The following is a 1,153,433-nucleotide window of genomic DNA, read 5'->3' as shown; positions in this document are numbered from 1 at the left end:
CGACTGAGCATACACACAAGCATTTCTTTAAGCTGAGAACATTTCTTTTTCTTTTATTCTGGAAAACACTTGCTATGTAGACTGAATTCATAATATTGAAATCTAGTCCCTAATCTAAGGGTAGGTAAAGGTGGGACCTTTGAAAGGTGGTTAATTAGGACATTAGATGGAAGCCTTCTGATGGAATCAGTCTTTATAAAAGAGACCTCAGAGAGCTCTCTGGCCCCTTCAGCCGGGTACACACACAGCAAGAATTCTGCAGTCCCCAAAATTACCCTCACCTAGCCATGCTGGCACCCCTTTCTTGGATTTCCAGTCTTCAGAATTGTGAGAAACAAGTTTCTGGTGTTTATCAGCCACCTGATCTGTGGTATTTTGTTACAGCATCCTGAAAAAACTAAGACAGCTTCTTAGTTAAGTGTACATTTCCATGAGCTTATATATGCCATCTTATATATGTCATAGGAGAAGGCAATGGCAACCCACTCCAGTACTCTTGCCTGGAAAATCCCATGGACGGAGGAGCCTGGTAGGCTGCAGTCCATGGGGTCGCTAGAGTCAGACACAACTGAGCGACTTCACGTTCACTTTTCACTTTCCTGCATTGGAGAAGGAAATGGCAACCCACTGCAGTGTTCTTGCCTGGAGAATCCCAGGGACGGGGGAGCCTGGCGGGCTGCTGTCTCTGGGGTCGCACAGAGTCGGACACGACTGAAGTGACTTAGCAGCAGCAGCAGCAGCATATATGTCATAACTTCCACTGCAATCAAGATATAGAACATTTCATCATTCTAGAAAGTTCTTCTATACTTACCTCATTCAATCCTCCCAACCCTTGACCACAGGCAACACTTGTTTGCCTACCAGCACTTTTATCCATGGTGTTTTTTTCTGGAGTTTCATTTAACTTCCTGTCAGTTTTAGAATTTGAAGACTATTTGAGGTAATGAGCATGATCTAAAACAAAATCGCAGTAATAGTTGTAAAAATTATTGCACTGGGTCCTTACAATGGATGAATTTCCTAATATGTAAATTATACCTAGTAAATCTATTAACATTGTTATAAAAATTTAATGACTATATCTATTTCCTTTTTAGAAATTTTATTTGGTTCTATTTAAATGTTTCAAACTTATCTGCCCTTCCCTTTTTTCCTTAACTTTTTTTCCTTTCTTTTAACCTCTTTAAGCATTTTTAATAAGTTTTCTTGATAATCTGTTTCCAATTATTTTATTTGTCCTGTTTCTTAGAGTGATAATTCAGTTGATGACTGACCTATATATAAAATGTGCAGTTTTTCATTGTCAGCTTCTCTTTAAAAGTTGTTTTAACTGTTGGGGTTGTAAGTGTCTGACTGGGAGATCCTAATATTTCTGGATCACTTTTTTTTTTTTTTTTTTTTTTAATTCTTATCCATGCAGGAAGTATATGTCCAGATGTTCTCAGGACTGACAATTTATCTTTCCTTCATTGCTCTAAGGAACAAACTTCCTTAATTGCGTTCCCATCCCATACAGCCTTTCTGTTTGTTGTTTAGTCGCTAGATCATTTCGGACTCTTTGCAACTCCATGGACTGTAGCCCTCCAGGCTTCTTTGTCCATGGGATTTCCCAGGCAAGAATACTGGAATGGGTTGCCATTTCCTTCTCCAGGGGATCTTCCCAACCCAGGAATCAAATCAGTGTCTCCTGCATTGGCAGGCAGATTTTATACCCCTGTGCCTCCAGGAAAGCTCATACAGCTTTTAGGGCAGCACTCTGAGGCCCTTCCTGCCTAAAACTCTGTCTCCGGGACTGCATGGATATTAAAAACCAAGGTTTCAACCCCAGAGCCAATATGGGTCTGAACACTCAAATTCCCAGTGCAATATTAATTTCTACATCCCATAAAGAATTGAAGTCAATCTTCTTTTTGGTATTTTGGATTTCTTTTCCCTTTTTTTCTTTTGAGCTCAGTTTTGTATTAAAAATATTTTTGATTTTCCATCTTCTCTACTTATTTCTAATGTATGAGGGGCTTGACTACATTAGCTGAGTTCACCATGTTGCTGGAATTCCTTACTCTTCAAATAAGAGTAAGTACTTACTCTTTCAATTCTTATTTCACTGATTCCTTGAAACATTGAATGTGACAATTTCTCATTTCAGCAACTTTTTTGTTGTTACCCTAGCATTTTTTTGCCCAGTTTTTTAAAAAAAACTTTTTATTTTGTATTGGAGTACAGCCAATTAACGATGTGATAGTTTCAGGTGAACAGCTAAGGAACTCAGCCATACAAATACATGTATCCATTCTCCCTGAAATTCCCCTCCCATCCAGGCTGCCACATAGTATTAGCAGAGTTCCCTATGCTATACCTAGGAAACTTGTAGTTCCTTGCTGCTTATCCATTTTAAATATAGCAGTGTGTACATGTCCATCCCAGATTCCCTAACTGTCCCTTTCACCTGGCAGCCATAAGTTTATTCTGGAAGTCTGTGAGTCTCTTTCTTATTTCAGAGACTTCTTATACCTTGGCTTTGGTAACACCATAAAGAATCTGCCTGCAATGCAGGAGACCCAGGTTCGATCCTTGGGTCAGGAAGATCCCCTGGAGAAGGGAATGGCCACCCACTCCAGTATTCTTGCCTGGAGAATGCCATGGACAGAGGAGCCTGGTGGGTTACAGTCCATGGGGATGCAAAGAGTTGCACATGACTAAGCGATTAAGCATGTGGAAAACTGTTGGGAAAGCGTGAGCTTTGCCATCGATTAGGCCAAAATTCAAACACCGAGTCTTTCACTTACATATTGTGTGATCTTTGAAGTTAATATTTTAACTTTTTTTTCTTCCACTTTATTCTTCTATTATTTGAACCACAGTTCAGTTCTGAGAATATATAACTGAGAGTGATGTTTATTAGCACTACAATAGAATTCTTAGTAGCAGTGAGCAGTAGTGCTGGGTCATCTTTTCTTGCTTTTTTTTTTAAGTCTTCACCTTGCAATGAGTTATTACTTTTCTAAAGTATAATTAACTTGCAACATTATATGAGTTTCAGATGTATAGCATAATTAATTGACACTGTATACATTGTGAAATGATCAACACAGTAAGCCTGAAAGGGAAACCTCTACACAGGACCAGCTACATGATTTTCAAGTGTCCAGTGTGAAATGAAAATGTGTGGTCATTGTTCAAAAGACAGGAAAATAATGTCATTAAATGTACAAAATACAGAGCTTTTTCCTCTCTTTCTGGGTTTGTCTCAACAGATCATGGCTATATATTTTATTTGCTCTGTGTATATGCATGTGTGCCACTGAAGCAGTACTGCCCATGGTGGGGACCAGCCACTTTCAAGTCTACCCTGAGATGCTGCAGCGCACCTGTCCCATCAGGATCCTCCCCACACCCAGTTCAGGCCCCCAGAGAAGGCAGAGGCCAGCAGCAATTCCTGGGCAGAAAAAGGGAATAAAAGAAATAGGGAGATGGGTGCTGTGGGGCAGGAATCCAGGGAAAGCAGGAGGCGTGGGAATCAGGGCTGCCTGTGATCAGGACCAACTATGAGCTGAGGCTCCCAGCCCCCAATACGTGCTTCATTGTTCTATTGACTTCAGCTATGGCATACAAAGATAAAATGATTAAGAATTTTCAGATGGTGACCAGAGAGCTTTAAACCCCAAACACAAGGCCCTGCTGATCCTGAGGCCCTGTGTCACCACACAGGTCTAACCTGCAGGAAGCCCACCTTGTCTATAAATGAATGCATTGTCTGTTCATCTGGCCAGTGGGAACTCAGTCTAACTGTCCTGTTGAGCATGTTTCTCAAGCATTTTCACCCCTAGAATGATGGATATCTAACTCAGAATCCCCATGTATAAACCACATAAGCCCTAGCTGCTTAATCAGACAATGGCAGGAGATCAAGCTGCGGATCCTCTTCAGCTCCCTCCAATACTACCCATAGTCCTGGGAGCACTGAGGGTTCCATGAAACACAGTTTAAAGTTTTAAGAAGAAAAATTATTTTTTCATACTCAACAGTCTAGGAAAACTTTGGCATTTCAAGTTTAATTTGCTTTCATTTTCTCTAAAGATTCAGAAGGCAGCTAGCCTACTTTTCATTAGACAAATAATTATTTTAAATATTTCAAACAGGAAAGAACCCATTTGGCCCTATTTTTAACTATGAGAGTTGAGTAAAGCAATACACTTTGCGTCATTGTTTTAAAATCAGGAGTTTAATGTGCATTCATTTCCCTTATTACACACCCATCTCCTATTTCTATTTTCTATTCTTTTGTTACTTATGTCCAAGATTGTACACCTTGATTATGAATTTTCAACAACATCAAGTTTTAACTACAGGGATATTTTTGAGTTTTCACTTTAAATTTGGGAATTTTCTGAAGACACTTTAAAATGTTCTTTCCATATTTGTAACTGGTTTCATTGCTCAGTACTAACTCATTTACAAGTACTTCACCATTTTAGAGACTTTGACCATGATTAAAATCGTGTACATCACTGAGGTTTGGTTTTGTTTCTTTCATTCACGAGAAAAGCATGCATGGTATATTTTTTTGCGTTTTGGCACATACAAAAATGTTTCCTGTTACTGTGACTCATGGATGATATCATGGCTTGGTTTGGAATTCTGTGTTCCCAATCTTTTCATCTCAGATCTCAATAGATACCATTCTATTCTCTACTGGGATTTAATATTTGAAAGCATCCTACACTTTATAGTCCCAGGTGGGGCCAGTGATAAAGAACCTGCCTGCCAATGCAGGAAACACAGGAGACCTGGGTTCAATCCCTGGGTGAGGAAGATCCCCTGGAGGAGGAAATGGCAACCCACTCCAGTATTCTTGCCTGGAGAATCCCATGGACAGAGGAGCCTGGCAGGTTACAGCCCATGGGGTCACAAAAGAGTCGGACACAGCTGAGTGACTGAATGATAAACACACAAAATATTTTATTCATTTTTCCTGGGATACAGAGATTCTAGTCTTTCCTGCATAGAAAAGTTTCTTCTTTGATTATAGTGTCTCATATATTTGCTTTGTTTCTTTTTATAGAACATCTTTTTATCAACATAGGGGGTCTTTTATCTCTCTTCTTTGTATATTATTACACTTATCATTTTAATTAGTTCTCTTCCTTCTCCGAGAGAAATTTTGAGATTTTTTGCTTACTTCGCTGATAGAATTTGTTTGGTTCAATTCTGTTCTCATGACTTCAGTGAGAATTTTAACCCTGTTATTCCGTTTTAAAACTTTTTCAGTGTTGTTCTGTTCATGTGTTTGTTTTTATCTCATCCTGTTCTTATCTCACTCTTTTCAGTGTTTTCATTCTAATGTGAAGTGAGCTCTAGCTCGGCCTAGGGTTTGCAGACAGATTGCCAGCATAGATTGTCCATGGCCAACCTTGCTGTCGCTTGTGTGCTGGGAAAAACCATCCCCTCCACAGAGCACAACCCCAGCTCAATTTCCGATACCTCAGAAACATTCATCTGACACTGAAATGGGACATTCTGCTCTTACTTCTCAGTGTCTTTACTATAAGAGGTAACATACTTCCTAAGGCAGCCCTCCATGAAAAATTGTATTTTCCCTGCAAGCACCACTCCTCCAACCCTCCCTGCTTCAATTTATATAACTCTACCTGAAAGGTCAGGACTTCCCGGTGGGGCTCAGACTTTAAGGAATCCCCTGGTTCGATCCTTGGTGGGGGAAGATGCACTGGAGGAGGGAACAGCAACCCACTCTAGTATTCTTACCTGGAGAATCCCATGGGCAGACGAGCCGGGCAGACTACAGTCCATGGGGTCAGAAAGAGTTGGACATGACCGAAGTGACTGAACTTGCACTCATGTACCTGAAATGTCATCTCCGTAGGATACAGATATCGCTCTGCATTGCTTCCTACCTCTGGCCTGGTCACATAGGAGGCACTGTGCTGGATGAGAGCAATCTCTGCTGTCTCAAAAGACAGTAGAGGATGGTTGTTCAGCTTTCTAATTGATGCAATATCTGTTGCTTTTAAAAATAAGCTGTTAAAAAATGAATCAAAACCTCTTTCTCCCCGTTTCATTTCTAGCTGTCATTCTAGTTCAGAGAATTGATTGCATGCAGGCCACTGAGAAAGCTTCTTCCTCCAATTGCTGCAAGATTTTAAAGTTGTTGAAAATACCTATCCACGTCTGTCATACGCATTTGAGTCCTGTCCTTGTTTTTTAAGCTATGGTTAATTCTTGCCTTTCATTATAATTCTGCCTGTAATTTATTTTCAAGTTAGGAGATAACCTGTCATGATCTCAGTCCAGAAGTCAGGGTGTTCTGAATGCAGGTGTGATTAACAGGCTAATGAATGTCACGGCCATTTTCTTACTTACAGGGACACAATTAACAAAACTGAGGTGAAGCAGTGTTCATGGATGGTAAGAACATCAGTGTCAGAAACTTGAGAGTCGTGTTTTTACCACCACTTATTAATTGTGTGACCTTAAATAAGTCACTTAACCTTTTTGAATCTGTTTACTTTTTTCATAAAGGAGCAATATAAATAATGCTTGTCCTAAGGATCTCACAGGGTATTGCGAGGACCACATGGGTTACCACTTGTAAAAGCTCTTTGTAGCCATCATCTCTCTAGACCTGATTATTGTTATCACTTCCATAACCTTGGCCCCATCAGTGGCACCTTGAAGCAGCTGAGCTAATTGAGCTAACAGGTCATAGAAGCGATTCATTAATATTAATTTATGAGTCTTAGCCATTACTGAATATAGGTTTAAGACATGAAAAAAAATAAATGCTAATTGTGAATACTCTAGCCTTTGCCATTAAAGAAACAAACAGAAAAAATGGATTGCTTTTTGCCAAGTTGTTAAATTTACATGAATTTTGCCTACCACTTCCTAGGGTCCCATAAATAGATTTCTTCATATTTTCTTCCTTATTATCCATAAGTGAAAGTGAAAGTCACTCAGTTGTGTCCAACTCTTTGTGACCCCATGGAATTCTCCAGGCCAGAATACTGGAGTGGGTAGATTTTTCCTTCTCCAGGGGATCTTCCCAATCCAAGGATCGAACCCAGGTCTCTCACATTGCAGGTGGATTCTTTATCAGCTGAGCCACAAGGGAAGCCCAAGAATACTGGAGTGGGTAGCCTATTCCTTCTCCAGAGGATCTACCTGCCCCAGGAATTGAACCACAGTCTCCTGCATTGCAGGCGGATTCTTTACCAACTGAGCTATGAGGGAAGCCTATACATAAGATTATGTGAATTTTCAGACTGTAAATATACTACCTCTTATCTGCATAAGGGTAGACCAAATGAGACCAGCATCACAGATGAACTTTTACTGTTATTAAATTAGAACAAAAATGTAGACAATTAACATCAGAAAGTATTGTTTAGGAAAGGAAGCAATGAGCGATGGGTCTTTAATTGTCTTTAAGGCTAATTGAAGGCAAGGCTTTCTAAACAGAGTTGTAATTTACAGGTTCATAAATGCCATGGAAGTCTTGTTATTAACATGAAAATTAGCAAACATATAAGAGGAAACTAGTTTGGAATATGGCAGTTCTAGGCACATAGAAATAAAGCACACATCAATTACATATTTTCTTTTTAAATCAGTATGTAATGCACTCCCCTAAGAGGAGAGCATAATAAAAAACTAAGCTTTTAGTCTTAGTTGCAAGTGTATGAAATGGCCAGCCTTCATGGCAGAACAAAAGACCTAGACATTTTGAAAAAAGCAAGGTCCTGTGTTGGAATATGACAAAACCTCTTTAAGTCTGTAAACCTGTCTTCATTCTCTATGTAATACCACTTTCCCTTTTACTTTGCAAATAGGAAAACTAAGCTAAAGAGAAACTGAATATCAATGTCCTTATATTTTGACACTTTGTGTTCATCTTTCATGTCTTTTCTTCTTCAGTTCAGTTCAGTTGCTCAGTCATGTCTGACTCTTTGCAACCCCATGAACCACAGCACACCAGGCCTCCCTGTCCATCAACTCCTGGAGTTCACCCAAACCCATGTCCATTGAGTTGGTGATGCCATCCAGCCATCTCATCCTCTGTAATCCCCTTTTCCTCCTGCCCTCAATCTTTCCCAGCATCAGGGTGTTTTCAAATGAGTCAGCTCTTCGCATCAGGTGGCCAAAGTAATGGAGTTTCAGCTTCAATATCAGTCCTTCCAAAGGACACCCAGAACTGATCTCCTTTAGGATGGACTGGTTGGATCTCTTTGCAGTCCAAGGGACTCTCAAGAGTCTTCTCCAACACCACAGTTCAAAAGCATCAATTCTTCGCCACTCAGCTTTCTTTATAGTCCAACTCTCACATCCATACATGACCACTGGAAAAACCATAGCCTTGACTAGACAGACCTTTGTTGGCAAGGTAATGTCTCTGCTTTTTAATATGCTGTCTAGGTTGGTCATAACTTTCCTTCCAAGGAGTAAGCGTCTTTTAATTTCATGGTTGCAATCACCATGCAGTGATTTTGGAGCCCAGAAAAATAAAGTCAGCCACTGTGTCCACTGTTTCCCCATCTATTTGCCGTACAGTGATGGGACCAGATGCCATGATCTTAGTTTCCTGAATGTTGAGCTTTAAGCCAACTTTTTCATTCCCTCTTTCACTTTCATCAAGAGGCTCTTTAGTTCCTCTTCCCTTTCTGCCATAAGGGTGGTGTCATCTGCATATCTGAGGTTATTGATATTTCTCCCAGCAATCTTGATTCCAGCTTGTGCTTCCTCCAGCCCAGAGTTTAAATTAATTATGCCTAGAGTTCTATGTCTTATCCAGCATAGACCAACACAGCCTTGGGTATAGGTACTCAGTGTGCACTGTCTCAGCGCTACACTCCTCTGATAATTGCTGCTAACACGTGAAAGGAAGGAAATGGCTAACAGCCCATCTGTGATCTTTCCTCTAACCTCTGGAATTCCTAGAAACATTAACTTAAGAGATTCACAAGAGTATATTGTGAATTCTGGAGTTTCCTTAAGGAAACTCCACGCAAGGATCTGCTAGAAGGACTCACAGAACTCAGAATGGCTGTTATACTCAAGGCTACAGTTTATTTTAGTAGAATCAGCCAAAGCAAGGGGCACAGAGAGCAGGTTCCAGGATGAACAGTTCCAAGCATGAGCTTCCAGGTCTCCTCCCCTGGTGGAGTCTGTGGACAGTGGCTGCTTCTCCCAGCAATGATGTGTGACAGTACATACAGAAGGCTGCCAGGCAGGGGAGCTTCCCAAGTCTTGGGTTTGTTTGCTGCTTTTTCAGCTTTACTGAGATACAGTTGACAAAACTATAAGGAATTTAAAGCATACGTTGTGATTATTGAAAGAATTCTTCCCATCTAGTTAATTAACACATCCAATGCCTCAAATTTTTAATATAATTTTATTTGTTTTTTATGGCTGTGCTGGGTCTTTGTTGCTGTGCTGGCTTTTCTCTGCTTGGGACGAGCGGGGCTACTCTGTACTTGTGGTGAGTGGGCTTCTCCTTGCAGTGGCTTCTCTTACTGTGGATTTCAGCAGTTGTGGCACGTGGGTTCAGTAGTTGCAGCTCCTAGGCTCCTCAGCACAGGCTCAATAATTGTGGCACATGGGTGCCACAGTGAACACTGAGCACTGTGTGCTGAGTAGCTGCTCAGCAAGTGGGATCTTCCTGGATCAGGGATCTAACCCATGACTCCTGCATTGGCAGGTGGATTCTTTACCACTGAGCCACCGGGGAAGCCCTTCCATTTTTGTTTCATGTTTGTTTATTTTGGTGAGAACATTTAAGTTCTACTCTCAAAAAATTTCAATTATACACACTGTTATAGGCAGAGGTTGATAAGAGGATACGAACTTATAAGATAAATAATGTCTGAGGATCTAATGTATAATGTAGTGACTGTCACTGATAACATTGTATTGTATAATTGATATTTGGTAAGGCGTTCAGAAGGTTTTATACTCATATAAAATTGACCACATAGACATGACTCTGCCCCCTCATAGTTCATGCTGATACCATGTGGCTCAAGACCCCTGCAATAAACCATATTGTTGGCATAGATCACCAGCGATGGCCTAAGACCTCCAGTTAAACAGGCAGGACATTCCAAGTTTCCAGGGGCTCAGAGGTTACCTCCTAGGAGCTGGGGAAAAAGGCAAGGTTAATCTATCTATCTATATATATATCTTTATTATATTGAGACTATCTGCACTATATCCAACAAAAATCAGAATTGGTTGAAGTTGTTAATGCTGAGATTGTGTGTCCAGTAATTATAGCTGCTACTAATGGAATCAATTGCTTTGGAGCTCAATATAAAAACTCAAGAGATCCCAGAGCTGATGGCTTTTCCAGGCTGAAGTGGTCCATGTTCAATCAGTCTGTGGTCTTGTAACCACATTCCCAGCTCTCCCAAATGAGGAGAGTTTGGGGATATTTGGAAACTGTATCTAGTTGGAACAGTGAGACGCCCCCCAACCCCGCCCCCCACCACCACTTGCTGTGGCCAATCAGACTCTAGTTTTTCTATCCCATATCCTTTCTTCTGGTTAAGTGTACTTGGTACTATGGAAAATTTATTGTTTTTCATGATATTTATTATTCAAACCTGAGACACCTGCTGGTGGTTGAACAGAGTGGGTTTTGAATTATAAAACTGGTATTATTTGAGGCCAACAGAATAACTGAACTCTTTCAATTTTTCCAATTAATTGCTTTAATATCCACCAAACTTTATTAGCAATAAATATACAATCTCTCTTTTGAGATCTTCCTTACCAGTATTTCCATCTCTGACCTGGTGAATGGTTCAAGAAATTTGGAGGCAAACTCAAACAGTGTGACTTGATCCATACTAATCCACCATAAGTTTGAGGAGAAGATTTAGATTTAGGACTTCTCCTTATGAGAATCTTGGGATTTTTTTTTATATAAACCAGCCTATAATAAGGAGAGAAGAGAGAGACTGGCTAAGGTACAAGGTGTTGGAAAGAAAATAAAAGCTAATTGGATAATGAAGCCCATGTTGAGTAGAAGAGACACATGCAGTGTGTGTGTCTACCATTGTGCCTTGTGCCCCTATTCACAAATAGTGTTTGTGATGCCCAGTGAGCACAGAATTCTCGTGGAACCACTATGCTTTGGAGTTCAGTGAGATTTAGTGAGTACAAGGCAAGCATATTCCATTTATGGCTGGGTGAGCAGTACTCTGACAGCCTTAAGAAACCACACTTTGGCGTGCGCGCGCGGGCACGCGCTCGGAAGTCGGGGGTCGGCGGCCAGTTGCGGGCTGTGTCCCGGGTGCGAGAGAGGCGCGCGCGGAGCAGCTCTCAGCAGTTTAAAAAAAAAAAAAAAAAAGAAACCACACTTTCTCTTAGAGCCAAAACTTGCTTGAAAGACAGTGGTAGCATTCTAAGAAACATAAACAGCAAAGGAACCCTGTCATTTCCCCTCTTAATGTTACTCCCCTGTATTAGCCAACCTCTCATGCTGAAAAGGATGACATAGAAAGGAAAGGCAAGATAGAGCAATTCATATTTCTTTGCTCTTTAGTTCTGTCTTACTCATCAGTAAGTTGAAGATAGTACTAATAGAGTGGGTATATGTCAAGAAGTAAAATAAAAACATATGTGTTACTTTTGTGCAGTATTTCCATTGCTCTGTTAATAATGAAATACATATACAATAATTTGCTACAAAATACAAATTGGCCAATTTTAATGATTTTGCGTATAAGTTATATACTTTTATATTTTTATTTAAAACTAGCATTGTACCATATAGAGGCTAGTTATTTAAATGATTTTTATATTCCTAAAAAGGCAGTTAAAAACAAATTAAAAATTCTTTATGGAGGATTCTGGGAAGATGGCAGAGTGGAAACCACCAGAAATCTGTTTTCCTATCTAGATAACAATTGCACCACCATAATCTGTCTGATTTAAATATTTTGGATCTCTGGAGTCCATTGAACATTTGTAAATTTCAGGGGAACCATGGACAGTGAATTGTGATTAATTTAAGTCAATTTCAACTCTTCCAACAATTTCAACTCTTAGCTACCCATCCCTCACCCCTCAGCCACATGGCGAGCATCTGTGTACATGTTCCTGGAGCATCTGTGTACATGTTCCATAGAGCCTGCCAGTGCCAGGGTGGGCAAAAAGGACCTTGTTCTCCAAATACTGAGGATCTGATCACTGACTTCTGCTTCTGACTCCAGAGGTACAAAGAAGCTGGGGGTCATTGTTGGTTACATCTCCTCCCATTGTTGCAAGTCTTCTCCCTCTGGTTGAAATCAATTCCAGGAGATTTAAAGGGTCAGTGCCTTTTTCCTGTTTTCCATTTTCCTATTTTTTTTTTCTTTTTTGAGAGCCATATGTTAAAGACTAGAACATTCAAAAAAACCGGATGAATGGGGAAAATTAGTAAGTGACTGGGTATGCATAGAGAAAGGCTGAGAAAATACCTAAGAAGGCTTAAGTTTATACCTCAGGCTTGTCCTCTACATGGGCGCAGTCTGTAACAGAAAATAAATAAATAAATAAACAAAATTATAAAGTATAACAAACACTGGGGAAGGGGGAGAATTTGACTTCTGAAGTCATCACATTATTATATTCAAATGTCTTGCTTTCAAGAAAATAAAACCACAAATCATACAAAGAACAATAAAGTATGATTCAAAGGGAGAACTGCATTAACAGAAACTGTCTTTGAAAAAGACTTAATGGCAAACCTACTAGACAAAGACTTTAAAACATATGTCTTAAAGATGCTCAGAGAACATGTTAAGAAAGATGTCAAGAAAATGATGGATGAACAAAATAGATATATCAACAAAGGGATACAACATTTAAAAGAAGTTGAAAAGAATTTCTGGATCTGAAAAATACAATAACTGAAATGAAAAAATTATTAGAAGGATACAAAGGCAGGTTTGAGCAGGCAAAAAGAAGGAATCAGTGGACTTGAGGACAGGAAAATAGAGATTATTGAATCTGATGAAGACAAAGAAAAAAGATTGAAGTAGGTAACACAGACCTGTGGGACACCATCAAGACAACCAACATATGGATCATGAGAGTGGCAGAAGAAGAGAGAGCAACAGAAAAACCTTAAATTCACATGGACTTTCAAGGGACCCTAAATAACCAAATTGATCAGAAAAGGGATAACAAAGCTGAAACACTCATGCTACCTGATTTCAAAGCTTACTATGAAGCTACAGTAATCAGAACAGTGTAGTACTGGCATAAAAATATATATAGACCAATGTGATAGAATAGAAATTCCAGAAATAAACACTCACATTTATTGAAAATGACTTTTGACAAGGATGTCAAGACAATTCAATGGAGAGAGGACAGTCTTTTCAACAAATGATGCTAGGAAAATTGAATATCCACATGCACAAGAATGAAGTTGGACCCTTACTGAACATCATATACATCAAAAAGTTAATTCTAAATGGGTCAAAGCTCAAATATAAAATATAAGACTCTTAGAAGAAAACATCATGACATCGGATTTGGCAATAATTTCTTAGATTTGACTAAGGCAAGAAAAGAAAAAATAGATCAATTGGACTTCATGAAACTATTTTAAAAATTGTTTATCAAAAAAATATAAATAGAATAAAAGGCAAACCACAGAATGGGAAAAAATATCCAGGTCATATATCTGATAGATTAATATCCAGAATGTATAGAGAACTCTTAAAACTCAGCAACAACAGAAAGAAACAACCTGATTCAAAAATGAACAAAGGTCTTGAATAGATATTTCTTCAAAGAAAATATTTAAATGGCCAGTAAGCACATGATAAAATGCTTAGTATCACTAATCACTAGAGAAATGCAAGTCAAAACCACAATGAGATACCACTTCACATCCCTGTTAGGATAGCTACTCAAAAGAAAAACCAAAACAAAACAGAAAATAACAGGTGTTGGCAAAGATGTGAAGAAATTGGAAGCCTTGTGTACTGTTAGTGAGAATGTTAAGTGGTATAACCACAATGGAAAATGCTATAGCAGTTCCTCAAAAAATTAAAAATAGAGCATTGCCATACAATCTAGCAATTCCACTTCTGGGTACATACCCCAAATAATTGAAAGCAGGGTTTTGAAAAAATGTGACTGTGTACACCCACATTCATGAAAGAATTAGTCACAATGACTAAAACCTGGAATTAACCCAAGTGTCCATCCACAGATGAATGGATAAGCAGAATGTGGTATATACATACAGTAAAATATTATTCAGCCTTAAAGAGGAAGGAGATTCTGACAGATACTATAAAATGGGTGGACCTTGAGGATATTATTCCAAGTGAAATCAACAAGTTAAAAAAGACAAATACTACATGACCCTATTAGTATGACGTACTCGTTGTTCAGTCGCTCATTCATGTCCAACTCTTTGCGCCCCCATGGACTGTGGCATGCCAGGCTTCCCTGTCCTTTCTCCCAGAGCTTGCTCAAACTCACGTCTATTCAGTCAGTGATGCCATCCAACCATCTCATCCTCTGTTGTCCCCTTATCCTCCTACCTTCGATCTTTCCCAGCATCAGGGTCTTTTCCAGTGAGTTGGTTCTTCGCACCATTTGGCCAAAGTATTGGAGCTTCAACTTCAGCATCAGTCCTTCCAATGGATATTCGGGGTTGATTTCCTTTAGGACTGACTGGTTTGATCTTGCAGTTCAAGGGAATCTCAAGAGTCTTCTCCAGCATTACAGTTTGAAGCATCAATTCTTCAGCCCTCAGCCTTCTGGAGGGTCCAATTCTCTCATCCATACATGACTACTGGAAAAACCATAGCTTTGACTATATGGACCTTTGCCAGTAAAGTGATATCTCTGCTTGTTAATATGCTGCCTAGGTTTCTCATAGTTTTTCTTCCAAGGAGCAAGTGTCTTTTAATTTCATGGCTGCAGTCACCATCTACAGTGATTTTGGAGCCCAAGAAAAGAAAGTCTCTCGCTGTTTCCATTGTATCCCCATTTATTTGGCATGAAGTGATGGTATTGGATGCCATGATGTTCATGTTTTGAATGTTGAGGTTTAGGCCAGCTTTTTCACTCTCCTCCTTCACTTTCATCAAGAAGCTCTTTAGTTCCTCTTCATTTTCTGCATGACACCAAACCTAATGGCAGATGCAGGTTTTGTATATTTTACCACAAGACCAGGAGCTGACTGTGGCTCAGATCATGAACTCCTTACTGCAAAATTCAGACTTAAATTGAAGAAAGTTGGGGAAACCACTAGACCATTCAGGCATGACCTAAATCAAATCTCTTACAATTATACAGTGGAAGTGAAACATAGATTCTAGGGGTTAGATCTGATAGAGTGCCTGAAGAACTATGAACAGAGGTTTGTAACGTTGTACAGGAGGTGGTGATCCAAACCATCCCCAAGTAAAATAAATGCAAAATAGTTGTCTGAGGAGGCCTTACAAATAGCTGAGAAAAGAAGAAAAGAGAAAGGCAAAGGAGAAAAGGAAAGATATATCCATTTGAATGCAGAGTTCCAAAGAATAGCAAAGAGAGATAAGAAAGACTTCCTATGTCATCAATGCAAAGAAATAGAGGAAAACAATAGAATGGGAAAGACTAGAGTTCTCAAGAAAATTAGAGATACCAAGGGAACATTTCATGCACAAATGGGCACAATAAAAGACACAAATGGTATGGACCTAAAAGAATATTGATTCTTAATATCAATATTAGAAGAGGTGGCAAGAATACACAGAAGAACTATACAAAAAAGATCTTAATGACCCAAATAACCACAATGCTGTGATAACTCACCTAGAACCAGACATCCTGTATTGCGAAGTCAAGTGGGCCTTAGGAAGCGTCACTATGAACAAAGCTAGTGGAGGTGATGGAATTCCAGTTGAGCTCTTTTCAATCCTAAAAGATGATTCTGCTCAAGTGCTGCACTCAATATGTTAGCAAATTTGGAAAACTCAGCAGTGGCTGCAGGACTGGAAAAGGTCAGTTTTCATTCCAATCTCAAAGAAAGGCAATGCAAAGAATGTTCAAACTACCGCACAATTGCACTCATCTCACATGCTAGCAAAGTAATGCTCAATATTCTTGAAACTAGGCTTCAACAGTATGTGAACCAAGAACTTCCAGATGACCAAGCTGGATTTAGAAAAGGTAAAGGAACCAGAGATGAAATTGCCAACATCTGTTGGAACATAGAAAAAGCAAGAGAATTCCAGAAAAACATCTACTTCTGCTTCATTGACTATGCTAAAGCCATTGACTGTGTGCATCACAGCAAACTGTGGAAAATTCTGAAAGAGATGGGAATACCAGACCACCTGACCTGCCTCCTGAGAAATTGGTCAGGAAGCAACAGTTAGAACTGGACATGGAACAACAGACTGGTTCCAAATTGGGAAAGGAGTAGGTCAAGGCTGTATAGTGTCACCCTGCTTCTTTAACTTTTATGCAGAGTACATCTTGCGAAATGCCAGGCTGGATGAAGCACAAGCTGGAATCAAGATTGTAGGGAGAAATATCAATAGCTTCAGATATACAGATGACTCCACCTTTACGGCAGAAAGCAAAGAGGAACTAAAGAGCTTCTTGATGAAAGTGAAAGAGGAGAGTGAAAAAGCTGGCTTAAAACTCAACATTCAAAAAATGAAGATAATGGCATCCGGTCCCATCACTTCATGGCAAATAGGTGGAGAAACAATGGAAACAGTGAGAGACTTTCTTTTTGGGGGCTCCAAAATCACTGTAGATGGTGACTGCAGCCATGAAATTAAGATGGTTGCTCCTTGGAAGAAAAGCTTTGACCAACATCATCAGTTCAGTTCAGTTCAGTTCAGTCACTCAGTTCAATTCAGTCGCTCAGTCGTGTCCAACTCTTTGCGACCCCATGAATCACAGCACGCCAGGCCTCCCTGTCCATCACCAACTCCCGGAGTTCACTCAAACTCATGTCCATCGAGTCAGCTGAAGTCACCATCTATAGTGATTTTGGAGCCCAAGAAAAGAAAGTCTCTCACTGTTTCCATTGTTTCCCCACCTATTTGCCATGAAGTGATGGGACCGGACGCCATTATCAGTCGCTCATGTCCAATTCTTGACCAACATAGACAGCATATTAAAACGCAAAGGCATCACTTTGCCGACAAAGGTTCATCTAGTCAAAGCTGTGCTTTTTTCAGTTTTCAGGTATGGATGTGAGAGGTGGACCATAAAGAAAGCTGAGCACTGATGCTTTAGATCTGTGGTGAAGCTTTAGATCTTCTCCAATAGAGAAGACTCTTGAGAGTCCCTTGGAATGCAAGGAGATCAAACCAGTCAATCCTAAAGGAAAGCGACCCTGAATATTCATTGGAAGGACTAATGCTGAAGCTGAAACTCTAATACTCTGGCCACCTGATGCAAAGAACTAACTCATTGGAGAAGACCCTGATGCTGGGAAAGATTGAAGGCAGGAGGATAAGGGGTTGAAAGAAGATGAGATTGTTGAATAGCATCACTGACTCAATGAACATGAGTTTGAGCAAGCTCCAGGAGTTGGTGATGGACAGGGAAGCCTGGTGCACTGTAGTCCATGGGGTCACAAAGAATTGGACATGACTGAGTGACTGAACTGAACCACAATTTTTTAAAATTGGCCAAAAGCCCAATTATAACATCAAGAGTAAGACCTCAGAAGAAAAGAAAAAAAAAACCTTTCTATTTTTAGTATCTACAATGGCATTTTATTTCTATTTTTTATCAGGTAGCCCTGCATTTTAATTTTGTATTGGATTTTGCATATTATGTTAAGAAGTTCTGCAATGAAAGTTTTAGTTAAGCATTAAAAAATATTGTATGACTGGATCAACTAAAAGACAGGTCAAATTAGGTGACAGAATCCTTCAAAAAGTGCAAGAAAACAGAAGCAGTGTTACAAAGATACAATGTCATTGGGCTTGCTAAAATCTTACAATGAAATCAGACGTGTATGGTGGAGCCTGGACAGGCTCTCCAGCCACTTACGTGTCTTAAACACTACTCATTATGCTGATAAAAATTATTTTAGGTTAAATCACATCACATATTTTAGGCTAATTTTAAAACCCTCTGCTGTAGATTTTGAGAACAATATATTGAAAGCAACAGCATCTGGAGTGTGGATTTATGATTAGGACACTTTGAAAGCTACTCAACCAGCCCAAGAGTATAGGTTAAAATTCACTTGTATAAACATGCATTCAACACATTGTTCTGACAGGGTAACACCCAGGCCAGTCCCTCCCAGGAGAAATGGTACCCTTCCCTTCCAGCCAAACAGGAGTTGATTCTCTAGTTTTTCATGTATTTAAATCTATCCCTTCTTTAAAATAGAGCTTCCCTGGTGGCTTAGATGGTAAAGAATCTGCCTGCGATGCAGGAGACCTGGGTTCAATCCCTGGGTTGGGAAGATCTCCTGGAGAAGGGAATAGAAACCCACTTCAGTATTCTTGCCTGGATAATTCCATAGACAGAGGAGGCTGGCAGGCTACAGTCCATAAGTCAGACACGACTGAGCAACTAACACTTTCTTTAAAATAAAAGATAACCCCGACCCCAATTGTTACCTCTCTCTGCTACATGTACACATACACACACACACGCACAGACAGACACACACATACAAACAGCTGCTTTGATTCCAAGGTATCACTCTTACTACCTCCTAACCATCTAACCTTTTGGTGCCTTCACTACTTTGCCTCTAAAAAGAGGACACTAATATTTATACTTAGAGAATTTTATAGTCGTCTTCCCCCTTGCAGTTTAAACATTACTTCCACTAGGAAGCCTTCCCTGGTTTAGTTGTCCTTCCTATTTCCCTTATAATTCCCTTTCTCCCCTTTCTAATCACTCATCCTGCTCCATTATTCCCTTTCTTGTTTATGTACCTAGCACACTGTAAGCTTTGATACCAGAAAATTGACATATATTAATAACAGCTGTCTCTCCGGTGCCTGACAAAATGGTAGCCTAATAAGTATTGATTTAATACACCTTGTATTCATTTCGGAGAAGGCAATGGCAACCCACTCCAGTACTCTTGCCTGGCAAATCCCATGGATGGAGGAGCCTGGTGGGCTGCAGTCCATGGGGTCGCTAGGAGTCGGACACGACTGAGCGACTTCACTTTTACTTAGAAGTATCTACATGGTTTACAGCTGAATCTGTTGCTATATAAAGAAAAAGTTTCCACTGGCTGCCAATAATCTTTTATTTTTTTAAAGATGTAGTACTTAAAGCGATTCGCTTCTCTGAATGCGGAAGTGCTTATAAGGCTTAGAGATGCCTTCTGGCTAACTTTGAAAAGGACTTCTGCAATATTATATCTATATATCACCTTCCCATCCATATTCCACCCACCACAACCCCCTCCCAAAGAAATACATCACTTTTTTTCCCTCTTGACATCTGTGATTGATAGCTACAGCAAGAGATTCTCTGAAGGCTTGGTGGTAGCAGCCAGAATGTCATTCAACCAGGACTGATGAAAGCAAGACTGAATATCCCTGTTTATTGAGTTTAACTGTCCCTGAAAAACCTTCAGATGTTCCCTATGGAAAGATACCACTACAGGAGTTTCCTCCAGAAACACTTTATTATTTTTAAAATAAGAATTCCCTCATGTAACCAAAATTGCCACAAGCATACATCTATACACCCTACTTAGTGATACAGTCTTTTAAGATACTTTTTGCCCCTATGTGTTCATCTTACAGAAGAGGAAACTGTGGCTTATCAAGAGGAGTTAACCAAGGTCTAGAAGTTAGTGAGGTGAAGGACCAGCTTTCAGATGTCAAGCCCTGGGCCCTTCCACCCTCAGCAAGATGCTTCCAGACTAAAATACCTTACTCTCTGTCACTTCACATAGATTTCACTAAACATGAAATTTGAGACTGAAGAATGGAAATCACCTCAGGATTAAGAGTTTCCTTGGGGCTTTCCAACTATTAGAAATTTTGCCCCTTGAGCTCTTGAATTATCTATAAAAGTGCAGGGGAGTTGAAATACAAACCCCACGCAGCTTCATTCTGAGACGCAGAGTTGATGATTCACTCTTATAGAAGTAACTGAAATACACATTGAACGTTAGTTTCAGAGTGCTAAAAACAATTTGCATTTTGGAGAACTGAGTGAGTATTCTTTGTGGTCAAAAGCCAGGGTTGATTTTCCTTGCTATCCTTTGTGCCTAAAAAGTGCCTGGCAGATAAAAGAGGGCCTGCTAGCCTGCTTTGACTTTCATAAGCTCTCTCTGGCAAATCCACCTTCTAAGTAGATGCAGTGTAGATCGCTGTTCAGAGCATGGACTCTGAAGCCAGGTTATCTCACTTGAAAGTCCAGGCCTGACACTTATACAAGTTCCCTTGGGCAAGTTACTTACTTTCCTATGAGTCTATAAAATGATCTTAATATCAACGTCTGCATCATCGTGTTATATCATTGTGAAGAGTGCTTATAGGTGCTTACAATTAAGTGGCTAACACTTAAAAAGCACTGTATGTATTTGCAGTTATTATAACATGACATCTAGGGTCATGACTATGGATGTGAAGACCACAGTTTAATTGAAATTACATGTATAGATTACGTGGGTTTGTAGATACAATGTATACATTTATACAAAGGTATGTATTTGAAGTTTATCAGTATAAAGAACTTTAATGAAATTACTTGATGATTACCTGTACTTTTTAGAATCACTTTCCTCCTGCCTCTATCAAAAAAAAATAGTAGAAGTTTATAGTTAAATTCTTATAATCTATTGTAATGTTTAATTGATCAAGCCAAAGTAAGTATTGGTAAAGCAATATTCTGAAAAAGGAGATGAAGTTTCTTAATTCCTACAGACTGTACATGTATGTTATACAATGACTACAATTGTTAGGGAGAGATGACTCGACCCATATATCTCTCCAAAGAACCCTAGGAGAGGATCTTTACTCAAACAGGAAACACTGATTGCCACTGACAGGGCCCTCATTATGGAATATATGGTGACAAGCTTTCTGCTTTTCTTATGCTGGTCCTCCATCTGCCGTGTCCTGTAGTGGCATGTTCTGAAACACTAATTCCTCATATCAAGGTTCTTATTTCCAGTTGTGGAAAATTCTTAGGTTATTTGTGTATATTTGTCCAAAAAGCTCTTTATGTATGAAGCTGTTGTCAACTAAGCATCTGGATGTAGTTTGTGTAATAAATTGAGTTCCCAGGGCTGCTCCAGGCTACGGCGCTTCTCACCAACCTGAAGGCAGTGGGCTTGATGTATGCTGGGCTGATCAGGAAGACAATGGCCCAGTCCTTTGCTGGAAAGGGGCTTCCCAACTGAGAGTTAAGCTGAAGCAAACTGCAGGCCCCGTTTGGATACAAGTGTGGGTGCCAAGATGCACTTAATGTGACTATATTATACACATGCTCCAGCCTGCAACACTCAGAGTATTAAGTGTTTCACTATTTTATGGTCACTAATAGTGTGCTTCTCTAGAGTTAAATTGCCATTTGCAGGAGGAGCATCTCCTTCTCCAAAGAGAGATATCAAAGGATGCCCTGTATTCTTAAAGTTTTGAGCTTTTCTCCCTTTGGGGAAATTGAAATATAGTTTATAACCTATCATAAATTTTAAAATTCTGAATGATTCCATAACATGCTGAGATTGTCACTGTTTTTATCAACAAGCATGAAGAACACATCAGAGGACAATTAAGAACAAGTAAAATTATTCCCACAGACAAAAATGAGGTCATAGAAAGTCATACAAAGTCAAGGTATTCAGGGACGAGGAAACACATAGACTCTCAAACAATCCACTAAAAGTGATACATTTTTTTTCACAGTGGGAAAAAATAGTGTGTGGGTGGAATAATGTCATCCTTTGATATTGAGTTAAACTGAATAAGAAGCATGTTTACCGAGTTAATTCATCTAATCACAAATTCTCCATGAGAAGAATTTTTAAAATATTTTATTCTTTATGTGAAAGATGTGTCCCTTCAAATCTTTAATCAAGCACGATAAATCATTTCATCAACATACTGTAACATATGCCATCAAGATATAATGTCATAGATCATTCTACTGACAGGGCCCCATAAACCAAAGAGGTGGTAAACATAAATCACATATTTTGCCTTGAAAGTAAACATAAATACTCATAGAAAAGAATACAAAAAAGAAACCACAATTTGTGGATAAAATGTAAAATGTCATTAAAGACTTTAATTAACGCTAAGTGCTTCATGTGAAATAGAGCCCATCAACGTTATTTTTATTCCCCTTTAAAGATTTGCAGCATTAATTGATGATGGTACATTTCAGTTCTGCAGAAATATTCTGCCTTGATTCTAGAGTGAGGATGGTTAAAGGAAGATAATGTGGTGTAAATGCATGCCAGGCAGTCCTACACAGTGCTGCAAAATTATCCTTTCTCCAAAAGCTGGCTTGGATCACACCATTCCTTTGCTAAGAAATCTTAATGATTTTCCATTTGCCTAAAGAAGTTTTGATGTATAGTTGTTCTGTCACCTTATGCTCCAAACTGACTTCATTATTCCCTTAACATCCCCTTCTGTGCCTTTGTCTACAATGTTCTCTCTGCTAACAATTTCTTTCCCCTCTTTACATGTTCACATTCTGGATAACTTTTTCCCACCAAGTCTTTTGCATGTTAAAACCCTAGATAAATTTTAGGGCTCAATCAAATGCTAAGTTTGTTATGAATCTTCTTTCCATACAAAATGCTGCTTCCAAACCTCTGCCCATGTAAATACTTTCTATCCTAAATTATAATTATATTCATATCTGCCTTCACTTCTTTACAAAATCAGAAGCTCCATGACAGCAGGATCCAGAAGACATTAATTTTAAAATGCCTTAGAATGTATTTGATGGAGTAGCTGCTGACTGATATTATGCTATGTATCTTTGGGATTAAAAGAAGTTGATTCTCATTTATGAGATTCTTTCCTCTTATGCTTAATTGCATCTGAGGCTCTTAAGAGATAAGTGAGGGACAAAGAAGGAAATTCTCAAAGGCAGTCAGTTCCCTCTGGTTTCATTTTTAGAAAAAAATAATGGCCCAGCTTTCTGCCTTTGACCTAACAAGTATCTGACTAGTTGATTACTTACCCGCATTTCAAATTTTGTGTTAGTCACTTAAACTCCAGAAACAAATGAGTCAAAGCAAAGCAATATGTCAAATGATTCTCAGAAACAATAGAAAAATATTCCTTTAAGTGAAAGGGAAATATAAAATGGAAATGAAGCATATTCATTTATATTCCCAATATGTGAACATATAGTTAAAACATAAAGCCTGAAAAGTTGAACAAATTCTCACAGTTCCCATTAAAAAACCTTTTCTCCCTCAATGGTGAAAAAATACAGACACATTTGTATTACAAATGTATAAAATTAAAGAGGACCTGATATTTAGATCAGACAGTTAGTAAAAATTCATGCCAAAATAAAACTGGCAACAGTAATTCTATAGGTCCACATTTTGAAGGGAGGTCACATTTTAGAGTTCAGAATGAAAGAAAATCCCAGACTCCCTAAGTAGACATTCTTTTTCTAACTTCCAAAACCATTTGTCAACCTGCTTCATACAGCAGCTTCAACGAATTACAACAGAAAAATTCCATTTCGATTGAAAGCAAAGTGAAAGTAACCAGATAGACCGTATCTTGTTTTCAAGTACTCACCTCTCCAGCAGCAGATATTGGGGGTGGGGGGGAGGCTTTAAGTACCTTGACATTGATAAAAGCAGAATTTGTTCTAGTGAGTTTTCCTTCCCTTTCAATCTTTTAGGAGAACATTATCAATTTTTTTAAACCAGCAGAATAATAAAATCCCCAAAGTTTTACTATCCACCTCTCCCCAGAGTACTATTAAATTAATGTGTGAAAGCCTAGAAAATTTAAGGCATCTGTCTTAGAATTGAATGACTATGAAATGTGGATCCTCTCTGGCACATTAAATGCCCAAGTATATCTGTCTGATTCTCATTTTAATAGTAACTCTCACTTGACCTAAACTCCTAAACCCATGCCCTGTATAATATATAATATCTCGGGGAGGACTTCCTAGTAAACTACATTCATTAAATTGGTAATAGTGTATGTTCTGAATTTGGGGTATTCATATTTTTTCTTTGTTTTATGCTTAAGGCTGCAGGACGTGATTAGTATCAATTCAACCAAGTGTCACCTTTGACTATGTGTTGCCGTCTTACCACACATAGCTTGTGTTCTTCTGTTAATAATATTTCCATTTATCTATCCATTTTCTATGTAATCTCTGCCTCTGATCCCACTTTAACTTGGTTCAAACAAAATTCTCCCCTCAAGGGTCACAGATGAGGTCCTAAGTCCCAAACAGTCTTCTTAGCCATTCTCCTTGACCTTTCTGCATCACCTGGAACTGTTAGCCACTTTCTAGTTCTTGAAACTCTCTCTTCTTTTATGAAACTGATTACTCCTATGTTTCTTCCATGGTTCTCCTCCTATATTTGATCATTCTTTATAATTTCACATTACTACAATTTTCAATCTTTAAATTTTTTTTTCCTTTTTAAGGGAAGGAGTGAAGTCTCTCAGTCGTGTCTGACTCTTTGAGACCCCATGGGCTGTAGCCTACCAGGCTTCTCTGTCCATGGGATTTTCCAGATAAGAATACTGGAGTGGGTTGCCATTCCTTCTCCAGGGGATCTTCCCAACCCAGGGATTGAACTCGGGTCTCCCGTGTTGCAGGCAAACGCTTTACCCTCTGAGCCACCAGGAAAGCCCTTTTCTTTTTAATTGGGCAACCCACTCCAGTACTCTTGCCTGAAAAGTCCCATGGACGGAGGAGCCTGGTGGGCTGCATTCCATGGGATCGCGAAGCGTCAGACACGACTGAGCGACTTCACTTTCACTTTTCACTTTCGTGCCTTGGAGAAGGAAATGGCAACCCACTCCAGTGTTCTTGCCTGGAGAATCCCAGGGACGGGGGAGCCTGGTGGGCTGCCGTCTGTGGGGTCGCACAGAGTCGGACACAACTGAAGCGACTTAGCAGCAGCAGCAGCAGCAGCATAAATATAATTCCTTTAGAACTTTGTGTTGGTTTCAGCTATACAGTAAAATGAACCAGCTATTGTTATTGTTCAGTCACCAAGTAGTATCTGACTCCTTGCGACCTCATGGACTGCAGTGTTCCAGGCCTCCCTGTTTTTCAGTATCTTTCAGAGTTTGCTCAAATTCATGTCCATTGAGTTGGTATCTAACCCTCTCATCTTCTGCTGCCCCTTTTCCTTCTACCTTCAACCTTTCCCAGCATCAGGGTCTTTTCCATTGAGTCAGCTCTTAGCATCAGGTGGCCAAAGTATTGGAGTTTCAGGTTCAGCATCAGTACTTCTAATGAATATTCAGGGTCGATTACCTTTAGGATTGACTGGTTTGATCTCCTTGCAGTTCAAGTGACTGAAGATTCTTCACCAGCACCACAGTTTGAAAGCATCAATTATTCAGCACTCAGCTTTCTTTATGGTCTAACTCTCACATCAATATATGACTACTGGAAAAACCATAGCTTTGAATATCTGGACCTTTGTCAGCTAAGTGACATCTCTGCTTTTTAATATGCTGTCTAGATTTGTCATAGCTTACCTTCCAAGGAGCAAGTGTCTTTTAATTTCATGGATGCAGTCACTGTCCGCAGTGATTTTTGAGCCCAAGAAAATAAAATCTGTAATTGTTTCCACTTTTTCTACCTCTATTTGCTATGAAGTGAAGGGATCAGATGCTGTCATCTTAGCTTTTTGAATGCTGAGTTTTAAGCCAGCATTTTCATTCTCCTCTTTCACCCTCATCAAAAGGCTCTAGTTCCTCTTAACTTTCTGCCATTAGAGTGGTATCATCTGCATATCTGAGGTTGTTGATATTTCTCCCAGCAATCTTGATTCCAGCCTGTGATTCATCCAGCTAGGCATTTCTCATGATGTTTGCTGCATATAAGTTAAATAAGCAGGGTGACAATATACTTGTCATACCCCTTTCCCAAATTTGAACAAGTCTGTTGTTTCATGTCCAGTCTAACTATTGCTTCTTGACCTGCATACAGGTTTCTCAGAAGACAGGAAGGGTAGTCTGGTATTCCCATCTCTTTAAGAATTTTCCACAGTTTGTTGTGAACAGCACAAAGGATTTAGTGTAGTCAACGAAGCAGAAGTAGATGTTTTTCTGGAATTCCCTTACTTTTTCTATGATCCAATAAATTTTGGCAATTTGATCTCTGGCTCCTCTGCCTTTTCTAAACCCAGCTTGTACATTTGGAAATTCTTGGTTCATGTACTGCTGAAGCCTAGCTTGAAGGATTTTGAGCATTACCATGCTAGCACATGAAATAAGCATGATTGTATGGTAGTTTGAACATTCTTTGGCATTGCCTTTCTTTGGGATTGATATGAAAACTGACCTTTTCCAGTCCTGTGAACACTGCTGAGTTTTCCAAATTTGCTGACATGTTGCGTGCAACACTTAAGCAGAATCATCTTTTAGGATTTTAAATAGCTCAGCTAGAATTATATTACCTCCACTAGCTTTTGTTCTTTGTAATGTTTCCTAAGGCCCACTTGACTTCACATTCTAGCATTTCTGGCTCTAGGTGAGTGACCACACTATTGTGGTTTTCTGGGTCATTAAGACTTTTTTTGTACAGTTCTTCTGTATATTCTTGCCACCTCTTCTTAATCTCTTTTGCTTCTGTTAAGTCCTTACCATTTCTATTCTTTATCGTGCCCATCCTTGCATGAAATGTTCCCCTGATATCTCCAATTTTCTTGAAGAAGTGTCTAGTCTTTCCCATTCTGTTGATTTCCCTCTATTTCTTTGCATTGTTCAATGAAAAATGTTTTGTTATCTCTCTTTGCTGTTCTCTGGAGCTCTGCATTCAGTTGGTTATATATTTCCCTTTACCTTGCTTTTTGCTTCTCTTCTTTCCTCAGCTATTTGTAAAGCCTCCTCAGACAACCACTTTGCCTTCTTGCATTTCTTTTGTTTGGGGTGTTTTTGGTCACTGCCTCCTGTACAATGTTATGAACCTCTGTCCATAGTTCTTCAGGCACTCTGTCTACCAGATCTAATCTCTTGAATCTATTCATCACCTCAGTGATATAATCATAAGGGATTTGATTTAGGTCATACCTGAATGACTTACTGGTTTTCCCTACTTTCTTCAACTTAAGTCTGAATTTTGCAATAAGAAACTCATGATCTGAGCCACAGTCAGCTCCAGCTCTTGTTTTTGCTGACTGTTTAGAGCTTCTCCATCTTCACCTGCAGAAGGATCATCTTTATCAGTGATAGCCCTCAGAGATGAAGGCAATATCTCAGGGTTGTACCAAAATACAGATTCTTGTTTCTAAAGAATCCTGAAAGTGTCCACTTAAATGTTCTGTAGATCTCTCAAGATTAACATGCTCCAAAGTATAGCCTCTTCTCTTACAATCTTGTTTTTCCTCATTAGATATTACCAGTTTTATTCATGGCCTCCACCAATTATTTTTACACATTTTAAAAATTGAAGTACAGTTGTTGAACAATATTATAAGTTGTACAATATAGTGATTCACAATTTTTAAAGGTTATACTCCATTTATAGTTATTATAAAATATTGGCTATATTTTCCATGTTGTACAATATATCATGTAGCTTGGTTTACACGTAATAGTTGGTACTACTAAATCCCTTACCCCTATATTGTCCCTCCCCCTTTCTTCTCCACTGGTAACCACTAATTTGTTTTCTGTATCTGTGAGCCTGCCTCTCTTTTGTTATTTTCATTAGTTTTTTTGTATTTTTCAATTCCACAAAAGAGTGTTATCATACAGTATTTGTCTTTCTCTGCCTGACTTACTTCATTTAGCATGATGCCCTCCAAATCCATCCTTGTTGCAGCAAATGGTGAAATATCATTCCTGAGTAGTATTCCATTGGACATATATACCACATATTCCCTATCCATTCATCTGTTGATGGACTCTGAAGTTGTTTCCATATCTTGGCAATTGTAAATAATGCTGCTATGAACATTGGGGTGAATGTATCTTTTCAGTTTAGTTATCTTTTCAGTTTTTTGTTTTTATTGAATATATACCCAGGAGTGAAATTGCTGAGTCATATGGTATTTCTCTTTTTAGTTTTTGAGGAACCTCCATTCTGTTTTCCCCAGTGGCTGCACCAACCACCAACATTTACATTCCCACCAACAGTGTGTGAGGGTTCCCTTTTCTTCACATTCTTGTCAACATTTGTTATTTGTGTTCCTTTTGCTGATAGTTATTACAACAAGTGTGAGGTGATATCTCATTGTTATTTTCATTTGTACTTCCCTAATTTTCCTGTGCCCCTCAGCACATCTGCATTTCCCTTTCAGAAAAAAGTCTATGCAGTTCTTCTGTCCATTTTTTAATCAGGTTGTTTTTTTGGATATTGAGTTATATGATCTGTTTATATATGTTGGATATTGTTAAAATGACCATACTTTCCAAGACAATCTATAGGCTCAATGCAGTCTCTATCAAAATAGCAATGGACTTTTTTCACTTAACTAGAACAGAGAATTTTAAAATTTGTGTGGAAACACAAAAGACTCTGAATAATCAAAGCAATCATGAGGAAGAACATAGCTGGAGAAATCATACCTACTAACTTCAGACTGTAGTGCAAAGTTACAGTCATCAAAACAGTATGGTACTGGCACAAATACAGATACATAGTTCAATGGAACAGAATAGAGTCCAGAAATAAACCCACACGTTAATGGTTAACTAGTCTATGACAGAAGAGATAAGAATATAGAATGGAGAAAACACAGTCTCTTCAACAAGCTGTGCCAGGAAACTACAGCTCCATGTAAAAGAATGAAAGGACAACTTTCTCTAACACCATGGACAAAAATAAGCTAAAATTGGATTTAAGACCTAAATATAGGACCAGAAACCATACAATTCCTAGAGAAAAGAGAGGCAGAACACTCTTTGACATACATCATAGCAATATTACTTTGGACCTGTCTCTTAAAGCAAAGGAAATAAAAGCAAAAATAAACAAATGGGACCTAATTAAAAACTTTCGCACAACAAAGTAGACTACTGACAAAACATGAAGACAGTCTATGGATTGGCAGAAAATATTTGCAAATGATATGACCAGTAAGAGCCTCCATCTACTCTTCAACTGAAAGACCTCAGGTTGAGTTTTATTCCTACTTTTTCTGCCTTCCCCCACCCAGCCAGTCTAATCTGTTACAGAGTCTCAAGGATTTATTTTTACAATATTCCTTAGATGTTTACATCTATGGTGCTTCCACTCTTCCAGTCCTGGATCAGGTCATCATCTTTTATCTAGTACCCAAATTACTTCATATTTCCCCACATACAAATCCTCTGCACTCCATCTTTTAAACTGTTGCCAAAATCCTCATTCAAAAATACATGGTTTATATATATAATTCACTTCAGTCGTGTCTGACTCTGTGTGACCCCATAGACGGCAGACCACCAGGCTCCTGCATCCCTGGGATTCTCCAGGCAAGAACACTGGAGTGGATTGCCATTTCCTTATGACTCATTCATAGTGTTGTATGTTAGAAACCAGAACATTATAAAGCAATTATCTTCTAATTTAAAAATTAATTAAAAAATAAAGTAAATCAATGGGGCAAAATACATGGTTAATAATAATCATTCCTTCTATAAGTTCTTTGATCATCTCCTCAGTCTGTAAAGTAGAACTAGGAAATAGACACAGGGCCAGTGGTGAGCTGGAGCCACCTACCAGCTGGTCCCAAGAACCAATGGTGTATGTTGCTTCCCAACTTGAAATTCAGTGACTTTCCTGATATACATCATCCATGATGGCAGTGACAGTCATAAAATCAGCATATGCTGCAAATCAAGGATATTTTTTAAGATGTCTTTGTCAAACATGTACCAGCCACCAAGGCAGACGGAACTTGCATTTATTAAGTGTATGTCCTGAAGGGACAGTGTTATTTGCTGAACAGTCTTCAAATATTTTGCTCTCATAGAAGCTGAAATAATTTTGGAAATGCATGTATCCATGTGTTTTTAGGCTAACATCTGTATTAGATTGCTCAAAAATAGTCACTTCTCCTCCTAGGGGACTATTGTAGTTCCCCCACAGCATTGAAGTCAGCCCCCAAATTATGGAGATAATTAAAAGATCAGTAGTTGTTGGGGGTTAGGGTTTACTATGGATAAATAGGTAGAGCACAGAGGATTTGGGGGATAGTGATATTATTCTATAAGTTACTATAATGGTGAATATATCATTATACATTTATCCAAAACTCATAGAATGCATGACACTGAGAGTGAATCCTAATATACACTGGAACTTTGGGTAATCATGATCTGTCAAGGTAGTTTACAGATGGCAATGAATGTACCTCTGGGGGGAGCTGTTGATAGTGAGCAAGAGTGTGCACTTGTCAGGACTGGAAGTGTTTTTGAACTCTCTACACTTTCCACTCAGTTTTGCTGTGAACCCAAAGCTCTGAGAAAATGAAGTTTATTAAAAAAATATTTTTTAAACCAAAAAAGCTCTTGGATACAACTTTTACCTATCTTCATCTGTTATCCTGGATTTACCTATAACCTGACTATACTCTGAAGGTTTACCTTGATGGCCTTTCAGAAGGAAGCACGGTTTTTTCCCATGCCTTGTGAACATGGGTTTGGAGGCAAGATATTATGCTCTATTTCTACTTCTAGAGCTTTACTGTCTTCACCCTTACCAAACCCCTTCTCTCTTAACGAGCACACTTCCAGATGTGTCTCCCTATTCTTTTAATTTCTGTCATTCCTGGAACTCTACTTGCTGAAATTAGTATTTTCTAACTCCCAGTCTTTTCTTTAGCCCAATTCCTGCCATCACTACTGGTAACTGAACCAACCAGGTAGATATTCAATCCAATACCTTGTCCATCTTCTTTCCTACTTCTGATACATCTGAGAACTTGTTTTGCCTCCTTTTGAAGACTCAGTCCTCCATAGATGCTCAAGATCTTGGTAACCTTCTCTGTCACCAACTCAAGGACTTTGTCCCATTAGTCACCACCTCTATCTTCTGGACCTTCAATGTATTCCTCACTATTGCATTTTTAACATCATCATAAAAGTACCTTACTTAATCCTTCATTTCCCTCCAGGTTCCATTCTATTTCTGTTTTATCCCTCACAATCAAACTTTTTGACTTTTTTTTTAAAAAACAAACTTTATTTTAGTTATTCCCTTCTGTGAAAGCTTTGTATGACTCATTTTGCTACTTGGCATAAAATCCAATCTCCTAACAATGGCTTAAAACATTACAACTGATCTGTTTACAAACCACCTCCCTATATGGCCCTCTCCCCTACCTTCTGCATTCAAACTACATTAGCCATCGTTTCTCAAGCATGCCAGGCTTATTCCCATCTCAGATACTTAGCACATGCTCTTACCTTCTGCATAGAAAGAGTTCCTGGCATTCCATAAGTTCTTTTTTAAAAAATTATCTACAGTTTCCATATTCCAGTAAATTGAGACCTCCACCAAGGACCATTTCCATATCACTTAACACTTAGCAGTGACTGGCAAATAGTAATTGTTTGACAAATGGACAAATGTTTGATCGGTGAGTGAATTGTTGGGATGATTATAGTTGTATCCACTTTACTTAGTTACAAAAATTCAGTAGACTTCAGTTCAGTTCAGTTCAGTTCAGTCGCTCAGTCGTGTCTGACTCTTTGTGACCCCATGAATCGCAGCATGCCAGGCCTCCCTGTCCATCACCAGCTCCTGGAGTTCACTCAAACTCATGTCCATCGAGTCGGTGATGCCGTCCAGCCATCCCATCCTCTGTTGTCCCCTTCTCATCCTGCCCCTAATCCCTCCCAGCATCAGAGTCTTTTCCAATGAGTCAACTCTTCCAGATTTAGATGCACTAATTCTTTTATAGTTTATATGGTGCTACGGAATTATGCGACTAAAAAATGAGTTAGGCATAGACTGTACCCTCTAAGAATAGAACAGCCAGACTAAATAATAATTCTGTAAGTTCTTAATAAATATTTTTAAATGAAGAAAGGAATGAATGAAGATTTGGAGGTAAGCACCTGAAAAAATGCTCTACATCTTTAGCTATTACAAAAATGATGAGGAAAAAAGTACAGTGAGAAACCACTTATGTATTAGGAGTCCGAATAAAAAAATGTCAGGTTGTGGAGAAATGAAATTTTCATTTATGCCTGATGGGAATGTAAAAATGATGAACATTTGTATTATTTTACATAAAAACCTGTATATGACTGTTAATAGTGGTATTATTCAACCAAGAAATGGAAACAACGCAAATGTCCATCAAATGATAAACAGATAAACAAAATGTGGTGTATCCATAAAAGTAGAAAATTGGCCAACCCCAAAAAGGAATGAAGTACTGATACACACTACATAAGGAATAAACTTAGAAAACGTTATGATAGATGAAAGAAGCCAGACACAGAGCCTTGTACATGAAATGATCAGAATAGTCAAATGCATAGAGACAGAAAATAGACTCACATTTGCCAGGGGTTGGGGTTAGGGAAGAATGGGGAATAACTGCTGAGTGAGGGGCTTCTTTTAGGGGTGATGAAAATACTTGAAATTAGATAGTGATGGTTGCACAGCGCTGTGACTATACAAAAAACTACTGAACTGTACATTGTAAAGGATGAATCATATTGCAGTAAAAGCAGTTAATTGGAAGTTCTCTGAGTATGTGCTAAACTTTGACTAGTGGTAACTATTGGGCTTCACTGTAGGATGATGAAATGAAGAAAACAGTCAATTTTATTAATAGTTTGGCTTCCAACAAATGCTGTGGTTCTTTATTTGGGGCTTAGTTTATTTCCCCAGAAATGGATTTATAATCTACCAGTATTCATTCTCAGGACTAGTAGGGAAAGGAAAGGAGTCTGGGGTTTTCAGTATTCAACACTTAGACTTGTATTTCATCCACGAGCCTCAGTGTGATATTTCATTGTCCAGTTGTGCTCAGAGTCCCTGAGTTGTACGTCTTTCTGATTCATCCTCTCAAGAGATGAATTTAGTTTCTGAAGGCATTCTGAAGAGACAATTTCAAGGAAACTAAAAGTTGAGGAGAGGAGCTGGAGCTTTAGCAAGTCTTATGTCATATATACATACCCCCTGCCCCCCACTTACTCTCCTACATGTTATAGTTACAGGATGGGAATTAGCCTGTTTCTGTACTTTCCCACTTGTTGATGAAGATGGTAGCATTCTCTGGTCTGCTGAGTCAGTAACCACAATTCTCAGGTTACTTCTTTGTGCTGCTATCATCTCTCCACCCTTTCACTTGGTGTGTTAGTTACTCAGTCGTGGCTGACTTTTTGCGACACCATAAACTGTAGCCTGCCAGGCTTCTCTGTCCATGGAATTCTCCAGGCAAGAATACTGGAGTGGACTGCATTCCCTTCTCCAGAGGATCTTCCCAACCCAGGGATTGAACCCTGGTCTCCTGCATTGCAGGCAGATTCTTTACCACTTGACTACAGGGAAGTCCTCTTTCACTTTGGATTTGTTAATTGATTCACACCCTCTCCCTTCTTTCATCCTTTGATTGTCTGGGGCAGATAGAATAATGGTCTACCATTAAGAATTCTACAATCTAATCCTTGGAGTATGTGAATACGCTATATTATATGGCAAAAAGAATCAAGGTTGTAAACCAGCTGAATTTAAGGTAGGGAGGTATTCTGGATTATGTGATGGGACAAATGTTATCAAAGGACCCTTAAAGTGGAAGAGGGAATCAGCAGAAAAGAGTCAGAGGCAACTATGCAAGAATGATCAGAGAGATGCAATGATGCTGGCTTGCAAGGCACAAGCAGGGGGCCATGAGTCAAGGAAGGTGAGTAACCTCTAGATCAGCAACCCCCATCCTTTTTGGCACCAGGTACCGGTTTTGTGAAAGACAAATTTTCCATGGACCAAGGTGAGTTGGGGGATGGTTTTGGGATAATTCTCATGAGGAGCCTGCAACCTAGATCCTTCTCATGCACAGTTCTCAGTAGAGTTCCTACTCCTATAAGAATATACTGCTGCCACTGATCTGACAGGAGGTGGAACTCCGGTGCTAATGAGAGAGATGGGAGAGCCTGTAAATACAGGGGAAGCTTCGCTTGCCCACTTGCCACTCACCTCCTGCTGTGCGGCCCAGTTCCTCACAGGCCATGGACTGGTACTGGTCTGTAGCCCTGGAAGTTGGGGACCCCTGCTCTAGATCCTCTAGAAGCTGAAAGAGATAAGGAAATAGATTATCCCCTAAAGCCTTCAGAAAGGAAGAAATTTGTGCTTCTTAAGCCACTAAATTTATGGTCATTTATTCCAACAGCAATGGAAACTAATGCATTATTTTCATGGGAGTGTGTAATTCCCTCAGTTCTGTCTCGCTGCAGCAAAGATCTGAAATAGTGGACCAGTGTTACAGATTAGTTACAACTCAGTTTTATTTTGGCAAGCAAAGGATAATACACCCTTGAGGCGTGAGGTGAGCTGACCCAAAAAGGAGAGGCCTCAATCTGTCTTGGCTTCCTCTTTTTATATGTTTTTGTCTGCTCCCCACTGAGCCTGGGCTAGCAAAGAAGGGGGCATGTTTATTTCACCTGAAGTTCTCACTCCAGTCCGTGGATTTTCTTTTGTTGGATTTTCTTTTGTTCCATTTTTGCAGGCTTTTCCCTTTCTTTGTCCTTAGCCACCATTTTGGACTGCTTTTCCTATTCTAACTACCTAATGTTATCATTACAGTAGGTTTAGGAAGGTATTGCATTTAGCCTTCCATGTTTAATCAGAAATATCTCCCTTTATATTTCACATGCTGAAATTTATTAACTATACTCTAAAATCTTCTTTGCCTTGCAATGCCTTTCAGCCTATATTTTCTATCATTTTGGTTTTTTAGCCAGTTAATATGAAATTATAAGTTTTACCTCCTGTGTACCAGTACAGTCTAACTTCTGGTTTCAGTTCTAATTGGTTTTTGTGTTAGAGTGGTTGCTATTTTCATTATTATACCTGGCTATAGTACTCTTGCCTGGAAAATCCCATGGACAGAGGAGCCTGGTAGGCTGCAGTCCATGGGGTCCCAAAGAGTAGGACACGACTGAGTGACTTCACTTTCACTTTCATGCATTGGAGAAGGAAATGGCAACCCACTCCAGTGTTCTTGCCTGGAGAATCCCAAAGATGGGGGAGCCTGGTGAGCTGCCATCTATGGGGTCACACAGATTCGGACATGACTGAAGCAACTTAGCAGCAGCAGCAGCAACATAAACCATAACAACCTACCTTTTTTTTCTGCTATAGAATTTAACTTAGAATACTCTTTAGAGGGACATGGCAACCCACTCCAGTGTTCTTGCCTGAGAAATCTCATGGACAGTGGAAGTTGGCAGGCTACCGTCCATAGGGTCACAAAGAGACAGACACACTGAGCATCTAAGCAGTCTAGTCAATTCTTGTTTTTAAAGCCATTCAGGTGTGCAGTGTGAATTCCTGGGGTAGCCCTTTTCAAAGGTTAGGGAATCCAACTAATGCCTTTCTCACTGACTGTAAGCTTCCTCAAAGCTCATTACAGAAACTTTGTCAGATTGGCATCTCTATACTTGGAACCTTAGTGCTCTTTCATTAATATTACAGCGGGATTTTCCCTTTAAAAATGAATTTAATTTGCCTCTATCTAAATCTACACTGAAATTTTTAAAAATAATCCATTTATTTATTTTTTGCTGTGCTGGGTCTTTGTTGCTACACAGGCTTTTCTTAGTTGAGGTGAGCAGAGCTACTCTCTAGTTGCGGTGTATGGGCTTCACTGTGGTGGCTTCTCTTGTTAAAGAGCATGGACCCTAGGTGCTTGGGCTTCAGTAGTTGCAGCAGGGGGGCTCTAGAGCACAGGCTTAATAGTTGCCGCCCATGAGCTTAGTTGCTTTGAGGCATGTGGGATCTTCCCAGTCCAGGGATCAGACCTGTGTCTCCTGCATTGGTAGGTGGATTCTTTACCACTGAGCCACCAGGGAGGCTCTACACTGAAATTTTGATAGCCTAGAATCACTATCAGAGAAGGCAGTGGCACCCCACTCCAGTACTCTTGCCTGGAGTATCCCATGGATGGGGGAACCTGGTGGGCTGTAGTCCATGGGGTCGCACAGAGTCGGACACAACTGAAGTGACTTAGCAGCAGCAGAATCACTATGATTTTTTTAGCATGCTATATCCTTGGTATTATGAACTTGTTTCAAAAATAGTCAATTTAAGACGGTAGAAATAGAATAATAGATGGAAATCAGAAGCAGTCAGGTTCCTAGATTCTAAGTGTTTCTGAATTCTAAAGCTGAACCAGTACAGGGTCATCTCTTCAGGGTACCTCCTGACCAGGAAAAACAAATATTTCAAAGACCAGATCATATATCTCTAGCTGAGCTATAGCTAAATATGAGCTTTTAATAAATCATTCTTGAGTTAGTCATGATACAGTACTCAAATTTGCTCTTTTGCTTTATAAATCATAGTTTTAAAATTCTTGAATTTTATTTAATTCTGCAATATTTTTGCTTTTCTCTAAATGTCACATAATTTAATCATACTACAAGTTAGTCTGGAACTTAAGAAACACAATTATTTTGATGATAGAGCAGCTTTTGGGAAATAAACCATTCTTAGCATAAAATCTATTAACCCAAATCCTGCTAACCCAAATCCATAGTGTTGAATAAAATCCTAGTAATAAAGTCACACTTAAAATTTGCTTACATACAGAGAAAAGATGACATCTCAAAATTATAGCTGGGATATTTAAATTTTATGGGAAAATTCAAGAATGCCCAGAGATTCCTGATAAGCATATTAAAATGTCTGAGTATTTTCAAGGGCTGATTTCTTAAGAAAAATCTGAGATGAGTGGGTTGGCTTTCAACAGTATCTGTTTTCTTTAACTCCTTTGCTCCTTGAAACCAGAACTGATCAGGCAGGTGGAGCACAAAGTTTCTTTCCACCCTGGCTATGACACGGGTACTGGTGATGACCCTGTATCTTAATTCCAGAAACTCATCTGGAGCTTTTAAAAATACACCTTTCTAAATATATTGAGTCCAGATTTCATGGAGAGGAGTTCAAATTTCATAGAGTTCAAAAGCTCCTGGTGATTCTGATGCATAGGAGAGAACCACTCCCTTTACAGTGGAGGCACCAAAGCTGGAGGAGAAGAAGGATAAGGAATCCTAAACAAATTTGTTGACAGCTTGCTATGAGCTGGGTACTTAACTATACTGGGCATTTCTATTTCTAAAATAGAAGTTGGCTATGATAGAATAGGCATTAAGACTTATGTTTTAATTCTTAAATCACCTACATTTCAAGTTCAAGTAGCTTGTTTTGTCCAGTCTTTTTATGTTTGAGCAGTAAGAATTTAAGGTCTTTTAGTTTTATTGATATTTAGTTGACACACATCATTGTATAAGTTTAAAGTATACAGCATAATGATTGACTTACATCAAAAAATGATTATCACAATAAGTTTTGTGAACCTTAATTATCTCATAGGTACATAAGGAAAGAAAAAGAAAAGAAAATTTTTCTTGTGATAAGCACTCTTAAGATTTACTTTCTAAACAACTTTCTGTATGGGAACTATGGCTTTTGTTATTGTTATTTAGTCAAGTGGTATTGAACTGTTTTGTGACCACCATGGATCCCTGCCAGGCTCCTCTGTCTATGATATTTCCCAGGCTGCCATTTCCTTCTCAGAGGATCTTCCTGACCATGCAACAGTGTTAATTATATTTATCACGTTGTACATTGCATCCCTAGTACTGATATTTCTTATAGCTGTAAGTCTGTCCTTTCGACTGCCTTCACCCAATTCCCCCTACCCCCACCCCAACACGCTTGGTCTTTTTAAACTTTACTTTTGAAATAAATTTGGATCTTGGATTATTTTGACTATATTTTGTTTTTCTAAAGATGTTTCTCAGCTTTACTCAAAACTGAGGTGCTTGAGTGGACAGAATTTAATAAAACTCTAATAATTAAAAAGTGAGTGCTTAGGAGTGCATTGTTGAAGGTGAAGTTGAAAACTTTTTACTTTACCAAATGCACATTCTATATCTAATGAGTAAGTGCTGGAACTTGAAGACAATCTCCCGGGCCTACATTCTGGGAAACTGTGTGAATGTAGAAAGTAACTGTTATAAACCTCCGTTTCCCCTTCTGTAAGATGGAAATGTCTTACCTTGAGTTTTCCTAGAAGCTGACTTTGAAACTTATTTGAAACGTAGAGAAAGGAAAAAAATGTAGAGGGAGGAATGAGTAAAAGTGAGACAGGGAGGAGAAGGTAACCAACAAAATGTGTGTTTGCGGGCGGTTAACTTGTGGGACTTGGAGCTGAAGCTCACAAGGGGAAATTTTGGGAATCAGTGCACTTCCCCTACAAGGTTGGGGGTTGTGGTTGTGAGAGGCAAGATACCAACACTTGTCAGTTTGGAAGAAGGCTGCTCCACTGGGAGTTAATTCCCTGCCAGCCTACTAGCCTGTCTCACAAGCTAGCACTGTGGGTTTCTGAAGTCAGAGAAAGCCCTTGGGTACTGGTTGAAGAAATACAGTTGCTGGAGATCAGAAGCTGGGAAGTGTACACTGAAGCAGTAAGTAGAAGGGAATATGAGAGGGACAGCAACAGACTTTATTTCATAGAGTTACTGGCAAAATTGAATGAAGCGATTCATATCAAACATTTACAATATACTCCATGTTCAATGTGTCTGTCCCTCAACCTCAGACTCCTTATGAAGCTTTACATACTAATTCTTTTTTTATAATCAAGACATTATTTTTATCTTTCATCATTCGTTCAAACTTTATTAAGTAGCAGCAAACTTCCCCTAACTGTGGGTAAATCTCCAGCAGGCGCATGGCTGTTCTGATCTTTCTTGAGTAATGGATTGTCCTAGAATCATTTTCGGAGTCATAATTCAGTAATCAGAAAATTAGTAAGATTGCTACATTATACTAATTTTCTTCAATCTCTAGTGGCTGCTTTCTTATAATCATCACTCTCAACTTAAAAATTTTGTAACAGTGCAGTAAATGAATGATTATTTAAAATATAATCTTTACAAGTCCAATAATAGAACTGTTTCCATAATTATACTCTCTTCCTCGTGGCATATTAAAGTGTCAGTATAGTCATGAAAATTACATTTTCCCTCTCTTTGTACTTTCCAAGACCTGGCTGTTTAAGAAAAAAAAAAAATTGTGTTCTTGCTACTGTCATACAGCAAACTCAATATAACAGCGAAAGAATAAGCTGTGTTCCATTCTGTCTCATATATCTACAAAACTGCCCCCTGAATTCAGACATGCTGTTATTTGAGATAGTTGATGATTTACAGAATACAGCTGGATTCCCGGGTTACAGTTCAGTTTATGGCAAATCATAGTCATATTTGTAAGGAGAGGTAAAATGATATGAAAGATATTGATAGGGAATACATGAGAGTAAGACACTTTTAACTGTCCATCTTGGGCTATCAAGAGTTTCGAAAGACGTTGCTGGATCCATTATTACTTGACAAAGCTTTAAAAACAAAGAATAACAGTCTTTCTTTCAGTCCATTGACAAGAAATATAACTACCTAAAGGTCAAGCTGTTAGATAATGTGGATTTTATGGCATGACTATTTCCATTATTGGCAGGAGTCTTACTTTGCATGCCCCAAATATGGAAGAAGTTTATCTGGTCTGTGTGCAAATTAAATGAGGATTTCAAAAGAGCTTTAAGTTAGGAAAGCTTCTACTATCATCATCTATTTCTTGGATTTAAGCAGTGACAATGCCTTTGAAAACTTAGATCTCTGCTTCACCTCACACTAGGAGCAGCATTTCCTAATGCTCATTGGTAAAGATAGAAAAAAAAAATCTCTAGTCCTGGTGAGTTCTACTCTTTCTATTTCAGTCTTCTTTCCCTCCTTACTAAACCTTTTCAAAAGAAAATCGGTGATGGTGTTCGATATCTCTTTGGCATCAATGGCTATTGGCGCATGTTTCCATGAACAATGAAGAATAAAATATATGGAATTAGGTCCTTTTGTCCCTGTGCTTCTTTCTAGGAAGTCAAATAAATGTACCGACATGGAGTAGGCAGGTGTCTGTCCCCAGCCATAGCCAAATCCATGTCATATTCTGGAAACAATTTCAACATGAAGGCAGATAGCTATTGGTATAAAGTTTGGTTTAAAATGCTTGGAAGATCTTTGTAAAAGCTAATGGATGTTACATTTAGTCACATGGACCCTGAATGGGATTGAGGTGTTTAAAAAAGCCTAGGAAAGTGTTTGGAAAATTATCTTCTGTGTTCCTGAGATGAGCACAGGGAAAGAAAACGTGTTTTATAAACAAAGGTTACATGTACAAATTTGATGATACTATGAGGAAAATATCTCTTGATTATCATTACACAGATGTTTTACAGAAGATGTTGTTTCATCGTTTAAAGAGAGAAAATGTGAAAAATAAATATTCAGTTTGATTTTTTTGAAAATAGATCAGATTCGAACATCCAAAGGCAAACCTGCTGAATAACTTAGCCTCTGGCTAATTCACTATATATACGGGTCTTCATCCATCTCTAATCTAGAGCCTCAGCTCCTTTCCCCTCATCTTACTTGCTTCTCTGATGTCCTATGGATAAAGAGCATTGACAATTTCAGTTGTGCTCCTTAATCTGTAGATTTTTAAATGAGAAAGTACTATAATTTGCTTCACAACTATATCTTACATGACCACATAGACTAAGGATATTGGCGAGGATTGAAAGGGTATGAGAAGGGGCTCCTGAAGCCCAGGGATGAGATTATCAGCTCAAAATTTGTATTAATATAGGTGAAAATAGAGAAGCGTGAACAGATTCGAATATTGGTTTTGTGCTATAATCAGTAGAACTTGGTGAGTGATGGTACATGTTTAATGAGAAAGAGAAGTCACTATTGCTTCCACTTTTCTGGGATGAACAAGAAATGATACATGAAAGAGAAGATAAAATTTTCTCTTGTAGAAATTTCAGAGGAAAAAATAACTGGACACCATATTCATATCTTAGGGCTTCTTCAGTCATGCTGGGGATCAAGTAACATGTTATTTATGAGATCAATATATAAGTTGCAGAGCACCATATAAATATATAACTATCCATGTGAGTTGTTTTGCCAATTGTGATTAACATTTTGAATAATTTAGGGATTTATAGCTTCCAAAGTGCTTTAGTGTATACTATCTCATCAGACATCTCCTTGGTAGCCACATAAATATGTCAACTTCTTTTCCACATTGTGTTGTTATTTAAACTGTTCTTTCTGCTGGGAATGCCCCAGCTATACTCTTTTCCTGCCTACTCTACTTATCCTTAATGTCTTGACTTAACTGTTTTTCTCCTGGTTCTCCAGTCTCCATGGTATCCTCCTTAGCACTACTTGTAATCATGTATTAATATGTGTGATAAGACTCATGTAGGGAATTTTTTTTCCCCACTGTATCACCTGTTCAGCCACAATGTAAAAGGTAAATAAATATTTTTTAAACAATAATTTAAAAAATTTCTCTTTACATTTGGAAAACATACTTCACTTCTTTCACTGTTTTTGACATTAGAGTTCCTCTCAGGCTTTTGTCAGCATTATTATTATTGATACCATACTATAATTGTAATTTTTCTAGGTCTGTTAAAGCATGAATTCCTTGAGAAAATGTATTCATGTCCAGTTCATCTTGGCATTCCATCCCTTAGTTCAGGGCATAAAATGGAGTCAGCATACAGTTTGCTGACTGAATGGGTCATTGAGACCTATAAGGAAATTTTTTGCTCAGTCTTAAAGTGAAGAAGGCTTACCTGCTTATATTAAGACATTGGCCTGATGGGGCTTCCCTGATAGCTCAATTGGTAAAGAATCTGCCTGCAATGCAGGAGACTCCAGTTCGATTCCTGGGTCGGGAAGATCCCTGGCAGAAGGGATAGGCTACCCACTCCAGTATACTTGGTCTTGCCTTGTGGCTCAGCTGGTAAAGAATCCACCTGCCATATGGGAGATGTGGGTTCGATCCCTGGGTTGGGAAGACCCCCTGGAGAAAGAAAAGGCTGCTCATTCCAGTATTCTGGCCTGGAGAATTCCATGAACTATAGTCCATGGGGTCGCAAAGAGTTGCACACGACTGAGCGACTTTCACTTTCACTTTCTGATGGGCAGTCAATTTAACTTAACACACACATCTAGGAACCTGCTGGAACACTCTGTCAGAATAAAGACTGGTGGGCACCACCGTCGGGCCTTTCCCTTTTCCCTGCACCACGGCACCAGTATCTCCCAGAAGGCAGATGAACTCGGTCCTTTCCAGGCATCTTTGTGATTGCAGCCTAGGGAGATTTGTTGACAGCCTAACTCCAGAGGCTAGGGGTGACTGCCGTCTGGGTCCCATGGGACTGTTATAATCAGTGTTTTGCCCTGAACGCAATCAGAGTAGCAAGAGGAAAAAAGAATGAAAAAAATGAAGAGTATAAAGGAGCTTATGTCAGTCAGTCACTTCAGTTGCTCAGTCGTGTCTGACTCTTTGCGACCCCGTGAATCACAGCACGCCAGCTTATGGAACAACATCAAATAGACTAACATCTATCTATTACAGAGGTCCTAGAGGAGAAGAGAGAGAGAAAGGGGCAGAAATCTTGTTTGAAAATATAATAGCTGGAAAGCTTCACTAACCTAGGGAAAGAAATAATGATATTTATAATATCTGAATCTTATATAATAAGTCCTCTATAAATTAGAAAAATCATTTAGTACTATTAATTAAAGAGAGAAGAGTGAAAGTTGCTCAGTTGTATCCGACTCTTTGTAACCCCATCGACTATACATTCCATGGAATTCTCCAGGCCAGAATACTGGAGTGGGTGGCCTATCCCTTCTCCAGTGAATCTTCCTGAACCAGGATTCAAACTGGGGTCTCCTGCATTGCAGGCGGATTCTTTACCAACTGACCTATTAGGCAAGCCTAGAGAGGAGAAAGGCGAGTCTTAAAAATATGCTTTATTTTTATTTATTTTTAAAAATATGCTTTGATTTCACTCATAAAATTTTTTAAGGGAATAATAAGAAATTCACACAAGGATTTGCATGCATGTTTTAGTGAATTGTTATTTATAATAGTGGAAATTTGGAAACAAATGTGCAAAAGGAAAGTAAAGTAAAGTGTGACCATTCAGTTGGTGGACAACTATGAAGTTTTAAGAATTCACATTTTTGAAAAAAACTGATATGAAAAATGTTCATTGTATAAAGTTAAATGAAAAGCAGATGACAGACCTTTAGGAAATGATCCTAATTTTTAAAAGCATACATAAAGGAAAAGATAAGCAGGAAATATGCCAAAATTAGCTATGAATGGCTCTCTCTGTGCTGTTGTATTATGAGACATTTTATTTTTTTTTTCTTTACAGTCTCAGTACTTTCTAAGTTATTTATTTATTTTACTGTACAATATTGTATTGGTTTTGCCATACATCAACATGAGTCCGCCATGGGTGTACACATGCTCCCCATCCTGAACCCCCCTCCCACCTCCCTCTCCATACCATCCCTCTGGGTCATCCCAGTGCACCAGCCCCAAGCGTCTTATATCCTGCATCGAACCTGGACTGGCGATTTGTTTTTTATATGATATTATACATGTTTCAATGCCATTCTCCCAAATCATCCCACCCTCTCCCTCTCCCACAGAGTCCAAAAGACTGTTCTATACATCAGCGTCTCTTTTGCTGTCTTGCATACAGGGTTATCATTACCATCTTTCTAAATTCCATATATAAGCATTAGTATATTTACTGCTGTTTTTCTTTCTGGCTTACTTCACTCTGTCTAAGTTATTTAAAATGAACATGTATTATTTTTTTTCCTTTTTTTTAAAATTTTATTTTATTTTTAAACTTTACAATATTGTATTAGTTTTGCCAAATACCGAAATCAATCTGCCACAGGTATACCCGCGTTCCCCATCCTGAACCCTCCTCCCTCCTCCCTCCCCTACCCTCCCTCTGGGTCGTCCCAGTGCACCAGCCCCAAGCATCCAGTACCGTGCATCGAACCTGGACTGGCGACTCGTTTCATACATGATATTATACATGTTTCAATGCTATTCTCCCAAATCTCCCCACCCTCTCCCTCTCCCACAGAGTCCATAAGACTGATCTATACATCAGTGTCTCTTTTGCTGTCTCATACACAGGGTTATTGTTACCATCTTTCTAAATTCCATATATATGTGTTAGTATACTGTATTGGTGTTTTTCTTTCTGGCTTACTTCACTCTGTATAATAGGTTCCAGTTTCATCCATCTCATTAGAACTGATTCAAATGTATTCTTTTTAATGGCTGAGTAATACTCCATTGTGTATATGTACCACAGCTTTCTTATCCATTCATCTGCTGATGGACAGCTAGGTTGCTTCCATGTCCTGGCTATTATAAACAGTGCTGCGATGAACATTGGGGTACACATGTCTCTTTCCCTTTTGGTTTCCTCAGTGTGTATGCCCAGCAGTGGGATTGCTGGATCATAAGGCAGTTCTATTTCCAGTTTTTTAAGGAATCTCCACACTGTTCTCCATAGTGGCTGTACTAGTTTGCATTCCCACCAACAGTGTAAGAGGGGTCCCTTTTCTCCACACCCTCTCCAGCATTTATTGCTTGTAGACTTTTGGATCGCAGCCATTCTGACTGGTGTGAAATGATACTTCATAGTGGTTTTGATTTGCATTTCTCTGATAATGAGTGATGTTGAGCATCTTTTCATGTGTTTGTTAGCCATCTGTATGTCTTCTTTGGAGAAATGTCTATTTAGTTCTTTGGCCCATTTTTTGATTGGGTCATTTATTTTTCTGGAGTTGAGCTGTAGGAGTTGCTTGTATATTTTTGAGATTAGTTGTTTGTCAGTTGCTTCATTTGCTATTATTTTCTCCCATTCTGAAGGCTGCCTTTTCACCTTGCTAATAGTTTCCTTTGTTGTGCAGAAGCTTTTGAGTTTAATTAGGTCCCATTTGTTTATTTTTATAATTAGAAAAAAAGACATGCTATATTGGTTTACTACATGCAATGCCCTATATTAGTATAGAAGAAAAGGAGACATGATTTTTCTATCCTTGAATAGCTTAAGTTAGAGAAATGAGCTTAAGTTAGAGAAATAAGTTACATTTATAGGTAGTTGGGCTTCCCAGGTGGCTCAGTGGTAACTAATCCGCCTGCCATTGCGGAAGAAGTGGGTTGGATCTCTGGGTTAGGAAGATCCCCTGGAGGAAAAAATGGTAACCCACTCCTGTATTCTAGCCTGGGAAATCCCACGGAGAGAGGTGGGCTCTCGTCCATAGGTTGTGGAGTCAGACACTACTGCGCGACTGAGCACGCATGCATATGGGAAGTTTATAAACAATAATAATGAATACAAAGATTAGAAAAAATGGGAAACAAACTCATTTTGAATACCTGCTAGTCTGGCACTGTGCTGTGTGCATTCCCTAACTTTGTCACATTTCTGGGTACCAACAGTCCTGTGAGGCTGGTAGTATTATCTCCATTTTAGCCAAGAGGAGATCGAAAGTCACTGAAATTAAGTATATTTTCCCAGGTCATCCACAGATATGAAGTGGTAGTTCAAAGATTCAGCTCCAGGCTTGAGTCATTTTTGTAAAAATAGATCGTTTCTGCCTTGTGTGCTCTTGCTTTAGGAAGACACAAGAACAGATGACCATTATCATTAACCTCCGCATTTCAGTGGAATCCATGAATGCTCACTCATTTTTCTCTTGAGAGACCTAGGGACTGTCCTCAACCAGAAAGGCTGCAGAGTATTTTTTAATTCCTTCAAGGACTAGTTCAGTGACTGTCTTATATGCTCAGTGTGTTATGAGTACAGAATTTTTATGTTTCTGATACTTGATTGCTTTAAGAGATGTACCATGAATCTACATAGCCGTCAGTCTCTTCCACTAAAGGGGAGTTCTTAAACACCAAGGGGGAGGCAGCAATGCGTGATTAATGGCTGCAGCTGGATTACTCTTCTGGCCAGTTCTCTTTATCTATAAGTGATATAACTTGGCAGAAAGTCAGAAAATGGATGTTTTAATCAATCTTCCATTCACCTGTGACAGATCTCTGTCCAAAAAGGAGTGGACAGTCCCATGTCCTTCCTCTCCTTTGTCTGTATTACAGGGGATTGGGCTCCATTTTCTCTGACATGGGAGAAGAATTTATTCAAAATAATGGTCCTCATTTAGATAACCCTGGGAGTTAGATCTATCACTATGTCCAGACAGCACAACCAGACCTAATCTCCCCCTCTATTAAACAAATAAACCTCTCCCTTGTGTCTGCTACTAAAAAAATGCCAGTAACTAGAGATTTATGACTTTGTTCAAGCCTACATTGCAGGAAGCCTAGAATTTCTTTTGTTGTTTAACTCAGAACTTTAACCAAGCAAAAGTTCTTGGGAGTAGTGAAGGGGAGAAAAAAATGTAGGATGTGTTTTATTTAAGAAAAATGACATTAAATATTTTATTTCACTTTAGCTTTTATACATTAAAATTCAACTTTATAATCATTAGTCTTATTATTTTAAGTACTATCTTCTTTTTATTTCTACCTTAATGTGATGGTAAATGACTTGGGAAATAGATTTTCTTCACTATCAGAAAAATCAAAATTTCACATGGAATTTTTCAGTCTGTCTAGCATCCTGATATGAAACATTAAATTTATTTTCTTATATAATCCTAACCATAATGACATTATTTGAGTGCATGCCTTAAGATCTGAAAAATAAGTATGATTTCCCTCATGTTCTAAGTGAAGACACTCTGGCTCAAAGAGTTTAAATACATTATTCCAAGTTGTATACTGGTAATTGCTCTGTGCTTGTGTTCAGTCACTAAGTTGTGTCTGACTCTTTATGACTCTATGGACTGTAGCCCACCAAGCTACTCTGTCCATGGGATTTTCCAGGCAAAAATACTGGAGTGGGTTGCCATTTCCTTCTGCAGGGGATCTTCCCAATCCAGGGATCCAACCTATGTCTCCTGCATCTCCTGCATTGGCAGAATTCTCTACCACTGAGCCACCCCAGGAAGGCCCCATAGTGGTATTTATAACCTGAGTCTTTTGACATACAGATTCCATACATTGTTATCTTTCCCTGTCATCATACTCACTTTTATGTCAAATATAATTGTTGAAGCACATGAAAATATGTTCATCACTAGTCATTATGGGAATGCAAATTAAAACCACAGTGATACACCACTTCACACGCATTAGAATGGCTATTATAAAAACAAACAAACACAAAACAGAAAATAACAAGTGTTGACAAAAATGTGAAAAGTTAGAACTCTTATGCGTTGCTCGTGGAAATGTAAAATGATACAGCCATTGTGGAAAAACAGAATAGCAGTTACTCAAAAAGTCAAATCCCAGAATTATTGTAAGATCCAATAATTCCACTTCTGGATATACCCTATGAAGAGATGAAAGCAAGGACTCAGTTGAAAGCAGGGACTTTATACTAATGTCCATAGAAGCACTATAGGCAAAGGTAAAAACAATCTCACATCCATCAATAAATAAAAGCTTAAACAAAATGTGCTATATGCATACAATGGAAAATTATTCAACCTTAAAAATTATAGAAGTTATGATACCTGCTACAATATGGGTGAATATTGGAGACATTAAACTAAGTGAAATAAAGCAGACAGAAAATTATAAATATCATATGATTCCACATAAATAAATATTTAGGATAGGAATAGACAGTAGAATAGAGTTACTGTATGCTGGGGATGGTGGTGAAGAAAACAATGATTACTTGTTTAAGGAGTAGAGAGTTTCTCTTTGGGAAAATGAAAATATTCTGGAAATAAATAGTGGTGACTGGTTGCACAGTATTGTGAACATAGTCAATGCAACAGAATTGTATATTTTAAAATGGTTAAAATATTATATCAGTTCAGTTCAGTTGCTCAGACATGTCTGATTCTTTGCGACCCCATGGACTGCAGCACGCCAGGCCTCACTATCACCAACTCCCGGAGTTTACTCAAACTCATGTCCATTGAGTCAGTGATACCATCCAACCATCTCATCCTCTGTCATCCCCTTCTCCTCTCGCCTTCAATCTTTCCCAGCATCAGGGTCTTTTCAAATGAGTCAGCTCTTCGTGTCAAGTGGTCGAAATATTGGAGTTTCAGCTTCAACATCAGTCCTTCCAAAGAACACCCAGGGCTGATTTCCTTTAGAATGGACTGGTTAGATCTCCTTGCAGTCCAAGGGATTCTCAAAAGTCTTCTCCAACACCATAGTTCAAATGCATCAATTCTTCGGTGCTCAGCTTTCTTTATAGTCCAGCTCTCACATCCAAAATATTATATATTTTACCACAATTAAAACATAATTGTTAAAACTTTTGCAAATTAGGGTTTATGAAGCCATCTCTCTGGTGGATATTGAGCTCATGAAAATAACATATTCAAAATGTTAGATTATGTTGTGGGAAGTTCTGAGAGCTCTATGGAATAAAAAGAAACTGTCTGGACAGAGAGAGATGAGATAAACACAGCAATACAACTTCATATCTCAAGCCTCATGCATCCCCCACATTTGAAAATGAAATTTGATCTAGCAGTAATGAGATGGAGGTTATGTATACAGATTTTAGACCATGCAAATCCGGTGAAAGAATTAGATGGGAGTGTGGATTTAAAGCCCCTGATTATGTAGTGACTCTGAAAAGGAACTAAACATGTGGATTTGAGGTGCACATGGTCACCCTGTGTGATGTCCTTGCCTTTTATTCCCACTTTCTAACCCTTGACTAATCATATTATTATCATGAATTGTCACCCTCACTCCTCTGAAATGGTAAATATGCTTCTTCTGATAATTATGAAGTTTATCAACCACAGGAAGTTTTACATTAAATAAAGAGATAAGGAAATATATTAACCCAACATCATCCATATCTTGAGTTCAAGGTCTGGAATAATTTTTTTTTTGTTATGGTGTTAGCTTTAAAGCTCAGATTTGATGTCTAAATGATTTTTAATGTTTAATTGAATCTGGTTAGTGAAAGGATTTTAGTAGAAATTAAAATGTACAATTTTGAAATTGTGCTTTTAAGCTAAAACTGTATCTGATAAGTTGACTAATTTTGTAAAAAATTCAAAACTGGAGATGCACTTTATTTTCAATCCTATCTTATTATATTCACAAGACTGTCTTAAATGTATAGGAAAATTTTCTTTGTGACAGTTTTGATACTGAGCTATTAGGAAGTATATAAAATACTTAAAAATAAATATATTAAATTTCTAAACACAGTCTAAAATATTCTAGAAAATCTAATTTATTAAAATTTTCAATGGTATTAATTATTTAAAGTAATTTAGTCTATTCAATTTGAATTAATTGAACATTCATCAAAGAAAAAGAAAATAATTGCTCTTTACTTATTAGTTTTATAACTAGTAGAATAAGATTTGGTAGTTAAAAGCCTAAAAGAAGCTAGTTTCTTTTTTAATTACAATTTTAATAAAAGTTCAATTAATTAGAAAGCTAAGTAATTGAACATAGTTTTCACTATGCACAAATGACCCTTCAAGACATTTAAAAACTCAGACCAGTAAATCAACTATACTTCACTAAAATAAATTTACAAAAAATGAATTCACACTGATGATCTTGACATGAAAATGATACTAAAGCAATGATTCTCAGCTCCAGTGGATACATTTTTGATTTGGGGTCAACTAAATTGTCAATAACAAAGTTACTCAAATCACTTGCATTACAGAGGAGAGCAGATTATTGGTTATCCCTGTAATAACACCTACCTGCTTCCTTATTTTACTGCATACTCTCTTCAGTGGGAATATTTGTGAATTACAGTGCATTGCGCTTTGCTGGAACAGCTGTGAAGAGATACCCCACCTCCAAAGCAAGAGAAAACCCACTAAGATGGTAGGCGCTAAGAGAGGGCATCAGAGGGCAGACAGACTGAAACCACAATCACAGAAAACTAGTCAATCTAATCACACGGACCACAGCCTTGTCTAACTCAATGAAACTAAAGCCATGCTGTGTAGGGCCACCCAAGATGGGAGGGTCATGGGGTAGAGTTCTGACAAAATGTGGTCCAATGGAGAAGGGAATGGCAAACCACTCCAGTATTCTTGCCTTGAGAACCCCATGAACAGTATGAAAAAGCAAAAAGATAGGACACTGAAAGATGAACTCCCCAGGTCAGTAGGTGCCCAATATGCTACTGGAGCTCAGTGGAAAAATAACTCCAGAAAGAATGAAGGGGCAGAGTCTAAGCAAAAACAACACCCAGTTGTGGATGTGACTGGTGATGGAAGTAAAGTCTGATGCTGTAAAGAGCAATATTTCACAGGAACCTGGAATATTAGGTCCATGAATCAAGCAAATTGGAAGTGGTCAAACAGGAGATGGCAAGAGTGAATGTCAACATTCTAGGAATCAGCAAACTAAAATGGACTGGAATGGGTGGATTTAACTCAGATGACCATTATATCTACTATTATGGGCAGGAATCTCTTAGAAGAAATGAGGTAGCCATCATAGTCAACAAAAGAGTCCGAAATGCAGTGCTTGGATGCAATCTCAAAAACGACAGAATAATCTCTGTTCGTTTCCAAAGCAAACCATTCAATATCATGGTAACCCAAGTCTATGCCCCGACCAGTAACGCTGAAGAAGCTGAAGTTGAATGGTACTATGAAGACTTCCAAGATCTTTTAGAACTAACACCCAAAAAAGATGTCCTTTTCATTATAGGGGACTGGAATACAAAAGTAGGATGTCAAGAAACACCTGGAGTAAAAGGGAAATTTGGCCTTGGAGTACAGAATGAATCAGGGCAAAGGCTAACAGAGTTTTGCCAAGAGAACACACTGGTCATAGCAAACACCCTCTTTCCAACAACACAGGAGAAGACTCTTTGTCTTGGACAAAGACATCACCAGATGGCCAACTCCAAAATCAGATTGATTATATTCTTTACAGCCAAAGATGGAGATGTTCTATTCAGTCAGCAAAAACAAGACCAGGAGCTGACTGTGGCTCAGATCATGAACTCCTTATTGCCAAATTCAGACTTAAATTGAAGAAAGTAGGGAAAACCACTAGACCATTCAGGTATGACCTAAATCAAATCCCTTATGATTATACAGTGGAAGTGAGAAATAGATTTAGGGGCCTAGATCTGATAGATAGAGTGCCTGATGAGCTATGGAATGAGGTTCGTGACATTGTACAGGAGACAGGGATCAAGACCATTCCCATAGAAAAGAAATGCAAAAAAGCAAAACGGCTGTCTGGGGAGGCCTTACAAATAGCTATGAAAAGAAGGGAAGTGAAAAGCAAAGGAGAAAAGGAAAGATATACCCATTTGAATGCAGAGTGCCAAAGAATAGCAAGGAGAGATAAGAAAGCCTTCCTCAGTGATCAGTGCAAAGAAATAGAGGAAAACAATAGAATGGGAAAGACTAGAGATCTCTTCAAGAAAATTAGAGATACCAAGGGAACATTTCATGCAAAGATGAGCTCGATAAAGGACAGAAGTGGTATGGACCTAACAGAAGCAGAAGATATTAAGAAGAGGTGGCAAGAATACATAGAAGAACTGTACAAAAAAGATCTTCATGACCCAGATAATCATGATGGTGTGATCACTCACCTAGAGCCTGTTGAGCCAGGACTTCACATCCTGGAATGTGAAGTCAAGTGGGCCTTAGTAAGCATCACTATGAACAAAGCTAGTGGAGGTGATGGAATGCCAGTTGAGCTATTTCAAATCCTGAAAGATGGTGCTGTGAAAATGCTGCACTCAATATGTCAGCAAATTTGGAAAACTCAGCAGTGGCCACAGGACTGGAAAAGGTCAGTTTTCATTCCAATCCCAAAGAAAGGCAATGCCAAAGAATGCTCAAACTACCGCACAATTGCAGTCATCTCACATGCTAGTAAAGTAATGCTCAAAATTCTCCAAGCCAGGCTTCAGCAATACGTGAACCGTGAACTTCCAGATGTTAAGCTGGTTTTAGAAAAGGCAGAGGAACCAGAGATCAAATTGCCAACATCTGCTGGATCATTGAAAAAGCAAGAGAGTTCCAGAAAAACAACTATTTCTGCTTTATTGACCATGCCAAATCCTTTGACTGTGGACCACAACAAACTCTGGAAAATTCTGAAAGAGATGGGAATACCAGACCACCTGACCTGCCTCTTGAGAAATCTGTATGCAGGTCAGGAAGCAACAGTTAGAACTGGACATGGAACATCAGACTTGTTCCAAATAGGAAAAGGAGTACGTCAAGGCTGTATATTGTCACCCTGCTTACTTAACTTATATGTAGAGTACATCATGAGAAACTCTGGGCTGGATGAAGCATAAACTGGAATCAGGATTGCCGGGAGAAATATCAGTCACCTCAGATATGCAGATGACACCACCCTTATGGCAGAAAGTGAAGAGGAACTCCAAAGCCTCTTGATGAAAGTGAAAGTGGAGAGTGAAAAAGTTGGCTTAAAGCTCAACATTCAGAAAACGAAGATCATGGCATCTAGTCCTATCACTTCATGGCAAATAGATGGGAAAACAGTGGAAACAATGTCAGACTTTATTTTTGGGGGGTCCAAAATCACAGCAGATGATGATTGCAGCCATGAAATTAAAAGATACTTGCTCCTTGGAAGGAAAGTTATGACCAACCTAGACAGCATATTGAAAAGCAGAGACATTACTTTGCCAACAAAGGTCCGTCTAGTCAAGGCTATGGTTTTGCCAGTGGTCATGTATGGATGTTAGAGGTGGACTATAAAGAAAGCTGAGCACCGAAGAATCAATGCTTTTGAACTGTGGTGTTGGTGAAGACTCTTGAGAGTCCCTTGAACTGCAAGGAGATACAACCAGTCCATTCTAAAGGAAATCAGTCCTGAATATTCATTGGATGGACTAATGCTAAAGCTGAAACTCCAATACTTTGATCACCTGATCTGAAGAACTGACTCATTTGAAAAGACCCTGATTTTGGGATAGATTGAGGACAGGAGGAGAAGGGGATGACAGAGGATGAGATGGTTGGAAGGCATTGCTGACGCAATGGACATGAGTTTGGGTAAAGTCCGGGTTGGTGATGGACAGTGAGGCCTGGCGTGCTGCAGTCCATTGGGTCACAAAGTGTGGGACACGACTGAGCGGCTGAACTGAACTGAACTGGGGTATCTAACTATCATCAACAAAGATTCCCTGCCACCCCAAGGACTGTAGAATGGCTAGGAGACTGAGAAGATTAAGAAAAAGTAACATAAGACAATGGCTCAGTGGCAAAGAATCTGTCTGCCAGTGCAGGAGACATAAGAGATGTGGGTTCAATCCCTGGTTTGGGAAGATCTCCTGGAGAAGGAAATGCAACCCACTCCAGTATTCTTGCCTTGGGAAATCCCATAGACAGAGGTGCCTGGCAGGCTACAGTCCAGGGGGTTACAAGAGAGCTGGACACGACTTAGCAACTAAACAGCAACAACAATTAAGACAAAGGGTTCCTTAGAATGTCCCCTTCTTTTTGATTTCTAGTATAGAACACCATTTCTTGCTAGACACACTTGCAGGAATATTCCTGTGGTTCTGTCTCTGCCACAAATTATTGAAAGAGTAAGACCTAATATATGGAATTTTAGGGCATTGACATTTTTAACAAAATTTTCTTGATTCTGGTTGTGTATCACTAAATAGGAGTTTACTAAGTACAAACTGTCTTTACCTCTGGGTATTAATTCTTAAGAAAAGTTATCTTAAGGGTAAACAAAAATAAAGCACAGAATGGGTCTTATATATAACCTCTAAGCAAATAGAGGTTATAAATATTTAATAGCCAGGTATCCAAGGAAAAACAAAAGCAAAGCAAAATAAAACAAAAAACACTGATATGGAACATTTGCCAATGTCTCTGTTGTAAATAATCTCACCATGGTCAATTTCAAGCTTTCAACATTAGCTCAAGCATAAGTCAGTTCCAGCACATTAGTACCTTTAGCTCTTCTATTCCTGCTTTTTCATTCTGATCACTGATCATGCTGGAAAATGTATATATATATATACATATATATATATATATATAATTTTTAATTTATGTTACTTCATGACCATGAATCACAAATGGGTCCCTAACTTGCCAGGCAGACATACTGTACATTCCTACTCAGTTCACACTCCCGTTGCTCTCAAAAACTATTCTGTACCTTTTCCTTTCTCCCAAACCCCAAACTATACATTTCCCATTTTCACTCTCAGCTGATGGCCTTCCTCTGTTCATTAAAAAATGAAAAGTAAAGCAATCAGATAAGAAGCGCTACAGACTTCCTCCATCCCGAGACCCACCTCCAAGCATCTGAATTCTCTTCCTCCACCTTCCTGTCTGCTCCTGTCTAAAACCAATGCCTGCCTTTGTGGGTCAGAGTCCATCCTCTGTTTTACTCATCATCACTCCTGTAAATCTCCCCACTCTCTTCTACAGCATCAGTTTCTTGCTTTCTATTAGATCAATACTGTCTGTTGAAGTGTTAAAATTGGTATTATTTTGTTAAAGCTTCTCTCAGCCCCACCATTTTTTTGCTGCCTTTTCAGCAGAATTACTCTTGAAAGAGTTGCCTATACTCATGTCATCAGTTTCTCCTCTTGCCGCTGTCTCTCAAACCACTCCTGTCAGGCTTTTACGATCATCACCACGCTACCAAGAGTGCTCTTATCACAGCCACTGTAGTGCCCCACTTACACCCTTCAGATCTTTATCATTTCTCTGTGCTGAAGGTCAGCCCCAAAACTCCCAGGATCAGCATCTCTGCCTGAGAGTCTTTCCAGATACTCAGAAAGTCACATGTATGTGAGAAGGAGGTGAGAAACATCAGGAAATTAACATCCTCCGTACTCCCCCTCCTCATCCTCCACAGTATTAACTAATTCTTGGTGATGGTTTGGTGGTTTAGTCGCCAAATCCAGTCAGACTCTTTGGAACACCATGGACTGTAGCCCACCAGGCTCATTTGTCCATGGGATTTCCCAGGCAAGAGTGCTGGAGTGGATTGCCATTTCCTCCTCCAGGGAATCTTCCCGACCCAAGGATCGAACCCACATCTCCAGCACTGCAGGCAAGTTCTTCACTGCTGAGCCACCAGGGAAGCCCATGGTGGGTGTAAAATACCATAACCTCCTGCCTCTTGGATGGAATAATTCTGAGCTGTGTTTTATACTCCTCCCCCGAGTTTTCTTGTGGAATGGAGCTCCAGTTGTCACATATTGCTCAATAATGCACACTGATTGGCTGCTTTCTCTTCTCTTCTTCACGCCATGTCCCTGCTCCACTGTTGGCATTCCTGCACTTCTCAAATGAACTCTGTCCTCTCCAGTTCTTGTTTAAAATCTGCTGCCAAGGAAACCAAAACCAAGGCCACCACCAGTGACCTCAACATCACTGAACTGAATGATCAATTCTCAGGTTTCTTCTTTTGGGGCCTTTCAGTAGGAACTAACACAGTGGATCCCTCCCTGCTGCTCACTAGCTCAACACACCTTTAGATTTTTTGCTAAATCACACATCCCTTCTTCTCAGCCTCTTTTCTTAGTTTTGTCTCTTTCTCACCTCTATGTTTGGAGGGCTACAGGTAAGCAGTCCTTGGTCCTGTTTTTTCCTCTGTCAGTGATTCTCCAGGTTTTATAGGCCATCCCTATGATTTTTGTCAATCTGCTCCATTCCCTTTCTGATCCTAATTTATATATTAGTTCCATAATGATGTCTTTTTGTCTTCGTTTCCTTCAGTATTCAATTTCTCTTATCATTTTATTCTGTTGTATTATAATTTTGTGTTTGAATTCTTATTTTATTGAATTCATGGTTTTGTTACATATTTCTATAGTGTAAAGCAACTTTGTGAAATTTTCTTCTATTTTTGGTTTTCTTCTCAGCCCAGGGATTGAACCTGGGTCTTCTGCATCGCAGGCAGTTCTTTACCATCTAAGCCACCAGGGAAGCCCCATAATGTAAAGCAATTTTGTGAAATGTTCTTCTACCTGTGGTTTTCTTCTAGGTTGAATTATCAGTCTGAATCTTGCAAACTGTTCTCGTCTTTCATCTTTGTCACATTATGCATACATAGGTGCCAAAAATTTTCTATTTATCCAGCTCATAGTTAGATGGCTTTTCTGCACTAAGTCATCATATTAACTCCAATATAATGTAACTTCCCTTTTGACTCCAGAGTTACCAGATATCTTTGTACAGCTTGGTTATTACACAGGGCATCCGGTCCAAGAGGCAACTGAGGTTGATTTTCATTATTATTATTAATAATATTATGTGTTCATGATTGGTTGGGATCAGGTTTATGATTGGATGATCACCGCAATTGATGGTGCTGCATCTCTTCATGGGAGCCCTGCTACCTAACTGGTGTTAAGTATGCCTTAGACTGGCCCTGCCTAGGTTCTCTTCCCTCCGTAACTGAGACCAGGCTTTTTGGGGCCCTTCCAAATTGTTGTTTAAAATCTACTTATTTCATCTTCTAGCTACTTTCCTAAAGCTTGAGAGAATAAGGGTGAAAAAAGCTCAGCTCAAAGGATAATGGACATGTCATACCCTGACACCCTAGCTCTGCTTGCCTGAGATTTTTCAAATTTCCTGTGCCCAGATTTAGGCCATATACTTGAGGATGGTATATGGAGTGATTTCTGTTCTCATAGGGATAATCCACGTGCTGTGAATTTTTTTCCCACTTCAGAAAGGGGCTCTGCAGCCCTATTAAGTGCAGACTCACCCACATGTTTAAATTAATCCTCCTCAGCGAGCCATTTAGTCAACTTTTTACCAGTAGAATAGAAAGACCAGGATTCTCCTCAGTTGCTGTTCTCAAAATGTGGAGGGTCTCACTGAAGATATTCAGAAAGTTTCTTGACTCAGTGATCTAGTTTTTTTGGGAGGTTGCAGTGATTTGTGGCTAAACAGTATTTCCTTACTCCGTGCAGAAACATTTTTTTTTTCCTTGAGTAATCGCCTTTAGTCATTTGATCATTACTAAAAGCTTTTAACTTGGAGAAGGAAATGGCACCCCACTCCAGTGTTCTTGCCTGGAGAATCCCAGGGGCAGTGGAGCCTGGTGGGCTGCCATTTATGGGGTCGCACAGAGTCAGACACGACTGAAGTGACTTAGCAGCAGCAAAAGTTTTTAATTAAAACAAATAGTTTTGTTCACCTCACTAAGAAAGGCAAATTCTCTAGCACACTTTTAAAAAAACATTATTTTAAAAGCCAGAACACAGAAGTCAAACTTTAAAAAAGAAAAGTGATTCCAAAAATAAAACTATGATTTCATCTTAAGATGATTATTGGTCAGAGCTATGGCTATTTCAAAATATTAAAAAGTAATGTAAACTTTATCATAGTAAATGATTTGTTTGCATAATAAAGCCAAGAAAAGAATTTTCCCCAAAGGTGTAGTTACCCTCTACTATCAAGTGAAGTGAAGTGAAAGTTGCTTAGTCATGTCTGACTCTTTGCAACCCCGTGAATTATACACTCCATGGAATTCTCCAGGCCAGAATACTGGAGTGGGTAGCCTTTCCTTTCTCCAGGGGATCTCCCAGCCCAGGGATCAAATCCAGATCTCCCGCATTGCAGGTGGATTCTTTACCAGCTGAGCCTTCAGGGAAACCCATGAATACTGGAGTGGGTGCCCTTTCCCTTCTCCAGTGGATCTTCCCGACCAGGAATTGAACCCGGGTCTCCTGCATTGCAGGCGGATTCTTTACCAACTGAGCTCTCAGGGAAGCTCTTTTACTATCAAAACTTCCGACAACTATCTATTCCTCATCTCTCCTTCATAGAAAGGGCCATTATTAAGGAAGGGAGTTAGACACATTTGCTGTAGGAGCTCCATCCAGAATAAATCAACGTTTTCGCTTCCCTAGTGGCTCAAGATGGTAAAGAACCTGCCTGCAATGCAGGAGTTCGATCCCTGAATCAGGAAGGTGTCCTGGAGGAGGGCATGGGAACTCACTCTAGTATTTTTGCCTGGAAAATCCCATGGATGGAACAACCTGGTGGGTTGCAGTCCATGAGGTCTCTACAGTTGGGATACAACTGAGGACTAATACTACTACAGGCCAGAAAAATACAGGGTCTTCTCTGCCTTCTCTTCCTTCTACTTTTCCCCCACAAAAATCATTTCCTTACTATAAAAGATTTACAGCACTCATGAAATGTTTTCTCATCCAACTTTGCATATGGCAACTCCAGAAAGCAGAGCTTGCAGATTTCATTGTTTAAGTATAAGAAAGGACTATTCTGGTATCAGAATTCTAAAGTATCAATTTAATTATTTTGCTTGTTAGCTTGATTTCTCCTTTAAAAGTCAGAAGCAATTTAAAAGGTGGAAATAATGCCAAGAAGGCTTAAAGAATAAAAAAAATGTGTCATTAAAACAATTCTAAACAATTATTTAAACTTTAGCATTTAGATCAAATTGCCAACAATTGTTGGATCATGGAAAAAGCAAGAGAGTTTCAGGAAAACATCTACTTCTGCTTTATTGACTATGCCAATATGTTTGGATCACAACAAACTCTGGAAAATTCTGAAAGAGATGGGAATACCAGACCACCTGACCTGCCTCTTGAGAAATCTGTATGTAGGTCAGGAAGCAACAGTTAGAACTGGACATGGAACAGCCTGGTTCCAAATAGGGAAAGGAGTATGTCAAGGCTGTATATTGTCAACCTGCTTATTTAACTTATGTGCAGAGTACATCATGAGAAATGCTGGGCTAGATGAAGCACAAGCTGGAATCAAGATTGCCAGTAGAAATATCAATAACCTCAGATATGCAGATGACACCACCCTTATGGCGGAAAGTGAAGAAGAACTAAAGAGCCTCTTGATGAAGGTGAAAGAGGAGAGTGAAAAAGTTCACTTAAAACACAACATTCATAAAACTAAGAGCATGGCATCTGGTCCCATCACTTCATGGGAAATAGATGGGGAAACAGTGGAAACAGTGATAGACTTTCTTTTCTTGGGCTCCAGAATCACTGCAGACAGTGTCTGCAGCCATGACATTAAAACACAGTTGCTCTTTGGAAGAAAAGTTATGACCAACCTAGACAGCATATTAAAAAGCAGAGACATTACTTTCCCAACAAAGCTCCATCTAGTCAAAGCTGTGGTTTTTCTAGTAGTCGTGTATGGATGTGAGAGTTGGACTATAAAGAAAGCTGAGCACCAAATAATTGATGCTTTTGATCTGTGGTGTTGAAGAAGACTCTTGAGAGTTCCTTGGACTGCAAGTCCATCCTAAAGGAAGTAAGTCCTGGATATTCACTGGAAGGACTGATGCTGAAGCTGAAACTCTAATACTTCGGCCACTTGATGCGAAGAACTGACTCACTGGAAAAGACCCTAATGCTGGGAAAGATTGAAAGCAGGAGGAGAAGGGGACGACAGAGGATGAGATGGTTGAATGGCATCACTGACTCAATGGACATGAGTTTGAGTAAACTCTGGGAGTTGGCGATGGACAGGGAGGCCTGGCAAGCTGCAGTCCATGGGGTTGCAAAGAGTCGGACACAGCTGAGAGACTGGACTGAACTGAACTGAAATTTTAGCACCTTTTGTAATCCTGTTTTCATTAATCATGGACCAAAAGAGAATTATAGTTAATACTCTGATCTTATCTTGAGTGAAAGAGAATCCATTATTTCAAACAACTCTGCTTCTTCCATAGAGATGGACATAGTATACATTTATTAGTAAAGTATATAGCGAATAGGCCAGACTCTTAGGACAATGTAGATCCATCAAGGCAAAGTTCCTAAGACAGGCGTATGGACTTTTAATGAGTGTTTTTATTTTATGAAAAGACAATTTTATGTTGAAATAAGCCATTTAAAATTAAATAAATTTAAAAAAATAGCAAAGCATCTGATAGTCTTTAAGATGTAAATTTCAAGAGACACACTGCACACCTTATCTTATCATGGTGGAGTTCCATATTGTTTGGCTGTAAGGATTTTGGTTTACTTTTTACTTGTTTTATATTCATGATGCAGTCTCCTTCTAGAACATAATTTAGAAAAGATCATCTTAGGGTGGGCTTCCCAGGTGGTACAGGTAAAGAACCTACTTGCCAATGCAGGAGACCCAAGAGACATGAGTTTGATCCCTTCCCCAGGGCTCAGGAAGATCCCCTGAAGAAGGAAATAGCAGCTCACTCCAGTATTCTTGTCTGAAAAATCCCATGGACAGAGGAGCCTGGTGGGCTATAGTCTATAGCGTCGCAAAGAGCTGGACGTGACTGAGATATCTTAGCAAAACACAATCTAAGGGTAAGAGACAAATTTTTGAGTAAGTTAAAATTTTGTTTGCTGTACCTCCATTTCCTTTTTCTGGCTATGTGATATCACACCTTTGTGTAACCCCAGTTTCAGAAGTTTTTTTGTCTTCTGATTTCAAATTATAGAATGCAAGTCTTCTCTAGTGATGAATCTTAAAGTGAAAGTGAAGTCGCTCAGTCATGTCCGACTCTTAGCGACCCCATGGACTGTAGCCTACCAGGCTTCTCTGTCGGGATTTTCCAGGCAAGAATACTGGAGTGGGTTGCCATTTCCTTCTCCAGGAGATCTTCCTGACCCAGGGATTGAACCCAGGTCTCCGGCATTGTAGGCAGATGCTTTACCGTCTGAGCCACAAGGGAAGTCCCGATGGATCTTAAAGGAAGGGATAATTGAAATGGGGAGTGTAGAGATGCCCTCAGTAGTACCATCATTATCCCATGGGGGGACCTGGAAAGAGTTCAGACAGCATATTGGGTTAAGACTGCTTTTGCCAACTGAAATTTTAGATGAGATAGTAAACAGCTCTTTTCATTAACAATCTGATAATCACTTTATGCTGCTTTGAGGTAAAGATCCTGGAAAGTTCAAACTAGTTTGAAAAACTCCCCATGGATCTCCAAAGTCCTCCCTAGACTGGTGCCATGATGCTACATGCACCTGGATGAGTCTGACTTGCTAAACAATATGTTGGTTTCCCCGTGTTGCCCCTGAAGATTCCTCTTATCCATTGGCCCTCTCGTCACTTCTGCTTCCCCTCACCATGTCATTTGGGCACACCCCAGTCTTTGCATGTCACATACAAGCAATAAGGAACCACGAGATCTGAATCAGACTTGTCTACATCCCTTGTCCAGCTGCTCCCATTGCCTCAAACCGTATTGGATAACTTCTCTAGGTTAACGACCTCCATCTATTACTCCTGAGAAAGCATACTGCTTCTATTGTACCTATTTTCATGTTTTAAAACCATATACCAGTTAGCTTTTACTAAAATAAAGCTCTGTAACAAATAATCAAAGAGGCTTAGAGGCACATGGGCTCCCCTGGTGACTCAGACAGTAAAGAATCTGCCTGAGATGCAGGAGACCCAGGTTGAATCCCTGGATTGAGAAGATGCCCTGGAGAAGAGAATGGCAACTCATTCCAGTATTCTTGCCTGGAGATCCTATGGGCAGAGGAACCTGGTGGGCTGCAGTCCTTGGATATGACTGAGAGACTAACACTTTCACTTTTACAGGCACATGAGTTAGATATGTACTGTTTACTTGTCTAGAGTCAGCTGGAGATCGGCAAGGCAGCTCTACTGACCTTGGCTGACCTCACTTGCCTGGGTGGCGGATACCTGGTGGTCACCGCTCTAAGCTGTTTTGACTGGTGCAAGGCAACTCAGCTTTGTTCCACGTGTTTCTCATCGTCAGTAGCCTGGCCTGAGCATGTGCTCATGGCAATCAGAAAGGCACAAGAGAACAAGCAGGGGCAGGAAGTCTCCTTAAAGTTTAGGCTCTGAACTGGCTTGCTGCTGTGTTTGCCTCAGTTTACTGGCCAAAGCAAGTCATTGGTTGAGCTCAGATTGGGATTGATGCATATACACTATTTATACAATATATAAAATAGATTACTGATGAGAACATATTGTATAACAAGGAACTCTGCTTAGTGCACTGTACTGACCTGAATGGGAAGGAAATCCAAAAAGGTAGGGGCGGTTATGTTTATATGTATGACTGATTCATTTTGTTATACAGAAATGTTAAATGTTATACATAAATGTTTCTATGTTAGTAGAAACTAACATAACATTATAAAGCAACTATACTCCAATAAAAATTAATTTTTTAAAAAAGAAGCATACTGTCCACAGGGGCAGGCACTGCAGTGTTACACAGCGAAAGGTACAGATTCAGGAAGAGATGAGTCAAATGATGCAATTTCCCCCTTCTTGGTACCAGACATATTTGGAGTTAAGTGAGGGCAAACCAGGGCCTTGGTGCTTGACTTTCCTGCTTTGCTTCCAATTCCTCAATTTTACACTTTTCACCAGGACACTAAGGATCCAGCTTCCTCCACTTTCTCTTTTGATCTGGATATGTTCTCCCTTACAGTAGTGTATAATCAAGTCCATCAAACAAGCCTCTTTAGTTATGAAAGAGTGAAATAAAATAACTTAGAAAATTCTTTTCTTTTCTGACATCTGGCTTGCACGACTAAGGTATTGTTGGAGAGACTGAGAAGTTCAGGTTTGAATCGCAAAGGCGACTACTGGACTTTTTGCTTTGGCCCGTATCCTTGCTCTTCTTCCCTTGAGAAATAAGCTTTGAGCCTCGCTTTGGAAATTTAAGGCTGCCAGTAAACATGATTTAATGGAGAAATAAAAATGCATCAGTTTAATATTTACAAAATACACTCCCATTAGGTTTTACTTCCAACTTCAGGTACAGATTTTACGTCAGGCTGTGGATTTTATTGCTTGATTCATAGTTTGTTCTGAGTATATTTACATTTTGATACAAGACCTGAGCGATTTCACCTCTCCTCATTTCCATTTCCTGATCTATAAAAGTAATGGTATAGGAATTGATATGTATAAGCTTGGGAAAGTTACCTAACTTTTTGGGTTTTTGTTTCCTCATCTGTTTAATAGTCTGTTGGAAAGCCTGCACAACCCAATATTACTGTTAAAATTCTAAATACCCTTAAGACCTAAACTCAAGATTCCAATTGTAACAGTGGAATAGTTTTAATATTATACAAATGGGAAGAGAGCTATTTGGAGACAAAGAACTCTATCTAGTTCAGTTCAAATCAAACAGTGGGACCGTAATACAACTTCTAAGGTCAGTTCTGCTGGAGGCTGGAGTATTGCCTGTATAAAAGGAAAGATACTGGAAGAATATTGACTTTCTGAGGAAGCAAGTCAAGGATACCTAAGCTATTTGCATCTAATGCACTAAGTGATTAAAAGAAAACTGAGGGTCCATTTAGGTAGAGGAGAAGGTCAACTGAGAGCATATAAAATAGCAATGAAGGCAGCAAATACAAAATTTAGTTATCAAGAATTGCTGTCATTTATTCTATTGGGTTGACCAAAAAATTCATTCTGGATTTTCCGTACCATTTTCTGGAAAAACCCAAATGAGTGTTTTGGCCAACCCAATACTTCAGTGGTTTAGTACTGTGGCTTCATTTCTCCATGGATCTTCACAAATACTCTGCAAGATAATTATCCCAGCTTCCAAAACTATGACAAGCATCTATCCAAGAGCACACATGTACTGGGGGCATGGTAGTTGAAGGTTTTATGAATCCTGCAGGCTTCTATACATAGCCAACACAGCTAGGTGGGACACCAAGTGGCTGTTTGGGGCAGCAACGTGGTATGCACACTCTTTCCCCAACCTCTCACATTGGCAGCCGTGTTGAGAAAGAGTTAGCTATTTTGGCCTCGTCTGAGAACACTAGTGCTATCTGCTGCTGCTGCTGCTGCTAAGTCGCTTCAGTCGTGTCCGACTCTGTGCGACCCCATAGACATGCTCCTACCAGGCTCCTCCGTCCCTGGGATTCTCCAGGCAAGACTACTGGAGTGGGGTGAGTGCTACCTGGGTGCACCCTATATTCTGTCCTTAAAAAGGTGTCAGTGACAGTGTGTAAAAAAGTTGGAAAAAGACTGAGTGACTAACACACACACGCACACGAAGTACCCCAAACAATACACATGCACTTTTCTACTTTACAATATATTTTGATATTTTTCATTCTTTTTCATTAAAAAAAATAACAACTACCTATCAAATTAATATCTTGTCCTGGTGAGTATGGGGTAATGATCAGCAATTTGAAAAATTCAGGTAACAAAAGAGAAAGTAATCTCTCTGTACTCAAAGAAAATGGGAAGATAAGAGATAGGAGTAAAGGAGGAAAGCATTCTCATTTCCCCCATCCAATCTAGGGGATAATCTCTTGTGGGCATGGCCAACTCCCACATGTACTCATAGGACTGAAAGTGAAAGTGACTCAGTCGTGTCTGACTCTTTGTGACCCCAGGGACTATACAGTTCATGGAATTCTCCAGACTAGCATACTGGAGTGGGTAGCCTTTCCCTTCTCCAGGGGATCTTCCCAACCCAGGGATCCAACCCAGGTCTCCCACATTGCAGGCGGATTGTTTACCAGCTGAGCCACAAGGGAAGCCCAGTCAAAGGCCTGGGGGTGGCGTAACAAGTGAGCCATAACTCAACTTGACTATTTATATGTTGCCACTGGATAAAATCTATGAGGTGGCACTGAATTTTGTATCTGTACCCACACAGCAACTTTCCACCCATTTTCATGGAGCCTAGTGAAAAACAACAGATCAGTTGAAAGAAAAATAAATCCCAATTCCTCTTCACATACAAGTGTGAAGGAATTCCCAATCTTACCATAAGAGTCGCTGTGATTTTTTTTTTTTCATTGTTACATAGGCTCATTGACAAGTAAAAGAATTCTTAAGATCATTTCATATATAAATGTCAGAAATTGTTAATATAACAATGTTGTAAATGTCATTAAGTCTTTTTCCCCCCATTAAGTCATAGGATGTATTCTTCAAAACTGATGAACGAAGGAACTGTAGGTCTACAGGTAGGAGACACATCACTGCATCTCTGTTGCCAGTGTATGCTGGGTATAGCATTTTCTCATTAAACTGTCATGATATTAATTGATGAAATTTTGGAACAGCAAAACATGTGAAGTTGAATGGTGCATTGAAACAATTTTTGATAATTCCAGTAAAGTGTTCATTTCTACGAGTCATACCAACTAAGCATATTTTCTCCGGGTTATCTTTGCTTTTTATGTAAAACTATCACTTAAACGTTTCCTAAGGGGAAAAATGCAAAACTGTTCTTTTTAAAAATGAATATGTTTATGTTTCATACAAATGTCAATTTCTTTAAATAAAGACTTTGAGAGTGTGTTTGCCATGACACCTTATCTTTTTGAAGAATTATAGTTACAAGTCTAAAGTAGTATTGAAGTAGTAAAGTATGTTACAAACAATAGTCTTTTTTCATCTTCCTGAAGAAACACCTGAGACTATCTGGTTGAATGCAACCATAAATACAATACTATAAGCTTTTCTTATCTAATAATCTTTTTCTAAAATGAGACAATGTATTTGAAATAAAGAGGGCTTTTTTTGGGGTGGAGGGAGCTTCTAGAAAAGATAAGGTATTGTTGTAAAGTTTTAATTTTACTCTTTTTACTAGAAAAAAATGATTGCGGTTTAATAGTTATTTTAATTTTGCTAAGCTTACTGTGTGCTCATAATGAAGTGAGCAACAAAAATTAGAGAGGAAAGGCACAATTTTAAAATACATTACTTACAGGAATTTCAGTAGAAGAAAAACAAGTGATTAAAAAATATCTATATCAGTTTTCAGAACTTGGAGAACACTGAGCAGCCAACTCACCACCAGGAACATGGAAATGAAAAACATGATCCTCTCCTTGTGATTCGACTGTAGGATAAACTCAAAGGTCTGGACATTACCTAAAATCACAGAACTTTCCAGATGGGAGGACTTGAGTGTTTCCCAATGAGATGCCTCCAAATGGTGTCTGGAGACCTGAAAGCCTGGAATTGGGGGCTAGAGGAACATTGTTAGTGCCTGCTGAAGCACTATCCACAAAAAACCCCTCAGCAGCCTGTAAGTTCCTTGGTCCCAGCCATTTGATTTGTAGGTTTGATCCCCTTTCTCGATTCTGTACTCCAAAAGCCCCCTTCTGATTCAGATTTGTTTTTCCACTTTAGGACTACCTCTAGAAAAAAGAGTACACTGGTTCTATAAGTACAACTGTTTCAGTGCATGTGAAAATTAAATTTCACTTAATAATTGAATAAGTAGCTCTCCTGTTGCTATGTCAGTCTTGAGTGTTCATTCATAGGAGCCTGACACTGAGAGAAAGAGAGTTCTAAATCTCTACAAAATTTCACCAAAGCCCAGTGGGTCTTTTGAGATCTTTCCAGACTGATTTCTTGCTCAGAGGCTGCATGAAATTTTGTTTTTTAATGGTTATACTATTCAGTATAACACATAGTAACTCTAAATTTCCCACCTCTAAAAAGAAGATAATAATTCCTCAATGCCTGTATTGTCTTGCTAGTAGTTTGCTTAGCAAACACTATTAGACCACTCAGATCCTCTGCCCTCAAATGCTTGGCTAGAAGAGCCTGGAATATAACAGTGAATATTCTAGATAATTGCTTTCCTAACTTCCTTTGAAATTATACAAATAGAAAGGAAGTGATCCAAATAAATGTAAAGACGAATTAGCCTTAGCAGTTGTGGTAAGCAAAATTCTCTATGCCCCCCCTAGAATCCCTGCCCTGTGTATACACACCCACATAATCCCCTGGACTATAAATATGATGAATTTTACTCCTGTGATGAAGCTACATTAGATGACAGAGTTGACATGGAGAAAGAACTTGTCTTTGTGGGCCTTTTCTAAACGCAGGAGCACTTTAAGTCTAGAGCTAGCAGTCAGAGACCAGGAGAGTCAGAGATTTGAAATAGCAGAGGTACTCTCCCACTGCTCTTGAAGAAGTAACTGCCAAGTTTGGGAGAGAATGACATGGCAGGAATTGGTAGGCTGCCTCTAGAAGCTGAGAATGGCCCTTTGGTCAACATCAGCAAGAACTAGATTCTTGATTCTAGATTCTAGAACTAGCCAACAACCTGAATGAACTTGAAGTGGATTTTTCCCCAGAGAACTCCAGACAAGAACTCAGCCCAGCCAATATCTTGCTTTCAGCCAGATGGACCCAGATGCTGTTGCAAATATCTAACCCATTGAAATGATGAGATAACGAATTGGGGTTGTTTTTAGCTTCTAACTTTATAGTACCTTGTTATACAGCAATAAAAACTAATTCAGGGGACTTGCCTGGTGGTCCAGTGGTTAAGACTTCATGCTTCCATTACAGGGGGCACAAGTTCAATCCTTGGTCCTACATGCCCTGAGGTGTGGCCAAAAAACAAAAACAAAAAAACTAACAAGGGAGTCATGCCATATAATTACTAGATTCAAAACAACTAGAGTTTTCAAATAAGAAAAATCCAGGAAATACTTCAAGATTAGGACAAATTAAAACATTAAAGTATAGTTTTATTTCACTAACAAACATAGGTAAAAAGCTCTTAAATAAAATACATAGCTGGTTCATCTTGCCTATATATATATTTTTTCAAGTCATGATCAACTACAGTTATTTTTTAAGGCATAATAAATCACCTCCAAAATAACTAGTTAAAAAAAAAACAAACTCATATTTTTCTTTGGACTTTGAGGATAAGAAATTTGGGGAGGACTAAGTAAAGCAACTCATGCCCTCGGCTTCCTTTGATTGCAATTTGATGTTGGCTAAGACTGCAGTCTTTTCTTTTGCCTAATAGTTCAAGGGGGTGAACTTTAACTTTGTCATGAGGAATTAAAAGAATTTAATTTTTTTTTTAAATCTGACCAGTCTTTAAAGGCTGGTCAGAAATCCTATTTGATGTCAAAGTTGAGAAATGACTTTATTGTTCTGGTTTCTACTGCCTCTCCCTTGGAAAAAATGCCCACTGTTGTTTCAGTAGGTTGGAATCCACAGAGCATTGCAATCTATAATTTAACCTGATATGAAAATTTCACATCTACTTTTTATTACTACCATTACATGAAATATATGCCATGTACTTGTTACAATCTTAGCTATGAAGATTAATGAGATAATATTTCTGCCCTAGAGGAGTTCCTAGCCTCAAGGCAGAGAGAGCTGTATAAAGACCTAACCAGGATTTTACATAATTAGTTCTATAATAATGGTATGAGCAAGCATTATGGCATTATGAAGAAAGCTCAACTGTAAATACTGAGTGATAGTTATATCTTAGGCAACATGATTGTACTCCTGCTAAAATAGGGCTGTTTCATTGGTGAAAGATAATGTGATTGAGAGAAAGTACTGTGATTCATGTATATTGTAACCCAGGGACAGAAACTGTCAACATTCTTTATAAGAAAGGAAAATCATTTCTTGCCGATTCAAGACATTTGACTTAGGGCCACGGGAGGAAAACCAAACCATTTTTGGCCTTTCTTGTTTCTTGTTTGCTTGTTTGTTTGTTCCTTTTCTTGGTTATGTTTTGGTTTTGATAATGAAAGGTTGCTTCCTAAAGCTCCCTTTTCCATCTTTTCAAGATTAAAAATGCATGCAATTTTGTCTTCAAAAGTTAAATGCTTCTCCTTTTAAATTTTAAAGTTTTCTTCGACCTTTTATTTGTGATTACCTACTTGTTGTGAGACATTGATAACATGCTATGGGATCTATTAAGATGGAAAAAATTCATTTCTGGTCTCTTGAGGCTTATATTCTGGTAGAAGAGACTATGGTACAAAAATAATACAATACCTGGTAAAATAAATGCCACCAAAATGTTATGGAAAATGAGGGGAGTGTGCCTTGAGTCTTGATCTTCCTATTGACTGGTTTTGGGTGTGCTTTTAACCTCCAAAACAGGACAGTGAAATCAGGTTGAGGTGTTTCGTATTGTTGTAACTTCATTGTTAGGGTTTTACAGCTGGAAGTAACTCTCTCAAAGTCTAGTTCTTTGTCTCTGGTCACATGGTTCAGCCACAAGATTCTGACACAATGTTTCATAATGTTTACTGCTAAACCTCAAAACCAGGGACTGCAAATCCACAGCCTGTTGCTAAATTTGGCTCACAGTATGTCTTCATGTTATTATTTTTAGCAATATCAGTATTTCAAAATAATTTCTTGGAATTACTTTTGGCAAGGGTATGCCTTCCTTAAACATATATGGATATGTATTATATAATATTTATATATATATATGTATAAAACACACATTGTATATGCGCCATATACTACATGAAATGCAGTACTTGAAGTTTTTAGATCCCATTAAGTTGTGTTTAGCTCCTGGGTCTTTGAACTTACAGCTCCCATTTCTTGGGACAAACATTCCCATCTTTTCTTTTTCTAAACCAAGTATTATTTATACCAAGATTTAGCTAAGGAACCACCCACCTAGAAAGTTCAACCAGTTTGATTTTGTCATAGCTTCTACTTGTAAGTTCTGCATCCTGAATTTATCTCTAACAAAAACACTTTATATTGTAATCATTCATTTACTTTCAAACAATTTGAGGGCAGGAATTGTCTGTTCATCTTGGGCTCTCTAGTACTATGCAATATCTCTGGCATACAGAAAGATTTCAATAGATCTTTATTGACAAAATGTTTTGTTAAGTGGTATAGAGATGTCAGAAATGGCATGAGAATTCAATATTTATTTGTACTTTCTTAGAAACATACTCTAGCATAAGCACATTCTTTGGATATAATTTAACATTTTATGCTTTTTTTGTCTTTAATTCTATTTTATGATCTTCTAGGGAAAATAATTATAAATCTTAAATTACAGAGTCAAAATGATATTGAAAAAGGGGGATTATATAAAGAAATTTTACTATGTTAAAAAAATAGTTTTGAAAGTAGGGCTTAAGTAAAGTTGGATCTAGGCCAAAGGGCAGTAAAGTATATAAGAAAGCAGAATAAAGAAGTCAGTGAAATTTATAGTTAAACCTAAATAATAGCTGACAGCATAGTTACAAAGTTTCAGGAAATTGTTAAGTAGTGATGCCCAGAAGAACAAAGGAGAGACGCAGAGTTTTCCAATTTTCAGCAAACCTTGGGACTTGGCAATGATGAAGAGGGAGGGAAGAAGTTAAATATTCTCAAAATCTTGTGTGTATTATGGTGGACCATTGATAGTGACTGATAGAAAATGTGATGATTAAAATGCATGAATTAAATTTTAAGTGTAGTTTTTCTGTTTTTATATAGGATGTAGAAAGCTATAAGGGACCATCATTCCCACCACGAAGATGAGAAGAAGCTGGATAACCAACAAAAGTCGTAGCTTTGCTGTTTGAGCCCATCTGAGAGCTAAGATCACAAGGCAATCTAATGATGTGAAAGAAACTCACCTTCCTCCTAGGAAAGAAGAGGTATATGGTTAACTCACAACTTGGTGACTAAACAACAGCAACAACAATGATTAACTCCCTCTTTTGCAGGGGAGAGAGAGGAGGAAGGAGCTCCCATAAACATAGGTAAGAAGAAAAGAAACTTTTAATGAATATTTAAAAGTCTCAATGTGGGCTGCGTGGCAATCTCAATGACTGGAACCCAGTCACAAAGGGAGTCTGTGTCAGCTCTTTTCCATGGGCCTTCGCTGAATGTTTGTGAAAAGATTAAAGCAAGCGTCCCCAACATCCAGGCCATGAACCAGTACAGGTTTGTGGCCTGTTAACAACCAGGTCACATAGGAAGAGGTGAGTGGTGAGCTAATGAGCAAAGCTTCATCTATATTTACAGCTGTTCTCCATTGCTTTCCCATCACCCCGAGATGTAATCATCTAGTTGCAGGAAAACAAGCTCAGGGAGCTCACTGATTCTGCATTATGGTGAGTTGTATAATTATTTCATTATATATCACAATGTAATAATAATAGAAATAAAGTGTACAATAAATATAAGATGCTTGAATCATCCTGAAACCACCCTCCAGCTGTACCAGTCTGTGGAAGAGTTGTCTTCCACAAGATCAGTCCCTGGTGCTAAAAAGAAGGGGACCAGTGGATTAAAGACAGCAAGAGGGCTGAGGTAGGTCCTTTACAGGTATCCTGATCATTAGACATAGTAGGAGACAGAAGTTGTCTTCCCAGAGAGCTGGGAGGGTGTTAGGGAACGTAAAATAGAGGAAGTCTTGTTCAGACTTCAGAAACAGGAGAGCAGGCCTCTGACCTGCCTGGATACTGCCTGAATTCCATGCCTGCTGGCAAGCACAGCAAGTCAGAAAGGGAGTAAGTCTTGGAATTTTTGAGCCCCCGGAGATCTGGCCAACCCTCCCACCCCACCCCACCCCCCCCACCCCTAGGTTTAACAAAATCCTATGACTCAGGCGAAGCAAACAGCATTGTAGAAAGGTTAAAGGAAAACCAGAGCTGCATTTTTGCATATGAACTACTGATGATGATTTCAGTTTGTGGCCTGGGATGATAAACAGGAGCCCCCAAACCACAATTTGAAGTCGCACCTGTTGGGAAGACTCACCATCAGTGACCCTATCCCAGGTGGGACTCCAGATTGCTATTAATGAGGGAGTTCCTCGTGCTGTGTAAGTCTGGATGTTGATCAGCCCAATTTGGTGATGTATGTGCCGTTACTGTACTCTATTGTTTCTATTCCTTTTCTTTTAATGACTGTGTACTGAAATTGTCAAATAATATTCTATAAAAGTTGAAATTGTTTAAGTGTGTATAACTAGTGATTTCTTTTGTTGTTGAATCGTTTAAACTTAAAACAAAAATAAACTTACAGCAAAACAAAGGGACATCCCTTACCTCTTCTTGAGGACCAAATATGTGGAGCCTGCTGAAGTCAGGTGCAAGACATGGGTACAGAAAGAAACCCTATAGTCACTCTATTGCTCAGTCTTGTCTGACTCTTTGCAACCGCATGGATAATAGCCTTCCAGGCTCCTCTGTCCATGGAATTTTTCAGGCAAGAATACTGAAGTGGGTTGCCATTCCCTTCTCCAGGGGATCTTCCCATCCCAGGGTTCAAACCCAGGTCTCTTGCACTGCATGCAGATCCTTTACTGTCTAAGACACCAGGGAAGTCCCATGCTAAATTCAAGGTAGTGGCTTCTATGAGTCTAAGGAGCTCTGGAAAGCTGATGGAGACCCATGTCTCTATCAGCTGGATAGAGACATGGGTTGTCTTATGTAGTTTTATGTAGTTTCAAAGGTAGAGAATGGGCACGAGAGAACTGAGATAAACCTTCCAGGGACTCAGATCCCCCATCTCTGCTAAAAAGAGGGCTTTGATCCAGCACAAATAATTTGAAACCTGTTGCAAATAGAGTCTAATGAAAACAACAGCAAAGCTTAGCAGCCTAAAAGAGATGAGGTCCCCTTTTCTAGGAATAAATATTGTTTACTCAGTCTCTACTGTTTATTTACTCACGATGTCCAGTGTTCTACTGAAGAAAAAGAATTGAGACATGCAAAAAAGCAAGAATTAATGACCAATTATCAAAAAGTATTTTTTTGGGGCTCCAAAATCACTGCAATGGTGACTGCAGCCATGAAATTAAAAGACGCTTACTCCTTGGAAGGAAAGTTATGACCAACCTAGACAGCATATTCAAAAGCAGAGACATTACTTTGCCAACAAAGGTCCATCTAGTCAAGGCAATGGTTTTTCCAGTGGTCATGTATGAATGTGAGAGTTGGACTGTGAAGAAAGCTGAGCACCGAAGAATTGATGCTTTTGAACTGTGGTGTTGGAGAAGACTCTTGAGAGTCCCTTGGACTGCAAGGAGATCCAACCAGTCCATTCTGAAGGAGATCAGCCCTGGAATGTCTTTGGAAGGAATGATGCTAAAGCTGAAACTCCAGTACTTTGGCCACCTCATGCGAAGAGTTGACTCATTGGAAAAGACTCTGATGCTGGGAGGGATTGGGGGCAGGAGGAGAAGGGGATGACAGAGGATGAGATGGCTGGATGGCATCACTGACTCAATGGATGTGAGTCTGAGTGAACTCCGGGAGTTGGTGATGGACAGGGAGGCTTGGTGTGCTGCGATTCATGGGGTCGCAAAGAGTTGGACATGACTGAGTGACTGAATTGAACTGAACTGAATAGTCACTGGAACCAGGACCAGAGATGATCCAAATATTGAGGTTATCAGACAGGGATGTTAAAATGTAAGTGAAAAATAGTAGTAGAGAGAGATGGCTAACCTGTGGTGGACTGATGGTGTATTCATTTCCTATTTTTGCTGTAACAAATTACCACAAATTTAATGGCTTAAAAAACAGAAATTCATTATCTTCAAGTTCTGAAGGTCAGAACATTGAAATGGGGTTTATGGGTTAAAATTGGGTATCAGCAGGGCTGCCTTTGATCTAGGGGAGAATAGGTTTCCTTACTTTTTCCAGCTGCTAAAGGCTGCCTGCATCCCTTGGCTTATGGCCCCTTCCCACATCATCAAACCAGAATGACAACATTTTAAAAGGCTCTCTTTAATTCCAACACGAATTCCCCTGCCTCCCTCTTTCACTTCTTAGAACTTTGTGATTACAGTGAGACTACCTGGATAACCCAGGATAATCTCATCATCTCAAAGTCAGATGTTTGGCAGTCTTAATCCTAAATGAAATGTTAATTCCCCTTTGTCATATCACATAGCATTCACAGGTATTAGGAATTAGGACTCAGACATCTTTGGGGAGACATTATTCTCCCGACTATAGATAGAGAATTTTATCAGAGAGAGAGATTACAAAAGTCAAGTGGAAATGCTGAAAAACTAGAATAAAAAGATGAAGATATCTTTGGATGAGCTTATTGGCAGACAAACAACAGATTATATGCTGAATCATAAAGCATATATCAATAAATTTTAAAGTATTAAAATGATACACAATATGTTCACTGATATAATATTAAATTAGGAATTAAAAGCAATAACATTTCTACAAGAAAAAGTGGCAGCTATCTCATTGGGAGACACATTCTACCTACCCCTACTATATTGTCTGAAGCAAAGCCACTGAAGTGTCTTGATTCAAGGAGATTCACTTAAATGCCTGGGCCTTGTTCACTTATGACTTGTCCAAGCTGAAATATGATCGTCTACTGGATTGTAGCCACAGTCCAGCCTCATCCCAGCTATACATGACAAAAATAGTTTGCTCAGCTGAGGACTCAAGGCATTTCACATATCTTTGTCCAGTATGCCGCTCAATAAACCTTATTGTATTTTATTGACTCTTTGACTTTTGTTAGTGATTAGCTGTTTGATCTGCCATTTAGAAAACCTCAGGCAGCCGATTAAAGACAGATCTCTTCAGAGCCATGAACTATAGGAATAAAATCATGGTTAATAATGATACTGAGTCACACATGTAGATGCCCATAGTAAGGGCCTGTTTCCTGATGAGACTACATGAAATTAAGGTACCAGTTGGGACTTTACTTAGATGCCACCATTGCTGCTGAATTCACCATTGTACCAGACAGAACAACGTCTGTGCCATCAGAGACTTGGCACAAAGCAAAGGACTCCTGGGTTTTGATTCAGAGGGCACCACTACCAGACCTGTATCTCCTACCATAAGTTGATCTGTTTGTCTTGCAGTGGAGAAGACTGCATCACACAGGGCATTGCCTCTGCTTTTCCCAGAAGATGATATGAGATCTTTGAACCCTTTTAGGGCTATTGGTAGTGCCTCACTGCTCTTGACACTTTTCAGATGCTAGTTTTGTTCTTCCAGTTGGATCAGTCAATTCTAGCCACATTATTTTGTCCTTTCAATCTAATCTATGTCATGTTTTTTTATTTCTGGATCATTTGCAGTTGGGAGATAACATATCTTTTATCACAAGGGCCACTCAATAAGGGTAATGACCAAGATAGTCAATGGACTTTCCATACTTCCCACCGTCCAGAGACATCTAGTACATTCGAGTATTGGAATGGCGCCTCAAAAATAGTCTCCAACATATTTCTAACTCTACCTTTATCATCTCTTCCTTGTTCACAAACCTTAGTGTGGCTAGTTTGGTCCCCAGAAAGAGGTAGTTCTCTCTCAGTCACCTTTTGAGGTGAAGTGGGAACCCTAAGCCCTACCCAGCCAACTAGAAGACCACCCAGGAGGCACTGTCAACCTTCTTGACTTGTATAGGTCCCACAAAAGAGGTGGGAGTTCATGGAAACTGATTTTGAATATTTGGGATTCTGTTCTGAACATCCCCAAATATAATACTTCTTTTTCTTCCTTATAGTAAATCAAGTCACACACACACACACACACACACACACACACACACACACAGAGTATATCATTGTGATGTTAAACCAATGAAAAGGGAATCTAAGAGATTCAACTTGATTCTGCTTTAGACACCTGGATTCACTTACTGAATTGACAGTGTTTTCTATCCTAAAGATAATGACCACTTGGTTGAGAGTACCGCTCGTTAAGCCCCCTACCATGGCCCATGCAGAACTCATGGGGCACATAATGGGTTTCTTTAAGGTTTATTAAAATACCCTTGTTCCTCTAGCACCCAACCTTCTCTATGGAAAATACGGGTGAGAGTAAGAGATGATTGGGGAGGGGGAAAAAAAGTGAAATTATAGCTACCAGAATGGGACATACCAATTTTGTAATGACTGGGGGAGAGTAACAGTCTCAGCACCTGGAGAAGGAATATTAGATAGATGCAGGGTGGTATGGAGGAAGGCAGGATATTAATAATGCTTCTGTTTTAGAACTACTCTTGGAACTTTCTTTATGAAGGAAAATGCCCTGCTCCAGCTCTACCAAACTACTGCAAATGCCTTGAATTGAACCAACTGCAGAGTCTACCAACCGTTACCAGATAGTTCTGGCCATAATTTGATTGCTATTTCCCTTAACTGTATTATAAAGTATATTAGAAATAGCAGGGAATGATCCCAAGCCCTCTAGTTTCCAAGAAAAACACTTGTCATCACATCTAGATCTCTTTCCACTAACTTTCTCAGTCACTTCTGTGGAGCAGACAGATGTTTCCCAGAAGGTGGTGTGGACAAACGGCACAGATTGAGCTGTCTTGAGTCCTTTCAAAAAAAAAAAAAAATTAGGAAGTGAGTCAACTATTTAAGCTGAAGTGGGAACCCTGGGACCCACCAGTCAACCAGAAGACCACATTGGCGGCACTGTCAACCTTCTTGACTTGTATGGGTCCCATTTGGATGGCCCTCAAACTTGAAAACAACCTTGTCTTTCTAGGTAATATATGTGCCCCTGAGATGGTATTTTGTGTGTGGAAGCCAGACGTTAACTTGCCTCCCTCTTAAAAACTTGAAAATTTGTACCTCAGGATGCATGTAATTAAGGAAACACTACAAGTAGATCACATGTCTCAGATGGCTGTAGAGACCTCTCCAAAATGAGCCTATCTTTGGTTATTTGGGAGAGTTTCTCTAAGGGAAAGCTGTCTAGTTATTTATCCCTATGCTGAGAGTCATTCAATTCCAACTTATGTGATATTTGTCCTTGATTTTAACTGAAGTAATCAATGGCACCACTTTGGATCTGGAAGGGATTCAAGTTTGCCTCAACTCACTGGCGAGGGTTATGATGGATGGGTAGAATTACTTTACACCTCTTCCTTGCAGGCTAAGACAGAAGCTATGTAGTTGCTTATACATCAAGCCATATATGTGCCAAGTAGAAATGTCAATACGGAAATGTAAAAAAACACTGGATTTTCAAGGTATGCTCTGATGGTTTATGGTATTTGTTCAGTTGGCTCAAACCATGGGAGGGAGAGCATGGTGGAGGTCAGTACTGTAGGCTGACCTTATCCTGGGGTTTGGAATTCTATTGACAGTAACCTTATTAAATGTTGTACAAGACAAATAAATATATTTTGTTCTAACCTTCTTCTAGTCAGATTAATCAGAGTAACAAACAGGGTGTCATGCTCATAGGAAAATTTACCAGAAATCAATATGGCATAAAAATCAGGGGGTCATATGGTTGTGGATAATTCCCTATAGGTTGAGTGTTCCTGTGCACTGTGTGACCAGAGACACTAACAATCTTAGTTCCAAATCATCTTTTCAAGGGATGTGTTTATTTGTTCTCTTCTATTTTTTTAAAATTTATTTTATTGAAGAATAATTGATTTACAATGTTGCTTGTTTCTACTATACAGCAAAGTGATTCTCACACACACACACACACACACACACACACACACATATATGCATATATATGTGTGGGTATATATATATATATATATATATATATACACACACAGACATTCTTTTTCATATTCTTTTCCATTTAATTTTAATTTTTTGCAGAACCTCCATGCTGTGGCTTCTCCATAGTGGCTGCACCAATTTCCATTCCCACCAACAGTGTAGGCAGGTTCCCTTTTCTCCACATCCTCTTCAGCATCTGTTACTTGTAGACATTTTAATGCCGGCCATCCTGATGGCTGTCAGGTGGTACCTCATTGTAGCTTTAATTTGCATTTCTCTCATAACTAGTCATGATGAGTATCTTTTTCATGTGCCTGTTGGCTATCTGTATGTCTTCTTGGAGAAATGTCTATTAGGGTCTTCTGCCCATTTTTTGTTTGGGTTGTCTGGGTTTTTGTTATTGAGTTATATGAGCTCTTGATATATTTTGGAAATTAAGCTCTTGTCAGTCACATCATTCGCAAATATTTTCTCCCAGTTTGTAGGCTGTCTTTTGTTCATGGTTTCCTTTGCTTTGCAAAAGTTCTAAGCTTGATTAGGTCCCACTTGTTTATTTTTGCTTTTATTTCCCTTGTCTGGGGAGACTGATCTAGGAAAATATTGGTACAATTTGTGCCAGAGAAATGTTTTGTCTATGTCCTCTTCTAGGAGTTTTATGGAGTCACGTCTTATATTTAGGTCTTTAAGCCATTTTGAGTTTAATTTTGTGTGTGCTTTGAGGGTGTGTTCCAACATCATTGATTTACATGTGGCTACCCACCCTTCCTAGCACACTTGCTGAAGAGATTGTCTTTTCTCCATTTTATATTCTTGCCTCCTTTGGCATAGTAGGTGTGTGTATTTTGTTTTAAGTACACTTTATATTTTGAAGAGGTTTAGGGGTATGGAAAAATTACACAGCAAGTACAGAAAGTTCCATATATTGCCTACCATCCCCCATTACTAGCCTACCATACATAGCTTCCCCTTTATCAACATTTACATTAGTGTGGTTACATTTGTTACAAGTGATGAACCAATATTGATGAGTTACTATTAACTAATTAAAGCCCTTAGTCTACATTACAGTCCACTTTTTTTTTTTAAGATTCTTTTATTGGGACTTTTTTTTTTAAAGTGTTTATTGAATTTGTTACGGTATTGCTTCTGTTTTATGTGTTTTTGGTTTTTTTGGCCCTGGGGCATGTGGGATCTTAGCTCGCTGGCCAGGGATTGAACCTGCACGCTCAGCATTGTAAAGCACAGTCTTAACCACTGGACTGCCAGGGAAGTCCCTGAGTTTGCTATATTATACAATTCTGTGGGTTTAGACAAATGTCTAACGCCACATATCCATCATTTCAGTATCACAGAGAATGACTTCACTGCCTTAAAAATGTCCTGTGCTCCACCTTTTTGTTCCTCTCCCCTGTCCACTAAACCTCTGGCAACCTCTCTTCCTTTTGCTTTCTGTGTCCTTTTGCCTTTTCCAGAAGGTCATATATCTGGATTCATACAGCATATAACCTTTTCAGATTGATTTCTTTAGCAGTACACATTTGATGTTCCACTATGTCTTACAAATCTCAGTAGCACACTTCTTTTCATCATTAAATAATATTCCATTGTATGAATGTCCTGTGACTTATTTAATCATTCACCTATTGCAGGACATCTTCAGTTCAGTTCAGTTCAGATCAGTCGCTCAGTCATGTCCGACTCTTTGTGACCCCATGAATCGCAGCACCCCAGGCCTCCCTGTCCATCACCAACTCCTGGAGTTCACTCAGACTCATGTCCATCGAGTCAGTGATGCCATCCAGCCATCTCATCCTCTGGCGTCCCCTTCTCCTCCTGCCCCCAATCCCTCCCAGCATCAGAGTCTTTTCCAATGAGTCAACTCTTCGCATGAGGTGGCCAAAGTACTGGAGTTTCAGCTTTAGCATCATTCCTTCCAAAGAAATCCCAGGGCTGATCTCCTTCAGAATGGACTGGTTGGATCTCCTTGCAGTCCAAGGGACTCTCAAGAGTCTTCTCCAACACCACAGTTCAAAAGCATCAATTCTTCGGTGCTCAGCCTTCTTCACAGTCCAACTCTCACATCCATACATGACCACAGGAAAAACCATAGCCTTGACTAGACGGACCTTTGTTGGCAAAGTAATGTCTCTGCTTTTGAATATGCTATCTAGGTTGGTCATAACTTTCCTTCCAAGGAGTAAGTGTCTTTTAATTTCATGGCTGCAGTCACCATCTGCAGTGATTTTGGAGCCCCCAAAAATAAAGTCTGACACTGTTTCCCCTGTTTCCCCATCTATTTTCCATGAAGTGATGGGGCCGGATGTCACGATCTTCATTTTCTGAATGTTGAGCTTTAAGCCAACTTTTTCACTCCCCACTTTCACTTTCATCAGGAGGCTTTTTACTTCCTTTTCACTTGGTTGCTTCCAAATATTGGCAATTTTGAATACAACTGACATAAATGTTCATGTGTTGGTTTTTGTGTGGACATAAAGCTTTGGCCACCTGATGCAAAGAGCCAACTCATTGGAAAAGACTGATGCTGGGAAAAACTGAAGGCAAAAGGAGAAGAGGGCGGCAGAGGGTGGGATGGTTAGAGAGCATCGCTGACTCAATGGACATGAGTTTGAGCAAACTCCGGGACATAGGGAAGGACAAAGAAGACTTGTGATGCAGTCCATGGGGTTGTAGAGTCGAACATGACTCAGCTACTGAAAAAGAACAACAACAAATTTTCAGTTCATTTGGATAAATACCTAGGAGTGCAATTTCTGGATCATATGTTTAGTTTTGTAAGAAACAGTCAAGTTGTCTTGCAAAGTGGTTGGACCATTCAGCAGCCCCACCAGTAATGAGTCAGAGCTCATGTTACTCCATGTCTTTACCAGCATTTGGTGTTGTCAGCATTTGGTCCTGTCACAAACCTACTGCATGCATAATACCCACTTCAGTCCCACCATATCTTCTCACAAGACTTGGAGGCAAGGGGAACTGATGCAAATATACAGATACTCAAGCTGCTTATTGTGCCCCAAGATACAGGGTCATTTATCTTTGACTCAGTAGTCTCTTGATGTATGCCAGAGTTCATGCCAAGCAAAATTTTTAGGTTTCAAAAGGGTAAAATCCCAGACTCTTTATAGTTCTTTTGTTACATCCACAAAGAAAAACTTATACGAGAATGTTTATTGTCGTTTAGTTCATAACAGACATTTGGAAATGAACAAAACATCCAACAATAGATCAATGAATAAACAATTTCTGGTATTCCATATTGGAGTGGGTAGCCTATCCCTTCTCCAGCAGTTCTTCCTGACCCAGGTATTGAACCGAGGTCACCTGCATTGCAGGCAGATTCTTTACCAACTGAGCTATCAGGGGAGCACCATACAATGGAATACTACTTAGCAAGATAAAGAAATGAATTGCTGATGCTCACAATAACATGGACAAAAATTTTTGGCATATGCTGACGAAAATAAGGCAGACATGAAACAGCACAGTCTGTATGCTTCCATTTACATGACGTTCTGGATTAGCATAACTAACTAATGGTTAAAGAAATGAGAACCATGCCTGTTTCTGAAAGACTGAGATTGATTGGGATAATACAAGAGGGAGATTTCTTAGGGGATGGCCATCTTGACAGGAATGTATCTTCAACAGTCAAGGTTTATGTCATTCATACATTTCCTTGTCCTGAATTTGCCTTTTCTAATGTAATATTTTAAAAGGGACAAATTGTCATTTGCAAAAAAGTGCATTTTCAAAACTGGTCAACCTGTACATGCAAGGTCTTTGTACCTCATTTATATGTAAATTATACTTTAATATATAACAAAAATATAGACACTCGATGAATAAAAATGTGATATGGAATTCCAAAACCAAAGAAAACTAATTTATCAAGTCAACAACATAACAAAAAGGAGCAAATAAAAGTAGAAAGCAAAAAATAGATAAATCAAAATATATCAATAATTGCATCTAATTCCTTTCAAAAGATAGAAGTTTCCAGATAAGTGACATAAAATAAATTTTAAAAACAAGAATTCAAATTCTGGTTGTTAGGACTTTGCAAAAAGGCACCCATAAAACAATATGAAACCAATAGTCTCAAGGCTAAAGAATGGATACACCCAACTAACTGAAATAAATTTTTTATGATACTATCAGGAAGCAAATATTCCCAGTCAGACGAAAGAAATTTAACGTGACAGCCTTATATATTGTTATAAAGGTACAACCTACCAGTACATCTCATGAATCTTTTATGCACCTAACCTCATAACTTTAAAATAAAGAAAAAACTATTAGAAATTTAAGTACCTGACAAAGGTATAATCCTAGTTGGATCCTTTAACACATCACTCTGAAAAATTGGCTGTTGACTGAGGAAAAAAATGTATTAATATGTGTAATCTGGCTAATTCTGTTAATAATATTGGACATTAAATCTAAAAAATTGTTTTCTATTATTGATTGAACAGTCACAATGTTTGGACCACAAATAAAATTGTAAACATTTCTCCATAAATCTTTACAGGGAAAGTAGCATTCTGCTGTACCATTGATAATATTAAAACAAGTGGTTATAGCCACTTTGTAAGGCAATTTGGCTGTATCGATCAAGATTTAAAACATGCATATATTTTGTCTCAAAGAACTTTGCTTTTAGGAATATATTCAACAAAATCACTCACATATGTGCACAAAGATATATAAATGAAGATACTCTACAAGACATCATTGTAATATCAATAAAAATCACAGTTAGGAAATTGGCTAAATTATGGTAAATCCAACCACAGAAAACTGAATTCATTAAAAAGATGTGTGTGTGTGTATATACATACATATATATATATATATATGTATTTATAGCTGTGAGGTGATGAATGTTAATTTATTACAGTGATCATTTAACAATACATGTCATAATATATCAAATAATTATATTGTGCATCTTCAATTACTACAATGTTTATGTCAATATAACTCAATAAAACTTGGGAAAATAAATAAGTTATATATATGTATGTATACATTCAGAAGTAATGAGCAGAAATAAGCAAATGACCATGTAGAGTAGAATTATATATATGTATATATGCACATGTGTGTGCTCAGTCGCTTCTCGTGTCGGACTGTTTGCGAACTTAGGGACAGTAGCCTGCCAGGCTCCTCTGTCTATGGAATTTTCCAGGCAAGAATACTGGAGTGGGTTGCCATGCCCTCCTGCAGAGGATCTTCCAACCTAGGAATCAAACCCTCATCTCCTACATTGCAGGCAGATTCTTTACTGCTGAGCCACCAGAGAAGCCCTATATATATGTATATATATGTATTATAATATGATCCCACTCTGTGTGTCTTTAAATGCCTAGAATAATGGAAAGATACACCCCACAGTGTAGGCAAGGGTGACTTCTGAGGCAGAAAATGGGATTTGGATGTTAAAAGGTGAGGAAGTTTACTAAATGGGACTTACACATTTTCTTCTATATTTACCACCATCCCTGGTGGCTCAGATGGTAAAGCCTCTGCCTACAATGCGGGAGACCAGGGTTCAATCCCTGGGTTGGGAAGATCTCCTGGAGAAGGAAATTGCAACCCACTCCAGTATTCTTGCCTGGAAAATCCCTTGGACAGAAGAACCTGGTAGGCTATAGTCCATGGGGTCTCAAAGAGTTGAACACAACTGAGCGACTTCACTTTCACCTCGAGTATTTTTACAGCCAAATATTCATTTATTAAATATTCAACAAAATATAATTCTTTTTTTAAATTTTATTTTATTTTTAAACTTTACAATATTGTATTAGTTTTGCCAAATATCGAAATGAATCCGCCACAGGTATACCTGTGTTCCCCATCCTGAACCCTCCTCCCTCCTCCCTCCCCATACCCTCCCTCTGGGTCGTCCCAGTGCACCAGCCCCAAGCATCCAGTATCGTGCATTGAACCTGAACTGGTGACTCGTTTCATACATGATATTATACATGTTTCAATGCCATTCTCCCAAATCTCCCCACCCTCTCCCTCTCCCACAGAGTACATAAGACTGATCTATACATCAGTGTCTCTTTTGCTGTCTCGTACACAGGGTTATTGTTACCATCTTTCTAAATTCCAGTCATTTCATTTTGATATATGGCAAAACCAATACAATATTGTAAAGTTAAATAAAATTAAATAAAATAAAAAAAAAAATAAAGACAGCTTGACCCATGAGTTAAATGAAGAAAAATAAAATTTTATTTTTTAATTCACTTAAAATATGCTTTTTTTAAAGAACAAGATTCAATATGATTAACATCTACGCTAAATAAAATGTCTGTCATTATGGAACATTTGACAATAGCTTAATATAATGATTATCTGGTGTGCACTCAAGAAAAACTTGTTGAATGAACGAATAAGCCCTTAGAGACTGCATGCACAATGAGAATGACAATAATGTATGCTGTTATTAACTTGCACATAAAAGGAAATCTATAAGAGTTTTTATATGTGTTTCTCATCTCCATGGACTTCCCAAAACTTGTTTGTTATGGACTTTGGAACAAAATAGGAGATCAAAACAAATGGGAGATATTTCTTGATGTGAGCAGAAAAGTAAAATGGCCTAGTTCTGAATTGAGCAGATATCGGCAGGGTAAATTTAAGACGCCACGAAGTCTTTGATACATGCTGTGCTTGGTAGTTTTTAAACTAAAGCATATTTGGGAGTAGTTTAGTCACTACATCATTTTCTTTTTTATATGGTATAGTTTATTTCTGTCTTTGTTATAGGTATATCTCATCTGTAAGTCTGTTTATTTCTGTCTTTGTTATAGGTATATCTCATCTGTAAGTCTGTGAATATGCTGAGAATCTGCCGCATGTATTAGATGGAATATTGGGCTAGATCAGAGGTTCCCCAATTTTTTTCAGTCATGGTGGTCTTAGTGTTTCAGTAATTTTTCTGTGTCACCCCTGGACTGAAAGAAGTAACTTACAGATCCTTTTGTAAGTCACTAGGTCCAAAAAAATAAATAAATAGCTATAATCTCACAACTTAATATCCATTAAAAAAAAAATAAAAATCATTAGAAAAACTGACTGTGTCCCACTTGCTTTGCAGCAATCCTAGACTCTTGTATGCCCACCGAGGTGTAGAAATGTCTTATGTAGCGATGAAGGTATGAAAAGAAATCTCTCCTCCTGACTGAGGTGGAACTAACTAAGCAGAACCAACTTGGCACTTCTCTTTCAGCCTGAGCAATGGAGAACACACTGACCATGTTAAGATCTTCTTATGAAGTCAGTGGTTTCCAGCAACTCTACAAGATCAAGGAAATTCTGAAAAAGTCTTGAAAACCGCATTTTATAACAAAATTTTCTGCTTTCAGAAAAGCAGAGCAGAATGTGGAGAGGGAGGGCATGAGAGAGAGAGAGAATCAACCTACATCAACACTACAGATACACATTCAGGAGTCAGAGAGAAAACTGGTTATACTGGCTTTTCGCATTTTTATCAGTTTGCAAATCATTTGTGATAGTTGTGCTCTGGCTGAACAGTTGAGAGTTTAAGAGTTTCAGCCAAATCATAATTACTAGGTAAGTTTCAGATCTGACTGCAAGAGAAGGTTATTAATCATGTTTGACAGTCTTGGCAGCTGTGAGACATACATTTACCAAAAGAACTGTTCCTATAAACTCTGACTTCACAGACTCTAGAAGGTGACCACAAAGTGCTGGCCCAGAGCCGGTCAGCAGCTCAGTAGCAGCTTCTGTTGATCCTGGAGGGCAGGAACTGTGAAATTATAGTGACGGGATCACCCCAAACAGAAGACAGGAGACACTTGTAGGACCGTGTGAAAGCACGTAAGCACAGAAACCTGGAAAACAATAGCAATGGACCAGGATAAACACGTGTTCTTGGCGTGAAGTCACTGGCATGAGAGCCCGGAAAAAGAGAGCAACTAGGCACCCAAAGGAAAAACAACAGTATCCCGAGAGAAATCTAAGACACTCTAAGATCTTAAAGAATTTATCTATGTATTTTATGTGCATTTTCCTCTACCTCTGCTTTCTCATTGGTCTTCTAAAGGGAGATTTTTCCCTCCCCCTCTCCCCACATCTACCATGGGACAACACAGAAGCAAAAATAACGGTACAACTCTGCATCTATCAAAACCAGCAAGCATCGCTGAGAAAAAGCAAAATTGAACTTTTGGAAATGAAAAAATACAGTCAGTGAAATGAAAGCTAAGTTTACAGAATAATACCTTAAGAGAGAATTAATGAAGCCAGAAGATATTAATTAAGAAATCATATAATTGGTACCCACAAAATGATGGAAAAGTACAAAAGAGAAATTAAGAGACATGGAAGAGAGAATGAATGAGTCGAACAATGTATCTAATCAAAGCTCTGAAAAAATACTACATGAAACAGAAGGGATATTTAAATAGGTAATGAATAATGAGAATTTCATGAGTCCTAAGGAATTCATTTGAGGAATACCAACAAATCCCAAATAGAATATATTATCACTTGTAGGTACGAAAGCAGGAAAAGTGCAGAGCAACAAATCATATAGCGATTTTTTAGAAAAACAGAGAGAAGAGATGGATTATGAACAAAGGAATGGTGACTAGATTAATATTTGACTTCTCAACAGGAGCCAGAAGGCATTGGAATAAAATTTTCAAGATGCTGGAAGTTTCTTTCAACCTGGGATTATATGCAACAAAAGACACCTTTCAAAGAAAGCCAAATTAGACAATTTAATGTACTAACCACTCAACCACAACAAATTCTCACTGAAAGAACATCTGAAGGATATACTTCAAGAAGGAAAAAGATGCTAGGTAAAAGGTCTGAGATGTATTAAAAACTGGGGCCCAAAGGGAGGTAACTGGAGAGGGTTTCCAGGACACTTCACCAGTCCTGGCAATATTACTGTTTTGTTATATTGTTACTTTATTATTGTGTTATGTTGCTAACTCTATTATTATGCTGCACATGTTATTTTATGTACCAAGTGTTCGATAGTGTTAAAAATTGATGAAAAGCATCATATGGTCCCTCTAGGGGAAAAAAAAAAAAACAGTAGCATAAAAGAAGAGGAATATATTATCCTGAAAATTCAGGAAAATTAAACTTCTGGGAAAAGTGATTTATGAGAGGAAGCAAAAGAAACTTTTAGACAACTGTTCAGCTTGTCTAAACAGGATTCAAGAAGTTGTCATTCCTAAGAAATATGAATACCTGCCATATATAAAGAACACGCTGAGGAGACAAGTGGATGCTGTGCAAAAATAAGCTGGGAATAAAAGGGAGGTGGATGGAAAGATGACTGATAATACAAAGGCAATAGAGAATGGCCCTGTTAAAACACTGATGCAGAAAATTTTCATCAGTGCACTGAAGGCAAATTTCAAAGTTGTCTTAGAATAAGGAATAAAAAAGGCGAAGGAGATGATGAATAGAAGTAGACAACTAAAGAAAGTATAGTGATGAGGAGGAGGAAAGCAGATGGTAGGAACATTGACACCAGGCTTGCTGGGCACCTCCTATACTAGGCCGTGGGATCACAGGCATGTCAGAACCTTTCCTGAATGCTAACATCTGAGCTTAGCGTGATCTCCCTCTTCACACAAGAGGAGTTTGTGCTTAGTCGCTCAGTCATGTCTGACTTTTTGCAACCCAATGGACTAGCCCTCCAGGCTCCTCTGACCATGGGGATTCTCTAGGCAAGAATACTAGAGTGGGTTGCCATGCCCTCCTCCAGGGGAATCTTCCCAACCCAGGTCTCCCACAATGCAGGCGGATTCTTGACTATCTGAGCCACCAGAGAAGCCCACAGAAGAGGAGATTGGGCTTCAAAGAAGCTCTGTGCTAAAAATCACAGACTTGGAATTTGAACCTGGGTTTTTCTCATTCACATGTTTGAACCTTAATTTTTTTTTCAATATTATCAAAACACTTAAAATTTAAGTTAACTTGCTTTGAGAAGAGTTATTTTTTTACTCATGACAGATAAAACATCAGTGAGGCTAAGACACAGAAAACAGACTTGTGGTTGCCAAGGGAGAGAGGGGATGTGGGTGGGATGGAGCAGCAGTTTGGGATTAGTAGATACAAACTATTTAAAATAGAATGGATAAACAACAAAGTCCTACTGTATAGCACAGGGAACTATACTAAATATCTTCTAATAACCTCTAATGGAAAAGCATATAAAAATGAATATATATATATATATGTATAAGTCAATCACTTTGCTATACAGCAAAAATTAATATACTTCAATGAAAAAATTTTTTAAATCAATGAGGCTAAAACAATATTAAAAATTAATATTCCAAATAATATAGTACAGAAAAATTAAATATACACATACATAAATATATCCTATAGATTAAAAGAGAAAATGAGCAAGAACACCAGTATAATCTATGAGTGTGAATGCATATCTCTAAAACCAATTGAATAACTATTGAACTCAGCAGAATTGCAAAGAAATAAAAGTTGCAAGTATAGTTTAATCTTGATACATTTTACATATCATTTAAATATGTCAAAGGAGTAAATGTAACTTATCATTCACATAAACCAAAGTTCAATTACGAGGTAATATCTGCTGCTGCTGCTAAGTCACTTCAGTCGTGTCCGACTCTGTGCGACCCCATAGACGGCAGCCCACCATGGTTCCCCGTCCCTGGGAATCTCCAGGCAAGAACCCTGGAGTGGGTTGCCATTTCCTTCTCCAATGCAGGAAAGTGAAAAGTGAAAGTGAAGTAGCTCAGTTGTGTCGGACCCTCAGCGACCCCATGGACTGCAGCCTTCCAGGCTCCTCCATCCATGGGATTTTCCAGGCAAGAGTACTGGAGTAGGGTGCCATTGCCTTCTCCACCACAAGATAATATCAGTTGTACCCTAAAAATATTTAATAACTTTAAAATGCCTCTATCTATAGTAAAAGTTTTCCCTGGTGGCTCAGATGGTAAAGAATCCACCAGCAATGTGGGAGACCTGGGTTCGAGCCCTGGGTTGTGAAGATCCTATGGAGGAGGGCATGGCAACCCACTCCACGATTCTGGCCTGGAGAATTCCATAGACTGTAAAGTCCATGGGGTCACAAAGAGTCAGACACAACAGCGACTTTCACTTCACTTTCATCTATAATAAAATTACTTATTAAATAAGAATATACTTACTTCATTTGTATAACAAAGACTTTTTAAAAATATCAGGAAAATTATACATAATGTTAAGATACTAAAATTATTCCCATAAAATAATGAAGCAAGTCACCTGTATTTATTTAAAATGATTCTGGAATTGTCACCAATTCAATAAGTATTGATATAAGTGTTAAGAAATATAGTTTTGGAAAGGGTACAGATTTATGATTATATGAAGATTATTAATTGTAAAAAAACTTTCTGATTCAACTAATTAGAATGTTTTGTATTTCTGCATATACAAAAATATTTTGTAGTTTTGCATATCTGAATATCTGTGCAGAGAAACGGGTACCTCTGTGCTCATGATAGATAAATTTCTGAAAAAAAAAATCAGTGTTTTAAAGTTAAAGGCTTTAACTTTAGAGTTAGAGCTAGGATTCTGTGCTAAACATAACCAGAAGCATGCAAAATATGTGTGTTTAAAGCTGATTACTAAAATGTTAGGGCTTCCCAGGTGGCACTAGTGGTAAAAAACCTGCCTGCCAATGCAGGAGACATAAAAGATGTAGGTTAAGTCCCTGGGTTGGGAAGATCCCCTGGAGGACTGCATGACAACCCATTCCAGTGTTCTTAACTGGAGAATCCCTAGGACAGAGGAGCCTGACAGGCTACAGTCTCGAGGGTTCCAAAGAGTCGGACACGACTGAAGCGATTTAGCACACACAAGTGCATTATAAGACTGAAGCGATTTAGCACACACAAGTGCATTATAATGTTAATTATTAACATTGCAAAATTGCGATGTTTCTATGTCCAACTAAAGAATGATTAAAGCATTGTACTACTTCATTAAACTTGGGTTTTGAAAGATGTCAAATGACATGGAATGTAAACACGTTAGGTGCAAAAGGTATACATTATTTTTATACTCTGAAGAATATAATTCGAAAATAAAATTTTAAAAGACCCTCTATATCCAGTATGATCATGTTAAAGGGAAAGAGTGGTGCTTTGCTTAACATTTCTTAGCTTTTAATGGTAAGATTACAGGTGATTTTATGTCCTTCTTTAGGTATTATGTATGTATTATGTGTTTCTATATTCAAGTCAAATACGAGGTAGGCTGTGGGTGGAGAGAGGAGAAGGGAGGAAAGAGTGGGGATGGGAGGAGAAGGGAGAAGAGGAGAGAAAAATGAATCACTTCCAGACCTGGCTATATTTGATTCCATCATACCATCAGAAAGGAATAAAGTGTTAATGAGGGAAGGTCTCTGGGTGGTAGAAGCAGAGAAAAGGGAGGACCTGTTGGTGCTGTCGGTTCAGGCCCTCTCTAGGGAGAAGTGTCTTGATAAGATAGCATGGTTATTTCACTGGGCTATTGAGAATCGGGGTGCGTGATATTATAAAATCCTAAGATCCGAAGGCTATTAAGCATCAAATTATGGAACGGAAGTCTGTGCCTAGTCACTTGGTGGTGTCTGACTCTTTGTGACCCCATGGACTGACTATAGCCCAGCAGGCTCCTCTGCCCATGGGGATTCTCCAGGCAAGAACACTGGAGTGAGTTGCTATGCCCTCCTCCTGAGGATCTTCCCAACCCAAGGATTGAACCCAGGTCTCCCTCATTGCAGGCGAATTCTTACCAACCAAGCCACAACAAGGAGAAGGCAATGGCACCCCACTCCAGTACTTTTGCCTGGAAAATCCCATGGACAGAGGAGCCTGGTAGGCTGCAGTCCATGGGGTCGCTAGAGTCGGACACGACTGAGCGACTTCACTTTCACTTTTCAGTTTCATGCATTGGAGAAGGAAATGGCAACCCACTCCAGTGTTCTTGCCTGGAGAATCCCAGGGACGGGGAACCCTGGTGGGCTGCCGTCTATGGGGTCGCACAGAGTCGGACACGATTGAAGTGACTTAGCAGCAGCAGCAGCAGCAGCAGCAGCAAGCCACAACAAAAGTCTGGACCATATTAAATTTGCTGAATTTATTATGATGGGGCTCCTGACAACCCAACAGCTGGCCTCTCCTTGGGACAGCCTGACCTCAACTTGTTGATGCAAATGAAAACTTTATCATGTAAATTATCTGGAGTTAATTTTCATACAGCTTGGAAAGTATGATATGCTTGTTTTGTAAATGAAACTGTAGATAAAAATGGACTTGTCCAGGATCATACAGAAATGACATGGTGAATCTGGTATTTGAACCCAGGTAGGTCTCTCTCTCTCCCCCTCCCTCTGCCCATGCTCCCTAGTGTAAACTTACACTCTGGCATGTGGAAGACACTCATCTCTAATCCACAAACTAGCAGCACAAGGCAGGGATTATTAAACAAACAACACCTGTGTTCTCTTCAATCTGTCCCAACTCTAAGACATTTATTTATCTGATTTTTGAGAGGCTAATCATTATGAAGCTGACCACCAGTCATTATGAGAGCAAACGTGAAATCCACAAACAAGTTTGCTCAAGTGCAAAGGAATATTTAATGTGAATTGAAGTTAATATGGAAAGCTCCTTGATGGGGAGCGCTCTTGAGGCAGCCTGTGAGAAAAGGTTTGGCTTACTGTGTCAAGTATTAACCAGAAAAAGAGCTATAGAAGCACACACTTGAAGGGATAGGAGTAGGAGGCAAGAAAACCGGTGTGTTCTTTAGTTTTGTAATTGTACAAAACTATAAAGAGAGATGGAACTCAGTAGATCAGTTAATGGGAGACTTTTAAAAATACTCGCCTGAGAAGTTAGTATCTGCTTTTTACAGGCAATTACCTTAAGGTTCAGCTCTGATCGCTGTCCTGTATTATAAAAATGGTGTTTGACCTTTTTTTTTTTTAACTTTGCACATCAAAATAACACTTTATCATCTACTTCTCTCTCTGTTAACTCAAAAAGATACCCAATAAAAATGAATATCTTATTGCTTATTTTGAGACATTTTGTTGCAACTCTGTTGTAGATGTGATTTTTTTCTTCCACATATAGAAGACTATTGAATTCAGACTATACAACAAGATCAGATGGCTCAGTGACAAAGCTGAAAGCTCCATAGGTTCCCGGAAAATAATGCTGTTTTCACAATTAATTTGAAGTAATATCACAAGATCATTTTATTTATTTATTTATTTTAATTGGCTAGTTTTCTTTTGCCTATTGTGGTTTTGGATTCAATCTTCAAGTGTATGTAAATCTGTGTGTGTTTTATTGAAACATAGTTGGAATTAAGGAAATGGAACTTTATATATTTCTCCAGCTATATGACCTTTGGCACATTAATCTCTTTGAAACCCAGTTTTACCATATGTAAACTGGAGCTAATAATCTCTACCTTGTTGACTTTAGTTTTAGGATTACAGTACCTAAGACCCTGAGCTCCCACAGCAGGAGGCTGGGATTCAACCCCTGGTCAGAGGACTAGAGCCTACATGCCACAACTAAAGATTCTGAGTGCTTCAACTAAGATGTAGCATAGCCAAATGCATAAACAAGTATTTTTTTTAATGATGCATACTAAGCTGCAAGGGTGTAGCTAACATAGGGTAGGTAGTGAGTAACACAGCAATTGTTAATCATTTATGGGCCAATACTCAACTAGCTTGCAGTATGTTAGAGGTGGAAGTGGAAGTTGCTCAGTCATTTCCAACTCTTTGAGACCCCACGGACTATGCAGTTGCTGGACTTCTCCGGGCCAGAATACTGGAGTGGGTAGCCTTTCCCTTCTCCAGGGGATCTTCCCAACCCAGGGATCAAACCCAGGTCTCCCACATTGCAGGCAGATTCTTTACCACCTAAGCCACAAAGGAAGCCCACGAATACTGGAGTGGGTAGCCTATCCCTTCTCCAGAGAATCTTCCTGACTCAGGAATCAAACTCAGGTCTCCTGCATTGCAGGTGGATTCTTTACCAACTAAGCTATCAGGGAAGTCCCAGAAGGTGCTTCTTCTATCAGAGAAGGTGAAGCTTTGCTAATAGAGATTGGTTCAAATATTGGATTTACCACTTAAATTCTGTGAGATCCTAGACAACTTTATCTTAGATTTTCAGTTTCTAAATGAATAGTGTCTACTTTGGCCAGACAGATTTAAAACTAGATTAAACAGATTTAAAACTCACATTATAGAGCTTAAAATTCAATATTCTCTATATGATATCATGCTGACATCACAACATCTAATCTCAGTGAATGGACATCTGGGAGATAAATTTGTGTGACTAATGACAGTTGCTTAAATAGATCAGACTTTAAGCCTTCAATTACAGGTTTGCTTTTCTCTCCTCTTTTGAGTGCATGAGAATTAGCATACACCTGACGTCAAAATTCTCAGTAAACTATCATGGGGGGATAAAAGCTAGTCAGTTGAAATGACATTGTGATATTACTTCAATTGTGGTTATGCCAACATACAAAAATCAACCACAACATATTGTAAAATTCTCAGTGGTAGCAATTAGGTCATGTATTTTCCTTTTGGAAAGGAAGAACTATACCTTATATAACTTCTATATAATCTGTGGCATGTAGTAGATTCTGAGTGCAGAGTTAGCAATAAATAAATGCTCATGAAAGACTGGTTTGATAACATTAGTGTTAGGTCTATCAAAGCTGATTTTGAATATTCAGATCTTAGATTTCGCACAGTAAACTTAGGTATGTTAGTCTCTCAGCTATGTCCGACTTTCTGCGACCCCATGGACTGTAGCCTGCTAGGCTCTTTTGTCTATGGGATTCTCCAGGCAAGAATACTGGAGTGGGTTCCCATTTCCTTCTCCAGAGGATCTTCCCCACCCAGGGATAGAACCCAGGTTTCCTACATTGTAGGCAGATTCTTTACCACTGAGCCACCAGGGAAGCACTTAGGTATAAATGCAAACCAATGTGGATTTTAAAGGGAAGATTTGTATCTGAGGGGTAAGACCAGCAAATGTAGCAGCAAGACTTCTAACACAATTTACATACCATCATTATTTATTCATGTAGAGATGAAAGTACCTTCAAATACTATGCCTAATTATTCCCAACACTTCTGTGTTCACTATGTTTGAGCATAAAAGTTGATTTTACAAACATAAGATTTTACTTTGCCTGCACTAGAACCTCATTTCTTATTCATGTTTCAAAAAGAACAAAAAATACCAAACCTTCCTTTTTGAAAGCCATTTTTCAAAGAAATGCTCATTCAATGTTTTTGTAAGTTTCTGCAATCAAATAGTAAGCTATGACATGGTTTCTTGGAATACATCTTATTTTCTGTGTGCTGTATCAGACAAGAATTCAAATAGGTATTATATTGCTGCTGCTGCTTAGACGCTAAGTCATGTCTGACTCTGCGATCCCGTGGACAGTAACCCTCCAGGCTCCTCTGTCCATGGGATTTTCCAGGTAAGGATACTGGAGTGGGTTTCCATTTCATTCTCCAGAGGATCTTCCAGACCCAGTGATCAAACCTGTGTCTCTTTGTGTCTCCTGCATTGGTAGGCAGATTCTTTACCACTGAGACACCTGGGAAGGCCAGGTATTATATTACACCTACCTAAATTTTACTTTGCTGTTTCAACTACATAAGAGGGGTTACTTCCATGATTTAATTAACACAGTGTTTATCGACAACACTTTCTTACACTGAACCAGGGCTGGTTTTTGATGAGTTCTTCTTAGGGACATTATGGAATGTAATCATCATGATTGTCTCTTTTAATTGAAGATCTATAGGTGAGGAATTTTAGTGATAGCCTTGTTGCTTCTTAAGGCATGTAGGGGAGGAAAGATAATTTTCCCTCAACCCTCCAGGTTCTTGGCTGAGACCCATAAGCAGCAGTTTAATAAAATGTACACCTCCTGTATACATGGGAGATACCCAAGAAAACCAGTAACTCTCTGAAATTGCCCAGCCATCACCTTAAATATCATCTCCAGTTAAAGACAAAAGAATGATGGTGTGGTGTGGTATGGGGGGGGGGTGCAGTTATGGGAGGTTACCAGGAAAAGCACAGTAAACAAGGGTATGATGCTTATACAGATTTAAGTCCCTGCCTTCTCCAGTCATAAGTGTTTCCAGAGAATTCTTTCTCATCCGCTTCTTGGTACAGAGATGAAGACATCCTTAAAAATCAAGCTTTCTCTTATAAATGTACAGTTCTCTTAGAAAAGGATAACTACTTGGTTTTCAGAGCTTTCCCTATGTATGCTGTTTCTTATAAATAACCAGCTCAAGATAATCCCTATGCCTGAGGCATATTTGGGGGTGACAAATTCTCATGACCTTCAGGGATCTGTTCTGAACTCTGCCATTACTTGCATATTTCACAAAGTGTGAATCATCTTTCTGGTTTCTTTCTGCTTTTTTCTTTTTGGGGGCAGTGGCAGCATCTGGGATCTTAGTTCCTGGTTTGGAGGTCAAATCCAGGCCCCCTTAGCTAAAACGCTGAGTCCTAACCACTGGACTTCCAGGGAATTCCCTTTTTAAGATTTTGTACAACTAAAGCCATTCCTGGCAATAACTTTTCTTAGACTTCTTTAACCAGAGTGAGTTAGACTTCAGTTTAAATTTTAGATTCTCCAGTCAAATTGTATATGAGGACTTTTAAATTTTAACAAAAATAAATCAAGTTGTAAATGGCTATTAGCAGGTGAATAGTCAATTAAGTTATACAATTATTACAAATACTGGATGTTTATTGCCATAGAGGCATGTATATAGCTCCTAAACATTTAGAGCATCACACTAAAGTGTAAGTGAATCAAATGCAGAGCATATCTGGTGGTGAAAATAGTTATTTGGCTGTTATGGCTCCTCTCCCTCAATTAGCATTGATAATGGAGTTTATTCTAGGAGAAAGTGATCTCTCTTCAATAGCACTTTTCAAATGCGTTTTCTGGAAAGCAAGTTCTGCTCATTAACTGGGGTTCTACTGCAAAATGGTGTTTTTAACCAATAAATTTGAGAAATAAGCTATTTCAGACTATTGCAGGAGTCCCCAGAAGCTTTAGTATACTGGTAGTCATTGTGGACCTTAAAAGGAGAAAAACAGTTTATAATTTGATGACATCCAATTATTTCACTTTGTTTCATTCATAGTACTTTTTGTCTGCTAAGAAATCTTTACCTACATCTAGATTGTAAAGCATTTTCTTTTATGCTTTCTTCTGGAAAGTTTATATATTTTTATCTTTTCCATTTTGGGCTATGAACCATTTGTGTTAATTTTCACAAATGATGTTGTTATTGCTGTTGTTCAGTCACCCAGTTGTGTCTGATATTTGCAACTTCATGGACTGCAGCACGCCAGACTTCCCTGCCTTTCACTGTCTCCTGGAGTTTGTTCAAACTCATGTCCATTAAGTCGATGATGCCATTCAAGCATCTCATCCTCTTTCACCCCCTTTTCCTGCCCTCAATCTTTCTTAGCATCAGGGTCTTTTCCAGTGAGTTGGCTCTTTGAATCGGGTGGCCAAAGTATTGGAGCTTCAGCTTTAGCAACAGTCCTTCCAATGAATATTCAGGGTTCATTTCCTGTAGGAATGACTGGATTGATCTCCTTGCTGTCCAAGGGACTCTCAAGAGTTTTCTCCAGCACCATAGTTCGAAAGCATCAATTCTTCGGCACTCAGCTTTCTTTATAGTCTAACTCTCATATCTGTACGTGACAACTGGAAAAACCCTGGCTTTGACTAGATGGACCTTTGTCAGCAAAGTGATGTCTCTGCTTTTTAATATGCTGTCTAGGTTTACCATAACTTTTCTTCCAAGGAGCAAACATCTTTTAATTTCATGACTCCAGTACTGTCTGCAGTGATTTTGGAGCCAAGAAAATAAAGTCTGTCACTGTTTCCATTTTTTCCCCTTCTATTTGCTATGAAGTGATGTGACTGGATGCCATGATCTTAGTTTTTTGAATGTTGAGTTTTAAGTCAACTTTTTCACTCTCCTTTTTCACCTTCGAGAGGCTGTTTAGTTCCTCTTCACTTTCTGCTATTTCTGAGGTTGTTGATACTTCACCCAGTAATCTTGACTTCAGCTTGTGATTCATCCAGCCTGGCATTTCCTATGATATTCTCTGCATATAAGTTAAATAACCAAGGTGACAATATACAGCCTTGACGTAATCCTTTCCCAATTTGAAACCAGTCCATTGTTCCATTTCTGGATCTAACCGTTGCATCTTGACCTGCATATAAGTTTCTCAGGAGGCATGTAAGCTGGTCTGGTATTCCCATCTCATTAAGAATTTTCCACAGTTTGTTGTGATCCACACAGTAAAAGTCTTTAGTGTAGTCAATGAAGCAGATGTTTTTTCTGGAATTCTCTTGCTTTCTCTATCATCCAATGAATGTTGGCAATTTGATCTCTGGTTCCTCTGCCTTTTCTAAATCCAGGTTGTACATCTGGAAGTTTTTGGTGCATGTACTGCTGAAGCCTAGCTTGAAGGATTTTGAGCATTACTTTGCTAGCATGTGAAGTGAGTGTAATCATACAGTAGTTTGAACATTCTTTGGCATTGTACTTCTTTGGTATTGGGATGAAAACTGACCTTTTCTATTTCTGTGGCCACTGCTGAGTTTCCCACATTTGTTGGCATATTGAGTGCAGCATTTTAACAGCATCATATTTTAGGATTTGAAATAGCTCAGCTGGAATTCCATCAGCTTCACTAGCTTTGTTCATAGTGATGCTCCCTAAGGTCCACTTGACTTCAAACTCCAGGATATTGGGCTCTCAGTGCGTGACCACACCATCATAGTTTTCTAGGTCATTAAGACCCCCCCGCCTTTTGTTTTTAATAGTTCTTCTGGGTATTCTTGCCACCTCTTATTAATCTCTTCTGCTTCTGTTAGGTCTTTACTGTTTATGACCTTTATTGTGCCCATCCTTGCATGAAATGTTCCCTTGATCTCCAATTTTCTTGGAGAGATCTCTAGTTTTTCCCATTCTATTGTTTTCCTCTATTTCTTTACATTGTTCATTTAAGAAGATCTTCTTATCTGTCCTTGCTATTCTCTGGAACTCTGCATTCAGTTGGGTATATTTGTTTTTTCCCTCTTGCTTTTAACTTCTCTTCTTTGTGTATGTATTAAATGCATACATACACATGTATATGTACAATACATATGTATATGTGTACATATGTATTTATATATGGAGAAGGCAATGGGAATCCACTCCAGTACTCTTGCCTGGAAAATCCTATGGACAGAGGAGCCTGGTAGGCTGCAGTCCATGGGGTTGCTCAGAGTCGGACACGACTGAGCAACTTCACTTTCACTTTTCACTTTCATGCGTTGGAGAAAGAAATGGCAACTCCTCCAGTGTTCTTGCTTGGAGAATCCCAGGATGGCGAAGCATGGTGGGCTGCCATCTACGGGTTGCACAGAGTCAGACACGACTGAAGTGACTTAGCAGCAGCAGTATTTATACACATACGTACACACATATCTATATGTTCTCAAAGTTTTGATTTTAGCAAGAATTTAAAACCAATAAATGACAGATGAAACTATTTTTTAACAAAAATAAACTCAAATATTTATGTAGGGCCTATTTGCTAGCCATATGATCAAAATCAAAATCAATGTCAGTTTAACTTGCTGATGTAGATATTACTGGTGTTGACTTTGGTTCACATCCTTTCATTAAAATTGTGACATATTGTAAAAAGTGCTTATTTAAATTAGAGGACTAACTCAAGTAATGTGTCTTTTCCATCCTCAGCAAGTATATGTGATGAAAATGAAATCCCTTTTTATAATTAGTCATTGAAATAAATGCCAAAAAACCCAGTTATATTGTGTACATTTATAGTACACTCTCATAAATCTAAGTAAGGTAATTAATGTATTTTGAACTAGATTGTGATTGATAAGATCAATCTTCAAAGACTGTTCAGAGTAGTATTATTAGCACATTAAATTTCTCTTGGTTCTATTTAAACCCCTTCTTACTAAATAACAAACATTTAAGATACTATATACTTTTAATCATATTAAGTATTATGTCATTATTTAATTATTTTAAATTCATTTACAGCTTGACACTAGGGGCCCTTTCTCCTTCTATGCCACAGGCATGCTTTGACTCGGCAGTCCAAACAAAATCACTATCTTTAATGGGCATCTGCCAGAAGGTATCAGCCACTGGTTCTTCTGTTTATGACCTGCAGCAGAGCTCTGCCAGCCTGTTGTCAGTGATTTTATTCAAATAATCTTTTTCATAAAGTAGTTGCAAATTTCACAGCAGTTTCATTACAGAAACACAAGGAGATCAGGAAGCAGAAGGGAACTGATGAGTTTCCTCCCTGGTGGCAGCTAAAATTACTCTAGAGCAAATAAAATATAACCGTCAGATACTGCCTGAGAGCAAAGGCTTCTTTTCTCAGAAGCTGTGGAGGGTGCGTCAGTTTAGAGGTGGCAGGGGTTAGGGGTAGACCCAAGCTAGACCACCCAAGATCAGATCCTTGTGGGGGGCTACCCAACAGCATGTGAATTGCAGGCAAATTGTGAAATTTCTTGTGGCCTTGGTTTCTCCATTAGTAAAATGGAGATAATAGTTGTTCATATTTCATAGCATTATCATGAGGATTTAATGAGCTAATATTTGTCTTAGTAGGCACACTTCTAGGAACTACAGAAATAGAAGCTAGTATTGCTCTACCTCTGACAAAGCAGTAATTTAAGAAACTCTTAAAAACTTTCTTTAAGAGGAAGAATGTTGCTCTTTGTTGTCAGGACCACCAAAAAGACTGGAAGCAATCTCGAGGTAAGGTTTTAATCAAAATGGCACCTTGAGGGGTCCCAGTCTATGTTTTACATAGACCAGAAGGTCAGCTTTTTCTTGTTCTGTGATCTGCTCCTTAGGAGAACCATAAATAAGGTCACAGTCGTGGACTTTGAACACGAAGTCAGATGAGCTAACTTTCAACTGCTTCGATGTAGTCACCAAAGCTACAGAAAACATTCGTTAGCCATTTCTTTTAAAAAAGACTAGCCAATTAGGTAATATTGTATTTTGAATGAAAAATCAGATGTTAAAATTTATTCCATTATTATTTTATTATTTTTTTAATTCAAAGGAAGATTATTATCGTCACTTCTGTGAGATTTAGTTAATTTTTACTTCTTTCTACATGGTACTTTTATTAGTTACCTTTAGGCAATTTCATCAATCTTGGCCTTTGCTTTTAATTTATACAGTGGGATTTACTTGTTCATTGGTGTGAGCAATTTTTAATACCCTGCCAAACAGCCTGTGGCAACTGAAAATACAAGTTGCATACTTTAGATTTCTCTTTTTGAGGCACTGCAACAAAAACATGCTGAAAACCCAACCTCATTGAATTGCATGCATTTATATAACCAGTTCAAATATACATTTTTGTGTGTAATTGAGAAAACAAATTTGACCTACATGCTCAGGAGGCAAGTATGTAGTTGAGCAAAGTCTCTCCCATGGCCATCACCAGTTTCAATTTCAATTTGTCAATTTAAAAAATATTCACAACCTAACAGCTGAGAGTTATGTTTTTTTTCAATGGGAATTTTTAAACCTTTGAGCCTGGGAGACAGCATCTCAAGTGACCCTGAGAGAACTGTGCTGAGGAGGCAAGGGGAGAAGCCAGATTATATACAAGTTTTGCAACAAAGGGCAGGTAGTCTGAACATCATATGATTGCTGTTAATTAAAGAAAACCAGATATCCCAAGTTAAGGAACTTAGAGCTTTCTATGTATGGGAAGATGCAAGAGTCTAAGCTCACGGAAATCATTCCTTTCTTTTGCATCTCAGCTATGTGGGGCCAGTTTCCAGTGTTTTTCACATCCTGAGCTTCCTTTCCTCAGGGCTCACCATAGGGAGTGGCTGTAGTCCCATGGCTGCTAGCTCGAAGGTATTCTTCTCCTTCCTGAGTACCCTTAGGGTTCACCAGCTCGCACTGGAGGGTTGCAATCGCTGATGATTGTGACATCTTTGTTCACTGATGACGTCACATGTGTGTGTGCTCAGTTGTGTCCGACTCTTTACAACCCCATTGACTGTAGATGCCAGGTTTCTCGGTCTCTGGAATTTTCCAGGCAAGAATACTGGAGTAGGTTGCCATTTCCTACTCCAGGGGTCCTTCCTGACCCAGGGATCAACCTGCTTACCATGTGTCTCCTGCATTGGCAGGCAGATTCTTTACCACTGAGCCATAGGGCAGGAAATATTCCGTTCCTCAACTTTCTTGTCATTTGTGTATTTTATCTCCTGACTAAATGCTTCATATTTCATTCAGTCCATCTTGTTCTAGAGTTTATACATGTATTAGAAGCTCAATCAACATCCAGAGACCATTTATACTGATTGTATTTTACAGTTTGGCTACATGAAGAAAATTCCCATCAGTTTCACAGCACCATGAAAACTTCTCCAGTAGCTCAGAAAATTCATGACGGCCACGTATTAAAAGTGTGTTGTCAGACACTGATGTTTCTCAGCCCTGGGGTCAGCCAGAGCCACCAGGCTAGTGAGCTCCAGCTAAGAGTAACTTTTTTAAAGTGCTCTTAGGCAGCCAAGTGCAGCATGTAATGACCTGACCTCTGGTGGCGGTGATATTTACTTCTGCTAGTTGTTGCTGAGTGAAGCCAAAGAGGGGCCTTACTATCTGGACAACTGCTTCAGCCATCAGCTGCAGATCACACAACATCTGTAGGGGGGCTGAAGGAGGTATGGGAGTTCATCTTGCAGGAGCCAAGAAAGACTGAAGCAGTTCAAGTCGATGAGCAGGCACAGATCCACTTCTCTGTCATTAATTTCCATATTCACATATACACATGCTTTGCCTTTAGGGCTGCTATGTCTATTGTAACAGAAACCAATCCTGTACACACCTGATCTCAGGATGCATGTTTGTTCTGCAAATCAGAGTTTCAGTGTATCGTTAGTCCCCTGCATACAAAAATCTCGGAGTTGAATTCCGAGAGCTCATTCCTTAAGTCCAACAAAGTTAGCCTAGGTGCCCAACTAACACAGTCAGTTATATAGTACTGTACCATAATAGGTTTATAACACTTTTCACTCAAATAGTACATAACACATGCAAAAAATAAACATTTTAAATCTTATAGTACAGAACCTTGAAAAGTACAGTACCATGTATCAGTACCAACTACATCACTGTTACTTTTACCTTGCTTCCGGAGATTCTGAGCTTGAAATATACTGAGCTACTATACTCTATACAGTGCTGTACAGTAAAGTGCACAAAAGCACAGTCACTTGTAGACAATGCACATACATGACAATGTATGCCAGACAAATGAACTAACTCTTATGATTGGATGTGTGAATGCACATTTGCATCTTTGAAAGTTTACAACTTGAAAGTTTGTATGTAGGGGACTTAGCTTTGCCATGGACAAGTCTGATTGGATTTTAAATCACTGGCATTATCATAGGAAAAATCAGTATTACATTGTCTTAAAACAGAAAAGAATAATTGCTTTATTTCTTTAAATATAATTTCCAACTATGGTAAAATTTTGAATGGTTGTAAAAGAGTATTTACATTTTCATCTCATTTTGTTGACAGTGACTACCTAGAGCTCAAACTTTTCATAAAAAGTGAAGTGATTTTATATGGAACTTTAGGTACATTTAATATTTAAATCACTTCTAATATGTTTCTATTTTATTTTTAACATGTTTATGTGATGCAAAAGAAAGTTAGTTAAATGCTTTACCAAGCTCTGGGGAGCCTTATTTTTCCTATGACATAACTCTGAAAAATTTGGGGAAGCACCCTTCCCTTAGGGATTTTCAGTGATTCACAACGTGTGCAAGATTCTCCAAAGTGCCTCCAAAAAACTGAAACCTCTTCTGCAGGTTTTAAGGCATTAGAATACCTTAGCCTCAAGGAACTTGGTTCTTTCAGCAGTAACACCCTACAATAACAACATTTCACAAGGTCCTATTGTAATATGTCACACTGGACTATGCACTAGACTGGGAAAGTGGCCGGCAGACAGGCTCCCTTCAAGTTCATTCACCCTCCGTGCCAACTGCCTTGGACAAAGTAGTCGCCCAGATGTCTTCCTTCCATGGTTTCTTTAGTAGAACTTCAGCTTCCAGTCTACCTACGGGGAGGGTCAAGGTCTGAGGCGGCCGCCCATCCCGACCCAACACGTTTTCCCTCTCCTGCAGACGCCTTGGACCTGCGCCGCACCCAGGTCTCAGTCGCAGCTCAGACAGCCTCGCGTCCCATGGGCCCGTGGATGCGGCAGATGGACTTCGGGTCACCTTCTCGCTCCTTCCCTGCATGTGTCCCAAGAGGGAGGGATAGGCCAAGGCCACGGCCAGCGTCCCAGGAGGCGGGGCAGGAGCGCCTAGCCTGCCTTCCTCCCCTCTGCCCTCCAGGTTCTGCGCCCCCGGGCTTGGCACTGGAGGACACCTCCCAGGGGGCGTGGAGCCAAGACACCTGGGGCACCCGGCAAAGAGCTGCTGCCACCCACCCCTCCCCCAGCCTGCGCTGGGGGTGTTTATCTTGGCCGTTCCTCCTCGCTCTCTTCTCTTTCACTTTTCTTTTCGTTGGGGGTTGGGACTCCTTGGGTTCCAGGCGCCCAGGGAAACCCCAGCTGATTTGTTTGTGGCCGCAGAGGCCCGACGCCCGGGAGGGGAGCCGGGTGACCGCGCCCGCCCCGCTGCACTGCCTGCCGCCCCTGACCCTGCAGCCCGGAGTCGATGGAGGTACAGAGCTTGGCTTCTCCGCTTCGGGAGGGGAGGTGCTGGTGGCTGGAAAGGGCAAGGGAATTTTCCCCGAAAGCCTTCGTCTCGGTCCCCTCCCAGCACTGGCCGGACCCACCCGTCTCCCCGCCGACTAGCTGCCAGCCGGGCCGCCCCGCCCTCTTACGGGGGAAACACTTGACCGCGACTTCGGTTTTCGGTGGCGCTAGGCGCAGAGGTTTTTCCCCTTCTGACCCTTTATTCCTGTCGCGGGCTCTCCACGCCATCCTCCGCTTCCAGCCGAGCACAGACTGCTAGTCCACTTGCGGCTCCCGCGCGGGTCCCCCGCGGCCCCGCGGTGCGCTCCGCTCTTTCTGCGTCGCGGGGTGCTGTGCGCTCCACCTACTCCGCGCCGGGAGGCGGAGAGCAAGGGAAGCGCGCCTGGCCGAGCTGCGGGGTTCGGAGAAAGGGAAGTCCTACCGCACAGAGCACTGAGTTCTGCACCTCATCCAGCTCAGAAAGTTCAAGTAAGGTACTGCAGTTCCCCGCTTCTTCCCTCCCTCCTCCCAAACCTCCCGCCGACCGTTGCCAACTCGCCAACCGGTGCCAACTCCTGTGTGAGCTTGCACGTCTGACTCTGTGTTTGTCAGTCAAATTGCCCTCCTCTTTTTTGATCAGGACACTTATCTGCCTTGGAAGAGGAATTTATAGAATGGCTACCTTTTGACAGTCAGGCCTGGCTTTATATTATTTCCGGAAAATCCGTGCTAGAAACTTCAAAGAAATGCAGGAGACTTGTACTGCTGTGAACTGCTTATTCAAAGGGGCTTTAAATGAAAATGCAGTTAATTTTTCCAAGTGTTGTTGAGATGTTGCAAGCATATACAATGTATTTGAACGTAGCTTATAATGTATTGAATTTAACTTGATTTTCTATGCGTTTAAAAGTTTCTTAACGTCGAAGTATACGTAAAGCAGGGTTAATTTTTAAATGATGCTTAAAATAGGTTCTTAAATAGGGTGAATCAGAAGTTTCAAAACTGGAAGTAAAGTGGTTGTCACTAGCGATTCCCATTATGTTTTTAAAAACTACCGTCTGATGTTATGACACTGGTGATGGCATCTCCTTGTAACTGATAGGCATTCTCATTTTGTCAGTGTGTTTAAAGCGGCTTAGTTGACTTGACTGAATAAACAGATGAGATCTAGGTGGTTACAGCATCCTACTCTGCAGAGGTGGATGTTCTATGATAATGCATCAAGGTACAAGATACATTAAACTCCTGTCATTTTATTGGAAAGCAGTGCAGAGGGCATGATAGCTAAAGAGGGAGCAGGTACAAAGAGACAAACATAAAGATATAGAAAGGAAAGGACTGATGACAAAGCAATAGCCATTTTAGAGTTAAAAAAGTGTGAAAAAAATTAAAATTTTGCTTAATAAAGTTAAGAAGTCTAGAAGACTGTGAAGGTTTGTTCTGGTAGGCAGAAAAGGCACATCCTTGTATTTCTTCCTCGGTTTTCTCCTCTCAGAATTTTGATCATACCCAGAATGGCCTTTCCAGCAGGATTGTCTGCTCTAGGACAGGGTGACAGAGGGGTTAGGTTGGGTGCTGGCCTGGACTTCTGGTAGGCAGAATGTTCACCGTTCTCTGCTGATTTGGAATGGAAACTCCAGAACCTGATTTAAAGCTACAGTTTCTGGAATTAGGAATTTTCCTACAGCTTACTAGGTGGGTTTAAGAAAAACAATTTGATGCTTTTTGTTTTAATCCATGAAATTAATATGTAAATGTCAACAGCTGTATCTCAGTACATAATGTTTGTCAGTGAAATACATGTTTATAAATTTCTTTGGAGGAAGGGGGAAAGCAGTGGTCTAAAGTTTGATAATTGAAAAATTTAAATCCTAGAAGGGTCTCCATCTCAGGTTTTATCAAACCTGGACTTTGGGAAGGCTGTGAATAAAGGGACTTTTTCTGAGGAAAATAGCCATAACTCTAATGATCTTTTTAAATGGATCTTGAACACAAAACAGTTTGAAAAACATTAAAAACTTACAAAACTGCCCTTTCTTCCTGTCTCCCATTGAGTATACTAAGTTCTATTCATTATGTAACAGTTCTTTTGCAGGTTAGTTAGTGATAGTGAAGAGAGTGATAATGCAGAGAGTCCTATTTCAGGTCCACAACTTGAACTATCGGAAATAATATGAATCATAGCTAACACTTGATGACTTCTTATTATGTCCCAGACATTGTTCTAAATATGTGTGTAGTTTTTTTTTTAAATATCATAATAAACTTTTGTGGTAGTAGGGACTGGATTTTATAACTGGGGAAATTGAACCATAGAGTAATTAAATAACTTTCCCCAAGTCACAGAGTGAGAAAGTGGTCGAGATTTAAGAACACCAGTATTTATGAAGGCTATTATTTCCATAGAAATATTTCTCACAATTTGATAGTGACAGCCATAATTTCATTGCAAGGTAGTGTGAGATAATGATGGAACACTGGTTTTATAGTAACACTTATATGGTACTTTCATTCTAACATTATTAATTATATATTTAAAGATTACATTTAGGAGCAAATAGTAGTCACATCACATGGATGTCTATATGAGTTTGGTCCTTGAAGAAAATCTTTTTATGGTTCCTGAATGAAAACATTTGTCCATTTCACCTAGTTTTTGCTGATAGAGCTTGACAAATGGTAGGCAAATGTGGATTGATGTATGTCTGTATCTTGCATTCATCCAAGTGAAAGGCTGGGATTGAGGGAGTCTTCAGAAGACACATAACACAGGGGAGGTGGGTGTGGTCAACTGTATGGGAAGTCTCCTTTTCAGAAGATATTTATGGTCTGAGGGTTGGCAAGAAGCCAGCTTCTTTCTTTAGCTCAATATTAGCTCTTATATTTCTTGATCCAGTGATTACAGATTATTGTGTGAGACTATTGAGTTGAACACTGTTTATATGCTGGCTGGTATCCTATTTTATGGATTGGGTAGAAACATCCCATAGGAAAGTTGAGAGAACATTTGTGAGTTTTGCTAGTAGTATTTACTCCTAATTAATGGTGAATTTTATTAAAATAACTGCAGTCAACTTTGTATGTGTTACTATTTACTAACTTGCTGCATGTTGGGGAATGTTACCCTTTTTTTAAGTTATTCAGTATTAGAATCAGAAATAGGAAATAAAATGCTCTGACCTCAGCTCAATCCAATGGTAGTATTTGTACATATTCTGTATCTGGAGGTAGAGTATGTATACACATATATTTTCCAGTGTTTTATCCCACTGAAAATCTAATGGTGCACGGCAGGTCATTTTTTGGAAGAGCAGAGGACTGTATATGGACCACATGAAAATGAATTTAAAAAAGTCAGAATGCCGATTAGGTGGCCATGTTCTAAGTCGTGTCTTTTCCAAATGCTGAAGGAGAGTGACAGAAAGTGTTTGGTTAAGTAAAGGAACTGAAACTGAAAATGATCCCAGAAGAGGAAAATATGATGACTGTAAGGTTGGGGGTGGGGATTCTAATGATCTTTGTGACATACCAGCCCAGTGACATAGGCAATGAAACCTGCACCACTGAAGTCTCCTTACCGGCTCTTCTGCTCATATGCCTTCTGACACAACTTTGGGAGAGGAAGTACATTGGCCCTTGAATGACAGCAGTTTAAACTGTGAGATCTACTTATATGAGACTTTTTTGGACAGTAAATACCACAGTGCTAGGGTATCCATGGCTGGTTGACTCTGTGATGCAGAACTATGGACACTAAGGAACCGCGGTACCCAGGGCTTGCTGTAGGTTACAGCAGACTCTCCATAGAGCGGAGTGTTGGAGCCCCAACCCTGCATTATTCAAGCGTCATCTGTATCATTTGCACACTTTTAGCACTGACTGCTAACATTTTCAAATTATTTTCTAATTGAACATTTTAGTTAGATATTTAGCCATATATTTTTCCAACTTGTTTGCTCTCCTTACCCCTCCGCGAGCTTCCCAGATGGCACAGTGGTAAAGAATTCGCCTGCCAATGCAGGAGACATAGTTTCCATGGAAAACTGCATGGACAGAGGAGCCTTGCACCCTGCAATTCATGGAGCTGCAGAGTCAGATGCAATTAAGCACACACAGAAATACACCTCAGCACCAAAAAGAAGCATATACTTCGAGATTTCATTTTAAAATAAATATTAATATTTATATTGTGAAAATTATTATTTATGTTATTTTAAGCATAGTTATTAGTACACAACTAACCAAAATAACCCATTCACTTTTGATAAGTAATTATTGCTGCTGCTGCTGCCACTAAGTCGCTTCAGTCGTGTCCTACCCCCTGCAACCCATAGACGGCAGCCCACCAGGCTCCGCCGTCCCTGGGATTCTCCAGTCAAGAACACTGGAGTGGGTTGCCATGTCCTTCTCCAACGCATGAAAGTGAAAAATGAAAGTGAAGGCGCTTAGTCGTGTCCAACTCTTAGCGACCCCATGGACTGCAGCCCTCCAGGCTCCACTGCTTTGACTTAAAAAAGTGTCTCTAATAGTGTCTCCCCCTTTCCCCTATGTTTGACACCCTGGACAGGCAAGGCACGAAGTAGGATTCTGAGTGGGAGCGAGGTCCACCTTTCTTTTGTAAAATGGGAAAAGCATCGTTATGAAAGAGGAAGAGGGAAAAGAGAACTTGCTAGAAATCTGCTTGCTTCAGGGTCATTTCAGGCATACCATTCATAAAAAGGGGCTCCTATGGAAGTAGTGGATCTAGAAATTCATTTCTTTAGAACTCTCTGTGGTCGTTCAGACCTTGGAAAGTCATGGAGGTTCCCTGATGAGCTCTGATCTAGTTCAGCCTTTTCCCCAACAGCCCCTTCCCATGGTTTCCGGACTGCCAGGGCTCACTGTGCTTCAAAGCAAGTGTGTGTGTGTGTCCACACACATGCGTGAGTGCGCCTTGTGGGGCAGACAATAAAAGAGGGAATCTGGCTGCAATAGAGTCTTCCCAATGATAGGACTGAAGAGTAGGTTCTAGTCAGGCTTAGACAGCCTTTGTAGCTTCATTTCCAGTCACCTCTTCTGTGCTCCAGACACATTTGCCATACATATGCCTCATCACTCCTTGTCAGCCAAGTGTCCTGCTCACAAAGCCCACCCTCTCTAACTTTGGCTGCCCCTTTCTACTGCCCAGGAAAAATTATTCTTTTCCTCCTATGAATGTATTTGGTGCTGTCTACATTCCTCTATGGGCTTCCCAGGTGGCACTGGTATAAAGAACCTGCCTGCCAGTGCAACAGACATAAGAGATGCAGATTTACTCCATGGGTCAGGAAGATCCCCTAAAGGAGGGCATGGCAACCTACTCCAGTGTTCTTGCCTGGAGAATTCCATGGAAAGCAGAGCCTGGCAGGCTACAGGCTATAGGGTCGCAAAGAGTTTAACATAATTGAAGCAACTTAGCAGGCACACGAACATTCCCCTGTAATAGCGTTTCTGTCTGTGAATTCATCTTATTATGTGTCTCTACACTTATATTCTGAGTAAAGACAGGACAGTGTGCCCCATGTCCCCAGCCAGGGGTTGGACACGTAGGTGACTTCTATTGACCTCAGTGATCATTGAACAGTTTAACAGCTAGGCAGAGGCAATGCAAAACAGGTAGGAAACAAGCAACTCAGCAAAACACTTTGCTGGAACATTATCATATAGGCAGTATCTTAGGAAAATTAGTGTAGGATAGGCTTTACTGAAGAAAAGAAAGAATTGGAGCTAAGGAAACCAGCCAGAAGTCCATTCAGGGATATGCTCTTGTTCCTATCATCTTCTCAAGGACCTGTCTGTGTCATTCTGCCTGCTAAGTCGCTTCAGTCACGTCCGACTCTTTGGGATCCTTTAGACTGTAGCTCGCCAGGTTCCTCTGTCTGTGGGATTCTCCAGACAAGAATGCTGGAGTGAGTTGCCATGTTCTTCTCCATGGGGTCTTCCCAACCCAGGTCTCCTGCATCTCCTGCATTGGCAGGCAGGTTCATTGTTACTAGTACCACCTGGGAAGCTGAGCTAATGCTAGCAATTCTTCTTTTTTTAAAATTTGTCATCAGTTTTTCTTCTGTCTCTAGTGAGTCTTTCCTTCACCATGCAGCTTTGCTATAATTTTTCCCATTAAAAAGGGAAACCAGAAAGACTCTCTTGATCTCATGTTTCTCTCCAGCTACCACCTGGTTTTTCTGTCCCCGTTTTATAGGACAACCTTGATAGAACAACTCTGGTCCATATCCAGTGTATCTTTCTCATCCTCTCTTGACCCAGCGAGATGGTCATCCCCACCATCCTGTGAAAAATGCACTTGTCAAAGGTACCAGGAACCCACGAGAAATCCAGTAACCAGAGCTTGGTCTGCTTCCTAGGTGCCACATTAGCAGAACCAGAAGGTTCTTTGTATGGCTTCCAGGGAATTCCCCCTCCTCATTGTCCTTTTTCCTCACCAGCATCAAATTTAGTCTCCTTTGCCACCTCACTTTCTTAACCTCTGAATATAGGCATCTGAGGGCTCAGTTCATGGCCTTTTCTCTGTCTATGCTCACTCCGTTGGTGATCTTGGTCTCTTGGCTTTCAATACCTTCCTAAATGATGACTCATCAGTGTATGTGTTAGTCATGACCCCTCTCTGAATTCCAGTTATACACAAAAGTCCCTTCACCACCCCCAATCAGATATCTAGTGCTCATCGGATTCTTGTGAAGTGAAAGTCACCCAGTTGTGTCCAACTATTTGGGACCCCATGGACTGTAGCCTGCCAGGCTCCTCTGTCCATGGGATTTCCCAGGCAAGAATACTGGAATAGGCTGCCGTGCCCTTCTCCAGGGGATCTTCCCCACCCAGGGATTGAACCCGAATCTCCTGCATTGCAGGCGGGTTCTTTGCTGTTTGAGCCACCAGATGGTAAAGACCTGGATTCCTGACTTTACCCCCAAAATTGCTACACCCATGACAAGTCCATTCTTGTAATTGCACAGATCACCAATCAACCTATTAACCATGGAGTATTCCTTTCTTCCCCTTCACACCCTGCCATTTATTGTGCTGAATCACTTAGCTGTGCCTTCAAAACAGATCCCACGTCTGCCGAGTCCAGGTCCCTATTATCCTGTCTCGAGATACAGTGGCAAGAATGGGTCCCTCTTTTGCAACGCTTGTCCCTCCCTTCGGCCCCGCCAAAGTTTCAGTTATCTGTTTTTACTTACGTTTTTCTTATCTACAAACAGATAAAAACCACTGCAGTATGTTGTGGCTTAAAAAAGCAATATCATGTTATTTGTCATGATTCCGAGATTTGGGCTACATGCAGCTCCTCTAAGGCTGCCGGGAGTGACGCACCCAGGAAGATTTCCTCATCTTCCTGCCACACACCCAGGTGGATCTAGCACCTGGTGTCTACAGTCTAGCACTGGACTGGCTATGAAATTAAAGGCACCTCCTTTCTTTCTTCCTTTTCCATAAGAAATAGTTCTTATTAGCGGTTGAGCATACCATTTCTTTAGAGATTTTAGGGATCTAGAGACTTTCTCTGTCCTTCTTTTTGTTTAGCCGGTGGTGCTTTTATGGAGGGTACATTTTTCTTATAAACCTTGGAGGCTTCCCATTTGTCTATTAAGGATCGGTCCATTGGAAAAGACATACCCAGAAAACTCTTGAGACAGGCTGCAGCTGACCTTGACTGTGAGTCAGAATGCTGTAGGGAAAACCTTCAAGGTCTTAGGAAACTGCTTTTCCTCCTGGACAGGGTCTATGAGGTGCCACCTTAAATCTCTTCTAGGTCTTAATGAGACATCTTCCAGCCACATGCTTGATTTAATATTTAACCTCAGGGGACACTGTACTAATAGACCCTGGATTTGATCTTTGTCCTAAGACTGCTTCTTTGAGAATCTTGTGTTGCCTCGAGAGGCAAGAAGGACAGTAATTTTTGTTTTCCAACCTAACAAGTCCTAGTTTGAATGATTTCCTCTAAATACAACTTGAACATTTAAGTTCCTCTTTCTCTTCCTGTAATTAATCCTAGGTCACAGAGTAAAGCCGATTATCACATTCAGAAATTTTCTTAGCCATGTCCACAAGTTTTTATTAGACACATTTTCTTTTGTTCATACTATTGCAGGTGGTTATGCAGCATGGAATCACCTTCTCTCCAGCCTCTAATAATGATTTCATCATACCCTTTTAGGCTCACTAACAGTGAGTATCCTGGCTACATACTCCTCAGGTGTCTACTCCTCACCTGAGCTCATATCAATTTCAGTCAGTTATTAATTACTATGTATTTAACTATCCCCAAATTTAGTAGGGTAAGATAAGAATTATTTTATATGTTTGAAGCTCCAAGTGTAGAAATTTGGACAGGACCCCACGGCAATGGCTTGTCTCTATGTCAGAATGTCTGTGATCTCAGTTGTTATGACTCCAAAGGTCCAGGATTGTCTGAGATTGTACAAGAAATTGGGTCATGTGTGGGGCCTCGGTTCTGCCTGTTGCCTGGTTTCCTTTGTTCTTCTCCACTTCACTTTTTCTACGTGACTAGATTGGACTCATTCGCAACATAGTGGTCTCAGGGTTGTCAGACTCCTCACGCAGTACCCAGCTTCTATAAAAGAGGAAGTGGAAACTGCCAAGGCTCGGAAAGCCTAGGTCTGAAATTCCCAGACTGTCCAGTTTGTCTCATTTTATCAGGAAAAGCAAGTCTGGAGGCCATCTCGATTCAAGAAGAGAGGACATAGACTCAGCCTCCTGCTGGGCTGTATGTTACGCTTGTTCCTAGAAGGAAGATGTTGCTTAGTGGCCACTGTCTTGGAGATCATCTGCCACACGTTGTGATCCTGTTAAAGCCTTGATCCGGTCATGCCACTCCTCTATTCAGAACTCTCCGTTGCCTTCTCATTTGACTTCAGTAAAAGCCAAATTCTATTATAGTAGTCAGTAAGGCCCTCAGTGATTTGTCCCTCTGTTACCTCATCTCCTCCTCCTCTTTTAGCTCAAGGCTTTGGTAACTCTGACAACCTTTCTTTTTAAAAATCATGTATTTTCAATGGAAGGATAATTGCTTTACAACATTGTCTTGGTTTCTGCCATCTATCAACATGAATCAGCCATAAGTATGCATATGTCCCCTCCCTCTTGAACCTCATTCCCATCTCTCACCCCATCCCACCCCTCTAGTTTGTCACAGAGCCCCAGTTTGAGCTTCCTGAGTCTTACAGCAAGTATGGTAATGTGTATGTTTCCACGCTACGCTCTCCATTCGTCCCACCCTCTCCTTCCCCTCCCGTGTCCACAAGTCCGTTTTCTATTGTGTCTCCATTGCTGCCTTGCAAATAGGTTCATCGGTCCCATCTTTCTAGATTCCATATATATGCATTGATATATGGTATTTGTTTCCATTCATTGTGTGTACTGCGCTGTTCTTGTCTCCGGGTCTTTGAACTTGCTATTCTTCTGCCTAGAATGCTTCCTTTCAGGTGTGGCCCACTCCCTTACCTCATGCGGGGCTTGGCTCAAATACCCGCCTTGCTGGGAGGCTTTCCCTGACTGGTGTACTTCCTGTTGCATTTCCACATACACTCTCTCTCAGCTCAAACATTTCTCCAGACACCCATAACTACCCGACATACCACCAGGTTTCTGCTACCTTATCCAAAACACTTAGGGTCAGATGTCTTTGGAATTCAGATTTTTTTCAGCTTTTGGAAAGGTAATTGTGATAGACTGAGTTGTGTCTCTCCCTCTCCCCACCAAATCCACATATAGAAGTTCAGCCTCCAGTGTGACGACATTTGGAGACAGTGCTTTCAGGAGTAATTCAGGGTAAGTGAGGTCAAAAGGGCGGGGCCCTAATGGACTAGAACTGCTGTCTTTATAAGATGAGGAAGAGACCCTAGGAGTCCACATGTATAGAGGAAAGGGTGTGTTCAGACCTAGTGAGAAGGGGGCTGCCTACAAGCCAGGAAGCAAGACCTCACCAGAAACCAACCATTCCGGCACCTTGATCTTGTACTTCCAGCCTCCAGAACTATGAGAAAATAAATTTCTGTTGTGTGACCCACCCCATCTATGGTATTCTGCAATGGCAATCCTAGAAGAACAGACTAATATAGTGACATAATGCCTTTGCTATATATCATGTGACAACTATGGTACATAGTAAGCTTATTCAGGAAAGCTACTCAAAAGTGAAACAGATATAGATCTAAGTAGTTTTATGCCAGCCCATGTTTTGTTAACCAACAAATTAAGCAAAACCTTCAGTTCTTAGAGTCTTTTCAATGTAAGATTTTCAGATAAGGGATGATGTTTTATTCAGTCATGTTTGTTAATTCCCACCTTTCCCCATTTGTACATGAGCTACAGGAGAGCATTTTTATTATTTTGTTCATTGGCATATCCCCATCATCTGTTAGTGCCTGGCAAATGGTTGTGCCTCATAAATATTTGCTGAATGAATGCCAAAGAATACGATATGTTCAAAGTAATGGGGAATAAAACAAGAGCTATGTCAAGGAAGGTCTAATTTATTCATATGTTTTATTTGTTCATAGAATTTATTTGTAATAATTTTGAGTGCCTACTATGGGCCAGACACTCTTCGAAGCCCTTGACTGGCTTTGATTCAGTTGGAGGTTCAAAGTGCAGGGAGGATCCTGACGACTTTCAGATTTTAATCTTGGGAGTCAGGAAAAGTAAACCCTGTAGGAACCGATATGGATTGTGGCTAAAATGTGAGGGGAAGTCAGGGAAATGGATGAGTTTCATTTTGGAAACCTCAAGATTGAGGAAAAAATGGAAAAGAAAGCCAAAAATGTCCGGTGACTCATTAGAAGTACTGCACTAAAGACTGGGTGGGCTATTAGTCCAAGAGATGTTGATTTATGAGTTCACTGTCAGGAATTACTGACTGAAGCCAATTGTGTGAGTATTTCTCCAGGAGGCAAATGTAAGTAGAGAAGACCAGAGGCCCATTACTGAGCTGGCCACTCCAGAAAAGGAAATGCTCAGAAAGGATTTTCAAGAAAGGGTTGGCCAATTTCCAGGTCTTCAAAAAAGAATGTTAGGCTTTTCACATCTTCTAACCCTTGCTTGCATATCATATCCACACTGTCTGCTTCTGTTGTGATGGATTCCATACCCCCATAGGCCTATTCTTACACACAAATATTTTCTTTTTCTAATTGAAGTATAATTGACATGTAAATTCTATGAGTTTCAGGTGTCTGACATAATGATTTGACTTTTGTTTATATGGCAAAATGATCACCACCATAAGTTCAGTTAATGTCTGTCACCACAGAGAGTTATCATTTTTTCTTATCATGAGAACTTTTAAGATTTATTCTCTTATCAACTTTCAGTTATGCACTATAATATTGTTACCCAGGGATTTCCCCAGTGGCTCAGTGATAAAGAATCTGCCTGCGGTGCAGGAGACACAGGAGACATGAGTTCTATCCCTGGGTAAGGAAGATCTCTTGGAGACGGACATGGCAAACCCACTCCAGTATTCCTGCCTGGAGAATGCCATGGACAGAGGAGCCTGGCGGGCTACAGTCTCAAAGAGTTGCAAAAAGTTGGACACGATTGAAACAGACGAGCAGGGCACAATTGTCTTATAGTCACCATTCTGCACATTACAACCCCGTGACTTATATTCTAACTAAAAATTTATGCCTTTTGACACCCTGCACACATTTTGTCTCTACCTCTGGAAACCACCCATGTGTTCTATGAGTTACTTCTTCTAATGTAGTTCTCTTGACAAAACCTCAAGTTTACCTGCTGTCTGTACATGGATTCTAAGTCGCCTCAGTCATGTCCAACTCTATGTGACTCTGTGAACTGCAGCTCGTCAGGCTCCTCTGTCTGTAAAATTCTCCAGGCAAGAATGGGTTGCTTCAGGGGATCTTCCGGACGCAGGGATTAAGCCTGAGTCTTTTATGTCTCCTACATTGGCTTACCTCCTCTCTAGCCAACTGGAAACATTGATCACATCCTGTTTTGTGCTCTCTCCACTGATGGATGCTTCTCTAAGTATCTGCAGTATTTTCTATATTGACTCATGTTCTTATTACCCATCTCCTCAGATAAATGATACCGGTGGTGCAAAGGATGACAAGAATCATGATGGAGTTGGAAGGGCTAAAGTTTGGAAAACACTGTGTCCTCATGTGCCAGGCACTTGCCTGGTACATGGTAAAACTCGAATAATGTTATTATTGTTGTCAGTAATCTTTCACATATTGCTGAGGGGTCAGGTAATAATACTAGGTTCTGAGAAAAGGAGTTTGACTGGAAATAAATCATGAGTGATCACATAGCTCTTAGAATGTCCCAGCACATACTTTTATTGTCAGGATCAAGAAGGGAGATAGAATTTTCTGAGAGTCTAATTTGGGCCAAACTACAGATAGAATCTTTACGTTCATTTTTAGATAATACAGGTGAGCTTCTTAGATTAGTGTGATGGTTTTTAGAATTGACTGAAAAAAATAGGGTTGTTTAATATTTCTTTTTCCAGTTTTATTATCTGAGAGGATAATTTTAATCAATTACAAAGTAAATGCTTCACTAAGTGAAAGGAAGTAGAAGCAAGCCACACCCTATTTTCTAAATTCCTTCAAATAGAAATTCTTTGGTTTTCTTAATTCAACAATATTTGCTAAGTATTTTGGAAAAAAAATATTCAATAGTACAAAAAAGATGAGAAAGCTTTTGTAAAAATAGTAGTAGCATTAATACTTAATTTATTTGATGCTTCTTTCCCTGGGAGGCCAAGAGAACAAATGTGCAGTCATAGCAATACTATTTGTCACTTTAAAATTTGCAGTAATTCTAAATGTGACTTTTTTAAAATCTATATTTCATATTTTAAACTTTACTTCTAGAAATAAAGATTCTCGTTTTGTTTTGTGAAGGACCTCTAAAACTTCAGACATGTGGTTTTATGTTGGCATATTACATTTAATATTGATATAGTTCTCTTCTATACTTTGACCTCTCAATTTAAGACACATTCCTCAGCCTCTGTAGTTCATAAAGCATTGGCTTGTAGGGATGGTTTTGAATCAGGTAGGATAACAACAGACCAGAAACTCTCCCAAACAATAGCAGATATTTATGATTTATTGAATACCTTCTCTGTGCTTGGGTGTCTATCAAGTGCTGTGAGAGATAAACACATGAACCAAACATGATGACTTTTAGGAACTTGTTATCTAGTGGAGCAATGAATATTTGTATATGAAGAGCCAAGTTACCCAGGACACACTGTCCATTCTCTGAACAATCCATATTTTCTTTCATTGCTAAATGCACAGACATGCACATCCCTCATTGAGAATACTTCAACCAACATCTCTTCCTCACCTCTTTGTCCTGACTCACTTACCTGGTCCAGGTGTCTCATTTTGATATTGTTTTCTCTGGGACTATTTCCCCTAAGACTCCAAGATTGGGTTAGGTATCTCCCATTCTTAATTTCATGTAATAAATATTTCAGAACAGTTGGCCTGCTCTATTTGTTGGGTGCCATAACCTCAGGATCAACCAACTGCAGATCGAAAATACTAAAAAAAAAAATCTAGAAGGTTCCATAAAGCAACTTGAATTTTTGGCTCATTGGCAACTATTTACATAACATTCATATTTAGTTAGGTATTACAAGTAATTTATAGATGGTTCAAAGGAGAAGGAAATGGCAACCCACTCTGGTGTCCTGGCCTGGAGAATCCCATGGACAGAGGAGCCTGGTGGTCTGCAGTCCATGGGCTTGCCAAGAGTCAGGCACACCTGAGCAACTAACACACTTCAAAGTATACAAGAAGATGTGTATAGGTTATAGGCCAATATGCCATCACTTTATATAAGACTAGTATCCATGGGGTTCCTTGGACTAGTCCCTGGTGTATACAGAAACAGGGCTGTGGTTAGCGTTTATTGTCAGCCACATGCGAAGCACTTCACTTGTGTAACCCTCCCAAGCTCCTTAAGGTGTTTACATCTTCACCACTTTTCCAGTGATGCAACTGAAGCCGCAAGAATTTAGGTGACTGGGCCAGGCTCCACAGTGAGATGGAATTAGACTTTTAACCCAGATCTCTCTCCAGAGCATGCACTGTTCACCTAGTTGGTGCTGCCTCAGTGTAAAAACTAATATGAGATATAAAGATTAAATGGGAGGAGATAAAATTATCATTGTTTATAAATGAAAGTTCTGAATATTAAGAAACTACTACAAGTAGTTGGCAAGTTCAGTAAGATTGCCAGGCAGAAGAACAATGGAAAATCAATAGCATTTTTCAACACTAAATAGAATGTTAGCTAACATAACAAACAATAATCACAGAGCAGACTGACTGAAAACCACAGGCACAGGAAACTAATCAATCTGATCACATGGACCACAGCCTGTCTAACTCAGTGAAACCATGAGCCATGATGTGTAGGGCCACCCAAGATGGACTGGTCATTGTGGAGAGTTCTGACAAAACGTGGTCCACTGGAAAAGGGAATGGCAAACCACCTCAGTATTCTTGCCTTGAGAACCCCATGAACCATATGAAAAGGCAAAAAAGATAGGACATTGAAAGATGAACTCGCCAGGTCTGTAGGTGCCCAATATGCTACTGCAGATCAGTGGAGAAATAACTCCAGAAAGAATAAAGAGATGGATCCAAAGCAAAAACAACACTCAGTTGTGGATGTGACTGGTGATGGAAGTAAAGTCCAATGCTGTAAAGAACAACATTGCATAGGAACCTGGAATGTTAGGTTCATGAAGCAAGGCACATTGGAAGTGGTCAAACAGGAGATGGCAAGAGTGAACATCAACATTTTAGGAAATCAGCGAACTAAAATGGACTGGAATGGGTGAATTTAACTCAGATGACCATTATATCTACTACTGTGGGCAAGAATCCCTTAGAAGAAATGGAGTAGCCATCATAGTCAACAAAAGTCTGAAATGCAGTACTTGATGCAATCTCAAAAATGACAGATTGATCTCTGTTCATTTTCAAGGCAAACCATTCAATATCACAGTAATCCAAGTCTATGCCCCAACCAGTAATGCTGAAGAAGCTGAAGTTGAATGGCTCTATGAAGACCTACAAGATATTCTAGAACTAACACCAAAAAAAGGTGTCCTTTTCATTTTAGGGGACTGGAATGCAAAAGGAGGAAATCAAGAAATACCTGGCATAACAGGCAAATTTGGCCTTGGAGTACAGAATGAAGCAGGACAAAGGCTAATAGAGTTTTGCCAAGAGAATGCACTAGTCATAGCAAACACACTCTTCCAACAAAACAAGAGAAGACTCAACACATGGGCATCACCAGATGGTCAATACCAAAATTGGATTGATTATATTCTTTGCAGCCAAAGATGGAGAAGCTCTATACAGTCAGCAAAAACAAGACTGGGAGCTGACTGTGGCTCAGATCATGAACTCCTTATTGCTAAATTCAGACTTAAATTGAAGAAAGTAGGTAAAACCACTTGACCATACAGATATGACCTAAATAAGTCCCTTACGATTATAAGTGGAAGTGAGAAATAGATTCAAGGGATTAGATATGAGAGACGGAGTGCCTGAACAACTATGGGGGGAGGTTCATGACATTGTACAGGAGGCAGGGATCAAGACCATCCCCAAGAAAAAGAAATGCAAAAAGGCGAAATGGTTGTCTGAGGAGGCTTTACAAATAGCTATGAAAAGAAGAGAAGCAAAAGGCAAAGGAGAAAAGGAAAGATATACCCATTTGAATGCAGAGTTCAGTTCCAAAGAATAGCAAGGAGAAATAAGAAAGCCTTCCTCAGTGATCAATTCAATGCAAAGAAATAGAGGAAAACAATGGAATGGGAAAGTCTAGAGATCTCTTCAAGAAAATTAGAGATACCAAGGGAACATTTCATGCAAAGGTGGCCACCATAAAGGATAGAAATGGTAGGGACCTAACAGAAGCAGAAGATACTAAGATGAGGTGGCAAGAATACACAGAACTGTACAAAAAAGATCTTCATGACCCAGATAATCACGACGGTGTGATCACGAACCTAGAACCAGACATCCTGGAATGTGAAGTCAAGTGGGCCTTAGAAAGCATCTCTACGAACAAAGCTAGTGGAGGTGATGGAATTCCAGTTGAGCTATTCCAAATCCTGAAAGATGATGCTGTGAAAGTGCTGCACTTAATATGCCAGCAAATTTGGAAAACTCAGCAGTGGCCACAGGACTGGAAAAGGTCAGTTTTCATTCCAATCCCAAAGAAAGGCAATGCCAAAGAATGCTCAAACTACCACACAATTGCACTCGTCTCACACCCTAGCAAAGTAATGCTCAAAATTCTCCAAGCCAGACTTCAACAGTATGTAAACTGTGAACTTCCAGATGTTCAAGCTGTATTTAGAAAAAGCAGAGGAACCAGAGATGAAATTGCCAACATCTGTTGGATCATGGAAAAAGCAAGAGAGTTCTAGAAAAACATCTACTTCTGCTTTATTGACTATCCAAAAGCCTTTGACTGTGTGGATCACAACAAACTGTGAAAAATTCTGAAGGAGATAGAAATACCTGCCCACCTTACCTGCCTCCTGAGAAATCTGTATGCAGGTCAGGAAGCACCAGTTAGAATTGGACATGGAACAACAGATTGGTTCCAAATCTTGAAAGAGTATGTTAAGGCTATATATTGTCACCCTGCTTATTTAACTTATCTCCAGAGTACATCATGAGAAATGCTGGGCTGGATGAAGCACAAGCTGGAATCAAGATTGCCGGGAGAAATATCAATAACCTCAGATATGCAGATGACACCACTCTTATGGCAGAAAGTGAAGAATTAAAAGAGTCTCAAAAGTGAAAGAGGAGAGTGAAAAAGCTGGCTTAAGGCTCAACATTCAGAAAACTAAGGTCATGTCATCTGGTCCCATCCCTTCCTGGCAGCTAGATGGGGAAACAGTGGAAACAATGACAGACTTATTTTGGGCTCCAGAATCACCACAGAAGGTGACTGCAGCCATGAAATTAAAAGACTCTTGCTCCTCGGAAGAAAAACTGACCAAGCTAGCCAGCATATTAAAAAGCAGAGACATTACTTTGCCCACAAAGGTCCATCTAGTCAAAGCTATTGTTTTTCCAGTGGTCATATATGTATATGAGAGTTGGACTATAAAGAAAGCTGAGTGCTGAAGCATTGACGCTTTTGAACTGTGATGTTGAACTCTTGCAAGGAGATCCAACCAGTCCATCCTAAAGGTAATCGGTCCTGAATATTCATTGGAAGGACTGATGCTGAAGCTGAAACTCTAATACTTTGGCCACCTGATGCAAAGAACTGACTCATTGGTAAAGACCCTGATACGGGGAAACATTGAAGGCGGGAGGAGAAGGGGGACAGGATGAGATGGTTGGATGGCATCACTGACTCAATGGACTAGAGTTTGAGTAAACTCCGGGAGTTGGTGACAGACAGGGAGGCCTGGTGTGCTACCGTCCACGGGGTCACAAAGAGTTGGACATGATTGAGTGACTGAACTGAACTGAACTGAAATAAGCTATACAGTAGGTTCTCATTAGTTATCTATTTTATCTTAAATAGAGCTTGATAATATTCGATGGGGTCATCCAAATAAATACATGAATGGATTAATGATATCCACTAAAAAATCTCTAGTAAACATCACACATATAGAACTTTAAAAAGCATTTTCTTTACTTTTTAGAGATTTCAACGCAACTATTTTAATCAGCAACTGAAGACCAAAATAATAGTAACAACGCATTTTCATGGAGTACTCACTATGTGCTAAGTAGTATTTTAAGTGCTTTCTATGTTTTGCTTATTTAAATATTAATAGACTCTTAAGGGGCTTCCCAGGTGGTGCTTGTGGTAAAGAACCCACCTGCCAATGCAGGAGACATAAAAGATACAGGCTTGATCCCTGGGTCGGGATGATCCCCTGGAGAAGGACATGGCAACCAACTTGAGTCTTCTCTCCTGGGGAGTCCCAAGGACAGAGGAGCCTGGAGGGCTATACCGTCTGAGTCGGACACAGCTGAGACACTTTGGATGCACACACACACAGACTCTTCTTTACTTATCTTTGTTTCCTCTATCTTCTTGCTTCCTCCCAAAATTATTTCACAAACGATAAATGAAGGGTGAATTTTTCAGAGGTCTCATATGCCTGTGGATATAGTCATTTTGTCTGCACATTTAAATAATGGTTTCCCTGGATATTTGATTTTAGGTGCAAGGCTATTTTTCTTCAACAATGTGGGGACTCTATTATCTTCTTGCATCTGGTGTTTCTTTCAAGAAGCCTGATGTCTGTCTGACTTTTGTCTGCTTTCGCTGTAATGAATATTTCCAAGGTTTCTCCTTGGCCTGAATATTCTTGAATGCACTAAAATATTCCTGACTCCGAGTTTTTAATTTAACTTCTTTGCTACTCTATTATCGTCTTTATTTTGAGGTCTTATATTTGCAATTTTAGCAACATCTTGATTATTGTATTCTCATTTCTGTCCTTTTTTTTGGTTTGCAGACCACAAGTGGACAGAAGTTGAAATTTCTGCTTTCATCTTCCATGTCATTTGACTCTTCCTTCCTTTTCCTTATGTAATTGTTAGCCCCAAATGCCTCTGAGGACAATGCCTGATGTAACTGTGTAGCTCATTCTTCCACTCTACCGTGGTTTTCATCCTGCATTCAAGCTATTTGGCTAATTCCTTACTTTATCACTTATTTTAAAAATATTTATTATACCCATTTATTTCTTCACAATTTCTTCCTCTTGACTCATGTTTCCAAAATCCTTCTTACTGCTCCAGTATTTATTATTTTAAAAAATTGTTGCAGTATAGTTGATTTATAATGTTGTGTTAGTTTCAGCTGTACAGCCAAATGAATCAGTTATACATATATACATATATTCAGTCTTTTTATATTATTTTCCCATTTGGGTCATTATAGAGTATTACCTAGAGTTCCTTGTACAAAACAGTAGGTTCTAATAGTTATTTATTTTATATATAGTAGTGTGTACAAAGCAACTATACCCCAATTAAAAAAAAAAGATGCATTCTGGGGGCAGGTGAGGGATAAATTGGGAGACTGAGATTGACAGGTACACGCTGCATGGTGCTTATTATTTTTTAAAATTCTTGTTTAAATTCTTAGTTCTTCCATTAGGCTTTCCCCATCTGGCATACATTTTTCTTTTCTTTTTTTTTTTTTGGCATACATTTTTCCAGTTTTTGTCACTCTTTTATGGAATTCCTACTAATATTGTTCCATGCAAGATTATATTTCTTAAATTGGTATCTTTGTTAGCTTAGTATTATCAGCTGAAAGACAAAGCCCTTGGCTCTTGATATGGTTCTCCAAATGCGTTGGGTGGGGCACCCTTCAGGTTGAAGATACTCTGTTGCCGTTGTTGCTCAGTTGCTAAGTTATGTCCAACTCTTTGCGACACCCTGGACTGCAGCATGCCAGGCTTCCCTGTCCTTCACTGTCTCCTGGAGTTTACTCAGTTTCATGCCCATTGAATCAGTGATGCTATCTAACCATCTCATCCTCTGCTGCCCCTTTCTCCTTTTGCCTTCAATCTTTCCTAGCATCAGGGTCTTTTCCAATGAGTCGTCTCTTTGCATCAGGTGGCAAAGGTATTGGAGCTTCAGCTTCAGTATCAGTCCTTCCAATGAATATTCAGGGTTGATTTCCTTTTGGATGAACTGGTTGGATCTCCTTGCTGCCCAAGGAACTCTCAAGAGTTATCTCCAGCACCACAGTTCAGAAGCATCAATTCTTCTGAAGACTTTTTACTGGATTTAACAATTCCATGGCTCTGTGCTCTTCCGATGCCTTGTTTCCCAAGTATCTTTCGCAGTCTTTTGCTGTTGGTGCCCTGCTCTCTGGCAGTTATGATGGAAAGATCCGTGTTCTAATGATAAGAGCAACGTTCATAATGTTCTAATGATGAAAAGAATAGAAGGATGCTAATCTGCATGGAGTCCAGTAAGAGAAAAGATAGTGACCATCACCATTGTTTACATAAGTCCAAAGAGACAGGTTTTATTTCTGCAAAGATGGATGTTTGTGATCCAAGCACATGGTTGTGATACTTTTAATGCTGTTTGCTTAGAAGGCTATGTCCTATAGCTGAATGAAGATAATTTTCCATCCCGTAGCTATATTCTATAAAACTATATTCTATAAAACTTTTTAGTTTCCTTTGCTCACTGAAGTTAATAGTGCAGCCTCTGTTATTTAGGGATAGCTGTGGTGCAAGAAGCAGCCTCCTACATTTACCTTTTTATAATCCTCTGTGATAACAAACAAAAAAGCTCTAAAAAAAAAAATCTAACATTTTAAACTACAAAAATGCAGCCATCTTGGGCATCTTGTACAAGTACACCCAGTAGAAAGGGTCAAACTCTTAAAGACTCTAACAAATATGTAACCCCATAGAAGGACTTGAGTATTTCAGTCCCATGGAGGCACACTGAATATTTGATGATGTCTATAGCTCCAGGAGTTGATGATGGACAGGGAAGCCTGGCATGCTGCAGTCCATGGGGTCACAAAGAGTTGGACACAACTGAACTGATAGCCTATTTTCTTGGAAGAAAAGCTGAGGAGCTTGGAAGAAGTAAAAAGCAGAGAAAAATGGAAAGCAAAGTTTAGAAAGAATAAAGGAATAGCAGTCTATTCATAGTAGTAGTTTTAGTAGCTATTAAATAAGAATATTTAATGATCTCATGTCTGTGTCTCTAATAAAATCATCTGTAACATTTTCTAGAGTTCATATATAAGTATTAATAATACTTATTAATAAATAATAGTTATTTATTGTACTTAATAAATACAATATTTATTTTTCTCTTTCTGACTTACTTCACTCTGTATGATAGTCTCTAGGTCCGTCCACATCCCTGCAAATGATCCAGTTTTGTTCTTTTTCATGGCCGAGTAATATTCCATTGTATATATGTATCAAGGGGAAAAGGGGAGGGTAGGATGAATTGGGAGGTTGAGAATGTATATACACTACTTATACCATGTATAAGATAGATAACTAATAAGAACCTACTGTATAGCTCAGGAGACTCTACTCAATCCTTTGTGGTGACCTACATGGGCAGGAAATCCAAAAAAGAGAATATACATGTATATGTATGGCTGATTCGCTCTGTTTACAGTAGAAACTAATACAGCATTGTAAAGGAACTGTACTCCAATAAAAATTCATTCAAAAAAAGAACATTTAATGAGGCCAATGAAAGAAGAGGTAGAGAGTTAAAACTGCTTTAAGTCTCCTAACTGAGGGGCAGCCATTCTGTTGGCTGTTCCCAGATAAGGACACACAGCTCTAGTGGAGAAGAAGGAACCCACCAGTGCTGAAAAGGTCGGGAAGTTCCACCATCGAGTCCAGGGAAGAGAAGGCCAGCAGCCCCACGGACCACATGGAACTTAGGAATGTAAGCATGCTGCCAGTTAAATAAACTTAACTGATAGAAACATCCAGCCACCTAGTTTTGTAAGCACTACTGACTTGAGAAGTTGAATCTACTTGTCAGGAAGGAACCTACAAGCAATACCTTAGAAATAAGACCTTTGGGATCACTACACCAAATCTGTGGCCATGATGTTGATTCAGAGATTCAATGCTTAGGATAAATCATTTGACCCATTTCATAAAAAGCCCAGTATTTGGAATGGGAAATATAAGAGGCCTAATCAGCAAGACATATAAAACCATAGGAGAATGGTAACCAGCTCTTGTGAACTGGAAACGGTTGCCGAGGAATTATTGGGCTAAAGTACATATGTGGTTAATAAAAGATCAAGTTTGACTTAGATTTTTATTTTCTTAATTTTAAGTGTTGTTTATGAGGATTGCGGTGATTCTCCTTTCTGCTTCTGTTAGGGATTGGTGAGAAGCAAGAGAAATGTTTGAATCCAGTTATTTGCCAGCGGGAGACGTGCTGTATAATTAAGCTGTCGTTTTCACTGATAGGTTATTATCAGCAGGTAATAAGAAATGCGCATCAGTATAAATTGTCACACGGCATTTCATGCCACAACAGATGAGGTATGTCTTCCACGGCAGCACCAAGCAATCATGTAGAGATTGGTGCCATTATGGCAGTTATAAATCACAACATACACTTTAATAGTTAAACAATTATCTGTAGTGGCAGTACTGGAAAATTGTTTAGTAATGATTGGCTGACTTTTATGATGAAGAATAATTTTGATATGGATCTTTTTCTATAAATACCTGAAGAAGGAAAAAGAACACTCATTTGAAACACGTACTTGAGAGCTTTTTGGTTTGGAGCTCATTTATCTTTAACTGCAAATATTTGAAGGATCAGAAAGTCGCCAAAATAGCTTTCCATATATAACTTTAGAGAGTTTAAAATTATTATGTATTTCATATTTTTATTCTAGGTAGATAGATACTGCATAATAGGACTAAGGATGCCCAAAATCAAGTCTATCTGATTTTCTCTTTGGAAAGCCATGAGTTAACAAGGGAATGTCTGGGCTTAAGGGATAAGAGGAAAATACTGCTTTGTTCTTGAAGGGCTAACGCTAAAGTCTTCTCTCCCATCTTTCTGTTTCCTTTTTCTTGATATTATTCCTTTGTTATTTTTCTTACTTATCTCTCTTCCCTCATCACAACTCTTATGTTCTTCAAAACTGAGCTCAGGGCTACCCACTATAAAAACTTCATTTGGCCTGACCCAGCTTTCTTTTGTCCTTTAATTCTATTGTCTTAGACTTTGCTCTCCTCATGGAAAAGTTTAATAGACTTCTTTGTGAGAATTTTTTTTTTCAAGAAGTATTATTATTTTTTAAATAAATTTATTCATTTTGATTGGAGGCTAATTACAATATTGTAGTGGCTTTGCCATACATTGACATGAATCAGCCACAGATCTACATGTGTTCCCCATCCTGAACCCCCCTCCTAGCTCCCTCCCTATCCCATCGCTCTGGGTCATCCCAGTGCACCAGCCCCGAGCACCCTGTCTCATGCATCGAACTTGGACTGGCGATCCGTTTCTTTGTGAGAAATTTAAAATCATATCAAGGGGTTTATGTGTTTCTAACTAGACCATTGCAGGCCAAAGTATCAAAATGTTTGTTCCCAGAATTTGGCCCCATGAAGAGCTTGCACCAGAATGTAAATGCACCACACCACTAACACGTATTTAGTTCAACTGAATTTTTTTTTTTTTAGCAAGACTTTTTTGAAGAAAGATTTAGTGCATGCTTCAGTTCAGTTCAGTTCAGTAGCTCAGTCGTGTCTGACTCTTTGTGACCCTATGAATCACAGCACTCCAGGCCTCCCTGTCCATCACCGACTCCCGGAGTTCACATAGACTCAGGTCCATCGAGTCGGTGATGCCATCCAGCCATCTCATCCTCTGTCGTCCCCTTCTTCTCCTGCCCCCAATCCCTCCCAGCATCAGAGTCTTTTCCAATGAGTCAACTCTTCGCATGAGGTGGCCAAAGTATTGGAGTTTCAGCTTTAGCATCAGTCCTTCCAATGAACACTCAGGACTGATCTCCTTTAGGATGGACTGGTTGGATCTCCTTGCAGTCCAAGGGACTCTCAAGCGTCTTCTCCAACACCACAATTCAAAAGCATCAAGTCTTCGGTGCTCAGCTTTCTTCACAGTCCAACTCTCACATCCATACATGACCACTGGAAAACCATAGCCTTGATTAGATGGACTTTTGTTGGCAAAGTAATATCTCTGTTTTTCAATATACTATCTAGGTTGGTCATAACTTTTCTTCCAAGGAGTAAGCATCTTTTAATTTTATGACTGCAATCACCATCTGCAGTGAATTTGGAGCCTCTCAAAAATAAAGTCTGACACTGTTTCCACTGTTTGCCCATCTATTTCCCATGAAGTGATGGGACCAGATGCCATGATCTTTGTTTTCTGAATGTTGAGCTTTAAGCCAACTTTTTCACTCTCTTCTTTCACTTTCATCAAGAGGCTTTTTAGTTCCTCTTCACTTTCTCCCATAGGGTGGTATCATCTGCATATCTGAGGTTATTGATATTTCTCCCGGCAATCTTGATTCCATCTTGTGCTTCTTCCAGCCCAGCGTTTCTCATGATGTACTCTGCATAGAAGTTAAATAAGCAGGGTGACAATATACAGCCTTGACGTACTCCTTTTCCTATTTGGAACCAGTCTGTTGTTCCATGTCCAGTTCTAACTGTTGCTTCCTCACCTGCATATAGGTTTCTCAAGAGGCAGGTCAGGTGGTCTGGTAAAACTGGTATTTGAATAGCACTGAGCTAGACTGTGAGAATGTTAAAGGCTACTCTGTGGGAGGGGTGGAAGAGCCTGTTTGGGAGGGACAAGATGACTGGCTCATGGTGAGGTGTAATATTCACAGTAGTGCTAGTCACTGAGAGGTAACACTTTACGTGTTCACTGTGTCCTGTGAAATCTGCATGAAAGAGCTCGTTTGAGCCTCACAATGACCCAATGACATAAGTTTTCTCATTTTCCCTATTCTCCAGATGAGGAAACTGAGGCTTTGAGAGATCAACTTTCCCTAAACTGTACTTCTAGTAAGTGCCTAAGTTGGAATTCAATCCATTAATGTCCAAAATCAATTTCTGTACTATACCTCAAACAGTGCTATCCAGAAGTTTCTGCAGTGATGAAAATGTTCTCTGTCTGCTGTGTCCAGTATGGTACCCACTAACCATGTGTGACTTTTTGAGCACTTGAAATGTGGCTGGCTCAACTATGGACGTGAATTTCTAGTTGCATTTCATTTTAATTAATTTACATTTATATGTAAATAGCCACATGTGGCTAGTGGTCATTGTATTGGACAGCGCTGCTTCAGATACTTTTAAGTGTTGCTGACTGTAGGCTTATAAGGGGAAAACCAAACCAGGAAAATACATTAAGAGAATGTGCTGGTCTTTCTCCATTTTTAGAATTTCCCTAGATCTCAAATTAAAAAAAAAATTTTTTTCAGGAAGGAAGGACTGCTTTAAATCTATTGCTATATAGATGCAGTAGGATTCAATTAAAAAACAAACAAATGATCTACCATCTCCTCTGGTCCAGGCACTCCATTGGGCTTTGGAAATTATGAATAAATAAATTAAATATGATTCATGTCTTCAAGGAGCTCCCAGTATAAGTAACTTTGTAGAGGATGTTATACATTTTCCAGAGTTTCTTCATATATGATTAGACAAAGTATTTAAATATCTGCTATCTAATATTTTGCAGTGTTTTGCTTTTAATTTGTAATAGTTTAATTGTTTGAAGAGGTCATCTATTTCCATGGTTTAAAATGAAAAGGTCAAAGTGCTTTTAATTTTCTTCTACAGAAACAGCTAGTGCTGTCATTTTCCAGAGTTTCTTCATATATGATTAGACAAAGTATTTAAATATCTGCTATCTAATATTTTGCAGTGTTTTGCTTTTAATTTGTAATAGTTTAATTGTTTGAAGAGGTCATCTATTTCCATGGTTTAAAATGAAAAGGTCAAAGTGCTTTTAATTTTCTTCTACAGAAACAACTAGTGCTATCATTTTCTAATGTATGCCTTTCCAAATATTTAATGCATGCAGAAGAAAATGTACACATATATTTAATCCTTCCCTTTTTTAAGAACAAGTACACACAGTCAGCTAACCTTGCTGTTTGGACTAAAAATATGTACTTCAGATACTTTTTCATTCTAGAACTTAAAGAATTTCTTATTTCTTTCTATAGATTCGTAATATTTCATCAAATATCATAATTTATATAAACATTCCTCTATTGTTTTCTTTATTGTTCCCCCATTGTTATTTCCCTTCTTTTGCCATTACAGGAGGGATTGACATGAGGAACTTTACCAATTATATTCTCATGTGAGCTAGAGTGAACTGCGTTCATGTTTCCCAGAGCATATTCCATAGAGTATGGATCTCAGAAGATGTTCGATGTAAGAAGAGCGTTCTGTGGTTAAATAACTTCTGGATATTCATTGAAGATTCACAGTGCACATTGTCAAATTAAAGGAGATTCTCCTCAATCTAAGCAGGGTTGATCCAAGTGTTTCTCAACCATACATTTTCTCAGCTAAGAGAGTATAATGTTTTTGTAGATTGGCTTCCCTGGGAAGCAGACTCTGAGACAGGAATGTACATGCAGGAGTCTCATGGGGTGTGTCTTCAGGAACACCCGATGGAAATGAGGGGGATGGAAGTAAGTGGGTAGAAGGACAAGTTGAACTGGGGTGCAGTTGGAGCAAAGACAGCCAGTCAATCCCATAAGGAGTTCTCTGAAGCTTGACGACCCTTTAGGAGTGCTCCAACTCCAGGGAAGGAGGCCAGGTCCCCAGAGAGGGGTCCATGGAGGGCATCTCTGCAGAGACTCAGTTCTGAGTTCTCAGCTAGTGTGACGACTGTCTCCATGTTCACGACAGTTCTGCCGAGCTTCTTTACATCTTTTATGGAAGGGCATAACAATCCTTAGATGGCTTTGCTGGTCAGAGGAAGACATTTCCTTTGGGAACCATTTATCCTCTTTGAAACACGGATGCCTGGATGGAAGTTGTTTGGAGTATCAAACACTCTTTGATTCTATTCCATTTCAGTGTGTACAAATTGAAGTCCAAAGTAAGAGACAAAAATGTTTCCCAAACATGCATTTGGCCACAGAGAGGCCAGTGATCTGGATCAGTCAGCCTTAACTGCAGTGTGGAGATGGAGGACATGCACTGTTAGGGCATTTTCAAGAGTGTGTTGCATTAGTTGAGGCAGGTTATTGGGGCAAATGGCAGCAGAACTGAGTTGAATTTGGTTTTTAAATATTTTGATTACCTCTTCTTAGGTATTTCCTGAAGAAGCTTGCCTCCTATTTTCTAGAAACATTATCCCTTGTTGCTAATAATTGGAACATTAGCCAACAGAGGACATGAAAGGCAGGGATCTATCTAGCTTTAAATCAGAGATGTAGGTGCTTTTATTCATCCTCTATTTTGAAGCTTAAAAGGGTGAACGTGCATGCGTGTGAAGTTGCTTCAGTTGTATCCAACTCTTTGCAACCCTGTGAACTGTAGCCTGCCAGGCTCCTCTGTCCATGGGATTCTCCAGGCAACAATACTAGAGTGGATTGCCATTTACTTCTTTAGGGGAGTCTTCCCAACCCAGGGACCGAACCCACATCTCTTATGTCTCCTGCATTAGTAGGTGGGTCCTTTATCACTAGAGTTACCTGGGAAGCCCAGGAGGTAGCCAAAAGTCATAGCAGCTCTCAGGGTCCTTCCTTTTGAGGATCAGATGGGTCTGCGTGCTCATCCTGTGCCTTTCAGCATATTTGCTGATTTCATTCTCACACATTCTGTGGAATTCTCAGTTGTGGTGCCTATCCAGGAAGCTTATTTCTTGGTTGCAGAGGGAAAATGCCCAAGGAAGTGATCTCTCTTAGGTGTTCCTGATCAAGTTGATGCATGTTTATAGAGTGGATGGGAAAATATCCAAGAAAAATCTCAAAGAATAAATTCTGAGATAATAGAGTTCAGTTCAGTTCAGTTTAGTCACTCAGTCGTTTCCGACTCTCTGCGACCCCATGGACTGCAGCACACCAGGCCTCCCTGCCCATCGCCAACTCCTGGAGTCTACCCAAACTCATGTCCACTGAATTGGTGATGCCATCCCCTCTCATCCTCTGTCATCCCCTTCTCTGCCTGCCGTCAATCTTTCCCAGCATCAGGGTCTTTTCAAATGAGTCAGTTCTTTGCATCAGGTGGACAAAGTATTGGAGTTTCAGCTTCAGCATCAGTCCTTCTAATAAATACCCAGGACTGATCTCCTTTAGGATGGACTGGTTGGATCTCCTTGCAGTCCAAGGGACTCTCAAGAGTCTTCTCCAGCACCACAGTTCAAAAGCATCAACTCAGCCTTTTTTATAGTCCAACTCTCACATCCATACATGACCACTGGCAAAACCATAGCCTTGACTAGATGGACCTCTGTTGGCAAAGTAATGTCTCTGCTTTTGAATATGCTATCTAGGTTGGTCATAACTTTCCTTCCAAGTAGTAAGTGTCCTTTAATTTCATGGCTGCAATCACCATCTGCAGTGATTTTGGAGCCCCCCAAAATAAAGTCAGCCACTGTTTCCACTGTTTCCCCATCTATTTGCCATCAAGTGATGGGACCAGATGCCATGACCTTAGTTTTCTGAATGTTGAGCTTTAAGCCACCTTTTTCACTCTCCTCTTTTACTTTCATCAAGAGGCTCTTTAGTTCTTCTTCATTTTCTGCCATAAGGGTGGTGTCATCTGCATATCTGAGGTTATTGATATTTCTCCTGGCAATTTTGATTCCAGCTTGTGCTTCATCCATCTCATGATGTAGTCTGCATAGAAGTTAAATAAGCAGGGTGACAATATACAGCCTTGACGTACTCCTTTTCCTATTTGGAACCAGTCTGTTGTTCCATGTCCAGTTCTAACTGTTGCTTCCTGACCTGCATACAGATAATACAAGTAGGAAGAAAAACCAGAACTAAGGAGTTGGCTGTTGTATGAACATGATGTAGAGGAGAAAGCAAAAAAAAAAAAAAAGAGAGAGAGAGAGACAGAGAAAGAGAGAGAAAGGTTTGTTAATGGCTGTGTCTTAAGATCAACTTTCGAGTTGAATAAACATTTTTCTCAAAAATCTTTTTTTCTTTCAACAAAAAGCTTCATAAGAATTCTTGTTATTCTTATTGTTATATAATAGTAATGGATTAGGTGAAAGATTGTTAAAAAGGGAATTTGAAAGGGAATAAACTTGAAAAGTGAATTCTAGAAAGTGGGAGAAATGATAGAATAGGAATTTGCCTTAAAGTGATCCAAAATGAGTTACTCTTTGTTGAACAGTCATTGCCTCTTCCTTTTTCCTTCATAACACGTGGTATCAAAGACCTAGGTATGCTGACTCTTCCGTGTTTCAGGTACAGCTTCTCTCATAATCCATTTGTAAGTATCCATTCACAAAATTGTCAGATCAGGTGGCATCTTGATCACTTCCAATTATTGAATTGTCTAATCCATTTAAAATTCCAGTCTCATCTCCAGATGATGTTCACTCAGCTCAAGTTAGGCCTCTGGAACCAGTTGAGGGAAGAGGGTGTGGTCAACATTTTCATGCCTTCTAACCTCCTTCTGGTTTTAACCACTGGAAGTTGAGGGCCAAAAGGGTGGTGAAGGACAGACATACCAGATGGCTCCTGACTTAACTAGGCTATACCCTGTTAGCTGTCGCTTCCCTTCCGAGCTAACAGGGACAGGTTATTGTTACGTTCTCTATGGAAGGTTCCAGAATTGGGCTTTTCCTGCCCTTTCAGATCCCTCCCCTGGGGGTACAGCACAAGATGAAGATGCCAGCTGATTGAGTTCCCTGGGGGAGGCCTCCCTTCCTGGCTTGCAGATGGCTGCCTTCTTGCTGTGTCCTCATGAGGTGTAGAGACAGAAGGAAACAAGTGCTCTAATACCACTTCTCATAACTCCATATTAATCCCATCATGAGGGTCCCACCCTTATAACCTCATTTAACCCTAGTCACCTTCCAAACCCCATCTTCAAATGCCGTTACAATGGGGGCTAGGGCCTCAACACAAGAATTTTGGTGAGACACAGCTCAGTTTATAACGCAGTGTCTCTTGTTGTGTATAGTCCCATAGAACTTCCTGTCATGTTGCTGACTGGTGATTCCAATCATTGCCTCTCACTTCCCATGCTAGTATTTTAGTCTTCTGTATATGGACCAGTCGTGGGATCTTGGAGCTGATGGTGTTGAAGTAGAAGTAGAGTAAGGGTTTGCCTGCCTCTGAATTCTCCCTGAAGTAGGTGTCTAGACATAGCTACAAAACTCTCTTTAGAATGTAGGGCAGCTTAATGCTTCTTTATCCCCAATATTTGGTTCTCATCACCAGTTCCAGGGCAAGAGTAAAAAAATCTTCCTTTTAAATAATGTCTGATTATTTCTTTTCCCAAATGAAGCAGCTATATTCAACATGGATGTGAGTTAAATTATGAGGAAGACTGAAGATTTCAGGGACAATTAATTTTAAAAACTTCCTATTGACTTCTGAAGCTTTCTCCATATGAGTCTTCCTGTCTTTTCCAGCATCATGAGATGCAGAAGTAATTATAAATTCAAGGAAGGGAAGATTATTCAGTACATAATTTTTAATCTCTTTATCCTGCCTTTGACTCCTACAGAATCCATTCCTACATATGGTCACATGGCTCTTCAAAATAATGTCTCATCATGTGCCATGTTGGTGATGTCACAGGAAGTCAAGAAGTCAATGTTAGCAGATAGCCAGCATATAGGAGGTCATGTAAGTAAGGTTTCAAGAATTACATCATGCAGTATAGACCCATTTATGTAATAATGTAATTAACAATAATGAAGATGTGGCAAACTAGCGGATATTATATATGTACCTGAGATTTTTAAGAAGTGAGCATCTTAGTAAAAACTAAAATGCCATTTGTCATAGAAGGTTGAAAGCATTTTCTGAGGACAGAGAACATTGCACATAACAGGTGGGCAAATTTTCTTCCGAAAAAAGCCAGACAGTAAATATTTTAGGCTTTTCAAGCCAAATTATGTCTCTTGCAACTACTCAACTCTTCCTCTATATACTGAAAGTATTGGGAAAGTATAGACATAGATGGGCATGGCTTTATCCTAACAAAACTTAACAAATGGCAAGTGAGATTTGGCCTGTGGGTCAGTTTGCCAACCCTTGGCATATTAGTTGAAGAAATTCTGCCTCTCACGTTTTGCTATTATTAAGTCAATTTTAAAGAAACTAGTGTTCTTAGAATTAGATAATAAAGGTAATACAGCGATCCAATCTCTGAATGATTTTACAAAGGTAAGGAGATCAGAGAATAATATAGATTAGAGTTCTAGAATGACTATTTGAAACTTTTGAAAAGTGAGAGCGATGTAAAATCAAGTAGTCTCAAGAACTAAACAAAATAAAGTCACAGAAATGGAAATCCAAGGAACTAGCTTCTTTTTGATAAAGTGAACACATGATTTAATTTTACTTTCAGTTATAACTCTGTTAGAAAAATTTCTGTATCATGTGTTTAGATCAGAATATGCAGTAGAGTAAATACAGGGGTTTATGAAAAGTGAAACCCTTTACAAGAATCCTAAGAGGGAAAAAAGTAATTCCTTTCTTATGCAATCATTTCTGGCATAATAAAATAATAAAGTAAATATAAATTGAAAGAAAAAGAATGAAGAAAATGTCATTTGTAATTACCTAAAAAGTAAGACATATCTTCTAACTTCATGTGTTTCTTTGAAACTGCTCTGTTTCCTAGAATCTTTATTAAGAATTCCCTAAACTTGAGAAACAACTTACTGATAATCTTAGAGATAAACACATTTTATGTGTTTATTTTATGTGTTGCTATCACTGAAGGCTCAAAGAAGACGTTGGAGAGTCCTTTGGATGTTGAGGAATAGAACTTGGGACATTGTTGTCACAGCAACATAGCTCTAAATTGTCACTGATTATGAAAATGAATAAACATGTTATTTTAAAAATTCTATTATGATCAATTCTGGGGCAAAAACCAGGGGAATTTCATTAAGTGAAATCATACTTGAAATATGCAAGAAATTAAGCAGGATATTCCCCTCAGTTGTTTTGAAGTCATAACAGAAGTACTTTCTGTTTATTGGAATTTTTTATTCCTAGTTTTTGAGCAGGTGGTTTCTTGAGTTTAGGGATTCTTAATAAAAATGCAGAGCAGCGTCCTTTGGGGTCCTTAAAAACAACCCTTTTGATGGTTTGTGGAGGCCTGCAATAGCTGTTCTTATCTGTGGAAGAGTGTCTCAAGATTTTTGTTTTGTTATCTTTCTGATTATCAAAGTAACATGTGCTCACTATCATAAGAGTGAAGAGTACAGAAAAGTATAAAGTGAGAGAAACATTGCCAGTAATGCAGTAACTAAGAGGCAGATTATTACATGATTCTTTCCAGGGCTATTTTTTTCTACATGGTTGATATAAAAAATATTGAAAATTTACCTTGTTTGTTTAACAGCAAACTGTGACATTTCCTTGTGATATTACATAAGTTGATATTATTTTTCATGTGTATATAATACTTCAATTTAAATATACCGTAACCTATTATAATGTCATTAACTTGTGGTTATTAAAAGAAAACTTCAGTAAGTATATTTTTTAATAAATCTGTGACCAGATTTTTGAAATTTTTATTAGGAAAATTCAAATGTTTAAAGTTATAAATGGTACTTCAGACATATTCCAAAAAATATGTACAGATTTATGTCTTCATCATCCCATTGTGAGTTTTGGTGACACTACATTCTCTTCAGTGCTGACATTTAACAATTTTAAAGCAATCTTTCCCGCTTCCATGATGAGCAGTGGATTGGACCAAATGTAATTCTCATCTTGGAAATCATGTATTAATAGAATGGGACTGGGGAAAGACTCACAAACTAAGTGTAAACAAAACACAGATAGTGAAAAAGCTGTAAAATCTAAAATGAAAAGCTGTAAAATCCAAACCTGTGGGCTGTAGACTAAAGCACCTGAGGCTGGTAGCATTTGCCAGGAAGTTTCCTTGAGGGACTGAGAGAAATGGAAGTACGGAGGGGGTCCTGTGATGACATTTGTCAGCAATCACCAATGGGAAAGAAAGAGCCCAGTTCTGTGTGGGTACTGAGCCTGAGCAAGGAGTCGTTGCCAGGGGAAACGGGGAAAGGTTCTTTGTCTCCGTGAGCGGACAGATCTCAGAAAGCACATTTTTCAAAAAGGAAGGAAATGCATTTGTACGAAGTGGCTGTGTCCTTCAGTGACAGGTGGGGTGGGTTACCAGCTCACATCCTGGATTTCCTGCATGGGGTTTCCTCCTGATGGAAATGTCGGCAAGTTAACAGGCTGTCTGGCTAATCTTTGCCCGTGGGTTGTAGGAGTTAGTAACACATTCTTGCAAATCTTGCCCCTTCCTCTGCCTGGGGGTGACTGCAAAGGTGCCCTTTGTGTAGCTCCGTGCACTTAAGAATGGCCAGCCTGCCTGGGCACTTCCTTCTAGGGGCTCGCCCCTGCCCTGCGGCTGCCCATTTTTACCTTCTCTTGCTTTCTTGGAAGTGCACCATTTACTAGAATCCTTTTTCTGTGCCTAATGATGACGTCATATCTTTTTTATTTGCTTGAATTCGTGAGTTCTTTAAGAAGTCTATTGTTTATTTTTCACACAGTTGAGAATTGAGGAAATAAACTAAGAGTTTATTATTGATTTCACAGCCAGAATTATATCCCATAATAAACACTGAATAATTTTAGTTCTTTAAATATAATGACTTGCTTTGTGGTCCAGCACATGGTCACCTTTGGCAAATATTCCAGAAGTAGAAGAGTGAATTTTTCCATTTTGAGGTATAATGCATCATACATGTCAGGTAGATCAAGCTTTTTTTTTTTTCAAGCCTACTCTATCCTTGAATTTTGTTTCTCTGTTGTTCTGTTAGCTTTTGAGAGAGATATTTTAAAGTCACCCAGATGATGGTGAATTTGCCTTTTTCTCTTTTCTCTAGTTCTACTTAGCTTTGCTTTATAAACTTTAAAGCTATAATTTTTAGGAGGCTGCATTTTTTATCATGATATCCCCCTGGTGGATGGACCTTTTACAGGGTATGAAATGCCCGCCTATCTTTCTAGTAAGTGACTAGCCTTCAAGTCTGCTTTATCCAACATTAGTAGAGCTGCCCCAGCTTGTTTTTTTCAGTCTTTGCATGATACATATTTTCCCCTCCATTTCACCCTGACATTGTCCTTATATTACAGGTGTGTGTCCTGTAACAAGAGGTAGCTGTTTTACATTTTTGTTTTTAACTTAATCTGGCAATCCTAGTCTTTTACATATTTAGTCCATTTTCATTTAATATAATTACTGATATAGTTGGATTCATATCTACCAGCCTACTATTTGTTTCCACTTGACTCATCTCTTTATGTAGTTTTATCCTTCCTTTCTTGACTTTATATAGATTAATGAATTTTTTGCTATCCTTATTTCCTCTACTAATTTATTAATTAATATTATTTCACTCTTTATTTTTCCCTTAAATATTAAATGTATCTTTAAAAATTGTACCTCAACATATTAATTGTTACCTAGATATTACAGTATGCATCATTTGTATATTACACCCTATCTAATGATTTTTTAAAAGAAGAGAGTACTTCAGTGTGATTTAAACCCTTCCAGAGGAATATAAACTCAGCTTGTTTTAGTGAAGGGAGATTATCATTGACACCTAAATATGCTCAAAATTTCACAAGAAGAAAACTATTTTCAATTTTATTTATGAATATCAATGAAAAACTTTTCAGAAAATTATTTGCAGCTCATTAAAGGAATTATGTATTCATGATGAAGTAAAGTTCATTCCAGGATGAAAGATTATGAAGTCGATTAAAATATTTCATCGTAATAGTTGATCTAAGGGAAAAATTATATGTTAATTTCAACTCATTTGATAAAATTTAGCAACCATTCTGGATGTTTTAAAAAAGAGAGCTATCTCAATAAAGAAAGAGTCAAACATTTTATTACCATGACAAAACAACAAACTGTATGTTCACACATATGTATACACAAACATAACGGCTAAATGCTAGAGGTACTTCTGTTATTTACGCTCAAAGAACAAACAAGATAATTGTGTTTACCTCTCTCCCTTGCTAGTGATGTTGTACCAGAGATATTAGTTAACAGAACCAAAAAAGGCAAAGGAATTTGAGGTATGAAATTTTAAAAAGTGTAAGTAAAGCTGTTATTTGTAAATGACTTAATACTTAAAAAGAAAAATGGAATCTAGCTGAACATTTTCTATTGCTCAATTCCAGCATCTAAAAGAGAGAGAGCAAAAAGGTAAATACTTAAAAAGAAAAATGGAATCTAGCTGAACATTTTCTATTGCTCAATTCCAGCATCTAAAAGAGAGAGAGAAAAAAGGTAACTCTGACTCATTAAAAGAAATCCTTTGGTTCGCCAAAATACAAGCCAAAACAAAAGAAAAACTCTGGAGAAATTCTAAAGGAGAATGGTAAGCAGGGAAAAAATACTTGCCTCTCAAATGACCAGGAGTTTTCTCTCTTAAATTAAATACAAAGCACAGAACAGCATGTTAGTCCCTAACTTGTGTCCAACTCTTTGTGATCCCATGGACTGTAGCCCGCAAGGCTCCTCTGTCCATGGGATTCTCCAGGCAAGAATACTGGAGTGGGTTGCCATGCCCTCCTCCAGGGGATCTTCCTGACCTAGGGATCAAACCCAGGTCTCCCACACTGCAGGCAGATTCTTTACCAACTGAGCCAAGTAAGCAAAGATAAATGAACATTAAAAAATACAAATAGTGGGCTTCCCTGGTGGCTCCATGGTAAAGAATCTGCCTGCCAGTACAAGAGACACAGGTTCGATTCCTGGTTCAAGAAGATCCCACATACCACAGGACAGCTAAGCCCATGTGCCACAAATACTGAGCCTGTGCTCTAAAACCTACGTGCCGCAGCTACTGAAGCCCGAACACTGTAGAGACTGTGCTCTGCAACAAGAGAAGCTGCTGCAATGAGAGCCCCATTAACCAACTAGAGTAGACCCCACTCTCTGCAACTAGAGAAAAGCCCGTTCAACAACAAAGACCCATTACAGTCAAATAAATAATACAAATAGTGTTTTGATTCATAAAAAATATGTTCAACCTCATGTGAAGTGCTGCTTGTTATTTAAGTTTATTTGAGGAATGTGGAAATATAAGTATATATTACTAAATTTGCTTGCATTTCATAAGGAAACTTTTAAGTATTTGCAAGAACTAAAAATGTTTGCCTAAATCAAGGCAGGAAGGTGGAGGGAAAACAGGTGACCAGGGACAGGAATCAAGGTACAGTTTCTAAAATGAATATCTTTTCTTTTTGTTTTGTTTTTCAACTATGTACATTACTTTTATAAAAAATATAACAAACTGTAATTTTTTAATTACATAAGTTTCAGCTGTACAACGTTATAATTTGACATATGCATACATAGTGATCATTTCCTAATGTCAATAAAATGTAACTTTTTTCCCAGATTTGAAAAGTAAGAAATGCATTTGAGTCTAATTTGCTTTCTTGATTACTGTAGATACTGGATTCCATAAAGTGTTCATTTGTTGTTTGTATTTTTACTGCAATGATCTTTGTTATTTATATTTAGAGATATTTTTGTTTTTCTTACCAAATTTTATAATCCTTTAAAAATATAAGGAACAAGTACATTTTAGTATTTTTTTTTCACTTTTCTTAACTGTTTACCCTTTCATTTGGTTTATTGCACATTAACTTATAGAAATATTATTTTTATTTTGTCAACTCTATCAATTTTATTTTGTTGAATTTTTTAAAAATTGCTTTAAATCCTATCCCCAAATTAGGCTTTTATATATTTGTTTCACACCTATTAGGTCTGGTTCCTCTTTATTACTTTTCTACTTCAAAATTATTCTCACTGCTTTCACTAGTAGGTTTTTCTGAGATGAGTGTAAAGATTGTAATGTCAATTTCATTTCCTACGAAATAATTTGGAAAAATATCTCTGTAACACATAGTGTTTCTATCCAGGAATAAAGTATACTTCTCAAATTATTTGTCTTTTTTGCTTTTTGGTTTAGCTTTATTGATTTTTATGTAGTTCTAATATAGTTTTTATCATATTTATCCTAATTGTACACTTCTGTCAATAATGTGAGTTATATAATTTCCTCTACATATTGCTAACATATAGAATGATGAATATGAAAATTATGGTTATTCAGTTTTTATTTATCATTTGTTTTGCTCCAAACCATCTTAAAGAACTTGCCGTTTCAGTCTGTGATACCTCAAGTACTGTATTTAGCTTTGTTGTATTAAATGCTTGTTGAATTTATAAAAGTGATGGTCTTATTTTTTTGAGTAGTTGTAACTAGAATTTCTTATTTTTTATACTTTATTAATCAGAAATTCCAAAAAAAGTTCCAAAGAATAGCCACCAGGGTATCTTATTCTTAGTCCTGAATACAGTGGGGACACAGTGATTTGTTAGTAGGTTAGAAGTTGGTATTAGTTTAAAGAAGACTTGATTAGGTTAAGAAGTAACTATTCTATTCCTTTTATTAAGAATTACTTTTTTTTAGGAGAATGGATGCTGAATTTTGTGAACTGCATTGTGGGACACTATTAGAATTTGAAGCCCAGCTCTAGCACTTAGGAGCACTGTATCAAACGCAGGCTAGCTAATGCTACTCACAGCTTTATCGTTTGTAAAATGGACACAGCCGTTGTTGTATGGTTTAATTCATACCCTATTTTCTCAGAACACCACTCTTACTAAGTCACTCACCTTCAAAAAAAAATGTATTTGCTTCTTCTAGTCAGCAAGATTAAGAAATAAGTTTGTCTTCTGCTTTTCAAGGCTCTGTTTATTCAGGAAGGAAGGGTGGAGTTGAGTTAGATACTAATTCTTGAGATGTTTAAGTTCTCATAAGGTGGAGCATGTTTATTTTTGTCTTGGTGTCCTAATGTGCATAATATTCAAGAAGTTGTCAAAATACTCTGACTAGTTAGTCATCTGCCCATATGTATGGAGGGCTAGTCACAATATATATAAGCATGAACCTCACTGCCAGTCTATTGCTATCTATTTTACTATTAGTAAGCTTACTTATTCATCTTCTGCATGTGTGCTTCAGTCCTGCCTGACTCTTTACTACCCTATGGACTGTAGCCCGCCAGGCTCTTCTATCCATGGGTTTCTTCAGACAAGAATACTGGAGTGGGTTGCAATCCCCTCCTCAGGGGATCTTCCTGACCCAGGGATGGAACTTGCGTCTCTTATGTCTCCTGCATTGGCAGTTGGGTTCTTTACCACTAACTATTGCCACCTGGGAAGCCCCATTTTATCTTTACCTTATCTTAATTCTAATTTTCTTATACAGGTGATTATTTTAATATTCTGTGGAAACCTCACCTGAAATCTTAACATTTTTTATGAGGCAGTGGAGATTTGTCTACTGTGAGTAGTAGTAAACTTATGTTACAGAACTATAATTTGTGCATTAAAATGTGCAGAAAGGAGGTATACCTTTTATTAATACATATTGTATAATTGTGGTTAAAACACTTTGTGGTTTTATTAAAACTTGTTAAATTATTGATTTTGTGATAGAGGTAATACTTAGTACTACATATGCCAGGAAATGTAGGCACATCCTTGTTAAGAAATATTTTCTTTGGAATGAAGGATCCTTTTTTTAAATTTAAACCATTTAAAAAATTTTGTTTGTTTGTTCATTTACTTTTGGCTACCCTGGGTCTCGGTTACTGCCCACAGGCTGTCTCTAGTTGCAGCGAGCAGGGGCTGCTCTCTAGTCGTGATGGCCTCTCTTGCTGCGGGGCACCAGCTCTAGAGTGCTGGCTCAGTACTTGTGGCTCAGGGGCTTAGTTGCTCCATAGCATGTGGGTTCCCGGTCCAGCAGTTGAACCCATGTCCCCTGCATTGACCAGTGGATTCTTTACCACTCGACACCAGGGAAGTCCAATGGAGGACCTTTTGCAAGATAGCTCCTGCAGATCCTCTGAGCCTCGGTCTACCTATTCAGGCAATGCTTTTAAACTGTCTCTGCTTTAATTGGCTTATCTTCCTTTATGTCACCTCACCACTGCCTCTCCCATACAAGTATGGCTGTCTCCTTAGCTATCCTCACCATTCTTTTGTGGGTTTTGGCAGAAACTTCTGGATCTCTTCCAGTGAGGAGGCTTGGGTGTGTTAAATTCAGTCCTCTCTGCCTAGTTAACCCCCACCTTTATTTTTCTATCACATTTGGCTGCCTGTTTAGTGGGGGTACCCTTTTTGTTGATATCCATCAGGAATTCCAAAGCATGAGCCAGGACTAAGCCTTGTCACCAAATGTACTGTCAACCCACTCCACCAAGGGTACTGATCCCTCAGTGGAGAGTTTATCTCGCATCTGTCGTCTCCTACCTGTTTTCGCTTTCTCTCCGTCCTGGCTGAAGCATTCACTTGGATCACATCTTTCTGATCTTGAGAATTTTCTACCCGTCTCTTTCTACTTCTACTGTAAAAGAAACTCTATTTATACCCACTTTCATTTTCAAGGAGCCTCAGGAGAGCCAAGTGGTAGGAATTTTCCAAACAGGAGGTGACATTAGTTTAATTCTGAGAGGAGCAGGTGTAAGGAAGCAAGCCAGCCTTCCTGCTTTCCTGCCCTGGTGCTGACACTTACTAGCTGTGTAACTTTGGACCAGGAATCCCTGTTCCTCAGATTTCTTAACTTTAGAATGATGATTGTAACAATCCTTTCCTTACAAAGTTGTTGTAACAAAAAAATTGGTTCATATTATGTAATTGTAATAGCTTAGAACAGTAACTAAGTAGTCAGTACTTGATATTTGTTAGTAATTATTCTTTTATTATGATTTTAAATAATAGTTTAAAAATTCTTCTTTTATATATTCGAAGATGGAGAGCATAAGTAGAATACAATAAAGTGAAGAGTCTAACTGAAGGTAGGTAAGTGACTTCTTATTTGTGTGTGCTAAGTTGCTCAGTCTTGTCCGTCTCTTTGTGACCCATTGTACTGGAGCCCACCAGGCTCCTCTGTCCATGAGATTTTTCAGACAAGAATACTGGAGTGGGTTGCCATTTCCTCCTCCAGGGGATCTTCCCAACCAGTGATTGAACCTCATCTCCTGTGTCTCCTGCATTACAGGCATATTCTTTACCACTGAACCATCAGAGAAGCCCAAAGTACACAGATGGAGGAGGTGGGGGTTAAACCTGGGGCCTCGTACATGCAAAGCATGCAATATACCACTGAGCTACACCCCTTGCAACTTTTTATTGGCCACCATTTAATTGGAAAATAAAGTTAAAAATGCAGGTGTCTGGTTATGTAGGACTTTGAAAGTGCTATATAATTTATTTATTATCTTTAAAGAAACTTTTCCTTTTATTAAAGAAACTCTTTAAGTCATTCAGACTTCTTCGTAAACTCCTTTGTAAACTTTTCTTTGTAAACTCCTCTTATGGCTGTACCTCTGTCCTATAAGATCTCAACTCCTGAATAGGTACTTTTACCTGGGGTTTATTTTCCTTTTTCTTTTTTCAGCTTTTTGTTTTTTATCGGTGGATAGCCAGTTAACAATGTTGATAGTTCAAGTGAACAGTAAAGGGACTCGGCCATACATATACATGTATCCACTCTCCCCACAAACCCCTCTCCCATCCAGGCTGCCACGGAACATTCAGCAGAGATCCATGTGCTATATAACAGGTCCTTTGTTGGTTATCTATTTTAAATATAGCAGTGTGTACATGACCATCCCAAGCTCCCTACCTATCTCTGCCCCTCAGCAACCATAAACTCGAATAATGCCGTATAATTTATACAGACAATAGTAAGCAATGGAAAACCTGATACAGTTTAAGTGATCTATGATGATAATAAAGTTGTTGTTTTAAATTAACCCATTAGAGGCACAGACAGCAGAATTAAAGAGTGAAACAGAGATTATAGTTGTGGGAATTCAGCCTTAAGGTGATGCAAGTTTCGACTAAGTTGTTGAAAATAGCAGTGGTGAAGCTCAAAAGCATAGAAATGGTTATTGGGGCTCAGAGGGAGGCTCTGGCAATAGGTGCTTCTGAGCCAGGGGTCATGGTTGAAGCAAGTTGAATGAAAAGTTAGCAGAAGGTGTTGTCTCAGCAGAAGTTTGAGAAAGTGATACCCTATTTGGGTGGAAATACCATTGATGGCGATCAAACTTTTTGTGTAAAGGGTCAAATATTTTAATTGTTGTGGGACAACTATTGTCTCTGTTATATAGTCTTCTTTTTTAAATTTTTTTTTTTTTTTTTTTTACTAATTTTAAAATGTAGAACAGAAGCTTCAACCTGATTTTCCCCATCAAGCCATATTTCCCAAAACCCCTGCTATAATTTATTGTCAGAGAACAGAATGATGGCAGACATGTCTGGGCTAGAAATCTAGATTTCCTAATCTTTAGCATATATATGTTTTGAAAAGTCATTACTGAAGTGGGTTGCCATGCCCTCCTCCAGGAGATCTTCCCAACCCAGAGATCAAACCCACATCTCTTACATCTCCTGCATTGGCAGGCTGGTTCTTTACCCTTAGTGCCACCCGGGAAGCCCAAAATTAATATAGACTTTTAAAAAAATTTTTAGAATTAACATAATAGTTTCTGAAAATTCTTAAGTTCATAATTCTAAAGAAATTAATGTAAAGTTTGGCTTACATTTGGTTTATGAGACCATGATGGTAAATGATAGAACAAAACAGCACATAATTGTAGCTAGCTGCACTTGGCATCAAGGATTGGGGATTATTTATGTTTTAACCATGGGATTAAAGAGTGTTATAATCTTTTAAAACTGACCAAAATAAATGCATTATAAAAAGCATTTAATAAAACAACTTGAGTTCTTTAATTCTATCTAAATTAACCAAAATCAATGGCACAGCTTAAAGAAGCCTCTTAAACTAGCTAAAATAAATGAGTCCATTTATTCCCTCAATTCAAGTAGATCACAAGAGAATAATTATATTTTCCTGACTGAGTTTTATTGATCTTAAGTTTAACTAAGGAATTTTGCTTCTTACAACAGATTTCTAGAGAGATTCAATCTCATCCCATTAGAACCAAGACATTATTTTATTTGTTTTCTTTAGCGTGATACCTTATTTCGGATAAACTTTTGAAATTTACAAAGCATTGCTTTCTTATAGATGCAGAATTCGGATTATAGAAAGGAGTTTTAGATAAATTCAATATTGTGTTTAGTTTTAGGTACTAAGTTTTGAGAAAAACATTGATATATTAGGTTTTACTTACAAGGAGACAATCAGGAATAGAAGCTATCTATTACTAACTCAAGTGAAAAATAGCCAAAACACCTAACAAAGAAAGACTTTGGATGGGCTGTGCATTTAAAAATATTTATAAGAGCAGAGGAAGTAACGGGTTGATTTATTCATCCATTTATCCATCCATCCACCCCACCATCCATCCATCCAACCTTTTAAAAATTTCCTTCTTTATGTTTGTCATCTTGCATGTGCTTGAGATTCAAAGATGAGTAAGACATCCCCTACCTAAAGAAGATCACAGATTAGTGAGGATATTTAGTTTTGTGGGCACAGTTTTAGCTAAGTAAACTAGTCAGCCTTTGTTTTCTCTTCTTTACGTCTGGATATTAATAATAACTAGCTCATACGGTTATGGTTAGGGGAAAAATTAGGTTGTGAAAAGTACTGCAAAGTGCTGTAGAAAGTTAGATGGTTTAACATTATAGGCTGAGATTTATTGACTAGAGATTACTAACTCATATTTTCTAAATCTTACAATTTATAAATATGTATATGGTGAATCAGTTATCTATTGCTAGGTAACAAATTATCCAAAATTAGTGGACTTAAAGCCACAGTACTTTATTATTTCTTACAATTCTGCTTGTTGACTGGTCAGTTTCTCTGTTGGTCTTGTCTGGACTTCCTCAAGATTCCTCACTCACATGTCTGGGTCCATGGGCTGGCTGTGATCTGAGTTTTTCTGTATATATGTTCATTTCATTTAGCAGTCTAGCTGGATTTTCTTTCATGACAGTGGAAGCATTCAAAGATAGAGAAAACAGAGAGGCATGGTTTCCTACAACCTAGCCCTGGAAATTCCTTTTTATTTTTGCCAATCTTCTCAAGCTCAGCAAGTTATAGAGATAGGTCCAGCCCAGGTTAATGGGACAGAAAAGAGATTCCATCCCTCCATGGAAGGAGAAGTGACATTACATTGCACAAAGGCACAGGGATGAAGGGATTGTTGTGGCCATCTTTGCAATATGATGAGTTTTCATTTCACCTTTGATAAAATCTTTCTATATACAGAGACTGACAGTTGTATTTTTTTATTTTGGTAATCATTACTAGTAAATAATTATATGAAATAAGATAAAGGAAATATTGCAGCTTCTTCTGACTTATGCATTCATTATGAGTAAAGGTTATATCTGTATATGAGTAAAATCTACTAATTTGAATTTTACATCCCATTAGTTGATCTTCAGTGGTTTAACAATAGAAATAAGTCCTACCTTTTACTAGCTGTCATTTTTATTCCTTCATAACAAAAAGAGAAATATATTTTAATTCAATTTTCCTTTTATTTCAGTGTATAGTTAAGGCTTAGAGATAATAGAGTGGAGATGGGGAGCAATTTTGTTTTATTTTTTAATCTAATAGTTTTAATGGCTTCCCCAATGACTCAGTGGGTAAAAGAATCTTCCTGCAATGGATGAGACTGGGTTTGATCCCTGGGTTGGGAAGGTCACCTGGAGATGGGAATGGTAACCCACCCCTGTATTCTTGCCTGAAAAATCCCGCTGGATAGAGGAATCTAGTGGGCTATAGCCTGAAGGGTCACAAAGAGTCAGACATGACTGAGCAACTGAGCAGAGCTGAGTAGTTTTCATGTCATTTCTGTTTTAATGTCATTTCCAGCTGTTTAGTCTCCTTGCTTTTTAAAATTTTTAATTGAGGGATAATTGCTTTGCAATGCTGTGTTGGTTTCTGCCATATATCAACATGCATCAGCTGTAGGTATGCATATTTCCCTCTCTGTTGAACCTCCCTCCCACCTCCCATCCCATCCTACCCCTCTTATGATCCTGTGTATTTTTGCATTGTCTTTTGTAATCTTTCCTTTTTCATTCCTAATTTTGTTGATTAGAGTCTTCTCCCTTTGTTGTTGTTGTTGTTTTTTTTTTTTTTGAGTTTGTCAATTTTGTTTATCTTCTTAAGGAACCAACTTTTAGTTTTATTGATCTTTGCTATTGTTTCTTTCATTTCTTTTTCAGTTATTTCTGCTCTTAACTTTATGATTTATTTCCTTCTGGAGTTCTTTTGTTCTTCTTTTTTCCAGTTGCTTTAGGTGTAAGGTCAGGTTATCTATCTGATGTTTTTCTTGTTTCTTGAGGTTGGATTGTATTTTTATAAACTTCCTTCATAGAACTGATTTTGCTGCATCCCATAGGTTTTGAATCATTGTGTTTTCATTATCATTTGTTTCTAGAAATTTGTTTTATTTCCCATTTTATTTTTTCAGTAACCTGTTGGCTATTTAGAAATGCATTGGTTAATCTCAATATGTTTGTATTTTACATATATACATATATATATATATATATATATATATATATATATATTTCCCTATAATTGATATCTAGTCTCATAGTGTTGTGGTCAGAAAAGATGCTTGATTTGACTTCAGTTTTTCTTAAATTTACCAAGGCTTGATTTGTGACCCAAGATGTGATCTCTCCTAGAGAATGTTCTGTGTGCACCTGAAAAGAAAATGTGTTCTTCTGCGTTTGGATGGAATGTCCTGAAGATATCAGTTAGATCTAATTAGGTGTAATATGTCATTTAAGGCTTGTGTTTCTTTATTTTCTGTTTTGATGATCTGTCCATTGGTGTAAGTGGGTGTTAAAGTTCCCTACTATTATTGTGTTACTGTCTATTCCCCCTCTTGTGTCTGTTAGAGTTTGCCTTGTGTACTGAGGTGCTTGTATGTTTGGTTCATAAATGTTTACAATTGTTATGTCTTCTTCTTGTACTGATCCCTTGATCATTATGTAATATCCTTCCTTATCTCTTATAATATTCTTTATTTTAAGGTATATTTTGTCTAATATGAGAATTGCTACTTTGGCTTTCTTTTGATTTTCATTTGCATGGAATGTCTCTTTTCATCATCTCACTTTCAGTTTGTATGTGTCTCTAGGTCTGAAGTGGGTCTCTTGCAGACAGCATATATATAAGTCTTATTTTTGTATCCATTCGGGTAGTGTGTGTCTTTTGGTTAGAGCATTTAATCCATTTACACTTAAAGTAATTATTGATATATATGTTCATATTGGCAGGGAAAACAAATTATATTTATTGATTATAGTCTCTCATGATAGGGAATGTCTTTTATTTATCTTAAAGATGAACACAATTTCTTATCTTTTGACTTTTATATATTCTGCTACTTTTGGATAGAATGTTTTGTATATGTCTGTTAGGTCGGATGACTGACCTAACATGTAGTTTAAATCAAGGGTTTCCTTATTGATTTTTTGTCTGGATGATCTACCCATTGATATCGTTGGGATGTTAAGTCCTTTGCTATTATTGTATTTTTTTTTTTCCTTTTCTCCCCTTGGGTACATTAATATTTGCTTTATACATTTAGGTGCTCCTATGTTGGTGGATAAATATTTACAAATGTTTTATCGTCTTGTCGAATTGCCCCTTGGTCACCGTGTAATGTCTTTTCCTTAACTCATGGCCATTTGTGTCATATATATGTAATATTTTGCTGTCATCCTGACAGTAGTCTCATAGATTCACTTTATTTTTAATCTTACTATATGGTTTATCGTCTTTCAAAGTATTCTAGTTTCTTTCTAACTTTATTACATGGTTTATCTTCCTTCAGAGTACTCTCATTTCTTATCCTATTCCTAATATTCCAACATAATTAATTTTCTGCTCTTTTCTCTCAAGCCACATTTCCACTTTCATAACTATGCGTTATTTTGACTAGTCAAACCATGTAAGCAAATTGAGCATTCACAAGGCGCTTAATCTTTCTTGTTTGGGTCCTAAAATTGAGAGAGTTTTGCTAAAGTTGACATTAGCCTTGCACAGGTTTCAGGTAATTCTTCAGTTGTTCTTTATTGTAATAGTGAACCAGAACCTAGAGCACTTGTGACTTTATTTATCAGGATTCTAATCTTGTTTAAAGATATCTTTAAAAAAAAAATTATTGTTATTTTCTATGCTCTAATGAATTGGAGCATGTATAGGATGAAAATACAAATGAGCCAAAATGATTTTCAAATGTACTTTGTGAATCATCTGATTAATTTAATGTGTTATCTCACATGACATTTCATTTTAATTACACCTGTTAAGTCTGTTTAAGGTATTGATGGTCTTGGCAGAAATAATAGCCAAAGAATTTTGCAGGGGATTTCAGAATGGTTGACTTCAAAAATGTGACAGTTATCTTTGAAATGTCATAAAATAAAATATTTAAAAGTACATTAATTGCTTCTTAATTTCTTATTGCATGCTAATTACTTTGCTAGGTTTATTGTGTGCATCATCTCTTTACTCCTCATTACAACTTCTTATGATTTATATTGTCATCTTTGGTAGTTTTCTATGCTGTGTAACAAATCATTACAAACTTATGGGCTTAAAATAACATCCATTAATTATATCACAGTTATGTCGAACAGAAGTCCATACAAGCTTGACTGGGTATTTTACTCAGGGTCTCACAAGATAGAAATCAAGGTGTTTTCCAGGCTGGGCTTTTATGTGGAGGCTTTGAAACTCCAAAAACATCCATTGCCAAGCATGTAAGTTAAATTTAATTATTCAGCATAATTCGTTGTGAGCATAATTCAATTCCCGTGGTTGTACGAGTGAGGTCCTTGTCTCCTTGATGGCTGTCAGCAGGGTCTACATACTAGTCCTAAAAACCACCCGTATTCCTTCTTACATGACTCCCTTCATCATGAGACCAGCAAAGGCACTGTGTAGTCCTTCTCATGACTTGAATCTCTCTGGCATCCCTCTGTGCCACCATCCAGAAAAAGTTCTGAGCTCATGTGATTAAATTAGTTGTCCTCCTTGCCCACTTCCCCTCATATAATCTCCCTATTAAGGTCAACTGTGCTATATAACATCTCCATATAACAGGGGTAATACCTCATCATATGCACATTTTAAGGTAGGATTTGGTAGGGGGCCGGGGTGAGGTATATAATTTTGCTTGTCATGCCCTGTTCCTCAAAATAGTAATTGACTGAGTTGGGCAAGCCTGGATTTGGTTGAACTACAGAACTTGGTCCCCATAGCACGTTCATCAGAGGGCCTGGTTTTATACACGGGGACTTTGGGAACCAACATTATTGCTACATAGCCAGACTGTGTTGGTTCCACATACTGCTGTGAAAAGTACTGCATTAGAGGGTGCCAGCACAAGCATTGCATGAGCACTGGTCCTATAGAGTAGGATATCCAGATGGTCAGGAGTAACATAAATTGGGTTTTGTTATGCTCTGGATATTTCTGTGATTTGCACTGAGCATCGGTTTAATCCACCCTATTGTATTTCAAGCTGTGGTTTCTGCTTGCACCCTGTCTCCTCTCTGCTTATCTTATAAATGCACTTTAAAGACTTGATTAACTGAGTCAAACTCATTTCAGTTTCTTTTGGAAATCAGAGTGCAATTGTAGTTTTTCTTTTTTATTCATATTCTTTTCAGAGGTAATTGAATTGAATGACTATAATTCCTTTAAGAGTGTGCTAAGGGAACTGCAAAAAATATAAAGTCAATGAAGAAAATTCCCACTCTTGAGGATACCAAGCTACCATTAACTAGAGACCACATGGAGTAGAATGTTTGATCTGGTGCACACACACACACATATACAGCACATAGTGTTATATTGAATATGTGATATATACTACTTAGGCTATTGAGTATAACTTTTTCTGAGAGTACTACTGATTTCTTTGTTGACTGCTTTTGAATCTTGTTTTTTCTCCCCATTAAGACAATGAGAGAATCTATTTTTCCCCCCATGATTTAGAGGTTGGATCCAGCTTCACAGTTGTGGGAACCAGCTCAGTTGTATTAGGAGCAGTATAGTTTATATGTGAAACAGTGTGCATTCTGGATTTCCATAATAATAATTATTTTAATAATTATTATTTACTCAGTAATTAAGTAATTTGGGACAAGTCAGTAGACATGTCTGGACCTCATTGTCCCAACTATAAAATGAATAACCTACTTTGGCTAGTTTCCAAATTGCTAGAGATTTTCAATTTATTTTGGTTTGACTACCTAGACTTTGTTGGATCTCAGCAAAACATATGAAGAAAATTTACAGATGAATGTTTGTGACTATTTTGTAAAATTTAATTAGGTCCCATTTGTTTATTTTTATTTCCATTTCTGTAGGAGTTGGGTGTGTGACTACTATAATAGTAAAATTGATTGGAAAGTGCATGGCGCCCGACATACTTAATCAAGTTATAGGATTGTTTTTCTTTCTTCACACAATGAAACTCTTTCTTAGCTTCCAGTTGTGCATGCTCTGCTCTTCTCAAGTGTTTCATTTTCTCTTTCTTTTATTTATTTTTTTTTTGCCTTTTCTGCATTTCACAAGACATATCTTTTATACTGATTATTTGATTATTTGGTTACAAGCTATGCATAATTATTCTCACTTTAAAGAGACATTCATATTCCTGCTATCTAGGATAAATTACCAAAATATTGAGACACAGGCATCATAATAGCAGACCAGAGCCAGAATAGTTATCACATATTGTCTTAGCAAAATTGTTTTTGCCTTTCTTTGTGAAATATGTTGTATGAAATACTAATGTCATTCTGACAGGCTCTCTCCCAAATTGATGGCCCAAGTCATAGCATCCACAGGACATTTTAAACTGTTAAAGAAAATTAAGTGAACGGTTAAATTAGAAATGGGGTCTGAGCTATAACTTCCCTCCCTAGAGGGGAGAATATTATGAGCAACATGCATCTAGGGAATGATTTTTCTGGTAATAAAGTTTGGAAAATAGCAACCCAAACAGAGCAAAACCATTCATGCTGCCGTTCAGTATGTAGGGAACAAAAAGACTTCTCACAATGCAAGAACCTTTACTATGATATGTTTGCAGTGATGCCTTCGTGCAAGGGGAAACAGCTGTTTATCTGTTTTTCTTTTGGTTTTATTTTCTTTTTACTCTGCCATTCTGTCAGCGCGTGTCTTCATAAAGCTGTAGGATTCTGATAGGAAAACTAGTGAGTCCATGTGCTTTGGAAGCCAATGTGTTGATTTTCTAGCTGGATAACAACATTTTATTATAGCTAGAGGGAGCGTGTGACTACAATCGCTAGAGGCAGGAAGCCTAACGCCACCCATATCATGTCCAGAGTGAGCTGTCTCCCGTGTTTTATGTGCTTCTCTCTACTGAATGAATATTGTAGCACTGCTTTTGTTTTTTTTGTTCTTTGAGTATCAGAGACTTGTCAGATGGTTCTGTTTCTGTCAAATACTTGATGGAAAGTAAAGCTTCCTGCATGGAGATGGCTTTACAACTTGGCTATAAAGGAAATCTCATAAAAGTTGATTGGCAATTGTCTTTATGAATTCTTCCCTCTGTGTTATTAAAAAGTTCATAGCACAGCATTGTGTTTGCCCAGTGTATTTGGACACATCTTTCGTCTGACCACCTTCTTCTGACAGAACATCTGTCCCACCAGCCTTTCTTTGAGGGCTCAATCAGTTCAGTTCAGTTCATTTCAGTTCAGTTGCTCAGTTGTGTCCGACTCTTTGCAACCCCATGAATCGCAGCACGCCAGGCCTCCCTGTCCATCACCAACTCCCAGAGTTTACTCAAACTCACGTCCATCGAGTTGGTGATGCCATCCAGCCATCTCATCCCCTGCCGTCCCCTTCTCCTCCTGTCCCCAATCCCTCCTAGCATCAGAGTCTTTTCCAATGAGTCAATTTTTCGCATCAGGTGGCCAAAGTATTGGAGTTTCAGCTTTAGCATCATTCCTTCCAATGAACACTCAGCACTGATCTCCTTTAGAATGGACTGGTTTATCTCCTTGCAGTCCAAGGGACTGTCAAGAGTCTTCTCCAACACCACAGTTGAAAAGCATCAATTCTTCGGCGCTCAGCCTTCTTCACAGTCCAACTCTCACATCCATACATAACCACAGGAAAAGCCATAGCCTTGACTAGACGGACCTTTGTTGGCAAAGTAATGTCTCTGCTTTTCAATATACTATCTAGGTTCGTCATAACTTTCCTTCCAAGGAGTAAGTGTCTTTTAATTTCATGGCTGCAGTCACCATCTGCAGGGATTTGAGAGCCCAAAATTATAAAGTCTGGCACTGTTTCTACTGTTTCCCATGAAGTGATGGGACCAGATGCCATGATCTTTGTTTTCTGAATGTTGAGCTTTAAGCCAACTTATTTACTCTCTTCTTTCACTTTCATCAAGAGGCTTTTTAGTTCCTCTTCACTTTCTGCCATAAGGGTGGTGTCATCTGCATATCTGAGGTTATTGATATTTCTCCCGGCAATCTTGATTCCAGCTTGTGCTTCTTCCAGCCCAGTGTTTCTCATGATGTACTCTGCATAGAAGTTAAATAAGTAGGGTGACAATATACAGCCTTGACATATTCCTTTTCCTATTTGGAACCAGTCTGTTTTTCCATGTCTACTTCTAACTGTTGCTTCCTGACCTGCATACAGATTTCTCAAGAGACAGATCAGGTGGTCTGGTATTCCCATCTCTTGAAGAATTTTCCACAGTTGATTGTGATCCACACAGTCAAAGGCTTTGGCATAGTCAATAAAGCAGAAATAGATGTTTTTTTGGAACTCTCTTGCTTTTTCTATGATCCAGCGGATGTTGGCAGTTTGATCTCTGGTTCCTCTGCCTTTTCTAAAACCAGCTTTAACATCTGGAAGTTCACGGTTCAATATTGCTGAAGCCTGGCTTGGAGAATTTTGAGTGTTGCTTTACTAGTGTGTGAGATGAGTGCAATTGTATGGTAGTTTGAACAGTCTTTGGCATTTCCTTTCTTTGGGATTGGAATGAAAACTGACCTTTTCCAGTCCTGTGGCCACTGCTGAGTTTTCGAAGTTTGCTGGCGTATTGAGTGTAGCACTTTCACAGCGTCATCTTCCAGGATTTGCAATAGCTCAACTGGAATTCCATCACCTCCACTAGCTTTGTTCATAGGGATGCTTTCTAAGGCCTACTTCACATTCCAGGATGTCTGGCTCTAGGTGAGTGATTACACCATCGTGATTATCTGGGTCGTGAAGATCTTTTTTGTACAGTTCTTCTGTGGATTCTTGCCACCTCTTCTTAATATCTTCTGCTTCTGTTAGGTCCATACCATTTCTGTCCTTTATCGAGCCCATCTTTGCATGAAATGTTCCCTTGGTATCTCTAATTTTCTTGAAGAGATCTCTAGTCTTTCCCATCCCGTTGTTTTCCTCTATTTCTTTGCATTGATTGCTGAGGAAATCTTTCTTATCTCTCCTTGCTATTCTTTGTAACTCTGCATTCAGATGCTTATATCTTTCCTTTTCTCCTTTGCTTTTTGCTTTTCTTCTTTTCACAGCTATTTGTAAGGCCTCCCCAGACAGCCATTTTACTTTTTTGCATTTCTTTTCCATGGAGATGGTCCTGATCCCTGTCTCCTATTCAATGTCACGAATCTATGTCCATAGTTCATCAGACACTCTATCTATCAGATCTAGTCCCTTAAATCTATTTCTCACTTCCACTGTATAATCATAAGGGATTTGATTTAGGTCATACCTGAAATAGTCTAGTGGTTTTCCCTACTTTCTTCAATTTAAGTCTGAATTTGGCAATAAGGAGTTCATGATCTGAGCCACAGTCAGCTCCCAGTCTTGTTTTTGCTGACTGAATAGAGGTTCTCCATCTTTGGCTGCAAAAAATGTAATCACTCTGATTTCAGTGTTGACCATCTAGTGATATCCATGTGTAGAGTCTTCTCCTGTGTTGTTGGAAGAGGGTATTTGCTATGACCAGTGCGTTCTCTTGGCAAAACTCTATTAGCCTTTGCCCTGCTTCATTCCCTATTCCAAGGCCAAAATGCCTGTTACCACGGGTGTTTCTTGACTTCCTACTTTTGCATTCCAGTCCCCTATAATGAGAAGGACATATGTTTTGGGTATTAGTTCTAAAAGGTCTTGTAGGTCTTTATAGAACCATTCAACTTCAGCTGCTTCAGCAGTACTGGTTGGGGCATAGACTTGGATTACTGTGGTATTGAATGGTTTGCCTTGGAAATGAACAGAGATCATCCTGTCATTTTTGAGATTGCATCCAAGTACTGCATTTTGGACTCTTTTGTTGACCATGATGGCTACTCCATTTCTTCTAAGGGATTCCTGCCCACAGTAATACATATAATGGTCATCTGAGTTAAATTCACCCATTCCAGTCCATTTTAGTTCGTTGATTCCTAGAATGTCGACATTCACTCTTGCCATCTCCTGTTCGACCAGTTCCAATTTGCCTTGATTCATGGACCAGGTTCCTATGCAATATTACTCTTTATAGCATCGGACCTTGCTTCTATCACCAGCCACATCCACAACTGGGTATTGTTTTTGCTTTGGCTCCATCCCTTCATTCTTTCTGGAGTTATTTCTCCACTGATCTCCAGTACCATATTGGGCACCTACTGACCTGGGGAGTTCCTCTTTCAGTATCCTATTATTTTGCCTTTTCATACTGTTCATGGGGTTCTCAAGGCAAGAATACTGAAGTGGTTTGCCATTCCCTTCTCCAGTGGATCACATTCTGTCAGACCTCTCCACCATGACCCGCCTGTCTTGGGTGGCCCTACAGGGCATGGCTTAGTTTCATGGAGTTATATAAGGCTGTGGTCCGTGTGATCAGATTGGCTAGTTTTCTGTGATTATGGTTTCAGTGTGTCTGCCCTCTGATGCCCTCTCGCAATACCTACCGTCTTAACTTGGGTTTCTCTTACCTTGAACGTGGGGTATCTCGTCACGGCTGCTCCAGCAAAGCACAGCCACTGCTCCTTACCTTGGTTGAGGAGTATCTCCTCACAGCTGCCCCTCCTGACCTTGATGGTGGAGTAGCTCCTCTTGGCCCTCCTGCGCCCGCGCAGCCGCCGCTCCTTGGACGTGGGGTTGCCCCTCTGAGCCGTCGCCCCTGACCTTCGGGCATGGGGTGGCTCCTCTTGGCCGCTGCCCCGACCTTGTGTGAGGGGTGGCTCCTCTCGGCCGCCGCCCCCGACCTTGTGTGAGGGGTGGCTCCTCTCGGCCGCCGCCCCCGACCTTGTGTGAGGGGTGGCTCCTCTCGGCCATGCTTCTGCGTGGTCCGTCATTGCCAGCTCGCTTCTAGTCTTGTTCAACTCACCCTTGCTGTGCATTAGAATCAAGCTTTTGGAGTGCTTTCCTTGGCTATTTGCACTGTCAAGGATCTAACATCATTTATGTTCAGTAATTCACCTCTTTTATTACTCTAGGCATAACTCCTAAGAAGTGCCTCAGACCAGGGAATCCTCGCTGAGCATTAATTAAACATCTTGGAGAGGTTTTTTTTTTTTTTTCCCCATTGAAATGAGCATACTTTAATGCCAGTTTTTCCTTATGAAAATTTCTGATTCTCCGCTTACCCTTTGTGGTTACATCACCTGGCTACGTATCCTTACTGGCTGACATTTCTGGTACTCAGCTCAGCCTTAACACCCTCCCAATAATTCTGTGACTCTAAGTGGTCCACTTAGAGTTTTACCTTAATTAAGCCAAGCCTGAGAGAATGCCTGTTTCTCTCACTGTACATTTTCCTTCTTTCCCCAGAACACTGCTTGATTCTTGCTCAGAACTCTTACATGAGATGCACTGTGAAACACGGTGCCTTTCCTTCTTCTGTTTTCTTAAGAGTTGCCATGTCTAATTAACCCGAGTTAAAAGAAGACATTTTTTTAAAGGGTTACTAGAAGTCATAGTAATCTTTTCTTTGCCTGGAAACAGGTTGTCCAGCATCCCAATGGAATCTAACAATACAGATATTTCTTCAAATTCTCCTTTAAAAAAAAATCAAAGGGTAGGTGGCAGTCTAGAGGGTCTATTTCCTTGTACCTTAATGACCCATGGTAGCCCAGATGTTGAAATGCTGTAAGTGGGGAAAGAATTTTCTTTCCTCATCTTTTCTGCTAATGGTGTTTATTTGATGCAAATATTCAGTTCAAGCATGATAATGGGTGCCCGAAGGAATCGAAGTGAAAAAACAAGATCTTTAACATATTTTTCATTCCAGTATAATTTATGTTTTATGTGTTTCTGTTGGAAACTGAGAAAGCTTTTTTTTTTTTTTTTTCTGAAGGCAATTACTCTGCATGGCCTTTTACTCTATTATGGGGCTTTCTTTCCTTTCAGATAATAATCCACAGACTCTTCAGGAGCTCAAGTTAAGTCATTAGTTGCTTGATAAGCGATCATTAGTTCAGAGCTTAATCTCCATTGGTTGTACAAAACTCCCTGACATCAAGTGATCCATTTTGTTGCTTCTGAGGCCAAGAATTACTATTTTCTCTTGGCATCATGCAGATTGTGTATTTCAATAGAATTCACAAATTTACAGCTCATATTGAAGTAATTTATGCTGAAGACTAATTTCTCTATACAGTTGTTCAGTTTTTTTAAAACAATTTTTTCCACTGCTGCTTTCTGAATTTTTGTTCTTAACTCTTCTTAATTTTTTTTGGACATGCATCCAGAATGCAGAATCTTTGTTCCCCCAATGGGGATAGAACCCATGCACCCTGCCGTTGAAACACAGAATCTGAACCACCAGACCACCAGGAAAGTCCCCAATTTTTTTTTATTAAGAAAGAAAGAATGAAAGAGAAGTCACTCAGTCATGTCCGACTCTTTGCGACCCTGTGGACTGTACCCACCAGGCTCCTCCATCCATGGGCTTCTCCAGGCAAGAATACTGGAGTGGGTTGCCATTTCCTTCTCCAGGGGATCTTCCTGACCCAGGGATCAAACCTGGGTCTCCCACACTGCGGGCAAATGCTTTAATCTCTGAGCCACCAGGGAAGCCAACATTAGATATGTTAGATATATTTGAATGGTATGTTCTGCTACAGAGATGATTAATGTTAATATTTTGTTCTTTTAATGTATTTTTTCCTTCAGGGATAGTTTGTGACATACTGTGAGTGTTTTCTTTTTTCTGTATTTATTTCTTTAGTTTTATTTTTGGGCTGTACGGGGTCTTCGTTGCTCTCTGTGGGCTCTCTCTAGTGGTGGTGATCAGAGGCTACTCTCGTTTGTGTGTGTGGGCTTTTCGTCACCGTGGCTTCTCTTGCTGTGGAACCCAGTCTCTGGGCACTTGGGCTCGGTAGTTGCGGCATGCACGTTCTAGGACACAGGGTCAGTGGTTGTGGCACAGGGGCTTATTTGCTCCGTGGCATATAGAATCCTCCGGAACCAGGGATTGAACCCATGTACCCTGCATTGGCAGGGGGGTTCTTATCCACTGGGCTACCAGCGAAGTCCATTGTGAGTTTTTTTCTGAACACTTATTAATGTTAACAATAAAGACAGGTTCAACTATTATCTTTCTATGTAGGTGACTACAACCATAATATCCAGCTTTGTTCTCCTTCTCTATACTTTCTTCTTAAATTCAGATCCATAAGAAATGTTAACAACTAGGTGAACTTGACTTAGTGAAATATGAGTTTTCTGTCAAGTCTAACCTTGGAAAATATTGATAATTGAATTCCACAAAAATTTTGATTTTATCTAATTACAAGCTTTTCCCCATCAAACTTTTGATCCAAACCATTTAAGGTATAAGGTACTCGCTAGGATTTTCCATCAGAAGGTCAGTGTTATATAGCTCCCCATAGCTACAGCACCCTTACAGAATAAATAGTCACATCCAAAAATATATAAGGTTTATAGAAGCGGAGACTTTTATCAGATTCTATGAAATGGGAAATTTGTGTGTATGTGCACATGCTGTGCACACACACACACACATGCACATGGATAGACATACAATGGCAAGCCCACACTGGGAAGTTTCCCGGACAGTACATGGATAGACATACGATGGCAAGCCAACACTGGGACGTTCCCCGGACAGTTAAGGAATAGTGAGAGACACCGTGATGTCATAGATAAAAGGTAGGAACCTGGTATAAATTACTTAACAACTTATGGCTCACTTTTATCCTATCTATATATTAGGACAGCATTCTCAAGTTTGGGGCTTCCCTGGTCGCTCAGAGGTTAAAGCGTCTGCCTGCAATGTGGGAGACCTGGGTTCGATCCCTAGGTCGGGAAGATCCCCTGGAGAAGGAAATGGCAACCCACTCCAGTATTCTTGCCTGGAGAATCCCATGGACGGAGGAGCCTGGTGGGCTACAGCCCACAAGGTCGCAAAGAGTCGGACACGACTAAGCGACTTCACTTTCTCAAATTTACTTCCACTTTCAGTCATTGAAATAATATTTGTTTGCCAGTGGAAAAGATGGTGCTTAAGGGGAAGAATAAAGTTTTTGGCTGGAGAGCAGGTGGTACAAATTTTCTGGGAAAGAAAAAACATTGTTTACTTTTTACTTTTGTCAATAGTTAGAGTTCTAAAGAGGGCTATAACCAAATGTACTCTGAAGGGATTTATAAAGAGAGTGAATGAAGGCTGGCTTTAGTAGGCCAGTCAAAATGCAGAAACACCATGAATACTTGATAAATTGAATGATGTATATGTAATACATTATGTATATTACAAGAGACAACAGTCACAACCCAGATGGAAGTTCCTATTGGGCATATGTGCTGGAGAGGCTGGAGAATTTTATGTTGGGAGGATTTTATGCTAGTTATGACCCAGTCCTCTATTTACCCATCTAATAATTAACATGTGGGTTCAGCATGCCATCAACTACAAATTTCACTCTTAAATAATCAACAGTCTCTATTTTCCTGGAACAAAAGGATGATTGTTGATGACCAGGAAACAAAAGCTAATTTTTTAAAGTAGAAGAGCTATCACTCAGATTAAGGTTATAGTTTGTTTAATAAGTAAACACTTGGTTGAGTATCATACTAGTTGATGTTAAAAAATGATGAATGATTTTTTTCTCTTCAGTTATGGGTTTAATTACTGACTAAGTCTTGTAAAGTATAATTGTTAGGTAACTTCACTGTCTAAGAATCTGAAGTTGTATTCTGTTGTCCAGAACAAATATCTGATTCTTCACCTTGACTTGGAAGGTCATATGGAGTCTCACTCCAATTCACCTATTCAAATGTATTTCCTTTGACTTCCTTCATTACTTTCCAGTTGGTGACTCCTCTTAGGCTTTCTCATCCTTGGATGGTATAATTTATGCTGGGTCTATATTAGCTGGAATAGCCTCCTTCTTCCTATTCAAATCATATTCACTCTTCAATAATAACCTCAATTGCCGCCCCCCGCCCCGCGATCCAAAAATCTCCATTTGCGGCAGCCTTTATCCTGTCTTATTTATTATTCATTTATTCATGTATTCACAATCCACAAATACTTGAGTACTGCCTATGTTACAGGTACTCTCCTCACCTAAACGTGAATTTTTATTGCATGTGTAGTTATATCCAAGTAGTTATACTGAGTTTGTAGTTTAATGTTTATTTTACTTCTGCTCTAAACCTGAACCCACAGTAACAATAATTATGTCTTTTTTTAAAAAAGGAAATCATGAAATAGTGTAAGATACAACCAGGCAAAGAATTACAAGGATGGTTCTGTGTCTTCTGTTGGCTACTTAGTTCTTGGGTAATTGAAATCAGTGGACATTTATTAAACTTCCATCATGTTAACTGCAATGTTAGGCACTGTAGGAGATAAACGAATGTATTTTATGTATGTGTTATGTATATGCATTAAAAAAAATCACTTTGCAGGGCCAACAATCTAGAAAAAAGGTATTCTGAAACCTCTAGAGGATTTAATGTTTTAGCCTCACATGATTTCATCCAAATTTTTGGATATGTGTTTATATGCATTTTTCTGAGGAGAGAGTGCATAGCTTTTAGATGTTAAAGGTGTCATTGATCATTTAAAAAAAAAAAGATTAAAGAGCTCATGTTTTCAATTTGTATAAAACAAGCACCCAACTAAAGAAGAGAAGCCTTGGAAAAACAACAATACTCTAAGCTGGGTTTTGTCTGCATACACTCAGATTTCCTCTTTCGTGTGATAATGATTCTTAATATTTTCTATAGGGAGAATAGAAGGAAAAGTTATTATTTCCTGTGGCAGAGTAGATTGAAAAAAAAAATTTTTTTTTGGTCGATGGTTTAGGAAGTATTCTTTACCATCAGAATGCATTACCAGAAGCAGTGCATTTTTAACCTTCTCCGGGGCTTCTTACTCAGGCAGTCCCTCTTGTTTGGAGCTAAGGCTCAGTGAAGTTCAGTTTTTGGGTTTCACTTGGCCTGATCTCAGACAGCCAGTGCCTCTCCAGTGGGTCCAGCCTGGCTATGTCCTCACTGCTCCTCTTGACTCATCATCCCCACCCTTGTGGGCAGGTTCAACTGTGAGAAGAGGGGGAAAACTCATTAGTTCAGTTCAGTCGCTCAGTCTTGTCTGACTCTTTGCTACCCCATGGACTACAGCACGCCAGGCCCCCCTGTCCATCACCAACTCCCAGAGTTTGTCCATTGAGTCGGTGATGCCATCCAACCATCTCATCCTCTGTCGTCTCCTTCTCCTCCTGCCTTCAATCTTTCCCAGCATCAGGGTCTTTTCCAATGAGTCGGTTCTTCCCATCAGGTGGCCAAAGTATTGGAGTTTCAGTTTCAGCATCAGTCCTTCCAATGAATATTCAGGACCGATTTCTTTAGGATGGACTGGTTGGATCTCCTTGCTGTCCAAGGGATTCTCAAGAGTCATCTCCAACACCACAGTTCAAAAGCATCAATTCTTCAGCGCTCAGCTTTCTTTATAGTCCAACTCTCACATCCACACATGACTCTGGAAAAACCATCGCTTTGACTAGATGGACTTTTGTTGGTAAAGTAATGTCTCTGCTTTTTAATATGCTGTCTAGGTTGTTCACAACTTTTCTTCCAAGGAGTAAGTTTCTTTGAATTTCATGGCTTCAGTCACCATCTGCAGTGATTTTGGAGCCCCCCAAAATAATAGAGTCTGTCACTACTTCCACTGTTTCCCCATCTATTTGCCATGAAGTGATGGGACCAGATGCCATAATCTTAGTTTTCTGAATGTTGAGTTTTAAGCCAGCCTTTTCACTTTCCTATTTCACTTTCATCAAGAGACTCTTTAGTTCCTCTTCACTTTCTGCCATAAGGGTGGTGTCATCTGCATATCTGAGGTTATAGATATTTCTCCCAGCAATCTTGATTCCAGCTTATGCTTCATCCAGCCCAGTGTTTCTCATGACGTACTCTGTATATGATTAAATAAGCAGGGTGACAATACAGCCTTGATGTACTCCTTTCCTGGTTTGGAACCAGTCTGTTGTTCCATGTCCAGTTCTGACTGTTGCTTCATTAGCACATATCTAAATAGAGCATCTGGGTTTCCTAGGTGGTACTAGTGGTAAAGAACTCATCTACCAGTGCAGAAGACATAAGAGACATGGGTTTGATCCCTGGGTCTGGAAGATCCCCTGGAGGAGGACATAGCAATGCACTTCAATATTCTTACCTGGAGAATCCCAAGAACAGAGGAGCCTGGCGGACTATGGTCTTTAGGGAGGCAAAGAGTCAGACATGACTGAAGGAACTTAGCACGCAATATACAAAAATAGAATATCTATATAAAGTAGCTGAAAGCCCTGAGGAATCAAGGCACCAGGCTTGGTATTCAGGTCCTTGAGAGTCATGGATAAGGTTTGGATTCCCCATGAGGTCTGCTGGGGTTAGGTTGTCATTGGAGTAAATGTAGATTGAGGGGCATGCTGGCAGCCTGCCTGCTGATAGGACCTGCTGTTAACCTGAGATGCCAACTAGGAGGTAGAATGTGACACAAGACTGGGGTCACCCTCCATGCCTCCACTACAGGCCTGGGGCTGTTCCTTCCTTGCCGTGTAAGATAGGAGCATTGGAACTTCAGAGCTACTAATTACATGATAAACCTACCTCATTCTAAGTGCTCAGAGAGTTAGAACTTAACCATTATTATTTAGTCTTTTGTCCCAAATAATGTTTCTGTCAGTCTCTGGGAATTTTGCAATGAGTGTCTTTTAAAAATCTTGTATATTACTTTAAATGTTCCAGAGTAATTCTCTTTCTCCACTTTGTGCCAAACAGGGTGGGATTCCAGATGATCTAACCTTTTACTAAAACAGATTTTTAAATGGCTTGTTCCAAGAAATATTTATGTTTGAAACTTCATGATCATATTAAGATCAAATCACATGGAGATAGAAGTGCTGGATTTCCTTCAGTCTTGAGAATCATCTGCAGTGGATGCCATGCTATGGCTGTATTTTCCTTAAGGAATGATGATTTTGCTCTCCCGATGGTTGGGAGTGCCACTTGCTGGAAATTCCTCTCTGGGAGAACCTCTCGTTGCCCAGGTCACGGCCACTCCTGGGGCATCATACATGCAGTGTTCTTTGCAGAGAGGGGAGTGTTACAAAAGCCCTGTTTTCTCCAAGATCGACAATGTCAAGGGCCATCCCAGCTTCAGTGCTCCACAGAGCCGAGAGAGACTGGGCCTTACTGGGCTTTCTCCTTCCCTATCCCATAGAGAGTGATCCCAAAGACCCTTCTCAATATACATCCTGCACAGAAATCTGTTTCAGAGTCTCCTTCCCAGAGAACTTGCCTTGAGATGCCGTCATTGTCTTTAAGAAGCACCTATCTTTTTACTATCAGCTTTTCTAGAGATGAGATTAGAGATCATTTATTAGATGGGACCCTACTTCAGAAATGTTTGAATTGAAAAAATGTGCTTTGTACATTCAAACAAATTGTGCTGAGTCCACAGGAGAGCTATAATTGCTGGCTGCGTGATCTTGTTTTTGATGCTCATTTGCTAAGTTGCGTCCAACTCTATTGTGACCCCATGGACTAGCCTGCAAGCCTCCTCTGTCCATGGAATTTCTCAGGTAAGAACACTGGAGTGGGTTGCCATTTCCTCCTCCAGGGAATCTTCTCTACCCAGAGACTGGACCTGCATCTCCTGCATTAGCAGGTGAGTTCTTTACCACTGAGCCACCAGGGAAGCCCAGGATCACGTTGTGGTTGTTCTTCAGTCGCTCAGTCGTGTCCAATTTGTGACATGGGGTCTTTGTGACCCCATGGACTGCAGCACGCCAGGCTTCCCTGTCCATCACCGTCTCCCGGAGCTCGCTCAAACTCATGTCCATTGAGCTGGTGATGCTATCCAACCATTTTATCCTCTGTCATCCCCTTCTCCTCCTGCCTTAAGTCTTTCCCAGCATCAGGGTCTTTTCTAATGAGTCAGCTCTACACATCAGGTGGCCAAAGTATTAGAGCTTCAGCTTCAGCATTAGTCCTTCCAATGAATATTCAAGATTGATTTCCTGTAAGATTGAATTGTTGAATGTCTTTCCAGTCCAAGGGACTCTCAAGAGTCATCAGTTCTTTGGCACTCAACCTTATTTATGGTCCAACTCTCACATTCATACATGACTACTGGAAAAACCATAGCTTTGACTATATGGATCTTTGTTTGCAAAGTAATGTCTCTGCTTTTTTTTTTTTTTTTTTAATATTCTGTCTAGGTTGGTCATAGCTTTTCTTCCAAGGAGAAAGTGTCTTTTAATTTCACAGCTGCAGTCACCATCTGCAGTGATTTTGGAACCCAAATAAATAAAGTCTGTCACTGTTTCCATTGTCCCATGATCATGTTAGCTGTGACTAACCCCAAGCAATTAGAAGCCTTTCACCAAAGCTATCATCTGAAGAAAGTTTAAAGATTATTCCTCCCATTTTTCACTGCAGTTTTCTCTTTATATGCTCTCCTAGCTTGCTCTGAACTCATGGTCTTAAGCCCATGCCTTGTATCGTCAGCCCTGCCATGTCTTAAGATTCTAATTTGCATATTCATCTGTCTGCCAAACCATTATCTTTGCTATCCCACCGCCCTCCCAAACTTCAACACTGAGTGAATCATCTTCCCTTCCAGCCAACCCTGTCTTATGTCCAGTCTCAATTAGTAGCTCCACTACTCTGACATTCCAAACCCAAAACCTGTGAGTCATTCAAGCCTCTTCCTGCTTTTTTCCTCTACATATCAGACAGTCAATGCGACCTGCCAATTTTTTCTGGGAAATGTTACTCCAATAAGTAACACTGTTACTACTTTGGGATTTCTATTACTACTTCTTCAAACGTGAACTATGTACTGTAACACATGAACTATCTATTATAATAATGTTTGATTTGTTTTGCTACCTTCAGTCTTGCTTCCTTTAAATATATTCTCTTCAGGGTGGTCAAGATATCTAAATCAAATGCAAGTTTTGATCATGCCTTGCACTTCTGAGCCAGTGAGCAGTAAGTTCTATCAAGCAAGGTTTTCCGTGACAACTCATTGATGATTGATCATACCATTTTCATAACACCATTGGGCTTCCCTGGTGGCTCAGCTGGTTAAGAATCCGCCTGCAATAGGGAGACCTGGGTTTGATCCCTGGGTTGGGAAGATCCCCTGGAGAAGGGAAAGGCTGCCCACTCCAGTATTCTGACCTGGAGAATTCCATGGGCTGTATAGCCCATGGGGTCTCAAAGAGTCGCCTGAGCGACTTTCAATTATACCACTTTTACCCCCTTTCTCCAACTTGATGTGCTGGTAAAATTGAAGTGCTTGGAGTTTACCTGAATGCTTCATAGTATTTCTTGCCTCCATGCCTTCCCCCACTATTTCCCTCTGCTTGAAAGGCCCTTTTCCCCTTTCTAAGATTGGCTAACTTTAATCACCCTTTAAGGTAATCAATTTTTGTCATCTCCTCTAGAATGCTTTCTCTACCTACAGACCTGGATATCCAAACTGGTTTAGCATTTACAGTATTGGGCTTCCCTAGTGGCTCAGTGTTAAAGAATCTGCTTGCCAATGCAAAAGACATGATTTTGACCCCTGGGTGGGGAAGATCCCCTGGAGAAGAAAATGGCAACCCACTTCAGTATTCTTGGTCTGGAGAATCCCATGGACAGAGGAGCCTGGCGGGCTACAGTTCATGGAGTTGCCAAAGAGTCGGACATGACTTAGTGACTAAACAACAGCAAGGAAAGTATGTTTGCTTTCTGTAATTTCTTCACAGACAGGGACTCTGGTTATTCACCTTTGTAATCCTAATGCCAAGCACACAGGGAATGCTCAGTAAATGTCTGGTGAACAGAACTGGAGAGTGAAGACAGCAGCTCTCTGGTTCCCTTTATATTTACTTATTTAAAGAGTCTGCTTGCAATACAGGAGGCCTGGGTTCTATCCCTGGGTCGGGAAGATCCCCTGAAGAGGGGAATGGCAACCCACTCCAGTATTCTTGCCTGGGAGATCCCATGGGCAGAGAACCCAGGCAGGCTACAGTCCTTGGAGTCACAAAGAGTCAGACACGACTGAGTGACTAACACACATTTTATTGCTTATTTAGTATATTATCAACATTCCCAGTATTCTTTTTGTGGTCTTTGTCTGGAATCCAGTTCTCGCTCTCTTCCTAACATCTTGAGAAAATCGGATACTTAACAGTTGTGGAATTTAATCTTTTCAAAACTGAACTCCTGACTTTTCTCTTACATCATCTCTCCCTGTCTCCCTCAGTTGAATAAACAGTAAACTGGCTCTTGCGATTTCAGGCCCAAATCTTTGACGTCATCCTTGACACTTCTCTTTCTTTTATAACTAACATCCAATTCAGCAGAAAATCCTGTATCTTCAAAATATGCATCCCCTCTCTCTCCATAACTGTCATCTTGGATTACTGTAGCAATATTCAAATCGTTTCCCCAAGCCCGTGCTTACCCAACCAAAGTCTTTCTCAGTATGGTAGCCAGAGTGTAGCTTTAACAATCTAAACCAGAACAGAATGGACAGTACTGCAAACTCAGCAGTTAGGAACAAAAAGAAATGAGGTGGATATTAAAGAAGACTTAAAAGACAAAGAAATATGAGAGTGAAAAAGGAAAGAACTTATTCCCATTAAAAATGGAATAGTGTTTACATTTAGCAGAAGGGAGGAGATTGTGTTTGAGTAGAGAAATGTAAAAGATTCCTTTCTCTGTTTGGAAAAACTGGCTTAAATGTACACAAGAATCTTTTGTTATTATTACAACCATTCTGTGACTCTAAAATTATTTCAAAATAAAAAACATTTTAATTGTAAAAAAAATAAATAAAATAAAAATCTAAACCAGTTTACCTGCTTCTTGTGCTCGATATGTTTCAAATAGATTTTCCGATGAAAGCTCAAGTACTTGCTCAGTCCGTACCTCTTGCCACTGTCCCCTACTCTCATGTCCCCTCACTTCCTGAATTTCTGGCTGAATTAGAGTCTCTTTGGGTCCAATGGTTAAGACTCTGTGCTCCCACTGCAGAGGGGTAGGGGGACAGGTTCGATCCCTGGTCTGGGAATTAAAATCCCACATGCCATGCAGCAAGGTCAAAAGGATTAAAAATAGAGCCTCCTTGCCTTTCCCAGCAAGCTTTCCCCATACAAGGGTCTTTGTATTCCTTGTTGCCTCTGCCTGGAAAACTGTTTCCTCAAACACTGTCTCTCTCACTCTCTTCCTTTAGGACTTTGCTTCAATTTCAGTTCAGTTCAGTTCAGTCGTTCAGTCATGTCTGACACTTTGTGACCCATGAATCGCAGCATGCCAGGCCTCCCTGTCCATCACCAACTCCCGGAGTTCACTCAGACTCATGTCCATCGAGTCAGTGATGCCATCCAGCCATCTCATCGTCTGTCGTCCCCTTTTCCTCCTGCCCCCAATCCCTCCCAGCATCAGAGTCTTTTCCAATGAGTCAGCTCTTTGCATGAGGTGGCCAAAGTACTGGTGTTTCAGCTTTAGCATCATTCCTTCCAAAGAAATCCCAGGGCTGATCTCCTTCAGAATGGACTGGTTGGATCTCCTTGCAGTCCAAGGGACTCTCAAGAGTCTTCTCCAACACCACAGTTCAAAAGCATCAATTCTTCGGCACTCAGCCTTCTTCACAGTCCAACTCTCACATCCATACATGACCACTGGAAAAACCATAGCCTTGACTAGACTGACAAATGTCACCTTATTAGTGAGGTCTTTCTTGCCCATCTCTTGTAAAATAGAGGTTAACTTCGCAAGTACTGTCTTCATTGTTTTCCATGGTAGTTTGTTTTGTCAGTCATACATTTTTTTTCTCGCTCCTTTAGTTATGTCCCAACTTCTTGGGTTGTTTCTTTTTTTCCTTTTTTCCATGCTGCGTCCTTAGAATAATGACTGACACTTAGTAGGGGCTTAATATATTTTTGATGAATGTGTGAGTGAATGAAGGAACCAGGAATAAACTCCAGTTATGTTTCTGCTTACCATGTGTAATGTTGGGCAGATGATTTCACTTCTCTGAGTTTTACTCTCTTTCTTTGTGAACAGAGGCTGATAATAATGGTGCCTGCCATATTTTTCTCAAAGGTTGTTGATGAGATGCCAGTGTAATATTCATAGATGATGTTGTGAGTCCTTACTATGCCTTGTGCACAATATAAATTGTAATCTTCACAGTAATCTTCACAATGATCGTAAGAGGTATGTTCTATGATCATTTCCATTTTGATGATTTGGAGGGGAAAAAAAAAAAGAAGAACTAAGGCATATGCATGTCTTGAAGTCACCTAGAGAGTAAATGAGAGGATTCAAACCTGTATAGCTGTGACACGTCAGTGTTGACCGGCAGCCCTGAGTATGTGTCTCCTCATTCAGGGCCTGTACTTTGTGAAAATGACCCTAGATAGGAATCTTACAGGTTTGTATTAGACATTGTTTTTCAGTTGGATCTTATTTTGATATTTTAAAAATCTTGTGCTGAATTTTCTCAAATTATTTTTTCCATCTACAAAGGCTACCGTATGACTTTTCTCTTTTTATCTGTTAATGTAGTGAATATACAACTAAGGGCTTCCCAGGTGGCGCCCTGGGAAAGAACCCGTGGTCAAGAACCAGTCTGCCAATGCAGGAGACATAAGAGACGCAGGTACACTGGAGAAGGGCATGGCAATCCATTCAAGTATTCTTTCCTGGAGAATCCCACAGAGAGGAGCCAGGCTGGCAACAGTCCACAGGGTTGCAAAAAGTCAGACATGACTGAAGCAACTTAGCACGCATGCATGCACACAAGTAAACTTCCTGATGCTGACCATCTTTTCAAGGACAAATTTAATTTTATTCTGTTAACACTCTACTTAGTAAAATTTAATATTTTGGAAATTAGTATTCATGTTCCTATAAGAGATTGCTACATGATTTTCTTTCCTAGGTTATCATTACATAGTTTTGATGTTAGATTTTGGTGCCCATGAATTAGAATAATACTGTAATTACCATAAGGATTGTAAATTTCCTGAATTTTTGGTAAAAACCTTCATAAAGAATTCAGTCTTTTAATGCATGTCTGTGTTAGTCGCTCAGTAGTGTCCAACTCTGCAATCCCATTGACTGTGGCCCGCCAGGCTCCTCTGTCAATTGGATTCTGCAGGCAAGAACACCAGAGTGGGTTGCCATTTCCTTCTCAAGGGGATCTTCCCAACCCGGAGATTGAACCCGGGTTTCCTGCATTGCAGGTAGATTCCTTAGTAATCTGAGCCATCAGGAAGCCCCTTTTATTACATATATTTTGATTAATCTTTAATTAAGTTTTCCTTATTTTCATGAGTCCATTTTGATAACTTTCTTAGAAAATCAGTGTTCAAATAGATTTGCATGAACACGTAATTTACAGAAATTATACTCTAATGACCTTTTTGTATTTTAATACATATATATGTAATATGACATTTTGCTTTTTAGTTTTGATCAGGTTTATTTTTCAAAGCTATATCTCTTAGTTATACTAATTACCTTTTTCTACTTTATTACTCTTTTTATCTTTAGTAATACTTAATTCTCCTTTTAAAATGATTTTATAGATTCTTGAGATTAATAAATAGTAAAGTATTTCAATCTAGTTATTTTCTGTGAGAGTCTATAGAATTCTATATGTTATGCTTTTGCTATAATGTTTTTTTAATGACATGTAATTTTCAAATTGATTTTCTTTTATACCAGCTCTATTTAAAAGGGTAATTTACATTTTCAAGTGCATAATTCTTTTTATTTTCTATTTTTTATTGCTTTTTAATTCAACAGAATTGATCATATTTTAATTCAATATTATTCAATTCAGTCTTCCAATATTATTGATACTATTGATTTGTAGTTATAGCATGTGGCATATAGAATCTGATTTCAGATTTTTGTGTAATTTTTTTTGAGACATTAGGTTTAGCACATTGATGCTTTAGGCGTATGTCATAAGCAACCTCTTAGGAATGTCCTATGTATTTATTTTCTATGTGCTATGTCTATGGGGTAGAATGTTTCATCTATCTATAGTTAATCTAATATACATACACACTACCTAAAACATTGTTCATTGTGTTTTAAAATTTACCACAGGCAGTGGTGTGCTAGAGCCAGCTCTAATTGGCTTGTGAGAGCCAATGGTTAAATATGCAGAAATTTTGTGAGCCAGATGTTAAGACACTGTGACTTGAAATCAGTATGGTGAGGAACTTACAACACAGAAATTGGCAGATGCTACAGGATGGTGGTGGTGGTGGTGGTGGTGTTTTGAGAACTAGTTAACTCACATACCCAAACCACAGCCCTACTCATTTTTATGGTTAAATTTCTGAGCACAGTTCAAGATTTTTAAATGACTCCTTGTTTTTCTATTAGATTTTCCTTTATATAATTTGAAGCTATATTGTTATATATTTGAAACTATATTCTTAGAAGCATAAAGCTTCATATCCTCTTATAGATTGTAACTTTCATCCATATCCATTATCTTTGTATTGCTTAGAATTCTAATTGTATTTTTGTCTTAAATTCTAATTTTATGGTATTATTATTACTATACTCATATTTGCTTAGCATATCTTTTCTTGTACTTTCATTTTCAAGCTTTTGGTAACATTTTATTTTTGTTTCACTTTTTACAAATACCATATTAAAAAAACATTATCTGTTATCTTTCTGCCTCTCTATTTTTAAAACTCAATCCAAGTGTCTTTTAGTAATCAAATGTAGTTTTTAATCACATCTTTTCATGTATGGGTAATTGTGCTTGTATATTTAGATTTACTACTGCTAAGTTACTTTTTATGTGTGAACTTATTGTGATTTCTTTGTTTAATTTTCTCCTTTTATGCTTACCATTATCTTCTGTTAGTTTGCTTAAGTTTTCTTTGCTTCATTTTACTTTATTTTATTTTTAAGCTTGAAAATTACGATATATCCAGGATTTTTTTTTTCTGTGTTGAACTTTTGATTTCTGCAATTAATCATCATGAATGTGCTGCCTGTTCACCAAATAAAGTAATAATCTTAGCATGAGTTTTCCTCTTCTTTTCTCACAATATTTACCACATGGAATTTATCTGTGATTTTCCTTCCACACTGCTATCTGGAAAAGTACATATTAGGTCAGGAGTTGCCTGGTGTTAAGGTTGGGACTGGTATGACTGTAAAGGGGCATGGGAGAAATTTTGATGATTATAGCTGTTTTCTGTTGTTGTTGGAGCAATTTCATGGGTGTATACAGTTATCAAGACTCTGCATATCATATACCTAAAATGGGTATGTTTTATCACTTTGAAATTATATCAATAAAATTGATTTTAAAAGTATAGTGGGGGAATGTCAGAAAGAACCAGAAATCATTAGCAAGATGTAGAGAAGGCCCAATTAAAAATTGCATCTCAAAAAATTATAAGGGAACATTTTTTCCAACAATACTATGTAGCTTGGAATTGGACACTGGTAAAATAAAAGTATCAGAAAGGTGAACTGTGGAGAAAACTCAGTGGAGGAAGATTTCGATTCTCTTTAGGATAGTATTACGGTGGCCGACTGGGACACCTGCTGGATAGGGAAGCAAGTGCGGCTAAGAGTCTGATAGTTCTGAGTGTGTGTATGTGTGTTATGGGGGCAGTGTAATTGTAAAGAAGTGAAAAATAAAATCCAACAAACATGTGGTATGTGCTCGTTATGACCTAGTATGCTTTTTTGTTTTGGATTTCGGTAATGAACAAGATAAATAAGCTTTCTACCACAAGAATCTCACATTTTTGCAAAATTAAATGAATGAATGAGATTTATTAAAAAAAACTTAAAAAAAAAACGTGGTGGTTATTTATACCCAAGTGTGAATATGACATGTGTTGGGCTCCATGATTTCTTATATCCCATATTTTTCTTTTTCTTGGATAACTTTTTTTTTTTTTTTCCTAGAATGTATTTTCACATTATTATTTCACAGACATTCAGTGGATTTTAAATTTTCTGAGGTCTGGTAGGAAGAATGTTCTTTATCCTCTTTCTCAAATACTAATGTCCTTCTGTACTATGGTTTCATCCTCACCACTTTTTGGAACAAAGTGCTTTTGGAAACTAAGCTAGAGGAATAGATCTTATTGACCATTTCTGGACAGTAGGTTAAGTATTAAAGTTGTGCTGCTCTGCAGAAGCTGTCTACTTATACCTGCCCTAGAGTTAGCCTTTCTCAAAAACATTTACCCAAAACATTTTTCAACAGCTCTTACACCAAATGATAAAAAACGCGCATGAACATACTGCTGTGTAGAACTGTTATCAAAGAGTGGTAAGAGCATCGTTTGTATATGCCCTTTAGCTACATATATGCGTCATTGTCTGGAGAAGGAGATGGCTATCCACTCCAGTATTCTTGCCTGGAGACTTCCATGGGCAGTGGAGCCTGGCGGGCTACAGCCCATGGGGTCGCAGAGAGTCAGACACGACTGAACAACTACCATGTATACACACACACATGCATCATTGTTGTCTTTGATGATAAACTACCTTAGGTGTTTCTATATTCATTTTCTGTAATAGCGTCTGTCTAGTTAAGGCCTTTTGAGTTGTCATGGCAACTAAGGGGTCCAAAATTTATAACTACCATTGTCCTTGACAGTGTGATATTTAAATGGCTATGATGTGTTTGGAAGCATTTCAGGACAGTTAAGCAATTTAAGTACTCCAAGAACTTCATGTTGTTTTATTTAAAATATATATGTATATTATTTTACAGGTCTTATATGAAATAGCATTTTTTAAATACTAAAAACATCTTACTTAATCATTTATTTTTGTTGTTTTGATAAACTGTTGTGATTCATAGGCCTTAAAAACATATTGTGTGGAGTCATGAAAATTAAATGCCAACTTCAAATCTTGTTTTAATTTTTATTTATTTATTTTATTTTAATTGGAGGCTAATTACTTTACAATATTGTGGTGGGTTTTGCCATATATTCACATGAATCAGCCGTGGGTGTACATGTGTTCCCCATCCTGACCCTCCCACCCACCTCGCTCCCCATCCCACCCCTCAGGGTCATCCCAGGGCACCAAATCTTGTTTTTAAATGGAAGTAATTTTTAAAAGTCACCGTAGTAACTCATGGTAAGATAGTTCACATTGGATTATTTTAGCCTTAATATTGAACACAGATTGTGTGTTTAAGAAATTTATTTGAAAGTTTCATAATATTGGTGTCAGTTGAAATCAGCTTGAAAGAAGTTACTGAAAAAATGCCAGTACACTTAATGACAGGACAATTTAAGATGTTACAGATATCACTTCCTCAACTCTACTGAAATTGGGACTGCTTATGGAATCCATACGTGTCAGAGGCTGGCCTGTGGGTCAAATCCATCAACAGTCTATTTTGATAAGTAAAGTTGTACTGGATACACGCATTCATTCATGCATTGTATATGGCTGTTTTCACATTGTGTCAGCCTTATTAGATAGTTGAACAGAGACTACAAGATTTATAAAGCATGACGTTTACTATCTGACCCCTTACAGAGAATGTTTACTGACTCCTGCTATATACAATAGGGACAGTTTTGTTTACAATTTCCTCCCATTACTTTCACACTGTTATCAAATGACTCACTTTTCTCTGAGTACACAAGTCCTTGTCAGGCTCTTTTCTCCACCTAAAGTGTTGTTTTTCCTTTTGCTCATATCTAAAATCTATCTTCTCTTCAAGATATGATTCAATTGAAGTATTTAGTTCCAAAGTCTTGTCCAACTCTTTGTGACCCTATGGACTGTAACCCACTAGGCTCCTCTGTCCGTGGGACTTCCCAGGCAAGAATATTGGAGTGGGTTGCCATTTTCTTCTCCAGGGGATATTCCCCACCCAGGGATCAAACCCACATCTCCTGCTTGGCAAGCAGATTCTTTACCACTGAGCCATCAGGAAAGCCCCATGATTCCATTAACCCTTCCTTTATGAAGCTCCACAATTACAAAAAAAAAAAAAAAGCAATATTACCTAGATACATGTCTCTTATACTCCCGTACTGCTGCTGCTGCTGCTAAGTCACTTCAGTCGTGTCCGACTCTGTGCGACCCCATAAACGGCAGCCCACCAGGCTCCCCCGTCCCTGGGATTCTCCAGGCAAGAACACTGGAGTGGGTTGCCATTTCCTTCTCCAATGCATGAAAGTGAAAAGTGAAAGTGAAGTTGCTCAGTCATGTCCGACTCTTAGCGACACCATGGACTGCGGCCCACCAGGCTCCTCCGTCCATGGGATTTGCCAGGCAAGAGTGCTGGAGTGGGGGTGCCATGGCCTTCTCTGATCACATAGTTGGTTCTCCCTGAAACCAGCCCACATTCTTGGGTGGAGTCCAAAAGTCACCTCATTATCATAATAAAAGATCTCATCACTCTCAAAGACTCCTTATCGCCCTCATCACTAGAAATTCCTAAGGTTTTAGGAGCTGTGGGCCAGAAATGAGAATGAAGACCAAATATATATTACAAATCACAATATCCCAGATATCATCCTCACTTGCCTATTCAAGAATATCACTCTGACAATCATTTCCCTCTCTTGTGTGTGTTAATTGCTCAGCTGTATCCAAGTCTTTGGGACTCTATGTACTATAGCCTGCCAGGCTCCTCTGTTCATGGACTTCTCCAGGCAAGAATACTGGAGTGGATAGCCATTCCCTCCTCAGGGGATCTTCCTGACCCAGGGATTGAACGCGGGTCTCCTCCCTTGCAGGGAAATTCTTTACCATCTGAGCCACCAGGGAAGCCCTATTTAAGAGTGTCCCTCTGACAATTGTCCCCCTCTCTTCCATAATCAGTTTCTACGGCAGCATACAAATGTGCTGTTATTTCCCTCACTTTCTACCATCTATTATCACCTTTTGGAGCAATATTCTTCAAAACATTGTCTGCACCAGCAATTTAGAATCCTTTCCCTTTCCCTGATGCCCATTTCATGTAGGCTTCTGCCTCTATTACTCCCTTTAAGTGCTCTTTTCAGTGTCACCCATGACCTTCATGTTGCTAAGCACACTGGTAAGCACTCAGTCTGTGTTTTCCTTGACCTGTCAGCACATCTGACAGGCTCTTCATTTCCTTTTCCTGAATGTACTTTTCTCACTTGACTTCTGGAACATCACCCTTCTTAAAGTTGCAACCTTGTCCTTCTTACCTGTTTTCTTTTTCCTGTATCATTTAGCCACTCTTTAATGAAATATATAATCCATTTACTTATATGTACTATATATAGTCCATCTTTCTTCCTGAAACCAAGGTGCTTCTGTGTTCACTGATTTGCTTTGTGAACAGGAATGCCTTGGTCATACCGAAACGTCCAGCAAGTAGTAAGTACTCAATAAATGCATACTAAATGGTTAAGGACAGCCATGTAATCTTACATTTTTTATATTCCACGTAAGCATTCAACCTTGGTCTGCCCTCGGTTTTAGTTTTTTTTGAGTGATTAGCTGAATATGTGTACCAAATAAACCAATACTTATAGCCCTTCTTTTCTTGCAGAGTCTATTTAAGTTTATTTTAAATGTGTGACTAGGCAGGTAAATAATTAAACAGAATAAAGCAAAAGAAAACAGCAGTACGCTAGATTGTTTTTCCTCACTGGGAAAAACTACTACTGGTATAGAATAGGGGCTTCCAAGGTGGTGGTGGTGCTGCTGCTGCTGCTAAGTCGCTCAGTCGTGTCCGACTCTGTGGGACCCCATAGACCGCAGCCCACTAGGCTCCCCCGTCCCTGGGATTCTCCAGGCAAGAACACTGGAGTGGGTTGCTATTTCCTTCTCCAATCCAGCTGGTGCTAGTGGTAGAGAAACCACTTGCCAATGCAGGAGACTTAAGAAACATGGATTCAGTCCCTGGGTTGGGAAGACCCCCTGGAGGGATGGCAACCCACTCTAGTATTCTTGCCTAGAGAATCCCACGGACAGAGGAGCCTGGCAGGCTATAGCCCGTAGGGTCACTAAGAGTCAGACACAACTGAAGCAACTTAGCACGCAGAATATTTACAATTGTTTTCACAAGTCACTCCAGAATTAAAGCTACTGGAGCCACCCCGTTGTGTGGATTGTCCACTTTTCATGATGTCTAACTCTTAGGCAGTGACATAGATAGTATTGCTGCCGTAAGTTCAGGGAGTGCCCTGCAGTAAGACCCTGTCTCAGGAGTCCAAAAAAAATCAGCTTAAACTCTGATAGCCCTTTGAGAGTAGGGCTTGGATTTAGTCTTTTTTATTCTTGGATCTAAGTATACAGGTGAATGGACACTTCAAAGATGCTGATTGTTAGGGCCTTTCATGACCATATGCAAAGTGTGTGCCAGGATTAAACACTGCTTCCATAGTTCTCCACAAATATAACTTTATAAGGAAGTGGACAGTTTATTTCATCACTACGCTTCTAGTCTCAGAAAGTAATTAACTGATTTCAGCCTCTTTTATCTAACAGGTACTTTGTAGGGGTCAATGAGATGATGTTTGTGAAAGGACTTGAGTTCTGTTTCACATCACAACAGTTTCGAACATGTTTGTTTTTTTATTGAAGTACAGTTAATTTACAACATCTTGTTAATTCTGCTTACAGCAAAGTGATTCACACACACACACACACACACACGTATATAAATAAACATATGTGTTCTTTTTTATATTCTTTTGCATTATGGTTTACCTGAAGATATTGAATATAGTTCCCTGTGCTCTACAGTAGGACCTTGATGTTTACCCATTCTGTGTATACTATTTTGCATCTATTAATTCCAAACTCCCAGTCCATCCCTCGCTCACCTCCCTTTCCCTTGGCAACCACAAATGAAAGACTTGTTTGTACACTATCAGAGAGCAGTGACTTTTTATGATTCACATGTGATGGATCAGCTGCTTTCTATAGTAAGGACCTCCACTTCTCAACCAGAGTTTATTATTTCTTGCATCTCTCTTCTACCTGTGCAACCTGGATTGTGAGGTAGAATTTTGATAGCCACATGTATGACATTTATCTGAAGCAAGTCACTTAACCTCTCAGAACCTCAACTTCTTCACTGCAAAAGAAGAGTTATATCTCTCATATAAATATATTGCCAGGATTGAATATGATAATGTATATGAAATAATTTTGTAGACTTAAAAGCACTTGGTAAACAATTCCTACTCTAATTAGTATTGCCATCATGAGTGATAATTATATTAAATGTTAACACTGAGTCTTACTCAAAGAGAAAGTTACAGAGTATTTTACCTTTTTGGATCTTTACTCTCCTGGATTACACACACTCACATTCTTAGTAAAGTTATTGATCCGCAGAAGTATGGAATGTTGAAACTTCCAAAGCTGTTATGAAAATCTGTCTGTCAGCCAGAAAACCAGGTCAGTTCTTTTACCAAATTAACAAAGCTGTAAAAATATCCTCAGTTAACACTGGTTTTTATTATCATTATTTGTTAGAAGTCTTTGAGGTCATTTCCTACTTATTCTACCATACTTGGCATGGAGCATTCTGACTAAAGCTGTTAGTTGTCCTTGACTTACACCAGCTGCTGGTAGGTGGGCAGGACAGTGAAAGTCTGACTGGTAAGATTTTAACATCCTGCATGTGTGGAGACTCACTGATGCAAAAGCCCAGGATTGAAATACTCAGTGCTTACTCAAGCAGCTTCATGAGGCCTCATTAACAATTGTATCACCCTTTGTACTGCTTGGTCCCAGCTCAGGAAATCCTGTTTCTTGAACAATGTGGAGTGGGGGGATCCTACAACTAAAAAGGAAGTAGGGAATTTAAAAGAGTTTGAATGAAATGGTGAAGATAATTTTAAAGTTTTGCAAATAATTTGGAGCAGTGAGATAACATAGACAAAGAGAATGATTAAGATGAGAGTAACAGGTTGCTTTAATTAAACTGATTAATGGGTGGCTTAGATTACGTGTAATAGGAAGATTAGACTTAATATTTTGTTGTGGAATAGATGGCATTTTTATTGGAAATATACTTACACTCTCTTTTTTAATACTTAGTTAAATTCTGGTTTTTCTTTTAAAGAGTTATACATCATATATTATAAGGTAATCATTTTTACATTTCAAAAACATATGAAAATAAAATAATTATTTCAGTCTACAAAACTTAATTGCAGTGAATACTTACGTTGAGAGACATGGCAGATTTTGGTTTTTGAAGGGGAAGTCAACAAATACACACTATTTTAGAATGATGGCCAAAATAGTTGTTTAAATTTTATATATTTTGGTTTTAATTTTTTTTAATAAAGTGGAATTGGATATGGGAATGTGTAATCTTCATATACTTAATCACTTTGAATTAAAGAAAACAGGGTTTTGTTACTTATGAAATTCTCAAATGATGTTTCAGTTAACAGTGATATAAAGACTGAAGACATCTATTCAATGTCTATAGAAGTAGCTACTTCTGTTGTAAATTATATTAATAGTCAGTAGTTTATATGCATTAAGGTATTTGGCTGTCAGCTTTTCATTAATATGTCTTTGGAATTCAGTCAATTCAAGAACCTAATATAGTGGAAAGGACTTGGGCTTTGTAATCAGACAAACCTGGTCTCAAATCATCGCTGTCTTGTACTTCCTGTGGGGCCTGGGCGGCTCACCCAAAAGTTGCTAATCCTCCGTCATAGGATTGTTCTGATGATTAAATGAGATACACATTTCTAAGTAACAGAGTGACTGAAAAAGTTGGTGCTCAATAACTGTTAATTCTCTCCCCTTTCTTTCCCCCTACTAGTCCACTTGTGTTTTTATTTTTTTATTTTTTTATTTTTTTTTCTTCTCCCACCCCATGTTACTCCTGCCCCGGTGTCTCCACTTGTGTTTTTAATGGATCCTCTTTACTCTGGGTTGTATTGTAGGAAGTATTCTGGATGGATGGCTGCTGGAAACCCATTGCCATAGCCAGCTCTTCTTCGATACTGAAAGATTTACTCTGGCATTGAGTAATGAGAATTTTGGTAAGAAAAACTAGATGAAGATAGTATATGGACTTTTCTTAAAAGGTCATTTGTGTCTCAGATACTTCATAATAATTTATATGGTTCTTCTCTGGAGATTTTGGGATGTCACAGATGTCTGTTGACATATGGGTTATTCTTATTTTGAAAATAAATAAACTAGGTTTTTAAAGTCTATTAACACCGTGATGTGCTCTTCATGTTGTTTTTCACTTATCTCACTCTATTTTGTTCCTTAAATGTCTAATCAATAAGCTGTGTAGTCTTTGAAAACAAGGTCTAGCTGTTATTCATTCTTTCAGTGTGAATAACATGGAGCACAGATTCTTAGAAGTTAAGTCAACAGTGCTCTTTGGGGACTTCCCTGGTGGTTCAGTGGTTAAGACTCTGCCTTTCAATGCAGGGGGCTGTGGGTTTGATCCTTGGTTAGGGGGCTGAGATCCCATGGCCAAAAAATAGAAAAAGCATTGCTCTCTGAAACTATAAAGATTTTGATCACATGAAAGAGGCGGGCAGAAATATCAAAACTCCAGGAAGTTCTGAGATAAGTAATCTTCCTAAATCACCCAGAAAATGTATTATATATCAAGTCTTAAGATAGCATAGAGTATCTTTGGTTGGTTCCATTTCTATTCAGTTTGTCTCCAAATGATATTAATATGTAATTAATTTTCATATTGTTATGTGAAATTATGATATAACTAGCGTACCTATATTAGTAATTCATATAACTAACATGAAGTATGTTGGACAATTAAAAAGGAAGAAAGAAAAAAAGAAGAAAAAAGGAAATAAGGATGAGAAGGAAGTTAAGGATTATAGAAACAAATTATATTACCATATAGGTAAATTAGTAAATAACCATATTTTCTATGCATCATTATTATTGAAATGCATCTGGAGAAATATGTATTAAAAGAACTTTGCATGTAGGAGACAAAGTTGAAAGTAGGGGAGAAAGCAAAAAAGATACATTCTAATTTCATTAATTCCAATAAGGAATTCTGAAAGTTTGATATATTTATATTTTGGAACCTAAAAATATGATAAGGTATCATTTTGAATCTCATTTTTTCACTGAGAAGTTTAACCACTTTGTCTATGATTTTATTTTTCAGAAACCATATTTGAGAAGTACTTCCATCCAGTGCTACTTGTGTTTACTTCTGAACAGTCATTTTTTAACAGAGGCTGGCATTCATGTCTTCATTTTGGGGTAATTTTATTTTTCAGCATAGAATCATCATGTTAATAACCAGGATCATTGTTCTTCAATATCTTCTCTATTAAATTGGTTCATGTTCATTGCTTAAATCTTTAGGTTCTCAGTATGTGGGGTGTGATAGCAGATTATGGAGATTCAGAGGAGGTTTGGTAAACATCCTACAGAGAATTTCTATATTCTTATAAAATTCCAAATGAGTATTACATCCTGCAAATAAATTGGACTTCTTGGTATCTGACTAAACTTGGAAGGAAACTCTTTATTAACATCCTGTGTGATTTTGACACCAGTAAGAAAATAGATATTGAGGGCTTACCCATGTTACTTTTTTGTTTTATCTGCTGCTGCTGCTAAGTCACTTCAGTCGTGTCCAACTCTGTGCGACCCCATACATGGCAGCCCACCAGGCTCCCCTGTCCCTGGGATTCTCCAGGCAAGAACACTAGAGTGGGTTGCCATTTCCTTCTCCAATGCATGAAAGTGAAAAGTGAAAGTGAAGTTGCTCAGGCCTGTCTGACTCTCAGCGACCCCATGGACTGAAGCCTACCAGGCTCCTCCATCCATGGGATTTTCCAGGCAAGAGTACTGGAGTGGGGTGCCATCACCTTCTCTGTTTTATCTACCCCTGGCATTGACTCTTCCTATCCTTTGAGCCCTATCTTAGTTCAGTTTGAAACACTTGTTTCTTCATTTAGGCCTTTTGATTTTCCTCCTAATAAACATTTATATTTTGCCATGCCTATTAATTTTTTCCTTCTCTGTTAGAAGCAACTGCACTCACCCAACTTGTAGTTTTGCGATCTGACTTGCAGTTCAGTTTTATTCTGCCAATGCCTTCATGTTATGGGGAACCATAGGTTTGTGCAGGTAACTCCTCCTCTCAAAAACAGAATAGTTTTGGCTTGCATGCTTCTGTCCTGGATCCGTCAGGGAGCAACTATTTTTCCAGAAGCTCTAAGAATTATTCTTCAGTTACTTGGTCAGTGTGTGTATCTTTTGTCCTGATATTAAATTTCCATTTTACAAAACTAAGTAAGTTGTATGATCTAGTTTTGTGACTAGGCCCGAGTCCATAATGTTTATGGAGAAAGCTGCTATAAGGTGCATGTAAGGGGCATATATTTACTGTCAAAATCCTTACATGAAAAAAGTGATTGCTTATTTAATGATTTTACCCTCTTAGACTTAAAAATCTGGTGGGACTTCTACTTAAAGGAAAGTAAAATTTATTCAAAAACATATTCTGGGCACTGCCACATATCAAGCGATGTTTTTCTTTCAATGTGATAAATTGCACCAGCTTATCTATAAATTTGGAGAAGGCGATGGCAACCCACTCCAGCACTCTTGCCTGGAAAATCCCATGGACGGAGGAGTCTGGTAGGCTGCAGTCCATGGGGTCTCGAAGAGTCGGACACGACTGAGCGGCTTCACTTTCACTTTTCACTTTCATGCATTGGAGAAGGAAATGGCAACCCACTCCAGTGTTCTTGCCTGGAGAATCCCAGGGACAGGGGAGCCTGGTGGGCTGCCGTCTATGGGGTCGCACAGAGTCGGACACGACTGAAGTGACTTAGTAGTAGTAGTAGTATATATAAGTTATCCCTCTGAATTAGATTTTTCTGTAATCCAGGTTGGTCATCAAGCTAGCGTAAAGCACCAAAATTGTACTATATGTTCAGTGTTTATATTCATCTACGAGGCACAAAGGCAAAGATAGCAGTCATTTTTTCACTTGTTGGAATAAAAAGGTCTTGATTGCTCTTTTGCCAGTAGTATTCATCAAGACAGTATTATGTTCATTCAAAATGCTTTGCTCTTTGGTTTTGCTTTCAGCTGTATCAGTGCAAGTCTTCCCAAAACAGAAGCAAACTGGCAGTATGTAATAAATGATTTGAAAACAATTGAGCATCTTATTCAAGTAAGTACTCATTTTTCCATAAACTATTTTGTATAATTGCTATGGAGTCTGTTACACCCGTGTTTTGCTGTCAGTCCTAATGAAATATCACATAAAACAATAATGTTTCAGTAGAATTGTATGCCTCATAGAACCTCCAATGAAATCTTTTATTTAGAATTTTCAGATAGAATTACCTTTAAACCTCAATTTATGAGTGGCCTAGCATGAAGAGTTCTTTGTGACCACAGGCCAGAGAGACTCCCTTTTCCTGTCAGATATGTACCTGATATATCCTCCAGATAGAAAACAGACTGGAGAGGCTTGTTAGCAGAAAAGCCAGGTGGCTTGGTGACCCTTGTAGGGGAAATAGGCTGACCCAGGGAAGGACTCTCTGTGCCATGGGCTAGAAAACCCCCTCTGAGACAACAGTTGTTCTGGCAGAACTTGTAGAGGAGAGAAATAGGGGCTGTATTGTTGTGCAGGCAACACAAGAGGACCAGTGAGCGTCTCAGGGGCAGCAGGTGTACCAAACCTTCCAAATTTGCCCCACAAAGCTTCTGAAAACTAAACCATCATTGGAATCACAGCATACAAACTTAGGGCAGCACCTCTGTGCTGAGCCTACACAGAGTGGCTGCACGCTAAACTCTAAGACTTACGTAGGACCAGGGTCTCCTTACATAATATCCTAAATACCAGGATATATGGAAAACTCAGTTTTCAAACCAAAAAGCAGGAAAATCACAACTTGAATGAGAAGAGCGTCTGAAACAGACTCTGAAACTGAGATGGATTAGGTGTTGGAATTATTTGACAAGAATTTCAAAGCAGCCATCGGGAAGATATACCAGCAAGCAACTGTGGATATCCTTGGAACAACTGAAAATAAAACAGAAAACAACTCAGAAAGTCTTAGCGAAGAAATACAATATGTAAAAACACAGCAAATGGAAATTACAGAACTAAAAAATACAATAGCTGAGATATAAAACAGACTGAAGAGGCTCATTAGCAGAATGAATATGACAGAGGAAAGACAGTCAACTCGAGGGTGGAATAGAGAGAAAACAGATTAGAAAAAAGTAAATAAAGCCTCAGGGATTTTGGGGACAATAAAAGAGCCAGTCTTCCTGGCATTATCATCCTAGACGGAAAGGAGAAAAAGAATACTAACAAAAAGACATAGATCAGCCAAATCGTTGACAAAATACAAACTTATTTTGTGCTGTCTACAAGGAAATGGGTAGGTTGAAATTAAGAAAGGGAAAAGAATATGTCATGCTGTAGTAGACTGAATAGTGTCCACCCCTAAATTCACATTCACCTAGACCTCACAAGTCTTTGCAAGTATACTCAGTTAGGGTGAGATTACAGTGAGGCGGGGTGGGCCCTAAATCCTTGACTATTGTCCTTATAAGAAGAGAACAGGATACATAGACACAGGGAAGAAGGCCCTGTGAGAACAGGCAGCCACAAGCCAAAGAAGATTGGAATGACTGGCACGATGTGGCAAGGGCTGGGGAGCCAGGAGTGACAGTTCTCTAGTACCTGCACAGGGAACAGGCTCAGTGGAATCCCTGGCTTTGAACTGTAGGAGTATGAATTGTTAGTTGAAGGCCCTCACTTTGTGGTACCTTGCTACAGCAGCTCTAGGAAACTGAGGCACACACACACAGTCATACACACAATAATTTTAAAAATCAGAAATGGCTATATTCATATCAGAGAATGCAAACAACAGCAGATAAAATTACTAGAGTCAGGAGAGACAGTATACCTTGGTAAAAAAGATTAATCACCAGAAAAACATAATGATCTTAAATGTGTACCCACCAAACAGCAGAGCCTCAAAATGGAAGAAGCAAAAACAAATAACAGATCCAAAAGGAGAAGCAGACGAGTCCGTAAATATAGTTGATTTTAGCACTTCCTCAGTGACAAACAGAACTACTAGACAGAAAATCAGAAAGGATATAGAAGAACTGGATAGCACAGTCTACCAAGAGTATCCAATGTCATGGATAGAACACTTCACAGAACAGCAGCTAATAAACATTCTTCTCAGGCACCACTCACCAAGACTGGACGTATCCTGAGCCATAAAATAAACCTGAACACATTTATCAGGACTGAAATCATGCAGTATATGTTGTCCAACCACAGTGAACTCAAGTAGAAGTTGATTACATAAATACAACAGGAAAATCTCTTGGAAATTAAATTATACACTTAGAAATATTGCATGGGTCAAAGAGCAAGTCTCAAAGGATATAAAGTATAGAACTGAATGAAGACAAAAATGCACCATAGGAAGATCTGTGGGATTTAGCTAAAGCATTACTGAATGGAAAACTGATAAAATTAAATGATTACGTTAGAAAAGAGGAAAGATCTCAGATCACCAATCTAAATTAGTGCCTCAAGAAACTGGGGAAAGAAGAGCAAAATCAATCTAATCCATGCAGAAGGAAGGAAGTAATAAAGACAAAAACAAAAAGTAATGAAATTCAAGTTAGGAAAGCAATAGAGAAAAATCAACTAAATATAAAGCTCATTACTTGTGGAAAAAATCAATAAAATTGATAAACCTTTAGAAATCCTGACAAAGATAAGAGATTATAGATACCATTAGTATCAGGACTGAAACTGGGGTCTTACTACAGAACCTACAAACATTAAAAGGATACCAAAGAAAAACCATGAGCAACTTGATTCTCATAAATTTGATAATTTAGAGGAAATGGACAATTTTCTCACAAACCACAACCTATCGAAATGTAGCCAAGATGAAATAGATAATGTGAACTCTCCTATAACTACTAAATACTTTGAATTCACCATATACAAGCTCCCCAAATAGAATCTCCAGATCAGCTGGTTTCAGTGGAGATCCACACACAACTGTGTAAAAATAGTGAATGGGGTAAACAAACTGTAGTTCATCCATACATGCAACGTTACTCAGTAGATAAAAAGAAATGAGCCACTTAGCCATGAAAAGGTAAAGAGGATCCCTAAAACCCATTTGCTAAGTGTAAGAAGCCAATCAAAATAGGCCATATACTGTGTATGATTCCACCTATGTGACATTCTGGAAAAGGTTGGATACGATAAAATCATCAATGATTACCAGTGGTTAGGAAAAAGGGACAGATGAGAGACTGGAGAACAGGTGATTTTTAGGGCAGTGGAACTAGTTTGTATGTAACAATAATGATCAATGCATGTCATTACACATTTTCAATAACTATAGGTGTACAATACCAACAGTGAACCCTATGTAATCTCTGGACTTTAGCTGAAAATGTATCAATATTGAATCACCAGGTGTAATAGATGTACCATCCTAATATAAGGTATTAATAATAGGGGGAACTTGGGAAGGGGCCTGGGGCCATATGGGAACTTTTCTGGTCATGTCCTGCAAACCTACAACTGCTTAAAAAATAAAGTCTATTAACTTTTTCAATAAGCCAGTTTCAAAAGGTTACCTACTGTATGATTCCATTTATATAATATTCTTGAAATGATATCATAGGAATGAAGAGCAGAGAAATGGTTGACGGTATATAGAAGGATGGTGGGCGGAATATGAATGTTTTGGGAGAAAGGTGATTTTAGCTATAAAAGAGTAACGGAATCTTTCCTATGGTAATGGATTGTTCTGTATCTTAAATATGGTAGTGGTTACATGAATTTACACATCTGATAAAATTGTAAAGAACTATACACATACACACAAAAACTGGTGAAATCTGAACAAAGTGGGTAGACTGTATCCATGCCAATCTCCTCATTACGATATTGTGCCATGTTATGCAGGGCAAAATGTGGTCTACAGGAAAAGGAAATGGCAAACCACTTCACTATTCTTGCTTTGAGAACCCCATGAATGGTACAAAAAGGCAAAAAGATAGTACACTGAAAGATGAATTCCCCAGGTCAGTAGGTTCCCAATTAGCTACTGGAAATCAGTGGAGAAATAACTCCAGAAAGAATGAAGAGATGGATCCAAAGAGAAAACAGCACCCAGTTGTGAATGTGACTGGTGATGGAAGTAAAGTCTGATGCTTTAGTAAAGAACAGTATTGCACAGGAACCTGAAATGTTAGGTCCATGAATCAAGGCAAATTGGAAGTGGTCAAACAAGGAGATGGCAAGAGAGAACATCTATATTTTAGGAACCAATGGACTAAAATGGATGGGAATGGGTGAATTTAACTCAGATGACCATTATACCTACTACTATGGGCAAGAATCCCTTAGAAGAAATGGAGTAGCCATCATAGTCAACAAAAGAGTCTGAAATGCAGTGCTTGGATGCAATCTCAAAAACGACAGAATGATCTCTGTTCATTTCCAAGGCAAACCATTCAGTATCATAGTAATCCAAGTCTATACCCCCACCAGTAATGCTGAAGAAGCTGAAGTTGAACAGTTCTATGAAGACCTACAAGACCTTCTAGAGCTAACACTCAAAAAAGATGTCCTTTTCTTTATAGGGGACTGAAATGCAAAAGTAGGAAGTCAACAGATTCCTGGGGTAACAGGCAATTTGGCCTTAGAATACAAAATGAAGCAGGTCAGAGGCTAACAGAGTTTTGCCAAGAGAATGCACTGGTCATAGCAAACACCCTCTTCCAAGAACACAAGACTACACATGGACATCTACATATGGTCAATATCAAAATCAGATTGATTATATTCTTTACAGCCAAAGATGGAGAAGCTCTATACAGTCAGCAAAAGCAAGACCAGGAGGTGACTGTGGCTAAGATCATGAACTCCTTATTGCCAAATTCAGACTCAAATTGAAGAAAGTAGGGGAAACCACTAGACCATTCAGGTATGACCTAAATCAAATCCCTTACAATTTTACAGTGGAAGTGAGAAATAGATTTAAGGGCCTAGATCTGATAGATAGAGTGCCTGATGAACTATGGAATGAGGTTCATGACATTGTACAGGAGACAGGGATCAAGACCATCCCCAAGAAAAAGAAATGCAAAAAGCAAAATGGTTGTCTGAAGAGGTCTTACAAATAGCTGAGAAAGGAAGAGAAGGTAAAGGCAAAGGAGAAAAGGAAAGATAGAAGCATCTGAATGCAGAGTTCCAAAGAATAACAAGGAGAGATAAGAAAGCCTTCCTCAGTGGTCATTGAAAAGAAATAGAGGAAAACAATAGAATGGGAAAGACTAGAGATCTCTTCAAGAAAATTAGGATACCAAGGGAACATTTTATGCAGAGATGAGCACAATAAAGGACAGAAATGATCTGGACCTAGCAGAAGCAGAAGATATTAAGAAGAGGGGGCAAGAATATACAGAAGAACTATACAAAAAAGATCTTCATGACCCAGATAATCACAATGGTGTGATCACTCACCTAGAGCCAGACATCCGGGAATGTGAAATCAAGTGGGCCTTAGGAAGCATCACTAGAAACAAAGCTAGTGGAGGTGATGGAATTCCAGTTGAGCTATTCCAAATCCTAAAAGATGATGCTGTGAAAATGCTACACTCAATATGCCAGCAAATTTGGAAAACTCAGCAGTGGTCACAGGACTGAAAAAGGTCAGTTTTCATTCTAATCCCAAAGAAAGGCAATGCCAAAGAATGCTCAAACTACTTCACAATTGTACTCATCTCACATGCTAGCAAAGCAATGCTCAAAATTCTCCAAGCCAGGCTTCAGCAGTATGTGTACTGTGAACTTCCAGAAGTTCAAGCTGGATTTAGAAAAGGCAGAGGAACTAGCGATCAAATTGCCAACATCTATTGGATGATTGAAGAAGCACTAGAGTTCCAGAAAAACATCTACTTCTGCTTTATTGACTACGCCAAAGCCTTTGACTGTGTGGATCACAACAAACTATGGGAAATTCTGAAAGAGATGGGAATACCAGACCACCTGACCTGCCTCCTGAGAAATCTGTATGCAGGCTTAAAGCACCAGTTAGAACTGGGCAAGAAACAACAGACTGGTTCCAAATTGGGAAAGGAGTATGTCAAGGCTGTATATTGTCACCCTGCTTATTTAATTTATATCTAGAGTACATCGTGTGAAATTCTGGGCTGGATGAAGCACAGGCTGGAGTCAAGATTGCCGGGAGAAATATCAATAACCTCAGATATGCAGATGACACCACCCTTATGGCAGAAAGCGAAGAACTGAAGAGCCTCTTGATGAAAGTAAAAGAGGAGAGTGAAAAAGTTGGCTTAAAAATCGAAGTTCAGAAAACTAAGATCATGGCATCTGGTCCCATCACTTCATGGCAAATAGGTGGGAAAATTAGGGAAACAGTGACAGACACTATTTTGGGGGGCTCCAAAATCACTGCAGATGGTGACTGCAGTCATGGAATCAAAAGACGGTTGCTCCTTGGAATAAAAACTATGACCAACCTAGACAGCATATTAAAAAGCAGAGACATTACTTTGCCAACAAAATCCATCTAGTCAAAGTATGGTTTTTCCAATAGTCACGTATGGATGTGAGAATTGGACTATAAAGAAAACTGAGCACTAAAGAATTGATGCTTTTGAACTGTGGTGTTGGACAAGTCTCTTGAGAGTCCCTTGGACTGCAAGGAGATCCAACCAGTCCATCCTAAAGGAAATTAGACCTGAATTTTCATTGTAAGGACTGATGTTGAAGCTGGAACTCCAATACTTTGGCCACCTGATGTGAAGAACTGACTCATTTAAAAAGACCTGATGCTGGGAAAGATTGAAGGTGGGAGGAGAAGGGGACGACAGAGGATGAGATGGTTAGATGGCATCACTGACTTGATGGACATGAGTTTGAGTAAGCTCTGGGAGTTGGTGATGGACAGGGAGGCCTGGCGTGCTGCAGTCCATGGGGTCGCAAAGAGTCGGACGTGACTGAGCGACTGCAGTGAACTGCTGATGCACGACATTGTCACTGGGGGAAGTAGTGAAGGGGCACACAGGATCTTGCTGTATTTTTCTTATAACTTCACATGAATAAAATTATCTCAAAATAAAGACTTTAATTTAGAAAGTTTAATTTAATGTTTTCAGTAGGTTGTTCCCATTATATCTAAAGCAGGGAATAGTTTCTCATATTGCTTCTGTTTCTTTTCAGTCTATACATATGGATGCCACTTTATATACTGAAAGTGATGCTCATGTGAGTATATTTTGTTTTCAACATTGCTGTCTTTTCCAATGTTCAAAGGCTTGGAAATATATTTTTATAAATTTACTGAAACATGTATAGTTTTAAAATCTAATGTTCGGATGTTCATATGATCAGTGAATTTTATATGCAATTGTTGAAATTATAGCACGGTAGGGAGAAAGAGCTACATAGATACTATTTACATTGTAGCATCCTTGTCAAATCAAGACATAAAAAAGCCTTTTTCTATCAATGTCAAACAAAACATAGTACATATTTCTATGATGCAAGTAAAACACAATGCAATTGATTCAAGAATCAAGTTAGTCAATTTAACAATATCCAACATATCAATTTTATCCAGTGCTATCACTTTTAATCATATTTTTTACAAATTGTTTAAGTATATTCCTGTTCTACATTTTGCCTGAATCACTACAGTTGTCAGAAAAGGATTCTGATTGGTTATTCTTTATGTGAGAAAAGAAACTAACACAACCCATAAAATCTATCAGAATTCAAAAATGATCTTAAATCGCTTCATTAATATGCTGACATTGCTTAAGGCATATAGAATTTCTGTTGAGTTGCTGGTCCATTCTCTCTTAATTGGTTACTAAAACCAAGACACAAATCCCTGACATCTTCTCTTCATGGAAAACAAACTCTGTGTTGTGTGTATTCACAACAGTGAGTCTTCTATTATTCCTTAATTAGAACTTCTCCGAAATAGAAGGTTTACCCTACCGAGACTTCTTAAGCATTAGAAAGAAGCCACAGCCAGAAATTAGGTGGGGAGGGGAAACAGGTATCTATCAATCACTTGGATATAGTACTGCTGCACTAGAATAGTCTCCTTTTTTGGCTTCAACATGTTTTCCATTTTTCTTTGCATTTTCTTCAAAGTAGAAAGCAGTCAATTAACCGCCAACACTCAGAATCCTGAGATTGCTGTTTTTGTAAGAAGATAACCTTGCTGCTCCTGGGGTTGTAGCTCGCAAGAAGCTGAGACCGAAATTTAGATTTAAACCCTGACTCAGCCACTTTCTAGCTTTGTTGCCTTGGAAGACACTAAATACTTCTGAACCTCAGTTTTATTATTTATATTTTAGTTGTTATTTATTTTATTGACATGCTGACAGTATTTACCCTTTCAATCCAGAGCAGCGGCTGTGGGAGGATAAGGAGTATTTCCAGGGCCAGCTAGGTGGCTGTGTCCTTTCCTTCCTTCCTTCCTTCCTTCCCTCCTTCATTCATTCAGTAAGCACTTGCCAAGTGCCTGCAGAGCTCCAGGCACTACGCATGGCATTGAGAACAAGAAATCAGACAGTCTCTATCAAATCCCCCACACGCTGGTTAAATACTTCGGTTTGAAGTTTAGGTTTTTGTTAAAGTAATCATCTTGGGAAATGTATTTTTATGGGACCTGAAAAGTACCTTTCTGATTTGGCCAGCCTGTACATAGGCCATACTCCTGCTTTGATTTTTCTAAGAAATTTCTTGGAATCATGTGTGCCACTGGAACTTGCAAGAATAGGATGATTAGCAGCTACCAATATTTAAAATGTTAACAATGCAGTCTGATTCTAAAAAATTCTTCCATATGCACCATCTATATTCATGTTTTGAGAGTTCCAGGTCAATATTATCACCCCTTTAGACAGAGGAAATGTGCTTAGTGGGGAAAAGTGGTGTATTATTTCTACATTTTCTAGTTTTATGTTCTTTCTTCAGCACAGCATCCCCATCTTTCCTGACTGTTTTTTGTTCTCAGTTTGTTTTGGTTTTGATTGCAAAGCCAAAAGAGAAAAATAAGTGAAGCTGTTTCCTATGTAAAACGTCTTAGGAGTATTGTGTTTTTTTATAAAATAGTTGGATTGACTTTTTACAAAATCAGAATTGCATCTGTGTGAAACTGAAATAATGGGAAAATAATTGTTTTCAAAAATGATTCTTTGTAATTCTGTTTTAGCCCAATTGCAAAGTAACAGCGATGCAGTGCTTTCTCCTGGAGTTACGAGTTATTTTACACGAGTCCAAAAATGCCACCATTTATGAAATAATAGAAAATCTTACCATGCTAGCAAACAGCAATTTATCTTCTATTGAGGTGAGTTATCCAGTAGTTGTCCAGAGTTGCATCAGATGCTCTTGGATTGACTGGGGGAAATCATTAGCTGGATGGGAATGGACAAGGAGACCCTTGGAGGGAGCACTTGGGAAAAGGAGTTAATTCCAGCAGAATGGCTGCCAGAAGCTGCACCATCACTCCTGTGCATACAATCCTAAGCGTTTTATTGATTTATTCATTCAACACACATTTCCTACAGCTCCACAGTGTGCCTCAGTGCACACAGGGCTGTGTGTGTGTGTGTGTGTCCACGTGTGTGTCCACGTGTGTGTGTTAGTCACTCTGTCCTGTACAACTGTTTGCAACCCTGTGGACTACAACCCACCAGGCTCCTCTGTCCATGGAGTTCTGCAGGCAAGAATACTGGAGTGGATTGCCATTTCCTTCTCCAGGGGATCTTCCCAACCCAGGGATCAAACCTGGATGTCCTGCATGCAGGCAGATTCTTTATGTCTGAGCCAACAGGGAAGATTCTTCATGTCTGATGCCCAATTGTTGAGCACCCATAGAGTAATATTTGGGTTATTACTCTGTGCCAGATACTGTTCTTCCAGGGTCAGATGGTAACTCGTTGAATTCCTGCAGTCAATCTGTGAGATATGGTTATCATTGTTTCTATTTGAGGTTTAAGAAATTGGGGCTCTGGGAGCTTGCATCTCTTTCTCCAATTCATGCAGTTAATAAAACGAGGAGCCAGGAATCCCCGAGCAATTTCTCTCCAGAGTCTACCTTCTTATCTACTCAAAGGATAAATGTTGCAGAAAGATAATAATAAAAATCTGAATACTTGGAGTATAAGGTATACTCCTAGGTAGCAAGAGCAGTATAGGGCTCCTGGAGAGCAAATGCCAGGGACCCCTATGCTAGGCTGGAGCATCAGCTCTGCAAGGCCCTGAAGTACAGACGATCATGGATTGTATGGCAAAACACTAGTGGCCAAAGGAAAGTGGACTGAAGAAGTTTCATAAACAAACAAAGCCATCATCATAATTTGTTCACTTAACAAATACGCTTTGGGACCCATTGTAGGCCCTCAAGATAGCAGAAGTTAAAACAAACATACTCTTCCTGCTCTTACAGAAGGAGGAAACACGTAGTAATCAATAAGCAAATAAATAGTAGGTCAAGTGTTTATTAATAACTGTAGTGGCCACAAAAGAGGCGGGTCAGGGGAAAGTTATGATCAACCTAGGTAGCATATTCAAAAGCAAAGACATTACTTTGCCAACAAAGTTTCATCTAGTCAAGGCTGTGGCTTTTCCTGTGGTCATGTATGGATGTGAGAGTTGGACTGTGAAGAAGGCTGAGCACCGAAGAATTGATGCTTTTCAACTGTAGTGTTGGAGAAGACTCTTGAGAGTCCCTTGGACTGCAAGGAGATCCAACCAGTCCATTCTGAAGGAGATCAGCCCTGGGATTCCTTTGGAAGGAATGATGCTAAAGCTGAAACTCCAGTACTTTGGCCACCTCATGCGAAGAGTTGACTCATTGGAAAAGACTCTGATGCTGGGAGGGATTGGGGGCAGGAGGAGAAGGGGATGACAGAGGATGAGATGGCTGGATGGCATCACCGACTCGATGGATGTGGGTTTGGGTGAACTCCGGGAGTTGGTGATGGACAGGGAGGCCTGGCATGCTGCGATTCATGGGGTCGCAAAGAGTCAGACATGACTGAGCGACTGAACTGAACTGAAGGGGACTGAGGCTCTAGAGAAGATTTGCTTACATAACTGACAATTGGCAAAAACATGAGAGAGAATGAGCTTCAAGGATGCCATGGGGAAGTATGTTCAGTCAGAGGCAACTGAAAGAGCAGAGACCCTGAGCTAGTGTGGCTGGACACCGTTGATTTTCCCTAAAGTATCAAGCTACTTTAGGTCTTTATTTCAATGTCACCATCTCATAGCAATGTCACTTCTTCACAACTGCAATCCCGTCCCTACCTCAACATGCCTTACCCACTTCTCTATATGTCCCACCATCTTAAATACTATATATTTTGCTTGCTGGATATTGTCTGATTTTTCCGTAGAATTTCAGCTTCAGAGGGGCAGGTGTTTGTTTCCATTTTTTTGCTGTTTGTTTTTAGTGCTGTATCCCAACTCCTAGAACAATGCTTGACATGTACTAGGATTCTCATCTATTTCTGAAATGAATATATTAATGTTTAAAATACTCTTGTGATATGTTATCTCTCTGTTATTGGTGGAAATGCTGGGCCATGCAACAGATAATTCATAGCAAATGTCAATGGGGAACTCTTTAATGTGCATTTTTATAGTCCCCCTCATCATGACAGAGTGTGGCCTGAATGCACAGTCAGAAGACCTGGACGTGGAGAATTTCACTGATTATATCAACTAAATGAGTCATTTACTATCTCTGCCTTCCTATCTGACATGATTACTTTCAGAATCAAATAGGACAGCATTATATGGAATATGACAGCACCTGGCAGAGGGTATGTGCTTGATAAACGTTGGTGAATTTGAATTTTAAATGCCTAATGGATGGAAAAATCTCATTTTGATTTTTCCTGAAACAGCTTTCACAGTTCAGATGATCCCTGGAAAGTTCATTTTGTAGATTGCTACACTTGTAGAAACTGTGTTTACAGTACAATAATTTATGGTATTCATCAAAATAGTTCAAATTAGCCAATAATAATTGGGCGAATATCATGTGCCAGACCATTTGCGAAGCAACAATACATAGCCTTGACTTCCTGGAAGAGCCTAGAGCAAACAGTGGTCTGAGAAGCATAAAGCTCCTTAATATCAGCCTAACACATGATGTGATATGAGAGCGAGCCTAAATACGGAGTTCTTAGAATGAAGAGATGGGATGTTTAGTCCAGCCTCGGGAGTTCCCGAGTTCAGAAAAGCCTTCCCAGTGGAGACAGCACCTGAGTGATCTTAAGTGTGAGTGGTTGTAGCTAAAATAGAAGTGTGGAAGGAAGAGAGAAAAGCAGACAGCGAAACACCTAATAGGTTCATGTATGTATGGGACCAAAAGGCATGAGGCCAGTGTTCCTAGGGCTGAATCTTTGAGCCGTGGAAAAAGTGAAAGAAATAGGTAAGGAACAGCTCAAGGAGAGGCGGCATGCCATGCAGGGGGCCAGGGACTTCATGCTGCGGTAGATGACCAGAAACTACTGAAGGCCTCTAAGCAAGACGTTTGTGGTTCAGTAGATCTTTTTTCTTTTTCAATTATATTTTTCACTGTCCTTAATTCACTCTAGGAAAAAATCAGTCCTTATCAAATCTCTCCAGTTCTCTTTTGCCTTAATTCTTCCTAATATGGTAATTAATCTGCCAAGTATTTTATGTCTGGACACCTCACCATGTGGTTCAAAGGATATGATATTCACAGGAAAGGCATATTTTAGATTTTCCAATCTAATCCTTTCTTTTTATTTGCAGAATAAAACAGAATTGGGATGCAAAGAATGTGAGGAACTGGAGGAAAAAAGTATCAAAGAATTTTTGAAGAGTTTTGTACATATTGTGCAAATGTTCATCAACACTTCTTGATTGCAGCTGATCCTTTTCCGCATTTCTATTATTAACAAACATCTTTCCGCGGCTTAGAGGCAACAAAGCACTCAGCATTTCAAATGTGCTGCCAAAAGAAATTCTCCTGGCAAGACGATGCTCAGGATCTTGGTTGGGATGGATTCATAAAGATAAAAGTCAAAACATGTCACCGAGACCACGTTGTCTGCCAAGGAAGGACTTATTTTGTTCATTTATTTTTAATTTATTATTGAAATTGTACATATCTGTAGCATAATGTAAAATGTTGAATAAAATTATGTACATATTTTATCCTTTGAAATTGCACTGATATTTTACATCTTATAAGAAAACAGAGGGTGTTTGGTTCAAGGGTGAGAGTCAAATTATTAAACAATCTGTACCACTTGATACTATGGCTATAGACATAGAGGATGCCCCAACCAATTGGAAATTGACTACCAACCTTCATTTACTTCTTCTTCAGCTGTGGCACTTGGAAGGAGAATTGACTACCAACAAGAAAGGAGGAACTAGGTAGAAACCAATCATTTCATTATTGATATATAAAGCCCTTCTTCTTGCTATTGTTGTTGTTTAGTCACAAAGTCATGTCCAGCATTTTGTGACCCCATAGTCTTTAGCCCTAGAACATGGCATCCAGTCCCATCACTTCATGGTAAATAGAAGGGGAAAAAGTATAAGTAGTGACAGATTTTATATTCTTGGACTCCAAAATCACTCCAGACAGTGACTGCAGCCATGAAATTAGAAGACGCTTGCTCCTTGGAAGAAAAACTATGACAAACCTAGACAGTGTATTAAAAAGCAGAGACATTACTTTGCCAACAAAGGTCCATAGAGTCAAAGCTATGGTTTTTCCAGTAGTCATGTATGGATGTGAGAGTTGGACCATAAAGAAGTCTAATTGGCAAAGAATTGATGCTTTCAAACTGTTGTGATAGAGAAAACTCTTGAGAGTGCTTGTAACAGCAAGGATATCAAACCAGTTAATCCTACAGGAAATGAACCCTGAATATTCATTGGAAGGACTGATGCTGAAGCTGAAGCTCCAATACTTTGGCCACCTGATGCAAAGAGCTAACTCATTGGAAAAGACCTTGATGCTGGGAAGGATTGAAGGCAAGAGAAGAAGAGGGCAGCAGAGGACGAGATGGTCAGATAGCATCACCAACTAAATGGACATGAATTTGAGCAAACTTCAGGAGATGGTGATGGACAAGGAAGCCTAGCATGCTGCAATTCATGGGGTTGCAAAGAGTCAGAGACATGACTTAGCGACTGAACAACAACAGACTGTAGCCTGCCAGTTTCCTCTGTCCAGGGGATTTTCCTGGCAAGAATACTGGAGTGGGCTGCCAATTCCTTCTCTAGGGGATCTTCCTGACCCAGGGGTTGAACCTGCATCTGCTGCACTGCAGGTGGATTCTTTACCACTGCTGCTGCTGCTAAGTTGCTTCAGTCGTGTCTGACTCTGTGGGACCCCATAGACGGCAGCCCACCAGACTCCCCCGTCCCTGGGATTCTCCAGGCAAGAACACTGGAGTGGGTTGCCATTTCCTTCTCCAATGCATGAAAGTGAAAAGTGAAAGTGAATTCACTCAGTCATGTCCGACTCTTAGCGACCCCATAGACTGCAGCCTACCAGGCTCCTCTGTCCATGGGATTTTCCAGGCAGGAGTACTGGAGTGGGGTGCCATTGCCTTCTCCGCTTTACCACTGAGCCACCAGTAAAGCTCTTATTATGAGAGAGAGTTTGCAAGTGCCTGGCATGGAATATGCACCAGTCCATCTATAATAAACCTTTCCTGTGTCTACAATAAACCTTTACTGATAGGTGAAATTGTGTATCAAAGCTAATGGTTGCAACAATGTTTATATTTCATTCTTCCCTCATGTACAAGTATTTTACTTTCCTACATTGTTTTTGTCATGTTTGTATAATAAAAAGCTGCTGATGAGAGCTAACATGATGTGGCATGAAATAATTGTTTCTATTATTTTTAGTATACTGTCTAAAATTTTCAAACTCTCTTGAAGCTGAACTGACTGAAATGAAATATGCTCATCGCATCACGGATGTCTTGCCCCTAGTTCACTTCTGGCAGACTTTACTGAGAGATCAAAGAGTAGGAATTTATCTCAAGAATTTGATTTATTTTCATGTCATAGTGCAAACCATTTCTCTATTGAATCATTCTTTAGTAGTCCAGTGCCCCATCCCTGCTCATGTATCTCATTCTTTCAGTCAATGTATGCTTAATATTTTCTTTCAAGATAGTTTTGGAGAAATCTGTATTCCATTTGACCTTCAAAGAGTCATGTATTGGCTCTTAGTCTGTCCCTTGACCTCAATCCAGACAAATAATATTTGGCAGCCATTGAGCTTGTGGCTCTTTTTTTTTTTTTTTTTTTAGTTTCATCTGAAAAGGAATTTTTTTTGGACAGGAAAATTGTTTTATTTATTGTATCAAAGGTATTAAGCAGACATTTTAAAAGTTTAAATACAGATGTTTGGATATTCATTAAAGATCAAATTATTTAATATGTTAAAATTTTACCATGTTCATTAAACCCAATTGAAAGAAAGAAAGTTGAAAGTGAAGTCGCTCAGTCGTGTCCCACTCTTTTCGACCCCGTGGACTATAGCCCACCAGACACCTCCGTCCATGGGATTCTCCAGGCAAGAGTACTGAAGTGGGTTGCCATTTCCTTCTCCAGAGGATCTTCCTCACCCAGGCATTGAATCAGGTCTCCTGCATTAGAGGCAGATGCTTTAACCTCTGAGCTACCAGGGAAGCTGGGTATTAAACCCAATACATTATAGGAATTCTGTTTTTAGTTGAGTCTCCGTAGAAGTGTCTAAAACATGATCGTATATTTCTCTGAGATGAAACTATTCTAGATGGAATGATGGCATTTGTAAAACAGAGCCATGATCACGCCTCCACCTTTTTATTTTGGGTCTTTTGTGTCTCCATACAGGTTTTAAGATTTTTATTTTGGGTCTTGTGGTACATTTTGGTCTGTGACTTGGATAAAGATAGAAGGTATGTGTTTATCAAATCTGTGGAATATGCAATGAAGATTTACAGTTCCCTCAGGCTAGAAGGGAGTGCCAGTGTAACAAGATGAAAATGAATAAGGATATACAAAGAGTTCTGTACTTGGGCCACAATAATGAACGGCAGGAGTAAAGAATAAGGAGGATGCAGCTGGAGTCAGCAAAAAAGATTTTAGGGTTTTTATGCACTAATAACTCGGTGTAAGTTGACAGTTTGATATGACTATCAAAAAGGTAATTGCAATTGTTAGCTACTTTAATATAAATATATTACCTAGGGAAGTATTTTTGAAGTGTACCCGGTGACATCAAAATCACCTGGAAGGTTTTTGTTTGTGTGTTTTTTTTTTTAACAGTTTTATTGAGAAATAAATTGGCATACATCACTATAGAAGTTCAATCATGAATTTTGATTTACATATATTGTAAAATGATTAACATGATAGGTTTAGCTGACATAACCTTCTCCTATAGATACAATAAAGAGAAAAGAAAGGAAAAAACAGGGAAAAACTTTTCTCCTTGAGATGAAAACTTACAGGATTTACTCTCAACAACTCTCCTGTATAACATACAGCAATGTCAGCTATTATAATTATATTGTCCATTACATCCCTAGTAATTATTCATCTTGTGACCGGACGTTTGTATCTTTTGACCACTTTCCTCCTATTTCCCGTCCTTGCACTCTGCCTCTGGTAACCATGAGTCTGATCTCTCTCTCGCTCTTTTTGTTTGTTTGTTTTGCTTTAAGGTTTCACAAATAAGTGAGATTATACAGTATTTGTCTTTCCCTGTGTGACTTATTTCACTAAGCATAATGTCTTCAGGTTCTACTCATGTTGTCACAAATGGTGGAATTTCCTCATTTTTATGGCTAAATAATATTCCTCGCTCTCTCTCTTTCTCTCTCTTCATCCACATCTTAGGTCGTTTCCGTATCTCGGTTATTGTAAATAATGCTAGTATGAACATAGGGGCACATATATATTTTCAAGTTAGTCTTTTTGTTTCCTTTGGATGTGTTTCTAGAAGTAGAATTGCTGGATCATATGGCAGTTCTTCTATTTCTAACGTTTTGAGAAACCTCCATACTTTTCTCCATAGGGGTTGCACCAGCTTAGAATCCCACTAACAATGCATAGGTTTCCCTTTTCTCTACATCCTTGCCAGCACTTGATATTTGTTGTCTTTTTATAGAAATCATTCCTATAGATGTGGATATAATTTCTTATGGTTTTAATTGGTGTCCCTGATGGTTAGTGATTTGAGCATCTCTGTTGGTTTTGTACAATATCTCTGTTGGTTTTGTACATTTTCTTTGGAGAAATGTTTATTCAGGTCCTTTTCCCATCTATAATTGTGTTTGTTTTTTATTGAGTTGGATGAGTTCTTTATGTATTTTGGATATGAAGCCTCTATCAAATATATAGTTTGCAAATATTTTCCCCAATTCTATAGGTCACTTTTTCAGTTTGTTGATAGTTTCTTTTGGTGTGCAGATGCTTTTTACTTTGACATAGTCCCAACTTTTTTTTATTTTTTAGTTGCTCACCCATTAGGTGTCATATCCAAAGAATCATTACCAGAACCCGTGTAAAGTAGCTTATGTTCATATGTTTCCTTCTGAAAGTTTTATTATTTCATATCTTACATAGAAGTTTTAAATTCATTCTATTTCATTTTTGTGAGTGGTGTTAAGATAGGGGTCCAGTTTTGTTCTTTTACATGTGAATATCCAGCTATCCCAACACCATTTACTGAAAAGACCTTCTTTTCTCCATTGAGTATTCTTGGCTCCCTTATCAAATATTAGTTGACTATATATGCCTGGTTTTATTTCTGGGTTCTCAATTCTGTTTCTTTGGCCTATTGTTTTTATCCCAGTATTCTTTTATTTTTTATTTTTTTCTCTCTTTTAAAAAAATTTTTTTTTAATTTTATTTTTTAACTTTACAATATGGTATTGTTTTTTGCCATATATCAACATGAATCCACCACAGGTATACACGTGTTCCCCATCCTGAACACTCCTCCCTCCTCCCTCCCCGTACCATCCCTCTGGGTCGTCCCAGTGCACCAGCCCCAAGCATCCAGTATCGTGCATCGAACCTGGACTGGCAACTCGTTTCATATATGGTATTATACATATTTCAATGCCATTCTCCCAAATCATCCCACCCTCTCCCTCTCCCTCTCCCACAGGGTCCAAAAGACTGTTCTATACATCAGTGTCTCTTTTGCTGTCTCATATAAAGGGTTATTGTTACCATCTTTCTAAATTCCATATATATGCATTAGTATATTGTATTGGTGTTTTCTTCCTGGCTTACTTCACTCTGTAAAATAGGCTCCAGTTTCATCCACCTCATTAGAACTGATTCAAATGTATTCTTTTTAATGGCTGACTAATACTCCATTGTGTATATGTACCACAGCTTTCTTATCCATCCATCTGCTGATGGACATCTAGGTTGCTTCCATGTCCTGGCTATTATAAACAGTGCTGCGATGAACATTGGGGTACATGTGTCTCTTTTAATTCTGGTTTCCTCGGTGTGTATGCCCAGCAGTGGGATTGCTGGGTCATAAGGCAGTTCTATTTCCAGTTTTTTAAGGAATCTCCACACTGTTCTCCATAGTGGCCGTACTAGTTTGCATTCCCACCAACAGTGTAAGAGGGTTCCCTTTTCTCCACACCCTCTCCAGCATTTATTGCTTGTAGACTTTTGGATCGCAGCCATTCTGACTGGCGTGAAAAGGTACCTCATAGTGGTTTTGATTTGCATTCCTCTGATAATAAGTGATGTTGAGCATCTTTTCATGTGTTTGTTAGCCATCTGTATGTCTTCTTTGGAGAAATGTCTATTTAGTTCTTTGGCCCATTTTTTGATTGGGTCATTTATTTTTCTGGAGTTGAGATGTAGGAGTTTCTTGTATATTTTTGAGATTAGTTGTTTGTCAGTTGCTTCGTTTGCTATCATTTTCTCCCATTCTGAAGGCTGTCTTTTCACCTTGCAATCTCTTTAACAAGTGGTGCTGGGAAAACTGGTCAACCACTTGTAAAAGAATGAAACTATAACACTTTCTAACACCATACACAAAAATAAACTCAAAATGGATTAAAGATCTAAGCATAAGACCAGAAACTATACAACTCCTAGAGGAGAACATAGGCAAAACACTCTCCGACATACATCACAGCAGGATCCTCTATGACCCACCTCCCAGAATATTGGAAATAAAAGCAAAAATAAACAAATGGGACCTAATTAAACTTACAAGCTTCTGCACAACAAAGGAAACCAGTATTCTTTTATTTTGATGGCTATTGTTTTATAGGACAACTTGAAATCAGGAAGTGTGATGCCTTCTGCTTTGTTTTTCTTTCTCTGAATTTCTTTGACTATTTGGGAAATTCTGTGATTCCATATAAATTTTTGGAGTGCTTTTTCTATTTGTATTAACAACAAAGGCCATTGGAATCTTGAGAGGGATTGTATTGAGTCTATAGATAGCTTTTGGTAGTATTGCTATTTTAAAAATATTCTTCTAGTTCCTGAATATAGGATACCTTTCCATGAATTTGTTTCTTCTTCAGTTTCTTTCAGCAGTGTCATATAGTTTACAGAGTACTTTCACCTCTTCAGTTGAACATTACTAAGTATTTTGCATCTATTGTGAATGAGATTGATTTCTTTATTTTTCAGAAAATCTGTTGTTAGTGTGCAGAATACTACTGATTTTTTTTCACAGTCTATCATTCTGTCATTTTTGAGACTGCACCCAAGAACTGCATTTCAGAATCTTTTATTGACTAGAAGGGCTACTCCATTTCTTCTAAGTCATTCTTCCCCATAGTAGTAGATATATAGATATACAGTCATCTGAATTAAATTTGCCCATTCCCGTCCATTTGAGTTCACTGATACCTAAAATGTCGATGTTCACTCTTGCCACTTCCTGCTTGACCATGTCCAATTTACCTTGATTCATGGACCTAACATTCCAGGTTCCTATGCAATATTGTTCTTTACAACATAGTGAAGGTGATGGAATTCCAGTTGAACTATTAAAAATTCTAAAATGCCAGCAAATTTGGAAATCTTAGCAACGGCCTGAGGACTGAAAAAGGTGTTTTCATTCCAATCTCAAAGAAGAGCACTGCCAAAGAATGTTCAAACTACCTTACAATTACACTCATTTCACATCCTTGCAAGGTAATACTCAAAATCCCTCAAGCTAGGCTTCAGCAGTACATGGACTGAGAACTTCTAGATGTACAACTTGGATTTAGAAAAGGCAGAGGAAATTGCCAACATCAGTTTGATCATAGAAAAAACAAGGGAATTCCAGAAAAAAAAAAAAATCTGCTTTATTGACCATGGTAAAACCTTTCACTGTGTGGATCACAACCAACTGTGGAAGATTCCTAAAGAGATGGGAATACAAGACCACCGTACCTGCATTCTGAGAAATCTGTATGCTGGTCAAGAAGCAACTGTTAGAACTAGACATGGAATGACAAACTGGTTCAAAATTGGGAAGGGACTATGTCAAGGCTATGTATTGTCACTCTGCTTATGTAACTTATTTGCAGTGTACATAATGCAAAATTCTGGGTTGGATGAATCACAAGCTGGAATAAAGATTGCTAGGAGACTGATATGGTTGATTCATGGTGATATTTGGCAAACAAAACAATTCTGTAAAGCAATTATCCTTCAATTAAAAAATTAATTTAAAATTTAAAAAAAGATTGTAAGAAATATCAACAACCTCAGATATGCAGATAATAACAATCTAATTGTAGAAAGTGAAGAGGGACTAAAGACCCTCTTGGTGAGGGTGAAAGAGGAGAGTGAAAAAGCTGGCTTAAAATTCAGCATTCAAAAAACTAAGATCATGGCGTCTAGTCCAATCACTTCATGGCAAATAGATGGGGAAAAAGTGGAAACACTTTTTTATTTTTATTTCCTTGGGCTCCAAAATCACTGTAGACAGTGACTGCAGCCATGAAATTAAAGGACACTTGCTCCTTGGAAGAAAAGCTATGACAAACCTAGACAGTGTATTAAAAAACAGAGACATCACTTTGTCAACAAAGATCCATATAGTCAAAGCTATGATTTTTCCAGTGGTTGTGTACAAATGTGAGAGCTGGGCCATAAAGAAAGCTGAGTGCCAAAGAATTGGTGCTTTCAAACTCTGGCTCTGTAAAAGACTCTTGAGAGTCCCTTGGATAGCAAGATCAAACCAGTCAATTCTATAGGAAATGAACCTGGAATGTTCACTGAAAGGAATGATGCTGAAGCTGAAGCTCCAATACTTTGGCCACCTCATGCAAAGAGCCAACTCATTGCAAAGACCCTAATGCCAGGAAAGATTGAGGGCAGGAGGAAAAGGGGGCAACAGAGGATGAGACAGTTGGATGGCATCACCAACTCAGTGGACATGAGTTTGAGCAAACTCCAGGAGACAGTGAAGGACAGGGAAGCCTGGCATGCTGCAGTTCATGGGGTCACAAAGAGTTGGACACGATTTAGTCACTGAACTATAAAAACAAATCCTTTATTGACATATTAAAATTTCAGTGGATGTAGTATAGCTTATTTAACTGGAGTTGTTCTAGTCCCCTAAACAGTTTAATGAAAATTTTCTACATGCATAAAAGGAAAATTTTACAATGCAGATGTAAACTGCTATGCTAAAATTAAAATTAAGTTGAATTTAGATGTGAATATTATGAGAAGTGGGCTTCCTAGGGGGCTCAGTGGTAAATAATCTGCTTACCAAGCAGGAGACACATATTTGATCCCTGGGTTGGAAAGATCCCCTGGAGAAGGAAATGGTTACCCACTCCAATAGTCTTGTCTGGAAAATCCCATAGACAGAGGAGCCTGGCAAGGCTACAGTTCACAGGGTCTCAAAAGAGTTGAACATGACTTAGTAAATCAACAACAACACAGGATCATGAGAAGTGTTACCAATGGTATAGGAATACATTTTTGTGACATTAAACTAATGTTTTCTCTTCAAAAAATTTCCATTAAAAATAAGGATGAGTGAGCTTGTGTCCTTTGTAGAAATTTATTATATGATTTACTAAGTTTATATTAAGGTCCTACCAAAAAAATGAAACATATGGGATGATTTTTTATTTGAATTTTTGTTTCTTATATCAGACTTCATCAAGATGAAGTCGTATTTATTTCTCTGATTAATGATAAGTCAGACTTCTAATTTGAGTATCAATTTATGCTCAAGCTGGCAACTGAAGAATGAAACAGCTATCCAGACAACAGGCAAAATTGATTTTTATCCATCCTCTTTGTATTCCAGTAAATGTTTTCCAAATGTGCTTTTCTGTTTCCAGCAAACTAAAGATTATAATTTTATTTCTCTCAGCCATTAATTAATTACTTCTGAGAGTGAAGAACTTCTTAAAGCACAAGAGTCCTTTTTTTTGTATTTTAATTTTGTATCCTGGAACTTTACTGAATTCATTGATTAGATCTAACAGCTTTTTTGGTTGAGTTTTTGGGATTTTTCTGTATATAAAATCATGTCATCTGCAAACATAGACAGTTTTACTTCTTCCTTTACAATTCCGAGGGGTTTCCCCATGGCTCAGATGGTAAAGTCTTCCAGCAATGTGGGAGACCCGAATTCAATCCCTTGGTCAAGAAGATCCCCTGGAGAACAAAATGACAACCCACTCCAGTATTCTTGCCTGGAAAAACCTGTGGACAGAAGAGCCTGGCAGGCTACAGTCCATAGGTCACAAAGATTGGACACAACTGAGCAACTTCACTTTTACAATGCTGATAACTTTTTCTTTCTTGTCTGATTGCTCTAGTTAGGGCTTCTAGTACTTTGTTGAATAGGAGAGGCAATGTGGGCACCCTGTCTTATTCCTGATTTTAGAGGAAAAGCTTTCAACCTTTTACCATTGAGTATGATGTTAACTGGAGAAGGCAATGGCACCCCACTCCAGTACTGTTGCCCAGAAAATCCCATGGATGGAGGAGCCTGGTAGGCTGCAGTCCATGGGGTCGCTAAGAGTCGGACACGACTGAGCGACTTCACTTTCACTTTCCACTTTCATGCATTGGAGAAGGAAATGGCAACCCACCCCAGTGTTCTTGCCTGGAGAATCCCATGGATGGAGAAGCCTGGTAGGCTGCAGTCCATGGGGTCGCATAGAGTCGGACACGACTGAAGCGACTTAGTAGTAGTAGTATGATGTTAACTGGAGACTTGTCACATATAGCCTTTATTATGTTGAGATATGTTCCTTCCATGCCTAATTTGTTAAGAGTTTTTTTTTTTTTTTTTTTTAATCATGAATGAATGGATGTTACATTTCTAAATCAATTTCCTACATTTATTAAAAGTGCCATATGGGGAGAGGAGGAGCTAAGATGGCGGAGGAATAGGACGGGGAGACCACTTTGTCCCCCACAAATTCATCAAAAGAACATTTAAACGCTGAGTAAATTCCACAAAACAACTTCTGAATGCCGACAGAGGACATATGGCACCCAGAAAAGCAGCCCATTGTCTTGGAAAGGAGGTAGGAAAAAATATAAAAGGCCAAAAAAAGAGACAAAAGAGGGAGGGATGGAGCTCCATCCCGGACAGGGAGTCTTAAAAGGAGAGAAGTTTCCAAACACCAGGAAACACTCTCACTGCCGAGTCTGTGGAGAGCCTTGGAAGCACAGAGGGCAACATAACAGGGAGGAAAAATAAATAAATAATTAACACCCACAGATTACGAGCCCAATGGTAACTCCCCCAGCAGAGAAGCAGCACAGACGTCTGCACCCACCACTAGCAAGCGGGGGCTGGGCAGGGAGGCGTGGGCTGCATCGCTTAGAGTAAGGATCTGGCCTGAATACCCTGAGTGCTATCTGAGTGAACTAACTTGGGCTAGCAAACCAGATTGTGGGATAACTACCACGCGAAAAGCCAGCCCTAACCTGACACCGCCAGGCCTGCGCACAGAACAAAGGACTGAACAGAGATAGCCGGCTGCAGACCATCCCCCTCCAGTGACAGGCAGCCAGAGCCAGAAGGGGGCAATCGCAGCCCCAGAGAGACATTATCTACCAAACTGCAAGCAGGCTTCTTTACTAACCAAGACCCTTTGGGGTTCTGGACGGTCAACATCCGCCTGAGAAGGTGCATCGGTTGTACACCCAGAAAAATGAGCAGCAGGGACCAGGGAGGCGATAAGTTGCAGCGACCGTGCTCGCCAAACACATCATCACCTGAGCTGCTCGGACCTGGGAAGGGCCCAAAACGCAGGCCCAACCAAGTCGAGTCTGCACCTCTGAGGACTACCCGAGTGCCTGAACCTGAGCGGCTTGGACCTGGGAGGTGCATGCAGCCCAGGGCCGGCCTCGGATGGTTCCCAGCAGAGCAACCTAGAGCCTGAGCAGTGTGGGCAGGGAGGGTACATGTGCCGTGAGCGGGGGCAGGCCCAGTGTGGCTGAAGCATTGTGAGCACACGCCAGTGTTATTTGTTTGCAGCATCCCTCCCTCCCCACAGCGCGACTGAACAAGTGAGCCTAAAAAAAAAGTGTCCACCACTGACCCCTTTGTGTCAGGGAGGAAATCAGACGCTGAAGAGACCAGCAAACAGAAGAAGCTAAAACAGAGGGAACGGCCTTGGAAGCAACAGGTGCAATAGATTAAAACCCTGTGTTAGTACCGACTACATAGGAAGGGGCCGATAGATCTTGAGAAATATAAGCCGGACCAAGGAACTAGCTGAAAATGAACTGACCCCACAATACCCACAACAGCAGAGAAAGTCCTAGATATATTTTTACTATTTTTACGATCATTCTTTTTTTTTTTAATTTTTAAAAAAATTTAAGTCCTCTATTACTCCTTTAATTTTCACTTTTATAACCTACTATTACTTTGCAAAAAAAAAAAAAAAAGACCTTTTTTAAAAATCAAACTTCATATATATATTTTTTATAATTTTTGTGACTTTTTTTTTTCTTCTTTTCTTTAACATTGTATTTTTGAAATTCCAAACTCTACTCCAGACTTTTAATTTTTGCTTTTTGGTATTTGTTATCAATTTTGTACCTTTAAGAACCCAATCTTCAGTACCCATTTTTACTTGGGAGTAAGACTACTGGCTTGACTGCTCTCTCCCTCTTTGGACTCTCCTTTTTCTCCACCCAGTCGCCTGTGTCTCCTCCCTAACCCCTCTATGCTCTACCCAACTCTGAATTTCTGTGTGTTCCAGACGGTGGAGAACACTTAGGGAACTGATTACTGGCTGGATCTGTCTCTCTCCTTTTCATTCCCCCCTTTTATCCTCCTGTCCACCTCTGTCTCCTTCCTCCCTCTTCTCTTCTCTGTATAATTCCATGAACATCTCTGAGCGGCCCAGTTGTGGAGTGCACATAAAGAAGTGATTACTGGCTAGCCTGCTCTCTCCTCTATTGATTCCACCTCATCTCATTCGGGTCACCTCTAACTCCCTCCTTCCTCTTCTCTTCTCCATGTAACTCTGTGAACCTCTCTGGGTGTCCCTCACTGTTGAGAAACTTTTCATCTTTAACTTAGATGTTTTATCAATGGTGGTGTACAGAAGGAGAAGTTTTGAGACTACTGTAAAAATAAGACTGAAAACTGGAACAGGAAGCTTAAGTCCAAACCCTGACTCCAGGGAACATTAATTGACAGGAGCTCATCAAACGTCTCCATACCTACACTGAAACCAAACACCACACAAGGGCCAAGAAGTTCCAAAGAAAGACACACCACACAAATTCTCCAGCAACACAGGAACACAGCCCTGAGCTCCAATATACAGGCTGCCCAAAGTTACTGCAAAACCATAGACATCTCATAACTTATTATGGGGCACTTCATTGCACTCCAGAGAGAAGAAATCCAGCTCCACCCACCAGAACACCGACATAAGCTTCCCTAACCAAGAAACCTTGACAAACCACCTGTACAAACCCACCCACAGCAAGGAAACTCCACAATAAAGAGAACTCCACAAACTGCCAGAATACAGAAAGGACACACCAAACTCAGCAATATAAACAAGATGAAGAGACAGGAATACCCAACAGGTAAAGGAACAGAATAAATGCCCACAAAACCAAACAAAAGAGGAAGAGATAGGGAATCTACCTGATAAAGAATTCTGAATAATGATAGTGAAAATGATCCAAAATCTTGAAATCAATACGGAATAACAGATAAATGGCCTGGAGACAAGGACTGAGAAGATGCAAGAAAGGTTTAACAAGGACCTAGAAGAAATAAAAAAGAGTCAATATATAATTAATAATGCAATAAATGAGATCAAAAACACTCTGGAGGCAACAAACAGTAGAATAACAGAGGCAGAAGATAGGATTAGTGAATTAAAAGATAGAATGGTAGAAATAAATGAACCAGAGAGAAAAAAATAAAAACGAATTAAAAGAAATGAGGACAATCTCAGAGACCTCCAGGACAATATTAAACACTACAACATTCAAATCATAGGAGTCCCAGAAGAAGAAGACAAGAAAGACCATGAAAAATACTTGAGGAGATAATAGTTGAAAACTTCCCTAAAATGGGGAAGGAAATAATCACCCAAGTCCAAGAAACCCAGAGAGTCCCAAACAGGATAAATCCAAGGCGAAACACCCCAAGACACATATTAACCAAACTAACAAAGATCAAACACAAAGACCAATTATTAAAAGCAGCAAGGGAAAAACAACAAATATCACACAAGGGAATTCCCATAAGGATAACAGCTGATCTTTCAGTAGAAACTCTTCAAGCCAGGAGGGAATGGCAAGACATACTTAAAGTGATGAAAGAAAATAACCTACAGCCCAGATTACTTTACCCAGCAAGGATCTCATTCAAATATGAAGGAGAAATCAAAAGCTTTACAGACAAGCAAAAGCTGAGAGAATTCAGCACCACCAAACCAGCTCTCCAACAAATACGAAAAGATATTCTCTAGACAGGAAACACAAAAAGGGTGTATAAACTCGAACCCAAAACAATAAAGTAAATGGCAATGGGATCATACTTATCAGTAATTACCTTAAACGTAAATGGGTTGAATGCTCCAACCAAAAGACAAAGACTGGCTGAATAGATACAAAAGCAAGACCCCTATATATGTTGTCTACAAGACACCCACCTCAAAACAGGGGACACATACAGACTGAAAGTGAAGGGCTGGAAAAAGATTTTCCCTGCAAATAGAGACCAAAAGAAAGCAGGAGTAGCAATACTCATATCAGATAAAATAGACTTTAAAACAAAGGCTGTGAAAAGAGACAAAGAAAGTCACTACATAATGATCAAAGGATCAATCCAAGAAGAAGATATAACAATTATAAATATATATGCACCCAACATAGGAGCACCACAATATGTAAGACAAATGCTAACAAGTATGAAAGGGGAAATTAACAATAGCACAATAATAATGGGAGACTTTAGTACCCCACTCACACCTATGGATAGATCAACTAAACAGAAAATTAACGAGGAAACACAAACTTTAAATGATACGATAGACAAGTTATACCTAATTGATATCTATAGGACATTTCACCCCAAAACAATGAATTTCACCTTTTTCTCAAGCACACACGGAACTTTCTCTAGGATAGATCACATCCTGGGCCATAAATCTAGCCTTGGTAAATTCAAAATAATTGAAATCATTCCAAGCATCTTTTCTGACCACAATGCAGTAAGATTAGATCTCAATTACCAGAGAAAAACTATTAAAAAATCCAACATATAGAGGCTGAACAACACACTGCTGAATAACCAACAAATCACAGAAGAAATCAAAAAAGAAATCAAAATTTGCATAGAAATGAATGAAAATGAAAACACAACAACCCAAAACCTGTGGGACACTGTATAAGCAGTCCTAAGGGGACAGTTCATAGCAATACAGGCATACCTCAAGAAACAAGAAAAAAGTCAAATAAATAACCTAACTCTACACCTAAAGCAACTAGAAAAGGAAGAAATGAAGAACCCCAGGGTCAGTAGAAGGAAAGAAACCTTAAAAATTAGGGCAGAAATAAACGCAAAAGAAACAAAAGAGCCCATAGCAAAAATTAACAAAGCCAAAAGCTGGTTCTTTGAAAGGATAAAAAAAATTGACAAACCATTAGCCAGACTCATCAAGAAACAAAGGGAGAAAAATCAAATCAATAAAATTAGAAATGAAAATGGAGAGACCACAACAGACAACACAGAAATACAAAGGATCATAAGAGACTATCAGCAATTATATGCCAATAAAATGGACAACGTGGAAGAAATGGACAAATTCTTAGAAAAGTACAACTTTCCAAAACTGAACCAGGAAGAAATAGAAAATCTTAACAGACCCCATCCCAAGCACGGAAATTGAAACTGTAATCAGAAATCTTCCAGCAAACAAAAGCCCAGATCCAGACGGCTTCAGAGCTGAATTCTACCAAAAATTTAGAGAAGAGCTAACCCCTATCCTACTCAAACTCTTCCAGAAAATTGCAGAGGAAGGTACACTTCCAAACTCATTCTATGAGGCCACCATCACCCTAATACCAAAACCTGACAAAGATCCCACAAAAATAGAAAACTACAGGCCAATATCACTAATGAACATAGATGCAAAAATCCTTAACAAAATTCTAGCAATCAGAATCCAACAACACATTAAAAAGATCGTACACCATGACCAAGTGGGCTTTATCCCAGGGATGCAAGGATTCTTCAATATCTGCAAATCAATCAGTGTAATACATGACATTAACAAACGAAAAATTAAAACCATATGATTATCTCAATAGATGCAGAGAAAGCCTTTGACAAAATTCAACATCCATTTATGATAAAAACTCTCCAGAAAGCAGGAATAGAAGGAACATACCTCAACATAATAAAAGCTATATGTTACAAACCCACAGCAAACATTATCCTCAATGGTGAAAAATTGAAAGCATGTCCCCTAAAGTCAGGAACAAGACAAGGGTGCCCACTTTCACCACTACTATTCAACATAGTTTTGGAAGTTTTGGCCACAGCAATCAGAGCAGAAAAAGAAATAAAAGGAATCTGAACTGGAAAAGAAGAAGTAAAACTCTCACTGTTTGCAGATGACATGATCTTCTACATAGAAAACCCTAAAGACTCCACCAGAAAATTACTAGAACTAATCAATGAATATAGTAAAGTTGCAGGATATAAAATCAACACACAGAAATCCCTTGCATTCCTATACACTAATAATGAGAAAATAGAAAGAGAAATTAAGGAAACAATTCCATTCACCATTGCAACGAAAAGAATAAAATACTTAGGAATATATCTACCTAAAGAAACTAAAGACCTATATATGGAAAACTATAAAACACTGGTGAAAGAAATCAAAGAGGACACTAATAGATGGAGAAATATACCATGTTCATGGATTGGAAGAATCAATATAGTGAAAATGAGTATACTACCCAAAGCAATTTATAGATTCAACGCAATCCCTATCAAGCTACCAATGGTATTCTTCACAGAGCTAGAACAAATAATTTCACAATTTGTATGGGAATACAAAAAAACCTCGAATAGCCAAAGCAATCTTGAGAAAGAAGAATGGAACTGGAGAAATCAACCTGCCTGACTTCAGGCTCTACTACAAAGCCACAGTCATCAAGACAGTATGGTACTGGCACAAAGACAGAAATATAGATCAATGGAACAAAATAGAAAGCCCAGAGATAAATCCATGCACCTATGGACACCTTATCTTTGACGAAGGAGGCAAGAATATACAATGGATTAAAGATAATCTCTTTAACAAGTGGTGCTGGGAAAACTGGTCAACCATTTGTAAAAGAATGAAACTAGAACACTTTCTAACACCATACACAAAAATAAACTCAAAATGGATTAAAGATCTAAGCATAAGACCAGAAACTATACAACTCCTAGAGGAGAACATAGGCAAAACACTCTCCGACATACATCACAGCAGGATCCTCTATGACCCACCTCCCAGAATATTGGAAATAAAAGCAAAAATAAACAAATGGGACCTAATTAAACTTACAAGTTTCTGCACAACAAAGGAAACTATAAGCAAGGTGAAAAGACAGCCTTCAGAATGGGAGAAAATAATAGCAAATGAAGCAACTGACAAACAACTAATCTCAAAAATATACAAGCAACTCCTACAGCTCAATTCCAGAAAAATAAATGACCCAATCAAAAATGGGCCAAAGAACTAAATAGACATTTCTCCAAAGAAGACATACAGATGGCTAACAAACACATGAAAAGATGCTCAACATCACTCATTATCAGAGGAATGCAAATCAAAACCACTATGAGGTACCATTTCACACCAGTCAGAATGGCTGTGATCCAAAAGTCTACAAGCAATAAATGCTGGAGAGGGTGTGGAGAAAAGGGAACCCTCTTATACTGTTGGTGGGAATGCAAACTAGTACGGCCACTATGGAGAACAGTGTGGAGATTCCTTAAAAAACTGGAAATAGAACTGCCTTATGATCCAGCAATCCCACTGCTGGGCATACACACTGAGGAAACCAGAATTAAAAGAGACACATGTACCCCAATGTTCATCGCAGCACTGTTTATAATAGCCAGGACATGGAAGCAACCTAGATGTCCATCAGCAGATGAATGGATAAGAAAGCAGTGGTACATATACACAATGGAGTATTAGTCAGCCATTAAAAAGAATACATTTGAATCAGTTCTAATGAGGTGGATGAAACTGGAGCCTATTATACAGAGTGAAGTAAGCCACAAAGAAAAACACCAATACAGTATACTAACGCATATATATGGAATTTAGAAAGATGGCAACAATAACCCTGTATACGAGACAGCAAAAGAGACACTGATGTATATAACAGTCTTTTGGACTCTGTGGGATACAGAGAGGGTGGGATGATTTGGGAGAATGGCATTGAAACATGTATAATATCATATATGAAATAAGTAGCCAGTCCAGGTTCTATGCACGATACTGGATGCTTGGGACTGGTGCACTGGGATGATGGAGAGGGATGGTACGGGGAGGGAGGAGGGAGGAGGGTTCAGGATGGGGAACACGTGTATACCTGTGGGGGATTCATGTTGATATATGGCAAAAACCAATACAATAGTGTAAAGTTAAAAAATAAAATAAATTAAAAAAAATAAAATTGCCATATGGTTATTTTATTTCATTGTATTAATGTGCTATATCACATTGATTGATATGTGTATGTGTATGTTAAATCACAGATATTTGTAAGGCCTCCCCAGGCAGCCATTTTGCTATTTTGCATTTCTTTTCCATGGGGATGGTCTTGATCCCTGACTCGTGTACAATGTCATGAAATTCTGTCCATAGTTCATCAGGCACTTTGTCTATCAGATCTAGTCCTTTAAATCTATTTCTCACTTCCACTGTATAATCATAAGGGATTTGATTTAGGAAACTCCAGTACTTTGGCCACCTCATGTGAAGAGCTGACTCATTGGAAAAGACTCTGATGCTGGGAGGGATTGGGGGCAGGAGGAGAAGGGGACGACAGAGGATGAGATGGCTGGATGGCATCATTGACTCGATGGACGTGAGTCTCAGTGAACTCCGGGAGTTGGTGATGGACAGGGAGGCCTGGCGTGCTGCGATTCATGGGGTTGCAAAGAGTCGGAGACGACTGAGCAACTGATCTGATCTGCTCTGATACCTGAATGGTCTAGTGGTTTTCCCTACATTCTTCAATTTAAGTCTGAATTTGGCAATAAGGAGCTCATGATCTGAGCCACAGTCAGCTCCCGGTCTTGTTTTTGCTGACTGTATAGAGCTTCTCCATCTTTGGCTGCAAAGAATATAATCAATCTGATTTCGGTGTTGACCATCTGGTGATTTCCATGTGTCTTCTCTTGTGTTTTTGAAAGAGGGTGTTTGCTATGACCAGTGCATTCTTTTGGCAAAATTCTATTAGCCTTTGCCCTGCTTCATTCTGTATTCCAAGGCAGATGACACCACGCTCATGGCAGAAAGGGAAGAGGAACTAAAAAGCCTCTTGATGAAGTGAAAGAGGAGAGTGAAAAAGTTGGCTTAAAGCTTAACATTCAGAAAACTAAGATCATGGCATCAGGTCCCATCACTTAATGTCAAATAGATGGGGCAACAGTGGAAATAGTGGCTGGCTTTATTTTTCTGGGCTCCAAAATCACTGCAGATGGTGATGGCAGCCATGAAATTAAAAGACGCTTGCTCCTTGGAAGGAAAGTTATGACCAACCTAGATAGCATGTTGAAAAGCATAGACATTACTTTGCCAACAAAGGTCCGTCTAGTCAAAGCTATGGTTTTTCCAGTGGTCATGTATGGATGTGAGAATTGGACTGTGAAGAAAGCTGAGGCCCGAAGAATTGATGCTTTTGAACTGTAGTGTCGGAGAAGACTCTTGAGAGTCCCTTGGACTGTAAGGAGCTCCAACCAGTCCATTCTAAAAGAAATCAGTCCTGGGTGTTCATTGGAAGGACTGATGTTAAAGCTCAAACTCCAATACTTTGGCCACCTCATGCGAAGAGTTGACTCATTGGAAAAGACTCTGATGCTGGGAGGGATTGGGGGCAGGAGGAGAAGGGGACGACAGAGGATGAGATGGCTGAATGGCATCACCGACTCGATGGACATGAGTTTGAGTGAACTCCGGGAGTTGGTGATGGACAGGGAGGCCTGGCATGCTGTGATTCACCAGGTCACAAAGAATCGGACATGACTGAGCAGTTGAACTGAACTGAACTGAAACTTCCTTAAGAGGATTATTCTAAATTGTTTGATAATCACAGATCTTCATTTCTTTAGGGTTTATTGAAGCTTTAATATTTTCCTTTGGAAGTGTCATATTTACCTGATTTTTCATGGTCTTTGATTCTTTAATTTAGTGTCTGTGCATTCAATAATCCGGCTCCTTTTCCAGATTGCACAGGTTGCTTTGGCAGAGATAGTTCTTCAACAATCAGCTTGGATTGGGTTTCTGGATGTGTCTGCTGCTAGTGTCCTTAAGCAGGTAGGAGCTGCTTTTATGGTCTATGCTTTTTGGAGCAGGGCAACTTTGAGTATGGGGCTTGATGGGATGTGCCACTGGCTGAGAATGGTTGGACAGGACTACTCACTTGGTTTCCTACCAAGTTGAGGCTGTAGAATGGGCTCTGCAGTTGCCTACATTCTCTGGTCAGACTTACTAGATGGTCTGGAATGGGTACCACTGTCAGGAGTACATGAGGTTACAAATTAGTTTCCCTACCCTGGCAGCAGAATGGGACCCAGGGCCTGCACAGCTCATTGTTTGAGGACCAAAATCAAGCCAAAGTGTGCACTGAATTCCCTAATCAGGTGAGGCCACTCGTTTTGCTCTGCAGGCTGGGGAAGCCAAGGGCTGTGCTCTCTGCTCAAGTGCCACTGTACACAGGCTGTTGAATGGGCTCTGCACTTCCCTGTGTGCTCTGGTTAGGGCTTCTCAGTAGGACAGGCTGCAGGCTGTATTCAGCAATGAGTAGAGCCGTGAATTAGAATCCTTGCCAGGATGCAGTGGGAGGAGCAGCACTAAAGTCAGTAAAGCTCTTTTCTGTTTGTCTTAACTCAAGCTAACCCACACCCCCAAGTTTCTCTACACAGTAGGGACACTGGCTTTATTCAGCAAAGTCAGCTCTGCCTGCCTGATTCTTGGCTCAAGTGCCACTGGTCTGCACAACCAGTTGTGTTCAGCCCTTCTGATCGGTTGGGATCAGAGGACAGTCTCCATGGTGGGTGGAGAGCTGAGATATAGCTATATCTCAGCTCCCTGGCCTGAATGAAAGGGGAGGGCCTGCTCCAGTCTACTCTCAATAAGATGAAAAATTTTTAGGTTTTATTTTATTTCCTAGCCTTTTTATTGATGGAAAATAGAAAAATGTGCCATTTTTAACTGCAAGTTTCTAGTCCAGTCCTTACACAAAGATTGGCCTCTCTTCACTGCTTGTTGGGATGGAGGAAGGAAAACCATAATGGTGGTCACATTACCAATACAGTCTACAGTGACCAGTCATCTATTCTGGTTATATAAGCACAGAGTTGGTTTAAATTTTGGCATTTTCCAGCGCTCAAAATTAGAATTCCTCCCACATTAGTTACTTAATATGGATCAGTTTAGTTAATCTTAAGAAACTCAAAGCATATATATGCAACTTCTTGAAACATTCTTAGCTAACTTAAGAAAGAAAGCAATCACATAAAACAATCTAATTTTTATTTCTCATGCTTATATTCTTACCAAATTAGTCTTTCATTTGTGTTTCAAAAATTTCCTTTCTTGAGCCGTTCTCCTTAATTAACCAGCCCGATGCTATTTGCCTAGACTGGAATGCAATGTTTATGTCTCATCTGCCTTAAATGCTGAAGGTATTTGTCTTATGTTACATATAATAAAGAAAGCACAAATTCATAGACCTAGGATCTCAAATAGTAAAGGTAAGTCTAATAAAAATCAGGTTTGCAGCCCAAAGTCGTATTGATAAATGACATTCTTGCCTTTTCTTAATTTCAGATAAAGAAAAAGATACATGAGAGAATATTATTTGTATACTCTTCCTGGCAATAGGCAAAGGACAAGGAATACAAACAGAACCAATAATAATTTGTGAACCCAGAGATTTTAAAGCCCAATCACAAGTTTAGTTTTATAGGCTCTCATTCTTTATCTTAGAACAGAGGATCTGTGAGATTGTTTTATTTTGCTGCTGTTGTTATTGTTATGTTGTGAGAAAGACTTATAAGTTTTGATGTGTTACTGTTTCTGTCCATCAAAGTCAATGGCTCCTAAGTTCAAACTGACATATGATATAAAAATCAAGGAATGTGATTGATCCCTCTCCTCTTCCCACATACACAAATATACTGAAAATGCATTTTCCCCTTCATGTGCATTATATCAGGCTTAGTATAAGCTCTCTGTATTCATATGTGAGTCACGATTAACATATGCATTTCATGTATAAATATTTTGCCCAGAAGAAATCCCATTTCCATAGAGATGTGGTTCAATGCTTCTGAATATCTGACGACTAAATTTCATCTTCACTGAGGAATTTATTATGCAAGGTAAACTTTAGCTTTATTGAATATTCCCCTAATTGTATAATCTCTCTGATGCAACAAAGAAGAAAAACTAATGAATCATTAATAAGGAGTCACAATTTTGTCCTATATTTTACTTTAATCCTGGATTTCAAAGTAAGTTAACTGTTGGAGAAATTAAAAAGAAAATTGTTACACAGAAGCAGATTTGAAAATTGTACCTTTAATTTTTACAAATTGTATCAACACTCCCAAAAAGTGATCATCAGAGAACCCAGTGTCAGTCTCTCGGCACTTTGTCTTCATCATTGTTATCATTAAGGAGTTCATTCCACCAATCACGTTGTAACTCCATTTATGGAAAACCTACTGTGTGTGGACTTTATGCTGGGTTCTGCAGTTACATCTGTGACTAAGACAGCCATTATCTCTGTTTTCATGGAGTCTACATTCCAACGGGAAAGCCATATTATCAAATTAATCACTCAAGTGTTTATTCCGGTATTTTGAGTTCTAGGAAGGGTACCAGTTGGGCATATGAAAAGAAAAGCAGTTGTATTCAAGATGTCAGAGAGCTTCTTTTGAGACAGTGATATCTGAGCTCTGCTATGAATTGTAAAGAATCAATCAGAGAAACAGTCTGACCGACCTTCATTCAGGAAGGATGATGGCATGTTCAAAGAGCAGAAGGAAGGCCAGATGGCTTAGGGTCAGAGAAAGCACTGAAAGAAGCTGGTAAGATAAGTATCAACTGGTCTCATAGGCTCTGATAAAGTTTTTCATTATACTCCAAAAAAGGGGATTCTTATTCTGACACATGTGAAAAATATATGACACATTGTTTCTGCCTTTGAAAGAAGAGTCAGAGTCAAAATTGCCTTACCACTAAATTCCAGCATAATAAAATTATTTCTAATACCATCATCTTACATGGGCCTCAGGATTGCAGTCATTTAACGAATTCTTTGCAACACCTAATAGAAATCAACTTTAGCAAGTAATTGTTCACTGCCCAAAATAACAAAACTGTTTGCAGTACCTCTGACCTGAGAGGCCAGTGTCATGAGAATTAGCACCTAAGTCTATCTAACACTGGGATCCCAGGACAGTCAGTATTGATGTGTGGTCCAAATATGAACTCTGGGAAGGCTTCTCGAAAGAAGGACTTTCTACATAATTTTTTAATGAAAACTATTTGAGGGAATGGAGGCCATTCATTCTCATTAAGAAAAATAGGGTAGAGGAAGGCACCAGGATATAAAGAGAGTGCTCATTAGGGCACAGTTAAAATGAGAAGTGGAAAGAAGCAAGAGCAGCAGGGCCAGGTGGAGACAGAGGAATCTTTGAACACACAATTTCAGCAACGCAATAAGGGACTCGTGGGATCAGGCTGTACAGGGTCTTGGAAGAGACAAAAGCTGATTTTTTTTTTTAAAGGAGATGATATGAAAGAACCAACATTTCTGAATCTTAGTGACAGCTAAGAGCCTAAAGGTAAGCCAAGAATGTCAGTACAATGATCGTTCCACATGACAAGTATCATCTTTTCAAGGGTTTTAAAGATCATGGTCGTCAGCCAGGTTCAGTTTTCTGAGTTGATTTAATAAAGTCAAAGACCTCTCACCCCAGTGGTCTATGGATTCTGTTCTCTTAAGGACACACAGATGCTGCTGGAAATAATATGATCTTCTTACACTTCCGTGGTGCTTTCAGTTCAGTTCAGTTCAGTTCAGTTGCTCACTCGTGTCCAACTCTTTGTGACCTCATGGACCGTAGCACGCCAGGCCTCCCTGTCCATCACCAACTCCCGGAGTTCACTCAGATTCACATCCATCGAGTCAGTGATGCCATCCAACCATCTCACCCTCTGTCATCCCCTTTTCCTCCTGCCCTCAATCTTTCCCAGCATCAGGGTCTTTTTAAATGAGTCAGCTCTTTGCATCAGGTGGCCAAAGTACTGGAGTTTCAGCTTCAGCATCAGTCCTCCCAATGAACACCCAGGACTGATCTCCTTTAGGATGGACTGGTTGGATCTCCTTACAGTCCAAGGGACTCTCAAGAGTCTTCTCCAACACGACAGTTTGAAAGCATCAGTTCTTCGGCACTCAGTTTTCTTTATAGTCCAACTCTCACATCCATACATGATGCTTAAACATTCACAAAGCACTTTTATCTTACTATCTTATTTGATAAGAGTTTTTGACCCTCATAGGCATAGGTGAAGAGAGGCAGAACCTATGAAAGTTTTGCTTATGTTTGTAATATATTAAAAACCAAAAAGAAGGAAAGAAATCAACCTGAAACTCTTGTCCACATTCAGCTGTGTATTTTTCTATGCCTTATTGTCTTTTATATTTCTTTTCAAAGAGGCATGAGCATAATACTTGGGGTGGAAAATTATTTGTTGTTAAGGAAATCAAAACAGAGTTTAAGCATGTATTTTTATTCCATATTTTGATTATTTTTTCTTCACACAATTCTATTCTGGTGTTTTGTTTGCTTTACCCAGATGGCAAATGCACCATTAAGTTTATTCAGCCTGAATTAATTATCTTTTTATAGTAAAAGAAAATCCTCTCCTTTTGACAAGTAAGATGTTTATGCTCTATTTATGAATAAATAGAGGCAGCTGTTATACACAGCATTATTAATAGCATTGCTTTAAACATCTTATCTGAAAAGAAATCCAGTCTTCAATATAATGTAAGCTCTTGGTGTCCCAGAGTTTATTAAAGAGTGAAAAACCACAGACCTCTTATCCACATTACAGCATAATGAGAAAAATAGCATGCTTTCTATAGAAGAGGCACTGAATTCAAATTGCAGGCATAAAGCAGTGCTCTTAAATGGTCATTGTCTTTGCTGGTCACTGGGCCCTGATTTTTCAGGGTTTCTCAGGTTAAGAGTATTGCTGAAGCTGCTCTCCCTGGAAACAGAAAGCTAACAGAAGTCACACACTTCGTCTAAATGACCACAGTGATGCTATTTCTTAATTTCTCAGTTGAATGGCATTTGATATAACCATAGTAGAAGGGATTTTTCCTTTGGTTAAGAGTGTGTAGTTTTGCAAAGCAGAGAAAATTTTACTCCCTCAGAAAGGTCTTCTGAACTCTCAGCCAGAAAAAAAAAGATGAAGTATTTAACACTTTGTCACCACAATGAGATCATAATTCTCCAAGGCATCTGATTGGAAATTTCCTGTTTGAAGGAGTTTGCCTTTCCAGGAGGCCATAAAGCCAGTTTTTTTTTTTTTTTTCCCTCAATAAAGCCAACTTGTCTAAGGATTCCTTTCATTTCATAGTCATCTTTATTTTATCTTCAACAACAAACATAAATGGTTCAAGGGAATGAATATTTGCTAGCAGTGTTATACCAAGAATTCAAGTGGGTACATTGTCTTTAGAGAACTAAAAACAATAGTAAAACTGACTGAAAGTCTGTCTGCCTTTAGGATCATGATGTGCTGGTGATTCTAAGGAATGCCAGTGGAAGAATTGTTGTTCAGTCGAGTCTGACTACATGTGACTGCATGGACTGCGGCACTCCAGGCTTCCCTGTCCTTCACTATCTCTCAGAGTTTGCTCAAATCATGTCCATGGAGTCAGTGATGCCCTTCCCTGAAAAATAATTGGAGAAATCTAAGACTTAAAGGATTACATCAAAGCTGTATATAGTCACCCTGCTTATTTAACTTATCTGCAGAGTACATCATGAGAAGTGCTGGGCTGGAGGAAGCACAAGCTGGCCAGGAGAAATATCAATACCTCAGATATGCAGATGACACCACCCTTATGGCAGAAAGTGAGGAAGAACTAAACAGCCTCTTGATGAAAGTGAAAGTGGAGAGTGAAAAAGTTGGCTTAAAGCTCAACATTCAGAAAACTAAGGTCATGGCATCTAGTCCCATCACTTCATGGGAAACAGATGGGGAAATAGGGGACACAGTTGCTGACTTTATTTTGGGGACCTCCAAAATCACTGCAGATGGTGATTGCAGCCATGAAATTAAAAGATGCTTGCTCCTTGGAAGGAAAGTTATGACCAACCTATACAGCATATTCAAAAGCAGAGACATTACTTTGCCAACAAAGGTCCGTGTAGTCAAGGCTATGGTTTTTCAAGTGGTCATGTATGGATGTGAGAGTTGGACTGTGAAGAAGGCTGAGCACCGAAGAATTGATGCTTTTGAACTGTGGTGTTGGGTAAGCCTCTTGAGAGTCGCTTGGACTGCAAGGAGATCCAACCAGTCCGTCCTAAGGAAGATCAGTCCTGGGTGTTCATTGGAGGGACTGATGTTGAAGCTGAAACTCCAATACTTTGGCCACCTGATGCAAAGAGCTGACTCATTTGAAAAGACCCTGATGCTGGGAAAGATTGAGGGCAGGAGGAAAAGCGGATGACAGAGGATGAGATGGTTGGATGGCATCACCGAATCAATGGACATGAGTTTGTGTGGACTCTGGGAGTTGGTCATGGACACGGAAGCCTGGTGTGCTGTGGTTCATGGGGTTGCAAGGAGTCAGACACGACTGAGCGACTGAACTGAATTAAAGTCTTAAAGAATTGTTTGTGCTGTGCTGTGCTTAGTTGCTCAGTCTTGTCCAACTTTTTGTGATTCCATGGATTGTAGCCTGCCAGACTCCTCAGTCCATGGGGATTCTCCAGGCAAGAATATCCAGGGGATCTTCCCAACCCAGGAATCAAACCACGTCTCCCACATTGCAGGTTGATTTTTTGTCTGAGGCACCAGGGAAGCCCAAGAATACTGAAAAGGGTAGCCTCCGTTCTCCAGGGGATCTTCCCTACCCAGGAATCAAACCGGGGTCTCCTGAATTGCAGGTGGATTCTTTACCAGCTGAGCCATCAGATCAGATCAGTCGCTCAGTCGTGTCCGACTATTTGCGACCCCATGAATCGTAGCATGCCAGGCCTCCCTGTCCATCACCAACTCCCGGAGTTCACTCAGATTCACATCCATCGAGTCAGTGATGCCATCCAGCCATCTCATCCTCTATCGTCCCCTTCTCCTCTTGCCCCAATCCCTCCCAACATCAGAGTCTTTTCCAATGAGTCAACTCTTCGCATGAGATAGCCAAAGTACTGGAGTTTCAGCTTTAGCATCATTCCTTCCAAAGAAATCCCAGGGCTGATCTCCTTCAGAATGGACTGGTTGGATCTTCTTGCAGTCCAAGGGACTCTCAAGAGTCTTCTTCAACACCACAGTTCAAAAGCATCAATTCTTCGGCGCTCAGCCTTCTTCACAGTCCAACTCTCACATCCATACATGACCACAGGAAAAACCATAGCCTTGACTAGATGGACCTTTGTTGTCAAAGTAATGTCTCTGCTTTTGAATATGCCATCTAGGTTGGTCATAACTTTCCTTCCAAGGAGTAAGCGTCTTTTAATTTCATGGCTGCAGTCACCATCTGTAGTGATTTTGGAGCCCAGAAACATAAAGTCTGACACTGTTTCCACTGTTTCCTCATCTATTTCCCATGAAGTGGTGGGACCGGATGCCATGATCTTCATTTTCTGAATGTTGAACTTTAAGCCAACTTTTTCACTCTCCACTTTCACTTTCGTCAAGAGGCTTTTGAGTTCCTCTTCACTTTCTGCCATAAGGGTGGTGTTATTTGCATATCTGAGGTTATTGATATTTTTCCCAGCAATCTTGATTCCAGCTTGTGTTTCTTCCAGTCCAGCGTTTCTCATGATGTACTCTGCATATAAGTTAAATAAGCAGGGTGACAATATACAGCCTTGATGAACTCCTTTTCCTGTTTGGAACCAGTCTGTTGTTCCATGTCCAGTTCTAACTGTTGCTTCATGACCTGCATACAAATTTCTCAAGAGGCAGATCAGGTGGTCTGGTATTCCCATCTCTTGAAGAATTTTCCACAGTTGATTGTGATCCACACAGTCAAAGGCTTTGGCATAGTCAATAAAGCAGAAATAGATGTTTTTCTGGAACTCTCTTGCTTTTTCCATGATCCAGCAGATGTTGGCAATTTGATCTCTCGTTCTTCTGCCTTTTCTAAAACCAGCTTGACAATCTGGAAGTTCACAGTTCATGTATTGCTGAAGCTTGGCTTGGAGAATTTTGAGTATTACTTTCCTAGCGTGTGAGATGAGTGCAATTGTGCGGTAGTTTGAGCATTCTTTGGCATTGCCTTTCTTTGGGATTGGAATGAAAACTGATGTTTTCCAGTCCTGTGGCCACTGCTGAGTTTTCCAAATGTGCTGGTATATTGAGTGCAGCACTTTCACAGCATCATCTTTCAGGATTTGGAATAGCTCAACTGGAATTCCATCACCTCAACTAGCTTTGTTCATAGTGATTTCCTTCTAAGGCTCACTTGACTTCACATTCCAGGATGTTTGGCTCTGGGTCAGTGATCACACCATCGTGATTATCTGGGTCGTGAAGATCTTTTTTGTACAGTTCTTCTGTGTATTCTTGCCACCTCTTCTTAATATCTTCTGCTTCTCTTAGGTCCATACCATTTCTGTCCTTTATCGAGCTCATCTTTGCATGAAATGTTCCTTTGATATCTCTGATTTTCTTGAAGAGATCCCTAGTCTTTCCCATTCTGTTGTTTTCCTCTATTTCTCTGCATTGATTGCTGAAGAAGGCTTTCTTATCTCTTCTTGCTATTCTTTGGAACTCTGCATTCAGATGTTTATATCTTTCCTTTTCTCCTTTGCTTTTCGCTTCTCTTCTTTTCACAGCTATTTGTAAGGCCTCCCCAGACAGCCATTTCACTTTTTTGCATTTCTTTTCTATGGGAATGGTCTTGATCCCTGTCTCCTGTACAATGTCACAAACCTCATTCCATAGTTCATCAGGAACTCTATCTATCAGATCTAGGCCCTTAAATCTATTTCTCATTTCCACTGTATAATCATAAGGGATTTGATTTAGGTCATACCTGAATGGTCTAGTGGTTTTCCCTACTTTCTTCAATTTCAGTCTGAATTTGGCAATAAGGAGTTCATGGTCTGAGCCACAGTCAGCTCCTGGTCTTGTTTTTGCTGACTGTATAGAGCTTCTCCATCTTTGGCTGCAAAGAATATAATCAATCTGATTTCGGTGTTGACCATCTGGTGATGTCCATGTGTAGAGTCTTCTCTTGTGTTGTTGGAAGAGGGTGTTTATTATGACCAGGCATTTTCTTGGCAAAACTCTAACAGTCTTTGCCCTGCTTCATTCCATATTCCAAGGCCAAATTTGCCTGTTACTCTAGGTGTTTCTTGACTTCCTACTTTTGCATTCCAGTTCGCTATAATGAAAAGGACATCTTTTTGGGGTATTAGTTGGCTGAGCCATCAGGGAAGCCCAAAGAATTGCTTAGGTTATAATTGTAATAATACACATGAAACCTGCAAATTGGGCTTTCCTGGTGGCTCAGATGGCAAAGAATTTACCTGCAATGCAGGAGACCTGGGTTTGATCCCTGGGTTAGGAAGATCCCCTAGAGAAGGGAATGGCTACCAACTCCAATAATCTTGCCAGGAGAATTCCATGGATAGAGGAGCCTGATGGGCTATAGTCCATGAGTTTTCAAAGAGTTGGATATGACTGTTCAACTAAACAACAACAACAAAACCTGAAAATTAGCTTAAATTTACCTCTTAGCTTTTAATAAGCCTTGTATTTTACATGGAAGTCAGTTTGGAGACCTTATTTATGTGGCTGGCCATCAACCCCAGTGGATTCAGTTGACCATGACTTCCAGAGTTCAGGCTTGTTCATACAGTTGATGTTTTCACCACTCTGGTCTTGCATATTCTTTAAATAGTTTGAAATAGACAATGATAACACAGTGATTGCAAAGATTAAGAAGAAAAATTTTACCTCAATTTTGATTTGTATTTAACACTTAAAACTGAAAAAGAGAACAAGCCATGCAGCATAATAGTTCACCAAATTCATTCATGAAGTAGTTTATAAATGTGACCAATATCTTTAACTTTGAAATATCCTATTTTTGAGTTGTTAATTATTCCATTTAACATTTTTTTAAAAAACAAAGAAAAGAAAATGTCCCATCTGTGGTTTGATTCATTAGTTGTATCTTTGGAAACATTTGTTTTATTAAAATTTAATTATTAGTATTAGTTAATTATGTGAAAATAAATAGAGGAAATATCATTTTAATGGAGTCAGGGAGAGACTTCCCTGGCAGTCCAGTGGTTAATGCTGCACTTCCACATCCGGGGATATGGGTTCAATCCCTTGTTGGGGAACAAAGATCACACGTGCCTCACTACACAGCCAAAAAATTGAAAAATTAAAAAATAAATGGAGTCAGGGATTCCTGATGAGGGGGCTCTCATTCAGATCCCAAACAGGAGGAAGCTTACCTTATGAGTCTGCAGGATAAAGAAAGAATTTCTCCTTGCGCATCAACAGGCCTGCTAATGAGAAACCGCCGTACACAGCCAATGAGAAATGATAATCACTGAACTGTTTGAAACAGCCTCTCCCAACTTCCTCCTTTGCCACTATAAAAGCAACTACTTTCCCTCTGCTCCCTAGTCTTACCTATGGTTCACAATACTTGGCTGGGCCCAAATCACAATTACTCTATTCCCAAATAAGGGCTTCTCTGGCAGTTCAGTTGGTAAAAAATCTACCTGCAATGCAGGAGACCCTGGTTCAATTTCTGGGTTGGGAAGATCACCTGCAGATGGAAATGGCAACCCACTCCAGTATTCTTGCCTGGAGAATGCCATGGACAAAGGAGTCTATTAGGCTACAGTCCATGAGGTCTCAAGAGTCAGAAATGACTTAGTGACTAAACCACTACCACCACCATTCCCAAATAAACCCATATTTTGCTGGAAAAATAACTGGCTCTTTTGTATTTTAAGGTAAATATTTGCATAAAATGTGATTTTATGAAATTGTTAATAAAGAATCAAATTCTAAACAGTTATGTAGATTTAAATCAACTTAATAGCTTTAGATTTTTTTCTCCAGACGTTTTGAGGTACTTATAACTATTTATAGTAATTTTTTTGTGAAAGTAGCAACTGATTCATAGTTATTCTGAATTTTGTAAAGAAATTTATGTGAGGGATCCATAACCAACATGAAATTACATTGACAGTGAATCCTTTTCTAGGGGCACTGATGGTAAGGAAGAGAAAAGAAACATTAGCAAAATTCAAAACCAACAAGAATATTTTTTTATAGGGAAGAGAAAGGTACCGGTAAAGGACAAATAAGACTAGACAAAGGCACTAGGAAAGACCTGGGCAAGATCAAAACTTTTTTAAAGAAGAGAGGATGGATAAAATCTACTTTTATATCTTTATCTATCCAGAACTGGCTTCAAATGCCTTAAGAGTTATTCTGGTTAGGAGGGAAGTGAATCTCTTCAGAATAAAAGCAAACATTTATTTGAAGTCCAGGGAAAAGTCAAAAGGGCAAAGGAGGGAGCCAACATCTGATGACTTTATGGCTTTAGAAATATTTTTAAAATGGTGAAAGGGGTTGAGCACTTGGACAGCATATTCAAAGTAAGAAAAGTATTTATTTTTGCTGCAGACTTCCGTTGTTTAGACAATAGCCAAAATATCCAGCTTTATAACTAGCTAGATAGTTATAAGTTAACTGAAATTTATTTTTTAAAACATAATTGAAATTATATCCAAAAGTCTAAGAATGTGGTATCTGAACATCATCATAGAAAAAAAAATGTTTATCAATATGAAAGATCTTGACCCTGGGACTGAAACTCCAAATAACTATGGATAAGATTCATTGAGAAGAAGTGAGTAACGAGAGAAATAAGTGGAGACAAAATATCTAGGAAAATCCATTGTGTCCACATTAAAATGAGTTAAAGCAAATGTTCTGCCAGTGTCTAGGAAGATGTAAGTTGTTCAGTTTGTATACAGTGTCGATGATTGAAAGGGTAGACTTTTTCTTTGGTCTTGGTTTTTTGCTTTTTGCATTCTTTATTATTGCTTTAATTTCTCCATTATCTTAATTGCCTCTCAAAGGTGTCTTGAACTTGGAGTCTACAGACAACTGGGTTGCCCATGAGTGTGTTTTCAGAGGTCTCTAACACTCAGGAAATAAATCTAAGTGTGGTAATGTGGTTTAGTTGCTAAGTCGTGTCCAACTGTTTTTGACCACAAGGACTGTAGCCCGCCAGGCTCTTCTGTCCATGGTATTTCCCAGGCAAGAATACTGGAGTGGGTTGCCATTTCTTTCTCCAGGGGATTTTCCCAACTCAGGGATTGAACCCAAGTCTCCTGCATTGCAGACAGATTCTTTACCACTTAACTGCCAAGAAAGCCCACATCTAAGTGTGTATCCATATGCATATATTATTTTCAAGAGCAGGTCCTTAGTGCTCATCAGGTTCATAGAGTGTTCCACGAATCAAAGTTTTCAAGATGCCCCTCTAAGAATCCCTTTTTCTCCCTATCAAGTCAAAGGGTCAGGCAGTTTTATATCTTGTAAAACTTGCCTTCATACTTTAATGTACATATCAGGATCTTCTTAAAATGCAAATTCTGGCTCATTAGCTCCCAGGAGATCCAATTCTGTTGGTTCATGGGTTGTCCTTTGAGAAACAAGTGTTTGACATCAGTGGGCTTTTGCCTCTAAGCTTTTCCAGAATGCCATCACCATTACTGAACAGACACCACCTGGAGAGACATGGAACCAATTGTGGCCTCAGTCATTGGAGCCCTGGCAAGCTGCCTAGCTGCTTTGGGATTCTTTCCTTGTTTCTGCAAAGCAATAACAATATTATTCGACTACCAGGATGGTTGTTAATTAAATTAGATGCTGACTCCAGTTCTTGGTACAGAGTAGTGAGGAAATAACTTTCTTCCGTCCCTCTTCCCTTGAGTACTTTGTCATTTCCTTTTACTCTAGTGAGGCGATTACTTAGGAGTTATACAATCAACGAATCTGAGAATAACCTCGGGTTGAAAATTAAGTACAGTATTACATATGACCAGAATTTCCTTGAAAGCATTCTATTTCAATACCCCCTGGTCTCAAGCAAAATTAGAATTCTAGTTTTTTTCTGCCTATCAAATTTCAACAGTAAAATGCCAAAGCAAATTGTTTATTTGGCGTGGTTTTGGCTTAGCAACTGGTTGCCTGGGGAATGTTGCCTTTAAATCAGTGTGACCACTTCTTTTACCGCTATTTCTACTTCGACGCTATTTGCACCAGTTATATTAGTTAATTGTCACCTATTACAACAAATACTGCAACATTCTCAAATTCTTATCTTTTCTCCCGACTCATTTTCAGGCTATTCTATTTGTTAGATTTCACTTGTCTCACTGCTACTGAATGTAATTGCTTATACTATTTATATTAATTATTTATTTAATGTACAACCTTGGTTACTCATCTGATTTTTTTGTCCATCTCAGATTGTCAGTAATCAAATACATCTAAGCTGCATTGCATCACAGCTCCCATGAGTCAGGTGAAGCTGGGGCCTTAGATGCTTTTGGTCAAGGTTATTCTTTTTTGTAGTTTAGTTTACTGCCCTTGCTAATAAATGATTTTGTGCTCTCATCTTTAAGCTACAAAAGCAGGATAATTTGGTCACTACTTTTTTATTAGCAAAGTAACAAAGTCATGATTAACATGAAATTTGCTATCAAATTCTCACCATTGATAAAGTCTCTGAGAGGGTCGTAGTAAACAAATGGGGCAGAAAACAGATATCCTGATTCATAATTTTTCAACTCTTTAAGTTGCCACTTGTGAAGAAAAAAAAAAAAAAACAGCTTAAAAAAATGGAGAGAAAGAAAGACTGTTCTGTTATTCTTGAAGACTATTAGGCTCAAGGTTACCAGCCAAGCATAATTCTTGTTTAATTCTTCCATTAACACCTAATCCTGTTTATGTCAAGAACACCTTTAATAGAATGTCACTTCAAATCACTGAAATACAAAGACAAGCACTGTAATTTACATTAGCTACAAAATGAATGCCCTTTCCACAGGGACCCCTCAGCTAGCAAGTACATGAATGACAATGCAGGTTGCCTCTGAGATCTCCCTAGAAGCCAGAGCCATTAACTTAATGGATCCCACCCCACACATAAAGGTCATGTCTTTTTCTGTGACATGAGTCAGCGCGTTCTCTTCCTCCTTTCTGAAGGAGGTTCTGAGTATTCATCTGGGGAAAAACTGTGGTTTCTAGCATTATTGTTTAATTTGAGTCTCTGTCTAAAAAGAGAGGATATGACTTATTATGCAGGTCCTGGGTGTTAGTTCTGTGGTGGGGTGTTTTGATGTTCCCAAGGGACTTTGGCTATCTTCAGTGAGTAGTGTGACCCCATGAGAGGAACTTTCAGAATAATTGACTGCGCAGATATAATTAAAGAAATCTGTACTAGCTTCTTTAATACTGCATTGGTTATATATATATATATATATATATATATATATAGCCATGTATGGCTTTCTCAGGTGGTGTAAGTGGTAAAGAACCTGCCTGCCAATGCAGGAGACCTAAGAGATGTGGGTTGGATCCCTGGGTTGGGAAGATCCCCTGGAGGAGGGCGTGGCCACCCACTCCAGTATTCTTGCCTGGGAAATCTCATGGATAGAGGACCCTGGCGGACTGCAGTTCACGGGGTTGCAGAGTCAGACACAACTGAAGTGACTTAGAACATACATGGCCATGCATATAGTTGGCTATTGGTAATTAGAGAACAGAAAATATAACAGAGTAGAGTTTGTTGATAGGACCTCAAAGAAACAATTTGAGGAACAAATCTCTAAAAATAAAAATGCTTACACAAGTATCATATTATTTTTTTCACTAATTCAATTGTCACATTGATATAAATTGCCTACTATGCCCTTTGAGAACAGGAAGAACCTAGAGATTGGTCTCAGCCATAAATTGGGCAGCAGTATATTCTTTGAGGAGAAGGCAATTGCACCCCACTCCAGTACTCTTGCCTGGAAAATCCCATGGACGGAGGAGCCTGGTAGGCTGCAGTCCATGGGGTCGCTAAGAGTCAGACATGACTGAGCGACTTCACTTTCACTTTTCACTTTCATGCACTGGAGAAGGAAATGGCAACCCACTCCAGTGTTCTTGCCTGGAGAATCCCAGGGACGGGGGAGCCTGGTGGGCTGCCGTCTATGGGGTCGCACAGAGTTGGACACGACTGAAGCAACTTAGCAGCAGCAGTAGCAGTAGCAGCATATTCTTTGATTCTAGAAATAATTGAAGTTTATGGAAATCATTGCTAGAATGGCTAATAGAATTTATTTCATGGCCAAAAAATTCCGACAGCAAATTTACCATCTGATAGGTACCCTACTATTAGACATTCTTTGCAAATACAAAATCACAACAGCAGTTTCCCTTAGTCTCTATCATGTGTACTACAGAACTTTGAGTGTCATAACTCTGAGTTTTTCACTTTTCAAAACTCCCCAGACTTCAAAGAGGACAGGATGGGGAAAAAGGATGCAGAGACATACTTCCGCCTATCTCTAATTCAATAGAGTCCTAAGTGGAAGTGTACTGTAAGATTTATTCTTGGGAATGTTAGAGGAACTCAAAAGATTTTTTTTTTCATTTTTAAAGAATTTTGGGCACATCCTGTGGAATGTGGAATCTTAGTTCCCTGGTAAGGGATCAAACCCACACCTCTTGCACTGGAAGCATAGAGTCTTAAACCTTGGACCACCAGGGAAGTCCCAGGAACTCAAGCATCCTGAAAAGACCCTGATGGAGGATAAAGCATCTCTTGAAGAAGGGAACATCAAAAATGTAAAGGATGAGTAGACACTGACCAAAAAGCTTGGTGAAGGACATTCAAATGTCCTTTACCCTGACTTCAGGATTTTTTTTTATCTGTCATCTCTGCCCTCATCATTTTCTCTTGAGTACTTTTCCTCTGTTCCTATTATTGTTTCAGGCTCCCTGACTCTTACAGAAGAGTGGAAAAAGGCAAGCATCCTTTTTGGTGTATACATCTGTCATTCTAAGCTCATACTGGAGTAAAATTTTTCTGATCTTTTGACCTTAAAAGAGCTGCACAGATTGTTCTCTGTTAGAACAAATACAGAATTATTTTTCATTTTTTCCTCGCCATTGTCTTCCCCAAGGACTAATAATTTGCCCTTTTCTGTACAGCTGTTCCCCAAATAACTTTAGGACAAAATTGTTACTCCAGATGATTTGGTTTTAAGGACCATCAATCACATACAAGAAAATTAATCAAACCGAAATGATGATTGGTGTTTGAAAAGCAAGGCAGGGTCCAGAGAGAGGCTGATCCTAAACAATCTGCCTGGGAATTTAGATGGTTTCTCCGGCACCCAGCTGCTGTATTCCGGGAAAAGTGATCAAGAGTGCAAGCCCCATGGCTTTTCTGGTAGTCTTTGAGAGTAGCTTAAATTCTTTTGTGTCCTTGACATTTCAGACATTTCTGAAAAATGCTGTTGACTTTTTGAGGCCACTTGTGGTTCTATAAAGCACTCAACTTAGTCCAACATCAATAGGATAGGCTCTCTGCGGTCATAGACCCCATCACATTCCTGGTTTTCACATCTATATAACTCCCTACTCTATGCAGCCATTTGATTGTACAACCGCTGAAAGGTCATGACACTTTTATTTTACTGATTTTTTTTATTAAATGGAAAATTCTTTTGATTCTATAAGGTTTTACAATTTTCAGAAGTTTCACGCTCATGATTTCATATAATCTTGTAATAACCCCTTTCCCCCCATTGCCCCTCCCCCTCCTTCTCCCCAGTAGTAACCAGTAGTTTATTCTCTGTATCTGTGTCTGATTCTTTTTTTTTTTTTTTGCTGTAATTCACTAGTTCATTGTACTTTTTTAGATTCCACATGTAAGTGAGCTCATGTAGCACTTGTCTTTCTCTGACTTATTTCACTTAACATATTACCTGCCAAGTCCATGTATGTGGCTGCAAATGGCAACGTTTCATTCTTTTTTATGGCTAAGTAGTATTCCATTGTATATATGTACCACATCTTCCCACTCATTCATCTCTTGATGGACACCTAGGTGGCTTCCACACCCTAACTACTGTAAATTGTGCTGCTGTGAACATTGGGGTGCATATATCTTTTCAATTTAGTGTTTTTGTGTTTTTTTTTTTAGGATATATGTCAAGGAGTGGAATTGCTGGGTCATACGGTAATTCTATTTTTAGTTTTTTGAAAAACCTCAATACTGTTTTCCATGCTGGCTACACCAGTTTACATTTCTGCCAACAGTTGTATGAGGGTTCCTTTTTCTCCACATCCTTGCCAACATTTGTTATTTGCATTCTTTTTGATGACAGCCATTCTGACAGATGTGAAGTGATATCTCATTGTGGTTTTGATTTGCATTTCTCTGGATAATTAGAAATATTGAGCATTTTTTCATGTGCCCATTGCATGTCTGCATTTCCTCTTTGGAAAAATAGCTATTACATTTTTCTGCCCATTTTTTGATTGAGTTGTTTGGTTTTTTGATGTTGAGTTGTGTGAGCTGTTTATTGGACACATATTTTATACTGAAGGGTCATCATAGAAACCCTGAACTCAGAGCACAAATCCTGATTGCTAGTGCCAACCCTTTCAGAGAAGTGTCTGAAAAATAAAGTACAAAAAAAGAAGACAGACAGTAACTTATATTAGCAGCTATCACTGGATTAGGGTTTGCCACCTTCAAGCCCCACTATGGAAGTTTTGTGGGCTATGCTGGATGATGGAACTATGATCTCACTTACATAGTAAGCCCTACACTGTAAGCCCATCCCCTCAATCTCAATGCTCACTACCAAGGCTGAGAGAGTGAAATAAACTATCAGAAAAATCAAATAAAGGATGGACCATTTCCTTAATCCTTAGTTAGAGGAGAGTTAGCTTGGCTATCCAGGCCAAGAAGTGTTAAGGAGGCTTACATTACCAGCTTCATGAGGAGAGGAGAGTCTCTAGAGAAAAGGAGAGTCAAAAAGACATCCTCCCACGCCCCAGCCATACACACGCAATGCATACTTGATGACTCAGAACTTTAAATCCTCCTTAACACAGAGGTCTAGAACAAGCATCTTTGAGTCTAGCCCTGCTATGTCTTGGGTTTATAGGGTGTTTCTGTATGGTTAGAGATTGTTTAGGGTTCATATTGTATAGTGGTCTCATTGGTTGACATTGATATTACCTAGAAGTGGTAAAATAGAAAAGCAGCAGCCTTGAGCCCCCTTAGAGTCTCCAAAAATGGGTTCCATAGAACAGTTGTGGGACAACTATGGAAACTTGAATGATGGGGCCAGTTCAAAATTTTTTCTTAATTTTTCAGTAAAATAGAAATTCCTCAATTTGAATTCTGCAACTTTTGATCCAGTGGACCCACTTTAATTTTCCAAAAACTTTCCCCTCTATTTCCCTAAACTTTTCCCTTCCCCTAACTTCATCAGTTGCACCATCATGGAATAACTGTCTTTCCTTTCCGCAAATCCAAATTCTATGTACTCTGCATGCTCAGGGTAAGCCATTTCTCCTCCAAGAATATTTTACTATAATACTCTAGGACATCCAAATCTATCCCACTCTTCAAGGTGCTCAGGAAAAACCTATGCTTCGTGCCACATTATCATATTATCTTGGGAGTGTAATCAAGTTATTCTAAGCAAGTGTGATTTGTTTCCCAAAATAAGCATCAAGTTTGCAGCAAGTTTCTCTCAGGAGAAGTCTTTCTCTTTTTTGCATCCCCAGGGCACTAGTAAATTATGCATTCATTCCACTTGCAAATGTGTGTGACTAGTTGGATAGATGAATGAATGTGCAGATCTCCAATAGGGTTCATTTGAAAGGAAAAGGTAAAACCAGACAATATTTACCTGAAAAAAGACACACAAAAGTGAGATGTCCATAGCAATTCCTAATAGATAGTCCAAATCAAGCTTTTTGAATCGATTATTGAATTGATTGGAAGTGGCTCCTGCATAAGGCTCCTGCATAAGTCAAATGTTTACCTTGTTCCCCAGTTGAGGAACACAATTGCACCTTCCCTTGTAATTGACCCAATCACCTGTTTTTTCATTAATTTTTTCTTATATTGTGTAAGTTCTATATGTTTGTTATGGGAAGATTAGATAATTTAGATTTTAATGAAGAAAAATTAAAATCACATGTAGTACTACCACTTAGAGATGATCACTATGAACAACTATTTTTAGAAGATTCCATTCTTGTGTATGTATACTTCTTAGATATAAAAATAAAATTATACTATCTATAATATTTTATGAATTATTGCTACCTAATTTGTTGTAAATTTATTTTAATGGCCATAAAGCAATCTATTGTATTAATGTAACATATTTTCTTGCTTAAAGCCCTTTTAAAAATATTCTACTGTTTTTAAAAAGTTTTACTGTTGGATATTGGTAACGTTATATTCTTTCATTGCTACAAGTTCTCTTCAATGAGTATCCTTGAGACATATCTTAGTGTATACATTTAATCATTCTTTTAAGATTTTTTAAAATAAAAATACATGAGTTTAAAGAGGCAGTGAAATTAAAAGATGCTTACTCCTTGAAAAGAAAGTTATGACCAACCTAGACAGCATATTCAAAAGCAAAGACATCACTTTGCCAACAAAGGTCTGTCTAGTCAAGGCTATGGTTTTTCCTGTGGTCATGTATGGATGTGAGAGTTGGACTATGAAAAAGCTGAGCACCAAAGAATTGATGCTTTTGAACTGTGGTGTTGGAGAAGACTCTTGAGAGTCCCTTGGACTGCAAGGAGATCCAACCAGGAGATCAGTCCTGGGTATCCTAAGGAGATCAGTCCTGGGTATTCATTGGAAGGACTGATGTTGAAGCTGAAACTCCAGTACTTTGGCCACCTCATGAGAAGAGCTGACTCATTTGAAAAGACCCTGATGCTGTGAAAGATTGAGGGCAGGAGGAGAAGGGGACAACAGAGGATGAGATGGTTGGATGGCATCACTGACTCGATGGACATGGGTTTGGATGGACTCCGGGAGTTGCTGATGGACAGGGAGGCCTGGCATGCTGCAGTTCATGGGGTTGCAGAGTCCGACACGACTGAGCGACTGAACTGAACTGAACTGAAAGAGGCAGTATTGTTGAATGGGACCGTCCTCTTTTCCCAGTTCTGCCCATTCCCATAAGAAAGACTGAGTATGCCCCAGCTTCTTCATTTAGGGGAATGTGTTGGAGGAAATACAACTGACCTTTCTCCACTTCATTCTCCACCATCTCTTAAGAGGAAGAATGGCTAATTGATCAGAAGGCTCTTTCCACTAGTAGCTTGGATCTATAAATTAAAAATTCTGGCTTGTCTCATTCTTCCAGCACCTTGCATTTAAGTCTGGGCCTGACTGTATGTCTAGATGTTTTTTGAATCAGCCATGCTCTCACTCTCCTTGTTCTGATTGAGTAGGGTGGTTAGCTGAAACCACAATTCTTTGTCTTGGTTTCAGGTTTCCGGTTCAAAGATTAGAGGTTAAGAAATAAAAAGTCGTCCCTAATACTCCTGTCTAAGCCATGATGTCAGCTTGTTCCAGTGCGTCAGTGTTTATGTGATGGGGATGAAGGCATGTTGGTATATATCACTGGAAAATATTAATTAGACCAACAACTTTTTTTTTTATCATTTCTTTTGTGCATCCTCTCTCATTAGTGAAACCTAGGGTAGAGAGTGGGTGAGTACTGAAATTTAAAAATCTATGCCTACTTCCTTCAAAAGGGCTGTGAGCATGAAAAGAACTCAGAGCATATTGAGCATATTATCAAGCACATTTGTCATGTTTTTGATAGGACATTTTTTCTATGTCAATATAGTTGTGGTCAAACAGACCAAATATTTTATACATGGTTCAAGTCATTGTGTCTTGCTTGGAAAGGATTTCCTCAGCCCTAATTCAAGTAAGGTAACTTTACTACAGGTAGGTTTCTGTTTATAGTCTAGTTTTTGAGACAATTTTAAAATAATTCAAAGTGAGATGGATGGAGTATCTGCTAATTATCCCTTCTCGAATTTACCATTTTCTTTTTATTAAATGATTATTCTTCCACATATATACTTACAACCGTCTCTTGACTCTCTCTTTTCTTTATTCTTCATCTATCTGTTATTCTTGTTACTTGAGCAGACCAAGAACATTCTGCTAGTATTAGTGAAATGAACAAATTGGTATGTGGAAAAAGGACTTTAAATTTTAGATTTGGAAGAAAATATAAGGGAAAAGTATTACACTGCAGAGAATGATGAATTCAGAATTTTTCAAAGGCTTAAACAAAACAAAACAAAAAAGCAATGAATAGAATATAACTGAATGGATAGAGCTACCATAACTGAGAAAGGAGTGTGCTCATGATAAGAAAGAAAGTGAAAGTGAAGTCTCTCAGTCGAGCCGACTCTTTGCCACCCCATGAATAGTAGCCTGCACCAAGCTCCTCCATCCATGGGATTTTCAAGGCAAGAGTACTGGAGTGGGTTGCCATTTCCTTCTCCAAGGAATCTTCCCAACCCAGGGATCGAACCCAGGTCTCTCACATTGTAGACAGATGCTTTACTGTCTTTGGTCATAAATGGAGAAAAGATAAAGAAGAATCCAGAAGCAAATAGATGTTGGAGAGGCTCATGTGTTTGCTCCCTACATAAAGTCTTCCTTGATTGAGGTTTGAATTATTCACTGCCAGAGATGGGTATATTCCTTTTTCTGTAACACATGTACCAGCTTCTCAGATCCCAAACTTCACTAAATTTTATTTGCTCCCTTTGCTCTGACTTGCTGCTCCAGGAGCAAATCTTTGAATAAAAGCTGGCTTCCTACTATCTTGCCTAAAGAAAGAGAAGATGCTGGCCTGAGGATGCATGTGTCTGGTCCCATGGCAGATACAAGTCTCCTTGTAAAACTTTAAACTGTCATCCTCTTGTGAGCTCGTTGATGTTGGTGTCACTGAGATTTGGGTCTGCACCAACAGAAGCAACACAATAACTCTAAAAGAGTTTTCCTCTAAGAAGAGCCAGCAGAACTTATGTAATAATCAGATAGTCAACATTCATCTCAACTGAACCAAACCATTTAGGTACCTAAGAGTACACTTTCTCTATTTCCATAAATTAGAGTTCATTTTCATTTTTTTGGTGTATTTTAAATGGGAAGAGAATAAAGTTTATGGGACTCCCTCCTTTAATAATGCCAAATTATTTTAAAGAAAATGTAAGATAAGAGCTCACAGATGTCACTTCTTTACCCTAGTGAAGAATATTCAAGTTAAAAAAGTACTCACTCCTTTTAGAAAAAGACTTCAAGAAAATTATCCTCAGTCAAGGCCACGTGCATTGCATCAACTCCAAGAGGTGCTTAAGACTAAAAAAAAAATTGTAGACTACTCAAAGAAAGAAATGTTGGCATCAATAAGTAGGAGAATTCTATTTAATTTGCTTTTGAAATCCTGAAAAACAAACAAAAGGATCTAATTGCTCAGCAATTCTTGACACATCAGGTGGTTCAGTTCAGTTCAGTTCAGGTCAGTCGCTTAGTCATGTCTGACTCTTTGCAACCCCATGAGCAGCAGCACGACAGGCCTCCCTATCCATCACCAACTCCTGGAGTTCACTCGGACTCACATCCATCAAGTCAGTGATGCCATCCAGCCATTTCATCCTCTGTCGTCCCCTTCTCCTCTTGCCCCCAATCCCTCCCAGCATCAGGGTCTTTTCAAATGAGTCAACTCTTTGCATCAGGTGGCTAAAGTATTGGAGTTTCAGCTTCAACATCAGTCCCTCCAATGAACATCCAGAACTAATCTCCTTTAGGATGGACTGGTTGGATTTCCTTGCAGTGCAAGGGACTCTCAAGAGTCTTCTCCAACACCACAGTTCAAAAGCATCAATTCTTCGGCACTCAGCTTTCTTCACAGTCCAACTCTCACATCCATACATGACCACAGGAAAAACCATAGCCTTGACTAGACGGACCTTTGTTGGCAAAGTAATGTCTCTGCTTTTCAATATGTTGTGTAGGTTGGTCACAACTTTCCTTCCAAGGAGTAAGCATCTTTTAATTTCATGGCTGCAATCACCATCTGCAGTGATTTTGGAGCCCAGAAAAATAAAGTCAACCACTGTTTCCCCATCTATTTGCCATGAAGTGATGGGACCAGATGCCATGATCTTAGTGTTCTAAATGTTGAGCTTTAAGCCAACATTTTCACTCTCCTCTTTCACTTTCATCAAGAGGCTTTTTAGTTCCTCTTCACTTTCTGCCATAAGGGTGGTGTCATCTGCATATCTGAGGTTATTTATATTTCTCCAAGCAGTCTTGATTCCAGCTTGTGCTTCCTCCAGCCCAGCGTTCTCATGATGTACTCTGCAGATAAGTTAAATAAGCAGGGTGACAGTATACAGCCTTGACGTACTCCTTTTCCTATTTGGAACCAGTCTGTTGTTCCATGTCCAGTTCTAACTCTTGCTTCCTGACTTGCATACAGGGTTCTCAAGAGGCAGGTCAGGTGGTCTGGCATTCCCATCTCTTTCAGAATTTCCTACAGTTTGTTGTGATCCACACAGTCAAAGGCTTTGGCATAGTCAATAAAGTAGAAATAGATTTTTTCTGGAACTCTCTTGCTTTTTTGATGATCCAGCAGATGTTGGCAATTTGATCTCTGGTTCCTCTGCCTTTTCTAAAACCAGCTTGAACATCAGGAAGTTCACAGTTCACGTATTGCTGAAGCCCGGCTTAGAGAATTTTGAGCACTACTTTACTAGCGTGTGAGATAAGTGCAATTGTGTGGTAGTTTGAGCATTCTTTGGCATGGCCTTTCCTTGGGACTGGAATGAAAACTGATATTTTCCAGTCCTGTGGCCACTGCTGAGTTTTCCAAATCTGTTGACATATTGAGTGCAGCACTTTCACAGCATCATCTTTCAGGATTTGAAATAGCTCAACTGGAATTCCATCACTTCCACTAGTTTTGTCCGTAGTGATGCTTCTAAGGCCCACTTGACTTCACATTCCAGGATGTCTGGCTCTAAGTGAGTGATCACACCATCAAGTGGAAGGAGGTGAGAGAAAAGGGGAAATTTCATTGCATATCTGTCTTTTCTTCTTGAGACTGTCTAGTTCAAAGAGATGGCTCATAAAGCTCTTGTCTCTCAAATACTTTTCTCTGTGATCAAATAAAAGTGGAAATATTTTTAAAGATTTGTTATGCCAACAAAGGTCCGTCTAGTCAAGGCTATGGTTTTTCCAGTGGTCATGTATGGATGTGAGAGTTGGACTGTGAAGAAGGCTGAGCGCCAAAGAATTGATGCTTTTGAACTGTGGTGTTGGAGAAGACTCTTGAGAGTCCCTTGGACTTCAAGGAGATCCAACCAGTCTATTCTAAAGGAGATCAGCCCTGGGATTCCTTTGGAAGGAATGATGCTAAAGCTGAAACTCCAGTACTTTGGCCACCTCATGCGAAGAGTTGACTCATTACAAAAGACCTTGATGCTGGGAGGAATTAAGGGCAGGAGGTAAAGGGGATGACAGAGGATGAGATGGCTGGATGGCATCATTGACTCAATGGACATGAGTTTGAGTGAACTCCGGGAGATGGTGATGGACAGGGAGGCCTGGTGTGCTGCGATTCATGAGGTCGCAAAGAGTTGGACACGACTGAGCGACTGAACTGAACTGAACTAGGAGGATAAGGGCTTCCTTAGTGGCTGAGTGGTAAAGAATCTGCCTGCATTGCAGGAGACTTGGGGTCAATCCCTGGGTTGGGAAGGTCCCCTGGGGAAGGAAATGGCAACCCACTCCAGTATTCTTGCCTGAGAAAATCATGGACAAAAGGGCCTGGCAGGCTACAGTCCATGGGGTTGCAAAGAGTTGGACACGACTTAGTGACTACACAACAAAAGGTAACAAAATATGGTGTTTCTTTGGTCTTAAACTCTGAGGTGAGGGATGGTGCTTTGTAGCAGGCAGTGGCACCCCACTCCAGTACTCTTGCCTGGAAAATCCCATGGATGGAGGAGCCCGTTAGGCTGTAGTCCTTGGGGTCGCTAAGAGTCAGACACGACTGAGCAATCTCACTTTCACTTTTCACTTTCCTGCATTGGAAAAGGAAATGGCAATCCACTCCGGTGTTCTTGCCTGGAGAATCCCAGGGATGGGGGAGCCTGGTGGGCTGCTGTCTATGGGGTCGCACAGAGTCGGACACGACTGAAGCAACTTAGTACCAGAAGATACTGAAAAGTTTCTAACTAGATCATATACTAACCTTCTCTTTTCTTTTCTCATTATTTCCAACCCATTTAAATTTCTTTCCTCATGAAGTCTTGTAAAAAGGATTGAAGTTCCTGCTTATAAGTATGCCTGTTCAGCTATCATTGTGACCTCTTTTCCTTTCTAGTTGTTGCCATAATGGTGTTGTTACCTGTACAAGATATTAGAAAGAGGGGGCCATTTATTTAGAATGTTGTCATGATGATCTAACCTTAAGAGTTGGTATTACAAAATAAAGCACAGTTCAACCTATTCATGTGATTTTTTTCCCTACAAATGGTTTTCCTCTCCTTACTTAAAAATAAAAGGATTATCGTGCATCAGACCTGGACTGGCGACTCGTTTCATATACGATATTATACATGTTTCAATGCCATTCTCCCAAATCATCCCACCCTCTCCCGACCCAGAGGGATGGTATGGGGAGGGAGGAGGGAGGAGGGTTCAGGATGGGGAACACATGTATACCTGTGGTGGATTCATTTTGATATATGGCAAAACCAATACAATATTGTAAAGTTAAAAAATAAAATAAAATTAAAATAAAATAAAAGGATTAAAATCTCACTAATATTCAAATTGAGAAATTATGTTTCACCATAAAAATTATCAAGAAGAAAAGTTACATTACAGATCTTTCTATGAGACCCACACAAAAGAGGATTCTATGCTGTTAAGTTTGTCTCTTTTTTAATGAAAATAATCTGTGTACATAATTTTTCACAAGCTAAATAATATACAAAGATTCACGACTGAAACAAAAGCAGCCACATATGCTTGTGTGTGAATCCTATTCCAAGGTGATATTTCCTATCAGTTAATTTTAACACTTTCTTGTTTCTCTTTATATTTCTAAATGCCACATTATGTTTTACTTCTAAATAGAACAGAATTTTTCATCCTAGATTGTTTTTTGACTCTTTACTCTGGTAAATGAAAATTTTGTACTTTCACTTATCCCTGTTCAACCACACACTTCTGCTCACGCCAATATAGTGGTAGCAGAATTTGGGGTTAATACTCAGAAAGCATTAACCTTCCAAGAAAAATATTGACAAACCACACATCATCAAAACTAAATATTGGGACTTCATTGGCATTCCAGTGGTTAAGACTTTGCCTTCTACTGCAGGGAGTGTGGGTTCAGGTTCGAGATCCCTGGTCAGGGAGTTAAGATCCCACCTGCCTCACTGCCAAAAAACCAAAACATAAAAAGCAGAAATGATATTGTAACAAATTCAATAAAGACTTAAAAAAAACTAAATTAAATCTTCTGGTCATAAAAGTTCCCCATTAAGAAAATAAACACACAAGATTCTGGCTACAGAAAGTATTCTCAACAAAAATACACTAGAAAGAGTAACCCAGCAAGTGGGCACCTTGTCTTTGCATAACAGAAAGAATAAATACAGAGGCAAGAGTCTTCTGCAGGAAGAGAAATGGCTATTCTGCCATTTCTCCAGCCAAGCAAGGAGAGGAGTCAGACAGCAATGCTCAGATAGCTCCCCATCATCTTTCTGAGTGCAGTATTAATTGTGGAAGCAGAGAGTAGAAGGGAGAGGAGGCTTGGGAGTGATTGGTGAAAAGTAATTCTAAATTTCAGTTCTTTGTGCAGGTGAGACTGTCCATCGTACTTTTTATTGATCACATGTACAGATTCAGAAGTATTTTTTGTGTTGTGTTGCATGCTGTGAGCTTTCAGCCTATAACATCTAAAGTTCACTATGGTCATTCTAAGTCCCTCAGAACACCTGCGCAAGCTCAGTGGGCTGTCAGCAAATTGTTTCTGTGGGGTTCCCTATTGTTCTACAAAAGCTTGGGGCTCTCAGTTAATCATTTTGTTTCATTTTTGCTTCTACTTCAGGGGCCTTGAGTGTGCAAGATGCAGGATGTGGTTATAAAAAGATTTTTTTCCTACCAGAAAAAACAAACTGTCAATGAAAAATTAATCAGTTGATCTAAGAAAGGAATGAAAAATTGTATTCAAGCCAAATTGAGAATCATAACAGGTAACAGATTCTCAGGAAACTGTGAGAACAGTTCTGTCCATTAGAATTCAAAGCACAGTTATATGGGTTTTTTCAGACAGAGGGCTGTACGTTAAATGACATGTTAGTGACAATTTGCATACTCCAAATCTGTAAGTACAAAGTAGTGGGTTATTGCGGTCCCATACAATATCAAGAAGAAATGTTATCTTAAAAGGACTTTTTCTTTAAATTTTTAATGAAATATAGTTGATTTACACTTTGTGTTAGTTTCAGATATATAGTAGAATAATTCAGTTATATATATATATATATTTCAGTTTCTTTTACATTATAGTTTATTGCAAGATATTGAATATAGTTCCCTGTGCTATACAGTAGGTCCTTGCTTTTATTTTATACATAGTAGTGTGTATCTATTAATCCCAAATTCCTAATTTATCCCTCTTCCCTTTTCCCCTTTGATAACCATAAGTTGTTTTCCATGCCTGTGAGTCTATATCTGTTTTGTCAATAAATTCATTTGTATCATTTTTAAAGATTCCACGTGTAGGTGATATCATACATTTGTCTTTTTCTGTCTGACTTACTTCACTTAGCATATCATCTCTAGACCCATTCATCTTGCTGCAAATGGCATTATTTCATTCTTTTTTATGGCTGAATCCATTGTGTTAAATAATATAGTGTTGGGTGTTTTAAATAGTATAAAATTTCTGGAAAACAGTTTGGCAATTTTTTATGAAGTTAAGCATATACTTATCATACTTCTCAACTCAGCAACTGCACTCCTAGGTACCATAACTTTTATTTGCAATAACCCCAAACCGGATATAGAGCAGTACACCAACCAAAAAGCAGAGTAACAAAATGTGGTATAGTCATACAGTTAAATACTGCTGCTGCTGCTGCTAAGTCGCTTCGGTCGTGTCCAACTCTGTGTGACCCCATAGACGGCAGCCCACCAGGCTTCCCGATCCCTGGGATTCTCCAGGCAGGAACACTGGAGTGGGTTGCCATTTCCTTCTCCAGTGCACGAAAGTGAAAAGTGAAAGTGAAGTCGCTCAGTCATGTCCAACTCTTTGTGACTGCAGCTTTCCAGGCTCCTCCGTCCATGGATTTCCAGGCAAGAGTACTGGAGTGGGGTGCCATTGCCTTCTCCAGTTAAATACTACTCGATAATAACAAGGAACAAATGGCCGAAACATCCAACAACATCGGTGAACCTTGAGATTTGCTGCTGTAAAATTCACCAAAACTCTGCTGAATGAGAGAAGAGAGACCCAACAAAGTCCTTATTGTAAGATTCTATTTATATAATGCTCTAGAGCAGGCAAAACAGATTATGCTATTTCTTCAGGCAGGGTTTTAACTGGGAAGGGACAGAGGAAAATTTCCGTGGTGATGAAAGCATTCCGTGCCTCGCAGGCATTAGTATGCATTTGTTAAAACCTTGACAGACACAATTAACATTTTGGTATTTCCCTGTATGCAAATTATATTCAACAAAAATATATTAAAAAATTTTTTTCAGTCATATTTTTGATCCAAGAGGCATGAACTGATATGTTTCCCCCTCTGTGGAGTTAATGTGTCTGGATTTAAGTTATTATTTTAAAAAGTTTTAAAATGTCTTTTTCCCCCAAAGACTTCAGGGATTTAAATAATTCATGTTCACAGATATGCGCCCAAGTTTAAATTGAACTAAGCATACTTAGTGTGTGAAGATCATTCCTTAGCAGGTGTAAAGCAGCCGTACAGTGGGCAAGTGTCTGAGCATTACAAGGAACCTGACTAATGGATTCATTGTCACACAGAGCATGATTTTATAGTGTTTCAAAGGTGTTGAAAGTTTTTAAACCAGGGGACTTATTTGCTATTTTTCTGGGATGCCTTAAACAATGGGTTCTTCTAAAATATTTAGTTGACATATATTTACTAAGACACAGAGGACATAGCCCCACCCAGAGCCGCTTTGCAAATACTAATATAGTGCTGAGACTAATTTGCTAACAAACGTATCAATCTCATTTATCTAATTTAGTGTTGTCCTTGTAAGTCCTTGGATCTAGATCCTCATTTAAATGATATGCTTTTTGATTAAAACCTTGGAGGCTAATGGTAAATATCACATTAAAAATACTTACTACAGATTTTAAAACTTGGCTTAGTCATATTTTTATTCAAATATAGTTCCAGATTATACTTGATTATTATTTTTAAAAATTCTATTATCAAAAGACTATGAATAATTTTGTAATAATCTATGAGAAAAGAACCTGAAAGATAATTTATTTATATGTATATATCATTTTACTGTATATCTGAAACTACCACAACTTTGTAAATCAACTATACTTCAATTAAAAAAAATTATCCTAAAAAGATGGTAATTTGATACCATTGAAAACATTTAGGAGCTCCATTTTTAGGTCCATAAAGCAGGCAGAGCTACCAAGACTTCATTAATATATTAGCCAAAGAAGAGACCAAAGTAAGAAATATTTAGAGGACAGAGTCCATAGGACTTGGTGACCATGGGTCCTTAAAGATACGAAATGGAGAATTATTCTCAAATTTTTGACAAGAATCAAACTATTTGACCTAGCAAACTGTGTTAAAACTTACTAATGAAGCACATTTTTAAAAATTCATGTATGAAAATGGAGGTGGGTAACTGCATTTGTCCATTTCAACTCCCTGGGTTGATATCAGGAGGCCTATGCAAACTATATATCTCAAAGGACCCCTACACATATTGGAGGCACAAACCATACGGAAACGAATATGGTGGTGGTAACTTTGGCAGACCTCATCTCAAGAAACTGGAAGTTTTTTACACAGTTCTTCCTTTCTGTTCCAACCACGAGTTCTTGTATGTTTATGGTTGTTGAAGCATATTGGGATAAGCATCTTGCATTTGACCTCTACACTGGTCAGTTCAGTCACTCAGTTGTGTCCAACTCTGCGACCTCATGGACTGCAGCACGTCAGCCTTCCCTGTCCATCGCCAACTCCCGGAGTTTACTCATCATCAAGTCGGTGATGCCATCCAACCATCTCATCCTCTGTCATCCCTTCTCCTCCTGCCTTAAATCTTTCCTAGCATCAGGGTCTTTTCCAATGTGTCAGTTCTTCACATCAGGTGGCAAAGTATTGGAGTTTCAGCTTCAGCATCAGTCCTTCCATTGAATATTCAGGACTGATTTCTTTTAGGATTGACTGGTTGGATCTCCTTGCAGTTCAAGGGACTCTCAGGAGTCTTGTTCAACAGGACGATTCAAAAGCATCAATTCTTCAGCACTCCGCTTTCTTTATAGTCCAACTCTCACTTCCATACATGATACTGGAAAAACCACAGCTTTGACTAGACAGACCTTTGTTGGCAAAGTAATACCTCTGTTGGCAAATCAATCTCATCACTGCTACTCTTTGGTTAGATTTAATGCCAGAACCAAAAGTCCATTTGAGAGACATTGGCAAACACTAGCATTGAATAGATTCAGATTTTCTGCATATTTTCAACTAGAACATAAAACTGTGTCTCCTGGGCCATTCTGTACATTTCATCAACAGACGGTGTCACAGTCAATTGCTGTGCTCTTGTACCAGCATATAAAATCTAAAGCAGCCATCCAAGGGTGCATTAAATATAGAATGCCTGAGTCATTCTGTCTTACATGGAAACATATGGGAATCTTTGCTTCCTAATAAAGAAAACAATGGGGGGTGGAGGCTGTTACCATGGGATTAATCTGAATCACAAGGTTTTCAGACTCAGCAAGCAGCTTGAAATGTGCAACAGTTTTTGGTTGTTAACTTTCAAGCAAAATGGAATTTTGGAGCAGGAGTATTCATTGCCCCTCAAATTTCTAAAATTCTCAATTCCTCATTGACCACTGAAGCCCAGATGATCTCCTCAGCTTAACATTAAGCTCCTTTAGACAATATTTTATTAATCGTGTTCACTACACACTTTATTTCTCTGAAGACTAAGCCCAGTTTACTACCAAATTTTAGCCATCTTCCCACACACACACACACACACAGTCCAGAATGAATGTACTTGGTTTCACCTTCCCATTTGAATCTTCTAGTGTCAGTCTGATGTGGATGAGGCCATTTGATTCTATCTCTGAACTAAATTGTACTTGGATTCGGGGACAGAAATGCAAGAACAGAGAGTAAGTGCTTTGTAACTGGGATGATTCTTAAATTCCAGAGGTTCTGTGTGTGCCTTAAGGACAACTGAACGGGTGGCATCATGTTCATGGAACTGAATTTGAGGAGTTGCATGATGAACTACACTGTTTCTACTTAGCAAAGTGCAGAGAAGTGACAGAAGATGTTTTCCTTCATAGATGTAAACTTACAGAAGTTTATCCTCTGTAATCTATGCATACTCAATATTAAACCCTTAGGTTAGAGAATAGAGCTGCTTTGTACATGTTGACCTCTCTCCCTCCCTCCTTTTCTCCTTCCCTCCTTCTCTTCCTTCCTTCCTTTCCCCTTTCCCTGCTTCCTCTCTTTCTTCTCCCTCCCTCCCTCCTTCTTTCCCTTTCTCCTTTTGTCTGTTCTTCCCTCCATCCTTCCTTCCTTAGTGATTAAGGACAACTAGATAGTATATCGAAAAGCAGAGACATTACTTTGCCAACAAAAGTCCATCTAGTCAAGGCTATGGTTTTTCCAGTGGTCATGGATGGATGTGAGATTTGGACTGTGAAGAAAGCTGAGCGCTGAAGAATTGATGCTTTTGAACTGTGGTGTTGGAGAAGACTCTTGAGAGTCCCTTGGACTGCAAGAAGATCCAACCAGTCCATCCTAAAGGAGATCAGTCCTGGGTGTTCATTGGAAGGACTGATGCTAAAGCTGAAACTCCAATACTTTGGCCATCTCATGCAAAGAGTTGACTCATTGGAAAAGACCTTGATGCTGGGAGGGATTGGGGGCAGGAGGAGAAGGGGACAACAGAGGATGAGATGGCTGGATGGCATCACCAACTTGATGGACGTGAGTTTGAGTGAACTCCGGGAGTTGGTGATGGACAGGGAGGCCTGGTGTGCTGCAATTCATGGGGTCATAAAGAGTTGGACACGACTGAGCGACTGAGCTGAACTGAGCTGAAGGTGTTCATCTGCTGCTTGATACTATTGGCACATCATTGAGACCTTTAAATCAGTTCCAACCCAATGGTCCAAAACCTTCATTTGTCACTAAAACCAAAAAAAAAAAAAAAAAAGCTTCAGGGCTTCTCTAGTCCATATTGCCTATCTTTGAAATTCTAACATGAGTCTCATTGATGGCCTGGTTTACTGTCCTCTAGCTCTAAGTATTGAGAAGCAGTTTATTTTCATGTCAGTAGTCACATAATCAGTGTCCTCTAATGAAACAGAAAAATGTATTCCTTCCTTAAGTATTCATAATTTAAAATAATGAACTCCAAACAATTGGACCTCAGGAACATATTTAGTCAGAAGATGCAATTCTAAGTTAGAGTATGGAAAATGTTGGCTAAAGTTGAAATGATCACAAAATATTATTTAACTCTCACAAATCCTTAGGAACTGACTTATAGCAGGTAGTTTTATTTTCCTGAAAGTATATACTCCCTATTCTACCCACTCATCAACCACCTGCAATTTCTTGGTCATCCATGCCAATCTTGATGGCAATACCAACATGGTTCAGTTCTGTTTATGAGAATTCAATGGATGGCAGCACAAGATGTTCAAGCTATAAACAATGGAAAGGAGAACAGAACTCTGCAGATAATGAGCTTTCATGACATGTGTCTGATGCAGATTGTGGCCTAACAAATAGTTTTTTTTTTTTTTTTCATGCATCTGAAGTTTAAATTCCAATTACCAAAAGTCTGCTTTTCTCTTCACTACAGGTGGGTAAATGCCAAGGCGCCCCCTTGGAACAGGATATATAAACCATCAGTTTCTTGTGAATGACTTTAAGGGAGTGAAATGAATATTTTACAGCCTTCTTGGGCAGGTTAACCATCAAGAGGGAATTGATTGACTGAATAGTTGTTGGACTTTGGCTAAATGCTAGGTCCATCTGCTTGATAGTCAGACATGTGTGCTCTAGAGTGGAGAGTAAAATGATTTATGTCTAATGTTATATAAGGTACTTTTATTATTTACAGTGAAAATTAATCACAAATCAATCCTTAATGCTGATGTGTGCATCTCTGTTAATATAAGAAACTTAAAAATTGTCAAAGCATCATCTCTCAGGGATTTTTAGAGGTACAGAAAATTTCAATAAATTATAAATCCTAAAGAAATAAATAATACTCATAATTCTCGATTTTCATTCACATTTGGGCCCACGTGTGTAAGTCATATTTTTCTAGAAAGGAGGTTGAACTAAAGACGGACAATATGCTAATCAGTAGCTCCAAGATAGCTTTTGTATTTGAACTCCTACAAAGCCAGGAATGCTTCATTTATATAAAAAATATGCTATGCTAAAAAAAAACTGGGGCGGGAGGGGAGGGCCTCACTATACAGCATGTGGGATCTCAGCTCCTTGACCAGAGTGGAACCAGTGCCCCCTGCAATGGAAACACGGAGTCTTAACCACTGGACCACCAGGGAAGTCCCTAACAATATATATATATTAGCTTCTAAATATAGATAGCCAAATCATTGTTGAAAGCTTCAGTCCCTAACAATATACATATATATTAGCTTCTAAATATAGATAGCCAAATCATTGTTGAAAGCTTCAGTCCCTAACAATATATATATATTAGCTTCTAAATATAGATAGCCCAATCATTGTTGAAAGCTTCAAGGGAGTTTTTTGATACTCTTAACAATGTAAAGTCTGTGAGTATTACTATAAGAAAGGTTTCTCTTTAAAATGACATATCTCTTCAAATGTCCATTTTAAGGTCAAGCTCTATATTTTTATCCTGATATTTTTAAATTCCAAAGGATTTTAGGAAGCATTCTAGGTCAAAAGGAAGATTATGAAAGTTTCAAAATACTAGCAATGTTCTTATGGGAAGAATTAAAGTGTCAAGCTAAGCATAGTATAAAAACCAGGGTAAAAACACCAAGTAGAAAATAGGAAAGAGACTTCAGAAACAGCCCAAGAGATGGCTAGTCTGTGGGAAGGATAAAATAGGAAATTGTGATAATGTTCCTGGAAAATTAATCTAATTTTTCACAGTGTAGAGATGTTTTATGGTAAAGATATTTTCCTGTTTCTGTAGATAAGAAAAACAAGGGAAAGAATGAACAAAGACACATATAGAAAGATATAATATAATATAATATTATATAAATATATATTTTATTAATATAAAATAATATAATATAATAATTCTGTATTATATACAAGGATTAAAACAGACATAATAGAAAGTTCCCAGTTTCCCCTTTCTCTCTTTTTTCTTTCTTTTCGTTACCTCCATACATTCCCTCTCATATTTTGCTCAATCAACAAAACTGAAAAAAAAAAAAAGTTCTGGGAAAGTACCGTTAGGTACGGGGATGGAATTCCACGAACAGTCCTGAGCAGAAGCACAAAACCTAGAAAGCCTCCAAGTTTTGCAAGTTAAGACAAACTGACACCAGAGCCAAACCACAGGGACACGTCGTGTCCCGACCTTGTCGTCGCCTTCTAAAACTCCCAACTGTTTTCACTCAGGGAGTTACCCATCTTCATGTCTTCCTTGATCCTTATCATCTGAATGAAGCCTTTCATCTTGGCCTGAGTCACATTTTCTTTTTCTAAAGAATAGTCTGTGAAAAAAATGTAAAAAGACTACTTGAAAGGAATTCAGTATTAAGATGGCTGTAAAGAATCAAGGAAATGTGTAAGATACCTATGCCTGAAAAGGATTTTGATTATAAATTAAAAGATTTATTAATTTATGTGGTTTTTCTCAAGCCTAGGGACATAAGTTGAATACTTCAGCTCCCGAATTATGGATAAGCAGACTCTAACAATCATGTCTGGCCTAATTGAAAAGAGTATTAAACAAAAGTTTTATTTGTGAGTGGAAGTCACGGAGTTCTTCTTCATTCAGGTGAACATCCTATGGGAGCATACACATCTAAGAGAGCACCTCTCAACACCTGCCAGATAACGCTATGTAGAGGCAATAAACCTAACGAGAGAGAGAAACTATCATCAAACTATATCGTTTCCTTCACTGTTGCTTGGTAAGACCATTCTTTAGATCTCTTCAGTGTAAAACCATTTAAAGCTTTTTAAAACTATGTATAATTCTTTAGATTCATGGCCCCATAATATTGTCATATTTAAACCCTAGCGGTCCTCATTCCAGGGTTTCATGAAGCTCACAAGAGTTTCTAAAGAGCTTGGAAACCTCTAGGGTAAATACTGTATTAGAAATTAATTCTCCCTCCGCATTAAAAAGTGTGTCTGTATACTTGGGGCACTTAGATCTGTTTCTAACCAGCTTAGTTGATACTATCTAGAGAAAGAAAAGGGAAGATTCCATGATACCCTGCGATATACATACTTAGGAATTCATTTGGAATGTAGTTGTGAGAATCAGATTCGTCAATGCATTCTGTTGCAAGTCAGCACTGATTAAGCAATTCCAAATGGCTACCTAAAATTAAAGATTCCAATTTGGCTGTATTCTAAGAGGCCTGGAGAGTAGGAAATGAAAGAATATTCTAATGAAACGTATTTTATTTGGGTATGGATATTTTTTCCAATTGTAGGTTTACACTTCATTTGTTTTAGAAAATTAAAGTTTTAATCTAATTTAGGTGAGATGATGAACTGCAATGAACAAACAGATTTTTGATTCACCTCTAATTTTGGATAAGTATTGATTTCATATTAAACTACACCAGGACATCATCAATGAAGAAATGTTTCTCCCCTTATTTTCCGGTAATATTTTTGGTCTTGGGTGACATTATAGCAGCATGCAAAGCTGTAAAAGAGAGAGGACACCTATTGAGGGACTATTTTGTGCCAGGTAAAGTTTAAGAGGGACTTCCCTGGTGGTCCAGTGGCTAAGACATTGCGGGGGGCACAGGTTCAATCTCTGGTTGGGGAACTAAGATCCCACATGTCACATAGCCAAAAAATAGAAAACAAAACAAAAATAAACTTTTGGGCATCCCTTGTAGCTCAGTTGGTAAAGAATATGCCTGCAATGCAGGAGAATCTGGTTCTATCCCTGGGTCAGGCAGATCCTCTGGAGGATAGTTCGGCTACTCACTCCAGTATTCTTGGGCTTCTTTTGTGGCTCAGCTGCAAAGCAGGAGACCTGGGTTCAATCCCTTGCTTGGGAAGATCCCTAGGAGAGGGGAAAGGCTACCCACTCCAGTATTCTCTATAGCCTGGAGAATTTCATGGACTCAACATTCAGAAAACTAAGATCATGGCATCTGGTCCCATCACTTCATGGCAAATAGATGGGGAAACAATGGAAACAGTGAGAGACTTTATTTTGGGGGGCTCCAAAATCACTGCAGATGGTGACAGCAGCCATGAAATTAAAAGATGCTTTCTCCTTGGAAGAAAAGCTATGACCAATCTAGACAGCATACTAAAAATCAGAGACATTACTTTGCCAACAAAGATCTCTCTAGTCAAATCTATGGTTTTTCCAGTAGTCATATATGGATGTGAGAGTTGGATTATAAAGAAAGCTGAGCACTGAAGAATTGATGCTTTTGAACTGTGGTGTTGGAGAAAGCTCTTGAGAGTCTCTTGGACTGCAAGGAGATCCAACCATCCATCCTAAAGGAAATCAGTCTTGAATATTCATTGGAAGGACTGATGCTGAAGGTGAAGCTCCAATACTTTGGCCACCTGATGCAAAGAACTGACTCATTTGAAAAGACACTGATGATGGGAAAGATAGAAGGCAGGAGGAGAAGGGTACGACAGAGGATGAGATGGTTGGATGGCATCATTGACTTGTTGGAAATGAGTTTGAGTAAACTTCTGTGTTGGTGATGGACAGGGAAGCCTGGCAGGCTGCAGTCCATGGGATCACAGAGTTGGACACAACTGAGCAACTGAACTGAACTGAAAATTTGAGAGGCATTTTTCTACAGTCTTTAAACAGCATTAAGAAGTAGACATTATAATCATAAAAGCATGATGCTCAGAAAGGCTTAATAACTCATCCCAGGAAACAAAGATGTAAAAATCAACATTGCAAACAAAACCTTTCTGTTTAGGCACTAATTTGATGAGGACAAGATTGCTCATGTGTTCAGTCATTTCAGTTGTGTCTAACTGTTTGTGATCCATGGACTGTAGCCCACCAGGCTCTTCGTTCATGGAATTCTCCAGGCAAGAATACGGGAGTGTGTTGTCATGCCCTCTTCGAGGGGGCCTTCCTGACCCAGGTGAACCTGGTCTCCTACATCTGCATTGCAGGAGAATTCTTTACCACTGAGTCACTGGGGAAGACTTGTCTTGACAAGGACAAGACTGAGTCTCTTGAAATGTGCACTGTGGATTTCCATTTGTTTTGTGTGTGTATGTGTGTGTGTGTTAGTTGCTCAGTCGTGTCCAACTCTATGCGACCCCATGGAGTACAGCCCACCAGGCTTCTCTGTCCATGGGATTTTCCAGGCAAGAATACTGGAGTGGGTTGCCATGCCCTCCTCCAGGGGATCTTCCCAACCCAGGGATTGAACTCAGGTCCTCCTGCATTGTAGGCAAGCTCTTTACCATCTGAGCCACAAGGGAAGCCTTAGCTCTCATTTATTTGTATGCATGTACATACATTATACACATATATACATATTTATATACATACATACACACACATATATAATTGAAATTATAGTATATGCAGTTATAATTATACCATATAGTTATAATAGTACACATATTAAAATTATAATTTCCCCTAAATGATAGAAAATTATTTCTCCTGTCAAATCCATAACAAATAATCCTGATTGTCAGGTAGCTCACCTCCTAGTGATAACCCAATCAGGCATCTTCCCTTTTACTGCTGTACCATTCTCAGCACTTGGCTTCTGAGATTTTCCTGCTAGCTGCTTCTAGATGGCAGGAGGACACAGAGCAGGCAAGGTGTCTTCTCTTTTATAAAGTTATTCCACATTTAACTAACCATTTAAGCATGCACTGCATTGGCATTGATTATATTCACAGTGTTGTGAAATCATTAGCACTATATCCAAAAATTTTTAATATGTTTAAAGGGTTGAAGGCAATGGCACCCCACTCCAGTACTCTTGCCTGGAAAATCCCATGGACGGAGGAGCCTGGTAGGCTGCAGTCCATGGGGTCGCTAAGAGTCAGACACGACTGAGCGACTTCACTTTCACTTTTCACTTTCATGCATTGGAGGAGGAAGTGGCAACCCACTCCAGGGTTCTTGCCTGGAGAATCCCAGGGACGGTGGGGCCTGGTGGGCTGCTGTCTATGGGGTCGCACAGAGTTGGACACGACTGAAGCAACTTAGCAGTAGCAGTAGCAAAAAAGGACAACAAAAAGAATATGCCACAGATTGTACATTGCTCTCTAAGTCTAAAATATTTACTACCTGGGCCTTTACATAAAAAGTTTGCAGATACTTGCTTTAGACTCAAATAACTAGCTAAAACAAATGCCCTTGGAGCAAAAAGACTGCAAATGTCTGATCCACCTCTCAGTTCTGTGGACCCTGGATAGTATTTGTTTGTTCGCTTTACAAAAGGTTGTTTTTTAAGAGAGGTTATATGTTCACAGCAAAAAATGAGAGGAAACTATGGAGATTTCCCATATACCTTCTCTCTCCAGAAATGCCCAACCTTCCCTATTATTAATATATCCCACCAGAGTAGTACATTTGTTACAACTGATGAACCTACATTGATACTTCATAACCACAAAAGAATTCATCATTTACCCTAGGATTCATCTTATTATTGCACATTCTGTGGGTTTGGACAAATGTATAATGACATGTATACATCATTATATATCATACAAAGTATTTAAAATTAACCACATATCAAAACTGGTAAGTGCATGCTAAATTGCTTCGGTCATGTCCCATTCTTTGAGACCCTATGGACTATAGCCCACCAGGCTCCTCTATGGGATTTTTCAGACAAGAATACTGGAGTGGGTTGCCGTGCTCTCCTCTGGGGGATCTTCCTGACCCAGGGATCAAACCCACGTTTCTTACATGTATGCAGCCAAAGCAGCACTCAGAGAAAGAATCATACACCTAAATGCATTCACTAGAGAACAAAACAAAACCTTGAGATAAGTACAATTATTTTTATTCTTAAATCACTAGAAAAGGAGCAGAAAAATCATCATCTGCTTCCAAGTTGAATGGCAGAATCGATAATGATGAAAGCAGAGGACTTTCAGTTAAGGTACTGGAAAATCATTACTTAGAAAACAACATACTGCTTATAGCTAAAAATGTTGACTAAATTACTTTATGGATTTTCTTGAAAAGTATAAAATAACTGACACCTAGTGAGAAATTATCAGAACAAGTAAAAGGGAAAACAAAGCAAAGATTCCAGAAATAAAGGCAGAGGCCAGAAGTTATTTTGATTTATGAATGTTTACCATTTTAAAGATTTAAAATTTGTGTTTAGGTCCATAAAATTTAAAGAGGCAAAATAGACATCAAAATCCATGGTATGCACAAGATGGGGAGTATAATATATATTTTAGTGTAGACTTCCGCCACAATAATTAACAAGATGGACTTCTTAAGTAAGCCAATGGTCATAGTCTGATGACAATGGGAAACGCAAGCCTTGAAACTGGTGTCAAAGTGTCCTGACTAGTAAAACCTTTAGGAAACCTTGTAAAACATTTGTACATCCTCTCTAGACACAGCTTTCTCTTCCTAGACCTCAAATCACTTCTCCAAATAAATTTTTAAGAATAATGAGCAGCAGAAAGTTAGAGATATCTCAGAATCTCAGAACACAAGATTTTATAAGCAAGAGTCAACTGACAAAAATTGAATGGAAAACCATCTCCCGGAGCTTGCTCAAACTTATGTCTATTGAGTCAGTGATGCCATCCAGCCATCTCGTCCTCTGTCATCCCCCTCTCCTCCTGCTTTCTATCTTTCCCAGCATCAGGAGTCTTTTCAAATGAGTCGGTTCTTTGCATCAGGTGGCCAAAGTATTGGAGCTTCAGCTTCAGTATCAGTCCTTCCAATGAATATTCAGGACTGATTTCCTTTAGAATGGATAGTTTGATCTCCTTGCTGTCCAAGGGATTCTCAAGAGTCTTCTCCAACACCGCAGTTCAAAAGTATGGTCTACCTCTCACATCCAAACATGACTACTGGAAAAACCACAGTTTTAACTACACGGACATTTGTTGGCAAAGTAATGTCTCTGCTGTCTAGGTTGGTCATGGCTTATTTTCCAAGGAGCAAGCGTCTTTTAATTTCATGGCTGCAGTCACTATCTGCAGTAATTTTGGAACCCAAGAAAACAAAGTCTGTCACTGTTTCCATTGTTTCCCCATCTATTTCCCATTAAGTGATAGGACCAGATGCCATGATCTTAGTTTTCTGAATGTTGAGTTTTAAGCCAACTTTTTCACTCTCCTCTTTCACTTTCATCAAGAGGCTCTTTAGTTCCTCTTCGCTTTCTGCTGTAAGGGTGGTGTCATCTGTGTATCTGAGGTTATTGATATTTCTCCCTACAATCTTGATTCCAGCTTGTACTTCATCAGTAGTAATTATGAAAATAATGCAAATCAATTTTCTTCTTTCCTTCATTCTTCTTTTCTTCATTAGCTTTGGGAAAGTTTTAAAATATTGATAATAGGTTGGAATAGTGTTGGAAAAATTAGCATTCTCAGATACTATTGGTGGCGCTGAATATTGTTATTCTACAAATGTGTTTGCCAAGATCTCTCAGAATTTAAAACTCACATATGACACAGTAATTTCATTTCTAAATTTTTTTCTATATATTCATACCAAAGTATGCCAAAGTGATTACAGCAACATTCTTTGCATTATTATATATAAAAGACAAAACTAGAACTGCCCAGATATTCATCATAAGAGAACAGTCAAATCTATCATCATACTCCTGTTCATTAGCTTTCTAAAGTAGCCATAAGAAGGAATGAGATAGATTTGAATGTCTTGATATGCAAGGAAATGAAAGCACTTTTAACATGAAAAAAGCAGGGAGCAAAATAGAGGTAAATTATACAGTGGTACAAAAAATTGTATACATTTTTAAGTGAATCTATTTTTTAGAGTAATACATGAAAAATATTAACTGTGATCACCTCTGAGGAGAAGAACCAGGAGTCTGAGGGAGAAGGAAAACTTTTACTTATTGTTTATACTGGTTTGCTTTAAAAAAAAAAAATATTTGTGTGTGTATTGGTGTGCTGCGGTTCATGGGGTCGCAAAGAGTCGGACACGACTGAGCGACTGAACTGAACTGATTAATATATATATCTCATTTTAAGAAATTAAAACATTTATTTTAAACAATAATTTTAAAATTTAATTCTTGATAATTTCAAACATAGTTTTAACTAATTTATTTATGTGAAACAATTTATTTAAAACAATGAAAACCCTAATCTCCCTCTTAAATAGTCCTGTGGAGACAAACCCAAGCAAGTGTCACTCTATCCTCAGGGTCTATGTGCTCCTTGGAGACGGAAATATAAGAGCTCAGAGTCTGTAATGTTTCTTGAACTTCTTTCACTGCAAACTTGCAATCATTACATTTACAGAAATCTCAGGTTAGATAACACTTAGTGTTTTTCTTCAGGAAACAAGAGTAGAGTTTTTTAATTGTTCAACCCATGGAAAGTACACAATCTGCTTATTCAACATTTTTATATTCTCCAACAGTGAATTGGAGAATTCCCTGTGAATTCACAGTGAATTCCCCCATGACTAGGCTTTCAATCTGTTCTTTATTAACTTTTATTGGCTCCTAATTTGAAATGTATCTCTTTTTTAAGGTTATACTTCCTTTAATCAAGAAAACTATACCAATGTTCCTATGCTGAACTAGAAATTAATTTGTAGTTTATGAAAAATTACATAGATACTGTCTCCATTTAGGCTTTCTTTGTGTTTAATATGAGTATTTTTCCCTCTAAAAATCTACTTTTGCAAAGCCAGTCTTTATCATTTTTCTGAGTGAGATCATATGGTGACTCTAATTTGAGCTGATTCCTGTAAACAAGAAAAAGATTACCATACACCACAATCAGCAGTCTGGTCCTGTCCTGCAGCTCTGCCCCGCAACACCCACCAAATAACTCCCTTTTCAGCCTTATGCCTCTGGGTGTGGTCTTCTGATTCTCGCTGTTACCACTTACAGCGTTGGGCTTCAGTGGCGCAAAAACAGTTTCCCAAATGATTTCCAAACTCAATCCACCCTTCAGTAATTGCATTTGTAGATAATGGAAAAGAAACCATTAACTCAGAGTGCTTTTAAGTCATAATTAATTGCACATGCAAATGCACTGCTAAATTTGGATGCTCAATTAGATAGCTAATTGCATCGAAAATGAAAGTGTGCCCTTAAATTGAAGACCATGGGCCCTGGCCCACCTGTGTGCATCTTCTTGCTTAAACAAGCAGGTCTCCTTTCTCGATACAGTTGTAGGTATGGAAAGGGGTGAGGGGAGGAAAGTATCACCTGCAGAAAGTGGAAGATGTAGCCAATCATAACTGTCACACAGTCTATTTCAAACCAGAGCCTCTGAAGATGAAGCGGCCTGGGGATCACAGGAGTTTTAGGTGTTCTTTGGAAGGACTGATGCTAAAGCTGAAACTCCAGTACTTTGGCCACCTCATGTGAAGAGTTGACTCATTGGAAAAGACTCTGATGCTGGGAGGGATTGGGGGCAGGAGGAGAAGGGGACGACAGAGTATGAGATGGCTGGATGGCATCCCCGACTCGATGGACGTGAGTTTGAGTGAACTCCGGGCATTGGTGATGGACAGGGAGGCCTGGCGTGCTGCGATTCATGGGGTCACAAAGAGTCGGACACGACTGAGCAACCGAACTGAACTGAAGTGAAATACATTCAACTCATAAAGGAAATGCTGTGCTTATACAATAGTTCTTTCTTTGAAGGCACAGGAGGTGTTTTCTCATGAGCCTATAACTCCCTATAGTACCTTGAAGCTTCTGTGATAAGAAGCTAGTGGTTCAATTAGAAAATTTAAATGATTACAACCAGCATTATTACTAATATATAGGCTGCCTTATATTTGTATAACAATGACAATATAATATTTTACATATATTTGCTCATCCCATCACAATTCCACGAGATAAATAGGAAATGTACATCTATGCACATGTTAAGCACAGGAAGCTATGATTCAGAAAAGTGAAGTGATTTATTTCCTCAGAAAGTCAATAACAGGAAAGAAACTGCCCTATTTTAAGACAGCCTGGTAGTCTTTCATGAAAATGGTAGTGAGTGCTAAAAATATACGTTGCAAAATAAATGAGCCTAAAATCTCTAGCATGCTAAGATAAATTTGAAAATTTTGAGATGATTTTGTCAGTTGAAGCATAGGCAATCTTAAGAACAAAAGTAGTATGTTATGCAGAATAATGGCCCCTCAGAGATACCTGTGGGGAACCCCTAACCTGTGAACATGTTATGCGTGCTCAATCAAATCCAACTCTTTGTGACCTCATGGACTGTAGCCCACTAGGCTTCTATGTCCATAGGATTTTCCCCTCAAGAATATTGGAGTGAGTTGCCATTTCCTCCTCCAGGGGATCTTCCTGACCCAGGGATCAAACCCGAGAATCCTGCATCTCCTGTGTGGCAGGCATCTTTTTACTTCTAAATCACTGGGGAAGCCCTGTGAGCATGTCAGGTTACCCTGAAAAGGGAAATTAAGGTTGCTGATCAGCTTATCTTTAAATAGGACCTTAAAATAAGCCCTGGATTATATGATGGGCCCAGTGTAATCACAAGAGTCCTTAATAGTGGAAAAGGGAGATGAATGGAGTCAGAGGGAGACATGACTCTGAGTCATGTCTCATAGTCAGATGCAACACTGCTGGTTTCGAAAATGGAGAAAAGAAGCTGTGAGCAGAGAATATGGGAGACTTCAAGGAACTGGAAGAAGTAAGGAGATCCATTTGCTCCTCAGACCCCCCGAAAGGCACACAGCCCTGCTGACATCCTGATGTGAGCCTAGTGACATTCGTGTCAGAATTCTGACCTCTAGAATTGTAAGATGGAAATTTGTACTATTTTAAGCCAGTTACCTCGCGGTAATTAGTTATGACAGCAAATAAAAAATGAACACAACTTGCGTCTAAAATGTACACAGCCGAAATGCAAACAAACGCTTGTAGAATAAATGAAAGCTGTCTCCTAGGTGCTGTGACTGTCAGGGTGACATAGCTGCATGTGGCATTGGCCTCTCGATCCATCTCACTCCATCAGTTCTCAGAAACCATTCCTGACCTCTTCCTGAGCGTTTCTCTCATTTATTGAAATCGCTGGTTAGAAGAGATTCACAAGCTCTTGTTTTGCAAAGACAATTGTTTCTGTTTTTCATTTTATCCCAATAATACGTGTCAGGCTGTCAGTGGAGGTCCACCGCATGCTGAAATAAACTACTTTGATGGCCGACTCTCCAATTCTCTTTTAAACACCAGATGTGGTATGTTGAGTTGATTTCTCACTTACTTTTGAGAGATGTGAAACATAAAGCTGTGCTTGAGGATATGATAAGTGGAGTAAAAGAAGCCTGATTTGCTTTCAGTTAGATTGAATTGCAACTTGAAATTAATGGCTGTGTTCCAGTTATCATTGTTAGAGTAAAACTTGGAGAAAAATAGAATTTCGTTGATTCTAAGACAGCTTTTGTATGTCAACATATTAGAAATCAACAGTCATCATAGGGTCAAGGGTATCTTAGCATTATTTCCACCCGGTGGATGTAGACAACTTGGTGAGGACTGTTCCTTTTTGTCATCACTTCCATTAATTTACTGATATGCGCATAGTCTCCTACTGCAGATGAAGTTTAATTGGTATTGAATGTAAGTTAGAATGGAAGCAAAAAGACACAGACACAGCAGGGCATAAACTTGCTCTTAGTGACACAAATATTCATTACTGGTGGAATAACTAAAATTTTACTTTTTTTTAAAGTAGAGCAAAAATCAAGGACTTAAGAGATAAAATATTGACAAGTAATGAAGCTATATTATGTTTTTCTAATGCGATATGTACAAAAGGATTGAAAGATGAGGGAGGGAATAAATTGGGAGTTTGGGACTGATATACACACCACTATATTTAAAATAGATAACCAACAAGGCCCTGCTATATGGCACGGAGGACTCTGCTCAACACTCTGTAATAACCTATATGGGAAAAAAGTTTGAGAAAGAATAGATATATGCACATGTATAACTGAATCACTTTACTGTACACCAGAAATTACACAACCTTGTAAGTCAATTATAGTCTAGTATAAAACTTAAAAATTAAGAAAAAATAAAGGATTGTTTCATTTGATTCTAAACAATGTAATTGAAAGTAGAAGAAATTGACAAGTGTCTCAGAAGAGATGGAAGAAATTTCAGGGCAATGAGAGGCTAGTGTGACTAATCCATGGATTGTGTAGTACATGTATTAAATCATTGCTTCATAATTTTATCAGCAGCATTCTTCTTTTCCAGTAATACCATCCTTGATATTTCAGACTAGGTAAAAAATAACAAGTAGAAAAATGAAGGAACAAAATGGGTGTTTCATTTTATATTTTGCTCCTGTAGCATGATACAGAGCAATTTTGAATAATAGAATATGGAAAAGGAAAGGTAAGTTTTCTGAACCTTTATTCTGATCTATGCGCTTCCCAAGTGGCTCAGAAGTAAAGAATCTGCCTACCAAGCAGGAAACATGGGTTCAATCCTTGGGTGGGGAAGATGCCCTGGAGGAGGAAATTGCAACCCACTCCGTATTCTTTCCTGAAGAATCCCTTGGACAGAGGAGCCTGGAGGGCTAAAGTCCATGGAGTCAGAAAGAGCCTGATATGTCTTAGCCATTAAAACAGCATTCTGATCTATAAAATGCTGGTAGCTCAGTTGGTGAAGAATCTCTCTGCAATGCAGGAGACCCCAGTTCGATTCCTGAGTCGGGAAGATCCCCTGGAGAAGGGATAGGCTACCCACTCCAGTATTCTTGGGCTTCCCTGGTGGTTCAGCTGGTAAAGGATCCACCTGTGATGTGGGAGACTTGAGTTCGATCCCTGAGTTGGGAAGATACCCCGGAGAAGGGAACAGCTGCCCATTCCAGAATTCTAGCCTGGAGAAGTCCATAGACTGTATAGTCCCACAGCATCGCAAAGAGTCAGACACAACTGAGTGACTTTCACTTTCTGTAAGGATTAAAGTAGTTTGTCATCTACTTCTCTTATAACCAAAGAGAATGTTTATAGGTCAATTGTGGGGTAACTTCTAAGGATTTAGAGTCGAGAGACAGTTCAGTTTCTTCCTTTGCCTGTCACAGTGTGATCTTTACGCTTACATGCTAACTTCTCAGTTCCTGTGGTAGTCAGCCTCCAAGATGACCCTCAGTGAGCCCTGTGTGATCCCCTCCCTCACTGGACCAGGTTTCACCTGTGTGACCAATGATGTTTGGCAGTAATGATGTTAGATCACTTTGGAGATTAGATTATAAAGATGGTGGCTGCTGCCATAGGCAGCATGTGTCTTTGGAGAAACCTGCTTCCTTGTCTTGAGGATGCTCAGGCAATTCTATGGAGAAGCCTATAGGTAAGACACTTCAGGCTTCCAGTTAATAGCCAGCAAGGATCTGAGGGTTCCAGCCAATAGCCATTAGGGTGAGTCTTCTCAGAAGTAGAGCTTGGGATTCCAGTCAAGGCTTTATAATATAGTGCAAACCCTCGAATATCCTGAGTCAGAAATATCCAACTAAGCCACTGTGGGATTCCAGAGTCTCAGAAATTGTGAGATAATAATTGTTTGTTGCTTTAATCCAGTAAGTTTTTAGATAATTATCTGTACAGTAACTACTAACTGTGTGTGCTTTGTCACTTGTGTCCGACTCTTTGAGACCCCATGGACTGTAGCCCACCAGACTCCTCTGTCCGTGGGATTATCCAGGCAAGAATACTGGAGTGGATTGCCATGCTCTCCTCCAGGGGATCTTCCCAACCCAGGACTGAAGCCAGGTCTCATGCATTGCAGGTGGGTTCTTTACCTTCTGAGCCCAGTCTTTTATTGGTCTTCCTAGGTGGTACTAGTGGGAAAGAACCAGCCTGCCAGTTCAGGAGACATAAGAGACGTGGGTATGACTCCTGGGTCAGGAAGATCCCCTGGAGAAGAGCATGGCAACCCACTCCAATATTCTTGCCTAGAAAATTCCATGGACAGAGAAGCCTGGTGGGCTACAGTCTATTGGGTCGAAAAGAGTTGGACATGACTTAGCGACTCAATAACAACAACAAACAGTCTTTTATCTTAAAAAAAAAAAAAAATGAGCATAATACACACTTCACAGAGTTTTGGGAGGATTAAAAGAGAACTTGCTGTAAAGTATAAAGTGTCAATACAATGCTAATTACTGTATTATTTTGCTTGTCCCTTTACCACACTTTGTGTAACCCAGGTGCTCTTAGGTTTCTCCCTAATTCTAAATAAGCCACTAAGAAATACTGTGCTAGGGGTCCCAGACCACCCTCAGGTTCAGTGATTTGCTAGATAGACTCACAGAACTCAGATGTTGTTATACTCATGGTTATGGTTTATTTCAGTGAAAGGATACAGATTAAAATGAGCAAAGGTAGAAGGTATATAAGGCAGTTCAGCAAAGCCTGGATGACTAAGCACAGGCAACAGAGCATGAGGGTTAGAGCTAAAGGAATATATGAAATATGGGGTCAGGTTTGGGCTTCCCTCGTGGCTCAGCTGGTAAAGAATCTGCCTGCAATGCAGGAGACCTGGGTTTGATCCTTGGGTTGGGAAGATCCCTGGAAAAGGGAAAGGCTACCCATTCCAGTATTCTGGCCTGGAGAATTCCATGGATTGTAGAGTCCATGAGGTCGCAAAGAGTTGGACATGACTTAGTGACTTTCACTTTCACTTGTTATTCTCTGTTACAATTTCCAGACCCCTTTTTCTTGATCTGCTGACAAATCCATATGCCTGATGTTGGGGATAGTCTCATTACATATAAGTAAATGAGAATTTTTATTTACACCAAACGATAGAAGGACATGGCCTTATATCTTGAGATAATCCACTTTGCATTTGAAGGTTTATTTCCTCTGTCTCCATTTATTTCCTCTGATTTCTCCTGCCCTTAGGTAGGTATCTATGAAGGATTTTATTAGGGTGAGGAAACTGGCTTGTAGCCAGAGGCCCTACATTGTCCCCACATAAAATTTATTTATAAAAGAGAGTCTCTACCCACCTTGTGGATTCCTGGTCCATAAACATAGCCTTTGTATCACATCTTTCTTGCCGTTAGCCACAAAAATCCCTTTTATGAGCTACACAAAGAATACAAGTTTATCCCCATAAGCCAGGCTTATCTATGGATGTAGAAAGAGATGAGGCAGAGACTGAGGCAGCTCCAGTCCAGCCTGCATGAAACCTCCCAAGCAGCTGCATGGCTCACGGGCATGGGGGATGAATGGGCTGCCCCCAGCAGGAGGAGGAGTTCATGCCAATGATGCTGCATGCCCATCAGAGGTTCACCTTCTGCCACCTGTTCCAGCAGTGTCTCTTTGGGCAGAGAGGGAATCCCTTCCAGAGTGTTGGGTCAAGCAAATTTAAAGCAACTGCAGCAGTTTTCACAAATGAGCAATCACAATATCAGAAAATTCCAATGGCTTAAAATGAAATATATCATTTGTTGGAAAGATGTGGCCACGTTGAGCTTCTAGAGGGCCTTTGAGCATCCACCTTTAAGAGCTCAGCTCATCTTCCCTGCCCACATGCTTCATCGAAAGTTGTTCACTTAGCTACTGGGTCCCTGTTTCAGATATGGACATGCTCTACATTCTCTGATAATATACTTTCTCTGAGACCCCAAAGTTTCTAGTAGAACAATTCTTAAAACCCCAGGTGATTCAATGCTTGATTGGAGGTACAGAAGGGAAGCAGGATACTGTGATAAATTAAGCTACTTCTCACCTCATCTTAGAGGAATGCACTTCCCAGAAATACCTGGCAAAGCTCAGTCACCAACGCTTTAAAGTAAAGCTCTGGATACTTGAGAAGCAAGAAAACAGTTGACAGAACGATGGTTAAGAGGCTTGAGTGTGTGCCTGCATGCTAAAGTACCTTCAGTTGTGTCTGACTTCTTGCCACCCCATGGACTGTAGCCTGCCAGGCTTCTCTGTCCTTGAGATTCTCCAGGCAAGAATACTGGAGTGGTAGCCATGCCCTCCTCCAGGGGATCTTCATCGAACCCACATCTCTTAGGTCTCCTGCCTTGGCAGGTGGGTTCTTTACCACTAGCGCCACCTGGGAAGCTCTAAGAGGCTTGAGTAGAGTCATCATATGTCTCAGTTATAAACAGATTCTTCTGTTTTTAATTGTTGCCCTGGAATGATTATTAAAAGCACCTCTTTTAGTCTAAAAAGTATACTGGATTGGATGGTAAATTATGTGATGGTCCTTAACTTAACTGGCAGCTGACCCTACATGGTCACCCTCAAAGAACTGAAAGCAGGTAGGGGACTCTGAGGAGCATCAGAAGTGTGTGGTTCAGAAATCTCCTGAATGTCCCAGGAGGGGTTATGGACAAGTGCATTTGAAAATGCAGAAAGAATTCTGACTGAGAAGATGCAATTAAATGGAGCAATTAGGAGGTCACTGGTGACTTCCAGGCAGAGGCTTTAGAGCAAATCAGAGGCGGAGGTTGCAATTTCAGTGGAAAGGGGAGTGAGTCAGAGATCTGTGCTGGCCACTTACATTTTAGAAAAATGTGATAGTTAAATGAAGAAAAGGAATAAAAAATGGGGCAATTATATGAATGAATTGATCCTAAAAAAAAGAGAAACAGAAATGCAAAAGGCTCTGAAACATATGAAAAAATGCTTAACATAAAAAGGTAATTGAAGTTAGAATTATACTGCAATGTCATTTTTTAACTGTCACATTGGCAATGGAAAGAGGAAAAGCGCACATACCGGGAGTAGAGAATAAATTAGTCTGAGTGGAGGATGGCTTGGCAATAGGCAGGAATATATAAAATGAAGATTCCATTTGACCTGGAGATTTCTACTTTCAGAAATTTTCCTACAGATATTCTTGTGTAAGTGCAGAATGAGTTTATATGAGGATATTTATTATAGAGTTCTTTGTGATATAAAAATATTGGAAATAATCTAATGTCTTTTTATAGGGAACTGGATAATTTAAAAAAATGTTGACTGCTTACCAAGTATCAGATACTATTTTAAGTGTTTTATTTGTGTTGATTCTTTTATTTCCTCTCAGTAAAACTGAGAGCTCAGATGACTATTATCCTCCTTTTATAGATGAGGGAACTGGGACACAGAGAAGTAAGTAACTTGCCCAGGGACATGCAGCTAGTAAATGGTACAGCTGGGATCTGAACTCAGAGTTTAGTCTCATAACCACTGTTGTAGACATACCTTGGTCTATTAAAAAAAAATTAGGTCTTTTATTGTTGCTTTTTCAAAAATTGAGGTAGACCTACATATGGGCTTCCCTGGTGGCTCAGACAGTAAATAATTTACCTGCCAGTGCAAAATATGCGGGTTCTAACCCAGGGTCAGGAAGATCCTCTGGAGAAAGGAATGGCTAACCACTCCAGTATTTTTGCCTGGAGAATTCCATGGACAGAGGAGCCCGGCTACAAGTCCATGGGGTTGCAAAGAGTCAAACACGACTGAGCAACTAACACTTTCAGTTTCAGACCTAATACTTATATAAAATAATCTCTGAAGCAAAGTTTTAAGTGAAAAAAGGATGGTGCAAAACACTGTATTTTCAGATGTAGAGAACAAGTGTATGGACACCAAGGAGGATGGGGGGGGTGAACTGGGAGATTAAGATTAACATATATTCACTACTGATACTATGTATAAAATAGAGAACTAATGAGAACCTGGTGCAAAGCACAGGGACTTCTGCTCAATGCTTTGTGGTGACCTAAATGCACAATTTGACTTAGGTCATACCTGAATGGTCCAGTGGTTTTCCCTACTTTCTTCAATTTAAGTCTGAATTTGGCATAAGGAGTTCATGATCTGAGCCACAGTCAGCTCCCGGTCTTGTTTTTGCTGATTGTATAGAGCTTCTTCATCTTTGGCTGCAAATAATATGATCAATTTGATTTCAGTGTTGACCATCAGGTGATGTCCACGTGTAGACTCTTCTCTTGTGTTGTTGGAAGAAGGTGATTGCTATGACCAGTGCGTTCTTTTGGCAAAACTCTATTAGCCTTTGCCCTGCTTCATTCCGTATTACAAGGCCAAATTTGCCTGTCATCCCAGGTGTTTCTTGACTTCCTACTTTTGCATTCCAGTCCCCTATAATGAAAAGGACATTTTTTGGGGTGTTAGTTCTAAAAGATCTTGTAGGTCTTCATAGAACCGTTCAACTTCAGCTTCTTCAGCAGTATTGGTTGGGGCATAGACTTGGATTACTGTGATATTGAATGGTTTGCCTTGGAAACGAACAGAGATCGTTCTGTCATTTTTGAGATTGCATAGATAGAGTGCTTGATGAACTATGGACGGAGGTTCGTGACATTGTACAGGCGACAGGGATCAAGACCATCCCCATGGAAAAGAAATGAAAAAAAGCAAAATGGCTGTCTGGGGAAGCCTTACAAATAGCTGTGAAAAGAAGAGAAGCGAAAAGCAAAGGAGAAAAGGAAAGATACAAGCATCTAAATGCAGAGTTCCAAAGAATAGCAAGGAGAGATAAGAAAGCCTTCCTCGGTGATCAGTGCAAAGAAATAGAAGAAAACAACAGAATGGGAAAGACTAGAGATCTCTTCAAGAAAATTAGAGATACCAAGGAAGCATTTCATGCAAAGATGGGCTCAATAAAGGACAGAAATGGTATGGACCTAACAGAAGCAGAAGATACTAAGAAGAGGTAGCAACAATACACAGAAGACCTGAACAAAAAAGATAATCACAATGGTGTGATCACTCACCTACAGCCAGACATCCTGGAATGTGAAGTCAAGTGGGCCTTAGAAAGCATCACTACGAACAAAGCTAGTGGAGGTGATGGAATTCCAATTGAGCTATTTCAAATCCTGAAAGATGATGCGGTGAAAGTGCTGCACTCAATATGCCAGCAAATTTGGAAAACTCAGCAGTGGCCACAGGACTGGAAAAGGTCAGTCTTCATTCCAATCCCAAAGAAAGGAAATGCCAAAGAATGCTCAAACTACTGCACAGTTGCACTCATCTCACACGCTAGTAAAGTAATGCTCTAAATTCTCCAAGCCAGGCTTCAGCATACGTGAACCGTGAACTTCCAGATGTTCAAGCTGGTTTTAGAAAAGGCAGAGGAACCAGAGAACAAATAGCCAACATGCGCTGGATCATGGAAAAAGCAAGAGAGTTCCAGAAAAACATCTATTTCTGCTTTATTGACTATCACAAAGCCTTTGACTATGTGGATCACAATAAACTGTGGAAAATTCTGAAAGAGATGGGAATACCAGACCACCTGACCTGCCTCTTGAGAAACTTCTATGCAGGTCAGTAAGCAATAGTCAGAACTGGACATGGAACAACAGACTGGTTCCAAATAGGAAAAGGAGCACATCAAGGCTGTATATTGTCACCCTGCTTATTTAACTTCTATGCAGAGTACATCATGAGAAACGCTGGGCTGGAAGAAGCACAAGCTGGAGTTAAAATTGTGGGGGAAAATATCAATAACCTCAGATATGTAGATGACACTATCTTTATGGCAGAAAGTGAAGAGGAACTAAAAAGCGTCTTGATGAAAGTGAAAGAGGAGAGTGAAAAAGTTGGCTTAAAGCTCAACATTCAGAAAACTAAGAACATGGCATCTGGTCCCATCATTTCATGGGAAATAGATGGGGAAACAGTGGAAACAGTGGCTGACTTTATTTTTCTGGGCTCCAAATCACTGCAGATGGTGACTGCAGCCATGAAATTAAAAGACGCTTACTCCTTGGAAGCAAAGTTATGACCAACCTAGATAGCATATTCAAAAGCAGAGATAACTTTGCCAACAAAGGTCCATCTAGTCAAGGCTATGGTTTTTCCAGTGGTCATGGATGGATTTGAGAGTTGGACTGTGAAGAAAGCTGAGCACCAAAGAATTGATGCTTTTGAACTGTGGTGTTGAAGAAGACTCTTGAGAGTTCCCTGGACTGCAAGGAGATCCACTCAGTCCATTCTAAAGGAGATCTGTCCTGGGTGTTCTTTGGAAGGACTGTTGCTAAAGCTGAAACTCCAATACTTTGGCCACTTCATGTGAAGAGTTGACTCATTGGAAAAGACTGATGCTGGGAGGGATTGGGGGCAGGAGGAGAAGGGGATGACAGAGGCTGAGATGGCTGGATGGCATCACTGACTTGATGGACATGAGTTTGGGTGAACTCTGGGAGTTGGTGATGGACAGGGAGGCCTGGCGTGCTGCCATTCATGGGGTCGCAAAGAGTCAGACATGACTGAGAGACTGAACTGAACTGAAATGCACAATTGCACTCATCTCACACGCTAGTAAAGTAATGCTCAAAATTCTCCAAGCCAGGCTTCAACAGTATGTGAACCATGAACTTCCAGATGTCCAAGATGGATTTAGAAAAGGCAGAGGAACCAGAGATCAAATTGCCAGCATCTGCTAGATCATAGAAAAAACAAGAGAATTCCAGAAAAACATCTATGTCTACTTTATTACCTAAGTTAAAGCCTTTGACTGTGTGGATCACAAAAAACTGTGGAAAATTCTTCAAGAGATGGGAATACCAGACCACCTGACCTGCCTCCTGAGAAATAAGTATGCAGGTCAAGAAGTAAGTTAGAACCGGCATGGAACAACAGACTGGTTCAAAACTGGTAAGGAGTGCATCAAGACTGTATATTGTCACCCTGCTTATTTAACTTATATGCAGAGTACATCATGCGAAATGCTGGGCTGGATGAAGCACAACCTGGAATCAAGATTGCCAGGAGAAATATTAATAACATGATATGCAGATGACACCACTCATGGCAGAAAGTGAAGAGGAAGTAAAGAGCCTCATGATGAATGTGACAGAGTAGATTAAACAAAGCTGGCTTAAAACTCAAGATTCAAAAAACAAAGATCATGGCATCTGAATCATCACTTCATGGCAAATAGATGGGGAAACAATGGAAATAGTGACAGACTTTATTTTCTTGGGCTCCAAATTCACTGCAGATGGTGATTGCAGCCATGAAATTAAAAGACACTTGTTCCTTGGAAGAAAAGCTATGACCAATCTAGACAGTGTATTAAAAAGCAGATACATTACTTTGACAACAAAGGTCCATCAGGTCAAAGCTATGATTTTTCCAGTAGTCATATATGGATATAAGAGTTGGGCTATAAAGAAAGCTGAGCACTGAAAAATTGATGCTTTTGAACTATGGTGTTGAGGAATACTCTTGAGAGTCCCTTGTGCCACAAGGAGATCCAACTAGTCAATCCTAAAATAAGTCAGTCCTGAATATTCATTGGAAGGACTGATGCTGAAACTGAAGCTCCAATACTTTGATCACCTGCTGCAAAGAACTGACTCATTAGAAAAGACCCTGATGCTGGGAAAGATTAAAGGCAGGAGGAGAAGGGGACAACAGAGGATGAGATAGTTTGATGGCATCACAGACTCGATGGACATGAGCTTGAGAAAGCTCCAGGAATTGGTGAGTGACAGGGAGACCTGGCATGCTGTAGTCCTTGGGGATGCAAAGAGTCAGACATGACTGAGCAACCAAACTGGAATGAACTGGACTGAACTGATTTGAGTGCAAGAGCTTCCCAGTTGGTGCTAGTGGTAAGGAACCAGCCTGCCAATGCAAGAGACATAAGATGCAGGTTAGATCCCTGGGTCAAGAAGATCCTCTGGAGAGGGCATGGTAACCCATTCCAATATTCTTGCCTGGAGAATCCCATGGACCTAGGAGCCTTTCGGACTATGATCCATAGAATCGCACAGAGCGAGGCATGAGAGAAGCTATGTAGCACGCACACACATTAGAGTGAAAATGGTGTCTTGGCAGTTAACTACAAATTTATGAGGCCTTAAAGGAGTCACATCCATCCCAGGCTGTAGCTGCTGAAAGAAAAACACCCAACTGTATGCATTTCTATCCATTTGTGGTGAACTTCTCTGACTTAACTGAGCAGAATTACAAATTGGAAAGGAGGACTTTGGAACTTTATTTTTTTAAGTCAAGGGGATTTGATTTTGAGCCTTATTTCCTCTGGATTTAACATGCAAGAGTATTTAATCTTTGAGTTTTAATTTCTTCATAGAAATTTAATATTCACAGAGGGCTTAGAGGTAAAATTAAGGCATCTTTATTGTTGAAATTTTATGAATAGGAGGTCTTTATGTATTTTGTGATTAGAGTATCATAGTGTTGCCATACAATCTCATTGCAAAACTTCTGATAACTTGTGCAGGCCAATATAGGTAAACATAATTTGGCTTGAGGATTAGATTAATAATGGTTAATTACTTGAGAATGTGTTTTGTACTAGATTGAGTCACTGCACCACATACATTTGTAATTACATTTATAATACAGAATACATATATAGTCATTTATATTCCATAGTAAGTACATACATCTGTACATTTGTAAAGACTAAATTTAGCTCATCCTTTTCTCCTTTTTGGGAAGAAGCCTACTTACAAGAAATTTAAATTTTACTCTGCTCCCCCAGGGCCAAGGCAACTACCAATGGAATTTGGTCTCCCCAGGTCCAGAACTGCGTGTGGTCGAGTGGGTAAGTATATAATTTTGGACTTCAATTAGCCAGCCCTTTGGTTTCTCGCACAACTATGTTCTCCAAATCAACAAAAGAGTCCGAGATACAGTTCTTCGGTGCTAACTCAAAAATGACCAAAGGAACCCTGTTCATTTTCAAGTCAAGCCATTCATATCACAGTAATCCAAGTCTATGTCCCAACCAGTAATGCAAAAGATGCTGAAGTTGAATGGTTCTATGAACACCTACGAGACCTTCTAGAACTAACACCCATAAAATATGTCCTTTTCATCATAGGGGACTGGAATGCAAAAGTAGGAAGTCAAGAGACACCTGGAAAACAGGCGAATTTGGCCTTGGAGTACAAAATGAAGCAGGTCAAAGGCTAAGAGAGTTTTGCCAAGAGAACACACTGGTCATAGCAAACATCCTTTTCTAAGAACACAAGAGAAGACTCTACAAATGGACACCACCAGATGGTCAACAAAAATCAGAGTGATTATATTCTTTGCAGCCAAAGATGGAGAAGCTCTATACAGTCAGCAAAAGCAAGACCAGGAGCTGACTGTGGCTCAGATCAGGCTGAAATTGAAGAAAGTAGGGAAAACCACTTGACCATTCAGGTATGACCTAAATCAAATTCCTTATGATTAGTGGAAGTGACAAATAGATTCAAGGGATTAGATCTGATAGGCAAAATGCTTGAAGAATTATGGACAGGGATTTGTGACATTGTACAGGAGGCAGTGATCAAGACCATCCCCAAGAAATAGAAATGCAAAATGGTTGTCTGAGGAGGCCTTACAAATAACTGAGAAAAGAAGAGAAGTTAAGGTAAAGGAGAAAAAGAGAGATATACCCATTTGAAGGAAGAGTTCCAAAGAATAGTAAGGAGAGATAAGAAAGCCTTCCTCAGTGATCAATGCAAAGATATAGAGGAAAACAATGGAATGGTAAAAACCAGAAATTTCTTCAAGAAAATTAGAGATACCAATGGAATATTTCATGCAAAGATGGGCACAATAAAGGACAGAAAAGGTATGGACCTCACAGAAGCGGAAGATATTAAGAAGAGATGGCAAGAATACACAGAATAACTATACAAAAAAGATTTTAATGACACAGATAACCACGAGGGTGTGATCACTCACCTAGAGCCAGACATCCTGAATGCGAAGTCAAGTGGGCCTTAGGAGGCATCACTACAAACAAAGCTAGTGGAGGTGATGGAATTCCAGTTGAGCTATTTCAAATCCTAAAAGATGATGCTGTGAAAGTGCTGCACTCAATGTGCCAGCAAATTTGGAAAACTCAGCAGTGGCCACAGGACTGGAAAACGTCAGTTTTCATTCCAGTCCAAAGAAAGGCAATGCCAAAGAATATTCAAGTTCAGTTCGGTTCAGTCACTCGTGTGCGACTCTTTGCGACCCCATGAACCACAGCACGCCCGGCCTCCCTGTCCATCACCAACTCCTGGAGTCCACCCAAACTCATGTCCATGGAATCGGTGATATCATCCAACCATCTCATCCTCTGTCATCCCCTTCTTCTCCTGCCCTCAGTCTTTCCCAGCATCAGGGTCTTTTCAAATGAGTCAGCTCTTCACATGAGGTGCCAAAGATTTGGGGTTTCAGCTTCAACATCAGTCCTTCCAAAGAATACCCAGGAATGATCTCCTTTAGGATGGACTGGTTGGATCTTCTTGCAGTTCAAGGGACTCTCAAGAGGCTTCTCCAACACCACAGTTCAAAAGCATCAATTGTTCAGCACTCAGCTTTCTTTATAGTCCAACTCTCACATCCATACATGACTACTGGAAAAACCATCGCCTTGACTAGATGGACCTTTGTTGACAAAGTAATGTCTCTGCTTTTCAATATGCTGTCTAGGTTGGTCATAAATTTCCTTCCAAGGAGTAAGGGTCTTTTAATTTCATGGCTGCAATCACCATCTGCATGATTTTGGAGCCCCCCAAACATAAAGTCTGACACTGTTTCCCCATCTATTTCCTATGAAGTGAAGGGACCAGATGCCATGATCTTAGTTTTCTGAGTGTTGAGCTTTAAGTCAACTTTTTCACTCTCCTCTTTTACTTTCATCAAAAGGCTTTTTAGTTCCTCTTCCCTTTCTGCCATAAGGGTGGTGTCATCTGCATATCTGAGGTTATTGATATTTCTCCCAGCAATCTTGATTCCAGCTTGTGCTTCTTCCAGCTCAATGTCTCTCCTGATGTACTCTGCATATAAGTTAAATAAGCAGGGTGACAACATACAGGTTGACATACTCCTTTTCCTATTTGGAACCAGTCTTGTGTTCCATGTCCAGTTCTAACTGTTGCTTCCTGACCTGCATACAGGTTTCTCAAGAGGCAGGTCTGGTGGTCTGGTATTCCCATCTCTTTCAGAATTTTCCACAGTTTATTGTGATCCACATAGTCAAAAGCTTTGGGATAGTCAATAAAGCAGAAATAGATGTTTTTCTGAAACTCTTTTGCTTTTTCCATGATCCAGTGGATGTTGGCAATTTGATCTCTGGTTCCTCTGCCTTTTCTAAAACCAGCTTGAACATCTGGAATGTTCAAACTACCGTACAATTGCGCTCATCTCACATGCTAGCAAAGTAATGATCAAAATTCTCTAAGCCAGGCTTCAACAGTGCATGAACTGTGAACTTCCAGATGTTTAACCTGTATTTAGAAAAGGCAGAGGAACCAGAGATCAAATTGCCATCATCAGCTGGATCATAGAGAAAACAAGAGAATACCAGAAAAACATCTACCTTATGGCAGAAAGTGAAGAAGAACTAAAGAAGAACCTCTTGAGTAAAGTGAAAGCAGAAAGTGAAAAAGCTGGCTTAAAACTCAACATTCAAAAAACAAATCTTGGCATCCGGTCCCACCAGTTCATGAAGACAAATGGGGAACAATGGAAACAGTGACAGACTTTATTTTGGGGGGCTCTAAAACTACTGCAGATGATGACTGCAGCCATGAAATTAAAATATGCTTGATCCTTGGAAGAAAATCTATGACCAACCTAGACAGAATACTGAAAAGCAGAGACATTGCTTTGTCAACAAATGTCCAGCTAGTCAAAGCTATGATTTTTTCAGTAGTCATGTATGGATGTGAGACTTGGACTATAAAGAAAGCTGAGCGCTGAAGAATTGATGCTTTTGAACAGTGGTATTGGAGAAGACTCTTGAGAGTCCCTTGGACTGCAAGAAGATCCAACAAGTCCATCCTAAAGGAAATCATTCCTGAATATTCATTGGAGGGACTGATGCTGAGGTTGAAAGTCCAACATTTTGGCCACCTGATGCAAAGAATTGACTCCTTGGAAAAGACCTTGATGAGGGGAAAGATTGAAGGCAGGAAGAGAAGGAGACGACAGAGGATGAGATGGTTGGATGGGATCACCGACTCATTGGACATGAGTTTGAGCAAGCTCTGACAGGTGATGATGGACAAGGAAGCCTGGCATACTGCAGTCCATGGGGTCGCAAAGAGTTAGACACGACTGAGCGGCCGAACTGAACTGATGTTCTCCAACTTAATTTTTACCAGCACTAGAATTATTACAGACTTCCCCTTCTATTCTTTATTTCTCAACTGAACAAGAACCTGGTCAGGAAAGAGGGCTGCTATTATTCTGTTCCTCTCAGATACCTCAGAAGTGTGTGTGAATATACAATCCATCAATATTTAGTACAAATATAAATGAAAGAGTATGTGTGTGTATATATATATATACACACACACATAATACACAAAGGATGTGTTCAAATATATATGCACATATAAACATATACCATATACTCATGAATAATGTATATATACCTGAATATATGACTTGTAAACATGCATATAAAAATGCACAGTCACTCACATATATGTACACATATTCATACCTAAAAATAAAATAATCCTGCTTTATCTGGGTTGTGGGGTTACTATTAATATTTTCTTTCTCTTCTTTACAGCTTCTATGCCTCTAGTTTTTTTCAGTGTATATTCATCAATCAGAAAGAGTTACCGTGTTGGGATGACTAAGTTCTGTTGCCACATGACTTGTGTTGTGTCTTCCTCCTTTCCTCAGAAGTTACCCTGTTCTTTCACAATGTCTTTATAAAAAGAATAAGAACTTATTTCAATGTATTTTATTTGACTTACGCATTTTGCTCTTTGGCCATCTTGATTGCAGTGGGATTTCCTTAAGAAGACCAGTCATAGAGTCTTCATTCAACGCAGGTAATAGTACGCATTTTCTCCTGTGCATATAACAGTCCGCCTGCATACAATGAGTACTCATTAAATACTTACTGAAATCTGATTCTACCACAATCTCCAGGCAATTGGATTGTACTCCAATGAAACAGTTGCTGAAGACTGGAGAAAAACAATGCTCCCAGACATATATAGAGAAAAAATTCCACACAGTGGGCATGCAATAGTTAAGTGAGGTTGTTAGGGAAGGTTTAAAAATAAAACCATAGTCCACTTAGCAGCAGATTTAGATCAGGCTCTGAAGAGCCGTATCTGATAAAGGTAAAAGGGAGCATATCTGTTAAAGCTAAAACGGAGCATATCTGAAATTAAGCCCAGGCAGAGCGATTGTAGTGAGATGTGCTTAATGTTGCCTGGGAGGCCATAACAACCTCTCTTGCCAAATCAACAAATCCTGTTACCTTGTCTCTTGAGACACTGGGTGATTGAGTAACAGGCTGCAGATGTGAAATCTTTAAGTTGGCTTCTCTTTGAGGAGCCTGTCCGGCACCAAGTAATGTGATGAGCTGAGGCGATCTCCCTAGGACCCTCAGAGCCACCAACGCCAGCCCTGGGAGCGCCCTGATATCACTCAGAACCTGACAATGTCTGACGCCTGGCTCTTTCTCCCCTCTCCACCCCCATCTCGAAAAAGCAGGAGATATCCAGAAAAACACCTATTTCTGCTTTATTGACTATGCCAAAGCCTTTGACTATGTACATCACAATATACTGTGGAAAATTCTGAAAGTGATGGGAATACCAGACCACCTGACCTGCCTCTTGAGAAACCTGTATGCAAGTTAGGAAGCAACAGTTAGAACTGGACATGGAACAACAGACTGGTTCCAAATAGGAAAAGGAGTACGTCAAAGCTGTATATTGTCACCCTGCTTATTTAACTTCTATGCAGAGTACATCAGGAGAAACTCTGGGCTGGAAGAAGCACAAGCTGGAATCAAGATTGCCGGGAGAAATATCAACGACCTCAGATATGCAGATGACACCACCCTTATGGCAGAAAATGAAGAAGAACTAAAGAGCCTCTTGATGAAAGTGAAAGAGGAGAGTGAAAAAGTTGGCTTAAAGCTCAACACTCAGAAAACTAAGATCATGGCATCTGGTCCCATCACTTCATGGCAAATAGATGGGGAAACAGTGAAACAGTGGCTGACTTTATTTTTTGAGGCTCCAAAAATCACTGCAGAAGGTGACTGCAGCCATGAAATTAAAAGACACTCCTTGGAAGGAAAGTTATGACCAACCTAGAGAGCATATTAAAAACCAGAGACATTACTTTGTCAACAAATGTTCGTCTAGTCAAGGCTATGGTTTTCCCAGTAGTCATGTATAGATGTGAGTGTTGGACTATAAAGAAAGCTAAGTGCTGGAAGAATTGATGCTTTTGAACTGTGGTGTTGGAGAAGCCTCTTGAGAGTCCCTTGAACTGCAAGGAGATTCAACCAGTTCATCCTAAAGGAGATCAGTCCTGGGTGTTCTTTGGAAGGACTGATGTTGAAGCTGAAACTCCAATACTTTGGCCACCTGAAGTGAAGATCTGACTCAATGGAAAGACCCTGATGCTGGGAAAAATTTAGACCAGGAAGAGAAAGAAATGACAGAGGACAGGATGGTTGAGTGGCATCACTGACTCAGTAGACATGAGTTGGGTATACTCCGGGAGTTGGTGATGGACAGGGAGGCCTGGCATGCTGCGGTTCATGGGTCTCAAAGAGTTGGACATGACTGAGCGACTGAACTGAACTGTTCTGAAGAGTGATCCAGCAAATGGGCCGTTAGCAGTGAATGCTTTCATAAAGATTAGAAATGGTGTGGTACTGTGGTGGTTTTTCTTTGTAATACATATATTTTCTTCTAAATTTGTTTTGGATTTCATACTAACTTTTAAGTTTGCTGCCAAAAATTCTAGAAGAAGAATGAAATAAACACAAAATATTGAGAAGGACTGACTGTCCTAGTTCTAGCTTTTGCATAAGGAGAATCCTTAAGTGATATGGTTATTTTGAAGTTGAAGAGAGAAACTGTGAGTCGAAAGAAGCAGAACAAGCAACTGGAAATAGCCGGTGGGAGAAACAGTCATCTCACTTAATATTTTTTAAACATCAGATGTGAGCATGGGGAAAATGTTCATTTCAAAAATTATTAAAAGTTAAAGAGAAAAGCATTTCCTAAATCTTTTCCAAATAAATGATTTCTAGTAGTATAGGGGTTCCAGAGAGTAGAGGGCAAGTAGCCATGAAGCATACTTAAAAGATCAAGAGATAAATTGACATGGAAAGAAGGAATGCTAATAGTTAGGAATGAGTTCCTCAACAGTAAAAGCATATACACAATGAAATATTACTCAGCCATTAAGAGGAATACATTTGAATCAGTTCTAATGAGATGGATGAAACTGGAGCCTATTATACAGAGTGAAGTAAGCCAGAAAGAAAAACACCAATACAGTATACTAACACATATATATGGAATTTAGAAAGATGGTAACGATAACCCTGTATGTGAGACAGCAAAAGACACACAGATGTATAAAACAGTCTTTTGGACTCTGTGGGAAAGGGCGAGGTTGGGATGGTTTGGGAGAATGGCACTGAAACATGTGTAACATCATATGTGAAACGAATCGCCAGTCCAGGTTCGATGCAGGATACAGGGTTCTTGGGGCTGGTGCACTGGGATGACCCAGAGGGATGGGATGGGTAGTGAAGTGGGAGGGGAGTTCAGGATGGGGAACACATGTACACCCATGGCTGATTCATGTCAGTGTATGGCAAAACCAATACAATATTGTAAAGTAATTAGCCTCCAATTAAAATAAATTTTTTTAAGTAAAAGCAAAGGGGAAAAACTAGCTGCTTGGGGCTAATAATTGTAGATTATGAGGTGGAAGAGATAATAAGGTGGAAGAGACTAGGTGGAGCTGAAGGGGTAGAATTGCTGAGTAGTTGAAGATTTTTTAAGATATATGTGTAAACTAATTCTAGGGTACCAATTTGAAATACTGCTACTCAAAGATTTATAATCCACCGAGAAGAAAATGGCAACCTACTCCAGTACTCTTGTCTGGAAAATCCCATGGAAGGAGGAGCCTGGTATGCTACAGTCTATGGGGTTGCAAAGTGTCGGATTTGAACACGGCTGAGCAACTTCACTTTCACTTTCTGGTGGCTCAGCTGGTAAAGAATCCGCCTGCAATGTGGGAGACCTGGGTTCAATCCCTGAGTTGGAAAGACCCCTTGGAGAAGGGAACAGCTGCCCACTCCAGTATTCTGGCCTAGAGAAATCCATGGACTAAACAGTCCATGGAGTCGCAGAGTCAGACACGACTGAGCGACTTTCACTTCACTGACTTCTTAGTACTCAAGATTTCTTGTGCTTTTGTAATGGTTAATGGTGATGCAGCCAGCTGATAGAAACTTGATTTTTTTGTTTTTGTTTTGTGTTTTATCAAAAGGAGAAACAATATAGAACTCTTTTGACATGGTCTGCCTGTTTAAGGATTAAAACTGGACCTCACCCTCAGCCTTCTCAATTAAGGCCACGTGACAGTAAATTCCAGTGCTGTAAAACCAGTTCAGGGAAATTTCTCTTTTCTTTTTTTTAACATTTAATTTTAATTGGAGGATAATGCTTTACCATGTGCTAGTTTCTGCTGTTCAGTTCAGTTCAGTTCAGTCGCTCAGTCGTGTCCGACTCTTTGCAACCTCATGAATCGCAGCACATCAGGCCTCCCTGTCCATCACCAACTCCCGGAGTTAACTCAAACTCATGTCCATAGAGTTGGTGATGCCATCCAGCCATTGCATCCTCTGTCATCCCCTTCTCCTCCTGCCCCTAATCCCTCCCAGCATCAGAGTCTTTTCCAATGAGTCAACTCTTCACATGAGGTGGCCAAAGTACTGGAGTTTCAGCTTTAGCATCAGTCCTTCCAAAGAAATCCCAGGGCTGATCTTCTTTAGAATGGACTGGTTGGATCTCCTTGCAGTCCAGGGGACTCTCAAGAGTCTTCTCCAACACCACAGTTTAAAAGCATCAATTCTTCGGCGCTCAGCCTTCTTCACAGTCCAACTCTCACATCCATACATGACCGCAGGAAAAACCACAGCCTTGACTAGACGAACCTCTGTTGGCAAAGTAATGTCTCTGCTTTTGAATATGCTATCTAGGTTGGTCATAACTTTGCTTCCAAGGAGTAAGCGTCTTTTAATTTCATGGCTGCAGTCACCATCTGCAGTGATTTTGGAGCCCAAAACATAAAGTCTGACACTGTTTCCACTGTTTCCCCATCTATTTCCCATGAAGTGATGGGACTAGATGTACAGCAAAGTAAATCAGCTATAAGTTTATGTATATCCCTTCCCTCTTGGACCTCCCTTCTACCTTCTCCCCCCATCCCACATCTCCAGGCCACCACCGAGCATTGAGCTGAGCTCCCTTGCTGTACAGAAGCTTCCCACCAGCTATCTATTTTACACATGGCAGTGAATACATGTCAATGCTAGTCTCTCGATTCTGAGAACTTTCTCTTTTCACCACCTCAGGCTTCCAGGTCTCAAATGACAATGTGAGGCATGGGGTAAAATTTTTATATATAAAAACAATATAACCACATTGTAGATATTCTGAAAAAGAAAACAATATGTCTGATTCAGCCATCTCATCTACCACCTTAAGAGAATCAGTGATGTAATTTTGGTATTATTTTTTCTGGGTATTCATACTCAAATATTTTGACCACACAATAAATTTAATTTTGTACTTGGGTCTTTATGTATTAACTTATGGCTATCATTTTCCATGATTGTATAAAATTACCTGTATTTACTAATCTGTACCAGTTCTCTAGCATTGCACATTGCTATGGGTTTTTTCACTTTTGTTAGGGCTTCCCAAGTGGCTCAGGGGTAAAGAATCCACCTGCCAATGCAGGAGAAGCAGGAGACACAGGTTCCATCCCTGGGTCAGCAAGATCCCCTGGAGGAGGAAATGACAACTTATTTCAGTATTCTTGTCTGAAAAATCCCCTGGACAGAGGAGCCTGGTGGGCTACAGTCCGTGGGGTCGCAAAGAGTCAGACACAACTGAGTGTCCATCAACAACACTATCACTACTGAATAGTTTTGTATAAAACTTTTCTATATGTTAGGTTGTTTCTCTAGGGCAACACCTCAAATATGGATTACTGTAAACAAAATATCATTAAAAAATTCTTATTATTGACTCTACCAAACACTCTAGGTAGGTTTTTTTTAATTTTAATAATCACTATTGCTATATTTGAGGCCATCATTTTAATGTCATCTGTGGATTGGGAATCTTAACCTAGAGAGGGAAATTAGCTTACTCAAGATCACACAGCTGGCAGATGGATGAAACTGGCTATGAACCCAAAGCAGAGAGACAAGAATGAGAAGCTAAAACCTTGTACAAGTTGCAACCCAGTAAAGAAGGTGGATGTGGAGTTTGCTCCTGAGAACTGCAATTTCAATGCTCTGTAGGGAAAAAGCAGCTTTTTAGGGCAAAAGCAGCTTTCAATGTTAGAGTCATTCTGCTTTATGCAGGGAACCTAATAGATCTATATGACTTCAACAAAAAAAGAATCATATCAAAGCATTAATTTTATCATTTCATCCCTTTAGACTAAGAAGAGATTGGGCATAATGTTGACAGCTGAAATAGACACTTTATGTTTGTGTATGTGTGTGTGTGTGTGTGAAGTCACTCAGTCGTATCCGGCTCTTTGCGACCCCGTGGACTGTAGCCTGCCAGGCTCCTCTGTCCATGGGATTTTCCAGGCAAGAATACTAGAGTGGGTTTCCATTTCCTTCTCCAGAGGATCTTCCCAACCCAGGGATCAAACCCAGTGTTTTTAGGTAGCTTTAATTATTGGTTTTCCAGGCAAGAGTAATGGAGTGGGGTGCCGTTGCCTTTAGTTTAATAGATGACCATATATTTCCATATAGTTCAAACCCAAAGCTTTAAGGACTGCATCTCAGACTTATTTAATTTGCTCATATCCTTTGTAATTATATGGGCTTCCCTGATAGCTCAGTTGGTAAAGAATCCGCCTGCAATGCAGGAAACCTAGGTTCAATTTCTGGGTTGGGAAGATCCGCTGGAGAAGGGATAGGCAACCCACTTCAATATTCTTGGGCTTCCCTGTGGCTCAGGTGGTAAAGAATCCGCCTGCCATGTGGAAGACCTGGGTTCAATCCCTGGTTGGAAAGATCCGCTGGAGAAGGGAAAGGTTACCCACTCCAGTATTCTGGCCTGGAGAATTTCATGGACTGTATAGTCTATTAGGTCACGAAGAGTTGGACACAACTGAGTGACTTTCCCTTTCACTTTTGTAATTATAGATATCCTGGAGATGTATGTAGTTCCCTGTAAAATTAAACTTCTGCTAATAAATTGAACTAAATAATAACTACAGATTTTCACAATTGAACCCAACCAACTTAAAAATTAAATTGCCACAGTCAAATTAAGTAAAACTGTTCAAAAACTATGTGGCCTGAAAAATGATGTATCTACCCCTATATGGAGACCTCATTAAATGAATATAGAAAAATAAATCAAAATTCCAGAAGTGCATTGTACATAAAGAACAGAACTACCCAAGTTTTTTTTTTTTTTTTCCCCTATAGAAACTGTTGTCTGTACTTTAATTACAAAACAAAATCAGCTTTTACCCAGGAATCTGTTTGGATCCTTTTAATCGCTAACCAGTATATTTTTAACCAGTATTTTTACATTAGTGATGAGTCCAAAAATATGATCTGAAACCAAGCTTATAGTGTTAATTTTTTTTTTTCTGATTTCTGAGATGGATTCACCAGAAGCAGATTGAAATTCAATCCTATGCAAAGCATTTCAGAAGCATCTGCAGTGAACTGAAATTATAGGGAAGGAATGAAAAAAAAAATCATTCACTAGAAAAAGAAAGAACAGGCTTTAAAATCATAACAGGAAAATATCCTGCTGTTACCTAAGAAATGGATCATTAAGCTGTGTCCCACTAGATGGTGAAGTTATTCCTTTGTCTACAACACATATGCCTAAGTTAGACGTATTTTTTTCTTTAGCAGATCTGATGTAATCTGTTCAAGTTTAGAAGAGACTAAGCGTTTTCTCCTGATACTGTTTGCTACCTTTTTTTCTCAGAACGCCTCTCCTTCGGTTTCCTTGCTCGAGGTTTTTATAAGACTGTAAACACTGAGGGACAGAGTGTAAAGAAAAGGAATCCATAATATTCATGAATATTTAAATTACAATATATAGCCTATATCAGATACAGTGAAAAGTCTTTGCTATTTAAAGCGGATACATGGCAAATGTCCCTTTGTAAAATCAATGTGTTCTGCAAAAGAGCTTTTCCAGTACCCTGAACACATAGTTATCTGAACTGACTGAGCATAATGGGGTTGACTTTGTCATTTCACAGCTACATTTATACATACAGAAATAGAGCTGGTGGTGTCATCAGAACAGATCACGTAAGGTTATACTGTTGCAGTGACTGGCAAAGCCTGCAGGTTCCTGAAGGAAGGGTGCGGACGAACTGACTACAGGCCAACCACAAGATGGCATATCACAGTGGGGAAAATGTTAATAATTTAAGTGCGAAGTTCTCTTCCATTTTTAGCCAGCCTGATATATTGGGTTGGCCAAAAAGTTTGTTTGCATTTTACTATATCATCTTATGGAAAAACCCGAGCCCAACCCAAAAAGGCCGTGACTGGTGAATGTGAGCTTGGAAAATAAAGCACAGCCTCTGTGCTGTCCACTGAGTTGTTTATTGCTAAATTGTCTATTTGGAGTTGATTAGTCTTGTCAGCCCTATGTCTCAATATTTAGTCATTACAAGAATTAGATTTATATAATATATATTTAGGCTTCATCAGTAGCTGAGCTGGTAAGGAACACACCTATCAGTGCGTTACCTTGCTCTCCTCCAAAGGATCTTCCTTACCCAGGGATCAAACTCAGGTCTCTTGAATTGCAAGTGGATTCTTTACTGTATGAAACACCAGGAAAGCCCAAGAATACTGTAATGGGTAGCCTATCCCTTCTCCAGGGGAACTTCCCAATCCAGGAATTGAACTGGGGTCTCCTGCATTGCAGGTGGATTCTTTATCAGCTGAACTACCCGGGAAATCCATATTCAGATATAAATCCTGCTAAAAAAGTAAGATGCTTAGTCAGATTTAAAACTAAGGCCCTTTAAGCCAACAATAAGAGATATGAAAATAATTTCTGTCATAATAAATGCAGGTAAAATTCAAAGTTTAATGTCAGGGACCAACTGGTTGTGAAGGATATATCCCATTTCCTTTTTCTGGACTCAGTCTAAGTATTGGAGAAGCTTCACCACCCACAGTCAGGTTGGGTAAAGCATCAAGAAATCCATGGTCCTCAAGCCCAAAGTCATTCCACATCATTGGATTATTAGTGGTGAACAATGATGATTCACTATTCCTTGAACATGTATCTTTGTTTGTTTCCATGAAAGTTTGATATAGAGGATCTTCTATGTTAAACTATACATCAATTGATATCAATATTACTTAAGTTCTATTGAAATGGGGAAGGGAGGAAGGGAATAAATTGTACTTTATTGAGCAATTTGGCCAAGTGTAGGGTTAATTTTTATCCTGATTGTGTCATTTCTTGTTTTCTGAGAATAGACTACCATAGACAGTATTAGAAGTACAAGATGTTGACTAGCAAAATGCCTGTGAAAGAGGTAGGGAGAAAAAGGGGGAGAGAACAGAAGGCAGAGAGAGGCCTTGATGATGTTCAGATGTGATGCTGTCAAAAAAGCAAGGAAATGAAGAAGGATTGGGTAAGAAGTCTGCAGTGCATCTTGCAGAAAGTCTAGACCAGGGTGATGAGGAACCCCAGGGCAGAGGTTGCTTAGAAGAGCCCTGTGTCAAGCAGAAACTATTTGCATTTAGCACCTCAGCTGTGCTCATTCATTAGCTGGGAGAAGCCAGGTAGCTCATGGCTTAAGTGTGTGTGAGCACTTCAGTGGATCCCAAAGGTGTGTGACCACTGAAGGGAAATCATGTACCTCCAGAACAACCACACCACTTCCATCACCCCTGATCACCATTAAACTATAAATCCACCCCTTTCTGTCTATTTCCCCAAACTTGGTTAAGTCCAGAAGAAAGATGAAAAATTTATCGTAAAGCCTTCCCTGTATGCCACGATAGACATCACTAATCAGTCAGTGTGATCACTCCTACTGATCTCATGACACAGACACGAGATTGGATGCGCCGTGAGATGAAACCTAACTGCTATTTCTGGTTAGGTCTCTGACCTTTCTCTGTGGATGGAAGCAAGGGTATAAGGATAGAAATGCCTCAAAATGGTACAAAAGTCAAATTTGGGTTTCATATATGAATGCTCTGCTGGACATGGACACATTTTCAGTAACTCTTTTTAAAAAAAAAAATATTTTTACTAAATTATAGTTGAATTGCAATATTGTATTTGTTTCAGTTGTACAGTAAAGTGATTCAATGATATTTATACATGTATGTATAAAGATATACATACAGTATATAGTCTTTTCCAGATTCTTTTCCATTATAGGTTATTACAAGATATCGAATATAGTTCTCTGTGCTATATCACAGGTCCTTATTAGTTACTTATCTTATAGACAACACTGTGCATATAGTAATCCTGAACTACTTTACCCCACACCCTCCCCTTTAGTAACCTTGTTTTCTATGTCTGAGTCTATTTACTTTTTCAGTAACTCTCTATATGACATCTCTCTCTCTTTTTCTATATATATATATATATACACACACACACTCTCTCTCTGTATATACTATGCTTAAAAATATATACATGTATATATATATACATGTACACATGAAATATACATTATTTTTCAATCAAGGAGGCTAAATTAATGATCATTTCATACTTTCCTTATACCCACACCCTTTTGGTAGACAAGGTCTTCAACTTCTAAACCACATTTTTTCTCACATACATAAGTGGTTTCTCTATTTTTGAGGTGGGACACAGCTGCCTACTTTTCCAAACTGCCAGCCCCAAAGCTCTGCTGACACTGCACTTCTCAGCATATCTGTGTGTGTCGTTCCAAGCACAATTGGAAGCAAGTCTGCGGTGACTGCCTCAAGGTTTGCAGGCTTTTGTAGAGTACTTGGCATAATCTTCACATTATGGATATTATTCTTTAATGCAAAATGGAATAATACCATTACAGTGGAGATCAAATTGGGTTTCGCCCATCCACTTCTAACATTTCTTTGAAATTTTTCATTTCCTCAAATTCCCCCTGGTTGGGGAAAAAAAAAATTTCCCTGGAGCAGCAACTCTCTAAAGAGTTATGCTTATGTATTAAATTCTTGCCCCTGGGCAAATCTCCTGACCCAGAAAGATTTATTCTAAAACTTTTATAAATAATCCCCATCCCTTTTCATATACTTCTCTCTGCATTCTAATTACATTTTTAAGAAAGGCGAGAACAAATTTGATTGCCACTATTCTTATGAGATGAAGCTGGTTTAACCTGAGCTGAGGAAAGCTCCCACTGCCCTTCTCAATACTTTTTCCCAAAAATCTTTATCAATGTGTCAAGTTGAATTTATGTGGCCTGATTTGATTGGATTTTTGAAAGGAAGAGGAGTTGGCAGTACTGAATTACTCATTTATGACTCAGTGTGGGGTTATTCTGAAACATGCTGAGGTTCAAGCTGATCCAGGAATGTGGGCTGAACACCAAATTCAATTGGGTTGTCTGAATTTGGCTCCTGGTCACCATAGTTAGAGGCACTTAACATTTACATGTGAATATATGAATAATTCTTAACAAATTAAGGCTTGACTGAATAATTAAGCAAAAAAGAGGGAGTAGGATAAGATTTATATCCTTGACAGGAGGGAGTGGAAAGGCTAGGTGGAAGCACAGGTCTTTGTCCTGAAGATACCTAAAAGACAGAATCAGTGCAACATTTGCCTTAATCATTGCATCCAGACTGATTGGCTTGTTGTGTCTCACAGTAAGTTTGCTGTAAAGATGCCAAATGTGTGTCAAGGCTTCTTGTGTGGCAGGTCTAGGAGTACAGGGGAGTGTGGGGGCTGGGACTGCCTACTGGAGAAGTGAGTGTCTGAGATCTTCAATTATCCTGCTCTGTCCTCTGCCCCTTTCCCTTTTTGTCCACTCACGTCTGTGAATTACATAGAAAGTGGAGAGGCTCCTACAATGGGAAAAGGATGACAATCTGGATTTTGTTTTCGAATAGGCTTGAAACATACAAACTCACTTTCAGTGTGACAGCTAAAAAGATGCCCAGTGTGAGAGTTGCGAGTTGAATTTTATTTGGGGCAAAAAGAGGACTGCATCCTGGGAGACAGCATCTCAGATAGCTCTGAGAGACTGTTCCAAAGAACCAGTGGGGGAAGGTCAATATATAAGATTTTTGAGGAAGGGGAGTTCAATGCAATCAAGTGCTTACTTTACAAAAGGTTTTCTGCTAGTCACAAGGAGCTGATGTCACCATGAAGGGATTTAGTGATTTTCTAGATATGAAGAGATGAAAGGATTGGAATCATGAAATCAGTTCCTGAAAATATCCAACTATCTAAAGACGTGTTCCACCAATTTCCCTGGAGCACACTCTGAACCCCCCTCAGGGGGGTGTTGAAAGTCAGCAGGTGCAGGAGCACAGGGCTCAATCTCCTCAGAAGCAGATGGGAAATGTCCTTGTTCAGTCACTAGCAAATGCTTTTAGCAAGTGCCAATTTGTAGCTGACAAATGTTTGGTTAAGTGACTTTTTTATTTAACATCAACCAGTTTACAGAAGGAGTCTTAGAAGACCCTGAGAAAGAGATCTCCATAAGAGGAAAAGGGAATTTTACACACAGAGCCAGACCCTATGGCAGACCCAAAACTGTGGGAAGATTGGTTTCAGATATGTGTCCAGATGCCGTACAAACAGGGCCACCTTCAGGGATGTGTAGTCAATACAGACGCACAAAGATCCACCCTCAGGAGACACCCACACTTGGTTTAGGGCTCTGCTATCACTGACTTAAAATTCTTAGCAATTTTGAGCAAGATGCTCTCCGTTTTCATTTTGCACTGAGTCCCATAAATTATATAGTAGTTCTGAGGGCAACCCTTACCGTAGGTCCTTCCCCAGTTTCCATCTATTCAAAATAGGCCTTCACTTAATGAGTTCCTTCTGTGGAAATGGGAGAAGGCAATGGACGGGGGAGGGAGCCTGGTGGGTTGCCTTCTACGGGGTCGCACAGAGTCGGACACAACTGAAGCGACTTAGCAGCAGCAGCAGCAGCCTGTAGAAATACTGTATGGTGGGTTAGGATTAAAGACTGACTCTCATTGGCTTATTTCTTTCTAAAACCCAGACATAAAAGGGATAATTGCTGAGGGGTTGGAGGAAGAGGTGATTGGATTACTATCGGATTACATTCTTGATCTTTCATAAGTAAAATGACATAATTAAAACTAATAACAATTTTCAGGCTAGATTGCATTGATCAGGACAAGAGGAAGCACTTTTCATTTTAAATTAAGGAACACAATTCAATTTTCTCAAGAACCCTTGCTGACCCAGGAACTTTTTCTACCTTATACGGCGCCTAAACCTGTCACTGTCTTCTGGATTTTCATTTCTAAGAGGAGAAAAATGTAATAATCTGCTAATACAGAGGAAGAAAGTAGGTTTGAGAATCCTAGATCGGGCATACATTTGGACAAAGTATGAAATGAAATCTAATCTTCAGATCCCCAGTAGGATGCATGGCTGGTCAAAGAATATTTAGAGATCTGGCACCTCAGAAATATTTTGAACCTGAAGATTTGGATGCTATAGCTATAATCTTGTTAGGGAAAACACTGACTAAAAGCGCCCACCCTGGCCAGGCACCATAGTAACCATTTGCATGGGTAATTTTATGACTGAAGAGCCTAGTGAAGAACAGAGTACTAACAAGCCCAACTGGAAGAATTCAGGAAAAGTCAAAAGAAGATGCCAGTCCATATGTGCTACCAACCTCCCAGAATCCTCCTCGCTGAAATCCATCTTGGCTGAGTGCCACCAGGAAGGATCCTGAGTCAGAATAATTGGCCAGAGACAACCTGGAAACTAACCCCATCACCATAAACCTGCACTCCTAGCCACGTGGCAGAGCCATTCTCCTGGGTTCCTCTGTCCTGCCGCTGTCCCAGCAGCCCCTTCCCAGTAAAGTCTCTTGCTTTGTCAGCATTTGTGTCTCCTCGGACAACTCATTTCCAAATATTAGACAAGAGCCCACTCTTGGGCCCTGGAAGGGTCTCCCTTCCTGTAACAGTCTGAACCAGGCTTAGTTTGTGCCTGGTCCAAGTCTGTACATAATACTTCAGTTTGCACTGTCACCCAGCTGTCTCTGTTGGTTTTTCAATATTCTTTGTTTAGCTGTTCTAAAACAAGTGCTGTCTAAATTGCTTAGTTTCACAAATTAACCTAAAATAACCTGCATCCATGCTCCTCCTCACTTCAGGCTTTGCTTTTGCCATTGACAGGAACAGTTATACAAGGAATAAATATAAATCTTGATTCTAATTGAAAATAGTGTTTTATCATGTCTTTGTAAAAACTAAGAGTGGTGAAAATATCTTTCTTAGAGTTTTCAGTGGAAGGATGGTATACATCAAGGGTACCTAGTGCCATCACCAGCTATGAAATATTTCTTTTGAAGGAGAGATGTTATTGACACCGTAAAAGTAAGTCTAAGGGAAGCATCGACAATGGCATCAGGATCAGAAGGAAAATAGCTACATCTGGGAAACGAGAAGCACCTACATAGTTATATGGATAACAATCCTTTGCAGGAATTCCATCTTTAAAAAAATAATGTCAACATACACTTCCTCTAACATAGTTTAATGAACAAACACTCCTTTAATGTTTTACATTGGATGAACAGATGAGCATACAGAATTTTTAAATTATGTTAGATCTTTATAAAATATTGTGTTTATTTATTTTTTATTGCTTGAGATGAAAGGCAAAGAAAGCAAGGGGCATTGCTTGTAAATCCGAATCTTCTTTAAAAGAGCAAGGTTAAAGTCTCCATAAAGTACTCGACAAACTATCTGCCCATGCATGTTTTCATGTTCCCACAAATTATCCTCTGCTTTTTTGTCAAAGCCTATAAGCTAGGCATGGAGATTATAAGAACAGTTTGCAGAAACTCACACTTAAATCCTTTCTCCTTTATTCCTAGGCTCCCCAGGGAGAAGCTCCTGTGCTGGAGAGAGGATTTCCGAGAATTTAATTGTGTTCTTTAGCATTAAGTCAGACCCGTCTGAAACACTTCAGAACAATTAGCAAATTGTCATCCATTTTCCTCTTCTTCTGCACTGGCCCCCAGGGAAAAACGGAGAACTGTCACAGAGGTAATTGCGGGCATTCTTCAGCCTTTACCTGTTCCTGCTGACTTCTCATCCCAGCCTCATGCAAATGCAGTGTTAGGGTTTATAGAAAAAGAGCAAAATTTAGCCTCAAAGAGCCAAACTTATTTTCCGGTTCCGTGGTTTTCTCCCTCTGTATTTCACACGGGAACTGATTTCCATTTCATACCCCAGAGAAGGAGTATTATCATATCATCACGAAGAACTAAATTAGTTCCTATTATCTCTGAGCCGAGAGTCTGAGGTTGGCCAATTGGAATTTATCCTTGCTGATCTTAGAGCTTGAGCTGCCCAGGAACAGTGAAGCCAGGCAGTGAACTAAGAGGTAACTCGTGTTTCTCCTGAGAACTGAAAAAATGACTATCATTCAGGTTCTGATCAAGAGAAGGGTAATTTCATGCCAAATGACATTAGCATGCTGATCTGAATCTTTTATCATTAATTATAAATATATTTATAAAATAGAAATAATTTTATAATTAATTATAATCTTTTATAATTAATCTTTTATAATTATTTTCAAGCTCAGATGCACTTGAGATGGGTCAGCACCCCTCACTTTTCAGGGCTTATCATTTCCTCCGCTGTAGGTGTAAAGGCCTCGTGAGGAGGCAGTAGCTGACTGGAGGCTCAAGCCTCTCCATGTGGAAGCATCTCAGGAATGATCACCTCCAGTGTTCCTTTGAGGAGCCTGCTTATCTCCTCCCTTCTTTCCCTACCAATTTCAGTTTCTCTGTCTAGATTCTGCTTGGGCCAGTGGATGAGTCACAGGGGCCAGAAGAGGTATTACTTTCAAGCAAGCAAGGTGTGCAGGAACAGTGAACACAGCAGGTTCAGGACTGTCACTGTCCTTAGACAGGATGGCAAGTTGGACAGACTTGAAAGGTTAACCCTTGGCTGACATGAGACTTTGGATTTTGGAAGGATTTCCTGCCCTTCCCCAAACTGTGCCAGAAGTGTTTGTATGAATAATGTGGATTATGCTGGGCACCTTCTGTGCTTCTGGGAGTCTGAAATTTTGGCATGTGCTAGGCAGAGGGTGCCATGTGATCCACCCCCAGTGAAAGCCTTGGGCACTGAATCTCTAATGAGTTGCATTGGTAGACATCATTTCACACATGCTGCTGCAGGAATTAAGTGAATCATATGTGAGTCTCCCAGGAGAGATCCTCTGGAAGCTTACACCTGCTTTCCTCCAGATGTTGTCCCATGTGCCTTATCCTTTGCTGATTTTGCTTTGTGTCCTTTCATTGTAATCACAGGGGCTTCTCAAGTAGCCCTAGTGGTAAAGAACCTGCCTATCAATGCAGGAGACATAAGAGATGCAGGTTTGACCAGTGGGATCCAGATCTCCTGGAGGAGGGCATGGCAACCCATTCCAGGATTCTTGCCCAGAGAGCAGCATGGACAGAGGAGCCTGGTGGGCTACAGGCCATAGGGTCACAAAGAGTCAGACAAGACTGAAGCGACTTAGTACTCACGCATGTAAATCACACCATGAACACAACTATTTGCTGAGTCCTGCTGCGATTCTTGGGGTCGCAAAGAGTCGGACGCGACTGAGTGACTGAACTGAACTGAACTGAGACCTGTGAGTCCTCCTGATGAATCAGCAAAACTAAGGGTGATCTTGGGCATTCCTCACCACACACGGTGTCACCAAAAGGATGCTCGCGCACAGAGAGAAGTCAGAAAGAGAAGAACAAATATTGCATACTAATGCATATATGCCACAGATGAAACTATTTGCAAAGCAGAAATTGAGGCAGAGATAAAGAGAACTAACTTATGGACACCAAAGTGTAGGTGGAGGGGGAGATGAACTGGGAGATAGGGACTGACATATACACTACTCTGTATGTAGTAGCGTATATGTAGAAAATAGATGACTCATGAGAACCTACTCAGGGAACTCTACTCACTGCTCTGTGGTGAACGAGGTGGGAGGGAAATCAAAAAAAGAGGGGGTATATGTACAAGTATGACTGATTTATTTTTGCTGTACAGAAGAAATTAACACAACATTGTAAAGCAACTATACTCTTGATAAAATCTTTTAAAAAAGGATGATTACTACCCTTTTCACCTAGACTTTAAAGTCTTAAGATATACCTTGTTATCATTTGTTATCACTTAAGATAACCTCTAAAGCAACTCAAATACAGTATTATGATTTTTTACCTCTTCCAGTGTAAACTTGGATATAAGGCATCACTATTGATCCTATATTTAGTTATTCCATAATAGTGTACTGTACTCTACTCAGATATGGTGGCAGCTTTTATTTGTAAAGTTATCATATGAAAAAATTATTTTCTCAGTAACCCATTAGTTTCTGGAGTGCTACACAGAATGACTTGGGGTTTTGACTTAATTATTTTTCTGGAGAAGAGCGAGTTGAATTTCTGAAAAATATAAATAAAAATATTTTATCTGAGAAAATATTAGATACCAGAAGCTATAATACTCCCAGGACATTTGTGTGTCCTGATTTGTATATATCAGACAACAGTCTGATATAAAGAATTATAAGCTTTAGATGGTTGTATCATATGGTGTCAAAATCATTCATAAATTCTTTAAATGGCCACCAATATTACTTAAAATTTTGGTGAAATTTAAGTTCCTAGGATGAGTGAGGGGATCTTAGATTAAGTTAGTTATACAGCAAATGAGGGGCAAAATTGAGAAAATGGTATTTCTCCTAAGAATAGTCTAAATTTTTTTTTTTTTTTTTTTGCACTCATGAGAATCTTGATTTCATAGGCCCAAGAATATCAATGGAACGAAGCAAAGGCTCTTGTGTGTATAAATGCAAATCCTGGATGTCTTGCTAACTCAGTGCCAGAATCAGAGTTTTGTTTCCAGAAAGCTGACTCCTCCAGATTCAGAGTGGATTATCTCTGCTACATGTAAGCAACATTATGCTTTAACTCTCTTTTGAACAGAATTATCTAGCTCACTAACTAGAATCAATGTGGTCACAGACTTGGAATTTGGAGCCAGATACCAAATCTGCTTGGGCTTCCCAGGTGGCGCTAGTGGTGAAAGAGCCACCTGCCAATGCAGGAGTTATAAGAGATGTGGGTTTGATCCCTGAGTCGGAAAGATCCCCTGGAGGAGAGCATGACAGCCCATTCCATATGAAGTGACTTGGGTCATATTGCTTATGACACTACCTAATGCACAAGATTCAAATGAGAAACCAATATGTAAGTACGGAGCCTACATTCTATGCCTAAAGACTTGTGATTAGTCTTTAAATAAATGGTAGAAATTCTGACCTATCCCTCATTGTTTGGGAGAGATATAGCTTTTGATAGACAGATGGCCAAGAAAACATAAACGAATAACTAAATACATTTCTACTCAACTCAGTCTAGAGCAGTTAATTAGAGTTTCTTATGTGAGAAATAGTTTGGTTGAAAAATCATGGTTTGGGATTCAAAGTATCTCCTCTCATCACTTGTGATTTGAAGACTGTTTCTTTCCCCTGCATATTTTATTTTAACAGCATGTTATTTTTCTCTTAATTAATAACTACATCAACCCTCACTCTATTTTCATGAGAAAAGGAAAGTCTACTTCTTTATTATTCTTCCACTCTATGAGTGATGTCAGGACAACTTGTGTTCTGTATTTCAGATCAGGCCAAATTGGTCAAAACGCATCTAGCCACTTTTTGGGAAGGTAGTAACAAATTAGTAGGTAGATACAAACTTCATGTCATTTACATGGGAGATAACAGTGATCAACACTGGTGCTTGCTCTTCTTCCTGTCTCTAACATACTGACAATACTTTGTGTGCTTGGGGTCATTGGTACCCAAGAACAATGCGGTCCAGAGTATGGATTTTAAAATTTCTTCTGAAATTTCATGCATCTCATAAAGATGTTTGAGGATAGAAACTTTTCAAAAGAGGACAAGCTGTAGATAATTTAACCAGAGCACGTAAGAGTTAAATAGTAAAGGGAAAAGTGCTGTGGATAAGCTGGTAAGCATATTGAAGGTCAGAGTTCCCTCATAGCTCAGTCAGTAAAGAATCTGTCTGCAATGCAAGAGACCTGAGTTCAGTTCCTGGGTCTGAAAGAGCCCCTAGAGAAGGGAATGGCAACACACTCCAGTATTCTTGCTTGGAGAATCCCATTGACAGAGGAGCTTGGCAGACTATAGTCCATAGGTTGCAAGAGTTGGACATGACTTAGCAACTAAACCACCAGAGTATACCTTGCCAAGCACCATCATGGGAATATGAAAGAGAAGAGCTGAAGGTACCTGAAACCAAGGAGAAAATGCCAGTTTGCTCTTAAGAGAGATCAGGCATTGAGTAACGCAGACTTATCCTTGCTACAGTCTTCTTGACTGTATGTAATGATGTATGGTGCCCTGAAGGACCATGCTGAGATTGCCAGGCTACTGTTGACATTGCTTCCTCAACCCTATCTGTCTACTTAGGAAGCATGTGCTCAGCACTGAAGACTCAACTCGTGTGTTACAGTCTCTCTAAAGGCTTTTTCATCTTAATCCAGGTCAAACTGTTCAATAATTCCTTTGGATTGCCTTTGTACTCAAATGTTTACTTGGATCAAAGAACCCATAATACACTACTGCATTTATTTCTTCAAGTGTCTCTTTCCTTCTTGTAGACTGTAATCTCCTTATGGGCTGAGAACCTAATTCATCTTTGTATGTGCCTGACACAAAAATATATTTTTTGATTAATGGCCAGTGGAGTAAATATATGCAATGAGAAAGGGTAGAAACAAGGAATGAACTAAAAAAAAAGGAATGCAAGAGATCTTAGAAATTTAATAAAATGATAGAAAAACTGTGTTTTTTTTCCCTTTTTTTAAGTTTATTTAATGGGGCCAAGGAATTTTCTCCTTTCACACTAGTGTTCAAAGATGAATGATTACAAAAAGATTCAAAAAACAAGATATGAATTTTTTTTATATCGGTAATGTGTTTAGAAAGAAACTGCAATCCAGGGGCCTGAACATCACTGTGGATGTAATATTACTAAACAAAAGTAAAACCAAAATCCTAGCATTTAATTTACAATTTTTTTTTTACAAATATTTAACAAATATTTACATTTTCAAATATATTTTTAATATGGACCACTTTTAAAGTCTTTTATTTAATTTGCTACAATATTGTTTCTATTTTTTATTTTGGGTTTTTTTTGGCTGCATGGCATGTAGGATCTTAGCTCCCAAGTCAGGGATTGAACCCACAGTCAGTGCATTAGAAGATGAAGTATTAACTACTGGACTGCCAAGGAAGTCCCATTCACATTTTTTAATAACAAAAACTTTCAAACTGAAGATAGTTCTTAGACCTTTCAGTTGAAAAGTCCAAATATCTGATGGAGACATACAGTAAATTTTGGCAGGAGGTTAGAAGACACTTTGCTTTCCTCAAGGCCGCAATTAGCCCCTGAAGTGTTACCTTGGAATACACTGCTTTTTCACTTGTTTGTTTTTTTCACTCTGAAGTTACATTTCAGGCATCAGTGATTTTCCAAGATATTAAAGTGTAGGCTTGGCAATAACGGTTCCCAAGGCCATCAGAGCCCTGCATTCCAGCATCAATCACATGAGAAGTTTATTGGCACCAAGACCCTTTCTCATAATGAAACACCCAAGAGAAAATGCTTCTTAATGAATTTGGGCCAAAGCTGTCATTTAATTCTGAAGCAAACAAACAATTTCAGCAGCCTCGTTATATGCAATTATCCATTTTGAAGCTACACTATTAAGACTTACCATTGGGCATACCCCAACATATGGATTTGCTAGCCTCTGAGATCTTGGAAATTTTAATATCCAGCCATTACCTGCTCTTATTAGACAGTCCTCAAGATCAGACTTGTTGTTTAACTCATTAAAAAGCTGTCAAACTCTTTTTCTGAATTAAAACTAGAACAAATATTTAAAGTTTAGAGACTGTCTTTCTTTTTTTAGATATAGAGGGATCATAATTTAATTAAAACATTTTAAAATGTGCATAAAAACATATGAATTGTGTTGCTTGTCTATAAATTTTCATTTTTGTCTTTAACTTTTTAAAATTGAAACATAGTTGATTTAAAATGTGTTAGTTGATTCAGATATATATATTTCAGATTCCCTTCCTGTATAGGTTATTACAAAATATTGATTACAATTTTCTGTGCTATACAGTAAGTCCTTGTGGGTTTATTTTATATATAGTAGTGTGTATATGGTAATCCCAAACTCCTACTTTATCCCTCTTCCTCTTTGCTTTTTGACAACCATCAGTTCAGTCAGTTCAGTCACTCAGTCATATCTGACTCTTTGCGATCCCATGGACTGCAGCACGCCAGGCTTTCCTGCCCATCACCAGCTCCCAGAGTTTGCTCAAACTCATGTCCCTTGAGTCAGTGATGCCATCCAACCATCTTATCCTCTGTCATCCCCTTCTCTTCCCGCCTTCAATCTTTCCCAGCATCAGGGTCTTTTCAAATGAGTCAGTTGTTTGCATCAGGTGGCCACAGTATTGGAGTTTCAGGTTCAGCACCAATCCTTCCAATGATTATTCAGGACTGATTTCCTTTAGGATGGACTGGTTGGATCTCCTTGCAGTCCAAGGGACTCTCAAGAGTCTTGTCCAACACTGCAGTTCAAAAGCATCAATTCTTCAGCGCTCAGCTTTCTTTATAGTCCAACTCTCACATCCATAAATGACTACTAGAGAAACCATACCTTTGACTAGACGGACTTTTGTTGGCAAAATAATGTCTCTGCTTTTTAATATGCTGTCTAGTTGGTCATAGTTTTTCTTTGAAAGAGCAAGCATCTTTTAGTTTCATGGCTGCAGTCACCATCTGCAGTGATTTTGGAGCCCAAGAAAAGAAAGTGTCACTGTTTCCGTTGTTTCCCTATCTATTTGCCATGGAGTGATGGGACCAAATGCCATGATCTTAGTTTTCTGAGTGTTGAGTTTTAAGCCAGCCTTTTCACTCTCCTCTTTCACTTTCATAGGCTCTTTCACAGGCTCTTCAGTCCCTCTTCACTTTCTGCCATAGGGTAGGGTCATCTACATATCTGAGGTTGTTGATATTTCTCCCCACAATCTTGATTCCAGCTTGTGCTTCATCCAGCTTTATCTGTAAGTTTTCCATAGGCTTAATAACCATAAGTTTGCCTTCTATGTCTGTGGCTCGATTTCAGTTTTGTAAATAAGTTCATTTGTATCTTTTTTTTAAGATTCTACATATAAGTGATATCATATGATATTTAAAACTCTCTCTCTATTTGCCATTCCAAATGAACATTCTATGTAACTTAATTAGAAAAGAGAGATGAAATGTGCATATATTCAACTCAAATACACCCACGTAAATAAATATTCAGTGTCAGAAAGTGTGCTGAGAGCTTAAAATGATATAATAATGAATATTATTACCCAGCTTCTGGTCTCAAGTACCTGCAAATAGTGGCCGAGGAATGCAAAAATGAAACATATATCTAAAGCAAGAGAAAATTATAGCTTTAGAGTTGTAACTAATTTTATAGGAGTTCAAAGAAACAGAAATTCTCATCAACTTGGAGACGAAGAAAAGGGGATGGATAGTCCATGGAAAATGTGAGATGAAGTTGAGGGAAAAGAAAGATTTGTAAAGTCAAAAGAGACTTTCAGAAATAGACTAGAATGAGCACGGAGGCTGGGAACTATGAGGTGGAACTCACAGCAGCTCATTTGGGATGAACCACGTAAATTCAAGAACTGAATGAAAAAAAAGATGGGAAAGAGGGGCTTCCACACACTGAAAACACCAAGCTCAAGGCAGAGGAAGGTGCATTTACTTTAGTATCCAAAAGGGATTTGGGGATGGTTTTTGAGAAAATTAATTACTGGTAATAAAATGATCAGAGTTGCATTTAGAAAGATTACTTTGAAATTGGAATCACTGGAGAGTGAGAAGTCAACTGTAAAAGTCAAGGTAAAACCTAATGAAAGTCTGAACTTGGTATCTGAAGTAAAGTTGGGAAGGAGATAATTCCACTACATGACAGGAAACACAACTAGTAGAGGAACCTAATATTTGTTAAATTGGATGTAGACATTGAGGATAAGGAAGGAATCAAAGATAATTTCAAGATTTTATTTCATACATAATCAACTATAAGGGAAGAAAGCAAAAAATACATAGAAGCTAAACAACGTGATGCTGAACAACAAATGGGTCACTAAATAGTCAAAGAGGAAACCCCAAAATACGTGGGAACAATGAAGACAGAAACAATGATCCAGAAGCTATGGGACACAGCAAAAGCAGCTCTAAGAAAGAATTCTATAGTGATACAAGCCTGAGCTAGGAAGCAAGAAAAAACATACAGCTAATGGAACCAGAAATTGAAAAACAAAGCCTAGAGTTTGTAGAGGAAAGAAATATTAAAAATCAGAGTAGAAATAAATAAAATAGAGACCAAAAAAAAAAACACAAACAAACACAATAGAAGTGATCCATGAAACTAAGGAACGGTTCTCTGAAACAATAAAATTGATAAACCTTTAACCAGATTCAGAGAGAGAGAGCTCAAATAAATCAAATGAGAAATGAAAGAAGAGCAGTTACATGTAATACCAGAGAAATACAAAGGATCATAAGAAATTAATATGAGTAATGGTATTATCAATAAAATGAACAAACGAGAAGAAATGGGTAAATTACTAGAGATATACACTTTTTCAAGACGGAATCAGGAAGAAGCAGAAACTATGAACAGATGGTTTTCCAGTAATCAACTTAAATAAGTAATAAAAAATTCCCAAAAATGAAAATATAGTACCAGAAAGTTTCACAGATGAATTCTACCAAACATTTCAACAAGAGTTAACACCTATCCTTCTCAAGTTATTCCAAAAATATTTGAAGTTATTCCATAAAGCCAGCATCCATAAAGTCTCATCCTGACACCAAATCAGACAAATCATATCACACAAAAAAGAAAGTTTTAGACTAATAACATCAAGGAGATTAGATGTAATAATCCTTAACAAAGTGCTAGTGAACTGGATTCAACAATAAATTAAAAAGACTATACACTATGATCAAGTGGGGTTGACCCCAGGGCTGCAAGGATTGTTCAGTATCTGCAAATATACCAATGTAATACACCATATACATGAATATAAAGAATAGAAAGGAATAAAAATTTTATGATTATCTCAATAGATGAAGAAAGAAACATTTGATAAAATTAAACATTCATTTATGATAAAAACTCTCAACAAAGTGGGTAGAGAGAGAACATATCTTAGCATAATAAAAAGCATATATGACCAAGTCACAGCCAGCACCATACTCTATGGTGAAAAGCTGAAAGCATTCCCTCTAATATTAGGAATAAAACAAAAATGTCTACTTTCACCACTTTTATTCAACATAGTACTGAAAGTCCTAGCCAAAGACAAAAATAAATAAATAAGTAAAAGTAATTCAAATTGAAAAGGAAGAAGTAAAATTGTCACCGATTCCAGAAGACTTGATCCTCTATATAGAAAACCCTTGGACTCCACCAAAATAGCATTAGCACTCACCCAGGAACTCAGTAAAGTCACAGAATACAGAAATCTGCTGTGTTTCAAACATTAATAATGATCTATTAGAAATATAAATTACAAAAAAAAAATCCTCTTTACGTGTGTGTTAAAAAGAAAAACATATACCTAGGAATAAATCTAAGCAAGGAAGTGAAAGACTCGTACTCTGAAAACTGTAAGGCACTAATGAAAGAAACTGAAGATGACACAAACAAATGGGAAGACTTACAGTGGTTATGCCCTGAAGAATTAATACTGTTAAAACGAACTACCCAACGCAGTGTACAGATTCAGTGCAAACCCTATCAAAATACTAATGGTATTTTTCACAGAACTAGAACAAGTAATTCTAAAATTTTTGTAGAAACACAAAAGACCCTAAATAGCCAAAGCGATCTTGAGAAAGAAGAACAAAGTTTGAAGTATGACACTCTGTGATTTCAAAGTAATCGAAATAGTATGTTATTGGCAGACAAAAATAGATCAGTGGAACAGAATTCTTTAGAAGAAAGTTTATTGTAAAAAGAAAATTAGCTTTGGGGCAATATCTATCTGCTTAGAAACAGACGAGACTCCAGTCACAACCTCTAGTGCATAGAACAACCCCACTATTTACGAAACGTATGTTTAAAGAATTAAGAGAGAGAAATAAGTAGCCAGTGAATTAAATGAATAATAATATTTCCGTGTTATAAGTTCTAAGAGGAATTTTGTTTGCTCACAGAGTGTTGGAAAAAGTTATGTAAATGTTCATCTGAACCTTCTGGTCTTATCAAATTTCAAATCTCCCCCGGCTTAAGTTTCCTCTTCTGAAAAACGAGAATTAACAATAACACTGCTCTCTTATGAGTGTTGGGAGGACTAATGGATTAATATTGAAGAGTACTTAGAACTTTGTCTGGCAGAGATAATTCATCACCATCATTAAACTTGTTATGAAACACGAAAGTGAACATATGAATGTTAAAGGTGTAACATTCCCTGGTGTCTAAAAGTGAGGTGGTGTCCCTAAACTCCTTGGGCTTTTGTTAGGCATCTTTGATTGCCAAGAGCTGTGTATAAGCCTGTAAGGCTGAGCAAACACGGGGGTATTTGGAGCATTGGATCTCCTTTGTTCCTCTATGCAATTGCAACTACGGCTTTTTGGTTTTGGTTTGTTGGGTTTTTTTCCCCCTGATTTTGCTTTGGGATCTGCTGTATCCAGGAGCAAGTAGAAAACTGAGTACAATTCAAATAAGCTTCGAGTTGGGTTAAAGCATGAAGGGACAAAAGCACCCTTCTGACAGTAATACAAGGCGATGTGAATTTTTGCTTGAATTTTCTCTCTCTGCTCTCAGACAGGGACAAAGCTTAAAAGGACATCTTTCATCCAGGGCATGATAGCTGTTCTCCAAAGACGAGCTATTTGTGTGACATCTCTTTCCAGTTGTCACTTTCCTTTGTATCAGCTTGGCACAAACTGACAGAATCACTTAAACCGTCCAATACAAACATTCACACATTGAATTAGGTAACTTTAAGGTGTCTTCCAATTCTATTATTCTATGATTTCAGCCAACAAAGGGAATGTTGAGAAAAAGTCTATTAAGTTTTATGTTCCTGCGATTCTAACTGGGGTCATTTTACAGACAATTGTAATTACTGTCACGACTAGGAAAACAGCCAGCTGGTAAAGAATCCACCTGCAATGTGCTAGACACTGGTTCGATTCCTGGGCTGGGAAGATCCACTGGAGAAGGGATAGGCTACCCACAGACTGTATAGTCCATGGGGTCACAAAGAGTCGGACAACTGAGTGACTTCCACTTCACTTCACTTCTTATCAGTAACACTGATGCTGGAGAGTAATGGAGCAAAGCTTTCAAAGATCTGAAAGGAAAACAAATCTTTATATCCATTAATGATGGGGTCTAATGTTCTGAGGAATCACTGAGCATTTTCTTTTTGTTTTAATGCCTTTTCTAAATGTTAGAGCAATATTTGATGCTTGGAGGAGAAATATTTTTGCAGAGCAGTTGATTATTTTGAGGATTTAAGTACAAAATATAAGTACAACTGGATATATATGTATTAATGTATATGCATGTGTAAGTGGAAGTGTTAGTTGCTCAGTCATGTCTGATTCTTTGTGACCCCATGGACTGTAGCCCGCCAGGTTCCTCTATCCATGGAATTCTCCAGGCAGGAGTACTGGAATGTGTAGCCATTCTATGTGTGTGTATATATATATATATATATATACACAATACATATATATTAGCTTTAAGAGGACCAACAGCAAATATACATCTATTGATAGTCATTAACTCTCTTAAAATGAGAATGAAGATCAGTTGTTTTTCATCAATGAGTCCAGGGCAAGAGGAAATGAATATTAACAAACTATTGGAGATTTCAATTTAGTATCCGAAAAAGAAATTTCTGAAAACATAATGACATTGAAGTGAGTGCCATTGTAGAGATAATTTACCACAGAGATCATTTGAAATTGAAATAGGTGTCCTGCTGATTGTATGCTTCCTGCATGACCAGATGACAATTTAGAGGATGAACTCATAGTTCTTTCCACAATTTAAGATTTATTCAAATACCTGTCAACTACCAAATTGAAACCACTATTACAAATCTTTTGCAAATTGAGGCATATATAATAGAAATATGATAAACACAGTTTAGGTTAAACATAATGTCACATACAAATATGCCATAATTTTTGATGATTTCTCACTATTTCCAAATGTCATCATATCAGTATCAAAAACACAGATATATTTATATCAAAGCTTGCTGTCATTTGGTCCTATGTGATTTTTTATTTTTTTTTTTACTAATTAGCTAGGTGATCCATAAACAGGGCTTCCCAGGTGGCACAGTAGTAAAGAATCCACTTGCCAATGCAGGAGATCCAAGCAGCACAGGTTAAATCCCTGGGTCAGGAAGATTCCCTCAAGTAAGAAATAGCAACCCGCTCCAGATTTCTTGCCTGGAAAAATTCCATGGACAGAGGAGCCTGGTGGGCTATAGTCCACAGGGTTGCAAAGAATCAGGCATGACTGACTGATTGAGCACACAATCCTATAAACACATCTCAATCCACTCTATATGCTGGGTATTTGATATTGGAAATAGAGCACTGAAAAAAAAATTCAATAGCCTTACCTTTAGGGAGCTTACGGTTTAGTGAAGGGATGATGCTAACAAATTCTATGTATGCAATGTTTTTTTCCTAGATGTACATACCTACGAGAAAGTTTAATTTACAGATTAGCACAATAAAGAGATGAATAACAATAAATAACAAAGCAGAACAATATATGGTAATAAAAGCTGTGTGAATATGGTTCTTTCTCTCTCTCAAGATGTCATTGTATAAACGTAATGCCTTTTTCATCTTAACTAAGCACTTATTAAGCACTGTGACTGTTACATTGGCAGTTTGAGGTGCAACAGCAAGGCTAGCACAAATTTCTTTGTCCTTCTTCACAATTCCATGGATAGAAGGCTTCTTATTGTAGATCTCAGAAGTCTCAGCACACAGTTTTTTTTCTTTCCTTGTTCAATTGAGAACTTTCTCTTTTTTTCACTTAAGGAAGCACATAGCTTCTCTTGGGATTATCTAAATTGCCAGCATCACTACTCATGTGCTGTGGGGCCATTATTAAGTAAAATGAGGGTCAACTGAACAGAAGCACTGTGACACTAACACTTTGACCGTCGATCTGATAATCAAGATGGCAACCGAAAGTATTAGTGGCTCAGTCGTGTCTGCCTCTATGTGACCCCATGGACTGTAGCCCACCAGGCTCCTCTGTCCATGGAATTATCCAGAAAATACTGGAGTGGGTTTCTATTCCATTTGCTAGGGGGTCTTCCTGACCCGGGGATTGAACCCAAGTCTCCCGCATTGCAGGCAGATTCTTTACTGTCTGAGCCACCAGGGCAGCTGAGATGATGACTCAGTGATTAATACCCTGAATATGGGATGACTCATGTTCTAGGTGGGGCAGAGTAGGAGGGCAGGAGGTTTAATCATGCTACTCAGAATGGTGCACAGTTTAAAATTTATGAATTGTTTATGGAATTTTTCATTTACTTTTGGACTGTGGTTGACCATGGTAACAAATCACATAAAATAAAACCACAGAAAAGAGAAACTATTGCAACTGGAAGTGTAACATTACTGATAATGGAGATGGGAAAGATTGAAAGGGGAATGCACTTAGAAGGAAAATCTCAAGGGTAGTTTTGGACATTTTAAACTGAAGATACCTACTCATGGATGAAAGCGGTTCAGGGAGAGGAGCAGAATTTTTGGTCCATGGATGACATTTAAAACTATGACATTAAATGAGATGAAATTACCTAAATGGTAAGTAGAAAATAGCCAGTTCCCTGGGGGCATTAATACATTAAGAGATCAGAGAGAGGATGAAGAAGTGTGAGCCAGGGAGGTAGGACAGAAAGCTCAAGTATGCCAAAAGTGAAGAGGAGAAGTGATGGCCTACAGCAAATGCTGCTCCTTGGTCAAGCTTGACAAGGATGACACATTAATCATTGGATTTAGCACGTGGTAGGAAATTGGTGACTTTGCTAAAACAGCTTTGGTAGAATAGTAAGGATGAAAGACCGATTAGAAACTATTTTAAAGAGATTTTAAATATGAAACTCCATGACTAGTTACAATATATTAACTCAAAATCATTTAAAAAGTGTCAGAAGGTAGGCTACAAAATATTGTATGTGGGAAAATAAACCACCACTGTAAGTGATAAATATTAATTAATAGTCATCCACCAGCTAGGAACATGCTGAGAAAAGAGATGAAGTATAAATGAAACTGCTGACTAGGAAAACAAGACAAAACTGCAACTACTAGAATTCACACCATTGACATACGTTGGTCAAAGAGTTCTCTTTATATTCTTTGCGATGAAGCAGGGTCTAATATTAGCATGGGGTGTGGAGGAAAATTAATCTACTGAGATTGTCTTGAAGCAGCATTTAAAATTTTTCCCAGATTGAGTTGTGTTTGAAAGTTGAGATTGTAGCCAGCAAAGAGTTATACTGACATCTTTGCATACTTTTAGAAAACACTGAGAACCCTATTATATATAAAACAGATAACTAATAAGAATCTACTGTATAGCACAGAGAATGCTACTCAATACTCTGTGATAACCTATATGGGAAAAGAATATTAAAAAGAGTGGATATATGTGTTTGTATAACTGATTCACTTTTCTGTACAGTAGAAATGTACATAACATTGTAAGTCAACTATACTCCAATAAAAATTAATTTTAAAAAGCGATAAATTAAACAGTCACAGAGAAAAACACTGGGAGGGGAGTTTGGGGGAGAATGGATACATGTATATGTATGGCTGAGTCCCTTCATTGTTCGTCTGAAACTATCACAATATTGTTAATTGGTTATAACCCGATACAAAATGAAAAGTTTTAAAGTTAGAAAACATAAATATAAAACACTGAGAAAACCATCTTAATATTCAGGACAATGTACATGTCCCATAAAAATATTTATGAGGAATTTATAAAATTATGTTCTACTTAAATTTGGCAAAAATCAAAATTAGCAGTGTTCAAAAGACAAAATCTAACTAACATTTACTGAGTATCTGCTATTATGAAAAGCAATGTGATCATGTCTTGGAGTACAAAAATCAAACGGAAGTCCCATATTTTGCCTTTAGTGAACTTAAAGTTTATTTGAAAAGAACAAGGGGGGAAGCTAAATGACTCTATGTGATTAAAAAATTAGGGAAAGAGAAAAATCTAATAGCTATCATAAGGTGGGATATGGTTAATAATATAATTGAGGAGGCTTTCATTATTATAGAATACTTTGAAAAGGCAGTGATTGACTCCATTTAGTAGGTTTTGTGAAATGGTCAAATTTTGCTCTGTTATTAAACACAGTTACCCTCTTGATACTCAACATTAACTAGGGCAAACACATGAAGAAAAAATTTCAGTAGAACTGCTGACCGATCATATAGAGGTATATGATTAGAGCTATATAGCGAGTAACTTTATTAAAAAAGATTCAAGATTGGTTTCATAGAGCCAGAGCTTTGAACTGAGTTTTGAAAAACAGATAACATCTAGAAAGGTAAACCAGAGAATGTAAAAAAGAACAGAGACAAAAATAGCCCCAAAAGAAAGAATTTGTAGAGAATAATTCTTCATTGGAAGAAAATGATAAATAAATGTTGTAGAGATTTTTCTGATGGTGCTGTTAGTAATAAACCAGAGAGAAGATATTTAGAGCATTAAATTAGCAGTAAGTATTTGTCTTTAATCAAATATAGCACAGATTCCAAATATATTGGTGAGTTATATGTTTGGCAACTTCAATAAAGATATCTATATAGACACAAAAAATTTAAAAAAATCAAGGGCTGTTTCCCATATACTAGATGACATCTTACTTAAATTACAAATATATTTAGGAACTAATAGCTATGTCTGCATTGTTACATTTGCAAACTAATATGTTACTCAAAGTATAGTTTTTAAAAAGTTCAAATCATGAATCACCTAAATATATAGTAAGAACACATCATATATACTTGTCATTAACGAAGGAACCCCTAGAACAATTAAGCTACATCAAAAAGGATAAAATAGCTAGTGAAAAGTTGATATAAAGCACAGGAAGTTCAGGGTATGTTTGATAGTTGATCTGGTAATCGGTGGCCAAGAGTCAGACACGACTGAGTGACTTCACTTTCACTTTTCCCTTTCACGAATTGGAGAAGGAAATGGCAACCCACTCCAGTGTTCTTGCCTGGAAAATCCCAGGGACCGCAGAGCCTGGTGGGCGGCCGTCTATGGGGTCGCACAGAGTCGGACACGACTGAAGCGACTTAGCAGCAGCAGCTGATAATGGAAATGGTGCACAGTTTAAAATTTATGAATTGTTTATCTCTGGAATTTTCCATGTACTTTTGGACTATGGTTGGCCCATGGCACTCTGTGATGACTTAAAGGGATAGAGTGGGGTTGTGAGAGACAGGTCCAAGAGGGAGGGACGCATGTAAACACACAGCTGATACACTTCATTGTATAGCAGAAACTAAAACAACATTGCAAAACAGTTATACCCCAATTAAAAGGCAAAAGCATTGAAAATATTTATATGATCATCTAAGACTGGTATGTTGAAATGGAAGTTAGACGCAAAACTGGTTAATGTCTTACAGGACAATAAAATAGTAAACTTTTCTAACAGTTAGCAGTCATTTGCATCCCTAACAGAAGCTCTATGGCAACAAACGACACAATTGCTGACTAAAATCTCGTTAAACATATAATTGTGTAAGACTGATCTTGAGTTAAGTAGTGAATCAACTGAAGTATACCATGGTGGTGGTGGCTTAGTTGCTCAGTGGTGTCTGACTCTTGCAACCCCGTGGACTGTATCCTGCCAGGCTCCTCTGTTCATGGGATTTTCCAGGCAAGAATACTGGAGTGGGTTGCCATTTTCTTCTCCATAAGCATATCATATAGAGAAGTAATTTGGGGGTAAGTCTATTAGACAATTTCCAGTATGATATTGAGAAGGCATGCTCTTCTGTTATCTAAAAATATAAGGGTAGTTTTTTTTTTTTTTAACAAACTTTCCTTATGATCCTAAATAACCAACAGAAGTTATATTGTTTATCATGAAAGTTTGGTCTCATGTTTCATCTATATAGATTTAGAAAGAGACTTTAAGTAACGTGTGTATATGTCCTTTCTAGACGGTCTTCTAATCTAGAGTTATACAAAGTTATACAAAAACTACTAACCTCACAGAATTCAAATGTGTGGAGATTTCATGAAGAATATAATAATGAACTTTTAAAAGCTTCCATTATTTACCCTTCTTTTTCAGTATATGACTCAAAAAAAAAAAAGGGTTAATCTCCACCAAATCTTGCTTGCAGTACATGTAATGTTCGTTAATTCCTTTCTCCTTGTGGTTTTCAAAATCTGCTGAGGGCTCAGTGTTCTATGATTACCTAGAAGGGTGGGATGTGAGGTTGGAGGGAGGCTCAGGAAGAAGGAGATGTGTGTATATATATGTGTGTACATATAGCTGATTTACATTGTTATACAGCAGAAACTAACACAACACTGTAATGCAATTACACTGCAATTTTAAAAATCTATTGAGGGTCCTGAACTATCAGAAAATGACTTTCTTTAATTAATATCCGTAAGGCAAAGACCCTAGTTTTTAGTCCCTGAAAGAGCTGTATAGACATTGGTCACATATAAGCTATGACACTTTTTACTTAATTGTGGGTCATACTTACTTTTAATATGTCATTACTTACTTTTAGTGGTCATTCATACTTCTAACATGTGAACAAATAAGATTTAGTCTGAAACATGACATTCTAGTTGTGTCTTTGATTGTACACTGATTTGCTTAATTATATTTTGGTTAAAAAAAAGAGAACAGAACTTCAGTAGATCTATGTAAATAATCATATTGCCATGAACAATAGAGATTAGTCTGCTCCTGTCCACTGAAAGGTCAGTGAGAAAAAGAGAACATTAAAAAAATATATCATTTCAATTTTCAAAAACATTAAATAGAAATGGTTGCTCATATCGCCATCAGAAAACAGTACATTGAACAATATTATATGTAAAATATTACATAGACAAAATATTATATATATAATACTATATACATAACCTATTTTTTAAAATGAATAACCACAATTAAATTTTCCTCATCAGTTCTTTCAGTCCTAATCAGCTTTCTCCTTTGGATCTTGATCAGCAGCCTGCTTCCATAAAGTATGCTTCTTGATGAAAAAGAACTCTTGAAATCTTGAATGAATCTGTCCCCTGTCTAAATGATGTTGGCTTAGAAGCCTTTGCTCAAAAGCCTTTCCCTTGAAGCGTCACTAGTATAGTCTTTCTCTGAGGCACTGAGAACATGCTTCTTTTTTGAAGACCACATTTCTAGACCGTAGCTTATGAGACTTTGGACAAACATGAGAGAAAAGTGTAAACCATCTGTTGATGACAAGACTAAATAACATTGATTAATTTATTAGCTCTGTGTGTGTGTGTGTGTGTGTGTGTGTGTGTGTACACATGTGCTCAGCTGTGTCTGACTCTGTGATCACATGGACTGTAGCCCATCGAGCTTTTTTGTCCATAGGACTGTCCAGGAAAGAATATTGGAGTGGTTTGCCATTTTCTACTGCAGGGGATCTTATCCACCCAGGGATCAAACTGCCTCATGTCTCTTGCATTGGCCGGCAGATTCTTTACCTCCAGTGCCACCAGGGAAGCCCCAGTTCATTAAAGTAGAACCCTATGAGATTCAATAGGAATAACAGGCTCTGTTGGGTCTTAATACATAAGTGATATATTAAGGATGGATTTAATCCAATTTTCCCCTGTGGATCAGACATACTATGAACAAGAAAGGCCTTGCCTCAATCCTGGAACCTTCCAGTTCTCTTTGGAATGTGGATAACCCTTGACACATATTTGTATTAATAATAGTTTCCTGTACAAAACTAACTTAGGGAAGGTATGGTTTCTCCAGATTTGACATCTCTTCTCAAGCAGCTCTTATAATAATGTTTAGCTAATTAAGAAATGCTGAGAACATCAAACAACCTAATTATTACTGGTATTCCTTCTTTAATAAGATGAAATTTGAATCTGTAGGTACCCAGGACCTCTGAAAAACTCCACACATTTTTTACATGTTAAAGATATCTGAAAACAATTTTTCTGAATCTAGGAGCTTATTTTAGAAGAGCAAAATCAAAAGAATCATCAGAGGAGATTAGACACTGAATTGAGAGGAACAGAAGTGCCTAAAAAATGATTATAACCCGACTACCTAGCAAATACAATGTCAAAAAATAGTTTAAAACATATAGCAACAGGTAACCTAATTGTAAGATCCCTTCCCTCTTTCAGAAGTAACTCTTGTTCTTTAGGTTTTTTTTTTTTTTTTTTTTCAACAATCAAGGGCATTATAAAGACAGCAGAACAAACCAAAAAATTATTCTGATGACATACAGAGTCTCTGCTGTCTAAAAAATTACACAGAACATAAAGAGTAACCTTTTTATTATTTCTTATTAAGAGGAACTAAATACTTTGAGATCAATTTTAGCAAAGAGAAAGTCCAGATTCTGACATTGCATTAATATAATCTTTGACAGTAAAGAACTCACAAGCCTTCTTTTCCACTTGTGAACAACCCATTGAAACTGTGTCAACACACTGCATTGTTTTTTTTAGATGCGTACTTTGGGTATTATGATCCAAGTCAAAGAAAATTCACTTTCCTTAACTTGATACAGTCATTCGAATTTTGTCATCCACTATTTTCTTTTATATTCTAAAATGACCTGACACTTTAAGATAAAACTGTTCTCTAGTTCCTTCTAAAAATATAAAAACACATTCCGTTGCCTTGTATACACAAGTTGTATTTATTTTCTGTTATTTTTTTGCATAGAGTCTCGTCCATACATATTAATTACCACTTTTAACCAAAGTACCAAGTTCTGCTTCACATCAAAAAATGAGAGGTAGATAATTAGGAACTGTCTTATATAAGCATTTTGGCAGACCAGAGAAGTTTGTGAACACACATATACAACTTCTAAAATCACTTTCTTTTCACTTTTATAGTGGTAAGAATAAAGATGTTAACTAAAACATCTCAAAGGTATAGACATTACAATATTTAAAAATAAAACTTACCCTTGATGATCAAATTTTTAGTGTTCTGTTACTTATAATCTATGCATACAAATAAAAGTTTTATTAATTAATTCTGATATTAGTCAAAGTCTTAAATTTAACTAAGCTCTTGGAAATTCTGTTTACGTTGACCAAAAAAACAAAGAAACAAAAAAAACTGACAATAATTTGGTTTTTCGTGTGTTTATTTATTTATTTTTCCCTTTTAAAAAAACTAAGTTATAGTTGATAGGTTTCTGGTGTACAACATAGTGATTCACAATGTTTAGAGGTTATTTTCCACTTATAGTTATTAGAAATGTTGGCTATATTCTTTGTGTTGTACAATATATCTTTGTGTTGGGTAAAAAATCATTATTTATATTTAAATGTTGGCTAAAATTATAATTCAATTAATTGAACACATAATTTTATATTTTTAAAATTGATATGGAAGAATATTAGTTAATCAGGGAAATAAACCAGTATAAATTTTAGGACATTCATAATAGCAGTCTCTTCGTGAGAAAACAAACCAAAACCTAAAAAAAAATATTTTCTTATACTTTACTCTGACAAAATACAAGAAAAATACATACAACTGTTTCTAAACCCCCAAATATCCAACCAATTTCATTTTCCCAAGGGTTCATTTTGATCATATGAACTTAAAGTTTTATATAAAATATTTGAGTAAAGTTTTTTTCTGAGATAAGTTTTATTTTTCCCTTTAGAAGCCTGTGAGTCCTCATTTGAACCATAGACCACAGAAGATTATTTGAGTATTTTCTCAGTTCTCTCAAGGACAGTGTTTAGCTAGTACCTCTGTAGAATGCATCAGAAAGAAGTTAATAAATTACATGCAAAGGATGCCTACGAGAATCAGGATTTAGTCTTTGGTGGAGAGGAAGGACCCAGTAAGAGCATATGCTCTTTTCCTGGGAACTCTTGTACTTTAAAATATTCATATAAACTTTATGTTTTCTTTTGAAAGCACAACCCAATGACACTTAGATGAAAAATAGACGACTTTGTCACTTATAATTCCAAACAAAAGAGAACTTCCAGGCAGGGCCACACAGAAGGTTGTGCCTGTGGACATGTGACAGCGGCTATATGGGGAAGAAGATGGCAAGCCTGGTGGGGTTGCATAGGTTTCACAGACTCCTTGTGGGTTGGCTAATGTGAATAATTTTGGCAACCTTTAGTACATAGAAGTTTTCCCTAGTTTTCTGGTACTTGGCCCCAGAGTGATCAGGAGAGATGTATAGTGACCTGGAGTTTGAAAGTCCCATAAGGGAAGTGGTCGCTGTACAGACAATCAGCTGCTCAAAGAGGGCGAACTGACTGGCTTCTAGCCAGGGCCTCAAAACTGAAATAAGGTAGCATTTAAAAAATAAAAACAAATGATATTATACTTTATTTGTTTCTGTAATCCAATCAGAACCAGATATTTTTAATATCATTTATAACCCTGCTTGGGCTTTCCAGGTGGTGCTAGTGGTAAAGATCCTGCCTGACGATGTAGGAGATATAAGAGACACAGGTTTGATCACTGGGTTGGGAAGATCCCCTGGAGGAGGAAATAGCAACCCTCTCCAGTATTCTTGTCTGAAGAATCCCCAGGGACAGAAAGGAGCCTGGTGGGCCATAGTTCGTAGGGTTGCAGAGTCGCATATGGTTGAAGCAACTTACCACAGCACAGCATGTATCCTGCTTATTAATACACTTTGAAAATGAGACAATATTTCAAACACACAATAAAAGGGAAAGGATTTTCTTGATTATTGTCAGGATGATGTCTTAGCTCAAGCTATTATAACAAAAACCATAGGCTGGGTGGTTTAAACAGAAGACATTTATCTCTCACAGTTCTGGAGAGTGGAAGTCCAAGTTCAGGGCTTCAGCAGGGTTGAGTTCTGATGGGAGCTCTCTTCCTAGCTTGCCAATGACCACCTTCTTCCTGTGTCTCCACCTGGCAGAGGAGAGCAAGCCCTCTAGTGTCTCTTCCTGTAAGGGCACTAATTCCACCATAAGGATCCCACCCTTATGACCTAATCTAATTACCCTCCAAAGTTTTATTTCCAAACACAATTACAGTGGGAGTTAGAGCTTCAACTGGAGAAGGAAATGGCAACCCACTCCAGTGTTCTTGCCTGGAGAATCCCAGGGACGGGGGAGCCTGGTGGGCTGTCGTCTATGGGGTTGTACAGAGTCGGACACGACTGAAGCGACTTAGCAGCAGCAGCAGCAGAGCTTCAACATATGAATTTTTTTCCCCAAAAGAAAACTCTCCTAATTGGGCTTCCTCAATGGCTCAGCGAGTAAAGAATTCCCTTGTAATTCAGGAGACAGAGAATATGCAGTTTTGATCCCTGGGTCGAGAAGATCCCCTGGAGGAAATGGCAACCCACTCCAGTATTCTTGCCTGAAAAATCCCATGGACAGAGGAGGACAGGTTCATGAGGAGTTAGACAAAACTGAGCGACTGAGCACAAGGTTGTTTTGCATGCTTGGGGCCTGAACTCTGCTGTATGAGTCTGCCTAGGTTGTTTGTAAAAATCCTTCTGGGTGTCTGAGGTTTTGTTAATTGTGGCTGGTACTGCAGGATAGGTATGACCAGCTCTCAATGAGAACTCTGAGCTCTGTGTATTGTGCAGACTTCTCTAACCAGAAAGACTTCAGGCTCGCTGCCTCAGGTCACAGCTGAAGTTAGAAGCTTGTTCTGTGGCCAGGAAAAGCTTTGAAAGTTGTGCCAGGATCCCTCTAGACCTCGTGGAGTGCATTTTTTAACTCGCTGGTTCTGTTCTGTGTCACTTCATTGTAATAAAACAGAGCCATGAATACAATTGTGACTCTCCAGGTCCCTGGAGTCCTAGTGAATCACTGAACATGTGGGTGATTGGAAGACCCTGGAAACATTGACACAGAGGACTACAAACCAGACTTTCTGTAGTTTCTCATTCTCAAAGAGTAGATGTTCAATACTTTAATTAACATCACGAGACTGGATTCTTGAGTATTGTCATCACTTACAGGGAATGCATTACTGACTTTTTGCCAAGCAGAACCATAACTAAAGATACCCATGAACCAGAAACAACAAAAGAGCACAGAGGAAAACAGGAGAAAATAAGAACAAAAGTAAGTCTCTGTTGCCCCTTTTGGTTCACTCTGGAGGAGCAAACTAAGACACGGATAGATCTGCTCGGTGGCCACTTAAAGAATAGTTCATATAATTCATAGAAAAAGCCAGGCTGAGATATTTGTTCTAAGAACGAAGCAAACTTGGTTAATGCCCTGCAGGGTAAAGGGCTTCCCCTTGTGGCTCAGCTGGTAAAGAATCTGCCTGCAGTGTGTGAGATCTGGGTTCGGTCCCTGGGTTGGGAAGATCCCCTGGAGAAGGGAAAAGCTACCCACTCCAGTATTCTGGCCTGGAGAATTCCATGGACTGTATAGTCCATGGGGTCGCAAAGAGTCAGACGACTGAGTGACTTTCACTTTCACTTTCTACGGGGTAATAGCACCATAACTTTTATAGTTAATTTTTCTAATTGATAAAAATCATTTATGTCTCTTCCAGACAGAGATTAAGGTATAATTTTACAAAATCTGGGCCTTAATCGGTGACTCAAAGATGCATCCTTATAAAATGATACAATTCTTAGATATATGTTAGGCACCACTCTGACATGACATTGCAAAGGAACACAGCCATCTTTTTGCTCTATTTTGAAATTTTAGTTAGTTTTACTTATCAAAGTGATAAAAACTCTATAGTAAACAATTGTATATAGTATCCAGCAGGGTATACATGGTTATAACTGGGAAACATATTTGAATCAGAAATAAACTTTATTTATGTAATCTTAATTCTAACACTGAGAATTTACAACAGAAGATGTTTTGACTCATCCTACTGAATTAACTATAATTATGAAAAGATTGTGCTATACAGATGCTGTAGTAACACCAGAATAACAGGTAATATATCTTTTGGGCTTCCCAGGGAGCTCAGTGGTAAAGAATCAGCCTATCAACTCAGGAGACACAGGAGATGCAGGTTTAATCCTGAAGGAGGAAACCCGCTCCAGTTTTCTTGCTAGGAAAATCCCATGAACAGAGAAACCCAACAGGCTACAGTCCATGGGGATGCAAAGAGTTGGACATGACTGGACATGCCTACAAGATATTTTTCAGAGGGAATATATTATATTGTATTCATCTTAATTAAACCAGTGGAAGACACTAGTGCTTCTTTGAGGTAAGAAGTATCATGAAAGAAGGTTCTTTCATAAGCTAAGAATTGTAGCTTTATAAAACTTTCTTTCTGCGAATTAATGGAGATAGTTATTATGTACTATTCACAATGGATACTGTAATCTGCAATGCATATGTCATGCTGCCATCTGATTCCTAAAAAAGGAAATTAACGTTCAATGAGTACATGCTAGGTAAGATCAAATTGGATGGCCCAGAAGGAAGGAAGGATTAATGAATAGGTTTGACAAAAAGCAAGGCCACGTACTAATGCATTGTGGAAGAAAACTTGATAAAATTTAATAGGCTTATCTAATATTTGGGCTTCCATGGTGGCTCAGTGGTAAATAATCTGCCTGTAATGCAGGAGATGAGGGAAAATCGGGTTCTATGCCTGGGTCAAGAAGATCCCCTGGAGGAGGTCATGGCAATCTCTTCCAGTATTCTTGCCTGGAGAATCCCATGGACAGAAGAGCCTGGCAGACCACAGTCCGTAGGTGGCAAAGTGTCGGGCACGACTGAACGACTTAGCATGCATGAACGCACATCTAGTATTTAGGACCCTGACTATTTCATAACATCTCAACAAGCTGAAGTCTAATAAAATAAAAAAAGAACTCTTTGTCATTCATTGTACCAGATAATAGAGAATCGTGCTTATGAAACGAAGAGTTCACTATGTTACATTGAGCTACTACAGGAGATTGATATTACTCTTGTTAATTTCTATACCTATTTAAGGACTAGCCTCACCTTACATATTTCACAGAAGTGCGCTGAATATTTCTTAGGAAACCCTTATGTTTATAATGATTAGAGGCTATTTTTCTCATAATTCTTATATATATCATCAAGCCAGCATATTTTCAAGAGTAGCACAAACAATCACAATTCCAGGTACTGATTAATGGAAAGATAGCAAGAAGGAAACATTTGGCAGAAATCCCAAAGTCAAGAGTAGAGCAGAAAACTAAAATCGGGGACAAACAATGTATTTTTTTAAAAAAATCAAAAGTTGAAAAGTTTTAATCTTTAAGAAGAACTCGTAATTTGCAATTAGAATTCTTTTTTCACTCTTAAATATTCAATAAGGAAAAGAAAGTTATGTCAATGCTGTGACCTTTGAAAAAGGCTTGTAGTTTTCTGGGAGCTTCTATGACTGGTTAATAGAAGTGAGATATGGTCCAAGTGGCTAAAACGCTAAGATCAGCTTATAAAGAAAAGGAGGTATAACTTGAAAATCCTTCTTGTTCTTTTAGGAGACTTTCCCTCCCTCCATTCCAGGGGCAGAATGACAACCTGTGTGCCAAGATGGATAACATACACTCTTCTTTACATTGTTCTCTGGTTCTGGCTCTTTCTGTAAGCTTCTCTGGTGATCACTCTGAGGAAGCCAGACCTAAACTCGGCAGTCGTTTTCTTTCTGCAAAGTTTTACTTCACTGGGGGAGTCACTCTCACATTAATTTCCCCCAAACATCACTCATGTCAGCTGGACTATTTAATGAAACTGTGTTAAAGGCTTAATAGCTCAGTGGTAAAGAATCTGCATGACAATGCAGGGGATGCAAGCGACTACAGTGTGATCTCTGGGTCAGGAATATCCCCTGGAGCTGGAAACGGTGATCCACTCCCGTATTCTTGCCTGGAGAATCCCATGGACAGAGGAGCCTGGTGGGCTACAGTCCACGGGATTGCAAAGACTCAGACATGCCTGAGCAACTGAGCATAATAATAGTAATGGACTGATTACATGGAAAATTTAAAACTGAGTATGAGGTACTAATATATCTGTAATCTTATACCGATAATTGTTCCTAGGGTATTTCTTTCTATGAGTCTTTTTTCTAAGTGCGTAACTTGTAAGTTTCTATGTCTCGGTCATTTTTTTTGCTGTGCTGGATCTTGGTTGCTGTGCACAGGCTTTCTCCAGGAGCAGCGAGTGAGGGCTATTCTCTTTGCAATGCACAGGCTTCTATTCTTGTTGCCAAACACACACGGGCCTTAGTTGAGACACATGTGCTCAGCAGTTACAGGCCGGGGTTTAGCTGCCCTATGGCATGTGGACTCCTACCAGACCAGGGATTAAACCTGTGTCCTCTGCATTGGCAGACGGACAACTCACACAACTGAAAACTAGGAAAATAACAGCAACAACAGTGAAGCTCTTTTTGAAAAGCTTTTAGTCCAAAGCCCTAAACAGCTTTATCTGGCCCTAGGCCAAGATATAAAAATATTGAAATTAACCTCAATAATCAGCTCTGACATGTCCCAGGCCTGTAATATTCGACAACTCAGTTTGAAGCATAATGTTTGTGTTGTTTTGTTTGGCTCACAGCTTTTAAATATCTTTAATGCTCAGTCTTTTTTGTTATTTTGCCAGCACAGAGTTTTCCCAAGAAAATATTTTGTCAGTGTGGTCCCTTCCAATGTAAACAAAAGGCCTCCCAAGAGTAAATTTTTATTTCATTACTGAAGTGTGTAAATCATCTATGACCCCTAATATGCAACCTCTGCAGCTTCACCAATTTTAATCTTGAAGACTCATCTCTAAAAATCAGTGGAATATTTTGTACAAATAGGTGCTCAGGTCTTTATGATGAAAAGGGAAAAAGAGAGCTGTTCTTGAGTTTCAGTGGCCATTTTAGTAAATGACTATTATGCAAAGATTTTTTTTTTTAATAAAAAGACAAGTCACAGATCAGTAGAAAATATTTGGAAATTACATATCCAACAAAAGGCTAGTATCTAGAATATGATATTAATATCTAGAATATAACAACAACACAACAGTAAAAAATCAAATAATTTGGTTAAAAACAGAACAAAAGTCATGAAGATTCATTTCATCACAAACTTGCAATTTGAGGGATATTTGTGGGGATGCAAATGTCTCTGCTGTAATGATCTTAATTGTATTAATGTCAGTTTTCTGGTTGTGATATTGTTCTGTAGTTTGCAAGATGTTTGCATAAGGGGAAACTGGACAAAGGGTGCTTGGAGTCTCTCTGTATTATTTATTAACAACTGCAGGTGAATACACAATCATATCAAAATTAAAAGCTTAGTTTAAAAACTATGGTGCAACATTCCATTTTTTAGATCTCTTCCAAAGTCCATGTTCCTATTAAAATGTTGAACCAGCAAGACTGCTTGTTTTCTCCCTCAAGGTCAATCCCTGAACAAATATGTGGGGCAGGGTTGGGGTAGGGGGCAAAGAAAAAAAATGTAGAAAATAATTTAAAACCTCCTGGTGTGACAGGGATTGTTTTGAAGCCTTGTGGAAGGATTTTTTTTTTTTTTTTAATTGGAGACTAATTACTTTACAATATTGTGGTGGTTTTTGCCATACTTTGACATGAATCAGCCATAGGTGTACATGTGTTCCCCATCCTGACCCTCCCTCCCACCTCCCTCCCCAACCCATCCCTCAGGGTCATCCCAGTGCACCAGCCCTGAGCACCCTGTCTTATGCATTGAACCCAGACTGGCAATCTATTTCACATATGTCATGTTTCAATGCTATTCTCTCAAATCATCCCATCCTCACCTTCTCCCACAGAGTCCAAAAGTCTGTTCTTTACATCTGTGTCTCTCTTGCTGTCTCACGTATAGGGTCATCGTTGCCATCTTTCTAAATTCCATATATATGCGTTAGTATACTGTGTTGGTGTTTTTCTTTCTGGCTTACTTCACTCTGTATAATAGGCTCCAGTTGCATCCACCTCATTAGAACTGATTCAAATGTATTCTTTGTAATGGCTGAGTAATACTCCATTGTGTATATGTACCACTGCTTTCGTATCCATTCATCTGCTGATGGACATCTAGGTTGCTTCCATGTCCTGGCTATTATAAACAGTGCTGCAATGAACATTGGGGTACACGTGTCTCTTTCAATTCTTGTTTCCTCAGTGTGTATGCCCAGCAGTGGGATTGCTGGGTCATAAGGCAGTTCTATTTCCAGTTTTTTAAGGGATCTCCATACTGTTCTCCATAGTGGCTGTACTAGTTGGCATTCCCACCAACGGTGTAAGAGGGTTCCCTTTTCTCCACACCCTTTCCAGTATTTATTGTTTGTAGACTTTTTGGTAGCAGCCATTCTGACCTGCGTGAAATGGTACCTCATTATGGTTTTGATTTGCATTTCTCTAATAATGAGTGACGTTGAGCATCTTTTCGTGTGTTTGTTAGCCATCTGTATGTCTTCTTTGGAGAAATGTCTGTTTAGTTCTTTGGTCAATTTTTTGATTGGGTCACTTATTTTTCTGGAATTGAGCTGCAGGAGTTGCTTGTATATTTTTGAGATTAATTCTTTGTCAGTTGCTTAATTTGCTATTATTTTCTCCCATTCTGGAGGCTGCTTTTCACCTTGCTTATAGTTTCCTTCATTGTGCAAAAGCTTTTAAGTTTAATTAGGTCCCATTTGTTTATTTTTTCTTTTATTTCCATTACTCTGGGAGGCAGGTCATAGAGGATCCTGCTATGCTTTATGTCAGAGAGTGTTTTGCCTATGTTTTCCTCTAGGAATTTTATAGTTTCTGGTCTTACATTTAGATCTTTAATCCATTTTGAGTTTATTTTTGTGTATGGTGTTAGAAAGTGTTCTAGTTTCATTCTTTTACAAATGGTTGACCAGTTTTCCCAGATTTTACCTGGGGAAAGAAAGAGGCAGGTGAGACGGTAGGAGGATACAATTTAAAGGAACTGTTGGAGTTCTGCTTTTGTTTGTCCCCTGACATTGCCTAATTGCCTAGGGACAAACAGTGCCTGTCCCAGCACCGGCTGCTTCTCAAAGCTCCAGCTGAGCTGTCATCAAATGTAAATTTATGCCAGATGAGAAGCCTGTGCCATGAGCTTCAGATTTAAAAAAAGAAATACTTTTACATAGTCACTTTCAAACATATTCCTTTCCAAATTTTCCAAGGGCTGGTAAATTGAAGCTTATACAGCAGAACCTATGATTGTGGTCAAGGTGGTCCTTTGAGAGGGATGTATGGCCTTAACTATTTATTAGAAAAGAAGAAACATTTTGAATCAATTGGGCTGAGACGTATTTTAGAATTTAGAAAATGAATACTAGAGTCAACCAAAGAAAATGGAAAAGGAAAAAGATGATAAAAAGAAGAGTTGTGATTAATGCAAACAGAGGTGCATTACCTAGAATGTGATTATAAAGAAAACACATCATATAGAAGGAGACAATTACCAAAAAGAAAAGAGCTTTTCTCTCATTCTGTTATTCAGGAAAATTGATTCCATTTCTCCCTTTTCCTCAAGGTTAGCTCTGTCCTCTGCTTCCAGGGTCTGCTGCCATTTCAGCCTGTGACAAAGACTGAAGTTGTGGGAGGTCAGAGGCACCTGCCCACACGGTATCCATGGAACTCCTGTGGAAATCACTCCTCTAGGGGTTTAATTTGCCCATGCACCACCTCATTTTTGTAGAGAAAAATGAAATTTGGAGAAATCATAAGCCATTACACACAGGCCCTCCAAAGGCTAGACACCACTACTGCTGAGCCATCTAGGAAAGGTGGTCGTGAGGTGCACTGTCTTACCTCAGGCTTTGCCAGCATACACTCTCATCCCATCAGTGAGCAAGAGTCTTAAACTCCCAAAAGAGCAGACCTTGTTTTGGGGGGATGGAAGAAAGATATTTAGCTTAGATTTCCGTATCTTTAATTTGTGTTAAATCTAAACCCTGGCAGACATCCTTATTTTCCACTCCATTAATGCACTGCATGGTTCAGCAACTCTGACTTCACCCTGACACCCTGATTATGGTAATGTGAATTCCTATTGCTTTTCTTAAGTGTCCTGCTCTGTGCTGGGTCCAAAACAGTCTCATGTTGCGGGGAGGGTGTTTATGTGTGTATATGTATTCATATGTACGTATACATCTGTATATATGTATATATTTAGGTATGTGTTATGTATATGTGGGCTTCCCTCGTGGCTCAGCAGTGAAGAATCCTCTTGTCAATGCATGAGATGAGGGTTCAATTCCTGGGTCAGAAAGCTCCCCTGAAGAAGGAAATGCAACCCACTCCAGGATTCTTGGCTGAAAAATTCCATGTACAGAGGCTCCTGGAAGGCTATAGTCGATGGGATCACAAGAGTCAGACATGACTTAGTAACGAAATCACCACCACTACCATATGTATATACGCATAAATAAAATGATGTACTCTCACTCAGGAAAAGTGGTGACTAAAGCACCAGGGGTTAAGTATTCTTTGCGTATTAGAGAGGAAATATTCTTTTCTTCTCCTGACAGTTTGGGGTTATTTATCTAAGAAAATGTTCTGGCTCCATGGTTCCCAAACCTGCTAACCACTATGAGTCACCCAAGTTCTAGTTAAAAGTGGAGACTCCTGGAGTTTCCCTAGAACTTCTCAATCAGGACATCTGGGATACAGCCGAGGTTCTGTATCTTGAACATGTGCCCCCAGGGTGCTTTTATGCTTGAACAAGTTTGGGAGACATTGTTCTACCTAATTCTGAGGTCTGCAAATGTTTAAAACGTATGCACATACTGTCTTTGGGGAATCACCCCAACAGAAGATGTTACTCATTTGTGCATGCACGCTAAGTCTCTTCAGTCGTGTCTGACTCTTCGCAACTCCATGGACTGTCACCTAGAAGGCTCCTCTGCTGTGGGATTCTCCAGGCAAGAATACTGGAATGGGTTGCCATTCCCTTCCCCAGGGGATCTTCCCAACCCAGGGTTTGAACCCGTGTCTCTTATGTATCCTACATTGGCAGGCAGGTTTTCAGTATACCTTTATCTCTTCACTTCTCTAAACCTTGTTTTCTTCACCTGAAGTGTGAAGATACTATTAACAATAACATCTACCTCCAAAAGACTTTTAGAGAATGCAATAAACCGATGCCTATAGAACATGTAGCATAAGACTCAGAGGAGAGCAATCTTGCACTGTTAGCTAAGACTGTTATTATTTCCAGTGACAATCTTTTGCTTGCCTAATGTGATAGATTATTTAGAAAAATGTTGCAATTGTTTTCCTCCCGTGTACTAAACTGGTTTTGCAGCAACTCCTGCCAGGAGATGGAACCCGTTTCCCCTACCCTTGAATCCAGGATACTCTTGTCAATCTTTCTACCAGTAAAACACAGCAGCAGTTTGGTTAGTCTGAGCCTGGGCTTCAAGAGGTCTTGTGAACATGCATTCTATGCAAGAGCCCATTCTAGCCTGCTGAGTGATGAGAGACCACATGGACCAGTCAGCCAGCCAGGTGTCTAAGCCCTAGCCCCAGAGATGAATGGAGCCCAGTCAAGATCAGTATGGTGCTACCCATCCTATAGCTACTTGGAGGCAAGTAAGTGGGCCTAATTCAGAGAAACAGAAATACCCAGAAGATCCAAGAACTCATGAGGAGTAATAAGTGGGGATTGCTTTAAGGTACTAAGTTTGGGGATAACTTGTTACACAAGTATAGATAACTGATACATCTACTATATGTCAATTGTTAGGAAACATATTAGAGATGGGGCTAGTGGTAAAGAACCCATATGCCAATGCAGGAGACTTAAGACATACAGGCTCAATCCCTGAATGGCATGGCAACCCACTCCAGTATTCTTGCCTGGAGAACTCTGTGAACAGAAGAAACTGGCAGGTTACAGTCCATAGCCTCCTGGGGTCACAAGGTCCATGGGGTCACAAAGAGTTGGACATGATTGAAGCAACTTAGCATGCACAGGCTCGTTAGGGAGGCAGGTAAAAAAAAAAAAAAGGCACAATACTTGCTCTCGACAACAGAAACCATGGTTTCGCAAGAATAAAAGGCAGCTAAATATAATTACAAAACAAGAATGTGCAAGACTAACATTGGATTAACATTGAATCATTGAAAAAGCAAGAGAGTTCCAGAAAACATCTACTTCTGCTTTACTGACTACTCCAAAGCCTTTGACTATGTGGATCACAACAAACTGTGGAAAATTCTTCAAGAGATAGGAATACCAGACCACCTTACCTGCCCCCTGAGAAATCTGTATGCAGGTCAAGAAGCAACAGTTAGAACTGAACATGGAACAACAGACTGGTTCAAAACTGGGAAAGGAGTACGTCAAGGCTGCATACTGTCACCCTGCTTATTTAACTTATCTGCAGGGTACATCATAAGAAATGCTGGGCTAGATGAAGTACAAGCTGGAATCAAGATTGCTGGAGAAATATCAATAACGTCAGATATGCAGATGACACCACCCTTATGGCAGAAAGTGAAGAACTAAAGAGCCTCTTGCTGAAAGTGAAAGAGGAGAGTGAAAAAGTTGGCTTAAAGCTCAAGATTCAGAAAACTAAGATCATGGCATCCAGTCCCATCACTTTATGGCAAATAGATGGGGAAACAATGGAAACAGTGAGAGGCTTTATTTTTTGGGGTTTCAAAATCACTGCAGCCATAAAATTAAAAGACACTTGCTCCTCAGAAGAAAAGCTATGACCAACCTAGACAGCATATTAAAAAGCGGAGACATTACTTTGCTAACAAAGGTCCATCTAGTAAAAAATATGGTTTCTCTGGTAAAAATGTATGGATGTGGAGAAGGCAATGGCACCCCACTCCAGTACTCTTGCCTGGGGAATCCATGGATGGAGGAGGCTGGTAGGCTACAGTCCATGGGGTCGAAAAAAGTTGGACACAACTGAGCGACTTCACTTTCACTTTTCACTTTCAGGCACTGGAGAAGGAAATGGCAACCCACTCCAGTGTTCTTGCCTGGAGAATCCTAGGGATAGGAGCCTAGTGGGCTGCCATCTATGGGGTCACACAGAGTCGGACATGATTGACGCGACTTAGCAGCAGCAGCATGTATGGATGTGAGAATTGGACTATAAAGAAAGCTGAGCGCTGAAGAATTGATGCTTTTGAACTGTGGTGTTGGAGAAGACTCTTGAGAGTGCCTTGGACTGAAAGGAGATCCAAACAGTCCATCCTAAAGGAAATCAGTCCTGAATATTCACTGGAAGGACTGGTGCTGAAGCTGAAACTCCAATACTTTGGTCACCTGATGTGAAGAACTGACTCATTTGAAAAGACCCTGATGCTGGGAAAGATTGAAGGCAGGAGGAGAAGGGGATGACAGAGGATGAGATGGTTGGATGGCATCACTGACTCAATGGACATGAGTTTGAGCAAGCTCCAGAAGTTGGTGAAGGACAGGGAGGCCTGGTGTGCTGCAGTCCATGGGGTCGAAAAGAGTCATACCCGACCGAGAGATGGAACTCACTGAACTTTGGACTTCCCAAATGGTGCTGTGGTAAAGAATAGGATGTTAGAAAGCAATAATGTTTTGATTTACATTTTCCTGATGGGTAATAATGCTGAGCATTTTTTCATGGACATCATTGACTCTGTTTTTTGGGGGAGAAATATCTATTCAGATCCGTTGAACAACTTCTTAAACTCCGGATCTTTTTAATACTTCATTTGTTATGCCAGGATTCCTGCTAGTATTCCAACTAATACGTATCTCAAGACTATCAGATTTATGGAACCTACTTTAAGGTACATAAATTTAGTGAAAGATTTAGGGCAAGCCATCCATGCTGTCTGTACAAACAAAAAGAAGAAAATTATTTTCATATGATTACACTGACCTCAGCAATTTCTTTTGAATTAAGGCTGTATCTCAACTTGGTCTCTTGACTGCTTTTTACTTGAATCATTTATTGTAGAAGAATCCCAAAATAAAACACAGTCCAAGTCCCAGGAAGTGAAATCTTAGGGCTCCAACACAAACTTTCCCAGCAAGCTGTAAAAAACCCTGACAGTGGAAACATCTGAATATAGTTACAGATGAAACCAAAAGACGGCCTCTTCTTGTCAAAATAATTCAAACTTTGATAAAACCAGCAGTTCCAGTAAAGTGGCTTGATGCCACACAGAACTGAGTTTGAATATTTACTCTGTTATATTGGCTACATGACTTTGGATAAGTTACTTGACCGATTTCAGCCTGTTTTCTGATCTGTAAAATTAGGACAATAGTATTACTGTATATAAAATGGTTGTGATAGATAAGTAAAATTATGCAAATAAGACACCTGGAAAGAATAATGTTAAGCAATTGTTTTCTTCTCCACAGTTTTTGCAGTGCTGTTTCATGTTAGGCTGGTTCTGAAAAGTACTGGATTGGCCAAAATGTTTGGTTGGGTTTTCCCATATGCTGTTAAGGAAAAATCTGAATGAACTTTTTGGTCAGCCCAGTATTTTTCTCTTTCAAAATGCCAAGTCCATGCCACCAGAATTTCTGCAGATATGTTACATAAAGGGGCTTCTCAGGTGACAGTAGGGGCAAAGAATCCTCTTTCCAATGCAGGGGATGGAAGAGGCATGGGTTCGATCTCTGGGTTGGAAAGATCCCCTGGAGTAGGAAGTGGCAATCTGCTCCAGTATTCTTTCCTGGAAAATTCAATAGACAGAGGAGCCTAATGGGTTCACAGGGTTGCAAAGACAGACAGGATTGAATCAACTTAGCATTTATGCATTTCTGCTTTTACTATCTTAGTAATTTCAGGTTTTATTATTTTCATTTCCTCCTTCCTTTTTTGCATTACTGTGTTGCTTATTACCTAATGAAAATATTTCAGGTTGATATCTAGATAGGTATTTATCACCTATGATTCTGCCTAGCATGATTGCCGTATTTGAGAAGTCTCTGAATTAGAAGACAAATTAGAGTTAAAAGTGTAACATATCCAGTCTCTCTTGCTGCAAGAGAGCAGTCAGATGAGCTAGACGTTACCTGCTAGAATTACCTAAATGAGAATTCAATCAGCAGATCCCAATGCTAAAAGCAGCCATGTCATGGACCCCTTCCAGGTGAGGATGACCTGAACAGTTGTTTTATAAGATTTAAAGGTCATTTTGATGGTAGGATAAAAGACAATGACCCTGGGAGAGATGAAAAGCAGAACACTTTGCTATTCACAGTTCTAAATGGGAAAAGGCTGCCACAGAAGGGCACAGAGTGACTGCTTCCTGGAACTGTAGGAGCAGACTTATTACAGAATGGGAAGAGAATAGCCTGCTTTCCTGGACTTCCTGGGGATCAACTAATTCAAATAATACACAGGCTCTGGGGCATAGAAGTGATGCTACCTGGTCCAGAGGCAATTGGTAAATTGTGCCTAGTGGTCCCAAAGGATGGGAGCCCAAGAAGGGAAGTGGTGGAGTTGGGGGCTTAATAAACTGCCCACAAAGGGGAACTGAGAATTTTTAACCACAACTTCAATACTGGGTCAAGACAGCACCTATGCAATATTACAGTAGGGTCATCAGCCTTCCAACAGAGCAGTGACATAGGCAGATGTGGAAGAGTTTGGGTTTAAACTTGGGAGTTTCTAGTCCCTGGTGGCTCAGTTGGTAGGGAATCCATCTGCAATGCAGGAGCCACAGGAGACTCCAGTTCAATCCCTGGGTTGGGAAGATCCCCTGGATAAGGAAATGGCAACCCATTCCAGTATTCTTGCCTGAGAAATCCCGTGGACTGAGGACAGAGAAGGTTGGGAGACTATAGTCCATGGGTTTGCAAGAGTCAGACATGACTTAGTGACTTGGCCATCACCACTCCCAATGAAGGGCATAGGGTTTTGCTGGAAGAGCCCAGTACTGTAATTTGAGGATGAGATTTTGTGTCTTCCAAACCTGATTCTCTGGACCTCCTCAAGATTCTCAAAGCTATCCTAGGAATAGTATTAGTCTGGGTAATGATATTAGTCTGGGTTCTCCACATACAAAGAGTTTCATGATAAAGAATCAGTTCATGTGATTATAGAAGATGGCAAGTTTCAATATCTGTACGATGAGTCAGAAAGCTGGAGACCCAGGAGAGCCAGTGGTTTTGTTCTGATCTGAGTCCAAAGGTCCAAGAACCAGAAGAGCCAATGATGTAATTCCAGCCTCAATGATGTAATTCAAGCTGGCTCAAGACCCAGAAAGAGCCAGTGTATCAGTTTGAGTCTGAAAGCAGCAAATAAACCAGTGTTCCAGCTCAAAGGCAATCAGGTAGAAGGGGTTCTCACTCTTGGGAAAGTCAGCCTGTTAGTCTATTCTGGCCTTCAGCTGATTGGATCAGGCTCACTCACATTGGAAAGGGCAATCTGCTTGAGTCAGTCTACTGATTTAAATGTTAATCTCATCTAAGAACACCTTTAGCAAAATATCCAGAACAATGTTTGACCCAATATCTGGGTACCCCATGGCCCAGTGAAGCTGACACATAAAACTAACCATCATAGGGCTTCCCTGGTGGCTCAGGGGTAAAGAATCTGCTTGCCAATGCAGGAGACACACGTTTGGTCCCTGATCTGGGAAGATCCCACATGCCGAGGAGCAACTAAGCCCTTGGGCCACAACTGTTGAGCCTGTGCTCTACAGCCCAGGAACCACAACTACTGAAGCCCCGGGCCCTGCAGCTTGTGCTCTGCAACGAGAAGCCACTGCAATGAGAAGCCTGCACCCTGAAACTCGACAGTAGCCCTGGCTCGCTGCAATTAGAGAAAAGCCCAAGCAGCAATGAAGACCCAGTACAGCTAATAAATAAACAAAAATTTTATTAAAAAAATTAACAATCATAATGCTTTTATAGATTTATTTTCTCTTTTCTAGAGTAGATTCTGTGAATTTTTATGATTCCCATTTAAAATGTTGACTGATACAAGTACCAGTTTTATTTTAATATTTAATCTTTCATGTTTAATATTGCAAGTTACATGTAATGTTATGTATTTTTCCCTGAGAAGAGATTTTGATATGTCTACTAGATTTTTGTAATAACAATTCTTCCCTTATATTTTTTTGATAATTTGTCCTTTTAGGTTTAAATACTTCTTTGATTCAACCACTATCTCAAGGTGAATTTTCTAATTTTTGTGTAATAGCAGTTCCCCCCCTAAACTTTATATCTTCAGGATTAGAAAATTGATTTGTAAGATTTACACTTTTTAAAATTTAAAGTTTATTGTTTTTAAGTTAGTAAATAAGATTTTTAGACATTCAGTGAACATACAGAAAATACTAACTCAAGCTCAAGTTCCATAAATTGCTAGTAAATTTGAGAGTTGAGTGTTATTTCTTATTTATAAAATCTGCTCTATTTTAAAACAGATGTATTAACATTTCCTATAGTAAGTCCCCTTAGTTTTTTATTTATTTATTTTCTCCAAAGTCTCATTTTAATTTTCTTTTCTTTTTCTTTTTAAATTTTATTTTATTTTTAAACTTTAAATAGCTTTAATTTTACATTTCTGTAGGATTAATTCAGATTTATGTTTTTTTAAATAAACATTGCTTTTAATTTATATAATTTCCAGCATTTTTGCAGTTTACATTCTAGTAAGTGAATGCAACCTTGAACTCTTTCCTATATAATATTAATACAGCCACTCCTGCCTTTTTTTGGTGGTTGCAGCTACATTTGAATAATATCTCTTTTAACATGTCTAATTTCAACTCAGATATACTACTTTGTCTTCTATAAACAGTGTAATTAAAAAAAAAGTGTAAAGATTACAGTCTGTCCCATTAAAGGGAACTTTAATTTACTTGATTTTATTTATTTCATTTTACTTGTATATATTTATTTTGTTTTAATTATTTTCTTTTTCTCTTATTTCTAATGATTCCATCAATTTATTTATCTCTTTTGTCCTTCTTGTTCATTCTTTCCATACCATCAAATATTGTGTCTTGTCTGATATTCACACAAATTTATCTAGTGTGACATAAAAAGACAAACTAGTAATTCCACACAGGATACTTTAACTTTCCCATTCTCCTTCCTGCTCTATCTCCTTGCTTCTCTTCTTCTTCTGCCCTATGCACCCCAATTTCACTGTTTTACTAAGCCAGCTTTGTACTTTGAGGTTCCTACTAATTATAAACATTCTCTTTCACTTTCTCACATCTACCTTAAGAATTCCTTTTTAAACCATTTATATGTTTAATTTTGTTTTGGTGGTATTTAAGCAAGAATATTTTATTGAATTTTTGCAAAGGCAAAAGCCAGAGTTCGATCAAATGCCTGTGATTCCTGAAGAATTCACAGAATCCATGAAGACCAAAGCAGGAAGCTAGCACAGGTGCAAAGGCACAGTAGGGTGGTGCAGCAGCTGTCTGAAGGCACTACCCTTCTTGCACATTTCAACCCTTCCTCTCCAGGGGAAATGGATGCAGTTTCTGATAGATCCTGTCCACGGGCTATCAAAGCAGGAGCATGGATCTATAGTCACTTAGATTTACCCTCAAATTACTCCTCTGCCACATTTAACAGGGTGCTCTCTGGCAGTAACCAGCTTCCAGAGCTTCAGTTTCCTATTTGTGCAAAGGAAATATGATAACCATCTCACAGGGTGGCTCTGAAAGCATAGAAGACCACACGTCTCTGAAGTGAGTATTATTAGGCACTCCAATGACATTTGGATGTCCATCTTTCCCTTCCTCAGAACTGTGCCTTAAGACAGTCAAACAGTTCATTTTGATATTTGGGAAAACTAATACAATTATGTAAAGTTTAAAAATAAAATAAAATTAAAAATAAATAAATAAATAAAACCTCACATCCCACCTGCTGGGAAGAGGAACAATTGAAAAATAACACCTCTCCCCTCCAGCCAAGCATGTCTTTTTCCATTTTTGTATGCAGTTTCTGTTTTTATCCTGCCACACATAGAGTTGAAGTGCCTTGAACTGGCAGGTTTGTGTCTTGCAGAAATATTCTTTTGACTTTGATATGCAGATACTTTTTGGCTCACCTCTTCCTAGTAAGAAATATTTACAAGTCACCAGAGTTTTAGATTTGAACCCAAGATCTAGTCAACTCCAAAGTAAAATAAAACTCAAGATAGCCAAAGGAAAAAAATTAAAATTAAATTTTAATGAATCTCATATCTCTAGGCAATGCTAACCTCTGCTTTACGAAATAATTTATTGCCTAACATGTCAGCTTGGGAAATCTATAAGTTTCCAGCTCAAAAGGACTCTTATAGGGCAACAGGCCCCAAACTGCCTCTAGGCACAAATTTTGAACATTATCACTACCTAAGTTTCTCTATTTTTTTCCCCTTTTCTCAGACCTCAGGTTTGGATTTTTTTTTTTTTTTTCCTGGACATATATATAAAAGCTCATTTCTCAAAGGGACTCCCCAGGTGGCACTAGTGGTAAAGAACCCGCCTGCCAGTGCAGCAGACATAAAAGACATGGGTTGGATCACTGGGTTGGGAAGCTCTCCTGGAGAAGGGAATGGCAACCCATTCCAGTATTCTTGCTTGGAAAATTCCATGGACAGAGGAGCCTGGTGGGCTATTGTACTTGGTGTCCTAAAGAGTCAGACAGGACTGAAGCGACTTAGCACCCATGCATTTCTCAAATGTAATTCATCAAAGAGTCTTTGGTTAGCTGTACCTAACATGCTATTGATGGAAATAGTCTCTTCTCTCCCACACAGAGGAAAGAGACTTTGAATTTTAGTTAACCTTAAGGTCTTTATGAACCCAACTGCCAAAGAAGTATTCGAGTTCAATATCTGGGTGGGGAAGATTCCTCTGGAGAAGGGCATAGCAACCCACTCCAGTATTCTTGCCTGGAGAATCCCATGGACAGAGAAGCCTGGTGGGCTACAGTCCACAGGGTTGCAAAGAGTCAGACATGACTGAAGCAACTTAGTATACACACACGAGGTCCTTTCAGTTTAGATGAATACAAAGGTTTAAAAAAATTTTTTTAAAGCTCTTCAGTGCACAACCTTGTATTAGAATCATCTCCTCCCATTGCTGGCTGTGTGAGCTTGTACTGGGCATGTAATTTGGATAACCCCATGTAAGTGCAGTCATCCTCAAAGAGTGGTCCCCAGACAAGCATCCTCAGCATCACCTAGAATTTTTTAGCAATGCATATTTTCAGACTCCACTGGAGACCTACTGAATTAGAAATTCCCAAGTTTGTGTTTTCAAAACCCCTCCAGGTGGTCAGGATGTAACTGAAAGTTTGATTAGATTAGAGACAAACCATCACATTTCTACAGTTTATTTTCCAATCAGTGAAAAGTGCATGCAAAGCAACAAACATATGGCCTGGTGCATGGCAAGTGCTCCAAAATGTTAGATAGGAGCCTTGTTACTGAAAATCATTTAGAGATCCTCCACGTCTCCTTCCACACATCCCAGGTTGGTAATTACCAACTCAAGCCAACAAGACAGAAAATGTTACCCATTTCACAAATTAGTTTATTTATTAAATGCCAGTCCTATAGACTGCAAGAATCCAGGGATCCCTGTGAGGACGAGAATAGAGTCTGAGACAAGAATTCTAGCCACTAGTAGAACTGGGTTCCCAGATTCTGGAATTAAAGTGAATTGGCCTCTCCACCTAGGAAGTCATCCATTTGGGAAATCAGTTCGAATTCTCTTCGTCAAAGGAATAGTTCCTTACTAGTTGGGAAATTGTAGTTTATTCTGAAAAGGTTGAAAGTAATTAGCAGGCAATTTTAGGTTTATTTCTTGGAAAAAATAAATGCAGTATTCTGTTAGGTGGTGCAGCCGTTTACTGAAGGGACTAGAAGAGTATCAGCCTATGAGCAGGAGATGGCTTTCTGTCACTGTGTCACTGGTGACTTGCCCTCTAACAGCCGCTTAGGGGTTTGGCTTCTTAACCTATCTTCAAGTCTCCGGAGCCAGATGTTGTTGTTTGGTTGCTAAATCGTGTCCAACACTTTGTGAGCCCAAGGACTGCAGCATGCCAGGCTTCTCTGTCCTCCATTATCTCCCGGAGTTTGCTCAGAGTCATGTCCGTTGACTCAGTGGTGTTATCTAACCATCTCATCACGTGCTGCCCATCTCCTTTTGCCTTCAATCTTTCCCAGCATCAGTGTCTTTTCCAGTGAGTCGGCTCTTGGCGTCAGGTGGCCAAAGTACTGGAGCTTCAGCTTCATCCGTCCTTCCAATGAATATTCAGGGTTGATGGTACAGAAATTAGTCCTTTGAATGCTGCCCTTCCTGACTTACTGGATACTGATTGTAGGGTGTCATTTAGCTCCACCTGAGAAGTTTTGAGGATGTATATCCCTCTAGCCTCCAACACTGGATTTAGCCAACAGAAAATACAAACTAAGAGACTTCACTTATTTTCCATCTCTGCTTTTAATTTTTGTAATCTTCAAACTGGATATTTTTCCTTAAAAAAGTATAGAGAAAAACAAATGGATGGACAAATGGTTGTTCTAGTCCTAAAGTTTTTTCAAGTCTTCATAAGACAGTAGTACTTTTGTTATACAAATTTTTCCTCCAATTCATAAGAAAATAGAACTTTTGTTTTACCAATTCTTCTTCCAACACCCTCTCAATCCCCTCTCTATTTTCCTTCTCTGAGTCCCTGACACAGTTCGTTTGTTTTTGTTTTTTTTTTTTTGAAGAAAGAAAAGAGATTTTTATTTGAGTCAACTGAGAATTGCAATCTGGGAAACAGTCTCAGAAGCTCTGAGAACAATTCCATTACTCAGGAGGTAAGATGCGGTTTTATACATCTTTGTGACCGAGAATTTGTGTTTCCTATTGACGTGATACTATTGTACATGATATTCTTCAAAGATATTTTTGGTCAGTTATGTATGTACAGAGAAAGCCTTTAATCTATGAGAACCCCTTTATAAGTGAAAAAGCTTAAAATTTTGGCATCTGAAGAAAGAAATCGTGGTTTTCAAAGGGGATTCCTTCTTCATCAGACAGTTTTTTCAATGAGATTTTAAAAAATATTTATTTATTTTTTAATTGTTAGCTGCACTGGGTCTTAGTTGTGGCACGTGGGATCTAGTTCCCTGACCAGGGATTGAACCCAGGCCCCCTGCTTTGGGAGCAGAGAGTCTTAGCCACTGGACCACCAGGGAAGTCCTCCCAACACAGCTTTAAGGACTTTTACAGCAAAGAATGGCACTCCAGTATTGTTGCCTGGAAAATCCCATGGATGGAGGAGCCTGGTAGGCTGCAGTCCATGGGGTCGCTAAGAGTCGGACACGACTGAGCGACTTCACTTTCACTTTTCACTTTCATGCACTGGAGAAGGAAATGGCAACCCACTCCAGTGTTCTTGCCTGGAGAATCCCAGGGACGGGGGAGCCTGGTGGGCTGCCATCTATGGGGTCCCACAGAGTCGGACACGACTGAAGCGACTTAGCAGCAGTAGCAGCAACAGCACAGTAAAGAAAAATGTGTATCCTTTGTGCCATTCAAACATTCGTTCAATCTACAGAAGTGCAAGAATGAGGCTTATTTCATCACAAAGGTGGTGAGTAGGCAGCATATATATAAGAGGGGAAAAGGGAAGGAGTGTCAGAAGCTTGCTTTGTCTATAATTCCGACTTGGCCATCTCTTGCTGTGAAAGAACATCTAGGGAAGAAGGAAAATGTCATGACTAATAACGCCTGTTACTTAGGAAGAAAATCCTGCAGGGACCTCTCTGAAGGCCAGGCAGGAGTAAGGATGATTTCTTAACTTTCTCACTGGTTTTGAAGAGCAATCACTTGAGTCATTCCTACAAAAGAATCTTTTAGGATTAAAATGGGCAGGATCTTTCAGAAACCTGTCTGTATTTCCCCCATCTGTTACTAGCCTTTGTCTCACCAAAAATCTAAGACTGTTAAACACAGTCAGCTCACCCACTGCCTTAGGCATCCTCTATAGCTTCAAGGCAAAAACTTGGTTGAGTTCTACTCTGATAACAGTGAGTTGTTTCTGGTAGAAACTAAAACCTTCTGGGCTTCACTGCTCGTCTGGAGAGTTTAGTTTCTCTCATTTTAGCAGTTTTCCTTAGCCCACTGCTTCTGACAGATTTCAGATAAGAAAGGACCAAACCCAGCAGTGAGTAGATTCTATGGAAACAAAAGGCAAAGAGTAACTCTTGGGTTGAATTATTTTCTTTCTGATAGCACGTTTGTTGGAGAAGGCAATGGCACCCCACTCCAATACTCTTGCCTGGAAAATGCCATGGATGGAGGAACCTGGTCGGCTGCAGTCCATGGGATCGCTAGGAATCGGACACGACTGAGCGACTTCACTTTCACTTTTCACTTTCATGCATTGGAGAAGGAAATGGCAACTGGCTCCAGAATTCTTGCCCGGAGAATCTCAGGGACGGGAGAGCCTGGTGGGCTGCCATCTCTGGGGTCGCACAGAGTCGGACACGACTGAAGCGACTTAGTAGCAGCAGTAGCAGCATGTTTGTTATTTAGATGTACCATTTCAATTGCCAAAGTATTTCAAGCTGCCCTGCAGGAGCCTGGGGGGCTACAGTCTATGGGATCTCAGAGAGTTGAACACAACTGAGTGACTGAGCTCTGTAGACCTGAATATTTACCTCTTGTGGTGCTGGAGAAGATTCTTGAGAATCCCTTGGACAACAAGGCAATCTAACCCATCAATCCTAAAGGAAATCAACCCTGAATATTCATTAGAAGGACTGATACTGAAGCTGAAGCTCCAATATTTTGGCCACCTGATAGAAGGAGATGACTCATTGGAAAAGACCCTGATGCTGGGAAAGATTGAAGGCAAGAAATCCCATGGACAGAGGAGCCTGGAAGGCTGCAGTCTATGGGGTTGCTAAGAGTCGGACAGGACTGAGCAACTTCACTTTCACTTTTCACTTTCATGCACCGAGAAGAAAATGGCAACCCACTCCGGTATTGTTGCCTGGAGAATCCCAGGGAAGGGAGCCTGGTGGGCTGCCATCTATGGGGTCGCACAGAGTCGGACACAACTGATGTGACTTAGCAGCAGCAGCAGATACAACTTAGTGACTGAATAACAACAAGGGACTTGGCTAGGGATTTGGGGAAACAATTAGTTTAGAACTCAACATCTCTCAAAAATGATGTTTTTCCAAATTCACAGTTACTTTCTTTATTCAGATTCCTATCATCTGTTATTTGCATGGCATCGTGAAATGATCTCTTGATGAATCTATAAGGCTCTTCCAGTGGTTCTCAAACTGAAATGGGGAGAAATGTCACTACAAGAGCAGAGTCCTATATTTTATCCCCCAAAAGTGCAAACACCAAGGAAATGCTGATGTAAGATCTCAAACTTTATATTTTATAAAATTACTAACTCCACCTCTCTCTGCCCATTCTTCCTTTGTGCCAGAGCACTCGTTCTATAGTGCCAACTTAAGAACGTCAATGTCCACCAAAAATATAGTTGATACTGCCCCAGTGCCTTGAAGAATAAGTTCAGACCCTTAATCAGCAATAGTACATATATTTATATATATATTTGTCTTATATTTATCCAGAAAGTATTTAAAGGCAATTATAAAGTAAATAAGGCTTCCCAGGTGGCTCAGTCGGAGAAGGAAATGGCACCCCACTCCAGTACTCTTGCCTGGAAAGTCCCATGGACGGAGGAGCCTGGAAGACTGCAGTCCATGGGGTCACTGAGGGTCGGACACGACTGAGTGACTTCACTTTCACTTTTCACTTTCACTTTTCACTTTCATGCATTGGAGAAGGAAATGGCAACCCACTCCAGTGTTCTTGCCTGGAGAATCCCAGGGACGGGGGAGCCTGGTGGGCTGCCGTGTATGGGGCTGCACAGAGTCAGACACGACTGAAGTGATTTACCAGCAGCAGCAGGTGGCTAAGTGGTAAAAGAATCCACCTGCCAATGCATGAGACACAGGAGACATGCAGGTTAGATCTCTGGGTTGGGAAGATACCCTGGAGGAGAAAATGGCAACTCACTTCAGTATTCTTGCCTGGGAAATCCAGTGGACAGAGGACCCTGGTGGGCTACAGTCCATGGGGTCATAAAGAGTCAGAGTTGACTTAATGGCTGAGCATGCATGGATAAAGTACCTATACTACTACCAAAGAGATGACAGATGTGGAATCATTATGGAGAAAAATGTAAGTAGGAAAAATAAGCTAAAGCCAAGAGTGAAAGTAATACCCATTTAATATAAACCCAGTGAAACTCTCTACAATTGCCATGAGTGGCCCCCAAATTTGGTTCTAAATGGTCTAGCAGCAAGTGCAAAGAGATGTACATTACTGGCTAAGTAACTCACGGTTTTCTGGAAGGGAAAAATATATCTAGTTAATAAGGAGAACTATGATTCGTCTTGATATTGAGACTAGAGGGAATTTGTTCTTACAGGGCCTGAGCAAGTAGTTCCCTTGCAAAACAATGAAAAATATCCTTAAGATAAATATAGCAATAGGTTTCCTGGGGCTGTTTGTTATGTTCCTATGTGTTGATCAGTGGTATTACAGCTGACAGAAAGCACAGTTCTATAAACACCTTGAAGGGATCTAGTGTTTGCCCCGTTGGCTTAATCAAAGGATATATTTTAAAGTTCCTAGAGGAAAGCACTACAAAGTTTACTAGGAGCGGGTCAAGTTAAACAAATGTATTAAATTCTAATCTAGCAGCTGTAACTATTATCGCCCTTCACTGACCCTTAGGTAAGTATTAAACAGCTAAAAATTCCAAGTTGTACTCAGAAAAATACCTGGAGTACAACCCTTGTGGGATGTTGCTGAGTGTTGTTTTTTAGTTACTTAGTCATGTCTGACTCCTTGAGGCTCCATGGACTATAGTCCTCCAGGTTCTCTGACCATGTGATTTCCCAGCAAGAATGCTGTAGTGGGTTGCCAACTTTCTCCAGGGGATCTTCCCAACCCAGGGATTGAGCCCCAGTCTCCTGCATTGGCAGGCGGGTTCTTTACCACTGAGCCACCAGGGAAGCCCTGAGTGTTGTTTGCTGCTGCTGCTGCTGCTAAGTCAATTCAGTCGTGTCCAACTCTGTGTGACCCCATAGACGGCAGCCCACTAGGCTCCTCTGTCCCTGGGATTCTCCAGGCAAGAACACTGGAGTGGGTTGCCATTTCCTTCTCCAATGCATGAAAATGAAAAGTGAAAGTGAAGTCACTCAGTTGTGCCTGACTCTTAGCGACCCCATGGACTGCAGCCTACCAGGCTTCTCCATCCATGGGATTTTCCAGGTAAGAGTACTGAGTGGGGTGCCATTGCCTTCTCTGGAGTGTTGTTTAGTAAGCCTCAAATTTCAGGATAGGCTTGACATTCTGTTGTGAAAATTAGTAGTCTAACAACAAATAAATTTAAACAAAATTTTTTGTTGTTGTTGAAGCATAGTTGCTTTACAATGTCATGCTAGTTTCTACTGTACAGCAAAGTGAATCAGCTATATGTATACATATATCCACTTCTTCGGATTTCCTTCCCATTTCCTTCCCACGAGACAGCATTGAGCAGAGTTCCCTGTGCTCATTACTTATATATTTTATACATAGCATTAATAGTGTGTATAAAGTGAAAGTGAATGTGCTAGTCGCTCAGTTGTGTCTGACTCTTTGTGACTCCATGGACTGTAGCCCACCAGACTCCTCTGTCCATGGAATTCTCCAGGCAAGAATACTGGAATGGGTAGTCATTACCTTCTCCAAGGGATCTTCCTGACCCAGGGATCAAAGCCGAATCTCGTGCATTGCAGGCAGCTTCACTACCATCTGAGACACCAGGGAAGCTCAGTGTATATTAGGTCATTCTCAATCTCCCAACCCATTGTACTTTTCTCCTTCCCCTATTGGTGTCCATACATTTGTTCTCTATGTTTGTGTTTCTATTTCTACTTTGTAAATAAGTTTATCTATAACATTTTTCTATATTCCACATATATGTGTTAATATATGATATTTGTTTTTCTCTTTCTGACTTCACTCTGTAAGACAGTCTCTATGTCCGTCCATGTCTCTACAAAATGGCACAGCTTTTTTCCAAGATGTAGTACATAGATGTGTGTGCTATTCTGTGCTAAGTCTCTTCAGTTTTGTCTGACTCTTTGCAACCCAATGACTGTAGCTCACCAGGTTCCTCTGTCCATGGGACTCTCCAGGCAAGAATACTGGAGTGGGTTGCCATGCCCTTCTCTAGGGGATCTTCCCCACCCATGGATAGAACCTGTATCTCTTCTGTCTCCTGCATTGGCAGGCAGGTTTTTTACCATTAGTGCCACCTGGGAAGCCCAAGGATACTCACACATATTCAAAGCAACACATGCTGGATGCATGCAACCTGATGGTCTCAAGGTCTCCTCCTGCAACTGTGCAACCAGCTCAGACCTCCACCACTTTTTACTCAACAAGCATCTTCACATCTTGCCAGCTCCAAGTATAATTCTTGATAATTAACTCATGTAACTAACTTTGTAGTTTTGGTCTTCTTCCCTTTTTAGTGTGGTGGAACACAATTCAAGTGTTTCTTGAATCTATGTTTCCCTGAGCTGCAGTCTCAACAAACCCCAGATAAACATTTTTTTTTAGTTTGATTAGGTCTTGATTTCTAAAATTTTGGTTAACAGATGTATATGTTTGTCTTTAATCTATACCATAAGGGCAGTTAGTTAGCATCTTAAAGTGTCCTAATAAATAATGGACACAACAGAGGGAGACATTTAGCACTTCGTATATTGTTGTTTGAATCTATACCAGAGAGCTTGTAAATCAGCATGAAAGGTCATTGCTGATTAGTCGCTCATCATGTCTGACTCTTTAGCGATCCCATGGACTACAGCTGCCAGGTGCCTCTATCCATGGGATTCTCGAGGCAAGAATCCTGGAGTGGATTGCCACGCTCTTCTCCAGGGGATCTTCCTGACCCAGGGATCCAACCTGCAGCTCCTGCATAGGCAGGCAGATTTTTTACTGCTGAGCCACCAGAGAGGCCACATAAAGGATAGTACGATTCTTTTCCATGAAATCAATGCATCTCATGATAGGTGGTGAATTAAGGCAATTTCTAAAGGCCACACTGTACTTGGATGAAAGTAGGATAAAATAAAAAGTTTGGCCCATTGGTGCAGCGTTTAAGTTCTAGAGCCCAGTTGGTCTTATGACTGTCTACCTTTCAGGGGCTGACTAGTCCTGCTAACAGAAGAGATATGCTTCTTCCTTCAGAGTGGAACTTTCATCCAATGCTGAAGTCCTAGGAATAAGCTGTTTCACTCTTGTGCCTTGTTGTTGTTGTTCAGATGCTCAGTCATGTCCAACTCTTTGTAACTCCATGAACTGCAGCACGCCAGGCTTCCCTGTCCTTTATCTCTTGGAGTTTGCTCAAACTCATGTCCATTGAATTGGTGATGCCATCCAACCATCTCATCCTCGGTTGTCCCCTTACTTGTCAATAAATGCCATAGTCAACAGTAGTCTAAGATTTGTTTTCATCCTAACATACCACCTGGTAGTATAATAGAGGGTGGGGAAAGTTATAGGCTCTGCTTAACCCCCAAGAGCTGCTGCTGCTGCTACTGCTAAGTTGCTTCAGCATGTCCGACTCTGTGCGACCCCATAGACAGCAGCCCACTAGGCTCCTCCGTCCCTGGGATTCTCCAGGCAAGAACACTGGAGTGGGTTGCCATTTCCTTCTCCAATGTATGAAAGTGAAAAGTGAAAGTGAAGTCGCTCAGTCGTGTCCGACTCTTAGCGACCCCATGGACTGTAGCCCACCAGGCTCCTCGGTCCATGGGATTTTCCAGCCAAGAGTACTGGAGTGGGGTGCCATCGCCTTCTCCACAACCAAGAGCTACTCGATATTTACTCAAAGAATCAGACTTCACTGATGGGCAAAATTGATGAGGTGAGTTTGTAACATTGCCTCGGCTTGACCCTTCTGTGTGTAACCCAAATGATGCATTCTATTTCTACTCTGATTTCTATCTTGTGTTTAACCCCATTAGATGAATAATTATGACTTATCCTACAACAATTTTTCTTGGCCTTTTAATACTTATAATCTATCAATACAATAAAGATTTTATTTAACTTATTAAAAATTTACAAATACAGTGGGATATAATATTACACATGCTTTTTGAAACCTCTTCAAACTATACTACTCCCAACATACTTATTATGTTAGATCTTTGATTTAACTTTAGAATGCCTGCTAGACTTACACACATGCACACATATTTCCTAACAAATTTTGAGCATCTGGGAAATATCTGATTCATGCATGCACAGCAAGTAGCTAGAAACAGGTCTTATATATAAAGACAAGCAATAAATATCTGTTTAATGGGTACATTTTAGAAATAACATGTAAGCATATAGTCTGTGTCATTGGACTCTTCGTCATTATCAAGGCACAAGGCAATGATTCATACTGAAGACATTTTGAGAAGACTTAATGAACCAACTTGTAGGCTGGTTCATGAACCAGCTTATCAGTGAGTCATCACTCTTTCCTTCCTTTGGCTTCCTTTTTAGCCATTAGGATCTTTGCAAAATAATTTACATGCTTTCTTCTTAACCAAAGTTTTGACTGTATTTATCTAAGATCTGTAGTATTATATGTTTTGTAAACCAAAACTCTAGCTAAAGCTGAGATTGACATCTTACTACAATTTAATTTTACCAAACCATTTGTAAATAGTAAATGCTATACAATCAATAAATCAGCTAAATGTATGCTACTCGGGTGACTAGGTCTAGTGCAGGCAATCAGCAGGTATATTAAAGCAACTGTTGCCACAGACATAACTTAGACAGTATAGTGAGTGCAAAGAAGGGGGAGGATAATAGTGGGTTGAAATTAGACTGTGGTGTGTTAGTGGAATGATTAATATCTTGAAATATCTCAAATGAGCAACATGAATGAAGTCAGGGAGTTGCTATACATGCAGTGGTTTTCAAGCTACTCTGAAAAGATCTGCTATTCCCACTGCATCCTAGAAAATTATAGCAGAATTTCAGCAATGTAGGCACTGGTATTATTATTTCTTCACTGTCCAGATGATTCCAAGGTACAGCAAAAGGTTCCAGTCACTACTGTTATTCAAGCTGACCTAAAAATGGCAAAACCCTAGATTTGGAGAACAGCATATGGTGGGGGCGAGCAGACACATTGAGAAACATATAGAATGGCTTTTGATAATCTTTCCTCAAAAGGTAGGAATCTCTCACGTGTGGGAGAGCTACATTTCAAACTTTATTAATGGTAAACTGTTTCTGTTAGAGATTTTATATGGTCTATGGTGAAAAAAGAAAATGATCTGATTCAGGAAGCAGCGGGAAAGCATAGAAGTTGAGTTAGATATCTCAAAGGGCAAGCGAGTCCCCTCCCCCTTTATGGAAGGACAGCAACCTGTTTTCCAGGTAGAAGGGAAAACACAGCAGATGTAATTTGTGTTGAATAAAGATCACACAATGTCCTTAATCACCACCTTTCCTTTTTATGGAGTAAGTGTAAATTATTGTCAGTTTCATGATTTGTATTGGAGCCTGAAACAGATGCTAAAGGTTTCGTTTAAGATGATATGTGTATCATATAACAACCTCCAATATGCTCTCCAAGGACTATTTACTTTCCACATTCCATAAACTCAGTACAAAGGAATTTATTCTTAAAAGCATTGAGGTAAATTAAACACAATGAACGCAACTTCCTTCAGAGATAACATTTAGTGGAGTTATTACAGGGCTCACTGTGTTTGCTTGGAGTGGGCATTTGCCTTAATGACTTTTGTTTAACAGCTTCCATTTTCTTGCTTATATGATTCAAAGAGCTCTTACAACTGTTTTGTCCTTTGGAGTTTTGCAACCAATACGCGGTAATTACAATTTGGCTTTCTTGTTTGCTCTCTCTCTCTTTTTCTACTTATTTTTTAAACAGAATCGTATCGAAGAGAAAAATATTTAGTTTCAATACCAAGGGTAATGGTAAAATTCTTAAGATGGTTGTTTACACTAAACATTCTTTTCTGTCTGAAGCTAGGAGTTAGGGATTAGAATCTGGAATCTATAAAATAAACCCCCTCCCATCTACAAACAAGTATCTCACTTTACTGTGTGAGGTGTCCAGGTATAGGAGCCAATGCTCAGAAAATGGAGGTTGAATAAGTAAATAAGTAAGTATAGGCAATAAACAGAGGGAGAAACATAACCACTGCTCCTTCAGATGAATCAGTGAACAACACAGATTCAGAAAATACAACACTGTGGGTTTCTTTGGGGAAAGGAAGCCAGAACCAAACTCTGTAAAGGGATTCAATGAGAATTTTAGTCTGATCTATAAGTATTTGGCTTTTTATAAGAAAATTAGATGCATGTATTTATGTAACTAAAACTGGGTTTTACAACAAGGAGAAGACTAGAAGGAAATAACATTTTAAAAAAAGAAAGAAAGAGACTTTCTTTCTACCATTGTATAATCTTGCCTCCTATGTCTTAGATTAATTGACCATGAGTGTGTGGGTTTATCTCTGGGCTCTCTACCCTGTTCCATTGATCAATATCTCTGTTTTTGTTCCAGTATCGTACTGTTTTGATGACTTTGGCTTTGTAGTTTGGGGCGAGGGGGTACACATGTATGTAAGGCTGAGTCATTTTGCTGTACACTTGAAACTATCGCAACAGTGTTAATCAGCTGTATTCCAAGAAGAAGTAAAAAGTTTAAAAAAAAGGAAATAAAAAGGAAAAGGCAACAGAGAATTTAGAATCTATCTGCAAATGACTAAATTACAGTCTTCAATAACAAGTACATGAGAACCAAGGCAATCTCAAAAATTACTCAACAAGAGACAGAATTCACCAAAATAAACTAAAAGGAATTTTTGAAAGGACAATCTAATCTTATTACAAAAATAAAATACTAGATAACAGCAATTTTGATTCAAACATCATTTTTTAAACATTTTACTTCATTATTTTTATTTATTTATTGATGTATACATAGTGTATATAAACTTCTGCTCTCTTTGCCTTAAAAAAAAAAAAAAATTGACCAGGTCATTCCCCCCAGAGTGGATACCTTTAGTATTTTACATTAAAATTATTCTTTAACTGACATTTTATCCCTATTTTCCACTATTAAGGGAAACAGTTGCTATTTAGTAAAGCAGCGTTTACTGGAGACAGATCACAATTGATTTATAGGAAGTATGGGGCATTATGAACTCAATTTTGTCTCCCCAGAACATATATTGACACCCTAACCCTCACTGTCACTGTATTTGGAGAAGGGCATATTAAGAGGTCATTAAGGTCAAATTAGACCATAAGGGTGGGGTCCCAAACCTCTTGAGTCTACTTCTTGGAGTGCATGCATGCATGCTAAGTCTTTTCAGTCATGTTCAACTCTTTGTGACCCTTTAGACTGTAGCCCACCAGGCTCCTCTGTTCATGGAGTTATTTAGGCAAGAATACGGGAGTGGGTTGCCACTCGCTTCTCCAGAGGATCTTTCTGACCCAGAGATCAAACCCAGGTCTCCCTCATTGCAGGCAGATTCTTACCATCTAAGCCAGAGAGTAAATTTTAAAACATTCAAAAAGTTAAGGAGTAGACTCCACGGAGAGAGGCTTGCCTATACCAGTAGGGGGGTTGTAACTGCAATAGGCCAGGAGAAGAGTGTCACTTGGCTGCTTCCATCATGATAGTGAAATAATGGCTCAGAACCCCCATGTAACAGTGAGAAAGAGCCTCAGGAAGTATTTCTGATTTCTGCCAGCCTGAGCGTGTCAAGCAAGGGACTGGGGGTGCCCATGTGCCTGCTGAGAGGACAAAGAATTACTTGGATCTGGTTGAAGAGGCCACAGTGGGCAGATTTGGAAATTGGAGGCACATGGCCAAAATCAAGGACTCCTGTGAAGGATGCCAGTGCATGAAGCTCAAACTGCTAATGGGACCAGTTACACTCAACAGGCACTGATCCCAGAAAGAAACAGCCCCACCATTGTCCAGTGGAGACTGAAGGGTGCTGGGAAGTCAGGGCCGTTCTGAGGACTCCATCACTTCCAATGCTGTGAGACCATAGCAGGTGGAGTTGGGAAAGAACACAGAGGAGAAAGTTACTTGTGAAGATTGGAGTCCTTGTAGGTAGGTATAAGGGGCTTATGATCTCTTTCTGAATCTATCGTATGAACACATATCTGGCCTGACTACATGTGCTGACTATCTGAGTATTTCTAAAGACAAAATCATTTCTCTCCTGGAAAGTGAATCACTGAGGGTTTGGAGTGAGGGATAGCTTCTTTACTGTTTCCCCCTTCTCTTCCTCATATTTCTCTCCAGGAGGGAAGATTCTTTCATTCTGTTTGTCATAGTCTCCTGTCCTATGTCAACAAGCATCCTGGATTAGCTCTCATACAAAGGATAAAGGTAGGAATTCTCTCCAAAGTCCATGGAATAAACACTTGGTTCTACATCTTCCAGATATATTTAACTGGGAGCTGTGGGGTATGATTTTTTTTAAAAAATGGATCTCTGAAAATGAAAATAATTTGACTTTTAAATATTATCTCCATTAAAAATAGAAATAAAGAACTCCTGCCAACTGATAACAATCCCTTCCAAAATCAGAAAAGTTTGAGCTAGAAATTCTCAAAGGAAGAAGCAAACCTATCAAATAACATTTAAGCTCAAAAGTAATCAAAGATGTGCACATTTAAAAGCATAAAACTGTATTAAATTTGCAATTAAAAGGAGTTCCCAATGCTGGAGAAAAGTCTGTGAAAGTGTTTTTATTGTAATATGGTTGGCAATGATAATTTGTTCATAATTTTCACAAAACAATTCAGCCCTAAGTTTTTGTATTCTCCAGATTATCTCCTTAGATCATGTGTTTTTTCATCATTAGAAAAGATAATAAATATGCTCTTAAACAAAGCTAAGTAACTCTCCCTAGCATCAATTGCTATTTACCATAGCTACCTATGTGGGGCTGGTGAACCTTCCACCTGGCATTTCATATCATCCTTATCTGCGTCCACCAGACATTTATATCAGTAAATGATGACAGGCTGCCAAAGTGACAGGAGTGTTGTGCTAGGACCCTTGCCGCTGCTGCTGCTAAGTCGTTTCAGTCGTGTCCGACTCTGCATGACCCCATAGACGGCAGCCCACCAGGGTCCCCCATCCCTGGGATTCCAGGCAAGAACACTGGAGTGGGTTGCCATTTCCTTCTCCAATGCATGAAAGTGAAAAGTGAAAAGTGAAAGTGAAGTCGCTCAGTCACATCCGATTCTTCGGGACCCCATGGACTGCAGCCCACCAGACTCCTCGGTCCATGGGATTTTCCAGGCAAGAGCACTGGAGTGGGGTGCCATTTCCTTCTCCACTCTAGCTCTAATTTTTATGCTTCAACTAAAATGTGATGTAAATTTATTTCAAATATATGTGTAACAGTCAAATACAAAACAAATCAAACCAATGAGTTAAAAATAAGAATAGAAAAATTATTTCTCAAAGAAAATTTAAAGTCAGCAAGTAAATGAATGGTCGCAAAAGGACCTTTTCCTTAAAGGTACAGCAATGTGTGGCACATATAAATGTCCATGAAGCAACTTTGTAAAAGAACCCGACAATGGCAGTGATGTGAGGAATTATCAAAATGAAGACAAAATCCCAGATTAAAGTGACAAATGTTCAAGTGAATCACTGTCTCCTCTGACAGGTGACTTCCTAGGGACTGCATTAACATCTTAGACAAGCAAACAGACCTCCCTTCTTTCTTCAATTCCAAGATGCCTTTTCACCAGGGAATTGGTACAAAGTTATCCTCACACAAATAAAGAAGAAAGAATTCAGAAGGACTGAACAGAGTCAGAAAAGTACTATCTTCATACCTTTAACATTTTTCCATAAAACTTGAGCATGCTCTCTCTCTCTCCACATATATATCATATATGTATATAATAACTAAAATTAATTAAAATTCAAAAATATGCGTTCCCTGGGCTCTTATGTGACACTAATGAAAAGGGCCCTATAAAAAGAAGTGTACATTTAACTACTGTGTAAAATAGGACCAAGAAAACTCTTGTTCCAAAGCTAGCTTCCTTTTACTTTAAATAAAGAAGTATTTTTTTTTATTTTCAGTTCTATCTTTTTCTACAAAGCATTAAAATCTTTGCTTCTCTAGTGTAGAATTTTACTGAAGAAGAGAGTGAGACTGATAAAATATTTTATTGTCAAACCTGAGAAATATTTCTTTACTATTTATGCATATAAATAGTATGTACTGTACATGAATAGTATGTACACAGGATGCAGGAAATCACGTGAGCACCTTTATTTCACCCGTGAGAGCTCAGAGGCTCTCTGAGGCACACGCCACTATAGGGAGGTTATGCGGCTGGCCAATGTGCAGGCGAGATCTGACCAGAAATTGTAAACGAAACTCATTCTGTTGCGTCACTAAACTAGGGATATTTATTCTGCAGCAAGCACATTGTCTTCCTTTTCATTTTTCACATCATCAGGCAATGATGTGCAAGTTACCCGTAACTTTAGGATGGGTCTAAGGAAGGGGAGGTTAAAGGGCACGGATAGTGTTTCAGGCCATACGCTTCTCTCTGGTGTTTTCATTCTCTTTCCTAAGATCACTGATGTCATGACACCTGTTACTTGAAAAATCTAATACTGATTGCAACTTTATCTCTTATAGAAGCTTGTTATGTAATTCCACAAATGAAAAAAAGAAAAATGCATATCAAATAAACTCAAATCTTTCTGTGACTTTTTCTCAACATACATCACTCAACACCTATTATAATACACATGGGTTTCCCAGGTGGCACCTTCCAATGCAGGAGGTTGGTTCAATCCCTGGGTCAGGACGATTCCCTGGAGGAGGGCATGGCAACCCACGCTAGTATTTTTGCCTGGAGATTCCCATGGACAGAGGAATCTGGCAGGCTACAGTCCATGGACTGCAAAGAGTCAGACACAACCAAAGTGACCTGGTATATATACACATAATACATATCAGTTCAGTTCAGTCGCTCAGTCGTGTCCGACTCTTTGCGACCCCATGAACTGCAGCACACCAGGCCTCCCTGTCCATCACCAACTCCCGGAGTTCACCCAGACTCACGTCCATTGAGTCAGTGATGCCATCCAGCCATCTCATCCTCTGTCGTCCCCTTCTCCTCCTGCCTCCAATCCCTCCTAGCATCAGAGTCTTTTCCAATGAGTCAACTCTTCGCATGAGGTGGCCAAAGTACTGGAGTTTCAGCTTTAGCATCATTCCTTCCAAAGAAATCCCAGGGCTGATCTCCTTCAGAATGGACTGGTTGGATCTCCTTGCAGTCCAAGGGACTCTCAAAGGTCTTCTCCAACACACAGTTCAAAAGCATCAATTCTTCAGTGCTCAGCCTTCTTCACAGTCCAGCTCTCACATCCATACATGACCACTGGAAAAACCATAGCCTTGACTAGACAAACCTTTGTTGGCAAAGTAATGTCTCTGCTTTTGATATGCTATCTAGGTTGGTCATAACTTTCCTTCCAAGGAGTAAGCGTCTTTTAATTTCATGGCTGCAGTCACCTTCTGCAGTGATTTTGGAGCCCCCCAAAATAAAGTCTGACACTGTTTCCACTGTTTCCCCATCTATTTCCCATGAAGTGGTGGGACCAGATGCCATGATCTTCGTTTTCTGAATGTTGAACTTTAAGCCAACTTTTTCACTCTCCACTTTCACTTTCATCAAGAGGCTTTTTAGCTCCTCTTCACTTTCTGTCATAAGGGTGGTGTCATCTGCATATCTGAGGTTATTGATATTTCTCCCGGCAATCTTGATTCCAGCTTGTGTTTCTTCCAGTCCAGCATTTCTCATGATGTACTCTGCATATAAGTTAGATAAGCAGGGTGACAATATACAGCCTCGACGTACTCCTTTTCCTATTTGGAACCAGTCTGTTGTTCCATGTCCAGTTCTAACTGTTGCTTCCTGACTTGCATATAGATTTCTCAAAAGGCAGATCAGGTGGTCTGGTATTCCCATCTGTCTCAGAATTTTCCACAGTTTATTGTGATCCACACAGTCAAAGGCTTTGGCATAGTCAATAAAGCAGAAATAGATGTTTTTCTGGAACTCTCTTGCTTTTTCCATAATCCAGCGGATGTTGGCAATTTGACCTCTGGTTCCTTTGCCTTTTCTAAAACTAGCTTGAACATCAGGAAGTTCACGGTTCACATATTGCTGAAGCCTGGCTTGGAGAATTTTGAGCATTACTTTATTAGCATGTGAGATGAGTGCAATTGTGTGGTAGTTTGAGCATTCTTTGGCATTGCCTTTCTTTGGGATTGGAATGAAAAATGACCTTTTCCAGTCCTGTGGCCACTGCTGAGTTTTCCAAATTGGCTGGCATATTGAGTGCAGCACTTTCACAGCATCATCTTTCAGGATTTGGAATAGCTCAACTGGAATTCCATCACCTCCACTAGCTTTGCTCATAGTGATGCTTTCTAAGGCCCACTTGACTTCACATTCCAGGGTGTCTGGCTCTAGGTCAGTGATCACACCATCGTGATTATCTGGGTCATGAAGCTCTTTTTTGTACAGTTCTTCTGTGTATTCTTGCCATCTCTTCTTAATATCTTCTGCTTCTGTTAGGTCCATACCATTTCTGTCCTTTATCGAGCCCATCTTTGCATGAAATGTTCCCTTGGTATCTCTAATTTTCTTGAAGAGATCTCTAGTCTTTCCTATTCTGTTGTTTTCCTCTATTTCTTTGCACTGATTGCTGAAGAAGGCTTTCTTACCTCTTCTTGCTATTCTTTGGAACTCTGCATTCAGATGCTTATATCTTTCCTTTGCTCCTTTGCTTTTCGCTTCTCTTCTTTTCACAGCTATTTGTAAGGCCTCCCCAGACAGCCATTTTGCTTTTTTGCATTTCTTTTCCATGGAAGGGCTTAATTTGGCTTATTGGACAGATACAAATCGAGCTGATTGAAAAGAATTTGCATATATTTTATAAATCTGATTCCTCTTCCAATGGTCGTGAGACTTTGGAATCTTTCATGGCATTTACAATCTATATCAGGAAGTTTTTACAATATAACTCTTAAAATTTCAGGAGGATAGGAAGATTATTTTATCTTGCTGACACATGTCAAGCTCCTACAACAGTCCCAGGGACAGTGTGGACTCTCAAAATATAATTCCAAATGAATTCTAGACACCTGTCAGCAAAGGAGCTATGCATATTTAAACCAGGGCTACAGCTCTGACGTTTGAAGTCCAAGTTCACAGATCAGGCAGCAGCTCAGGGTGGCAAGGATGGAACCTACTGTTCAGGGCCAAGAAGTCTGATTAAGAAACACAGCTTGTGAGGAGTGTCTCTTACAGTGTCAGGGGAATGTGGGAACATAAGAGATCTCAGGGACGATTTCTATGACATTGCTTCAATTAGGAAAATTTTTCAGATAATTCCTACTCCAGTCAAGATAACTCATCTTATATTTGGGGCTGAAATTTTTAATGGATACTATTTTAAGAAGAATAACACTGGGCTCAGAATCAACAATACATTTGCTACAGATTCATTGACTTGAAGTTTGGACAATTTTCTTATCCACTAGACCAGTTTTTTCTTTTATTTTTCTTTAAATGAAATCCTTGAGGAACAGAGATATCTTATTTTTTAATGGCATTTAATTTACCAGTGTGAATCAGATTATTTAGAGGTTAACTTTAATGAGTAATAGTTCTAGATCCTTAAGATAATTTAAAAAGTAATGACTAGATTTACTAAACTAATTTGAATTCCTTGAGTTAATTAGAAACCTTATTAATAGATATTATTAGGGAGAAATTTCTAATTTCAATAAAGGTTTCTAAGCACTCATTTTGGTTTTGGCCAAAACTTTTGAGATTGTAATGATGAAAACCTGTATGTGGATCTTTATAAAAGGTAATGTGTTGTATAAGGCAATGCTGCCCATGGAAATATTAGAATGTGGGCTATAGAAACCATTACACAATTTAAAATTTTCTGGTAAATACATTAACAAGAGATTAAATCAATTTTAATAACATTTTTTTATTCAACTCAAATACCTAACATATTATTATTTCAACAGGTAATCAATAGAAAATCCATTCCTCTTTGTCTGTCCAGGCAGTTATAACAAAATACCGCAGACTGGTGGCTTATAAACAATAAAAATGTACTTCTCACCATTCTGGAGGCTGAAGTCCGTATCAGGTGGCCAGCATGGTTAATGAGGGCTTCTCCTAAGTTTCTGTATCCTCACATGGTGGAAGGTGGAAGGAAGCTCCATAGAGTCTTTAATAAGGGCACTAATCCATGAGGATTCCACCCTCTAAATAACATCACATTGGGCCTTAAGACTGCAACATATGAATGTTGGGGGTACATTCTGACTATAGCACTATTAATGAAATATTTTACGTGTTTTTTTAGTTTTAAGTCTTCAAAATCACCCTTCAGATATGTCACATTTCAAGTACTCAAAAGCCACAAACAGCTGGTGGTGACCGTCCTGGGCAGCACAGGTCAAGAGGCTGAAAGATTTTGGAGTTTGACAGCTCTGGATATAAAACCTGGTTGAATCATTTACTATTAGTCATTGAAGAAATTTAAACATTCCAAGTGCCAGTTCCAGCAACTATAAAAGGAGAGTAATTTATAGCTTGAATATTTTTGTGAAGATTAGAAATAATATATATAAAACATCAACTACAGTGCTGGGAACTCAGGAACTATTACTTCCTGAAGAAGCTGAAGTTTCAGTGCTTGAAATATAATTTCTATTAAATGCAGCTGCTATTACCATCATCACTTCTTCACCTTTGAAATTGCAGAAAAAAATACTCTTAGTTTAACTTTCTCCACCAAGAAGCCAATTTTGCATTGATACATGGAATAGACCATCTGACTGTGGATCATCTGCAAGGTGACCTCATTAGCACACAATACAAGAGATAATACTGTTGGCACTTACTGTTAAATATGCATTTATCATGAAGGGGCTCACCTTCTTCATTATAGATCACAAGAAAAGTGACAGGAGATATATTCATTTTGTGGGTTATTATCTTTATCAAAAGGCACACAGTGCCTTGGTAAAATAATACATTTCATTCTGGGATATATTAAAACTTTTCTACACGCTCTGAAAATTCATTTCCTCTTGTTTCAATTCACATCTCCCATACCTCAGTTACTTCAGTCTAGTTAGATAAGCCTGATTCTTCTGGCCATTACTCTCAAAGAGACCAATTGTGATTTTCTTTGGGGAAAAGACTGGATTTACATTTCTAGAAATGGTAGAAAAGATTGGCGAGAAAGAGGCTGAAGATTTTGCTTGAAAATGATGGTGAAAGAAAGCGCACTTTCCAATCATACTTGAATACCAGTTGACTAGGTCTACATTATGGAATGCTGACAGTCAATGAAAGTGAATATTTTATGCTACTTTTTAAAGCTCTCAAAGTGTTCTTTTGCCAATAATTTCACTTAATCATGAAAAGATGTATAGGAATCAACACTAGCTGAATTATGGTGAAACTTGATTGATCTGTATGCAATTTGTTTTGTTTGCTTTACCCAGAGTCTTTGCTACCCCATGGACTGTAGCCTGCCAGGCTCCTTTGTCCATGGGACTTCCCAGGCAAGAATACTGGAGGGGGTTGCCGTTTCCTTCTCCAGGAGATCTTCCTGACCCAGGGATGAAACCCGAGTCTCCAGTATCTCCTGCAATGGCAGGTGAATTCTTTACCATCTGAGCCACCAGGGAAGTCCTTACCCAGAAAGTTAGCTCTATACAGAGGGAAGTATTTGTTTTTTCTATGAGAATGCCAAAGCAGGTAACACATTTTAGAAAGTCCTACCATTCCCATGTAATGATAATTCAAAGGAAAACAGATTTTAAGTGTATCTTGGTCAGACTCAGTCTATGTGAATTTAACATCAAAAACCTGGGTTTTAAAATGGAGAATTACATCCTGGATGCTGCACTGAAGCTTACACGTAGGAGTTTTCTCTTAGGAGGGGATAGAATTGTGATAGAGTCATAGCTATAGTTGAAAGTCTGAACTATCCCATCTTATTCAATTTATAGGTGAGATTCAGAGAAATGGAGTGACTGGGCCATAAGCAAAGTGATAGCTAAGGATAGAGAGAGTGAACCTGAGCAATTTGACTCAATGTAGGACTTCTGTTAGAGCTCAGGATAGGTTGATTGCAAATGCACCAAAGTCATATATTGACTGCGTGCATGCTCGGTTGCTTTAGTCGTGTCCGACGCTTAGCGACCCTATGGACTGTAGCCTGCCAGGCTCCTCTGTCCATGGGGATTTTCCAGGCAAGAATACTGGAGTGGGTTGCCATGCCCTCCTCTAGGGATCTTCCTGATCTAGGGATTGACCCATGTCTCCTGTGGCTCCTGCACTGAAGGCAGATTCTTTACTGCTGAACCACCGGGGAAGCCCAATATATTGATTTTGAACTAAAGCTACTTAAGAAACAGTCAGTGCAAGAAGAGCACCCTGACTCTACTTTGTCCCCAGAAAGCAGGACATAAATTTCCCACATGAAAAATACCCTCCCATCACAGGACATATAGAGACATCCTTATTGCTAGAGACACAAATACAGGGCCAAGAAGTTTGAGCAAACAAACTCTGCTTAGATTATTCACTAATTAAGTACCCAAGCTGAAGTTTCCTTGTCTTGTCAATTCCTTGCAAATCTATTGTTTCTTCATCTAAAAAGTATAAAAGCTGCCTGCCTTGGTCACTGCTTAGGTCCTATATTTATGAGACCTCCATTACATAAAAAATTAAATTTTATTTTCTCCTGTTAACCTTTCTTATGTCAAGTGTAAGTGAAATTTACTCAGTTGAGTCCAACTCTTTGTGACCCCATGGAATTCTTCAGGCCAGAATATGAAGTGGGTAGCCTTTCCCTTCTCCCGGGGATCTTTCCAACCCAGGAATCGAACAGGGGTCTCCTGCATTGCAGGTAGATTCTTTACCAACTGAGCTATAAGGGATGCCCTTCTTATGTCAGTATAACTATTAGATCAACCAAAAAAAAAAGAAAAGCATAGGGAGAAATTTTCCCTTCCCCAACACCTCTGAGGAAAATGATACATAAGCTGAGGTGGAAGATAGTTGAGTAGAGTAAGAAGAATGTTTCTTGACATTTTATCCCTTTGGCTAAATATGCTCACAAATAATGAAGTAAAAAAAATAATTAAATTAAGCTTTATTCTCAAGTACTAGAAAGCTTCAAACTGAGCTATGGAAATTATGGGTATTTGGAGTGAGAGAGGTGTGATTTATTCAAATAATTATTTCAATGCTGTGCTTTATTTTGACTAGAGATGCCATTGTCATATTTCCAGCCTGACTTTCATTTTCAATTGTTTTGTTATTCATGGATCATGGGTAGAGAAAGACAAGTTATTACTACTGAAGCATCTCTAGGAAATTCTTCTGGGCAATTAAACAACCATTTCCTCCCTCATGGGTAGCTGCAAAGCCACAATGCTTAGCAAATGGATTAGATGAATACTGGTTAAGAAAATAACCAGCCGCATTCTGGATGTCTCACAAGGAACATGTCCTCCTCTATATTGTTACTTTGTTCTGAGATCCACAGATTTATGCAGGCCTTGCAAAGGCATTACAGAACCAGTTCACACCTTGCTCTGAAAGGAAGATACTGTTCCCTCTGGCTGTAGGAACCTTGATGTCCCTGTTGTCCCTTTGTCTGGGGTCCCATTGTGCTTTTTGTATACAGGGGTCACTCCAAGTTATGAGAAGTTCATTTTTCCGAAGCAAATGGTGAGTGACTGTAGAAATATTTCAATGTCTTAAAGCCAAGAAATGAAGTAAATTTAAGACAAAAATTTAAATGCATATATGCTTTATTTTGTAGTAACCTATAAGGGGAAAGAACCTGAAAAAGATTATACATATGTAACTGAATCACTGTGCTGTATATCCAAAACTAACATGATACTGAAAATCAACTATACTTCAATTAAAACATTTTTTTTAATGTTTTTGAAAAATATTTTAAAAATATAAATAAAATGTGTATATGCTAAAAAGTACAAAATGGGAAAAGTTATATAGAGAAATGCTTGTGTGTTAGTCACATTCAGTCATGTCTGACTCTTTATGACCCCATGGACTGTAGCTTGTCAGGCTCCTCTGTCCACAGAATTCTCTAGGCAATAATACTGGAGTGGGTAGCCATTTCCTTCTCCAGGGGATCTCAGAGGATCTTCTTGACCCAGAGATTGAACCCAGGTCTCCTGCATTGCAGGAGATGCAGCAGATGCAAGTTCAATCCCTGGATGGGGAAGATTCCCGGAGGAGGGCATGACAACTCACTCCAGTATTCTTGCCAGGAAAATCCCATAGACAGAGTTTCCTTGAGCACTTACCAAATTTCAATTTTCATATGTGATGGCATTGTCTCTGATCTCTGATCACCCCTTCCCCTAGCAATTTCTTTCATTATTGTTGACAATATCTTTCAGCCATGTTCTCTGTTATATACTTCAGCAATGCTCATTTGACCCCTCTCTGAGCTCTCTGGGTCATCTGCCAATCATATCCCCTTGACTAGTAGAATTAGAGTTGGTCAAAATAATTTTGTTAAAAACAACATCTCTCTATGTCATTCTTTTGTCTTGTTAAGCTACAAGAGTGGGCATGCTCTGTTGTGTCTCTTTGTGACCCCCATGGACTGCAGACTGCTAGGCTCCTCTGTCCCTGGGATTTTCCAGGCAAGAATACTCAAGTGGGTTGCCATTTCCAGTTCCGGGGATCTTCTTGACCCAGGGACGGAACCAGCGTCTCTTACTTCTCCTACATTGGCATACAGGTTCCTTACCACTGCACCATCTGGGAAGCTGACTGGATCACTAAGCCTCTGTGTTAATTTAGTCCTTCCCAAGATTCTGAGACTCTTGTTGACTGCAGAGAAAGAGGAAACATATGAATATCAATGTTAAAAGCTCTTTAGGGTCTGCACCACGCCTCTCTTATTGTTTCTCTAATTCCTGAGTGTGGCAAAGACTGACCAAGTCCTCAGCAGAGCTCCTTTTTCTTCCTTCTGGACCCACACAGGTAGGTCTAATTCTCCATTATCTCTGGCTGGTGTTCCCTTCCCCAGTTGGCTTTCATGCCACCGAGTTAAGTGTGATTGGAGTTATGTGAGTCCTTTCCATCCCTGGGGCTTCCATCCCACCAGGGCTTCCCTGGTGGCTCACTTGGTAAAGAACCTGACTACTGATGCAGGAGATCTAAGAGACCCTCATTCAACCCCTGGGTGGGGAAGATCCCCTAGAGAAGGAAATGGAAATCCATTCCAGTATTCTTGCCTGGGAAATCCCATGGAAAGAGAAGGTGATGGGCTACAGTCTATGGGATCACAAAGAGTTGGACATGACTGAGTGTGCATGGCATGGATGCCTCCCCACCCCTTCCCCTGAAAAAAAAAAAAAAAAAAAAACCTTTCATCCCTGGCCCAAGAAGTTCTCTTACTCATGATCCCTACATTCAGTTCTTCCTCCCTTGACTGCTGTGTGCAGACAGGCATGACAACCTTGAAATCTTCATGATAAAACCGACAGAGTCTTATGATGGAAAGAGTATCTATTTCTGAATCATTGCTTGAGGGAGAGACACCCATCAATCAGAAATATGCATTTAAAACTTAAGTGGAAAATAAAATCCCATAATGAAAAACCACTAATATTTAGTGCTTTACAGATTACAGTGGCTATAACTGCCTTATAGAACCTGACTACATATTCCTGCAATAAACTCCAGTCTTAGTAGCATGATTCCTGCCTTGCCCCTGTTTACAGGTCCTAAACCTCAGTTTCTCTTTGGGGCTCCATCTCATGTCTCAGTCCTTCCAGAGAAACTGATTTGTTCTCTGTGCTGCACAGCAAGTGAAGCCACAGGAACAAGAAGCCCACTCTCCACAACTAGAGAGAAGCCCCCACTCACCCCAACTAGAGAAAAGTCCGCACCGCAACAAAGGTCTGGCATACCCAAAAATAAATTTTAAAAAATTATAAAATTGAGCTGGCAGAATAATTTATTATACCTAAAAAATAACATGCATATCTTTCATATAGTTTTCAAAGCAGAAAAAAAAAACTAAAATCTTTTAAATGTATGGAGTAAATTATGATACCTTGACTAATATTAATAATACATTAATTGCGATGATGTCTTAGTCACTCAGTCATGTCTGACTCTACCCCATGGACTGTAGCCCGCCAGGCTCCTCTGCCCATGGGATTCTCCAGGCAGGAATACTGGAGTGGGTTGCCGTGCCCTTCACCAGGGGATCTTCCCAAACCAGGGATCAAACCCGCATCACCTGTGTCTCCTGCATTGCAGGCAGAGTCTTTACCGTCTGAGCCACCTGATACGTTAAGTAATCAGCATTAATCACCATAATATTAGTGAGATTTCCAGTTTCCTAAAACAAGCAATTACAAAATTAAAGTGAACAAACACAATTCTCTCTAATAAACACCTTAATAAATAGTTTCTTATAACAAATGCTTATGTTTCCAATATTACAGTTCATAGCTAACCCCCCTGTCCATGTACCAAGGCCCCTGGAACTATTGTCCTTGCTAGTCCATATGCACTGAATGTAGACTGACCCCATAAACTATAGAATGCTGCAGAAATGATGCTTCCAATTCTAAGTCATAAGAGTCCTTACAGCATCTGCCTTGAAATATGTGCTGGGGGAGACCGATCACAAAGTAAGAAATCTACCTACCAGGAGACCCTCTTTTCTTAGGTGAAGAAGTCCTATCTGGCCAGGTATGAGAGCCGCATGGAGAAAGACAGATGACCTTTCATCTCAGCTAAGGTACCAGACCTATGAGTCATTGTGGACATCCAGCCCGAGACACTTTAACTGAATCCAGTCCCTGCCACCTTCCTGCCACCGTATGAGAAGGCAAGGTTAGACCTGCCTAACTGAGCCCAGTCAACGCAAGGAATCATGACGAACAATACAAACTGTTTTAATTCACTGAGTTTTGAGGTGGTTTGTTCAGTTCAGTTCAGTTACACAGAAGTAAATAACTGGAATACAGAACAATGGTTTTTTAAATGCAAATGCAAACTTGCAAATATAATGCAGTTCTTTACCTTTTTCAGTATATGCTAGTGTACTTTTATTCCTTCTCTCTACATGAGTTCAGAATGAACTGGAAGAAAAATAAAGCAGTAAATGGAAGTCAGGATATCACCTTCATTATTTATAAAGGCTATGCCATAGAATGCTCAAACTACCGCAAACTGCACTCATCTCACACACTAGTAAAGTGATGCTCAAAATTCTCCAAGCCAAGCTTCAGCAATACGTGAACTGTGAACTTCCAGATTGTCAAGCTGGTTTTAGAAAAGGCAGAGGAACCAGAGATCAAATTGCCAGTATCCACTGGATCATGGAAAAAGCAAGAGAGTTCCAGAAAAATATCTATTTCTGCTTTATTGACTATCACAAAGCCTTTGACTGTGTGTATCACAATAAACTGTGGAAAGTTCTTCAAGAGATGGGAATACCAGACCACCTGACCTGCCTCTTGAGAAACCTCTATGCAGGTCAGGAAGCAACAGTTAGAACTGGACATGGAACAACAGACTGGTTCCAAATAGGAAAAGGAGTATGTCAAGGCTGTATATTGTCACCCTGCTTGTTTAACTTATATGCAGACTGCATCATGAGAAATGCTAGGCTGGAAGAAGCACAAGCTGGAATCAAGAGTGCTGGGAGAAATATCAATAACCTCAGATATGCAGATGACACCACCCTTATGACAGAAAGTGAAGAGGAACTAAAAAGCCTCTTGATGAAAGTGAAAGAGGAGAGTGAAAAAGTTGGCTTAAAGCTCAACATTCAGAAAATGAAGATCATGGCATCTGGTCCCATCACTTCATGGGAAATAGATGGGGAAACAGTGGAAATAGTGTCAGACTTTATTTTATTGGGGCTCCAAAATCACTGCAGATGGTGACTGCAGCCATGGAATTAAAAGATGCTTACTCCTTGGAAGGAAGGTTATGACCAACCTAGATAGCATATTGAAAAGCAGAGACATTAGTTTGCCAACAAAGGTCCGTCTAGTCAAGGCTATGGTTTTTCCTGTGGTCATGTATGGATGTGAGAGTTGGACTGTGAAGAAGGCTGAGCGCTGAAGAATTGATGCTTTTGAACTGTGGTGTTGGAGAAGATTCTTGAGAGTCCCTTGGACTGCAAGGAGATCCAACCAGCCCATTCTGAAGGAGATCAGCCCTGGGTGTTCTTTGGAAGGAATGATGCTAAAGCTGAGACTCCAGTACTTTGGCCACCTCATGTGAAGAGTTGACTCATTGGAAAAGACTCTGATGCTGGGAGGGATTGGGGGCAGGAGGAAAAAGGGACGACAGAGGATGAGATGGCTGGATGGCATCACTGACTTGATGGACGTGAGTCTGAGTGAACTCTGGGAGTTGGTGATGGACAGGGAGGCCTGGCGTGCTGCAATTCATGGGGTCGCAAAGAGTTGGACACGACTGAGCGACTGAACTGAACTGAACATGGAGGTTGTGCAGGAGCCAAATAAATTTCATGACACTTAAGAGCTAAATAGGGCTTCCCTGGTGGCTCAGATGGTGAAGAATCTGCCTGCAGTGCGGGAGACCTGATTTCGATCCCTGTGTTAGGAAGATCCCCTGGAGATGGAAATGGTAACCCACTCCAGTATTCTTGACTAGAAAATTCCATGGACAGAGGAGCCTGGTGGGCTGTTAGTCCATGGGGTCACAAAGAGACATGACTGAGCTAGTAACACAAGTCTAAATAGAATTATCTACCCTTTTACAGGTAACTGGACCAGGCAACTACACCTACCTGGAGGGGAATTCCTGGGTAAGAGTCACAGCACAGAAAAAGAAACTAACTTGTAGGTAGGTTTGTTTCCAAGAACAAGCAGTATTCGTTTTCCCTAAATTACCAGTCAGATAAGTCACTTATGTCATCTGGGGTGAGGTCAGTAAAAGAGAGACCAAGAGTTGCACCAATTTCTTCCCTCCACATGGAAAGATAAACTAGGAGGGAGGGAAAAAGAGTCCTTCTATCATTTTTTACCAAAACTGAGTTAAATGAGTACATCTATAAGTGAAATGACATGAAGTATGTAAATACTTTCTCATCATCTCCATTTTCCTTTAAAGCAGAATAATGGCTATGTCAGCACTTTACACTCTCAAAATAGCTTGTGACAATTTCTTTGTGGAAATTTTCCGATTAAATACCTTTGAAACTTGTGCCTCTGATTTTATTTATAATTTTATCCAATGAAACACCCAAGATCTGATGCTTATAATTTTTCTTTTTTCATTGCCCATCATCAAGTGCAAACAAGGTATAATAAATGAAAATAAGTTACAGCTGCTTCTGAATAATACAAAGTTCTTACCATGTTAGATTAGTTTTATAACTCCAGGGCACTTAATCTCCATATCAGAAACACAATGTCAAAAAGTCTGAGTGATGGGGAAAATAAAAAGAATCCAAGGTTCCATTTTGGCTAGACAGAGAATATACCTTAATGGGGTCATAAGTGAGTTGAAGATAAGATAGTAAGTACAATTTTGCTTGGAAAATTAGATTTTCCTTGGGCTAATGAAAATGTAAAATTTAACTAGGCGGTTGCTAGAACTGTATGAGTAGAGATGATTTACTAGAATCATTTAAGAAATTAAGAAATCAGTGTATATTTATTTCCTTGATTGTAGGCTTCAAAAATTATGTGAAAATTAAAATTTTGACCACTGATACAAATACAAATTAAACATTACCCAACAGTAGGGAGGGGATACATGTATGCTGCTGTTGCTGCTGCTAAGTCACTTCAGTCGTGTCCGACTCTGTGCGACCCCAGAGACAGCAGCCCACCAGGCTCCCCGTCCCTGGGATTCTCCAGGCAAGAGCACTGGAGTGGGTTGCCATTTCCTTCTCCAATGCATGAAAGTGAAAAGTGAAAGTGAAGTCGGGATATATGAATACATATAACTAATTCATGTCATTGTACAACAGAAACTAACACAGCACTGTAAAGCAACTATACTTCAGATTAAAAAAAAAAAGTAACATCATCCTCATGGAGGAAGAAAGATAAGAATGATAAGAGATTTGCAAGGACATCCATAGCCTTAAAGATTGAATGGGGACCGTTTCCATTTTACATATGCCCACGATTCATATACATTTAAAGGAAAGGTGTTGTCTCTGCTTTCAAACCTTTCATGTGGCAATTTTGCCCTTAATTTTCATGCATCTCATAGATTTGATAGGCTCTTTACATTAACAAGCACACTTCTTTCAAGCCGTAGGTTTATTTAACTTCCCATAGCTGTATTTTACTCAACAATATAGCTATATTTCATCACATAAATGACTGCTGTGATATTTCTCGAATTCCCTTATGGCGAACAGGAAATGTAACATTACAGACACTGTTTGAAGTTAGAACGAATAGTTAAGGACCAACTACTTACAGCTTGAGTGTAACTTTAACTGCTCCCAGGCTGAGCATAAAAACTGATCAGTGAAAGCTTCTTCAGCGGTATTAAAAAAGACGGAGTCCTGATGCTTGAATAGCTCTGTGATCTGGGAACAGGGATGTGAATGACCTTCTAGACCTTGGTACCACCACAGGCCAGATTACGTGGTGACAAATGTCTTAGACGTGGTGAAATGGCCAAATCTGCCATGTGAAGACACGATTGAACAGTAACCCTAGTCTGGGCAACAAACCCTGGAGTAGACACAGAGTTTTTGTAAAAAGTCCATGAATTCTCACATGAATACTAAACATTTTCTGCATACTGAATAATTAGAATCAGACATGCATGCACAAAGTAGCTCCCTACTTGGTTAAAACATACATTTATACCTGTTTATAGTTTTAAAATGTATAATACCTTTTGGGGGCTTCCTAGGTGGTGCAGTGCTAAAGAATCCACCTGCTGATGCAGAAGACACAAGAGACACGGGTTCGATCCTTGGGTCAGAAAGATCCCATGGAATAGGAAATGGCAACCTGCTCTAGTATGCTTGCCTGGGAAATCCCGTGGACAGAGGAGCCTGGTGGGCTGCCATCCATGGGGTCACAAAGAGTCGCTTCAACTGAGGGACTGAGCATGCACACACACATACACATACGCACACACATGCACACACATACAGAATACCTTTTATATGCTTTTTCTCAATCAAGGGGTTCTAAAATCCAGCTGCAACAGATAAGAACCTGGGAAACCATCTCATGTGGGACAGGAAAAACATACTTAAAAGCATTAACATTTTTTTTTCTTCCTAACTTTTGACATTGTTTATCCCTAACTCTTCTACATTCATAAAACAGGTTAAGACTGCAACAAAAGCACATTTTTCTTGAGAGAAGGAATCTTGACAGCACCATTAAGCTGGAAATGAAGCCATTCAGGTGAAAAAGTTATCTTTGCGATTCCAAGCCAACCAGGAACCAACCCATGTGATTTCACTGGAGTCTGCAGGAAGGAGATGTGTCTATTTGGGACAATTTGTAGGTAGAGAGAAAAAACGCAGTGTGATTTCCAAGAGGCCCTCCAGTATTGATTCTCACTCTTGGCTGCATCTTGGAATCACCTGGGGAGTTTTTAAAATTCTGGACGCTCGGGCTGCACATGACGTCAATAACATAAGAAGCCAGAGGTGGGGGGTGGAGAGGGAACGGAGAGCCAGAAGTCAGACATTGTCAGGTCCTGAGTGATTTCAGTGTGCTCCCAGGGCTGAGGGTCCTAGGGAGATCGCCCCAGCTCACATTACTTGGTGCCTGACAGCTCCTCAAACAGAAGCCAACTTAAAGACTTCACACCTGCAGCCTGTTACTCAATCATCCATTCTCTCAAGAGACAAGATAACAGGATTTGTTGATTTGGCAAGAGAGGTTGTTATGGCCTCCAAGGCAACATTAAGCACATCTCACTTCGTTTCCACAATTGCTCTGCCTGGGCTTAATTTCAGATATGTTCCCTTTTACCTTTATCAGATATGGCACTTCAGAGCCTGATCTAAATCTGCTGCTAAGTGGACTACAGTTTTATTTTTAAGTCTTCCCTAACAACCTCACTGAACTATTGCATGCCCACTGTGTGGAATTTTTTCTCTGTATATGTCTGGGAGCGTTGTTTTTCTCCAGTCTTCAGCAACTGTTTCATTGGAGTACAATCCAGTTGCCTGGAGATTGTGGTAGAATCAGATTTCAGTAAGTATTTAATGAGTACTCATTGTATGCAGGCGGACTGTTATATGCACAGGAGAAAATGCGTACTGTTACCTGCGTTGAATGAAGACAGTATGACTGGTTTCTTAAGGAAGTCCCACTGCAATCAAGATGGCCAAAGAGCAAAATGCGTAAGTCAAATAAAATACATTGAAATAAGTTCTTATTCTTTTTATAAAGACATTGTGAAAGAACAGGGTAACTTCTGAGGAAAGGAGGAAGACACAACACAAGTCATGGTGGCAACAGAACTTAGTCATCCCAACACAGTAACTCTTTCTGATTGATGAATATACACTGAAAAAAACGAGAGGCATAGAAGCTATAAAGAAGAGAAAGAAAATATTAATAGTAACCCCACAACCCAGATAAAGCAGGATTATTTTATTTTTAGGTATGAATATGTGTACATATATGTGAGTGACTGTGCATTTTTATATGCATGTTTACAAGTCATATATTCAGGTATATATACATTATTCATGAGTATACGGTTTATATATGTGTGTATATATAGTATATTTGAACTATATATATATAGTATATTTGAACATCCTCTTTGTGTATTATGTATACATATGTACTCTTTCATTTATATTTGTACTAAATATTGATGCATTGTATATTCACACACACTTCTGAGGTATCTGAGAGGAACAGAATAGTAGCAGCCCTCTTTCCTGACCAGGTTCTTAATCAGTTGAGAAATAAAGAATAGAAGGGGAAGTCTATAATAATTCTAGTGCTGGTAAAAATTAAGTTGGAGAACATCAGTTCAGTTCAGTTGCTCAGTCGTGTCTAACCCTTTGCGACCCCATGGACCGCAGCATGCCAGGCTTCCCTGTCCATAGTCCAACTCTCACATCCATACACGACTACTGAAAAAACCATAGCTTTGACCAAATGGACCTTTGTTGACAAAGTAATGTCTCTGGTTTTTAATATGCTGTCTGCTACTGCTGCTGCTGCTAAGTCGCTTCAGTCGTGCCTGACTCTGTGCGACCCCAAGATGGCCTCCCACCAGGCTCCCCTGTCCCTGGGATTCTCCAGGCAAGAACACTGGAGTGGGTTGCTATTTCCTATGCTGTCTAGGTTGGTCATAGATTTTCTTCCAAGGAGCAAGCATCTTTTAATTTCATGGCTGCAGTCACCATCTGCAGTGATTTTGGAGCCCCAAAAAATAGAATCTATCAGTGCTTCCATTGTTTCCCCATCTGTTTTTCATGAATTGGTGGGATCGGATGCCATGATCTTTGTTTTGAATGTTGAGTTTTAAGCCAGCTTTTTCACTCTCCACTTTCACTTTTCTCAAGAGACTCTTAAGTTCTTCTTCGCTTTCTGCTATAAGGGTGGTGTCATCTGCATATCAGAAGTTATTGATATTTCTCCCAGCAATCTTGATTTCAGCTTGTGCTTCATTCAGCCATGCAACTCACATGATGTACTCTGCATAATAGTTAAATAAGCAGGGTGACAATATACAGCCTTGATGTACTCCTTTCCCAGTTTTGAACCAGTTTGTTGTTCCATGTCCAGTTCTAACTGTTGCTTCTTGACTGCATACAGATTTCTCAGGAGGCAGGTCACATGGTCTGGTATTCCCATCTCTTGAAGAATTTTCCAGGTTGTTGTGATCCACACAGTCAAAGGCTTTGGTGTAATCAATAAAGCAAGGGTAGGTGTTTTTCTGGTATTCTCTTATTTTTTTCTAATATCCAACAGATGATAACAATTTGATCTCTGGTTCCTCTGTCTTTTCTAAATCCAGGTTAAACATCTTGAAGTTCAGGGTTCACACACTGTTGAAGCCTGGCTTAGAGAATTTTGAACATTACTTTGCTAGCATGTGAGATGAGCGCAATTGTGCGCTAGTTTGAACATTCAAGAGTTCAGGCTAGTTTTAGAAAAGGCAGAGAAACCATAGATTAAATTGCCAACATCCGCTGAATCATCGAAAAAGCAAGAGAGTTCCAGTAAAACATCTATTTCTGCTTTATTGACTATCACAAAGCCTTTGACTGTGTGGATCACAATAAACTGTGGAAAATTCTGAAAGAAATGGGAATACCAGATCACCTAACCTGGCTCTTGAGAAACTGCTATGCAGGTCAGGAAGCAACAGTTAGAACTGGACATGGAACAACAGACTGGTTCCAAATAGGAAAAAGAGTGTGTCAAGGCTGTATGCTGTCACCCTGCTTATTTAACTTCTATGCAGAGTACATCATGAGAAATGCTGGTCTGGAAGAAACACAAGCTGGAATCAAGATTGCTGGGAAAAATATCAATAACCTCAGATATGCAGATGACACCACCCTTATGGCAGAAAGTGAAGATGAACTAAATAGCCTCTTGCTGAAAGTGAAAGAGGAGAGTGAAAAAGTTGGCTTAAAGCTCAACATTCAGAAAACGAAGATCATGACATCTGGTCCCTTCACTTTATGGAAAATAGATGGGGAAACAGTGGAAACAGCGTCAGACTTTATTTTTGGGGGGCTCCAAAATCACTGCAGATGGTGATTGCAGCCATGAAATTAAAATACTTACTTACTCCTTGGAAGGAAAGTTATGACCCATCTAGACAGTATATTCAAAAGCAGAGACATTACTTTGTCAACAAAGGTCCATCTAGTCAAGGCTATGGTTTTTCCAGTAGTCATGTACAGATGTGAGAGTTGGACTATAAAGACAGATGAGCATAGAAGAATTGATGCTTTTAACTGTGGTGTTGGAGAAGACTCTTGAGAGTCCCTTGGACTGCAAGGAGATCCAACCAGTCCATCCTAGAGATCAGTCCTGGTTGTTCTTTGGAAGAACTGATGTTGAAGCTGAAACTCCAGTACTTGGGCTACCTGATGCAAAGAGCTGACTCGTTTGAAAAGACCCTGATGCTGGGAAAGATTTGGGGCAGGAGGCGAAGGGGTTGACAGAGGATGAGATGGTTGAATGGCATCACCGACTCAATGGATGTGAGTTTGGGTAAACTCTGGGAGTTGGTGATGGACAGGGAGGCCTGGTGGGCTGTGGTTCATGGGGTTGCAAAGATTCTGACATGACTGAGCGACTGAACTGTACTGAACTTAAACATTCTTTGGCATTGCCTTTCTTTGGTACTGGAATGAAAACTGCCCTTTTCCAGTCCTGTGGCCACTGCTGAGTTTTCCAAATTTGCTGGCATATTGAGTGCAGCACTTTCACAGCATCATCTTTTAGGATTTGAAAGAGCTCAACTGGAATTCCATCACCTCCACTAGCTTTGTTCGTAGTTGTGCTTCCTAAGGCCCCCTTGACTGCATTCTAGGATGTCTGCCTCTAGGTGAGTGATCACACCATCGTGGTTATCTGGGTCATTAAAATCTTTTTTTCTAGTTGTTCTATGTATTCTTGTCACCTCTTTTTAATATCTTCTGCTTCTGTGAGGTCCCTACCATTTCGGTTTTTTATTATGCCCATTGTTGCATGAAATGTTCCCTTTGTATCTCTAATTTTCTTGAAGAAATTTATAGTTTTCCCCATTCCATTGTTTTCCTCTATTTCTTTGCATTGATCACTGAGGAAGGCTTTCTTATCTCTCCTTGCTATTCTTTGGAACTCTGCATTCAAATAGGTGTATCTCTCTTTTTCTCCTTTGCCTTAACTTCTCTTCTTTTCTCAACTATTTGTAAGGCGTCCTCAGACAACCATTTTGCATTTCTTTTTTTGATGATGGTCTTGATCACTGCCTCCTGTACAATGTCACTAATCTCCGTCCATAATTCTTCAAGCATTCTGCCTATCAGATCTAATCCCTTGAATCTATTTGTCATTTCCACTAATCATAATGGGTTTGATTTAGGTCAATAGTGAATGGTCTAGTGGTTTTCCCTACTTTCTTCAATTTAAGTCTGAATTCCCATAAGGAGTTCATGATCTGAGCCACAGTCAGCCTCTGGTCTTGTTTTTGCTGACTATATAGAGCTTCTCCATCTTTGGCTGCAAAGAATATAATCAATCTGATTTTTATTGACCATCTGGTGGTGTCCATGTGTAAAGTCTTCTCTTGTGTTCTTAGAAAAGGATGTTTGCTATGACCAGTGTGTTCTCTTGGTAAAACTCAAGAGAGCCTTTGACCTGCTTCATTTTGTACTCCAAGGACAAATTTGCCTGTTACTCCAGGTGTCTCTTGACTTCCTACTTTTGCATTCCAATCCCCTATGATGAAAAGGACATCTTTTATGGGTGTTAGTTCTAGAAGGTCTCGTAGGTGTTCATAGAACCATTCAACTTCAGCATCTTTTGCATTACTGGTTGGGACATAGACTTGGATTACTGTGATATGAATGGCTTGACTTGGAAATGAACAGGGTTCATTTGGTCATTTTTGAGTTAGCACCGAAGAACTGTATCTCGGACTCTTTTGTTGATTTGGAGAACATAGTTGTGCGAGAAACCAAAGGGCTGGCTAATTGAAGTTCAAAATTATATACTTACCCACTCGACCACACGCAGTTCTGGACCTGGGGAGACCAAATTCCATTGGTAGTTGCCTTGGCCCTGGGAGAGCAGAGTAAAATTTAAATTTCTTATAAATAGGCTTGCTCCCCAAAAGGAGAAAAGGATGAGCCAAATTTAGTCTTTACAAATGTACAGATGTATATAATTACTATGGAATATAAAGTGATGACTACATATATATTCTGTAACATAAATGTAATTACAAATATATGTGATGCAGTGACTCAATCTAGTACAAAACACATTATCAAATAATTAGCCATTATTTATCTAATTCCCTCATATCTCAGTTGGCAAAGAATCCGCCTGCAATGCAGGAGAACCCAGTTCAATTCCTGGGTTGAGAAGATGCCCTGGAGAAGGGATAGGCTACCACTACAGTATTCTTGGCCTTCTCTTGTGACTCAACTGGTAAAGAATCTGCCTTTAATGCGGGAGACCTGGGTTTGATCCCTGGGTTGGGAAGATCTCCTGCAGAAGGGAAAGGCTACCCACTCCAGTATTCTGGCCTAGAGAATTCCATGGACTACACAGTCTATGGGGTCAAAATGAGTCAGACATGACTGAGCCACTTTCACTTTCACTAATCTAATCCTCAAGCCAAATTATGTTTACCTATATTGGCCTACACAGGTTATCAGAAGTTTTGCAATGAGATTATATGGCAACACTGTGATACTCTAATCACAAAATACATAAAGACCTCCTATTCATAAGATTTCAGCAATAAAGATGCCTGAATTTCACCTCTAAGCCCTCTGTGAATATTAAATTTCTCTGAAGAAATTAAAATTCAAAGATTAAATACTCTTGCAAAGATTAAATGCTCCTCTTAAATCCAGAGGAAATAAGGCTCAAAGTCAAATCCCCTTGACTTAAAAAAATAAAGTCCCAAAGTCCTCCTTTCCAATTTGTAATTCTGCTCAGTTAAGTCAGAGAAGTTCACCACAAATGGAAGAAATGCATACAGTTGGGTGTTTTTCTTTCAGCAGCTACAGACTGGGATGGATGTGACTCCTTTAAGGACTCAGAAATGTTTAGTTCACTGCCAAGACACCATTTTCACTCTAATGTGTGTGCGTGCTACGTAGCTTCTCTCATGCCTCGCTCTGTGCGACTCTATGGACTGTAGTCCGAAAGGCTCCTAGGTCCATGGGATTCTCCCGGCAAGAATACTGGAATGGGTTACCATGCCCTCCTCCTGGGGCTCTTCTTGACCCAGGCATCTAACCTGCATCTCTTATGTCTCTTGCATTGGCAGGCAGGTTCCTTACCACTAGCACCAACTGGGAAGCTCTTGCACTCTAATCAGTTCAGTCCTGCTGCTGCTGCTGCTAAGTCGCTTCAGTCATGTCCAACTCTGTGCGACCTTATAGACGGCAGCCCACCAGGCTCCCCCATCCATGGGATTCTCCAGGCAAGAATGCTGGAGTGGGTTGCCATTTCCAAAGTGAAGTCACTCAGTCGTGTCCGACTCTTAGCGACCCCATGGACTGTGGCCCACCAGGGTCCTCCGTCCATGGGATTTTCCAGGCAAGAGTACTGGAGTGGGGTGCCATTGCAGTTCAGTCCAGTTCAGTCCAATTCAGTCCAGTTCGGCCGCTCAGTTGTGCCTGACTCTTTGCATCCCCAAGGACTACAGCACGCCAGGTTTTCCTGTCACTCACCAATTCCTAGAGCTTGCTCAAGTTCATGTCCATCGAGTCTGTGATGCCATCAAACCATCTCATCCTCTGTTGTCTCCTTCTCCTCCTGCCTTTAATCTTTCCCAGTGTCAGGGTCTTTTCCAATGAGTCAGTTCTTTGTATCAGGTAGTCAAAGTATTGGAGTTTCACTTTCAGCATCAGTCCTTCCAATGAATATTCAGGACTGACTCCTTTTAGGATTGACTGGTTGAATCTCCTTGTAGCACAAGGGACTGTCAATAGTCTTCTCCAACACCACAATTCAAAAGCATCAGTTCTTCAGTGCTCAGCTTTCTTTATAGTCCAACTCTTACATCCATATATGACTACTGGAAAAACCATAGCCTTGACTAGACTGACCTTTGTTGGCAAAGTAATGTCTCTGCTTTTTAATATGCTGTCTAGTTTGTTCATAACTTTCCTTCCAAGGAGTAAGCGTCTTTTAATTTCAAGGCTACAATCACCAACTGCAGTGATTTTGGAGCCCCCCCAAAAATAAACTCTATCAGTGTTTCCATTGTTTCTCCATCTGTTTTTCATGAAGTGGTGGGACTGGATGCCATGATCTTTGTTTTTTGAATGTTGAGCATTAAGCCAGCTTTTTTCTGTCTCCTCTGTCACATTCATCATGAGGCCCTTTACTTCTTCTTTACTTTCTGCCATAAGAGTGGTGTCATCTGCATATCAGAAGTTATCAATATTTCTCCCGGCAATCTTGATTCTAGGTTGTGTTTCATCTAGCCCAGCATTTCGCATGATGTACTCTGCATATAAGTTAAATAAGCAGGGTGACAATATACAGTCTTGATGCACTCCTTTACCAGTTTTGAACCAGTTTGTTCCATGCTGATTCTAACTTGCTTCTTGACCTGCATACTAATTTCTCAGGAGGCAGGTCAGGTGGTCTGGTATTCCCATCTCTTGAAGAACTTTCCACAGTTTGTTGTGATCCACACAGTCAAAGGCTTTGGCATAGTTAATGAAGTAGATATAGATGTTTTTCTGGAATTCTCTTGTTTTTTCTATGATCCAACCTATGTTGGCAATTTGATCTCTGATGGCTCAGAGGGTAAAGTGTCTGTCTGCAATGCAGGAGACCCTGGTTCGATCCCTGGGTTGGGAAGATCTCCTGGAGAAGGCAATTGCAACCCACTCCAGTACTCTTGCCTGGAGAATCCCATGGGCAGAGGAGCTACAGTCCACGGGGTCACAAAGAGTCGGACACGACTGAGTGACTTCACTTTCACTTTCACTTTTCCTCTGCCTTTTCTAAATCCAGCTTGAACATCTGAAAGTTCTTGGTTAATGTATTGTTGAAGCCTGGCTTGGAAAATTTTGAACATTACTTCGCTAGTGTGTGAGATGAGTGCAATTGTGCGGTAGTTTGCACTCTAATAGGACTCTTTAAAATACTCAAAAATTAACTCTAATCTCACATCTACCAAATTTAGAATATAAGCAGAACCTTCAGTCCTAGAGCAGTGATCCATGGTAATAATTCTGTTTCCTAAACCCAGTACGTATGTTGTCAAAGACCATCCCATTAGTATCTGAGGAAGAAAGACAGATGGTAGATGGTGACCACCATGGTTTGAGCTTGGCTGCTTTGCCAGTCTTCTTTTATAGACTCACAGCCTGTGAATGTAATTGGTAGGAACCTTCCAGCAAATGATTCATTCTGTCACTCTGAATTTACTGTATGTGGGATGGGGGACATTCCAGAAGCCTAATGTCTCCTCAGGAGGGTGGTCTTAAGATGTTGCTACCATCTTTGTTTGCAATGGCAGCAGCTCTCCCCACAAGGTATTATTTGAGAATCCCTTCTGTTTTCCTCACACAACCTATTTGAACCCTCTTAACTTCCTTTTCCCTTTAAATACGTCAGTCCTGAGGATGAGCTTTATCGTTAGTACTGAATCCTAGCTATTCTGTGAAGTATTTCGTGCCTGTGTATAGCAGCACATTTCCTTTGCCTCTTTTTTAATAAGAAATGTGAATCATTTGTTCACTCAGCAAACATTTATTGAGTAACCTTTGCCTTTTGGAATAGAATTAATTTAGCCTAAAAAATACCCTGACTTAGAAAAGGATTTCATCTTAGAGCCACATTTGTTTCAGCTGACAAAACACCCTAGAATTTCTCGAAGCTGATGTCAAGCTGCTTGAGGCAGGTGCCCTGAGGTCCCAGTGGGGGCAGATGCCCAGGCCATGTGTTCCTCTAATGTCCAGACAATCTCCTTCTTTTCCATCCCATAAATCCCCTGGCTACCATGATACCTACATGCTCAGCAACAATCATTGTTTTGAAACTCACCCAAACATCATTGGAGAAGGCAATGGCAACCCACTCCAGTACTCTTGCCTGGAAAATCCAGTGGACAGAGGAGCCTGGTAGGCTGCAGTCCGTGGGGTCGCTGAGGGTCGGACACAACTGAGCAACTTCACTTTCACTTTTCATTATCATGCATTGGAGAAGGAAATGGCAACCCACTCCAGTGTTCTTGCCTGGAGAATCCCAGGGACGGGGGAGCCTGGTGAGCTGCTGTCAATGGGGTGACACTACTGAAGTGACTTAGCAGCAGCATACATCGTTTTCTATTTTCATTTTCTATACTGAGGTTTTGGACCAGGCACACAATTGAAGGTCAAGTACTCCAGAGTCTCAGCCTGTACTGCGAAGGCAGAAAGGCACACCACCTCCTGCCATTTAAGCCTCAGTCACATGATATTTCAATCCTTTCAAGCCAGAAGCTCCCTAGTGTTCTGCGGCCCATGTGTAACTTTGCTGCCTGGCCTTGTACATGCAGGTAACAATCTATGTTAGCCTGGCCAGCGATGGCAGGCCAGGCTGTGTCTGCATTGTGATCAACTATTGCCTCATGCCGCCCGAGGCCTTGGTACCTGCCAAAGGCACAGCTTTGCTGAGGTCCTCGCATTGCACTACAAGTTTAAGGTCAAGCTGCAGCAGTCTGCACTCTGAGGCCATCTGTGCTGGCTCCAGGCCTATGCCTTTGGCCCTATCTCCACAGAAAGTCTTTTAGGGTCAGAGCCACAACAAGTTGCAGCCACCTGGCAAAGCCCAAAATACCCTAATGACCAATGCTTCAGGACTCTCAGCTTCTGTCAGCAAAGCAGACTTTGCAAGGAAAAAGCTGACCTGGCCTGGTATAAAATCTCCCAACCAGAAATGGCAAAATTCCCTGCCTAGGCATTAAACACTAAGGTCCCATCAGAAGTTCATTTCATAGGAAATTTGCTTTACAAATTCTTCTTATCTCCTTTCTCAATGTTCTCAGTCACTAAATATTGGGTTTAAACTTATATGTATTAAATATGTCACAGAATACATATTTCTCATCAGATTAGATCAGATCAGTCGCTCAGTCTTGTCCGACTCTTTGCAACCCCATGAATCGCAGCACACCAGGCCTCCCTGTCCATCACCAACTCCCAGAGTTCACTGAGACTCACATCCATCAAGTCAGTGATGCTATCCAGCCATCTCATCCTCTGTTGTCCCCTTCTCCTCCTGACCCCAATCCCTCCCAGCATCAGAGTCTTTTCCAATGAGTCAACTCTTCACATGAGGTGGCCAAAGTACTGGAGTTTCAGCTTCAGCATCATTCCTTCCAAAGAAATCCCAGGGCTGATCTCCTTCAGAATGGACTGGTTGGATCTCCTTGCAGTCCAAGGGACTCTCAAGAGTCTTCTCCAACACCACAGTCCAAAAGCATCAATTCTTCGGTGCTCAGCCTTCTTCACAGTCCAACTCTCACATCCATACATGACCACAGGAAAAACCATAGCCTTGATTATGATCTAAATTTAGTAAAATAGAATGAACACCTGATATATGTCAGGGGCGGTGGCCGAGAGTGCCAGGCTGCGATGGTGCAGTAGCTACCCCATGCCCGAGGTCAGGGGCGGCGGCGGAGAGGAGCTACCCCTGAGGCCAGGGGCGATGGCTGAGAGGAGCAACCCCATGCCCGAGGCCAGGGGCAGCGGCTGAGAGGAGCAACCCCACATCCAAGCAGCGGTGGCTGCGAGGGTGCAGGAGGGCCAAGAGGAGCTACTCCACGTTCAAGGTAAGGAGGGGCAGCTGTGAGGAGACACCCCTCGTCCAAGGTAAGGAGCAGTGGCTGCGCTTTGCTGAAGCAGCCATGAAGAGATACCCCACGTCCAAAATAAGAGAAACCCAAGTAAGATGGTAGGTGTTGAGGAGAGGCATCAGAGGGCAGACACATTGAAACCATAATCACAGAAAACTAGTCAATCTAATCACATGGACCACAGCCTTGTCTAACTCAACGAAACTAAGCCATGCCGTGTGGGGCCACCCAAGATGGGAGGGCCATGGTGGAGAGGTCTGACAGAATGTGGTCCACTGGAGAAGGGAATGGCAAACCACTTCAGTAGTCTTGCCTTGAGAACCCCATGAACAGTATGAAAAGGCAAAATGATAGGATACTGAAAGAGGAATTCTCCAGGTTGGTAGGTGCCCAATATGCTACTGGAGATCAGTGGAGAAATAATTCCAGAAAGAATGAAGGGATGGAGCCAAAGCAAAAACAATACCCAGTTGTGGATATGACAGGTGATAGAAGCAAGGTCCGATGCTATAAAGAGCAATATTGCATAGGAACCTGGAATGTTAGGCTCATGGATCAAGGCAAATTGGAAGTGGTCAAACAGGAGATGGCAAGAGTGAACGTTGACATTCTAGGAATCAGCAAACTAAAATGGACTGGAAAGGGTGAATTTAACTCAGATGACCATTATATCTTCTACTGTTGGCAGGAATCCCTCAGAAGAAATGGAGTAGCCATCATGGTCAACAAAAGAGTCCGAAATGCCATTCTTGGATGCAATCTCAAAAATGACAGGATGATCTGTTTGTCTCCAAGGCAAACTATTCAATATCATAGTAATCCAAGTCTATGCCCCAACCAGTAATGCTGAAGAAGCTGAAGTTGAATGGTTCTATGAAGACCTCCAAGACCTTTTAGAACTAACACCCCAAAAAGATGTCCTTTTCATTCTAGGGGACTGGAATGCAAAAGTAGGAACACCTGGGGTAACAGGCAAATTTGACCTTGGAATATGGAATGAAGCAGGGCAAAGGCTAATAGAGTTTTGCCAAGAGAATGCACTGGTCATTGCAAACACCCTCTTCCAACAACACAAGAGAAGACTCTACACATGGACATCACCAGATGGTCAACTCCGAAATCAGGTTGATTATATTCTTTGCAGCCAAAGATGGATAAGCTCTATACAGTCAACAAAAACAATACCAGGAGTTGACTGTGGCTCAGATCATGAGCTCCTTATTGCCAAATTCAGACTTAAATGGAAGAAAGTAGGGAAAACCACTAGACCATTCAGGTATGACCTAAATCAAATCCCTTATGATTATACAGTGGAAGTGAGAAATAGATTTAAGGCACGAGATCTGATAGAGTACCTAATGAACTATGGATGGAGGTTCATGACATTGTACAGGAGACAGGGATCAAGACCATCCCCATGGAAAAGAAATGCAAAAAAGCAAAATTGCTGTCTGGGGAGGCCTTACAAATAGCTGTGAAGAGAAGAGGAGTGAAAAACAAAAGAAAAAAGGAAAGATATAAGCATCTGAATGCAGAGTTCCAAAGAATAGCAAGAAGAGATAAGAAAGCCTTCCTCAGCGATCAATGCAAAGAAATAGAGGAAAACAATGGAATGGGAAGGACTAGAGATCTCTTCAAGAAAATTAGAGATACCAAGGGAACATTTCATGCAAAGATGGGCTCAGTAAAGGACAGAAATGATATGGACCTAACAGAAGCAGAAGATATTAAGAAGAGATGGCAAGAATACACAGAAGAACTGTACAAAAAAGATCTTCAGGACCCAGATAATCAGGATGGTGTGATGACTCATCTAGAGCCAGACATCCTGGAATGTGAAGTCAAGTGGGCCTTAGGAAGCATCACTAAGAACAAAGCTAGTGGAGGTGATGGAATTCCAGTTGAGCTATTCCAAATCCTGAAAGATTATGCTGTGAAAGTGCTGCACTCAATATGCCAGCAAATTTGGAAAACTCAGCAGTGGCCACAGGACTGGAAAAGGTCAGTTTAAATTCCAATCCCAAAGAAAGGCAATGCCAAAGAATGCTCAAACTACTGCACAATTGCAGTCATCTCACACACTAGTAAAGTATGTTCAAAATTCTCCAAGCCAGGCTTCAGCAATACGTGAACCATAAACTTCCAGATGTTCAAGCTGGTTTTAGAAAAGGCAGAGGAACCAGAGATCAAATTGCCAACATCCACTGGATCATGGAAAAAGCAAGAGAGTTCCAGAAAAACAACTATTTTCTGCTTTATTGACTATGCCAAAGCCTTTGACTGTGTGGATCACAATAAACTGTGGAAAATTCTGAAAGAGATGGGAATACCAGACCTGCCTCTTGAGAAACCTCTATGCAGGTCAGGAAGCAACAGTTAGAACTGGACATGGAACAGACTTGTTCCAAATAGGAAAAGGAGTACGTCAAGGCTGTATACTGTCACCCTGCTTATTTAACTTCTATGCAGAGTACATCATGAGAAACGCTGGACTGGAAGAAGCACAAGCTGGAATCAAGATTGCCAGGAGAAATGTCAATAACCTCAGATATGCAGATGACACCTCCCTTATGGCAGAAAGTGAAGAGGAATTAAAAAGCCTCTTGATGAAAGTGAAAGAGGAGAGTGAAAAAGTTGGCTTAAAGCTCAACATTCAGAAAACGAAGATCATGGCATCTGGTCCCATCACTTCATGGGAAATAGATGGGGAAACAGTGGAAACAGTGTCAGACTTTATTTTGGGGGGGCTCCAAAATCACTGCAGATGGTGACTGCAGCCATGAAATTAAAAGACGCTTACTCCTTGGAAGGAAAGTTATGACCAACCTAGAGAGCATATCAAAAGCAGAATTACTTTGCCAACAAAGGTCCATCTAGTCAAAGCTGTTTCTTCCAGTGGTCATGTATGGATGTGAAAGTTGGACTGTAAAGAAAGCTGAACACCGAAGAATTGATGCTTTTGAACTGTAGTGTTGGAGAAGACTCTTGAGAGTCCTTTGGACTGCAAGGAGATCTAACCAGTCCATTCTGAAGGAGATCAGCCCTGGGATTTCTTTGGAAGGACTGATGCTAAAGCTGAAACTCCAGTACTTTGGCCACCTCATGTGAAGAGTTGACTCATTGGAAAAGACTCTGATGCTTGGAGGGATTGGGGGCAGGAGGAGAAGGGGACAACAGAGGATGAGATGGCTGGATAACATCACTGACTCGATGGACATGAGATTGGGTGAACTCCGGGAGTTGTTGATGGACAGGGAGGCCTGACGTGCTGCAATTTATGGGGTCACAAAGAGTCGGACATGACTGAGAAACTCAACTGAACTGATATATGTTTTTCTATGTCCATATTTGTTTTACTTAGTGAAATTTATTAAGTTGACTGTAGCCCACCAGGCTCCTCTGTCCTTGGGATTCTCTAGGTAAGAATACTGGAACAGGTTGCGATTTTCTCCTCCAGGGGATCTTCCCGATCCAGGGATTGAACATGGGAATATTGTGTTGCAGGCAGTCTCCTGCATTGTAGGAGGATTCTTTACTGACTGAGTCACCAGAGAAGCCCATGTAATATTCAATTTAGTTAAAATACATTTCATTCAGTTCAGTTGTTCAGTCATGTCCGACTCTTTTTGACCCATGGACTGCAGCATGCCAGGCTTCCCTGTCGGTCACCAACTCTTGAAGCTTGCTCAAACTTATGTCCATGGAGTCAGTGATGCCATCCAACCCTCTTATCCTCTGTCATCCCCTGCTCATCTTGCCTTTATCTTTCCCAGCATCAGGGTCTTTTCTAATGAGTCACCTCTTTGCATCAGATGGCCGAAGTATATACAGTCAGCAAAAAGAAGACCGGGAGCTGACTGTGGCTCAGACCATGAACTCCTTATTGCCAAATTCAGACTTAAATTAAAGAAAGTAGGGAAAACTACTAAACCATTCAGGTATGGACCTAACTCAAATCCCTTATGATTATACAGTGTATGTGACAAATTCAAGGGATTATACCTGATAGAGTGCCTGAAGAACTATGGATGGAGGTTCATGGCATTGTACAGGAGACAATGATCAAGACTATCCCCAAGATAAAAAGAAAAATACTTTTAATACACACATATTTAACTTAATATTTTAATAAATAAAATGAATATCTGATATATTAGAAAAGACACATACATATATGCCAGGTATTTATTTTATAAAATTGATATCATACTATAGAGAGAATATGTATTCTGCATTCATCCATTAAGAGTTCTTTTAAAAAATTTCCTAATATCATAAATTATAAAGTGAAAAATCAAGATATTTTAAATCACAGTACCCCGTGAACCTGGTGAAAACACTAAATAATATAGTAAAGCTTTATGCAGGCTCCTCCCCATTCTCCACTTTGGCTATCGACAGGGAACCATGTTTAATTCTTTTGTTTAATCCTTTTATTTATTTTTTATTGAGATATAATTGGTATATAATATTATATTTGTTTTAGTTGTATGATGTAATGATTGGATGTTAATACATATTGTGAAATGATTACCATAGTAAGTCTAGTTAACATCTGTTGCCTCACATAGTTACAATTTTTTGCTTTTTTATGATAAAAAGCTTTAAAGATCTATTCTCCTAGCAGCTTTAAAATATATAATACAGTATTATTAACTATAGTCACCATGTTATACATTATATGCAGGACTTATTTATTTTACAACTTGAAGTTTGTAATTTTTGATTCTAGCTGATTCTTTTTTTAATCCCCATACCCTGAATACTGTCTTGGACAACTATTTTTCAACTATTCAATTTTGAAAATTATTTATTTACTCTTCTGTCTCAATCCTCCAAACTTCTAGTATAGTTAAATCATTATATTTAATTAAGTCAATAGGCTATTAAATGTAGTTTACTTGAAAACCAAACAGTTTATTCTCGTACAACTTTTTCATTTATCAAGAGTTTCTAATTTCCTTTTTCACCCACTATTTCTCTTTATGCAAATATTGTATTGAAATTGTTTAGCTTATCACATTCTATGGAGTGTTTGTTTTTTACTGACCGTCCCGTGGGACACTCTGTCCCTCACCTGTCATCTGGACAAGTCACTTTGTAAGATAGCTTCCAGGTGGTCATCCTGGGATTTCTTTTTGGGAAAGAGATCTTTCCTGGAACTTATCTTTACCTTTCTTGGATTACCAAGTTGTTTTGCTAGAGCAAAGAGTGTGTGGGAAGTGATATTTCTGAAAACTTGTGTGTCTAAAATGTGCTTATTCCAAACATTTGAATGACAGTTTGTCTAGATATAGGCAACCCACTCCAGTGTTCTTGCCTGGAGAATCCCTGGGACGGGGGAGCCTGGTGGGCTGCCGTCTATGGCATTGCACAGAGTTGGACACAACTGAAGCAACTTAGCAGCAGCAGCAGCAGAATTTTCCTTGTACGTCTCTTTCAGATCTCTGAAAGCTTCTAGCATCAGTGTTATTGATAAGAAAGCTGGTGCCAATTTGATCACTCCCTTGTAGATGACATATCTTTTTCTCTCTGGAAATTATTAGGACCTTGTCTTTATTACTTTGGTACCAAAATCACACAAGTACTTGTCTAGAAGAGGGACTTCTTAATGCATTTGTTTGGCATACAGAAGGTGGTTTAAATCTGGAGACTTAAGTTCTTCAACTCTGGCAAATTCACTTGAATTGATTCTTTGATATTCTATTAGATTGGTGTAAACATAAATACGGTTTCAGACCGTGGGTTTTAAATCATTATAGCTGTTATTCAGTCACTCAGTCATGTTCAACTCTTTGTGACCCCATGGACTGCAGCATGCCAGGCTTCCCTGTCCTTCACCACCTCCTGGAGCTTGCTCAAACTCACGTCCTTTGAGTCAATGATGTCATTCAACCATCTCCTCCCCTGTCATCCCCTTCTCCTCCTTCCTTCAATCTTTCCCAACATCAGAGTCTTTATAACTAGGCTTAAACATGTCTTTACCAATCAAAATAGTAATTGTTATAATGCAACACATTTTTGCCAATGAGAAATGTTTGTTTATTCCTGTAACATAAAAATCTATGCTTTGGGATTCGATGAACACTTGGAAAGCATTTTCTGCATCCTACTGGTTGTGGGAGCATTTGCTCTGTGAAAAGTTGTCGAGATCCTTGAAGAAGTGGTGTTGGTTGGCGAGAGGTCAGGTAAATATGGTGGATGAGGCAAAACTTCGTAGCCCAATTTATTCAACTTTCGAAGCACTGTTTGTGCAACATGCAGTCACGCTTTGTGGTGGAGAATTGGACCCTTTCTGTTTACCAATTCTGGCTGCAGGCACTGCAGTTTTCGGTGTATCTCACTGATTTGCTGAGCATACTTCTCAGATGTAATGGTTTCACTGGGATTCAGAAAGCTGTAGTGGATCAGACCAACAGCAGACCACCAAACAGTGGCCATGACCGTTTATTATTGCAAATTTGACTTTTGGAAGTGCTTCAGAGCTTCTTCTTGGTCTAACCACCAAGCTGGTTGCTGCTGGTTGTTATATATAATCCACTTTTTGTTGCACACCACAATCTGATTGAGAAATGGTTTAGTGTTGTTGCATAGAATAAGAGAAGATGACACTTCAAAATGAAGATTTTTTTTTGATTTGTTATCAGCCCATGAGGCACCTGGGCTTCCCTGGTGGCTCAGAGAGTAAAGAATCTGCCCACAATGCAGGAGATCTCGGTTCAATCCCTGGATTGGGAAGATCATCTGGAGAAGGGAATGACAACCCACTTCAGTATTCTTGCCTAGAAAATCCCATGGGGAGAGAAGGCTGATGGGCTACAGTCTGTGGTGTTGCAAAGAGTCAGACTCTACTGAGTGACTAACAATTTCACTTTCACTCATGAGGCACGCATTTGTCTAACTTTTTCACCTTTCCAATTTGCTTCAAATGCCAAATGACGTGTAGTAATAAGAGGATCAGCTTTGATGATGGCTCTCCATTGGTGGTTATCAACTTCCAATGGCTGGTCATTAGGCTCCCCATCTTCAAGGCTCTCGTCTCCTTTGCAAAACTTCTTGAACCACCACTGCACTGTACATTCATTAGCAGTTCCTGGGTCAATGTGTTATTGATGTTGCAAGTTGTCTCCTCTGCTTTACAACCCATTTTGAACTCAAGAAAATTGCTTGAGTTTGATTTTTGTCTAACATTTCCATAGTCTAAAATAAATTTAAAATGAACAGCAAGTAATAAGTCATTAGCAAAAAAGCATAAAGAAATGCACATTAGAATGATGTATTACATAACCACATTTATTTAGAATGAATTCCAATATTAAATGGTAAATTACAACAATGTAAAAACCACAATTACTTTTGTACCAACCTCATGTAAACTTCTCTTTTCTAGGTCCTATCAGTTTAAATTTCTAGCAATCAAATAAATATTGATTATTTGTTATTCAATAAAAAAATTAAAAATGAGGTACAAGTTCCATTTGGATTCTCAATCATTTTGAGTTTTAGAGAAATAAACTCTCAATAGTTCCTTGAAGGTTGAATTTTCAGACCTTCTCATAGGCAAGGTCATAGAAGCAGTAACTGGATTTCTCCCAGAGGTCAGGTGGGAACCAGCTGTTTATTTTATGGGCATAGACACCTAGATAATTAGGTCAGTTTCCCAAGATCGTACAGTCAGTTAGTGGCAGAGCCTGGATTAGACTGAATCATTCTCATTTTCTAGCTGGGTTCTTTTTCTGTCACATATTTTTCTCATCTGTCACAACTCAGTGGCTTGAAGCAGAAATTCACACATCTTAAGTTCAACCATAATGTGTATGGTTTCTGAAGGAAATTCTAGGGACTGTAATAAAAACAAATAAAAAGTGGAGAAGGGCTACTCAGATGGCAAAAATTAAAGACATCTTTCAAAGGGGTGGATTTTTACCTCCCCTCCTGCCATTCGTCACTGCTGGCAGCACCTTCTGCAGCTGCTGATGAAAGCATTTGCTAAGGTATGCCGTGGTCAGAGTATACATGTGGTATTTAAATATAACTTTGCTTTCTTGGAAATGGTAATCAAACAAGTATTCAAATTATGGAAAGCGTTAAATGTATGTTTCCAAAAATTTTTGTAGTAGAACTTGGTCTTAGCATGAAGACTGAATTGTGAAACCCAAAATGAAGACATAGTTTGAGCAGCCAACCCCTACAGCCATGTAACCCAAATGTAAATTACCCTGATTTCCCTGAAATGCTGACTCTGTTCCCTAACAAAACTCAAACTTTTTCCAAGTGGCTTTCAAGCCAATCAGCTACAGGCAATCGTATACAGCACCACCACACTAAAAGGAATGTAAATTTCTAGCAACCAATCACAATGGAAAACAATGCACTTCCTCATTCATGCTTTATAAGCCGAGTTATAATTGCTGAGAATATGGCACTTTTGGTTTTGATGTTTCCCTGTTTGCAAACAGTTTGTTTCTTGTTCAATAAAATATCCATATCAACTAATACTCTCCAAGTTTTCTTTTGAAAATTTCTATCACTAGTTATGCCACTATGGACAAGTTAGTTAAATTCTGCAAGTTTTCTCATTAGTAAAATGTGGAAATGATGATAATATTTATTAAAATATTCTTTAGAACATTGGACAAAATTTTAAGATTTATTAGAATATTCTAAACTGGACAAAATTATGCATAAAACTGAACTAGCCTAGTGGTTGGTACATGGAATACACTTATAAATACTTGTTAAATCAATGAATATTAGGCTATGCTGTTTGTCATACAGATATTCTTTTTTCATATATGCAATTACTTGATACATGTGTCCACAAATGTGAGAGGGTGTGGGGAATTTTGCTTTCATCCAAAGTTGCTGAAAAATAGTATTATTTCAGTTGACTTGCTTATAAACCAGTAAGAAAAAACTTGTAAATGACAAATTAAATCTGAGAGAATAATTTAGGATATATGTCATTTTTGATATTGTAATGTTAGGACATTTTTCACTAGGCTAGAGTGGTGTCTGGGAGAAGGCAATGGCACTCCACTCCAATACTCTTGCCTGGAAAATCCCATGGACGGAGGAGCCTGGTGGGCTGCAGTCCATGCGGTTGCTAGGAGTCAGACACGACTGAGCAAATTCACTTTCACTTTTCACTTTCATACACTGGAGAAGGAAATGGCAGCCCACTCCAGTGTTCTTGCCTGGACAATCCCAGGGACGGGGGAGCCTGGTGGGCTGCTGTCTATGGGGTCGCGCAGAGTCGGACACGACTGAAGTGATGTAGCAGCAGCAGCAGCAGCAGAGTGGTGTCTTCACTGAATAAAATTATTTTTTCCTCTAATTTTATATTCACAAGATTGTGGAATGTATATATCCTCAAAACATACTAGAAGAATTGATCATCAATTCTTTTCAAAAAAACAATTGTTTACATATATGATGTACATGCTGCTCAATAGTTATACAAAAAAATTCATTCAACTGGTCATCCATTCAACTCATTTGTTCATTTATTGATTGTGTTTTACTGAGTTTCAAATCAGTAATGCTGAGATTCTGAAGAGAAAGTCATTGTCCCGATGCTAGCTGTCTTACCTCCATTACCTAATTCATTTGGAAAAATTAGGAACAGTACAGGAAATTGGAGTAGAAGTAGGTGAATGTTCCTTGCTGTTGCTATGTACTTAGTCCCTCCTCTTCTAAGAACTATACCAAGCATATAAACCAGCACTGTCCAATAGAAATAAAATATAAACTACATGTGTAATTTTAAATGCTCTAGTAGCCACATTAAAACAAGGAAAGAGAAATAGGTGAAATGTATTTTGATAATATATCTTAACCTCATCCTTTCAAAATATTACCATTTCAACACGTAACTAATACTAAGGTTATTAATAAGATTTCTTACATTCTTTTTTTATACCAAATCTTTCATATCTCATTGTATTTCACACTAGTGATGTACTTCAATTTGCACTAGCCATATTCAAATGCTCAATAGGTTCACGTGACTGGTGGCTAGTCACCGCCATACTAGTGCAGATAATAGATGGGCTTCGGGATGTGGACATCTCTTTTCGGAGGTCATCATTCAACTTACTACATTGCCTTAGGGCCTCTAGAAGGAATGCAGTTCCACGAACACCTTGATTTTTACATAATGATATTTATTTTGAAGTATCTGACCTCCAGTTCTGATACTGTAAGATAACAAATGTGTCTTATTTTAAGCAAGTTTGTGGCAATGTGTTGGAGAAGGAAATGGCAACCCACTCCAGTATTCTTGCCTAGAGAATTCCGTGGACAGAGGAGCCTGGTGGGCTGCCGTCTATGGGGTCACACAGAGTTGGACACGACTGAAGTGACTTAGCAGCAGCAGCAGCAGTGGCAATGTGTTACAGCAGCTGTGGGAAACTACTAGAATTTATCTCAAATCTTGTTTCCTCCAGCCTGGGTTCTTTTATTGAAACCATTAAGAATCATGTTAATAATGTACTAGTAGTAGAGACATGATTATTATCTTCCCTGCTGAATGAAAAAATTCTGGTTTGGAGCTTGATAGCAAAGTAAGAGTTATAAAACCATGTAATTGATTCAGGAATGATAATAATCCAAACATTTGCAGTAAAAGTTGCAGTATAGTCTGTACTAAAGGTCAGTTGGTCAGTATATTGTGTCTTCTGATACATTTCTGTATCTAGCCATTTTTGTTCTAAGGCAGAAAATAGCCCTAGTCTGGGGCTTTCTGAAGAAGGCATGGATAAACTTACTCAATCTGAGGACCTACATGGAAAATCAAGGAAGGGGAAAGGGAGGAAGGAGGGAAGGAAAGAAGGGAAGAAAGAAGGAAGGAAGAGAAGCTGGATCTGTGAAAATTCAGAATTCATCAAAATAATAACCCAAAGATCAAGTAGCTATGTCACATGACCTGGTGCCTGCTAAATAATGAGAAGCAATGTGGACCTGAGCTCATAAGATGGCAAACTTTTAAGCCTATAAAACAGTATTAAAATAAAGAACATTTTGCGGGTACTTTCTAGAGACATAACATAGGCCTCATTAATAGAGTTTATAATATTGGTATCAAATGAGTTGCTTAATTCATCTTTGTTGAAAGCAGTGTAACAAAACTCCCAGGGATACACTTTTGCTTGGTTCAGTTCAGTTCAGTCACTCAGTCATGTCCGACTCTTTGCAACCCCATGAATCGCAGCACGCCAGGCCTCCCTGTCCATCACCAACTCCCGGAGTTCACTCAAACTCATGTCCATAGAGTCGGTGATGCCATCCAGCCATCTCATCCTCTGTCGTCCCCTTCTCCTACTGTCCTCAATCCCTCCCAGCATCAGAGTCTTTTCCAATGAGTCAGCTCTTCACATGAGGTGGCCAAAGCATTGGAGTTTCAGCTTTAGGATCATTCCTTCCAAGAACACCCAGGACCGATCTCCTTTAGAATGGACTGGTTGGATCTCCTTGCAGTCCAAGGGACTCTCAAGAAATCTTCTCCAACACCACAGTTCAAAAGCATCAATTCTTCGGCGCTCAGCTTTCTTCACAGTGCAACTCTCATATCCGTACATGACCACTGGAAAAACCATAGCCTTGACTAGACGGACCTTTGTTGGCAAAGTAATGTCTCTGCTTTTGAATATGCTATCTAGGTTGGTCATAACTTTCCTTCCAAGGAGTAAACATCTTTTAATTTCATGGCTGCAATCACCTAGTGTCAATTACTGTGGAAAATACATTAAAATAATAGTATGTAAGGTATAATAAAGAATTAACAATAGGAACCAGTGAAGTTGCTCAGTTGTGTCCGACTCTTTGTGACCCCATGGACTGTAGCCTACCAGGCTCCTCCATCCATGGAATTTTCCAGGCAAGAGTACTGGAGTTGGTAGCATTTCCTTCTCCAGGGAATTTTACTGACCCAGGGATTGAACCCAGGTCTTCCCCATTACAGGCAGATGCTTTATCAGCTGAGCCACCAGGGAAGCCCAGCAATAGGAATCTAGACCAATTAATAAGACCATAGAACTCATTATAAAACAAAATACTTACTGTTTCACAGATTGTGGGGAACATTAATTAAGGATAATAAATAAGAAAGAATTTGGTGTTTCTATTGTCACTTGGTAATTGTTGAGATTTGCCAAGCAAGACAGCAGAAAGGACTTTATCAGATGGAGTAAGCCAATAGGCCACCCTCAGTTCAGTTCAGTTCAGTTCAGTCGCTCTGTCGTGTCTGACTCTTTGCGACCCCATGAATCATAGCATGCCAGGACTCCCTGTCCATCACCAACTCCCGGAGTTCACTCAAACTCATGTCCATTGAGTCAGTGATGCCATCCAGCCATCTCATCCTCTGTTGTCCCCTTTTCCTCCTGCCCCCAATCCCTCCCAGCATCCGAGTCTTTTCCAATGAGTCAACTCTTTTCCAATGAGTCAACTCTTCGCATGAGGTCTTTTCCAATGAGTCTTCTCCAATGAGTCTTTTCCAATGAGTCAACTCTTTGCATGAGGTGGCCAAAGTACTGGAGTTTCAGTTTTAGCATCATTCCTTCCAAAGAACACCAAGGAGCGGCAGCTGTGTGGGCGCAGGAGGGCCGAGAGGAGCTACTCCATGTTCAAGGTCAGGGGAGGTGGTGGTGAGGAGATACCCCTCGTTCAAGGTAAGGAGCAGCGTCTGCGCTTTGCTGGAGCTGCTATGAAGAGATATCCACATCCAAGGTAAGAGAAACCCAAGTAAGACGGTAGGTGTTGAAAGAGGGCATCAGAGGGCAGACACACTGAAACCATACTCACAGAAAACTAGCCAATCTAATCACACTAGGACCACAGCCTTGTCTAACTCAATGAAACTAAGCCATGCCCATGGGGCCACCCAAGACGGGCGGGTCATGGTGAAGAGGTCTGACAGAATGTGGTCCACTGGAGAAGGGAATGGCAAACCACTTCAGTATTCTTGCCTTGAGAACCCCATGAACAGTATGAAAAGGCAAAATAGGCCACTTTAGGGGGAGGCCAAATAAATGCAGAGAAATAGATTTAAAGGAACTTATTGTCAATACATCTAATTAATCCGTAATATGATAAAGAAACAAAATTGTGGATGTATAAAGTAATGGTCCTAAGGGAATCAAATATCTTAAGGTAGAATAAAATTAATTTGTGAATCATGAGAATACTATCTTTACCATATAAAACATAAAGAAATGAACATAAATTTTCTCTAATAAGATTCCTTTCTGAAGTAGGAAAATTAGATTAGGATTTTTACATTATGAAATGTTTAAAGACAAAGTTTTTATATATTGAATGCATTGGTTACTTGCCAAAATACTTTTTAAAATCTTCATAAGATAAAGATTAGAAAGTCCAACTCTTTCTTTCCTGACTTTGACCCCAAAGGTATTCATATATAAGCTTGTCACATATAGCATTGACAATTTTTACAAAGTATATTTCAGTCATAATCAGAGTATAAAATGAAGAAAACTTTAGTCTCATTTATTATGATGCAAAAAAAAAACACAAAACATTGGATGCAAGCAAGTTTTATAAGAAAATGTAATAGTAGATATTTTTTGGTTTATTTTGTTGTACAAACATCAGTATTCTTCAGATGTAATGTTGGGAGATGTTTGAAAATTTGGCAGAGTACAGATATCTTTTGGTAAGATTGATCCAAGAAGAGTCTATGCCTGCCGCATCTCAGCCCTTTCTTGCAAAGACAAATTGATTCAATTTATTTATTCAGGTGTTAGGAGGGGATTTCCTGGTGTCTCAGATGGTAAAGAATCTGCCTTGCAATGAAGGAGACCCAGGTTCTATCCCTGGGTCAGAAAGATCCTCTGGAGAAGGGAATGGCTACCCACTCCAATATTCTTGCCTGGAGAATTACGTGGACAGAGGAGCCTGATGTGCTACAATCCATGTGGTTGTAGGGTCAGACACAACTGAGCGACTAACACTTTCATACTTTAACATGGGCACAAAGAAGGCAGAAATGGAAAATTCCATCTCTCATTCATTGCAGCAAAAAAAAGCTGCAAACTAGTCACCTTTTGTTTTATATCAAGGTAACTACATATTTTTTTCTGCTTTTTTTTTCTTCCAGCATTCTTAGAATTTTACCACATTTTCTAATTCTAAAGCCAGAACTTTATTTAAGTCTTGGTATTTCCTTAATTGAACTATTTATGCCAACATATACATAGTTATTTCCTTCATTTCTTCTATAAATATCAGTTCAGTTAGTTTTCAGATGATTGAGATGGGTAGAATAATGGCTATTGGTGCAAGCTGAGGCAAAGATAAGTAACTTGCCTGAAACAGTCGGCATGTATTTTAGGATTTCAATCCACATCTGGCCAACTCCAAAGCCATCTACTTTCTATTAAATGCCAATGAGTTTACCTTCATTACAATTGCCCTTAGTTATTTGCAATCATTGAAATTTAGATGAAAACAGTTGTTTATTGAAGAAATTTATTTTCACCTCAAATATTTCAAAATTCCTGAGTATAATCTACCCTATTGTTATATTTTATAGTTCTTATAGTCTTGCATAGTGCTTACTATGAAACCCAACACATTATCTGTTTATTCTAGCCAGTGGGAACTGAGAATGACCATAACATTGAGAGGGGAAAAAAAAAAGACTATTTAAATTGTGGTAAGAATGAACTATATTTTCATCATTTTGTTACTTTCATTAAATTAGAAATATGGAAATGCTTGCATATGATATAATTTCTAATGAAGTCAATTCTGTTGGTCTTTAAAATAAGTTATAACGATGTCAATGCTGAAAGCATTTTCAAAATTATATTTGTTTATTCATCTCCTTCCTTCTCTCTCTCTTTTTCTTTTGATTGTCCATAAATTGTGACAGGCTGCCTTCTCAGCTCTTTTGATTTAAATGCTTGTTAACTTAGGTGGGAAATTTAAATTGTTTCTAATAAGGAAGTCAGTTTATTAGGTAAAGTGTGCCATCTTGTTTTAGAAATTCTACAAAAATGGGAACACTAATTACAATTTAAATCCATGGTGGCCTTCAGGGAAGAGAGCATTTTCTATCAAAGAGAAATAAATAGTTTCTTAGTCTGTATAGGAATTCAGTCTTCAACCCTAAATTTGTCTCTATGGTTTATTATTTTGCCCTCTAAGCAATATGTTAGAGGAAATTAGTAGAAGAGGTGGTTTTTGTTAAAATATTTTCATGATAATGATTAAGCATAATTTGAAAAGAAAAGAAGTGAATCTATATTATTGAAAAGGTCAAGGTTGCTTTTGTATGATTATATAATTTGAGCAGTTTAAATTGAGAGACAATTTGTCAAAAAGTCAACATTTGGCATGCTTAAACATTTCCTATTAACTCTGGTTAACCCTATTAACTACTTCAATGGAAATAAAAACCACCTATGTTCACAGGAAGCCAAGAAAAGTGAGAGTCACTACACAGAAGGTCCTTTGAATGCCTTGGTGCTTTAAACCTTTTACATAATTGAAAATAATTAGACCTGCCTAAGAAAGCCATTGTCACGATACAAATTTGGCTGGAAATTAATAAAATCAGCTATGCATTGTAAAACTATTTAACTTATTTTTTATTTGATTAGTTGACAAATCAAATGAATTACAGAGATGATAAATTGACTTTAAAATTCTACATTAACATATGCCCTGAAGTCTGCCTTCAAAGTCCATTACTGTATAAAATATTTCTATTGAAAGAAAAACTCGAAGTAGGAAACTTACATTTTCAAATGGGTGCTGCCTGGTTAAAAAAACAAACAAACAAACAAACAAAAAACAAAAACAGAAATCTGTGGCTCAAAAAAGAATGTCCAACCCACAAATCCTGAGAGATTATCAGGGGAGAAGCATTTCTGACTTTAAAGATGCTGTTATTATAAATAAGTCACATGCATATACTTTAGCAAATAAATTATCTCACATACTAAATAGCAACCCCTCTTAAGGTGCTGAGGACAAGGGTGAAGTCCTCTATAGCATGAGCCCAATAATTGCTCCTTAATAAAAACTATCACTGAGTTGGAATTCACATCGGTTGTAACATGCACATTGATTAAACTAGGCTGCAGGTTAATCAATGCAACTCAAAACAACCTGGTGTGATTATCCAAGGATATGTACAACAAAGAAATCTGGGAGTCACTATAGTTCAAAAGTCAATACCTATAGGCTGTATGGAGCTATTTTAAAAGCAAACAAAGCGATAGGCTGGATGTCAAGGGATACAGCTGTATTTGACATGGGAAAGAAAGAACACAAAAGAAGCCCAGCTAATAAGGTAGAAGAAATTAATAGGATTACATACTTGTCATTCTGCAACCCCAAATGACATTACTGATCCAGCTAAGGATGATCACCTAAAACAATGAGGTGGATGGTCGATGGGGAATATGAAAAAATTCCAAATAAGGAATGGCAATCCACTCCAGTATTCTTGCCTGGAGAATCCCATGGACAGAAGAGCCTGGCAGCCTTCAGTCCATGGGATTGCAACGAGTTGGACATGACTGAGTGACTAACATACATAACCTCTTTGTGAATATCTCTGGGTTGCAAAAAGGGAAAATTACTTTATTTAAAAAAAAAAAAAAGAGCACACACCAATTTGTCAGTCCTTTAGCCTAATGTTTAATCTTAGCAATGCTCATGGCTGGTCAACCAGAAATAAGTTTTCTGCTGCAATGCAGTGTGGTATTCAGCATTACTTATTATGTATCGGATCAGATCAGATCAGATCAGTCGCTCAGTCGTGTCTGACTCTTTGCGACCCCATGAATCGCAGCACACCAGGCCTCCCTGTCCATCAACAACTCCCGGAGTTCACTCAGTCTCATGTCCATCGAGTCAGTGATGCCATCCAGCCATCTCATCCTCTGTCATCCCCTTCTCCTCCTGTCCCCAATCCCTCCCAGCATCAGAGTCTTTTCCAATGAGTCAACTCTTTGCATGAGGTGGCCAAAGTACTGGCGTTTCAGCTTTAGCATCAGTCCTTCCAAAGAAATCCCAGGGCTGATCTCCTTCAGAATGGACTGGTTGGATCTCCTTGCAGTCCAAGAGACTCTCAAGAGTCTTCTCCAACACCACAGTTCAAAAGCATCAATTCTTCGGCGCTCAGCCTTCTTCACAGTCCAACTCTCACATCCATACATGACCACAGGAAAAGCCATAGCCTTGACTAGCCGGACCTTTGTTGGCAAAGTAATGTCTCTGCTTTTGAATATGCTATCTAGGTTGGTCATAACTTTCCTTCCAAGGAGTAAGCTTCTTTTAATTCCATGGCTGCAGTCACCATCTGCAATGATTTTGGAGCCCAGAAAAATAAAGTCTGACACTGTTTCCACTGTTTCCCCATCTATTTCCCATGAAGTGATGGGACCGGATGCCATGATCTTCGTTTTCTGAATGTTGAGCTTTAAGCCAACTTTTTCACTCTCCACTTTCACCTTCATCAAGAGGCTTTTTAGTTCCTCTTCACTTTCTGCCATAGGGTGGTGTCATCTGCATATCTGAGGTTATTGATATTTCTCCCGGCAATCTTCATTCCAGCTTGTGTTTCTTCCAGTCCAGCGTTTCTCATGATGTACTCTGCATAGAAGTTAAATAAACAGGGTGACAATATACAGCCTTGACGAACTCCTTTCCCTATTTGGAACCAGTCTGTTGTTCAATGTCCAGTTCTAACTGTTGCTTCCTGACCTGCATACAAATTTCTCAAGAGGCAGATCAGGTAGTCTGGTATTCCCATCTCTTTCAGAATTTTCCACAGTTTATTGTGATCCACACAGTCAAAGGCTTTGGCATAGTCAATAAAGCAGAAATAGATGTTTTTCTGGAACTCTCTTGCTTTTTCCATGATCCAGCGGATGTTGGCAATTTGATCTCTGGTTCCTCTGCCTTTTCTAAAACCAGCTTGAACATCAGGAAGTTCACGGTTCACATATTGCTGAAGCCTGTATACTTACCTCCAAATAATTCTAATTTTTGGTTTGTGGGAATTACAGAGGATGGAGACGGGAGCTAGACAATGAGAGAGTTTGGAAAACTCTGTCAAAGTCTGGGCAGGATATGGCAGTGCTTTCATTTTTGCTTTTGGAAACCTTAGACCAGTGAGGTTTTGAATATATTGACATTGCAGAACCATTTAAGATGAAGTAAAGAGTTTCTTCAGTACCTATCTTAACTTAGCTCCTCAATTTTACAGATAAGAAAAGCTAAGTTCAAAGGTCACCAAAGCTAGTAAGAACCAGCCAACATTAGTAATGCCCCAGATCCTAGGCCTAGTGCCCTTTGCAAAGACCTCATGTAATTCTTTACGGGTGTGTTGGTACCTCATCAAGTACCATGGTCCCAGTGACTACAGATATTGCAGAGAAGGCTGGAGGAAAGTTTGCAAATGATGCTACAGAGAAAATTAAGCATCAAACTTACGTCTGTATTAGAACATCTTTAAGGTCTTCTCTCTGAGAGTGCATATCTTTATGAGCAATTCACAGCTGGATCTATCAGAGTTTAGAGGATTAATTTAGGAATCTTACCCCCATGTGTTCTTTTATCCTTAGGAGTAATTTTTGCACAAGGCATAATTTTTAAAAAATACCTGACTACCTTGGACCATCTCATAAAATGATGAACTTCTTTTAGCCCCCTGGGAATGGATATAGAAAGCATTACTGTTGTTTATTTTTCATTATTTTCTAATAATATTCACACAGTAAAATGCTATTCTGCTGTCAAATTCAATTATGTAATCACTTCAGCTGTACTTTTCTATAAAGAAAAAGAAATATCACATTCAAAATATTTTCAATCAATCAGTCTATAACCCAACAGCTACTCATCTTGCTCAGGTGAAAGAGTGTTTTGGAAACTTGCAAAGTGGGTATTAGAAATCATTGTATTCGGTTCTGCAATGACCTTCATAACTGCTTTGTACTAAAGCATTCTGGGTAGCTCTCACTCCCAAATGGAGTTAAAAATAAGGCCCCCAAGTCAACATATTCCTCCTCAGGCTAATGAGAATCAGTAGCAAAGATGTGCTATGTGTAGTTTTAAAATGTTAAAAATGATGTTAACAGATTAGGTCCCGAGTTTCCTCATGAGATTATTATTGCCTTTTAAAGCAAACTGTTGTTAGACATGGCCTTTTAAACTATGCTGGAAAATCAATGGCCTAACAGTTTTATTCTCTTTCACTCCAAGTGTATTGAAGATCTGTCTTCAAGAAAGCATTCTCAGAGAGGTGGTTCTTGTGCTCATGGAGCAGATGAATGTGATATCGATCTGTTTATTAAGAGAAGGAATGGAGCCTAAGAACTTTGGGTATAGACCTACATTTCATTTTCTGCACCCAGCAAAATGGAACAGAATAGGCTAAATAAAACCACAGACCACAACCAAGACAAAAATTTATTTTCAATATTAACTATAATCTCTCATTTTATGCTGTACTATAACTATGAATACAGTTCCTGTAGGTGAAACGCTATTGAACAATCACATTTTTCTAACAAGGGCAACTGTGGCAGGAAAAAAGAAAGCCAAAAACATGGCTAGTCTACAGTAAGAGATTAAATAGCTTTTCTACACTGCTGCCCTTTACAAACCCAGGACACTAATGCCCCACACTTGAAGAATGGTGTTGGGAGTTAAGCCTTTTGAATTGTAAATTTACCACTTATTTAAAGTGAAATTACTGGCAACTCATTTTGTTTTTATTTTCAAAGTCATCCTGATCATACATATAATAATTCCTATTTAATATCTATCCCTTATGTTCGAGAACATGTTGTTTCTTGGTCCATTTAATCCTCACTACTACTCCATGACATAGAAATAATCACTGTTTAACAGATGAAGAATCTGAGACCTTGCTTTGGCAAGATTCACATAGTGGGAAAGTAGAAAATGGGGATTTGATCCATCTGTCTGATCCAACATTATGTTATCTTCTCTATACTAGTCTTATTTCCTTAAGCAATTAGATGAACTTACAGTGAACAAACAGGCTAGATTCTATTCTATTTTAACCCTTAAAAAATGTCAATATTGTTTACTTCAAGTTTTACATTATTGTGCATGCTAAGTCGCTTCAATCATGTCTGACTCTTTGCAACTCTATGGACCACAGCCTGCCAGGCTCCTCTGTCTATGGAATTCTCCAGGCAAGAATATTGAAGTGGGTTGCCATGCCCATCTCCAGGGGATCTTCCTGACCCAGGGATTGAACCTGCATCTCTTGTGTCTTCAGCATTGGCAGGCAGGTTCTTTACCACTAGTACCACCTGGGAAGCCAGGTGGTAATTAATAATTAATAAATTATGTAATTAATAATTACATAAATTAATAATTAATAAATTATGTGATTAATAATCACATAAATTAATACCTAAGACTATATTTGAAATATAATGAGAAAGTGAAAATGAAGTCGCTCAGTCGTGTCCAACTCTTTGCGAACCCATGGACTTTGGCCTACCAGGCTCCTCTGTCCATGGGATTTTCCAGGCAATAGTACTGGAGTGGATTGCCATTTCCTTCTCCAGGGGATCTTCACGACCCAGGGATCGAACCTGGGTCTCCCACATTGGTGACAGACACTTTACCGTCTAAGCCACCAGGGAAGACCTAATATAATGAGAAAGAGCTTACAAATAGGTTATATGGAATTTTAAACAAAAAACATCCCAGATCTTTGACACTGAATTACACTCTAAAATATATTTTCACATCATAGTAATGTTAGCTTAAATCTATACCCTAGGTATAGTCAAGTGCTCTAACCAGTACTCACTGTAGGAAAAATTAGCTAGTATTTCATCAAAAGGATGTTTTCCAGATGTGGTCAACACAAATGTTCAGCTCTATTTATGAATGTTTGATATCACAATCTTCTTAATTTGTGGAACAGATGTTAGAAATTATGTTTCTTTGGTGAGATGAATGGTTTTGAAGATTTGTGGATATGCTGAACCACTGCAGAGAAAGGTGTGTGGCTAAGATAAAAGAATCTAGTCCTTCATCCCTGACCCACAGCATTGACTATCTTGATCTTACTCCTTAATGGTCCTGTGTTTAGCTAACAAATTTTTGGCCTTTTGCCACAGATTAACATGGTTAGCTGGAATGGGGTCAGATTTGCCTTGAGATAAACTTTCCATGGTAGCTCAGTGGTAAAGAATCCACATGCCAGTGCAGGAGATATGATTCAATCCCTGGGTTGGGAAGATCCCCTGGAGAAGGAAATGGCAACCCACTCCAGTATTCTTGCCTGGGAAATCCCATGGAAAGAGGAGCCTGGTGGGTTACAGTCTATGGGATCACAAAGGGTTGGACATGACTTAGAGACCAACAACAAAATTTTTATGACAAGTTTTGTCAGGATACACAAGGGACTCTAAGCATACAGAAGGGCTCATGCCCTTATTTCGTACCTGCCAGCAACTCTATGTGCGACAAAAGTCAGTCTGAGACTTGCTTTTATCTTATAGATGCAGGGGAAAGAAAGATGTATTTTCTCACCTACCTCTAACTATTAGAAATTACTAATAGTTATCAAGGGCTTCAAGACAAATATTACTCATCTCTGTAGTATCTGAGCATCACCTCTCCCACTGCCTGGATCAATTTTTTTTCCTTCACCATTATCACCTTTCTACTAGCAAAATGTAAAGCCAGAGGTCAGGCAGGGTGCTCTTGTATCATTTCTAAACTTGTTTTTGGATGCACTTGGTCTCTGGAAAGACTGAAACTTTAATAGGCTTCTTGAAGACACTTCCATCTATATAACTTACAGAACCAGGCCTCCACATGGTCCAACAAGCTCTTATTCCCTTAAAGCAAGGACTCAATCCAGAACCAAAGACCAAAATGCATATAAATGTGAATAAATATCCTAGATTTAGGAGCTACTCTTTCAAAGTGTTCAAGGTTGGTGGCAATATCTCATAAAAATTGGCAGGTATGTTCTCTCTCAACGATCCTTGAACATGGCTTTCTAAGACAGTATGTGGTCATTAAATTTAGAAAAATTACCCTCTTCATTTCTTCCCTCATGGTAGTAGAGAAATGAAGAAAAGCAAGGTAGACTCTTGTGATAGGAAACTTAGATTGATAGATAGACCTGGTATTGAGATGTGTATTCTGAGCTCCGTGGAAAGAAGCAATGTGAGCAGTTTTACTATCACAAGGCCTAAAGCAGATGAAATCTCACTTTATAGAAAATAATATTTAGTTAGTGTGTACTTAAACCACTGTCTTACAAGTGGGATTCCTACCTAAAATTTATGATCTGGGTAACATTTGACCAAAGAACTAACTTAGGACCCATTCGTTATTTGGAATAATATACATTTTGCTTATTTTCAAAGCTCTAAATTCAAATGACTTCCCTCCTAAAGGCAGATATTTTCTTGGTTGTACAGTGGCCAGCAAAATGTATCAGATCATAGTGAGTTAAGCAGCTTTTAGTGATGAATCTCAATTGATGGGCAGAGAGAAGTTAAATGGAAATATCTGTAGCTTGTTAGTTTTTCACTCACGTACATCATCTGTAAAGGGCAACCTCACTCACAACATTGTTTATGACTTTGTGACTACCAGTATGTAAAAAGTTTGGGAGGAGGCTGCAATAGTTGGGAACAAAATAAGTTCTGAACTCAGACTTGGGGGCGACTTTCATATTTTTCTCTCACCAGTATAGTAACACTCGTATGAGGTAGATATAGTAACAATATCTAGCTCATATGATTGTTTTGAGGATTGAATGAGTTCGTCACCATAAAGCAAGTAAGTAGCCCAATCCCTGGCATGTAGTAGGTGACCTATATGTGTTTACAATAAACAAATATCCAGATTCCCTATTCAAATTCTTTTAAAAACAAATATCTCCTAGTTTTTCTACCATAAATTTGGATTTTCACAAATTTTTCTTCATGTGGTTACTGCTAAGTCACATCATGGTCACTAACCCTCCATAGTGTGTGATTTTGCTGAAAGCCACAGAGAGGCAGATAGAATGCAATGTGTATTGGCTTATAGTCAGAAATCTTGGTTTGCATTCTAACCCTGTGACTGGCAACAGACTTCTTCACTTTTCTAAGCTTCATGTGTTCACCTTACTGTGTTGGTTCTGAAAATTAAATGAGGTCAAGTATACCAAACTGCCTATCACTGAGCCAACATGTAACAGATGCTCAACAAATAAGAATTGATTCTCACCATCTAAGGTTTACATTTTGGGGGAGTAAGAAATAGGATATGGATTTCTCCTTATCCCTCTGTAGCCCATGGATTGGCACATTCCTGATATCTACTTAATAATTAAATATTCCCAGACTTCATGAGTAAAATGTATTCCCAACTTTATTTCACAGTGTGACAAAAGACCCGAGTATGTGAATTTGATTGTTTTCTCACTGAAATGTCTGAAATGCGCTTCTGTACCTTATGGCTCTGAGGATGCTATTTTCTTCGTTAATGATGTCCAAACAAACACATTGTTAAAAATAAATTGCAGGGAAGCACAGTGGGAAATGAAATTTACCAGGTGGAAGATCAAGAGGAATTAAATACAAAAGTTCCAGCCTATATGTCTGTAAAATTGATCTGATTTAATAAGTTTAATGCAAATGGAGTTGTATTGTTTGTGAAAACACATGCACACACACACATACACATTTTTAACTGTATGAGTCCATCTTGCTGCTGTCCATTTAGAATTCTCATGAATAAATAAACATAAATAAGTTGTTTTCATTTTTAAAAATCAGCTTTTTATCTGAAATTCAAAATTAAGCATAAATGAGCATATGAAGAGACAGACTTTAAAGAACATGGTAGATTGGGGCATGCCCAAAGACAGGTCCTGGTTGCCATATTCTTCTTGGTAAAAGAAGTACAGTATCTCTTATCTTCTAGATTAAACTTGTTTGTTGGTTACTGTCCCTGTAAATCATTTTGTTGTAGCCACTGCTAGATTTATAACATGGAGTTTCTAGTAATCAAACCAGTTTTTCACTCCAAAGCTTTGCTGTGTGATTTGGTATAAAATGTTTTAGTCTGCTCTCCTAGCTAACCCTGCATGTATTTCAGGATTCAGGTTGCATATCCTCCAGCAAGTTTTCCTTTACTCTTTCTTCCTATTCAGGACCAGCAAAATGCCCTTTCTTTGTACTCTTAAATCACTTCTTGTAATTTACAAATTGTAGCTTTCTTGTCCGTCTTTTCCGTGCAACCTTGCTTATTCTTCAGTCCAATCCCCTGCCACAAGGCCTAGCACAGAGGAAATGCTTAATACTTACTGAACTCAACTGAATCAATTCACGGGCTATTTTGTGTAACTAAGCTTATTCCAAGGTGACTGCCAAGTTTCCACCAGTCCGAGAAGAATGTGTCATGTACAACGTCCTGAAGGAAGCATTGATATTAAGAAAGTGGTGTGTTTCCATCTTCTCACTCTGATATCTATGACAGTGAAACATCTACTCAACTCATGAAAGTTGTAACATGCAACTCCCAGTGGGCTGAGTTCAGGGATGTGAGTTCTTCAGGTATGTGAAAAGTTCCACTCAGAGTTTTTGGTTTTCTGCTTTGCAAAATAAAAATAATGATTATACCTCCTTTCCTCACAGAAGGGACAAGTGTCTTGCCCAGTCAGACAAATAAAAGATGATTTCTAAATTGATTAGAGTTCATCTTCTCTGAGAGGGTCTTTTACTTACCTGATGGTCCCACTTATCAAAATGGTAAATCTGTAAAACAAAAGTAGAAATAACAGATGACTTTAGAACTATGATTTGGTAATGCACAAAAGGTGGTTAAGAGGGAAGACGGATGCTAGCAGATATAAAAATACAATTCCTAGTTAGTACAAGTTCAATATACAATAGATTTCTTTCATTTGGGAAACAGACATCTTATGGACATTTGTAGTTATCTTACAGAACTAAAATCAGAGGATATATTTTTTATTCTTTACTAGAAGACTAAAAAAATACAAAAAGCAATTTTAGTTGTTCAAATTGACATAGATCACATCTATCAAAAATACCATGCAGGGACTGCCCTGAGGGTCCAGTGGTTAAGGTTTGACCTTCCAATGCAGGGAGAGCAGGTTTGATCCCTGGGTGGGGAGATAAGATTTCACATGCCTCAAGGCCAAAAAACCAAAACATAAAGCAGGAGCAGTATTGCAACAAATTCTATAAAGACTTTAAAGAAGAGAAAGTATGTTTAAAATAGTATGCAAAAAGAATTTACAAAGCAACTAAAAATATCCTATTCATATATGATACCCAATATTCAAGGACTCCCGATCTTTTAAAATGCTACATTATTTCAAGAAAATGAGTCATTCCTTTCTGTGTGTTTTGGATCAACTTGGACCTGGTCTTTACAAGGATGTATCTTGCCTGAGGACAGTGTTATCTTAAAATGTAAATTATGGGAGTAGGTCTGATGAGGTCTTTACAACCTCCAGACATTCTTTGGATTACATAACCTCATTGTTAACACTAGCAAGCAGGTACTCTTTCTGCCCCCTTCTGATGCCTATGTCAGAAGCTTTCTCTATCTCCTTTATACTTTAATAAAACTTTATTACACACACACAAAATAAATAAATAAATAAAAATGGAGGAAACTAAGCAAAAGAGACAGAACCATTTCTGACACAGCAACACTAGTAAACCAATAGGAGAATTAACCTGTTTCATAGTTTTACTACTTTCATATATGGGAGTCACTTTGCTAATTTGTTTATTTCAATTTTACACTCAGAATGAACAGGAGTTAGAGCAAGAGTGAATTTCATTTTTGATACAATTCGTTTCAGATAAAACAATACACACATCATTTTAGGCCAGATGACTCTCTGTCCAAGACAAAACAAACAGACCAAAAACTCCTGAAAACTAGGAAAAAATATTTTATCAATCCCTATACTGAAAATAATTTTACAGAGAGATTCAGTCCAATAAGCAGTGCTCAGCAGGAAAAGGGGTAGCAGTGTTAGAAAAAAAACAATACAATTGTTCCCAATGAAGTCACTTATGCTAAGCTCCACATCACTAAGACTGAGATTTAACTTAATTATGGTTTTGGTTCCCCCAGAAATGAAATCTTACATCAATCAATCAGGAATTTTATGATCAGCTCTAGAGAGGTCATTTGCCTGATAGACTCCTGCCACCTTTTAAGAGAAAGTAACCTCACAATGACCAACCTACTTTTTGCCTAGAATAACCTCCTTGATCTCATTCCTGTCTTTCATTTTGTATAGCTCCTCAAATCTTCTGTCTATTGGGTTACATGCTGCCCTATTCATGTATCATGGGACAAAGCTAAGATCATTAAAATTGACTCAATTGAATTTTGTTTTTAAATATATTTTTGTTGCCTTTAACTTGTTTAAGAAGAAATATATTTCACTTGATACCTTAGCACCAATGCAGCCTTCTCTGATCAAAGGTCAATTCAACTCATTAAGAAGTTATTGAATGTCTAAAATGTATTAAAATTTGCATTGAAGTCTATGTTGAGCTTTCTAGGTAGTTAAAATTGTATTATATAAGTGAGTAACTTCTCTTTGCTAATCTTAATAACTGAATTTAATGCAAGAGCAGCAGGTGCTTTTTAGCTTTCTTGATTTACACCATTGTCTTCGAATCTATTTTCTAGTGCAGCATCTGTGAGCAAAATCAATTGCATATTCCAGGCAGGTTTCTTCTTTTCTCTTTTTGAGAATTCATTATACATCTTAATATATTTAAAAAGTTTTTTGGTAGTCTCTTATTGGTTTTAGGTTCCAAGGTATTAAGAGTCAGATAATGTGTTCACTTGCTTTGTCTAAGTGCTTTCTCCCCTTGTCCAGAACATTTTTAGCATTTGGTCTAAGCCGATCTAAAGATTTTCAACTATTATATATGCAACATGGGTGAAATTTGAATTAATTTATACAGAAAAGCTTTTTACAGTTCTCTCATTTGTAAACGTTGAGTGCTCATATTCTTTAAATGGAAAAAAAAATCCGTGCTAAAAATGATATTGGTGTAGAATCAATGTAAAGACAAAAAACCAAATGTATATTTTTCTTAAACACACAAAGTTAAAATCTAATTTCTACTGTCATCCCTCAGGTAGAGCACAAAACATTTAATATCCTTGCAGCTTTCTCCCTCAGAAGAATATTCTAGGAAAAATAATTTTTAGAAATGCCTCAAAATTATTTTATTATTTTTATGAGAAAGGTAAGTTTTTCTCCTAAGGCATATTTTCCATTCAGAATTTTAAAAACATATTTAAACTATTAATTTTCTCTCAGGTATTTATATCAGATCATTTGAATCAGCCTATTCCTAAAATATTTAGAAAATATATTTACTAAAAAGATTTACAGAGAAATAATTCGAATAAAATTCTCATACAAATCTTCTTAGATGGTCTGACAGTTTTAAAAAAGATGAGTGGTAAAGTTTGTGCTAGAAAACAAATCACTTTGTCTATTATCTGTTATGACATTTAAACTAAGAATTTGAACAAGTTATTTTTAAGGGAGATTTTAGGGAATTAATATGTATCTCCATTTCCTGTCCATGTTCTGAACAAATGAGGCGGTAGACAATGAGTCAGGTGTCAGAGATAGAAGTACTGAATTTTTTCTAAATTCTGAGGTAATTTTAGACTTACAGAAGAGTTGTTAAGGTGGTACAGAGCTCCCATACAACCTCCACCTGACCTTTCCAAGTGCTAACATCTTACACTAACATTGGTACAACGCTATTCACTAAAGCAGAGACTTACATTTCCCAGGTTCTGCTCCAGGAGCCAGCCCAGGATCCCACACTGCATTCAGTGTCGTGTCTAGTCACCTCTTCTATCACAGCTCTCTGTGTTTCTTTGTAACTCATGAACTTGGCAATCTGAAAAGTACTGGTTAGGTATTTTGTGATTGATAGTTTTTCTATATTGGACTGAGTATATAGCTTTGAGGAGTACCAGAGGGGTGACATACCCATACAACAGTTTGTAAATGATATTGATATATTTTATTGCTCGTGACCATGAGAGTAATTGGGCTTCCCTGGTAGCTCAGTGGGTAAAGAATCCACCTGCAATGCAGGAGACTTGGGTTTGATCCCTGAGTTGGGAAGATCCCCTGAAGGAAATACTTCAGTATTCTTGTCTGGGAAATCCCATAGACAGAGGAGCCTGAAGGGCTACAGTCCAAGGGGTCGCAAGAGTCAGAGACGACTTAGCAACTAAACCACCCCCACCACGAGAGGAATTGCTAATGGTGACTTTCTGCAGTCTTGTCTCCCATATCCATCAACTGGCATTTTTTGTTAGGCGAAGTTGCTTCTTTTCCTTCATTTATTTATTGATGCAATCATTTATTTTTATCTCATGCTTATTTTATTCTGAGGCCCATAATTTAATACTATCATTATTTACTTTATACTTCTAATTTTTCCAACTGTGGGCAGACTTGTTCAGGTTGACTTTTGTGTTCTCCTGATATCTTCCCGCTGTGTTTTGTTTTGATTTTTGTTCTTTGTTTTAATTTGTGTTTCTCTTTACTTTCTGGCACCTCAAGATGGTACAGATTCATCTGCACTTTCTCTGCCCCCACCCTGGAATAAACCATTTATTCAAGTAATCTGGCCTCCTTTTATTAGAAAATGAAATTCAGAAACCAATATCTAGGTGTGTTCATTGCTATTGGTGTATGACTTCTCGGTGGTCTTAGTGCATAGCATAAAGAAATGTATATATGCATATTTTCCAGGCACATACACAAATCTGTATTTCTATATCCACCTGCCTGTGTGTGTGTATATATGTACATGCATGTATGCTTATGTGTACACGTATCTGCGGTGCTGGTGGTGGTAGTTTAGTCACTAAGTCATGTCTGACTCTTGTGACCCCACAGACTGTAGTCTGCCAGCCTCCTCTATCCATGGGATTTCCCAGGCAAGAATACTGGAGTGGGTTGCCATTTCCTTCTCCAGGGAATCTTCTTGACCTAGGGATTGAACCCACATCTCCTGCATTTCAGGCATTTTCTTCTTATCACTGAGCCACCAGGGGTTATGTGTATGTATATATGCTTATAGAGATATGTATATATGTATTTAACATAACTTTATACTTATGGTTCTGATTCCAGGCTACTACCACAGGGGTTATTTTATCCTTCCTCTTTCCTTATTTGTAACTATATTCTCGGGAAGAAACACAGCTTTCATCATCTACAATTTATTTATTTGTTCAACCACAGTTTTGTGAATACTTCTGGGATAACTTTATTGCCCCCAGAGGGTTTTTAAATGAGCCAGCATGGAATATTAAATAACTCCAAGCCCTCTATATTTCACTCTTAATTTTGCTTCTCAAGTTATATCCATCCATATTGCACAAAATTCCGTAAGATTATTTAATAAGACTCAATAACAATGTAAAAGTGAGCCAATATAAAATGACAACAAAGATGCCCACATTTATTTCCATTACTAAATTCCTGGGGAAATTTAAAATCTACAAATGAAATCCTCTTGTAACTTACAATACTAAGATGTCAAAATCTAAAGAATTTTAAATGGAAAATTCAAATCATCTTGAGTTACAAATCCAGGAGAATTTAGGGCTTCACCAATTCATTATATGCTCAGTTTTAGCCTAAGGGGTTTTTGCATCTGGGCAAAGTTGCAGTTTCTTCAGCTGCTATAATCTAAGCAGTTTTGGCAGGGAATATTTCTTTCATAGCCTGAGTTGTTTTAGTTTAATGCCACATCTCTCAGAGTCTCAATTTTAAAGCATCCAGAGTTAACAGTGGATACATATACAGTTGTCAGTGACTTGCACTTGATTGAAATCCAAGTTTCTCCCTGCCCCAAAGTCAGCATTTAGTACTCACTGTTGTCCATACAGAAACTCAAATGGCATTTAAAGACAAAAAGATAGATGGTGAAAATCTAGATTTTAGTCTAATCAGCGTACCCATCTGGAGTTCATGATCTATGAAGTTAAACTCAATTAGAAGCTTTCTTCTTTTAAAGAGTACTTAACCAGATCTGAATATAAAATTACTACATCTGTGTAAAAATTTACCACTGTATCCTTTCTCCTCTCTCAGAGAATGATGTTTGAGACATTGCTGTAAATTGTTTTTACTTTTCAATAGACTTTATATTTCAGAGCAGTTTTCGGTTCACAGCAATGTTGAGGGCGGGTATAGAGATTTCTCAGATACCTCCTGGCCCCACACATGCACACCCTCTCCGGTTACAGACATCCTTCTTCACAGTGATCCACCCGATGACCCTGCACTGACACATCGTTATCAAAGATCATGCTTTACGTTAGAGTTCCCCCTTGGTGCTGCGCAGTGTTTTGGGTTGTGACAAGTGCACAGTGGCGTGTGCCCACCATTACTGTATTATTCACAACAGTTCCATTTCCCCCAACCTTCTGTGCTCTCATCTTCCTGCCTGACTCCTGGCAGCCACTTACCTCCTTACAACTATAATTTTGCCTTTTCCAGAATTAGCATATAGCTGGAATCATACAGTATATACCTTTTTCAGATAGGCTTCTTTCACTTCGTAAGACACATTATTCCAAGTATTTTCTTGATAGTTCATTTCTCTTTAGTGTTATAAATTATTAAAAAATTATGTTTTCTTCTTTTTATATAGATTATGGATTTTGACAAATGCATAGAGTACTCTATATATTACCACAACCAAGTTATAGTATAGTTCAATCACCTCCAAAAATTTCCTCATGTTATCTTTTTGCAGTCAGACCCTCTTCTCACACACAGTTCTTGGCAATCACTAACCTCTTCTCGCCAAAATGCCTTGAAGCATACAGTATGTGGTCTTTTGGATCTGAATATTTTTTAATTAGCACAATGAATTTAAGATTTATCAGTATTACTGTACAGGGAAGTAGTATGTTCTTCTATGCTGTTGAGGAGCATTATAATGTGTGAATGTATCAGTTTTTTTCTATCCATTGGTGATTGAAGGGTATTTGATTTGTTTTCAGGTTTTGGCCGTAATAAATTTCCCATAAACGTGTATAAGTTTCTGTGAACATGCACTTTTATTTCTCTTGAGTAAATGCCTAAGAATGAGATGGTTGAATTATGTAGGAAACTTATGTTAACCTTCTCTGGTGGTTCAAATAGTAAAGAATCTGCCTGCAAGGCAGGAGACCTGAGTTTGATCCCTGGGCTGGGAAGATCCCTTGGAGGAGGGAATGGCCACCCGCTCCAGTGTTCTTGCCTGGAGAGTTCCATGGAAAGAGGAGCCTGGTGGGCTACAGTCCATGGGGTTGCAAAGAGTCAGACACAGCTGAGCAACTTTCACTTTCATAATATGTTAACCGTATAGGAAACTGTCAAACTGTTATCCAAAGAGGCTAAATCATTGTGCGTTCTCAGCAGCAGTCACGTGAGAGAATTCCAGTTGTTCCACATATTTGGGCATCTTATGGTGGTTTCAATTTGCATTTCCCTAGTGATTACTAATGTTAAGCATCTTTCTGTGTCATTTTAGCCATCATGTATCTCCTTTGGTGAGGTGTTTATTCAAACATTTTGCTCATAATTTTTTTAATTGAGTAGTTTTTCCCACCTATTGTTGAGTATTAAGTTACTAAATAACTTTTTAAGTACGCATTCTTTGTTTGATATATAATGTATGTATATTTTCCCCAAGTCTGTGATTAGACTTTTCCTTAACAATGTAAAATGCACAGTAGAAGTTTCTAATCAATAAAATTCAATTTTTAATTCTTTTTTACAATTTGTTCTTATGATATAATATATAAGAATTCTTTGCCTAACCCAAAGTCAAAAATATTTCCTCCTATGTTTTATCTAGAAGTTTTATAATATTATGTTTTGCATTTACATTTTGAGTGAATTGTTGTTTAAAGTTTAAGGTATTCATGAAAGTCTTTTTGTATGAACATCCAATTGTTCCAACACCATTTATTGAAAAAAATCTTATTGACTTTATATCTTTGTAAATGGTACTTTTATTGCATTTACATTGGTTGTTAGGAATACAGTTAATTTTTGTACATTGACTTGGTGTTCTGTAACCATGTTAAATTCACTTTTACTTCTAGTTTTCAGTGTAGATTCCACTGGATTTTCTGATTGATCACGTTGTTTGCAAATAAAGATGGTTTAACCCCTTCTTTCATAACTGGGTGCCTTTTGTTTATTCTCCTTGCCTGTTGATCTGCTCAAAGCTTTAGAAAAAATTTCAGAAGTAGTGAGAGGAAACATGCTTATCTTATTCTTGATCTCAGAGGGAAAGGATGCAGCCTTTTACCATCAAGTATTCACTGTAGATTTTGTATAGATGCTGTCTGTCAGTTGAAGAGTTTTCCCTTGTACTGCTAGTTTTACGATAGTTTTGTTTTTTAGGAATGAATTTTGCATTCTGTCAAATAATATATGAGATGATCATATAACTTTTCTTCTCTAACTTTGTTAATATGATTAACAATATGATTAATAATTATACTGATTCATTTTCAAATATCAAACTAGGTTATTTCTGTGACAAATCCCACTTGTCTTGATTTCTAAAATTTTCTTTGGAAACTTTCCATCACTTTATGAAAGATGCTGGTCTGCAGTTAATTTTGTCATGTTGTTGTCTGGTTTTGATATCAAGATAATGCTGGCCTCATGAAATGAATTAGGGAATACCCCTCCCTATTCCAGTTTCTGAAGAAAAATGTCACACCGGAGGTATGTGAATATCAGAAGAGAGAGGCCAACCTATGGATATCCCCACACTGATCGAAACAGTGTATGAACTGTATGTGTGTATGTATCATCAGTGTATGAATAACAATTTGTACAATGTGCAATGAGAGACCACAGATATTTTCCTAGAGGATATTGCTCACTGAAAAACACGAAACAAAAGTCAAAGGATGTTTAGCCCTCCATTTTCTTTCTCTTTAAGGGCAAATCAACTCAAGTCAGAGTACTTTTCTTTAGACATAAGTCAGGGACCCCTGAAATAAAAAAATATTCCAGAGGCGATGCATTCACCTTCCTTTCAGGTGAATTCTCTCCTTGTTCATGAAGCTAACAAGCGAAAGGCATAGAATTATGCTATCTTCAGTTAACATGGGGGGAAATGGAAAATAACAACGAACTGATTCACTCAGGGTTAATGGCAAATCCAGACCTCATTAGACCTCTTGCCTCTCACTGTGGTGTTATGGTTGTTTCTTCACTTATATTTATTTCAGTGAAATTGCTTTTCATTTTTATCTTACTAGTGACTTTAGAATCGATCTCCAAGATAAAACGCAATTTTACAGTAAAGTAATTCTTATCAAAAGCAGGCTGCTTTTACTATAACCCAAACTTTTAATGTTAAAGTTCCTGAAGGCTTTGTCTTAGGCTTTTTTCTTATTATACTTACTCCCCAGTTGAAATGGAGCTTTTCCTCTTGGGAATTGATCTTTCCCAGTGCCATATAAGGGCTGCTCAGGTGACGCAGATGGTAAAGAATCCACCTGCAATGCAGGAACATCATGTTCAATCCCTAGGTTGGGAAGATCTCTTGCAGAAGGAAATGGCACTACACTGCAGTATTCTCACTTGGGAAATCCCACGGACAGAGGAGCATGGCAGGTTACAGTTCATGGGGTCTCAAAGAGCCAGACACGACTTACAGACTAAACGATAACAACAAATGCCATAGAAAGGGATGGAGATGTGTCCATTTCACCTGCCACAGAGGTGGAGAGGGGCACAAAGGGTCCCTCAGAGCCTCCATCCAGGACACACTGATGGGAGAGAGTCCTTTCAGGGACTGATAGAATCGTTGAGAGAGAAAGGGTTTCTTTCTTCTTGTGAGACGTATGCTGAAAATACTGTACTGGCAGAGACTTTCTGGAAAGTCTAAGGCATAGGAAAGAATAGCAAAAAAAGAAAAAGAAAAAAAAAAACCATGATGGGAGGGGGTAGAGAGAGTGAGAGAGAGCTTGAGATAATGCAAATCATCACTTAAAGATTTAAACATCCTACAGCAGATGTGCCTATAACTCAACCCCTGTTCTTTTTCAGTTTGAGTCAAGAAATTGCTTTTTCGTTTAAGCTGGTGAAATTTTTTTGTCACTTTCAGCGACCAAGTGCTGACTACTATTCTGAGTGTTTCTATTCATTTACTCACAATGACAGCTCACACTGTTCTTCTAGTCCCACTGTAGACTCTCCCTGGATCCACTTCCATGAATTCCATACTTGAGTCTCGGCTTGGACTGGAGGAGTTAGGCAGCTGAACTTACCATGTACAAAGCTAAACAACTGGCTTCCCCTCAAACCTACTCTTGTTCTCCTTTTTTTTTTTCCACCACTTCTCAGTGACTCAAGTCAGAAATTAAACTCCCCTTAATTACTTGGCCCCTATACTCCCCCCCACCGCCAGGCTATCAACAAGACCAGCCATTCTTACTTCCTAAATATTACAGGAGTTACTCTCTCTACTTTCAGTTTTTACTGTCTCATCCCAGTCCAACAACCATCACTCACTGTGTTGCAATATCCTGCCAGTGACCTCACACTTTCAGTTTTGATTTCCTATAATCCAGCCTCCATGAGCACCTGGAGTCAGACTTTAAACACATAAACTTAAGGCACTTTGATCTCCTGCTTGGAACCTTGTGATTTCTTCTAACTGCACATAAAACAGAACTTAAATCCTTTTCCCATAACTTTAATCTTGCATTCTCCGTGCCCCATACTCCGTGGTTCTGGCACTGGTTTTACCACACTTTTTGTCTCTATCTTCCTTTGGTTGGATAATTCTCCTCCTTTACAGCTTGACCACCTTTTATAAATCACCTACACCATTATTCTCTGTCAAAATTCCTAGATCATTTACTTCATATCCTACAGATCACTCATAATCACTTATTGTCACTGTTTGGCTTTATTTTTGTCCACCTTCATCACTAGCCTGGACTGTCAACTTCATGAATTTTAGACCCATGTCTCTTATCTACTCCTAAACACCTGGTATCCACCTTGTCTGCCAGCTACACAGACATTCAAAGTATCTTTTGGTTGGTTGGTTGAAGATTCTTTGATGTGGGCCTTTTTAAAAAAGTCTTGTATTGAATTTGTTATAATATTGCTTCTGTTTTACGTTTTGGGTTTTTGGCTATGAGGCATGTGGGATCTTCGATCCCTCACCAGAGATCAAATCTGCACTCGCTACATTGGAATGTGAAGTTCTAACCACTGGACTACTGGGGAAGTCCCTGCAAAGGATCTTTTGAATGAATGAAAGATGGAAAAAATTAATATACAAATGAATGAATGGATGGCACAGGGTATGTTACAGAAGAATTTGAATGGTGGAGACTAATTCCATTTAGAGTTATATGAGAAAATTGCTTTAGAATAAGAGACATAGGAAATTCCACTTTGAGCAATAGCTTTGGAAATGGTGAGAAGAAAGGAAATAGCCTCAGAGAAAACTTGGGAGAAAATCTGGGTGTCTGAGTGTGTGTGTGTGTGTGTGTATGTGTGTGTGAAAGACACACAAACTCCTAGTGTATATATGTATGGAGGATAAACTGCAGGAGATAGATAGAAAATAAGCCTTGGAAGAGAAGATAAAGATATTCCAAATTGTGGATTTCACTGAATAGCAAACTTCATTTAGTTTGAACAGAACTATGGTCATGAAGGTGCATGAAGAATGCACGTCAAGAAAATAGCTGTGGCCATGAAAGGGGGAAGTAGAAGATTTGAGAGATATGGCGGTAACATGGACAGACCTTAGTGACAAATGGAATATTATATGTCAACAGAGATAGGAGACTTAAAGCTGATTCAAGCTTGTCAACCTTTGTGACAAGGATACAGATTCTGTTAGCAGAGACAGGAATCCAGGGAGTGCTCTGTGTAAACTGGGAAGATGGCAATGATATTAAATATATCATAAACCATATACATACAGAGATAGGCAGCAGCTACCTGGAAAAGGTGGTGCTGAATTCCACCTGAAAAATCAAAGACAAATAAGTTAATGAGCAACAACTGCTACAAAGAAAAATGTATTGAATAAGTTCCATAGGCTGAGGGCATCAACCAGAGTTCAGTGCTTGAAATGGAATCCTGTCATCTTTAACAGAAAATAATACACTATATGCAATATGGGGAATTTGACATTTATATTATCATTGGAAAGGTTAGAGGAACTTCTTGTCAGAAGAGGATTCTCATCAGGTTCCTGACATCAAGCCCCTTTGACCCAGCCTTCAGGAACCACACCAGCCCATAGGTTAGGAAAATGCTATTGCTATGGCGGTCACCATGCTGAAGTTACAGTCATTGCCATTGGCAAGCTGCAGAATTGACAACAGATGTGGGAGTCCAGCTGCACTAACTCTCCACTTGGATGTGTCTGGGAGCCCACTTAGGTTCACAAGAGGTCAACACTTGCCATCTCTTGCCGTCTTCCTTCTACTTTCCTGATGTGGCATTGGTAGGTGTCATTGGCAGAACCTGTAGGATGCCCTGAAGTCTCATGGGATGCGAGCTGAGGAAATGTAGTTTTTAGTCTTCTGGACCTTATGTTCCAGCCAGTGGGATTTCAGGGGCCTAAACCACAGTGGAAATGGAGGCTGAGGGCCAGCAGAGAAGACCCAGCACAGCGAGCATGGGGCATAGGGCTAAACATACGTGTTCTCACTCACTTTTCATTGAGAAATACTGTGTTAAGTCATACTGTTGAGACAGGTCTGGGATCTGGGACCCTTTGCTGCAATGGTGCAATGCTTGGAGCTGGACACAACTCTCCACAAACAACAAACTACAAAGAAATTGTATGGGACTAAAAATAACTGTGCATGCACAGTTAGGACAAATTTTGAACAAAGATACAAAGATTCCAAAATACCCTACTACCATTTTCAAGAGTCTGGAGCAAAAGCAGGGTACCGCGCATGCCCACTGCACTCAACACCACCAGAGGGGTGGGCAAAACACCTAAGCCACCCCTCCAGCCAGCCCCCTGGACACACCCCTATCCTCACACGATATGAGAAACAAGCTCAACCCCTCTGAGGAACAAGCAAGCAGAACATGTTGTTTGCTCCAGCTCCCCCTTGTTGCAGTGAGGGCCCCAATAAAGCCTTGCCTGAATTTGTCTGGCCTTTGATCAATATATTGATTAAGGAGGCCAAGAACCCTGGTCAGTTAACATTATAACCCTCATTTTACAGATAAGGATCTGAAGGCAGGGAAACATTAAGTAACTTGACGTATGTCTGCATTTAACAAAGTAGGGGAATCAGATTTGCATCCAGGCATTCGGACTCAAAAGCCCACATTCCTTAGTCCTGTCCTAGAATTTTCTCCTTAGATTGAAGACCTCAAAGGAGCACATTTTGAATGAGAAAAGAACAATACTGAGTGCAGACCTTTGGGCAATCCTTCAATGTAGGAACCAAGCAGAGGAAACAGATCACTTAAATTCAAAGGTGCATTATCACCAAGAATGTGGTGGCTTATGATCGGTTTGAAAACTGAGAAGTTATTACTCTAGGCAAGAAGCAGATCACCAGCCTCACTGCTATTGTTTAATTCTGAAATGAAGGGCTATAGCAATAAACTTATGGCTTAGGAGAGAAAGGAGCCTTTGGTAGCTCAGTGTCATATTCTTGGTATTCTATCCCAGTGTGCTTTCCTCTCTCATTTTAACTTCTCAGTTAAAATTTATTTAATAATCTGTTCTTGGGTCACCCTTACTCATCAGGACCGTTGAGAGAACAGAGAACTCAGTTTTTGTTGTTATAGGGAGCCACAGAAGCATGACCATGTGGCTACTTTGGATTTTATGGTTGCTGGCTGAACACGCTCCAACTATATCCATCTACCCTCCCAACTTCCCTCTCGATAGCTCTGGAACATATTTTCTGAGTCCCTTGTACTCTGACTTCATGTGTGTATGTCATTTACAACACTCAAGGAACTTTTGCATGGGTGTTAGAGACAGAAGAGTATTCTTACTTCACTCATGTTACCCTACCGGTTTTATGGCAGGTAGCATTTTGCTATAATTTGCTATGAATTGTTTCACCGTGGAGCTACGTCTAGTATTGTTCCTGATCAGATGTAGAAAGACACATTAGTATGAACATGTACTGATGATAATGACATTAGAGTTTCTTGCTACAGGATCAGATATGCTCTTGAATTCTCCAGATGGTAAAACTCCTTTCTTTCTTTACGTGTAGTCAACACGTAAAGTTGTTTAACTTTTTTTTTTTTTGCTATAACATGGAATTAAAATTCTTTGGGATTTACCTTCTACTATCAACTGCTATAATGAATTATAATTGATAAGATCCAAAGAGCCAATAAGGAAAAGTTATCTTATGTGCTCAAAAGACTAATATAATCAGGATTGCAAAGATCAGTGATTTGCCCAAAGATGAAGCATCTGGTTCTTGCATCTTTTAAAATTATAGTTGATTTTAGTCCCATAGAACAGCAACCCTGAAAGATGCATTCTGCTATTAATAGTTACTAACCTAGGATCAATGTAAAATTTGCACTGCAATTACACTTCATCAGAAAATTAGTCTATTTTCTTTGAAATACTATTTAGGCTATGCTTCTGCTATTTCAATAAAGTTTTAGAGATTTCTACATTGACAAAAATGAAAAAAAATGTATAATTTGATATTTGAAATGAAAAAGACAGAAACATAAAAAATAAAAATCACATTTATTAAAAAAATATACACACAATGTACAATGAATATGGTTTACATAGAATAATAAAACAAAATGATATTTCTTCAAATGACAATATAAAGTGATCTAACCTATTTGTGCCTCATTTCCTAGGACTACACATTATTGGTTGACCTGGAATATATATTTAACATTAAAAGAAAACAAATGCAGATGTTTCAGCTAAGTACCACAAGAATCTGAAAATCACATATTAGGTTAAATAAAATAATAAAATATCCACAAGAGGGTATGTGTACAAAGGATTGCACATGTGAAGTGAAATGGGAGTGTCTATACAGTTACAGAAATGTGGCATCTGCCTTTTAAAATTTGAAAGCTCTCTGACATGAATAGTGATATAAAAGCATCATAAGAGCTACTAATATGTAGATAACATAGCAATCTTGCTAATATTTGAGTCAATACTGCCTGCCAGTCAATAAAACTGCACCAAGTCATCAGTAAAGATGTACTGTTGAGTTGTGCCCTTGTATGACCTTAGAGTATTCTGATAATTTAGGAAGACTGTGAATGTTTCATACCATGAGTATGAAAGTGCAACATCTTAAAGACTAAAAGATAAGTGGCTTCGTGGTAAGGAATCCACTGCAATGCTGGAGTTGCATGAGACATCCCTAGGTCAGGAATATCCCCTGGAGGAGGAAATGGCAACCCACTCAAGTATTCTTACCTGAGAAATCCCATGGACAGAGAAACCTGGTGGGCTACAGCCACGGGATTGCAGAGAGTTGGGCATGACCGAGCCACTGAGCACAGCATGAAAGGTAAGCAACATATGGTTTATCAGGCAACAACACTTGTAGTAGGTCTTCTCTCCTTTAATGTTCAGTCTCTCTGGGTACTATACTGAACTGTGAGTCATGTTTTCCTTTTTAAATTTAAAATTCTGACTATTCATGCAATCTATAAAAGTTCATGCTCAGGAGAGCCGATGGCACGTATGTATTTTAAGTTAATACTACCTTGCAATGTTTTCCTACCTCCTTGATACTAATACTCAGATATGATTTGTTTCTTTGACATCAGAAATGCTTTAGATTTCCTCTTACATGCTTAGAAATAAAACTAAGAGTGTTTAATCTGCACTATAACTCAGAAAGAAAAAACCCAAATTTCCATACCTTAACTTTATACCTAATTGGCCTGCCATATTTTATCTAAAACATTAACTGCATTTTTCTATTCTTGAAGTTTTTGCTAGAGATAACATCTATTTGGAAAGTTGTAACTTAAATTTCTTCCAAAGAAACAAAAGATCTAATACATTGGTAGTTTCTTTATAAAGTAACGAAACATAAATATGGAGGGGAAAAAAGCAAAACTCTTGCAGATTGCAGCTGGGCTAAATGCATGTGGATTCTGTGAATTTACCTAAAATTGTCAATCTACTATACAACTCTCAGCAAATTATTCTCTTCAGTAGCACATAATCTGTAAAGCCTCTAGCTATTAGAGATGCCTTGTGTTCAATATATTTGCTTTACTCTGCAACTGCTGATCACAGTTTTTCTCAGACCAGTTTCTTAAACCTGTGATGAAAGTTGATTTATTTCTCAAAAGATTATAAAAGGTGGCCTGTATGTTGAACTAAACCACTGATAGACCATCCTGTTTGGAAATCAAACACCTAAACATCTGTGTGATTTTGCATGCTGCCAGAGTTTAATTTATTTAATCTAACAGTTTGGTTTCCAGTTGAACTATATTTATTAGAATCTGGGCCTGATAGTATGTTACTGCTTTTCCAGCTTTTAGCAAATGCTAAAACTATAAACTTAAAAACTGATATTGAAGTGCATTTTTAGTGATTTTCTAATTAGGCTAACATTTCCCTGAATTTTGCCTGAAGTTGTTATTGCTTACACAAAAGCTGCCTTGCTGAGATTTCCCTTGCAGAACATCATAGAGAGATAATTTTTATCTATTTATTTTTAAAAATTTCACTTTTTGGCCACATAGCGGGGCATTAGTTCCTTGACCAGGGATCCAATCTGTGCTCTGCGAATTGGAAGCATTGAGTCCAGTGGAGTGGAGCAACTGGGCCACCAGGGGAGTCCCCAAGAAATACATTTTTAAATGAATTGTTAGGACTGTTTTAAATATGAATAAACATAAACAGCAAATATTACTTATAGTCTAACAGGAGTCTTTAAAGAGGGCATAAATCAAGACAAAACTGTAGCCATCTGAAGGTGACTGCACTTGGTATCATTTTAATAATTTAATACTGCTTCCAATTATTGATTATTTTCTGGAGAAAAAGTGATGGTGGCATCCAGTTTTGTGCTGGTCAATGCTTAACAAGTGGTTTTCCAGGAATTCAAAGTATGGGTTGGTAGCATTTGGCAGTTTCTGGGGTGTAACACCCACCATGGTCAATTTCAAGCTACCTATGTGATGTTACTGCATGCAGAGTCAGGAAGTGAGGCCCAGTTAGTACATTATAAATATCATGTTTCCACTGGACAGATACAATTGGCATAAATAACCTCAGCAGCAGGTATAAATAGTATAATACAGTAAAATATTTAGGCTTCATTAAGCTTTGATGATCATTTTTAGTAAGATTTATTCAATTGTGTTCTGTAATTTAATATTTAATGATGGTTGTGTTTTGAAAAGTGGCTTACAGAATTTAATGGTCAAGTATTGTGAGTCAGGACCAGCCAATTTCTAGCACACCATTATTATTCTCCTCTCAGCACCTAGCAGACTTTCCATAAGAGGGGCTTGGGTTTGCTTGGGAAGAAAAGCATGAATCTTCTCTCCCACTGTCTTATTCTAGGCAAAATACCATACTTAGTTGAGAGAAAAAAGGGAAGTATCTCCCACCCAGATGCTTACTTTTAAGACCTCACATCCTAGAACAAGAGGTCATAGTCTTGTAAAGACTGGAGCTTAATTACCTGGCGTCCTGCTCTCACTGGGCAGCTGGTCATTTCAGTACAAGCTGTCAGCAGGATCAGATAGCTGCTCTGACTCATGGGAGTACTGGATTGACCAAACTATTTACATCAAAGGATTGTTTGGGCAGGGTGTTGATAAAACCCAAGGTAATAATGACAAGAAAGAAACAACCGCACAAGCAATAAATGCAAGGGTACATCTAAAATACACGTCTGCTTCAATAAAATATTTCTAACTTTTACGTTCAGCGGTTCTGCAGAACATTTTTCAGGCTCTGGATCTTTGGTCACTGGGTCAAACATACATAGGATTGCACTTTCCCTTGCTTTTAAGTACGTTTTCTGTAGGACTCTGTAAATAGCTAATCCTGAAGTGTTATCTACTTTTGATGACATCAGAGGGCAAACGTGTTTTTGAGCAAAAAAATTTATCTTGTTTGGAAATGTTTTCTTGGTTCAGTGTCTGGCTCAACGTGATCTCTTAAAACAGAATGACTGGTGCATCTTTTAGATGAAAATGGAAGCAGAAGAGCATGACTGAGCCCGTGTTTGTGCAAAAGAGCTTTTAAAACTTTTAGTATAACATTTTCTCTTTGATTTAGAAAGGTTTAGTAATTTAAGAAATAATGAAGTAGTTTTCCAAGGATACTTGAAATATCTCTCAGGAAAGGGGTGACATTATTGTCGCTACAAAAAAACATTTGCTTGATGAAATCTACTTTTAGAATATGAACAAATATAGGTTTCCAATAGGGGAATGCAGAAAACTGTTAATAATAAATGAGAAAATACATTACCTCCATTTGTATTACAGTAAGTTCTACTCTTTGAGAACTTCTATAATAGTACTTCATAAAAAAGAAAAAAAAAAAAACTTTGAAATGTCTTCCACAAATAGAAAACCCTACTGTTGGTTTTCTGGTTAATAAATATTCTTTCCATATTTGAATCAAGAGGTTTCATTTTAAAAAATATAAAAAAAAAACTATTGTTCATAAGAATATTTAGAAGATGATAAATCACTTAAGGTAACTTGGAACTCAAGACTGCCATCTGATATACTGAATGTGGCTTCACAGTTACTCAAGGGAATCACTGTCATACCAACTGCTTTACCTTAAACCAATGGGATAATGAAAATAACCACAAATCCTACCATTTTTAAATGAAACTGAACAATTCAAAGATTATATTTACTCATTGAAATTGAGAATGAGGTATAAAGAAGAACAATATAACCTGTCCATGAATATATCCACAGCACACAGCATCTTTTCATGAAAAAGGCTGTAAATATTTTGACAACTGCCTCAAGTATAATGCCCACAAGTCCTTAACTAAAATAACAGATTGACAATTCTAGCATTAAAAGCCTCAGAGGGTTATTTAAAATTGCAGCAATTTGAAAAGCCCAACATGAGCCTAGAGATCTGTTTGGAATCTTCATTTCAATAGGTATCTAGATTGAGGAGCTATCATATCAGCTAGGAAAGCTACAGATGATTTGTTGAATGTGGTCATTGCTAAGAGGTGTCTAAGTAACAGGTCTTTGGCATTTCCAAGGGAGACTGATGCTCTGGATCGCATGCTCCTCTGATGAGAAAGGAAAGCATATAAATTCTTAAATTAGGGAGAAAATAAATGTCATTTGTTTAGAACTTTGTACTTTAAGTTTCAATTACAGCAATACATGCCAAGGCCTATTTAACTAGTATCCTTCCCAAATTTTCATGTATATATTTAGGGTGGCAATTTACAGATCAGATAAGCTACAAGGTAAGAAGGGATTGTAACCAGGGTTCTAAAATCATCCAGCTGAGTAAGTGGGGGCATATCTTCCTTGTACTTTAGCCATTTATAATATTTATAATGTTATACATGAGGATCTCTAAGGCAATGTCTGATTTGTAGTTTTAGGAAACTTATGGTGTTATTTTACCAAGTAAGGGCAAATTTGAAATTCAGTTTAGGAGAAATAATTGTTTTGGTTTATCATTAATTATGGTAGCATAAGTTTTAAAAGGTTCATTCACATATACTAATCTATGCCCGGCAATGCATAGTTACATCGATTGATTGATACATATTAAGATAAATGCTAGAAAACACCTCAAAGATATTTTACAGTCTTTCATGAACTTGACTACATGAAGTTTAGGCTGATGGGGCAAATCAATCCAAGTCAGAGTTTTGAAAAGATACCATGTTTTCAAAAAGTATTTTTATTGCTTTATTAACACTGTCCATCAACATTTTTAGGAGGACCAGTCACACCTTCTCAGGATGACAAAGTCTTTACAAACACATAGGAACTGCTTCTGTAGTCAGGTTCACAAGTTAACACTCCCTAATTTTCATTCACTAGAAAAATATTTTTAAAGCCCACAAATGGGCTCTCAGCTTGTATATGAGAAAAGATGGGAAATATCTCAAAGCCTCTCTCCTTGACACTCTCCTATCATCGCTTTGGAGTGGAGAATGCCACTCTCTGAATCACCTCCAGAGCCCCTGAGGCAACTTAGGTTTTCTCAGAATGTCTTTCATTAAAAATCCCGTGAATGAAATGTACACTTTTTGAACTGATCTCAACCAGCAAGAATCAATACATAGAAGCTTGGAACTAGAAACACAATATGATTTAAGATTTGTTTAATGGATTTCTTTCAGAGTCATATGCTGATAACTAACTCAAGAAATCCTTAGATTTGGGTGAACATTCCTGATCACCCCCCTCCACAAATTCATGACAATGAAAACAGAAAAACGGTGGAGATTTTCCAACGGAAGCGTATTTGTGTTCCTGTTTATTTACATGTTGGTAAACTTAGGTGTCAGCTTTTCCATAAGTCCCCTCTGGAGGTCTGTAGTACTTGGGGAAAGCCATCAGCTGTAGCATGTTGAAAGCATACTTCCTGCATTTGATATTCTTCAGTACATTTTCTATGCGGCATCCTTCTCTGGTGAAAGGGAAAAAGCACAACTTCATGAAACACAGAATAAATAAATATGCTTTATTTGTTCAATGCAGAGTTGCAGCAACAGTCCAAGAAAAATAACAAAGATTCAACTCTACATTTTTTTTTTTCACAAATGATGATACATCTTACAAAATTAAATCCTAGGCCAGGCCCAATACCATTATTGCCCTCGGAAAAAAGATGAGTAGAGTCCCTTTGCTCTTAACATATATTTAAGGTTTAATAAACTCTTTAAATATAATTTGATCCACAATACAGCTTCATTTTCATTTCATAAATATATCTGCCTTTTTATAACTTTTCCACAAATGAATTTCTCAGTCTCTTTAAAACACATGAACATCTACATGTAGCCCTAAGGATGTAGGTTCTAGGAATAAGGCATTTAATTAAGTCTGGCCCTATAGATTTTTAAAGGAAAGTTTCATCTCTATTTGACTGCATTATTTTAGCTGTGCAACGAGGAGGAAAATGGCTTTCCAAACAGCCTGGTCCAAGTCTCAGCTTTATCAAGAGGAGTGCTTGTGTACAGATAGTACAAAAGTCACAGGTGCTGAAAATGGGGCATCGAGACACAAACAAGACTTGGTTAAAAAGAATAGAAAAGTACACTGAAAGCCAAATCAACCCAAACCATAGTTACAAATGGATTCATTTAATTACAAAACAGAAATAGCCATTCTCTCCAGAAAGTTACTTGACAGAAAAAAGGTTAACTGCAGCAAAGAAATCACAGAACTAACAGGTTAGAGAAATCCAACAGAGGGTTCTATCAGCTGACGGCAACAGTGGGATCAGCACAGTGGAAATCGAGTCTGGATGGAAGGAACCTCCCACATCTGTAGGACTTGTCTCATGGGTCCGGGGTGTTGTGCAAATTCAGTCTTAATTTCTTTAAATAAATGGAAATGGGAAGAGGAATAGGAGGTGCAGAACTTCAAGCTTTCAGGATTCTGTTCTTTGTCTTATTCCAAAGACAGGAATTTAAAAATTCTTCTTGAGCTAGTTAACAGTTGGGAAATGCTTTTCCATGAACAAAAAGAGCAAAATAATTCACTTAATGCATAGTACTTCTTTTCTTTTAGCTTTTAGGAAAAACAAATAAAACACAATTCAAACATTTGTTTGTTCTTTTTTTTTTTTAAATTCTGTGAATCTGAAAATGTAGAAATTACAGCATTGTCCCCATAATTTAAAGTCCATTGTCAGTTGTAGAAAAGAAAGGAATGCAACATAAAACTTATTGGTATTTGGCTAAAAGTAATGCAAGACTTAAAATAAGCCACACAACTAGCAGGTGTGAGCTGACAAGCAGCAAGGCGACAGGATAGAAGTGTCGAGAAGTTGGCTTGTTATCAGTTAGACAGCCTGTTTCAGGATCGTCAGATTCATTCAGTGCTCCCTGGGTTTGTCTGCTGTTAAACAGGGAGGGGGGCAAGGAGTTAGGGGAGAAAAGAAAATAGTATAGCATTCACACAGTAAAGAAACTCAACCTTAGATATCCTGAAATACAACACATTATCTTATATCATACAGACGTTTCAGATGAAGTTTTTACGCTAAATAGACCCAAATGCATCCTGTGTATTTTTCTACCTGGACTACAGTGACAAATATATTAAAAAATGAAGATTATTTTTTCTTTTTGTGCAGAAAGGAAGAGAGAGATGCTACGATATATTCACGTGGGGCAAATATATATTTTGCCCCAAGGAAAAATTCAAGAAGCATAACAGCACCGATAGAGAACATGACATGGATTAAACTAAAGTATGGATCAGCCCATAAAAAATAATCTGATAAATCAATACATCTTTGGAAAATGAAATGAGAAACACAGTATGTAGTGAAGGAAACAGATGTGTTTGGCACATTCAAACACACCACCTATTGTTTCTGTACCTATATAATGTATTTAAAGTTATAAAAATGATTTATGGAAATGGCTTGGTATTTTAAATGAATTAAACACCTGACATGTCATCCTTGCCAGCCATAAGATTAGTTTAACAAAACCTGACTCAGCACCCTTCCATTGGTTCAGCTCATAAATTATGTTGTCTCCCGCTTATCTTCCTAAAATGAGGCCAAATATATTTCCTATAGACTCCTGAGCTTAAAGGAGATTCATATTTGCAGAGTGACATGTCAAAAAAGAAAAGATTCTAAATTTCCAGGTTGTGTGTTTTCTGTGTAAGTGAAAAATGAGCATTTGTAATTGGGCTGAAATGCAGCTCCAATTATGCCATATTTGAAACATGCCATACTGATGTGAGCTGAAAACACAAATTCTTTTCTATGGTATAGTTCATCAGTATTCAGAGTATTCAGACTTTCAGTCACTCAGTTGTCAAGGCATTTTTGATCTCTATCAGCTCCTCCAGGTTTTAAAGCAGAAAAACAGGGGTTTCTCAGTCTATGAACAGTGCTCTGTATGCAAAGGTACCTTCTAAACGAGCCCCTTGCCATCCATGACCCCTTTCAACCAGTGGCAGCCTGAAAACCCCCTACAGTGAGATTTTTGACCTGGTGTCCACTAGAACCAGTGGCCACATGTGGACAAACAGCAGTCTTGATGATTTTCAACAGTGATCTGCCTCCATTTAAATCAGTCATGCTGGGCTGGGTTCTAGTGTTCCCTTGTTGGGTGAAGACCTATGGGTTTTGTAGGCAGTGACAAAGTGAACTACTCTTATCTGGAAAACGAGTAGTTTATTGTGTCAAATGGAGTACTATTTAATTCCTATTGTCAGTGGCACTTGGTTACTTGTTCAACTTTGTACTGCTTACTAGGTAGGAAATATGTAGTAGATTTTAAAGTATGGATACTCCCCCACCTTTATCCCTTGGTATCCACATGTGGGGACGGGAGATTGGGATTGACATATATGCACTCTTGATACTATGTATAAACAGATAACAAATGAGAAAATACTGTATATTCCAGGGAAGTCCACTCAGTGCTCTGTGGTGAACTAAATGGGAAGGAAATCCAAAAAAGAGAGGATATATATATATATATATATATATGTACAGCTGATTCACTTTGCTGGACAACAGAAGCTAACATGACATTGTAAAGCAACTATTATTCAATATACATTTGTGGGAGGTGGGAGGGAGGTTCAAGAGGGAGGGGACATATTGCATACTTATGGCTAATTCATGTTGATGTATGACAGAAATCAACCAATATTGTTAAGCAATTATTTTTGAATTAAATTTAAATAAATTTAAAAAATAAGATATGAATACCTTTGAATGTGACTAACAAAAGCTTTCTTGTCCAATATTATTTCTCTAATATCATCTTTACTAACACTCACTCCTGTCCACTATTAAGATGAAGGTTATCTGTGGCAAATTAACTTTGCTAAAACCTTGGTTCCTTTCCAATGATTCTTGTTAAGAGAAAAGTACAGAGTCTCATGTATCATTTACCTATTATCTACTATTATCTATCATAATATAAATATTACATTCTGATTACAAATTAAGGTTAAATATTAACCTCAGTCTATCAATCATATTATATAAATGCTTTCCTTTCCCAGTGGGTTACCTATTGACAGGCTCCAGCTGAGACACAGACAACTGGTCAACAAGGAAGTTGAAACAACCTTGTAACAGTCTTTACTTCAAATACAAGGGACTCATTCATACCAGATGGTTTTTTTTTTTCCCTACAATTGCCAGGGCACATTTATTATCTTCCAAGTCTTCTTGTTAAATATGCCTTCCAAGTCAAAGTACCACCTTAAAAGACTGGGTTCTTTTGAGGGGTAGTTTTATAATTGAATTAATTTGTTGCTTACTAATTTTAGTCTCAGGAGATTAGAATAATATATTAAAAATGCCTTTGACATAGTCTTTCTATTCTTCAGCTGAAAGCAACATAGCCTATAAGGCTGCCACAGCATGTAGAGCTTGAGGCCCTGACGATGTCACCCAGTGGGTACAGATGCTCTTGGGGCTGCTTTCCTGCTTCCTGCTAAGAACAGCACAAATGTTTATTTCTTCAGGGCCACAAATGAATTTTTCAGCACTCTGCAAGTGTAAATGCAAAGGATGTGCTAAGTAATAATATTAGTAATTTCCTCCCTGGGAGATTATGACAAATAATTAATTAGTGGCTGCCTGGCATGGCATCCTGACAACCCAGTGTCATTAGCTTTAGCCATCAGTGACGGGTAGATCACCATGGAAGCAAATCACGATGGCATCTCCACTGAAAATGTGACATGATGAGACATTTAAGGGCAGTTACTGAATCTGCAGGATAGAAAATGATTTTTTTTTTCTTCAAAGACCTGTCAAAGCAATCACTTAAAATAGAAACAAGTAAAAATGCATCTCATTCTTAAACACATCACTGCCTACATGAGGAGACATTTCCTTAAATAAAACCCAATGTGCGTGACTTGATGATATTTGGTTATTCCCCCTCTTTTCTATCACTGATTACTGCTGTATCCTAGATCACAAGGCTGACAAGTCCCCCACTACAGGTATCCTCTCAAATCATTCAGACCTCTGAAAATACAAGGTAGAGTCTTCTTATCTCCCCCTGCTGGGTAATTATTCATGAATAATGTTGCTATTTGATATTTTATTCCTTTAACCACTGTAGCTCTTCAAGCTCCCCCAAAGGAAAATTAGCAATTAAAACTGAATTGAAAAATCTTTCCTTCTGACCAGAGAGCTGATTTCCTCCCATGCTAAAATGAGACCATTTCATGTTTAATTACATTCAAGTCCGGAGTTATAGGCATAGCATCTTGAAATGATGAGCCAAGATTTTAGAGCCAATATCTCACTGGGCTTTATTTGAGTCCACATTCATCTGATAAATTGATCTAAATAGAGCACCATGTTTCAGCCTCTAAAATGTTGGATTGTGTCAGATTTTAAACTGGCAGACCTGTGTAGAGATGAATATAATGTAGGTCTTTATCAATAAGAGATTTGAGAGTGGTATCTACATCATAGAACAGGAGATTCTCAGACGCTAAGTGACTTTAAGAAGTCTTCAAGTTGAATTATACATAGATGAGAAAATAAATTTAAAGCCTTTGCCTAGGCTTCGACAACAGTAAGTTGTAAGAAAAAGGATCCTGAGAATGTAGTTTGCCTAGTTTACACTGCTTATATGATAGTCTGGTAAAATAAGGGGAGAAGGATTTTTTGCTTGCAGTTTAGATTTAGATCCAGTTTTAAATATAATGACTCAAAATACACTTAGATGTCAAATTACCAAAACTTTCCAAAAATTTAGCTTATAATTAGAATATGGAAAGTATATTTCCAGGACTTCTTTTTTTAAAAAATACTGTGCTATTGTTTAAATATGGGGGGGGGGTGTTTTAATAAAAGAATATCAAGGTTGCGATAATTTCCACTGGATTAGAAGCAAGACTGGGCTTCTCACAGGGCACTAGTGTTAAAGAACCTGCCTGCAAATGCAGGAGAAGTAAGAGACATGGGTTGGGAAGATCCCCTGCAGGAGGGCATGGCAACCCACTCCAGTATTCTTGCCTGAAGAATCCCATGGACAGAGGAACCTGGTGGGTTATGGTCTATGAGGCTGCAAAGAGTCAGACACAACTGATGTGACTTAGCATGCACTCAGAAGCAGGATTAGCTTTTGTAGCCACTGAATCCTCAGAAACATTTAAAATGCTTTCTTCATTTTAACTGGATTTCAGAATCTAATACAAAATACATGTCATCCACAGGAAAAAGCCCTAAATTAGGAAATTTCTCAGAAGACATAAGACTATCTCACTGTTTGGAGTGTCCAGATCATAGAATGTTTTCAATAATCATAGACAAGTTTGCTATAAAAGAGAGAGCAGTGTTAAGTGAAATCACAGTCAGAGGAAGCAAGAGTCCTTGGTATAGGACACTGCATGCATTTCTGGATGTGACATGCCAAGGGGAGGGCTATTGTGAACTAGACGATGCCAGAGCAAGGTCACCAGGGAAATGATAGTGGGCCTGGAAACCTGGCAAAACAGAAAAGACTAGGGGCAATCGGAAAGGATTTCATTGGCTTAGAGAAGAGGGACATTTATGGTTAAGTGGTTGTTGATTTCAGATAGTCAAAGATTCAATCGTTTAAAGTCTGGGCAAACTGCAAAGCAATGGAAGTGTCTGAAGTAAGGAAAGAGATCTCCATGTATCATAGCCAATCACGTGACAGCTACTGTATAGATATTACAGTAAGTCTCCAACATAACCAATGAGCTCCATTCTGAGAGCATGTTCGCAAGTTCAGTATGTTGGTACGTCCAACCAGGTTAGCCTAGGTACCCAACTAACACAATCGACTATATAGTATTACTACTGTACTGTAATAGGTTTATAATATATTTCATACAAGTATACATAAAAAGCAAACAGACACAAAAAATAAAGAAAACAATTTTAATCCTATGGTACAGCACCTTTATGGAGAAGGCAATGGCACCCCACGCCAGTACTCTTGCCTGGAAAAGCCCATGGATGGAGGAGCCTGGTAGGCCGCAGTCCATGGGGTCGCTTAGAGTTGGACACGACTGAGCAACTTCACTTTCACTTTTCACTTTCATGCATTGGAAAAGGAGATGGCAACCCACTCCAGTGTTCTTGCCTGGAGAATCCCAGGGACGGGGGAGCCTGGTGGGCTGCCTTCTATGGGGTTGTACAGAGTTGGACACGACTGAAGTGACTTAGCAGCAGAAGCAGCATAGCACCTTTAAAAGTCCAGTAGTCCAGTACCACAGCTGGCATGCAGGAGCTGGCATTGAGTGAACAGGCAAGAAATTACTGACTACAGGAGGGAGAGGAGGTGGGAGATGGTAGAGCCGAAGGACTGTTAGCAATTGGAGACAGAGGGCAAGTTGCAATCTCACTTATGCCTGACACTGATGGCACAGGTTCTGATTGCTTGCTGGAACCAGATGGGTGTTCGCTTTTTCGCAAGTTTGCAACTTAAAGGCTCATATGTAGGGGACTTACTGTATCTTATTCATTTCTTACAAACAGTCCAATGGGTTGGTATTATTATCCCCCACAGGTTAAAAAGGATTATAAAACTTGCTTAAGCAGCAGATAGGGAATTTATATCTTCATCTTACTAATAGAAAAACCATATTGCTTTCACCTTATGATTGGGTTCCTTTCAGCACAGATTTCCTTCTACCTCTCAGAAACTGGCAGGTGCGATTTCTTGCTAGTTGCTAGATTAGATTAAGCAACCTCTAAAATTACTTTCATCTCTACCTTCCTATGATTCTTTGATTCTATTAAGACATAGAGGCACACTCTAGAGATGCTTATTTTTCTACTAATAAAATAGTTGACAGTTCAATAAGAAATAGTTGGGGTATGGGACAAAACACAAGCTGGAATCAAGATTGCCGGGAGAAATATCAATAACCTCAGATATGCGGATGACACCACCCTTATGGCAGAAAGTGAAGAGGAACTCAAAAGCCTCTTGATGAAAGTGAAAGTGGAGAGTGAAAAAGTTGGCTTAAAGCTCAACATTCAGAAAACAAACATCATGGCGTCCGGTCCCACCACTTCATGGGAAATAGATGGGGAAACAGTGGAAACAGTGTCAGACTTTATTTTTCTGGGCTCCAAAATCACTACAGATGGTGACTGAAGCCATGAAATTAAAAGACACTTACTCCTTGGAAGGAAAGTTATGACCAACCTAGAAGGCATATTCAAAAGCAGAGACATTACTTTGCCAACAAAGGTCTGTCTAGTCAAGGCTATGGTTTTTCCTGTGGTCATGTATGGATGTGAGAGTTGGACTGTGAAGAAGGCTGAGCACCGAAGAATTGATGCTTTTGAACTGTGGTGTTGGAGAAGACTCTTGAGAATCCTTTGGACTGCAAGGAGATCCAACCAGTCCATTCTGAAGGAGATCAGCCCTGGGATTTCTTTGGAAGGAATGATGCTAAAGCTGAAACTCCAGTACTTTGGCCACCTCATGCGAAGAGTTGACTCATTGGAAAAGACCCTGATGCTGGGAGGGATTGGGGGCAGGAGGAGTAGGGGATGACAGAGGATGAGATGGCTGGATGGCATCACTGACTCGATGGACGTGAGTCTGAGTGAACTCTGCGAGTTGGTGAGGGACAGGGAGGCCTGGCGTGCTGCGATTCATGGGGTCGCAAAGAGTCGGACATGACTGAGCAACTGATCTGATCTGGTCTGATCTGATGGGGCAAAAATCAAAGAATGCAAAGAATGATAACATTGTATTTCATTTCTAAAGTCTCTTGCTCATTCTTACCTGCTTTCAGAATTTAAAAAAAATCTGACATATTTAATGTTTAGTTTCTCCCCCACATCTCTTCTTGCATTCTTCTTCCAATTTCACTCTTTTAGTTTCACAAAGTACCTAGACAATAAGAATATCTTCTTGTCCGAATAAGGAAGGCTCTTGGGACTTCCCTGGTGGTCCAGTGGCTGAAACTCTGCACTCCCAATGCAAAGGACTCTGGTTCAATCCCTGGTCAGGCAAGTAGAGCCCGCATGCCACAACTATGAGTTTGCATGCTGCAACAAAGACCCTGCACAGCCGAATCAGTAATACACATAAATACTTATTTAAAAAGAAGCAAGGCTTCAAGTGGTGACACGTTCAGACAGCGTTTAACACTGCTTTGAATTTTGCAGACGCTCAGAAAAACAACTCAAGATAGCTAAAAATGTCTTATAAAAAAGTTTAAAAAGGAAAAGAGACAGAATGAATGAGTTCAAAGTATAATTGCTTCCATCAGACCATTTTCAGAGAATTGATACCAGATTTGATCTTCGAATTTTAGCAAGGGGAATATTTGGATGGGGTCCAGAAAGAAATACCATAAATGATTAAAGGGCTGAAGAAAAAAAGCTTCTGAGGAAGTGTTTAAGGTTAATTTTGTTTGGATAAAAAAGAAGGTTAATATGTGATGTGACTGCTACATTTGACTGTATGTAAGACAGTGGTAAAATCATTTTTGAGGTATTAAATTGTTTTGCTCTCTTACATTTTACCCTGTAGCATAAAGCACATCTCCGGGGATTTTAGCAGTGCTGAAAGCAAGAGCGGCCTGGACTAAATAGATTTGGTGTTCTTTAATCTTACAACAGAGAGTGTGTGAGGTGTCCATTGAGGAGGCAAAAGGATCTTTGAGGGTTAAAAGAGAAAAGAGAGGGAGAAGGAGAAGGAAGGGGAGGGAGGGAGGGAGGGAAGGCGGGGAGAGTGAGAGTGAGAGAGAGAGAGGGAGAGAGAGAGAGAGCAAGCACAGTGGGGAGAAGACAAAGGGACAAATGTTGGTGCTCCCAGAGGATGACACCCTGTGTGGGGAGGCAGGACCATGGAGGGCAGGGAGAAGGGGGCAGCCAGCACATGCATCAAAGGGGCTGGCCCTCCATCACTGGTCTGCTTTGCCAAAGGCTCCCTTGTTTTGAGCTTGGCTTGGATGCAAGGAATTTGAAGCAGCTTAAAGGTACCATAATGAATAGGAAGTGGGCATACCAGCAGTTGATGTACAAAATAAGACTGTGACAAGTGGAGAGCTCAAAACAATAGGAACCGATTTTCCACCAGCCTGGCTGGACAGGAGCTGAAATGTGGAATGAAGTTTATTTAAAGAAATTATTTAAAAAGAAAACCAAGCCCTATTACCTTATATATACCTTGGTTAGTAAGCAGGTTATAGGGAAATTCTACAAAGAAGTATATAGATGCAGATATATGCCTATAACTCATTTTCTATTTCCCATGTGATGTTATTAGCTTTACTTTGTATAAGAGCTCCTACAAGTTGACTTAGTTTTAATGGCTTCAAAGTATCAGTCAGAGAGAAGAAATCAGATTAGCCAATAAAACACTCTGTGAGTGAATTTGTGGCAAAAGTACTTAAAAATATAAACAACCCTTGTCTCACCACTTTAGTTTGTCACTTTCTTGGACTGGAAAGAATTTTTACATCCCAGTAAAGAGAAAGTTAACAAGAAAAAATATAAGACTTCTGATTCCTTTCTTGATAGGCACCAGGAAAAGTATAATGAGGTAAATCTATGGACACCCAGCTTTCCTGGTGGGGCAGGGAACCCAGCAGAGCAGGCAGCCTGACTCCATGGGCTGTTCTTGCTCTCAAATAAAAATAAAAGCCCATGTATGCCTATGTATTCTGAAGGTACCCTGGGAAAGTAGTGGGTATCTAACAAGAGATACACATTTGAACACACCAAACAGGAAAGAAGGGCTTCCCTGGTAGTCCAGTGGCTGAGACTTTGTGCTCCTGATGCAGGGGGCCTGGGTTCAATTCCTGGTCAGGGGAATAGATCCCATATGCTGCAACTAAGAGTTTGTATGCCTCAAGGAAGGTGGAAGGTCCTATGTGCTGCAACGAAGACTAAGCATATTAAAAAGCAGAAACATTACTTTGCTGGCAAAGGTCTGTATATCAAAGGTATGGTTTTTTCCAGTAGCCATGCATGGATATGAGAATTTGGCCATAAAGAAGACTGAGCACCAAAGAATTGATGCTTTCATACTGTGATGCTGCAGAAGACTCTTGAACGTCCCTTGGATAGCCAGGAAATCCAACCAGTCAATCCTAAAGGAAATCAATCTTGAATATTCACTGGAAGGGCTGATGCTGAAGCAGAAGCTCTGATACTTTGGCCACCTGATGTGAAGAGCTGACTCATTGGAAAAGACCCTGATGCTGGGAAAGACTGAGGTAGGAGGAGAAGGGGATGACAGAGGATGAGATGGCTGAATGTCATCATCAATTCAATGGCCATGAGTTTGAGCAAATTCCAGGAGATAGTGAAGGACAAGCAAGCTTGGCATGCTTCAGTCCATGGGGTCACTAAAGGTCAGACATGTGGCTTAGCAACTGAACAATAATAACAACAGAAAAGAACATCAGCTCAGCCTCCCAGCACCCATTTGGTTAAGTGTCAATCTTCCCCTTTAAAGGGGGAAGGTTAAGATTACCCAATAGCACTACTGAGAGATTACATAAAGGCACCTACCATATTCTCAGCAATAAAAATAAGTAAATAGGAAAATAAAAAATTCTCTCCCTATCCCTCCTTTTGGGATTCCCAGGTAGCTCAGTGGTAAAGAATCCATCTGCCAATGCAGGAGTCTCAAGAGATGTGGGTTTGGTCCCTGGGTCAGGAAGATCACTTAGAGAAAGAAATGGCAACCCACTCCAGTATTCTTGCCTGGGAAATTCCATGGACAGAGGAGCCAGGGGGCTACAGTCCATGGGGTCACGAAGAGTCGGATATGACTGAACAACTAAACAACAACAACAAATTCCTCCTTTTGCAAAATGTCAGTTTTCAGACAAGGAGCACCTTGGCCAGATGTACAGCCACTTAGCTCGGGCTCTTTCTCCTCTCATTCTCTCTAATGGTGAGATGCCCCAGGATTCAGGACAGCACCCTTCTGGTTCCTGTACTACAGATACTACTTCCAGGTGATTTCAGCCAGTCCCCTGACATAACTATGATGATATGATGATGAGCCTCTCTCCTTACTGTATGAGTTCTCTCTCCTTACTGTACACTTCTTCTCTAAATTACAGACACATATAATGCATCTTCACTTGGCTGCTTACCTTACAGACATTTTAAAGTAATGAAGCATGGAAGAATATGCCACCCCCAAATATGCCACACTGGCATAAGGATTATTTTGAGCTAAAGGCACTTGAAAAACAGCAGGTGCAGGAAGAGTACTCTGACCTCCCCTTTTCTTCCTGAAAGAAAGAGATAAAACCACCGCATGACAGATGCCCTGCCACTACGAGGAGGAAAGAAACATTCTTATCACCAGAGACAGGGAGTCAACTCCGAGAGAATTCTATACAGCAGGGTTAGATGAGAGAACTCTTATCTCCTTCTAGCTCCTCCCCCACTGCCCCATATATTTCAGTTATTTTTCCACAATTGCTTTTCTTCGTTCAACCTGGTATAAACGCATTTCAGTTTTGACATTTCTTTGGATCTTCATTTTCTTTTGAGAATTTCCATGTATATGTAGTGTGTTTACTTTTCTCCTGTTAATGTGTCTTATAGCAGTTTCATGCTCAGGCCCAGCCAGAGACCCTAGGAGGGCAGAGGAAAAGTTTTACCTCCCATCTAGTTCCAAGGTCACGTCTTAACTTGAGTCCATGTTCTCTGCCACCACTACACACCAGTTCCTCCTTTCCTTCCTATCACAGGAAATGACACTCAGCCACTCTCAGACATTCATGTTGAGCGCCTCAACTCTCCCTGATTCTTCTGCACTATTTACCCTGCATCCCTCCATCCATCAACCAGTGGGACCACTTGGCACCATCTCCTCTGCTGCGACCTGCCTATGACCCTCCATAATTGTGGGCTTATACTAAAGGAAGCTGGTTTCCTGTCTTCTCCACTCTTGCTCCTCTATTAAGTTTTAGTAAATGGCAAAGCAACCGACACACTCCTCTGGTCACATCCTAAAACCATGTCCCCAAGAGCTTTTATGGAATGAAAATCCATCTGCATACCAGGCTCCCATAGGGAGCCAGGCTTGTCAAAATACCAGCGGTGCTTATCCATATGCAAGGATATGCAAATATTTTCAACTGCTCAGCACTGAGACCAAGGCTCCTGAATCTCAAGGAAGAAGTTCAGTTATATCTTCTTTCGCTACAATCTCGGGCTTTTCAGGTTTTTTCAATCCCTTCCCACTCTTGCCATTTCTATGAGATTCTAGCCAGTGAGATAAATCTTGCCAGGCTTTCAAAGTGATGGACTTTGGGTTTTCTTTGCCACATCTGGAACGGATGAAGCCGAGTATGGACCAGTTCAACATCAGACATCACCACCACAGTGCTGGTATCAGACATCACCACCTCAGTGCTGGTATTATTAAACATTCATTTCTACTCCACCTTGGAATTAGATGCTCCAGAAGGATCACCTTAGAGTTCTTGCCCCTGGAATCATCCTTTTCTTCTCTAGGAGAGGGTTTCTTTCTCCTGCTTTCAACTTTTCGCCATTTCTCTTTCCCAGATCTCTCCTATTCCCACCATCCCAAGCAAAGAGCACAAAGCTACAATTTATATTATCAACTTCTGAAACTGAAGTCTTACGAAAATCCTCGTGAAAGAGAATAAATGCATTCAATAACCATGGAGTGGGTTTTTAGAGACAAATGTGTGGTTAAGAACGACAGCTACACAACTACAATGACCGAAGATAAAATACCAAGCCCACCGAGGACGAAGAACTCCAAGCTATGACGCAGACGCTTTACACGTATCATCACTAATCCAGGCTGTGGAGATTTAAAGATCAGGGAAGGAAGGCATCTTAGAGAAATTAACTTTTGTGATGGACAGTGAAGGCTGAACAGAATTTCAGTGGTGAGATATTGGGTGCAGTTTGGGGGGATGTAAATAGCACAGAAAGTCATGGAGAAAGGAAAGTGTCAGATGTACTTAGGAATGACCCACAGTTCACTTTGGTTGTAATAATGGGGCAGCAAGGAAATAAATGAAGACAGAAAAATTAAAATGAGTATTTTCTTTCTTGTCGGTTATCTATTGTAGACTTTTTCTAAAATAAACACCTTTTTTTGTGACAAGAAGTTCAACTACATTGTTTTAAAATGGGATGGGGCTACGTTGCAAATGTTTGTATTGATGATAAAAACTTAGACTTTACTTTCGGAATGATGGGTGGACAAACACTGAGGACCAGTGAGCAGTGGGATGGTGTGATGAGCTACGCACAGCACAAGTAGGAGCACAGCTGCAGCAGCCAAGATGGTTCAAGCCAGGCCTGCAGAAGGGATGGAATAAACCAGAGACATGGAGACCAATCAGGGCATGCCTGGTGGCCCAGACAGTAAAGAATCTGCCTCCAATGCAGGAGACCTGGGTTTGATCCCTGGGTTGAGAAGATCCCCTGGAGAAGGGAATGTCAACCCACTCCAGTATTCTTGCTTGGGGAATTCCATGGATAGAATTTTCAAATGTTTTTTGAAATTCAACTGGACTGCTGGGCTATATAGTCCATGAGGTTGCAAAGAGTTGTACACAACTCAGTGACTAAAACACACACACACAAGGAGACCAGTTGAAAGTGTTAATTGCTCAGTAATGTCCAGTTCTTTGTGACCCCATGGACTGCAGCCCACCAGGCTCCTCTATCCATGGGATTTCCTAGGCAAGAATATTTGAGTGGGTAGTCATTCCCTTCTCCAGGGAATCTTCCCAACCCAGATACTGAATCTGTGTCTCCTGCATTTCGGGCAGAATCTTTACCCTCTGAGCCACCAGGGAAGCCCTGGAGACCAGTTAGGGGGCTATTCTAATATTCAAAGCCAGAGATGACAGAGTTTGAACTTGGAGTGTGGGGGAAGGGTAAAGAAGTTACAGATTCTAAAACAGAAGTGATTTGAAAAGTAGACAAAGAGTTTAGGTAGGCGGGACTTCCCTGGTGGTACAGTAGATAGGAATCTGCCTGCCAGTGCAGGGAACAGGGTTCCATCCCTGGTTTGGGAAGATTCCACATGCTGTGGAGCAACTGTGTCCCAGCACAACAACTACTGAGCCTGTGTGCCTCAACTACTGAAGGCCCTATGCCCTAACGTCTGTGCTGCACAAGTGAGAAGCCCGCACACTGCAATGAAGAATAGCCCTAACTTACTGCAACTAGGGTGGACATGACTGAAGCAACTCAGCATGAACACATCCATGCTGCAACTAGAGAGAGCCCACACAAAGGCAATGAAGATCCAGCTCAGTCAAAAAAAAAAAAAAGAATTTAGGTAGGGGGTAGGGGAAGATTAGGGAGAGAAAGTTATAAAAATATGTTCAGGTTTTAGGAGGAAATGCATTCTATTCAAATATGCTGCTGTGCTAGCCGCTCAGTTGTGTCCAACTCTTTGCAACCCTATGGACTATAGCCTGCCAGGCTCCTCTGTCCATGGGATTCTCTAGGCAAGAATATCAGAGGGCTTGCCATGCCTTTCTCCAGTGAATCTTCCCAACCTAGGGATCGAACCCAGGTCTCCTGGGTTCACATTGCTTGCAGATCTTTTAAATTTTATTTTTATTTTTTATGATTTCATGGCTTCCCTCGTAGCTCAGTAAGTCAAGAGTCTGCCTGCAATGCAGGAGATCCAGGTTCAGTTCCTGGGTTGGGAAGATCCTCTGGAGAAGGAAATGGCAACTCACTCCAGTATTCTTGCCTGGAGGATCCCATGGACAAAGGAGCCTGGAAGGCTACAGTCTATGTGGTCGCAAGAGTCAGACATGACTTAGCAACAAAACCACCACTGGATGAAAGATTCTTTAAGTTCTATAGTGCTTTATAATTCTCAAAAGCTTCACACACATGATTCCATATAATCTCATAACAACACTTTATTCCTCTATCAATATATTACCCCTCCCTCCTTCCCTGTCCTGACTGGTAACCAGGAAATTGTTCTTTACCCTGGTGAATCTGTTTCTTTTTTGTTTTATGCATTAGTTGGTCATATTTTTTAGATTCTACATTTAAACAATGCCACGTGGTGTTTGTCTTTTTCTGTCTGACATTTCATAAAGCATAACACCCTCCAAGTCCATCCACGTTATTGCAAATGGCAGAATTTCATTTTTCTTACTTGACTGAGTAGTATTCCATTGTACAAACACACACACACACACACACACACACCATGCACCACATCTTCCTTATCCATTGGTCTGTTGATGGACATTTAGGTTGCTTCCATACCTTGGCAACTATCAATAATGCTGTTTAAATATGTTGTGCTTGATATAAGACTTTAGATATTCTTAACAAAGGTAGGTCTAGACAGGATCTATACCAAACATTTGGAAGTTACCTTCAAGAAGTGAGTTAATTAGAGGAAGTCACCCATGTAGAGAGTATAAGATAAGCAGAGATGAGGGCTGAGGGTAAAGCTCTGGGAATGCTTGCATTTGTAAGGCCAGTGAGGAAGGAGGCAGAAGGCATGAGAAAACAGTCACAGATTCAAAGAAAGAGAATTAACCTCTGCGTCAATTGGAGCGACGAGGTTGCAAAGTAAATACATGGTTACTGGACTCCATAACTTTGTGACTTGTAGCCTTTGACTTTCAGTAGAATTTTAGAAACAGAAATTAGTATATAAACGACTGATAAATGAACAGCAAAGAATGGGAGGCAGCACATTATTTTAACTACTGTATTCAGAGCCTTGATGGTGAAAGGAAGGAAGAAGAATGACAGCACAAAGCCTCCAAGAGGCAACAGAATCAACCAAGTGTTTTGGGATCTGTGAGATAAGTATGCCTGGAAGCACAGTGGAAAGAGAAAATGGGGAAGAGTCAAGAAAATGTGAAAGTTGGTCATCTTTTTGTTTTCAGAAAAAAAAAAAAGTAGATATTTATGGGTTGAGGACTAGCTACAAAATAGGGAGCTTTCATTGCTTATCAAAAAGTCCTTACTAAGTGTGTGTTAGTTGTTCAGTCGTGTCTGACTTTTTGTGACCCCATGGACTGTAGCCTGCCAGTCTCCTCTGTCCATGGAATTCTCCAGGCAAGAATACAGATTGTGTTGCCATTCCCTTCTTCAGGGGTTGTTCCTGACCCAGAGATCAAACCCGGGTCTCCTGCATTGGAGGCAGATTCTTTACTGACTGAGCCACTCAAGAAATCCACTAACCAAAACACTCCCTGGCTCATCTGGATGTGGAACCAAAGGTAACCGTAACCTAATTAGAAGCTTCATCTCTTTCCTCTTTGTGACACAATCAGAACTTTTCACAATATATTATCAGTGGTTTCAGTTCAGTTCAGTTCAGTTCAGTCACTCAGTCGTGTCTGACTCTTTGCGACCCCATGAATTGCAGCACGCTAGGCCTCCCTGTCCATTACCAACTCCCGGAGTTCACTCAGACTCACGTCCATCGAGTCAGTGATGCCATCCAGCCATCTCATCCTCTGTCGTCCCCTTCTCCTCCTGCCCCCAATCCCTCCCAGCATCAGTGTCTTTTCCAGTGAGTCAACTCTTCGCATGAGGTGGCCAAAGTACTGGAGTTTCAGCTTTAGCATCATTCCTTCCAAAGAAATCCCAGGGCTGATCTCCTTCAGAATGGACTGCTTGGATCTCCTTGCAGTCCAAGGGACTCTGAAGAGTCTTCTCCAACACCACAGTTCAAAAGCATCAAGTCTTCAGCGCTCAGCCTTCTTCACAGTCCAACTCTCACATCCATATGTGACCACTGGAAAAACCATAGCCTTGACCAGACAGACCTTTGTTGGCAAAGTAATGTCTCTGCTTTTCAATATGCTATCTAGGTTGGTCATAACTTAGTGGTTTAGTAAACAAATAAAGCCAAGGTTGAATTTTTGATCACCTAAGCATTCATGCCACAATTATTCAGAACATCTATGCTGCTGGTCCTGCGGTTGGAGTAGCATCTTTGTACGGTTTTGGAGCTCAGTGTCTGTAAGTCCCAAGTATTTATATTTTACATTCACATGCAAGTTTCAGTTTATGCTGCCTTTTCATATGGTTCTTTGGACTGAAGCCTTCCCATGATCATATACACACAAAAACAACTAATTAGAGCATTTTATCAACACAAATGACTATCAAATTGACTACACCAGAATGTATTGTTCTGCTTCCCTTTTAATTTCTAATACTGCTAGTGACCTGTAATTATCTGGTGCCTGATATTGTATCCAACATGCTATTTCTGATTATAGCCACTGGGAAAACTTTACAATTGGCTTCCCAGAACTTCTGTACCTAGAGCTAACAAATGATCTTAAAAGATATCCACCTATCTTCTACTGACACAGATGCTTCCTCTTGCTTTCCTGTTCAATGCTGAGTATTTCTTTTCCTTTTTAAAATTGGTTTTGTATCAGTATAAGTTATAGGCAGTTGGCCATGAATCTTGATTAATTTGGGCTTCCCAGGTAGCACCAGTGATAAAGAACCTGCTTGCCAATGCAGGAGACTTAAGAGACTTGAATTCAATCCCTAGGTTGGGAAAACTACCTGGAGAAAGAAATGGTAACCCACTCCTGTATTCTTTTTATTTTTTTTAACTTAATTTATGTTTTAATTGAAGGATAACTGCTTTACAGAATTTTGTTGTTTTCTGTCAAACCTCAACATCAATCAGCCATAGGTATACATGTATCCCTCTGGAGAATCCCATGCACAAGGAGCCTGGTGGTGACAGTCCATAGGGTCAGAGTCAGACATGACTGAAGCGACTTAGCCCACACGCATGCTAGATTAATTTTCCTTTTTGACCTATACCTCTCAAGCCCTCTAAGAAGTACAGAATACAATGCCATGAAAACGCTATTCCCTAAGATATCTCTGACGAAATAAGTTGGGAAAATAACTGCGTTAAAAACTCAAGCAGGACTTTTTATTTACATAGTTATCCAAGGAATATTTTTTGAGTACCAACTTTGTGTCTTCAATAGTTTGAACTGACTACAATCTAAGAATAAAAAGAAAGAGGAAGGGGTTGTCATATAGAATAAGTTGACTGATCTTGAAGTAAGAGAAGCCTCTGAATTCCAGGCTAAAGAATTTTAATATTACTCTCTGTAGTGGGAGTCGTATGACTAGAGTTGAACTGCAGGAAAATCTCTCTGGGAGGAATGCGTAAAACAGATTAGAAGGGGAAGGACTAGAAGAAAGAGTAATTACGAGAGTATTTCAGTGGTCCAGGTCAAAAGTTATAAAGGTCTGGAGTAAAGCGAAGTAAATAGAAATGAATGAGAGACTATATATGTGATAGTTGAGTGGGGTTCATGTTAGACAGAGGTAGCAATTACAAATGGCAAGACCCAGGAGAGAGTATTCTGTCTCAGATACATTTGTCTCAGATACATTTTTTTTTCCTTCTGTCTGTTTTTGTAACACTGATGCAGATAATCAAACTGAGTCTAACAGAGCCATTCTTTCTGACCCTTGCAACCATTTCCTGCAATAATTCTTGAAATGGCTGTGCCGTTTGCCAAACAGATGGCTATCCGTGAGAGTACGAAATGATCACTTGGAGCCAATCGCAATAATTGCTTCCAGTTAACACTTTTTTTTTTTTTTTTTGGACTCATCAATATGATATTTCTTTTTTGGTGCTTTTATTATTATTTATTTTTAATTGGAGGCTAATTGCTTTACAATATTGTGTTGGCTTTGGCCATACAACAACATGAATCAGCCGTAGGTATACGTATGTCCCCTCCCTCTTGAACCTCCCCACGCCTCACCATATGCCGCCTCTTTACGCTGTCACAGAGCGCCGGCTTGAGCTCCTGCGTTGTACAGCAACTTGCTATTAGCTCTCTGCTTTAAATATGGCAGAGTGTATGTGTCAGGGCCACTCTCTTCATTTGTCCCACCCTCTCCTTTCCTGTTGTGTCCAAGGTCTGTTCTCTACGTCTGTGTCTCTATTCCTGCCTGGCAAATAGATTCATCAGTACTATTTTTTTTTTATTATTAAAATAAAAAATGTGTCAGTAGTTTCATTCCAGTAGAACCAAGAGGATTCTACGGGCCCCTTAATTTCTTTTTATACCCACTTGGCTTGGGTTTTGTTCCACATCTGAGTAAGACACAGAGACACAGAGCTTAGAAAAAGGGTCTTTTCCCCTTCTTTTCTCACTTGTGTATGCTAGTTGCTCAGTCGTGTCTGACTCTTTGTGACCCAATGGACTATAACCCGCCAGGCCCCTCTGTCCATGGGATTCTCCAGGCAAGAATGCCATTCCCTTCTCCAGGGGATCTCTCCAACCCAGGGATCAAACCTGCGTCTCCTGCATTGCAGGCAGATTCTTTCCTGTCTGAGCTACCCGAGGAATCCTTCTCTTGTTTAGGCTCCCTCTAAGTTGCTTAAAATTTTTCTACAACTCAGATTGTTACTGCTAGAAGGCAACTTTAGAGATTACATCATCAAACCCCTTCATTTTTCAGAAGAGGAAGCAGAGGCTCCAGAGGAAGACCAGGAGCTCATTAGCAAGGTACAGAGCAGAAATTGTGTGCAGAACAATTAGATTAACTATATATTCTTCAGTTTACACACAATGAAACAGAACCCCCCTCTCATGCTCCATCCCTACCAAGGAGCCCTTTTCTTACTCCTCAGGTTTTATGCATTGTGAGGACAAGTTGTCTGGCACATTGTTGTACAGAAATGCACTCAGGCTTGGGAGGAACCAGAGCTGGAGAACCTCCATATGACTCACTGTGATCTCACTGTTCCTCAGTAATCCCTATGGTGCTCTGGCTCATTTTTCTACATAATTGTGGTGTAAAACTGTCCTTTCTGAACCTGCCACTGTGGCTGCTGCTGTTTCAACTTATAAAACACTGAAAAATTCAAGAAGGAAGAAAACTAATGGATGGTTCCTATAACACTTATGCATAAAGCATCAACTAAGCTCATAGAAAGTTAATAATAAAGGTTACCACTTATTGAGCAGCGACTGTGTCACAAATACCAATCACTTATATCACTACTGTGAGGTGGGTACAGAGACTTATTGTGCAAATGGGAAAACGCAGATACTAGGTAGAATATCCAGGTTGACACTGGTAATAGAGGTCGAGCTAGAATTAGAATCTGGTTCCTCTGACTCCTGTCTGTGCTCTTAATTGTTGTCATACACTTTTCTTTTCTACATTATGCATTGTGCCAGAAACTATACAGATTACAGTACATGCACACATGGCCTTACAGTCTAACCAGAGCAGCCCAACATACCAAGAATTAGTGAAAAATACAGTCTTGCCGTATAAGAAATAAAGGTTTTTTATGTTTGTGTGCTAAGTTGCTTCAGTTGTGTCCATTGCTTTGCAACCTTATGGACTGTAGCCTGCCAGGCTCCCCATCCATGGGATTTTCCAGGGAAGAATACTGGAGTGGGTTGCCATGCTCTCCTCCAGGGGATTTCCTGACTTAGGGATTGAATCTCCTTTTCTTGTGTCTCTTGCATTGGTAGGCAGCTTCAAGGGTAATAAAATAACTTAATATAGTATATTTACTATATAGTATATGTAGAAATATAGAATATTTCACGTGCTAAAATGTGAATAAAATGTATGATAATCAAGATGATAATCAGATGAAGAAGTACATAGGGTGAGGTCCCCAGCACAGATTTTGTCCCTCATGGAACTGGGGTCTGTAACCCTCCCAGCATTCAGATGTCCTCACCAACCCGGACGTTCATCAAATGTCTTTGCTCAAGAGCTTAATTTCCAGCCCATACCCCCTGCAATCCTCTTGTCTCTTCGTCATTCTGTTGACCGACATCATCTTGATGCTACTTAGGGGGTCCAGACTCAGTCATCTCATTAGCATAAATGCCTGTGCTCTCAAAGGATTTTTCTTTTCTTAATTTTTACTTTATTGTATGTAGAATTTGAAGAAGGATAGATATATGTATATGTACAACTGAATCACTTTGCTGCACACCTGAAACCAATACCAACATTGTTAAGCAACTATATTGCAATATAAAATGAGATAAAGGTTTTGAATCGAAAGAGTTATCAGTGTGGGCTTAGGCTTAGGGTGACCACACATTCCAGTGTGCCTGGTATAGCCCCAGTCTACACTGACTGGCCCAGTAGAAGTTAGACGAAAGGAGAGACAACATGTAGGTATTAAACAAAAAATAAAAAGAAAAAAAAAGATAGAGGCAAAGACTTGTGGGTTTTGCTACGCTTGTCACATGTTTGCTGAATGAGTGTGTAGTGGCACATATTTCTGTCAAAACATGGTGAAAAGATGAGTGAGAGAAACAGAGAGGCCGTGATCTGACAGAGATCAGGAGAAGATAAAATGACACCACAGGACTGTACGGTTCAAAACACTATATTTGGATTTTAGAAAAATTAGTCTGAAAATAATATACAGGGTAGATTGAAGCAAAGAGACTGGAAGCAGAAAAAGCAGGAAAAAGAATATTGAAATAATCAAGGTGTGTGGCAAATAAGAAAGGACCAGGGTGGTGGAGAGAACCTGTCAAAGTCAGAGAAATGTTCAGGGGAAGAATTGGCAGAATTTCAGTTGACGGACAAGTAATTAAGACTTGCATTGCTGTTTACGATGACACTGGTCCCAACTTTTAGACACTGTCTTCATGAGCAGTGAGAGAACAATGCAGCATTGCCTGGTGTACTCATGACACTTTGGGACTAAGAGGAAGCAAATTGAGAGAATGGTATCTGCTACCCATAGGTTTTATACTCATTTTCAAAAATGCGTGATGGGAGAAGTGTGTCATATAGCACGCAAAGTATATGCAAACTCACCTGCTGTCACATGCAATTTAAATCCAGCAAAACAGTATCAAGTCACACGAAAGGACGTGCTAACTCAGATTTTGTTGGTTTTGTTTTGTGTAATTTGTGTATTGACTTTGGCTTTGTAGTTGTATCAGTGCTAAAGGCATGGGGAGTTCATACCCAGTTTTATGTCTGGGTATATGTAAGTAACACTATACTAAAAATAACTTAAATCAGAAAGGAATTATGTAATAATTCTTTCTTCTAAAGAGGTCAGCACATGACTCAATTTTGAGACACAATATGTAATATAAATAAGGCTGTTATTTATATCACTGTCTTTGACATGAGAGTAGTTATCAGCGATGTTCAACTGAACAGTCTAAGTGGACTGATGAATGGGAGTCAAATGACAATGGGCTAGGAAGAAAATATGGGATTAAAAAGTAACAGCAGCAGTTGGGATCACAATCAGAAGTGTATATTGTATATGACAAATTCTGAAGGAAAACCATAAACTAAAGGAATATAAGCAGTAAAACCAACCATATAAGCTATGATTGATACTCAAGACTTAGTACAATGCTGTACTTGGCTAAAATATGAGTTTTGTGGTTATGTGGTGAACATTAAATATATTTCTTTCCAGAAAGGTGAATATATCAATAGGCAGGAATTTTATGGCCAAATTAATAAATGACAATTTGTAAGATTCATTAAAAGGCAAAGGCTTAAGAAATATGGAAGACAATCCAGGTGCCATATGTAATTACCTCAAACCACAAATCAGTTAACAAGAGGTCCATGGATTATACCCATGTGCCATTGATTTAGGAGCTGACTTTAAGACTTACAGTCAAGTTGTTGAGCTCTAGAACCACACAGCTAAAATACTGACATTCATTCTTTTAATTTCTTCCACTATATAAATGCAAATAATTCATTGAAAGCCAGTTTCCAAGAAATTGATTAGGGGATTATGAAGACCTGAATTTGCATAAATAAAATTCCAAAATTAATCTAGGTATGTTCTAAGATTTTCATACAGAAACATGAAACTAACATTTATTAGGAGGTTTATCCTTTGGTTTTACAGAATTATATCCTAATGTGTTCCATTTTAGTAAAACAGGAATTAGCTGTCACTCTTATTACCTTAAAATACTTCCCCCTAGAGGAAGATTAATAAAAAGTAAACAGCTGATTGAAAACCAGAGTACAGATGATTAGCCTATCAATTCTTATTTCTACAAATTATTAGGTTTTCTAAGAAGTTCCCAGTAGATACCACAGTACATATTATATAATGATACCTAATAATTTGTAGAAATAAGAATCGCTACACTCAATATGCCAGCAAATTTGGAAAACTCAGCAGTGGCCACAGGACTGGAAAAGGTCCGTTTTCATTCCAATCCCAAAGAAAGGCAATGCCAAAGAATGCTCAAACTACTGCACAATTGCACTCATCTCACACGCTAGTAAAGTAATGCTCAAAATTCTCCAAGCCAGGCTTCAGCAATATGTGAACTGTGAACTTCCTGATGTTCAAGCTGGTTTTAGAAAAGGCAGAGAAACCAGAGATCAAATTGCCAACATCCGCTGGATCATGGAAAAAGCAAGAGAGTTCCAGAAAAAACATCTATTTCTGCTTTATTGACTATGCCAAAGCCTTTGACTGTGTGGATCACAATAAACTGTGGAAAATTCTGAAAGAGATGGGAATACCAGAACAACTGACATGCTTCTTGAGAAACCTATATGCAGGTCAGGAAGCAACAGTTAGAACTGGATATGGAACAACAGACTGGTTCCAAATAGGAAAAGGAGTACGTGAAGGCTGTATATTGTCACCCTGCTTATTTAATTTATATGCAGAGTACATCTTGAGAAACGCTGGGCTGGAAGAAGCACAAGCTGGAATCAAGACTGCCGGGAGAAATATCAATAACCTCAGATATGCAGATGACACCACCCTTATGGCAGAAAGTGAAGAGGAACTCAAAAGCCTCTTGATGAAAGTGAAAGAGGAGAGTGAAAAAGTTGGCTTAAAGCTCAACATTCAGAAAACGAAGATCATGGCATCTGGTCCCATCACATCATGGGAAATAGATGGGGAAACAGTGTCAGACTTTATTTTATTGGGGCTCCAAAATCACTTCAGATGGTGATTGCAACCATGAAATTAAAAGATGCTTACTCCTTGGAAGGAAAGTTATGACCAACCTAGATGGCATATTCAAAAGCAGAGACATTACTTTGCCAACAAAGGTCTGTCTAGTCAAGGCTATGGTTTTTCCAGTGGTCATGTATGGATGTGAGAGTTGGATTGTGAAGAAAGCTGAGTGCCAAAGGTTTGATGCTTTTGAACTGTGGTGTTGGAGAAGACTCTTGAGAGTCCCTTGGACTGCAAGGAGATCCAACCAGTACATCCTAAAGGAGACCAGTCCTGGGGTTCATTGGAAGGACTGATGCTGAGGCTGAAACTCCAATACTTTGGCCACCTCATGCGAAGAGTTGACTCGTTGGAAAAGACCCTGATGGTGGGAGGGATTGGGGGCAGGAGGAGAGGGGACGACAGAGGATGAGATGGCTGGATGGCATCACCGACTCAATGCACATGAGTTTGAGTGAACTCCAGGAGTTGGTGATGGACAGGGAGGCCTGACGTGCTGTGATTCATGGGGTGGCAATGAGTCGGACACGACTGAGTGACTGGACTGAACTGAGCATATACTATGGGCTTCCCAGGTGGTGCAGTGGTAAAGAACCTGCCCGCCAGTGTAGAAGCTGCGGGAGATGCAGGTTCAATCCCTCGGTCAGGAAGATCCCCTGGAGGAGGAAATGGTAGTCCATTCCAGTATTCTTGCCTGGAGAATTTCATGGACAGAGGAGCCTGGCAGGCTACAGTCCATGGGGTCTCAAAGAGTCGGACATGACTGACACATGTGCTCTTTTATCTTTTATTCACTTTACTGTTAATATTATACTTTCTCATTTTGTCCTATAATACATATACATTGTGATATTCTGAGATATAGACAAGCTTTTTTTTTTTTTCTTTGAACACTTATTTAACATCACAAATGTAACTGGTGTTCAGAGGAACACAAATTAGCAAATGGTTCCTTAACGAAAGTTCAGAATAAAGTTTAAAGCCATAGACTAATCAGAAAACTAAACCATTTACTCAAGTAAATATCTGCATACCAAGGTCATGATGGCTCACACGTTAAGTAGAAAATCAATTCAATTATTAAATTATTCTGACAAAATGCCTTATTCATCTACACATGTATTTAGAGTAGGTGCCGTTTTATTTTCATTTTTAACTAAGATAAATGTCTCAATTTTCTTTTTATTTAATAAAAGATGAAATCCAGGGCTGTCTTATAAACATTTGTAGATTCAGAACTCATCACTGCAAGAAAGCTATGTGAATATTTTATTATTGTAAGTCAAGATAAGACCACTTCTCTCATCTCTTCATTTTCCTTGGTAGCTTTATTTTGAACAAAGTATGAAATAATACACTATACTGAAATAATATGTTGTTCTGATTTCCTTGGAATCAACACTGTGTCTTTCTTAATCAAGAATAAACTATTTTATCACATTCCCATCATATTTAAAGTCTTTTCTAGTATTTTACAAAATACCCTCATAACAATTTTTTTATTCTTTAGATATATTTCTTAAAAACATGCTTGTTTTTACTAGACTGAATAAAGCATTGTGCACATCAATTATATAATATTGGGTTGGCCAAAAACTTGTTCATTTCTGTAATGTAGAAAAACGCAAATGAACTTCTTAGTCAACCCAATAAATACAAAACATTTTCAAGAGTCAAGACATGCACAAATAACTTATTTTCCCTTGGTTTTCTAAAAACTCTAATGATTATTTTAGAACTTCTTAGTAATAATAGGAACTCTCCTGGTGTTATTTAGACACAGATATTTGGAGGAAAGTTTCTTTTCAAGGAAGAGGATTAAAAACAAGGCCAGGGTACTATGACAGATATGAACCGCGTGGTACATAGGAAAGAGATGTAGACGAAGCACTGGGGAAACAGGTCCTGGGCTTAGGGCTCTGACTAGTGGCATTTACTTGAACCTAAATGGACTTAATTATTGTGTGTGTGTGTGTTTGTGTGTGTGTGTGCGCACACTCAGTCACTCAGTCATGCCCGACTTCTGTGACCCCATGGGCTATGGCCCGCCAGGTTCCTCTGCTCGTGGAATTTTCCAGGCAAGAATACTGGAGCAGGTTGCCATTTCCAACTCCAGGGGATCTTCCTGAGCTAGGGATTGAACTCTCATCTTTTGCATCTCCTGCACTAACAAGAGGATTCTTTCCCACTGCACCATACTTGAGAGAATTGGCCTTGATATTGTCTAAGCCTAAAGTCTACGTTCCCTCAGGATTTCCATCTATAGAATCCTGACTCTGCATTTCCAGCTCTTCACCCTCTATCATGTACCAGACACTGTATAAGATGAATAAATATGTACCTGCTTTCAGGGCTCAGAGAGGGAGGAAAGATCCAAATTATACAAATACCTACATCTCATGATGAATGTCTGTACAGTCAAGCATTGAAAAAGGAACCAGGAAGCATCACAGTGGGGGTATGATTCAGGGCAGAGGTTATAAATACATGACCGTTTCCTAGGCAAATTAAAGGGAAGAATACAGCTGACACAGACAGTGGCCAAAGGACAGTGGCTTCAAGGACCCAGGGTTTAGGAGGAAAAGAGTTGTAGACAAGGAAAAGGCCAGGAAATAAACGATGATGTGACAGGCTACTTACATGTTCTTAAGCATGCAGGGAACTGATCAGATGCGTGTTTCAACATAAATATGAGCCAGTACACCAAGGATGGGCTTCCAGAAGACACTCTGGGGAGGGAATCTGGGGAGAAATGGTACTGCCTGATCTGACGCAGATACTAATTAGATGCCAACCTTCTGTGTTGCTAACAGAAAGGAAATGTGCATGTTTCTAGTCACTGGTGATAGTGGGGCCACTGGTATCTTATTAAGAAACATGAGAGACTCTGAGTCATATTCTTTGCCCCAGCATTGGGTCACCACATTCTCACATAAAGAAAAGTTAAAATTGTACCTGCATTCATGTGCCTGCTTCTCAAAAACTACTTTAGATATGTTTGAATGCTTAATTCAGAATTTACCTGCATCTTCCAATCTCCAAGAAACTATGGAGAGAAGATAACTGACATGTAGAAAATTGTGGGAGAATAGTGACTTACATGCATTGGAGAAGGAAATGGCAACCCACTCCAGTATTCTTGCCTGGAGAATCCCAGGGACGGGGGAGCCTGGTGGGCTGCCGTCTATGGGGTCGAACAGAGTTGGACATGACTGAGGCGACTCAGCAGCAGCAGTGACTTACTAATTACCGAGCTCTCTACCAGACAGTAAAAATGATGCAATAAGAACCCCGATTCAGATCTTTCTTGTGTCGATTTTTACATGTTGACATAAACTCCAGCAACCTCATCCACTGGAGGCTTAACTTATTCGTACTTGAATTCTGTCCTATTAAATATCTAAATCGGCACAGTCATTCATCCATGTCCACAAAATGCAATTTAGTACTTTAGTAATAAAATATTGAATGATGCTTATGACAGTCAAAGGAATGAATGTGTCTTCCTAAAAGCCTAAATGGTTTTAGGGAACTATTTGGACACTGGGGTGATCCGTTCTTTTTTTTAAAGAAATATTTTATGATTCTAATCAACCTATCACTAAATGTACTTAGTGATATATTATACATGACCAACCTTTGCCATCATGTATTTTCTTTGGATAACACTGCTGACAGTGATGCATTAATTGAGAAACTTCTGATGGGGATGCAGTTCTATAGGTCATTTTAAAAAATCCTCAGATCACACTATAATGCTGTTCTGTCATCCTGTTATATAGTAATTAAAATACAACAAAATCTGACTGGCTGCCCTGTTCTCAGAAATAATTTGGGAGCCATAACAACCCTGTTTTTCATCTGTGTCTGCAGAACTGAATGCTTTCTGAATAGTATATGGAAACACTGCTACTGTATCTGAACATTTTGATATGCACATATGAGATAATCACTGCTGCAAGTTCAAGTTCATTACAGCCTCATTTCAAGTTCCAGCTGGGAATTAAACTAAAATTGAGACTGAAATGGGTTTTGTTATCCCTATTGAGCTACTTAGAGGAAGATGGCTCATAATGATAGAGCGAGTGATTGCCTCTTGGGTCTGAAAACACATAGAATTTGAGATGGTTCACTACATACACACACACAATAATCTAAAAATCAGATCATTCCACCAATAGTCCATAGAGTCCTTTTTTTTTTCTTTCTTTTATTGAGAACTAACTTAATTTTGAGTGTCTGCTTGCCCAGATTAAGGATTTGCAACATTGATTTTAATATTTTTCCAATCTATTACTAAGACTAGTGCTGTGATTATAGGAGGCTGCCTAGTCACAAAAGATTCCTAAATCATGTTTAAATATATTCACAGGCATATAATGACATTGTTGAGCATTAAATATTTAGGAAATGGAGATAACAATATATATGTGATAATCTTTATTACACACTATTTATAAAAGAGGAATGGATGAAGGTCTTTATATCAGTTATCTTATTCAGAATGATCTGTTCTACTGAATTTGTATGGCTGCTTCACAATCATCTAATTTTAACTATAATCATTAGCTGAAGATTGCTTAGTAAGCATTTTGTGGTATGCACCACCAAGTACATACGTGTGTGTGTGTAAGATCCTATTGACTAGTTTGAACCTTTTAGATTCTTTATTAGCCTCATAATTTCAATGAATATTTCTTGTGGACTCACTCGTGTGGCATCTGTAATTCCAAAGTCACAGGAACCATGGAGCTGACTATTATCTATCCATTTTCAATAGCACAGTGCAGTAAAGTTGGATTGATGGTTAAATAAACCACTATCAATACTGATAATCACTGATTTCTAAGAGGCGTCTATAAAAAGATTGAAACACTACATGCTTTTTTGCCACTTTTAATGATACACACGACTCTGAGGTACCGATGGACTCTGGAGTTTTCATACGGAAGAGGCCAGGGTAAACACAACCATCAATCCCAGATTCATAAACTAAAATGGGTCTTTGTCAAATAGCAAAGTCATTTTCTCTCTTTTCTCTGATGCTCATGTATACTTTAAGGTTGATAATATAATGCCTATTAAATTCTTGATACAAGTCAACAGCAGAAAGGAGACATTTAATCTAACTACTTGTGTCCCATTCACAAATAGTATTAAAATAAACATTATTTTATCATGAGGCTATTATTTTTCAGATGGTTTAATTTTTTTTTCTTAGAGCATTTTTGAGGAAGCTATTTTAGCTCTAATTTGCTCTCTATTTCAACAGCATATGATAGCATAAGAGGTTAGCTCTCCAGTTCAATATTATGTTTAAAGCACTGAAGAATTCATATACTACTCTCCCTTGACAATTATGAATCAGATACTCAAGAACAAGAAGGGTTTGAGATTTAAAGAAACTGAACTGTGGTGTTGGAGAAGACTCTTGAGAGTCTCCTGGACTGCAAGGAGATCCAATCAGTCCATTCTGAAGGAGATCAGCCCTGGGATTTCTTCGGAAGGAATGATGCTAAAGCTGAAATTCCAGTACTTTGGCCACCTCATGCGAAGTGTTGACTTATTGGAAAAGACTCTGATGCTGGGAGGGATTGGCAGCAGGAGGAGAAGGGGACAACAGAGGATGAGATGGCTGGATGGCATCATTGACTCAATGGATGTGAGTCTGGGTGAACTCCGGGAGTTGGTGATGGACAGGGAGGCCTGGTGTGCTGCGATTCATGGGGTCACAAAGAGTCGGACACGACTGAGCGACTGAACTGAACTGAACTGAATAAGAAAATTAAAGTAAAATTCTATGTTGCAGCAGTAATATTAAAAAAAAATTAATCTGGTTTTACAGCAAATGGGGAGGGTTCTTACACAAAAATTCATTCATGATTATCTGTTGCAAGGTGTCTGGCCCCTAAGAAACTTCTCTTCATTCGTGGAATAAAGGATGGAGGTGAATTTGGGTTTAGTAGTTATGATGTTTACAACAATTGAGAGGAGGTCAACTCAAACTGAAACTAATGGGAGAAACTAATAGGTTTGGTTTGCATCGCAGAGTTCTCTCCCGGATGTACTCACTGTCTTGGTTGTGTCATCAGGCTAATGATGCCAGTTATAAAGGTATAAACAGGTTAAAAATCATGGAGAAAACCAATGTATTTGGAGAGGGATAAGGGCTCCTGGACCTGGATGCCTATAAAAGTCATATTTCTAGCCTTTTGTAAGGTCATTACCTTTTCAGAAATCATAACTTGAAAAAGTAATCTACTTTTAATATTTACTGTCAATATGTGGCAATCTTAGGCCTTTAGCAAAACATACTGAAAATTAGAGAATAATCAATAGCTTTTAAAAAGAAAACCAGAACATTGATGTCTCTTATGGGTAGAATATGTTCATTCTTAATTTACCCATCTCATAATAATACCAGGGTCACCTTCTCTCTGAAGCGCCAACAGAGTTCCATGCACCCCGCTACCACATCTCTGGGAATCAGCTGGTCTCTTATCTTTGCTTCCAAAGAAGTTTACACATAATATCATAAAAACTTAATCTGCCATTATTTATTTGTTGCATTTCTCTCTCAGAAGGCTATGAGGCTTTTTGAGGACAAAGGACACCTCATATTCACAGATACTGGGTTGGCCAAAATGTTCAACCTGGTGTTTTGGCTGACTTATGGAAAAATACAAATGAACTTTTTGGCCAATCCAATATCTATCTATCTATCTATATTTAATGTGAAGCATGATGTTCAGCAAATAATATGCACTCAAAAACTTCTTTCTTCTGTAAGAGAGAACTCCGAACCACCCATTTCTTATGGTTAATGGCTTCCGCCATAGTGGCATAACAACCCGGAATAAAATGAAATACTTTTGTAGGAAGAATTAATTGGGTTCTGGTCAACCAAGAATAGCCTATAGAGCCCCTGTGTTGCAGAAAGAAACAGGAGGAAGAAGTAGGTCATCACCAGGCTGGAAGTTTGCCCTTTGTGATGGTAAGTAGACCTTGAGGGAGACTTGGCTCCAGCCCAACAATGGTACAAAACTGAACTACCTGCCTGGTACTTTGTGGCTTTTATGAGAAAAAGTAACTATACAAGTCCCATGTAACTTTAGCTCCTCACCGACACCCTGCTCTTTTTGACATCATTACCATGCTTGTTCAGTGGGGAACCGAAGTGAACTTGAACCAAATCCAACTTGCATATGTCACCACCTTGCAAACTTGGTTAAGACTTTGTGGTCTGGTTAGGCCAACAGTCAACCACAAATTGGTTTCCGAGTCATTACATGCTATTACACATGAGTAAGTTTTGGTTTTACACCTCGTGTGATTTTTCAATGTAGGTATTTCACTGTATCCAAAAGATTGCTTTTGTGAATATCGCTTTTAAATATTCATTTTCTTATTTATATAAAATTTTAAAGTCCTTAAATTACCTATTAATTAGATATCATTGTTCAGAAATATATTCTATTATAAATCTCAGCCCTGTTTCTTAAAGCATAGAAAATATACAATATGGCCACCATACTTATTTGGGCCTTTATACTTATCTCAGAGGTAAGGTTGACAAGAATAAACATATATATATATTTAAGTTTTACTGCAAAATATCAATTATCCCAGTACAGCTCAAGAGAAAGCTTGCTAGAGAGTAGTATATATGAAAAAGGACTACATGTTTCAATTTATTACACAGTGAGAAAAAGTTGTTTTATAAAGGTCATGAAATTTATGGATCCAAGAACAAAGAAAGAAATACAGATCGGGAGAGACATCCTAGGCTCTTAGAAGCATGCACTTGGCCTCACACTGCTTCCTTAGGTGGGAGCCACTGAGCAAGTCATTAAGCCCCTCGGGGGAGGTTTTCTCTCTCTTTTTTTTTTTTTTAGGTTTTCTCATTTTAAGACTTAATCCTTAGGCTATAAAATAAAGTTTTGGGAAGTTCATATTTGTGAAGTGCTTAGAAAAGTGCCTGGTAGATTGTCAGCATTATATAAAGAAAGGAAGAAAGGGAGAGATGAAGGGAAGAAAATGCAGACCTTTGTTCTATTTTATTCCGTGTTTCCCATATTACATTTAGAACATGGTTTTGAATTCTGCTTGTAATCATTTACACAGGGCATTATGTGGAATCTCGGGAAATGGTACAGATGCACCTACTTGCAGGGCACGAACAGAGATGCCAATGTAGAGAACTGCAGAGAATGGACATGTGGGCACGGCGGGGGTCGGTGGGGAGAGAGGGGGCGACGGGATGACTTGTGTTTTATACACACTACTGTGTATAAAACAGACAGACAGTGGCGAGCTGCTATATTATAGAGCACAGAGAGTTCAGCTCAGTGCTCTGTAGAGACCTAGAGGGGTGGGATGGGGGAGAGGGTGGAAGGGAGGCTCAAGAGGGAAGAGATGTATGTATACATATAGCTGATTCATTTAACTGTACAGCAGAAAGTAACACAACATTACAAAGCAATTATATGCCAATAAAAAAAAAAAGAATGCATTGAGAGATAGTGGCAATATAGTTGAGAAAGGGCAGGAGTAACATCTAGTTTCACATCTTAAGAGGATTCAAACAATTAAGCAGAACACAGCAACAATCTTCAAATACTTGCAGGCTGACAAAAGCCAGGAAATACTGACTCTATGTTGATCTAGGCAGATGAGTGGATTAATGACCGGGAATTCTAGGGTGACAGATTTCAGCTAAATATGAAGGCAAATTTTATAAAATGTATAGCTGTCCAATTATGGCATGGGTTGATACACAAAGTAAGCACCTCCCCACTATTGGACATGTACAAGTAAAGGTTAGCTGACAATCTGTCAGAGATATTGTATAAAGAATCCCTGCCTTGGTTGGCAGGGTCACTAGGTAATCTCTAAGGTCCTTTCCAAATACTAAGCCTTAAAATACCATTAGTATGAAAAGTTACAAGTGCACAGAAATGGAAGTGGTTTGAAAACTGACTTTTAGGAGAATAATAATCAAGGTTTGAAAAACATTTTATTCTATACCAAAAGCTTGCAGTCCTTCACCAATTCATGTAAATATTTAGGGGAAGTTGATGTGTCAAGATATGATTATCTTTTGTTTCTCAGTTTGTCTTATTTTGAGACATAACATGATGGATTTTTTTTTTTTTTACTTACTATTAAACTTAGCAATTGAAACACTAGTGTAAGAATGGGTATATCTCTCACAAGTCATAGTGACTGGGTCATCTGAAGTGAAAGTCGCTCAGTTGTGTCCAACTCTTTGTAACTCCATGGACTGTCCATGGAATTCTCCAGGCCAGAATACTGGAGTGGATAGCCTTTCCCTTCTCCAGGGGATCTTCCCAAACCAGGAATAGAATCCAGGTCTCCCACACTTCAGGAGGATTCTTTACCAGCTGAGCCACAAGGGAAGCCTGGATCATCTCAATCAAGATGTAATTTACAAACAAGATCAAATTAGGTCCAAGCAAAGCAAATATTAAATAATTTATATATGTATTTATGTATATAAACATATATATATTGCTTAATATCTATATCTTTGGCCTTTAAAGTAAGTCAAAGAGTAATATTAAAAAAGTTCATTGTCATTTACTTTTTCACTTATTTTATTTTATTTGGATCATAAGTTTTGTAAGGATGACAAACTCATTTTGACCAAAAAAAAAAAGTGACTTTAGTCTATTCTCTGAAGTGGATTTAGACTGCTCCCTCAAACACAGAGATTTAACCTTGCTCCAGTATATGCTCTCACTGTTGCTCAGAGAAGTATATCTTCTCACAGTCGAATCAGTTCAGAATCAAGAAGGAATGTCCTGTTTCTCCAGCATGTCCTTACCTACCATCACATTAGATACAAGTACAGAACCTTTCCTAGTGGCTCAGATGGTGAAGAATCTGCCTGCAATGCAGGACACCTGGCTTCAATCTCTGAGTTGGGATGATCCCCTAGAGAAGGGAATGGCTACCCGCTTCAGTGTTCTTGCCTGGAGTATTCCATGGACAGAGGCGCCTGGTGGGCTACAGTCCATAGGGTCACATAGATTAGGATATAAGTGAGCTGGTATCTTTCTTTCTTTCTTATCTACATAAATCAGAAAGCTTATTTTCCCCCTGCATCTTGAACAAATATATGTCCAGATTTGTTCGAGATATTTTTGTTTCATTTTTTCTTGATTGTGATCAAATTAATTCAATCAAAGTTTGTTTCTTTACTAATTGAACTTCAGGAGGAACTTAGCAGAGTTCAGCAACATATTGGCAAAATGTGCTAATACTATTTTAACATTTAGGTGAAGAGATGGATATTCAAAGGGAATTACTTTGAAATTTAACTTAAAACTAAAAAAATATACACATAAATTCATTTTTCATTAGCATTACTAAATCAACATACCCATATCCTCATCCCTTTTTAAAGTATGGTATATTTCTCATTTTTCTTTCACTCCAGTGTCTGTACTAAGATTGTTAGTGTTTCCTTCTTTTCTTATTCAAGCAATGTGAGCAAAGGTAGCAAAATAAACATACACACATTTATCATAAAACTATGTAAAGCAGATTGCAAAAAAAAATGCCTTTCTTTTATCTTGCCATAAACAGAAACAAAATAGTTTCCATCTTCCATTATGATCGGAAACTATAACCTTAGTAGCATAAGACTGTAATTTATAAAAGAACTTCAAAGACTGTATTTTGAATTTATAACTGACTACATGAATATCAAACTGTATCACTTTCTAAAAATAGATTTATTTAACCTCCAAATAAAGTTTCATGATTTAGAATTAATTTCCCATTATCTAGGGTATCTATTAGCTGCTTAGGAACCACACAATCTATTAGCAACTTTAAAGTTATTAACATAAACAGTTAAATCAATCATATTTATGTAATCCAACCACAGAGGAAAAAGATTAAACTCAGCAAATGCTTGTTGTAGTCTGGGCTTTCCACACATTTCTCATGATCAGGCTGAACCCATGGCAAGTCTATATAGCTGCGTAAGTTGCCCTTCTACTTTATGACCATGTAATATTTGATCACATGGACCCCGTATATATGCTTCCTTGGTGGCTCAGATAGTAAAGAATCTGCCTGCAAAGATCGAACCTGTGTTCAATCTCTGGATCAGGAAAATCCCCTGGAGAAAGAACTGGCAACCCACTCCTGTATTCTTGCCTGGAGAATTTCATGGACAGAGAAGCCTGGTGGGCTACAGTCCATGGGATTGTAAAGAGTCGGACACGACTGAGTCATTAACACACACACACATACACACCCTACATATATTCATGGGAGTTTTTCTTTTTTATAGGAAAAGTGGTTTTCCTTTTTTTTTTTTTTTTTAATAGGGACTGGAGAGCAGAAGGAAGGAATTTTCAATAAATGTATCTTTTTCAAGAGCAGCTGCTATAAAATCAATTCATTCTTGTAAAGGGAAGACATTTCCCCTGTCTTTTTCTAGCAAAAATAATATCTCTTGACAGTGCTAAGATGCCTTTTCCTCACTTTTGTTCTAGTCTTTCCAAGAGAAAAAAAATCTTTATCACAAAATCAAATAAAACTGTTATAAAAATTCCATCTCTGAGTTTGTTATAAAATTAAACTGGGGAACAGAAACTGAACAACCGATGAATCTATTGTATTTCTATTTTCTAGAGCAACAGAGCAGTCAAGGTGATTTGCAAACTCTGTGGCATACAAAAATATTATTTTCTCAAATAGTTGAGAGAAGAGACATCATTTTGAAAATACATAAATTCAGATACTTCCATGTAAGAAACTAGTTTTTCCTTTTTTTTGCAGTTAAAAAAAAAAAAAAAAAACCTCTAGATCAATATTATTCAACTTGATTTGATGAGTGCTAAGAGCAGATCTAGGAAAAGTCTTGAGCCTAGTAGATAAGGAATGCTTTATGTGATTTTATTCTTAAGTATTTACATCCCATCTTGCTTTAAGAAGAATTTAAGGCAATCTAAATGGATACATAAAATGTAGTAAGTTATCAAGAATGGGTTGTGAGAAAGAGCTATACAGGGCAAGGGTTATGTCATAAAACTGAACCAAAAATGAAGCCACTATATTAAAAATAGAAAGCTTATAAAAGAATGATATACATTTGAAGTGCCCAGAACACTTACATTACTCATTTTAAGTTGAAAATATCATAAGTCAAAACTGCATTTAATGCATCTCACCTACAGATTGTTATAGCTTAGCCTAGACTACCTTCAGCATACTCAGAACACCTATATTAACCTACAGTGGCATAAAAATCATCTAACACAAAGCTTATTTTATGATATGGTCTTAAATATCTCATGTAAGTTATTAAATATTGTACTGAAAGTGAAACAAAGAACGGTTTTACTTAACATGACATCCTGCTGTCTACTATGCTGGCTTGAAAAGTATCACATGCGACTTGTTACTACTAATCAGCTACCAATTTTGTAAACGATATGTTTTATAAATTACACCCTTGATCCCTATAAAGATGTCATTCACAATCCCATAAATTCTGATGGGCTCAATGAATGGAAGAGAATGTGGTGTAATTGTGCATATTATATTTTTGCCCACAGGACTTGAGATCATTATCCTCAGATACAAATGTATTACACAGGGCATTTGAACTCGGTCATCTGTGATCTTCTGATCAGGAGAAAAGTTTGCAATATTTTGACTGTTTTTTTCATAAACTCTATTGCCTCCCGGTCCAGTTTTCATTAGATAGCCTGTGAAGACATTCAGTTTGTTACCCTGGGCTAGTGACTGAGCTCTACAGTCAAAATTCAGGTTAGAAGGAGAGTTGAAACTCTTTTAATGAAAGTGTTTTCTTGAGTATAGTAAGCACTTTGACAAAGTCAGGAATTTTTATGCAGTACACTGACAATACATTGATTTTAATAGTTTTGAATTTATTCTCATGTGCTTTAGGGCAAACATAACAAACATAACAAGTGCATGAATTCATGGACATCCTTGCCCTGGTCAAGACTACAATAAATGTCTATTCAGGTGACAGCTGTAGAAAAATCATTAGGTAGTTAAATGAATAACTGAGATTTGGGTAGCATTACTGTATGGGAATGGAATGCCATAACAAACCTGGAAAAGACTCATTAGAAGATCCTGATGCTTGAGGGATGAAAGACTGAGGGCAGGAGAAGAAAGAGATGACAGAGGATGAGATGGTTGGATGGCATCACCAATTCAATGGACATGACTTTGAGCAAACTCCAGGGAGACTGTGGACAGGGAAGCCTGGCATGCTGCAGTTCATGGGGTCACAGAGTTGGATATGGCTTAGTGACTCAACAACAGCAGCCATAACGTTGTAAGCTTTAAAGCAAATAGGATTTGAGATAGAACTACGATATGTGTTTCATGTCCATACATATTTTTGATTTTCTCTTTGAACACAGCATTCAAGTTCAACAATATGAGGCTATACCACTAGCTTCGTTGAGTCTTGTATTTCAACTTCCTGGGAGCATAGATGAACTTGCCGGATTTCAGCATAGCCATGGTCCTCACATCATTCAGGCCTGGGCTGCCTGTATCTCTAGCTTCTCTAATGAGAACAAGCCATTCCTAGGACTAGTTTCTGCTATACCTCATTTTCCAAGAACAAAAGCATTAATCATCTCCCTAATCGCCAAGAGGTTTTTGTTGTGTCTCAGTTGGAAGTTTCCTTCCCTTGTCTAAAAGGGAGCTCTAAAAAGTCTCAGATTACCTTATAGGCTCCTGTCAAAACACTGCATTTCACTTTCCAAACCCAAGAGATTTTTCTGTCCTATTTCACTGTGCTTTCATTTTTAAAGAAAATAAACAAAACAAATAAAAATGTTCTTTAAAAAAAACTACCACTTCTGAAACCCTCTTTTCTAGAACTTGATTTAAATGCAATAAACCAGTGCTTTATAAATGCTGGGACCTTTTTGGAAAGTCCCAGTTATATGCAAACCCCCACTATATGAAACAATAAAGATCAGCTATCAAGAGTGAAAACCAGGATGGCCAGGAAATATTTAGAAAGATGTTCAATATATTATATTATTGGGAAAATACTAATTAAGCCAAGATATCATTTTTTTACTCATTGGATTGGTAAATAAAAAAAAATCAAAAACAAAACTCATAGTACAAATATGGGGTCATGTAAAAAAAATGGAAGCATGTGCATGCCTAATAGAATATAAATTAGTGTAGGGCCATAGGGTAGCATCTAGTAATATTGAAAATATGAATACCGTCCATTCCACTTACAGGTTTACCCACCGTTATGCTCGTATTCATAACTATACATGTGAATATGTCTCTTTCACTATTGCTTATAGTACCAAAATATCAGAAACAACCCAAAATTCGATAGAGGAATAGATGAATTGTGGTCTATGCACACAAAGGAATACTATACAGCTATTAAAAGGAAAGAACAGACCTTATGTGAACATAGATCTCAAAAAACATAACATCAGCTGAGGAAAATGAATTGCTGAATGTGACACACACCATGAGAACACTTTTATAAACAAAAACCTCTAATAAATGTGAGGAATTAATAAATAATGCTCTTAGCCTGGGCCACTTAGATATTCCTAGTCAAGAACTCTTAACTTTTCTTTGCTACTTACCTAAATTGTACTAATCCTCAAGACACAATACAAATTCTACCTTCCTCTGGACCACTCCAACCCATAATGATTCCTTTTCCCCTGTGATCCACTCTAATAATAATAGTTTTAAGTATGTGACTTCATCTATGTCATATTCTCATTGTGGTGACTAATAAAGGTTCCTCCTAGAGAATGTTTCATGTAATTCTTAGTGTGCAGCAAGAACTCACTGACCCTTAGCTGTTATTATAAGTTTCGGTACCCCTGTGTTTAGCCCAGTACTCTGCCATGCTGCTGCTGCTGCTAAGTCACTTTGTCGTGTCCGACTCTGTGCGACCCCATAGATGGCAGCCCACCAGGCTCCTCTGTCCCTGGGATTCTCCAGGCAAGAACACTGGAGTGGGCTGCCATTTCCTTCTCCAGTGCATGAAAGTGAAAAATGAAAGTGAAGTCCCTCAGTCGTGTCCGACTCTTCGCTACCCCATGGACTGCAGCCCACCAGGCTCCTCCATCCATGGGATTTTCCAGGCAAGAGTACTGGAGTGGGGTGCCATTGCCTTCTTCGGTACTCTGCCATAGTACTCAATAAATGTTTACATTTGACTGCAACCATGATGGAGACATATTTCTGCTAATGATAACATTTGCCCAGGTCATCTCCTGAGGTCGGGTCCTGGCTCAGTAGTTACTAGACACTCAGTCAAATCTGTGGGCATTTGGGAGTTGGACGTTCCCAAGTTTCACTGGTTGATGCTGAGGCACTGCTCTGTGGGAATCAATCATGAACACTAAACTATTTAGTTTAAATAGGAGTTAAACTCAGATGCTCCTAGATTGTCCTCATGTTATTAGTTGAACTGTGTTAGTCAAAGTCACTGAGGGAGTTTAAGCCTTTTAAAACAAGTATTAATCCTGGGAGTTTTCTTCTAAGATCTTGAACACCTGGGGAATTCCTCAATTTCAGGAACCTCAGAGGCGGCACTTTTAGAGAAACATGGGACAAGAAAGGTTACACAGGGTAGCTTAAAAAAATGCGGAAAGCATGAACACTTACTAAGTGGAGCACCTCTGCCAGGCATAGAGAATTCAAATAGTTGATCTCATTTAACATGATGCCTCCAGGAGAGAGAGATAAGTTATCCCTGGTTTTCAGGTAAGGAAACTGAGGTCTGGAGATTAATTAACTTAAAAGCTGCACAGCAAATAATTTCCAGAATAAGCATTTAATCACAGGCCTTCTTGATTTTAAAAATCCATGTTTGAGGCAGAAGTTAAACTTATTTAAATTAGATTCATTTATATTTCATTGCATTAAATTAAATAAAAAACACATTCCATACACTTATTTATCTAGGTCCTTAGTTAATAATTTGAGGAACTGAGAGAAATGACTTATTTGGAAAGGTGTGTCTAAAACTGGTAATGGCTCTGAATGTTAAACTCCATACTCACAGGGTCTCAGGTTAATAGTACTTGAAAACAAAATTAAATATCAATACAAAACACATTAGGGAAAAGAAAGAAATCTGAAAATTACTACTTCTAGTAGCAGAACAACCTGACACATATAAATATATGAATAAGATAGCCTAAAATTAGCACATGCATTTTGTTTAGGAAATTGAATGGTTTTTGGTAGGTCATTCTTTGATTTCTCCAGAAAGAGCAGTTCTGTATTGGTGGGTCATCTGTGGATATCTTTTTAAGAGATAGTTGCTCCAACGTGATTTTTACAGACGTGTACTCTGCTGCATCTTTCACCTTAGCAGCGGCTGAAGCAACAACATCCTAAGTGGTGTAAGTTTTCACACTATTATTAGCAAGCCTAAGAAGATGGTGACCTCATCTGGGCTTATTACTGTGATTTGTCACAGAGGCAGGCTGAAATAATGCAGCAGACACACCACTGAAACTCTCAAGGGAAGAGAGAACTCTAAGTGATAATGAAGAAACTGTTCCCACTTGTGCCGTTCTACACAAACATGTCCCTTTCCAATAGTCAAGAGATAACTGAAAGCTTCAATTACCCATGTCTGCGATGCTTCGTATTCACTTCAATATTTGAATTAGGGGATAATATGAAATAATGGAAGCTCTTCTCCGACTAGTACAATCAAACAAAAGCTAAAAAAAAGAAGGCCAAAGTGGAAAGAAGACTAAGGAAGGAAGACATGTTTCTATCTAAACACAAATGATCTCCATGACTTGAAAGTGAACCCCACAAGAGAGGAAGTCATGAGAAATAAAACCTGTACTGACATCAGTAGATTGAGGTCATTTATTTATAAAGCAGAACATTTCATAAGTTACACTCCCTGACACATAAATTTCGTGTTGAGAATATGACATTCAACAGGATGATAAAACTCAATAAGGCTGATGGGCCTTTTAATCTCTCTCTTGTGAATTAAATATTTACTAAAATAGAATGATTAAAGCCCTGTATCTTAAGAGGGATAAATAGGTTGGATGCTGAAATATACCCTGATTAATCTTACTAAAGGCATCTCAGCTATCTTTAGAGTCATTACAGAATGACAGATTGCAGAGTAATACAGCATAAGGAAAATAAAAGTTACAGACTGACAGCTAAACAACATGGTGTCACACTGTTACACGCACACACACACCATCCTAGAGTTCCCCTCAAAGGAAAACAACAGAGAACAGGCATTTTCATTTTAATTTACTTTTAAGTGACAATTAAATTCCCCAACACAACTATTTTTGGATAAAATGTGACAGTTAATAATCTAGTCAAATTTTGTATTTTTAAATGCAATCCTAACTGTCTTTTAATCAAATATAAGTTTGAAAGTTCCTACTAAATGTGCTTTTTGCAAAAGCATTGGGACAAGAAAGCTCTTAGCACTCAACGGTGACTTCAGTATCAAACAACTGAGTGCTGATACTGCATTCATTCTTTATTTTATTTAAAAATAAAAATGCTGCTGATTATTCAGCCATCATTTTATGAACTTCTGCTATAGATATCAAGGAAGAATTTGGCAATACACATACACTTCAAAGAAAGGATAGATATACCAGGTTTATAGTCGTATCATAAAGTCTTTAGAGTCAGTTACTGAAGGGTAGTTGATTTACGTGAGGCAGACTTTAGTCAAATGGCTTTCAACCCCGGCTCTATCCCAGAGTCTGTGGTGGGACTCTGGAGAATCTCTACTTTAGTTTTACAATATAGGCAATTGCTAAGAGTTCCTTACAGAGGCATATCTACCCCAACTCCTCATCAGCTTCCTAATATGAAGAGGATTTTGTGCCACTTCAGTCAAACAGACCGTAGATAGTGGCACATGTTGGGAGCATGAAGCTGTTAAGTAATAATGGATATACAGGAAAAGAGAGAGTCTGAAATTTTTGAAAACAGGACAAAGGCTACAATGACAAGTTGAAATTATCATGGAGTAATCATGGTACAGGCAAACAAAAACTGAATCACATGACCACTGAGAATCCAGTGTCAGACAAGTCTCTGCACCACTGGGAACTTGAACTTTCTTTGAGCTATACCAGACCCAAGAACACCACCAGTCGTGCTCAGAACAATACCTGCCAGCTGCAACCTTACGGTCTCAGGGTCTCTCCTTGTAACTGTGCAACCGTTTGGGACGCCAACCAATCCTCGCTTAACAAGTACACTCATTCTTGCCACACACAGTAGTGTTCAGTCATGTCCGACTCTTTGCAACCCCATCGACTGCAGCTTGTCAGGCTCCTCTGTCCATGAGAATTTTCAGATAACAATACTAAAGTGGGTTGCCATTTCCTTCTCCAGGGGATCTTCCTGACACAAACCTCAGTCTCTTTTGTTTTTCCAGTTCCAATTGTAATTCTTGATAAACAACTCATGGGACTAACTGTAACCTTATGGGTTTTTGCCTTTAAAAGCCTCCCCTATTTTGTAATCTGGTAGGACGAATTCAGGGCTTCCCAGGTGGCTCAGAGGTAAAGAATCAGCCTGCCAAGCAGGAGATGCAGGTTCGATTCCCTGGTTGGGAAGATCTCATGGAGAAGGAAACAGCAACCCACTCTAGTATTCTTGCCTGGGAAATCCCATGGACAGAGGAGCCTGGTGTCCATGGGTTCACAAAACAGTCAGACACGACTCAGCAAATAAACACAACAATAAAACACAATACAATTGTTTGTTGAATTTGCGTCTCCTGGGTTGTAGCCCTAAATGAACACCTTTTTATTTCAATCATGTCTGTTTCTGAAACTTTGGTTGACAGATTCAGCCTGTGATGGTAGATTGTGGCCTGTTTGTTTTTGAATTTGTATCCAAACCTCTTTAAAACTTTCACTTTCATCTTGTGGAACTTTTGCTTATAAATGTCACAACTGAGTGATAATTTCCCTTACTTCCAACTGCCTATGTATGTGCAAAACTTCCTAACAGATAGGACCTGAACATTTTAGAAACCTATGTTATTCATTCACTCATTCACTGAATATTTATTGAGAACCTACCATAACTAGACTTTATTCTAGTACTGGAAATATAGAGGTGAACAAGAAAAAAAAATCCATACTCTCATAGAGTTTATTCTGGTGAAAGGGCTTCTGAACAAGCAGAGAGATGAAGCTTTGTTTATCAATAACACTTTTCTCATCCATAAGTAATTTGAAACTTATAGCAATAAGCAGTATAAAAAAGTAAAATTTAATATAGATGGGGGAAAAATAAAACTAGCAAAACAGAAGTGGTATTATAACCCTGGTGAACTTTAAAAAATATCCAGAGTAAATAGCCTGAAAGGTGTTTAGAATAATTCAACCATAAAATAAACCATAATTGATATTAAATAAAATAAACAATTTAATACCTTTAAAATATAATCAAACTCCATTAAAATGCTAGTTTTTTTTAAAATCCAGGATTGTGTCCTAGAATATTTATAAAGTTCTTAAAAATTCTGTCTCTGTCTCAATGATGAACTGTGCACAGTCCAAATTTAAGTTTTTAAATGCCTCTGAAGCAGTTCCAGTGTACATCTAAAAGTCAGCATCTGAAGGGTAGGACTTCTGATCAGGTGGCAGAGCAAAGAGCTCTGCAAATCTTCGTCCTCCTCCCAGAGCTATGACACTGAAAAATATTGTCCAAACCAATCATTTAAGCACCCTAATAATCAGCCAAAGTCAAGCAATGAGTGGAAAAGAGTTTCTACTTGGAAAATTGCTGACTGGTAGGGAAGGAGAGAGCCAGTCTACGATCTTCCTATCCAGGGCTACTCCCACCCCCATCCCTCTCCCAGAGTGGGGTCGCCATGGAAACCAACAACTTTGTTGCCAAAGGCCCTGAATGCATTTGAAGAAGAGTGGAAAATCACACACTCCAGCACTGTCAGAAGCATTAGCAACCTTGTGCTTGTGCTCAGGTTGCTTCAGCCATGTCTGACTCTTTGTGACCCCATGAAGCCCGCCAGGCTCCTCTGTCCATGGGATTCTCCAGGCAAGAATACTGGAGTGGGTTGTCACACAAACAAATGCTCCCAGCAATCCTCACAGCTGGCCTCAGGCTGCACTTCCATTTGGGCCACTCCCCAGAGCAAGTGGACTACTCATGAATGCAACGGGAAAGGAAACCCTGGGCATCAAGAGAGCCACAGAGGGCTTTGACCAATTTCCACACATCTTGGGTTGACTAGTAGGACCTAAAAAGGCCTGATGGGAAGAAAATGTAGGATGGATACAAAAATTCTTGAACTGGAATATATTTCCAAATTAACACACAGATACATCAACAAAGCCTCTAACTGGCTAGAACTGTTTGAACACAACTTCTGTCTAATCAATGACAGACACTAAATTACCGAGAGCCAAATGCAACCCCAGGAAATAAGGCTTAGACACAAAAAAAACCTGAACTACAGTTTCAAAAAGTAATTGAAAACACAATTTTAAAAAGAGATGGAAAAGTTGCTAAACAGTTCTGAAAAACAGAAGGCAACAGAAGGTATTCATATTAATATTGTTCTTCATTTATTCAGCCACTGTTTATATTTATTTCAGTCTGGACCAGACTTCTCAGGTGGCACCAGTGGTAAAGAATCCACCTGCCAATACAGGAGACTCAAGAGATGTCCGTTCAATTCCTGGGTTGGGAAGACCCCCTGGAGAAGGAAATAGCAACTCACTCCAGCATTCTTGCCTGAAGAATTCCATGGACAGCAGAGCCTGGCAGACTACAATCCACAGGTTGCAAAGTGTCAGACACAACTAAGTGCACACACACACACACACACACACACACACACACACACACACACACATAGGACCAGACACTGTGCTCAATGCCCAGATATTAATACAATAGTGAACAGGATAGGTAAGGTTGAAAGCAAAAAGTCTGCATTCTAGAACTAGAGTTTTCTCTTCAAATCTCAGAATTTAGTCAGAATACTCTAGTCTGATACACAGTCTCAAATTTCTAAAAGTATGTAGTTTTTATGACATATGTGTTAAGTAATATTTTGACTAACAGATGTGAAGTAGTCAAATACATAACCAAATAATTTGAAGTGACAGCATTTTGTTTTGCTTGGTATAAAGAAAATAACAATAAATATAACTAAGGCAAACAAGGTCTTACTGTACAGCACAGGAAAAAAATATAACTAAGGCATCTGTGTTTTAGTGCCAGCGGTCCCATCACTTCATGGGAAATAGATGGGGAAACAGTGGAAACAGTGTCAGACTTTATTTTCTTGGGCTCCAAAATCACTGCAGATGGTGACTGCAGCCATGGAATTAAAAGACACTTACTCTTCGGAAGGAAAGTTATGACCAACCTAGATAGCATATTCAAAAGCAGAGACATTACTTTGCCAACAAAGGTTCGTCTAGTCAAGGCTATGGTTTTTCCTGTGGTCATGTATGGATGTGAGAGTTGGACTGTGAAGGAGGCTGAGCGCCGAAGAATTGATGCTTTTGAACTGTGGTGTTGGAGAAGACTCTTGAGAGTCCCTTGGACTGCAAAGAGATCCAACCAGTCCATTCTGAAGGAGATCAGCCCTGGGATTTCTTTGGAAGGAATGATGCTAAAGCTGAAACTCCAGTACTTTGGCCACCTCATGTGAAGTGTTGACTCATTGGAAAAGACCCTGATGCTGGGAGGGATTGGGGGCAGGAGGAGAAGGGGACGACAGAGGATGAGATGGCTGGATGGCATCACTGACTTGATGGATGTGAGTCTGGGTGAACTCCAGGAGTTGGTGATGGACAGGGAGGCCTGGCGTGCTGCGATTCATGGGGTCACAAAGAGTCGGACACGACTGAGTGACTGAACTGAACTAGTACTTTCTGAGTAGTCTTTATTCTTACAGTTAAGTAGATTTGACTAAATTTCAAAGGTGATGCCTTAATCTCAAATTCTATGATTATTTGTAAGGGCATACAACAATATACATTAACATAAAATATTTATAAGAAACCTATCTAGATTAATGAATGCAATCCACTCATAATTAGCTTAGCATTTGTAAGCACATGTACATTTTCAAGGTGGTATTGAAATAGCTTATTTTCTTAAATAGACAAAACATTGCATGCAAAACCTTATTTACAAGATTTTAATATTAATATATGGTATTGGAGTCAGACCATATGTCATAATATATTTGCAAAAATACACAAGGCTCATAATTGCCTAGACTTGATTGTCTCAGGAAGATCAAGACCCTTGATATTTATTTTTCTAACAAGTACCATACAGTGATTGTTCTCAAGTGTTGTTCTAATCATGTAACACATATCAGTTCATTTAATCCTTGAGACCTTCCTAAGAAGGGCTATTATTATTAGCTTATTTGTTTTACATAAGGAGAGGACTGAGGTACCAACTTGCCTCAGGTAGTAAGGCAGGATGAGATTAAGTTCCTCTTGGCTGGTAAGTGGCACGTGACCTGGGTTCAAACTCAGGACAGCTGGCTCCCAAGTCCCTTCCTCCCATCTACTCTTCCCTGTGGCCAGAGCTTATAAAGCTATGGGCTTGTAAGATGGTACCCAAAGAGGGAGGGTATGGAAGTTATTTAAGACAATAATATATCTTATTTCCCTTAAACATACACACACACACACACACACACACAGACAAGTCCTCACACTGTCACACAGTACTCACATGTACAAAAAACCAAAGGCTAAGTTTGTCAGATTGGAAATTTACATGTGTGTGTGTGTGTGTGTGTGTGTGTGTGTGTGTGTGTATCACCAAAGTAGTGGGGATATGGAAGTCATGGTCTTCAATATTTTTGGATTAAATTTCTAGTGCCTTACTTTAGGTCACAATCCAAAACTTAACCCCCATAAATATGTCATTAGCAAACATACTGACATATAATATTAGTTCCTCCAGCCTTTATACGTTACCAAAATATTTAGTTATATATTTCAACATGTATATGACAGATACACCCTTTATTTACCAGTTGGAAAAAATACCTTTCTAATTTAAGGGTCCTCTCTTACCTCTATCTTAAATAAACAAGTAACAAATTCAACTTGCAAATTATGTTGGTTGACTCATTCCAGTCCTCTGAGGTCTCTGACCTGGAATAGCATGTGGCCTGCCCTCCACAGCTGGCATCTTTGTTCCATCCATAGTGATATTTATACTTCTTAAATGCACAACAGAAGGTTTCATACTCAGATCCTGAATCTCCCCTGTGAGTGCTGAGATAATTTTTGAAAAAAGTCTTTTCTAACAACCAAACGTGTTTGTATGGCTGAGATGCTCATGTCAGGCCTCAAAGACATCCTCATACACTTATCCAAAAGTTATGGTAGAACGCCACTGAACAAAGAAAATGCCAAGAGACATGAAATGGGGTAAAAGCGAGGGCTTCAGAAACCTCTCATTAGCGGGGAAAACACACAGCACAGAAAGAGCACAGGCGAGCGTCGCCTCACCATGGAGAGCCCAGAGCAGTTAAAAGAAAAGTGAAGCTAATGACGTGCCAGATGAGCAGCAGCCTTCTCAGTGCATCATATGACGTTCCTTCTTGCAATCTGGGAGCCTGTCCCATTTTCCTGTGGTGCTTTTGAGTCAGTCTTTGTAGGAAAGAGATAAGTTCCCTAAAGTTTCTAATTAACGTATGTCCTTGCTGATAGAGCCTGGGAAAGAGGCACTTCTTCCTTTCCATTACGGCTTATATTTTAGATTTAATTACTGTAGAAATGAATCAGGAAACATGACTTCAGGCAGAACATTTTAAATGTCGGCGGAGTGATCATATTAATTCTCCATTTTAAAGGATCCATTATCCCATCTTTACGATGACTGATGTGAAAATAATTTTAGGAAAGAGGTTAAAGATGGGAAGACCCTACAAGCCATGGTAGGATGACCCATGTGATGCCATTTTTTGGATAGCTGATTTGTTTGGATAAAGATTTAGTTTTATTTTATGTGTACACTTAAGGACTTGTACATAAAGGAACTGTACTCTTCTTCAAGTGTTTTACATGAAGGAACCTGAGCCCTTCAACTTGAGTTTAAATGTGTTAATGAAATATATCCTCCATTCACATGATCAAAATCTGGTCACATTTTTTTACTGCCTAAAATGAATAGAGGGAATACTTAAAATTATTTTATCTTTCATGTCATGAGCTCAAAGTCAAGGAAATGCAGTGAAGTTACTAAATGTTTGGTCCTCCAGTACAATATGTATTAGGAAAAATAAAAACCTTAAAATAAAAGAAAAAATAAGGTCTTACTGTACAGCACTGGGAACTATATTCAATATGCTGTGATAAACCATAATGGAAAAGAATATGAAAATGAATATATATACATATGTATAACTAAATAATTTTGCTGTACAGCAGAAATTAACACAATATTGTAAATCAACTACACTTCAATAAATTTTTTTTAAAAAGAAAGAAGTTGAAAACATGTGGGCTACCTTCTCATACAATCCAGTGCTCGGATAAAGAAGTCCTTGTGTAACTGATGCTCATCTCTCAGGATTGAGCACTGTTCAAGCGTCACGGACATCGACGTCCTGTCTTTGGCACTTTTACAACAGGTGAAACGAATGCCATTTAGTTTGCGACAAATCTGTAACAGACATAGAAATGGTTTCTTGTTTATTTGTAGATTACTCTCAAGCATCAGAGTCCTCTAAACACTCCTAGTCTAAACTTACCAAATTTATGCTAATTTTATGAAAGTCAACTATTTCAATATGCCCTGTGGAATGGAAAAATAATACCTTTTCATTTCAAAAGCTGATGGAATAGATTTAATTTATTTAGCTCTTTGTACATGAGGTGTGGGGCTGTTGAAGGCACGTAAGATGGTAAATATTCCTCAGAGGCAGCGATGCTCTGAGAGGGTATCTAAGCTGCAGGGGCTAATGATAATAATCACAGCTCAGAAGTAACATCTTATTAGTGATGGGGGAAAAAAATCTGTATTTCCTGGATAAGCCCTTTGAATATTAAAGAGCTAATACCTTCTCACATATGTTTGAAATAACTTTTGCTAATCTCTGTGGGATAGTATGAGACTTTAAACATCCACGTGGTGCCAAGTGCAGCAGATAAGGAAACCACTCATCAATGTAACTAACAAGAACTAGGACGCCACAAATGGCCATTGTTAATTGCATATCTACTGTGCACCCGGCACAATGCTAATAAATTTCACATAGATCTGCTCTTCCAATTTAATTGCACATGAACCCTGGAGGAAAGCATATTCCTCTTATCTTACAGATGAGAACACTGAAGTTTAGATAGGTAAGATGACTTATGTACAACAGAGCAGAGCCAGGGTACTAATATAACTCTATCTAACAAGGACCAAGTCTTTAACTTCTGTTCTATTCTGCTTCTCTCTGTAATTCTTTTTTTTTTTTTTCTTGTTATTCTGATGTAAGCCAGAAGAAGAATCTCTGAGTAGCAATAATTTATGGGCTTATTGCCTGCTAGGTAACAGGCGAATCACTCCATTCTTTTTCCTTCCCTGGCCCTGGTAATGCTCTGATATGAGACACCAATCATCAACGTAGCATCAACAATGTTAATCAACATGCACTTAAGATACATTTAATGTGATGAAATACAGGTCTGCTTTATTATCTGCCATCAAGGAAGCCTTAACAGTTGCCTACTTTGAAAAGAGGGTATAATAATACAGTTCATCAAAGGTTTTTACCATGATTTAAATATGACTCCAACACTTAGCTTAGGATTTACAACTCTTTAATAGACCTTAGGTAAATACTTTCTCACCATCTTTAACGTGACTAGAGAAATGTGAGAGCATGATTTCAACACATAATCTTTTTTTTATCTAGAAAACTCTAATGTTTTTAAATAAACAGTATTTCAAAATTTTTCATATAAAATAACAAAAGCTTTACTAAATTTATAATAACAGTATATAGACCTCAATGGTCACTTATGAGAGATGATCTTTAAAAAGAGTGAATATTCTTTAAAATGCTCTGTCACAATTATATGCAGCTATCCTATTAAGGATATTTCATGTGTCAAATTTAAAACAAATAGGAAGCTTGGGCAATTCCTTCAAAGCAGACTGTTTGGGTCTTCATTTCTGTATTTCACAACTCTTTAGAGCCAAATGAGTTGTTTAATTTGGCTCTAAATTTAAATTTAACATTTAATTTAACATTAGCTTAATTTAGTGTTTGGTATTTTTAAGTTCTCATTTTCAGTTTTAAAAATTCATTGAGATAAAATCAAATAGCTTTATATTTTTAATTAGAACATAAAACAGTAAAAAAAAAAAAAGAAGCAATATTTCTTTGTTTTAAAGAAGAAATAGAGACAAAAATTAAAATTTTGTGGAAGATGTTGAAGGGAATTTCTATATTTCTTGAAGAGTAATACCAAGGTCCCTGGTTTACAAAGAGGATACTGAAACTCATGTATCACTCTACAGATATGCTATTTATAGTTAAGCCAATATTCCTACAGAATGTCAAATTTGTACACTATGGGTGTTGTACATTTATCAAGGCAGGCAAACATCCATTCATTCATTCAGTGGGAAGTTGTGAGTAAGCCATATTTGACTGGTATATACATTTCAGCTAAAGTTGAAACTCCAATACTTTGGCCACCTCATGTGAAGAGTTGACTCATTGGAAAAGACCCTGATGCTGGGAGGGATTGGGGACAGGAGGAGAAGGGGACGACAGAGGATGAGATGGCTGGATGGCATCACTGACTCGATGGACAAAAGTTTGGGTGAACTCCAGGAGTTGATGATGGATAGGGAGGCCTGGAGTGCTGCGATTCATGGGGTCGCAAAGAGTCGGACACGACTGAGCGACTGAACTGAACTGATACGTTTCAAAAACATTTTCAGAAAAGTGTAGGATTTATGGGAAATTTCTTTATATATTCAAATAAGAAAACTACATGTACTAGAAAAAACATACATTTGTGGTTCTGTGCATCCTTAACTTAAAAATTTACATGACTGACAATATGTATATAATGACATGTGTATATGTTCCTAAGTTGTCAGATAGCCCTGGGAAATGATCAAACTCCTTTTGTGCTCTCATGTCATTAGTAATGTTGCAAAAATAACTTATGACCTGTCTTTGTGAAATTTTTCTGAGAATTAGCAACCATAGCAGTCTTTGAAGATGTAAAGAGCAGACATGGGAGAAAGAACTATTAAAAACAACCTTCATGTAATGCAGGATGATGCTAAATGGGACCAGTGTAAATGAGCTGCTCAAAAGCAATCTTTCATACTGCTGCCTTTCATGTTCTTCCCTGGGGCTCCAAGAGGGCATGAAGGGAAACCAAAGCAGCTTTCCCCCTGCCCTGTTCTTGGTAAATTATTTTATATATACGCATGGTAAATTATCCATTCCTTTTTCCCAGAAGACAGTAAGTAATACTGGACTATAATTGAACCGTTTGCAGTAGGGGAAAGCCTTTGTTTTAAATACTATTGATAGAAAATGAATAGCACACACAAGAAGATCTGTTACACTGAACTCCAAATTACATAAGCAGCCCTGTATGTGCAGTAAGTACAAATATGACATGCATCAAAAAGATCTCCAAAGTGTGTCTTTCCTGATGAAAAGATCCTTTCCTCGTGAAAGGATCTCTGGGCCTGAACGTTTAACAAAATTCATATTTTCATGTGAGCTATGCCTGAATGGTTGCCAGATAAGAGTTTAAAAATATAGGCACAGTTTTCTCCCTCGATTTTGTAGAAACCTGGAGTGGGAAAGCAAGTATATCTTTTACCTTGAGGGTGCCATTAAATGAGAAAAGACCATACAAAATATAGCTCATTACCCCAAGAGCCATCCATCAGTAATAAATTCTATGCCAATATCGAGATGAACAAGTACATTTACAAGCTCATTAACAAAGCACTATGTCCAGAAGCCCTACCGAGGCTGTGAGTCAGAGATCAGATAATCACATTCTGTTGAAACCATACTTCTCTAGGGCATCACTTCAAAACCTTATTGAGATGGGCAATTGACATTGCAACACACAATATCAAGAAAATCACAGACACTTGATTTTAACCTCAAAGTATCAAACACATCCTGAATTTATAAGAAAAGCTAATGAATAGGATTTTTTCTTGCTGAATACATCTTCTATCTTGTGTTCTAGACTATTGATAAGCTAGATGCCTAATCTCTTGAATAATGGAGAGTGACATCTGGTAAGCCAAAGTGCAGAAGTTGGACCCTACAGAGCAGATACCCAATATGCCAATATGCTTGCTGATTGATCATCATGGTGACAAGGAATAATATTTGACAGAAGAGTGCCTACCGTTGCAGCCAGCCACATGATTTCTACATTCTTTCTCTTTTTGGCTTGGATATTTTGATGGAGATTTTCGAGTAATCCTTTTAAATCATTCTGTTCTTGAAAATGTGAAATGTCTGAAAAACAAGAAAGGCGGGGTAAAAAGGAAATTTGTGTTAGAGTTAAGCTGCCCACAGGGTTTTTTTAAACATATTTGTAAATGCAGTTTCCAAAACAACAAATGCCACTTTGGAGCAGAGAGTATTTGAGGATAATCATACTTCCTTACTTACTCATACTTTACTTAGAAATATGCCTCAGTTTCCCTCATTCCTTATGGTGTATAACTGGTCATATAATACTTACCAAGAAGGGAAAAGTTTTAATGATGAGGGCTGCCTCACTTCAATGAAAGCATACAATGTGGATGAGGTGTGAGACACAACTTTTCATTTTTGGTGACCAAGCAGCTAGTTTGAATCACGAGATTATATCAAACTGAACATCTCAGAGGTGAAATTTGGAGTTCAACCAAAACACATGAAATCAGTTTCTACGCAGCAAGATTCTTCAACTTAGGCGATACTGACATTTTGGACTGGCTAACACGTTGTTGAGAATGGGCCTATAGTCTGTGTTGTGGGATGTTAAACTGCATTCTGACCTCTATCATTTAGAAGTCATTATTACCCTTGCATTGTGATAATCAAAAGTATCTTCAGACATTGCAAATGTGCCTTGTAAAGTCTATTCTGGTTGAGAACAAGTGCCATTAAGGAGCAGAGGTATGGATGGAAAGAGGAACAACGCAAGAGGCAATAGTTAATTAAATGCGATAACTGAGGAAGGGAGCAGGAAGTGACCAATTGCTCAGATCTCTACATACTCATAACTAGAGCACGGGTACCCAATGGCATATGGTTCATATTTAAACCTAAGGAAATGTACATTATGACACAGTGTCCCTGAGTCTCAGGGAGATGGAATTCAAGTTTAGAATACAGAGATGGACACAAAAAGCCTAAGAGAATGGTTGGGTTAGTACCATCACTCTACCATGGAATCCACAAATTAAGGGATGAAGAACTCCTGAGAGCTATAACTGAGGCTAAAAGCAGAAGAAAATACATAAGAACAATATGGACTATATCCAAGCTATCTTGTTACATTAAAGAGATAGATATGTTCCTGAATCTGATCACATTAAAAATGACACAAATAAGCTTTAATTATAATGAAGCTTTACACTTTCCAAAATTGTACTAGATATTTCCTTTTATTAAAATAATATATCTGAGTAGTTCTTGACTTCAGCCCCAGAGAGTAGAGGAAATATTTCCTAATAAAATGTATTTGCAATTTATATCTACCAAGAGTGGAAGTGGTTGGTGAAATGGAACTAAGCATTGAAAACAATTATATATCATCTTGAATTTCATGTCCACAAAATAGAAGAAGGTCAGGACAATCCAGATTCATATCCTGTTTTAAGGAGGTGAGATGCAACTTTTTTTTTTTGCTTCAAACTTTCCCTGAAGTCCAACTCCAGGATTTTTTTTTTTTAAACTTTACATAATTGTATTAGTTTTGCCAAATATCAAAATGAATCCGCCACAGGTATGCATGTGTTCCCCATCCTGAACCCTCCTCCCTCCTCCCTCCCCATACCATCCCTCTGGGTCGTCCCAGTGCACTAGCCCCAAGCATCCAGTATCGTGCATCGAACCTGGACTGGCAACTCGTTTCTTACATGATATTTTACACGTTTCAATGCCATTCTCCCAAATCTTCCCACCCTCTCCCTCTCCCACAGAGTCCATAAGACTATTCTATACATCAGTGTCTCTTTTGCTGTCTCGTACACAGGGTTATTGTTACCATCTTTCTAAATTCCATATATATGCGTTAGTATACTGTATTGGTGTTTTTCCTTCTGGCTTACTTCACTCTGTATAATAGGTTCCAGTTTCATCCACCTCATTAGAACTGATTCAAATGTATTCTTTTTAATGGCTGAGTAATACTCCATTGTGTATATGTACCACAGCTTTCTTATCCATTCATCTGCTGATGGACATCTAGGTTGCTTCCATGTCCTGGCTATTATAAACATATGCATGATTCCTCTTTATTAGTTCCTAAATGCGAAAACTGTCAAAAGTCAATTTTTTTCTGTGTAACTATAGACAATTCTTTTTTCCTTTTCTAATTTTTTTGGCCACAATGTATATGCAGGATCTTAGTTCCCCAACCAGGGATAGAACCCACACCCCCTGCATGGGAAGCATGGAGCCTTAATCACTGGCTGACCAGGGAAGTCCCAATGATTCTGTTAAGACAGAGAAACTTTCCCTAAAAACCTCGCATTGTTAGGCAGGAGACTCTGATACACAGAGACTTGAACAGGACACAGGTTAAGGATAAAGGGGAGGAGGCGTAAATACAGAAGGCCTTGAAGAGAATTGCTGAGTCAGTGCAGGACTCAAGAGCTAATGGAAGACACCGAGGACAGTCATGGTGCCTTCTAACTGATGCTTACAGAGCAGGAGGAGTAAGTCAGGTCTGCCATCATGCCTCTTAATGCTGATAAATGGCAAACAAAATAAAACCCCAATAGTCCATGGCTTAGAATAATGATCAGCAATTTTAAATGATGAAAAGGGGGTATCATTGACATAGAAAGTGACCTTGACATTGCTGAAAGGAAAAATCAGTCATATTAATAAATGAATTTATTTATATAACACTGTGTATGCGTGTGAATTTATTTGTGTGCCACTATGTGTGCACACGCTTGCCTCTCTATGAAACCGCAGGCAGAACAAGACATCGGTTTAGATACTAACAGCATTCATCTTTGGGTTGTGAGACTTAGGGTGATTTTTCAGCTGCTTTTTAAAACACATATATATTTTATATTGAAATATAATTGATTAACAGTGTGTTAGTTTCAGGTGTAAAGCAAAGTGATTCAGTTATACCTATACATGTACCTATTCTTTCTCAAATTCTTTTCCAGTTTAGGCTATCACAGAATATTGAGCAGAGTTCCCTGTGCTAAACACTAGATTCTTGTTGGTTATCTATTTTAAATATAGCCATGTGCACATGTCAATCCCAAACTCCCAATCTATCCCTCACTCAACTGCTTTTTTATGTCATTTGAGACACTTACAATAAATATGCATTGCTTTAAAATAGTAGTTATTTTAAAAGCAAGGGAGAACAGAGTACACATATATAAGAAAAGGGGAAAAAACCCTGAATTCTCATAATACAAAGACCTGACCGCCAAGTCTCCAAGGTCGCAGGGTGGGATAGATTTTTAAACCATTATTAACTGCAGTCAAGTGTATGCGGTCATGGGCTATGACACAACAGTAAAAATAATATTAGGGGTCTAAGAAAAGGAGTGGGCAATTCAATGAAGAATAGTTGGATTTGGAAGGGTTTCTAACAAAGGTAATGCTTTGTGTCTAATGAGAGCATTTTATGGTGAGAGAAAAGTGTCAGCAAAGGCACGGACCTATGAGGAAAAGTGGGAGTTCACCACATCCTTGGAGAGCATGATCTCAGAGGCAAGAATTATGAAGAGTTTTGCTACTATTCTGAGATATCTGAACTTCTTCCTTAAAAAATGGGAGCACCTGGTGAATTTTAAATATGGACATAACCATATCTGACAGGTCCCTGAGACACTTTCTGAAATCACCTGGTATAAATGACTTTCAAACATTTTTGAAAGGAATACAAAAGAATTTTACTTCATATAATTGTCCAGTTAGGCACACGTTTATCCCTTTGTAACACACATTTTATGAAATCTATTTACCCCTGGGCTTCACTGGTGACTTAGATGGTAAAGAATCTGCTTGCAATGCAGGAGACCCAAGCTTGATCCCTGGGTTGGGAAGATCCCCTGGAGAAGGGAATGACTACTCACTCCAATATTCTTGCCTGGGAAATCCCATGGACAGAGAAGCCTGGCGAGCTACAGTCCATGAGTAGCAAAGAGTCAGACAGGACTGAGCGACTCACACTGTCATATTCACATTCCATGTTGCTTTCTTTTGAATGTTGGTCCCAACCCACCAAATTGATTTAACATCTAAATCATGTCAACATGAAAAAAAAAAAATCTTGCAAAGCATGGATTTAAGGTAAGTCTATATTCAAGATGTTTAGGTGATTGTTTCATAAGGTTCATAGTCAGAGGAGACAAGTCAAAAACCCAGTGTCTCCAGTACTGTGCCAGTAATTTTCCTCCAAACTGTGTTAGTGTCTTCACAGTTGGCTGGTGGCATTAAAAAAGCAATTCCAGTATTAAAACAATAGACCAGGCTTCTTCAGAACTCTGAGAATCCAGAACAAAGCATAATAACTTTTCAAAATGATTTAGTTTCATAGTTGATGTGAAGATTTTTAAATCAGCCATTTTAAACAGACTACAAGGTTCCTAAAATAAGTCAAACAAATGGCCATCCTTTGCTCATTTCTACCACATAAAGACAGTGCTTTCAGATACATAGAAATGATGATCCGTAGAAATTTCACTCCTTCTCCTTATGGCATGCTTTTTAGAAGGAAGACATTTGATGATCTTAAATTTTTCAAGCCACTGTTTCTATTTCTGTAATGATAAAACTTGCTTTATTCAGAGCACACCCCTATCAGTCCATCACTTTGATTGAGGCCGATTTTTTTTTTAACCTGACACAAATCCTGCAGGCCCAGGAATTCCAGTCTGGTTCTAGAAACATGCAGAGTTAGTAATGACCAAATAGGTGAGATTTCAAGATGTAATGATAGATCCTGAAATAGCAACTGAAAATCCCGCTATCCATGGAACGTGGATGGGTTTTGTTACTGAACCAACTGGGGTCTGCGCACCCACTCGGAGGGAAGCTAATCTACTGACTCTGAGTTGAGGTGAAGATACGTGCTGTGTTTCCTGTGGAGCACCAAGCAAGGAGTCCTGGACGGCTAGTGCTCAAAAGGCCTGAACCCCTGAACTGACCTCAGCAAAGCATTTTTAAAGGCAAAATGAGGGAGTGGCTTCCCAGGGTATGTGATCACCTTGTGCACAATTCTCTGATTGGTTGATGGTGACGTAACAGGGCAGTGTCACAGGGGTTAACATCATACCTCAGGCGCCAATAGGTCTGGGGGTTACATGCTCATGGTAGTCAGTAATTGACTTCTTCCATTTGTAATACAACTCAGAAATGTGCATCAGATACTGTTATCTGGGTACTTTGGAGAGGAACTACAGCAGAGTGTCTAGGGGAGGGGTGTGTCCCATGAAGGCCTCATATAGAGTGTCCTGCTCAGGTACAGTTTCCTCCAATGTAAATATAGCCGATAAATGTTGCTTTTGATACTCACTCCTGCATTACTCTAGGACTGGATTTAGACAGAGCAACTGAATCTCTATACTTATCTCAGTAAGAGTATTCTTGTTGTCAAGCAGGGTTTAAGAAAGTAATCAGAAGGTGAAAGGTACAAGAATTTGCATTGTATTATTGGTTATATTAAATAGCAGCAAAAATCTAAATGATGATTAAAGAGAAGTAATCTGTCATATATTTATATATCTATATAATGACATGGAATCTAATTCCTTGTACCTCAGATGGTAAAGAATCTGTCTGCAGTGCAGGAGACCTGGGTTCAATCCCTAGGTTGGGAAGGTACCCTGGAGGAGGGAATGGCAAACCACTCCAGTTTTTTTTTTTTTTTTTAACTCCAGTATTCTTTCCTGGAGAATTCCATGGACAGGGGATCCTGGCAGGCCACAGTCCACAGGATTGCAGAAGTCAAGACACGACTAAGTGACAAATATACATACAAAATGAATAAACATGCTGTACGTATTAACATGAATGTATACTAAGAACTATATTGAGCAAAAAGCAAAAAGATTCAGATAAGATAAGAGCAATAATATAAAGCCAAATGTGCAAAAATGTACCATATTTTTATGGATACATACATATAGAGAAAAATCTGAGAATATAAAATACCACATTCAGGATATTGATTTTCTTAGGGAAGGAAAAGTTCGGGATGAGAACCAAACAGGGCACAAAGGAGATTTCCAGTCTGTTTAGAAATACATGTTTACTACAAAATTTCTGAGACTGACTGATGGGTTTCAACATGTTTGTATTTGATGATTTGTGCTTTTTTGTTGTTACTTGGAACTTTCATCATTCTTTTTAAAGAAAGCACTGAGCCAAGATTCTAGGAAATGATTTCTAATGCCAACTCCATCCCTGCTTTGACATGTTGTCACAGACAAGTAGGTTAACCCTCTGTCCCTGCTTCCTGAACCGCAGAGTGAGGACAATAGCTCCATCATGCTTCATCAACTTGAGGTGGGAAACAATGAATAAAAGTCTTGGCAGAAGAGGTGACATTTTTAAACTCTGCGTCAACTCTGAAAAACAGAGGAAGATATTTGTGGTTCTTAAGAAAGAGCTCATCGCCTCAGATAGAAAGCTACTTTCTCAGGCAAAAGTCAGCATTTATCCAAAGTAAGAAATATACCCTGACACAGACACAGGTGCACACACGGTCATGATTCCAAACATTTCCCCAAAGCCAGTGACTGTGCTCCCACCACTCCCTGATGGGACAGAGCAGCTAAGTTCAGAGTCACTTTGCCGTAGCTATTTTTGCCCTGTTTTGTCAAATGGGATTTCTTGAACAACAACAGTTCTGAATATGACATTGACCTGATTCAAAGGCAGGGTGCTGACAAGTGAGAGGAATGAGACCATGAACTCTCAGCTCATTGAACTGTGATGCTAATGAGGCCAAGGCAATAGCTGCATCACCTCACGGTCAAATGACTTTGTGTTTTCAGAGAAGGTTCCAAGATGAAATGGAATTCACAGCTGCCTTCCCATCACCTTCCACCCATTTCTCAGTGGGGAGCAGGCACAACATTAACAAGGATCTCTCACACCCTCATTCTGGAGTCAAGTGGTATAAACTCATCTCCGCTGAAATCAGGACTACTTCAGGAATGAGCATCTAAATGTCAGCCAATCGGAACTTGACTTTGACCTTGGAAACTGTTTCAGGGTTATGTAAGTGACCTAAATTGTTCCAGATAAGTGAGGGTCAGGCCTCTGTGAAGCAGAAGAGGAGGAAAGCTCTTTTAATCTCATTACTTTAACATACAATTGACATGGGCTTCCCCGGTAGCTCAGGGGTAAAGAATCCATCTGCAATGCAGAAGACCCAGGTTTGATCCCTGGGTTGGAAAGATCCCCTGGAGGAGGGCATGGCAATTCACTCCAGTATTCTTGCCTGGAGTCTGGCAGGCTACACTACATAGGGTCATAAAGGGTCAGACATGATTGAAGTGATTGAGCCCGCATGCACAGTTGAGCATGGAGATTAGAAGAAGGATAAAGTCAACACTAAGAGTGATGAAATAGGGGAGAAAAGTATCTTTTCAGTGCTTCTAAGGGACTGAACCAACCCTCTCTTAAAGGGTTGCCTACCTTACCAATGACATTTTCAGTTCTCTTTTTAAGTGATGCCAGGTTGAGTTAGGGTTTCTGTCACTTTCAACCGAAAGCATTCTAAGGTACATATCTGGTTAGACAGGGATTTTTAACACTGACTAGCCATATTGCAAATGTGTAATCCTGCATTAGAGGTGAGGAATCACAAATAAGTAGGAGTACTAATGGAAAGCATCCCATCCATCACTTCTACAGTGATGGTTTTAAAACATCTTTGTTTTACATTCTTTGACACTGCTTCTATTAAGAAGATGGCATCTTTGTACCTTCATCGGGAAGCTGGGTGGGCTTGTGACTGTGTTGACAAATAGAGCATGGCAGATGTGATGCTCTGTGACGTCGAGGTCATAAATAACCATGAAGCTGCTGTCGTACTCTCCTGGAGTGTTGCTGTCTATATTCCATCTTTGAGGGTATCGCCTCTGGTAACCCCTGCACTAGGTTTGCAGAGGCCCAAGTCACATGGAGGGTCTTATTTAGGTATGCTAGTTAATAGCTTCAGCTGAGCCCAGCTTTCGAGCCATCCTAGCCCAGGTGTCAGAATGAGTACAGCAGCCTGTTGCTGCTGCTAAGTCGCTTCAGTCGTGTCCGACTCTGTGCGACCCTATAGACAGCAGCCCACCAGGCTCCCCAGTCCCTGGGATTCTCCAGGCAACAACACTGGAGTGGGTTGCCATTGCCTTCTCTAGCAGAAGCCGGTAGACAATGTCATTTCCCAGTCATTTTAAGGGACACCAGCCATTCTTCTTTCCAAACAACATTCTTGGTGTAGGGAGAAACACCCTGCCTGAACACCTAACCTACAGAACCTGTGAGCACAAATAAAATGATTCTCATTTTAATCAGTAAACATGGAATGATTTATTACCTTGTAATAAATTACCAAAACAACTACAGAAGGAAAAAAAAAATCTTAGAAGGGACTGTATTTCTAAGTATGAAAAAAATGAACATATGATAAATAATGCTTTTACAGTCCACTCTGGTTAGTGATAAGAAAGCCTTCCTCAGTGATCAATGCAAAGAAATAGAGGAAAACAACAGAATGGGAAAGACTAGAGATCTCTTCAAGAAAATGAGAGATACCAAGGGAACATTTCGTGCAAAGATGGGCTTGATAAAGGACAGAAATGATATGGACCTAACAGAAGCAGAAGATATTAAGAAGAGATGGCAAGAATACACAGAAGAACTGTACCAAAAAAAACCTTCATGACCCAGATAATCACGGTGGTGTGATCACTCACCTAGAGCCAGACATCCTGGAATGTGAGGTCAAGTGGGCCTTAGAAAGCATCACTACGAACAAAGCTAGTGGAGGTGATGGAATTCCAGTTGAGCTCTTTCAAATCCTGAAAGATGATGCTGTGAAAGTGCTGCACTCAATATGCCAGCCAATTTGGAAAACTCAGCAGTGGCCACAGGACTGGAAAAGGTCAGTTTACATTCCAATCCCAAAGAAAGGCAATGCCAAAGAATGCTCAAACTACCACACAATTGCACTCATCTCACACGCTAGTAAAGTAATGCTCAAAATTCTCCAAGCCGGGCTTCAGCAATACGTGAACCGTGAACTTCCAGTTGTTCAAGCTGGTTTTAGAAAAGGCAGAGGAACCAGAGACCAAATTGCCAACATCCGCTGGATCATTGAAAAAGCAACAGAGTTCCAGAAAAACATCTATTTCTGCTTTATTGACTATGCCAAAGCCTTTGACTATGTGGATCACAACAAACTGTGGAAAATTCTGAAAGAGATGGGAATACCAGACCACCTGACCTGCCTCTTGAGAGATTTGTATGCAGGTCAGGAAGCAACAGTTAGAACTGGATATGGAACAACAGACTGGTTCCAAATAGGAAATGGAGTACATCAAAGCTGTATATTGTCACCCTGCTTATTTAACTTCTATGCAGAGTACATCATGAGAAACGCTGGGCTGGAAGAAGCACAAGCTGGAATCAAGATTGCCGGGAGAAATATCAATAACCTCAGATATGCAGATGACAACACCCTTATGGCAGAAAGTGAAGAGGAACTAAAAAGCCTCTTGATGAAGGTGAAAGAGGAGAGTGAAAAAGTTGGCTTAAAACTCAACATTCAGAAAATGAAGATCATGGGATCTGGTCCCATCACTTCATGGGGAATAGATGGGGAAACAGTGGAAACAGTGTCAGACTTTATTTTTTTGGGCTCCAAAATCACTGCAGATGGTGACTGCAGCCATGAAATTAAAAGACGCTTACTTCTTGGAAGGAAAGTTATGATCAACCTAGACAGCATATTCAAAAGCAGAGACATTACTTTGCCAACAAAGGTCCGTCTAGTCAAGTCTATGGTTTTTCCAGTGGTCATGTACGGATGTGAGAGTTGGACTGTGAAGAAAGCTGAGCGCCAGAGAATTGATGCTTTTGAACTGTGGTGTTGGAGAAGACTCTTGAGAGTCCCTTGGACTGCAAGGAGATCCAACCAGTCCATTCTGAAGGAGATCAGCCCTGGGATTTCTTTGGAAGGAATGATGCTAAATAAAGCTGAAACTCCAATACTTTGGCCACCTCACGCGAAGAGTTGACTCATTGGAAAAGACCCTGATGCTGGGAGGGATTGGGGGCAGGAGGAGAAGGGGACAACAGAGGATAAGATGGCTGGATGGCATCACTGACTCGATGGACGTGAGTCTGTGTGAACTCCAGGAGTTGGTAATGGACAGGGAGGCCTGGCGTGCTGTGATTCATGGGGTCGCAAAGAGTTGGACACGACTGAGGGACTGAACTGAACTGGTTAGAGCTACATTCTGTAACTTTGTATCTTTTCTATAATTGATTCTGAAATAATTACAGTCAGGTGTACTAGCAAGCAAACAAATGCAATTAGTCAAAAGCCAATGAGATGTCTTAAAATTGTTAATTATGGTTTTGGGGGCTATAAAATCCTGAAAATTATGAAGAAAAAGCCCCACTGAAGCCATCTGTCTTTGAATTGTATTTTCAATTTACAATTTATGAAAAAAGCAATATTAGAAATCAAATATCAAACTCCCAACATGATCAGAACTGAATAATATTTTGGCCTATATTCTTGCATTGTTTCATCTTAAATAAATTTCAAGGTTGCATCACCCATAGTAAAGAAAAAGACACACTTCAAAACTAGTGTTAAAATATATTAAAAGTAATATGTTAACAATTCTTTTAGAATTTCCACACTCACTATTGCACATTGAAGGCCATGGGACTTGGTGTATAGGGAGAATATTATAACACATTCATATTTTTCTATTTTCTTTTTTTCCAAAGAAATCATTCATGATTTAATTTCAGAATCTCTGAGCAATCTAGAATCATGTTGAGGGCTGGGAGATGGACTGTAGGCAGGTGATACTCAAAAATTGAAGTTCTGCTTTCCTCTAGACATAGAGATATTTTTATTAATGGAAATCAGAAAATGTGAGTATGAAAAGGGTCTTTATGCAAATAAATCCCCAGGTCAGTCTTCCTGAGAAGACTAGTTGCACTACTTGGATTATTTTTTGCCTACTTTCAAGGGGCCTGGGTCCTTAGCACTGAGGAGCATTGGATGGTCACCTTTTTTCCTTCCAACTCAATTTCCAAGTTCCCCACATTTCAGAGCAACAGTAAGAAAATAGCTGTTGAGAGCACACACTACACACAAAAATCTGAAGACCAAAGCAAGAATAGATTTCTCAAAGCTTAGGACTGAGAGGGAAGCAGCTTTGGGGGTAACTTCAGCATCCCAGCTCTATGCCCATGTAGGGGTCAGGCCTCCCCCTCTTAAATATACCAAGGTCAAATGGGAGCCCAGAGAGGTAGACACATAACATGGCTTCCTCTGCAAAGGAAGGGCTCACCTCTGCTACGGCCATCCTTTTTCTGATAATGAAGAAGGAACTGACTCCAAAACCATCAGAAAAGAGCAAAAAGAAAAAAGAAGGCAGTTGACAAGAATGGGCTTTTCTCCAATGGTCTCTGACATCTCTTTAGGTTCCTGGAGGCAAGTAAGAATGAGATATTGACAGACTCACTGACTTAGAGAAAGAACTTATGGTTACCAGAGCAGGAAGTGGGGAGCAGAGGGACAGACCGGGAGTTTGGTATTGACATATCACACTGCTGCTGCTCCTGCTAAGTCCTTTCAGTTGTGTCTGACTCTGCGACCCCATAGATGGCAGCCCACCAGGCTCCCCCGTCCCTGGGATCCTCCAGGTGAGAACACTGGAGTGGGTTGCCATTTCCTTCTCCAATGCATGAAAGTGAAAAGTGAAAGTGAAGTCGCTCAGTCGTGTCCGACTCTGTGTGACCCCATGGACGGCAGCCCACCAGGCTCCTCTGTCCATGGGATTTTCCATGGGATTTACTCCGTCAATGGGCAAGAGTACTGGAGTGGGGTGCCATTCACTAGTATGCTTAAAATAGATAACCAACTACTGTATAGCGCAGGGAACACTGCTCAATATTCTGTAGTAACCTAAATAATTTGAAATAATTTGTAAAAGAATAGGTGTATAACTGAATCACTTTGCTGATGCCTGAAACTAACACAACGTTGTTAATCAACTATGCTTCAATATAAAATAAAAATAAAAAAAGCATGAATCTTGACTGTTTCATACTATATAAATAAAATAAATAACTCCTGAGGTACTTAAAAAGTCATAAATGAGGTAAAACAGAGGAAGACGATTTTGGAAATGAGGCTGCTTTGCAAGGCTCTACAATGAAAAGAGGTAATAAGAATATAAGGCCTTCCTTTTTTCCCTTTCATGTAGCTCCTTTTTGGCTTGAAGTGACCTGTAGTTTGATAATCTAGGATTCTCATGTATTTATAATTTATTGACAGTAACAAAATGTATTAATCTATGCATATTGCCATAGTTCCCTTTTCTGATGTGCCTGATAATTTTATCTTTGAGTCTTTGATTCATGACCCCTACCTGACTTCAAAGAAGAATTGTGCTGTATCTGGAGTTGTATTCTGAAAAACTGGAAGCATGAAGAAATATGGGTAGTCGGGAAGGTGAACTGGATTGAACAAAGGCCCCTGCACTCGTGGTTCTTGGAGAGGTGAAATGGTAGGTAGAGAGTGAATGTTTGGGAGAGTGATTTCTCAATAGATGACTGAATTACAGATTTGGAAAAAAAGGCATTTCAAAAGTAAAATAAGTTGCTGTCTCCTTTTTGATGTTTAATTCACAGTTGGAACTAATTTGTACTTATCTTTATGCGCTGGGCACTTTACAGGGTGTGGGCTTCCCTTGGAGCTCAGTTGGTAAAGAATCTGCCTGCAGTGCAGGAGACCCGGGTTAGAGCCCTGGATTGGGAAGATCCCCTGGAGAAGGAAATGGCAACCCACTCCAGTCTCCTTGCCTGGAAAATCTCATGCACAGAGCAGCCTGGTGGGCTGCAGTCCATGGGGTTGCAAAGAGTCGGGCACGACTGAGCAACTAACACTTACTTACAGGATGTGATACTATCTTGAAACTGAATTCACAGGAAACTGGAATTAAATCAGGTCAAATTCAGATATTTATTTCCAAAAGGCAAGATGAGTCCTAAGATTTCTAATACACCCCTCACACCTCACTGTGGGACCAATGAATTATCCTAACAGTGGTGATTTCAGGAGCTCATCCTTATGAGGGTGCTCCAAAAATAATGCACTTTTTTAAAAAAGATTACCAGAGAAGCAATGATCCATATAGATAGCTATATGGAGAGATCCATATAGAGAGCTGGGCTTCCCTTGTGGCTCAGCAGATAAAGAATTCGCCTGCAATGCAAGAGACCAATCCCTAGGTTGGAAAGATCCCCTGCAAAAGGGAAAGACTGCCCACTCAGTATTCTGGCCTGGAGAATTCCATGGAATGTATAGTCCATGGGGTCACAAACAGTTGGACACGACACAGTGACTTCCACTTTCATATAGATAGCTACTGGTGATGGACAGGGAGGCCTGGCATGCTGCGATTCATGGGGTTGCAAAGAGTCGGACACGACTGAGCAACTGAACTGAACTGAAAGAGCTTTGCAATCAAATTCAACTAGATCAATGCATGTACACAGGAAAAACAGAACTCTCTTGAGAAGCTCAAAGCACATACAACCATTATCTTATCTGTCTTGCTAATGTTTATAAGTGCAGTGTGACAACTTCTCATCCTGGAAACTGACACTGAAAATATTAACTTCCTTTCTCCAGTGAGATAATGGTAGATGATGAACAGGTACATAAGGATTAATTATTCTCATTTAGCTCATAATGAAATGGAGACACTCAAAGCATCAAATGATTCACCTAAATGAACTTTTAATTGAATTCATATCTTTGGATTTCATGCCATTTGGTGCATACTAGATAGACAGGTTTACTGGGAGTCCAGCCAATCTTCAGTGAGTGGTGAAGTCTAAAGAAAGAAGACCCCACTGGGAAAAAAAGGAATGTAGAAAAATGGAAGGATGACTAAAAGGCTAGAAATGTGAGTCTTGATCCACACAAACTGGAGAACAGGGTTGATGCATCTGATTTGTGAGGGGCATGAAGTGACAAAGAAGATGCAGAGATCAACGGTGACTTGAACAGGGAGGTGGCCATTTGCATGTGTGTATGCAAAGATGTGTGTCTATCTTTGTTACTTGTAGCGTTGTTTGTATTCACTGCTGTGATTCACCCTACAAGTTAAGAGACACTAGAAGTCTATGTCTGGTTTTAGATGATATAGAAAATTAAAACTGAATATTCTTTTGTTATCACTTTTCAAAAAGATACAGGACTGCTTTAAGAGACATATCAAATTAAAAAATGAACTTAATCTAAAAATTTTAACAGGTCAGTACATCAGAGTCTGTTCTGCAATGAGCTGAAAATAAAATTTCAATTCAGAAGATCAGGGTCCTTTGACAGCAGTCGAATAGTAGCAGCGCCAAAGCCTTTGACTGTGTGAATCACAATCAACTGTGGAAAATTCTGAAAGAGATGGGAATACCAGACCACCTGACCTGCCTCGTGAGAAATCTGTATGCAGGTCAGGAAGCAACAGTTAGAACTGGACATGGAACAACAGACTGGTTCCAAATAGGAAAAGGAGTACGTCAAGGCTGTATATTGTCACCCTGCTTATTTAACTTATATGCAGAGTACATCATGAGAAACGCTGGGCTGGAAGAAGCACAAGCTGGAATCAAGATTGCCAGGAGAAATATCAATAACCTCAGATATGCAGATGACACCACCTTTAAGGCAGAAAGTGAAGAGGAACTAAAAAGCCTCTTGATGAAGGTGAAAGAGGAGAGTGAAAAAGTTGGCTTAAAGCTCAACATTCAGAAAATGAAGATCATGGGATCTGGTCCCATCACTCCATGGGAAATAGATGGGGAAACAGTGGAAACAGGGTCAGACTTTATTTTTTTGGGCTCCAAAATCATGGCAGATGGTGACTGCAGCCATGAAATTAAAAGACGCTTACTCCTTGGAAGGAAAGTTATGGCCAATCTAGATAGCATATTCAAAAGCAGAGACATTACTTCACCAACAAAGGTCCGTCTAGTCAAGGCTATGGTTTTTCCTGTGGTCATGTATGGATGTGAGAGTTGGACTGTGAAGAATGCTGAGTGCCGAAGAATTGATGCTTTTGAACTGTGGTGTTGGAGAAGACCCTTGAGAGTCCCTTGGACTGCAAGGAGATCCAACCAGTCCATTCTCAAGGAGATCAGCCCTGGGATTTCTTTGGAGGGAATGATGCTGAAGCTGAAACTCCAGTACTTTGGCCACCTCATGCGAAGAGTTGACTCATTGGAAAAGACTCTGATGCTGGGAGGGATTGGGGGCAGGAGGAGAAGGGGATGACAGAGGATGAGATGGCTGGATGGCATCACTGACTCTTTGGACGTGAGTCTGAGTGAACTCCGGGAGTTGGTGATGGACAGGTGATGGACCCCATGCTGCGATCCATGGGGTCGAGAAGAGTCGGACACGACTGAGCGACTGAACTGAACTGAACTGAACTGAAGAATTGAGAAGAACATTTAACTGGGAGTCAGAAAATAAAGAATTTATCCCTGTTCTCCCACTAGCTGGGGGTGTAAATTTAACAAAATCTATCCAGGATACCGAACTCTTCATAACCAATTATAGGGTTAAACTACATTAGTGTTAATCTTTAACTATGTCCTGAGGAACACATATTTAAGAAGATGATGATGAATATTCTATAGGTTTTTTGGTAGTTCTACAATGAAATAAAAATGCTATTTTAAATAAAATTAAATAAGTTTAGGTACTGTAGATTATGGCATAGTGGTAAAGAATCTACCTGCCAATGCAGGAGATGCAGGAGACTTGGGTTGATCGCTGGGTCAGGAAGATCCCATGGAGAAGGAAATGGCAACCCACTCCAGTATTCTTGCCTGGAGAATCCCATGGACAGAGGAGCCTGGCGGGCTACAGTCCACGGGGTCGCAGAGTCGGACACGACTGACCACACGTGCTTGAATGCACACACTTAGATTAGGGTTGGCAAACTGTGGCTTGCAGGCTAAACCCAGCCAATTCTGTGTTTTTATAAATACAGTTTCATTAGAATTCAGCCAAGATCATTAATTTACATATTGTTAACGGCTTATTTTGCACTTCAATGGCAGAGTCTAGGAGTTGTGACAGATCACATGGCCTGAAAAATCTGAATTATTTATCTCCAATCCTTTACATAAAATGAATGCTTTCTGAGCTACAGATCTTACAATTTTCAGTGTGATCAAGTGAAGTCCAAAATCATTTGACTATACAATTCTTTCATTGCCCAACAATCATTAGTAGAAAGAATAGTCTTTGGAATACTTTAGATTATTTCCAAGATCCAATTGTTCCCTGATTCTTCAAAACATTTGTTGTTGTTCACTTGCCAAATTGTATCTGACTCTTCGCGACCCCATAGACTGCAGCACACCAGGCCTTCTTTTCCCTTACTATCTTCAAAACACCCAACTAAACAAATGACCCAATCTATCCCACTCAGTCATTCACCATTCAACAAATATTTATAGAGTATAAGCTACATGCCAGACAATATTTTTGGTTATTGGGGAAAAACGTCAACAAATAGACAAGGAGCCTTGTCCTCATGAAGCTTACGTTTTAATGAGGAGTTACAGCCAAGCAAGGTACTTGGCATATTGTATACTAGACAGTGACAGATGTTAGAACATAGATAGAAACATAAAGCAAGAAGGGGACCAGGGCATTAGAGATCGCAATTGTCAACAGGGTGGTCAAGAAAGGCCTTACTGAGCAAGTGCCATTTGGACAAAGACTTAAAGGAGGTAAGTGTTTTATATGGTGGGAAAAATATAAGGCAGAGGAAACAGCCAAGGGAAAAATTCCTCAGACACAGCTAGAGGTCTGTGTGTGGCAGAGTGAAGCAAGTGATGGAAGGAGGGAAAGACAAAGAGAGGGGAGGAGAGAGAGAAAGAGATAGGAGAGTGGAATCATAAGATCAGAGGTTTTGCCAGATTATAGGGAGCTTTGTAAGAATTTAGAGACATTGTAAGAATTTAGATTGTTACTTTGCAATAAAAAAAAGGGGCTATTGGATGGCTTTAAAGAGAGACATGATCAGATTTTCATCTTTAAAAGGTCACTGTGGCTGCTGTGATCAAAAAGACTATTGAATGAGGTGGAGAGAGGAAACAAGGAGACCCGGAGAAGGTTTTTGCCATCATCTGGAAGCAAGAAAAACAAGGATTTGCACACAGTCATGGCAAAACAGGTGGAGAGAGCTGGTCATACTGGAGAGAGCTGGTCATACATTTTGAAAATACAGCCAATGACATTTTCTGATGGGCTGAAAACGTGGTGCGAAAAAAAGAGGAGTCAAGGGTGACTCTCATTATTTTCCAAAACAAGAAAAAATTAGAAATGATAAAAACTGAAATGGGGAAGACAGTGGGAGGAATAAATTTTTAAAGGCACATAAGGAACAGAGTTTGAGGTGTTGAACCAGATGTATGAGTTCAGGGAAGAGAGCTGGGCTGGGGATGCAGGTATGTGTGTGTATCAGTTGCTTAGTCATGTCCAGCTTTAAGTGACCCCAGGAACTGCAGCCCGGCAGGCTCCTTTGTCCATGGGATTCTCCAGGCAAGAATACCGGGGTGGGTTGCCATTACCTTGTCCAGGGGATCTTCCCAACCCAAGGATTGAACTCATGTCTCCTTCACTGCAGATGGACTCTATGGAGGTGGATAATGACTGGATGGTATTTAAAGCAATGAGGCTGTTCAACAAGGGAACAGAGTGGACATCTACAGAGGTCAGAAAGGTAATGTGGAATCAATAATGGAGGTTGAAACACAGCAGCCAGTGGACAAGAGTAATCACAGGAAAGTAGGGAGTGGCCTGGAAGACCAGTGATGAAAGAGGGAAAAAATAATCATGTCAAACCTATTACTAGATGACATAGAATGAGGACAGAGCAGAGTGCTGGCTTTAAGAGAGAGAAATACTGACAAGACAAGTTCCAGTGAAGTGATGTGGACCAAAGGCTGCCTAGAGTTGGTTTAGCAGAAACATGAGAGAAGAAAAACTGAAGACAGTAATCTTTGAATTGCATTTTTGCCTGCTTGGGGGAACATTTTCAACATTCAGGAAGCCCTTCAAAATAACACAATTTTCCCATGTACTGCCAAACCCTTTTCCTCATCTTTTTATATGTCTATGCAATGCCAAACATATGGATAATATGTGAAAAATTCCTCAGCCATCTGAATGTTTCCAAATACACATAAGTTCGAAATAAAAAGCAAAATATTTGGATGACTAACTAGATTTTTCATTTGTATATCTGCATGTCTATGTAGTATCAAGGTTGAGATGTCTGGAAAACAGAAATTTTTACTAAATAAATTACATAATAGTAATTTATAGTTCCTAGTGGAAGGATTATCATGTGTTAAGAAAATTCTTGAATCTTCTGCCATTTTATATCCTTAAGTTTATTAGAAATGCAAAAACAGCCTATAGTATTCATATTATTCTTTGTGCTTAGGAAACTGAGACACATTAATTCAACTTGACACAATAAATCAAGATCATCTCACACTGAACAGAATCATGATTACAGCTGAGTTGTTTTATATACACATTTCACTTAGGTCAATAAATGTTTGTTAAACAACAAATAAATAAAAAGATACTAGAGTTTTACTATTCTGAAAATGTTCACTTCCTTCTACATTCATGTCAAGAGTATTAATGAAATGCAAAACACAGATTTACACTTTGATAGCTAAACGTGTAACATCTTACAAATCTAAGCTGCTGCTGCTGCTGCTGCTAAGTCGCTTCAGTCGTGTCCGACTCTGTGCAACCCCATAGAGGGCAGCCCACTAGGCTCCTCTGTCCCTGGGATTCTCCAGGCAAGAACACTGGAGTGGGTTGCCATTTCCTTCTCCAATGCATGAAAGTGAAAAGTGAAAGTGAAGTCGCTCAGTTGTGCCCGACTCTTAGCGACCCCATGGACTGGAGCCTACCAGGCTCCTCCATCCATGGGATTTTCCAGGCAAGAGTACTGGAGTGGGGTGCCATTGCCTTCTCCGCAAATCTAAACTAGTGGGTCTCAAATCTAAGCTAGTGGGTCTCAAATCTTGGGCTTCCCTGGTGGCTCAGATGGTAAAGAATCTTCCTGCAATGCAGGAGACCTGGGTTTGAGAAGATCCCCTGGAGGAGGGCCTGACAACCCACTCCAGTATTCTTGCCTAGAGAATTCCATGGACAGAAGAGCCTGGCAGGGTGCAGTCCATGGGGTTGCAAAGAGCTGCACACGACTGAGTGACTAACACACACACACACACACACACACACACACTCAAATCTTATTGTTCAATACAGAGGGGGCTTGTTAAAACACAAAATATTGACCCCACAACCCCATACCGATTTGTTTGAAATGATTCTTTCATAGATGAAGTGAGGAGAGGTGCTGAGTGGCAAAGGGTAGATCGTGCTGGTCCACACTGATTAGCTCTCACTATCTGAACCCTTTCCCTTTCTGCTGTTAATAGCAGGTAGCCTCATTTCCCAGGCTACTTCCTGCCCTTTGATTTATAATTAAGCTAGGGCAATAAGGATTGAGAGGGAGATTAAGTAGGAGAAAGAAGCCAGAAATTAGTATATTTCTCTCTGTGTCTGTTTCTCTTGCTCTCTCTGGAACTGGTCGTGGCTTCTCCATGACTCCAGCTCGCACAGGGCAACTTCTCTGTCCATGATCCCACCTTCTACTGGACAGTCCCCACCAAGAACCTAGATGGAGGTGGGGAAAGGCAATTTTTCTGCTCTGGGGCCAGCTGACCTAGGTCTCTTCAGGACCTGGGTTAGCTACTGCTAGATTCCTGCTGCTGCTAAGTCGCTTCAGTTGTGTCCGACTCCTAGCGACCCCGTGGACTGCAGCCTACCAGGCTCCTCTGCCCATGGGATTTTCCAGGCAAGAATACTGAGTGGGGTGCCATTGCTAGATTCCTGCTATTGCTAAATGCTGGATGGCAACATCACCCTGGTTAATTTCTCCTCAGTTTCTTCAAGTTTATCTCTAATCTTCCACAGTAAATTCCTAAAATGCTCATTTGCATGACTGGGCTCTGACTAATATGGTTACTAAGAATTTTGCATTATTTTTCAAGTTACCACAGGACAGTCTGGGCTAGCATGTCCTATCAAATTCAGACACCTGTCTAACCATCTACAGGTTAGTCACACCCTGATCTCAGCCTCAACGTTTATAGACAATGGGAAGGAAGCAAAGATGAAAGAGATACTCAGAAAAGGGAGAAAGGTGATGGGGTAAGGGTCTAACAGGGCTTTTTGTCACCCACTGCTGAAACTTAGTTGACAGAACTAAACAGCAGCTTCTGACGTCACTGTTCTGGGAATGCTAAGGGTCTATCCTTGTGTTCAGAAAGGATCTCTCTACATAGATGTGAATCTTTCAGAGGGAAGTCTAGTATTACCAGGTGTGGGGAGAAAGGTAATAATTTAGAAATTTACTTTGAAAGCTGAAAAATAGTTAACCTGTATCAGAAAGTTCTTTCACTCAGTAGAAACAATCAAGACTGTTGACTTTTAGTTAGGGGTGTGTGTGTGTGTGTTTCTGTGTGTGTGTGTGTGTGTGTGTGTGTATGCAATCGTTGCATGTGTTTGTTAACGCCTTCTGAGATATTTGCTTTACTTCATTTCCTTACTTAATAAATTAAAGTCACTTGAAAAGGCTGCGAAGGACTGGAGCTCAGTTACGTCTGACTTTTTACAACCCTGAAGACTATACCTTGCCAGGCTCCTCTGTTCATGAGGTTTTTCAGGCAAGAAAATGAGTGGGTTGCCATTTCTTTCTCCAGCGGATCTTCCCAACCCAGGGATCGAACCTGCATTTCCCATGCCTCCTGCATTGTAGGCAGATTCTTTACCAAGGAGCCATCAGGGAAGCCCAAGGACTGGAGGCCAGGCTCAATTTAGGTGGTAGTCTAAGGGCAGAGAGCTCTGAAGAGCAGGGACAAGAAACACCCACCATAGCTTATTCTACAAAGTGAAGGCAACATGTTCCAACTCATAGTGACAGCAAGCCGTGTTGTGTGCATCAATATACGTGGGTTCCAATTGTAAGCAGTAAGTGGATGAATATTCAGAGGCAGCTTTCTTTGTTTATGGAGCATTGCCTGTCGACCCAGCACACAGAGCTGATGCTGTCAGCATTGATTTCATCACACACTCTCTGGTCTGCAACAGAGCTCATAAAATAACCACTAACTGAAGAAAATATCCATTTAAGCAGTCTTAATTTTCACTGATAAGCAGAGCAAATGTGGTACAACTCTTCTCTCTGATACATGTTCAGTATTCCAAGAACTAATTTATATGTGGCTCCTTGACTTTATCCATTTGTAACACAAGATACCTGTTAGCATGTGACAGGGACTGCTCGCCACACTCCCTGGCTTCCAACAGGAAGCATCCAACAGGGTGATAGGCCAAAGACGTCTGCCAAGGCCTAGGGCTGATTTCTTTCAGGGCACAATATGTGCTATAAACATTGTAGTTAGTTCTTTTTCAGCAATAATCTGAAGTGTATCCATTTGTAAACTCATTTCACACAAAGTACAATTAGGAATGACATCTTAGTGGTTCCAGTCTTTTCCTTTCTTCTAGAAACAAAATCCAATATTATCATTCAGGAAACTATTACTACATATTTGTTCTACAAAAATTATCTTGATTTACTAGAGAGATGTGTTAAGTTTGAAAAACTGGTTAGATTTTCAATGACAATATTTTATTTTTTTAAAGATATTTTTCTTGATGTAGACCATTTTTAAAGTCTATATTGAATTTGTTACAATATTGCTTCTTTTTTATGTTTTGATTTTTTGACCCCGAGGCATGTGGGGTCTTAACTCCCCAACTAGGGATCAAACCCGCACTCTCTGCGTTGGAGGCTAAGTCTTAACCACTGGACTGCCACGGAAGTCCCTCAATGGCAATACTTTAAAAAGACAAAGTATGAGATGTTAAGGGGTGAGTTGATTCATTCTCTGATCTAACAAAAGCCACTTTTAGATATTCAACACTGTATTCACAGTCAAGTTTTTATTTATCATTTATTTCTGGGAAATCCTCTCATTTGAAGGTTTTTCTTGTCCCAATGAAGTCCTATTCCTTTTTTCTTTTAATATTTCACATTATTTTGAGTTTTAATATCTATAATAATTTTCTAATTTTATCCTTTACTGAACAGTTTTGCTGCTTTAAGTGAGAGGTAAGACAAACTGAAAAACTAAAAACAAAAAATGTTAACTGAAAATATAAATTCAAAGGAACAAAAATCAGTAAATTGCACCTTGTTAACCAAATCTTAGTTCAGCAAAAGTGAGCACTGGAATGTGTGGCATTCTTGCACAGCTTTTATGAATTAGAGTTGAATAGTTAACTATAAATTATTTTAAAGAGCTCGATAAGATAACAAGGAAAACCATGATTGATCTGATTTTGAAAGTTAGTATGGTGGATGTGTGGAGAAGGAAATGGTAACCCACTCCAGTATTCTTGCCTAGAGAATCCCATATACAGAGCAGTCTGGTGGGCTGCTGTTCATGGGGTCACACAGGGTCAGACACAACTGAAGCGACTTAGCATGCATGCATGCATTGGAGAAGGAAATGGCAACCCATTCCAGTATTCTTGTTTGGAGAATCCCAGGGACTGGGGAGCCTGGTGGGTTGCCGTCTATGGGGTGGCACAGAGTCGGACACGAATGAAGCGACTTAGCAGCAGCAGTAGCAGCAGCAGCATGGTGGATGTGAACAAGATCTTTTATCAAGGCTTTTTCCTCTGAAGCCATCAAAGGACCATGGCAGACCTGATGACATTGGTGGAGCAGCAGGGGTATAAAGACCAAGCCAGAACTGCTCTTTGAACTCCTTTCAGACCATTTATACTCAGAACATCAAACTTAAAGAATTATCTGTGACCTTTGGTTAGAATTCTTCAGGTGTTAAAGGGCTTCAGCCAGGCAGGGCAGCTTTCTTTTTCTAAAAACCAGAGTACTACTCTTTCCCTTTCACTGAGGGTTCTGACTTTGCATGCTATGGGAGGCCTGTCCTCTGCTCTCCCTCAGGGCCCTTTGCAGGCATTCTGGTCAGTTCCAGAGGCCTCACCACGTGCCCCTCTATAGAACCTCTAGATAGGGTGGTCAAGAGCACGTGTTTACCTGCTTACCCTCAGCAATTCTATCTGTCCTTTATAATATCTGTTTCTCTTAGGAAACCAAATCAAAGAGAAAAAAAGAAAAAATAAGAAAGAGAAACCTTCTCACTCAACTCTTGCTTTTAGCCTACTTTTTCATTTCTCTACTTCGCATTTACTTGAAGTTTCCTAAGGGTGGCTTTTACTGTTCCTTTACTTGTACATCATGAGTTCTCTGCCTGAATGTTTGTGATGTGGTTTCAACCCATGCTTTTATTAAAACTACTCCATCAAATATCATCAAATACTCTCAACCACCAAATCCAACAGCTACTCTTTAATCCTCATTCTTCTTCTTTCAACAATACATTCTTATTCCCTCTTTGAAGTTCTTCATTCATTCCTTTGGCTGCATAGGGGCTTAGTTTCAGTATGTGTGATCTTTTGTTGTGGCACATCGGCTTCTCTCTAGCTGTGATGCGTGGGCTCAGTAGTTGTCGCTACTGAGGGATCTTAGTTCCTCGACCAGGGATGGAACCTGTGTCCCTTGCATTGCAAGGCAGATTTCTTAACCACTGGGCCACCAGGGAAGCCCCCACAAATGTTATTCTTGCTCACCTTCTCCTAGTTGATATTCTTTTCATTTAGCTACAGTGATGCTCGATGACCCTGAATCTAAGCATTTCTCCATTTTGTTGTGGGTTCCTTAGTCTTCCTTTCCCTGTATTACAGATGATCTCCTCCTATCACGTATGTTTTCTCATTTCCTACATGGAATATGTAGAAAATTATTTAAACAATTCCTCTAAAATTAACTATCCATAAAATATTAGTACTATAGTCCCTGGGGTCACAAAGAGTTGGACATGACTTAATGACCAAACAACAACGATCCTGTTCTCTTATTTCTGAAGACAGAAAGAATGCATAAGCACTTTTCTTTCTCCCCATGCAGAAGTAAAATCTGTGGCAATTCATGACCCCATGATGAATGTCAGAAATGATCGAAGAGAAACTAACACTTTTTGGACAACAAAAGCAACAAAAACAAAAGTAAATTATTCACAGAAAGGATCAATACTAAAAAAGAGCAACTAGTATTCTGGGAAGAGGGCTTCCCTGGTGGCTCAGACAGTTAAGAATTCACCTGCAATGTGGGAGACCTGGGTTCGATCCCTGGGTTGGGAAGATCCCCTGGAGGAAGGCACGGCAACCCACTCCAGTATTCTTGTCTAGAGAATCCCATGGACAGAGGACCCTGGTGGGCTACAGTCCTTGGGGTCGCAAAGAGTCAGACATGACTGAGTGAAGAGATTTAGAGTTAAGGTACATGATTGCTTGATCATGCCAAGTCTTTAAAGTATAAGCTACTGGGGGCAGAGTCTTTCATCTTTCACCATCCATAGCAATAAGCACAGAGTCTCACACATGATTTGGTCTCGATCAATGTCTGCTAAATTAAATATGAGGCTTACAGCAACCACAGCCAAAAAAATACAGGATGAAATATAACAATATTTTACTTAGCCTCATCACCAACCTAAGATTTGTTCTAAAAAATATTTTGTGCAATTGTTATACTACAGTTGATGAAATATTATATGTAAGGCAGGGATATCAAATACTGTGGAGGTAGTTGACATCAGCTCACTAAAAGCCCTGCCTGATCCCCCTTCTAAGCTCATCAGCTAGAACAGCCTACCCTTAAAGCACTTATACAGCGACCAATAAATGGCAACACTCCAATAGAACTGCATGAAAATATCCTTCTCCTTTGCTTAGGAAAAAAGACAAGAGAAGGGCATTATTATCAAAGAGAGAAATGAGAGATTGGAGAAGATAAATTGACACTTGGTCAGTCCTCATTTAAAGGGAAAACAAAGCATTTCATCTGCTCCTTCCACGAAACTCAGGGGCCTCGAATCATGTGAGATGAGATGGTTACTCTAAATCATTGAGCAGTTTGTGCCAGCGATTTACAGCAGTACTTTATTTTATTTTGCTAACCCACCACTTAAGTGTCTTAATGCTTTTGGTAGGATATGAAAGAGGCCTTGAAAGGTTTCTGAGCTCATCAAACCCATCTGGAAGATCAGAGCCAGAGAGAGAGAAACACTCATACCTGCCCCATGGGAGTTTCCCTAGTTGATCAAAGGGGCCAGTGAATATCACAGGCAGGGCCTGAGGGGAAGTAGCTCCTGATGATTTACTGTGCCTTAGAGTCAAGGCATCAAGAACAACTGTCTGGAAGCTGCATCACTAAGCCAGGATGGGAAGGGAGAAATCCACAACACAAGGTACCCGGACAGAGCACAGACCGCTCAGCCATCAACAGCTCTGCCTGATACCAACCTCAGATAAATATATATATATACACACACACACACACATTCATACCAACCTCAGATAAATATATATATACACACACACACACATTCATACCAACCTCAAATATATATATATATATATACACACACACATTCATACCAACCTCAGATAAATATATATGTATACACACACACATTCATACCAACCTCAGATAAATATATATATATATATACACACACACACACATTCATACCAACCTCAGATAAATATATATATATACACACACACACACATTCATACCAACCTCAGATAAATATATATATACACACACACACACATTCATACCAACCTCAGATAAATATATATATATACACACACACACACACACATTCATACCAACCTCAGATAAATATATATATATACACACATACACATTCATACATATAGATGTATACACATACACATGTATGTACACAAATGTATATACACATATACACATGTATGTATCCCATTAGTGGAATACTTGGTAGGTGGGAATGACCTCTCTCTCTCGGCAGATTAATGGGATCTAGAGCTGGGAAGTGCCTGTTACAGAGGAGGAAGCCAAGAATGGGTAATTCCTTTCCTGTAAATCTTTGCGGAAACGTCTATTGGAGCAAGAAATATACATATATATGTAAAAACATACGTATCTAAATGTACATCTATACATACACATATATGTACAGCGCTAGATCCCATAAATCTGCTGAGAGAGACAGAAAGACAGAGACAGAGAGAGAGGCAGAGAGAGAGGCTATTCCAAAGTACCAAGCCTTTTACTAATGGTCCTGCAGGTACAAGGAAGATGGAGTTGGAGGATAGTAATTCTTGAATTTGATGATTTCTTCCAAATGAACTTGAGACTTTCAAATAGATTAGTCTATAAATCACCAGACTATGCTGAACACACTGAAAGGAAATGCTGTTCTGTTGTCTGGCATCTTTAACTTTACTCCCCTCCCCACTAATGACTCCTAAGGGGCGTGTGTCCTATTAGTACAGCTGATAGAGCCATCAGGACAGAAGGATTCTGCATGTGTCGACTGCTGAATTGAGACTATCAACTGAACCTACCACATATTTAACAGACTTGGAGAATATTTGGGGAAGAATCAATGTTTTAGACCACAAAACTTAAGTATAAGAAAAGTAAAAGGATGGTAACTGCTTGATTGAAAGGGAAAATATAGGCTAAAATGACTTATTCATTAACTCCTGATATTGCAAAACTAGGGGACATCCCTAAATTAAAAAAAAAAAAAGTCTTTTGGGATAAAAAGGAAAGTTTTTATTTACTAATAGAATTTCACTAGTTCATAAATAATAAAAAACCAGGGTAAGTAAATGATGGATAGGATATCCAAAATGGATGAATAAGTGAAAGTAATATACTTATCCTTTTAACACTACTACAAATTATCCCTTGATTTCACTATGAAAGAAAAATAGTAGATTATATGGATTAGGTATATGATCCCACATCGAAATTTTTTCCTCCTTAACAAATAGCCTAACCTTTATTCCCACTCTTAATAAAACTTTTTGGTTCTTCCTTGAATGGAGTGCAATCCAGTGATGCTTTGGCTTCTGCATGAGGAATAATTATTGATTATTTGAGGAATAATCATAATTATTTCTGCATGAGGAATAATCCTATGTATGTCAGCATAATTTCATAGATATGGTTCAGACTTTTGTTATGAAAAATAACCACAGGCATGTCACACCTTCATTCTGTGCCAAATCTATGTAGCACTGTCTCAAAAATATGTTGACATAACAGGAAACAAAATATCAGAAAAATTCAGCATGTTAAGATAATTTATTTCAACTAATGAAATAAAACTGATTTGATGCAAAAGTCCAGCCTGTTTTCAAGGATGAGATATTTTTATATGTTTCTAAAACTGTTATTTTAATTAGCAATACATTATATGAGATCTCATGTTCTTCAAATTTTTAAAACTTACACTCCCATGGAGAGTTTAAATGACCTGAATGTAGGGATCACTTTGTATTTCCTATCTGAGAAACATTTCAACAATTATACATTTATACATATTTCTTTTTTGGAGTGCATAATTGTTTATGTATATAGTATTGAAATCGTTCAAAGACTTTATCAACAACCTACTTTTTAATATAACGTGTATTTTGAGTAGAGATGGTATAGCATTGGTTCTGAAACATTAGTATGGATCAGAAATCATCCGGAAGCCTTATTAAAACAGATTGCAGGGCAAGTGCAATAGATCTGCAGCGGGGCCTGAGTATTTGCATTGATAACAAATTTCCAGGTAATACAGATGCTGCAGGTACAAGGATCTCACTTTGAAAGGACCCTTATAAATAGAAAACAAGTTGTCTCTAAAAATTCTGGGAATTACTTCCAAATTACAAGTAACTGCGAGAGAATTATCCAGCAACATCCAAGTTATAATAAACTTTTCCCATTAATTACTAAAGCAAGATAGTTTTGTTTATATTATTAACCTTCCAAGTAATTTACAAATCTGAAATTCATAAGTATGCTGACTGCCAAAGAATCCCTCTGCACTTAATTTCATTTTGGCATTAAAAATATTTTATGTGAAATAAAACATAAAAACAGCAGTAAAATTCTCTAATGATACATACATGGATATGTTTATGCCACTGCAATATTCTGAAGTAAAATCACTGCGTTATAAAGAGGCCTAAATACTCTGCTACCTAAGCTATTTCAAACTAAGTATTAGAATACAGATCAAATTGCCAGCAGATAGATGACAGGCAGACTTTAACTACAGCTTTTGGTAACGATATTTCCTACTTTATTAAAACCTAGTTTCTTATTGTGACTATTTAAGTATCTCAACTTACTTATGTACAGTACTTATGGAAGAGCTCCAAACACACTCTTGAATCTGTGACTTTGGATCGCTCAAGTACGTACTTAATTTTGTGGGGAAAAAAAGGTGGCAGTACTGAACCGTGGCCCAAAACAAAACAGAAAACAAAATGTAAAACACATTTCTATAGGCTTATACCCCAACACGTTCACATAAATATTGCAATCAGTTCAGTTCAGTTCAGTCGCTCAGTCGTGTCCAACTCTTTGCGACCTCATGAATCGCAGCACGCCAGGCCTCCCTGTCCATCAACAACTCCCAGAGTTCACTAACACTCACATCCATCGAATCGGTGATGCCATCCAGCCATCTCATCCTCTGGCGTCCCCTTCTCCTCCCGCCCCCAATCCCTCCCAGCATCAGAGTCTTTTCCAATGAGTCAACTCTTCGTATGAGGTGGCCAAAGTACTGGAGTTTCAGCTTTAGCACCATTCCTTCCAAAGAAATCCCAGGGCTGATCTCCTTCAGAATGGACTGGTTGGAAATATTGCAATAAGTATGTTCAATAATTTGTGCCTTAATTTATATCATTTTTAATTAGTTGTAAAATTTATGTTCTGATTTATATAATAGGAATATATATAAACATACACACACACAGATCCTGATGCTGGGAAAGATAGAAGGCAGGAGGAGAAGGGGACAACAGAGGATGAGATGGTTGGATGGCATCACCGACTCAATGGACATGAGTTTGAGCAAGCTCCAGGAGATGGTGAAGGACAAGGAAGCCTGGTGTGCTGCAGTCCATGGGCTCGAAAAGAGTCGGACATGACTGAGCAACTGAAGAACAACACACACACATATAAATGCTAGAGATATATCTGATGTAGACTATAAATCAGAAACCTAAATCTGTATTAAAGTCTTTCATGTAGTTAAGGATGTACAAAATTTCTGTTGGATTCAGTTGAGATTTCTAATTATGAATTCCTTATTTTTAACTTCTGGCACTTTCCCAGGGCACCGAAATTAATGTCCTAATATGAGCAGCAGGACACACTTGAATGCAATCAGAACAATGAGGCAGGTGTCTGCGAGGCCACCTTGGCAATCAGTCTCTTTGGCGCAAACAATTTCAAAATCACTCTCACATTCCCACCCCGTGCTTTTTCCTTCCATTGACCTTTATGTCTGTCCTCTCCCAAAGAATTATTAATCAAGAAATTATTATTGTTGTGGGTTTTTTTTTTTTTTGGTAACTTGCATACTTACAATCAGGAGGCATCTTTTCCATAAATACTGTGTAATACTCTTTAAGGAGTTCAAAATTTTCCTGATTAATACTTTCTTGCAAAGAGACATCTCCAAACCTAAATATAGAAAAAAGAGAATAATTATGGTTTATAAAACAGGACCCCAAAGTAACTTTTTTATCTTTCTTTTTTAAATAGATGGTAACAGTTTTGCAAGGGAGGAGTCTGTTTTTTGACACAACATTGCATAATGGTGATTTTTAACATATTCCAGTTTCCACTGGCCCTGATTCCACCAATCTTTTTTGACATACCAAAGTATTCTTAGAATCATCATATGCGAACCTGAATGACATAAATCTAAAACACTAACCCCATGCCTCTGCATAACTGAGACTCTGTCCAAGTTAGTTTCTCCATCTCTGCAGGGCTGTATCTCTAAAGACACAAAGCCTCTTCCCTCTCTTTCTATTCTTCCAATCTTCCTCTTCACCAGTGATAGCTTGAGGAGAGGTCCAGAAGACCAGGACCAGATACTGAGCTGCATATAGCCTTAAACACACTGCTACAGGCGCACGGAGGGCCCTCCACTCTCCCAGGGACTAGCTCACTTCTGTAAACTATTTTTTTCTGTCCACACCATGAAGGATGCCAGCCTCTGTACTGGTGCTCTTCTGCTATCTTCTCAAGAGGACTATAAACGTAGTGGTTTTTTAGTTTAGTTAAAAAACAACAGTAAATGATTAAAACATTCTTATCAATCATGGCAAAGAACACAGTAGCTAACTATGGGGGTAGGAGATATATGGAGAAGGCGATAGCAACCCACACCAGTACTCTTGCCTGGGAAATCCCATGGACGGAGGAGCCTGGTGGGCTGCAGTCCATGGGGTCGAAAAGAGTCGGACACGACTGAGTGACTTCCCTTTCACTTTTCACTTTCACGCATTGGAGAAGGAAATGGCAACCCACTCCAGTGTTCTTGCCTGGAGAATCCCAGGGACGGGGGAGCCTGGTGGGCTGCCGTCTATGGGGTCGCACAGAGTCGGACATGACTGAAGCGACTTAGTAGCAGCAGCAGGAGATATATAGAGACTAAATTATAGATAAGGAAGCATTTTAAATACTCTCCAAAAGTTTAACTTTGGGGAGCTTTTTCAGCCAGGCTTTATAGCAAGACAGTAACTTCTTTCTGTAAGAAGTTTTAGAGAATCTTTTAAAAATGTATTTTGTGAACCTTAACTCTTATCTGTTTTTGATAATCTCTACATGTGAACCATATGAGATGCTAAAGTTAATTCCTTTACCTGCTAAAAAATGGTTTGTTACAATTACTTATGAAATCACATAAAATCATCTGTCATTTAACTGAGCAAACTATTATGAAAGGATGTGTTGGCATCCTCCAATAACAATTATTTTAGTAAATAAAACAAAGGAAAGGATAACATGTTTTAGGTCCAGAAAATTTTGCCACAATTAGTAGAGTTTACAATGGTGAAATACATGTGAGCATAAAACAATTCTAAAATTTGATACACACACATAGGTATTCGGAAACATGAAGAAAGCTAACCCATGTGAATATTTTGGTATTGACACCAATATTTTCCTTATTATTTTACAACATTTAAATTTGATATGAGCCAGGAATCCTTAAATATTGTCTATCCTTAATCCTTAAATTCTTATTTAAATTAAATAAGATTAAATTCTTAAATTTAAATCCTTAAATTCTATCAAGGAATTTAGTATGGATGAAAGGAAAATGTTACCCATGAATCCAGTGTCTATGTACATGTGGAATTACTCAGCATATTCATAACAATTAAAAAAAAAAAAGAACCGATCTTATATCGGAACCCCTTACCTCTCAGCAAGAGTCTGCTGTTCATTGATTCCAACGTTAAAAAGTACTGGATGCACATGAAGCAACTGTCCTTCTTTAATCTGCAGAGGCAGTGACTCAAACACCCTGGCTGGAACCTTCACCTCTACCACATAGTGCTCACTGGAGAGAGATGGGGACAGAGAGACGCAGCTCTGCTTTATTCCACTCAATTGTATTACTATAGAGTCATTGAAAAGAAACAACAGAACAGCTGGAATAAAGCACTGATTCAGGTTTTTGGCTGCTGTTTGCTTATTTGCTATTATTAATTCATTTGATAATCATTTCATTCACTTCACTATTAAATTACTTGGCATAAAGGAGTGTTTACATTTACTTCTATTACTTTGAGTTGTTTTAGGAAACGAAGAACATTTAAGTGCATGTTCATATACCATGTGCATAAGAGCGTCAATATTTGTTTTCTTGATTTAATTATTTTAAAACCAAGTCTCAGTGATAAGAAAAGCAATTAAATGATGGATTTTCAATAAAGTGAAACTAATGAACGAAATCATTTATAACATTCTTAGCATAGCCTAATTGTTATTATTGATGAACCCCCCTGTTTGTGATGGCCTGATGGAGATGCAATAGTTTTATTACTTAAGATGTAACCTTTGGTGATTCCTGATCATTTCTCCACATTATCATGGGAGTATTTTTTCATTGGAAATTTCTATTAAAAATTACCCCTAATGTTTAGTGTTGAAGATTTAAGTTAGGATTCACAAAATAAGGTCAAGAAGAATAGATGCTTACATATTCTGAAATGTAGTATCTTTTGATCCAGTGTGAACTGAGCAAAGAAATGTCAAGTTTCACCTGGAATTAAGGAAAGTCCGTGTGTTTCCTGAACCATACAGAGTGCTAGTGTTGTAATACATATATGGTGTAAGGAAGAACAGGAGAATCGGCGGGTCTCTATGAAAATCTTTTCAGTTTCTCTAGTATAATAATACTGATGCTTACTCTGAATCCTCGACTGCCAGAGTTTTTCACCTCAGCTTTGAACGAGAGAACTGGGAAATACCATCCATCCAGCAAGCAGGGATGTTAGCACTACCCTCAGATGGATGGACACTTTATTTTTCTTTTTAAAATTGCTTTCAGTGTCCTTTACAATAGACTGGCTAACAGACAGCTGATATTTACTTATTTCGAAATTTTCTGGAATATGAGAAGATTCAGTTGGTAAAGTCTGCTCTGCTTTTAAAGATTGCTCTGAAGGTGAAACATTATACACTTTATGATAGCTTTTTTTTAAAAATTGAAGCATACTTGATTTACAATGTTGTGTTAGTTTCAGATGTATAGCAAAGTGATACAGTTATATGCACACACATCTTTTCAGATTCTTTTCCATTATAGGTTATTATAAAGTATTGAATATAGTTCACTGTACTATTAAGTAGGTCCTTGTTTATCTATTTTAAACATAATATTGTGTACCTGCTAATCCCATACTCCTAATTTATCCCCCCATTCTCCTTTGGTGTGGTAGCCATTCCCTTCTCCAGGGGATCTTCCCAACCCAGGGATTGAATCTGGGTCTCCTGCATTTCAGGCAGATTCTTTATCATCTGAGCCACCAGGGAAACCCCAAGAATACTGGAGTGGGAAGCCACTTGCCCTGGTGGGTCAGATGGTAGAGAATCTGCCTGAAATGCAGGAGACATGGGTTCAATTCCTGTGTCAGGAAGATCGCCTAGAGAAGGCAATGGCAACCCACTCCAGTATTCTTGCCTAGAGAACTCCATGGACAGAGGAGCCTGGTGGGCTACAGTCCATGGGGTCACAAAAAGTCGAACACGACTGAGCTACTAACACTTTCACTTTCCCCTTTAGTAACCATGTTTGTTTTCTATTTATGCTTTTTAAATAAGTACATTTGTATTATTTTTTTGATTCTGCATATAGTGATATCATACGCCACTTGTCTTTGTATGACTTGTTTCACTTAGTATGATAATCTCTAGGTCCATCTGTGCCGCTTCCAGTGGCATTATTTCATTCTCTTTTATGGCTGAATCGTATTCCATTTTATACATACGTGTGTATATATGTATATACATACACACATCAATCTTCTTTATACATTCATCTGTCATTGGGCATGTAAGTTGCTTGCATGTCTTGGTTTTTGTAAATAGTGCTGCTATGAACATCAGGGTATATGAATCTTTTTGAATTACAGTTTTTGTTTTTCCTAGGAATGGGATTGTTGGATCATATGTTAACTTTATTTTTAGTTTTTAAGAAACCTTCACACCATTTTCCAATTAACGTTCCCACCAGTAGTGTAGGAGGGTTCCCATTTCGCCACAAACCTCTCCAGTGTTTACTATTTTTAGTTTTTGATGGTGGCCGTTCTGACTGGTGTGAGGGGATACCTCTTGGTAGTTTTGATTTGTATTTCTCTAATAATTAGCGATTAAGGTGAAGGACAGGGAAGCCTGGCATGCTGCAGTCCATGGGGTCGCAAAGAGTTGGACACAACTGAGTGACTGAACAACAAAATAATTAGCAATGTTGAACATCTTTTCATGTGCCTGTTGGCCAAATGTATGCTTCTCTGGAGAAATGCCTATTTAGGTCTATTGCGCATTTTTTTTTTTTTTTTTTTGTGATCAGGTTATTTGTGAGTGTGTTTTATATTGAGCTGTATAAGCTGTTTGTATATTTTGGAAATTAATCCCCTGTCAGTTGCATCATTTTCTCCCATCCCATTGGTAGTCTTTTTGTTTTGTTTATGGTTTCCTTTGCTGAGTAAAGGCTTTTGAGTTTAATTAGGTCCCATTTGTTTATTTTTGCTTTTATTTCCATTGCACTCAGAGACGGATCCAAAAAACATTGCTGCGATTTATGTCGGAGTGTTCTGCCTATGTTTTGTCACTCCATTAAAATATAATTGACATAAGCTCATTGTTTTAAGTACATAATTCAGAGTTTTAGCAAAGTTATAGAGTTGTGCAATCTCGACCATAATTCACTTTCAGAACATTTCCACTGCCTTAAAAAAATCTCCTTTGACTGCATTCAAACCCCAACCCCAAAGTCAGCCCCAGGAAACAACTGATCTTTTTCTATGTCTCTACAGATTTTACTTTTCTACATGTTTCATATAAAAAGAATCATGCAACATATAGTCCGTCGTGTCTGGCTTTTCTCATTTAGCATCATTTTTCAGTCATGTGTGTCATAGCCTGTGTTAGTAGCCTGCTGAATAGTGTCCTGTTGTTTGGGAATACCACATTTTGTCTGTGCATTCAAGTTGATGAACACTTGATTACTTCATGATTTTGGCTACCTGTGTTCTGAAAAATACTACTAGTTTTGTGTGGACATTTCCTCTTGGGAATATACTGATGAGTCATGTAGCAACTTTAGGTTAACTTTTTCAGCAACTGCCAAATTGTTTCCAAAGTGATAGGACCACCAATAACGAATGAGGATTCCAGCTCCGTGAACACGGGCTGTCCTTTCATTTACTGGATCGTATTAACTTCTCGAAGCATTATTTTGTGTGTTCGGTTTCCAACTCTTCATGAAAGTTGGTCAGTCATGTCCACCTCTTTGCAACCCCACGGACTATAAAGTCCGTGCAATTCTCCAGGCTAGAGTACTGGAGTGGGTAGCCTTTCCCTTCTCCAGGGGGATCTTTCCAACCCAGAGATTGAACCCAGGTCTCCTGCACTGCAGGCAGATTTTTTACCAGCTGAGCCACAAGGGAAGCCTAAGAATACTGGAGCAGGTAGCCTATCCCTCCTCCAGTGGATCTTCCCGACCCAGGAATCGAACCAGGGTCTCCTCCATTGCAGACGGATTCTTTACCAACTTAGCCATCAGGTGTGGTGTACGTGCTCAGTCGTGTCCGACTCCCCAAAACCCCATGGACCGCAACCCACCAGGCTCCCCTGTCCATGGGATTTTCCAGGCAAGAATACTGGAGTGGGTTTCCATTTCTTAGAGTGCTTTATTAAATTTAGTCTGATGTAGTTATTCTATTTGGTGCTATTGTGAATGGTTATCTAGTCACCATTGTTTCTAACAACTTTTCAAGAGTGTGCTTTATTCTTTTTCTTGTCTGGTCCAAACCCAGTCAGCCCCCTCTAGCAGGAGACTGCCGGATTTTATGGCCTGCTTTGCCCTCACAAAACTGTGCTGACAGAGCCGGGAATGATGGGAGCAACTCGGCAAAATTGCCACATACTCCTACTGACTTATCCAATGTACACCAGTTTTTCACGAATAAGTACTTCTAAATTTGTGCACAAATTTAGTTCTTAGTCGTAAGATGGTTGCTTTAGAAAATTCTGTCCAATTATGATGTCGCTTTCTGGAGAAAAAAATTGCCAAGCTGCTCACTTTGCCATTCCAGTTTCATTCCCATCCATATGATAGCTTTTGAATTTAGATCAGTCTAAAGAACTCCCTCAGAAAAAAACATCTGCACTCTGCCTAGAGCAAATGGCCTGGTAAGCTTCGGTTATAAACTGTGATAAAAGTATCCATTTCCCACCTTTGCTAATAAGCTTCATAGTAATACAGGGTGGCACTGTTTTCCAGGCATGTATATGAGCAATTTTATTCCCTTTTCCTCCAATGAATGGCAAATTAAGCATTAGGCTGCGTTTGACATACTTAGTTTTAAAGGGATGTGGTTTTCCTTTATATATAAGACTTACCTTTCAATCAACCATGGATTTCTGGGCATTCTTTACACAAATGTTTAAATAATTATATGTTTATTATAGAAAGAAAACAAGTTTAGTTTGAATTTTTATATTTCATACCTAAGTCTCTTCATCTCTCTCTGGCATGAAAAGGGCTCTCTTTAGAAAATTCTTTTTTTTTTTCACTCTGATTTGAGAAAACTTCAAATTTCAAATATCTTCGTGCAGCATTTAAAAGTGCTAATGCCAGAATGGTTAAAATTTCAAGGACTTCTGACTGAAATAATGTATCCATAGGATGTAATTCTTCTATTGGAGGTCTATTCTACACACCATCATTTTTCTTAATTATTTGATATTTTTCCCATCGTAAAATGACCTTCAAAGCTATTTATTTAAAACTGTTCTTGGAAATCTCAGTCTGACAGTGAATTGTCAAAAATAATTAAGAAAAATGGTGGCATATGCCCCTAACATAGAAATACATCTTTTCTAAAATGTTGCTGCTTTTAGCAGAATTTAATATCATCTCAAGAATTATGACACTATTAAGCAAATGATTCCAGCAAAAGTAAAAACATCCAGAGCTTTAGACTAGATAGTAATAAAAAGAAAAATGTTTTTTCTCATGCTTGCTATTACTTTGAATTCCTTACATTTCACGGGGGAGCATTATCCTATTTATTTCACTATAGTGCAATTTATAAACATCCATGAAACTTCTAGGAGTTTTTCAGTATCTTCCTCTGTCATGTCACCTACATTTATTTCTCATTCAAAAAAGGAAAAGAGAACAAAAGAAACATTTCCAAGCCAAATCTCCATTCTCCTTGGCTCTGTTGTCGGGGGTTAGTAAAAAATATCTAACAAAGCTTGGTGTTTAGGAAATGGGCACCACTTACCGCCTTCCTGTTATAACTGGCAAGACATCATTGGATGTGGCTTCAATTATTTTAAATGCGACTTTTTTCAAATCCGAAATACCAACGGCCATGTCCTCCAGCATTCCAATTTCCTCACCTAAGCAAGGGCAAAGGAACCTAGTTACAAACACACTATTTGAAGAGAATGTCACTTTGTACTCCGCCTCCCTGCTAGAATTTGTTCTAACAATTTAGTGAATGATTTCCTGAATGCAGTGAATCCATTCTAAGGACATTTGCCTGAGTCTGAAGGTTTTCATCAGTGAAATCAGAACCGTGTCAATAGACTCCAGCTGTCCATATACCTTTTGAAGGGAGGAAGGAGGTATACCTTTCCTGAAAGGCTAGAGAGAAGCTTTAATTCTTTGATGGCACAAAGTATTGTGCAAATCTTTCTCCCTTGGCAGGACTGACATTTGATTTCTAGAAAATAGAAACGGTTGCATTGAAGATCACTGACCTAAGCTCATGCTAGCTTTATATTTAATACCCTGAAAACATAAAGCCTAACGAGGAGGTAATTAAGAATAAGTCCTGTGCAAAAGAAATATAATGTGAGCCACATACATACTTTTAAATATCCTAGAAGTCAGATTTTTAGAGTAAAATTTTAAAGGTGAAATTACCTTTAATACTGTTTTCCTTTAGCCCAATATATCCCAAACAGCATTTCAGCTGTAAATCAATATACAATGATTAATTCTTCATTAATTATTAATATAAAACTGTTTTCCACTAGTTTTTGAAGTCTGGTGGGCATGTCGAGGACTTATTGATCTGGCCTAGATATGTTTCAAGGGCTCAATTGCCACACCAACCTATGTATTGAACAGGGCAGTTCTAGACATTAGAGACTTGGGAACTTTAAAAATCCAGTCATTGAAACTAGGTTGGCAAAGCTTTTTATATTTAAAAAGCCAGATGGTTGCTCAGGACTCCACTGTGAAGTAATCTATAATTCCATTTTCAAAACATAATGAGGTTAAAAGCACAGTGACAAGGAGAATGAATATAACGAACTGAAAGTTATATTCTTTCTCTAATGCTTGATGCAAGAAAGGTTGATCTCTTATTTTTATGTTTAACTGAAGAATCTATGGATCACATAGCCTTATGAATAGGGATATTATTTTAACATGGACCAAAGCAATACTCACTGTATGTGCTCAGCAGTCCTTCATATTGTACTATCAATCCCACCGTGTGAAGCTGCTCAAGGAAGCCAGGGTCATACAGACTTGTGTGCAATTTGATGATAAAACCACAAACCAATCCAGCAAGCTAAAAAAAGAAAAAAGAAAAGAAAAACACTGAAGAAATTCCTGGGGTCAGTGAGCTTTAATTTAAAAATATTTAAGACTTTTGAGACATCACAGACTTCATTAGAAACTTCCAAGTATGTGTAACAAAATTGTAACTATTTATATATCCATTTTGAAACCACGGATGTCTAAACCCATGCTGCAGGACAGTTTGGGAAAGGCAGCACTGTGAAAAGGGAAAGACCAGGCAGTAAAATCATAAAAAGTCACTTAACACTTCCAAGACTTTCTCACATATTTTTGCACATGAAGAATAGAGATAATAGTTCTCATTCCTCAGAGTCATTGAAAGAACACAGTGGAGAGATTTGTGTAAGGCAGAGCAAAGTGCTTGACACTTCGCTCCATTTACTACTGGGTCATCCATGAAATCATAGGGGACAAGGGATATTTTGGTTAAATTATTCCCTTTATCTGGATGGTTAACAAAGACAGACTTCTGTCTCTTTCCCTCCAGGTGTGTGTCTGCAAAACTCAGTCATGGGTGCAGGCAGGAGGGGAGTGGGAACACGGCTATTCTGACGGAGGCCAACCTTGTCGCCACGGGCTAGGGTGGGGTGTAGCAACGGAGGTGATACTGCCCAGCCTTCATCCAAGACTATGGCCTGGCAAACTTCTATATAAACGACAAAAACAAAAAGCAACAACAAAACAGACTATTATAAGGCCCTGTCCAGGAATTCATGAGGGAGCTGTAGAAATAAGGGTTGCAAACAGATCCCTTTTGCCAGTCCTGGCTACTCTCTGCGCAGCGCATGGTGCAGAGACCCCAGGAATAATATGAGGCCAGGACAAGGGACTCTTTCCTTCAAAGACTCTGTGCCCTGTGAAACAATGGACATTTCAGGGACTTGGCCACCTTTTTGCAGAAATAAATATTTAAGGTCTCACACACTGTTTCTATTCAGCTAGGTATCTATTATGAATAAGAAAAGCTGGGTATCAATACCTTAAGAAAAGGATCCCCTTAAAAAGCAAACTACTAGATTTTCCTGGTGGTCTAATGATTAAGACCCCAAGCTTCCAATGCAGGGGGCATGGGTTCAATCCCTGGTCATGGAACCAGGATCCCACAGGCCAGGTGGTATATATGGCCAAAAAAAATAAAATAAGCAGACTATCATAAGAAGATCTCTTTCCTCACTGAGGATACTATCTGACAGCCCATCAGTGCGCTGGGCTCAAAAAACAAGAGGCACCTACTGCTTGGCTGAAGACGATGTCTCTTCTCAACGTCAGCATCAAACACTGGGGCAGGCTGTAGGCGAGCTCCTGGAGGAGCACGAAGGTCAGGGACTGCTTAGCTCGATTCACCACTTCTCCCATGCAGTCCTTCAGGGTAAGGATGAGGGGATACAACTGCTCATACCAGTCTTCTGTGGGGTGGACAGAGCATAAGAAGAGTGGGATAGATAGATTAAAGAAGGTCTTGGAGGACAGAACCAATTTATTTATTTTCAGTGACGTTCTACACCATACTTAGAAGTTACAAAGATAAAAGATTTCCAATCCCAATCTTTCCTCTGAACTCCTGATGTCTATAACCAGCCACGCATTGGACTCTCCACTTGGATCCTATCTCACTCATTTATAGAAGAACTCCTCTTCCTCTCTGCTCATCTCTAATCTGGGCATTGCCTGGATCTTGGTGGATGATGCCACCAAACTCTTCCCCTGCTGGAAACATGTTTTCCTGGACTCCTTCTATAGTCTTCACACTTACTGGGTAATGAAATTAGTTCTACCATCATAATAGGGCTTCCCTGTGGCTCAGATGGTAAAGAATCTGCCTGCAATGTGGGAGACCCAGGTTCTATCTCTGGGTCAAGATGTTCCCCCAGAGAAGGGAATGGCTACCGCCTCCAGTATTCTTGCCTGGAGAATTCCATGGACAGAGGAGCCTGGTGAACTACAGTCTAGGGGTTTCAAAGACCCATCAAACACTCATCTTCCTTTTGCCCTCTCCCATCATCAGTTATCCGTTTCCCATGGACTGCTTTCTATCCTGCTCTGTGAGTGACTCCTCTTCCTCCAGGCATATCCTTCTCCAATCTTTTCTCAACAGAGTTGCTACAGAGATCTTTCTAATCAATTTGAATTCCATCACTCACTCTTTCATTTCCTTACTATTTTAAAGACACCAAAGCATTCAGAACAAAGTCCCAAAGCATGACAGACCCTGCATTATCTGATCTCTGCCTATGTGTCCAGTCTCATCTCTCAGAGCTTTTTCATCTGTAGCCTTGAGTCCCAGGAGAGCTGAACAGACAAATTTCCCCACACCTGTTCTGCTGTCTCATCTCAGTGTCTCTGCAAATCCTATCTGCAGTCCTGGAGCATTCTTCCCTTGCTTATCTTCCTGACAAATACTTTATCTTCTCTGCAGACTCAATTCAGAGTTTCTCTCTTCCAGGAAGTCTCCTTGATTTCCCCCCTAAATCCCCTCCTCATTTACTAAAATTTGGGTCAGGTTCACTTTCCTTTGTGTTCACAGCTCCTTGCCCATACTCTTCTGCAAGAAAGTGAACTCACTGAGGGCAAGAAATTTCTGTTTTAATCACTGGATCTCCGGATCACAGCATATAAAATATTCAGTTTTTAATTAAATGAGTAAAGTTGGAATAAATAAAACAAAAGTCTTTTAACATATAGGTATGAATGAGAAAATCAAGTTTTTGACAGTATTTGGAATCTGAATAGCCTTTCTTCAAATCAGGATACAAAACTGAAACCATCTGTGCTTTCTGTATGCCTAGAAATTTAACATGTTTCAGTTACATAATTATGACTTTGGCATGTGATATAGAAACAAGTTATATTCTATTTCAATCTATTTGAAAATCAAATCCTGACAAATGTCAAATATTATAAATTCCAGACTGTGTGCTATTCCATTAATATATAAATTGACAGTGGTATGACAAATACAAATACAATTGAAAAGAAATGAGCGCATGCTGAAAAATTAACTGTGAATCAAGATCTGAAGTGATACAATCTTCTCAGTTTACAGAGGGAGTAATGTGAATGGTCAATAATCAGTTAAGACCTTGAAAGAGTTATAGGTAGTGATGAAAAGAATCATAATCATTATTGCACCATATCTACCGTCACTTACTTATTTTATGTTCTATAATAGATTAGATGAAATAAACCAAAATGGTTGAAAGGATAATTAATGGTCCCAACTTAATAAAAAGAGATGCTCCTGTTAATACTCTATGTAAATGCTTATGTGAAGTTGTAATACAAAATACATTAGGAACATTAGGAGTTATTATTTTAAAATATTGTAGAATTAAGTGTTATGACAGGAATAAAAAACACTAGAGAAAAGAGAATTCAATGAAAGCCTATTAAATCTAATCATTTAATAAAGGACTCATTTGTGGGCAGCTTAGGATAAAATATGAACAGTGGTTCAACTGAAATAGGCACTGGGTAACTATTGATTTTTATGTCATTAGTAGACATAAAAGGGCAAATGGAGGTACATTAGACTTATTTTCAGAGTAAAAGACACATCAAGAGACATCAAGAAGAAATACTTGATATTCATATTGTTTTCATATTTATATTGTTTTACCTTTCACTCTCTTATTCGATTACTGTTCTCAATGTGAATATGCAGACACATACACGTGGAAAACAAGTATCTCAATAAATCGACCCAGATGTATATCTTAAAAGATAACAGACTGAGAACCCATTTTCCTTTGTGTTGAGGTCTGCAAAAATGAATTTCTACTGAAGAATTCTCCAACACAGAATAAAGCCTGTGTGCAGTAGATGGCGCTGCTTTATCAGCCTGAAGTAAAACTACTTGGTCACTTACTCCATTCCGGTAACTGGTTTACACTCTTCTACGCATTTGCAAAGTTCCCAAATAGCAGGTACATGTTGTCTGGGCACCTAGCATCCTATTCTGTGTCAAGTGATCAATAACCTCGCCAAAAGTGTGATAAGCTCTTTCTATCAGAAAGTGGAAAATTAACTTATTCCCACCCCGCCTTGGAAGATACTAAGTGACAGCTCAAATTAAACAGAGCTGATGGTTTTTATTAAGGATCTTTAAAAGAAGAATCTTCACAGATTTCTTCATCGGCATAATTTTTTTAGTCACTTCTAAACCTATCTTCACTCTAATTTAACCATTTGATTCCTAATCAGAAATGCAATGAGATTAAAAAAGAAAGAGATCCCCTGATCTAGTCCTACTAGAATAAAACTGAGGACCTGGAAAAATAAATAAACACACTGAAATTCTAAGTCTAGAAGTGCCCTTAGGTATTTGACACTAACCACTTTCCAGTGTCTTTGCTTACTATAATTATATATACTTCTTATGACTAAAATTTAAGGAAAAGGACAATATACGAAAACAACGATGAATAAGAAAATTACAAGTTGGTGAGCAAGGCAGAATGTCTTAAAGATAGCAGTAAGCTTCCTATACAGAAGTATACATGGGAAAGCTAAAAGTACATTTTTTTTTCCTAGAAAAGAAGCAATTTAATTTTAGCAAATAAAGGTAAATCTCACTGGCAAATGCAAATTGCAACGACTTCAGGTTTTCTTCCCTGTTAATATTCACTCAGTGTAAATCTCAGGTTCTGAAATAGACACAATGGTGTGTGACAGGGCAGAGACAGGCTGAAGCAGTCAGTTCATAAAGGGCCTTTCTGCTTCAATGAGCATTCCAAATCACTCTGAGAAAGGCACAGCGAATGCTTAAGTTTGTTCCCTGAAAAATATTTTTGGGGTACAACAAAAAAAGCAGCAGCTCCTGACAACTCTGAGACCACTGTGACATCATCCCTTACGGCTTCCTGTCTCTCCGTACTTCACAATTTACATGGGGTTTATTTTGTCCTGACGGGAAAGTCGTTTTCTGGGATGGATGAAGACGGTGTTCATTCTGCGTGTTCTAGATTCAAGTAAGAAATCTTGAAATGAGATTCAGACTTATCTTTAAACAAGGAAAAGTGGTGCCTTTTATGTATGAGGGAACCTTCTGAGGCACTCTAAATTATTTATGTCTTCATGTGAGTGGTCTTACATGGGTGCATATTATATGCAAAAATTCATTAAGCTCTTCACTTAAGATGTATCTACTTTTCAGTATGTGTTATAGCTCAATAAAAGGCTTAAAAAAAATCTTGAAATGCACACATCCACTCTTTTGAGTTTAGCTTCCTCATGTTTCAGCTGAGATTGTTACACACACACACACACACACACACACACACACATATACACTCGTATGATAAACCCAGAGACGCCAGGTAGCTAAGGGCTTGCCAACATGTAGTCACTGCGCCTACACCTCTCACAGAAGCTAACTGGCCCAGCAGACACTTAAGTGCCCGCATCATTGATTCTATCCCCTGGGCTCCTTTTAGTGACAGAGGAAAATATGAAGAGAATGTTTTAGTATCTCTATAAAAACTTGCTGAAACTCCTTAACCCTGAGACCAACAAGCAGAGTCTTTCCTCAGGAAAGCATAAAATGTGTGTGGCTTAGCTGAGCTTTTCCTGAGCTTTGTGAAGTGTGTTGGAAGTCGTCCAAGCAGAGCCTGTTTTCCAGCCCTTGACTCGCTTCTTTAACAGGATTCGAGTGAATTCACTGAAGGATTCAAAGGATGACGGCCGGGCGCCCCCTTCACCTCCTCCACACACCATCTACTTCCTGTACAGGATGTTCACGTCCTCTGAGCTCAATGGCTCTTATGTTGCTCAGGAGGAAAATAAAAGAGCCAAATTCCAACCGATGGTAGCAGAATATAATGTTTTCTTTCCAATTTCTGAGCCATTTTCTTCTCAGGTGCTCAGTCTCCTTCATTCACTGAAAATAATTAACTTCACAGAAGCTTGTAGCCAGTATTATTTTTGTTATCACAACTTTTCAGACATTGGGAAAAAAATGAAAAGCTCAAAGCTTGCCTGCCCATTAAACTTTATGCAAAGGGATAGGAGAAATATATGAGCCTGGCTCATAGGATTTACCTAAGTTCAGAAGATGATGAAATGCGGAGCAGAACAATTAGAATGGCCTTTAAGGAGGGTGATAAAATTCCCAAGGTTGTGAGAGGAACCCATTCTACAGCTGACAGGATTTTTAACAGGATGTCCAAACCTCAGGCGGCATAGAATTGGCAGTGGTTTCAAGGTTGGGGGCTGGGAGTGGGTATATCTCTGCCCATAGAGTCATCGATGGTTTTGAAGGGCCTCTGTTCTATATTAGGGCTCCCCAGTGGCACAATGAGAAAGAATCCACCTGCTAATGCAGGAGATGCCAATGACATAGGTTCAGTCTCTGGTTCAGGAAGATCCCCTGGAGTAGGAAATGCCAACCCACTCCAGTGTTCTTGCCTGAAAAATTCCATGGACAGGGGAGTCTGGTGGGCTACGGTCCATGGGGACACAGGAGCTAGACGCAGCCGAGAACACAACTGAGAACACAACTGCTCTACATCGACTCAGAGATGGCTACCTGTGTGACGGGCTGTGTTTTGGGTACAGTTTTACAATGCGAATGTCAGTGCTTGGAGGGATCAACTAATGATAAGGTTTCCTCTCCAGATACCTTACAGCAGGACTCCTTTGTATACTACACACGTGCAACTTTGGTCATAGACCCTAGACACCTGGCCATCAGAGGGCTCCGAATATCAGCTGAATCCTGGGCTACAGAACACAGAAATGAAGCTAATCCAGACAACAGATGAGTAATCAGGGAACGAGACGCACCTGCTGAGGCCGAGCTGCCTAGAATGACGTCCCTGGCCACTAAGAATGCCCTCCTCCAAGTCTTCCTCACTCCATCTTCATGAATCATTTCCTGGCTCTGGTCCAGGAATTAAAAAAAAAAAATCTATATTCATCTGTCTTCAACAAATGCTAAGCTGCCTTCCATGTATCAATTTCCCCTTTTTTTCATTGCCCATCATGAGAAATACTGCATCTGTGGAGGACTGGCCACCAGGACCCCTTGATATTCACCCCCAAGGATGCTCATGTGCCTTCTAAAAAATGGTGTAATACTATCATCCCTCCATACCCACAGGTTCTACATCTGGCAATTCAACCAACCACAGATGCAGAACCTTCAGACACAGAGGGTCAACTATATACTCATTTGTTAGACAAGTAGAACCTCTTCAGTATGAGGTCCTGGGGTGATACTAATATTAAAACTCATGACCACTACCCTCAAGGAGAAAGTCTCAAGAGGTGTAAAGCAATGCCTTCAATATAAGGAGGGTATGATAAGTGCTGAGAAAGTTGGGACAAAACACATCCAGAGGGGTTAAGGGTTCAGAGGCAAGAGAATGCATCTCTGGTGAGAAGATCAAGTTCAGACAAGGTCCTGTTGCTTCCTGAACACGTGAAGGGAGAGCTATGCAGAGGGAGGTCAGAGAAGCTGCTTGGTATATAGGGAGTGAACACCAAAACAGTGAGTCTTTGTACAACAGTCGGGGAGGGATGTCTGGTTTGATGATGCCGAGTGCTGTAAACAGAAGCCATGAACTAACTTGGAGGAGGTCATAAGTGGGACTGGAGGGAAGAGGGGATGGAGCTAAGATGACAAAAAGACTTGGAAAAGGTAGGAATAAAGGGGAAGTAAGTATTGAATGACAACCCACGCCAGCATTCTTGCCTGGAGAATCTCATGGACAGAGGAGCCTGGTGGGCTACGGTCCATGAGGTCACAAAGAGCTGGACATGACTGAGTGACTAAGCATACACACACATGAGTTGAGCTTGAAGCCATGATAAAAAACAATGGAAAATCAAGTGGACAGTCACCATGGTAGGCATAGGGAATGGAGTAAGTAGAAGTAGGGGGAGAAACAGGTAGATATAAATTTTAGGTGAACAGAGAGACCAAAGCTAAGAAACAAGGCCAAATCTAGAAATAATGCATGCATGTGTGCATGTTAAGTCACTTCAGTTGCATCTGAATCTTTGCGACTCTATGGACCATAGTCCACCAGGCTCCTCTGTTCATGGGATTCTCCAGGCAAGAATACTGGCTGCTGCTAAGTCGCTTCAGTCGTGTCGGACTCTGTGCAACCCCATAGATGGCAGCCCACCAGGCTCCGCCATCCCTGGGATTCTCCAGGCAAGAACACTGGAGTGGGTTGCCATTTCCTTCTCCAATGCATGAAAGTGAAAAGTAAAAGGGAAGTCGCTCAGTCGTGTCCGACTCTTCGCGACTCCATGGACTGCAGGCTCCTCCGTCCATGGGATTTTCCAGGCAAGAGTACTGGAGTGTACAGTACTCTTGGAGTGGGGTGCCATCGCCTTCTCCGAAGAATACTGGAGTGGGTAGCAATTCCCTTCTCCAGGGATCTTCCTGACTCAGGGATCAAACCTGTGTGTCTATGTCTCCTGCATTGGCAGGTGGGTTCTTTGCCACTAGCTCCACCTGGGAAGCCCCTGGGTATCAGGTAGGGCAAGGTTAATGGCAACCCTGGGAGGAAGAGTCCATATAAATGCTGTGTCTTCCTTTGTCTCTAGTAGCAACAGTCTTAAAGGCACCAAAGGTATTCACACAAAGGGCAAAGATACATCTTCAGATGTAATCATCATAGTGTCCAGTGAACTATGACCAAAGTAAGTGACTGATCGTGGTACCTTCCAGATGTATGAGAAATGACTGGACTGCCTGACTCCAGACAAACTGCCAGGGGAAGAACAAAGCAACCTTTTCTCACGTCAAGGAAACCTTGTTTGTTTAAATCCTGCCAGTCTGAGAACAATGTCATAAAACTTTCCAGTCTTGCTCTTAGCCAAACAGCAAAGGAAATGCATCAACTGCTACCCTGGTTAAACTTCTCATTTCAGAGCACAAAGTTGAAAGCTTGAAGTAAATTCTGCTGAGACAGTTTCCAGGAACTAAATCCATTAGTCAAACAAGCTCTGTATAGGTGGAAGCAAAAAAAAATTTTGAATCAGGGCTTATGCTGGAACAGGAAGAGTCACATGTTCACATTCCTTGGGCTTATTTTGCCTTTTGACCTCTCAAAACTATAATCTCAGAACTCTGATCTACAAACATGCTGAAATTGAAGAGTAAGTTCATAGGTTATGAGTCAACAAGCAACCCCAAATCACCAATACATCTACAACAAAGAGCTCTTGTTATTTAAATTTTGTCCACTATCTGTGATTGAGAAGAGAGGGGTGGTGGAGAGTGAGTTGATAAAAGCTTGGTTAGAACACTGAGAGGACAGAAAATGAAACACATTTCTATCCTGAAGTGCACTAGGTAAGTGAGTAGTTTCCTGGTTAAGTTCAAGGCCAGTGGAATACACTGCACCCTTAGAAAATTATTTCTACAAATCCAACAAAGTCTAAAGTAAATAGATTCAACTTATAAGTGCTGAATAAGTAGGCAAGAGGGGCTTGCTTCCCCAGTGGCTCAGCAGGTAAAGAATCCTCCTGCAATGCAGGAGACACAGGAGACATGGGTTCAACTCCTGGGTCAGGAAGATCTCCTGCAGAAGGAAATGGCAACCCACTCCAGTATTCTTGCCTGGAGAATTCCACAGACAGAGGAGCCTGGTAGGCTACAGTCCAAAGGATCACAAAGACTCAGATATGACTGAGCGACTAAGGTAGGCAAGTAACCAACCAAACAATACTATTTCCCATCCGAAAGTGGAGAGTGAAAAAGTTGGCTTAAAGCTCGACATTCAGAAAACGAAGATCATGGCATCTGGTCCCACCACTTCATGGGAAATAGATGGGGAAACAGTGGAAACAGTGTCAGGCTTTATTTTTCTGGGCTCCAAAATCACTGCAGATGGTGACTGCAGCCATGAAATTAAAAGACGCTTACTCCTTGGAAGGAAAGTTATGACCAACCTAGATAGCATGTTCAAAAGCAGAGACATTACTTTGCCAACAAAGGTTCGTCTAGTCAAGGCTATGGTTTTTCCTGTGGTCATGTATGGATGTGAGAGTTGGACTGTGAAGAAGGCTGAGCGCCAAAGAATTGATGCTTTTGAACTGTGGTGTTGGAGAAGACTCTTGAGAGTCCCTTGGCCTGCAAGGAGATCCAACCAGTCCATTCTGAAGGAGATCAGCCCTGGGATTTCTTTGGAAGGAATGATGCTAAAGCTGAAACGCCAGTACTTTGGCCACCTCATGCGAAGAGGTGACTCATTGGAAAAAACTCTGATGCTGGGAGGGATTGGGGGCAGGAGGAGAAGGGGACGACAGAGGATGAGATGGCTGGATGGCATCACCGACTTGATGGACGTGAGTCTGAGTGAACTCTGGGAGTTGGTGATGGACAGGGAGGCCTGGCGTGCTGCGATTCACGGGGTCACAAAGAGTCGGACACGACTGAGCGACTGATCTGATCTGATTCTATATTATATGCCTCACATTTCCCACAAGGGAGATATGAATCTTTTTTTTTTTCCTTCTTTTGGTCTATCTCAGATTCTCTGTGGGTACGAGTGTCATCAGATATATGAGAATGTGAAATATTTTTTCAATTGTGATTATGAATACGTGGCATCTGTTTCTGCATAAGGTACAATTCCATAGTAAATGTTTAAGAGATACTGAAGGGATTGATTTTCATGAAGTTATCTCATAATATTGCTAATTTTTATCTGATAAAACTTAACAGTTTGTGCAAAGCGTGATTGCAAACACTTTATCTATACAGATTTAAGATTAGTGATGCTTTCTCCTGGAAATAAGAGAAGCAGTGCAGAATCGTGATTCAGGGGACAAGGTACTCAACTTGGACCACCAGGGTCTGAATCCAGGCCCAGCCACTGGACTTGGCATGAAAGTACATGCAACGCCAACTGTCTGCCTCTTTATCCATTAAATGGGTAGGACTACTCCTATGAGGGTTGCAAGGGTAAAATGATAAAGGCAGCATCTTCAAAATAATTTTGGCACATATGATACAACCCCAAATTGTTGGCTACTATTTTTGTAAAGATGGGAACAAGCATTAAGTCATTTTGACATATGACCTGATGTCTGTCCACTCACCCACATTTCTTATGCTCTTTCTTCTCTCTTTTTTCCTAAATTATTTTTATTGAGGTATAGTTGCTTTACAACATAACATTAATTTCTGCTGAACAGCAAAGTGAAGTGCTGTTTGCATATATCCCTTCTTTTTTGGATTTTCTTCCCATTTATGTCACCACAGAGCATTGAGTAAGAGTTCTCTGAGCTACAGAGTTATCTGCTTTATACACAATATCAGTAATATATATATATAATATAATTCTCCAAGCCAGGCTTCAGCAATATGTGAACCGTGAATTTCCAGATGCTCAAGCTGGTTTTAGAAAAGGCAGAGGAACCGGAGATAAATTGCCAACATCCGCTGGATCATGGAAAAAGCAAGAGAGTTCCAGAAAAACATCTATTTCTGCTTTATTGACTATGCCAAAGCCTTTGACTGTGTGGATCACAATAAACTGTGGAAAATTCTGAAAGAGATGGGAATACCAGACCACCTGACCTGCCTCTTGAGAAACCTATATGCAGGTCAGGAAGCAACAGTTAGAACTGGACATGGAACAACAGACTGGTTCCAAATAGGAAAAGGAGTACGTCGAGGCTGTATATTGTCACCCTGCTTATTTAACTTCTATGCAGAGTACATTATGAGAAACGCTGGGCTGGAAGAAGCACAAGCTGGAATCAAGATTGCCAGGAGAAATATCAATAACCTCAGATATGCAGATAACACCACCCTTATGACAGAAAGTGAAGAACTAAAGAGCCTCTTGATGAAAGTGAAAGAGAGTGAAAAAGCTGGCCTAAAGCTCAACATTCAGAAAACTAAGATCATGGCATCCGGTCCCTTTACTTCATGGGAAATAGTTGGGGAAACAGTGGAAATGGTGGCTGACTTTATTTTTCTGGGCTCCAAAATCACTGCAGATGGTGATTGCAGCCATGAAATTAAAAGAAGCTTACTTCTTGGAAGGAAAGTTATGACCAATCTAGGCAGCATATTGAAAAGCAGAGACATTACTTTGCCAACAAAGGTCCGTCTAGTCAAGGCTATAGTTTTTCCGGGGTCATGTATGGATGTGAGAGTTGGACTGTGAAGAAAGCTGAGCGCCGAAGAATTGATGCTTTTGAACTGTGGTGTTGGAGAAGACTCTTGAGAGTCCCTTGGACTTCAAGGAGATCCAACCAGTCCATACTAAAGGAGATCAGTCCTGGGTGTTCACTGGAAGGACTGATGTTGAAGCTGAAACTCCAATACTTTGGCCACCTGATGCAAAGAGTTGACTCATTTGAAAAGACCCCGATGCTGGGAAAGATTGAGGGCAGGAGGAGAAGGGGACGACAGAGGATGAGATGGCTGGATGGTATCACAGACTCGATGGACATGGGTTTGGGTGGACTCTGAGAGTTGGTGATGGACAGGGAGGCCTGGTGTGCTGTGGTTCATGGGGTCACAAAGAGTCGATCAGACACGACTGAATGACTGAACTGAACTGAATATATAATATATATATATGTGTGTGTGTTAATCCCAATTCATCCCACCCCTGCCTTTCCTCCTTGGTTTTCATGTTTGTTCTCTATGCCTGTCTTCTCTCCCATTTCTGAGGATGAACTATTTGTTCTCTAGCTAAGACCAGCTCCTCTACCTGTATACACCAGATCATCCCTACTCTCACTACTGAGGGTATCACTCAAGCAGTTCCCTCTCCTGCCTCCAACATCATCAGTATTTCTTTGTTACTGGATTGTTCCCATTAGTACACATGGCTATCATCCCATCTTTAAAAAATAATCATCTCTTGACCCTACTTCCTCTATAGATTCCACCCTATTTCTCTGCTTCCTTTCATGCTGAAAGTCCTCAGAGGGTTGTTCATAAATGCTGTCTCCAGTTCCTTTTCTTCTTTTCCTCTTAACCTTCTCTACTGAGGCTTTAATCCCTTTGTATTCTAGTACAGCTACTCTAATCAGCATCATCAATGTCTTCCATGCTGCAAAATCCAAAGTTGCTTCTCAGTCATCATTTTCCTTACCTACCAGCAGCACTGGGTAGATGGATCCCTCCTTTGTTGAATACCGTCTAACCCTAGATTTCAGGATGTTATACTTGTTAACCTCCTAAGTCACTCGTCACTCCTTATCCAACTTTGAGGTCGGCTCCTCTGCTTGTTAACATCAGGTTGTCCCCATTTGTGATCTGTAGGTCATTTCTGTTTTCTCTGAAAACTCAATTTTTTTTTGCTGATATTATTCAGTTCCATGGCTTTAAATTACCTGCTACTGTTGCTGCTGCATCACTTTAGTCGTGTCCGACTCTGTGCGACACCATAGACGGCAGCCCACCAGGCTTCCCCGTCCCTGGGATTCTCCAGGCAAGAACACTGGAGTGGGTTGCCATTTCCTTCTCCAGTGCATTAAAGTGAAAAGTGAAAGTGAAGTTGCTTAGTCATGTCCGACTCTAGTGACCCCATGGACTGCAGCCTACCAGGCTCCTCCGTCCACGGGATTTTCTAGGCAAAAGTACTGCAGTGGGGTGCCATTGCCTGCTAGCAATTCCCAATTTTAGATCATTTATCTAACCCTCTCTCCTGAATTTCAGATTTTTATATCTAACTGCATACTTGATATTTCCATGGTAAACTTAAGATATTCGAAGAGAACATGTCCCTATTCCTGACTACAAAACTTGTTCTTTCCAGAGTCCTTGCCAGCTAGTCCACAGCCACCCTATCCTTCAGCTCATTCCTGACTTCTCCCTTCTCTCATTTTCCCATCCAAACCATCAGAAAACTCTGTTGGCACCACTTTCAAAGTACAGAACCCAGCTACTTTTCATCATGTCCAGGCTACTTTTCTTAGTCCAGGCTACTACCATCATGTCTCAATTAGAGAATTATATTAGCTTTCTAACTGGTCTATACCTGGTTCTATCCTAATCTACAGTCTAGTCTGAACATAACAGCCTGGGTGTTAAAATCTGTCAAATCAGGTTAGTCCTCTGCTCAAAACCCTCCAACTGCTTCTGGATTTTCTGAGTAATAGTCAAAGTCAATAGAAAGGCTTTAAATTATTTAAACTCATCTTCTACTCTCTCCCCTTAACTTTTCATATTCAAACCAAATGAGCTTCTTTGCTGTTGTCTGATTGTGGAAAGCACACGTATGCCTCAAGGCTTTAGCATTAGCTGTTTTCAATTATCAATATATCCTTACCCTAGGTATCCATATGGCTCATTCCCTTACCTCCTTGTGTCTTTGTTCAAACATCAACTTTTCAATGAAGCTTGCTCTATTAAACGTCAACAATATTCTGAAACCCTTTTACTTCGCTCTGTATTTTTCCACAGAACGTCACTTTTAACATATTAGGCAATGTCTTTCTTTCTTATGGTATTTTTTATGTCGAGAGACATGAAAAGAATATAAAATTCAGGAGGTCACATGTTTTGTCCATTTTGTCCATTACTATATCCTGGTGTCTAGAATAGTGCCTGACATGGAGTAGATGCTCAACCAAAATATGCTGAATGACTGAAAAGAAAGAAAAAAAATTCACAAATAATGTGACATCTTATTATCATAGAACTTCAGAACTGGGAGAGATCTTTAAAAATTGCAGACGATCTTTATTTTACCAACAAAGAAAGTGAGGCCCAGAGAATTTAAGTGACCTGCCAAAGGTCATGTAGCCAAATAAATAAATTGTGGACTTGGCAAGTACAATATCTTGATTCTGAGTCAAGTGTTATTTCGTTACATCATAAGTCACTGCACAATTTTTAAGGGAAATAAGATTAGTTTTTATGAGAAATTAGTTTTTATTAGTTTTATGAGAACGTACCATTATAATTGGAATTCTAAGTTTATAATATGTTATCTTTTTTATTTTTACCAAATATTTTTAAAATTTCTAAGTGTATTTTACAAGTTGTTTTGCTTGCTGTCCTGAGTTTTAAAGCCCCTCATTCACTGATTTTTGTCTTCCCAATGAAATTCTAAATATTCATGTGCAGAAATCATTGAATCCAGGAGTATTAATATATAAACCTGTTGATGAAAATGATGCTTTGCACTTATATATTTATACTTTACAAAGTAAAATAGACTTGTTACACATTATAAAACCACTTAAATAATTCTCATGTTAAGTGCAAGTTCTGAGGATATGATGATTTTTAGGTATGTATGCATAAATACTATAGTAGGAAACGGCAACCCACTGCAGTATTCTTGCCTGGGAAATCGCATGGACAGAGGGGCCTGGCAGGCTACAATCCATGGGGTTGCAGAGTCAGACACGACTGAGCACAGCCCAGCAGCAGCTTGCATAGATATGCACGTACATTGAAGATAGTCACTTGGAAATATTGAGAAAACTAAGCATTTCTTGTCTAGTAGCAGTGCAGATCAGGGTGATTCAGCCTTTACTCCACAGTGTTAGCCTCTGAATTATGTTAGGCTCTGGAGATTCAGAGAAAAAAAAAATACTTGGCATATTCTCTCATAGAGCCAAGTCTAGTAGGGGAGATAACATTTAAAATAGTGTTTTCAATAAATCAGAAATACAGAGGCTGCAAACCAGTGGCCCAGGAACAGCTTCATTTGACCTTCAAATGTATTTTATTTGGCCTTCCTCCCATTATAATTATTTAAAAAAAACTATTATCAACTTTTAAAAATTGGGATATTTTATACAAAAATTCAGATTCACTTGAAAAATCAGAAGATATGGTAACTTTAGATCCACATTCCCATATGGGAATGATTGGCTGGAGCTGGAGTGGTGGCCCTCTTTTGAAGGGATATATTCTTCCTAGTTTGTTCCAGTGTCCATCAGTTTCAGCTGGCTCATTCAGGTGAACTTGATCATTATCATGCATGATGTCTGTGGGACTCTGTACTTGCAATCCTTGTAGAAAGCATGATTCTATAATTTGCAGAATTCAATGAAAAAATAAAATTATGAGACTTCTGCTTAAAAAGCAGTAAGCAAGGTTTTGCTTTCTTTCTTCCTCAGTAGTATCTCTCTGGCCTGTCATGGTGATTTCCATTTACTCTTCTGTGTCATATTCCTTTAGGCATGGTGAAGCCTGTGCGCAGATCTTCAAGGGCACCTAGTCTGCCTCTCCAGCACTTGCACCCTGGCCCCTTGGTAGGTATGGGTGGGAATGGGAGATGGTCATTGGGCTAGGATAAGAATGGGGAAGCTGGGCAGGCACTGGAGAACCAGGGGGGCAGAACTGGAGATGAAGTAAGTCTCCATGTCCCAGACACAGCCTTCTCCACACTACTGGACTTTATTCACAACAACACAGCTAACATTATTATAAAGGCGTGATGACCACAGAGCTTAAACCCATGGCACAGGGCCCTGCTGAGAGGAATCTGTGCACTTGCCCTGCTCCCATGCTTGTAATGCCAGCTGTGGCCTGAAAGATCAGAAAAGATGCCTCAGAGGATAAAAAGTTGGATGGTAGAGATGGGCAATCCTTTGAAAGCCCAGCACTGAAAAGCATTAGATGAGATCTCAAAAGAGTCCAGTGTGACTGGATAAGAAAGGATGAAGCAGGATGAGACGAAGATGGCCGAGCACCATGAAGAGACACGTGGGAGTCTGGGAGTTTAGGGCCTTGTAAGATAGCGAGAAACATAAGCAACAAGTGAAGCATTAGCTATGACCACCTGGAAAACCATTAATCAAATATTAATGGCAAACATAAAGGAAAGTAAACTTACATGCAAAACTGCTCTTAAAATTTTATACTTATGGCTGATTCATATTGTACGTCAGAAACCAATACAACATTGTAATCATCCTCCAATTAAAGAAAATATTAAAGGTAAAAAAGTAAGCATTCCTTTTCACCAGTTATTCTGCACACCCAATTCTTTTCAACAAATTCAATCAGGAATCACTCGCCTGGATGTGAGTCCTTGCTCAGTTATCTACCAGCTCTGTGATCTTAGAAGCAGTGCTCAACTTTCTCATCTATAAAATGGGAATAAAAACAATATCCCCTGTAAGTTTGTTGCGAGATTGAAGGGAGGGATGGATGGAAAGTTTAGCAAAGTATATGTCATATAAATGTGAGTGCAGTTAGTTTTAACTACTAAAGTGATTATTTCCTCTCTTTGGATACCTTTGTTTAGTATCCAAGTTGCATTTGATCTTCATCCCTTGGTGCTTCCAACTCCTCAGGTGAAGGCAGTTTCCATGCCCCAAGGCTCAGCAAGATAGATTTTGCTCATCTTTTCTTATTCTTTCTCTTTTCATTTTCTCCAGTTTCATCTATCTATCTGCTGAGGACTCCCAAATGTATACTTCCTCTTCTATGTTCTTTATCTTGCAGAAGCTGTCTGTGGAAAATCTCTGTGTGTCTTCTTTCAAATACAACTGTTTATCCACCAGATGTCAAGAACAGGGCAGTGACTAAATGTGTTTCTAGATACAGTGCCTGGTATAGGATAGATGTTCAAATAGTATCTATTGAATGAATGAAGGGATCTTCCTCTTTGTTTTTCAACTAACATATATTTGGTGTGTCTCTTCCATAAGGCTTAATGCCATGAACTATTTTAGATATAGCAGTGTCAACTGATTAATTGTTCTAGTCATTAATTATTTCCAGTGTATTAGGAAGATAGTTACTGTGGCCGACCAAAGATATAAGATACAACATGGGAGATTTGCTTAAAATAAACAAACAAAAAGCCTTGGATTTGTCCCTATTTGGAGGATGGAGTGCCTTTTTCAGATGACTTATCTTTGGCATTAGCAAGCTATGGATTATAAGTTTAATAAATTATTGGAATAAAATAAGTTCTTGGTAGTTATCAGACAATTTTGTTAACTGGAGGCAGCCGGAAATATAGTAGAAGATGTGGGAGGAAAAGTGAATTCTCAGGTCCCACAAGGAGTGTGTCTGAAAGTTAAAGGAAAACTATGACTTGGGAAAGGACATGAATCTAACCACTAGTAAGTGAACTAAGTCTGTGATGTGCCTGATATTTACCACCTTTGTATGAAGAAAAAGTGATGACTTGAAGGCAAACTGGGATCATTAGGAAAAACTACGTCAGGGGAACTTCATATTCTTTTTGGCAGAACTTATAGCTGGGTAGATGAGGGGAAAAAAGTATTCAATGACATAGGGTATTTGGCCGTTCACAGGGCACGTAATGATACCCTTGTGAAAGACAGAGAAATACAGGCCATCCAATAACATGAATGGATCAACGTATAGCTGGATGAACACATGTTCCCAGAGTAGTGATTAACTAGTGTATTGCAATGCATGCAATTCTTTTTTGTAACGTGCCTCAAGGATCTATATTTATCTCCGCTTTCTCATCATTTTAATCTGTTGCTTCTGTGAGTAGATAGGAAACGTTTATAGCATGTGAATAAAATAAACCTTAGTAGGGCAGGAGGCATGATGGATGAAAGAAACAGGTATTTTTCAGCATGTACTCAAAAGTGTATTATATTACAGTCATGGGTTTAGATATCAATCTCTTCGGTAGAATTGAGACAGACTGGGTCTTAATCTTCTTGTGCCCCTAATATTTCAAAATGTCCAGTGCATAGTGATGCTTAAATATTACTTGAATTTTGAGAAGCCTGAGGGATAGGTCCAATTTAGCAAGGTTTATGGATCTCAATGGAGTTATTAGTGAAAGTTGCTCAATCATGTTCAACTCTTTGCAACTCCATGGACTGTACAGTCCAGAGAATTCTCTAGGCCAGAATACTGGAGTGGTTAGCCTTTCCCTTCTCCAGGGGACTTTCCCAACACAGGGATCGAACCTAGGTCTCCCGCATTGCAGGTGGATTCTTTACCAGCTAAGCTACAAGGGAATAGTTAATAAAACTTAAATATCATTAATAGAATAGTATGTAAAAGTAGGGAGGCAGTCCTGTGATACACTGTGAAAGTGAAGTCACTCAGTCGTGTCCAACTCTTTGTGACCCCGTGGACTGTAGCCTACCAGGCTCCTCTGTCCATGGGATTTTCTAGGCAAGAGTACTGGAGTGGGTTGCCATTTCCTTCTCCAGGAGATCTTCCCAACCCAGGGATCAAACCCGGGTCTCCTGCATTGCAGACAGATGCTTTACCCTCTGAGCCAACAGGGAAGTCTCATATTACACTGTACTTGATGCTATACCTTTGAAAAGTGAAAAGTGAAAGTGTTAGTTACTCAATCATGTCTCTTTGCGACCCCATGGACTGTAACCCACCAGGCTCCTCTGTCTATGGAATTCTCCAGGCAAGAATACTGGAGAGTGTTGCCATTTCTTTCTCCAAGGGATCTTCCAAACCCAGGGATCAAACCCAGGTCTCCTGCATTGCAGGTTCGTTACCAACTGAGCCACCTGCTTATAAGTATGTTTAAATGTACAAAAATAAGAGGACAATCTTATTTGTTAAGAAAAAATACGAATATACATCAGCATGAGAGTTTGGAACGGTTATTCTATTACTCGTTCTCAGAATGTACAGAAAGATTTTCTTCTCTCACCTCTATCTGCAGTAATCCTGAAAAGAAATTTATGAAGTAAGATATAGTGCAAAATTCTAGATCTAAAATAAAAAACCTCCAAAACTACAGGTTTAAAACATTATTAAACTGATACACTGTATAGAGAAAAATCTACAAGTTGAAAAGAGAAATATCTGCAGTTATAGAGGAACATTAAAAAATGGATAAAGGTATCAAAAATTCAGAAGACCATCTGTTTAACCAACAAAGAAACACGAATTATGATTATAATGTAAAAATACAAGATGATGGTAAAGAAAGAAAAACTGACTATCATAAGGTTAATTATGAGATTTCAAAACATATCCCAATATAAAACACAACAGTCAAAAGCACATGAACAAAATTTGATTAAATTGATTGATTAATTGATCAGAAATTGACAATTATTTTGTTGATTAAAATATTTGCAGAACTGAACTATAAGGAAAAAACTAATGTGAGGAAAACAATCACTCATAGATGACGTGGCAAGAAATGCCTATCAGTATTTAGCACATCACACATAACAGTAAACTCTAGATGACTCAAATCACTCACTAAATCAATTTATTAATTAACTGTAAAATGAAAATAATGTAATGACTTTTCCACCACAGCTATGGACTGAGGATAAATGTGGTGTTATTGAGGAAATGGATTTTATTATCAAAAATATTATTTTGAAATCCAGTATTAAGTTACATAATGTGCATATGCATGTATATTCAGTCATGTCTGACTCTTTTCAACCCCGTGGACTGTAGCCCACCAGGCTCCTCTGTCAGTGAAATTTTCCAGACAAGAACACTGGAGTGGGCTGCCATTTCCTACTCCAGGGGAATCTTCCTGACTCAGAGATCAAACTCGCATCTCTTGAGTCTCCTGCACTAGCAGGCGGATTCTTTACTGCTGCACCACAATATCAAGACACAAATAATTAGAAACTACAATATGACAATTTTCGTCCAAAATGGCATGAAATCACTGAAAATATCTAAGGCTGGTAAGATAAGAGTGCTTGTAGGTACTGCTGTTCAGAGTACCTATTGTTACAAAGAATCATTAAAACATCCCCACCCAACTAAACGTTGGTTTCTAAATGCTATTCTCCAAAAAAGAAACCAGGGTTCCTTGGAAACTAGCTGAACCACAAGCTGGGGCAGATACAGATGAACCTAGAGCAAGCTTTTTTATGAAGCCGGAGAATAAGAGAGTGAATAAAATGTAAAAGTAAGTGAGAAACGAAACACATAGTCTAATGCAAGAGAAGCTACCAAAAGGCCACCAAGAGCTCCTACTAGCTAGCCCGTGAACAATTTGAACCCCAAATAAATAATAACATAAGAGGCATATAAACCAAAGGATAAAATAAGTATTCATGAGTCCACATTGATATCAACAAGTCATTATATAAATAAATACATGGGAGAGAAGGAATAACTCTTCCTTATAAAATAATTCCACTTGCAGCAATCTGACTTACAGGAAAATTTCTGAGATGTAGTTAAAGATTTTCATGTTCAAAGATGCTTACATGTTAAATGCAGCATTATAATATTAATTAAATACCTAAAAGAGTGGTTTCTCTTTTGATGAAATAGTTTATCACCATTATCATCTCATTATTTCCAGACAATGTTTGTGAGGAAATACTCATAATGATATGCAGTATATCAAGAAGCTCATCTATATTTATACTGTGTACAGCAGTTTGGTCACAGTGTATGTGTGTGTCTAAACATATATTCAAAATGTGTGTCTAACAGAAATAAAGTGAAAATTGTGCATAATCCTATTTCTTTTTCTTCTCAAATTTTTATAATTATCTTTTTCTAATAAAAGTTTGAAATGCAGTTAAATTGAGAACATATCCTTACTGAATGTATATCTCAAGATGGTTTTAGAAAAGGCAGAGGAACCGGAGATCAAATTGCTAACATCCTCTGGATCATCAAAAAAGCAAGCGAGTTCCAGAAAAACATCTATTTCTGCTTTATTGACTATGCCAAAGCCTTTGACTGTGTGGATCACAATCAACTGTGGAAAATTCTGAAAGAGATGGGAATACCAGACCACCTGACCTGCCTCTTGAGAAACCTATATGCAGGTCAGGAGGCAACAGTTATAACTGGACATGGACCAACAGACTGGTTCCAAATAGGAAAAGGAGTACGTCAAGGCTGTATATTGTCACCCTGCTTATTTATCTTATATGCAGAGTACGTCATGAGAAACGCTGGGCTGGAAGAAGCACAAGCTGGAATCAAGATTTCCGGGAGAAATATCAATAACCTCAGATATGCAGATAACACCACCCTTACGGCAGAAAGTGAAGAGGAACTAAAAAGCCTCTTGATGCAAATGAAAGAGGAGAGTGAAAAGGTTGGCTTAAAGCTCAACATTCAGAAAACTAAGATCATGGCATCCGGTCCCTTTACTTCATGGGAAATAGTTGGGGAAACAGTGGAAACAGTGTCAGACTTTATTTTTGGGGGCTCCAAAATCACTGCAGACATAATTGCTTACTCCTTGGAAGGAAAGTTATGACCAATCTAGACAGCATATTCAAAAACAGAGACATTACTTTGCCAACAAAGGTCTATCTAGTCAAGGCTATGGTTTTTCCAGTGGTCGTGTATGGATGTGAGAGTTGGACTGTGAAGAAAGCTGAGTGCCGAAGAATTGATGCTTTTGAACTGTGGTGTTGGAGAAGACTCTTGAGAGTCCCCTGGACTGCAGGGAGATCCATCCAGTCCATCCTAAAGGAGATCAGTCCTGGGTGTTCATTGGAAGGACTGATGTTGAAGCTTAAACTCCAACACTTTGGCCATCTGATGCGAAGAGCTGACTCATTTGAAAGAACCCTGATGCTGGGAGGGATTGAGGGCAGGAGGAGAAGGGGACGACAGAGGATGAGACGGTTAGATGGCATCACGGACTCAATAGACATGAGTTTGGTGGACTCTGGGAGTTGGTGATGGACAGGGAAGCCTGGCATGCTGCAGTTCATGGGGTGGCAAAGAGCCAGACACAACTGAGTGACTGAACTGAACTGATCTCAAATATTTTTTTCTGAAATAGTTAAGGGGGTAGTATATGCAAACTGCAACTTTAGCTTGTTTGCTTCATAGTTCAGAAAGCCATTATTAATTTCTCTGCTGCATTGTTTAATGTGACAAAGTTAGGGTAGAAACTAAAAGTGTATTTTTCCTAAATTAAGAGGAAGATTAAAATAAATTAATAATAAATATTATTTTTATTATTTAATAAGAATACACTTTACTTAAACAACTGATAATAATCCCACTTAAATATGCAATAACATCCATCACATATTTAATATATTTTAAGTATACTTGAGCACACATTCATTTGCAATACATCACATTTATATTTGTTAATCATCCCTTTTATGAACCAATATCTTTACCAAAACATTCTGTTGTGCATTCTATACACAATCATCCAGCACATAAAATGTTAACAGCTTTCACTTTAGAATTATTTGATAATACTACATTATCTAATACTATATAATAAATTATCCAATACTAAATAATTTTCAGACCAAAGTATGTATTTAATTTTATAAATTTAAACAGTGTCTTATCTCCTAAAAAACATTTATAACTCAAAAAAGAATGAATGAAATCAACATGGAAAATAAGATATTAATAAAAAGTAATAAAAATAATGAAATAAATTATAGGACACTGTGTTATAATTTGACTCCAGCCATCCATAAAACTGATCTAGTAATGAATTCACTTTAGGAGCAAATTCTACATGGTTTTTAGGCTATATCCAAAGAATATCTTACATTCAAATAAAAGTGATTCATCTAATTTTACAGATGACTTACCTACCAAATATTTTTACTTTTTAAATGGAAACTGATTGCACAGATACGATCTTCTGATAAAATACAAGATACAAATAAATGCATAATTTCCAATACTTTGGAACTCTGTTCTCGTCAATAAGCAGTTTTCTGCAACATCAAAAAATGTGGCTAAATTCAGTATCCCTTAACCTCTTAATCTTACTCTGTTCCAAGTGCCTTGAACACTTAATGGACAGAACAAATCACTAATATGGATTCTGCTTCTTTACCTCATTTTCCAGAGCACAGCACAGTGCCTGGCTCATTGCTGATGGTCAATAAATATTCAGTTAAAGAAAACTGAAGTATACTATTTCTTTTTGACATAAATTATGACAGGCTTTCATTTTGATTCATGTGAAGTTATGAATCTGGACCAGCTTCATTAATAAAATTGATATTATTAAAAAAGAAAATCCCCATATACAGTTAAATCAAGTAGAACATAAAAAAAAAATCAGCGTAAACTTTCCACCTAAGTGAATGCAATATGGAGGATGAGAACCATCTACAGTAAGAAAACTTTAGAAAGTCACTGTTGATGAATGTGATTTAGAAATGGTTCTACTGTTAATCAGGTGATGAAAGATTGATGTTTCCTGTAATTAAACTCCTGATGAAAATGTGAGTAATAAAAAAATCAGCAAAACAAATTGAGAAAACAATTTAATTTGATAAGCAGCCATATTTTCTTATACTCATTTTCCTTAAGGAAAAGGGAAAGCAGATTTTAGAAGAGGGTAGGGCAATGCTTTTTATCTCCAAACACTCAAGAATCTGGCTGGAATGACTCTAGGAGCAAGTCTTTCTATAATAGAGAAGTGCAGATATCTGTCTTAGTTTTTGTTGGCAAAATTAATCAAATTAACAAAAAAATTTTAACAAAAGAAGCCATATTTGCTAGTCAACCTTGTAATAAGACACCTTTGAAAGTATCTGTCTCTGTCTCTATACATAGATCTATGTGTGTGTGTGTCTACTGTGACATATGTATGCATCACTGCATGTGCCTATACATGTATCTATGAAAACTTAAGCTTCATGAAAATGTCTTTGGAATAACACACAAACACATTCTTCTTACATGGAATTAAGACTTCTTCATGTTTTTGAAATAATTCACACATTCACTCCCTCAGAATAAGGTGAACAGCATTTTACCATATCACCTTCTTTGCAGAAGCCTTTTTAAGATGCTGCATACTGATAGTCCTCAAAGTTTCTAAGCGTTTTCAGATGCTTGTTTTTCTTCCTAATAAAATTTTGGAGGAATGTGTATAAAAGTAGATTAAACTATATCAGACTCTTTAAAAGAAAACAGTGCTCTCCTTTCAAGAGGGTTTTTATGTAGTTAAAAAAAAAAAAAATGAGCATTGCAAGCAGTTCTGAAAACACAACCGAGATGCAATTTGATAAATAGCCTTCCATCACCCCAGCCAGAGCAGTGGAAAAGCACACTATCAGCACTTTCATCAAAAGCACTATTGACTCCTCTTTTTTCTATCTCATTTTATCTTGGCTTTCTCACTTTGTTTACTCAGTCAATGATTGGAAAAAAAAAATGATTCCTTACCCTTTGGATGAGTTATGATGGAGTCCACTGGAGAAGAGTCCTTTTCTACATCTTTGCTGCTGGTGCTGCTTCCCTCGCCACCACTCTCTCTTTCGATCAGTTTATCCACCATTGCAATAATGCAGTTCAGGCTCTTCCCCACACTGGCCCACACCCTGTCCTGAAAAGAGCATGAGTATCACTATGGATCTGTATTGCAAAACCAAGACGAGGCAAAATCAGATGAATCCACTTGAGAACAGCAGGAAGAGGAACAATCATGCAGACTGAGTGACTCTAATCCCCCCATTCATTTGGCCAAATTATGCATAGACAAGAAATCTATTTTCTCTTAATAAAGCATAAATCAAGTGCTATGATCTTTCTATTTAGGTCATTGTTTTCGCCCTGTCATAAAGCAATGAGGAACTATCGTACAACGTGGATCCCTAATTGAGCACAAATTACCTTTTACACTGGAGATATCTATTTTATTTATCAATAATTAGTATGAAAGCAAAGACTCACCAATATTTTAAAATAATGACTGCCGCTTGCATTCAAATTTCTTATTTTTCTTTTTATTGTGATAATATAGACATAATGCAAAGCTGACCATTTTTTTAGCTATAAAATAGTCAAATATATTTTATTTATTTATTCATTTACTTTACAATATTGTATTGGTTTTGCCATACATCAACATGAATTTGGGAGAATGGCATTGAAACATGTATAATATCATATATGAAACAAATCGCCGGTCCAAGTTCAATTCATGATACTGGATGATTGGGGCTGGTGCATTTTAACCATTTTTAAGCATATCATTCAGTGGCATTCAGTATTGATACATTCACACTGGTGTGCAGCTATCATCACCATCTGGCTCCAGCAATTTTTCATCTTCCTAAGCTGAAAATTTGTACCCTGTAACATGAATTGTCCATTCATCCATTCACCCAACCCTGGCAACCACCACTGTAATTTTTGTTGCTATGAATATGACGACTCTAAGAATTAGAAGTTCTTAAAGTGTGGTCTTCAGATCATCCTCACAGAATGACCTAGAGAATTAAAATGCATATCCGTGGGAGTCACCAAGCCAACCAGAACAGTTTCAGATGAACAGATACACACTGCGTATATAACACAAATTATCAACAAGGACCAACTGTATAGCACGGGGAACTCTACTCAGTATTCTGTAATGGCCTACGTGGGGAAAAACCTGAAAAGAATGGATATATGTATAACTGAATCACTCCGCTATATAACTGGAACTAACACAACACTGTAAGTCAACTCTATCCCAATATAAAATAAAAATTAAATTAAAAAAAAAGAACCATTGGGAACACTAAGTTGAAATTTCAATAAGCTCTTTAGGTGCTCAGAAATGAGATGATTTTCCAGTAGGAGTCCAATGACCCAATGACATGGTTTCTACAAAAGTTCTTGGTAAGTTTATTGCAATTTGGCAAAATCACATCCTACCCTTGCTGGCTTTTCTAAATAAATCATACTTGCTTTTCATAATCCTCTATCGTGAGTACCAAATATGCTGTTAATCACAAGTAATCATAGCAATTTTTTCTCTAAATACAGATCATTCCTCCCAAGAATTAAAAGCACATTTATTTTGCTTTTAATGGAAGCTGATAAATCCATAAATTGTATCATCTTCTGCCTAGTACCTGAAAAAATGAAATTTTGAGAGCTAAAAAGCTCATCACTTCCAGGAGGCACTGCTGGAGAAATGTAAGCAAGCTGAGTTTGTGACATCACTCACTGAGATTTGGTGAGGAGTTTATATTCCAGATCATATAACCAAACTGTGCTCTGCTGTGCTATGCTTAGTCACTCAGTTGTATTTGATTCTTTGTAACCTCATGGACTGTAGCTCGCCAGGCTCCTTTGTCCATGGGATTCTCCAGGTAAGAATATTGGAGTGGGAAGCCATGCCCTCCTCCAGGGGATCCTCCCAACCCAGGGATAGAACCCAGGTCACCCACATTGCAGGCAGATTCTTTATCATCTGAGCCACCAGGGAAGAGCAAAAATACTGGAGTGGGTAGCCTATCCCTTCTCCAGATGATCTTCCTGACCCAGGAATTGAACCGGGTCTCCTGCATTACAGGTGGATTCTTTACCAGGGAACTTTACCAGGTAGCTTTATTAGCTATCAGGGAAGCCCATAACCAGACAAAATGGTCCCTGTTCTGAATATGCCTTAATCACCACCATCAACCTTATTTTTCAGACTATAATTTGAAAAATGAAGCAATTCTCCAGCTAATACTGTGGACAAACTGTTACTGAGGAAAAAAGGAGGAAAGAATTTCTCTTAATTTTTAGATTAGCTCTGTAGAGGAGATAGGCTTTCAACTCTCTTCCTGTTACTCATGATGAGAGAAATTTTATGTTTTGATCAAAGATGAGTAGTAGTGCACGCTGACTTTCTTATGTAAAGGCATATAAAGGACGGATCAACTGCTCTTAATCACATCTTTGAGGAGCACGAACAGAAGAGTATATAAGAGGATGATTTTGCATTCTACACCTAGCCATTGTTCTTCTTCCTTTATAGATGCCTCAGGTTATACAATTCTGCTGTGAGAAAAAAGTCAGCTTTGCAGCCAGTACAGAGATCTTCACTGGCACGAAGAACAAACTGAAGTATGCTCATTGATTAAGATCAACAATCATATAGTAAAAGGTTGTGTTGTGTGTGGCAAACAGTCTTAAAACACTTAGGAGGACGTTTGGGGGTAAGAAATAGAGCAGTTGCTTATGTAACACTAATACATGATTCATTCACAATCAGATACTCTGTTGAAGGCACATTCAGCAGCAGACTCTGAGCAGACTCATTCTGTTCTTTATCTTTTGGAGAGCAGATCTTTCCAGGCCGGTTGTGAGAGAACCCTGAGCTTTGCCGGACACTGCTTGTGTCGACAAAGTAGATTAAAGTCACTGATTTACATTGCTGTCTCTCATACTAGACTGTGAGTTACCTGAGAGGAGAAGGAAATGGCAACCCACTCCAGTATTCTTGCCTGAAAAATCCCATGGACGTAGGAGCCTGGTGGGCTATAGTCCAAAGTGTTGCAAAGAGCTGGACACGACTGAGGGACTAAGCACACACGTGTCCTCAGTATATCGCAGAAGGTCTGGAAGAAAGGCAGAGAGGGGACAAAACGGGGAGGAAGAGAGAGGACTCCAACCCAGAGGCAGATTGGGGATTGCTATTTACATTAGCTGACTTAACCTGCAAAAACCACCACATAATATCATTGACTCAGATTTTAGAGACGAGGAAACTTTTGGTAAGAGATACGGAATAACATTCAATATTAAAATGGTAGAGGTAGATGAGAAATTCCATTTAATTCCAAAGACTGGATTCATTCTTTATGATTTCCCACAGAATGCTGGTATCCAGTAGGAATCCCTCTTCATGAAATAACCAGAACTTTGGGGACAAGCTTCGGGGAGAGGGAGCTCAGGAAGGGTCAGGGACATGTGCATGTCACCTCACAAGCCTAAGATTAGGTTTCTGTTATCTGAGGCTTTAACATGAGCCCAATGGCAAATTCTGAACTAAGAGATGATTCTACAAAAAAGGCAGGCTGGTGCCACGTACTCTTAAGTCTGAAATCAACATTACCATGTAATTAGGGGTGCAGCAATCACTTGACTAAAGGACCAATCAGTCTGGGTCAAAGGACATAAATGGCAAATATTAACAGAGGACAACGTTAGTAACAAGGCCCCAAATCCATCCGTGGGCCCAGGTATGAAATAGGGCGTGGACTATAGGGAGGGAAGGTGATAATTCACTTCTTAGAAGATAATTAAGAAATATTATTAATTACAAGCAAGATAATTATTTTGGAGCTAGGATGCCAACAATGAGTAGGAAACATTTTTGAAGATGTACCTAGAGTATCTGATTTCTCTTCTAACTAAACAAGCCATTTTCCATCATGTCTCTGACAAAGCATATGCACAGAGGAAAATAACCAGCAAAAATCCATTCTCATTTTGGTGACTTCTTATTCACAAGGCCAGTCCATGTGGGGGATTCTTTTTGTTTAGACTGCTGGTATGGCTGGGAAGTACTCCACTTTCTTCCCCACTAAAATCATGAAGAGGATCGCCTGCTTAGCAGGGAGAAGACAGTAGAAGCATGAAGACTGGCTGGAGTTCCTCTCACTTCCCACCTTCCCCCTCCCCATTTTCAGGCAAGAAAAATATGATCTGCCTCCAGATTTTGTTTATCCCCTCAGCCACATGACAGGTTTAGAAACACACACGCACACACACACACACATACACACACACACACACACACAACGACAACATATCAGAAAAGTAGATGGCTGGGCCTTCCTTCTTCTCCCGCTCCAATAGCAGTCATTAGCCTACTGCTGAAGAGAGTAACTGAACATTGGTGGGTTAAAGTCTAACCTTTATTAAATGGAGCTTAATGGTGTCCTCGACCTTAATAACACCTTCAGAAAAACCCAACTTCTAGAAGGTGAAGTGGCTATCAACTTTTGCTCAGCAATGAGGGAAAAAGTCAGTGGGGAACAGAGTCAGGTTCTGATCTTGGTTCTTATTTATTTCTGGGTTAGGACGTAAGCTAACATGCAGGTCAAAGCCAGTGGCAATGGATACACACATTTGAAGGATGTAGACATGAGTAGCCAGGGGGCTATTACACCTGGCAGAGTGAACCATGAGGGTAGGGAATGTGGTGCTTACTCAGCATGTCACACATTCATGAGCTCAAGAGAAATCCTGATTGCTTTGGATCAGCAGTTAACTTAAAAAAAAAACAAAAAACCTCATTCAGCAATTCTTAGCTAATTAACTTTTCTAGGGATGACTTCTGATCAGCAAGAATGTAAAGGCTAAACTAGAGTTGATATGGGGACCCTGTTATATCTTTATCTCCATGCATAATTTGCCACTGGTCACTATGAATTTCTGAGCACTTTGCATAGAACCAGTTAGAAAATTAACAAGACCAATCTCATCTTTACAAAGAAGCTTCAGTCTATCCTTGAGTTGACTGAGAGTAATCTGCACTCTACAAGCCTGATTCCTCCACACTGCAAATCTTTGTTCATTCCATAGCTTGATAACTCTTCTTTCTGAATCCTGGTGTTGTGCATATAATACTTTATGGTACAAAATGGCACATTCATGGCCCAAGCTACATACTACACACATACCTACACACATGTATATAAACACCATGTCCATGACATACACACCATGTTCACTAAAATCAGCCAGATATATGACATCCATCAGAATTGAGATGCCCCCAACCTTTGCTTCTTATTCATCCTCCTGCTTAATTTCATCCACCTACTCATGCAATAATCCCTGACCTCGGTTTCCCAATGACCACACTGCTGGCCTCACCCTGAAATTCAGTGCCAGTTACACAAGTGATTCAGAGGGTCAGTCACTGTTTCTCCAATAGGTGACCTCTCCAAAGTCCCTGGTTTGGATCTTGCCCAGACCTATCGATTAGCTCTCACATGATCAAGCCTACACACAAGAGCCACATTTATCTTCATCGATAACCACGCTTGTGCCATCACTCCTCTGATCAAAAGCAGGCTGAGTACTGCAGTAAGTATTTTCTCTTCTCTCAACTTGCTTGTAGTTGGGTCAACCAAGATCCTAACTCTACACATTTCTCTTTAGTTTTCAAAATGAAAACTTCATCCAGGTCAGTCTCCTTGCTGCCCTAGAAACATGCTGCTAATTAGCTCAACATATTTTCTGGGCATAGGCTACCTGCCTGCTGAGTGCTGAATATCAAAGATATGAAGGAAACCTTGGAGGAACTAGTGTTTCTAACTTGACACATGCTGCTTTTTATGCTTCGAGGGCCTTCTCCTTTACCTTCCCTCAATCCAAATTCTCACCTTTTCAGGTTCCACATATCTAAGAACTGTTCCTGCTATTCTCTCTCTGATTAATGCATCTTTTCTTTTTAATACACAGTGGGCTCTATAAGGGAAATAACTATTGTTTATTAATTCTTTTCTTCTCAGGTCCTAGTACTCATCATGCATGCGTGCTAAATTGCTTCAGTTGTGTCTGATTCTTTGTGACCCCATGGACTGCAGCCGGCCAGGCTTCTCTGTCTATGGGATTCTCCAGGCTAGAATACTGGAGAGAGTTGCCATGCCCTCCTCCAGGGGATCTTTATGACCCAGGGATCGAACTCACAATCTCTTGCATTGGCAGGTATCCACTAGCACCACTTGGGAAGCCCCTAGTATTCACCAGGTTATAGATAAATAAAAGAATGAATATTAATGAATGAAACAAGGAAGGAAGAAATGAGTTTTTCATCCTCTTCAACCTTCATATAAATTCTGTCTGAATTCTTTTGACATTTTTAATGTGTCACATAACTACTTTCAATCTGAGAATATCTTTCAATATCTCTGCTTGTTTTATGAGTGCTGGCCATTTACTTGAATTAGATGATATGGCTGTTGAGGTCAGGATCCATTTTTTTTTTTTGACTGCATTTGTTTTCCCCCAAGTACTCATAACATTGCTGCACATTATCGATGCTTAATTAACATTTGTTGATTAACTTAATAGCCTGCTATTTAGGAGTAAAAATAAATTAAGATACAACTATAAGAACTATTATCACAAGTATCTTCAAATTGAAGTTAGAATTAAGCTCATATTCTGAATGGCTGAGTTTACTTTAACATGTGTCACATCAAGCTATAGATTCCAATCCATGGAAATATGAAACAAAGCTTTTGTTTAATAATAAATTAAAAATGACTGATTTACTAAAGCTTTTAATTTTAAATTGGTAATTGGGTTTCAGCTGCACACCATCAAACCAGGCATTGTAACAGTTAGGAAAGTATACAAGGGAGATAATGGTATCCAATATAAAACCACAGGAAAATCAGTCTTACACGAATAAAAATAAAATATCTGTCAAAAACAGTGACTTGAGTTGGAAGATGAACTGCTGAGTCAGCAAATCCATCCATTCACTTATTCTTCCATTAATTCTGAAAAATACATTGAACTGTTGTGCTGCTGCTGCTGCTAAGTCACTTCAGTCGTGTCCGACTCTGTGCGACCCCATAGACGGCAGCCCACCAGGCTCCCCCGTCCCTGGGATTCTCCAGGCAAGAACACTCGAGTGGGTTGCCATTTCCTTCTCCAATGCATAAGTGAAAAGTGAAAGTGAAGTCGCTCAGGGGTCTCCAAACGGAAGAAATAGCCTGCAAGTGTCAGACATTTTTCTCTCTCTTAAGCGGCAGGAGGAAACAAATGTGATTTTTTTCCTTCTCTATACAAATTTAAAAGGAGGTTTCTCTTAAAATACTGTGTTGCCATAATGACACCTGGTTTCACCTGAAGTTAACCAATGCCTTTTTCTTATGGAAATGTTTGTCTTAAGCAATGCTAATGTGCTATGCATTTACCCCAAACTCTGTCTTCAAGTCGGTTAGCCTCTTGGCTCAGAACCTGCTGGACAAACCAGTATGTTATACTCAGATATTGTTTCCCTAATCTATGTAAATGAAATTATTTGTATGGTGGTCTGCCCTTCTTCAAGATTCAAGTTAATCATTTTATGGCCCAGGATAAACCATTTGGTGCCAAGATTATCCCAAAATGCATCTTATGGGTGAGGGGCCTGGTGCCATCCTGAATTTTAAGACATTCCTTTCTTTCATTAACAGACTGCTAGTGACTATAACATCCAGCTGAAGACTAGCAGGGGGGTACTCTTCTGTCTCCCTCTGATGCCTATGTCAGAAGCTTTCTCTATCTCCTTTATACTTTAATCAAACTTTATTACACAAAAGCTCTGAGCGATCAAACCTCATCTCTGGCCCCGGATTGAATTCATCTCCTCCGGGGGCCAAGAATCCCGGTGTCTTTGCGTGATTCAACAACAACCTTTCAGCGACCTCGTGGTCTGCAGCCTACCAGGCTGCTCCATCCATGGGATTTTCCAGCCACCCCTGGAAAGTGAGGGGTGGCACTCCCCACCACTGGAGTGGGGTGCCATTGCCTCCTCCAACATTGAACTCGTCCGTATCAAACACTGTATGAGGTGCTATAAAACAGGGGGCTGAAGGTGAATGTATTAACTGCATGTGGAAAACTCTTGAAATGGGTAGGATTTCATGAATATGCATGCCCATAAAGATCTCATCTGGGGTTTCTTTTCTTTAATAGAACATTTGTGCATTTTAATGGACAGTCATGAACTTTGCTTAATCACCTTTTGTGGGCTTTAATATCAGATAAGAATTCAGAGCACATCTCTCTTGGGTGAAATGGACTAGAGAAGTTCAGGAAGTTTTCCTATCCATCAAGAAAACAGATGATGGAACACTTTCCATTGCCATGCAGGGAACAACTGGCCTAATTCTCCCCGTCTTTTCTGGTGGGAAGAATGGATGCTTTCAATGTTCCCTCCTTGTAATAAGATTAACAAAACTAGACAACCCTATTAGGCATGACTTAGGAAGGAAAACGAAAAAGCTGAGACAAGGGTAAAATAACTACTTTCAATTCATATTTGCTGGGAAATATCTGAAATTATTTCTGTGTAACCAGAACCTTTGCAACCAGCACATAAATAATCAAGTAAAATGCAAATTACACCACTGGGTTTCTGGAAGCTGTTGGAGACCTTCACTCATCATTTTATTAACTTTGGTCATCTCTGATGTTCTATGTCCATCCTGAATTTTACCACTTCTATGCTTGGAGATAATTGTGAAAATGACTTGAATAGTTGCTTCAGAGTTGATTATGACTCTGGGAAATATGCACTAAGGAAAGAGGGCTTAACTGGGTACTTTTAATTGGAAGACAGAAACAAAATCCTCAAAAAAAAAAAAAAAAAAAAAATCCTTAGTTCTAATGGAGGAAAAGGTACCTGACATGGTGCTGAGTTAAGTTAAAATTATTCCATGTTTCCAAATATGAAGGAAGACAAGAATAGTAATTTGAGAGGAAACTTCAAAGTCATTAATGTATTCTACAAATGAGTACTGGGTACCTTTTATGAGCGAGTGCTTTCTAACTAGGGAGACACAAAAGTGAGCATTTCATTGTCTTTGCCCTCAAGGAGCTCATAAAGTTGAATGTATGGAAGACACAGACATATAAACAACTGACTGCGATTCAGTGCGTACGAGACTGTGTGATTATGGGATGCAAGAATAATGCTTTATTATACAAAATACTTTGGAGTTGAATGTATACATAATATAAAATTTGGAAGTACATGGCCGTATTTTAGTAGACCTCTTACTGACTTTAGGTAACTAAGTCATAAGGTATTGCTTTAGAAAAAGATGAATCAGATTAGTATTTAGCTGCCTATAAGATATCATTACTTTTAAAAAGTGAGAATGATTAATTTCCTTCTTATTAAGATCAGGTCAATGGTTTTACAGAGCACAATTCTAACCAGAGAACTGAACAGAAATGCTTTGGAATATCAATTTGCATAGGGACATTATGCATGACCTCAACTATTTTCCCTAGAGGTAAGGTCTAAGATGAACAGAAACTGGCAACAGAAGTTGAGATTACAGGTCACTGAAGATTGTTCACAGATGAGGAATCTGGCTAGAGAAGTGTTGTCATCAACAGTATTTTGCAAGCATATATGCTCACTGCTGCTATTGCTGCTAAGTCGTGTCAGTCGTGTCCGACTCTGTGCAACCCCATAGACGGCAGCCCACCAGGCTCCCCCGTCCCTGGGATTCTCCAGGAAAGAACACTGGAGTGGGTTGCCATTTCCTTCTCCAATGCACGAAAGTGAAAAGTGAAAGTGAAGTTGCTCAGTCGTGTCCAACTCTTAGCAACCCCATGGACTGCAGCCCACCAGGCTCCTCCATCCATGGGATTTGCCAGGCAAGAGTGCTGGAGTGGACAATATACATAGCTGTATCAATCATCTGTCAAACTGAAACCTTCATATTTGTCCTACACACCATTAGAGAAAGGTGAAATACAAAATAAACTGTGAGAATTTGGTAAAGCACACATCAGTTCAGTTCAGTTCAGTCGCTCAGTCGTGTCCGACTCTTTGTGACCCCATGAATCGCAGCACACCAGGCCTCCCTGTCCATCACCAACTCCCAGAGTTCATTCAGACTCATGTCCATCGAGTCAGTGATGCCATCCAGCCACTTCATCCTCTGTCGTCCCCTTTTCCTCCTGCCCCAAATCCTTCCCAGCATCAGACTCTTTTCCAATGAGTCAACTCTTCACATGAGATGGCCAAAGTACTGGAGTTTCAGCTTCAGCCTCATTCCCACCAAAGAAATCCCAGGGCTGATTTCTTTCAGAATGGACTAGTTGGATCTCATCAGAAAAATGTAAATCTTACTCCAAAATTCAAGCCTTGGGAATTTTGAGTTGCAGAGAAACCACATTTTTTTCAGGTTGTATAGAGACTTTATTTCAAAAAGGCCTGAAATAAATATTACTGTGAATTTGTGCTATTGTTTCTATATGCTATGAAATTACCAAACACTTAATATGGATTAATGCAAACCATCTATTGTGCTTATGTGACATAAACGCATTTTGCCATAATAAAGCATATAAGTGTTCTCCTAGCTTAAGAATGGAAACTAATATTAAATTTGATTTACATTTATGATACGAAGAAGGGAAATTAATTGGCTAATCTGGATGCTGAAATGTTTCCTGATATAGAAAAGTAGTTCAACTAAAAAAATGAGTTAGGGATATGGCTAAATAATAATGTTTTCTTAGTCTCACATTTTGCTGGAATGGATCAGAATCTAAAAAATCAGAAGTTTACCTTTATTCTTTAACAATTATTGAAGGAGAGTAGGCAGATTTAGCCCCAAACCCATCAGTGTTAAATAACAATTTTCTAGAGAACAGTATAATTACTGGAAGCCACAAAAACTGGGTCAATTTAATACTTTGGTAGGATGACATGCTTTAATATTTTGGACAAACTAATCTTGGAATCCCAGCTGTTGGCAGCATCTGCTGTAGAGATGTAGAGAAAGAAAAGCAATATGTCATCTTTACCAGCTAAAACATGGAGAATGCTAGATTAGTCTATTTCTTTGCACAGATTGTCACAAAAATCCCCATATTCCTGCAGGGTTTAATTGTTTACTAACTTTTCAAGAAAATAAACCTTTAAAGCTCTCAATTATTTAATAAGTAAAATTCAGCAAATAATAGACTTTTTTTGGCCAGTGATCATTTTAGTTTCAATCTCTTCCTTATTGACTAGATAATTATTATCTAGATTCATATGTCATTAATTTTTCCAACAAAGAAGTTGAACATTCTCACATTGACTGAGTTAGTAGAGATTCTCTCTCCGACCTCCAAAAGAAAGATATTTTACATGCAGGGGGAGCCTGGTGGGCTGCCGTCTATGGGGTCGCACAGAGTCGGACACGACTGAAGCGACTTAGCAGCAGCAGCAGCAGCTCACTAGAACTCGAGTAATTTACTAACATGAACTTACTTTCCAAATATTTATTATGAAAAACTATGCAGTTGTTCAAGTTAGGTAATTGTTAAAACTACATTTGCTGCCAGAAACTAAATAAATCAGATTTTTTAAAAATAGAGCTATTATAATCTTATATACAAGCCTAAATTAACCTACACGATCAGAGTGTTTTTGTATGCTATCACAGAAACCCAATTAAATTAATTGTTTAAAACATTAAATTATTTCAGGAAGTTGACTAGACTTGTAATCAGTGCCGAAACTTTTCTAACACCTAATTAACCAAGAAAAGTGCTACACAAAATTATGTTTCCAATTCATTTAATAGTACAGTGTCTAAAGGCATTTCCAATTAGCTGCATTTTCACTGGATTTACTCAACTTTTCAAAGTGAGATAAAGATCTGAAAATAATGTTAAGTGGTTATAACTTCAGTGATTATTTTTAAAACATGAAAGATTCCCATATTTTATTTCTTTTTTTCTTTACATATATATGCACCTATTCTTTTTCAAATTATTTTCCCATTTAGACAAAGGGATCTTTCTAATAGAAAGTGGTCTCCAAGGAACATCAATAACAAGTTTGATTGTTATATAACATTTTATTGAAGTTCCTTGGCCGGCCCTCACAAGGTCTGGGATTTCTAATTTTTCTCAAATGTTGCTAGTAACCAACTTCAGCCACTTTCTTTGGTATCTATTTGAAACTTCCACCACTCTGCTCAGCCTGTCCTCTCTGCCCTCTTCTGCACATGATCCTGCTTTAATGATAAAAGAAGACATCCAGGTTAATGTCTGAAATATAAAAATAACTTGTACAACTCAACAGAAAAGAGCAAAGCAAATAATTAAAAAACAAGCAGATGAACTGAACAGATATTTTTCCAAAGAAGACACGAAAAGGTGCTAAACATTACTAACCATCAGGGAAAAGTAAATCTAAGCCACGATGAAAGACACCGCACACATTCTAGAATGGGTATCATCAAAAAGAAAATAGATAACAAGCAGTGGAGAGGATGCAGAGAAGAAGGGAACCTGTATGCACTGTTGGTAGGAATGTAAATTGGTACAGCCACTATGGAAATCAGTATGGAGGCGCCTCCATAAAATAGAACCACCATATGATGGTTCCACTTCTGGAAATATATTCGAAGGAAACAGAATCTCTATTGCAAAGAGATATCTGCACCACCGTGTTCATTGTAGTATTATTTATAATAGTTAAGATATGGAAACACCCTAAGTGTCCATCAACAAATGCATGAATAAAGAAAATGTGATATACATACATACATACAAGCATACACACACACACACACACACACACACCAACCCCCCACTCCCTGCCCCCCCACACATATGTATATACTTCAGCCACAAAAAAGGAAGTAGGAAGACACCTCGATGGGTGCCTTTGTGCAGTTCTGGTCACTCCGAGTGGAGCCAGAAAACCTGAAAGGCCATGATGGCTATGAAACCCAAGCTCTACTGTCCAAACAGACAAGGCCAGATGGAATCTGGGTTTAAATTGCTGATGGAGTCAAGTCTGATGAAGAATTTTTAGAAGCAAAACAACAGTTGCAGAAGTTGCAAGATGGTAGCCATCTGCTGTCCTAACAAGCACCAATGGTTGAAACTGATTGAAGCTGGTGCAGACCCGGAGCATCCTCTACTACAGGGCAGACAAGCACCGTCTCTTTGGCAAAGATCTCAAGGAGAAAACCCTGGTAGACATGTACGTAGAGGGGACCCTGGATCTTCTGGAACTGCTTATCAAGTGTACCCTTACCTCAAACCAGATGATCAGCAAAAGAAAGTGGTTAACATAGCCCAGAAGCTATACTTAGATACTTTCCTGGGTTTGAAAAGGCTTTACAGAGTCATGGACAAAGGTTTCTTGTTGGCAATCAGCTGAGCCTTGCAGACATAATTCTACTCCAGATCATTTTGGCTCTAGAAGAAAAAACATCTTAATATTCTGTCTGCCTTCCCTCACCTCCAGGAGTACATGGTGAAAATAAGCAAAATCCCTGCAATTAATAAATTCCTTGAACCTGGCAGTGAGAAGCAGCCTCTGCCAGATGACATGTATGTGAAAACCATGTACAGCATCTTCATGCCACAGGGCAGCCGTGGAACTGTAAGTGAGCGCTGCCCCCAGAGACTGCTGTGTCCACAGCTGTCTTAACCGAAGCCAGGCTGCCATGATCCCGCTCTGTTGCAGTGCTGTGCATATTGTTCCCAAGTTGGTTTTTCATATCCTGATATCTCTTCTAGAAACTCTGACCTTTTTTTGTCCAGTGAGTGATTGTTACGGGACCTCTTCTGAAAACCTTTTGTGGCGAGGCCAGCATTTAGGTTAGAGCTGCTCTGTCTACTCATTTCCTAGCAATGAAGATGGGTAGGATCTCATGTTGTCCCCCGAGCTTTGTCCTCTCCTTATCCCATTCTCAGTGCCCTCCAGTCTCTTCCTATTTTTAGTGTCTAATAACAGCAGAGTTCACTAGATAGTAACTCTCCCCTGAGCTAAAATAGATCCATGGTAGTGATGAATACCTTTGATATTCACCAAAATAAAGGATTTACTAATTTAAAAAAAAAAGGGAAGGAAATTCTGCCATTTCCACCAACATAGATGGATCTTGAGGGCATTATGCTAAGAGAAATCAATCACATAATGGGAACATAAATATTGTATAACTCACTTATATTGAGAATCTTAAAAAAAAAAAAAAAAAAACAGATTCATGGAAGCAGAGAGTAGATTGGTGATTGCCAGAAGTGAGGAGGGGAAGACAAAAAGGGTGAAGAGGATTAAAAGGTACAAACTTTCAGTTATGAGAAAAGTTAAGTCCTGGGGATGTAATATACAATACGGTGACTATAGTTGACAAAACAGAACTGTATCTTTGAAAGTTGCTAAGAGAATGGGTCTCAAAATTTTCATCCTAAGAAAAGAAAATCATAGTCCTGTAAAGTGATAGACATTAATTTCTTGTCATTATATATATGCAAAAAAATCACTTTGCTGCATACCTTACACTAATACAGTGTTATATGTCAGTTATAGCTCAATAAACCTGGAGAAAACTATTTCAAATAAAGAACAAAGAAGCCATCCAGCCCCACCCACCCTCAAAAAATTAAAATCCATTTTTACACCCTCCTGGCATTCTCAGCCCAGCAGCACACTTCTGCCTAGAACTTGTCCCCCACATGCCTACTGGAATTGATTATCTTCTCTTCGTTGTAAGGGCCTTGTTCTATGAGTCACTGCCTTTCAGCCTTAAATGCTTTTTGGAGCAATAAACATAGTCAATTGTACCACCTTTAAAACAAAACAAGTAAAAAACTAATAAACACAGACACACATCCCAATTACCATTGTCAGCTAATGTGCTCCTGTCTGAAAGGTCACCTCATCCTCCTTTGCATACTGTTATCTTCTGCTCATATTTAATTCTCAGGAAATGCTTCTGGAAATCCCACTGTGACCACCAGAGTCTCACTTCATCCTGTGTATAATCCTAAGTTGCACAATCACTGACACTGGTATCTCTAGAGCCCTGAATAGGCTGTGGAACCCTTGCATCTGTAGGCAGCTCATCTCTGTGTCCCCAGCACCTGGCACAGTAACCCAGGCAGAACAAGTGCTTTGTAACACCCACCGTACCGAACGTTTCACCGCTGACCTCAACTCACCATTTTCTCCCGCTGTCTTCCTTTTTTTCCCATCATAAGTTTATTTAAAATACTGAGTTGAAATCTCTTTAGCAAAGCCTAACTTCTTCCACTTGTCTTTCTACATCCTTGTCACAACATTTTGTGACTATTTATTAACATATTTTTATCTACCACTAGAATCTGAACTCTAGGATCTAACAATCTAGCATGATTTATCTTGCCATTTGGAGTATCTGTGAAAAGCGAAGTCGCTTCAGTTGTGTCTGACTCTGTGCAACCCCATAGACGGCAGCCCACTAGGCTCCGCTGTCCCTGGGATTCTCCAGGCAAGAAGAGTGGGTTGCCATTTCCTTCTCCAATGCATGAAAGTGAAATGTGAAAGTGAAGTCGCTCAGTCGTGTCCGACTCTTAGCGTCCCCATGGACTGCAGCCTACCAGGCTCCTCCATCCATGGGATTTTCCAGGCAAGAGTACTGGAGTGGGCTGCCATTGCCTTCTCCATCTGTGATATAGAAGGTCTCAAAATGTATCTAAAGAAAAGGGAATAAGGAAGGAGGGAATGTGAGGGATGACTTGAGCAGGAGGAGGAGGGAGAGGTACGGGAGGGAGTTTGCATAACACAATAAGGTGAAAATTATGAAAACAAAAGATACACAGTTCCAACAATCTCCCTTGATTTAATATTAAAGTGGTAATTATTTGTCAAAAAGTTAACAGTTAAGTTGCTCACTCTCACGTTTTGAGACCCCATGGACTGCAGCACACCAGGCTTCCCTGTCCATCACCAACTGCTGGAGCTTGCTCAAACTCATGTCCATCGAGTCGGCAATACCATTCAACCATCTCATCCTCTGCCTTCCACTTCTCCTGCCTTCAATCTTTCCCAGCATCAGGGTCTTTTCCAGTGAGTCAGTGCTTCGCATCAGCTCCCCAAAGCACTGGTGCTTCAGCTTCAGCATTAGTCTTTCCAATGAATATTCAGGACTGACTTCCTTTGGAACTGATTGGTTGGATCTCCTTGCAGTCAAAGGGACTCTCGAGTCTTCTCCAACACCACAGTTTAAAAGCATCAGTTCTTTGGTGCTCAGCTTTCTTTATGGTCCAACTTTCATATCCATACATGACTACTGGAAAAACCATAGCTTTGACTATAGGGACCTTTGTCAACAAAGTAATGTCTCTGCTTTTTAATATGCTGTCTAGGTTGGTCATAGCTTTTCTTCCAAGGAGAAAGTGTCTTAATTTCATGGCTGTAGTCACCATCTGAAGTGATAAAGTCTGTCACTGTTTCCATTGTTTCTCCATCTATTTGACATGAAGTGATGGGACCAGATGCCATTATCTTAGTTTTTTGAATGCTGATTTTAAGCGAGCTTTTTCATGCTCCTCTTTCATCAAGAGGTTCTTTAGTTCCTTTTTGCTTTCTGCCTTTAGGGTGGCATCATCTGCATATCTGAGGTTATTGATATTTCTCTCAGCAATCTTGATTCTAGATTGTGCTTCATCCAATCTGGCGTTTTGCATGATATACTCTGCATAGAAGTTAAATAAGCAGGGTAACGATATCAGCTTTGATGGACTCCTTTCCCAATATGGAACCAGTCCATTGTTCCATGTCCAGTTCTACATGTTGCTTCTTGGCCTGCATACAGATTTCTCAGGAAGCAGGTCAGGTGGTCTGGTATTCCCATCTCTTGAAGAATTTTCCACAGTTTATTGTGATCCACACAGTCATAGGCCTTGGCATAGTCAATAAAGCAGAAGTAGATGTTTTTCTGGAATTCTCTTACTTTTTCTATGATCCAACGGATGATGGCAATTTGATCTCTGGTTCCTTTGCCCATTCTAAATCCAGCTTGAACATTGAGAAGTTCTCGGTTCACAGATTGTTGAAGTTTAGCTTGGAGAATTTTGAACATTACTTTGCTAGTGTGTGAGATGAGTGCAATTGTGTGTTTGTTTGAACATTCTTTGGTATTGGAATGAAGACTGACCTTTTCCAGTCCTGTGCCCACTGCTGAGTTTTCCAAATTTCCTGGCATATTGAATGCAACACTTTCACAGCATCATCTTTTAGGATTTGAAATAGCTCAACTGGAATTCCATCACTTCCAGTAGCTTTGTTTGTAGTGATGCTTTCTAAGGCCCACTTGACTTCATATTCCAGAATGTCTGGAGTTAACAGTAAGTTTACTTCATGAAATACAAGTTCTATTCTATATCTACTCAAACTCTTTCAAAGTCACAATCCAAATTTATTTATTGCTATGTAGCATGTGGGACCTCAGTTCCCTGACCAGGGACTGAATCCATGTCCCCTGCATTGGCAGCAAAGAGTCTTCACCACTGGACCACAAAAGAAGTCCCACAATCCAAATTTATGATCTATCCCATTTCCTCACTTATCTCAAGGACTATTATTGATCCTCATACTGAGGATCATACATAACTTATACATCTAAAAAAAGATAACACACAGCAATAATAGTAAAGTAATACAATTCATGCGCCTGGGCCTTTGCAGGACATGGGGCATTATTATCACACAGGCAAATCGTCTATCTCTGGACCACACGAAGAGCTACGTAGAACAGATGCTGTTATTTTCACTTTACAGTGGAGAAAACTGAACTTCAGAGAGGTTATGAGGTATGGATGTCTTGGAGCAGTAAGTAAATTGAAGTAGAAGGTGAAGGTAAAAAGAAGAAATATTAGGTTTTCTCTTTTGAAAATGATTCACTGGGAGAAATGCAATCTTAATCAGTGACAACAAATACTTATTCAGCATTTACCTCTTGGAGCCCAGCTCTGTCTTTCCTGTGGTAGTAATTTCATCAAAAGAAAGAACAGGTATCACTTCATAGCCCTGCAGACAGCAATTTTTTGAGTGACCTGAGCCTTATAAATAATTTATTCCCTGAACACTTATAAATTTAGAGTGGCAGGAAAATACAGTTGGCATACAACAGCATTTTCTTGGTTAAGAATGTGACATAGTAAGGAGTTTCTGTGTGTGTGTGTGTGTGGTATGCATATACTTCAAAAAGTTCTTAGATAATGGAATATATATTGATTCAGGAGAAACACACTGTTCCCTCTCACCCAGAGAGAGAAACCTTGGTTTTCTCCTGTTTTATTCTGCCCACCTAGGGTTCCTATCACCATGCTGACTTATTTGGTTTATTTGCCTTTGTGTGGGCTTGCATGCTAAGTCGCTTCAGTTGTGTCAGACTCTTTGTGACCCTATGAACCATAGCCCAGCAGAATCACTGTCCAAGGGATTCTCCCAGGCAAGAATACTGGAGTGGGTTGCCACACCCTTCTCCAGAAGATCTTCATGATTCAGGGATCAAACCCGCATCTTTTATGACTCCTGCATAGACCAGCACTTTCTCTACCACTAGAGCCACTTGGGAAACCTTTATTTGCCTTTACTAGTTATTTTTTCAGATGCTTTTATGTGGCCCTTCTTTTGCCAATTTTAGAGCCACCTGGAGCAACATCTTTTAAATAACAAACCCAATAAACAAAAGAACTTAACTGCCATTTAAATGTTAATGCTTTTTAAGTATGCCCAAAACTAACACACTGGACTGCACCAATGAAAATACTTGTTGCATCCAAGTCGTGGATTATTGATGATTACTGACTCCTTTTCTAAAAACAATTTTAATGGTTTATATCTCCTTAATAAATAAAGAAAATATTACAGTCTTGCAATTGTGGCATCCTTGCTTTGGAGAGAGTCAATTCCCAGCTAGGTTGATAAGAAGTCACGGGTTCTTGAGGAGGAGAAAGGGGTCCGGAGCCCTCAAGAAGGAGAAAGGGGTCTGGGACTCTCAAGGAGAAAAGGACAAACTTCTACATTGCTTTGTCTTCGTCAATATAACAATGTATCTTCTCCTTAACAAGAACCTTCTGACTAATCCTGTCATCTTAAAATGTATAATATGGGAGTGGGTCCGGTAAGATCTTTCTATTGTTCGTTCTAATCTTGCTAATTTAAGATATATCTATTGTGGGAGTGGGTCTGAAAAAAGTATATAAGGCCTTGATAAGACTAGCTAGGGGACCGTTCTCTGCCCTCCTTGTGATGTCTGATGTCTATGTCAGAAGCTTTCACTGTTACTTTTCTCACTTTAATAAAACTCTGCTACACCAAAGTTCTTGAGTGATCAAGCCTGGTCCCTGGTCCTGAAGCTAAATCTTCTTCTTTGGAGATCAGGAATCTGACATGGTTCTCTGTAAGCTATCTCTTTGATGACATTTATTGGAGATAATTATTATTTGACTACATTATATGTACATTAACATATATAATGTAGAGGTTCAGTGGTAAAGAATCTGCTTGCCAATGCAGAAGATGCGGATTCAATTCCTCGGTTGGGAAGATCCCCTGGAGAAGGAAGTGGCAACCCACTCCAGTCCCTTGGACAGAGGAGCCTGGTGGGCTACAGTCCATGGGGTCACAAAGAGTTGGACACAACTTAGCAACTAAACAACAACAGACAACATATGTAATATATAAATTTTCACATCAAATAAATGTGGTTGGGTTAAAACTTTCATTTATAATTTGACCCCAAGGAAAAAAAAAACACGACCTATGTACCCACAATCTGTATTATGACTGCTTTCCAACATGTTGTGATGAAAAGGAGAGATTTCTTGACACTTCTGCTCTGTTTTACAGTACTAAATGCTAAGGCTTTAGTCCTTTGAGTTATAGCATTGGGGAGGCAAGCTAAGTTAAAAAAAATAAAAGACTTACCCACTCCTCCTCATCGTAGTCTGAGTGATGTGGAATGGAGTCCTGCCGTCTCACCGGCAGGGGTGGGTCCTGGGAAATGCTCTCCTCTGTGCCACTCTGAGGAGAGGGTGGTTTCTTCAGGACACCCCCAGGCCTGGCAGTGTAAAGTGCTAGAAGGGCACTCCTGACCAGCTGATCCTTGAAGGCATGTACAAAAAGCTCTGTCTGGAAAGAAATTGACAAGGATTAGAAACGCCATGGTAGGTACCTCAGCAGAGAGCTACGGAAAGGTCAGTGGCAGATTTGTTGACACTTAAGCGGTGTGGATGGTGGAAAAAGTGCAGGCAACAGAGAGAGATAATGATTCATACCAATCAATGGAAAATAGTTTGTTTTCCGGCTGCTGACAAGGCCTTGAGTTCTAAAGTTAATGCTGAGGTTCTATGTGCACTCTAAGTACCATCTGTCTCCTCAACCCCCCTCTCTTTTTTTCCAAATCCTGTCGTTAGAGATGTATTTCACTGGGGATTATCATTTGAACACCATCTACCCGCTGTGTCTTTCAGGTAATTTCCAAATATGCCATTAAAGAAAGTGTTATCAGACTATGTTTATTTTGTATTTTAAACAGAGTTAAAGGCTGAAGAATGACATATCTTTGCAAAAAAGAAAAAGACAAAACAGAGGCAGGAGATCTTGATTCTTTTAGCATCATGGACAGATTTCGAAAGTAGAGATGACACAGGCAGTCTTCCTCATGAAAACATTTGGCTTTTATTTCTTACTATTACCCTCTAAACTGTCTCCTCCACCAAATGGTTTCAGTAATGTTCAATGTTAACGAGGTTACCGTGAAATTTGCCATGGTAGATTTTACAAGCTGGTGGTAAATACCTAGTAAGTACTACTGTAATGACGCCTTTCCAACAATAAAGAACTTTACAGCTGTGCTTTGCATTTTCCTGATGAAATGTTTAATGGCTTCACCCTGTTATATACTGGAGGGTGTAGTCATTGATTTTCTGTATTATAGTACACTTAACATGCAAGTGGCCTAACAATCTGCTCAGAGTAGAGAAATAACACAAGCACTGACTCACACTGTTAACATAGTTATACTCTGTAACCTGTTGGGAAGGGGGCCTTTAACCCATAGCGTTATTTTGAAGAACACATCATTTACTGAGATGATCTTGGCTAAAACGTTGTCTTCACCAATGCTATAACTCAAGGTAATCATTTATTGGTGCTCTCTAAATCAATCCTAATGTAAATCAACTCTGAATATTCATTGGAATGATTGATGCTGAAGCTGAACCTCCAAGTCTCTGGCCACCTGATGCGAAGAGCTGACTCACTGGAAAAGACCCTGATGCTGGGAAAGATTGAAAATGGCAGGACGAGAAGGGGGTGACAGAGAATGAGATGGTTGGATGGCATCTTCGACTCTGTGGACATGAATCTGAGCAGACTCTGGAAGATGGGGAAGGACAGGGAAGCCCGGTGTGCCGCAGTCCACGGGGTCACAGAGTTGGCCTCGACTGAGTGGCTGAATAACAACAACTCAATAGGTGGTCTACAGTGCCATGCCCAATCATTGTTACTAAATTGTCTCTCAATTTCCCTGTTGTGTCAGCAATTACAGAAAACCAGTTAAACCATGTGCACCTAATAAAACTAAGTCATATCTGTATAGCTGCATCTTTGCAACAGATTGTGAAATTCTAGAGCTAGAAGGGACTTTGAGTAGACCTCTTCACTAACAAGATACAAAACTAAGAAAAAAGCCTGGTGACTTTTCCTAGGGCCGACTATTGATTGAAAGCACAAATGAAACAGAGCCATGGTTTTCTAACAAATTCAGGTATCTTTCCCCCTTACTCCACACCACCCACCACGATGATCAGCCTAGATGCTTCTGTCCGTTTTCCTCTTCTCTAACCCCAGCTCGCCAAGTGTCCCAAACATCCACCAGCTCTCATAGTTAGTTGTGTCCACAGTTGAGGAGGAGAAGGCAATGGCACCCCACGCCAGTACTCTTGCCTGGAAAATCCCATGGATGGAGGAGCCTGGTGGGCTGCAGTCCATGGGGTCACTGGGAGTCGGACACAACTGAGCGACTTCACTTTCACTTTTCACTTTCATGCATTGGAGAAGGAAATGGCAACCCACTCCAGTGTTCTTTCCTGGAGAATCCCAGGGACGGGGGAGCCTGGTGGGCTGCAGTCTATGGGGTCACACAGAGTTGGACACGACTGAAGCGACTTAGCAGCAGACAGTTGAGGATGCAACTCTCTTCCCTGAGAAATTTTAGTGGATGGTTTTCAACACTCGTTTAATCTATTAGTTATGTTAGAAGCACTTTGAAGGTTAAGTAGACAAGAAATATGATTAAAAAAGGATAATATTTTAAGAATAAGGAGATGGTAGATATTTTATAACAAATACGTTTTCTTATTTTTAAAAATAAAAAGGCAGTTTTTTTTTTTGTTTTCTAAAAAGAACTGATGAAAAAGTTGGCCACACAAGTACCAATCAGTATAGTTGTAGCAAAATGGGAAACATGCTGTTTACATAATTTTTCAGAGAGCATGGATGTATCTGTCAATGTGAATTTAAATATTAAAAACATGAATGTACTTCCACTCAGTTTAACTATTTCTCTCCTGATAGTTTTAATAAATTCTTTTGATTTATTTTTAGAGCAAAACAGCTTGACTTCTTTGACTTCTGCTACTATAGCTCTAGTCTCCATAACGCTCACTAATTACTATGTAGCTGCAAACTATTCACACCCAATGAAGTTTCCTATGGTTCTTGTAATCACCACTATTTCTTCCCATGGTAGCACACACAGAGTTTCTCAATTTATTCAAATCTCATTTGGGTTGATTTAGCACCAATGACATGGGAGATAATATATAGATTCTTGCAGTTTTAAAAACCTAGAATTTTTTTTTGAGGGGGGCAGGGGTTGCTGAATATAATGTTCAAAATCTTAAACACAATAAAAACTGATCTTCTCCTTTGTGTCTATGCTGAAACATGTATCTGACTCCCTTGGAAACTCTCTGGATCCCCCGGATCCTGAGCATAGAATCAAATTTTGTTACACAATAGCAAAAATATTGCACTGCAATTTCCATGTGACCTGGAAAAATCTTAATTTTCTTGACCAGTGTTACTTGCTACATGTGGACCAATATAGACCCAGATGTTTTACTGTTTAAATAAATCAGTTTGAAGAGATTAATAGAGTCACTCAATCCTATCATATCTGTACTGCATTATCTCAGTTGCTGTCCTTGAGATAATAGCAGCGAAGTCAAACATCAAGGAAGGAAGCAATCATGTCCCTCTGAGCTGCCTATTGACTCAGAGTTCTGAAAGCCATTTTCCTTTTCTTACTTAGCTCACTACAACAAATGAAAGAAGAAAGGCTGTCTAAATATTATTGTAAGGGTGGGCAAAATAATTCATTTAAAATATTAGCATAAGAATATAGTAAAAAAGCATAAACTCTGAGCCCAAGGCAGATCTACTTAATTTGTTCTATATTTTAAAAAAAAAAGAGAGAGAGAGAAAGAAAAGAAAATGTTTTCTTGCCTTTCTGCCGTTTTCCCGATTCATATGCTCATACAAGTATCCTTCAAAGTAGCACACAGAATTATCTGCGAGTACAAAACTACTAAAAATTACTTCTCTTGGGGATACATTTGCTACCTTCCTGAATATTAATGCAGGATGAATACTTAGAATATGTTCATTTAAACCCTCTCTTTTAAACTAGAGAAGTCAACAAATTAAGCAAAGTCCCATTCTTTTTAGAATCTCCTTATACTCACTGAAAAACTCCAAGGCCATGCCTAATCTCATTGGCAATACAAAATACCATAAACAAGTAATTATCATTTTAGTAGTCATGCATATGACATAAATAGAATCCTGCTTATTTTTAAATTTTGTTCAGTTGCTCAGTCGTGTCTGATTAATTTTTAAATTCAGTTGAGTCAGTTCAGTCGCTCAATCGTGTCCGACTCTTTGCAACCCCATGAATCGCAGCACGCCAGGCCTCCCTGTCCATCACCAACTCCCAGAGTTTACTCAAACTCATTTCCATCGAGTCGCTGATGCCATCCAGCCATCTCATCTTCTGTCGTCCCCTTCTCCTCCTACCCCCAATCCCTCCCAGCATCAGAGTCTTTTCCAATGAGTCAACTCTTCGCATGAGGTGGCCAAAGTACTGGAGTTTCAGCTTTAGCATCAGTCCTTCCAAAGAACACCCAGGACTGATCTCCTTCAGAATGGACTGGTTGGATCTCCTTGCAGTCCAAGGGACTCTCAAGAGTCTTCTCCAACACCACAGTTCAAAAGCATCAGTTCTCCGGCGCTCAGCCTTCTTCACGTTAAGATGCCTTAATTATTTCCTGGGCTTCCCAGGGGGCACTAGTGGTGAAGAACCCACCTGCCAGTGCAGGAGACATGAGAGCCATGGGCTTCGTCCCATGGTTTCACAAGGCAACAGTGTTTACTTGACATTAGTACATTGATTCGTGTTCGCTGCTGCTGCTGCTCAGTCATGTCTGACTCTTTGTGATCCCATGGACTGCAGCCCACCAGGCTCTTCTGTCCGTGAAATTTTCCAGGTAACAATACTGGAGTGGGTTGCCATTTCTTCCTCTAGGGGATCTTCAAGACCCAGGGATCAAACCCAGGCCTCTTGGATCTCCTGCATTGATAGGCAGATTCTTTTACCCCTGAGCCACCTAGGAAGTCCCCTTGATAGTGGTTAGCATTCCCTAAAGCAAAGAATATTGAGCTTTCAGCTAGGAAAGATACCTGACATCTGGCCAGCTTATATAAAATATCCTCTTGACCTTGGCTAAAATCACATAACCACTTTTTCCCGGTATGTACAAAATTACAGTGCCTATCTGTGAAACCTTTATGGGAGTTCACTGTAAACAGTACACTTCTCTTTATTCTTCTTTTTCTTGACCCACCTTTTCAGTTTCTGTTGCTGATTCATAATCCCCTGCTCACTCAAAATGTAGTTAAGTGGACCCTAAGGGACCATAAACCACTTTCTTTTTTAATTTATATTTTTATTTTGTGGCCACACTACATGGCATGTGATCTTAGTTCCCCGACCAGGGATTGAACTTGTGCTCCCTGCATTGTAAACACAGAGTCTTAACCACTGGACTGCCAGGGATGTTCCTAAACCATTTTCTTAAAAGCATTTTTTCTACTGGTGATGTTATTCTGTCACTTCAAGGGTCATTTTTTGTTATGCCAAGGTCTTCACAATCCATTTTTCCTACCTCCTGAATCAGCATGATAAAGAGTTTCCATCTGCAAGTCTTCTGAATTTACAACCTCAGCCCTGATCTCAAGTTTTTAAAATAAATGTATTCTTCCCTATGTTTTTATCTGAGGGGTATCAATACTGTTCAGCAAATCTGAGTCCAAACATCTGGAGCATCTACAGGAATATTATCTTCTGGGTTAGTGATTAATTTCTACTGGTTAGACCTTTTCAGTTATTTCCAAGATTGACTCTTGTATTATATTCTTACAGCTAATCCTAGTTAATAACCTTTCTGTGTTCCATATTGATATTTCCTTAGTCTTCTTACTGGTTGATTCTATTTTCTTTAACCCTTCTTTTTTTCAGGATGTCATCCAAATAAAATACTGACATCTGACTTCAAGCTCAGAATTCCTGAATCAGAATTTGTATTTCAGCAAAAGCTCCCCAGAAGCCCTACTGACATTTAGTGATGTGCAATATTCAAATCTCTCTGTTCTTACTCAGCTTAGTTGTTGCTCAAAGGATATCTTCACAAAGCAAGTCACCGGGTTTCCAATCTCAACAACCTTTCAGTATCTACAGAATAGACCTTCTCTCAGGTAAATGAGATTAAGAGGGCGAGATCATATTTCTTTTTTAACTTTATGAGACACTGCTGAACTGATTTTCAAGCTGCAAACGTGTACCCATCAATGATGGATGAATGTTCCAGTTATTTCATATTCTTCCCAACTCTTCCTATGCTCAGCCCTATTGATTTTAACTCCTCTAGTGGGTGGTTTTCTGTACTTAGTCACTCAGTTGTGTCCAACTGTTTGAGACCCCATGGACTGTAGCCTACCAGGCTCCTCTGTCCATGGGGATTATCCAGGCAAGAATACTGGAGTGGGTTGCCATACCCTCCTCCAAGGGATCTTCCCAACTCAGAGACTGAATCCAGGTCTCCCGCATTGCAGGCGGATTCTTTATCATTTGAGCCACCAGGGAAACCCAGTGGGTAGTTAGTGGTACCTCATTTTAGTTTAAATTTGCATTTCCCTAATAACAAATGATGATGAGTATCTTTTCATGTGCTTGTCATCCATCATGTCTGGTAAAATGTCTTTACAATTCTTTTGCTCATCTGTAATGGTTTTATTATTAAGTTGTAAGAATACACACTTGGCTACAAGTCCTTTGTCAGACATCTATTTTACAAATACCTTCTCCTAGTCTAGACTTGCCTTTTCATTTTCTTAATAGTGTCTTTCGAAAACTTTGACAGTTTTTAATTTTGAAAAAGTCTTATGTATCATTTATGGTCTTTTTTATTTGTTCATGCTTTCTGTGTTCTAAGAAATATTTGCTTAATCCAAGATGAAAAAAAAATTCTTCTATTGTATATCTGCTTACTTATTTATTTGCTTTTTTCATTTTTCTTTTTTTGGCTGTGCTGGGTCTTTTTTGCAGCATGGGGGCTTTTTGCTGTGGTATGCAAGATTTTTCCGGTTGTGGCACAGGCACGGGGCTTCTCGTGCTGTGGAGCATGGGCTCTAGAGTACGTGGGCTCAATAGTTTCCGCTTGCAGGCTTAGCTGTCCCATGGCATGTGGAATCTTAATCCCCCCACTAAGGATTGAACTGGCATCCCCTGCATTAGAAGGTGGATTCTTAAACCACTGGACCACCAGGGAAGTCCTTGCTTTTTTTTCTTTTAGCTTGTACATAAGGTCTATGATCCATTTTTAATTAATTTTTATATATGTAGATAAGGAAAGGTTTACTCTGCACATAGATATCCAATTGTTCTTGAACTATATGTTAAAAAGATATCCTTTCCCCAATGAATTTCTATTGCATCTTTATATAAATTTATTTAAACACCTGTGCTGAGCTGTGCTTAGTCGCTCAGTCGTGTCTGAGTCTTTGCGATCTCATGGAGTGTAGCCCAGGTCCTCAGACCATAGGGACTCTCCAGGCAAGAACACTGGAGTGGTTGCCATGCCCTCCTCCAGAGGATCTTTCCAACCCAGGGACTGAACCCAGGTCTCCCACATTGCAGGCAGATTCTTTACCATCTGAGCCACCAGGGAAGTCCAAGAATACTAGAGTGGGTAGCCTATCCCTTCTTCAGGAGATCTTCCCAACTCAGGGATCAAACCTGGATCTCCTGCATTGCAGGCAGATTCTTCACCATCTGAGCCACCAGAGACGTGACCAAATGATCAATACTGAAGTCAGACTGATTATATTCTTTGTAGCTGAAGATGGAGAAGCTTTATACAGTCAGCAAAAGCAAGATCTCGAGCTGACCGTGGCTGAGATTGTCAGCTCCTTAATGCAAAATTCAGGCTCAAATTAAACAAAGTAGGAAAAACCACTAGTCCATTCAGGTATGACCTAAATCAAATCCCATATGATGACACAGTGGAGGTGATGAATAGATTCAAGGTCTGGTAAACAGAGTGCCTGAAGAACTAATGACAGAGGTTTGTAACACTGTACAGCAGGCAGTGACCAAAACCATTCCAAAGAAAAATAAATGCAAGAAGTCAAAGTCGTAGTCTGAGGAAGCTTTACAAACAGCTGAGAAAAGAAGAGAAGCAAAAGGAGAGAGAGAAAGAGATAGATATACTCAATAGAATGCAGAGTTGCAGAGAATGGTAAGGAGATATAGCAAGACCTTCTTCAATGAACAATGCAAAGAAAGAGAGGAAAATAATAGAATAGCAAGGACTAGAGATCTCTTCAAGAAAATTAGAGACACCAAGTGTTCATATCATGCAACGACAGGCACAATAAAGGACAAAAAAAGGTAAGGACCTAACAGAGGCAGAAGAGATTAAGAACAGTTGGCAAGAATACACCGGAGAACTGTAAAAAAAGGTCTTGAAAGTGAAAATGAAGTATCTCAGTCATGTCTGACTCTTTGCGACACCATGGACTGTGGAGCCTACCAGGCTCCTCCGTCCATGAAATTTTCCAGGCAGGAGTACTGGAGTGGGTTGCCATTGCCTTCTCCAAGGGATCTTTCTGACCCAGGGATCGAACCTGGCTCTCCCACCTTGCAGGCAGACAGACACTTTACTGTCTGAGTCACCAGGGAAGCCCTGACCTGCATAACCACCATGGCATGGTCCCTCACCTAGAGTCAGACATCCTGGGGTGTGAAGTCAAGTGGGGGTTACTAGAAACAAAGCTAGTGAAGGTGATAGAATTCCTGCTGAAATTTCAAAACATAAAAGATGATACTGTTATAAGTGCTGCATGCAATATGTCAGCAAATTTGAAAAACTCAGCAGTGGCCACAGGACTGGAAAAGGTCAGTTTTCATTCCAATCTGAAAAAAAGGCAATGCCAAAGAAAGTTCAAACTACTGTCCAGCTGCACTCAACTCACATACTAGCAAGGCTATGCTTAAAATCCTTTAAGACAGGCTTCAGAAGATGTGAACCGGGCACTTCCAGATGTACAAGCTGGGTTTAGAAAAAGTAGAGGAACCAGAGATCAAATTGCCTACATCTATAGGATCATAGATGAAGCAAGGGAATTCCAGAAAAATATCCGCTTCATTGACTATGATAAAGCCTTTGACTGTATGGATCACAACAAACTGTGGAAAATTCTTAAAGAGATGGGAATACCAGTCTATCTTACCTGTCTCCTGAGAAACCTGCGTGCAGGTGAAGAAGCAACAGTTAGAACCTTACATGGAACAACTTACTGGTTTAAAATTGGGAAAGTAGTATGACAAGGCTGTATATTGCCACCCTATTTATTTAACTGATATGCTGAGTGCATCATGCAAAATGCCAGGATGGATGAAGCACAGCTGGAATCAAGACTGCTGGGAGAAATCAACAACCTCAGACATGCAGAAGATACTACCCTAATGGCAGAAAGCGAAGAGGAGCCAAAGAGCCTCTTAATGAGGGTGGAAGAGGAAAGTAAAAAAGCTGGCTTAAAACTCAACATTCAAAAACTAAGATCATGGCAATGGGCTCCATCACGTCATGGCAAATCGTAGGGGAAAAAGTGGAAGCAGTAACAGATTTTATTTTCTTGGGCTCCAAAATCACTGCAGATGGTGACCACAACCACAAAATTTTCTTCCACGCTTCCTCCTTGGAAGAAAAGCTATGACAAACAGCATATTAAAAAGCAGACTCATCACTTTGCCAACAAAAGTGTATATAGTCAAAGGTATGATTTTTCCAGGAGTCACGGATGGATGTGAGAGTTGGACCATAAAGAAGGCGGAGTGCCAAAGAATTGATACTTTTGAATTGTGTGGACTCTTGAGAGTCCCTTGGACAGCAATGAGATCAAATTAGTCAATCCGAAAGGAAATCAACCTGAATATTCAATGGAATGACTGATGCTGAAACTGATGCTCTAATACTTTGGCCACCTGATGTCAAGAGCTGACTCATTGGAAAAGACTGATGCTAGGAAAGATTGAAGGCAAAAGGAGAAGAGGGCAGCAGAGAATTAGATGGTTTGATAGTATTCATGTCCAACTCAATGGACATGAATTTGAGCAAACTTTAGGAGATAGTGAGGGAAAGGAAAGACTGGCATGCTGCCATCCATGGGGTCACAAGGAGTCGGACACAATTTAGTGACAGAAATTGCTTTGTGAGGAGCAGAATAATAATGTTATTGGTTGTTTAGTCCCTAAGTTGTGTCGGACTCTTGTGATCCCACGGACTGTAGCCTGCCAGGATCTTCTATCCATGAGATTTCCCAGGCAAGAATACTGGAGTACATTGCCATTTCCTGCTTCAGGTCCTGACCCAGGGATCAAACCCACATCTCCTGCATTGTAGGCCAATTCTTTACCCCTGAGTCACCAGGGAAGCCCCAGAATAATAACGGGTTTCCTAAAAAAAGGTCTATCCGTCTCTATGAAATGGAGACTATCATGTGTATTTGAAGCTAATGTCAGCATACATTTGATTTATGATATATATGCTTACATTTAGGTCTTTATTTTTTTCATTTTGAATTTATTTGCATTGCTTTCTTCTCTCTCTCCCTCCTCTTTTTGTCTTTTTTTTGGTCTTAGTGCAGTGTAATTTTAGCCTAAGGCAAAGTAAAATATGTCTTTTATCCCACTCTATTACTAATCTTTCATATCTTACGTTAAAACTTTGGTTTATGCTTTGTCTTCTCTGTTTGGATTATTCATATATAGTCAGAATTTGTCTTTTGCTATAATCCTACATCATAACATTAAATAATTTCTTTAATATTTCCATAAACTAATATGTAGCAAACAAAATCCAGTTATCCATCAGAAGATATACTAAGAATTAAAAAATTAGAAACACTTCATTGAGTTTGTCCATATTAGAACATGAAAAATTTATAGAATATTTTACTGAGGAAGTTCAGTTAGGTCCCTATTATGTACTGAATATGCTATAAAGATGATTTTCTAAGAAAATAACTGAAGAACTTGTTTTCCAAACATGCCAGTTCAGAATCAATAAAAGAAAAAAGGGGGTTATCAATAAAGAAAAGATTTATTTTCTAATCCATAGTGTGCAAGTCCCTGAGCTTAAAAGCAAAATATTTTAAGTTAACTCTTGCTAATATTAAACTATACTAAAATTTAAAATGCTATTTATATGATTTACCTTTTATGCTAGATTTATTGAAGGCAGATTCTTTACCCTCTGAACCACCAAAGAAGCCTTCATGGATGATACTTCATTGTAAACCACGAGCTAGTAACTGTCTTCATACACTATGCAAAACTCTGTTAACTTCAGTACTTCTTTGAAATTCTGGGCATGAATTCTTAAAGAAATTCGTGGCTTGCAAACTTAAACTAAAAAAAAAAAAACTTTCTGATTTGAAGGGCTGACAGATTCCTACTCAGTAAAAAAAAAAAGGGGGGGGGGCGGTGAAAGTTGGATGAATGCTGAATTAAAGGAGGTGAAAATATTATACATGCCCTGCCCCCTCCCCCAAATCACTGCAAGTTGTAAATGATGTATGAAATGACAAAGCCAGCCTAATGCACAGGAAGAATATAAATACTGCTCTGAAATCACCACCGTGAGGTACTATTTGCTAGAATTTTCTGCATAGCTGAACCCAGGAAGACCTAGCCTCATCTACAAATCCAAAAAAGAAATGAACTGAAAACAATTCTATTATTTCACTCTATGCAACACCCTCCTCCTTCCTTTTTCTTAGCCATAACATATTCATTGACTATTAGAATACTTAAGTATTGCTGAGGAATAAAGGAAATATCTAAATATATATTACATGGAAAATACCATAAAGGGTTTCCGTTCTAGAGTCAACTAGACCCTGGGTCTGAACCTTAGTTTTGTTTGAATCCTGGGTTTGACTCTACCTGCCTGATTTTGTATATGCTTTAAACTTCTTTGAGCTTCCATCTTTCCCTTTGCGAAATGGAGATGATATGGACACACAATTTGAAGGTTCAGTGAAATAACCTAAGCCAGTGAAATCACTAGCATGATATTGGACAATGTAGGTAGTTGTAAAGTTTAGGTCAATTTTTCCTCTCTTTTCATAATGGAGGCACATATCCTAGCATGGAAGGAAGATTGCATTTTCAACTGGAAGTCTTGGGGTTTAATTTTTCACTCCTTAGTTTATTAGACAATTCACTCGACTTTTCTGATGACACCTTAGCTATTTTTCTTCTGAAAATAGATGTTGATTACATCCTATGAGAAAAATATATGATAATATAGACTTTAAAATGTTAAGTAAGGGCAAAGTATTACAAATTAACATATCTGAGTCAAAAATATATAGAGAGATATAATATTCAGGTTTCTAGGAATCTGTTCTTCAGGGATGCAAAGAATTACACTATTTTATTCTAAAATGTTATCATGAGAATTTTCTTTGGTCAGTTTCTTCAAGGGCATATTTATTAGAAATATCTCATGATAAATTGCAAGATGTCCTCAGGATGCAGAGGTTATGAATGAGTGTACCAGAATTGGACTCCAAGACATTTGACTTTGCATTTCTAATCAAGCAGCAACTTGACTTTTTCTGTCTTGGTTCTTCATATCATTCAGATGCCCTAATTCATTATGGAAATTGATGTTTGAGTATCTACCTCATGCCAGACTAGCTTTTCTCCTTATATATACAAATGCAAGTCACCTTTGGAAGAATGCAGACCTAGGTCCCAGTACATTTCAAACATTAACTAATAATTTTGGAAATTTTTAGAACCTTCTCCCAGGAGACAATGTTGTAGAAAGCAAACTGAGGCACAAGAATCACCCCATGCTACTGATGAGAATCCACATGAAAGTTCTGCTCTCAAATGAAGTGACATTCCTACTCAAAGGGCTAGTTTCATATGCATAAAAATTAGGTGCTCGCCAGAGGAAAATACTTTTCAAAACCTAATTTAATTCATTTAATACAACCATGAAGCAAAGAAAATGAAAGATGTCAAGGAAAAGAGAAAATATACTTCAACCAATAATAGGTTTCATTTCCTACTAGGAAAAAAAAAATATTCAGTAAGATTTGAAAAGAGAATGAGGCCAATTCATTATGATCCTGTGGCAATACTTTGAAGCTTACTTTCTAACCTGGTCTATTTTACATTTCCAGATGCTATGAAAGGTAATGTATGCAGAAAGCAACACCAGTGGGGATTTGGGTATTTCGTTTTCCCCACTGCAGTGACGATTTGGATCTTACTTTTTCTGAAAGCATCTTTAAAGAATTCTTCAAGCTGTCTGGAGAGTGCTGGCTTGCAGAATTAAGCAGTAGGTCTGCATGGGCTGCTATCAGAGGTTGTAGTTGATTGATGTTGCTGAGAACTTCTTTTGCTTTGGCTGTGTTTTCAGGTGAATAGTAAATAAACTGGTATCCAGTACTGCAACAACAAAGATAAAGGCGAATTACACAACAAGCAGAAAGAACTGTCAGCACTCAGGACCAGATGCTAAGTGATAAACAGAACTCCTAATAGCACGACTTCCTACTGAACAGATAAGAATTACTCTAAGAGATTTTTGTGATATTCTGAGTTTTTTCAAGTCAAATGACCAAGATATTTTGAAAGACTAGGTGAAATGATTCTAGTCCTTGCTTAAGCACTAAGAAGATTTTTCACGATTGCATATGTCAAGAATTAGCATTCAAAACAAATTTAATTACTAATGAACCTGAGGTCACACAGTACAGAGCGAAGAGTATGAACCTTTATATTTAGGCCATTATGAATATAGATCCTGGCTCTGCCACTTAGTAGCCCAGGTGATCTTAGGGTAATCTTAGTTTCCTTATCAGGAAAGTGGGAATAATTAACCAAACAGTTCTAAGAGGTGGGTAAGATCAGCCATCATTCATGTGAAATGCTTAAAATAGTGCATGACACAGAGCAATAATTTAATAATTACTATGTATATCTTCCCCATGATAGTTAGGGCAGAGGGCATAAATTCTAATAGCTGAGAAATGGGGAGAATATAAATTAAGGCCAAGTGAGCATATGCAGAATTTTGTTGGATAGAAACGGGACATTGATAACATAAAAATCCCATTATGCTATTTTTTTCACCACCCTTTTTGTTCGCAGTTTCCTCATTTGACTTGTAAAAATATCTAAAACTGCCTACAAATGAAAGAATTATTGACTTTTATAATCATCAGTTAAGAATTGGTTAAGCACATTATGGGGGTAAGAATTCCATCAATTGATGACGTCTTTGTCCAGTTGCATTAAGAAAGATGAAGGAGACATTCCAGCAAAACTTCAAAGAAAAAGAAGAGTGGCCACGGTTGGTACATTGACATGGTGGGTGCAACACTTGGTTATATCCCTTTATACCCAACCATCAGTGCTTTTTTTTCATTATACCATTGAAACTAAGTCTTCCTGAAACAAAGTTCCCTTACAGAGTTTATGATTCCTATCTCTACTCAAAATTTGATACCCATTCTTGTCCTCTTTGACCTCAATCTTGTGCTCATCAACCAGTTGATTAAAATTGCTGTTGTCTGTACCATTGTCAATATACTATAATTGTTGTTGTAGATATCATCATTAACTTACAAACTCAGGTTATTTCTCCAGGGCACAATGAACTAACAGGCTCAAGTTATGGACCACGTGGGCCGAGAATCATAAACCAGAGATACCCTAGACTCCCGAAACTATGATTATCCTGGTCCTTTCTTCTTCCCCTTTAAATAAAAAAAAAATCCCAAACTCAAAAGACCAAGATGGAGTGGCCCTGAGGCTTGCCTGCCATTTCTTTCTTCGTGTTCTGCAATAAATCCCTACTTTGCTATCAGAGTTGAGTTTGGCTTTATGACCCATGGGCACATAAACCCTTTGCTGGATTTCACCTTGCAACCCCTGTTGAGTATATTGAATATTCTCTTTACATTTACGAGCTCAATTATTAACATTCCCATAATTCCATTTTTCTTCTATTCTTTTTTCCATTTTAGAAAATTTATTTATTTTTGTTAAATAAATTATTTTGTTAAATTTATTATTAAAATAAATAAAAGTTATTTATTTTGAAGGATAATTGCTTTACAGAATTGCACGGGTTTCTACCAAACATCAACATGAGTCAGCCATAGGTATGTTGGAATACAGTTGACTAATAATGTTGTGACAGTATCAGATACACAGCCAAGCGACTCAGCCTTACATCTACAGGTACCCATTCTCCCCCACATTCCCCTCCCATCCAGGCTGCCACATAACATTAGCGGAGTTCCTGTGCTATGTAGGTCCTCATAATTCTTTCCATTTCTTATTTCAAAATATTAGCATCCAATAAGAAAAATTAACATCTCTGAAGCTCTCCTTTCCCTTTACACTAATGATTTACAGAACAAAGTATTTGTTTTTTTAGGGAGACAATACAATAAATCTATTATTTTATTTACTTTTTTCACAATTATATTTAAAATGTCCTTGGTTGCTTGGACTATTTGGGAGACAGGACAAGAAGCTGAATGAAGGATAGAGGTTTATAAAGGCTAAGAAACATGATGAGAATTTGCTCTTAATTTTGTACTCAAAGATTTTTTTTTTTTTAATTTCAGAAGCAGGAGTTTAAAAATAAAGTACACCACTTATTTTAATGCAAACCAAAGCAGATGACAAGTAACAACGGTGAGGAAGAGAGAGAAAACAATTGTCCCTGACAATTATCTCTCTGGTTCTTCTGATCTCCTAGGAGACTGTGCTGAGGCCTTTAACAAAAATCATGAACTGGAATGTCCTCCTACTCACCTGTACTCAGACTGGATACAAAATTAAATTCACCAGAGTCTTGAGTAAATCAAACAACTCTGTGTTATTACTGCAAAAAAAAATTATTATATAAAGATATTGACATACCCACTACTAAATATAAAATAGATAACCAACAGGGACCTACTATATAACACGGAACTATTCTTAATATTTTCTAATAACCTATAAGGGAAAAGAATCTGAAAAAAGAATATGTGTGTGTGTAAATGAATCACTTTGCTGTACAGTGATAAAAGTAACATAACATTGTAAATTAACTATACTTCAATGAAAAACATACATAAAGTTACCGATGTGTCACCAGGGTGGGGATGTCGTTTAATACCCAGCATTTTTGACAGCCGAGAATATGACTTGTTAAGGACCATACACAGAAAGCAGCCTGTTGGGGCTGCTCCATGTTCCCTTTTAACTGATCTGCTCTTCTATCCTTATAATTGCTTTCTGGTTTCATCTTAAGGGGATGGACAGGCCTCCCATGGCTTAGCTCAGGAAAGCCAGTGTGGTCTTCCCACCCTATCTTCACAGATCTGTCCTCTTTCTGGGTATGTCATTCCTTATCTCTCTCATGTTCATTCCCATGCACTCTTTTATTATTATTAAGTTTTTATTTTTATTTGCTTATTTATTTGACTGATCCAAGTTTTAGTTGTGGCACTCAGGATCTTTGATCTTCACTGTGGCATGTGGAATCTATAACAGTTCCTTGACCTGGGATGGAACCCAGGCCCCCTGCATTGGGAGCAAGGAGTCTTACCCACTGGACCACCAAGGGAGTCCCAGTCCATGGCCCCTTTTTGACCTCTGTCACCACAACCTTCCTCCTTGACTCATACCATACTTCCCTGGCAGTTCACTGTTACTTTATTTCTGAACCTTTTCCATTTTCATTGTTTTATCTACACATTTCTTACTCGGCGAATTCCCTGAGAGTCTCCTCTCCACTGGAGAGAATACATTGTCAAGATTTATTTCTTGCATATTCTTTCCTTATACCCTAGTTCAGTGGTGCTCAAATTTTAACAGGCATAAGATTCACTTGGGGATGATGTCAGGGCCCGGGTATCTTTAATAAAGAATGCAGGTGCCTGGCAACACCAAGAGATTCTGCTGCAGTGGGTTGCAGCTTTCCTAACAAGCACCTCGGGAAATCCTGATGCACGTGAACAGTGAAGCACATTTTAGAGACATGAGCTGCCACTGTTTCGACTATAGTTGTCCTCTACCCCTCTGATCACACTACACAATGACCCCGATCAAAGTCCCTTCTCTAAGGCAACTTCTGTACACCAACTTTATGTTCACAGTTTTGTTCAATATTAGGCTTATTTTCACCTGTTGTTTTAAAAATTGAAGGAGAGTTGGCTTACAATGTTGTGTTAATTTCTGCTCTATAGCAAAATGACTCAGTTATATACAGGCATATGCTTTTTCAAATTCTTTTCCACTGTGATTTATCACAGGATTGGATATAGTTCCCTGTGCTACAGTAAGACCCTGCGGCTTACCATTCTATATATACTGGTTTGCCTCTGCTAACTCCAAACTCCCATTCTACCTGTTGCCCCTCCCTCGCTGGCAACCACGAGTCTGTTTTCTAGGTCTCTGAGTCTGTTTCTGCTGCACTCTATATTCAGCACAAATTGCTTTGGTTCACTTCTCATTATGAGTGTTGGTCCCACCAAACTTTTCCATCACCCTTTCATCTTTCCCCTCCCAATATATTCCCACCTTCTTCCTCTCCGTCCCTAATGCAGTCTTCAATCACCATCCCATCATGGGGCATAACTGTAACTCCTGCCCCATGTTCCTGAGTCAGTTTCTATTTGAACAGAGTTGTGTAGTACGCATTGGTTCTCCTGGTTAAGCCTTTTAATAATGAGCATCTTACCTAGTGAGGCTGAAAGACTCATTTTCCACAATAAAAGCCAATGTTGGTGTCCAATTTGAAATAGTATGGTATAAAAAAAAAATCACAACCCATAAAATAAATTTAAGTGTGCATAAATTTCATCTACCTATTCATTGCCTTACTCTTTAAACATGTTATTTAACTGTTATAGCTTTTTAAATAGAAAGTTATGAGTACAATTTAATTATTGAGATAAAAAGAATATAGCTAAATTCTATTTTATAGTTCTCTGAAATTTAAACTGAATCCAAACACTTGAATCAACTATCAATCAGACAAAGACAAAATATTTGCTTGGACAAAAAATATTTAATAGGATATAAATATTATAGCAAATCATGGGTAAATATTTGAAAGTAGTATCATAATAGTTTTATATTGGTGAAATGGTGAATTAAAGTATATAGATGGATGTATATACAATATACACTTTGATTTAATATATATTTAAATTATTTAATATCCTATTAATTAGCATATGTACATACACATACTCATATGTTCATGAGCATATTGTTATTAGAGGTAGGTATAATTTTTGAGGTATAAAGAAAAAGCACATAGTAAAATAATATTCATATTTATAAGTGTGAATTGATAACTGAAATACGATTACAACAATGATGTATGTTTTCGTGTGTATATCCCAGCTCAGTCACTTCTTGTTGGTCCTCCTTATTTTCCCATCCTTTAGTATTATTTGGGATTCCCAGGTGGTGCTAGTGGTTAAGAATCTGCTGGCCGATGCAGGAGACAGAAGAGACAAGGGTTCGATTCCTGGGTTGGGAAGATCCCCTGGAGGAGGGCATGGCAACCCTCTCCAATATTCTTGCCTGGAAAATCTCAAGGACAGAGGAGCCTGGCGGGCTACCGTCCATAAGGTTGCAAAGAGTTGGACACAACAGATGTGATTTAGCACACGCACACTAGTGTTACGTGTTCCAAGGCTCAGTCCTTGGAAAACTTCCTTGCTTTTATCAACATGTCCTTTCTAAGTAATCTCACTTAAACTTTTATAAACCTCAGTTGTATTAATGATTTTGAAATTCATTCATTCCCCATCTAGACTGTTCCTTAAACTCCATTAAAAGCAAAAACTTTTCTCTTGACAGTCCCAACTTATCACATCCCAAACCAAACTCCTGATTTTCTCCCCATTCTCTATAACAGCTTCCCTACCATAACTCACACCAAGCTCATCTGATGTGGCCAACATCTCTTCCTCTCCTAACATGTGCCAAATTTTACAGAAAATTCTGCCTTCTTCTTCCAAACATATGCAGAATCTAATTGCTCATTTCCACAGTCACTGCAACCATGCTTTTGCAAGCTGCCACCATCTTCCACCAGGACTATCACAATAGCCTACAAACTGGTCTTCCCTCCTCTGTCCTTCCACTGGCACACTGAAATCTTTGCCTCATGTTATGTTTTTGTTTAGTCACTAAGTCACATAGGTTGGATGAAGGCAGGAAGCAGGCAAGAAGAGAGAAACAAAACAGTTCTTTCTTAGCCCGTTGCCCATACCCCAAGTTCGGGAACTTGCTCTGCTGTTTATCTGTGCCTTCCTTCCTCCAGGCCACTGCTATCTCCATTCCTTAACCCATTTACTCAAGTAGGCTACTGTATTGGCAAATGGAGTCATGGAAAACTACAGATGAGACAGGATGAGGTGGCAAGGAGGGAAACAGGAAGAAAACAGAAGGAGGCGTGGCATGGGTGGATTAGGGTGGATGAACTTAGGAAAAACTGCTATGGAGTGCTGTGTTTCCACTCCTGCTGCAGAACTAAATCTCCTGGGAAAAATCGAAGGACTATTTCTGCTTCTTTTTTTTTCCCCCTCCTCAAGCACTGCTTTAAAAAAAAAAAAAAAAGATTTCCTGAATCCAGAGAGAGGGACAAACATGCTTTCAGTTCTGAAAAGAAAATCATGTGGCTAATAAATGAAAATGTACACCTTAGTGAACTTGAATATACCCTTCTGGCTTCACAGGGTTTAACAATGTGCTTCAGGAAATTGTAGAAGGTTAAAACACACACACACACACACACACACACACAAAATCATATGAAATCATATGGCTCTGCCTTCGCCCATTCATCCTTTCCATTCTTTTTTCCCTTTTTTCTTTTTGCTAGAAGTGTAGCTTATAAAAAAGAACCTGAAGGAAAACAATATCTGCTTTTGTTTACCTCCTATGGATTTCACTTGTATAATTAAATGAGTTACAAAATCTAAAATTAAATTGATGTTTGTCTCTGAAAATACTCTTTTTAAAAATATTGGTTTCTTGGAAATTTTAGAATCAGTTTTTGAACAAACCTTGATGCTGTTTATTAGCTCTGTGATAAGTAATGCTAATCAAGGGAAAAACAAACAAACAAAAACACCTAAAATTCATTTCATTTTAGCTCAACTTGCCCTCAAAGAAAATGTAACTATTGACTCTGATCACACTGGTTCCTACAATCTTACTTTTCAGTTTGAATGCTCTTATCTGCCATTTTTTGACCAGTTGGACCATGTGTGTGTGTGTGTGTGTGTGTGTGTGTGTGTGTGTAATATATGTATAATATGTAACATATATATATATATATATATATACACATACTTATATACACATGTTCTTTCCTTAGTCCTATTCTTGCTCTAATAAAAGGCACCTAGACACTATTATCTGACAAAGTTCAATGAGTTTTCACTTCCTTTCATGGCCTATTCCCATTTATCCATGGTCTCACTTGCCCTGATTTCTTTTGCCAGCTTCCAAGAGTTTGGTTGATCTATTTCTGCCTAGTTTGGTTTCTGGTATTTTCATGCTCACTAATCTGTGAATATGCAATGGAGTAACACCCAAACCAGGTCCCCTGATTCCCTTCCATCCAAAAACTTTCTGAACTCCATCCTGGGCATTATTTTTCATACACCTCATTAAAATACAGAGAAGGTTGTTATTGAGTCTCTCAGTCATTTCCAGCTCTTTGTGACCTCATGGACTATAGCCTGCCAGGCTCCACTGTCCATGAGATTTTCCAGGTAAGGATACTGGAGAAGGTTGCCATTTCCTTCTCTAGGGAATCTTCCCGACCCAGGGATCGATTGAACTCTCATCTTCTGCTTGGCAGGCAGATTCTCTACCACTGAGCAACCTGGAAAGCCTATAAGATAAGGTATAAGAATAGAAACCATCTTCCAACAAACAAAAGCCCAGAACCAGATGACTTCACAGGTGAATTCTACCAAAAATTTAGAGAAGAGCTAACACCTATCCTACTCAAACTCTTCCAGAAAATTGCAGAGGAAGGTAAACTGCCAAACTCATTCTATGAGGCCACCATCACCCTAATACTAAAACCAGACAAAGATGCCACAAAAAAAGAAAACTACAGGCCAATATCACTGCTGAACATAGATGCAAAAATTCTCAACCCCCAAATTCTAGCAAACAGAATCCAACAACATATTAAAAAGGTCATACATCATGACCAGTGGGCTTTATCCCAGGGATGCAAGGATTCTTCAATATTCACAAATCAATCAGTGTGATATACCACATTAACAAATTGAAAGATAAAAACCATATGATTATCTCAAAAAATTCAGAGAAAGCCTTTGACAAAATTTAATATCGATTTATGATAAAAACCCTCCAGAAAGCAGGCATAGAAGGAACATACCTCAACATAATAAAAGCTATATATGATAAACACACAGCAAACATTATTCTCAATGATGAAAAATTGAAAGCATTTCCCCTAAGTGAGGAACAAGACAAAGGTGCCCACTCTCACCACTACTATTCAACATAGTTTTGGAAGGTTTAGCCGCAGCAATCAAAGAAGGAAAAGGAATCCAGATTGGAAAAGAAGAAGTAAAACTCTCACTGTTTGCAGATGACATGATCCTCTACATAGAAAACCCAAAAGACACCACCAGAAAACTACTAGAGCTAATCAGTGAGTATAGTAAAGTTGTGGGATATAATATTAACACACAGAAATCCCTTTCATTCCTATACACTAACAATGAGAAAACAGAAAGAGAAATTAAGGAAACAATTTCATTGCAATGAAAAAAATAAAATACTTAGCAATAAATCTACCTAAAGAAACAAAAGACCTATATATAGAAAACTATTAATGATGAAAGAAATCAAAGATGACACAAATAGATGGAGAAATATACCATGTTCATGGATCAGAAGAATCAATATAGTGAAAATGAGTATACTATCCAAAGCAACCTATAGATTCAATGTATTCCCTACAAGCTACTAATGGTATTTTTCACAGAACTAGAACAAATAATTTCACAATTTGTATGGAAATACAAAAAAATCTCAAATAGCCAAAGCAATTTTGAGAAAGAAAAATGGGACTGGAGGAACCAACCTGCCTGACTTCAGACTATACTACAAAGCCACAGTCATCAAGACAGTATGGTACTGGCACAAAGACAGAAATATAGATCAATGGAACAAAATAGAAAGCCAAGAGATAAATTTATGCACCTATGGACACCTTATCTTTGACAAAGGAGGCAAGAGTATACAATGGAGAAAAGACAATCTCTTTAACAAGTGGTGCTGGGAAAACTGGTCAGCCACTTGTAAAAGAATGAAACTAGAACACTTTCTAACACCATACACAAAAATAAACTCAAAATGGATTAAAGATCTAAATGTAAGACCAGAAACTATAAAACTCCTAGCGGAAAACATAGGCAAAACACTCTCCGACATAAATCACAGCAGGATCCTCTATGACCCACCTCCCAGAATATTGGAAATAAGAGCAAAAATAAAAAAATAGGACCTAATTAAACTTAAAAGCTTTTGCACAATGAAGGAAACTATAAACAACATGAAAAGACAGCCTTCAGAATGAGAGAAAATAATAGCAAATGAAGCAACTTACAAAGAATTAATCTCAAAAATATACAAGCAGCACATGCAGCTCAATACCAGAAAAATAAATGACCCAATCAAAAAATGGGCCAAAGAACTAAACAGACATTTCTCCAAAGAAGACATACAGAGGGCTAACAAACACATGAAAAGATGCTCAACATCACTCATTATCACAGAAATGCAAATCAAAAACACCATGAGGTACCATCTCATGCCAGTCAAACTGGCTGTTATTAAAAAGCCTACAAACAATAAATACTGGAGAAGGTGAGGACGACAGGGAACCCTCTTACACTGTTGGTGGGAATGCAAACTAGTACAGCCACTATGGAGAACAGTGTGGAGATTCCTTAAAAAGCTGGAAACAGAACTGCCATATGACCTAGCAATCCCACTGCTGGGCATACACACCAAGGAAACCAGGATTGAAAGAGACACGTTTACCCCAGTGTTCATCTCAGCACTGTTTATAATAGCCAGGACATGGAAGCAACCTAGATGTCCATCAGCAGATGAATGAATAAGAAAGTGTGGTACATATATACAATGGAATATTACTCAGCCATTAAAAAGAACACATTTGAATCAGTTCTAATAAGGTGGGTGAAATTGGAGCCGATTATACAGAGTGAAGTAAGTCAGAAAGAAAAACACCAATACAGTATACTAACGCATATATATGGAATTTAGAAAGATGGTAATGATGACAGCAAAAGAGACACAGATATAAAGAACAGACTTTTGGACTCTGTGGGAGAGGGAGAAGGTGGGATGATTTGAGAGAGTAGCATTGAAACATGCATATTACCATATGTGAAATAGATCACCAGTCCAAGTTCGATGCATAAAACAGGGCACTCAAAGCTGGTGCACTGGGACAACCCTGAGGGATGGGATGGGGAGGGAGGTGGGAGGGGGGTTCAGGATGGGGGACACATGTACACCCATGGCTGATTTATGTCAATGTATGGCAAAAACCACTACAAAATTATAAAGTAATTAGCCTCCAATTAAAATAAATGAATTAATTAAAAAAGAAAAAAGAATAGAAACCATTCCTAAATATATTTAGAGGCAAATGTTCCCCTGACCGCAAATGGGCCTGAGGGATATTTTTAGGCATATGGAAATGCCCTAAGATTGGATTGTGATAAGGATCACACAGTTGTACAAATTTACTAAAAGTCCCTGAACTGTGTACTTAAAATAGGTCAATTGCATGGTATGCAAATTATAGTACAGGAATAGAAAGTAGAGTGCTGGTTCCCAGGGTCTGAGGAAGGAAATGGGGAGATACTGGTCAGATACTGGTCAAGGGGTATGGAGTTTCATTTATGAAAAATTTTTAAGTTCCCAAGACCTAAGGTACAGCCTGGTGATTAGTTAATGATGCTGTGCTGTGTTCTTGAAACTTGCTAAGAGGGTAAATTTTAAGTGTTCTCACCACACACAAAAAAAAAAAAAGAAAAAGAAAAGAAAATGCTAACTATGTGGAATGATGGAAAGGCTAATTACCTTGATTGCAGTGATTATTTCACAATATTTACATATATCAAAACATCAAGTTATACACCTTGAATATATAAAAATTTTATTTGTCAATTATACCTCAACTAAGCTAGGGGAAAAACTCAAATGTTCCCAGAATATGATGTTATAATGCTGGTAATTATGATTCTGGGATAAAAGTACAGGAAAACAGAAGGTATATTTAGGATCCATTTTTTTCCCTGTTAAGTCTGATATTTTTATGGAGGAGCTCTAAAAAAGCCAATAATTTATACTGGAGAATTTATACTAAAAATCCAAGTCTCTCTCTCTCTCATTTTAATAGCTAATAATTATTGGGTCTATAATATAGGGCTAGAATTATGCTAATTTCCTTTCAGGGATTATTTTAATCATGGCAACAACTTTCTGAAGAACAAATATTATTCCATTATATAGATTTAGGAATTGAAGCCTCAGTAGGTTAAGTAACTTGGTCTAGAACATACAACTACTATACATGTTAGAACAAGGATTCAAATGCAGGTTTGAACACAGGATTCAAATACAGTTTGAACTGTTAATGATGTTTTGCTACCCTTCTCCAATACCATGTTCATAAGGTAACAAATGTTCATAAAACATCATTAAGAGTTCAAACTGTATAATAATAACAACCTGCATTTTAATCCTGGTTCTACCATCTACACAATAGTTGTGTATGTGCTAGACTAAGTTACTTAACCTACTGAGGTTTCAATTCCTAAATCTATATAATGGAATAATATTTGTTCTTCAGATAATCGTTTTCATGAACATGGTATTGATCCATTTTAAATTAGAAAAAATTACAATCCCTTAGCTAACACAGAAAATATCTCTTAGAAACATATTGGTAGGTACAGCATATATTGAAATAAAATATAATTGGAAAGTTCTCACCTTCTAATTAAAACAAAGCTCATTTAAAAAGATGCATAATTCTATGTTATAACACAAATTAGACGTAAGAAAGAATTCAAAAATCATTTCACCATAAATTGTTTTCGACAAATATTTAATGACTGCTACTCGGTCAATGCTCAGAGAAAAGCAAAAGGTTAGAGTTGTTCAGTAAGATAATCATTGGATGAGTATGAAGATGCCTGTCCCCTAAATGCTACAGACAGGGCTGGTAGCAGAGTAGAAGAGAAAGGGGATAAATAGCTGCTTCCCCTAAGTCCTTGAAAATCTAAGGCTCTACATTCTAAACGTGTACAAAAATTGCCCAGGTAACCACAGTTTCAGGGTTTGTTTACTGACTACTCAGTACTATAGCTCTTTACATTTCTAAGAGGTCAGAACTTTGTTTAAGAGCAACGAGAGGGAGGGGATATATCTATACTTATAACTGATTCACATTCTTATACAGCAAAAACTAACACAACATTGTAAAGCAATTATACTCAAATTAAAAAATAAATTTTAAAAAAGGAGCAATGAAAAAGAATGTCACATTGCAAATTTTCTAGGTATTTTGTTTTTGGAGATTTTTTTAATGATACCTAGTTTTTCCATATTTGCTGAAAGTGTTAGGGGCAAAGGGTTTTAGAAAGACATTTCTCTTATTCCATAACTAAATAAAGAAAAAAAGAAAGAAAGAAAAGGAAAGATGGAAAACAAAGAGAAAGTCCTAAAGGAAATAGGACTCTCTATCTACCTCTACCACTCTTAAGTAAATTTGTTATCCTTTCCAAAACATTCACTGATGCATCTCCTCTGTGTATACACGATTTCATGTTTTCTTGCGAATACATTTTATATACATCTCTCAGTTCAGTTCAGTTCAGTTCAGTCGCTCAGTCATGTCCGACTCTTTGTGACCCCATGAATCGCATCTCTAGATACCTAATAATCCACATACTAACTGAAATGACTATACAGTGTTCCACTTTAGTGATGCAGAATACCTTGCATAAATATATTCTTTCAAGATGTTTCTAATATTTTACTATATTGAATGGACTCTATGAACACCTGAAATATTTGCCTTTTTAAAAATTATTTTTATTATATGTATATTGCTAAATAAGTGGTTTTCCTGAGGTGTATTTTGGAAGGTTGCAAACAGAGAACCGGTGAGGTCGTGTGTGTGTGTGTGTGTATGCGCTCAGTCCTGTCTGACTCTTTGCAGCCCCATGGATTGTAGTCCACCAGGCTCCTCTGCCCATGGAATTTTCCAGGAAAGAATACTGGAGAGGGTTGCCATTTCCTTCCCCAGGAGATCTTCCCAACCCAGGGATCAAATGTGCATATCTTGTGTCTTCTGCATTGGCAGGCAGATTCTTTACCAGTAGTACCACCTGGGAAGCCCCTCAGTGAAGCTAGAGTCCTAGAAATATTTTTATTGCCTACTATATAGGAGCAAATTAAAATAAGAACTGATCTGCATGCAAAACTACTGTATCAAGTCAGGCATCCTTTTGTATAGTATAGATAATGTAATTTACTTTGAACATTATATTGTTCTCATAACAGCCCAGAAAGAGTTGAATAGATCAAAGTTTTAAAAATTCCTATTCAATTCCTAGAAAGGTCATCTGTAAACTAACATTATTCATTTATTAAGAGCATATACATTTCATGCTGAAAATCTACTGATAGCATGAGGATGAATGCATACAGAACCTGAGAGTAGCCACAGAAGTCTGATTTTCCAGCTACACCATTAGCTGCATGAGCAATTCAGTCTTTGAAAATCATTATTCTCACTGATAAAATAAATAGGAGAATTTGTAATCTCTGAGATTCCTTGTAAGTTCTAAGCCCTAAAAGATACTTTATTGCAAAAAAGACAGACTCAGTAATTTTATTTCCCCCAACTTCCTTTCATATTGAATATAGATGACTGATCTTATTAAGCAAGCGCTGGAAACAAAGGGTGAAATTTCTATTCCCTTTCCGAGTGACCTGGCCATTCACCCAGTGAAATTAACCAGAAATCTAAGAGCCCTTCAACCCTGCCGAGTTACCGCAATTCCTCATTCACTTGGACTTAAATCCTATAAAAATGTCCTTAAATCTTCAACTCCGTACTCACCCATTTCCTCCCATCAGTACTACTGTAATAGCCTGTTTGCTCCTGTTAGTTCTCTCCATATAGTAACTCAAACTGCACATTTGATCATGTTCCTCTCCAGACCAAACTTACCATCCTCTTAGCCTATATGATGAGCTGTCATGACTTGACACAGCGAACAAGTGTTCTTCCAATCTGGCTCTCATCCTTTACCCCTTCTTTCTCTCTCTCTGCTCTTCTCTGTCTCTGTGTCTTTCTTCAGCGGCTCTATGTTGCTGGAGCTCCTAAGCCAAAGTGCAGTGAATGGCACCACCCTGGCCAGGTGCAGACAGAAGCCTGGGAATGTTCCTTGACACCTTTGGATTTTTACCTCCCATTCCAAACAGACACATAAAGTCCAAACAATTGCCGAGTCTTTTAAAATATCTCTGCAACTGATCCCCTTCTCTCCACCTGTGCGTAAACCATCCTAACCAAGCCATCTTTCTCCAACAGAAACACTGCAATAACTACTCACTTACACAAGCCTCCTGACAGGGAAGAAGAGATTGGAATAGTTCAGGCAAGGTCTCATCTAATAAAGATTATGCAGTGACACAATTTTTCTCGTCACACAAGCCAACTGTGTGATTTTTCCATGACATAGATCCCATGTGTACATTTTTTAAAGTTAGTGTGTGCGTGGTGTCGTGTCCAACTCTTTGTGACCCTGTGGACTGTACCCTGCCAGGCTTCTCTGTCCATGGGATTCTCCAGGCAAGAACACTGTTGTGGACTTCTATGACCTCCACTAGGGAGTCATCCCGACCCAGAGATCAAATTCATATCTCTTATGTCTCATGCATTGGCAGGTGGGTGCTTTACCAGAGTCACCAGGGAAACCCTTTGTAAAGTCAGTAATTTCACTAATGACAGTACTTGCAAAGAATGAGGTGCTCTAGAATTAGTTTCTAAGGTTCCAGAAAATAGAGTATTTTTAAGTTTTCTGGTGATTTATGACTGCAGCCACAAAATTAAAAGACTCTTGCTCCTTGGAAGAAAAGCTATGACAAACCTAGACAGTGTACTAAAAACCAGAGACATCACTTTGCTGACAAAGGTCTGTCTAGTCAAAGTTATGGTTTTTCCAGTAGTCATGTATGGATATGAGAGGTGGACCATAAAGAAGGCTGAGTGCTGAAGAATTGATACTTTCCAAATGTGGTGCTGGAGATGACTCTTGATAGACCCTTGGACTGCAAAGAGATCAAACCAGTCAATCCTAAAGAAAATCAACCCTGAATATTCATTAGAAGGACTGGTGGTGAAGCTGAAACTCCAATACTTTGGCCACTGATGTGAAAAACTGACTTCTTGGAAAAGACCCTGATACTGGGAAAGATTAAATTCAGAGAAGGCGGCGGCAGAGGATGAGATGGTTGGATGGTATCACTGACTCAATGGACATGAGTTTGAGCAAACTCAGGTAAATAGTGAAGGACAGGGAAGCCTGCTGTGTTGCAGTTCATGCAGTTGCAAAGAATCAGACACAACTTAGTGACTGAACAACAACAATTTGTAGATGACTTTCTTTTCTGTTTTCTGACTTTGGGATTATGGATATAAATATCTAAGCTAATAGAGAGCTTTTAGGGCTTCCCTGGTGGCTCAGATGGTAAAGAATCTGCCTGTAATGTGGGAGATCTGGGTTCAATCCCTGGGTCAGGAAGATTCCCTGGAGAAGGAATTGACAATCCACTCCAGTATTCTTGCCTGGAGAATCCTATGAACAGAGAAGCCTGGCAGGCTACAGTCCATGGGATCGCAAAGAGTCAGACACAACTGAACGACTAACATACAGACACAGAGAGCTTTAAAGAACATGTTGGAAATTACTCAGGATTTAATCTGAGTCTCTATATTTTTCCTCAGATTAAATGCATACTAGTTAAAATAACATAACTATGTCATGATTTTAAACATTTTTTTAGTTTATGGTGAAGAAGAAATGCAACTCCTGATTCATAGAAAATAAGTCATCAAACCATATTTTCTTCTCATATTTAGTTTTGTAAGTACCAGAAAACAATGCTTCTATAGCCTGCTGTATATTTCACATTTAACTTTTAAGTTCTAATATTTCTACCAATTAACTTTTTCTCCTGAGATAAAATGAAAAGTCATATCTTAATAACTGCATGAAATGAAAATATTTAATTGTGAAGTCAAATTATCTTCCTAAGAGTGATGATATATTTATCTTTCCTCAAAAATCTCAAGGTTGTGACCACTGTTTCTAACAGTCTAATGATTTCAACAGAAATAAGCCACAGCTACAGTGTATATAAGCAACTATAGGGTAACCGTTCCGTGATTTTCTGAGATCACACCATTAAGATTATGTGTTTCAGCATTTTCAGACACTGTTCTCTTTACTTAATTTATTATCACTCAAAATTCTATTATCATTTAGAAAACTTGTTTGCATTTACAATTAAAGTCATTTTCTTTAAAGGAAAGATTTAATCTTTAAGAAGCTTGAACAGATCACACCTGGCTTCCCAAGCTTCTGGGTAGGTGGCTGGAAGAAGGTTGCCAAATTTTAAATATTAAAGTCACTACTGCATGACCAATATTGAACCAGATTTTAAGTTGGCTATTTTTATAAAAATCAAAATGTCTTTTGTAAAATAAAAAAGCTTCTTCTTTCAGAACATATAAAAGTATATTTTCCCTTCCTAGTCAGGCACGAGGAAACACAAACATTGTGTTCGCCGACAAATGGCTGTCTCAAAGCCTACAAATCATTTACCACAAATGCCCCTATGTTTCTGACACTTAATTCAGACACAGTGGTCTCTTCGAGCAGAGTAATTTTTTCTTCCTTTTACTCCAATGACAAAGCTTTCACTTCTTTCATTTACACCCTCATATACTTACTGCTTCAAGGAACACTTATCCAATCAGTTCCTTGGGATGCAGACATAGTCAATTCCCTGGCACACACACAGCATAGAATGGAAGAGAGGCAATTAGGAACTCTGGAGGTTAAAAACAGATGCGGCCTTGCAAGAGGTAAGTGAAGACGTCAAGGCAAAACTGAAACAGAAGGACTTTGATCTGGTTCAGCATGGGGTGGTGTGAGTGGAGGAGAAGATGGTGTGAGTGGCGAAAGAAGCTGGAAAAGAAGTCAGGGTCAGATTGTTGTTGTTTAGTCATTAAGTCATGTCTGACTCTTTTGAGACCCCGTGGACTGTAGCCCGCCAGTCTCCTCTGTTCATGGAATTCTCCATACAAGAATACTGGAATGGGTTGCCATTTCCTCCTCTAGGGGATCTTTCCAACCCAGGGACAGAACTCGCGTCTCCTGCATTGGCAGTCGGATTTGTTTCCAATGAGATACCAGGGAAGCCCCAGGTTCAGATTACGCGTGAAAATATTATGCACCTTGGGCTTTATTCTCCAGGCAAGAGGCAGCTTTGAAATGTTTAAAATAATGAAATCACAAGATCATATTTCCCTTTTAGAAATATTATTTCAAGCAAGGTGAGAATACCAAGTAAGATGAGAGCCAGTCTGGAAGATGGAGAGTGACTAAGAGATACGGCAGTAGAACATTTAAAAGATGTTGGTTCTACAGATTAGGACTATCCTAAACCACAAGCAATTATGGAAATTAATGACTTCCTGAGAAACAAGAAATGACAAAACTGATTTTTTTTGGAAGTGGAAGCAAAGGAAGAAGAGTAGTCCAGGATTTTTGCATTTCGAAGTTGAACATCTGGTGATGTCTTAATTAAGAAAAACAGTCCCTAAGAAAAGTTTGTGGATAAGAAGATGAGAGATAGCTGAATACATTGACTTTGAGGTATGTGGATGACACTATTAACATGGAGCTCTCTACTAAATGGTTATGAACACAAGTCTGAATCTGAAGACCCATGCCTGGGCTTAGCACAGAGATGGTGTATGAAGCCCAATGCCTAAGAATACGTGGGCACAGGGACCTTCTGTATAGCACAGGGAACTAATTCAATATCTTGTAATACTCTATAATAGAAAAGAATCTGAAAAAGGATGTGCGTGTGTGTGTACATTAAGTGAGGTAAAGTGAAGTGAAGTGAAAGTCGTGTCCAACTCTTTGTGACCCCAAAGACTATACAGTCCATGGAATTCTCCAGGCCAGAATACTGGAGTGGGTAGCATTTCCCTTCCCCAGGGGATCTTCCCAACCCAGTGATAGGACCCAGGTCTCCCATATTGGAGGCAGATTCTTTACCAGTTGAGCCACAAGGGAAGCTCAAGAATACTGGAGTGGGTAGCCTAGCCCTTCTCCAAGGCATCTTCCTGACCCAGGAATTGACCTGGGGTCTCCTGCATTACAGGCAGATTCTTTACCAACTGAGCTCTCGGGGATTTATGTATACACACATATATTTGTATAAGTGCATCACTTTGTTTTACATTCAAAACACTATAAATCAACTGTACTTGAATAAAAAAATTTAAAAGAACATGTGGGCAATTAGCATCATATGCACAGTGATATAACATCTTCTGGAGGGCATTATATAGCATCTCTAACACGTAACCGCCACAACTAAGAAATTTCACTTCTAGGAATTTTATAAAAAAAGAAACAAACTTTCAGAAACATAAGATTAAGGGTGAACCTTGCAAAGATAGAGAATTATAACAAAAAAACAGAACAATTTAAATGACCACCAATATTATATTGGTCAGATAATTACGCTACATTTAATCAACAAAACCCTACTTAGCTTTTAAAAAAATAATGAGATCTACACGTATTGAAATGAAAGGTTGTCAGGACATTTTTGAGTGAGAGAAATACTTGTTTACATGTTTTATATTAATAATAACTAATATCTATTAAGCCCTCATTATGTGCCAGGTATCATTACAAATGCTTGGTGTATATGAAGACACCACATCTTTAGAACAACCCTATGAGGTATGCAGTATTATTTATATATTACAAATGAGGAAACTATAGTACAGAGTGGTGAGGTAATTTGACTAATATCACAGTGCCAGTAAGTGCCCAAGCCAGGATTCAAATCCACACAAGGAGCAGAGTCTATGAATTATCTGAGATGAAAGCTTCTGCCCTGCCCCAGAATGAAAACCAGAAAAATTAACCTGAGTTATAGGAAAGTCAAGAACATTACATTCTCATGACCTGAATTAGTAGATCAAGAATCATGATCACTGAAAACTCTGATATTTTTACCTAGAATAAAATGCACAGGTAAAAATACATGAAGCTGTTCAGATTGGTTTACTCAGGGGAAGGAAAATGGAAAAGGCAAACTTTTTAAAACCTTCTTCATTCTCTGAATTTGTGTGCGACAAGCAAATATTATTTTTGTATAATTAAAAAGAGAATGAAGCAGGAGAAAAAGGGCATTACAAATTCATTTCAGATCATATGTGCTGTGCTGAGTCGCTCAGTCGTGTCCGACTCTTGGCAACCTCATGGACTGTAGCCTGTCAGGTTCCTCTGTCCATGGGGATTCTCCAGGCAAGAACAGTGGAGTCAGTTGCCATGCCTTGTTCCAGGGGATGTTCCCGACCTGGGGACTGAACCCAGGTCTCCCATGTTGCGGGCCGATTCTTTACCGTCTGAGCCACCATGGCAAAAAGCCCTTTGTTCCCTTGTAGTACATTTAGTCCCGTGCTTTGCAAACGTCATCATTTATTTTGTAGTATATGGCCAAGCCTCAGCAGGGCTATTTAATTGTTTCATTCTTTCCTGACTTCACGCTATAGATGTGCAAGACCTAGAACCCACGTATATTTGAAGATCTGTTGTGTACAGGGGGTTGCATATAGGAAAGCATACGCTGATTGAGAAAAGCCAAATACACAGTTTTGGCAGATCTAGTGTTGTATTTGTCAAATATGAACAACCTTGAAAGCTGAGAGTGGTCAAGGAGAAACGGATTCACTGGAAGAAGTAAATAAACCTCCAAGGAATCAAGTTATAATAAACACAAAAATTAAATTCCTATATCCTTGAAGATGATGTATTGTCAAGTACTGGACAGAGTTCAAATGAAAAAAAGGATGGATAAGGCTTTTATTCACACTTCTTATTTCTATAGGGGCTGTATGATTTTATTATACTTTAAAATTTTATTTATTTTTTTGATGCTATAAAGTGTTTTTTCCAAAAGGGAAAAATGTATTTAAAAGTGAACAGGAGATGAATTTTAGCTGTAACCTGTAAGACTGATCTTAGTAAATGGAATACCTTTATTGTATTGGGCATGACTTCCAAAATCCAAAAACACATAAGGATTATTAAATTAAGAAGACTCAATTAATATACTTTGAAGAATTAGTCATTTTAAGCCATTTTTAACTTTTTAATTTATAATAGAAAAGACACAAAGATATATATTACATATAAAAAAATAAATTGGATGAGACTGTACCAATATGCTCCCAATAACTATCCTGTTGAGGACAAAGATTATGGTGATTTTAACTTCCTTCTTTTGACTTTTCTACATTTGCCAATAAACATATTTTATAAATTGGAAAATTGTCAATAGCAAGCAATATATTAAAAATATATATCACTAAAATATCAAAACATTTCCATTTAAAAGATAAATGACATGATATATGGATTTATACAGAGTTATGAGGTGAGTCTTTAAACTACTCAGCCAGAGAGTAACAAGATGAACTTCTGAAAGAAATCCAGAGACTAACGTAGAGATAGAGAAAGAGCTCCAAGAAGGGGAGAAAATTGGCTCTCAAAATTAAACATGGATGCAGTCTTTCTGCTTTCAATGAATACATTTGAATCAGTCATTCCCTTTCATAAAAAGAAATAAGAATATTGTTTTAAGCATGAAAGTAAAGATTTTGAAAATAAGTATCTTTGTAACTTCTGCCTAGTCTGTTCATATGTTACTCGAGAAAGTACATAAAAAGAAGACCTGAAAAACCCTGACTCCTTTGCTTAGATACCTCAGCTTTACGCCACTAATGAAAAATGTTAATTTAGGTTTTGACTCCTATTAAGCAGCGGTTAGCAATTCTGTCCTGAAGAATACATTTCAAACCTAGTGGTATGATTTTGTTCAATTCTCCCATTTCTGGTTTACTGGATGTTCTTTACACTCTAGGCTACAAAGAACTTCTTTCCTTAATGTGATATTTCTCCTTTTAACCCAAGAAACCTCCAATTTATAATAGAGAACTAGGAAATTCTAATGATTTCTCTTCCAATAATAAGGAAAAGTGATCTCATAAAAGGTAAGGCTGGTTTGTTTAACTATTCATATTGTTTTACTTTCCTTCAGAAAATTCCTCCAAATTCTGGTATAGACTCAAGGGTTATAGGCTCAAAAACAGGCTATAATATTTCTATCGGTAAAATTTTACTTTGCTTTCCTTTTGACTTTCCCAAATAATTTCTTTCTCTCTTCTATTAGAAACTGTGGGCCTGTCAATGTTGATAATTAACATTATCAACAGACTGAGGGAGCGCATTGAGGGGGTGAGGGTAGTGGAGGGAAAGACATGGTAGATACTCAAGGCAGGCATTAGACACTAAGATCTCTTGCAGGGAGTTAGCTGTGTGTTTGTCCTTAATGAACAGGTAGACCACAGGGAATTAATATTCTTGAGAAGTGAACACTGCCTGTCATTGGCTTTTCTTCTTCTTTACAAAGGCTCTTGGTTTTCATGAGGTGCCTTTTTATCTTAATGAAAGGGCTATGCCTTTAGGTCATGATCCTACTCAGTGAAAGTTCTGGCTGAATCTGAGGTTCCAGCTGAATTTAGAAACGATCAAAGCAGGCAAAATATGTGTTGTCATGGTAATTTTCCCTTTCTTTTAAGTAATACTGGAACTAAAGAATTGATTCATATTTTGAGAGAGGAATCTATAAGCTTCTAAATAGAATCTAGGTAAGTCACGGAATCTAAGAACATGTAAGTGTTTGATGAACAAATGAATACATGGGTTACAAACATTGTGATTTTGGTCTTTTAAGGTAATATATGTATACACACACATGCATATACATATATTATCTACATATACATGTGTACATATATGTATATACATATATTACTAAAAAGACCAAAATTAAGATTTTTGCAAAAAGACTATAAATTTATACACACCTATATGTACATAACTCTGTTGTACACCTGAAGCTACACAACATTGTAAGTACACTATATTTTAATAAGATTTTTTAATGGTTAAATGGTAAATTTTATATGATATTTTATTACAACAAAAACCTTAAAAAACAAACAAACCCACCAAAATATAATATATGACTAATTAGCATTTTGGTTCTTAAAAAGTCTTATCTCTAAAGCATGAAAAGCTCTATAATATGCTTGGTTTTATTCATTCATGTTATTCAGGCCCAAGCTTTCACAGATCAAAATTCTTACTGCTTTATCCCCATCTTTGGTTCCATTTTGTAACAATTTAATGAGTGAGGGATTCTTTAAAGAAAAATTTCCATGTAAGAAGATGTAAGGCTTTTTTTCTGTATTGCAACAAATATTCCTTTGCACAGATTTTCTTTCCTCCTTACAGAGACTAATTGAGGTTCTATACATTTTTCAAATTTAACTCACCTGTGCCGCTATTCCTGTTTCTAGCCTCCACACCATTCTGTCTTCTCCCAGCATTATTCACTTACATCTGCATCAATGGTTCTCAATCCTAGACAAACATCAGTCTCACCTAGGAAGCTTTTAAAACTTAACAATGCCTGGGCTCCATTCCCAGGACTGACTTAATATGTCTAGGTTAATATCCCAGCACAGACAGAATATTTTAAAGCTGCAAAGGTGATTCTAATTTCAGCCAAGGTTGAGCACCCCTACTCTGTATAATACTGACCTTACTGCAGTATGATTATTTGTTAAACTTTATCTCCCACTGAGGTTTTTGGCACTTTAAATCAGACTTGGGTGAATTGCAATGCTTGTTGAGCTTGATCTATGCAATCTACTCTGTGGAACACTCCAGAAGATCTAAAATTCAAGAAGACGTCATCTCTTAGTTAAGGAAATCACAAACTGTTATAAAAGTACTGGACTAGAACACACCTAGCACACCATAACTGTGACCTACGAAACTTTATGTGAAGTAAAAATAAAACATTAGGATAAAGAATCAGATCATCTTGAGAAATCAGGAAGACCTGATGGAGAAAGAGGAGTCTTAGGATGGACCATGTGTAGAATTTTAAATAAGATTATGTTTATGATTTTTACAGAGAGAAATGAAAAACAGTGGGGAGATAAAAAACAGTAATTTTTTGTAAACAGCAACAGAGTAAGGAAAGGGGAAGAGGTGGAAAAGTGAAATCCATTAAGAAAATAGTTTCTGTACCATAAAGAAACAACTTCAAGAGAAGGAGGAAATGAATGTAGAAAGTCAGTGGGGTGAAATCATGGGGGTTTTGAATGTTCAGTGAATGAGCATGGATTCCTTGATGGTTTCTGAACAGGGACTAATGTACTGAGACACTTGTGCTTTTCAAAAAAAAAAAAAATCAATCTTCCTAATTAATTATCTTGTAGTCTTGAAAATGCTTTTTATGTGATCTGAATTACATTATATGAATACTATAAGCAAGGCTTTCTTATGTTAAAATGCTTTTCATTATGTGGTCAATGTACTCATCAAAAAATAGATCACGAAGGAACAGACACATAAATTACATCTGTTCCTGGACGATTGTATTTCACTGGCTTAGCTGAGAAGAAAATAAATGAAGGGGAAGTTGTAACAATGGCTGTGGTGGGTCTCCTAAAAACATCTAAAAGATGCAGCTATCTTTTTTTGGGTGGGGGAGGGGTTATCAAAAGACAGAAAAGGTGAAAAAAAGTTCTTTCACTTAATGCTATTTTCTGTCCGGCCAAATGTAAATAAGGTCTCATATCATATAGTCATATTTATTTCTATATTACTGTTTGTGGCTGAAAAATGCAATATTTGTTGCTGAAAAGGCCTGCAGAAAATGATTTGATTAGTGTGATATCACTTTAGGCTTGACATGTTTGCTCAGGTTATTGGTCAACTTGATGAAGAGGCTGATACTATACTCATCTGGGTATTGCCTCAACAAGCTGTATTTGTCCCATTCCACTACCCTATAGAGAGTATTTTTAAGATCTAGGCTAAGCTATTGTTTTAATTTTACAAATGGCATTTCATCAATAAAGTCATCAATAAAGCAATGGGATAAATAGCACATATGAAAAACCTAAAACAAATCAACATTTACAACCATTGGACTCACTTTTTTATTTTAAATTTGATCTTAGAGCTCTGTGTATCTGTGTTTGTGAATGTGTGTATGTGTTTATATATACATAAACATCCCAAAAAGAAGTGAAGAACACTGGAGAATTCAGATACTCATGCAGATATTTAAGGCTCAAAATATCAGAGTTTAAATTTATAACTTAACATTTGTCTTTGCCCATAGCATATAGTGATATTTTATGAAATTATATGGTTAGATTCCATGTTTCGCATACACGTGCTTCATGTACTCAAGTACATTCTATGTACCCTGTGGGCATTTTCAATCTTCTAATTGTATTATGCCCTTTGAAATTTGATTGCAAAAAATAGTGAATTCTCAAGATAGAGGCTTCTAGTTCCAGACAAGATGGAATAAACACAATCTATTTTACTATTCCCTCTAATCCTCAAAAACAGAACAAAACAAACTACTCTGTACAAAATATATAACTCATTTATCAGAAGACACCAAGAGGTGGAGAAAAGAAAACAGATTGGCTAGGAGCCTCAGGACTTAAGGAATGGCATCATAATTATTTCCACCTTTGTTTTTTTGTCCTTCTTTGCCTCCTAAACATTTCACTTTGGGTACAAGGGAAGCCCTCAGTGAAGCAAAAGGTCAAATAAATAGCACCCAAGAAAAGTCAAAGGACTAATAAAAGGGTAGCCCAAGAGAACAGTAAGCTTTTAACCATACATGCCTGAGGGTGAGTATCACAAACATAATAGTACCGCTCCACTCAAAGGATGATGCATTAAGGGGATAGTGGGAAATATCCCTGCCCAGTAAAGCCCTCAGGCATAGACCTGTATTCCACTCTTCTCATTTCAGTAAAGGGATGGCATCCCCTTCCCCATGGGGTCTGTCACTGAACTGACATCCAACCTCCATGCATTACATAAGAGGTGACCCTCCTCCCGGAGCCCCTAGCTGGAACTCTGATGTCCACTCCTTGTTCCAACAGTAATGCAACGGAACCACTTTCTGCAGCAGAAGGGTTTGGGGGGAGAGTGTGACTATTTGGGGATAACACTAGGGAGTCTCTATGTGATAATGGGGCAGTTATTTATGATGACTATGGTGATGGTTAGTCCAATTTACATCTGTGATACAACCTCACAGAACTATATTCCCTACTCACCGAAAAACTAAAACCAAAATCAAAAACAAAAACTGGAAAAATCTTAATAAGAATACTAGCTGATTTAATAGTATTGTACCAGTAGAAAGAGAAAGACATATATATTAATATGTATACACACACACATACATACATATTATATATATATATATACACACACACACACATATATATATACACACACATTGCTAGCTTGTACATTTATATAACAGTACACCAGTTATACAATTCTAACTTATTTTAAATGCTTTCTTCCTGAACATCTGGACAGTGAATAACAAATATGTTATATGATAAAGCTTTTTAAAAATGGTTTTAGTTTTGCCACTCAGATTAGTTAATACTATTACTAAACCAATTATGACTAAAGAATAACTATTTCCCCCTTTCAAAATTGGATTTTTTTTTTTTTTTGGCTGGCTGTGCACCTTGTGGGATCTTTGTTTCATGGCCAAGGATTGAACATGTGCCCACTCCCCCCACCCCGTGGTGGAAGCTCAGAGTCCTAATGGCTGGACCACTAGGAATTCCCAAAAAAAGCTCTCAATTCAGGAAGAGCAACTACTTGAACAGGAAAAGAAAGTTACCCTTCACACTTGGATAACACTTTAAAATTTACATGAGTATGGTCATAACCAGAGGATATAACAGGGTAAACTTGGTTGGTACATGTGGGGATAAACTACAGTACTAATGCAATATTTTAAAGTAGCTAAGAACAAAACAGAAGGTTGAGAAAGTAAATTAAAATTATAAATAACAGTGACAATACTTTGGTTTCTGTGTCTCCTTTTCTGTAAGGAATAGAAAGTTTTCTCTTTTAACTTCATCACTTATGTAATAGAGTTCTGAATGGATGGCTCTTTTTTTAATGGAATAATTAAATAATAGGGCAGTCAAATGCCTTGCCTCAGGCCCCAGTGGAAATCACTAGTAGGGTTAGAGTCATAAATTAGGACTCATGCTCTCCATTAAGTGTCTTTGCCTTCACAGAAAATTAGACTATGCTTTCAGCTAAATATCTGTCTGAACATCATTCCATTGAGCTACAATAATTGATACTAGAATACTATTTATTAGTAGGATGGCTTCCAGAAAAATTTTCTGCTAGCACAGTTCTACTCTATTAAGTAATATGCTTAGTCATCTCAGCCATTTCATTTATTCTAATTTCTGTTCAAGTTTTTTGTTTTTGAAATTCAACAACTCTAAGTTCCTGAATGGCATGGTTGGAGATGTCAAGAACTATTCATTGTGATGGATCAAGCTTATTTATCCTAACTTGGTATACAAAAACCATTCCCTAGAGGGAAGATAACGTCATGAATGCATTCTGTTGTCACTTACTTTCTTCTTTCCGCTTCAAATCTATGCAGGAGTTTACGAAGACCACCATTCTTAAACCCCTGAAAATGGGCAGCTGGGGCTCCCACGGTGATGACGTCGTAGAGAGCATCTGTAACAAGAATGGACAAGGAGATGAACACTTTGCAAACATTTATCTCCAGCATGCTGTTTGCATTGAAGCATTCACACTGTGGGAAGTGTGAGGAATTATTCTGTTTAATTTTGCAGGAATAACAATGAACTCACATCTCAAGGGGGCAAGATGAGCTAATCAATCTTTCTAAAAGCCACCTGTGCACCTAAACAAGTTATAATATCTGCTTGATTTATGACTACATCTTAATTATATACTACTGTGTAGAACAGTATGTTCTCTCATTCTTCTATATACTTACTGAGATAACACATTAATTGGTCTTTTGTGTATTTTACTTCATTGTGTTTTGCATCATTTAATTTGCAATCATATTGAAATTCAACAATAATGAACAATCTTTCAACCAAAAGTTGCAGAGAAAAGAACCAAAATATTACGGTACTTTGACTCAAGGACAAAACAGTACTAGTGCCTTCACAAAAATCTATACACCACAGTTTTTTGCCTATGTACACACTACATCACACGATTTTGAATGCGTGCAATTGAATTTTGCAATTTCCTTAGGTGGCATAGAAAGAATACACAAATTGTCTTGATCTATTTTCCAGTGAGATACTTTTTTAAAAAAAATAATAAAAAACCCATACATTTAAATTGAAACTCAATCCTTTGATCTCGAAAGCCATCAAGTTTGATACATATTAAGTTTACCACTTCAAAACATGCCATCATCTTACATCCTAATGAAAAGGATCCCTATAAGAAGAAAGACGAAGTGAATCCCCTCTTGTTAAACCACATTTTATTTGAGAAATCTAATTTCATAGTAGATCCTTTTCAAACTGATTTTGATATTGACACCTTGGTTGTTTTTCCAATCTCATTTACAGGGAAAACATAAATTATTTTATTAGCTTCGGGTAAATACCATGACTTTTTCATAGTGGTTCAGGCCAAATACACCTGAAACAGTAATTTTTTTAAATAAAATAGATCCTCAAGTGAAAACACTTCAGCTGCATTCAGAGAATTCAAGGTCACAAAAAATCCCCAGAAGTACAACCCAAACTAAACAGCCATTAAGGCAGATACTGAAGAGTCATTTAATGGACTGCTGGAGTTCTGAGCTTGTCTTCTTTTAAAAAGTCACTGATCAACTGCAAGTCCTACTAAGTCACTTCAGTCGCGTCCAACTCTGTGAGACTCTATGTACTGCAGCCCACCAAGCTCCTCTGTCCATGGGATACTCCAGTCAAGAATACTGGAATGGGTTGCCATGCCCTCCTCCAGGGATCAAACCCACATCTCTTAAGTCTCCTACATTGGCAGGTGAGTTCCTCACCATGAGCACCACACGTGGGAAGCCATCTTTTCTTAAACTAGCAACATACTAGCTTTGTGTGAAATTTAAGATTTCTTAGTCCAGAGGATTTTAACCTAAGATCTAAGAAAAGGGTTCTAAGGTGTCCACGAACAGACATTAATTGTCTTAGTGACTCCGTTCTCCTTCATGGAAGTGGGGATCACAGTTTTCTCAAGTGATTATGGGATCACTTGAAACCACAAACACTAAATTCTAGTCCACTTTCACTTATCTGATGAGAAACTTGAGGACTTTGAGTAGTTGTCTGCTTCATCTAAAGTCTTAAGGACCTTATACTCAGGGATTTCTGACTTCTAACCCAGGAATGGAGAGTGACTGGACTCTCAGTCCGTGGCTCCATATAACAGCTCTGCTAGGTATAAGTTGTGCAACACCGGGAAAAGTATACAATCTCTCTATGCCATGGTTCTTCTGCTAGAAAATGGAGTGGGAAGTAGTTACAAGAAGTTAGCATTCAATAAGTACTATCTATGATTATTTTCCCTATAGAAAGAAATCCTATCAATTAAGCATAGAAGGCTGATATTTTAACTTTTGCTATTTCTCTAAAAAAAAATAATAAAAATTTTAGTTTGAAAAGGAAAGTAATAGTGAGTCTCAGTCTTCTGAATCAGATCAGTTTGTGCATTAATTTAAACTACCTGTGGGTGGCGGGGGGTGGGGGGCATGATGTTACGAAGAATTACACTAAATTTCTGCTAAAACCTGGGTGATCAGCAATAGCAACAATATACCAAAATGGCTAAAAACATGTGGATAACTCCACATGTCCGATCAAGCACAAATTAAACACATTCCAAACTCAATTTTCCAAAAGAGACGTCTATGATTTTTATTAGATCCAAGAAAACCCTCTCCAACACCACCCAACAAGAAGAGGAAGGATGAGGAAAGTCGATATCTGAGAGAAGAGAGCAGTTTTTGTTTTGTTTTGTTTTTAAGAGAGAAGTTTTAATTAATGGAGATTAACCTGTAGAAAATTCTTAAAGAGATGGGAGTACCAGACCACCTTAACTGCCTCCTGCAAAACCAAGCAACAGTCAGAACCAGACATGGAACAACAGACTGGTTCCAAATTGGGAAAGGAGTATGTCAAGGCTGTATATTGTCACCCAGGTTATTTAACTTATATGCAGAGTACATTATGCAAAATACTGGGCTGGATGAAACACAAGCTGGAATCAAGATTACAGGGAGAAATATAAGTAACCTCAGATACGCAGATGATACCAACCTTATGGCAGAAAGTGAAGAGGAACTAAAGAGCCTTTTGATGAAGGTGAAAGAGAGTGAAAAAGCTGACTTAAAACTCAACATTCAAAAAAATCAAATCATGGCATCTGGTCCCATCACTTCATGGCAAATAGATGATGAAACAATGGAAACAGTGACAGACTTTATTTTCTTGAGTTCCAAAATCACTGCAGATTGTGACTGCAGCCATGAAATTAAAAGGCACTTGTTCCTTGGAAGAAAAGTTATGACAAGCCTAGACAGCATATTAAAAATCAGAGACATTACTTTGCTGACAAAGGTCTGTCTCATAAAGTGAAAGTGAAGTTGCTTAGTTGTGTCCGACTCTTTGCTACCCCATGGACTGTAGCCTACCAGGCTCCTCCACCCATGGGATTTTCCAGGCAAGAATACTGGAGTGGGTTGCCATTTCCTTCTCCAGATCTTCCCGATCCAGGGATTGAACCTGGGTCTCCCACATTGTAGGCAGACACTTTACCATCTGAGCCACCAGGAAAGTAAAAATAAAAGCTCTGTCTAGTAAAAGTTATGGTGTCTCCAGTAGTCATGTACAGATCTGAGAGTTGGACCATAAAGAAGGCTAAGCACCAAAGAATTAATTCTTCTGAACTGTGGTGCTGGAGAAGACTCTTGAGAGGCCCATGGACTGCAAGGAGATCCAACCAGTCCATCCTAAAGGAGATCAGTCCTGGGCATTCATTGGAAGGACTGATGCTGAGGCTGAAGCTCCAGTCCTTTGGCCACCGGACACGAACAGCTGCCCCATTAGAAAAGACCCTGATGCTGGGAAAGATTTGAAGGCAGGAGAGGGGACGACAGGGGACGAGGTGGTTGGATGGCATCACTGACTCAATGGACATGAATGTGAGCAAGCTCTGTGAAGGACAGGGAAGTCTGGTGTGCTGCAGTCCGTGGGTCAGACACAACTGAGCAACAACAACAAGAAAACTGACTTACTTTTGCAAAATTTGCAAAACTATGTGTGACTGCAAACACGTTGCCAAGGCCCCTTTTAGGGTCCTTTAAAGAAGCCCATGCACATGAAAAGGCTTGAACCTAAGCTTTATTAGCTTCATGGAGAATCTGTCTCTTCAATTTATCCATAGTTTCAGGCATCCTCTGAAGCTACTTTCTAGGAACAGAAACTTTCTCTTCATTCATCCATCTCACTGAAATGTTGGGAATCCTAGTCACCTGTGTAGGAACTAAGAGACTTGGAAACAGTAGATAAAGGAAGAGAACCAAGTGACTCAAATACTCTCCAGTCCAAAAAGAGCCAATTATTTATCTTTAAATCTAAATGAAAAAACTAGCATTCTTTAAAATTCATCTATAGTTAAGAACCTCCAAAGATATGAACAAGCTCTTTCATATCCAAAATTCTGACTTTTACTCTTTTCTATTCTATTTTCTATTTATGAACTCATCTCTTTTAGGGTTTTAACACTATATTTTTACAGAAGCCTATAAAATCTCCATCTCTGGCTAGATCTGACTTCTTGCACACTAAATTATCCTGTTTCTAACTTGTCTTATGAACATCTCCAAGTGTCAGCCAGCTATTAAGCTTAACTTGTTCTAGCTTAAAAAAAAAAAAAACTTTCAGAAAACATGTTTTACGTATTCATATTTTATAAAGATAAATTATTACAAAACATATTAGTGATAAACTGATACAGCCACTACGGAGAACAGTAGGGAGAGTCCTTTAAAAATTAAAAATAGAACTACTCTGTGATCCAGCAATCCCACTCCTGGGCATATACCCAGAGAAAACCATAATTTCCAAAGACACATGCACCCCAGTGTTCACTGCAGCACTGCTCACAACAGCTGTGAGAGGGAAGGAACCTCAACAGAGGAATGGATAAAGAAAATCCGGTACATACATACAAAGAAATATTACGCAGCCATAAGAGGAACAAAATTGGGTCATTTGAAGTGACACGGATGGCCCTAGAGAGTGTCATACAGAGTGAAGTTAAGTCAGAAAGAGAAAAACAAATATTGCATATTAATGCATAATATGTGGAATTGAGAAAAGTGGTATAGATGATCTTATTAGCAAACCAGAAATAGAGACACAGATGTAGAGAACAAATGTATAGACACAGGGGAAAGGGGAGGGGTGGGATGAATTTTGAGATTGGAATTGATTTATATACAATATTGATAGTATGTATAGATACTATAGTATAGATGACTAATAAGAACCTACTGTATAGCTCAGGGAACTCTACTCATTGCTCTGTGATAACCTAAACAGGAAGGAAATCCAAAGAAGAGGAGGTAACATATATTCACTTCATCATAGAAGCTAACACAACATTGTAAAGCAACTGTACTCCAATAAAATTTAATTTAAAAATAAAATTGAAAAATGTTATATATTCTAAAATGCTCACTGAAGTCAGTTACTCATTCTATTCAACAGCATATTTTAAATATATCCTAGGAGCAGTTTTATTCTTTTAAATTTAGTTAGAATTAGTTGCAGCAGATTGTTTTTCTCTAGGAGAAATCACATATACAAAAAAAGAATCAATCAAAACATAAAAATTCTAAAATAATCTGATCAGTGATATTTGCCTCATTTAAGATGTTCCTCATTTTATCCTCCTTATATTATCTTTTGTGATATGAATAACCCTTCACTTTCAGATTTTTCGTACTGAGACAATTATAAAAATATAGATGGGCATTTTATTTTATAGGAAAGTTAAGCATTTTATAGGAAAAAAGTTTCTATTATATAGGAAAAAAGTTAAACTTTTATAGGAAAGTTATTTTATATAAATGTTATAACATCTTATTCTCTTTTTAAAAAAATAATATGCATATTTTCTTTGATATTTTATATTTCAAAAATTCCTTGGCTTTAGGAAAATGCATCTCATGCACCATATGAGGATAGTGGAGTTCAAGTTGTTGAGTCTCCTGAAGCTAAAGATACTAGGTTGTTTGAAATCTAATAATAGGGCTGCCTTATAGCCTTTTAAAAGCCACTTATTAATAAAATGAGCTAATAAGTCTATTTTTTCCCAGAAGATCTCTTTCAAATTCCTACAACTATAAAAATAGTGCTGATATAAAAAACAGACCTGCTGATCTCATTTCAAGGAACAATTTAAACATAAACCTTGACTTTAAAATGGCCCACAAAATGAATTGGATATGAATCACAGGACAATAGGGAATTTTAAGGGAAATCTGTTCCAAAATAGTCCGAGCATGTTGGCATTACCATTAAATACATCTACAAGATAATTGTGCTTCATTGATAAGGTGATATACCCAGGCTCTTGAGATACAGAAATCAGGGAGCTCTTAATAGCTCCTCCTGCATAGAGATTAGAAGAGTAAGGGGCAGAAAAGTCAACTGACTCATTCATATTAAACAGTAAATCCAGGCCGATATTGCACCTGATTCCAACTGCAGCTTTACAGTATAATATAGTGGTTTCTTTCTTTTTTCCTTTCTTTCTCTTTTTCCTTCATTTCTTCCCTCCTTTCTTTCTTTTCTTCCTTTCTCCGTTTCTTTCCTACGTACTATATACTATTACATATGTATAACATACAAAATAACTTAAACATAGAATATCACAAGAATCCATAATGTATAACATTCACAACTATTTTTCTATGAAAGGAAAATATACTGGAGAGGGAAACAGTCTTCTTCATTTCAGGGATTTGTGTTATTGTAGTCAAAGCTGCTAAGATCCCTAGAGTGGTGGCTATTCTATTTGCTGTATCTAAGCAATGGATAAGGATGAAAAATTAACTTAATGGGTTTGGGGCCACCTGAAGTTAAATGAAGGTTATTTCATTTGTCAGTATGAGACATGGCAACATTAGTTCTGCTCAGTTACTTGTTTCAGGAGCTAGACATTAGCCTTGTCTTTGGTGAATCTGCCTGCTACTGTTTGCAAAACTACCTCTCCAAAAATAGCAGATAGATTAATCAAATCTGGAGAGATGCAATTTACTAATGGTAAGAATGAAAATAGATATAGACTATATCCAAATAATTCCCCAGTGAAATACCAAGGCTTGGCTAATCTTACTTGCATCATTACCTTGCAAAATGTTCTCTGTAATTCAGCTAAACATTCAAATCAGTAGCTATAGATCTTAAATGTATTTAACTATGATTCATTTAATCTGCTATTAAAAACATGCTACATAAATAGAAAATTTGATTGACTACCATTTATAACTTTTAAACATTATACTTTGCAAATAAAGACAATCAAAGCTCAGAAAGGTTATGATTTGGTTAAACTAGGAAAAGTAAGGGGTAGAGCCCCCAGAAGTCAGTCAAGTTTTTAATTTCTATGATAATATAAGTTGGTGACCTAGTCTATAAAGCACCCACTATAACTGAATTTCAATTCAAAATAATGTTTAAAATTACAAAAACATAAACATTTTAACACATACAAATTTTATATTTAATGTTATATGTAGGGCATGCATGTCACACACACACACACACACACATATATATATATATATATATACACACACACACACACACACATACACACACACACATATATATATGATATGTGAGTAGCCTTGGGGGAAAATTTATATGTAACAGAATTCAGTACTTTCAAATTAATTTTTGGGTGTTACATCTCTAGTCCTTTTGCACATTTTTTTCCTCAGGTGTTCAAAGGGAGAAATCAGTCTTTCTGAAAACATGTGAAAAACTCTCTAATTGATGAATTGTACCCTAGTTCTCTCGCCTGCCGATGCAAGAGACACAGGAGACGTGAGTCCAATCCCTGCATCAAGAAGATCCCCTGAAGGAGGAAATGGTAATCCACTCCAGTATTCCTGCCTGGAAAATTCCATGGGCAGAGGAGCCTGGTTAGCTACACTCCATAGGGTCCCAAAGAGTTGGACATGAGTTAGTGACTGAGCACGCACACCCTAGTTCTATAACTTCAAAATCTAGCTTTACTCTTTGTTTGGTATTTGTCATCATAAATAAGAAATTCTTTTATATATCTTATTATGGGTTGAATTGTGCCCACCCTCCTCTCAAAAAGGTATTTTAGAATATGACCTTAATTGGAAACAAGGTTTTCACAGATGCAATCAAGTTGAAATAAGGTCACTAGAGCAGGTCCTAATCCAACAGGACCTAATCCAGTATGTCCTTTAAAGGGGACATTTGGACATTGAAGCAGACACAGAAGATGATATAAAGGACATAAAGGGGAACGACAGGCAAAGACTGAGGATCAGGTGATATATCAAAAAGAAAACTAAAGAAAGCTAAAGATTAAGCCAAGATTAAGTTTCAGAGGAATCACGGCTCTGCTAACACCTTGATTTTCGACTCCCAGCCTCCAGACTGTGAGTCGTTACATTTCTGTTGTTTATGACTCCCGCTTGGTGGTACTTGTTAGGACAGCTGATACATATCTCATTAAACTAATCAGAAGAAATTTAGTTTGCTTTTTCAAATGTCTTTTTGTTAGTTGCCAGTTCCTTTTACACTGCAGAAACAATGATTAAATAATTAAATGCCTTGTATCATACCAGTTCACTCTAGTCTATCTTCAGATATTAACCTGGGAAAAAACAGCATAATGTAAATGGTTCTTTTGTTTTTAAGAAGTAAGTGGAATGTAAAAGGCTGCTTAGCTAATAATTTCTCTTTGTTTTCCTCCTTAGTATTTTAAGGATCATCACCAAATATTTGAACGGATATTTAAGTATAAATTCATATCAATTTGTCTCCAGCAGACTATCTGGTTTAATGATACTGCTGTCCATCCATAGCTGTAACTCAAGTTATCATTTTCTCTCTTCTTTTTATTCCATCTGTCATGGAATTTGCAAGTGATGATTTTTCCAAAATGCCTCTCTAAATCATCATTTATCTAAATCTGGCTACTTTTTTAGTTGAAGATTTCAGTGTGTCTTCAGTTCAGTCGCTCAGTAGTGTCCGACTCTTTGTGACCCCATAAATCGAAGTATGCCAGGCCTCCCTGTCCATTATCAACTCCCGGAGTTTACCCAAACTCATGTGCATCGAGTTGGTGATGCCATCCAGCCATCTCATCCTCTGTTGTCCCCTTCTCCTCCTGCCCCCAATCCCTCCCAGCATCAGGGTCTTTTCCAATGAGTCAACTCTTCCCATGAGGTGGCTTGCTGCTGCTGCTGCTGCTGCTGCTAAGTCCCTGCAACCCCAAGGACTGTAGCCCACCAGGCTCCTCCATCCATGGGATTTTCCCGGCAAGAGTACTGGAGTGGGGTGCCATTGCCTTCTCCGATGAGGTGGCTTAATAGGCTCTAAACTGATCACTTTCCTCCAATTTTAACTGTCATGAAAAAACTACAATCTGCTTTGTTCCAGTGATGGCAACTATCGTATGTATCACAAAAACTATTATTGTTGATTCTATATGTTTTACATGTTCTAGCTCACTTAATCAGGACAGGAACAACACTGCTTAGAAAGATTAAATAACAGGCTTAAGGTCAAACATAGAGTGGTAAAGCTGAAATTCTGTTTTACTCCAAAATATATAAACTTGCTACTATATCATAAAAGTCTCTTCATATTGGCTATTAGAAAAAAAAAATTATGTTGGTTGCCAGATAGATTTTGAATGTCCTAGCTTCTTTATGACTTTGTTTTTGATGATTTTTAAAAACCATTAGTTGTTATGTTCAAATTATTAATAGACACAAGTAATCAAGGAAGAGTATCCAAATGCCTTAGGGCCAATCCATCTTGCTTTTAATTCAGTGCTTTCATTTGACATAACTTTTGGTGAACAGGATGCATGTTATAATGTCAGTTACTTGATAAGGTATATGATAATGAAATTATAATTGAATATAAATAATCAATATAATTATAATATATTTATAATACAACAATGGGCTTCCCTGGTGACTCAGCTGGTAAAGAATCTGCCTGCAATGAGGGAGACCTGGGTTCGATCCCTGGGTTGGGAAGATCCCCTGGAGAAGGGAACAGCTACCCATTCCAGTATCCTGGCCTGGAGAATCCCATGGACTGTATAGTCCAGGGAGTTGCAAAGAGTTGGACATGACTGAACAACTTCTACTCACATCAATAATACAATCATATGTCACAATGATTTTAATTACATTTGAACTTGTATGTTAGCTGGTTGTGCACAGACAATCAGTATGCACAAACTTATACAAATTTTTTTGATTACAAAACTTCAGGTAATTTTAAAGCCGACAGATTTTATTTTAACTTTTAAAAAAGCCTAACCTCTCTATTTTTAACTGTGGTGTTGGAGAAGACTCTTGTTGGAGCCTCTTGGACTGCAAGGAGATCCAACCAGTCCATCTCAAAGGAAATCAGTCCTGAATCTTTATTGGAAGGACTGAGACTGAAGGTGAAACTCCAATACTTTGGCCACCTGATGCGAAGAACTGACTCATTTGAAAAGACCCTGATTCTGGGAAAGATTGAAGGCAGGAGGAGAAGGGGATGACAGAGGATGAGATGGTTGGATGGCACCACCGACTCGATGGACATGAGTTTGAGGAAGCTCCGGGAGCTGGTAATGGACAGGGAAGCCTGGTGTGCCGCAGTCCATGGGGTCACAAAAAGTCAGACATGACTGAGCGACTGAACTGAATGAACCTCTATTGTGACAATGGCTGCAAAACTGTGTGTTAGAATGCTTCTTTAGCTGCATCTGTGAATGACCATGTGCATGTTTGTATGGATATGCTGACAGACTTAGCATGAAAGACTGACAATCTAAAGGAACGTTTGGCTATCTGGGAAGGTGAGTAGGATGACCATAGAATTTATTATTCACACAGAGAGAGCTTTGAGAGGTAATGGATGGGGATGGCATCATTAACAAGCTGCTTGACAAACATCATAATATGGTCTTTTTGCTGTTAAATAGTGGCAGATGGCTCCCCCAAATATTCACAAAAAAATGATATAGCAGTAAGTTAAAGAAAAAGGGAAATGAGAAGAAAACTTAAAATATATGTTATACTGAGAAATGGCAAGGAATTATGTAGCAGCAACATCTTTTTTTAATTTAATTTAATTTTATTTAACTTTACAATATTGTGTTGGTTTTGCCATATATCAAAATGAATCTGCCACAGGTATACATGTGTTCCCCATCCTAAACCTTCCTCCCTCCTCCCTCCCCATACCATCCTTCTGGATCATCCCAGTGCACCAGTCCCAAGCATCCAGTATCGTGCATCAAACCTAGACTGGCGACTCATTTCATATATGATATTATACATATTTCAATGCCATTCTCCGAAATCATCCCACCCTCTCCCTCTCCCACAGAGTCCAAAAGACTGTTCTATACATCAGTGTCTCTTTTGCTGTCTCGTACACAGGGTTATTGTTACCATCTTTCTAAATTCCATATATATGCGTTAGTATACTGTATTGGTGTTTTTCCTTCTGGCTTACTTCACTCTGTATAATAGGCTCCAGTTTCATCCACCTCATCAGAACTGATTCAAATGTATTCTTTTTAATGGCTGAGTAATACTCCATTGTGTATATGTACCACAGCTTTCTTATCCATTCATCTGCTGATGGACATCTAGGTTGCTTCCATGTCCTGGCTATTACAAACAGTGTATGTAATATAACAGTGTATTTAATAATATTATAAACAGTATTATAAGCAGCAACATCTTATCATTCACTCTAGAGCTATTTAAGTATGTTATGAAAATTTATACGTATTTTCTTGAAAAATGTATCTCAAAACTGAGTACATCAAAATAGTCTACCACTTTCTGATAAACCCACTTCCCCAGAGAAGGGGGTGACCCTGTTGATAGTCACCGCTAGGTCAGAGAGGCAGTCCGTCAGTCCACCTTTGGACTTTGGTTTCTCAGGGTAGATACAAAATGAACCAGTCTTGTTTTGCCTTTTTTTCTAATTCAAATAGTAGCACAATGGGTAGCTATTAGGAATCGCTGAAAATACCTAAGGAAGCTATTACTTATTTTGTATAGTTACTGGCAACTCAGTTCAGACACCGTATTTACAAACACAGCAATGAAAATCTAATGGTTTCTTTCAGTGTTTAAGGTCATTATCAGCTTCAACTGCTTCATCTTCATCCTTGTATAACTGCCAGAATTTTAAATTCTTCCAATAGTCAAGCCATTTAAAGAAGTACACACCAACATGATTTGTCCATTTGAAAAATAATACTATATCCCTACCTTTCAGGTGAGGGCTGTGTACGTGCATTCTTTGCAAATGTAGATTTATTGGAACAAATTCTAATGTTTTTTCTCCTTTGCTGCTGCTTGATTTGAAAGAGGACCCTAGGTGGAAAAAATCGAACATCATTAGTAAATAAGTACATGCATGTGTGTGTGTGTGCACAAACAGGTGTTGAAAAGTTCCTCTGATGTAAAAGTTCAGATGAAAAATATTTTCTGCATGAGCTGATTTTTTTCCCTCAGAAATTTAATTTTAAAAATTCTGTTACCCCTAGAATGACGCCATGAGGGAAAATAGTGTAATTTTTTCTTCTTTGCTTTTCATGCCAAGATGGTAGACTTGAAAATAAAAAAATTTGGCTTTTCTACATTCATAATAATACTTATGATTGCTTTCACATAACATACATGAAATTCATTTCACTTTGAATATGTGAAGTCGTTGATTTCACACCTGTTTCCTTGCTGAGTTCTGTCAGAATGTCTTGGTACATATTCACCATTTGATCACAGTGAGTAAGGACGTTTTTTCGTAGATTGTCCCAGTGTGGAGAAAGCTCACCAAGTTCTTTTAGCTCCTGGTTTCTGTTCAGTATGGAAAAGAAGAGAAAATAGTGATTTTTATCTTAAATCCATACATACAAAATGCTTTATCAGGGTTGCCAAACTAATTGACTGACCATCCCTTTCAGGAAAACTTTGTGCTTATTAGGAAAAAAATCATTTTAACACAAAGGAAGATATGAATCGTTTAGCCCACATAAAAATTAAAAGTTCTGTATGCTCAGTCACTTCAGTCATTTCTGACTCTTTGTGACCCTATGGACCATAGCCCACCAGGCTCCTCTGTCCATTGGATTTTCCAGGCAAGAAGAATTGATGCTTTGAATTGTGGTGTTGGAGAAGACTCTTGAGAGTCCCTTGGATTGCAAGGAGATCCAACCAGTTCATCCCAAAGGAGATCAGTCCTGGATGTTCATTGGAAGAACTGATGCTGAAGCTGAAACTCCAATACTTTGGCCACCTCATGTGAAGAGTTGGCTCATTGGAAAAGACCCTGATGCTGGGAGGGATTAGGGGCAGGAGGAGAAGGGGACAACAGAGGATGAGATGGCTGGATGGCACCACCGACTCGATGGACATGAGTTTGGGTGAACTCCAGGAGTTGGTGATGGACAGGGAGGCCTGGCGTGCTGCAATTCATGAGGTCGCAGAGTTGGACACGACTGAGTGACTGAACTGAACTGAACTGATACTGGAGTGGGTTGTCATGTCCTCCTCCAGGGGATCTTCCTGACCTGGGGATTGAACCCGTGTCTCCTGCGTTGCAGGTGGGTTCTTTACCACTGAGTCACCAGGGAAGCCCACGGTTCTATATATCAAGAAACAAAACATTTTCAATTTATTGAAAAAAATTTCACAAAGATGACAAAGACTTACTACCCTTAACATATAGAGAGGCCATTCAGCTTTTTTTTTTTTTTTTAATCATACTAAACCTCAATAGAAAAACAACTAAATTCTAGGCTTTGACTATTCAAAATAAAATAATCTGGAACTAGCTATCTAACCATGTCTGAAGCTATTCAGATAGTCTATGTATAATATAGCTGTAATTCTTTTAAAGCCCATAAATAGTATGATCAAGTATGATTTTATTGGTCTTAATTTCTGCCAAGGACAATTTAAGTAAATACTATATGCCTATATTTTGCCCCAGCTTTATCAAAAGACCTAATCAAGTCATCTAGGTTTTAATTATTAACTTTTATCTAATTCTCTACCCTTTAGCCAAGTTAATTTAAATCATCAGAATGCCTTTTAAAATTATAATGATAAATGATTTAATATGCTGCTTGGTTAGATTTCTCATTCATTTCTGTAACCTTTTACCAACAACATTTTCATGAGGCTAATTTAACCAGCAATAATGAACCATCTTTGCTATTTTGGCTGTGAAACATGCTAAATACCAAGCTAATAAATTCAGAAGATGTAGAATCTTTAACATCCTGTTAAATGCAAGAATAATGGATGGTGTGCAAAAATGTGACTTGCTTTCAAATGCTTGTGGCTGCTTTTGCTTTGTTTCAGCAGGAATGCAATATAATATTGCTGCATCTTCCACCTGAGGTCTTTATAATTTCTGTGAACATTAATCTCAGTCTCAACTTTTCCATAGATTAGCTTTCATCACACAACATTCACAGAAGTAATTAATCAATGGAAAATTAGAGTAAAGGAAGTTCATGACAGAAGGGGGATTAGGAGGGAAGGTAGAAGAATTAGAGTCAAGTTCTCTGTGTGGACTCAGATGACAGGTGCTCAAATTCAGGACAAAGTAGCAACAACCGAAACAAACACATAATTTAAGAAGCTGAAGAATCCAAGTCTAGAAGAACTCGGCTGATTAGGTCAAATATGAGGTACATAGCAAATGCGGTACATCAGCTTACTAGGTAAGATTTTGAGCTTTATTTTCAATATATGGTTATAATAGAAATATTAACTTAGTATTCCTGTTTAATACTAATAAATGCACCAAGGGTTTACAATGTATGTTGTCCCTGAATCTCTATCAGAAATAACAATTATAAGGGGAAGTGGTGAGAAAGGGAAGGGGTGATTGTAAAGTCCCTGACTGTGGTGTGGAATACTGGGGTGGAATATACCTCCCTGCCTAAGACAAATCTAACAAAGTGTGGCCTGAAAATCTTAGTGTTCCGTAGGGAGTGACTTAGGGAAGCAGGGAGGAAATCTATAAACTGATGTTTAAAATGTATTATATTCCTCCAGTATGTCAAAACTTATATACAGGAATACGTAGATGAAACCTGGCATTCACTACATGTTTCTCCTAAGAAAACATTCCATAGATATACATCCTGAAAGGGACAACCAACCAACGTAAGGTTTCTCTGCATTAAAAAATAAAAGTTCGAATGTAGGAGAACTATAGAATAAATGTGTAATGAACCAGAGCAATGAAAAATGCATAAAACAAAATGGGGCAGAGAAAGAAAGTCACTGTAAGATTTTTAAAAAAGAAAAAAATTACATCGCACGCTTGCTAAGTCACTTTAGTTGTGTCCGACTCTTTGCGACCCTATGGACTGTATGTAGCCCACCAGGCTCCTCTGTCCATGGGATTCTCCAGGCAAGAATACTTGAGTGGGTTTCCATGCCCTCCTTCAGGGGATCTTTCTGACCCAGGGACTGAACCCGTGTCTCTTACATCTCCTGAATTGGCAGGTGTGCTCTTTATCACTAGTACTACCAAAAAAAAAAAAAAAAAAAAACATTAATACATTAAAATAGTGAAGATAATTGGGTGCACCAAAATCAGCCAGCTTTTCAATCAGGAAGGCTAGGGTTGTTTGTACCACAGTTTAATTCTGAATTGATAAGCAAAAACTTTTGAGTTTAAGAGCCTTGCTTTGTATCTCCTCCTAGGTTCTCTGGAAGTCATGGCCTGAGATTAAACAATTCCAGGTCAGCCAGAGGGAGGAAAGAAGAGAAGGGATGAAAGGAAAAAGCAAAAGCAGACATAAGGTGGTCTGTTTAATGAGCTGGGAAGAACTTCACAAGAAAACAAAGCTGGCTATTTGACCACATGGAACAACTCCAGAGAAGTCATAATGGAATTTCTCCTCTTTGGAAAGATTTTCTAGGTGGAGGAAAAGTCATTTATACCAGTTCCTTACCATCTTCTTTAGTTCACTGGTAAAGACCTCCATGGGGCATTAACTCTTTCATATCTCCAGTAGTATAATCTGTGGGCAGCCACTGGGCAGCCACTGCCTCTGGGCAGCCACTGGGGAGTAATATCTCAGTGGAGACAGAACTTTCCTGGGTCTGGTATGGAAAGCCATACAGATTTACTCTGGATGTTTCCATGGCAGACATCACTGGGGTCATGACAATGGCTGGTCTTCACCTTAAGGGAGACCGATAAGCTGATGGAATTAGGAGATAAGGAGACAGTGGTGGCATTAGCTGTGGCTCTTGATCGAGCAAGTGGTCAAAAGCTGAAGACATGTTGGGGGTGAGCAGGCATAGAAAAGCACATAAACTGGGCCCAGGACAGGCAAACCTCTTGCATAATTCAGGTACATCTGCATCATTTTATGAAATCCAGATACCATATAGAACATCCTTCATCTTCCCCAAGAAGGAAGTTCAAGTACAACCCTTCAAAGTGATGGCCAGTAATTAGCCTCCAATTAAAATAAATAAATTTAAATTAAAAAACAACAACTATAACAAAGTGATGGCCAGTTGCAATTCCCCAAAGATTTAAAGAGAAGTAGTGCCCCAAGCACAATAGTTGATACTTTCGCTGATTTGGGGGCCTTAACTGATGTTGATCACCAATCTTTTCTACCACTCATTCCAGATTTGCCTCAGACTCTACTGGCACTTCAGCTGGTCTGGGTTGCTTCCTTGTGAGGTTATCTAGACCTTAATCCCAAGAGATTAGGCTCTTAGTTTTCTTTCTTTCATGGAATTTTAGTTGTGGCAGTTTCCCATTCATTTGGACACGGAACACCTCTGAGTTCTAGTTATATTTTTCTTTGCTCAGATTGTGAACAGTAGCCCTGTGTCCTCATGGTGATGAGCACAGTACCTTTTACGATCTCTCCTGGTCCATTTAGTTAGAAATGTATGGTAGTCACATCACATGTAAAATCAATCACAACTCCCAGTTACCTGGGACTCTTACTGGGTCCTCTGACAGAACTGTCTCTGCCCCTACTCTAAGAATCAGTATTCTAACTGGCAAAGTCTAAGGTTATAGGGAAAGGAAGCACAGATCTCCAAGTAGGACACTGTGATTGGATATAAGGGCCCACCCTTTCTTCTAAGGGTGGTTATTCTGGCTATGACAGGCCCAACATCTGATATGAGCTGTTGATTTAGTATATAAACTTCATCCTGGAGGTTTTTTGCCCAAGCTGGTACCTTAGCTGAGTCTTTCAAGGTGAATATGATTCCACTGTTCTATCAGGTCAATGGCTTTTGATTAGGGGTTGGGGGTGGTAGCGGAATGGAGTGCAGTGATTACAAACTCGTTTGCAGCTCATTTGATGTAACAAGTATCCTTTGGTTGGAGCAATGTCATGTGGGACAGCATATCATTGGATCAGGCATTCTGTGAGCCATCAGATGTGGGAGCTAGCAGTGGCATTGTGAGCAGAAAAAGCAAACACACATTCAAACTCCGTTTCATATCCCAGTATTAAGTGTTGCCTTCTCCAAGGTCAGAGGGATCCAACTTAATTGACCTGACACCAAATAGTTGCTCAGTCTCCCCAACAGAATGATATAATATTTGAGTCCATTGCCAATGTTAATGCAATGTTAATTTAGCAGTAACAGTAGCTACATCAGTCTTGGAGAGGGAGGCCATGCCTTTAGGTTCAAGTATAACCCCTGTGTCTATCACCAAGGCCATTCTATTCATGAGTCTATTTCACAAACTCTGTGGTGTCTGAGAGTCTGGCCAATATCCATGGGCAGGTGATAATGTCCATCTGGTTGTAAAGGGCCTTCTATGAAGTATTTGTTTTCTGATGAGCATGGCTCTCAGACATAAAGGTATTTGTGCTAACTCCTATAAGCCCAATCCACATACCCGTGTCCAGACTCCTTGAATCCAATCTTCTAGTCTGATTTCTTCCAGATCATTCACTTTGCTAATACTCAATATATATCCATGCCTGAAGCCATCTCTCTCTCTAAATGAATAACAATTACACTGTTCTTCAGATCTACCCACAGGATGGATTTTGTCATTACTAACCTTCATTATCTACCTAAAATATGAGGCTGACCCATCTTTAAGAGTCTGAATTCTTTCCTCCTCCATGAGTCAATCATATGAGATCTCCAGGGGGCTATAAGTCTGAAGGGGAGAGAGGCATCATGAAATAGAGGTATTGACATGAGGTCAGTGACATGAGACTCTGGGACAGCTCTTTACGAAGTATGTTCATACCTACCAGATCTGCTTAAGCTAAATTCCAAACGTATCACTCCCATCTCACAATACCTTACTCCTGTATCATACAGTGGGATCACATCAGTACCCACTGCATAATGGGCAGCTCCAGGCCAGAGCTGTGTCCCATCGTCAGAAGTTGTGTCTCTTAACTAGGGTCTAGTATTAGATTGGGACGATGCAGGAGGCACCAGCACATTTCAAACCCTAAAGGTCTGCGCTGAAACAGGCTTATCCGGATTTGCTGAAGCTTCCACAGGCTGAAACTATTTCTCACCACAGATACTTTCAGGCCCAAGGCTGAACCTCCGTGGTCATGCACCCAAGGGCTTGCAACACAGGATCTTTTGAAATGTTCTTGTTACTTGGGCTCTATTCAGCACATTCTGCTTCTCCATTAGTGATTTATATATATATATATATATATATATATATATATATATATATATGTATGTATGTATGTATGTATGTATGTAATACTTCATGGGAAATAGATGGGGAAACAGTGGAAACAGTGTCAGACTTTATTTTTCTGGGCTCTAAAATCACTGCAGATGGTGACTGCAGCCATGAAATTAAAAGATGCTTACTCCTTGGAAGGAAAGTTATGACCAACCTAGATAGCATATTCAAAAGCAGAGACATTACTTTGCCAACAAAGGTTCGTCTAGTCAAGGCTATGGTTTTTCCTGTGGTCATGTATGGATGTGAGAGTTGGACTGTGAAGAAGGCTGAGTGCCGAAGAATTGATGCTTTTGAACTGTGGTGTTGGAGAAGACTCTTGAGAGTCCCTTGGACTGCAAGGAGATCCAACCAGTCCATTCTGAAGGAGATCAGCCCTGGGATTTCTTTGGAAGGAATGATGCTAAAGCTGAAACTCCAGTACTTTGGCCACCTCATGCGAAGAGTTGACTCATTGGAAAAGACTCTGATGCTGGGAGGGATTGGGGGCGGGAGGAGAAGGGGACGACAGAGGATGAGATGGCTGGATGGCATCACTGACTCGATGGACATGAGTTTGGGTGAACTCCGGGAGTTGGTGATGGACAGGGAGGCCTGGCGTGCTGCGATTCATGGGGTCGCAGAGAGTCAGACACGACTGAACTGAACTGAACTGAATAATTTATATATATACTTTATATATATTTATTTATATATTATATATATATATAACCACTTAGCAGCAGCATAGTGGTTATATAAGTATGTATATTTATATGTAACCACTATGCTGCTGCTAAGTCACGTCAGTCGTGTCCGACTCTGTGTGACCCCATAGACGGCAGCCCACCAGGCTCTCCGTCCCTGGGATTCTCCAGGCAAGAACACTGGAGTGGGTTGCCATTTCCTTCTCCAATGCATGAAAGTGAAAAGTGAAAGTGAAGTTGCTCAGTCCTGCCTGACTCTTAGCGACCCCATGGACTACAGCCTACCAGACTCCTCCGTCCATGGGATTTTCCAGGCAAGAGTACTGGAGTGGGGTGCCATTGCCTTCTCCAATAACCATTATATCATACATCAAATATACATATATATATGATATATAGTGATTATATACATTTTTGTGTATATGACTTTTATGTATATTAATGACATGTGTATCAGAAATACAGCTCCAAAGCACAGCAGTCACTTATGAGCATAGATGAAAAAGGTCTTTTTGTGTATGTATATGGTATGTGCTGTATTCCTGATTTTCCTCATTATTTGTCATTGAACCAACTTATGTTAGAGATGAAGCAATTATGAGTACCTCCTTCATTTGTAAAATAATCCCATTAGATAATCCAAATTATAGGATACCAGAATTAAGATATCCTTTTGATATAGACTATAAGAAAACAACAACTACAAACACACAATGTCACAGTTGGAAGGAAATTTAGGAAACAATTTGAAACCTGCTGCTTCACAGAAGGAGGCATCTAAATAGAATTGCTTGTTAGTCTCGAAGTCACTAGAATACTATCAGGCTTTTAGACTATAATCCCCATGTACACTTTCCTCATCCCACAAAATTCTGCACTATAAAGGCAAAGAAATACATAACAAATTAACAAAATAACAAAGAATAAACAGTGGCTTGTTGGTTGAAGGTACTCAAAGAATATATGTTGAGTGAGTTGCGTTTACAACCTGGACCTATTGACCTTTAGAAGTACATTTATAATCTTTCATGTACTCTTCATATTAAACCTGAACTCAGGATAAGTTATAATTGGGAATTTTTGCTTCTGAATCATTCAGTTAGAATGGCGTGGAAACTAGGTATGCAGTAATAATCTCGAAAATGTGTTCAAGTGTATAGTGGTGCCCAGTATTCTGAAACCCATAGATAAGGCCCCTGTGGCCCAGCCTGCATGTTGCCACTCTTACCTAATAGAAATCTGGCATCCACATTATAATTACATAGTTACCCATCTTTACTAAGTCTTTGGTATCAATGATAAAGGTGATGAGCTCTGTCAATGTATTTTCAATTCATAGAAAAATATTTTTTAAAACACTCCTCACCCATCTATAAACTATCATTTTACTCACAGTAACAACAGCTTCTGCTTTCAAAAAGCTGTCTCTTTCAATTGTTACCCTACAACAATAAAAAACAAAAATTTCTTTCTGGAGAATCTCCTGTCCTGCTAGAAAACATACAGTTTCTTATGAATTCCCTACTCTACTGTTACTAAAGTTCTATTTTTAAAACAAATCTTCCAGCTTGTCTCTAACGCCTTCTGATTCTCCAAGACACTAATAGCGAGGCATGGAAAGTTGAAAAGACTGAATATTCAAATATTAATAAGCTTAGGCCGGTTACATGTTAAAGTTCTTTTGGCACTTACTGCCATCCATCCACTTTCACTTTGTTACCTACAAAAATAAAAGGCAAATTATATAAAATAAGTCTCCAAAGGAGACAGGTGATTGCTAAAGCCTACTTGAGAAATATCTAATGCTCTATGGTTCTTGACATTTCAACTGTAAAGTCTGACATTCTTGATAGTTGATGAAATATTCATACAGCACTCTGGAAATAACCTGATGGGGCACTTTTTGTCTATATGGTTTATTTCATCTTGCCTTGTTTAAATATTTCAAAAATACATGCTTTCCCTCTGCAGGAAAATTTCAAGTAGTTCCTGGAAGTTCTTATGACCTGCTGAATTTTCCAAAATGTGAAACATACAATGAAGTATATAACAAGCTTGAAATGCAGGCTATTAAACAACATAAAGAGAAAATGAGACCACTCGCCACTCCCTCCCCCTCCCCCCCAAAAAACCCAAAGGACTCCTGGAAGAATAAAGAGGAATAACTGAACACAAAATGAGTCATATAAACTAAAAGGGAAATAACCAAACCTGCCTTACAATGTTCACATATGATGCATGAAACATTGAAAAGATAATTAAACAGAAAAAAGTTGTAAACTTCCTTACTTACACCCCTGGGTGTCATGGCTAAAAGAGCAGGGAGGGTGTTGGGCAATAGAGAAGCCAAGTAAGCAAACTAACATCAGACCCCTTGCCTTGCTCCAGCCACCCACCTGCTCTAACTGAATCTCTCTAATTATACAGAGCTATAAAAAAATTTCTGCTGGCAAAAAATAAAACTAGGTTTAAGACTATCAAAATAGAACAACAGTTAAAAGAGGAGAAAGTTTATCATCTACTTAAAGCTTCTATTTTAAAGATAGTTTTAAAGCCTGCTGATAATGTATTTAAGAGGGGGAATTCCAACACAGGGAAACTTGCGCTGAGTCTTTGAGTTGCTAAAACTTGTCTTCGTTATCATTTTGTTTGACCACAGTCCTTAGTCCATGGAAAGTGTGTAATGTAGTCCTGTTGACTGAATGAATGAAAGGACTGCTTGCAGACTGTAGTTCTTAGATTTTTCTGATATTTGAGAGAAAGTCACACTATAAACTGAGTCCGTATAGTCAAGGACCCTACAGTCAAGGCTATGGTCTTCCTAGTGGTCACATACAGTTGGGAGAGCTGGACCATAAAGAAGGAAGAACACTAAAGAATTGATGCCTTCAAATTGTGGTGCTGGAGAAAACTCCTGAAAGTGCCTTGGACAGCAAGGAGATTAAATCAATCTTAAGGGAAATCAACCCTGAATACTCATTGGAAGGATTGATGCTGAAGCTGAAGCTGCAGTATTTTGGTCATCTCACGTGAACAGCTGACTCACTGGAAGAGTTCCTGATGCTGGGAAAGATTGAGGACAGAAGGACTAGAGGGCGTCAGAGGCTGAAATGGCTGGACAGCATCACCGATGCAATGAACATGAACTTGGGCAGACTCTGGGAGATGGTTAGGGACAGGGAGGCCTGGAGTGCTGCAGTCCATGGGGTTGCAAAGAGTTGGACATAACTGGGCGACTGAACAACAACAAAATATAAACTAACCCTAAAGCAGAATGCTGAGATCTACTCTAAATACAATGGATACATGTAATATATAAATGTGCCACCGTTGAGTCCTCTAACCTTATATGGTCTAGGTTTATAACCCTGGCTTCTTTACTTCTTCCTTAGGGATACAGAAAGATTTGAAATATATCTTCATATTGCATTTCTTACTGCAATGTAAGTCAATTGACAATTGTATGTCAATTTGGCTGAACCACAAGGCATCAGATATTTGGTCAAATGTATTTGCAGATGTGCCTATGAGGGTGTTTTAAGTGATATTAACATTTAAAAATATAGACTGAATAAAGCAGATTGTCTTCCCTATATTGGGTGGGTCTCATCCAATAAGTTGAAGGCTCACATAGAACAAAAGGGCTGAGCAGAAGAGAACTCCTCTTGCCAGACTGATTCTGAACTAGGACATTGGCTTCTCCTGGGTCTCAAGCCTGCTGGCCTTTGGACTAAAACTACATCACAGTCTCTTCTGGGTCTCCAGCTTGCTGACTCACTCTGAAGATTTTAGGGTGAGTACACACAGACACACATACACACACCTCCTACTGGTTCTGTTTCTCTAGACAGTCTTGAGTAACACACTATGTAGAGCTTTCATCACAAAGCTTTCTCTCTGCTTAGGTAAAAGAAGTTGGGGGGTAGTGATGAGATATAAATGTCTAGCATAGAGTTTAGGCTCTTTCAAGACTTTTTTTTTTTTACAAATACTCTGTCGACTTCTTCAAAAGGAAAGTAACCACAGAGACACTCAGCTTGTCTAAGGGACATACTCAAAACATTGCTCTAGTCCTGGGGTCAGGCTCCACACATGAGCATCTATTTTATGTGTAAACCCCCCCCCCAAAAAAAAAATCTGGTTATGTAAACTCAAAAATCTTTGATATTTTGAAAAGTAATTATTGTAAGAAAGAATGCCGAAGAATAATAGTTAATTCATTTACAAGAATGTAGTTAAGACCAAATAGCCTGATAAAAGTTTATCTACCAAAGGATATAGCCCAGTAAGAAAAACATTAACATGTTATCTGAAATTGTTATTATCTAAGCAAATAGAAATATTTTCCCACAATGAGCTGTATAATACCATTTTGTAAAATAAAAATAGCTACACAATTTAAACAGAGCTTTTGGTAGTTATCACACTCTAAAACTACATGTGGGTATACATGGGTGGCAAGTTTAATAGCCAAATGTCTTTCATTCATTAAGTAAAATTAGACCTCAAGTCAAACCTGAAAGAAGTCATAAAAGTTTACCCATTATTGGAAAAAAATTAAATACAAAATAGTCAATGAAGAATAGACTCCATAAATGACTGGTGGGTGGCTTCATTTCATAAAGTGGTCAGGTGATACCATAAAACTGAGGAAAGTTTGGAAAAAAATGACTGGACATTCTGAGTGATCATTTACTCTGGTTTTTGCTTGCCATTAAAATAAGTGGCTGTGGTATTATACACTCAAGGTAAGTACAAGAATTAGTTGTAATCACAGAATCTGTTTGTATCTGATAACCAGCCAAGTTCTATCATTTAATTTTAGGTAACTTCATTAGAAAAAGAATGAGGAATGATGAGCATGTTTTATTCTATCCTGAGAGTCTATTTTCTGTTCCTGATAAAGGTGATTTGGTGTTTATTTATTTCTAAATAACATCTCACCCTCCAAAGTTTGTCAAACATGGTCATTTATTATTATTATTATTTTATTTCTTAAAGCTCAGTGTTCCACTTATACTTAAAGTGGTGGCATATTATCTGAAGTTTATCCTAAATCCACATATACTAATACATGTCTTTTCATTTTGGGTAGCCAGGAAAATTACTAACCGTACCTGAAAGATTAGTAAGCAAGAACTTGTGCTCACAGTATCATTACTTTTCCATAATTCCTGCCCATTCTTTTAGAAAGTGTAAACATTTGTGGGTATTACCCCTGTGAATTCTCACCCCTGGATCTGGAATGTAGATGTCCCCAGTTCAGTTTCAGAGGTATATGGTAATCCAAGACATTCCACATAGTTCTTGGCAGTAGAGCTCTCTGAGGGACATCATGAGGTTTTCTAGGTCATCATGGTTACTTTGGTATAGAATGTGTCTGTTTCCTTTTTCTTACAACAATCCTCAGATATAATTGTTTCAAAGTCCAGAATAAACAAAATAAAAAGTTCCATCCCACTAGGCACATTTCAAGGGCTCAACAGTCACATGGTTATCAGAGTAGGCAGTGCAGTATAAAGCATTTCCAGCATCGTGGAACTTATAGTAAACAACACTGCTCTAGACAAACGAGAATATAAGTGAGCAATGTAGGGACTTGTCTGATGCCATAGTGTGAGGAAGTGGCAGAATCAAGACTTGTACTGTGAGGTCTTGTGAATCAAATCTTGCTCTCTTTTTAATCCCTAGTGAGTATGATTTCCTCAGCAGCTAAAAGTTAAAGAATCTGCCTGCAATGCAGGAGATGCAGGAGATGCAGGATCCATCCCTGGGTCGAGAACATCCCCTGGAGGAGGAAATGGCAACTCACTCCAGTGTTCTTGCTGGGAAAATCCCATGGACAGAGGAGCCTGACTGACTGTGGTCCATGGGGTCACAAAGAGTCGGACACAACTGGAGCGAACGAGCAGGCAGGCATGATTTCTCTTAAGAAAGTTATCCTTCCGTAGGAGGACAACATTGGAATCTCCCGTGTGAGGGGCTCATCTGAATGTCACTTTCACCCAGGTCAGCAAAGCTGGTGCAAATGTTTTGCTCAAGTGTGCACTTACCAGACAGCCTTGGCTACCAGAAATGTTGGAATCTCAAACAACTGAACAAAATTCTTATATAATTTCCATTTTTTAACAAATATTTATGTAGTGCTTATTACGCTTATTCATGCCAAGTACGATAATAAGAACTTAACAAATGTTCACTCATTCTATATGCCTAACAGTCCAGGGAAGTAGCTATTATTATTATTATCACTATACTTATTTTCGGAGAAGGCAATGGCACCCCACTCCAGTATTCTTGCCTGGAAAATCCCATGGACGGAGGAGCCTGGTAGGCTGCAGTCCATGGGGTCACAAAGAGTCGGACACGACTGAGCGACTTCACTTTCAATTTTCACTTTTATGCACTGGAGAAGGAAATGGCAACCCACTCCACTGTTCTTGCCTGGAGAATCCCAGGGATGGGGGAGCCTGGTGGGCTGCCGTCTATGGGGTAGCACAGAGTCAGACACGACTGAAGCGACTTAGTAGTAGTAGTAGTAGTAGTAGTAGTGTACTTATTTTACAAATGAGGAAATTAAGACTCAAGGAAGATAAGTAATCTACTCAAAGTCATTCAGATAGTAAGGAGCCAAGTTGGGATGAAGCCCAGTGTTTAGGGAGGATGTCCATGTTTTCAACACTGTTAGAGAGACCCTCCACTAGAAATAGCATGATCTCACTCTCACTAGATATCACAGCAAGAACATGTATCTGTATACCTTCAACTTGGGGGAAAAAAAAAAAACAAGAAAACCTTTTGCCTTTTGGTGACAAGGATACAGCTTGATATCAGCCCTCTTATTCTTTACATTAAATTCCAGTGAGCAGGAAGAAAGGAGGATTTTATGTTACTCGTGCTCTTCATTAAAGATGCTACTGCTGGTTATCCTCGATGAGTGCAGTCCAACAGAGCTCTCTGTGTGATGGGACTGTTCCAAAGTTGTGCTATTTAACGTTGGTGGTTACTATCCATATGTGACTACTGAGCACCTAAAATATGACTAAGGTGATGGAAAAACCAAACGTTTCATTTCATTTCATTTTAACAAATTTTAACAAGTTTAAATAGCCACTGGTTCAATTAAGAGCCACAGAGGGCTCCATTTTTTCTTCTAAACCTTGTGCCTGGCCACTATGCCCTGCATGAATGAATTATACTTATCTCTTCAGTCATGCAGATCAGAATGTTTGAATTATTCTACACACCTTACTTCCAGATATAAACCATCACTAAACTCTGCTGAGCTCAGCTCATTTAAAAAAAAAAACACAAAAACTCAAATGTTTGTACATGTCACCATTTCCCCCCAACTACTGAGGTCTTAGCCACCATCATGATAAACCTAAGCAACCACAATATGCCCTAAATTGTTTTACCTCTACACACTTCTCCGCCTTTTTCTGAATGTAATCATGTCATTCTCCTCTCACAATTTCAGTTGTTCTTGGGATAAGATTATATCCCTGAGTGCTTATTATATGCCAGGTTTTATGCTAGGTTCCAGGAAGAGTACAAGAAGAAAATTGACAAGTTCTTCCTTTTCTGTGTCCCAGGAGGCCCTAATAAATCTGAAGCCTATCATTCCAAAATCACTCACAACTCTAAATACACAAGTTTTCTGGGAGAAGACATGCCCAGTCCATTTTTTCTGAGCACTTGGAATTTGTAATGCCGTACAGTAAACATATATATGAGGTATGCTAAGTTAGTAAACTAAAGGAGATTACAAATATATTATAGACTCAGTTTTCTATCTGAAACACTGTCAACATTCAGGCAAGATAAAAACAGTGATAATAGTTTTGCTATATTGCCTGTCTCCTGTGTATATGGGGCTTCCCTGGTGATTCAATGGTAAAGAATCCTGTCAATTCAGGGGATGTGAGTTCGAGCCCTGGGTTGGAAAGATCCCCTGGAGAAGAAACTGCAACCCAGTCCAGTATTCTTGCCTGGGAAATCCCATGGACAGAGGAGCCTGGTAGACTACAGTCCACTGGGTCTCAAAGTCAGACAGGTCTTAGCAACTGAGTATGCGTGCACAAGAGTGGTGTCTGCATATTAAAGGCCTGTGTACATACGCAGGCTTCCCAGATGGCATAGTGGATAAAGAATCTGCCTGCCAATGCCAGAGATACAAGAGACTCCAGTTCGATATTTGGGCAGGGAAGCTCCCTTGAAAGAGGGCATGGCAACCCAGTCCAGTATTCTTACCTGGAAAATCCACGGATAGAGGAGCCTGGTGGGCTACAGTCCACTGGGTCATAGAGAATCTGACATGACTAGCAACTGAGCATGCATGCATGTACATATATACCAGTCATTTTTCATCAACAGCTCATTTTAAACCTCACAATAACTTTGTGTATTTATTATTTAATCCTTTATTTACAGTTGAGGAAACTGAATGTTAGGACACTTACATAAATTGTGGATTTGGAGAGTCAGGTTTCAAACCCGGAGTTGCACTTATACACACACACACACAGACACACACACACACCAAATACGGTAGTCATTAAGTGCTAGAGTTTCTTGATTATTCACTTAATTACTACAGGAGCCTTGCAGGACAAATGATAACATTATCTAAAAAGTGAAAAAGAATGAAAATTGAGAGATTAAGTAATTTTATAAAATTATAAGTGTGTATCAAGTGGTAGATACAGAGATTTTGGACTTATTATTATTCCAATTCTGGGGTTTTATCATCACAACCCACACTCTCCCCTACTCAATCCATGTGAAGGAAAGAATCCTGGTGCAATGGGCAAACATGCTTCTGAATGAGTTTTGCCTTATTTGTCCCAGAAGGGCTATTATTACAATAGCAAACAGCAAAATAAAACACATATTTCTATCGCCAGCTTGGTGATACTAAGCACTCTCCAGGACCTCTCATTAAATGATACCAAGAATCCATAATGATGAACTTAATGGCACACAGCATCTGTCCTCAAAACTAGGAGTTGGTAGAACAAATGCGCTTTCTATGATAAATAATACACCACATGGTATTCCAACTGTGCGTCAGCATTGCATGAAGAAAAACGAACAGAAGAAATAACACTAATCAGGTAGCAGTCAATAGCGGAATCCTGACGGGATATTTTTATGCATCATTGTTAGATCTTTAGGACTTCACATTTTTCTCAGAGAAAGCAAGCAAGAGAGACAGGAAGAAACATAAAGCAGAAGAGATAAAACATCTATGAGATTCATCAGCTTGAGGTTTATTTGTTATCTGTGAAGCCTAAACAATATAGCTGCTCCTATTGCTTTTCCCATTAATCACTGTTTCTTTCAGGCAGTAAGGATTTTCAGTGTGCCTTTATTTTATCCAAGGATGCAAATGTCAACAGACTCTTAAAAGTTATGTGCTTCAGCCAGGCCAAAATAAACAAAGTATAGGTGAGGCTGGAGATGTGGGTAGACGGTAAGGAGCCCTAGCTTGCCTTACAGGTTGGGTAAAGAGGAAACCTTGTGTGGTGAGAAATTTTGAAAGACAGTACATAAATTATACTTGAGATGATTTAATTCCATGGACAGAGTAGCTGGGGGACTACAGCCCATGGGGTTGCAAAGAGCTGAACACGACTGGGCTACTAACACAAATACACACACAACCACGTCCACGAACAGGGCGGCTCACTAGGTGGTAAAATCCGACTTAAAACCTTTTGTACAATGAGGATACTTCTGAAGTAGAATTTATCTGAATATATTTTAGTTCTAGTTCATAATTCCTAGCGAATGCTTTCAACATTTTTAAACGACAGCCCTGTAGCATCATCAGTTTGAAATAATATGAATCTTTTTGAATGCAATAGTCACAACATATTTTAAGATAAGGTGCAAGATCAGAAAATTAAAAATCTTCAGCATTTCTTTCAAATTATATATAATGCTTAGAAAACCCACTTAATAGTATATGATAATATTTAAGTGAGCATGTATTAACAGAACATGTCTCTGAAATGTAACTTTGTGCAGCAAACAGGGTTAAACCTGGGATTGCAATGTATCTTACTGTTATTTGCATATATAAGAATATACTGTATTCAAGAAATAGATTTAAGATTAGATATTCAATAGATAGATACACTTGTCATAGGTCAGTAATATGGCTCAAGAAGTGAAGAGTATAGAATATTTGAAATATATAGTATTAAACAAAAAGGTGTTTATCTTCATTGACAAAAATATTTTATTATCATGAATTTAGTATATGTACAATATTTACAAACACTAATACCTAAGAGAAAGCATTCACATTCTCTCAAAGAAGTGCTAGGAACTTTTATTTAAAGATGTTATGTTCCAAATTCTATCACATTTTTCCTACTAAAATGTTTGGTTCGACGTCTTATAGTTTATTTACAGGACTGTTCTCTGCCTAGTACACACAAAGGTTTATGTCTTAAATAAAACCTAAGAAAAGTTAATTGTTATAAATTATTCCTATCCTTTCTTTTAGACTCTCAAAATTATACACAAGGAAGTTTCTCTCCTTCCTTACCCCTGGGACCAATGAACAAAATATATACAAAGAGAAGAAATGAAGCAGGAGAAAAGGAGAAAAACACATGATATAAATCAAATTATTTTTTTCCTAGTGAGTTTTATGGACCATGAGGTTCATCTTCACTGAAATACTTCATTTCTTAAAACTGCTGTGCCATAATAAGTTTTCAGACATCATACTATCATGTAGAAAAGTATACATTTTTGACAAAACACTCTGTGACCACCCAAGCCTCCCGTCTAAACAAACACGTGTGCCATCATCATTTAATATGGTATGTGTAGCTGTCATAGAGCTTCAGTGCCACACGTTCCACCACGTCCTCTGGTAACTACATATTTCCACGTAGACTAAGCACAGCAAACTTTTGAAGTAGTACAAAATCCAAAGATAATACTCAACATAAAATACACAGCAACACTAAAACAAGCTATAAAAATTTTATGGGTGGTAGTTTGGCAAGACCTACATAACTTGCTGCATGCAACCCACGTTGAGGGACTGTAAAACTTGAGGCATTATAAACCCAGGCAAAGGTGCACATAAAGACGCACACGAATGCACGTGTACCTTCTATGCATTTAGGATCTCTGTGCTGCCTTCGACAGGTCACTCTCTCCTTTTATCTCCATTATAATAACTCCATAGTAAACCAGTTGTCTTCCCCTCACCCCACATCCTTCAAGGAGGCCAGGTCAAAGAACCGGGCTGCTTTATAATGCCACATCCCTTCTATATCATGATTACAGAGTCATTTAGTAAACTTCTTAGAAGCATGGTGTTATACTGATACTTGGTAATAAGAACCTCCCCCTCTTTCCTTCCCAACACATAATTTCAGTCTAGCTCTCAAGAGATTACACATGAAGGCTGTCTCCTTGATACTCCTGCTGGAAATCTGCATTATTACATTTTCAAACTGATTATGTGAGTCTGTAATGGGAATCGTGAATTTTTCTTATTTATTTATTTTTTAAATTGCTCAGCTGGAAAAGAATCCACCTACAATGCAGGAGACTGGTTTGATTCCTGGGTCAGGAAGATCCCCTGGAGAAGGGATAGGCTACCCACTCCAGTATTCTTAGGCTTCCCTGATGGCTCAGGTGGTAAAGAATCCACCTGCAATGAGGGACACCTGGGTTTGGTCCCTGGGTTGCGAAGACCCCCTGGGAGAAGGGAAAGGCTACCCGTTCCAGTATTCTTGCCTGGAAACTCACATGGACAGAGGACCCTGGTGGGCTACAGCCCATGGTGTCACAAAGAGTCGGACACGACTGAGCGACTAAGCACAGCACATAGTTAATTTATAATGTTGTGTTAATTTCCTTTATAATTTAATTTTTATTATTTTTCAGCCACATCATGCAGAATGCTGGATCTTAGTTCTGCAACCAACAATTGAACCTGTGCCTCCTGAGATGCAAGCATAGGGTTTTAACCACTGGACCACAAGGTAAGTCCTGTGTTACTTTCAGGTGTACCGCAAAGTGATGCAGTTTTATTTATATACATATCGTTATTTTAGATGTTTTCCATTATAGGCTATTACAAGATACTGACTATAGTTTCCCGTGCTATACAGTTGGTACCTGTGGTTTACCTATTTTATATACAGTAGTGGGTATATGGTAATCCCCAAATTCCGAATCACCCCACCGTAATATACCCCTTGGTAACCGTAAATTTGTTTCCTATGTCTGTGAGTCTATTTCTGTTTTGTAAATAAGTTCATTTGTATCATTTATCCATAAAAAAGTGAACCATGGATTTTGAGGAAGCAAGGTCACCACCAGAAAAGCCATAATAGATTGTTATGGCTATCATATTGCTATCACAGGGGAGAAATGATGGTGGTTGGGATTTGAATGAAAGGAGTGAAAATGGAAAAAATAAATGAATTTAGGAGCAGCTGTGGAATTAGAATGATGAGACACTGACACTTGAACTTGAATATGGATAGATGTAGTGAGACAAGATAAAATATTTATATTTTATATTTCTGCACTGAACTGTTGAACAGTGAATGTTATTTACTAAAATAGAAATTAACTGAGGGAGAATAATTTAAAGGGAAAGACGTTGCAAAGAATCAAGAATCTCTCTTATGGATGCTGTCATGAGAACACAGTAAGCCCATCCTCATTTACTGTACATTTTCTTGAGGAAGAGAAGGAAAAAAACTCAAATTCTAAATAGCTGGCAATTTTCCTAAAAGAGTCATCCATTTTTTTTTTTAATTTGAAGGAGAGATAAATTTAGAATAGAGTTTGATGTTCAGACAGAACGTAAACTCTAAACAAGAAGAAACCAAGATAAAGTTAGTTGGCAGTCTAAGTAGTCCTTATTATTTGTACAAGTTATTATCAAATAGTAAAGAATCTATCTTACATGTAGGAGACCCGGGTTCGATCCCTGGGTCAGGAAGATGCCCTGGAGAAGGGAGTGGCTATCCACTCCAGTACTCTAGCCTAGAGAATTCCACGGACAGAGGCGCCTGGAGGCTACAGTCCATGAGGTCACAAAGAGTCGGACACAGCTGAGCAACTGACTCTCAGAGTTTATCGCATTTGTTTTCTAGTGCTGTGTAACAAGTTACATTCTAAATACACCACCCAGAAATAATCTTTATGTTAGTGTGCATATTACTAATAGTTTAGTGTATTTCTAGTATGTTTTCCTCCTAGTTTATTTATGTATCAATCAAAATTAAGATACAATCATTTTGAATAATTAGTAGCCTGCATTTAGTGTTCTTGCCTGGAGAATCCCAAGGGCGGGGAAGCCTGGTGGGCTGCTGTCTATGGGGTCGCACAGAGTCGGACACAACTGAAGTGACTTAGCAGCAGCAGCAGCAGCAGCAGATTCACAGGTTATTCATAATACAACTCAGATGTGGAAGGAAAATTAAACATGGTACGGGGGCATGATAGTTGGGACCAAAAATCTGCTTTCCACAGTGAGGCTGATGAAAATGTGAGAATAGATGTAGAAAATAAAGACACAGTATTTCTTCTGGGTAGTGGGTTGAGAGCAATTTACTTTTTCCTTTTTATATTTTCTATATTCTCATGTTGTCTATAGTGAACATATTTTATAGAAAAAAATGTACCATATATTTCACATACCTGTAAAATATGGCTTCAAGAGCAAAGAAGCAGAAAATTGCTAAGCACACAAGCCTGTCTTCATAGCAGTAAACATAACTTGATATCTGTAATTTCTTGCTTGTGAATGTTTTGGACCTAAACTGTAATATCAAACTCAATATGTAGTGTTGTGGAAACACTTCACAGCCAATGCAAATGATGTTAAGCAGCTGAACTTGAACTCAGAAGGTATTAATGCTTAGGCGAATTAGAGGGAGGCCCCAAAGAATTTAAACTCTATCACTGCCCTCAGACTCTGTGTACGTACAATCTCAAATTTAATAAGTGATTCATTTTGAGATCAACGTATACTAAGAGACTAATAGCAAGGGAGGTTTTAGAAGGCTGCTGCATGCAATGACAGACACTGTGTTTGGGTTATGGAGTAGCTGTTGCACCATGATGTCCCTGCTGATATTTACACTCCATGTCACGATGGAGTGTAATTTTTTACACTTTATAATTATAATATATAATTTTTTACTCTTTATAATTATAATATATAAAATTATAATATATAATATATAAAATTATATATATAATATATATAATATAAAATATATACAATATATAAAATTATAATATATAATTTTTTACTCTTTATAATTATAGGTATGCATTATGCAAGCAGGTGAACCATGCACACACATGGTCCCTGCAAACAGTCACACTTAGTCTGTTCAGTGTATACCAACCTTGAAATAATAAAAATAATAATATGCTTAAATGTATGAGTGGGATATCATTCTTATTGAACTAAGTAATTTATGAACTACTAATAATTCCTTATCTTTAAGACAGTTGTGACTAGACCTATACTTAATACTCCTTTAATTTCCTACTTTACTTGCTATGTTCTTTTATAATTAAATCGAAACTCAAACTCAGGAAATCTCTATCTGTGAGCTTACAAAGCTGATGTCAATCAGAGTAGTCTTTTCAATTTTCCCTTTTCTACCCGCCTTGGTAAATGAAGGGAAGTCATGTAACAAAATATTCAAATAATACCCTAAACACTCCTATGGGTGTGTGTGTGCTAAGTCACTCAGTCGTGCCGACCCTTTGGGACCCCATGGAGTGTAGCCCACCAGGCTCCTCTGCCCATGGGGTTCCTCAGGTCAGAATACGGGAGTTAGTTGCCATGCCCTCCTCCAGCGGATCTCCCTGACCCAGGAATCCAACCCATGCTTCTCTCATGTCTCCTGCATTGGCAAGCAGGTGTTTTACCATTAGCACCACCTGGGAAACCCAAACACTCCTACAGGGAGACGTCAAAAACACACCAACTCCAAGTTGTAGAGGAGTTTACACCTAGTATGAAAAGAGAGATTGCAAGAGTCAATGGATTATGAAAGAAAGTGTAAGATTTTCAAAATCCAGACTTTCACAGAAGTCAAGGGCTGACAATGTTTGTAAATTCATCGTCTTGGTAACTGAGAGGGAACAGCTCACCTTTGCAACATGTCTAGTTTGGTCCTTTAAGGAAAAATTTTTGTGACCCCTGTTATACAGCTAAATTCACACTGTATTTACTAACTTTCCTTAAATAAAAGAGAGAGAAATGAAGAAAAGGAGAGGGAAAAAAGATTGTATATCTATGTCTTTGTGTCTGTCTATCCATCTGTAACTATCTCTATGCACCCACAGAGCCTATGCAGAAGAAAATATAAAAAGGGACTTAATAGCAGCTTTTATCTGCCACTCATTTACTTACTGCTCTTCACCAACTAAAATGATATAATTTAGTTAATGGTTATTTTAAAGATTCAGAAAATAATTATTTCTGTTCCTTAGCAATGAAAATGACCATAATATAAAGTTGCCCTAGCAACTTATTTTTCTCTGTTGAAGAAAAGACTCCAAGCTTTTTTTTTTAAAAAATGACTCTTTCATTAGAGATTTCCAAGCTAAAAATGAAGCATTTTGCACCCTTTGCAAGTGCTGAAAGATAAGGGCACAATGGCATCCACAGTCTTCGTCAAACAAGGTAAGAAAACCCAATAAAGTTGTGCTGTTGGTAGGAAAGTTGAGGCAAGCAAGATACTTTCTAGGATGTGAGTGAGACTAGGGTTAAAAGAAGCCACCTGCAGTAACATGGATGAACCTAGACATTGTCATAGTGACGCATGTCAGAAAAACAGACATCATATGGTACCACTTATATGTGGAATCTAGAAAAATAGTACTGCTGCTGCTGCTAAGTCACTTCAGTCATGTCCGACTCTGTGCGACCCCATAGACGGCAGCCCACGAGGCTCCCCCATCCCTGGGATTCTCCAGGCAAGAACACTGGAGTGGGTTGCCATTTCCTTCTCCAATGCAGGAAAGTGAAAAGTGAAAGTGAAGTTGCTCAGTCGTGTCCGACCCTTAGCGACCCCATGGACTGCAGCCTTCCAGGCTCCTCCGTCCATGGGATTTTCCAGGCAAGAGTACTGGAGTGGGGTGCCATTGCCTTCTCCAAGAAAAATAGTACAGATGAACTTTTTTACAAAAACAAAATAGAGTCACAGATATAAAAAAAACAGGGGAGCCCCAAAACTTTTGATTATCAGGGGGAAAGGGCAGAGGGATAAATTGGGAGGTTGAGACTGACATACAGACACTGCTGCTGCTGCTAAGTCGCTTCAGTCGTGTCCGACTCTGTGCGACCCCATAGAAGGCAGCCCACCAGGCTCCCCCATCCCTGGGATTCTCCAGGCAAGAACACTGGAGTGGGTTGCCAAAAAGAAACCAATAACAACATACTGTATACAGCACAGGGACCTCTACTCAGTACTCTGTAATGACCTATACGGGATAAAAATCCAAGAGTGGACATATGTGTATGTAAAACTGATTCACTTTGCTGGGGCAGAAACACAACATTGGAAAATCAACTATGAATGTGAATGTGTTAGCAGCTCAGTCTTGCAGACTCTTTGCAGCTCCATCAACTGTAGCCAGGTTGCTCTGTCCATGGAATTCTCCAGACACAAATACTGAAGGGGTTTGACATTCCCTTTTCCTGGGGAACCTCCCAACCCAGGGATCAAACCCAGGTCTCCTGCACTGCAGGTACACTCCTGTCTGGGCCACCAGGGAAGCTCTGTCAACAATACTCAACTAAAAATTAAAAAAATTTAAAAAAAAAAGAGGCCAAGAAAAGAACTGCAAAGTTCTTTTTAGGTTGGCAATTCCACCCAACCAAGAAAAAAGTCTCAAATTCTTTTGTAGGATAATGTCCTATTCTTACATTCTTAAATTGTTATACTATGCATATTAATTTTATAGTATAATATAATTTAATGATTATAGTATATTATTTTATATTATAAATATAATAATTTAATTTTATCAGTTGGATGGCGTAAATCTTAAAGGGCAGATTTTTAAAGAAAGTTTGCTGGATGATATTTTCTGTGCTTTTAAGTATGCCATTTCCACTGTCTTCATTCATAAAAGATATTATTATCAGACCTTATATAATAAAGTGGAGACATAGCCTTTTTCTCTCAATAATCAGTAGATATTACTCCACAGACTTCTGCAGAGAAATGTTGCTGCTGCTGCTGCTAAGTCGCTTCAGTCGTGTCCGACTCTGTGCGACCCCAGAGATGGCAGCCCACCCGTCCCTGGGGTTCTCAAAGCAAGAACACTGGAGTGGGTTGCCATTTCCTTCTCCAATGCATGAAAGTGCAAAGTGAAAGTGAAGTCGCTCAGTCGTGTCCGACTCTTAGCGACCCCATGGACTGCAGCCTACCAGGCTCCTCCGTCCATGTTATTTTCCAGGCAGGAGTACTGGAGTGGGGTGCCATTACCTTCTCCGAGAGAAATGTTAAGGTTAGCCTGATATTCTCAACAGCATGTAAAGAAATAAAAACTGCATACATTTTCTTTCAAGATTTTGCATGAATTCTTTCCCAAGAATGCAGACATTTTCTGGTAGTTTCCAGCTTTTTGCCCTAAACATCTAACATCTTTCCTCTCATCATTTTGAACGTTTTCCCACCTTTGTTTAGTATTTGAGAAGAATTCCTGTTTGTGTTCCACATCTCTGATGTAATTTCTCAGTGTCAAATCTGTTCTGATTCTGGATTTTTTTTTTTTTTTGCCTGTTGCATTTTAAATTTTTTCATTATTCTTTCCATTATTTCTATCTTCTTAGCATTTTCCCCAAAGGGGTGTGTGTGTGTGTGTGTGTGTGTGTGTGTGTGTGTGTGTGTGTGTTTGGTCACGCTGTGAAGCATGCAGGATCTTTGTTCCCTGGCCAGAGATTGAACCAAGGCCTCCTGCATTTAGAGCACAGAGTCCTAGAGTCTTAACCACTGGACTACCAGGGAAGTTCCAAATGTGATGGCCCTTAATTTAGCTCTTTCTGATTCCTTTTCATAATAGACATACCTCCTTACATTCTACTGAGATCACTAGCCAGTTTTCTTACAAATTTTCCGTATTTCTCTTTTGAATCTTCAGTATGACTTTTTCTCTACATTTCTTTAGAAAGTATTAAAGATTCATTGTTGAATTTTTTCCAACACATTTTAATAATAGGAGATTTACACAAAAAAGGTGCAATGTAGGGAGAAAAAGATGGCAGAAGAGTAGGTGGATGTGGAGTACACCTCTCCATGGATACATTAGGAATACATCTTCAGACACAATAGTGCATGCAGAACACCAGCTGGGAGCAGACAGGAGTACCTGAGCAGTGGAAAAGAACATACAGAACCATGCAAAACTTGGTAGGACAAGGAACTAGGGGGAAAAACAGGAGTGTCAGTAGGACCGGACCTGCCCTCGGCAGGAGAGGGAACTGTGGGGTCTGATCCCCACAGCGGGGCAATTGTCTGAGTCAGAGGAGAAACACGGCTGAGAGTGAAACAGCTGATCTGTGGCAGCCTAAATGGAATGAGAATCAGACAGTCCTTGCTGCAGCCATGCATACCCTGGATGGAGGCAGGTCATACCCTGGACAGAGATGCAGGTCCCCTGGAAGGCACAGTGGCTGAAAACTGGAGTTTAGGGATTGTGGAGCAATCCCAGGGCGAAGGCTGCTGTTGACTGCGGAGAGATGGATTGAGGGGGTGTGAGGGAGGAGATTGTGGTGGAAAATTCCTGTGGTGGAAAGCCAGGCAGCCATGGAAGCAAGGCGATACTGCTGAGTCACACGTAGGGGGTGGAGCCATCACCACAGCCTCTCTCTCCCCACACGCCAGCATTGGCAGCTGAACAATAGAGAGGCTGGCACGTCAAATGCCTGATGTACTGAGCTACAGAGTAGGACCCCACCCAGGGTGCCCCTTTAAGTGCCTGACAGGCCCATCTACAGAGCAGGACCCCACCCAGGGTGCCCCTTTAAGTGACTGATGAGCTGATCTATAGAGTAGGACCCCAGCCAGGGGAGCCCCTCTCTGTGCCTGACATGCCGAAAAACAAAGAAGGACCCCAGGCAAAGGAGCCCTCCCTTTAAGTGCCTGAATAAGCGCAGCAACAGAGAAAGACTGGCCAAAGGAGCCTTCTGATGGCCAGCTACAAGAGGCTTGAAAAAAGATTCTGATAGGGCCATAACTTTTGCTCTGCCAGGGTCCCCACAAGCCAATCAACCACACCACCTTCACACTCAACTCTCATGGGGGCAGAGCTGCCACAGGCAAAAGAAAAACTTTATGTCTATGCATGCAGGGTCGCTTTGGTTGAGTCCAACTCTTTGCAGCCCTGTAGACTGTGGCCTGCCAGGCTTCTCTGTCAGGGAGAGGGGTTCTCCAGGCAAGAATACTGGAGCATATTGGCCATTACTGGTTGCCATACCCTTCTAGACCACTATATCTCCTGCTTCCCTAGCAGCCAACTCCCCTGAGTACCTGGTGCTGCCAGATCCCCTGTGACCCAAGCAGGTGCACCACCTCCAGACGTGGCCCTCATAGGGGCAAACCCAAGTCCTCCAGGGCAGCCTCAGGAGCAATCCCCAGTGGATGACCCACATGCAGAGGTGGAAATAAAACCACAATTGAAACCCAGGGCAGTGTGGCTAAAGAAGAAGACCCAAAAGCTTCCCACCAGCTGTACAAGCCGCAGATTAAATCCAAATGATAAACTAGGCAGACTCCATCTATGGAATATATAAAAGGACACTGAAAGCTCCCACAAAAGAAAATGCACTAGTTCTGATAGCTGTGGACGTTGGAGCCAAGAACACACAGGAGTAGGACCAGATTAGAATCTCCGCTGCCCCCACAACAAGTCCAGAGACCAGCACAGTGCTGGAGGGCATCCTAGGGAGGTGAGGTGGACTGTAACTCCCAGCGAGGGAGGGGACTCTGACAGCAGTGACTCAAGAAAAACATTTATTATTCTTATGTTTTGACTTGTTCTGTAGATTCTTTTGGATTTTTTTTCTTTCTTTTTCCTTTTATTTCCCCCTTTCTGTTGTAGTTGTCGATTTTATTTGCACTATGAAATCTAATTAATCTTTTGACCTTTTTTTTTTCTCCTCAGTCACATTTCTTTATTGTTGTTATAAACCTCTGCCTCTAGGATGAGCATTTGCAGTTCTGTGGAGTTTTCCTTTTCTTTTTTCTTTAAATTTTCTCTTTAAAAATTTTTTAAAATCTATTATTATTTTTCTACATTTATTCCTTTGTTTGCTTTTCCTATGTTCTTTTCCCCTTTCAGTTAATCTTTAATGTATATAAATCTTTTTTATCTGCCTCTATTTAACTTTGGATATCTATTCTTTCTTATTAGTTTTGTTTTCATTGCTCTATTTCCCTATTGGCACTTTGCTTTAGTTTTGTTTTCCAGTTTGTGCTTTAGTTAGTTTTGTTTTTAACTGGTAAATATAATTTTTGATTTCCTTTTTTGCCAGGTCAATCTACTGTACTTTATTTTAGTTGGACTGTTTTGACTTTGCTTATTGTGTTTGAGGTCTCCTTTTCCCTGGCTTCAAGGCTGAATTCTTTCTTCCTTTTGGTTTCTGCCCCTCTAAGGTTGGCCCAGTGGTTTGTGTAAGCTTCTTATAGGGTGAGATTTGTGCTGAGTTTGTTTGTTTGTTTGCTTGTTTTTCCTCTGAAGTGCAAGACTGAGTGAGGTGGTAGTCCTGTCTGCTGATGATTGGGTTTGCATTTTTTTGTTTGTTTGTTGTTTAGATGAAGGGTCCTGCGCAGGGTGCTACTGGTGTTGTGATGATGCCAGGTCTTGTGTACAAGTGGTTTCTTTTGTGTCATTTCTCACTATCTGATACTCCCTAGGGTTGGCTCTCTGGTAGTCTAGGGTCTTGGAGTCAGTGCTCCCACTCCAAAGGCTCAGGGCTTGATCTCTGGTCAGGAACGAAGATTCCGCAAGTGGTTTTTTATGGTATTAAGTGAGATTAAAGCAAATACCCAAAAATGAGAAACCAAAGATGAACCCCAAACATATGGCAGTTAAAAAATCAGGCAAATGATAATTAAAATAATGGAATGTACACATATGCATATATACCCATAAGCAAAGTCCAAACAGTTCAACTAAAATCAAAACAAAATTAATACGGAAACACAAGTCTTAAATGACACGTTAGATGTGATAGATCTCATTGATATCTTCAGGAAATTCCACCCAAATGCAGAAGAATACACCTTCTCAGGTATATTATATATGCACAAAGAACATTCTCCAGGATAGACCACATCCTGGGTCACAAATCAAACCTTAGTAAATTTAAGAAAGTTGAAGTTGTATCGAGCATCTTCTCTGACCACAACGTTATGAGACTAGATAGCAATTACAAGAAAAAAACTTAAAAAAAAAAAAGAAACACAAACACATGGAGATTAAGCAATACATTTCTAAATAACCAAAAGGTTACTGAAGAAATCATAAGGGAAATAAAAAATTTCTAGAAACAAATGACAATGAAAACATGACAACTCAAAACATATGGGATGCAGCAGAAGCAGTTCTAAGAGGGAAGTTTATAGCAATACAATCCTACCTCAAGAAAGAAGAAAAATAATGAATAGACAACCTAACTTTACACCTAAAAGAACTGGAAAAAGAAGAGTAACAACAACAACAACAACAAAAAAAAAACACCAAAATTAGTAGAAGGAAGGAAATCATAAAGATCTGAGCAGAAATAAATGAAAAAGAAATGAAAGAAACAATAGTAAAGATTAATAAAACTAAAAGCTCATTCTTTGAGAAGATTAAAAAAATTGACAAACCTTTGGCCAGATTCATCAAGAAAAAGAAAGAAGAATCAAATCAACAAAATCAGAAATGAAAAAAGAGAGGTTACGACAGACAATGTAGAAATACAAAGGATTATAAGAGACTATTATAAACAACTATATGGCAATAAAATGGATAACCTGGAAGAAATGGACAGATTCATAGAAAAGTTCAATCTTCTAAGACTGCATCAGGAGGATAGAAATTATGAACAACCCAATTACAAGCACTGAAATTGAAGCTGTGATCAAAAATCTCCCAAAAAACAAAAGCCCAGGACCAGACGGCTTCGCAGGAGAATTCTATCAAACATTTAGAGAAGAGCTAATGTCTGTCCTTCTAAAACTCTTTCAAAAAACTGCAGAGGAAGGAACACTTCCAAACTCATTCTATGAGGCCACCATCACCCTGATACCAAAACCAAAGACAACACATACAGAAAAAAACTATAGGCCAGTATCACTGATGAAAATAGATGCAAAAATCCTCAACAAAATTTTAGCAAACAGAATACAGCAACACATCAGAAAGCTCATACACCATGATTAAGTTGGGTTTATTCTAGGGAAGGAAATGGCAACCCACTCCAGTATTCCTGCCTGGAGAATCCCATGGATGGAGGAGTCTGATAGGCTACAGTCCATGGGGTTGCAAAGAGTCAGACACGACTGAGCAACTTCATTTTCACTTTCTTTCTTTATTCCAGGGATGCAAGGATTCTTCAATATACATAAATCAATCAATGTGGTACCCTATAGTAACAAACTGAAATGTAAAAAGTATATGATAATCTCAATACATGCATAAAAAGCCTTTGACAAAATTCAGCACCCATTTATGATTAAAACTCTTCAAAAAATGGGCATAGAAGGAATCTACCTCAACATAGTAAAGGCCATATATGATAAGCCTCCAGTACACATTATTCTCAATGGTGAAAAACTGAAAGCATTCCCCCTAAGATCAGAAACAAGAAAAGGGTGCCCACTTTCCCCACTATTATTCAAAATAGTTCTGGAAGTCCTAGCTACAGCAATCAGAGAAGAAAAAGAAATAAAAGGAATACAGATCAGAAAAGAAGCAAAGCTCTCATTGTTTGCAGATGACATGATACTGTACATAAAAAACCCTAAAGATAGTATCAGAAAATTGCTAGAGCTAATCAGTGAATTTAGCAAAGTTGCAGGATACAAAATCAATACACAGAAATCACTTGCATTTGTATATATTAACAATCAAAAATCAGAAATAGAAATTAAGGAATCAATCCCATTCACCATTGCAACAAAAATAATTAAATATCTAGGAATAAACTTACCTAAGGAGACAAAAGAACTGTACATAGAAAATTATAAGACACTGATGAAAGAAATCAAAAATGAAACAAACAGATGGAGAGATATCCCATGTTCCTGGGTAGGAAGAATCAATATTGTAAAAGTGACTATATTACCAAATGCAATCTACAGATTCAATGTGATACCAATCAAATTACCAGACATTTTTCACAGAACTAGAAGAAAAAATTTCGCAACTCATGTGGAAACACAAAAGACCTCAAATAGCCAAAGCAGTCCTGAGAAAGAAGAACGGAGCTGAAGGAGTCAACCTTCCTGACTTCAGATTATACTACAAAGCCAAAGTCTTTAACACAGTATGGTACTGGCATAAAAAACAGAAATGCAGACCAATGGAACAAGACAGAAAGCCCAGAAATAAACCCATGCACCTATGGGTACCTTATTTTTGACAAAGGAGGCAAGAATATACAATGGGGCAAAGACAGCCTCTTCAATAAATGGTGCTGGGAAAACTGGACAGCTCCTTGTAAAAGAATGAAATTAGAACACTTCCTAACACCATACACAAAGATAAACTCAACATGGATTATAGACTTAAATGTAAGACCAGAAACTATAAAACTCTTACAGGAAAACATAGGCAGAACACCCAATGACATAAATCAAAGCAAGATCTTCTATGACCTACCTCCTAGAGTAATGGAAATAAATATAAAAGTAAATAAGTGGGACCTGATTAAACTTAAAAGCTTTTGCACAGCAAAGGAAACTATAAGTAAGGTGAAAAGACAACCCTCAGAATGGGAGAAAATAATAGCAAATGAAACAACTGACAAAGGATTAATTTCTAAAACATACAAGCAGTTCATACAACTCAATACCAGAAAAACAAACAACCCAATCAAAACGTGGGCAAAAGACCTAAACAGACATTTCTCCAAAGAAGACATACAGATGGCTAACAAACACATGAAAAGATGCTCAACAACGCTCATTGTTAGAGAAAAGGAAATCAAAACAATGCGGTATCACCTCACACCGCTCAGAATGGCCATCATCAAAAAGTCTACAAATAATAAATGCTGGAGAGGGTGTGGAGAAAAGGGAATGCTCTTGTACTATTTGTGGGAATGTAAATTGATATAGTGACTATGGAAGATGTATGGAGACTCCTTTAAAAACTAGGAACAAAACCACCATATGACCCAGCAATCCCACTCCTTAGCATATACCCTGAGGAAACCAAAATTGAAAAAGACACATGTATCCCATTGTTAATTGCAGCACTATTTACAATAGCTAGAACATGGAAGCAACCTAGATGTCCATTGACAGATGACTGGAAAAAGAAGTTGTGGTACATATACACAAGGGAATATTACTCAGCCATAAAAAGGAACACCTTTGAGTCAGTTCTAATGAGGTGGATGAACCTAGAACCTATTATACAGAGTGAAATGAGTCATAAAGAGAAAAATAAATATTGTATTTTAACGCAAATATACGGACTTTAGAAAGATGGTACTAAAGAATTTACTTACAGGGCAGCAATGGAGAAACAGACATAGAGAATAGACTTATGGACATGGGGAGAGGGGAGGAGAGGGTGAGATGAATGGAAAGAGTAACATGGAAACTTACATTACCATGTGTAAAATAGATAGCCAATGGGAATTAGATGTATGGCTAAGATACTCAAACAGGGGCTCTGCATCAGCCTAGAAGGGTGATGGGAAGGGAGATGGGAGGGAAGTTCAGAATGGAGGGGATATATGTATACCTATGGCTGATTCAGGTTGAGGTTTGACAGAAAACAAAATTCTGTAAAGCAATTATCCTTCAATAAAAAAAAATTAAAAAAAGGTGTCGTGTAAGCTATAAATGAGGATCACATATGTGATGAAAAATTTTCAAGTGCTCAGTAGTCATATTTAAAGAGCAAAAAGAGATGCATATAAAATTAATAATACATTGTATTTAACACCAATATAGCCAAAATGTTATTTAACATTTCATTATGAAATTGATCTTTTTCATTTGTGTGTGAAGAATTTGAAAACTGGTTTGTATTTTACACATATGTAACATCTCAAATTGAACTGTTCATATTGCAGTGATTAACAGTTTTAGCAGCCAAACATACTGGGCAACGCCAGTCTTGATTTTTATATTACCATCATACTTTATGATGTGCAATAAATCAGACAGAGAAAGACAAATATATTATACTGCTTATATTCAGAATCGTAGAAAAATAATACAAATGAACTTACTTATAAAATAGAAAGATTCACAAACTTAGAAAACAAACTATGGTTACCAAAGGGGAAAGGTGAGGTGTGCGATAAATTGGGAGTTTGGGATTAACAGATACACACTTGGGTGTATAAAATGGATAAGCAGTAGGGTCCTACTGTAGAGCTCAGGGAACTGTACTCAGTATTCTGTAATAACCTATATGGGAAAAGAATCTGAAAAAGAGTAGATATGTATTATATGGGCTTCCCCAGTGACTCAGCAGTAATGCACGAGTTGCAGGAGACATAGGTTTGATTCTCGAGTCAGGAAGATTCCCTGGAGGAGGGCATAGCAACCCACTGTAGTATTCTTGCTGGGAAAATCCCGTGGACAAAGGAGCCTGGTGGGCTACAGTCCATAGCGTTGCAAAGAGTCAAATACAACTGAAGCCACTTATCATGCATGCACATATGTATAACTGAATCACTTAGCTGTACACCAGAAACTGACACAATCTTGTAAATCAGTGACAGTCCAATATAAAATAAAAATTAAAAAGAAGACTAAAATAAAAAAAGATAAAATGTTTTATAGAAAAAGTAATTAAGGTAAGAGATGATCATAAACCATATTCTCTTACCTACACAAATCTTCTTTGATTTGAAGAGAGATCAATTCCTTAGGAATATGAAAAGAAAGTATGCTCTCTGACATCTGCTCCCGGATTTGCATCCACTTATTGTCAGAAGTGGGAAATCTGTATAATTTACACACTGGGTTCTTTAACACTGGAAAAGGAGAGAAAAATCAAGGTTAATAGTCATATTATAAAGATATGTCCATTAGATAAAGATCAGTTAACAAAATCATTAATCAGGCTACCATTCTAATTATTTATTTGATGAAAAATTTTTATTATAACCCATAGTGTATTTGAGTTCCTAAGAATTTTCTCCATACACTTTATTTTTTTCAGTAGCTTCTGGGACATCAGTCTTTATTAAATTAAAAAGTGATACATCAAATTCCAATTCATAAAGTGGCCACTGTGGTTCTCTGATATACTGCCTAATAATTCTTTTCCCTTCTAAAGATTTTCTTATAGTATATATATTTATAACTATAGATGAAAATATATGGATTTATATATCATACTTACTTTGAAAAAATATATATCTGAATTTCTTCCAATCACTGTAAGTCAGCTTTACCCACTTACATAGTAGGTGACAACTGATATGTTATATTAAAGGTTCGAAATGACCCTACAACCAAAAGTGACTTATTTCTTAAATGTCAAAAGATTTATTCCTGGTTTAAGATCTATTAAAATTCAAATATTATTCATACTTCAGTGCCACTAAGTCAATAACACACTTTGCTGAAACCACACGTTATTAGAAGCAGAACAGGAAGACTACAGAGCAAATTGAATATTTGGGGTGGATGGGCAGTGATTAGTGGAAAAGCAACATGGTCATGTCATTAAGGATTTTAAAAGATTAAAAGAAAAAGTGTAAAACTAGACATTAAGATAATACTTGAGACACCTTTTATGAGGTCAGCATTCCTGCTGCACTACCAAGCCCTATATTTCAGGGCAAGGTTTTATCTCCACTGCTGCTGGGCAATGAATGTAAGAGAAATACATCAAAATTTAGTGAACAACAAAATATCACGTCAATCACCAGTCAAGTATGTATGATTATTTGGCTCCAGTTTCCCAATAAAGCTAACTAAAAACAGAATTTGATATTGAAGTGGATGTAAGACTTTAATAAGACCCAGCCTGGAATGTGGCCCAAGTCTCTCCAATGTATAGAGTAAAACACCTTTCAACATTTCAGAGTTCCAAAAGCCTGTGATGCTCGTGTGCTAAGTCACTTCAGTTGTGTCTGACCATTTGCAACTCTATGGACTGTAGCCTGGCAGGCGCCTCTGTCCATGAGGTTCTCCAGGCAAGAATACTGGAGTGACTTGCCATGCCCTCCTCCAGGGGATCTTCCTGACCCAGGGATAAAATCTGTGTCTCCTGCATTGGCAGGCAGGTTCTTTACCACTAGTACCATCTGGGAAGCCAATAAGCCTGTACCACATTTATTACTTGGATAAATATATATACATACACATATATACACACATACATATATATTTCTGAGCATTAAAATGAGGAACTATTCATCCATTCTGCAACCACCATTCTCAGTGGTTCAGTCTGGACATTATCATTGTTAAAGAGGCACCATCTCACACTGGTCAGAATGGCTGCCATCCAAAAGTCTACTAACAATAAATGCTGGAGAGGGTGTGAAGAAAAGGGAACCCTCTTACACTGTTGGTGGGAATGCAAACTATGGAGAATGCCACTATGGAGAACAGTGTGAAGATTCCTTTAAAAAACTGGAAACAGCAATCCCACTGCTGGGCATACACACTAAGGAAACCAGAATTGAAAGAGACACATGTACCCCAGTGTTCATCGCAGCACTATTTACAATAGCCAGGACATGGAAGCAATCTAGATGTTCATCAGCAGACGAATGGATAAGAAAGCTGTGGTACATATACACAATGGAGTATTACTCAGCCATTAAAAAGAATACATTTGAATCAGTTCTAATGAGGTGGAGGAAACTGGAGCCTATTATATAGAGTGAAATAAGTCAGAAAGAAAAACACCAATACAGTATACTAACACATATATATGGAATTTAGAAAGATGGTAATGATGACCCTATATGTGAGACAGCAAAAGAGACACAGATGTAAAGAACAGTCTTTTGGACTCTGTGGGAAAAGGCAAGGGTGGGATGATTTGAGAAAATAGCATTGAAACATGTATATTATCATATGTGAAACAGATCGCCAGTCCAGGTTCAATGCATGAGACAGGGTGCTCAGGGCTGGTGCACTGGGATGACCCTGAGGGATGGGATGGGGATGGAGGTGGGAGGGGAGTTCAGGATAGGGGACACATGTACAACCGTGGCTGATTTATGTCAATGTATGGCAAAAACCACTACAATATTGTAAAGTAATTAGCCTCCAATTAAAATTTCAAAAAAAGTACATCAGAAACCTCGATAGCAAACATCTCATTCTTCAATAGCCAGATTCAAAGCTCCCACTACACTTCTCTATTTCCTCTAAGTGTTATCTAGAATGTGCACTTTTTAAAAACACCAATGTGGTTTAGTCACTAAGTAGTGTCCGATTCTTGCAGCCTCATGTGGACTGTAGCCTGCCAGATTCCTCTGTCCACAAGATTCTCCAGGCAAGAATACTGGAGTGGGTTGCCATTTTCTACTCCAGGGGATCTTCCAACCCAGGAATCAATCTGAGTCTCCTGCCATTTCAGGCAGATTCTTTACCCACTGAGCTGCGAAGGAAGATAAAAACACCAATAGAAGCCAGAAAACAGTAGTATATTTCCCATCCATTGAGAGACAATATTTTAAATCCAGTATTGCATGTCCCAAAGGATTATATTTTGGCCATAAATATGACCTTTAAGTCTTATGAATCAGATTATATCACAGACCATATTTAAGGCTAATTACACTTTCTCATTTTGGTGAATTATAATTGACATAATATTATATTAGTTGCAGGTATACAATGTAATAACTCAGTGTTTGTATATATTGTTAAAGGATTACCACAATGAGTCTTTTTTTTTTTTTTTTCACAATGAGTCTTGTTAACATCTGTCACCATACATAATCACAAATTTTTTCTTGTGATGAGAACTTTAAAAATCTCTCTCAGGAACTTTCAAACATGCCAAACAGTATTATTAACTATAATCATGCTGCATATTATGTCCTCAAAACTATTTTATAACTAAAAATCTGCATGTTTTGATACCTTCACTCCCATCCCCTGTCCCTCATCTCTGGAAACCACCAATCTGTCTTTGTATCTGAGTTCTTTTTTTTTTTTTTAATTTGTTATGCTTTGGGTTGTTTTCAGATGCTACATATAGGTGAAATCATACAGTAGCTGTCTTTCTCTGTCTGATACTTCACTTAGCATAATGCCCTCAAGCTCTATCCACAAATGGCAAGCTTTCATTCTTTTTTATGGCTGAATAATATTCTATTCAGTGTGTGTGTGTGATCTGTGTATCACATTTTTTTATCCATTCACCTGTGGACGCTGAGGTTGTTTCCATGCCTTGTCCACTGAAAATAATGCTGCAATGAACACTGGGATGCATGTATCTTTTTGAATTAATCTTTTCATTTACTTTGGATAAATACACAGAAGAGGCAATGATGGTAGTTCTTTCTTTAGTTTTTTAGGACATCTCCATATTGTTTTCCATAGTGGCAGTACCAGTTAACACTGCCATCAACAGTGCACAAAAGTTTCCTATTCTCCACATCCTTGCTGATAATACTTGTTAGATCTTGTATTTTTGATACCCTTTCTAACAGATGTGAGATGGTATCTCACTGTGGTTTTGATTTGCATTTCCCTCATGATTGATGATGTTAAGTAACTTTTCATGTACTTGCTGGCCATCTTTATGTCTTCTTTGGAAAAACATCTATTCATATCCTCTGCCCATTTTTAATCAGATTTTTTTGTTGTTGTTTTTGAGTTGTAGGAATTCTTTACATAATTTGGATATTTGCCCTTATCAGATATAGTTCTTTTTATATGAAATACAGAAACCTATAACCCATGAAAGAAACTATGGTATTTAATTCATCTTTAAAGTGAAAATATTTCAAAGATGTAAGAATTTTACTAAAACCTCTACTGCAATAGACTTGGAAAATAAAATATATATATATGTAGACAATTCAATATATTGTAAGTCAAGTTAAATCATTTATAAGATATTAGGAATTCTAATTAACATGGTCAGGAATATAAATGAATCATTTTATAGTAAGATAAAAACTCAGCCTCTGTCCAAATTTTCCCTTTGTAATCTAAGTAAATATTCAATTACTTGGGTTATCTATATTTAGTACATGTTCTGCTTATTAACCTCTGTGTTTTGTTTTTTTTTTTCCAGATTACACAGAATCTTTGTATCTTCCAAACCATGGTTAAAAATCCCTGAGTTTTTCTTGCCTTTAATAAAACAATAATTATTTTTAGAAGATTTATACTTTTAATTAGGTTGCAAAATATAATATTCCTTATTTTATTTATCTCAAAACCAGTCCTTCAACTTTTGATTCTCCTGTTTTCATTTTAATGCTCTTCAATGTATTCTAAATATAAACCTTTGTTGAAATAACATAAGTAGAAATCAAGGACAGTATGATTAATGTGCTCCAGAATTCTCCTGTAACCACCCCAGACACAAGGTCCAAGACCCTGTGAAAATGCTGCTAGTTTTTAAGGAAAATGCTTGAGGCAAATAATAAACAAAAGATCAGGCTACTTGATCTACCTCCTAGAATTCCCAATAATGTCTCCAATCTAACTTTCATGCTATACATTCTAAGCTTTTGAAACTCATAAATCTCTAAAACACTGATACTAAATTTTATATAGTTACAAGGGTCTCAATGCAGACATAGTGGAATCCACTTTATAGCCCAGTTTGATCCAGGAGCATTGCTTATTGAAAACCTACCAAAACCAAGAACATCTACTCTGTATCCTAAAATGTCATATAACAGAGTAAGACTTAGAAAATAAAAATCAATATATGGTCTGCAAAAACTATAAAACTCTTAGAGGAAAACATAGGCAGAACACTCTGTGACATAAATCACAGCAAGATCTTCTATGACCCAAACCTACAGTAATGGAAATAAAAACAAGAATGAACAAGTGGGACACAATTAAACTTAAAAAAACCTTTGTAGAGCAAAGGAAACTATAAACTAGGTGAAATGGCAACCCTCAGAATGGGAGAAAAAAATAGCAAATGAAACAACTGACAAAGGGTTAATTTTCAAAATATACAAGTAGCTCATGCAATTCAATACCAGAAAAACAAACAACACAATCAAAAAGTGGGCAAAAGACCCAAGCAGATATTTCTCCAAAGAAGACATATAGATGGCTAACAAATACATGAAAAGATGCTCAACACTGCTCATTATTAGAGAAATGCAAATCAAAAGTACAATGAGATATCACCTCACACCAGTCAGAACGGCCATCATCAAAAAAACATGCAAACAATAAATGCTGGAGAAGATATGGAGAAAAGAGAACCCTCTTGCACTACTGGTGGGAATGTAAATTGATATAACCACTGAGGAAAACACTATGATGATTCCTTAAAAAATTAGGAATAAAACTACTGTGTGACCCAACAATCCCACTACTGGATATATTCCTTGAGAAAATCATAATTGAAAAAGACACACGTACCGCAGTGTTCACTGCAGCACTATTTACAATAGCTCGGACACAGAAGCAACCTAGATGCCCATCGACAGAGGAATGGATAAGGAAGCTGTGGTACATATATACAATGCATGACTCAGTCAGAAAAAGGAATGTATTTGAGTCAGTGATAATGAGGTGGATGAACCAAGAGCCTCTTGTATAGAGTGAAGCAAGTCAGAAAGAGACAAATACAAAGTATATTAACACATACATGCGGAATCTAGAAGGATGGTACTGATGACCATATTCACAGGGCAGCACTGGAGATGCAGACATAAAAAATGGACTTATGAACAATGTTGGGGTGGGAGAGGGTGGGATGAATAAAGACAGAAGCATGGAAACACATACACTACCTTATATAAAACAGATAGCTAGTGGGAATTTACTGTATGCCTCAGAGAATTCAAACTGGTGCTCTGCGACAACCTAGAGGGGTGGGATGGGATGGGAGGTGGGAGGAAGGTTCAAGAAGGTGTGGACATATGTGTACCTATGGCTGATTCATACTGATGTATGGCAGAAACCAATACAATATTATAAAGCAATTATCTCTCAATTACAAATAAATAAATTTGTAAAATTCAATATATGGTCTGACTTTTAATTACCATGAAATTTGTTCCACTGGTCACAAACAGATCAGAGAAGATGTTCTCAGCTCAAAATTTTGCTGGGTTCATAGTGGGAAGATTTTTGCCATCCTCACATAAAAGAAAGTCATGGTATTCATGTATCAAAGATTGAACAGTGGGCCATAAGTAACGAATGCTTTTGTCATTTTAGAAATGCTTCTGCCCTATAGCAGAGACACAATTTCAACAATTCTGCACACACACTCTAGCTGTGGAAATGAGCCCACCACTTTCAGCTCCGGCTTTCCACTGATGCCAAATGTTTCTTTATATAATAGGTGCGTTGCTGACTGTATAATAAGCTCAACTCGCTTCCCACGTGGCTCAGTGGTAAAGAATTCACCTGCCAGTGCAGGAGATGTGGGTTCGATTCCTGGGTCAGGAAGATGCCCTGAATTGTGCCAACTCACTCCAGTACTCTTGCCTGGAAAATTCCATGGATAAAGGAGCTTGGTGTGCTACAGTCCATGAGGTCCCAAGAGTCAGATGAGACTGAACACACTAACAACAACAATCTAACATCTATTATAAGTTATTTTTAGAGAGCCCTGCATATATTAGCTTCTTTTTTTCCATTGCTTTTGCCAGAACAACTGCTAAAAATATCGTGTGATAGATTCTACCAAGAGAATAATAGTAAAGAGATTTTAGATCCCACCATGGTTCCAATAATGACTTAACTACAAATTGTAAAGTAATTAGCCTCCAATTAAAATGAATATATTTATGAGAAAAAAAAAAAAAGAATAAAGTTCTAAGCTAGTCCAGATCTGAACACATTCCCTCTGAGATCTACCCCCTAAGGTGAACACAGGGACAGAAAGCAAATGACAGATTTGTTTCTCCTAAAATTACAGCACAACTCAAATGTCTAGATTGTTTATTCCAGACACTGTAAAGGGCCTTTTTAATAAGGTAGCACACCACCTGCTTTTCTATGGCTTTCAGCAATTGTGGAGGCCAAGTGCTCCAGTTTTAAATTATCAAGGTAAAGATGGCAAGGATATGTTCAACAAAGCCAACACATAGGTGGCACAAAAAAAAAGATGGCTGTTCAAGCAACCTGGGGCAGAAAAAGATAAACCAGGGAGGTATCATAGGGTCGATTCTTTTCTATGTCTATGTTGGGACATAAGAGGATTAGACAAGGAATTTTGGAAATAGAGGAGACCCAGGTTCAATCCCTGGGTCAGGAGAATTCCCTGGAGAAGGAAATGGCTACCCACTCCAGTATTCTTGCCTGGATAATTCCATGGACAGAGGAGCCTGGTGGGCTATATGGGGTTGTGAGGAGTCAGACATGACTGAGCAACTAACACTTTCACTTTACTTTTGGGAATATAGATTCAGGGTTGAAGAGATCATCAAAATGTGAAACAGTTATCTCATCAGGTTGTCTTTAATATAGTTCTCCAAACAAAGCTTATCTGTGATTGTGCTTAGTCACTCAGTAGTGTTCAACTCTTTGCAACCCCATGGACCATTGCCTGCCAGGCTCCTCTGTCCGTGAGAATTCTCCAGGTGAGAATACTGGAGTGGGTTGCCATGCCCTTCTCCAGGGGATCTTCCCAACCCAGGGATGAACACAGATCTCCCACTCTGCAGGAGGATTCTTTACTGTCTGAGCCACCAGGGAAGCGCTCATCTGGGATTATCTTCATGCAATTTCTTGCTTTCAGGAGGTGGTAGAAATCAAATATATAAATGGAATCTATTAGCTTCAGTCTTTACAAAATCACTATTTTAATGTCCTATAGATTCTTGTAGAGAATCTGTTCGTTTGGTAGCTTTTAATTGTGCAGTTGTTTAATAGTTTCACTATTCAGCTGAATGTACATGCATTTCCTCTTCTCCACATGCTGGATAATACTTAGAGAAGATAATTCTGGGTAATCCAATTAGATAATGACACTCTCTCATTTGTAGTTGAAAATATCTTAGATTTATATACACACATCTTAAATGTAGATTGGCTCTTTTTAAGATTAAATGAGATCTAAAAAAAACCTAAACAGAAATCAGGAAAAGACTGTCCTAAGCATGGTTATAGGGAAGAGAACATAAGAAAAGATGACAGGACCTCTGAAAAACAGCAAAGAGAGACCACTTTTTAAATAATGAAGATGAAACAAACTGTTAAAAAATTAAGTCCCCCAATTTTTTTAAATTACTTTTCTTTAGGCGTGTCATACAATCTATACTATGTTATTGCTTGTGTTGCTTTAAAGCATCAAAAAAAATAAGAATAGAAATAGGATATAAGCTGAGTCGGAAAAGTGCTGCTCCCCTTGTGGAGCCAAGCCCACGAGCCCCTAGCACTCTGTCTTCAATTCAAGGACATAAACAAGAAAAACTATTACAGATGTCAGAGTAAAACATAAAGGTAATATCTGTGGGAATTTAGTCTCCAACTCGGAGAAGGCAATGGCACCCCACTCCAGTACTCTTGCCTGGAAAATCCCATGGACAGAGGAGCCTGGTAGGCTGCAGTCCATGGGGTCGCTAAGAGTCAGGCACGACTGAGCAACTTCACTTTCACTTTTCACTTTCATGCATTGGAGAAGGAAATGGAAACCCACTCCAGTGTTCTTGCCTGGAGAATCCCAGGGACGGGGGAGCCTGGTGGGCTGCCATCTATGAGGTCGCACAGAGTCGGACACGACTGAAGCGACTTAGCAGCAGCAGCAGCAGCAGCAGCAGCAGTCTCCAACTGGTGATAACTGGTGAGTTCAGTGTGTACAATTTGTATTTTCAACTTTGGTTGGTCAGAGAAGTGATTTGTTTCATTCATTGTAGTTTCAGTGATTTGTTCTGTTTATTCTAATCATCCAGTCCCATCAATTCATGGCAAATAGATGGGGAAACAATGGAAACACTGACAGACTTTATTTTCTTGGGTTCCAAAATCACTGCAGATGGTGACTGCAGCCATGAAATTAAAAGACATTTGCTCCTTGGAAGAAAAGCTATGACAAACACTAGACAGCATATTAAAAAGCAGAGAAATTACTTTGCTGACAAAGGTTCATATAGTCAAAGCTATGGTTTTTCCAGTAGTCATGAATGGATGTGAGAGTTGGACCATAAAGAAGGCTGAGCACCAAAGAACTGATGATTTTGAACTGTGGTGTTGGAGAAGACTCTTGAGAGTCTCTTGGACTGCAAGGAGATCAAAGCAGTCAATACTAAAGGAGATCAGTCCTGAATATTCATTGGAAGGATTGATGCTGAAGGTGAAGCTCCAATACTTTGGCCACCTGATGTGAAGAGCCGACTCATTAGAAAAGACCATGATCCTGGGAAAGATGGAAGGTGGAAGGAGAAGGGAATGACAGAGGACGAGATGGTTCGATGGTATCACTGACTCAATAGACATGAGTTTGAGCAAGTTCCGGGGCTGGTGAAGGACAAGGAAATCTGTTGTCCTGCAGTACATGGGGTCACAAAGAGTTGAACACAACTGAGTGACAGAACAACAATAACAATAATTCTACTCCAGTCATTAAAGGAAAGGAAAAATTTAGAAAAGTGTCCCTTTCTGGTTCATCTTTCATGCTGAACAACCTGGAATGACCTGCACAGTTCATGGAACTCAAGTTGTTTCTTGGCATTTTGCCACTGTTTAAGGCATTCTCTGAATCTCAAAGGAATGCTTCTTTTTCCTAGCTACAGGTAATTATCCCATAAACTCAGCTCACCTAGTACCTCCTCCAGGAGGTCCTCCTTGACTTCCATCTCCTCCCTCCCTATAGGTGTCTCTCCTTGGTACTCCCCAGCCCCCTCTCTATCACGGTTCTTGCCAGTTGTGCTATAATTGTCTGGTTACTGCTCTGTGCCCATCCCCCCATTAAAAGGTAAACTTTGTGAAGGCCGACTGTGCTGTTTTCTTAACCTTCATTTTATCTCCTCACTTCCCAGGCAAGAATACTAGAGAGTGTAGCCATTCCTTTCTCCAGGGGATCTTCCCGACCCATCTCCTGTACTGGCAGATGGATTCTTTACTACTGAGCCACCTGGGAAGCCAATCATTACTTCCACTAGTAGGAAAACAGAATGGCTCTGACTGTGTAAATTGAGATGAGAAAATACAAGAGGGAAGGACATAACTAAAAACCTCACTTCAGTGAAGAGCACAGGCATCAGAATGAAGGAAGGAACACCAGAGCTGAAAGTCCTTCTTATATTTGTCCACAAAATATTACCTTTTTGACTATATCATCTTCTTGCCTTTATTTTCCTTCTAGTTTACATAAGGTGGGCAATAGGGTGATAAAACAGGAACAAAGCTGAAGTATTAAAAGTGTCTGATGATTTCATTGATTACTATTAATAGACAAAGAAATTTACTCTTCCACTCAAGTTATACTCTATGTTAATACACAGTAAAGAAAACATGAAAATTCCAAAAGAGCAAGGTTAATGGTGTGAACTACTTACGCCATCAACCATATCAGTAAAGAAAAGATGTTACAGACATCAAGCCATCACATGACAGCCACCTGGAGGGAGAGTCCTGAGGAAACTCAGAATGAAAACAAAGAATGCCTGCCATCCAGCTGTCAACCGCCGCAGTCATGCCAGACTCTGCACTCAGGAAACTCAGGAGGAGGGAACACAGGATACTGGCCCCAGATAGCTGAGGTGCATCTTAAAGGAATGACTGCAATAAGCCCAGACTTTGCATCTTCCCTGGTGGCTCAGACAGTAAAGCGTCTGCCCGCAATGCGGGAGACCTGGGTTCGATCCCTGGGTTGGGAAGTTCCCCTGGAGAAGGAAATGGCAACGCACTCCAATACTCTTGCTGGAAAATCCCATGGACAGAGGAGCCTGGTAGGTTACGGTCCATGGGGTCACAAAGAGTCAGACACGACTGAGCGATTTCACTTTCCTTTTCCTATACACAGAAAAGGGCTGATTTCATTAACTTGAGATGTCTGGTTTTCCTTAATTATCAAGAATCTTTTGATGTTCTGGCTCCATGCCCTTTGTTCCAAAAACTCCCATACATCCTGGCTCTTCAAAGCAGTCCCTCAGAGGGATCTGAGACTTCTGTCTCCCGGACTCAGAGTCCTGAGAAAGTCTGCCTGATAAAACATAACTCTCAGCTTTATGGTTGTGCGTTTTTTTCTTTGAGTTGACAATGGGCTCCACTGGATTTATTAAAACAGCAAAGTGCAAAGAAATCTGGTGAATAAGTATAAGGATAAAAGGCCAATGTTATAAGCCAAGATGGTCCTATATTTTATATATCATAGAGTTATAAATACAAGGGCAATCTATTTAACTAGTATGAAGAACATATGAGGCTTCCCAGGTGGCGCATTAGTCAAGAAACTCCCCTGTCAATGCAGGAGACACAAGAGATGCAGGTTCAATCCCTGGGTCAGGAAGATTCCCTGGAGAAGGAAACGACAACCTGTTCCAGTAATCTTGCCTAGGAAATCCCATGGACAGAGGAGCCTGGTGGGCTACAGTCCATGGGGTTGCAAAGAGTCAGATACAACTGAGCACAAAGAAGATACCAGAGAGATACCTTTGTTGTAAACTGATATGATCTAAAATTTGACAAGGTAGTTAATTTAGTACCTCATGAATGAAAAGGAAAAAAAAAATAGACAAAACAAAGAGATTTGTTTTTTTGGCTGGAATTCCTTAGGACTCGAAATGAATATAGAGAGAAATATTTTTCAAAGTCTCTCAGAATATTTCTTAAAATATTCAGTCACCAGTTGCTTTAGATGGGGTGGAATTGAGGAGAATGTTGCCTGTACTTAGTTCAGTTATGTGGTATTGTGAAAGGCAATTAAAATATATGGTGCCAAATGAAGCAGAAAAAAAATTTTAAATGAGAATTTAACAGTAATTTTTAGGGAAAGTAATAAATCATTTTAAACAGAAATAATTCAATTTGAACATCTTTCTCAGGGACAGAAGAATAACAGAGCAGTTTTCTGTACCTGAAGCATAAATTCAAGTGGTAAGATACACCCATTATCAGTCATTTGACAAATATCTGCTGAGTTCCTATTGCTTTCTGTCCCTGGAGACACAGAAATAAATAAGCAATGTTTCTTCTTCTTAAACAGCTCGTAATCAGGCAACTTCAGTAAAGCTATAGGGCATGTGTGCTAAGTCATTCAATCTTGTCTGACTCTTTGTGACTCCATGGACTGTAGCCCGCCAGGCTCCTCTGTCCACAGGATTCTCCAGGCAAGGATACTGGAGTGGCCTGCATGCCCTCCTTCAAGGGATTTTCCCAACCCAGGGATCAAACCCACTTCTCTTACACCTCCTGCATTGGCAGGCAGGCTATTTACCGCTAGTGCTGCCTGGGAAAGTAGATGGCTTAAGCCTTTCTGGGGGAAAAGAATAAAAGATACATGGACTACTTTGAGAACACTTGTGATTCATCCCTGAGGCAAGAAGATAAACACCAATAAACTCTCCAAATAGGGGGGAAAGTACCTGTATTTAGGACTGAAAACAGGGTAGTCCTCACATTGAGATTTAGATTTTTTTACAGTCATGGAATTTATCACTGTCAGATACACCCTCTATGAAGAGCATGGACAGCATGCACATTAATATACAGCATGAAACTGGTCTTCAAAAATATCATAGATAATTTCATGACTCAAGAAGTATAGAATTCAACCAGGAAAGATGCTGTATCAGATCGAATGCTTGCTGACAGAGGGAAACTCACTCAAAATGTGAAGATAATAGGAAACGATGACAGAGTCCATTAGCTTCTCAGATTGATCATGATAATATCAAAGTCCATGGGCTGAAGTATTCTGTAGCATTATACTTTACCAAAGAAAATGGTTAGGTTCAGGAAATCTAGAGAGAATTGTTGATCTTGACAAAATTTTTTAAGGAGTTTACTGTGGCCAGGCTTATTAAATATAAATAACTCCTGAGAAAGACAACTGTAAGTGACAAAGAATCAGATATAGGACTCCATGTGAAACTGATGAAAATGAAAACTTTCATGAAATATTTCTAAAATGAAGGAAGACATAGCAAAAGCTAAACTATGCTCTTTAGATTTCAGACATGGAGGGCCAAAAAGGAAATCGAAGACTGTCAAGGTCAGTTTGGTCATCCCAAAAGTATCAGTGTCCAAAGAGCCTGACCAGGCCGTCAGAGTCACATTGCTGTTAGCAAATCTAGGCTGTGACACCAGTTCTTCACAGAGCCTGTTCAGGGCACTGGTATTAATACCACCAGAGCCCATGTGTTCTTGTTTTGCTGTAGACAAAGGCGCCACAGTCTATGGACACCCAACTCTGTGACCAGGTAAGAGACTTGGTTGTTCACACTTCCCTGTGTTCAAAATTAACTTTCCCTACCCTCATCCCTGAGGCAACACCCCAACAACACATAGTTTCAAGTGTTCTCACTGCCATTTTGCTTAAATGAATGCACCAATAATTAAACAGGTAACTTTTCAACAACTTTGATAAAACTATAATAAAATCAAACAAAATGAGAACCTCACAATTCTTAATACTACATCTTCTAATTCATTTCCTCTTTCAGAGAATATAAAGTCCAACAGCTGAAAGGAATTTATTTTCTCCTGTATAGCTAAAGTACTTATATATCTTTTTTATGGAGTTGTAAATTCTGCCCCGTCTCCTCCTCCTCATCTTTTTTTCTCCTCCTGCCCTCACCTCTCCAGGCTCCCAACATATACCTTCAACTTGAGAGGCAAATGCGGCATGAAAACGGTGAGACCCAAGAGGGAAGAGCTTTTTCTCTGGAGTCTCACAATAGATAAGTGAATTTTCCGAGTTATTCATTAAACCTCTAGAGATACAAATAGAATAGTGAAGAGCAGCTATGAGCTATGACATCCTCTTGCGCTCAATCAGTAAGAACTTCATAACTCACTTGAGACTGGCAAGTTCCAAATAATACATGAATATAAAGGCTTGGGAAGAATGTCAATAGCTCCCTCCGCCTACAGATTGTGAAAAAGTACCTCATGGGAGTATAATAGATTAATTCCAAAGTTGCTGAGTTTAGATGGATAAATAAATAGAACAAAATACCAAGGTACACACAGACCAAAGTCAAGGGTGCATCTTCTACTTACATATTCTATACATGTGCGATACGCTTTAGGATTATGAGCAGAAGCGTTGTATACATAGCACTTAGTTGTATTTTAAAATAATTTTTTAAAAACCAAGCTTTTAGAACATTTGACAGTCATTTTGTCTTATCTTCCCCTAATATACCCTGGAGAAGGAAACCCACTCCAGTATTCTTGCCTGGAAATCCCCATCAACAGAGGAGCCTGGCAGGCTACAGTCCATGGGATCGCAAAGAGCTGGACACAACTGAGCGACTTCACTTTCCCTAATATAAGAAGGCTCATAAAAAATATCTGTGGGATTTCCTTGGTGATCCAGTGGTTAAGAATCTTCCCTGCAATGCAGGTGACCCAGGTTCGATCCCTGGTCAGGGAAAGAAGATTCCCACAGGATGCAACGGGGATTCTACGTGCTGCCAAGGAAGACCCAGTGCAGCCAAATAAATAAGACTGCATTTCAAAAAATTATTTCATAGAAAGAAAATATTTTTGGCTAATATTCTAGGCACTTTCAGATTGCCTGGACCAACGACACAGAAAAAAATCATCGGAACAAAGTGTAGAATCACCACCAAAACCGTCAGCTCCAGGAAAAGGGAAAGCGGTAATCAATCCTCTTTCACTCCGTTAGTGAGTGTATTTAAATTGTAGAATGTAGCTGCTCCCAAGACTTCCACATCGCTTGTCTCTGTCATATTACAAATCAAAGGTTAGGAATCATACCCTAGACACTTGGAAGAGTTAATAGGCTTCCAAAACTCATGCCTTGCAGATTTTATGGCACAAGGATCAGAAGGTACAGATTTATTTTTCTCATGTTCCCTTTGTCTCATCTTCCTTAGGTGATATATTTCTTTCTACTCCCAGAGCCACTTTTCTCTTTCTCTTTGAAATTTATATTAAACCAATCAGTATTTTAAAATGGCATTTCCCTTTGTGTGCATAAAAAAATTACAAGGTTCACATGAGTGAATCACTTTAAAAGTGTCTTATAATTACAGTGTAGATGATTTTGATGATAATTTGATTCATTTAAACTGTATTTAACATGAGTGCAATATCTCTCACATTCAATTTTACTTCTCAAAGTTGACATCTGGAGAATTAAATAGATTATCTAGATATACTGAAATCAAGGTTTAGAGGTTTGGTCAGCTTTTAAAAGAAAAAACATATATGAGGAAGACCCTTTGAGGATACATTAGCTATTTTAGCCACATAGATACCTTAAGTATTTTTATGGTATCTGGCTGGTATAGCTGTGCAGCTAGCCCCTTCCCTATTTAATGCACATTCCTCCTGATATTATATCCTTAATAACCATGTTTTAAAACATGCCATTTGGTCCTAGATTGAGAAGTAGCTTCTCTTCTTTGGTTTAATCCTCCATTCTTTTAAGTGCAATTCATGGGCTTTTGGTTGCTATATTTTATTTTGAGTTCTTTGATTTAAAATGTTGTATGTCTTTCTCCATCTCTTATTATTACTGGGTTTCTGCAGGGGAAAATTGCTCATTGTTTAGGGGTTCTGTCTTAGTAACTTTGAAGTTTGGTACCACTCAATCTGATTATCATGCTATCCATGTCACTGTTGAAATGCACAACATTGCAAGACTAGGAAAATGTTAAGGTTTATTTTACGGTTATACCAGCTTGTTAATTAATGGCTTTTTTAGTAAAAGCATGATCTAGTAATTAAGAGCAAAGGCCTTGGGATTAAAACCAGATTAAATGTTGGACTTGTTGTGGCTAAGTAGTAATCTTGAGCAATTTCCTCATCTATAAAATGGAGATAATAAGAGTGCCTTCTTCATAGCACATATTAGAAAACAAGGAAAGGCAAGGCATACGAGGCATTTAGCATCTTGCTTGCCATTGTACTAATCATTATTTGCTAATATTATCACTACTGGTAACACAATGTATGTTATCATTCAGAAGTTAGTTCCATGATTTACATATATGTATATTATCACATATTTTATAACTGTATCAGATGTCAAAGTCATCATTTACCACACTGTTCAGTGCCTTCTTGAAGTTATTAACACTACATGTATATGCATATATATATATATATTCACACACACACTGGAATGTACAAATGTATGTATGAATTTTTCCTACTGAATCCATATACACACTGTTTTAACAACTTTAAATTCTAGAATTAGAAAGTCAAACTAACTACGAGCTTCACATTTCTAATACTTCCTCCATCTTCCTCCATCATCTGAAATGACGTCTCATGTCAGATAAAATAAAATCCAATAGATAAAAAGAATTTGTTTTGCCATTTAGCCAAGATATACAAATATATTTTTTTATGGAATTGTCAAGTTTACCCCTTCACTGCTAACTCCCATGATTACCAATATTTGATAAATGTTTACAACAGTTCTGTGAGAATGTATCCGGGTTCAGTATCAACTTCTTAGAAAATTAAAATGTATGTTCACATGGAATGAACTTAAGTTTCCAAAACTGAGGTACATACCGGCATTCAAAAAAGGTAGGTTATCTTTTCTGCTCACACTTTCTGGGGCTGAACATTCACAAACCAATGCACACTAGGAAGGAAAAAGAAGAAAGAAAATGTATTTGAACACGATCAAGTAAGGAATGAGATTCTCTTAAAACATGAGGCCATACACACAGTTTCAAAAAGTTTTGAACAAGACATTTTTGAAAAACTATTTTGAGCTGTACCTTTATGATGAACCTAGTTTAACTTGTGATTATTTACTTACATATAATATGACTTTATTATGCAATTATAGACTACATTTCAGTTAGAGTTAAAGACTTCTTAGGAGAGAAAATTTGTACTTTCTTTGTAGAAAAGAACTCTCCCTAACACGCTAGAAATAGGTTCCCATTACAGCAAATCCCCTATGAGAAGATGAATGGCTTTGTATTTCTGTCACCTGGGTGGGTCGATTTTCGATCAATAAAAAGCAAATTATTTTCTAGCTTTTAAGTAAAGGTAACTGTAAATAAAGGAGAAAATATATTGTAGCATCTAATTTTACAGTGCAAAAGGAGACTTTCTGTCTCTGGCAAAAGATACAAACACTTGCTCATAAAGGATGAGGGTACTTTATAAACAAGCTGATGTCCGATTTATGAATAAGTAATTTATACACATGCCAATCTAGAGATAATAGATGATTTATTAACCCATGATAAATAGACTCAGCTCATGATCCTTTACAGAATAGACACTGCTCTGGACAGGAGACAGGAGAGACAGGGAGAGACACAGAAACCTACCTCCCTTCCTCCTCCAGGGACTGGCCCTGCTTTGAGATTCACAACCACAGAGGTTCATGATAGCAAAGTGTAGGTCTCTCAAGTATTTTGAGAAGGGACACAAATAATTTAAGACATTGATTTAAATGTTACTTTCTGTATTCTTAAAGTCTACTACTCATTCCTCTATCATAACATTCATCACATTACTCAGGAAATTTCCAGATGGAGAAAAATGTGCTTTCCTAAATTTTTTAGTGCTTATATTGAGATCCCACTAAAAGAATGAATAACTGCAAAGAATTCTTAAAATTTAGTGTGATTTAGATCATTTTACAACAAACCAGAAGTCAGAGGTGATTACTTTTTTTAACGCACAGGTATTTTGTATATGCACTTTCCAAATCACCACAGCAATTTGCAAGGATCCTTCGACACATTTAAAATTCTTTATTTCTCCTATTTACAATATTTTCTCTACTTCTTTCAGCCTACATAGGGCTGGCTGTTAAAGTAATTTTTGGTAAACATTATATTCATCATATCAGTGTTTGGTTATGGAATGTATAATGGTTATTTACTGTCCAATCAAATTCAATATTCTCAGACTGGTCCTCAAATGCTTTCATGCTTTGTGCCTGCGTCCTTCCACATAATAACTAGATACACAGCTCTAAATCATCTTCCTTTCCAAAAGAATATCATCATCTACAACATAACTTATAGGGATGGTTTAGATTAAACCTTTTTAGTGAAGAAGTCCATAATTCCCAGAAACCAGGCTATTATCCTGAGAAACTGCTTCTTTTTTATGGAGGCAGTCCTGCCTCTTTGAAATCAAAGATAACTTTCTCTTTCCAAATAAAGGCCTGCTTCATTTCACCAAATGAATACAGACATATGACTTTTATATATTTATATCTTCCACCCACACTGGAAAACCGATATTGAGGACATTTTAAACTAATATTCTTATTTTGCAATGTTACTGTATTTTAAAGTTCTACTACTCAGAATCCCCTCAAGATTTAAACCCATTGAACATAAACAGAAAGTAATAAGCACTTAACAAACTAACATTTTCATATTTGGACTCTGGTTATTGCTTTCTTCAATTGTTTCCTGAAGTGTACACTTTGTGTCACTATTTAGATGGAAAGTTCTACAGGCCAAGAACCTTATTTATTTCCTTAAGCTATATTTAATTTTTTTTTTTTACATTGACCTTAGAGTCACTGTTACACTGTGCTAGTTGCTACAGAGAATGCAAAGATGGAAATGAGGTGGAAATTGTGCTTAAGAAGGTTCATCTATTTATACTGTTCATTGCTATTATGATGATGGATATTTGCAACATTATACATTTGCATGATGTGCACTCACAATGTAATGACTCTACATTTGTGATTCTGAGCAGGAATAGCAAAACATCACATGCTTTTTTACCAGATGTAGCACCATAACCCTATTGATTGTGATTAATAATTTTAAAAGTATCTTTTGATGGTAAGTGTGGCCAAGCAGAAGAAACATAAGATATGTAAAATTCTTGGAGCTAAATGATTTTGACTCTCAGCTAACATATCAATTTGATACGCGTTGATACTCATTGATCTAGAAAATTAGCAATATTGTATGAACAATAATCATAAAGCTCTGTATGAATCCATCAAGACCAACACTTCATGGCTAAGTACTTTCACATCTGTTAGTTTATTTCATCAATCATGGTTCTCAAAGTTATTCTGGAGTCTCCTGGAAATTCCTGACGCCTTTTTTTAAAGATACATTCATTTAATTTATTTTACTTTTTGGCTGGGCCATACAGTATGTGGGATCTTAGTTCCCTGATCAGGGATCGAACTCATGGCCTCTGCATTGGAAATTCAGAGTGTTAGCCACTGGACCACCAGAGAAGTCCCCCTGATAACTTTTGTCTTTGTATCCTTTGTAGAATCTAGCACAGGTTAAAGACAACTTTATTTTCAAATTAATACTAAAATATTATTTGTCTGTTTCCTTCTCTTTCTCTTATAAGCATACAGTAGAATTTTCTAGACTGTATTACCCAATCACGTGATAGCTAATGGTATGTGTACTTATATACTCTTCTGTTTTAAACATTTCCTGTTTGACTTTCTAATATGATAAATGTCTACAGATATAATTCAAATAAGTGAATTATATACAGTATAATTACGAATACAGTAAATGTCAGTAGATAAAATCCACATAAATATAAATTTCAAGAGTGTAAAACAGAAGAGCTATGCTTTTGTGATCTCATTCAGTCTCATGGCTTAAACACCATCCAATATCATCTGGTGACCCACAAATACATAACTCCAGTTTGGACAGCCCACCTGAATTCCAGAATTGAACCTCCAGCTGCTTAGATACATATATATTTAAATATCTAAGAGGAATGTCAAATATAGCATCTCAAAATCTCCCATCGTCCTCCACCTGCTTCTCTCAGTGTTTTTGAGAAAATGGTAATTCTATTTTTTAGCTATCCTTTTCTCCTGGAGGGTGGCCACAATTCACCTTCTCCATCAGCATCACCCTAATTCAGCTCATCTGCATTTCTACCCTGAATCTTCATAATAATTGGGTTTCATTCTGCTGTCCTTGCCTCACGGTAGGCTCTACTCAACAGCAGCCAGAAGGTCCTCCTAAAATATGAATCAGACTTCACACCTATACACTCGTCTCCTCAACTGTCTTTACACGTACCCCAGAGTCTAATAGGCTTCAAGGAAGTACACAGTCCGTCTTCCCTGCTTCATGAATCTGTCCTCAACTCCTATCACTCTCCTGCTTGACCCCTCAATTCTAGTCACACTGACCTTCTTGCTGTTCCTTCAACACAAGGAGCATCCTGCCATCTTAGGACCTCTGCTTTTGCTGCTCACTCTACGTATAATTCTTTCTCCTTTCAGAAATCCACAGTTCTTATTCCTTATTTCCTGCACGTTTCAGATCAAATATCATATTACTAGTGAATCTATCCTTGACCATCCAGTTTAAAATGGCCACAGCCTAGGACTCTCTAGTCCTTTTTCCCTATAACAAATAGCACCATCTGATCAACAACACATCGCTTATTTTTTACTTTACAAGAAGGTGGCATCTGTGCCTACTTGATGCCTACTTGGTTCACTGATGAACGTGAATGTGTGCTCAGTCACTTAGTCGTGTCTGACTCTTTGTGACCCCATGGACTGTAACCGACCAGGCTCCTCTGTCCATGGGATTCTCCAGACAAGAATACTGGAGTGGGTTGCCATGCCCTCCTCCAGGGCATCTTTCCAATCCAGGGATGAGCCTGCATCTCCTGTGGCTCCTGCACTACAGGCAGATTCTTTATAGTTGAGCCACTGGGGAAGCCCTTGTACAGTGCTATATAGCTAAATATTGTCCCATCTAGGAGGCAATTTTGGATTTAATTTCTTCAAAGTAATATTGACTTCATTTATTCATTGATTCAGTGTCCTTCTGTCAGGCTCAGTTCTGGGCACTGAGGGTAGAAAAGAGAACAAAACAGACAAACACGTTTCTCTCAGGAAGTTTAATTCTAGTGAAGAAATAAACAATACATGAGATAAATAAAAAACACATATAAGGTTGGACAGCAATAAGTACTAAAGACAAAATAACTCAGAGAAGAGAGGGTGTTTCTGACAGGCATTGCAGTTTTAGATATGTTGGCAGAGAAGGCTTCGGTGAGAAAGTGATTTTGTATAAAGACCAGAGGAAGTGAAGGAGTGGAGCACAGATACTGGGGAAAATGCTACATGGATAGATTGAAGAACAAAGTTCATGGACCCAAGTTGGAAATATATCTGGGATGTTTAAGGAGCAGCAAAGAAGATAATGTGGCTGGATCAAAATGGACAAAACTGAGGAGTGGAAAAGGAGGTGAAGGATGTGAAGGGGACCAAAACTTGTAGGACTTTAAGTGAGGATTTGGATTTATTGGGGCTTCCCTTGTAGCTCACTCGGTCTTCTTGGAGATGAGGCCATCTGAGGAATGGCACATTCTGTATTACATTTTAGGAAGTGCTCTGCTGAGAACAGACTATGCCTGTGGTGAGGATGGCAGGGAAGGAGGCTGGAAGGAGTCAGGGAGACATGCAAGAGACTACAGTAAGTCCCCTAACTGTGAACCTTCCAGTTGTGAACTTTCAAAGACGCAAACATGCATTCCATCAACATAAGCATGAATGAAACTGCAGCTTGCCCTCCGTCTCCTATTGCTGATGACCCTTCAGCTCTACCATCTCCCACCTCCTCTTGCTCCTCCAGTCAGTAACTCTTCTTGCCTGTTCACTCGATGCCAGCCCTCCTATGCCAGCCATTGTATGGTACTACTGCATTTTCCAAGGTACTGTATTGTAAGATTAAAAATATTTTCCTTATTTTATGTTCATGTTTGTTTTTTATGTATTATTTGTGTAGAAAGTATTATAAGCTGATTACAGCACATTACTACATAGCTGATTGTGTTAGTTGGGTACCCAGGCTAACTTCGTTGGATGTATGAAAAATTGGACATATGGACGTGCTCTCAGAATGGAACCTGTTCATATGTAGAGGACTTACTGTACTGCAAAAATCTAGGTGACAGACAATGTAGGTCACAGTGCCCTAAGGGGTCACAAGTTGTCAGATTCTGAATTTATTTAGAAGTCAAAATGAACAGGATTTACTGCCATATTGATTATAAGTATGAGAGGAACAAAGGATTGAAACATAACCCAAAATTAAAAAAAACCCTTTTTTTATAAATGTAATGTTTTTCATATTACATGTTAGCTTTGTAAAAGGACAATGTTAGTACTTCTTTTGTGAATTTTTCTTTCTACTGTTCTGTCATTTTAACACTTTGTCTTCTATTTCTGTGTTTTTATGTATCAAATAGAAGTTTGAACCAGTATAATATGGTGAAGGACCCTATGCACAGTCTTCCTTTGATTTAAAAAACAAAAAAAACATAATAATATGGTTTTAGGAAACAAGTAAACATATGTGAGAGGAAAGAGCTTGGATTTTCATTTACAATTGTTGTCCATGCTCTGGTTGATGCGTACGATTCAGGATTAAAATGTAGTATTTTACATCAAAGGTACCATTATGAACTGAATCACATTCCTCCGAAATCATATGTTGAAGTCCCAATGTTTCATGTCACTGTATTTGAAGATAAGAACTTTGTGGAATTGGTTAAATGAGGTCACAAGAGTAGGACCTTAGTGCTACAGCTCGTGTCCTTAACAAGAAGAGGAGGAGACACCAGAGCTCCCTCTTTCCCTCTATGCATGTGTGCCATGGCAAAGCCTTGTGAGGACACAGCAAGAAATCTGCAAGCCAGGAAGAGAGGATTCACCTGGAACTGAATCATCTGGCACTGTGATCCGGGACTCGGTAGCATTTCAGAACTGTGAGTATTACATTTCCGTCAAGTCATTTAGTCTATGGTATTTCATTATGGCAGCCCAAGCAGGTTCATATAGGTACTAATTTTTTATCTGCTCAGTATATATAAGGGATAACACGTGCCACTTAGTACACGACTATGGTGCAAAGAGTTGTTCCATTTCCTCTCCTGCATTTGTGCAAACCAGTGAGAGGGATGTGGTTTTAGGATAACCTCAATCTCAGTTACTTTGTCTTTTCATATATTTCAGCCATTGACTAACTTCAAGATTTAAATCACTATTAGTAACAGACCATGTTAATACATTTCATAGAGATTTTGATTTAGCAAGTCTGCAAAAGGGTCCTCATATTTGAATTTCTAACAAACACTGTGATGATTCCGACCACACTTTGAAAAACACTGAGATAAAGTTCTTTCCACATAACTCTTCTAAATATCGTGCAGAGTGGACCTTACGATGTGCTCTTCACGACTGTTCCTAGGGATTGCAAACAGGGTTTATAGTAACTTTATAAAAAACTTTGCAAAAGGTCAAGAATGCAGATAGGATACAGCTAAAACAAACAATGCTTGATGTGGTTAGCATTTTAGCCCACTTATGACAACTACAAGGTACCTGCTGACACTGCCACCTATTTCTGGAACAGCTCAGTTAACTCATTTTTTTAAGTTCACGTTACTAAATCAGAAACATTATGTACAACTTTAGTGGGGCATATTCCTGAGTATCAGGTTCTCCATTTATGAAAAGAACATGACTCAATTTGTGCTATCCCATAATAGCAACATTGTAAAGGAGTCAAGGGGTGAGCCAGCTTTGAGAAAAAATAGAGGTGGCTGGTAATAGGTTAGGAAAATGGAAAGCAGGCTTACTTTGAAATGGGAAGTGTTTTAGCTCCTGGTCTCCATGGGTTCAGGCACAATTATCTGCCTATTTCTGCCCTTAGTTCATCCTGTTCCCCCGACACCCTCCCCACCTTCTTAACCTACAAATCCTCCCCCTCTAATCTTGATACACACAAGCATTCACGTGGTGGTGACTAATAGGAGTCTTACATAGAAGTCCAGAGTTAACAAGGGTTGAATGACAGAACCTTAGCCATAAGACAGGAATCTTAAGATGGTCTGCTGCATAACTTCAACATGGCCCTGCCATTTGCCAGCAACCTGATTCAAACATTGGACCTCACTGAAATATGTTCATGACCTGGAATACATTCTGAGGGAGAGTAGGGAGCAGAGAAGAACAAGGCTTGGGGAAGTGGTAAGACCCTAGCCTATGCAGACTAAGAACAACTTTTTTTTTTTTTAATCAGTTTAGATTTTTTTTTGTAGTGTTAACGATTTGTCAAGTGCTAGATAAGTACTGTCTTTCTCATGCTAGAGAGATGTGTAGATGTTTCCTCTGTACCAAAAATTAAAATATGCTCCCAGATAAGGGACACTAAGCCAGAAAACAGGTCACAATGGATCATGTTATTAAAAAATGCTCATTTGTGAAAAGGCAGACATTCTAATATATAAACAAATTCATGTCCCTGAGGGGGGAAAAAAGCTATTAATTTATAACTCGATCCTCTGTCCTTCAGTGAGATGGGCAACTCCCTTCCTAAATCAGGACTTTAGACTAACAATTTTGTCTCTCTATTTAAAGAAAAGAAAGTGGAAAGGAAATAAAAATCCTGGATACTGACAATATTCTGGACTTCAAGGAAGCTGGCACTGCCCCTCCCCCTCTAGAGTCTTCCCGCCCATCCCCCCAACCCATTTACCACTTCCTGCTTCTTTCTCCATCATTTCCTAAGGCACAGAGTTGTTCAATCTGTCCTCCTTCACATGAAAACACAACCCAAACTCAAACTAAATCGTTTTCCAAAGAGAATTTCGAGAGCAGAGAAGTGGTTACTTTTGGCAATAGGCCTCCCAGAATGTTCTGTGCATCTCACATAGGGCTAATTACTGCAGAATATAACAGCGATCAATACTTTTGTTCTAACTGAGAAGAGGCTGTGCCAACACAGACAGCCAGCTGCCGAGAGAAAGGTGTTTTGAATCGTGCGTGGCTTTGCATAGTTTCATGCACACAGGCCGTCTGGGTTGTGAGGATGAGGCACACTTAAGGTACTCCCATTCCAAAGCTGATTTCTCATTTAGCTTTTGAATAATGAGATTTCATACCCCACAGAGGTGATGGTGATCCAGGCAGCTGGCAGAGCTGATCGTTTCTAATTTAATTTGTGCAGTGAGCTGACTGGGACCCTACCTTTTGTCCCTGCACATCTGTCGTGATGTTGTCGGCTTCCCCATCCTCAATCTCCCCCATCTTCACGACACTGACTTCTATCGTGCCGACAACTTTGCCACCATCTGAGGTTCTGCAACCAAAAATAAATGAAATGAATGAAAGGTAAGACTCTTCTCTTTCCAGAAAGTATATCCAAACATGTTTGTTTCTGAAAACCACTAGCACTGCTTTTTACCTGCATCGGTTGTAATGAACAAATCTGCTTTTTTAGACATAAAAACCTGTACATCATGTTGGTGTTGTTTTTAATTTCCAAAGAAAATTAAGCATGGTAGGTGCATGGACTGTCAAAAGCTACCTCATGAAGGTAAAGTCACCTCAAGGCTTTTAGGAGTAGCCAAGACTAGGATCCATGCTCCATTTGATAACCCCATGTCCCTACAGCAGCATCAGTCATGTCTCCTCTGTACCAAGCTCATGGGATACTGTCCACATCTATTACAGACACTACATCTGAATAAAACAGAAAAGAGTAAAAATAACCTTATATTCCTCTATGACCCAGCCATTGGCTATAACTTTGATTTTATGCCTTTTTCCAAATGTCATTTTTCTTTCTCAGAGACCAGTTAAAGATGATTCTCTCCCAGCAAACATCAGAAAGTTATAGTACATACAGAGCAGAAATTAATCACTGAAGTCATTTAAGATAACCATTACTTTTTTGGATAAAGAAGCTGAGACTCAAGAAGACAGACACATTCATGGAAACAAAGTGGCAAAACCAGAAACCAAGGTTTGTATTCCCTTTAAGTCTGTTGACTTAAAGCAGTCTTCTCTACTTAATGAAAATGATAATTTTATATTAAGATTTTCATCATAACCACTGTTACACACATTTTATGGTTAACATCAATAATGAAAACAAAAATAAAGTTAATAACAACAATCCTTTAAGAGTCTCAAATTTATTTTCTGGGCAATAAAATATACAGAATAAATGATGGCATCATGTCATGGGAACACTGTAAGACACAATGATGGGCTTCCCTTTAAACTTATTTGGAAGATAGGCAGTTAAGTCATCCATTGGTGGGGTGCGGCTGTGGCTTCTCCCTAAGCCTAACTGACTAAAGTTAGTTACATAATCTTCATTTTCTTTATCTAGTCATTTTTAATTTTTATTTTAAATTTTAATCTGAATATAAATGGTATATTTCAACCAATTCCTTCAAAACGTCACTATTTTTATTATTAGAGGTGTCAGAAGAGGAATAGGAAGATTAGTACAGTTTACTAAAGTGCTTATTAAAATAATGAATAAGTTAGGTGAAAAGGAAATCCAATTTTTACCAGATCATAAAAAGTTTTTCTCAAATATATAGAGTACAAATTTAAACACACCTTTTGAATTATGCTTCTAAGAAAACCAAATTACAAAAATTCTAGAGACCTAAACATAGGGAATGCAATAATGTAATAAAATAAAGATTATGTACATAGAAAAATAAAAGGGATTTACTTAAATAGTGTATTAAGGTTCTTATTAAATGTAAAATAAAATGCTTCTTGGTGATTTTTAAATCAGTGTAAATCATAATATTAACTCAATTTTTTAAATTAATATAGAAAACTTAAGTATTTATTATAGAGAAGATGTATATGCAGATGACAGTATTATCTATGATGTTGTAAAAAAAACTAAACTCCAATTCTGAGATAATTTTAACAATTAATTATATCATTTTCCCACTTGAAAATTATATAGTAACCTATAAATCATGAATGTGACATTGCTGCTGCTAAGTCACTTCAGTTGTATCCGACTCTGTGCGACCCCATGGACTGCAGCCTACCAGGCTTCTCCATCCATGGGATTCTCCAGGCAAGAACATGGAGTGGGTTGCCATTTCCTTCTCCAATGCATGAAAGTGGAAAGTGAAAGAAGTCAATCAGTCGTGTCTGACTCTTAGCGACCCCATGGACTGCAGCCTACCAGGCTCCTCCATCCATGGGATTTTCCGGGCTACAGTACTGGAGTGGGGTGCCATTGCCTTCTCCTGAATGTGACATTATCTCTGTCCAATTATTCAGTATCTGATAGTTAAATAAAGAATTTAATAGAAGCCCTGGTACTACTCATAGTTTTTTCTGGAAATCTGCAGACTCCTCCTCCCCACAATTTGATAATCAATAACAATTAAAGATACCTTTTTCTTCCCATAGGCATTGTTTAAAAATTTTGCTTAAGCAAACCACTTAATTTCTAGGAATACAAAGGTCCTGTATAACTTTCTGAATTTTTTCAGTGAACTGAACTAAATAATGTCATAGTGATTTGAAAAAGAGGCCAGACTTCTTACAGCCTCATTCCCAGCACTGAGTAACAAACCAATATTTGCAATAATAGGTGAAAGTCTGAATTCAGGAGTTCGAGTTATCTGCCAGCTTCATGACCTTGGACAAGGAACTTAGCCATGTGAAACTTTGTAAAATGGAGATGATAATTTTATTATAAGAACTACTACATGATTTATGTAAAGTTCTCAGCATGATGACTTACACAAGATAAGTGTGCTTCTTCCTTCTCCCTCTCCTCTTCATCCCAGTAGCAGTAGTAGAAGTACCAACAAAATTGCTATTGTCATTAATGTCTTTGTTGTTGTTTAGTCACTAAGTCCTGTCCGACTCTTTTGTGACCCCATGGACTGTAGCCTTCCAGGCTCCTCTGTCCATGGGATTTCCCAGGCAAGAATACTGGAATGGGTTGCCATTTCCTTCTCCATCCCTGTAGCAAGAAATACTATAATCTTTTAATATAGTCTTCGATGCCTATTTTAGTACAATTTCTGAAAAGAACTGAATTCAATTCAGAATTTTACTAAAATGGGCATCAAAGACTGTATTAAAAGATTATAGGATTGCTTGCCACACGCATCTCAAGAGTGTCTTAAGTGCTCATTAGAGATACAAAGACTTTGTAATGACAGATGACATTATAAAGTTTACATTCCTAGTAGTGCAAAAGAATACAAGTTCATACCAATTACAATGCAACTGAACCTTTCAAAGTGCTAAAGTTAGATGAAGAAGCAACACACCAAGGGATTGTGGGAATAAGCTTACAAACTGTAGCTATATTTCAGTTCAGCTCAGTTCAGTCAGTCAGTCGTGTCCGACTCTTTGCGACCCCATGAACCGCAGCACGCCAGGCCTCCCTGTCCATCACCAACTCCCAGAGTCCACCCAAACCCATGTCCATTGATTGGTGATGTAGTCCCTTTAAAAAAGTATCTGTTTACTTTTAAAATACAGGCATATCTTGTTTTACTGTGCTTTGTTTTATTGCTCTTTGCTTTTTTTGGAGCATCACAGTTATCATGTTAGCTTTTTACAAATTGAATGTTCATGGCAACCCTATGTTGAGCTAGTCTTGGGGAAGCTAGCCATTCTTCCCCAAAGCATTTGCTCGCTGTGTTTCTGTATCATTTTAGATTAAGGAATTCTTGAGGGATTCTAAAACTTTTTTTTTCATTTTGGATAAGGATCTCTGAGTACCCTAGAGCATGCTTCTTCATCCGAGATTTATGGGAGGCAGAGTGGTGAATCTAGGTTATAAACTGAAGAACCAAACCCAAGATACCCAAAAGCAAGGGTCATCCTGTCAGTGAACTACAATGTGAAAAGTAGAGGCAGTTTTTTATTTATCCTATAACAATTTACTACCCACAGAACATGGATATTCAACACTTGTCTTCAATCAGGCAAATCACAATCAAAATACCTATCTCATGTTTCCAAAGGCTGTTTCAAAAGCAATTTAAAAAAAAATTAGAAAATATTCATTCTTAAGTGATTAATGATGCTTTCAATTTATCACTCATTAGGTTTAGGAGGCTACTAATAATTGTGGGCATGTGTGCATGCTAAGTCGCTTCAGTTGTGTCCAACTCCTTGCTCCCCTATGGACCATAGCCTGCTAGGCTCCTCTGTCCATGGGATTTTTCAGACAAAAATACTGGAGTGGGTTGCCATGCCCTCCTCCTGGGGATCTTCCCGACCCAGGGATTGAACCTGTGTCTCCTGCACTGCAGGAGGATTCTTTACCATCTGAGCCACCTGGGAAGCCCCTCTAATAACTACTTAACCATTATTCATCATGAAAATTCTACTGAATTTTATCTAATGGAAATTTATCCTATCTGCATGGGAGATACATTGAAGAACCCAAAGACCTCTTTCCAGCTCAGTTGCTCATTAGCTATGTGACATACAACATTACCACTTAGCTCTCTGAATTTCAGTTTCCGTTACTACAAAAAAAAACACAATTATCCGTTGAGAGCTATTATATCAGCACTAGAGTGTCTTGCCCTGAAGTGGCTGGAATTCCATCATATGATCCCATTATAGGCTATCATGGGCTGATACAGCCTTGGGGAAAATCTCAGGAAAATCCTAGCCTGTCCTCCTCACTCTCCACCTTCGCTTCCAACATTTCCTCCAAACAAATGAAGCAAACAAAATGCATACCAAACCTAGAAAGTAACTTAACACTTCTAGCCAAATACAAGGATGAGTTTTTCTTATACTGTGTGTTAGTCATTCAGTCATGTCCGACTCTTTTTGCATGGACTGTAGTCCATCAGGCTCCTTTGTCTATGAGATTTCCTAGACAAGAATATTGGAGTGGGCAGCCATTTCCTTATCCAGGGGAATCTTCCTCACCCAGGGATCAAACCCGAGTCTCCTGCATTGCAGGCGTGTTCTTTACAGTCTGAGCCACCACAGAAGCCAGTATTAATGTATCCATATATATTTTACTGCCATTATGACACTGCATCTTGGCATTTTCACAAAGATACAAATTTCACTGAACTAAGAAACAAAAGCAATCTTCATACACTTTCCTAGAAATTTATATGGTCATAAGAACAAGATGCATTAATAAATATCTCAATCTATATGAAGAAAAAAAAAATGTCATTTCAGCCTCTTGCCAGGTCATTACCACTGCTTAATGCAGAGAGCTATAAGAGAAGTAAAAGATGAATAGTTCATGGCAGCTACATTATTTCAATCACAACATCAAGTTCCTATTTTCCTCAGCATATACACTTAAATATTTAACCATGCCAACAAGATGGAAGACAGAGAAGGGGAAATTTTCAGCAAAGCAAATCTATACTTCCTTATCACTTAGGTTTTCATGCTTAATGCATTAGTGATTAACATTTAAAATAACTCCCCTAATGCTTCCTAATGAAATATTCAACCTCACATGCTGAAGCATATAAACATTTTAGAAGACTGCAGGAAAAGGAGTATAAAACAGTTTTCTAACAAAAGACAATTTAATGACATTTTTCCTCTCAACTTCTTTATCACCTATTGTACCATCCTTAGTAGAGCAAAAAGAAAAAAATAATACTATGGACATCTTAAACAGCAACATGCAAATAACTCCTTTATTTTGGAAATGCCACAGAGATACAAATGACTCCATAAACATCCAGGGGAAAACCATCATTAGCACTGCCAATCTCTGTGAATATAAAGTAGTCTTGGGACACTAAGCACAGGAGTCATCATCTGGGAGACATGCCTGCATTTAATCCAGCTGGATGTACAACCGGGCAATGAAAAGCTCACCTGGACAGAAAAACAAGCAAGGCCGTAAGTAAACAAATGGAGTTAGCGAGTAAGTGGACTCAGACTATCTTTCGAGAGAATGCATTGGGCCTCAGAGAAGTGAGAATTCTACTTAAGTATGTATGACTAAACACACCTCTCTTCTGGCTGAACTGCACACATTTCAGAAGACATATAATACTTTCAAGCTAGTACTCAAAACTTTTCAGTCATTCTTAATATCATAGCTTACACACTTTAAGGTTTAGTCTTTTGTTTTCTTCTCTTTTCGCATCACAAGCTTATCTCCTGAAATTTCATTCCTTACTATGGGATGCAATTATCCTATCTTTGAGGCTCTACCACAATTCTATAGAGCCTATTCTTACTTGGTTTCCTGTTCTAAAACTCCAAATTCCTTTTGTCCTGATAGAAGTTTACATTCTATAAGCTTACAGTCTAACTCGTCCTCTTCCCAAACCCCAACTCACATCAGTAGTGTATCATTCTCCAAAGGCCAAAACCACGAATATTCCATTTCTACCAGTGCTTTGTCCCTACCATCCAATAAGTCACTACACCCTACTGATTCTTCCCCTAGAATACCTCTTTTTTTTTTTTGTCCCTTCCAGTGACAACATCTTAATGAGTTTCACCAAATTTCTATCATTGCACTTGAAGGACCTACTTCCCATCTTCCAGAATCCTTCTCTTCCCTTGTGTTCATGTCAGGCTTTCTTCTTGAAGGACCTACTTCCCATCTTCCAGAATCCTTCTCTTCCCTTGTGTTCATGTCAGGCTTTCTTCTTGAAGGACCTACTTCCCATCTTCCAGAATCTTTGTCTTCCCTTGTGTTCATGTCAGGCTTTCTTCTTGAAGGACCTACTTCCCATCTTCCAGAATCCTTCTCTTCCCTTGTGTTCATGTCAGGCTTTCTTCTTGAAGGACCTACTTCCCATCTTCCAGAATCCTTCTCTTCCCTTGTGTTCATGTCAGGCTTTCTTCTTGAAGGACCTACTTCCCATCTTCCAGAATCCTTCTCTTCCCTTGTGTTCATGTCAGGCTTTCTTCTTGAAGGACCTACTTCCCATCTTCCAGAATCTTTCTCTTCCCTTGTGTTCATGTCAGGCTTTCTTCTTGAAGGACCTACTTCCCATCTTCCAGAATCCTTCTCTTCCCTTGTGTTCATGTCAGGCTTTCTTCTTGAAGGACCTACTTCCCATCTTCCAGAATCCTTCTCTTCCCTTGTGTTCATGTCAGGCTTTCTTCTTGAAGGACCTACTTCCCATCTTCCAGAATCTCTCTCTTCCCTTGTGTTCATGTCAGGCTTTCTTCTTGAAGGACCTACTTCCCATCTTCCAGAATCCTTCTCTTCCCTTGTGTTCATGTCAGGCTTTCTTCTTGAAGGACCTACTTCCCATCTTCCAGAATCTTTCTCTTCCCTTGTGTTCATGTCAGGCTTTCTTCTTAAAGACCTGCTATCATTATTTTATTTTCTCTGCCAAAATTCCTTAGATATTGACCAACATCTACCCAGAGAGTTAGAAGTGTAGACTGCCTTTCAAAACTTATCCGGGGTTATGGACAGCTCAGTATTTTTGGTTTAAACTGATCCATGTCATCACACACCAGTAAATGATTGAGTATGATCTTAGTGAAAAGCACAGTGATCTGAGTGACAGAGTCCTTGGTTACAATGTTGGCTGTTTAAACAACTATGAGATCATGAGTGGGCAATTCAGCCTCTATTAAGATTCATGAGCTATAAAATATGAAGGTAGCAAACCATCCTACTTATCTCACAAGATTTATGTGTCTCAAAGTAAAAGATCTTAAGTTTAAATATAAAAATGCTTTTGTGGGAATTCCGTGGAAGTCCAGTGGTTAGGACTTGACATTATCATTATCAGGACTGGTTCTATCTCCGGTCAGGGGACTAGGGTCCCACAAACCACACAGCATGGCCCCCAAAATTGCTTTCATGTATGGTAATGAGTACAGCTGTTATACTTATCTGGGCCACAAAGTTCCAAGAGCACATCATAGATACGTTGACTATCAGTTTTTCAGACTATTTGGCTTGTAAATTCCTCTTTACTGCTGAAAACAGTACTATCCAAATATGAATAACTGCCTCAGTACAAATAAGCTAAAGAAATAGTTCTCTCCTCATGACTCTATTAAAATATATACATATATATCAATATATAGTGAGTTGTATTTGGAAACTTGATTCAATGCTAGATGTAAAGCATAAACTATTTCTTTAAATTTTAGATGCAATAAAGACCTCGTCGGCAAGGTGAGACAACACCTTGGCATCTTGCAAATATCCTTTCAGGATTCCCAGGCAACCAAAGCTACATTCAAGTTGACAGGTCACCATCATCTGCTTTTTGGTCGATAAGATGTAGAAAGTAAGATAGAAGAAGCACACACCATACTCCCGTACCCACTGGATGAAGCTATAAAACCTGGACAGACTGCACAGAGCAGCTATTTGAGGACTAAAAGTAAACAGTGTCAGGCACACGGGGGAAGAAGATCAGAATTTTAAATACCATTGACCCAGAAGTTAATTCAGCATTTTTTTCTCTATCATATCTCATGATCTAGACTTAACACAGCCCCAAGCCCGGAGATGGTCATGGCATACACCAAGAAAGCTCCAGGAAAAGCTTTCTAGTCTGGCTCAAATAGAAAAGAGGTCTTCTAAAATTCAGAAGAGTGATGAAATCACGTTTCCTGTCTCTACTCTCTTGGATCTTAGCCCCCAAACAATCCAATGGCGGCAGCAACAAAAATGAGAGCTGGGAGGAAGCGCAGGAGCCTAAAATGATGAGCATAGGAAGCTTTCCTCTCTGATTGCAGCTGTGATCCCAAGGGGATGGGGAGAATGTCCCTTACTTTCTATCTCTCTCTGTTGTCCCCTAGGTCTTGGCCTCAGAAGAAGGTGTAGTTGCATGGCAGAGAAGTGAAAATCAAACCCCAGCTTTCTGGATAAAGAATCTTTTGATCCTTCCCTTTCAGGGAAGCCACAGGAAACAGGGATGTGCCAGAGAGAGTGTAGAGAGGAGGGAGCTTAGGAAGGTACATCTTAATATTTTTCATGAACTTCTGGGCTTACCTCAAGTGTGCATATATGGATCTAAATCATGTATGAGGCACTTTGGGAAATAATCGATGGACTGCACTACCCCTAGGTCCCAGACCGTCACCTGGGTGACAAACTTGAAGGACAGGTAAGAATAACACTATGAAAGTTCTGAAAACAGAAGTGATAATTGAAACTACGAAGTTTCACAAGACACAAGGTCAGCACACAAATAACAGCAATCAACAAGTAGGAACTGAAATTTTTAAAAAAATATATATTAATCGTTTATAGCAAGTCCAAAATAAATCTATCCTTAGATATCAACCTACCAAAAACATACAGGATTTATATGCTGAAAATGACAGATGTTGATGCAAGAAATTTAAAAAGTTCTAAATAAATGGTGAGACATACTGTCTTCGTATATTGGAACAAATTTATTAAGATGTCAATTCTTCCTAAATTGATCTACAGCTTTAAGGCAATACCAGTTAAAATCCCAGCAAGGATTTTTTGTATATATTGACAAGTTCATTCAAAAAATTACAAAGAAAGCCAAAGTAAATAGAATGGCCCACATAATTTATAGGAAGAACAACAATGGAGAAATTAAATCAACTGATTTTTAAAATTTACTGGAAATCTACAGTAACCAAAATTGTGTGGTACTGACAGCAGGACAGATATATTGATGAGACAGAATACAGAGGCAATGTAGCCAACTGTTTTTGACAAAGTTAATCAGTACAATGGAAAAAACATAGTCCTTTCAACAAATGGTATTAGAACAAATATTCACTCGGGAGAAAAGTGAAATATTACTTAAAACTTCACAATGGAAACAAAAGTAACAAAACAATCGTTACTGACCTCAATGCAAAACAAAAAGTATAAAACATTAAAAGGAAGACAAAGAAGAAAAGTCTTCATGAACCCAGCTTTGTCAAATTGTTCTTCAATATGACACCAAAAGCATGATCTATAGAAGAAGAAAATTATAAACTGAACTTCACTGGAACTGACAACTTTTGTTTTGTAAAAGACACTTTTACATGAATAAAATGCCAAGCTATTGACTGCAAGAAAAATATTTACAAATCATGTTTCTGACAAAAAAAAAAAAAACTTGCATCGAAAAAACACAAGAGCCTTCAAAACTCCACAGCAAGAAAATGAACAATGTAAATAACAAATGGCCAAAGTAGAACAGAAGTGTCTCAGGAAAGGATATATAGATAACAAATAGCCCGTGGAAAATTGTTCAACATCGCTGGCCATTAAGGAAATGAAAATTAAAAGCACTATGAGACCTCATGCTATATCTTAGAATGTCTGGTGAGGACGCAGAACCGCTGAAACACTCACACACTGCTGGTGGGGAAAACAGCACTGAAGTTCCTAACAGAGTTCAACACACACTTAACATCTGACTCAGAAATTCCAGTCCTGGGTATCTACTCTAAAGGAATGAAAACTTAAGGTCACAGAAATACCTACACATGAATATTTTAGCAACTCTATTCATAATCACTGATACTGGAAAGAACCAAAATATACTTTCATATGAATGGTTCAACAAATAGTGGTACAACCGTATCATAGGTACCACTCAGCAATTAAAAAAAAAATTACTGATATGCACCACATCTTGATGAATTTCAAAGACATTAGACTGAATAAATGAAGCCAGTCTAGGAGGGATCTGTAATCTATGATTCCCTGACTGTCTCAGAAAGCATTTCTCTATGGTGATGCAGAACACACGTTGTGGTTGTGAGAGACTGGTGTGGGTGGAGGCGTGAATCATCCGGGCTGCAGAAGGCAGTTTCTCTCTGGTGATGGAGCAGTTCTGTATCCTGATTGGGGTGATGGTTACAAGAATCTTTATATGTGTTAAAATTCACAGAACTGTACAAGAATAAAACGTCAATTTTCCTGAATGTTCATTTACTAAATAGAATAAATGAGAAAAGACATAGCTGTTTTATATGGTAATGAATGAATAATAAATTAATAGCCATTCAATCCGGGAATACAAAACCAAATTACTAAAGGTTATTCCCTTCCATGTGAACAAAATATTCTAATTTGTGGCAACATTTATTTGTAATGATAGAGTCAAAGTGTCAATTTATCCCATGTCTTGTGTTTCTAAAATATCTGCTGGCATAGAAATGCCATGTGCTAGAGAAAAATGTTCTACCTGAACAATGTGGGGCGGTACTTCATTAGAGATTGCAGAGTAAAATGCTCTTGCAGGAGGTGCAATGAAATTTCCAAGTCAATGACTCTGATTCATGGGGTAAACCAATGGCCACTCATGTCTGAATTTACTCATGTTTAGGCCTACAAAAGAGAAACTATTGCTAAGGTTTTATGTTAGTCTGTGTTATTATATATATTTGTTCGAATTTTAAGAAAAAGAAAAACGTCGAAAGGAAAAGAGCACTACAAAATTAAGCAGAGACCATTGGAAGAGGAAGAGAATAGTAACAAGAAAGCAATTATAGGATGTTTTATATAGATTGCCGTGGACTTAATGCTTAATGCTTAATTAATGCTGACTTAATGCTGACATTTTTAAAAGCAAAAAATACAAATATTCCAAAGACCAAGTATAAACAAACTTGGAAGACAGTTAAGCATTATAAATATATATATAATTTTTTTTTTACTAAAAATGGACATGCTTCTACAGCAAAAACTCTTTACAAGAATGGTTTGCAAATGTCACTAAAAAATCAAAATATTCTAAGCCACCCTGAAAAAATTGCAAAAATAACAGGCATGGAGGATTAGAGGATTTTATAATTAAATAATTAGTATTAAATGCTAGTGATGGGTCAATATTTACTATTCAAATTTTGAATTATATATATTTTATTGGATTTGGTGGTGGTGGTTTAGTCATTAAGTTGTGTCTGACTCTTGGGACTCCATGGACTGCAGTGCAGCCTGCCAGGCTCCTTTGTCCGTGGGATTCTCCGGGCAAGAATACCAGAGTGGGTTGCCATTTTCTTCTCCAGGGGATCGTCCCTATCCAGGGATCAAACCCGTGTCTGTCTCCTACATTGGCAGTCGGGTTCTGTACCACTAGCACCACCTAGATTATACACACACACACACACACACACACACACACACACATGTGCATGCATGTGTGCTCAGTCAATCAGTTGTGTCCAAATCTTTGCAACCCTATGGGCTCTAGCCTGCCAGGTTCCTCTGTCCATGGGATTTCCCAGGCAAGAATACTGGAGTGGGTTACCCATTTCTTTCTGCAGGGGATCTTCCTGACCCAGGGATTAAAAATGCATCTCCTTTATCTCCTGCATTGGTAAGTGGATTCTTTACCACTGAGTTACCTGGGAAGCCCATACATACAATATATATAATGTCCAGATATTTATGAAAGGCCTCTCTAAAACAATGCCATTTGAACAAATACCTAAACAAACATACAAGGAAGTGAGCCATATATCTTTCTTAGGAGAGGATCTTAAAGACAGAAGAAGCAGATGGTCTAAAGGAACACAGTGGAACACAGTATCCATATTCAAGGAAGAACAAACCATATTGCGGCTAAAGCTGGGCAGGTAGAGAGACAGGACTAGAAGACTAAGTCAGAGAGCCACACATTAATTTTACATTGCTGCATCAGTTCAGTTCAGTTGCTCAGTCATGTCTGACTCTTTGTGATCCCATGTACTGCAGCTCACCAGGCTTCCTTGTCTGTCACCGACTCCTGGAACTTGCTTAAACTCATGTCCATTGAGTTGGTGATGCCATCCGAACATCTCATCTTCTGTCATCCCCTTCTTCTGCCTTCAATCTTTCCCAGCATCAGGGTCTTTTCCAATGAGTCATTTCTTCGCATCAGGTGGCCAAAGTGTTGGAGTTTCAGCTTCAGCATCAGTCCTTCCAATGAATATTCAGGATTGATTTCTTTTAGGATTGACTGGTTTGATCTCCTTGCAGTCCAAGGGACTCTCAAGAGTCTTCTCCAACACCACAGTTCAAAAGCATCAATTCTTCGGTGCTCAGCCTTCTTTATAGTCCAACTCTCACATCCATACATGACTACTGGAAAAACAATAGCTTTGATCAGACAGGCCTTTGTCAGCAAAGTAATGTCTCTGCTTTTTAATGCGCTGTCTGCTGCTGCTAAGTTGCTTCAGTCGTGTATCCAACTCTGTGCGATCCCATAGATGGCAGCCCACCAGGCTCCCCTGTCCCTGGGATTCTCCAGGCAAGAACACTGGAGTGGGTTGCCATTTCCTTCTCCTATGCACAAAAGTGAAAAGTAAAAGTGAAGTCGCTCGGTCATGTCCGACCCTTAGCCACCCCATGGACTGCAGCCTACCAGGCTCCTCCATCCATGGGATTTTCCAGGCAAGAGTACTGGAATGGGGCGCCAATGCCTTCTCCAGTGCTGTCTAGGTTGGTCATAGTTTTTCTTTTAAGGAGCAAGTGTCTTTTAATTTCATGGCTGCAGTCACCATTTGAAGTGATTTTGAAGCCCCTCAAAATAAAGTCTGACACTGTTTCCACTGTTTCCCCATCTATTTCCCATGAAGGGATGGGACCAGATGCCATGATCTTAGTTTGATGAATGTTGACCTTTAAGCCAACTGTTTCACTCTCCTCTTTCACTTTCATCAAGAGGCTTTTGAGTTCCTCTTCACTTTCTGCCATAAGGGTGGTGTCATCTGCATATCTGAGGTTATTGATATTTCTCCCAGCAATCTTGATTCCAGCTTGTGCTTCTTCCAGCTCAGCATTTCTCATGATGTACTCTGCATATAAGTTAAATAAGCAGGGTGACAATATACAGCCTTGATGTACTCCTTTCCCGATTTGGAACCATTCTGTTGTTCCATGTCCAGTTCTAACTGTTGCTTCCTGACCTACATATACCACAAACCCAGTAACTTACAACATCACCCATTTACCATCCTACAGTCTCTACAGATGAGAAGCCAAACCAGGTCCTCTACTCAGGGTCTCATAGGACTGAAGCCAAGATGTAGGCTGAGCCGCACTCACTCATGGAGACTCTTCAGAAGGACCCACTTCCTGGCTCATTCTGGTTATTAGGGGAATTTATTTCCTTGTGGTTGTATGACGATGGTCCCCATTTTCTAGTTCATCCTGCAACAGGTATGAAGGACAACCACTTGGCAGGGCTTCAGGGGAGACAGTCAGCTTCCAGTTAAAGAAAAATGATTGGGGATAGAGAATGGGGCTCAGGAATAAGCTCAAGAATCAGAATAGAGTGGGGGAGCAGAGGGCACCAGTGCCAGGGAGTGGACACACAGCAAAATGATGGGCAGCTAGGTAGATGAAAGACGTAGAGAATGGAGTGGTGGACACAGCGGGGGAAGGAGAGCGTGGGATGGATTGGGAAAGCACTGAGCTATATACACCACCATGTGTAAAATCAATAGTGTGAAGCTTCTGTATAACACAGGGAGCTCAGCTCGGTGCTCTGTGATGACGTAGAGTGGTGGAATGGGCAAGGTGGGGATGGGAGGGAGACTCGAGAGGTAGGGGATATACGTATGCATAGGCTTCCCAGGTTGGGCAGCAGTAAAGAATCTGACTGCCAATGCAGGAGATGCAACAGACTCAGGCCCGATCCCTGAGTTGGGAAGATTCCCTGGAGTAGGAAATGGCAACCCACTCTACTACTCTTTCATGGAACATTCTATGGACAGAGAAGCCTGGTAGGCTACAGTCCATGGGGTTGCACAGTCGGACATGACTGAGTGCACACACAGCTGAGTCATTCGGTTGTACAGCAAAACTAACACCATGTTGTAAAGCAATTATCCTTCAAATTTGAAAACAAATTATGAAAAAAAGATGACATAGGAATCCAGGTCATCTTACAGTACAAGTCAGCTACAATCAGGAAACTCAGTTTAGCTAGGCAAATATATATTGGCAGATAGTGCAGCAGCGATTAAAATTACTCTAGAGACCTGAAATTTCTCATTCTCTGATTTTAACTTGTTCTGCTTACCATCTTTATAATGCTTTACTAAATCATCAGGTAATTATTTTCAAGGTCAAAATGTGACTAACCCATAGTTAAAGGACTCTAAAGATTTCTACAGAACTTTTCTTGTTAATAGGAAGAAAAGCAATTAAAGCAAAATTCAAGACACGCTGCTATATGGAAACAGTTCACTGTTCACTGTGTGTGCGCTCAGTCATGTCTGACTCTTTGGGACCCCGTGGACTATAGCCTGCCAGGCTCCTCTGTCCATGGGATTTCCCAAGCAAGAATACTAGATTGCATTGTCATAATTGAATCTGCATCTTCTGCATCAGCAGGTGAATTCTTTACCACCGAGCCACTTGGGAAGCCACACGGAAACACTATATTGTTTTTATTCATGCTAAATAGATTCTGAAGATCAGCAGGAATAAATCAAATGTTCTGTATCAATGTTTCAACATAAAGTACACGAGAAAGCAATTACTTGTTCTTCAGATGTCTCCCTGTTAAAACATTATTTTAAAATTTCTGATTATAGAAAAGCATATCTATTAGTAATTAAAATGTCTTTATCACATCATTAAAAACAATCCATATAAGAAAACAAATGGACTTTGGTATTTGGCAGACTGACATGATAACAGAAAGTAGAAAGACAGTAAAAATTAAGTCACAGGGACTTCCCTGGTGGTCCAGTGGCTAAGACTTCACCCTCCTAATGCAAGGGGCTCAGGTTCGTTTCCTGGCCAGGGAACTAGATCCCACATGCCACAATTAAAGATACCACGTACCACAACTAAGACCCAGAGTAGCCAAACAAATAAATAATTTAAAAAAAAAATTAAGTCACAGGATTAAAATTTTCAATTCGAGTGATTGTTCTATATCCTTTTGTAAATATTTGAGAACTGAATTGAAGTTTGTGTTCCAAATAAGTTTCACTAGCTTTCAACTGCCTTGGATGCAGCTATTTTCTCTTTTATTCTAAGATAACTCCTCGGAACTTAGTATCAGGATTGCATAAAATCAGAGAATGCTTAGAACAGAAAGTAAGCTTAAGAATCACCCAGTTCACTCTGTAGAAACTGAAGCCGAGGGAAGCCAAGTGAAAGGCTCACAACCACCTCACAAGTCATCAGTAGTGCTGAGATTTGCCAAAGAACAGTAGAATGCAGAAGCCTACATATGTGTGTGTGTGTATATATATGTGTGTGTGTGTGTGTGCATATATATATATATATATATCAGGCCTTACTTGTTGCATGCAGCATCTAGTTCCCTGACAAGGGATCAAACCTGGGCTCCCTGTACTGAGAACCTGGAGTCTTAACCATTGGACTATCAGGGAAGACTCGATTTTTTTTTTTTTTAGCCCTAACTTAAAAAAAAAAAAAAAAATTATTTCTGAAAACCAAAAAAGGAAATTGCGGTAAATTTTAAATGTATTTATTTTCAGCTTCTTGATCAGTAAGTTGATTGCCCTTATCTGGAAAATCCTTCCTAATGTGAAATTTTGGTCAAACTCTCACTAGCCCACTCCAAAGCCTGGAGGAAACTTGCTTTCTGAATTACCTGATCTTCAGAGCAATAGATATTTTGAGATAGTTCCACATCTTTTTTTTGTTTGTTTTTTGGCCATGCCTCACGGCAGTGGGATCTTAGTTCCCTGGCCAGGGATTGAACCTGTGCCCACTGAAGCACAAGTGTGAAGTCTTAATCACTGAACTGCCAGGGAAGTCCACCACCTCTTATTTTAAACTTTTTTCTGAGGTGTCTTCTCATAGCTTGGACCCTCTGCTTCAGCAGCATTATCTTTCTCACACATCTCTGTGTTTGGAGGTACCTTCTCTGTGTACTGAGTGAATTGTTTCTGATAAGCATCACCACCTCCTTCCATATAGAACCTGCAATGTTCTGATACATGGCGTGCTTCCCAAATACTTCTGCTTTGAATTCCTTGTTTTCTCAACTATAACCAAGGATTCACTTGGTTCCATGAAGGATGGAAAAGCTTCTTTCCACCGCTCTCTTCAGAGACCCCTCCAAAGCTTCTTTCCAGTGGTAGTTCTCAGGTGAACTGAACTCAATACAAAATATCTTCACACTATACTTTGGACATTCCTGAGTATAAGTTGCACAGGCTATCACAGTCTCTAACACAGGCATAAGAAAGCTGACAAATGAGCTCTCTCTAACATGAACTATCACCCCATATTTGAGTGTACTCTATTTATTTGGGGGCTTCCCCAGTGGCTCATGTGCTATTATGAAATGCTGCTTGCTGCACATTCTCAGCCTCTCCTGTAGCTTCAGAATTGTCTAAGATTCCATTCTTAAAATTAGTTCCAGATGGAAACCCTCCTCATCTCTTAGAAATTCATCAGTCTTCCCTTCTGACTCCATCTCTCTGTATGGAAGGCAGCAGGTAGAAAGTCTGTAAAACTTTCACTGAGGAATGTACCTGTAGGATGTAAAGAAGGAAATCCACTCTCCAGAAAATACATACTTCCATTTTTTAAATTTACATGAGCCCTGAAACTCAAAGCTCCAATACTTTGGTCACCTGATACAAAGAACTGACTCATTGGAAAAGACCCTGATGCTGGGAAAGACTGAAGGCAGGAGGAGAAGGGGGCAACAGAGGATGAGACGGTTGGATGGCATCATCGACTCAATGACATGAGTTTTAGCAAGCTACTGGGAGTTGGTGATGGACAGGGAAGCCTGGTGTGCTGCAGTCCATGGGGTCTCAAAGAGTCAGACATAACTGAGCGACAGAACAACAAAAAGCATCTTCGAAGTCAAAGAATTTATAAAAATAATCTCTGAGAAAATAAGAAAATTTCATTAACAAATACAATAAAAACAATTATTATTATTATTTTTTTTACCATTTCCTCCCTATAAGGAGAGTTCACATAGCCTTTATTATTGCAATATATTTTTCAAATGAACTTGACAGGAAAGAAAACATCACTTGAAAAGTATTTGTTTCAAGGACTAGTGGGGGTTCAAGGGAAGAAAAGATGGAATGAAAAAACAAAAAGAGGGAGAAAACACTTTTTTTCCCCTATTAAACTATAAAGGGATTCTTTTCTTAAAGTCCTTCCTACAAATCCATAATCTAAGCTCATCTCAGTGTCATTATTACCATTAGTAGACAGATGAAGAAATGTTAAGCGAAGTAATTACCTTCTGGTGACAGTAATGGCATTCTAACTTCCCAGTGTTATAATCACAGGCCAACCCTTAAAGTATTGTAAAGGCCATATCACTGGGTCACAGAAGCAATTCATGTTTACTGGTACTAGAAGCAAATCTCCATAGCTCAGAAATTTAGTGTTAGTTGGCAGCCTGATCAACAAATAAGCAAACCCCCAAACTGTTAAGAGACAGTCTCCCCCTTACTCTGTAAGTCCCTGGAACATCTTCAATTTGATTCTAGATAAGAGAAAAATAATTCCCACTGTACACCATTTCTAAGTTTAGGATCGAAACTTTTAAACCTGCTTTGAATTAGAGAGACTGCATCAATGTTGAGGGAGATTAAAATAAAATAAAATTCTAGTTATCTGGTCCAGTCTTCAGTGGACGGATAAGGATTAGACCACGTTTATTACAGCACCCTAAATTTGGTTTTAGCAATCAATTTTATATTGAGTTCTAAAGGAATGTGTTTACTGCGCAATTTGCACGTGTGAACATCAGAAAGAAGTAGCATACAGCATGTATCTACAAGTGAAACTGGTCATTCTATTTGCTTATCATATTGTAACACATGCTAAGTAGCACTTAGATCAGGTCTAATTAAACCTGGGTCAATGATTTCAATTGATTTATAAACCTATTTTACATTCAGGACAGTAAACTGTTCCATAATGTAATAAACTCATCAGTGCCAGACAAAGTGTAAAAAGAATCTTTAATTACCTAACATTTTCTATCAAATTCTAATAAGCTTGTGTACCCAGGTCAAGGGACCCATTAGGTCACCGACAGTCTGGGCCCTTTGCTAGAAGCCACCAACTCCTACTGTAATACAGCCTTGAGAAAAAGCATGTGCTCACACTGGTATTAACAGTAATTAAGTGAAGCAAAATCAGTGGGCCCATTCTTTCTTCCCTCATTCTACATCTTTTTATCTGTGATCTTATCCTTCTCTTCTGCCTTCTTAAAATCTATCATATGACTTCGAATATTTTCTAGCTTTCCTATCTTCCATTATAAAATTGTATTAATGCTTGTCTTCCTTTCCCTAACTCAGGTCTTCATCTACCTGAATTCTTAACTGCAAACACTTTCATTCAACCACACTGTTACTCCGAGGCACCATGCTATACCACAGAATAACAGACATGAGTGAATTTCACTTGATGGATTAGGGTAGAGACTCCCAGGCTGGAGCACACTATTGGGGTGACTGTCTATAGTTCTGCAAGGATGGTACCTCCAGCACTGCTCAATCATATACTGTAAGTAAAACTGATAGTGTGTACATGGAAACGCAAAGTCAAATCTCACTAGGAACACAGTTAAGAACAGTGACCTTCAGTGATCATTAAGCCTGTTAACTGCAGCAGGAATAATGAGTTCTGACCTGCTTATTCAAAAGCCTGATGATAGGAAAATGGCCAATTTGGTCTTACAACATTGAGGAACCTGGGAAGAAGACCAGCCCTTTTCACTGACCCTCCTGGAGACTTCTACCTCCAATTAGTTCATTAATGAACATGGAGAGTGAATATGGAGAATACTAAGGACTTCAGATGGGTAAAACCATCCTAGGTAAGGGATACAAAAAGACAGAGGGAAAATAACAGGACATCAGTGTGGGGAAGAGCCTTGGGAGCCCCATCTACGCATACAGACAGTACTGTCTCCTCTGTGAGCTGAAATTTTGAAACCGAGCTCGAAATCCTGAGATAAGGGGTTTCCAAAGAAATATGGGGACTCTGACTGTGCCTTTATAAAGTGTTAAGGGCACATGCTGCTGCTGCTGCTGCTGCTAAGTCGCTTCAGTCATGTCCGACTCTGTGCGACCCCATAGATGGCAGCCCACTAGGCTCCTCTGTCCCTGGGATTCTCCAGGCAAGAACACTGGAATGGGTTGCCATTTCCTTCTCCATAAGCCACTATAAACAACAAAGGAGGTGGTAATCAGTGTCCAGGGTAATCTGTGTGGCTGCAGATGAAGCTGAAAAAGCACTTACTATCTTGTATCTCCTGGCTGAAGTTTTTGCACACTTCATGTTCATGTGGGGGAGAGGAAAGTAAGAAATACATTTTAAGGCAGAAAAAGAGCATAATCATACAAAAATTGTAGAAAAAGATGAATTGAAAATGGATGCTGGGATTTCTGGTTGTGGCTATAATTAAGGTATCTAACGGTTCTGGGGCTTCCCAGGTGGCGCTAGTGGTAAAGAACCCACCTGCCAATGCAGGAGACATAGAAGACCCAGGTTCGACCCCTGGGTGGGGAAGATTCCCTGGAGGAGGGCATGGTGACCCACTCTAGGATTCTTGCCTGGAGAATCCCATGGACAGAGGAGTCTGGCAAGTTGTAGTCCATGGAGTCTCAAAGAGTCAAACCTGACTGAAGTGACTGATCACACAGCACACGGTGGTTCTGAGTTTAACCAAGAAAGGACAAGCATAAGTTCAGTCTGGGGCAGCTGTAATATTAGGTGATTGTGAAAATAAGTGTGTGTGCACTTAGGCAACCTTAAAAAGAATCTGTCAATGACTATAAAAGAGAGAGTATGTGAAGTCACTTCTTTTCCCTTTCCACATATTCATGTGTATGAATTCCACAAATGCGTGTCTATATAGGCCATGACATGGATGTAAAAAGCCATGGGGTTGACATGCTTACTGACTGGGGTGGGGGATGGGAGAAATAGGGGTGAGAACTGCATGTGGATGGGGCAGAAAGTACGGAGGTGCAAGGCATGTGTGTAGGAGTGAGGAGCATTTGGAGAAGATCACAGACCTGTCTATAGAGGCATGGATTAGAGGACATAGTCATAGTGGGGAAAAGTGGATGAATGCATATACAAGTCTCTCAAAGATTTCTCTGCAAAAGGCTTGGTTGTTTATATTGTTCCAAAGCAACATTTTCTGAACTATGCAGCTGTTTTTCTTGGAACACAGTGTCTATTTGTATATTGCATGCATGCGTGCTAAGTCATGTCCGACTCTTTTATGACCCATGGACTGTAGCCTGCCAGGCTCCTCTGTCCATGGCATTCTCCAGGCAAGAATGGTGGAGTGGGTTGCCAGTTCCTTCTCCAGTGGATCTTCCCAACCCAGGGATCGAACCCGCATCTCTTTGTCTCCTGCATTGTCAAGGAAGTTTTTTACCACTTGCGCCACCTGGGAACCCACAGTGTCTGATAAGCATTTGATAAGGGGCTGCATGAAGAAAGCTTCTTAGGTTCAGATGAAAGAAAAGCTGTAGACAACACTGTCTCTGAGAGCCCCTGAAGGACATGAGGATAATGAAGACTCTGAGAAGTCCTACAATCAGGTCACCTACTTCATTTTTTAAAATATAACATTTCAAACTTACTAGACATAAAACTTCATCACTCAAAGAACACATACTAATAACTGAAGGGATATCGGTGTTCTAAAGAACATTCTTTGGAAAAAGATGATATAAACGCATCCAAAGCAACAGAAATACAGGGCGATAATGATGAAAGTGGCTTTGGTAAATACAGACAAATCCAATATAAAATTTTCAGGTCAAATATAATTCCTTGCAGGCCTAATCACTCCTGTAAATTATCTTCAAAGACAAATGAACTCTCAAACTTCTTAAGCAGGTAGGTTTTTGTGTACAGATATTAACTTTATGTGATTTGCATTTTAAAAGACGGAAGAGTGCAGGCTTTTCTCTACAAATTGAGGAGCTATTGAAGTATACTCTAAGTACGCCTTGTATCTTCAGTGACTACAAACTCTAATTTGCAATCTGACAAATACAACATCTTTTGAATAATGCAAACTAAGGAAGTGCTAATTGGTTTCCATGGTCATATCTCTGGCCTCATGAAAATGGATTAGGAACATAAAGAAAAATGCAGACTACAGCACTGCAGAGCCATTTAAATTATAAATGAAAGGCTATATGGATGAAGAGGGAAATAATAATACTGATGATGGTGATAATTTTAGTAATAGGTGACAGGCATGATGAACACCTGCTTTGCATCAGGTACTGTTTCAGATGGGTTGGGTACCATTTATCTAATTCTCATCTGGGTGGGAATAACAAAAACAACATCAAAAACCCTAATGCTAGAGAAGCTGATCAATAAAAGAAAAACAAATAAAGTCCACAACTAACATTTATTGAGCACTTACTATGTGTCAGGAACTGTTATAAACATTTCACATTAGTAATTCACGGGAACCAAGGCTGTCACATGGCACCTCTGTCATCCCCATTTACAGATAAGAAAACTGAGTCTCAGAGTAATTAATCATGCTGCTAGGCAATAAAAAAGCCTGGATTTGGGCTCAAGCGTGTCTCTAAATCCAAGACTCTTTCTACTCTACTATCCTAAGTCCACAATATTTGTATGCTTTGCATTCCCTAATTTTATAATAAATTAATGTCATGTTGTCACTTTATTGCAAAGTGGCTCATGTTACAGCCTTCTGATAATTTTAGGTGGTCTTGTTCCTAAATGGCATTAATACAGTTACATATAAGAACAGAGTCAGCTTCAGAAGCAAATAGCCCTACTTCTGTTTTCAATGTCTCCTCCCTTCCTTTTCACACTCCAGTCTCGAGAAACATCACTTGAATTTATTTCTGTAGACATTTTATCACAGATTCAGCAATAAAATGCATCAGTCAACTCTAAAAGCAATTGACACTCTGTGTCACTTTTATGAATTTCTACCCTGATTTCAATGCTATATTGCTAAACTTCAAGTCAAAAAAATTTTTAGATTTTTCATAACTCTATCAGAATGCTCCTGTTTCAACCAACCAAATACTTTCCCTAGATCTCTTGCTGGTATCTGGTATCTGATAAGAAGCCAAATCTGGTGTCAGTGTAATTAAAGCCAGAATTTGGATTTCAAGGAAGCACCCATTCTTCAGATAATAAAAGCGTAATGTTCAAAGCTTAAATCAATCTCTTTGCCATTGCCCAAATTAGAGATTTGTAGATGTCACATTTTAAGAAAAACCTTCAACAAACTAGGTAAGCAAACTAAAGAAAATGTTAAGCTACGGGTGAAGGAATTAGTAAGTTCAATATAAGAAGAAAGGAAAACAATCTTTATAGAGTGTTTTTCTCTATCACAGGCAATGCATGGAACTTCACTGCCTTTATTAATTACCCAGAGTCACGGTGGGAGGGAGGTTGTTACAACTCCCGTTAACAGATGTTAGAGGATAGACAACATGCCCGGGGTGACACAGTTGGTGATACAGCTGGGACTGGAACCCAAGGCTGGTGGGCAAGTCAGGTGCTCTTTCTACTGTGAATATATTACATTACTTCACAAGGAAAAAAGAAAGGAGAGGAGATTTACAACTGGGCAGAAAAAGCTGCTTTCAATGTAATTGTAGAGAAAACAATGGAGAAGAGTCAAGATCTTTGAGAAAGCAAATTAGCCTTAAAATAATATAAATGTATAAACATGTCTATCCATACAGTCTAAGAGGTATTTGCATGAATATGCACACCGAAAAGTGTTACATAAAATAGGAAAACAAAAGTATAAGTTCATTGTTAATTTCTTTCAGAGACCTTCCCACACATCTGTATATTACAAAACACGACACCATATGTCTATTGTGAGACTTCTCCTACTTAATACCATGAAGGAAAGCTAGGAATAAGCAAGAAGATAAAATTTAGGACAAATAGGAACACTTTTCTAACAATGATCTGTTGGAAAATGGGAGAGATGTATGACCTCCTGAGTTTGAGTCTCAGGTCACTAAAGGGGCCCAAGAAGAAGCTGAGGTGTCAATCTCTCTTCTAGTCTCTAAACACATTTCATTCTAAAATTCTAAACAAAATATATCCTCTCTAGGAAATCCTTGATATCAAGAACCCCTCTTCTAATTACTATGCTGCCCCAGCTGTGTCACCTGAAGAAGTTATACTGCTGTTATTCCGTTTGCTTGTAAAACAGGAATAATATCACCTTTCAAGCAAGGTTATCAGAAGATTCAATACGGTAAGACATTTGAAATGCTTAATCCATCATAAATTTCAAATAGTGTTAGTTATATCTTCCTATTCCCAGGTGGCGCTACTAGTCAAGAATCTACCTGCAATGCAGGAGAGTCTAGAAATGCAGGTTTGATTCCTGGATTGGGAAGATCTCCTGGAGGAGGAAATGGCAACCCACTCCAGTATTCTTGCCTGGAGAATCCCATGGACAGAGGAGCCTGGCTGGCTACAGTCTATGGGGTCTCACGGAGTTGGACATGACTGAAGCGACTGAGCAAATCACGCACAGATCTATGAGGTTCGAGTCAGCGTCTTGGAGGAGCTTCAGGTTTTCATTCTGAATCATGTTAAAATCATAGTGAATAAAACATTTCAGTGATTTGAGGCGTTCCACATAAAGGTGCATCTGAATCAAACATGAGTTGCATTTGCTACTGATGTGAATGTTTTCTTGCTTGCTCACTCCCAAAGGGAAAAAAAAAAAAAATGCAGTGTTCTTATGCATTGCTTTCAGGGGTTAGGATGCACATTTTTAGAAAATTCGAGGCAGGCGTATCAAGTTAACTTTTACCTGCTATTCTTATCCTCAAACTTTTCCATCAGTGCCTTTCATGAATTTAGTAAATAATCTCTTTAGTAAAATAATCACTGATATGCTATTGTCTCTCAAAGCAGGCTTTTTGGTCACCAATCAATGTCCATTGCCTTTTTTAATATAGAGAATGTTTTAGACATGCATAAAAGTTAGTGTGGTGAAACCAGAATTTTTTGCAGTAATTCTACTTTCTGGTAGCTAGAAAAGCTAACTAGAAGTGATTTTTAAAAGAGAATAAAACATCTTCAAAATATACATGACTGTTAAGACGCTTCTATATGATATTATAAATCACCTGTGAAGTCCAAGTAAATGGTGATAAGAAAAGATGCTGTTATGAAAGTATTCATCACACATACAATTTTCAAGACTGCATCTGGTGCTTAAAGTAAGCATTATTTGCATGTAGGAAAAGAGTAGTAGTAGGAAACCCATAAAGACAGTTTAATTTTATTTCAAACGAAAAACAAATTTATCAGTTAAAACTCTATTGTCAATATATGGCCAAGGTTGGTCTCAGGTTACTATGGAAGTTCAGATGCATTCATGCATCATAGTAACAGACCGATTCTGACCCACTGCCCTACAGCCTATAGAACATGCCCTGGCTCCCAACACGCAAGATGCCAGTGACAATTACTTTTTTTTTTTTTATCACTCTGCATATGCTTGTGTGGAAAACTGTATGTTACAGCCAAAGGAACCTCTCCTTAATATTGCTTCCTGCTCTTAAATTAAGAGGATGCCTTTGGGAGGTTCAGTTTAAAATATGTGGGCTTTTTTTGCTGTTGTTCCATTTTTAGAAACAAAACTGAAATATGTGTATGTATTGTGTGTGTGTGAGGAGGCTAAATTAAGCAAAACACCAAAAAGTATAACAAACCTTTAAAGACTCCATAATTTGTATCTTACCATCTCTAAACACGTGCATTTGACAATGTAAAATAAATAGTAAAGGTTTGTGAGAAAGTAAAAGTCCTACAATAATATAAACATATCTATCTGTACAATCTATGAAGTATTTGCATGAATATACACATAAAAATGTTACATAAAATAAGAAAAAATTAAATACAGTAGAAGTTTATTATCTGTTTCTTTCATAGCCCCTACCAAAAACTGTACATTATAAAACATAACACCATATATCTATGCAGGATCAGTGAAGTCTTATGTTGTATGTTACATGACACTGCTACTGTATATGTGGGAGAAGTAATAAATGAAAAAGGAAACATAAATTCTCTTTTTATGGGTAAACACTTATACTTCTGTATTCAAGAATATTTTCTCACATCCACCATGATAAAATTACATAAATGTTTTCTTAATTTGCAGGGGCTATATGTAGAAGATTACAAAAGAAATAACATAACAGTTGTTAAGATGAGCTGAAAGTTTCCCATGACAAGACAATGTGACCTACACTGAAATAAATGTGAATTCCAAGTAAGGCTTTCAGCTTTTCAAGCAAATTACATCCATCACTCACTATTACTCTGGAAGTTACATGTCTCAAATATACTCTAATACTTAGGTTGCATAATGTTCACTAATTTAAGTGTCTCCAACTCGGAAATAAATGGCACCAGGTTCATATTTAGCATCCATAAAAATATAAAAAAGTCATCATCATGAATCAAAATCCCAGCAAAATATGTTTGAACCTCTACTATGACACAGGCATTTAAAACTGAATTTTAAGATTAAAGTATTAAGAAAAAATAATTGAGGCCCCTAAAATTTTCCAAAAGATAGAATATAAAATAGAGAACAGGGTAAAGATTTTATGGGATAATTTATTTCCTATGGAAGGAAAACCAAAGCAGAGGAAGCTCTGGAGTCAGACCCAACTGAATTCTAATCCTACCATCAGCAGCTGTGGAATCTTAGACAAACTTCTATAAAACTAGGATGATAAAATTGCAGAAATTACATTAAAAAGTGTAGGAGAAGCACCCAACACATCCCTTAAATGCTAGTAGATGCTCAGTGAATAATGGGATTTTTTGTCATCATTCTTATTAGTATCAGCTGCAAAATACGAACTCTGTTGCTATTTTTAAAAATCTGTTAAGAACCTATCACTATAGTTGGCATATGAACAATTCATGATAAATGCTTGCTCAATGAGCAAGAACTGAATGAAATCTGAACTGTGTAGTGATGGGCAGCAAAGGTCAGACAAGGCCAAATTATTGGGTTGGCCAAAAAGTTCATTCGGGTTTTTGGTGACAACTTACAGGAACCTGAAAGAACTTTTTGGCTAAGCCAATACTTCTTATCTGTCTCAGTTCTTCTGAGAAGTATTTCCTAGGAAAGAATTTTTACCCTCCCCTACTTTTTCTGCCTTTGTGATTGTCTACTTTATGAGCAACATAATTTTTCCTCTGACCTCTAGCGTCGTTGCCAGAGAAAGATCTGCTTCTCCATTCTGTTGTTAAGTCATTGTTCTGAATTTTGGTTTGTTACAATTCCAAGAGACTCAGGTTAGGTTAGCAGAGCAAGTAATTGTTAAGTGCTTGGTCAGTAAACCAGCTACAGGGTCATGGTTCTGGGGTGAGAAGAGATTGTCCGGGTTTCCCTCAGTCTCTACTTATCCTTAACCTAGCAGGCTGATGCTCACTTACTCCATTATGGCTAACATTCCTGAGTTCTCCACGGCCACTGGGACTCATCAGGTCTTCATTTGCTATAAAATGAGTGGTGAAATCAACATGGAAGACACCTTGAACAAGAGGTCCTTGACCTGTGTCCTTGCTTTGTTCTGCCATTACTAAATCATGTAATGTGTGACAGATTTTAACTAGATCTCAGTTTTCTCTCAAAGGAGACAAAAAGTGGGTCACTAAGAGCACAGGTTCGGGCTTCCCTAGCGATCTAGTGGTTAAGACTTTGCCTTCCAATGCAAGGGATGTGGGTTCGGTCAGTGGTGGGGAGCTAGGATCCCACCTGTCTGGAGGCCAAAAAACCAAAACATTAAAGCAGAAGCAATATTGTAACAAATGGTCCACATCAAAAAAAAAAAAGAAAGAAAGAAAAATTCCAAAAAAATTTTTTAAAAAAAGCACAGGCTTTGCAGACAGAAATATGTGGCATCACGCATTGGCTTTGCAATGTAACAGCATTGTAACTTTATGAAAAGTACTTAACTTTTTCTATACCTCAGTTTCTTAGTATATAAAATGACAAAAATCATAACATCATAGGCTAATTTGATAAGGGTCAATGAAACATCTCTAATATACTCATCAGAGTATAAGACACATAATATCTCATTCTCCCCAACATAAGCAAACAGGTTTTAGTTTACAATTTCAAAAATGCACTGTCATATTTCATGAAATTTGATTTAAGTCTATAAATAAGGCACACACTTTTTGCCCTTTAACTTTCCTGTGGAAAAAAAAAAAATTTCACCTCAAACTCAAAAATCCCAGTTCTCAGCACATAGGAAGCAGTGGCCACATTAAACTATTAAACTCCAAGAAATGACTTTGGGAGCTTTAAATCTGAATTATCTGAAATGAAGCAACCCAAAGGGACAGTGACTACAAAAAAACTAGACAGATTCTAGGGATATTCGCCACCCAAGGATGGTGCCGACAAGTATACCCTTATTTCTGTGAAGTCTGTGAAGTTTTTTTTAAAGAAATCTGAGAATTCTATTGCTTTAAAAACAATGACTGGAGAATAGAAGGAATGAAAGTGAGATTAGTATAAAAGCATTAAAAACAAAACCAATAATCAAAAAAACACAATGCTTCTTATCCTGGATCAAGTGGTACTGGTGGTAAAGAACTTGCTGCCACTGCAGGAGATGCAAGAGACGTGCGTCCGATCCCTGGATCAGGAAGATCCCCTAGAGGGAGGCATGGCAATCCACTCCAGTATTCTTGCCTGAAGAATCCCCTAGATTGGCCAGCTACAGTCCACAGGGTCGTCAAGAGTGAGACGTGACTGAAGCGACAGCACCTAAGCACGTGTGCATCCCTGATCTAACACTTTTCTGACTCAGTACCTCAGAGGTTGCCAAGTCAGTGGAAAGAAGATAAATTACAACAGATGTAAAAACAGGTTATTTTAAACCAGAAAACAGGTTATTTTAACCAGAAATCAACAGGTTATAATAAGTGCATCATGTGTGTTGTTCACAGGCAAGGAAATCCACAAATTTGGCAAAACGCAAAATGGGAAAAAAAAATAGTAACCTAGCCATTTCAAAATTTATTTTTTCTAGAAAATGCAATGTTTCGTTGCTCAATTTGGTTTTCTTTTATACAATCAAAATCAAATAAATAAGAATCAGGAGTTTAAAATCAAAAGGGTCTTGATTTCCTGTAAATCTAGAGTTATGTTACTTTTTTTAACCTAAGTATAATACCTTAAACTAGATCTACCTGTTCCTAGGCTTCCTCTAATTGCGTGTGTTTAGGTATTTTCCTTCCACTAAAGATTTCTTGGCTCCTGATATCTTTCCCAAAGCCAGTATCTAAGCATTGTGCGGTGGGCTGCTGATATTAACAACAGTTACGGTACAAGCAACGCTGCGGAGTGTTCAGCAAGGTGAGGAATAAAGTGTCATGTAGCATACACAGGAAACGTGTGACCTGCTGGTGGTTCTCAGCAAGCTCAGTGTCTGACATCTCATCTAATTGCCATGCTAGATGGATAATAGATATCTTCTAGAATATCAGTGACAATGATAGATAGACATTTTAGCTGGCACTTGCACACTTCCTATGGAAAATAACCACAGCAAAATTCTATCGGGAATAACATCACAAAACTACAAAGATCTTCAAATGCCTTCCTCAATAAAATACAACAAAAACAACAGCCAAAAGGAAGCCAAAGAGAATACGCCAGCCTCTGTAGGAGCCATCAAAACTTATTTTTCCGTAAGACTGTGAATTGCTTTAAATCATTTTAAATCATCTCTTAAGTCAAAATGCAAATCTGTAAGGATCAGGAAAAATCAGAAAGCAGACAGCCAGCAGTACAGATTCCACCATAAACCATGGCATCTACATTGAAATAAATTGGTTATAATGAATCCTCAGGGGCTGAGCAGAGGGCAAACACACTTAAGACACATTGCCTGTTCCCTTATGTAAAATCATCCAAGATTTACAAACAGTGCTCTATATAATTTTTATTTTTATATATACTGTATAAATATTGTAAGGTAGTATTCTCCAAGCATACATAATCTTAAAGTTATTATACAATTGGAAAATGGCATACTATTTTTTTCTAACTTATAAGGAAGTTAAGAAAAATGATTATTTAATACTCTTCTCAGTATTGAAACACTGAGCAACTTCCTAAAGATTGTTGTATCGTCTTCTGAAATTGTGCCGTGTTGTGCTTAGTCGCTCAGTCATGTCCGACTCTGCAACCGCATGGACTGCAGCCCGCCAGGCTCCCCTGTCCTTGGGGATTCTCCAGACAAGAATACTGGAGTGGGTTGCTATGCCCTCCTCCAAGGGATTTTCCCAACCCAGGGATGGAACCCCGGTCTCCTGCATTGCCACCTGGGCTTTCTACCATCTGAGTCACCATTTATCATCCAAGCCACCATTGTAATCATCCCAAAAATCATATCTAAATCTGTTGTGTGTTGCTATATGAATCTGCTTTAACTTAAGTTTCATATTTAATTGTACAAGCAACAAAATAAGCTCAAAAAAGAATAATCAGCCTACCCTTTATTATCATAAATCTGCCACTTGCCTCTAACAAACATATTTCAAACCAAGAAACCCACCTGATTTAAAACATAATTTGGAAATAGTATTAATAACATGCCCATCATTTCTATTTACTTTCTTACTTTCAAATAGTTTCCTCCCCTTATTTTTTTGAAGTTTCATCATTTTTTGAAGTTTCATTTAAAGTTTCATCACTTTATTTTTTATCTTATACTGAAAAAGGGCTGCTTACAATATTATATTGGCTTCAAGGGTACAACATAGTGATTTAATATTTTTATAGATTAAGCACCATACAAAGCTATTATAATACTGACTGTATCCACATGCTGTATATTATACCCCTATGGCTTATATAGTATATAACTGGTAGTTTGTACTGCTTAATATTCTTCACCTCGTTCATCCCCCCACCACCACCCCTTCCCCTCTAGCCACCACCAGTTTGTTAATAATATCATTTTCCCCCCTATAAGAACTGATAACCTTTGACTGTCTGAAACACAAACTTGAATATGAACTTGAATAATTGCTGCTTCCCGTTAACTTACTACAGTGGAGAACAGAAGCCATTTGAGAGCTGACATCTAAATATCTGTAAGAACTGCGACTTCTCAAACTCAACCAGCATTCCATAAATACGATGGGCTGTTAACTTAAATAGCATTGAGACCTACCTCAGGCTCAGAGCCAGCACTTGCTCCTTGGACTTCAGTAGCTCCCCGACTTTAAAACTGGCATAGCCCAGGAAACTTCGCTGCAAATAAGACAGAATGGTTACTATTAACTTCCAAGATCCTTAATATTTTGTATCATGACAATCACACAAAATTAGTCTTTAGAAGAAAGAAATGTTAACTCTATTAGCCCAACAAATATTCCACTGACTAAAGTACAACTGTCAGTAACATAAATCTACTTCACGGGGTGAGATTGAAGGGGGTGTGAATTCATCCTTCTTACTAAAAACAGAGATGAAGAGTCTGGAAAATAACAATACAGCCAACAGAGAAGCCAGGACTTTTCCACAAACAAATTCCACCTAAGAAAACTCGTATAAAAGAAAAGATGACAAATGTTCAATGTTTACCAATGCTGTGCTTGTTCTTATTAGAATTCCTCAAGGCAGGGGCAGCACTAACTTTGTATTCCAGATATGAGCAAATCTGTTAGTTGAAGCTATTTTTATGTGGGACTCGGCACAAGCTATAAATAGAAATGCTATATTTCTCCCCCATCACAGCAATGTTTAAAAGTATTTGTTTCCTTTGTTATTTCTACACTATCATGGGACAATTTCATTCCAACATGCAAAAAAAAAAAAAAAAATGGTACTTATTTAGTTACATTTTCTAAAATTGTTTTTTAAATCTATCATACCGGGTATTGGTGATCTATGAATATGTCTACCTTCTACGTTCTCTGACTCATAATATGAAGAATAAAACACTAAATTGGTTTTTCTTTTCCAGGATAAAAACCTTTCATCTCTTTTTAATATTCCTGGCTGCTTGTGATTTAAAAGTCAGAATATTATGGTATACCATATATAGGATTTTCATTCTGCTTTCAAGGTCAAGATGTAAACATGAAAATAGCAAACCCATATTATTACCATACCATTGCTGCCTAACACATTCCAATACTTTACAAGAAGTCCACGCTACATCTTTCAGAAAATTCTCTCTTCATAAGTCTGTTGCCAGCCCGCCCTAAAATGAGATGCCAGGTTTAAGTCAACTGGGTCTTTTCAGAGGAAAGTGTGCAATTATTCCATATATAAAAGGCTGCGCCTACACAGAGAGATCACTGGCCGTAGGGGAGAAAAGCATCAGGTCAAAAATTTTCTTCTCTTTTCAAAGCTCTAACCTAAAGAACTGGTTCAAAAGTCATAAAGGCAAAAATTTGAAACACAACTTGGTTGTCAAGTTGGAGATATTGGTATGTTAGTAATGATAAGCCCAACTGATTCAGATGAAACTCAAAGAGATGGTTTAGACAAGTCCCAAATCCAGAATCACAGAAGACTAAATTATCAGATGAAGAATGTTATGTGAAAACAGAAGATTTGTGGAAACAAGCTCTGATGACATGAATGACGAGAGTGAATCAAGGCAGAAAAGAAGTCTATGAGCTGTATGAACAAAGCTTCAGGAAATTTAGGGTGACTTTTCAGTAAGGGGCCAAGCTAGTCGAGGAGATTCCCAGCTGAACAAAAGTATTTACACCACCTCAGCAGAGGCCTACTAGCTGTCTCTGCGTAAAAGGGCTCCCTCCCAAACACTGCCAGTCTCTATTCCTTATCCTGATGTATCCTTTCTATTGTTACTTAAATATTATGTGTTTAATTGCCTATTTTGCCCTCCCCTCAAAATAAAAATTGAGATTTGAAGTTCCCTGATGAGTTTTGCTTTCTGATAAAACACTGCTGAACATTAGGTGTGTGATAGTGAGTGACAATAAATGAATGACGGATGGCATACATGCTACATTTCAAGTAAGTTATTCTATGATACATAGAAGAAAGCCTCCTGCAGATATTTACAAACTATTTAGTGGTAAAGAATCTGCCGACCAACGCAGGAGACGCGAGAGATGCAGGTTCTATCCCTGGGTCGGGAAGACACCCTGGAGTAGGAAATGGCAACCCACTCCAGTGTTCTTGCAGGGAAAAATCCCATGGACAGAGGAGCCTGGCGGGCTTACAGTCCATGGGGCCACAGAGTCGGACGTAACTGGGTGACTGAGCACATAGTTCACTGAACTGTGGGAAATCAAAACAATTTTTTAGTTTGCAGATTGTGTACTACGTTAGTGAATTTCACTTTAGCATTTAAATACTTTAAAGACATGTCTCACTTACTCTTTTGCTGGTAATCAGGGGTTTTAATTTAAATTCCACCCCTCACTCATTATCCTCACTCAAAGAAAATGCTTAACTCAGTGGAAATGTCAGTGTCCCCAAAATTCAAGTTATTTCCTCCCTTTGCCTCTTGAGATTTTGAAGGTATAGATGGTTTTAGAATTACGAAAACAAACTGCACATGCCATGCATGTTATTGTGGTCTTTTCAGCAATAAAAGTGGCAGATGTCCCAGACGGGAATGTAGGAAGGAACAGGTGGAGGGGCTATTTTAAGAAACGCTCTACAGACACAGCAAGAGACACGGCTGCAAGTAGTCTGTGACCACAAGCCACCGATGTCTCTCCTGCCCACAGACCCGGAGCTACTGAGGAAGCAGGCGCCTAGCTCACCCATCTTCTAGCTCAGTCCATGGTTCAGAACATAGGGATTGTATGCTATGCCCATTGCTGCGCTGTGAGAGCTTGCAGTGTGCCAAAAAAGGATGCTTGTGAGTCAGTCCTTTCCATCACAACTGTCAGTGCCATGATTAACATCAAAGGATATTATCCTTTGAGAGAGAGCTTACAGAAATCATACAAGCCAGTACAAATCACCTTAGGTATTACGCGTGCTCAGTCGGTAAGTCACGTCCAACTCTTTGCAACCCCATGGACTGCAGCCTACCAGGCTCCTCTGTCCATGGAATTTCCCAGGCAAGAATACTGGAGTGGAGTTGCCATTTCCTTCAGGGGATCTTCCCAACCCAGGGGTCAAATCCGCATCTCCTGCCTTGACAGGCAAATTCTTTACCAATGAGCCACCTGGGAAGCCCAGTGATATTATGAAACCATGTCAAACCAGAGGAAGTGTAATATAGTCTAAATTTTTTAAATTTTATTCTAAAAATAACTATACATTAGGACTTCATGTTGCAAAAATGCACTGTGACTACCTAGAGGGGTGGGATGCAGGACAGTGAGAGGGAAGCTCAAGATGAAGGGATGTATGTATACTTATGGCTGATCCATGTTTTCGTAGGGCAGAAACCAATACAACATCGTAAAGCACTTATCCTTCAATGAAAAATAAAACATAAAATAAAAGGAATTAATAAAATCCCCCAATTTACAGACAGTGCATAATTTCACATTGCAATACTGAACAATGGACTTGCCCATACATTTACCTTCTAGCGGGTTTTTATGTGTCTGCTTCTAATAAGATTATGACCTTCCACACCTTAGAAGGTGGAAAACATATCATTCGTTTACATGAATATTCACTGGACTCTTGGTAAAAGAATGAATTAGAGAAAATAGTCTTCTCTATTTCTGAAACTTGAATTCCCATGGAGGGAAAATAGTGCACAGTGCTAATGCGAAAGAAAACTTAATACAGTTACTTTATCTTACTACCATTTTAATTACAATCATATAATTTAATAAAATTATTTTTAACAAATTTTTTATATTCCACGTGTAACTTAGGGAACATTTTTATTTCTCCTTCAATGTTGTTTCTAAAATTCTTAGCCTAAAGGTTTTAAAGTAGAAGCTCCAATATTAGGGGGAAAATTAAAAAAAAAAAATTGTGACACTAGAATTGGAGGCCTGAAGTGCTATTCTAAATTCAGGATTATATCCAAAAACTAAAATCTGGGCAAATAAATCATTTCTCCAAGCCCCCAGGCTAGCTGTCCACTGACGGGCATTGAAGAGCTCTGTAGGTCTGTCTTTTCTCTCACAAACCTAGGAATTGTACAATTTATTCCACCACATTAGGCCTTAGTTTCTATATGAAACAGTTGTATATGATAATAGTTCTTTCTCATAGTTACTGTTAAAAGAATTAAAGTAATCTAGGCAAAGCACTTAGTACATTACTGGGAAAATAGAAACCACTGCATAAATATTAGATTATATAGTGCTTAAGGAAAATATGCCCAGAAGTCAGATGACTTAAACATAAGTCCACTTTAAGTATTTTTGGAAAAGGCAGAGTATTAAAAAATGTCTGAGAGAAATTCCAGTTATAAAAAAGGAAAACACGTGTTTAAAAATAAAAGTTAGATTCAGGCAAAACATAACTTGAAATAAACTCTAGTGAAAAATAAGTTTTTCTGCCAAATAGGAGAAAGTGAAGAGGAACTAAAGAAACTCTTGATGAAGGTGAAAGAAGAGAGTGAAAAAGCTAGCTTAAAACTCAACATTCAAAAAACTAAGATCATGGCATCTGGTCCCATCACTTTTTGGCAAATAGATAGGGAAAGAATGGAAACAGTGGCAGATTTTATTTTCTTGGGCTCCAAAATCAATGCAGACGGTGATTGCAGCCAATTAAAAGACACTTGCTCCTTGGAAGAAAAGCTATGACAAACCTAGCTTTTCTATGACAAACCTAGTGTTAAAAAGCAGAATCATCACTTTACCGACAAAGGTCTGTGTAGTCAAAGCTATGGTTTTTCTAGCAGTCATGCAGATGTGAGAATTGGACCATAAAGAAGGCTGAGTACTGAAGGACTGATGCTTTCAAACTATGGTGCTGGAGAAGACTCTTGAGAGTCCCTTGGACTGCAAGGAGATCAACCAGTTAATCCTAAAGGAAATCAACCCTAAATATTCATTGGAAGGACTGATGCTGCAGTTGAAGCTCCAATACTTTGACCACCTGATGTGAAGAGCTGACTCACTGGAAGAGCCCCTGATGCTGGGAAAGATTGAGAGCAGGAAGACAAGGGATCGGCAGAGGATGAGATGGTTGGATGGCATTATGACTCAATGGACATGAGTTCGAGCAAACTCCAGGAGATAGTGAAGGACAGGGAAGCCTGCCATGCAGCAGTCCATGGGGCTGCAAAGAGCTGGGTACAACTTAGCAACTGAACAACACCCTAGTGAAAGAGAGATATGAATGTTATGTGGTCCCTTGCAGTTCATAGTGCTGAGTACACAATAGCTATGATTTCTTGTAACTCAAATTTTTATTAGATCATGTGGAATGTTTATCAGAGCCCAAGAAATATCTGGATGAAATCAAAGAAAGTTAAGACTTGTGGAGACATGGCCCGCCTGTAGATAAAAATCAGGGACCCATAGGAGTTAACTGGCTTACACTCCGTCACAAAACTAGTTAATATGCAGAGGCCAAGTTAGAATCCAGGTTTCTTCCTCCTCAGTCCAGAATTCCTTCATCCTGCCTCACGCTGCGGGCCTCATTTCCAGGACAGGTGGCAATCCCCTTTCCTTCTGACGGGCTCTCTGTCCCCACTCTGTGTGGCTCTGACCTTTCTGGCCTGCTCACAATGATGCAACACTCACAATTATCATTCTGGTGCAAGCACCCAAAGTAGATGACTATTATGTTACTAGATGCACAATTTCAATCATTCGCCTGGCTGGAGAGTGATGTCAAGCAGGGTGGTGAAAGCAAGACATCTGTGTCAATCCCTAGCCCTGCTCTATGGGAAGTATACAGATCAACAGTCCCTGCACCAGTCCCAGCAAGGACTCTTCAGTCACAGACATCCACAGTGCTCAGCAGGGTTGCATACTTCCCTGAAGCAGGTCCTCAGCAGTCTGGTGCCCTGGTATTACACCAGGACCCAGCGGAAGTACTCCCTCTGTATGCATACCTCCAATGCCTATGTTCATCTCACAAAGCCTTTATGCCAAGTAACAGGTTGTCTTTATATTTCAACTTGCATGAACCTCCCAAATTTTTTCAAGTGCTGTCCAGAGCTGCATTATCCAGCTTGAGCACTAGTTTGTGGCTATTGTGAAGTGCGATGTGTTCTACATGTATATACACATCAGAGTTATAAGATGTGATATGAAAAGAGTGTGACATATATCATTAATGATTTTTACATTGATTATATTTTGAAATGATAATCTTTGTGCATAGACAGGGTTAAATAAGAGAAGGCAATGGCACCCCACTCCAGTACTCTTGCCTGGAAAATCCCATGGATGGAGGAGCCTGGTAGGCTGCAGTCCATGGGGTCGCTAAGAGTCGGACTCGACTGAGCGACTTCACTTTCACTTTTCACTTTCATGCATTGGAGAAGGAAATGGCAACCCACTCCAGTGTTCTTGCCTGGAGAACCCCAGGGACGGTGGAGCCTGGTGGGCTGCCGTCTATGGGGATGCACAGAGTCGGACACGACTGAAGTGACTTAGCAGGGTTAAATAAAATCTTATAATTAATTTCACCTGTACCTTTTTACACTTTTAAAAGCATGGGCTACTAGAAAATTTTAAATTATATATGTAGCACACATTGTATTTCTATTAGACAGTGCTGGTTTTGAGGTTAAAGGGATATGTCCGTTATACTCTGTTCTATTCTCATAAAACTATACAGAGTAACTGTGGTATAAGTTGTAAAAGGTCTTTGAAAACTTGAAGTTGATATCGCGAGGCTGATACATAACATCTCCTACAAATAACTTACAGGACAGGGCTTTTTTCATACCTTTGTACAAGTATTTTTTCTTCACTCTCAACCCTAACAGACATTGTTGCACAGTCTCCAACCCCACAGGGAGGGATAGAGAATACATGAAATATTTGGGCTGAAAAAAATACATCAGAAAGAAAAAAAAAAAACTGAGAGGAAATCTATTACAATGTGATGAAGAGTCTACAAAAAACATTAAAAAGCACTTTAGGGTGAAGTCATATATATTATAAAATTACATCTTTATTATGAATACACCTGAAAAGTTTTCACAGCACAAATTGGTATCCGCTTGACTAAGTCATCAACAAAGGTGTGGGTGCCTCTAATAGGTGCTGCTGAAGAATGCAAAGAAACGTGTGGAACATATTTGAAAGATTTATAATAAAATGGTTAGCTCATTTTTAACATAGGAGGACTTTACATGTTTCAATGCCATTTTCCCAAATCTTCCCATCCTCTCCCTCTCCCACAGAGTCCATAAGACTGTTCTATACATCAGTGTCTCTTTTGCTGTCTCGTACACAGGGTTATTGTTACCATCTTTCTAAATTCCATATATATGCGTTAGTATACTGTATTGGTGTTTTTCCTTCTGGCTTACTTCACTCTGTATAATAGGCTCCAGTTTCGTCCACCTCACCAGAGGGATGGTATGGGGAGGGAGGAGGGAGGAGGGTTCAGGATGGGGAACACATGTATACCTGTGGTGGATTCATTTTGATATTTGGCAAAACTAATACAACTATGTAAAGTTTAAAAATAAAATAAAATAAAGTAGATAAATCCAAAAAAATAAAATAAAATAAACAGGGTGACCAAAAAAAAAAAAAAAAATAGGAGTACTTAGGGGCTAGAGTTCTTGACACATTGACCAAGAACTGAAACCCTCAAGAATTTTCTCAGTATCCAAAAAAATTCTGAGGAGTGATGAGATGTGTATTAACCAGTGGTCCTTCATAGCTTCTCAAGGTGTGGCAATTCTTCCCTATCAGAATACCATGTATTTTCAGAATGTTAGAAAGCCAAGGCATGCTTTAAAGTGTTAGTTGCTCGTCCATGTCTGACTCTTTGCAACCCCATGGACTGTAGCCCACCAGGCTCCTCTGTCCATGGAATTCTCCAGGCAATAATCCTGGAGTGGGCTGCCATTCTCTTCTCCAAGGAATCTTCTTGATGCAGGAATTAAACCTGGGTCTCCTGAATTGCAAACAGATTCTTTACCATCTGAGCCACCAAGGAAGCCCCCAAAGCATGCGGACTTATTTAGGCTCGTGCTTATCATGCTTGAGATGTAGTTCAGCAATATAAGTGCCATTTCACTGATATCTGATGTGTCGGAAAGTGTACTAGATTCTTATCATATTATGTGATTATCTTTGGACATACCCTCCCCACTTTGTATTCTGGTGGTCTAAACAAATACAAGATGGCAAACCAAAATCTTGGAATGGGAGACAGCACCAGTAGGGAGCTGCAACTGGGCAGGGAGACTGCAAGGGGCCTGCTGGGAGGGAAGCCTGAGGCTGGAAGGACTTGCTGGTCCCTTGGGGAAAAGTAAAGAAGCCCTTGTAGTCTTGGCAGTGAGATTGGTGGTGGAAGTAAGAAGAGTAAAAGAGGCTAAAGGGACAGGCAGAAAACAAAGCATGAAAATTCACTTGAATCGGAATTATTCAACCTGCCCCAGGAAGAAACTTGAAGTCAGCGTTCAGCATGAGTGAGCATTGAAGCAACATTTTTCTTCGCCTTCACTAACAGATGCAGAGGAGGCTGACTCACTTCTCAGCCAGTTCATGCTTTCTGGATGGCTCCCTTTGGCCAGTTGGAACGGCAGCTGTGGCCAATGAGGAAGTGAACGCTACCTAGTACAGGGTTCCCCACACCCACCGGAAGAAGGCTGCTAATTGCATGTAGGACTTCAGGGAATTTCAAATATGCCTTTCAGTTGGCTCAGCCACAGGGTGTCTTCAGTTCAGTTCAGTTCAGTTCAGTCGTTCAGTCATGTCCGACTCTGCACCCCATGAATCGCAGCACGCCAGGCCTCCCTGTCCATCACCAACTCCAGGAGTTCACCCAGACTCAAGTCCATCGAGTCAGTGATGCCATCCAGCCATCTCATCCTCTGGTGCCCCCTTCTCCTCCTGCCCTCAATCCCTCCCAGCATCAGAGTCTTTTCCAAGGAGTCAGCTTTTCGCATGAGGTGGCCAACGTACTGGAGCTTCATTCCTTCCAAAGAAATCCCAGGGCTGATCTCCTTCAGAATGGACTGGTTGGATCTCCTTGCAGTCCAAGGAACTCACAAGAGTCTTCTCCAACACCACAGTTCAAAAGCATCAATTCTTCGGCACTCAGCCTTCTTCACAGTCCAACTCTCACATCCATAGATGACCACAGGAAAAACCATAGCCTTGACTAGACGAACCTTTGTTGGCAAAGTAACGTCTCTGCTTTTGAATATGCTATCTAGGTTGGTCATAACTTTCCTTCCAAGGAGTAAGCGTCTTTTAATTTCATGGCTGCAGTCACCATCTGCAGTGATTTTGGAGCCCAAAAAAGTAAAGTCTGACACTGTTTCCACTGTTTCCCCATCTATTTCCCATGAAGTGATGGGACTGGATGCCATGATCTTCGTTTTCTGAATGTTGAGCTTTAAGCCAACTTTTTCACTCAACTTATTTCTGGACTTCTTCCTCCTTTCTGAATTCCAGATCCCAGGGACAAGCCTCCTGGGCTATCTTTTCAAGAGCTTCCACCGCCTTGTCTAAGCAAAATCACCTATTAACCTCTTATTCTCCCAACTTCTTAAAAGCTGGAGAGGCAATGGTTCTGATGCAGCAGGAAAACCTTAGCTGGATCTCCCAACACTGGGCTATACTTTGGTGGCAGTTTCTCTCTGACCTGCGCTCAAGGAGATCAAACCAGTTAATCCTAAAGAAAATCCACCCTGACTATTCATTGGAAGGACTGATGCTGAAGCTGAAACTCCAATACTTTGGCTACCTGATGCAAAGAACTGACTCACTGGAAAAGACCCTGATGCTGGGAAAGAACGAGGGCAGGAGGAGAAGGGGACAGCACAAGATGAGGTGGTTTGATGGCATCACCGACTCAATGAACATGAGTTTGAGCAAACTCTGGAAGATAGTGAAGGACAGGGAAGCCTGGAGTGCTGCAGTCCATGGGGTTGCAAAATGTTGGACATGACTAAATGACTAAACTCAACGGTGTTGAAGCCACAGGGAGCAGAAACATCATAGTCCCTTGGCCAGTTAGTTCTCTGTCCCCTTGCTGGAGAGGTAGAGCTCACATCTTCAATTTCCCAGCCTCCTTTTGGTCCAGGAATGTTGGTTTCAATGGCATCTCAGTTTCCTGCAGGGCAATTTCTAGACTTTTCTCTAGCCACCTGACCTAAAGATGAATTGACATCATGATGATTTTCAGGAGAAAAGGAATGAAGTCCATGCAATTCAGCAAATATGTGACAATGTCTCCTTGCATAGTCACACCCAGTTAATTTAACTCCATTTTACTTGTCAGCTACCAGGCAGCAGGCCAGAGAAAGATCCCAATGATTAGCTTAGAAGCAACAAGTATGCCTTTTGGAAACATAAGAAACACTTACCCCAACCTCTGGTGGGGGATCCTTGTGTTCAGGTACAACACTGGTTCGAACCTAAGGAGAAAAAGAAACATTTTCTGTATCACTTTCAGAAGTAGAAACCAGTGAAGAACCACGTTCAGAGTAGAAACCTGTGCAGAAGCATCATATAGGTGTCCTTTTCATTTTCCTTTATCTGGCATCAATTCAGACTCTGTGGTTAATCATTACTGAAGGTACTTGTGTATAGTTTCCACCACGGGCAGCTACGAAGCTGTCCTTTTATAGTTCCTGAAATTCCTGATGTCCCTAAGTAGACAGGGCTGCCTGAATCCTCAGCTCAACACTCCCTGTCAAATACAGAGATATCAGGGCTTTAGGTGAATCACTTGTAATTTCCTGGAAAAGCAACCTTCATTCAGCATTCCAGGGAAAGAACAGAGTGACCTAGAGAATGCTGTTCCATGCATGCTTATACATATTTATTCTCTGCATAAGAACCAAGACGCACCATCCTTTTAGGATATCCCTCCCACTTAAGAATTCTCAGCCATGTGGATTCACCACTGCTGCGGGGGAACCTGCTCTGGCTCCTGCAGGACACTCTGGGTCAGGTCCGGAACCAGTGCCCCTGCAGGTTGAACTACACCTGTAGGAGACCCAGAGCCATTTTAGGAATCACCACCCCCAAGGGCAGATGGATCTGCAGCCACCATCCCTTCCAATATACATCATCAACCCGCTCCTTCATCCAAACTTTACTTTCCGTCTCTGGTCATTGTTTGTGTTACAGTTTTTATTGTTTTGTCTTTCATATTATTTATAGCGTTGTAGATTTTGTGTTTTAAGTTTATAATAATACAATTTAAGCCTTTTTAATATTGCCATTCAGGAGCATTAAACACACTCATGATACTGTGCAACCATCATAAAAAAAAAAAAAAAAAGAAAACTGAGAGTCTGAGAGGCTGTGTTCCAGGCTGAAGTACTCATTTTGGACTGCCAAATAAAATATAATTCTAGAAAAAAAAAAGAAATTAAATATTCATATAAAAAAAAAAGAATTCTCAGCCAAATTTTGAGATAACCACATCCAGATTCATCCGAAAACTAATTCTCAATTGTGGAAGAGAAAAAATGATGGTAGTGGTTTAGTTGCTAAGTTGTGTTCGACTCTTCTGTGACCCCATGGCCATTAGCCCCCCGGGCTCCTCTGTGCAAGAGATTTCCCAGGCAAGAACACCGAAGTGGGTTGCCATTTCCTACTCCAGGCGAACTCCCCAACCAAGAGATCAAGCCCCTGTCTTCTGCATTGTAGGCGGGCTCCTGCATTGCAGGCAGATTCTTTACCACTGAACAACCAGGGAAGCCCCACAGAGGAAAATAGTAAAAAATAGTCATCTGGGGAAGATTTTCTTATGTTTCAAAAGCATTCCAGGTGAAAAAATCAACTCCTTACATAATAAGGAGACATATTTCTTCTCCTGAGTGGTGATCCTCAACCCTGGTTGTACATTACAACTACCTGAGGCCCGTTCAAACTATCTTGTGTTCTTTCCTGACCCAGGATGTTGAGTCTGATGTACTGAGCCTATGATTCTCTGTTAAAACTTTTTTCCAGATAAAAAGAAATCACAATTATCTTTCTCACTTAAGAAAAAGCTAGTAAAAGCAGGAAGAAAACATAAATCCTAAATCTACTATATCTAAATTTACAGCAAAGATGTGATAAACAAGTTAAATGAATACAGAGCAATATACAAGAACACTGTGCTTAATTGGAGAGTAGAGGGCTGGTGAGACAGATGGGAGACAGGAACCCAGGAACATATAATGGATCAACGTTTTAGGGGGTCATTTAAACAAAATCCCTTTGGAGGTGCAGCAATGGCAATCATATTCTTTGTTTCTTTATGACAGATCCAGCATTATCACTTGCATAATTTGTCAGTCATTACAAGTCAAAATTGTTCACCAGAGCACAAAATAATGACAGGAGAGATCCCAACAGAGTAAACAACATAATTTACAGAACACACTCAACTCCAGATTTCATGACAGAGTGCTCACTAGTTAAGAGCATTTCCAGGTTGGTGGCTGCATTAACATTCTTCAGTCCAGAATGTTCAGATATACCTTCAGTCTCGTTATCTGGAAATCATTAGCTGGCCTCAAAGGATAAGGAAACTCAGAAACTATATATTAATACATGGCAAGCTGTAATGTAATATGTGTGCATGTATGTACATGTACACTAAATATAGTATGTGGGTGTATATATACATGTACATGCAGACTATATACTAGAAATATATATAGTGAATATTCACAAATATGCAACCCATATACACATATACATATGTGTATATGTATCATCACTTTAGGAAAAGATTTGATATCCAAAAAGCATTAACCAAGGAGATATGGTTGAACATAGAAAGAAAGGAAAAGAAGTAAAAAAAGAAAAAATAGTGAGAGTAAACATATATAGGACTGCATAAAGTGAGCGCATGTACAAATATATATAAATATATATACACTATGCAATATAATGTTGGACAAAGGTATAAAAATACTGACAATCGTTGCAACATGGTCGTTAAACCCCTAACTTATACTGATTTTATCAGTAGAACACTTATACCTTATTAATACGAATAACCTGCATAGAGAAAAAAAGATTCTTAACCCCAAGTTGCAAACTATGAAACTATTAGCAAGGTGAAAAGACAGCCTTCAGAATGGGAGAAAATAATAGCAAATGAAGCAACCGACAAACAACTAATCTCAAAAATATACAAGCAACTCCTACAGCTTAACTCCAGAAAAATAAACGACCCAATCAAAAAATGGGCCAAAGAACTAAAAAGACATTTCTCCAAAGAAGACATACAGATGGCTAACAAACACATGAAAAGATGCTCAACATCACTCATTATCAGAGAAATGCAAATCAAAACCACTATGAGGTACCATTTCACACCAGTCAGAATGGCTGCCATCCAAAAGTCTACAAATAATAAATGCTGGAGAGGGTGTGGAGAAAAGGGAACCCTCTTACACTGTTGGTGGGAATGCAAACTAGTACAGCCACTATGGAGAACAGTGTGGAGATTCCTTAAAAAACTGGAAATAGAACTGCCTTATGATCCAGCAATCCCACTGCTGGGCATACACACTGAGGAAACCAGAAGGGAAAGAGACACGTGTATCCCAATGTTCATCGCAGCACTGTTTATAATAGCCAAGACATGGAAGCAACCTAGATGTCCATCAGCAGATGAATGGATAAGAAAGCTGTGGTACATATACACAATGGAGTATTACTCAGCCTTTAAAAAGAATACATTTGAATCAGTTCTAATGAGGTGGATGAAACTGGAGCCTATTATACAGAGTGAAGTAAGCCAGAAGGAAAAACATAAATACAGTATACTAACGCATATATATGGAATTTAGAAAGATGGTAACAATAACCCGGTGTACGAGACAGCAAAAGAGACACTGATGTATAGAACAGTCTTATGGACTCTGTGGGAGAGGGAGAGGGTGGGAAGATTTGGGAGAATGGCAATGAAACATGTAAAATATCATGTAGGAAACGAGTTGCCAGTCCAGGTTCGATGCACGATGCTGGATGCTTGGGGCTGGTGCACTGGGACGGCCCAGAGGGATGGTATGGGGAGGGAGGAGGGAGGAGGGTTCGGGATGGGGAACACATGTATACCTGTGGCGGATTCATTTTGATATTTGGCAAAACTAATACAATTATGTAAAGTTTAAAAATAAAATAAAATTAGAAAAAAAAAAAGTATATGTACTTCATATTTTCCTGTACCATGGCACGTTTAAATCACAAGCGGAACTCTTAATTTAGAGGAACTTAAAGACAAAATAATAAACCAATTTTAAATTTTATAAAGTCAAATTTGTATAGGAAATGTTTGTTTAAATAAGTTTATATGTAGAGTTTTTATATATTTAAGATCAATACCACTGATGTGACAGTATATAGGTTACAAATCAATCATGCTTTTTTTACATAATATACATCTGTCTTCACAGTGAAAACACTGGGTTTGTCAGTGAATAAGGTCCCATTCCTTCTCTTGGGGACTTTAGAGTCTAGTGGACAGCATAAATGTATGAATAATCCAGGACAATGTAGTAAGTTCTAAAATGAAAATGTGGGTACATTCCTGTCTTAATGCAGAGTGAAGAGTAACTGATGCAGCCTGTAAGCATCAAGAAAGGCTTCACAACAGAGGAGGTCTGGGTTTTGAACAGTGAGTAGGAGTTTGAGGCAAAGGAGAAGGCGGCCAAGCAAAGAAGGTGTTATGTAGCAGGCATGGAGTCATAAAAACCCATCTGTGTTTGGAAAAGAGTGAGTATTCAGAAGATACTGTAACATGGGTCCTCTAAGGACACAAGAGTCAACTCTGTTTGGGGAGAGAGATCAATCTATCATGTTATGGAACTGGAGTTGTATACAATTTCTAGACAATAGGAAAAATTTTTTTTAAGTATTTATTTATTTGGCTGTGCGAGGTCTAAGTTGCAGCACATGGATCTTTGATCTTCACTGTGGCGTGCGGGATCCTTTGCTGTGGCATTCGGGATCTAGTTCCCCAACCAGGGATCAAACCCAGGCCCCCTGCATTGGGACCACAGAGTCTCAGCCACTGACCATTAAGGAAGTCCCCTCCTGGATCATTCAAACTCTGCCCAGAGTCATGTTGGGAGATTATTTAACCTCCTTTTGCCAGTTTTCTTTTCCCTTTACATCAGTTATCTCTAACATGCGGTTAATAAGAGACTCCATAGGTGGTTGTGAGTGAGACATCTTCCCAGCACTTAGAACAGTATGTGACACAGAGAGGAAAGGAGGAAGAAACAAGAGAGAAAAAGGGAAGGAAGAAGAGAGAAAACTGTGGGGGGTGAGAAAAAGAAAGAGAGAAGGAAGAGATGACAGAGAAAAGATGAGAGGAAGCAGAGAGACAGAGAGACGGAGATAGGACTGAGAGAGGAATATGTCACTGAAAAAAAAAAAAAAAAAAAACCCATAAATAAATCTTGGACAGATTTAGCAGAGACCTCTTGGTGAGAAAGGGATGAAGCAATGACTGTCTCTATAGCATCTGGAATATTCCAGTTCGTCAGCAATGTCATGCCTCCTGAGATTTTCTGGTCTTCTTTATAAATTCATTTTTCCTTTTTTGGTCTTATTAGCAGTTCTTCGCCCTGTTTTGCTTCACCATACCCCTCCCCAATCCCCTCCTGGGACATAAGAATGTCTGCCTGGCTACATATTTAAAGTTCTTACCACTTCCTTTTGTCTGGACTTTTACGATATCAACAAATAAAGCAAGAAAGATCAATTTCTAGGAGTGGTCATGTAGAAAATTATATATTCCATCTTGAATATTTCTTAAGATTCCTGTAAAACAAATTCATTTCCTTCTCTATCAACTTTATAAGCTCAACCTTCTACATACTAAATTTACCCAGAAAAAAAGGAAACAAAGGAAAATCAGGTAGCAGATAGTGAGTGCCACCCTTTCATCAAATCCTCATCGACTCATTCATGAGCTAATTGTTCAATTAAGAGGCCACTTGGGCTACCCCTGCTGTAGCTGAATAAAGCACTCCACAACTTGATATAAGAAGCTGTTCTTAAATGAGTCACCCTTGTTACAAAGAGCCTAGGCACACCCCCTAAGCATAGGAGGAGGGTGATTGCTGTATTTTTTCGTATGTGAATGGTGGTAGGCTATTGTTAGGTATCCAGATCCACGGAAGAAGAGGCCATGCACCAAGGTGTCCAAGCCTGGACTTCACTGGTAGGTGAGGAAGAAGCAATCTTTCCCTGCAGGGTCTCAGCTGGAAGGAAGAGGGGAAGGTGTTGGCAGCAGTGGAGAAACACCCTTGGGACAAGAGGAAAACCCAGATCCTTTCTGCAGGCTATTGTCACATCCAGGAAGGTCTCTTGTAACCAACGCATCATTGAAACATACCCTTTTTTCTAACAAAAATGTTACTATAATTCTCTGTATCTCAAATTAAAATATATAAAATCATCAGATTTACTTGTTCCACTTGGAATGAGATAAAGAATAACCTTTCTATAATAAACACATGGAAACCTGATCACACAGAAATGTCTGGCTCCCCTCTGAGTCCTATACAAGTTCACAAAAATGCACTGTTTTATAGGCAAAGAGATAGAATATGGCTACCTTTTAAAAATATTGTTTTTTTAAAAAGCTAACAGAATCTCAGAACTGGAAGCAATTTTAGGCATTATTTATTGGGCAATGTCTCTTAAACTCTAGCATACACAGTCACCACTCACTGATCCGCAGTTGGTTAGGCGGATGGTCTGAGGGCCATCCCTTAAAGCTTGTTACAGAAATGCAGAATCTCAGGCCCCTTCCAGACATATTGAAAGTGAAGTATTAGTCACTTAGTCGTGTCCGACTCTTTGTGACCCCAGACTCCTCTGTCCATGGGATTCTCCAGAAAAGAATACTGGAATGGGTAGCCATTCCCTTCTCCAAAGGATCTTCCCAACTCAGGGATCAAACCAGGGTCTCCTGCATTGCAGGCAGTTTCTTTACAGTCTGAGCCACCAGGGAAGCCATCCTGAATCAGTCTTCATTTCATTAAGATCCCCGGGTAATTCATATACCAGCTAAAGTTGGAGGTCTAGCCCATCTAGTCAAAGCTATGGTTTTTCCAGTAGTCATTTATGGAGAGTTGGACCATAAAGAAAGGTGAGCACCGAAGAACTGATGCTTTCCAATTGTGGTGCTGGAGAAGACTCTTGAGAGTCCCTTGGACAGCAAGGAGATTAAACACGTCAATTTTAAAGGAATCAACCCTGAATATTCTTTGGAAGGACTGATGCTGAAGCTTAAGCTCCAACACTTTGGCCACCTGATGTGAAGAGCCAACTCACTGGAAAAGACCCTGATGCTGGGAAAGACTGAGGGCAAAAGGAGAAGCAGGACGGCAGAGAAAGACATAGTTAGATAGCATCACTGACTCTATAAACATGAATTTGAGCAAACTCTTGGAGATAGTGAAGGGCAGGGAAGCCTGGTGTGCTGCAATCCATGGGGTTGCAAAAAGTCAGACACGACTTAGCGCTGAACACACACACTAGAATGCTTACGAGTGAAACAGCCACAGATGCCAATGGTAGATATTCATTTGCACCTAAAAATGCCTAATAAGGAAGGGAATTTGTCTTCTGGTTATGAAGGCACTTAGTAATTTTCTTAAATGTCAAGCATCTATAAAAGCTCCAGATACTATCTGTTTCAGAAATATCCTTTCCTTTGTTATGCTTTGCTGTATCATGCTATGGAGGAGAGGCTGCTCTGGTCATCAAGTCAGGGATTGATTTGGGACAGAGATGGGCTAGAAAAACTCAGTGTTTCAGGCTGAATCCCTACCTTCTACCCCTAACTTCTAACCCTTCACTCCCTGACCCAGTCTCAGTTTCATATTCTGAAGCCCTAATCACAGCACCTTGGGATGACTACAATTGGAGATAGGGTCATCAGGTTTAAATGAGGCCACTAGGACGGGGTCCTAATGCAATAGGACCTGTGCCCTGATGAGAAGAGGAAGACACACCAGAGGTGCAAACACAGAGGGATGATCCAGTGAAGAATGAGCAGAGGACCTCCCTGGTGGGCCAGCGGTTAAGACGTAACCTTCCAACGTAGGCAGGTGCAGGTTTGATCCCTGCTCAGGGAGCTAAGATGCCACATGCCTCGTGGCCAAAAAACCAAAAACAGAAGCAATATTGTAACAAATTCAATGCTGACTTTTAAAATGGTCCAAATCAAAGAAAAAAAAAAATCTCCAAGGAGGGCGGTCAACTGCAAGTCAAGGAGAGAGGTCTCAGAAAACCTCATCCCTGCTGACACCTTGATCTTGGACTTCCAGAAGCCAGAAATGTGAGAAAATAAATGCTATTTAAGCCACTCAGTCTGTGGCACTTGGTCATGGCAGCCTTAGCGAACTAAGACACTCAGCCTATCTGTGTTGTAGGGTATGGCCCTCAGTGGGGAGCCTAATTCGTCTTTGCTCCTCAACCCTTGAAAGGATGCTAGAGATTCTCAGATGTCTCAGTGGACCACTTTTGCACTGGATCTCAGCTTCAGCATCTGTCTTTAGAGACAGAGCAGCCATGCATTTGAGTCCCTTTTGGTCTCTAAGTTTGTTATTTCAGCTACACATGAAAACCCGAATCTGCTGGGTTCTGAGCCAGCCGGCTGCCTTGTGTTCAGTAAAGACAGATGCTCAGGCTTCCAGCTACAGAGAGAAAATCTGTTCATTGCCCCCAGGTGAGAAATGGCTTTTTAGTCGCTCAGCATCAATTCACCACTCCCTCTAGGACTGGGGCTCTTGCTTGGTTTTGGTCCCTTTGCCTGGTTCCCTAAACACTGTGAAATGGTGGGAGGTTTCACTCTGCTTTTTTTTATAAACCTTTGGCCTGGTTCTTTGGCTCCTGCCAGGGTCAGGATTCAGTGAGTCTCTTCTGAGAAAATAATGACCATTAATTTGAGGACTCTCAAGTCTCAGTTTCTCACACCATCCAATACAACTCCTGAAAGCTCAGCTAATTTCTCTTTCTCTGGGCAGCAGCCCTCCGTCCAGGTAAATTCCTGTTCTTTAGCCCACTCTAGAATCACCAAAGGCCTGGGGAGGAAAATACACACGCTCCTGATAGCTCATCTCTGACAGGTCCTCCTTTCATTTTTCTCTTGAATCTGCCTGCAATTTAGGAGATGCAAGTTTGACCCCTGCATTGGGAAGATCGCCTAGCAGAGGAAATGACAACCTACTCCAATATTCTTACCTGGAGAATCCCATGGACAGAGGAGACAGGCAGGGTACTGTCCATGAGGTAGCAAAGAGTCAGACATGACTGAGCACGACCATATTAGTTGTTATTACTATCGTGGCTTGATGATGTTTTCAAACATGACTTTTGTAACATTTGACTCATTTCTATGTGGTGTCAGAGAGAGTTGCTGATCCCAGCTACCACATCGTAACCCAACTAAATTTTTTTTTTTTTCTGAAAGCTACTGCAAAGCTAAGGAATCTTCCAAATACACAATTACAAAATGACAAAAAAAAAAAAAAAAGATCAACAGAGCATAGTAATTAAATATGTTTGGAGGGGGAAAGGGATGCCATTATATGTTGGTCTATTGAGTAAAGTGAAAGTGTTAGTCACTCAGTTGTGTCCAAGTATGTGTGACCCCATGGACTATAGCCCGCCAGGCTCCTCTGTCCATGGAATTCTCCAGGCAAGAATAACTGGGGTGGGTAGCCATGCCCTTCTCCAGGAGATCTTCCTGACCCAGAGGTCAAACCCACATCTCCTGTGCCTCCTGAATTGCAGCCAGATTCTTTACAGTCTGAGCCATCAGGGAAGCCCTGTCTACTGAGTGAAGTCTTCAGTAAACCAGTTATAAATGGATAACTGCAGGTAGCTCTCTTAGTAAAAGCAGTTAATTCTGAATCCTGAACACTATCCAAAAAGGATCCAATAAGTAATGAGTGTGACTTGCAATCCTGGCCTTTGCTGGGCAAATGTGATCCTCTTTCACATGTCAAAATGTATCATGTACATGATGTACACAAGAACATTCTAGAGATTTCCAAGCAAAAAGAGATCACAGTGAGAAAAATGTAAACACTCTTAGTTTGGATGCATCTAATCTTAGAGATGTTCCAGAAAGAGACTCACAGACTTACGAGCTTAGGATTGCTGGGGGGAAGGACTGGGGCCTGGGGAAGGGACAGTTAGGGAGTTTGGGGTCGCCGTGTACACACTGCCATATTTAAAATGGATAACCAGCAAGGACCTACTGTACAGCACATGGAACTCTGCTCAGCGCTATTTGGCAGCCTGGATGGGAGGGGAGTTTGGAGGAGAGTGTATACATGCATATGTATGGCTGAGACTCTGGGCTGCCCACCTGAAACTATTGCAACATTGTTTGTTAATCTGCTATACCCCAATACAAAAAAAAAAGAAGTATAAAACTATAGTAGAGGATTCCCATGTCTCTAAGGCAGTGATGTTCACACCACAGACTTCTGGTAACGTGAGTCCCTTTATGCTTAATTGGTGGCTCCTTAAGACTGTTAATTTCACCAAATGAATGTGACATTATACTAAATTCTACCAGTCATATAGGAGTTATGTGGTTCTTTACACTAATGGCGACTGAAAACGTGGCTCTGGAGTCATATAACTCTGGGTAACCCTGCCATTATCCACATTTTATACCGTTTCCCTTTCCAAATCTTACAGAGATCTATTATAGGCTGGTAAAAAAAAATTAAAAAAAGTACTGAATAGCCAAAATATCTTTAGACATTCTCTTCCTTTGTTAGAGAGTTACTGAAAAATATAAGCTCTGCTGAAAATAAGAGACGCTAAAACTGAGGTCTAGTTTTCATGAAATCAGAAGAAGGTCTCTCTATTGCTGTTCTGTGAGTAAATCCTTCTGCCTTTCAGACTCTACTCCTGGCTCCTCCGAAAAGGGTCACCAGGCTAGGAAAGGCAACACTGGTCAGAGCCCATGGGGTGTCCTGCACTGCATCTCAGAGTCAAGACTTGCCCTGGGCACTCACCAAAAACAAACAGGACAAAATTCCAAAGAGCTGTACAATTTAAGGCCAAAGTTCTTTTTGTGTGTGTGTGTGTGGGGGGGTGTATTGGCATATATACATTACTCTGTATAAAGTAGTTAACTAGTAAGAACCTACTGTATAGCACAGGGAACCCTACTCAATGCTCTGTGATGTCCTAAATGGGAAGGAATTCCAAGGAAGAGGGGATATATGTATATGTCTGGCTGATTCCCTTTGGTATACAGCAGAAACTAACATAAAATTGTAAAGCAACTGTATTCCAATAAAAAATTAAACTAAAAAATAGATATTTAGCTATTTTTAAAACAGAAATAAAGAATAAAGGACTCTTTATACCAAAAAAAAACAGAATATAAAAATGTGTTTGTAGGCACCGAAGATATTAACTAATAATCTGCTAAATAACCGCTCATTATAGTTGAGAATTCAACTCCTGCTGACTTCCAAAGCCCCGTATGAGAATATTAACATTTCAGGACACAGATTACTCAATTCAAGTATCATATATCCATATTAATAGCTTTTTGGTAAGGTCAAACGTCCATCACTGTTTTCATTTCTCTTCCTCTATTTCTCCACTTCTCCAACATACAAAAATGGTTGTACCATCATTCTGAAAAAGGAAAAGAAAGTCAATGGGAGCTGATCTCTTGATAGCAGCACGAGACCTAGGTTGACCTGGGTTGAATATGTGCTACCCTAGAAACTTTCTACCCTAGAAAGAAATATACAAATCTATAATTGATAAAGAAGGATAAGAGAATCAATGGAAGTAACTATTTCCTTGCCCTATGGGTAAAGTATTTCAGAGGCACATGTATCTTTTTTTTTTTTTTACTTGTATTATCTCACTTAATTCCTTAGTTCTGGGTTATATTATTAGTCTCTGGCCCATTTTATAGATAAGAGAAGTCAGATTCAGAAAACTGGAGTGATTTGCCCACTTCAGTAGCAAGTTACAGCTCAGATTTGAAATGCTCTGCTTAAAGCATCTGTATCCCTTCCATGACAGTGTGCCTTTTCTGAGCCCAGACTGGTGGTGACTTTAATCGTCTTCCCTAGGGCTGCTTAATGAGTTTTAAAAACCAAAAATCTATTAGCCTCAGGGAATAGAAACAGACACAATTCATCACATTACCAGACTCAAAAACACCATCCTTAATATATTAACAGCCCCCAATTAAGACCAGAGTCATGAGTTAATGAATGAGTCATTAGAGAACAGTAATATCAACACAAGCACATGTCTATTAACATGTTGCTCAGTGAAAGTCAATTAGTCCCAGCACTGTAAAGGCTAAATAATTTCTAGGTAGCTTTAAAATGAAATTATTGTGATATTGCTTAGTATTTTAAGAGTTCATTTATAACTCAGTCTTTCGTAACCCCCAATCAAAAGAAGATCACCAAGCCCAGAGTAAAGAGCAATTGATTGATAAGATCAATTCACAAAGTACATTTTTTTCAACAAATTGGAAAAAAGTGGTGTACACAGACACAGAGAGAAGAGGCTTTTACTGTATCTACCCAATGAAGTGTTGTGATCATCTCTTCTATTCTATTATCACAACAGTATCTTTCTCTATGGAATTCCACCGAAGTATTGGATTGGCCAAAAAGTTCGTTTGGGTTTTTCTGGATAAGGTTATAGAAAAATCTGAACGAACACATTTTTTGGCCAATCCAACATCTAATAATTTATTCAGTCATTAGGTCTCAGTATTGGCTGCACTTGACAACCACTTGGAGAAGCTTTAAAGCTTTTAAAAATTCTTTACATTCCTTTAATTAATGGTTTCTAATCACTCAGAATTGTTTTTCATTGCTTTCCCTTCTCATTCACTCCACAAACCACCTCATGAGATAGCTGAGGCTAACACCTGAGGTTCCTTTCAATCTACCTGAAAACAAAACTCCAAAACAAGTTAAGTTTCTCCCCAGGTTACGGGGCTGCTCCATAAAAGGGCTAGCATTTCAACACAAATCTGTGTTCTGAAACCAGTGTTCTCAACCCCTCCATTGCTGTGTTGTGTGCAGCTTAGGCTGAAATGAGAGTTCACATCCACGACAGTGGACTGAAGGCAACGTAGAGAAACTGAAACAAAACTTTGCAGTTTCTCAACAGCAGAGGGAAATGTGACTGTGGCACCTCAAACTGGGATGAGGGAAGATACTTCTCAAAGAAACACTATTATGAAAGAAATAGAGGAAAACAATAGAATGGGAAAAACTAGAGACCTCTTCAAGAAAATTAAAAGATACCAAGGGAATATTTCATGCAAAGATGAGCACAAGAAACAGGAGAAATGGTATGGACCTAACAGAAGTAGAAGATATTAAGAAGAGGTGGCAAGAATACACAGAAGAACTGTACAAAAAAGATCTTCACGACCCAGATAACCATGACGTTGTGACCACTCACCTGGAGCCAGACATCCTGGAATGTGAAGTCAAGTGGGCCTTAGGAAGCATCACTACGAACAAATCTAGTGGAGGTGATGGAATTCCAATTGAGCTATTTCAAATCCTAAAAGATGATGCTGTTGAAGTGCTGCACTCAATATGACAGCAAATCTGGAAAACTCAGCAGTGGCCACAGGACTGGAAAAGGTCGGTTTTCATCCCAATCCCAAAGAAAGGCAATGCCAAAGAATGTTCAGACTACTGCACAATTGCACTCATCTCACATGCTAGCAAAGTAATGCTCAAAATTCTCCAAGCCAGGCTTTAGCAGTATATGAACCATGAAGTTCCAGATGTTCAAGCTGGATTTAGAAAAGACAGAGGAACCAGAGATCAAATTGCCAACATCCACTGGATCATCGGAAAAGCAAGAGAGTTCCAGAAAAACATCTACTTTTGCTTTATTGACTATGTCAAAGCCTTTGACTGTGTGGCTCACAACAAACTGTGGAAAATTCTGAAAGACATGGGAACACCAGACCACCTGACCTGCCTCTTGAGAAATCTGTATGCAGGTCAAGAAGCAACAGTTAGAACTGGACATGGAACAACAGATTTGGTCCAAATCGGGAAAGGAGTATGTCAAGGCTATAAATTGTCACCTTGCTTATTTAACTTATATGCAGAGAACATCATGAGAAATGCTGGGCTGGATGAAGCACAAGCTGGAATCAAGATTGCTAGGAGAAATATCAATAACCTCAGATACGCAGATGACACCACCATTATGGCATAAAGTGAAGAAGAACTAAAGAGACTCTTGATGAAAATGAAAGAACAGAGTGAAAAAGTTGGCTTAAAGCTCAACATTCAGAAAACGAAGATCACGGCATCCAGTCCCATCACTTAATGGCAAATAGATGGGGAAACAATGACAGACTTTATTTTGGGGGGCTCCAAAATCACTGCAGATGGTGACAGCAACCGTGAAATTAAAAGACACTTGCTCCTTGGAAGAAAAGCTATGACCAATCTAGACAACATATTTAAAAGCAGAGACATTATGGATGTGAGTTGGACTACAAAGAAATCTGAGCACCAAAGAACTGATGCTTCTGAACTATGGTGTTGGAGAGGACTCATGAGAGTCCCTTGGACTGCAAGGAGATCCAACCAATCCATCCTAAAGGAAATCAGTCCTGAATATTAATTGGAAGGACTGATGCTGAAGCTAAAACTCCAGTACTTTGGCTACCTGATGCAAAGAACTGACTAAAGACCCTGATGCTGGGAAAGATTGAAGGCAGGAGGAGAAGGGGACGACACAGAATGAGATGGTTGGATGGCATCACCAACATGATGGACGTGAGTTTGAGTAGGTTCCGGGAGTTGGTGATGGACAGGACAGGTGTATTGCAGTCCATGGGGTCTCAGAGTCGGACATGACTGAGCAACTGAAGTGAACTGTAGGTCTCCTGCGGGATGCACTCAGGGTTGTCTTAAAACAGCAGAGTGTTCAATTGAATGCTGTAAAATCTTCATAAGAAGAGAATAATGATGAAAAACTATGTTTCTATAAAAGATCTATTTAAAGTTTCCAAAGATTCACTTCCAGACTTGGGAACACAATCTCATTAGTGGAGGACATCTCTTTCTGTAACAAACCAGATGCCCACTGAATCCTGTGACACAGCAGCGGGGACACAAAATGCTTGCATTGAACATCTTTTATTTTTTATTATTTATTTATTTGGCTGTGCCAGGTCTTAGTTGTAGCACTCGGGGTCTTGGATCTTCATTGCAGCACATGCGATTTTTTTTTTCTGTTGCATCATGTGGGATCTAGTTCCCTAAAGGGGGATCAAACCGGGCCCCCTGCATTGGGAGCACAGAGTCTTAGCCACTGGACCACCTGAGAAGTTTCCAGTTTCCATCTTATTCAAACTCCAGATCAGCAGTATGCTAATGAGGTCCAATCAGGGGATCTGCAAGGTCAACACCATTTTCATAATAATTCTAAGACAGGATTTTTCCTTTCTACTTTCATTCTTTTACAAATGTACAGTACAGAGTGGAATTTTCTAGATGCTATAAGAAATGTGATTTGCCTACAGACTGAAACATGACAACAAAAGTCTCTCCTATTAATCAGACATTAAGAGACTTACACATATGTAAAACAATGGCATTCTCCCAATATTTTTTTAGTTTTCCAAAACAATTAATTTTGAAAAACATGTAATATATATGCTAACATATAATAGGTTTATTATTAGCTATTTTAAGTGAATTAATACATATTTTTTAATTCTCTAAGTTTTAATTTTTAATGTGGTTAATAGCCACAGTTATAAAAATCCGCATTATCAAAAGCCGTTTGAGATTCTGGAGAATATTTCAGTCTTAGCATTTTAAGGAAGATTTCCGCCGTAGAATGTTTACTACATGAACCCACTCATCCAGTCGCTCTGAATCCCTATGGGTTCCTTGAACTTGTCTTTCTTCCATCTCCCTGCATGCCTTTGCCCACAATGATCTGTCATTCTAAGTGTGAGGGACATGACTGTGAAAAAGGAATCATCCATTTATAGGCCTGCATTCTAGCAACAGGAAGAGATGGAAACATCAAAATGTTAGTAAGTATGCACAGAAGTCAAATAGGGCAATGGAATGAAGAGTTAAATGGATAGGAGTATTTTATGTCCAGTGGTGAAGGTGAATTTCTCTGAGCAGGTGACTTTAAGACCTACTAAAGAAGAGAAGCCAGTCCAGAGGAAAATAAGCAGGGATGGTGTTCCAATCAAAAACAACATCAAGTGCAAAGGCTCTGAGGCCAGAGTGGCTGGAAAAAAAGTAGTTGAAGGAGGAGGTATAAGAAGAAGATAGATTAAAAGGAAGGCAGGGCTTTGGTAGAGTCAAGTCTACATTCTAATACCAATAGGAAACTATAGCAGGGTTTTGAGCCAAGAAGAGATGTGATCTTTCTCGTACTTTCAAAATATTCTGATTGTATATGGAGAACAGACTATAGAAAGTCGAGTGGAAACGATGAACAGTTGGGAGTTATTTGCAAATTAGAGTTTTATTATGACTGCTTTACTTTCTCAGAGACATGATGAAGTTAACGTATTTAGGTTTTAGAATGATAATTGTTTCGGTAACCTTGAGTCATTTAATTTGTTTCTGAATATTGATAGAAAGTACTTTGACACTGAGAGAGAAATAGTTCTTAAATTTCCTGCATGTGTAATTACATTAATCTCTGAGGATAATAATGTTCAACCATCAAAAGAATATTTGTGGATGAATATTTAAATACATTTAGTGCTAAATAATAAATGCACTATTTACATTACAAATATTAAAGAACAGCACAGCTCTTGAAATAGAAGAATCTTCAGAAGAAATATGCTACCTTGAAGCATGCTACCTTAAACCATGAAGGGACCTCAATTCCCTGAAAAGAAATTATCAACAAACTGAATGGTAACAGAATTATAATTACTGAAGAAATCCCTATGAGTAGGATTTTTTATGGATGGATTCAACATTTCTGGCAGGTACCCATGGCAGTACAATTTAGAGAATATTTTCATTGTTCCATCTTTGCATTTAAACCATATCAGCAAGCAAGGATTCAAAGACCCATGAATGGCAAATAATGATGGATGGACGGAAGATCATAAAAACAAAGAACAGCATCTTTAATTTTGAAACCAAACCCCTTCTTTTCAGCACTTCTGCTGCTAGCGCTGCTAAGTCGCTTCAGTTGTGTCCAACTCTGTGTGACCCCATAGACGGCAGCCCACCAGGCTCCCCCATCCCTGGGATTCTCCAGGCAAGAACACTGGAGTGGGTTACCATTTTCTTCTCCAATGCATGAAAGTGAAAAGTGAAAGTGAAGTCACTCAGTCGTGTCCGAATCCCAGCGACCCCATGGACTGCAGCCCACCAGGCTCCTCTGTCCATGGGATTTTCCAGGCAAGAGTACTGAAGTGGGGTGCCATTGCCTTCTCCGTATTTTCAGCATTAGACACTTGTAAATGGGACTTCTGAAAAGCTTCTTTCCATGTAAGCAAGATTTTGCACCTCATAGGGCTTGACTTAAAACACAACTTGGAGGAGTTTGGGACTAACATATACACACTACTATATATATAATAGATAATATACATTATATATTATATGTTATCTATATAATATATATCAGAGAAGGCAATGGCAGCCCACTCCAGTACTCTTGCCTGGAAAATCCCATGGACGGAGGATCCTGGTAGGCTGCAGTCCATGGGGTCGCTAAGAGTCGGGCATGACTGAGTGACTTCACTTTCACTTTTCCCTTTCATGCATTGGAGAAGAAAATGGCAACCCACTCCAGTGTTCTTGCCTGGAGAATCCCAGGGATGAGGAGCCTGATATAGTATGTATATATATACACTATTTATATATAATAGATAATCAACAAAGACCTACTATATAGTACAGGGAACTCTACTCAATACTCTGTAATAACCTAGATGAGGAAAAAGTTCTGGAAAAGAATACATATATATATATACATATACATATATTTGTATAACTGAATCACTTTGCTGTACACCTGAAACTAACAACATTGCAAATCAACTATATTCCAATATAAAAATAAAAATTTTAAAATATATCTTGGAAATCCTACTCTAGATTTTTTTGAAGTTAAAGCTGTGGAACATTGTTCATCTGCACTGAAGCTGCCTTCAAGATGGCCCTTTGATTTTCTTTTTTTTTTTTATTAAAGTTTTTCTGTGTATTTTAACCAAAGAGACACACATCCATAGAATGCACACTCTTATTCAGTAAAGCAATTCAATTTAAAATGTAACTATTCAACAAATGCCAAAATACTCCTATTTCTTCAAATCATTCAAAGCTTTTAAAATATATCTTCTCAGATTTCAAAGGAATTTATTGTCTCAAGGAGACATTTACAACCTAGAGTCTTTAACACTTAAAACTCTTAACAGTTGGTAGCATCTCCATCATTTATAATGCACGTTTGTGCTTAAAATGAGTTTACACTTGGTATACTGGCTGCCTCAGTGCCCAGAAAGGCAGGCTTTGTGGAGCTAATGAGATTGGGCACTTGAGAGGGAACTGCTTAAAACGAAGCACCACGCACAGTCCACTCACAGGGACAGCAGAACCAAGTGACAATTTCATGACTTCTTTTTATCAAAAGTTGTGCTTTCACTTTCCCCACTTCTTAAAGTGACTTTCCCTTTGATGTTGTCAGTAAGAAACCTGCAAATATTCTCAGATAAGGGTGCTCATTATTGGCACCACATCTTCCTAGACAGAATTCTGCCTTTAAGAGGAGCTGTTACCAGGTAAAGATTTAACAACTGATTCTCAGAGGCTGGAGATGGGAGGAGAAGCTATGACTTCTACAGTGTGCTAATTTCCATGGTGAAAATACTCGCCCTGGCCCATTACAAGCTATCACTTGGGGTAACTGCTCGTGGAGCTGGGAAGAGGTGTGGATGATCAGCTCTCCAGGGCTGGTGGAAGCAGATTCTAGCACCCAACTATGGGATCATGGCAGAGAAGTCTACACAGCAGAGGAACCTGGGACCTGGGTCAACTGAGATCTCAGTATACTGTGACCCTACCTGCAGTCGGCTTGGGCATCTATTCCAGGAAAAACTAAGTACAATACCACTATATTGACATTAATAATTGAAAGTAAAATTATCCTTAGTCTCATATCAGAGGGAATAAGACCAGGTGTCAGAAATCAATGTGTTTTTTTTTTTTTTAAGTATAATAGATTTAGGCTTCCCTGGCGGCTCAGCAGTCAAGAACCCACGTGCAATGCAGGAGATGTGGGTTCAGTCCCTGCTTTGGGGAGATCCCCCTGGAGGAGGGCATGGCAACCCACTCTAGTATTCTTGCCTAGAGAATCTCATGGACAGAGAAGCCTGGTGGGCTACAGTCCATAGGGTAGCAAAGAGTCAGACAAGACTGAAGTGACTGAGCACACACACATGCATAGTTGATTTACAATGACATGTTAGTTTCAGTTGTACAGCACAGTGGCTTGGTTTTATATATATATATATATATATATATATATATATATATATGTATATGTATATTTTTATATATTTTTTTCTCAGATTATTTTCTCTTATGGGTTATTACAACATTCTGTGTATCACCCTTGTGTGATGCGGTAGGTCCTTGTTTTTTACATATTCTATATACAGTTTATATGTTAATCCCAAACTCCTCATTTATGCCCCCCTCCTTTTCCCATTGGTAACCATAAATTTGTATTCTATGTCTGAGAAATCAATAGTCTTAATCAAGTTTAAAACTCAGGGGACCTCAAATATCTGGCTAAGAGGTGAGCAGTACTATCTATTCAATCAGATTCCCAGTAGCTGCTGAGAAGTTCTTTAAAAAATGAATGGAAACTTTGGCCATGGGAAAGATACAGAAGCACACAAAGAATCTGGCTAACCAAAACTGGTCTCATGACATATCGGGGCTCTCGGGTCAGTTTCTAATTGCCCTGGTTGCTAGTATTGGGATGCTACAAAATGTTCTCTAACTTGAGAATCTCTTGATTGTAAATGTTACAGGACACAGACCATGTTATGTATCAGTGTTTAGAAAAGTATTGTATACCTGTGGTGGATTCATGTTTATATATGGCAAAACCAATACAATATTGTAAAGTAAAAAATTTAAAAAAAAATAAAAGTATTGTCACTAAATGTATCACAAAGTTGGGGGAAAAAACCTAAGGTTGTCAGTATATGTCCTAATCCATAAATGGACTTATTCAAATTAAAGATTTTTAGAGTTTAAACTCTTAAGAAAATCTTCCATTAAGGAATTTTTAATAGTTGTTTCAATTAAGCAAACAGGCATTTCTTTAAGGGAATTAACATGCCAATAATTCTGTCGCCTTGAGAAAAGCTAACTTTTAGAACAGCTGTCTTGTACAAGTTTTATTTCACAGCTTATTCCAAACCAAGCTACATAATATGACAGTTTGGGCTTGTATTATCACATTTCAGGGACTTCAGACAATTTTACATTGTAAAAAAAAGAAACTGACAGCTCTATGAGACTTTTTTTACTTTTTTCCCTTTCTTTGAAATAAAAAAAAAGGGGAGTGGTAAATATGGCTAGACATTTAGTACAGGTTTTGTAATAATAGATTAGTAGACTTCCTACACAGAGAATGCAATGGCAACCCACTCCAGTACTCTTGCCTACAGAATCCCAGGGATGGAGGAGCCTGAAAGGCTGCCGTCTACGGGGTCGCACAGAGTTGGACACGACTGAATCGATTTAGCAGCAGCAGCAGCAGCAGCAGCAGCAGACTTCCTACAGGGCTTCCCCTGTGGCTCAATGGTAAAGGATCCGCCTGCCAAGCAGGAGATATGGGTTCAGTCCCGGGGTCGGATGATCCCTTGGAGAAGGAAATGGCAACCCACTCCAGTATTCTGACCTGGGAAATCTCACGGACAGAGAAGTCTTGGCAGGCTACGGTCCATGGGGGTCCCAAGAGTTGGACACGATTTGGTGACTAAACAATAACAACAAGCCTTCCTAGGCACATTAATATTCATAAAAAAGATAAATGGAACAGAAGAGCATTAAATGCTATTCTTAAAGAAAAAGAGAACTATTTCTCGATGTCCTTGAGAAATGAATAGGGAACCTTATTAAAGAAGGAGAAAAACACTTATAGTGAGGAAATTTAAGAAATAGGAAAAAAAGACAGGATCACATTTATCATCATGAAAACCCCCATCAGAGTGTTCTATCATTTATGAGCTAAGGGGCCTTGGGGCTAGAAAAGACATTAGAAATAATTTAATCTAGCAACTTGAAAAAGTATTGCAAAATGAAAAAAAATTCCATTTCTTCCAGCTTTACTAGGGTATAACTGAGAAAAATTATACACATTTAAAGTACACAATGTAAAGATTTGATATACATACACATTTTGGAATGATTACTGTAATCAGGCTAATTAACACATCCATCACCTCCCTTTGGTCACCTTTTCTGAATGTGATAGAAGATCATCTCTTAGCAACTTTCAAGTATGCAATACAGTAGTGTTAATTACAGCCACCATCCTGTGCATCACATCCCCCAGAACTTCATCTTAGAACTGGAAGTGGGTACCCTTTGATCTCATTTCATAATTTAGCTCAGAACATCTCCCTCATCTCACAATTTAGCTCAGAACAAAATTAGGTCCAGGCTCAGTTCAGTTGGTAAAGAATCTGTTGCAATGCAGGAGACCCCGGTTCAATTCATGGGTCAGGAAGATCCGCTGGGGAAGGGATAGGCTACCCACTCCAGTATTCCTGGGCTTCCCTCATGGCTCAGCTAGTAAAGAATCTGCCTGCAATGTGGGAGACCTGGAAACGGAGCAACTTTCACTTTCACCCTTTGATCAATATCTCCCTCATCTCACAAGTTAGCTTAGAACAAAATTAGGTCCAGGCTCCATGTTTTTCCTTCAAAAACTTATAAACTGGCAGACAAGTAGCCACAAGAAAAGCTTTGAAGGACAGAAACAGATCCTGGGGAAGCGCCCATCTCAGGTGCCTCTTGACCACCCTGTCTGGCCGCATCAGAGGCCTTTACTCTCTGTGTCCCTGCTCCTCAAAGCCAAGGTGTTGGATTGGAAGCATTGCAATCCTCTAGACACGAAGCGCGGCGGCGGCCGCGACCGGCGCACTAAGCACGGCCGAGAGGAGTTACCCAACGAGCGAGGTCAGGGTCAGAAGCCGGGAGGACCCCATACCCGAAGAGCGGTGGCCAGGAGGAGTTACCCCACGTCCGAGGTCAGGGGCAGCGGCGGAGAGTGCCAGGCTGCGACGGCACAGGAACAGCAGAGACGAGCTACCCAAGTCCGAGGTCAGGGACGGCGGCCAGGAGGAGCTACCCCATGTCCGAGGTCAGGGGCTGCCGCCGAGAAGAGTTACCACATGTCTGAGGGCAGGGGCGGCGGCCTGGAGGACCAACCCCACGCCTGAGGCCAGAGGCGGCGGCCTGAGGACCAACCCCACGCCTGAGGCCAGAGGCGGCGGCCGGGAGGACCAACCCCATGTCCAAGGAGCAGTGGCTGCGCGGGCGCAGGAGGGCCTAGAGGAGCTATCCCACGTTGAAGGTCAGGAAGGGCGGTGGTGAGGAGATATCCCTCGTCCAAGGTAAGAAGCAGTGGCTGCGCTTTGCTGGAGCAGCTGTGAAGAGATACCCTATGCCCAAGGTAAGAGAAACCCAAGTAAGATGGTAAATGTTGCAAGAGGGAATCAGAGGGCAAACACACTGAAACCATACTCACAGAAAACTAGTCAATCTAATCACACTAGGACCACAGCCTTGTCTAACTCAATGAAACTAAGTCAGGCTGGGGGGCAACCCAAGACGGGTAGGTCATGGTGGAGAGATCTGACAGAATGTGGTCCACTGGAGAAGGGAATGGCAAACCATTTCAGTATTCTTGCCTTGAGAACCCCATGAACAGTATGAAAAGGCAAAATGATAGGATACTGAAAGAGGAACTCCCCAGGTTAATAGGGGCCCAATATGCTACTGGAGATGGGTGGAGAAATAACTCCAGAAAGAATGAAGGGATGGAGCCAAAGCAAAAAGAATACCCAGCTGTGGATGTGACTGGTGATAGAAGCAAGGTCTGATGCTGTAAAGAGCAATATTGCATAGGAACCTGGAATGTCGGGTCCATGAATCAAGGCAAATTGGAAGTGGTCAAACAAGAGATGGAAAGAGTGAATGTTGACATTCTAGGAATCATCAAACTGAAATGGACTGGAATGGGTGAATTTAACTCAGATGACCATTATATCTACTACTGCGGGCAGGAATCCCTCAGAAGAAATGGAGTAGCCATCATGGTCAACAAAAGAGTCCGAAATGCAGTACTTGGATGCAATCTCAAAAACGACAGAATGATCTCTGTTCGTTTCCAAGGCAAACCATTCAATATCACAGTAATCCAAGTCTATGCCCCAACCAGTAACGCTGAAGAAGCTGAAGTTGAATGAAGACCTTTTAGAACTAACACCCAAAAAAGATGTCCTTTTCATTATCGGGGACTGGAATGCAAAAGTAGGAAGTCAAGAAACACCTGGAGTAATAGGCAAATTTGGCCTTGGAATACGCAATGAAGCAGGGCAAAGACTAATAGTTTTGCCAAGAAAATGCACTGGTCATAGCAAACACCTTCTTCCAGCAACACAAGAGAAGACTCTACACATGGACGTCACAAGATGGTCAACACTGAAATCAGATTGATCATATTCTTTGCAGCCAAAGATGGAGAAACTCTATACAGTCAACAAAAAGAAGACCAGGAGCTGACTGTGGCTCAGATCATGAACCCCTTATTACCAAATTCAGACTTAAATTGAAGAAAGTAGGGAAAACCACTAGACCATTCAGGTATGACCTAAATCAAATCCCTTATGATTATACAGTGGAAGTGAGAAATAGATTTTAGGGCCTAGATCTGATAGATATAGTGCCTGATGAACTATGGAATGAGGTTCATGACATTGTACAGGAGACAGGGATCAAGACCATTCCCATGGAAAAGAAATGCAAAAAAGCAAAATGGCTGTCTGGGGAGGCCTTACAAATAGCTGTGAAAAGAAGAGAAGCGAAAAGCAAAGGAGAAAAGGAAAGATATAAGCATCTGAATGCAGAGTTCCAAAGAATAGCAAGGAGAGATAAGAAAGCCTTCCTCGGCCATCAGTGCAAAGAAATAGAGGAAAACAACAGAATGGGAAAGACTAGAGATCTCTTCAAGAAAATTAGAGATACCAAGGGGACATTTCATGCAAAGATGGGCTCGATAAAGGACAGAAATGGTATGGACCTAACAGAAGCAGAAGATATTAGGAAGAGGTGGCAAGAATACACAGAAGAACTGTACAAAAAAGATCTTCACGACCCAGATAATCACAATGATATGATCACTCATCTAGAGCCAGACATCCTGGAATGTGAAGTCAAGTGGGCCTTAGAAAGCATCACTACAAACAAAGCTAGTGGAGGTGATAGAATTCCAGTTGAGCTATTCCAAATCCTGAAAGATGATGCTGTGAAAGTACTGCACTCAATATGCCAGCAAATTTGGAAAACTCAGCAGTGGCCACAGGACTGGAAAAGGCCAGTTTCCATTCCAATCCCAAAGAAAGGCAATGCCAAAGAATGCTCAAACTAGCACACAATTGCACTCATCTCACATGCTAGTAAAGTAATGCTCAAAATTCTCCAAGCCAGGCTTCAGCAATACGTGAACCATGAACTTCCTGATGTTCAAGCTGGTTTTAGAAAAGGCAGAGGAACCAGAGATCAAATTGCCAACATCTGCTGGATCATGGAAAAAGCAAGAGAGTTCCAGAAAAACATCTATTTCTGCTTTACTGACTATGCCAAAGTCTTTGACTGTGTGGATCACAATAAACTGTGGAAAATTCTGAAAGAGATGGGAATACCAGACCACCTGACCTGCCTCTTGAGAAATCTGTATGCAGGTCAGGAAGCAACAGTTAGAACTGAACATGGAACAACAGACTGGTTCCAAACAGGAAAAGGAGTATGTCAAGACTGTATATTATCACCCTGCTTGTTTAACTTATATGCAGAGTACATCATGAGAAACGCTGGACTGGAAGAAACACAAGCTGGAATCAAGATTGCTGGGAGAAATATCAATAACCTCAGATATGCAGATGACACCACCCTTATGGCAGAAAGTGAAGAGGAACTAAAAAACCTCTTGATGAAAGTGAAAGTGGAGAGTGAAAAAGTTGGCTTAAAGCTCAACATTCAGAAAACAAAGATCATGGCATCTGGCCCCATCACTTCATGGGAAATAGATGGGGAAACAGTGGAAACAGTGTCAGACTGTACGTTTTTGGGCCCCAAAATCACTGCAGATGGTGACTACAGACATGAAATTAAAAGATGCTTACTCCTTGGAAGGAAAGTTATGTCCAACCTAGATAGTATATTCAAAAGCAGAGACATTACTTCACCAACAAAGGTCCGTCTAGTCAAGGCTATGGTTTTTCCTGTGGTCATGTATGGATGAGAGTTGGACTGTGAAGAAGGCTGAGTGCCGAAGAATTGATGCTTTTGAACTGTGATGTTGGAGAAGACTCTTGAGAGTCCCTTGGACTGCAAGGAGATCCAACCAGTGCATTCTGAAGGAGATCAGCCCTGGGATTTCTTTGGAGGGAATGATGCTAAAGCTGAAACTCCAGTACTTTGGCCAGCTCATGCGAAGAATTGACTCATTGGAAAAGACTCTGATGCTGGGAGGGATTGGGGGCAGGAGGAGAAGGGGACGACAGAGGATGAGATGGCTGGATGGCATCACTGACTCGATGGGCGTGAGTCTGAGTGAACTCCGGGAGTTGTTGATGGACAGGGAGGCCTGGCGTGCTGCGATTCATGGGGTCGTGAAGAGTCGGACACAACTGAGCGACTGAACTGAACTGAGGAACTTGCTAGAAATGCAGAATCGCACGTTCTGCCCCAGACTGTAACTTTGAATCTTTGTTTCACAAGGTTCTCAGGTGATCCCTGAGGACATTAAGCTTTCAGAAGCCAAGATGCAAAGGATGCATTCTTTCAAAATGGGGGAGAGTTTGCTAAATGACCAAACCTTTCCTTTCTAGCCTTTATTTTTCAAATTCTTTTTTGTAGCAGTCAGGAAGACTAGTAAACAACAGTACATTTAGATAAAATATATAAAGATGTATTTTATGATGTTACATTACAATGAGGTTCTCATATTTAAGAAAAGGATTTGTACATAAGTACTCTAAAATTCAACAGCAAAACTGCATGATCTTATTGTTATTACAGGTACAAAACTCACTTGTTTTTGTTTGGTTTTGCTTTGTTTTATAATGCATACTGCATTTGGGCAGTTGGTGAGCTGCATTTAAATAAATGATGGATAAGTAAATTCTCTTATCCATCTGCCTGCAATGCAGGAGACCTGGGTTCGATCCCTGGGTCAGGAAGATCCTCTGGAGAAGGAATTGACAATCCACTCCAGTATTCTTGCCTGGAAAATCCCATGGACAGAGGAGCCTGGTGGGCTACAGTCCATGGGGCCACAAGCGTCGGACACGACTTAGTGACTAAACCACCAAACCAAGTAAATTCTCTAGAGAGCAACCATACCCATGGCAACTGCTCCCCTGAAATCCCATAGAAGTGTGGCCTCCTAAGACCTCCCAAGGAGGATGTCTATAACTCGGTCTGATTAATGTTCTGTCTGCTACTTCCTGGGAAAAAATGCAGGGAAAAAAAGTCTCTTTGAGGGTCCAAGAATTCCCAAAGCAGCTGGAGGAGTTATAAAAGGAAAAGCATCTGACCATTTCCATGGGAGCTTCTTCACTTCTCCCATTTTCTTTATTTATAGTAACCCAGATTAAATTTTTCAACACAAAACCAAAAAATGCTGGTGAGCTGGTTCCTAATGTTTGCTTGCAGTACAGGATACTTCTCTTCCCCAGTTCAGCTCTGGGCCTGTTATTTTTTTATTCTAAACTATCTTGTCTTAAGGGCTTCCCAGGTGGCTCAGTGGTAAAGAATCCACATGCCAATACAAGAGACATGGATTCGTTCCCCGGTCGGGAAGATGCCCTGGAGAAGGAAATGGCAACCCACTCCAGTATTCTTGCCTGAGAGGAAATCCCATGGACAGAGTAGCCTGGCAGGCTATAGTACATAGGGTCATAAAGTGTCAAACACGACTGAGACTAAACAACAACAATCTTGTGTTAATTCCTCACCTCATCTATCTTATCCCTTAGAATTTAGCTGTTAATAGCAGCCTTGGTTTTCTGTCTCATGACATCAAGTTTCTCATGTATACCCTCAAGGATGGCTTTGTTTTCCTATATCGGAAGTGAATAAATATGCAAATCTAATTAACATTTAATATTTATTCACATTTTTTTTGTTATGTCAGTCATATTTACTTTTAAGCCACTAAAATATAAATCCAAAATTTAAAGATCATGCCTTTAAACACCCTTGGGAGACAGGCAAAATCAATCATCAAACTGTAGAACATGGAGAATGGAGAGTCAATTGACTTTTTAAAAGTTGTTAATCTATTTTTAGAGAAAAGAGACTGGATAACAGTATAACCATATGTATATAGTTTAATATGTACAAATTAACACCAGTATAACCAGTACCACCTACCTTTTCCATGAAAGATAACCACTGTCCTTTTCCTTTCTTAACAGCATTATCACTAAACAAGAACACATGGACTTTCTTTTTCCCTATATTTTCACCTATTATAAAATACACAAATGTTATGTATATATGTATCACTGTGACTTGCTTTGCTTACTCGTTTTTGTGTGTGTGTGTGTGATTTATCCAAGTTATTACATATAACTAAGGTTCATTTATTTTCATTGCCAGATAGTAATTTATTGTATGACTATACCACAATTTATTTACCCTTATTACTCTAGATGAATATTTGGATTATTTCCAGGTACTGGCTGGAATGAACTGCTGTTGAGAAATTCTTCACCCATACTCTGGAGTACATGGGCAAAATCACTTTCTAAAATAATTACCCAGGAGAATTGCTAGGTCTTCAGATATCACATCTTTCACTAAACTAGAATGCTAAACTGATTTTCAAAATGGTTATATCATTTATCTCCAACTGCATGAAAGCCTCACACCTTTATTGATAGATACGTGAAATGATTAGGTGATTTTGCCATCAGTGGATGTATAATTAAACTTCATCATAATTTTAATTGACATTTCTCAGTTTAATGAGTCTGATTCCCAAACGTTTACTGGTCACCTACATTTTCTCTTTGGTGAAGTGCTGGTCCAAATCTTTTGTCTTTTTTCCTACGATTATTTGTCTTATTTTTATTGACTTGTTAAGATATTAAGAAGAGGTGACAAGAATACACAGAACTATACAAAAAAGATCTTCACGACCCAGATAATCACGATGGTGTGATAACCAACCTAGAGCCAGACATCCTGGAATGTGAAGTCAAGTGGGCCTTAGCATTATGAACAAGGCTAGTGGAGGTGATAGAATTCCAATTGAGCTATTTCAAATCCTAAAAGATGATGCTGTGAAAGTGCTGCACTCAATATGCCAGCAAATGTGGAAAACTCAGCAGTGGCCAAAGGACTAGAAAAGGTCAGTTTTCACCCCAATCCCAAAGAAAGAAAGTGCAGCCGCTCAGTCGTGACCGACTCTTTTCGACCCCATGGACTGTAGCCTACCAGCCTCCTCCGTCCATGGGATTTTCCAGGCAAGAGTACTGGAGTGGGTTGCCATTTCCTTCTCCAGGGGATCTTCTCGACCCAGGGATTGAACTTGAGTCTCCTGCATTTCAGGCAGATGCTTTAACATCTGAGCCACCAAGGGAAGCCCAATCCCAAAGAAAAGCAATGCCAAAGAATGTTCAGACTACTGCACAATTGCACTCATCTCACATGCTAGTAAAGTAATGCTTAAAATTCTCCAAGCCAGGCTTCAACAGTATGTGAACCGATAACTTCCAGATGTTCAAGCTGGATTTAGAAAAGGCAGAGGAACCAGAGATCAAATTGCCAACATCCGCTGGATCATGGAAAAAGCAAGAGAGTTCCAGAAAAACATCTACTTCTGCTTTATTGACTATGCCAAAGCCTTTGACTGTGTGGATCACAACAAACTGTGGAAAATTCTGAAAGAGATGGGAATACCAGGCCACCTGACCTGCCTCTTGAGAAATCTGTATGCAGGTCAAGAAGCAACAGTTAGAACCGGGCATGCAACAACAGACTGGTTCCAAATCAGGAAAGGAGTACATCAAGGCCTTATATTGACACCCTGTTTATTCAACCTATATGCAGAGTACCTCATGAGAAACGCTGGGCTGGATGATGCATAAGCTGGAATCAAGATTGCTGGGAGAAATATCAATAACCTCAGATATGCAGATGATACCACCCTTATGGCAGAAAGTGAAGAACTAAAGAGCCTCTTAATGAAAATGAAAGAGGAGAGTGAAAAAGTTGGCTTAAAGCTCATCATTCAGAAAACTAAGATCATGGCCTCTGGTCCCATCACTTCTTGGCAAATAGATGGGGAAACAGTGGAAACAGTGACAGACTTTATTTTGGGGGGCTCCAAAATCACTGCAGATGGTGAATGCAGCCATGAAATTAAATGATGCTTGCTCCTTAAAAGAAAAGTTATGACCAACCTAGATAGCATATTAAAGAGCAGAGACATTACTTTGCCCACAAAGGTCCATCTGGTCAAAGCTATGGTTTTTCCAGAGTCATGTATGGATGTGAGAGTCAGACTATAAAGAAAGCTGAGTGCCGAAGAATTGATGTTTTTGAACATGTCATTGGAAAAGACTCTTGAAAGTCCCTTGGACTGCAAGGAGATCCAACCTGTCCATCCTAAAGGAAATCAGTCCTGAATATTCATTGGAAGGACTGATCTGAAGCTGAAACTCCAACACTTTGGCCACCTGATGCAAAGAATTGACTCATTTGAAAAGACCCTGATGCTGGGAAAGGTTGATGGCAGGAAGAAAAGGGGACAGAGGATGAGACAGTTGGATGGCATCACCGGCTCAATGGACATGAGTTTGAGTAAACTCCGGGAGTTGGCAATGGACAGGGAGGACTGGCGTGCTGCAGTTCATGGGGTCGCAAATTGTTAGACGTGATTAGTGACTGAACTGAACTGAACTAGATGTCCTTTATACATATACATACATTTATATATATATAGTGGATGTTAACCTTTTGTAATATATATTTATTTATGTTTTCTCTCCTCTATAACTTATCTTTTCACCCTTTTTATGGTGTCTGTTCCACCTGACTCTCTCAAATGTTCATATTTGAAAGCACAATGACAAGAAGAGGAAAAAGGAGTATATAACCATACAACTTGAAAAGGCATCTCAAGAATGTATCCAATATCATTATCTCCAATTTTGTATTCTGGAAATGATCTGTCAGTACTTACGTACCTGTTTTCAACTATATCATCCTAAAATTGCCTGTGTCAGCCGCTTTGCAGATATTTTCAAGACTCTCCATATGTGTCTGAAACCTTCCCTGCCACAGAACCTGATACGTCGATACTGACCTGTATCTAACAAACACTTATGTTTAAAAAATCCAGTTGATTCAGTGACACATGACAGACTACCATCCAGCTGTGTGAGGAGTTTATAACAAAGACAACTTTGAAAAAAAATAACTTGCCTGCATATAGAAATCTGCTCCGTGGCCTTGATATAGGCCCTACTAATGAGTGAGTTGTTATTTTTCCCACCTTTCAAAATCAGAAAAGTAAGGGTCTCAAAGCCTCAAAAGTACTAAATATTTGCTGTTAATTTATATGATTATCACTTCCTAATTTCCACATGTTGGAATTTGTACCAAATGTGCCAGGTCCTATTTCTTCTTCCACCCTTTCCCACCTGGCCCTGGGGGCTGAGCTCTGGAACACATCTAGGGGCTTCTTGTCCTCCAACTTTTAGCCGGGTTCTCACAGTGGGGGGCCCTGGAAGCAGGCTGGAGGGCCCAGAGGGGAAAGGGAGGAGAGGATTACTTACCCTTAGCTTCATTTCCAAGGAAAGGGGCTTCCCTGGTGGCTCAGACAGTACCAAGACCAGACGTGCTAAGTCACTTCAGTCGTGTCCGACTCTTTGAGACTCTATGGACCTTAGCCTGCCAGGCTCCTCTGTCCATGGGATTCTCCAGACAAGAATACTGGAGTGGATTGCCATGCCCTCTTCCAGGGGATCTTCCCTACTCAGGGATCATACCCGCAATCTCTTATGTCTGCCTGCATTGGCAGGCAGGCTCTTTACCATTAGTGCCACCTACTGCTGCTGTTGCTGCTGCTAAGTCGCCTCAATCATGTCCAACTCTTTGAGACTCTATGGACCTTAGCCTGCCAGGCTCCTCTGTCCATGGGATTCTCCAGGCAAGAATACTTGAGTGGGTTGCCATTTCCTTCTATTAAAAAAGGCTAAATTCCTTAACTTGAGATATAAGGTTTTGTTTAATCAACAATAATCTTTTGATTTCAACTATCTGGTCTTTGGGCTTCCCTGGTAGCTCAGATGGTAAAACATCTGCCTGCAATGCAGGAGACCAAGGTTCGATCCCTGGGTTGGGAAGATCCCCTGGAGAAGGCAATGGCAACCCACTCCAGTACTCTTGCCTGGAAAATTCCATGGACGGAGGAGCCTGGTAGGCTACAGTCCATGGGGTTGCAAAGAGTCAGACACGAATGAGCCACTGCACTTGTATTCACTTGTATCTGGTCTTTAGGACTCTCCAGATGGTGCTAGTGGTAAAGAACCTGCCTGCCAATGCAGGCAGACACCATAAGAGATGTGGATATGATCCCTGGGTCAGGAAGATCCCCTGGAGGAGGGCATGGCAACCCACTCCAGTATTCTTGTCTGGAGAATTCCATGGACTTGCTGGGCTACAGTCCATGGAGTCACAGAGTCGTACACGACTGAAGTGACTTAGCACCCCTGGTCTTTGTTGAAAATTCCTAGATATGCTGGCTTCCCCTTGCCTCTTCAGAATAGACTCTCAGAGTTATCTGAGATGCTGAGTCCTGGGCTTGAAGTCCTCAGAATGTCCCCTGAATAAAACGTAATCCTCAACTTTTAGATTATGCTATATTTTCTGGTCGACATGGCCTTCTCTACCCAAGTCTCTCTCACGGTTTTCTGGAAACTGTTCCCCTCCTCCTTTCTTTCAGGCTCAGCAATGATAACAGCTCTACCATTATTCAGCCATGTTACTGCACGACTCTTTGTGGGTTCCACTTCACAAATAGTCTCTCTGTAAATAAACCCTACTGGAATTCTCCTAAATTGCGAGTGCCATCTGTTTTCTACTGGGACTGTGACCGATAGACTTAATAGCCATGCTTATGTGCACAAAAGAGAAACAAAACCAAGTACTGAGGTAGGGCCCTGTAAATGATGCTTTCCTGGCTCCTATCTAAAGCACGTAGAGGCATGAGTACTGTTTTCTATGGAGCTAATGAAAGAGTCAAGAAACATAAAAATTATGTTGGGCCCTGGGAATATAATAAATAACAATGAACAGAATTACTCTTCCCCTTGGACGATGGGTTGTTTTCACCAGGACTAGGTGGAAGACCCCAGTCATTACCTGCCAGCTGAATAGCGTTCACAGGGCTGCCGAAAAGCACTTCCCTCGCACAACAATTCTTTAAGTCCTCTTGCTTACCTCATTCATTCTCACCTCCACATTTGGAAGCTGAAAGGGGAGATTATTTTAGTGCAGGAGAGTGAATTATGTTTCAAGTGACCTCCATGCTTCCTGGTTTCAGAGTATTTTTTTCTTACTGTTTTTTTTTTTTTTTTTTTTAATCCCTTTCCCTGAACTTCATTCAGAGTTTTTTCTTTTTTTTTTTCTTACTGTTTTCTTCTCTTTTTTTCACTTTTTCCTAAAGAAAAAAGGCAGTTTCATTGATGCTTATCTACTCCTCACTGCATAGGTTTCTTATTTTCTCAAGCTTTGATATCCTATTAAATAACAAAGACTTTGGTTCGTCTTAGTCATAGTTCAGGCAAAAGAAAAAAAGCAACTATTTAACTATAAAAAGGGAACAAACTATAATTAGCTACATGAAGAAATACCTCAGGATGCTACAAAATATATTTTGCAGCTACAAAGCTGTCCTCTGAAGGAAGAGCCTTATTATTTATGTACTTTAGACATGAGAGTCTCTTCATATATACACTACTATATATAACATAGAAAACTAATAAGAACTTATTATATAGCACAGGAAACTCTACTCAGTACTCTGTAATGACCTATATGGGAAAAGAATCTAAAAAAGAGTGGATGGATGTGTAACTAATTCACTTTGCTGTACAGCAGAAACAACATTGTAAATCAACTATACTCCAATAAAAATTTGAAAAACAATAAAGTTTCTTAAACCAGAATATATTTAATACCACAAAAAGCACATCAGACAGAGGAGAGATTTTCTTAACTGAAATTACTAATTGGAAATATATCAACTGTAGTGTCTGGTAGAGACGGGAGCAGAGGGGGGCCTTTTCCCACTGGTTCTCCTACAGGGAAGGCAGTCTAAATTCCATAGAAACAAGACAGGAAGGCTTAGTCTAAGGGTCTCTTATTTCCCAACTTACTGGATGTTGTAACAGGTAACAGAGAAAACACTGGATAAGAGAGGCAGTCACTATTTAAGTAAGGATCTTCCCCTTCTTTAAAAAAGCACAACCCCATGTAGGGTCCCTCTCTCCAGCTGCCAGTGTAGAGGGGCCTCAGGCTTTCTGTTTCTCCTCTCTTAGCCATCAATGCAACTAAATAGGAAGTAATCTGAAGGCCCCCTAAAGGAGGCATCAAATCCTAAAGGAATTTTTTTTCTAACAGGTCTTTAAATATCATCTGGAGAAAAAAAGAACTGCAGCTCTTTTGCTTATTCATTTCTAGTCCTAAAAAATACCTAGACAGCTAAAACTTCACAGTTACAACATCATACTTTAGGAGCTAAAAGCACAGTTCATAATGCATTCACCACTACTTTACAGGAAGATTTTAATAAAAATTAAGTTACACCTTTTATATAGAAAAACACCACACAGGTTCCACTGTGCTTACTAGTGAATATATAAATACACTTATTTCATTAGAAAATCTCCCTTGACCCCACTCATTAATTTTTAAAAGCAATAATTGCTCTCATGTTGATGCTATTTGGTATCTAATGCAACACTATACTTACTGTTCTAAATAGATATGCTAAAACATATACATATTTAATTTTAAGGGATAGATTAGTATTGCAAATGTCTCCAAATGTGGAAATACATCACTTAAGTAATACTTTTAAAAACTAATCATGCACAAACAGATAATATTTTTATTAATTAACAATATATTAATAATTATTGACAGTATTTCATCAAGTACATGCAGACCATAATCATATACAGTTGTGTTTTAATTCCTTTGGATCTTATGTAGATGGGAAAATATGGTAGTTAATGCATGGACATTTAAGTCAATAACATCTAGTTCTGAATCCTAGCAGCTGTGTGACCTGGTTAATTTACTTAATGTGGTAGACAGACCTCAATGTGCCCCTCATGATCTCTGATCTCTGATCCCTGGTATTCCTCTTTTTTATAATCCCCTTGCCTTGAAAGTAGACAAGACCTGTGACTTGCTTCTAATCTAGAATATAGCAAAGGTGCCAGAATGTCACTCTTAAGATTGTTATATTACATGACAGAGGTGATTAAGATGTCCTCCTGTGACTACAGTACATTACATAGCACACTGTTTTAGCAGACTGGATTTGCCAACAAAGGTTCATACAGTCAAAGTTGTGGTTTTTCCGGTAGCCATGCACAGATGTGAGAGTCGGACCATAAAGAAGTCTGAGTGCTGAAGAATTGCTGCTTTTGAGCTATGGTGTTGGAGAAGACTCTTGAGAGTCCCTTGCTGCTGCTGCTGCTGCTAAGTCGCTTCAGTTGTGTCCGACTCTGTGCAACCCCATAGACGGCAGCCCACCAGGCTCCCCCATCCCTGAGATTCTCCAGGCAAGAACACTGGAGTGGGTTGCCATTTCCTTCTCCAATGCATGAAAGTGAAAAGTGAAAGTGAAACCGCTCAGTCGTGTCCGACTCCTAGCGACCCAATGGACTGCAGCCCACCAGGCCCCTCCGTCCATGGGATTTTCCAGGCAAGAGTACTGGAGTGCGTTGCCATTGCCTTCTCCGTGAGAGTCCCTTGGACACAAGAATATCCAACCAGTCAGTCCTAAAGAAAATCAGTCCTGAATATTCATTAGAAGAACTGATGCTAAAGCTGAAGCTGCAATACTTTGGCCACCTTATGTGAAGAGCCAACTCACTGGAAAAGACCCTGATGCTGGGAAAGATTAAAGGCAAGAGGAGAAGAGGACAAAAGGGGATGGTTGGATGGCATCACCAACTCAATGGACATGAGTTTGAGCGAGCTCCGGGAGATGGTGGACAGGGAAGCCTGGTGTGCTGCAGTCCATGGGGCTGCAGAATCAGACACGACTGAGTGACTGAACAACAATAAAGATAAATATGTATCATTTGAAGGTGCCAAATCCGTGAGATTTGTCTCACACTTTTCTAATCCTCAGATCCGTTACACGTAAAATACAAATGATAGACCCTTCCAGAGTAGCTGTGATCGTTAAATGCAATTCTGTTTGCAACACACACTCCCAGGACCTTGAGCTCATTCATGGAAAGCTCTCAAAAATCTGTAGTACCATTATTACTACCAGTATTCTAGAAAGTTAAATCTCAGAAAAGTGAATACAAGAAAAGGCCTTAGGAAGAGGTGAGAGCACTGATTACCAAAAACTTGACAAATTTAATTTTATTACATCTAATTTCTAGAACAGTATTAAAGAAAATTGAGAAACAGAAGAGATTGGTCTTGAGCACCCTCTATTCCTTCAAGCCCTCCTCCCTACCTTTCCCCACCTCTTTCAATTCTTAGGTACTTGATTTCTCTTGGTAGCTGTGTACGCTGAGGATAAAGGAATCTGTTTTAAGGGTAGGGATGTTTATAACAGCTTAAGGTGCATGAAAAACACAACTGCCTCTTCTGCCAAAATACAAGAATTGTCATACATTTTGCAAAAGGGGTTGAAATAAAATTACAGGGAAATTTTTATAGGACTATGAACATTTTCACAATACTGAACAATATCAAAACAGACTACATTTTGTATAGAGAAATTTTGCCAAAAAAGCACTCATTTTTTTTAATGTCAGTCTGAACTATCTTGCTTACTACCTTGATCTCTGACACTGAGCTTTATTTATTACTCTCATTTTGATTTCAGATCATTTAAATTACCAATAAAAAGCAAGTACCAACACTGAATAGATTATTACTTTTGTGGATGCTTTTAAAACTGGAATAGTTAGTCACCTCATTCCAAAGGTTCTATAAACCATTTTTATAAAGGAATACTGTCATAAAAATTTTGATAGAAACCCTGTTATTAATGGAGAAATGTGAAGCTAAGAGTCACTAGTACTTTAAGTGTGTCAAGTATAAACCAACGTCATTAAAAATGCAAAATTGTATCCATCCCTCGATTTCAATAAAAGAAAAATCATCAGTAAGATGACAGGGTTCATTCCCATTCTGTCGGCTTAAAATTCTGAGTTAGAAGAAATTTGAATGTTAGCAGCATAGAAGCTGATGTAAAACAATGTTATACCTGTTGAATAAAGAGGATGTTTTCCAATACCACCAAACAGGTGACACCAAAATTGATATCTTAACTAGTAAATTAACCAGGGATCTCAAGAACTGAGTAGACTACAGAGCCCATTCTAAGGGATGCATTTCTTATTGTCATGACAAACATCGTGATGTTCTAGAGATGAAGGGAAAGATAGAAATAGGGCATTTATTTAATGTATTCTAAGAGCAATCTTTGCTTCTGAGTTTATGTAAATCCCTATACCTGTGAAGGCTTAGATATCTGAAAGCTTGTAATAAATCAAACTAACATAAATTGGTTTTTAACTAAACTAGGGAATTTGAATTTTGTCTGTTTTTTTTTTTTTTTTTTAATGTGAATTTCATAATCAGAGTTCCCAGCTGACTGGATAAAAAAATGACTAACAGCTCCAAACTACCCCAAAGGCCTTTTATACTTACTTTTACTTATCATATATTCTGATCTACTTACCTCCTTATCATTTGGAATGTTAAGTTCCTTAGTTATTACTGATAGCTTAGCCACAAATTAACTGCAAATATAGTCAAACTACTTAATCTCTTTGACCATTTATCTCTAGTGCTAAGTTGCTTCAGTCTGTCCCACTCTTTGTGACCCCTGGGACTGTGGCCTGCCAGGCTCCTCTGCCTGTGGGATTCCCCTGGCAAGAATACTGGAGTGGGTTGCCATTTCCTTCTCCAGGGCATCTTCCAAACCCAGGGATTGAACCTGTGTCTCTTTTGTCTCCTGCATTGGCAGACGGGTTGTTTACCACTAGGGCTACTGGAGAAAGAGAGTAAAAACATTTCCTTTACCTTTTTCCTTTGATTAGGGCTCAAGTGAAAATACACTGAAAACACTAAGGCAGTATACACATTTAACATTATAAGTATTATTATTACATTTCTAGATAGCTCCTAGATAGTCCTAGATAGCTCATTGAGTATCAGTTTTGCTAAGTAATAAGCTGCAACTTAATAATATTTATTAACAGTGAGATTTCCAATGCTTTCAAGATGCCTGCAATTAGCCATTCTTAATATTGAGTGTATCTGCTTACTTTCTTAGAATGCTTATCAATTAGTTTTAATCCGCTCACATTCTCTAAAATAGCCACTGATTTGTGAAGAATAGCAGTCATTTACAGAGAAATAACCACAGAAGTAAGGAAAAAAAACTTTGCAGGTGGAGAGAACCTCTTTAATATTAAAATACTCTAGCCAGATCCAGGCTGCAAAACAGGTAACCTAAGAGGGAGGGAAAAAAATAAATGTATGTGTGTGTGTGTGTGTGTGTGTGTGTGTATGCAAATTTGTGTGTGTGTGTGTGTGTGTGTATGCAAACTTGCAAACTTTTATATGATGTATATTTTATATAAAGAGTTGTATAGGTCCTTTAGGCAATGGCAACCCACTCCAGTTCTCTTGCCTGGAAAATCCCATGGATGGAGGAGCCTGGTAGGCTGCAGTCCATGGGGTCGCTAAGAGTCAGATACGACTGAGTGACTTCACTTTCACTTTTCACTTTCATGCATTGGAGAAGGAGATGGCAACCCACTCCAGTGTTCTTGCCTGGAGAATCCCATGGATGGAGAAGCCTGGTGGGCTGCCGTCTATGAGGTCGCACAGTCAGACATGACTGAAGCGACTTGGCAGCAGAAGTCCTTTACCCAAGCTACAAGGTTTAGCAGCTGGAAGGATGGCATCAGAACAGGAAATGCAGATGTATCAAGTTTTCCTATTTCCATCATATTTGTTCCCAAGTAACTTTGTATGAGCATACAACTTCTGCAAGGTGTAAATTTACATCAATGGAAAAAAAATGTATCAGACAGAGCAAGAACATCATCTCCATTTCCAGCAACACACTCATTTCACCAGCAACACTCATTAGTCACCCAAGCAACAAGGGCAGAGCTTTGTTTGACAATATGATAAATGTTCATATTACTTAAGATGTTGATTGTTTTTCTTTAAAATATAAAGATGTAAAATAACCCTCAATTTCAACTTTTTTTTTTTTTTCTGCCATTTTGTGTCACTTGGTTAGTACACAACAACAGTTACTCTAGGTGGAGTGTTTAAAATTAAACGTTCTCTTGGTGTCTCTTATTTCATTCTCTCATTTGATTCATATAGAAGTGCTTCATAAGCTCTTCTTAGCCAAGCTAACTGCTTGGTTCTGCTTATTTCTATGAAGTCTTAAATTCACAACTTAATAATGTTTAAGTGCACCTAACTCACTTATATTTGGGGAAATGTGCACAATAAAAAAATCTTTATGGAGGCATATATGCATTGCAGAGTCATAATATTATTCAGGAGTAGAAGCAGAAACATTTACATAGTAGCAGATGTACTCATAACTAATTAGATTCTATTACAAGGCACACTGCAGGTGACAGATCTCTAGAAAAAGAAGGCATTTTTTGATAAGGAGGATCAATATTCACTGTTACAGAATTATTTCCTGATTTTTAGAAAAAGCCAGAGTGCGGGGGTGGGGGGGGGTGGGGGGCGGGGGGGGGGTGGAAATACTGTTGAAAAATAAAGCATTTAAAAAATAATGACAAGAAAAAAATGTAGAGAAACATGTATACCATACAGTCATACAGCTGTGATAGAAGCCTATCAAATGCCCAGAGTGAATAAGGGGATGTGGTTACACCACTCCATGGGCATGGCACTTTGGGCTGGGAACAGTACATGTGCATACTTGGTGGTAAACTGAAATATGAACCAGAGCCATATTAATTCAAAAAATGTAGAATCTGAGCAGAGGCATTTCATTCATTTATTTCAAGTCAAGCTTAAATGGTCCAGGTTCCATAACTTCTGGTAGTCTTCAAAAGAAAAGAGTCACAGTAATACATGTTTGATTTAACAATGACAAAAAGAACCAGAATAATCAAAGGAAATAGAGAGCTTATGTTGCCATAGATTTAGAGCTTACAGCTGTCTGTTTTCTCTACTGTTAGGTAGGTAGAATAGGGAAAAGGAGTCCAAAATGGCGGTGGTTAAAAGACAAGGAAGGTCAAAGGAAGGTCCGAGGACCAGACTGAAGACTTCAGGCAGAACAAACAGCTCTCCTGGCTAAGCCCCATTTGCATAGGGCAAGCCCAGGTGGAGGAAAAAACATATAAAAGGAGGAGCCAAAGCGCTTTCTCACGGACTCTCTCCCTCGTGCGTGCTCACTCTCTCTCTCACTCACTCACTCACTCACTCTCTTTCTCTCTCCCGTGTGTGTGTGCGCGCTCTCTCTCTCTCCCCCTCCCCACGCACTGCTCCACTCTCTTCTCTTTGAGTCTTGGATTCTCCTGCTATCTTCTAAATAAAATGGAGCTGTAACACTGATTTGCTTAAGAGCTGTAGCACGGTTTGTCCAAGACCCGAGAGCTATGATGCGCAGAGGGCTTTAATGTCCGTTGCTCCAGATCTTTGTTGTGACGAGACAAAGAACCGAGCAACATGCGCTCCTGTGACACTACAATTGCTAATATTTCACCTTCTTAGTGTATACCTAGTTTAGGAAGGGATGTGTGCATGTTCAGTCACTCAGTCGTGTCAGACTCTGCGACCCCATGGACTGTAACTCACCAGGCTCCTCTGTCCATGGAATTCTCCAGGCAAGAATACTGTAGTGGGCTACCATTTTCTCCTCCAGGGTATCTTCCTGACCCAGGGATCAAGCCTACTTTTGCATCTTCTACATTGGTAGGTGGATTCTTTACCATGAAGGCACCTGGGAAGCAGCTTAGGCAGGGAACCTTTGGATAAATGGCTTCTAGATCTTTCGTTTTCTGTTATGTGACTATGGGCAGTTTGGCCTAAGTGGTTTTCATCTCAGCTGCCCATCTCAGTTTGCTAATGCAAACACACAGTTCCAATTGAGTCATGCAGATACAGTCACAACAAGGAGGAAACAGGCTTGTAGAATGGCACTAATAGCAGTAGCTTTAATTTATCTGACAACGTTATCATCACCTTCTATAGTGCTGAGCTGGGTATGTAATTTAAATAGACACTGTCTCTACAGCTTAGGAATTTATGAACTAAAACATAAATAACACACCCTTGTTCCTTTCTAAGAAGAGAAGGTAGATCTGCCCTGTGGGCTTCCCAAGTAAATCCAAGCATTAGAACTCCAAGATAAATTGATCATTAGCTTTATTTCATTTCACTTTTTTTCTTTTAGATTCTTACCCTCTATTATTCCATAATTTAAAGAGACTCTGGAAACGAGAAGGCTTACAGAAAGAATCCAAAAGGCAAATATCCTCAAACATTAAATAGCATGAGACAAGACGCCAAAATGAGACTAGAAAGAAAAGTGACATATTAATGAAGTGGAAAATGATAAAAGTCTCTTTCATAAACCAAACTCCCAACCAAATAAACAAAAGAAGTAAGAGATATTTGGAAGAAAAATGATAACGAAACAGTGTAAAAAAGGTCAAGAACAGAAAAGGACTCAATAGTATTAAAAAAAAAAAAAAAAAAAGCCGGTAAATAATATTAACAAATAAAACAGAGAGCTTGGGAGATTTTTAGCAAAATACATTTCCCAAAATGGAATTATGGTCCTAGAAACTCAGCAAAAAATACCAAATTAAGACAAGTATTAAATAATTCAAGCCAACACTATCTACATTATTGAAATATTTGGTTTAAACTGGACTCAACATTTTTTAACTTTAAAGTTGCAATGTTGAGTAGCATTAGTATAAAAGTGCTGAATAATGACATTCTGAGAGGCAAAGCAAGTTCCACAAAGTTCCTCCCCACTTGCTGCTAAGTCACTTCAGTCATGTCCGAGTCTGTGCAACCCCATAGACGGCAGCCCACCGGGCTCCCTCGTCCCTGGGATTCTCCAGGCAAGAACACTGGAGTGGGGTGCCATTTCCTTCTCCATCCTCCCCACTTGAAATGACATAAAAGGTGGTGCTTGGAGGAGGGCATGACAACCCACTCCAGTATTCTTGCCTTGAGAACCCAATGGACAGAGCAGTCTGGCAGGCTACCGTCCACTGGGTCAAAAAGAGTCAGACACGGCTGAAGCAACTCAGCACACACACGCACCAAGCTTAAATGCTCTCTGTAGCTGCTTTAACTACTCGTTTCTCTTGGTGGAGCTACGGCCCCAGTCCTCCCTTCTAAGAATGTTGAAGCAACCTCTCTGCAATCCAATGTGTGGTCTAGAAATGCCTAGATCTTTAAAATAGGAGGAAAAAATGAGTAATGACTTTTGATTTCATTATGTTTAATGCCATTCCATTGTGAGTTCATATGGTAAATAACACATTTTTCAAATTAAGTAAATGGGTGCTTAAATTTAAATGAAATGATTGATGTCACTTTAATTTCAACTTTCCAAAGATATTCAACAAGTATCTGTTGAATATTTACCTCGTGTCAGCCACCAGGACAAATATTCTTTACCTAGCAGCTTAATAGGGATAACACAGGGAGTCTTAAAGATTCAGGACTAGTGTGTATTAGTTTTTCAGAAGTGCTAAATACACTCCAATTACCTGACTATTTTTGACCAGTGGTCAGAGGGGAAAGTAGAGTCCTTATCATTATGAAGCACTAGCAGTATTGCATCAAGGCTGAAACACAAAAGGCAGGTTGGAGCATGCCAAGTCAATACTGGTTTGAGCACCAGCCTCAGGGCTCAAAAAAATTCACAGTGAAATTAATTTATTCACTCCCAGCTAAATTAGCAATGATGCCAATATTTTTGTTTAATTTTCCAAGTGGAAAAATCAAAATGAAAAAATTAAAATTCAATAAAAAACATTATTAAAAGTCAGTCATTAATTAAAATATCTGAACAAATCATTTCCATGTGACATTTCTCCTGAGACCTCTCTGATATCAGAATATAAAAGACTAAAAATGAAGTAGGAAGGCATTTATGAGATGGGGAGACTGAACTAGGAGAATATATTTTTTTTCTAGATCTAGGTACATGTCTAAGAGCAGAAGTGGTTCAGAAAAAGGAGACAATCTCCTCTCAAGGGTAGCAAGGGTCATCACACTTGCACGCAGAAGTTAAATATCCCCATCCTAAATCACAGCAATTTCCTAAACTGTGAAGAGAAAGAGAGGAAGAATCAGGAAACTACAATTGTCCAAACCATGACAGCACATCTCAAGCAGACCATCCATAAACTCTGCTGTGTGATTATCAAACAGAATCACAGCTTCATGACGTGGCTGCGTACATACCCATGTGACTCAGTGGTAAAGAACCCGCCTGCTGATGGAGGAGATGTGGGTTCAATTCCTGGGTAGGGAAGATCCCCTGAAGGAGAAAATTTGCCTGAAAAATCCCATGGAGAGAGGAGCCTGGTGGGCTACAGTCCATAAGGTCACAGGGAGTCAGACACAGCGCTGAGCACATACACACATGTCCACACATTTGGACAAAGTGTACATCAATAAGGTGAACTGTGAGGTCCATCTCATGAATAATACCCTTTCATCTTGAAGACCTTCTTATGAATAGGGGTGGGACGGGGCAAGGGTCTTAGATGTGAGGAGGGGGCACTGCAAAGACTCCCATCCCAACACTGCACCTGCAAAAAGAAAAGTGGAAAAATAATTCCAGAAAGAATGAAGAGATGGAGCCAAAGTGAAAACAATGTCCAGTTGCGGATGTGACTGGTGTGGAAATAAAGTCCGATTCTGTAAAGAACAATATTGCATAGGAACCTGGAATGTTAGCTCCATGAATCAAGTTAAATTGGAAGTTGTCAAACAGGAGGTGGCAAGAGTGAACATTGACATTTTAGGAATCAGTGAACTAAAATAGACTGGAATGGGCGAATTTCATTCAGGTGACCATTATATCTACAACTGTGGGCAAGAATACCTTAGAAGAAATGGAGTAGCCCTGAGTCAACAAGAGAGTCCAAAATGCAATTGGGTGCAATTTCAAAAACAACAATGATCTCTGTCCATTTCCAAGGCAAACCATTCAATATCACAGTAATCCAAATCTATGCCCAGATCAGTAATGCTGAGGAAGCTGAAGTTGAACAGTTCTATGAAGACCTACAAGACCTTCTAGAACTAACACCCCCAAAAGATGTCCTTTTCATCATAGAGGACTGGAATGCAAGAGTAGGCAGTCAAGAGATACCTGGGGTAACAGGTAAATTTGGCCTTGGAGTACAAAATGAAGCAGGGTAAAGGCTAAGAGAGTTTTGTCAAGAGAATGCACTGGTCATAGCAAACACCCTCTTCCAAAAACACAAGAGAAGACTCTACACATGGACATCACCAGACAGTCAATAACAGAAATCAGATTAATTATATTCTTTGCAGCCAAAGATGGAAAAGCTCTATACAGTCAGCAAAAACAAGACCGGGAGCTGACTGTGGCTCAGATCATGAATTTCTTATTGGCAAATTCAGACGTAAATTAAAGAAAGTAGGGAAAAACACTAGACCATTCAGGTATGACCTAAATCAAATCCTTTACGATTATACAGTGGAAGTGACAAATGGACACATGGGATTAGATCTGAAAAAACAGTGCCTGAAAAACTATGGACAGAGGTTCCTAACATTGTACAGGAAGCAGGGATCATGACCATCCCCAAGAAAAAGAAATGCAAAAAGGGAAAATGGTTGTCTCAGGAGGCCTTACAAACAGCTGAGAAAAGAAGAGAGAAAAGAAAAGAAAGAAAAATAAGTCAAGTCATTCAGTCCAGTCTGACTCCTTGCAACCCCATGGACTGTAGTCTACCAGGGTCCTCTGTCCATGGGATTTTCCAGGCAAGAGTACTGGAGTGGGTTGCCATTTCCTTCTCCAGGGGATCTCCCCAACGCAGAGATCAAACCTGGGTCTCCCACATTGCAGGCAGATGCTTTACCATCTGAGCCAACAGAGGAACCCAACCAGGGAAAAGAAGAGAAGCAAAAGGCAAAGGAGAAAAAGAAAGATATACATCTTTCTTTTAAACATTTGAATGCAGAGTTTCAAAGAATAGCAAGGAGAGATAAGAAAGCCTTCCTCAGTGATTAATGCAAAGAAACAGAGGAAAACAACAGAATGGGAAAGACTAGAGATCTCTTTAAGAAAATTCAAGATACCAAGGACTATTTCATGCAAAGATGGGCACAATAAAGGACAGAAATGGTATGACCTAACAGAAGCAGAAGATATTAAGAAGAGGTGGCAAGAATACACAGAAGAACTATACAAAAAAGATCTTCATGACCCAGATAACCACGATGGTGTGATCACTCACCTAGAGCCAGACATCCTGGAATGTGAAGTCAAGTGGGGCTTTTGAGGCATCACTACGAACAAGGCTAGTGGAGGTGATGGAATTCCAGTTGAGCTATTTCAAATCCTGAAAGATGATGTGTGAAAGTGCTGCCCTTGGTATGCCAGCAAATTTAGAAAACTCAGCAGTGGCCACAGGATTGGAAAAGGTCAGTTTTCATCCCAATCCCAAAGAAAGGCAATGCCAAAGAATGTTCAAACTACCACACAATTGCCCTCATCTCACAGGTCAGCAAATTAATGCTCAAGATTCTCCAAGTCAGGCTTCAACAGTACGTGAACTGTGAACCTCCAGATGTTCAAGCTGGATTTAGACAAGGCAGAGGAACCAGAGATCAAATTGCCTGATCCATTGGATCATCAAAAAAGCAAGAGAATTCCAGGAGAATATCTACTTCTGCTTTACTGACTACGCCAAAGTCTTTGACTGTGTGGATCACAATAAACTGTAGAAAATTCTTCAAGAGTTGAGAACACCAGACCACCTGACCTGCCTCTTGAGAAATCTGTATTCAGGTCAGGAAGCAACAGTTAGAAGCGTTCAGGCAACAACAGACTGGTTCCAAATCGGGAAAGGAATACATCAAGGCCTTATATTGTCATGCTGCTTATTTAACTTATATGCAGAGTACATCATGAGAAACACTGGGCTGGATGAAGCACAAGCTGGAATCAAGATTTCTGGGAGAACTATCAACAACCTCAGATATGCAGGTAACACCATCTTTATGGCAGAAAGTGAAGAAGAACTAAAGAGCCTCTTGATGAAAGTGAAAGAGGAAAGCGAAAAAGTTGGCTTAAAACTCAACATTTAGATAAAAAGATCATGGCATCTGGTCCCATCACTTCATGGCAAATAGATGGGGAAACAGTGGAAACAGAGACAGACGTCATTTTGGGGGGCTCCAAAATTACTGCAGATGGTGATTGCAGCCATGAAATTAAACGATGCTTGCTCCTTGGAAGAAAAACTATGACCAACCTAGACAGCGTATTAAAAGCAGAACCATTACTTTGCCAACAAAGGTCTGTCTAGTCAAAGCCATTATTTTTCCAGCAGTTATGTATGGATGTGAGAGTTGGACTATAAAGAAAGCTGAGCACTGAAGAATTGATGCTTTTGAACTGTGGTGTTGGAGAAGACTCTTGAGAGTCCCTTGGACTGCAAGGAGATCTAACCAGTCAATTCTAAAGAAAATCAGTCCTGAATATTCATTGGGAGAACTGATGCTGAAGCTCCAACACTTTGGCCACCTGATGTAAAGAGCTGACTCATTTGAAAAGACCCTGATGCTGGGAAAGATTGAAGGCAGGAGGAGAAGGGGATGACAGAGGATGAGATGTTTAGATGGCATCACTGACTCCATGGACATAAATTTGAGCAAGCTCAGGGAGTTGGTGATGTACAGGGAAGCCTGGTGTGTTGCAGTCCATGGGGTCACAAAGAGTCGGACACAAGTGATCGACTGAACTGACGGCATCTTCCTTTCAGTTACTTCCATTTTTACATTGTTTAAGCAGAATCTTTTTCTTCTGGAATATTTTACTTTTGAGGAATAATCATTCACCAATCATCTATGGACCCAAATCCAGTTAATTCTGGAGCCCCACTACCAGTCACCTGCCCTGCCTTCTAATTCTATTTTGACACAGATGATCATGGAAACACTCAAATTCAGGATGTAGAAAGCCTTTTGTGTATTCTCTTTTTTTCACCATTACAATGGACAAGTGCAAGTCTGGGATATAAGGAAAGGCAGGAATGTCATTCTTAATACGAGTTTGACAACACATTAATCTCAAGTAACATAGCTCCAGGGTGGCCAACCAGAAGTGGGCGATGATGGTTTAAAATATCCCCAGTGAACAATTTGAAGCAAGAGTCCTCCGTTCTATAGCCACAGATGGTTAACAGAGCAAAGCCTTCTCTGTCTTAAGAATTCCCCCTGTCAGCTTCAGTGAGCACCTCCTCCCAAGGGCTGTTCTGTGGGAAGAAAGAGTGAATTCATGCACTTCACAGCCAACTCAGTGCAGGGAGCTGGAGGCTACCGCTTTGGGGAAGCTAATGTTTACAGCTCAGCCTTGCCAGCACCAATGAGGAACACAGAGCAGATGTTATTTTCCTGGTGTTTTTACACTCCTCTGGATTTCTTGCTTCTCTTCCAAATTTCCACCACATTTGGCTCTTTATCAGTTACTGCTACATACACTGTCTGGTCATCAAGATTGTTACAGCAATAGCCCTTTATTTATAATGAGTTAAAATAAACTAACTTGGGTCCATTGCCAGCATGAGACATAAATTGAGACAGAAACTTTGACATCACAGAAGAGAGCCCTTTCTCAACATACCTTTTTTTTTTTTTTTTTTTTTTTACATTTTCTCCTCAGAGAATAAGAGCACCTCATACACAAGGATAAAAGAAACATTCGTGAATCACTTTCCAAAGGAGGAGAAAAAAGAAAGATGACATAAAAGGGATGCTATTTTTCATGTTGCCTGTTGAACTGTCTTTGTAAGTTAGGTCCTTAGGAAGAAAGATCTACTTCGTTATAGTAGCTTAGCACTAAATGGTCCTCTAAGAGAGGAAGTCATACTACTACCATAGCAAATAACTTAAAATCAAAAAGTAATTTAGACACAAAGAGAATCTTCTGGATCAGCTTTTCCATCTTCTTGCAAAGGCATAGGAATATTATATTTCACTGAAAATATAAAACATAGGCCATTTTTCAGTATTAATAATGCATGAAAATATTTTACAAAGATTTATTATACAGCCACAAAACACTCTTTGAAGTGGAAAATTGTGTAAGAAAAAAGGAAAAATAGTAATCACTCTATCTGAATATAATATCAAGAATTGTCATTTATAAAACTCACATTTTTGATCCCCCTACCCTCACCACCATGGACTCACACATCACTTCTTTATTTTCAGCTATGGTTTAAAAATAAACAAACCAAGAATTTTATGCTTGAATAATTTCAAATATTCCTGGACTCAACATCGTCAGAGAAGTTGTACAAAAAAATCAAGCCATGGTCACTACTATCTAACCAGAATATGTTTATTCTCTTAAATGTAATACAGAAATAAAAGTTATTCTTCTTTTAAGATACTCAATACACTCTAAAAATGAAAAAAATCTGTTGTAGGAAACAGACTATTATTACCATAATCAGAGTTATTTCCTATGGGCTTACATACAATAAGCCATAGAAAGAAAATTACTGTGAGACGTGAGGCTAAGGAACTTGGGTGGTAAGTTGTTTTGTTGAACAGCCTACTCTCTGTGTGGAGAAAAGGGAATCCTCCTACACTGCTGGTGAGAATGCAAATTGGTATAGCCACTATGGAAAATAGTATGAAGGTTCCTTAAGAAACTAAAAATAGTTACCATATGATCCTGCAATCCCATTCCTGGGCGTATATCCAGAGAAAACTCTAATTTGAAAAGATATATGCACCCCAATGTTCAAATACTCCTTGAAAGAAAAGTTATGACCAAACTATACAGCATATTAAAAAGCAGAGACATTACTTTGCCAACAAAGGTCCGTCTAGTCAAGGATATGGTTTTTCCAGTAGTCATGAATGGATGTGAGAGTTGGACTACAAAGAAAAATGAGTGCTGAAGAATTGATGCTTTTGAACCATGGTGTTGGAGAAGACTCTTGAGAGTCCCTTGGACTGCAAGGAGATCCAACCAGTCCATCCTAAAGTAAATCAGTCCTGAATATTCATTGGAAGGACTGATGATGAAGCTGAAACTCCAATACTCTGTCCATCTGCTGCGAAGAACTGACTCATCTGAAAAGACCCTGATCCTGGGAAAGATCGAAGGCAGGAGGAGAAGGGGACGACAGAGGATGAGATGGTTGGATGGCATCACCGACTCAATGGACATGAGTTTGAGTAAATTCCAGGAGTTGGTGATGGACAGGGAGGCATGGCGTGCTGCAGTCCATAGGGTCGCAAAAAGTCAGACACGACTGATCAACCTAACTGAACTGAATGTTCATAGCAGCACTATTTACTATAGCCAAGACAGGGAAGCAACATAAATGTCCATCAACAGATGAATGGATAGAGATGTGGTAAATACAAGCAATGGAAAACTACTCTTTATTAGAAATGAAATAATGCCATTTGCTGAAACATGGATGGACCTAGAGATTATCGTACCAAGTGAAGTAAGTTAAACACAGACAAATATTATAGGATATCACTTATAGGTACAAGCAAATGTATTTACAAAACCAACAGATTCATAGACATAGGAAACAAACATGATTAACAGAGGGGAAAAGGGATGGAGAAGGGGCAAGTTGGGAGTTTGGGATTAACAGATATAAACTACTATATATATAAAAAAACCAAGGTCTCACTGTATAGCACAGGGAAATATAGTCTACATCCTATTAAAAAAAAACACTATGGAAAAGAACATGAAAAACCATACATATATATGTATAACTGAACATTTTGTTGTACACCAAAAACTGACACACATTCTAAATCAACTACACTACAGTTTAAAAATTAAAAAAAAAAAAAAAAAAAAAGAACAGCCTACTGTCTTAGCCTTTCTCTAAGTGTTTCAGTTCAGTTCAGTTGCTTAAGTCATGTCTGACACTTTGCAACCCCATGGACTGCAGTCTTCCTTGTCTATCACCATCTCCCAGCGCTTGCTTTATCTCATGTCCATTGAATCGACAATGCCATCCAACCATCTCATCCTCTGCCGTCCCCTTCTCCTCCTGCCCTCAATCCTTCCCAGCATCAGGGTCTTTTCCAGTGAGTCAGCTCTTCACATCAGGTGGCCAAAGTATTAGAGTTTCAGCTTCAGCATCAGTCCTTCCAGTGAATATTCAGGGTTGATTTCCTTTAGGATTGACTGGCTTGATCTCCTTGCAGTCCAAGGGACTCTCAAGAATCATCCCCAGTACCACAGTTTGCAAGTATCAATTTTTTGGTGCTCAGCCTTCTTTATGGTCCAATCCTCACATTCATACATGACTACTGGAAAAACCATAGCTTAGACGAGACAGACCTTTGTCACAAAATGATGTCTCTGCTTTTTAATAAGTTGTCTAGGTTTGTCACAGCTTTTCTTCCAAAGAGCAAGTGTCTTTTAATTTCATGGCTGCAGTCACCGTACTTTATTATAGCCAAATAAGCATACTATTAATAAGCTGTTGAACCTCAATCATAAGAGGGCCACAATTGTGCAAATATGAAGTATCCTGCTGTTGGTATGATATGTGAACAACACAGAAGTCATTTAATATCTAAGGAATTATTTTTTTCTCAAGATCTAAAACAGCTAAAATATTAATGATTACAAAATTCCATCTTTACCTTTTAAAACTATAATCCACATCTTACCTTAATTTTCAAAGCAGTATTTTTAAATTTGTTTTACATATAATTGTGCCATGATTCCAACTCTTGGCTTCAAATCCATTGTCTGCACTCTGCCATGTGATGCTGAGGCTGAAACTCTCACAACCCTGCTTCTGCTTTCCCAACTGGCTCTGTGTTAGCCTTTTCTACCAGGGAGTACTAGATGGAGTCTAAGAAGTCTGGAGGAGGAAGAAACATACTGTTTTCTGTGAGCTGGTAGTCTTCTTGCTGCTCCTAAGACCTCACGTGGTAAAGATTCTGCCTGAAATGCAGATTCGGGTTTGATCCCTGAATCAAGAAGATCCTCTGGAGATGGACATGGCAACCCAATCCAACATTCTTGCCTGGAGAATCCCATGGACAGAGGAGCCTGGCAGTCTAGAGTCCATGGGGTCACAAAAAGTCAGACATGACTGAGTGACTAACACTTTAAAGAGCATAGACCCAGTTACACTTCTGCGCTCCAGGACCAGCTGTTTCTTGCTGTAGCACAAGCCAAAACCAGTCTGCAGTCTCCAATATCTGAAGCCTGAAGGTAGCCCTCTCAGAGACGCCCATACTAGCCTGCCCTCTGCAGAGTGACACTCAGGCTACAAAATTTTTTGCCTAAGCTCATCAACATCACTAGGTCATCAACAAATTTTAGCTCCACTGGTGCTGTCCTCCACGGTTCTAAGCTTCAATCATTTCAAACTCTTGCCTGAACAGCTGGAGCTGTTCCGACACCTCTATAGATAACAGCCATGTCTTGTAGCTGCCATCTTTGTGGTAATTTTACCTTGTTAAAAACACTACATGTGTATGTATACATATAGCTGAGTCACTTCATTGTACAGCAGAAACTAATACAACATTATAAAGCAGTTATACTCCAATAAAAATAAAATAAAGATATAAATACTATACCCACTTAATTATTTACATTCAATATCTCTGTTCAAATAACTGGTGTGGTTTCTGTCTCCTAACTGCTGCTGCTGCTAAGTCGCTTCAGTTGTGTCCGACTCTGTGCGACCCCATAGACAGCAGCCCACCAGGCTCCCCCGTCCCTGGGATTCTCCAGGCAAGAACACTGGAGTGGGTTGCCATTTCCTTCGCCAATGAATGAAAGTGAAAAGTGAAATTGAAGTCACTCAGTCATGTCCAACTCTTAACAACCCCATGGACTGCAGCCTACCAGGCTCCTCCGTCCATGGGATTTTCCAGGCAAGAGTACTGGAGTGGGGTGCCATTGCCTTCTCCGTCTCCTGACTGAGCCCTGATCAATTCAATAATTCCACAGGGGCAGTTAGAGCAAGCCTTACTGTTACCATTTCACAAACATTTACAGAGTAACATTTTAACCCTGGGAAAGGATCACCTGGGATTTGAACTCCAATCTTGGCACTATTTTCTTAGAAACTGCTTCTATGTGTAAACTGAATAAAGTACCTTCTCCTAGGTACCCCATGCATGCAATTAAAACAAACATAGGTAAAAATATCTAAAGTGGCTCAGATGAGCAGGGTTATTTAAAAGTCAGATCTTTGGGTAAAGCCCCAAGTTAATTTTTAGGTCAAAGTTTTTTGATTTCAATCCATTTTGATAGTTTTGAGAATTTGGGTTAAGATGTATTCTCCTTCCTGTAGTGTAATAAACAGTCATGATCCATGCCATCAGAGCCCATTGAAGAATGTCAAAGCCATGCTTGTGAGCCCATTCTTCCCTATACAGTTTTAAAAGTGGAATTTAAAAAGCAAAGCTACGAAATAAAACATAGCTTTCAGGACTACATTTGCTTGCTGCCAGGTATTCTATAAATATGAAAACGGATCTCGGAAGCTGCTTCTAAAATGAAAGCAATGACTATTTCCTGGTGGGACGTTCAACAAGCTTTTCTAGACATGCACTTCCTTACTTTTTTTTGGCCAGATAGTGTGTTTTATTCCTCCTGTCTGCTCAGTGGATGTGTTTCCAAAGGTTGCTTTGTGTTACGGTAAATTACAGGAATTCCTTTACCATAGAGCTGGAGGTGCTGGCAGCAAAGACCGAGTAAGCGGAAGAAAGAACCAGACATGCTTTCCAGATGGCCTTCTTCAACAATGGCAGCATTAAGACGACAACAACAGCAAAGTGAAAACAAGGTTCAAGAGCAAATATACCAACTTTCACTCATCCTCCCTTATTAGAACCTCAGGGCTGAAACACAGGAAAAAAATAAGTTAAAAGTACAACCACATCTGTAGTTCCTACGCTATACATTAAAATCTATGTCCTATACAATATGAAAATGACATTTTTACTCTTACAGTACAAATAGATGCATACAGATACTATTTTTCAACACTGGAAAATATTCTCAAGTCATATGTCCCTCTGTCTCACCAAGAATTTAACAAATTCACCTGCTAATTTAATAGGATAGGACCCATTTGATGGCTTATGACACCTCACTCATGGAGAACAAAGTAAGAAATGTCTATTAATTAAACACCTATGATAAAGCAGCCTCCCCTCCATTTTTATAGCCTCAATGTGACCATGATTTACCACCGAGAAACTAATGTTGACTGACAGCATCTGACTGTTTCTAGTATAGCCTACTGCATGAGGCGGCATCCTACCACAGTGAAGTGCCAAATGATCCCTGGGCACTTTAGCTGATGACAAATGGCCTATAGCGGGTGGCATTTCCCAGCTCACTACTCAGACAGGTGTTACGTGTTAGTCCCTCAATCACGTCTGACTCTTTGTAACCCCATGGACTGTGGCCCACCAGGCTCCTCTGTCTGTGGAATTCTCCAGGCAAGAATACTGGAGTGGGTTGCCATTCCCTTCTCCAGGGATCTTCCCAACTTAGGAGTCAAACCCAGATCTCCTGCATTGTGGGCACCAAATTCTTTACAGTCTAAGCCACCAGGGAAGCCCTTAACTACTCAGATAACTACACCAAACTCAATCTGACTTTGAAGATTACCTGATACTTCCTATCAGAGAAACCAAATGTGCTACCACCCAGAACATGTTAAAAGGTTAGAAGTCATCTAATGTTATTTTTTAATGTCCATCATCAAAGAAACAATGTCTATGACTCCAACCTTTAACTCACGAGGTATAACTGTGGATATTCTACCTTCACATTCTGTTAACCTTTATAAAAGTGATGAATACCCAGCACGCTGATACATTGGTTAGAAAACTGTCTAGACTGGAACCACAGGGCTCCCTACAGTGAAGTGCTCTACAAGTTGCATGTATAAATACTAGCCTCTAGGGGGAACTCAAGGCTCTTCACCTTAATTTTCCTAAAGCCTAAGTTAAAAGGCGAAATCTCCATTGCACTATGAGAGAATGATCTGGCTAGCTGGATTCCAGAACGTCGACTGGCCCATGTTTTATAGGACTGGAGCTTTTGGAAGGCTAAAAGTTGTCTAAAGGGATTATTTTTCTCTTCATGCTATTTGTTTTTTCCACAAGGCAAACAGGGTGAATCACTGCCCTAGAAAATTCCTCTCCATCTCTTTTGTGTACATACAGATACACATGTGTGCATGTGCACACACACGTATACACATATGCACATTCAAGTACACTGAGGATTATCTGATTATCATCTTTGCTCAGCCATCCATGTCCATGTTGTGAGGGAAAAATATTATGCAAAGGAATATCCACAACTCCTGATGCACTGGTCATCATATCGCATCACCTGAGATCTTCCTCTGATTTCTAATCAGATCAGATCAGTCGCTCAGTCGTGTCTGACTCTTTGCGACCCCATGAATCGCAGCACACCAGGCCTCCCTGTCTATCACCAGCTCCTGGAGTTCACCCAGACTCACGTCCATCGAGTCAGTGATGCCATCCAGCCATCTCATCCTCTGTCGTCCCCTTCTCCTCCTGCCCCCAATCCCTCCCAGCATCAGAGTCTTTTCCAATGAGTCAACTCTTTGCATGAGGTGGCCAAAGTACTGGAGTTTCAGCTTTAGCATCATTCCTTCCAAAGAAATCCCAGGGCTGATCTCCTTCAGAATGGACTGGTTGGATCTCCTTGCAGTCCAAGGGATTCTCAAGAGTCTTCTCCAACACCACAGTTCAAAAGCATCAATTCTTCGGCGCTCAGCCTTCTTCACAGTCCAACTCTCACATCCATACATGACCACAGGAAAAACCGTAGCCTTGACTAGACAGACCTTTGTTGGCAAAGTAATGTCTCTGCTTTTGATAGTATGCAGCAATAGTACGGAGCGGTTATTTTTAAACTGCACTGAATACCATTAACTAGTGTGGGGACTCTGGGCATATCCTTTTGCTCTACGAGTTCCACTTTTCTCACTCAATAGTTCCTACAATGCCTTCTGGCTCCAGTATTCTATGCATTGCATCTTCATCAATTTCTTTCCAGTCCTAAGAGCAATTATGTTCAACAACTATTGGCAGTCTAAGTCATTTTTCTCCACTGGGTGATTTCATTGATGTAATGCCACTCGGGGTCACGGAGCAAAACCCCAAACATCCAGCGAGCATATAGAACTCACATCAAATATATATGACCAGTGGGCTCAAGAGGCCTGGAACACAGCTGCCCAGCCCAAACCAACCTAAACAGACAAATCCCAGCAGCATACTCACACTCTGCCTTCAGTGGAGCATACCGAGTATCGTGTGTGACAAAATTTTCTTAGAGCTTTGGGTCATAGGCTCAGCAAATGTGCACGCTGACTCTCACAACTAAAAATTCAGTGGAATGCACAGATACCTTTCATAAATCATCTGCCTGACTGTGCCTGTAGCTTCTTCCCCCTGTAACTATGTGGCAGTTCAGAAGAGCTTGGGATGAATACAGCTTATCCACATGAAGAAGGAACAAGATTTTCAAAGAAAGGCAGAGTAAAAGCACTCCTGCCCCTCAATATAGTTGGAACTCTCACCCATTTCTATTTTGTAACATTCATCTATTACAGATGATCAAGGAATAAATTGGCCAGAACAATTCAGGAAAAGGACAAAGAAGAACATTAGAAACATGAATTCCAATTCTTTCAGAGAATCCAACTATCAAAATGAGTTGATATTTGGGAAAATAGACCAAAATTGATTTTAAACGCATTTAATGCAAGGCTCTCAGTTTACAAATTAGGAAACTGCAACTCAGAGAGGTCCAGTCCTTCATTGGGATTATCTTGATTTGGGGTTTACTTTAGATGCTATGAGGTGAATAGGAAATCTTGCTTGTGCCCACACTCCAGAGTTAAGAGAATCAAGCTCAATACACCTAACTCATGTAAGTCTACTCTATCTGTTACCTATTTCTGCATAGCAATCATCACGATACTTAATGACTTTACTTAAGTGATGCAGCATTCCAGGCATTGTGTTAGTGAATCAGGCAGCTTTATTCACCTCATCTGGACCCACTCAAGGTGGGTGACTCAGTCAATCAGTGGCTTGGCTGGGGCTGGATGCTTTAAATGACCTCATAGCCTGAGGGCTCGGCTAGAATGCGTACAAAAGCTGTAATATCCAAGACTCTATGAAACCTTTCATTTGGGCTTTTTACATGATGCTGGCAAGACAAGGGCATTCCCAATGGCTCAGAGCATCAAGAATCCGTCTGCAATGTAGGAAACACAGGAGATGCAGGTTCGATCTCTGGGTTGGGAAGATCCCCTGGAGGAGAAAAACTCATTCCAGTATTTTTGCCTGAAAAATTTCACGGACAGAGGAGACTGGTGGGCTACAGTCCAAAGGGTCTCAAAGAGTCGGACACGCCTGAGCAACTAAGCATGGGCATGTCCCAAGAGGGCAAAAGTAGAAGTCATAAGGCCGACAGAGGTTCCGACGTCCTGTTTTGTCATTTCTGCTGCATTGTGCAGGTCAAAGTAAATCGCAAAGACAGACCAGACTCAAAGGTGGGAAAATCTTTAGACTCCACCTCATTTTGGAGGAGTTGCAAAGATGTGTATGTATAGTGTGTGCGTGCAATCTACCACACCCAGACAGACAAAAGAAGTTAGGAGGTTAAATAAGAAGCAGATGTTATTTCCTTTGTTTTCAACAGAATATTTCCTTAGGGACAAAGGTGACAGTACAGGTCACTGACTTACGCTTTCAGATCACCATTATTTTGAATTCTAATAAACAGAAACTATGTCATTGATATGATTTTATTCAATGTCTACATTCTAATTGGCATCCACTAAATCCCCAGTCATAATAATGGGGGCAGAAGGAGGGACTAAAATAGATTTTTGTCAGTTTCTTTTTGAAGCACGTATTCTTATCTACTATGAAAAGGCATGACCTTTTCAGCTGAGGAAAGCAATTATGTTTTTGCACAGAGATTCTTTATATAACAACACAAAGGAGATTCACAAGTTACCAGTTTCTGGCAAGACTAAGGCATCCAAGGCAGGCAGGGTGTGTCGCGCAAACTTTGTGAAGAAGTCCAGTACATCAGCACACGGGGCTAACGAAGTCAAGGCTTTGATCCTCAAACAGGCCAATTAATTTCGTGAAGAGAAGCCTTTTTCAATGTAACAGTCTGATCACTCTTCTTCCTACAGAATTCTTTCCTAACCTCCAGAGAAATTGAGAGCATGATCTAACAAAATTTACATTTTGTTTATTTGCCACACATTCTGGTAGATGCTACAGGGCTGCAAAAATAAGAACTATGTAGCTTTATTCATCCAGAATTTTTAAGACTGTTACCAAAACAAAAAGGACTATTCAAGCAATTAGTTTACAATGTTCTAAATGATAAAGTGATGGAGGTATAAATTACAATCCAAATTCAAAAGAGGAAGATATTACATTGGGGGGGGTCTAAATGTAAAAATATGGTGATGTTTGCACTGCACTTTTATAGACTCATGGAGGTAGGCATTCTAGATAGAAGAGAGAGGACAGTATTAATTAAACAAAAGTGAATGATCTACCTTTGTAAGAAGGTAGGGTCTTAAAAGAGAAAATTCATGGGACAAGAGTATAAATACAGCTCAGAGACACATTACAAAGAATTTACCTTGTTTTAGAAGGTAAGGAGGACCTACTGAAATAAAGTGCTGGTATGTTATTCATTAGGAAGATTATTCTGGCAGCAATGAATGGAGTTGATTACAGAGGAAATGAGTGGATAGGAAGAGAGGTCAGGTACTTACTAAGATAAGCTACACAAGAACACTGAAGTCAAGGGCCACGAACAGAAAATTTAAAGAGCATCAATTCACAGTTTACATCTAAGGAGATGGTTGATCTACTTAGAGACAGAGGTCAAGTCAGGAAGGAATATAAATCTTATATAAATTATATAAATGTTTGAAATGAAGAGGAGAAAATCTGAGCAAAACATGGATAGCCTTAGATCTTCAGTTATCTGGATTCTAGTTTCTAGAGAAGAACATTGTGCTTTGTCAGGATACTTGATCAGTCTAGAAACTTCCCCATCATCACTGCACTGGGAAAGTTAGAAGGCAGGAGAAGCAAGGCGAACAGTGGAGAAGGAGCAGTGAAGATCAGATGCATGGCTCTGTAGGAGAATCTACTCAGCACGATTTTGTAAATTTCTCCAGCCACACTCACAGTCTAGGGAAATGAAATGAACTCAACAATGGGAATCACCCAAGCTGGAAACCAGGATGAATCAAGTGAAGATGGTGAGAGACTGTAGGGTACCCTGTATTCTCTGTTGAGGACATTTTTGAAAACACATTCTATGGTTCTGGCTGAGTAAGGAGTTGGGGGACGGCAGAACGAGATAGGTAGACTGACAAAGAGAGTGGGGCACAAGTGCTGTGGATCCTGGTCAGAAGAAGGCAAAGACCTGGCTCTGTAAGAGCCATGAGAAGCCGAGAAGACAAAGCGGGCTATCGAGTCACTAGAGATTCATGCAATCCATCACCTCTATGGTGTGGGCAGGGGATGGGGACATACCCAGGCACTCTAGCCCCCTTATTCTCCTTAGACAAACCTCAAAAACAATGTAACCCGTGGATAATGGAGAAAAGACTTCACCTTCCCCTAGGAAAGTCCTTATACTCATGAATATAATATGAGTTATGACTAAGATGATTTTGTGGTTCTTTCTGGAATGCTTTTATGATATAGTGCTTTGGTCTATAGTCATTCTTACCCACTGACCTGTGAACTAATTTGTAATTAATATCAAACACACAGAGGATGATGGAGATAGCAAAAAACGATGCAAAAATATTCCTATATCTATAACTAATTGAATCAAACCATTTGCCATATTCACTTTACTTCTAAAGGAAGATGTAGATAAATACATTAAGCATTATACATGTCTTTTCTTGATCTCATTTATTGTTCTCCAATTCCAAAAATAATATCTGTCCCGAATTTAGTTGTTAATGTTCCTATGTGTGGATGCATCCATGACTTTTTATTTTTAATTTTTTTTGCAAATTATATTTCATTATAGGTTATATCAAGATATTGGGTATAATTTCCTGTGTTATACAATAAATATTTGTTGCTTGTCTATTTTATGTATAGTAGCTTGTATCTGTTAATCTCATACTTTTAATTTGTCCCCCCCTTCCCTGTTTCAACTGGTAACTGTAAGTTTGCTCTCTATTTCTGTTTTGTATATACATTCATTTGTGTTTTTTAAGATTCCACATACAGCTGATATATAGTATTTTTCTTTCTCTGACATTTCACTAAACTTAATATTCTCTAGGTTCACTCATGTTGCTGACAATGGCAATACTCCATTCTTTTTCATGACTGAATAATATTCTATTGTGTGTATGTGTATATATATATATATATATATCACATCTTCTAAGCCAAACTTTCTATTGATAGTCACTTAGAGAGTAATTTTTATTAAAAAAAAATTTTTTTTTTACAATACACATAAAGAGTTCATTCATTTTTAACTGCTTTAATAGTGTGAATATACAATTTGCTTATTTTATGTGAATGGGCAATTAGATCTCTTGTGATTTTATAGTAATACAAAAACCATATTGCAAAAAAATTTTAGCAGACTGGATGGCAGCCTTGTTTGAACATGATAATTATCTGGAGAGTTTTGTTTTGTTTTCTTTCCTTTTTTTTTTTTTTTAAATCCAGATGCCCTATTCTATAGCTATGCGTACTATTCTGTTTTACATCATGACAGACTTAAAAAGTGATCATGTTTATAGGGTGAATTGCAGTAAAGGAAAAATGTTACTCATAGAAATTTAAAGTAGACCAATCATTTCTACCTCAACAAACACACACAAATACCCCAAGGGCTGCTGCTGCTGCTGCTGCTAAGTCGCTTCAGTCATGTCCGACTCTGTGTGACCCCATAGACAGAAGCCCACCAGGCTCCCCCGTCCCTGGGATTCTCCAGGCAAGAACACTGTAGTGGGTTGCCATTTCCTTCTCCAATGCATGAAAGTGAAAAGTGAAAGGGAAGTCACTCAGCCGTGTCCGACTCTTAACAACCCCATGGACTGCAGCCTACCAGGCTCCACCGTCCATGGGATTTTCCAGGCAAGAGTGCTGGAATGGGGTGCCATTGCCTTCTCTGACCCCAAGGGCTAAAGGAATCAAATCTCCATAGATTGAAAATTGTTTCCAATTTTCCCACAATGATGTGAAGGTAACGCTGGCTAAGCAGCCCCATTCTAAAGCAAAGATTCTCAGATTTGGCTGCACATTAGAATCTGCTGGGGAACTTCAAAAAAATCTGCTCATGCCCTGTCTGCACTCCAGATCAATTAAATTAGAATTAGTAGGATCAAGACTTCAATTATTTTTTAAACCTCTCAGGTGATGCCTTGATTATGAGAGTCACCTAAAACATTTGTTACCAATATATATCTCCAGGCACCAAACTCTTTAATGGCCTGCCTGGGGAACTAGATGCTTAAAACTATCTCAGGTATCCACCTAGAAACAGAATTCCTGTGTCTCAACCAAGGAGTCATGAGAAGACCACTTTCTTTTTGTTTTGCCACTCACAAGATTTCTGTTTAGCGTCTTCTAACAGTACTTTGGCCACCTCATGCGAAGAGTTGACTCACTGGAAAAGACTCTGATGCTGGGAGGGATTGGGGGCAGGAGGAGAAGGGGACGACAGAGGATGAGATGGCTGGATGGCATCACTGACTCGATTGACGTGAGTCTGAGTGAACTCCGGGAGTTGGTGATGGACAGGGAGGCCTGGCGTGCTGCAATTCATGGGGTCGCAAAGAGTTGGATACGACTGAGGGACTGAACTGAACTGAACTGAACATCCTACACTGCAGAAACCTGAGACCATTCTTGAAACATCTTTCATCAAGGCAACATTTAACCAATTTCAAAAATGTCTCCAAAACATATGAAATCTCTGTTATCTTTCCTCCTTTTATACGGCCAATAAATGACATAGCCCATTTCTTCCAGGTACCCTGAGTTATCATTCTCCATCCACTAGGACTCCCTCCAACAATTCTTCAGTCCAATCAGAATAAACTTAAAATTTGGAATATGATTTATTCATCAAAACCAAAAGCTCCTTTAAGAGTTTCTGTTGTATTAGAACTTGTCCTCAATCCTCATCTTAGCCTTCAAGTTAACAGCATGGTTTACCCTTTATCCACCACTCCAGCTCCAACTCACACTGTTTCTCTCCCCTAGGGACTGTTTAATCCAGTCAAATTTTCAGTGTTTTTCCTGGATCTCACTTAGATAGAGAAAGCCACTTTAGAGTCACTTGAGAGCCTGTATTTGTTGGAGCAATCATTCCAAGCAAGCAATCTTCCCTTTCTAGATAGCATCTGTATTTAAGTGGTCCCTCTGATTTATGGACTGTAACGGTTGGTCCGATTGGAATTGAAAAAATTAAGTCCCTCAGGAAAATATCCCGGTTGGATGTCATTAGCTTTCTGAGGGGCTTCACATAGAAGCTGCAGTGGACACTGTCACACCACTGCACATGCATATGTCATATTGTCCACTATACCAGGAAATAACCTTTCAGAATCCAGCCAAAGGACTTGTTCTTACCTTTGTTGATGCGGTGGTAAGGAATACTGGAAAAGAACAGGCTGTGGAACCAGACTGCTTAGGTAAGTCCCCGCTCCACTAGCAACCAACTGTGCAAATGTGGGCTAAACACTCAATCTAACCACCTTTATGTCCCTTATGTGTAAACATAGTCGTGGTAATAGTAGCCACCTTCATGTTGTTGTGAAGACTAAATAAATAAGATAAATAATTATATGAGAGTGGGATGGGTTGGAAGTTTGAGGTTAGCAGATGCAATCTATAATATATAGAATGGATAAACAACAAAATCCTACTATGTAGCACAGGGAACTATATTCAATATCTGGGGATAAACCACAGAGGAAAATAACATTATAAATGCATATTTGTGTGTGTGTGTATATACACATATATACGTATTTCTATACATTTATAAATATATACATGTATACATATATGCATTTATATATAACTATATAAAACTGAGTCACCTTGTTGTACTGCAGAAATTAACACAACATTGTAATTCAACTATACATTACTTAAAAAATTATAAATGCCTGGAACTTAAGTGCCTAATAAAAGTTTTATTATTCTTGCTCTCACCGGTTTACATGTTTCAGTTCTCCTTTTATACAGGTATTCTTGCATTTTTATCACCTAGCATTCTTCCAGTTTTCAGCACCCACACCACATTCCTTTTTTCCCACTGATTGTAGCAAAGGAAAAACAAAGTAGTAAAAAAACTAAAATGATTAACCCTTTTATCAAATAAAAAATCCTGCATGTTTTCCAAAACATATTAAATATCATTCTCTCCTTTTGCCACCATCATTAGTAAATTATGCTGAGAGACAAGAATTCAAAAATAATACCTTGGTTGTGTCTACCTGAGTAATGCTTTGTGTTATTCTGATTCAGTTTTTTCAAGGATCTCTGGGTCTTGGAATCCCTAACCCACTTTAATAACTTGTACAGTTAAATACCCTTTGGCAGGAAATTCTTTCTTATGTCAAAGTTTATTTGGTCATGCTGAACTTTAATCCCATTTTCTTTAGGTTTGGCTTTTATGCCCATTTTATAAAATAGGGACTTGTGATAACTATCATTACTTAGTATTTATTATAAAAAGAAACTTCCCATCTTTAAAATTATACTAGGATGTCACAATACATTTCTTTTTGAGTTCGATTTCATATAGAAAAGGGGATTTTAAAGAAACATCAAAGGAAATGTTATTTGAGGTAATTTTAACCATAAAATGGACCACATCATACTCCCTAAGATCAAGACTTTGGTAACTTGTATATGAATTCTGACTGTAATATAAACACATTATCAGTTCAATTAAGTCACTCAGTCGTGTCCGACTCTTTGCGACCCCATGAATCGCAGCACACCAGGCCTCCCTGTCCATCACCAACACCCGGAGTTCACTCAAACTCACGTCCATTGAGTCAGTGATACCATCCAGCCATCTCATCCTCTGTCATCCCCTTCTCCTCCTGTCCCTAATCTTTCCCAGCATCAGGGTCTTTTTCAAATGAGTCAGCTCTTCGCAAGAGGTGGCCAAAGTACTGGAGCTTCAGCTTCAGCATCAGTCCTTCCAATGAACACCCAGGACTGATCTCCTTTAGGGTGTACTGGTTGGATCTCCTTGCAGTCCAAGGGACTCGAAAGAGTCTTCTCCAACACCACAGTTCAAAAGCATCAATTCTTTGGCACTCAGCTTTCTTCACAGTCCAACTCTCACATCCATACATGACCACGGGAAAAACCATAGCCTTGACTAGACGGACTTTTGTTGACAAATTAATGTCTCTGCTTTTTAATATGCTGTCTAGGTTGGTCATAACTTTCCTTCCAAGGAGTAAGCTTCTTTTAATTTCATGGCTGCAATCACCATCTGCAGTAATTTTGGAGCCCCCAAAAATAAAGTCTGACACTGTTTCCACTGTTTCCCCATCTATTTCCCATGAAGTAGGACCAGATGGGACCAGATGCCACGATCTTAGTTTTCTAAATGTTGAGCTTTAAACCAACTTTTTCACTCTCCTCTTTCACTTTCATCAAGAGGTTTTTTAGTTCCTCTTCACTTTCTGACATATATATATATATATATTTATATAAGTTAATATAATATAAACATATTATACATGTTTAATATAAACATATTATACACCTGCAGTAATTAAGATGAATAATCCCAAAGACCACTTATAGCAGGGCAAATGACAGTAAACCAGCAGACATAAAAATGAGATCAAATTATAAAATTTGTTCACTTACACTTTTTAACAATATTCAGTACTTTGTCTTGTCCCTGTGAAGCACCTAGTCACCTAAACCATCCACTCTTGTGATGGATAGGAAGATGTCAAGAGTCAAGGTGTAAGACAGTCATCACCACAGAAGTATACATATTTGGAACCAGAGAAATTCACTGCAAGGTACCCTGAAAATACATCTCAGACACTTTTACTTTCAAGGACTACTTCACATGACAAAGCCAAGTGTAGTTACTGATACACTGAAAATAATTAATGCTAAAATCCCTCTGTAGGCTGAGAAGAATTTAGGTCATTTCAGGGATGGGATAATGTCTCTCTTAATTCTACAAATCCCCTGGAATCCAGGTCAGAGATCTACACGCTCTAGGGAAAGGAAAATAAAAGTTTAGATAATGGTTGAAGATGGTGATTATGGTGACTACAAAGATGGAATGCCTTTTAATTATGTTAGCTCACAAACACACACAAAAATGATTACCATTTTTAAAACACTGAGAAAAAGTAAATTCCAATAGCCACGTAAATAGTTTGAAAAATCTACCAAAGTGGCTCAACATCTCTATTAGTGACTTAAAAATCTCAAAATCCTTGTAGTAGTTGAGTAGGCACCAAAAGGAAATATTTACAGAAATGCAGCTGTCATTTTATGCAGTGTTACCTGTGTGCCATATTTTGTGTACATCATTTGGGAGTCATCTTTGATGCTTTCTTTTTATTTCAACTTTGTCCTAAGTCTAGTTGCTTTTGTCCCCTAAGTATGTCTGAAATACAACCACGTCTCTCCATTTCACTGCCAGCATGCTGGTCCAGCCACTGCATCTGTTCTGTTTACTCCTATCCCCTTTAAGGAGAAGGCAATGGAACCCCACTCTAGCACTCTTGCCTGGAAACTCCCATGGACGGAGGAGCCTGGTGGGCTGCAGTCCATGGGGTCTCAAAGAGTCAGACAGGACTGAGCGTCTTCACTTTCACTTTTCCCTTTTATGCACTGGAGAAGGAAATGGCAACCCACTCCAGTGTTCTTGCCTGGAGAATCCCAGGGACGGGGGAGCCTGGTGGGCTGCCGTCTATGGGGTCACACAGAGTCGGACACGGCTGAAGCGACTTAACAGCAGCAGTAGCATCTCCCTTAAGTCCATATTCCACATAGCAGCTAATGTAACTGTTTAAAAATACAGATAGAATTATGTCTCATCTCTACTTAAAGCCAATCAGTGGTTACCCAAATCAAAAAAAAACTAAATGAAAATACCTTTAAGACTGACCATGGGCTGACCCTAAACCTGTGTGTGTGTGCTAAGTCGCTTCAGTTGTATCCAACTCTTTGTGACTCCATGGACTGTAGTCCACTGGGCTCCTCTGTCCATGGGATTCTCCAGGCAAGAATACTGGAGTGGGTTGCCATGCCCTCTTCCAGGGGATCTTCCCCACGTAGGAATCAAACCCACATCTCTTACTTCTCCTGCATTGGCAGGCAGGTTCTTTCCAATTAGCATCACCTGGGAAGCCCTGACCCTACTCCATCCTTAGCCTAATCTCTAATAAAGGCTATAACCAGTTCAGGTAGATGGGACAGGCACCTACCTATTTGGCCCACCTCTTATTAATTTGGCACTTCTTTCTTATTGCTAGAACCCCAATTTTGTTGGAACTGGCAGTTTTCTCAACTTTCCTAGTAGTTAAGATTTGGCATCAAATTTCAGTCCATGATATGAAAGTAGGTATGTATGCTAAGGGATTTCCTCCAAGTTTCCAACTGTATATCACCTACTCAAAGATGCTTTCCCTAATAACCCCTGGTAGAATTAAACTCCCTCCTTTTAATCTCTCAAAATCTTACTTCTTCTTTAGCATTGATTACAATTTGTTATTATATTATGTATCTATTGATTTGTTTGTGTCTCTCTGAGTCCTCTGCAAGTTCCATGACAGTAATGAACATTTACACCTTATTTATGGCTGTATATTGTCAACTCTCACAGGAGATAAATACCCGTGGACAAGAGAATGAATAAAATAATGACTTTCATGAGCATTAATGTTATGAACTATATTATAAAGCCATTATGTCAACAGACATTTGTCTTCTATTTCTTTTGGTTAAGATATTATGATTGGTGGTGTAGGAAATATAAAAGTAAACAGAACATGCTCTTAAGAAAGACACAGGGACTTCCCTGACTTCCCTTAAAAAATTAAAAATAAAGTCTCCTGCCCCCCACCAAAAGACACAGACTTAATGCAAAAGAAAAACATGTATACGAACAGCCATAAAGGGCAACAGGTGACAGAAACACAGCATAGATGCTATGGGAATTTGGAGAAAAGGAAATTCCCAATGAGTGTCAGGAGTTTGAAGAAGGTACCCTGCGAGAAGGTCTAAGTTGACCATGAATAAAAGTGCTGAGTGCCCAGTCACATCCAACTCTTTGCAACCCCATGGACTCTAACCTGCTGGGCTCCACTGTCCATGGGATTCTCCAGGAAAGAATACTGGAGTGGGTTAGCATGCCCTCCTCCAGGGGATCTTCCCAACTCAGGGATCAAACCCAGGTCTCCCACATTGCAGGCAGATTCTTCACTGACTGAGCTACCAGGGCACCCCATGAATATTGAAGTGGGTGCCTATCTCTTCTCTAGGGGATCTTCTTGACCCAGGAATTGAACTGGGGTCTCCTGCATTGCAGGCAGATTCTTTACCAGCTGAGCTACCAGGGAAGCCCATATAGGGAAGCTATATTATATCAATATATATTCATACAGAGGCACTCAGACATATTTCAAAATACATGGTGTGTCTCACAGACCACTCTTATTTCCTATATATTTGACCCTTTGAGTGCCTCTGAGGCGAAAATAAACCCATTATTCTGCTACACATTTTTTTTAATACTGAAGTAAATGTCAAGAGATGGCATAACTTGCCTAAAGAAAGAGTCAGTGTTCAGAGTCAATAGGAACCATGATGTCAAAGCTCTTTGGGTCTGGGGATCTTTCTATTACATTCAGAAGAGCCTGAAGACATCACATCAGATGGAGGAACCATTAGGGTGGTGCCTTACATAAATACCACCTAGGTTTATACATCACATTTCTTCAAAGGGTTTCCAGATATTGTCTCTTTCATTTTCCAACAACCCTGAAAGGTAAGTAGGAGCAGCAGCTCCATCTGCATTCTCCAAGACGGGTTATCTGAGGTGGGGAAGGGAGTAGTCCCAGTGAGCTACTGAGCTCTTCAGAGGTCAGACTAGACTCCAGATCCCGGTTTCCTTCCCAAGGCTCCTTCTACTGATCTGGGTAACAGAATCTCCTGGGGAGAGGTGGTGGCAGATGGGAAGTGAGACGAGAGATTCCAGAAGAGGAATACAGTTCTTCCTAGCATCTCTCTCCGGTGCCTCTGCCCATAGGAATATGAGACCTGGAAATAAGATCTTAAATGGGATTTTTCCTGTTGCTTCAAATTGGTGATTAATGTTTAATTTTAAGAATGGAAAGAATATAAGTAGCTCGTATTCTAAAGAAAACTACAAATAATAAGGGTTTCTTATCTTGGGAGCTTTCTAAAACAGTGTGGGCATGCTAAGTTGCTTCAGTCATGTCCCACTCTTTGCGACCCTATGGACCTTAGCCACCAGGCTCCTCTGTGGGATTCTCCAGACAAGAATACTGGAATAGACTGCCATTTCCTTTTCCAGGGCATCTTCCCAACCCAGATATTGAACCCAGGTCTCCTGCGGCTCCTGCATTGCTAGCGGATTCTTTACCGCTGAGCCACTGGGGACGCCCTTGTAAGACAGTAAAAGGAGTCTTACCACCACCAAACCTCACTTTACCCTCCTGATTTCACCTACCTGTCTACTAAAAAAGATGGGAAAGGAGAAAGGAAAGAGGTTTTCCAGAGTCATAGATTCCTGACCTAATGGGAAATTAAAATCTGCCCCCATTAAACAAGCTAAATACGATGGATCAGAGAGAATCTGTACTAGAGGCTGGGATTCTAGTACCTCACTGGTTTCCCTTACTACAAGGTATCTTGATCTTCCCTGGAGCTACCTATAGGAAGGAAAAGGAAACTGACAAAATACCAAGGTGGAAGGAGATTATTTGCGTGTTGTATCTTGTACTTGCAGTACTTGAGTCCAGTGGTCAAACGGGCATCTTGTAGGACCACTGAGACCACCTTGCTGGCAACCCACAGAAAAGAACTGCAAGCCAGGTGATGGTCCCAAGCTGCCAGAGGCTATGCGGTACCTGAACAGGATAAGTTCAGGAACCTGTGCAGAAGGGATGTCGCCCTGGTGCCCCACGGAGACCTTCAACAAACCCATGCACTGTCCCACCCCCACTCAGGAGAGAACCAGCTACTCACTCACAGCCACAGGAAGACGGCCACAGCCTGGGGAGCAGCAGTAACAGACCAAGAGGAAATACCACGGTTCTCATCAGTAAGGGACAACTTTTCTTTTTCCTTTTTTCTTTGATTTTATTTATTTTTACTGGAGTATAGTTGATTTAAAATATCATGTTCGTTTTTGCTGTACAGCAAAGCTATTCAGCTAACACATGTAGTGAATTGGCCAAAGAGTGCATTTGGATTTTTCCATAAGGTCTTACAGAAAAACCCAAATAAACTTTTTGGCCGACCCAAAACACAGATCCCCTGCTTTTTGGATTTCCTGTTCATTTAGGTCACCGCAGAGCATTGAGCAGAGTTCCCTCTGCTCCCACCTAAGCACACAGGGATAATGAGGGGAAGAAAGTGTCCAAAGGCTGGCCAAGCAATCCTAACCTGGGCTGACAGGTGAAGAAGGGGCAGGGTGAGTGGACAAGCAAGCCACGCCACTCCCCAAGTGTCAAGGGGCTGGAGTCGCATCCATGGTGTTGGAAGGGAAAGTTTTCTGAAAGAAACGAGATTGGAATTTTCCAGTGGACAGAATTTGAGTAATGGGAAATGACTTCAGAGTTCAGACATCCGCCTAGGATGTCATTAAGGAATCTGCTACCCAGCTGGGAAGAGGAATTTGACATAACACAATAGGGGAGCAAAGCTGGTGAAAAATAAAACCAGTTCAAGTGTGTCCCCCACTGAGCTGGGCCTTCTCCGTAAACTAGACAGACACAGAAGCAAAAATCAACAGATGCCGTGAAGGCCTTAGCAGGGAAAGGAGACTGTTAATAATATTACTATTTATGCTTCTCTGCAGAGAAGATTTGTAACCCACTCCAGTATTCTTGCCTGGGGAATCTCATGGACAGAGGAACCTGGTGGGCTACAGTCCATGGGGTTGCAAAGAGTCAGACATGACTGAGCACACACGCATGCACAGAGATGATTTACTGGAATAAAAACAACCCATAAGCAAAAGGCAGAAGAAGAAATAAAACGAAGCAAACATCCGTAGACCTCTCTTTCGGCAGAACCTGCAGTTTTCAGATTCCTACTTTTACACTCAGATGTGGACAGTGTACACTGAGGAATCTGGAGAGGTTTGTACTTAACACTACAAGGAGCATTTATTTCAGACAGGTGGCTACATCAATTAAATGCAATGCGTATTCACAACATTAGTCATTTCACACAGAAGCTCATCATAATGCATGCACCTTGCTAAAGCAGCCAAGATTCAATGAGGCATAAAACCACAAAATATCATTAAAGATTGTATATCCCTATTTTTAAAAAACATTATATTTTTACAGTGGTTTCCTTCTCCAAATGACTAATGGTTCAAATAATCAAATATTTTCCTTACTGACTCCACTTGACCTCACATCCTGACTACATAAACTGACCCTATCTTTCTTTAATTCAACAGTGATTTTAAAAAGTGTCTTCCCATATTATAAACTGACAAGCATAATTTTGCATAAAATATTAAAGAATATATGGCTCTAATAAAATATTATTAGAAGCAGCAATTTCTAATTTAAAAGACTCATTAATTTAGTTTCTGAATGAGAATAACTTAAGGTAAATCATACATGAAAAAGGAAAAACAAAGGGCAATGTGATTATACAAATAACTATTTTAGGGTTAGGTAGGCAAACTGTCACTCAATAATCTATGTGCTGTTTAGCATTATTACTCATGGTGTCCGATTCAATGAAAGTAAGAATTCAGTGTGAATTTACATCCGTTCAACTGATCAAAGATATCCTTAAAGCATTGTATGAGGAATGCAATAAGCTGAGAGTTGATCCAAACTTAGAAGGGAAAAGATAAATAGGGTATAGTCAGTATGGAGGAAAGAGCGAATGGATGTAAATGTCCTAAACTTTGAAGATTTCGCCATCAGCAAAAGGCTATGTAATAAACAAGACATTTCCTGTCTAAAGCAAGTCATATTTGCTGCATCAATCAGGGCCTAGGGAGAAACAGACGGCACACTCAAAATGGTTTAACTGAAGAGGATTAAAAAAGGACTGTTACAGAGTCACAGGAGGGTTAGGAACCTAAGAAGGACCAGGGGAGCACTGGGGAATGCAGCCACAGCTACTGGTCCTCAACACCAATGGTGGGAAAGCTGAAGGCCAGATTTTCAGGGGACCTGCTGAGAGATGGAGCCGGGAGTGGTTCTGCAGGACCAGACAGGAATGGTGGAAGGAGCGGGGAGCAGACAATTCTAGAACCCCAGCAAGGGTTAAGGAACGTAAATGAGGGCTACATTATCTCATTTCTCTCTCCCTCCATCTCCCTTCCCTGGTAGCTCATCTGGTAAAGAATCTGCCTGCAATGCAGGAGACCCCCGTTTTGATTCCTGAGTCAGGAAGATCTGCTGGAGAAGGACTAGGCTACCCATTCCAGTGTTCTTGGGCTTCCCTGGTGCCTCAGTTGGTAAAGAATCTGCCTGCAATGTGGGAGACCTAGGTTCGACCCCTGGGTTGGGAAGATCAGCTGGAGAAGGAAATGGCTACCTACTCCAGTATTGTGGCCTGGAGAATTCCATGGACTAAATATAGTCCATGGGGTCACAAAGAGTCAGACACAACTGAGCGACTTTCACTTCCCTCTCCCTTAGTTTGTTCATACATATATGTAGTCATGAAGGGAGGTCTAATTTGATTCCTTTATATCTGGTTTTCCCCCTAGTTATTTCCATCTCCACCCAGAAATGAGAGTTCAATACTTCCTGTCTGGTTAATAACTGCATGATTTTTCTTATCTTGATTTGAGTAGATTAAAGATGGAGGAGTTTCTCTAGCACACAATGTCTTACAAATTACAAATACAAAATCATCCATTAAAACAAAGGTCATTGTCCTTGATCCCGGAATTAAACCAGTTAATTTTTCATATATCTTACAAGTTACACTGTAACATTACAGTCACACAGAGTTTAGTGTCAAGTGATGATTCTTCTCTGTATCTTATTCCACACATTGAGTTAAATTCTAGTGTTTTCATTAGTACCAATAGCAAGTTAAATTCAGTGTCTCCAAAACCACATAATAATTTCCTTCTTTTCTAGTATTCAAACTTTTGGACAATGACATCCCTATTTCTTCAATCATGTAATATTAGTAATGAATGTACTTTTCCTTTATGTTTTATAATAACTAATGCCTGTACAGTATGGAGGGCTTCCCAGGTGGCACCAGTGGTGAAGAATCTGCCTCCCGATACAGGCGGCCTAAGAGACACGGGTTTGATCCCTGGGTCGGGAGGATCCCCTGAAGGAGGGCATGGCAATGCACTCCAGTATTCTTGCCTGGAGAATCCCCATGGACAGAGGAGCCTGGCGGGCTACAGTCTATTGGGTCGCAAAGAGTCTGACATGACTGAAGCGACTAAGCATGCACGCATATAGCATGGAACCACTTATGAAAAAAAAAAAAGTACATACTTATTTGTTTATTCAAAAAGCACATAATCTGAGAGACAGTGAGGCTAAGGAATGGTGAAAAATACTACCTGTAAGTCAAAAGGCATATGATCTAGGTATGCAAAGAAACAAAATGCTCAGAGCACTCAAGTAATTGCTCAAATATATGTTTGTACCAACTTTTATGGTACCAGAGAAAATAATGATATAAATAAATGAAAAAAGGCATCAAGCAATGCTTCCCAAAGGAGCCGCTCAGGAAATACTAGGCAGATGAGTATAAGAGGAGAATTGATGAAAATGTGTCTATAAAGGAATAGATGTGATGGGATTCCCAGTAATCCAAGAATAATAAGTCTTTGGACTTACTATTCTTACATTTTATTTGATAACTCAAATTATCTTATTCAATACAGGACTCCCAGTAAGTATAGAAGAATAAAGGAAAACACTCGCTGAGATAATACACCTGGGTCATTTCCAGAAGAAACGTGTGTGCCAGGTTAAAGAGTCTGGATGCTTCGCACAGGTTTCTCATAGAGAGGAAGAGGAGGAAGGGTCAACAGGAAGGGAGGGAGGGAGGAAGGAAAGGAAAAAGGGAGAAAGATAGGGAATGCTGGAATTTGTCAGCTCCTCTGAAGTATCCAGGGGTGATTCTTGTTCAAGGATACCTAGCTCCTGGTACTAAGTATTGTCTGGACTCTTGGGGTTCTGATCTCCCCTCTTGTTAGCAAACAGATTTTTCCCAGGAAACAAAAAAATTTATGAGAACTTCATTTTATGTCCTAAGAATAGGGCTTTTACCTCCAGTATTTCCAGGACAAACAAAATCCTGATAGATGATTTAATGTTTCATAGGCCTGGCTTAGGCCACATGGCTATGAAACTTTTGACAGGACATACTCATATGCCAATACAAATAAATACATTGATTACATAGAAAATATTAGCTTTCGTAGACAATATTGCAGCTTATATCCATTTTCTTATTCAGGCCTCCCCAAATGAGAAAAACTTGACACCCGGCGTTAACTGGTGAAGGTCTTCACAGACATCCAATACTCACATCCAAATCTGTTTATCCCCAATCTCCATGTTCCAGACATAAATAAATGCCTTCATAGTAGTCAGTTATCAGCCTGGGACAACGTTGCACTGAAAAATCACCTACTCTCATGAAATACATCAACCTCTGCACAATGAGTCCCCACAGAGTTACTGCAGAGTTCTAAATGTCTTTTGAATTTTCCTGAAAAATATATCACCTTGATAAAAGTAGTTCAGATTTTGACTAGATACCCAAGCCTTATGTTTACATAATACAATACTGTACACTGAAGAAAGTCAAGTTTTAAAGTCAAGATTTAAAAACAACAGCAAAACAGGCAGCAAATATCACTTGGAATTGGTTCTGCAATGGAAAAGGGCAGAGAGGTTTGTCAGGGTTTCAACGAAGGGCAGCTTTCCCTTCCCAAATCCTTGCTTCATTTTCAGTCAGTCTTCTGACAATTGGTAGGGATGTGTATCTCTGACTAGGCTGCCTGACACATTCTAAAGAACAAATAAGTAGGCTGATGACATCCTGTTCATCCCTACCATCAGCAAAAGTGTTTCCTCTCCCAGAAGGCACTTTAACTCCACCTTCTCATATTAGAAGTAAATACCTGAGCAACTTTACTTGCTATCACCATAAACAGTATCTCACAAGATGGCTTAAGTCAATTTTACTAATACCTTGATCTCAGCCCTGCTACCAAGGACTTACCCTCTGGATCTGCCTACAAGTAAATAAATAAATACAAGGGCATGCAGGGCACTTCTCTCCTTGACTTGAAATATAGAGCATTTTAAATGGAATCATTTCTTTTCTTTGCCAGAACAGGCAAATAGCTGCAGGCTCTCACAACTGCTATTTTGAAACTCTGACTCTACACAACGCAGTATAGTGGAAAGAACGATGATTGAAGAGCCAAGACCGGTACGTGTCATAAATTCTACTCTTGCATCTATATTGAATAGATGGGTGCCCTTTCATAAAGCAGAAAGTGTTTGAGAAGATGAATGGAGTAACAACATTTGACCTTTTAAGGTGCTAAAATCCTAAGATCATAAATCTCGAACACTTAGTGAAAAATATATTTTAGTGAAATTGCTAGAATTTCTCCCTTTGAGACCTAAACTATACAAGGAAAACCACTTCTGTGGTAAAATATAATAGGTATCTAGACAATAAGTATTATTTACCATGCTATTTCTGGTCATTTAAAACATAGTGATTAAGTAGACCACAGACTCTGGAACTAAATGCCCTGGTTTATATCTGGACAGTTCTACTTAAGAGCTTTGTACGTCTCTGTGTCTTATTTTTTTCTTCTGGAAAATGATGATCATACTCATAGTATCTATCTTTCAGTATTCTGTAAAGTTTAAATGAGTAAACAGGGAAAGCCTAGAAAACAGAGCATTATACAGAGTGGTACTTTTAAGGTATTGTTATTACAGTAAGCATGATGATGACTGCACACACAAAATAGAAATAAAATCTTCCTGCATGTTCACTCACATGTCTTTAAAGAGAAAAATGTAGAGTCATGTAAGAAATACTAGGTTTTATCACATACCCAGATGAGACTCTTTCTGCAGGTATTAAAGCAAACTAACAAAAAAACAACTTTTTCTAAAGTTAATTGTAGTGGTAAAATACAAACAAGTACTATCACCACCACCACCACCACCACCATCACCACCAATACCACCACCACCAGCATGGTCACCACCACCACCATCAACGCCACCACCACCAGCATCGTCACCACCACCACCATCATCGCCACCACCACCATCGTCACCACCACCACCACCACCATCATCACCACCACCACCACCAGCATCATCATCGCCACCATCACCAGCATCATCACCACCACCACCACCAGCATCGTCACCAACACCACCACCACCAGCATCGTCACCAACACCACCACCAGCATCATCACCAACACCAACACCACCAGCATCGTCACCACCACCACCATCATCATTGCCACCACCACCAGCATCGTCACCACCACCACCACGACCATCATCATTGCCACCACCACCACCACCATCATCGCCACCACCACCACCATCACCACCACCACCACCATCACCACCACCACCACCGTCACCACCACCAGCATCGTCACCAACACCACCACCACCATCATCACCACCACCACCACCATCATCGTCACCACCACATTGAGAACCCCAGCAGTAGCAGCTAGCCTGCACTGAGCAGCTTCTACACAGCAGGTGCTACACCAGAAAATTTACACCAGTCATCACATTTTGTCCTTATAACCACTCAGTGTAATATTTACTCCTATAATCATTTCATTGCTGAATGAACTGAGGCCGAGAAAGATTAAGTTACTGGCCCCTGCTCACACAGTAAATGTCAAAACCTGGAAATAAACCCTGGTTCAGAGAAGCACAGTTCACCATCTAAGCCATCATCTTGGAGACTAACATTCCAAACAAAAATGCATTTTTCAAGCTAACATTTTCCTTGTAACTTTTTTTCCCAATGATCTGGATTTCTTTGCAAAATCATTTTGGTAAACATTTTGGAAGATGTAGAATGATGAAGAATATCCCTCAAAAGAGAGGAGGGTGTTCTGTCTTGCACTATTTTTGAGATACTTTGGGAAAAGAGGATATAAGCCATCAATGAATGCAATTTCATATATATTCTTTCTCTCATTCTTCCATATGACTTTCTTTTATCGTAAATATTTTGGAATCCTGGGACTTGCCAAACTAGTTAAAATGCATTTTCATTGAGAAATGATTAGGCAACATTCATCATATTTTCTTTAAGGAAGTTCTATAACTGGTGAATTTCACATAACACAATTTCCTTCCCACCAGAATCTCCAAACACATCATAAAAATAATCGTCATTTCCTCTTGTTACCCAAATGAGATAGGTTCAAGCCAAGTATTTCATTATTTCTCATTTGGTAAACTGATCCAAGAAAGAGATTGTAACATAAATACTGCTGCAGAAGAAACTTTATAATTAAATAATAATAATAACAAACCAGGAATTTCTAGTAAAAGCAGGAAATTTCTAGCTCACTGTCTTGGACTCCTATTTCCCACAACCCCAGAATTCCTGGGCACTCCTATAGTTTACTTAGGTGGCCCAGATCTTCTTTACAAATGTGTTCAAACTTACCCCAAACTAAAACCTTTTTGTGTGTTCATTCACATTTCTCTCCTCTTCTTTTTGCTATCCAGTCTTTACAATCTTAGCACCTCACTTATTCCTGATCCCTTGGATTCCAACTATTTTCTAAAAGGTTAGTAACTTCCCAATCACAAAATCCAGTGGTCTTTTCTCACCTTTCTTGGTATCTTTGAGAACTAGGCAACACTGACCTTCATCTCTATATTAAAACTTTCCCCTAATTTGATTTCCAGGGCACTACACTATCTGGTTCCCTTCATTTTTTTTTTTTTAATCACTGTTTTTTGTTTGTTTGTTTGTTTTCCCTATCTCTTTTTTTAATTCAACACAAATAGTGGGTTAGAACCTGAGGATGCAAAGATAACCCAGATGGTACCCCTTCTAAGAGTTCACAGTTTAAAGGAGAGCTAGACTCTACATGGACGATTATGGGATTAAGTGATAAGTCTTACATCACAGCACTGATTCCCAAAGTATGACCAGTGGACCACCAGTATCAGCAGTACCTGGAAACATGTAAGAAATTCAACTTTTTGGCCCCCAGACCAAACCTACCATAGCAGAAAGCTAAGGTACTGATTTTTAAAAAAATAATAATGTGAGGAAAAAACACAAGCTATATCATCATAACTATTTTTAAGCAGACAATTCAATAGTGTTAATTATGTTTCCATGGTTGTAAAACAGATCTCCAAACATTTTTCGTCTCACAAAACTGAAACTCTATACTCATTAAATGACAACTTCCCTTGTCCCCTCTCCCAGCCCCTGATAAGCACCATCCTCCTTTCTGTTTCCACAGATTTAACTACTTTGGATATCTCATATATATGATGCCATACAGTATTTGTCTTTTTGTGACTGGCTTATTTCACTTAGCACAGTCAACAAGGTACCTCTGGTTGTGACATGTGACAGGACTTCCTTTTTTCAAGACTGCATAATATTCTATTGGATGTATATGTATATATATTTTATCCATTCAACAATTGACAGAAATTTGGGTTGCTTTTACCTCTTGGCTATTGTGAATAGTGTTGCTTTGAACATGGGCATGCAAATATCTCTGAGATCCTGATTTCAGTATTTTGGGCATATACCCAGAAGTGGGACTGCTGGATTACATGGTAATTCTATTTTTAATTTTTTGAAGGACCTCCATACTGTTTCCAGTAGCATTTGCACCATTTTGCATTTCTACGGACAGTACATGAAGGTTCCAGTCCCTGTATATCCTAGCTTGTTATTTCCTGGTGTTTGGACAGTAGCCATCTTAATGGGTGTGAGGTTGTTCCTTATCTTTTTACTGAAAGCGGCCGCTGCTGCTGCTGAAGTCTAGTCATCTCTTACTCACCGGAAGTCATGGTTTCCAACTGTTGGACTTTGCTCATTTTCTCCTATGACTCTTTTTCTTGAGTCTCTCATTTTCAAAAATCACATCTGTAAAGGTGTCTTCCAAATCTTTGTTCCAAATACTGTGGTTACTTCCTAATGCAAAAGTCATTTCCAACCTGCTTCTTTTTTGTACATTGAAATAAAGAAAGTTTAAAAGAACAGACTCTTGTTTTATCAACTACCCTTGCTACTACTGGGTGACTATGGGTCACAGTTCTACCAATGAGATGCAAGAAAAAATCTGGGACAAGTTTCCTTTTCTGAGGAGACAGATTAGAATAATACTCCCCTTTCTCTTTTGCCATGTGAGAAAAATACAAAATAATTTTTTAAGAGATGGTTAGGTGTTTCTAGACGACATGAATCGTCACTTTCCACTAATTCTGTGCACCTATTTCCAAATGATTGCTTAAATATTTCTACACGGATCTCACATTTGCATGTGAAACTTATAACAAAAATCAAATTATATAAAGAATCCTGTGCATTTGTCATATTTTTATGTTTTTTTGATATAGCCAACATTTTACCGACTAAGAATAACTTAATTTATGTGAATTAATAAATCCTGATATGACTAAACAGTGTGGAGCAAATAATCTCCAGGAACTTGAAATTGGAGGAAATAGCATTGAGATGTACAGTTTTCTTCATTTGACTATTTTTATCGTGACACTGTCAGCAGCCTGGAATAAGCTCTCGTGATCACTTGGCAACCTGGCTTTCTCCTCCTGGATGCCTGTTCACTGACCCTGAAGCCTCACGTGCTATAACTCAGCTAACTTGAGACAGGTACCGAATAACACCAACACAGCTATAGCTACTACAGGGCAACCTAAGGTAGGCTTATCCAAACTGAAATAAACAACAGAACGGTCATCACTGCTTTTAGCACCTGGAGTCAGTTACACTGACCCGAGAGAAAGATGCATTAGCTACGGCAGTCCAGATAGTGACAGATCCTTCAAAATGTAAATTCTCCTTCTTCCCTTTCCTGGAGGTCGATGTAAAGAGGAAGTTCTTAACCACACTTACAAGGGTGGTTACCTTCAGCAGCAGATTGATTGATCATCAACTTCAAATTAGTCAGAGTTAGGAAACTTACTGTTCCTGCAAAATCTCCCACAGTCCAACAGATTCAATATCAGAAGACTGAGATTTTGGCTGACATCTCAATATGACCTTGAGCAAACTGTTTAAAATTACTTTCTAGTCCCCAGACACAAGCAGGTCTCTCAGAAGTTCAACTGTAATACTACATGTACAAATTCTTTGTAATTGTTAAATTTTATAGCATTTATTTGTTCTTTATGTTCAGTGATGTCCCAATTACCATCAGCACTGCCGTAAAAGGTGAAATAATTTGTATGGCTATAGGGTAAAATAATCCTCTCCTTTCATCTGCCATCCAAAAACATTTGTACTCTGGTTTGATATTTAATTAATTAATCACATGTAAGTCTTTTCTTCTATTTTACCTTTGGTGTTTCTGGGAGTCTAAATGGTTACGCCATTTGCCTTGCAGAAGAAAACACACAAAAGAATAATTTTTTTTCATAACTTTTAGGTGGCTATGGTCTCAGAAGTTCCTTCAGACCATCTCATCTAGTTAAGCATTCATGAATTTCACTGAGGTCAGACTACAGAAGAAACATCCTGCTTCTTCTGCCTAACAAATGTTCTGAGACAGAAAGAAAATTGTAAGGAAAGTAGAAAATAACTCTTTATTCTCCACTTTTACTTTCTGCTATGTCCAAGGTCAAAGAATCCTATAAAAGCCTTTCATTTGGGGCACTTCGAATGATGTCTCAAAAATCAAACTGGATGATGACTGAGAGTTGTATGACTGAAAAAGAGGTACAAGGTGATTCATTGGTCAGCCCATCTGGCATAAGTGTGACTTGAAAAGTGAATCTTATAAGAAGAGGGTTTTTTTTTTTTTTTTTTTTTTTCTCATTCTTTCTCAAGTGTGGTTTTAGAAGACAGACCCATAGATGCAGGGTCCTTTGAAACACAAGCAGAAGATGAGAGTCAAGTATCAAAATGACTCTTAAAACGAAAAACGTGGGCATGTTCCTACAGTATTTTTTGCTGTTTTTCTCCATTTTTGGAAAGAAGCACTCAGGAAATGAATGTTGGAATATCAGAATACACAGTACTGGGTTAATAACATATTCAAATAAGAACAGAGAAAACTGGTTCTTATTCACTGCTGTTCACTTGTTTCAAACTGAAACAGCTCTGGTGTAACAGTACAGGCCCAGCACCCAGCCACACGTCATCTCAAGAGAACACAGAGGAGATACCCAGATTGATCAATTCATGGAAACATGGTCGATCTCGAGTAGTCTGATACCAGAAAAGCACTAACCCTTCTCTTGAAAATATACTGCTGTCACTTGGTAAAGAATGCCCTGAGTGCAAGAATAATATCTGCCATAAACAATGAAGACACCTGCATTTCTATTGCATTTTTAGTTTCTAAAGCACGTTTACATGTGTTAGCCTCTTTTCCTTCCAGCAGTAGATAGAACAGATCCTGGGGCTTCCCTGGTGGTTCAGATGGTAAAGAACTTCCCTGCAATGTGGGAGACCTGGGTTTGATCCCTGGATGGCAAAGATCCCCTGGAGAAGGGAATGGTTACCCAGTCCAGTATTCTTGCCCTGGAGAATTCCTTGGACAGAAGAGCCTGATGGGCTATAGTCCATGTATTACAGTGTCTACTTCAGAGGTGGAGAAACTGAGACCCCAAGAAGATAATCTGTCCGAAGCCACACAACTAAGTAGATAATCTGAGATTAGAGCATCTGATTCTAAACTTGATGCTCTTTGTTCTCAATGCAGCATCATGATTAGGTAGGGATCCCTGAGGAGACAGGGAGTTGAATCCTTGACCCCAACTTTGAAAATGTCCTTGCCACATTTGTTCCTGACACTATGTGAACCTGATTTTTCCCAGAAACCTTGTTCTTGCATTGTTGGTGTGCTTTTCAAATGGCTCTTACGGTCTCATAATAATTCATCTCCAGTTTGGTATCGTCTTTTCTCAGATACTCGTTTAGGTTGCAAGTTCAAAGTCAAAGATGCTAATACCAAGGGGAAGCAACTGCTGCATGTATGTGCTGGGGAAAGCAGAATGGAGAAGCCAACGGAACAGAATTTGAAAGACGTGCTTCTGCCTTTGAGCCTACACTAACTGCCAAGTTCTCTTTACAGATAGAAGAAAAATTATCTGAATATTAACACCACCTTAAGCATCTTTTTGGCCTTGCTTGGGGCCAAATGAACTTGATTCTGGGATTTAAGGCTTACCTAATGTACACATATATACAAATCTGTGTCTATTACTCTATGTACATACTCATGTTTAAAACTTATATGCATAGATTAGAATATACAAGCACATGTCCAGAGTTTCTAAAATGACCCCTCAGTTTCTCTGTTGCTCAGAGGCCAGAGAAAGCCACTATGCACCTTTCAATATGCGTCAATTGAAACTCAGGAATGAAAAGCAAATGTAGCCATAACACATGCTCCAAATTCCCTGAGTGGGAGGAGGCAGGGTGAGGTGGATGAGCTCTTGTTTACATTTAAATCCTATCCAATTAATTTTTCTTGAGAAACTGCTTTCCCATATTCTAACATGCTAAGATGACCATCAGTGCTCTTTTCAAAAAATCAAAATGGCAGTTTAAAAAATCAGTATATTATTTACACGTTTAAATATCCTTAGGATTAAACCAATGCAGAGGGTGGAGGTTCAATCCCTGGTCAGGGAACTAAGATTCCACATGCCTTGTGGCCAAAAAAACCACACACACACACACACAAAATAAGAAGCAATATTGTAACAAATGTGATTTTTGATGAAGACTTTTAACATGGTCCACATCAAAGAAAAAAAAAAAAAACTATATCCAAGTTTATGTGAAATACCAGTGTCTCTGAACTCACACTGAATTCCTTAGGACAGCTGCCCCCTCGGTGTTAAGCTCAAGAAATTACATCTTAGAAGATGGATTGACTTATTGCCATGAAACCTGAGTCACTCATCTAATGGCAACTTGAGAAGAAAATCTTTGTGATGTGGAACCAGATGTCCTTTAACTTTTTTCAGAATGTGGCCTCACCTTCTGCTTTGGTATATACTCATAACTTTTCTCCATATGTTTAAAAATACTTTTCACGTGAATTTAAATACCAGCTGGAACCTAGTTGTAATGATCATTTCATTCAAATAACTCCAAGGAAAGCCTAAGTTTTTTAGAATTTCCCTTTGTTCCCGCTGTGCCACATATATAAACTTAAGGTAATTAAAAGCTATTCTGAGCTGAAGGAGACTAACCTTTTAAAACACTAGATTCTGCTCCTTTCTAACCAGAAGAAATGTTTTGGCAACATATCACATTTCAGGTTTGCAAAAGCAAGCGGGAATAGGAAGCCAGTGCAAGACACGTGTCCTCAGGGCCCACGCTGTGCTGTGCAGGGATCAGCCCCATCAGAGAGAATGTTCCCTAAGCTTCCACCTGCCCCACAGCTGTGCCAAGAAGGCTGTTGCATGAACGAGACAAAGCTAGCCAGCCAGGCGCTCACAGCATAAGTCACTGGACAAATGGTAACAAACCACAACTGCCTGAAAACGATCAGAATGAGGTCAGTATCTCAAAGGGAAATAAAGGCAAGCAGAAATAAACTCTCTCTCAGTTTAGGGTGCAAATTAGGCTCACAAATCCCAGTGGTCAGTTATCAGATCATTTGACAGGCAGCAGCAGGTAAAATAAATAAATAAGTAAATAAATAGATGGATGGACAGAGAGACAAATAAGTGTTCCTAGATCTGTTTGGAAGCATGATTTCATTATCCAGTTTGCTGACTACAACGGCATAAGAAGGTAGAGCTCCCACTTGCCATCTCAGGTCCTTGAGTCCCCTACAAGTTCCCCTAGTTATTTCAGGGAGTTCCCAGAACCTCATCAAGTAATGCAAATGATGGCCCTCTTCTTCCTCTTCTGCTCTGATTGGCCTGATGAGGGTTTCAGCTGCTGCCCTCATTCCCTACAGATGGTCCCCCTGACAATAGGTCCCTCAGGTCCGCTATCTCCCCCAGCACCCACCAGCATTCCTCTAGGTGGCCACTTGTTCCTGGCAGTTTCTTCCCACGCAGCTACCGGCAGCCCTTCTGTTTTGAAACTTCAGGATGCAAAAGTGACATTTCTCTGAGAACAATGTATTCTGCATGGAAGTAATACAAATGACTGCTGCTGCTGCTGCTGCTGCTAAGTCGCTTCAGTCGTATCCGACTCTGTGTGACCCCATAGACGGCAGCCCACCAGGCTCCCCGTCCCTGGGATTCTCCAGGCAAGACACTGGAGTGGGTGGCCATTTCCTTCTCCAATGCATGAAAGTGAAAAGTCAAAGTGAAGTCGCTCAGTCGTGTCCGACTCCTAGCAACCCCATGGACTACAGCCTAACAGGCCCCTCCGTCCATGGGATTTTCCAGGCAAGAGTACTGGAGTGGGTTACCATTGCCTTCTCCGATATACTCAAGACATTCATTTACAGTTATATATTGCTTAACTATAAACACAATATATATACATATATAAAGGCATTTTCTATTATTCATTTTCAAAAAATGGAATTCTATTACCATTTTCTGCATCTTGCTTTTCCCAAGTATGCAATGCCTTATGGATCTCCTTCCTAGTCCGCTTTTATAGATCTAAGTAACTAATCTTTTTTTTCCCTAAGGCTTCATAATATCCCTAGTTTGGGCACACCAGAATTTATTCACACTTTCTCTCTTATTTTTCACTATTATCAGCAATGTGCAAACATTCTTCTCCATATATCCTTAAGTACTGGTAGTTTTGTATCTCTAAGGTGGAGAGCTAAGAGTAAAACTGCTAAATCCAAGTGGACATTAACCTTTCATTTGCATAGGTGCTGGCAGATTTTTTTTTTAGGTTGTAAAGTTTTGCAGGGAATGGCAAACCACTTCACTATTCTTGCCTTGAGAACCACATGAACAGTATGAAAAGGCAAAATGACAGGATACTGAAAGAGAAACTCCCCAGGTCAGTAGGTGCCCAATATGCTACTGGAGATCAGTGGAGAAATAACTCCAGAAAGAATGAAGGGATGGAGCCAAAGCAAAAAGAATACCCAGCTGTGGATGTGACTGTTGATAGAAGCAAGGTCCAATGCTGTAAAGAGCAATATTGCATAGGAACCTGGAACGTCAGGTCCACGAATCAAGGCAAATTGGAAGTGGTCAAACAAGAGATGGCAAGAGTGAATGTTGACATTCTAGGAATCAGCGAACTGAAATGGACTGGAATGGGTGAATTTAACTCAGATGACCATTATATCTACTACTGCAGGCAAGAATCCCTCAGAAGACATGGAGTGGCCATCATGGTCAACAAAAGAGTCCGAAATGCAGTACTTGGATGCAATCTCAAAAATGACAGAATGATCTCTCTTTGTTTCCAAGGCAAACCATTCAATATCACAGTAATCCAAGTCTATGCCCCAACCAGTAATGCTGAAGAAGCTGAAGTTGAACGGTTCTATGAAGACCTACAAGACCTTTTAGAACTAACACCCAAAAAAGATGTCCTTTTCATTATCGGGGACTGGAATGCAAAAGTAGGAAGTCAAGAAACACCTGGAGTAACAGGCAAATTTGGCCTTGGAATACGGAATGAAGCAGGGCAAAGACTAATAGAATTTTGCCAAGAAAATGCACTCGTCATAACAAACACCCTCTTCCAACAACACAAGAGAAGACTCTATACATGGACATCACCAGATGGTCAACACCGAAATCAGATTGATTATATTCTTTGCAGCCAAAGATGGAGAAGCTCTACACAGTCAGCAAAAACAAGACCGGGAGCTGACTGTAGCTCAGACCCTGAACTCCTTATTGCCAAATTCAGACTTAAATTGAAGAAAGTAGGGAAAACCACTAGACCATTCAAGTATGACCTAAATCAAATCCCTTATGATTATACAGTGGAAGTGAGAAATAGATTTAAGGGACTAGATCTGATAGATAGAGTGCCTGATGAACTACGGAATGAGGTTTGTGACATTGTACAGGAGACAGGGATTAAGACCATCCCCATGGAAAAGAAATGCAAAAAGCAAAATGACGGTCTGGGGAGGCCTTACAAATAGCTGTGAAAAGAAGAGAAGCGAAAAGCAAAGAAGCAAAGGAAAGATATAAGCATCTGAATGCAGAGTTCCAAAGAATAGCAAGAAGAGATAAGAAAGCCTTCTTCAGCAATCAATGCAAAGAAATAGAGGAAAACAACAGAATGGGAAAGACTAGAGATCTCTTCAAGAAAATCAGAGATACCAAAGGAACATTTCATGCAAAGATGAGCTCGATAAAGGACAGAAATGGTATGGACCTCATAGAAGCAGAAGATATTAAGAAGAGATGGCAAGAATACACAGAAGAACTGTACAAAAAAGAGCTTCACGACCCAGATAATCACGATGGTGTGATCACTGATCTAGAGCCAGACATCCTGGAATGTGAAGTCAAGTGGGCCTTAGTAAGCATCACTACGAACAAAGCTAGTGGAGGTGATGGAATTCCAGTTGAGCTATTTCAAATCCTGAAAGATGATGCTGTGAAAGTGCTGCACTCAATATGCCAGCAAATTTGGAAAACTCGGCAGTGGCCACAGGACTGGACAAGGGCAGTTTTCATTCCAATCCCAAAGAAATCAATGCCAAAGAATGCTCAAACTACCACACAATTGCACTCATCTCACACACTAGTAAAGTAATGCTCAACATTCTCCAAGCCAGGCTTCAGCAATATGTGAACCATGAACTTCCTGATGTTCAAGCTGGTTTTAGAAAAGGCAGAGGAACCAGAGATCAAATTGCCAACATCTGCTGGATCATGGAAAAAGCAAGACAGTTCCAGAAAAACATCTATTTCTGTTTTATTGACTATGCCAAAGCCTTTGACTGTGTGGATCACAATAAACTGTGGGAAATTCTGAAAGAGATGGGAATACCAGACCACCTGCCCTGCCTCTTGAGAAATCTGTATGCAGGTCAGGAAGCAACAGTTAGAACTGGACATGGACCAACAGACTGGTTCCAAATAGGAAAAGGAGTACGTCAAGGCTGTATATTGTCACCCTGTTTATTTAACTTATATGCAGAGTACATCATGAGAAACGCTGGACTGGAAGAAATACAAGCTGCAATCAAGATTGCCGGAGAAATATCAATAACCTCAGATATGCAGATGACACCACCCTTATGGCAGAAAGTGAAGAGGAACTCAAAAGCCTCTTGATGAAAGTGAAAGTGGAGAGTGAAAAAGTTGGCTTAAAGCTCAACATTCAGAAAACGAAGATCATGGCATCTGGTCCCATTACTTCATGGAAATAGATGGGGAAACAGTGTCAGACTTTATTTTTCTGGGCTCCAAAATCACTGTAGATGGTGACTGCAGCCATGAAATTAAAAGACACTTACTCCTTGGAAGGAAAGTTATGACCAACCTAGATAGCATATTCAAAAGCAGAGACATTACTTTGCCAACAAAGGTCCATCTAGTCAAGGCTATGGTTTTTCCTGTGGTCATGTATGGATGTGAGAGTTGGACTGTGAAGAAGGCTGAGCGCCGAAGAATTGATGCTTTTGAAGTGTGGTGTTGGAGAAGACTCCTGAGAGTCCCTTGGACTGCAAGGAGATCCAACCAGTCCATTCTGAAGGAGATCAGCCCTGGGATTTCTTTGGAGGAAATGATGCTAAAGCTGAAACTCCAGTACTTTGGCCACCTCATGCAAGACTCTGATGTTGGGAGGGATTGGGGGCAGGAGGAGAAGGGGACGACAGAGGATGAGCTGGCTGGATGGCATCACTGACTCGATGGACGTGAGTCTCAGTGAACTTCGGGAGTTGGTATTGGACAGGGAGGCCTGGCATGCTGCGATTCATGGGGTCACAAAGAGTCTCGGACACAACTGAACGACCGATCTGATTTGATCCGATCTGAAAGTTTTGCATTCAATTAACACTGTAGAAAGGGCACTGTTCCCACACCCTTCCAGCAATGGTCTTTAAATTTTTTGCTGGTTTATAAGCAAAGACTGATGATCACACTGCTCCTTTGATTTTGTGTACAGGACAACAGAATACTGTTTTATGTTTCTTGGTCATGTGGATTTATTTTTCTGAGGGCCACCTCTTAAAATACTTGCCTTAAATTTTTGACCCTACTTCTAAACTTGGAAGAACTCTCTAAATCTCACAAGGATTACTCCTCCACTAATCTCAGCATTCCATTAGGGAACACAGGGTGGATTATGCTTTGTGATCAACATGAATATAGTTGCCTGACTTGGGAAAGAGAATGGGAAAAAGCCTTAACTAACCATTTCTACTTCAACTGGAAAAAAAGCAAATTAATCCCAGTTTTGGTTATTTTCTTTTTTAGGCTGAGTTCAACAATGTTCCATAACTTACACATCTGAAGACAGCCAATGGTGAAAATACTGAAACAACAGTTTTGCTGGCCTTCATAAAATAAGGATGTGGCTATTTCGTAGTCAAACAGTCATCCTTCTATGGACCCCAAAACTTTGTAAGAAGCTTGTTTTATTTCATGAGTAAATTCATTTTCTAGTTTATTGTCAAAGGGTCAGGCTTCTCCGTGCAAACAACATTTTCTTCTGGAAAGTGAAGACGTATTGACGAATATCCTTTTTTCTATTGTCAGAATTAAAAAAAAAAAAAACCAAAATCTCTGAACAGATGATACAGAACAAGTACCATGCCCATGCAGAAGATAGTGGCACAAAGAAAGAACTGGAATATTTGAGAAAAGGAAAAACAATGTAAAGAGCAGCACAGAATGGAATGCACTTGGTATGTAAACTACAGAGAAGAGGAAATTAAAGACAGAGGTAGAAATGCAGATATACGGAGAGTAGCCTAAATGCGGATGGGAAGAAGTTAAACCAGCAGCACTTCTGCTTCTGGTTAAGATGCAAAAAGTTGCAAGATTGTCACTCCCATTGTTACACTGAGAAGTCAGATAAGTCACTAAATCAGAGGTTTTATTAAATGCAACAGAAAACCGAGGATATAAATAAACCAAAATGAAATGAAATCCAGATGATGAGGGACCTTTCATAGAGAAAGTCACGTCCAGGACTGGTGTCACCGATAGCTGAGCGGCAGGAAAAATAAGATCTTCCATAGAAACCAGTTGAACTTGTCTTGAACTTTTAATGAGCCCATGTGACCTGGTATGAGAAATCTGAATCCCTAAGAGCCCTAGCCACAGCCTGAGTCTCACCCATCCACCTACTTTTCCCCATGGGACATATAATGCAGGAGGGTAGTCCAATGACGGACTGAGGAAAGAGAGCAGACAGAGAGACTTCCCTGGTGGTCCAGTGATTAAGACTTTGCCTTCCAATGCAGGGGATGCAGGTTCAATTCCTGGTCAGGGAGCTAAGATCCAACATGTCTCGCAGCCAAAGAGCCAAAACATAAGACAGAAGGAATACTGTAACAAATCCAATAAAGATTTTTTAAATGGTCCACATCAAAAAATCTTTAAAAAGAAAAAAGAGAGAGATTCAGTGCTAAAGTACAGAGAGCTTTCTCCAAGGCAAGGGTGGATTCCCCAGCGTATTAGAATGAAGTTTGGCAAAGAAATAGAACAGTGAATTAAAGAAAAAAAAAATTGCTCCAGGAATCTAAGATTGGTTTAACATACAAAAATTAAGTATTCCACTACACTAACAGAATAAGAAAAATATTTCAGCATCTCAACACACACACCAAGAAAAAAAAAATTGACTCAATCCAATACATTCATGATAAAAACGCACAGAAAATTATTGATAGAAGAGAAATTCCACAATCTGACAAAAAGGCATCTGTGAATAAACTACAGTTAAGATCACAGTTAATGGTGATTTATTAAACACTTTCCCCTTAAGTTTGGAAACAAATTCCCTGGTGGCTGAGACAGTAAAGAATCCACCTGCAGTGCAGGAGATGCAGGTTCAATCCCTGGGTCAGGAAGATCCCTTGAAGAAGGGAATGGCTACCCACTCTAGTATTCTTGCCTGGAGAATTCAATGGACAGGGGAGGCTGGAGGGCTACAGTCCATGGGGTGGCAAAGAGTCAGACACAACTGAGCGACTAACAGTTTAAGACAATATCATACTTAATGGTGATTTATTAAACACTTTCCCCTTAAGTCTGGGAACAAAACCAGGATTTCCACTGTTACCACCTCTATCAATACTGTACTAAATGTCTTAACTAGTTAGCACAACAGAGAAAGATAAAACGCACAATGACTGGAAAGGGAAACACCAATCTTTCATTATTCACAGATAACATGACTGTGTGTTTTACGAAACTCTATAGAATCCATGAAAAAAATCCTTTAGAATATGTGAATTTCACAAGGCTGCAGCCTTGGATACAAGGTCAATACATAGGAATGATTATATCTCTACCTATTAGCAAATGACAATTAAAACTATACTTTTAAAATGATACCTTGTATCATTTTATCATAAAAGTCATAAACCTAGAACTAAGTCTAAAAATATTATGTCTTGTATACTGAGCACAAATATATTGCTGATACAAGTTTAAAGTCCTAAATAAATGGAATGATATCCATACCATAGTTATAGATCAATAGACTCAATATTTTTAAGATGTCCATTTCTCCCCCACTTCCCTGTTGGCTCAGACGGTAAAGAATCCGCCTGTAATGCAGGAGACCTGGGTTCAATCCCTGGGTTGGGAAGATCCCTGGAGAATGGCAACCCACTCCAGTATTTTTGCCAGGAGAATCCTACGGACAGTGAAGCCTGGCAGGCTACAGTCCATCAGGTCACAAAGTGTCAAACATGACTGAGTGACTAACACTTTTCCATTTCTCCAAACTGATCTATGTATTCAATACAATTCAAATCAATACCTCAAAAGGTGTTTTAATGCAAGTGACAAGCTGTAATAAAATTTACATGGAAAGATAAAAGGCTTTCGAATTGACAAAAACAACAACTTCAATAAAAACAACAAGCTGGTAATGATAAAGAATTTAAATTACCAGATTTCAGGACTTACTACGAAGCAACAATAATCATGTCATTGGCATACAGCTAGACAAATAGATCAATGGAACAGAACAGAGCGTCCAGAAACAGGCCCACATATATTAGCAGACACTGACTTTCCAGTCAAGGCACCAACTAAATTCAGTAGAGAAAAAAGCATCTTTAATAAATGCTGAAACAACTAGGTATCTACATAGGAGAAAATAACTTTCATCCTTACCTTATTCCTATTTATTACAAAAAATAATTTGTGATAAAGCTTAAACCTATTATAAATATAAAGGCTAGAACTATAAAATATTTTGGAGGAAAACAGTGGAGAATAGTCTCCTGGCCTGAGGTTAGGGAGATTTCTTAGGGCAGCACACTTACTATAAATAAAAACATTGAAAAAGCAGACTTAATAAGGATTTTAAATTTCTGATGAAAAAAATACATCAAGGTAATTATTAGGCAGGACAAAGACTAACAAAAAAACTGTAACACATATTCAACAAAAACACCTGTATCCACAAAATACGAAGAATTTCTAAAAATCAACAATAAAAAGAAAACCAACTTTTTTTTTTTTTTTTACAAAGGCAAAAGACTTGAACAGAAACTTTGTGCTTTTTAAAAAAAAGATGAGTGGCCAATAAGCATAGGAAAAGCTGCTCAGCATAATTAGTCATCAGGACAATGAAAATTAAGGCCACAATGAGCTACCACTTCATTCCACTAGAATGCTATGTGAAAGATTGACAGCACCACTGTTGGTAGAGTAATTAGTAATTACTCTCATGCATTACTAACAGTAGGAGAATAAAATTGCAAATAATTCTGAAAGTAGTTTCTAGAAAAGTTAAACATGTACCTGACCCACAATATAACTATTATGATCCTCAGTATTTACCTCTAAAAATAAAAGCTCACGTTCATGCAAATACTTGCACCCAAATGTTCATCGTCATTGTTATTAAAAAGCTGGAAGCAAATAAATGTCTATCAATATGAGAATGAATAAATAAATTGTGGCATATCACTACAATAGAATATCATTCAGTTAGCAACTCACTGAGGAACATGAATGAATCTCAAAAACATGCTGAGCAAAAAACACCAGATACAAGAGACCACATACTATGTGATTTCATTCACAAACATTTTAACAAGCAAAACAAATCTATGTTGGTAGATACGGGAAAGGGATTGCCTCAGGATCAGGGAGGTGGTGGTAGCTAACTGCAGAAGGACACAAGGGAAGCTTGTGGAATGAGTTGTGCATCTTGCCTTGAGTAAAGGCCACACGGTCATGTGCATTGTCAAACTCGCCAAACTGAATGCTTAAGGTCTGTCCATTTTATTATGTGTAAATTATACTTCAGTGAAATATAAATATGCTCTTTGTAAATATAATCCACTTATCAACAGGCAGAAAGGAAGAAAAAGTATTTATTAATGATGGCAATGTGTTAGAACGCTTACTTTCATAAGGAATAGGTAACTCCTCTTGTGAACTCTGCCAAAATTAAGGGGAAGGCCGTCCCTGCTGGTCCAGTGATTAAGAATCTGCCTTCCAAAGCAGGGGGTGCAGGTTCAATCTCTGGTCAGGGAGCGAAGATCCCACATGCCACGGGGCAGCTAAGTCTCTGTGCTGCAAGTACTGAGCCTGGGTGCCACAAATAAGACCCAACATAGCCAAAAATAAATTAATTAATAATTATTTTAAATCACTAAAAAAAAAAATGAAACAAAACATAAAGGTGAGTATTCCAAAAGGCCAAGGCTGAGTGAATGAAGAGGTTGAGAAGATCACACAGCACCCATAAAAGAAAAGGAAAGAACAAGGCTAGGGCGACAAAAGCAAAAGCTGAGACACAAATCTGCTGCTGCTGTCGCTTCAGTCGTGTCCAACTCTGTGTGACCCCATAGACGGCAGCCCACCAGGCTTCCCTGTCCCTGGGATTCTCCAGGCAAGAACACTGGAGTGGGCTGCCATTTCCTTCTCCAATGCATGAAAGTGAAGTCGCTCAGTCGTGTCCGACTCTTAGCGACCCCATGGACTGCAGCCCACCCGCTCCTCAGTCCACGGGATTTTCCAGGCAAGAGTACTGGAGTGGGGTGCCATTGCCTTCTCCGGAGACACAAATCTAGGCATTTCAAAACAAGCAATAGCGCTACTTTTTTTCCATGAACAGTAGCTTGTTACTCCATTAGAAGTTTTCCAGGCATCTGCAGTTGGTTATACGTACTTAAGTGCTTAAAATGTTTGGATATAAGTTTTTAATCCTGTATTTGAATACTGACTTTTTTCTCCATCAAATTTTAGGCTCCAAAATGAAGAATGCTTCTAAAGTTATCAGTTGAAGTAAAAAGTATCATATTGTGGGAGTGAAAAACTGGAGAAATCCTATCAACTATGTATGTTCCATAATGTAGCATGGAATCATCTACATCTTTGACTTGACCTACTTATATTTTCAAAATCCCAATTTCTTCACTTCTAAACTGGACATACTGATACTTCCCTCAAAGAAGTTTATGGAGCTTAAGGAAGAAGCTAAAAACTAAACATAGCACTTGGTATATATTTAGTGTCAATAATCTTAATTTCTTTTTTCTTACCCAGTGCACCATATCTTCCAGGTAGAGAAGGACAGCCACAAACTTTATCTCAATAAGTACAGTTAGACATAGAACTTGTAAGAAGCCAATGGAGAAAATCAAGCCAAGTCAAAGTATATTAAATAGAAAATGGTTTTATTTTCCATTGAAAAACATAAAAACTGAACTAGATAATTCTGCCTAGGGAAGTGTACTAGAACTAAACTTATTTGTACATATAACACACAAAACACAATAAATTAGTATCCAATTTAGATAAGGTCATATTTTTTGAAAGGTACAAATAGGGAGTTGTCAGTGAAAGGTGATAAAAAAAGTCTTAGGACACATGTCCTCACCTGAGACGTGTTCAGTGTCTCTTAAACAGGGACTCTGTTCTACAAGCTAAACATCTAGCAGTCTAGAGAGAAAGCAAACATTTAGTAACTCTAGAGCAAAAGGAGTGAAGTCAATGGACCCTCCTGCAAAATACATTAGCTGTTTAAATTTCTACCATGGACAAAAACAGCTTTGTGACCGAATCAGGTGTTTATACAAAGATGGAGGTCCTCAGCTGGGAATTAAAAGAACCTTGTTCAGTACTTTCCAAAACACTGTGTTGCTTGGGAGAAATGGGGAAAGAGAGAAAAGTTGAATGGTGATATTCTTTTCATTCATAAATTTCTCCTTTCTGAGTTTTGCTGTAACATATGAAAGACCCAGATTCCCAGCTTGATTCCCTAGGGCTGAACACTGTAAATGATGTGCTAAAAACACTTTTGTCTGTCTTGTTTCAGTTTGCAGACTGCTAAAATAGAGCATACAACCAGTATACATCCAGAAGACATCAACTTCACTGTTAGAACTTAGGCTCTCATACTTTAGCCATGGGCTTCAATTTCAATCCTTAAGAGTGTTAGTGACTAAATCGTGTCTGATTCTTTTGGGACTCCATGGACTGTAGCCCACCAGGCTCCTCTGTCTACAGTATTTCCCAGGCAAGACTCCTGGAGTGGGTTGCCATTTTCTTCTCCAGGGGATCTTCCCAACCCAGGGATTAAACCCACATATCCTGCACTGACAGGCAGATTTTTTTTTTTTTTTTTTTACTGCTAAGCCACCAAGGAAGCCCTAGATAATTTCCTTATGGTAAGGCAAATATCAAAAAGGTGACTCTAATTCTAATAATGAACCCATGTTCCCCCTTCCCTGCGCCCCTACCTGCCAAGCATTATCCATCCATCTGCTGCAGAGGGAGACTGATTAATATGAATGGGAAGGATGAAGGATGTGGCAGGAGAAAACAAGAGTCATTATGAATCAACAGACTCTTCTCATTCTTTACAATGACTGATTGCATTTCTGCTGAAGTTATTATGAAAGATAATCTTATGTTCAAAGAACCTAACAAGACCAAGTAGTTATTAATTATAACTACTTGGTCTTGTTAGGATAATAGCCACATCAAGGGCACAGATAAAATGTCATTACCTCTTTAAAAACTTCTAATAGTAATATGTATGTAAACAAACATGAGATTATAAAGTAACAAGTCTATTTGACTGGTTAATTCCAAGCAATAATGAATTCAATAGAAAAAGACAAGGAATTTAGTCAGCTGACTCAATTAATTGATATTCAGCAAGTAAAGAATATCTCATTGTCCTGTCCTAATACGATGAGTGGTTTACTGGAATCAAATATTTAAACCAACTTTTAAATACATGCACATTATTTGTTGATTTTCCAAAATACATAGACATTCATAATCTCATTTCATAGCCCTTAAAAGTACTATGATCTTAAAATATTTAGGGTCATCAGATCAGATCCGTCACTCAGTCGTGTCTGACTCTTTGCGACCCCATGAATTGCAGCACGCCAGGCCTCCCTGTCCATCACCAACTCCAGGAGTTCACCCAGACTCATGTCCATCGAGTCAGTGATGCCATCCAGCCATCTCATCCTCTGTCATCCCCTTCTCCTCCTGCCCCCAATCCCTCCCAGCATCAGAGTCTTTTCCAATGAGTCAACTCTTCGCATGAGGTGGCCAAAGTACTGGAGTTTCAGCTTTAGCATCATTCCTTCCAAAGAAATCCCAGGGCTGATCTCCTTCAGAATGGACTGGTGAGATCTCCTTGCAGTCCAAGGGACTCTCAAGAGTCTTCTCCAACACCACAGTTCAAAAGCATCAATTCTTCGGCGCTCAGCCTTCTTCACAGTCCAACTCTCACATCCATACATGACCACAGGAAAAACCATAGCCTTGACTAGACGAACCTTTGTTGGAAAAGTAATGTCTCTGCTTTTGAATATGCTATCTAGGTTGGTCATAACTTTCCTTCCAAGGAGTAAGCGTCTTTTAATTTCATGGCTGCAGTCACCATCTACAGTGATTTTGGAGCCCAGAAAAATAAAGTCTGACACTGTTTCCACTGTTTCCCCATCTATTTCCCATGAAGTGGTGGGACCGGATACCGTGATCTTCGTTTTCTGAATGTTGAGCTTTAAGCCAACTTTTTCACTCTCCACTTTCACTTTCATCAAGAGGCTTTTGAGTTCCTCTTCACTTTCTGCAATAAGGGTGGTGTCATCTGCATATCTGAGGTTATCGATATTTCTCCCAGCAATCTTGATTGCAGCTTGTGTTTCTTCCAGTCCAGCGTTTCTCATGATGTACTCTGCATAGAAGTTAAATAAGCAGGGTGACAATATACAGCCTTGACGAACTCCTTTTCCTATTTGGAACCAGTCTGTTGGTCCATGTCCAGTTCTAACTGTTGCTTCCTGACCTGCATACAAATTTCTCAAGAGGCAGATCAGGTGGTCTGGTATTCCCATCTCTTTCAGAATTTTCCACAGTTTATTGTGATCCACACAGTCAAAGGCTTTGGCATAGTCAATAAAGCAGAAATAGATGTTTTTCTGGAACTCTCTTGCTTTTTCTATGACCCAGCGGATGTTGGCAATTTGACCTCTGGTTTCTCTGCCTTTTCTAAAACCAGCTTGAACATCAGGAAGTTCACGGTTCACATATTGCTGAAGCCTGGCTTGGAGAATGTTGAGCATTACTTTACTAGCGTGTGAGGTGAGTGCAATTGTGCGGTAGTTTGAGCATTTTTGGCATTGCCTTTCTTTGGGATTGGAATGAAAACTGCCCTTGTCCAGTCCTGTGGCCACTGCTGAGTTTTCCAAATTTGCTGGCATATTGAGTGCAGCACTTTCACAGCATCATCTTTCAGGATTTGGAAGAGCTCAACTGGAATTCCATCACCTCCACTAGCTTTGTTCGTAGTGATGCTTCCTAAGGCCCACTTTACTTCACATTCCAGGATGTCTGGTCATCCTGACATTTAGGGTCATAAATGCCCCTAATCTAAACCGTACTTTAAATTCACTTGCTACCTTCTCCAATTCTGTATTCACTTCCATAATAAACAACAAAGAACAACAATAGAAACTTAAATAAGAAAAAGGGCCCCAGCTATTTAAAAGATGAAATAATGTCATCTGCAGCAACACGGATGGACCTAGATGCTATCACACTGAGTGAATTCAGACAGAGAGAGACAGATACCATATGATACCATTTACATGCAGAATCTAAAAAAATGGTACAAATGAGTTTTGGTTTTTTTTTTTACAAAACAGAAATAGAGACACAGATGTGGAAAATAAACTTAAGTTATGGAGGAGAGGGGTGGAGGGATAAATTGGGAGATTGAGATTGTCATATATACACTACCGTGTATAAAATAGATAATAAAGACCTACTGTACAACACAAGAACTCTACTCAATACTCTAATGGCCTATACAGGGAAAGAAAACAAACTCAAAGAGTGTGTGTGTGTGTGTGTGTGTGTGTGTATATATAAAACAGACTCACTTTGTTGTACAGTAGAAACTAACAACATTTTGTATCAACTATGCGTGCATTCTAAGTCTCTTCAATCACGTCCAACTCTTTGCAACCCTATGGATGGTAGCCTGCCAGGCTCCTCGATCCATGCGATTTTCCAGGCAAGAATACTGGAGTGGGTTGCCATGCCCTCCTCCAGGAGATCTTCCTGACCCAGGGATCAAACCAGCATCTCTTATGTCTCCTGCATTGGCAGGTGGGTGTCACCACTATACTCCAATTAAAAAAAAAGAAGAGGAAAGGTGCCAGGATAAAGATTACACATACATGGAGACTATTAGCATATTAATGGACTGTGTTTCTATTTACACTTCCATCACTAGAACTAATTGTTAGTTATTTTAAGGAAGAAGTTATGCTTTAATTAACAGCATTTCATAAATGAAAGCTGGCTGCATTTCTTAAGTATGTTCAAATTTCACAAGTCTTATTTCACAGCAGGGATTCCAGTTCATTCAATACTTTTATGTGATAACACCTCTAGATCAAGGAAGAAAATCTCTAAAAGACTCTAATTAATAGGTTTCCAGAATAAAAGCCAAAAAAAGCATACTTAATGAGTAAGCTAATTATCTATCCCTAGAGCATTAATATACATAACATTTTAAATGAGACAGAGTGAAGGGGCTAGAAACACCTTTGGTATTTAATATTTCTAACTCTGCTGTTCCTAAGGACTTAACCAGCCCAAGAACTCATCATTTTCATCTCTGTAGCATAGTGTTTCTATACCTCTGACCTTTCCATATTCTTCACCCTGTCTACACCTTGGGACTTTGGGAGCACTGAATTTGATCATGTGGTCAGAAAAAACATAAAATCCCAGAGTTTCCGCTCTACTTTCCCGTCACCCTGATCACATCCCTGCTCATTACTTCTCTGCACAATTGTGCCACCTCTTCCTACTTTTCATTTGAACCAAATCCCCCTTTTCTCCAATTTTATGCTTTTGTTCCCCCATTTCCCTCTCTCCTTGGCAGAAGACAAAAAAAAAAAAAAAGTCATGCTGTAGGCTTTGTGCGTAATCTTTGGCCCAGCTCTCCCAATCACAGTCTGTTCCTTTTCCGTGTCACTTCAAAAATCAAGGAAAGGGCATAGAAAGGGAAAAGAAAAGAACAAAATTTCAAAACAAAACCTTTTTAGTTGCCAGCTTTAACCCCAGTGATTGTCTCTTAACATATTTTTATCTTTCTCTTTTGATCAGAAATAATAAATGTAGGATTACTTAGAAAAACACAGTTAGTAAATGGGATAAAACTTTGGTTAATATTCCTTTATTTGATTTTTACTATTTATGAGAAACACGAGACAGCAGCCAAAACAATAACTACAGCAATTAAGCTTGCAATTACTGCTCTGTAGTGGTTGTTCTTCTACATATTTTACATATATTAACTTATTTAATCTCTGCAACACTGCTCCCCCAGGTAAAGAGAAATGAGGATCAACTCTCCCAGAGTCACAAAGCTAGTGAGCAGAACGGGAACCAGACAGTCTGCCTTGACAACTCTCCCTGACCGCCATCACTGTTTCTTTACCACGCACGTGCTGTGCATTTCACTGGGCATTTCTTCTGCATATTTAAAGACATGAACTTTTCTAGGTCTAAGATGAGTAGAAAGACATTTCAAGACAGAATTTTTTTCTCTATGACATATCCCCGCCATCTACCTATGCTATATACTTTGTGGTAAAGAACGAAAGACTCATAAGCAAGACAGAAATGCCTAGTGAAGGCAGAAATGAAAGCTGCACTTCCCCTCAACCATTTACGAGTGACTCTCCAAGCCCAGCAGCACCTGTCAGCTTCAAGCAGAATGCTCCCAGAACCTACTGGTCTACCTGCCTTCAAAGTGTTTCCCGACTTATATTTCATTGTGGATCATCAATACTCCCACGGCTCCCTACTTCCAAGCCTTGAAAACAGATAAACACTCATTCTCATAGGAAAGATTTAAAGAAGAGGGCTCCCGTTAAACCATCCCCTTCCTAATACCTACAGACAGCATTCTCTCCTGTCCTGAAATTTTCAGAGTGGCCTCCGGTGACAGTGCCTGGGTACCTAATGGTCTCATTTGAACCCACTGATTCAAGAGGAGGAAAATTCAGGCCCTGTAGGAAAACTAGAGAACCTAGAACAAAAGACCATCAGGACCTGACATGACCTTCCTGTAAGGAGGCCAATTCTGCCTAGTGCTGACAGTTACTTCCTCCTCTGTTTACTTTGGTGCCACGAACAACATCAGAAGAATAGAGGGAGTTAGGGTTACGCATAAAATAATAGATTGTGAAAGCAGAACACTATCAATCTCATTTTAGAATAATGGCAATATTAGAAAGTTTTGACATATTATTTAATCTCTTCCATTTGCTTTCTGCCCACAATGTTACTTCTTCAACAACACTTAAAGCAGCAACAACAAAATATAAACTAACACATCAAGCCAGCCTCCCTGAAAAAGAAGAAAAAACTGTTCTGAAAGCTTTTGCTCCTAACCAATTGCCAGTGTGGCAGGAAGCCAAAAGAATTAAAAAAAAAAAAAAAAATCCCAGCAAACCATAAACATAAGACAAGCATAAACACAGCACAAAGCACCTCTTTGAAAAATGCCAGTTACATCACAAATCCGACAGTTTGGAAAAGCCTGTTTCTTTTCCCAAAGAAAGAAATTAAGTTCAAGTACTTACGGTGTCATGAGACTTATCCTTGACATCATAGACTGTTAGCTTTATTTTGGTCTCCTCATAGATGGGATACTCAGATGGGAATGTGACACCAGTCAAGAACAGTGGGTCTCTTGTTCCCTGTAACAGCATAAGCAGACAACTTTGATTCAATAAGGCAGCAACTGCAGTTGGCAGCCTGTGGTGACACATGAGAATGCACAGTGTCTGGGTCTGTTTGTTTTTCTAGGAAATGATTCTGTTAGAAGAGAGATCTGAATTGCCAAAGAAGACCCATGGGCAACAACATGGCCCAGGGCCCCAGAGTCCTGATAGAGCTGTAGATAGTAAATGCCTTGCATCCCTGTCAGAGCTGCTAAGAATCTTGAAAAACAATTCATTTTCATTACATGCAGAACCATTGTTACGGTCAGCAGTCATTACATTTAGCATACATTTAATGGATATAACCTGTGACTTATGCAAATAACTTGAGATATTGACTGATCAAACTAAAAAGAAGCTCTTTTCTCAACCACTTGCTAATCTTACGCTGTCCATGTATTTCCTTTCTGTAATGATTCAACTGAAAGCCACACTCTGATAGCATTCATTTGTTTTTAGATGTTCAGCTGTATTTTTTTTTTCTCAGACTGATTTGAAAACTAATGAAAGAAACTAAATATGATGGATTTGGGGCTATGAAATTACTATCTCAGGATGCAGTGCACAGAGTATTTCCATGCCTCAGAATTCATTTTTAGAGAGCTGACATCCAACATTAAATTTTGCATCTATATTTAAATATGCACAGTGCTGAATATCATGGAGATGTTTGCTAGAGCTCTGTAAGCCAGTTGTTTATGGAAGTTTCTGGAAGCTGAAGTTTTCATTTATTCATTCATTCTTTCTTCCTTTTATTTAACTAATACTGCTTTTGGCTTGGCACAGTGTTAGATGCTGTGCAGAACACACATGAATAAAAAAATCAACAACAGCTATATATATTCAAATCAATGTGTCAACATACACAATTTATTTTAAATCTTGACAATATTTTTAAAACAATGAAGTTGGGATAATGCTTGAAAATAGTTTTCATATAAATGAACTATTTTCCAATTTTGGTTGTCTTCGAATGAAAAAGATTATTTTTGCTTATTCAACCACAACTTTAACTACAAATGTAACAACTACAAATGATACCAGCATTGCAACCGAAAGCTTCCCAAGGACAGATTCAGGGCTACGTGTACGATCTGGTCACTCCCATTGGTGAAATGTGTGGAGTTTTGTCTGAATCATCTATTCCACCAACGGCAGTTAGCAAGCCTGGTCTGGAGTAGACGACTTAAACTCCTGCAGAGAAACTCCACCTTCAAAATAGACAGGACTCCCAAGCCTAAGAAAAGTGAAGCTTGGAGTTTAGAGGACACTTTCTTTAATGCCAGAGACTAAGTAGCCCTCATTCAGTAAGGCTGTGAAATACGTGTGATGAGAACAAAATAATCAAAAGGGAAACACTTCCTCTTTTGAATCTGATCCAACACAATAACAAGTTTCCTCCCAACACATTTTGAATGTTATATAAGCAACAATAAATGTAAATAGGAAATCTCTCATCGGATGAGTAATATTTACACCTTTTGCCTAGAAACATTACAGTGTCTCCAATTAATCATCTACCTTTCTTTGAAAAGCACCATACTTTAAAAGACACACACGAAAGGCAGAGAATACGAAGTTTCCACAGACAGTCTGAAGAAAACGGGAAAAAATGAGAAGGGCAAAAACAGTTTTAAACATCTCTAGGTAATTTACAACTCTCTTTTTTCCCTGCAAAGATATGCTCATTCCATTTAATTAAAATTTTATATATAGTTTTTCTCTACTTAGTACTCTATTCAAAGATTCAAAGTGGGGATTTTCCTTTTACTTACTAAAGAAAAATAAGCTCTTTTATAAATTTTTTTTAAAAAGGGCAAGTTCTTTCCCCATTCGTTTATCCTGGTCAGTTACAAATGCATGCTTAGTAAACGCAGGTATGCGTTCCTAAATGACAGGACAGTAACTCAGCACAGCTGTCAGCCAGGATCTAAGGTAATTCAGCTGTTTGCTCAAATCCAGACAGCGACCTAGAGATAGAGTAAAGCAGGCACACAGCACGCTCACCTCAACAATTTCGGTGCTGGAGTATCTTGTCAGACCCTGCTCCGCGGGGTGGATTACTGAGATCTGGACCAGTGTATTCAGCTTCCGATCACGGACAGGAGCCACGAGATCCTTGCATGCTGCCGATGGCAAAGCAGAAAGAGAAAAGAAACTAACACCGTGTCTCAGAGAAAAGTTCTGTCCCGGGTTGGAAGGAACCTTAGCGTCGGCGCTGAATGAAATCTTCTGGGAGTTCTGGGCAGATTTTAGAGGAAGTCCCTTGGAAGTACCTTACAGAAATAGGAAGTCACGTGCTGCGGAGCTGAGCTGAGAATTCATTTCCACTGGCCACACTCGCAGCTCTTGCGAGTCTCCACTGCCCCGGGATCCTCACTGTCCTGTGTGACTGTGCACACACGGCTCACAGACTTTGAGTGACTTTAATTAGTCATTAAACCCCGACCTTAACTCACACCCCTAGACTAAGTAAACGCACTGGGGCCACATCCGGGAAACTTTACGCTGCTCCTTATTGACACTGGCTGGATTAGTTCACTTGTGAGAAGGCGCACTTGGTATTTACCTATCTAGTCACTATCTGTTCGCTCTTGCAGTCCTAGAGTCAGGGCCGGGTGTTTGCCTTTCAGTGCACACAAGCCTGAGGCACAGGGCAGAGGAGGAAGAAGAGGGGTTAATAGCTCCTCTGTCCAGATTCTATCCAAGCCTGGGAGGCAGAAATGTGGAAACAGGATGGGTTAATTCTTTCCCGGGGGCCACAGACCCAGTAAGACCTTTCCCTTGAGATACCAGGCTCATATTACAGAGGTTCCTCACCATACCATATTTACTTGAATATTTTCTCCACCCACATATCATTCCCACAATTTGGGGAAGAAAAGTCCAGAACATATTCCTTTTCAGAAAATCCATTATCTCCTCAGGTGTTTCCCTTTCTGGCTTTGAAACAGTAACTTTACTACCTGCGTTTGGATCGTTAAGTATCATGCAAAGTGTCCCCTCTAGATAAAGTGTTAGTCACTCAGTCCTGTTGGACTCTTTGCTACCTCACAGACCTTAGCCCCCCCAGGCTCCTCTGTCCAAAGAATTCTCCAGGCGCGAACACTGGGATAGGTAGCCATACCCTTCTCTAGGGGATCTTCCCTACCTAGGGATCCAACCCTGGCTCTCCCACATTGCAGGCAGATTCTTTACCATCTGAACCACCCCTTCACTAGAGGAGAAGGTTCAAATTAGGCTGAGCTGGTGGCTGGGAGCAGGCTGACACTGGGGTTGGGACTGAGAAGTAGCCCCCAGTGCTGGATTCATGGGGAGCATGTGCTGAGCTCTATAGTATCCACACCTCACACCTCTGACCATTGCAAGAAAAAAAGAGGGAAGGACACAAGTATTTAAATTACATGATTACTCTTCAGTAGTACACAAGACCTTCATTCGCTAGGCCAGAGGTACTAGGGCTTAAACTTGAAAGCAAAGGAAATTATAAATGTAATTATCACCTTTTCTTTGCTTACAAATTAGCTCATTTACAGAAGCAGATGGGACAGAGGGAAAAAGTAGGAGTTTTGGAATGAAACAGAGCTGGTTTTCAGCTAGTTCTACTAGCTAAGCAATGCTGGGCAAATTATTTAACTTCTTAACTTCTTGATAAACTTTGAGATCCTTTAAATCCTGCACGGTATTTTTATTATATTTTTTTACTTATTTAAACTATATGCCTCTAACCATACAAGAAAGCTTAGGAAAGCATGTGTGGAAAAATAGTAGCCACAGTTTATTTAGCCATCACTAGTTTTGAGTCTTTTTGCCAATTATCTCTTTATTTCTCAGAATGATGCTTTGAATTATTATTTAAGTTTCATGTACTAAGAATTGGAGGCTTAGAAACATTAAGCACTCACATTTACAACACTAAAACTCTCTCATAGTTTTCTTACATCATACCCCAACAGTTCCATTTCTTTTCTTGGCATACTGAATTCCTTTCTCGCACAATGGGACCTCTTTTGGGGAGAGCGACTACCATAATTCTTTATTGTCTAACCCAAGAGATCTAGTTTTAGAAAATACTGATGCAAGGTTTCAATAATGTCAACATATCACCGGAAGGAAAAAAAAAAAGATAGATTAAGACTTTACTGTTCTTTGGTGGTTATTTTGATCATTTCCTCTACTTGCCTAATGAATGTTTATTGCTCATTCTCCTGGCTTTCTGTTCACCGTGTACAGCTCTCTCTTCATTCACTGGTACTGACATACGTCTGTCCATAGATTTTGAAGCTGGAGCCAGTTTGTTCCAAACACATGCATTTTGTCCACGTCCTGCTGGTAGCTTCATCTCTACCTTATGGACTTATCACATTTGCTCAAAATAAGTTACTTCTTTTCTGATTTTTTATCAGACTTGATTGTGGGATGTGGTTAGTTCTCAGAAGTGACAGACTGTTCTCAATTTTATCAGAGAACCTCTCAGACTGACTCTTAAAGAAAAACAATCTCCATTAAACTCAAATGTTGTGTCAAACCCGATTTGACGGAATTATCAAACCCAATTGTCAGACCTCCAATACTGATGAAGTGAAAATAATCTCAATTGCACTTTGTATTTCTTTATATTTTAAATCTAAAATATGGTCTACAAAGCAACTAAAAGTCACATCCTGACTGTTCATATCTTTTCCTTCCCAACAGACCAGAGATTTTACTGTTCCCTAATCTTAGGAGGCAAGATATCAGGGGAAGACCCTGAGATCGGTTAGAATTCCTCAGCTGTATTCCCAAATTCCTCATTTTCTACTTATATGCCATTAAGTTACAAAATCTTAGAGGCTCAGTTTCTTCATCTGTTTCTTGGGGTGGAGGTAAGGAATAAATTAGGTCCTTTTTATGAATGGACTTTTCTATATGAAATGAAGTTTACTTATAATATCATTATACTAACATTTACAAATATCAATACCAATATTTACCAGTACTTAGTATTTTATTCTTCTGTAAATGGTTTTTATCGACTCAGTTACATTCAGACCACTCCTTAAAAGCTCTCACTAGGTCCAATATTTCTTTGTAAGTACCAAACCAGTACCTGAGTCATTGCATTTCACAAAGTGAAACCCATACACGCTATGGATCCAAACAGGCTGAAACTATCCCACTGGCAGGGTGATAAATGATGAGCAGTTGAATTGCTTCACCAAGGTGTTACTCATTGGATCACTGTAAAGAATAATCTGCCTAGTAACTTTTCAGTATCCACTAAGGAAGCCTGCAAAATCTGGTTTTAGAAATCAAAAAATGTCATATTATTTTTCCAGCCACACTTAGCATACTACCCATTACCCACACAAAACTCTACTCTAGGAGGGAGTGACCTGCATAAATGGCCTTCCTCAATTCACAGGACTCAAAGAACACTCTGGAGTTTTACTTCATTCGTTTTGTTTTATATAAGAATTCTTGAACCAAAGGGTAGCAACAAGTAAATACCTCTCTGCCATCATTCATTCATCATTAGATTTTTACTTTTATTTCTACCTTTTTTACTGGCTTTGTTTTGGTCCAGACTGTTTAAAAGCATTCTCAGAGTCCAAAATGTTTAAAATATACAAGATGTTGATAGTTTGGGATTCAAATGTGCTTGTGTCCACTGAATTAACTGTTTTATTTTTTAAAGTAAAGGGAGGAAAAATCATATGAAAGCAGTGATTATTTTTTTAAAAAGAAACTTACCCTTTTAAACTTTTCTTTAGAAAAAAAAATAAATAAAAGAACTAGGAGTGACTATTCTTCCTGTTAATTTGGCTATAGAGACTGGCAACTTGAGGCTGCAGTTCCCGCTGTCAGTGCTGGTGAGTGAGACACTCACAGGCGTCTCCAGCTCAGGTTTGTACAGGGCCTAGACAGCTCTCACTCTGCTGGAAGGGAATCCTCGGTAGAGGTAGTGATAAAAACAAAGGGCACTTCAGTATCTCTGGAGAGGGCTAGGCAGCAAGCAACAGGAAACCTATGCTGTGTCAAAAGCAGGGCCCTCCATCCAAATCCATTGCCCGAAGAAATAAAAGCCCACTGTGGCTTCATTTGAGGATTTGTCCAAAGCTTGAAATTCCAGTCACTGTGTAAGTTAAATCCATAGATCTGTGACTAAATTTGGCCTAAGGACCAGAAGTTGCCAACCCCAGTCTACATGCTTAAGCTACTGCTTAGGTTCTTAGGGAGAAAGTTCAGATCATCTATTGCTCCTATGATTTCTCTACTATCCAAGAATCCTGAAGCTAAAGGGCAAGGGTTTCTGGGTTCTTGTTGGATTAATAGTCTGTCCACCCCAAAATACCGTTTGTTTGTGTGTGTGTGTTTTTATAAAATATCCACTTTGTTTCATTCAGTCATCATTTTTAAATCACGTCAAGTCTGTTGAGTCACTATATCCGTTCTATCATTCTAGCCAACGCGGGCTGGAAGCTGAAAAAATGTCTCCTGACTCGCCTCAGAGAGCTCAGTCCCAGAAATTATCCATCTGAAGTAGAACACAATTGTCAGTTCAGGTGCCTTTGAATTCAGCAGCACTGGCCAAATCCTAGCTGTCCTCAGACTTGCACTGGGTAATCAGAGGCGCCTGCCACAGGCTTTCACAAGGGCAGTGGCCTGAGCCACTGAGGCAGTGCCAGTTCAAGGTCAACTCCAAGCAACTGTCTCTTTCCCCTTAAGAACCTTCTTCTGTGAAGTCAGGTCATTTTTCTTGCCCCATTCCATTTCATCTCTCTTCTTGCCATTCAGTTTTAAGCAGATGTTAAGCAATGTTAAGCATCAAGCAGAGTTTATCCTCTGCCCTCTAGAAAAAAACAACAGCTACAAGCAGAGGAGTGGACTTTGACAAGAGTGCACACAGCTCTACAATTCTGTTCTTAAATTAGCCAAAGGAAGCTTAGGCTTCGAGGAGAAGCCACACAGGAGAGCAAATAGAGAATAAAGACGTGGTTTTTTTGTTTGTTTGTTAACTCAGGATAAAATTGTATTTGAACCAGGATCTGGCCTAAGGAATTATGTGACTTTGGATAAATTACTCTCTTTCGGCCTCTGTTGTCTAAACTGTAAAGCAGAAGTCAAAGGACAGATTTCAAAGAGTTGTTGTAAAGATTATATGATGTAATATATGTAGAATGCTAGGCACATAATAGGTCCTTTTTAATTAAGATTACTCAATTCTTTAGCACTCAGCTTTTGAACTGTGGTGTTGGAGAAGACTCTTGAGAGTCCCTTGGACTTCAAGGAGATCCAACCAGTCCATTCTGAAGGAGATCAGCCCTGGGATTTCTTTGGAAGGAATGATGCTAAAGCTGAAACTCCAGTACTTTGGCCACCTCATGAGAAGAGTTGACTCATTAGAAAAGACCCTGATGCTGGGAGGGATTGGGGGCAGGAGGAGAAGGTGACAACAGAGGATGAGATGGCTGGATGGCATCACCGACTCAATGGACATGAGTTTGAGTGAACTCCTGGAGTTGGTGATGGAAAGGGAGGCCTGGCGTGCTGCAGTTCATGGGGTCACAAAGAGTCAGACACGACTGAGCGACTGAACTGAACTGATACATAAGAGAACACATCCAATTGTTATCCTTTTCTATCTACCCAGTCATGATATACTTGGAGAAGGCGATGGCACCCCACTCCAGTACTCTTGCCTGGCAAATCCCATGGAAGGAGGAGCCTGGTAGGTTGCAGTCCATGGGGTCGCGAAAAGTTGGACACAACTGAGCGACTTCCCTTTCACTTTTCACTTTCATGTATTGGAGAAGGAAATGGCAACCCACTCCAGTGTTCTTGCCTGGAAAATCCCAGGGACCGGGGAGCCTGGTGGGCTGCCATCTATGGGGTCACACAGAGTCGGACATGACTGAAGTGACTTAGCAGCAGTAGCAATTAAGATTAATATGAATATAGACTCTTTGTGACCCCATGGATTGTATAGTCCATGGAATTTCCAGGCCAGAATACTGGAGTGGGTAGCCGTTCCGTTCTCCAGGGGATCTTCTCAACCCAGGGGTCAAACCCAGGTCTCCCACATTGCAGGTGGATTGTTTACCAGCTGAGCCACCAAGGAAGCCTAAGAATACTGGAGTGGGTAAACTATCCCTTCTCCAGCAGATCCTCCTGATCCAGGAATCGAACCAGGGTCTCCTGCATTGCAGATGGATTCTTCACCAGCCAACCTACCAAGATTAATATGAATATAGTTATATGCTGACACAAAAATGGATTGTATCTATTCAGTATTCTTATACTAATTAAATTCTCAAGATATTCCAAGTTGGTTCTGATTTGATATAACCTTATTCTTTTGTTAATACATTTATTTTATATATCTGTGATATTTTGGTACCTTCTTGTTTCCACATAGATAAACACAAAATAAAATGTATACTCCTTACTGGATCATCTGTTATTTTCAGAAACCATAGTTATCATGAATATATTGCCTTCTGTGAAACCAGATGTGCATTTATACTTGTTCATTTCCCTTCTGATGAAGCACTTCCAAATGAGAAGCCAAAAAAAGCAGAAAATTTTTATTTATTTTCTGGCTGCCCTCAAAGGTACTACATGTAAATTGTAAACTCATTCTCTAAGCATGGATTTGTCTGGGAGGTTAGTGTCCTTTTACTTAGAGACAGCTGGTCCGCAGGGAGGCATTGTCTTAATAACTGAGATGTCCCAATGGGTCATGGTAAGACCTGCTCCTCTGTTCTGTGTATTCCTTCATCAAGAAAGGAAGACTGGATGCTTATAAAGCTTCTTTTTCTTGCAATTAAAAATAAATGTTACAGCCCAAACCCAATATAGCCTGATGGAAACAAATCTTCTTTTCTGATGAAAGCTCATTTCTTATACACTGCCTCCCTCCCCTGACTCTTCATAGGGAAAAAGGAAGAGACCCTTTGTTTTGTCCCTTATCCCTCAAGGAACCAAAAAACAAACAAACAAACAAACAAAACAAAACCAGGGTACAGAGGATAGGGGGCATCTTGAAGAGAAAAGTGGCCTTATCCAAACAGGGATCTAGGGAAGTAACCATCTATTGGTTTCACCAATAGCACTATTTGTAATTTCCCATCCTGAGGAGAATCAGTCATTTCCCTAAGGCTGTGGCCTCTTGCTGCCAAGAAGGCAGTGTTCTATTTACTTCTCAAATTCTTAGAGTTTGGTCAGCTTTCTCAAAAATGTCACATATATTTATCCTTGTTCCTTGTAGTCCAGAAAATTAAATTCCATGTATCTATCAACTTATACGCCACTTTGGGATATGTTTCCAGTCCAATAAATCACGGGACTTCTTTCCATGGTTTCACAGTTACCATCCATTCCAGTGAGCCCCTCTAGATTAAATGAATTTGCATCATACATTAAGAGAGATCTGTAACATTTTAAAAGCTTAATAGCCTCTCTAATTACTTAGCCAGTACAATACGCTTTCCTGTTCTTAGTTTCTTCTGCATTTCTGTTCTTTATTCTTCCTTCCTCTCAGGAATTTTAAGACAACAATTTTCTGAAGATTAGGATGTCAACCTCTGTAGTTCAAATCTCCTGATTGGATTCAGAAGACAACATCGCCTCGTTCCCAGGTCACTGCATTCCATGATAATCAATTGTCTGCTGTAAGAGGGCAGAAAGTACAGTGCTGAGTGTGTGTGTGTGTGTGTGTGTGTGTGTGTGTGTCGCTCAGTCGTGTCCAACTCTTTGTGACCCCATGGACTGTAGCTCGCCAGGCTCCTCTGTCCCTGGGAGTTGCCAGGCAAGAATATTGGAGTGGGTTGCCATTTCCTCCTCCAGAGGATCTTCCAGACCCAGGGACTGAACCCACATCTCTTGTCTCTCCTGCATTGCAGGTGGATTCTTCACTGCTGAGCCATCGCAGAAGGCCAACTCATACTAATATCCATACCAGGAACATGTGTTGGGAACACACTCTTCACTTATGAATATGTTTTTAAGGCTACTCCTAGGAAAACATGGCCCTGTATCATGCTAAGCTGATTTATGCTCATTAATCATATTCTTCTGTGTTTATTCTGTTATTTCCTGTAGAATCTTGAAGAGTCTCTAATTCATTGAGCCTAGCAGCACACCTTGCCCTCGCTGTTCATTTTAGTTTATTTTCAACTGATAGAGCCTACTTTGTAACTTTTCTCATTTGGTATTGTTTTTCTTATTTGTGTTCTCTTCTGCTTTCTCAAATGTCTGCTGTGTGCTCTCTTCTCTTCTATTTCAGATGATGTCTTTGCTAACCTATGTTTCTCTCATCACTCTGAAAGATGAGGTTATCAAAATCATTACTTGTTTATTTATTAGACTTGGGACTGCTGGGGTCAGAAATACATCTCTGTTAACAAACTACAGCATCTCCCTTCAGTTAAGAAAGTACTTTTTAAGTCTTCATAGAAGTAAAACAAAAATGTGCACTTTTCCCCCTAACTGCAGTGTGGGAGATTTTAATTTACACACACTTCTCTAAAGAGTATGTGAACTATACATATCTACCTACATAAGAAATATTTGTTGGGAAAATTAAAGGACTGTGTAAAAATTGGACTATTAGATTAGAAAATTTGGACTTATTTTTCTTTCTCCCACCCCCCTTAGTTTTCTTTTCCTTTGTCTTTTAAGATACTGAGTTCAAAATATTAATGTTCCTAATTGAAAATTAGGATCTCACTTTCCAGGGAGGATAATTATACCCATGTAACTTGAACTAACAATATTAATACTAGGTTTCTAGAAAGTTAGAGGGCAAAAAAGCAGCTCAGTGTTTAAGGTTGAAAGATAAGAAATTAATCCAAGGAATCAATACACACACACACAAACTAAATAAATAAATAAACTAATAAATAAAGGCATCCTTGTGAAAGGATTCCTTAGACATACTGAAATAATCCTAGAATTTTTGCCCCAATACTACATCAATAAAATGCTCATATAGGGAATTCCTTGGCTGTCCAGTGGTTAGGACTCAGTACTTTCACCACAGGGGGCATGCTTTGAACCCTAGTCAGGAACTAAGATCCCACTAGCCAAGCAGTGCAACCAAAAAAGAAAAAAACATGCTAATATAATACAAATTGTAAGGTGTTTCTTAATTAAGACAATAAAGGAAGCATGCAGAGAAGATGAGGGTGGAGGGCAGAAAACACAATTTATTGTATACTTATTATGGAGCAGGTGGCATTGGACTTAAACTTTGCTTGTGCTAGCTGGAGTCCAGGACAATAACGTGCCTATTGACACTTCATGATTCCATTAGTTCCGTATCCACATTTTTGACTGATCAGTCAGATTTGTAGATCATGAAGATTCTTTAATTATTTATTTTTTTACCCATAGCTCAGTAGCCTGAGTTAATTGTTTGTTGACGGCATCATTCTGCTCTATCTGGTCCTCTGTTCATTGGTGATTTAGCTTTGTAACAAGAATTTTAAGACGACCAACACTCTGACAGTAGAATCCAAATAAAACTTGAGGAAACGATGAGACTAATGCCATAGAGAGGAAACAGATGACAGAGTTACTGAGGAATACAGGTAATAATTTGCATGAGGGAATTGAAGAGATTTTGTTATAGAAATTTTGCCTCAGAGTTCTTGCTACACTGAGATTTGAGTGTAGCTTCTAAATTATGTTACAACTGACTCACTTACATATTAAACAAAAGCCAGATTCAGGTTTTTGAGAAATAGATCCTGAAATCAAATTTGTTACTTTTTCCCTGTAAGAGAACAACATAAAAATACACCACTATATATTATGTGTATCTGTGCATTAAATAAAAACATATTAGCTTGAACTAAAAAATGGCCAAGAAGATGAAATTCACTTCTACAGTTGGGAATATTATACTAAAATAAACCAACCACTCAATTCTAGTTCTTAATTTAAGTATCACTGAAGAATCCATAGAGAAAGAAAAGAGTAACCTCTGCCTGGAACGATGATGCTCTTGAGAAATGCTCTTTGATTGTGCTCTGGAGCAAGGAAGATGCCAGCTGTAGAAGACAGTGTATTTGCATATGAAAAGAGCAAATCTGGTTCAAATCACTGTTGTCAGTATCAAAAGACTCTCACTCTCCAGTCTGTCCCCAGGTCCCCCGGCTTCTCTCATGTATTTTCCTGTTTTCATGAATAGCACCTAGATGGTTGAGACTCTGTCCTCAAGCAATTGAATTAAAAACAAGTCTGTGCTTGTATCTCTTCTGATTTTGATCTCCCATGCTATATGATGTCAACCCCAAACTGGCCTGGCATCATTGCCTAATAGTTTGCTCAGACTTAACTCGTAGTACTTAAGCTCTCAATTCCTGTTCCACATCAGATACAAGGGCTTGCAGCTTTCTGCTGCTCTTTTCAGCACAAACATATGTGCTGCTTAAGAAGGGATGAAGATGTTATTCTGAGAATAGAGGCAGGTCCCCCTGAATACTAAAAGAAATATTGTGAGTCAGTTCATGGAAATCTGTAGTGTTACAACTAGGGCCGCAGAAGGGGAAGAAACACAGGGAACGACCTTAAAACTTTAACTCATCCAGAGACCAAGATGACAGTATTTTTCCAGAACTGCCATAGGAGCCCTAGGGTTCCGGTTCAGGAAAACCATTGAGCACACCCATGGATCCAGCAGTGCACATGGGGAGTGGAGAGGGGCTGCTTCCTTGATTTACCTCTGAACCAAAACATGAAGCCAGAGTGGCTAGTGGAGATGGGTAGTTACAGGAGAAACGGCAGAAAAGCCAGAGCCTGAGTTGCCAAACGTGGATGTCTAAGAGAAGTGTGCCCAAAGTTCCTTAATTCTAACTGAGGACACAGCATGATGTCCAGAAGGAATTTGAAAGTCTGAAGAATTAAAAAGGAAACTGGGATCTGGGGATGTTGCCTTCAGGGGTTGACAGTCCCCTGAGAAAATCTGAGGTCCATTTGTTTGGGCAGGAAGTAGCAAGCACAGTGGAAAGCAGTTGTTGAACCTGGATGATTTCACGCACAAAACACTGACTCATCATCTGGGTTTCACTAAATCCTGCATGAGGCAATTTTTAGACATGCTTTCCTGAACCAAAATGCTACAGAAAATACATTGTATATACTGTACTCAGGGGCTTGAGGTTTACTTTATTTTTTTAAAAAAGGACGTAATTGATTTATTTATTTGGCTGCCCTGGGTCTTAAATTGCAGCAGTCAGAATCTTTAGTTGTGGGATCTAATTCACTGCCCAGAGATGGAACCAGGGCCCTTTGCATCGGAAGTACAGAGTCTGAGCCACTGAACCATCAGGGAAGTCTCAAAGGCTTAAGTTTTAGAAGGTGTAATTTAAATTAAGGTAATTTAAAAATTTTGAGTAATATTTTTCTCACAAATGTATTGGACTTAGTAGTTAGATGTGGGATAAATAGCTTATGGAACTCCCTGTAATGCCAAATATTTGACAAGTAGATTTAAAGTATTAAATCAAAGCCAGACAAGGCTAGATTAGGAAACAAGGAAGGGAAGGGAGGAGTGATGGGAATAGATGGTTAATGAACCTCTCACTGTATTGTCTATCTAGAACATCTATGTGGAGGGGCAAGTCATCAGTCCTCGGCTTTCTTGAGTTCCTTGCATCAAGCATAGGTGTGATTCTTTTGTAGACAAAAGAAAAGCTAAATATTAATGTTGAATATGGAGATTTAAGAGGGTCAATTCTCCCATCGTAAGATGGTTGACTCACAGGAAATAACATAAGCTTGGTGCAGATAAGCTACAGCTGGAAATGACTAGTGAACCAGGAGACAGGATACAAAGAGGAGGAAGACGGTGAATCTGCGAGTGAGAAATCAAATGTGGGCTAGCTGGAGGGCAGAAAGTGTCTAGTTATTTGGAGCAAAATCCACAAGTTCAACACTATGTGGAAATAGCCCAGATCAGACAGCTTGAGAGAGAAAGAGAGTGGTTCTAAGAGAATCAGAGTTTGAAGGAAACGGAGAGCACACTTTTCAGAATATTTGGGGTCTTCAAGGAGAGCCTCAAGCTCAGCAGAGTGCCTGTGAGTTGCATGTAGAATGTCCCAAAGCCCTAGCTATACAGGAAGTTTCAGAACAAAGGAGCCATTGTTTACCTTACTCCAACTAAACTTGAGAATAACCACCTTCTCAGCAATTTCAAAACACACGTGGGACTAGATAAGATAAGACTATGAGACACCTTCTGTTTGAAGGTCTCCTTGGCAGTTCTTTCTTGCTCTGTGGGAAAGTGAAAGTGTTAGTTGCTCAGCCGTGTTTGACTGTTTGTGACCCCATGGACTGTAGCGCAACAGGCTCCTCTCTCTGTCCATGGAATTCTCCAGGAAAGAATACTGGAGTGCGTAGCCAGTCCCTTCTGCAGGGGATCTTCCCGACCCAGGGATCAAACCAGGGTCTCCTGCATTCTTGCTCTGGGCAGTACACGGTCAAAGGCTCAGGGTCATAGATCTCAGTCCTGACCAAATGACTTTGGATTTGTTATGGAATCTCAGTATTCTCATCGGGAAATAAGGACAATAAATTACAGTTATTCTCACTGGGTGCTTGTGAAGATCTAATTAAATATGTAGGGCAAAAAGATGCATTAATTTCCTAATGATGTATTAATAATGTGCTTCTTCCTTTCATGTTTCATAGCACAAATACTCTGTGAAATAAGAATGAAACCCACTCCAGTGTTCTTGCCTGGAGAATCCCAGGGACGGGGGAGCCTGGTGGGCTGCCGTCTATGGGGTCGCAAAGACTCGGACATGACTGAAGCGACTTAGCAGCAGCAGCAGCAGCATATACAACTTACTTACAGATAAGGACTCACATTTTCAGAGAAGGTAAGGGATTAACCCAGAATAGAAAATTTAAGATATCACTTAAGCAATAATTTATACCCCTGGCACCATTCTTAGTGCTTTAAGTACACTACGTCATTTAATTCACAAAATAGCTCAGGAAAGATGAATTTTTCAGAACTGCACAGGGAGCCAGTAGCAGAATCAGGATTCAAATGTGTTCAGAAGGCAGCCCAGCCCATGTTCTCAAATGCTGCCCTTGGACTGCCTCCGTTCAAGGTCACACAAGGTAGGCTCAAATCAAACCTCAGTCCATTTCTGCTATTTAGTTGTCTATTATGCTTCTTGTTATTTGTGTGTGTGTGTGTGTGTGTGTGTGTGTGTATGTGTTCTTAAGCGCATCTCTCTAGGAAGATGAGGGAGCTTCCTTGGTGGCTCAGATGGTAAAGAATCTTCCTGCAGTATAGCAAACCAGTCTTCAATCCCTGGGTCAGGAAGATTCCCTGATGAAGGGAATGGCTACCCACTCTAGTATTCTGGCCTGGAAAATTCCATAGATAGAGGAGCCTGGCAGGCTACAGTCCATGGGCTCGTAAAGAGTTGAACACGACTGAGAGCGACTAATACTTTCACAGGGAATGGTTTACTTCTTGATGCTATCATAATACAGGAGTCTTGAAGTCACTTTACGAAGAATTTTGGGCATAAAATCCACACAGAAAGCAATTGTCAACTATCCAGTCTACTTACAGAACCTACTTGATCAACTCAGCCCGTGACTGATTCTTCCTGTCGGTTCTCTCTAGATGAACCCCAAGGGCAGTCAGGTTCTGCCGTTCTTAATATAACTTGCTAACAACAAAATATCAACAGTTAAATAATTGTCTTCACTGATAATACCAAAATGAATTGTTTTTTTACAAACAATTGTGTTGGCAACAATTGTAAAGCATTTCAAGGTCATTTCTAAATCTAGAAATTTATTTTATGAAGCAAGTCAGGTGAGTCAAGAAGCAATGGCTTTCATGCCTATGTTCAGTTCATGGATATTTACTGAATGTCTCAATGTGCCCAGCATGATTCTAGGCGACAGCCTCATAGCAGTGAACAGGAAAGCAAGTTCCTTGTTATATGGAGCTTAGAGTCTAGCAAGACGTAAAGTTAAAAAAATTAATAATTTAGTGAGAATTTTTAACAGGGTGATTAAATTGAGAGTGTTGCGGGGAGCAGGGATCAGGAAAAGCTTCTCTGATGAGGTGAAATCTGAGTTGTGATCTAAAACATACCAAGAATCAGCTGATGGGGGGAGAACAAATGTCAAGACTCAAATGTGTCCTGTTTGAGAAGCAAAAAGAAAATGCACAAGGTTGAGAGTGAGGCTGCAGAGTGAGCTGGAAGATCAGTGCAGGTAAGGGCCTGCTCCCCAAGATCCGTCTAGAGTGTGGTAAGATATTTCCATTTTATTCTTTTTTAAAGAAATTTTATTGGCGTATAGTTGACTTACAATGTTGTGTTAGTTCCAGGTGTACAGCACAGTGATTTAGTTTTTTATATATATATATATATATATATATAACTAATGTTATATATACCTAATATATAACTAATATATATATACCATTATTTTTCAGATTCTTTTCCCATATAGGTTTTTCAGACTGTTGACTAGAATGTCCTGTGCTATACAGTAGGTTCTTATTGATTACCTATTTTATATATATTTGTGTGTGTATGTTAATTCCAAGTTCCTAATTTAGTCCTTCCCTGACTTCCCTCTTTGGTATCCATTAAGTTTGTTACCAAAATCTGTGTGTCTGTTTCTGTTTCATAAATAAGTTCATTTATATTATTTTTAAAAAATGGATTCCAAATATAAGTGATATCATATGATATTTGCCTTACTGTCAATTTTATTCTAAGTGATTTCACTTAGAAGCCCCTGAAGGGTTTTAACTAAGGAAGCAAAGAAATCACAATTCAATATTTAAATTATGTATTCTGGCTCTTTCACTAGGAAGAGAGTGTGAAGGGGCAAGAGCAGATGCAAGCAGACCCAGGAGGACTTTGGTAACCAGCCCAGGTGAGAGCTGATAGCCACTAAGAATTGAATGTTGTCAGTGGCAACGGACAGAGGTGGTCAAATTCCAAATATATTTTCAACACAGAAAATACTGGACTTGATGATGGATTTGACATGAGGTTAGGGGAAAAAAAGAATCAAGAAAGAGAGTTTGAGGATTTGCATAACCTAATAGATGGTAATATATTTTAAGGAGATGGGTATCTTTGGGGAAATTAAATGTTTGGCAGACAGAAATGGGAATCAAGGCTTTAACTATCTTGAGTTTAAAATACCTCCTAGGAAGTCAAGTGTCTTGAGCAAATGACACTGTGGCATGAAGAGCAAGGATCAAAATTAGAGGAAGGAAGCTCTCCAGGGGGGTGTTAGTCACTCAGTCGTGTCCAACTCTTTGTGACCACATGGACTGTAGCCCATCAGGCTCCTCTGTCCATGGGATTCTCCAGGCAAGAATACTGGGGTAGGTTGCCATTTCCTTCTCCAAGTCCTCCAGGGACCAGATTCTAAGATCTGATGGTTTACCTCTCAGACACAGAATTAAAGATACAATGAGAAATAGAAAAAGTGAGGGAGAATTCTGGTTAGAAATGTTGGTCTTAAAGGTGTGTTCCCTTTTCATGCATCTTCCTTGATTTATTTAAGTCCAGAATATTTCTTCTCCTTAACAACAAAATGACTCTTGGTGTCTGAAATAGCCAAAAGTACATTTTCCTTCTTTAATTCCTTGAAAGTCACACAATCCACAGTGACTAAGAGAATGAGCTCTAGAGTGAGCCTGCCTGGATTCAAATCTCAACTCCTCAGGTTCTCCATAATTCAGTTCCAAAATGTAGATGATAATTACATCTACTAACTAAAAACTAAACTCTAAAAACATTACATCTAAAAACTAAACTCAACATTCATGATGGTGATGGACAGGGAAGCCTGGCATGCTGCAGTCTATGGGGTTGCAAAGAGTTGGACATGACTGAGCAACTGAACTGAATGGTGCCTAATCAGAGTTATTATAAGGATTACATGAGATAAAATTGGTGAAGTACGTGGAACATAATAAATATGCAATAAATATTTGATATCCTTAAAAAACAAGACCTTCTAGATCAGCAAGTGGAGATATTTACTGGCTAGTTGAAAAGGAAGGAGGAAGATTATCATATTAAGTGGGAAGTAAGACAGAGATTCGGAGAAGGCGATGGCCCCCCACTCCAGTACTCTTGCCTGGAAAATCCCATGGACGGAGGAGCCTGGTAGGCTACAGTCCATGGGGTCATGAAGAGTCAGACATGACTGAGCGACTTCACTTTCACTTTTCATTTTCATGCATTGGAGAAGGAAATGGCAACCCACTCCAGTGTTCTTGCCTGGAGAATCCCAGGGATGGGGGAGCCTGATGGGCTGCCATCTATGGGGTCGCACAGAGTCGGACACGACTGAAGCGACTTAGCAGCAGCAGCAGCAAGACAGAGATTATGATATAACTTAAATGTGGAATCTAAAAAAAAAATGATACAAATGAACTTATTTACAAAACAAAAACAGACTCACAGACACAGAAAATGAATTTATGGTTACCAAAGCAGAAACGAATGAAGAGATAAATTAGGAGTTTGGAATCAACAGATACACATCACTATATATAAAATAGGTAACCAACAAGGACCTACTGTATGGCACAGAGAACTATACTCAGTATCTGGTAATAATGCATAAAGGAAAAGAATCTGAAAGAAGAATATATATATATATATATATATATGTTTAAATAAATCATTTTGCTGTACACTTGAATGTAACACAACATTGTAAATCAAGTACATTTCAAATAAAAAAAAAAGAAAAAAGAGAAGTGAAGCCAAGAATTACAAATTTTGGAACTAAAGACCTATAAGTATCGTTTAAAGCCATGGACTTTGAAACTCTTCAGAGCAAGAGAGTGTTTTAAGTTTTGTGAATATTAGGGTAAAACTGATACTCTGAATTTGAACAAGTTTTGACATGGGAATAACTTGCCTGTTCAAGCTGACTTCTGTCACCTACCCCCAGAGGTGACAGCCAAGAGCAAAGTCTCTGTCATGGTCAAGTAGAGGCAATGGAGGAGTCAGGGGCTGAGCACTTAGCTGTGGGCTCTCCTGCACCAGATACAGGAGCTCAGGTAAGTCACTCAACCCCTCTGAGAGTCAATTTCTGCTGTTTTAAAACCGGAAGAGCACCACCAGTGACAGCTGCAGAAAGTCAAAGCTCAAGTAAGAAGCATTTGGGAGAAGACTGTTCTGTACAGTGGGCATGCATGCTCAGTCGCTCAGTTGTGTCCAGCGCTTTGTGACCCTATGGACTGTAGCCCCTAGGCTTCTCTGTCCATGGGATTCTCCAAGCAAGAATACTGGAGTGTTTCCTCCTCCGGGGGATCTTCCTGACGCAGGGATTGAATCCGCATCTCCCTCATTGCAGGTGGATTCTTTACCACTGAGCCATCAGAGAAGCCCAACGGGGAACATGGGGAGGGGCTATTCTTTAATCTCTACCAGGTCTTTTCCCAGGCTTGGTTCCCAGGTAGCCTCATATATTGGGATGCCATCTGCTCAACAAGAAGCTGCACTGACACATCTCAGCCACACACACGACAGCATCATGGGACCTTGCTCCTTCATAACCTCAGTGGCTTCCTAATGAACAAAGCTGCAGGGCAGTCCTGATTCCTCAATTACCCATAAGTAGCAACAGATGCTGTAAGGTAGACCTGTTCCAGTGACCAGCATTTTCAGTGATTAGACAATGGAGTGAAGATAGTAATTAGGTAAACCACACACAAAGATAAATACATGGGATGGAGCATGTTGATCATGCCCAAGAGACAGATAAAGCAGGTAGAATGTGAACGTGTGAAAAACCCCTCTAATTTAACAAATGATTTGCGAAAGCCATGTGGAATAATCAATTCCGACCTTCCTTAACTAAATAGTTCCTGTGGTATATTATTTAGAAAGAGATGGGAACAGAAGAATAGGTATAGTTGATATAATTCCCAGCAACAAAATTCAGTTAAATGGTACACTCCTGGCAAATAGGAATTGAAGCCAAAAAAGACATTTGTCCTCTTACATACTTTTCATTTATTAACTGATGCCACTTATCTCAACCTCCTAAGGGATACCAAGCTAGAAGTATGACCAGTGGCAATAAGAACAGCTATGTTTCAGAGGCAACATGCATTAAATCTTGAGTCACCAGAAACCACTGCTCACATGACAGTCCTGTTAAGAAGCTCTAATTAAGGGACTTCCCTGGTGGTCCAGTGGCTAAGACTCCATGCTCCCAATGCAGGGGCCTGGGTTCGATCCCTGATTAAGGAGCTAGACCCTGCATGCTACAACAAAGACCCAGAGCAGTCAAATACATAAACATTATTTTTTAAAAAACAGAAGCTCTAATTGGTTCATTTTCTCATCCTTCAATTAAATTATTTCAGCAGTACAAAAACATGATGTTGGTCTTAGATAACCTTTTCTGGTCTTCCCTTCCCCCATTCTGAACTTTTAGTAATTGGCTGCAAAGAACATGACTTTTGCAATTAAGAATTTATATTCCTCCACTCCAAGTCCTTAGGCAAATGACTGACTTCACCTGTGAAAGGGAAATAGTAAGCAGTACCTGGCAGGTCTGTTGTAAGATCAGAGATAAAATGGGAAAAGACACATTGCGGGGATTCCTGTGTCTGTAAGCTCTGCATAGGTAGATGCTGTCAAGGGTGCAGCATGGCTACAGATTCTGCTCAGCATGGCTTGAGACTTCTCTGAGTTTCATCTAGCATAGCCTCAAAGCCAGTAAGACTCAACACCAGGCACTTAGGAGTTCAGTGTGTAATAGCAAACTGTCATGCACAAAAGTGCAGTTCCAAGACCCCTGTTCAAAAAAAGTACTCACTGAGTACAACAAAGTGATGTATCCAAGGTTATATCCAAAGTAGCAAAGGTTAACCCATCATCAAGTATATTAGTACAGATATCATTTCAGGTGCTTCTATATATGAATACATTTAATCCTAACAAGAACTATAGTAGGTAGTTACTGACACCTGTTCCTATTCTACAGAAAAGAAAAGAGAGAATCAGAGACATTGGGTCATTTCTCTAAGGCTGAATGGCCAGCTGGTAACAAACACATTGCTAAAAGGCAAGAGCAGTTTTCCCACTCCCATTACCTCCTCATTCAGATTACAGGCTGTAATTTGAACCGGGAATGCAAAATCATTGTCTGTTATTCTGGTTGTTGTGCTGATACACTGTTGTTCTGAAAAAATTTCTCTTCAAAAGTACTGCCAGTTACTGGATTCTGTCAAAATTGAGATAGCTCCAAGAAAGATAAGTCAGGCAAATTCTTGTGTCTGTAAGCTCTGCGTAGGTAGGCAATTGTCAGGGATACAGCATGGCACAGAGCCCATTGTGCCCAGGTCAGCATGGCCTGAACCTTCCCTGAGTTTCACTCTAGCTTAGCAGAAAAGCCAGTGAGACTCAGTTCTTCCTGATACCCAAATACAATTTGCAAGTGATCCAATAATGTTTAAAGACTTGCATTCATTTAGAATTTTAAAACAAGCTTCTAATGTACATGTGACAATTGTAAAATATTGCAAGAGGATTTCAAGAGCTTAATTTATTTTCAGAGTGGGATTATAAGTAATAAAGAGGAAAATGTAAATGAGCATTAAACTTATCACCCTGGGAAACGAGCTGTAGGTTGCGTGCATGTGTATGTGTGTGTGTGTGTGTGTGTGTGTGTGTGTAGTTAGCTACCACCTTTGCCTGAATTGTCTCTTGTGTTTCTTCTAAACCAGCAGACAGGGTTATTGTTACCATCTTTCTAAATTCCATATATATGTGTTATTGTACTGTATTGGTGTTTTTCTTTCTGGCTTACTTCACTCTGTATAATAGGCTCCAGTTTCATCTTTTGGACTCTGTGGGAGAGGGCGAGGGTGGAATGATTTGGGAGAATGGCATTGAAACATGTATATTATCATATGTGAAATGAATCGCCAGTCCAGGTTTGATGCGTGATACAGGGCTCTCGGGGCTGGTGCACTGGGATTACCCAGAGGGAGGGGATGGGGAAGGAGGTGGGAGGGGGGTTCAGGTTGGGGAACACATGTATCCCCGTGGCTGATTCATGTCAGTGTACGACAAAATCAATACAATATTGTAAAGTAAAATAAATAAAAATAAAAACAAAAAGAAAATCTAAACCAGCAGAAATCCTGCTCATCTTCCAGACCTGGTCCAAATGCCACATCCCCTGAAATGTTGTCTCTGATACCACAGTTATAGTTAATCACTGCTTGCTCAGTACTCCCATAGTTCTTGACTTATGTCTTTATTTTGCCCTTATCATAATATGCCTGACCTTATAGTTTGTTTCTATAATATCTCAGAAATTTTTTAGAAATAAGGAGGAAGTATAGCCTGACGGTTAAAAGTTGGAGCTTCAGATCACACAAAAGTCAACCTGGATCCCACAAAAGTCAGTCAGTCTCTGCCACTCATCTTCCATAAGATCTTTGGAAAGTTGATCACTGGGAATCTTAGACTTGCCACCTTTCCATTGAAGATAATGTGGGAGACTCCTGCGTTCAAATTACTTTAATTGTTATGTCTAAGTATCTTTTCCTATAAAACAAAGATGATAATAGAACATTTATCTTACAAATGGAATTGTGAGAATTAAATAGTATATGTAAATTGTTTAGAACAATGTACATTGAATGAACAAGCACCCAATGAATGTTAGCTATTTTTTTAAAATTCCCCTTCATGGATCACAGCCTTGTTGGGGCAAAGGGGCTGTGTAACTCAGTGAAGCTATGAGCCATGCTATGAGGGTGACCCAAGATGGGTGGATCATCATCATCGTGGAGAATTCTGACAAAACGTGGTCCACTGGAGGAGGAAATGGCAACCTGCTCCAGTATTCTTGCCAGAATCCCATGAACAGTATGAAAAGACAAAAATATATGATACTAGAAGATGAGCCCTCGGGTCTGAAGGTGTCTAGTATGCTACTGGGGAAGAGTAGAGGGCAATTACTAATAGCTCCAGAAAGAATGAAGCAGCTGGGCCAAAGTGGAAATGATGTTCAGTTTTAGATGTGTCTGGTGGTGAAAGTCCAATACCATAAAGAACAATATTGCATAGGAACCTGGAATGTTAGGTACATGAATCAAGATAAATTGGATGTGGTCAATCAGGATATGTCAAGGGTGAACATTGATCAACATCTTAGGAATCAGTGAATTAAAATGGACAGAAATGGGCAAATTTAACTCAGATGACCATTATAGCTACTACAGTGGGCAAGAATCCCTTAGAAGAAATGGAGTAGCCCTCACAGTTAATAAAAGAATCTGAAATACAGTACTTGGGTGCAACCTCAAAAATGACAGAATGATCTCAGTTTGTTTTCAAGGGAAACCATTCAACATCGCAGTAAGCTGCCTATGCCCCAAACACTGATGCAGAAGAAGCAGAAGTTGACTGGGTTTATGAAGACCTACAACATCTTCTAGAACTAAAACCAAAAATGGTGTCCTTTTCATCATAGGGGATTGGAATGCAAAAGCAGGAAGTCAAGAGATACCTGGAATAACAGACAAGTTTGACCTTGGAGTACACAATGAAGCAGGACAAAGGCTAACAGAGTTTTTAAGAAAATCCTTTAAAAAATGGGAGTACCAGACCACCTTATCTGTCCCCTGAGAAACCTGTATGCATGTCAAGAAGCAACATTAGAACCAGACATAGAACAATGTACTAGTTCAAAATTGGGAAAGGAGTATGACAAGGCCATATATTGTAACCTTGCTTATTTAACTCCTTGCAGAGTACATCATGCAAAATGCCATCCTGGATGAATCACAGACTGGAATCATGATTGTTGGGCAAAATATCAATAATCTCAGATATGCATATACCACTTTAATGGCAGAAAGTGAAGAGAAACTAAAGAGCCTCTTGATGAAGATGAAAGAGGAGAGTGAAAAAAGCTGGCTTAAAACTCAACATTCAAAAAACTAAGATCATGGCATCTGAGATCTAAGATCTACTTGCTATCACTCCATGGCAAGTAGAAGGGAAAAAAGTAGAATCAGTGAAACATTTTATTTTCTTGGGCTCCAAAATCACTGTAGATGGTGACTGCAGCCATGAATTTAAAAGAAACTTGCTCCTTTGAAGAAAAGCTAAGACAAACCTAGTAAGCATATTAAAAAGCAGAGACATCACTCTGCCAACAAAGGTCCATATAATCAAGGTTGTGGTTTTTTTAGTAGTCATGTATGGATATGAAAGCTGAACCATAAAGAAGGGCAAGCGCTGAAGACTTGATGCTTTCAAATTGTGCTGCTAGAGAATACTCCTGGACTGCAAGGACATCAAACCAATCAATCCTACAGGAAATCAACCCTGAATATTCAATGAAGGGACTGATGCTGAATCTGAAGTTCCAATATTTTGGCCACCAGATGTGAAGATCTGACTCACTGGAAAAGATCCTGATACTGGGAAAGATTGAGGGCAGGAGGACAAAAGGGGCAACAGAGGATGAGATGGTTGGATGGCATCACTGACTCAATGGACAGGAATTTGAGCAAACTCTGAGAGACAGTGGAAGACGGGGGAGCCTAGTATGCTATAGTCCATAGGGTCAAAAAGAGTCTGACATGACTTAGCAACTGAACAACAACACATTTTTTTAACTGGAGTATAATTGCTTTACAATGTTGTGCTAGTTTTTGCTGTTCAATAAAGTGAATCAGCCATGCTGCTGCTGCTAAGTCGCTTCAGTCATGTCCGACTCTGTGCGACCCCATAGACGGCAGCCCACCAGGCTTCCCCGTCCCTGGGATTCTCCAGGCAAGAACACTGGAGCAGGTTGGCATTTCCTTCTCCAATGCATGAAAGTGAAAAGTGAAAGTGAAGTCGCTCAGTCGTGTCGGACCCCGTAGCGACCCCATGGACTGCAGCCTACCAGGATCCTCTGTCCATGGGATTTTCCAGGCAAGAGTACTGGAGTGGCTTGCCATTGCCTTCTCCGGAATCAGCCATGTGTATACATATATCCCCTTTCTCTTGGGTCTCCCTCCCACCCCGCCTCTGGGTCATCACAGAGCACTGAGTTGAGCTCCTTGTGCTACACAGCAGCTCCCCACCAGCTTTATCCCCCTCACCTCCCCGCCATGTCCAGAAATGTTCTCTGTGTCTCTACTCCTGCCCAGCAAATAGGTTCATCTGTAATGTTTTTCTAGATTCCATATATTAATATATATGTTAATCCATGATATTTGTTCTTCTCTTTCTGACTTACCTCACTCTGTACGCTATTTTTAATGTTATTATCCTGTAGAACTGTGGTAGGAGAAACATAGCATCTTGTTTGCAAAGAGAGAAGCACACAGCGGGTACTCAAAAACCAGTAGCTTTTACTGTGCCCATGATGCCTTGTCCTTAGAAGGTGCTCCTCAAAATTACTGTTCAATGGAATGCAATGCTTTATAAGGGAAGAATCACACTATAGGAATAAGGAAACTGGCCATGAATTTATAATGAGGCAACAAAATAGAGCAAGTGCATTCTTAACAGTTGCTTCTCTTGCTTGAAAATCATCCTGCAGCTTATATGAAGAGGTAAAATTTTTATTAATATTTTTATCAATAGATTAAATACAAAAATATACCTCTGTGCTTAGTATTCCCTTAGCTTACCTATAATACCACATAGAAGGTAAAAATACTAAAGATATAGTAAAATCTTCCATTCTCCCATTGGAGCTTTAAAAAAGTCAGAGCTTTATGATCATTTATAAAACACAGATCAGCAGGAACGGAGAAGTGTGAACACAGGAGAAAACTGGCAAGTTAGCCTTCCTCGATTTTTTTTTTTCTTTCCGAGAAACATATAAAACAATGACTGATTTATAGCAATTCATAAACTATGAATGGATCTGACATGCAGGTTAATGAAAGCCTTAGCAAGCTATAAAAGCCACCTCTATAAAGAGATGAGGCAGTTTTTGTGCAGCTTGTCAATTTGGGCATATTTTATACACATTTTCAAATTCTGAACACAGAAAACTGATCACATGATTTACATGACTTTTTTTTTTCCTAGCTGGGCTGTTATATATATGGTAGCTATTTATAGAAAATCTAAAATCAGTATGTAGAATCACATATATGATCCAAGAGAAGAACAGAGCCTTTAGAATCAGCATTCTCCTTGTCCTTATTGAATGCCTGTCTAATATTTGAAGTTACCAACCCAAGGACATCTTGCCTTTGTACCATGACATAATGCTGTGATAGAAATGAATTTTAATCACTGAATTCTAGGCTGTTGCCCATCATTTACCTGGTCCAGATATATAGTGGTTGCCTGTCCACAGACCTTTTTTTAAACAGAGTTTCTACAAGGGTATACTTCAGTTTGTTTATTTAGTCACATTATATATGGCAGAACTGACGTTGCTTACAGAGTAAATGTGAAATAATTTTCCATAAAGTACTTGGAATCACTGATTTTTCAGTACATACCATGATTTCAAAGGACCAGGAAGTAGATGAATCAAGAAACCTATTTGACAATACAGATTTTATTTTCTCTTCTAGGAAGACAAGACGGCTGGCTTTTTATACATAAATTGGTATAATAATACAAAAGTATTTATTGCATGAACCTGGTGTGAGTATGTATTCTGAATTCAGAGTCTTTATCTTGTCCTGAACCAAACATCTGCTGCTGTCCTGGTCTAGAATGTGATTCCTCCTTTGCTCCCAGTTCGAGTGCTGTTTCCTTCCTTCACAAACTGGCTTTAGTTATATGTTCCTTGGAAGGGAGACCTGGCTGGCTCAAATAGTAGGAATCTGCCTGCAGTGCAGGAGACCTGGACGCTATCCCTGGATTGGGAAAATCTCCTGGAGGAGGGCATGGCAAGCCTCTCCAGTATTCTTGCCTGGAGAACCCCCATGGACAAAGGAGCCTGGCAGACCACAGCCCATGGGGTCGCAGAGTCAGACACGACTGAGCAACTAAGCAACACAAGTCTTCCTTGAAAAGCCTTTGACTACTTTTTCTCATATTAGTTTGATCCTTTTATATTCTTAGAGACCCTGAAAAATAGCTTAGCTTTTAAGGATCTTTTTAATGGCTTCAGGAGTCTTAGGCTGAACTAAACTAAAACTAGTTTGATCTCTTTAGCTATACTAAGAGTTAATTGAAGGCAAAGAGCAGAATTTTACCCCTTCAAATATGCCCCCTTTTCTTGTTCAGCTTATTTAGGTGTTTATTTAAATAAATGAACAGTTAAGACATTTATATGAGCATGTTGCAGAAACTTTGGAATATTTAATAAAATACTTAACATAAGGAAAAGCATAACAAAGGAAATGGAAATTTTACCAAGTTGTGAGAACCATGATTAAAGTCTGTCATGCCTGTTCTTCCAATCTTATTATTTTGTGCACACAGACACAGTTAAACAAGGGTTTTGTTGTACATGCAGTTTGTTAGCCTGCTTTGACAACTCTTATATTTCCTTGTTGAATAAAATATCCTTTTGACAGATGATTTTTAATGACTACATAGTTTTCCATCTTTAAAATATATATGTTTCACTATAAAAAATAAACAACACACGCTGATTGACTCTGAGTTGTGGATGAAATGGAGTGGCTCAAACTTTGCTTTACTGGTTCTATATTTGAGGTATTAGAAGAAAAGTCAAGAAATGAGATGGGCAAACAGAAATCAAGAGGGTTGTCAGGGAACTTCCCTCGTGGTTCAGTGGCTAAGGCTCCATGCTCCTAATGCAAGGGTCCTGGGTTCAAACCCCAGTCAGGGAGTAAGTGAAATCGCTCAGTCATGTCTGACTCTTTGCGACCCCATGGACTGTGGCCTACCAGGCTTCTCCATCCATGGGATTCTCCAGGCAAGAATATTGGAGTGGGTTACCATTTCCTTCTCCAGGGGATCTTCCCGACCTAAGGATCGAACCCAGGTCTCCCGCATTGGAGGCAGACGCTTTAACCTCTGAGCCACCAGGAAAGATCCAGTCAGGGAACTAGATCCCAAATGCTGCAACTATTTTAAGATCTGGCGCAGCCAAATAAAAAATATTTTTAAAAAAAGAGGATTAGCTATCTGAAAATGTATGATGACATATGGCTACATTGCAGAGGTAATTCTGCATTGTCTATGATTGATTTTCATCTGATATAGTTCTCACTATATTACTAATAAAATTATAGAAATCAATATGGGTTTATTGACTTTAGAGAAAACAGAGATATAAAGCAAGGATCTATTAAATAATTTGAACCTCAAATTAGTCTTATTTTCTGTGCTAATAAAATCTGTAGAAAGGAACTGATGCATTTTTCAATTCAAGAGGAAGAAATCTCTGGGAAAAAATCATTTTATCATTCTTAAAAGAGAAAACAGCTTCAGAAAAGGCAAGGAATCGAACAATCATTTGACGTTGAATCCCACCTCTCTCTAACCCTTACTCACTAGAGTCTCAGCAACACCCAGGCACCAGGATTGATCCTATTGTCCAGAGGTTCAGTCCAGGTACAGGTGAGGGAGACTAAAAGAAGCCTGGGAGCAGGAACTCACTGGCTCAGCCCCTCTCTTACCCTTGTCCTATTCTGACTCTGACATTCTAGTAGCCCAATAAACAGTCCTTCACTATTTGCAATTTCCACTTTCACTTCAAGACCAATTCAACTCATAATTTGGTTTCATGCCTGATCAAACCAACAACCTGAGTTACTACCCTCGAGCCCCAGTCTTCTCATTCTTCCAACCCTATTACCTGCTGCATAAGTATCTCCTATAGTCTGCCCCCTCAGGCTGGGAGAGTCACCTGGGTCTTATGTTCAGTATGGACACTTTCCAAATCAGCCTCCACACCTTGCCTAAGTCTCTTTGGACACACAGAGGCCTTCCTCAACTCTCTATGTCCAAGATAGGCTCCAAATAGGCCCTCTGTTCTCCAAACCAACTCCTTCTCCCCCAGGCACAGTCTATAGAGTTGCCCTATTTCTGTCTACCCAAGACTTAATACTTTCTGAGAGTACTTTTTGAGTTTTCTATGCTCCCAGTAAAATTTAGATGAATGAATTACTTGCATTTGTTAGGGATTTCACTCCCTCCACCATGTACCCATGTTCCTATCATAACTGAGACCAAGGCTTTTGACGTGTATACAATGTGTGTTTCAATGTGTCCTGCAACTGCTCGCTTGGCTTTCATTAGGTATCAGTCATTAGTATGTAAGTTATTTCAAGAACGTGACCTCATGCTGTTAAATGAAAAACACAAGAATCACATACACATACACACATGTCATTCTCACCTATATATTAACGTGCATTAGTGACTATTGCCTGGGATTCATGATATATGCGGTGTCCATATAAAAATACGGAAACATTCTTTTAAGTATTCTATTGACTTTGGAGGCAGTAAATGGAGGCATGACAATAAATGTGATAAGCATAATCAGGGAACTAAACTTAAGAAACAGTTCACGGGAATTTCTTTTCTTTCATGTCTTTGTCAAATGACTCAATTCTATATATAATTTCCCACAATGGTTTCAAGAAAGAAACATTATCTGATGGTGAGAAATGATCCCTCTTCTTAAATGCCAGCTTTGTTGAAATAAAACAATTTTATTAAACTGTAAACAAAGTCTGTGTTCTCTTGGATTTTTACTTATTTTCCTCTTCGTGAAAATAAAAGGGGTGCCTATATACTCAAGTTAAACGATGAAAGACACGTGGAAGCAGAGCTATAGGTGTCCAGGTGAATTACACAATTTAAATGCAGTCAACCACTAGAAATACTGTTGACAATGGGCATGAGATCCTCATCTTATCAGTACATGTTTCTCTTTTACTATCAAGATATTTTTAACCAATCAGCTTGCTCAATTGACTAGACATTTCCCACCTGATTAACTTGAATAAAAATGTAGCAGAGGAACTTCAACAAGATATAATGATTTTATAGACATATGGACAAGACAGAAACAAATCCTTGATAGAAAGTAACTCATACAAAATAATATGACACCTGCAAAATTAGTGTGGCTGTTCCCAATTTAAAAAGGAAGCCAGTGAAACTCTCAATTTATTTGAATACTTTGGTACAGAATCAAGAATCAAATGTAAGAAAAAAATTATTTGGATGGATAAACAACACAGTCCTACTGTATAGCACAGGGAGATATTCAATATCCTGAGATAAATTATAATGGAAAAGAATATATTAAAACGTATATATATATATATATACACACATATATATGTATAACTGAATCACTTTTCTGTACAGTGGAAATTAACATGACGTTGTAAATCAACTCTACTTCAATAAAAGAAAATCTACCCCAAAAAAAATTTTAGTTGGAAAATTAGTTGGAAAAATATCTCTTACATCCTTTATTCCATTTTGTTCCTAGATTTTTTGTAGTAAGATGCTTTGTTTTCTTTCTCATTAATTAAATATGCATATTCTTAAACAATGAAAAAATATTTAAGAAAATATTACTCTTTAACTTATTAATTATGAAATGAAGCTAACTATATGATAGATGAAGTCTTGAATAATTTGTGAGATTAAAAAAACTTAAAGAAAAAAATGGTGACAAAAATATACACTAAAACCTAAATGGGTTTGGCTGTGATGTCTTTGAAAGAATAGTTTAAAAAATATCCTCAAGAAATGGTATAGTTAAGAATCTTTTAAGTGCTAAGAAGTATAACAAACAGATTAAGAAATACATATTCCAGGATCAACAACACAATTCCCTGAAGATTCTAGATAACTTTCTTTTGTTTACTCATCAAGGATTTCCTGCCATATGACAAAATAAAATTACCTGTTGTTAGGAATTCTAGTGTATTTTTTGAATAGACATGAAAAAAGAAAATTAAAGTTTGTTTTTTTAAAATGGGAGAAATATTATTATGAACAAATTCTCAGAGCTGCTCACCTCTTAAATCTATGATTCAAGCCAGAAATGTAAGTGATGATAGTGTTGTTCCCAAACTTGACTGCACTTTCAAAACAGTTAGTATAGTTAGGTCTTTGAAAAAGACAGGTAACTTTAATTGAAATAGAAGATAGGTATGTGGTCCACACATTCTGTCTCCATGCTTGACTAACAGCCTCTACTCCAATTACTTCTGCCTAATTCAGATTTCCCCTGTTCTCCAGGATTCAAGCAAGAAAGCTTTCTTTGGGTTTTGAAATACTCTTAATGAGTCTAACAAATCTTCATTTTTCAGAAGTCTTGCTGAAAGGTTAAAAAAAAAGACTATATTATCTTAAAAATAAAAGATGAGTAAGTAAAGTCTCAAGTAACAAGAGTTATAGTTAGTGAGTCAGGAGATGCCATGGTCTTTTTTGATACTTGGCTCCCTTTCTGAAAAGTGGATTTTTTCTTTATTTGACAACATCTGAGAATTTTCTAGACAAATAAATAAATAAATAAAGTATATCTTTATCAGGGGTTGTCAGGCATTGCCAGAAAGACAGGGATGAATAGGCAGAGCTCAGAGAACTTTTAGGGCAGTGACGATACTAAGTATGATACTATAATGATGAACACATGTTTATACATTGTCCAAACCCATAGATAATATGTAACCGCAAGGATGAACCCTAATGTAAATTATGGACTTGCTCAGTCACTCAGTTGTGTATGACTCTTTGTGACCCCATGGACTGTGGCCCACGAGGCTCCTGTGTCCATGGGATTCTCCAGGCAAGAATACTGGAATGAGTTACCATTTCCTTTTCCGGGGAATCTGCCTGACCCAGGGACGGAACCCGGGTCTCCTGTGTCTCTTGCATTGGCAGGAGGGTTCTTTACCACTGAGTCACCCAAAAAGCCCCAAATTATTGACTTAGGATAACAATAATCTGTCACTGTAAGTTCATCAACTGTAACAAATGTACCATTCTGGCTGGGGGATGTTGGTAATGGGGGAGGAAATAGATGGGGAAACAGTGGAAACAGTGTCAGGCTTTATTTTTCTGGGCTCCAAAATCACTACAGATGGTGACTGCAGCCATGAAATTAAAAGACGCTTACTCCTTGGAAGGAAAGTTATGACCAACCTAGATGGCATATTCAAAAGCAGAGACATTACTTTGCCAACAAAGGTCCGGCTAGTCAAGGCTATGGTTTTTCCTGTGGTCATGTATGGATGTGAGAGTTGGACTGTGAAGAAGGCTGAGCGCCGAAGAATTGATGCTTTTGAACTGTGGTGTTGGAGAAGACTCTTGAGAGTCCCTTGGACTGCAAGGAGATCCAACCAGTCCATTCTGAAGGAGATCAGCCCTGGGATTTCTTTGGAAGGAATGATGCTAAAGCTGAAACTCCAGTCCTTTGGCCACCTCATGCGAAGAGTTGACTCATTGGAAAAGACTTTGATGCTGGGAGGGATTGGGGGCAGGAGGAGAAGAGGATGACAGAGGATGAGATGGCTGGATGGCACCACTGACTCGATGGACGTGAGTCTCAGTGAACTCCGGGAGTTGGTGATGACAGGGAGGCCTGACGTGCTGTGATTCATGGGGTCGCAAAGAGTCAGACACAACTGAGCAACTGATCTGATCTGATCTGATACATGTGTAGGGGCAGGGGAGTACCTAGGAAACCTCTATATCTTCTGTCCAAATTTGGTGTGAACTGCAAACTGTTCAAAAAATAAAACCTATTAGAAAGAGAAAGAAAACAAAACCAAAAAAATTATGATTGTTTTCTCAATAAGTTATGCTTCAAATTATAATATTTTGAGTGAAGGATGTAAATTTGAAACATTTCATTATATAATAAAAATATATATTCCTAAAATAATTGGAACTTCAAATCACTACAAACTACTACAGATAGTGGAAATATGTGTTTCAACTTGCCCATAACTTCATAAAATATATATGTATTAATATTCAATGATTTGAATATTAACATACATCTGGTGAAATTTCATACAAATAAATGTAAAAATATTAGAAACCTTTCAAAGTACTTCAGGACAATGAAAGAAGAAGAAAAGTCTCTCTAAATAGTTCATAGGAACCATATTCTTACCCCCTTTAAATGCCATTTTGCAACTAATTCCCTAATAGCACTTTGCAGTCATACCCAATTCCGGTTCCTACTCACTAGCTAAGTAGTGGACCAGCCTCAGAGTATGCATTTTTTTTTAAACCACTGCTACATAAGCAAAAATTGCTTTTATTGAAGTGTAGTTGATTTACAGTGTTGTAGGGGTGCACATTTTTAATTCATCCTTTGACAAATTTACAAATTTCTACATGTGATAGATTCTTAGGGTTGCTTAAGCAAGTTAAAGCTTTGAATTAAAATAAAATTCTCAAAGTCAAGGATCTCTCCACAATATCAAGACAGAAGAGCAAGGGAATATTTTTGAGTAAGTGAGACCAAAAGGGGAGCACAGACCTTGTAAATGTCATAAAGAAGGACAAAGGAAAACTCTACATGAGCCCAGTTAACAGCCCAAGGAGTGAGTAATTAGACATATGGATTTTGAGACATGATTTGCAACAAACTTCAGTCACTGTATTAGAATGAGTGTTAGGCAAAGGACTTCTGGCCAGCAGTCTGATTGTGTCTGATTGACAGACACAAACCCATCACCTGTGAAGTCCTCAATCCTTGGGTCATAAGCTGACCTGCTCCATAGCTCAGATTCTTCACTTATAAACTGGGGAAAATAACACTTACCTTATAGAATGATTTTTTTTTTTACAGAATAATATTCATGAAATGTTAGAAAATATATTATGATATAAGTAACAATGATATCAGTAACATACCTAAAGTTGTAAACTATATGTACAAAAGGCTTATTACATTTATAGCTATAAATAAATAAGAATTTCTTACCAAGGATGAATTCCAACTGTGGTTCATTTGGAGTCTTCTGAATGCCTATGAATAATAGGCACAAATTCAGATTGACTATATTTAACTCATCAAAATCAAGTGAACATATATAACTCTCTCGCTGCCCACAATGTATAAACACGTTATTTGGCAGAACAAATAAACTCAGTTAATCATCCAGACGTATATAACAAGTCAATTCTCAGGGCAGGATGTAATATTTATAGCAAAACTAGATATGGCTAAAGATGTGATTGCTGTATTTAGTTCCATGGTTATAAAACAGAAATATTGTTTCCGTAAGGCATGAAAAATGCAAAACATATTTTTCAACTGTTTCTGTTTCTTTTGTATATATGTCGACAGAGATGGAAGCTTCACAAAGGATGACCTCATCCAAGTCTTCTCTGAAGCAGATTTCTCTTTCACACCACCTCGACCTTGTGCTAATAGTAAATAATTAAAGAGCGATTTCTAGTTAGGTTACTCAGGACATGATGACAGTAGTTATTCTGCCAATTTATTGATAGCTCAAATCAGTATTCTATTAAATGTTCTTTCCTTTTTTGGCAGTTAAAAAAAATCTATTAACATGGCTAACTGATTTAAGATGAAGTGGGAGGGAAAGTAAGTTTGAGAACAAAGGTAAGGAAATGGGAACATTTAATGGTTAGAAGATAGAAAGGTAAGGCTGTGGCAAGTAATAAAATGGTAGATGGATTCGTTAAGACCACAGTCTGTTTCAGAGCTTCCCAAACAAGAGTGGCTGACGGGGGATATAGCCATTTTTTTTTTCAGTATCATCAAATGAAATATAATCTATAAAAATAATGAATCAGTATGTTGTACACCTTCACCAAATATAATATGGTAAGTCAATTATACGTCAATAAAAAAGAAAAACAGAAATAGAGATTATAAAAAATATAAAACCAAATAAAACTACAAAAAGTAAGCACAACAACAACAAAAATAAAGAGTGAATGAGGATTGGGATGTCATTTGTCACCACTCATGGGTGACCAAGAAATAAAAGAGTATTATAAAAATCTTCTCCTTGTTTATCTTTATTGGTGCACTCATCAGATAAAACTTATATGTATTAGCATTTAGTCATGAATATACTGTGTCCACTACAGACTGGCACTTGCTATCCACCTCTGCAAGGATTAAATCATGAGCTGCTGCAGCTGCTGACCTTCAGTATCCCCTGAAAGGAATTTAGGGTGGAGATCATAAATGAGGCACTCTGTGATTTGCGGAAAACAACAACAACAAAATGGCAGAACAGGTTTTCAGACAGATATTTTCAGGAGACAATTTTATAAGCCCAATTCTTGCATCTCCTCATATCTAGAAAAGCACTAAAATCCTTCATGGTGACATCTGCTCCTTATAACTAGCAGTGACCTTCATGAGAATAGCAGAAACCTTCTGCAGAAATATGTGCTTGATTGCATGTACTCCTCTTTCACCAAAGTCACATGTACACTGACCTTTCCCCCTGCTTCTTTGGAGCAGTTCCTAAGAGCTATCTGAAATGCTGTCTCCCGGGTTATAGTTTTCATTTTGCCCCAATAAAACATAACTCATAACTCTTATGTTGTGTATTATTTTTTCAGTCAACAACTGTTGGAACCATCTCTTTGTATAAAACCCATCTGTTTTTTATATACAGAGTTCATATTTTTTGCATTTATGTTTACTTTTATTTCCTACTGACATTTAACAATTTTAGACTTTCTAAGAGGGGTTAGATTGACAATTATTAGGTAGGTCTTTGTTAATTTCAAATACTGTAGTTATTTTTTTAAAGGCTATTAACAATTCTGCTATAAGCTCTGACAATCAAATTACTCAAATAAACTCATCCAACCAGTATCATTTTCTCAAGATTATTTTTATAATGTAAATGAAATATGAGAGGTTAGGCATATGTTTACCAGGGCTAAATAACTGGATAAGAATTTTTTGAATAAAACACAACACATGGCTGATTCATGTCAATGTATGGCAAAACCACTACAATATTGTAAAGTAATTAGCCTTCAATTAAAATAAATAAATTTTTTTAAAAGTTTATGCTAAACAATCTAACCCAAACTCTAGAATGTTAAGCATGAGAGGAAACATATAATTCTTCCAATGATTTGAATTACTGGAGTAGCACAAAAATCAACGTTCATGTTCAAATGCTAATCCTGGCCAAATAGCCAAGCTTGCTTGCTCTATTGATGTGACTTAGGTATGGCAGCAACCGCTAAGCAGCTAGTGTAATCATTGTGCCCTAATGTTCTCAACTGAAGAGTCTTTGGTTTTAAAGAGAAAATTTCTAGGTTTCAAAAAATAATTCCACATGAGAGTAGAAATATATTCAATAGAAAGTGTGCAACAACAGCCTCCTAAATGGTGTCTCGGACCCTCTCTGTGCCTCCACAATTAGGTCTCCATCAACATCCAGAGTGATTTTTTCAAAATTCGAGTACTGTCTTAGTTTTCCAATTGATCTTCAAATAAAGATCAAAATCCTTAACAAAAAGAAACTATATACTGTTCTTAATACACATTCAAGAACAATGGTTCTATTTGATATTGAACCATTTCATAGACTATCATCTACCTCACCCAGGATAAAAGAGGAGAGACGTATCATAGACTTAGAACACTGAAATAATAGTGCAAAGGAACAAAGTTATTTAATTTGGGAACAAAGTTATTTAATTTTATACTCACTTGTGAACTGAAAGTCCCCGGTGTCATTCGCCTGGGGGGTAGGCAGAAAGTTCTGGCCTTCTTCTGATGCTCCTTCCTCTTTGATTTCCATGATCAATCTTCACAGTTCGTTAAATCTCCCCAATGTCTGTGCCCAAATGCCACGGCCAAAGATTCTTGGTTTAATATAGGTGTATTTTCAGCTAAAGTCCTGATATTCCCACTCTGAAATTCTGCATTTAGGAAACAGCAACAGGAAAAGTCTCAGTTACTTCCAAGTTCAGTATAAAGCTAAAAACTCAAGGTAGTTAGAGCCTACAGATACCTTCGTATGAACTTCCTTCCCGCCTCTCCCACTTTTATTTTCAGAATCTATCCACACAGTTAATGTATCATAAACTCTGGGTTAAATGGGTATTCTCTATGTAACCATTTTACTGTCATATGAGATACTTCTAAATCCTGAGAGGTATATTATTTCTCTTCTAATTCATTTTGTAAAGTAGCACATAGCTATAGGAGCTGCTAAATTAATATGTACCTAATTTAGCAGCAAGAGCAGACAGCATCTTGACAAAGCATTAGGATGTTCAGCCAAGATGTATCTTACTATCATTCCTTCCATTAGAACTGCCCTTTATGCTTATCTCTCTACCCACTTTTGTTACAACACTATTCATGAGCACATTAAGACCATTTGGCACAACACTCTTCTTCCAAGATGAGCTAACAGGTTGTTCAGGGAAGTTCCAACTTCATCATTATCCATAGTTTCTTGCTTCTCTGCCTGATCAAAGTTTAAATGTTTAATGATTGGGATATATGGTGAAAAGAATGAATATTAATTCTAAAAAGCTAAAGTTCCAGGGCAAACGAAAGGAACAGCAAAATGATGAAAATTAGCATGGGGAAAGAAAGCCTCCAAAAGTTTAATACCCTGTTACACAGACAGACTCAAACAGAATTAAAGTCATTTTGATTTTTAGTATGTTATTCATGACCAAGAATGAATTAGGAAAAAAAAAATCAATGTTGTTTTTATTCAAGTTACCACCTGAATTAAAATGTATAAAAATCTTTAAACATCTACCCAATGCTATTTAATGAGATAGCAGCAATGGAGTTTGGTTTGGAATACTGATTTGGTTTCCAGCTTCACAAGTTCATAAACTCACTCTTTGTTGTTTTTAACAAAGCAACTTCATTTATAATTCAGCTCTAGTGTTTAAATGTCATCTGGCAAAAATTAAATCCAGAGAGCATCTTGAATCTTTAGAACATATTACAATAAGTTTGCAGATAAATACACATTGGCTTCTAAGGATATAACTAGGAATACTTGCTGGGGGTAAAAGGCTATAGTACTATCAATAAGACCAAATCCATTAATTTGGTAATTATATGTTTTATTGAGTTATAGTTGATGTACAATATTACATAAATTACAGGCATACGACATAGTGATTCACAATGTTTAAGGTTATACTGCATCTATAGTTACTATAAAATATTGGCTATTATATTCCCTGTGAGGTACTATATATCCTTGTAGCTTATTTTATACATAATAGTTTGTGTCCCTTAATTCCCTACCCCTATATTGGAAACAAAAGCAAAAATAAATGGAACCTAATTGAACTTAAAGGAAACCATCAACAGGATGAAAAGACAGCTTACCGAATGGGAGAAAACATTTGCAAATGATATGACTGATAAGGGGTTAATATCCAAAATATATAAAGAGCTCATACAACTTAACGTCACAAACAACCCAATTAAAAAATGGACAGAGATCTGAATACACACTCTTTCCAAAGAGGAGATGCAGACGTGCCAACAGGCACATGAAACCATGCCAAGCATCACTGATCATTAAGGAAAAGCAAATCAAAACCACAGTGACCGATTGCCTCATACCAGTCAGAACGGCTGTCATCAAAAAGAACACAAACAAATGTTGGAGAGGACGTGGAGAAAAGGGAACCTTCATACGCTGTTTGTAGGAATGTAAACTGGTGCAGCCACTGTGGAAAATCATAAACATATATATATATACACATATATTTATATAATTTTGCCATTTGAAACAACACAGATGAACTTGGAGGGTACTTTGCGAAGTGAAATGCCAGACAGAAGAAAACAAATACTGTATGATATTACTTGAATGTTAAGTCTAAAAAATACAACCAACTAGTGAATATAATAATAAAAAAAAAGGAAGCAAACTCACAGACACAGAAAACAAATTAGTAGTTTCCAGTGTGAGAGGGAATGGGGGAGGGGTAATATAGGGGTAGAAAATTATATTTTAAATTAAGATAATATTTTCTTGTTGGATTATTTAAATTTAGATATCTTTTTAATATATAAATAGGAAAGGCGCATACTTATTGTACCACATTCTTTCAAGAACCTATGACAAATGCATTAGCATCAGTGGGATGCATTAGCATTCACATCTGTGGAAGGGCGCCATGTATGTGGGACTCAGATACACGGATTTTGTAAACTTTACTACACACTTTGACCAAAGACTCAATCCCTAATCCTGATCAGTCATTTTAAAAATTGTAAAGGAGATCTAAATAAGGCAATAAGGATGAATCCTAGCAAAATAATAACCCGGTACCCAATGACAAGTGATTAACAAATGTCAACTCTGTGTGTGGGTTGTGTGCACTTGTGTAATTTGAGGGTGAGTAGAGCTAAGAGTCGGACACGACTGAGCAACTTCACTTTCACTTTTCACTTCCATGCATTGGAGAAGGAAATGGCAACCCACTCCAGTGTTCTTGCCTGGAGAATCCCAGGGACGGGGGAGCCTGGTGGGCTGCCGTCTATGGGGTCGCACAGAGTCGGACACGACTGAAGTGACTTAGCAGCAGCAGCAGAGAGGACTAAAGTAAGATGCCCACAAAGACCCACTAACATAGTCTCATTTTAAGCACGCCCTTTCAAAACTGAAAAATGAACTCAATTTTAGAGAGTATGGAGCCAGACCTATGAAACAAAGCTTATTTGACAACCTCTTATGATTCTATTCATTTCCATTCTATCTTTGCTGCACTTGAGGACAAATTTCAGGTGTGATAGTTATTAGCAAGGCACAGACCTCAGAAGGAATCAGCTACTGTACTGGCAAAGTAAAAACCAAGCATTTCCAGCTGATAAATATAGCCTTTACCTAGGGTTATGGTTAGGGGCAGTAGTTCCTTTTCTGTGTCTGTTTGGAAACTTTTTGGTTTGGAGATCATGCATAAAAATAGACTGAGGTTTTTACATACCACACAGAAGTTTAAAACAGCCAGAGACTAAACAATTCTTAAAGCAGAAAGAAACCACATTAAGTATACCTTAAGCAGAAGAATAACACACTTATATTTGATTTTTAGAAAGCTTTTGTTGATGTTTTTTAGTAGCTAAGTCCTGTCCCACTCTTTTGTGACTTTATGGACTATAGCCTGCCAGGCTCCTCCGTCCATGGGATTTCCCAATAGTGGAATGCGTTGCCATTTCCTTCTCTAGGGCATCGTCCCAACCCAAGGATCAAACCTGCATCTCCTGCATTGGTAGGTGGGTTCTTTACCACTGATCCACAAGGGAAGCCCCTTTAGAAAGTTTATTGAAAGTCAAAGAGGAAAATATACTAGAATGTGACAACTCAGTAAGGAAATCAACCTGTTTGGAGGCAATCCTAATATTCTAGAAAAATGAAATAATAAAAAGAATTCATGCCAACATAGAAGCAGATAACTAGAGAAGAAAATTGGATCCAAACCAATTAGAATCTGGATTCAAATCAATTACTAAATAGAATTACTTAGACTTGGTGATGGAATTAGATGTGATGTCAGAGTTGAGATAAAGGAAGACAGAAATTTCACATGGGACCCAGTCTAGTTTGGACTATGAAGCTATCTGTAGAATACAGTAAGTCCCCTCCATGTGAACCTTCAAGCTGTGAACTCTCAAAGATGCACACGTGCGTTCCATCAACATCAGATGGGAATGAGACTGCAGCTTGCCCTCTACTTCCTACTGCTGATGACCCTTCAGGTCAACCATCTCCCACCTCCTCTCCCTCCTCCACTCAGTAACTCTTCTTGCCTGTTCACTCCATGTCAGCCCCTGTATGCCAGTTGTTGTGCTATACTACTCTACTTTTTAAGGTACTGTACTGTAAGATTTAAAATGTTTTCCTTTTTTGTGTATGTTTGTTTTCTATGTATTATGTGTGAAAAGTATTATAAACCTATTACAGTATAGTACTATACAGCCGATTGTGTTAGTTGGGTACCTAGGCTAACTTTGTCGGACTTACGAACATGCTATTGGAAAGGAACTCATTCATATGTGGGGAACTTGAAGAAGGAATTGCAGTCAAAGATGATGAGTTTGATTTTAAACATGTTGTTTCTGAGATGCCTTAAGATATTCAGAAAGCGATTGAACACATGGGTCTAGATCACGGGAAAGATATTAAGGCTCTTAAAATATATTTTTGGTCAATTATTGTTGACTAATGGTTGAAGTCAAAGGGATGCATAAAGTCACAGAAAGCAAGGGCATGCAGTGAGAAGAAGGATGACTGAGGACTCAACCTTAAGGCACAGAACTGTTTCAGAGAGCAAGAAGAGACGTCACCTGGGAAAGGGACCAGCAATGATGGGGAGAGCAGAGAGGAGTGACCAAGGGTAACGACATCATTGTTTCTCAGATAAACAGTGCCACTGGGTTAAAAGGTGACTTCACTTTTTTTTAAGAACGGGGACACGTGTGCATATTTAAATACTGAAAGGACATAACCAAAGGAATAAAGAGGAATTAAATATTAAGAAGAAAGGAGATGATTGATGGGGCAAGGAAAATCTGGATGCTAGTACCTGCTGTAATGAAAGGAGGGGTAAATAGAAAATTAGATATGATCTGACACATAAGGGAGAGAAACTTAAGGATATTCACCCCATGGCTTCAGCATTTTTTTTTTTCAAGAAAAGGACATATTTGTGAACTCTGGGTAAGTAAAGATGTCTCAACCTCACTTCAAAAGCACAGTTCATAAAGAAAAATGTTAATAAATTTGACTACATTAGAAGAAATATGTTCTGTAAGCAAAAGATACCATATACAGTGTGAGATAATTTATATACTAGGAAAATACATTTGGAACACAGAAGTTTTCCATTTCTGCTTACATGAGGACAGAAAGACTATTACTCCTACCAGAAACTCAAGAAAAAGCTGAATAGTATATAAAAATCCTAACTTTTCCTTAAGTAAGCAGAGAGCTGAGGTCTCAAAGCAACCAACCAGCCTGAGCTCTTAGAAAAGATAAATTCCTCCAGAGAGCAGAGCTGTCTTTCACCAGAAGAAGGGATGTCAGGCTCCAAACAAGTTTGAAATGGAAATTCAATCAAAATATTTAATGACTTACTAAAGGTCAGGGTAGGTTACCATGAGCATATATAGGTACTGACAGCCACAAACTCAAAGGTAGTTTGTATCCATCAACAGATGCTTTTCTTCATGAACCTCACCAGACGCTCATGAGAAAGACTGGGAGCAGAACAGGATATGAAGAAAGCGTCCTTGATAATGCAGGACTGTGGGAGGCAAGCAGCAGAAAAAACACAGCACATCACTTGGACCTGCCTCTCTCCAGAACAAAACTGGCCAACACTGTTGCCATCAGGGCACAGGTGAAAACTCATTGCGATGAGGGGATGGAAACGAGAGAGGAGGGAGGAAAGTTTCCTGAGATTGTTTCATTACAGATCCTCTATTTCTAAGAGAAGGAAAGAATCGCTGAGAAAGCCCTATCCATAAGGCCCAAGAGCTCAAGACAGCAACAATATAAACAGTCAGGAGAAAAGCAAATAAGCGATCAAGAAAACCAGACTCATATGATGTGGAAGTTGGAATTATCAGAAAGAGAATACACTAAAAACCGTGATGGAGGGGAAGGAGGTGGGAGGGGGGTTCCGGATTGGGAACACGTGTACACCCGTGGCAGATTCATATTGATGTATGGCAAAACCAATACAATATTGTAAAGTAATTAGCCTCTACTTAAAATAAATAAATTTAAATTTAAAAAAAAACTGTAATGGAAAAGGTAGACAACCTGCATGAGCAGATGGATATTTTTAGCAGAAACTATTGGAAAGAATCAAATGGAAATGCTAGGAATGTAAAAGAAAAAAATATTTAAAGACATCAGAACCCTGATCTAGGAAGCTCAGAAAGCACCAAGCAGAAGAGTCACATATACACAACCCCCCCACCAATAATCAAACAAGCAAAAAAAAAAACCAAAAACTTGTACATATATCATATTCAAACTACTATAAACCAAAGTTAAGGAAAAAATTTTTAAGGTAACCAGAGCAAAAAAGGCAAAGTACATATAGAATGACAGAAATAAGAAAACATTTTGGACTGCTTAGGACCTATGTAAGTGACATATTTAAAGTTCTGAAAGAAGAAAAACTATCAGACGAAAATTCTATACAAAGTAAAAATAACCTATAAAAATTCAGAGAGACAAAGACTTTTGCCCAGACAAATAGAAAGTGACAAATTCATTACAAGCAGACCTGCACAGCAAGAAATACTAAAGGAAGTTATTCAAGCATGACATAACAGAGAAATATCTGGATCTGCAAAAGAAAAGAAGAGTACTACAAATAGTATAAAGGAAAATAAATGTTAATTTCATTTTTTCTTACTTTGAGTAACTATAAAAGATAATTTCCCAAAGCAGAGGTTGGCATAATTTTCCTGTTAAGGACAGACAGTAAATATTTTAGGCTTTTGGAGTCACGGAGTCTCTGTCAGAGTCACTCAACTCTGATGCTACAGTGTGAAAGCAAATACTGAAAATACATAAACAGGTAGGCCTGGCCATGTGACACTAATATTTTATTTGCAAAACTAATTGGTATTCAGAGTTTGTTTGACGTGCAGACTAGGATCTACCAAACACTGGTCTAAAGCACAATTAGTAGCAACGTATTGTATGCTTCTAGCATATGTAAAAAATAACATCAGTAGCAAGATGATGAGAGTGAAGAACAGGGAGTTATTATTGCTTTTACACTAAAATGATAGGCTTCTCTGGTCACTCAGATGGTAAAGAATCTGCCTGCAATGGAGGAGATCAGCATTCGACCCCTGGGTCGGGAAGATCCCCTGGAGAAGGGGATGGCTACCCGCTCCAGTATTCTTGCCGGGAGAATCCCCACGGACCGAGGAGCCTGGTGGGCTACAGTCCATAGCGTTGCAAAGAGGTGGACATGACTGAGTGACTTTCACTTTCATTTTCATGCTAAAATGATAGTATACAATTATATCACTAAATTATGTGAAAGTAGACTATTTGCTCTTAATCCAACCACATCAATAATTACATTAAATGCAAACAATCCACAGACACAGATACTTCAATTAAAAGAGTGAGACTATCAGCTTGGATAAAAAAGTAAGTCCTGACTATATGCTTCATGCTCTTCTATGCTTAGTTGCTCAGTTGTGTCCGACTCTTTATGACCCCACAGACTGTAACACAGCAGGCTCCTCTGTCTGTGGAGATTCTCCAGACGAGTATCCTGGAGTTGGTTGCATGCCTTCCTCCAGGGGATCTTCCCAACCCAGGGATCAATCCTGGGTCTCCTGCATTGCAGGCAGATTCTTTACCAGCTGAGCTACCCGGGATGCCCTTCATAGTTATATTTATGCTTCATATAAATATGAAATTTATATATTTTTCCAGTAGTCATGTATAGATGTGAGAGTTGGACTATAAAGAAAGCTGAGCACTGAAGAAGTGATGCTTTTGAGCTGTGGTGTTGGAGAAGACTCCTGAGAGTCTCTTGGACTGCAAGGAGATCCAACCAGTCCATCCTAAAGGAAATCAGTCCTGAATATTCATTGGAAGGACTTACACTGAAGCTGAAACTCCAATACTTTGGCCACCTGATGCAAAGAGCTGACTCATCTGAAAAGACCCGGATGCTGAGAAAGATTGAGGGTGGGAGGGGAAGCAGACAACAGAGGATGAGATGGTTGGATGGCATCACAGACTCAAGGAACATTAGTTTGAATAAACTCTGAGAGTTGGTGATGGATAGGGAGGCTTGGCGTGCTGCAGTCCATGGGGTCACAAAGACTGAGCGACTGAACTGAACTGAAAATGAAATATATGCTTCATAGTTATATTTAAATAGAATGACATACATAGGTTAAAGTAAAAGGATCAAAAAATATAAACCATGCAAACATTAATCAAAAGAAAACTGGAGTGACTATATTAATATAATTAAAATAGATTTCACATCAAGCAATATCAAAAGGTACATAACACACATGTGCCTAACAGCAAAGCTTCATAATACATGAAGCAAAAACTTAACTAAAAGGAGAAACAGACAAATCTTCAATGATATGCTTGGAGATATCAACATCCCTCTCTCAGTAATGGACAGAAGAAGTAAACATAAATCAGTGAGGATACAGTAGACTTAATCACACCGCCAACAGCTTGACCTAATTGACATTTATAATACAATGAATTCAACAGCAACCGAATATACGTATGTATTTCAAAGTATATATGGAATATTCACTAAGATTATATCCTAGATCATAAAACAAACCTTAACAAATTGAAGAGAATTGCAATAAAAACAAGTGTGTGTATATAAATCACACTCACACTCATTAGAATCAGAATGAAATTACTACAGTACATATCAAAATATGTTGAAGGGAAATTTAGAGTATTAAATGCTTATAATATAAAAAATGATCTCAAATCAGTGATCTAAGTTTTCCCTTACAACTAGAAAAGGAGCAAATAAAACCTAAAACAAGTAGAAAAAGGAAATAATGTGTTCGATTAAGGTAACCAATAAAGATTTAGTTTCCAGAATATTTTAAGAATGTTAGAAAAACAAACCCAAGAGAAAACACTAGCAAAACATATAAATAAGTAACTCAAAAATATTAAACACAAATTGCCAAGAAACATATTAAGAGATTTTGAACTTTGCTAGTTATCATGGATGGAGAAGGAAATGGCAACCCACTCCAGTGTTCTTGCCTGGAGAATCCCAGGGACGGGTGAGCCTGGTGGGCTGCCATCTATGGGGTTGCATAGAGTCAGACATGACTGAAGTGACTTAGCAGCAGCAGCAGTTATCATGGAAAGGCAGACTAAAAGTACATAACCATTAATAAGTAAAAATTTTGAAATCTCAAAACCTCAAATATTAATGAGGATTTGGAACAACAGAAACTTTCATGCACTGAAGCTGTTCCAATCATAATGGAAAATAATTTGGTAATACTAGTAAAGTTGAAAAGCAATTCTACTTCGAAGCATACATTTGAGAAAAATTTAAACAAATGCATACCAGAAGACAGTTGAAAGGATGTTTACAATGAATCAACTACTAATAAATATTGAAATAGGCCCGTCAATAAGAAACTAGAAAAATATAATGTGGTCTATTCATCCTATATAGGATGAATTTTCATTTCAAGTATCAACACTGATTAACTTCACAAAGCACAGAGAAAAGAGAAAGAGTGAAAAGGACCATCAGACAGAGAGAGACAGAGAAAGAAAGACAATGGCACTTATAGAAAATTTTAAAACATATAAAATAATATTCCAGTTCTGCATTGCACAGGGGTCCATACACATCATAAGTACAATCATAGAGAAATGTACAATAAACATTAAAAGAAAATTGTTATGATATTTGGGAGGAAGGGTGTGTGAGATGTGATCAGGAGGAGGATCGAGGGGTCTTCAACTCTACTGAGAAAGTTTGATTTACTAAACTGGGTAAGGACTTGCCTGGTGGTCCAGCAGTTAAGACCATGCTTACAATGTAGGGGGCACAGGTTCGATCCCTGGTCAAGGAACTAAGAATCCACATGGCATGTGGCACAGCCAAGAAATTTTTTTAAAAAAAGAACTCTCATGTAAAAAATAAAACTGGGTAACAGGTATAAAACATCTACTATATTTTTCTTTGTGACTTTGGTATGTCATAAATACTCATGAATTTCACTAAATTATGTTCATGTGTTGAGAGGAAATAGGAGGAACACAGAGCTTTGAGAAGAGTGATGGAATCTTGTGCTGGTCTTTCCAAGCAGTGGGCGAGGAACAAGTAGGTGGGACAGTATGGGTCCATCTGAGCCTGGAGACACAGGTTCATGGAGACCTCCGTATAACTGTGTGACTTTCTCCAGCAGAGCTCATCAGCCTGGCGAAGAAGGACAGTTTAGTTGACATAGTGTTGGGGTTCTGTCTACAGGTGCAGTGAGAGAAGGGTATAATACTAACGTGGCTGAAAGGTTTCTAGGCTGGATTGGGACGTCATTAAGGGGAAAGATGTGACGTAGTGGAAGCTGAGAGAAGAATTTAGTCCTAAGTGATAAGTCCAGGGAACTTTTATGGGATAAATGGGTAGACAAAACAGGGTGGTGTTTGTGGTCACTAGCGTCCATAAGACAAAGAATTGGTACCAGGAAGGATGTTAGGTGGAGTTATTCCCATGGTCGTTGCAATGGCCCAAGAGAATATATGGGCCAAGAGAAGACCTTGTGTCTGGTAGAAAAGTATAAAGAGAACCAGAGTTTGGCCAATGAACAGGATCAACAGGGGTGGAGGTGTGGCAGAGCAAGGCATAACAGCTTAGGAGGGCTCTTGTAACACCTGGAAAACAGTAACCCTGCCTCCAGGCTCTGTATATGTGGCTGGTCTTCATTACAATAAGCAGCAAGGTAGCAGAAAACTGCAGAAAAGCAGGTCCCCATTACGACAAAGAGACAAAATATTTTCTCAAGAGGTAGAAGGCAGGTGGGACTATTTTTCATAGGAAAAAAAAAAAAGACTCCAAAGACCTTATGTAATTTTCAAAAGTGAGAGGATCCAAGGAAGATTGAGTCATAGCCAACTAAGCTCATGGCAAAATGGGAGTGAAATAGTGGGCCAGGATACTTGACAAGAGGCTCTTGTGGTTTAGGATGTATCCCAGGATGACATGGGTGTGAGACATCGTACCACAGGCTGTTCTTTGTTTCTGACTGAACCTCTGGTTAAAGATGCTTCTTGGCCTGTTCAGGCTGAAGTCCAGAAGGAGAGTACTTGGAGGCTTGATGACACTATATATCTGCCATTTTCATTTAGGTTTACAAACAGTGCTTTGATGTGATATGTCAAATGAATTATTATTTTCCAACCATCTCAAAAAAAAATACTAGAATAGCAAATTTCTGTTATGTTGATGGAGTGTAGCCTAGGTGGTGCTACTGGTAAAGAACATGTTTGCAATGCAGGAGACATGGGTTCCATCTTATAGAAGGAATGGGCTACCCACTCCAGTATTCTTGCCTGGAGAATTTGATGGACAGAGGAGCCTGGAAGGCTACAGTCCATGGGGTCGCAAAGAGTTGGACACAACTGAGCAACTAACACATACATATTATGTTGATGGTATAACCTTTCATGGGCTTCCCAGGTGGCTCAGTGGTAAAGAATCTGCCAGTCAAGCAGGAGATGCAGGTTCAAGCTACATCTTCATCCGTGGGTTCAATTCTTGCCTGGGAAATCCCATGGATAGAGGAGCCTGGCGGGCTACAGTCCATGGGGTGGCAAGAGAGTCAGACACAACTTAGCGATTGAACAAAAATAGCCTTTCAATAACTAAGCTACTAAACTGCTCACTTCATGTTAGTGTTGCAAAACCTTCTGGACCCAGGACTTCATTCTGATAAAGCAGATATAATTCAGGATGCTAAATCACTTTAAAACCTTCTAAACATCCACACTTTGCAATATGTACATGGATGGGCTGAATTTCTGCAGATCAGCCAAATGCTATCTGGGGACAAGAAGAGGTGAAAGAAGGAATACGATCCAGATGGAATTTACCTCTACCTTCTCAGTTCCTTTCCCCTCATGGGAAATGTCAAGTGCTTTGAAGCCTACCATTACTACAAGAGAATTCCAGTCACATTTGTTCAGCCAGGATCATAGTTCAGTTCAGTTCAGTTCAGTTTAGTTGGTCTGTTGTGTCTGACTTTTTGCGACCCCATGAATTGCAGCACGCCAGGCCTCCCTGTCCATCACCAACTCCCGGAGTTCACCCAAACTCATGTCCATCGAGTCGGTGATGCCATCCAGCCATCTCATCCTCTGTTGTCCCCTTCTCCTCCTGCCCCCAATCCCTCCCAGCATCAGAGTCTTTTCCAATGAGTCAAGTCTTTGCATGAGGTGGCCAAAGTACTGGAGTTTCAGCTTTAGCATCATCCTTCCAAAGAACACCCAGGATTGATCTCCTTTAAAATGGACTGGTTGGATCTCCTTGCAGTCCAAAGGACTTTCAAGAGTCTTCTCCAACACCACAGTTCAAAAGCATCAATTCTTCAGCGCTCAGTCTTCTTCACAGTCCAACTCTCACATCCATACATGACCACAGGAAAAAAACACAGCCTTGACTAGACGGACCTTTGTTGGCAAAGTAATGTCTCTGCTTTTGAATATGCTATCTAGGTTGGTCATAACTTTCCTTCCAAGGAGTAAGCGTCTTTTAATTTCATGGCTTCAGTCACCATCTGCAGTGATTTTGGAGCCCCCAAAAATAAAGTCTCCCCATCTATTTCCCATGACATGATGGAATCTTAGTTTTCTCAATGTTGAGCTTTAAGCCAACTTTTTCACTCTCCTCTTTCACTTTCATCAAGAGGCTTTTGAGTTCCTCTTCACTTTCTGCCATAAGGGTGGTGTCATCTGCATACCTGAGGTTACGGATATTTCTCCTGGAAATCTTGATTCCAGTTTGTGCTTCTTCCAGCCCAGCGTTTCTCATGATGTACTCTGCATATAAGTGAAAAGAGCAGGGTGACAAAATACAGCCTTCACGTACTCTTTTTCCTATTTGGAACCAGTCTGTTGTTCCATGTCCATTTCTAACTGTTGCTTCCTGACCTGCATACAAATTTCTCAAGAGGCAGGTCAGGTAGTCTGGTATTCCCATCTCTTGAAGAATTTTCCACAGTTTATTGTGATCCACACAGTCAAAGGCTTTGGCATAGTCAATAAAACAGAAATAGATGTTTTTCTGGAACTCTCTTGCTTTTTCGATGATCCAGCGGATGTTGGAAATTTGATCTCTGGTTCCTCTGCCTTTTCTAAATCCAGCTTGAACATCAGGAAGTTCACAGTTCATGTATTGCTGAAGCCTGGCTTGGAGAATTTTGAGCATTACTTTACTAGCGTGTGAGATGGGTGCAATTGTGTGGTAGTTTGAGCATTCTTGGCATTGATTTCTTTGGGATTGGAATGGAAACTGACCTTTTCCAGTCCTGTGGCCACTGCTGAGTTTTCCAAATTTGCTGGCATACTGAGTGCAGCACTTTCACAGCATCATCTTTCAGGATTTGAAATAGCTCAACTGGAATTCCATCATCTCCACTAGCTTTGTTCGTAGTGATGCTTTCTAAGGCCCACTTGACTTCACATTCCAGGATGTCTGGCTCTAGGTCAGTGATCACACCATCGTGATTATCTGGGTCGTGAAGCTCTTTTTTGTACAGTTCTTCTGTGTATTCTTGCCATCTCTTCTTAATATCTTCTGCTTCTATTAGGTCCATACCATTTCTGTCTTTTATCGAGCCCATCTTTGCATGAAATGTTCCTTTGGTATCTCTGATTTTCTTGAAGAGATCTCTAGTCTTTCCCATTCTGTTGTTTTCCTCTATTTCTTTGCATTGATTGCTGAAGAAGGCTTTCTTATCTCTTCTTGCTATTCTTTGGAACTCTGCATTCAGATGCTTATATCTTTCCTTTGCTTCTTTGCTTTTCGCTTCTCTTCTTTTCACAGCTATTTGTAAGGCCTCCCCAGACTGTCATTTTGCTTTTTTGCATTTCTTTTCCATGGGGATGGTCTTAATCCCTGTCTCCTGTACAATGTCACAAACCTCATTCTGTAGTTCATCAGGCACTCTATCTATCAGATCTAGTCCCTTAAATCTACTTCTCACTTCCACTGTATAAGCATAAGGAATTTGATTTAGGTCATATTCTCAGTAACAGGGTTTATTCTTATGTTTCATCTTTCAAAAGTAACTGCAGAATTAAACATATGATTTCAGGGAAAATTTTTTCTTTGGAAAAAAATGGCATAAGTTGGCAAATATTTTACATAAAAAACAAAATCAAGCATATATTTAAGGTCAAAATCTTCTCTGTCTTCTCATGTGGATCCTCAACACACAGAGGATAACTCCCATCAGAGCAAAAGATGCACATTCAGGGGCCATGATTCTGCCCAGGAAAACCAATTAACCAATTGTGTCAGAGGACAATTCAATTCCCCAGGCCATCAGGATGGTTTTACCACTAATATTAAGTTTGGTGAGGTGATGCTTTGTCATGAGAGGAATAAAGATGTGAGCTGTCAGGGCTCCACTTTGATCAGAAGTCCAGCTTTGGGGGCTCAGTATTGAATTAGTTAGCTATGCTTCCTTTAACATGAGGAAGCACCACAGACATGAAATAGAAGACACATGGATAGAACATAACCAAAAAGCAACATTATTTGAAGGCTTTTCCACTCAAAATGTGGTTCCTGGATCTGCGGTGTCTGCATCACCCGGAAGCTTGTAAGAAACGCAGAACCTTGAGCCAGACCCCAGATCTACTAAATTCGAATTCACACCGTAGCACAGATGATTCTTATGCATATTCAAGCTTGAGAACCACCACTTTAAGGAAAATATAAGGTAAGAAATCATTCTAAATCACAATGAGTATTAGATGGTCACTGAAACTAGCAAATTCTTGATGTTCAGAAGGACAGAACACAAAGAAGCAATACAGAGAACTCCCTAGAACAAGCGAAGTCAAAGATTTAGGCCTTTGGCTCACTGTCAGAGGTCAGGCTTCCTGCTGCTCATTTGTTTCAGTTTAGGATAAGAACGACATGGATCTCCACTGTATATGAAGTAAGAAAGGAAGGCTCTGTCAATTCCGGTGATAAGGCATCCTTAACCCTGAGAACTCAGAACACTTCAGCATCACAACAGATTTGCACCAGACTTTAAAATCTTACTCGCTCAGTCATGTCTGACTCTGCAACCCACGGACTATAGCCCACCAGGCTCCTCTGTCCATGGGATTCTCCAGACAAGAATACTGGAGCAGGTGTTATTCCCTTTTCCAGGGGATCTTCCTGACCCAGGGACCGAACCCGGGTCTCCTGCACTACAGGCAGATTCTTTACTGTCTGAACTACCAGGGAAGCCCAGAATTTAAAGTTTCTAACAATAATCAAGGATCCTAACAGGAAGCACTTGGAGCAGCTCTGGGAATATAGCGAGTCCACCACCTGACTTGTTAAACTGTGTTCTATGTCGTCACAAAAAGGAAAGCAATCTGAAGAATTACAAAGTAAATATGTGAAAATATGCTTGATTTAATCTCAGTCAACTCTTCCCAAGAGGTTGGTTACATATGTCTACTATAACCACTCTTTCAAACACTGAGATAAAATGTTCTAACACAGTACAGAATTGAGACTTAAGGAAACTAGGGGTCATTCCATTTAAGAGATGAGAACACTGAGACCCAGAGGTGGGACAGAAAAGCTCCACAGGCTTAGCAGCCACTCGGGTTGGTTAGAAGTTCTTTTGTTCTAAGGTGGGCTTTTAACCTTCTCTTTTTTTTATTATTTTTTATTGGAGCATAGTTACTTTACAATGCTATGTCAGTTTCTATTGTGCACCAAAATGAATCAGGATACGTATACATAAATCCCCTCCCGTGTGGATTTTCTTCCCATTCAGGTCACCACGGTGCACTCAACAGAGTTCCCTCTGCTATACAGTATGTTCTCATTAGTAATCTATTTTACACATTGGTATCAATAGTGTTTATGGGTCAATCCCAATCTCCTAATTCACCCCCCTCCCTCCTTGGCATCCATACATTTGTTCTCTACATCTGTGTCTCTATTTCTGCTTTGCAAATAGGATCATCTATACCATTTTTCTCAGAGAAGGCAATGGCACCCCACTCCAGTACTCTCACCTGGAGAATCCCAGAGACGGCGGAGCCTGGTGGGCTGCCGTCTATGGGGTCGCACAGAGTCGGACACGACTGAAGTGACTTAGCAGCAGCAGCAGCATACCGTTTTTCTAGATTCCACGTATATGGGTTAATTTACAATATTTGCTCTTCTCTTTTTGACTTTTTTCTTCACAGTATGACACTTTTGGTTGCTACTCACACATCATCCAAAGGATAGGAATTTTCATCAAATGTTCCAGAAAAGGTTGAAATTTCAAGGTAATTTTTCTCTATAAATACTTCATGTGACACATGACATTTTGCTTACTTAACAAAAGCTTGTAAAACTGGTCACCAGCCCTAAATACATTGTTTGTTTGTTTTTTAATTGCTATCATACAGCAGAGGTTTAAAAAAATGGTACAAGAGAGTTTTATAGAAATTCACTAGATGCTTGGGTATTTTTAAAAGGCCTTCTCTGTCGTCTGAAAATTATCTAGAGGACAGGAGTCTACTGTCTATACTTAAGAAGACAGAGCTTTTCTCCTGATACTATTATTCGGCAGCTGCATATTCCAAATGTAATGGCTCCTAGCAGTCCTTCTCAAGCCTATCTCAAGAAGCAGAGGCATGCAGAGAGAAGTTTAATTTGGATGGAGGTTGATTCTTCCCTTCACACGTACTAAATAGGGCTTTGAGGAAGTACTATCTCAGCAACGTCCAATACTGCAAAGTCCTTAACGTCCCACACATCCACTCAAGGCCAGTTAAATACTATGTGTTTGAGAAAAACTAAAACTGAAGCTTTGGCTGTATCCTCAGGCCATTTCTAATACAGACATCAGAAGTTATTCATTCACAGAACCAAGTGAATTCCTTTTGAGACTACATTTCAGGTTCAAATTAGTATTGACTGAATTAGCTATGGTTTCTGATGATTAATTTCTCATTTTCTTTTGAAATCTGAAATTTCAAAGTAAGATAATAAATTTAATTAAAATTTTATCTTCTGCTTTTTATTATGACAGGGAAGAATAAATGCATATTTGTGATCATTACAATTTCGCTCTAACTCTCCAGAGATGTTCATAGAGTGCCTGAGGTTATCTACAAAGAATATAGTGTAACCTAACTAAGATTTCTCCATCATACTCCTTACTGCATACAAATGATAAGTCTGAATTCTTTCACTGAAAGCAGTTTCTTTACACTCAAATGTGTACACAATCACACATTCTACCTTAAAATATTTACTTAAAACTGCACTACAATAAGAGCAAACAATAGGTACTCAAAAAAAATTTTTAATTGTTAAATCTGAATTGGGAAGAATATCAACAAAAAGAACAACGCTGAGTGGTGAAGGTCCAAGCCATTGTTCCACCTGCAAATTCATTTAGTTTCTCTGGTGCCTCTCATGCAACTAAAGAAATCGTGGATTAATTGAGTGAATTCCCTTTAAAGTATGAGCTAATCTAGGATCAGCTAGAGTATGTATGCATGCTGAATCACCTCAGTCATGTCTGGTTCTTTGCAATCCTATGGACTGTAGCCCACCAGGCTCCTCTGCCCATGGGATTCTCCAGGCAAGAACACTGGAGTAGGTTGTCGAGCCCTCCTCTAGGGGATTTTCCCAACTCAGGGATCAAAGCCATGTTTCCTGCAGCTCCTGCATTGCAGGCAGATTCTTTACCACTGAGCCACCAGAGAAGCTTCTTTCAGTTAGAATATATGAAGGGTTATTACTGAGACAATATGGAGTTTAAGTATAGCTTCATGTGAAAGTAAGTCATTGATTTTTGCCTGAATACTGAATAAATCTATTTCCTTTCCCATCTTTACAGTCTCAAGCTAAGGCTGTCCAACTTTTAGGGCTGTTTTCACTTCTTATGTAAGGAGAAGTAAGGAAAGAAAATATCGTAATCATTAATTCATATGACATGTATTTACTGAGAATCTGCTATATAGAATAACCTGTTTAAATGGAAAAGCTTTTTATATTCTCTCCAAAATACTAATTTTCAATCCTTAAATAGCATAAGCAATATAACATCTACCTCTTCACCCTCCTCTCCCTCCTCTCTCCAACCCCCTACTCCCCAAACCCCTCTATCCCTCCCATAAACATTTTAGCACTTAATATTGCCTGGTTCTTTTCCCAATAGTGAACTGCTCTGAGAATTTCTTCATCAATTGTTTTCCCTTTGTCTGGCAAGTTCTTAAGTGTGCCTCTGTTTGACTTGACTATTTCTTGCTGTTGTTCTAGGGTCTTTTATAGTTTATGTTAGTCTAGTGTGCATATCTGAATCCCTCTCATACCTGTATGCTTAGTTACTCAATCATGTCTGACTGTGACCCCATGGACTGTAGCCCGCCAGGCTCCTCGGTCTATGGGATTCTCCAGGCAAGAATACTGGGGTGGGTTGCCATGTCCTTCTCCAGGGGATCTTCTCCACCCAGGGACAGACCCCTTGTCTCCTTCCCAGGTGGCTCAGCAGGGAAGGAATGGCACTTACTGTTACAGTAATTTAGCATGAGTGACAGAGCAAAGTGGTGAAGAGAGCTATTCCGGACCCAGACTGCCGAGGTTCTGCCCCTTTGGGATCTAGGGCAATTATCTAAATCTAACCATTCCTTAGTTTCCTCATCATGAGTTAGGAAAATGGTAATACCTGTTTAGTGAATTGTGGAGAGGATTAAATAAATATATGCAAAATTTTAGGTATTCCATTTCTAGCAGAAATGAACCAAAGAAACTGAATATTATATGCCTCACTGATTACAAGTAGATACAAAAAGCAAGCTACTTGGGCATTTTGAAAAATAAACAAAAGCAGGAAAATTGTGAGAGGGAACTAAAACGGAGAGAGGTAAACCACAGGCAGTGACTTTTCATTTTCCCCTGTTTTCTTTCAGTTCAGATCTGAAGGAAGTTCTTATTTTTTGACATGAGCCAAAAAACTGTGGCAAGTTTAAAAGAATTTAAACCATATATGTATATTTTCAGAACATAATATAATTAAACTAGAATTCAATAACAGAAAAGTATCTAAAAAATACAAATATTAGGGAAATAGGTAACACACTCTTTAGATAACCACTGGGCCAAAGAGAACATCACAAAAGTAATTAGAAAATAATTTGAATTATGAAAGTAAAGAATAATGACAAAATTTGTGGAATGTACCAATGATAGACGTACTTATAAAAATATATTATATTAATATTAGAAAAGTTTCAAATCTATGATCCAAGTTACCTTAGGAAACTAGAAAGAGTACATACTAGTAAAACTAGTTTTCTAGTAAAATTAGAAAGACTACATTCTCCCATAAGGGAGGGAATAATACAAATTAAAGCAGAAATCAGTATGATTGAAAATTAAAACAATTGAAAAAAATTCAATAAATCCCAAAGATAAATAAAATTGATAAACTTATCCAGACTGACCAAGACAAAAGAGAGAAGCTATACATTAGCAATATCAGGAATGGACGAGGAGGCATCACTACAAACCAGAACTTAAATAATTAAGAGAGATTCTGAATAATATGAAAATAAATGTAACAATTAAACAAGGTCTTACTATATAGCGGAGCGAACTGTACTCAGTATATTGTAATAAACCATAATGGAAAAGAATCTGAAAAAGAATATATATGTGTATGTATAACTGAATCACTCTGCTATACACCAGGAAGTAGCACAACATTTTAAATCAACTATAAAGTGTGATTACATAAAATTGAACAAATTGCTTGAACAAAAACTGCCAAATCTCACTCAAGAAGAAATGTATAAGCTGAGTAGTCCTGTACCTATTACAATACTTGGATTCATATTTAGAAGCTACAAACAAAACTCTAGGCTAGATGACTTTCCTGATGAGTGGTACTAAAAATTTGAAGAACAAATAATAAAAATCTGTACAAACTCTTTGAGAAAACCAAAAATGGGGAATAATTTCTAATTTCTTTTATGAGGCCAGCATTATCCCAGTGCAAAATCAAAGATGATATAAGAAAAGAAAAATACAGAAAAACATGCTCATGAAATTTGACTCAGAAAAAATATCAACCAAAGCTTAGCTATAACAGATCTAATTCAACAGTACACACAAGTAGTTCATTCTAGAATGAACCGGTATACAGAGGGGTTTATCTAGGAATGCAAAACTAGTTCAACATTCAAAAATTGAACACATATGATCATCTCAAAGATGCAAAAAAAGTACTTGACAAAAATTCAACATCCAGAAAAAAGAAACTCTCATTCAGAAAATTGTTTAGTAAACAAACAGACGGAGAAGGCAATGGCACCCCACTCCAGCACTCCTGCCTGGAAAATCCCATGGACGGAGGGGCCTGGTGGGCTGCAGTCCATGGGGTCGCTAAGAGTTGGACATGACTGAGCGACTTCACTTTCACTTTTCACTTTCATGCATTGGAGAAGGAAATGGCAACCCACTCCAGTGTTCTTGCCGGGAGAATCCCAGGGACGGAGAGCCTGGTGGGCTGCCGTCTATAGGGTCGCACAGAGTCAGATACGACTGAAGCGACTTAGCAGCAGTAGCAGTAGCAGCAAACAAACAAACAAAAAACTCTCAGCAACTTAAGGATGAAAGAGAAGAACTTTGATTATGGAAATCTATAAAAGTGTTACAGTTACCATCATAACTACAAAATAAAAGACTCAGTACTTTGATGCAAAGATCAGGAATAAGGTAAGAATTTCCACTCTCTCCTTTCCTCTTCAATTTCAATTTCACAGCAGAAGTCATAACTAAAGCAATAAGGCAAGGAAAAAACAAAAGACATACAGATTGGAAAGAAACAACTAACATTGTATCTATTTGCAGACAACATGATTGCCTGTGCAGAAAATAGCCAAAAATATCTACCAAAAAAGCTAGAAAAAATTTTATCGAAGTTGTGCAATATAAAGTCAATATATAAAAATCAATTGTCTACAAAATAGCTATGAAAATGGAAAAATAAACTTTTTAAAAGTACCATTTATTATAGGACCAAAAGCAAAAAGTTAGAAACAAAATCAAACAAAATATGTACAGAATCTTTATGCTATAATCTACAGAACACTGATAAAAGAAATAAGACAAAATCAAATGAAGATATGTGTGTGTGTGTGTGTGTTCATGGATTGAAAGTCTCATTATTGTTAAGATGTCAGTTTTTTCTAAACTGACCACTAGGGGCAGAGCTAGGCTCCTGACTGCAAGGTACATAGCTGTCACAAGTAAGAATACATTTTAAAAGTCTACAAGCAATAAATGCTGGAGAGGGTGTGGAGAAAAGGGAACCCTCTTACACCGTTGGTGGGAATGCAAACTAGTACAGCCACTATGGAGAACAGTGTGGAGATTCCTTAAAAAACTGGAAATAGAACTGCCTTATGATCCAGCAATCCCACTGCTGGGCATACACACTGAGGGAACCAGAAGGGAAAGAGACACATGTACCCCAATGTTCATCGCAGCACTGTTTATAATAGCCAGGACATGGAAGCAACCTAGATGTCCATCAGCAGATGAATGGATAAGAAAGCTGTGGTTCATATACACAATGGAGTATTACTCAGCCATTAAAAAGAATACATTTGAGTCAGTTCTAATGAGGTGGATGAAACTGGAGCCTATTATACAGAGTGAAGTAAGCCAGAAAGAAAAACACCAATACGGTATACTAACGCATATATATGGAATTTAGAAAGATGGTAACAATAACCCTGTGTACGAGACAGCAAAAGAGACACTGATGTATAGATCAGTCTTATGGACTCTGTTGGAGAGGGAGAGGGTGGAAAGATTTGGGAGAATGGCAGTGAAACATGTATACTATCATGTATGAAATGAGTTGCCAGTCCAGGTTCGATGCAGGATACTGGATGCTTGGGGCTGGTGCACTGGAACGACCCAGAGGGATGGTATGGGGAGGGAGGAGGGAGGAGGGTTCAGGATGGGGAACACATGTATACCTGTGGCAGATTCATTTCGATACTTGGCAAAACTAATACAATTTTGTAAAGTTCAAAAAAAAAAAAAAAAGGCAACTGGACTCGTGACTGATGTGACTGCAACCTGGTGCTCAATGGCCTAAATTCATGCTACCAGTAACTCAGAAACCAGTGTTCAGTCAAGCAGCAAACACTGTCAGAGGTCCAGTCCCTTGTTGAGCTGTTTGGTAAATAGAGTGGAGGGTAAAAGGAAAGAGCCATTAATATACAATGTGGCTGGGCTCTCACTGGCGCTGTGTTCAGCGTCACCTTATATACTAATGAATGGGCAACAAGGAACAGTGCCTGAACACAAAACACAACAAAACAGAAAGCAAAGTGGGTAAGATAATTATCTCAACAGATAACCTGCGACTGCTTCATGGAGGAGATGCTATTTGGCCAGACTTTAAGAGATTTATACACCAGAAAGGTGGGTACAGATAAAAGGAACGGGAGGCAGGGAAGAGGGAGGGAAAATGAGAGAAAATAAGGAAGAAAAATACTGAAAGTGGAGGCGGTGCGAACAAAGCCCTAAAGCTACAAATGTAGAATATGCATAAATAACAGGAAATTAGCTCGTCGGATGGGAGCAGAGTGCATGGAGCAGCAACAGGAAGTGGGTACACTATCACTGAACGAAATCATCCACAGGGAGGCAGAGCCACTTGTGTTTCCAATGTTAGACGTGGTGTTTGTAAACCAGAAGATAGGGCAATCAGGGTTACCTACTTCCTGCCCTGTTAGTTCACTGCCTCACTCTAAACAAATAATAACTGAGCAACTCTTATCCTGATTATTAAACAAATAATAAATGAGCAACACAGAGGCAAAGTACTGTGAGTAATTCAGAAGCAATATGTCACTGTGCCCTTAAGTGGGATTTACAATCTGGACAGCAGAATCCAAAATACTCACAATAAAAAAAAAAAAAAAAAAAACCACACACACACACAAAAACAAGCAACAAATAGCTCAGGTAAAAGGAGTAATGAATCTGCCTTCTAGTCTTTGCCTTCAAGGTACAGAATCAATAAGCAATTTCTGAATATATGGTATTGGCAATATTCTGTGCTAGATATTAAATGTACCTTCTCAACTCTAGTTTTGTTCCTTTTCACTTTTTCTCTTTTTTCCCTTCTTTCTAGAACTGAATATATCTAGTCAGTGTATAAGTCAAGAGACAAATGCAAAAGAAACCACACTGTAGAATGGATATTTTAAAAGGACATCTTAAAATATCTATTTTATTAATGGGTAAACTGAGATTGAGAACACTTTGAAAATTTGTCCAGGGTCAGACAGAGAATGAGTTAGGGAGAAGGGATTTAACTCCAGTTTGAACACTTTAAAAATCCATTGTTTTTATGCTGAGCAAAATACAGTCCCTGAAAACAATTTAAAGAAATTAAAAGAATTGTCATTTAGTTGCTAAAATTCCTTCTGAAAAAGGAAACAGTAAAGTTCAATTTCATGCCAGAAAGCATGTTCCCCAGGCACCAACTCATTCTAAAACAGGTGATTATTCAATCTGGCTGTAATATTACCCTGTTTTCCTCCCTGTTTTATGTTTTCATGTTAATCATTTTACTTTCTTTTCTTTTTTTAAGTCATAATCAATTAAGATTTGTAATTAGGTTTCAAATTTGAAACACATCTCTAGTAGAAAGCAAACGACAAGAGTAGTAATTAAGGGACAGCTGTCTCATCTTTCTGGGGATGAAACAAGGCTTTTTTGTTTCTAAGTTATAAATACCAGAGAAGTTTTCAAGATTTTTTTTAAGAAATAGTTAACTGAGTAGTCAACTGAATTGAAAGATACTGAATTGATCTAAAAAAGTCAGTGTTCTTTCTGACACATGCTGAGAATCTTTCTTCTGGGATAAGCTTAGGTTAACTCCAACACTATGAACTTTTATTGCTGCAAATACAGAATCTCCACATTTTATACAAAACCAAATCATTTCTTTAGATTCTAAAGTAGGCACTAACCCAAGATATCTTCCTCTCTTTTAAAATTATGTGACTTTTACAAATAAAGGAGAATAAGTGCTTTCAGTGGAGAGGAATAAGATTCAGAGCAGCTAAGATGCAGATACTATTTTTTTTTTTTGTGGTTTTCCTTTGATTTAAGAGGACAAATATTACTAACATTAACATAGAAAATTACTTCAGCTCAGTTCAGTCGCTCAGTTATGTCTGACTACTTGTGACCCCATGAACTGCAGCATGCCAGGCCTCCCTGTCCATCACCAACTCCCAGAGTTCACCCAAACTCATGTCCATCGAGTCGGTGATGCCATCCAGCCATCTCAACCTCTGTCATCCCCTTCTCCTCCTGCCCCCCAATCCTTCCCAGCATCAGAGTCTTTTCCAATGAGTCAACTCTTCGCATGAGGTGGCCAAATTACTGGAGTTTCAGCTTGAGCATCATCCTTCCAAAGAACACCCAGGACTGATCTCCTTCAGAATGGACTGGCTGGATCTCCTTGCAGTCCAAGGGACTCTCAAGAGTCTTCTCCAATACCACAGTTCAAAAGCATCAATTCTTTGGTGCTCAGCTTTCTTCACAGTCCAACTCTCACATCCATACATGACCACAGGAAAAACCATAGCCTTGACTAGACGGACCTTTGTTGGCAAAGTAATGTCTCTGCTTTTCAATATGCTATCTAGGTTGGTCATAACTTTCTTTCCAAGGAGTAAGCGTCTTTTAATTTCATGGTTGCAGTCACAATCTGCAGTGATTTTGGAGCCCCAAAAAATAAAGTCTGACACTGTTTCCACTGTTTCCCCATATATTTGCCATGAAGTGATGGGACCAGATGCCATGATCTTCATTTTCTGAATGTTGAGCTTTAAGTCAACTTTTTCACCCTCCTCTTTCACTTTCATCAAGAAGCTTTTCAGTTCCTCTTCACTTTCTGCCATAAGGGTGGATTACTTAGTAAGCTTTTACTCCAGTATTCCTTATTGGTACTTTCAGGTATTATTTTTACATGCAAAGTATAATCAGGATTTGAAGCAATTAACCATATAATTCAGGTCAAGAAAAGTCTTCTGCCTGAAAAGCTAAACCACTGAAGCAAACAGTTTGACTTTTTTTTTTTTTCTGGTTTGAATTATCCAGATTCTAGAAAATTATTAAACACAACTTAATGTGCAAATCCATAAAACAGGTCAAGTTACCTAAAAGCAGGCCAGCCTCAGGAGGATAAGGAACCCCTTAAAATGTGTATTTCTAAGACAGAAACTTCTAAAACAGTTCCTAATGTAAACCTGGAAATAATGGTTAAGTTATAGCAAGTTCAGTAAAGGTGCACACACACACACAAACACATTCATATACATATATACTACAGAACTTCCCAGAACCTATGTTCATGTGTGTTTAAAGCTCCTAAGAGTGGTACAAGTATTCAGAAATTTTCAAACCTTTATGATCCCAAACCATTTTATATAGAACAGATCATGGAACTAGTATTGGGACTCACTGAGAACCTTATTGCACAGTCATAAGCCTTTCATGCTGTACACTGGCAGGAGATGTAGGAGGGTGGGGCTGGGTGGTAGATTTGAAAGCTTCTATTAATACACCCAGGGGACCAGAAGAAAGACCAAATGACATAGGACAGAAATCCCAAGGGCAAAAAGTGGCCAAGCAAAGCTGGTTTGAAGACGCTTCTAGCATAACCATGAAGACCCTGTGGGACTAGGCTGATTGCCATATTCATGTTCATTCATTTCCTTTCTCTTTGGCTGCACCACAGGGGATGTGGGATCTCAGTTCCCTGAGCAGGGATCGAACCTGTATCCCCTGCGCTGGAAGCATGGAGTCATAACCACTGGGTCATCAGGGAAATCTCCATCTCATTTTTCAACACAGCTTCATCTTTGGCTTCTCTCCACCTCTGTGACCCTCCTTAATCTTGGTCAGTTATGTTCTTTATTCGCTGCTGTTCTTTCTACCTGGGACTCTTTCCTTTATACTTCGGCTCTTAGCTTAACACCATCTTCCACAGAAACATCCTCTGTTTAGTCCATCTGTAATAGATTCCTCTCTTCTTTCCCAGTATTTTCCCTACAGAATTTCTCTTCATAACATTTACCACACTTTTTATTTACATATTGACATTTGTTTGTTTATTTCATGTCATGTTCACAGGACTACAAGCACCATGAAGGCAGGAATAGAGTATGCCTGTTTTGTCCAAATTTATGATCACCAAATATCTCATAGATGAGTGTTTGCCATATAGCAGGCCTTTTATAAATATGTGTCAATTTAATAATAAATAATAATAATTAATTCCTTCACATATCTCCCTGAGTGAAAGTTGCTCAGTCGTGTCTGACTCTTTGCTTACCCCATAGTCTATACACTCCATGGAATTCTCCAGGCCAGAATACTGGAGTGGGTATCCTTTCCCTTCTCCAGGGGACCTTCCCAACCCAGGGATCGAACCCAGGTCTCCTGCACTGCAGGCAGATTCTTTACCAGCTGAGCCACAAGGGAAGCCCATGTCTCCCTTGGCCTGGCCTAATTGAAATCCTCAAAATTGACTTAATATATACATAAAAATAAGTTCCTCTTTAGGATACAATCATCTATCTATAATATGCAGTCACATACATTCTAAAACATCAAACTTGCATTTTTGTGAAATATTTTTATAATGGGGGCTGTAGGTTTGAATAAATCATCAATCTAAATCAATACTATGGGTTGATTATTGAGAACCACTCTCGTACCTGCTTTCTTGTATTCTTCAAATACTTCTACTCTTTTATTACTGCCTTGCTGATTTCAGAGCTCTGCAAAGAACAAAAAGACAAATGTTAGGATCTGGTGTTTCACCAGGAACTCCTCTTAAAAAAAAAAATTACTGGAGTATAGTTGCTTTACAATGTTGTGTTAATGTCTGCTGTACGGGAAAGTGAATCAGCTATACATATGCACATATCCCCTCCTTTTTTTGGACTGCCTTCCCACTTTGGTCACCACAGAGCACTGAGTATATTTCCTGTGCTATACAGTAGGTTCTCATTCATTACCTGTTTTATACATAGCACCGATAATGCATACATGTCAATCCCAATCTCTCAACTCATCCCAGCCTTCCTTCCCCCTTTGGTGTCCATACGTTTGTTCTCTACATCTGTGTCTCTATTTCTGCTTTGCAAATAGCTTCTTCTATAGGAATGCCTCTTTCCTAGGTAAAATATTTAATTTGCTTGTAATGCCCATTCTTCCAAACTAGAGGACTTATGATCACAAGATTCATGGAATACAGCTATTTCTTATTTGTATTCAACTTAATCTTTGTTCAGCTCACAGAGGTCTACAGGAAAGAACTCTAGCTGACTCATTTATTTGCTTACATGCACCAAGCACTATTCTAAGTTTTTGGATCAACTCATTTATTCCTCATAACTACTGGGCAGGCAAGGGTTAACTCAGCAGTTGAGTTACTGAAATGCTACCTTTTCTAAAGAAAGGTCCTTCTTCAGAACTGGTCTTAGTCCAGCTCCTGGAAGATAACCTCTGAACTCTTGGAATAGGCTGACTGATAAGAGAGTCTCCATACATGTTTCTGCTGCTCCAGGTGGGCCAGATACATTTATGGTGAACACCTGTTTTTGCTTGAAGAGGAGTGGCTGAAATCTGAATAGTGAATTCAGTGACTGACCTCTAATAAAGCTCTAGACACCAGAGGTCAGCTGAGCTTCCCTGGCTGACCACATGTGACCACTTCACACATGTGGCCACACATGGTGGCTGAGAGAATTGAGGACATCCCCATGTGCCCTTAGGGGCTTCCCAGGTGACTCAGTGGTAAAGAATCTGCTTGCCAGTGCAGGAGGCAAAGGAGACATGGGTTTGATCCCTGAGTTAGGAAGATCCTCTGGAGCTGGACATGGTGACCTGCTCCAGTATTTTTGCCTGGAGAATCGCACGGACAGAGAAGCCTGGTGGACTACAGACGAGGGGATTGCAAAGAGTCAGACACAACTGAGCACGCACACACGCAGGTGCCCTTAAGACATACAACACCTCCTAGAACTAACACCAAAAAAGGATGTCATTTTCATCATAGGGGATTGAAACGCAGAAGCAGGAAGTCAACAGATAGAATAACAAGGCAAGTTTGGCCTTAGAATACAAAATGAAGAAGGGCAAAGGCTAACAGGGTTTGGTCAAGAGAACATGCTGGTCATAGCGAACACCTTCTTTCAACAACACAAGAGACGGCTCTACACAAGGACATTACCAGATGGTCAATACCAATATCAGATTATGTTCTTTACAGCCAAAGATGAAGAAGCTCTCTACAGTCAGTAAAAACAAGACCTGGAACTTATTGTGGCTCAGATCATCAGCTCCTAATTGCAAAAATTCAGGCTTAAATTGAAGAAAGTAGGGAAAACTGCTAGGCCATTCAGGTATGATGTAAATCAAATCCCTTATGGTTAGACAGTGGGGGTGATGAATAGATTCAAGGAACTAGATGTGGTAGACAGAGTGCCTGAAGAACTATGGATAGAGGTTGGTAACATTGTACAGGAGGCAGAGAAACCATTCCAAAGGAAAAGAAATGCAAGAAGGCCAAGCTTCACATATCGCTGAGGAAAGAAGAGAAGCAAAAAGCAAGGGAGAAAGGGAAAGATATACCCAATTGAACGTAGAGTTACAGAGAATAGCAAGGAGAGATAAGAAGGCCTTTTCAAATGAACAATGCAAAGAAACAGAGAAGTGAAACAGAATGGAAAAGACTAGAAACCTATTCAAGAAAACCGGAGATATCAAGGGAACATTTCGTGCAAGGATGGGCACGATAAAGGACAGAAACAGTAACAATCTCTTCTTCTCTATCAGAAGAAGGGATTAAGAGGTGGCAAGGATACACAGAAGAACTAAACAACATGGTCAAAGTGAATCAGCTACACATACACACATATCCCTTCATTTCTGGACTTCTTTCCCGTTAAGGTGACCACAGAGCACTGATTAGAGTCCCTTGTGCGATACGGTAGGCTCTCAGTAGTTATCTATCATACATAGTATCAGTAGTGTATATGCCAATACCAACCTATGACTGTGAGTATAACAGCTTTTCTGAATCTTGGGAACCCTTCTAACGAATAATTGAGACTAAGGGTGGCCTTTGGGATCCCCAGTAAACCACCCTGTGAGATACTATTACCCGTACAATATAGACAGTGAAGTGAAAGTCGTTCCGTCACGTCTGCCTCTTTGCGATCCCATGGGCTATATAGTCCACCAGGCTCTTCTGTCCATGGAATTCTCCAGGAAAGAATACTGGATGGTTAGCCATCCTTCTCCAGGGGATCTTCCCAGGGATTGAACCTGGGACTCCTGCACTGCAGCCAGATTCTTTACCAACTGAGCCACCAGGGAAGGAATTGGCAGAGAAAGGAACTGGACAATGAATTCTGAGGTAACCCAGAATTCCACAGCTAGTTTAAGTGTCAGTATTTAAATTTGAACCCAATGATCTGGTTTAGGCATTTTACCACCACTATGGCACGTGGTTTATCAAAATATTTATTATGTGCTGTTCAATACGTGTATTAAAAAATGCCACCTGGTTCTTTTTCTTATTTTGTTATCAAGGATGATAATTTTCAAATTGTAAATATACCATCAATTACCAAATTTAATTTTGTCTGTCAACAAAAGAGCAATAACTTTTATTGAGTTAAAGTTGTACTTTCTGCTGTATTTTATTCAAAACAAACTTTCTCCTAGTCATGTCAACAATGCAGATGTGATGTTAAGATTTTCTCACTCTCATCCTCATTATTTCTTTCTATATGGTTTTTAATACAGGGGAATGAAAACTACAGTTAGCTTTAAATCAAACACCAGGTTTTATTTAATTTGGGGAAAACAAAACACCTTATCATGGTTTTTCTTAAGATTTATAATATATTGAGTCTAAGAGATCCAGAACTGCCTTGAAGTGTTAGAAAAAATAGTTTCATAACAGGAGAAAGCATGAGACTAATCAGTTGCTAATTAAAGAAAATGTAAACCATCTACTGATTTCTAAACACAATGGATTAAAATAATATGCCAGTTATGTACAAAAGTCATGAGTTCACTATATTAAGCTTTTTTCAGGTAGACTCTGCAAAAAAAACACTTTGGTCTAGTTAATCATTTTCATTAGGTGTGCGAGGAAGCTTTATTCATTCGACTTATTTTAACACTGGAAAAAAACCATAATTCATTATCTTATCTTTTTAAATTCACCCTAAACTAAGCATAGCAACCTACTCCAGTACTCTTGCCTGGAAAATCCCATGGATGGAGGAGCCTGGTAGGCTGCAGTCCGTAGGGTCGCTAAGAGTTGGACACGACTGGGCGACTTCATTTTCACTTTTCACTTTCATGCATTGGAGAAGGAAATGGCAACCCACTCCAGTGTTCTTGCCTGGAGAATCCCAGGGACGGTGGGGCCTGGTGGGCTGCCGTCTATGGGGTCGCACAGAGTCGGACACGACTGAAGTGACTTAGCAGCAGCAGCAGCAGCAAACTAAGCATTGGACACTGTTATACACATATGGATTCCTGTGTCTTGTTCTTATCACTCAGACTACACATCTCTTGATATTCTGAGGTGTCACGACAATCACAAAAGTAAGGAGTCAACCTTGCAGTGTGGATGTTCAGAGGCCAGTGTAGTCTCAGAGTGTCCAAACAGTCCTTAAAATAACTTCCAAAAGTACAAGTAAAGAACGCAGGGGAAGGGCAATCCCTCACATAGTGATGATGAAATACACGGAATGTAAACTGGATAACTGTGAAAGTAGAAAGAATAAATGTTTATGATGCAGAAGTATCAATGGTGTTACGTGAGCCTGAGTCTTTCATACTTGTTTTTTCCCCTTTATCTTGTTATTTATTACTTCTCAGCCCCCATCATGAAACAAGAACTAATTTACCCGAACCCACCAAGGTGTTGGGTTGTCTTAAATAAATATCTCACACAGTGAATGCAAACAGAAGCCCTATTTAACACTTATCATTGCCTTCACAATAAATGATCAAGTACAATACTGGCCTTAATTAGGAAATAAAATTTTCTTTAGAAAATAGAAAATTCTATCTTAGACAACTTCAACTTCAATAATATTCAACTAAATTGAATATTATTGATTAGCAATAAATCAGGCAATATTTTTAAAATGGAGTAGCCTCCATTGGGCTCTACTTTATGCTTCCTGGGTTCCTATATCCATCCCCTGTGGCCCTAAATGGGGCAGACTCTCATAACTCACATTCGCCCTCTACTCAGGAGTTCTGGTGTGATGGGGATATAGCCAAAGTCAGAGCTGGATAGCTGCCTTTTCCACATTGCCCCATGAAAGCATGCTGGGCTTGAGATGCTTTGTTGTTGATCTCAGACAACCTGGTGACTCCAGGTCAAGAGTCCCATCAGTGAGAAGTTTGGGGATAATATGCCAAAGGCAAAGGCTAAGTGGGGTGGGGTTTAGAAAGGACTAGGAAGAGATGACATATATGTCAGGATGTTGTATAGTGTGGAGATCCTCTCTGCTTCTGAAAAAACTCAAGTATTTGTCCCCTAAAAGATCCAGCAGTTAAAACCTGTTTCACGGATATTATACATTATATACACACATAGGAAAATTACTAGAATCTATCTGTCTCTGAAATAGATGTGAAAATTTAACCCTATCTCAAAAGTAGACTTTTTAAAAATTAAATTTTAATTAAAGGATAATCACTTTACAATACTGTGCCTCCCTCTTAAACCTTCCTCCCACCTCCCACCCCTCTGGATTATCACAGAGCATTGGATTTGAGCTCTGTGCATCATACAGCAAATTCCCACTGGCTATATAACTAAAAGCAGACTTTTAAAATCTTACTTTTGGTCTTCAATTTCCACCCCTTACCGTAAAAACAAAATAGGATTTACAAAACTAAAAATGAGATTATGCTCAAGTGCTGACAATCATCACATCAACTAAAAGACTACAAACAATTTTCTACAAGAATTTAGACAATGACTCAAGAAAACTCTCAGGATACAAGATAAATTTGCAGTAACAACTTCAATATAACAGCAATAAACAGAAAGTAAAATTTTTTTCTTAAATATTTTTTTGTTTTGTTTTGTTCTGTTTTTTCCCCATTTTAATTTTATTTTATTTTTAAACTTTACAATATTGTATTGGTTTTGCCAAATATCGAAATGAATCCGCCACAGGTATACATGTGTTCCCCATCCTGAACCCTCCTCCCTCCCCATACCCTCCCTCTGGGTCGTCCCAGTGCACCAGCCCCAAGCATCCAGTATCGTGCATCGAACCTGGACTGGCGACTCGTTTCATACATGATAGTATACATGTTTCAATGCCATTCTCCCAAATCTTCCCACCCTCTCCCTCTCCCACAGAGTCCATAAGACTGTTCTATACATCAGTGTCTCTTTTGCTGTCTCGTACACAGGGTTATTGTTACCATCTTTCTAAATTCCATATATATGCGTTAGTATACTGTATTGGTGTTTTTCTAAATGCAACGCCCAGTGGCATCAACCATCCTGACTCACTACAGCAGTAACAACAAAACCAACAAAGTACTTATGAATAACTCTGTAAAAAAATTATTAAAAGCTATAAAGGAAATAAGGAACTATAACACATGCATGAGTGGGAAAGTACTTACAACAAAAATATCACTACTCCTGAAATTTAAATTTTTAGCTCAATTCAAATCAAAATTCTAGTAGGGGTAATTTTAGAGTCTGTCAAAACTTTCTAAAGTTTACTTGAAGAAAGTTATGGATCATAAAGAAAATTGTGACTATAAATATTAATGAGATGTTTTGTTCTAGCTAATGATAAAATACACTGTTGTGACACAACATTTAACATAGTACAGAACTGGCTTAGAAATTGTCATGTAAGATACCCCAGAAACATCCTATTTTATGCATTTATTCAACATATATTTAATGCCTGTCATATGCCAAGCACTATGCTAGTTATTGAAGGGAAAACGTAATTCCTGCCCTCAGAAAATTTGAAGGGGGAAAAACTAGCTATTTTCATTTTGATAGAAATTGATACAAATGAGCATAGGACTTTATGAAAGCGCATAGAAAAGAAATCTAAATTCAGGGTATCATAAAATGGACACCACTAATTAATGAAAAAGAAATTGTTTAATAAGTAGTGTTGAGATAATTGCCTATCTTTTGAAACAAAAATCTAATATGTCCCATTAGATATAGATATAAATTGCAAACACTTTATGGAACTAAATACAAGTGAAATGCAACATTAAAAATAAATTAAATGGAATTGATTATTTATATGTCCCGTTGGAGAGGGCAAGTCTACTTCTGAAGTACATAAGTGCTAAAAGAAATTAGAAAGAATAAGACAGGTTGATTGGACTATTAAAAAAACTTCCCTAGGTAAAAAACATAAAAAGAAAAAATTAAAAAGCAAAGCAGATGTGAAATTATTTGCAGCAAATACAATACATCGAAATCTATTTTATATAAACACTAAATATCAAAATCAAAATGCAGAAAGAACTCATTAATGAACATAAGGAAAAATGTTCAACTTCATTAGTACTCAAGGAAATAACCATTAAAACAATGATCAACAATATTTCATCTAACAAATTGGCAATGAAGAGAAGATGTTCATCTATGGTGCCATTTTGAAATTGTTTTGAATGCCACTTTTCTAAAACCTTTAAGAGCTCTAAAAGTATTCCTATCCTGTTGCAGAAAATCTTGAAAGAATTCTCACTATATAAAATTCATACAAGATGCTTATTTCAGGCACATTCTATTTGAATATCCACTAATCCATAGCATTATTTAGATAACTGCTAGACAAATATTCATCATCCTGTCACAGGTACCATACCCAGTTCAGAGGAGGCACACAAGAAATGTCTTGAATATTGAATAGATGAACTAATGGGCTTATTTCTTCATCATTAAAATAAATAAAAGTGGGGCACTGGCTTCTTAAAAAAAGTTTTCATAGTCTTTGATCTCAGTTCAGTTCAGTCAGTTGTGTCTGACTCTTTGTGACCCCATGGACTGCAGCATGCCAGGCCTCCCTGTCCATCACCAACTCCCAGAATTTACTCAAACTTATATCCATTGAGTCAGTGGATATAACACTATCAATGAACACCCGGGACTGATCTCCTTTAGGATGGACTGGTTGGATCTCCTTGCAGTCCAAGGGACTCTCAAGAGTCTTCTCCAACACCACAGTTCAAAAGCATCAATTCTTCGGTGCTCAGCTTTCTTTATAGTCCAACTCTCACATCCATACATGACCACTGGAAAAACCATAGCCTTGACTAGATGGACCTTTGGGGTGCATGTATCTTTCTGAATTAGAATTACATACCATACCTCAGGCACATGAAAATTTTTGGTTTAGAAGCATGCACTTCACAGAATCTATCTGGCAATCCATTCTAAGAGCTGAGATCCCTGCCCGCCATCAGAGGTAATGGGGGCAGAAGACCCACCATCAGACTCAGGTGAAGGCGGTGGATCCTGTGCCAGCGGCGGGAACTGGGGTTGTCCAGGAGCAGTCAGTGCTCATGTGTATCCACTGGGTTAGTAGAGTTCTTGAGTGGGCAGCGTCAGAGCCTGAGCCAGTGCTCTTTAAGGCTATAATGGGTCCTCTGCACCTCTGTCTACATCAGCCTTTTCCTCCATCACACAGGCAGACACACGTACACGTCTGTATATATGTATATAATCATACTTTATAACTATGTTGGTATCAAGATAGATACAGCATCATACAATAAAAATTCTTCCAACCTAAAAATTCTTTCTCCTTCAGATTTTAAAAGAAATTAAGATATTTTCATGGCCCCATAAAATCACTGTAGGTCATTATCAGCATGCCTACTGGGTCCCTGAGAGAAAAGTCAGTCCTACCTAATGTTTTCAGGTGAATTCCTTTTCTCTTAAGCAAGCTAGACCCTATTCTGTGTTTGCAGCTACGAAAACCTGGTAATACAGATGACTAAACTACAGTGAAGTTTTCCTTCTTTCAACTTTCTAGGAGTCCTCAAATTTTTTGGAAAAGCATGTATTAGGCATTAAAGACAAGATGACGTGTTAAGAAAAAGAAGAAACTCTGACCAATTAACATATCTTGAGCAGTTAACAGCATGCAGTTCACAAGCATATCTCAGAATCTCAAGCTAGAAAGGGACGGCAAAGATCACTGTGGAAAAACTGTCACGTAGTCTTGCCACCCATCTGTCATCTGAAACACCTCTACCCCACCTCCTGACCAAGTTTTCACAATCATCGATACTGAGTTTAGTAGTTCCCTAACTCAGGGAGAAAATATCAGAAATTCTGTCTCTATTTATCTTTGACCATTAGAAAGCTCTTCTTTAAAACTGAATCAAAATATATTTATTTAGAAAATTTTCTTTTTTTTTTTTCACCCTCTGAGTACATCTCCAACATCTGAGAATTCCTTATACTCCCATCTTGGATATGCAATATCAATGCCTTAAAATCACTTTATAGCAACCAAACTCAAAAGACCTTTATATCTACTGCACACAATTGCGGAGGAGGCGATGGCACCCCACTCCAGTACTCTTGCCTGGGGAATTGCATGGACGGAGGAGCCTAGTGGGCTACAGTCCATGGGGTCACGAAGAGACGGACACGACTAAGCAACTTCACTTTCACTTTTCACTTTCATGCACTGGAGAAGGAAATGGCAACCCACTCCAGTGTTCTTGCCTGGAGAATCCCAGGGATGGGGGAGCCTGGTGGGCTGCCGTCTATGGGGTCGCACAGAGTCGGACACGACTGAAGCGACTTAGCAGCAGCAGCAGCACACACTTGATGCTTTGATTCAGTATCAGTCTATCATCCCCTTCTGCTCCAAAGCAGAGATATGAATTGCTAGATCATAGAAACTGTCTCTTCTCTCTCTTCAGACCACAAACTCATTATTTCTTTGACTTCCATCAGAGGAAAACAAACTTGTACTGGGCCATTGTTTTAAAAGAAATTTGGAACCCAATACAAAATTCACACGTTATTGTTTGGAAAAGAAAATATTTCTACTTCTTTGTCTTTCTTGAAGAAGCTAGGCAAAATGAAATAGTAAAAACTGTTCAAAACTAGGAATTTGGCAATACAGATTCTAAGTCCTGGTTCTGCTAACAAATCCTATATCATCTATAAAATCCAGGTCCTTCCATCCCTTAAGGGATAATTAAGATTCTTAATATCTAATAACTGGATTTCTAATAAAGAATTAGATCTCTAAGTCACTACCAGATTAAATTTAAAATAAAACTACTGAGCAATGTCATTGCATTTGTATTTAAGATTTCCTTTTAACCAATAAAGAGAAATATTAAATGGGATTGGAATCAAATGCACATCACCATTAGTTATCCATTTGATTGATCACCATCAGGTATGCATTTTGTCTGTGTGTGTTCTTGGAAACTGACATTATCAAGCAAGTGGCTTAGTCACTCTGAATATGGAATTCCAGCAGGGAGAATAGGGAAAAGAGAGAATGAGGATCACCAGAAAGCCCTATATGAGCCAGGTCTGTACTCTCACATTATGTGCCTGAGGGCAAGATGGCTTGCGTAGCCATAACAATACTCCTTTCTAAGGAACCAGGATCTCTGATGAACAACCAGCCATCTCCATGACAGCCTAATATAAAGATTTTGTAGGTTTCGATTAGACCAAGGCAACTGACAAATATTTGTCTATACCAATGCCAGAGGCTAAATAATGAAGTAGAGAAAATGAATGATTTGGTATTGAGGGCTTTGGTAAAACTGGCATCACAAACAGGTGACGATGAGGATAATCAGAATGTGGTGATTATTAGCTGCAAGCCCTTCACAAAGGATAGACAACAGAAGTCCAGGACCAAAGCAGCTCTGGATGAGAAACGTCAGAAATGTCTCTGACACATTAGGACATATTCTAATATGACATAGAAGTCATATGAGAAAAGAGAATTAGTAGGATTGTTATTTTCAATCCTATAACTGAACTGCGGTCTTTTAGACCAGTACTTCTATGACATGGTACAGAGATCAAGTTGTCAGGGATTGGAGGATAGACGGGGGGGTACAGTCCCTCATTTTGCCAGTGTAAAGCAATCACCCCATTTTTCTTAAAGCAGGGCCAGCCAGATTAAAACCTTTAAAAGTCCTGAATTTCAAAAACATTCCTATGCACCATCTCCTACCTTGAAGTGAAAGTGAAAGTCGCTCAAAGTTGCTCAGTCCTGTGGGACTCTTTGCGACCCCATGGGTTTATACAGTCCAGGGAATTCTCCAGGACAGAATACTGGAGTGGGTAGCCTTTCCCTTCTCTAGAATTTCCGTGCCCCCACCTTATATCATTTGAAATAAAAGCAATTCTAAACTATATAGTAAGTGTAAAAAAGCCCAATAAAATTTTGATTTTTTTTTTCTCAAATACACACACACACACACACACACACACACACACACACACACATACTTCTCTTCCCTTATAGGTTATTACAAAACATTAAGTAGAGTTCCCTACACTATACAGAAGGTCCTTGTTGGTTATATTTTTTTATGTAAGTAGTGTGTATATGTTAATCCCAACTTATTAATTTATCCCTCCTTCTACTTCCCTTTTCCCTTTGCTAGCCACAAACTTGTTTGTTTTCTGTTTGTGAGTTTCTTTCTGTTTTGGAAATAACTTCATTTGTATCTTTCAGGGTTTTTTTTTAAGATTCTACAAAAAAGCAATATCATATGATATTTATCTTGCTCTGGCTTACTTCACTTGGTGTGATGATCTCTACATTTATCCATGTTGCTATAAATGTTATGTCTTTCTTTTTTATGATGAATCTACTTTTCCTGACTCTTTTCACTATCACATCTCTTCATACATGTTAAGAAATTAAATGTTTATTGAGTAAATGACTGAAAAAGTCAACAGATCTACACATTAAACAACATGTTGCATACCAGAATTACTTGGGGATTCAAGAGCCTCAGTCAGAATATTTGGGATATTTTGCATTTTGAAAAAGCTCCCAGATGATTTGATTTCATCAGCTTTGGGGAAAAATTGATGGCTGATTCCACTGAATCTAAGGTAAAACTTTTAAATCACATTTCAGACAAAAATACAATGCGGTTGTAATTACCCAAACATAAATTGATAGGCCTATAGTTTAGCACCAGAAGGTCGAGAGATTATTGGAATCTACTTCTTAGAAGATGTAGTGAAAACCTTTTAGGAAAGGACATTTGTTCTATTTGTGCAGTCTAGTGTGTAGGAAGTAGTAAAAAAAGATTAATGGTGAGTGAGCCTCAGAGTAATAATCATCACAGTAACATTACTTTTAGTACACTCATGAGAGTGAGGAAACAAGAGAAACAGTTAAATATTAGAGATAAAAAACATGGTAGCAATATGTGGGTATTAGTTGCAAAATCATTTTAAATTAAAATAAAGAAAGCCAATAGCCTACAAGAATCCTAGTGACTGCATACCAAATTCCTTACTATAAACCCAGGAAAAATGCAGGCTGTGATTCAAAACCATAGGCATGGCTAATAAAGGGAAACGATGATGTTATTGTAGGGGAAATGGTACACGCTTTCATTTGTTTAAAGTTCAACCAGCTCTGTCAATTTGGATATAACACAGCTTTGAAATTTTGCTCTTTTGAGCAGCTTCACACACAAGCAGTAAATACTACAAGTCAAATGCCATAAACCATCCCTGTAAAAGATCACCTTTCAAAACGTGGTCAGACGAGCAGAGTGAAGATGACAGGAAAGCCCTCAAAATAGCCTACAGATGGAGTATTATCTTGGAATAAAATGTTTTCCCTCAAAAACAACTTTGAAGATTACCTTTCAAGGAATGTCAAAGCAAATAAAAACACTTTTTTTCAATATATCAAAAGCAAGGAGCCAGCTAGAGATTCAGCAAACCCATGATTACAGTCTGTCAAAGATAACTTAGGACTTAGAGTCTTAAAAAATAAATAAATAAGAGAAACAGACTAAATCTGATAGGATGCTTTCTTTGAAAGGAATGGCGTTAAGAGATCCCATGTATTGTCCCCTAAAAGTGTTAGATTAGAGGTGCAGAATGAAATAACTATATAAAACTCATCGTAGCAGATTAGCATTTTTGAGGATTCATTATTTTCAAAGCTGATGCCTACAAACAATATCTCATTATCATCCTTGCTTTAGTTGTTTCCATATTAGAAGGACTGTTTGAGATCCAAAGTAGTGAGGCCAAAAGAATAGGATCAAGGACCAAGAATAGAATTATCCTACGGAAGATGGGATCCAGAAAGCTATTGAGATGCATGCTATTGCAGAGTTCATAACAAGAGCAATGAGAAAATCACACCTTGAAAACCCCAATGGCTCTAGAAAGAGATTTCAGAAACCGGGGTTATGTTTGAGTAGCAAAGGCACAAAGATCGGTATCAAAACTCAGAATGTTACTGGGTTGATTTCAATGTGGTTCCATAATTGTAGATGGAAGGCTGCCATTGTGTTTCCCTAAAGCAGTGCTGTGTCAGAGCTGCTGCTCCAGCTCATATGAGTCATATCTCCCCAAATCTGCACTTCGTAGTACCATGTTAATAGCTTCAAATGAGCCATGGGAGTACTTATTTAGAAAATGGGCAAATACTAAAAACCAGAACTTTTTGTTAGTTTCGTTCTTTAGAGAGCCAGTTTAACAGCATATCTCTGCCCTAAAGGGACAAGGTCAAGACATTTATGAAGAATGACTCCAAAAGAAGAAACAAGTTAGAGGATACATACTGAAGAAAATACAAGGATGATGATCCAAGAGCTCATTTGGGTCTATATTAGATGCTGTCTAATTAGATACAAAATACTTCTGAAATAATGCTATGCCATTCAGGGACGGTGACTCCAAAAGAAACAATTTAGAGGAGACAGACTGAAGAAAATACAAGGATGATGATGAAAGAGCTCATCTGGGTCTATACAGATATTGTTTAATTAGATGACAAAATACTTCTGAAAATAATGTTAGGCCATTCAGGGAGATGAAGATAAACAAAATTAATGTGAATATTAGATGCTTTTGGTATATCTATAAATGGATGGGTTTATCTCTCTCACAAAAGAAGCCCCTGAACTAAAAATTCCGAGGTGTACGATGGAGAAGCAAAAGCGTGGACGAAAGTCAAAAAGAAAAATGACACTTAGATCCAGCAAACCCCGTGTGTGCTACAAGAAGTATAGAACACAAGGGTCCAATATAAGAAGCAGATCTGAAAACTATAAAAAATTGAAAAAAGAAATTGAAGATGACACAAGTAAATGGAAAGATACACAACGCTCATGAATTGGAAGAACATTGTTAAAATGCAAATTCAATGCAATGCATATCAAAACACCACAGGCATTTTTCACAGAATCAGAACAAATAATCTCAAAACTTGTATAGAACCCACAAATCCCCCTAAGTAGCCAAACACTGTTCAAAAAGAAGAACAAAACTGGAGGTATCACACTATAATTTTGTTGTATAGTTGATTTTAAACTATGCAACAAAAATATAGTAATAAAAACAATATGTTAATACAACAAAAACAAAAACAGATCAATGGAACAGAATAGTCCAGAAATAAACCCACACCTGGGATTTCTTTGGAAGGAATGATGCTAAAGCTGAAACTCCAGTGCTTTAGCCACCTCATGCGAAGAGTTGACTCATTGGAAAAGACTCTGATGCTGGGAGGGATTGGGGGCAGGAGGAGAAGGGGACGACAGAGGATGAGATGGCTGGATGGCATCACTGACTCGATGGATGTGAGTCTGGGTGAACTCCGGGAGTTGGTGATGGACAGGGAGGCCTGGCGTGCTGCGATTCACAAGGTCGCAAAGAGTCGGACACGACTAAGCGACTGAACTGAACTGAACTGAACTATATGGCTCTATGAAATACAGCCAAGACTATACAATGGGGAAAAAACATCCTCTTCAATAAATGGCTTTGGGAAAACTGGAGGGCTACATGAAAAAGAATGAAACTAGACTATTTTCTTACATCACATAAAAAATAAACTCAAAGGGGATTAAAAACTTAAATGTGAAACCTGAAATCAAAAATCTCCTAGAAGAAAACAGAAAGTATGCTCTTTTGACACTGGTCTTAGTAATAATTTTTTTTTAATACATCTCCTTAGTCAAGGGAAACAAACAAACAAAAATAAACAAATAGGATTACATCAAGCTAAAAATCTTTTGCACAGTAATGGAAACTAATCAACAAAATGAAAAAGAAAGCTAATGAATGGGAGAAGATCTTTGCAAATGGTATTTCTGATAAGGGGTTAATATCAAAAATATATAAATAACTCATACAACCCAACACACACACACACACAAAAATAGTTGAATTAAAAAATAGGCAGATGACCTGAATAGATATTTTTTCAATGAAGATACACAGATGACCAACAGTCACATGGAAAAGATGCTTAAAATCACTAATATTGAGGGAAACACAAATCAAAATTCAGAATGAGAGCATCTTGCACCTATCAGAATGGCAATGGTCAAAAAGACAATGAATAATATCAAGTGTTGCTGAGGATGTGGAGAAGTAACTCTAGTGCACTGTGTGGCAATATAAATCCACACAGACACTGCAGAAACTATAGAAAATATTTTGGAGGTTCCTCTAAATAAATAAATAAAAATAGATCTACCATATGATCCAGCAATTTCACTTCCGGGTATTTTCTACACAGAAAAAAAAAATTAACCCTCACTATATATATATGCACACACACAAAAATATATGCACACTAAGGTCCACTGAAGTATTATTTCCAATAGCCAATATATGAAAGAAACTTAAGTGAATGGATAAAAAAGATTATTTCAGCCCTAAAAAGAACGAAATCTTGTCATTTACAACAACATGAACTGAGAGGGATTATGCTAAGTGAATAAGCGAGACAGAGAATGGCAAATACTGTATGATATAACTTATATGTGGGTCTAAAAAATACAACAAACTAGGACTATACACGGAGAAGGCGATGGCACCCCACTCCAGTACTCTTGCCTGGAAAATCCCATGGACAGAGGAGCCTGGTGGGCTGCAGTCCACGGGGTCGCTAGAGTCGGACACGACTGAGCGACTTCACTTTCACTTTTCACTTTCATGCACTGGAGAAGGAAATGGCAACCCACTCCAGTGTTCTTGCCTGGAGAATCCCAGGGACGGGGGAGCCTGGCGGGCTGCCGTCTATGGGGTCGCACAGAGTCGGACACGACTGAAGCGATGCAGCAGCAGCAGCAGCAGCAGGGACTATACAACAAAAAAAGCAGACTCACAGATGCAGAGAGCAAAGTAGTGGTTACCAGTGGAGAGAGCTAAGAACGGAGGGACACTACAATGGTGGGTGAGTGGGAGATATAAGTTATTGGGTATAGGATAAGCTATGAGTATCTGTTGTACAACATGGGGAATATAAACCAATATCTTATACTAACTATAAATAGAAAGTGAAAGTGTTAGTCACTCAGTCATGTCTGACTCCTTGCCAGCCCTATGAAATACAATGTACCAGAGTACTCTGTTCCAGGGATTATCCAGGCAAGAATACTGGAGTGGGTAGGTATTCCATTCTAAAGGGGTTCTTCTAGACCTAGTATCAAATCCGGTGTCTCCTACAATACCTACAACTTAAATAATGTTGTACAGCAACTATACATCAATCAATATATAAAACAGTCCAAAAAAAAATGAGAGTATTTTTGTCTTAGGATCCAGCAAAATCCTGGAGTTCACTAATGCACTGCCCTACCCTATTCAGCAGAGTGTTGCCCAACAGATGGTTCTTTAATGGTGCAAATATGTTCTAACCCATTCTGTTCTAGAGTGTGTCCATTACTACATCTGACTACTGAGCACTTGAAATGTGCCTGGCGTCACCGAGGGACTAAATTTTTAAAATCTGATTTTGGTTAATTTGAACTTAAATAGCCATATGTGGCTAGTGGCTGCTGTCTAGTTTGCAATGCAGCTTTATAAGTAAAAACGAAACCGTCCACCAGATACACAAAGGAGCAGCATCATTCTCAACTTTATAAGAACAGAACTTCCTGGGAACCAACAACATCCTCTTGCATAGGGGCCAGATTTCACTCTGGTGAGGCATGGGGTCAATCATCAAACCACATGCATTAAAGGAACAGAAAGAGCCTCACTGTCGTGTGGGATGGCCTCCACCCTTGAGGACTCGATTTGGGATGGAATTGCACTAGGTTAATACTCCTGCCCTTCTCCTCCCTCCTGGACTTCTAACTCTGTTTCAAATCATTAGAAACTGTGCATTCTTTCTGCTTCCGACCTTGTGCTAGGCCTCTAAGAGTGGGATCTGCCCCAAACCAGACACAGTCCATCTGCATTTGTCCAGCTCTGTCTGATTGAGAGGCTAAGTTTAATTTCAGAGTGAAGTATTAGAAGCTCCATCTGGCATCAAGTATGTCACATCATCTAGTCAAGCTTTTGTTAGTAATAAAGCTGTTATTTTAAGCCCCATTTGTCTGATTTGTGCCTACTAGTAAGTTCCTTCCAAAACATGAAGGAAAAGAAAAACAATTTATCGATCACCTCTCCTCCTCCCTGCAGAACGTCAACACTCAATATAGCTGATGTTTAATGGCTTCAAAAGTAAAATGTAAAATGTGTCTTTCTGGTGGACTCTCTTTATTCTGAAACTACTTGAATGATACTGTTGGGCTTATGTATGTATTGGCTTGTATTAAGGCAGCCATGTGTCAGAGAAGTAAATCATGAAAGCACTTTGTACTGAGATTAAGGTCTTTCCTGACCTTCTTGAGCTGGTCCAATTCTGCATTATTTGCTTTCGTAGCACCTAGGCCTTCTCCTTTGTGACACATCATATCCTAATTTGTGCGATTCATTAGTGAACAGCTTACAATTCCCATTAGGTTGTAAACTCTGTAAGCTTCATAAGGAAGAAGACTTTGTGTTTCTTTTAATCATCATTTTATTTCTAGCATTTTAAATAATGACCAGCCCATAGATGATTCGCTCCCTAAATAAATAATTCAATATTTCATTTAACTGCATAAAAGATTATCATCAGTATGAGCAGAGATTGTGATGCCAGTTTAATTTTTGGTGTATTTTATGCATCGGCCCCAGAAATAAGGGTCCCATAAAAGGAGAACTCTAGTGTGGAGGAGCATAATAATCTTCAGGAACACAAAACTTATAGTGGACAAAGGATAGTGACTGGATTCATGCTGTTTTTGCTTCCATTTCACAGGTCAATGCCAAGGGTCTGACAACAGATTAGTTAAATAATTCAAACTACATAATAATGGTGCTCAGGCAGCAAAACCAGCCTCCACTTGGTGAATGGCATTATGTTCAAAGCACACTAGAAAACATAAAAGAGTCAAGATTGGAAAAGGTTTTTTTGTTGTTTTTTTTTTTTTTTAAAAAAACAACAACAAAAAAAACCACTTTCCCAAAATACCTCCTCTGGCATTTTTGGGTTCATAGAGCAAAGGTAAGTAAGAACTCTCTGTGAGTAGATACTATTAATGGACTTAAGAAGCAGTAATACCTGTTATTCATCCTTAAACTTTCCATGTTTTGCATCACAGTTTCCCTAAAATCTTAGTCAAATTTGTCAACTTGAAATCCCGTGTCTTATGAACTTAGGTAGAGCCTATGTTTATTTTTTGATCAAACTGGAAAGCAAGGAATTAAGACAGGATTAATACAACTATATGATTAAAAGCAGTGGGATGGTCTAAAGAAATAAACAGAAATAATCAGAACAGTTCTGTGGAATTCAAGAACATTCTCTAGAGATCCTTAGAAATTCTTGCTACTATGTAGATGAGGACTCGAGATTATTACCTTTGGACATTTAAGGAAAATGTGATACTGACAAGATGGCAAACCCATGAAATTTAGGGCTCAAAATTAATTAGAAAAGGTTGAAATGGGGGTCTGGAAATCTTTAGACTACTTGAGAATATGAATTGTGAATCTTAGTAATAGAATAGCTGATAAGAACTAGAGATGTTGTACATTATAAGAGGTCTATTGTAAAGAATTTCAGAAAAATATTCCTTAGAACACTATGACAGTGCTTAAACAGCACCTAAAGCCATAAGGTAAATGAAGTATGAGGGCTTCCCTACAGACTTAGATTAAAATGTAACACTTTGCTAACTTGGAAACAGAAGCTGAGGAATAATATCCACATAAAAAATGAGCATCTTAAAAGTCAATATAACTTACAAATTTAATATACATTTGTTTAACAAACTCCATATGAGGACAGATAAATATGCTTTGAGGAAATAAAATTATCAGTATTTTAATAACACCAATATTCATATATCTGATAATTTATCTAATAACATATGAAAAACTTAGACAGTTATTAAAGGAAACCTTGGATATAGCCTGTCTTTAGGTTTTAAAGCCACAACTTCCAATAACTGTAACTTCTCTTGAGAAATTTGTATGCAGGTCAGGAAGCAACAGTTAGAACTGGACATGGAACAACAGACTGGTTCCAAATAGGAAAAGGAGTTCGTCAAGGCTGTATATTGTCACCCTGTTTATTTAAGTTATATGCAGAGTATATCATGAGAAACGCTCGAATGGAGGAAGCACAAGCTGGAGTCAAGATTGCCGGGAGAAATATCAATAACCTCAGCTATGCAGATGACACCACCCTTATGGCAGAAAGTGAAGAGGAACTAAAAAGCCTCTTGATGAAAGTGAAAGTGGAGAGTGAAAAAGTTGGCTTAAAGCTCAACATTCAGAAAACGAAGATCACGGCATCCGGTCCCACCACTTCATGGGAAATAGATGGGGAAACAGTGGAAACAGTGTCAGACTTTATTTTTCTGGGCTCCAAAATCACTGCAGATGGTGACTGCAGCCATGAAATTAAAAGACGCTTACTCCTTGGAAGGAAAGTTATGACCAACCTAGATAGCATATTCAAAAGCAGGGACAGTACTTTGCCAACAAAATTTCGTCTAGTCAAGGCTATGGTCGTGCCTGTGGTCATGTATGGATGTGAGAGTTGGACTGTGAAGAAGGCTGAGCACCGAAGAATTGATGCTTTTGAACTGTGGTGTTGGAGAAGACTCTTGAGAGTCCCTTGGACTGCAAGGAGATCCAACCAGTCCATTCTAAAGGAGATCAGCCCTGGGATTCCTTTGGAAGGAATGATGCTAAAGCTGAAACTCCAGTACTTTGGCCACCTCATACGAAGAGTTAACTCATTGGAAAAGACTCTGATGCTGGGAGGGATTGGGGTCAGGGGGAGAAGGGGACGACAGAGGATGAGATGTCTGGATGGCATCACTGACTCAATGGACATGAGTCTGAGTGAACTCCGGGAGTTGGTGATGGACAGGGAGGCCTGGCGTGCTGCGATTCATGGGGTTGCAAAGAGTCGGACACGACTGAGTGACTGATCTGATCTGAAGGCATCCAAATACTACAATAAGAAGGTCCTGAGTATATAACCAATTAAATTCCAGAATATTTTGAAAAAAGCAATTTAAGCAATAGCTGATATGTAATTATCTAAAAGAAAACATCTGGACATTAAGGAATTCCTCAGAAGAAATTTTCTTTGTTCAGATATTATGAAAACAATTACAATTAGGGGTCTTGTATTAAGTTTTTGATTAATAATGATTTCTATGTTTAAAATATCTACCCAGTCAAGGAGGGAGGGGGGCTACAGTTTTTATCAGAATGTTAACTTGTCATGTAGGGACTAAAACAAAGATCCCTGACTACTCATCAGAGAATCCTGGTTCTGTGTGGGCTTTTAGCAAATGAGTCTGCTCTTTTCCAGAGAATGTAAATAGCTTTCAGGGAAAGCATGCGTAGATACATTTTTTTTTTTTTTGACTTGACACAAGGGGAGATATAAAGTTACTTTGATAGAGAAGAATTTGATCTTAGGCCAGAAAGCTGACAGAAGAGAACAAAGCAATCAGAAACCAGGCACAGTCTCAACCTTCATTTAAATGTTTTCAGGAACATCTCATTGGAGTGGAAATTTTCTCATTAAGAGAAAACAAACCAAATAAAAAACCCTTAGGTATTTAACTTTTAGACTGAAAGTCTGTATTTCTGAGCCTCAAAAACCAGTAAATAATGATACTCATGCAAAAAAGGCTCTTTTCCAAAACCTGAGTTTATGTGAACATCATATAGATTATCCAGAGAAGGCAATGGCACCCCACTCCAGTACTCTTGCCTGGAAAATCCCATGGACAGAGGAGCCTGGTGGGCTGCAGTCCATGGGTTCGCTAGAGTCGGACACGACTGAGTGACTTCACTTTCACTTTTCACTTTCATGCACTGGAGAAGGAAATGGCAACCCACTCCAGTGTTCTTGCCTGGAGAATCCCAGGGACTGGGGAGCCTGGTGGGCTGCCGTCTATGGGGTCGCACAGAGTCGGACACGACTAAAGTGACTTAGTAGCAGCAGCAGCATATAGATTAATACTCCTTTGTCAGCTAAGAAGGAAAATATTTTATTTCTCATAACATAGTTCAAATAGTTCATTTGATCCTCTGGACATTCCTAAAATGAATAGGAACAGGTATCCTGATTTACTTTTTCACAAAAGTAAAACTCAGTCTTAAAGAACTAGTGAGTGTATCAAATAGTCACTTACTTTATAACATCCACCACGTGAACTGATTTAATCAGGGGTTCAACTAGGTTAAGAAATTGACATTTCAATGAATCTGTCTGATTCTAATCCCATACCCTTAACCCACTATATTTTAAATTTCTTGTCCAAGGAAGTATGCATTTACTACTAGAAATAACATTTAAACTCCCAAAATAGTGTTTCCCCCATTAGACAAGTGGCCCCCATATCTGTCCACAACTGAACAAGTGTGTGTAAGACTGACAGTGGCTACGCATTCATCTTTCCCTTTTTTCATAAGCACATACCTAGACTATACCTCCAGCCTTTCTGTGCAGCTGGGTGTGTCCGTATGTCTGAGATCTGACTAAAGGAGTGTAGACAGAAGGTTTGTCTGGACACTTACCCTAGACCTGATCCATAAAATCCTCTTCCACAATCCACTGTGTTCTCCCTCCCTCTCTCCTAGCTGAATGAGGAAGACATCAAGAAGTCCAGATCCACAAGAAGAAGGATCCTAGATCCCTATATCATGATGCTATACTTCTATCAATACCTACCATGAATGGCCAAATTGAAATTCATATGAATGAGAAAGAAACTTTTTTTTTCAATAAGCTACTGATTGTGGAGTTTCTAAAGGGGTTGCACCAGTTCTTATGCCCACCAGCAAAATGTGAGAATTTCATCTGCTTCACAGTCAACAAAGTGTGGTGGTGTTAGTCTGTCAGTTTACAGATCACAACAACTCTGGCCTTAATTTGCATTTTCCTGACAATTTGTCATTTTAAACATTTTCCATATGTGTATCATTCATTTGTCACATGTTCATTTGACACTATGCCTATCTTTTCCCCATTCCTCTGTCCATAGGATTCTCCAGGCAAGAATACTGGAGCAGGTTGCCATATCTTTCTTCAGGGGATGACTCAGGAACTGAACCTGAGTCTCGTGTAAGGATTCTTTACCACTTGAGCCACCTGGGAAGCCCCATGTATAGAAATAGATTTGTGTAAAATTGGCCTTGTGCCCTATAACCTTTTCATATTAACTTATTATTTATAATAGTTTAACTTTAGACTTGTCAAAATTTCCTACATACATGTGTCTTCTATGAATAAAGGCAGTTTTAATTATTCCTTTGAATTATTATGACTTTTATATCTTTTTCTTATCTATTCATATTGACGAGGACTTCCAGTACAATGTAGAATGGAATCATATACTTTGCTTACTCTTGATCTTAGCTGGAAAGCATTTAGAATCTCACCATTAACTAAGAATGATGTTTGCTTCAGAGTTTTTCCCATGAATGGGTATTGGGTTTTTCAAATACTTATTCTGTATCTATTCTGTTGTTCATATAATTTTTTCCTTTCTTCTGCTAATGTGGTACAATATAAGATTAAATCTTGAATGTTAAATTAATCTTGCATTCCTGGGATAAACTCCAAATGCTCATAACAAATTATCCTTCTTATATATGATGGAATTGCCATGCCAATATTGGGTTAAGGATTTCTCATCTCTGTTCATGAGGGATAATGGAATGTTTTTTCTTCTAATGCCTCTAGGTTTAGAATCATGATGTCATAAGTAGGTTGTGAAGTGCTCATTCCTTATATTTTATGGAAGTTTGTATAACATTGGACATTTTTCCTCATTAAATATGTATAGATTTCATTAGTGAAGCCTCATGGCCTGCAGTTTTCTCTATGGGACAGTTTTGAATTATAGTTTATCAGATACAAGACTGCCATATCTTTTAGTTTTTCTTATGTCAGTTTCAATAAGTTTTGACTTTTAAGGAAAATCTTCATTTCAACCAAATTATAGAATTTATTGGCCTGAAGTAGTTCATTTTTCATATCTCCTTATATTTCTTTTAATACCTTTAGGATATGTACTATTAGCCTCTCTTTCAAATCCAGTACTAATAATGTGTACTTGCTTTTTTCTTGGTCAGTCTTGCTAAGGATATATCAACTTGATTTTGAAAAAAGAAAACTTCTAGCCTTTTAACTTTTTTTTCTGTTTCCATTTATTGCTTTTCTGTCTTGTGTTTATTATTTTCTTTTTTCAGCTTAATTTGGTTTTAATTTTCTCTCTCTTTTCTAGTTTCTTAATGTGAAAACTGAGGTCACTGATTGTAAGTACTCTTCTTTTCTAATATAAGCATTTAAAAGTGTTCATTTGTTCCCAAACACTGCTCTGATTGCATTTCACAAATTTAATGTGTTTTGTTTTTATTTCTACTTAAATTAAAGCATTTTCTAATTTTCCCTTGGAAATCCTTCTTTGACCCACGAGAAACTTAAGTCATGTGCTACTTAAATCTCAAATATTTGGTCAGTTTCCAGATAACTTGTTTTTTCTTTCTAATTTAATTCTACTGCACATATTGCGGGTCAGAGAAGCTACTCTGTAAAAGTGAATTTTGGAAGGTATTGAAACTTCTTTTATGGTTCAGCATATGGTCTATTTTGGCAAGTACTCCATAAGTACTGGAGAAGTGTGTGTTCTGCAGATGTTGAGAAAGGTATTCTACAAATATAAATCAGATCAATTTGATATATGGTGTTTTCAAATTTTTAAAGTGAAGTGATGGTTGCTCAGTCATGTCCTACTTTTTGCAATCCCACAGACTGTAGCGGCCAGGCTTCTCTGTCTATGGAATTCTCAAGGCAAGAATACTGGAGTGGGTTCCCATTCCCTTCTCCAGGGGATCTTCCTGACCTAGGGATCAAACCTGGGTCTCCTGCACTATAGGCAGATTCTTTACCATCTGAGCCACCAGGGGAAGAATTGATTTTGCAGGGGGAGGTCTTTCAATTGTTGCGGGGGAGACCTGTTAAAAATGCTTACTACGGTTGAGCATCTGTGTATTGTCCCTTTAATTCTGTCAAATTTATGCTTCATGTATTTTAAACTGTTATGGGTGCATAACAAAGACTTCCCTGGTGGCTCAGATGGTAAAGCATCTGCCTGCAATGCTGGAGAACAGGGTTCAATCCCTGGGTGGGGAAGATCTCCTGGAGAAGGCAATGGCAAACCACTCCAGTATTCTTGCCTGGAAAATCCCACGGATGGAGGAGCCTGGTAGGCTGCAGTCCATGGAATTGCAAAGAGTCGGGCACAACTGAGCGACTTCACTTTCACTTACGGGTGCATACCCCTGGAAAAGGGAATGGCCACCTACTCCAGCTTTCTTGCCTGGAGAATTCCATGGATGGAGGAGCTTGGTGGGCCACAGTCCATGGGGTCACAGAGTCCGACACGACTGAGAGACTGAGCACGCACTCACGTATGGATGCATACATACGTAGTACAGTTATCTCACCTGACCTATTGACCCTCATATCATTGTGAAATATTTCTCTTTTTCAAGTAACAATCCTACTCTTGAAATTTACTTTGCCTAATCTAAATATAGCTACATCAGCTTTCTAATTATAGGTTACTGTTCACATGTTACATATTTTCCCATCTTTTACCATAACATGTGTCGATGTCTGTATAATAAGAGTTGATCTCTCATGCTCAGTCGTGTCCAACTTTTTGCAACTCCACGGACTGCATATATATACTTATCAGATTTGAGTTTTTATTTTCTTTGTAGATTATTCCATGGCTTTCTATATGCCATTGTTTCTGATTTTAAAAAGCCATTCATAATTCGTGTTACAGTTCTTTCTAAGTGTAATGTGCACACTTTTGTTGGTTGCTCTCAGTTTCATTCCTTTATCTTTATTTTTCAGCAGTCTATGATATGACTAAGCATGATTTCTTTTTCATTCATCCCATTTGTGGCTTTTCTGGGGTTCTTGATTTTATAGGTTAATTGTGTTATTTTCAGCAAATTTGGGGAGTTTTTTGGCCATTATTTATTCAGACATTTATCACCCTTTCTCCTCTTATTCTGGGACTCTATTTTTAGATATTAGACCCTTTGACATCACTTCACATGTAACTGAGACTGTGTTTATTTAAAAAAAAAAAAAAAAAAACACGTCTCTTTCTTCTTCAAATTGGTTTATTTCTATTGGTCTTCCTTATCCTTTCTTCTGCAGTTTCCACATACTGTTCATCCCATCCAGTAATGTATTTAAAGTTTAAATTTTGTACTTTTAAGTTCTAGAATTTCAGTAGGATATTTTTAGCTTCAAATTTGCTGTTGAGAATCCCTGCGTGTTTACTGATTTTTTTCTATTACTGCTTTAAAACCGTGAACATATTTATGATAGTTACTTTAAATGGCTCTTATCAAGAGACTGCTATAACACCTAATTTTAGTGTTTTATTTTCAACATCTCGGTCATTTAGGTTTCTGTGTCTGCTGACTACATTTTTTTTTCCCACTCTGGGACACATTTTCTTCCTTTTTCACATGACTAGTAGTGCACATTTTGTTTTGCTTTATGCTAGATATTGTACATCTTACAATTAATGCAATCTTGACCAAGGTGTTTTTCTTTAAATAATGAGCTTAGTTTGGACAGGCAGATAAATTACTGGATGATCTTCTCAATCTCATCAAACTTGTTTTTTATTCTTTGTTACAGAGGATTTACTTTTTATCTTCAGACCTATGATGTGGCCCTACCTTCGTGGTATGGTCCTTACTTGCAAAGCATGACTTTTTTGGGATTTCAACTGGTTGAGATATTCATCAGTGTTATTCTACTCTGGACAATCGGGCTGTCTTCTCCTCTAACACTGCACAATTTCTGGCACCTCTAGTCTTCTAGTAGGCCCTCAGCACATTTCTGTCTTTGAATCAGATACTTTAGCTCCACATTCAATCTCTGTCTTTTCCTCTCTATTAAATCTCCACTCTCTGCTCAGCATCACTCCCCTGCTTCAAGTCATAAATTTCTAAAGAGTGTGAGGCTCAACTGACATTCTTTTCCTTTCAGTAAGGAGCAAATTCTTGGACTATTGCCCATGACTGTAGACAGTTGTTTACTGTATTTTGTCCAGGTTGACAGTTGTTTCCATCAGGAGGGTAAGTAAAAAACCAATTAATCTGTTATGGATGTAAGAAGTCTTGTATAATAAGCATCTTAATCACTAATATTTGACAAAGTTCCAATATTGTACTTTAGATTAAAAATGTTGTATTAACCAATAAATGTTAGTTAAATATTATACATAAATTTATAAATGTATCTCTTAAAAACTTTAGTAATGCTTCCTTGACACTGATTCCCAAAAATTGACTGATCAAGGGGCAGGAAAATATTTCTGGTTCTTGAAAATCCTCAACTCTGCTTTGAGAACAAAAAGAGGGTAAAATTGTAAAAGCCATACATATATATAAAATATACATGTGTATATACATATGTACATATATATGTGTGTGTATATATGTATATATATAGTTATTTCCATAATAATTGTATCAAAGTAGAGCACCATTAGTAATGCAATAGAACACAAGGTTTTACATATATTTGTACATATTAAATATTTTATTTTGTTTTATAATGATGTAAATTAGGAATAATATAAATTCAGTATTAATGTTTGAAAAGGCAGAATACCAAGTTCTTCCAAACCTGGCCAAAAATAGGCAAAAGTTTCCACAGGTTTCTCTGTCCTCTAGTAGTCTTCCCTGCCTGCAGCCATCCTGGGTGCTCATCCTGGGTTCTCCGCCCCCACTTACCCCAGAACCCTCAGGTGTGCCCCTCAGCCCGAAAAAAGGTCCTAGCAGCTCCTCACTGTCAAGTAGCCACTATCATTTGACCACTAGGATTTCAACTCTTTTATTAAATGAGGAGTTGGAGATGAAAGTAACTTCACTCTGCCTTTCCAAGGCTTTTGGTATCACTGCTTTAGTGTCATGAAAGGTTTAAAATGTATCACAACACGTCCTTAATTTCTCCAATTTTTTTAAAAAGATTTATTTATGTATTTATCTTTGGCGGTGGTGGGTTTTCCTTTCTGTGCACAGGCTTTCTCTAGTTGCAGAGAATGGGGGCTACTCTCCAGTCATGGTGTGCGGGCTTCTCATTGCAGTGGCTTCTCCTGTGGAGCACGGCCTCTAGGCACCTGGGCTTCAGGAGGTGCAGCACGCTGGGCTGTAGAGCATGGGCTCAGTCGTTAGGCGTGGACTTACTTGCTCTGAGGCATGTGGGATCTTCCAGGACCAGGGATCTAACTGATGTCCCACGCATGGCAAGGCGGATCCCTAACCCCTGGACCATCAGGGAAGCCCTAATCTCTCTAATTTTGTTGCACTGATGCTGAGTGACTACTATGACTTTGTGGGAATAGTGGTTTTCATCAGTCAATCCTTGCTCCCTAGCTTCCAGTTCAGTTCAGTCGCTCAGTCATGTCTGACTCTTTGCAACTCTGCGGACGGCAGCACGCCAGGCTTCCCTGTCCATCACCAACTCCCAGAGCATGCTCAAACTCATGTCCATCAAGCTGGTGATGCCATCCAATCATCCCATTATCTGTCGTCCCCTTCTCCTCCTGCCTTCAATCTTTCCCAGCATCACAACTTTTCCAATGAGTCAGTTCTTCGCATCAGGTGGCCAAAGTACTGGAGTTTCAGTTTCAGCATCAGTCCTTCAAATGAATATTCAGGATTGATTTCCTTTAGGATTGACTGATTTGATCGCCTTGCAGTCCAAGGGGCTCTCAAGAGTCTTCTCCAACACCACAGTTCAGAGCATCAATTCTTCGGTGCTCAGTTTTCTTGAGTCCAACTCTCTCATCCATACATGATTACTGGAAAAACAATAGCTGTAACTAGACTGACCTTTGTTAGCAAAGTAATGTCTCTGCTTTTTAATATGCTGTCTAGGTTGGTCATAGCTTTTCTTCTAAGGAGCAAACATCTTTTAATTTCATGACTGCAATCACCATCTGCAGTGATCTTGGAGCCCAAAAAAATAAAGTCTATCACTGTTTCCATTGTTTCCCCATCTATTTGCCATGAAGTGATGGGACCAGGTGTCATGATCTTAGTTTTTTGAATGTTGAGCTTTAAGCCAACTTTTTCACTCTCCTCTTTCACTTTCATCAAGAGGCTCTTTAGTTCTTCACTTTCACCATCTGCGTATCTGAGGTTATTGATATTTCTCCTGGTAGTCTTGATTCTAGCTGTGCTTCCTCCAGCCCAGCGTTTCTCATGATGTACTCTGCATAGAAGTAAAATAAGCAGGATGACAATATACAGCCTTGACAGCCTTTCCCAGTTTGGAACCAATCTGTTGTTCCATGTCCAGTTCTAACTGTTGCTTCTTGACCTGCCTACAGATTTCTCAGGAGGCAGGTAAGATGGTCTGGTATTCCCATCTCTTGAAGAATTTTCCACAGTTTGTTGTGATCTACACAGTTAAAAGTTTTGGCATAACCAATAAAGCAAAATTAGATGTTTTTCTGGAACTCTCTTGTTTTTTCTATGATCCAACAGATGTTGGCAGTTTGATCTCTGGTTCTCTGCCTTTTCTAAATCCAGCTTGAACATCTGGAAGTTCACGGTTCATGTACTGTTGAAGCCTGGCTTCGAGAATTTTGAGCATTACTTTGCTAGTATGTGAGATGAGTGCAATTGTGTAGTTGTTTGAACATTCTTTGGCATTGCCTTTCTTTGGGATTGGAATGAAAACTGACCTTTTCCAATTCTTGTAAATGTCTGTGAATAGATAAATACATGTTTGGTAAGTGTATAGTAATAGAATTGCTGGATCATGGGTACATATGTGTTCATTTTTAGGAGCTATAGTCAATTTGCTTCCAGGCCCTGTAGGGAAAAGCCACATGGAAACGGCTGCTGTTCAGCTCAAGTCGGGAATGTTTTCCTCTCTCTGGACTTCCAGTGCAAAAGCACTCTGATTCTACAGCTTTCAGGTATCTTTGAAAATGTGGTTTTTGTAATTTATCTATCTTTTCTAGTTCTTTGTTTTCATTTTTATTTATTTTTAAATTAATTTATTTATTTTAATTGTAGGCTAATTACCTTATAATATTGTAGTGGCTTTTGCCCCATGCGAGTCAGCCACGGGTGTACATGAGTCCCCATTCTGAACCCCTCTCCCACCTCCCTCCCCATCCCATCCCTCAGGGTCGTCCCAGTGCACCAGCCCTGAGCGCCCTGTCTCATGAGTCAAACCTGGACTGGCGATCTATTTCACATATGGTAATATACATGTTTCAATGCTCTTCTCTCAGATCATCCCACCCTCGCCTTCTCCCAGAGTCCAAAAGTCTTTTCTAGTTCTGTCAGCAGTATTCTTGGCCTCGTGTGGCTTACCGCATTCTTCTTTGAAGAAGAAGCCCAGTTTTGAACTTGATATAAGTGGAATTATATAATATATATCATTTATTTTTGTCTGGCTAATTTTGTTCAGGATTATTCTCATTGTTCTCATTATTCTCACTCATTCTCATTATTATCATGTATGGATGTGAAAGTTGGACTATAAAGAAAGATGAACACTGAAGAATTGATACTTTTGAACTATGCTGTTGGAGAAGACTCTTGAGAGTCCCTTGGACTGCAATGAGATCCAACCAGTCTATCCTAAAGGAAATCAGTCCTGAATATTCACTGGAAGGACTGATGTTGAAGCCGAAACTTCAAAACTTTGGTCACCTGATGTGACTTATTTGAAAAGACCCTGGTGCTGGGAAAGATTGAAGGAGGGAGGAGAAGGGGAAGACAGAGGGAAGATGAGATGACTGGCTGGCATCACCAACTCAATGGACATGCGTTTGAGTAAATTCCAGGAGTCAGTGATGGACAGGGAGGCCTGGTGTGCTGCAATGCATGGGGTCACAAAGAGTCGGACACAACTGAGCAATTGAACTAAACTGAACTGATTCTCTTTGTTGTTGAGTATTCCACTGCATGACTATACCAAAATTTATTTATTCCTTCTATCGTTGATGTGTGTTTGAGAAATTTCTACTTTCTGGCTACTATGAATAGTGTTGCTTTGAAAATTCTTGTAAATGTCTGTGAATAGATAAATACATGTTTGGTAAGTGTATAGTAATAGATTGCTGGATCATGGGTACATATGTGTTCATTTTTAGTAGCTATAGTCAAACAGATTTCAAAGTGACCATTCCTATCAATATTTACATTTCCATCCAAAGTGTAAGAAAGTTTCCACTTATATATTTTTAATTGGCTATATTTTTTCTAAGACTTTTGTCATATTTTTATTAGGGTATTGCTTTTCCTATTCTTTAGATAAATTTTTTATCTAAATATATTTTACATATATTCCCATATATTATGTTCTTTCTGTCTTATTTTCAACTATATCAAATATCTTGGAGTAGGAAATGGCAACCCACCCCACTATTTTTCCCTAGAGAATTCTGTGGTCAGAGGAGCCTGGTGGGCTACAGTCTGTCCACAGGGTCTCAAAGAGTAGGACATGACTGAAGCAACTTAGCACGCACACATGCCAAATACAACGTGCAAATTCCTTTAGATTACTCAAACTTTGAGTTATTCATATATCGTCTTCAGTTCATTAGAGTAGATAGTTAAACCTTAACTTTATCACAACGACAAATTCCTTTTCAGTAGATTTATATGTCAATATTCAATATAATGATGTAAAATATCATTTTATGGCTGATATTTATTTTAAAAAATTAGGAAAAACGTAAATTCACTGTTATTCTTTGGAGATAGAATTAAAAGGTGGTAAATACCATAAACAACAAAAACAACAAAGCAGAAAGAAAAAGGGATGTTCGTATTTTAGAATTCTTACAGCTATATAATCAGAGTAAAACTGGTCTGTAATTAATGAGATGAAGCTATTTTTTGTTTTGTTTTTGCCTTATGTGGACTTTCCACAAAATACCACAAATGAATGGCTGTGGCTGCCACATTTCTTCAGCACGCCCATCCTAAAGAGGCTTTTTTCACTGACACTTTATTAGCCATGTCACATTCTATTACCCCAGGTATGACTAATGCCAGGTGGAAAATAAACAATGTTGAGCTTCAACTCTCCAATTCTAACTATAACTATTAACATCACAGAATGCCCAACTGACAAGTGATGCAGTACGCCCAAATTATATTTATCTTGATGTTCAATAAAACCAATTTTCAGTCTAATATGTGTTTATAACACTGTATTCTGGAGACTTTACATTTTTAAAAAGTGCAACAGAGAGTTAAGGCTACATTTGCTAATGATAAAAATCTCAAATTGATATGGAAGAAACTAACAAGCCCCAACAGTTTTAAACTGGCTTTAAATCCACAAAATGTGTCATAGTGTTCTAACCTCTGCCTCACTTAGAGTATATATTTATTATTATTTTTTTTACTTAGAGTATATTTTAACCAAATGCCTTATTGGCTAGACACAGGATAAACAAATCAAAGAGTCAGTTATAAATAATTATACCCGCAAACAAAGTTGCACTTACATAAGGAAAACCATGTCTAAATTCTTGATTTCCTTTCAATTTCATTGACTCCTGCAACATTATCTTGAAAGAACAATATCTTCCAACAACAGACTTCTTCCTCTACCAGTACATTATCACTGGCTTCAGTCACTGCACTAAAAGCCTACAGTATACTTTGTGCTGGACAGAAGGATGCAAAGGCTTATTTCTACTAATACATGCCCAATCACTACCCATCAGAAGCATGTAGAGAAAATGAAAAAATATTCCAAAATGAGCCAAGGTAGACTACTTTCAGTTATGGCCAAATAAGGCACAGATCCGATTTACTGGCACAGAAAATGCTAAAGGTATTTACAAATGAAAAGACAAACTGTAGTAAAAGGACTTACATATATATGAGTTATGTTTATGAGCTTTAAAGGGACTTGAAATCATGATATAACTTTTATTACTATCCTACAACTTACTCTTTATCTTTATATTAACTTTTCATCAGGGGAATAAGTCAGTATCCAAAAATGCCAACCCAAGCTACATATGACCAGAACTCAGATCTTGCAGGCTTTACCAATCACATCATTCTTCTAATGGGTAAGTCACTTCCCACAAAGCAATGTGACATAGAAATTAACTGAGAGAATTACAGCTGCCTTAAAAGTTGAAGATGGCTATGACTGTGAGAAAGTCAGCTGTCGTAACAATCTATAATTCATTTGAAATGCTCTGGTTTAGATTAAAAGATAATCTTCACAATGTATTATTAGAAGACAAAATGATGAGTTAGAATTGTCAAATATATAAAGAGCAAACTAAAGGCAAACTTGTGTGTCTTTGTAAATATATAGTCTCCGGTTTTAAGAGAAGAAACAATTTTACAAAATGTACATAGCATTTTGAAAAGTTATTCAGACAGGCTTTTCTCCCTGTATAGGCTAGTTATCAGCATCTTTGAAGTTGCATAATGCAGAAGCTGTTCCTTTATTCCTGTGATCTGCCTTGGATCTTTGAGGATAAAGAAAAAATGTCTATTCTGTAAAAACCATTGAACCTATCTAGGGAGCTAGAACTGAGGTTTAATCCCACTGAGAAAAGCTCTGGTTGTTTACTTGACTTACCGAGAAGCCAACAACCCAGCATTGAGAAAGAGAAGAAAAATAATATTTAATAAAGGCCTCAACCATGCAAAATAACAATAACCAGTAACCTGAGAATAGGGAGACATTGTTAGCACATGACACTTGATTAAAAGGAGGTTTAATCAGGAGACAATGGTTTAAAGTAATACAAAATAAAACTTAAAATAGCTGTTAATTGTGTTGTATCTATGGGGCTTCCCAGGTGGTACTAGCGGTAAGGAACCCACCTGCAATGCAGGAGACACAGAAACATGGGTTCAATCCCTGGGTTGGGAAAATCCCCTGGAGTAGAAAATGGCAACCCGCTCTGGTATTCTTACCTGGAAAATTCCATCGACAGTGGTGCCTGATGGGCTATAGTCCACAGGGTTGCAAAGAGAAGGACATGACTGAGCATACACACACACACACACACACACACACACACACACACGTATCCATACCTATGTGTGTGTGTTAGTCATTCAGTCATGTCTGACTATTTGTGATCTCATGGACTGTAGCCCACCAAGCTCCTCTGTCTACAGGATTTTCCATGCAAGAATACTGGAGTGGGTTGCCATTCCCTTCTCCAGAGGATCTTCCCCACCCAGGGATAGAACCTGGGTCTCCTGTATTGCAGGTAGATTCCTTACTGACTGAGACACCAGGGAAGCCCCAAACCTCACCCATCATGGGGCTTGAACCCACAACCCTATGATTAAGAGCCTCATGCTCTACCAACTGAGTGAGCCTGGTGGCTATCTATACCTATGGTCTCCTTTATTGAACACATTCACTGAAGCCAACTAAGAATGAATTATGTTACTTAAGTTATACAATAATTTTGTGGGGTTTTTAGTGATTTTATTTACAAGCTATTTTTTTGTTTTGTTTTGTCTGAGATTTACTGTACAGGAATAGGAATTGCTTTCACCAGGAAATGAATGTGTAACTGTTCAGACAGCCCATGGAAACAGCTACACTGAGAATGTTGTTATTCATCACCCCTCAGAGGTCATGACTACAGAAAGATACCAGTTACCAATTCAACAATTCCCCAAGTATTCCTCACTTTAACCAATTAAAAAAAAGATCAAACCCACAGGCTGTTAAGAAAGTATTTAAATCCTTTTAAAGGTCTGTCTGGAGAAGGCGATGGCACCCCACTCCAGTACTCTTGCTGGGAAAATCTCATGGATGGAGGAGCCTGGTGGGCTGTAGTCTGTGGGGTCGCTAAGAGTCAGACACAACTGGGCGACTTCACTTTCACTTTTCACTTTCATGCATTGGAGAACGAAATGGCACCCCACTCCAGTGTTCTTGCCTGGAGAATCCCAGGGACAGGGAAGCCTGGTGGGCTGCCATCTATGGGGTCACACAGAGTCGGACACGACTGAAGCGACTTAGCAAAGGTCCGTCTAGTCAAGGCTATGGTTTTTCCAGTAGTCATGTATGGATGTGAGAGTTGGACTGTGAAGAAAGCTGAGCACCGAAGAATTGATGCTTTTGAACTGTGGTGTTGGAGAAGACTCTTGAGAGTCCCTTGGACTGCAAGGAGATCCAACCAGTCCATTCTGAAGGAGATCAGCCCTGGATGTTCTTTGGAAGGAATGATGCTAAAGCTGAAACTCCAGTACTTTGGCCACCTCATGCGAAGAGTTGACTCATTGGAAAAGACTCTGATGCTGGGAGGGATTGGGGGCAGGAGGAGAAGGGGATGACAGGGGATGAGATGGCTGGATGGCATCACCGACTTGTTGGACATGAGTTTGGGTGAACTCTGGGAGTTGGTGATGGACAGGGAGGCCTGGCATGCTGCAATTCATGGGGTCACAAAGAGTCGGATATGACTGAGCGACTGAACTGAAGCCCTGAAAGAGTGGTATAGAACCTGCCTGCCAAAGCAGGAGAGATAAGAAACATGGGTTCGATCTCTGGGTCAGGAAGATCCCCTGGAAGAGGGCGTGGCAATTCACTTCAGTATTCCTGCCTGGAGAATCCCATGGTCAGAGGAGCATGACTGGCTACAATCCATAGGATCACAGAGTCAGACACTACTGAAGTGACCTAGCATACTCATACACACACACACCCCTAAATATCTTTACTACTTTTTCACTACCCAAAGCCTGGAATCTGACCAAAGGCCCATCATGACTAATGAGAGTCAAAAGGCCAAGTCCTTTGCCTGGACCTAGGTGTCCCCAAGAATGCTTTGCTTGAGTCTTAGGAAAAAAAACTGAGGAGCTCCTCTCTATTCACATCAAGCTCTAAGGTTTTTGCCAATTCTGAGTCAAATCAATAGCTAGCACTCCCAAAAGCTAGGAAGGCCATGCATGGGAGAATATGCATGAATTTTCCTCCGTAAAGGATAAGGCTTGGTGAAATTCTGAGAACTTCATTGAAGGCCAAGAGCAGGACCTAATAAACTGTGTTTTTGGAGACAAACTACATGGTTAAAACACCCATACTTCTAAGAAGGTTGACTTTAATAAACTTTGGTGTCCCCTATATTTTGGAATGGAGAAAATACTTTAGGCAGATTGAGATCTTGAGGCCAGAAGATTACAGAGACTTGAGTACTGAGTGGTTTTTCAAGGAGCAATAATAATTGTAAATTCTTGCAATTGTAAATTCTTTCTCTACTTCTTTGATATATAAATCCTCTCTCAGCCTCTGGCCAATTTTACAACCAAAAAAATGTCTTTCTCAAGGATCCAGGAGTCTTTTCTTTGAAATGTAAGCATTAAGAAATAAAGTGCCAAGAAAAAATAGACCATTTGAATAAGCCAGTGTCTAGTAAAGAGACTGAATCAATAATTAAAATTTTCCAAAAGAGAAAGCAAAAAATAATAATAATAAGAGTTCAGTGATGAACCTTCCTACCAAACATTTGAGGAAGAAATTATACTAGTTTCCTACAATCTCTTTTAAAGGACAGAAACAGAAGGAATACTATCTAACTCTTTCTATGAAGCCAGCATAATTCTTATACCAACAATAGACAAAGACATTACAAAAAAAAGAAAATTAGACCAATCTCTCTCATGAAAACAGATGCAAAAATCCTCATCAAAATATTAGCAAATTGAATTCAAAAAAGCATAAAAAGAATTACACATGATAACCAACTGGGATTTATTCCAGATGTATAAGACTTGTTCAACATTCAAAAATCAACTAGTGTAATCTATCACATCAACAGGCTAAAGAACAAAAATTACATCATCATATTTATTGATGCAGAAAAAAAACTGTACAAAATTCAACTTTCATTTATGACATAAACTCTCAGAATATTATAACAGAGGAAGACCTTCCCAACTTGATAAAGAATACACACAAAAAGCCTACAGCTAACACTATACCTAATGGTAAGAAATGTGAAACCTTCCCAGATGGGTGGTTTGCAAGGATGTCGCTCCTCACCATTCCTTTCCAACATGGCACTGGAAGCCCTTGCAAATAGAATAAGACAAAAAGAAAAGAAAGGGTATGAATACAGGAAAAGAAAGACAAGTAGTCTTTGTATGCAAATAATATGATCATTTATGTAGAAAATCTGAAAAAAAAGAAAAACTGACCAAAAAACTCTTGGAACTGATAAACAGTTATAGCAAGGTTGCAGGGTATAAGGTTAATATACAAAAGCCAAATGCCTTCCTATAAACCAACAATGTACAAGTGGAATTTGAGATTAAAACCACAAAACTATTTACATTAGCAGATGAAGGAAAAAAAAACAATAAACTGGACTTTCTCAAAATTTAAAACTTCTGCTCTGTGAAAGATAATATCAAGAATTAGAAGACACACCACCAGGAGAACATATTTTCAAAACTCATATCTGATAAAGGACTACTACCAAAAATATATAAAGAACTCTTGAAATAATAATAATAAGTCATCTTAATTAAAATATGGGTAAAAGATCTGAACAGACTCTTCACCAAAGAAGATATACAGATGGCAAATAATCACATAAAAGATGGCACACATTTTATGTCACTTGGGAAATGCAAAATAAAATGGCAATAAGATATCACTACATACTTATTAGAATGGTCAAAATCTAGAATACAGACAACACCAAATGCTGGCAAGAATGTGGAGCAAAAGGCAATCTCTCATACATCGCTGGCAGGAATGCAAAATAGTGCACCACTTGGGAAAACAGATTGGAATTTTCTTATCAAAATTAAACATACTCTTACCATTTGATCCAAATACTCCTTGTTTTTTACCCAAAGGAACTAAAAACTCCTATCCATACAAAAACCCGTACTCAAACATTACAGAAGCTCTATTCATAATTGCCAAAACTTGGAAGCAACCAACATGTCCTTCTATAGATGAGTGGATAAACTGTGGTATATTCACTCAGTGGAATATTATTCAGTGCTAAATAAAAGGAGTTATCAAGCCGTGAAGGAATTTTTAAATACATATTTTTCCATGAAAGAACCCAATTCAGAAATGCCCACATGCTGGAGGATTCTAATTATACCACTTTCTGTAAAGGGCAAACAATGCAGATAATAATATTAGTGGTTGTCACAGGAGGCAGAGGGAACAAGAGATGAATAGGCAGAGCTCAGAAGGATTTTAGGACAGTGAAACTACTCTGTATAGCACTATTTTGATGAACATAACTCATAATACATTTGTCCAAACTCATCAAATGGACAGTATCAAGAGTGTACTCAAAGGTAAGCTATGGGGTTGGGGTGACTATGATGTGTTACTGTTGGTTCCCCTTTGGTAACAAATGCAGCATGATGCTGAATGACACTGACGATGGGGGAAGCTATGTGTGTGAGAAGGTAGAGGACATATGGGAAATCTCTGTTCCTTCTTCTCAATTATGTTGTGAACCTAAAACTGCTCTTAAAAATGAAGTCTTTTAAAAAAAGAAATGTAGTGCTTTCTTTTTTTAAAGCTGAATAGTATTCCACTGCCAGGCTTCCCCCGTGCATCAGTAGACAAAGAATCCATCAGGAGACATGGGTTCAGTCCCTGGGTCAGGAGGATGACCCAGAGAAGGAAAGTGACAACCACTCTGGTATTCTTGCATGGAAATTCCACAGACAGAGGAGCCTAGTGGGCTTCAGTCCAAAGGGCCGCCAAGAGTAGGACAGGACTGAGTGACTACCACGCACAACACATTCCATTATCTGTATATACCACATATTCTTCACTCCATTCATCCAGGGATGGATGCTGCAATGAATATTAGTGTGCAAACACTTCTTTAAGATTCTTAAAAAGAAGAAAATCATGTCATAAGCAACAACACAGATGAACCTTAAGAACATTATGTTAAGTGAAATAAACCAGCCATAGAAGAACAAATACTGCAAGGCTCCATGTGTATGAAGTATCTTAAACAACCTCACAAAAGGAGTAAACAGGATCATGGCTGCCAGAGGCTGGAGGGAGGAAAAAATGGGGAGTTACTGTTTAATGGGTATTAAAATCACTGCAGATGGTGACTGCAGCCATGAAATTAAAAGACACTTACTCCTTGGAAGGGAAGTTATGACCAACGTACATAGTATATTCAAAAGCAGAGACATTACTTTGCCAACAAAGGTCCGTCTAGTCAAGGCTATGGTTTTTCCTGTGGTCATGTATGGATGTGAGAGCTGGACTGTGAAGAAAGCTGAGTGCCGAAGAATTGATGCTTTTGAAGTGTGGTGTTGGAGAAGACACTTGAGAGTCCCTTGGACTGTAAGGAGATCCAACCAGTCTATTCTAAAGGAGATCAGCCCTGGGATTTCTTTGGAAGGAATGATGCTAAAGCTGAAACTCCAGTACTTTGGCCACCTCATGCGAAGAGTTGACTCATTGGAAAAAACTCTGATGCTGGGAGGGATTGGGGGCAGGAGGAGAAGGGGACGACAGAGGATGAGATGGCTGGATGGCATCACTGACTCGATGGACATGAGTTTGAGTGAACTCTGGGAGTTGGTGATGGACAGGGAGGCCTGACATGCTGCTATTCATGGGGTCGCAAGGAGTCAGACACGACTGAGTGACTGAACTGAACTGAACCTTCAGTTATGTAAAATAAAAATGTTATAGAGATCTATTGTACAGTATTTTACTTATAGTCACTGTACTGTACACTTAAAATTCTGCTAAGAAGTAGATTTCATGATCTCACTTAGGCTTTTGTAGAGTTTTTCCCCCCCCACAATAAAACATATATAGTGTTTCTATCTCCCCAGTATATGTAAGGGGTAACTTAGAAAAGGACCAATTAGTAAATACAAATGGCCTAATCACATTAACCAACCTGCCTGCTAAATTCCAATAGTTCATCTAGGAACTGATAGCTGTTGACTCCTATGTCGCAGACCCAAAGATGTAGAAACTGCAATGCCTGTCACCTTCCATAGAATAACCTGATAAGAAAACCTGAGTCACAATGATATAATGAAGGAAACTTACACTCCATGTTACGATAAATAGGAAACCAGAGACAAGAGAAAATTAGAGTAAATGGAAAATTAGAACTTCTGGAAAAGATAAATGGATATCTGAATAAAATTTAATTAAGCTCGGGAAAGTTTGTGGATGCATGAGGGTGTGTATACACACACACACACAGTTAACAAAGTTTATTTCCAAACTAAAGATTTCATTAAATAGAATGAGAGAGTGGATTATCATCACCTGGAACTACAGCTGTAGCTACCAGCTGTAGCTTGGAAGATCAAGAGTTGCATTACACAATTCAGAGCAAAACGAGCAAACAAACGTTGAGATGGAAAATATAAGGGGGAAAATAATAGATATGAGATTCGGAGAAGAGATACAACCTAATATTCAAATAACAGAAATATTAGAAAAAGACCAGAAGAAGGCAAAATGATAGCTGAACCATAGTAGAAGATAATTTTTCTGAGGTGAAGAATAATTTAAAAGGACATTTCAAATGCCTTACCAAGTTCCAGAGTTTATTGCTAAGAAAATATATATTCCCAGGCCTATGCAATTAAAAATTCAGAAGTCTGAAAACAAGCAAAATAATGTATGAGCTTAAAACAACAAGGAACAAGCTAGCTAACAGAAAAGAAAACCAGAACAGTATGAGATTTCTCATAGGAGTCTCATGGACAGAAGAATAAAATTTAGAACTAACTGAAAGGCAAGCTTGGCAACACTAGAATCCTTTCACCAACCACAATATTCATCACCCATTAGGGTAAAAAACAGTATTTGAGAAATGACAGTAACCACCCATACACTATATATGAAGAAAATACTTAGAAAAATACTGTAACCAAATAACTGGATTGACATTTAAGATGAAGGAAGGTAAGTTGAACAAAGAATACAGAGTGGGCTGAAATAGTTATGTCTTATGCTCTGATTATGGGTTCTGAGAAAGTGAAGGTCATTGTTAATGATAAAACAGGAGCACAGGGTATTTTGAAGCAATACATAAAAAACAGCCTTTAGTCTTTATCTTCCCTAGCAATAATAAACTTTAAAAAATGGAAAATTATACCATTTATATATATAAACATTACAAAACACAGAGAAAAGTAATAAAATGGCATAAGACATGCTGTATGAAGAAAAACATACAATTGTATTGAAAGTAAAAGTTTTAGTCATTCAGTGTGTCCAACTCTTTTGATTCCATGAAATCCTTTGCCCACCAGGCTCCTCTGTCATGGGATTTCCCAGGCAAGAATACTAAAGTGGGTTGCTATGCTTTCTTCCAGGGGATCTTCCCAACCCAGGGATTGAACCCAGGTCTCCCGCATTGCAGGCAGATTATTTACCATCTGAGTCATCAGGGAAGCCTAGGGGATCTTCCCAACCCAGGGAAGATTTTATATCATATGCAAAACTAAATTCCTGATTACTTATAAACTTAATTATAAAAAAGTTCAATTGGAATCCTACAAAGTAGGATATCTGATTATATGAAAATTATAATCAAACAAGTCAGTAGACAAATGCCAAACAAAAGGTAGACAAAAGGATTATCTATAATCCACAAATGTATTGAAAGTATTAAAATTAATGGGAAAAAGACAAGCAGCTGAATAAAATAAGAGCAAGAGACTATGAAAGGGCAATTAACAAGGAAAAAATGCTTAAGTCTACCCATCCCTGGGGAAATGCAAATAAAGCACAATGAAATATCACTTTACACCTAATAGACTTCTGAAGATTAAAAGAAAAAAAGCTATAACACCAAATAATGACAGGGATGTGGGAGAAAAAGGCCCTCTACCCTATTCCTGGAAGTCCAAAGTGTTACAGGCTTTTTTGAAAGCAATACAGCAACATCTATTAGAATTATAAATGCATTTGCTGTTCCCACTCCTGGGAATATGCTCCATAGAACAAAAACCCAGTTCATTAACATTTATGTACCTGATGATTAGGGCTTCCCTGGTGGCCTAGTGGTAGAGAATCTGCCTGCAAAGCAGGAGACACGGGTTCGATTTCTGGGTTGGGAAGATCCCCTGGAGAAGGAAATGGCAACCCCCTCCGGAATTCTTGCCTGGGAAACGCCATGGACAGAGGAGCCTGGCAGGCTACAGTCCCAAAGAGTCGGACACAACTTAGCGTCTAAACCACCACCACAATGGGATGATTATTGCTCTTTTGTTCACTCTGACCAAAAATAAACACAGAAACAAACAACAGAAGCCGTGTTAAATGAGCACCCATATATAGGGGAATGGTTGAGTGGATGATGACATATCACACAACGGGATATTATTCAGCTATTAAAGAGAGTGAGTTAGAGGTTTACCAATTGACCTAGAAGCATTTCCGCTGAAGAGCAGCAGAACATTTCACCCCGTAAAATGCCACTTTGCATACAGATTATGTTGAGCTGAAGAAGAGAAGTTCTGTTTTCCCCTTACTCATCTGAAAGCAGAATATGCACTCCTCTAGTGAAGATGTCACTGCCCTACTTCTCACACCAGGAAGGGAATACTAATTTTATCACTGGAGATAAGATCACACTGAAGAGTCCACACAAACACATCTTACTAACTAGACTTATCTATCATGAGCTTCCTCATAAATTTGTCTTCCTTCAATTTTACACCCATAGAAGTTCAAAGTCCTTTTCCTTTGTCTTCTCCCTCCTCCGCAAAATTATTTTGCTTTGATAGGATGCCATCTAAGTCCAAATTCTGGCAATCCCTTTGAGTTACTTATCACTAAGATTTCTCCCATGTAAAGTGAATGGAATGTGTTAATAAACTGTTTTTCTGTTCTTAATATGTTGTTTTACCAGTCTAATTTAAAGAAACCCACTCCTTGCCTGTAAAAAATATTCTTGCCTGTAAAATCCCATGGATAGAGGAGCCTGGCAGGCTACAGGACCCTTCGAGTCCACTGGGTCTCAAAGAGTCAGACACGACTGAGTGACTGAGCACCCACACATAGGCAATGAACCCAAGATGGGTGGAGTAAAAATTTTTTTCTTCCCTACACTATACTATATGGTTGAATTGGGAAAAAAGAGGATGTAAAAATATGCAAAACACAATTATTTACAATATAAGTGATTATAAATATACATATAAATGATTACAAATCACATAAACATATTTATATTATTCTGCTGCTGCTAAGTCACTTCAGTCGTGTCCGACTCTGTGCGACCCCATAGACGGCAGCCCACCAGGCTCCCCCGTCCCTGGGATTCTCCAGGCAAGAACACTGGAGTGGGTTGCCATGTCCTTCTCCAATGCATGAAAGTGAAAAGTGAAAGGGAAGTCGCTCAGTCGTGTCCTACTCTTAGCAACCCCCTGGACTGCAGCCCACCAGGCTCCTCTGTCCATGGATTTTCCAGGCAAGAGTACTGGAGTGGGGTGCCATGGCCTTCTCCATTATATTATTCTAGTAGCATCTAAAATGGAAACTTGGAAGGATCACTATTAGGATGCCACCAAGAATTACCATGCTTTTGTAGGTGGTTAATATGGTGATTTGTGTTGAAGATGGAGGAGAACAGAAAAAAAAAAAAAAAAAATCAGGCCTCCCCCCAAAAAAAGAATAAAATAAAAGACCACTAAAAATGGAAATAATTTTAATATGCAAAATTACATATATGAATATAATTTTTAAAAATTTAAAATATCACAAAGTGTCAGATACGACTGAAGTGACTTAGGATGGACGAATGGATCACTCTGTTATCATTAAAGCTCTTTCCTCAGTGACTAGGAAAGTTCTTCGGATATGTTCAGGAAATGATTGGGAGGCAGTGGGCCCACACGCAGCCTTTGGCACTGACTGCAGAGTTCATGACCCATCCCCACCATGGACTTGGAGGTGAGACTTCCACTGCACTGCACTGTTCACTTTTCCAAACTCAAAATTTTCACAGTTGTGAAATATGTTTTCACAGTTTCATTATGTGAAAACATAATGCAACGATGTAATTAAACTGCTTAGCACAATGCCTGATACATATGAAGTGCTTAATAAATATTGGCTGTTAATATTATCATTCTTATAGGTACCGCAAATGGACCAGTTGTGGGTCCTTGTTAGACAAAATGAGGAGAGGTGGACAGCAAGATGATTTTGAGGTTCAAGCATGACTTGGAACCATGCTGCTATATTTTAAAGTCTCCTTCCTAGGTTTTGACTGGGTAGCAAAGAAAGTTAAAACCTTCGTATAGGATCTTAAAGATCCTCAAAATTGGTCTTTTACTCAAGCGCAATAATTCTCCTGTGCCCAGACATTCTGTTTCTCAAACAATTCTTGCCATGCCTACTCAGAGTTGCTATTAGGATCCAATATGGAAGATGGTGACTCACATTTTTTGATAATCTAGTACCTGCCAGGCATGATGCTATACAAAGTAATGTTGAAAAGTATGTTCTATCTCCCTCATCTTGTAGATAAAGGAACTAATATTCCCATAGTTTAAATTAATGTTAAAGTTTGTTTTGATGTCAGCTGTGTCTAGTTCCAAATCCCTGTCTTGTCTAAGGCAGCCTGTTGCCATCGATGTATACATGCGGTATAAAGAGTAAACATTCTGCGAATGTAAAAGGAGCAGGATATTTAACAGGAGGTTTCAGTTGTCTTAGAGTCTTGGCTGAGGTCCTGAAATTGAGGACAGCAGGTGATAAATGTTCACACATTCTAAATGGAGGTGCCAGACACTCCCACCCGGACGTGCGGAGATAAATCTAAACATGTCTTTACCTCTTTTGTCTATCACCAGTCTAAATAAAGTGGATGAAATAATGGAGCTTTTAAGGAGCTTGTTAGCTGAGGAACTTGTTGAGCTTTTTGCCTCCCCACTTTCAGATTACACTCATGAAGCATCCCATTACAGAAAGAGCTGGTGACTGGGCATCTGAAACAAAGGGCAGTGTGCCAGATTTCTAGAGCCTCAGGCAGGAGACAACTTGTTCCTTTCCTTCTGTTTCTTCCTCCCATCCCAACCCTGGAGGACTCATAGACTTCAGCGCTGGGGAAAAAGAGAGTTTAAGAACGAAATGGAGGAAGAACAACAACAAAAATAGATAATTCATCCATCCTTCCTTTCCCACAGTTGTTCTAGGGTATTCTTGTGTCAGGATTAAGCTGGAAAGAGATGACTTAAACTGGATTAGAGGTGAAAGTTATGTGATTGTACCATATTTCTAATATCAGAAAATGACAGTTCTAATATCCAATGATTGTTCTAATATTATTTCTGGAAAGATATGGGATCTTTCTGAGAGAGTCTCCAGTGGCAGAGAAGGGAGATCCACAAAATCTGTTGGAGGGCAATGGTGAGAAGGAACCAGGCCACTTCTTGATCATGTCTTACCAGCTGGTGACATAAGAAACCATTACTTCTTCCTTTCCGCTTTGGTCGACATTGTTCACATCTGTTGCTCTCTCAAAAATTTCCCATCATTCTAATGTCACCTTCCCTGACCCTGTTTCCGTAATTTCTTTCATAATGTGTCTGCATTAATTAATCTTTTTTTTTTTACTGCATTCCCATAGACTTAACACCCAATCAATTATACAGTTGTAGCCATGAATATAGTCAGACTTCCCTGAAACAGTGAGTTCCTTCAAAACAGGCATAGAATCTTATTTTTTTTCTTCCTCATTTTAGCTTCCAAGGTAGTTCAGTGGTAAAGAACCCCGCTGCCAAGCAAGAGACGCAGGTTTGATTCCTGGGTTGGGAAGATCCCCTAGAAGAGGGCATGACAAATCAGCATTCTTGCCTGGAGAATCCCATGGACAGAGGAGTCTGGCAGGCTACAGTCCATGGGGTCACTAAGACTGGAACACTACTTAGCAACTAAACAAAAGCACAGCATATTACTTATGATAAATGCAAAGCACTAGTTGATTAAATTGCTGTGGAATGAACTGCTTATTGAAATCAGTCACAGAATCCAGGACCATGCCATATCTGCTGTGCCCCAAATATTTCTCAAGGATAAATTCAGGAATCATCCCTCAGGCAGCAGGACACTGTGTCTGCTTTCCTGTAGACTTCCCAGGTGAGAGTCAAGATAACTCTGATACAGATGGCCATTCATGAAAATAGAGACCCAGGACTTCACTGACAGTTCAGTGGTCAAGAGTCCACCTTTCAATGCAGGGGATCCAAGTGCGATCCTTGACCAGAGAACTAATGTCCCACGTGCCCTTGGGTGTGGCCAAAAATCTTAGAGAGAGAGAGAGAGAGAGAGAAAGAGAGAGAGAGAGAGAGAGAGAGAGAGAGAATAGAAGCCCAGATGTCATCAGTGCACAAAGCAAACCACTATTAGCCATTTACTGTTTGTGTGTCCAGCCTTGGGAATGAAAGATAATGAAGATGACACCTGCTCTGTTATTTAAACCCATGTTTTGAGCTGTTCAAAATGGATCTCAGGTTGGAAAATGAATGATCATCATTTGCTGAGAACAGGGGAAGCTGACACTCAGAGTCGATGGAACTCTGGCTGTGCCACAGTCACCTCTATAAGGTGAATATATGGAAACTGAGGCAGGCATAGGCTGAGGGCCATGATCAGGACATGGCACCAACATCAGACCCAACCCTTCCACAGACATCCTTTACTGGAGTGTGTGACAGATGCAAAAATCCCAACCCAACCCCTGCTTAATAATGGCATGTCCTAGATTCACGCTAAGTCCACAAGCTTATCAAAATCCGGAAAAAGAAGGCCTTAATATTTTCCTCAGCCTGACTACACTTCAGATGTTTTCTTCCTGAGGCTAGGCCCGGACCTCTTTTTCCTTATTTACTTTAGAACCTTGTCATTCTTTCTCTGCCTCTTTGATGTGTACACCTCCCAGCCTCTGGCCAGTTTTACAGCCCAGGAAGGTCTTTTTCAGGGACCTCTGGACCACCCTTTTGAAATGCAATCAGGAAAACTAGTGGCCTTATCAACCAGTCTCCTGGGAAGGTGGGGACCTAACTTTCACTGTTGTTGGTCAGTTGCTCAGTCATGTCCAACTCCCTGCAACCCCATGGACTGCAGCACGCCAGGATTCCCTGTTCATCAGCAACTCCCGGAGTTTGCTCAAACTCATGTCTATTCAATGGCACCCCACTCCAGTACTCCTGCCTGGAAAATCCCATGGACGGAGGAGCCTGGTAGGCTGCAGTCCATGGGGTGGCTAAGAGTCGGACACGACTGAACGACTTCACTTTCACTTTTCACTTTCATGCATTGGAGAAGGAAATGGCAACCCACTCCAGTGTTCTTGCCTGGAGAATCCCAGGGACGGGGGAGCCTGGTGGGCTGCTGTCTCGGGTCACACAGAGTCAGACACGACTGAAGTGACTTAGCAGCAGCAGCATGTCTATTCAATTGGTGATGCTATCCAACCATCTCATCCTCTGCTGCCCCCTTCTCCTCCTGCCCTCAATCTTTCCCAGTATCAGGGTCTTTTCCAATGAGCTGGCTCTCTGCATCAGGTGGCCCAAGTACTGGAGCTTTAGTTTCAGCATCAGTCCTTCCAATGAATATTCAGGGTTGATTTCCTTTAGGATTGACTGGTTTGATCTCCTGTCAGTCCAAGGGACTCTCAAGAGATTTTTTTCTAGCACCACAGCTTGGAAGCCTCAATTCTTTGGTGCTCAGACGTTAATTTCCATTGGCATCAATTAGTAAACACAGATGCCTTCATCATTTGTACACAGACCACCCTGCTGACACTAGCTCCAGCACTTTTCCACTAGTGCTGAAAAGTCCTCCAGCCTTTGGTTTCACTGGAGTCAAGTGAGATTTCTCTTCTCGGTTGCATTATTAGAGTCATTCTTGCCTCTTCAGCCTCACGCAGGGCAACTGTTCTTTGATGAACACTGTAAAGTATTTCAGCCATAGCATATTGATGGTCACAGTTGTGATTAGTAAAATCTTTAATAACATTTCTTGACCCTGTCAACTAGTGGTTCTCAACCAAGAGCAATTTTGCCCAACTGGGGACATTTGGTAAAGTCTAGGGGCATCCCTGGTTGTCACAATTAAGGAGGAGGGATGGCGGAGGTTTGCTTCTGGCACCTAATGGGGAGAGATCAGGGATGCTGCTTATCATTGTACAGTGTACAAAGAAGCCCCTCAAAACAAATAAGAATTTGGGGCAAATGTGAAAAATGCATAGCTGAGGAACTCTGCTAAAAAAATAATCAGGATTTTTAAAAGCACTCTTCCTTAAGTCTCAGCCTTGTCAAGAAAATTAGGTTGTGCCCAAAGGCTTGTGTCAGAATAAGTTAGATTATTGGTCCTAAAAACAACACAAGCTGGCAACTGAAAAGTAACTATGAAGACAGTCATCCAATGGTATCCTTGGGGGATTGGTTCCAGGCCCCATTGAATGGATACCAGAATCTGTGGGTTCTCAAGTTCCTGATATAAAACTACAGAGTAAAGTCTGCTCTACAAGATGCAGAACCCACAGACACGGAGGGCCAGCTATAACTCTGGAAAAGAATATCACTGAGAAACAGGAGTAGAACCAATAAAACTTATTTAATATTGAATTACCTTAATACCAAGTGAATCCATACTTTGCACTGGCGGAGGACATGTCTACAGCTGATGCTGTGCAGGTTCTATTACTTCCTTACTATGGCAAAGTGGACTGGTTATTTAATTCTCAGGGTTAGGTTTCTCATGGGTATAAAAGAGGAAAACTAATGCCTGCCTCTCCACATCACTGTAAAGACTTGACAAGATGATGCACAGTCCGACTTATATTGAACTCCCTGTATATGATGATGACTTAAAAACTGCAGTAAGAAAGGGAAGTAGGGACCTCAGCACGGACTACTTAATAAATAAGTGAGGAGATAAATGACATCTAATTAAGTCCAAAGTTTATCATTTAATATTTTGAGACCACATTATCTCTTCAAACACCATTATTTTTATGAGAAATTAAGATCCAGATAATTCAATTTGTGGGCTCCTGGAATCACTCTGTACTCATAATCACAGGAAGATATTTCCTAGTTAGAAACTAATTAGATGTTTAATTAGCCTATAGGGGCTAATGAACTGCCACTCTGCCATTACCTCCTTTAGAGGACTAGCTCAATCAATTTGGGTACAGTAATAATTATGATTAATCCAATACAGATTGCCACCACCTATCAACACCTTACTGACAAAAGTTAGCCCATGGCCCCCTTAAAAGAAATTACTAAGTCTGCAAATGCTCTCTTAGTAGCTGGCAAGTGAACTTAAGTGGGTTACCTGATTTCTATTTCATTTACTCAAAGTTATGAGTAATTATTGTATGAGGAGTTATTGTAGCAATGATAAAGAACAAATACGCACTTAATTCACTTGTGACACACTGATCTCATTTTATTGGCAAGCATACAATAAAAAAATTAAACACTTACCCTCCTTCCCTTTTTCACACAGCTAGAGAATCTTATCAGGACAAACTGTCTTCAAGTGATTCTATGCAGTTCAGATGTAAATGAGTTTACCTCATTTATTTAATAAATGACTCTAGTGAATTCTCGTCAACTCCACATTGAGTAATAGACCTAAGATATTATGCCTTATTTTTATTTGTCCTACACTTAGAGCTTCTATTATTTATATGTGTTTCGTGCTTTCTTGGCAATATGTTAAAAGATTATTTGAGTTTTCTCAAGAGCTATATTTTAAATTTAAAATGTATTAGTCTATGAGCAGTAAATGTGTGAAATCCCTTAACTTGCCACTCAACAATTCACTACTAAATCAATATATGACGAATGTTTTTAATCCACCAAAACAATGGATAACTTCCTTCCAAATTTTCTAAACTAATTTTTCCTTCAGATAGACTTGTCAGTTCCAAATTGAACATGACTTGGCCTTCTGAGATCCTGGGAAATGAGGGAGATCTTGCTTAATTTTCTATTCCTATACAGAGCAGAGTAGAATTAAAATTTCAAATTTCTTCCCTCTTTATGAGCTCCAGAGGGTACATTTTGGTTAGCTCAATATGCTATTCCTACTTTAACTCATAAGTTCATTTTTCAATTTTATTCTAAAAATTGAGTCAAAGAATAAAATCTTCAAAGTGCTAGTTCTCACTAATGTACTTCTCCAAAGGGGAACATTAAGGGTAACCTCAGTGAGGTACAGATCAGGACAAACTGCTAAGAAGCATTTTAAAAAAAAAGAAATACTAGGAGCAGAAAAGTCCATATCAGCACACTTTACGATAATTTTAACATGAAGGAAAATGATCCGTTGGACAGTCCATTTAAAAGGGCAAACTTTTTATCATCCAGAAATCTTCCATAGACATAGGCTGGAAGGAACTTTTCTGTGCGACACTTAGTACCAGTTATATATAGCTTCTGAACTTACCAAAGTTAGAATGTTTACTTGTTTGGAAAACAATACCACAGTCTAAGTAGAAAACGGTGTTAACAATCTAATCTGTGAATCTCAGCCTTGGTTGTACATTAGAAACACCTTTGAAGCTCCCCCCCACCCCCGCTCTATTTTTTGGCTGTGCTGCACTGCACTGCATGTAAGATCTTAGCTCCTCAACCAGGAATCGAACTTGTGCCCCCTGCAGCAGAAGCGCGGAGTCCTAAACACCGGACTGCAAAGGAAGTCCCACCTTTGAGGCTTTTAAATACTCAAATGCCCATTCTGCCCCCAGAGCAATTAAAACAGAAAGTGTAGGCTGAGAACCAGACATCAGTAATTTTTTAAATGTTTCCTCAAGCAATGTTAACACGCAGCTCAAGCTAAGAATCAATGCTTTAAAGAAAAAATGGAAAGCTTTTTTTTTACATGACATTTGCCACTATAACAGATTTAAGAGGAATATTTGGATGCATTTTCATGATTGGAAACAGAATTGGTTGGAGCAGAAGAACCACCTTTCCATTTCCCACCTATGACATTTAGAAGGAGGTTTAAAGCCACTTCTGAAATAGCTTTTTTTAATTTTTATACAAAATAATACTCAAGCAGGACTTTGAGATCATTTCCATGTGTGTACATTTAAGTTGATGCAATTTGATTTGCCATAGTCATTTATAAGTTTCTAAGATAGGAAGCTAAATATTGCTAACCCATGCAATCAACTCCAGGTCAAACAGAAAGTTCAGTCACTGGTTATGAAACTGTTTTCACTAAAAGCAGAACAGTAATATTAAATTTGGCATAAGAATATCTTAATATAACAGAAGAAATAACATTTAGTTCCAATATATTTAATATTATTTAAAAAATACCATAATTAGTATATTAACTTAGTTGAGGATCTTTTAGGCACCATATACCCACCATAGACCCTGGGGATAAAAAGGTGCCTGAAAAGACACATCTCCTCTCTCACTGACATACAGCTCAGCTGGCTGACTTGTAAGTCAGGCCAAAAATTTTGACCCCATATGTATACACACTGGAAACAAAATACTATTAAACTTCAGCGATATATTGTCACAATTTGCCATTTGTCCATATAACACACTTTCAAGTCATCTTGGTTGACACTCTGTCCCTTTCTCTATACCCCAGCTTCTAAAAGATCAAAAAAAGACTGATAATGTGAGCATTACTATTTGAGCTTGTGCAGATTTATGCAAAAACAAAATATGGTAAATGATTCTCAAATCTCCACTGCCCCCAAATTTTCTTCTCCATTCTTTCTTTCCTACCATGTCTCATCATCATTGTAATTATCATGACTATCTAAGCAGTCTAATACTTAACTGAAAAATATGTCTGAAAGCAAATCTATGGCATTAGAACATTATTGTTGATCCACTTTGAATCTTTTCAGTTCTTAATTATTCTATGTTTCCTTATAAAATATTTGTGCTCAGTATACTGTTACATATTACAGGAGAAAATTACTCATAATACACCACCGTAGCAACCATATGTAATAATTAACATCTTTACAAGCTTTTCTCTGTCAAGCCTTTACGGTTAGTCACACTGAATTTAAAATTCTGTATGCAGCTTTTTCATTTTATTCATACTATATTTTAAGAATTTAAAATTTGCATTAACAACTCTATAAACCTGATTTGAACTGGTATATGGCTGAAATTGTTAATATTACAGAGCACTTCAAGAGCTTCAGAGTACTGATTTAATGAGCAAATATTTATACACTGCCTTCTATGTGCCAGGGACTAGATTTTGAAGACATGGAAGGGGACAAAAACAAGATTCCTGCTCTGTGGAGCTGATATCTCGTGGGGAGAAACAGACAATGAAAAAATAAACAAATCAAAAGATAATTTGAGGTAGTGAGTTTTAACACTCATGGAATTCTGACTCTGGAAATCGGGAGATATCCATTCTCCAAGTAGACAATGTTTGAGCTTAGAATTGAATTACAAAGCAAGAATCAGCCATGTGAAACTCTCAAGTGCATGGAAATGTAAGAGGAATGGACTCAGGATACTGACCTGGAAATTCCTCATTACCAGGAATAGATCCTCCTGAAGGTACAGGCAAAGAGTAAGCAAACTTTGAGAATGTCTCTATCTTGCCAGTCCTCACATGGTTTCTCCTGAGCCAGATCTCAGTCTTCCTTCATCCTTTCCCACACAGGCACTTAGAGGCCAATTCCTTCATCACATTGCTCACCAATCACAAGAGAAGGGATATGACCAAACACTGTTTAGTTGCTCAGTCATGTCCAACTCTTTTGCAACCCATGAACTGGAGCCTGCCAGGCTCCTCTGTCCCTGGGATTTCCCAGGCAAGAATACTGGACTGAGTTGCCATTTCCCTCTCTAGGGGATCTTCCAGACTCAGGGATCAACCCAGCATCATCTGCATATTCTATACCACTGGGAAGTTCTTGGATCTACTGGATATGACCAAATTCCTGCCTAAAGTTTGTAACCAAAGATGTAGTTAGAATTTATAATATATTCTGATCAAAATGTGTGCTGAACTTTCTTTTTACCACAAATTTACCATGAACCTTTGCATTTCAAGTTTATGTTGCTGCTATTGTTGCTTTTATCAATTTTGGAGCTGACTTGTGTCAAGCTTGTACAAGTGGTTTAGTATTATAGTTAAGAGCATGAGCTATGGACAGATTCTAACAGTAAGACCTGATCTAAGCTACTTAGACCAGTCACAATTTCCTTATCACAGTCAAAATTATATGAGTTTGGTACAGAGAACTCAGCTTAGAGCCTGATACACAAATCTTTAAACAGGTAGGGTAGGAGACTTCCTTGGCAGTCCAGATTCTGCACTCCCAATACAGGAGGCAAAGTTTCAATCCATGTTTGGGGAATGCCATATCCCACATGTCATGTGGCATGGCCAAAAAATAAGAAGATAAAAACAATACTTTAGGGAGTCATTGGCTTCTATCTAATCTGTACACTTAAAAAACTAGGTAGGGTAGGTAGAGAGAGAGGAAGAAAGAAACAGCATAAATTCACACACACAAACACACACACACACAAACACACACACACACACACACCCCTTGAAATTATTTTAAATATTGTATGGATGAAGATCTTACTACATGGCAGTTAAAACAAGACAATCTAGTTATGCCATATTACTCTTTAGCATTGAAACTTTACAGCTTAGGACACTGCATGTGGTCTGCTAAGAAGAGCATCCATTTTCACTTGGATGAATTATATAAGGTTTTGGGCTTGGGGGTACTGGAAACCCAAATTCCACTAATCCTTGGTCATAGATGTCATGTCAAGTTTCAAACACAATCACAACGGGACATTTAAAAAAAGATGCTAGGGTCCTTTCAATTCTCTTCCCTGTTTCCTTCTGTTCTCAAACCTTTTGACTATTTCCTTCTCACTAACACAAACGCTCTCGGAGAAGCCTGTCTTGAGACCCGGAACTCTTCATTTGGAATAGAACTAAAAATTTCAGGGGGATGACTGAACCCTGTACCCAAGGAAGGGAAGGACTCCAGAAACAGACAAAAACCCAGGTTTTACACTAGCCTCCTCTACTGACATTACCTCAGAGCAGTTGAAAGAGGGTTGACCAGAAAGCTCCATTTTCTTGTGCTTGAGATTACATGATGTATAAAGGGTTCCATGGCTAAAACAAAACTAGAAAACCACTAATCCAGGAAATGTGAAGGCCTTTTGTAAACTATAGTGTGATTTACAAATGCTAGTTCTTAGTATTATCATTGCTGTTTGTTTCTTGTGAAAATTTAAATGTGTTTTATTGGGAAATCGCTTAATTAGATAATAAATTCCAAGAAAAGGCACAAGTCAAAGTTCCAAGTCAAAGATTCATTTTCATCTCTAGCATTCTGTGCAATAAGCACATTGAAAATGCTTCCTAAAGGAATTCCTAACGGGATTCATTTACTGGGGGAAGCAGGAACAGTTGAGTAAACTCTTCTCAATCACAAATTTAATTCACATGGGGTCAACCCAGTCAGTCATCTTCTGTAGAAAAGAAATTTGCCACTGGGGACTTCCCCGGCTGTCCACTGGTTAAGACTGAGCTTCCACTGCAGGGGGTGCAGGTGTGATCCCTGCTGAGGGAACTAAGATCCTGCATGCCTCACGGTGTGGCCAAAAGGAAAGAAAGAAAAGAAAAGGAACTGGCCACACCTTCTGGTTCTTGTGAAGATACTCAGGGACATATTCCCTGACTCCTTTTTTTGGACATGGTATTCCTAAGGATCTAAATTCAATTACTGCAGCCTGTATGGTTAATCCCAGGTTATAGCCAGACCTAAAAAGAATACTGAAAAATAACAACAGGACTCCGGCTTAGCTACAGGATACACGACTTCAGGATACTACATGGGATTCATGTAAATAATAGTAGCTAAGACATGTCAAACTATGTGTCAGGCACTGGTCAAAGTGCATTACTTATATTAGTTTATTTATTCTCCACAGCAACCTGATGGGCTCAGAACCATAATTAGCTCATTGACAGATGAAGCCCAGAAAGTCATTATTAGAGCTAGAATTCAAATCCAGGTCATCTCAAGCTCTAGAAATGACCACACAATAACTTAGCTTTTTAGTTTCAGTGAAGTCAGGAAAAAGAGAATAGATTATATTTTGTTCTGATCTCTGCCAATTTTAAGTATGTCCTTGTTAGAGCCTGGTAGGCAATGGCACCCCACTCCAGTCCTCTTGCCTGGAAAATCCCGTGGATGGAGGGGCCTGGTGGGCTGCAGTCCATGGGGTCACTAAGAGTCGGACACAACTGAGCAACTTCACTTTCACTTTTCACTTTCATGCATTGGAGAAGGAAATGGCAACCCACTCCAGTGTTCTTGCCTGGAGAATCCCAGGGACGGGGGAGCCTGGTGGGCTGCCATCTATGGGGTCGCACAGAGTCAGACACGACTGAAGTGACTTAGCAGTAGCAGTTGGTCCCTCTGGTAAAGCCCACCACACCTCTCGATCTTGCTCTGTGCTCTGGAGTCTGACCTGTATGCCTAGCATCAGCGGGCTTCCAGTTATGTCTGAAACAAGTTAGACATTAGAGGTCAATGGGAGGGTAAAGGCAGGGTATTTATTTCCCCAGGTCTCTCAGTCAGGTCACTACTGGTCAGCTGTCTCCCTCTGTTGATGCTGCAACTCCTGTCAAATGACTCACTTCACTCTGGATTTCCTTCCTCTTCCTTCCTCTGCCCCTAAAGATTTAGATATAACAATAGTTCTCTACTGTTACAACTGCCATAGCATGGAACCATAATTGCTATTTTCCCCAAACCCTGACCACATCTTTAAAAATGGTCTTTTATTAAACTTTTCTCAAGCCACTATTCCAGGAATCTGAGCAAAGAATTCCATTCTCTATCTATTGAGTTGGCCCAAAAACTCATTCAGGATTTCCCCAAACATCTTATAGAAAAACCCAAATGAACTTTTTGGTCAACCCAACAGTTTACATATAACTGGACCCAAAAAACAAAAGACAGCATAACCCTCACTATCCCAACTTTCCACTCTCTGCACCTCAGGTCCAGGAAATAAATTCTGCAGCTGTCCAAAAAGCACTCCATTCCCCCTACTAAAAGCCAATGCGAAAAATATTTTTCAGTTTTCTTGGTTTTTGTTAGAGGCCAGAAATTGAGATCTATAAATACAAAAGAATTTTTTTTTTTTAGATTTTCAAGTTTATTGATACTTTGGAAGTTTATCATTTTATTTCTATTGTGTCCACATTGATTTCAGCAATAAGCCTTGTCATTTGTATTTGGTACAGTAGTTAAAATGAAAGAACTAGAAGTACCAGATTAAAGATGTGTAAATCTCAAAGACCTAATATTGAAATGAATAAAACTAATTAAGAATGAATACAATGGTATGAATATATTTGGGCTTCCCAGGTCATGCTAGTGGTAAAGAACCCGCCTGCCATTGCAGGAGACATAAGAGACCCAGGGTGGATCCCTGAGATGGGAAGATCCCCTGGAGGATGGTATGGTAACCCATTCCAATATTCTTGCCTGGAGAATCCCATGTACTGAAGAGCCTGGTGAGTCTACAGGGTTGCAAAGAGTCAGATATGACAGAAGTGACTTAGCACACATGCATGAATGTATTTATATAAAAAATTTAAACATGCAAAACAATGTTACATCCTGCAGAACAGTATTTTTGCTCTAATGATAGTCCTTGGGTCTATTAAATCATCCTGAACGTCAGTAGCAGGCAGTAACAGACTATACATGATGGGTGTTGGTCTCCTTGAGTTGAATGACCTTACTTACCTTATGATTCAAGTGTCATAAAGCAGACACACTAAGTCTAGTTAGATGCAAAATATCTGATCTATGAAGCTGATAACACTACACAGTTGACTTCTTGGAACCAGGTAGTAATACTTCCAGGAAATGTGATTCCAGGGTGCAGAAAGACACCAGGTGCATCCTTGTTTTTCTCTCAATTTAATTAGCCATTCATCAGCAACAATGCAAGTTTATGAAAATGTCTCCACTTCAAACAGAGTGTGAGCATCTGAACTGACTTTAACATCTCTTCCCCAAAACATCTCAAGCTGATCTTGTCATTTACTTTAACAGCTCACGCTGTGGTGACAATAGGGGCCATTTCCATTGAAAAGGATGCAAGAATACCCTGGGCCATCGCAATTCAAAAAAAGTATGTTTCCCTACCGACTCCTCTTCCCTAACCCACTTTAATAGGGCTGGTAACTCTTCACTGTTCTACCTTGGTTTTCATGCTGAAAGTCTAACTTTATAACTACAGTTTCTCTGTCTTGGTTAGAAGGATGCATTTCATTTTACCATTATCTGATGTTTACAAAGCTAAATATTTGTGGAGGTAAATTACTCACTGCTTTAGTTCATCATCAGATTTCACAAAGGACTTAAAAATCTGTGAGCATATACAATTACTAGTGGGATAGATAAAATGAACTGATGTCTCTGAATTGCAGTTTCTTAGAAAAATGGCTGGAGATGAACATGTAATACACAGACAGATTTCAGCAATAAGCATTTGGGGAATGTCTCAGGGTACTTCAGGCCTGACAGGAAACCATGATCATGACCAAAGGTTAAAAGACAGGAACTGTAGATCTTACTCCTCTAATTATAACTTTGCCATCTTCTTGATGTGCCAGAACTCCTACACTATAAAATGATAATTATCTGTGAAACCTGATTGGCAGAGCAATTGGCATTAACAAAAGTGATTGATCTGTATAAAGAGCAGTATATATAAAAAAAAAAAACCTGTGCTACTTTGCCTTGAAGGAACAGTCAAAAATTATTTTAAGTGATTGAGAGCCACACTGTCCTGAAACAAAGTCAAGATACAGCGTCTCTTTCAAATTACTGATGCTGTTCCTTTTCCTCCCCACCTGTATCAGGCAGCCAGCCCCTAAGGTCATCTCCAGTGATCATCAGCTTCTGGTCTTCACACACCAGTTCTCTCCCATACTGGTCAGGTTTGGTCTGTGTATCCAGTAAGATATTCTAAAATGACGGTGTGTGATTTTCAAGCTTAGTTCATAAAAGCCATTTGACTCCTGCTTGTTCTTATATCACTCGCTCTGGGAGAAAGCAATTGCAACGTTTAGGGGACGTTCAAGTAACTCAGTTGACTAGCCCACACGATGAGGCATTGAGATATCTTACCAGAGCCAGCATCAACTGCCAGTCATGCGATTAAGTCATCTTAGAAGCAGATCTTTACTCCCCCATCGAGCTTTCAGATGAATGCAACTCCAAATTAACATCTCGACTGTAACCTCATGAAATCTCAAGCCAGAATCACTCCACTAGGCTACCCCTAAATTCCAAGTCCATAAGAATTGTGTGAGATAATAAATGCTTGCTGGTATAAGCCACAAAGATTTTTGGGGGTGAGGGGTAATTTGTTATATAGAACTAAAATACTATTTATTCTGATTTTCTACCGTATGCAAAATTTACCTTGATTGTATACATATCCTTTCTCCCAACATTCTTACACACACACGCACACACACATTTTCAAGCAAGCCCTGTGTCCAAGAGTATGGCAAAGGATCTAGGAACAACAGGAGGGTGTGCACACTTTGATAATGACACAATTTTAAAGAACTGATGCTCTAAGATATACATGTCCATAGTTATACCTGTACAAATAATGATGGTCTGTCCAAAAAAATGTCCTCAGCCAAGAAAGTGTTTACAGAAATACACAACACATATTTGATCTTCATAATGTATATAACTCTAATGTATTTATAACACAGTAGCTTATTGCATTGTCTTATAGCAGCATGAGTAGAATACTGGTGATATCATTTTACTACCCAGACAGTTATAAGTAGTGAGTTAATGGCCTGCCATTAAATCCTGTTAACTTCAGGAACTGAGTCATATTATCTCAACTGATAGTGAAACAAATAAGCTACATGATTAAGAGGAACATCTTGCTGAAATACTCTGAAGGTCTAGCCGTACACATAAACTAAGTATCAGTTTCTTCAGTAGCAGATAAATTTCAAACAATTATTCACCGCAACTTTGCTATGAATTGTGATTATTAATACATTATACAAAGAAATGGAGAAGGCAATGGCACCCCACTCCAGTACTCTTGCCTGGAAAATCCCATGGACGGAGGAGCCTGGTAGGCTGCAGTCCATGGGGTCGCTGAGTCGGACACGACTGAGCGACTTCACTTTCACTTTTCACTTTCATGCACTGGAGAAGGAAATGGCAACCCACTCCAGTGTTCTTGCCTGGAGAATCCCAGGGACAGGGGAGCCTGGTGGGCCGCCGTCTATGGGGTTACACAGAGTCGGACACGACTGAAGCGACTTAGCAGCATACAAAGAAAGCTAAAGAACTAATATTACCAGAAGCACCCAAAGCAGAAAATAAACCACTGTTCCCCACTTGCCTTTAACATTTCAGATCAACATTGAAAAGTAATAGAGAAGATATACATTTATTGTTTTTATCACTATATTTCCAAGACTGAAATAACAGATGAAAAATCACATCTCTAGAAACTTTTGAGTACATGTAGAATTTTTTAGCAAAACCACTTGAAAACTGTTCTCCGTATTAGATTCCAATATAGTAAAACACCTGAAAACACAGATTACTTTGATAGTAGTGATGTGAATTTCTCTTAAGAAAATCAGAATTCTAAATCAAAATAATAATATCGAATTGTACTTCAAATGAGGTTTTACTGTACACAAATTTAGTTTCTGCAAAGGTCAGAAATTTTCTTTTATACAAGCCCATAAAATAATTTTTAAAGCTGTAAGAATTATACCAAAATGAAAATTCTAAAAGAATGAGATTCATTATTTTATTTTCAAAAAATAGCTGCAGATTTTTAAAGGATAATGATTATGGAACAACAATTACAAAATGCTTTTCTGAAACACTGATGAGTTTTAACTCCTTAACTCTTTGAACTAGATCTTACACATCAATGGACATACTTCATTTTACTGTGCTTTATTGCATTTTTTAAAAATTGCAGGTTTGTGGCAAACTTGTCCTAGTGGCTCAGCTGGTAAGGAATCTGCCTGCAGTGCAGGACACCTGGTTTCTATCCCTGGGTTGGGAAGATGCCCTGGAGAAGGGAACGGCAGGCTACCCACTCCAGTATTCTGGCCTGGAGAATTCCATGGACTTTATAGTCCATAGGGTCACAAAGAGTCAGACACGACTGAGGGACTTTCACCTTGTACTAAGCAAATACATCAGCACCATTTTTATAACAGCATCTGTTCACTTCATGTCTCTGTGTCACATTTTGGTAATTCCTGTAATATTTCAAACTTTTCCATTATATATAACTGATCATTGTTATAGTGATCAGTGATCTTTGATGTTACAATTATAATTGTTTGGGGGCAATTACAAACAATAAAAATACTGTTGAGACACAAACGTATTCAAATCCGGCCCATTAATAATCCAACAATGGCTTTTAAGTGTTCAAGAGAAAGGAAGAGTCACATAACTTTCACTTTAAATCAAAAGCTAGAAATGATTCAGTTTAGTGAGGAAGGCATAATGAAAGCCAGGATAGGGTGAAAGCTAAGCCTCTTGCACCAAATTGTAATTTGCAAAATTATAAATGCAAAGGAAAATTCTTGAAGGCATTCAAAGTGCTACTCCAGTGCTACACACAAGTGATAAGAATGCAAAAGGCTTTTTTACTGATGTGAAGAGTTTTAGTGGCCTGGATAGAAAATTCAACCAGTCATAACAGTCCCTTAAGCCAGAGACTAATCTGGAGCAAGGACCTAACTCTCTTCAATACTTTGAAGACTGGGAGAGGTGACGAAGCTGCAGAAAAAAAGTCTGAAGCCAGCAGAGGTTGGTTCATGAGGTGTAAGAAGCCACCTCCATAATATAAAAATGAAGCAAGTGCTGATGTAGAAGCTGCAGCAGGTTATCTAGAAGATTAGCTAAAATGATTAATGAAGGTGGCTACACGAAATAACAAAATTTCAGTGTAGACAAAAAACCTTCTATTGGGAAAAAGAAAATACCATCTAGGACTTTCATAACTAGAAAGGAAAAGTCAATGCCTAACTTCAAAGCTTCAAAAGATAGGCTTCCTCTCTTCTTAGGGGTTAATGCATGCTAAATTGCTTTAGTCATATCTGACTCTTTGGAACGTTATAGACCGTAGCCTGACAGGCTCCCTTGTCCACGGGATTCTCCAGGCAAGAATAATGAAGTGGGTTGCCGTTTCGTCCTCCAGAGGATCTTCCAGACCCAGGGATCAAACCCCTGTCTCTTATGTCTCCTGCATTGGTAGGCCAGTTCTTTAACAATAGCGCCACCTAAAGCATTTTCAATTTATTGTTCCCTGGTGGCTCAGACGGTAAAAAACCTGCCTGCATAGGAGATCCAGGTTAAATCCTTGGGTCGGTAAGACCCCTGGAGAAGGAAATGGCAACCCACTCCAGTGTTCTTGTCTGGGAAATCCCATGGACGGAGGAGCAGGGCAGGCTACAGTCCTTGGGATCACAAAGAGTCAGACATGACTGAGGAAATAAACAACATTGTGTCAAAATGATATCCTTGTGAACCAAGGAATTTAAGACATACCTAGTATTTACAAATCTTTAAATGAATTGCTTATTTAATAAAATTGTGAGTGGATTTATGCTTAATATCATTTCAAAAGGATTGAGTTATTTTACCCTGAGAAATCATTGATGATTTAATCTGAAAACCCTTGTGCATTGATTATATCTACTTATATATTCAAAGCAGTCATTTCTCTTCAATAATTTTATAATATCTCTTGAGTGAGATAAAAAATTAAAAAATAGAAGTTTTCAGCAATCAGTTCTGGCAATGTTTTGGGATCAATGCATAAACAACCTTTATGTTGCTCTTTGTGTTCTTGAGTTTTATTTTTTCTTTCCATATAAAATTGTATGCAAGAACTACTTTTACTATTTCTTCGCTGTCAAAACCTACACTGAATATAATGATCTGCACAATAATTTTTCAGAAAAATCATGCCATCAAAGAATTACTTGTATGTCCATTTTATGCCTAGCTAAAATGAATGAGACTCAGGCTCTGACACCAAGGATATGGAAATAGAACCAGAGAAATCAAGTTAAATTACATGAAATGATTAGGAAAAATTAAGTGCTATGATGTGAAACAGCATTTCCCCAAAGGTCCATGAGATGTTAACAAATGTTTTATTAAAAAAAAAAAAAAAAGGCTTCCATGGTCAAATAAGTTTGGGAAATATTTCATAAAACATTACAATGTTGGCAATTCACAAAGGCTATTAGCATATTAATGACAAAAGTTTTATAGCAAATTAAATGATAGTACTTTGATTAAACTAGAATATTGAAAAAGTTTTCAATCATAGAAGCCTTTGTTAAAATGGTCTGTTTTTGATGATTAAAATTTCATAAGAGGAAAAATAATACAAGTATTTGCCACATTAATGTAGTATATTTGGTTCAGATTTTTTTTAAATCAAAACAATAATAAAAGAGGACTTATGCCATTAAGTCTATCCCTCCATCCCTTTTTCCTCCTTCTTTTCCCATTGGTTACCATCATCCTAAAATTGGTGTATGCTCTTATCCATATATTTACTTTGACTTAGATATATAGGATTTCTCTGTGTTTTAAATTTATAAAAATAATATCACTTTTGTACATACTGTAATGTATTAATTTTATTCAATATTATGTTTATGAGACAGATCCATAATAATACATATAGGTTAACTTCATCTATTTTATTTGGAGAAGGAAATGTCAACCCACTCTAGTGTTCTTGCCTGGAGAATCCCATGGACAGAGGAACCTGCCAGGCTATGGTCCATGGGGTCACAAAGAGGGAGATGACTAAGTGACTAACAACAACTATTTTATTAGAGGAATTACGTTGTTCTTTGACCACAGGCATACTGGAGTGGGTTGCCATTTCCTTCTCCAATCCTATTAACTACACATGGCTTATTCCCAATGTTTTCCTTTTATAACCCACATCATTGTGAACATTCTTGTACATATATCCTTTTGTTCTGTTGAAGAGATGTTCTAGAGTATATACCTGGAAATAGAATTAAGTCATAGATCCCAGCATCATTAGGGGCTTCCTGGTGGCTGGTAAAGAATTTGCCTGCCAATGCAAGACGCACAGGAGACTCAGGTTCAATCCCTGGATAGAGAAGATGTGCTGGTGAAGGAAATGGCAACCCACTCCAGTATTCTTGCCTGGGAAATCCCATGGACTGAGGAGCGTGGCAGGCTACAGTCCATGGGGTGGCAAAGAGTCAGACACGACTTAGTAGCTGAACAACAACCTATGTTCTTATCTTTAGTCAGTATTTCAAACTTCTCTCCAAAGTAATTAACTAAGTTACACACCAGCCAACACACTGCAGGAATTCTCAGGGACTCACATCTGCAGACACTCAGATATAACTTTATATTAATCTGATGTGTATGAACTTATAATGTGCTGATATACAATACTAATATCCCTTTTTAGTTTCGAAATCTGAACATATTTTCATAAACACCTTGGCCATCTGGCTTTCCTTTTTCGTGAAGTGGAAAGATTTGACAGAGTTGATTCTGTATTTCCTAAACTAATCCTTCATTGTTCAAATACGCCATGAAGAATTCCTCTGGTTTATGGTTTAATTTTCATTTTGTTTATTTCTTTTGTTGTATTTTGATGAGATTTTATGATTTACAATTTTATAAAGCTTGTACTTTGATGTCTTATGTTTTCTTCCAAAATTTTCAGTTTTATCTTTCTCACTGAAGTTTGTATTCCAAGGGCTATTTATTTGTGTATTGTGTCATACAGACATTTAATTGTCCCAGTGACATTTCTATGACATTCCTATTTGACCAATCTATCCATTTCATACCGATTTTCGATGCCACCTTATCATATACCAAGTCTTTGTAATATAGAGAAGATCATTAGCAGTTGAGAGAAGGGAGAGAAGTCACTATTGCACTGACCATTACACATGAGTGACTGCAAGAAGAAAGTGGTCTTCAGGTAAGGGCTGAATACTATGGAAATAAAGGTTTTCGTGTCAGACAGATGTTCATTCTTATCTCTTCTGTAATACTGCCAGTTAATCTTACTGCAAAGAAATTTATTCACGTGCAAATGGCAAGAATACAACTTATCTAATAGTATTATTTAATGAGGTATTTTAAATGGTCATCACTTCTCTTGAATATAGTGGTTATTCAAAGAGGTTAATAGTAGTAACTGTAGTCCTGTTGTTGCTGTAGGCTTGATAGAGGTATCTGATTGGGTTAGATGGAAAAGATAGCAAATATGAAAAAAATTTCCAGGAAAGAAAAATGATATGACTGGGGTATTCTCTGACTATAAAGGTGAGAACTGAAGATGACTCTAAGCTGAGGCTTGGAGGGAAAGGTAAGAGGGGCTGAAGACACAGAGGTTCTCTTAGTGTGATTCCAGCACGAGGAATTTCTGAGAATTTAATACAAATGCAAATTCAAGACCCCAGACCTCCCGATTCAGTGATGCTGACACTTGGCCCAGGATTTTAATAATGCTCCCCATCCCCAGGTGATTTCAAAGTTCTCTCAAGTGTGAGACACAGGGGCTTAGAATGTGATGATAAGAGGTGATGAGGAGAAACCAGGTAAACACGGAGTGCATGAAAGGGCAGAGCTGAAAACGTAGATTTCTTACATGAACGTCTGAAGTTCTGCCTATCTGATTTCTTCGCTTGCTCCCAGATACTGGTTTGCTCTACTGAATGGCTTCCCAATCTCAGAATTAGTTCTCGGCTTTCAGGTTCTCCTTGCAGCCCATCTCCTCAGCAGAGCAATGTCAAGTCTGAAACCCTTAATTACTCTCCATCCTTCCCCCAATCTCCTTCCCACATTGTTCTTCTGCTTTCAGCTTGGAGCTTCCTCAGGGAAGGCAATTTGTCTGGCACCATTTCATCTCACATTAAGTACCATGTACATTTACAGAGCTTTATATATAATAAATGGGGATAGTAATAGCTTAGAACACAGCTTTAATAGTAGGAATCCCTAGTCATTAAACGTAAAACAGTGATCAATATATGCATACCTAGTGACCCTTCTCTGCCCCCCAAAAGACCTGAAAAGAATATTCTGGATGTGTACTGTTTAAGAGAACTTTTATTTATTTATTTATTTATTTATTTATTTATTTTTGTGCCCGGGTCGCCCCGGTTCGTCATCGGCCTCCAGCTCCCGCTCGTCGTCGGGCTCCTCGGCCTCCAGCGCCGCCTGCAGCCGCTCAGCAAGCTCGGCCTTGAGGCCGCGAGTGAGAACTTTTATTTAAAAAACAAATTTTATCCCGAATCCAATAAGTGTAAGTGTTAAAAATAAAAAAGAGGTGAGCAGTAGCCAGCCACAGAAAACAGTTACCAATTTTCAGATTTCTCCATAGTGTTTTTTAGAGTTCTATTGATTCTTTGAGACAGAAGTAATAAATAATAAGAGATTTCATTACAATAGCCTATCAGGGACCTGGCCAGTATACTAATTTCGGCCATAAAATATGTCAGTTCCAACTGCAAAGGATCAGCTCAACCATGGTAACAAAGATCAATTGTGTGAGATAAGTAAATCTGCTGCGGCACTGTTGGGAGCAGCACACACTTGGGAAACCACCTTCATTTTAAACTAGTGCTGGCTGCCTTGTAACATCTGGGAATCCATGTTTAGTAAAATAAAATCAATCTTTAGAAACTTGGAACATGTCACACTTACTATTCTTAAATATAATTCCTATGTTTCTTTATGTGTTCTTCCTTTTGCTTTATCATTTGTATATTTGCCATGTTCTATTTGTTATAAGCAAGTTGCTAATTCCATCTCACACTTGAGGGAAGAGAATCACACAAGAGCATGAATCCCTAGGGGCTTGGGATCATCAAGAGTCAAGTCAGAAACTGCCATCTACAATGGTCGTCTCTGGGAAAAGCACTTGTGTGACTTTTGTGTCGCAAAGAGAACTAACTTCTCTCTTCATTACAAGCCATCTTTACTTGGAAGATTCATTAACCAACAAACTTTAATGAGGCTTGGGTATTTTTTATATATTTGCAGAACTGAATCGGAGAAGGCAATGGTACCCCACTCCAGTACTCTTGCCTGGAAAATCCCATGGATGGAGGAGCCTGGTAGGCTGCAGTCCATGGGGTCGCTGAGGGTTGGGCATGACTTAGTGACTTCACTTTCACTTTTCACTTTCATGCATTGGAGAAGGAAATGGCAACCCACTCCAGTGTTCTTGCCTGGAGACTCCCAGGGACAGGGGAGCCTGGTAGGTTGCCGTCTATGGGGTCGCACAGAGTTGGACATGACTGAAGCAACTTAGCAGCAGCAGCAGCAGAACTGAATATTTACTGAAAATGAACAAAGTCAGTTCTGTCAATTAAGGAAAACAATGTTGATGTCCAATACACCGATTCATTGGAAAAGACCCTGATGCTGGGAAAGATTGAGGTCAGAAGGAGAAGGGAGAGACAGAGGATAAGATGGTTGGATGGCATCACCGACTCAATGGACATGATTTTGAGCAAGCTCTGGGAGATGGTGAATGTCAGGGAAGCCTGGGGTGCTGCAGTCCATGGGGTCGGAAGGAACCAGACATGACTGAGCCACTGAACAACAACATTCAACACATTATAGAACTTAAATATTTAAACAAATGCTAGAATTTTGGGAAACTTGTATCCGGTAACAGTCTTACGAGTTTCTCAATACATCAAACCTTTGCTAAAAATTTTGTCAGCAATTAAAAAAATGTTGAGCTTGATATTGTATAATGAAATGATATTGTATAATGTTAATATTTGAAAGTGCTCTGAAAGCCAATGTTTTTCAAATGACCGACGGATGCTTTTACAGAATCATGGATGTATTAATTTAAATGCAAGGCACACCAATGGAACTCATGGAACCGTATGAAAAGTTCATTAATATGGTTTCAATTACATCTTGCAATCAGTCTTTAAGAAACTACTACTTACAGAGCTCTGTTATCGTTCAGTCTCTAAGTCTTGTCTCCCTCTGCAACCCTGTGGACTGCAGCACGCAAGTCTTCCCTGTCCTTCACTATCTCCCAGAGTTTGCCCAAATCATGTCCATTGAGTCAGGGATACAATCTAACCGCACAGAGTGCTAGTGTGGTGTAAAAGCAGAATATCTACTAATATCTGAAAAGGGTATTAAAATACGTCATTTTCAATTACGTAACTGAGGCTGGATCTTTTCCATGTACTTCAACCACAAAAATAAATGGCAACAGTCTTACCACTGTGGAAGCAGATATGATAATCTAGCCAATTTCTATTAAGCCAAACATTGAAAATATTTACAACTATATTAAAGGGATATCTCATCTTATGAAATTATTTTATTTGAAAAATAGAGTGTTTACATTAAACATATTTATATTGTTACTTTTAAATTAATTATTTAAGATAGCTAGTGGGAAGTTGCTATATAACACAGGGAGCTCAGTCTGGTGCTCTGTGACAACCTAGAGGAGTGAGATGGGAGGGGAGGTGGGAGGGAGACCCCAGAGGGAAGGGACATATGTATACTTACAGCTGATTCATGTTGTTGCATGGAGTAAACCAACACAACATTGTAAAGCAATTATTCTCCAACTGAAAATAATTTTTAAAAAAAATCTCTTTAATTCCCAGAATGATATATATTGATAGATATAATCCACATAAACAAAAGTTCTTTGAGTTCCTCAATACATTTGAAGAGTGGATCCTAAGACAAAAACATTTGTGAACCACTGAGCTAGATTTTGCTGTTTTAACAATCATCTCAGAAGCTGGGCAGTTTGAACAAGATAATTTATTTATTAGGCACACTATAAGTTCACTGATGGAAGCTGAGGGGATGTGTTCACTGTTTCCTCAGGAAACCAGGCTCACAGAGACTATCTCATCAAGCTTCTACCCTCACAAGAATGAGAAAAACAGGGGTATGGAGAAATCTGCAAAGGCTTATAAAGTTTACCTGGAAGTTACATATGCAACTCTTACTTAGTAGTCATCTTCCTAAGAAAGATACATGGGCACACCTCATTCAAGCCAACAAGGACCTAGTTTTTCCCCAAATGAAAAGGAAATCCATAAATTAGTGAACAATACAAATGACCACTAGATATGCCAACTCCCCTCTACAGACATTAGGAACACTGAGTTGAAAAGGATTATGAGGTTGCTTGTAAGCTCATGAGGCTCACTAATTTCCCAAAGCTATTGAAACAAATAGCACAGATTCAGCGTCTCAATTCAATGCAAATGCATTTTATGAGAGCTCTGGAAATCAGAAGCCTTAACATCTGAGTGTTGGAAGGGATGCCTTCCTTGCAAAATCTCTAGGGTCTAATCAGTTTCCAGTTTGTAGAAAATATGGATTAGAACAATATTCGTCCCTTCAAACAAGTATAACTGTCTATCCGCTAGGTATGAGGCACTATTGTAAATGCTGGAGATACTGATCAGACACAAAAGGTACAGTCCCAACTCTGAGAGCTTACCTTCCAGTGGAAGGAGAAATAGAATGAACATGTAAAGAAATATGCACATATGTGTTAGGAGAAGGATAGGCAAAACAAAGAAAAGGCAGGAGAAAGTAACTGAGCGTGATGCGAGAAGTGCTGCTTTAGAGAAAGGCCTGTCTGACCAGGCAAGGATTGAGCTGAGTAAGGGGAAGAAATTATGAGGTCTGGAGGAAGAACATGCCGGCACTGAAAATAGCAACTCAAGAGTCCTTCACATGGGAGGATGCTTGGAATATCTGAGAGGCAACAGGTGGGCTAGTGTGTGGCTGAGGAGGAGGAGGAGAGGAGAAGATGAGGTCAGAGAGAGCGCTAGAGTGCAAACAAGCTAGTGTGCCAAGGACTGTGAGAAAGACATGGCCCTTGCTCTGAGATGGGCAGCCACCGTGCCACTTACTTATGTTACAATGTCAGTTATGTTTTAAAGGGGTCACTGACCACTGTGGGGAGAATATAAGCCCAGATGGTGGAGGGTGTGTGTCACGCTCAGCTGTGCCCGACTCTTGGGACCCTATGGATTGTAGGTCACCAGGTTCCTCTGTCCATGCTACTTTCTAGGCAAGAATACTGGCATGGGTTGCCATTTCTTCCTCCAGGGGATCTTCCCACCCACAGATCAAACCTGAACCTGAGTCTCCTGCATCTCCTGCACTGCAGGCAGATTCTTCACCGCTGAGCCACCGGGGAAGCCCTCAGGGCAAGGTTAAAAACCTGAAGAGTAATCAGGAAGTCTGAAATAACACAGAAAGGAGATGATATTGATTTGCATTAGAACTACAATGGTGGAAGTAATGAGAACTGTGTGGATTCTAGATAAAATTTGGAAAAAAGAAAATTAAGTCAATACTGATGGATCCATCAATATTGATGGATTAGATGATTTGGGTGGGAAAGGATCCTTACCAAGAAAAGTGACCACTCTTCAAAACCAGAGGATAGGGAGAGATAGAGGAAGGGAGGGAGAGGGAGAGAAGGCTCCAACCAACTTTTCAGTTATAAGAGTTTTGTACCAGAAAGAATACGTCTTCTTGGAAAATTAATGCTGGGACTTAAGGAAGCCCTTGGATATAAATTAGAAGAAAGATGAATCTCACACAAGTAAAACATGCTTACTTAGCACCAAAAACATGAAAGGCATTAGGCAAGTCTGGCTCAAGTATCTGCTTCTGTACATCTGTGTAGTCTTCAAGAAGCAATTTCCCTTAATTTTAAGAGTCCAAGCTGATGATGTCGCTTTCAATGTTATTATAATATGATTTATTATTATCTAATCCACACTTGAGTAAAATGGCCCTGTACTTCTCTGAACAGAATAAAATTTCTGGAGTAGATATTTAACAAGCCCTTGTGAAGGTCACATATGCTGTCAATTCCACAGTCACAGGCTAAAGGTAAAGATTCTACAAAATGAACCATGACACTAGTAACAAGAGGACTGTTTCTCCACAAAGGAGCCAGAATTTGCTAATGCCATCTTGAAACTTCCGTTCTTTGGTTTCTTTCCAAAATATTGATATTATAGCCTTGATTAAGCTGAATAGAACTACTGAGCACATATATTATGCATGTGCTTTTGAATGCATGAGAACACTTTAAATAAATAACATTTTTTGTTTTAATTTACTTTTGTTTCAACAGCCAAATATTAAATTTTGAGTCAAGCCACACTGAATTAGAAAATTGTGTTATAGGTAGCCAATCTCTATTTTCAATTTATCACCATGTTAATTTTATTTTCTGATTATCATTAGATGCATCCACTTATATCCCTTGCCAGCTATCCTGACCCAAGCTAGATCCATCTGTAGTCTGGGAGGTACAATCTCCACTCGCCTGATTTCAGCATGTCTTGCCAGCTCTGATCCTTCTCTGCAGAGCAGTCAGAATCTTCCTCCCCCAAACTCAAGCCATGTAATATTTGCCCTCTGCTTAAACACTCATAAAGGCAGGACTTCCCTGGTGGCCCGGTGACTAAGACTTTGCGTTCCCGGTGCAGGGAGCTCTGGTCAGGGAACTGTATCCCACATGCCACAACGAAGAGTCAGCACAGCCAAATACATAAATATTTTTTTTAAACTTAATAAAAGCTTCCAAAAGTTCACAGGATAAAGAAAAACCACTGGAGACCTGTAGACGCCTGCAAGTAGCCTCTCCACCCTTTTCAGCTGGAGACCCCTCGTTTCTCACTGCTCTTGGCTCTTGTCATTGCTCTAGTCATTTCCCAGACTAGTTCTGCTCCCAGTCATCTAAGATCTTTCCACAGGCTGCCCCACTGCCAGGACACTCTTTATTCCATCCTCTCTTAGCTCTTCTTTAATTCGACATCTATATATTTAAATGTAATGTAAATGTTGCTCAGTCGTGTCCAACTCTTTGCGACCCCATGGACTGTAGCCTACCAGGTTCCTCCGTCCATGGGATTTTCCAGGCAAGAATACTGGAGTGGGTTGCCATTTCCTTCTCCAGGAGATCTTCCCAACCCAGGGATCGAACCCGGGTCTCCCGCGTTGTAGGCAGACGCTTTACCGTCTGAGCCACCGGGGAAGATTATTAAAATATATTTAAATAGTCAACTGTGATTGTAAAATGGATATTTGGAGGAAAAGAAGCTTGGTAAATTCTGATCTTTTAACTCTACTCAAAGGCCATTTATCTGCTGACATAACACCTCATGGACTTCCCTTGTAGTTCAGTCGGTAAAGAATCTGCCTGCAATGCAGGAGAGCTGGGTTCGATTCCTGGGTCGGGAAGATCCCCTGGAGAAGGAAATTCCAGTATTCTTGCCGGAAGAATCCCATGAACAGAGGAGCCTGGCAGGCTACAGTCCATGGGGTTGCAAGAGTCAGACACGACTTGGTGACTAAATCACCACCAATGCCTCACAGGTTTCCAGAAAATCTTATAATTTTCTTGTGCTGTACATTAGCAGCTATAAACTCTAATGATAAGTATTTGTATTTATTTTTTATAGTAGTGCTAAGAAAGAGATTCAGATGTCACTAACTAATGTGCTTTGAAAGCAAATGAACCATATGTCAAAAATAAAGCCTCAAGAAATAAGTGAATCAGAAAATCATTTCAGTGCTACAGTGTCCAAAATGACAAGTCTAAAAAGTGATTGTGCTATTCACCCTTTTATCTTTGGAGGTCAATGTTCAACACATATAAATACATCATCAGTCTCACAGTCTGAATGAGCTCAATTTTGGTTGTATGAATATGTATATACAAGACAAAGGCTCTCGCTGCTCTGGAGAAGTCATAAAGCTCTGCTCAAAAGACTGTCTGCTCTCAAATCACTGCAGGACAAATTGATGCATCTTTCTAGAGGGACTGGACACGAACTTTTTGTCTGATCTTTATCTAAGCTAAAGACTCAAAACAATAAGCTTTCAACCTTTTGTCTTGATTATTAACAAACAGAAACCAAGTTTTCCCTGGATTCTAAAATAGAAAAAAATACTTCTGAAAAAAAAATCAAACAATAAAAACAATGTCAAGGGACTTCCCTCAGGGTCCAGTGGTTAAGACTCCACCTTGCAATGCAGGGGACATGGGTTCCATCCTTGGTTGGTGAATTAAGATTCCCCATGCCTTGGAGCAACCAATCCCACGTACCACACCTGGAAAGTCTGTGTGCTGCAATGAAAAATCCTGCATGCCACAACTAAGATGTGACACAGCAAAATAAATAATGTTGAGCTTCAGTTCAGGCTGACCCAACAATTCCCCATGAACATAGCAAGAACTGTTTCTGACATTTTTAAGGAGGAGGAAATCCATTCTTAATCACCCACCCCATATTACTCTTTCAAAAATTCCTATATTACACTTTTCAAAAAACTAGACTTGGAAAATTAGTTTGATTTTCAGGAACAAAGCGGGGTGAAGCTAAAACTAAAAATTTCACTTTGACCTCATTAGCAAAAGGCCAAAGAATGCTCAAACTACCGCACAATTGCACTCATCTCACATGCTAGTAAAGTAATGCTCAAAATTCTGCAAGCCAGGCTTCAGCAATACGTGAACCGTGAACTTCCAGATGTTCAATCTGGTTTTAGAAAAGGCACCGGAACCAGAGATCAAATTGCCAACATCCGCTGGATCATGGAAAAAGCAAGAGAGTTCCAGAAAAACATCTATTTCTGCTTTATTGACTATGCCAAAGCCTTTGACTGTGTGGCTCACAACAAACTGTGGAAAATTCTGAAAGAGATGGGAATACCAGACCACCTGACCTGCCTCTTGAGAAACCTCTATGCAGGTCAGGAAGCAACAGTTAGAACTGGATATGGAACAACAGACTGGTTCCAAATAGGAAAAGGAGTATATCGAGGCTGTATATTGTCACCCTGCTTATTTAAATTATATGCAGAATACATCATGAGAAACACTGGGCTGGATGAAGCACAAGCTGGAATGAAGATTGCTGGGAGAAATATCAATAACCTCAGATGTGCAGATGACACCATCCTTATGGCAGAAAGTGAAGAGGAACTAAAAAGCCTCTTGAAAGTGAAAGAGGAGAGTGAAAAGGTTGGCTTAAAGCTCAACATTCAGAAAATGAAGATCATGGCATCTGGTTCCATCACTTCATGGGAAATAGATGAGGAAACAGTGGAAACAGTGTCAGACTTTATTTTTGGGGGCTCCAAAATCACTGCAGATGGTGACTGCAGCCATGAAATTAAAAGACACTTACTCCTTGGAAGGAAAGTTATGACCAGCCTAGACAGCATATTCAAAAGCAGAGACATTACTTTGCCAACAAAGGTCCGTCTAGTCAAGGCTATGGTTTTTCCAGTAGTGATGTATGGATGTGAGAGTTGGACTGTGAAGAAGGCTGAGTGCCAAAGAATTGATGCTTTTGAACTCTGGTATTGGAGAAGACTCTTGAGAATCCCTTGGACTGCAAGGAGATCCAACCAGTCCATTCTAAAGGAGATCAGTCCTGTGTGTTCTTTGGAAGGAATGATGCTAAAGCTGAAACTCCAGTACTTTGTCCACCTCATGCGAAGAGTTGATTCATTGGAAAAGACTCTGATGCTGGGAGGGATTGGGGGCAGGAGGGGAAGGGGACGACAGAGGATGAGATGGCTGGATGGTATCACCGACTCAATGGATGTGAGTCTGAGTGAACTCTGAGAGTTGGTGATGGACAGGGAGGCCTGGCGTGCTGCGATTCATGGGGTCGCAAAGAGTTGGACACGACTGAGCGACTGAACTGAACTGAAAGGAAGTGAAATAATGTGTTCATAGAAGCAGCAGGAATACAACCCACCTTTACAAATTGTGATGACAATTCATGAACGCCTGGGCCTGACACATGCCTCTTTGAACACACTGTTAGAACCAGAGGTAGTATGGTAGTCATCAGTGACAGCCATCAAATTCCTTTTCTATGCACTGTGAGCTTGCGTTGGCCAACAAAATAGCAGAAGTCATGGGTGTCACTAACAGCTCATGCATAGTTAGCAATATTCCTTTCCAACTACTGCTGCACTGGCATGCTGTAGATGGTAGGAATGCCATCATTTTGGATCTCTAATTATAAGGACATGGATTGGAGCCCCAGCTAACCCACCATGGACCTGCATCTTGAGTGAGAAGTATGCCTTTGCTCTTTGAAGTCTTTCCAAGTTGAATTGGTTCATTTATCTAATGTAACCTAGTCCACCCTGAGTGATAAACATCTGTAAACTCAAGTCATCATAAATAATTTTGAATTTTATACTGTGATTATAGACATATACATATAATCATTTATTTATATTTGTATATGGGTATCATGGGTTTTCCCAGGTGGCTCAGTGGTAAAGAATCTGCCTGCAATGCAGGAGATGAGGGTTCAGTCCCTGGATTGTGAAGATCCCCTGGAGGAGGAAATGACAACCTACTCCAGTATCCTTGCCTGGGAAATCCCATGGACAGAGGAGCATGGCAGGCTACAGCCCGTGGAGTCTCAAAAGAGCTGGACACGACTTAGTGACTAAACAACAACATGGGCTCATAGAATGAATGAGAGCAAAAGATACACAAATTGTAGAATGTTATCAGATTTCAATTCATTAAAATTCCTTACTCTGCAGCTCTCTTAAATTTCCTTTTACGCTTTTTAACCTGAGAGAGAAAACCTGTATGCATTTCTATAATCACTGGAGTAAGTACTCTTTCACAGGTACAGAGCAATTTCCTGGTTACTGAAAACAATACCATTTGCTCTTCCAATGCATCCCCTAGGGAAGTCAGAGTTCATTCTCTAGTGTTTTCCAGTCTTATGTTCATATTAAAATATCTGAAAGAACATCCATTTTCATGTATTATCTAAAAGGAGTACACCTTTTATTATATTATCTAAAGGAGTACATTTGTACCATCTTGAGAGATGGTACAAATGACTAAATTTATGCACAATTTGCTGAGCAATGCCAAACACTGAAAACATCATGAGTCAGTTGACGATTCAACAGAAGTCCCTGAGCACCTAGAATCACATCTTTTGTCCCCTGTCTGATGATGTCCCTTGAATTAAGTAACAACTCAGAGACCAAGAAAAGCTGAGGGACAGTTTAATGCATCCATCTACACAGAACAGGGTAAATTTGTTTTTCTTTCTTCCAGAGAAATGTGAACAATTTTCATGGTATTTAAGTAAAAATAAAACTCTGAGCAGGGACGTCCTATATTTCAGGCAAAGCACTATTTCCTTGCCCACGCAAGTCTCTTAACTCTTCTTAGAAGATTCTGGACATAAATGAGGGCGAGATGTATGGCAGTGTAATGAGAGTAAGCAGTTTGCTTTCCCATGGCTGCTATTCTTGATTTATGAAGAAGAAATGCAAGAAAAGAAACTGAGCTATAACGACTCCCTTATTTCTAATACAAGGCTAATAATACCACTTACAATTTAGGGCTGTGAGGATTAAATGAGCTATTCCACACAAAATGCCTGGCACATAGTAGGAGCTCCATAAATTGTAATTGCTATAATAAAATATTGTCTAAGCCCATAAATTCTTGCCATATAGACATGTCCCAAGTTCAATTTACAAACATCCTCTTTTGTTCCACTCCATACTCTTTTCCAATGGAAATCTCATCTAATCTCCAGGCTTCTGTTATTAACCCAAAAGTAAGATTTCTAAGTTTACATATTTAACCCTTCCCTGATTTCCAGACTTATATTTGCAGTTCCTTCTGGAACACTGAGTGGACGACCCACTGTTTTCTCAAATTCTTTATGTCCACAGCATCCATCATATCCCCAATCTGGTACTGACTTTAGACATGGGTAAGGATGGCCTTTGTCTTAAAGTCTGATGTGGACTGGTCTACTTTGACAGCATTCCTCTCCAGGGAACAAGATTGATTCATCAGAACAAAGAGGTCTCATCACTGTATAGTTGTAATTGCCCTGTTTTCTTCAAGGGCAAGTAAAATTATTGACAGATTAATAATATAGAACTAAATTTCCCAATTATCTGTATAAGACTTAAAATAAGCATTCAATCCTTGGTTCATGAAATCCAACAAAGTCCTAAATTAAATATTTCTATACACAATGCTAGCTGATTTGCTAAATCTCTTTTCTGTGTATGACTTGGTAATTAACTGCCCTCCTTTTCTCCATTTTCCACTTCAGAAAACATTTCTGATTTCAACTTCTAAAAACTGGGACTGAATGACTTCTAAGCAGGGAAAGGATAAACGACCATTAATTCAACTGATAATTAACCTCCTGAAAATTAACAAAAGACAATATTACCATTGTTTTCTGCCATTCTACAATTTAGGATTTTACTTCCCTCTAAGTAGAAAAATTATTATTTTTTCAAACCCAAAGAAGTCACAGCTGCATGTAGACGAGTGTGCCCTGGCACTTCTAGAGCTGAAGGTGCCTCTTCCTGCAATTCACCAACGAGCTTCTCTCAGAACTTAGGGAATTTGGGCAGTGCTATGCATGATGGGAAGGGGTTGCCTCAGCATCTGGAAGGTTACCATGTTCCCTGATGACCCCATCCCTCTATTATCAATGAACTGATTCTAAGCAAGCAAAATAACCAAGATTGGAGGAGATGATATTGATTTTCTTTTCTGCCTCTGGCAAGGATCTACCAGGTCAATTGGACAGGTCACTGAAATTTTTTCCCACTTCACTTTCCTCATCTCTCAAATGCACTGCCCTCTGGTACCTAAAATTATGCTTATATATATGTGACCTATTACTTTGTGGGAAATTTAAACACACTACAAATCACATTTTTAGGAGTAAGTGGTTCAACATGCTTATTCTTTGCACGTGTATTATGATTCATAGGACCACTTGATTTTGGAAAACATGATGAAGAAAGACAAAACAAAAAGAGCAAGTAAAATCACTTGAATGAGGACATGAAATCAACGATACCATTGATTCAGTGGTTATAGGATAAGGTCCAGTCAAGGAAGTAGATACACACGATATACCATGTACTGATGATCACCAATTATCATCTGCAAAAGTCTACATTTCGGCTCATAAGGGTGCAGTTTCCAGAATTCCTCATATTCTTTCTCATTTATAATTTTCCAAATATTCCCTGTTTTTTTTTTTTCTTAGAATTGCCCATTTGGCAAGAAAACCCCTATAAGCTACTTGAAGATGCCATTCACTTCCTTCTAAGAGCCAACCTTGATCATTCCCAGGAATGATTAAGAATTAAATTAATGAAGAAAAGTACTGTTTTGGTAACTGTTTATATGCCTGTGTCTCCTGCTAGACTGTAAGAATCTCAGTATTCCCAGACCTAAGATAGTGTTGGATGTAAAGATAGAACTTGATGCAATTTAATAAATGATATAAAATTACTCAGTGAAAAAAATTTTTAAAAACCTCTGTTTTTTTCTTGTTGTTTGACATTTCATTGCTATTTCATGAAATTTTTAAAGGTTAACTTTCTCTATCACTTGTGCTCCTGTCACTATGATCTTAAAACCGTAAAATGTAGACAGTCAAGCATTATTTCTGTCTAATGTACTTGAAATGAGCTGAAGATTTTTACCTAATGTGTTTTCTGTTCTGGCACAACCAGTATAAGATCTGGCCAAATTTGATGTTTTACAAAAAAAAACCCCTTGCATCTTCTTTCAAATCGTCTAAGGATTAAAACCCAAACTATGGTACCCAAATGTAATTCTTAGAATTTAATCTAATGTTTATAGTGAGCACTCTTACAGATCATACTAGTCAATAATTACCATCTATAAGATAAATTTTACAGATTAACTTAGAGGTATTTGAAAAGGATTCACAGTCTAGACAATACATGGTGATTTTTTAGGGATTCTCTGGAAGTATTATTTTGGCTTGATGAACACTATCATGTTGTAAATGTCAACAACCATCATAGTCCATCTAAAGGTATGTTTTCATTGAACTCAAATATACTGTTTTAATGTTAAAGGCAGAGGTCACAAGCCTCTGAAACACTGAAATGAAATGTTCCATGGGACTTCCCTGGCAGTCCAATGATTAAGACTCAGCTCGCATGGACAGAGGAGCCTAGTGGGCTACAGTTCACAGAGTGGTGAAGAGCCAGACACGACTGAGCGACTGAGCACGCACACACTACCACTGCAGGGGACACGCGTTCAATCCCTGATTGGGAAACTGAGATCCCGAATGCCACACAGCACCAAAAACAAACAAACAAAATACTCTTTTGGAATTCTTCTTTGGCTCCTTGAGCTTGGTTATTACACTGAACTCCAGAGAGAAGACAGAGAGGAAATGAAACAGCCCGTGTCTCTTACACATGCTGCAGTCATCTAGAACTTCAGCGTACGTAGTCAGTTCCTAGCACCTCCATCTGAGGCTTGAATGGGGCCGACCTTGGATGAGTGTAATGGTCGAAACTTGACCCTCTTTTAATGTGACTTTTCACTCCTACTTGCCATTCTCCACCCAACACCACTCCAGCCATCCCAAACAATTTTCAAAGAGTTTACTAGGCATTGATTCCAGGAAATAGGGGATGATTAATCATGCTTAATTTAAAAAGACAAATTAATTTATAGACAGCAAAGGAAAACTCTCAAAGTAAACACAGTGGTATACATTGGAACTGACAGCTGCTGAGTCCTGAGTGATCAGTAGATGTAGATTTCTAGAGGTGCGCATGGGGAATGGGAAAAATAGGGCCTCAGGGGAAATGCGGACAGGCGAGATTCTTAAAAGGGAAGCCCAAGAATATACCTTAGATGGAGGCTGAGTACATATATGATGCTGCCTAAATGAAACAAATAGAAGGTAATAGTCTCAGAGCAGAAGTTACACACACATACACAGGAGAGATGAAAAATATCTTAACACATGAACTCTAGAAATATTTAATAATTATTCTAAGATTTACCTATAATTGTTCAAATCTTAGTTTCAAAGTAAGCTAGAGTTCAAGATGTATAAATTATTATTTCAGGAAAATGTATTCTTCCCAGTCCTTTCTTGAACATTTTGTACCTTAAAAAGCAACAACAAAACCCTCACCTAAACTTGAGGATTCTGAGAAATGATCATCACTAATGACATTTATAGGAGAGGCACCGAAAAGCACAGCTTGCTTTTGATTGTTCACCATGCCCCTAAGTCCTTGTGTAAGTGGCTTTCTATGCTCCTTTTCTTTATAAGCATTATTTTTCAAACATTAACATGTTCAGCACTGACTGCTAAATTGGTTAAATCCACATGACAAAAAGGGCAGCCAACAATCTGGAGTGTGTTAAAACTGGTAATACTTTAAAAATAATGTCTTGCAACAGAGTAGAAATTTATAAAAAATAATGTTAACATTCTAACTGTGATCTAGTAAATTCATCAGGATCATACACACACACACACACACGCACATATATATATATGAAAGAGAGCTATAATCTTCCAAGCAAACACATTATTTTGCCTAAATACCTATAACACCAGGTATCATAATTCTTTGTGATATCACAAAAGAATCCCTTGAATGAATATTCCAGTTTAAGAAAATATGACTCAATCTAAGTATAATCTTAAAGAATTTGACGAGTTCTCTTATTATAAATACTGAGAAGCATATAAATTGCTCCTTGGTGAATGAGCCAATTTGAAATTCTAACTATTTTCAAGATAAATAATACCCATTCACATACCCATATTGTAGGCATAGGCATGAAGGTCAAGGAAGGTAAAAACACTTTCCCCAGAATTATTTTAACAAAATGATTTCACTGCTCCCCCAGTGGCTCAGCAGTAAAGAATCTACCTGCAATGTAGGAGATGCAGTTTTGATCCCTGGGTCAGGAAGATCTCCTGGAGAAGGAAATGGCAACCCACTCCAGTATTCTTGCCTGGAAAATTCCATTGACAGAGGAGGCTGGTGGGCTATAGTCCATGGGGTCACAAAAGAGTCAGACACGACTTAGCAACTAAACAACAACAACACATTGAAATAAGACTTCCTTCCACTTAGATACTACAGAAGAACCTTCATCGTGAGAAACCACACATTCTTTTACCAATAAAGGCAAAAAGAATCAGTTAAACAAAAAAGAGCTTGAGAAAGAGACACACGCTGAGGTTAGATATTAGATGAAATGCTATGAACTTGATCCTAGCTCTGTTTAGGCCTCTTTTCTGAATAAGAAACAATAAGGTATCAATACATTCCCCCCTCCAAAAACACACACGCAAATATCATGCTGAGGAGACAGTCATCTGTGATAACAGCTCAGTGATAGCTGATGTAGACCAGAAATGTTCCTTTATTCTCCAAGCAAGAAGTTTGGATGGTCTCCAGGCTGAGAATACAAGACCGGCGTCAGGCTGCTCACCACACCAGCCGGCTGTTTGCCAAGCTTGTCACCCAGATACCTGTGTGTCTGGAGAAGTCATAAACAGCCAGATGGCATTTACCTTGCGTATCCACAGGACAATATAACAGCAACACAAAAATATCTCCTACTGAAGCAGAACATGATTCAAAGTATATTCGAATGAAGAATATTATCAGGCAGAATAATTCTGCTTTTAAAGATTTATCTGTATTAAGTCAACCAGTCCATCAATGAGGTAAGCTCTCATAGCTGATACATGATGGAGGTCACAGTAGCTGAGGACAACTGCATTGATGGATTGAACCGACCAATAACATCAAAAGATTTGATCAGGAGTCAAGTCAAGAACACAGATTACTGTGGCCTCCTTTCCCTGGCCTCCTCGAGTCGTTATCACACTGTGTCTGGCTGATGTGAGAACAAACCCTAGATTATTTTATATAGACCAGTGAGTCTCAAAGTTTCTCCCCTGGTTCCCACAGTAAAGTTGCCTGTGAGAGCCCAGTGAGGAGGACATTGACCAAACTGATTAAACTTCCACATCATTCCCAGCTCCAGTGTTAACACTGCCCTTTTGAATCTGGTGTATGTTTTGTGTTTCTGTTTGGGATATTTGATTAAAGAGTTTCTCGGGAAAAGTAGGGACTAATAGGGCTTCCCTGGTGGCTCAGTGGTAAAGACTCCAATGCAGCATCGGATTGCAGGCAATCCTCCTGCCAAAGCAGGAAACATGGGTTCAATCCCTGGGCTGAGAAGACTCCTTGGAGGAGGGAATGGGAACCCACTTCAGTATTCTTGCCTGGGAAATCCCATGGACAGAGGCGCCTGGGTGGGCTACAGTACCTGGGGTCACAAAAGAGTTGGACATGACTTAGTGACTAAACAACAACAGGGAGAAGGGGGGTACATGTTTATGATAAATCAAGTTAGGACATTTTAGATAGCTTTGAGAAACAGTACAATAATATACAGAAGGAAAATACATTACTGAGCTTTTAATGAAATGACTGATTCCAGGGGGGAAAAAGCATTGACTATGGAAATAAAACATCTGTGCTCGACTCTGGATCCCCTTTCGTCACCTGCCTATGTTATGCTTCTTGTCAGAATTACTGAACAAAGAAGGCAAAAATCTAACTTTCTCCACTCCTTTGGCTCCAATGTTCTGGGATGCAATTTCACTTCTGCCAAGGAGATGTCTCATCCTGAGATTTGGAGAACATGAGGGAGACGGTGGCATTGAAGGGGCAGATGGGCTCCTACACACATGGTGTCAGCAGCCACTCAACTCCAAGTTCCTGCCTGGCCCAGTGGGTGTAGGGAGGCTTTGGCAGCAGCGTGGTTATGGCGGCAGCAGCTCCTGACCTCTGGAGCTGGGGTGGTGTAAAGGGCTGATGCCAAAGGCACCAGGTGGGTGCCTGACTTTCATGCCTGCAGCCTGTTAAAGATTCTCTAAGCACTGATCTTTGTGTCAAATCCATTTTGCCTAAAGTACCCAGAGTTGTTTTCTGTTTCTTGCACTGAACTCTAATGATAAAATGCCATTATGTAGGGAAAAAATAATGTGTACTCTGTAAGCATGTTTAATGACATTGAAATTCTGTTTACAGAGTGTAAGGTTGATAAAATGCCTCTTTTTGTCCTGTATTACTTTTCTCTTGTGCCAAACACGTATCTAAGCATTGTTTCAAATTCTCCAAAAATCTCGCTCTCAATCTCTCTACCCCCATTCCCACTCCATTACCCTCCATTAGCCCAAGACTTTTCTAAGTTTCAAAAGCTTCCTGCCTTCTTGCCCTCCCCTGGTATTTTTCTTCCTTGCCCTACCTTCAGTCTTTATCAGACGTCCTTATTTCTCTAATACCTAAAGGTCCTCTTGGAATGTCAGTCTTCTCTCTTCCTCTCTATCAATCAAGATAATTCAGCTGTCCCAGCTCCCAGCTCCCATCCCCAAGCTAAGAAAGCAAATTCTGTCTCAATAATCAGCAAAACAAAAGAATATCTTTACAATTCTGGTGGGGGTTTTGGGGTTTTGCTTTTTATTTTGTTTTTAGCATGAGCCTGACATTCTACTCTTTGCCTTAAAGAGCGATCCAAAATTTTCTTCTAAGTGCAATTCTCTTCCTAGCCAGAGTTCTGTTGCAAAAATAACAACAGAAAAAAACAAACACAAACTCCTCTTTATTAGAGCATAAATGACTAGCTGATTATCCCAAAGGTATTCTTTCCTTCCATAGTACAGAGTTGTGGGTGGGAAGCAGTGCCCAGGTAGGCGTGACATTTCCGGGTCCTCTCTTGTTTAGGTCAGCATCACGACAAGTTTTGGCCAAGAGGATGTAAGATGAGCAATCTTTGGGCTAAGGTGGCTATGTATCCAGTGGGCCTTCTCCATAATCTTGTCTCCTTCTGAAATGACCTGTAAGGCCGTGGGGTGAGGATAGAGGCATTCAGATCGAGGGTGACAGTATCTCTGAATGACTATGTGGAACAGAGTCCTCGCCATCCATTAGACAGTGACATAAGCAAGCAATACGCTTTTACTGTTTTAAGACACAAGGATTGGAGAGGTTATTTGCTAAAGCCGTTGGCCTCACCATAACTGCTTCAAGCACAACTTTTAACTTCAGTATCAAATTAACATAAGTGTATGCTTCTAGACTTGAATAGATTGGCCACATCAATACTAATAAAAATGATGTTGCTAAAAAGCTATGGAGAAAGACTACTGAAAATGTGGATGTGCTGAGGAAAATACCATTCCTCATCAAAATACACTTGATTTCTTAATAAATAAAGTTTCAAATATTTACTTTATACTAGTAGATGCCTCCATTTTTTAAATCTAATCTGTTATGTGAATCTACAATAAAGCAAATGATTGTGAAATTCTTGCTTCTCAGAGCACCAAGCAGTATCTTCTGAATTAGAACATCATTTGGGAAATATTGAGCTTTTAGCATCTATGCAACACACAATGGCAACCCACTCCAGTACTCTTGCCCGGAAAATCCCATGGACAGAGGAGCCTGGTGGGCTGCAGTCCATGGGGTCACAAAGAGTCGGACACAACTGAGTGACTTCACTTTCCCTCTTCACTTTCATGCATTGGAGAAGGAAATGGCAACCCACTCCAGTGTTCTTGCCTGGAGAATCCCAGGGACGGGGGAGCCTGGTGGGCTGCCGTCTATGGGGTCGCACAGAGTTGGACACGACTGAAGCGACTTAGCAGGAGGAGCAACACCTGGGTTGGTCCTGTTTCATCAATGATTTGAATACAAATATAGAGGATAACCGGTTTCCCTGGTGACTCAGATGGTAAAGAATCTGTCTGCAATGTGGGAGACCCAGGTTCAATCCCTGGGTCAGGAAGATCCCCTGGAGAAGGGATTCTCAACCCACTCCAGTATTCTTGCATGGAGAATTCCATGGACAGAGGAGCCTGGTGGGCTACAGCCTATGGGGTCACAAAGAGTCAGACATGAGTGAGCAACTAATACAGACACATGCACATAGACAATAAGTTTCTTAAATTTACAGGTAACACGAAGTTATATATATGAATCAGAAAATGTACTAAAAGACTTGAGTCATGTTTTCCAAAGATTTTAAAAGCTATCCTGGTAGACAACTTAATTAATATTCTGATCTAAGATTTGGTTCTGATATTCAATAGCATACGTATGAACAAGAAAACAATTTATATGGAAAAAAAATGTACAGGTGTTAGTTCTCTAAGATTTTAATGAGCCAATATTTGAGGCAGCTGCTGACATTAATGCAGTATTAGGCTGTATTAATAAATGTGCACTCTCCAATTCATGAGCTGTTAGTCTCACTTAATTCTCCCCATATATATCTGGACCATTTGGTTTGGTTCAGAGGGACAGATTTTAGAGGAATGCTGAAAAATTAGAATCTGTGATCAAGAGAAGAATTAAGAGTCAGAGGGACATATGGGTTATAATATATTTAATAGATTGGCTTAGAGATTTATCTTGCCTAGGGAGGAATTTTTATGACAAAACAAAACAAAAGGTATAAAATGCTTAAATTTATGTTTTTTTTAAATTACTTATCTGATCAAAAAAACCCAAAGAGTTTGGAAAACAAACAAGATATGCTTTAGGGAAATAAATAAAAGCCCTTGACTTTGTCCTTTTTTTTTTTTTTTCCCTCCAGATATGTTGGGGAAATTGAATACAGAGGAAATCTGTGTCCAGTATCTTATTTGAAATCCTTGGGTGTATCAGGGCATGAAGATACCCCACTGTACTGGCATAGGCTTCAGAGGGTGGAGGAGAGTCTTAGGAATATTCAGGAACAAAGTTGTATGGGAATGTCTCAACACAAAAGCTTCCCACATCAGAGAATGGTATATAAGAATAGCCAAATATTTTGTGCCCCAAGAATAACACAGATCTTAAGAGGGAGGAAGGGAAAGAGAGAGAGGGAAGGACAGAGAGAAAGAGAGAGTGCTAATGAATCTATAAAGGGCTTTAGGATCAGGACAATGGATATTGTAGCAGAAAATGATATTGGGTCACACTGTTCTCTTTAGGCAGAAAAATATCAGGAGATGCCACAATAAAGCTTGCCACTGAGGGTCAGATAACTGTGTGCATGGTCAGGTCAGAGGCTAAATGAGACACAGGTCCCCATGGCCCCCAGCTTTTGTTCCAGAATGTAATAAAAGTCCTGTAGGACATAAGTACTGCATAGAGTGGAGGGAAAAAGGGTGGAGAATGACTAGGAACTGATTGAGTTCAAACTAAAATAGAGTTTATATGGAACTGACAAGGATCAGTGAAAGTGGCGCTAGAGGTGAAGAACCCACCTGCCAGGGCAGGAGACATAAGGGCCTCAGGTTCAATCCCTGGGTTGAGAAGATTCCCTGCCGAAGGAAGTGGCAACCCACTCCAGTGTGCTTGCCTGGAGAATCCCATGGACAGAGGAGCCTGTTGGGCTACAGTCCATGGGGTCACAAAGAGTCAGACGCGAATGAGGCGACTTGGCATGACAATGAGCACGTTTCCTGCCATGAGGCAGAAAAGAGGTTCCAAACTGAGAAGCATAAAAAAATAACATTACATTTTTACATCTCTAAATTTCGTGACCAGTAGAATTTAGATCCTCCAACTGAGAGCAAGGAGAGACTTGCCCTCTACTTTCAATTGGTCTCTTGTACTTGTAACCGTTGAGTATACACGTGTATGTTAGTCACTCAGTCATGTCCGATTCTGCAACCCCATGGACTGTAGCCTGCCAGGGTCCTCTGTCCATGGAATTTTCCAGGCAAGAATACTGGAGTGGGCTGTCATTCCCTTCTCCAGGGGATCTTCCCTAACCAGGGATCAAACCCAGATCTCCTGCATTGCAAGTGGACTCTAACTTCTGAGCCACCAGGGAAGCCTTTTAAATGGTCCATTGTACTTATATCCATCGAGTAGCCAAGAAGGGATTTCTGGATAATCCTGGGATCAAAGCACATCCAGTTGGATAGGATGGAGTAAAAACTGTCCATGTACAATTCAGGATCAGAAAAGACATTGCATGATCACATCACCTTTTGTCCCGAATGTCTTGGGCAGAAATGGAAGTGGAGATCCTAAAAAATGAAAACCCAACCCCCCAAAAGAGATTTGCCTTTTATTTCTTGAGCCTAGCCTATTTCATTTCCAAATAGGGGGGTCGAGTTTGTGTGACTCAACGATACCTTTGCATAGAGACTGGATAGGGTGGCCCTGAGGAAACCTCTCATGGCTAGAGCCTCACAGTTGTGCAGACTCTGAACCTGAGTTGAAAAACCCAGCAATCCTGCTGCTAGATTTTCTAATTTCCAAGCTTAAGCTCCCGCTCCTTTGTCTACTTTCTGCAACTATTGTAGGGTTCAACTGCAATCTGGGCATAGATATACTCCTGTCATCTAGGTGAAGTCTGAGGCAATCTGTGTCTACAGGAAGTTTTCCTTGATTTAAATTAAAAAAAAAAAGTATCAGATATGTGTTGAATATCTTTGTATGCTAGAGGTGATATTTAGTGCTTTATATGCAACATTCTATTTAATGTACCATAAGATACGTGTTGGAGAAGGCAATGGCACCCCACTCCAGTACTCTTGCCTGGAAAATCCCATGGGCAGAGGAGCCTGGTAGGCTGCAGTCCATGGGGTCGTGAAAAGTCGGACACGACTGAGCGACTTCACTTTGACTTTTCACTTTCATTCACTGGAGAAGGAAATGGCAACCCACTCCAGTATTCTTGCCTAGAGAATCCCAGGGATGGGGGAGCCTGGTGGGCTGCCATCTACGGGGTAGCACAGAGTCGGACACGACTGAAGCGACTTAGCAGCAGCAGCAGCAGCAGCAGCAGCAAGATACGTGTTAACAACTCAGATATGCAGATGATACCACCCTAATGGCAGAAAGTGAAGAGGAAATAAGACTTTTGATAAAGGTGAAAGAGGAGAGTGAAAGGCTGGCTTATAATTCAATATGCAAAAAACTTAAGATCATGGCATCCAGTTCCATCACTTCATGGCAAATAGATGGGGAAACAGTGACAGACTTTATTTTCTTGGGCTCCAAAATCACTGTGGATGGTGAATGCAGTCATAAAATTAAAAGACACTTGCTTCTTGGAAGAAAAGCTATGACCAGCTTAGACAGCATATTAAAAAGCACAGACATCACTTTGCTGACAAAGGTCCATATAGTCAAAGCTATGGTTTTTCCAGTAGTCATGTATGGGTGTGAGAGTTGGACCATAAAGAAGGCTGAGTGCCAAAGACTTGATGCTTTTGAATTGTGATGCTGGAAAAGACTTGAGAGTCCCTTGGGCAGCAAGGAGATCAAACCAGTTAATCCTAAAGGAAATATTCATTGGAAGGACTGATGCTGAAGCTCCAATACTTTGGCTACCTCATATGAAGAATCAATTCATTGGAAAAGACCATGATGCTGGGAAAGACAGAAGGCAGGAGGAGAAGGGGACAACAGAGGATGAGATGGTTGGATGGCATCATCAACTCAATGGACCTGTTTGAGCAAACTCCAGGACATGGTAAAGCACAGGGAAGCCTAGCATGCTGCAGTCCATAGGGTTGCAAAGAGTCAGACACGACTTGGCAACTGAACAGCAAGGTATGTGTATGTCCTTGTATACAGGTGTGGATATGTGTAAGACTGTATGTTTCTTCTTCACCCACACGTGTGTATTATATATCTGTGCATGTGTGTGTGTGAAGAAGGAATACACACTGTCATATATATTGGCTTTGTGGCCAGAACACCCCAATTTTCTCTCCTTAGAAAATATATATGTATATATTTATAAACACATATAAAGTAACAGGTAAAGAACCTGCCTGCAATGCGGAAGACACAGAAAATGTGGGTTCTATCCCTAGGTGAGAAATATCCCCCAGAGAAGGAACTGGCAACCCACTCTAGTAGTCTTGCTTGGGAAATCCCATGAACAGGGGAACTTTGTGGGCTATAGTCCAGTGGTTCCCACAGAGTTGGACATGACAGAGTGACTGAGCACATACATATAAAGTATATACATTTATGTAAGGTGTGTATATATATAAGATATATATATATATATTCATTAAGATAAATACATATATACATACAAATTTACTTTAGGGGGAGAAAATTGAGTTTAAATAATTTGACAAGATCACTATGTGGAGTACTTTGCTTGCTTCAGTGAGTCAGATTTTAGAGGAATGCTGAAAAACTAGAATTTGTCGTCAAGGAGAAGAATTAAGAATGAGAGGGATATCAGGATTATAATATATTTAATAGGTTGGCTTAGAGACATCTCTTGTCTGGGGAGATGTTGCCATGACAACTGCATCCAGCTCCTGAAGATGGAGATGGCCAGCACCACTCACCCCAGCAGCTTAACCTGGCAGAACTCTCAGGCTGTTCTGTAGTAGAGTGCCTCTGGGGATCCACCTTCCGAGAGGGAAGGTAGATTTCCCGCAAGTTCCAGAGGGCACATGTCTGGGCAGTTCTGCCAGCAAGGAATCTCAGCAATGTCTCTACTGTCCTGTAAAGATCTGGTTTTGCCTTCTCCGTGGAGGTCTGAATCTCAGGTTTGAAGGCAGGAGGGAGGAAATGCTTGCTGAGGGCTCTGTCTCAGCCCTGGAGAAAGTGACTATTCTTTCTGTCAACTACACATTTTTTTAATTCATTTTGGCTGCACAGGATTTTAGTTGCAGCCTGCAGGATGTTCATTTGGTGCAGCATGTGAATTTTTAGTTGCTGACATACAGGATCTAGTTTCCTGACTAGGGATCGATCCCAGGTCCCCGTGTTTGGATCTAGAGTCTTAGCCACTGGCTCACCAGGGAAGTCCTCACTATTCTCATATTATTAGTTGTTCCAATTCTCCCTTACAGTTGATCATTCCTTACACTAAACTTTCTCTGTTCAAATTAATGTGTGGTTTCCATCTCCTGATTAGATCTTGACTGAAAGAATAATGAAAACCTTCCTTCTCCATGAGACAATACACAGTCCTATTTATCAAAATGAATAAATCATCTCATTTTCATATATGAAAACTATAAGAAAAACTAGCAGATTATTTGAACCTCATCTCTGATATAAAATTTAAATGTCTGCCCATCTTTAATCTCCCTTGCCCTCAATTAATACACATGAAGCATTTTTTAGGATGGCATCTGAAACATAAATCAGGACCATGGAGTCAAATATTAAAGAGTTAATTTTATGAAACACTGTTCTCTTCTTAGAATTCAAATGAATCTTGACTTCCAGATCCACAGCTCTTGGATACTTTTTTTAAATAACAAATTGCATATGAAGCTCATTTCCTTCTTGAGTTGGGAATATTGTAAACCAATGAAGTCATTTTGCCAGATCAATAATAACTAGATTGTATTCTTGTAACATGCATAACTCAGTAAGACAAAATAAGATGCTGTGTATCCCTATGAAAACTCACTGAATGAATAAGTCTTTTACACCGTATAAACACTGTAAATTTTCCTTGTTCAAAATGAGCATCAATTGGTTTGATTGCATAATAAAATAAAGGTAGCAGATGTTCAGAGAGAGGAAAGAAATGCATATTTACATGCTCAAAAACAGTATCTTTCTCACTATTGAGAGTGAAAAAATCCCTCTGGAAATATCATACTTCTTGGGTCTAAAAAATTACATTCATTGGAACTGGAAGCCCATTTCTGAAATATCGATGTTTTTTCATGATTTAAAGTGCATCTTGTTTACACTTAAAATTAAAGTATAATATTCTTACATTTAAATGCCTTAATCCCAACAGAAAACATTACAGTTGTCCACATTACCCATCTTTCTATTTCAATCACTGCATAAATGCTGTTTTCAATTAAGTTTAGTGGTGTGCTTTGTTCTACGGTTTAACTCTGCTGGTACCATACCACTTCTTTAGCGAACTGCAAATCTGGTAAATATGAGTAATTTTCAAGTAAATGAATTTTATGCAAACTATTTCCACTGCCACACGATTAATTCCCCTTTAGCATTATAATCTATTACATTTGTGGATGATAAGCAGAAAATGAAATGGAACCTTTCTTTCTGATGGAGCTAAATCCATTAGTGAAACTTCAAGCTGTGTAGCTAAAAAGGTCACTTTACTTCATTTGTAATATGTGTTCGTTTTTCTTAATTTTAGAATTCAATTGTAGAATCAGCATTAAAAGGAAAAAAAAAAAAAAAAAAAACACCTCCCAATGATGCTCAGTAATGCTGGCTGTTCTTCATTGCTGAGCACTTTTTCCTCTTTAGATCTTCAAACATTACCCCAACTTTAAAATGCATAGGTTTTTCTGTGGCCTTAGCAAATGTTTCAATAATTTCATGTTGGATAAAATTACCGAAACATTTCTGAACTATTTTAAAATTATATGAAAAAGTCTTATCTGTTCCAGAAAGAAAGAAAGTGAAGTCGCTTAGTCGTGTCTGACTCTTTGTGATGCTGTGGACTGTAGCCTGCCAGGCTCCCCCGTCCGTGGGATTTTCCTGGCAAGAATACTGGAGTGGGTTGCCATTTCCTTCTCCAAGGGATCTTTCCAACCCAGGGATCGAACCCCAGTCTCCCGCACTGAGACAACAGGTGCTCAAGATAAAAGGCATCGATGTAAGTGCAGATGTGTCCACCAGGGGGAGCCTCAGAAAAGACCCCCAAGAGCCAGCCACAAGGCTACAGATGCCCCCATTCTACACAAAGATCTAATACGGGGAAGAAGAAGAAAAGCGAAGAAAAGTCTGTGTGGAAGTTTTCTCTGGAGAAAATTGCACCCTGTAACTGAAACCTAGGGAGAGGCTCTTCAAGGGGGTTCCTCAGAAAGTGTAACGTGTGACTGTGTGTGCGTGCGTGCTGAGCCACTTCAGTCGTGTCTAACTAGTTGCCACCTTATGGACTTTGGTCTGCCAGGCTCCTCAGACAGCTGGGAAGCCTGCAGAGTGTGACTACCCAGGTTATTTGTGCTGGCCGTTGGGGGAGCATGGGGAACCAGGGTCCGACTTCTTCCTGAAAACTCTAAGGAGAGCGAGAAGGAATGAGTAACTGCTCTGGCAGCATCATCACCGTGTCACTGACGGGTTGGAATCACCCCGGTTCTCTGAGCTCATCAGAACAAGTCTGTGGGTGTTTTCTGTGAATCAGATGTGGAAGAGCTGGCCAAGAAGGACTATTACTTCAAGAACAAAAAGACAGGGGAAAGAGAATACAAAGAGGCCATGTAGCAGAGTTACCACAGGCAGAGTGGTTTCACCAGCTGGATGGATGGAACCCTTTCTCCAAGTCAGTGACATTGCTATCAGAGGGAACTTTCTAAAAAACCTACAGAAGCATCCATGGAAGAAAAAATTTTGTAACCCCTCCTGCAAGGACAAAAAATAACAAAGTAATCTGTGATGCTGTCACTCAAAAAAGAATGGTCTCCCTGGGAAGATGGGGAGCAAAGGGAACCCTCTTGCACTGCTGATGGGAAAATAAATTGATACAGCCACTATGGAGAAGAGTCTGGAGATTCTTTAAAAAACTAAAAATACAACTATCATATGACCCAGCAACCTCACTACTGGGGTTGTAACCTTAGAAAAGCATAATTCAAAAAGACACATGTACCCTAGTGTTCATCATGGTACAACTTACAGCAGCCAGGACATGGAAGTGACCTAGATGCCCATGGACAGATGAATGGATAAAGAAGATGTGGTACCTTTAGACAATGGAATATTATTAAGCCATAAAAGGGAACAAAATTAGGTCATCTGTAGTGATGTGGATGAACCTAAGGTCTGTCACACTGAGTGAAGAAAGTCGGAAAGAGAAAAACAAATATCATATATATATATAAACTAGAAAGATGATACTGATGAACCTATCTACAGTACAGGAATAGAGATGCAGACATAAATGGACATGTGGACACGAGGGGGCAGGTGAGGGCGGGGCGAGTCGAAAGAGTAGTATTGACATATACATGCTACCACGTGTAACACACTAGCCAGTGGGAAGCTGCTGTGTAACATAGGGAGCCCATCCCAGCGCTCTGTGATGACTCAGAGGGGTGTGAAGAGTGGGGGAACGGAAGGTCAAGGGGAAGGGGATATATACTTACAGTTGATTCATATTGTTGTACAGCAGAAACTAACACAACCTTGTAAAGCAAACACCTTTCAAATTCAAGTTTAATTAATTTTTAAAAAGAAAAAAAGAATGGTCTCCATGCCCTGATGCTCCCTCCCCCTCTCGTCCTATTTTGACTCTGGTAGGGTTGGAAGCAACATCAGGGAGGGAAGGAGGGAAGAAGGGGCTGGTGTGAAGATGGAAGGGACTGATCAATTCCTGCAGGCAGGTGACCCTCCAAAACTGTGCCTCAGCTGGAGGAGGGACCAAATAAAGATTGAGTGTGGACTAATATATTAGACTAGACAACCTAGTTTCTGAATCGAGACTGTATGTTTTTGTATAAAGTGACCCTAGAACTTCTTATTATCCAAGAGTAATAAACTTGTTGAAAGTTTCATCCAGTAATGGAGGAAACACTTCTCCTACTGAATATATTTTACATGGACGGTGGAAAACAAAGTCCAGCGGGTTTTATGGTTACATTCTGGCGGTTGTACTTTTTCAGTTACACATACTATTTATGGAATTCTTTAATATGAATCTGAGAGCCCCTGATTATAGGTGTGTAGGAAAAAAAAATGGTTTATATAAATGTATCTATGTTAATGCCCAAAGAGTTATGGGTTTTCAGGATTAGAATGCAACAAACTGGGGCCTCCCTGGTGATCCAGGGGTTAAGACTTCACCTTCCAATGCAGGGGTGCCGGTTCAATCCCTGGTCGAGGAACTAAGATCCCACATGCCCCATGGCCAAAAAACCTAGGCATAAAACAGAAACAATGCTGCAGCAAATTTAATAAAAACCTTTAAAAAAATAATGCAATATATCAAGGAGGCAGTACCTATAAGATGAAGATTTGATGTATTTACAGCTCAACCTTTTTACAACAATAATAATGGTAATAGCTAATAGCTAAGTACTTCTTTGGTGCCAAAGAAACGCCATGTCCTGAAGGCTTTATAGTGGGAATGTGCATAAATGCTCTCATCAACCCTATGGGGTAGGTGATATATTCTCCCCACTACTCTTCTCTAAAGAGAAGGTAACCAAGGCACGAAGGAGGTGACGGAGTAACTCACTCAACGTCACTGAGAGATGGATGTAGAGATGAAACTCTCAACTCATCTCGGTGATAGCCACAGAGAAACAGAGGCGAAGAAGATACACATGTGCACATAGAACTCCAGCCCTGTCTGTCAGGGAGGCTCACAGGCAAGCTTCCTTTACCTTCAGTTACATTCTCTGTTGCATACTATCCAATCTTGCCCGTGAAAGCAACAATAGACATTAGACCTAGTACAGATGCAAAAATGGCTTGTAGTTTAACTAATCGGGGTGGTAAACTTCAAAAGAAATGACTCAGATATTCATTTCTTAGAGTCAGTTTGTTTCATTGAAACTAGAATTGTTTATTGGGTAGAGTAAAATACAACTGATAGAATGTTTTTGACCATATGTCCCAAAATGAGAACTCTAGGAGCCTGAAGGGGCACACGAAAGCTCTCCTTGCTAATAAGCCACTTACCAGTTGGAGGGATTCTAATGTCATGTTGCCATAAAGATGTTAAGAGAGTCAACGTGGACAGTGAAAGTAGAAGTGCTTAAAAGTTGTTCAGGAATATATTTGTAATCTGTTACTGTTAAGTCAAAATAGAATCCTCAATGTTTTGAAGTAAGTTTTGTTTTTTTTTTTAACTTTTCCACTTTATTTTTTTTTTATTTTATTTTTTAACTTTACAATATTATATTGGTTTTGCCATAGGGTGGGATGATTTGGGAGAATGGCATTGAAACATGTATAATATCATGTATGAAACGAGTCGCCAGTCCAGGTTTGATGCACGATACTGGATGCTTGGGGCTGGTGCATTGAAGTAAGTTTTAAAATGCTTTTTATTAATCCTAAAATAGAAAATGGTCACATCACTCAACAGTGATGCAACCTGGACAAAATACACCCTTAAGTACACAGAAAAAACCTAAAGGAATGTTCTATTCCCCATACATTCAATTTTCCAGTCTATAAAAATTATACATGCTTTTTCAATAATATGAAAATAAAGAATACAGAAATCACCTATAATTTTACCAGTCTGATGCAAACATTATTAATATCTTATCTTCTTGTTCAAAATTAAGATCATATGATATAATCTCATCTGGAGTATTCTGGAGTATGTTCTTTCAAATCATACTTTTGACTGTACATTTCCTATTATGCTGCTGCTGCTGCTGCTGCTAAGTCGCTTCAGTCGTGTCCGACTCTGTGCGACCCCAGAGACGGCAGCCCACCAGACTTCCCTGTCCCTGGGATTCTCCAGGCAAGAACACTGGAGTGGAGCAATACATATGTTCTTTGTTCCTCTTTTCCTGATTCCATTGCTTTTTTTTATATATACTTTTTGTACATTTTTACCAAGGCAAATAGGACAGCAAATAAGCCTTCAAAAAACTGAACAGTTACTCCTTACAAAATCAAAGAGAGAATTTACACTCAAATCAATAATGTATATGCAAATATATTTCTGGAGTCTCAGAAGCCTTTGAGAAGAGTAGGCAGACCCTTTTTAAAATAAACCTTCTGACTAAATATGCATATACTCCAACCCTCTCACTGAGCTCCCGGGGCTCTTCCAGATGGATTGCAGGACCTTTCAGCTTCTGGACCCTCAAGACCTTGCAGAATTGTCCAGGCGCTAGTTAAGCATTACCTACCGTAACTACCTAAGGGTACCTCCATCACTCTACACTGATCCCCTGCAACCCAATTAGCAACATTTGGCACAAGAAGAGTGACCTTCATCTTGTGGCTCACTAGCGATTCAGAGAGTGAAAGAGCCAAATGGGCCATCAGAGGTCACTGAGTTGATACCTCATTTTACATCTCAGGAAAGTTAAGGACCATGAAGGTTAAGTGACTTGGCTGAAGTGACACAGTGCTGAGAGAGGGGCATATTCTGGCTGGCGGGAAAAGGCTGCTTCCACCTTTCCTGGAAGGAAAATACCATCGCCGATTATTTATACTAAGAGAATATCTTCTTGCTTCTATTGTGTCATGTTTCCTTATCTGTGGAGAACAAATCTGGAGACCAATTTAGAATCTCATATATTTGGTTTCTTGAGACTAAAAATTTTGTTGTCGTAGTTTAGTGGCTAAGTCATGTCTGACCCTTTGGTGGCCCTGTGGACTGGGGTCCTACAGGCTCCTCTGTCCATAGCATTTCGGAGGCAAGAGTACTGGAGAGGGTTGCCCTTTCCTTCTCCAGGGGATCTTCCCGACCCAGGGATAAAACTTGTGGATTCTTTACAGCTAAACCACCAGGGGAGCCCTTAAATATTATGGGAGCCCATAGAAAATCACTGGTTCTGTAATATTCAGGTAGCCACAATCCAACTTCATGCATTGATCACCACCATATTTTATTTGAGAGAATGCATTCTTAAAGATTGAGAAAAAAAGCTAAAACATCCTTCAGTGTTTTTTGCAAAGAGATGTAAAAGCTAAAGATGTTATTAACACAGGTCACAGTTGAAGAGGTAACAGGTTGTGACTCTGATCAGGGGTAAGTTTGCAGAGAAGCCCAGAGGAACAACTTTGAAAAGTAAAAACTGTCTCAAATTCCTTTCAGGGCTATCTCCCTGAAATACTTAAAAATTGGAAGAACCAAGTCGTTCACACCAGTCACTACAAAGCAATATTTCCAGCACGCAGCACTGAGAGACTAATGACTTGATGGCAAATGAGTGAACATTCTAAGTAGTGATCTGAGCATTTTAAGCTTTTCTGTCAATAATGCAACAACAGTCAAAACACTTCAAAGAATATCAACATCCAAACAGAACACTGCTCTGTTTAAAACAGATAACCAACAAGGACCTGCTGAATAGCACAGGGAACTCTGTTCAGTATTCTGTAAGGACTTAAATGGGAGAAGAATGTGAAAAAGGATAGGGAAAAAAAAAAAAAACGTTTAAGTCATCAAAGGAAAAATCTCCCTCCTGAAGCAAGTGATAAAATCAATATATAAATTAGTCAGAGAAAAGGTCAACCCAGATGGGTCTATCTTGTAGAAGAAAGGTAATATGACACGAAATTAATGTGTTGAAACTTAAAATATGTGTTAATGGTAAAGCAAACCTGATTGCCTCCATGGCAATCCATCTAAATTGTTTAATCTGGAAAATTTTTCTGTTATTGGTAAACACTTTAGTATAAAGCAGTTATCTTGATCAAGTGCTGTATAGATATATTATGCTGCACTCTACAGAATCCTAAAAAGTGTCATCATTCTAGACTGCATATTTTCAGCATAATAGGGTGGGAGCAAATAGAATATACGCTTTTTCCATTTAACATGCTGACAGAAAATCATTCTAAAATGTATTAAACTTTATGAGGTCTTCCTTAAAAGTACATTGGGCATAATGTCATTTTCCTTGATGACCCAGAGTTGTTATGGTGAATATTAATTATCACACTGGGCTGCAATAAAATCATGTCTGTGAGACCCTCGGAAATGTATTCTTTCTATGGGCGCTAGAATGACCGAATGTCAGCATTAAAGAGGACTTGAGAGCTTGACTAGATTTTTCAGTTAAAAATGAGGAGGCTAATGATGAGACAGGAGCAATATGATGTAATGTGTAACAGTGACCTACCTCAGGTCTCCCAATTTCTTCAGGGTCCTATCTGTAATAGGGAAGAACCTTTGTATTCTACTACAAGTAAATCACTAAAGGGATGTTGCCTGTAAGCTTAAATTCTATTGTATGTAATGGCCCATCTCTGTAAATCCTGCCTCTCAGGTAATGAGCATTAATATACCTTTGTTTAGCTTTGACCAGGCCCACCTGTGAACGACCAGAAGGAGGATGAAATTAACACATTGCCTTTGGAGGCTGATGGAAACCAGGAAATGATTGACTTTATTCTCTCCCCTTTTAGTATAAAAGGAGCCTGAATTCTAACTCACACAAGATGTTTCTTTGGGATGCGAGTTCACCATCTTTGTGGTTTGCTCACTTTTCAATAAAATCATGGTTCCTCGTCCCAACAGCTTGTCTCTTGATAATTGGCCTGTCACGGGCAAACAGTATGAGCTTAGACTTGGTAACATTTCAAAAACCCCACACTGTACACCACAACCTGGGCTTTTCGTTATTCCTCTTTTTGTTAATAGTTTTTCTCTATCCCTCTCGTTAGGTTCTATGCTCACCCTCCTCACTGTGGCTGGTTATTCGAAATCCTCCAGCCCATGACGGTGCCCTCTGGTGATGACCAGTGCCGTTCTGGCACAGAGAGAGGGCTTAGGAAGCCCATGGTCATCAGAGAGTGAGGGGTGGAAGTCAGGATCTGGGGAGCACTCAGGGAAAATTTAGGAGAGTGACTGAAAATGTAGACGGTAACTAACTGAACCTCAGTCAAGGAGTCTAACCACAGGTTGGAGCCTAAGGTGCAGAGCCAAAGTGCGGAGGGGAAACAAGAACCAAAAAGATGCCAAGGAGGAGGATGGTCCAGGAAGTAGAGAGCCATGGGAGGCAGACAAGGGGGATGTGAATGGCAGGGATACTGTGCTGTCTGTTATCTTCTGTCCAGCATGACTATACAGTAAGTTCCCTACATGCAAACCTTCAAGGTATAAACTTTCAAAGATGCTAATATGTGTTTCATAAATGTCTGGTGTGAGTGAAACTTCAGCTTGCCCTCATCTCCTCTTGCAGACAGCCTTTCAGCTCTTCTCTTTCCTTCAGTAGGTAACTCTTCTTGCCTGTTCACTTGATGCCAGCCCCTATACTGTACTACTGTACTTTTCAAGGTTCTGTACGATAAGATTAAAAATGTTTTCTTTTTCTGTGTTGGTTTTTTATGTATTATTTATGTGAAAAAGTTTTATAAACCTATCACAGTACAGCACCATATAGCCGATTGTGTTAGTTAGGTACCTAGGCTAACTTTGTTGGATTTATGAACATGTGCTCTCAGAATGGAATTCATTCCTATGTAGGGTACTTACTGTACTTTGAAAGTAAATACAGTTGCAGGGACGGAGGATGCCTGCTTCCTTTTATAGCTCCGCAATCAATCCAAGTTTGAACCTGACTTAGAGAACTCATGCTTTAGATGGTGAGACATGGATGTCACAGAGATCTGGGTGAGTAACCTGTTAGTTTGTCTTAACCGAGGAGAACAGGTTTGGGGTATAAGGCCTGGGGCTGTGACGGTTCATGAGTCTTACTTGTTCACTTCCTGAGAATAGCTTTTCCTGGCTTTGTCCCTGAGCCTCTGAGGTTTCAGAGCCACTAAACTCCAGGTGGGTGAAGTGTTCCCTTCTGCTTTGGTTCCCATGTCAATAAACAGATAAGGCAACAGCCCAATGTAGTAAGTAGTGGGGGAAATGGCCTTTTTTAGAAGCCAGCTGCATTGGAGCCTATTCTAACGTAACAGTGAATTCTCATTAAAAAAAAAAAAAAAATCACCCTTTTGTCTAAAATGAGATGCCTGGGGGCCTCAGGGGGCAAATGACTTGTCCAGGTTGATACAGTGGCAAGGCCATTGCCTGTGATTAAAACGTCAAGTGTTAGGGGCTTCCCTGAGAGTCCTGCGGTTGGGATCCTGTGCTTCCAATGCAGGGGGTGTAGGTTTGATCCCTGATCAAGGAACTAAGATCCCACATGCCACACAGGACAAAAAAAAAAATATTAAGAAAAACAAAACCCATAATGTGTCAGAGCTCTGCACTCCCAGTGGTGGTCACAGGACAGGTTATTATCACCTCAGAGAGGAGACGCTCCCTGCCTGGTGGGCAGGGGAGGGTCTATGGAACTTTCTCCCTCATGTTTTCCTGTGCTGGCTTTGCTGCACTGTCTGTAAGATGAATTGGTATTCTCTGTAGGAACAGACAGGATGATTCATGCTGTGTGCTACATAATTAAGGTCTGTGAACTCAAAATGAGCAAGCCAGGATGTTAGTAATCTTGGTAGGAAAGTGGCTCACGGAAGCAGCCATACCTCATTCTTTATTTGAATCCCTTTGAGGTGGGAGAGTTAAACTGCTCTGAGATAAGGGAACTTACCTGAATAGAGTTCTTTTCAAGATTTTTCTCCCTTACCTCTCTCATCTCTATCATGAAATATATATGTGTGTGTGTGAATTTTTAATTTCGCAGCCAAGAAACTAGGTTTTCCTCTCATCTCTTGTGCTTTAAAGTACTTGTTCAAACCAAACAATGATTGAGCTGCTACGACAGACCATAGGACCAAGCACTTCAAAGCCACATATGAAGACTACATGGATTTTGCTTTCTTAAAAGCTCATAGTCTAGGAAAGACAGATGTAAATAATTTACATAGGCACTAACTTAACTAGCTGTGTCGCTGTGGCTAAACCATGTAAATTGCATAAACCCAGTGTCTTCAAGTGTAAAGTGACAATAATAGCACCTATCTTGCTAATGCCATACTTTTACAGTCACAGTATATAAATCCCTGAATGGTGGGTTTTGTACCTGTTCAGTTCAGTTCAGTTCAGTCACTCAGTCATGTCCGACTCTTCGCGACCCCATGAATCGCAGCACGCCAGGCCTCCCTGTCCATCACCAACTCCCGGAGTTCACCCAGACTCACGTCCATCGAGTCAGTGATGCCATCCAGCCATCTCATCCTCTGTCGTCCCCTTCTCCTCTTGCCCCCAAACCCTCCCAGCATCAGGGTCTTTTCCAATGAGTCAACTCTTCGCATGAGGTGGCCAAAGTACTGGACTTTCAGCTTCAGCATCATTCCCTCCAAAGAAATCCCAGGGCTGATCTCCTTCAGAATGGACTGGTTGGATCTCCTTGCAGTCCAAGGGACTCTCAAGAGTCTTCTCCAACACCACAGTTCAAAAGCATCAATTCTTCGGCACTCAGCCTTCTTCACAGTCCAACTCTCACATCCATACACGACCACAGGAAAAACCATAGCCTTGACTAGATGGACCTTTGTTGATAAAGTAATGTCTCTGCTTTTCAATATGCTATCTAGGTTGGTCATAATTTTCCTTCCAAGAAGTAAGCATCTTTTAATTTCATGGCTGCAGTCACCATCTGCAGTGATTTTGGAGCCCAAAATATAAAGTCTGACACTGTTTCCACTGTTTCCCCATCTATTTCCCATGTTAGGTACTTAATAACCACCAGTAAGTGACAACACAAGTGAATAAATATTCTAACCAAGGAAGATGATAATGAGTCAGAAACACAAAGGGAAAAGAAGGCTACTCTTCCCACAAGGGCACATTTATTGCTTTGTGGCTGCCCAGCAGGCAACATCCTTTCTTTGGCAACAACATCCAATTTCCTTGGACAAGCCCCCCATTGCCCATGCTCAGCCCATGTGTTTCTGACGGAGTTCACACCATTTCTGACTGCTTGGCATCACAGGCAGTCTTTTCAAAGCTTCAGCAGAGTCTGGGTTAAAAAGACAGCCTAAATACTAAATTATATTGCACTAAAAATGGAAAGAATGGGGCATTTTTCTTCCGCCACTTTTCTTTCTGAGATTGCACAGAAGTAAGCGGGGGGAGAGGGAAGGGCAAAAAGATGAGGCAGGAAGCTGGATGTGAATTGTAAAAACGTCCAAGGGGTATTTTGAGACAAGGACTAGCTAATACTCTACCATTAAACTGTTCGCATTTGTGATGTTAAGTCCTTTCCATTTCCCCAAACCTGTTGTTATCTGTCTTACACACAGAAGGTCTTGTGTGAGTGTTTCTGTTTGTTTGTTTTTAATCTGTGTTGACACAGAGTAGAAGGATAGTACGCAAGGATGGGCACACTGATTCGTAAACTAAACCAACCCAGCTAACACAGAAGCTGGGAGTGCCAGATGGCCAAGAGAATGTCAGTTACATGGGGTGGGGGGGTGGTGTGTGTTAGTTGCTCAGTCCTGTGTGACTCTTTGTGACCCTGTGGACTGTAGCCCACCTGGATCCTCTGTCCATGAAATTTTTCAAGCAAGAGTACTAGAGTGGGTTGCCATCTCCTCCTCCAGGGGATCTTCTCAACCCACGGATGGAACCTGAGTCTCTTGTGTCTTCTGCATTGGCAAGCGGGTTTTTCACCGCTGAGCCACCTGGGAAGCCCCAGTTGCATGGAGCAAAATTCAAAAATCTGGATGGCAAGAAGGCATAAGCTAGGACATAAAGGAGTGATTTGAGCCCATTTCATTCACTTTCAGGCACTGGAGAAGGAAATGGCAACCGACTCCAGTGTTCTTGCCTGGAGAATCCCAGGGACGGAGGGGCCTAGAGGGCTGCTGTCTATGGGGTCGCACGGAGTCGGACACGACTGACGTGGCTTAGCAGCAGTAGCAGCAGCATCTACTTTTGAGGGAAGGGATACTTGAGCTGATGCTGTGGTTTTAGTTTCAGTCCTATTCAGATTCATCTGAACCCTGATGCAATAGACAGTTTGAGTTCCCTGTTTAAATCCCTGCCCTGGTTTTGTACTGGGAGCATATGATGGCCAAACCGTGGGGTGCCTATTTCAGAGAAGAAGGAATAACTCAGCATCAACCAATTAGGTCATGGGATTTCTACTACAGCCACAGAAAACGCTGTGCAAAGAACTCTAAACTCACGCTGATAGAATCTGGGTGAGGAAGCTATTTGAGATCCCATGCTTGTGGCGAAAACCAAGCACATGCAATGTTCTCTGGGCTCCCAAGAGTATGTTCCTTAACTCCTTTCTTTCTTTTTTTTTTTTACTTAAGGATTTTTTTTTTATGTGGGCCATTTTTAACTTGTTACAATATTGCTTCAGCTTTATGCTTTGGTTTTTTTGTCAGTAAGGCATGCAGGATCTTATCTCACTGACCAGGAAGCAAACCCATACCCCATGTACTGGAAGGCAAAGTCTTAACCACTGGACCACCAGGGTAGTCCTTGCTCCTTAACTTTTGATGTGCATGAGAACCAGCTAGAAACGGGGTTAAAATGCAGAGTCTGATTAGTAGGTCTGAGGGAGAATTGGAGAGTCTGTATTTCTACCCAGCTCCCAGACAATGCTAAGGCTGATGGTCTGGGGTCCATACTCGGGGCAGCAAGGCTAAATTCCCTCATGAAACGACAAACAACAGAGGTCCCTACATGCTCCAAACAAATTAACCTCAACATATATAGTATTCCTTGAACCTCAAAGTCATTATGGAAGGAAAAAGAACGTACTTACTGGAACCCTGCACTATCAGAGCTCAGTGGCAGAGAAACTGGATTCCCACAATGTAAACTTTGGAGTCTTTGGTAAGCCTCACATATTACCAAAAGCCAGAGATTGTGGAAACTGCAATACCAAGAACTATGGAGAATTTACAGAAGGAAACAATATTGATTCTTAGGGAAATAAAAGAATAAAACTGACAATTGCTACCATTTGTTTAATGGTTACCATCTGTCAGGCACTGTTTAAAGTGTTTTATCACTTAACATTACAGTAACTCTGTAGTGTAGGAACAACAGGTACCTCTATTTTAGATATAAGGAAGCTGAGACTCAGAGTAAGTTAACTGCCCAAGATCACACAGCTAACATTTAGCAAGACGGGTGTTTAAACACAGGCAGTTCTGCTCTACAGACTATACATGCATGCTCCCTGACTTGCCCTCCTCTGTTCCTTTACACTCCAGATCCACCATCCGTAGGTCCTGCCAATTCTGTCCATTCACTAGTTTCAAAGTCAACCTCCCCATCTCTACTACCACTTTCTACTCTAACTTTAACTCTCCTCATTTAGGAAAACACACAGTAAGTCACTTGAATTGTGTCCGACTCTGAGATCCCATGGACGGTAGCCTGCCAGGCTCCTCTGTCCATGGGATTTTCCAGGCAAGAATACTGGGTTGCCATTTCCTCCTCCCTAGGATAGTAAAACACAGCTCTTATTAAAAAAAAAAAAAAAAAAAGTCCTCTAACTGGATGCCTGCAGTTACTTTAAAAAAAAAAAAAAACTTAAAAAAAATTTGAGGGCTTCCCTGGTTTGCAGCAAGACTATCACATCACACTCCAAGTACCCACTACCTAAATCCTTCAATGGCTTTCTGTGGCTTCTAAGCTAACAACAGACACACTCAACCAGGGGACAAGGCACTTCAGGATTTGGTTTTGTTTTCCTTTCCTGCCCTCTCTTCACCATAGGACCCCTCACACTCTGGGCTCTACCCGGTCTGTACTTTAAACTGACTTTTTTTTTTTTTTTTTTAATTTTCAACCTCACTGATGAATTTTATTGAGGTGTGAAAATAATTTAGTTGGTCAAGATCAGCATTTTAATGAAATGGGAGAAGAAAAACACATCAGAGTGTTATTTGTCAGGCTTTTTTTTTCTTCAGTGATACAGGTGCACTTCGTGATGAAAAACCTATTTATAACCAAATATCACACAGAAAAGAAGAATGATGCGTGTGGCACACCATGTTCTCTCTTGCCTCCAAGCCTCAGCAGACGTCATTTCCTCTACCTGGGAAGCTTTGCCTTGACTCCTATGTCCAGGAATCCCTGTGTACCCTCCTGGGATCCATGGCACCCATGCTGGGATCTGAAGGACCCAGTGGGGCTGTCAGCATCTATCCACTGTCATATACACAAGTGAGGAAGACTGAAAGGAGAAGCTGTAAAGAATCCAACTATTTGGCTGCAGGAGGGCGACCCAGGTGTCAAGACCAAGAGAGGGGCTGGGAGAGAATGCGGGAGGTAGAACCAGCAGAAGTTCCTTCAGCCATCAGGGCGCAGCCGATTGTTCCCCAGGACCGCAAAGGACGCACGGGAGGCTGACAAAATAGGGCAAAGATGCCGTATTTAGAAAGCCAGTTCAGCAGCCCAGGTGAGAACCCGTGAGCACATTTGTAAAGATAGCAACTGCCAGGTGGAGAGCAAGGGCAACCATGAAAGACTCAGCAGGGAGGCTCTGCCAAGCTGGGTTACAACGCAGTCCACCTCATGCTTTTATTAGATGCTAACTAGTGCTAAGGGCTTCCACAGTAGCTCAGTGGTCAAGAATCTGCCTGTAATGCATGAGATAAAGAAGACCTGGGTTTGATCCCTGGGTTGGGAAGATCCTGTGAAGGAGGAAATGGCAACCCACTCCAGTACTCTTACCTGGAGAATCCCCTGGACAGAGGAGCTGTCCTGCTCCTTGGGCTGCAGTCCAGGGGATCACGAAGAGTCAGATGTGACTGAGTACGCACAACTAGTTGTAAACAGGCATTTTACAGTTGACTTTTATATAGTTTCCAGGCCCATCTTTAATAGGGTGAAGACCTTGAGGTTGGCTGGAAAAAACATTCCTATGTGTCCGCCTATTGTCAGAAAGTGCATCTATTTATTTATGTTTCCTATTTGGAAAGGAAAGAAGAGAATTCTTAGCTGTGGGTGACCTGTGGGGACAGGAGGCAGGATTATAGAGATGGACATGATTTTAATCCTCTGAGTGGTAGGTAAAGAAACTGATGCTCAGAGTTTCCTTGTCTTACAAGCTAAGTGCTGGAGCTGCAATCAGAACCCAGGGCCTTTGCAAGTCAGAGAGGGCTTTGTCCACCAAACCTCATGGGGTCAAAGTGCAGTTCCTGAACACAACCCACAAGTCTCCTCTTTACTTCCCTGGCCCCACAGGTTCTGTGCCCCTTGCCACTGACCAAGAGGGGGGCCCCATGAATCACCCCTTGGTCATTGAGACAGGTCACTGCTGAGGTCCATGAATCCAGCATGTATGTGACTGGAGAAAAAGAGTTATTGCTTTTTAAGTGAGGATATGGATGAGGGTTATGGGAACTGAAATAGAAAAAAGGGCAAATGTTAGAGAAAATCTGGGGAAAAAGGTGAAATTACTTAATGTCTGACTAGGTGCAAGGGATGAAGAGGAAAGAAGTATTAAAAAAAAAGAGAGAGAGAGAGAACCCAAGACTTGGAGACTGGAAAGAAAGTTGATACCACTGATCAAAATGGGGTCACAGGGGAAGAAAAGGCTTCCAGGGTCACAGAGAGAAAGACCATTAGCTCTGCCTGGGATAAATTAACTTTGACAAGAGGGCAGGATATGCATTGGAGATTTCCTGCTGATGTGTTATCAGAGGAAAGCAAGTTTTATATCACCTAAGGCAGTTTTATTTTCACTCTGAGTCAGAAAGACGAGCTGAACGGTTAGAACAAGAAGGGGAAGGCCTGAAGAGGTGCATAAATTGCAGGGGAAAGTATTGATTGCCTATCTAAGCTAAAGCCTGGGAAACCTGCACTCTCCATGTATTCAGGCAGGAGGAGCAGGAAGACAAGAGGGCTGGAAGGGGCTCTTTCTTCTCTTGTGATGTATCAAAACCACACACAGCTGACCACCGGGGGCAGCAGCCGCCTCCCGCATCACAGCCCAAGCCGGGTTTTGACACAGCTGCTCAGCCCAAGAGAGGCTTTCAAAGCAGCTGCCTGGAGAGGTTCCTCCCGCAGGCGGAGCATCTTCTCAAGCGCTCAGAAGGCTGGCACAGCTGGGGGGAGGCTGGCAGCTTGCCAGCGAGGGCCGCTGACAGGAAACTCGGAGAAACGATTGTGGGGGCTGCGGGTGGGGGGATCAAGAAGGGATAGAAGTCAGAGCCGAACTGGATGTTAACAACTACCCAGAGAAGAGGCGAAGAGGGGAACGTATCGAGTGCCTTGAGTTCCCAGAAACGGAACTTCTGTGAAAGGCAGACTCACCACAGAGGATGACTTCAGAGAACTGAAGACGCACAGAGGCCTTGAAGTTCACCGAATCCACCCACCGCCACTGCCTCCCACAAATAGACCCAAGGCCCCCACAGAAGGAACAGTCAGGGAGGTCACATGACCCACGCCTTAGCATAGTATTTGTATGCATCCCCTCCCCCCACCAGTACTTTGGAGCACCTAAGTCGATTCCGATATTTCACTGACTACTGCTGCTGTTGCATTTTAAATTATTTTCTTGGATAAATGAGTAAAAATGTTTTCGAACATATTGTCAAATTCCTCTCCAGAAAGACTATGTCACCCAGGCAGCTGTCACCGGCAGAATACAGTACACAAATTCCCGATGACACACATATGCTCCAAGGGACCTTCTTAGCAGTCCCTACAACCTTGTGATAGGTGTGGCTGCAGTAAACAGAAACCCCCTAATTGTGGACAGTCACCACAGGTATCTGATAAACAGTAAAACAAGCTATAGAACTGGGAATGGAAACTATGCATCATGAAATATAGGGCTTCCCAGGTGGTGCTAGTGGTAAAGAACCCACCTGCCAATGCAGGAGACGAGATGTAAGTAAGAGACATGAATTTGATCCCTGGGTTGGGAAGATCCCCTGGAGGAGGTCATGGCAACCCACTCCAGTGTCTTGCCTGGAGAATCCCATGGACAGAGGAGCCTGGCAGGCTACAGTCCATAGTGTGACAAAGAGTCAGACGTGACTGAAATGACTTAGCACACATGCATGATTAAACTTAATAGCTTCTGCACAACAAAGGAAACTATTAGCAAGGTGAAAAGGCAGCCTTCAGAATGGGAGAAAATACTGACAAACAACTAATCCCAAAAATATACAAGCAACTCCTACAGCTCAACTCCAGAAAAATAAATGACCCAATCAAAAAATGGGCCAAAGAACTAGACATTTCTCCAAAGAAGACATACAGATGGCTAACAAACACATGAAAAGATGCTCAACATCACTCATTATCAGAGAAATGCAAATCAAAACCACTATGAGGTACCATTTCACGCCAGTCAGAATGGCTGCAATCCAAAAGTCTACTAGCAATAAATGCTGGAGAGGGTGTGGAGAAAAGGGACTCTCTTACACTGTTGGTGGGAATGCAAACTAGTACAGCCACTATGGAGAACAGTGTGGAGATTCCTTAAAAAACTGGAAATAGAACTGCCTTATGATCCAGCAATCTCACTGCTGGGCATATACACTGAGGAAACCAGAAGGGAAAGAGACACGTGTACCCCAATGTTCATCGCAGCACTGTTTATAATAGCCAGGACATAGAAGCAACCTAGATGTCCATCAGCAGATGAATGGATAAGAAAGCTGTGGTACATATACACAATGGAGTATTACTCAGCCATTAAAAAGAATACATTTGAATCAGTTCTAATGAGATGGATGAAACTGGAACCTATTATACAGGGTGAAGTAAGCCAGAAAGAAAAACACCAATACAGTATACTAACACATATATATGGAATTTAGAAAGATGGTAACAATAACCCTGTGTACAAGACAGCAAAAGAGACACTGATGTATAGATCAGTCTTATGGACTCTGTGGGAGAGGGAGAGGGTGGGGAGATTTGGGAGAATGGCAGTGAAACATGTATAATATCATGTATGAAACGAGTTGCCAGTCCAGGTTCAATGCACGATACTGTATGCTTGGGGCTGGTGCACTGGGATGATCCAGAGGGAGGGTATGGGGAGGGAGGAGGGAGGAGGGTTTAGGTTGGGGAACACAGGTATACCTGTGGCGGATTCATTTCAATATTTGGCAAAACTAATACAATATTGTAAAGTTTAAAAAAAAATTAAATTAAAAAAAAAAGAAATATAAGATGAAATTGAGATAAATTCCATATAAAATGAAAAATGGAATTGAGATCCCCAAAATAGGTCCATCAGAAAGGGTAGCGTGGTCTCTGATGTTTGTTCTTGCAGAGCTTCTGGTCATCTGTGGGATCAGCCATCCTTCCCCTTCTAGGTTCTGTCCTTGCCCCCAGACATACCAGGAACTCTAAATAAGTGATTCAGAGACAAAAAGTCCCTCTGGTTTCAATGCGGCACAGTTGCTCTGGTCTGGGTGTGACTTCACTGCCCAGTTTTTGTCCATCAGAAGCTCTGCCTCCTTGTCAGGCCCTTGATTCATATTCATGGTACCAAACAAGACAACCACACTTGGTCTTTTCAATCCTGAAGCACTGTTCACAGTCTTTCATTCTGAATTCTCCACCTTCCCCGCCATCTCAAAACTGTGGATGACCCCACAGCATGGCCACATTCCTCTGTCTGAGCCTTCTTACCACCTTGACCCCCAAACTCTGAGCCCAGTCTGTGTACTTAGGTCACTTGTTGCCCATGAAGCCAGCTGTAGCTTGATATTTAGACCAACTCTGCTTGGTCCTCTGGATTCATGGTATTTATTTGTCCTGCCCCCTTTCCTTTCCACACTAGCGTCTTCCAGATTTCATCATCCTGGCCCAAATAAGACACTGACCACAATTTGATTTTGGCAGAAGGAAAGAAGAAAGATGAAAACTGCAAGTTAAGGAGGAAATATGGTCGTTTAGAAACAGTTATTACTACTATACCTAAGTATGAAGCCTAAAGGAAAGGAAATTATTCAATCCATTGGAACTGTTGGATTGACCAAAAATTTCATTTTGGCTTTTCTATACAATCATATGGAAAAACCCAAATGAACATTTTGACCAACCTAGTATTTACAGTAGACTAGGTTGTGCTCCTGTTATCAAATTTCCCAGGGAATCTCAGTGGCTTCACATAAGAAAGGTTTATTTCCTCCCCTCCTAAGTATTCAATGGGTGTTTCATGTGTGCATGCTCAGTTGCTTCAGTCATGTCTGACTCTTTGTAACCCATGGACTGTAATCCACCAGGCTCCTTTGTCCATGGGATTTTTCAGGCAAGAATACTGGTGTGGGTTGCCATTCTCTCCTCCAGAGTATCATTCTGACCCAGGGATCAAACCCACATCTCTTGTATCTCCTGCATTGCAAGCAGCAGATTCTTTACCTGCTGAGCCACCTGGGACAACCTCAGCGGATGTTAGGAGGTGGGAAAGAATTGTTTCAGGTAGGAACTAGGCTAAAGGAATCCTCGGATTCTTAAAGTTTCATCAGGACCAAGTCTCCTTCTTGATTTCCTGGCAGGTGAGGAGGAACCAGAGGATCACAGAGGGTTTTCACAGCCTCAGTTTGGAACTGACTCTATCATTTCCTACAACTCATTAGCTAGAGGTGCACATAAGATTCCGCCCATCTGCAAAGAAGTGAGAATCCCAGTTTTTCCACATGGTTCAAAGGGCAGGAGACCTGGAGGCTGGTAATGCTAGTAACATCTGGGCCACAATGATTCTAGGTGACACAGCTCTGGAATTCTTCCAATTGCTTTATGAGCTGAAGGGCTAATGCACCTGCAGTTGTGACAATGCTTCTCATTTTTAGTTGACAATAAGCAAAGCTGTCTGCAATAAGTGTGATTAAAAATGAATGAATATGCACGGATGGAATGATGAAATGACAGCGCATGTGTTAAAAACTGTGAACCTGAGGTATCTGAGCATGGTTATTGTTGTTGTTCAGTGGCTCAGTCATGTCCAACTCTTTGCAACCCCATAGACTACAGCACACCAGGCTTCCCTGTCCTTCACTATCTCCCAGAGTTTGTTCTAACTCAGTTTTATTTCACACTTCTATTTTTGTTTCATTTTGGTGGTTTGAGAACACTTTTTTAATATTAGTTTGTAATGTCTACTTTGTATTTAATGAACCAAGATTAAAAGTGGAGGATCTGCCTGTCATTTTTATGGATAATCACATATAATGTTCAAAAGCATAACATACAAACAATATCTTCTTAACAGCAACTCTTAATGCTTCAATACAGCAGTAGAGTTGCAAATATAAAATTATATGCATCTGTCTTATCAACATTGTGATTTAATTCTACAGTATCACCTGCACTTCTACACATATTTAATCTTGTAATCCTAGCCCTTTACGGACAAATCCATGACAATTCAATACATATACGAATTACAGCACTAGTTTTCTAGACCTAGCATTAGAGCGTATGCGTGCTCAGATGTGTCCATGGACTATATCCCTCCAGGCTCCTTTGTCCATGGAATTTTCCAGACAAGAATACTGAAGTGGGTTGCGATTTCCTACTCCAGGCAATCTTCCCAACCCAGGGATCGAACCCTCTTCTCCTGAGTCTCCTGCTTCAGCAGGCAGATTCTTTACCACTGAGCCAGACCTGGCATTAGGATGCTTTAAACTCTTAGTGCATAAAATGAACATCTTGCCAAGAGGACATTTAAAATAATGAGGAAAGAAAGCTATTGAATTGCCCTTTATTATTACTTCCTCTTCTTCCTGTTATTACATGTTGAAAAAGCTTTGAGTTATTTATTTACATTTAACTCACAGACAAGGCTTTTATACACTTGAAAAGCCTACAGTAAGATTAGGATGACTGTAATTCTGTCCATTAAATTTTCCTGGAGACATCTGAGCAGTGTTCTGGGTATGGTTTCTGTAGCACCTCATCAACTCACATCAGAAAAGCAGCAAGAAATACAAGTAATCAAATATTTTTCAGTTGCTAAGTCATGTTCAACTCTTCCAAGACCCCATGGACTGTAGCCCACTGGGCAACTCCATCCATGGGACTCTCCAGGCAAGAATACTGGAGTGGGTTGCCATGCCTTCCTCCAGGGGACCTTCCTGACCTGGGGATCAAACCCTAGTCTCCTGCATTGGCAGGCAGATTCTTTACCACTGAGCCCCCAGGGAAGCCAAGTAATCAAACAGGTGTTCTCTAATTTCCCAAATGGGGTTTATCAAGCAATGTTTTCTCTACTGAGATCACCACAAAAGCGAAGTGTTTCAGCGAGACCTAATTCTCAACAGCTGAAGATTGTCATTTGCAAGACATCTTTCAAAAGCCTCTTCTGCCCCAGACATGTGTCTCTTCCAAGCACACCCAGCCCCCCACAAGGATCACAGCTCTGAGTCCTCCCTTCTATAGCTCTAAGGCTCCATGAGCATAGGGCAAGCAGCCAGCCTGTCTGTGGGATTTAAGATACTTCTTAATCCCAAAAGCAGATAAACACTAGTATTGATTTTCAGAATCATTCTCACCCAGTTTCATAAAATCCTTACTATCATTTTGGTGAAAACTGAAGCGACCTTTTTAATATCACCTGTTGTTCTCCAGGGAGTAGTTGCTAAACCAGCAATATAAATTCCAGGGAACAATATTTAATAAGACCACACTTAAATTTACAGAATATATATGTTAAAGCCAAACTCACCAATGATGTAACTCACAAATATACAGAATATTAGAACTTATAATATTTTTTATCAGAGCTAACAGAAGGCCAAAAAATTAAAAATTAAAAAAATTCTCTACTCACTAATTTTTCTAAATCTATTTTCTGGTGGGAAAGAATACAAAGAGTAGAAAAGAAAGTGAAAGGAAGTGTTAGTCGCTCAGTCATGTCCTACTTTTTGTGACCCCACGGACTGTAGTCCGCTAGGCTCTTCTGTCCATGGTATTCTCCAGACAAGAATACTGAATCTGGTAGCCATTTCCTTCTCCAGGGGATCTTCCCGACCCAGGAATCGAACCTGAATTTTCTGCATTGCAGGCAGATTCTTTACCACTGAGTCACCAGGGAAGCCCAACATACAGTACTGCTAAAAAAAACAAAAAAGAGACTTGAGATGAAAATATATTTCTGAAACAGAAATCAATTCAGAAAATTATTTCACTTGAATAGATACCCATTTTATAAACAGAAAAACTGGAAGAGAAAAACTATATGACGTGTTCAAGTTTCTAAAGTGGATTTGTGAATTGAGTGGGAAAGATAATGCTTCTCTCCTAACTTTAGTTCAAATATCTAATTTGAGGTGTTTTTTTTTTTTTTTTTTTTGGTACTGATTCTCTAAAGATCTGTAAAGACTGAAATGTTTTTGTTTTGTTTGTTTTTTTGTTTTTTTGTGTGTGTGTACACACGGTTAAGAAAGATTCTAACTAAAGTATAAAAAATATTTTTTCAAAAAAAGTTCTATGTACATTTCAAGTCTCCAACATCCTGCCTAGATTTCTTTCTTCTCTTTTCTCGCTTTTTCTTTTTTCTCCTTGAGACTCTCATCTGGGAAAAAATAAGGAAAATGAGATTTCATGAGAGGATAGTTCTGACCTACAAAGGGAAAGAGAAGATCTTTAACAGAGAGAAAAACAGAGACAGATCTTTAAAGAGATGGGTAGGAAATGTTACTACATTGTTTTGCCTTATGTGGGTATAAAGAAAAAAGGACCAAAATTTTGTTGCTTGAACAAGGAGAGGGATTTTCTTATGAGGCCCTGAAAGGTTTTATAGTTGAAAAATAATGTGAAAAATAATAACTTCTGCCACTGAATGATTGTTATAAGGCTCAATACCTTCAATAAAAAAGATGCGTCTGTTCAATTTCCAGTCACATCAAATTCTCATTACAAACAGCTAAATCTCATCTCTCCATGAGCCAGACTGTATCAAAAGTAGCAGCTTTATGCATTACGTTTTGTAACACACACTTATATCCCATATCTCCCAGGCCACAAAGCAAATTGTAGGACCTTTTCCCCTCACTGAATGACAGGCTTGGATGTTAAACTTCCGTGAGACCAGGAGCAGGGAAACACTGGTGACCAAAATGCCCTTGAAAACAAGAAAGAAATTCTGGCGCTTTTTGGAAACAGAATTTTCCAGCTCCTAAGCGTGTGTATAAGAACAATTTTTGTGCTAAAGAAAAAAAAATCAAGTATTGTTGAAAGTTTAATTCAAAATCCATGAGAAGGAAAATAAGAGACGCATTAAGGCCAATAAATAAATAAATAAATCCCTATGAAAGAAAACCGAAAAGCCTGCTTAATAATTTCACGCCATTCTCTTATGTTATTTGGAAATGTTCAATATTGTTACATCCTTCTAAGGTTTGGGGAGAGAATAAAAATGCCAAGGGGGTTAAAGTTCCCAGACAAATCACGAAAATCAGGACAGAAAGGTGCAGACTCTAATGATGAATGCTAGGGTTCAGAGCGAGAGCTCTAATTCAAAGCACAACTTACCTTACCAGGACAGAGGCCAACGGACTTGACCTTAGACAGCTTTGCCCTTTAGAGAAAGGTCTTTCGAGCAGTGAAGAGATCCTCCAGTAGGCAAAAAGATGAATATCATTTCAAAACAGAAAATAGGTCAACTGATATGGCTGAATGAAAGCTAGATATTGTCAATTTTTTAAGGCAGTTAAAGCTGAAAATGAAAAGTAAAATTCAAGGATACAGGAATGATATGCTTTCTTTTTGGCAGCATGTCCATTCTCATACTTAAGAGTCTGTCATTTGCTGCGCCTGGGGATGTTGGCTTCATTTAAGACTTAAATCAAATCCAAGTAATTAACTAAATGGTACATGCTTATTTATATTCTCACAAATTGATGCAAACAGTACTCCAGAATAGGATAATTGAAGAAGAATTAGATGATGGTGCTGGAAAAAAAAATCAACATTTGGCAATAAAATGGTTTGAGGATTAAAGAAATAAGGGTATGTATAAGGCAAGAGCAGTGACAATGATGAAAAATTATAATGCATCTTATATTATAATTATATAATCTCCAGGGTAGACTGTCCATCCATTATGGAGATAATAATTATAACTATAAATTGTTATTTTATATTAATATAATATAATATATTATGTTAATTATAATTATATTATTATCATTGTAAATTACAATCATCAATTCATATACATAGACCCATTGAATAGCTTGCAAAAGTGGCCATAGTACTTTGTAGTGCCTCCAATCAATAAGTGCAGTTTATTTGCTCATCCTTAAATTTGAGCTGGCATTATAACTTTCTTTGGCTAATAGAAAATGCCAGAAATGATATTTTACCAGTTCTGAATCTAAACCTCTGTCTCTCTTTTAGAACCTGCCACCTCCATTTTGAACAAGTCCCAAGTCTGGTTGGTCTAGCCTTCAATACACTGAGGAAACCATTGCACAACAACTGCAATTCCTCCAGCCAGCAAAAAGCCAATCCTAGAAGCAGAGCCACCTAACTGACCAGAAGCTGACCACAGATGCAGGAGTAAGTCCATTTAACTACCCAGCTGATCACAGACCAAATTGCCAACCCTCAGAATGATGAGCTTACATAAGCAGTGGTGATTTTAAGCCACAAAGTTTTGTGGTGATCTGTTACATGACAAAAGATAGATGACGGAATCCATGTATTCTAAGAAGCTTCATAGAAAATGTATTATTAACTTAATTTGCCAAAGCACTGTTGAGTATGAACTACTCACCAGGCAAAATGACAAAGCCCACTAATAGTGCATTGAGGAGACAGAGTTCTCTGGAGCACAGTCCATCCTGGAGATGTCAGGAAGACTTGCAGCAAATATACCTGAGTGGGACCTGAAATTTACTAATGAGTGGGCCAGGCGAAGTAAGTGGGGAGAGTTATTTTAGCTACAAGGAATGGTAAATGCCTACAGAAGTTAAATAGCAAGGTGTAAGAATGGAGATGGGCTTCCCTGATGGTTCAGTCAGTAAAGAATCTGCCTGCAATGCGGGAGACCTGGGTTTGATCCCTGGGTTGGGAAGATCCCTTGGAGAAGGGCATGGCAACCCACTCCAGTATTCTTTCCTGGAGAATCCCCATGGACAGAGGAGACTGGTGGGCTACTGTCCATGGGGTCACAAAGAGTCAGACGTAACTGAGCGACTAAGCACACACACAAGAAGGAAGATGCAGGAATTTCCATTAGTAGAATATAAGTTTTTAGTTTGGAAATGGCAAGATATGGGAATAGAGAAGTTAATAGGAACCAGACCGTGAAAGCTTTGGGTGGGCTCATAAACACCTTGGGTGGAAGAGTCTTGATAGAGGCCTAGGACAGCAGTCCTCAGACATGAAAGCACATGAAAATCATCTGGTGGTGTATTTCTAGGGCTTTTTCACCCATAAATTTTGATCCAATAACTTGGTGATGGAGTCTAGACTTTGGGCTTCAAATTGTTTTAATTTCTGTTTTTAATATATAACCCAGGAGGGTCTAATGTAGGTTGTATATGGGCCACACTTAAAAAAAAAATCACTAGGAAATGGGAGGTCTCCTGAAATGATTTCAAAAAGAGAGTGACTCAGCACTCCCTGTATTATTTTCAGGTTGGCATTTAAGACTGATTTTTCTGGCTGAGTTTGGTAGGTAATTGAAGGCACTCAGAGAAAGAGACAAGGACAAGAAAATCTGAATGAGGTCAGTGGAAGTAAAAATTGGAGACCAATGTGTGAAATATTTAGGAGGCTAAATGCCAGGGATTTGGGTTGACTGAAGAAATGGAGGTGGAGGGGAAGTGTCAAGGATGGCACCTAGATTAAATTAGATTTAAAATAGCTTTAAAATGTTCAGAAAGCACTAGTTTGGAAGTTACAGGTACATATTTAGGAGTCATCAGTGTACAGGTATAAACCAAACTATGGGAGCTGGGGAGTGTTCTGAGGAGTTCCCAGGAGAGTGAATAGAAGAAGAAGGGATAAAGCCAATGGCAGAACCCAAAAGTACAGAAACACTTGAAGGACACATGAAAGATGAATAGCAGGTTAAGAAGCTGGGAGAAAATACTACAGAGTGAAGAGAAAAAAATGGCTACAGTGAAACTATATTCCCAGTACCCATAAATCACCACAGCTGCAGGCAAACTAAAATGTTTGGTCGCCCTACTTAAAAATTAAAATGTGCCATTTGAAATCTCTTGTGATCGCTGCCAGTCTCATTTCACTAGAATTTTGGGTGCAGAAGACTGAAGAGTGTGGTTTCAGTGTTGACCTTGAAATAAAAATGTGAAAACAGAATTCATGTAACCCTGTTAATAAAGTGTAAAGTATACAGAAAATTATAAATAAATATGCAAAAAAAAAGACCTACTTAGGAACTTTGGTAAACAGCCTTGCAGAGTCTATCCATAAATAATTTTAAATTACAAGGATCTTTGATTTAAATTGTACATATTACATACGTACACATGGGGCTTCTCTGGTGGCTCAGTGATAATCTGCCTGCTAATGCAGGGGACAAGGGTTAGATCCCTGGGTCAGGAAGATCCTCTGGAGAAGGAAATGGCAATCCATTCTAACGTTCTTGCCTGGAAAAATCCCATGGACAGAGGAGTCTGGCGGGTTACCATTCATGGAGTCACAAAGAGTTGTATACAACCTAGCGACTGAACATCATATATATAAAACACACACAGACACACACACACACACACACACACATACACAGGAGATAAATCAAAATGACCAGAGTAGGAGGATATAAAACTCATCTTCTCATGAATATATTAAAAGTACCTCCACATGTAGAACAATTCTTACTGAAAACTAACTGGAAATCGGCAGAAAGACTCCTGTACAACCAAGGCTGTAAGAAAGATACATGTGGAGTCAGGTAGGAGGGCAAGAGTGAAAAAAAAAAAAGAATCCCATTTAAAATCACATCAGAAAGAATAAATTACTGGGTATTTTCTAAGAATAAACTTAACCATGGAGGTGAAAGAACTATATTCTGAAACTATAAAATATTGGTGAAGGAAATTGAAATTGAAACAAAGAAATGAAAAGATTTCTAATATTCTTGGATTGGAAGAATTAAGACTGTTAAAATGTTCATAGGTAATATGGATAACAAAGCAATCTATAGATTTAAAGTAGTCTGTATCAAAATACCCAGGATATTTTTTCACATAACTAGAATAATCCTAAAATTCATATGAAACCACAAAAGACCCTGAATTGACAAATAAAAATGTAAAACATATTTTGAAAAATATTTGAAAAATATAAAACAGCTATAGGTATTATACGCTTTGATTTTAGACTATATGACAAAGCCATAATAATCAAAACAGCATGGTACTGAACAAAAACAGAGACATAGATCAATGGATTAGAAAACTCAGAAATAAACCAATATACCCATGGTCATTTAATCTACAAAAAGAGGCAAGAATATACAATGGAGAAAAGACAATCTCCTCCATAAGTGTGCTGGGAAAACTGAACATCTCCATGTAAAGGAATGAGATTAGGACATTTCCTCACACCATGTACAAAAATGAACACAAAATGGATTAAATACCTAAATGTAAGACTTGAAACCATAAAAGTCCAATAAGAGAATATACATAGAACACTCTTTGACATAAATCACAGCAATATTTCTTTGGGTCTGACACCTAGGCAAAATAAATGAAAGCAAAAATAAAAAACTGGAAACTAATTAAAAGCTTTTGCACAGTAAAGAAAAGCATCAACAAAACAAAAAACAACCTAATGAATGGGAGAGAATATTTGCAGATCATATGACTGTCAAAAGGTTACTATCCAAAATACATAAACAGCTCATACAATTGAGTTGTAAATCAAACAACGCACTTAAAAACAGGCAGAAGACCTGAGTTTATTCTTTTCCAAAGAAGACATATACTAGTAGAAACTTGAAAAGATGCTCACTGCATTTCCCTTGTGGCTCAGCTGGTAAAGAATCCGTCTGCAATGCGGGAGACCTGGGTTCAATCCCTGGCTTGGGAAGATCCCCTGGAGAAGGGAAAGGCTACCCACTCCAGTATTCTGGCCTGGAGAATTTCATGAACTGTATAGTTCATGGTGTCGTAAAGAGTCAGACACTAATTATTAGAGAAATGCAAATCAAAATAACAATGAGATATCACTTCACACTTATCAGGATGGCTATCATAAAAAATCCTACAAATAACAAATATTGGAGAAGATGTGGAAAAAAGGGAACCCTTGTCAACTGTTGGTGAGAAGGTAATTTGATGTAGCCAGTATGTAAATAGTATGGAGGCTCCTTACAAAACTAAAAATAGAACTACCATATGATCCAGCAATGCCATTTCTGGGTATATATTAAAAAAAAAATGAAACCATTAACTCAAAAAGATACATTTACCACAGTGTTCATAGCAGCACTATTTACAATAGCCAAGATGCAGAAGCAACTCATTTGTCCATCAACAGACAAATGGATAAAGATGTGTGTGTATGTGTGTGCGTGTATACATATACATATATGTGTGTGTATATATGTATGCATAATAGAATATTACTCTGCTATTAAAAAAGAATCAAATTATGTTATTTTCAAGAAAGTTGATGGGCCTACAGAGTATTATGCTCAGTGAAATAAGTTAGACAAATACTTTGTTATAAGTGAAATCTAAATAATTTTTAAAAAGAATGTATATAGCAAAATAGAAACAGACTTACAGATGTAGAAAGCTAGTGTATACAAGCGGAGAGAGGGAAGGGCAAGATAGGAGTATGGGATTAAGGAATACAAACTACTATGTATAAAATAAACAAGCAACAAGGATATAACGTACAGTATAGGGAACTATAGTCATTACTTTGTAATAACTTTAAATGGAGGATAATCCGTAAAAATACTAAATCACTATGTTGTACACATGGAACTAATATATAAATAAACTCTACTTCACTTATTTTTAAAACTTGAAAATATATATATATACAGATCTGTAGTGTCTTTTTCAGAGAATATTGTCGTTCCACATGTAATCATCTATATCCGAGTTGGGAAACATTTGCTATAAAGAGCCAGTATTCAGGCTTTGTGAGCCATATGGTCCCTGTTGCAGCTACTCAACTCTGCCCTTGTTCAGCAGCAAGCGAGCAGCCTTAGACAACATGTAAATAAATGAGCAAGGATGATCTGGCCCATAGGCTATAGTTTGCCAAATGCTGATCTATATCATAATTTTAATGACTTCATATTGCTTATGGCTGTACCATAAATTATTTAACCAACCTTCAAGAAACATATCCCAAGGAGATTTTCAAATGTTTGGAAATGTATGTAGAAATATGTTAATACCACTAATGTATAACATCAGAAGGGGAAATTTGAAACAATGTAAATGTTCATCAAAAGGAGATTAATTAGATAATTTGGGATATACATGATAATTTCTTTCAAAAATCCTAAGTGATATTTAGAACATCAAGTATAATTTTATTTCTCTTCTGAATTATCCTTCCCTTAATTTAGATCAGTTTTTTCAATTGCAGAGATCTGAATTACTTTTTAAATAAATAATAATGTGAATGGTCCTGTTATTTTGATTTGACTATTACAGGAAGATAAACATGTGTAATATTATAATACAATATGTTTGTGCTCAATCGTGTCCAACTCTTTGCAACCCCATTGACTGTAGCCTGTCAGACTCCTCTGTCCATGGAGTTTTCCAGGCAAGAGTACTGGAGTGGGTTGCCATTTTGTCCTCCAGGGGATCTTCTCAACCCAGGGATCTAACCTGAGTCTTGGGGCTCCTGCATTGACAGGCAGGTTCTATATAGTACACAGTATTATATAATCTACAGAACTTACATTTCTCCACTTACCCCACCCATGTTCTTTTTGGTTCAGGATCCAACCCAAAAATCACACTTTGCATATAGTCATCATGTTTTCTGAGTCTCTTTAAATTTGAAATATGTCCTCAGTCTGTCTTTGTTTTTCACAACCTTAACAATTTTCAAGAGTGTTGTTCAGGTACTGGAATATCTCAGTACTAAATGAGCCCATCTACTGCTCAAATCTTGGTTTCTAAACACCATGCTCCAATGAAATAAAACTATTAGTCTTTTAAGCCATTTTGCTAATGGCAAAACTGGTACAGAAAAAGTACAAGAAGGGCCTAAAATACCTTGTGGTGCCAGACAAAATCACAGTGCTTGAAAAAAAGAGAGAGACAGATAGGTATAATCTAAAAAGATACAGGAGCCAACAAAATCATGCTTGTGATAGGCTAAAACCTATGGAATAAAACAAACGCATTTGTCCATACTAGTATAGACAATGTGTGAACAGATGAACGGATGAGTAAATGAGAAAACTTTTTCTTATAATAAATTTCCAACTGGGAAACACTACAGACATAATTGTTTTAGGCTAGAATCACCAACAGATGCTGAAATTAGTGGTTGGTGTTATTCAGTTGCTCAGTCCTCTCCAACTCTTTGTGACCCCATTGACTGCAGCACGACAGGCTTCCTTGTCCAAAATTAGTGGTCAGTTCAGTTCAGTCGCTCAGTCGTGTCCGACTCTTTGCAACCCCATGAATCGCAGCACGCCAGGCCTCCCTGTCCATCACCAACTCCCGGAGTCCACTCAGACTCACATCCATTGAGTCAGTGATGCCATCTAGCCATCTCATCCTCTGTCGTCCCCTTCTCCTCCTGCCCCCAATCCCTCCCAGCATCAGAGTCTTTTCCAATGAATCAACTCTTCGCATGAGGTGGCCAAAGTACTGGAGTTTCACCTTTAGCATCATTCCCTCCAAAGAAATCCCAGGGCTGATCTCCTTCAGAATGGACTGGTTGGATCTCCTTGCAGTCCAAGGGACTCTCAAGAGTCTTCTCCAACACCACAGTTCAAAAGCATCAGTTCTTCAGTGCTCAACTTTCTTCACAGTCCAACTCTCACAAAGGGTGATAAATAAAAGCTACGTATATACCCTTCAATTCATTCTCCGGAAGATCCTTGTTAAATACAATAAAATACAGTAACTTTGCAGTGGAGAAACCGGACAGACATCACCCTCACCAAGGGATCAAAGTCACCATTTTAAGTAATGGAACAAATTGACATCATATCCCTTCTGACTTGATGCTTGGAGAAGGTCACAAACTCACTTTTTGGTATCTTTGCCAAAAATGTAAAACCTGAACTTAAACAGGAGGACATGTCAGAGAAAATGCACCGACTGCCAGAGCCTCGTTGACCTCGTAGTAGACATGCTAGGGTACACTCACATGTTAGATGTACTTTCAGTTTGGCCTTGATTCAGCTCGCAGAGATCCACTGAAAGACTTTTAAGAGGAAAATGACAGGGTGACAGCTGTGTCTCAATGAGATTAAGCTGGCAGCAGAGGGTAAGCTACAAAATGAAGAGGGTGGACATGAAAGCCGGGGAAGGCACTGATGCCTGATAGGAATCTGTAACATTATTTCAGGCACATGGTCATAGTAATCTCCACTAGGGTAATGGCATTTGAAATGGAGGAGAGGAGAGCAAGCCAAGAAATAATGGCAAGAAAAATCGAAATTAGTTTTCCACTCACTGAATGTGAAGGGGCTGGAGAAGAAGGAAAAAGGAGGCCCGTGTTACTAGACTGAGCGCCTGGGTGCTTAGGTAGCAGGTGGATCAAGGAAGGAGGAGGTCATGGAATTAATTCTGTTCTGTACAGATATTTGAGACTTCTTCAGAACATTCTAAATAAAATGTCTAGCAAGGAGCAGGCAAGATCAGTCTGCTGTTGGTGGGAAGAGATATAGCCTGTAGGAATGGTGCATCTTCCATTAGGAAACTGAGTTTGAAGAACACATGTACCTTCTGCAATATCATGATGCCAGTAAGGGACAGAACTGGTATTTAAACCCCGTTCTCCCCAATTCAGAAGTTTCCATGACCTAGAGGAAGTGCTGTATAAATTGAGACTCTCCAAAGGATTAAAGAGCTTCCCAGACAGTGGTAAAGAACCTGCCTGCCAATGCAGGACACATAAGAGACGTGGGTTTGATCCCTGGGTCAGGAAGATTCCCCTAGACGAGGGCATGGCAACCTAGTTCAGTAGGAGTCTGGCCGGCTACAGTCCATAGGGCCTCACAGAGCCGGACATGACTGAAGAGACTCAGCATGCACGCAAAAGGTTTTTAAAAATTGCCAACATCAGCATTTATCAATTTCTACGTCCACAATCAGGCTTTGTACAAAATTATGAGCCACTCTTTTCAAAAAATGTAAGAGTAAGGTAAGTTCCCTTTTTGTCTGTGAGTCCCGCTGGGCTTTACATGAAAGTAAAGGCCATATTTCAGAACCTCCTAAGACTTCCAACTGTTACTTGACTGGCAGCACCTAGTCAACCTCAGATATCACTCACTTAAGTACTCTAATTTTACAGATCAGTATCTGGTCCTGCACATTCAAATATTTATACATAGTCTAGATAGAAAAGCCTGGGTATAAGTAGTTGAATTCATAGCAGGTCTTCTAACTTGTTGTTTTTTTAATTTTTATTGAAGTCTAGTTGATTCTGGGCTTCCCAGATGGCTCAGTTGGTAAATAACCCATGTGCCAATGCAGAACATGTAAGAGATACAAGTTTGATCCCTGGGTTGGGAAGATCCACTGGAAAAGGAAATGGCACCCCAGTCCAGTATTCTTGCCTGGAGAATCCCATAGACGGAGGAGCCTGGCAGGCTACAGTCCATGGGGCTGCAGAGTTGGATATGACTAAGTGTGTACTCTCTCTCACACACACACAGACACACAACTTCACAGTTGACTTACAGTGTTGTGTTAGTTTCATGAGCACAGCAAAGTGGATCAGTTATACATATACATATGTCCACTCTTTTTTTAGATTCTTTTTCCCTTATAGGTTAATACAGAATCCCCTGTAATCCCCAGAGCTAGAGTTTTAAATTTCAATGCTCTGTATTAGTTGGCAGAAGTGTTGAATCCTGAATATCTACATTGAAAAGGAGTTCATTCTCTGAATATATTTGAATCTACAAAAAGCAACATCATTGAGGTCAGCTCTGAGGCTGGACAGGAGGCCTGTCACTAACCTGTTGGGTGCTAGGCCATCACTGAGCTTTGACAGGAACGAGGATCTGGGCGGAAGTTGCTGATCCCTAACTACGACTCTAACAGCAGTTCCCTCCCACTGAGGACAGGTGCTGCTCACATCCCACACCCTGCACATCCCACCCCACTTTTACCCATCATCCTTCTGTTAAAGGCAGGTGATGAGACCGGAGGAATCAGAGTGCCCCCCATCCATTCCTCAGAAAGGGTAGTATGAATAAGAAAAATCTCTCATCATAGTTAAATTCTTTAAAAGAATTTAGATTTATATTTAAAGAATTTATATTGCTGAAATCAGTAAGTTTACTCTCTTTAAATGTTTTCCTTATTTCTGATACTAACAACCTGCAACTAACAATGAAATAAATACATGCACATTGAGAAAAGTACACATAAAAAGGCATATCCCTGCACAAATACAACTCTTCTCTTAAACTGCCACAGCCAAAGTAATCACATTCTTAAATGCTTCTCCAACCACAGTTCATTACGTACTCTAGGAAAGGTGTTTCATTATTGTCGTTTATTTATTTATGCACCTAAAAAGGAATAAAAACCATTTCTAATTCGGGGACTCTCAAATCATACTCTACCTTCTTGCAATTAAAACACAAATTTACTTAAGACACTGCTTGCCTAAAACAACCCTGTTTTCAAAATAGACACTCCATGAAATTTGTTAGTAACAGCTGAATGCTCAGGAGCAGAGCAAAGCTTCAATTAAAGGATTACAGTCCCAGATTTAAAATGGGAGAGGCTGGAAGCTCAGGACTGAACATTTCTGCTCTGCATTCATTGTTTCTGACTTTCGTTGGGTTTTGATTATTCTTTTCCCTTTTCCTTTCTTGCTTTCTTTTTGCCTTTGGGTAGAATTATAAATTATAGGGAGAAAAAGCAGTCTGATCTTACCAAGGAAGTTGTTTTTCTCAAGTTGTTTCTTTTATTTTCAAGTTGGATCCCAGCCTGGCCTTTGTGCAATCTAAACCCCCATTTCTGGTGAGTCACCGAGGTCCAGAGTCTGCCCCACAGCATTACCTGAATACTTGAATTACCCAGGAACCAGCTTGCTCACAGGAACTCTGTTTTTCCTTATATAAAAAAGAGCTTTAGAAATGTTTAAGCAATAAAACAATTAAAAATATTTAAGCAAAAAAAAAAAAAAAAAAACAACTAAGTGAAGAAATAAAGGGCCTGGACATTGGATTTCACTGCTACCAATCAACATGTCCTTTCTCTCTCTCAATAATACCACACACATTTCTAAGCAACCCAAAGAAGTTACTGAAAATTGGGCACTTAATGGATTTTTCCGAAAACACACAAAATTGACAACTCGTAAAAAACCATTGGTCGTTTTCCCATCACTGATACATTAAGAGCAGAAGGAATGCATCAACAATCTTGTTAGATAATCATACTTAGCCACTGAAGATGATATTGTTTGATCAGACATACTTCAATGTGTAATTCAGTGCTACTCAGGATTGAGGCAGAATTGCTTCTCAGCTGGATAAAAAAAATACCAAATAAATATTTTTGAACTTCTCAGTAGGTGATAATCCAGTAACTCTGAGAAACAATCCATAGGCATATGGAACAAATTACTATGGTAATTGCAAAAGGATTATGAATACTTATAGGCCAGTAGTCTTGACCTTTTCAAAGCTAACCTGTCCTCTGAAACTAGAACTTAAAAATAAATGAGATGGTTGCAATGTTTTCCTGTTTGTTTGTTTTTTTTTTACGTGAATGAGAGCAAGGTAATGAATTATTTAAAAATACCATCTACATTTTTGATGGGCTCACAGGTGGCGCTAGTGGTAAAGAACCTGCCTGACAATTCAGGAGACATAAGAAACGCAGGCTGGATCCCTTGATGGAGAAGATCCGCCAGTCCAGGTTCGATGCATGATACAGGGTGCTTGGGTCTGATGCACTGGGATGACCCAGAGGGATGGGATGGGGAGGGAGGTGGGAGGGGGGTTCAGGATGGGGAACACATGTACACTCATGGCGGATTCAAGTCAATCCAATGGCAAAACCAATACAATATTGTAAAGTAAAATAAATTAATTAATTAATTTAAAAAAAAAAGAGAAGATCCTTTGGAGGATGGCATGGCAACCCATTCTAGTATTCTTGCCTGGAGAATCCCATAGACAGAGGAGCCTGGTGGGCTACAGTCCACAGGGTCGCAAAGAGCTGAACATGACTGGAGAGACTTGGTACGCGCACACACCTACATTTTTATTTTGTATATGGGTGTGACCACGTGTATACCTGTGGCTGATTCATATTGATGTATGGCAAAAACTATCACAATATTGCAAAGTAATTATCCTGCAATTAAAATAAACTAATAAAAAAACAAAGAATATTTTTGTTTTACTGGGAACACACCCACACTCTGTCCTGCTGTCTTACAAATTCTAGATGGCCCCTGGATGGCAAGAAAAAAGGGAGAACTATACAATCTTCCTTTATTTATCTTAATTCTGACCTTACATTTGGAAAAAGTGAAGGATAATTCTGGCCAGTGTTTGTTCAGTTCTGGAACAGACAATATCAATTTCATAGCAATGCCATAACCATTTACTGCCATCACAGCAGGGCCATAGCCTGATGAAAACATAATTGGAAAAAAGTCTTCTTATGTGGCATTGTAAACCATCTGCCATATTCAGGTTTTACAATATGTAGCAAACTCAAAAAAGAAAAGAAAAAAGGAACAGAAATTTCTGGAACAACATCAGCATCTAAGAACTACAAAAGATCACATTACTAGGGAAGGAAACACAAAAATAAACAGCAAATTAACATGTAAAAATACCTCCCACTGCAAATAATAATGGATTTGTATTGCTTTATCATGTTCCTACATGTGCTTCAATATATTCCCAATCTCTCAAGGAGTGATTTACTTATTTTTGTTTGTTTACAACCGCATAGTGCTGTGTGCCCAATCTAAGTACTTTAGAACTATGAAATAACCCTATTTGCATAACAACATTATGCAGTAAGCACTGTTATCATGCCCATTTTACAGATGGAAAATGTGAGCAAAACAGTCAGGATTGAAACAGACAGTTTATAAGAGTATCTTTACTCTAACCACTATATGTGATTGCTTCCTTTCTTTCCTATATAGTCATAAAAATTTCTCTACAATGTAGGTTATTCTTAAAAACTGAGGATTATATTCTGAGATGAATTTCAGAGCTAGCTGCTGCTGCTGCTGCTGCTGCTGCTGCTGCTGCTAAGTCGCTTCAGTCATGTCCAACTCCTGTGCAACCCCATAGATGGCAGCCCACCAGGCTCCCCCGTCCCTGGGATTCTCCAGGCAAGAACACTGGAGTGGGTTGCCATTTCCTTCTCCAATGCATGAAAGTGAAAAGTGAAAAGTGAAAGTGAAGTCGCTCAGTCGTGTCCGACCCTCAGCAACCCTGTGGACTGCAGCCTTCCAGGCTCCTCTGTCCATGGGATTTTTCAGGTAAGAGTACTGGAGTGGGGTGCCATTGCCTTCTCTGACTGAGCCACCTGGGAAGCCCTATTGACTTTATGCTGCTACTGCTGCTAAGTCGCTTCAGTCGTGTCCGACTCTGTGTGACCCCATAGATGGCAGCCGACCAGGCTCCCCCATCCCTGGGATTTTCCAGGCAAGAACACTGGAGTGGGTTGCCATTTCCTTCTCCAGTGCATGAAAGTGAAAAGGGAAAGTGAAGTTGCTCAGTCGTGTCTGCACTAACATCCGAATTTACATTCTGGTACTCTGTAACTTATGGAATATGTGTTTCTTTCCTGAAAAGCTTTCATATAAAACACAGGTCAACATAAAAGATGAAAGATGCTTTCATGCCACCAGTGATGAAGAAGACAGTGATTAGACCCACTGTGAGCGCTCTATTGATATATACAAGTATATGTATATTGTGTATAAAATGAATGCCACATCTCATTCAAAAATATTCTCTATATAGGAAATATATAGGTAAGAAAATAAAATCAACATTATTTTCCCTCCTTTCTCCTCCAAAATATGATTTATTGTTTGTAGTGAATACCTATGTGTAAGAATCAATAAGACCCTTCTATCCAAAAGAGAAGGTAGCAAAAAGTAATGAGTAAATAAAACTAAGAAAAAATTAATTATTGTCCCCCTACAAGAACTAAAATATATACTAAAGGAGTCACATCATTTTTCAGTGACTGTTAAAGAACAGAAAGAAACTATATTTGCTTCTTTAGGTATTTCACTTTGTACCAAATAATGAACCAATTTTTAATGATATTAATAATATGTTCTCTTGCTAAACAACCACATGCAAGGAGCCCCAGACTTTTCTCTATTTCTCTCTCTCTTTTTTTTAATCCCTGAGTACTCATTTGAAAATTAACTTAGAGCCCTCATTACATTAGTTCCTTTATCCACTGAAAATTTTCAATGCATTGTGAAAATTAAAATCATCAGCCTCCTGAGAGGTGCTGGGCATTGGTACACAGAGACCTAGAGTGAAGTGTACCTGTGCAGACAAGCTCTGGGGTATCTCCCCTCGTGAAGGCTCCTCCAGGAGTAGGTGAGGAGTTCCAGTGGTGTTGGTGCAGCAAGGAGACTCAATCTCTTAGCACTGCTGAGGAGTTGGTGGGAAGCCAAAAGACATCAAAATACAACATGGCTTCTCACAAACACAACACTACATTCTGGAAAAAGCACAAGGAGGTGAGAAATTTGCCTGTGATGATTGTTTAAGGCGAAGGACTCTCCCTGCTCCTCCACTTGTAGGATTAGTACAGGTAGAGATAAATAAGCAAGGATTTAGTGATTTGAGTTTTTTTTGTACAGAATTTTTTATCTGGGTGAGAATGTTCCAACTTCCCCTCTTATTAACTCTCTGACCTTAGACTACATTGTTATGCTTCCTGCTTCCAGTACCTTTCTTTGCTCTACTGTAAAATGGAAAGGACAATATTCATGTACCTTCCACATTTGAGTCTCATGGTTGGCACCTCATAAACTGTCAGTGAATGGCTGACAAGCATTAAACAGGCACTCAATAAATATAAGGAGAAGGCGATGGCACCCCACTCCACTACTCTTGCCTGGAAAATCCCATGGACGGAGGAGCCTGGTGGGCTGCAGTCCATGGGGTCGCTAATAGTCGGACACGACTGAACGACTTCACTTTCACTTTTCATTTTCATGCATTGGAGAAGGAAATGGCAACCCACTCCAGTGTTCTTGCCTGGAGAATCCCAGGGACGGAGAGCCTGGTGGGCTGCCGTCTATGGGGTCGCACAGAGTCGGACACGACTGAAGTGACTTAGCAGCAATAAATATAAATGTATATAGAGCTCAGTCGCTCTGTCATGTCTGAGTCTTCACAAGCCCATGGACTACAGCCCACCAGGCTCCTTTGTTCATGGGATTCTCCAGGCAAGAATACTGAGTGGGTTGCCATTTTCTTGTCCAGGGGATCTTCCCAACCCAGAGATTGAAACTACATCTCCTATATCTCTCAGCATTGCAGGCAGATTCTTGATGGATGAGCCACTAGGGAAGTCCTATATATATATATATATACATATTTATATATCATATGATTATATACTATTTATTGTATAATTATATATTACATATAGTATACAATAAACTGCATATTATATATTATGATAAAATATATTATATTAATATTACATTGATATATATTTATATCTATATACTATATATTATATATATATTTGCTTATGTATATTTTAAGAATTACAGTGGCAGGGAGGGCAGATTGGCTGGTTTGGGTGGGCTACACAAGATGTGACTCTCCCCCACCACAACTGTTTCTAGCTGTTGCGATCCTTACCCCAAAACTCCCTGTTCCTGCAGGAGAAAAGGAAACGGCAGTACCAAAAGTCCTCTGCATATAAACAAGTTCCATTCCAAGAGTGCACTGTAAGTCCAATTTGTTCGTAAGCCCAACAAAGCTAGACTAAGTACCCAGCTAACACAATCGGCTAGATAGTACTGTGGTTTGATCCCTCGGTCAAGAAGATCCCCTTTTGGAGGAAATGGCAACCCACTCCCATATTCTTGCCTGGGAAATCCCATGGACAGAGGAGGCTGATGGGCTACAGTCCATGGAGTTGCAAAGAGAGTCAGACATGACTAAGCATGCATGCAGTCTATATAGTACTGTTCTGTAATAGGTTTATAATACTTTTCACGTAAGTAATAACATAAAAATAAACAAACAAAAAGAAAATATTTTAAATCTTACAGTACAGGACCTTGAAAAGTACAGTAGTCCAGTACAACAGCTGGCATACAGGGGCTGGCATCAAGCGAACAGGCAAGAAGACCGACTGACCAGAGGAGGGAGAGGACGTGGGAGATGGTAGAGCTGAAGGATCATCAACAATAGGAGACAGAGGTATTGCTGTACAGTCAGTAAGTCAAGTCCAACACTTTGCAACTCCAAGGACTGCACCATGCCAGGCTTCCCAGTCCTTAACTATCCCCTGGAGTTTCCCCCAAACTCATGTCCATTGAGTTGGTGATGCCATCCCGCTATCTCATCCTCTGTTGAAGGACAAGTGGCAATTTCACTCATGCCTGACATAGATGGAAAGCACGTTTAACAGTTCACAAGGTTCATACCTTGTGAAGGTTCATACACAGGGGATGTACTGTGCCCAATCCCAGTACCAAGATCTTTATCATATAAAAAAGGGTTGGTAAAGCCAAACAAAACAAAAACAAACCATTCTTCTGTCATCTGCTTCATCTATTCTTTTTACTGCTCTGCGCCCTCCTGCTTCCTGCAGTGGAGAACTACATATTTATGTGCCAGTGACTAGAAGTGGGGAGAGGACCCCATGGGATGGCCAGCCAAGCACATATTTGGAAACCTGAAGAATAATTAACTGACATATCAGAGTAATGTGTTATATGCCAACCCACGGAGAACATCCAAGGGGTGAGGGTTCAGAAGTGGCTTCTTCCATCTATCTGGTCTGTCTTTGTGAGTAGTTCAGCATGGCCTGGGTCCTCAGGACACATACATGTTCTTCAATAGAAAGCATTCCTCTTGTATTTTCTAACTTGCATCTTGTGCTGCCCAGTCCCTTTGTTCTTTAAACAAACCTTTCCCTTTCTTCCATGCCCAAGGCCCCACATCCATTTATGGCTTGCTTCTGGCACAGGTGTGTGGTGATTCTTTGCTCCTAAAATAACACTGCAGGAAGCAGAGAATTTTGTTCCTGAGGCAGGCTATCATGGTTCTGGCCTGAGGACAGAAATTTTAGAAATCAACCATTCACCTGAGTACCTGATTAGAGAGGGGTTATCTCCCCTAGCCTGTTTCTAAAGCACATGGGGTGGAAAAAAGTATCAGTCACCATGTTACTCTCAAGGTCTATTTTTTTTTTAAACCTCCATCTATTAAATCTGGCTTGAGCCATATTAGTTTGGTGAAAAAGATGTGTGTGGAGGGAGCAGGATTTAGCATACCATTATAGACTCCTTGCACTTTTAAACCATAGGCTGACCGAGTTTAGCTTGAGAAGGCTACCAATGATTTCTGAGAGGCCCTCTTACTGGATCACTGACATTGCCACCTATGGTCTTGACTTTAATCTCCTCATTAAACCCATCTTGGATGCCACTGACAATTACATTCTCCATTGTCTCGTGTCTCTCTACTTATAACTTCTTTGCTATACATATGTTTATTTGCATAGAATTCTACAATTTACAAAAAAACTTACACACACACACACACACACACATATATTTGGTGGCGCAGTGGCAAAGAATCCACCTGCCAATGAAGAAGACGGAAGAGATGCTGGTGCAATCCCTGGGTCGGGAAGGGTCCCTGGTGGAGCAAATGGCAACCCCCACCCGTATTCTTGCCTGGAGAATCCCAAGGACAGGGGAGCCTGGCGGGCTACAGTCCATGGCATCTCAAAGAGTCAGACGTGACTGAAGTGACTGAGCACACACACAAAGCACACACTAGTCCTCCTTTCTCCAGTGTGTATATTCTTTTAGTCAATTACGCTGGACTGGAAGAAACACAAGCTGGAATCAAGATTGCTGGGAGAAATATCAATAACCTCAGATATGCAGATGACACCACCCTTACGGCAGAAAGTGAAGAGGAACTAAAAAGCCTCTTGATGAAAGTGAAAGTGGAGAGTGAAAAGTTGGCTTAAAGCTCAACATTCAGAAAACGAAGATCATGGCATCCGGTCCCACCACTTCATGGGAAATAGATGGGGAAACAGTGGAAACAGTGTCAGACTTTATTTTTCTGGGCTCCAAAATCACTACAGATGGTGACTGCAGCCATGAGATTAAAAGACGCTTACTCCTTGGAAGGAAAGTTATGACCAACCTAGACAGCATATTCAAAAGTGGAGACATTACTTTGCCAACAAAGGTTCGTCTAGTCAAGGCTATGGTTTTTCCTGTGGTCATGTATGGATGTGAGAGTTGGACTGTGAAGAAGGCTGAACGCAGAAGAATTGATGCTTTTGAACTGTGGTGTTGGAGAAGACTCTTGAGAGTCCCTTGGACTGCAAGGAGATCCAACCAGTCCATTCTGAAGGAGATCAGCCCTGGGATTTCTTTGGAGGGAATGATGCTAAAGCTGAAACTCCAGTACTTTGGCCACCTCATGAGAAGAGTTGACTCATTGGAAAAGACCCTGATGCTGGGAGGGATTGTGGGCAGGAAGCGAAGGGGATGACAGAGGATGAGATGGCTGGATGGCATCACTGACTCGATGGACGTGAGTCTGAGTGAACTCCGGGAATTGGTGATGGACAGGCAGGCCTGGCGTGCTCCAATTCATGGGGTTACAAAGAGTCGGACACGACTGAGCGACTGATCTGATCTGATAGGAAAAATGGTATTATCCCCATCTTACAGGTGTAAAGTTCAGAGGAATTAGGAAATATAATTGAGGTCACACAGCTAAAAACTGCAAAGTCAAAATTCTAACCAGGACTGTCATCAGTGCCAAATGCCTTAATATGATACTTATGATACTACAAAATCTGAGTTCCTCTATATCCAACAGTATACCCAGCTGTTTACAGCTAGCCTTCCTACTCTAGCAAAGCCAGTCTTTCAATTTTCCTCCATCTTTATTGGGAGGAATGCTTCCTTCCCTTGTACTCTCTATGTCTTAACTGGAATATTCTTTTTTTTTTTAATTTAATTTTATTTTTAAACTTTACATAATTGTATTAGTTTTGCCAAATATCAAAATGAATCCACCACAGGTATACATGTGTTCCCCATTCTGAACCCTCCTCCCTCCTCCCTCCCCATACCATCCCTCTGGGTCGTCCCAGTGCACTAGCCCCAAGCATCCAGTATTGTGCATCGAACCTGGACTGGCATCTCGTTTCATACATGATATTTTACATGTTTCAATGCCATTCTCCCAAATCTGCCCACCCTCTCCCTCTCCCACAGAGTCCATAAGACTGTTCTATATATCAGTGTCTCTTTTGCTGTCTCGTACACAGGGTTATTGGAATATTCTTAAGCCTTCTTATTCAGTATCTTGTGATCTAGAATCTTTGATAACCTTTTATCTGCATATGCATATGTGCATGCTAAATTGCTTCCAGTCCTGCCCAACTCTTTGCAACCCTATGGACTGTAGCCCGCCAGGCTCCTCTGTCCATGGGATTCTCCAGGCAAGAATACTGGAGTGGGTTGCTATGCCCTCCTCCAGGGGATCTTCCCAACCCAGAGATTGAACCCACGTCTCTTATGCCTCCCACATTGGCAGGTGGGTTCTTTATGACTAGCGCCACCTGGGAAGCCCTTATCTGCATATGATCCAGTTCAAATCCACTGTTCCTCCAAGCTTTCCCACATCACCACAGCTGAGCACCATCTCTCTTCCTTCACAAGCCTATGTGGTTATTTTCTACCCGTCATCTGGACATCATGAGTGGGCCCTCCTGTCATTAAATGCTGTTTCTACAGTAATTCTCAGCCTTCCCTTGGCTGGAGAAGGTGACACAGAGATTAGGGAATGAGAGGCTCCCCTGAGACACCGTGTACTCACGTCACCTTCTGTTGAGCTGTCACTGGAGACAGAAAATGCACCAATTTATCAACAGAGTACTTTTCAAAACTGTCAGGACTCAACTCAAATATCCTCTTCTCCATATTGCCTTCTCTGTCTCTTTAGTTAGAACTTAGCAAGCTTTCTCCTCTCCTCATATTAACTAGTGCTGGCTTCTTATACAGCATATACTACACCAAGCTATTAGGTCTTTTGTTTATTTATAAAGAAGTCTCCTGCCTTCACTTCCATAGCTCCCTGGACACATGGAAAGTGACAGTCACTGTGACCCACTGTGGCCTGGCTCCAGACAGATAGATTTCATTTAATGTTATGGGGCCAGGTGAATGAATGAATGAACAAGTGAAAATGTAGATTTCATGGAAGCCAGAATGGTCTCCCTAAATGACATTTAGCTAGCACTGAAAGCCTCAGGCTATCCAACGAAAGCCTTGTTAATCCTTAATTTGGCTGAAATAACTCTCAACTCTGATCAGGGTCAAAAGAAGAGAAATTTACTGTGGAATATGGTCTCCCTTAGGAAGTTTTAGCCACGTTATTTTTGGCTCTTAGTTCAGCCTCAAATCCCAGTCCGCTCATCGTGCAGCAGAATCACAATGAGAAGCCAAACAAAAGGAAAAAAATAGAAAAGGAGAAAAGAGAAAACAAGCAGAGTTTCCACTGGACAGAAGCAGTAGACAGAGTCACTCAAGGAGAAAATCAAAACAAGAGCTAAAGCCACTTTAAGGAAAAAAACAACCGCATATTTCTTTTTTTTTAAATTAATTTATTTTAATTGGAGGCTAATTACTTTACAATATTGTAGTGGTTTTTGCCATACATTGACATGAATCAGCCATGGGTGTACATGTGTTCCCCATCCTGAACCCCCCTCCCACCTGCCTCCCCATCCCATCCCTCAGGGTCATCCCAGTGCACCGGCTTTGAGTGTCCTGTTTCATGCATTGAACTTGGACTGGTGATCTATTTCACACATGGTAATATACATGTTTCAATGCTATTCTCTCAAATCATCCCACCCTCACCTTCTTCCAGAGTCCAAAAGTCTGTTCTTTATATCTGTGTCTCTTTTGCTATCTTGCATATAGGGTCATTGTTATCATCTTCCTTAAAAAAAAAAAAAAAAAAACAACAACTGCATATTGCGAAGACCTACTCAAATTTAACAGATGTGACTATGGTGGGTTGTAAGGTAACCAAGATTAACTGAATCATGGTTTCCTACCAGCCATCTGCTTTCTCCACTGTACCTCCCTACCTTTCTATTTCTATTGATGCTATATTATAAATTTAAAAGTCCTACAGTTAAAAAAATAACATAAATATTATTAATAATAGTAATAAAATAATAATGTATATACCCCTGAGTCCTATTTCCTCATCAATAAGGTGAAGTGATCAGAAGAGCTACGAGAGGAATTCACAGAGGCTTTATCAGTATTAAATAAGAGTATAAAGTGTCTAGGACACAGAAGGCATATTGAAAACATTCAATAAATATTACTATTATCGGTAACTATCATCTGCCTCAAACGCATGCCTGTCTGAGTAAAGATCGTCCTGGAAAAGCTGGCATGAAAATAGAACTACAAGCATGAGATATTTGATGGTGATGGTTTAGCCGCTAAGTCATGTCCAACTCTTGCGATCCTACGGACTGTACCCCGCCAAGTCCCTCTATCCATGGAGTTTCTCAGGCAAGAATACTGGAGTGGGTTGCCATTTCCTTCTCCAGGGGATCTTCCTGACTCAGGGATCAAACCTGGCTGTCCTACACTGCAGGTGGATTCTTCACCGACTGAGTCACCAGGGAAAAAAAATACTACTACGCTCTACCATTATACCCTTGACCTCTGTGGTTACTATGTATATCACCCACCTGGTTGCTCAAATAATTCAAGGTGCAATATGAAAATTACATACTGTGCGTGCTCAGTTACATTTAAGAGATTGAATCCTAGCCTGTGCCCTTTCATAGGTATTACAAATCCACTGTGTTACAGGGCAGGAGCTCTTAGCTTTTAAATTAGCCTGGATATCATTAGTGGTTTCCCAATACTGCACATGTAACACAGCTACAGTTCCACTCAGTATCCAGCTGGGACTAATTCGTTTGTTTAACAAATATTTATTGAGCTTCTAATACACACCAGGAATATACTTGTGCTGGGAATGTAGCAGTGAACAAAGAAGATAAAAACCCCTGACCTATGAGATCTACATTCTAGAGGAGCATGATCCAGAATAGTAAAGAGCAGAATAAAAATGTTTAATCTTTGGAAATGCCATCTCATCAGCCCAAAGATAAGCTGTCTTTACATTTGAAATAAAGGGATTTTTTTCATAAAAAGTTGTCTTTTACCATGACATTATCCAATGGTAAGATTGGGGATGTGACTTTCTATGTTACCACCTATCGTTTTTCCTGATACACCTTTAACTTCCTTATTTGCACAAAGGAGACCAAATGAGAATAATCTATCAAAAGATTTTTTAAAAATCTATTGGAAATAAGGACAGTAATTATAGATAACTTAGAGCAGAAATAGCAAAGCTTTAAAAGGAATGCATAAATCCTGCCTCCAGGGGAAAGAAAGGGACCAAAGTCACTTTTTAGGCCCAGTCTCCCTGTCTCCACCATTCCCACCTTCTTCCCTCACTTTGGTGTCTGAAACCTTTAAAAGTGGAAGTAGCACCTATCCATGCTGCTACCTATCAGCCCCAACCCCACACATACCTGCTGGAATAGAAATATCAAATCCAAATCCAGAATTTTTAAATAGAAGAGAACAAATTATTCTCTTGGAACCATCCCAAGAGAACAGAAAGAACCATCTGATCTTCGGCAGAATGTGCTCTCCTTTCTGTTGTAAGGCTCATACTCTTTGTAAACATTTTTTTTTTTTTTATTGTTTAACTTTTTATAAAACCAATTTTACATTTCAACTTTAGAATCTCTATTTGATTGCTTCTTATTATTTGGATTTTTTTTAATTGATAAGCCTCTATTCAATGAAACATCATTTTAATACTATATTTCTTTAGGCATTATCTTCTTATTCCTTGAACATTTTCAGCATAACTGATTAAGTCTTTAGTTTGTCCAGTGTCTAACTTCCTCAGGGACAGTGTATATTGACAACTTAATCCTGAGTTTGTATGATTCTTTCTTGTTATTTGCATGTCTTGTAATTTCTTGTTGAAAACTGGACATTTCAAATAATATAGTGTAGCACTCTGAAAATTAGATTTTGCTCCATCTTCAGGATTTGATATAACTGCCACTTGTTGAAGCAGTTTTTTGTCTAGCAGCTTTTCTTTTTTTTTTAATTTTATTTTATTTTCAAACTTTACAATATTGTATTAGTTTTGCCAAATATCTAAATGAATCCGCCACAGGTATACATGTGTTCCCCATCCTGAACCCTCCTCCCTCCTCCCTCCCCATAACATCCCTCTGGGTGATATGCAGTGAGAGAAATGGTGAAAATGGTCAACGCTTATTCAGTTCAAGGCACTACTCTATACTACACACAGAAGCAAACTTGGTCCTAGAAATGGGGACAGACATGATGGATAAGGAAAGTCAGAACTGAAGACTACACTAACGTGCTCAAGTTTTCATGACCGGTAGCTGACGGAGCCGGAGAAGGCAATGGCACCCCCACTCCAGTACTCTTGCCTGGAGAATCCCATGGATGGAGGAGCGTACAGTCCATGGGGTCGCTAAGAGTCAGACACGACTGAGCGACTTCATTTTCACTTTTCACTTTCAAGCATTGGAGAAGGAAATGGCAACCCACTCCAGTACTCTTGCCTGGAGAATCCCAGGGACAGAGGAGCCTGTTGGGCTGCCGTCTATGGGGTCGCACAGAGTCGGACTCGACTGATGCAACTTAGCAGCAGCAGCTGACGGGACACTGGCTCACTCTCTGACAGCTTACTGCTGACACCCATATGCTTAACCAACTGTCTTTCTCAACACCATCAGCTCCATCTTCACTCATGATTCCATTTCTGTTTCTTGTAGTAGACAGAAAAACACTTGTAAGACAAGAGTTATGTCATGTGATTTTATATTGACCACAGATACTGAAACAAGCTTAAAAATTATAAATCACTGAAAACGCCCCAATTCTCACAGTTCTGGGGACCAGAAGTCCAATAGCAAGGCACTGGCGGGTTTGGCTCCTCCTGCAATGGCCTTTCTCCTTGGCTTGCCGATGGCCACCTTCTCCCCGTCTCCTCACATGGAGAGGAGACGTCTTTCCTCTGTACACATGCATTCCTGGTGTTTCTTTGTGTGTTTAAATCTCTTCTTACGACAGTCAGATCAGATTAGGGCCTACCTTTAACTTATTCACCTCTTCAAAGGCCCCATCTCCAAATATAGTCACATTCTGAGGTACTGGCTTTTGACATAGGAATTTTAGGGAGCATAATTCACTCAATAGCCAATTCTAGCTTTTATAAATTTTGCAACATCAATCAACGTACAATCGGGTCTCCCTTGTCTGCACTCTTCAAAGTGATTTACCCATCTTGACTGTGACCCATTCCATTTCCTTGCAAAACTTAACTCTCAGAGAAATTATGTCCCTCTTCCTGGTGGGCTGCTGTCTATGGGGTTGCACAGAGTCAGACACGACTGAGCAACTTAGCAGTAGCAGTAGCAGTAGTAACTTTAAATTTCCAGGGAACTCCTGACTGTGGACTCACAACTGAACTGTAAACATGCCTTAGTTTTGTAAATCTATCCCTACCAATATATACACACGTACAAGCAGTAGCTACAGTTTTGCTAAACTCGGTGTGTTAAACATTGTATTGAACATCTGCCTTAGTTCATCTAACACAATTTATTGATTCCCTGAAACAAAGCTACATGGTCTCTCCATTCAGGGAACACTGGACTAGCGGGGAGGCCGATAATAAACAGGCAAGTAGATAAGCACACATCACATTCATAATGTGAGTTATGGAAATCTACAAATGTCAGGAAGAGGCCGTGAATGGGAATGCCAGTGAAATGGGAACACCAGTGGGTTGGGGGAGAAAGACACTTACTTGATGCTGGGTGGTGAAGGATGGTCTCCCAGAGTTGGAGACATCTCACTCAAGGTCATAAGGATGAGAAAGACTCAATCAACCATATAAAGAGTGAGGAAAAAGAGTGATTTCAAACCAAGCACTGCAAGTACAAAGACCCTCAAGGCAAGACAGACACTGGTGTGTTTGGGGACCTGAGGATAGAATGCAGAAAGCAACGGGTCATAGAATGAAGAATCTACCTCTTGCTTATGCTGTCTAGCAGTTGACCTGTACAAGCATTAACCAGTATAGCCCTGTGATCAAGAAAGTAGGCCCAGGCATGAAGGGCCTGGGTAGGGATGACATGCTTGAGTTCTAATCCCATCTCAGCTACTTATTAGCTGTGCTGACCTAGATTCAACTTTCCAATTTCAAAAGCATCAAGGAGTTGTTGCATTTGCAGTTCACTGCAAACGTGACATGAATTAAACAATGTAAAGCACTTAGCATTTGGCACATCATCTGCATTCTGCAAATATTAGCTATCTTAACATGAAATAAGCCCAATATACAGTTTCCTCTCTTTGTGCTACTTCTTGTATTAAACTTACAACTGTATATAATTTTAATAGAAACTTTTTTAAAATTAATGATCTCTAATTAAGAGATATAGTTAATTCGGGGAAGAGTAAGACTTTAAGACTTCACATGACAGCTGTGGTTAAAATTCAGGTGTTAGTTTCTGCCAAGAAAAAATATCCCAGTGCAGGTTACAAAGAATATATTTATATGATCCGTTTTTATATTCAAATATTAGAAGAAGATAAAAACGTGCTAAATATACAATTTTCTCTGTTTTTTTTTTTTTTTTTTCCCCTCTCCTGCCCCTCAAATGCCTGAAACATTTTGGCAGACTTAGAGAAGGCATAATCTGTTCCTTTTTATGGGATAAAGTTAGAGAGAGAGAGATATTAAACAAATAAGGTCACAATCATTCAATCCACCTCTCACACAATTTCAACTTCTGGGGCAGATTAGAAGTTTTGCAATTCAGCAAGCCCGAATTCACTCACTGTTACATGGGATTTTATGTTATTATACAACATCCGGTCCAGGTACAGGACATGTCTTAATTGCACATTATGTACAGGATTCACCTTTAGATCAAAGAGTAATTCTGAACTATCTCTCCTCTCACTTCATCACTGTGAGGTTTCAGGAAGAAATATGTCTGAAATAAGTGTAGAATAGGGGCTAGACAGGGCAGAGAGTAGCATATCTTGTTATTATTTGGGGTGTAAAGAATGGGACTGAAGAAAAGAGAGCTGAGAAAAATCCATCAGTTTCAGAAAAACATACTTTTGTTGGCTCTTTGAAGAAAGGATATGAAATCTGGAAGGACAAAAATAAGGACACATTCTATATTCCTTAAAGAGTTTTAGGAACTTTTCTCCAAGTTTTGTACTACACAAAGAAAAGCACTCAGTTATTTCCCAGAGCCATTATCTCTCAGATCTAGCTCCCAAGTCCTATTGGAAGTCAACGAAGGGCAAACAGAGTACCCAAGTTACTGTCAGAGTCACAGGCTATTGATTGATACGCTATCCTGCAAATCATCTTAAGGTCAGCAGGCAATAATTAATTCTCCAGCAACTGTGGGCTACAAAGAAATAGAGAGGAGTTCTGTTCCTCCCTTAATGATTACTTCCAATAATTTATCTTCCTTCAGATTACCTGGAAAATGGACCATTACAGTTTATTCTAAATTGGGCATCAGTGAAGCCACGTTGTTCTTTGAGTGAGATGATCCCAGAATATTGCAAGGATATGACTTTTGTAACCAGCTGGTGCTGAATCTACACGAATTGAGGATGGGGCAGTAGATGCAACTTAAAAATTACTAGAGGCACAGGGGAGGGATAAATTAGGAGTTTGGGATTAATATACACATACTACTGTAAATAAAACAGATAAAGAAAAAGGACCTGTAAGGCACATGGAAGTATATTTAATATCCTGTGATATACTACAATGGAAAAGAACATAAAAACGAATGCATACATATGTATAACTGAATCACTTTGCTGTACAAGAGAAACTAACACAGTATTGTAAATCAGTAACTGTACTTCAATTTTAAAAATTAATCAATTTAAGAAATTATAAGAGGTAATGGCTGGCATGAGTGAGGCTCACCATATTCAGGAACTGTGTTAAAATAAAAGAATATTAATCAAATGAAGGAACAGCCTTCTTTAAAAAACCATTAAGAGAGTCACCACTGCTGTGCATTGTGGGAGCCAGCAATCTGGCAAGCATGTGCTGTACACACTGCTCCTCTTCCCAAACACCTGTACCTGCTGCGGCCAATTTGCTTTTACTGTAGCAGCCCTGGTGTTCCTAAACACCCTCTCTACTCAGGGCCCTAATTGGCTAAAGAACACAATCATCAAATGGTTAAGAAAATACATCTACTCATGGATGGCTACCGGTTGGGAAAAAGATGTTAAGAAATTATAAATTCGTTTTTAAAGACTGAAGATGGGCCGAGAATCTGTACCCTATATTTAACAAAGCTGTCAAGTGAAACCACAAAAATATGCACGAGAAAAAAGCACATGCCCTTATGTTTGCTTTACCTAAATCAGTTCAAGTGGGTGGAAAGAAACTCAGGGAACCAGAGGTCTGTGAGACTTTAAGTAGATTGCTCAAACAATATTTTGCCATGTGTGTAGGAGAAGCTGGGCAGAGAGGATGCAAATTAAAATTTATGTCACCTGGAACTAGAGAGGTTCCAAAGAGAACATCAGTGACTCATACAAGGGATAGCGCTAGTTATTAATAGTAGCAGAATCAGTCTATAAAGAAGATGCTCTAACCAAAGAGAAAAGTTCTTTTGAAAAAAACATTTTCAATGCAATAGTGAATATAAAGTACATCTCTTCATCAAATGGGCATGGGCCAAGGCCCTTATGGGAAGCATGGTGCACGTCCCCTATCTGGCACGTTTCACACTTGTTCATCTGTGACAGCTCAGGAAAAATCAGAAAAAAACCATCAACTATCCCCATAGTTCCCTATAAAACCAAAATGAATAATATAGTCCACATGATTGTGTCATAACACATGATGAGCTTGGCAGTTTACATTTTGCTATTGCTGTTTAATGTACAATTTCTCCTAACCAGAGATTAATTACCATTTATATTGGGCTATACATCTATACTACAGAGAAAAAGCCACTAAGACTGAGGCTCTCTTTCACTACTTTATGAGCTGTGTGACCTTCCTCTGAACTATCTAAACCTCATTTTCTTTATCTGAAAAATAGATAGAACAATAATAGTGTGCCTCTTACCTCCAAGGATTGAATTAAATATATGTGTATCTCCAGCTAGCCTTGCTACTTTTTTTGCTCTGTATGAGGTCATATTTATTTTTAGACCAAAACTACCCTGATTCCAAGACCCTACCTGCCTACGCAAGAAGTCAGCCCCTCTCAAAGATGCCATCAATGCCTTTTGAGACTCTAGAAAAGGGACTTTACCAACTGCAGTCATTCCCCTCTCTTCTTCAGCTTCCACTCTCCACTCCCGCTGTACGAATCCTACTAGGAAAAGGCAGCCTTACCGCCACCTCTCAGACGAGGCCGCTATGAGAACACTTTGGTTGTGAGCCACGGCAGCTGCCAACTGATGCTTCTGAAGCTGCTAGTCTTCAACTTGCTAAACTCCCTAATTCCCTGTGGAGCTTGGTAACACAGTCTTCTTCCCAGCTCTGTGGTCTCTTTACACACGGGCCATGGGCAGCCCCACCAGCTGGAGGGCCACCTCTCCCTAGAATCTCAGAGTCTCCTAAGCCTTCCCTCTCCTTCCAAATGAGATCACAGTGCACAGAACTCCACAGAGAAGTGATCCTTTGTCATCCCATCCAACCATTGGTCTTCTTCCATCCCTCACCTCAAACAAAACCTCTATAAAGTCTTTACAGTTTCCATATAAGTGAAAGTCACTAAGTTGTATCTGACTTTTTGGGACCCCATGGAATGTAGCCCGCCAGGCTCCTCTGTCCTTGGAATTCTCCAGGCAAGAATACTGGAGTGGGTAGCCATTCCCTTCTCCAGGGGATCTTCTCGACCCAGGGATCGAACCTGCCTCTCCTGCATTGCTGGTAGATTCTATAACATCTGAGTCACCTTCCAGTTTCCAGACAAAGCCCCAAGCAAATATATGAATGCAAACACATACTAGTGATAATTGCAAGATGGGCGGGATATACAAACACATGAAAGACTCAGCACAGTTAACTGAAATACCCGCATGTGTGTGGATGTATGTATTTATCCAATATTATTCCAATAATATTCCAAATATTCATGGAACCAGTTCATTGAAATAGCTGGGGATTTACATCAAAAAACAATAGTATTTGTTTCATAAAATAGCTTTAAAATTCACTCGTTTGGATTATCCTTTCTTCCCTGAATAACACCTCAGAAATGCCCCATAGTCTTTTCTGATTGTGTTCAGGTATTGACAATTGCATCATTAGGTATTAAAAAATTCTGTTTCAATCAAAATGAAAACATTAATCTCTGGGTCAGTTTACAGCGTCTCTCCATCCCCTGCCTGTTGCCTCTGCCTTAGAAACCTGCTATGTGCTCTGTCCTTCTCTCTCCTTGTCTGATATTTTCTGTACTCTCCTTCCCCAGTGACTCAGTGGTAAAAAAAAAAAAAAATAAAAAAATCGGCCTGCAATTCAAGAGTTGCAGGAGACGCTGGTTCAGTCCCTGGGTCAGGAAGATCCCCTGGAGGAGGGCAGGGCCACCCAGTCCAGTATTCTTGTTTGGAGAATTCCATGAGAAGAACCCAGTGAACTACAGTCCATGGGGTCAGAAAGAGTAGGACACGATGGAAGCAACTTAGCACATACTCTCCTATTCTGACAGGTAGAGAGAATGAACAAAAAGAAAATAAATCTTGTTTTGTTTCTAAAAAGCTTTTTAAAGATAAATTATTTCTTTTTTAACACTTTCACATATATATAGACAAATTACTAAGATAATTAAGAGAGTTTTCATGGATCCCCATTCCAGTTTCCACTACATTCAGACAGCACATGTGTTATTATTAATGAACCAATATTGATTGATTTATATTGGGCTGGCCAAAAAGTTTGTTTGGGTTTGTTTTTTTGGGCTTATTGGAAAAACTGGAATGAACTTTTTGGCCAATCCAATATTATCCAAAGTGCATATTTTATTCAGACTTCCTTAGATTTTCCCTAATGTCTTCCTTAATTCTTAACCAGAATCTCATCCAAGACACTTTTATTCCATTTAGGCATCCTGTCCCCTTAGGATTCTCTTGCCTAAGACACTGTCTCAGACTTTCCCAGTTTTCGGTGATCTCTTTCAGGGAAGACTGGTCAGCTGCTTTGCAGAGTGTTTCTCAACTAAAATTTATCCCAACTGTTTTCCACATGATTAGACTGGGATTGAGAGGAAGTCCACAAGGTGAAAAGCCATTTTCACCACAGCACATCAAGGATACATGTTATCAGCATGATATGACTGTTGATGTTAACCTTGATCCCTGGATAGGGCACCTTTTTGTCAGCTTTCTTGCCTATAAAGTTACTCTTCTTTCCTCCATTCCATGCAGTAATTTTCTGGCAGAAAGTCACAGTGTGCTGACCACACTGAAGAAGTGAGAGATACATGTCACCTTTTTGAAGGCAGAGTATCTACATAAACCATTTGCAATTCTACTACAAGAAAGATTTATCTATTTTCCCCTACGTATTTACTCAGTTATTTCTTCCTATCTGTGTGGATTCATAAGTGCTTATTTTACTGTTTGAGTTATAATCCAATGCTATTTTATTTTGTCGTTCCAATTACTCCAGCTTCAGCCACTGAACGCTCTTTCTGTTGGTCCCTTTGATAGACTCTCAGCATTATGTGCTTGTGTATGGGGCAGGGAGTTGTTCTTGTCACCGTTGTGTGTTGTTATTGCTAGCTCTTTCTTGATTTCTGGAAGAACAAGACATTCTAGGTCCGTTTTATGTATGCCTTAGACTCAACCATTTTTGCAAAGAGCCTTGGTTCATTTTCTTGAAGACTGATATTAGAAAGATCTTTAGTTTTGTTTTTTCTCATTCTTTTTAACAACTACACAGTATGTGCTTTATGGATGTATCACAATAATACATTTAACTAGTCACTGATGGGTGTGCATTTAGGATTTCCCCAAAGTTCACATCCACAGCTCTAATCTGTAACATTAAGGAGAAAAATATAAATTAACCCAAGTACTTCAAGTATTCTAAATAATGTTGGAAAGTAAAGCAATTGCTATGACAAGGAAGTAATGCTCCCATGAGTATAGATCTTGTTCCTTCTGTTGGGTTATTTCACGAGGTAAGTTTTTAGAAATGTGTTCCTGGGACAAAGTGGTGTTTGACATGCATTGCTGCTTCACATTTTAAGAGGTTTGTATCAGTTTCCAGTGCCAATAGCAATAAAATAATAGCTAATATTTTTCAAATGTTTATTCTGCACCTGTTATTATTATAAGTGCCTTATTTCTATTAATTTTTGTGTCTCACAAAAACCCTAGAAAGTAGATATCATTATTTATTCACATGAGAAAACTGCAACATGGAGAGAAAGTTATTTGCCCAAAGTTACATAACAAGTCAGAAACAGAGCTGGGTTTGGACCCAGTCTATCTGACTTCAGAACTTGGGGCACTTTATTATTGCTTCACACTGACTGATTACATTTTATTGTTTAGTAGCTGAGTCGTCTAAACTCTTTTGCAACTTCATGGACTACAGTGCACCAGGCTCCTCTGTCCATGGAATTTCTCAGGCAAGAATACTAGAGGGGGTTGCCATTTCCTTTTCCAGGGGAACTTCCTGATCCAGAGATTGAACCCCCATCTCCTGCATTGGCAGGCAGATTCTTTACCACTTGAGCCACTGGGGAAGCTTGACTAATTACATATGTCATATCAAATGCTTAGATATTAGTATTCTGGCAAGCAACAAAGGGACATATATAATAGCATAAAACACTCTCTTAAGATGGATTTCTTAGCTGTGATTTCTTTGACCCTTAAGTATAATGACTTTCCTATGTTTTTGTTACTGGTGTCATTATTTTGTTTTATGTGTGTTTTCCTTTACGTAAAATGCCCATTTAGGTATATTTTTGCCATCACTAGTGGAACCTGCACTTTAAGAGTATGTGAGGTTTGGCATATCCCCTGATTTTCAGTGACAGGGAGATGGATATTGAGTCTTTCCTGTCTTGGTGATACCTCTGCCCTCTGCCTATTTCTTTCTGATTCTCTTTCTTGGATGAAGTTAGTCCCTGGGCAGCTCCAACAAACAGTCTCACTCCATAGGCAACCTCTTACTAACAGTTTCCATAGCTACAAACTAATATATCAGGGACAGAAGTCCCTGAGATGGTGAACGTTTTTCTAATCTCCCTTCTTCAGATACATTCTTGTAACAAAGTGTCCATTGTGGGGAAGAAATGTCAGAGGCTAGTCAGAATGCTTTTTATTATGGCATGATGGAATCTCAAGGTATAACATGTACAGGTTGAATTATACTTAATGAGAACGTAAAATGCATTAACCAAAGTTGGATATTTTGAGAGGAAAAGGAGAACTCTTGTTTTATTTTCACTGTCTTAAATAAATCTGGACATACAGTCATCCTAGCCATTGTAAAGAATAACCCGGAAGTGTGCAAGCCATCAGACAGTCATTCCAGGGGCCTCTTTCCTTTCACTCTTCACATTAGCAGGTTCCCCTCTACTGGTCATATAGCATCACTTTCTTTGTCATAAATCCACCCTTTCTCCTTATGAAATGCTGAAATAGACTTCTCCCCAAAAGATGGCCATTTCCAAGGATGATCATTGGCCATGTGATTCTGCCACTTATTCCAAGGTAGAGTTTATTTTCCCTCCCCTCAAACTTGAACTGGTTTTGTGATTTACCTCGACCAACAATAGTATGTGGAGGAAGTGATGTTTTATGATACCTGGAGACTCGGCAGTGTAAGCAGCTTTTTTCAGGCAGCAGCTCTCTGCAGGAGATCCCTGGGTCTTGTCCCTTCACCAAAGCTATACTGTACTTCACTTTTAAACCAGGATTCCCCATGCTCGACTCATCTCCAGCCCAAGCACACCTTTCAAATCTTTTGATCATACAATACCTTGCCTAACCTGTAGATTAAATTCTTTAGATCAAAGAAGTAGAAATGAAGCATAAGTAACTAACAATGACCAGATCTTCTCCCAAGCTTCTCCTTTAGTAATCTCCCAAACCAGCTGGGTGAACAAGACAGAATCTGAAGAAAGATCACAAGAAGTCGATAAGTCAGCAAACAGGCCTGCACACGGTGGAGGATGGTGATGACTCTGACCCTCTATCTCAACGATTAAGTGAGCTTTCTCCCGTTACCGCTTTAAAAACTTTGAAGGCCGAGCAGAATCTCTGGAGTTGGTTCTTGGACATGAGTCCGCCTTCTCCCCAGGTTGCCACTTTCTGAATAAAGCAACCTTTCCATTCCTACCAACACTTGTCTTGGAGTATTGACTTTTCGAGTGGCAAGCAGCCAAACCTAAATTCAGTAACAGCAGCTCTTTCCTTTCCCCTTCTATGTTTTATTCTTTTAGAGGATAAGCAATTCACTCAATTTTTTTAACTTATTTTTTTAACTTATTTTTCAATTGGGGGAAATTGCTTTGCAGTGTTGTGTTGGTTTCTGCTGTGCAACAACACAAATCAACCATAATTATACCATATCACCTCTCTTTTGAGCCCTCATCCCCTCCCCACCTTTCCAGTCCTCTGGTCATAACAGAGTGCCAGGCTGGGCTCCTGTGTTATACAGCAGCTTCCCACTAGCTATCTATTTTACACATGATAGTGTTTATAGGTCAGTCCTTTGTCCTTTTAGAACCAGGCACTGAGATCACATTTATGTGAAGAAGCTCAGAATGAAAGCTTCAGCAGCAAGGTTAGTCCTCCCAAGCAGAGGCCAGCCATCCCCTCAACCTACAACCCTAAATGACTAAGCCCAGGAAAGACCAGCAGAAGTACTACCTAGGCAACCCACAGAATTACAACCATGAAAATGAACCATGTTTTGCTTTAAGCCAATAAGTTTGGTTTCTTACACAATTAAGGGAAATTGTAACAAAAACTTAAAATAAATTATTTTTTCTCTCCACAGTTCTTTGTACTTGTACTCTAGTAACTACAATAAGGCCAATTGGGATTTATCCAAGGCACCAAGTTTTAAAGACTCTGCAGGTTTTAAAACCACCGCAATCTTGAGCAAATGGCCTCTCTGCTACCAGCTTAAGCAGCAAGCTTGCCCCTGTCAGCTGTTTGGCATAAAACAGGGACTTTGTACCATCAAGATCCACTCTCATATCCCTACAGATTTCACACTGCACAGATTAAAGGGCATGATTTTCTGCTTTTTTGTTCTGCCCTCCAAAATTAATGTCAACTCAGTTACCCTCTAACAAACAACACCTTTTACTGCCTGGGCTCCAGAGCCACTGTTTTTTCATTAAAAGCTTCTATTATGATGAACCTGAGTATTGAGCTGGAAGAATTACATCATGTCATCCGACTCATACAACATCAACATGTACAGGACACCAGGAAGAATAAATTTCTTGCTCTACTTTTCCCAAATAGATCAGGACTCCAATTCAAAGACTGTCTTATACCAGAACTTGTGGACTTTTCTGCTTATTTATATATGCTTTAATTCCCAAATTAAGAGGGTTTTAATATACCCTGCAGATTCCATAATTCCACAGGTAGAGAATTATGTAAGTCAATGGTGCCAACATTTACTGGATTCAGGACTTAGACAAGGCTAATATCAGTTCTTAAACATTTCACAACTTTTTTAGGCTTTTCAGATAATATCCAAAGAAAAAATAGTTGAGGTAAATGTGCAAATTTGGATGACACGTGTGCGTGCTAAGTTGCTTCAGTCATGTCTGACTCTTTGTGATCCTGTGGACTGTAGCCTGCTAGGCTCCTCTGACATGGGATTCTCCAGGCAAGAACATTGGAATGTGTTGCCACGCCCTTCTTGGGATCTTCCTGACCCAGGGATCAAACCCAAGTCTCTTATATCTCCTGCATTGGCAGGTGGGTTCTCTATCACTAGCACCACCTGGGAAGCCTTTTATATAACAAAGACCTAGGTAATTTTTTACTTGACTGACTCCTTGAGCTACTCAGAACTCCCCTTTATCCTAAAAACTAAATAATCCCCTCTTGACACAGGATTCAATTCTGGAAGGTGACTATCAGCAGGTTTCAAAAGCAGACTTGTGCCACGGTAAACCCCTTTATCTGAAAGCATCTTCCCTTTGGGGAGACTCAATGCATATCATGGTAAGTGTCATTTACCAGTCAGTGGCAACTCAGTACAATTTGTATTCACTGGGGTAAAATATCTACCATCTATCTTAAAGGCTACTGTCGATCTTTAAGTCTACCAGGCCTTTTTCTGGAACACCTAGAACTGTAACAGGCAACAGTAACTAAATTATCACCAAGCTAGGAGCTTACTCCCTTTAACAGAATGTAGTTTGAAAAAAAAAAAAAAAAAGCCTCTAACTCCACAGTAAATTTGTTCTGGAAATGAGTACTATTCTAATAAAAAGAGAGAGAAACTGAGACAAATTTTCAAGAAGAACTAAACAATTTAAACAAACATCAAGAAGAACTAAACAATTTAAAAATATCAGATTACGACACAGCTAGCTGTTCAAATACATATTGTCAAATATTTTGGATCTCAAGATTGTTTACCTAAAGGAATTTTTCAGTCTTTTCATATGCAATATTCTGGCCTTGAAAGCGCTAAAATTCCATGAGGAAGCCGCTGGCAAAATGAGCATTTCATTAGAGAAAGAATACTGGAATCAGTTAACTCTAAACTCAGATCAAATTATAAAATGAGAAGTACTGAAAATAACAACGTCGACTATCTGCGGTACATGGGTAAGACTTTTTTTTTTTTCACATTTTCCAATAGATTTTTTTTTTAATTTTTAAACTTTACATAATTGTATTAGTTTTGGGTAAGACTTTTAAGTGAAAATCAGAGGTAAATTCTTTAAAAGAGAAAAAAAAAGAACTAAAAATGTTTTCAAATTATAATTTTGTTTTCCCTTATTCTAAAAGACTGTACACTCGATGTAGAATTGGAAAGTCTAAAACTATAAACAAATGAATAAATATAAAAAATAAAATATATAGAACATTTTAACAAGATTATTAACTCCTTATATTTTGCAATATTCTTTTTTCTTCCTACACATACGGTATTACAATGAAAATATAGTATTATACTCTCACATTTTTTTATTCAATGTTTTGGCATGAGTATATCCCTTATGCCCTTAAATAAAAATAAAGAATAAAAACAACAACAAAAGATAAAAACACAAACTTTAATGCTGTGTAAATTCCATCTTATAGATATCCAACAATTTATTTAACCATTCCCTTTTTTGTTGAATATTATGGAAATATATAGAATGCAAACATTTTATTTAAACATAAAATTAGCCACAAAACTGAGTATACGTGAACATAAAAAAAAAAAAACTACAGCAAAGGCTACCATGGTAGTTTTTTTGTTGCTACATACTCTGAGCGCTCTCTACTTGGATAAATTAGTACAAAGCTTTTATAAATTGTCATCTATGTGTTTATGCGTGTGATGGAGCTTCACATGTTCAAAGTGTTTCAGTCCTGGTGGATACAAAGCTTGACACTAACATTGGTCTGGTACTTAAATTTCTTGGTCTCTACAGAGTGTACACTGGATTCTGGTCTGTGACTCTGATGAAAAAGAAAAACTAGAGAACTCTGAAGTTGTTTTTTCAGATGTCTATGTACAAAAGAAGTTAAAAACTAATAATATGCAAAACCTCTGTGCACAGACTTGCTTATTTTTGACATATGATATCAGTTTTTTTCCACAGAATAAATATAGAGAAGACAACATCACTCATTATCAGAGAAATGCAAATCAAAACCACTATGAGGTACCATTTCACGCCAGTCAGAATGGCTGCGATCCAAAAGTCTACAAGCAATAAATTCTGGAGAGGGTGTGGAGAAAAGGGAACCCTCTTACACTGTTGGTGGGAATGCAAACTAGTACAGCCACTATGGAGAACAGTGTGGAGATTCCTTAAAAAACTGGAAATAGAACTGCCTTATGATCCAGCAATCCCACTGCTAGGCATACACACTGAGGAAACCAGAATTGAAAGAGACATGTGTACCCCAATGTTCATCACAGCATTGTTTATAATAGCCAGGACATGGAAGCAACCTAGATGTCCATCAGCAGATGAATGGATAAGAAAGCTGTGGTTCATATACACAATGGAGTATTACTCAGCCATTAAAAAGACTACATTTGAATCGGTTCTAATGAGGTGGATGAAACTGGATTTCCACTTACAGAGTGAAGTAAGCCAGAAAGAAAAACACCAATACAGTATACTAACGCATATATATGGAATTTAGAAAGATAGTAACGACAACCCTGTATGCGAGACAGCAAAAGAGACCCTGATGTATAGAATAGTCTTTTGGACTCTGTGGGAGAGGGAGAGGGTGGGATGATTTGGGAGAATGGCATTGAAACATGTATAATATCATATATGAAACAAGTCGCCAGTCCAGGTTCGAAGCACGATACAGGATGCTTGGGGCTGGTGCACTGGGATGACCCAGAGGGACGGTACAGGTAGGGAGGAGGGAGGAGGGTTCAGGATGGGGAACACATGTATACCTGTGGCGGATTCATTTTGATATATGGTAAAACCAATACAATATTGTAAAGTTAAAAAATAAAATAAAATAAAAACTGTAAAGCACTAAAAATAAATAAATGTAGAAGTAAACAGGTCGATAATCATAAAAAAAGAAAGAAAAAAGAAGTTATACATTTTTTTAAAGAAAATACATTAGCTTTTGCCATTAGGAGGTTTCAAGTCATATATCCTGCTTGGGATGAAGGGAAGGAAAGCACCTTCTATTATTGTCTTCAGTTATTAAATATTTGATAATCTGTTTTTCAATATGGGTGGTTATATTTCTAAGGTGCAACTGGTCACAGCCCCCTCTATGTGCAAGGCCACCATGAATCATGGCCAGGCATCAGCATAGAACAGGGTTCTATGTACCCCAAAGAATCCCCCTCAACAAGTTTCCATCACCTATTTACTGCCACAGCTTCAGGGTGCAGGGAAGCATTTAAGAGGCTTTGTGGGGTGTTTTGTTTTGTTTGAGGATGAATGAATGAATCACCTAGGGCCTGATGCTTTCTAATTATAAACAGCTGTAGTGACTTCGGGCCCTCCCATTAGATTTCCTAAAATAAAGCTAGAGATTTCCTTTTGGAGTTTGCTGCCAGAATTACCAGGACTTCTTCCCTTCATTGGCCATCTTGCATTAGGTGAAAGCCAATACAAGAACAGTTATTCTACTCACTGCCACAGAAATATCACACCTTCAACATTATAATGAGCTTGGAGAAAACAAGGGATGACAAACAAACATGATATAAATGGTCAAAAAACAAATCATCTTTTTGTGTTGCCAACATATGAAGGATTTATAAACCCTGGAACTGTTCTTTGCTTTCTCGCATGTATGCTCAGTCGCTCAGTCTTGTCTGACTCTTTGTGACCCTATGGACTGTAGCCCGCCAGGCTCCTCTATCCATGGGATTCTCCAGGCAAGAATATTGGAGTGGGTTGCCATGCCCTCATCCAGGGGATCTTCTCATAGACCCCATGCCTCTAGGGGGTCTTTTGGATCCGGGGACCAAACCCTAATCTCCTGCATTGCAGGCAGATTATTTACCCACTGAGCTACCTGGGAAGCCCCTTTCCTTCCTTACTACCTTGAAATCTTCCACCCATTTCTCTCAAAATCAGTCTCTGGTTTGTCTCTATTGTATCCCTTGTGTCTATAACAATGCCAGAAAGATAGTAGGTGTTCAGAAAACATTTAGAGACTTCCTACGTTACAGTAGTAACCTCGGGTCTCCATCATTGCTCCCCATCTGATCCACCTTGAACAGCACCCTTCAAAACTCACTGTCCTGAAAGACCAGTTTGGTCACGTCCCTCTCCAATCATGAATCAGGCTGCAGGGAAGGAATGGAGATACAGATGTGGAGAACAGACTTGTGGGCACAGCGGGGTAGGTTAGGGTGGGACAAACTGATAGGGTAACGTTGATAATACTCAATGTACATGGCGATATATATACATGTGTGCATGCTGTGTGCTAAGTCGCTGCAGTCTTATCTGACTCTTTGTGACCCCATGGACTGTAGCCCGCCAGGCTCCTCTATCCATGGGATTCTCCAGGCAAGAATACTGGAGTGGGTTGCCATGCCCTCATCCAGGGGATCTTCTCAACCCAAGGGATCGAACTTGTGTCTCCTGCAACTCCCGCATTGCAGCGAGATTCTTTACTGCTGAGCCCCTGGGGAAGCCCACTACCATGTGTAAAATAGAAAACTAGTGGGAAATTGCTATATAACACAGGGAGGGAGGGGCTATATAATATATATATATATATATAGTGACTGATTCGCATTGTTATACAGCAGAAACCAACACAAGCCTGTAAAGCAATTATACTCCAACTATAAAAAAATAAAACTGGAGTGCATTAAAAAAAATCAGCAAAAGCTGCTTTTGATAGCAGCATCCACGGCCAACCACTTGCTCTCAAGCTCTGCTCTATCCATGATATATCCTACCTTGCTAGTCAATGCTATCATCACTGATTAAGCTCACACTTTGAGATCCCATCAGGCCTTGCCAAGGTCTTTCCTAACCTCCACCCTTACCAAAAGGCAAGCACATTCACATACAGCTCCATGACTCCTCATAACTGATCCAGAAGAGCCTACCTTTCTTTCTCTCTCTTAAAATTCCCTAGGCTTCAAGGGAAGTTCAAATCTTGCTTTGTGAAATGTCTTTTCTCACTCTATGTTGAGGTTTTCTTACTCTGAATTCATACTTACTTACTACTTCATTCCTCTCTGTTTTTTTCCTGTGGTTTGCCTCTCAACTGGATTCCCTCCTTAATACTTCCAACAATTTTCTGATGTCTTAATGTAATTCACCTTAAGGCTGTGAGGCTGTGTAGAAGCCAGAGATCACAGAAGCTGCCTAATAACTGGTGTGAGGCTAATTCAATTCAGTATCCTAATATTGGGTCAGAGGCCCAATATCGCCATGTAGAAATCACAGAAATGAATCTGAATGTTTCAGCTGCATCAAAATGAAGGCCTGTGAGCATATGATTACATGTACTAAATAAATGCATGTTTTTATCCTAAAAGACAGAACTCAGCTTTCTCTCCTGTTCTTCTCTAGGTATTTATGTCTCTTTCCCCCTTTTCAGAGAGATTAACCTGCTCAAGTTCACATTGTTGGGTAGCATATTAACTCAAAGTGTTTAAAACTTCACTGACAGGGACCTGAAATGAACACTGTCCTCAAAATGCTTTATCAGTGATAAAAAATATGATCCAAAAAAAAAGCTTATCTAGGGTACCATCTATAAATACTCATTGTGCTGACGGCTTTCTGAAAAAAAAAAATTTATCTGCTTAGTTGCACTTATTATCCTAATTTTATACATACTCATTTTCTCTGGAATAGGAAAAATATTTCTTGAAGAGTCAACTATTTTCTAAACCATTTGATACTGTTAGTTTGTTCACTGTTCCTGCCAACCCAGTGCACCAGCCGAAAGAAGAATTTAATCACAATTCACCTAGCAGTAAAGAATATGATAGCCTTAATGGCAACCCACTCCAGTATTCTTGATTGGAGAATCCTGTGGACAGAGGAGCCTGGAGGGCTGCTGTCCATAGGGTCACACAGAGTCAGACACGACTGAAGCGACTTAGCATGCACGCATGCATTGGAGAAGGAAATGGCAACCCACTCCAGTGTTCTTGCCTGGAGAACCCCAGGGACAGAGGAGCCTGGTGGGCTGCCGTCTATGGGGTTGCACAGAGTCAGACACGACTAAAGCGACTTAGCAGCAGCAACAGCAGCAGCAGCTAACATAGCACTGTCCAATAGAACTTTCTATGAGATGGAAATGCTATATAATTTGCACTGTTAGAGACAGAAGTCATTAGCCATACCTGATTACTGAGCACTGAAGTGTGGCCAGTGGGATTGAACAAGTGGAGTTTTCATTTTACTTAACTGAAGCAGCCCAAGTAGCTAGTGACCACCATTTTAGATGTTGTAATTCTAATATAATCAACACTGTTAAGATTATGCATTTACTGAAATTACAAAGGATAAATAAATAACATTCAGGATAAAATGACACATATTTTAACAGTAAATGCCTCTCATACTTGAAGTTTATATCTCTGGGTAAATAAAAATAGAAATGGTATGGAACTAACAGAAGCACAAGATATTAAAAAGAGATGGCAAGAATACACAGAACTATATTAAAAAGATCTTCATGACCCAGATAACCATGATAGTGTGATCACTCACCTAGAGGCAGACATCCTGCAATGTGAAGTCAAGTGGGCCTTAGGAAGCATCACTATGAACAAGGCTAGTGGAGGTGATGGAATTCCAGTGGAGCTATTTCAAATCCTAAAAGATGCTGATGTGTAAGTGCTGCATTCAATATGCTAGCAAATTTGGAAAACTCAGCAGTGGCCACAGGACTGGAAAAGGTCAGTTTTCATTCCAATCCAAAAGAAAGGCAATGCCAAAGAATGCTCAAACTACTGCACAATTGCACTCATCTCACACACTAGCAATGTAATGCTCAAAATTCTCCAAGATAGGCTTCAACAGTACATGAACTGAGAACTTTCAGATGTTCAAGCTGGATTTAGAAAAGTCAGAGGAACCAGAGATCAAACTGCCAACATCCTTTGGATCATAGAAAAAACAAGAGAATTCCAGAAAAAAACATCTACTTGTGCTTTATTGACTATACCAAAGCCATTGACTGTGTGGATCACAACAAACTGTGGAAAATTCTGAAAGAGATGGGAATACCAGACCACCTGACCTGCCTCTTGAGTAATCTGTACGCAAGTCAAAAAGCAACAGTTAGAACTGGACAGGGAACAGCATGGGTTCCAAATTGGGAAAGGAGTATGTAGGGCTGTATATTCTGATTCTGCTTATTTAACTTATCTGCAGAGTACATCATGAGAAATGCCAGGCTGGATGAAGCACAAGCTGGAATCAAGATTTCTGGGAGGAGTATCAATAACCTCAGATATTCAGATGACCTACCCTTATGGCTGAAAGTGAAGAAGAACTAAAGAGCCTCTTCATGAAAGTGAAAGAGGAGAGTGAAAAAGCTGGCTTAAAACTCAACATTCAAAACCCAATATCATGGCATCTGGTCCCATCACTTCATGGCAAATAGATGGGGAAACAATGGAAACAGTGACAGATTTTATTCTTTTGGACTCCAAAATCACTGCAGATGGTGGCTGCAGCCATGAGATTAAAAGATGCTTGCTCCTTGGAAGAAAAGCTATGACCAACCTAGGCAGCATATGAAAAAGCAGAGACATTACTTTGCCAACAAAGGTCCATCTAGTCAAAGCTATGGTTTTTCCAGCAGTCATGTAAGGATGTGAGAGCATGTACACCCATGGCTGATTCATGTCAATGTATGGCAAAACCCACTACACTATTGTAAAGTAATTAGCTTCCAACTAAAATAAATAAATTAATTATTTTTAAATGCTGAGCGCCGAAGAATTGATGCTTCTGTGCTGTGGTGTTGGAGAAGATTTTTGAGAGTCCCTTGGACTGCAAGGAGATCCAACCAGTCCATCCTAAAGGAAATTAGACCTGAATATTCATTGGAAGGACTGATGCTGAAGCTGAAACTCCATTACTTTGGCCACCTGATGTAAAGAACTGACTCATTGGAAAAGACCCTGACGCTGGGAAAGATTGAAGGCAGGGGGAAAAGGGGTCGACAGAGGATAAGATGGTTGGATGGCATCACTGACTCTATGGACATGAGTTTGAGCAAGCTCAGGGAGGTGATGAAGGACAGGGAATCCTTGTATGTTGCAATGCATGGGGTCGCAAAGAGTCAGACATGACTGAGCAACTGAACTGAAATAAAGATAAACTCTTAGAAAGAATATTTCCCATGTGTCAGAAGAAGTGTGTTTTCAGGTATGTTCTTAGTAGTTGTGTGGCACTGGAAAAATTGCTTCATGTCTTGGGTACTTAAAAATGTAGGACATGTGATCACCTACTTTGAAGTTATTTTATTCTATATTAGTCTCATAGTGTTCAAACAGGATATTTTTGAGGCTCAGTTGAGAAAAAAAAATACATCAGAACACTTTGCAAACTGGAAAGTTGACACACCAAAGCAAGACTACTTAAAGGAAAATATGATTTGGGATCACTAGTTCTCAAATTTACTAGGATCTTGATGCTGATTCCCTTGTTCCTAAGTTTTTCTGGACCACCGCAGAATACATGATGGGATACACAAATAAGAATCTAGAATATTTCAGATCTTGTTTCATTTGCTCCAAGGAAAAGCAAGTAATGACAAGCATAAAACACACAATAACTAGGAATTAAGCACTATATCTTGCCTGAGTATTTATAAAATAAATATCTTTTATTTCTTCATTTATGTGCAAAACCTTAACAAACTTATCAAATGCTTCAGTTCTCCTCTGGATGGTCCCTATTGAAGGACTGGGTTTGGCAGCCCACTCCAGAGTGCATGCAGGACTGTATACACTCTTTACAAATTCAGGTGTGCTATCAACAGTCCCACTCAACTAGCCACATTCAGGTATTGTCTTCCAGTCGTGGCTCTCTTACAAATGGCCCGTGTATTGAAAAGCAGGTCACCGTCCATGTTGTTTCTGCCTTCAGTGTGAAGGCCCACGCATGCTTAGTCACTTAATAGTGTCCTACTCTTTGCAACCCCATGGACTGCAGCCCTCCAGGCTCCTTGGTCCATGGGATTCTCCAGGCAAGAATATTGGAGTGGGTAGCCATTTCCTTCTCTAGGGGATCTTCCTGACCCTGGGATTGAATCCAGGTCTCCTGCACTGCTGGTGAATTCCTTACTGTTGAGCCACCAGGGAAATGCTTAAGAGGATACATTTGTATACAGAAAGAAAATATGAAACCTTTTTGTATTTCAGATCAGTTCAGTTCAGTTGCTCAGTTGTGTCCGACTCTTTGCAACCCCATGGACTGTAGCACGCCAGGCTTCCCTGGCCATCACCAACTCCCAGAGCTTACTCAAACTCATGTTCATTGAGTCAGTGATGCCATCCAACCATCTCATCCTCTGCCATCCCCTTCTCCTCCCAATCTTTCCCAACGTCACGGTCTTTTCTAGTGAGTCAGTTCTTTGAGTCAGGTGGCCAAAGTATTAGGTTTTCAGCTTCAGCATCAGTCCTTCCAATGTATATTCAGGACTGATTTCCTTTAGGATAGACTGGTTGGATCTCCTTGCAGTCCAAGGGACTCTCAAGAATCTTCCCCAACACCAGAGTTCAAAAGAATCAGTTCTTCGGTGCTCAGCTTTCTGTATAGTCCAACTCTCACATCCATACGTGACTACTGGAAAAACCATAGCTTTGACTAGACAGATCTTTGTTGGCAAAGTAAAAGTATGTTTAGTGTCTATATAAAAAGAGAAAAATTATGCTGCACAACATTTAATATACATTGGGTAGAGATTGCTAATTACCTACAGCAATATCCATCCTTTCTCACTTAGTTACAAACCCCAACTTTTAGTTCAATGTGTCACTTAGAATAAATATTGTCATTATCTGGTCTTCCTGGCAGCTAAGTTTTGGGCACTGTAATGTAATCACAATACTGTTGCTTAAAATGTGATATAATGGCTAGAGATCCAGCAGTGACCTTATACCATGAAGAAAACCCACATGAGGAAAAAAAGTTCTGGAAGAAGAGAGTTTTTTTCACTGACCTTTTGGAGCTACCAAATAGTCTTCAACTGTCAAACTCCAGATTTCACATGAAAGAAAAATAAAATGTGATCTAGTTCAAGACCCTAAGGGGGTCAGACAGTAAAGCGTGTGCCTGTAATGTGGGAGACCCATTTTCGATCCCTGGGTCAGGAAGATCCCCTGGAGAAGGAAATGGCAACCCACTCCAGTATTCTTGCCTGAAGAATTCCGTGGATTGAGGAGCCTGGTAGGCTACAATCCACGGGGTAGTGACTTCACTGTGCTTCGCTTTGCTTAAGACCCTATTGTTTTTAAATAATTTTTCTATTGTATACAACTGAATCTAAGCTTAACTGACATATACAGATTAGTTAATACTGCATTTTATACTATGCAAATAAATATACATAATATATGCAAGAACTTTTTCTCTGATAGGATGTACAATAAAAGAGCATCAAGATTACAGGGCTCAAAAACAGTTACATGCAACTACCAAAGTCATCTCTACTTTGAATTAACAGTGTTTAATGGGTTAAACCATGGGCTTCCCTGGTGGCTCAGCTGGTTAAGAATTCACCTACAATGTGGGAGACCTGGGTTTGATCCTTGGGTTGGAAAGATCCTTGGGAGAAGGGAACAGCTACCCACTCCAGTACTCTGGCCTGGAGAATAAAAAAAAGTTGGACACAACTGAGCGACTTTCACATAATTGCAAACAGGTTACCATAGTTCAGACATTAATTTCACTGCTGCTGCTGCTAAGTTGCTTCAGTTGTGTCCGACTCTGTGAGACCCCATCAATGGCAGCCCACCAGGCTCCCCCGTTCCTGGGATTCTCCAAGCAAGAACACTGGAGTGGGCTACCATTTCCTTCTCCAATGCGTGAAAGTGAAAAGTGAAAGTGAAAAGTGAAAGTGAAGTCGCTCAGTTGTGTCTGACTCTTCACAACCCGTGGACTGCAGCCTACCAGGCTCCTCTGTCCATGGGACTTTCCAGGCAAGAGTACTGGAGTGGGTTGCCATCACAGCAGACTCTTAATATCTGAAAGCGCTATAGCTATAGATCCTTGGAAAATCTAAAGTTCACAACATATAGATCCCTAGGCACTCAGAAGGTAAAGAATCCTGCTGCAATGCAGGAGACCTAGGTCCGATCCCTGAATCGGGAAGTTCCTCTGGAGAAGGAAATGGCAACCAACTCCAGTATTCTTGCCTGGAGAATTCCATGGACAGAGGAGCCTGGTGGGCTACAGTCCATGGGCTCGAAAAAGAGTCAGACGTGACTGAGCAACTAATACTAATTTTTCTCAAATAAAATTTCTGTCCAGAGGCTCATGGTCTCTGAATATATCTGTCACACATCACAAAGGAAAACGCTTAAATCACCACACAAAAAGCTATGCTATGCTATGCTATGCTAAGTCACTTCAGTCGTGTCCGACTCTGTGCGACACCATAGACAGCAGCCCACCAGGCTCCCCTGTCCCTGGGATTCTCCAGGCAAGAACCCTGGAGTGGGTTGCCATTGCCTTCTTCAATGCATGAAAGTGAAAAGAGAAAGTGAAGTCGCTCAGTCGTGTCTGACTCTTAGCGACCCCATGGACTGCAGCCTACCAGGCTCCTCCGTCCATGGGATTTTCCAGGCAAGAGTACAGGAGTGGGGTGCCATTGCCTTCTCCCACAAAAAGCTATACAGTAATAAATGAAGAATCTAAGAAGTATCAGTATTTAGATGCTGGCGGTTGGCTAGACTCACCCATCAGTTAATGGCTTAGTCCCACACACCAGTCTCACAATGCATATTACTCACATCCATACCTTAAATTGCAGTTAAAAAATTATGTGATGACCCTTAGAGTTGCTTGCAAATGACTGGGTCCTCCAAGGTTGATTCCACAATTAACACAGGTTTGCTGTTCTAAATAGATAGTTTCTTCTGCAACCCTCCAAGGTCTAGAAAGATTCTTTGTTAATAGAAACTCCTACTTAAACTCAGTGGTCAAAATAACCCCTCAACTGACCAAAATGTGTTCACATCAAGAGCCCTTCTACTTCTAGTTTGTTATCATTCATTCTACTCTTTGGCTTTCCTTGAGTACCAGGAGTTTCTGGCCTATTAGAAGACTCTGTGCCTACAAGGCACTGTCAATTAGAACAAATTGACACTAAAACAAGTAGATTGCACCCATCTCTGGCTGCAGAGACATGAACGTAGCTGACATATACTCACTCCAACCTGCACACATTCATAGCTGCCCTGCCTCACCTTCCCTCTGAGTCAGATCCTCTCAGTGAGGCAGCTGGGAGGAGGCACACCTAAAGATGGGGACCACCATCACTCACTGCCCTGTGCCCCGCTCCCTCCCTCGACCTCCCCACAGCAAGAGTGGCCCAACATCAATGGGAAGTTCACCACAGGGAGCCACCTTTCAGCCAGATCTTCAAAGCCAGAGAGGGTGCTCAGTGACCACCAGAGGAGACGAAATTTCGAAATTTCGTGACTTGATGAGGGAACACTCTGCCACTAATTTCATAAAATTGAGGCTGTGAAGCAATAAACAAAAAGCTGTTGCTATTCTAGGTGCCAAGTATCTTGTTTCCAAGGAGTATCTCCTGGAGTTCAGAAGAAAGGGCACAGATGAAAGGCAGAAATTGCCCTGACTAAATCAACTGTCAGCCATGGCAGAAATCCTATAGAAAACCCTGGATAGAGCACACACACACTGTCCTTCACCTGCCTTGCCAAGGTGGGTCACTGGACACAACTTCCTGGAAATGCCATACAGAGAACAGCACAACAGCTGGAGTTTCTCATGTCACTTGTCATTCCTCAGGATTCATCTTCTCTTGTTGAAGACTGGCTACTAAAAATGATTACAATTTATCAATCAAAATATCACACTGAAGTAACAATATGGCAACATGTCATCACAATGTTGACAGCATAATTCAAATCATACATTCTAGAGGGAATAAAGGAAAATGTGATGCTATACACTTTATGCGTTGCAGTCATTTTTTCAATGGGTAGATAAATATCAACATGAGATTAAAGACTACATTTCAGAAGCAGATCATAAAAAAGGGATGGAAAAATATATTTAGTTAGCAACTAAAGTAAGGATTCTTTCTGAAATGTTTGGGTTCATGTGATTTAACACAGAATCTTAATTCCTGAATTTGAAACCAAGTAAGAGTAGTAGAGTTTCAGTTAGCCTAACCTCCTTATTTTAAAGATGAAGAAACTGGGGCTTTAAAAAGTAGAGGATGTTTACAGAATTATACAGATAATTAGCCACAGACTCAGGAGAAGAACTTAAACTTTATTCAGATTTTGAAACTTATTTTTTCATTATCTTCGCATTCTTGTTTGTATTTCTGAGATTAACCTTTTTATTTATTATTTTCCAAAGACTCACTTTAAAGCATAACCTTTAAGGGAGCTTTTTTGGGATGATGGAATCACTCTGTATCCTGATTGCCTGGTAGCTCAGACAGTAAAGCGTCTGCCTACAACGTGGGAGATCTGGGTTCGATCCCTGGGTCAGGAAGATCCCTTGGAGAAGGAAATGGCAACCCACTCCAGTATTCTTGCCTGGGAAATCCCATGGATAGAGAAGCCTGGCGGGCTACAGTCTGTGGGGTCACAAAGAGTCGGACACGACTGAGCGACTTCACTACTCACTATATATGTATATGCTAAAACTCAGTAGAACTGCACACCACAAGATGTAAATTGAAAACATATAAAAAGTAACTTTCAATGTTGTTGAAAAAGCTGATTTTTTATCTAGTGTATATAAATTTCTCATACTACAATTTACCATTCATTTTCAGGAGAAAACCAAGAATGAAATGAGGACATTTTAATCCCTTTGTCCACTATTCACTGATTCCGTTGTATTTGGTATCCTACTATTTTATTGTCTGCAATTTCTCTATCATCAAATATCAATGTAAAATAAGGAAATAAGAATAAAGCATAAATCTTTCTTCCTGTCATGGACCAAATCTGCCAGAGAGACAGAAGCAGGGTGGGGTGGGGAGGAAGGGATTTTTATGTATATGAGAAAGGAATCAGTAGAGAGGTAAACTATTTGGTTCTACTAAAAATTTAGAAAATTGTATCTATTTAGGTCAATCAATTCTAAATAGTTCACGATGGGGATCAATTATATCTAGTCCAAAAAAGTCATTCAGGAGGAAAACAAATATATTTTTAATGTCAATCATCTGTATTTAACACAAACATAAGGGATAAATTCAGAAGATCACAGCATAGTGAAAAGAACATGATAATGAGTCTCACAGTGGAACTCAAATTGCAACTCCAACATCTTTGAATCTTAGCTTTCTCACTCATAAACAGAAAAATCCTCTCTTCCTCAATAAATAATTATGTGGATGAAATATTATGATGCATTAAAAATAACAATTAACATTTATTTAGTGTCTGCTACATATAAGACACTTCTAAGTGCTGTGAATAGTATAATTTATATGTCTGCAGGAAAAATCCAGAGACAATTATTATTGTTCTAATCATACAGATAACAAAGACACAGAAGGTTAAGTAAGTAACTTTATGGTTGTTGTTCAGCCACCAGTTTGTGTCTGACTCTGCAACCCCATGGACTGGAGCATGCCAGGCTCCTCTGTCCTCTCTGAGTTTGCTCAAATTCATGTCCATTCAGTCTGTGATGCTGTCTAACCTAACCTCTTCCTCTGTCATTCCCTTTTCCTTTTCCCTTCAATCTTTCCTAGCATCAGGGTCTCTTCCAATGAGTCGGATCTTCACATCATGTGGCCAAAGGAGTGCAGTTTCAGTTTTGGCTGTATGGACCTTTGTTGGCAAAGTGATGTCTCTGCTTTTTAATATGCTGTGTAGATTTGTCATAGCTTTCCTTCCAAGGAGCAAGCAACTTTTAATTTTGTGGCTGCAGTCACCATCCACAGTGATTTGGGAGCCCCCTAAAGTAAAATCTATCACTGCTTCCACTATTTCCCCTTCTATTTTTCATGAAGTGATGGGACTGAATGCCATGTTCTTAATTTTTTGAATGCTGAGTTTTAAGCCAGCTTTTTCACTCTCATCTTTCACCCTCATCAAGTTGTTCTTTAGTTCCTCTTCACTTTCTGCAATTAGAGTGGTATCATCTGCATATCATATAATTATGTTGGAAACTGAGGTCTGGATCCAACATTCTGGTTCCAGAGACCACTTGCTTAAACAACAATGCCATCATTATTGCCTCATGTATAAATGACTTGGCACCGAGTAGATGCCCAAACAGTGGTTGCTGCTGTAGTTTTTTACTTTTTATGGTAAACTGATCTCTCTGGGCTCCTGGAATCTCAAAATGAGACAGGGCTACAAATGAGAATAATATAAATAAAACCACTTTGCTAACACTGTGATACTTTCCATTCCCACTTCCTTTCACTAATGCAGCGAAGTCAGAGATTTCTTTTTAATGCTGATGTTAAATTTTTTAATATGCTGAAGGTTTACATTTTTTTTAGAAAGCTCCCAGCCCTTCATCTCTCTCTCTCAAGCTCTGGATGCGAATACCCAGCTGATTCTAAACATCTCCATGTGCATGGTATACCTGTTTACAATGGTTAGAACTAGAGGGGATTGTGGAAGATAAAGAGATGGAACATGAAATAAAAATGGAAATTTTTGCAGTTCAGTCCTAGTAAATAAATTGCCTTACTTTGAGAAAAGAGCCCAAGAGATTGCCTAGGTGAAGAAGGAGAAAGGAACTCATCAGGAAATCTCCCTGGAAAAGCAAAGTTACTTAGTAGAGAAACATCAGTGAAGGTCAGTGATGATCCAAGAAAAGAAAAAAGATTAGGGAACTTCCCTGGAAGGCCAGTGGTTAAGACTCCACCTTCCAACGTAGTGGGGGCAGGTTTGTGCTTTGGACCCGGAGACTCCTCTGTAGGTTCCCAAGCGTCCTCTTATCCCAGACACTTGTATACTTCTGACTGCTGGAGGCAATCTATGGGAACTGCCTCACACTATGCTTCACTGCTCCCTCTGCTTTCCTTGCCCAAGGTCTGTCACAGCCTCGCAGTGTGTATACCTCATCCATCTTCTTTCCTATTGTACCTCCTCTGATTCCAGTTGATATTTCCCATATCCAGGACTACCTGGACATCCTCTAAAAGTCAAGGGGGATAAATGTACAGAGCATCTGCTGCTGCTGCCCACTCCCTTGCTTAATTACAAGGTTCATTTTTGCCTTGGTGAATCAAACTATGCTCTAGGAAGCTCCCATCATGTGACTGGGATTGGCACATTAGACGACACTTATGGGTTTTGTCCTCTTACCTGTCTTGTCTATCATTCATATGTCACCAGAATCACCCTCCTAAAACAGAGATCCTGTGTAACAGAATCCTAAGATGGCCTCCAAGAGTCCTATTCCTAATGCACATGCCTGGTAGATTTCCCTCCTTTTGAATGTGGATAAACTGTGCATAGGATGGACTATCATCCCCATGATTATGCTAACAATCAGTTGGCTCTGATTTTTTCAAAAGGGAGAGGTCTAACTAGGTAAACCCTTTAAGGGGAAATGGCCCTCCCCAAGGTCAGAGAGATTTGACATGAGGGAGATTCTCCAATTCAGGCTATTAAGTCAGAGAGAGCCATCTGGCAAGGACTTGAGAGCAACCTCTAGAAGCTGAGATCAACTCCCAACGAACAGTCAGCAATAACTCAGGGACCTCGGTTTTATAGCTATAAATAACCAGATTCCACCAACAAGAACATGAGTTCCGAATAGGACCTTGAGCTCCTAGTAGGATTTCAGCCCATTTTACACCTTGATTTCACACTCATGACACCCTGAGCAGAGAACCCAGTTATATAATGTCCAGACTTCTGTCCCAAAGAACCATGAACAAGTAGATGCATATTGTTTTAAGACATTGAGTTTGCAGGAATTTTTACACAATAATTAAAAAATACTAATACATCTACCCTATTGTTTCCCATTTTAAAAATCTTATCTCCCCCAAGGGGCAGAAAAAAAGCTAATTGTCCTTAACACTTGGTGAAATATCTTCAAATAAATAAATATTATTTAATGCTCTAGGATGAATATTTCTTCCATTCTGCATTATATTTCTTCATCCAATAGCATCCATAAAGCTATGTTTTATCCATGCATCGCTCATCCAAATGAAAGCTTCAAATAACTAAGGTATGATTAAGGGACTCTGCTTGAGAGACATGTGCAAGTGGCCATGTCTGCTATCACTGAAGCTTTCATTACACAGCTCCCTTGTACAAGAGCCCTTCACCATGACACTAGAGCATGACCTGAATGACACTCTTCCATCTTTGCACCTTTGTGGAATATCAGTGCACTTCAGCCAATTCACTACTCTCAAGACATGTGCCAGTTTCTAGAGCACCATTTTCTTGCTGTGATTATTCTCTGGGTGTTCAGGTTTTTTACGTTTTTCTTTGGTTCATCTTTTTGATAGGCATTTCATAAGACTGTGCTAAATTGCTTTAGCCTTGTCTGACTCTGTGCAACCCTATGGACTGCAGCCCACCAGACTCCTCTGTCCATGGGATTCTCCAGGCAGGAATAGAGCTGGAATGGGTTGCCATTTCCTCCCCAGAGGATTTTCCTGATGCAGGGATCGAATCAGTGTCTCTTATATCGACCTGCATTGTCAGATGGGTTCTTTACCACAAGCCCGACCTGAGAATACGACCCCATTATAGAATTCCTAATGCTTTGTATCTTTGCAGAGAGAGTGTATTCATTCTCTATGACACATTGATTTTTTCCAAGGAGTTCCCCAAACACATAATAAGCACAAATAAGTGTCTAGGATGCACAACAGGAAAGGCATACTGTGGGTGGGGTGAGGTTGGGGTGGGGATGTAGGAGCACCAACAAAATATAAAAGGGATAACACAAAACATGTCCTTCTTGAGCAATAATCTATTACGATTCAGTCAAAATATATCAATGAGGCAAATTTAAAACCCCTCTCAAATTTCATTTATTACTCTCTTTTCACCCATTTTCTTTTTATAAAAGCGGGATTTAACCAACTTTCTTGCAGTTAATAACCCAATAAACAATATATACTACTACGTAGATGAGAGTATGGTGTTCTTTTACAGGGCTAAAAAAATAAATAAAAGTAATTAATGGCTAGAGAGCACGCTCAGTAGTTCCTCTCTTGACCCTAGACTGATGGGAAAATGAGGAGGTTCTTAGGCATATATTACAACTGCTTCCCAGGGAAACAGAGAGTCATTCAGTGTTGCCTGTTAATGAAAGAAAGAAAGTGAAAGTGTGAGTCGTTCACTCATGTCCAAGTCTTTGTAAATCCATGAACTGTAGCCCATGAGGTTCCTCTGTCCATGGGATTCTCTGGTGAGAATACTGGAGTGGGTAGCCATTCCCTTCTCCCAGGTATCTTCCCAACCCAGGGATCCAAGCCAGGTCTCCTGCACTGCAGGGAGATTCTTTACCATAATGAGTTGAATTCTAAACCTTGGAGGATGTTGAGTTTCATTTACTCATTCAACAAATGTTTACAGCCTGTTTTTACAGTGGCAAAGTATATAAGAAATGGCAACTAACTGGAGATGATCAGAGTTTGATGTAATAGACTATATATAACAGGGTTGATTGGAGAAGGAAATGGCAACCCACTCCAGTGCTCTTGCCTTGAGAATCCCAGGGACAGGGGAGCCTGGTGGGCTGCCGTCTATGGGGTCGCACAGAGTCGGACACGACTGAAGGACTTAGCAGCAGCAGCAGCAACAGGATTGATATCAACAAGATGGATATACAGGGGCTGCTTCAGCAAGGAGAGATTATTTCCTGAGGAGTTGAAGGAAACTCTAGAGTAGGTGAGCATATGCATCTCTGTGTGTGTGTGTGTTTGAGTGAAGGGGGAAAGAGAGAATGTATGTAGAGGTAATCCTTGAACTGTGTCTTTAAAAATGGGCAGGCAATGACAGGTTGTGTAACAGAAGGTATTTTTAGGCAAGAAAACAACATAAATTCATGAAAGGCAAAGCAGATTTGAAGAAAAGGCTGACAAGTTTACTGTGATAAGGAAAGATGTATAGAAGAAGCAATAATAAAATGTGATGTTGGAAGCAAAATGGGACTTACTTGTAAAAGGTTTTATGTGGCAGAACAAAGGAGTCATTGTTTTCCTATAACTAACTGACCCTAACTGACCTTCTTCCTCATTCTTCACAGAGACCCTAATCACATGGCTGACACCTGCTGTAGCCAATAAGAATAAGCCCTTCTAAAGAAACTGATCATAGTGATGGGACCATGATGAACATAGATCTAAGCCAAACTGGAGAAATGGACGACAGTGACGATTCAAAGATAAGCATAGTACCTAAGCCAGCCATTTCCTTGGAGTCTTCTTATTGGATATTGGTGGCAGGGAGGAACAGTGGCCAGGAAAAGTCTCTTTCCCTCTTCTGGTGGCAAGATTTAAGGATATAAACTTAACACAATTGCAAGTTGCGTTCCCAGCCATAATGACAAAGCTTATCTACCATAGCATCAAGTCAACATCTGAAGAACATACAAGGCACAAGAATCAATGGAAAGTGTCGTCCCAGTGGTGTTTGGTTTTTTAAATGTGATCATTACTAAGAGTAAGCTTTTTATAGCCCTTTTCAATAATTTGCCAGATAAGCCAATACTTTTATATCCAAGCTAATTAAAACCATATTTCTGTTAGAACTAAACCAATAATTCTGTGTTTTATTTTGAATCTTTTTTTTTTTTTTGGCCAAATAAAATGCTTTAAAAAATTGCAGGTACTTTATTTTAAATTTTTAAAAACATTAGTGGCATTTTAAGCTTTGGGGGTTGGTTGGGCAGTATTCAGTTTTTTAACAAGTAAATTAAATGAACTTGACCAAGGCTTCTACTTCTGTTTATCATGAACTGATTAATACAAATTAATACTGTTACTGACAGCAACTAGAAAAGCTGAATACAGTGTTATAAAAAAAGAACGTATTTTAAAACTTTGTAGAGCTAACAAGGAGGCTTCTCTGGTGGCTCAGTGGTAAAGGGTCTGCCTGCAATGCAGGAGCTGGGTCGGAAAGATCCCCTGGAGAAGGGCATGGCAATCCATTCCAGGATTCTTGCCTGAAGAACCCCATGGACAGACGAGCCTGGCAGGCTACAGTTCATGGGGTCGCAAAGAATCGGACATGACTGAAGCAACTTAGCATGCATGCATGCAGAGCTAACAAAAGAGTAAAAATTGACAAGGCCAAGATACAGAGGAGGACAGAGGTTCAGGAAGATAAGTCTGACTTTAGGGCCACTTTTTCATGGAATCTGAAGGGTCATTTAAGAATCAATCTACATAGTTCATCAGCATATGGGAGAATGAGAGTGGAGTCCAGGTCCTACTAAGGTGGGGAGATAAATAAATGTGCCTCTTCAGGTTCAGACATGAAAAGGCTTAATGTTAGAGGTAACAGTGAACCACAAGCGAAACCCCTCACGGGAACTGCAGCTTGGCTCCACAAATGACTGGAATGGATTCAAGGCACTCCTGTCTCATCAAAGCCATTAGGCGCCTGGAAGTAGATAACATAAATCCTCTCAGGAGGGAAATAATATCATGCCAGGACTCTAACTATTTTTCCAATTTTAAAATACTGTTTCACCGTATAAACCAAAATGAGGATACAGGGCAACAAGTCAGTAGGGATAAAACTCTCCAGATACAATTGAAATGGATTAATGTGACCTCAAAATATCAGAGTAGACTTTCAAGTGACTAGGCTTATATCATCAGAGAGATAAGAAAGAGAGCTCATACATTCTGGCAGACAAGTAGAAGCCATAAAGAATAATAACATAAAAATTCTAGAAACAGTAAGTATGAAAACTAAAATTAAAAACTCAATGGATGATTTTAAAAGCAAAATAGCAACAGCTGCAAAAATACTCAGTAAACTTGAAAATGAGTTGGAAGAAGCTGTGTTTAATGAAGTATAAAGAGAAAAAAAGTAGAAAAATATCAAAAAAGAGACTAAGTAACTAGAAATACAGAGGCTGAAGATCTACAATTTGGAAAATAGGAGCAAAATAAAAAGAGAAGAAAAGGGTAACTGTATTATGTGAAAGAATACCAAGTAAGCTACAAATCCAAAAGACTGCAGCAACTTAAACTACACAAAAATGTCACCCATAGCTAAACACATCACAGTAAACTAACAAAGAATTAAAGATAAAGAAAAACACCTTAAGAGGTAGAAAACAAAGGATTAACTTCAAATCAGCAACAATTATTTTAACAGTTAACTTTTCAACAGAATAGAAAAGGAAGTTGGAAAAAATAAAATTATATTTAATGTTCTTTAAAATGCATGCCAAACAGAGTTCTCTGTCAAAACAATATATCCTTCAAAAATGAAGGTGAAATAGAGATATATCAGGCAAATAAAAACTAAAACAATTTATAAGTAGCAGACCCATAAAAAGGAAACACTAATATAGATCAATGAAAATGTAAGTTTAGAAACAGAGGAAGAAATAAAAAGCAATGAAAATAAGATATATGTGAATATAACAAAATATTGATGCTATGTGATAAAAATAAAATTTTTATTAGCTTTAATATATGTGAAGAAGGGCTTCCCTGAGAGCCCAGCTGGTAAAGAATACACCTGCAGTGCAGGAAATGCCAGTTCAATTTCTGGGTTGGGAAGATCCTTTGGAGAAGGGATGGGCTACCCACTCCAGTATTTTTGGGCTTCTGTGGTGGCTCAGCTGGTAAAGAATCTGCCTGCAATGTGGGAGACGTGAGTTCAAACCCTGGGTTGGGAGAAGGGAACAGCTATCCACTCCAGGAAATGGCCACCCACTCCAGTATTCTTGCCTTGAAAATGCCATGGACAGAGGAACCTGACAGGCTACAGTCCATGGGTTTGCAAAGAGTCAGACACGGAGAGACTAACATATACCCAATTAATAAAAAGCTAGAGGGAATGATAAAGTAACATAAATAAAATAGATGAACTGAAGAAGAAGCATCACTAAAGAGCTTGAGGACATGAAACGATAAAAAAAGGTATTAGAAATATTTTTATGTAAATAAATTTAATTACTCCAGAGAAATGCAAATTACTTTTTAAAAAATTGACGCATATAATCCCATCACTATTAGAAAACTAAGATCCATAATAAAAACTCCAAATTTAGATTGCTTCACTGCTCCAGGAGTTGGTGATGGACAGGGAGGCCTGGCGTGCTGCGATTCATGGGGTCGCAAAGAGCCGGACACGACTGAGCGACTGATCTGATCTGATCTGACTGCTTGTTTACATTTAAGTATATGATCTATTTTGAGTTAATTTTTGAAACACCTCTAAGATTTGAATCTAGATTCATTTTTTTCTGTGCATGAATCTTCAGTTGTTCCAGTACAATTTGTTGAAGAGATCATCTTTGTATTACTGTATGCCTTTGTTCCTTTATGTAAGATCAGTTCAGTATATTTATGGGAGTGTATTTCCAATCTAGCTTCTCTTTCATTTATCTATCTTTTCTTTCACCAATATTATACCATCTTCATTACTGTAGCTTTACAGTAAGCCTTTAAGTAAGGTAATGTCAGCTCTCCACTTGGTTCTTCCTCCTTCAATATTGAGTAGGCAATTCTGGGTCTTCCGCATTCCCATATAAATTTTAGAATCATTAACTTTCTGGGATTTTAATTGGAATTACCTCAAATCTATAGATCAAATTCAGAGAAGGCAATGGCACCCTACTCCAGTACTCTTGCCTGGAAAATCCCATGGATGGAGGAGCCTGGTGGGCTGCAGTCCATGGGGTCACTAGAGTCGGGCACGACTGAGCGGCTTCACTTTCACTTTTCACTTTCATGCATTGGAGAAGGAAATGGCAACCCACTCCAGTATTCTTGCCTGGAGAATCCCAGGGATGGGGGAGCCTGGTGGGCTGCCATCTATGGGGTCGCACAGAGTCCGACATGACTGAAGTGACTTAGCAGCAGCAGCAACACAGCATAGATCAGATTGGGAGAAACTGACTTCTTAACAATATTGAGTTTTTCTATCTAATTAATGGCATGTCTCTCCATGTATTTAGTTTTACTTTGATCACTTTATCAGAGTTTTGCAGTTTTTCTACATAAAAATCTTATATATGTTTTGTGAGATTTATAGCAAGTATTTATTTGTTTTGATTGCTAATACAGTGGTAATGTGCTTTTAATTTCAAATTACACTTGTTCACTGCTGATTTGTAGGAGAGTGATTGACTTTGTGTATTAACCTTGTGCCCTTCCACCTTGCCATAATTGCTTATGAATTCTAGGAGTGTTTTTTTCTGATATTTAGGATTTTCCACATAGAGGATCACATAATCAGAGAAGAAAGATAGGTTTATTTCTTCCCTCCCTATCTGTCTACCTTTTATTTCCCCTTCTTGTCTAACTGCATTATCTAGGATCTCCAGTACAATGCTGAAAAGTATAAGTGAGAAGGAACAACCTTGCTATGCTCCCAGTCATAAACCTTCTAGTCTCTTGTCATTAAGTATGATGTTAGTTGCAGGGTTTTTGTTTTATTTGTTTTTATAGATGCTTTGAGGCAATTCTCCTTTATTGCTGGTTTGCTGAGTTTCGATCATGAAGGAAGTTACATTTTATCAAATGATTTCTCTATATCTCTTATGATCTCTATATCTCTTATGATAGGATCATAAAACTTTTCATAATTTGATGTGATGGATGCCATTAATTGATTTTTTAATGCTGAACCAGGCTTGCATATCTGCTTGGTTATGATGCACAATTATTTTACAGATTATTAGATTTGACTTACTAATATTCTGTTGAGGAATTTTGCATCCATATTCATGATAGTCTGTAGTTTTCTTTTTTGTAGTAATGTCTTTTTTGGTTTGTATTAGAGGAATATCAACCTCATAGAATGAGTTAGGGTATTTTTCCCTCTGCTCCTACCTTCTGGAAGAGACTGTAGAGAACAGTGTAATTACTTCCTTAAACATTTGGGAGAATTCACCCAAAAACCCATTTGAGCCTGGCGCTTTCTGTTTTTGAAGGGTATTAATTATTAATTCAATTCATTTAATAGATAGAGGCCTATTTATATTTTATATTTTTCCTTGAGTAAACTTTATCAAATTATGTCTTTCAAGGAATTGGTCCATTTCATCTAGGTTATCAAATTTGTGGGCATGGAGTTGTTCATGTTAAAATATGTCCTCCTGAATACTTTCACAGGTATTAACTCTGCCTCTTTTCAAAGCACTATTTCTTGACAAATATTTTTGTAAGGTATAATTTGTCAAGTATACCATAGGCACAGAAGGTGCCTGACAAAGACAAAAACGTCAAATACTATAGTTTCCCACCACTATCCTGGATCAGAGTGCATTAGCTATTTCTAGCTTTTCATGCTTGAGTTCACCTTTTTATCAGTGACTACCCTGCTTGCTGTCTTTGAATGGGAGATATTAATAGCACTGTAACAGGAAATAGCTGAGAACAGAGAAGTGGATCATTTATTTCCAGATATAACCACAAGTAAAAGTGGGAATTCTGATCACTATACATGTGCCTTATCCAGTTCTAGATGTGTTCATGCAAGAACTAAAATTAAAAAGTAGAAGTCTTGGGAAACTTTCCTGCTTATTGTAATTTAATAATAATAATAATTAAAAGATGCAAAACTTCAGACAAATACTAAACTACATGGGATACAGGGAGTATAGATGTACACTAGAGGTGTTGTAGGCAAATCAATAAAGAACATGCTTTGCAATTCTATGAATTTAGTGTAATTCTAATAAAATGTCAACAAACTAGGCTTCTCTTGTAGCTCAGTTGGTAAAGAATCTGCCTGTAGTGCAGGAAACCCGGGTTCAATCCCTGAGTTGGGAAGATGCCCTGGGGAAGGAAATGGCAACCCACTCCAGTATCCTTCCCTGGAAAATCTCATGGACAGAGGAGCCTGGTGGGCTGCAGTCTATGGGGTCACAAAGAGTCGGGCACGACTGAGTGACTAACACTTACTTACTTACTTACTTAGTAGTACTAGTAGTACTTAACAAACTAATTTTAAAATATATATGAAAATGTCAAAGGAAGAACTAAGATACTCTTTTAGAAGAATGACAAGATAGGAGGAATTTTCTTTTGATAATCAAACCTTATTAAAAAGCTATAGTAATTAAGATTATACAGGGGCTTTCCTGGTGACTCAGTGGTAAAGAATCTGCCTGCCAATGCAGGAGCTATGGGTTTGATCCCTGGTCCAGGAAGATCCCACATGCCTCAGAGCAACTAAGCCCACGAGCCACAACTATTGATCCTGTGCTCTAGAGACTGGGAACCATAATTACTGAGCCCACGTCTGAAAGGTTGTTGTTGAATCACGCGAATACACCGGGATTCTTGGCCCCGGAGGAGAAGAATTCAATCCGGGGCCAGAGATGAGGCTTGATCGCTCAGAGCTTTTGTGTAGTAAAGTTTTATTAAAGTATAAAGGAGATAGAGAAAGCTTCTGACATAGGCATCAGAAGGGGGCAGAAAGAGTACCCCCCTGCTAGTCTTTAGCTGGATGTTATATAGTCACTAGCAGTCTGTTAATGAAAGAAAGGAATGTCTTAAAATTCAGATGGGCCATAAAATGATTAACTTGAATCTTGAAGAAGGGCAGACCACCATACAAATAGTTTCATTTACATTAGGGGATTAGGGGAACAATTACATTAGGACAATTACATTAGATTAGGGGAACAATATCCATACTGGTTTGTCAAGTAGGTTCTGGGCCAAGAGGTGGAACCGACTTGGAGACAGAGTTTGGGGTAAAGGCATAGTACATTAGCATAGCTTAAGACAAATATTTCCATAAGAAAAAGGCATTGGTTATCTCTAGACTCGAGAATAGCTAACTTCAGGCAAAGCCGGGTGTCATTATGGCAACACAATATTTTAAGAGAAACCTCCCTTTAAATTTGTATAGAGAAGGAAAAAATATTGCTAGTTTGTTTCCTCCTGCCGCTTAAGAGAGATAAAAATGTCTGACACTTGCAGGCTATTTCCTCTATTTGGAGACCCCTGGCCTTCCTGCCTGTTACCCTCTCATTCCCCCCTTTTCTTTTAGGAGAATTATGTTGCCTAGGGAAAAGGGGCGTCGTTCTCATTCCATAACTACTTCCGAGCTGACAAGGGGCGTTGTCCCTAAATTGGTCAGGCAACATATTCTCCTAATCCTTGTATTGAGAATATCTGATCCAGGGGCCCCAAATAGTAGCTGGAGGAAGCTACAGTAGTAGCAGGAGTTTGAGCAACCATTTGTAACTTAAAAGCTTTCATGTGGCTAGAAACAAATCCAGTTATACAATTACAGATGCAGGGAGCAAACAGCAAGAACAAAACAACCAGAATTATTGTAATTAAGATAGTTGTCCACCATGGGGAACTAGTTAACATTTTCCAAAGTGAGGCAATCGAGGAATCAAAATTAAAAGTCACATTATGTCCATAGTTAAAGTACAAAGTTGCACCAGTCCATTTTAGGGTTGGTAGATGTCATCAGATGACAAAGAGGCATTGCATGTGATTGTTGTCGAAGGTATTCACAGACTTGGAGAAAGTCTTTTCCTTGAAGTGGGGATGTCCACCACGGGAAGCCTTCCACTGACGAAGAGGGGAGCGCTCCGCAGACCCAGCAGTTAGACCGATTGTGGAATGCAGCATAGGAGTGAGCCCAGGACAGGAAGACATTGTCTTGAGGATCCAACGGCAGACTCAGGATATTTGGAGTCAGCAGAAGTAGACTCACATAGATTATCAGGCCCATCCGCTGCCCTTTGCTTAACTCTAGAGCTCGGGTCAGGGCCACAAGCTCCGCTAACTGAGCACTGGTTCCCTGGGGGAGAGATTTTGCTTTCAAAACCTGTTCAGCAGTCACCACGGCGTAACCTGCTTTATGCTTTCCATCCTGAACAAAAGAACTGCCATCTGTAAATATTTCCATGTCAGGATTGTCTAATGGGGTATCCTTTAGATCCTCCCGAGCTGCATAGTTTAAAGTTAGGAATTGAGAACAATCGTGATCAGGTGTTTCATTTTCCTTCTCAGGAAGGAAAGTGGCAGGATTTAAATTTCCACAAACTTTAAGCTTAGTTACTGGTCCTTCTAACAACAATGACTGATACTTAAGAAGCCTACTGTCTGTCATCCAAATATTAACCTTAGAATTTAAGATTCCACTCACATCATGAGAAGTCAGTACAGTAAGGTTTCGTCCATTAATTATTTTTAAAGCTTCAGGTGCTAATAAAGCCGCTGCCCCAATTACTCTTAGGCAGTGGGGCCACCCACAAGAAACTACATCTAATTCTCTGCTTAGATAAGCAATAGGTTGTTGGTGAGGCCCTCGGGGTTATGTCAAAACTCCCAATGCCACACCTTTTCTTTCAGTGACAAACAAATTAAATTCTGACCCTGTGGGCAAGCTCAGAGCTGGAGCTTGCAGGAGAGCAGTCTGAAGAACCTTAAAAGCCTTTTGAGTTTCTGGAGACCAAACCAGTTTGTCGGTTTGGGCCTGCTGAGTTTCAGCTATAAGTTTATATAAAGGCCGGGCAAGTTCCCCGTAACCCGGAATCCAAATGCGACAGTAACCTGTGATTCCCAAAAATCCTCTCAATTGTCTTAAAGTCATAGGTAGGGGGTGATTTAGTATAGGTTTAATTCTCTCAGGGCCTATGGCCCTAGTCCCTTCTGATATGATTAGGCCTAGATATCTAACCGATTGTTGACAAAGCTGAGCCTTTTCTCTTGATGCCTTGTAACCACAGCCTGCCAGAAAGTTTAAGAAATCTTCTGAGGCTCGCGAACAAGCTTCCTCTGTCTCAGCACAGAGCAAAATATCATCTACATATTGTAACACCACTGCTTCAGAGCTGTTAAAGTTTTGTAAATCCCGTGACAAACTTGGTCCGAATAAGTGAGGACTGTCACGAAATCCCTGGGGCAAAACTGTCCAGGTTAACTGAGAAGCTGGCTGCGTAGGGTCTTCAAAGGCAAATAGGAATTGACTTTCTTCTGCCAAAGGCACTGAATAGAAGGCATCCTTTAAATCAATTAACTGAGAAATATTTGGCCCGTTCAGGAATTTCAGACAATAGAGTATAAGGATTAGGCACCACGGGGTGTAAAGGAACTACAGCCTCATTTATTATTCGTAAATCTTGAACTAGTCTCCATTTACCATTTGATTTCTTTATACCCAAAATAGGAGTGTTGCAAGGACTGTTACAGGGAATTAATAGTCTCTGCTCCTTTAAATTTTCGATGATGGGTTTTAACCCTTCCTTAACTTCAGGTTTCAGTGGATACTGCTTCTTATGTGGAAATACGTGGGGGTCTTTGAGCTTAACAACTACAGGAATAGCATTTTGTGCTCGACCCACAGATTTTCCATCAGCCCATACTCTAGGATTTACATTTTGTTCAACTAAAGGGAGAGAAAGGGAGGGCTCCATATTCATGAAAACAGAGGCATGGACCTTGCTCAGTATATCCCTTCCCAAAAGGGGTGAAGGAGATTCTGGCACAATCAGAAACTCGTGTGAAAACAGCACAGAATCCCAGTTGCAAGATAAAGAATAACTGAAATAATACCTTTTGGCTTGTCCAGACAGTCCCATTACGGAAGCGGATCGGGAAGAAAGTGGGCCAGGGGCTTCAGTAAGCACAGAATAAGTTGCCCCAGTATCGAAAAGGAAATCAACGGATTGGCCCCCCACAACTATTAATACCCGGGGTTCCTCAGGTGTAATTAGGACGGGAGCTTGTGTGGGGACCCCCGGGCACCTTCAGTCCTGATTGTCTTGAGAGTCTGACCCCGGAGACCTACGCCTCTGGGGACAGTCTCTCTTCCAGTGTGGTCCTTTGCAGACCGGACATGGAGCCGGGGGCGGCTTAGATGCCTGAGGGCAATCCCGCTTGAGGTGCCCCTCCTTTCCACAGCAGTAGCAAGCCCATCCCTTTTCACCTGGGCCCCTCTGGGCATTTTTCTCAGGCTGTTTAAGAACGTTTTTCATAGCCATGGCGAAGGCGCCTTTTCCTTTGTCTTTTTTTGCCTTTCTTTCTTCATATTCCCTACCATAATAGACTGTCTGAGCCAGTTGTAACAGAGTGTCTAAAGACTGATTTGGTCCATACGCCTGCTTTAATAGCTTACGGCGGATATCTGGAGCCGACTGAGTGAGAAATCTATCCTTTAAGATCACTTTTCCCTCTTCACTTTCGGGATCAATCTCAGTGAATCTGCGAAGGCCTTCTCTCAGTCTATCTAGGAATTTACCAGGAGCTTCTTTCTCCTCCTGTTCTATGTCTGCCAATTTGCCATAGTTTAAAGGCTTAGAACGCGCCTGCCTAAGTCCCTCAAGAATACATCTAACAAAATGACTCTGATCCCATCTTCCTTTAGCTGTGTTGTAGTCCCAGTCTGGTTCTATAGTTGGGACCGCCTGATTCCCAGTGGGGAGGGCCGCTATCTCGTTCTCCCTCTTCCCTACTGATTCATTACCAAGCCATTCATCTCCATAAGCAACCGCTTTTCCCAAAATTCGAGTCTTTGACTCAGGAGTCAGCGTTTGTCCCAAGATATACATCACATCCTTCCAAGTGAGGTCATAAAGCAGAGTAACACCTTTAAAAGCTCTGATATATTTTTCTGGGTCCTCTAAATAGTCTCCCAGATCCTCCTTGATTCTTTGTATTTCTTGATAAGAAAAAGGCTTATTAACTCTCATGGACTGATTATTTCTCCCAGTGGGTGTTTCATAAAGAGGCAACAGCTTGTGTGGCTGTTCCTCAGTCTCTCTGGCTGCTCTGCGCATATGATCCCAGGGATAGATTGGAGAAACCTGTTTTTCCTCTTCTCTTTGTCTCCTGTCCTCCATCTCATCTCTTACTTCGATGGTCTGAGTTTCTACTGAAACCAGAGTAGTCTGAGGTCGTACTGAGACAGGAGTTGTTTGGACCTCCATGTGGGCAGTTTGAATCCCAGTTTGGAGTCCCAGGTACGGGGGCAAAAAAGAGGATAGGGGGGAGCTGAAGGTTTCACACCCAAATCTATACCCTTAGGACATAAGTCTGGCATATTTCGCAGAGAGAAAAAGGGCAACACATATGCTACTTCTCCCCATTTCCCTTGTTCCTTACAGAACCTGTCTAATTGTAGAACAGTATTATACTTAAGAGACCCTCCAACTGGCCACCGTTTGCCGTCCTCCAATGGATACCGTGGCCATGCAGTATCACATAGGAAGACCAGGTGTGTCTTCTTTAAGCCCTGGGGATCAAATCTATCCCAGTTTTTCAGGATACAGTTCAAAGGAGTGAGGCTGGAATTGTTAGCTCCCATCTGTAAGAGAGAAAAAAAGCGACCAGCGCCATTTTTTCTACCGGAGGCGTCCCTCCCTGCTCTAGATGGGGGTGTAGACAGACGTTACACCAAAAGCTTTTCCTTCCTGGTCGGACTTAGTCTGTCCCTTACCGACGCAGGCGCCGTACTCGTCCCTCCCGGTTCTACCACCGGGATGGGGTGGGGATGTACCAGGGGTAGACTTGATAGCATCCCTACTTGACGTCCAGCTCTTCACCCTTAACCTTGCTTGCCTCTGATGTCACCTGGGGTGAATCAGAGTAACCTTCCGGAATGCCTCCCAAGCTAAGACCATTGTGGGAAACATTCGTCACCTGAGTGCCTGTGCACGACCCTGAGTATTTCCTGACCACAATAAGACCGACGCGAACATAAAACTGAGATGTTCTTTCCAAGCATCACCACACCAGTATAACAGCCTCTTCTGATCCACTAAGAGCTGGCATTACCAAAGAAAAAAAACCCATCGCAGTCCCAATCTGAGTAACCTTTAACCTCAGAGATGTTCTGGGAGCTAGAGCTCCATCTAGCTTCCGAACTTTCGATTCCTAGCGAGGCTAGACACTTTCTTGACTACGAATTCAAGTTTGGGACCTAAGCCACAGTACACAGTAACAGTATAGATCACAAGTCCCTTGAAAGTCTATGATCCGATAGATTAGGTTAGTACTTCTAATTCCCAAGGAGTTATGAAATGGTCAAAGAGACCGAAAAGTTTGACCGAGAAAGGAGAGTTCGGTCCACACGCTTTGCCCATTTCTGGTCGGTTCTCGAAGGAGACATTGGGTGCCTCTTGGCATTGGCAGGTCGGTATAACGCCCCGACAGGTTTCTGCCATAAGCCCTATGAGATCACCGTGGAACCGCAGAGCAGAGCTCCTTACTCGTTTCACGCAGGGCATGCCATTCATTCACACAAGCACACGGTAGAGTTAGTAAAGCACAGCAGAAAACGTGTTCACCAAGAGAACAAAGAACTAAAGCTCCAAGCATCCTTACCTTGTCCTGACGGATCCCGGACGAGCCCCCAAGATGAAAGGTTGTTGTTGAATCACGCGAATACACCGGGATTCTTGGCCCCCGGAGGAGAAGAATTCAATCCGGGGCCAGAGACGAGGCTTGATCGCTCAGAGCTTTTGTGTAGTAAAGTTTTATTAAAGTATAAAGGAGATAGAGAAAGCTTCTGACATAGGCATCAGAAGGGGGCAGAAAGAGTACCCCCCTGCTAGTCTTTAGCTGGATGTTATATAGTCACTAGCAGTCTGTTAATGAAAGAAAGGAATGTCTTAAAATTCAGATGGGCCATAAAATGATTAACTTGAATCTTGAAGAAGGGCAGACCACCATACAAATAGTTTCATTTACATTAGGGGATTAGGGGAACAATTACATTAGGACAATTACATTAGATTAGGGGAACAATATCCATACTGGTTTGTCAAGTAGGTTCTGGGCCAAGAGGTGGAACCGACTTGGAGACAGAGTTTGGGGTAAAGGCATAGTACATTAGCATAGCTTAAGACAAATATTTCCATAAGAAAAAGGCATTGGTTATCTCTAGACTCGAGAATAGCTAACTTCAGGCAAAGCCGGGTGTCATTATGGCAACACAATATTTTAAGAGAAACCTCCCTTTAAATTTGTATAGAGAAGGAAAAAATATTGCTAGTTTGTTTCCTCCTGCCGCTTAAGAGAGATAAAAATGTCTGACACTTGCAGGCTATTTCCTCTATTTGGAGACCCCTGGCCTTCCTGCCTGTTACCCTCTCACGTCCTGCAACTACTGAAGCCTGTAAGCCCTAGAGTCTGTGCTTCACAACAAGAGAAGCCATGGAAATGAGAAGGCCCATGCACCGCAACTAGAGAGGAGCCCCAGGGTGCTGTAACTACAGAAAAGCCCGTGTGACAACAAAGACCCAGCATGGCCAAAAATAAATGAATAAATTACATTATTTTAAGAAAAGACGATGTGGTATTGACATAAGGAAGAATTAATAGAGAAACAGAATGAAACAGAGAGCCCAGACACAGAATTATTAATGTATGTATAGTTGAATTCTGAGACAGTTGATGCTGTAGAGCTGTGGGATAAAGACAACTTTTTAAAGATAATTTTCAATATCTTGTACTAGAATAATTATGTATCTATATTTTTAAATGGTTTAAATATGGAAGCTAAAACAGCAAAGCTTTTAAAAGATAGTATATGGTAATATAACATCAACAACTCAGCAAAGGAAAACATTTCTTAAAAGAATTTAAACAGCACTAAACATAAAATGAATGAGGGACAGATTGGACTGCATCAACATTAAAAGCTTCTCTTCATTAAAATTTACATTAAAAGGGTAAAGAGGCTAGGTAGAAAGCTGCAGAAGATTTTTGAAACACAATCAAGAATTCCCAGCAATTAAAAAAAATAAACAGAAGACAACTAACACAATAGAAAAAGGGTTAAGGGCCTTTAAATTGCAAAAGGAAGATAGCCAAATTGTCAATAATCATATGAAAAAGCACCCGTGCTCATTAGTCTTCAGGGAAATGATAATTAAAACCACAAGACATCACTATACACCCAGTCTAGATGTGTTCATGCAAGAACTAAAATTGGCTAAAGTTGAAAAGATTCCAATCACCAGTATTGGTGAGGATGTGAAGCAGCAGGAACTCTCGTTTACTGCTGATGGGAATATAAATCAATACCACTTTGGAAAACATTTGGACAATATCTACTAATGTCTACTATTACTGTCCAAGATATTTGGACACTATCTACTAATGTTGCAGACAGTCGTAACCTAGGATGGAATCAGCTGCTTTCTTAGGTATATTTTCATAAGGAATATGTGCACACATGCCCCCAGGAGACATGCAGAGAACATTTTTAAAGCAGTATCATCTGTAATTTTCCCAAAAGCAGACAAAATGGCTAAAATGTGGCATCTTGCATGCCAGCGTGCTTGTGTGCTCAGTCATGTCCAACTCTTTTGTGACCCTATGGACAACAGCCTGCCAGGCTCCCCTATCCATGGATTTTATCAGGCAAGAATACTGGAATAGGTTGCCATTTCCTACTGCAGAGGATTTTTCTGACCTGAATCATGCAATAAAATGCACCAAAAATTTTAAAAGCTGCAGCTTCTCACAATAACATGATGAATGCCATAAACAAGCAAAAGGGGATAGAATAGTGTTTGCTTCACAAAATTTACATAATAAAGTTCAAAGACAGGAGAGGTTATACAAAATAATTAGTAAGGATACATCAGAGGTAAAACAACAAAGAAAAACAAAGAAGTGACTAAATCAACGTATAAGTCTAGCGATTGTATTTAAGAGAATGGGGGTACAAAGAGGCTGGCTAGTTACAAGAGTAGTCACTTTGATCAGTCATTAAGGACTTTGTTTTGTGTGTGTGTGTGTTTATGTATGTTTGTGCAATTTTCTATATTTTTTGTATATTTAAAAAAAAAAAAAAAATTTTTTTTAAGGTAAGATCTACCATAACAACAATTCATTAAATCCTCATCTCACCTCAGTATTTGGAATATATTAAACTTAGGCTTATTTTCCTGATCTATTTCCAAGGCTTACCATGAAAATACTTAACAGACAGTTGGGTGGAGGTTTGGGTGAAGATTTCATAAAATGTCAAGATGGAGAGCAACAAGTTACTAAACAGTAAGTGTAATGCTGAGTGGCTTTTTTCATTGAGTCATATGTGAACACAACATAATTAAGAAAACCAAGACAACAGCAGGATTCTACATCAACTCCCCACTTAAGAATATCTACCCCTACTTGTGTATATATATATATTATATATAAATATATATTTTATATATTTATATTATATATATTTTATATATTTATATTATATATACTTTATATTTATATTATTTATATATATAAATAATATATATACTTTATATATTTATATTTTATATATTTTATATTTATATTATTTATATATATAAATATATAATATAATATATATATATAAAGTATATATAGGAGTATATATATACATATATATGTACTATATATATGTACTCTTGCCTGGAAAATCCCATGGATGGAGGAGCCTGGTAGGCTGCAGTCCATGGGGTCGCGAAGAGTTGGACACGACTGAGTGACTTCCCTTTCACTTTTCACTTTTACGCATTGGAAAAGGAAAAGGCAACCCACTCCAGTGTTCTTGCCTGGAGAATCCCAGGGACAGGGGAGCCTGGTGGGCTGCCATCTATGGGGTCGCACAGAGTCGGACACGACTGAAGCGACTTAGCAGCAGCAGCAGCAGTATATAAAATATACTATAAGAATATTTTCTAACCAGAGTTTCAAAGATTCAGCAAATGATATTCTTTCTTCTTTCTTTTCAAAGTGTTTAAAATTATGAACCAATTAGATGTGAAATAATATCACAGGATTATACATTGTGCTTAGCTTACTAAAACTTAAATTTAAGTCAAGATTTATTGCCAAACTTTGGTACTTAAAAGAATATTATTGTCAACTGCTGCTGCTAAGTCACTACAGTCGTGTCCGACTCTGTGCGACCCCACAGTTTCAACCAATTTCAACAATTCAGGAGACACAGGTTTTATCACTGGGGCGGGAAGAGCCCCAGGGGAGGAAATGGTAACTCGCAGAGGAAGCTGGTGGGCTACAGCCCGTGGGAGTGACTGAGCATGCAGGCACACAACAACATAAAATGACAGATAATTCAACTCCATGAAAGATTTTTATTTCTTTTGTGACTGCATTTAAAGAACAAACAGAACCTTAGCTTTATAGTATTAATTTATTCTATTGAGAAAAAAAAGTAAATGCAAGATCTGTTATAAATGATTAATTAAAGTCAAGTTGTATTAATAATATTTAAAACTGTTAAAAATAAATAAATAAATAAAAATAAAACTGTGTTGGCATTGCAAGCTGTTAGTCATCAACAAATAAAAGTGTATAGGACATATTAGATAATACACCCATTCAGTAATTTTAAAATTTGCCTCTCACAATTATAGCAATATAAAAAAGGGAAGGACATGTAAACTCTAGTAGGGAGTTTCAGAAAATTTAGTCAATGGAATTGGACAAAATTTCAGTGAAAGAAATTTCCTACTGACCATAAAGAGGTCACAGGATTTGGTAATTAGGATGTAAAGGTGATATTAGAATGGGTAGTTCTATGCCAGAGTAGAGGCAAAAGTTTAAAAAAATGTTGAGTGGGCATCAAGGCAGTGGAGATAGTCATATGTTCCAAATATTCTTTCTCCCTTTTCCCTTTAGTATAAAACCCCAACTTTAAATTTAGCTAAATAGGTAGCTGTGCTAGTAAGACAAATTTCTTATCCTCTATGAAGTATGTTTATGTGGCCATGAGTCTGAATGGTGGCGAATGAGTGGGATGTGATGTTTCAAATTCACAAGAGCACGCCCTCTTCGATTTCCACTTTCAGAAAATTAGACAGGATGGTCAAGGTAGAGAGAAGCATTTTTTGTCCAAGAAGTGGAAACCAGGTGTTGAGGCTGATGAAACAATACAATGAAAGGAGTCTGGGTCTTTTGTCAATGGAAGCATCATATCAGCTCTGGACTTCTTCCTCAGACTATTGCATAAGACAGAAATAAATCCCATTTCTCAAGTCACTACCATTTTGCTCTTTTTTTCAGCAGTTGTACCCACCCTAATGAACACTGCAAACCACAAACCAAGAAAAACAAGAACTTCAGAAGGAAAGAAATGAAATTGTAATACATTAGGTGGTTCAGCTGTGAGTAGCATATAAAACTAAACAAGATTTTACCAAAGATTGTGATTATAACTTTACTAGTAGATAGGAAGAAGGGGAAGACTTGAGAACTAAATCCCCAACTTTCATGGAGATAAATGAGTAGATACCGTTTAGATTTAAATGCATAATTTAAGATGTAGCTGTTTAGGCCTGCTGTTAGCAGAGGAGGGAGGAACTACCAAAAGAAATAACTAAAATAGTTGAAGGTATCTGGTTACCGCAAGAAAGTGGGATTCAAGAGCCAGGAGGGGTGGAGCAGTGACCTGTTGTTTTGTTTATTTACATATTTATTTGGTTGTATCTCGGAGCACAATTTAACTGTGTACATATATCATCTTTTTAAATAAAAACAGTTTAAAAACAAAATGTAGTTAGCATAGGGACTATACATATAGTGGCTATACATATAATGCCTGATGCCAACTCCGTCTTGCTTTTATTGGTACAAAGAAGACAGGACCTGAAGAAAGAGATGCCAAAAAAAAAGAAAGAAAGGTCAACACTGACAAGTTGGGACAAGAAACAATATTCGTCTACATCACAGTTTTGCCTAAATCCTGCCCAGCTGTGTGTGCAGAAATAAAAGCCGAACTCAGAGATGGTTTATCTCTTTTATGGTCTCTGGAGCATACAGTTCAAGTGAAGTCCTGCTGATAACCCTGCATGATTTCAGTGAATCTTCAAATACTTCCTCTTAGCTGTGGAGGGAGCACAGTACAGTTGAAGGAGCTTGGACATCAAAGGGAACAAATTTGAATTCTAGTCCTGTCTCTTGTCCTTATCACCACAGTTACCTTGAGCAACTTACTTCACCAAATCCCAATTTCCTTGTAAATAATGTAGAGGTAACAGTATTTTCTACCCTGGATAGATAAGAGAATCAAGTAAGATAGAATGTACAATACTGAACTAAGGGCCTTGTTCAAAGCAGATGCTGATAAGCAGTTCTTTCTTGTCCTTCATTATTTTCTTTTTCACCATTTGTAGTAAATGATTTACTGCTTATGTCCTAAATAAATAATCATTTAATGACTGTATGCATGTACATGCATTCTCCTTCCCTCCTGCCTTCTCCCTCTGGCCCTCTCTCTAGCTCATCTCACTTAGGTTCTACTATGAACTTCCAAATGCCTCCCAATTTGAAACAAGGTAAGAGAAATTTCTTATAAAGGAACACATTACAAAAAGTGTGTGTTTTTTTGGTTAGTTTGCCTACTATAAAAAATTGCAAAATACACATTTACTCAAGGCTATGAAACTAAATCACCTCAAATTAGTAGCAAAATACATAAAATGAGTTAGTAAATTGAGACCATAAAGGGCAATGTTCTCTTACCTCTGCTCTACACAGTACCTTGCAAATAGAACAATATAAATAAATCTTAAGGAAATTCACACACTCAGAACTTGGGTAGAATTGTATCATTTCAAGGAAATTCAAGGGCTTGCTTGATCAAAATTTTGGGGGTTTGTTTCTCATTCCACATCCTTTTGGATTTTCTAGTTCTTGTTTTCAAAGCCAAACTTCCCTCTTTCCCAAGCAGGGAAAGAGGGAAGCCTTTATAGCCTCTCCTACCTAATACTACAAAGGAGAAAACCAAGTCCAGGCTACAATTTCATTTTCACTTGAAACTCAGTTATTCAATTAAGGTCAAGCTATGGCTTTTCCATTGGAGAAGGAAATGGCAACCCACTCCAGTGTTCTTGCCTGGAGAATCCCAGGGACGGGGGAGCCTGGTGGGCTGCCGTCTATGGGGTCGCACAGAGTCGGACACGACTGAAGCGACTTAGCAGCAGCAGCAGCAGGGCTTTTCCAATAGTCATGTATGGGTGTGAGAGTTGGACCATTAAGAAGGCTGAGTGCTGAAGAACTGATGCTTTTGTACTATGGTGCTGGAGGACTCTTGAGAGTCCCTTGGACTGCAAGGATATCAAACCAGTCAATCCTAAAGGAATCAACCATGAATATTCATTGGAAGGGCTGATGCTGAAGCTGAAGCTCCAGTACTTTGGCCACCTGATGTGAAAAGCTGACTCATTGGAAAAGATACTGATGCTGGGAAAGATTGAGAGCAGGAGGAGAAGGGGATGACAGAGGATGAGATGGGTGGATGGCATCACTGACTCAATGGACATGAGTTTGAGCAAGCTCCAGGAGATGGTGAAGGACAGGGAAGTCTGGAGTGCTAGTCCATGGGGTCACAAAGAGTCAGACGTGATTGAGCGACTGAACAATAATAACAGCAAATATTTTTAAGGATACTTTGGAAGAACTTCTGTTAGCAATGAGGCATATAAAATAGTGAGTAAGGAGAAGACCCTGTCCTCAAAATAATGTTCTAAAGTGTGAAATGACACAAATACCCAAAGAAGCACAATTCACAACAGATCTGGACTTCCCAGGTGGCCCAGTGGTTAAGACTTTGCCTTCCAACGCAAGGGTTGCTGGTTTGATCCCTGGTCAGGGAACTAAGATCCCACATGCCTCGTGGTCAAAAAAGCAAAACATAAAAACAGAAGCAATATTGTAACACATTTGATAAAGACTTTAAAATCAGAGTTCAGTCACTCAGTCATGTCCGACTCTTTGCGACCCCATGAATCGCAGCACGCCAGGCCTCCCTGTCCATCACCAACTCCCGGAGTTCACTCAGACTCACATGCATCGAGTCAGTGATGCCATCCAGCCATCTCATCCTCTGTCATCCCCTTCTCCTCTTGCCCCCAATCCCTCCCAGCATCAGAGTCTTTTCCAATGAGTCAAATCTTCGAATGAGGTAGCCAAAATACTGGAGTTTCAGCTTTAGCATTATTCCCTCCCAGGAAATCCCAGGGCTGATCTCCTTCAGAATGGACTGGTTGGATCTCCTTGCAGTCCAAAGGACTTTCAAGAGTCTTCTCCAACATCACAGTTCAAAAGCATCAATTCTTTGGCGCTCCGCCTTCTTCACAGTCCAACTCTCACATCCATACATGACCACAGGAAAAACCATAGCCTTGACTAGATGGACCTTTGTTGGCAAAGTAATGTCTCTGCTTTTCAATATGCTATCGAGGTTGGTCATAACATTCCTTCCAAGGAGTCTTTTAATTTCATAGCTGCAGTCACCATCTGCAGTGATTTTGGAGCCCAAAAAAATAAAGTCTGACACTGTTTCCACTGTTTCTCCATCTATTTGCCATGAAGTGATGGGACCAGATGCCATGATCTTCGTTTTCTGAATGTTGAGCTTTAAGCCAACTTGTTCACCCTCCACTTTCACTTTCATCAAGAGGCTTTTGAGTTCCTCTTCACTTTCTGCCATAAGGGTGGTGTCATCTGCATATCTGAGGTTATTGAGATTTCTCCCGGCAATCTTGATTCCAGCTTGTGTTTCTTCTAGTCCAGTGTTTCTCATGGTGTACTCTGCATATAAGTTAAATAAGCAGAGTGACAATATACAGCCTTGACATACTCCTTTTCCTATTTGGAACCAGTCTGTTGTTCCATGTCCAGTTCTAACTGTTGCTTCCTGACCTGCATACAGATTTCTCAAGAGGCAGGTCAGGTGGTCTGGTATTCCCATCTCTTTCAGAATTTTCCACAGTTTATTGTGATCCACACAGTCAAAGGCTTTGGCATAATCAATAAAGCAGAAATAGATGTTTTTCTGGAACTCTCTTGTTTTTACATGATCCAGCGGATGCTGGCAATTTGATCTCTGGTTCCTCTGCTTTTTCTAAAACCAGCTTGAACATCAGGAAGTTCACGGTTCATGTATTGCTGAAGCCTGGCTTGGAGAATTTTGAGCATTACTTTACTAGCGTGAGAGATGAGTGCAACTGTGCGGTAGTTTGAGCATTCTTTGGCATTGCCTTTCTTTGGGGTTGGAATGAAAACTGACCTTTTCCAGTCCTGTGGCCACTGCTGAGTTTTCCAACTTTGCTGGCATATTGAGTGCAGCACTTTCACAGCATCATCTTTCAGGATTTGAAAGAGCTCAACTGGAATTCCATCACCTCCACTAGCTTTGTTCGTAGTGATGCTTTCTAAGGCCCACTTGACTTCACATTCCAGGATGTCTGGCTCTCGATGAGTGATCACACCATTGTGATTATCTGGGTCATGAAGGTCTTTTTTGTACAGTTCTTCTGTGTATTCTTGCCACCTCTTCTTAATATCTTCTGCTTCTGTTAGGTCCATACCATTTCTGTTCTTTATCAAGCCCATCTTTGCATGAAATGTTCCCTTGGTATCTCTAATTTTCTTGAAGAGATCTCTAGTCTTTCCCATTCCACATCAAAAAAAATCTTTTAAAAAATTCACAACAGATCAGCACCACCATAAGGGAATACAGTCCATTATAGCTTCCAAGGAAAAAATAAAGAAAGAGAGAACATGTAATTGAAAGGGTGCCTGCACAATTCACTTTCAGATATATCTTACTCAGTTATCATAGCAACTACACGTAGGATGAGAAGTTACCAATTTGGTCTAGAATTCAGGTTTTCTGTCTTCAGATCCATAGCATGTCAGCATGGTTTCAGACTTCTTAAAAAACAGTAACAACAACAACAACAGTAAATAAAAACCCTCCTGTGAATCCTTCTCTCATTACTGTACAGCATCAATTTTCCTGGTTGAAACGATACTTATGAAAATCATCTTGCCTAGTAGTCCAGCTCAGTAGGTAAGCTCCATTATCTCCACAGTTGGACAATTCTTGTCATTTTATTTTCTAAACTTTCATTTACAGGAAACAGTAGATGAACATTTTCTGCCCTTGGTGAATTTTCATTCTGCTATGGAACACACCATGGTTCCGATGAACCACATACTCTTTCAAAATTGCCCGAATCTAAGAGAGAGAATCCTCTGCATGCTCATTTTTAATATCTGGCTTGAAAAATTATCTGACAAGGGCAGCTAATTTTGTGTACCCTGAATGTTAAGTGTTTTAAGGCACCTGAATGAGTTATAATTCTTTTAAAAAAAATACCTTTGCCTTACATTTTCCATGATTAACTAGCATGAAGCTATGGTTAAGTAATAAGACTTAAAAGGATTCTGTAAAGTTAATGAGAGGCATAGTTAATTATATAAGTATAAAAATTGGAATCTGTGGCAATATACTGTGGATTATAAATTTAATGTAACTTGATTTTTATCATTTACATGCATTATTCCATTGAAAGTCCACATGAAGGGCATGGAGAGCTTCCACCTACTCTGTCTGCTGTTTTCACTTGTACTTTTATCGGCTTCCTGTATATTTTTGTTGGTTTTCAAAAGCAAGACTTAATGTCATTTAGAAAGCTAATCTTATTCTTAAATATTGACAGTGATATAATATAAGAATATTTGTTGGATTAATTCTGAAAGGCAAGCAGCAGGTAAAATTTACACTTCAACACTAAAGATTGAGAGCAAAATTAAATTATACTCTGGGAGAAGATTTTAAAATGATTTCATCCAAAGGGAACCCTCCTACACTATTAATGGAAATGCAGATTTGTACATCTACTATGGAGAACAGTATGGAGATTTCTCAAGAAACTAAAAGTAGAATTATTTATATGATCCAGCAGTCCCACTCCTGGGCATATATCCAGACAAAACTATAATTCAAAAACATACATGCATTCTTTGTTTAGACCAGAACTATTTACGATAGCCAAAACATGGAAACAAGCTAGACGTCCATCAACAGATGAATGGACAAAGAAGATATGGTACGTATACACAATGGAATACTACTGGGCCATAGAAACAATGAAATAATTTCATTTGCAGTGACCATGGATGGACCTAGAGATTATCGTACTAAGGGAAGAAAGACATATATCATATGTTATCATTTATATGATATTCATATTATTCATTTATAAAAAATATGACACAATTGAAGTTACCGATGAAACAGAAACATACGTGGAGAACAGACTTGTAATTGCCAAGGGGGTTGGGGGCAAGGGAGGATTGTTTTGGAAGTTTGGGACTAGCAGATACAAACTATTATATACAGAATGGATAAACAGTAAAGTCCAACTATATAGCACAGAGAACTATATTCAATATCCTATAACAAATAATGAAAAAGAAAAAAATTAATAAATAAATAAAACTATGGTATACAAGAGACTAAGAACATGTGCAATGATATGATAAACTTCAATGGGCTAAATATCTTAACCAGCAATTGTCTTTATTCTGTGGAAGAATAACACAAGAGGAAATGAGCTTAATTTCTTCAGAAAAAATTTCAGTCAGATTCCTGACATTCAGTCCTTAAAATGAATTATCAACAAGATGAGGTACACTTTGAAAACAGGCTACAATCTCAGTATTGGGTAATGTTTGAGAGTTTTTCCACTTGCAATATCATATTTTTTGTGATAAACTATGGGGGCTTCTTAATTTAGCAATTCTCTCAGCATTGAAAAATCCTTTACAAACATAAATAGATCTTTCTTTCACGCTCTGTCAGATCTTAAGGATGCTTATTTAAAATAAAAATCTTTCAGCTCTTCTTAACCTATAGTGCACCAGCTGCTGACTAAGAAATAGTAAGGCTGCGACTTCCATCTGAAGTAACAGATGCTGGAAGTCTTTGCAACAAAGCAGGAGACAGTCCCTCTGAAGCTATCGGTAGGTGCTTAGTTGGGGAGAAGGTGTTAGGCAATGGGGCCCATGAAGTGCTGCCTTGAGCTCAAGTCTTCTAGCTGATCAGATAAGGAGAGAGGCAGACAAGATTCCAAGACACAATCAATCAAAAGAATGGGAGACTTTGAACACAGTTTGATACTTTGCATACATGTAGTCATGCTCTTAAAAACTTCCCTGCAAAATCTTGAACCTATCTTGTTACTGCTGTGTTATTAAATACCACCACAAGTGTGATTTTTGAAGTATTCATAAGTTAATCTCTGATGGCATTGATGACTAACTGTCCCCGCCCCCAAAATTTGCCCTATTTCATAGCCTGGTGCTGATTCCAGGTTGTACTTGCTCAGTCAGAGATACATTTTAGATTTGTCCATGTAACCAGTGCTCAGCAAGGGAAGAGGAGAAGGACTATATTATCTCCATCCTGAAGCTTTAAAGAAGCTGGAGATAGATCTGGAGGTAGCAAACCAAGAGGCGCTGGAAGATGGTAGAATTAAAAGGCAGAAAGAGTTCTCTGAGCAATCTCTCAGAGGATAATTGTGCACTAATCAGGAATACCCACATAGGACTCTTACAGAAGTGAGAAGCAAAGAAAATTTGGTGTTTATTAAGTGGACTACCTAGAATAACTCTACAACTGCACATGTGCTCAGTCGCTCAGTCATGTCCAGTTCTTTGTGACCCCGTGGACTACAGCCCACCGGGCTCCCCGGTCCATGGGATTCCCCAGGAAAGAATACTGGAGTGAGTTGCCATTTCCATCTCCAGGGGAATCTTCCTGACCCAGGGATCAAACCGGCATCTCCTGCATCTCCTGGCTGGCAGGTGGATTCTTTACCAGTGAGCTACCTGGGAATCCTACAACTAGAACAAAGTAAAGCAAAAATACCTAGTTTTTTTTCTCTTTTTTTAAATTCTTATTTTATACTGGAGTATAGTTGATTTACAATGTTGTGCTAGTTGCAGATGTATAGATAAATGATTCAGGTATATAGATATCCATTATTTTTCAGATTCTTTTCCAATTTACATTATCACAGAATATCAAGTAAAGTTCCCTGTATTTCATAGTAGGTCCTTGTTGGTTATCTATTTTTTATATAGTAATGTGAATATGTTAATCCTGAAGTCCTAATTTATTCCTCCCCCAACCTTTCCCTTTCGGTAACCATAAATTCATTCTGTATACATCTGTGAGTCTGTTTCTGCTTTGTAAATAAGTTCATTTGTATCATTTTTTAAAGATTCCATATATAAGTAATATCATATGATATTTATCTTTTTCTGTCTGACTTCATATTTATTTTGATTCCTGGCTAGCAAAAGGTCAGATAAATGGTTACAATCCTAAAATAGATGGGTTGGTTTGGAACACGTGTATACCTGTGGCGGATTCATGTTGATATATGGCAAAACCAATACAATATTGTAAAGTTAAAAAATAAAAAAATAATAATAATATAAAAAAAGAAAAATTAAAACAGCTAAAAGGCATTTCATAATTACAAACATTTAAAAATGGCAGTGGTCATCTTTTTCATTAATGATTAAAAACTTATTGGAACAGGTTGGGAATCCCTTGTTGAGATAGCTTTCCTTGTTGGTAACTGAGAAACTGAAAGAGGTTAAAAATGTGCTTGAGGATAAGAGTGTGAGAGAGCAACAAAGGTCATTAATGTTTTTCTAGTCCAGAAATACTCAAACAAGTTACTCCATCTCAAATTTATCCTCCTTGATATGGTTAATATCTTTCTTAAGTATCTGCTAAAATATTAAGTCAGATTAAAGATGTGACAGCACTTGAAAACTGTCAAGCACTAAGAAATGTAAAGAATATCTTTGCTAATTATGTTGTTGTTGTTTAGGCACTAAGTTCTGTCTGACTCTTTTGTGACCCCATGGATTGTAGCCCACCAGGCTCCTCTGTCCATGGGCTTCTCCAGGCAAAAATACTGGAGTGGGTTGCCATTTCCTCCTCCAGGGGATCTTCCCCACCCAGGGATTGAACCCATGTCTCCTGCATTGGCAGACAGATTCTTTACCAGTGAGAAGCCTGGGAAGATCATCTTTGCTAATAAATTAAGATAATCAGAACAGGTCTGTTAGATAGAAGGATGACAAAATTATATTAATTTCATTTTTTTCTGATTAAATTGAGAAGTTCAAGGAAATCTGCAATTACACATTAACATAGTCGTCTAGAATTAAAACGAGAGTGAGAAGTAAGTGGGTGATATATTTAAGAATGGGCTGCGTTAACATTTCAATGCAAAGAATGTATGTTCTTTTAGAGAATAAGACTATTTGAACAACTAGATTTTTTTTTTCAATACAGGAAGCAAGTTGTTTTAAGACATAGCCATTTAACTGTGTATTTTTAAAAAATCTATTCAAATTTGCTGAATAATTATATTTCAGAGTTTTAAATGGACCACATATTATTTCATAAAGAAAAACTAATACATTTAAGATTTGTATTCATTTATGAGTTGAAAGACTATTTTAATTGTTTTGATCTGTTTCTGAGAATTTCTATAGCAACTGTCACCATAGTTTTTAGATTTTTCAGACAAAGCTATTAAAAAATTAGAAACCTTTCAATCACTGAATTTTTTTCTCTGATAAAATTAAAGAGTATGGAATATGAAAACATAAAAAAAGAGATACATTTTTTTAATGCTTGCTTATGTCAGCTCTTTATCTTGGGAAAGTATTTCCAGATAGTCCAAAAAGATGACAAAGAACTAAAATGTATCAGAGAAATGGCTCGGGTTTATGTGTTCTTTGAGGTAATTAGTGTAACTTCTTTGCACTTGGGGAATGTCAAGAACCTAACTCTCAGGCCTGAGGATTCTAATTCTCCACCTGAGGGATCCACCAGCCTCACAACAGCTTCAGTTCTGGGCTGCATAGGAAAGCATGCAAGGTCCCTGCCTTGAAAGACATTAACTGAGCATCTTGTTGATTTTTCCTACACACCACCATCTATGCCATTCATGCCAGGACTCTGATGGTAGAGGACTAAGCCATGCCCCATAAAAATATTTTCATGAGGCACATCGTGTTCTGTATCTGAGCTAGGTCTGCCTACCTCCAATGCAAATTATTTGCCTGCTTGCTGGACCCTGAATCTCTTTGCCATCTCTGCTTCCTACTATATCCATGTAAGTTATGTCCCTTGTCAGCTTTCTATCTAATATTCTACAAAGGTCTCACCTGGATGAGGTTGTTGCTGCCCAAAATCTGATGCTATAACATATACAAACTGGGGAATATGAGGTCCAACATGGTTTGTCAGAGTCTAACACTTGAGAATAACAGAAATTTTTTTAATCAAATTAATTCCTTTTTATTCAAAACCATGACACAGACAACAAAAGAAAATAATAGTAAGTCTTATACTTAGTGTTTATAAATATAAAAATAAAGCTTTAAGCATTTATTCAATTTAAAGGCAAATACTGATACGATGTAAATATTTTAATTCACGAAGAGAAAATAAAAAATAGAGACCTAAGAGTAAACAAAATTATAAGAAATCATGGTAAACAGAAAATATGAACAAGACAACTGTAGTAAGAAATTAACTCACATTTTTTAACCCAAATTCTATATTTCATATATCTTTTTCTCAAAAAGTTCACTTCTAGGATTGTATTCTAAAGAAATAATGATTGATGTATCTAAGGTAGCTACAAAGTTATTCACTGCAGTTTTGTTTACCATGGCAAAAGTGAAACTAATGTAAATAGTCAAAGGAATCTATTTAAAAATTATGATATAGTGAGATACAATCTCATTAAATCATACAATATCATCAAAATGTTTCCATTAACTATATGAAGTGATTAAAAAATGTCAGAATATTAAGTAAAAAACAACACTAAAAACAATAGGATCTCATATTTAAAATATTTTGCTTGCTAAATAAGTATATATGTGTTATATGTATATATAAAAAAATTAAAAAGTATACATCAAAACACAAACAGTTTGGGGGAGAAAATTATTGATTTACATATAACTGATCTATAATTTCTAATTATTCTGAAAGAAACACACTTTTACATCTGTAATAAAAGAATAAAAAAATATATATAATCTCAGATTAGGCTAAAGAAAAATTTAAACATCTATAAATCACAGCAGGATCCTCTATGACCCATGTTCCAGAAGGATGGAAATAAAAGCAAAAATGAACAAATGGGACATAATTAAACTTTAAAGCTTTTGAACAATGAAGGAAACTATAAGCAAGGTGAAAAGACAGCCTTCAGAATGGGAGAAAATAATAACAAAGCAACTGAAAAAGAATTAATCTTAAAAATATACAAGCAGTTCATGCAGCTCAATTCCAGAAAAATAAATGACCCAATCAAAAAATGGGTCAAAAAACTAAACAGACATTTCTTCAAAGAAGACATACAGATGGCTAACAAATATATGAAAAGATGCTCAACATCACTCATTATCAGAGAAATGCAAATCAAAACCACAATGAGGTACCATCTCACGCTGGTCAGAATGGCTGCTATCAAAAAGTCTACAAGCAATAAATGCTGGACAGGGTGCAGTGAAAAAGGAGCCCTCTTACACTGCTGGTGGGAATGCAAACTAGTACAGCCACTATGGAGAACAGTGTGGAGATTCCTTAAAGAACTGGAAATAGAACTAAAGCAATCCCACTGCTGGGCATACATACCAAGGAAATCAGAATTGAAAGAGACACATGTACCCTGATGTTCATCGAAGCACTGTTTACAATAGCCAGGATATGGAAACAACAACCTAGATGTCCATCAGAAGATGAATGGATAAGAAAGCTGTGGTACATATACACAATGGAGTATTACTCATCTAGTAAAAAGAACACATTTGAATCAGTTCTAATGAGGTGGATGAAACTGGATCCTATTATACAGAGTGAATAAGTCAGAAAGAAAAACACCAATACAGTATATTAATGCTTATATATGGAATTTAGAAAGATGGTAACAATGACCCTACATGCGAGACACAGATACAAAGAACAGACTTTTGGACTCTGGGAGAAGGCGAGGGTGGGATGATTTGAGAGAGCAGCATTGAAACATGTATATTATCATATGTGAAACATTGCCAGTCCAAGTTCAATGCATGAAACGGTACTCAAAGCTGATGCACTGGGACAACCCTGAGGGATGGGATGGGGAGGGAGGAGAGAGGGGAGGTTCAGGATGGGGGACACATGTACACCCATGGCTGATTCATGTCAATGTATGGCAAAAAACACTACAATATTGTAAAGTAATTAGCCTCCAATTAAAATAAATTAATTTTAAAAAATCTATTTATGAGACATCTAGAGAAAATAACAGAAGAGTTTAAAAACACAAAGATGAGGAAGAGCTTAAAAGTAAGTGAAGCTAAAAAGTAATGGAAAATAAAGTCACCACTGGCACCAAAAAAAAAAAATTAAATGAATTCAAAAAAATTTAATGACATTATACAGCCATTAGGTCTTCCCTGGTGGCTCAGACGGTAAAGCGTCTGCCTACAATTTGGGAGACCCAGGTTCGATCCCTGGGTCAAGAAGATCCCCTGGAGAAGGAAATGGCAACCCACTCCAGTATTCTTGCCTGGAAAATCCCATGGACAGAGGAGCTTGGTTGGCTATTGTCCATGGAGTCACAAAGAGTCGGACACGACTGAGTGACTTCACTATCACTATACAGCCATTAAAATCATGGCTCACTCAAGTTTATTAATGATTGTCTTGTGAAGAAAGCTGAGCGCCGAAGAATTGATGCTTTTGAACTGTGGTGTTGGAGAAGACTCTTGAGAGTCCCTTGGACTGCAAGGAGATCCAACCAGTCCATTCTAAGGGAGATTGGTCCTGGGTGTTCATTGGAAGGACTGATGCTGAAGCTGAAACTCCAATACTTTGGCCACCTCATGTGAAGAGCTGACTCATTGGAAAAGACCCTGATGCTGGGGGGGATTGGGGGCAGGAGGAGAAGGGGATGACAGAGGATGAGATAGCTGGATGACATCACTGACTCGATGGACGTGAGTTTGAGTGAACTCCGGGAGTTGGTGATGGACAGGGAGGCCTGGCATGCTGCAATTCATGGGGTCGCAAAGAGTCGGACACGACTGAGCGACTGAACTGAACTGAACTGTGATACAGCAAAGTAAAAAAAAAAAAAAAACAAACAAACTATGTGTATATGACAAGCCCAACTAATAAAATACACAATAGATATGACACATTACATTAAACTAATATATTAAATGCACATATAAGAAAGTTTAATACAACTATATTATGTACAACCCATATTATGACATACACATTATAGAAACAGACTGGAAGAAATAAAGTAAAACATTCATAATGATTTTCCTGGGTGATTCATAAGTGATTTTTTCAATGTTCATAGCATATTTTCATATTTCTAAATAAATATATTTGTAATCAGAGAAAACCTTTAAAATATAAAATAGGTATCAGTTACTAAAATCAGTCATTTCATTGATATAAAAGATGAGATTTGAAGAAGTAAATAAATGAAAAATAACAAAAATTAAGCCTTTTTTCTGTTTTTTTTTTTTCTAAATAAATTTATTAGGGTCATAGCTCAGAATCTAGACTTACATAGAATGATATTTTTAACAGCAGCAGCAAAAATCAATCAAATGAATTTCCTTCTTGTAACATTTTTGAGGCTGTTCTAAGACTCAGCCCTTGGAAAGAAAAGATTTTAATATGCAACTGCTATTCTGTGTGTTTGCAGGTGCTTCCTTTCCTATAATTCATTAATGCCCAATGACATCACCAGCACTGGCCTGGGGAACAAAAGGGTACAGATAAGGGCTATCAATCAACCTTTTAATTTGCTAAAATCCCTTAATGAGAACTAATAACCCTTAATATTCATTTGCTTGATAAACAAGCCATTTGATTTGAATGGAAGGTCAACTCAGCCTGAGGCTGTTTTCCTGCTGTTCTGTCAGATTTTAATGGCTGCTGGAGTGCAGCTGCTATAAAAACACACACCAAATGCCCACCTCTCTAGTTAAGCATGGACTTTACAAATAAAGGACGTCACTGAACATGATGTATTTCTCAACAGCAATCTTCCTGAGCCTGGGTCAGTCTTTGGTCAGACACAGAGCCAGTGTTCTGGGGGCAATGCTGACCTTCCTGACATCAAAATAGGCTCAAGAGCCACCACCAGATGAGGATCATCAGTAAGACGATGCCTAGATGGCATAACTGGAAGGAGTGCTCGGGATCTATGTGCCTAACTGTAGCCCTATTTCTCCATTCCCGCTATGCCTGTCCAATCTTTGTGTTTCACGTTTTCCTCGTTTCCCCATCTGTCCTCCAGTGTCTTTCCCGAGTCCAGACTCACTTGCTCAGGACTGTTCCACATACTGGAAGCTACTTTTACCATCAGGCTCCTATGATGATACTGAGAGAATCTTGTTCCACAAAGTCCCAACAACCAAGCCTGTTAACCATACTATGCCGTAACTGACCAGTTTGAATATGACCTCTATCTGGACATTAAAGAGGTCAGGTGTGCAGGTTCTATGGTCAGACTACTGAGTTCCAGTCCTGTGTCAGTTACTGTCATGTCTGACTCTTTGCAACCCCATGGACTCTAGCCTGCCAAGCTCCTCTGTCCATGGAATGCTCCAGGCAAGAATGCTGGAGCGGGTAGCCATTCCCTCTCCAGGGGATCTTCCTAACACAGGGATCAAACCCTGGTCTTCTACACTGCACCCAGATTCTTTACCATCTGAGCAATCAGAAAAGCCTTTAGAGATGATTGGGTAGAGATAACTGGGTTTAGGAGTACAGTTCAGGAACTAACTTCTGGGATTACAATCAAGGTTAAATCTTTGTCCTAGGGAAGTCTAGATATCTAGATATGACTCAGTCAGTTCAGTCGCTCAGTTGTGTCCGACTCTGCGACCCCATGAACGGCAGCACGCCAGGCCTCCCTGTCCATCACCAACTCCTGGAATTTACTCAAACTCGCGTCCATTGAGTCGGTGATGCCATCCAACCATCTCATCCTCTGTCGTCCCCTTCTCCTCCTGCCCTCAATCCCTCCCAGCATCAGGGTCCTTTCAAATGAGTCAGCTCTTAGCATCAGGTGGCCAAAGTATTGGAGTTTTAGCTTCAACATCAGTCCTTCCAATGAACACCCAGGACTGATCTCCTTTAGGATGGACTGGTTGGATCTCCTTGCAGGCCAAGGGACTCTCAAGAGTCTTCTCCAACACCACAGTTCAAAAGCATCAATTCTTCAGTGCTCAGCTTTCTTTATAGTCCAACACTCACATCCATACATGACTACTAGAAAAACCATAGCCTTGACTAGACAGACCTTTGTTGGCAAAATAATGTCTCTTCTTTTTGATATGCTGTCTAGGTTGGTCATAACTTTCCTTCCAAGGAGCAAGCATTATTTAATTTCATGGCTGCAGTCACCATCTGCAGTGATTTTGGAGCCCAAAAAATAAAGTCAGCCACTGTTTCCACTGTTTTCCCATCTATTTGCCATGAAGTGATGGGACCAGATGCCATGATCTTAGTTTTCTGAATGTTGAGCTTTAAGCCAACTTTTTCACTCTCCTCTTTCATTTTCATCAAGAGGCTCTTTAGTTCCTCTTCACTTTCTGCCATAAGGGTGGTATCATCTGCATATCTGAGGTTATTGATATTTCTCCCAGCAATCTTGATTCCAGCTTCTGCTCCCTCCAGCCCAGCATTTCTCATGATGTACTCTGCATATATTAGTGCCAGGAAAAAAGCAAGAATATCGTAATATAAATTTATCTGAAAAGCTATGTGCTATGTGCTTAGTCGCTCAGTCATGACTGACTCTTTGTGACCCCATGGACTGCAGCCTGCCAAGCTCCTCTGTCCATGGGAATTCTTCAGGCAAGAATACTGGAGTGGGTTGCCATGTCCTCCTCCAGAGGATCTTCCCAACCTGGGGATTGAACCCAGGTCTCCTGCATTGCAGCCAGATCCTTTACCATCTGAGCCACAAGGGAAGCCCAAGAATTCTGGTGTGGGTAGCCTATCCCTTCTCCAGGGGATCTTCCTGACTCAGGTCTCCCACACTGCAGGTGGATTCTTTACCATTTGAGCCACCAGGGAAGTCTAAGAATTCTGGAGTCAGTAGCCTATCCCTTCTCCAGGGGATCTTCCTGACCAGGGGTCTCCTGCATTGCAGGTGAATTCTTTACCAGTTGAGCTACCAGGGAAGCCCAAAAAACTATGATAAACCTTGAATTTCATACAACAAGAAAGATAATTAGTTCCAGAAGAGTAGATGGGGATGAAAATGTAGATATAGGTGAAAACACTAATGCTTTAGAGCTCATCCACCAGTCTTGCTCAAGTGTGCAAAGACCATCAGCCAATTCATCTTCAGAGCCCTTGAGTGATTATAGAATTACATATACCCTCTTTGCATGACATCATCATATGGCCCAACTTTCCTTTGTGTTCTTTATCCCAATACATTTCTACCTACAACTTAGTGCTCCAGTGAAAAACTTATGCATTTCCTGCATTCACGGTTTGGCTCTTACTATTTCTTCTTCCTGGAAATTCATCCTACTTTGTAAATCTGTTGCAATTCTAGTCATTTTTCAAGACCTGTGTCAAATGCAATCTCACTGCATGATATTGCAACTTCAATTGGGTAGAAAATATGGGCAGAGAAACGAAGGGATAAAAGTAGTTGCAGTCCTATTTACCATCATTGCCAGTGACACTTGGGAAATCATTGCTGCTTATCATCCTCATAACTTTAGGCTCCGAGGGCATAGAAGTCTTAGTTCACAGACAGTAACATTTTCACCAGGGAATACAATAAGAGTCACATTGAACCAATTGAGATTTTTATTTTACTAAGGTAGAATTTACATAATTTACCCTTTTCAGTGTACGATTCTGAGTTTTGTTAAGTGCATATAATCGAAGTACCATCACCAAATCAAGATCTAGAATAATTACATCACTTCAAAACATACCCTCATGATGCTTAATAATTAAATCCAGCTGGTGTTCAATGCCTCATGTCTCAATGGTTTCTGTCCTTACAGATCTACCTTTTCCAGAGTAGAAACATACAGTATATAATCTTTTGTGCCTGGCTTCTCTCACTTAGTATAATATATGTTATTGCAGGTATCAATAGTTGATTCTTTTTTTATTACTGAGTAGTAGTATTCCACTGTATGGAAGTACCATAGCCTATTTAATAACCAGTTGCAAGACATTTGCATGCTTTCCATTTTTGGATATTAGGAATAAAGTTGTTATAAACATTCACATACATGTTTTATTGTACTTATGTGTGAATCTAAGTTTTCACTTCTCTAGAGCAAAACTTCAGAGTGGCTGCTGGGTACAGAGGATAAGAATGTATCTACCTTTCCAAGTAACTTCCAAACTTACTTTGAAAGTGGCCATTCTGTTTGCCTACCAGCAATGTTTGAAAGTTCCAGATAGTCTGGGTCCTTGCCAGTTCTTGGTATAAGTATAGTTCTTTATATTCCTTTTAATTAAAAAATTAGACATTCTAATGGATATATAGTAGTATCTCATTGTGCTTTTAATTTGCTTTCCCCTAATTTCTAATGATATTGAGCACTTTTTTCAAGTACTTATTTTACATCTGTATATCTCTTTTAGCAAAGCATCTCTAGTTATTTTGCTTTCTATTGGGCTATTCTGTTTTCTCACTGAGTTTTGACAATCTTTTATATGTTCTAAATACAAACTCCGTACTAGATAGGTGTTTGCAAATATTTTCTCCCCATCCAAGGCCTGGCTTGTCTTCATTTTCCTAAGAGTGTATTTTGAAAAGCAGAAGATTCTAATTTTGATAGTCTAATTTTTGATTTTTCTATAAATCATGGTTTTGGAATATTTGCATAACCAAAGGTCACACATCCTTTCTCCTATTATTTTTCTACAAGTTTTATGGTTTAGGTTTTACATTTCAGTCCATGATTCATATAAAGTTAACTTTAGTGTATTGTATGTGGTACAAGTTGAAGTTCATTTTTTTGCATATGGATATTCAGTTTTTCCAGTATCATTTTTTGAAATGACTACCTTTCTCCAGTGAATTAATTGTGCTTTTTTGTCAGAGTCACTTGTCTATGTATGTGAAAGCCTATTTCTGAAGTTCCCAATCTTTTTCATTCATCTGTATGTCTATCTTTTTTCTAGTACCACACTCTCTGTATTACTTATTACTATACTAAGTCTTGAAATTAAATACTGAGTCTTTTGTCTTTGTCTACCTTTTAAAATCATTTCAGGTCTTTTAGTTCCTTTGCCTTATCAACTTTTGAAATCAACATTCTGATTTCTATAAAAATATTTTTATATTGATTGAGATCACATCAATCTTTTCCTATATAGGATTAATTTTATTTTTCTTCATATTAACATCCTGCTTTCCAGCATTTTAAATGTTTATAAATAGCTCCAGAATTTACTATTTTTCCATTGTGGATTTTTTTTTTCTGTTTTAAATATAGTAGCCTTATGAAATTTTCTGCAAAATTTTATTATAAAATTGTTCAAATATACAGAAAAGTTAAAAGATTAAAGGTGGCTCAGATGGTAAAGAATCTGCCTGCAATGAGGGAGACCTGGGTTTGATCCCTGGGTTGGGAGGATCCCCTGGAGAAGGGAATGGCTACCTACTCTACCAGTATTCTTGCCTGGAGAATCCCATGGACAGAGGAACCCAGTAGGCTACAGTCCACGGGACTGCAAAGAGTTGGACATGGAAACAGTATCAGACTTTATTTTGGGGGGCTCCAAAATCACTGCAGATGGTGACTGAAGCCATGAAATTAAAAGGCGCTTACTCCTTGGAAGGAAAGTTATGACCAACCTAGAGATAGCATATTCAAAAGCAGAGACATTACTTTGCCAACAAAGGTCCGTCTAGTCAAGGCTATGGTTTTTCCTGTGGTCATGTATGGATGTGAGAGTTGGACTGTGAAGAAGGCTGAGCGCCGAAGAATTGATGCTTTTGAACTGTGGTGTTGGAGAAGACTCTTGAGAGTCCCTTGGACTGCAAGGAGATCCAGCCAGTCCATTCTGAAGGAGATCAGTCCTGGGATTTCTTTGGAAGGAATGATGCTAAAGCTGAAACTTCAGTACTTTGGCCACCTCATGCGAACAGTTGACTCATTGGAAAAGACTCTGATGCTGGGAGGGATTGGGGGCAGGAGGAGAAGGGGACGACAGAGGATGAGATGGCTGGATGGCATCACTGCCTCAATGGATGTGAATCTGAGTGAACTCTGGGAGTTGGTGATGGACAGGGAGGCCTGGCATGCTGTGATTCATGGGGTCGCAAAGAGTCGGACACGATTGAGCAACTGAACTAAACTGAACTGAACTGAAGCGACTAAAACTTACACAGACAAGTTGAAAGAATTTTAGTGAACACCCAAATACCCACCACCTAGATTCTGTGATTAGATTTTACCCTCCTGTGGTGGTTCTTAAGGTAAAGATATCAGTGCAACTTGTAAAATATATGAGAGACAGTTAGTCACTCACTCGTGTCTGATTCTGTGAAACCTCATGGACTACAGTCCACCAGGTTCCTCTGTCCATGGAATTCTCCAGGCAAGAATACTGGAGTGGGTAGCCATTTCCTTCTCCAAGGGATCTCCTTGTCCCAGGGATCAAACCCACATCTCCTACATTGCAGGAAGATTCTTTTCTGTCTGAGTCGCCCAGGAAGACCCTATAAAATGTACATAATTTATAAAGTTGCACTGATATCATTTCTTTCTCTCTTTTTTTTTTTTTTTTTTTTGTGGCCACACTGCACAGCTTGCGGAATCTTAGTTCACTAATTAGGGATTGATCCTGGGCCCTCAGCAGTGAAAGCTATGAGTCCTAACCATTGGACTGCCACCATGGAATTCCCTGCACTGATATCATTGGAAAGAGTCCTGTTGAGTATTAACCTATAAATGCTGATGGTCACTCTGGGCTCTTCATGTCAAAACACCAGTAGACAGGAAAAGAGTCACATATTTGACTCTGTCTTGACAAGGTAGGGATACTGTTACTCAGTGGGGGAAGAGAATAATAAATTTGCAACCTGATAATGATGGGCATTTCTTTGTCCTACCCAATGTTGATGGTGAACTGGCAAATCCATGGTGTACACTGGCCTGTGCAGGGCATGGGAATCAGGGGCTCTGACCCTTCAGGTATATAGATCAGCTCATCAGGTAAGCCACCTAGAAGCCAGCTAGACTGGCAGATGTTTCAAAGGTGGATGTAATCTAGAATGAGTCTAAGCTGATGGAGCCCGTGAGTATCAGTCACAGCCACACATCCTATTACAGGGGCAGGACTGACATTGACCAGACTAAATTTCTTTTTTTAATTTCTCCAGGAAAAAAAAAAAAAAAGCCAATGATGATCCAGGAGGAGCCATTCCTATATGAGGTGAGTTACTACTGAAAGCAAGTGAATCTGGATGAAGCCAGCACCAAGATAACCTGTCAGGCCCAGGCACTCACCTCCCTAGCTGCCAGGAGTGTTGGCTGTTAACAGCCCATGACCCAGAAGGCAGGTGGGAGCTGTCTCATCCTAGGGCACATTTCCACCAGGGAAAGTCTGCTTCCAATGACTGAGCCCTACACCCTTGTCAAATTTGGAACTATTCCAAAGCTCCCTATAGAACTGCCTAAAAGTACGTCAAAGTATTAGTTGCTGAACAAAGGGTTAGACCCTTTGCAACCATGGACTGCAGCCTGCAAGGCTCCTCTGTCCATGGGATTTCCCAGGCAAGAATACTGTAAGTAGCCATTCCCTTCTCCAGGGGATCTTACTAACCCAGGGATCAAACCCAGGTCTCCTGCACTGCAGGCAGATTCTTTACTGTCTGAGCCACCAGGGAATTGTCTGAGGCCTCCCTCTAACGTAACTACATTTCTGTTCAACCTTTACCCCTGCCCGCCCTGATCCTTCCAATTTCTTGCAGAAATTGTTTTCAAGAGTAGTAAATCCCCAAATATAAACCTACTCAGAATCTGGAACCTGGGTAATGTATCCTAAGATACACCTGCATGCACAGCATCTCTAATGTTGCTCTTTCTATATATCTGAGGTGCAGTCTAGCCCTATGTGGTCTTAAAGCTTCCCCGGGTGTTCATGATGATCGGTACCCACTCCTGATTGGGTACCGATGACCTTATGTATTGAGTTTGGTTTTTCCCCAATTCTGATAATAAATTTTAAAAAATATTAATATACACCTGTCAAAGTTGTAAAGTACATTAGAAAGACTTTTGTCATATTGAGATCAATGGTGGTGACAACATAAATTTGCTTTTTCAGAGGCAATATCAATATGAAGGCAGATCATCATGACATTATTTATTAGAAGACTATGTTGATGGTGTGCTAAATTAAACCTAAAAGGCCTGCTGACTTGTCATTAGGAAGAAGTGAGTCACCCAGAGAGGTGACGATAGTCCTGTAATCCTGCAACATTTCTGGTTCCTGCTAGTTAATAAAACCAATCTTATTTTGTTAGAAGAAATATTTAATTCTAAGTATCTGATACTGATCAAACTAGTAATAAAGACTTAAGTTCCTCTTCGGAAGCAATGTTTTTAGATGGTATAGACTCTAGGGTCAGCATGTATTCTCATTAGACAACTGACTTTGTGTGTGAATTTGGGCAAATCAGTTTACATCACTAGGTTTCACTTCATTTTCAAAATGTTCATGGTGAAATAAGTATTCCTTAGGTTCATTCTTATTCAGATACTTATTCAGAAATAAGTATTCCTGACTCAAAAAGATGTTGAATCTATGATGAGCTCAATCTCTCAGTTGTGTCCGACTCTTTGTGACCCCATGGACTGTAGACCGCCAGGCTCCTCTGTTAATGGGATTCTCCAGGCAAGAATACTGGAGTGGGTTGCCATTTCTTTGTCCAGCTGATTCTATGATGTGATTCTCCAAAACAGAAGACTGAGTATAAAAGAGATTCAAAGCTCAATGTAAGAATGGTTAGTGAAAGGAAAGTTGTATTTGTCACATATCCATTCATGAGATAAATTTTTAAAATATATTTTATACTGGAATGAATGTTAGACAGCTGGTCCTCAAATGGCTTTACTATAAACATGAGTAACTGACCAGAAGTTAGAGCAGCATTAAGCAAGTTGGATATCTCATCCACCCATGTATGACATCAGATTGAGTTTTTTAAATTATGAACATAGATACGTTGCATCATTTTTGAATTTTATTTCAGGATTGTAAAGCAAGTATTCCAAAATAGTTGCTATAGAGAGGTTTCATGCACTAATTAAAATAAATGTCATTACAGAGGTAATGTTAGTTGGCGTGTATTTAAGAACAGGCAATCTCTTCCCTGGTACTATTAGCAATCAAACCCATACAGAGGTTTGAGTTCTCATCCTCACCTAGCAAGAAAACACTATTCCAAAGAATAACCCTTGAGGGTATCTCTATAGGATTCAATCTTTGCACAGAAAACACTCATGATCACACTCATTATACCAAGATAACCTTAAGTCAGCCAAGTAGGAAATAAAAGCTGTACATCCTTCAATTGTATTCCCTATGTCAATACATTTTTTAACAGATACACTATGATTTTAAGGTTGTGATGATGATCTGTGACCTATTTCTAAAGTGCTATGTGAACATTTTGTTCAGAACATTTTGAAAGTATTTATCTTAATACACTCAATTCTGAATTATCTATGCCTACGGGAGTCTGATAATGAATCAATACCTGAATTCCACAGTAAATGTGAAAACTGACTCAAAGCAAGGCCAAATTTTTACCAGTGCTATTAAAATGTAGTATACAGTAACTGTTTTATTTTGGAGATACAAATGAGAATTAAAATTATGAGATGTAGGTAGCATTAAGTTTGGGGGATAATTGGAATAAGAAAAAAACTGAATTATTTTAGAAAAAGATAAGTATTTTCTATATGATTATATAGACTTTTATGATTATTCAATACACAAATACAATTCTTCAATTAATTACAAAAATAAACCTATCCCTGGTCAGGGAACTAGGATCCTGCATGCCACCTGATGTGGCAATAAATAAATAAAATTTCCACCAAACAACAATATATCATCTTTTAAAAATAAATAAACCAAACTTCTGCACAGTGAGAAAATGGAATATACTATGGTCTTATCTGGGCTTCCCAGGTGATGCTAGTGGTAAAGAACCTGCCTGCCAAGCCAGGAGACATGAGACGCAGGGTAGATTCCTTAGTCAGGAAGATCCCCTGGAGGAGGGCATGGCAACCCACTCCAGTATTCTTGCTAGGGAAATACCATGGACAGAGGAGCCTGGCGGGCTACAGTCCATTGGGTCCCAGAGTAGAACAAGACTGAAGCGACTTAGCACGTACGCATGCATGGTCTTATCTAGAAACGGAGACTTGAACGACTAAATTTAGAAATGGATGGCAACTCTTCCTGAAGACATAGCTTCACTTCTCATTGGTCTATTTTCTTTTCAGCAATGGACTGCTGGCTGGTTTCAGCTAGCCTTACTCTTCGTCTACTTTGAGTTCTGATTTGGAGCCATAACCTCACAATGCATAAATCTAATTATAGGTCTTCACTGGTGAATTCAAACTAGGCTCGATTATTTTTAGACTAATTTTTAAATGACATTTTAACATAAAATATTAAAACTTCACAAATTCCTATTAATTTTATTTCCTCACTTTGTGCCAGGAACCCTGGCCAAGAAATCAACAGGAAAGCAAATCAAAATATTTCTTACCTAGACCGCATTCCAAAATTACCGACCTCATGCCAAATCCTACTGCCCGTTCTTACCCATCACATCCCCCAAGGGAAGCACTTCAACTAACCTGATCATTTGTTTTCGGTTTGCTTCCAAATTAAAAAGGCATTTAGTTCTTCCTGTAAAGTAGCTATTGCCAAACAATCTGAATCTTTATTTATAACTGGTTATTCATCTTTAAATAACCATGAAAAATGAAAAAAAGATGGAAAATTATAGAACCAAAGACTCTTGCTTCGTATTAAATGGTTTCCAGTAAGAACACAATTTAAGCCTCTTTTTTTTTTTTCTTTTTAACAAGTTACTTGCAGGCAATTTGAGAATTGAAGTCATTTAAAAAAAGGTATTTGGGGGAGTAATTGTTTTTACTAGAGATGTGCTAATTCACCAAACACAGTCCTAGAACTATGCTGCCAATCCTAGAAATGTCTTTTCAATTATCTTCCTATTTCCAATCCCCGGGCACCTCTAGGCTTAGGACTTTGGAGAGGCTTTCACACTACCAGGACAAGGTAAAGAGGGTTCTCCTTCCTTCCTCATGGTCGACTCCATAGCTGTCATGCAACTAGGTGTACTTAGACATAAACCCACAATCCACAGGAAAATCAGACACTCTTCCCAGACATTCACAACAGTCAGAAAATCCAAGTACCATTTACTCCTTAGTAAATTATCTTGAGCAAATCCCTTTCCAGGAGTCAAGGGGAATAATCCTGTCCAGCCTCAAGACTATACATTCATATGGAAAGAGTGCTGGGCTGACTGAGTTTTTACTCAAATCTATATACAATGTATGTTATTATTAATATATAGTTAATAGCAGGTTGCAAGTAGAAAATCCCACTTTTCCATAGTTTTAATCAGTATATACTCCTATTGACAGTAATTACACAGCCCTTTAAACAGTCTAAAACACACTGTTATGCTAACGTTATTTTTTCTAGTCCATATGGTTTTTTAATGAGCCATAGATCTGAAGTCAATACTCTTTCCTAGCACAGGCATTATACCACTATTATCCTGTAAAGAAGAGAACCGTCCTGTTCAGAGCAACTGATTCCACTTAACCTAAGAAAGCTAGGAACATGTCCTTTATTTAACAAACATGGGAGAGCCCACTGAGCCAAATTAGACTTTACAAAATTCTAAATACAATTCAACAGCAAGATAAAAGGCATTTCAAGCAACTGCAATTCTTCCTCCTTCTCACTGTGGATGCTAATTAATTAGCTGCCCTTGACAACTGGGTAAAGATTAAAAAAATAAAGAGCAAGAGATTAAAAAGGCAGGAAAGGTCAGGTGTCTAAAGCTTAAAATTAAAGAGTAAATTTTAAAGAGTCATTAATTTTGGCATTAAAGCAAACATCTGGATAATATAGGGCCAAAAAAGAAGAAGAAGAGAGAGAGAAAAGAAGGGGGAAAAAAAATGAAAGACTTTTCAAGGAGGTGGATGTCTGCAAATGCCAAAGAAATGAAGGTTATTAATTATGAGAAAAAAAAAGAAAACAAAAATGAGAAGATTTATAGCAGAAGGCAAAGACTGTTGATTTGGTCTAATGTCATTTTTTAATGTGCCTTGAAATTCCTTAAAACTCAAATTGTGTTATATGGCATTTTAATGCTCCATGCGCATTCGATCTTAATAAATATGGCTAGCAGATATCGCTGTCTGTGCTTGACAATATGTCATCATGTATAATTATCTCACATCCAAGCACAAACACCTCAGAAGTTCAGTCACAAAGCGCACCATTCTTTCTGCTCAGCGAGCAATCTCGCCTTGCCGTACACCTTGGGGAAGTTCTGTACACCGCTGTTACACTGCTGAGTTTCAGCCTCATCCTTGAGGCAATATCTGTAGTAAAATTATTTCATCTGCTTCTGACATTTGAAAACAAATATTCTAATGATGTGGAAAATGATTTTACAAGAAGTTAATTTATTCTTTCCATTTCCACGACTTTTCTAGTTTTTTGACACTTTTTCCCCCGGAGAGAATATTCAATGTAATTTTGGCAAGACTCTGTTTCTCTCTCTCACCTCCTCTCTCTCTATCCCTTTCAGTTTTAAAACAATACCTTGTTTTAAATTTAACCTTGTGCAGGGAATGTAAAATAAAAATGACATCTTAAAAAATATGAAATGTTTATCACTTTTTAAAATTATTTTTTAATTGAAGAATAATTGCTTTATGGAATTTTGTTTTCTGTCGAACTTCAACATGAATCAGCCATAGTTTTATATATACATATATATATCTCCCCTTCCTTTTGAACTTCCCTCCCAACTCCCTCCCCATCCTACCCCTGTAGGTTGATACAGAGCCCCTGTTTGAGTTTCTTGAGCCATACAGCAAATTCCCGTTGGCTATTTATTTTACATATGATAATGTAAGTTTCCATGTTACTCTTTCCATACATCTTACCCTCTTCTCCCCTTTCCCCATGTCTATAAGTCTATTCTCTATGTCTGTTTCTCCCTTGCTGCCCTGTAAATAAATTCTTCAGTACCAGTTTTCTAGATTCTGTATATATGCATTACAATATGATATTTATCTTTCTATTTCTGACTTACTTCACTCTGAATAATAGGCTCTAGGTTCACCCACCTCATTAGAACTGACTCAAATGCTTTCTTACTTATGGTTGAGTAATATTCCATTGTGTATATGTACCACAACTTCTTTATCCATTCATCTGTCTATGGACATCTAGGTTATTTCCATGTTCTAGCTATTGTAAATAGCACTGCAATGAACAATGGGATATATGTGTCTTTTTCAATTTTGGTTTCCTCAGGGTATATGCCTAGGAGTAGGATTGCTGGGTCATATGGTGGTTTTATTCCTAGTTTTTTAAGGACTCTCCAAACCATCTTCAATAGTCACTGTATCAATCTACATTCCCACAAACAGTGCAAGAGCGTTCCCTTTTCTCTACACCCTCTCCATCATTTATTGTTTGTAGATTTTTTGATGATGGCCATTCTGACTGGTATGAGGTAATACCTCATTGTAGTTTTGATTTGCATTTCTCTAATAATCAGCAATGTTGAGCATCTTTTCATGTGTTTGTTAGCCATCTGTATGTCTTCTTTGGAGAAGGAAACTATAGGCAAGGTGAAAAGACAACCCTCAGAATGGGAGAAAATAATAGCAAATGAAACAACTGACAAAGGATTAATTTCCAAAATATACAAGCAGCTCATACAACTCAATACCAGAAAAACAAACAACCCAATCAAAAAGTATTTATCACATTCTTTTTGGAAGACTTTGTCACTAATGTCAATAAAAACATAAACACTGGGAAACAAGTCATATTTCTACAATAGGAAGCAAATCCAATAATGATCCTTTAAAAGTCATTAAATTATGTCAATGATAATATAATTACAATATTATTTTTTCATTAAAATATTATCACCATTTCCCCATCATAATCTTTAATGAAAACAAAGTGTCACTTTAATATAAACAAATGACGGAGACAATTTGCAGAGCAAGTCTCACAGGAAGAACGCAGGCAGTTTGATAACTGGATTACCACCCCGACATTTTCATGTGCCTCTCTGTTATAGAATAACTCTTTTATTTAAATGACCAGGATTCAACATTGGATGAAAGTCAAACTTAGCGATAATTTGCAGGACAAAATCAACAACTTATTTTACTAAGATAAAATGTTATAGAGAGATAAATATTACAGTTTAATTACCAAAATGAACACTAATTCTACATTATACAAGGTCATATCAGAATGACAGACTCAGTATTTTTAATTATCTTAATGAATAACCATCAAAAAATTATTTCCATTTACACTGTCACAACCCTATTCAGACATCCAACTTGCCTTATCGTGGAGTAACTATTTTGATTACATAGAAAAACAACAAGATTTGAGAGATGAAATGAGTCCTTAATGTTTAGAAGTATTATACCACTGCATACTAAAATACTGTTTTCATGCCAGGCATGAAATATGAGGAAGCACAAGTTGATCATAATTTCATATTTTTCAGTTGGAGAAGAAATAATCAGACTGACAACATAAAAGATGGCCTCAGAATTTTACATACATTTAAAATACACAATATTTGCTTGGGAATAAAATGTATTTCCTTGCTTCTATATGAAGCTGGACATCTTTAGAGTCTACCCTGATAAACACCCATCTTTTGTGCGTATTTATCCAATACACTATTGATTTTTCCTTTCGGTAGTGCCTGTTATTTGCCATGCACAGAAATGGTGAAATAGAGTTGTTGGATGAATTAAATTGTATGAAGAGATAGTTTTGTTAGGAAAAGGTCAATAACCTGTATTTCCTATGGTTGCTCAAATCTCACCAAGGTTTGTAATCAGTAAAGAGAGGTTAGACTCTAGCTATTCCCCAATCTAAGGGAGAAATTTCAGGATACACTCAGGTTTATCAACACTGGATCAATAATTCATTACTCAATGTGTCTACCCTTCTCAGGGATAAAAAACAGTGTGACTACTAATATTTTTCCTGCTTGTCCTCACATTTTTTGTTAAAATGATGTCAAAGCTGATTTAAGACAAAAATGTTAATTTTCTACTTTTACAATTATTATTAAAGAGATTTGCAAAGGTTTCTAATGAAAGCACCAAACAATTAACAATGAATTTATCAGTTTTGCAAAAGAATAATTTTTCTATAAAATTAAGTCCCAAGCATTTGGAGGTGAGGAGATCTTGAAGTTCAGCAGAGTCCAAATGAATAAGTTCTTACTAATTTACCAGCACTGCTCTACATCTGATTTAATAATAAAACATAGATAACATATAAAAGTAGCAATGACTCACTCACTGACAATCTGACTTATATCAAGGCACTGACCGCATACCCAAAGTGAAACTGGTACCGCTGTTCTAACTGACTGCACAGTTGAACATCTTTACAGTAGACATGCTGATACTTCTCTCCAGTTTTAAGAAAGCTGGCAATGCCTCTGCCCATGTACAGAAGAAACAGATTCATTTTTTTTTTTACTGAAGTTTATAGTTGATTTACAGTGTTTCAGGTATACAGAGAAGTGATTTAGTTATACGTGTGTGTGTGTTCTTTTTCAGATTCTTTTCCATTATAGGTTATTACAAGATACTGACTATAGCTCCCTGTGCAATACAGTAGGTTCTTATTGCTTATCTATTTTATATGTAATAAAATTATATGTCAATCCCAAATTCCTAACTTTCCCCTGCTTCCCCTTTGGCAATCATAATTTTGTTTTCCATGTCTGTGAGTCTGTTTCTCTGGCTGGTAGCTCAGATGGTAAAGAATCTGCCTGCAGCTTCAATCCCTGGGTTCGGAAGATCCCCTGGAGAAGGGAATGGCAGCCCATTCCAGTATACTTGCCTAGAGAATTCCAGGAACAGAGGAGACTGGCAGGATACAGGCCATGGGATTGCAAAGAGTTGGACATGACCGAGACTAACACACTTTTTCATTTATATAATTCTTTTGATTCCATAGATAAGTAATATGGTATTTGTCTTTCTCTGTCTGTCTGATTTCACTTAGTATGCTAATCTCTAGATCCATCCATGATGTTGCAAATGGCATTATTTCATTCTTTCTTAGAGCTTCTTTAAGACAGAAGTAACATGCTGCTGTGTAAAACAAAACATGTGCATTAATCAAGAAGAGCTTATCCCAGTGACTCTTGTACACGCCAAATCCTCCACGGGGTGGAGGACAGAGTGGGGGTGGGCTGGGGACAGATCAGTTTGACTGCAATGTGCTGTGGAGCACAAGGACAAAAAGCAGACTCTCCACATCCCCACTGAAAACATGATTTGTCCCCTTATCTGTCACTTCCTTTGGTTTATTTTGAGTAATAGTGAGATGCAGAACAATAAGAGGGCCAAGTGCTGACATGGATGGAAACACGCTGTGTGATGATGACTCTTGCAGTATTTCGATTCACATTTGTGATTGCTGAGAATAACTTAGTTCCTTCATTTTTAAAATCTTCATTGCATCCTTATGTTGTGAGCCCTTTCATGGATATGAGAAATTTAAGATTATTTTAAGCTCATTCAAGTTCAGTTGCTCAGTCGTGTCTGACTCTTTGCAACCCCATGGGCTGCAGCATGCCAGGCTTCCCTGTCCATCACCAACTCCTGGAGCTTCCTCAAACTCATGTCCATCATGTCAGTGATGCCATCCAACCATCTCATCCTCTGTCATCCCCTTCTCCTCCTGCCTTCAATCTTTCCCAGGATCAGGGTCTTTTCAAACAAGTCTTTTCTTCACATCAGGTGGCCAAAGTATTGGAGTTTCAGCTTCAGTATCAGTCTTTCCAATCAATATTCAGGACTGATTTCCTTTAGGATGGACTGGTTTGATATCTTTGCAGTCCAAAGGACTCTCAAGAGTCTTCCCCAACACCACAGTTCAAAAGCATCAATTCTTTGGCATTCAGCTTTCTTTATAGTCCAACTTTCATACGCCTACTGGCTATGACTACTGGAAAACCATAGCTTTGACTACATGGATCTTTGTTGGCAAAGTAATGTCTCTGCTTTTTAATATGCTGTCTAGGTTGGTCATAGCTTTTCTCCCAAGGAGCATGCATCTTTTAATTTCATGGCTGCAGTCACCATTTGCAGTGATTTTGGAGCCCCCAAATATAAAGTCTCTCACTGTTTCCATTGTTTCCTCATCTATTTGCCATGAAGTGGGATCAGATGCCATGATCTTGGTTTTCTGAATGTTGAGCTTTAAGCCAACTTTTTCACTCTCCTCTTTCACTTTCATCAAGAGGCTTTTAGTTCCTCTTTGCTTTCTGCCATAAGGGTGGTGTAATCTGTGTATCTGAAGTTATTGATATTTCTCCTGGTAATCTTGATTCCAGCTTGTGCTCCATCCAGCCCAGCATTTCGCATAATGTAGTCTACATATAAGGGGTGTTCTTGGGGAACCCCAATACTGAAGTGAGAATTTAAAAATACTTATAAAACATTTGATAGAAAATAAACATAAATTTAAAAAAATTTTTGATATAAAATAAATATAAATGTGTAAACTCTTCTGGGTCTCTTAAAGTTGTATTTCCATACCAACTTTGGCAGCTTTTGTGAACTCTTTTCAAAGATGAAAATGAATTTCAATTACTTTAATTTATAAAAAGACCAAGTCAATTTTCTTTTGTATCCATATCTTACCAAGTTTCAAAAGTCTTAATTTGGTTATTTAATGACTATAACAACCAATTTCTGAACAAAGTGTGTAATTCTTTGAAAAACTAAAACAAAGTACTTTCTCTATTACAAGGAGTAGAAAATATTCCTGTAGAGTATTGGTGTGTGAAGTTAAAAATCTCCTCCTCCCAGGGACTCTGAACATGGGATTCTGAGAAACAGACAAGGAATTGATATCTGGTATTTCATCATCAAAGGAAGTGTTCTGTTTTGAAAGTTCGATATTAATAGAAAATAATTTTGGTACCTATAAGATATCAATCAGTAGGGTTGGAAAGAAGCCAAAAACAAGAATATTTTAACATTTTGAGGTGGCAGGGAAGAAAGTATTATACGATAAAAGCATCACAATGATTATATATTATGAATATATGTACACACACATACATGATAAATGGAAATCCTCTCAGAAGAATTTAATTCTTGGGTTTTGAGTTAGATGACTATTGTAGGTAAATGAAGGCTAACTCAGCCAAAAATTTTCTTATTATTTTTTGGTTGCCTAGCAATATGGCCCTAGAACTTCCTGAGTCAATTTAATAGAGTACATGCATGTTACACATACAGACTCCTTCACTTAAATGTGTAGCCTTGGAAGAAGGGAAAATACTTTCTTAGTGTTTTTTGTTTGTGTGTCTGTGGAAGAGGAGGGGGACTAGAAGAGTTATTTCGTAAAAACTTCGGTCAGGCACTGACAGCACAAATCAGGACCCTTGATGACAGTGGGATAGACTACAAGATCGGAGGGATGGAAGTAACTTTCACCGTCAGGGAGGCTTTGGAAGGACACTGGTGCACAGACAAAGCGTGGTGATTTACACAGAACACCAGACCAGCCTCCATGTGGGAGAGAAAAGGAAAAGCAAAGGGTATTGGTCTTTGGTGGTTTCCAAGGGGTATCGGTGAACAAGCTATAGAAGAGAGAAATACTATCTACAACTTGGAAGATAAAAGGACTACTTAACAGGCTTATAGGAGACAACCCCATGCCTACCAACAGTTGGGAAAGAAGCGAGACAAATGCCTTTGAGTCAAGTTACTGTGACCCTACGCTTTATTCTCTAGGCTGGAAGACCTGGGGATATAGGAATCACATATGTAAACAAACCAGCAGATCTGAATACAATCTATTAACTATTAAAACATGTGTTACTATGGTGGTTTAGTTGTTCAGCAGTGTCTGACTCTTGCCACCTCATGGACCCCATGGATTGTAACTCACCAGGTTCCTCTATCCATGAAATTCTCCAGGCAAGAGCACTGGAGTGGGTTGCCATTCCCTTTTTGAGGGGATCTTCCCAATCCAGAGCTCGAACCCAAAGTCACCTGCATTGCAGGCACATTCTTTATTGTCTGATGCCCCAGGGAAGCCCTGTTAGTACAGAGCAACCTAAACAAGGGAGTTCCAGAGCCAAAGCTTGTTGAGGAGAGGGAGGGAAATTTGGGAAACCTTCACAGAGGAACTGGTGCTTGAATTGAGTCAGGAAATGTGACCATACATTTGCCATGCAGCAGCAGGCTTGATGGGCATTCCAGGCAAACATACAGAGACAAAAGAGAGCATGGTGTGTTCCGGAACTGGCCATTATTTGAGTAGACTAAAGCATAGGGTATACAAGCAGATGAAGAGACAATAAGTCTGGAAAGGTATAACTTGGGTTTGTCCATTGCAAAGCTCCTTCAATTAGTATGCATCATAGAACTTTCTCTGGAACTTTTGTAGTTAGCATGCTTGCAAGTGACAGGTGGAGGGAGTTGCTACTAACAAGGTTGCCTCGTGGATATGTTTGCCAAGATTCAGTTGGGTTTTATGAAAACACACACAAACACACACACAATCGGACATTGTTAAAAGGCAATCTGGTCCTTCATGAGGGCTTCCCAGGTGGTACTAGCAGTAAAGAATCTGCCTGCCAGTGCAGGAGATGTAAAAGACACAGGTTCGATCCCTGGGTCAGGAAGATCCCCTGGAGGAGGGTATGGCAACCCACTCCAATATTCTTGTCTGGAGAATCCCAAGGACTGAGGAGCCTGGTGGGCTACAGCCCATAGGGTCATACAGAGGCAGACACAACTAAGCTACTTAGCACACAAGCACACACACACCTTCATGAATGGCTCTACCAGAAAGGACTACACACACATGATCCCATTGTGGGGACTTGATATATTACTACCAAAAGGTTTCATATAAATTGTCCAAGAGCATATAATTAGTTATTTACAGGGCTACAAATGTAACAATATTTTCAGACAGGAGTTCAGTCTAAGTTATTACAAAAATTCCTTCCTCCATCTCTCTACTCCTACTTAGGCAAAAGACCTCCACTACTAGTAATTTCCAAATAGCTCAACAGCCACAGAATTTACAAAGGCCTGAGAATTTAGAAAAGTGGCAGAAAGGTAGTTTGGTAATCTAAAAATAAAAACTCATCATTTAATTATGATTTTGTATCTTTCATTAATATTTCATTAGCATTTCCCCAAGTGTTCAGGGACATGAGTTTTGAAAAGGCATCCTTACTACTCGGCTATAGCCACTTCAGCTTACAATGAAGAGCCAAAATGTGTTAAATTAAATAAGACCTTTTACAACTAACAGCCAAAAAACATATCCTTTTCATTATAGGGGAATGGAATGCAAAAGTAGGAAGTCAAGAAACACCTGGAGTAACAGGCAAATTTGGCCTTGGAGTACAGAATGAAGCAGGGCAAAGGCTAATAGAGTTTTGCCAAGAGAATGCACTGATCATAGGAAACACCCTCTTCCAACAACACAAGACTCTAGTATGTACATCACCAGATGGTCAATACCAAAATCAGATTGATTACATTCTTTGCAGCCAAAGATGGAGAAGCTCTGTACCATCAGCAAAAACAAGACTGGGAGCTGACTGTGACTCAGACCATGAGCTCCTTATTGCCAAATTCAGACTCAAATTGAAGAAAGTAGGGAAAACCACTAGATCACTCAGGTATGACCTAAATCAAATCCCTTACAATTATACAGTGGAAGTGAGAAATAGATGTAAGAGACTAGATCTGATAGAGTACCTGATGAACTATGGACAGAGGTTTGTGACATTGTACTGGAGACAGGGATTAAGACCATCTCCAAGACAAAGAAATGCAAAAAAGTAAATGGCTGTCTGGGGAGGCCTTACAAATAGCTGTGACAAGAAGAGGAGTGAAAAGCAAAGGAGAAAAGGAAAAATATACCCATTTGAATGCAGAGTTCCAAAGAATAACAAGGAGAGATAAGAAAGCCTTCCTCAGTGATCAGTGCAAAGAAATAGAGGAAAACAACAGAAAGGGAAAGACTAGAGATCTCGTCAAGAAAATTAGAGATACCAAGGGAATATTTCATGCAAAGATGGGCACAATAAAGGACAGAAACAGTACAGACCTAATAGAAGTAGAAGATATTAAGAAGAGGTGGCAAGAATACACAGAAGAACTGTACAAAAAACTTTCATGACCCAGATAATCACGATGGTGTGATCACTCACCTAGAGCGACATCCTGGAATGTGAAGTCAAGTGGGCCTTAGAAAGCATCACTATGAACAAAGCTAGTGGAGGTGATGGAATTCCAGTTGAGCTATTCCAAATCCTAAAAGATGATGCTGTGAAAGTGCTGCACTCAATATGCCAGCAAATTCAGAAAACTCAGCAGTGGTCACAGGACTGGAAAAGGTCAGTTTTCATTCCAACCCCAAAGAAAGGCAATGCCAAAGAATGCTCAAACTACTGCACTCATCTCACATGCTAGCAAAGAAATACTCAAAATTCTCCAAGCCAGGCTTCAGCAATACATGAATCATGAAGTTCCAGATGTTCAAGCTGGATTCAGAAAAGGCAGAGGAACCAGAGATTAAATTGCCAACATCCGCTGGATCATGGAAAAAGCAAGAGAGTTCCAGAAAAACATCTATTTCTGCTTTATTGACTATACCAAAGCCTTTCACTGTGTTTATCAGAACAAACTGGAAAATTCTTAAAGAGATGGGAATAGCAGACCACCTGACCTGCCTCCCGAGAAATCTGTATGCAGGTCAGGAAGCAACAGTTAGAGCTGGACATGGAACAACAGACTGGTTCCAAATAGGAAAAGGAGTACGTCAAGGCTGTATATTGTCACCCTGCTTATTTAACTTCTATGCAGAGTACATCATGAGAAAGAAACGCTGGGCTGGATGAAGCACAGCTGGAATCAAGATTACCAGGAGAAATATCAATAACCTCAGATATGCAGATGATACCACCCTTATGGCAGAAAGTGAAGAGGAACTTAAGAGCCTCTTGATCAAAGTGAAAGAGGATAGTGAGAAAGTTGGCTTAAAGCTCAACATTCAGAAAACAAAGATCATGGCATCTGGTCCCATCACTTCCATGGGAAATAGATGGGGAAACAGTAGAAACAGTGGCTGACTATGTTTTTTTGGGCTCCAAAACCACTGCAGATGGTGACTGCAGCCATGAAATTAAAAGACACTTACTCCTTGGAAGTCAAGTTATGACCATCCTAGACAGCATATTAAAAAGCAGACATTACTTTGTCAACAAAGCTCCGTCTAGTCAAAGCTATGGTTTTTCCAGTAGTCATGTATGGATGTGAGAGTTGGACTATAAAGAAAGCTGAGAGCTGAAGAATTGATGGTTTTGAACTGTGGTGTTGGAGAAGACTCTTGAGAGTCCCTTGGACTGCAAGGAGATCCAACCAGTTTATCCTAAAGGAGACCAGTCCTGAGTGACTGATTTGAAGCTGAAACTCCAAATATTGGCCACCTGATGTGAAGAGCTGACTCATTTGAAAAGACCATGATGCTGGGAAAGATTGAGGGCAGGAGGAAAAGGGAACAACAGAGGATGAGATGGTTGGATGGCATCACTGACTCAATGGACATGAGTTTGGGTAAACTCCAGGAGTTGGTGATGGACAGGGAGGCCTGGCGTGCTATGGGTCACAAAGAGTCGTACACAACTGAGCGACTGAACTGAACTGAACTAAAATATATCTTGGTTGTGTTATTTCTATAAGAGGAAAAAGACACTTCTCTGATACTAATTATTTGGCAAAATTATAACTGAACTAAATTTACATAAGACTATAAAAAAATTAGCCAGAGTGATAATCCAGACCTCAAAAGGTCAGTTTGAGCACTGCATGCTGGTTATATATTAATAGAAGGGAGTAAATCAAAGAATGTGTGTGTGACTATGAACATTTCTAAATTTTAATATATTTTAAACTGCTGCCCCCCAAAAGTGGATATTTATTTTCTCTGACATTATTCCCTGATTCAGACTTAAGTATGTCTTCCATAATTCTGAAAGGAGTAACGCTGAGTGATATATCAAAGGTACGCTATGGCTTTAGATATGCTGCTTCCCTTTTACAAGCCATGGCAATATTACTTAATAAGCAGAAGCTGACTTCTGCCAACACAGTCCTCTACTTGCCTTAGACAGGGAAATATATAGTACTTTACAAGAACATTTGAATATTTACCATTTTATAGATCCTCCTTGACTGCACAGAAGAGGAAAAAAAGCCAATTGCACTTTAGAACAATCCTTCATTGGGGAGACGTTTTTAGTGAGTAATATTTCAAAGACTGTTCAAGGGTGAAAAAATGTTTTATAAACAATAAATATTTTAGTGACTCCATGGTGAAAATTTCATAGTATGGGTTTTTTATACAGGGTTCTTCCATTCCACTATCTGTAGTCACTTCTAAAAATACAAACGGTCAAGAGTTTCCTACCAAGCTAAACTCATCTGTAAATTTCCACATCAATTGCACTTTCTCTAGAATCAGACAGGTTTCTATGTATTTGTAAATGTATCCACAGTATTTAAAAAATACTTATCAAGACAATTGACTTAAATAGGTAAGTCTATGAAAATTATCTACTGTTGTATAGTAACAAGAGATTAACGTTATAGAATAAATGTACCATAGATTCAAAAGTAGATTATTGAAGTTAGTAAAACCAACTACAAGGCACATGTCTGTATCCTCGAAAGCTTATTTTCAACACTGGATGCAACAGAACCCCTAAGATGCTGATCTGATTTTCCAAACCCTAGAACTGGAATTGAGACAGGGAATATCAAGACTTTAAAGACTTTATCTTCTGTTGCCTAGATAGCCCATAAGGGTTTATTAAATTCTCTAGAATGTTTAAATGCTTAAGCAAATATTCTAGTTCTCAATTAATGGAAAGTGGAAGTCAAGACAAGCTTAGGGAGGAAATGAAAAAGTCACCAACTGTAGGTTAAGAACACTGAGCAGGGGAAACTCTGATTCTGATAACCTTGGCTGCCAACTTGAAAACCAATATATAGTTGTATCATGTGACAAAGCCAAGAAAAGAAGTCCGAGTTGAGAACCAGTCTGAGTCCAGTTGGCCCTCTGTGGGAGCTTCCCTGGTTGCATAACATGTACCCCCCAAACAACTTCAATTATAAATGATGTCTTCATTTATTCCCGGGCTCCATAAGCAATCTAAAATTTGGAAAAATAAATCTTTATTAGGAGAGAATAACTCCAACAAAGAGAAGATTATGTGTCTCCCTTATGTCCTTTCCCTCTAGAAACTAGAAAGCAGGCCATCTGACCCAAGAAAAACTGGAGAGCAGAAAATATTCATTATGTAGGAGTTACAGGATGATGACTAAAACTTGTTATTAAGAATAAAATAGATTTGAAGAAGAAAATTTGTTGTAAGGAAAGGTTTTATTTCCTGATCAATGGAAATAGTAATGATTTCAGAAGGGAAAAAAAATCAGGATTCTTGAGAAAAGTGAGAAGAAACAAAAAGTTTTGCAACTAGTAAGAGGGGGAATTTGTTTTAATTGAAAGATAAGAGTGTTGCGAGTTACTAAAAAAGAAGATCAGATAGAATAAGATGTGAAATTGACCCACTGACAAAAAACTGGCTCTAAGGCAGAGAGGAGCTGAGAGGATTATGCCAAAGGATGCAAAAGATTAGAAAGAGCGTTTGATTACTTTTACTTATTAATTTTTGATTCATTTCAAAAAGGCTTCAAAGGACTTCCTAAAATAGCTACAATACCAAAGTACAAACTTAATCAATGAAAAAAAAATGAGAAAGACAGAAATTAACCACCGAAAATTCTATAAAGCTCTGATTGGAGTTTGGACACAGAAATACAGAGCATAAGATCTTCTAGAATTGCTTGAGATGGGAAACAAATTCAGCTTTATTTTTTCCTGGATCCAAAGCAAAAAGGGATGTGGAGAGAGTGAAGTTACTAATCCTTTCTCTTAGTGGATTGTCCTTTCTCAGGGAAACCCTTGAAGGAAAACAAAAACCTACGGCTAGTCCAGGTAACACGAGGTGTGAGGGTTCTGCAGGGCAAAGCCAGACAGGGAGATGACAACCAGAAAGAGCAAGAAAGTGGAAGGCATGGAGAACACCAGGGCCTCTTGGTTGCTGTATCTAAATTGTTAGGAATAGAAGACAAGCCCTGGTGACTATGAACAATAAGGATGATGTTCGCTGAGATGTTCCCAACAGTGTGGGATGTGGTGGGATTCTCCATATACATACCCCAGGTGCCACACTTTTCATCCCTGTTAGGCTCAGGTACCACCTGTCCTGCCAGGAAGACACTGTCCTTGTCCCCATACCAATCTCTGCCCTGCCCGCCCCCATTCTTTATTTCCCTCTCCAGGCAGTCCCTTTCATCTCATCCTAGAGAACACCCGTCCCACTGTGAAAGGAGTAACTTTAACCCGTGGCTCTTTGCCTCACAGAAACACAACCCTAATCTGACAGCATAGGTGACCTGTTCACCCTCCCATGACCCACAGTCCACGGATGGATAGCAAGGCTGCACTCAGCCTTCTCCTACAGACACCTGTCATCTCTAGCTCATCATCTTTTCTCATCTTACAGTATTGTATTTCAGATAACTTTGTCCTCAGGACATTTTCCTCAGTCATTTTAGCACCAGAATGAGCTATGTTGTCATTACTAAGTCATCGTCTTTAGTAAATAACATCTCACATCTACTGCAGGCAATATAATTTGTTTTCTTTATGAATATTGAAGTAAGACCAAGATTCTAACAGGACACACTTCAGGACCATACACATGCCCCTAAGGTGGTGCTAGTGGTAAAGAACTCAGCAGCCAACGCTGAAGATGTAAGAGACATGGGTTCGATTCCAGGGAAGATCCCCTGGAGGAGGGCATGGCAACCCATTCCAATATTTCTGCCTGGAGAATCCCATGGACAGAGGAGCCTGGTGGGCTGCAGTCCATCGGGTCACAAACAGTCAGACATGACTGAAGCACGCACACACAAATACACTACGATGTTTCTTGATGCCATTATCTGTACGTGTTATTTTCTTTCTCTGGGATGTTTTACCATAGCATTTTTATCTGGCCAATATTACCCTTCCAAGAGTCTCCTCTCTTGTGGTACATGTCCTGAGCCATCTCAGGAAACCAATGGTTCTCTTTTGTGTGCCAACTGCACCTTGGATAGACACTAATAGCAAAAAAAATCTCTCACAGAAATTATTTAATATATTTGTTTGGTATCCTCTACTAAGAAGGACTAGTACTTCAAGCGGAGGTCCCAGTACATTGGCAGACAGTAAATTTTTGTGCAATAAGTGAAATTTTCTCAAATTGCAATATCTTACACAAAAAATATGTTAGAAGTGCTTTCAATAGGCACTGCTAAGCTACCCATGATAACCTACTTGCTTACGTTTAAACCAGGAAATTATGACTCCTTCAGCAGACTCTGTTTCAGGACCATTTTGGAACAAAAGGGCTATGAATTATTAATACTTGAAGAACTAATGATATTATTCTAGTTAGTAGTAACAAGTCTTATGACCTGTGATACTAAACTTCTTAAAGAAGTAGCCCTAACTGATAGTATAGTTTGTATGGGACACAATATGGTTCACATTAGAGCATTAAAAAGTATCAGAGTTGTTAGAGATAAACATTCTGAGTAAAAAAACTCAGCTTCACATAATGCATATGTTAATATACGGTGGAGGAATTCTTTAGAAAACAGTATTTATCTGCCTCCTTTCCTATAGAGCTATGTTCACCAGTACTAAGTTTGGTTTCATGGAATTTTAAAAGTCAAACTTTCTTTATTATGCAAAACAGGAAGGAAGGAAGGAAGGGACAGAGAAGGAGAGAAAGAAAAGAAAGAGAGATAGATATGAACTACCATCTGCAAGATAAAATGAATTGACATTTATATATTTAATAATCTTTTCCATGATGTAGTATCTTTTGTACTGCTTTGGGATATTATTAAGAAAGTGAGTGACATGCTGAGCTGTATTTTGCTGATAAGAGATCTGGTCACCATCAGCACCATGCCTTTCCAGGTCAGCATCCAGTTCTTAATATCCTTTTAAGACACAATAGGGCATCTTTTATCGATCCACTAATATATGACTCAGGTGTGCTACAAAGCACACAATCACTGCCTAAGAACTTGAGCCAACAAAGTGCCGGCACGTAGGGTAACATGATCTAGAGGGTTTTGGCCTAAATACAACACAGAGAAAAATGTTTCAAAGGTCATTTTTGTTCTTTTTAGACTAGAGAAAATATTCACCATATAAAACAAAGAGTACAAGAGTGCAGCGAGGAAAAGACATACAAGGAGAGAAAGATGTATTTTAAAATAAGGTAAAAGTCTTCTAATTTTGACTTCCCAATCCCCAATTTCAACAGTGGTTTCATCGGCTGTCTCCCCTCTTCTGCCTCAGCTCCCCACAAGGGACCTCGCTGCCTTCAAAAGTTTCTTCCCTTAAAAAGACTAGGTTGGGGCTTACTGCGCTCTTGATTTAGTGTCAATTTAACATTGAAACAATCTTGAAAGAAACTTGGATCCCCTGCAGGGAACTCCTGGAAAATTGACAAAAAGGACCAGAGAAGGCATTGTAAATGGTCACCTCCCATCTCTCCAACCGTCTCCCTGGTGCCATCAACTTCATTTAAAAAAAAAAAAAAAAACTAGACTTTTTAAATGGCTCCTAATACTGACTTTTATATCTCAGTGAATAGTGAAATTGACTGTGTTGTAAAGAACAGCAGGGGATAGAAATTAGTCTGGAGGGCCTCCAGCACCTGCCCACTCACCCACCTCCAGAGACCTGGAATCACAGGTCCCAGACCTTTTCCCTAGTAGCTGTTTTTAGAGACGCATACTCAGAAGGTGTTTACGGCCAACAACTGGTCTCTTTTTTCCATCGCTGTTTCAAGTTCTGAATATAATTCTCAGTTATCACAAAGCCTACGATTCAGTCCATGACGACCAGCTGACCGGCGGGACTTGACAAAACGAAGAACTCAGCAGGAACCATCTGTTAAAATCCATCACCACGAGATGATGAAGCTCTAAGCGCATTTCAGTCCCCGAATGCGTCTCATTTCCTTCTCATCTTGACATGATCTTCAGCTGTAACTGTCACCACATTTTCCAGCAAATTCTTAAAAGTCCAGCGAAAAAACTCAGAGGGGAAATGATAGCCCTTTCGCCATCAAGACTTGCATGTGGTTTTGAAGCATTTTGAAAGAGAAAAAAAAAGTGAGTCCAAAATGCCTACAAAGGCAGGCTTTTTGCTGTTGTCCTGTGTTTTAGTATTCAGGATCTACAGCATACTACAACAGATGACACAAAGTCCATGTTTAGAAAACAGATGCTACCAGAAAAATGTCTCCTGATCAATCCTGTAATACTCAGGCTGTGCACTTAATAAGGTCAAACAGTGATACACATTTATGAGAATCACCAAGAGGTGGGAAACCACTGAAGAAAATGTCAGAGCAGGTCCCCTATGTCTCAAAACCATTAATGAGATTGCACCTACTTATCCATCAACAATCCAGATGGAGAAACACAGTCTCTGCATCCTAGCTACCTGACTCAGATAGCCTCGATTTATCTTCTGACTACGGAGTACTCTGCTTGCCGTCTCTCTTCTCTAAACTTCTTCAGGCTAACTCAGGAAACAGAGAATGTGGGGTGGATACATACCGACTATAAAATCCCAAACTACTGACACTGGGTTACAAAGCCTCTTTTGTTTATGCGTTTCTTTTGAGACATTGAGTGGGCTCCACATTCATCAACTTAGGGGGAATCAGAAGGCTTGAGTTCCATGTCTGACTCCGTCACTCACCAATCAGGAGGGCCTACCACTTTCCTGGGCCCCGCTGCCTCCTCTGGGATGGAAGGGATGGATCTGATAACCTGAGAACCCCTTTCAACTTAAAGTTGATGAATTGTCCAGTGTTCTCAAAACAAACTAATACCGGCTCTTCATACAGAACAGAAAGCTTATGGGCCACAAGAAATGATTTCTCTACCCCACTACAAGCCTCACTCAGAAACCACAAATTGGACAAATCAGGTTGGGTTCCCACAGGACTTACTGTTTAAATGATTACTAGAAACACATAAGCGAACAATACTAGAAGAGAAATAAATATTGAAGACAAAACCAATACAGAATATTAATAGGAAGTATCCTTCCCATCATTTTGTAATTCATTCCCTTCTCTTTGCCAGCAGATTTACAGTGAACCTAAAAATGTTCTTGGACTTAATTTAACAAAATGTTCTCTGATTCAATTACTTAATATTCTTAATAAATATATTTGCTTTTACTATATGCACAAGGATATAAGCTGAAGTTCCTCAGGAAAATCTTTGTTCTCTTGTAGGAGCAAAGTCTTAAGAAACAGCCACTTTCTTATTTAAAAACTAACTATATTTTACTATTGACCCAGTAAGAAAATAAGGTCCTAGGGAAGGGACATGTGTGACTAATTCTGTGTTACCTAAAACATCTTCTTATCCATCTGCTTGATTTTTTTTTTTTTTGAGTATTAAACATCTCTTATGTCTGTGCAGTAAAATGTATAAAATAATCTATAAATTGCACAAAGCATTACTTGCAAAATAATCCCCTTTATGAAGACATAAAAATCACTGACAATTTCAGGATTGCACAAAGTTCTGAAATCAAGGTCCAATGAGCAAGGAAACTGAAGAGTCCCAAATATGGAGCTAATTCTCAAACATCCCTGCCAAAACTGAAGCATGCTCTCTGTTAGGCAGAAAGCTCAAAACAAATGATTCTGCCAAAATTGAACAGCTATTTTGTTTCCATATAAGTAAATTTAAAAAATTAATATATTGAGACAAGTTTTAATAATGCTGAAAATATTCTTTTCTATGTAAAAGATATGAATGCCTTAGATCTTGATGTATTGTTAAGCAAAGGATCAAGTATGTGATTATAACATTCCTCATGCAATTATCTGTAAATTGGTAGCTTATTTTATTTTTTAATTTAAATTTTATTTTATTTTAATGGGAGGATAATTACAACACTGTGATGGTTTCTGCCATACATCAACATGAATCAGTCACAGGCGTACACATAACCCCTCCGTCTTAAACCTCCCTCTCCATCCCACCCCTCTAGATGTCACAGAGCCCAGATTTTGAGCTCCATGCATCATACAGCAAATTCCCACTGGCTATCTATGGTAATGTATATGTTTCAATGTATATGTTTCTATATGGTAATGTATATGTTTCAATACTACTCTCTGAGTAGTTTATTTTTAAAATACTATGCTCAAGTCTATGATTGGAAATAACTAGTTGAAGGAAAAATTAGATACTGTATCATGTGGTTGGCAGCATGTCTCAAAGGTGTACCTATCTAACACGTATGATTTAATAAACTGTGTGTTAAATCAGTTATATAATGCTCCTTAAGACAGCTTCAGTGCACTATTCAGCAAAGTACTAAGTTATCCATCCATAGTGCCAACTGCAACCAAACCTTAATTGTTCAACAGAGGTCTCGATGGTTATATGCATGCCCTTCACACAAATGAAAGCAATATTTATCAGGACGTTAACCTGAAAGTGAAGTGAAAGTGTTAGACACTCAGTCATGTCCAACTCTTTGTGACCCCATGGACGGTAGCCTGCCAGGTTCCTCTGTCCATGGGATTCTCCAGGCAAGAATACGGGAGTGGGTTGCTATGCCCTCCTCCAGGGGATCTTCCCAATCCAGGGGTCGAACCTGGGTCTCCTGCATTGCAGGCAGATTCTTTACCATCTGATGAGATGGGAAGAACCAAAACCTGGACACTGTCACTCAAGTCAGAGGTCAAGTTCTAGGAGAACAAGCAGGGACTGTGAGAGCAAGACAGGTACCCTGGATCAAGCAGGAGAATGTTGAGTGTCAGAGGAGTGCTTGGAAGATGAAAAGATTAGGAAGATACTAGGAATCTAGAAAGACAGTGTTTAGGGTCAAGGAAGGCAGATAATGACACTGGCCTAATGAATGAACCAAACTGCATTCTGATCCTAAAATAGGTCATTTCCTCTCTTCCCTGTTCCATGCCTTCTAACATAGAGGATGTTCCTAGACTTACTAGCACTGACTATAGTCCTTAAGAGGTCAAAAATCCACAGAAGAACTTCACAAGAGATTCTCACACAATAACCAATCTCATTTCATAACTGCCTAGCAGCTCCAGGAGAGAACTGTAAAACAAGGCTATCACCCTCAAAGAGAATAATACCTACTTGAGGGGATAAAATATACAGCCACATCTGTGCAAGGCAATAACTGACCCAGTGCCTAACTCTGTGACAGAAACACTCACCTAGCCCCAAGATCTGCCTCTTAAACAAATACACCATCAGGGTCTACCCAACTTCATCACTTACTTCTCTGCTTACACCCACTGAAGCTATCCTATCTTGGCATCTGCAGGGCCCACTCAGTCCCTGCCTCCCTCTTTCTCACCATCAGCTACTACTTACATAGCTCTCTTAACATCTCAAAATTAGGCAGTAGACAGTCATCCATTTTTGTACCTCTCAATTCACCAAGGCTTTTGTCATCCAGCCCACTGAGGGTCCTAGTGATGGGGCAAACTGGGTAACACAAAGGATATCCAAGCAAAAGTAGATTTATAGTTCTATCCTTTTGTTGTAAAATTACTTATTCTATTACCTGCCTTTGCAGACTTTACTTGTTTTTATAAAAGCACTTTCCTCCAGCAAGGAAGCCGATAAAATCTCAGTGTGCAGCCCAGCATACTCCATTGTATGCATTTATTCTGAAAATGGTGAATCTGAGAGAGTTAAGTACAATAGGGAACTTGGCAAGCTTTCACTTTCTCTTAGTTTGAAAGTGTATCCGTTAGAGTTTATTATCCCAATGATAATTAGAAAAAAACAAAAAACAAACTTCTTAGATTCACATCTTAAACATCTAATGCTGTTGTCAGTTGTAAGCAGCCTAAGTTATGGTTGTTATTAAATTATCTGTTATACAATACTTCATAATTTCCAAGAAAAAAGAGACATGTACATGATAGACTTCTAATGAAAAGATATTTGTGATGAAACACAGGGCAAACAACTCCAATCTCCCTTTCCCCTCTGATACTGCTAAGTTTTCCTCAACCCACACCACTGCCATCAGCCTTACTTCTAGAAAAACTGCCTAAATTTATGGAGTCACTAGTAATAAAAGAGAGTCTGGTAGCAACTCTGAAAGTGAATTATATATATTAGCATTTAAACCAAAATAATATTCTAACAAAATAGGTAAGCCAAGTTTACTGTTTCCAGCACTAGGTGTTAATCACATGATAATTTTCTGTTCATCTTCTAAAAATCCCATCCAATTAGATAAAATTATCAATCAATCTCAACTGAAAAAGGTTTAGACAACATACTCTTAGTGGATTTTTGTATAGGATGTACACATATATCCTATAGATACATAACCAAAAGTTATTGCTTTTCATTAATTTATGTGGTCACTTTATACTAGGAACCTACAGGAAATGCAGGAGACAGAGGTCAGAGATGTGTGAAGTGTAGAAGGAATACAGCAGCCACATTTCTCTGCTGTATCACATTTCTCAGTATCATGAGTTAAACATATTTAGATCTCCAAATTGGAGACCAAGTGTAAATCCAGATCACTAGGCAGTGGGTTAATAAAAAAAAATTAAGAAGTCTTTATTGTATTTGTTACAACATTGCTTCTGTTTTATGTCTTGGTTTTTTGGCCACAAGACATGTGGGATCTTAGTTCCCCAATCAAGGATCCAACCTGTACCCCCTTCACTGGAAGATGAAGTCTTAACAACAGGACCACCAGGGAGTCCCTAAAACTTCTTATACAGGGGTGTGTATGTGCGTGTGCGTGTGCGTGTGCGTGTGTGTGTGTGTGTTAGTCGCTCAGTCATGTCCGACTCTTTGTGATGCCATGGACTCTAGCCCGCCAGGCTCCTCTTTCCATAGGGTTCTCCAGGCAAGAATACTAGAGTGGGTTGTCATTCCCTTCTCCAGGGGATCTTTCTTATTTGGGGACTGAATCCAGGTCTCCTGTGTTGCAGGCAGATTCTTTACCATCTGAGCCACTAGATATAAGACGTTACAAATCACTTTCTAGGCAGTGACTTATTTAACCCCGCCTCGTTCTTCTCTATTCATATATCACTACCACTACTATTACTACTACTAATAATAATAACATCCTTCATCCTTATCAGATAAATAGAATTTTAAAGCATTTATTTGGGAATTTCAAATTCCCAGAAAATAAAAGGCTATATATGTTAAGACTAGATTTCAGAATGTGACACATGCTTGAATTTACAAAGAGTAATACACGAGAATCAGCTGTTAAGATTTTGATCTGTTTAAAAAACACTTGGTCTAGAATACAGAATGGGAGAAAATATTTGCAAATCATTTTTCTGATAATAGGCTAATATCCCAATCAGATAAATAATTTATACAACTCAATAGCAAAAAAGCAAATAATCCAGTTTTTAAAATGGGCAAAGGACTTGAATAGACATTTTCTCAAAGAAGACATACAAATTGCCAACAGGTAGATGAAATGGTACTCCATATCATTAATCATTGCAATAAGAAATGGCAACCCACTCCAGTATTCATGCCTGGAGAATTCCATGGACAGAAGAGCGTGGAGGGCTATAGTCCACGGGGTCGCAAAGAGCTGGTCATGACTGAAGCAACTTAGCACACATGCAGCCTGATTAATCATTAGGGAAAAGTAAACCAAAACCACAATAAGCTAATACCTGGTACCTGTTAGGACAGCCATGATCAAAAAGGTGGTTTATAACATATTGACCAGGATGTGGAGAAAAAGAAGTGCTTATACAGGGGTGGCTGTACAAATTTACATTGGTATGTAAATTGGTACAGCCATTATGGAAATAGTTTGATGGTTCCTCAAAAGATTAAAAATGGAACTAACATATGATCTAGGCATCCTCCATCCAGGTATGTCTACAATGGAAATGAAATGAATATCTCTAAGAGAAATCTGTACTTCCATGTTCATTGCAGCATTATTCATGATAACCAAGAAAAGAAGACAACCTAAATGTCTTTTCGATGGCTGGCTGGATAAAAAAAATGTTGTGTGTAAATATAGGCAATGGAATCTTATTTAGTCACAAAAAAAGAAGTAAATCCTACTATTAGGGACAATATGGATAAATCTGGAGTGTATTACTCTAAGTGAAATAATCCAGACAAAGTCAAATGTGTGTGATATCAACTGTATGTGGAATCTAAAACAAAACAAAAGTGATTTCAGAGAAACAGACATGCTGGTTGCCCGGGGATGAGGGGAGATAAAAATGGGGATATAGGTCAAAGGGTATAAACTTCCAGATATAAGAAGAATAAGTTCTGAGGATCTAATGTGAAGGACGGTGACCACAGTTAACAATATTGTTAATTCAAAGTTGCCGAGAGTGACTTCCTTGGTGTTCCAGTAGTTATGATTTCACCTTTCAACACAGAGGGCATGGGTTCGATGCCTAGTTGAGGGGTTAAGATCCCACATGCCTCACAGCCGAAAAGCCAAAACACAAACCAGAAACAGTACGGTAACAAATTCCATAAAGACTTTAAAAATGATCAAATATTTTTTAAAAAAGGAAGTTGCTTAGAGTAGATATTAAGCATTCTTCCCACACCCACCCACATATAAAACAGTTAACTAAGTGAGGTGATAGATATGTTAATTACCTTGATCTTGGTAATTATTCCACAATGTATATCAAAACACCACATTGTACACTTTAAATACACACTTTCTCAAATATGCGTCAACTATTCCTCAATAAAGGTGGAACAAAAAAAGAAAAAATACATCTGTGTAGGAAGCTTGGGGCTGGTGCACTGGGATGACCCAGAGGGATGGTATGGGGAGGGAGGTGGGAGTGGGGTTCAGGATGGGGAACACGTGTACACCCGTGGCGGATGCATGTTGATGGATGGCAAAACCAATACAATATTGTAAAGTAAAAAATAATAATAATAATAATAATAATAAAAAATTTTTAAAAAGAAAAGAAAAAAATAAACCACCCAGGATACACTGAATCTTGGTTTAAATCAAGATAAGCAACCACAGGTACCTCATAAGGCCAACTGCTAGCAGGAACCCACCCTGTCGCTAAAGAAAACAAGGCAGTCATAGATCTCACAGTCTGAAAAGAAAATCATAATAAAATGTTATCTTGATTGATTTCAAATCAACACATTATTCATAAAATATTTTTCACAGAAAAAAAAACCACAGAGGAGATAAATTTTGACGCATCTTAGCACTGAAAGGAGAGGTCATCATTTTTTTTTTCCTTTCTAACATTTTTCCTGTCACAACTTTCCCAGATTTCAATTTCCACAGAGGTGACTCTGTCTTCTCACTCTCCCGATTTTTCTCTCACCTTCTTTAGACCTCTCACTTCCATCGCCAGACTCTGGATCTCATCATTACCACTATCCCAAACCTCCAAACTTCAATTTCAAGCATCTCATTTCCTTATTTTCCACACTGACTCTCTGTAGACTCCAATCAGGATCTACTGAGCAGTTCAGCTCCTGGCAAAAATTCTACGTGTGATCTTTCAGGCCTGACCCTGGGCCGTTTCAAAGGCTTTACCCCGGCAGGCCTCGGGGAGAAGGCTGCCCTCCACAGTCCAGACGGGATGCACAGCTGATGCCTCACAGGCCCTGAGAGGAGGTGCAGTCAAGGGCTCAGGTCCCCAAGGCTGGCCACAGGCTCTTTGGCGGGCTGTCCTCTTAGCTCTGCACCTTCATTCAGCGGCCTCTTTTTTTCTTGAACATTTACTTATCTGGCTGCACTGGGTCTTAGTCGCGGCATGTGTGATCTAGTTCTCCAGCCAGGGATCGAACCTGGGCCCCCTGCACTGGAAGCCTGGAGTCTTTGCCACTGGGCCATCGGGGAGGCCCCCAGAGGCCTCTTTACTAGGATCTTTAGCCAAGACTTTCCTCAGGAACCGCCGCCTAGACCTTTTTACTGGAAGGAGGGAAACCTTATTTTTTTAATTTCTTCTTTTTTTTTTTTAATTGAAGTACAACTGATTTACAATGTTATGTTAAAGGGGAACCTTGAAGGTATTTATATCCACTCTGACTCTGTGCTTTTTCACTCCTAGCCCTTCCTTTGGGCCCTCTTCCTCAAATCCGTAAAACTGCAGAAACATCTTGTTCACGGCTCCCTTGGCAGTAAAGCGATTCCCCCACATCTGTGTTGATCCACGGGATCCTCAGCCAGCCCTGGAAGAAATGGAAAAAGGGTGTCCTTGCTTCCTCATGGGTTAGCCTTTTATTTACACTCTCCTAAGAAGTGATTAAAGCCTTGGCAGCTAATTTTTACTTCAGTTTATTGTCTTATTCCAGCTTCCTGGGTAACTCAGCTAGTAAAGAATCCACCTGCAATGTAGGAGACCCCAGTTTGATTCCTGGGTGGGGAAGTTCCCTGGGAAAAGGGGTAGACTACCCACTCCAGTATTCTTGGGCTTCCCTGGAGGCTCAGACAGTAAAGAATCTGCCTGTAATGCAGGAAATCTGGGTTTGGTCCCTGGGTTGGGAAGATACCCTGGAGGAGGGCATGGCAACCCACTCCCGTATTCTTGCCTGGAGAATCCCACGGACAGAGGAGCCTGACAGGCTACACCCCATGGGGTCGCAAAGAGTCGGACACGACTGAGCGACTAAGCCCAGCACACTGTCTTCATCAGCAGTGGGTCTGATGCCTGAGAGTCCTGCTCAGCTCTCTCCATCTCAGCCTGGCACCTAGTACCTGCAATTAAGTGTACTGTCACCCTCTCAGCGCTCCTTACCTCCTCGTTGCCTCACTTCCACTCTCACCCAGCTGAAAGGCAGGTAGTCTTTCTACACCACCTCCTACTTACACCCCAAACTACCTTGACTCTTGCATGCTGTCTCACTTGGGAAAACCACACACTTGGTAAAACCGTCCCCATCCGTACTCCTCTCTGTGCGGCAGAGTCTGTCTGAAGGAAATCTTAAAACTACACTGACTGGTGCCACTTTTGATCCATGATATCTATCTCAGTAGGCTCCTAAGATAGCCTGGCAATCATACCATAAAGCACTGGTCCATTCACACTTCCATGTGCCTTGAGGACTATCCAATACCTCCTGTTTCCTACTAAATATCTGAAGCGTTCTCCTCTATACTTCTGTTTCTCTGGTGGCCTTCCTTCCTCTTTCAATGAGAAAATATGAGCAATCAGAAGACATGCAAGTGCCCACCCACATCATGTTCAACCCCTTAACTTCATCTGTACCTGTACATCCTTCGTCTGTTCCCTTATTATGGGTCAACTCTCCAGGCTCTTGCTTCCCTGATGGCTTAGTGGCAAAGAATCCACCCGCCAATACAGGAGTCGAAGGAGGCTTGGGTTCGATCCCTGTGTTGAGAAGATTCCCTGGGGCAGGAAATGGCAACCCACTCTAGTATTCTTGCCAGGATAATCCCGTGGAGAGAGGAGCCTGGCAGGCTACCGTTCAAAGGGTCACAAAGCGTTGGACATGACTGAGCGACTAAGCACACATGCGTGGTGATGTCAAGTTTAACCTCCAAAGCCACAAAACGTGGGGCATGCATGCTAAGTCGCTTCAGTCTGTCCAACTCTGTGCGACCCCACAGACAGCAGCCCACCAGGCTCCTCTGTCTCTGGGATTCTCTAGGCAAGAATACTGGAGTGGGTTGCCATTTCCTTCAAAATGTGGGGCAGTTAGACAAAAATGAATAATCTGGCTTCAGAATAGGAGTATTTATGCAAGCCTTTTATTATTTAAAATGAACTCATCAAATTATAAGCTGCCTTTTTAACTTAAAAATGCACTAGATAGATTGTATAATTCCTCTTTCATAAGTGTACAATACTGAATTAAATACGGTTTTAATAATTCTTCTCTGTAAGGTATCTGGTATTCTCTCAACTCAATCCTTAGGGAATTATATCTTCAAAGATGGGACCAATCAGATTTCTATAGACCTATATATTTCTGTTCTTCTTCCCATTGTAGGAGAGAGAATTTCTATTCTTCTAGATATCAATTTCAAATTCTATTAATCCCCTTCATTATTTCTTTACAAAAAAAAAAAGAGTAGTCTTATTTAAGAAAACAGCAAACCATTGCATATTTGCCTGATTTATTAATCCTGTGATTTTGTCCTGGGTCACTCTCATGAAACTAAAATCTTTAATTTTTGCAGCAAGTGCTTTGTTCTACCTCAGATTATAATCTTTTCTTAGAACCAGGTCACATGACCTTTCTGTGAAATGATGTGTGGTTTTGTGTTTTAGCATCAGTGAAATATCTTGAATGTATAATTTTGTGTCAATTTTCAATACAAAAACTATCTGGGCCAAGAATATTTAGTCAATATGATACCTAAAATATTGCAAAATGTTGAAAACTCAGATGATTTAAACAGTTATCTCAGAAAATGTTAAGGTCACATACCACTCAGAGTTACAGACTGAAAATTGGCTCTGCTATCTTAAGCTGTAAAGGAATTTATTGGGGAGATGCAGGGCTGATAAGAGGCTAGAAAACCAGTTCTTGGAGAACTGGTGGGAACAAGGGGACCCCAGGGAGACAGCAAGAATCACAGAAAAAGTCACAAAACAACAATAGTCCGGTCTACATGCTAATACAGCCTCTGCCTGAAAGTGTCAGGAAAATGCAGATGACCCTCGAGTTCTGTCATTATTACTTCCTGACTGTGGCAAGAGGAGGGGAAAATACATCCATCCCCCTACCACGCCCCCTCCAGTGTCTGCACAGGAGTCCCTAATAAGATGTGGTACAGCCAACAAGTCATGAAGGCTGACTCCGGCCCATCCTCGAAAGAATGCCTCATAGACTCCATCATACAGAGGGCAGCCACACCCCACCAGGGGGAGTTAAGCTGAAATGATACTCAGAAATATCCAGGAATCAAAAAAAAAAAAAAAAAAAAATGATAAGCACAGAGTAGCCAGAAAAAGAAGGCAATGTTACAAACAAAGGAAAAGGGCTTTGCTTCCTTGTTTACTGACTCTGTACTGAAATATATGAAATACTGCATCTACTTTTAACAATAGCTGAAAATTGACCATTTCTCCAGCCAGATGCTTTCATAAGTCATTGCTTACATTCAAAGCTTTCAAAAATAAGAGGCTGGTACCTCCACTGATATGCAGAGAACAGCCAACTATGAAGAGACTGAAAATCTGACACTGTGGGGCGTTAGTCCTTCTGAACTTCTATCGTAAGTTTGCTGTAGGTAGACAGCAAACTACCTCAGTTTCTCAAACATGAGTAAATATAAGGAGTATCTAGAATATTATGACGACACAACATAAAACGAACTACATCCAATCAGGTTATTGGGAAAGAGGCTCCCACTAACACTAAAAGCTTGCCTAAGTCAAGCCTAAGTCAGGCATTTGAGAGCTGTTAACAGCCCTACCCATTCAAGATTTCCCTGCCTTTTAACACCACACATGTCACTTGTCATCTTTTCTGTGCTTTTAGAGCCCTGGTCTCTGTAAGCTTTAGTTCCTTATCGAATTATCCTTTTAAGTCCAAAGTGTCTCTTACCGTTAGACATCCCATGTGTGTTCACACAGCTCTTACTGATGGGGCCAGCTTTAAAATGATCTACTCCACTCTGCTACTCTAAAGTGATCTACTCTCCTATAAGGGGAGTAAATCTTACAAGGTCTCAGAATGAGGAAAAAATCTTTTTTTTAATGTTGTTGATGCTGTATCTGTATGAGATGATGGATGTTCACTAGACTTATTGTGGCCATCACTTTATAGTGTATGTAAGTCAACTCATTATGCTGTACACCTGAAACATACCCAGTACTCTATGTCCATTATGAGTGCATGCACAACTGCTTCAGTCAGGTCCAACTCTGTGCAACTCTATGGACTGTAGCCCACCAGGCTCCTTTGTCCATGGGATTCTCCAGGCAAGCATACTGGACTGGGTTGCCATTTCCTGCTCCAGGGGATCTCCCTCACCTAGGGATCAAACCCACAAACCCAGCACCTCCTGCATTGCTGGCAGATTCTTTACTGCTGAGCTACCAGGGAAGCCCAGTATGTCCACTATACCTCAATAAAATTGGAAGAAACAAATAATCTCTTCTTTTTATCAGTCTTTGTCTTATTCCAGAAAGCTAACTTATTTATTCCAAAATGTACAAAAAGAGACTAATTCGATAAATGAGAGTTTAAAAACATGGTATTTGGATTTACTTTGGATTGACAAAATATAACTTTTTTGGATAAAGATGGATATTTGCAAATAATTTTTTCCTAATTTGGTTCCACAAAATTACTAATCTTGTCATGGGCTCCATATAAAGTCAGCTGACACTGAAAAAGTTCTTTTTTAAAGCAATGTTTATATCTATACTTGGCTTCCCTGGTAACTCAGTTGGTAAAGAATCCACCTTCAATGCAGGAGACTCCGGCTCTATTCTTAGGTCAGGAAGATCCCCTGGAGTAGGGATAGGCTACCCATTCCAGTATTCTTGGGCTTCCCTGGTGGTTTAGATGGTAAAGAATCTGCCTGTAATGTGGGATACCTGGGTTTGATCCCTGGGTTGGGAAGATCCCCTGGAGGAGGGCATGGCAACCCACTCCAGTATTCTTGCCTGAAGAATCCCATGGACAGAGGAGCCTGATGGGCTATAGTCCATGGGGTCATAAAGAGTTGGACACGACTGAGTGACTAAGCACATATCTATACTTATTGAAGACTAGTATATCTAGTGAACTTATTTTGGAATCACAAAGATGCACACTGAAGCCTGATTAAGAAACTTATTAGTTTTGCTACTGTGGACAAGTTCATTAACCCTTTTTAGCACTGATTCCCTTATCTGCAAAAGGGAAATAATGATATGCAATGATTAAAAGGGAGAACTTGTGAAAAGAGCAAAAAACTTTGATAGAGTGCCTATTACTTTCTCTCCTCTCTCTGTGAACCTCTCAAAGGCATACTCATTCTTTAGTTAACATACATGGGACACCCTACTGTCTTCAGCTGCCAACTGGTAGGGACAGAAGTGTCTGCATCAACTCCCCCACCTGAAATCAAGATTTTAAGTTCAAAAAGTTTTATGAAGGGTCTGCCTGTGGTTTTCGCCCTTCTGAACAAAGCCACAGGCTCACAAACCACAAATATGTATCTGAAATATGGGATATGGGGGGAGGGGCTGCATTGGGTCATTGTCATGACACACTGGCTCTTTGCTGGGGCAAGCAGGCTCCTCTAGTTGCAGCACATGGACTTCTTTCTAGATGTGCCTCTTGGGCTCTGGAATGCATGGGGTCAGCAGTTGTGGCCCACGGGGGCTTAGCTGCCCCACAGCAAGTGGGATCTTAGTTCCTGGACCAGGGATTGAACCTGTGTTCCCTGCATTAAAGGCAGATTCTTAATCACTGGACCATTAGGGAAGTCCCTGGATTTTTAATTAAGAAAAAGTTTTGACTTTTTAAAGAGATGAGTAAATATCTTACAATAATAATGTTTTGAAGTTAGTTGGAAACAATGGATAGACCACAAAACTATTATGGCCAGAATTACTGTTAAGGAGATATGAGGGGCAAAGATGACAGGATTAGCATTAAAAGGATTATTAAGAAACCGAGAGAGAGTAAAAGCTTCAGAACAAAAGTAAAATGAGCTCCTAAATTTGGCAATAAGTCTAAACAAACCAGCACAGAGTTTGGTGCTTATGTATAGAGTAAATATGTAGCTTATATTCTCTGAGGTAGTTGAATCACCTGCATCATATCCCATTGTCCCTAAAAGGATGTTGCAATTACCAACATTCCTCAGAATTTGTTTCCCCACCCCAATTCATATGCTGACATCCTAATCCCCAGTGTAATGGTATTAGGAAGTGGGGCATTTGAGAGATAACTAGGTCATGAGGCTGGAACCCTCACAATAGGATTAGTGCCCTTATAAGAAGAGACACCAGACAGCTTGCCCCTGGCCCTACCATCTAAGCACACAGCTAGAAGGCCACTGTCTGTAAGTCAGGAACTTACTTCCATCAGGAACTAAATCTTTCACATCATGATCTAGCACTTCTCAGCCTCCAGGACATGAGAAATGAATGTTGTTGTTTAAGCCATGCAGTCTACTGTGTTTTTGTTATGGTAGTCCAGGACGACTAAAACAATTATCCTGGGAAATTTAAAATTAATTTGCCACCAGTGCTCTCAATGTTATCGTCTCTCACTTGTTCAAAAAGTCCAGTCATTTGCATATCCTTCTTCCTTGAATCTTTTACCTTCTCCTTTTCTATTCACTCTTTTCTATCAACAGGTAAACATGCTGAAGATTCCTTTTTGCTTAAAGGAATGACAAGAATGGTGTCTGTAAAATCCCTATTCCTCTATGCCACCACCCTCATTCCTTCCATTTACTAATGTCTTAAAATAAATAAATGTCAACAAACAAATAAATGTTCACTGTATACGTTTTACCCCCATTCTTCAATCCATGGTAATCTGTCTTCTGCCCCTTGCTATTGTTGTCATTCAGTCATTAACTATTGTCTAACTCTTTGCAACCCCAGGAACTGCAGCAGCCAGGCCCTTACCTTTCCCCGAAAGTGCTCCTCATTGTTACTACGTCACTTGACTATCACTACATCCAGTGAATTTCTCAGTTCTTCTCTTACTTAGCATTTCAGAAACATTTAAAAATCATTGACCATTATTCTCTTGAAACTCATTATACTCTCCTGGGTTTCCAACAACTGTTATCCACAATGTCCTTTATGGGCTCTTTTTTTTCCTGTGACTATTCGTGAACTACTGCTTCTGCTAGGTCATCTTTTATTCCCAGTCTAAATACATCTCCTGAGCAGTGTCCTACATGCCCCTGGATTTGGTGAACACTTTGGTGTCTAGGACAGTCAGTTCTCTAGTGCTAATCCAGATCACTCTTCTGTTCTGTAGCTCCTGTAACTTCCTCAGCATCTTAAGTCTAACAAATTCAAATGAACTTATCATCTCCTACAAACAGGCTCATCACCAAGTTAATGGATACAGTTAAAAGTATAGATATTATCCTTCTCTCCTTTTAACCCTCATCAAGCCCTCTTATCCCCCGCCACACAGAAACAAGTCAATCATATACTCCTCACTTCCAAAAAGCTCTTTACCTCTCTCATCAGCCCTTCTATGGACCAAGACCATTTATCACGTTGATAGCTGCAGATGGAGGAGATGCAGCCAAATGGTTAAGAGCATAAGGTTTCCAAGCAGGGATTGAATCCTAATTCTGCCACTTATATGTTATGCTACTTGAAACAATTTGCTTCATCTTTCTACACTCTCATTTCTTCACATTTACAACTGGAGCACTTATAAAACCCAGTCTCACAGGACTATTATAAGATTAAATGAGATAATGCAAGAGGCCTTGTCACGGTGTTGGGAAAGCGTTAAATACTCAGTATATATTAGATAGTATATTCAAGTTGATAGCCTTCTCCTTGGTACATATTTTCCACAATGTAAAATGAGCAATTTTCAGAAACAGAAATCTAGTAAAGTCACTACTCAAATTTAAACCATTTGGTGGCTCCTGTTGCACATGATATAAAATCCAAGTCCAGTAAGAGGTTTACCAGATTGTCTGAGATCTGATCTCTGTCACTTTCTCAGCCTTATTTCTCAGTTTTTATTACTGCCCTCTATGTTACAGTCATGGGTAATTTCTGTCAGTTCCCTCTTGCTCTCACATCTCCAAATTTAGCAAATGCAATTCCCTTCATTTGAACATCTATTCCCACTCCTCTTTGGTTAATATCAATACAGTCAGGTTCTGGCATTCACGGATACAGCCTTGACTATGAATACCCACAGCATCTTGGAATGCCAAGAGCATTGTTCTGTTGTGATTACTAAATTGTTTGTCTCCTGCTCTGAGTTTTAAGTTCTGTGAGGGACGGAAGCATATTTATCAATCTAGAGATACCTATCTATCTCTCATTTATCTTTGTAAGTCCACAAACTTACATGCTTCTTGACTCATGGTAGATATTTATTAATAATAACAATTTGGGGAGAGTGTATCAATAAGTGAATAAATGATTTAGACTGCTGAATGATCTTACACACAGGAAAGGGGTACCCTGTTCATCATCTAGCCTACTCAGGATACATGTTTAATGGGAAATCTCTCATGTATTTGATTGACATGAGTCAATCCCTAGAGCTCAGTCTTCAGGGTTGGTAACTAGACCTTAAAAACCATCTAATCCACTGAGCTGCAACCACCTTAGGCTGACTAGGCTGAGGCTAAATAAGTAAGCCTGCCTTTACTACTCTTTTCAAAGACAAATCCCATAGGTTTAAAGCAGGGATTTTACACTCCCATGCCTACAGGGGCCAGACAAGCATCCTAAGTGAATGGCACGGGTAAATGCACATTGTGTAATTGGCAGGGAGCTGGGGAGAGGGGAGAACTACTGAATGAATGGACAATTCAGGCCTTTACTAAAGGAAATAGACATTATTAAGTTCCAGTGAAACATTCCCAGATCTTCTGGCTGTTTTTTGTTTTTTTTTGTTTTTGTTTTTTTTAACCTGGAAAGCTAAACTTGCAGGTAAAGCTACTAATTTTAAAATCTGACTTAATATAATGGGGAACAAACAAAAAAAATTTATGGACCCTATCCAGCTTCTGTCAATTATCAATTCATGATCTTGGCTTTAAACCAATTGCAAAGAAGAGAGAATTTGAGAATGCAGACAGGTCTGTACCAACCCATCACATCCATCAATACCCTGAAATTGGATCAGCTCCTTCTACTAAATGACAACTCTAAATTCAATGTTACCCTCAAGCACTCTCCTAACAAATACCTTTCTCACTCTCAACAGAAGATCTTGATTACTAATTTACAAAGAAAAACACCAACATTAGTAAACAATCATCTCATCTTCCCATTCTCCATCTATAAACTGAACTAACATTGGAACCATCCAGCCTCAAAGGAGAGGTGATCCTTCCCATCCTTAAGTGGAATTCTTCCACCACTGCCCCTAATATATCACCTGTATGAATTATCCCCTTCTCTCAAAAATCTTCAACATCATCCTTATGCTCAACTTAACAACAATTTCATCTTTGGGGGAACAAACATCCTTTGCCTACTATCCCCTCCTCTTATTTCCTTTAAAGTAAAGCTTATTTTTCATACTGTTCTATAAGCTTTACTATTAGCATAGATTTATACAACAGGAAGTAATCATTATTTTTATTGATCTACACTAAGTCCTCTGATGTTCCCCCAAAATATGACTTAATGTCATCTGTTTATTTGATAAATATTTATCCTCCTAGTTAAATGTCAAACACTGCTCACAAATGGTCTGTTCCAAATCCCAACTGAGGTTAAAGCTTCTCAACACAGTTGACTCACTCCACTATGGGTAAAGGATCTCCTGCTTACATGTCATAGACACAGAATAAAATAGGAAAACGGGCACAAATGGTTTAATTGGCAGGAAAACAAAACTTATCTATGAGCACAGCCATGAAGTCTTAGCAATAGTCAAATAAGTTTGAATAAGTTATTCTTCTGATTGTGACTACAGATGGAAGAATAAAAACCCTGTTACATATAAAAGAAATCATGTTTCTGAAAGTTTCAATACAAAGGAGAAAATATGAGACTCACAGTCATGAAGGGAATGTGGGCAATGGTTATAATGGGCTATCTTTTATCTTGATCATGACTGTGTTTTTAAAACCATGAGTCAAGACTCCAGGGTGGGCTATAAAATCAATTTAGTGGACTACTGCTAGCATTTTTTAAAAGAAATTACATAGAAAAGAATAGAAAATAGAGGACATGGCACATATAAAAAGTAGTAATTATGTCATGAGAAACTGTGTAAATTAGTACGTGTGTATATGTACAGTGGACCACAGGATAAAATGTATTTCTTACTGTGGATTGGGAGGTACATCTATCTATAAAACCATTAGCCTTGAGTGAGTAACCTATATTCTCTCTCTACACCTTTTTAATTCCCAGTCTCAATTGGTTGTTTCTGCTCTAGTAAATCCACTAAAATTGTTCTTGATAAAGTCACCCACAGCCGTCTACTTGTCAGATTTGAGGGACCCCCTTCAGACACATAGTTGAATTCTCTGCCACACTGAATATTGTTCATACCTCCTTCTAATTTGGGTTGCCTTTGGCTTCTGTGACATCACTTTCTAATGATTCTCCTGCTATTTCCCTGGTGTTTCTCTCTAGATTTTGCTCCCTGTCTCAGGCTTCCTTGGTAATCCTGGAATTTCTGCAGATCAGAACACAGGCCTCTGAGATGCCATGCATACTAAGACTGAACCTTGTCTCTGCCACTTACCAGCTCCGATACTACAATACCTCCCTGGCCCCATCTACTACCATCTCTCCCTGGATTATTGCAGTAACCTAATGACTGAACCAGTCCATTCTAAAGGAGATCAGTCCTGGGATTTCTTTGGAAGGAATGATGCTAAAGCTGAAAGTCCAGTACTTTGGCCACCTCATGTGAAGAGTTGACTCATTGGAAAAGACTCTGATGCTGGGAGGGATTGGGGGCAGGAGGAGACGGGGACGACAGAGGATGAGATGGCTGGATGGCATCACTGACTCGATGGACATGAGTTTGAGTGAAGTCTTGGAGTTGGTGATGGACAGGGAGGCCTGGCGTGCTGCAATTCATGGGTTCGCAAAGAGTCAGGCACGACTGAGCAACTGAACTGAACTGAACTGAATGACTGATCTCCCCTTGTATCTATTCTCAAAGGGTAGCCAGAGAGATCCTGGTAAAAGGAAAGTCAGATCGACTCATTCTTTTGATCAGAACCACTCACTGGCCCCATGATCTCCTTCAGGTCTTTGCTTAAACAGCATCCTCCTAGTGAGGATTTCCAAGCCTCTCTCTTTAAATATGCTTTTATAAGACACCTCGTCCCTCTTTCCTGCTTTCCTCATCTCCACAGTCCTTGTCCAAAATACAGTACAGTTCTTTACTTTGTTTACTGCCTGTCTCTTCTTACTGGAATATTAGATCCAGCAGGACAAGGACTTCATATCCTCCGCATCAGGAATTAGTGGTCCATACCAGGAGGCCTTCAACAGTACATGAACAGTAGGCTTCAACAGTATGTGAACCGAGAACTTCCAGATGTTCAAACTGGATTTAGAAAAGGCAAAGGAACCTGAGATCAAATTGCCAACATCCCGCTGGATCATCGAAAAAGCAAGAGAGTTCCAGGAAAACATCTACTTCTGCTTTATTGATTATGCCAAAGCCTTTGACTGTGTGGATCACAACAAACTGTGGAAAATTATTCTTCAAGAGATGGGAATACCAGACCACCTGACCTGCCTCCTGAGAAACCTGTATGACCCTGAGGGATGGGATGGGGAGGGAAGTGGGAGACGGGTTCAGGATGGGGGACACATGTATACTCATGGCTGATTCATGTCAAAAACCACTATAACATTGCAAAGTAATTAGCCTCCAATTAAAATAAATTAATTAATTCTTTAAAAAAACGAAGCAACAGTTAGAACCAGACATGTAACAACAGACTGGTTCCAAATTGGGAAAGGAATACGTCAAGGCTATATATTGTCACCCTGCTTATTTAACTTATATGCAGAGTAGATTATGCAAAATGCTGGGCTGGATAAAGCACATGCTGAAATCAAGATTACCAGGAGAAATATCAATAACCTCAGATACGCAGATGATAACACACTTATGGCAGAAAGCACAGAGGAACTAAAGAACCTCTTGATGAAAGTGAAAGAGGAGAGTGAAAAAGCTGACTTAAAACTCAACATTCAAAAACTGAATATCATGGCATCCAGTCCCTTCACTTCATGGGAAATAGATGGATAAACAGTGGAAACTGTGACAGACTTTATTTTGGGGGGCTCCAAAATCACTGCAGATGGTGATTGCAGCCATGAAATTAAAAGACGTTTGCTCCTTGGAAGAAAAGCTATGACCAACCTAGATAGCATATTAAGAATCAGAGACATTACTTTGCCAACAAAGATCCATCTAGTCAAAGCTATGGTTTTTCCAGTGGTCAATCATGGATGTGAGAGTTGGATCATAAAGAAGACTGAGCACCAAAGCATTGGTTCTTTTGAACTGAGGTGTTGGAGAAGACTCTTGAGAGTCCTTTGGACTGCAAGGAGATCCAACCAGTCAATCCTAAAGGAAATCAGTCCTGAGTATTCATTGCAAGGACTCATTTTGAAGCTAAAACTCCAATACTTTGGCCACCTGATGTGAAGAACTGACTCATTGGAAAAGACCCTGATGCTGGGAAAGATTGAAGGCAGGAGGAGAAGGGAATAACAGAGGATGAGATGGTTGGATGGCATCACCGACTCAATGGACATGAGTTTGAGCAAGCTCTGTGAGACTGTGAAAGACAGGAACACCTGGTGTGTTGTAGTCCATGGGGTCGCAAAGAGTCGGACACGACTGAGCGACTGAACAATAATAACAACTAGGAAGCCATTAAAATGTATCGAAAGAAGGAATGACTATCATCAGCCATGTATTCGTCTCTTGAGGGTAGGTAGGCCTCAGTACATATGGCTCTGTAGCTCTCCTACACTATTCTATGCACCATCCTATGTATAATACAATTTTTAATAGGGCTTTTCACCATCAAGCAAAGATAAGAGACATATATAGGAGACTGTCTGAAATTCACAACCAGGGTTTCATCTTGTATTGACAATGTTCCTGCTGGTTAACCCTATAAGATGCAGATACCTTCACACAGGCCTGATTGAACAGATAATAAAATGTCCTAGAAATGCTACTTTGGGGTCCTTCTTTTTTATTTCCTTCATCAGACATACAATCAATTCTGTTAGCCTAAAGGATGGTAAAGATAGTTCATTTCCCTTCCCTTATTTCCCAGTAATAGCCCTTAATTGCATAATGAAAGGAGAAAAATTATTAATAAAATTTTCCCTTGAATTAAAACCAAACCATAACTTTAGTTTTTGTTGTTATTGCTGAATTTATTTCTATAGAATTTTAAAATATATTTACCCCTGTAAAATACTTACCCCTTAACTAACCCATTAAGAATTTCTACTTATTAATAAATAACTACATCTTCCTTCCATTAGGGAAACAAAAAAATGTCAATTTAATCAACTTAATATTCTCTCTACTCTTCTAATTTTTCCAATTTAATTTTCACAAGCTCACAATAATTCACTTAGGCATTACTATTATCCCCAGTGAACAAATTAGAATTTGAGGCATAACAGACAAGAAAGCTTGTTCAAGATCACTCAGGTATCAGGCAGAAGCATTGTGATTTGACTCTAGAACCTGAGGCATAGAAAGAGATGTAGATCATCAGATAGAGGAGATAATATCTTGAGAAATGCGATTGACTAAGGGAAAGGTAAGAGCTATTCCCAGGCTTTGGGCTTGGGCGACTAGGTAAACGATGGTTCTTCCAATGGTCTACAGGAGGAAGAGGTTTAGAGAACAAGTTTGTAAGATCAATTTTTGATATAAGTTTGAAAGTAGGAATGTATTTTGAAGCTTAAAATGAGTGCCCTGGGCTAGAGATACAAATGTGGAACTTGAAAGCTGCAGAAACCCAAAATCCTAGAGGGTAATCAGTTCACCCAGGAAGAAGTCACTACATTTGGCAAAGAGAAGAAGAAGAAAGAAAGAAAGAAAGAAAAAACTAGCTATCTGAGAAAGAGGAGTTTTACTGGAATGAGAGACTGAGTGAAAGTTTATTCCAGATGAAAGAGTGAATGGTTAGTGAGAAAGCAGAAAGAGTGATAGGATCTACTATTCTGAGAAACAGTTATTTGCAAAGGGGAAGGAAGTGACTGAACACTATCTGGAAGTCACAGGGGCTAGTAAAATTTTCTTCAGCAAATCATCTACCTTTTGATGCCTTCTAAAATTGACCTTCCTAGAAACATAGCTCTGAAAGCCTCACGGCCCAGAAAAGACCTTGCAGGAGGCGGCTGACCATCACCTGACTCCCCAGGAAGCCTCCTGAAATAGCCCTCCGTGCTTCCCTGGTGGTGCTAGTGGTAAAGAATACTCCTGCCAATGCCAGAGACACAAGAGACTCAGGTTTGATCCCTGGGTCGGGAGGATCGCCTGGAGGGGGAAATTCACTCCAGTATTTCTTACCTGGGAAATGCTATAGACAGAGGAGCCTGGTGGGCTACTCCATGCAGTCAGACACAGCTGAGCACACGTGTGCGCGTGCACACACACACAGTCAGTACTGATGGATGCCAGTGGCGGCAGTGTTACTCACACCCAGTAATGCTTGTGTCCTAAAGCAAGCCCTCTCAGGAATTCAGGGTTTCTTCTAAAGCAACATTTCACAAAGTGTGCTTCCTTGAAACCTAGCCTCTGGGTGGAATGAGTATTACAAAAAGGACACTAAAGTAGAAAAGGTTCCATGATCCACTAACTCGAGGAAACGCTGGGTTAAACAAAGTTAAACAGGTTTGTTTACAGCAGGATTTTCAGAGCCTAATATTCTAATGTGTGTCATAAAACTACAGGAGGGAGATATAAAATTCAGCATTTTCCAAAATTACCTGATCATAGGACTTTTTTAAAGTGTTATCACATGGATCAGAAATTTAAGAAGATGTTTTCCCATAGGATCAATGCTAGTGGAGGTTATTTCAGGCAATCTGACAGACTGATCAGAGATCAAAATCAACAGCATTTTAATTGTACCAGGTACTATCCCATTAAGCAGCCATATTTACTTCAGTCTACCCCAGTTTCTTGAGCACTCTGCTCACCCGATGACATTAATTCAGTCACAGTCCCTTTTATAATGGGAATAGAACCTCGCTTGAAATTTGAAGCATTTGCTTTCCATTCTGATGAACTAAATTCTATGAACTCTGTAATAAAACTAGGATTAGGGCACATGGTACATTTCATTTCATAGTCCTGTGTGACTGACTACATGAGATAGAGCTGATGAATAAACTTGTTGATTGTTGGTATTATTTCCCTGCTTCTATTTTTTTTTTCTTTTATAGCTTGCAAGCTCAGTTGTTACCAGGAAAATCAATAAACAAGCTTTCAAGAAAAATTACACCTAGGGAGAAGAAAGGCCCTTTTGCCTGGAAGTTATTCTTTTTCTTTTCTAAGGCAGTAATACCCACTCCACAACCAGAGTTCACTTTCAAGTCAACAGAAGCCCTGTGTGCTCGATGAGGACTCTCTGCTGAGAGAACACAGCCCTCAAGTATTTTCAGAGCGGTATCTTTTGTTACTAGGATAACTTCTGTGAATTGAATTGTTCTGTTCTGAAAGTCAGGCAGGACTAAAGAAAGAAAACTAATGTAGCCAAGAAAATAAACCCTTATCCACATGTCCAGGGCCTAGAAAAGAATGCAGGACAGGCTACAAAAGGCAGACTTATTTTGTGAATGTAAATGAAACACAACCCTGTTAAGTAGAGCAGAAGCACTCATGTCTGACCAATTAGAGCAGCACCATTCAAAAGAACACAGCAAGATGATGGAAATGTTCTACAACTTTGCACCGTTCAGTATGTTAGCCAGGAACATGAGAGAACTCAGCCAAGATCAGCAAAAACCCACAGCTGACTTTCCAGCAGAGAACATGAGCAATCCCAGCTGAGACCATGGTAAACCACCCATATAATCCGCATACCCATGCCAATGAGTTTTGTTCATTAAGTGTTCCATAGCAATAATGCCAAAACCGACACAGAGGTAACAGTATACCCTAATGCTTCATGTTGTGTTTAGAACAGTGCCTGACATCAAATAAGCAGTTAATAAATATTTGCTATTATTATTATCCATAATTTGCCAGCATTCCCAAAATGGGTTTCCCAGCTGCCCGAAGAAAACGAGATGTCTACCATAAGTTTCGTGAGAGCTACAGAGAATGCTGATCTATTAAATTTTTAATCATTTTAATAAATTAGAAAGAAAAGTATCAAAAGTTAAGTATATTATAGTAATGAAAAGTTATTTATTTCCATCACAGTAAAAGGATAATCCATGATCTTCCAAAGCCCTTCACATATCCTGTACTGATTAATCTGACATATGCCCAGCTAGCATATCACCAATCAGATCAAACATCAAACTTCTTCCATGAAAAATGGACAGTAATAATTTTGTTGCATGATTAATTGTTGATGTTATGACATTTACATCAGGTTAAAAGTTAGGATGAGAAATGTTATCTGTCCTAGATTTTCGGACATAATACTTCTATGTCTGATGCTACTTCCAACTGTGGATTTTAAAAGAATAAATGCATTAGCTCCAAAAAAACATTATTATACACTTTTTTTTTATTACAAAAACTGGAGAAACACATGACTGTGAGGTTCACCCCTCTGATTGGTGTGTGTGTACGGATGGTGTGTGGGTGGGCGGTGGGGGAGTTCTTTCATGGCTACTCTTCTCTGTCGGCACCTTCTCTTTCAGGTAAGTCATCATTCATTTAAACAGCTTCAAGCAAAACTCCATCTCAGGTTGTAACTTCTCTTCTGAACTCAACACATTTCCATTTCTAATTGATTTTTGCACTTGGATGTTCTGCTATCTCCTTGTTTTCAATTAAATGTGGATTCATCGCCTCCCTGGACATCACGTATCAAACATGTGTATGGTATTATGTGGTCACTCAAGGTAAGTAAACCTCCTAATTCAGTTCTTTGTACATAACAAAAGCAGGAATGAAAGATAACCTTGTTATTACTCTTGTCCTCCATTTTGGGTTTTTTTGGGGGGGGGCCATGCTGCATGGCATATGGGATCCTAGTTCCCTGACCAGGGTTCAAACTTGTACCCCTGCATCAGAAGTGCAGAGTCCTAACCACTGGATTACCAGGGAAGTCCCTCCAACTTTGTCTTCATAATAACCCTTGGTCTGGCTACGTCAAGTATTATTGTCTTACTTTTTGATGAGGAAAATGAAATACCAAGTTGTACAGACCATCAAATATAAAAATACTGACAGGTGGGCAGGGAGAAATATCAATAACCTCAGATATGCAGATTACACCACCCTTATGGCAGAAAGTGAAGAAGAACTAAAAAGCCTCTTGATGAAGGTGAAAGAGGAGGGTGAAAAAGTTGACTTAAAGCTCAACATTCAGAAAATGAAGATCATGACATCTGGTCCCGTCACTTCATGGGAAATAGATGGGGAAACAGTGGAAACAGTGTCAGACTTTATTTTTCTGAGCTCCAAAATCACTGCAGATGGTGACTGCAGCCATGAAATTAAAAGACGCTTACTCCTTGGAAGGAAAGTTATGACCAACCTAGATAGCATATTCAAAAGCAGAGACATTACTTTGCCAAAAAAGGTCTGTCTAGTCAAGGCTATGGTTTTTCCTGTGGTCATGTATGGATGTGAGAGTTGGACTGTGAAGAAGCCTGAGCGCCAAAGAATTGATGCTTTTGAACTGTGGTGTTGGAGAAGACTCTTGAGAGTCCCTTGGACTGCAAGGAGATCCAACCACTCCATTCTGAAGGAGATCAGTCCTGGGATTTCTTTGTAAGGAATGATGCTAAAGCTGAAACTCCAGTACTTTGGCCACCTCATGCAAAGAGTTGACTCACTGGAAAAGACTCTGATGCTGGGAGGGATTGGGGGCAAGAGGAGAAGGGGACGACAGAGGATGAGATGGCTGGATGGCATCACTGACTCGATGGACAAGTCTGAGTGAACTCCGGGAGTTTGTGATGGACAGGGAGGCCTGGCGTGCTGCGATTCATGGGGTCGCAAAGAGTCAGACATGACTGAGCAACTGATCTGATCTGATCTGATGCCAATGAGATTAATAATCATTGTATGAAGAATGATAAGTATTCAGACTAAGTTTTATGGAAGCAAATTTTGAGACTGACTGGATAGATTTGATATATAGTAGCTAGTATATATTAGCACTATGTGTCAGTAGTTATTATAAGTTAATATCAATATGCTGTTAATACTAACATTAACTCAATTATTTAAGTATTCTTTCATAGTTTTGTCAAAGAAACCAATATGGATCTCCCATGGGTTAAACAGCCTGCATTAGGTAAGGCAGCAACAAGCTAATAAATCACCTGTCTGGGATTTGAATGCAAACCAGACCAACTGGCTCCCGAGAAGTGTCCCTACTACATTCTTCTCTCTAAAATTAATAAGAAGTTGGGAGGGGAGAAAAATGTAAGAGCAAATGCAGTCATCCAGGTAGAAATAAGTCAATCATACACAGGCCTGGGTTCAAGCAGGTTGCATGGGCTAGGAGACCACACCTGGAAGAGGAATCGGATGGAAAGGAGATTGGAAGAAGCTGGGATGCACCAGTCGTGAAGTGGTCCTTCTTTTGTTTTTAAACAGCTTTATTCTATGCATTTATTTATTGGCTTCACAGAGTGGTGGCATGCAAGACCTTAGTTCCTCAACCAAGGACTGAACCCATACTCCTGGCGTTGGGAGCACGAAGCCTTAACCACTGGACTGCCAGGGAAGTCCTGAAGTGGTCTTTGAATGTCAGGCTGAGTTGTTTGGGTTTCTGGATCCGCCCAAAGGGAACCTGACCTTCTGTCTGCTTTAACTTGATCTGTGACAATGCTCAGGCAAATGAACATGCTATGGAGAAACGCACCAGCAGCGCTGGAAGAGGGGGGTTAGTTTCTTAATCTGGAGCTGTAACAGTCTGCGTGAAACTGTCAGCATCTCTACCTCAAAAGACTACATCTGAGTCACTGAACTATTCCCAAAGGTTAAGAAAGGGACATACTGAAGACAGACGCCCCGTCACACGCCAGCCCTGACTCCCTGATGGAGGGGTAAGCACTGCAAACGCAGAATGTACCGTAATGGTGGAGCAAGCCATGTGCTTCCGCACCAGTTCAATGTTGAGAGTGCTTTAACTGAACATCTGGCTAATGACATACCTTCCATGTATCCACAGTACTTACTCACTGCACCTACTCCATGTGAAGAAATTACATGGGTCAAGTAACAGCAGCATGATTTCATATGCTTGCCCCATCTCCTACAAGCATAACTAAAGAGTAACAACCACACGCTTGGGGGAAAATCTTGGTTAAGTCTTTTTCATGGGTAGTTCTAAAACAGGAATGCAAAAAACAAGAAACTTGCTGATAATCTCTTAAACCAATAATTGTCAAATATAACAACTTCGATATGAAAGGAACTATTTCCTCAGCATATGGACTAGTCGAGTTAGCCCCCTCATTGAACCAACTAAAGCAAATTTTTAAATCTTAGCAGTGATAAGGGTGTACCATTTACATTAGTATTTTCTTTGGTAAAACTGGCTTCAGGAAAGGAAACGTTTTCACAGTTCTCTTTTCCAACTTTTGCTAAGGTGTTTTTTTAAATGCTCTGAAAGCAGGATTTTTCCAAAAGAGTTGTTCCAAATGGGAACAACTCTACCTTTTTCATAATCATTTAAAAATCTGCTTCATGCTTGGTCAACTCATAGCCAATCACCTAAGACTGAATTTCAACTGATAACTAAAATTCAATAGATTAGTCTGAATCTTCCTGGTAATGTGAATCTGATTTCACCAAATAATAGCTGCATTATTTAAAATAATGAATATGTAATAGTATCTATTGAACACTGGCCCATATTATAATTTATAATTAATGGCTGGAAAAAAGAATATTTGTGATACTGTAAACTGCTATCTTAAGGATTCAAAAATCACATGTATTATAATTCATAAAAAATAGCATATAGCATTCTTTTCATATTTCTAGATTGTCTTCTTTGTCAACTGGTGAGCAAACACCCATAATGCTCTTTCAGTTCAGTTCAGTTCAGTCACTCGGTCGTGTCCGATTTTTTGCAACTGAACTGAACTGAAACAGTATTATGGGTATTTGGCGTCTATCAAAATGTTCTGAGTATCTTGCAATAAAAGAGCACAGATCCAGGAAAGTTTAGACATTACTAAGGAAACAGTGCACAGATGTGGATGCTGAAAAATTAATACCACACCATCTTCTGATAGGTTGTAGCTCCAAAAGTGCTTCTGCAAAAACAGAATGAAACATGCCAGAGCACAAATACCCATGCCATCACAGCATAAATGAATCATTAGGCATTAAAACAGACATTTCAAGCTCTGGCATCAGGTCCAATTTCTGACAAATTCCTCAGCCTCACACATGTTTCTTCACGCCATCTTGTTGGTTGAGAAACACTGGAAGCAAAAGCAGCCCGTCCAAGTATCCTATGTTGATGCATATAGATGTAATCTAGAAAAATGGTACTGATTAACCTATCTGCAGGGCAGGAATAGAGACATAGATGCAGAGACTGAACTCATGGACACAGTGGGGTAAAGGAAAGGGTGGGGCGAATCGCGAGAATAGCCCTGACATATACCATGTATAAAATAGATAACTAGTGGGAAGCTGCTGTATGGCACAGGGAACTCAGCCTGGTGCTTTCTGATGACCTAGAAGGCTGGGATCGGGGGGAGAGGGGGGCTCAAAGAGAGGGGGGTCGGTGTGTGTGTGTGTGTGTGTGTATCTGATTCATGTTGTTGTACAGCATAAACCAATACAACATTGTAAAGCAATTATCTTCCAATTAAAAATATATTAAACAAAAGAAAAAAAAGTAACCTGTCACATGTGAACAAAAACCAGTTGAAAAATGATGTCTAAATATTATATAATATTTGATTTTCCTAATATCTCAAAATATTTTTTAAACTTGCAAAATGAATATTTACTGTTCTCAGATAAGATGTTCTAATCAGGTACCAATTTTGTTACAATTTAAGGCCACAGGAACCCTAGGAGGTTGCTGCTGACATCTAGTGGCATAATTTTTAAATGCTTTAAAAACATACATCCAGAGAAAGAAAGGGACAAACATACTCATATATGAAAAAGAAAAAACAAAAAAGAGAAAATGTTAGTTGCTCAGTTATGTCCAACCCTGCAACGCCATGGACTGCAACCCACCAGACTCCTCTGCCCATGGAATTCTCCAGGCAAGAATACTGGAGTGGATTTCCAATTCAGTCATCAAATCAGTGAACACAGTAGATAAATATTAAGTTGACTGAGGTGGCAAATTATAACTTTTTTCCCAATTGATTTTGATGTAAGATATGCAATAGGTAGTGTCTCTATAGATCAGTGTTTTGCTCTTAGGCAAAACTGCCTTCATTGAGTAGCTTGGGTTCGAGTTTTCTCCGATGGCATGTGCAAAATGGCACAGAGCCAACGGGTAATTGAATTGGACAACCTCTGAATTAGGCAACCTCCCTTTGATGAAGGAAATGTATTTTGATAGTTGAAAATTATTTGCTTTATAAATTAGAATATTTGATTTTATATTTTATTCACATTGAAAAGATATCATAAAGGAAGAGAAAGTTCTTAAATTTGTCCTAATTGATGTAAAACATTGCTAAATTATAATCCTCATAATACAAAGGAATCTTTTAGCTTTTTTTTAAATTGGAGGACAATTTTTTACAATGTTATGCTAGTTTCTGCTGTACAACAACATGAATCAGCTATGCATATACCCCTCCCTCTTGAACCTCCTTTTAAATATTCCTTCAATGGGTATCTTAGAGATGCGAGGACCTCACTCATTCAAAGCCTGTCTACTTCACTCACAAGTGGGAGTAAAAGTGGGTAACAGAAGAACCTTCTTTCACAATCACACCAAAGGAAAAGGAAGTCCCATGGCAGTGTGTACCTTTACACAAAATAAAAAGTTGTATAATGTACATATACATACATGCATAAATACATGCACACAAGGGAGCTATTATATAGCAATATTCATAAATCAGTGACAGTGTGACAGACAGTGTATCTAGGTTACTTTACAGAGTAAATATGGGTTAAGGAAGAGAAATAGTTGTAGCATGATGAGGAATTCAGAAGGCTCCATAAAGAGCAGTTTTAAGATTATGCAGGCTTTGGAATAAGGAAGAAAGAAACTAGGCATTTCAAATGGAGTTTCCAGCACAAGGAAAGATGAGAACATTTAGGGTATATAGTGGAGGAAGAGAGAAACAATCACGGTAAGAAACATAGGTGGGGAAAAAATGCAAGAATGTGAACATTCGTAGAAGACAATTCTATGGCCTCTATAGGGCTTCCCAGGTGGCTCAGCAGTAAAGTATCCACCTGCCAATGCAGGAGACATGGGTTTGATCACTGAGTTGGGAAGATCCCTCAGAGAAGGAAATGGCAACCCACTCCAGTATTCTTGCCTGGAAAATCCCATGGACAGAGGAGCCTCGTGGGCTTCAGTCCAGGGGGCCACAAAGAGTCGGACATGACTTAGCAACTAAACAGTAATGACAAAAGGCTTCTATATGACTATTCCATTAACACTATACATGGGAGTTTTCTTTAGTTTAAAAAAGAGAGAATACCTACTGAATCTAATTCTCAGAAGAGTAAAGAGTACCAAGAACTTTAGCAAATAACAAAGCTCATTTTTAAGAAAAAGCAAATTCATAGAAATTATCCTCTCTTCCTGATGTAAATTCACCTTTAAGAATTATGTTTTAATCACTTCTCCACGAAGGTGTTCAATGATTTATTCTTTGACTTTCAGTTTAAATACTCTTTGGGAGATGACTGTGTGATGTTATAGTTCTATTTCTGTAAAGCACTGTGTCTATTGCCCATCCATTAGTCAGAGCATCATGACAATTACATCACCACTTTCATCACACATGTAGAGGCATTTCGAACTCTCATTGTGATTCCTGGCCTTTAACTGATTATCAACCTGCACATCTGATGCTTTACTTGCCATTATTACTTAACAGTAGTTTGCAATAAATAATATAAAATATAATTGTAATAAGCTCTTAAAATATCAAAAGAATTCTATCCTTTAAAAAATGTCAATATATATTATATCTACAGAATGTTCTATTCTACAGCCAATAATAATAGACCACAATGAAACCAATCTCTAAGCAATATATTTATCACTTATCTCTTAGTGCCCTAGAGCATAAATAATGCTGTACACTAGCCTTATGATAGTTTATTTTTGATTCTCAAAAAATGTGTTTATATTAAGCCAAGATTTCAACCTATTTATAGACAATAGAATACATCAAAAAATTGCTGAGTCCTTAATATCCCATTTCACTTTCCCATAGGGAAGTTAAATGTATATGAGACTAAAATTTAATATTCCTACATAATATAAATAAATTATAAGCATCAAACTTTCCTAACTGAAACTCAATCTATTTCAAGGACATATAAACCTGTTTAAAATGGAACAGAATAACAGTCTTTATTTTTGTGCATAATCTTACTAGGTACAGAGAAGGGTATTTTAATCTGACTAGGCAAAGTTGCCTCTCTTTGGGAATTAAGAACATTGTAATCAACAGACATCGGAGACTTTACATAATAAAACACTACATGAAAAGTTATTTTTAAACCCTTTCTTCAAAAGTCAAATGTAGAACTTTCAGGTATCTGCACACGCAAAAGTGCCTGCTAACACAATAGATTGCTCTCCAAGCCCCATTGCCAGAGTTAATGGTACTCAAAATGAGTGTGTTAGTCATCACGCGCAACTGAGAAAAGCTGAATGGTCCCATTTGTCCAAAAATAACAGCTTTACTAATATGCCTTGAACTTCTACTATTTAAACATTGAAATTGAAATGCATATATCCCATTTAAGATAATAAAGACAGATATCACAACATCACCACTCTTTGCCTTATTAACAGGAATTTTTTATAAAGTTGCAGACACCCCTATTTCAATGGGTCCAAAGGACCAACCTAGTGAGGCGATGACATGAACACCATTTCTCCCACCCCAGTTTCTCCTTCACACCCCACTCCCAACCTCCACACAAACAGTATCCTGTAGCATCATCTCTTTGGGAGCATTATCAGAGCAAAGCACTTGGACTGCCAACATACAGAACTGGTCCAATTTTATTTGCACGTTGGGAAGACGCAAATTTTGCTACCCCAGGTGCACAATGCTGGACGTTCTGCCACATTAATGGGGATTTCCCTCCTTTGCCTCACCTCTTTCTTGATTACATTTAGTTTGAAGTAAGTTTATCCCTATCTTAAATAACTGAAATAAAAGTCTAATAAGATCGAATGGATTAGTATATACATACCTCTGGAAAAAAGAAACACTTCACATGAACGCATCCTGGGTAGTTGGTGCGTCCTCCCTTCATCCTTGTTTCATTGTAAAGGGCATGGACCCCTGGCCCTCTTCATTATCTCCATCTCAGCGTGTTTCCTTCTCTGTCTTTACTATGTCATCTCCCATTAACGCCCTCTCAATCAGCAGTTTTCTACCATTCATATCCCTATGCTTATATCACAGTGCTCAGCTTCAACCACTTCTATATACTGTCTAGATATTGGTTTTTATTATAATGCTCTTCTTGAGGAGTCACAGTTAATATTTTTGATAAAACCAACCTTCAACTGATTTCATTAGCCATTAAAAAATTCCTTACAGTTTGATTTAACATTTTCATATAGAGTGCCTACAATCGCAAATCCCCATTAGAGAAGTTACTTCCTTAAAGAGTTTATGCCTCCCTTGAAGCATTAACTAAAGCCAGAAATAAATAGAAACACCCCAGTTTGTAATTCAAACTAGCAATTTATTTTTGCTCCACTGCAAATTAAAGTGCAGAGCCTAGTTTTCTGCTGATGTCCATTCAATTCAAAGGCTTCCTTTGTTTCAGCACTCATTTTTTTTTTTTTTTTAGGAATTCATCCATTTCTCAAAAACAGAACCCAATTGGTTCCAACTAGTATGCAGCCTATTATACATTTCAACAAATCCAGTAAGTGTGTTCATATATGTAAAGCAACATCATATCTTCACAGTTATATAAGTAGATAATATTGATAGATGGCTTTAGTTCCCATCATAAGTCTAACCTTCTAGAAACTTTCTAGTAAAAACTCTTTTGAGACAGCAGCTTTTTTCATGAAACATACATTTTATATCTGCATCTGTGCTCAGCTTTGTTTACGCATATATGTCATTAGAATATTTGCATGAGCGTTCACATTCTAGGGCCCACGTATGTAAATAAATCACACTCAGTTGGAAAATTTAGTAACTAAACATGCAATCTATTGAGTATAATCAGGCATGCTATTCAACAACTGCATGATATAATTCAGTCTTTCCAAAGAAAATATATGCTTTGCGTAAGAGTGTCTCCATCAAACTCGATGAAATTTTTCCAGGAATTTGTACTAAAATTGTTTTGCCTATTCAATATATATATATATAAAACCATCTGACTAATGCTTAAATATAAAGAAAATCTTATAAAAATTTACCAATTCTCTCATTGTCTATTATTTGTAAATATGACACACTAATTGGAGTTATTTCCAAACGAGTGCAACAGCAGTCCCCAACTTCTTTGGCACCAGGGACCAAAGATTTTGTGGAAGACAATGTTTCCATGGATGGGGGGAGTGGTTTGGGGACTGCACTGTATTTATTGTGCTCCTATAAGAATCTAATGCTGCCGCTCATCTGACAGGAAGTGGAGCTCAGGCAGTAATGTGAGTGATGGGGAGCGACTTTGCTAATTTGCCCACCACTTACCTCCTGCTGTGCAGCCTGAAAAGGCCATAGACCAGTATCTGTCCATGGCCCAGGGTCTGGAGTACAATCTTCTAGTCAAGATCCTATTCACCCATTTAAACAAATGCAAGCGTAGTGTCAGAAAATGAATCATTATCCCCAATGCTTTATGCTAATATATATTTTAAAATTTACCATCTACTTCCTCAATATGTTGATCATCAAAAATTATTCCTTCTACTTTTCAGATAATGATTTACTCTTCTGATTGATTATCCAATAGCTAAAACTAGGAATCAAGAAAAAACCAACTAGTTGAATGCACTGGAGTTAAACAGACTGAAAAAATATATGTCAATTCAAAATAAGCATTACCTTGGTCTGATTTTTCATGAAGTATAGCAAATCTCTTGCCAGGCAACACCATTTCTTTGGGTTCTGTGGGCAAAAAGAAAAGAGATTAATAAAAACAACCTTTCTTTTCACTCTATAAATGCTTAAAGAAGATTTATTAGTAATAAAGGTCAGAGAAGAAAATCATTTAACAAAATATTCAGCTCCATTCAGCAGCTGCCTTGGGAACCACTTGCTTTAAATGCCAAATAATTTCCCCAAAGGTCCCCTCTCCCCTGCAGCTGAGAGCATGGGTGACTGCTGCAGATCCTCAGCCCCGTTTTCTTTGCCTCTCTCTCTTTTCTCACATGGGAACAAGACCAGCACTCCAGCAAGGAAAAGCAATAGCTTCAATCATTTCAAAAGATAATATGTAATCCACGTTGAGACAGAACATTTACTTGGAATATAACAGACTGAAATGGAATTTGCAATTACCTAAACTTAGTTTCCTCCCTCCCCTGGTGAGGAGGGCTTTTCAAATGTTCACAGAAGTTTGGGTCTTTTCCTATTATGCCTTTCCACAAAAATGATAAAATGAGATATTGTTGGGATGACTCAGTAAATAATTGCAGATTGCTCTCCTTATGAGCCGCAATTTCAGGCTTTTTCTATGCTGCTCCGAGAAGGAAAGTACTTGATAGGAGTCAAAAGTTATGAAAATATATCTTATTCCCTCCCTTAGCATATAACCATCTTGAGGAGTGTCCCATAAAAGATTTTATTGCATCATTATCTGAATGTTCAGATTGCAGGATAAGAAATTCAAGTCTGAGCAACAGTTCTCCAAAAAGAACTGTCATATAGATAGGTAAGAATTTTAAAATCTCCTCTTAAGAAAGTTATTTGAAGAAATATTAGCAGTTAAAAGCAATGTTGATTAATTGACTGTAACAGTCATTATAAGAACAATCATATAATTGCAATCACAACATCTTACTAGCTCTGCGAACTTAGGGAAGGGAATGAAACTCTATAAACCTACTTTTCTCATCTGTAATATTGGAATGGTAATTCTTCCTACTTGATAGAATTGATAAGATAAATAAATAAGACAAGTACATAGAAAAGACACAGACCTAATGAATGTTAGTATAATTATGAACATCATTATTACTATTATTATCATTGTTCTCCTTTTAAAAAATCTTGCAACCCTTAGAAAATCAGTGCCCTAGTGAGCCACATGGTAGAATGATTAAAATCATACCATACTGGATAGTTCTTCATTTGTTGATTTATTAATCAGTCAATGAGGGCAAAGGAAATAAAGACTTGTTTTAGGACTTTGGGCAGGTAAGGGGAAAAAGATTAAATTGCATTTCAGGAGGATGAGTAAGTTGTCACTCCCCTGCAGCGGCTTCCCTTGACTTTGCTGAGGATTTTAATTTAAAGATGTCCTCCAAGAAATTGGGATACTTCAAGATTCACTTAAAGCAGCTGACCCTTGTCTACTCTTGTGAATACTCAATTCAATTAAATAAAACACCTTGTGAGACCCTACTGCAGTCAACAGATTTTAGAGAAACCATTATAAACAAAAAGGACTCAAGAAAAACACTGTCAAGTGGAGGAAACATTTGTAGACAATTATTTCATGCAATTTGTGAAAATTCCATCATTAAACAATATAAAATATGCTGAAGCAACAGAAAGAACTGAAAGGATATTATGCAGCCAGGAAAGGGTCATTTAAAAAAACAATCATAAAATCATATGATATCACTTATATGTGAAATCTAAAAAAAAATGATACAAATGGACTTATTTACAAAACAGAAATGGATTGACAGAGGAAACAAATTTATGGTTAGCAAAGGGGAAGGTATGGGGGGGATAAATTAGGAGTTTGAGATTAACATATATATACTGCTACATATAAAATAGATAAACAAGGACTTACTGTATAGCACAGAGAACTCTATGCAATATTCTGAAATAAACTATACAGGAAAGGAATCTAAAAAAGAATAGATATATGTATATTAATAACTAAATCACTTTGCTGTATCCTGAAAACTAACACAACATTGTAAATCAAGTAAATTCCAATATAAAATAAAAATTTGAGAAAAAACAATAAATAGTCTTTAAAAATTCAGTCAGAATAACTGAACTGATGTACACTGACTGCCCATCAGTCTCGTTTGGTCCACAAAATTTTTACGAGAGAGAAGGACTAGGAAAGACTGAGTCTGGCAGGTAGATTAAGTACAGATGTAAGTTAAGATGACATTATACAGAGTAGACACCAATCTAACATGACTGGTGTCCTTATAAGATGAGATACAAAAACAGACACACAGACGGGAGAATACCAATGCAGACGGAGACACAGAGAGAGATGGCCATGCAACTAGGAAGGCAGAGATGTGCCTGAGAGCCAAGGAATGCAAGGATTGTCGGCAACAACGCAAGCCGAGAAAGTCATGGAACAAATGACCCTCTAGATACAACATTGCCCTACTAAGTCCTATTGGCCTTGGACTTCTAGCCTCCAGAACTGTGAGAATTAATGTTTCCTGCTCCAAGCCACCCAGATTGTGGGAGTTTGTCACAGCAGCCCCAGGAAATGAATACAGCATCTTTTGAGCCAATAAGACTTAGGCCTTTATCCATACCCTGATCACTTGAGACTTAAAAAAAAAAAATTATATTGATTCACCAAACATAATCTCAATTTATAAATCACAATACCCAGCTACATATAGAAAGGTGACTTAAACTTTATTTTTTTATCTTTTCTTTTTTCATTTAATTTTTAAGGGAGTAGGGCTTCCCTGGTGACTCAGTGTAAGGAATCTGCCTGTCAACAATACAGAAGACATGGATTCAATCCCTGGTCTGGGAAGATCCCCATTCTGCAGAGCAACTAAACCCGTGTGCCACAACGATTAAGCCTGTGTTCTAGAGCCTGGGAGCCTCAACTACTGAAGCCCCCAGGCCCTAGAGCCTCTGCTCTGCAACCACATAAGCTACTGCAATAGGAGCCCACATACCCCAACTAGAGGGTAGCACCTGCTTGCCACAACTCGAGAAAAGCCCACACAGGAATTAAGACCAAGCACAGCCAAAAATAAGTACATAAAATTATAATTTTTATGGGAGTAGAGTTGATGTACAATCTTACGTTAGTTTCAGATGGACAGGAAAGTGAATATATTACACATATACATATATCCGCTGTGCTATACAGTTGGTCCTTATTAGTTATCAATTTTATATACAGCAGTGTGTATACGTCAATCCCAATCTTCCAACACTCCCTCCTACCCCCTGGTAGCTATAAGTTTATTTTCTACAACTGTACCTCTATTTCTGTTTTATAGATAAATTCATTTTTACCCTTTTTTAAGATCCCACATACAAGCAATATCATATGATTTTAGTCTTTCTCTAAATTGTCTAACCTCCATAGCTTGCTACAGTAGAAACCAAAGCCAGTGAAAAAGGTCCTCTATTGTTTCCCCAGGTCCTTCTTCCCCAGCTAGTCAACCTTGGTTCCAAGGCCTCTGGAATATGGGAGTGGAGTGAAAAAGGAGAGCGGGGGAAAGAAGTGGTCAGTGGAGAAGGAAAGTTAACTTTCTGGTCACTGACCTAAGAGGGCTGGTATCTACTTAAAGCTGATTCCTAACCAATGGATGCTTTTCCAGGTTCAGTGATTTATCCTCCTTCTCCAATCACTGGGGACCTTTTTTTCACCTGTACAACCCTTGACAGAGTCATACATCTCACTTTATCACTTATGACATCCACAACTCCAAGTGACACCTTTAGCTTCTATCTGCTGAGACCAGTTCAGCCTTCAGACAATCTTTGGGGACAGGACCCGGACAGCCTCAGGGTAGCTCTCCCACATTCAAGGCTCACATCAGCTCCACAGGGAACTCTCCAACGAACCCCGGGAAAATGGGCGAACCCCCTTGCAGCCTCTCTTGGTTGCATGAGCTACTCACAAGCTCATCTCCTGGCCTTTAGAGTCACTGTCTCTACTGCCACCTCCAAAGCTTCAAGGGGTACACATTAGACTCTTACTGAGTCTCCTTGATGCATGTCTCTCCAGCACTAAGGGGGGAAATGTGGAAATGCTATTCAACCTACCTCCTTGTGGACACGTCTCCTGGAGCCTCAGCTCATACCAAAGAAATCTGCCTTTAATTTCCAGGTTCTCCACCCCTTTTGTATTAGGAATATAGCGGTCATCTAACCACCTTGAGGGAATTTATACAAGGTAATGTGTCTCATATATCACTTTGGTGTCTGATAGGTATTGCCTTAAGAGTTCAAAATTTTCCAATTTTATTTCCTGTGATATTAGTTTCTGCTATTTGAGCTTTAGAAGACCCATAGGGGAAGCAGCTACAAATTGCAAAATATGTTTACAGAGAATGCTATTCAAAGTTCTGTGGTGACCTAAATGGGAAGGAAATATAAAAAAGAGTGGATATAGGTATACATAGGAGTGATTCATTTTGCTATACAGCAGAAAATAACACAACATTGTAAAGCAACTATGATCCAATAAAAATTTTAATTAAAAAAAATGTCTACTTGATTTTTTTAGGGCTTCCTGGACATTCTGTGAATTTTACATTGTTCTTAAATATAACTTCTATTCAGTCAGGCAAAGTGTCAAATGGTTCCTATGTTCTTCTGTCCCATTTCCTTTCTCTATGTCTATTCCTTCTGCTGGTGGTTCAATTCTTTCTTTTCAGCACCTTCCAAAGTTACCACCCTACCAAAGATTTAATGCCAACTTCTCTAGAAAGTGATCCCCAGGTACTTTGAACTCTGCTGATTTCTTCATTATTTGACCCTGTATAGCAATTATAACAAATGCCTATAATTTATATTGCTTTCTTGGGTTGTCTTGTGTTATCATGTCTTTCCAACTATATTTTAAGTTCCTAAAAGATTGTCAGGAACTTGCACCTCTTGTCTGTTCCCTTCAGTACTTAATTCAATATTCAGCATATGTGAAGGAGAGTCCTAGTAAGTACACAGCCACTTGTATGTATTAAATATCTATTTACAACTATAAAAAGAAGTAACTTCTGTAGCATAAATATCTCAACATGTTCTTTGATAGAAATTGCATAACATCCTTATTGTAGCATAAAATTTAAAGAACACTTGAACAAATATTTCAGATAGGAAAGAGGCAGAGGGAGGTAATAAATGAGAGAGATAACAGGCCATCATATAACAAGGATGCTATTACTTTGAAATAGATCTACATTTAAGATTTTGCATTTTTCTATGTTGGACTCCACCTTTCTGCCATGGGTAGCATTTTCTCTACCTAAGGATTAGGAATGTCATAAGATAAATAAAAGAGTTACCCAGGTGGTGTTAGTGGTAAAGAACCTGCCTGCCAATGCAGGAGACAAAAGAGATGCAGGTTCAATACCTGGGTCTGGAAGATCTCCTGGAAACAGGAATCACTTCCACTCCAGTATTCTTGCCTGGAGAATTCCATGGACAGAGGAGCCTGGCAGGCTACAGGCCATAGGGTCGCAAAGAGTTGGACATGACCGAAGCATCTTAGCATGAATGCATACAAGATAAAAAATTTAAAAAAATTAAAAAAAACAAAGATGTTTAGATTTTAACATCCAAAAAGAATTCTGGGTCCAAAGCAAGAAAACAGTATTGTATACCAAGTTTTCCTTAGAGAAAACAGGATCTTTAAAAACACGTTAGTTACCATTAATGCATTAGAAGGCACACCTAGAGAAACAGATCAGAGTTCTGCAATATTAAGAGTAGAGAAAATGTAGGGTGTGATGTAAATGATAAGGAAAACTATCCAGGCTCAAGAGCTGTATGGAGTAGAAGACAGAAGAGGAGGGGTCAAACACTGAGTCATTATTTTCCTTGTCTAAGTTTAAACCCTACATGAACATGGTCATAGGATCTTTTGGACTAACAGACTACTTTTCAGGGCACAGATTGGAGAGAACTCAGAAAACCAGCATTCTGCATTAACACAACATAGAACCAATTAGGGGGCTTTAGGAGAGGAGCCTGGTGGGCTGCCATCTATGGGGTAGCATACAGTTGGACACGACTGAAGTGACTTAGCAGCTGCAGCAGCAACAGAGGAGGGAGAGAAATGTCTAAAGACATGAACCAGGGACTTCTCTAGTGGCCCAGTGGTTAAGACTCTGCACTTCCACTGCAGAGGGTGCCAGTTTGATTCCTGGTCAAGAGATTAAGATCCCATGTGCTGCATGGAGTGCCCAAAAAAATTTACAAAAATAAAACAAGAAAAGGCTCCAGTATTCATCTAAAAGGAGTGCAGAGAGAGAACAGAGAATGGGAGACAGTGTTTAAAGAGATAAAAGGCTCAGATTTGCTCAAAACTCATGAGTTGTAAAACTTCAGATTCAAGAAGCCCCAAAAGTCTTGAGCATAATAAATAAAATAAGGACCAAAAAAAAAAAGACAGGAACCTGAGACAGAATCCCTTATCCCACAACCAATGTATGGTGTCCCAGGGAGATGGAAGTTCCCAAGGACCCTGAGCAGAGGACACAGGAGTCCTAGGTGGGAATGGCCCCCACACTACACTTACCCAAAATGAGATCATAAGAGGCCCATTGCAGCCCACAGTCACAATGCCATAGGGGAAGAGAAGAAGAAAAGAAAAAAAATCTGAAAGCACTGACCATAGACCCAAAGGTTATCTGGGTCATCCACCCCCAAGAAAAAGAAACCAAAAGGTATCAGGTACAATGACATCATTTTTCAAATGAGAAAACTAAAGCTTAGAGTGGCAGACTCTAAGTCTTTACTCAATAGTATTTACTCAACAGTATGCCTCACATGAGGACAGAGCAGAGGCAATAATTGCCATTTTTATAGCACCTTCTGAAATGCTACCACATCTTCCTACATTCTCACCTGGAGTCCAGTTTTTCTTTTTATTATACATATCAATCAATGCTTCTATTCAGTTACTATTTTAAAATAAATATTTCAATTACATATTTAAATTAAAATAATAATAGAGATTGCCGGGAACCAGTGTGAGGAACTCCACCCGTGGCAAAGGTCATGAGGAAGGAGGCTCGGCATACGCAAAGGCAGGATCAAGCCTCAGGAGTCCCCCTGGAAATTCTCGAGCATCTATCCCCAAAACCAGAGTCTGCCTACTTTACTGCTTTGTGCTCTCACCTACACCTCTGACTTTATGGGGGGCTGTTCCCCACCACCTCTCTCTGAAAGAGTTAAATTACAGCTCCAGTTAATAAAGTTCCTGGGCGTGACAAGAGTGTTTTAGTTCACAACTGTGAGAGGCATGAGATGTTCTAAACTGTCTAAATACAGATTCCTTTGAGCAGTTAAAAGATTGATTAGAAATTGTATTGGTGAAGGTTTTTCACTTGTTGGGCCAATGTTTGTTGCTAAGTTTCCATATCCTTTACCTGCTGTGTCCCTGGGAGTGTATTGATGAATATAATTGGTGTATAGGAATGTAAGTAGTAGCTTTAATGTTTGTAACCTTGGACCCTTGAGTTAATTCTTTTTCTTGTTATAGCCCACCACACGTTTGCCCTATAGGAATGCAACTTTATCTAATGCTTTTGGAGGGTGGCGCCTGACTAATCACCTTTAGAGAAAAATAAGTTTTCTGAAGAAAGGGTCTTAAAATGTTAACAGGCCTCCAGGCCAAAAGATGATGCAAATCACCTAAACTTTTGCATATGATAAGTTTGCAGGAAGAAAGCCTGGCTTACTGCATGACTCTACCCCTTCTCCCATTATCCTCTATGCATAACTTAAGGTATAAAAACTACTTTGGAAAATAAAGTGCAGGCCTTGTTCACCAAAGCTTGGTCTCCCCATGTCGTTCTTTCTCTCACCTTCTGGCTGAATTTTCATCTGGGGCGTGGAGGCTCGTCAAGCCTACTAACTATGCCTGGGCTTCTAAGATCTGACCAGGGAGGCCTTAAGTGTCTCCTCTCCTTCGCGAGAGTGGGAGGACGCCTGTGGCCTATGTAGGTGACGCAAATTCCTTATTTGGGAATTTTATTAGCTTTCCACATAAGCCAAGTTATTCAGCCCCTTTTCTCCACTGAATTTCTTCACTGAGCTATCCTTATTTCACCACTTTTTATATCCTTAATTAACGTTTAATTAAGCAATTGTTTCCTGATCCTCGCCGACACCGTCCCCACTTTGAATTCCCTGGATCCACTGGGTTGGACCCCGGCAAGAGATGGTAATTTTAAATCCATTTTCTTTAATGGGTAATGAAATATATTTAAAATTAAAATAATAAATTTTGAGTTTGCAGGAAAAAATATTAGATAATTTAATTAGCAAATTTAGCAAGATTACTGAATTAGAGTCACTGTACAAAAATAAAATTGTGTTACCATGTAACAAGAAACAAACCAAAAATAGGAATTATACTTAATTAAAATAGAATTAAAAACCTCACATACCTGGAATAAATCTAACAAAAGATGTTTATGATCTTTATACCAAAAACTTACAAAACATTACTTAGAGAAAATAAAGCAAACTAAAAGATTGAAAGACTCCATATAAGAAGGATATCAGTTCTCCCCCAACTAATCCATGCATTCAGTATATTCATAATCAAAATCCTAGTAGCTTTTTTTATTTTAAATTTTATGAGCCAAAATTTATACGGAATGTAAAGGGCCAAGATTAAAGGCAATATTAATGGAAAAAAAACTGGAGATATCAAACTTCTTGTGAAACTTTTGCAATTAAAAGTGTGTAATTGGTACAAAAGTAAACAGATATATGGAATGAAAGAAAGCCCAGAAATAAACCTACACAAATCATGAAAACTAATTATACAAGTAAATTATGGCAAGTTTGACAACGTGGAGCTGTTGTAAGAAGGCAACCTCTCTACTAAATCATACTGATTGAATTATATATCCATTGGTAATGAAAAGTGAATCTTAATTCCAACATACAAAAATCTGTTTCAGAAGGTTTTATATCTAAATGTAGATGATAAAACAATAAAGCTTTTAGAAGAGAATACCCTTCCCTTTGGGGTAGGCAATGGTTCTTAAAAAGCATGGAAGTGGTAACCATAAATGGAAAATACTGTAAGTTTGACTACATTAAAATTAAGAACTTGTGTATAGAAATATTGAATAACTATGTTACGTACCAGAAACCAACATAGTGCTGCAGGTCAATAATAATTAAAAACAAAGAAACAAATTCATGGGAAAAGATCAGATTTGTGGCTACCAGAGATGCATGGGAGGAGGGATTGAATGCAGTCACAAGGTACAGACATCCAAAGGACAGCAGCTGGAGATAGAACATTGGTGTTTTCCCTGGAACACAAGCCATTTCCCTTATTTTTAACATATAACATTCCTTCTCAAATTGCTTATTCATTGTTGACTTCGTTTAATACAAGGGAATCTTGCATAAAATGCATGCATATTCCATTTTAAAACATATTTGCATATCTAACAGTACATATGTTTGAGAAACAAAGTTTAATATGGGCTCTGTCAGCCAGGAAACACCTGGAGTTGATTTTAAGTGTTAAGCCTGACCTTTGACATTTTCTTTTGCAAATACTAAAATTGCTACCAACTAGATCCCTTTCTAATTTCCTCTTGCTTACTATTTTATGAAACAATTATTTCAGACAAGAAAAACACAAACAAAACAAAGGTTTAGAACTGTAGGTTTTTAGAAGTGTCTGCATTTAAATGTTGGAAAGAAAATATAAATATAAAAGAAGAAATACGATTAATACATTTATATGTGTCTGCAAGCAAAAGATAGAAAAGTCTTTTTCAACTCTGAATTATAATTATACATAGTTTGGCCACCTCATGCGAAGAGTTGATTCATTGGAAAAGACTCTGATGCTGGGAGGGATTGGGGGCAGGAGGAGAAGGGGACGACAGAGGATGAGATGGCTGGATGGCATCACTGACTCAATGGACGTGGGTCTGGGTGAACTCCGGGAGTTGGTGATGGACAGGGAGGCCTGGCGTGCTGTGATTCATGGGGTCGCAAAGAGTCAGACACAACTGAGCGATTGAACTGAACTGAACTGAAGTATCAGTAATGAAAACCACAAAGGTAATAATAATCAGGCCCAGGCATTTGAAAGATATGCTTAATCTATGCCAGAGGAAAGGCAGAACTAAAACAGTAACAAAAAAGCTACATGCCATGTTTAAAACATACAAAAGACTGAATACTGGGAATAATTACATTCGACCCTTTTGTTTATTAATATTTAAATTTTTTCTCAGTTGATGAAAACCGTCTTTTCTAAATAATGTACTTTAATTTCACTGATAATTTAATTTACTTAATCTTAAATTTTCACTTAACTATTGTTTATTCAAATAAATGACTCCCTGGTGGCTCAGACGGTAAAGCGTCGGCCTACAATGCCCACCATGTGGGAGACCCGGGTTCAATCCCTGGGTCAGGAAGATCTCCTGGAGAAGGAAATGGCAACCCACTCCAGTATTCTTGCCTGGAAAATCCCATGGATGGTGGAACCTGGTAGGCTACAGTCCATGGGGTCACAAAGAGTCAGACACGACTGAGCGACTTCACTTCACTTCACTATTCAAATAAATGATCAAAATATTTTCCCATAGGCAATTTAGCAAGAAAATAGACTTTTTGAACATTATTTTTAAAATTCAAGTTTCGAATTGAAAGTACCTTATTTACTGTTATCATTATTGAGAATGCAAAAAAAAACATTTAGTGTCATCAAATAAGGCATTGATCTGAGTTGCAGTCTTATACATTTAAGCACACTGTTATCCCATTTGATAGATGAGGAAACTGAAGACAGCTTGGTTATTGGAAGTTACCTGAGTCACGGAGCTAGTCAGCAAAAGCAGGATTTGAAGGCAGGTAGCTGTCACTAATCCCATTCCCTTGACTGTTCCATAGATAATGTATCTCTGATATTGAATATTTCCAGTGAGTTCCCATTACTAAACAAATATTCTATCCTTAAGGTCTTAATATTTAAATATATTAACTATTACTACAAAGCTTCTCATTGTATTCTATACATATGTTGTATAAAATCTTTCTGTGTATATCTTTGCCATTTTTTGCATTTTTCATGTCTTCATTAGAATTGCAAACAAATTATACTTTGAATTTAAAGCACTATCTCCTAAGAGTTTAAAGCAATTTGAATATATCTTGCCACTTACATTTAAACACAGATAAACATTCAGCACTTGTCTCTGAATTGAGTTTTATATATTTTATTGTATATTTCCCCATCTTTTATCTCACGCTGTTACCAGATTCCGGGCCCTTTATTATCAAAGGATGGTTCATAAACCAGCAGACTCTCCATGTGCCAGGCACCACCCTCGTCCAATGGAAAACCAGCAAGAACCTTAGGTGATTTCTAGGAATATTAAAGTTTAAGAAACTTGCTTTAGATAATATATTCTTCTAAACTGAAGGCTTCCTTAATCCATGTGTGTCTGTGTCTGTGTGTGTGACTGTGAGTGTGAGTGTGTGTGTGTGCTCAGTCATGTCCTACTCTATGCAACCCTATGGACTATAGCCCAGCAGGCTCCTCTGTCCATGGAATTTTCCAGGCAAAAATACTTGAGTGGGTTGCATTTCCTTCTCCAGGGGATCTTCCCAACCCAGGGATCAAACCCACCTCTCTTGGGTCTCCTGCATTGGCAGGCAGATTCTTTACCACTGTGCCACTTGGAAAGCCCTTCTTAATCCTTGTTTCAGCTAATTTATTTCTCTAGGTTTTATGAAAGATACTCATCAGTTTTACTACTAAGTGTTTTGGTTAAAATTATTATTGAAGGCTTCACTATCTCTATCAGCTTTATCACCTGCAGTGTTACTGAATTAACTCTTGAGGACTTAAAACAGAAGGTTCCTTTCTAGGGCTGTTTGTAAAACTATCTGTTTGCAAGGTGTTATATCCCCTAAAGGGACTACAAATGCCATCAATAGGAAACAGACAGGCAGAGCTGACATGCTTTACTTCTGGTGTGTAGCCTTGTAAATGTTTAAGAGGGCACTTAAATTAAAAGATCAATAGCGGAATAGTTCCTGTTTTTCTCTAAATCCTGGGAGATTTTATGCTATATTATAGTGCAACATTGATCTCAATTCCTTTGTAAATTCTTCTCAGATTTTCTTAGTTTTCAGGTATTCATTTATAAGGTGCCCTAGGGTTTCCTGGCTTTTTATATAAGTTGACCTGAAAAGGTTCCAGAAAGATATCTTAGTAGTAATACAGATTTTCTTCTGGCTGAAACCATCAATAACAAACAAAATCAAACACAATATTTAATAAAACCCTCAAAGAAAAATATCCATATAGAAAACCATCAAAATAAACTTAAAAACAGTAAATTAAAGCCAAAAAAAAAAAAAATCAATCGTAAAATAAGACAAACTCTGTAGTACAAAATTCCCTGGTGGTTCAGTGAGACAAAAAGCCACCCAAAATGCAGGAGACACAGATTTGATCCCTGGTCCAGGCAGATTCCCCTGGAGAAGGAAACGGCAATGCACTCCAGTATTCTTGCCTGGGAAATCCCATGGACAGAGGAGCCTGGTGGGCTATAGCCCATGGGGTCACAAAAGAGTTGGACATGACTTTAGCAACTAAACAACAACAACAACAAAATGCTTTTTACTATTTTAACAGTAAGCACCAGTACCCATGTCTTTTAAAAAACTGTCAATTATTTACAACTTTATCTCTTTGCATTGGTTCTTGAATGGATTTCCAACACATGAGCTAGCTGAGGCAAGATTAATTTACTTGAATACGTAACATCAAGGGAAATTATTCTTTAATATCCTGCCAATAAACAGCAAAATAAAGAATGTTTGAGTATGATCTGGTTGCTGCTGCTGTTGCTGTTGCTAAGTCGCTTCAGTCGTGTCCAACCCTGTGTGACCCCAGAGACAGCAGCCTACCAGGCTCCCCCATCCCTGGGATCCTCCAGGCAAGAATTCTGGAGTGGGTTGCCATTTCCATTTCCAATGCATGAAAGTGAAAAGGGAAAGTGAAGTTGTTCAGTCGTGTCCAACTCTTAGCGACCCCATGGACCGCAGCCTACCAGACTCCTCCATCCATGGGATTTTTCCAGGCAAGAGTACTGGAGTGGGGTGCCATTGCCTTCTCCGATGATCTGATTATTAGATAGTAAATAAAGAATTAATTTTAATTGTGTCAGCTGTGTCAGCCATGCAGGAGATTTAAATATTCCATTATTAGTCCATTGGATCAAAAGTGATGAAAGAAAAAATAAGTTTAAAATGTTCATAGTATCTCTGAACATATTATCTTTGAAAAATGCTATGAACACATTTATCGGCATCTTGCTCACGTTAATTAGTATGATAACTTTTTCATATATACTATTACTCATAATCTTTAAACTAACAATTTAGGAGAGATACAAAGAGCACTTTGGCCACTTTCGTATTTTTGACTTGGCCCAAGGAGAGAAGTTTTACATCCCTTTACAGTCTTTCTGTTTTATCTTATACGTACTTCACCTCCCTAGGATAAGGAAAGATAATTTGATTAGCCAGATAGCCACATTTTATTTGTATGTGGTTTCTATGCTTCAATTTATTAAACCAAGTGTAAAACTTTGTTCAAAAATTTGGAAATTAATTAACACTAAAATTTTACCTAAATTAACTCTTACTTTCCACTCTCATTTTAGGAATCAATGATTTTGGTGGAGCATATAAACAACAAAACTCACAGCAGAAGAAAATTTTATGATGCTGAAAGTATTTGTGTAAAGAAAACCTGAACAATACCTAAATGCAAGAAAAAGAGACAATCTATAAAAAAGGAAATTACAGTTGAATATCTCCATATTCTACTACCAAAGTGTTATAGAATAAAAAGAGGGACAAAAATAAAAACTACATGGTGCTCAATCCAGAGATCTCTGCTTCTGGTAACATAGACACCAGCAATTTTAAAAGCCCCCTGTCTCAAAACATCGAGAATGTGTACTAGAATACAACAGACGTATTTTAAAGTGCATTGTTGACTTCACAAGAAATAAGAATGATCTTACAGCGCCAAAATGAAGACAGAGCTGAAACAACAGTAGCATCCAAATGCAAAAATCATGAGTACACTGCTGATGTTACTAATCCTAGCATCTTGAAGTCTTGGATTTTAATAGCTTAACAGGAAATAGTAGAAAAGACCTTAGGTTTGAAAATGATAAGGGGGTTGAATTAAGAAGGTCAAAAAGTCCAAAAGGGTATAAAAATTTTAAATGCCTTCTCCCAAAGGAAAGTGACAAGGGGAAGTGATCTGTGAAATCCCTAGCTTGAAGTAGAAAAGAAGAAAATCATTCTTCTAAAAAATGCATAAATCATAGTTCTTCCTCCATGGGTTTTGGGCTTGGATTATACTGATTACAAATCCTGAAAAATTTCAAGCAGAGAAATTAAACAAGCAAATTAAATCTCCTCCAAAGTAATATAACCTCATTTCAGACCTCTTAGGATTCCCAGAGATTTTTTTTAAAAACCAAAAAAAAAAAAAATGAGTTCACAATCCAAAATTACACAGCTGATGAGAAAAATGGACCTTCAAAAAGGAGAATCCAAAGAAGCTTTAAAAAGTAGAATTAGACTGCCAAGGACTTCAGACTTTGTAATTTCCAGATATACCACATAAAATGAATGAGCTAAAATCTCTAAATATATAAAACAGGGAAAACCATGACAAAGGAAAATAGAGTATAAAAACCAACTGTAATTTTTAAAAAAGGTCAATTCATGAAAAATCACAATCTCAACAGATACAATGAAGAGAGAGTTAATAAACTGAAAGAAACATAAGAGAGAATGGAGGAGAGACCAGGGCCAGACCTAGGGTGAGTCAAGCGAGGCAGCTAGGGCAAGAATACTAAGGAGGCATTTACTCTTCCCAGGTGGCACTACTGGTAAAGAACATGCCTGCTGGTGCAGGAGACATAAGAGACGTGGGGTCGATCCCTGGGTCCAGAAGATCCCTTAGAGAAGGACATGGCAACCCACTCCAGTATTCTTGCCTGGAAAATCCCATGGACAGAGGATCCTAGTGGGCTATAATCCACAGGGTCGCACATATTCAGACATGACTGAATCAACTTTCTCTACTCTACTCTTCCTAAATTTTTTTTTGATTAAGAGTTATAATTATTTAATTCATTCATCAAATTGAGGCATTTGGAGCAGTTTATTTACAGAGTTATTTAGACAGTTTTGTGTGTGTGTGTTTTAATTAATTATTTATTTTTTTACTTTACAATATTGTATTGGTTTTGCCATACATTGACATGAATCCTCCATGGGTGTACATATGTTCCCCACCCTGAACCCCCCTCCCACCTCCCTCCTCATCCCATCCCTCTGGGTCATCCCAGTGCACCAGCCCGAGCACCCTGTATCATGCATCAAACCTGGACTGACGATTCATTTCACATATGATAATATGCATGTTTCAGTGCCATTCTCCCATATCATTCCACCCTCACCCTCTCCCACAGAGTCCAAAAGACTGTTCTATACATTTGTGTCTCTTTTGCTGTCTCACATACAGGGTTATCTTTACCATCTTTCCAAATTTCATATATATGCGTTAGTATACTGTATTGTCCATCAGCAGACAAATGGATAAGAAAGCTGTAGTACATATACACAATGGAATATTACTCGGCCATTAAAAAGAATACATTTGAATCAGTTCTAATGAGGTGGATGAAACTGGAGCCTATTATACAGAGTGAAGTAAGCCAGAAAGAAAAACATCAACACTCTTCCTAAATTTTGCCACCTGGAGGGGACAGTACCAAGAAAGATAAGTGGCTAAAAGTTTTTCAGAACTGACACTGGTATCCAGGAAACAAAGAAATTCCTATAAACAATAGTGTAACTGTTGAATACCAGCAAAGACAAAGAGGACTTAAAAACAGCCAGAAATAAAGATTGACTATTTTAACAGACTCTGTTGGTTCCCTGCCCATATCCTTTTTCTCAACCAGTGAACTCACATGTACCCTTCTTTTGATAATTATCTTCAGCTTACTGGGAATATCTCAGCTTCCATACTTCTTCTTGGGACAACCCACTTTCAAAGAATGACTAATCAAGGGGCACTAGAGGTCCAAATGTGAGGCATTTGTCTGGTACCCCTAGAATTCAGAGCTTCTTCTGGAGTCAGGTTGTGCTGTACTGTGCTTAGTTGTATCTGACTCTGGCAACCCCATGGACTGTAGCCCGCCAGGCTCCTCTGTCGCTGGAGATTCTCCAGACGAAAATACTGGAGTGGGCTGCCATGCCCTCCTCCAGGGGATCTTCCCAACCCAGGGATTAAACCCAGGTCTCCTGCATTGCAGGCAGATTCTTTACCATCTGAGCCACCAGGGAAGCCCAAGAATAATAGAGTGGATAGCCCATCTCTTCTCCAGGGGAATTTCCCAACCAGGCATTGAACCGGGGTCTCCTGCATTGCAGGTGGATTCTTTACTAGCTGAGCTACAATGGAAGCCTGAAATCAAGTTGATCTTCCACTAAATCCATGTCTTTGACTAACTGCTTTTCCTGTCCCATATGGCTTTCTTAATTCTCTTTTTCTTATTTCAACAAAAAAATCAAGAATCCCCATCAAGGGTTTGACTCTTGGAAACAAATTACCAACAAGCAAATGATAATAGATCAACAGCAGATTTTCATAACAACAATGGAATGCCAGAAGACTAGAAAATAATACATTCCAACACTGAAAAAAATAACTGTCAGTTAAGACTTCTATTCTCAAACTATAATTTGAAGCTGAGGTGAAATGAACATTCAAAGGTATCAAAACAGTTTACTGCCAACAGACCCATACAAAAAAAAAAAAAAATTAAAGAAAAGATTTGGGGCAGAAAGAAAAATAGCAGTTGGGAGGTCTGAGACTCAAAAGGAATTTAAAAAAAAAAAGAGGAAAGTAATTAGTGAACATGTGGATAAACTTAACCAACAATGTCTGTTTTTAAAATAATATTAATAATAAGGCTTAATTCAGTGAATGACAAAATAAAATGGAACTAAATATTTTACAAAAAAAGAAGAGAGATAATTAAATTTAAGTTGAGATGTAGTCAATAGAGATTAACTTTAGACTTTAAGTTAAAGTACATGCAAAGATTTTAAGGTCAATCTCTAAAAAACACAACTCAAGTATATTAACTTCAAATCAGCAGAGAGGGAATAAAAGAACGGAAAACCTCACTCAGAAAGGAAGCTTGAGAAACTTCTACTTCTTGCAACAATAGAGTAACCATCCCTGCATTATGCTGCTGCTGCTGCTGCTGCTAAGTTGCTTCAGTCGTGTTGGACTCTGTGCGACCCCATAGACGGCAGCCCACCAGGCTCCCCCGTCCCTGGGATTCTCCAGGCAAGAACACTGGAGTGGGTTGCCATTTCCTTCTCCAATGCGTGAAAGTGAAAAGTGAAAGTGAAGTCACTCAGTCATGTCCGACTCCCAGCGACCCCATGGACTGCAGCCCACCAGGCTCCTCAGTTCATGGGATTTTCCAGGCAAGAGTACTAGAGTGGGGTGCCATTGCCCACTCACTATAAACAACCATAAAATTGGACAAAATATATAAGGTAAATCTTTCTGTGCTACATTATAGAAGTAGCACAAGATTGCACTTCATGAATTAAGGAAAAGCTCCACCATTTCCCCAATACTCTCCTTAGGAACAATTTTCTAGCCTCAGTAAAACAAGCTGAGATCCAAGCAAAGCACAAGACCCTACTACACTTAGAAAGCAATAATTAGAGTTCAAGGAAGCTGAAGTAGATGCAATATGAAAGGCAAAGAATCAGAAAGGAAGAAGCTGTGGAGAAGAGAGGTCTCAGATGTCTGAGTATTACTGCCTTTAACTTCTCAGGCAAGGACTGGGCTATACAAGTGCAGGACAAGAATAAATGAGACTTTTTAGGGAGTCACTGCTGCTGGTTGAGAATGAAATAGATAAAGAGGTCAAGCATCGACAGTGGATACTGGCATCCATGCCACCCAGAGTGGAGTTAGTTCAATAATACCTCCTTTTACTATAACCATTTAATAAAGTCAGTATGTACTTATTACTAGGTTTACAAAAAGAAAAGAGGAAAATATGACATACAGTAGAAAAAATACATCAAAATAAACTAACCCAGAGGTGACAGAGTTCTTGTATACAACAGATACTGAGTTTAAAGTAAATATTAAATAGATATTCGAAGAAACAAAGGAAATTAAAGGCATTTCCTTTAATCAGGGAATTAAAGGAAAATACAGACTTAGTGAGAGAACAGATAGTAAATCTCAGATGAGAAATGAAAGCTATTTAAAAAGTCAAATAGAAATTCTGGCAATAAGGAGAATAATAAATGAACTACAAAAGTAACTGAATGGGATTAACAGCAAGTTGGAGATGGCAGAAAAGTCAGTGAAGTTGAAGAGACATCCATAGAAATTATGCAAGCAAGGAAAACAGAGACAAAACGTTTAAAAAAAAAAAAAAAATGAACAGAATCCCAGAGACCTGGAGTGCAAAGTAAGATAACCAAACATGTACACTAGAAGTCTCAGACAGAAAAGAACAATAGGACATATAGGGATTTAAGGAAATAATGGCTAAAATAAGCTCAATTTGATGGGAAAAAAAATTAACTTTCCAGAGTCAAGAATTTGAGGAAACCCCAATAATGATAAAATAGAAGAAAACTGCACCAAAGAACAGTGTAGTGAAACTACTGGGGGAAAAAAAAGATAAAGCAGTCAGAAAAAAAGACATCGCTACAAGAAAAGTGATAAAAACAACTGCTGACTATTCATTTGAACAAGGTTGCCCAGACAACAATGGAAGAGCAACTTTAACATTCTGGAAAAAAGATATATATATTTGAAGATTTTATATCTAGTAAAAAAAAATATACTTCAAAAATAAGGTAAAATAAAGGCATCATAGGGCTTCCCTGGTGGCTCAGAGGGTAAAACATCTGCCCGCAACGCGGGAGACCCAGGTTCGATCCCTGGGTTGGGAAGATCCCCTGGAGAAGGAAATGGCAACCCACTCCAGTATCCTTGCCTGGAGAATCCCAAGGAGAGAGGAACCTGGTAGGCTACAGTCCATGGGGTCGCAAAGAGTCAGACACAACTGAGCAACTTTACTTTGTCAATGCAGAAGATGCAGAACACCAGGATTCAATCCCTGGGTTGGGAAGATCCCCTGGAGAAGACAATGGCAACCCACTCTGATACTCTTGCCTGGGAAATCCCATGGATGGAGAGGCCTGTAGGCTACAGTCCATGGGAGGCTACAATCTATGAGGTCGCAAAGAGTCGGACACGACTGAGAGGCTTCACTTTCACTTTCAAAGGCATCCTATTTTAAAAAGTGAAAACATATTTGCAGCAAACAAACTACAAGAAATTTTAAAGAAAAAAGAGAAATTACCACATGAAAAGGCAGATCTCCAGGAAAGAAAGATGAATACTGGAAAAAAGTAAATAGGGAGTTATACAAGAAATTATATTATTCTCCTTATTTCTTTAAAAGATAACTGCTATAAAACTGTAAGGCAGAGTTTATATCATATGAAAAAAAATAGAGGATAGGCAAAGAATAGCAAAGTAGACAAGGGACAAGTTAATGGAACTCTGCTGTTGAATGGGTATAATATTATTCATTCATTTGTTTGTTTAGAGGCTACCCACAGACAGCTGAAGGAATACAGAAAGGAAGGGTATGTTAGAAGCTCAGAGAGTTGTTTCTGTTTATTTTTTGTTTTTGGCTGTACTGCACAGCATGCAGGACCTTAGTTCCCCAACTAGGAATAAAACCCGTACCCCCGTCAGTGGAAGCATAGATTCTTAACCACTGGACCCAAGGGAAGTCCCTGAACGAGTATAATATTTTTGAAAATGGAAATAGGAACTGGAAATTAAAAAGCATCAAATATGAGATAATAAGGTGGAATTGTGAAGAACTGGGTGTTAAATCGAATAATATTGAGTCTAAATAGAATCCAAGGATAGTTAAACAGTTATAAGGATTAGAATACTGTTAATCCTGGAGTGAATACTACATAAATTTTTTAAACAAAAGAAATAAGAAGAAAGGACATAAAGATGTAATTGAGTATTGTACTCAATTACACCTAAGTAGTCAGGAAAGAAGCAACAAAAGACAAACCTAAAACTGTAAGGGAAAAATGGAAAAAAATATGAAGATAAGGGCTTCCCCGGTGGTCCAGTGGTTAAGAATCCGCCTGCCAATGCAGGGGACATGGGTGTGATCTCTGGTTCAGGAAGATTCTGCATGCCTTGGAGCAACTAAACCCAAGTGCCACAACTACTGAACCACACTCTAGAGCCTCAGCTCCACACGAAGAGAAGTCACCACACTGAGAAGCCTGCACATTGAAACACAGAGTAGCCCCCACTCCCTGTAATCAGAAAAAGCCCACTCACAGCAATGTAGAACAGCACAGCCAAAAAATAATAAATATTTTTAAAACATGAAGATAAATTTAAAGACACTAATATAAATAATTATATGAAACATAAATAGAAAAGAAACAAAATGAAACAGACTAAACAGATTAAACAAGCCAGGCATGCCCTGCAGGCTATGACCTGCAGGCCAAATCTTGCACACTTATTTTGTAAATATTTTTTGAAAAATAGCCTTGTCTACCCATTTGTATATTATCAGCAGTTGCTTTTGCGCTACACTGGCAGGGTTCAGTAGTTGCAACAGAGACCATATGACTTGCAAAGTCTAAAATGTTTATTGTCTGGCCCTTAACCGAAAATGTTTGCCAACCCTTGGACTAAATACTCCAATTATATAGCAGATTTTACAAGACTGAATTAAAAAGTCAGATCCAACTACATGCTGCCAACAAAAGAATTCAATTTAAATTTAAAGAAGATAAATAAGTTGAAAGTGAAAGAACAGGGAAATATCTACAATATAAACAGGAAACATCAGAAAGCTGTTGTCATTATATTAGTGTGAGACAAAGCAGATCTCAAGACAAAAATACATTGAGATGGATATTTCACAGCGTTAAAAGGGTCAATCCATCAAGAAGATGCATGTGTGCTAAGTTGCTTCATTTGTGTGTTCCAACTCTTTGGGACCCTATGGACTGTGGCCCACCAGGCTCTACTGTCCATGGGATCCTCCAGGCAAGAACACTGGAGAGGTTTGCCATGCCCTACTCCAGGAGATCTTCCAGACCCAGGGATCAAACCACTGTCTCTTACATCTCCTACACTAGCAAGTGGGTTCTTTACCACTAGTGCCACCTGGTTAACAGAAGATAGATAATCAAGAAGATAGAGAATCTTACATATGTATCCACCTAATAATATGGGTTCAAAGTTCATGAAGCAAAAATGATAGAACTAGAGGGAGAAATAAGCAAATTCATAATCATTATTGATTTTTAATATCCCTCTATCAATAATTGATATATAAGATAAACAAGTCAATAAAAAGATAATCTTAGCAGCACAACACAACCATCTTGACCTAGTTGATAATTATAGAGTTCTATATCCAAAAGCTCAGTATATTCTTCTCAAGAACATATGGAATATTTTCCATGATCTATGCCAGTCAGAAAATAAACCTCAATATATTTTAAAAAACAAGAAATCTCAGACTATGTTCTCTTCCCAAATTGAAATTAAATTTAAAATATATAACAGTTATCTAATATAGAAAAAGAAATAATTAAATACCCCACTTCTAAATAACCCATGGTCCAAAGAAAAAACGGTAAAACTACAAAATGTGCAAGCTGTATGAAAACATAAACACAGCATAGCAATATGTATGGTACATAACTAAAGCATTAATTAGAAAGAGATCTATAGCTCTAAGTGCCCATATTATAAAATATGATCTAAATTTATGACTGAAGAATCTGAAAAAGGAAGAATTAAACTCAAAATAGAGAAGAAAAGAAATATTAAAAATCAAACATTAAACCAAAGCAACATTCAATAGACAAGCAATAGAGAATATTAAACAGGCAAAACTAAAGAACCAAAGAAACCGCAGAGACAAAAGAGACATTAAATAGACAAACAAGAGAGAAACCAAAGAAACATTAGACACATAGAGAAAAAATTTTAAAAACACAAGCTGGTTCTTTAAAAGTTTAGTAAAACTGATAAACCCCTAGAAAACTAATAGGAATAAAAGAGGGGAACAAATGAAGAAAATTAGTAACAGAATAATAGATATTGCTGGAGATTCTGCAGATTTTAAAGGAAAAAGGAAATATGAACAACTTTACGCCAAGTAAATAAACTCAGAGGAAATTCACATATTCTCTAAACACCTCAACTTACCAAAACTGAATCAAGAAGAAACATAAAATTGAATGATATTCCTCCTTCTATTAAATAATTTGAATTCATTATCAGAAACGTTCCCACAAAAATATAAGACATAATAAACAGAGGGAGAAATAAACAGAAGTATAAGAAAAACAAAGGCAAATACGAAGGACAAAATAATAGCAGAAGGAATTTCAAATATATTAGGAAACAATAATGCATAAAAATACACTAAATGAATAAAAAGACTGAAGGCAAGTGGTGTAGCCATATTACTACCTGATGTCAGACAAAACACATTTTAAGCCAAAGAACAGTATTAGAAATAATAAGATCTCTACTTAATGAAAAAATTATCCAATTCACCTGAAAATATGACAATGAATAAATCCAAAATTGTATTCACCTTCCTATATAAAATAAAAATTAATAGAATTACAAGAACAAAATGAAATAGTACCATCACACTATCATAAGGCGAGATTTTAGCACACAACATATTTTAAAATGTCTTTGAGTATTTTAATATAACAAGGAAATAAAAATGAATAAATATGCCAAATATTTGAGCACAAATGATAGAAATATAGAATATATATTTAATAACATGCAAATGATAGAAATATTCTAATAAAGCCCTATAAATATAAAAGAGATAATATGTTTTCCTCAAGTATCCATGGAATATTTACCCAAAATGACTAAATATTAAGTTTTTTTTAGACTCTTACTCTAATCACAATAAAAGTAGAGATTAACCACAAAGACATCCAAACAAGAAGCCAAAACAGTTTCTGATATGTGTACCATCATGAATGCTAAGCTGCTTCAGTCACGTCCAGCTCTTTGCAACCATATGGACTGTAGCCCACCAGGCTCCTCTGTCCATGGGATTCTCTAGGCAAGCATATTGGAGTGGGTTGCCATGCTTTTCTCCAGGAGATCTTCCTAACCCAAGAATCAAACCTGTGTCTCTTGTATCTCCTGCATTGGCGGACAGGTTCTTTACCACTAGGGCCACAAGGGAAGCTTCTCTACTATATAGCTTTTAAAAATGACAAGTGTCAGGAACAATGCATCTGTCTTCTTAGCACTTACACCCATCATTAACTTTCACTCTCATCTGTCAACAATGTTACAATCAAAGTATTTTTGTGTGCTGCCTAAATAAACATGTCTTAAAGAGTACCCTCTATCTCTTTTCTTGCTTCAGCTTTTTCTCATATTTACTTTTTAGACATTGTCTTTCCCTTTGTTTCCTCAAAATAAATGTCTTTTTTTAAATGAAATTAAACAATTTATTTCTTTCTTAAAATCTTGTCTGCTCTGCTCTAATTTCCAGAATGAATCCTTACCCTCTTTATTATTGGCATTTATCCATCCACAGCACTGTGACTGGGCTGAGACATAGAGAAAGAGACAGAGAGAACCAGGTAGAAGCCATATGCTTTTTGTGACCCGGCTTCAGAAGACACAGAATTATGCTTTCGTCACTCTATTAGTTGGAAGAGTCATAAGGCCCTACTCACAGAGGAAAGTAACAGACCTCACCTTCAATAGGAGGCATGCTAGTCAAATGAAAAACAACATGTGGGATGAGATATCTATATGTTGGTGTGGTCAAAATATCATGAACCGGGACAAAGGAATGGCAAATATATAACCTTATGCTGCTGCTGCAGCTAAGTCACTCAGTCGTGTCTGACTCTGTGCGACCTCATAGACGGCAGTCTACCAGGCTCCGCCGTCCCTGGGATTCTCCAGGCAAGAACACTGGAGTAGGCTGCCATTTCCTTCTCCAATGCATGAAAGTGAAAAGTGAAAGTGATGTCTGACTCTTCGAGACCCCATGGACTGCAGCCTACCAGGCTCCTCCATCCATGGGATTTTCCAGGCAAGAGTACTCGAGTGGGGTGCCAATGCCTTCTCCATATAACCTTATAGTTGATACTAAATTACGAGACATTACCGCTACTGCTAAGTCACTTCAGTCGTGTCCAACTCTGTGCGATCCCATAGACAGCAGCCCATCAGGCTCCCCTGTCCCTGGGATTCTCTAGGCAAGAACACTGGAGTGGGTTGCCATTTCCTTCTCCAACGAAGGGAAGTGAAAAGTGAAAGTGAAGTTGCTCAGTCGTGTCCGACTCTTAGCGACCCCATGGACTACAGCCTACCAGGCTCCTCCTTCCATGGGATTTTCCAGGCAAGAGTACTGGAGTGGGGTGCCACTGCCTTCTCCGACGAGACATTACTGACGCTCTCAAAAATTTTTTTTTTTTAAAGTACTTAAAGCTTCTCTTTTTCCATGATTATTGAAAAGCATATAACAGGTAAAAAGCTTCAGTGTGTAGTCAGACAGAAGGGTCAGTTTCAAATATTCAAATAAATTACATGACATGCAAAATGGGGATAGAAATATTTACTCTATATGGTTGTTGTCACATAGTCAGGATTTGTTGTTATTGCTATAAATACTAACTGCAATTTTTTTTTTTTTTAGCAAAGACTATTTGGAAAATACAAAAGTATACAGAGAAGAAAATTAGTCACTCAATTGCACCACTCAGGAAAATGAAACATTTTAAAATGACCTTGACAGAACAAGAGTTCTATTTTTTAAAAAAGAATGTATTTCAGTAAGAAAATGGTGGGGAAAAGGCAAAAATCTTGCTCTGTACTATTTTATGATACTTACCAAAGAGCTCCAATATTCTTGCCTGGAGAATTCCATGGACAGAGGAGTTTGGCGGGCTATAGTCCATGGAGTCACAAAGAGTCAGACACTGACTGAGTGACCATCACTTTCCACCAAATGGCTATGGCTCTGCAGGGCAGATGCAGGCGGAGGGGTTGGAGCTCTGGGGGGCAGTGGGAGGAGCAGGAGTCTCATACACAAGGTGACAGGATGGGATGAAGCCCTTGAAGGGAGTCAGAGTTTGTCCCAGCCTATTATTTCCTCTGACTCCCCTCAATGGAAAGGGTCTGAGAGCAGGAGTGGCATAGACACAGGAGGCAGGCTGAAGGATCATTTCGGAGGGGCCCTGGGCAGATGAGTCTGATCAGATTGTTTGGTTCCTTAGGGGACCTAGTGAATCAGGAGTCTATGAAGTCAGATGATGAGCATGGATGCCATGAGGAATTTCAACATTATTCTCATAGGTAGTGGGGAGCTTTGGAAGTTCATAAGGAGGGAAAGGTTATGACCTCTGCTCCTGTCTTGTAGATCATTTAATTTGTGAAACCCATGGGAGAGTCTAGAAACAGGGAGATAACATGTAAAATATCAGATGAGAGAACTTAATGAGGAAAAGTGTTTTAAAAATAGAGTTGGGAATTAATAGAGTTCCCTGGTGTCTTAGATTCTGCAAAGAATCTGCCTGCAACGAGGGAGACCGGGGTTCAATCCCTGGGTCTGGAAGATCCCCTGGAGAAGGGAATGGCTACCCACTCCAGTATTCTTGCCTGAGAAATCCCACGGACAGAGGAGCCTGGCGGGCTATAGTCCATGGGGTTTGAGTCGGACACGACTGAGTGACTAACACACACACAAACGATGTAAAGTACCAACACTGTAGAAAGATCCAGATGGAGTCTATAGACACAGAATATATTTGGAGTACAACTGTAAAAATAACATGATGTTGAGAAATATCACAAAGGAATATGATAATAAAAGGGGCCAGGATAGGCTTTATAATCAGAACTTTGTGGGGTAGCTTCACTTGTCAAGTGTTAGAAGTGAGAATTAGGAACAGTATAAATTACAGGGTAAAAATAGCAGTTTTGATGTTGCTATTGTAATTTTTAAAGTAATGGGGGCTAATAGAGTCAAACTATAAGCCCAACAATGACATAGCCTCCAAGTATATAGAGAGAGCTTGGGAGAAATACACTGATTAGCTGATTTCTGCAATAAATCTGTAGTAGTTGTTGTTCAGTAGCTAAGTCGTGTTAGACTCCTTGTGACCCCATGGACTGCAGCAGGCCAGGCTCCTCTGTACTCCACTATCTCCTGGGGGTTGCTCAAATTCATGTCCATTGAGGTAGTGATATTATCTAATCAGCTCATCCTCTGCCACCCCTTCCTGGATCACAAAGAGTCAGACACAACCTAGCAACTAAACAACAACAACATACATCGTTTATGGGCTCTTTGCTAACTTTCAAAATGCCATGTTGAAATCTAATCCCTAATGTGATGGTATCGGGGAGGTGGGGCCTTTGGGAGGTGATTACATCATGATGACAGAGCTGTCATGAATGGGATTAGTGCCCTTATAAGAAGAGGCCAAAGAGCCAGCTCACTCTCCTGCCACATGAAGATATAATGAAAGGTCAGCGACCGGCGACCTAAAACCCAGAATCCAACCATGCTGGCACCCTGATTTCAGACTTCCAGCCTCCAGAACTGTGAGACATAAATTTCTGTTGTTTATAAACCACCTAGTATTTGTTATAATAACCCCAACTAAGATGCATCTGAAATATATTTTTAAAAAGAAAATTTATCTTCTAAACAGCTTCACATTTTTAGGGTGGTGCTAGTGGTAAAGAACCCACCTGCCAATGCAGGAGACTTGAGAGACATGGTTCAGTCCCTGGGTCAGGAAGATCCCCTGGAGGAGGGCATGGCAACCCACTCCAGTATTCTTGCCTGGAGAATCCCATGGACAGAAGAGATTGGTGGGCTACAGACCATAGTGTTGCAGAGAGTTGGACACGACTGAAGCGACTTAGCATGAATGCATTTCTACCTGGGGGCCTGCCTTGTAATGCAGAAGTCTAAAATAAGCCTTTAGACATCCAAGTGGAGGTTTCTTTTAAGACCTGCTTAAGGATACGGACATTTTTCAGAGCTGTAGAATGGAAGCTAGCCAAGTAAGGTATAAAGATCAGTGACTTGCATCACATGAGGCTGAGAAAGAAAATTAAATTGTTCCATGTAGAGCGCCAAGATTTAGGAGGTTCAAGTTGCCTTGTAGTTAGAGGGATGCATGTCTGGGAAAAAAAATTCTGATCCAGGAGCAGGCTGTCCTGATAATCTTCTGATCAGCATTAAATCTCCTGAGTAGAGACAGTCCAGGGGCTAGGCATGTCCTCAGTTTCCCTGTCTATACATCTTTTTCAGCTGCAGCTTGTCTAGATTCAAGCATCACAGCCTGAATCTCTACCCAAGGCCCCATCCCTGAGGCTTGGAAGTCTGCATCTTTTAATGTGTCAGAAGTGAAACTCCCTGCTGGTTGCTGGAGGAGAAGGAA

At 39.1% G+C, this 1,153,433-nt stretch overlaps 2 protein-coding genes and 1 pseudogene across 11 annotated transcripts; 2 read left to right on the top strand and 1 right to left on the bottom strand.

Moving 5' to 3' along the window:
* Window positions 1–103,259: 103,259 nt before the first annotated feature.
* IL15 (interleukin 15) lies at window positions 103,260–197,684 on the top strand. 6 transcript variants are annotated; one of them, XM_070769068.1, is made up of 7 exons: window positions 103,260–103,398; window positions 179,680–179,778; window positions 180,897–180,994; window positions 182,840–182,924; window positions 190,014–190,058; window positions 192,022–192,159; window positions 195,603–197,684. In XM_070769068.1, exons 2-7 carry the CDS (start codon window positions 179,767–179,769, stop codon window positions 195,711–195,713), a joined length of 489 nt encoding a protein of 162 aa, XP_070625169.1. In that variant the 5' UTR covers window positions 103,260–103,398; window positions 179,680–179,766; the 3' UTR covers window positions 195,714–197,684. The 6 variants fall into 6 exon arrangements, with proteins under 6 accessions (XP_070625169.1, XP_070625172.1, XP_019833535.1 ...); XM_070769071.1 differs by lacking the exon at window positions 103,260–103,398 and adding an exon at window positions 103,766–103,901; XM_019977976.2 differs by lacking the exon at window positions 103,260–103,398 and adding an exon at window positions 103,780–103,906.
* Window positions 197,685–411,701: 214,017 nt separating this feature from the next.
* Window positions 411,702–1,125,815, bottom strand: INPP4B (inositol polyphosphate-4-phosphatase type II B). Of its 5 annotated transcripts, none has more exons than XM_019977498.2 (25): window positions 1,125,753–1,125,815; window positions 867,344–867,406; window positions 840,514–840,725; window positions 837,781–837,825; window positions 805,912–806,030; window positions 803,764–803,880; window positions 705,564–705,614; window positions 695,316–695,395; window positions 664,413–664,524; window positions 655,952–656,024; window positions 638,991–639,138; window positions 606,217–606,347; window positions 605,760–605,864; window positions 593,791–593,899; window positions 567,047–567,224; window positions 554,060–554,263; window positions 534,070–534,229; window positions 510,288–510,460; window positions 508,920–509,043; window positions 507,742–507,859; window positions 502,143–502,283; window positions 500,292–500,389; window positions 470,569–470,681; window positions 466,683–466,837; window positions 411,702–417,615 (listed from the first exon to the last, which is right to left on the bottom strand). In XM_019977498.2, exons 3-25 carry the CDS (start codon window positions 840,602–840,604, stop codon window positions 417,483–417,485), a joined length of 2,778 nt encoding a protein of 925 aa, XP_019833057.2. In that variant the 5' UTR covers window positions 840,605–840,725; window positions 867,344–867,406; window positions 1,125,753–1,125,815; the 3' UTR covers window positions 411,702–417,482. The 5 variants fall into 5 exon arrangements, with proteins under 5 accessions (XP_019833057.2, XP_070625168.1, XP_019833056.2 ...); XM_070769067.1 differs by having other exon boundaries at window positions 411,702–417,610; XM_019977497.2 differs by lacking the exon at window positions 411,702–417,615 and adding an exon at window positions 417,656–419,051.
* Window positions 547,070–547,792, top strand: LOC109571209 (glutathione S-transferase A4 pseudogene; annotated as a pseudogene).
* Window positions 1,125,816–1,153,433: the final 27,618 nt, after the last annotated feature.

Source organism: Bos indicus, chromosome 17 (assembly GCF_029378745.1).
Source record: "Bos indicus isolate NIAB-ARS_2022 breed Sahiwal x Tharparkar chromosome 17, NIAB-ARS_B.indTharparkar_mat_pri_1.0, whole genome shotgun sequence".
Classification (NCBI taxonomy): Eukaryota; Metazoa; Chordata; class Mammalia; order Artiodactyla; family Bovidae; genus Bos; species Bos indicus.
Note: the sequence above shows the minus strand (reverse complement) of the source record. Positions and strands in the feature narration are given on the sequence as shown.

Bases quoted from the DNA above. Each gene is read 5' to 3' on its own strand.
- IL15 (XM_070769068.1), top strand. The intron at 180,995-182,839 runs GTAATTTTATTT...TTTTGCTTTCAG, and splicing joins ATTCATGTCTTCATTTTGGG to CTGTATCAGTGCAAGTCTTC. The intron at 190,059-192,021 runs GTGAGTATATTT...ATTCTGTTTTAG, and splicing joins ATACTGAAAGTGATGCTCAT to CCCAATTGCAAAGTAACAGC.
- INPP4B (XM_019977497.2), bottom strand. From the start codon at position 840,604: ATGGAAATCAAAGAGGAAGGAGCATCAGAAGAAGGCCAGAACTTTCTG. The intron at 500,390-502,142 runs GTAAGGGGTTCC...TTCTATATTTAG, and splicing joins CAGCAGACTCTTGCTGAGAG to GTTTGGAGATGTCTCTTTGC. The intron at 470,682-500,291 runs GTAAGTATGCAA...CTTGTTTTTCAG, and splicing joins GGAAAAGATGCCTCCTGATT to ACATTTCACATTTTCAAGAA.